This window comes from Ambystoma mexicanum, chromosome 3p (genome assembly GCF_040938575.1).
Source record: "Ambystoma mexicanum isolate Mex_15411 chromosome 3p, UKY_AmexF1_1, whole genome shotgun sequence".
Taxonomy (NCBI): domain Eukaryota; kingdom Metazoa; phylum Chordata; class Amphibia; order Caudata; family Ambystomatidae; genus Ambystoma; species Ambystoma mexicanum.
In genome coordinates this window covers 105,926,202-106,936,123 of record NC_090925.1, presented here as the reverse complement: position 1 = coordinate 106,936,123, position 1,009,922 = coordinate 105,926,202, and the positions used below count along the sequence as shown (strand labels likewise).

The following is a 1,009,922-nucleotide window of genomic DNA, read 5'->3' as shown; positions in this document are numbered from 1 at the left end:
CTACCTTGTTTGTTGTCGGACGTTCGACGCCCCATGTCTCCCGCTTGAAAGTGAAGGCATTCAAGAAGGGCCGTCGATTCCCCGACGCCGAACGCCGAGTTCCTCGACGGACGTTCGACGCCCCGTGTCTCCCGCTTGAAAGGGAAGGCATTCAAGAAGGGCCGTCGATTCCCCGCCGCCGAACGCCGAGTTCCTCGACGCTTCTCGACGCCTCTCGACGATCCGTGACTCCCGCTTGAAAGGGGGTCGCTCAAGAAGGATCTGTCGACGCCTCTTCGAAGAACTCGACTCCACCAGGTACAATGGGGGGGGTAAAAACATTATAGGAGGGAATAAGACTTGCAGAACAATATATGGACTGGGCTTGTGCTATATCTTTATTTTACAGGTTGCTCAGGTGGGGGGATCTGCACACAGAACTGTGTCTAGTGGTAGGGGCCAGTATTCTGCCTATTGCTCAACCATCTTATTTTCTCTCCTCTCTCTACTGCTGGTTTCACTCTATTGATCTGTGTGACATTGTTACAGTATTGTTGATGCACTTTAATGAGATCTAATACAAAGGGTGGTACCACTTTAGAATTGTATATATTTGCCATTGTTGATTTTCCTAAGTACAAAGTGAGTTATTATGATAAGTGTAGATAACCTTGAATATTGAGTATATAAAGACTGTGTTCTAACCAATACAGTGTGTGGACATTCCTTTGTGGGGGCTTGGGGACTACACTGTACTTAAGAACCAGCCTGCATCACCTCCTGAGAAGCTAGGCCTTGATTGCTCGACCATAGCTACCGAATAGAGAATCTAGGCTGGGGTCCTCTGTGCCTCCCCTCTACCATATAGAGAGCAGAAGTACAGACCACCCCCTATCAGTCTTTACACTGACCCTCAGAGAATTGGAGGTGGCGCAGTGGAGAGCTCATGCCATCTTATATATATTTATTCATATGATAAAAAAGTTAGTTGGGCATGAACCTTTCTTCCGTTGAGAAATCTAACTTTGCTGTAGTTGATTTGGAGTTGCAGTAATAAACCATATTTGGGATCCTGCACACAAACTCAAGGGTAGATTTCTCGAGTCTCCTGTTTGCGGATGTGTCGCCACTGGCCGAGTGCAAAAAAATTGTAAGAGGGCCTCACCAAATGTTTCGCCCCGGGCCTCACCACATCTTCTGACAACCCTGACCCCAAGCATGGTGCCAACTTTCCATCCTGTCCTGAAAGGTCCGCAGAATGCTTCAAGTGCAGGGGACATTTTGCAAATGTTTGTAAGGCCACTTCCATAAATTCTGTAGAGCCCAGAATAGAAGGAAGACCCAACAATGAGGAAAGTGTTAGGAGGAATTACAATATACAGGAAGTGTCGAGCATCCAGGAACCAGGCACCAAATATGTGTTTGAAATTTCGGCCATCTCTGGAGATACAAAGGGACCGACAGACACTTTCTGCATCGATGGATGCAAACTGACCATGAATGTTGACACTTGCTCTCCCTGGTGAACAGTTTAAAGAAGTGTGATAAAGTAATTCGCCCCACCAACGTTAGGGCGTGTGGCTATGGTGAATCAACAATAGAAATTTTGGGCGAATTTCCTGCAAAAGTGTTCTACAAAGAAAGGGAGTGCCAAGCCAACATCCTTGTGGCCGGGAAAGGAGCTTCCTTGTCAAGTTGGGAGGAACAAAGGAGTTTGGGCGTTAGAGTACAGGCAAGTGCGCCAAATCCAGTGCAAATTGCAGAAATCGAGGATGTCTGGACCAAGGAGTTTCCTGAAGTATTTTCAGAAAAATTGGGAAAACTCAAGGAGTTTGAACATCACATTAAACTTAAGCATGGTGCACAACCTGTAGTGCACAAAGTGAGGCAAGTGCCATTGAATATGAGGAGTCACCTTCGAGATGAATTGGATGATCTCATTGGCAAAGGAGTAATTGAACCGGTGGCAGCCACTGAATGGCTATCGCCTATTGTACTGGTGGCTAAGGCCAACGGGAAGTTAAGACTGTGTGTTGACCAGCGCAGTTTGAATAAGAACATAGTTGTTGAGAGGCATCCACTCCCAAACATTTCGGAGACGCTTTCCACGTTGGGTGAACCAAAGTTGTTTTCTATCATTGACCTCTCAGCGGATTATCATCAGGTTCCATTGTCTAGAGAGTCTCAGCACCTTACTGCCTTCATCACACCTGAGGGTATTTTTGGGTACAGTCGCATGCCATTTGGTCTTGCCTCTGCTGCGTCTGTTTTTCAGAGGGTAATGGAGGAGGTACTCAAAGGTTTTACGAAAGGTCACTGTCTTCCAGGATGATATTTTAGTATTTGCTGACAATGTCATTGAACACAATGAGACATTGAGGTCTGTTCTAGTCAGACTCAGGGAAGCTGGATTGACTGTGCAGAGGAATAAATGTAAAATTGCTGTGCAGGAGGTGGATTATCTAGGCCACAGAATTTCTAGTGATGGTATTTCTCCAAAGAAGTCTCTTGTTGACAGTATTAGTAGTGCTCCCCAGCCACAGGACAAAGAACAATTGCGTTTGTTTATGGGGCTGGCGGAGTACTACCATAAGTTTGTAAATGGTTTTGCCACTATTTCATCTCCATTGAGAGATTTATTGAAAAAATGTGTAAAGTATGAGTGGTCGAGTGTGTGCCAGGAAGCTTTCCAAAGGATCAAAGAGAGTATCATACTAGCGCCCTCTTTGGGGGGATTTGTGACAGGCAGCAAAACAGTGTTGGCTGTGGATGCTAATACCTTGGGTGTGGGTGCTACTCTATCCCAGTATGATGCCGGAAAAGTTGAACATATAATTGCTTTCACATCTAGACCGTTGAGGGGAGCGGAGGTGAATTACTCTGTTATTGAAAGGGACGCGTTGGCAGTTTTGTGGGCTGTGGCTCATTTTAAGTTTTATCTCTGGGGTCAAACCTTTACTGTTAGGACAGACCATAAACTCTTGGTTCAGCTGTTGGGTAGTGTGGAATGGGCTAAAAGATCTCCTAGGATATCAAGGTGAATGATAGAACTGTTGGCCTACGATTTCAGGGTGGTGTATATACCAGGCAAGGACAATGTAGTAGCAGATTGTTTGTCTAGGCTACCGGTTGGAAGCAAGGATACTGGGGAGGCATTCCTGGAGCAGGGTTTGAGCATTTCTGAAATTGAATATGAGGCCATATATAAGGCAGAGTGGGAAGTTGCCAATGGCGACGATAGTGTGTTAACACAAGTCAAAGCATGGCCCTAAACAGGGTGGCCCCATAGAAATCTTGTTGAGAGAGCATTTGACTCCTATTATGGAAAATAAAGGATGAATTAAGTCTGTCAGGAAAGGTAGTAAAGTAATTCCCCCCAGCAGTATTAGGTCCAAATTGGTGGGCATAGCGCATCAAGGACATTTGGGCATGGGAGGCATGAAGAGCTATATCAGACAATCCTTTTGGTGGCCAGGAGTTGACGTTGATGTGGAGCGGTGTGTTAGGAACTGCAGGGATTGTGAGAAAAGCGATAAGAGCAAGGTTGTTAGAGAAGCTCCCATAAGACCTGTGAGTGTTCCTGATGAGCCCGGGGAAAAGGTTGCTGTAGATTTGGTGGGCCCACTGCACAATTTGGGGGAAGTCCTCAAGTATTTGGTTGTCCTAGTTGATTATCACTCAAAGTGGATTGAGTGGAAAGCGATTCGTGAAGCTACCACCTCTCAGATGATTTTGTTTTTTGAAGAAGTATTTTATAAAGAGGGTTTCCCCACAGAACTAATCTCGGATAATGGTGTTCAATTCTGTTCTGATAAGATGATAGAGTTTTTCAATAAATTTGGGATAAGGTACTCTAAGACGGCTCTCTATCTACCCAGGGCAAATGGTCTGGTGGAGAGGGCGAATAGGTTCGTGAAAGGGGGTCTACAGTTGGCGATGGCAGCGGGTTTGAATTGGCAGAAGGTACTGAGAGAGATGGTTTGGAATTATTGCACGACTCCGCATTCTGTTACCAAGGTTTCTCCTTTCATGTCTCTCAAAGGTAGACAAGCGGGCACAAAACTTTTCCCGGGTTGGCTAGATCTGGCAAGGAGCGTATATGTGGATAGGGATAAGATCATGTCACTTATCAATGAAGCCCAAAATAAATATAAGGAAAGGAAAAGTTTGATACAGATAAGAGATCCAAGGAGATAAAGTGGAAGGAGGGTGATATAGTTTATGTCAAGAATCCCAGGTTGTCTCCCAAATGCATTGAGAGTAAGTTCATTGGCCCTAAGAAAATTGCGGTGGTGAGAGGCAATGTATTTATCATGGAAGGGGGAGAGTGTTGGTCCATGTCCAGATCATTAAAGTGCAACGATATTGGTGAGGCGGAGGACCATGAGACAGCCAGAAATGACAATGACAGTGAGCAGTCGTATGAGTCAGATGTGAGCAGAAGTGCACACGAAGATAATGATGTGAATACAAGTTCAGAGAGGGTAAGAAACAAACCCCTCTGGTTGAGAGACTATTACCTTGAGTAATTCTATAAATATTGTAAGGGAGGAGCTGTGTTGGGTTTGTCACTTATTGTGCTGTTATATGTATTACCATATTCATAAAATATAATGTAGGAATGTTCTGAACTTAGAGGTTCCTGTTTATTTACTTGTGTGTATTAGTTGCATTATGATATCACACTGTTCTATGTTGGAGTGTTTTTCTTCATGTGAGATTCTAACTGGCAGTTGGGGTTTTCCCTTGGAGGGCAGCGCCTGCTGTGTGTCTTTCCACTTAATAAACACCCAAACTTGATTCCGCTGTTTAGTCACATCATTTCAACAGTTGCTAACGCTACACGTCGAAGTTTCTCTTTAAAGTCGTATTTTTGCGGCAACATAGTTTTTATAAGTGTATTCAAAGGAGAGCACACAAAAACATCAAACGTACATGACAGACAGGATTGTCAAACATTACAAATAAAAAGGAAAATATGAGCTAAATTATGAAAATGATACAAGTGTAGGACAGTTACACAGTACACAGAAGGTAAGTGTGATAAATCAGTCATATTAATCACTAGAAGAAATTAATGGTTGGGGTTACAATGAACCTTGAACCACTGGCCTAGTATATTACGATACAGTATGGTAAATGCTTCGTTGAACAGAACATGAAGCTAGGATAACATTTGAGTGCCAGGTTAAGCTCTAAATACAGATACAGGTCAATACGAAATGAGTAAATAGCAGTGAGTGGGAAGGGGGGTCCTGGGAAACACAAGGTATGCGTTGCTCCCCTGGGAGATTTGGGCACTGCACTCAAGCCAGCAAGCCGCACTGGGGAGTATATCGCCTTCTCTATTTATAGGGGTGCCGGCAAAGGGTCAGCAACCATACATGCCAACCCTCCCGATTTAGGCAGGAGACTCATGATTTTTCAATGAAAAATATTGTTATTTTTCACATTCTTCCACCTAAAATAATTCTAGCCCCAATGCATTCCTATGCGAAAATGAATGTCTCCCGATTTCTCTCACGAAATCTCCCTCCCAGGTGATTAAGATTGTTGGCATGCATGTTAGCAACAGTTGGTGGTTGACGCCGTTCCCTGTTGCCTGGACCTTCGCCGTCCCTGCTTCTGTGGTAGTGTGGCTTACCCGGGAGTATACAAGCGTTTCCAACCCGTGGGTTCGGTGTCGGACGCCGAATGATATAGTTGCTGATAGGATGGGCGCCATCTTAGAAACAACTAGACCGTACATAACAGTTCTAGTATTAACGTGATGGAACAGCTACGTTCTGAAGCGCCATCGCGACCACATCGCTGTGACAGTGTGCCTCTTCTTTATCCAACCAGGATCCGGTTTCCATCGATGGGTGGCATAAAATCATTGCAACAATCTAGGGGTGTGTAAGTGGGAAAAGAAATTGGAGTGAACCCCGATGGTAATAGGAGTCACAGATCTTAGAAACTTCATGCTCATCTTGTTCCAGTACAGGGGTTGATGCAGATGGAATATAGACACTGGGCCTCATTACAAGTGTGCCGGTCCGGTAACAACGGTGCCAGTAAGCCTAACGGCACTGTTGTTACCGGACCGGCACACTACAGGTCTGCTTGCCGGAGTTGCTGTGCCCGGCAAGTTTCACCCTGCCAGGCACAGCGGCCTCGGTAAGCAGACCTACATGGAAGCACCGGCACCGTTATTAACGGTGCCGGTGCTTCCGTGGTCCCCATTCCCATTGAGTTTACATTTACCGGCGCCTGACTTCACTGAACGCTGGGGTCATAATCCCCTGGTTAATTCTGGTAAGCGAAGTGCCGGTAAATGTTGCAAGTCCGGTGGCAACCTGCCGTTTTACCGGCACGGCTACTGCCGGACTTGTAATGAGGCCCACTGTGTCTGGAAAATTTGTCAGGATGATAGTTATTCAATAGTGAAGCATGAAATATGGGGTGAAATATGGGGTGTATGCGTTCCCAAGGTTTAGGAAGTTGTAGTTTAAAAACCACAGGATTTATTTTAGCTGTGATTGGAAAAGGGCCTGCAAAACATGCAGACAACTTAGATGGTCGGATCCAACGGGGTAGGTATTCGGTGATAGAAAAACATTAGTCCCAACCACCCAGTCTGGGTTCAGTCTTCTTTGTTTATCAGCATAAACCTTGTTTCTTCTTTTGAATTCCCTGAGATATTCAGAGGCTGTATTATTATTATTATTATTATTATTATTATTATTATTATGGTTTTGAGCAATGATGTCCAATGAGAAATCCAGGGTTGGTATATTGGTTGATAGTAGAAGAGGTAAAGGCAGTCGTCTGGGGTGTACAGCGGTAGCACAAAAGAAAGGATTCAGGTTTGTGGCAGTGTGTAGTGAGTTGTAGGCGAATTCATCTACAGGTAAAAGACTTAATTATCTTGGTTGGTAGTGGAGTAACAGCAGAAATACTGTTCCATGGGTTAGTTTAGGAGTTCAGTTTGGCCATTGGTCTAGGAGTGGTATCCAGAGGAGAGTACCCTTTCATTACCCAATAGACTACATAAAGTAGATCAAAACGTTGAGGTGTATTGGGTGCCTCTATCAGTGGTTATGGAACGCGGTAAGCTATGCAAAAAGAAAAACAGAAGCCATTATGGGAGCAGGCGGTACTTCAGTCAAAGGAGTAAAGTGTGCCATCTTAGTAAAAGAATCTACGGTCACCATAACGGTCGTGCATCTTTCACAGCGAGGAAGGTCTACCACAAAATCCACATAGATGTATGTCCACAGCCCTTCTGGTACCAAGGACTGTTGAAGTTTGCCTACAGGTATGGATGTTGGGTATTTACTCTGTGCACAAACAGGACAAGAGGTTACGTATTCCCTGATGTCTTCATAGAGGGCCACCAAAAAGAACGTGAAATCAACTCGAGGGTGGATGATATGCCCCCATGGCCAGCGGTCTTGCAGTGATGAGATTGAAGGCTCCCAGCCCTTTAAGACGAGATAGCAATACCCTTGAGATGAATGGGGATGCAGAAGTTACTCAAACATCAATAATTGAAACAACTCAGGTAGTTGGCAAAAGGATTACTGTTTTAATATCAAATCTAAAACGGGGAGTACAATGGACATCAACGGACATCTCAGCGTAAGATCTCTCAATGCACCTTAAAAAAAGCATTCTTTTATACCAAGAAATCATCATTGATGACGTCACCCTATGTATTACTAACATCATCCAGGTGGCAAACTACAAAAATCTATTGAAGAAAGTGATAGGCTCTTAAGGAACCTCTAAGTATACGATCCATATTCGTCTAAAAGAGTGAAGAAGAACGCAGCCCCCTGCCATTGGTTGGCACTCTAACCTCTGTCAGTACTTTTCCACCTACGTTAGCAGCACGCAGACTGAGCTTCCAAGTGCTGGTGAGCTAGTCTTTAACCATAGCTTCCCACCAATTAGCATATTCATCTATCATCACCTCAGTGGTCTGCTGTCAATTAGGGCTTTGAACTTGTCCTTGGAAGTGCTCTTTTGCTCTGGAGAATTCAAGGGAGTGAAGGCTTGCTCTGCCCGTGGGACCAATGTGTTCGTCCATCTTCATCCTTCCATGTGACTGAAGACCACAAAATCAAGCCCTAGTGTATTTAAAATGCAATTTTCTAATAGAACTCTGACATCTTCCTTGTATTTGTCCATGCCTTCTGAACAAGAGTTTTGTTCTTTCACACGATTTGTATCCAATGTCTGCCCACCCCATCCTGATAAGACCTTGGTTTCTTGGCTCATCCAGTCTCGCCTTTCTGAGTTTCACTCCTGTTAATTCGCTTGTTTTTCAACTGTGACGCACTGGAAAATAGGCCTTCCTTTTTTTATCACAACTTTACTATGATATGTAGTGGAAACATCCATTCTTTACTAACTTCCATATCTGTGTATATGTTGGTGCATGCCACAATCTGTTGACTACTTATCTCGCCTCAAGAATATTTCATCTGCTTGCGTTTCTTTGCATATGTAAACGTGTAAAATGACTTGACATCTTCATCATTTCTGTAGCATAAGTTTCTTCATCTTGATCCCAAGATGCCACTTATCTTTGATACTTTCTTGATGCCTTATAGAATATGTACATTCTCTATAGTCTCTGCATCTCTTCTATGTATGTTAGCCTGACTCTGCATGACGTCACCATTCTTCTTTGCCATTCATTGGTCCTGCTTCTTCCGGGATTTCATTCAAATGGCCATCGTACTGTCTCTTATGCAGGTATGGTTTCCTCTATGGGAACTTTTCCTCCAGCACTCTCCTTGGTATTAGTATTTTCACTGGTACCGCACGTGTCTCACACTCTGGTTCCCAACATATAGGCAATAAGGGGAAAGTGGTTGAGGTGGGGGTACTTAGCTCCTTCTCTACACTCCCCCCCTCTTGGCGATTCATCGACCACTCTCTCATCATCCTTCATATCTAGACATCCTTGTCTTAAGAAATGCTGCTTTAGGATCCATATCGTTATGACTCCCTTCAGGCATCCAGCTGATTTCACATGCTCATCCTTGTTCCAAGTCATGGGCATGCATGGTCCACTTGGGCTGCAATAGATCCACTTTCCCACATACTTCTTTCGATTCTTTGGATACAGGAACTTTGTTCCCTAAGGTGCATGGATGCTGGCCTTCACAAAGTCTCTAATTTCTTCATCTGTCAAGTCTCTGGCCTTCCATCCTGATTCAACATTGATCATGATTTTCATCCCTATGGCTTTCTTTGCAGTCTTCTTGCATTGTGTGATAATTATCTTGATCACACAAAATCCAAGCAGCGCCAACACGATCAGGGCTCCAAGGAACTTGAACATGTCTGCCATCCACTGTGGAACCCAAGAAAAAAGCGATCCAAACCAGCTGTCATCAGCAATGCCTTCCACTTCGTCTATCATCTGGATGTGTAGCTTCGTTAACATCTCTATGGCCTCTGTCAAGGTGCCATCATTGCGAGAAGGTATGAATGTGCAACATGATTCTCCGATTTGTGCACAAACACCTCCATCCATAGCTGTGATCATGTTCAGGATGTATCTATTCCGAAGAGTCACCCGTCCTATAGCTCTCAGCTCTTCTCTGATAGCAGTGAATCCCTTTATGGTTGTGTTGACCGTCTGCAGCAATTCCCATCTGGTAATGTGCAGCAATTTGGTATTTGCTCAAACCTGGATGCTCGGCATGAAGATCAAAGTAAATACTGACAGTAAAGTCTGGCTGAACAGTCTGTGCTCATAAGGAATGGAGTCAAAAGCTTCTATTCACCTGGAAGATAAATTGTTCTCCCTCTTTATTCGATTAATCAGCTCCACAGATCTCTTCTTCCTCAGGTGAGCATCTGCTTTCGGGAAACTGTCAAGGTACAAATCACTTTTAGGAATCATCAACTTTGGAACATGAACATTCACTAGTGAGCATCGTACTCCCCAATTCTTGGGTAGCCTCATATATCAGACCTTCCAGGATTTTGCGGCATGAAATGGCAAATTTTGCGGCATGAAATGGCAAATTTTGCGGCACAAACCTTTATTTATTTCGGGATTTTTGCGGGACATTTTTTATTAACTGTAGGGTCTAAGATTGCCACATTGCAGGAAAGAGGCAGAGTGCAAGGCTACAAGAGAGCCATGGTATCATTATTATGTATCTTCTGGATTAATTTAATAGGAATAGTCCCAGATGTCTCTGGCTTTGTAGAACAGTGTTTGATTTGGCTACATTTTTGGTTTAATGTGCATGCCTATTTAATAGTATTAACTAAATTGATCATTATCAGTTGCAATGCTGAAAATATTCCCCTTCTATGTTCTCAAATCCCCCAAACACCCGCACACCTCTCACCAACACACATCACACCCACTCCCCATCACAACTTGCATTCCTGAACCTCTGTCATACAAATACTCACGTGCTATGTCACTGTCAAGTCACAATTTGCACTCCCCAGCCCCTGCTGTAGATTTTGAACCAGATCCTCAAAAAATTGGGCATTTAAAAATAGAGTCCAGGATATGCTATTTTTAGACAATCCATTTTTGGAAATTAGCAGATCACCTTTTTTTTTTAATTAAAGGTTTTTTATTATTTTGAAAACAAATAAACAATACAAACCAAACTTGCAGCATTATTTACAACAGACTCGTGAACATCAATTAACGCACATTACTGCTCCCCAAATCCCTCCCCCCTCAAGAGCTTGTTTGCGTTTCTCGTTCTGTATCTGCTGCGTGTGGCCGGGTATCTCTTCCTTCCGAAGCTGCAGAATCCATTATTGTGCCAAACAGTCCTGTTATTAACACTCTCCAAGCCATCAGGTTACCCACTTATTCTTCCCCGCACTTGCTACATGCCTCCTGCCACACTACCGTTTCAGCCTCCGCCCATTTTTGCAAATCCCGCCACCATACCTCAACCCGTGGCTTGTGGCACTGTTTCCAGCCCATGGCAATCCTTCTTTTAGCAAGCACATATGCCAGGTCCCTCAGTTTCCCAACATGTTTAGTATTCCGTGGTCTGGAAAACCCTCCCAATAGGCAGGCCCAGGCCGTATCTATGTTGAGCGTGACCCCTTTATCCGCTAGGTTTCGTGCCACTTCCCCCCAAAAAGCTTGAATCACTGGGCAAGACCAGAACATGTGTGTCATATCGGCATCTTCTTCATCGCATTTTGGGCATGCTTGTCTTCCTGCGTTTACAAACATAGATATTCTCTTTGGGTCATATAGGCTCTATGCGTTATGTATAACTGTATCTGCTGCAATCTGGCGTTTGTGGACACCTTCTTGTGGTATCCCATAGCACGTTCCCACATCCCATCGGTCATCTGTGCCCCCACCTGCGCTTCCCAGTCCAGCCTCAAATGAGTCAAATCCTTCCCCACCCGGGTCATCACCATCTCGTACAGTCTAGAGATCTCGTGCCCTCCTTCTGATATGTCATATATCCCATTAGGACGTCTGGCTCCTCCGCCAGTACAGTCTCTGGCCAGGTTTTACGAATAATCTGCACTAGCCTAAGATACGTGACATATTGGCCTTTGTGCAAACCTGCCTCTTCTCCCAGTTCTTCGAAATCTTTAATGATCCCCTCTTGCCATACATCTCCCAATGTGACCAGCCCGACCGATTCCCAATAGGTCCTAATTATCATTCTGAGTTGGTTGTCTCCCCCAGCTAAGGCGGGTAGCGGTACCTGTGGGGAACACGGGTACGGGTTCTCCATCAGTTTGCATACTCTGCGCCACATCTTCCACCCAAGCAACATCATACCCATTCTTTCATTTCAAGTCTAGGCACCCAGATAATCTCCTTTAGGTAAAACGGGGTGCAGTCCTGTCCAAACAGCCTAAATTCAGGAGTTAGCTCATCAGAAAGCCATTTGGTTACATATTGCAACTGACTAGCTACATAATAGGCCTCAAAATTTGGCAGCTTAATGCCCCCTCTATCATGGAAGTTCTGCAGCTTCCATAGCGCCACTCTATTACGAGTGCCATGCCATAGGAAGTCCCTGCACATGCTATTCAGTTTGACAAAAAACGTTTTGGGTATCAAGTATGGTATATTACTGAAGAAATGTAACAGCCTGGGCAGGACCACCATTTTGAGCATCGCCCCCCCGTCCCATCATCGCCAGCGGCAACTTCTCCCAAAACTTCATACTTGTTCGGATTTTTTTCACAGCCACCTCTGTATTATGCAAGTGTTCCCTCTCCACTGTATGATACACATCTGTTCCGAGGTAGCGGAAGGAATCAGCCACCCAAGGTACGGACAACACTGGCAACCGCTCCAGAGGGGCTTCTATGTAGCTCCCCAATGGGAACATGCTCGATTTTTGGGGGTTTATCGCTATGCCGGAGAGTTCTGCATACCTTTCCATAACCTCTAGAATATACTGAAGATTTTCCTCCGGATATTTCAAGTATAGTAGTAAATCGTCAGCATACAAGGATATTAGGTGTTTCTCTCCCCCTACCTCAATACCAACCATGTTATATTGTTGTCTGAGGTACACTGCCAGGGGCTCCAGGGCTAGAATGTATAACATTGGGGACCAGGGGCACCCTTGTCTGGTGCCTCTACTGAGTTGCCATCTCTCAGATATCACCGATCCTGTGCGCACCCTGGCCAGTGGTTCACTGTATAGTAATTTTGCCCACCTAACATAACCCGGCCCCATCCAGTATTCTTCCAGGGCCTCCAGCAACCATGGCCACCACACTGAATCAAAAGCTTTGACTGCATCTAGGGACACCACCGCCATTTCCACCTCGCTCCTGTTTCCCCCTTCAATCACCCGGTGGAGTCGCCTATGGTTGTGGGTTATATTTCTGTTGGGGACATAACCTGTCTCGTCCGGGTGTATCAGTTTGCTAATAACTCTACGCAGCCTATTGGCCAGGACCGCCGTCAATATATTGCTATCCTGGTTTAACATTGACAACAGCCTATAGGAGCCGCAGCTATGCCCTGGCTTGTTGGGCTTAGGGAGCGGCACAATTAACGCTTCTCTAAGCGACTCCGGCAGCCGACCCATCTCAAAAGACTCATTGAGCATCTCTAGCATAGGGGGGAGTACTTCCTCTCTATATGTTTTGTAAAACTCGCCAGGGAATCCGTCCGCACCCGGGGTCTTACAGGTGGGCAGCTGCTTCACCACCTCCTCCAATTCCTCTCAGGTAACCGGTGCGTCCAGCTGTAACGCTCACCTGATTCCCGTAGAGGCGCCGGTCTTGACTGGGCATATACCGTATCTTCAAAGGTGATGTGTAACACACGGCTGGCTCTTTGGGCTGGACCTCTGTGGACTGTATGTCTGACTCGAAGGGTAAGATGTCTGCAGATAGAAAATATGGGATTAATGAACTGGGTTATTGAATGTCTCTCTCTTCTTCCCTTTCTCTTCTCCTGTAGAACCCCAAAGGTTAACGCTCTCACCTTAGGTAAGTGAACGCCGTGCTCTCCATCTGCCTCGGGGCAGGGTGCTGTAACCAGTTTCTTCACTGGATAAGGGGAGCAGGCCTCTTGACTTCAGAGGACTGCTGTCCGTCGTTTACTGCACGAACGGTAAGTTTCGAGTAATTCTAATGTCTTTAAAAGTCTTTAGTAATGATGTCTCTTGTTTTGCAGGGTTCCGGCGATGGCGGATGACGGGCTGAAGTGAGTTGAAGATGGAGCCCGTGTGATGAATAGAAGCGCCTGGAAGCACGTAAGTAAGCGCTTGTTGCCTGCTTCACGATGCGCTCTAACTGTCTTTTTATTTTGCAGGTACAAGTTCGGAGCGGCTGCAGGGTGCCGGAATACCCACTGGGTTAGATGTGGAAAGGAGTAATGGCACGTGAGTATTAAAGTTCCCAAATGTCTTTAAACGCACCTTGTTTTGTCTTTCAGATGCGGGATGCAGCGCCGAAGGCCTCCGGAGCGTGCGAAGAGTTGGTAAGCTTTTGTCTTTCAGATGCCGGAATGCAGTGCGAAGACCTCCGGAGCGCACGAAGAGTAGGTAAGCCTTTGTCTTTCAGATGCCGGAATGCAGCGCGAGGCGTTGGTGACAGCCGATGGACCAGGTAAGTGAAGCGCTGTCACTGAAGACCGTAATGCTAACCTGTTCTTTCTTGTCTTTATAGGTGTTGCTGAAGACTGGATTCTGGATGGTAAGCCTTTTTCCTTAGGCCCAGGATCAGATGCAGAAGACACGATGAGCGTTCTGCTGCAGAGGATGCAGAATAACGCAAAGCAAGATTCATCCATCGGGTGTGGTTTAAATAGCCTCCTGTAGTGCTTAGGTGTCTCCTTCCACAGCCACGCCTAGGTAAGAAAAGAGTTCCTGCTTTCCAGAAGAGTTCCAGTGTTCTGAACCTAGGGAGTGGCTCCTGCCCCACCCAACAGGAAAAGTAGTTCCAAACAGAAGAGGATCAGAGGCTCAACTGGCAGGCAAGTAAGCAGCATGGTCTGCTGCAGGTAAGTCCACCCAAGCATTATGAGCCCGGCGCTTCCAGCGCTGGGACTGGGCATATTTATGAGCCTGGTGCCACTGGCGCCAGGACTGGGTCCAAAAGGTCCCAATTGGGACTGGTTGGCACTCGGAACCTGGGTTATGGATCTGCTTCCAAGGGAGTTGGGAAAACCCTGACCTTTTGGAAGCAGAGATCATAACAGTACCCCCCCTCAAGGCCCCTCCCAAACCGGGCTTCTCCGGGGGTTTTGGCTTGTCAGGAAATGTTCGGTGAAATCTTTTGATTAGGCGAGGAGCGTGGACATATTCAGCAGGTTCCCAGGATCTCTCTTGGGGGCCGTAGCCTTTCCAGTCAATTAGGTAAAATAGTTTAGATTTGGAGATCTTGGAGTCCAGAATGCTTTTGACTTCAAACTCGAGTTCTCCATCAACTAGGATGGGTTTTGGAGATTTAGTTAGTCGGGTTTGAGGTTGCACAGGTTTTAATAGAGAGACGTGGAAGACCGGATGTATCTTCATGTGGGGGGCAAGTCCAACTTGACCGCTACTGGGTTTACTATGGTAGTGATGGAATAGGGACCAAGGTATCTTGGGTTGAATGTGCGTGGCCCTTTTAGAGGTAGATATTTGGTGGATAACCAGACTTGATCCCCTACTTGATATTGAGGGGCTTCCTTCCGATGTTGATCTGCTCCTTTCTTGTATTGTTCTTTAGCCCTTTGAAGGTGAGAAACAGCTTCCTTAAAGGATAGTTCCGGGACTTTTTTTTTATTGTTCCTATGGTTCGGCCATGTGTTTTTAAGCATAAATCGGTAGATCGTAGAAAACTTTCCTATGGACCTTACCCGACTTTTCGTCCATTAACGCACTCGAAAACATCCGCCATTTTATGATAATCCTATCATTTCCCCCCATCGCCCTGGCTCACCTGCTTTTGCGGCACTAAATCAAATCCCCCGCCCCTGAGCCTGACATCAGCAGACGCGTACCGCCCATTTCCCGTTTCGTGTCAACAATCTCTGCGCCTCAGCTAATGAAGTGTCGCCATGGAAATGGCAGGACGCCTCTTTCCTCAATAAGTATAAACACACCGTTTCACAACACACAGCAGCAGATTTTCGAATCCATTCCTCTCTCTGTGTTACTTTGAGTATTCTGTGACTCGTTTCTGTGCTCTGGTCAGCTACCTTCGTTGATTGTAGCCCGTGTGAACAGATACCAGTACCACCGCTATAAATTATTTTACTTTCTTTACCACACAATGGCTACAATAATGCCGTATATGTACGAGCCCGAGTACACCGAGGAAGAACTACTGGAAAGGCAAGCACGCGAAAACGATGGGGATTCGGACGGCAGTTGGGAGGACCAGTCAACGGATGACGAGCCTGGACCATGTCGCATGGACGGCGTCTCCACCTGGTGCACGTGCAATCGGTGCGAGCTAATGCCAACTGAGGAGGAGAACTGCTGCTGCCTAGAAAACTCGGGATGCCTGGCCTACATTTCAGAAGGCGAGCCAAGTCCGCAATGCATCACCGAGCTGCCAGAGTTCAGGGAAGCCTGCCTCTCACGGACCGTGTTGACGATGATGATGGTGCTTATGCACGAACTTCGCGGCACTGTTCGTCCGCGTAATCCGAGTAACGAGTAAGTATACTCTGGTTGTGATGTCAGTGATGCCACTACTATGTCATGGTCGTCTCCCACATATAAAATTACATCTACATATCATTCGAATGCATGTAAATTGGTTCCATATTGTGCATTTTCTAGATAGAATTTTTTTCAAAGCAGAATGACATTTTTTACCTGAATCGACAGTGATAAGAAAGTTTTGTCATTTTAATACAGTTTGCATCTTTCATTTTCACAGGTGGTACAGGCTGGTGGCCTATCGTTGCTTCACTTGGTGGCTTCACGGGAGGCTCGGACACCGCGTTCAGAGAGTAATACCTGCCTGTGCGGTACTTGCCATTGGACAACATTTCCCCAGCGACAGTGGACAATACCGCGGATTTTCCCTGGATGTGCTGCAACCGCAACTTTACAATGTGTAATGTTTATTATTTATGTTCAATGGAAATTAAGATCTAAAATAAAACCCAACATATATTTTAACAATGGTTGTTTTGATTTGTTCAAGCGTTGGCAATAAAAGGAAGGCCGTTGGATTTTATTGATACAAAACATGGTTATAGGTAAATAATCAATATGGTTGATCATAATAAATCATCCTTTTGGGCACCGGGTACAGAGATGACCACCTCTGGCCCGTGCCGCCTTGCCACCACAGGCCAGCCTGCTGCTGACTAACTGCCTAGGCATCCAGGGTCTCCAGGGTGAACTGCACCCATATATTCTCCTGGGAGGGTGAGGTATTTATAAACTCACCCCCCTGCCTTCCATGTACTAGATCCTGCAGCCAGCCTCTTACATGCAGTTAGATGGCCTCTCCTTGGTGAGGCCCTGCGGCAAACGAGTCTTGTCTGCACGACCACCGCCCTAATCCACACCCCCCCCCGCCCTATCAAAGGCAGTTTGCACCGGGGTACTTGCGCTGGCAAGTGGAGCTGTCAGGGAGCGATAAAGGCCAAGAGGTGCCAAAGACCATGTACACTTCAAAGTGGTCTATAGAGCATGGGTTGATGTTCCCATGTCTACCTCCAGACCCCGTGTCTCCTGCCAAGCATCCCCCTCACGCTGGACGCCCCCCTGCAATCCACATAAGTGTGTCTCCATTCACGAGTCTTCCTGTGTCTTGTCTGCACGACCACCGCCCCAATCCACCCCCCGCCCTATCAAAGGCAGTTCGCACCGGGGTACTTGTGCTGGCAAGTGGAGCTGTCAGGGAGCGATAAAGGCCAAGAGGTGCCAAAGACCATGTACACTTCAAAGTGGTCTATAGAGCATGGGTTGTTGTTCCCATGTCTACCTCCAGACCCCGTGTCTCCTGCCAAGCATCCCCCTCACGCTGGACGCCCCCCTGCAATCCACATAAGTGTGTCTCCATTCACGAGTCTTCCTGTGTCTTGTCTGCACGACCACCGCCCCAATCCACCCCCCGCCCTATCAAAGGCAGTTCGCACCGGGGTACTTGTGCTGGCAAGTGGAGCTGTCAGGGAGCGATAAAGGCCAAGAGGTGCCAAAGACCATGTACACTTCAAAGTGGTCTATAGAGCATGGGTTGTTGTTCCCATGTCTACCTCCAGACCCCGTGTCTCCTGCCAAGCATCCCCCTCACACTGGACGCCCCCCTGCAATCCACATAAGTGTGTCTCCATTCACGAGTCTTCCTGTGTCTTGTCTGCACGACCACCGCCCCAATCCACCCCCCGCCCTATCAAAGGCAGTTCGCACCGGGGTACTTGTGCTGGCAACTGGAGCTGTCAGGGAGCGATAAAGGCCAAGAGGTGCCAAAGACCATGTACACTTCAAAGTGGTCTATAGAGCATGGGTTGTTGTTCCCATGTCTACCTCCAGACCCCGTGTCTCCTGCCAAGCATCCCCCCTCACGCTGGACGGCCCCCTGCAAACCGCATAATGCCACGACATATACACGTCATTCATTCACAAACACACCCCTGTTTCGAATTCTTTATAACCCACTTCATATTTCTAATGAGCACTTCTTTGCGCTTTGCTAGTCAACCCGTGAAGGTGCTGGTTATCTGCTCTTCGTCTCTGTGAACTTCCGTGACCACTTCGAGGAAACTCGTCAGTTTGCAACCTGTGAACTGCTCCCTGTTCTACGACAAGAAACTACTCTGATCCCTGCATCTAACTGTTTGTTCGTCAAGGTAAGGCCATGTACCATAATCATTTTGCGTCCAATTTCTTTTCGTTCAAGACAGTACATGCAAGGAACTAGTCACAGGTTCTGAGTTTACATTGGTATTCATAGAGAATTGTTGATCTTTACTTTTCAGAACTTTCCACAATGCCTGCCTGTTCCATTGGCGGTTGCCCTTCGAAGACCCATAATAAATCTGAAGGTACTATAATGCATGTTTTCCCTAAGACAATAGATCAGATAAGAGAATGGGTCCGATATTGCGGATATCCACCGTCTGAGCTTGAAAGTAGAGTCCTAGAAGTCTTTGCGGACAAGAGGGGTGATCGATACCGCATCTGCAGCAGGCACTTTACCTCTGACATGTACTCCACATCATTGCTAATAAAGAAGAACACACCGCGAGCGAAGCGGAAATTGCTCTCAACCGCTATTCCCACTCTATTCGTCCACATCCCTCCACTGGTGAGTCAAGTTTACGTATTTATCTCTCGGCCTTGCGGTAGTGTGTAGCATTAGCTAACAATAATTTCCCCATTTATGTATCCACTCAATATGAAGGCGGAAGATTCTCCATCCGTGTCGTTATTGCAGTCATCAGCCACTTCAAGCGCCTATCGGGTAATCTTACTTGGCTATTCTGCCACTGTCTTGTTTTAGGCATGTAAATCAATAGTTTTAATTTATCGTGTAATTATTTTACCTAATGGTACACCCTTGTACTCTAGTCTTTGTTTTCAGTTATAATTATTGTTATCCAAAATAATGCAAGTACTGTCTTTCAGGGAGATGCTGAGGAGTCCAACGTATTGACGACTACCGTTGATGTCACTCAGATGCTCGAGGTACGTTTCAGGACAGTTCCGTCGCCCTCCTATGTGTCTTCTTTTTTCAATTTTGTGTTCATTACTAATGAAAGTCCTATGTTTCAGGGAGTCGATGGAGCATTAGTCCAAGAAGAAGGGGGAGCATGCAGTTACGGGTCGGCGCAACAGCTTGCAGAAGTGTGCACCGCAGTTACATCGTCCCTTGATGTTCTTATGCATTTCGAGGTATGGATACTGACAGTTCGATCAAGCGAAATCATATGACGTGATTACATCCGCTATACTTCCTTCTTTATTAACGCAAGTACTATGTTTCAGGGAGATGACGGAGCTTCTTCTACAAGAACATCACCCCTAGTAGTTGATGCAGATCTCTGGGTGGTGACACTTCCAACGATCAAGCAAATCGAATCATATTTACATATCCATTATTTATTTTAGACAACTGATCATTTGTGCAGGTCTATTTAGATGAGCCGTTCACGCCTGCACAAAGTTTCTGTTCTTTTTATCAAAATAGAAAACCATACTAATGCAATTACTGTGTTTCAGGGAGTCACTGAAGCATCATCTTCAATAATATCATCAATGGAAGTCTATGAGGAGCCCGAGGTATGGATCTTGACAGTTCCATCTAACTAGATCAACAATGCGTGAATAATTTTCGTTTGAATGTTCTACACAAAGCGTTCATTCGTGTTTTGCTATTGAAATGTACGTGGGTATTGGTCCCCAAGTACATTTTGTGTTTTCGATATTATTATACATACTAATGAAAGTTCTATGTTTCAGGGAGTCGATGGAGCATCAGTGCGTGATGGATGTGCTTATCATGAAAATATAGTCGTTGCAGCGCAAGAGGAAGTGGAGACATGCACACACGAGTCGGAGCAACAGCGTCCTGATGTTGAAGTTCGAGGCAAGAAAGTTTCAAAGAAAAGAAAGCAAAAGAAGGTTAGTGTCCTGGTCACTATATTATGTTGTTCTTCACTGTTAATAGTTCAATACTGTAAGTTGCGTTTAAACTGAACATCCCTTTTCCAATCTGTCCTCTAGTTGCGAGTGGGTGTACGAACTAGATCTACACAGACAGTGAAGCGAACGAGAGATGTTGCTTGTCAAACCTTTTGGCAGGGACTTGAGACTGGAGATGCATCGTGCCAATGGGAAGAATATGAAGTGATTGACAACGGAGCTATACCACATGCAGCCATTGATAGTGAATGTCCTCCTGGTAGTTCGGATGCAGTCGGAGATAAATTCACAGAATCCACACCCGCAAAAACTATGACCGCGAGAAAGTTGAAGAAATTGTCCTATTCACCCATTGCCGGAGAAGGAACAGATGTTGCAATGGAAGAGAATGAAGTGGACTACAATGAAACACCTTCAATATCACTGAACATAGCGGAAGACGATATCAGAGATTCTACCTTTCATGTGAGTGACATGTCCTCAACGTTACAGGCCGAACCAGCTGGGATGCAGAGTGACAGTATAAGGAAAGAGGCCAAATTCATTGTATTCGATAGTTGTTTGATTGATATTATTATTCGGTTAAAATGTGGGCATTCGGTAGGTGGGGAAGTATGTGGGGAGCCATTGATTAATGTGACTCGTGCAATTCGAGGCACTAACCTTAAAATACATGCCACCTGTACAAAATATCATCCTTTCTCATGGTCTGCACAACCCATGCTGGGACAACTGCCAGCAGGCAATCTACTTTGTGCAGTGGCTGCACTTTTTAGTGGTTCAAGTTTTAAAAAATTAGAGTCTTTCTTTCAGTTTGTGGGAATCCATTTCATTGCGAAAACTCAGTTCTACAAATACCAAACCGATTATCTATTTCCAGCCATTAGCGAAGCTTGGAGAATGGAAAAAATGTCTATTGATAGTACATTCGCGGGCAAACGGTTCAGGCTAGCCGGTGATGGACAGTGCGACAGCCCAGGATTTTCAGCCAAGTACTGCACCTACCACTTTCAGGACAAGGAAAGTAAGAAAATTGTGAGTTCGGTGGTCGTGCAGGTGTCACAAAGTACATCCTCAGTGGCCATGGAGAAAGTTGGCTTTGTAGCATCATTGCAAGAACTACAATCGCGGGGAATGGTGATCGACCTGATAGCCACGGACAGACACGTTTCAATTGCCAAGACAATGAGAGAAGAGTACAAAAATATAAATCACCAATTTGACGTTTGGCATCTTGCAAAAACAATCAATAAAAAATTGTCGGCTGCAGGTAAAAAAAAAGATATGCAAGGTATTTCACAGTGGTCCAAGTCAATCAGCAACCATCTTTGGTGGAGCTCAAAAACATGTGGAGGGTCGTTGGAAATTCTACTGGAAAAATGGCGGTCAGTAATGCTACACTGTACAAACGTGCACCGCTGGAACACGAACCAACATTTCCACAATTGTGAACATGGCCATTTGTCCACAGAGGAGGCACGGAAGAAGAAGTGGTTGATTCCTTCATCACCCACTCACAAAGCCATTGAAAAGATTGTATTTGATAAAACTATAACAAAAGCTTTGAGGGGACTCACGGAATTCTGCCACACAGGAGATTTGGAGGTGTTCCACAATATGTGCCTAAAGTACAGGCCAAAACGATTGCATTTTGGCATGGAGGGCATGATAAATCGGACTCTTTTAGCGGTCTTGGCACATAACCATAATGTTGGCCGTCAACAAAGTAGGACGACCGGAACTTTAGGGACGCTTCGCTACAATAAGGCCTTCACTAAAAGAAGTAAACAATGGGTGATCAAACCAGTGTTTGAGGATATGCAATATGAGTTTATTGAGAGACTTATTATTGACGTCCTAGATAGGCACATAAATGGAGTTGTGAACGAACCTGTGCAGGGGACAACTGCATTGCCACCCAACATTGCCTCTGTTCCATGTCCACCTAAAGAAGAGCTCATTGAGAAATACACATCACGGTTTAAATGATTGTAATTGGATTGTCTGTTCTCTCGAGTCTCCTCATGTCGCAGGCCCATTGAATATGTTTATCTATCCATTCATAAACCAAACAGTAATATAAATCATTTTTCAAAAAATATAGAATGTCTCCGTATTTATGGTTCTGTGGGGCTGCAAAGCACGCAGACAAAATGCAAAGATGGAGTGTAAATTTCAAGTCCTGTGAGACGGCCTTACACTGAATGTAGCTAACTAGGAATGTGTGTTCGTTCAAAGTGAAGGTCAGCTGCTTAGATTTTTTCTTGGGTGCCAGAATGGCCCACGACTCAGTATAAGGTTCTATTGTTATTTGACCTTGACAGGCCGGGACCACGTAAGAAACGATAATGAATATAATTTCACAAACGAAAGCCATTTCATGTTCGTTCATTAGAAGAAATAACGTCGGCATAGAAGGAGTGGTATTTCGGGGCTGCCCTATGCACAGACACAATGGAAAATGCAAATATAATGTAAGTAACTCTTTAGATGAGTTTATACCACAATTTAATTACTATACAGTAGCTTTAAAGACGGGTTAAGTTGTACTTGTTCGTTCTATGTGGCATATTGTTTTGTACCGCGCACTATCTTGGGGAGAACCGTCTCCTTTTATGGAAGCACCTCAAAACCTTCCTCTTTGCTTCTGCTTTCTCTCTCCCTCTCCCCTGCTACAACTGGTCCACTGTCTGCGACCTCGGTCCTGGGCCCTTCCACTCTCCACCTGCACGCCCTGTCAACCCCTGCACTGGGGGACTGTCTCAGTATCCTACAGCCCCCCCTTGACGTATAAAACCCAGTTGCACTGTCCTAGCTATGAAATAATTTCCAGACCTAATATATAAAATGAATAATTTTAATAAAGATCTGATGGTGAGACTAATTTCATTTTTTATGTATTTCAAATAGATACATCGTCCATTATTGTCTGTGTCACGAGTACCAGACACCGGCGGATGGCTTCTATAATCGCCAATTGCTTCTCCGCGTGAACAACGTTAGCACCCTGACCATTTTGTGGGACGATCGCCAAGTACAAGTATCCCCTTACGCGGTACTAACGGCTAGATGCAACATACAGACCGTTGTGGTGGCCTAGTGCCTCGTTGTTGGAACAGCCATGCGATTATCAGTGCGACCGAAGTGCTTATTTTATCGTAAACCAACACCCTGTCTACTGCACACGAACATCGCTTGCCTCAAGACGAAATATTTTGGATCGAGAGCAAATAAAAATTCATTGATCTAAGACCCTGTGTACAGCAAAGGAACATCGTGTGCCTCGAAACGAACTTTTTGGAACGTGAGCAAATAAAAATGCAAATCGCTGAATATTCTCAAAACATTTGATGTCAAATAAATGTACTTTGCCAAATGTACAATCTTGCCGTTTGCTTTTAAACCACAGTTTCATATTCCGAATTGTGGCGCTGTATTGTGAGATGATCTAAGACCCTGTGTACAGCAAAGGAACATCGTGTGCCTCGAAACGAACTTTTTGGAACGTGAGCAAATAAAAATGCAAATCGCTGAATATTCTCAAAACATTTGATGTCAAATAAATGTACTTTACCAAATTTACAATCTTGCGGTTTCATTTAAAAGTACAGTTTCATATTCCCAATTGTGGCGCGCTGTGTTGTGTGAGCTCATCTGTGTTGATTTCCTGGTTCTGTGTGGAGTCGCGTAGAAGACGCCTGGGCGCGTTTGCCTACGCAGCACAGTCACGTCACGGATAGAGGCGGGGAATATGAATGTTTTGATCAAGTCTGTTTCAGGGGCGGGGGATTTGATTTAGTGCCGCAAAAGCAGGTGAGCCAGGGCGATGGGGGGAAATGATAGGATTATCATAAAATGGCGGATGTTTTCGAGTGCGTTAATGGACGAAAAGTCGGGTAAGGTCCATAGGAAAGTTTTCTATGATCTACCGATTTATGCTTAAAAACACATGGCCGACCCATAGGAACAATAAAAAAAAAGTCCCGGAACTATCCTTTAAAGGCTTGGGTGATTGTAGAATGCAGGTAGTCTACTGCTGGTGTTTCAAGATCTTGGAGGGGATCCAACTCCGAGGTTCGAGGGTGACTTCCGTATAAAAGAAAAAACGGGGTTTTCCCAGTTCCCGAATGGACAGAGTTATTGTAGGCATATTCGGCTATCCAAAGGATGTCTTTCCAAGTTTTTTCAGTTTGTTGCAGCATGCAGCGTAAATACTGTTCCAGAGTTTGATTGGTCCTCTCGGTTTGTCCGTCGGTCTGAGGGTGGTGACTGGTCGATAGTCTCACATCAATTTGAGCCGACCGACAGCAACTTCGCCAAAAATGAGAAATAAATTGACTACCTCGATCCGAAATTAGAACCGAAGGAAAACCGTGCAGTCGGACGATGTTTTCGAGAAATTCTCGGGCCAGAGTTGCTGCTGTTGGCAAGCCTTTGAGCGGAATGTAATGCGCCATCTTGGAGAATAAGTCCACGATTACTAGAATCGTATTGTATCCGGAGCATGGAGGTAGATCGGTGATGAAGTCCATAGAAAGCGTATGCCAAGGGCGAGGTGGGATGTCAATAGGGCGTAAGAGGCCTGCTGGTCTTTCCTTTTGACTCTTGTTTTGGGCGCATACTCCACAGGACATTATAAAGTCTCTGATATCTTTTTTCCAAGACGGCCACCAGAAGTAGCGCTTGATCTTTTCTGAGGTCTTGGCCATACCGGGATGTCCTTCCATTAAAGAATCGTGATAACAAGAGATTACTTTTTTCTGTAAATCTGTGCTGGGCAGGTATAATCGTTCTTGGAAATACAATAAGTTGTCCTTTACTGCAAAGTCCTTTCCCTGCAGATGCCAATTCTGTATGTCTGCTGGAGTTACAAGTTGCCTGGCTTTATCCTTAACTTTCTCTATGGATTGTGTGGCGATTACACCCAGAATTCTTTGTTCGGGAATGATTGGTACAGGTTTAGGGTTGATCAAGTGTTCTTCCACTCCCATCCGAGAAAGGGCATCAGCTTTACCATTTTTTGTACCAGGTCGATAGGTAATTATGAAGTCAAACTCGGCAAAGAATAATGCCCAACGGAGTTGTCTAGAGGATTGGGCTTTTGCGGTTTTCAAATATTGCAGGTTTCGGTGATCCGTAATCACAGTAACGGTGTGTCGGGCCCCCAGCAGATAATGCCGCCAAGCCTTAAAGGCAGACTTGATAGCCAGAAGTTCCTTGTCAGTAATCGTGTAATTGATTTCAGGAGGCGAGAATTTGCAGGACCAAAATGCCACGGGATGCAACTGATTGGTTACCGGATCCTTTTGTGATAGAACTGCCCCCATGGCAAGGCTTGAAGCATCAGTTTCCACGATGTAGGGGAGTTCGGGGCAAGGGTGTTTTAAGATTGGTGCAGAGATAAATTTAGTCTTCAAATCCTGGAAAGCTTGTTCCGCCTCGGTAGACCATTCAAAACGTTTGTTTTTCTTTAACAAGGCAGTGAATGGCTGGACTATTCGAGAAAATTCGGGGATAAACCTGCGGTAAAAGTTAGCGAAGCCTAACATGCTTTGCACACCTTTTACAGAGGATGGTGATGGCCATTTGAGAACTGCATCGACCTTCTTTGAATCCATACGCACTCCGCTAGGTGATAATATGAATCCCAAGAATTCAACTTCAGTCACGTTGAAAACACATTTTTCCAATTTAGCGAAAAGTTTGTGTTGACGCAATCTTTCGAGGACCATTTTCACGTGTTTCCGATGTTCAGATTCCGATGAAGAATAAACGAGGATGTCGTCAATGTAAACAACAACACACACATCTATGAGCTCTCTGAGGACATCGTTCATAAAATATTGAAAGGCGGCCGGCGCATTGCAAAGTCCGAAGGGCATGACCTGATATTCAAATAGCCCATACTTGGTGCGGAAGGCCGTCTTCCATTCATCGCCCTCTTTTACTCGTACCAAGTAGTAGGCTCCTCTAAGATCCAGCTTTGTATATATGCATGCTTTTCTGACTTGGTCCAGGAGTTCAGGGATCAAAGGTAACGGATATCTATTCTTGACGGTGATCTGGTTCAGGGAGCGATAATCTATACAAGTTCTAAGGTCTCCTTCCTTTTTTGGAACGAAGAACAAAGCTGAAGAAGCAGGGGACTTGGAAGGACGAATAAACCCATTTGCCAGGTATTGATCCAGGTATTGTCGAAGGTGAAGGTTCTCAGGCTCGGTGAGGGCATAAATTCTACTACAAGGAGGAGTAGATCCAGGTATCAGGTCTATCTGGCAGTCATAAGACCTATGAGGAGGTAGAGAGTTAGCCTGATCCTTCCGGAAAACATCTTGGTATTCTAGGTATTCGGGAGGTAACTGGGGAGTCTCTGAAGAAATTGCTGCCAGTGCAACACCAGGTGGAGGGTGACAAGTAGAGACACATTCTGGAAACTGGACCGTTCTTGCTCGCCAATCGATCAGAGGATTGTGTTTCTCTAACCAAGGTATTCCTAGAATAATCTGAAACTGAGGAGCCTTGATCACATCGAACACGATCTTCTCATGGTGTCCATCTTGACTTACTAGCGTCACTTCTTGAGTGGTATGCGTTACTGGTCCGGAGGCTATCTCCGTTCCATCCACCGTAGTAATGACGTCCTTTACAGCCTTGGGACAAAGAGTTAGATTCATCCTCAAAACCATTTCATGATCCACATAATTGCCGATGGCACCGCTGTCGACGTAAGCTTCAATTGCATGTAATCGATCCGGATTATCAGGGCTAATGAGGACCATAGGTATCACGAAATGCGAGGTCACGGAACTGGTTTTCACGCTCGGCAAGAGGACCTCTATTCTTGTCGAGCGAGGTCGTTTCCCTGCTCAGAGTTTGTAACTTTGGTAATTGCAGCTCCTACTGCCTTCTTGGCAGGTTTCACCGGACAGTCTCGAAGAAAGTGCCCTGAGTTTCCGCAATAGAGGCATAATTGCAACTGTTTTCTCCTTTCCCACTCCTTTTGTGTTAGAGGACCTTTCAGGCCCCCTATTTGCATGGGTTCCCCGGAGTCTACTCCTTTGGAAGGAGTTGGCGGTTTGGAAAATACTCGAGCATCAAACTTGGAACGATCGGCCTTCCTGTTCTGCAGTCTGTGATCTATTTGAATGACTAAGTCTATATAGTCTGAACAATCTTGTGGGGGATTCACTACTTCGGCTAACACATCTTTGAGCTCTCCACGTAGACCTCTATAAAACAGCGTAATCCTTTTGTCCTCAGGCCATTGAGTTTCCACAATCAGTCTGTTGAAAGACGCAATATAAGCCAAAAGGTCTTGATTACCTTGTCGCAACGAAAGAAGCTCATTGTCCAAGGCCTGCCCCTGTGAATGTCTTGCGAACAGTTTTTCCATACTGAGCTGAAAAGCTTGAAAATCATGGAGGACCGGATCATCTTGATTTACTAGAGGGATCGACCAGTCTGCCGCATTGCCACTAAGGTACGAAAGCACGAAAGCTACTTTAGCTTGATCAGTTGGAAAGGCTGCTGGCCGGCATAAGAAATGCAACCGGCACTGATTGATAAATACTGCAAACCTCTTTGGGTCATCTGCACTGGATTCATAGAGGATGTAGAAGGAAGATTTCCCCCAGATGCAGGTAACGGGGTCTGTCCGGCTTGTGACTGTAGCAATTGTCTAGCGAGATCATCTGTTCGCTCCTTGGAAATAATCAGTTCCCTTCTTAGAGCGTTCGTTTCCTGACGGGCTGCATGCACTTTTGCCCTTAGTTCCCCAAGTAACTGGGCTAGCTGGTCGGTATCGGAGGTTTCCATAGCGCCTGGACGGGAGTTTTGCGGTAGGCTTTGCGTTCTGTAACGCTCACCTGATTCCCGTAGAGGCGCCGGTCTTGACTGGGCGTATACCGTATCTTCAAAGGTGATGTGTAACACACGGCTGGCTCTTTGGGCTGGACCTCTGTGCACTGTATGTCTGACTCGAAGGGTAAAATGTCTGCAGATAGAAAATATGGGATTAATGAACTGGGTTATTGAATGTCTCTCTCTTCTTCCCTTTCTCTTCTCCTGTAGAACCCCAAAGGTTAACGCTCTCACCTTAGGTAAGTGAACGCCGTGCTCTCCATCTGCCTCGGGGCCGGGTGCTGTAACCAGTTTCTTCACTGGATAAGGGGAGCAGGCCTCTTGACTTCAGAGGACTGCTGTCCGTCGTTTACTGCACGAACGGTAAGTTTCGAGTAATTCTAATGTCTTTAAAAGTCTTTAGTAATGATGTCTCTTGTTTTGCAGGGTTCCGGCGATGGCGGATGACGGGCTGAAGTGAGTTGAAGATGGAGCCCGTGTGATGAATAGAAGCGCCTGGAAGCACGTAAGTAAGCGCTTGTTGCCTGCTTCACGATGCGCTCTAACTGTCTTTTTATTTTGCAGGTACAAGTTCGGAGCGGCTGCAGGGTGCCGGAATACTCACTGGGTTAGATGTGGAAAGGAGTAATGGCACGTGAGTATTAAAGTTCCCAAATGTCTTTAAACGCACCTTGTTTTTTCTTTCAGATGCGGGATGCAGCGCCGAAGGCCTCCGGAGCGTGCGAAGAGTTGGTAAGCTTTTGTCTTTCAGATGCCGGAATGCAGTGCGAAGACCTCCGGAGCGCACGAAGAGTAGGTAAGCCTTTGTCTTTCAGATGCCGGAATGCAGCGTGAGGCGTTGGTGACAGCCGATGGACCAGGTAAGTGAAGCGCTGTCACTGAAGACCGTAATGCTAACCTGTTCTTTCTTGTCTTTATAGGTGTTGCTGAAGACTGGATTCAGGATGGTAAGCCTTTTTCCTTAGGCCCAGGATCAGATGCAGAAGACACGATGAGCGTTCTGCTGCAGAGGATGCAGAATAACGCAAAGCAAGATTCATCCATCGGGTGTGGTTTAAATAGCCTCCTGTAGTGCTTAGGTGTCTCCTTCCACAGCCACGCCTAGGTAAGAAAAGAGTTCCTGCTTTCCAGAAGAGTTCCAGTGTTCTGAACCTAGGGAGTGGCTCCTGCCCCACCCAACAGGAAAAGTAGTTCCAAACAGAAGAGGATCAGAGGCTCAACTGGCAGGCAAGTAAGCAGCATGGTCTGCTGCAGGTAAGTCCACCCAAGCATTATGAGCCCGGCGCTTCCAGCGCTGGGACTGGGCATATTTATGAGCCTGGTGCCACTGGCGCCAGGACTGGGTCCAAAAGGTCCCAATTGGGACTGGTTGGCACTCGGAACCTGGGTTATGGATTTGCTTCCAAGGGAGTTGGGAAAACCCTGACCTTTTGGAAGCAGAGATCATGACACCAGCTCCTCCCTTTCTTCAGCACTAATCTTAGGTAATTCCATGTCTTTTAGAGTTTCTCTAATCTCCTATCGATTGTCCCCTCCTCTGTCCTCATATAATGTCCTATAATAGTCCAAGAATGCCTCGTTGACTCCCTCTTGGGTGTCAACCACCTCCCCGTCTTCTCTAGTTATTGTCCTAATCGGGGGCCTGTGGGTTTCGCTCTTATATAACCACGCCAACAAGCGGCCAGTTTTATCCCCTCCTGCATGTTGTCTCTCAACATACTTCTTATAGTTAAGGTTGCAGAGCCTTTCCCAAAGCTCTGCACACCTCTGCTGTAACTCGAGTACAAGTTCCGCATCCCCTCCCGCCCTGTTGCTTTCCCGCTCCAGTTTCTCTTCCGCTTCCTCTAGTTCCGTTAGGACCCCACCCTGTAGGCCTTTTGATTTGATTTAGCAATAGCAGCACCCCGCAATACTACCTTAAAGGCTTCCCAGAGCATGCACGCTGAGTCTACGCTGCCTGTGTTTACCTCAAAGTACTGTGTGATCGCATCCCTGATATCTTCCCTGAAGACCGGGTCCCGGAGCGCCTCCGCCCGGAGGCGCCATGTCGGTATCCACGCCCTGGGGCGGCAGCACTGCCAACTCAGCACCAGAGGCGAGTGGTCCGACAGGACCCTCGCTCTATAGTCTATTTGGGTGGTCTCTATCACCACATCTGGCGTGGCAAAAAAGTAATCAAGTCTTGTGTGCAGTTGCTGCAGAGCTGAGTAATGCGAGTACTGTTTTTCATTAGGGTGTTTCAGCCTCCAAACATCTGGCAGCCCAAAGTCGTCTAGTAATGTCTGCAATACCCTGGCTGCTGGTGTGGGCCTATCAATCTTCCCATCAGATCCGTCTGCCTTTGGGTTGAGCACGCAGTTGAAATCCCCTCCCCAGATAACCGCTCCTCCCATACACGCACCCAGATGTGTACACAGGGTTCTAAAATAAGCCGCAGTGTTTTGGTTGGGGGCATACGTATTTATAACGCACACCTCTCTATTCTCTACCAAAGCCTTCAACATGACCAACCTCCCCTCCGTGTCCACCACTTCTTGTGTAAGTTGGAGCGGAACGTGCGGTGCCACCCAGACCAGCACTCCCCTAGCGTAGGCAGAATACGGAGAGCCTACTACAGTACCTCTCCACTTCTTCCCCACCAGTTCCAATTTTTGCCGGGTCAAATGTGTTTCCTGCAACAACGCAATATCAATCTTCTGTCTTTTCAAGTACATCATGACTTTGTTTCTCTTTAAGTAACTGTTAAGTCCCCTGACATTCCATGTTACAATCTTAAGGTCCCCCATGGCTCATGAGTGTCTTCTTGTCTTCCGTGTCGCGAATCCCCCTTGCCCACGTGATACAGATACAGCTCTCCATCTTTACTTGTAGATTCTTGTACCAGCTCAAACTATCCATAACTATGTACACAGCAATTTCCCAACTTCCCTACCCTCCCTCCACCCGTCCCTTCCCCAACACCACACACCCCAACTGCTGCCCAGCTCCGTTCTCGGAACTCAGGCACCCCCACATCTAGCCCTGCAAGCGCCAAACAATGCACAGAGCTCAGTAGGGTGAAGTCGCCCTAATGGCCACTTAACTAAAATTGTTGTGGGGTAAAGAGATCCGTTCTGTAAGGCTCCCATTATTTCAATAATAATTACAGTGCTCATAACATCTAGTGCAATAGTCTGACCTTCTCTACTGAAGGCTGCGCAAATAACTATATTCAAGTCCCACGTGCCGCGCCATCTTGTGGCGCCTTCCTCGTGCATTACTTATCTCTTCCGTGCTCTCTCTCCGTCCGAACTTCTGACTCCTGGGGACATCCCTGCGCATCGAGCCATCCCATGGCATCCTCCGGGGTCTCAAAAAACAAAGTTTTGTGTTTATGTATGACTTTCAATTTTGCCGGATACAGTAACATTTATTTGTGGCCCGCCTCTCTCAATCTCAGCTTTACCGTCCCAAAGTTCATGCGGCTACGCTGCACAGACAGGGTATAGTCCGGGTAGGCCGTGATGTTTGCTGCTCCTCGTGTAATCGTTCCTCCCTTGCGAAAGTATTCCAATATCCTCTCCCGATCTCGGTAATTAAGAATTTTGGCTATCACCGGCATAGGCGGGTTTCCCGGCGGCGGCCTCCTTGTTAGCACTCTATGTGCCCTTTCCACCGCAAATCCTTGAGATAGGGCTCCTCCGGGTATCTCTTGCAGTAGCATGGACTCAATAAATTCCGTGGGATCGTGGCCCTCCAATCCCTCCGGCAGGCCCACGATGCGGATGTTGTTTCGTCGGGCGCGTCCTTCCGCCTCCTCCGCTCTGCTCTCCAAGTTGCCCACTCTGTGTATCAGGGCATGCAATTCGGCCTTATGGGAGGCACAATCCGCGGTATTCGGGCTAACTTCCTTCTCAAGGGACTCTGTGAGCTCCGCCAAGGCCCTGACGTCCTGTCGGAGCAGATTAACATCCTCCTGCACCTCTCCGACCTTGAGGTCCAGTGCCGTTTTCAGTTCAGTGACGGCTAGTTTGAGTTTAGATTCCCAGGCCGCCTTTAGGTCCGCAATCGCAGCTAGGACTTCTTGGTTAGCTTCCATTGTCGTCATGCCGCTTGCAGGCGGCTTATCCCTGATCTTGGTATTGTCTTGACCAGGGGACGTTTTAGCGAAGTCATCTAAGGTGGGCTGTTTCGCCTTCGGCCTCACCGTTCTATTCGACATGACCCAGAGGACCTTTTATTTGCACAAATGACAAATGCGCACCCAGTACGCCTCTTTCGCTTGGTCACCGTGCGGCCTGCTCCTTCCTTTGTTCCGGACATTGGTCGGCCATTTTGTGTCGTCTTTTGTCTCTGGCGCTCCTTATCCTTTCCGCACAGATCTCTGCCGCCGTTCTTCCTACACCTTCCAGAAGTTCACCAAGCGTGGCCCAATCATTCACACACCGACATGTGTATTTTCAGCAGTCGTCGGCCCATCGTTGCGCACTTTTTCGCCCGGATCATTTCAGGATCTCGGGAGCTCCTCCAGATCACGTCCTCCTACATGGCCCTCGTAGCCACGCCCCCCAAAATGAGCAGATCACCTTATTCTCAAAGGTGAAAGGCACATTTCCACTAGCTTGAGCTGTAGCGCAAATTTTGCGCTGGCCAGCTGCCTTGAATAGGGTTCTGGGTTGTTTGACCGAAGTGTAATTATTTGCGGCGGAATTGACCGTAGTCAATTTCGCCGCAAGTTGATTGGCACTTCAGCCAAACAACCCAAAATGTACCTTTCACCACCACCCCACCCTCTCCCCCAACTGCTTGGTCACAGCCGCTTCCCCTGCAACCCTGCAGTGTCAGATCCGTCTCCCTAACGCGGGTCGGATCCGACACTGCAGGGTCTCTTTTTAGTCATGTTATTTATTTATTTTTGGTCCCCTGACTCCAATTTTGAGGTCGCGGGGGACACCCGTGCAATCCCCAAGTCCAAAAATACTGTACATAGGGAGCGGTTGACACCCCCGCCACACATGTTCAGTATTTATAAAAATCAACTGAATGGTCCTGGTCGAAATAGGTAAAATTGTACCATTCCATTCAAACGGTTTTTTGTGGGTCAAAATGGGTAGTACCTTGAATAGAAGCGCTCTCACGACAGTGTTCTGCAAGCTCCCAGTGCCTTTCACAGGGACAGGCCCTTCAGGGGCCTGCCACTGTAAAATGCGACCCAAAAAATTCATTTTTATCCTGTTTCAGGAACAGAAATGCAAGCGACACAGCAGCGGTTCATACCTTTAAAAGAAAGGCATGACAGGGTCACGAAAGACCCTGTCATGCAGTGGCACCCCCACACCCCGTGCACGTAGGGTTGCCTACAATTTCTGCACATTTAAAAGTCATCTTGCTTGGAAATGTGGGATGCTCTTTTAAATTGGCAGAAACGCCCCCTGATTTGCTCAAAGAGGTAAAAAAGGCCATCTGAATGGGCGCGCACATAAAATGTGCCCATTCAGGTGTCCCTTGTGGATTGGGCTGCTCTTTCTTTGGGCGCAAGTGATGAGATGTGTTAGCGCATTTCATTTTTTGCATTAAAAAAAGTTTTGAGAATCTGGCACCCTGAGTATTTTTTTTTTAAACAGTCATTTTTGCAAATTAAATGTTTATAAAAAAAATTGAAAAATAAAATGCAGTTTTGGCACAAAATGGCCGTTTTCATGGCATTTTGCGGAAAACGGCTGTTTTCGCGGCATTTTGCGGGATCACAAAATCGCTATAAGGTGGAAGGTCGGATATATGCTTTGGATCCACAACCCCAATAGTGATCCATGATCACTGCTGTTCGAAGTTTCATCCCTGGTACATCGAAGATTCAACCACAGTTCTGATTCTCTCCAACTTTTCTTGTGCCATTATTTCTGAAGCACAACTTTGCACTCTCCAAAGGCACTATCTGCAAGGGTCCTCCTCTATCTTTGACCCAGGTCAGTAGCTTAGCAGGTCTTGGCCATAGAAGTTTGCAGCAATTCTGCACTATATCAATGGCTGGTTGATAACAACCAATAACCACCCAGGCACTGCAGATCATCACTCCTTCTTGCCATCCGTCTGGTGATAGCACTGATCCCCAAATCTGCATCTGGCCTCTGTTCTTCCATTTACGAATTTCTTCTGCGTTTCTTTTTCTGAACTCGCAAGTCTTTTGTTTACTTCTCGTCTGATTTCAGCTCCTTTCACTCCAGACTTTTCATATCTGATAACAAGATTCTTAGTATACTTTAATTTCTTGTCTTCGTGTCTTGGATATAATCATCTCCATCTGGATCTGTCCTTTCAGTTGCCCATTTAAGATAGGCACCTTAACCCATGAACTGGCCTCTTGTACGACAGAGTGCTATATGTGATAGACAATGTGCTGTCTGGACGTCTATTAACGTAACATATATCAATAGCTATGAAGATCTTAGACTTCCCCATGCTATAGGGCAGGAGTGCACATACAAAGCACTCCTCCTTTCAGGTCCTCCTTCCCACATCTTTCATATGCTGATACCATATGTTATTCCCCAAATGTGCTGTACTATCCAGGTAATCATTCAGCTCATGATTGTCCTCCCTAGCACTTCACTTAGATCCCGTTCTTTTATTATGAGCTTGTTTAGCCATTTTATTCAATATATCAGCATAGTTTCTCCTTACTGGACCAACCATAGAAACATTTGTCAGTGGACTGGGTGTTCTTATTTGTACTATTGTTACGCTTGCCTGGTCTCTGCGGAGGTGTTCGGGCACAGTTGCAGCCCTCCCTGAACTTGAATCACCCTCTTCAGGTCTCTCCCACAGTAGAAAAGCTATGAGCGGTGGTATGTGGTGATAATGCTCCTGCGTGGAGATAAGAGTGTGTGAGTGTGCCAATCTGTGATTTATTTATTTATTGCATTTGGTTACACGCCCAACCCTTGGGTATCACGGTAGGTTACATAAGTAAAAAGTATCTTAAGCATTCGGTTGCATAATGGTAGGCATCATTAAGCAGACGGTTACATACTTAGGAGGCAATTTAGGTATTTGGTTACAGAAATATCTTGAGTCTCATGGTCGACCTGCTTACAGTCAACATCTGAGAAGGGGCAGTACATTTATTTACAGTCAATCATAGACTTGCGCCTATGCCATTAGTATTTGTTAAACAACCAGGTTTTGAGTTGTTTCTTGAATTTAGGGAAGGAAGTTTCGTTACTCAGGTGGGTGGGAAGCGTTTTCCAAATGTGGGGGGCTGCTATGGGGAAGCTTGCGTTACCTGCTGTGGCTGAAGTGAAGTGTGGGATGTGGAGGTGTGTGTTAGCATTAGATCTGAGAACTCTCGTGGTGGTTTTGCGAGATATGCTTTGACAGAGGTAGGTAGGGATGTTGTAGATGCATTTATGTGTAATGATGAGGGTCTTGTGGAGGATTCTCGCTTGTATGGGGAGCCAGTGTGCATCTCTTCTGTGTTGAGAGATATGGTCCTTTTTGTTAATGCCCCGGGCTGCACTGAGAGCTTTGTTTTGGAGAAATTGTAGTTTCTTTAAATTCTTTTTTGAGGTATGTAACAGTAGTATGTTACAATAGTCTAGCTTTGTGAGGATGAGGGCTCTAGCCCATGTTAAGCAGTTTTCAGCGGAGAGCAAGGGCCTACTTAGTGTGATGAGTTTGGCGGTATGGGCCGTGGAGGATGCAAGAGCAATGATGTGGTTATTTATGGTGAGGGTAGAATCAAGGTGGACTCCTAGGGTTTTGACTTTATGTGATAAGGTGATAGGGTGCCGTCTACTACTATGGAGGTATAGTCCGGGTGGAGTTTGCTGAGTTTAGCTTGGGAGCCGACTATAAGGATCTCTGTTTTTTTTCTCCATTAAGGCAGAGACTATTATTCTCCACCCAATTCTGGATGAGGGAGTAGATTTTGTTGATTCGAGCTGTGTCTTGTTCGAGGTTACATGTAATAGGTATGAGAATTTGAGTGTCATCAGCGAAGTTTGTGTAGATAACTCCCATGGCTTCTAGTGCTGCAAAGAATTTTGTATATGCATTGTAGAGTGTGGGGGAGAGACATGAGCCTCGTTGTACTCTTAAGGGTACCGGAATGGGGTCTGCTGCCTCATCCCCTAGGGTGACTCTTGAGGTGCGATCGGATAGGAATGATTTAATCCAAGTGGTGGCTTTCTTTGCAAAGTGGAAGTTGGTTGTTAGGGTGTGGCACAATTTGTCGTGGTCGACTAAATCAAAGTCTACAGAGAGGTCTAATAATTATAGTATGTATAGTTTACCAGAGTCTCTAATGGCATACATCTGGTTTTTAAATCCAGAAGGGCGGTTTCAGTACTATGCCAAGGACGGAATCCTGATTGCCTTTCCCCTAGTAACCGGTTTAAGGAGGAATGGACCTGTGGTGATGGGCCTATTATTAGTTGGAATTGCCGGGACTAGGGAGGGTTTTTTGAGGAGGGGCGTAACCCAGGCTGCTTTGATAGATGCTGGAATTTCATTGGAGTTAAAGGACTCATTGACAAAGTCAGTAATGGTAGGGGCAAGTGTGTTGGCACAGTCTTTGACCAATTTGGACCGAAAGCTGTCGACTTTACAGTTGGACGGCTTGAAGGAGGCTATTGTTTTGAGGACCTGGTCATTAGTGACTTGAGTATGGTTGAATAGGGGTGCATCAGATATTATGGTTATGTCTGCCGTGTGGGTAGGGTTGGCTGAACGGTCTAGGACATCTTTTTGTGTAGCTATTTTGTTCTGGAGTGTATTCACTTTCGCAGAGAGGGCGTCCTGAATGGTGGTACACCAAGCTTTACTAGTATTAATGGGACCAGTGGGTAAAATGGGGGATTCTAGTTCTTTGATAATTATAAAGAGTTCTTTGGTGTTAGAGGCTGCACTGGAGATGCATTTGTTGAGCGATTCTGCTTGTGGGAGAGAACACTAAGGTTGTAGGCTTTAGTGAGTTTTTGTAGTTTGGTTTGGAGATCTGGAGAGGAGTTTTTTCTCGCTAGATGTTCTAGGGCTCTTTGTTCTCTTCTAAGTTCTATTAGTTCGTCATTAAACCAGGGTGCGCTACGCTTAGGCTTAGGCACTTTGGTTTTAAATGGGGCTACTTCATTATATATCTGTTTTCAGGCTCAGATGGTAATGATCTGAAATGCTTGCAGTGTTTACCCTGTTAGGTGGTTTAGTATATAGAAGGTTGTTGAGTAGAGGATTTAGATTCTCAGGGGTGAGTTCATGAGAGTTTCTGACCTGAATGGGTGTTGGGCTGTTTAATTTGGCTGGTGTGTTTATGCCTGGATTTATATTGAATTTAATTAGGTAATGGTCTGTCCATTGCATCTTAAGGATGTCTAATAAGGTCACTACGGTATTCAGGAAGAGTATCCAGTCAAGGATTCTGCCTTTGGAGTGGGTAGGGGCGTTCACTATTTGAGTGAATTGCATCTCTTGGAAAGCATTGCAGCAGGCTGTTGCTTTGCTGTCCTTGGGGTCATTGTAACCTAGGTTGAGGTCTCCTAGTGTACTGTATTTTGTTTTGGCTTTGATGAAGGGCGTGACTAGGAGGGGTAAGTCTATGTCTGGGTTCTTTGTGGCACTTGGTGCTCTGTAGACTATTAGGAAATTGATTGTTACTTTAGGGTTGATGGCTAATTTAAGAGCAAGGAGTTTGTAACCTAGGAGTGATTCTGTTTTGCATTCCCTGAATTGCATTGTCGTTTTATAGATGATGGTTACTCCACTACCTATCGCGCCTGGGCGGTCTTTTCTAAGAAGGGTGTACTCTGAAGGGACAGCAAGTGTGATCTGAGGGCCTGAAGCTGCGTGAAGCCAAGGTTCAGTAAGCACTAGAAAGTCAACTTTGAGTTCTAGGATACTGTCGTGTATATCGATGGCATGGGCACCAAGGGACCTCACATTAAGAAGAGCTCCCAATGGGGGCTGAGTGATAGTTTGTGGATTGGTGGGCGTGCTTATGTTGGTCTGAGGATTGGTCACTGGGGTGTGGAGTGTTTTGGAGGCAGTGTTACGCTGTAGGCTAAGGTCGGGGCTCTCCTGGGTCGCCAGCGGTTTGGGAGTTGTAGTACTCGAACCCTTCACCCCAAAGTACGGTTTCTGTAAGTATACGCCGGCCCATAAAGCTCACCTGTGAATTATGGAAGATAAGCTCTCCGTCCTGCTACTTCTGGCAGTGGCGTGTCGAATGGGATCTAGTTCCTTCACTGATCCCTGATAAGGATTAGTCCAGTCCAGCTGCGACTATGCTTCTCCTTATGATTGGTAAGTCTTTCTTGAGCTCTTGTGATGCTGTTCGTTCTGTTTAATGTCTTTATATGTTGCTCCTATTTATGCCCGTAATAATGTTTCTCTTCTGTTTTCTTCCCTTAGATGGAAATGTGGCCTCAATGCAGATGTGAGACTCGAGACGCGGCCGGATGGAAGATGGATGCTACCGCAATATTCAACAGCAGGTAAGTGATGGTTTAAGGAAAAGCGCGAAGTATGGTGAAGCGCAACGTTAAACGGACAGTTTTTTTCGATGTCTAACCTTGTCTTCTGTTTTTCCTTGCAGGCACTGCTGTCGACAATGGAGCGTGTCGTGCTGCGGTGCCAAGATGAAGATTTCGGCGTTCCAGAAAGTGTCAAGATGAATACTTGGCTCACCGAAGAGATGTACAGGTAAGAACAGCTTCCCCAAGTTGGTAAGTATGCTGGCAGAAAGCAAGACGTCCAGGAAGCAGTATCTTCAAAGGTAAGTCTGACCTCAGGCCACCGTGAGCGTTACGCTGCTTGCAAGTGCAGAATAACGCAAAGCGTCTCTCGAGGATCAGGGCAGCTTATATAACTGAGATCGTGAGCACGCCCATTAGATCCGGCTTACCAGCCACACCCTGCCACTCCTAGAGAGTGAGCACGTGAGAAGGCAATCCATTAGCAGCCACACCCAAGAATACACTTGGGGCTGCTTAATGGGTGGAATGTTAAAGGTTAATGCATCCTGCTTAATGGATGGAATGTTCAAGGTTAATGCATCTGAAGTGCTATGTCCATAATAAAAGCTTTTTGGTGTTAAATGGATGTTTTTGTTTACTTTTGTTCATGAGCCTCAGTGTCCACCCAGGTCTCCTGTGCATGCAACCCCTGCATGCCTGTGCCCCTGACTTTATGACCATGACAACTGTCTGTGTAGGAGAAAGATCTAAAAGTCCTTTTCTATCCCGAAACCTCATTTTAGCAGCAGCTAAGGACAGCCATATGGAGTCTGCTATAATCTCTGCATGTGATCTCCCTCCAAAAAGTAACCCAGGCCTATCCATTATAGGACCAGGTGCCCTTGGATGTATCTCTAAAGTAGGAACAATTACATAAGGTCTCGGCTGCCTAGTAGTTGCCACACATCTGTACCCTCCTTCTGTACAGGAAGATGCACAAGAGTCTTTGCTCCATTTACGTCTATATAGTAAGCAGTACGTACTGTAAGTGAGAGCAGTATCACTATGAACAGGATGCAAGAATAAATTACATTCAGAGAAGTCCATTTGCAGCAATAGCTTTTTGCACAACGTGGACGTCTCTCCGGATCTGCCATAATAATATTGCTACTGACACTGCCCATTTTACTCATTAAGGGAAGAAAAACAAACTTTTAATCGGGTAACATCATGCACTACTTCTGGAAGCTGCTGAGTCGGCTCCACAAGATCCTCGATCAGCTACAGCTGGCTATATGATGATGAACAAAAGTTCCCATTGAAGGCCATGAATTGCCCTTTTGCCAGACGACATGAAGATTCTCCTTCAGCATGAAACAAAGTTCCTCAACCAGTAGACTATTGGATATTCTCCCTCGAAAGTCTCATTCAGTTCTCAATGTTCTCTCAGAGTACCTGTTCACTTGTATTATAATATCTCTCAATATTTAATTGAGCGCTGCATTGTTCCTCGGTTCTCTCAGGAAGGTTCTGACATCAGTTTGTCTCCCAACAAGATGCGGACATTCCTCAATCAAATAGTAGAACACCAAACTGACCAGTCTATGCTCATTATCCGCTGATAGGGGCATTGTGCTGAAGAATTTGCTCAATGATATCTGCAAGCAATCTCCTCACGATTGGGCCATTCTTAGGATCTTGCAGGAACAGATGAACGCTAGTAGTTCTTCCCACAAGTGGCGGGTATGGGCGCAAAATGAACAAAATAATTGCAAGAACAATCCGTGAAACGTTGTCATTCGGCACCACCATAGGCACCGCCAAAGAAATTCTATGAGAAAGGAATCTGGGAACTGCTCCCTCTTCCAGTCGTTGAACAGGAACTCCAAATCTGGCATGCTCTCCTTTATGATCAAGACTTAAATATGTCTCAGTCCAATGTGAACAAATTCCTGTGGCTCAAGAACAAATAGCTTCCCTTAACTCCTTTTTTAGTGGCTGAAAAGAGTGTTTCGAAATAAGCCACAGTCCAATACACTCTTTGTCTTTACTCGACATCTTCTGCGTCCTTCTTCCTCGTCATAGACCTAGTCTGCACATGTTGTGGTTCTTTCCTGATGCTTACTTCTGATGGGGGTGGGAGTGACGGGGGTTCTACAGCATAGAATTTCACGTCTCCAAGAAAAATCCAAGCGTGTCTGCCTTGTACTTTAACTGCAGGTGGTATCACGTCCTCCACTATGAAGGGACTGTTAAAACGAGGCTTGTGCCACCTTCTAGTGAAGTTGCGAATTAGTGCTGCATCACCAGGAAAAAGTTTAGGAACACATAACTTTTCAATTCCAGTTGTTGTAGCATCTCCTTCTGTGTTCGGCACTGGCCCACACCCCTTCCGCTTTAGCTGATCTGAAATGACAGAGATACTTGAAGTCATACACGTAAGATAATCACGTAACTGCTTTCCTAACAATTCTGCTGTTGTCTGGGCATCACTTCTAGTTCTAGACGGAGGTGTGAGAGGTGTCCTCATTCGCCTCCCGTCACCATCTCATGGGGGGGTAAAATGGTGGTCTGAACCTGGCTGAATTCTCAATGCATACAATGCCAGTGGTAGACAATGCAACCATCCTTTCTTCAGGGTAAGTTTCAATTTGGCTATTCATTCTTAGTCTCTCACAGACCCTGTTCGCTTGCAGGTGATACACCCATGAAAACTTGTGCTTTATACTAAGCAACAAGCTTATTTGTTCAAAGACTTCATAAACAAAATTAGGGCCACTATCTGATCTTAATACTTCACATTCCCCATCTAGGAAATACTTCTTGTACAAAAAATGTTGCTGCACAGGTGGTGTCTGGGTGTGTGTAGGGTCCAGCTTCAATCTACCTCGAGAAACGACATACCAGTACAATTAACTGTTCTACAATTAACTGTTATAGCTGTATGACTGCCCTATCCAAGGTCTCCTTAGAACACGACTCTGTCACGCGCCAAACCCCTTGGCGCTTGTGGTCTGCTTGGCGACTCATCCACCATTAAGGTGTTCCACAACGCTCCTGTTCTTCCTGGAGTGTATGTCTAGTCTTTCTGTCCTGTCTACTCATCCGCCATTGGGTTGTTTCACTACGCTCCCGTTCTTCCGGGTGCGTAGGTCTAGTCTTTCTGTTCTATCTTTTGCTTTTCCTTTATAGCTCTGCCTCTCATTCACTGCGGTGCATTGCAACCCCCTTTCTCGCGCTCTGCTCTTGGGTTTAGACATTGTCACTCTTTTCGCTTTCTGCAAGTATTTTCTCTCCTCCTTCCTACTGCTGTGTTCTCTCTCTCTCTCTCTCTCACTCTTATCTTCTGATCACTCTGATTTTACCTTCCACCGGAACGAAGCTCTGTTCGTTCCGTCTCCATCTTACTCTTCCTCCTTTGCCGGGTCTCGTCCTGGTCTCCTCAGTCTTGTTCTTTTCATGCCTTACCTTCTTTCTGGGAATCCTTCCTCCTTATCGGCATACCTTCTTGTGTGTCCGGTTTCTGCTATTCTACTTCTAAACTGGCTTGCGGTATTCATCTGTTTTGTTCTTCTTGTTTACTGTCCTTTATCTTTGTCTGTGCCCTCCGGATACAACAACCAATTCTCCCCGTTCCCGCTTAATAAACTTCCCTTCTTACTCTACCTCCTAACTGCAATTCCCGTCTGCCTCCGGACAGCCTCGGCTTCATGCTACTCCATCCTGTTGCGGATTTACCTTCTTGTACCCGTAAGACTCACTGGATTACTATCTCAACTAAAGATCCCTGAAACTGGTACCTTCCATCTGCCATTCCGGATGACACAAGAGGTTTTTTCTGCCTATGGCTTTTTCCTCTCTTGGGCACTCTCGGGAGGGGGTCCTTTTCCTGCCTTTACCAGAAAGGATGCAGAGTGGCTTCAACTCGAGGGAGGCCTTATCTCTACGAAAAGAAACATAAGGATTGAAAGAATAAGGGAAAGAGTCCAGAGACTTCTCTCGCAGATGCAGGTGAGGAGGAGGAGGACTTTGCACTCAGTGACGACCCTGAAACAAGTGCCTCCATCAGCATATCTGAAGACTCTCATTCCTGGGGTGGAAATACGACTTCGAAGACTGTTCAGTTGACATTAATATCATTTACTTTACTAATGGGCATCCGACAAATTATAGCCTTAGGCACCTATACTACAAGCCAGCAAACCTTAACAATGACTAACACAAAGTTCTTACTTTGCCCTCTCTCTGCAAGAAACAATAGACTCTGTGCCAGACTAACTTGCCTTCAAGAGCCACAAATTAGTAACACTATGAATCCTTGCCCTCATTACAATAAAAATACCTCAAGATCAAATCCCTCCACAGTCTAAACAATGAGGTTGCGCCCAACACCCAGAATCTTACAACTAACAATCATTTAAAGACTAAAACAAATCCACCTAAACCTACAAATTCCCAGGGTCCCAAACAAAAACTTCACTAGTATTACTGGCGCACTAATTAATGCTAGATCTCTAGTGGCACATGCCACAGAAATAGCAGACTTGATTTCCATGGACGACCTTGACATTTTAGCCGTCACAGATTCATGGCTACATGCCACAGCTGGTTCAGCACTTGCCTTAGCAGTCCCTGATAATTACCAAACCCTTAGAGCAGACAGAATAGACGCCAGAGGAGGAGGTGCAGCCCTCATCGCCAAATCGAACCTTGCAATAAGACTAGTCCCCTCACCTTCAATTAAATCCTGCAAAATTCTTACCGCCAAAGTACCAATCTCCAACTCTCGCACTTTAACCATCTACCTAGTATACAGACCTCCGGGACCCATTGGTACCTTTTTGAGGAGGATATCTCCAGCATTTTTGCAAATAATACCAAAGACTCATCACAAATACTACTATTAGGTGACTTTAATCTTGGATTCAACGATCATGCTGACAAACATGCTCAGGCAGTAGCCAACATCCTCTCAGAACAGGGACTTTCCCAAAGAGTGTTTCAGCCGACCCACGTCAAAGGAAGGACGCTAGACTGGGTGGGCGACATGAATTGCGAAACACCTATCACCTCTATAACAACACAATCTTGGTCAGACCACCTCCTGATTGCCTTCACCTAAGCAATAAATAGACAAACGTCCAAAGACAAAGCTATAGCACCACCTCTCCCTACCAGGAACAAAAGAAACATCACGGTGGATAGAATACTACCATACATCCTCCCCTCCCTAAACTGACTCCCTAGTGCCTCTGACCCTAACCTCCTAGTCGAGGCTTACAATAGTACTATGTCTAAAGCTCTAGACATCATCGCTCCCATCAAAATGCGTAGAGGTAAACAGAGAGCACATCTGAATGCCTGGTTTACACCACAACTAAAAGCCCTTAGATTACAAAAAAGAAAACTGAAAAACACATGGTGACACATCCCGTCTGAAGAAAACAAGACGAACCTGATTAATCTTGCTGACAACTATAAAAAATAAATAATCTGTACCAAAAAAGATTTATACAATGAAAGAATTACTGAAGCAAGCTCCAATACCAAGGTATTATTTGTGATTCTACAAGAAATGGAAGCTCCCATTCCTCCCATAGACAACGTGGTTAAGGGCAAACCCTGGTGCAGAAACATACAGAATGCCATAGCAAACAAAATAATGTCACTTCAAAACAAGATTGCTGGTAAGAGAGCCACCTTGCCTAGCCCTTTTATGCAATCTACAAGTCCTAATGAATCATCCAATACACCAGATCAATTCAGATTTTCTAAAGTCTCCATTTTTTAAACTGAAAAAATTATCTCTTCCTTGAAACCGTCAAGGTGCCAGGGAGACAACTGTCCCGCCCAGATAATTAAAGATGCAGCCAGAGACCTAGCGCTATTCATATCTAAACTAATTAACGCCTCCTTCTTGACAAATATTGTCCCAAGTAACCTAAAAGAGTCATGGGTCTTACCTTTATAAAAAAAAAGCAAACCTTGGACCCTTCCATTCCAACTAATTATAGGCCAATTACAACGGTGCCGTTCCTAATTAAAATACTTGACAAAGTAGCGTATCTTCAAATACAGAAGTACCTCGAAACCAACCATCTCTTACGTGGCCGCCAATCAGACTTCAGGCCACAACATGGAACTGAAACGGCACTTATCGATTTAAAAAATCAAATTGATGAGCTCAAGGACAAAGGGAAAACCTCCTTGACCTGTCGGCTGCCTTTGACCTGGTGGATCGCAAAGTCCTGTGCAAACGCCTTGCCTCAGCGGCTCACTGCTCTAAGGACGCAATAGCATGGGTCCGCTCCTTTTTAAATAACAGGACTATGAGAGTCTTCTCGCGTCAGCAGACCCTATCCAGACAACCTGAGGCATATCACAAGCATCCTGTGTCTCGCCAACTATGTACAATATATTTACAAAGCCTTTGTTCAACAAATTGGACAGTCTGGGTGTCACCTACACTAATTATGTAGATGCCACGCAGATCCTCAAACCCCTTGCAGGCGATTACGACAAGGACGCAGCTCTTGTGAACAAAATATATCTCCTCATTCAGGCATGGATTCCAGCCCACGGCCTCTGCCTGAATGACGACAAAACGGAGCTCCTGATTCTTGGAACAGCTGCCAACTTGAAAAAATTGAATACTAACTATTCCGCCTTCAATATTGACAGAAATACAGTCAAGGTTGTAAAGGAAGTAAAAACTTTAGGCTTCTACCTTGACTCTACACTAACCCTCAGTAAACAAGTAAACACTATGGCATCGTCAACAGCCTATATGTTTAAGTTAATCAGGGCATGCAGGCCATTCTTATCCAAATCCAGTTGCATTATCCTAGCTAACACCCTGATACTCTCGAAATTGTATTACTGCAATGTCCTAGTTGAAGATCAATGACAGAATTCTGTTTAAAACAGCTTCCCTTACTTTCAAGACCCTCAACAAAGTGGCACCTCGTTACCTGAGAGAATAGTCAAGAAATCTTCCACCCGCCCTTCCAGAACTGCCAATTGCTTTTGCCTTAACATACCTAGATTTAAGCTAAAAAAATCTGGAGGTAGTAGCTTCCAAGTCAAAGCTGCACAGACCTGGAATGCACTCCCACTTTCACATGGAGTGGACCAATCCTACCTAGGCTTTAGACACAACACTCTGAACTGGTTGAGAACTAAAGACATTTGACTTTGCTGTATTCCACTCCATTTTTGTATGTATCATTCACTTTACTACTTTGTACTCTTGTCTGTATAATCCTGTTTCTACTACAATGTACTCCGTAACTTAAGCCTAAAGTAATCCTGTACTCATTGCGCCCAGTTACCTCCGGGTTCGGTGCACCTTACAAATAAAATAAATAAACAAACTAACATATATCTGTATCCATTACATACTTGCAGCATGTCTACATAGTCGATATGCAAATGCTGAAAGGATCCATTAGGTCTTGGAATAACTCCTCTAACTGAGCGCAATGTGTGCCCAGCAGTAAACCTTTGACATACGATACAATTCACTACATAAAATGCAATGGGTTTTACTATATTTGGAACAAATCAATCCTTCGCAATAGTAATGTGCGCAGGGTAGTGTAGCTGTTCCAACGCCACCCTTAAGAAGGCTACAGGCATCACTCGTTTACCCGTTTACCACTGCTGTCTTGTCACCACAATGCTTCAGAGGGGTTTCATGAACACCCTCTCCGCGTCCACGTCTTTCTCATCTTGGGGTGCTTTCCCTTGGATCTCTGCTAGCTGAGTCCTAGACAAGTTATTGTAACATTCAGGCACATTCATCACCACCATGCTTTCGTTCACATCAGGCGTATCAAATGACATAATAGTTTCTGAACATGCAACTCGCTTGGCTTCTTCGTCTGCTTTTTGATTTCCACGTGAGATAAAAGCTGCCCTTTTAGTGTGTGCTGCGCATTTAACTACTGTGATGGCTACTGGGAGTTGTAGTGCTTTAAGGAGTCTAGCCAATAAGGCTGCGTGCTGCACTGGAGTGCTGTCCGCTCGGAGGTGGCCCCTCCTTTTCCAATGTGCTAGATCTGAGTGCACTGTTGACGCCACATAGGCATAGTCACTATACACTGTTAGTTCCTGGTCTGCATGTCTCGCGAGCACGATAATCAGCGCCACCAATTCTGCAGCCTGTGCCGAAAAATGAGACAGTAGTCATGCACTTATCAGTACTTCAAACTCTCCATTGGCCGTATACTTCACCACAGCAGCCCCTGTATATCTTTGTCCATCATTTTGATCGATTCTTGAAGAACCGTCAATAAAAAGAACCTTCCCCAGCTGCCAACGCGTTTTCCTTCACTCTCGGGAGTTCATTATAGAATTCCTCATAGTTCGAGCAATTGTGCATGCTCGTCCTCTGCCAGTGGTTCTGCTACAAACATGGCAGGATTCACTAATCTGCATTGGACTATTTTAATCGCCGGATTCAATATGACCACCTTGTCGGCAGAAGTTCTTTGAGAAGTCAACATACTCTTAGGTGTTTCCAAAATGGCAAACAATGCATGTTCAACAAATAACGTCATGGAACATCCCATTACAATGCAGTAGCCAAAAACTGTTTGCACGGAAAGTGACCTCTCATTACTGGGTCTAGAATCCCACTGTAATATGCACGTGGCTTGCACCTCAGTGTGGTTCTCTGCGTGAGTACTGCTGTCATAAACGTGCCATTGGTGTGCGAGAACAAAAATAATTCCTCAGCATAATTGGGAATCCCTAAAACTGGAGCTGTACAAATTGCCATTTTTAACTTGTCAAACCCTTCTTCCATTTCCTCGTCCAAATAATTATTTCCTGATTTACCTGTGCTTTCTTCAGAGCTTGCAACAAGGGCCTTATGTATGAACTGTAGTCAAAGACCCATGCTCTTACATAGTTACACAGTCCCAGAAATCTTTGCATGTACTTTATCCTGAGTGGCTTTGCTGTTTTCAAAATAGCCTCAGCCCTCTCAGGAGTAACTTTCTTTCCCTCATGTGAAATTAGCTGCCCTATGTACAGCACTTCCTCCTGACAATACTGCAATTTCTCCTTGTCTACTTTATCCTTCCTCTGCAAGGATAATAAGTTGAACTGAATCGCGTCTGCACTTTTCTGCCTACAAGGTGGTCATATTGAATCCGGCGATTAAAATAGTCCAATGCAGATTAGTGAATCCTGCCATTTTCCTCTGAGGTGCTACAGACCAATATATCATCCACGTTCTGCAACACAACACTTTCTAAATCAATATTGCTTAAGTCCATCCGTAGGACTCTATTGACGACTTTGTCTGAACGTAAATGACATCAGATCTTGCGAGTCTTTATGCAGTGGGATTGAGAAAAATGCATTTTTCAAGTCAACCACAGTGGAATATCGTGCTTTAATAGGAATATTACATAAAATTGTCACAGGATTGGGAACTAGAGGGTACTCGGCCTCTACAATCTGATGAATTGGTCTCATATCTTGAATTAAATGCCACAACCCCCCCGTTTCTCTTTTTTTTATCGAATAAATTGCGATATTACACAGTGACTCTGGCATCACTAAGATGCCCTGCTCCATCATAGTCTTTAAAAATACCTTCATCTGCCCTCGAGACATGGGATACTGTCATGCTTGAGGTAAAATTGCTCCTGGTTTCAATTTAATCTTAACTTCCCCAGCTGCTTTCAATAGGCCTACATCATAGGGGCCAGTTGTCCATAACGAGACTGGCATGTTCGCCATGTCATCATCAAAATACTCGAGGCGCATATATGCTAGCATCATTTTCTGAGGAACCTCACGTTTAATTGCTCTCACCCAATAAGTAATACTCATCTCAAATATTACTTCATAATCTGATGGATGATCTCCAAACATATATCCTCATCAGTGACGTCAGTCAATCTATAACTTTCCCCAATGGCAATCACTGTGCACCATCGTCTGCCATCATGATCATTCCCATCAAGCAAAGCCATTTCTCCTCTCGCTATGGCTGCTTGTAATTCTAAAGGAAAGATTCACCCTTCCTCTTCATTCATAGGTATCTTTGGCCTAAATAAGAATTCATCAGGTATTCTCATATTCCTACCCACTAAACCTGGCAGCCATGTCAACAGAATGCGTACCCCATAATGAAAAACTTCTGGTTCTAACGGTACTCCTAGCGGTACTCCTTGCATGACTACTTGTCCTGCAAATGCCATGATAAATTCACTCACATTTAAATGATGCATTTCTGGTGTTGAACACACTATGCCTTCATCAGTGAACGAAATCCTCATGTTCAACTTGGTCATTAAATCTTGACCTAATATATTGACAGGTGTCTGCCTTGAATATAACAATGGCTCAGACATGTCACACTCCCCTATAGAAACTGGCAATTCATCAGTGAAAGGAACTCTACTAGTAGCTCCTGTGTGAATATTCATGGCATTTCCAGACATAAAAAAATTCCGCTCTCGTATACATGAGTGTGTTGCACCTGTGTCTACTATTAAGACAGATTTCTGAACTCTGACCTGGTGGGCAGAGGTTCAGAAGGCCAGCCTAGTTTCTTGGACAAGCCAGACCAATCAAGGTAGCTATGGTGGCGGTCAAGACTAGGTCTCAGGAGGGGTGAGGGTGACTGAAAGGCCTCAATAAGCACACAGAGCAAAGGACACTTACAAATCACTCCGAGTCAGGTATATATATATATATATATATATATATGTATTAAAAATACAAATACATTTATTTCAAGGCCACACACACACAGTAATACTTTTAAGCCAACAAAATCCATATATACAAGACCAATGGGGTCTAAAGGGTTAATGCACAACATGTGTCCACAACCTAAAAGGGGAAGGAAACAGGCAGTGCAAATAGTCTTTAGTCCCTTCTGCATCCAACATACTCCTAAATAAGAGGCAGTCCAATCTCTAAGAAGAGTGGAGCCTATTGCTCAAATGTACTTGCACTGCTGCTGCACGCGGTAGTTCAAATGGGCAAAACAGAGTCTCTTCAAGGGTCTGTAGCAGCTCAGGAAGGTGGGTGAGGTGATGAAGAATAGGCTCCCACTATTCGAGGAGTGCCTTCACTTGAGGACAGAGTCGATTCCAAGAGGATGGAATAGTTTGCTAGTTCACACCAGCAGTGGAAAGGAGAGGGACCCTCAGGGGCCACTTGTCCGTAATAATTGATGGATGCACTAGGGACCACTGGTTAGGGTTGTGATTAGTCACTGAGCCCTGGTGCACTCCGGACCAAACTTCGGCAGTTGAGTCCACTTCGGTTGTAGGTTCAAATGCGGCAATCTCGCAGCTCTGTGGCTTTCAGAAACAAAGTTACAGCATTGATTCCCCTATGGGACAGTGGCAGTTTCTCCGCTCCTGGTGGATGGATCAGGCCAGTTCCGCTGTAGCAGTCTTTGGCGCACAGAGGACCACAGCTGCAATGAACTTGTAAAGTTGTCACCATGGCTTGGCAACACGGCAATCGCGTAAACTCCGGTTTGGGCGCACTCACTTTACTCCAGACCTGGGAACGCCAAGTGTACAAAATTCAGCATGAGAGTAGCGTGAACACAGAGCTTGCGATGTGCCAATTTTCAAGGGCCTCCTCGAAACTGCAGCGGTATCAGAGCCCAACGTCTGCGCAAGCATTTCAGTCACTGGATGGCCCAGGGACACTTCCGAAAAGGCTCACTTGCAGATTAAGATGAAGGTGCCGAGAATAGTTGGTCCCAGTATTCCAATGGGTCGAAGCGCCTTCACAGACCTTCTAGGACGATCAGATGCAGAGGGGTCCAGCGGGACGACAGCGGGCTCAGGGTGCCAAACCTTCGAGCGGGTCACCAGCAGTTCCTCGACTCGGCTTCTTAGTTTCAGGATACTTGGATCCTATCCTTCATTCAGTGAGAACTCCAGAGATCGACATGGTATGGTTGTTTGGGACCTTCTCTTATCCAGAATCTCCTTCACGCCAAAACAAAGAGGACCCAATGAGAGATCGGCTTACATACAGGCATACCATACGTGGACCAATCATGTACCACGGTTGTCGCAGACATTCACAGCACTCCAGACTCTCTGGCACCCAGGATGTGTATTGGAACCAGACATTCTGGCCCACATCCTGGAGGCACACACACAAGGCATGCAGAAGCCTGTGAAAGCTTGGCGCTTTGCGGGAAAATGCATGCCCAAATATGGACTGACCTGGGTCGGCTCGACCTGGGGAAGGTGAAGGGGCAAGATGGCCATACGACAGGACAAAGAACCTCGTGGCGTGGCCATTTTGGAGCCTGGCCCCCTAACCGTGGCAAACACGGTAATCGCGGTTAACCTGGCAAGAAAGGGTTAAAAATATGTGAAATGATAAGCTGCCACCTCCCTTGTCCAAGGCACAACTGCACTTCTCCTAAAAAATCCTTCGAGAGTATCTAGGGCCTTTGGAAATGACTAGACCCAAGTGCACTGTACTGTAAGGTACATTGTACACTTCTTACATGTTGCATAAAAGTGGCAACATGGACAAGGACAAAGGGAAACAAAGTCTCCCAGTACTAACTGTCTTTAGTCAGTTTCCCCATAACAAGTAGGTGAAAAAGCCCAGGGGAGTGCAGCAAAAGGCTGTGCTCCTCTGGTAAATCAGACTATGGTGTTCAGACATCAGCAAAAAGTTGGGGGATACACAACTGTAGGAAAAATGACACATGAAATGGAAATCTTTCCTAACACTCCCCCCTCCCATATCAAGGACAGGGTGAATTAATCCACCCCTGGATGAGTCTCATGTTCAGGTCGGTTAAACATTCTGGACAACCCATCAGCATTGCTATGCTGGACACCTGGCCTATGCTCAATAATGAAGTCAAAGCCTTGCAGACCTATGGACCACCTGAGCAACTTTGGATTCTCTCCCTTAATGTTCATTAGCCACTTTAAGGGTTTATGGTGAGTTTGCACAGTGAAGTGGGTCCCATAGAGGTAGGGCCTCAGCTTCCTTAAGGACCACACAACAGAGAAACATTCTTTCTCTACTGTGGACCATCTGAGCTCTCTGTCCTTAAGCTGGCGACTAATGAAGCTAATAGAGTGTTCCTTACCCTTCTCATCTACTTGTGATAGTACAGCTCCTATTCCAATGTCAGAGGCATCTGTCTGCACAATAAAAGGTCTTTGGTAATCAGGGGCCCTGAGAACAGGGGCCTGGCACAAAGAGTACTTTAAGCCATTGAAGGCCTTCCAACACTCTTCAGACCAAGTTACCTTCTTGGGTTTCTTAGGAGTTGTGAGAGCGGTCAGAACAGCAGCTATGGTATGATAGGTTATTTATAACGCACTTAATACCCAGAGGTTTCTAAGTGCGGACCCGGGGATCGACCCTGTGTTGCTCTGTGTCGTCTTCTTTCCAAGGCAAGCACGTTGCACCTGAGCTATCCACCCGAGACTATGGTGCCATAGTCTGTCATGAAATTCCTGTAGTACCCAGTGAGTCGTAAAAAGGCTCTCACTTGGGTCTGAGTAGTGGGGGTAGGTCAGTCTCGTACTGCTTGTACTTTACTGGGTAGAGGCTGTATCCTCCCTCCACCTACTTCATGTCCAAGGTAGACCACTGATCCTTGTTGTCCAATCTGGCACTTACTGGCCTTTATGGTCAAGTGGGCCTTCTGAAGAGCCTACAACACAGTTTTCAGGTGCTTCACATGATCCTCACAGGTGGCACTAAAAACTGCTATATCATCCAGATATGCTAGACAGAATTCATCCAACCCATTAAGGACATGATTCACAAGCCTCTGGAAAGTAAAAGGGGCATTCTTCAACCCACAAGGCATTACCCTGAACTGGTAAAGACCCTCTGGTGTTGAGAAAGATGTCTTCTCCTTGGCATGTTTTGCAAGAGCTATTTGCTAATAGCCTGCAGTGAGGTCAAATGTGCTGAAGTACTTGTAGTCACCCAAAGTATTCACCAGCTCATCTGTTCTAGGCAAGGGTTGTGCATCTGTCCTGGTGACAGCATTCAGAGCCCTGTAATCCACACACAACCTCAACTCAGAGGTGCCTGCCTTTGGAACCAAAACCACAGGTCTGGACCAAAGACACCTAGAGGGTTCAATCACCACAAGATCCAACATTTTATTGACCTATGTCGTAATGTAAGAGCTTACTTTGACTGACATCTTGTATCCCCTACTTTTGGTAGGTACACTGTCTCCTGTGTCAATGGCATGTTTGCACTAAGGTGTCAAACCAGGAGACTGTGAGAACAAGGGAGAAAATTGTCTCGGAAAACCTTTCACCTCGGCTTGTTGATCAGCAGTCAGGTGAGAGGCCACTTGGACACCCTCAATGGAGCTGTCAGGGATAGGTTCTGACCTCTCCTCCTCAACATCTGAAGCCAGCAGCAGTGCAGCGATTTCAACTCTTGGGATGAAAGCCTTCAGCCTATTTACATGGAACACATTTGGAGCCCGTCCAGCACTTCCAAGGTCCACTAAATAGTTGACCTCACCCAGTGACTCCACCACTGTGTAAGGGCCAGACCATTTGTCCTGTAAAGCTCTAGGCCTTATAGGATTCATGATCAGGACTTGCTGACCTGGTGTGAAATTGATGAGGGAAGCCTTCTGGTCATACCAATGTTTCACCAGTGCTTGCCCTGCCTTCAGTTTCTTACTAGCCAAACCCATCAGGAGTACCATTCTTTTTCTGAGCCCTAGCACATAGTCCACTACGTTAGTAGTAATGGGGGGAGGGGACATCTCCCATCGTTCCGACTATGGCTAAGGGTCCCCTCACAGGTTGACCAAACAGAAGCTCGAAGGGGCTGAAGCCAACACCCTCCTGAGGTACCTCTCTGTAGGCAAACAGTAAGCATGGTAATTAAAGATCCAATTTTCTTCTTTGGGGTTCTTTCAGAGCCCCAATCATACGTTTTAAGGTTCTGTTAAACCTTTCAACTAGACCACTGGTTTGTGGGTGGTATGCCGATCAAAACGTATAGGTGACACCACATTCCTTCTACATGGCCTGCATGTACTGTGACATAAAGTTGCTGCCCCTATCAGACGCAACCTCTTTAGGGAAGCCAAACCTAGTAAATATGCCAAGTAGTTTTGCAACTGACTTTGCAGTCACAGTCTTCAATAGGATGGCCTCAGGATACCTGGTGGCATGGTCAACCAGTACCAGGATAAACCTATTATCTGATGATGTTTGGGGGTCCAGGGGACCAACAATGTCGATCCCTACCCTCTCAAATGGTACCCCCACAACTGGGAGTGGTACCAGTGGAGCTTGCATTGTTGTGCCACTCTTACCAGATAACTGGCAGGTGGCACAACTCCTGCAGTGACTTTCTACTTGCACCCCCATCTTGGGCCAGTAGAAATGCATGGATAACCTTTGCTTGGTTCTCTTGATACTAAGGTGACCAGCAAGGGGCACTATATGCGCCAGCTGCAGGGGGAAGGGTCTTACAGCAAGGGGAACCACCAACCTCCTATGGTCTCCTTCTGTAGACTCTGTAGGCTCACTGTAGAGGAGCCCACCTTCCCAATAACTCCTATGCTTCCCAGGTGGTTCACCCTCAAGCTGGGAGCAGGCCTGTCTCCTTAGGCCTTCCAGAGATGGGAATTCATGTTGACCCTTACTGAATTGATCCCTGTCAGGACCACCTTCCACTAACAGGTCTTTTAGTTCAGGATGGTCATTTGGATCAAATACTTCAGGTAACACCTCTACCTCGTCAGGTCCAGGTGTTTGACCAACTACATCCACCTCAGTGGTAGGTGCATTAGGGGGAATGTTTTCCTTCCTTCTTTTGTCATTCTTGACTCCTTTAGCCTTGGGTTCCCCTTTGGCTTGGACATGGCAGTGGTCTTGGCCAGTGCTGCCCTTGTTTGTGACCTTGTGCAGGGTCTTTCTACTGTATCTCCCATAAGCCCTAAAGCTCTTAGATCATTTCCCAGCAGGACCTTTCCTGGGATATCTCTTTGAATGCTCACTGGAATCCTGACCACTGTACCATTGATAGTAAGATTTACAGGTATAACTGGAAACTTGAGAGGTGGGCCATCAGGCAACTTAGTAACAGAGGCGCTCTGGCAACTTCCTCTGGGTCTACCAAGGTAGAATCCACTACAGTGCTCATGCACCCACTATCCCTAAGGGCAGGAGTATCTACTCCATTAATCATCACACTGTCCTTAAAGTAGTGATTGGTATTATCAGGAATCCTAGCATAAGCCTCTGAGACTTTAGGCTCACAGGAACCCAGGGAAAGTAAAACGACTTCAGAATCTATCCCACTGGGGAAGGAATCTGAGGAGAAGGATGCCCCTGTAATCTCTTCTTCATAGGAGGAGAAGGCCAGATTAGCAGATGGTGTAACGCTCACCTGATTCCCGTAGAGGCGCCGGTCTTGACTGGGCGTATACCGTATCTTCAAAGGTGATGTGTAACACATGGCTGGCTCTTTGGGCTGGACCTCTGTGCACTGTATGTCTGACTCTAAGGGTAAGATGTCTGCAGATAGAAAATATGGGATTAAGGAACTGGGTTATTGAATGTCTCTCTCTTCTTCCCTTTCTCTTCTCCTGTAGAACCCCAAAGGTTAACGCTCTCACCTTAGGTAAGTGAACGCCGTGCTCTCCATCTGCCTCGGGGCAGGGTGCTGTAACCAGTTTCTTCACTGGATAAGGGGAGCAGGCCTCTTGACTTCAGAGGACTGCTGTCCGTCGTTTACTGCACGAACGGTAAGTTTCGAGTAATTCTAATGTCTTTAAAGTCTTTAGTAATGATGTTTCTTGTTTTGCAGGGTTCCGGCGATGGCGGATGACGGGCTGAAGTGAGTTGAAGATGGAGCCCGTGTGATGAATAGAAGCGCCTGGAAGCACGTAAGTAAGCGCTTGTTGCCTGCTTCACGATGCGCTCTAACTGTCTTTTTATTTTGCAGGTACAAGTTCGGAGCGGCTGCAGGGTGCCGGAATACCCACTGGGTTAGATGTGGAAAGGAGTAATGGCACGTGAGTATTAAAGTTCCCCAATGTCTTTAAACGCACCTTGTTTTGTCTTTCAGATGCGGGATGCAGCGCCGAAGGCCTCCGGAGCGTGCGAAGAGTTGGTAAGCTTTTGTCTTTCAGATGCCGGAATGCAGTGTGAAGACCTCCGGAGCGCACGAAGAGTAGGTAAGCCTTTGTCTTTCAGATGCCGGAATGCAGCGCGAGGCGTTGGTGACAGCCGATGGACCAGGTAAGTGAAGAGCTGTCACTGAAGACCGTAATGCTAACCTGTTCTTTCTTGTCTTTATAGGTGTTGCTGAAGACTGGATTCAGGATGGTAAGCCTTTTTCCTTAGGCCCAGGATCAGATGCAGAAGACACGATGAGCGTTCTGCTGCAGAGGATGCAGAATAACGCAAAGCAAGATTCATCCATCGGGTGTGGTTTAAATAGCCTCCTGTAGTGCTTAGGTGTCTCCTTCCACAGCCACGCCTAGGTAAGAAAAGAGTTCCTGCTTTCCAGAAGAGTTCCAGTGTTCTGAATCTAGGGAGTGGCTCCTGCCCCACCCAACAGGAAAAGTAGTTCCAAACAGAAGAGGATCAGAGGCTCAACTGGCAGGCAAGTAAGCAGCATGGTCTGCTGCAGGTAAGTCCACCCAAGCATTATGAGCCCGGCGCTTCCAGCGCTGGGACTGGGCATATTTATGAGCCTGGTGCCACTGGCGCCAGGACTGGGTCCAAAAGGTCCCAATTGGGACTGGTTGGCACTCGGAACCTGGGTTATGGATCTGCTTCCAAGGGAGTTGGGAAAACCCTGACCTTTTGGAAGCAGAGATCATGACAGTACCCCCCCTCAAGGCCCCTCCCAAACCGGGCTTTTCCGGGGGTTTTGGCTTGTCAGGAAATGTTTGGTGAAATCTTTTGATTAGGCGAGGAGCGTGGACATATTCAGCAGGTTCCCAGGATCTCTCTTGGGGGCCGTAGCCTTTCCAGTCAATTAGGTAAAATAGTTTAGATTTGGAGATCTTGGAGTCCAGAATGCTTTTGACTTCAAACTCGAGTTCTCCATCAACTAGGATAGGTTTTGGAGATTTAGTTAGTCGGGTTTGAGGTTGCACTGGTTTTAATAGAGAGACGTGGAAGACCGGATGTATCTTCATGTGCGGGGGCAAGTCCAACTTGACCGCTACTGGGTTTACTATGGTAGTGATGGAATAGGGACCAAGGTATCTTGGGTTGAATGTGCGTGGCCCTTTTAGAGGTAGATATTTGGTGGATAACCAGACTTGATCCCCTACTTGATATTGAGGGGCTTCCTTCCGATGTTGATCTGCTCCTTTCTTGTATTGTTCTTTAGCCCTTTGAAGGTGAGAAACAGCTTCCTTAAAGGCTTGGGTGATTGTAGAATGCAGGTAGTCTACTGCTGGTGTTTCAAGATCTTGGAGGGGATCCAACTCCGAGGTTCGAGGGTGACTGCCGTACAAAAGAAAAAACGGGGTTTTCCCAGTTCCCGAATGGACAGAGTTATTGTCGGCATATTCGGCTATCCAAAGGATGTCTTTCCAAGTTTTTTCAGTTTGTTGCAGCATGCAGCGTAAATACTGTTACAGAGTTTGATTGGCCCTCTCGGTTTGTCCGTCGGTCTGAGGGTGGTGACTGGTCGATAGTCTCACATCAATTTGAGCCGACCGACAGCAACTTCGCCAAAAATGAGAAATAAATTGACTACCTAGATCCGAAATTAGAACCGAAGGAAAACCGTGCAGTCGGACGATGTTTTCGAGAAATTCTCGGGCCAGAGTTGCTGCTGTTGGCAAGCCTTTGAGCGGAATGAAATGCGCCATCTTGGAGAATAAGTCCACGATTACTAGAATCGTATTGTATCCGGAGCATGGAGGTAGATCGGTGATGAAGTCCATAGAAAGCGTATGCCAAGGGCGAGGTGGGATGTCAATAGGGCGTAAGAGGCCTGCTGGTCTTTCCTTTTGACTCTTGTTTTGGGCGCATACTCCACAGGACATTATAAAGTCTCTGATATCTTTTTTCCAAGACGGCCACCAGAAGTAGCGCTTGATCTTTTCTGAGGTCTTGGCCATACCGGGATGTCCTTCCATTAAAGAATCGTGATAACAAGAGATTACTTTTTTCTGTAAATCTGTGCTGGGTAGGTATAATCGTTCTTGGAAATACAATAAGTTGTCCTTTACTGCAGATGCCAATTCTGTATGTCTGCTGGAGTTACAAGTTGCCTGGCTTTATCCTTAACTTCCTCTATGGATTCTGTGGCGATTACACCCAGAATTCTTTGTTCGGGAATGATTGGTACAGGTTTAGGGTTGATCAAGTGTTCTTCCACTCCCATCCGAGAAAGGGCATCAGCTTTACCGTTCTTTGTACCAGGTCGATAGGTAATTATGAAGTCAAACTCGGCAAAGAATAATGCCCAACGGAGTTGTCTAGAGGATTGGGCTTTTGCGGTTTTCAAATATTGCAGGTTTCGGTGATCCGTAATCACAGTAACGGTGTGTCGGGCCCCCAGCAGATAATGCCGCCAAGCCTTAAAGGCAGACTTGATAGCCAGAAGTTCCTTGTCAGTTATCGTGTAATTGATTTCAGGAGGCGAGAATTTGCGGGACCAAAATGCCACGGGATGCAACTGATTGGTTACCGGGTCCTTTTGTGATAGAACTGCCCCCATGGCAAGGCTTGAAGCATCAGTTTCCACAATGTAGGGGAGTTCGGGGCGAGGGTGTTTTAAGATTGGTGCAGAGATAAATTTAGTCTTCAAATCCTGGAAAGCTTGTTCCGCCTCGGTAGACCATTCAAAACGTTTGTTTTTCTTTAACAAGGCAGTGATGGGCTGGACTATTCGAGAGAATTCGGGGATAAACCTGCGGTAAAAGTTAGCGAAGCCTAACATGCTTTGCACACCTTTTACGGAGGATGGTGATGGCCATTTGAGAACTGCATCGACCTTCTTTGAATCCATACGCATTCCGCCAGGTGATAATATGAATCCCAAGAATTCAACTTCAGTCACGTTGAAAACACATTTTTCCAACTTAGCGAAAAGTTTGTGTTGACGCAATCTTTCGAGGACCATTTTCACGTGTTTCCGATGTTCAGATTCCGATGAAGAATAAACGAGGATGTCGTCAATGTAAACAACAACACACACATCTATGAGCTCTCTGAGGACATCGTTCATAAAATATTGAAAGGCGGCCGGGGCATTGCAAAGTCCGAAGGGCATGACCTGATATTCAAATAGCCCATACTTGGTGCGGAAGGCCGTCTTCCATTCATCGCCCTCTTTTACTCGTACCAAGTGGTAAGCTCCTCTAAGGTCCAGCTTCGTATATATGCATGCTTTTCTGACTTGGTCCAGGAGTTCAGGGATCAAAGGTAACGGATATCTATTCTTAACGGTGATCTGGTTCAGGGAGCGATAATCTATACAAGTTCTAAGGTCTCCTTCCTTTTTTGGAACGAAGAACAAAGCTGAAGAAGCAGGGGACTTGGAAGGACGAATAAACCCATTTGCCAGGTATTGATCCAGGTATTGTCGAAGGTGAAGGTTCTCAGGCTCGGTGAGGGCATAAATTCTACTACAAGGAGGAGTAGATCCAGGTATCAGGTCTATCTGGCAGTCATAAGACCTATGAGGAGGTAGAGAGTTAGCCTGATCCTTCCGGAAAACATCTTGGTATTCTAGGTATTCGGGAGGTAACTGGGGAGTCTCTGAAGAAATTGCTGCCAGTGCAACACCAGGTTTAGGGTGACAAGTAGAGACACATTCTGGAAACTGGACCGTTCTTGCTCGCCAATCGATCAGAGGATTGTGTTTCTCTAACCAAGGTATTCCTAGAATAATCTGAAACTGAGGGGCCTTGATCACATCGAACACGATCTTCTCTTGGTGTCCATCTTGACTTACTAGCGTCACCTCTTGAGTGGTATGCGTTACTGGCCCGGAGGCTATCTCCGTACCATCCACCGTAGTAATGACGTCCTTTACAGCCTTGGGACAAAGAGTTAGATTCATCCTCAAAACCATTTCATGATCAACATAATTGCCGATGGCACCGCTGTCGACGTAAGCTTCAATTGCATGTAATCGATCCGGATTATCAGGGCTAATGAGGACCATAGGTATCACAAAATGCGAGGTCACGGAACTGGTTTTCACGCTCGGCAAGAGGACCTCTATTCTTGTCGGGCGAGGTCGTTTCCCTGCTCAGAGTTTGTAACTTTGGTAACTGCAGCTCCTACTGCCTTCTTGGCAGGTTTCACCGGACAGTCTCGAAGAAAGTGCCCTGAGTTTCCGCAATAGAGGCATAATTGCAACTGTTTTCTCCTTTCCCGCTCCTTTTGTGTTAGAGGACCTTTCAGACCCCCTATTTGCATGGTTTCCCCGGAGTCTACTCCTTTGAAAGGAGTTGGCGGTTTGGAAAATACTCGAGCATCAAACTTGGAACGATCGGCCTTCCTGTTCTGCAGTCTGTGATCTATTTGAACGACTAAGTCTATATAGTCCGAACAATCTTGTGGGGGATTCACTACTTGGGCTAACACATCTTTGAGCTCTCCACGTAGACCTCTATAAAACAGCGTAATCCTTTTGTCCTCAGGCCATTGAGTTTCCACTATCAGTCTGTTGAAAGACGCAATATAAGCCAAAAGGTCTTGATTACCTTGTCGCAACGAAAGAAGCTCATTGTCCAAGACCTGCCCCTGTGAATGTCTTGCGAACAGTTTTTCCATACTGAGCTGAAAAGCTTGAAAATCATGGAGGACCGGATCATCTTGATTTACTAGAGGGATCGACCAGTCTGCCGCATTGCCACTAAGGTATGAAAGCACGAAAGCTACTTTAGCTTGATCAGTTGGAAAGGCTGCTGGCCGGCATAAGAAATGCAACCGGCACTGATTGATAAATACTGCAAACCTCTTTGGGTCACCAGAAAATCGTTCGGGCGGAGCCAAAGGTACATTCCCAGGTAGGTTGATCTGCACTGGATTCATAGAGGAAGTAGAAGGAAGATTTCCCCCAGATGCGGGTAACGGGGTCTGTCCGGCTTGTGACTGTAGCAATTGTCTAGCGAGATCATCTGTTCGCTCCTTGGAAATAATCAGTTCCCTTCTTAGAGCGTTCGTTTCCTGACGGGCTGCATGCACTTCTGCCCTTAGTTCCCCAAGTAACTGGGCTAGCTGGTCGGTATCCGAGGTTTCCTTAGCGCCTGGACGGGAGTTTTGTGGTAGGCTTTGCGTTCTGTAACGCTCACCTGATTCCCGTAGAGGCGCCGGTCTTGACTGGGCGTATACCGTATCTTCAAAGGTGATGTGTAACACACGGCTGGCTCTTTGGGCTGGACCTCTGTGCACTGTATGTCTGACTCGAAGGGTAAGATGTCTGCAGATAGAAAATATGGGATTAAGGAACTGGGTTATTGAATGTCTCTCTCTTCTTCCCTTTCTCTTCTCCTGTAGAACCCCAAAGGTTAACGCTCTCACCTTAGGTAAGTGAACGCCGTGCTCTCCATCTGCCTCCGGGCAGGGTGCTGCAACCAGTTTCTTCACTGGATAAGGGGAGCAGGCCTCTTGACTTCAGAGGACTGCTGTCCGTCGTTTACTGCACGAACGGTAAGTTTCGAGTAATTCTAATGTCTTTAAAGTCTTTAGTAATGATGTTTCTTGTTTTGCAGGGTTCCGGCGATGGCGGATGACGGGCTGAAGTGAGTTGAAGATGGAGCCCGTGTGATGAATAGAAGCGCCTGGAAGCACGTAAGTAAGCGCTTGTTGCCTGCTTCACGATGCGCTCTAACTGTCTTTTTATTTTGCAGGTACAAGTTCGGAGCGGCTGCAGGGTGCCGGAATACCCACTGGGTTAGATGTGGAAAGGAGTAATGGCACGTGAGTATTAAAGTTCCCCAATGTCTTTAAACGCACCTTGTTTTGTCTTTCAGATGCGGGATGCAGCGCCGAAGGCCTCCGGAGCGTGCGAAGAGTTGGTAAGCTTTTGTCTTTCAGATGCCGGAATGCAGTGTGAAGACCTCCGGAGCGCACGAAGAGTAGGTAAGCCTTTGTCTTTCAGATGCCGGAATGCAGCGCGAGGCGTTGGTGACAGCCGATGGACCAGGTAAGTGAAGAGCTGTCACTGAAGACCGTAATGCTAACCTGTTCTTTCTTGTCTTTATAGGTGTTGCTGAAGACTGGATTCAGGATGGTAAGCCTTTTTCCTTAGGCCCAGGATCAGATGCAGAAGACACGATGAGCGTTCTGCTGCAGAGGATGCAGAATAACGCAAAGCAAGATTCATCCATCGGGTGTGGTTTAAATAGCCTCCTGTAGTGCTTAGGTATCTCCTTCCACAGCCACGCCTAGGTAAGAAAAGAGTTCCTGCTTTCCAGAAGAGTTCCAGTGTTCTGAATCTAGGGAGTGGCTCCTGCCCCACCCAACAGGAAAAGTAGTTCCAAACAGAAGAGGATCAGAGGCTCAACTGGCAGGCAAGTAAGCAGCATGGTCTGCTGCAGGTAAGTCCACCCAAGCATTATGAGCCCGGCGCTTCCAGCGCTGGGACTGGGCATATTTATGAGCCTGGTGCCACTGGCGCCAGGACTGGGTCCAAAAGGTCCCAATTGGGACTGGTTGGCACTCGGAACCTGGGTTATGGATCTGCTTCCAAGGGAGTTGGGAAAACCCTGACCTTTTGGAAGCAGAGATCATGACAGATGGACCCCCAAGGTTTTTGACCTTACATTTGGGGTCACCCTTCACATGGTCACTCACTCCACAAGCCACACAAGAGCCACTGGGTCTTGGGACATAAGGAGGCTTATTGTAACCAGAGTTCTGTTTTGGAGGATAACCTCCACCACCCTGTGTGTTCCCTAGTGACCTACCCTTATTTTTCTTTTTGTGGCTCTTTTGGGAGGAAGTTTTATCAGATCCCCCCCACTCTCCTTATCTTTGGACTTTTCCCCTCCTCCTGCTTAGGATGAGTCTTGTCCTTCTGGGATACTCTGTGATACACATCTGCTGCAATGGCCAGTTTCTTAGGCTCTAACTCCTTTGAATCTGCCAAATGCTGCTTAAACTCAGGGGAACAAGATGCAAAAATATGTTCAAGCATGACAAGCCATATCATACCCTCAAAGGTGGAGACCATATAGCTTTCAAACCAGCCAGTCAAATTTTTTTTAAAGAATCAGTCAAATGTGACGCCCAAGTACTTCCTTCTTTCTTTTTGTTCTCTCTAAACCTCTTTAAGTATTGGGCGGGAGTCTTTCCAAACTTTAAGATGAGAGTTTGCATCAACATTGCAAAATCTACTCTTTCAGCTTTTGACATTTCCATAATAGCACTGCAGCCAGAATGGGGCAGTCTGCTAAGTAACCAGGCAATATTATCAGCAGTTACAACCTCTTGAACTTCACATGCATACTCAAATGCATTCAACCAGTCCATAATGTCATTCTTCTCATCATACACACTGAGCAGATCTTTCGGAAATCTTGGACGTGAGGAGGACCCAGACCCATGTCCAGGGACCTTGGATCCATTTGAAACTTGAAGCTTGGCCAGTTCCGACTGGTGATCCCTGTCTTTCTGTTTTTCTGCCTGTTCTACCTTCAGCTTAGCCATGTGAAATTCAAGCTCCATCTGCCTAAAGAGCAGCTCTTGCTTCTTGAATTCCAACATGACCTCAGCATCAGAGCTTGCACAGGAAACATTAGACATTACATCATCCACATCCTCATGGGCACCATGAATGAGGGCAGCGACAGAACTGTTAGTTCTGCCAGTGGGAGCAGCCCCACCTCCTTCTGCACCGTCATCAGAAGCTATGGCACTGAGTTGCAATTCTTGCTATTCCATGACTCTCTGGATCATTTCCAATGTAGTACCTTGAGCAGGTAAACCCCTCTCAGTACACATCTTTCTCAATGTTTCTGATCTAGAAGCATTTAAGGTTATAAAGGTACTTGTTTACATTATATTAGATAGGTCTATGACCTTTACAGTTATCACTACAAAGTCACTATGTGTCCTGGGTAGAAATAAATTGAAATGCCTTCACTAGTGTGCAACACTGGATACCTTCAGTCCTATCCCACCGCTGTACACCAATTTCTTAAGACAGATTTCTGATCTCTGACCTGGTGGGCAGAGTTTCAGAAGGCCAGCCTAGTTTCTTGGAACAGGGTAACCTTCTGGACAAGCTAGACCAATCAAGGTAGCTATGGTGGCAGTCAAGTCTAGGTCTCAGGAGGGGTGAGGGTGACTGAAAGTTCTTAATGAGCACACAGAGCAAAGGACACTTACAAATCACTTCCAGTCAGGTGTATATATATTAAAAATACAAATACATTTATTTGAAGGCCTTGGAGTTTCAACACACAATCAAATCACAGTAATACTTTTAAGCCAACACAATCCTATCAAAGTACATATATACAAGACCAATGAGCTGGAAATAGTTTGCTAGTTCGCACTATTAGTGGAAAGGTCGTGCGTAAAAATGGATGGATGCGCTAGGGGCCACCGGTTAGGACTGCGATTACTCAGTCCACTTTGGTTGCAGGATCAAATGCAGCAATCTCGCGGCTCTGCGGCTTTCAGCAACGAAGTTACAACGTTTATTCCCCTATGGGACAGTGGCAATTTCTCCGCTCCTGGTGGATGGATCAGGCCAGTTCCGCTGTAGCAGGCTTCAAGGCACAGAGGACCACAGCTGCAATGAACTTGTAAAGTTCGTCACCATGGCTGGGCGATACAGAAACCGCGTAAACTCTGGTTCGGGCACACTCACCTTACTCCACACATGGGAACTACAAGTGTACGAAATTTAGTGTGAGAGTGCCGTGAACACAGAGCTTGCAATGTGCGAAGTTTCAAGGGCCTCCTTGAAACGGCGGCGGTGTTAGAGCCCAATGTCTGGGCAAGCTGGTCAGTCCACTGGATGGCCCAGGGACACTTCCGCAAAGGCTTACTTGCAGGTTTGGATGAAGGTGCCGAGAATAGTTGGGCCCACTATTCCAATGTGTCAAAGCGCATTCGCTGACCTTCTAGGACGATCAGATGCAGAGGGGTCCAGCGGGATGACTGCGGGCTCAGGGTGCCAAATGTCCCAGCGGGTCACCAGCAGCTCCTTGACTTGGCTTCTTAGTTTCAGGATACTTGGATCCTATCCTTCATTCAGTGAGAACTCCAGAGACCAACATGGTATGGTTGTTTGGGACCTTCTCTTATCCGGAATCTCCTTCGCGCCAAACGAAGAGGACCCAATGGGAGATCTGCTCACATACAGGCATACCATACGTGGACCAATCATGAACCACGGTGGTCCCAGGCATTCACCGCACTCCAGACTCTCTGGCACCCAAGATGTGTATTGTAACCAGATGTTCCAGCCCACATCCTGTAGGCACACACACAAGGCATGCAGAAGCCTGCGAAAGCTTGGCGCATCCCGGAAAAATGCATGTCTAAATTAGGACTGACCTCGGTCGGCTCGACCTGGGGAAGGTGAAGGGGCAGGATAGCCAAACGACAGGACAAAGAACCTCGTGGCATGGCCATTTTGGAGCCAGGCCACATAACTGTGCCAAACGCAGTAATCAGTATTTTTCAGGCAAGAAAGGGTTAAAAATATGCGAAATGATAAACTGCCACCAACCCTGTCTAAGGCACATCTGCACTTCTCCTAAAAATTCCTTCGAGAGTATCTAGGGCCTTTGGAAATTACTAGACCCAAGTGCACTCTACTGAAAAGTACATTGTACACTTGTTACATATTGCAGAAAAGTTGTAACATGGACAAGGACTAAGGGAAACAAAGTCTCCCAGTACTGACTGTCTTTAAGGGCATGTCAGTTTCCCCATAGCAAATGAGCGAAAAAGCCCAGGGGAGTGCAGCAGAAGGCTATGCTCCTCTGGTAAAGGCAGACTATGGTGTTCAGACATCAGCAAAAAGTTGGGGGGTACATAACTGGAGGGAAAATTACACATGAAATGGAAATCTTTCCTAACATCTACTAAAAATAAAAAAGATTTGCCTCCTATATTGATATCAACCCTTGGTTCCTCTTGAGGATTAGGCGTCACAGATAGTATCTAACACATCAAGTCTCCCATTGAGCTGTCCTATCGTGGATACATTCTCATCCCCGTACCTGTGAAAGGATGTCCTCCATCAACGGTGACACCCCCTATCCTAGGAGTCATTAACTGACCCGTGCTTGTGCTCTGCTGTATTTGCATGGGTGACTGCTGTGACTGCCCTTGTGGCGGATTCATTGTTGCCTGCTGTGTTTGCAAGTCTTGCTGTATCCTGGGCGCTTGTGTCTGCTGCACTATTTGATTCTGAGCAAACCCATCTCCATTCTGCTGCGAATATGCAGGTGGGTTGGTAGTCCCCCCCCTTTTAGAACTGCCCATTCTGCATAAATCCTTGACTTCTACATGTACGAGAAAGGTGCCCTAACATACCACACGTCCAACATATAGGAGGAGGTCTCCTAATTTGCCCTTCCTGCATGCCTTGACTATCATTCTGCCTGTTTTGAAAACCACTTTGATCATTCTGGAAGTTTCCCTGATTATTATGGAAGCCTCTACCTTGAAGGCCTCCCCTTCCGGAGGTGCAAATCCACTATTATTATGAACAAACTGCCTTTGGTTATTTTCCTGTGGCCTGTTCGCTGCCTGCTGCGAACCTCACCCGTCTCCACTAGTCAACATTGCCCCTTCAATGGCGTACTTTGGCAATTTCTTCTGCACTAACTTTGTCTCTTCACGGAGTGTGGCTACATGGCTGCGTGAGAGGTTGTGTTCCCGAATGGCTCCTGCAGATCTTTCATGCATCCTAAGAAGGAACCTTGCTTCAAACCTGCCAAGCACGACAGAAACATGCCCACAGACTCATGAACATTACGGGCACATGATGAGAGCAAAATGAGAACAATCCGTGGAGTGGAAGGCCAGTACCAGGCTTATGAGAGTCTGGCGAGCCCGACCCTCGATGGGAGACAAAATGGCGGATGCTGAAACAAAGGACCTTGTAAAATTAATATTGTGGTGGAGGAAGGGGGGCTGCGTCTAACGTACTGAAAGGAGACTCCTTTTACATCCAGGTCGGATTGAAGGTGCCCAGCGGGCCCTCACTTAGCAAGGGACGATTGCGGCATGAAGTTGGCCCCCCGCAGACAAGAGGAGCGTATGCGGAGGTCAGCGCAGCGCTGGTGCACCGGAATGCTAAGGTGACTGTGGCCACTATGCAGAGTACCGCAAGCAACGTTGCTATGTAAGCACAATACCCTGGCGAAGAGGTCCATGCCCTCAACTCCACGATAGCATTTTGGCAGAAGACAAAAAAAAAAGGTGGCATAATACCGCCCGTTATAGCCTGTGGAAGCGCTGCACGGATCAGGACGGGTGGGCACACCTTTAAACTTTCTCCCTGACGGAGACGGAGAGATGCATGGCTCGCGGCGTCGGCCTCTGACAGCCCCTCAGAGCACGCACAGACATCATGCCCGAGAGAAGGAAACATTGTAGCAACATCCATACTGGTGAGCGAGTCGCACTGGGGAGGCGGGGCGAGCCGGCGCTGCTGCTGTGAAGTACATTCATATTCATAGTCTCACACGGGTGCCTGGACACGGCCAACGGTACGCATGTGATGACTGTGGAGCCTGGGGAGTTGCACCCCGCAACGGAAATCTGTACACAATACGTTCCCCTGCCGTTCTGCATGAAGTCGGGAGCACTCAATATAAACGTAGCGCCAATCCGGTGTCCTACGAAGACGGAGACTAGCCCCTTGCTGGAACACACGAGAAGAACACTGCCCACCCTGCTGGGGGTGAATAGACCTAACAAACCCCAGTAACTATTGCGCATTCCTCAACATCAACACCCCAGATGGGGGGGTGGACCTGCACCCTGGGGCTGGTACAGCAACATTAGAGGAAAATCACCACACTCGACCTGATACCCCCGGTGAATCGCCATACATGAATATATGCTGGACCCGCTACGTGGAAAGCAGTGCCATAATAGAACAAGAAGCGCATCGCCGTAAGCACGCCACGTTAGTTCTTGGACTGCTGGATGGTGAAACCCGAGGTGTGAGGGAACACATTAACACACACTGGTGAGAGAATGGACAGTGGTGGTGAGTGTGAGAGGGCAGTAAAGGAAAGGTGATTGAACAGGGGGCTTCCCCACCCTGAGTGACTGCGGGAGGATATAAGTGAAGAAAGGCGACGAGCAAGCCATAAGCACATGCCAGGGAAGGGGCCCACGCCAACGGGATTCCACGGCATTGTGCTGAGGTGGATGTGCACTCAGTAGCCCCAAGGGATAAGCTATTAAGCCGCCGATCATTACAGTGGCGAAGACACCAGGCGAAGTGGTTAGCCAGGTCAGGACGGGAGTCCAAAGGACCCGCATTGACACCAGCACAAGCCCTCAGGCTCTGGACGCGCAGAACGTGCGAGGCCCCGCCAAAAGCTAGACAGTGCACACAGGAAAACAACAACGGTCGTGGACGTGGGAGAACACAATCCATTCGTGCCACGACACAGATGGTATACAAGAACACTCACTACAGCCCCCTGAGGACAATATCCCCAAGCACAAATTATCACTGAGGTGCCTAAAACTATATCTTTGAAAACTTGTCGAGTATCAGAGGCGTCGCCCAGATGGCGAATAAATAGACCAAAGGGAAGGGCAAACAACCCACGCTCTAGGAATACGCAAGAACACAGCAAATGTCAGAAGGGGCCAGAAGTAAGGAAAAGACCCCTGTTGCAGACACCGCTGCAAGAAATAACGACCAGCAGATTCTGGAAGCAATAGCGGACTTGAAACTTGCACGGGAAACCAAACTGGAACTGGCCATGGTCGAACTAAAGGCCGCACTAGAGCTTAAAGTGGGCGCCGTACAAGAAGAGATGAAACTCCTTAGGCAAAACGTCAGAACGCTGGCAGAGCGCACGGGCGAACTAGAGAAGGAAATGGCCCCGAACACAGCTGCATGTGCATCTCACAAATCGGAGATCCATATCCCAGAACAACGCATGAGCAACCTGGAAAATAGGGCAGAAGAAGCGGAGGGACGCGCCCGAAGAAATAACGTATGCATTGTAGGACTACCGGAAGGAGCAGAGGGATCAAACCCCACGGACTTCATCGAACTATGCTGCTGCAGGAAAAAACGGGAGGGATGTTGACCCAAGGATTCGCAGTGGAACGAGCACACAGGGCCTTAATGCGGAGGCCACCACCAGGTGCTCCACCTAGGCCAATTATCGGCAAAATTCTGAATTATCGGGACAGGGAAAGAATTTTTGAATTTTTTTCGGAAAGGAGGAACGATAAAAAGGGCGTTGGCGAACATAACGGCTTACCCAGATTATACACTGATGGTGCAGAGACGGCGCATGAACTATGGAGCGGTGAAAAGACGGCTGCAGGAAGCAGAGTTCAAGTATATGCTGATGTACCCTGCGAAACTGAAAGTATACCATCAAAACAGAACCCTGTTCTTCGACACCCCAGAGGAGGCATCGGATTGGTTGGACATGCAGAACTGCCCATCGGAGACTGCCACCCAGAAGGAAGGCGGCGCAGATAAGTAACACAGTCTCCGTGGCACTCATAGTGCAGCGGACTCAGACATTGGGAATTGAATATAAGATAGGGAGTGGGCAGCCGGGCCTCTGACTACATAGGGGGCATTGATAAGTAAACTAAGGCATGTAGATATAAAGTAAATTGCAGGAGCCCCAAGGAAACCACTATCACACCCCCGGGTATAGTTTAGTTAGGATACCGATAGATCAATATCACCCTGCTGGGTTCCTGATCTCGACAACCCGAGATAGGACCAAATGCGGGAGAGCCTGAGATCCAGGGATGGAGTTCGGCATCAGTTGGGAACGGGATGGGTGGGGTGAGGGGAGGGAAAGTGTGTAGGGAACAAAGTTGGGGGGAACAAAGTTGGGGAGACTGGGAAGGGGGAAGTTAGTTGGGGAGTTAATGTAGAATTTAGACAGGGAACGAGCCCATATTCCGGCCAAAATAGGTTCGGGAAAGGGAGCAGGGGAAGGGGATCAAAGCACGGATGGCTACGGGGGGTCTCAGAATCATAACTTGGAACGTGAGGGGCCTCAACAGCTATCTGAAGAGGAATAAGGTAATGTTGTACCTGAGAAGGCAAAAAATAGACATAGCATTACTACAGGAAACCCACCTCACTAAAGACAAACTCGAGAAAGTAAAGAAAAGATGGAGAGGCACCACCATGGGAGCGACATATTCAGCGTATGCCAGGGGGGTGGTCATCTGGGTAGCACCACATGTGCCGTTTCAGATGCTCCAAGCCAAGGCAGAGCCAGATGGGAGGATGGTAGTAATCCGAGGGTTGCTGGAAAATAGAGAACTGACCATTATAAACACCCATGCCCCTAATCAGGACACAGCGGCCTACTTTAGGACCTTATATGGCAAAGTTGGCCCTCTTCTAGGAGGGACGATCATGTGGGGGGGACTTCAACTGCACGCTAGCTCCCAAAATAGATGGGTCCGATACGAAACTAGAAAAGCCCACCCCCGCTGCAAAAGCCTTACAGGCCTTGTTGAATGACTTTGGGCTAGAAGAAATTTGGATACAACAACACTCGAATGATAGGCACTACTCGCATTATGCAGCCCCCCATAATCTATACACAAGACTGGACTATATATTTGCTGCCTCCGACCTCGTGGGCGAAATGGTGGGATCGGAATACAAGACGAGAACGCTATCAGACCACTCCCCCTAGGTGGTGGAATGGAGACACCAGCCCCCCAGAGCGAGAGTTCCAACTTGGAGATTTAGAGCTGAAGCCCTACGGGACTCGGCATTCCGGGAGGACTTAAGGGAGGAAATCATTGAGTATTTTGACACTAATACAGGGAGTGTGAAGTCGGAAGAAACCCTATGGGAGGCGTTCAAAGTGGTGGTAAGAGGTGCGGCCATATCCAAATCTAGTGGACTCCAAGGGGGTATAGAGCGAGAACTGCAAGAGTCAGAGAAGAAATTAGAAGCAATGATGCAGAAAGAGGGCACCTCACAGGAGAATGTTGAACAAGTGAGCCAATTACAGCAAGCCAACAGGGAGCTCTGGGATCGATTATGCAAATTAAATTATAAAAAATATATTGAAAGACAACATGCAGGGGGAGACTAAACGGGGAGGCTGCTGGCATGGCTATATAAAAATGAGACACTGAGGACGGTAATCAGAGAGATAAGGGGGAAGAAGGGCAGATCTGGAATACCCAGGAGGGAGTGAACAAGGGGTTCCTTGGATTCTATAAACGCCTCTATGAAGATACAGGGAAGGTAGCAGAGCGGAATATCCTGGAAACATTAGAAGACATAGGATTGCCCAAACTAAATGGGGAGGAAAGGGAAAACCTCGAAGCCCCGATCACAATAGAGGAACTTTTGAAGCCCGGTAAACCAAGCGCAGACTGCGGGTCATACCGACCGCTATCAATGTTAAACCAGGACAGCAAAATCCTTACGGCAGTGCTGGCGAATAGGCTGAAAAGGGTAATCAATAAACTCATACACCCCGATCAAACCTGATATGTCCCTGGAAGGTTCATCACCGATAACCATAGGAGACTCCACCACATAATAAAACAGGCAGAGGGCGAGCTCGGCGAAATGGCAATAGTTTCGCTGGATGCAATAAAAGCCTTCGCCTCCGTGAGGTGGCCTTGTTGATTGCGGCCCTAAAAGAAAATGGGATAGGTCCTGGGTATCTGAGGTGGGTGAAGATGGTATACAGCTCTCCAGTAGCCAGGGTCCAAACGGGCGCGATTATCTCTGACAAGTGGCAACTTAGTAGAGGCACAAGGCAGGGTTGCCTCTGGTCCCCCATGTTATATATACTAGCGCTGGAACCACTAGCAATCTGCCTCAGACAACAATGTGAAGAGATGGGCATCCATACGAAGGGGGACCGCACTTGATATCACTGTATGCTGATGATATGTTGTTATACTTACGTTACCCAGAAGAAAATGTGCAGTACATCCTTGAAGTGATGAAACATTACGCAGTCCTCTCTGGCATAGCGGTAAACCCTAAATAATCCAGCTTGTTTCCTTTGGGGAGATATAGAGAGACCCCTTCGAGTGACCTGCCCGTCTTGCAGATACCCTGGCAGCCTAAGACATTTAGATACCTGGGGATTGATATATACCATAGGGCCGCAGATGAATATAGAAATATCATGGAGAAGGCTGTTGAGGGCATAAATAATAGCATGGGGTTTTGGGCGAAAATCCCCCTGGCCATGGTGGGCAGGGCAGCCTTGCTCAAGATGGTGGTTCTGTCCAGACTATTACACTTTTTCACAAATACTCCATGCATGCTCCCCAAACGTTTTTTCACGAAGCTCCAGAACCTATGCAGGGGCTTCATATGGCATAACTCCAGAAACATGGTGGCCCTATAGAAGCTGCAGAACCCGTATGATAGGGGGGGCATAAACCTGCCGAATTTCGAGATATATCACCTGGCAGGGCAGCTCCAGTACGTGGCTAGATGGCTATCAGGAGAAGAGACAGCAGAATCAAGATTGCTGGGCAAGGACTGCACCCCATACTTCCTAAGGGAGCTCTTATGGCTACCTAAACCAGAGATGCAGGGACGAGCGGGATTGCTGGAATTAGGCTGGAAAGTATGGCACAAACCCGAACCTGTGCTCCCCGGGGATACCCAAGGTAGCGCTATGTAGTGAGGACACGCAAATGGTAAGAGGGATCCGTAAATTCTGGGAACCAATGGGCCTGGTGACGCTCTGGGACATATGGCAGGAAGGGGAGGCACTAGATTTTCAAGAGATAATGGAAGACACTGGGGTACACCCAGGACAACACATAACATACACCAGATTGATTAAATGAATAAGAAAGATGTGGCCCGCAGCAGCACTAACGGCACAACCCGACGCAGTCATTGAAACAATGTATGACATCTCGGAGGGCGGGCACAAGATATCCCGAATATATGAACTATTGATGTCCAGAGTAGGCAAAGAGCTGCTCCAGCTGAGGTGGGATTGGGAGGAGGAGGAGGTGGGAGAACCTATGCAGGATGGGCAGTGGGAGAGAGCCCAGAGGTACCACAAGAAAGTGTTCCGGAATGCACGGCTGCAGCAGATCCAGCTGTACATCACCCACAGGGCATATATGACCCCAAGCAAAATCACCAGGTTTGGAAACAGAAATGCCCCAAATGCGGGGAGGTGGATGCCGGGATGATTCACATGTTCTGGGCGTGTCCGGAGGTGGGTAGGTTCTGGGAGGAGGTTAAACAACGCCTGTCCCAAAGGGGGATCAAGCTGGAGGTGGAATCAGCGTGGGCATTCATGCTGGGGGGATTTGCCAGACCACGTAATTTAAAACATATTCGCAAACTGAAAGACCTGGCTCATATACTGGCCAAACGGAGAATAGCCATGAGCTGGAAAGCAGTCCATAGACTAGGCTAGAGGTGTGGTGGAACGACCTCTTAAAGTGGACAGAGGCGGAGACGATGGCATGGTATTAGGTGGTCAGAAGGGGAGGGGAAGAGGAAACAGGGCCCTTGATGGCATGGAGGCAAATGATACCCAGGATGTCGGGACTTCCCAAGGCTGAATCCAGTGAAGATGACATACCCGGAAACATTAATGACGATAAACCCTAAGCAACGTTCCTTAAGGCATCGAATAATGGGCTCAAGTTAAGGGAGAAGAAGGGGGGAGGACTGTAAAGCGCAAAATGTGAATGTAACACAAGACGTGTAACAACGGAAATGTCCTAAATGTTGGTTATGTTTGATGTGTGGTTTAAAATAATTAAAAAATTTAAATTAAAAAAAAGTTGCCCCTTCACCTTTCCTAACATCGTCTTTCTTTCGATTCTTCTCTTGCAACAGCCTGCAATAATGCGCAATGGTCAACTCTATTTCTGACCACGGCTTCACTTCCATGCCCACCAACTTCTTGAGCTGCTTCTGCACTGACTCTGGCAGCCCTTGGCACAATATATGATAAAACACAGGTATAGACTTCCCCCAAGACTCCTGTGTCTCCAAGGCCCACTGCTCTTGGAAATTCTGAATGTAAACAAGAGGATCATCCCCTTCCTGCATCTTTTTTTACCATTATAGCTCCCATATCTAACGTGTCCTGGTACAGAACTGTAAGCGCTTTCCAGACTGCCGCAGACCTACAGTTTCTGAATGGTTCTTCATCGTGAGCAGTGGTTATACTAGTACCACTTGAATACCCTGCTCTTGACCAACCGTCATCAGCCCTTTCCCCAAGGATTGCAATCAGGAGTCCTTTTACATCCCCTATAGCTAACGTGTTTCCTCCTGTCATTTTCTCTAACTCATGTATCCATTTCCCAGCGCTGGACGTTAGACTCAGGAGTTTACATCTTAAATTATCCTTATCCATCTGTGACCAAGGTATATACTGTGTCCTAGCTCCTCCCTTTTCTAACAAAGGAAACGTGCAAGATCCCAAATTCACATTCGTCTCCCATCATCTGTCCATAACAGGGACATTGGTTCCGCTCCACCTTCTACCTGGCAGCGACCTTAACCTGCTCACATACGGTGGTGAGTCCCCCCTCTCACCATGGGGTCGCCCTTAGGTCGATCTAGCAGCGTCAATGATTCTGATGCCCGAGATTTAGGTAGGTCTAGATTTGACCATCTTACTTCCTTATCCATTGAAAAACACTGTTCAGGGTCACATGCATTGCCTTCCTCTTCCCCACGGAAGGTTGCACTGTCCTCGTCTGACATATCCTGTCCCAAACTCGTGTGACTTCTCCCCTCTTCGTCTCTATTCAGAGTCAGTCTATCTAAAGACAGCTCCTTTGGCTCAAAACTACATGAGGCTCCCTCTGAATCGTACAGCTACGTACTCTCGAGTCAATCCATTTTTACCCTTCCCTTGCAGCACTTTCTTAGTCCTCATATCATGATAGACTTTATCAATAGCATCCCCATTGCTTCTTAAGTTGAACTCATCCTCTAGATTTGCTCTAGATGGGGCTGCTATTGGCTCATGTTCTGGAAATAATTCTTCTATGTCTTCCCATGCCACTACTGGATTAGGATCCATTACTTCCTTTTCCATATGATTAATGTTGCGTGCCCTTTGCCTTCTCTTTCGTTCTAGCTCATCGTCAAATTCTCCTCACTTTCTTGCTTCGTCTCTTACCCTTTCTTCCTCTTTTCTCTTCGTCTCTTCTCTCATTTGCCCTTCGTATTTCTTCATCTCTATGTCTTTGCATTCTTTTATCCCTTCATTTCTGTTCCTCTTCCTACGTTCTTTTCCTTTCTAGTATTTCTCGTTCTTCAATTACTCTCTGTTGTCATACTTTCTCTGCTCTTTCCTAATTTCTCAGTTGCTCCTCTTGATACAACTGTTCCCGCCTTTGTCTATCCTTTCATTTCGTCCCATCTTCTTTCAATCTTTCCTCTCTCTTTATCCTCTTTGTCTTGCTCGTCCCAATCTTCCCTTTGCCTTACATCCTCGATGCTTGAGCAAGATCTGACCACCCAGCCATTCGTTCTGTACAAGCACTAACTCATCAGTCTTATCTTTTTCTCCTTTCCATCTCTTTATTTCTCGTCCTATATCTACGGATGTACTTTGTTGTTCACTTCTCTCTTTATGGCGTCTCTCCTTGTCCCACGGGACCTTAGAGAGTACATCTCTCTCAGTATTTTTCTCTGCGCCCTCGTCGCTGCTTTGCGCAGGCGACTCATATGCCGGGTTACTATACCCTGTTGCTGCCTTAAGCTCCCTTAATGGGTACAGCCCATTATCTTTCTTACTATCGCCTTCTGCTTCAAGCACGGAGGGTGGAGCAGAGGCTCCTCACCCCCCTCTTTGCATACATAAGTATCCAATCTACAGGAGGCGGCTCTTCTCTCTCCTCATGGTACATCTTCCAGAGCTCCAAGCTCGCTAGTCGCTTGTCTAATTTTGTTCCCGTATATGCAGCATGTAAATATGTTGTTATGTTCTGCAATACTGCCTTCGATAGTGATCCCCCTTATGGCCATGGCATGAACATTTTGTCTGCTGTGCCCTTAACCCACTCTGCACTGTACTGTCTAAGCTTAGGTACGTGCTTGGGTAACTGCCTGCAGAGGTGTATAAGCAGAGTAATATCCTCTATTTTGACAAGTCACTCTTGAATGTCAATACTCACCTTTACACTTTGCAGATTTCAAAGCGTATGTTTCAGAAAAACAAAACAATATGAGCGAGCACCAATCGTCGCTGGCTCCAAACCCTCTATATCACGGTTTTTACTTTAATCTATGTTTTCACTAAAAACCATCAGTTCTATTCCAACAAATAAATAATTCATTCTCAAATCGTGCGTTTTCTTTTCACATTTACCAATTCCTCTATTATTTTTTTCACCATATTCAGTCACATAAAACAACAGACAAACGGACATACTCGACCGCCCAGATATATCTCGGTCTTCTCTTCAAGACCTGTCCTGCTCCTAAAAATACCCCGATATGGGATGTGAATCGTCCTCTTCAAACTCGTCTTTAATCGAGTTTGTTGCCTACGTCACCCAGCTATAGGGCTCTCGGTACGATTCCTTCTGTTCCGTTCTTTAAAATGCAGGAATACCTGGGCGTATCCTTTATCGTGGCCTCTCCTCACGATATTGCTTAATTGCTTGGCCTCTCCTCAAGTCAATTACTTAACATTCAACGTTCATCATTCTCTAGTAATTTTACCCCAGCCTCCCTCTGTTAGTCGTTTTCCCCTTATCACTTTCTTCACCCACTGCCCATTCACACTTTTGCCACCTCACTCAGTTTCTACTCACCATTTGTGGTTTCAACTTTCGACTCTCGGGATCGTACGCCTCCTCAGTAGCCTCTTCAACTTTCCGTCTATTCAGCTTCCTGTAGACGCCGGGAAGGGATTCTGTGGAAACCGGGGGACCCATCTCACCCTTGCTTGTAAGTCTAAAGTTTAAAAACAGATCCCGCTATCTACAGGGCACTTCACGTCCTGTCAGCCAAATGGCAGAGGTTGTGCGATATTTCTAAGACCCCAAAGCCTACTCCCTTGATGAATATCTAACCATCTTCTCTGATACCACGTGAACTGGAGACTCCCAGCCCTTTAGATAGCACTACCCTTGAGATGAATGGGGATGCAGAAGTTACTCAAACATCAATAATCGAAACGATTCAGGTAGTTGGCAAAAAGGATAACTGTTTAAAAACCAATTATCTAAAACATGGAGTGTCTCAATGCATCTTTAAAAAAACATTCTTTTATAGCGAAGAATCGTCATTGCTAACATCACCCTACGTATTACTAACATCATCCTACGTGGCAAACTACAAAAACATATTGAAGAAAGTAATAGGCTCTTAAGGAACCTCTAAGTATACGATCCATACTCGTCTAAAAGAGTGAAGAACAGTGATAGGTTTCTTAACATCAGGTGGGGCAACTAAGCCCTCTCCTTAAACAGGTCACTATGAACATCACTAAATACACGACGTCCCATTGGTTATGCAAACTATAGGACCCTTGATCACATGGCCCCCTACCATTGGTTAGCACTCTAATCTCCGTCAGTACTTTTCCACCTACGTTGGCAGCACACGGACTGGGATTCCAGGTGCTGGTGAGCTAGTCTTCAACCATAGCTTCCCACTAATTAGCATATTCATCTATCATCACCTCAGTGGTCTGTCAATTAGGGCTTTAAACTTGTCCTTGGATGTGTTCTTTTGCTCTGGAGAATTTAAGGGAGTAAAGGCACGCTCTGCCCTCATGCGTAGATGTGACCATCGTGTTCGTCCAACTTCATCCTTCCACGTGACTGAAGACCACAAAATCGACCCCTAGTGTATTTAAAATACAATTTTCTAATAGACCTCTGACGTCTTACTTGTTTTTGTCCATGCCTTCTGAACAAGAGTTTGGTTCTTTGACACGATTTTTATCCAGTGTCTGCTCACCCCATTCTGATAAGACCTTGGCTTCTTGGCTCATCCAGTCACGCCTTTCTGAGTTTCACTCCTGTTAATTCACTTGTTTTTGCTACACACTGGAAAAGATGCTTTCCTTTTTTAGCCCAGCTCTGCTATGATACGTAGTGGAAACATCCATTCTTTACTCACTTCTATATATATATGTATATGTTCGCACATGCCGCAATCTATTCACTACTTAGCTTGCCTCAAGAATATGTCATCTGCTTGCGTTTCTTTGCATATGTACACGTGTAAAATGACTTGACATCTTCATCATTTCTTTAGCATAAGTTTCTTCATCTTGATCCCAAGATGCCACTTATCTTCGATACTTTCTTGATACCTTATAGAATATCTACATTCTCTAGTCTCTGCATCTCTTCTATGTACGTCAGCTCGACTCTGCATGACATCACCATTCTTCTTTGTCATTCATGGTTCCTGCTTCTTCCGGGATTTCATTCAAATGGTCATCGTACTGTCTTGTACTGTCTCGAATGCAGGTATGGTTTTCTGAATGGGAACCTTGCCTCCAGGACTCTCCTTGGTATCAGTATTTTCACTGGTACCGCACATGTCTCACACTCTGGTTTCAACATATAGGCAATATGGGCAAAGTTGTTGAGGTGGGGGTACTTAGCTCCTTCTCTACAAGATCAACACATGACCTTTTGTTGTAGTTCAGGAGTAGGATTAGCAAGAAGATTGTCGAAGAACAATAATCTGTCCTTTTCTTTTACCTTGTTTGAGGTTTGTACATGTGTATGAAAAGCATAACCAGTGGTATCCTCTTTGACTTTCTCTAGGAAAGTGTTAATGACATATAGGAAAGACTTGCCAGAAAGGATCCTTTTTGAGGTTGTTACAATATGTGTTCCAACTTTATCCCTTTGGGACAGGGCATCTGTAACTGTGTTGTTGGTGCCTGGTATGAAGGTAAGCACAAAATCATATCTTGAAAGGAAATACGTCCTCTGGGCTTGCCTACTGTTATGGCAGTTTGTTTTATTAAGACCTTGAGGTTTTTATGGTCAGCACTGACCTCAAGCGGGTGTGTAGCACCCAAAAGCAGATGGCGCCATTCGTTATAAGCTTGGCAGATGGCCAGCAACTCCTTCTCGACTATGGAATAGTTATGTTTGCTAGGACTTAGTGTCTTGGAGAAAAATGTATTTATTTTATTTATTTATTTATGTATTTATTTATTTTTGAATGGTTTTATTACAAACCTTTAAAAAGAGAAAAATTAACATACAATCCAAATTAATGAAAGCTCACAAATCATCCGCTATTACCCCAGACTTTTACTGTTAACAGCAGCCTCCAATACAGACCTCAGGATGTCCCAGCGGGTTGCTCCACCGGGACGGCGTATAAGCGGTCTTTTACGACTCGAAGAAAAGAAACTAATGCGTACAACACCACTCTGTTTGACCCATCAAACAGGGCTCTCCACCAGTCGTCTCAAGTTAGGAATTGAAAGTTCGTTGTTATTGGGCTAAAGATGTTATTTCTTTCGCTCTCCAACTCGGGACATACTAAAATCAAATGTTTAAGTGTTTCCTTGTTGGTGGAGCAGAACCGACACGTGAGGTCCAGGTCCGTAGATTGGGACCAGTAGCAAAGGCGTTCCTTGGTTGGCATGGCATTCAGCCTAAACTGCAAATAGGAGGCACGAGACCACTGGTCTGGGAAGCACGACAGATAGGGCGGGACCCAGCCATAGGCTCTTGCCTCGGCTGGCGCTTCAAGCATAGATTTAGAAGCAGCTCTTTGGGTACAGGTGTAAATCCAATCATTTCTCCAAAGCTTTAGTTTTGCAGCATCAGGATTCTCGAGCAACAATTGCATCGTGATGTCATAGGAGCTGAGCACGTCATGACATAACTTATTCCATTGGAATAAGATTGAGGGGGCTTTGGCGAGTTCTAGACTGTGAAGGATCTCCATCTGGGGGGTTGGATTGCTTGAATTTAGTTTCCTAAAGACACTTAACAGATTCCAGGCAACTCTCGCTTGAATTGAGATGTACCCAAGCCCATATCTGGCAGAAACAGTAGAGGTGCCTTTAGGCAAATGGAGAACCCTGGACCAAAAAATGCTTTCCAAAGAGCTCCACACTTCGGACCCACAACCAAAAGCGTTTTCACCGGCGTAAATCAATAAGGGTACCACTTTCTGCTGGAAAAAGGTTATCGTTGGTCTCATTATTAATCAGGACTGCTTGGCATGCCAATTGTCGGCATTTTTTCTTGGCTGCGTCCACCCAAGGTGCGTCATTTCTACTCGCACTTAGTTGCATTCCCAAATATCTGGTGTTAAGTACGTGCCCAATGGGTTCTTTATTCACATACCATTTAAATTTCTGCCCATTAGGTTTGAAACCTTGCAGTCTTTCAAAAACGATGGCTTCACATTTCCCTCTGTTAATAACCAGCCCGTTGTCAGTTAGGTATTTTTGTAGGTAGTCTACATGTGAGCCGTGAAGTTTAGGTGGCAAAGTGCGTAGACCATTGAAAACATCTTTGATAGCAGATATAAACAGGTTAAATATAATTGCCGCAAGAGGGCAGCCTTGCTTGACACCTCGAGAGGTGTTAATGGGTGAAGATAGGTTACCCTTTTGGTCCAAGCGAACTCTAACGGTCGTGTTCATGTGAAGTTCGTGGATAGCGGACAGTAGACTTTCAGGACAGTTCCATTTGGTCTGTTTAGACCATAGCAAATCTCTATTTATACTGTCGAACGCCTGGGACAAGTCAACCAGTGCGAGATAGATTTTAGAGTTTGATCGCAGTGCTTCCATTTTCAGTAAGTTCAATATTAGAAGGTTAACACCGCAGCCCAACCCTTTAACAAAACCAGTTTGGCTGGGGTCCACCTGGTTGCAATGTGTGGACCAGTCCGTCAATTTTTGTTGTAAAAGAGTGGCATAGACCTTACCCAGCACATCAAGAAGTGCAATTGGTCTATAGTTCTTTGGGTTGCGACGGTCGCCTTTTTTGAAGATGGGTATGATCACTGCAGATTTCCACGATGAAGGGGTCTCGCAGCATTTGACAATCCTGTTGAACAGCAGCTCACAAAAGGTGGTCCATGCTTCTGGCTGAAGTTTGAGCGTAAAATTAGTTAAGCCATCTGGACCAGGGGCTCTTGAGTTATTCAGATTCTTGATGACTCTAAGAATGTCCTCGTGCTCGAATACTAGGTCCCAGTGTGACAGGACACGAGGGGTCCATACGTCGACCTCATTGGTTTTACTGAAGAGGTCGGCGTAGAAGGATACCCACTCAGACTCAGAGACCAGGTTTGCCTGAAGAGCATGTTGTGGAGCAAGATTGTCGTTTATCAATCTCCAGTAGTCAGCAGAGTTGGAGCTCTTCATTTTTGATAGCATAAGCTCTGCGTCATTTTGCATCATGATGCACTTGTGAGATTTAAGCCAGTTCTTATAGCCTTGTTTGAATTGTTTTGCATGACCAATGGCAACAGTAGGCATTTTTTTGTGGGCCGTTCTTAACTGCCAGCGTAGAAGGCGTTCCGTTGTTGCACCTGGAGGTCAAATTTATGTTTCGATATAAATAGGCTGTTTCCCGTGAGAGTTCTGAGTTCTTGGTATTGGATTAAGAGATGGTTGTATTCCAAGGATTCGGACAGCTGGTAACTCGTCAAAATGTGGCCCAACTAGGTAGAATCTAGATTTAGCCGAATCCTTCCGGCTCCTGTTCTCACTGAAAAAGCCCAGCGATCCTGGTGCGTTCTGCCGTTTGCCACAAATGACAAGACCACCATATCATGGTCACTGTGCTTCATTGTTTGAACAGACAAGCCGGTCGTTCTCATGTGAATCCTATTGGATAAAAAAAATGTAATCTAAGGTAGAGCTAGAATCCCCTCGTCTCCAAGTTGGGGCTGCGGGAATATCGCCCAGGGTTTGGCCATTCAGCATCACCAAATCCTGCAGCTCCATTTCCAGACACCACTGAGTTTTCAGATGAAGTTCTACGGAGTTAGCATTCTTCTTGAGCCCTGGTGCGTTTAAATGACTAAGGCAATCGATGTTAAGGTCGCCGCAAATGATCAAGTCATATAGCTGGCCAGATTCCGTGAGCTCATCTATGGTCTTAGTGACTTCGTCTATGAAGTTTTTTGCTCTGGTTGCCCCATGGTTCCAGTAAAGATTGAAAATACAGAGGTTGGTTGTCGGGCCGATAGCGGGGCTGCCATCACCAATCGTAGTCACTTGGATATAAGGAGAGATGTCAATTGAGTTCAGAATCCGAAGCCCTGAGTTAATCCTGACGGCTACCAGGAGACCCGACATAGGTCTACCCCTAGTCTGTTTAATGGCTGAAGTGTGGGCGATTTCAAAACCCTCCAGAATTGGTTTTTCACATAGCCATGTCTCTTGTAGACAGATGAGATCTAACTCGTCGGCCCAGGTGGAATTGAACAAATGACTAAAGCCCCTGGTGTTCCAGGATCCCAATGTGTAATTTTTTTGGTTGTTATGTCGTTTGAAGGTTTGGCGTTAACATGACGTGGTGTTATTTAGGGTTTCAGCAACCCAGGACCAATCATTTCCATTTGCCCTAGATGGCATGTCAGTCTCAGGCAGATCTGCAAACCGATCCGCTTGGCTAGCTCCTTGTATTGTTATTTTTATGTTATTGTGGCTGGAGGTTCCACTCAAACACTTCCGAGTGTTCTGTGTTGGAGGGAGAGTGCTTTGATGGAAGGCTGAGGAGCCACGCTCACTCGGGTGTGCTGAAGGATTTTTATAGGCACCTCCGTCCTCTGCCAGGTTCACAACATCATTCAAGACCTCAGTTGGAACACGTATAGGGGCTAAAGAAATGTCAAAACCGAGAGATAGTAACACCGGGCCAGCTTGGAGCAAAGTGTCAATTATGAGCTTAGACTGGACATGCAAGATGACTGCGTCATTCTTGGTTTCTTCAAAAAATTCAACAATTTTCAAGTCACCAGATTCAATTGCCCTGAGACTTGGTACCAGATGGCATAGCCACAGGACATTATGGCGATTCATTATTAGGTCGTCTGCAGAATCAATTCGTTCCAAGAGTACTTGATGGTAAGATGAATCATTTTTCAAATGCGAGTTCTTGGAGGGAGCATTTGTAAGGTACTTTTTTAATGGAGCTCTAATTTGCGGTAGTCCGTTAACCTTAGACTGCGACGACCTAATCGGGACAGAGTCCCTAGGGTAAAGGCGTGTTAAGTCGTGCTTCGCGACCACCGACGATGATGAGTTGCTACAAGGATCAACAGCAACTTGGGCCCCTAAATCTTCCGTTTTGCGAAGGCTTTTGTTAGAGTGATCACACCTCTTACGACGTTTTTCATCTAGCGTCATGAACGGTTTGGAACCAAAAAACGTATCAACCGTTGAGGTGATGATTGGCCCACTTACTTCGCACAGTGATACAACTCTGGTTGCCTTTTGGAGTGGCGCATGAAGGGGAATGTTATTTAGGCCAGATAGATTGGACCCTGGCCCGGCCTGGTTGTTCATTTGCGGGCAGGCTGCAATCGGGGGAACAGGTGTGTTGTCAATCAACTGGGTCGATTCAGGGAGGCTGACAGATGAAGTATTAAATTCTTCAGCCCCAGCCAATTCCTCGGCCACTGCATTCTCGTACACAGACGTGTTCAACAACTCCTCAGATATGCCACATAAGTCGATTATGGGTTCAATGGACTGGACCAACTCGGTGGCATCGTCATTTGACTGGGGATCAGGTACGACATTTTTATTTTTCAGGTTAGTTTCGTTAATAATTACATTCACAGTTTTCAGGTTTCTCAAGAATTTCCTGGAATCGTTACGACGGTTCCTTTTTTTCATAGGCATGTTTTTTGATTTTTTTAGTTCATGGCCTCTGCAGTTTCCGTCACCCGAACTTGTGACGGAATTAGTCTTGGAAGGCTTGAATATGTCATACACTGCCGAGGCACCATCATGACCTTGTTTTTGTGCAGAAACGGGCCCCACCACATCTAAGCCCAAGCCACGATTTTGGTCGGAAGGGGCAGCCATTTGAGGATCCAAAAGAGCCAAATTATCAGCAGCTTGGGTTTCCAGGAAGATATCCTGGCAGTTAGTCGACAGAGGTATGTTTGAGTCACAGATGGAAGGGAGATGGTCGGTCATTTGCGATCCTGCAAGACATGGAGCAGAGTCAGGCGGCAGCGTGGATTGTTCCTGACAATCAATGGGAGCATATTTTTCAGAACACGCCATTATGTCTTTATTTCTTTCCAGTTCTGAAGCAGTGGCCGCCGCAATCTGAGCACATGAGGCTAGAGGTATCCGGACGGGAGAGCAAAATACAGGGTTGTTTGTGGTTCGAGAGGTCAGAATCCCTCCCTCTTCAGCTACTCCACTCTGACCGCAGTTATCAACTTTTTGTTGAAAAAGATTCAAAGCCTGTTTCGCCACTTCAGCCATTAGTTTTCTGTCCAAAAAGGCGTTTTTGTTGCTGTCCATTAAAGCCCCCAGCGCCATTTCCACCTGTTTATTAGTGCTCAATGATGTATTCATTAGGATCGTCTGGGTATTCCCCATCTCAGAGATCTTTGTATTCATACTAAGAATTAGAGCTGTCAGGTCTTTCAGACTGTCGTGCAAATGTTCGTACATTTTCAAGAATGGAGCCACGGCTATTGTAGTTGATAACATAATGGTGGCTTGGAGATCTTTCAAACTTGGTATAGGGTGTTCATTGCCAGTACTGTCCATAGTGAGACCGGTGTGTCACCTTTTGCTCACGGGGAGACGTCTGATTTTTGGGAATGGGCGCTCCATAAGTGATGAGTCCGAGGAGAATGAATCTGACATATAGTCAGAACGTGTCTCCACAATTGAAGGCCCATCCACACATTGATGCAGAGTGGTCGATGGTTGGTTTTGCAGTGTGTTAGAGTCGACCCTTCCCAATTTAGGAAGTTGTCTCTGTGAGCAATAAATGCTCGGTGAAAAACTAGAGCGACTTCTTCTTCCTCTTTCCTCCATTTTATGCGTAGGGGAACTCTGCAGGGGGTTTTGCCAGACGGTGCAGGTGAGGAACAAACAGCCACAAGATTAGAAGACCCTCCCGCTGAGGCTGTGGCACCCGGCAAGGAGTCTTTTATTGCCGAGTTATTCGCTCTGCTTTTGTTCAGGTGCTTAAGATCTATTAGCAACTTGTTGACGACTTCCAAGGAGTTTCTACGGTTATTAGAGTCCTTCACTTGGAGGGTAGATACCCTCTCCACCTCAGTGTTAGCAAAAGAGGCACGGGTAAGTGGCTCAATACCCACACTATATGCCGGTTCGTCCACTTCATTGTATGTGAAAACGGCATTATAGGAGCCTGCTTCATGCGACGTACTTAGTGGCAGTGCCGGTGAAGGTACCAGTTTCTCATATGCACTGTAGAATCTTGTGCGTGGGGAACTACTACTTGTTTCTTTTTGTATAGAGGGGCATATAATGTCACTAGTACCTGAAGTCGTGAGGCACGCTTGAACACCAGTCGTCACGCTGGTGAGCGAACATGAGGGCGTTTGGGTTAAGACGGGATCTTGTCGCAGTGGGCAGCTGTCATTTTGTGAAGTACAAGAAGGAAGTTCATGAAGGCCATGTACTATGGCCAAGTTGACTATGGCCGGGTTGGCTATGACCGCCGGGATTGTTGGTGCACAGTGTGAACTGGCGCACTTATTAGGTGACGCATCATGTGTACTTTGGAACGGAAAACAGTTTAAAGGAGAGTGGGTTGAAGTCGGCTGGGCTGGGCCGGCCTGAGCGGGAGCCGAATCCGATGTAAAGTGTCTCTCATGTGGATCGACTACAGCCTCACCCCACATGCTCCCTGCCACCCCTCCCATAGGCTCAGAACATGCAAAGTCCACTCGCGAGGAGGCAGCCACACATACACTTACTGTGGTTTCGTTGATGACTACACAGGGCGAGTTTGAAGCCGGCTGCAACGGAAGCCCACCCTCATTCGGAAGCTGGACACGATCATCAAGGACGGCAGCCGGTGTTAGGGGCGCCTTTGAGGACTCCGCTGAAAGCCACGAACGTTCCGAATCGGGGCATACCGGGTCACGAGCACGCTTCCTTTGGGCTCTGGTCTTCACAGAAGCGCCCACAGTCAATCCTTTCACCGGCACCGTAGTAACGTTTGTTCGCATCGTTTCAGCAGACGATGATGCAGAGATGGAACAAGAAAACAGGTGAGCCAGGAGCCAAGAGGAGAGTCCCAACTTCCACGGACTTCCTCGGACTCCTCAGACTCTGCCAGACCCCGCGCCCGCTCCGCGGGGAGAGGCAGGTTTTGAAGCAGCAAAGTCACTCCCACACAATGGAAATAGTAGAGGTACTGGTCACTCCTCAGACTCTGCCAGACTGGGTATTTATAAAGCGCCTATACAGCAAATTGCGCCACAAGACAAAGAAGAGGGGGAGGGGTGTATTGCTCTCCTCAGAGTACACGGAAAATCATAAATCACCAATGCAATTATAGAGCCAATACTTTGAATGCAGAAAGACGCAATAACTCGCAACCACACACTCTTAGAAAATAATGAGCACTTATCTGGCTATTTATTCAAAGTTTAAAAGCAACCAGTAATAACATAGAAATAACTCACAGCAGTAACATAGACATAAATCACAGAAGAAGCAAAGAATGCAAAAGGAAATACATCACCGTGAGCGTAACTGGATTCCTCATCTCACCCAGAAGTGGCTGGAAGACCCCGGGAACAGCCAGGCCCAGAGTACCACAGCTCACAGGAATCCCGGACGTAAGCGTCCTCCTCCGGCTGAAGTCTCACCTGACCACCCTCGGGCCCCGCATATATGCACACTCCGAAAAGGGGTGGTGATTCTCGAACCTTCTGGAAATGGCACTTGCGCATTGATGAGCAGCCGTTGGTTGCCAGCTGGGTCAATCGACAGCCACCCTCAAGGAGCAGAGTGCCTCCCTCCTCTAAAAACACGCTCATAACAAAGTTAGCTTTCCCAGCAGAAATGTCCTTGACCGCATACCAGGTTTGGAAAGCATGTTTTCCTCAGCACCGTGAATCTAACACTCAGCAAAATGTGTGCAGCTTTTCACTGCGGCATGAAGTAAATATCCATCATGGCTCCGAGCGCTCCCATAATGCACTGCGCACCAGCGCCATTTTAGTTCAAGCATAACAAGGGGGCAGGGAAGAAAACAACAATAACAGCCCTACTAGGCCTTGTGTCATTGGGATTGTGCAAGTACAGTAACAAGAAATGCAAGAGGGAGGGGTTTGGGGAGGGGGTAAGTGCCGATGGGAGGGAAGGGATAATGCTAGGGAAGGAGGGAAGTTTGGGGCAGAGTGTAGGCATGCAAGTGCAGGGGGAAGAGGGAAAAGGAGTGCCCGTTGGGGCTAGGCAAGTGCTATTGGGAGGCCCGGTGGGCAAGTGCCAGAGGATGCAGGGTGTGCAGGGGGATGGGACCACATGCTAAGTGCGAGGAAGGGGGTGGACCAGGCTTGGAAGGGATGCACACCCTGCCAGGCTAGTCAGGGGAAGGTGGCCCAAAAGGGCAAGTGCAGGCTAGGTGGAGGGGAGTCAGGGAAACCGGGGTACTGGGGTAGACCTAGCGAGGAGGGCATGGTGCCCTGTAGGACTCAGAAGGTACCAGGTAGCCAGTCAGTGCGGCAGATGGGGCATTAGCAGGGGAGGGGGAGAGGGAAGGAAGAAGAGAAAAGGAGGGTCTTGAGAAGCTTCTGGAACTTGAGGAGATCTGACTCAAGCCAGAGAGGGGCAGGGAGGCCATTCCAGAGGGAGGCTCCTGCCGAAGAGAGAGATCTACCCCCACTCTCTGCTTGGAAAAGCGCCTATAATCTGCAGAGAGTTGGGGCTAGAACACTGAAGGGATCTACCAGGGGGGTATTTAGGGAGAGAAAGTTGGATGTTGCAGCGTCCCAGGTCCCAGAAAGCCTTGTGAATGATGCAGAGGTCTTGAACTTGATCCTCGCAGCCAACGGGAGCCAGTGGAAAGATTTTAGGGCTGGAGAGATGCGGTCCCTGGGCTTGAGGCCAAGGATAAGTCTCACAGACCTATTTTGGATTGGATGGAGGGGCAAAGGGAGGATAAATGGAGACTGAGGAAGAGGTTGTTGCAGCAGTCCAGCTTGGAGAGGACCAGAGCTCTGGAGACCTTGCGTTTCTAGGGGAAGGTGAGGAAAGGGAGAATACCTCTGAGGAGGTGCAGCTGGAAGGGGGTCTTCTTGGCAAGCTACACGATGTGAGGAGAGAAGGAGAGAGAGGAGTCGAAGATGACGCCAAGGTTTTTAGCCTCACAAGAGGGTGAGGGGAGGGGACAAGGAAGCAGCTATTCCGGGATGGTAGTTTAAACCGAGGAGAAAGGCAGTAAGACCAGAGAAGACGACAAGGTTGGAATTACCCATGCCCTTTTCAAGAAAAGATTGCGACTTTCAAGAAACCTCAAGGAAAAAAAACTTAACACCAGGAATTACAGCTGACGAACAGCGTAGCGTGTGTCAGAGGGACACAGGACCCTTCGGCATTGATAGCCAAGGAGGGCAGAAGCGATTGCCACTGTGGTACTATCCTCGACTCCGACAACAAAGCAATGCCAATGAGTTCAGCACAGCCGGTTAGTCGGGAGAAACTGATAGCTGACCGGACTGTGTTATGCTCAAGGTTGCAAGCAGCAACATTGTATGAACAAAGAACTTGTGTGCGATTGAACTTTATGAAACCAAAATAGGTACCAGATACAGAGTGGTCCGGCACCACATGGGTGCTTACTTGAAGGCCTCTGTTTGGTACCCCCAGAGCGTGTAAACGATTATTGAACAGTGAAAATGAAGTGGTCCTGCAGCGGGTTAAGTTGAATCCTGTGCACATTCTTAAGCCTTCGATTGCCTACAAACTGAAATTGTTTTGAGCCTGGCTGAGGGGGACTAATTGTCAAAAAGGAGATCTGGGCCTGGAAGAGAGGTATCCAGGGTGAACAGCAAATCACACCAGCTAAGATATTGTTGTGGGAAATGCGAACCCGAGTGAGGGAAGCCTACAAACTGAAATTGGTCTAATTCTGGCTGAGGGGGACTAATTGTTAAAAAGGGGATCCGAGCCAGGAAGAGGGGGTCCAGGGTGATCAGCAAAACTCACCCACAAAGATATTGTTGTGGGAAATGTGAACCTGACCGAGGGATGTCTGCGAATTAAAGTTGGTCGAAACCCGACGGAGGGAAGCTAATTGTAAAAGAAGGATCTGAGTCCGGCTGCGGGGGATCCAGGGCGAAGAGTAAAGGGCCCGACTTGAATATTTGGAATGGAACCTTTTCTTTGTTGTTTCTGGTACATCAGGCCCTCTGAAGCAAGAGACTTTGAACGAAAGATACTTATGCACAGAAGGCCCTGATGTTGGTAAAAGGAACTGTGACCTTGTGCCAAAGAAGCTCAAGAGGGTGCTGTGCTCGAGTGACCCACTTTGTCCCCTGCTTAAAACGCGGGCAAGCGAGGCCAAAGGCTCAAATATCCTGACTTATCATTTTGTGAACACATGTTTCTTTTTGTGAACATTATCCCACACTATTTTGTAGCATAGCACCTAGGATTGGCAATAGGTTTCTTTAGTATAGGCCCTATTTATACTCCACTAGGACCAAATTATTATTATTTGATGGTCGTAGCTTGCTCCAATCTTAGATTAAGCTTTAGATAGGCTATTTTCACAAGTTCAATAAACACCCTTGAATTGTGATCATTTGTGTCTGTCTTACTTTGATACCATGCCTTCCTTACATCAGTCCCTGACTATTTATTTGGACCAAAATGCCCCGCAATCCTTTTTCCTTAAGACTGGGACGAGGAGGAAACAGCTAGGAGTCATGCACACTTCTCTACCTTCACACCACTTTAGTACTGGGATGAGGAAGAGGGCTATGGAGGAGTTCAACTGCGACAGGCATGTCCCACTAACAAGTTTCACCAATGTCAGGCAATTAATGTAGAGGACTTACACCTGCAGCCTGTTAACAAGCCACATGTGTATACAAATTGGAAGCTGAGATGGTATCGGAAGGAGAAAGCACAGGCCCTGGCCAGAGAGAAAGCCGAGAATGAGAAGGCAGAGGCCCTTGCCAGAGAGAAGACCGAGAAGGCAGAGGACCTGGCCCTGGAGAAGGCAGAGAAGGAGAAGGCAGAGGCCCTGTCCCAAGAGAAGAAGGAGAAGGAGAAGCAGCAGTCGAACAGCACAACGTTCAGAGCAGGCTGGAGAGGAACCGGCTGGAGGAAAGCCGGGTTAAGCAGGAGTATGGAGGAGACGCCACTACGGGCTGTGAGAGGGTCCAGACTCCTGCCCTCCCTCCTCCGTGCTGGAGGTGCTGCTGGCCACTACAAGAGCGAGAGGGGCTTTCAGCAGCACCCGCTGTGGATGAGCGGGGCTGCGACTTGACCGGGGCTGCGAGCGCGGCTCGCTGGGAATTCCGCAGGAAGAAGGAACACAGAGAAGTGAAGCAAGAAACCCTGAGGAGGAGGAGCGAAAAGTGAGTCCAGATAGGGAAACAATCATGCCGGGACACTCCGGGGCTGGGAAACCGAGTTATTTGAATACCGAACTAACTGAATCCTATTACACATACTATGGAAGGTCAAATGAGAGACTGGAACCACGAGCAAGTTATAAAGCAAATGAAGTATGCTTGAGGCAAATAGCATTATTGAATACTGAACTTATTGAATGATACAAAGAATATGTTTACAGAAGTCAATTAAGTATTTATGTAGAATGAAAAACAATTATTGAATACCAAACTAACTAAATAATGTATTGAGTATGTTTGAATATGGAAATCAATGGATGAACCATTGAGAACATTTTTAAATGAGGTGAAACCAAAGCAATGTCAATGATGAACCTGTTGTAAGCATTTCTGAATTAAGTGAAAACAAGGGGGTTTTCCAAGATCACCTGCTTGCGATTTTTAGTGACTACCACTCTGAAATGGTGCCTCCTCTACACAGAAGTCCATATTTCAAAAAGAAAAAGGACTCCCCATTCTCATGTTCCTCAGGCTCAGATAAAAATAAATAAGAATGCCTCAGCCAAAAAGGGGTTGTTTCTATGGGCAAAGGCTAAGGACCTCATCACGGGATGGGCGGAGCAGTAAAACTGCAGCGGTAGCACTACTACCTCTGCATTACCGCTCCACCCAATCCCAATTTTGGGTGGAGATTTACCTCCAGGTTTGAGCTGGAGTTAAATCTGGGCACTGCCCATTGAGGTGGGGTGAGGTCGCTCATTTATTTCAACTCTGCAATGTCTCAGACCCATGTCTCCTTCCAGTTCGTTCTCACTAATGTGAAGCAGTGTTGCCAGGTCCGCTTATTATAAGCAACTTTGGGCTTGTTTTTGCCCAAAGTCTCTCCTAATATTTGTAGGTCGCTTGTCGTGGTTTTTGTCCGCTTGTTGGACAGTCTGTGCGCGTGTAATTGGGCTTGTTTACATTACAGTTAAGCCCATTACATGTCGTACAAAGCATCCTGCACTGGGCTGCTGGCAGCACTTTACTATATGCTCCTTTGTCTTGCTCCCGGGTGCTCCCTTTATTATGCATAGGCTTAGGCGTTTGGCACTGATAGGATGGTTACCTGCCCACCAGGTGGCTCATCAAGGCCAAATGCCTAAACATATGCAAAAAGAAAGGTTGCTTTAAAAGTTGAGTCTTGCTGTCAGACACACTGACATTTAAAGAAGGGACGGTTTTAGTTTAGCAAATGTTTTTAAGAACATAATCATACTATAGCAATGTTATCCTGGTAACATCGCCAGTGCTGCTGCATTATCCACTAAAGTCCTTTATGTATTTATTTATTTGCAAGACTTGGTTAGATATTCATGGATTGTGTCATTGGAGTCTATATACAACATCTGCCTGCTCTACCGCCAAAATGGATTGTTCTGTATTGAACATAGTCAACCAGATGTTTATGATACCCATATGTTAGCCAAGTTATGTTGCTACACAACTTTTATTAACCAATCTCAAAGTGAATAAAATACAGTATTGTACAGTAGTGTAAAAAGAAAATATATCTCTGGCCCGCATTATTTTGCAATCTTGGACTAAAATATTGTTGTTCTAACACACTATGGGCCTCATCACGAGTTGGCCGGTAATGCCCTACCGCCAAACCCCCCCGGCGCTTTTAGCGCTGGATCACGGGTTTGGCGGAAGGGTTATTGCCCATTCCCCATTGGGCCCATTCGGGAATTCCTCATTCCCCATTGGGCCCAATGGGGAAAATTCACGCTATTACTGCCGAATCGTGCCGAAAATCGGCAATTTTGCCGCAGATTTCCACCCAGCTTAGAGCTGGGGGGAAATCCGCCAAAGCCATGATCTGGTGGACCCTTAAATGCGGCAGTAATAGCGCTACTGCCGCATTTAAGGTTTACCGCCAAACTCGTGATGAGGCTCTATGTCAGTGTTCTGTCTATGTATGTTTTTCTTGTTGTGTTATGTTTCTTACTTTTGAGACCTTTCCGCAACCTTTTAGGTGCACACTTGTTTTTTCAGTTTATTTGGATGGGAGTCAGCTTGTTTTGGGCTTGTTTTGGAAGGGCATTCAGCTTATTTTTTACTTCCGACCTGGAAACAATGATGTGAAGTTGTCAGTGTCAACTCAATATTATTAGCATAGGCTTGCAAGTGGCGGCAGCGGGCGGGGTGCAGCGGCCAATGCCAATAAATGTGATTGTTGTGATTTGTGTCTGTGAACATGAGCTACGTGGCCTGGCGGCCCCTTGATTGAAGTGCCCCTGTTTCCACACCTATTATTTGATCCATTCCACCCCCACCCTGGCAGCTGACCTCCCATGCCCCGGCCCGCCTTCCTGTGCTGTGCCAGCGAGGCTGCTGACAGGCCTAGGCTGGGGATGAAAATTAAATTAATAATTCTGAGTCCTTTTGCAATGCAAAACGGACACAATCTTATCAGGCTGCACTGCATCGTGGTCACATAGAGACTGAGACAGTGAGTTTGATGTAGGTGGAGGCAGCGCAGCCTGTGGGAGGAGAGGCTGGGGTGCAGTGCAGCAGGGGCATTTGATGCGCTGCTCCTGCAGCCTCATCGGTTCATCCAAGTGCACCATCCTGCATGGTCATCATACATTGAATAAAAATCGCACTATGGTGCGGTATGACAATGAAGATTCCCCCTGCTAATAGCGCAGGGAGCTCTTGATTCTATTAAAGACAAGGAGGCGAGCATTAAGCTTTCTCTTCTCTTTAATTCACTCTCCAGCAGTTTCAACAAATACATCATATTTCGTGAAAATATTAAAACTTTTTTTTCAATAAAAACTTCAAGTCCCATCATTCCCTGTAGTTCTAGTCTCTAGTCTCTGTTCCTTAGCCCTTCCTGTTCCTGTGTTCCTCCTCTTCTTTGACTGCTTAACTGTAATCCTCTGTAACTAACTTGCCAACGGGCCCAACAACTTCACTTTTCCTGCTTCCAGCAGATTTCGATCTCTTGCCTCGGAACTTGCAATCTGATCGGAACAATCCAACCTTTTCTAATAGAATCATCCGTTCTTTTGGTCATCTCCTAGCGTCGGAAAGTAAACAATAGATATATGTTAGTGCTGGGAATACACACCCTATTTTGAGGAGAAAACGGTCATCATGGTTATTCACAATTCATATTTCCTTCATTACAATACTCTTCCCGTTTTCTGTGTATCTGGGTCTGGAATGTAATGCTCGCCTCCTTGTCTTTAATAGAATCAAGAGCTCCCTGCGCTATTAGCAGGGGGAATCTTCATTCTATGTCAAGACGGAGGCGAGCATTAAGCTTGTTCAAAGCTTCTTGCTACTGCACCTGCCATCGTGTTGATTGGTCTAAAATAAAACGTCCTAAATGTTTTATCACTAGCCCAATCGGCTGCCTTCATGATATCTTGTAAGGTTGCACCTTGCCCTAATGCTTTAGATGCCATCGCTCCTCTGACAGAGTGTGCTCCAAATGCAGATACATCAATGCCCGCTAGGCTCATGATATCTCTGACCCATCTCGCTATTGCGGCTGATGCTACTCCTTTGTGTGGTTTTCTGCGCGCTATAAGTAGTTGGGTTGTACCTACTGGTCTAATTTCTGCTGTCCTACTCTCATATTGCTTAATACATGAGGCCACGCACCATTTTGGATAGTCCTGCATGTATGGATATGTGATTGTAGATGAGTCTGTTTTAGTTCTCTTCGCCAGGTAGAAGGTTACTCCTTCCGGTCCATATGTTTTCCTATCTATTTCTAGTGCCTTCACATCTGCTACTCTCCTGCACGATACCATACACAGTAACATGGCTAGTTTCCCTGATAGTTGTTCTAACGATAGGTATCTGTTGCTAGGCCAGTCTGATAGTAGTTTCAGCACCACCGATACGTCCCATAGTACTTTGTATTTAGGTTGAGGTGGCTTCCTAAATCTTATTCCTTTCAGGAGTCTAATCACTGCTATGTTCTCCCCTACTGGAGTATCATCAAGTGGTATGTGACCTGGTGAAATTGCAGATCTGTAGACTGCTATGGTTCTATATGCTTTGCCATCCTGCAGAAGCTCTGCCAGGAAATTCAGTATTTCGACTAAAGGTGCAGAAACGGGATGAAGACCTCTCCTTCTGCACCATGACGACCACTTATTCCAAGCTGCGTCGTAGCTCCTTCTAGTTGAGGGTGCCCAAGACTCGGCGATGAGACTTGCAGCCTGTGCCGAAATGCCTGGGAGGTTCCAGCGTCTCATGCTATCCTGCACGCCATCAACGGCAACGTCCCCTTCACTCTCAGAGGGTGAAATGACCCAACTGGGTCCGTGAGCAGGTTCACTCCTTGTGGCAGCATTCTCGGATAATCTACTAGCATTTCTATGAGTGCTGGGAACCAAACTTGTGATTTCCATATTGGTGCTATTAGTATCAGATTCGCCGCTTCTCTGCGAGCTTTCGCTAGCACTCTGCTCAACATTAAGAACGGCGGGAAGGCATATAGAGTCTGTTCCCTCCAGCCCTGTAGGAAGGCATCTACTCCAGCTGCTGCTGGGTCTAATCTCCAACGGAAGAACCTCGTTGTCTGTGCGTTCAGTCTGGACGCAAACAGATTTGTATGGACCGGCCCCCAACGTTCTTCCAGCTGTCGAAAAACTACTCGGTCCAGCTTCCAGTCGCTGGAGTCCGAGAGGTACCTGGAGTTCCAGTCTGCTATCACATTCTGTGATCCAGGCAGGTATTCGGCTACCACTGAAATCCCTGATTCCAGGCAGGAGTGCCAGAAATCCTTGGCTATCTCCGCCAGAAGTTTGGATCTCGTTCCACCTAGATGATTGATATATTTCACTGCTGAAATGTTGTCCATTTTCAACAGAATACAGGAGTTCACTTTCCCTTTCGTAAACGCCTTGATCGCAAATGACCCTGCTCGTAATTCTAGACAGTTGATGTGAAGTTTGAGTTCTTCCGAGCTCCACTTCCCCCCTGTCTGAAGGTCTCCGCAACGGGCTCCCCAGCCTGCTCTGCTGGCGTCCGACTCTATGATCAGGTCTGGACGATCGCCGAAAATGGCTCTCCCGTTCCATGCTTCCATATTTGCTAGCCACCACTCCAGCTCTGTTCTGGCCTCATGGTCGATGTGGACCAGCTGTTGATATTGCAGACCCTGCTGAAGGTGTCTTATCTTTAGCCTCTGAAGGGCTGGATAGTATAGGGGCCCCGGAAATATTGCTTGTATGGAGGCTGCTAGGAGGCCCACCACTGGAGCTATTGTGCGTAGTGATATAACTGCTCTGCTGAGACATGTCTTTTTCTGTCTTTTTATGTCTCGTATTTTTCTGTTTGGAAGCTCTAGTGTCGCTGATCTGGTGTCTACCACGAAACCTAGAAATTCTATTCTCTTAGCTGGTCTCATTCCCGATTTTTCTCGGTTCCCTAAAAATCCCAGCGACGTCAGGAGATTCACTACCCAGTTGGTCTGATAGTGGAGCGTCTCCCTGCAGCTGGCCATCAGTAGGATATCGTCCAGATATATAATCATACGAATCCCCTTCTCTCTGATCGCTGCCGCTACTGGTTTCATAATTTTTGTGAAGGCCCAAGGTGCTAATGCCAGGCCAAACGGCATGGTAGCAAACTGCCATAATTGCTTGCCCCAGTAAAATGCTAGGAATGGCCGGAAATCTTTTCGAACTGGTATTGTCAAATAAGCGTCTTTGAGGTCTATCCTCACTAACCAATCGTCTTGTCGGAGTGTGTCTCTGAGATGATGAGTTCCCTCCATTTTAAAATGGTTGTAAGTTACCCATCTGTTCATGTCTTTTAGATTTATTACGGGTCTCACTTTGTCCTTTCGATGGACTAAGAACATGTTGCTCACAAATTTGGGAGGGGTCACGCAAGGATCTATCGCTTGTTTCTCCGCTAACTGTAGCAGTTCTGTGTGCAGGAGATCTATCTCTTTTCGTGTCTTCGCTAGAGGGCGTGGTGCCTGACCCTGATAGGGAGTCTCTATAAAATCTATGAGCATGCTTTTTGCTGTCTGCAGCACCCATGCATCGCTGGAAAGCGCTTGCCAGTTCTCCCAGAATATTGCTGTTCTCCCCCCAACTGGTGGATACTTTGAGACTCTCACCTGTGGGAAAATTGTGTCCTCTCCCTTGTCCTCTGCTACGGCTTCCTCTCGGGAAGCGACCCCTTGGTGGGAAGAAGACGTCTGGCTGTCTGTTTTCCCAGTAATTACTCCTGTTTCCTTGAGGCCTCCTGAATGCTTGGTAGCGACCGGCCGCTCGGCCTCTAGGCTGACCGGTCCCTCCAAAAATTTGTGTTGGGATTTTTTTTTTCATGGATGCCTGGGCCTTTTCTAGGGATGTGTATGTTCCAACAAACCTCCCCATTTATTTTCCGAAGGTTTCCCCGAATAGAAGGCCTTGTGCGGCTTCGCGAGGAGGTAGGGGATTCTGGGATTTCCTCTTCGGGGAAACCTCCCTCTGTGTTGCCCATATTATCATCCCCTGGGTAGGGGGTCTCGAGGCTCGGCACCTGTGTTTTCTTTATGAACGCTTCTCTTAGCTTACTAAAAGCGTCTCCAGCCTCCGGGGCCTCAGTATTCGCCCTCTCAGTTTGGCTCGGGGGGTCAGAAGAGTCCTTGCTCTTCCGGGCCTTGATACACCCCTTGGGGTCCTTTGCAGCGACCCTGGTGGACGTGCTGTCTCCGGTGCCTATACCTTGAGTTCTCGGGTATAATTCTATGGTATGTAGCCTGTCTTGCAGGGGTCTCACACCCTGTGCTACTGCCTCTGTGAGCGAGTCTCCCAGCACTTCTTTAAAGCTGTAGGCTAAATCCTCTGAGTAGGTAGCCTCTTGCTCCTCATCACTCCACTCAAAGTTAGACATTACTGTGCTGTTCAGGTGCCTTCCCAATACCTTTCCAGGTGTAGGTGCACGTCCACTGCTCCACTCTATGAGGCTGCACCTGTCTTCCCTTTTTTCCTGCTGTGCAGGGTACTTCAGATATGGGCTTTCTGATTTATCCGTGAAAGAATATGCCTTTCAGCTATCTTGCCGTGTTATCTTTACTTTCCTGAGCTTATTAGTGCTCCGAACACAAAACGCGGTGAAAATCCCCTCAAAATTCTGGGATCTCACTGCACCGTGTATATTGCTCCTCCTCCCCAAGGGTGGGGGCCCTCTGGAGCTGAGCGCTCTCGCTCTGATTGGCTCACGCGCGCTTCACTCTACTAGGAGGAGGGGCTCCCCCTCTCCTAGAGCGCGAGCTTCCGTGTCCTCGTGCTCCGCCCCCACGAGGGTGGGGGCTATCTCACTCCTTAGCGCGAGCGGGAAGGCAAAACCTCCCGCTCACGCCGCTTGCTCCGCCCCCCAAGGGTGGGGGTCGCTAGCCCTCGATCGCGCTACGGAGCGCTGCGGGCTTACCCGAGGAGATCGGCAGGCCCCTACTGTGTCGGGTAATGCGGCACGGGGCCGCCGACTCTCCTCAGCCAAATATAAACTGTTACGCTGCGCGCTGCGCTGTGCTATGTCTCTCAAATACTCAAATGACTATATCTTCCTTATAAAACGTTAACCCACGATCTCACATGTATATTAATAAACAAATTCACAGAGCTCTACAATAACGTGTTACTTATCTGGAGAGCAGGAAAAGAAGAGGAGGAACACAGGAACAGGAAGGGCTAAGGCACAGAGACTAGAGACTAGAACTACAGGGAATGATGGGACTTGAAGTTTTTATTGAAAAAAAAAAGTTTTCATATTTTCACGAAATGTGATGTATTTGTTGAAACTGCTGGAGAGTGAATTAAAGAGAAGAGAAAGCTTAATGCTCGCCTCCGTCTTGACATAGAATTGCCTGCAGTCTGAGCAGTTTCCATTTCAATTCCTGGCTGGGTTGGCTGACCATGCCTGCCTGCAGGCAGACAGCCACCTCCTGTCTATCTGTAGCTGAGACCAACGTGCAAGTTCACTCAACCCAGGCACTTTTGTTATAAATGTAGCCAAATCCTCCCAGAACAACAACTGAACTGCCACGTGCCTTTGGGACCAGTAGTCCACGTTCAGGCACGCATCAGTCCGCCAGCAGCTGCAGCCCTCCCCCCCAGCCCTGCCTGCACGTTCCAGTGTACACACAGTCAGTGCACTGCCAGTGTGACTGACTGCGGACTGCCCCTGCCCTGGTGGTTCAACTTCTGGCTGGCCTCTCCTCAACTTCTGGTGGACTGAGGACTCCTGGCAGACCTCTCCTGGACGGACCTGCTGCCTGCACCCCGACCGCCTGGCACCCACAGTGAGCCCACTGAGCAGCAGCCCGCTGCACCACCCTCCACCTGGCAGTGTGACCTGGTCCCCACCACCTGGCCTGACTGCCTGCCCTGTACCAGGCAGCAGCACCACGACCCCATGCTAACACCTAGCAGTGGCATCCGAAATAGTTTCGATAGGTTCAAGACGGACTGAGAGAGTTGCCCCGCTGGGAGTGAGAGTGGGCAACAGACACGCACAGCCCGCCATTGTGAATGAGTGTGACTAAGCTGCTGCAGCTGCTGCACCTCTCTTGGGGCCAGACATCAGGGCGCAAGAAGGCCGCTGCAAGCAATGCCATGCCAAGCATTAGAAGTGCACATTGTGCAGCAGAGTGCCATGGCATGGCCAGGCGGCAGGCCATACATACACTATTAATTGTAAAAAGCGCATTTATTTCAGCTTTTGTTCCGCATGCTTTGCATCATGGGTCAGTCGGGATTGGAATGGTCACCTGGGTGCATTGCGAGTGTGAGCGTCCATCATGCATGGCTTTTGAGTTTTGATTGGTGATTTCATTTGTGAGGACAGTGTGTAAATCAATTATTGTTCGGAATCTAAGCGCATCATGCACCTGGCTTTGTTTTGACTTTGGCACTGCCTGACTGCCACAAAATTCTATTTGATAATCTGACTGGGATAGTAGTCGGTGGGGCCCGGGTCCTGGGGGTATTTAATTATCCTGCATCGTGTTGGAGATGGTCAGTGCAGGCAAGTTTGTTGCATTGATTGCATGAGCAGGCCAAGGCTCTGCTTTTTGTAAGTGAAGTCCAAGACTGTCAGAAATTGTCATTTTGAATGCAACTGCCAAAGCCAAACTCTATCAGAGCACGGCAAGCGCGCGCATGTGTATTATGCAGCATAGATAGATGAGGCCACCCAGGCCCTCTGGCCCTGCCCTGCTGGGCTGGCCTGGTCCTGGCCTGCGGACTGGACAGCGTTTCAGCGACTAGAGGCAATGCCATGGCAAATCACTAATAATGGCATGGGCCACCATGACATTGGCATATGATGTTCTTTATATTGTGGCTGCCTGGGTGGGGCTGGCAGCAGCAGCCGCACATGAAGAGCTCTGACTGAGTGACCTCTGGACTCTGGACTCTGAGGAGTGGCACTTTGTTTGCCTGCAGCCTGCCCCCAAGCTCTGCCTGAGGCTGAGCTTGCACCACGCATACATGTGACATGGGATGGGAAATCCATGCAATATAATCATGTATGGAATGATTAAGGCTGCCTGGCCTGGCCTGGTTGTCATGAGGACTGGGGCTGCAGCTGGGTGCCACAGCCTCAGGCTGGGTCAAGTCAGGTGTTTGTTTCGATGAGACAATGGCAAATCACAGAAATTGAAAATGGCATGCCACTGGCACGCATAGATGGTTTGAGAGGTGGTGGTGGGGCCTGAGGCGTGGACGGGCGGTGCTTTCGGCGGGGACCGGCCATGCGTACCCATGCCGGTGGGGTTGCAGTGGCACTGGCTGCAGCTGCAGGGCAGGCCAGGCCTGTGTGCCTGGTTTGTGCCATGTTATGACTATTGGACAGTTAGTTGGCCGCGCACTGGTGGCTGACTGACAGGCTGTTGTCGATATTGATGTTGCGTCCACCAGTCCGACTCACCACCGACCACCTTGTCATGAGAGATTGAGTCTGAAGACTGAGTGTGTAGTGTAGAGTACTGCGCAACAGATCGATGATGCCACGGTGCCCCTGGTGTACTGTGCATGTGAGTGTCAGTGACACTACCACCGGCCTTAGAAAAGTATACATGCAATCAGTGTAAGGGTGACTGATGTCTGGTTGTGAGTCGCACTGCAGAGCCTCTCTCGCCAAGTTTCTGGACTGGACAGATTTGCCATACTCTGGCCTAATTATCTGTTTCCCACTCAAACATACTGTTGTAGTCTAGAGATGACCTTGGCTAATATTGTGCTTAGAGAGAACGGCCTGTTGACCTATTGGGTGGTAATTGTATGTAACTATGTTCAATGTACAGTGCTTTGGCGAAAGCACTATATAAATAATAAATGTAAAATGCACTATGTGCCCCTCATGCAGGCAGAGCTGAGTGCTCCTGGGATGCTTTATAAAATAATAGTAGCCCAAACAGACCAGTCCTTGTTTTTTTTGTATTCTGATACTCGTAAACCAACAAGTAACGGAATGCAAAGAAAAGAAATAGATCTGGGTTCCATCCATCCAAATCAATGCACTAAACTGATGCAATCTGTGGCTGTCCGGTTACCTGCCTTGGGACTTGGGGGGGAAATAATGGCGATTCATTCCTTTTGTGAAAGACTCTTTGAGAAGCAGTACCCAAGGGGGAGGCTTTTGATAAAATGTGATAAAAATTGTGCATTTTAAAGAATGTTTAATCACGATACTGGTTGAAACTACTAGCCGCAGCATGATGAAGGAACTTATCAAACAGGCAGCACAAATAAGGGCTCCACTTTGACTTTGACCCAAAAAACAGTCCCTTACTGGCTTTTTGCATTTCTGGTTCAGGCATTGTCCTAATGCCCCATAGCTCAGCGAGGCCCACCCACAACAAACCAACATTGCCTGCAGTCCGTTGTTTTCATCATTTACCATTTACATTAAATTGAAATCCGTAAAATGATTAGCTTGAAAGATGAAATGTCATATGTCTGCCCTCCATGGGCAATGGGTCTTCACGGGCAATGCATCAATAATTAATTGAACATTGTGTTTAGCTCATCATTTTATTTGAGAGAGACAATCTTGTTGAAGTTCAACTTGAATCCTTGGTAAGTTAGCTGTGGAAACCTAATTAAAACATGCACTCATCTGTGTTGCTTTCCTTCTCTTTCTGCAGACGTAGGAAATAGAGCAACATCATGAATCCAGAATCATCAGCTAAACCAAAAATGTTTGGTGCCACAAGACAAAAACAGGTCCGCAAACAGAAACTTGCCGAAGCAGCACAATCCTCCCAAGATATTTTGTCTGCTTTCAAGTTGCAGCCCAAATGTTCCACTGACAAGCAGGAGCAAAGTTTAGTTATTGCCCATTCTAGTAATGCCAACGTTTTTAACCACTGAATGATGTTATTGTAGTTACAAGATTCTTTCATTCCTGGCTTTCAGAACTCAGCAGGAAAACCCTCTTCATTCTGTCCCTCATGCTTCTGGTGATGAACATATGTCTACTGTTTTTCCTCCTATCATGATACATTCCACAGATCACCCATCATGCACTGACTTTTCTGAGCATCCACAATGATCTACTGAATCTACACAGGGCCTGACTCCTGATCACTCAACAGACACTGTTATCCAGCCTGATCACTCAGACACTGTTACCCAGCCTGACGAAATGCTTGGTCACTAACTGGTAATTGCACTGAAACTGTTGAAGATACCAATGTTGACACATAGGTAGCACAAGACATGGATACAGAGGAAATTGGGGAATGCAGTGGGAATGTACAAATGCACACACTTGACATGCAGCAAAAATACCCAACAGATCTGTACCTCTTTCAGAGCAGGGCAATGTCTATTTAGTTCGAGCACTTCTTGCAGCTGGTCCATGACAGCCTGTATTAAAAGATGGCTATACAAAATGCCCATACGTCTCCAATGTTGTAGGATTTAGCCCAGATTGGTATAAAAAAGGCTGCAGGTGGATTCTCTGTAGTAAGGCAGTGGTTAGTGTATTCTCCTAGAGGTAATTGTCTTTTTTACTTTGCATGTTGGCTTTTTTCTGATAGAAAAAATGAGCACTTTTCAAAGGTATGGTCTGATCCTAGATGTCGTTCTTCCAATTTAAAAGAAGGAACAGAAACAATTGTGATGCATGAACATTCCAAGATACACGGTGCAGCTGAAAAACAGCTACAAATAGTCACATTCAGAGTTAGCCAAGATAGAACTATTGTTTCTGCGCTAGTAAAAGCTGAAAGGGAATAGAAAGAGACAAAACAAGGCAACTGCTTGATGCTATATTGTATCTCGCCAAGCAAGGGATGCCTCTCCGTGGATACAGAGAACATGCAGGATTGGGAAGTACCACCAACGAAGGACATTTTTGGGAGTTACTCAAGATGATGTCCAAGTATGACAATGTTTTAGCACAGCATACTGCTCATGATAAGCAGAGTGAAACCTTCTTGAGCCATGACATTCAGAATGATTTCATTATTGCACTAGGGAAAGAGACAATGCGCGTTATCCTTGAAGAAGTTAAAATGGCCATATTCTATAGTGTCATTGTTGGCTCTAGAATAGATGTGAGCAGAGTTGATCAATTTTCTTTATTCTTAGATATGTTTCATCATCTGGTCATGCAGCTGAAGATTTTGTAACCTTTGCTGAACTCCCAGGAGCAGAATCGGTAGACTTTTATAAACTATTCACATCGACTTTAGTTTCCCTGGAACTTGATGTTTCCTTAATTTGTGGGCAGGGGTATGATGGTGCAAGCACTATGTCCGGATGTATTGCTGGACTGCAAGCACTTGTGAAAGAAGTCTCACCGAGAGCTATATATGGTCACTGCTGTGCACACAATTTAAGCCATGTGCTGATTGATGCTGCCCAATCATGTATAAAAGGAACGTTATTTTTTGGTACACTTGAGGCACTGTACACTTTCCTTACTGGCAGTCTGCCTCGCTTGAAAGTTCTGCAGGAAGAGCAACAGGAGCATGACTTACAGGAAACAGTCCTGACATTAAAAAAGCTAACTGACACTAAATGGATTAGTCGTAAAAGGGCAGTAGATTCTGTGAAACAAAAAACTGTACCAATTAGCAAAGCATTACACCGAATATCCACTGGATGCATCCCAAATGCAAATGGAAAAGCACTTTGGGATGCAAGGGGCTCTGGAACACAATTGAAACCTTAGAGTTTAAATTCTTAATATGTTTTGGCACAACATACTGCAAATTGTGCGTGCATACACTGTTAACATATGTGCAGAGTGACTTAGTAACTGCAGAACACATGGTTGTGACATACTGTATGGAACTAGAGAAGCTTCGGTCAGATGATATACTTAATTGGTTTGAAAAAGATGCTAGAAACATGGCTGAATAGTGTGGTACATCTACACACTTTCAAGAAAAAAGGAAGAAGGCGAATAAAAGCTTTCATGATGAAGCAGATGAGTATAATCCTTTAGAGAGTGGGAGGCAGGCATTCCAAGTAGAAACCTTCTATGTTCTTGTTGATACCTTTGTTACTCGGATGACAGTGAGGTTTCATGATTTGAGAAATACTGTGCATACATTCTCAGCCCTGGATCCAAAACATTTTACTAGCTCAGATAAGTCTGACACTTTGAAAGAGTTGGCTACATTTTATGCAGGTGATGTCTATGTGCCCAACGCTGTGGAAGAGTATTCTTCTTTTTGTGCACTGTATGGGGAAATATTCTCTGACAACATGCAGTTAATAATAAATAATGTGCTGCCTTCCTTGATGGCCAATGATATCCAGGATGTTGTGTTTACCCAAACCTTTCTAAGTTGTACAGAATATTTCTCACTTTGCATGTAAGTAGTGGTGCCGCAGAACAAAGTTTTAGCAGGCTGAAGTTGATAAAAAAGTTACTTAAGGTCAACAATGGATGAAGAGAGACATTTAAATGTAGCCTTCCTAACTATTGAAAGAGACCACACTGACTCTGTGGACTTTGATAAGGTAATTCAGACATTTGCTTCAATGAAACCATGCAGAAAGGCTTTGTAGCGCAGATTCTCCAAAGGTTTTTTGCTGCAGCAGAAGGCTTCTTGGTCCTAATCTGTCACAGCAAAACATCTTCAAGCACATTAGTGGTCCGTTGTTTACCGCCACGTGGGGCACAATCTCATTCTCACCTTACATTTGAAGGAACAGTTTCATCGTCATTACATGTATTGTATATGTTTGTGAGTATATATTGAGTCATTGTTATGCAACAAGCATTTGATATTAGGGATATTTATTGTCAGCTCAAATGTTTGGCCACATTTTGTCCTTTTGGTACTAAGAAATGTTTACAAAAGATATTGCACTGATTCACTCAGGGAATTATGACAATTACATTGAAAGATGTATGCAATTGTACTTAAGTTGTTTGCTAATGTTTAGCTTTGTTTCGGGATGATCCATATGTATGTTGCTGGTTATTTTTGATCCCACTCCCGATCTGCTATTATATTGGTATTATCAGGGTATTTTATTTTAAACTCAAATGTCTGGACAAATGGTTTGTTTGTGCCAGGCAGACAACCTTGTGTAATGTGTCAGAGAATCTAGGAAAATTATAAAAAAATGTTTCCATTGCAGTCTGTGGTTTTGTATTGTTTGGCGTGGTTACTACCAGCACAGTATGGTATATTGCTTGCTTGCAAATGTTTATTGAATTGTTCTTTTTTGCCTTGTTGATGGATGGATCTGATTCAGATCTCTAGATTTCATTTACAAATTGAAAGTACATTTTAATTAGACTTTCCCTCCATAAAAAATATGTGGTGTGTAAATGATAATAGAAGTGGCTTGTAGAAGTGTAAGGTTTTACACATGAAATATATATTGGGTACAAAAACCCTGCCAGTTGTTCCTTGAATATTAAGCGTCAACAGTTCCTAGTTATACCCGTAAAATTAAGTAAATGGTAGTGTCTCCCGGTCCGACAGCTCTCTGACCCGATTGGCGTGCCGCGTTGGGCGCGGCAGCCGTGGCGCGCCCCTGATCGGCACTTCACCCTTTGTGGCACCAAAACATGGCTCCACTACTGTAATTGATGTATCGGGGGTGGAATCAGTATCCACTCTGTGGGTATCAATCTTCTTTCACTTGGAGGAATTTTCTCATGCCTACTGCTACAGATATCAAATCCAAAAGAGCCCTTGGTAGCTACTGAGGGGTCTGATGCTCTTGCACTTAGATTTATTTTCCAATTTTAGGGTCCCGCTGTACCTTATAGAGGATGGACACCTGATCACCTGGGAGGCACTAAAGAGTAGGGGTGAATGGAATACAGTGACAATGGGGGTCATTACAAGGTTGGAGTTAATGGAAAAACGATGCCGGTAAAGGATTACCAGCATCGCATACCGCTCTGGGCTATTCCGACCTAAGAACCCGGTATTGGAGGCACTACTAATAAAGGTGCCTTCAGGCCGGAAATACCGGGATGCCGCTAACAGGAGGACATCACGAGTCAGGCAGACATGCAAATACCGGCATCATGAAGGCGCTAATACAGGAGACCGGCATGCCGGCAATACCGGCATCACGAAGCACCCGTAAACCGCTATGTGCAGTGTTCCCAACTGCCACAGGTGCACACAATCAGCACAGGTGGAGGCAATAGAGTCTGGGCCAGCACAAAAAGAGAAAACCCACACACCACACCCCTTCCCACACCAAAATGATTCCACTAGCAGTAGCAATACTGGGGCTGGAGGACATGCTTGCATTGCTACACCAGCAACAATAACAACAGCAGGCACCACAGAAGAGACGCAGGAGGAGAAGGAGAGTGAGACAGGCCCAGCATGCCCCACCAGTGGTACCACGCAGGCAGCCCCCAATCCCACGCATCAGAGCCAGTCCATTCAACCTAATCCTTGAGCAGATCCACACCCTGTACCGTCTGGACCGGGACACCATCACCACCATTGTGGACATGATACACATCGACATAGTCAGCCTCATTGAAATATGCACCGCCATCCCGCCTCTACTGAAGGTAGTGTTGGTGCTCCACTTCCTTGCCACAGGCACCTACCAGCACACAGTGGGGCACATGCATGGCATATCACAACCCTTATTTTCTCGCATACTGAACCAAGTGCTAGATGCCCTCCTGAAGCACACAAGGGACTACATATCCCTACCACGGACTCCCCAGGAGATTATTAATACAAAAGTTGGCTTCCATGCACTGGCAGGTATGCCAAATTGTATTGGTGCTCTCGACTGCACCCTGGTGGAGTTGGTGGTCCCACATGTCATGGTTTCGGTGTACCGCAATCGCAATCAATACCACTCCATCAATGTACAGATGGTATGTGACCCAAGCAAGATAATCACACATTGTTGTGCCCGATTTCCCGGATCAACTCATGACTCAATTGTCCTGTGGAACTCCACGGTACATGGAGCGACATGCAGGACGACGTGCCTGGCTGCTTGGTAAGTTGCATGACGGGTACATGGCAGTGTAATGGGGGGGCGGGGAGATGCACACACCACCATGGTGTCATTGTTGTTGTGACAGCACGATGTGTACATTCCAAAACACTGTGCCCCAAAGCATCCCAAACTGAACATGACAACCAAATCCCATAGCAATGAAGTAAGCTGCACACCTATCACAACATGCAAAACTGAAAACCACCCCACATCCCACAACATGTGCACCACCCATCATCGTACCTCACCCTCCGTAACGCAATCCAGCAACATGCTGTGAATATTCACCATGTAAATGTCTGCAGCAAATCACCACACAGGACAAGCATCCATGGGAGTGCACTGAAAAATCCACCAAGGGAATACACTGCTTGTCGCAGGGCCGCTGCCACCACAGAAGTGCAGAATGTCACCATGGGAATCATCAGCGCTGAATGGCAAATAATGCAGAGACTACTGCCAACGCTGCCAGTTAGAAAATCATACTGAACACTACACATCACATATTTAACACAAACACAGCGGTATGCGTCCACAATGCATGAGCAACATCAAGGCAGTGTACACCGTGTATCATCTTGAAGATGCAACCCACACCATAAATCCATGGCACAGAACACATTGAGGGCATGAAAAATGTGTGCATACAACCAGGGACATGTGCACGTGACCAACAATTATCTGCAGGCATGTGTGACAAGTACAGCTGTCCATCATGAATCGACTAACATATACCTTTTATTTCCTTTCAATAAAGGTGATAGTGGCTATCCCTTGAAGCCGTGGCTCCTCACCCCTGTCCGAAACCCGCAGAACAGGCACGAGAAGGACCACAATCGTTCACATACCCGTACCCGTGTGGTCATTGAGCCTGTTGAAGGCACGGTTTCGCTGCCTTAGCTGTTCGGGTGGGGCACTCCTCTACAGGCATGAAAGGTGGCTAAGATCATCATGGCATGTGTCATGTTGCACAACATGTGTATCCGACGGAACGTGCCCCATGCCCCCTGACATTGAACTGCAACCACCTGGTGATGATGAAGGGGATGAAGAAGTTGTGGGCGCACATCATTGCGGTGCCGATGCACAGGAGGGACGTGCTGTGCGTCAGTCAGTGGTTGCACAATATTTCTGACACACATGGGTGCAGAGGGTGACATGAAAGTGGGACAGAGGGCACTGGGTGTGGGAGTACATGTACACTATGCGCTGTATATAATAAATGACACATATACAATAAGAAATGTCCACTCAAGATTTTTTTTTACACAACAGGTGTATTAAAATGTCAAATAGAATTAAGTGCTCAAACTCTCCACCTCACACACCCTCGCCCCCTCCACCTCCCCCCACAACTCCCCCACACACCCTCTCCACCCTCCCCCTCCCCCCACACACCCTCTCCCCATTCCCCTCCCCCGCAACTCCCCCACACACCCTCTCTCCCTCCCCCTCCCCGACAACTCCCCCACACATGGTGTCCAAGCAAATGCTTCATGTGTCTGCATCCATAGCCTTCATTAGGCTGCCCCTCCTACATCCTTCCACTGCCTGCACCTGGTGGCGGCATGTATGATCGGCGCAAGGTGCGCGCTGACCTGCGAAGGGGGCTGGTTGGTGGAACTTGATGAAGAAGGGGTGGCCACTTGCTCCAGTGTGGGAGCCGGACACTCATTCTCCATGAAATCCGCAATGCGGGCAAGGACCTGCCTCAGTGCAGACACCTGCTCACTGATTCTTGTGGTGCTTGCCTCAATGGCCTGCCTCAGGGAAGCAGTGTTGTTGCGCCCCTCCTGCCTTGCCTGGGCACTGTCTGTGACAAACTGCCTCACTAGGGCTGCAAGCTCCTCCTGGCGCTGCGCTGCGTGTCCTATCTGCTGCACCCCCGCATGCACACCAGTGGAGGGTGCATCTGTGACATCCCCAAATCCATGTGGGTCCTCTGTGGTTCTCATGCTCCCTTGTACGGCCTCCCCTCCAGACTTCTCCTGTGTGGTGTCGTGGTAGGAGTAGACAGATGTGACCTGGGGGGATGGGGCGGGACTGGGTGTTGCGGGAAGGTCTGAGGAGTCGTCCTCGACGGTACAGACACCTGGCCCTGCACATCATCATCTGTCTGGGGTGCCGTAGCTGCTGCCTCCCCAACAGAACTGTTCTCAGCTGATTGTGCCCCATCGCCCACTGTCTCCTGTGCAGGTGTCACAGGTGTTGTGGGGACTGTGGTAATGGGCCTTAGCAGCACCAGTGCCGTGGCATCCTGAGCTGTTTTTGACTTCAGTGCCTGTCGTGGCTTGTCTGGGCCTTTCGAAGTGGAAGGCCTGTTGACTTCATCCTTGGCCCTCTTCCGGGGTGCAGTCACCTGTGGGTGTGAGTCCTGGGCCTCGCTGTCAGGATCTGAACCTGTGGGGGACCAAGAGAGGGACGGAATGAGTGATGGTTTGACAAGCATCATGCATACATTTGTATCATTGCTCTTCTACACATTAGAGGGGGTTAGGCAGCGGAGTTTTGATGATGATGTTGCTTGCTATATGGGTGGAGCATGCAGGCATCCATTGGGGTCACTCATGTTGGGGCGGGCGTATGCTATGATATGATATGAAATGGCATTTATAACGCGCCTATACACAAGTGTTTCAAGGCCCAACGAGGCAAGGGCGGGGGAACAAGGGAAGACAGACAGCGATCTTACTAAGCCCAGTGTCATTCAGATCGCGCAAGTGCATGGGAAGGGGGAAAGGGAAAAGTGCAAGGGGGAAGGGAGGGGGAAAAGTGCAGTACATGGGATAGTAGAATAAATAAGATGGTAAAAGGCCAAAGGTGGCAAATGCAAGGTAAGTGCATACATAAGTGCTGGTAGGGGGACTGTAGGGATACAGAGAAACAGTCCCCAGGTGCAAGGGTTGCCGGGGAGGCAGTGCAGGTGTGCAACTGGCGGGGCCTGGTCCCGAGATCAGAAGGGTGGCCAGGAACTAGTGCAGTAACAGCCAGGACTTCAGCAGGGGAGGGGGGAGAGAAAGCAGAAGCAAAGAGGAAGGTTTTGAGGTGCTTCCGGAACCGAAGATGGTTCTCCTCAAGTTTAAGGGATGCAGGAAGGCTGTTCCAGAGGGAGGCCCCTGCCGACGAGAGAGATCTACCACCAACTCGTTGCTTGGAGAAGCGAATGACTGAATTGGAGGTGGATGAGCGAAGAGCTCGAGAAGGAAGATATTTAGGAAGAGAGAGCTGAAGGTATTGCGGCTCCAGGCCCCAGAAGGCCTTGTGGACAATGCAGAGGGTTTTGAACTTAATCTTCGCAGCCACTGGGAGCCAGTGCAGAGATTTTAGTCCTGGAGAGACATGCTATGTGACATGCATTTCTGTTGTGAGCTGCGTGCAGTGTGACTTATGCCATTCACATATTTGTGTGGTGTATGTCAGGTATGGCATTGCCATGCTGCATGCATATGCATGTGTCTGTGCTGCGGACGGCATCTAGGCAGGGATGTTTCAATGTGTATGTATTGGCCCATGCATTGCCTCTTTGGACAGACAAATTGGTGGACTATCATCATACTTAGCATTACAGTGTTTTCTTAGGACACTCACCTCCTTCCGCCGATGAGGTGGCGCCACGCTCCATCTCGACCACACCTTCTATGGCCTCTATGCCAATCGTGCTGGCACAGAACTCCTCCCACCGGCTTAGCTTTATGGGTGAGCTAGGTCCACCACCAGTAGCCATGGCCTGGCTCCGGTTTGCAGACAGAATGTTCCTCACTCTCAGGCGCAGGTCGTCCCGCGCTTGCGGACATCCTTAATGGTGCCGGGGGTGTTGCCTACGGCGCTGACTTTCTGGGCAACAAGTTGCCAGATCTCCTTCTTTTTTATTTGGACATCCCTCTTGAGACTGTTTGCAAAAACGACCTCTGGATTGTCTGCAAGTGTCTCGTCCAGCATAGTGAGTTCATCCTCATTGAAGCGCTCTTTGCACTGCCGGGAAGCACCTTTCTTTAATGCCTTGGGCATGATGCTTGTTCTGTGGGTTGGTTTCTGAAGTCAGAAAAAGGATCCAGATCCTACAAGGATGGCAATAGATTGTGTTTTGTCAAGATGGCCGCCGTGCTTTTTCCCTTTCCCGTGCGATGACGCTACTTCTGGTTCCGCTTATTTACGGGCACTGCTATTAGCGGTCACCGCTAATGCCATATCCATTGATGCCAGTAGTGCTCTCTGCGCTTTCCATGATGCCGCTAAGGGCCATTTTTTGGACTTTAGCGGCATGCCGGTAATGTTGTTACCGGCATGGAGCAATGCTTGTGCACGCAAACTCGTAATAGCGCACAGAGATCACCCTAATTTGGTAATTTTAAGGTCAGATGGGAAACAGCGTTAGGCAAGACGCTATCTGACACACAATGGAAGGTAATCTGCATGCAGACGTGCTTTCTATCCTTGAATAATCGCTTGCGCGTGACCCACTATACGTTTCTGCATCAAGAATACTTTTCACCAGCAAAGCTACACTGACCTGATCATGATAGTTCATCTGGTTGTACCAGATGCGCCCAAGACATGGCTGACTTTCTTCAGATTGCCTGGTCCTGCCCACTGATACGACTGTTTTATGTGGCTATAGAAACGGCAATGTCTACCATGCTGCAGACTCCTTAGCAATACTCCCCCGAACTATGATAGAGGGCGTTTCCAGGAGCGAGAGGAAATGTGTTGGTATGGCATCAGTGATTGATAGGTGTTGAGACTTGAATGTCGTGTAGGCAGAAGAGTCTTCTGTCCCCAAATGCCACACAGAGAGAACTCAAAGTCACTCCCTGTGCGACCGTTGAGGCCACAGGTGGAGATGGTCAACTCCGGAACCGCGAACCTCTGGGACCCCAATCCGCTGCAAGAAAATACTGATTAAGTACCAAGCAAATGACAGTAATTGACAGTACCAAATAATGTGAAAAGGTCTTACCAGAGGGATCAGAAGAAAGGTAATGAACCTATGAGGTAGGGGTCCGGGACTCACGTGGGCAGATAGACAGTAGTCCCAAAAATGGCGTGAGCACCACCTGATGACAAGAACGTGATTTGATACTGTGAAGCTTGAAGCAAGAAGTTCCAAGGAAGGCCAGATGCAAAAAGGGAAATCCGTTTTGCAGTCCAATGAACAGTCCAAGTTCGATGCACAGGATGATCCAAAGTAACAAAGCCATCAAGATAATCCAAGCGAAGTCCAAGTAAACAGGCCGAGGTCAAAAATCCAGAAAATTCAAGAAATCCAAAGGAACACGTAAAGCCAAACAGGTTGCAAAGAACAGCTGTGAAGCAACGAGTCCACGGAAAGCCGCGTTTAAATACTTGCGGTTCTGGCATTACTTCCCGCCACATGACGTGCTGCTGCATCACGTGATTGGTTTTCCGGGTCACGTGAGCATACAGCGCTGGTCACGCGATGCGGAAGCATAGTAGCGTTCCGCCGGTAACCTAGGCACCAAGGAAGCTGCCAATGCAAGAAAGGACGCAGCCTGGAGAGTGTTCTGTTACGGCTGCGGCGTGCAAGTGCAGGCGAGTCATCAGGGGGCCCACGTGAGTGCCGAGATGTGAAGGGGAAATGAGATGGGACAGAGGGAGCGGGGCAAGCTATAGTGATTCTAGCGTTTTGGGCATGGTGAGCACGGGCAGGAGTGGCAGTATTGTCAGGTGTGTGTACAAGAGTGTGTGTGACACTAGGTCTTGCAATAATGGGGGAAGTGTAAAGCTCTGATCTTTTGGGAATGGTTGAATTACATGAATATGTGTGAAAAGTGGGAAACACTATATACAGCAACGCTATCAGCATGTAGCAGACCACTGGACTACTGGCTCTCCTTTCGGTCATATATGTCTGATGATTTGGATGCCTTGAACCTCTCCCAGCGTGCAGATGCTTCAAATAATTGATGGTCTTACTAATATCCAATACATAGACTGCAGAAACATTTTATACACCTGCAACCTCCTAACAAGTTGCAGGCGTGGAACCTTCATTATGTTTGCCTGACTATGATTAAGGGGATATCCCTGACTCTCACCATAGTCTGCAGGCATCTTCCTCGTCCCAGTACCAAAGTGGTAAATTGTAGGTGTAGTGTTCATTACTCTTAGTCTACTCTTCCTCGTCCCTGTACTTTCAAATGTAAAATGTGGGGAAATGAAGGGAGAGGTCTTGCAATAGCCCATAAAGGTTGCAGGAGGGTTAGGTTGGTCATCAATAGGGAAAGAGGGATATCATGCCTCACCTGCGGTTGCCTCACTGCCGATCTCTGAGTACCCTCCACTCAGGGGATCCTCCCTCGCTGCTCCACCCCCAGGGCCGGGATCCAAGAGTGATGGCCTTTCCCTGGTCACCTGAGCAGCGGATCCAGGGGGAGTAGGAGTGAGTATACACTCAGGATTCTCACAGTGAGAAGTGTGAGAAGCCTGAAGGTGTCTCCCTTACTAGTCCCCAAGGATCTGTCATCCAGGCAACCAGGACTCGGCCATTGTATTTGGATCCAGTTCCTGAGGGTGGACCAGTGCGGGAGGATCACCTGGATGGGGGGTCCTCGGGGAGTGGAAGTGGGCCACTTAAGGGTGAGACGCGTTATCCCCTTCCTTATAACAATTCTTCCCCATCCTAGCCCATAGGATGTTTAGGAGCTCTAAACCCCCTGCCCCCTTTTCTGACATGAACAGTTCTTACACCTGAAAAAAGAATGGACTAACCCCCGAGCCGTTTACCCGACATGTCCCAACACAATGGTCAGGCAGAGTCAGTCAATTGATAATAATCACACACACCTGATGCCCTTTCCCTTCCCCACAGGGATAAAAAGGTGGAGCACAAGAGCACACTATGAGCAAGGCAGACAGCACAATGAGACAGCTATTCCAAGACAGTCCAAGAGGAGATGAAAGACGGCCAGGAGTGAAGAGACCTTGCACTTTTCAACGCAGACCCACGTAGCCTCCGAAAAAGGAAACATAAGACCACAAATAATATCTGAAGTGTTTTGTAGCAATGTCAACGTTACACAGAGCCTTCCTATGCTGATGATCAAGGCCGAGAGGGGAGCCGGCTATCATGGTACTGTCCTTGACTCCAAAGACAAGAAAAGACAAGTAGTTCATCACAGCCAGTGAGTCAGAGGGGGAACCGATAAAGAAAACAAACTGTGTTGAGCGAAGGTTGAAAACGGCAACCAAGATGAATCAAAAGAACTGTTGGAAGCACAGGTGAAAGACCCGCTGCAGAGTGGTCCGGCACCATGCAGGTGCTCACTCGAAAGCCTCTGGCTGGTGCTCCTGTTATGTTTGATGAAATTACCAATACCAGAAGGCAGTAGGAGGCATCACAGAGAAAGTTGAAGTGGTCATACAAGGATCGAGTAAACCCCCTTCTACAGTCGAAAAGTCTTTGACCGGTGAACAAAGGGAAGCTAAGGAAAGTAAAACCCGTACGGTGAAAACCAGATGGAACTGTGTAATTGACAATCGTGAACCCGACTGAGGGATGTCCACAATGGTTTGTTTAAAAAGAGATTAAGATTTGTGGAGAAAAGCCGTAGTGAACCCGACCGAGGGAGGCTAACAATCGAGAGGGGTCTGAGACCAGAAGAGGGAGACGCAAGGATGAAAAGTCCTCACCCAAGGTGCATATGGAAAAGAACTTTGGTTTGTTATTTTGAATCCCTCAGATCCTCGGAAGCAAGAGACTTTTTTTATAGAAAAGAGACTTACTTATAATTTGTGACACTTCTTTCTTTTATTGTGAAACATTATCCCTGTCACAACCTTCTTTCTTTCTCACCTGTTTTTCCTTGCTTGTGATCTTCTTGGAAGCGCTTTCCTTCTTCACTGTCCGAGACTTGTACAGGTTGGAGCGCGAGTCTTCGGGTTCCAGCGTGAGGTAGCCGGCTGCCTAAGCCGGATAGCGTTCAGTATTCAGGAATGTTAGCGATGGATCCAGGAAGGAGGAGCAAGTGTCCTATGCTCGGAGAGTGCCCGGGGGACCGCAGCACTGAGCACAAAAAGGGACCTGGGATGAGGAGATATAGGCTAGCGGGTAAAATGCAGGAATCAGGAGAGGGTTCCAGGAAGGAAGAAAAAAGAGGTAAGGAACTGGAGATGGTACGGTATACGGACTCAAAACACACGGCTAACAACTCCAAGCAGTTGCGTAGAGACGCGCAGAGCCGGGGGGCATGCCTGTTTTCTAGGAAGTAGAGTGTTGCGTGCAAAGACTAGAGCGCAGCGTTTCTGGGCCGTCGGCCATGTTGGAAGAATCACTGACCTCATGCCGCGGTGCATCATGGACCACGAAGTCCAGAAGGGCTGAAATCGGTGGTTCATGACAAACCCACACTATTTTTGTTATTTAGCTGCAAGGTTTTGGCAATAGGTTTTTTAAGATTGGTCCTTTTTATTTGACAAGACTCTACTAGGACTGCCTTATTATTATTTTGTATGTTTAGATTAGGCGTTTTTCCAACCCTTCATACAGTTTAATAAACACCCTTGAATTGTGATCATTTATGTCTGTCTTTACTGTTGCTACCATGAATTGTCAAGAGTGCAGAGGACTACACATTGAGAAAGGCAGAGACCTGTGTTGGCCAAAGCATAAAGAATACAGAGGTACAACAAAGTGCACAGGGTTAGTTCCTGCTGAGTGCCTTCTTGCCTCTTGGACTGCTCGTGGGATCCTTTCGCTGAAACTGACCTATACGAAGTGAGAAAACTGAACATTTCCGCGTAAATACCTAAACCACGCCCCTTTTTGGCATAACAACCTAAATACAGGCACCCGCGCACACCAGCGTGCGCGCACCAAGCGGAGTGTCTCTTTGCCTCTTCTCTGAGTTCGGGAGGAGAGGCGGAGCTCCAGCAGGTTCTCTGCTTTTCTGAAGTGCCCTGTAAAGTTCGGATAATTGTCCACATTGATTGTTTTCAAGTCCTCTAAAGTACGGTCTTTATGTGTGGCTCCGTGAGAGCAACTAAACATAAGATGCAGCGTAACATCCATACACTTAAATACGGCATGCCTTTGCAACCAATGTCGTTTGTTAATAGCGCAAAACCACGCTCGCAGTCCGTAAATGGGTCCAAGCGAGAATTAAATATAACGTGCTCGACGCCAACTGGGAGGACACATTGTAAAGTGAAAAAAATAGCACCGAAAGACGATGCACATGTGGAAATTCGAAAATATTACAAAGACAATAATTCTGAGAAAGTGCCTAGTATTCAAGCCGCCGCTCAGCCTTGTATAGGTTCTGATATCTTGTCCTCAGAAACGATCTTATCTGCCCTTGCGGCGAGATCAATAGCTCCAATGAACCTGAGGTTAGATGGGGCGACACTAGGGGCGTTACCCATTCATGCCTCCTCTTCAGATAGCATGTTGTTGAATAATGCAGTTTCATATGATTGAAAATATAGCTCCTGAATCAATATCTTCACCACAGCAAAGGAGGAGGTTATAATCGAGATTGACTCGCCCCACTCAAGTTTTTCAGATGAATGTATACCGGAAAATGTGTCGAGGTCCCCGGTACTCTTTGTTGATGCAAGTCACTCAAACATTAGCTCTATTGCTTCTTATATAGCCCCAACCCCAAGAAAACGGAGAGGACTCAATGGCGTCGCGCATGGTGACTCAAACTGATGCATTATCTAAAGTTTTAGAGGTCACGTTTACCACCATGAATTTAGCTTTTCAGACCATGACCAAGCTTTTTGAAATACTAGATGGTAAAATGAACACTCAACACGTCCATATAGAGAAAATTCTCCAGTGGCTGCAAGAAATGTCTTTGTGCCTTCAAAACAAAATGAATGAGAGCCCAAAGCAAGAATCCACCTACCAAAAGGGTATTTCTCAGATTTCGCAAACTGAAGAAAATACAACAGATAGGCAGCAACAAACTGCAATACCTACAATCATTGGCCTCATTCGAGATACGAGCATCCTACCAGACATCGCCAACGTGGTGATAACTCTGGTGGTAGACTCCCAGCCTTCACAATCCAACCCCCCAATAATAAAAAGACCACTTATATAATCTTTGCAAACTCAAAAACAATTCCTAACGGAACAAATGTTCAGTCTAAATTAACTAAAAATCAAAAACAAAAGTCCAAAACCACCGCATCAAAAACAAAACAGATTTTCAAAGGCCTCACTACCCCAAAGCAGCCGCTAAAATTCTATAATTGCCTCTAAAGCAATTGCAAAAAAATATCACTTGCAAGACTTGGCAAAAGCTCGAAGTGATGCTGATTCCAAGGAAGTCTCTACCAGTTGATGCTTACATGGCATGTCACATGTTGACAATGCCCATGGCTAGCACAACATCCTTGGAAAGTGGGAAAGTAATATCCTCACAAACTCACAGTAGTTTGGACAAAGTCCCGTTAAGGGGCCAAAATGGTGTTCCCACTCCTAGTGCGGATCACATTAGGCCGCCACAGAGCAGGCCTTCAATAATTCCAATAGTACCTACCAAAAGCCAAGAAAGTCAGGCTCTGGTTGAACACCAGGCAAATTGCCCACCCTTTGCACGCGAGGCTAAGGCAAATGCAAATCTGCATGATATGCCCCCCAAGCGCTGCAGTTGCTGCAAACGGCCTTAGCAAATCTTATTAGTGCAAGTGCGGCAAGTGAAAAGAGCGCAAATAGCATGGTCCGGGGTAGTGGAACCAGTGAAAAGACACTCAGCCCACCACCCACGCACCCAGCGCTTTATTCTTTAACTCTGGCCTGTCGCCCACAACCTATCACACAATATGATCTAAATCGCATTTCAGTTTTAGCAATCTTTTCTGACATTTCTCAATGTGAAGACATAATGTCGACAGATACAGCCCTCGTGGAATTCACAAAAGATACCGATCTATCAACAGTAAGACTATGGATGAAATTGAGGGTTATCCAAAATAATATCTAGCTAGCCAAAGAATTCTTATTTAACATGGGGTTCATGTTATCTGCAGAGGAAGTACTGACGGCAGAAAGTCGTTTGGTAAGACCTAAGATGACCGAAGGCCGAGTCAATATGAACATAATGAATACAAATAATAAATCTGTGACCCAAAATAGCTGTCCCTGCAGGGAAAGCAGAGCTCATAAGTAGCTAGTACCACCAAACCAAGACAGTAACCTCATGTTAATTAGCTGGAATACAAGGGGCTTTAAACATTTGATGAACCACTCAAGTAATAACCTATCCGAATATGACATAATAATGTTACAGGAAACATGGCTGTTGAATACCCTGTTATGGAATGGCTATGACATTTTTTTTAATCCAGCTACCAGAGTCAACAATGGGCGCCCAACACCAGGCCTTCTCATTGCTAGCAAAATCAGAAGTATGAGCCATACCGAACATGTTTATGCAAATGGTAAAAGTCACGACTCAAACTTGTGTATATGCGATGATAAATTTGTATTGGAACCCGGTGGGTATATCGAACACTCTCTTCATTAAGGATTTAAGTAAGTTGATGATGTTGATCTCTCAAGACAAATTTGTCACCCACATAGTCTTAGCGGGTGACCTCAATTAGAACTGCATAACAAAAACGACTACAAAGACCATAAATAGAGTCACACAATGGAAACAATTTGTCAAAACCTTCAAATTGATAATGCTCAATGGATCTTTTGAGTCCGACACGCCCCCACAGCCAACGTGGCCTAGAGGTAACTGTTCTACAACAATTGATTATATCTTTGTTTCCTGCAGTAGTAGACTTTAGAGAAAGAAAAGTGGATGAAAGAGATCACGACCAATTATCACTAAATGGACTATTTCTGACCTGAATGCTGCTAAACATAAGTGTGACCATCTCTCCGGTTTAATAATTAATCCTGGAGAAAACAGACTCTGATGTTCAGATCAAGATCTATAGCTTTATAATAACTCTCTGAAAAATAACATAAGCCAAATAGCACAAGGTCGAAAATCTGATGATACCATCTATAGTAGCATGCTGCAATATTTACAGCATAATCCAGCAAAGATCACAAGACAGAAACGACTATTACATTGTTTTGACAAAGAACTAAAAGTTAGAAAATCCAAATTCAGAGCGGACAAACAGGAGGCATTAAAACAGCCTAAAGACATTAGGAGTGCTTCGCTCACTAAAATCTAAACACAGTACAAAAATTGGTTCGCACTAAAAGGGCCATACTCTAACAAAATGATGGCACCATTATGCTAAATGTACTACAATCGAAACAAACCGCAAACATTTGGACAATTGCGAATTCAATGTCCCAAGGCAATCAAAACATAATCCAAGCAAACTGTGTTACCGAAGGCAAATGGGTAAAGCACTTTACTGATTTATATGCCCCCCCTGACAAATGCTCAAGTTTGGATTCTCTTACATTGCGAAGAAAATTGTATCTAATATTTGACCATCTGGATATATTAACATGTATAAGAACTAGTAGTCGCTCAAGAGCTTGTGGCCCTGATGGCTTATCTAATTATCTTTTCAAACAACACCCTGATACTTGGACAAGGATTCTTTTCAACCTTTTTACTCTGGTAAATGACTCTCAGACAATTCCTCCGACATGGAGACCCTCTTTAACTGTCCCCATATATAAAAAGAGAGACCGTCAAATGCCAAACAGCTACAGATCGATTGCGTTGCTAGACGCATCAGGGAACATTTTCTCTCGTATTCTCTTAAAAGAATTTAATCGATGGACAATGCACATGCATTTAAGGGACCCTTACCAAGCATGTTTTGTGGCAGGTCTAGGAACAACTCCAAATATCATGGTGCTTAACATGATAAAGTCCAAATATGCAGCTCGAAGACAATCTTTATACATTACATTCGTCGACTTTAGAGTCGCGTATGATTCAATCGAAAGGGTCTGACTATATCAGAAATGAAAGCATAACAACTGTCCGTCATCTCTATTAGCTCTGATCATGCTATTACATACTAACACTTCAATGCAGGCCAGACTCGCACTCGAAGGTACTCTCTCTGCCAGCATACCAACACAAAGAGGCCTTAAACAAGGGTGCATTTTAGCCTCTACATTATTCAATATGTTTGTCCTTGACATAAGAAACGCATTTTTACAGACAAAGAGTGACGCCCCAAAATTAGGTGATCACCACATAAGTTATCTTCTATATTCAGACAATCTTGTTCTTATTTCTCTGACCCCACTTGGATTACAGAACTTACTAAACGCTCTAAATGAGTATGTCTACAAGAACAATCCGATAATCAATACAGCCAAAACCCAGATCCTGGTTTGCAAAAACAAAGCAAATTCCAGAATGAACGGCTATCAGTGGCACTTAGACAAGGTAATTCTCGAGAGGGTTCAATCATATAAGTACTTAGGAGTTATAATAACAAACACACTGAAAGATTATGAATATTAATTGAATTTAAAGGGTAAATTGCAAACCCTGATATCACAAGCTAAAATATTGTCCTATAGGTTTGCAAAATACTCGTATGAACATATCATATTCTACAAACAAAAAGCAATACCATTGTTAACATATGGTGCAGAAGCGGCCCTACCAAACAGTCGTAATTATTGGAACATGCTGAAGCCAAGTTTTGGAAACAGCTTTTACAACTCCCAAACGGCACTCTTCTTGCAATAATTCGATCTGAGTTAGGTCTTCCATCACTATACTCACAAGTACAATGGAAAATGTGCGCTATGCTGAGGAAATGTCTATTGGGTCTAACGTCAACAAACATCTTGGGAGTCCTAGCAAGCCACTTACTCTCAGTAAAAGAAACACTTCCAAAAGTTTGGTATCAAGATACTCTGAACATACTTGCTGATGCCGCCATACCTTTTGAAATGCTAATGTATAATCCCACGCGAGCCAAAACGAAACTATCCCAGCATGATTGGATCCTCACAATAGATACATTTTCATCATTGAAAGATTTCGAAATTGATCTTTTTGGTCACAAAAAAGTTGGCGTATTAGCGGATTACCTACAAAAATGTCCCTCGCCATACATACGTAAGCAGTACCTACGTTTTAGATTAAATTTATGGCATACACTGGACATCTTGGCCAGAAGGAAACAAATACCCCAAGAACAAAACCACTGTCGATGGTGTAACATCAAATCTCAAAAAGAAACCCTCCAACATTGTTTAATAGCGTGTACACATTTAGAAGGTAAACACAAACAGTATTTTGGGAGAGTTACTACCTCATTATCACCAATGGATGAAGCACAAGCATGGCAATGGTTATTTACCAACAACAAATTGAATGTACGAATTGCAATCATCCAGTATCTTGATGCATTATTTAAAGTGGAAAATAAGTGAGCTGAATTATAAGCAAGATCATAACTCATGTCTATAATGTAGCCAATCATTGAAAACGAATTCATGTTTTTACTATAACAAAGAAATTGTAATATTGGGAAATAACTTATCCTGTTAGATTTTTCTTTCTGTATTAGTTCTATATTAGTTGGATACTGTTTGTCCTGCTTTGCTTGGTAAAGAGATAACTTCGAAATTTTATTTGAAATGTAACAATGCAATTAAGAAGGAATGTAAAAGTTTTACCTTAATTTTCTTTTTTGAAAGGTTCAATTTTGGGAACCAACCAAAATGAAAATAAAAATAATTTAAAAAAGAGGTACAACAAAGTGCACAGGGTTATTGGTTGCGTGACCTGTTATGGGTGGACCATGTGGTCCGACAACTGCGCCTAGACCGAGTGGTCCGCTAAGAATGAACTGTTTGGACTCTTGGGGAAGAGAACGCAGAGATCTGTGTTTTGAGGAACCGTAGAACTGTGTTGAACTCTTGGGGAAGGGAACCCCAACGTCTTTTGGAACTATCTTGAACTTGGTAAAGGGGAAGATAAAAGTTAGCCAAAGAGCTGGAAGAAGCTAAGAACTTTACCTTTGAACACTATTTACTTTGTTGCTGACATCCTTACACATTGTATAGATTTAATTGTGAGGGGAAGCATAGGTTTTGGACACAGACTTTTTATTTGAACTTACTGACATTGATTATCCTTAGCTTTCGTTAGGTAGAGAAATCCCACCTTAGAATAGAGCAAGTTAGGCCTTACCCCATCCTGACAAACAAAGCAAATTAAGCTTTTCTTAGAAAGGTGAATCTTTTGTCTGTGTCTTACTTCATTATGCCTTCACAGCCTGAGTTCCTTTGTGTCCTATGCGGAACCTGAGGGTGTCCTCACTTCTTTTCCCCCTGTATCGTTCTCTCTGGTGGCCAGGGAAAGGCCATCGCTTCTGGATTCTGACACTGGGGGTGGATATGCAAGGGAGTATCACCTGGGTGGAGGAGATTTGGGGAGTGGGGAGAGGACATCCATAGGTGAGACATGGTATGTCATGACCACTGTGGGGGGCACAAGTTGTGCCACAAACAGACTCCCACCAGAACCTTGAGGGCCTTAAAACCGCTGCAAGAGGGCTCCTGGAGCCAGTCCTGGCGCCTTTGGCACCAGGCTCATATGTAGGAAGGAAGGGCTGTTCAAACTAGGTCCCGTTTATGTACATGGGCCTTTAAATCCAACATGGAAGCACCCACACAGTCTAGTTCTAAGAACCAAGCCATGCGGTTTAGTGTTTTGGGTGTGGCAGGCCTGGAACTACTTTCCCTGGTACTACTTTACCTGGGCTATATAAACCACACCCTGACTGCAGAACACGCTTTATGTTATTCTGCAACCCGCAGCGTGACGCTCACCGTGTCCAGCTCCTGGTCTTCAGCATCTTCCTGTAATCCTGCAAGAAAAAGATTATTCTGTTTTACCTGAGAAAACACCATCCACCACTCAGCAACTCAACTGGGCTGCAATCTCTGTGAGGAGAAGAAGACGAAAACACATGTTAGCGTTAAAAGACAATAAAGGCGATGCACTTTGCGCTTTCTCTTACCTAGAAAACGTGCCTCTCCATCCAGCACGCCAGCATCAAGACCTTCGCACCTGAAAAGAAGGAGATAAAGACATTAACGAATTCCCACCATAAACAGAACAAAGACTTACAATTAACAAACCTACCAGCAGATTCGGGGTCACAGCAGGCCTGAGCCCAAGGAAGGCGTCCTGCACCAGTGAAGCAACTCGTGCAGCTCGCCAACAAACGTCAAGCGCCCCTGCACAAGAAACGCAGGACGGATAGCTCACCCTACAAATAACTAAGGTGAGAAAAGAACCCAGTGGGAAGGGAATCGGTCAGAGGGAGGTGGGAGATTCACCCACTAGAGAAGGTTAACACAAATCCTCCCTTCTGTAATTGCAGATTCATTATTCAGCATTGGGCAACTACGCATCCAGGGTTCCAGATCTCAGAGCCTTCCAGACGCCCCCGGGGACATCAGGTGTGCGTAACAGAACTCAAAGCCTTTAAACCTTATCCACCTGGGTATCATGGAGACATCCAAAACTGATCAGTTAGCCCAGCTTTTGGGACAATTACGCACCTAGGTACACGCAAATGCCTTAAGACGAGAGTTAATAGTCACAAAAGACCGTACTGATGAACTAAGCAAACAGCTACTACAAACACAGGCGGGGAAGGTTCCATTGCCCGGATTCCCCCCGTCCGTCACTACATCATCATCAGTCAATCCAGTACAGATAACGTTGCCGGGAGCAATACCCCTGGCACCACCAGAACGGTTTAATGGAGACCCCAGAAGGTACACAGCCTTCATGAACCAGTGCTGCCTGCATTTTCTTTGTAGCCTGGGGCTTTCCCAAACGACCAGGCGAGGGTGGCCTTCGTGTTATCTTATTTGAGTGGAAGTGCCGCAGACTGGTCGGTACCTTTAGTGAGCCGGGATGACCCATTACTGCAGAACTTCAGTTTTTTTTTTAACCTTTATTTATTTGACTTGACACCACATGAACAAAACAGAGATTAGCACAACATAATCACAGAGTATTCCTTTACACAATGCGTATTTGCAGTACAGTGCTGGCATTTAGCGTACATTAAGCGGGTTGGAGTCAAAGTAATGTCTCGGAGAGAGGAGTTACGAAACACAGATTCAACAGGATGGCATTAGTGGAGGGAATACGGGGGGACGCAGATTCAGAGACCGAGTTTGAGGTCAAGGTGGACATATAGCTGCGGAACCTCCGCCAAATATCCCTTGGTCTCGAGTGTGGATGTTGCAGTACAGCCCAGGCCTCCTCAGCATCGTGCGCCAGCGTGACTGACCTAAGCCACTGTGCATATGTGGGTGCTCTAGGACAAAGCCAGTTAACAAGGATGGAGCGCACAGCCAACACCATGCAGAGTCCAGCTAGTTTCCTTGAATCACGTCCCAACTGGGGAAAGTCGTGGAAAAGGCATCTTGCTGGGGACGGGACTATAGTATGGTCCAGAATGGCGGATAATGCGCAACGTATTTTGGACCAGTATTGCGTCAAACAAGGGCATAGCCAGATCATATGAATGTAGGGAGCCTGGTCAGCAGCGCATCTTGGGCAGTTGGGGGGACGCTCAGTGAGCATATGGTGAAGTCTGTCCGGAGTATGGTGATATCTGTGCAACACCTTAAATTGTATTAGCTTAAACCTAGAGTTATAGGATACGTTGTGGGTGCCAGCCCACATTCGGGACCAGCGCTCATCGGTGACCTCAACCCCAAGATCCTCCTCCCACCTGTGTCTCAGTTTCGCAAATGAGGGGGCCGCTCTGTTCTGCAGTAGGGTATGAAGCCTTGATATTTTCCCCCTAAAGGAATCGTAGGAGCACAGTTCTGTAATAATTGGCTCGTCAGGTGGAATTGTAGGGAAGTTGGGGAATCTGGCTTTGAGATTTTTTCAGAGAGAGGAGTATTGTAGCCATGCCGAAGGTTTCCGCTTAAGGGAAATTGTGAGGTCCGCCCATTCAATAAAGTTACCCTGTTCATAGACATTGCAGAGTACCATAAAGCAAGCATCAGTCCAGCGAGATACAATGGATTGTGGGATGTACGGTACATCTGGGAAGAAATTCCAGAGCGGGAGGTCACCTTGGAATGAGTAGGGTAAGTCTACTAGTTTCCAGATCTTATTGAGTGCCAATGATGTGCTAGTGACGGGGTCCGCTGAGTCAGGGGCGGAGGGGAGGGGTTTAAGGATCAGGGAACCAATTACCCGATCTCAGACCGTTAGTTTCTCTAGCCGGACATGTGGGGGTGTCTATGGTGTTAAACCAGTGGGAAGCAAATTGGGACTGGGCTATTAGCCAATACCTCGTGAAGTCAGGGCGCCAGACCCGCCCAACTCCATGGGAGTTGTCAGTGTTGTTAATTTGAGACGGACCACACCGGACCACACCGGAATGCCATGACCTGAAAAAATCGTCGCCTGGCCACAGAGGGAGATTAGTGAAGCGGTAGAGGAGCTGGGGTAGCACCATCATTTTAAGAATTCCTATCCTACCCGCTAGGGAAATGGGGAGTCTGGTCCAACTAGCAGTTTTAGTAGCTAATTTTGTGAGTTAGTTCTGGTAGTTGTCTTCTCGCAGCTTCGCCGTGTGACAGAAGACATCGATCCCCAGGTAAGTGATATTGGACTGGGACCATGTGAATCCCCTTAGGTCAGAGGGGGGTTGCGTGCAATCTGTAAGTGGGAATAGGATAGATTTGGAACAGTTTACCTTCAGTCCGGATATGTGCCCAAATCGGGCCACATCCTCAAGGATCGGTGCAAGATTGGTTTCTGGGGAACGAATACAAAGGAAGCATCGTCAGCATACAGGGAGACAATATCGGATTGGCCCGCAGTACGCAAGCCTCTATGAGAGTGTGACAGGCGGATCATGTCAGCAAAGGGTTCCATGGCTATGGCGAATATTAACGGGGAAAACGGGCAACCCTGTCGTGTCCCTCTGGCTATCTGGAAGGGGTTGGAACACCTGTCCTCAGTGCGGACCCAGGCTCGAAAGTTGGGGCCAAATTTGCACTTTTCAAGGACTCGCCACAAGTACTCCCACAACACTGAGTCGAATGCCTTTTGCATATCTAGGGTGGCTGCCACTGCCTGTACTTCCGGGCCAATTCTACTGATGACATTGAAGAGTCTTCTTAGGTTCAGGGCGGTGGACCTACCAAGGACAAATCCTGCCTGATCAGAGTGAATGATATGGGGCATGAAGGCGGCCTGTCGGGTGGCCAGTAGTTTGGCATATATTTTGATGTCACAATTAATTAGCGAAAGAGGATGGTATGAGCCGCATTGGGTGTGGGGGTTTGCCCGGTTTAAGAAGGACTGTTATCATTACCTCTCGGAGTGAGGGGGGAGTATGCCCTTCTCAGAGGCCTCTTCCCAGAGGACTAGCAGCTGTGGAACCAGGAGAGATTTATAGTGCTTATAAAAGTCAATAGGGAGGCCATCTGGGCCTGGGGCCTCACCGGATGCCAACGGCTCAATGGCTTCCACAAGTTCTTCAGATGTGAACGGTTTCTTGAAAGACATGCTGGCGTCCAAGGACAGTACCGAGAGAGGGCGATTTTCTAGATAGGAGTCCATTTCTGTTACCTGGGGGCCATCAACTTTCGAGTATAGGGAGGTATAGAATGATAGGAATTCTGAGTTAATGTCTTCTGGTGAAGTGGCTAGCATTCCATCGGGTCTTTCTATCGCCGGTATGTTGGGGGCTCCGAATTCACGGCGCATCAACTTGACCAGCAAGCGGCCCTGGCGTTCTCCCTCACTGTTATGAATCGCCGGCGGACCTGGTCGATTTGGCACTGCTGGCGTCATATCTCGTCAATATATCGCGCTACACCCAAGATGGCGTATCGTTCTCCCAAGATGGCGCATCTCACTGAGAGCTGCATTCTAGACCTACAGAACGGCAGACAGGAGGCTCCTCCCTCTTACCCGGAAACAGTTCATCTGAACCAGAAGCCGGGACAGCAGTGCGTTGCTACTGCTTACTGTAGCCACGTTACGTGAGTAATCGGATAGCTTACGAACTCTCTACCGAATCCTTACCTTTCTGCAACTTTCCACTTTCCTTACCTCCCGTTTCCTTTGTATTCCAGGCAGTTCCCTCCTACGCGCCCACTGAGCGTAGACGCGATTCTTCCCGGTCATAGCATAACCCAAGACCCTTTTCAAGTAGGTTTCGTAATTTATCGGAGATCAGGCTTGTGTCTTGCTGCTATTTAGCCGGCAATAACTCTTCCCCTTTTCAGGTAGCATTCCTTGCTGCTAACGAGGGTCCTTGGTACAAGACTACGTTACCCACAACTCTTTCTCCTCAAGTCACGGACAGTGTCTTTACCAACTTAGGTAAATGGAATCCTCAATAGAGTAGTAATAGAGTAGAGCTTTCTAATCTGCCACTTGAAACCTCTCCTTTCTCTTACTCTGTTTCTTAAAGGAATCGAGTGTGTTTACCAACAGCAAGACTTCCTATCCCTCTTCTCTCTCGTTCAGCAAACCTGCATCCCAGAAAGGTACCTTCATTCACTTTTCCCTTCTGAGATTCCTTCCTGTAAGACCCTCTATTAATTCTCTTCTTGTTATTCTAGTTATATCCACGAGAAGTAGAATATACTTACGAGTAAAGGGGAAGACTACGCTCACTAGCCACGTTCCCCAGTTCCTCCAGACCAGCGCACTCAAACCGCCCAGGGTTTTCTCCCGTTCGAGGGTTTCCCTGCTGTGGTCTCCAAGTGCTTTATTTATAAGCGCAGGGAGAGGGTGGTAGGTGAACTCTCATCACTTCTTGCAGTTCCGAAGACAAGGTAGGCTGCTCTTTGATTGTGCTATCCATCCGCCAGCACTGAGGGTGAGGAGTAGATTGAGTGCTAAGGAAGAAATTGGTTATTAACACTCACCATATTTCCTCACTGACTGGGGGCTATCCAGGAATTTGACTTCCCATTCGGCCAGGCTGCGGAACGTGTCCAATTCTGACCCTAGCAGTGCTAGTGTTTCAGGGGAGTGATCTAGGGCATATTTTGCCTCAAGGGTAGCTAGGGTTGTTTTGCTACTAGCGATATCAGCACGGATTCCCTTCAGAATGCCACATCCTTTGGAGATGGCCATGCCCCTGGTGTATTCCTTAAAGGACTCCCAGAGGGTGGCCTGTGATGACACAGAGTTAGTGTTAACCTCAAAGAATTCCTCAATGGAAGATTCGAGTTCAGAGGCGAATGCCTGATCAAGTAGGGCATGGGGTCTCATTCTCCACTGCCTAGTTTTGTCGTAGTCTTGGCCCCAAATCAATGAGACAATTACCAGGGAGTGGTCGGATAAAGTTCTAGGGAGGATCGCTAGATGGGACAGGCGCCGAACCAATATGTCTGATATAAGCCATCTATCCTAGAGTGTGAATCATGCACTGTGGAATAGTAGGAGTAAGTATGGGAATCGGGGTGCATGAGCTGCCAAGCATCAAGCTGTCCAGGTTAATATCTAGTATGGTATTAAAATCGCCACCCCATATGATCGGGACCAGAGGGTAGCTCTCCAACACCGAGGCTAGGTGTAGGTAGAAGTCTGGGTCATTGATGTTCGGGCCATATATATTCAGGATGGTACTTCTTGGTTTTGGAGTCTGCCAATGATTAATACATACCTCCCTAGCGGGTCCATACGTGTATGAGAGCATGAGAGCTTGAGGGTTCTGTGTATCATAATAAAAGCCCCTCGACTCTGGGTGGAATAATTAGTGTAGTACCTCTTGGGTCCCCACTGTTTGGCACATTTTTCACATTGTTCAGAGCGGGCATGGGTCTCTTGTAAGCATAGGATTTTGACGCCATGGCGCTCAGTGTGGAGTTGTATCTGCCTCATCTTTTTGTGGTTACCCAGTCCTCTCACATTCCAACTCATGAAGGCCAAGCTGGTATCCGCCATTTGTGTGGAGGTGGTGATTAAGTATAGGTCCGTGGTGTGGCGGTCGCCAGAACCGGCCAAGCCCGGGCGGGCACGTCGTCCCATCCAGCTGCTTGTGATATACTTCTGCGGCATGTGGAGCATCTCTGGTGGTCGTCAAGACTTTTTTTTAACATAACACCCAATCCCCCTCCCCCCACCCAGATTCCTCCCCCAACCGGAGGAATGATAACCCAACTAAGCCATAACAACAGCAAACTCTTCGGCATCATCGCCTGGGGGCCTGTAAGCTGGCCTGGCGGTGGGGCGCCAGACTGGGGAAAGCATAAGGAGGTTTTCAATAACCTGCAATTAACCAGTGTAATTAGCCTAGGCTGCGTGAGTAGAGGATCAACAGATTAGAAAAATAGGGAACAACAAGTAACTGTTAATGTCATCCTGCGGGACAGAATCCAAACTGTATGTGCGGGCGCGGAAGAGCTGTCACCAGGCAAGGACCCGGTGCGTGGCAATCGGGCCACATTGGTATCACCCTTGCGGTAGAGACTCAGCTGGGGAAATGTTCATCTATGAATTTTGAGGCTTCTTCCGGTATCGTAAAGAATAAAGTCTGATTAGAGTGTTCAATTCTAAGTTTGGCGGGAAATAGCATGGAGTATTTAACCCCATGATCTCAGAGCCTTCTTTTTACTGCCACAAAGGTTTTGTGTTCCTGTTGCACCACCACAGAGAAATCGGGGTAAAGATGGATCCTCGCTGCCCCCAGTCGTAGCTCCCCTTTGGTTCTGGCCGCTCTTAGGAGAGCATCTCGGTCACAAAAGTTTAAGATTCTAGCTATAATGGGGCGTGGAGGTGCGCCAGGCTTAGGTTTTGCGGTTAAGGAACAATGGGCTCTTTCCACTGCGAACTGTGGGGACAGTTTCAGAGAGTCCAGGAGTGACAGTAGCATTCGTTCCACATAGTCTTCCATAGATTCGTTAATATTGTCCTCGGGTACTCCGACTATGCGCAGATTATTGCGTCTTGAACGAGATTCTAGGTCATCATTCTTTTTTTCTACTGCCAGCATCCGAGTGGAGAGTGAGGAGACAGTGGCACGCGGAGCACCCAGCTCATCTTCGGTGGCTCCCACCCTTGTTTCGATCTCCACCACACGAGCATCTGTCTTCTCAATATGCACCTTTATAGATGAGATGGTGCCATTCATGTCATCTAGTTTGGTGTGTAGCGTGGTGAATCCTTCACGGATGTACTCCAGAATCTTCTGCGAGTCATCTGGAGTCGATGTAGCCATTGTTGTAGGGGACTCACTCAGTGTCTCGGCCGGTGTCTCAGCTGTAGGTTTAGCTGGGGTCTTTATGAGCATGTTCAGGTAGGCCTGTTTCCTCCCTGCACCTGCTCCCTTAGTCATGGCGTCAATGGAGGGGGTTTTGGAAATATAGGCAGGTGAAGATGGCTTGCACAGTTTAGAATATCTATTCCCCTCCACGTGTGGCAGGATGGGCAAGCCCTCCCTAGTAGGACCGCCAGGAGGGCCGGACAAGTCCTTTGAAGTGGAGTATGTCACCAGTCTCTCCAGTGAGTTGCAAGCCTGCCGCCGTGAGTATTGTGTTCCCGCCTTATCTGCTAAAGATTGTTTCCACAGGTTGGTAGGGTTGAAGGTCCCTTTTAAATTGCATGTAGGGTAGGTGAGTTCCTCAACCTAGGGCAAGGAACAGTGGGCAGGCCTTACCCCGTAGCTGTCTCACGAGAGGTGTTAGAGCAGTGGTACAGTATATTTAAGGTGGACCCTCGAATTCTTGTTCGTGGGGTAGTTCGGTGCAGTTGCCAGTGCAGAACGTGTGGCAGGTGTGGAAAGCCTCCTCTGATCAAGCGGTGAGGCCGCTAGGTGGGTAGTGGGGCCGCTTCCAGCAGTGTGCGTTCGATCTAGTGATGGCTGCTGGAATTATTTTACTGTGGGCACACAGCCTCCCAGTCTGGCGGATCAGGCAGCAGTTATGAGCTCTCCCCCCGTGAGGGATTGTCTCAGCAGGTATCACGAAGATTATCCAGCCTCCCCCCAGCCCCTTACCGTGTCTTCAAGTTCGCAGATCTCAGCCGCCGGTAGTGGGGGGAGGCGAGGAGCGGGAGGCCAGCGTGGGATCAAAGCGAGACAACGTTCCTTCCGCAGCTCACCCGCACTGCGCTGTGTCTGCTTGCCAGATTTCCCAAACGGGCGCAGAATGCAGCTGCTAGTATATGGAGCTCGGCGGGAGACCAAATGTTTCCGCCGCGGGGGTCGAGGCGTCCGCCTCAGTCAAGATCCGAAGTCCCACGTAGCATCAGGTCGGGCACCCGCCGGCTGGGGCGCAGCAAGGACCAAGCCGCCCCTCCTCCACTCAGGCCGCAGCGCCGTGCCGCCCAGCAGTCAGGGAGGCTGTGCCCCCTGGAGCCTCGGCACGGGAAGAGCCAGTGAGCTCACCCGCCCGATACTGATGCTGCAATATCTCCTCCATCCGGGGGTCGCAGGCTCTGTAACTCGGCAGGGGCAGGCTATGTGGATCTATCCGGGGGATGTAGGAGATTAGAAGTATAATTTCAATCGTGAGCCGGTTATATTTGTAAAAAGGAAGCACCCCAGCACGGAGCTCGGCACATAGGCTGCCAGTTGTATTGCGTGCAATAGCGCACCCAACTTCAGGGGTTTTCAACAGGAGATGGAAAAGTTATTTGCTCGACACTTGCATGGACAAGCTCTTGATAATGAACTCCTGTCCCTCCGCCAATGGAATCAAGATTTGCTGACTTATATTGCCACCTTTAATAGACTGGTTGTAGAAGCGGGGTGGCCAGAAGATAAAAGAACCACGTTGTTTAATCGGGGCCTACGAGGAGACCTGAAGGATGTCCTTGCTCAAGTGGTAGACCCACCTAAAGATTGTGCAGAGTTTATCAACCTGGTAGTTCAGTTGGACCACAGATTACAGGATCGAAGAACAGACCGAAGTAGACTCGAAAATCGTGCCATGTACGTACGTCCAAAAGATAATGTTCAACATCCATCAGAAAATACCACAGAACCCATGAATATTGGAGGAGTACGACCCCCTTTAACCAAGGGTGAAAGAGACAAGAGGAGACAGCTACAGTTATGCCTATACTGCAGTAAATCGGGTCACTACCTCAAAGAATGCCCAGTGAAACCTCCAAGGAAGGTGGTAGGCGCTACAGAGAAAGAAGATGATGGAAAGGAATCGGAAAACTACCAGGCCCGGCAAGCGTAGAGGTCCGCTTGTTGAGCGAAAATGATTAGTCACAGATCTCACATTTCGCCCTACAAGTAACGTTGATCAATCGCCAACGACCGTTACGGATGCATGCCATAGAGGCATATATAGACAGCGGAGCAGTTGGTAATTACACAAATCGAAATCTGGTAACAGAAATGGGACTTCCCTTATGCACAAAACCAACAACTGAAAAGGTAACTACTGTTGACGGTACAGAAATTGCCCAAATGCACAACAGAATTAACCCTTTGAAGGGATTGTGTCCTCCGACGTATTCCTTATCTTAGATATCTCTTTCCAGCTTTGCTGGCCTCGGAAATTTTTTCTCTAGGGGGCGCTGCGCGTCGACGTCCGCCGACAGCCGCCGTATCGACGTCGACGTCATCCTGCCTATAAACGCCGCGCGCAGCGTCCGTTGCTCAGTTCCGTTTTTCCGCACTTACTCAGTGCCTCGGAATATCGTTGCTCAGTTTCTTAGAGAATTTATCCTATTTCCTCGAGATATTCGATCCATACTCGATGGCTTCCTCGTCGGAACCGACAACCCCTCGGTCGGCTTCAAAAAATGCAGAGACTGTGGGAAAAAGATGTCGCTGACTGACCCTCACAGAGTTTGTCTGTGGTGTTTGGGAGCTGAACACCATTGTTCGGAGTGCGAGGACTGTATGTCCATGACAGCTAAGGCCCTAAAGGAGCGTAGGGGGAAGCTGGAAAAAGGTAAGACTTCAAAAGCTTCTTCTTCCTCGACGAAGTCGAGACATTCGTCTCCTTGTCACCATTCGCACTCCAGGTCTCGGAGTGGGTCCCATCACTCCTCGAGATCGAAACACTCGAAGAGGAGACGTCGAAGATCCCCTTCTCCGTCCTCCTCTTCCTCTGTTTCTCCTAAGAGAATCCCTTGCCCCACGAAACATAGTTCCCGGGCTGAATGGGAGGAATTCTGCAAAAATATGATGAGCGTCTTCGAGAAAGCGGCCTCGACCCCCTCGAAGACTGCCGAGAGCGATGCTCTGGTCGAAAGACCCGAAGGTCAAAAACGCAGCGAGTCGCAGTACCCGGCGAAGGAAGCTTCTCGAGCGTGTCACAAACCGTCGAGTAAAGCTATGACCTCGAAACCCTCTTCGAGCGTGTCACAAACCGTCGAGTAAAGCTATGACCTCAAAACCCTCTTCGAAAGTTCTGTCGACGCCGTCGACGAAGGTTCCGTCGACGCCGAGGTCGGTGTCTTCGACGCCGTTGTCGAAGGGACCTTCGACACACGGGTCTGTCGACTCGACGCCATCTTCGACACCGGCGTCGACGCCAAGGAAAGTCACGGTTGCGGCGCACCCATTGGCTATCCCCAGGTCCTCGATGACGATGGCGTCGAGATTGTCGACTTCCTCGAGCAGAATCCCAGTTCTATCGAGGACCTCGAGGCCTCCGCCTTTGTTTTCGATGCCACGCTCGAAGCCTTCGACGTCGGCGTCGACGACATCGACGTTTTCGAGGCCGATTACAACAAGTTTGGCACCCTCTGCCTTGGAGATGGGTTTCACACCCTTTGTGAGTTCAGATCAATTGAGAACTATGTGCTCAATTATGGAAGAGGGAGAACTATCTGACCAAGAAGAGACATTTGAGTTGCAGGGAACCGTTAAAGGATCTCAATGATTCCTTAATTTATGGGGTGGTCAACACCTTCACAGGCTTTCCAACAAGATGACCTCACGGATATTCTTGATAAAGGTCCACAGGAGGATCCTGTAGTGCCTTTTCATAAAGCTCTTCAAAGGAAAATCATGACGAACTGGGAAACCCCAGATGTCGTCCCAGCAGTAAATAAAAAACTGTCTACTAAATACAGGGTATCTTCTGCAGACCCAGAGTTTTTGTCAAAACACCCATCCCCAGAAAGTCTGGTGGTACAGACAGCATCTTCTACTGACATCAAGACTGCTTACCCTACCGTCCCACAGGACAGGGACGATAAGAAATATGATGCCATGGCAAAGAAAGTTTTTTCGGCATGTAGCATGGCGTTAAAATCTATTAATGCTACTTGCACCCTTTCTAGATTCAGCCATACACTTTGGGAGTGTGCTTCTACAGCGGCTGACTGCATCCCGGAGGGAGAAGAAAGGGAGGCGTTCCTAAATATCGTACAATACAGTAAAGACGCTATGTGCGAATCCCTCCAGACGGGCATTGATTCGGCTGACAGTATCAGCAGAGCAATGGCGGCAAGTACAACAACCAGGAGATTCGCTTGGTTGAGAAAGTCTGGTTTTGCCCCAAATGTGCAAGCCAGGCTCTTGAACATGCCATTCGATGGTTCTTCTTTGTTTGGGAAAAAGGCGGATGACAGTTTAGAAAAACTGCAAACATCAAAGGCAGCAGCAAAATCCCTAGGCGCTGCAATCCATCAGACACCTTTTCGTCCCACAGGAACCTCTGCGAGAGGTAAGTCCTTTCGCTTCTACTCCGTATTCGGAAGAGGTAGAGGACGACCGGCTCAAAGGGGACAAAGAAGAACTACCTGAGGTGGACGGGGTAGATATTCAAAAGCCGCAGCAACAGCAGGTGCCTCTTTACCATCGGCATCTGCATCAGCCGCCCCAAAACCACTCTGAGGACTTCCCTCACAAGACACCTGTAGAAGGCAGGTTAACTCAACATCTGGCGGAATGGCAGGCTATCACGTCAGATGCTTGGGCATTGGAGACAGTTGCACAAGGTTACTGCCTGCCTCTCCTACGCATACCTCAGAGTCATCCACCAGGGATCAGCTCTCAAAAAGCTCCAGATCCGCTCCTCTTGCAGGAAATTTTAGACCTGCTAGAGAAAGGTGCCATAGAACCGGTACCTGTAGCGGAGAGGAACAAGGGCTGGTACTCCCCTTACTTTCTCATTCCAAAGAAAGACAGAGGACTGAGACCCATATTGGATTTGCGAGAATTGAACAAATTCCTCAGGAAAGACAAATTCAAGATGGTAACTCTTTCTCAGATCCTTCAGGCCCTTCAGTTCCAGGACTGGTTGGTATCTCTGGACCTTCAGGACGCTTATTTCCATGTGCCTATCCATCTCAAACACAGGAAATACCTGAGGTTCGCAATTGGCAACTCTCATTATCAATTTCGAGTGCTGCCATTTGGGCTGACCTCCACCCCGAGGGTCTTCACCAAGTTAATGTTGTTAGTGGCTGCAAGTCTACGGAGGGAAGGGATTCACGTCTACCCCTACCTGGACGATTGGTTGATCAGGGCTGTATCTTCGGAACAAGCTCAGATCCAGCTAAATCACGTTTGCCACTCCCTTCACAGACTGGGCTTCTCCCTCAATTTAAAGAAGTCACAAATGATACCATCGCAGAGACTCCAGTTCATCGGAGCGATCCTGGACACTTCCCTGGGAAAAGCCTCGCCACCAGAGGTGAGAGCTCAAGATATTCTACAGATGGTTACCAAGTTCCAAAATGCCCAACGTCTCCCAGCCTTCGACTTTTTGAGGTTGCTAGGCCTCATGGCATCCTGCAATTTTCTAGTGCCAGAGGCTCGCCTGAGAATGAGATCCCTCCAGTGGGCACTGAGAACTCAGTGGTCACAATTCTCAGGAAGAATGACAGATCTTCTTCAGGTTCCCGACAGGGTGGCTCGAGACCTTCAGTGGTGGGCCTGTCAGGAGAACATTCTGAAAGGAGAACAGTTTTGGCAACCTGGCCGGAGATAACAGTAGTCACGGGTGCCTCACTCACGGGGTGGGGAGCCCACGCCAACGACTTGACCATCAGCGGTTGTTGGTCTCCATCGGAGCCCAGACTACATAGCAACCTGTTAGAGCTGGGGGCCATCAGACTTGCGCTGAAGGCGTTCCTGCCATCTGTACAAGGGAAGAATGTCCTGATAATGACGGACAACACAGTGGCCATGCATTACCTCAACAAAAAAGGAGGCGTAGGATCACTACCTCTGTGCAGAGAGGCGATGCAGCTCTGGTTTTGGGCAATCCAAGAAGGTTCAGCAGTTCACCTAGCCGGAGAGAAGAATTTGACAGCGGACGCTCTGAGCAGGCAGAGCACAGTCTCCCACGAGTGGGAACTAGCTCAGGAAGTCCTTCAAGAGATCTTCGCCCTTTGGGGAACCCCTCAGGTGGATCTGTTCGCCACCTGTCAACAGGAAGTGCGATCTGTTCTGTTCAAGGGAATTTCCCCCGAAAGGAGCTCTGGGAGACGTGTTCATAGTGGACTGGGAGTTTCCGCTTCTGTACGCGTTCCCACCGGTCCCTGTCATTCCTCAAATGATCAGGAGGTTGAGAAGATTTCGGAAAACCATGATCCTAATTGCCCCGGATTGGGCCAGGAGAACGTGGTACCCGGACCTTCTAGACTTGTCCATCTGCCCTCCAATTCGACTTCCACTCAGAGAGAATCTACTCTCACAGAAGGGAGGTCAGGTTCTCCATCCAGACATCAAAACCCTCAACCTTCACGCTTGGCTTCTGAAAGGCTGAGGTACAAGGATTGGGACCTCCCTGATGATGTTATGGAGGTGTTGCTTTCAGCAAGGAGGCCAGCAACAAAGTCTTTATACCGCTGCCGTTGGAACAGATTTTGCAGCTGGTGTAGAGAAAAGAATATCGACCCCTTTTCATGTGGTACACCAATGGTTTTGTCCTTCCTACTCTATTTGGCGAATTCAGGCCTTCAAGTTGGCACCATTAAGGGCTATCTCGCAGCGCTATCCATCTTTAAGCGCACTGCGGAAGAACCATCCTATTTCAAGTTACCTTTGGTAATACAGTTTCTAAAGGGGTTAACTAACGTTTATCCCCCAAGACCATTCCAGGTTCCCCTATGGGATTTAAACTTAGTCCTAACTTTCCTGATGGGCACACCTTTCGAACCACTTCATTCTTTTTCGTTAAGATTTTTTACCCTTAAAACTGTTTTATTAATAGCACTTACATCTGCTAGAAGGGTGAGCGAGTTACAAGCTCTTTCTTGTAAACCCCCCTCATACAATCTTTCACAAAGACAAAGTTGTCCTGCAAGTGAAGCCTAATTTTCTCCCAAAGGTGGTTTCTGAATTCCATATCACTCAGAAGATTACCCTTCCATCTTTCTATCCTCCTCCTCATCCGGGGAAAGAGGAACAGAGGTTACACAGGCTGGACCCAAGAAGGGCTTTAAGTTTTTACATCAGTAGACTGGCTAGGATAAGACAAGCAGACCCGCTGTTTGTAGGCTACGCAGGTCACAAGCTGGGCTTACCGATAACTAAGCAGACCATTTCCAGATGGATCATTCTAGCCATTTTGGAATGTTATAAACTAGCAGGAAAAGAGCCCCCTCAAAATCTTAGGGCTCATTCGACCAGAGGTATCGCAGCTTCATCGGCCCTCAAAAGAGGAGTGCCGGTTAAAGACATATGTGCGGCTGCCACATGGTCGTCCGTCCATACCTTTACACGTTTTTACAACTTGGATTCCTCCTCCAGTCAAGAAACTAGGTTTGGAAGGGCAGTATTGCACTCTATTCATCAATAAAAGGAAGCATGAAGTCAGTACTCCCACCTCCAATAACAGAATACTGCTATGGGAGCCTATCTAAGATAAGGAATACGTCGGGGGACACAATCCCTTCGAAGAACAAGTTACTTCTTACCTTGTAACGTTCTTTCGATGGGATGTTCCTCCGACGTATTCCTTATCGACCCTCCCATCCATCCCGGCAGTACTACTTCCCTTGTTGTTGCAGCTTACGCTCCTTCAGGGTGATTAGTCTAGTCCAGAAAGAATAATTGTGGGCTACAAAACGGAACTGAGCAACGGACGCTGCGCGGCCTTTATAGGCAGGATGACGTCGACGTCGATACGGCGGCTGTCGAGGGACATCGACTCGGGGGACGTCGACGCGCAGCGCCCTCTAGAGAAATATTTTCCGAGGCCAGCAAAGCTGGAAAGAGATATCTAAGATAAGGAATACGTCAGAGGAATATCCCATCGAAAGAACGTTACAAGGTAAGAAGTAACTTGTTCTTCTGTGTCAGGATGGACATCACAAAGCTATTATGTTTGACCTCATCAAAGCTCCTCAGTTCCGGTTGATTTTAGGGATTCCATGGTTAGTAACTCACAAAATATATACCACAGCCAAACTTGAAATCTGTTCACGGAATAGCATCGGGAATCGCGGAACCAATGGACACCTTACCAAAAGAATATCAGGATTATCAAGATGTTTTTCAGAAGGAACAGGCTAACACATTACCGCCACATAGGCCCTATGACTGTCAGATCAACCTGATACCTGGCGCACAGTTTCCTTGTGGTCGAATTTATGCACTTACGGAAACCGAAAATCTCCACTTGAAGTCCTATCTGGATCAATACCTGGCTAATGGGTTTATCTGCCCGTCAAAGTCACCGGCAGCCTCTCCCTTATTCTTCGTACCCAAGAAGGAAGGAGATTTGAGGACTTGCATCAATTACTGTGCACTTAATCAAATCACAGTAAAAAAACGCTACCCTTTGCCCCTTATCCCAGAACTGTTGGACCAACTTAAGGATGCCCGAATCTACACCAAACTAGACCTCAGAGGAGCATACCCCCTTGTACGTGTTAAGAAAGGGGATGAATGGAAAACCGCGTTTCGCACCAAGTATGGCCTGTACGAATATCAGGTAATGCCTTTAGGGCTGTGCAACTCTCCCGCAGCGTTCCAATACTTCATGAATGATGTATTACAGGAATTAATCGATGTATGTGCCCTGGTTTATATTGACGACATCCTAGTGTATTCCCCCTCTGAAAGAGATCATGTGGAAAATGTTCGCTCAGTCCTTGCAAAACTTTTCCAGCACAAACTGTACGCCAAACTCGAGAAATGCTCCTTCCATGTCACCGAAGTTGAGTTCCTTGCTTTTGTTCTCTCGCCAAAGGGAGCCAAGATGGATTTACACAAAGTAGATGCCATCCTTAATTGTCCGTCACCTTCTTCACTTAAACGAACCCAAAGCATGCTCAGCTTTGCAAATTTTTATCACCAATTTATTCCAGATTTCTCATGGATGGTCCACCCAATCACATTGTTACTGAGAAAAAAACAACAAAAGATTCCAATGGACTGAAGAGGCAGAACATGCCTTTCAAGAACTCAAGAAAAGATTCACCTCCGTGCCAATTTTACGACTTCCTCGCCCTGATCTCCCCTATGTAGTGAAAACTGATGCTTCCAGCGTTGCTATGGCAGCAGTTCTCTCTCAAAGAGATCCAGAGACAGGCCAATTACACCCCATGGTCTTTTGGTCATGTAAATTCTCACCACCAGAACTTAACTATGCAATTACAGACAAAGAATTGTTGGCAATAAAATCATCCTTCAAAGCCTGGCGGCAGTATCTATTAGGTGCCAGACATACCATCACAGTAATCACAAAGTCAGCAAAAGCCCAATCATCACGACAGTTGCGGTGGGCTCTATTCTTCGCAGAATACGATTACGTAATAACATACCAACCGGGAGTTTGGAATGGGAAGGCCGATGCCTTGTCTTGTATGGGTGTTGAAGAGAAAACGAACAGTACCCTGGACCCTTTTGCCATCATCCCAAGTGATAAACTACTGGGACCACCACATTGACTCTGAGTGAACTTTAAGATAAGATTCAAACCTTAATGAACCCCGAGATCTTGCAGAAAGGGAATTCCCAAAATGAACATCACACGGTTCTGGATGGATTACCCTACTTGAGGGAACGACTATATCTACCAAGTAAAGATCTGCAAGAATTGGTCATGTCTGGTTATCACGATTCCCTGATCGAAGGTCATCCGGGAATAGCTAAGACTCTAGCCAAGGTTAAACGGAATTATTGGTGGCCAACCTGGCGTAAGGACATTGCTCGATTTGTTCTATCCTGTGGGATATGTGCACAGAATAAATCACAAAAACAGAAACCAGCTGGCCTCCTACAACCACTGCATATTCCACCGGCTCCCTGCCATACTCTTTCTCTTGATTTTATTACGGACCTGTCAAGGTTTTAATACCATTCTGGTGGTTGTAGACCTGTTCTTTAAAATGGCGCATTTCATTCCATTCAAAGGACTTCATAACGCTACCAGTCTGACAAAAGCATTTCTTGAACAGATTATAAAACTGCATGGTTTCCCATCAGGCCTAATCTCAGATCATGGAAGCCAATTTGTATCCAACTTCTGGAGGAAATGTACCATGGCACAAATCGATGTTCGACTATACGCTAGCCATCACCCCCAAAGGGATGGATAAACAGAAAGAACAAACCAGACATTAGAACAGTATCTACGTTGCATGCTGCATCAAGTGGAAGAGAATTGGAAAGACTTGTTATGGATAGCGGAATAAGCATACAATAACTCCATACACACCAGCACGGGACAAAGCCCGTTCTACACAATATACGGAAGACATCCACGTACCTCTGAACTAGACTCCCCCACAACCTTGGAAATGCCAGCGATAAAGACTCTACACACAAGCATAACCCAAGCCTTCAAAAGGGCAAATGAACATTTACTGCAAGCCAAAGACAGACAAAGAAAATTCTCGGACTGGCATCGAAAGAAAGCTCCCGATTACCAAGTTGGAGACGAAGTCTGGTTGGCATCAAAACATGTGCCCATGAAAGGTACCCGGACCTTTCGTCCAAGATTTCTAGGACCCTATACCATTTAATCGGTTATAAATCAGGTGGCCATCAAGTTAGCCTTACCACCAAGCATGCAAATTCATCCGGTGTTCCATGTGTCACTTGTAAAACCTGTACAATCAGGAACCCGAGTCTTAACACCACCAAAATCTGTGCTAGTTGATGGAGAGCTGGAATTTGAAGTTAAAAACATCCTGGATTCTAAACGTACCAGATCTAAGCTATTCTTATAACCTCTGTGATCCGATGGGGTACTCACGGCTTCGGGTTACGACAGATGTGAAGAGGTAAGAGGCGTCCCCCCAGAGGTCCAGAGGCCAGATAATCTGTGCTCTGTGCTCCCAGGGGGCCGCCCCCTGGGAAACCCTCTTGGGGAAGAAAACCCAGATCCTGCAGGTCTTGTGTAGGATGGAACTCCCAGTTCGTCGTGGCAGGTAGAATGAAGGAGATTTTCCCGACTGAAGCCAACAGGGGGAAGAGGTACTGAAATAACAGTCGAAAGCAAACAGTGAGTACCAAGGAATAAGGAGAAAGGAGGCGAAGGAGAATAAAGGAGAGAAAGAGCAGAGGACCGCTGGAGCCAGGAAAAGAGGAGGGGTAAGTAAAGGCAAGAACGAGTGAAAGGAAGGCGTAGCAGAGCCGCGAGCGGCTGCTAGTAACAGAAGCTGCCGGCCTAGGGAGACCGAAGCCGGAAGAAAAGAAAAGGCCGAGGGCGGCAAAGACGGGAAGCAGAAGAAGAAACCGCAAGCGGCAGAAAATAAATAAGCCGCGGATGCGGAAAAGGAAGGAGGGAGCGAGGGAGTGCTCCGGAGGAGAAAAAACTGGCAAAGGCAAGTTTTACGAGCGAGCAGCTACAAGGGTAAAGCTGAAGAGCAGAGTAGCAACGCAGTTTACCTGTAAGTTCTCGGTGTACAAGTACGAACAAATGGTGGAAAGAGAGGAAGGACTAAGGTGGAAGAAAAGACTAGACCTGCATTGTTAGTTGATAGAAACATTATAAAGGAGCCGCCATCTTGGATTCCACTGAGTGTATCGTGGTTGATGTAGCTTCCATTGTCTCCATAGGTTTCTACGCGTTCTTGTAACAGTATGCCCTCCCCGTGGGGGGGGAAGGTCCGGGCTTCCAGGGATGGCATCGATGGAATCTCCTCACCAATGCAGGTGCATGCACTGCAGATGCTGGTTCCCAAGTTCTGTCGGATGGGCTGTACCCCTTCCAATCAACCAAGTATTGTAGGGTTCCTCGGTGATACCTGGAGTCAGCTATGGCGGAAACCTCATATTCAGGACCTTCTGGTGTGTCAATAGGGGGAGGTGATATCTCTCCTTGTCTGCAGAACCTGTCAGATACATGAGTTTTTAGCTGGGAGACATGGAACACATTGTGTATCCGTGACCAAGAAGGCGGTAGTTGTACCTGATATGATACCTTTCCGATCTCCTTGAGCACCTGAAAAGGACCAAAGAATTTAGGAGAGAGTTTGGAAGGTATCAATCTTTTGGGGAGATAGCGGGACGATAGCCAAACTAAATCCCCCGGTTTATACGTGGGTTCTTGAGATCTTCTTTTATCAGCTTGGAATTTGGTTCTTTGTTGAGTGTCTTTCAGGATGGCATGGGCAACGTTATGTCCTGATTGAACGTGTGCCACCCACTCCTCTACTGAAGGGGAGTTAGTTATTCGAGTGGCTGTGATGCGTAATATTTCAGGATGAAAACCATAGTTACAATAGAAAGGTGACATCTTGATGGCGGAATGTTGCGCATTGTTGTAAGCTATTTCGGCATATGGTAACAACTCAGTCCAGTTATCCTGTGTAGCGGAAACAAAACATCTGAGGTATTGTTCCAATGTTTGATTTAATCTTTCGGTTTGGCCATTGGCCTGTGGATGGTAAGCTGCGGTAATATTCCGGTGTATGCCTAAGGCTTGGCATAGATTCTTCCAAAAGGTTGAAATGTATTGTGGCCCTCTGTCAGAGACAATGTTCTTAGGTAAACCATGTAAGCGGAAAATTGTATGTAGGAAGCAGGATGCCATTTGAGATGCCGTAGGAAGCTTCACCATGGGTATGAAATGTGCCATCTTAGTTAATGAATCAATGGTCACCATAATCGTGGTGTTGCGGTTGGAAGGAGGCAACTCCACTATAAAGTCGGTCGACATCCTTTCCCAAGGTTGACTAGGAAGGGGAGGTTGAACTAACTTTCCAATCGGAAGTCTTCTTGGTACCTTTTCCTGAAGACAAACAGGACATGCAGTGACATAGTCTCTGACGTCCGAAGCAACAGATGGCCACCAGAAGTGGCGGTTGACCAATTCGAGGGTGTTGGCAATTCCCCTATGTCTTGCAGTCTTATGGTCATGACACATGTACAATACTTGTTTCCTGAGGTATTCGGTAGGCACATATAGCTCTGTATTGTGGTAGAACAACCCTTGTTCTTCCTGGAGTTGGTATTTTTTGGCGTCTATTTCATTGACTCCCGAGAGCTGTTTGCGAATGTCCTGAAGAAAAGTGGATATCAAAAAGATGAATGTAGCTTGAGGCAATATCTTCTGCTGAATGCAAGTTTCTTCTGTTTGTAGACTTCGGGATAAGGCGTCCGCCAATCGATTGTTAGTGCCAGGTATGTGAGTGATTATGAAGTCAAAGGAGGAAAAGAAATAGGCCCATCGGGCTTGGCGACTGTTTTGACATTCATAATTTTGGAGTACTTTCAGGTTGCTATGGTCAGTTCGGATGGTGATGGGATGTCTTGTTCCTATCAGCAAATGTCTCCATTCTTGGCATGCTTTCTTTATGGCGAGTAATTCCTTTTCAAGGACAGTGTAGTTTTGTTCCGAAGGAAGTAAAGTCTTGGACATGTAGGCTATGGGGTGTTCGACGCCAGACAGGGATGCTTGTTTTAATACACCTCCAATTGCCGAATGCGAGGCATCAGTTTCGAGAATGAAAGGTCTTGTTTGATCTGGTAATCTAAGGATAGGTGCAGTGGAAAAGGCAGTCTTGAGCTTGTCAAAGGCTTGTTGTGTTTCGGTAGTCCATGCATACCTTTTACCTTTTTGAAGAAGAGAGGTCAAAGGTTTGATGGCCTTTGAGAAGTTAGGGCTATATCTTCGGTAAAAGTTTGAGAATCCCAAAAACCTTTGGACCTCTTTTACCCCTTGAGGAGCCTTCCATTGCTGTATTGTTGCTACTTTTCGTGGATCCATGGAAGCCCCTTCGGCAGAAATGATAAAGCCCAAATAGGGGATATTCGTTTGGTGAAATGAGCATTTCTCCAGCTTGGCAAATAAGTGGTTGTCTTGGAGACGGTGGAGGACTTTGGAAACATGACCCATGTGTTCTTGTAGATTTTTTGAGAGTATCAATATGTCGTCTAAATAGACGATTAATGAATGGAGAAGTAGATCGGAGAACAAATGATCAATGAACCTCTGAAAGACAGAAGGAGCGTTAGCCAATCCAAATGGCATCACCCGATACTCGTAGTGGCCGAATGGCGTGCGGAAATCGGTCTTCCACTCGTCTCCGCTCTTTATCCCAATCAAATGGTATGCACCACGTAAGTCTAGTTTAGAAAAGATTGAGGCTCCTCTGACTGCTTCTAGAATGTCTTGAATAAGAGGCAGGGGGTATCTGTCTATATAGGTAACTTTATTTAATCCCCTGTAGTCAATACAGGGTCGGAGTTCTTTACAATCCTTCTTAGGTATAAAGAATAATGAAGCTCCAGCTGGGCTCTTGGATTCGGTAATCAAGCCGTTACGTACATTGGTTTGTAAATATTCTCGTAAAGCTTCCTTCTCTGAGTTAGAAAGAGTATACATTCTTCCAAAAGGGATCTGTGCATCTGGCAATAGATCAATGGCGCAGTCGTCTCGTCTGTGGGGAGGCAACTCCTTGAATTCTTTGTTGGAAAACACTCAATGGTATTCATGATAGATCTCCGGTAGCAGGTTTAGATTCAACACTACAGAAGAGGAATTCTGCAGTGGTAATTCAGTTTGGGAGATGTGTACACCATTGTCAGACTTAGGTAAGCACGTAGCAGTGCAGTATTCAGATCCTAAAAACATAGTCCCGGCCTTCCAGTTTATGTAGGGGTTATGTTTAGACAACCAAGGCATTCCTAGGATAATAGGATAGTGAGCAGCTTTGATAAGGTCAAAGATCACCTCTTCTTTATGTGTGTTTATTTTCATGGTAAGGACCGATGTATTTTCTTTGATGAACCCTGAGGATAATGGTTCTCCATCAACTCCTTCGACAGGTATAGCGTTGGTCTTAGATAGATGAGGGATCTTATGTCTGTAGGCCCAATCAATGTCCATAAAAAGACCCGCTGCTCCACAATCCACCAGAGCCGGTACCCTTTCGATCACAGAGTCTTGAAATTGAATGGTTAATGGTACCACTACCATTTGAGTGGGCGTTTGTGACGCAGTTGAGGGAACTTTTCAAAATGGACCCATTCACAGTTCCCTTTATGAACGGGTGGCAGCGTTTCCCGATCGCCGTGGAGGTATCAGGTTACAGTCCTTAAGCACATGTTTGTTGGATCCGCAGTACATGCACAATCCCAGAGTACGTCTCCTGTTCCTTTCCTCAATGGTGAGAGGGCCTCGGGTGGTGCCTACTTGCATAGGTTCATCTTCGGCTACACGGGATGTCTTAATTGTTTCACTTCTAAAAGAAGTTGGTATCCCCTTTGCCTTTCCTTTCCTCTTTTCCCAATTTCGTTCTTGGATGCGATAATCCATTTGGAGGACAAGGGTGATCATCTCTGCAAGATTATGTGGGCGGGGAACACGAGATAATTCGTCCTTCAATTCCTCATTGACATTCCTTCTGAATATGGTCAAAAGGGCATCATCGGACCATGCGGTCTCATTAGCCAAGTGTTTAAATTGTGTTATAAAAGACATTAATTCCATGGTTCCTTGCTTTAAATCAAGAAGGTTCTCCTGGGCTGTAACCACTAACTCCCTGCGACCAAACATGGCCTGTAGACTATTAAGGAACCCAGCCAAAGAGTCTAAGAGTTGGTTATTAGTGGTCACTAATGGAGTAGCCCAGGCCAGAGCACTGCCCGAGAGGTTAGATATGATGAAACTAACCTTGGACCGTTCAGTAGGGAAAAACACTGGTTTGAACGTAAACTGTACAATACAAGAATCTATGAATTCTTTAAGCTTCCTAGGGTTACCTTCGTACTTCCCCATAGGTAAAGGTCCGGGCGGTAATTCAGTCCTGGAGTGCACCATTTGGCGAAGCAGGGTGTTTTCGTTTCGTAGTCCCTGTACTTCAGTATTCAAAGCCTGCACGGCATCCATCAGCTGCTGGACTTGTTGATCCATGCTTCCTTCTTTTATCCCCTTTCTTTCCTTTTTTTTTTTTTAATTTATTTTTGGGCGTTGCTATCTCTTATAACCTCTGTGATCCGATGGGGTACTCACGGCTCTTCGGGTTACGACAGATGTGAAGAGGTAAGAGGCGTCCCCCCAGAGGTCCAGAGGCCAGATAATCTGTGCTCTGTGCTCCCAGGGGGCCGCCCCCTGGGAAACCCTCTTGGGGAAGAAAACCCAGATCCTACAGGTCTTGTGTAGGATGGAACTCCCAGTTCATCGTGGCAGGTAGAATGAAGGAGATTTTCCCGACTGAAGCCAACAGGGGGAAGAGGTACTGAAATAACAGTCGAAAGCAAACAGTGAGTACCAAGGAATAAGGAGAAAGGAGGCGAAGGAGAATAAAGGAGAGAAAGAGCAGAGGACCGCTGGAACCAGGAAAAGAGGAGGGGTAAGTAAAGGCAAGAACGAGTGAAAGGAAGGCGTAGCAGAGCCACGAGCGGCTGCTAGTAACAGAAGCTGCCGGCCTAGGGAGACCGAAGCCGGAAGAAAAGAAAAGGCCGAGGGCGGCAAAGACGGGAAGCAGAAGAAGAAACCGCAAGCGGCAGAAAATAAATAAGCCGTGGATGCGGAAAAGGAAGGAGGGAGCGAGGGAGTGCCCCGGAGGAGAAAAAACTGGCGAAGGCAAGTTTTACGAGCGAGCAGCTACAAGGGTAAAGCTGAAGAGCAGAGTAGCAACGCAGTTTACCTGTAAGTTCTCGGTGTACAAGTACGAACAAATGGTGGAAAGAGAGGAAGGACTAAGGTGGAAGAAAAGACTAGACCTGCATTGTTAGTTGATAGAAACATTATCAAGGAGCTGCCATCTTGGATTCCACTCAGTGTATCGTGGTTGATGTAGCTTCCATTGTCTCCATAGGTTTCTACACGTTCTTGTAACAGCTATACTATTTAGTGGACTGGAAAGGGTACGGGCCTCAAGACAGAACTTGGGAACCAAGTGAACATATTCACGCAGCATGTCTGATTAAGGGGATCACCTGGATAACCTCACCAAACCCGGACCGGACAGGAAGGATACCATGAGAGGGGCCTTGGGGGGGGGGGAGTGCTGTCATGACCACTGTGAAGGTACACAAGTTGTGCCACAAGCAGGCTCCCACCAGAACCCTGAGGGCCTTTAAACCACTGCCAAAGGGCTCCTGGACAAGTCCTGGCACCTTTGGCACCAGGCTCATATGTAGGAAGGAAGGGCTGTTCCAACTAGGTCCCATTTATGTACATGGGCCTTTAAATCCAACATGGAAGCACCCACACAGTCTAGTTCTAAGAGCCAAGCCATGCAGTCTAGTGTTTTGGGTGTGGCAGGCCTGGAACTACTTTCCCTGGTACTACTTTATCTGGTCTATATAAACCATACCCTGAGTGCAGAACACACTTCAAGTTATTCTGCAACCCACAGTGTGACGCCCACCGTGTCCAGCTCCTGGTCTTCAGCATCTTCCTGTAATTCTACAAGAACAAGATTATTCTGCCTTACCTGAGAAAACACCATCCAGCACTCAGCATCTCAACTGGGCTGCAATCTGTGGAAACCGAGAGAAGAAGAAACATCACTCACCTGTGAGTACTAGCTTAAGGACTTCCGGGGAACCGCTACCACAGCTGCTGTTTGAACATTGCGACCTGCAATAACGAGAAAGGGAAAAACAATATTAGAACGTGCGCTTCCAAAACATCGACTTCCATCAGTCTTACCTGAATTCCATTGCGCTACGCCACGCTTCCATTCGGAGCACCACAGCAACATCTGCAAAGGAAAACAGACATATTCAGGTTTGCTTTCAATATTAAACAACCGCACAGCGCTGTACTTACTTTAACGGATTCTGGGGCCCTGTTTTTCATCGCACTCTCATCCACTCGTAGCACCACAGCGGCCTGTGAGGAGAAGAAGAAGAAACCACAGGTTAGCTTTAAAAGACAATAAAGGCGCTGCACTTCGCGCTTTCTCTTACCTAGAAAACGTGCCTCTCCATCAGGCACGCCAGCATCAAGACCTTTGCACCTGAAAAGAAGGAGACAAAGACATTAACGAATTCCCACCATAAACAGAGCAAGGACTTACAATTAACAAACCTGCCTGCCTACCAGCAGATTCGGGGTCACAGCAGGCCTGGGCCCAAGGAAGGCGTACTGCACCAGTGAAGCAACTCGGGCAGCTCGCCAACAAACGTCAAGCTCCCCTGCACAAGAAACGCAGGACGGATAGCTCACCCTACAAATAACTAAGGTGAGAAAAGAACCCAGTGAGAAGGGAATCGGTCAGAGGGAGGAGGGAGATTCACCCACTAGAGACAGTTATCACAAATCCTCTCTTCTGTAATTGCAGATTCATTATTCAGCACTGGGCAACTACGCATCGAGGGTTCCAGATCTCAGAGCCTTCCAGACGCCCCCGGGGATATCAGGTGAACGTAAACCTTTGCCCCCTTTCCGTTAGCTTCTCGATCATCTATCGGTTAAAGACTTTCGATGGTACAGAGGATTTTACAAGACCCCTGTATGACCACTTTGACCTTTCTTCGCCTCTTCCCAAGGCCTTCTGGTTACTGTAGTTTCTACCTGCGGCTAATCGCCCAGAGTTTCCTGCTTCAGTACCCACGTGGTGCTGTTCTCCCCTGTTGCTGGTTTACCCCCTCTTTTATCAATATATCATTTAAGCTTCTCAAGTTTTCAAATTACCCGTTGGCTATTTATCGTTCAACACAATTCGGTTTCTTATTGACTCTTCCCTCAACACACCGGCTGTGATGAACCGCCTGGCTTTCTTCTCTTTTGAGTCAAGGTTGGCATCAGTGGAGGAGGGTCTCATGTACCGTAGACATCCGTTGCAACACACGCTGGCTATTGTTCGCGGACTTATAACACCCTCTGCAGAGGTTTCACGGGTCTTGGTTGGAAAGGGCAAGGTCGCTTCTCTCCTTGTCACCCTCTTGGTCGGTGCCGTCTTTCTCCTCCTCTTGAACTGCCATGCTGAGTTAACTCTCACATTGTGCGGTCTGCTTTGCTCATCTTGTGCTCTTGTGCTCCACCTTTTATCCCTGTGGGGAAGGGAAAGGGCTGTCAGGTGTGTGTGATTCAGGTCAATTGCCTGACTTTGCCTGACCATTGTATTGGGACATTTCAGGTAAACGGCTCTGGTGTTAGTCCGTTGTCTTTCGTTTTGTGCGAAAGTGTGAAAGTGTTCATGTCGAAAAGGGGGGGGAATTGTTTTAGAATACCCTATGTGGTAGGATGGGGAAAAGGTGCTGAAAGAAGGGGGATACTGCGTCCCACCCGTCGGGGTCCCACTCCCCAAAGTCCTCCCATCCAGTTGATCCTCCCTTGCTTGTCCACCCCCTGGAAATGGATCCAATTGCGATGGCCGTGTCCTGGCCACCTGTAGGACAGATCCCCGGGGACTAGTTAGGGAGACACCTTAAGGTTTCTCACATATACTTTGCGTATGCAAGGTGGACATACCTGTTTTTTGGTTAGATTTCTTGTTAAGGCTGGCCAAAGAACAGGGGTGAGAGATGTTGAGGAACTCTTGCATATTTCACTGATAGATTTTTATAGGTAGAGGTGAGGGGATCTTATCTGACTCTCTGCAATAACCTACAAATTGGGTTTCAAAGGCTGTCTTGGGTTTCATGGGCTTTGAGATTTCCCAATACCATACTGGAGAGTTTTGGTAGTCGTGACTTTCCAGCCAGGACTTCTGGGGCAGAAAGTCACTGAAGGGGGGGTGGAGATTCCTGTAAGAGAATAGAGTAGATGGGAAAGTCTCACCCCTGAATAACTTCCTCAGGGAGTCCTGGAATTATGGCTGCTGGTATTTCACAGGTCTTGCCCCGGATTTCTATGTGTACTGGTATTTTAGGATAGATTTCGTTGTCTCCATATATGCAGGTTACTCGGATTAGGGTTTCATGATTTCAGTCTTGTGGTGTAACTAAATTGGCCCATATAGCGGTCTACGTACTACCTGAGTCGATTAAGGATTTTACCTGTTTCCCATTCACCCAAGCCTTTTCATAGGTGAACTCGGTAGGGGTTTGACATAAGCAAATATTAAAGGTCTCTAGCTCTTCCTCGGCATCTTCCAACTCTTCACCCTTCAAGCAGCATATTTCCATAGGTTCGTCTTTTACATTCTTTGGACAGTTTCTAGCTAGATGTCCGGTTTCTCTAAAGGAAAAAAAGACAATAGGAGGTGGTTTTCTTCCTTTACTTCCTCACTTCTGCTTTCATCTTTAGGTCTTGGATCAGGTTTCTTGATCTCTAGTGTTTATCGAGGCATCCCCTCCTTGGCTCTATATGACCCCCCTTGTTTATATATTCCCTGGGGTGGAGGGCGATGGATGGGTTTATGATCTCTTCGATCTTCCCATTGATGGGCTGGTTGGAAGTATTTAGCCGCATCGGAGTGGTTTTGCGCAGTCTCAATGGCCATGGCTAGGGTAGGTTGATTTAATTGAAGGATGGATTTTTGCAAAAAAAGGGTAAGGAATTTGTAAATTGTTCTAAGGTGATCATCTCGGTCAGTTCTTCTAGAGTTTTATTATTACTTCATAGGGTCACTGTGTTTTTAATCCGTTCCACCATTTCTAAAGGAGTTTCTCACTGGTTTAACCGAATGGCTCGTAATTTCTGCCGATAGAAATTGCAGGTTTGCCCTACTCTTTCCGACAAGCCTTCCTTGATGCATAGGAAGGAGGCTCCCAGTGCAAGGTTGAGTAGTTGATTCGAAGTTATGAGTTCCCCTTTTAACAACGGTCCCAAATAGCATTGCTTAAGTATCTCTCCCCATCCAAATTGTTCATCCAGATGTTTGAAGTATAGGAAACAATTTTGCAAATCTTCACCTTCGAGATATGGTTCATGTATGCCTTGTGGTAGTAACGGCCTTGCTTGCAATTCAGTTAGTCTAGTTAGATTTTACTAGAGTCTGTTTTTGGCTTGTATCTGATGGGCTGCCAATTGGGTAATGAATTGGCTAGATCGGCTATTTCTTCCGGGGGTTTAAGGGTTCCCCCTATGTTGAAAAAAACTCTTCGCCCCTTCGGATAAAGCTTCAAAGTCGTCTTATTCTGAGTCCGTTGAAGGAGTGGACTGGGAGGGATTAGGTTTTAACCCTGATGGTCCTGCTGACGATGGACACTGAATACCATGGAGACAAAAAAGGCTCAGATGGAGGAGGATTTAGAGCACTGGGTCTGATGAAAGAAAAGGCAGGCTGGATTTTTAGAATTATTCCGTCCCAAAGTTGGATGTTATAATGAGAGAGTGGGAGGGTATCTAGTAAGACTTGAGTCTTAAAGAACAGATCCTTTTGACTAGATGGAATATGTAACTGAGAGGACAGCACCTCTTTTAAGGTGGATACATGGTCAGAATCTAGGAGATCATCTATTTTTATTTTCCCCTTCTGGTGGTACCACAATTATTAGCATGGGTTTAAATTGTTATCAGTTGAATCACATCCCACTACTGACACCATAAGTAAGGACCTCATGGTGGCAACAGTAAAGACAGACACAAGTGATCACAGTTCAAGGGTGTGTATTGAACTATAATTGCAAGGTCGAAAAATGCCTAATCTAAAAGTAAATCTAAGATGGGAGCAAGGGTCGACCAGCAAATGAAAAATAAGGCAATCCTAGTGGCATTGTGTCAAAATGAAAGGGCCTATGCTAAGATAAAACCTACTGCCAAATCCTTACAACTTATTACAGAAAGAGTGTGGGATCCTCTCTGAACCCAGAACCAACCGCCAGGGATGTGGAGTAGTCCTGATCTTTCCACAATGGGTCCCTGTTACTGTCATTCCCACGTAGGCCTACTCATTCTTTCAATGTCTGGTTTACAGGCTCTCTATCTCTCCTGACCTCTCTCTGACTGTGACTACCATCTATAGGCCACCTGGCCAGGTTGCCCTCTTCCTCTCAGAGTGGACTGACCTCTCCTCCTCACTCCTTGCCTCTACCTCTCAACTTCTCCTCCATCGAGACCTCAATATCCACCTGGATGGCTTGAATCCCTCCTCAGGGATCTTCCGCAACCTTCACAACTATCTCTCTCTTTTTCCACTCTACTCTCTGGGTCGACACACTTGGCCGGGCATACCTTGGATGTTCTCATCTCCTCAGACATCCCACTATCAACCCTCTCACCACTCCTCTCTCTTGGACTGACCACTTTCTGCTCTGCTCCCACCTGAAGCTTTCTGTCCCCCAGGCTAAGCCCACCCCAGGACTGCCACCTACCTTCTCTGTCATTCGGCCCATTAAGCTTGTGACAGTGGATGCCTTTGTTGCTACTTTCTCTGCTCCTCCTACACCTGTGGCTGACTCACACTGACACAGCCCTCTCTAACCTGCACCTTTATATCTCCAATAATCTGGACGTACTTGCCCCTGTCATGAGAATATGTCTGAAGCCTACGTCCAAGTGCAACTCTTGGTATGACTCCGACCTTGCTGCCCTGAAATGCAAGCATAGGGTGGCTGAGAGGAAGTGGAGGGCATCGGAGGCATCCTCTGACAAACCGGCTTGCCGCCTGCTACAAAGGCAATACAGACTCGCTGTACTGTCAAAGAAGAGAGCCCACATCCAGGCCTGCGTCTCAGCGGCCTCTAACAACATGAAAAAACTCTTTAAAATCTGCAAGGAGCTGGCCAACCCTTCTTCAGTCTCCACCTCCCCTGTTCCCTCCCAGGCCCTCTGTACGGCTCTGGCTTCCCACTTCACCACTAAAACTCAGGACATCCGGTCCTCTCTCTGCTCTTCCTCTACCTCTCTCGGTCCCCCTCTGGCTGCCTCTCCCTCTCCTCCTTTCTCCTCTTTCTCTCCAACTACACCTAACGATATATCTAGACTAGTCTGATCTATGAAAGTGTCATCCGAACAGGTGTTCCCCTGCTCCTCCAGAACCATCAAGGACCACAATGACACCCTAGCTCCCGCCTTGGCTGATTTCTGCAATCACTCTTTCCCCTCTCTCCTCAAGCACTCCCTTGTGCACCCCTTCCTTAAAAAGCCTTCTGTAGATCCTACCTGTCTGGCAAACTATCGCCCAATCTCTATCACTTCTTTCCTGGGCAAACTCCTGAAAAGCTGGCCATCTCCCAGCTTTCACTCCACACTGAATCTGTTGGTTGTCTCCATGACCATCAATCTGGCTTCAGAGCAGCCAGAGGCATGGAAACTGCTCTCCTGAGCACCTGTGCTCACTAATTTAGATTCAAAACTTCCTTCTGTCCACATCCTCCTTGACCTTTCCTCTGCTTTTGACATGGTCAATCACGCCATCCTGATCAATCGACTGTGTCAGAACCTGGGCATTACGGACCAGGCCCTGGAGTGGTTGACCTCCTTCCTCCTGGACTGACCCGCCCAGGTCTAACTTGGGTCTTTTCTCTCCACCACCTCTCTCTCCACATGTGGTGTTCCCTAGGGCTCCAACCTCTCACCCTGGCTCTTCAATGTCTATTTGGCCCCTTTGGCACACCTGATCTCTACTTTCACCAACGTTCAGTGTTATGCGGATGACACTCCGCTCTCTTTCAGGCTCCCCTCAGCCTCCTCCCCTCTCTCGCTCATTGCTTATTGGCTATCAGCGATCCAGGAGTGGTGGGCCTCCAATGATCTCTAACTTAATGCTACCAAGACTGAGATCCTTCTCATTGGGGACTCCTGCCCCTGCATTCCCTCTGTCACTCTGGCTGCCCTCCTTGGGCCCTCTTCCTTCGCCTTCCTGTAAGGCAAAAAAACCTTGGTGTCATCTTCGACTCCACTCTCTCCTTCTCTCCTCATATCACGGACCTGTCCAAGAAGGCCCACCACCAGCTGCACCTCATCAGAGGTAGTCTTCATTTTCTCCGTTCCCCAGAAGCTCACTGTCTCCAGAGCCTGGTTCTCTCTAGGCTGGATACTGCAACGGCCTCTTCTGCCTTCTTTTACTCTACGCCCTCTGCAACTAATCCAGAACAGAACGGCAAGACTTGTATTGGCCTCAAGCCAAGGGACTGTATCTCTCCAGCCCTGAAATGTCCCCATTGGCTGCAAGGTTCAAGTTCAAGACCCTCTGCATTGTCCACAAGGCTGTTTTGGGGCTGGGGCCCACATTACATCCAACTCTCTCTTTCAAAGTACATTCCTTCTAGAGCCCTTCGCTCAGCCACCGCAAACTCTCTGAGGGTCAGATGCTTCTGCAGGCAGAGAGTGGGGGTTAAATCTCTCTCCTCTGCAGGTGCCTCCCTCTGAAATGGCCTCCCTGCCACTCTAAAACATGATCCAGAGAACCTGAAGTTCCGGAAGCAGTTCAATACCTTCCTTTTTGCCTCTGCTTTCTCTCTCTCCCCATGCTGACCTACCTGTCTTCTGTGCTGACTGGTTGCCTGGATACCCTTAGTGTCTCACTGGTTACCATGTTCTTCCATGACCAGTCACCCCTGCACTGCCCCAGGCCCTACCATGCACTTAGGGGCTGTAACTGTAACTACAAAGTCCCCTGCCTCCTTGCACTTACCCAAAGGCGCGCTGCCCTGGCTGCACGTACGCAGAGCAATACTGCCCTGATTGCACTTCCTCTTGCCCTCTCTCTGGCACTTCCCCCCTTCGACCACCCCCACCCCCCTGCACTTTGCGTTATCGCACTTGCCTGATCTGAATGACACAACGCCTACTGAGATTGTGGTTTTGTCCTCCCTCTGTCTTCCCTCCCTTGTCTTGTCACGCCTAGAAACACTTGTATACAGGCACGTTATAAATGACTTATCATATCATTATTTAACATTTCCTTCCATAAATTTGTATTTCCAAAAACATGGACTTCAAATCCCATAATGCACCTGTAAAACACCTGGAAAAGCTGTTTGCACTGTCCGGAAGCTCTTTTGGAATCTGAGTTTCCCTGTGCCTGGAAGCAAACAGACTCCTTTCAATGTACTGCATCATTCAAAATGCCACAGCAATTACTGTGCTTTTGTTTCCATACAGAAACCTGGTGTTTATGTGCACATGATCCTCCCCCAAAGTCTATGCCACCCTAGCATTCCACCCAGCTAGCCCTGCTTATAAGCTACCAAGCCCTCAAGCTTCCTTGTTCTTGCATTGCGTTCTTATCCTCGTGCAGCTGTGATCTATTTGGAATCTCTGTTTGCCTTGCGCACTTCTGCCCTGTGGTTGTCCTGTGACTCTTCCCCGCTCCTATGCTGTCTTATTCCAATCTTAAAGCCGTGCATTGCAGGCTCTGGGCCCCATTCCTAGTCAGCCAGTTCGGTAAAAAAGTGCCGGTATCCTGGATACCGGCACTTTACCGGATGTTGGGGGCTGCTCCGGATCACCGGGCAGCCCCATGCTCGGGTCGGGTGGCATCCGACAACACACACTCTTCGGCGGCGCCCATGCCGCATACTCAGGGGTGGGGGTTCCGCCCACCCCGCTCCAGAGCACCGGAGCCCCGCACACGTGGCCAGGTCCACCTGGCCACCGCGGCCCCGGCTCTGGGGGCACCCAGGCCGGGGTCGCCAACCCGCCTCACATGGCTGGGGGACCCACAGGGACGGCGTTGCCCGGCAGGGGCACCGTCCGGACGGCGTTGCCCGGCAGGGGCACCGTCCTTAAGCTGGGCCCCGTTCGTGGGCCCAGCACCAACAGCGCAGCACCAGCCTGGTGCAACAGGAACGACGCTGGAGCCAGAATGGGAGTGACTGGCCAGCCGGAAGCGGCTGGCTTCTTTTATTATGTTGGTCACGTGGCTACTGCCACGTGACCCATTACAACATCCTGGGAGCTACCACGCTCCCAGGAAGGGTTAACATGCAACACCACTCCATTTTTTAATGACAATAAACAAAATATACATCACTGCATTCTACTACTCATATAACCACTCTACTGATACACCCTTTATTAACCTGGGTGAGTGGTTTCACTATTACGCAACACTGATGATATCTACTGGCACCACATGACACCCTCTACATGTGTAAGTGTGCACAACATCACATTGCCCACTACCTGGGCAATTATCAACAAGCCTATGTCTGCAGGCTCCCCCAGTCTTCATGGGGACGTCGAGAACACTGTCCCCCCTCCATTCACCAGAGTCCAAAACGGCCGGCAAAGCCGCACCTGGGGAAGCCCAGGGGCCACATCGGCCACGTCCATAGTCTGGGGGTGCCGATGGTGAGCTGCTGGCGGCAGGCCCCTCCTCCTACCTCCTTTCCCTGGTGGGGAGGTGTCACGACAACACCGGTGGCAGGATGCTGTTGCGCCCCTTTCTTTGTTGCTGTCGCTTGGGGGCTGCAGCGTGAGGCAGGGTGACATTGTGTCTCCATTGCCCCGTGTTCATTTTCTTTTCCTTACGGGCCCAGGTACAGTTGGGCCCGTGCGCCCCAGCGGTGCGGCAGTCGGCGGCCCAGTTCTAAGGAGGGCCGGGGAGCCGTGTCTTGCTCTCCCCTTTTCTCTTGGCTCCCCATGGAGCGCTGCAGGCCTCCTCGGCGGGTGGATGGCGCCGGCATCTGGCACACACCCAAGTATATTTTTTTCCTTGCGCCGACCATCGCACCTCCTCACTGCCATGGCATGCGGGTGGGGGAGGGGGGCAGCCGGTCCCCCTTCACGCTGCGAGTGCCGCTCACCTCAACCCGTTCTGGAGGCTACACCTCCCCCTGCGGCAGATCCCGCATGCATGGCTGTCCTGGTGGGGAAGGGGCAGCCTCACCTTGCCACGGCCGGCCGGCCGGGAATCTTATAGCGGCCGACGCCGCTTTTTCTTCTGTTGCGACATAGCATTCCTCCCCCAGAGATGGGAGAAGAGCAGCAGCTCATGCGGCTAAACGCCACCTTCATGGTGCAGCCAACGCCGCAGATCCTCCCACACACGGGGCGAGCAGCAGCTCCCCTCTGGTTTCCTTCGTGGGCCCGGATGGATTCGGGGCCGCCTCCTTTTTTTTTTCTTTTTTTTTTTCGGCGGCGATGTTTGCCACGGCTTGCGGGTGGGGGAGGGGCAGCGCCTCCTCCTTGCGGCGCAGCCGCCAGCATGTTCCTGATCCACCCTCCCGAGGCCGATGCCGCTGAGTTTTCTCTCCCTCCAGGGGGAAAAGGGGGCAGCAGCTCGCGCAGCTGATGCCGCTCAGTCTCTTATGCTTGGGGCTTCTTCCCCTTCGCAGCGATGACCCGACATTCCTCTGTTGCGGCCAAGGCCGCATCTTCCTCTGCTCAGCAGGGGCGGGGCAGGCAGCTCTTCTCCTGCCCTTGGGAGTGGCAGAGGGGCCGCTCACACGCCACCACCCTATTCGTGCGGCCAGCACCACACTCCATCCTGGGGCACCAGGCGGCCAGCGGCTAGACACACGGGGCCCTGGGCCCCCCCAGCACCACTACACCTCCAGCGGCCGACGCCGCTCTGCGCACGTGGGCTCCAGCCCTCGTCGCCATTGTTGGGGGCTGCTCCGGATCACCGGGCAGCCCCATGCTCGGGTCGGGTGGCACCCGACAACACACACTCTTCGGCGGCGCCCATGCCGCATACTCAGGGGTGGGGGTTCCGCCCACCCCGCTCCAGAGCACCGGAGCCCCGCACACGTGGCCAGGTCCACCTGGCCACGGCGGCCCCGGCTCTGGGGGCACCCAGGCCGGGGTCGCCTCCCCAACCCGCCTCACATGGCTGGGGGACCCACAGGGACGGCGTTGCCCGGCAGGGGCACCGTCCGGACGGCGTTGCCCGGCAGGGGCACCGTCCTTAAGCTGGGCCCCGTTCGTGGGCCCAGCACCAACAGCGCAGCACCAGCCTGGTGCAACAGGAACGACGCTGGAGCCAGAATGGGAGTGACTGGCCAGCCGGAAGCGGCTGGCTTCTTTTATTATGTTGGTCACGTGGCTACTGCCACGTGACCCATTACAACATCCTGGGAGCTACCACGCTCCCAGGAAGGGTTAACATGCAACACCGGATCGGCCGACTACTGGTTTGCCAGTGGGTCACCTGGCTTACCTCCAGCTAAAAGCTGGTACTAGTTTCATTAAACTAACTTTGTAAATATTCGAATGGTAGTAATGTTTTTTAATCGCAACAGGATAATCGGAATCTCAATTGTTGCACATTATACCAATTGCATGTACAGCGCCTACTACGTAAACATCCCCAACCCCTCCACAATGTCTCGCCAGGGGCTCTGAGCACGGCCCCCCTGGATTTTTACAACTGGCTGCTAGTACACACAGACTACATAAAAGCAAGCCTCAGCCCGGTAGCCACACCTTACTGGTGCTCACACTTACCCTCCTCGATTGTAAAAGTGTGTTGCTGCAAATGGTTTTGACATATAAATCCTCACTGAGGATATCATCAGTTGCTTTAATCCATAAATCCAAAAAGGGAATATATTGCTTACTGTAATCTATCGGTTCTATGTGATATTTCCACATATTGAAGGTCGAACACAAAAAAGGCAGATTTATTTTGTCCAATTTTGTGCGGCCTTCAATATGCAGATTTATATGACACTAAATGACCCCCCAACCATCCCCACCCTCAAACCATAGGGGATATTGCCTGCCTGTTGGAGGGATTTCTTGATAATTCTGGGTTTTCACCCCCTGAACCCTCCTTTCCTCCCCTGCTGCCTGCCTTCCCCACTGAAAGCCTTCCTCCTGTACCCAGCACAGGCACACTAACAGTCACACAGACACGCACACTCATGTTTCCCCCACGCCCTCCGTTCCCCACCATAAACATTACTCACACGCAGACACAAAAACAAATGCATAAAAACACTTACCTGGTCTGCCAGCGACTTCCCTCTTCTAGCCCCACGGTGCCTGTTAGTCCCTGCATACACTTGTGTGCGTCCCAGGGGCTGACAGTTCGATTTAGAAAGACTGCTCGGACCCGATAAGGGCTCCGAGAGTGACCCATCCCTGACACAATTGGCTTTGGGCCCCCCAACCCTCTGTTTTGAACCCTTAAAAATCCACCCCAAACAAAATGAACCCTTTACCCCACACAAATATGCATTTGATGCACATTTTTTTCGTTGGATAAGTTTTGATGGAAAAAGTTTTGTTGAGACATTTTTCGATGTAAAGTCTGCATACCCATCAGACATGGACATTTCTTCAATTGATTCTGATTCTGCACTATCTGTCCCTGAAGTGTATTTTTTAGAAGAATCCCAAAGGTTCATCACATTGGCCTATGACCAATATCAGCAACTTTGGGGGGTAACATTGATCTCTACAAGTGTGTGCAGAAACATAAACTCAAAATATACTCTTTAGCTAGATGGTTAAAACAATACTTCTTCCTCCAAAACTACATCTGAAACACATATAGACAATCTTAAAAACACACAATGTTTAGTTGATCTTAACACTCTTGGTACAGACTGTCCCACTAGTTTGGAAAACATGTGTGTAGATCTCTCTATTGACAATGCCGTCAATCAAGGTACCAACTTCAGCCCAGCTCACTGTTCAGTTCTGATATGGGAAGGTACAGACATTACCCTAGTTGAGGAGTTTATATCTCACCTGAACATCTATGTCTGTGTGGGGATGTTGAGGTATGAGAATGGCGGGGCGGTGGACATGACAAAAACTCAACAACTAAAGTTAGGTCAACCAAATGTACCACTTTTAATGTATGTCAACAAAACAAAATAGAACTGTTGCCCAGCTTAGTTTTGCATTCGACTGGATAGACCATGTGTCCACTAAACTTTTTTACAATTTAGAGCAATGCTTCCTTTCAGTACCTCTTAAGTGACTATTGTGGAGATCTCAATGGTGTCGCCCTAGAGATGGTCTTGCAGCTTCACTTACCTTAACTTAGCTGACTAGCGCTCAGTGCTAATCCCTTTCTAACGTCTTACTCGAGTACTTTCCCTTTCAGCTGATCCACATTTGTAGCTCTCCACTGGTCGAACTACACAAACTTGGACGTACTGCTGCCCAGCACTACGCACTGCCCTGGATGCATCTGGTCTCGCATTGTCTTTTTACTTGCACCCACTATTCATGTGTTTAGATCTGTTGCTTAGCATTACTCATTGCACTCGGTACTACATTGCCCACCTTGCACACTGCACTCAGTGTCCTCTCACCTAGACTCGATGCCTAGCTTTACTCATTGTCTTGGCCATACTCTGTAATGCACTGCTTTTGATTCTGCACCCATGCTCCTTCACTCAGACTCCACCTACCACTCCCCATCCCCCTTGGGGTACTGTATCTAAGTCACCTATCCTTCAGTGACTTATTTCACCTTAAGGTACCCTGTCTGTGGACACACTCACAGAGCCCCTGCGTTATATCTCTAGCGCACGCCACTATGTACCGGCAACACCCACTTGTGACAATGTGTAGGTCTTTGTCTTGCCTCTAATTTCTTTGTGTACAGTGCGGAGCCCCGTTAAGGCATGGATACAGAACCAGGAAGTGATTCCTGTATGGACTTTCCTCTAAATAACTCTGTGTTTGGTATCCTAGGAAAGGGGGTGTGACGAGGAGGAGGTCGAGCCCAACGGTTACAGCTGGGCGTACTGATCTGAACATCGACAGCTGATGGTGTGCCGGTGTCGTTGTGGAGAAAAAGAAGTAATTTTAGTGAAGAAAGGCTGACGATCGTTGTCGTCCTGGCAAAGCAGTGAACGTAATCGCTGTTGATCCGCAGAGCTGCCTTGTTGAAAGACCAGCCTGAAAGGCGAGAGAATCCTGTTAAGCTTATGAGGCGATCGTTATCGCCGGGGAGAGACTGACAGAGCTGCTGTCATTCGAAGACGACACCAGGGAGCAGTATGAGTCAGCGCCACTGTTTATAAGAGAGGAAAGAGAGAGATACAGCACCGCATGTCAAGGTGAAGATCCGTGTGTTGGGATCCAGGCGACCAGCGGAGCGGTGAATTGTTAAAGAAACAGCGCTGTTGCACTTTCAGTTAAAAGGTTATGTGGTACGGCGAACGTAGCCGCTTGTGAAGTTGAAAGGTAAGCGCTGTTGCGCTATGAATTGTTTATAAAGCACCGTTGTGCCACGAATTATTTAAGAGGCGCCGTTGCGCTACGATCTAGTTGTAAAGCACCGTTGTGCTACGAACTATTTCTGAAGCGCCGTTGCGCTACAAACTATTTATGACGCACCGCTGTGCTACGAACTAGTTATGAAGCGCTGTTGCGCTACGAAATACTATAGGAAGTGCCATTGTCCTCTGTGAGAAAAGATGTGTCCAGGCTCCTGTTAAGCTGACGGAGGCAGGAAAGGAGGTCCTAGAATAAACCAAAGGGGAGGAGGGCTAAAAGAAAAGACAGTCTAAAAACTTCAATCTATCTTGATCTTCAGCTGTTACATTTGTTCGTCAAGTGATAAGAAGAAAAGGAGAACAGACTGGAAAAGCGAAAACTCAGAGAACAAAGAAAAGGCAAAGAGAGGAGAAGAAAATAATTAACAAGCAAAGACAGAGGTATCTTTAGAGACTGATGAAAGTAAAGACACAGAAAGAAGAAAAGGGTCACAAACGTGAAAGGACATTAAAGCAGCTAATTTAACTCTTACCTAGACTTAACTGCAGTGAAAACCTGTTACAGAAGCTGGGCAGGATTCGAGAGAAGACGTATCCTTTATCAAAAATTCCTAAAGAGAAAATAATTATACAATAAAAGAATTGGATTCTCTTCGTAATCCAAACAACCTTCTCAGTTTTATTCATGTATTATAATCACTGAACGGTCACACCACTATACTGTGCTAGTTACCTCACACCTTGCCTTATTCTTAAGTTAGTATCCTTGACTTGGAAACTCACCATATACCTCAGTGCTACACCTTAAGAATTGACACTTACTGAGACCTACACTCACTTAATGCTACTGCGCGATACTTACTTAGGGCACATCATGCCTACTAACCTGATAGGACAATTGCCCACGTATGCTATGCCTAATATCTCGCAGCCCTGTCCCAATCCAGCACTGGCCCCCTCACCACCTACTGTTAACCCTTCTCATTTCACCAGCTCCCTGGTTAGAACATTTTGCCACTAAACCCACCCCAACCAACCTTGTACTGTACATATTAGGAACCTCAGATTTGGTTCCAGATTCACGCACATCACCCAGCGCCACCCATGCGCTACCTTGCACTCAAACTCTACATTACACACTGCAATGGACCCTGCCACCCCACCATCCCCCATCACCAAGAACATCAAACCTAATACCAGTATCTCCACCCCTCAAAAGACCATGATCAAGGGAGCTCTGATTAATGCCAGGTCCCTCACTGCTCACACGCTCGACATGGCCGATCTGATCACATCAGATGACCTCGACTTCATCGCCATTACGGAAACCTGGCTTCATGCAGCTTCAGGACCACTTCTATCACTAGCCATCCCTACAGGATATACTATCATCAGAAGCGATTGCAACACAAGTCAAACCAAAGGAGGCGGCATTGCCTTCATACACAAAAATTCCATTAGCCTTCGTATCTCCCCCACCCAACAGATCCCGTCAGCGGAGCTACTTTCAGTGAAACTAGCCACGTCACCCAACCAAACCATCAAACTACACCTTATCTACAGGCCTCCCAGACCCATATCTATATTTGCGGAAGACATTACATACATCCTTGCTGACAATACCAAAACTAAATCGCAAATTATCATATTAGGCGATTTTAACCCCGGCTTCCAAGATCCTAATGATGCCATAGCACTGGATATCACTAACTCACTATCGAACCTAGGCTTCCCTCAACGTATCAGGGAACCTACACACATCAAGGGCAGAACTCTTGACTGGTTAGTCGATTTAAATTGCGAAATCAATATTGAGTCTAACCAACCGTGTGCCTGGACTGGTCACCACCTGATTACCTTTAACATCCTAGCAAATAACATTTGTCCTACGCAGGACATTGCGCCCGCAATCTGCACAAGAAAAAAGAGAGATATAACATATGAAAAACTGCTCCCACTTCTCCTCCCAGCTCTCAACGAACTCTCCTCCTCATGCACTGATCCAACTGTCCTGGTAGACACGGTCAGTCAGACTATGCTGAAAGCTCTTGACCTTATTGCACCCATTAAATTCAGGAAACCCAAACCACGGGCTCACCTCAACTCCTGGTTTACACCACAATTGAGAGATCTACGTAAAGAAAAACGTAACCTAGAAGCTCACTGGAAAAGCAATCCTACGGAAATTAATAAAGCAAGCCTCTCCTTAGCCTCCTTGAACTATAAAGATGCCATCCTCCAAGCCAAAAAAGACACATACAATAAGCAAATCCTACAAGCTGAATCAAACACTAAGAAGCTGTTTAAGATTCTAAAAGAACTGGAATCCCCCTCAGCTCCTCTGGATACTTGTAGTAAAGATAGCACCTGGTGTGCCAATATTCAAAAGGCTATCCTTGTTAAAATAGCCACACTTCAAGCCAAAATTAACGACAAATAAATGTGCCTCCAGATTGACCCTCAATGCAACTCACAGCACGACAGATCCAAACCTAGCACTCACACTCATAAACCATTTAGCTTCACGTCTCTCTCTACCACTCACGTCGAAAACATTATCAACAACCTCAAATCCTCCAACTGCCAGGGCGATTCATGCCCAGCTCCTATTATCAAGGAGGCGGCACACAAACTAGCCCCCTTCATCACCGACTTTATATACTCTTCATTTAACACAGTATTGTCCCGGATAACCTGAAGGACGCCTGGGTTATGTCCCTTCTTAAAAACCTACACTGGACGCAAGCATACCTACGAATTACAGGCCTATCACTACTGTGCCTTTCCTGCTTAAAATCTTAGATCGAGCTGCCTACCTGCAGATCCAAGACTACCTGGAAACTAACAAACTTTTGGGCCTTAGACAATCGGGCTTTCAACCCCGTTACAGAACCGAAACCACCCTTATAGACCTAAAAACCCAAATTGAAGACTTGGAAGACAAGGGGAAGCTGGCCCTACTACTACTTGATTTATCGGCAGCCTTCGAATCGGTAAACCACCAAATCCTTTGTCGACAACTTAAACTTAAACCTACCTCATGGATCAGCTCATTCTTGGATAACAGATCCATGAGGGTCCTCTCCCCCACTGCCACCGCTGAACCCTCACCAGTTCCCTGCGGGGTACCCCAAGGATAGTGCGTTTCCCCCACACTTTACAATGTGTTTACGAAACCACTATTTGATATATTGGATTATCTGGGTGCTACCTACACAAATTACGCTGATGACACCCAGATACTCATTCCCATTACCGGGGATCACACAGCTGACACTATAGCTGTAAATACCATCTACCAAGTCATCCAAGCTTGGATGGCTCAACACGAACTCTGTCTCAATGACGAAAAGACAGAGCTCCTCATCTTGGGATCTCACCACAGACTCAACAAACTAGACCCCTTTTCAAATCCTTCGTCATTGATGGGAATACCATCAAAGTCTCAAACGACATCAAAACGTTAGATATTTATCTTGACTCCACCCTATACCTCACTAGACAAACTAAAGCAGTATCTTCGGCCTCTGCCTACACTTGCAAGCTCATAACAGCCTGCCGACCCTTCCTCACACTAACCAACTGTACAGCACTAGCCCCGACTTTGGTCATGTCGAAAATCGACTATTGTAACTCCCTCTATCTAGGCACCAAGCAATGTAATTTCAACAAGTTACAGGTCATTCAGAACAATGCCATCAGAGCCGCATTAAATATCCCTAGGAATCAGCACATATCTGACACTAGACAGAGCCTTCGTTGGCTTTCAGTATCACAAAGAGTTTCACTCAAAACACTTCCTCTGACGCACAAATGCCTCGCCAGCCAAGCGCCTAACAACCTGGCCTGCTGATTTGCTTACCACACTTCCAACCAACCATTCTGAACCGCCCAGTCTCTCCATACCTCGCTACAAGCTGCAGAAATCAGGTGGGGCGAGCTTCCCTGTCCTTGCCGCGAAACTTTGAAACTCACTACCTAACGCTCTTAGAGCTGAACCTTCGTCCAATGCCTTTAAGAGTAAGGCCAAAGTATGGCTGACTGGCCAGGACCTTTCCGGGCACTAACCAGCCCATTAACTACTACCCCGTTCTCACTGCCTAAACTTGTGGAGTAGCTTCTGTATATAAATACCTTTGGAAATTAGCTGTTTACCTATTAACCTGTATATATTCTGTGCCTTGTAATCTGCCTGGCACACTGCCACCTTTTGTTCCTTAGTCTTTAGACTCTGTATATGATTGCAATTTATACCTGTTCTTTTACACTCTGTATATCCCTGTATGTTGTGCTCATGTCACTTTGTCATGTAACTTGAGATATGCGCCCGGATGCCCCAGGGCCAGTTGCGCTATATAAATAAATAAATACAAATACCTTACTACGTTATTGGGATAAGATTAAACATTGAATGGGTTTGACATCGACTCTTTTCCTTCTGATCCCCCTTTATAATATTCAAAAGGCTCTCCTTGTTAAAATAGCCACACTTCAAGCCAAAATTAACGATAAGAAATGTGCCTCCAGATTGACCCTCAATTCAACTCCCAGCACGACAGATCCAAACCTAGCACTCACACTCATAAACCATTTAGCTTCACATCTCTCTCTACCAGTCAGGTCGAAAATATTATCAACAACCTCAAATCCTCCAACTGCCAGGGCGATTCATGCCCAGCTACTATTAATAAGGAGGCGGCACACAAACTAGCCCCCTTCATCACCGCCTTTATATACTCTTCATTTAACACAGGTATTATCCCAGATAACCTGAAGGATGCCTGAGTTATGCCCCTTCTTAAAAACCCTACACTGGACGCAAGTATACCTACGAATCACAGGCCTATCACTACTGTGCCTTTCCTGCTTAAAATCTTAGATCAAGCTGCCTACCTGCAGATCCAAGACTACCTGGAAACTAACAAACTTGTGGGTCTTAGACAATCGGGCTTTCGACCCCGTCACAGAACCGAAACCGCCCTTATAGACCTAAAAACCCAAATTGAAGACTTGAAAGACAAGGGGAAGCTGGCCCTACTACTCCTACTTGATTTATCGGCAGCCTTAAAATTGTTAAACCACCAAATCCTTTGTCGACAACTTAAACTTAAAGCTACCTCATGGATCAGCTCATTCTTGGATAACAGATCCATGAGGGTCCTCTCCCCCACTGCCGCCGCTGAACCCTCACCAGTTCGATGCGGGGTACTCCAAGGATAGTGCATTTCTCCCACACTTTACAATGTGTTTACGAAACCACTATTTGATATCTCGGATTATCTGGGTGCCACCTACACGAATTACACTGATGACACCCAGATACTCATTCCCATTACCGGGGATCACACAGCTGACACTGTAGCTGTAAATAGCATCTACAAAGTCATCCAAGCCTGGATGGCTCAACACGAACTCTGTCTCAATGACGAAAAGACAGAGCTCCTCATCTTGGGATCTCACCACAGACTCAACAAACTAGACCCCTTTTCAAATCCTTCGTCATTGATGGGAATACTATCAAAGTCTCAAACGACATCAAAACGTTAGATATCTATCTTGACTCCACCCTATACCTCACTAGACAAACTAAAGCAGTATCTGGGGCCTCTGCCTACACTTGCAAGCTCATAACAGCGTACACAACACTTGTGTACGTGCGCGATACAAATAAAATATCATATCATATCCGCCAACTGTAACTCACTAGCCCAGACTTTGGTCATGTCGAAAATCGACTATTGTAACTCCCTCTATCTAGGCACCAAGCAATGTGATTTCAACAAGTTACAGGTCATTCAGAACAATGCCATCAGAGCGGCATTAAATATCCCTAGGAATCAGCACATATCTGACACTAGACAGAGCCTTCGTTGGCTTTCAGTATCACAAAGAGTTTCACTCAAAACACTTCCTCTGACGCACAAATGCCTCGCCAACCAAGCGCTTAACTACCTGGCCTGCTGATTTGCTTACCACACTTCCAACCGACCATTCCGAACCGCCCAGGCTAATTGTCTCTCCATACCTCGCTACAAGCTGCAGAAATGAGGTGGGGCGAGCTTCCCTTTCCTCGCCGCGAAACTTTGGAACTCACTACCTAACGCTCTTAGAGCTGAACCTTTGTCCAACGACTTTAAGAGTAAGGACAAAGTATGGCTGACTGGCCAGGATCTTTCCCAGCACTAACCAGCCCGTTAACCACCACCCCGTTCTCACTGCCTGAACTTGTGGAGTAGCTTCTGTATATAAATACCTTTGGAAATTACCTGTTTACCTATTAACCTGTATATATTCTGTGCCTGGTGATCGGCCTGGCATACTGCCACCTTTTGTTCCTTAGTCTTTAGACTCTGTATATGATTGTAACTTATACCTGTTCTTTTACACTCTGTATATCCCTGTATGTTATGCTCATGTCACTTTGTCATGTAACTTAAGATATGCGTCCGGATGCCCCAGGGCCAGCTGCGCTATATAAATAAATAAATACAAATACCTTACTACGTTATTGGGATAAGATTAAACATTGAATGGGTTTGACATCGACTCTTTTCCTTCTCACCCTCCTTTGAGCAAATCCTGATTTTTCCACTGGGTCAATGCCGTTTGGCTTTCCTCCTTTGGAAGATTGGTGTCCTGTAATTTTGTTCAATTGTATGCTCGCTTGTTGAGTGCACCACTGAATTTTCACTCCCGAAAGGTGGGGTTTTTAGGTTCATACAGTTCAATCACTGGGTGAACAATCTCAACATTTCTCTTCAGAGAGGTAGGGAACATACCGGGCTAGAACACCTTTTACACATGGGTATCATGAAAGAAAGAGTTTTTTTTTAATATAACAGAAACCCAGGCACCCGCCCATTATTTTGTATCGCGTCCTATGGCGTGAGGTCCCTGAGATAAATGCACCTGAGAAGATATTGCAAGCTGGCTACACAAATAAGAAATGGGAAAACAGGAACGACATTCCCCAGCAGCCTCGGTGCATGGGAAACATGGCTCCATCAATATCAAGAAGTGAACCTCTGTGCTCGACGCATCAAAAATAATCTTCCAACTTTTGTCTGAGCTCTGGGTTTTCGCTTCATCAGCTCCCTCCTTCCTCCTGCCCATTTTTGTTTTCTCTTCTCCACGATTTATTTTCTGCCCCTTCACTGCTTGCCACAGTGGCCACCTTTCCCAGACTGATTGATCTGTGTAGTGACCTCTGCATTTCCATTCGACTTGCTATCAAATTGGTGCCCTATGCTCTGTTCAACTGGCCCCCAGAAACTCTACCTGCCACTTGTGATGACACCTGTGGACTTATCACTGATTCGCTGTCAAATGTCTCCTCGCACATGGCCAGAGGAGGGCAGCCGCTACCTGATCCTGACCCTGGGGGTGGTATTATGAGGGAGGATCATATGGGAGGAGACGGCTGTCGGGGGAAGGTGGTCACCCCATCAGGAGAGACACGGTATTCTTCCCTTTCTGAGGAAGAAAACCTCCTAATTTCTAGGTTCTTGATGGCTTGTTCTGACTATACAAATCCCTCCCATTGTAAAACCCCCAAACGCCTTCCTACAAAACACTATAGGCAGAATTCCATTCATGCCTCATATACACACACACCTAACATCTCCTGTCTCTGATGTTTTTGTTCTAAACAGAAATTATAAACAATATCACTTTAGAAGTCCCAGAAATCCAATGGACTCCAACTCCCATAAAGCCTCAAGTACTAAGATAATGAAGAGGAGGAAGGAGTCAATGTGTATTGGAAGAAACACCAAGCTAAACATGCAGACTAGTTGTTGTAATGAAGCCTGATGCTCGGGACATTTAAAAAATGGTGTCCGCATTCAGGGGAAGAGAACAGGAGAAGAAGGAAGCAGAACTGAGGGAGAAGGCAGCAGCAAGGGAGCGGCAAACAAAGCTCGAGAAGGCAGACACAGCAGTAGAGCTACCGGGGATGCAGTCGTGCCGAGAAGCAGCTGTCTTACTGGCTGGTGTAAGCAGAACTGGCAGGAGAGTTGGGAGAGAGTCTGCAGTAAAAGAACAACATCCCTGAGAGGAAGCTTCACCGCATCAACATGCCACATGTTGGGAACGCTAACAGACATCGGTGAGTCTGCCCAGAGCCATTGGGGACCCTGGGGCATACCGACAGGCATGTAAGCCATTAAGAAACTGTTTTGAACACCAACCAAGTCAAATGAAAGATAAAACTTGCACGAGTCCTCATGTATGAGATGTCAATATGGGGAAAGTTGGAGCAAATATTACCACATGCAAATGAATACTAATGAAGAAGAAAATGAATACTAATGAAGAAGATGAAAGACAGAACTCGAACAAGTCTCCATAAATGAGATATCAATGTGGAGAAAGTTGGAACAAGTGGTACCTCAAGCAAATGAAGTTTAGACTCAGTGAAGGAATACAACTGTGCTGTACTGAAAGACAGTGAACTCAGAGAGTAAGTCCTGGTAAAGGAGTACATCAGGCAGTGAGCATTTGGGGGCAGGATTCCTGGCACAAAAGCATACCAGGGGATCTGCAAGACACCAGGATTCCTGGCAGGAGAGTACACCAGGCAATCCATTCGAAATATAAGGAAGAATAAGACATTGTAGAAAGATACCCGGCAGGGGAGTATACCAGGGGATCTAAGAACCAGATGAAAGGAAGCCCTGGCAATCGAAACACCAAGCAAGCTGAAGTTAAATAAGTATGTTAAAATTGTGGACGATACCTGGCAAGAGAGTATACTAGGGGGTCTTATGAATCTACTAAAGGATTCCTGGCAGGGGAGTATACCAGGAAGTCCACTAAAAGTCACAGAAAGAAATGTACTTAATTACTTTGCAAAACACATGGTAAAATAAGTATACCAGAGACTCTAAGAAAACAAGCAAGTTCTGAAATTGAACAAAGGCCTTTTTCCGGTTTAAATCCAAATACCTGGTGGAAGCATATAAGCAGAGGCCTGAAGGAGGATTTCTGATGGACAAGTACATCAGGAGGTCTGCTACAATATCAAAGAGGTTGGAGAGAACCTTTTGTGGAACATCTCATTTTGAAAAAGACCCCTTTGGTTTGCAAATAAATCTAGGAAGAGCTAAATGGTATGGGACCTACTGTTTGCACAGAAACTTCCTGAACCAGTTATAAGGAACTAAGGGAACTGTTGTTTGAAAGAGACACATTTTTCTATCCCTACGAAACTGTTGTTTGAAAAAGGTGCTTTTGCCATCCTTAAAGAAACCTGTTTGTAAGAGACGCTTTTTCCATCCTTAAGGAACTGTTGTTAGAAGGAGATGCTTTCTGACATCCTATTTGAATGATCCAAGGGAAGGGAGCGTTCCTCTGGATCCAAAGATGTCTCCTTGGAGAATACTATTTTTGTTGGATTTATCATCTTGCTTTAATTGTGAACACTTTTTGCAGAACCCAAGTCAGAGATATTTCCTTACACCCTTAGTTGTTAGTTACTGGTGTGATGGTCAGATTAATATGTTTTTGGACATAAGGACAGTTTATTTAATTTTGACGACGAGACACAGACTGGTCTTTAGTTTTCGTTTTCTAAGTAGGGAAACTCTCTTTAGGATAGGGACAGAGAGACCTTTATCCAACCCTTTTATTTTAATAAAGATGTCTGACAATGAGGTAAACTGAACTATAAAAAATATATCCAAAGGCAACACGCAGGGGGAGACAAACCAGGGAGACTGCTAGCATGGTTGTACAAAAATGAGACACCGAGACCAGTGGTCAGAGAAATAGAGGGAGAAGAAGGCCAGACCTGGAACACACAAGAGGGAGTGAATGAGGGGTCCCTTGATTTTATAAACGCCTCTATGAAGATACAGGGGAGGAGGCAGGCCGGGAGATTCAGGAAACATTGGAAGACATAGGATTACCCAAATTAAATGATGTAGAACGGGAGAACCTGGAGGCCCCAATTACAATAGAGGAACTGGAGACAGTGGTTCAGCACCTACCCACATGAAAAGCCCCGGGGTCGGATGGGCTCCCTAGTGAATTTTACAAAACATATAGGCAGGAAGTGCTCCCCCCGCTGCTGGCCATGCTAAACTAGGTGTTCTTGAGGGGAAGGTTGCCGGAGTCTCTGAGGGAGGCAGTGATTATCCTGCTTCTAAAACCGGGTAAGCCAAGCACAGACTGTGGGTCATACAGACCCCTATTCATGTTAAACCACGATAGTAAAATCCTCACGGCGGTGCTGGCAAACAGACTCAAAAGGATAATTGGTAAACTCATACACCCCGATCAAACAGGCTATGTCCCGGGCAGGAATATAACTGACAATCATAGGAGACTCCATCACATTATAGAACAGACAGAGAGCGACCCCGGCGAGATAGTATTAGTCTCGCTGGACGCAATAAAAGTGTTTGACTCTGTGAAATGGCCATGGATGTTGGCGGCCCTAAAAGAGTACAGGATGAGACCAGGGTATTTGAGGTGGGTTAAGACGGTATATAGCTTCCCAATAGCCAGGATCAGAACGGGTGCAATAGTCTCAGATAAATGGCAATTTAGCAGGGGCAAAAGACAGGGCTGCCCCAGGTCCCCCATGCTGTATATTCTTGCACTGGAACCACTAGCGATCTGCCTTAGGCAACAGTACGGAAAGATAGGGATCCACACGACGGGGGGACTGCACCTGATATCATTATATGCCGATGACATGCTGTTGTACCTGCGCTTCCCAGAAGAAAACTTGCAGTATGTCCTATAAGTGATGGAACGTTATGCAGCCCTTTCCGGCATAGCAGTAAACCCCAAGAAGCCATGCATGTTCCCCTTGGGGAGATATAGGGGGGCCCCGCTAGGGAACCTACCCATCTTGCTGATACCCTGGCAGACTAGTACATTCAGATACTTGGGGATTAACATATATCATACGGCTGCGGATGAATATAAACATAACACGGAGAGGGCAGTGGAGAGCATCAAAAATAGCATGGCGTTTTGGGCGAAGCTTCTCCTAGCCATGGTGGGGAGGGCGGCCTTGCTCAAGATGGTGGTTCTACCCAGGCTGTTACACTTGTTCACGAATACATACATGCACCCAAAACGCTTTTTTACGAAACTCCAAAGCTTATGCAGGGGCTTTATATGGCATAACTCCTGAAATAGGGTGGCCCTATGGAAGCTGCAGAACCCGTATGACAAAGGGGGCATAAATCTGCCAAACTTCGAGATATACCACCTGGCGGGACAGCTTCAATAAGTGGCCAGATGGTTGTCTGAAGAAGAGACGGCAGAAGCCTGATTGCTGAGGGGGGATTGCGCCCCATTTTTTCTAAAAGAAATGGTATGGCTGTCTCAACCAGAGATGCAAGGAAGTGCGAGATTGCTGGAACTGGGTTGGAAAACTTGGCGCAAAGCATGTCAAGTGGTGGGAAACCCAACCCCATGCTCCCCGCAGGCGCCACTCTTGGCACTATGCGGGGAGGACACGCAAATGATAAAGGGGATCTGCAAATTCTGGGAATCGATGGGCCTCGCGACCCTTGGAGACATATGGCAGGAGGGGGAGGTACTGGACTTCCAGAAGATAATGGAGGACACCGGGGTACATAAAGGACAATACATCACATATACCAGAATCATTAAACGAGTGGGTGAAAAGTGGTCCGAGGTAGTATTAGCGGAACAACCCGATGCAGTCATTGAAACGATGTACGATATCTCAGAGGGCGGAGACGAAATATCCCAAATTTACGAATTACTGATGTCCAGTGTGGGCAGGGAGGTGCTCCAACTGAGGCGGATTGGGAAGAGGAGGTGGGAGAACCCATGCAAGATGGACAATGGGAGAGAGCCCAGAGGTATCACAAGTAGGTGTCCCGGAATGCGAGGCTACAGCAGATCCAGTTATATGTCACCTACAGGGCCTATATGACCCCCGGCAGAGTCGCCAGGTTTGGAGGCTCAGTGACACAGAAATGCCCTAAATGTGGGGAGGTGGATGCCGGGATGACTCGCATGTTCTGGGCGTGCCTGGAGGTGGGAAGATTCTGGACGGAGGTTGAACAACGTCTGTCCCAAAAGGGGATTAAAGGGGAAAGTGGCAGAGAAGGGGCCGGCAGGGTACATCGCATGGACGGCAACTTCTGTGGCTGTGGAAGGGCTGCGGCTGAGAGCTAGAGTGGGACCCTGCCAATTACCCACTGGAAAAAGGAATTAAGAGAAGAATGGGTTTGCTCTCAAACTGAGCACACACATAAAATAACAAGCATATTGAAGATTAATTAAGTGGTTTTAATCAGTGTCGTTGCAGCCTGCACGAAAGACGTATCTGTAAATTATTGTATTGCAGTGCGTTCACTGCTATGCGAGGGACTGGAGCCAGTCTTTCGTGCAACTGCAAAGTAATGGGAAACCACATCTAATTAGCCTAAACATTTAGTCTCAACCACTGTACCTAGACTTTATACAAGCCAAGATTAAGCCTCAGTAGAAGAGCTGGAAGCTCGAAACACGTGTCAGGCTGCAACGACACTGATTAAAACCACTTAATTAATCTGCAATATGCTTGTTATTTTATGTCTGTGCGCAGTTTGAGAGCAAACCCATTCTTCTCCAAAAGGGGATTAAGCTGGAGGTGGATTCAGTATGGGCGTGCATGTTGGGGGGTTTTGCCAGACCACGTAATCTAAAGCACATCAGTAAATTGAAAGACTTAGCCAAACGGAGAATCGCTATGGGTTGGAAAGCAGCCCGTAGACCTAGATTGGAGGTGTGGTGGACCGACCTCCTGAAATGGGCAGAGGCAGAGACAGAAGCATGGTACGAAGCAGTCAGCAGGGGAGGGGAGGAGGAAGCAGGACGCCTGATAGCATGGAGACAGGCGGTGGCCACGTTGTCGGGACTTCCCCAGGCCGTACTTAGTGAAGAGGACACGTTGGGGAATAATGAAAAAGATGAACCCTAAATAACGAATTTGGAGGCATTGAAGTAGGTGCTCGAGTTAAGGGGGCAGGAGGGGGAAGGACTGTGATGTGTAACATGCAAAAGTAACAATGTGAAGCAATATATGGAAATGTCCTAAAAGTTGGTTATGTTTTGTGTGTTGTTAAAACAATAAAAACTGTTTATAAAAAAAAAAAGATGTCTGACAATGAAAACATTACAACTTTTTAAACATGAGGGTGGTACATACCGATACGTGCATGTTCAAATCACATTGTTACATCGTCGTTATGTAATATTTAAACAAAACTGCCACTTTCACGAGGTCTACTTTTCCCCCTACAATTGAATTAACATATCTCTCTCCCTCTCCCTCCTCCGAGCGACTTTCGTTATTCTTCCTTTTCGGTGGCATAAGTACTGCTCGTGTTTAGCGCAAGATGGAGCGTTTATCACGATTGGTTTCTTTAGGTACAGGGTGTGTGACAGAGTTTGTGACAAAGCTTGTGACAGGCTTGGCTGACCCGCGGTGTGTCGAGTGTTGTTTGCTTCCTGCGGGGGGTGTTGCTTCCTAGGATCCTTGATGTGTTTGGTCGTTCTCTTCTGTGCGTGTGATATGTTGATTAGCAAAGTCACACCATGCTTCCTCGTGTCGTGCGGCCTTATCGTGGACTGCTGCCGTAATTTTCTCCATTGTATAGATGTTCGTTGCAATCCTAATCCATTCCTCTTTGACTGGGAGATGTGGGGATTTCCATTTAATGACCAGGCCCGCTCTCGCAGCCAATAACAGTGGGGATGCCAGTCCCTTTATCCTAATTAGCTCTTCATCTTCCTCTTCCAAGCCAAATAGAGTCAGGAGGGGGGATGGCGTCCGTTCGATGCCGTCTATCTGTTTGATCCATCCTAGGACTTCGTTCCAATATATGCGGGCCTTGGGGCAGCCCCACCACATGTGCCAATAGTTAGTGTCCATTCCACATTGTCGCCAGCATTTCGGACTGTTGGTCTGATACATTTTCCAAAGCCTATGTGGGTCGTACTGCCATCTGTACAGTAGCTTTATTGCGTGCTGCTTATATTGTGCTGTGATGGATATTCGGGAAGGTGTTTCGCAAATTATGTCCCATGCTTGCTCATCGAATTCTCTGGCAAAGTCTTTTTCCCATTTTTCTTTGAGGCCGAGGCTTGGGGCTCGATCTTTACAGATCAGGGTGCTGTACATGTGGGCTATCAGGCCTTTGTTTGTGGTGGTCGTGTCTAGGATTTTTTCAAAGGGTGTGAGTTCTCTTCGTGTTTTGTCTTTCCATTCCCCTTTGGATAGGACGCCTTTCAGTCATAGATACAGGAAGACCGGGATTAGATGCAGTTGGAGGGCTTCTTCTAGTTCCGTAATAGGTATTAATTTGTCCTCTCTCCACATTTGGCGGACCCTTTCAAGTCCGGCATCGAACCAGGCTTGATATCTGGAGTGTTCAGGGATTTCCTCTCTGATCACGGGGACCAGAGGTGGCTCAGAGGGGACGGCCATGTGGTGACGCCGGTAATCCCCTTACCTTCCTTCCATATGTTCCATATTGTTCCCAATATTGGATGATTACGTAGTCTTCTCGTAAGCTTTGGTCTGGGGCCCCATAGCCATTCTGCGAGAGTTGCAGGAGTTAGATTGTCATTGTCCATCTGGACCCGTTGCAGGTCCTTTCTGTCTCGTAGATGTGGAATGAGGACTCTTAGTTGGGTGGCCTGGTAGTACCGCTCAACGTAGGGAAGGCCGACCCCTCCCTGCTCTTTGGGTAGTATCAGGGTTTCATACGGTATCCTGTCCCATAGAAATTCGGTTATTGCCCTTTTCACTTGTTTGAAGAAGTGTTCTGGGATTGTCACAGGAAGTACTTGGAAGGGATACAAGAAACGTGGGAGGCTCACCATCTTGATGGGGTGCAGTCGTCCCATCCAGGAGATCGTCAGGGGTCTCCATTTCGTGAGGTCTGCTTTGAGGGCGGCGAGGAGTTGGGGGAAGTTTGCCTCGTACAGGTCCGCGAAATCCCTCGTCAGGTTGACCCCTTAGGTATCTTAGTGTTGGGCCTCCGATGATTAATCCTAGGCACTCAAGGTCTATTCGTTGGTCCGGGGCGGGTTCGTGGAGCGGGAAGAGGATGGATTTGGTTTTGTTCATTTTGAACCCCCAATAGTGTGCCATATTCTTCGATGAGACGGATCGCCTGGGGGATCGATGTCATTGGATTCTGCACGTGGAGCAGGATGTGATCCGCATATAGGTCTAGCTTGTATTCTCTGCATCCCCTCAACGCCGTTGTTTGTTCTAAGTGATTGTGCAAGCAGTTCCAATGACAGTGCAAATAGTATTGCTGAGAGGGGGCAGCCCTGTCTTGTCCCTCTACTCAGGTAGAACAAGCGCGAGTACTGGGAGTTCACTACCATTGACGCTCGGCGCACCATGTAGACAGCCTTGATTCCTCGTCGGGGTGCAGGGCCCAAGCCTATTTTCTTTAACATGGCTTCCAGGAAGTGCAATTTGATTTTGTCGAACACCTTCTCCGTGTCAATTGAAAATAGTGCAGGTGTGTTCGGCATTTTCTTGGCTTCATGTATGAGGTGAAGGGTCTTCCGGGTGGAGTCCGCTCCAAGTCTGCCAAGGATGAATCCCGCCTGATCGTTGTGGATTATAGCACGCACGGTGCTCCAGCCGCACGGTGAGGATCCTCGTGTAGATTTTGGCGTCGGTGTTTAGAAGGGAAATCGGGCGATACGATGCACATAATTTGGGGTCCTGCCTTCCTTGGGGATAACCGTTATGAGTGCCTCAGAGAAGGATTCTGGGGCGGAGCCCGATTGAAGGATGTTGTTGAAGAGCTCCACCAAGAATGGAAGGAGGGTGTCCCTGAAGGTCTTGTAGAACCCTGCTGTATAGCCGTCATTTCCAGGGGCTTTCCCTGTTGGGAGTCTTTTAATCGCTTCTTCTATCTCCTCTCCTGTGATGGGGGCATAGATGGCTTGTGCTATGTCCGGGGGTAAGCTTGGGAGGGATACCTTGTTCATATATTCTGTAATCACCTCTGAGTGTGGGGTGGCATCTGAGGTGTATAGTTTCTCATAGAAGCTGGCGAAGGTCACTGGGATACTGGAAGGGTGGTTTCCGTTGCACCCCTCATCACTCTGTTTTGTTGGCACCCATCTTTCCTTTCGTTGCCCTTGGAGTCTCGCAGCGAGTAGGGCGTCTGCCTTATTCCCTTTTTCGTATTGTTTCTGTTTTAGGTATTGAAGCTTGCGTACAATGCAGGCAGTTTCTAATTGCCGCAATTCCTCCCTCTTGTCGTTGGCCTCCTCAATTTTTCGAATTCTGTCAGGGCCACCTGATTGGGCACTGAAATCCAGTTGAGATATTTTGTTTCGGATCTTGTTTTCCATGAGTTGGCGTTCTCTTTTCTTTGGTGCTCCTTCTTTGATGAGTATCCCTCTCCACGTAGCTTTGCCCGCTTCCCATACTGTATTCACTGGAGTTTCTCCTGTATTGTTCTGTTCGAAATACTGATCAATGTCCTGCCTAAATTGGTCTCGGAATATCGGATCCTTCCAGAGTATCTCGTTGCAACGCCATTTCGAGCTTCTGTGGGGGAGCGCCATCCGATTGATGGAGGTCGTGACCATATCATGATCTGACCACGTCACTGGGGATATACTGGATGTGGACATCACCTCAGTGAGCTCGGGGGTGAGATATAGGTAGTCTATTCTGGTATACGTGGCGTGCGGTGCAGAGTAGAACGTGAAGCCTGTCTGCCGTGGGTTTACGTGCCGCCATGCGTCTGTGAGTTTGTAGGCATCCATCCTGTCTGCAATCTGGGAGCGTCCTGATTCCAGTGGGGTGGCCACTAGTGGGTTTCCAGCTTGTCTGTCCCATTCTGGGTCTATCCACGTGTTAAGGTTCCCTCCCAAAATCACTTCTCCTTCTGCTTCGGTCATGACTTTGGGGACTGTGTGTTGTAGGAACCTGGACTGTCCGGAGTTGGGGGCGTAAATGGATGCAAGCGTAATAATGGTGGTGCCCTGTATTTTGCCGACCAGTACGAGTTGTCTGCCGCTTACGTCGGCCCAGGTTTTCAAGATTTTGAACCGGAGCTCTTTGCTGATTAGTATGCCGACGCCGGCCTTCTTGAGTGGACCGGAGCCCAAATATTCAGAACCTGTCTTGGCATACAGGACCTTCCTCTCTTCTCCCCTGCTGTATCTGGTTTCCTGTAAGAAAAGTATATTGAGTTTCGCTCTCATGAACTCTCTGGATACCAGTGACCTTTTGGTGGGGGAATTGAGTCCCTTGACATTTAATGTGCCAATCTTGATTGTGCCAAGCCTGTCACTTTTCGTTTCATGTCTGTCGATCATTTGTACACCTTCTCGGTATGCGCTTCGAGTCCCGTCTTCTATCGCCAGGTGCCGCCATAGTGGAAGCGGCCTGACAGGTGCTCATGGCCGCCTGGAGCTGTGCTGTTTTTGTTTGCCCCCCCCCTTTCCCTAGAGGTATTCAACGTGATACCCCTTGCCCTCTGTTCACTCTCTTCGTCTTTCACCTTTTCAACGAGGGTCTGGATCTTGGTTTGATGGCGTCCGGATTGGACTGAGTGGATGCTGCCTGTCCAATATTGGACCACCAATGGGGACCGCTACCTCACGGTCCTTGTCGCAGCTACTATCAGTATAACATATTGAGCCCCCTTCCCGCCCCCCCATACACTTTAATACTCAACAATAACTGTTATATGTGAAAAATGTATTGATACATGCGGTTCCCAGGTCCTTCATCGGTCGACTGGTGCATCCCACCTTCAAGGAGGAGGCCCTTCTATGAGTCGGGTCCCGTATCGGAGGTGTGTGATTCGCTGGGGTCTTAACAAGTATTCATACAATGTCGACCCAATGACCATTCTTGACATGCGGAACCCTTGGGTGGGCTATCATTTGTCGCTGTCTGGTGTGTCGTTGGGCCGCCTGTACTTCCTTGACCCCTTGATTCTTTTCCTTCTCGGGCCCTAAAGCTCCCATCGGGTTCTTTTCTGCTCAGGTTCTTCTCGGTCTCCTTCTTTTGGGGCTGTTCCAAGGAGGTCCAAAATACAATACAATCTCGGATCTCTTCCTCAGATCGTAGCTGGATTCGTCTGCTTCCATGCTCGAAAGTGAGGGAGAAGGGGTACCAATATCTCGTGCCTTGCTCTTTGAGCCATTTCTTTAAGGGAATGCAGAGGCACCTCAGGTCTAGGGTAAGTGAAGATAGGTCTTGGAATATGGTTATCTGCGCCCCTCAAAGTGTGAGGGGTCCCCGGACCTGGCTTTCGTAAGTATCCTCGTTCTGTCCTGATATCGGTGAAATCTTGTGAGGACTGACCTCGGGCCGCCTGGTGGGCCTCCCGCTCTATGTATTCTCTCGGTTTTGGGCTCATCGATGTCCTCGTCTGCTGTCAAGATTTTGATGATGTCGTGTATTGTTTTTTTGAGGTCTTCTTCTGTTTCCCCCTCATGCTCCGGTATTCCAAAAAATGTTAGGTTGTTCCTCCTTTCTCTATTTTCTAAATCGTCAATCTTCAGGCGGATTTCTTCTTCCCTCTTCTCCATATTATGTATCCTGAGGTCCATTTGGGTTTCAAGGGTATCTATTGAGGCTTGGTTGTTTTCAACTCATTCTAGCCTTTCTTCAATGTTATCCATTCTCTGTGTAATCTTATCGATTTTGCCCCCGAGGCTGGCACCCATGTTTTTAATTTCACTCAGAAGGGCAGCGATGTCGCCCTTGGTGGCTGCCCCTCCAAGGCTTCCGTCGACATCATGGTTCTGTGGACAGAGCTCGGGGTGGGGGGGATGAGGTGTATGCGTATTTGGCTAACCTGCTTTTAGTGTTCATGGAGTGGTTGTTGTGTCGGAGGAGGCACACGCCCCTAAGATGGGGGCCTTACCCACTGTGCTGTCGTGTGGTCAGGCGTCTTCGGGATGAATCCAGGTCGGTGGACCGCAACATTGCCCGCCGGGCTTGATGCGTCCACGGGACAGGAGGAGGCACTTGCCCTGGGTCCATGGGCTCTACCCTCCGTTTGGTTAATCGTCTGTTGGTGGGTCCAATGTGGTTCCGGGAGTGCACTAGTATTTGGAGTGTCTTGTGCAGGGCAATGGGTGGGTTCACGTGTGACCAATATCTTTTTTGGCGTACAGCGTAGTGTCAATTTCGCGGGGAGCATGTGGTTGCTCTAGTGCTCTATATTACTGCAGGCCCCCGGTGCCCGTCCTGGTCCGGCCGGGGGTTAAATGGACTACCTGTCTACCACGGGGGAACCCGACGCTGTTGCTCATTCAGAGGAGGACCCATGCCCCATGTTTGGGGGCCCAACCTTCTAAACTGCCTCCAGTGCCGCTCCAGTCTCTCTGCCTGGTTCTCCGTGGGCCTCGGTAACCTGTTTTGCGGGGGTTGAGTTGGTAGTCCACTGGTTGTGTGTGCCGGGGTCAGGGCTGTCGTTTGTGGCATTTAGGCTAGGTGGGCGAGGAATGACATCGCTGTGGAGTGTTCCAGTGGCAAGGCGTCCTCCCCGATGGGTAGGGAGGGAGTTTCTGTGGGCTCGAGTGTTCTGGTGCCCTTAAAAATTTCGAGGGCATCGATCCACTGCTGGTGCTTTATGCAGAGGCCCGGGGGGGTCCGCGGCTTTGTTGGGGGTACCTGGTGTGCGGATGGCATCAAATAGTGTTGCTTCCTTTTGGGGCTTTTGGGGGTTTATGGCGTGTATTGCTCCTTTGCCTTTGGCGCGGTTTGCGCGTACTTGTTTACTTCTGGTGGGCCTCTCGGGTTCTAGAACCTCCCAGGAGAGTATGGGGCCTATGTTTCTATTGAGGCACTGAATCTTGGTCCGGGGGCCGTGGGTCGTGGGCTTCCAGGCTGTGGTGAGGGGACTCCTCAATGGTGTCGATCCACCTCCTTGATCTCGAAGGGTGCTGTGTGCTTATTTTGCCTGGGAGGTAAGGCAGGGCCACAAGCACAGCTGCCCAGCTCCGGGGGCCCGTGTGTATCGCTCCGACAGGGGATGAGGCATGCAGCGGGACCTTCCCGTGTGCCCCTGCACACTTGTGCAATAAGGGGAGGAGGCGTTTATAGAAGAGAGGGAGCTCTCACCATTCGCAGCTCCAATATGAGACGCGGACCCGACTCTCGGATTGGGGCATGTCGGGAGGTGATGGGGCCTCCTTGTGGAGCTCTGCACAACCAAGTGTTCCTGGGGTAGGGGCCCGCAGAACCACCTTATTTCCTGTGACTGTCCCGTCTGCGCGGAACGCAGGGTCTCCCTTCCGCGGGCTCTGTCCTCATCTCTCAGCACGGTTGGGGGGCGAGATGTGGCGGGTAGCCCGCACACGAAGCTGCTGGGGCACCAATACCTCTTGCGAGGGCTGGTGGAAGGGCAGGGACCAGGCTCCTCGGTGTTCTCTCTGTACGCGGCTCGCGTCTCGCTCCTGTGTGTGTCTCGGATGGGGGCGGCGCGGCCAGGCAGTATTTTCATGGTGATAGCTTCTCTGTTTTTGCTCACGTTTTCGCTCAGTCTGGGGGGGTCCCTTTGTACCACGGTGCATCAGTAGATATGTGTGGGGGGAGTCAGAAGTGGGGGCTCAAGTCACTTCTTGGACCCGTGGGACGTGAGCTCACAAGGAGCTGTTCCTCATCCGTGCGCCCCTTGGTGGCCAATCCCGCCTCTAATTTTTTACCTCTCACCCACTCCTCCTTTTTGGCCTTGGATCTCTCATTGTGTACCAGGAATAGATTTTCAATTGGATTTACAATTTTCAGTTGCTTCTGGATCATTACTGGATATTGGCTCAGTGAATGTACTCTTTTTTTCCGGTTTTGCCCTTCAGTGTGTCTCGCTTATTCTCACCACAAACTGGTGATTGCATCTTCGTGCCATCAGGCACTGGGCTCCGCACTCCAGCAGGCGTGGATTTCTACACTGGTCCTCCTCATTATCTTCCGTCGCCCTCTGCGTGCTCTTCTGCTGAGATTCTGAATGGTGTTTTTGTTATTCTGTAATATTGCTTATTTTTGTTTGCAGCCACTTGAGACTTCCTGTTTTTTTTGTTTTCTCACTACCTTCTTTATATGTTAATGAGACTGGGCCACAATTACTTAGCCCATTTCAGCAGCACCAGGAAAGCTCTGTGAGAGTTAGCTACTAGGCACATGCTACAGCTCCTGACAATAAAATATGTGAAAAGAAATTTAAACATACCTGTATGCTCTGGTTAGTAAATTAACACAAGTCTTATTTGGATAGTACCTCATGATTTAGCTTCTGGAATAGGGTTTCTACTATCTCACTTTGTACTACAGAAAAAGGAAATGTATTCAAGCGCATGATGCGTTAATTTCTGTTCGATTGCAACAGATCTTTCCTTCTATAATTTTGTGTTGCTGTGGTTTGCTGGCCAGAGGTACCCTGCTTCATATGTGGTGGTCATGTTGCATGCTGTAACCATTTTAATTGGAGGGTTTGAGATGAATCAAACAAATTGCAACATTGGAATTACTAAAATATCCAATATTAATTCCCTGATGGGATGAAGATGATGATAAGTATTATAGGATTTGATGTGTGTAGGCCAGATTAGTTACTGAGATGCTGTTGGTGGCCAAGCTTGTAATTGCATAACATTGAAAGTCCTCTGGGCCATCCCAATACAGATGTGGTGGGCAAAAATGTGGACTAGCTTGGTAGTGGACAAAATCACTTCTGAATTAAAAAGTAAACACCACAAATATGTGGCCACATGGACACTGGTTATTCAGTTTGTCCAGCATTCTAATGATTTGGCTGGCATATGTCTAACCTGATGAATACCGCTTGAATGCTTTTATTCCCCGGCAGAATTTCACTATTGACTATTATGTAGTACCTGCATTGTTAGGTGAGGAATGCTTTAGGTTGCCTGATGCTGTCATCCAGCAAAACATGTCTCCCCGGATCTGGCTCCCAAATCCTGGGAAAGCCATGTGCACTTTACACTTATTTTCGAGTCAGGCTGAGATTTAAACTGTGGTCCCTAAGTTGAGAGGCGAGACGCTTCCCCACAAGGCAACTTGAGGGTCTGGCCAGGAGCTCTCCGAAATCCCATGTCAAAGTTGCACTGTAAAGGACATATTGATGTGCATTTTTGGGGGTTTTAAAAGGTGTGCGCATTTTGTAGTTTGCTGACATTTTGTTACGCTCACCTGGTCTCTGTGGAGGCGTTGGGGCACGGTTGCAGCCCTCCCAGGGGTGAGGTCGCTCGGGTCCGACTTTGCCCTCTGCACTTATGTGGTGACTGACGGTAATAGGTGATGCTGCTCGGGCCTGCTCCTGTTGATTAGTTTTGGTGAGCACTCCATCCTGCTGCTTCTAGCAGGGGCGCTTGTATGATCTGGACCGAGTTCCTTCACTGGTTCCTTGCACGTTGTAGTCCAATCCTGCTGCGACTAAGCCACTATACTTCAGGTAAGTGTTCCTGTTTGCCTTTGTCTTTCCTCGTCTGTTTTTGTTGTATTGTAAAGTTCGTTGTCTTGTATTGCTGTCCGTTCCACTTTTGATGTTTGCTTTTTTGCTTTCTTACCTTGCAGGTGATGTTGCTGGCCTGGCAGAAGCTGCGGAGCACGAGGCAACAGCCGGAGGGAATGAGGAACGAAGCTGCTGTGGTACAGTAGCTGGTAAGTTGTTAACTAGGGGCGCGTGGGGTTCAAATGTGGCACGGCCTTAGGACGGATGTTCTAACCTTGTCTTTCTTCTTCTTCACAGGGTCCGAGTTCATGGATGCGCACTGCAGTGCTGCGGCATGGGGATCAAGATCACTGGATATCAGGAGATGAGTCTGCAGATGAAGCGATGAAGCACCGGTTTCCTGGAGGTAAGTATGCAGGAGAACGCCTGGTTTCAAAGGTAAGTAAACTGGTCCAAGCGGAAGTGAGCGTCACGTTGCACGCGAGTGCACAGTAACGCAAAGCACCGGCCTTAAGGATGGAGCAGCTTATATAGCTGAGCTTCTGAAGCCACGCCCACCAGGTTCAGCCTGCCTGCCACACCCTGCCACACCCTATGAGTCAGCACATGAAGACCAGGCCTAGGGAGCCACACCCGATGAGTCAGAACATGAGGATGTTTTCTGGAATAAAGGCTTTCCGTTCCTGAAAAGTTCTTGTAAAATAAAAGCACTCCTGCACTGAAATAAAGTAAAAGCACTCCTGTACTGAAATAAAGTGTTCCTGCTCACATCTCTCTATACGCCTGGCACCAGGACTGAGTCCAGCCAGGGCCCCTGTGTTTATGGGTCCCAAAGGGACATAAGTGAGTCAAGTGACCCACTGCCCCCATCACTAGATGGTGTGGTTTTTGTGTTCTGGGGCCTGTGGCCATGACAGCACTCCCCCTAAGGCCCCTCTCATGAGTGGTTTCCCCCCCCTGGTCCTGGTTTAGTGGGGTTATTGCGGTGGAACAACCTGATTAATCGTGGAGCGTGGACATGCTCACTGGGTTCCCAGGTCCGATCTTGGGGTCCATAACCTTTCCAGTCTATAAGGTAGTATAACTTGGACTGGACCATTTTAGAGTCTAGGATCCTTTTAACTTCATATTCTGGTTCTCCTTCAACTATTTCAGGATCCGGTGGAGTATCGATCCGTGTACCTGGTCTAAATGGTTTTAGGAGGGAGACATGAAACACCGGGTGGTGTCCGCATGTGGGCCGGTAATTCTAATTTCATGGCCGCAGGGTTGATCACAGCCTTGATAGTGTAGGGTCCCAGATATCTGGGACGACACGCCTGTGGTCCTTTCAGGGGGATGTTTTTGGATGCTAACCAAACCTTTCTCTGACTTGGTAGTTGGGAGCTTCCCTTCGGTGTCGATCCGCAAACTGCTTCTGTTTCTCTTTGGCTCTGGCAAGATGCTCTGCTGCTTCCTTAAAAACCTGGGGGATGGTTTTGTGTAAGGTCTTTACAGCGGGCATTTCTAATGATCCGAGTGGGTCAAAAACGGATGTCCGTGGATGTCGACCGTACACTATGTAGAATGGGCTTCAAATTGTCCTGTACTGGTGTGAATGGAGTTGTTATATGCGTATTTGTCATGACCCACACTCTGAAGACCCCCTGGCCAACCTATGGGCCAGGGAGAGTCTTGATTCCTGCCCCCACTAAACCCAAGAAATTGCAGCATAGGCCTTCTTGGGGCCAGTCCTAGCGCCTTTGGTGCCAGGCTCATGTTTGAATATGGACTTGTGCTTGGGAACTACTATTTTTCATTAATGCCAGTCATGTGGAGGCATCCTCATAACCTGGCTCCTTGAAACCAGGCTTGCAGTGTAGTGTTTTTGGGTGTGGTACCATGGGGACTGTTTTACCTGGACTTCTTTCTTGAAGCTATTTAAACCACACCCGAATAGACTGACACGCTTCGCGTTAGTTTGCATTACTGCAACGTAACGCTCACCGTGTTCAGCTTCAGCCACGAACCTCGTAAGGACAGCACCTGCAAAGGAAATGAGAAGACATCGTGAGAAAAAGGCAGCAGTTTACCTGAACTTCATCGCCAGCGGTCCGCAGCTCTTCTGACCATCATCCTGGAACCAGCGCTCCCCCGGATCGATGGACCTGTAAAAGAGAAGAAACAAGGCATTAGACATTGTACAATTAACGAACTGTGCCGAAAGGCTTACCTCGCCGGCCGCTCCTCAATCAGCATCACGACGGAAATTCCATACTCCGGCCGAGTACCGCGACCTGTGGAGAGGAAAAGATAACAGGTTAGCAAAGGCAAGGCATCTTAAGCGCAGCGCATAGCACCTACTCACCGCATCAAGGCGCTCCAAAAAACTTGCATACTTACCGGCGAAACACAGATTCCGCCTTGCCATATATTGGACTTCCGCGTACCTAGGAAGAAAAAGACATTGTTTAAAAGGCATGCAAGAACAGCAATATTCACAGCAATAAGACCTACCTGAAAGACTCAAGACGGGCTGGCACCAGTGAAGCAACTCGATCGCCATTGCCCACCAAGCTCAACGCGCCCCTGCCAAGACAGCAGGACGGAGAACCCGCCAACATCTAAAACAAGGTGAGGAGAAGTCCAGAAGGGTCGCAGACTTACAGCGAGGTGGGAGGCTGTTTACCCCGGTTGCTCAGTCCTGAACATAGCTTACCTGTATTCCAGGCAAAACTCTTCCGCTGATCGCATCTGGGCATCGAAAGGAGGGACATCTGAACCCCAACTGCTGGGTGGCGCCCCCGTGGAACCAGGTGAGCGTAACAGAAAGCGAAGCCTCCAAAACTAAATCCACCTGGGCGCCATGAAAACCTCAGAATTAGACCAATTGGCCCAACTAATAGGAGAACTGCGCGCCGAGGTTCATTCTGCCCGTCAGGAGACTAATGTCTCAGAAGAGATTTAATAGTGACTAAGGAGCGCACTGAAGACATTAGCAGACAATACTTGCAATCACAAGCGGGCCAGACCCCCCTACCGGGAAACAACCCAACGATGCAGAATCCTACCCTGCCATCCACTTCTTCTACTCCGGTGCAAGTCGTGCTACCAGGAACATTTCCTTTGGCCCTACCGGAGTGATTTACGGGTGATCCACGGAAATACGCCACATTCATGAATCAATGCCGCCTTCACTTTCTTTGCAGGCCTGGAGCATTTCCAAACGACCAGGTTCGGGTGGCCTTTGTCTTGTCATACCTGAGCGGTAGCGCAGCAGACTGGTCAGTTCCATTGGTGACACATGATGATCCTCTGCTACATGACTTTGGGGGATTTCAGAGGGAAATGGAGAAACTTTTTGCTCGTCATACCCGAGAGCAAGTAGTGGACAATGAACTCCTTTCCCTCCGACAGGGAAATCAGGACCTGTTAACGTACATTGCTACTTTCAACAGATTGGTTGCTGAAGCTAGGTGGCCTGAAAACAAAAGAACCATGTTGTTTCATCGGGGTTTACGAGGCAAATTAAAAGATGTTCTAAGTCAAGTAGTGGACCCTCCTCGAGACTGTTCGCAGTTCATAAATTTGGTTGTACAATTAGACCACCGGCTGCAAGACCGAAAAGCAGATCACTCCAAAATGGATCCACGGGCGGTGTATGTTCGGTCTAGAGACAATGTAACTCATGCACAAGAAAACCCTGCTGAGCCCATGCAACTTGGAGGAGTGCGACCCCCATTAACAAAACAAGAGCGAGATAAAAGAAGGCAACAACAACTGCGTCTGTATTGTGGAAAATCTGGGCACTTCTTGAAGGACTGCCCGGTGAAACCCCCTAGGAAGGTCGTTGGGGCCACAGAAAAAGATGAATAGAAGGAATCTAAGTCAGAAAACTACCCAGCTCGGCAAACGTAGAGGTCAGTTTAGCGAGTGAGGGAAAGGAGCCACCGACCTCACACCTTGAAATACCAGTGATCTTTATCAATAACCAACGGTCGTCCAGAATGCATGCCATAGAAGCTTACATTGACAGTGGGGCAGTCGGGAATTATATTGATCGAGATCTGGCTGCAGAGATGGGACTTCCCTTATGTTCCAAGCCGATTACAGATAAGGTGACTACAGTGGATGGGACTGAAATCGCTTCCGGACCCGTAACCCAATGCACAGCTGAGATAACAATGCTGTGCCAGGACGGGCATAGGGAACTCATTTCGTTCGACCTCATCAAGGCACCTCAATTTTGGCTTATACTAGGGATGCTATGGTTAGTCGCTCATAATCCTTCGATTAACTGGCGAGCCAGGAAATTAACCTTCCCCAGTGACTGCTCTCCAGCCTGTTACTATCAAGAACAGAAGACTGCTTTCAGTAATTCTACGACTCCCGGAACCACGGCATCTATCTTAGGTGTAACCAGTACCTTACCTGAGGAATACTGCGATTTCCAGGATGTATTCCAGAAGGACCAAGCCAATACCCTGTGCCCCACAGGCCCTACGACTGTCAAATCGACCTTGTTCCTGGTGCCCAAGTCCCCTGTGGGAGGATCTATGCTCTGACTGAACCTGAAAATCTTCATCTGAAGTCCTATCTAGACGAGTACCTCGCAAACGGATTTATCCGTCCATCGAAGTCCCCGGCAGCCAGTGCTTTGTTCTTCGTGCCGAAAAAAGAAGGGGATTTAAGGACATTTATTGATTACCGCGCATTAAACCAGATCACGGTGAAGAACCGTTACCCTTTGCCACTAATTCCGGATATACTGGACCAGGTCAAGGATGCTCAAATTTACACCAAATTGGATCTTCGGGGAGCGTATCACCTGGTTCGGGTCAGAATCGGCGACGAATGGAAAACCACTTTCCGTACTAAATATGGGTTATTCGAATATCAAGTCATGCCCTTTGGGTTATGCAACGCACCAGTAGCATTCCAATACTTCATGAATGACGTCTTGAGAGAGTTAATTGATGTCTGCGCCCTAGTGTATATAGATGATATCCTGGTGTACTCAACTTCTAAACAAGACCATATCAAGCACGTCCGTTCAGTCCTCGCCAAGCTCTGCGAACATCGTTTATTTACCAAGCTGGAAAAGTGCTTTTTTCATGTAACCGAAGTGGAGTTCCTAGGCTTCATCCTTACTCCCGGAGGCATCAGGATGGACCTGCACAAGGTCGACGCCGTTCTGAAATGGCCATCACCGACGTCAATTAAGGGAGTACAAAGTATGTTAGGCTTTGCAAACTTTTATCGTCGGTTCATACCAGACTTTTCCCAAATCGTACACCCAATCACTGTGTTGTTACGAAAAAATAACAAGAAATTCACCTGGACCGAAGACGCAGAAAAAGCCTTTCAGGAACTAAAGAAAAGATTCACCTCAGCACCGATCTTACGACATCCACGTCCTGACCTCCCATATATCGTAGAGACAAACGCTTCCAGTATAGCAATGGGAGCTGTCCTCTCACAAAGAGATCCCGAAACTGGCCAGCTCCATCCAGTGGCCTTCTGGTCAAAGAAGTTTTCACCTCCAGAAATTAACTACGCCATCACCGACAAAGAACTCTTGGCAATCAAATCCGCCTTCAAAGCCTGGCGACACTACTGTCATGATGCCTACCCCCAGGGATCCAGATCAAGTCCAGCAGCCCTGGAAGCAGGCATCAAGTTATTCCAAGCAAGCCCAACAACCCCTGCTAGGGGCCATTTGGGTGCAGTCCTGGCGTCTATGGCGCCAGGCTCATATGGAGAGTCAGTCCTGGCGCCATAGGCGCCAGGCTCATAGATGAAAACTTACCTGATGCAGACCATGCTGCAAACTTACCTGATGCAGACCATGCTGCAGAGCTCTAAGCCAAAAGAGGCTTGGAAGGGACTACTTTACCTACAGACTATTTTTTTACTCAGGTGGGGTCGGGGAGGAATACTTACCTGGAACTACTTTGGAGGCTATTTAAACCACACCCGAAGAGCAGCACACGCTTCGCGTTATTCTGCATCCAGCAGCGTAACGCTCACCGTGCCTGCAAGTCTGCATCCAGTCTTCTGCCATGCCCGCCTCGAGTCTGGAGCTCCTAGAAAAAGGGAGAAAGAAGGAGAAAAGGTTAGAACAAGAGCAATACTTTGATCCTTACCTGAATCCATGATCCACCGTGCCTTCGAGCTGGAAGAAAGAAGTTATTTTATGCTCGTCGCCTCGCCTGCTGCAGCGCCGCGCTGAACTCACGGGCCTTCGCAGAATCTTCACTATTCACTGCATCCTTCTGCATGTTCCCGCTGCACTCCGGCACCTAAGGGGAACACAAGAACAGCAAGGTGAGCCAAGGGAATAAACAGAGGCAATATTAAGTTACCCCCCATAGGCTTACCTGATTTTAACCCCGGGGGTACTATTCCTCTTCACGGGTCGGCGCAGCCTCCACCGCATCTTCGCCGTACCGTGGCCCCTAAGGGGAAACAAAAGGACAGCAAGGAGAAACAAAGGGACAAACAAAGGGGAATCCTCCTCACCACAATAGACTTACCTAATTTTACCGCCGGAGGCATTATTCCCCGAGACTTCATAATTTGTCTCAGCACCTGAATAAGGGAGAAAGCAACAGGTTACATACTGAAATTATTTTATTGAACTGTGTTGGATAATACAAATCCTTACCTGAATGTTACCGGTTGCCACGAGGAACTCTTTGCTAGGGTCAAGCTGCAACCTGCAAGGAATCGGACAAGAGTGAAAGTCAGACATGTGAACTCTTACAAACTATATACCTACGGCGTGTTGCCGGAAATCTCAGAGTCAATATTGTTCTGGAACTCACCTATTCCTTCGAACCAGTGAAGCAACTGGTTATCTACACGCCCCTGCGCTCAATGCAGGATGGAGAGCTCATCTTTCCAAACCATCAGGTGAGACTATAAGAGAGGACATTAAAGGTGATCAGTGGGGAGAACAGCGGGGTCAAGCCAAGGTAGCCTTTGTATAGTCATATCTCAGCGGCAGTGCAGTGCGGTCAATTCCACTAGTTACTCCACTAGTTACTCAGGATGACCCAATTCTTCGGGATTTTCAGGGCTTTCAAATGAGCATGGAAAGACTATTTTCCCGGCACTCCCAAGCACAGGCCTTGGATAACAAACTTTTGTCCCTACGACAGGGTAACCAGGACCTCCTATCCTACATCGCAACCTTTAATAGGTTGATGGTGGAAACTGGATGGCCCGAGGTAAAATGAATCACGTTATTTCATTGAGGGCTTCGCGGAGAACTCAGGGATGTCTTGGCTCAAGTTGTGAACCCACCGCAAGACTGCGCTGAATATATAGACTTAGTGGTCCAGTTAGATCACAGACTTCAGAACAGAAAGGCTGATCGAGCCAAGTTTGAGAATCGGGTGTTGGTCAAAACCCACGCTAACCCCAAAGGAGCAGATGCTTCAGAACCCATGCAAATCGGAGGGGTTAAAGGACCCTTAACCCAGAAGGAAAGAGAAAGTAGACGGCAAATGCAATTGTGTCTATATTGCAGAACTTCTGGGCATTTTCTACGGGATTGCCCTGTAAAACCACCCAAGAAGGTGGTAGGAGCTGCTGATAAAAGTCATATGGAGTCCGACTCGGGAAACGACCACGCCCGACAAGCGTAGAGGTCCGCTTGCCGAGCTTGAAGAAGGATACTCAGACCTCTCATTTCATCATACCAATGGTCCTCGTAGATCCAAGGCAGCCATCACGTATGCACGCAGTAAGGGCATACATTGATAGCGGGGCCATAGGAAACTATGTGGACTATGAATTGGCCTCCAGGATGAATCTATCTCTCTGCCGAAAGACCACCTCAGATGTCATCACCACAGTCGATGGAACTGAAATTGCCTCTGGGCCTGTAACTCATTCCACCGCAGAGATGACACTATTGGGTCAGGATGGGCATCGAGAGACTATTGTGTTTGATCTAATCAAAGCCCCACGGTTCCAAATAATACTGGGGATACCTTGTTTGGAAACACATAATCCTTGTATTGATTGGCGAGAGAAGAGAATAACCTTCCTGGATTGTGCACAAACCTGTTACCCAAAGAAAAACTTGAACGCAGGTCTGGCCACAGTCACCACATCAGTCGTTCAATTACCTCCAGAATATTAAGAATTCCAGGATGTCTTCCAAAAAGAACAGGCAAACACCTTACCACCTCACAGATCGTACGATTGTCAAATCGATCTCATACCCGGTGCACAACCCCCTTGTAGCAGGATCTACGCCCTTACGGAACCTGAGAACCTTCACCTACGGCAATACCTAGACCAGTACCTTGCTAATGGCTTCATTCGCCCATCCAAGTCCCCTGCATCTTCAGCTTTGTTCTTCGTGCCCAAAAAGGAAGGTGACCTCAGAACGTGCATAGACTACCGCGCATTGAACCAGATAACTGTTAAGAACCGATACCCATTGCCTCTGATCCCCGAACTACTAGACCAAGTAAAGGACGCCTGCATATACACTAAGTTGGATCTCCGGGGGGCATACCATCTGGTACGTGTGAAAGAGGGCGACGAATGGAAGACTGCTTTTCGCACTAAGTACGGGTTATTCGAATACCAGGTGATGCCCTTCGGGTTGTGCAATGCACCAGCAGCCTTCCAATACTTCATGAACGATGACCTTCGTGAACTCATTGACGTTTGTGCTGTCGTACATATCGATGATATTCTAGTGTACTCCTCTTCAGAATCTGACCATGTGAAGCACGTCCGAGCAGTCCTTGAGAAATTGCGCCAGCACAAACTATATGCAAAACTGGAAAAATGCGTTTTTCATGCCATGGAAGTTGAATTCCTTGGGTTTATCCTGAGTCCAAAAGGAGTCCGAATGGACTCACGAAAGGTGGACGCAATTGTTAAGTGGCCAACACCGAGTTCAGTTAAAGGAGTACAAAGCATGCCCGGCTTTGCCAATTTCTACCGCAGATTCATCCCGGATTTCTCACATGTTGTACATCGCATCACAGCACTCTTGCAAAAAAACAAACACTTTATGTGGACTGAAGAAGTTGAAAATGCCTTCCAAGAGCTGAAAGTGAAATTCATGTCTGCACCTGTACTAAAGCACCTACGCCCTGAACTTCCATACATAGTGGAAACAGATGCATCCAGTTTAGCCATGGGAGCTGTCCTGTCCCAAAAGGACCCTGAAACTGGCCAGCTTCACCCAGTAGCATTTTGGTCCAGAAAGTTCTCGGCACCCGAGTTAAACTATGCTGTTACCGACAAGGAGTTATTAGCCATTAAATCCGCCTTCAAGGCTTGGCAGCACTATCTTCTCGGTGCCAGGCATACCATTACTGTGATCACCGATCACTGGAACTTGCAGTATTTAAAGACAGCCAAGGCCCAATCGTCACGCCAACTCCGATGGGCATTATTCTTTGCCGAGTTCGATTTCGTAATGACCTATCGACCAGGTTGCAAGAACGGTAAAGCAGACGCCTTATCCCGAATAGGGATGGGAGAGGCAGAAGTGAACCCAGAACCAGTACCTATAATTTCCGAACAAAGGATTCTTGGCATGACTACTCTACAGACAGTAGAGGATATTCAGGTAAAGATCCAGCAACTCTTTGATTCCACAGCCCTGCAGGACTGGGTAAAGAAAGGCCCAGACTACTCTGTCACCAATGACCTGCCTTATTACCGAGGACGGCTATTTCTGCCACACAAGGAACTATAAGAGCTAGTCATTTCCCATCATCATGACACCCTAATGGAGGGGCACCCAGGTATCGCAAAAACTGAAGCTAAAATTAAGAAACAATGTCTTGTGGCATTTGCGCCCAAAACAAAAGTCAGAAGAGAAAACCAGCTGGACTCTTGCAACCTTTGGACATTTCGCCTACACCATGGCACACCTTATCGTTAGACTTTATTACTGATCTACCTCCATGCAATGGTTTTAACACCATTCTAGTTATTGTGGATCTTTTTTCCAAGATGGCCCACTTTATTCCTTTAAAGGGGTTACCTTCAGCTTCAATCCTGGCCAAGGAGTTCCTCGAAAACATTGTTCGTATACATGAATTTCCGTCCGTATTGGTCTCTGACCGGGACAGTCAATTCATTTCACATTTTTGGAGGAAATGTTGTCAATTGGCGCAAATCGATGTGAGGTTATCGACCAGTCACCACCCACAAACCGATGGTCAAACGGAGAGGACCAACCAGACTCTTGAACAATACCTGCGTTGTATGTTACATGAGACAGAGTAATTGGAAAGACATTCTTTGGATCGCCGAATATGCATACAATAATTCAGTACAATCTGGAACTGGACAAAGCCCCTTTTATACCTTATATGGGCACCATCCTCGAACCTCAGACCTTGACTCACCCCAACACGTGGAAATGCCCGCAGTGGGCCATCTGCACGCTACGATTACACAAGCCTTTAAGGAAGCAACTGCACATTTAAAACAAGCGAAAGAAAAATACAAGAAAAATGCTGATCAGCATAGAAGTGATACTCCACAGTAGCGGATAGGGGACCAAGTATGGTTGGCCACAAAACACATACCTCTAAAGGGAACACGGACCTTTAACCCCAGATATTTGGGACCTTACTCTATTAAGGCCATTATCAACACAGTGGCCGTCAAGTTGGACTGACCTGCTAATATGCGAATTCACCCTGTCTTTCATGTGTCACTTTTGAAACCAGTGCACCCAGGGACAAGACTAACCAAGCCACCAGACCCCATCCTTATAGACGGGGAACCCGAATTTGAGGTTAAGAACATCCTGGACTCCAAGCTGGTGAAGTCAAAGCTTTTTTATTTAATCGACTGGAAAGGTTACGGACCACAGGAAAGGTCATGGGAACCTATTGACCACGTTCATGCACCCCGATTGGTGAAAAAATTCCACCGAGATTTCCCAGACAAACCAAAACCATGGGGAGGAACGACTTTAGGAGGGGCCTTGGGGGGGAGTGCTGTCATGATGCCTACCCCCGGTGATCCAGATCAAGTCCAGCAGCCAGCCCCGGAAGCAGGTATCAAGTTATTCCAAGCAAGCCCAACAACCCCTGCTAGAGGCCATTTGGATGCAGTCCTGGCGTCTATGGCGCCAGTCTCATATGGAGAGTCAGTCCTGGCGCTATAGGCGCCAGGCTAATAGATTAAAATTTACCTGATGCAGACCATGCTGCAAACTTACCTGATGCAGACCATGCTGCAGAGCTCCAGGCCAAAAGAGGCTTGGAAGGGACTACTTTACCTAGGGACTATTTTTTTTAATCGGGTGGGGTCGGGGAGGAATACTTACCTGAAACTACTTTGGAGGCTATTTAAACCACGCCCGAAGAGCAGCGCACGCTTCGCGTTATTCTGCATCCAGCAGCGTAACGCTCACTGTGCCTGCAAGTCTGCATCCAGTCTTCTGCCACGCCCGCCTCGAGTCTGGAGTTCCTACAAAAAGGGAGAAAGAAGGAGAAAAGGTTAGAACAAGAGCAATACTTTGATCCTTACCTGAATTCCCGATCCACCGCGCCTTCGAGCTGGAAGAAAGAAGTTATTTTATGCGCGTTGCCTCGCCTGCTGCAGCGCTGCGCTGAACTCACCGGCCTTTGCAGCATCTTCACTATTCACCGCATCCTTCTGCATGTTCCTGCCGCACCCCGGCACCTAAGGGGAACACAAGAACAGCAAGGTGAGCCAGGGAATAAACAGAGGCAATATTATTTACCCTTCATAGACTTACCTGATTTTACCGCCGGGGGTACTATTCCTCTTCACGGGTCGGCGCAGCCTCCACCGCATCTTCGCCGTACCGCGGCCCCTAAGGGGAAACAAAAGGACAGCAAGGAGAAACAAAGGGACAAACAAGGGGAATCCTCCTCACCACAATAGACTTACCTAATTTTACCGACGGAGGCATTATTCCCCGAGACTTCATAATTTGTCTCAGCACCTGAATAAGGGAGAAAGCAACAGGTTACATACTGACATTATTTTATTGAACTGTGTTGGATAATACAAATCCTTACCTGAATGTTACCGGTTGCCACGAGGAACTCTTTGCTAGGGTCAAGCTGCAACCTGCAAGGAATCGGACAAGAGTGAAAGTCAGACATGTGAACTCTTACAAACTATATACCTACGGCGTGTTGCCGGAAATCTCAGAGTCAATATTGTTCTGGAACTCACCTATTCCTTCGAACCAGTGAAGGAACTGGTTATCTACACGCCCCTGCGCTCAATGCAGGATGGAGAGCTCATCTTTCCAAACCATCAGGTGAGACTATAAGAGAGGACATTAAAGGTGATCAGTGGGGAGAACAGCGGGGTCAAGCCAAGGTAGCCTTTGTATAGTCATATCTCAGCGGCAGTGCAGTGCGGTCAATTCCACTAGTTACTCCACTAGTTACTCAGGATGACCCAATTCTTCGGGATTTTCAGGGCTTTCAAATGAGCATGGAAAGACTATTTTCCCGGCACTCCCAAGCACAGGCCTTGGATAACAAACTTTTGTCCCTACGACAGGGTAACCAGGACCTCCTATCCTACATCGCAACCTTTAATAGGTTGATGGTGGAAACTGGATGGCCCGAGGTAAAATGAATCACGTTATTTCATTGAGTGCTTCGCGGAGAAATCAGGGATGTCTTGGCTCAAGTTGTGAACCCACCGCAAGACTGCGCTGAATATATAGACTTAGTGGTCCAGTTAGATCACAGACTTCAGAACAGAAAGGCTGATCGAGCCAAGTTTGAGAATCGGGTGTTGGTCAAAACCCACGCTAACCCCAAAGGAGCAGATGCTTCAGAACCCATGCAAATCGGAGGGGTTAAAGGACCCTTAACCCAGAAGGAAAGAGAAAGTAGACGGCAAATGCAATTGTGTCTATATTGCAGAACTTCTGGGCATTTTCTACGGGATTGCCCTGTAAAACCACCCAAGAAGGTGGTAGGAGCTGCTGATAAAAGTCATATGGAGTCCGACTCGGGAAACGACCACGCCCGACAAGCGTAGAGGTCCGCTTGCCGAGCTTGAAGAAGGATACTCAGACCTCGCATTTCATCATACCAATGGTCCTCGTAGATCCAAGGCAGCCATCACGTATGCACGCAGTAAGGGCATACATTGATAGCGGGGCCATAGGAAACTATGTGGACTATGAATTGGCCTCCAGGATGAATCTATCTTTCTGCCGAAGACCACCTCAGATGTCATCACCACAGTCGATGGAACTGAAATTGCCTCTGGGCCTGTAACTCATTCCACCGCAGAGATGACACTATTGGGTCAGGATGGGCATCGAGAGACTATTGTGTTTGATCTAATCAAAGCCCCACGGTTCCAAATAATACTGGGGATACCTTGTTTGGAAACACATAATCCTTGTATTGATTGGCGAGAGAAGAGAATAACCTTCCCGGATTGTGCACAAACCTGTTACCCATAGAAAAACTTGAACGCAGGTCTGGCCACAGTCACCACATCAGTCGTTCAATTACCTCCAGAATATTAAGAATTCCAGGATGTCTTCCAAAAAGAACAGGCAAACACCTTACCACCTCACAGATCGTACGATTGTCAAATCGATCTCATACCCGGTGCACAACCCCCTTGTAGCAGGATCTACGCCCTTACGGAACCTGAGAACCTTCACCTACGGCAATACCTAGACCAGTACCTTGCTAATGGCTTCATTTGCCCATCCAAGTCCCCTGCATCTTCAGCTTTGTTCTTCGTGCCCAAAAAGGAAGGTGACCTCAGAACGTGCATAGACTACCGCGCATTGAACCAGATAACTATTAAGAACCGATACCCATTGCCTCTGATCCCCGAACTACTAGACCAAGTAAAGGACGCCTGCATATACACTAAGTTGGATCTCCGGGGGGCATACCATCTGGTACGTGTGAAAGAGGGCGACAAATGGAAGACTGCTTTTCGCACTAAGTACGGGTTATTCGAATACCAGGTGATGCCCTTCGGGTTGTGCAATGCACCAGCAGCCTTCCAATACTTCATGAACGATGTCCTTCGTGAACTCATTGACGTTTGTGTTGTCGTACATATCAATGATATTCTAGTGTACTCCTCTTCAGAATCTGACCATGTGAAGCACGTCCGAGCAGTCCTTGAGAAATTGCGCCAGCACAAACTATATGCAAAACTGGAAAAATGCGTTTTTCATGCCATGGAAGTTGAATTCCTTGGGTTTATCCTGAGTCCAAAAGGAGTCCGAATGGACTCACGAAAGGTAGACGCAATTGTTAAGTGGCCAACACCGAGTTCAGTTAAAGGAGTACAAAGCATGCCCGGCTTTGCCAATTTCTACCGCAGATTCATCCCGGATTTCTCACATGTTGTACATCGCATCACAGCACTCTTGCGAAAAAACAAACGCTTTATGTGGACTGAAGAAGCTGAAAATGCCTTCCAAGAGCTGAAAGTGAAATTCATGTCTGCACCTGTACTAAAGCACCTACGCCCTGAACTTCCATACATAGTGGAAACAGATGCATCCAGTTTAGCCATGGGAGCTATCCTGTCCCAAAAGGACCCTGAAACTGGCCAGCTTCACCCAGTAGCATTTTGGTCCAGAAAGTTCTTGGCACCCGAGTTAAACTATGCTGTTACCGACAAGGAGTTATTAGCCATTAAATCTGCCTTCAAGGCTTGGCAGCACTATCTTCTCGGTGCCAGGCATACCATTACTGTGATCACCGATCACTGGAACTTGCAGTATTTAAAGACAGCCAAGGCCCAATCGTCACGCCAACTCCGATGGGCATTATTCTTTGCCGAGTTCGATTTCGTAATAACCTATCGACCAGGTTGCAAGAACGGTAAAGCAGACGCCTTATCCCGAATAGGGATGGGAGAGGCAGAAGTGAACCCAGAACCAGTACCTATAATTTCCGAACAAAGGATTCTTGGCATGACTACTCTACATACACTAGAGGACATTCAGGTAAAGATCCAGCAACTCTTTGATTCCACAGCCCTGCAGGACTGGGTAAAGAAAGACCCAGACTACTCTGTCACCAATGACCTGCCTTATTACTGAGGACGGCTATTTCTGCCACACAAGGAACTACAAGAGCTAGTCATTTCCCATCATCATGACACCCTAATGGAGGGGCACCCAGGTATCGCAAAAACTGAAGCTAAAATTAAGAAACAATTCTGGTGGCCCACCTGGCGAAAGGATATTAAATCATTTGTAATGTCTTGTGGCATTTGCGCCCAAAACAAAAGTCAGAAGAGAAAACCAGCTGGACTCTTACAACCTTTGGACATTTCGCCTACACCATGGCACACCTTATCGTTAGACTTTATTACTGATCTACCTCCATGCAATGGTTTTAACACCATTCTAGTTATTGTGGATCTTTTTTCCAAGATGGCCCACTTTATTCCTTTAAAGGGGTTACCTTCAGCTTCAATCCTAACCAAGGAGTTCCTCGAAAACATTGTTCGTATACATGAATTTCCGTCCGTATTGGTCTCTGACCGGGACAGTCAATTCATTTCACATTTTTGGAGGAAATGTTGTCAATTGGCGCAAATCGATGTGAGGTTATCGACCAGTCACCACCCACAAACCGATGGTCAAACGGAGAGGACCAACCAGACTCTTGAACAATACCTGCGTTGTATGTTACATGAGACTGAGAGTAATTGGAAAGACATTCTTTGGATCGCCGAATATGCATACAATAATTCAGTACATTCTGGAACTGGACAAAGCCCCTTTTATACCTTATATGGGCACCATCCTCGAACCTCAGACCTTGACTCACCCCAACACGTGGAAATGCCCGCAGTGGACCATCTGCACGCTACGATTACACAAGCCTTTAAGGAAGCAACTGCACATTTAAAACAAGCGAAAGAAAAATATAAGAAAAATGCTGATCAGCATAGAAGTGATACTCCACAATAGCGGATAGGGGACCAAGTATGGTTGGCCACAAAACACATACCTCTAAAGGGAACACGGACCTTTAACCCCAGATATTTGGGACCTTACTCTATTAAGGCCATTATCAACACAGTGGCCGTCAAGTTGGACTTACCTGCTAATATGCAAATTCACCCTGTCTTTCATGTGTCACTTTTGAAACCAGTGCACCCAGGGACAAGACTAACCAAGCCACCAGACCCCATCCTTATAGACGGGGAACCCGAATTTGAGGTTAAGAACATCCTGGACTCCAAGCTGGTGAAGTCAAAGCTTTTTTATTTAATCGACTGGAAAGGTTACGGACCACAGGAAAGGTCATGGGAACCTAGTGACCACATTCATGCACCCAGATTGGTGAAAAAATTCCACTGAGATTTCCCAGACAAACCAAAACCATGGGGAGGAACGACTTTAGGAGGGGCCTTGGGGGGGAGTGTTGTCATGATGCCTACCCCCGGTGATCCAGATCAAGTCCAGCAGCCCCGGAAGCAGGTATCATGTTATTCCAAGCAAGCCCAAAAACTCCTGCTAGAGGCCATTTGGATGCAGTCCTGGCGTCTATGGCGCCAGTCTCATATGGAGAGTCAGTCCTGGCGCTATAGGCGCCAGGCTCATAGATGAAAACTTACCTGATGCAGACCATGCTGCAAACTTACCTGATGCAGACCATGCTGCAGAGCTCCAAGCCAAAAGAGGCTTGGAAGGGACTACTTTACCTAGGGACTATTTTTTTACTCGGGTGGGGTCGGGGAGGAATACTTACCTGGAACTACTTTGGAGGCTATTTAAACCACGCCCGAAGAGCAGCGCACGCTTCGCGTTATTCTGCATCCAGCAGCGTAACGCTCACCATGCCTGCAAGTCTGCATCCAGTCTTTTGCCACGCCCGCCTCGAGTCTGGAGCTCCTACAAAAAGGGAGAAAGAAGGAGAAAAGGTTAGAACAAGAGCAATACTTTGATCCTTACCTGAATTCCCGATCCACCGCGCCTTCGAGCTGGAAGAAAGAAGTTATTTTATGCGCGTTGCCTCGCCTGCTGCAGCGCTGCGCTGAACTCACCGGCCTTCGCAGCATCTTCACTATTCAGCGCATCCTTCTGCATGTTCCTGCCGCACTCCGGCACCTAAGGAGAACACAAGAACAGCAAGGTGAGCCAAGGGAATAAACAGAGGCAATATTAGTTACCCCCCATAGACTTACCTGATTTTACCGCTGGGGGTACTATTCCTCTTCACGGGTCGGCGCAGCCTCCACCGCATCTTCGCCGTACCCCGGCCCCTAAGGGGAAACAAAACGACAGCAAGGAGGAACAAAGGGACAAACAAGGGGAATCCTCCTCACCACAATAGACTTACCTAATTTTACCGCCGGAGGCATTATTCCCCGAGACTTCATAATTTCTCTCAGCACCTGAATAAGGGAGAAAGCAACAGGTTACATACTGACATTATTTTATTGCACTGTGTTGGATAATACAAATCCTTACCTGAATGTTACCGGTTGCCACGTGGAACTCTTTGCTAGGGTCAAGCTGCAACCTGCAAGGAATCGGACAAGAGTGAAAGTCAGACATTTGAACTCTTACAAACTATATACCTACGGCGTGTTGCCGGAAATCTCAGAGTCAATATTGTTCTGGAACTCACCTATTCCTTCGAACCAGTGAAGCAACTGGTTATCTACACGCCCCTGCGCTCAATGCAGGATGGAGAGCTCATCTTTCCAAACCATCAGGTGAGACTATAAGAGAGGACATTAAAGGTGATCAGTGGGGAGAACAGCGGGGGTGGGGGTTAACTCTCAACTCCACGGGTGGTTAATTCCCTTTCTCCATTTGCAGAAGACTACTCCTACTGGCCAAGCAAACGAAGCTAGGTGGGCCAGTCCAGTCTGTCATCTCGGCACTACGCATCACATTGGTGGAGACCGCAGCTGTCCAGTTCAGATCGCCGCCCCTGTGGGAGCCAGGTGAGCGTAACAACTACCTTCTGGGAGCCAGACACACCATCACAGTTATTACTGACCACCGAAACCTGCAGTATCTTAAAACAGCAAAGGCCCAATCTTCACGCCAGCTGCGATGGGCTCTCTTCTTCGCTGAATACGATTTTGTCATAACTTTTCGACCAGGCGTCAAGAATGGAAAGGCTGACGCACTTTCTCGTACTGGAACTGATGACTTGGTTTTTACAGTCCCAGATCCAGTCCCCATCATACCTGAAGACAAACTTTTAGGCCTGACCACAGCCTTAACACACATGGAGCTGAAAAAGGAAATTCAACAAATCATTAATCCGGATGCCCTCCTTGCATGGCAAGCGCAAGGAGAACAATATTCCATCCAAGACCGCTTACCCCTTTTTGAGGGCCGCCTATGCATACCCACCAAGGACCGCAAGTCATTTCAGGTTACCACGATTCCCTAATCGAAGGGCACCCTGGAATCACCAAGACCTTATCCAAGGTTAAACAGAACTTTTGGTGGCCTACCTGGCGGAGAGATATAATCCAATACATTCAATCTTGTGGAGTCTGCGCACAAAACAAATTGCAAAAACATAAACCATCTGGTCTTTTGAGACCTTTGGACATTCCTCCAGCGCCATGGCACACCCTTTCCCTCGACTTCATCACGGATCTGCCTACCAGTCAAGGGTTTAACACCATTCTTGTAGTCGTAGACCTATTCTCGAAGATGGCCCACTTTATTCCACTCAAAGGCCTTCCAGATGCATCCACTCTAGCCAAGGTATTTCTGGACAATATTGTTAAATTACATGGATTCCCATCAGTCCTGATTTCTGATCGAGGTAGTCAGTTCATTTCCAACGTTTGGAGAAAGTGTTGTGCAATGGCGCAAAGTGACGTCCGGTTATCCACTAGCCACCACCCCCAAACTGACGGTCAGACCGAAAGGACCAACCAGACCCGTGAGCAATACTTACGGTGTATGTTGCATCACGAGCTGAGAGACTGGAAGGACTTACTATGGATAGCTGAGTACGCATATAACAACTCCTTACATTCCAGTACTGGGCAAACACCTTTTTATACCTTATATGGTAGACACCCGCGTACCTCAGAATTGGATCTCCCAACCAAATCGGAAATGCCTGCGGTTAAAACCCTTCACCTGGGATGTGTGTTTTTTCGGTCAGGCGTAATTCACTTCGCCATGTTTAATTAATTTTAGAACTGGAATTAGGTGACACTGCTCTATGGAGTATATCTGTGACTAGTTAGCCAGATAGGGCCAGGAAGACAGTATGTGTGCCCGTTCTCCTCCGTATCAGAGAATTTTTGCTGTGTCACCTCTAGCTTTTATGAATAAACCATGAAAATGCTAGTAGATGCATATATACATCTTCCACATTGATATATGTCTGTATGTGGTTTGTTTTATGTTGTCAAACGTAGGACCAATGGCCTATGAAATAAAATTATAACCTTTTTATACTAAATGAAAAATATGGTGCACTGTGTATTACATTCTGTGAGGCGATGCAACTAACCTACGGAGTGGGACCCAGTAAGAGTTAAGACTGGGCCATCAAATTTGTTCTTGAATGGTTCATCTGGGGGACTCCCCAATGTGTGTTAAAACCCTTCACACCAGCATCACTCAGGCTTTCAAAAAGGCCAGAGAACATCTGATTCACGCCAAAGCCAAGCAAAAACAATTCGCCGACCAACAAGGGACGAAGGCCCCCGATTATCAAGTAGGAGACAAGGTTTGGCTAGCCACCAAGTTTATACCCATCAAAGGAACCCGGACCTTTCAACCCAGGTATTTGGGACCCTACACCATCAAGACGATTATCAGTCCAGCGGCCGTCAAGTTAGGTTTACCATCCAATTTACGCATCCATCCGGTATTTCATGCGTCCCTTTTAAAACCAATGCAACCTGGTACACGGATTGAAGCAACTCCGAAACCCATTCTTGTCGATGGAGAACTTGAATTTGAAGTTAAAGGTATACTGGATTCTAAGTTCTCAAGAGGGAGACTATACTATCTAATAGATTGGAAAGGTTTTTGACCCCAAGACCGATCCTGGGAACCCTGTGAAAATGTTCACGCACCGCGTCTGATCAAAAGCTACCTTCGAAACCGCGTCTGATCAAAAGCTACCATCGAAACTTCCCAACTAAGCCTGGGCCGGACAGAAGGAACACCTTGAGAAGGGCCTTGGGGGGAGTGCTGTCACGACCCACACTCTGAAGACCCCCTGGCCAACCTATGGGCCAGGGAGAGTCTTGATTCCTGCCCCCACTAAACCCAAGAAATTGCAGCATAGGCCTTCTTGGGGCCAGTCCTTGCGCCTTTGGCGCCAGGCTCATGTTTGAATATGGACTTGTGCTTGGGAACTACTTTTCATTAATGCCAGTCATGTGGAGGCATCATCATAACCTGGCTCCTTGAAACCAGGCTTGCAGTGTAGTGTTTTTGGGTCTGGTACCATGGGGACTATTTTACCTGGACTTCTTTCTTGAAGCTATTTAAACCACATCCGAGTAGACTGACACGCTTCGCGTTAGTTTGCATTACTGCAACGTAACGCTCACCGTGTTCAGCTTCAGCCACGAACCTCGTAAGGACAACACCTGCAAAGGAAAGGAGAAGACATCGTGAGAAAAAGGCAGCAGCTTACCTGAACTTCATCGCCAGCGGTCTGCAGCTCTTCCGGCCATCATCCTGGAACCAGCGCTCCCCCGGATCGACGGACCTGTAAAAGAGAAGAAACAAGGCATTAGACATTGTACAATTAACGAACTGTGCCGAAAGGATTACCTCACCGGCTGCTCCTCAATCAGCATCATGACGGAAATTCTATACTCCGGCCGAGTACCGCGACCTGTGGAGAGGAAAAGATAACAGGTTAGCAAAGGCAAGGCATCTTAAGCGCAGCGCATAGCGCCTACTCACCGCATCACAGCGCTCCAAAAACACCCATACTTACCAGCAAAACACAGATTCCGCCTTGCCACATATTGGACTTCCGCGTGCCTAGGAAGAAAAAAACATTGTTTAAAAGGCATGCAAGAACAGCAATATTCACAGCAATAAGACCTACCTGAAAGACTCAAGACGGGCTGGCATCAGTGAAGCAACTCGATCGCTATTGCCCACCAAGCTCAACGCGCCCCTGCCAAGACAGCAGGACGGAGAACCTGCCAAAATCTAAAACAAGGTGAGGAGAAGTCCAGAAGGGTCGCAGACCTACAGCGAGGTGGGAGGCTGTTTACCCCGTTTGCCCAGTCCTGAACATAGCTTACCTGTATTCCAGGCAAAACTCTTCCGCTGGTCGCATCTGGGCATCACAAGGAGGGACATCTGAACCCCAACTGCTGGGTGGCGCCCTCGTGGAACCAGGTGAGCGTAACAGTATTCTGCTAACCAAATTATGTCCTTCCAGGTATCCTCGGTTTGTTGCAGCATACACCTTATGTATTGCTCGAGGGTCTGGTTAGTCCGTTCGGTCTGGCCGTCGGTTTGGGGGTGATGGCTTGTAGATAACCAGAGGACAATTTTGGCAATTTTACAACACCTTTTCCAGAATGCAGAGACATACTGAGTTCCTCGGTCTGATATCAATATTGATGGGAACCCGTGTAGCCGGACAATCTGTTAAAAGAACACGGTACCCGGAGTAGAAGCAGTTGGGAGACCTTTCAACGGAATAAAGTGGGCCATTTTGGAAAACAGATCTACGACGACTAAGATGGTATTGTATCCGTTACAGGAGGGAAGGTCTGTAATAAAATCCATTGATAGCGTATGCCAGGGTGCTGGGAGTACTTCTAAAGGACGTATCAGACCTGCAGGACTTTGTTTTTAGGACTTGTGTTGTGCACAAGTGCCACAGGTTGCGATGAACTGGACAATGTCCTTTCGCCAAGTTGGCCACCAGAAATTTTTTTTTTTTTTAGCTTGGGTTTTGGCTATTCCCAGATGCCCTTCTACTAATGAATCATGATCGTTTGCGATGATTTGATTCTGTAATTTCTTATCCGGGATGTACAATCGTCCTCGGTAGTATGGTAGGTTGTCCACGATCGTATACCTGTCTCCCTTCCCTAGCCATTCCTGTTGCACTGGTGGACTCATCAACAGTTGCAGGTCAGATTTTAAGTTGTCTAGAGTGGTGGTTGCGGCAATCATGCCTTGGATTCGTCCTTCTGGGATGATGACGGGGTCTGGTGTAGTGAATGCCTCTTCTCCCTCACTCATGCGAGACAGGGTGTCCGCTTTTCCATTGTGTACTCCGGGTCTATAGGTGATGACGAAGTCGTATTCTGCAAAGAAGAGAGCCCAGCAGAGTTGGCGTGATGATTGCACTTTAGCGGTCTTCAGATATTGTAGATTGCGATAATCCGTGACGACGGTGACTGTATGGCTAGCTTCAAGACGATGGTGGGCCTCATTACGAGTCTGGCGGTAACCAAGCCGGAAAAAACGGCAGGTTACCGCCGGACCCGTATTACCATTCCGCCTCCGTGATTCCCAGAATCACCGGGGCATTACGACCCCAGTGACCCGGGAATTCCGGGGGCAGAATTGTGTAAGTCCCCATTCCCATGGAGCCCCATAGGACTCCATGGGGATGGGGACAATGGAAACACTGGTTCCGTCTATGACAGAGCCAGTGTTTCTTTCCATGTCCGCCTGAAGTGGGTGGTGTTAAACTCACCAGGTCAGACCTGGCGGGAGTGACACCTCCCACCTGCAGGAGTCTTAATCAGCCGGTCCGGAAAGAATGGTGGTGGCGGTTTTACCACCACCGTTCTTTCCGGACCGGCAGGGTCGTAATGAGGCCCAATGTCTCCAGGCTTTGATCGCTGCCTTAATTGCTAGCAGTTCTTTATCAGTGATTGCATAATTCAATTCAGGGGCTGAAAACTTGCGAGACCAGAATGCCACGGGATGCAACAGACCTGTTTCGGGGTCTCATTGTGACAGGACTGCTCCCATTGCTATGTTGGAAGCATCAGTTTCGACCACGTATGGTAGTTCTGGTTGAGGATGCCGTAGAATTGGTGCTGTGGTAAATGCTTGTTTTAGTTCCTGCTAGGCTTTCTCTGCCTCTGCGGACCAATTAAATTGTTTATTTTTCCATAGTAAAGAGGTGATTGGGTGGACAATCTTGGAGAACCCGGGAATGAACCGGCGATAAAAGTTGGCAAACCTGAGTAAACTCTATACTCCCTTTATGGATGTCGGTGAGGGCCAGTTAAGGATAGCGTCTACCTTGCGTGTGTCCATGCGTATGCCCCGTGGTGTGACAAAACTGCCTGAACATGGTTGACGTGATCCTGGTGGTCGAATAGATAAGAATGTCATCAATATAGACATGAGCGCAGACTTCCAACAGTTCGCGGAGCACGTCATTCATGAAAAATTGTAATGCTGCCGGGGCATTACATAGTCCAAAGGACATAAACTGATATTCATAAAGGACATATTTCATGCGAAAGGCCGTCTTCCACTCGTCTCCTTTTTTTACTCTTACTAGATGGTAGGCCCCTCGTAAGTCTAGTTTTGTATATATCTGAGCGTTTTTGACTGGATCCAAGAGCTCAGGGATAAGCGATAATGGGTACCGTTTTTTTACTATGATCTGGTTAAGTGCTCTGTAGTCAATGCAAGTTCTCAGGTCTCCCTCCTTTTTAGGCACAAAAAAGAGGGGCGAGGATGCAGGGGACTTGGACGGACGAATGAAGCCATTTGCCAGATACTGATCGAGGTAGGTTTTTAGATGCTGGTTTTCCTGTTAGGGTGTAAATCTGGCTGCAGGGAACTTGAGTTCCAGGTACCAGATCAATTTGGCAGTCATACGGTCTGCGCGGAGGTAAGGTGTTCGCTTGCTCTTTTTGAAAGCCATCTTAGTAATCCAGGTATTCAGGTGGTAGTGAACTGGTGAGGCCCAGTGTGGTTTCTTTCTTCAACGAACCTGGGTTGGTAAGACCTTTCAATGAGAATCCTTTGCTATAACAGGTGTCGGCACAGTCTTGGAGAAAGGTCAGAACTCGTTTACACCAGTCAATCCTGGGATTTTGGGTCTCCAGCCATGGCATTCCTAATATCATCTGGAACTGAGGAACGCCGATGAGATCGAAGGTAATGTCCTCTTGGTGACCGTCTTGACACAGAAGCGTGAACTTCTAGGTGTAATGCATCACTGGACCGGATGATAGCTGAGATCCATCAACTGCTGTGATGTTTTCCGAAACCTGCTCCTGTCAGAGAGGAAGGCCTTTCCGGGTAGCCAGATCTCAGTCCATGTAATTTCCCACAGCCCCACTGTCAATGTATGCCTCCAAGGCATGTATTTTCGACGGTTGCTTGTGGTTTACCAGGAGCACAGGGATGACTAGATGTGAGGTCTGTATAGGTTCCTTTTTAGCGCTCGACAAGTGGCCGCCTACGCTTGCCGGGCGTTGGAGTTTCCCGAGTCCTGTTCTTCTTCACCCTTGTCAGTTGCTCCAACTGCTTTAATGGGTGGTTTCACCGGGCATTCTCAGAGATTGCGACCTGCTTACCACAATACAAACAAAGCTGCTGCTGTCTACTTTTCTCCCTTTCTGCCTTTGGTGAGTGGGCTCTGCAAGCCTCTGATTTGTATTGGCTCAGACTGATCGTGTGATTTGGTTTGATTCTCACGGGGTCGCACATAGACCGACTGCCCCTCGGCCTTGGCCCGATCCATCTTCTGATCCTGCAATCTGTAATCGAGCTGCACTGCCAGGTCGATGTATTCAGCACATCTTTCCGGGGGATTTACTACTTGGGCTAATACGTCCTTAAGTTCCCCTCACAAGCCTCGGTAAAAGAGCGTAGTTCTTTTCTCCTCTGGCCAGTTAGTTTTTGCTATCAAACAATTGAAGGAAGTGATATATGTTAGCAGGTCTTGATTACCCTGCCATAGTGATAACAGTTCATTGTCCAGAGCCTGCCCTTGAGTATGCGGTGCAAATAGTTTCTCCATTTCACGCTCGAAACCTTTGAATTCTCGAAGCAAAGGATCATCCTCGTTTACCAAGGGTATTACCAGTCCGCTGCACTACCTCCCAAATATGAGAGTACAAATGCCACTCTCGCTTGATCGTTGGAGAATGCCCCAGGTCTGCACAAGAAATCTAGGCGACATTGATTCATAAAGATGGCGTACTTATTCGGATCGCCTGTGAAGCATTTTGGTGGGTCCAGGGGAACCTCCCCTGGAAGAACCCCCTGTACAGGTGTGGGCTGTGGAAGCACGGCAGCAGGGGCATACCCCGGCAGTGGGACCTGGCCTGCCTGTGCCTGGAACATTTGCCTTGCTAGGTCATCTGTCCGCTCCCGGTTCACAATTAGATCCCTCCTTAGGGCATTGGTTTCTAGTCTTGAGGCATGAATTTCAGCCCACAACTCTCCCAGTAATCGGGACAACTGGTCCGTTTCAGAGGTTTCCATAACACCCAGGCAGAGATTCGAAGAGGCTTCGCGTTCTGTTACGCTCACCTGGTCTCTGCAGAGGCGTTGGGGCACGGTTGCAGCCCTCCCGGGGTTGAGGTCGCTTGGGTCCGACTTCGCCCTCTGCGCTTATGTGGTGACTGGTGGATAGATGATGCTGTTCGGGACTGCTGTTGAATAGTTTTGGCGTCCTGCTGCTTCTGGCAGGGGCGCTTGTATGGTCTGGACCGAGTTCCTTCACTGGTCCCCTGCACATGGTAGTCCAATCCTGCTGCGACTAAGCCACTATAATTCTGTTAAGTGTTCCTGTTTGCCTTTGTCTTTCCTCGTCTGTTTTTGTTGTATTGTAAAGATCTTTGTCTTGTATTGCTGTCCGTTCCACTTTTGATGTTCGCTCTTTTGCTTTCTTCCCTTGCAGGTGATGTTGCCGGCCCGGCAGAAGTTGCAGAGCTCGAGGCGACAGCCGGAGGGAATGAGGAACGAAGCTGCAGCGGTACAGTAGCTGGTAAGTTGTTAACTAGGGGTGCGCAGGGTCCAAATGCAGCGCGGCCCTAGGACGGATGTTCTAACCTTGTCTTTCTTCTTCTTCACAGGGTCTGAGTTTGTGGATGTGGAGTGCGGTGCTGCGGCGTCGGGATCAAGATTATTGGATGTCAGGAGATGAGTCTGCAGATGAAGCGATGAAGCACCGGTTTCCTGGAGGTGAGTATGCAGGAGAACGCCTGGTTTCAAAGATAAGTAAACTGGTCCAAGCGGCGGGGAGCGTCACGTTGTAAGTGAGTGCACAGTAACACAAAGCACCGGCTTTAAGGATGGAGCAGCTTATATAGCTGAGCTTCTGAAGCCACGCCCACCAGGTTCAGCCTCCTTGAGCCATTCATCTACCGTCGGCGGGCAGCGGTCTTTCCATTTTTTCAGAAAACTTCTTTTTGCCACCATGTATCCCATATTCAGAAAAGCTCTCAGTCATCTTTCTGGTATATCTTGCCACAACCTAAGCAATACAGGCATTGGGGACTTATGCAAATGTCTCTCCACAATCTCAGACGTACTGACGAATACCTGTTCCCAATATCGTAACAGATCTGGGCAACTCCATAACATATGGACATACCTGGCCTCGGCGGCTACACATCGCAGACATACGCCAGCATGGTCCAGGTATATTCTCTTGAGCTTTTGAGGTATATAGTGTAGCATATGTAGAATCTTGTATTGGATTAGCTTCATCCGCATATTCATAGATAGTGGTGAATCTGCACATGGAGAGCCATTGCCCATCCATTATCTCGTGGCCTAGCTCAGCTGCCCATTTCCAATGTGAGGGGTCCTGCCCCTGGAGTGTAAGCTAGTATTGCCCTATATAGGGTAGCCAATATGTGTCGACACCTGCTAGAGTTAGAGATGTAAGCTAGTAACCTATTTTCTGCGGGTTCCACCGGGTCGCTTTCCCACCTGTTAAAACTGGTGCAGTTACACTCCTGTGTTCCTATGGTTTCTCTTCCAACCCTCAAGCGTCAAAAACTTCCCATGAGGGAACATCTCCTATAATGCGGTAATCCAGTGCATCCCACCGTCTTTGTATTTCAATATCCCGTGTGGGGTAGAGATGAGGGAAGTCCCATAATGGTAACCAACGGTAGAATGGGGCTTTATCATTCATTCAGAGTAAAATTCATCTCCAAGCTCTCAGTGTAACCAACACTGGGTCATATGGACAGTTATCCCTGTATATGTTGACAAGTATCAGTGTTTTAATCTCTTAGCCAACCGCTGCCTCTCTTTCCGGCTTGACGTGTGGTGGGACCTCATCAGGGCGGTACCAATGGTTGGCAAACAGTAGGTCCGATAAATCCACCCATATCATAAGGCATTCCATCACAGCCCATTTTTTCTGTATGTCACGAGGGTGCCATGGAAATTGAGAAATGTTTCTATGGAGATCCTCAAAGAACCGCCTGCCTGGCCATATCGGTACATTCACAAATGTATATAGAATTTTGGGCAGCAGTATCATTTTAATTAACGCCAGTCTACCTGCCAGTGACATGGATATCCGCGTACACTTAGACATTTTAGTGCTTGCGTAACTTATTAGGGTTTCATAGTTACCAGTAAGTAAAGTATTCTTAGATCTCGATATTGTGATTCCCAGGTACTTCAAGTTATCTAGTACCTATTTCAGTGGGACATCACCCCCAGGCCGGGGTGTGTTATCCGTTAAAGGAAACGTCTGAGATTTCTCATAGTTCACTGTGAACCCTGAGTACTTCCTGAATCGAGCGATATCCCACATTAGCAATTAGCCGGTCAGATAGCACAGCAAGTAGAGCGCTCGCTTTGACATCCGTGCAGAGCCTGCCGACGCAGGTTTGAATCCCGGCAGGGCCAAACTCAGCATTCATCCTCCGGAGGTCGATAAATGAGCACCACACGCCGTGGGTAAGCAGTGCTCAGGTGCCTGAGGGTTTGTAGCGCTATATAAATGCAAAAAAACAAATAAACAAACAAACAAACATTATAGGGTCCAGGTTATGGTGTGGGTCTCTAATGTACAATAGGACATTGTTCGCATATAGTGATATGATCTCTGGGCGCCCTTTTAAGCGAATGCCCTTGCCCCTGTGCCTAGAGTGGATTAGGTCTGCCATAGGTTCTATAGCCAAAGCAAATAGCAGAGGCGACAGCGGGCATCCGTGTTATGTCCCTCTGCTGAGTGGAAATGGGGCTGACTGAGCCGTGTTGGTACGAATATCGCCCATGGGTTTCCTATAGAGGATCTTGTTGTAACTTATAAAAGTGTTGCCTAGGCCGCACTTCCAGAGAACAGCGAATAGGAACAACCAGGACACCATATCAAATACCTTTTGGGCATCGAGTGTAATAGCTACCGCATTGGCCGTAGGGGAAATGCGGGACATGATATTAAATAGTCGCCTAAGGTTAAGGGAGGTCTCTCTTCCAGGGATAAAGCCTGCCTGGTCGCCATATACCAAGGCCAGCATAAGAGGCAGTAACCTATTGGCCAATAACGTGGCAAAGATCTTGGTGTCAATATTCATCAATGATAGTAGCTACACTCCTCACTTGTTTTTTTTTTTCGGTTTACGTAGTACAACTATTGACCCCCACAAAGAGACTCCCCCCAGAGCTTCAACAAGGGGGGGTGCCAATAGTGCCCTGTATTCCAGGTCAAACTCTGCCATGAGTCCATCAGGGCTCGGTACCTTGGCTCTTGGCAGTTCATTAATTACGCACAGTATTTCCTCCGCCGTAAATGGGGTGTTTATTTGAGCACTAGCAATCAGTGATAATATGGACATGAGGATGTATTCCAATAAGTCTTCAAGGCCCTTCTCATCTCCCTGTTTTTGTGCTTAATAGAGTGTCCTGTAGAGCTGCACAAACACCAAATTAATTTCCTGCTCCGAGTGGCTCAGCACTTGATGTTCATCCCTAACTCCTACTATATGACTCAGTTCCCCTTCTAAACCTACCAGATTAGACAGTGTTCTTCCTGATCTCTCACCTTCACCATATCCTCTAGCCGCTAAAGGTCTGATGAAATACTTCACCTCTCTATCTGCCAGCTGACAAAAATCCTCTAATTGAGTTTTAATGGCAGCTAATTTAATGTGATTAGGTGAGGCCATGTAGTCAAGCTCCAGTTTTTGAAGCTTGTCTTCGCTGCTAGCTATGTCCCTGTGTATGGCGCAGAGTACCCCAAATTCTCGTGACATGGCCATGCCCCTTATGAAAACCTTGAACATCTGCCAGAGCGTGGCCTATGATACCATACCGTTATGGTTTGTCAAAAAGAACGTACGGATATCGTCTCCCAAGTTGGTTCGGATGACCAGGTCTTGTAGGGTCAGTGATTTGAATCGCCACATGCTGCGGTTTCTAGGGGTATATCCCCGGGTCAAGGATAGTTTAATTGGGGAATGCTCAGAATAGGTGCCGGGAAGAATAACAGAGTCTGCTGTAAGTCCCACCAACTGGTCAGAGCTAAAGAATAAATCTAACCTGGCGACATGTCATGCACAGTAGAGTAGAAGGTGAATCCTCGCTCACTTGGGTGAAGTGTGAGCCACACATCGTGTAGACAAAATTCTGCCATCAGATCAAGGATACAATCAGCCGCCTTCCACAGGGGTCTGGGATCCGACCCAGTGCTGTCCATGTCTAAGTTCAAAATGGTGTTCCTGTCCCTCCATATGACCGGGGCAGATGGATACATCATGATTATATCTGCAAGTTTTAGGTAAAATCCCGGGTCATCTAGGTTAGGCCCATATGAATTTACTAACAGCAGTTCCCTGTTGAGCAACTGACAATGTACAATGACATAACAGCCCTCTGGGTCTACCTGCTAGTGTAATAAAAACAAAGGCGAAACGCTTATGTATAAGCGTCAGTACACCTCTGGACTGAGTTGAGAAATCTGTAAACAATCTATTCGGACCCCATCCTTTAGCAAATGTGCCATTCATGCCCCCACGTACGTGTGTTTCCTGTTGGAATAAAATCTGAATGGCATGTGTATTCACATAGGATATCACTATCCTCGCCTTTGCATAATTCCAAAGGCCACGCACATTCCAGCTTAAAATGTTAAGGGTCAACAGGGCAGTTTGAGCTATAGATATACTTGATGCCTAGGTGAACAGGCCTTTTAACTTTTATTAAGGACTGTATACAACCATATTTTTGGTTCTGTGACTGACTGAACAATTTTAACCCAACTTTTGTCCCATCCCCCCATTCTCCCCCTACCCACCTCTACCCCCTCCAATCAGGGCTATGTGCATCCTACCCCCCAAACCCCTCCTCAACTTTAGCGCACATCCCCAACTTGTGCCAATATCGAACAACAATCAACAGCAACCTGGCCTGGGGGGGTTACTGTCTCTTCCCTCAGACATCCCAGCGATGGCTCGCCCTTCATAGCATACTTAAATACGAAAGGATTTGCGAGGCCTTATTAAATAAGCACATCAAATAGTGTATCTAGGTCTAGGTACTAGGTCGTAGTGGAAGTTGCAAATGCAAAAACATTCAGCACATGTCCCCTAGCAAAAAAAGTTCACATATCAGTATCCTTTTAACCAGGGTCATTTTGATGAGGATGCCTCACCATCTCCACCATTCACTGACAGTTGGGGGGTGATTGGTATGTTGGCCTCAATATAGGCCGCAGCTTCTTCCGGGATTGTGAAAAACTAAGTTTTACCCCAATGTTTTATGCATAGTCGCGCCGGAAAAAGCATAGCATATGGAATGGCCGTCTCACGTAGCATATGCTTGACACCCATGAAATATTTCCATTCCAGAAGGACAGCAGTGGAGAAGTCTGGATAAATGTGAATTGACGTATTTTCATAGTTTAGTGGACCCTTCTCTCTGGCAAGGCATATGACAGTGTCACAGTCCCTGTAATTAAGGAGCTTTGCAATGATTGCTCGGGGGGCTCCAGGTCTAGGCTGTGCGGTCGGTGTTCTGTGGGCTTGTTCAAGAACAAACATGGAGGAGAAGCTTTGGTCGCCAAGCAGGTCTTTCAACAGTTTTTCAATAGCCATTCCCATTGGGCTATGATCAAAGTCTTCCAGAAGTCCCACAATGCGTATGTTAATCCTCCTTGATCTGGATTCAGGGTTGTCGCACTTAGGGCCTTCTTTAGGTCTGCGGCCATTGTCGTCATCTTGGAACTAAGGGTATGAATATCGTCCTCAGATGTCCCAATTCGTGTTTCAGCCTCTGTCATTCTCACACATACATGCTCCATTTTACCATTGAGGGCATTTATGTTTGTTGTGATGCTGTCTAACTTATCGGTCATGGAGGCAAAGCCAGCTTGAACACTTTCCATCAATTGTTGAAGGTTTGGAGCATGAGCTCAGGACCGTCGAGCGGCCCTGAGCCCCCCCTATGGGGCCACATACTGTCTCAGGAGGATAGCACAGAGGCAACATGCTCGCCTTGAAAGCAAGACGACACAGAGCAACACAGGTTCGATCCCCAGGTCCGCGCTTAGAAACCTCTGGGTATTAAGCGCGTTATAAATAACCTATCATATCATATAATTTGCACCAGAGTGCACGACGATCAGTGCGCACAGAGAACGCGCTCACGGGCTGCGGCCCCCCACCCCAGAGTACAACAATGGCAGCTGCACCCCCAGTGGAGTGCTCGCTCTGTCCCCCCCGCCCCTCTGGACAGAACCACCGGGCACTCGGCAGGAGCAACAATAGCCCTGGGAACACTGTCCTCGGGGCCCTGGCTGCACAATACAGCACATTTAGCTACCTCAACTCAAGTGGCAGCACAGCCTTACTACATTGACCCTAAGAGATTAAGGAATATATTGAGCACACTTGACCCCAGGCCAGTCTATAACACCTGTATTATACAAGGGTCAGAGAGGTCAGCAGATCCCAGACTGTCCTGGGTGTAGACAGCACCTCACACACCTAAGATGACCGCAGACAACACCAATAAAAGGGCCAGTAAGAAACAGCCTAAATGCCAAATAAACAGCAGAGCGGCAAAGACAAACAACAATGGAATCCTATGCTCGTAAGAGTGGAAATGGCCCACATCCTCCCACAGACACTAATACAACGCGTCCTGACCTGCAGGCACTGCGCCAAGAAAACGGTCCTATCCTGGAGGCGATTGCAGCACTAAAATCCACACTGGAACACAAAATTGATGCTGTATTATTGGACGTGGGCCTACTACGCCAAGATGTGCGGGCACTGGCTGACAGAATGGGCACTGCAGAACACTGAGTGCAAGAGAACGCCACAAATATCACTGGCACCCAAACCCAAATCACTGATATGCTTGGCAGAATACATACCCTAGAACACAGGGGCGAGGACGCAGAAAGCAGAGCCTGAAGAAACAACATCCGCATAATGGGCCTGCCAGAAGGAGAGGAGGGCAGAGACGCTACCAACTACATCAAAAATATGTTGCTACAAGAGGTCGGCTCTGGCACACTGTCACAGGGCTTCACATTGGAGAGAGCCCACAGATCCTTGGCCAAAAGAGCCCCTCCAGGTGCCACACTGAGGCCTATGATAGCTAAAATTGTGAACTTTAAAGACCGGGGACAAGATCATCACTTTTTCAAGAGAAGGTGGCACAATCACAAGATACTCTTCGAGGCTGGCTAGCTACCCCGACTATACGGTGCTAGTGCAGAAGACCAGGCAATGTTTGGTCTGACAAAAGAATGCCTAAGAAAAAAGAAACCTGCGATTAATGCTTCTATACCCGGCCAAATTAAAAGTCCTACTGTTGCGCTCACCTGGCTCCCACAGAGGCGTCGATCTGAACTGGACAGCTGCGGTCTCCACCGATGTGACGCGTAGGGCCGAGATGACAGACTGGACTGGCCCACCTAGCTTCGTTTGCTTGGCCCATAGGAATATTCTTCTGTAAATGGAGAAAGGGAATGAACCACCCGTGGGGTTGAGCGTAAATCCCCCCCACCTCCGCTGTTCTCCTCACAGATCACCTTTGATGTCCCCTCTTATAGTCTCACCTGATGGTTTCAAATGATGAGCTCTCCATCCTGCATTGAGCGCAGGGGCGCGTTGATAACCAGTTGCTTCACTGGCTCGAAGGAATTGGTGAGTTCCAGAACAATATTGACTCCGAAAAGTATGTAGTTCGTAAGAGTTCACATGTCTGACTTTCATTCTTGTCCGATTCCTTGCAGTTTGCAGCTTGACCCCAGCGAAGAGTTCCTCGTGGTAGCTGACGAAGTTCAGGTAAGGATTTGGCTTATCCTACACAGTTCAATAAAATAAGGCCAGAATGTAACCTGTGGCTTGCTCCCTTATTCAGGTGTGGAGAGAAAATATGAAGTTCGGGGAATAATGCCTCCGGTGGTAAAATTAGGTAAGTCTATTGTGGTGAGAAGAGTTCACCTTGTTTGTCCCTTCGTTTCACCTTGTTGTCCTTTTGTTCTCCTTAGGGGCCAGGGTATGGCGAGGATACAATGGAGACTGCGCCGACGCGTGAAGAGGAATAGTACCCCTGGCGGTAATCGGGTAAGTCTATAGGGGTAGTTACTATTGCCTCTGTTTATTCCCTTGGCTCACCTTTGCTGTTCTTGTGTTCCCCTTAGGTGCCAGAGTGCGGCGGGAATGTGCAGAAGGATGCAGTGGATCGTGAGGATGCTGCGAAGGCCGGTAAGTTCAGCGCGGCGCTGCAGCAGGCGAGGCGGCACGCGTAAAATGCTTCTTCCTTCCAGCTCGAAGGCGCGGTGGATCTGGAATTCAGGTAAGGATCGAAGGTTTTGCTCTTATTCTAACCTCTTCTCCTTCTGTTCCTCCCTTTTTCTAGGAGCTGCAGACTCGAGGCGGGCGTGGCAGAAGACTGGATGCAGGCTTGCAGACACGGTGAGCGTTACGCTGCTGGATGCAGAATAACGCAAAGCGTGTGCTGCTCTTCGGGCGTGGTTTAAATAGCCTCCAAAGTAGTCCCAGGTAAGTATTCCTCCCCAGCCCCACCCGAGTAAAAAATAGTCCCTAGGTAAAATAGTCCCTTCCAACTCTCATTTGGCTTGGAGCTCTGCAGCATGGTCTGCATCAGGTAAGCTTGCAGCATGGTCTGCATCAGGTAAGTTCTACTCTATGAGCCTGGCGCCTATGGCGCTAGGACGGACTCTCCATATGAGCCTGGCTCAAAATAACTTGATGCCTGCTTCCGGGGTTGCTGGACCTGGTCTGGTTCCCTGGGGGTAGGCATTATGACACCTACATAATGGAAGATCCTATTTTTTCAAGACCACCACTGAAACCCACACCTGGATGGACAATAGGGCATACTCCAACTGGCAGCCAGACACAACAACAACAACGCACCTGAGTGACCACCAATGGCGAAAGCCATCCTTGTGCCCCGAACTGTAAAGGGACCCTCACTATAGACAAGACGAGGAGGGCTGACATGTCCAAGCAGTGCAGCAGGAGGTAGTAAAGGAACCTCTCACTTAAAAAAAAATGCCTGACTGTTGCTGCAACGAGAAACTCCTAGAACGTTTACCAAAGTTTAGATGCCAATTGTGAGGCATCGTGCTGCTTGCTGCAATGTGGGATTGCGTGAGAAAGGCAGCTAAGCCTGAGCAAGGGAGGGGTGGCTGGGCATTTGTTCAAAGTTAAAGAGTAAGTTGAAGTTTGTTTGTTCAAAGTTGAAGTTAAGGTGGGTGAACACATTCTTAATAATGAGCAGACATTGGTCTACCTACTGGCAAGAAGCACCCAAAAGGGAAACGAGAGAAGCCCTCAAGGGGACCGAGAGGGGGGTCTGACTTACCCAGCACCCCACTACCCAGTTGTGAGAGACACAGGGATAAACCCAGAGATTGGGGTCTTGAGAACGGGTGAACACACACACCAGTGTCCACAAAGGGAAGAAGAAATGACTGCGAAAATGCAGAAACAAAAGGGCCCATGGGAAAATGCAGGTACACTGACAAACTGTAGTGACACGTCTTGAAGGCACGAACATAGTCACATGGATTGTAAGGGGACTAAATAACTATGTGAAATGATTAAGGGTGTACGCATGGTTAAACAAAACGAGGGTGAAAGTAGCGTTCCTACAGGAAACATACCTGTCAAGTGATAAACAGCCCATGATCGCAAGGGAATGGGGGTACAGTATACGGCTCAACCTATTCCACCTACGCTAGAGGGGTGCTGACATGGGTGGCCCCCAAAGTCCCCTTCCAACTCCTGGAAGTAAATAGGGATAGAGAGGGCAGGCTGGTGATAGTACACAGCCTACCTCAAAATGGAGAGGTGTGCCTAGTAAACATGTATGCCCCCAACCAAGATGCCACCGGGTTCTTCAGATCATTGGGTCCCCAAATATCACCATACAGGGGAGCGACATACATCTGGGGGGAGATTTCCATTGCATACTCAACCCACTACTAGACAGATCTGACACCAAATAAAAAAAACAGCCCCACCAGTGAAAACCTTAAAAACCCTCTTGAGCCACCTCAGTCTAGCGGATGTTTGGAGGGATAAACACGGCGAAGACAGAGGCTAGTCCAATTTTTCTGCTCCGCACGGTACATACACACGAATAGACAGCGTATCCACCGGAACAGAGACCCTAGGCAAATTCACAGAAATAGAGTTTAAAGCAAGAACCCTCTCAGACCATGCCCTATTAATGGCAACATGGTTGCACACTGCCACGAGAACCTCTATACCAACATGGCGACTGCACGCAAAAGCCCTGCTGGAGGAGGAATTCCAAAGTCATATGTCAGATGTGATAGAGGAATATTTTCAGCTTAACATAGGAAGCATAGACAGAACGGGCACTCTATGGGACGCCTTTAAAGTGGTGGTACGGGGCGCAGCAATTGGGAAGATGGGAGCCCTCAGAAGGGACGTACTGAGGGAACTGTCGGATATTGAAGACGACATAGCGAGGAAAGAAAAAACAGCGGGACTAACAGGGGTAGAACCAGGGGTGCTGACAGCACTGAGACTAAAATGTATCACCATTTGGGAAAATCTAGGGAAGCTAGAATACATGAAATACACACAGAAATTGCATGCTGATGCTGACAAACCGGGAAGGCTACTCGCCTGGCTCACCAAGCGAGGGGCGCAAAGTGACACGGTTAGCCTGATACGAAATCAAGACACAGAGATCATAAGACTCCAGCAGGGCATTACTGGGGTCATCTCCAAATTCTACGAAGGACTGTACTTGCCAGCTCTGAGCACAGAAGTTAGAGATGTGCTTTTACTCAAATTGAACTACTGAAACTGACAGCAGAGCAGGAGTCAGTTCTGGACGCCCCGCTGACGTTTGAAGAGCTGGAAGCAGTAATCACGTACCTTCCGACGGCCAAAACCCCGGGCCCTGACAGACTCCTGGGAGAGTTTTACAAAAAATACAAAGAGATAGTAACACCCAAACTCTTGGAGCTCTATGAAGAAGCATACGAACATGATATGCTACCAGACACCATGCCAGAGACATCAATCATCTCAATCCTGGAACCAGGGAAGCAGCCACTTGATTGTGGATCATATAGGCCCCTCTCCATGATCAATTAAGATAGTAAAATACTAACGGCAGCCCTTGCCAAGAGACTAAAACAGGTCATAATAACCCTAGTACATACAGACCAAACAGGGTATGTGCCAGGCCGCAATACAACGTGGAACCTGAGGAGACTTCACCACGTCATCGACCAAACTAACCACATGCCAGGAGATAGTGCGGTAGTATCCCTAGATGCAGTGAAAGCTTTCAATTCAGTGTGCTGGGACTGGCTGCTGTACGTGTTAGCACATTTTGGGATAGGTCCAACGTTTCTGAGATGGATCAAGCTGATCTATACGAAGCCCAAAGATAGGGTCAAAACAGGCATACAAGTCTTGGAGGAATGGGAGATCCACAGAGGCACGAAATAAGGCTGTCCATTGTCACCAATGCTCTACATACTGACCCTCTTCCTCAGGAAGGAATACGCTGATGCAGGGATATGAATAGATAACACTACCCTCCTAATCTCTCTTTAAGCCGGAACAGAATCTGCTGCTCCTACTAGACCTTATGGCAAATTAAATGTCGGGCATATATCCGTCAATAAAGACAAGTCATGCTGGCTCCCCATAGCAGCACTCAGAGAGCTAAGTGCAGAACAACTACCCGTAATGGGCCTGAAATGGAAACGCAACTCCTTTCGCTACCTGCAAATTGATATACACCACGACCCAGCGACATTGCACCGAAATAATACATTGGTCGCGCTCAAGAAGGTCACGACTTCCATGACATTCTGGAAGACATTGCCCCTAGGGCTACTGGATAGGGCAGCATTGCTGAAAATGATGGTGCTCCCCCGCCTATTATACCATTTCACCAATAGACCCTATGACATACCAAAAGCATTTTTTCAACAACTGGATATGACCATCAGAGAATTCCTGTGGGGAGGGGGCAGAAACAAAGTAGCTCTAGTCGCACTAGAGAAAAGACTACGATCAGGGTGGGCTAAAACTACAGCATTTCAAACTATACTACCTAGCAGGCCAATTACAGTTTGTCACAAACTGGTTAGGAGATGAGCGCTCCCTAGATACAATACTCTTACAACCTGCATTGCGCCACTGCTACTTAAATGCGATAATATTGGCTAGCAAGACCCCGAACCAGAAACCCCCCCTTGCTTATTGCACTAGGCCTCACCCTGTGGTGAAGAGCATGAAAGATTCTAAAATTCTAAAAACCCGGGAACCTTGCTCCATATATGTCCCCCTAGTGGGACTCATTGATACCCAACCGGGAGCCCTGCGCACATTTCGTAGGCATTGGGAAACCAAGGGAATCGCCCACATAGGGGACTTGTGGAAGCAACGACAGTGGTTGAGTTCCAGGCGCAGGGGTTAACAGCAGACCACGATATACATAAAGGCCAATTCATGTTATACAAAGGCATGATCGAGACAGTAAACAAAAGATGGCCAGGGCTAAAAATGGGAGAGGGAACAAATTAAGTACTCGACACATGGTTCGATGTGGTGAACAAGGTCACACTGTGTCCAGACTGTATGAATTGCTCCTGCGCAACTATAACACTACAGCGTCGCCCGCATGCAACAAATGGGAAAATGAGCTGGGAAGAGATCTAACTGACACAGAATGGGAAGGGGCCCTACTGTATATAAAAAAGGTCTCCAGAAATGCCAGATTCGAACTCACACAATTATATGTAACACAGAGAGCATATTTAACCCCAGACAGGCTATCCAAAATGGGTTGCAAGTCAGTGCAGGCATGTCCAAGATGCGCCACAGAAAAGCAAACATGCTACACATGTTCTGGTTATGCCCGGTGATCAGGAAACTCTGGGAGGAGATTAAAGCTAGAGCGGCCACATGTGGCATCCAATTGCATGCATGGCAGCCAGAATCCTATCGGCAAGACTATTGCTGAGAGGCAACAGACAATTAGCACACTTATCCAAAATGAAGGACCTAATGTGCATCCTGGCAAAGTGCAGGATCGTGATAGCCTGGAAATCCAAAACAGGTCACTGCCGAATCGGCCGTATGGAATAATGCACTGCAAAAAGGAATGCATGAAAGCAGTGCAAGAATCGATGCTTGGAACACACTGGTACAAACAATGTTCTCCCCCCCCCAGCAGAGCCCTGATCCGAGAAACCCCAGTGAGTAAGGTCAAGACACTGGCACCCCCTGGGCACAGGGTAGAGGCACGACGCACACCTGGACTTGCCTATACCCGGGGATTTACGAAATGGGGTCCACCCCCCCTCTCACAAAATGTGCCTTTGTGACCCCCACAAGTTAATGCGCTCTGAGTCGCCATATTATGCTGTATGATACACCCGTCTATTGCATGCATGACTGTTTTGTTTGTTATCAGGTTGTAATCAAAACACAATAAAGTGTTTTTTTTTAAAAAGAATGTCGTCCTGAAAGTACGACACATTCCACACATTGCGCAACAGAGTCCATCATCCTTTGGAATGCTGAGGCAGCAGATGACAAGCCATATGTCATGCAAGTGTATTGATAAGTGCCATAGGGTGTGATGAACTCTGTGAGCGTTCTTGATTCCTTGTGCAGGCTTACCTGGTGGTACGTGTCACACATATCTAGCTTTGAAAAGTATTTTGCTTCATTCGTCATAAGAATAAGTGTGTTAATGCTGGGTAAGGGATAGCTGTCCGTTATCACTGCAATGTTCAAGCTGCGCAGGTCGATACACACCCTTATCTCATTTGACTGCTGCTTTTCGATAAAACATTGTTTTTATTATTTTCCATAACAAAAACAAGAAACAGAAAGAGGGGCTGAAAACCCCCACAACATAACTTACATTGCTTGATATAATAGCTTTGAGCAGTTAACCAAAAAATGTAAAAATAAAGTTGCTGGGCATTTAGCAGAAGTCTGGCATGATAATCAACCACGGCAGTGTCCAGCATCTCCACCTGCCCCTTGAAATCCCATACCCATCACCACCCTCCTCCCATTTCCCCCAAACCTTCACAAACTTTGTTGGACATCCCCTTGCGTTATACACACGCCGTTTCAAGTTCATACACATGTCCACCTCGGCAGCCCAACTGGCCATCCGAGGGCATTCCGGTGACCCCACTGTACGACGATGACTTTCTTAATTAGTCCCAGAGCAATAGCCAGAAAGACCTTCTCGTGCTTAGTGAACTCCTCTCCCCAAACCCCAAGTAATACACTTTGCGGGTCTCTGGGGACCTCCAAATCAATAACTGTTGACAACTTACATATACATTTCCCCCGCAATAATTGAATCTACGCACATTCCCATAGGGTGTGAAAGAACGTGCATCCCGGTCACCCACATCTTAAGCAACGATCGTTGTCTGCTCGCCCCACACAAATAATTGAATACGGGAGTAATAAACCTGATGCAGAATCTTGTACTGAATAAGGCGGAGCCTGGTGGATATACCTATCTCCTGGGGGAACATCAGCACTGCCACCCGCTCCTCTGGATCCATTGGGCCTAGGTCCCCCTCCCAATTTCCTCTGTGGCGGGACAGTTATTGAGCACCGAAAGCCAAAATGACTTGATACAACATAGACGTGGCTTTCGTCTCAATCCGCCCAACAAATAGGTACGCCTCCAATGGGGAGCTCAGTGGAATTTCATTCAGAGCGGGAACTGGGCTTTCATGCATGCAATAGCTGCATATATCTGAAGAGGTACCCCCGGCCTAGGGCAAATCGTTCCTGCAAAGCTTCAAAAGGGAAGAAGGCAGCCCCCCTGTACCATGTCCGACAGATGCATAATTCCATTGCCCTCTCAGTGCCTGAAGTGACCCATCTTGAGTTTTGGGAAATGAGAGTTGCCCCAGAGAGGTTGACTCAGAGTTGGCCTCCCCTTCCCGCCAATATTCCCAATTGCCTCAATCCATACCTGCTGCCCGTGCTTTGTCATAAGTGGGTGAAATTCCCCCCCCTTTCCCATACAGAACCTGAACCGGACCCCCTTGCCCCCCATCCATCCCTGCTTGGATGTAATGTGAGGTAGCTCAGGGCTCCCATGCAGCCAGTCGCTCACAACTTCAAACTGCGCCGCCCAGTAGTGCTGTCGCAGACATGGCAGGCCAATCCCCCCTCCCAGACTGGCTGCTGAAGATTTTTCAAGGCAATACGAACTTGCTTGCCCCCCAAAACAGTTCCCTGAGAATCCCATCTATCCCATCAAACACCCGCCTAGAGACCTGGAGTGGGGTGTTCTGTATTACGTAAAGGAACTTGGGTAAGGTTATCATTTTGAAAAGGGCCGCTTTGCCCATCAGGCTCAGAGGAAGGGACTGTCAGTGCACCACATCAGACTTGAATCTATCAACTTTCGGGCATAAGTTAAGATCGAGAAACCTCGAGAGATGTTTGTCCAACTGGATTTCAGATAACGGAAGCCCCTAGTGGATATTTGGTACAGGCAATCCTGCGGGAGTGCCGCTTTCCTGTCTTGTATGGGGAAGAGGACCGACTTCTGCCAGTTGACTTAAGGCCACTGGTGCCCTGTTAGTTGCTTAATATCTTTGTCACCTCGCGACAGGATACCGACGGGTTGCCCATATATATCAGAAGGTCATCCGCATATAGAGAAATTCTCTTGTGTCCTCTCCTCCCCAGGGCAACTTGTAGCCCACCCACTCTGTACTCGTCCTAAGCCTCACTGCCAGCGGTTCCACTGCCAGGGTGAAGAGCAGACGGGAGAGGGGACAGCCCTGCCTCATGCTCCGTCACAGTGGAAAAACATTTGAGCCGACCCCAGGGACCTGCACTTCAGCCACCTGTGACTTATACAGTAAATGGACCCAGCATAGGACGTTTCCCCCAAATCCCAAGCTTTCCATAGATCCCCACAGCAAGTCCCAGTGCACTAAATCGAATGCCTTTTCCAAGTCCACTGACAATAGTGCTTGCGCACCTGCGATAGCATTAGCCTGTAATAACGCCAATTGTACCGTTTGCAAATTCAGACTTGGTTGGCATAAATTCGCACTGGTCCGGGTGAACTAGACACCATATTACTTGCAAAAGGCGGTCTGTCAGAACCCGTGCGAGGATTTCCGCTTCCCCGTTGATTAGCGAGATTGGCCTATAGGAGTCACAACAGTCTTGTGGCTTGTTTGGATTGGGAATGACCACTATTCGTGCTTTCCGCAAATCATCAGGCGATATACCCTCCCTCTTGCTCTGCAGAAATAGCCGGTGGAGAGGCCCAACCACCGCCCCACACAGTTTCTTCCATACTTCCACTGGGAAGCCATTTGGACCGGGTCCTTCCCAGACTGTAATTGGGAGATTGCTGTGGCTATTTCATCCTCTGAAATATCTGTCTCCAACCCCTTCAACCCCTCCCTCTGCTGTGCAGATAACTGCAGGAGAACTTCTGGAACAGTTTCCCCTGCTTCTCTATTCTCCAACCAACTGGGCGGAACCCCATAAAGGGACTCAAAGTACCCCCGCAAACGCCTGTGCAGTATCCACATTCCTTGTCAGGACTTCACCAGTGTCGCTCTGCAGGGCTCTCACATAACCACTTTCCCGTTCCCTACGCTCCAGCAATGCAAACAACTTTCCCGCTTTGTCCCCTTCTTTGTGGATCTGGCTACGTTTGAGCCAGTGTGCCTGCTTTGCATTATCCAAGGCAACGTTCTGAAGTGCTTCCTGTGCAGCCTTCAGCTAAAGCTGATCTGCCATTGACCCAGAGGCCACCAATTCTGCTTCTGCATTCTCTGAGGTCGCCTCTGCCTCTCCATTCGCCATGGCCTGTTTTTCATGGTGGGCTGCAATCAGCGAAATTGCCACCCCCCTGAGAACCGCCTTATATCCCTCCCAAACCATGAACGGGCTATCCACAGATCCCTCATTGATTGAGAATTATTCCTGTGTGGTGTGCTCTAGTGTCTCAGTGAAGCTCAAATAATACGCCTTCAGCCGCCATACGAGCCCCAGTTACTTGTGCCCACTATTAAGCCTGACTAGCAACAGGTATTTCAAAAAAGGTAGCAGGCGCTCCTTTCCAGACAGAACATGGCATGATGACCTGTTCTGAGATGAGAGTTTGCAGCACACGTTTTTGCTCACTGTATCTTTCACAGATGGGAAATATCCATTTGTATAACAGTCTTTGTCCCGCCCACATGGGCAGTCCAGCACCAAATTGCTATGGCAATTCCTCTCTGAACAAGAGTACCAACAGCAACCCCATACACTAGCAACAGGGAATCTTCTGTGATCTCCCTGGCCAAGAACTTTGCTGAGATCAGTCTATGGCTATCAGCCAGTGGGATGAAAAGATAGTCCAATCTGGAGAAAGTAGAGTGGGCCCCAGAAAAGAAAGAGTACCCAACCTCCCCCACATGCAAGTGACTCCAGCCATGGTTTGAGCGAAGGAACAGAGTCTGGTGGGAAGCTCTGGATTTCTTCCACCTATGTGTGACCTATCCAAACCTGTGTCCATCACATCGTTAAAGTCTCCCCACAGGATCCATACCTCCGCTTCGCCCTGTACTACAGGTTTCTGAAGGGCATTAAGTAAATCACGTGTGAGAGAGGGGGGCGCATAAACTTCACAGTTCCACATATGGCTCCTCACAACTCCCCCCGGATCAACACTAACCTTCTGAGTGGGCCTGTTTGCTGCTCAATAACTGAGAAAGGCACTCTTTTTTGCACCAGGACCATCGTCCCTCGTGCCCTCCTAGCGAAGCCGGCGTGAAAGGCCATTCTATCATTTGATCGCATACAGAGCCTAAAGTGCGACCCCGCCAGGTGGGTTTCGTTGAGGAGGGTGAAATCTGGTGAGTGTCTATTGAGAAATTGCAGTACAAGCCTGCGTTTAATCCCTGAGCATAGCCCATTCACATTCCATGTTAACAACATTACCCCTTTATCTTGAGCCCTGAGTGTTTGTCTAGGGCCCCTGCCCTGTGGGGATTCCACCCCATCTCATACATCTGCCTGATCGTGGTATAACCCCCCCACAGTCCAGTCCACCAAGATCCTCCTACCTTCGCCAAGCAATGTGAAACCAATTACAAGATTTGCTGCCCCACTGTCCCCCCGCCCATTCCAAGCAATGCAAAACCAGTGGCAAAGAGCAATGTGAAACCCAGTACAATAGAAACAGTAAAAAAAACATCCCCAACTCCCCCCACCATGCACTTCTCCCCAAACTGAAGCACCTGTCGCCCTGGGCCGTGCAAAACCTGCACGAGCCTGCTAACTCAACCATGAGTGGAGCGCCTGCTAATTGAGCAGCTGGCCCAAACTGGGCTTATCCTAGATCTCTCGTACTCCAGAGTCCAAATCTCTCAAGTTGCTGCAACATAAAGTTTCAATGTTCTAAAGTGTGTCGGTGTCTGGCATCCCCAGTCCATCATCATTTAGCCCTCTTCCTTTTGGTCCATCATCTCATCCGTTTCCTCTGGGGGTGGGCAGGTCATTAGAATGTAATGGGGCAGATGATGGCACTGATTCTGTCCCAGGTCGCTGCGTCTCCTTCTGTGGCGTATGGGCCATCGCTGGCTGGACATTCATTTTGTACCTCTCTCACACCTCATGTGGTGTGCTGAAGAGGAGTGCCTTTGCCCCATGATTGACCTTCAATAGCAAGGGGAAGAAGAGTGCATATTTAATGCCGCCGGAGTTTCAATTGCAAGGGGAAGAAGAGTGCACATTTAATGCCGCAGGAGAGTAGTTTCCGCTTGACTGAGTCGAGGGACTGCCTGGCCCACTGCACATCCCTCGTGCAATCGGGAAAGAAGCCAATGCGAGAGTCGTTGTATGTAATTGGGCCAGTCGCCCTCGCGATCTGTAGGACAGTATCCCTATCCCGAATGTTTAAAAGCCTTGCAATGACAGCACGTGGGTAGGCCCCCAGCATTGGCCTTCCCGTGGGCACCTGATGGGCCCTTTTAGCATATTGGATAGTTTCCTCTGTGCCATGAGTTCCAACAACCACTACTCTAAAACAAGTTCCATGCTGTGCCCCTCCAAGTTCTCGGGCAGCCCCAGGATATGGAGGTTGTTCCACCTCAACTTCCCTTCGCTATCTTCTGCTCTGTTCTCCAAGACCTTGAGCTTCTGGGACATTGCTGTGAGTTGTTTCTCCATTTTCCTTACTGCATCCCCTATCTCCTATGTCTGCTGCTCAGCCTCACCCACTCTTGATGGCAGCTTACAAACATCCTGCCGTAGAAAGGAGACCTCTGATGTTAGTCCATGAATCTTTTCCTCCACTGAGGACAGGGACTCTGTAATTGCCCCCATGATGTCATTTAGTGGGATGGTCGGGTCCTGTGCTGGGTTTTCCGTATGGGCACTGCTTTTCGTGTTAGTCTGCACCACGGCAAGGCTGCTTACTGCAAACTGGTCATTTTGCTTTGCTTTGCGGTCTAAAATCAAGGATTATACCCATGGGAGATGTTAAGAGTCAAGGAAGGAAAAAAACATGGAGTGGCACCTACTGGGAGAGAAAATCCCAGTAGTAAAATCTTTCACTTATTTGGGAGTCTGCCTAAATACCAGCACTTGTGATGCCTCAAGACTGGAATCATTAGGAAGGAAGGTGTGAAATTTGGCTGGACAAGGGAGAATACACCTCAAAAGATATTGTGGATTTTCTATGATTCCACTCATTTCATTTTATAAGTTGAAAGTGACTCCCATTTTAACGTACGGGCCAGAAACTTCATTTACCTTTAAAGCTGAAAATTGGCCAGAAATCGAAGGGATTTTCTGGAAGAAAGTTTCTTTGTTTACCGAAGAGCACTCTGATACGATGTGTCTTTGTAGTAAAAGAAGTGCACAAAGCCACACTTAAGGCAATATCAGTTTACTGGGTTCTCAGCTCCAGGATCACAGGGTTGGTAAATACACAAGGAGTTCATAGGACAAGGTACAAATGAAGATAGACAAAGTACATAGGAAGGGAGACATCCACTGGCCCCCTATCTGCCAGCCTTCAAACCCCAACTGACATTCTGGAACACTCAGGGACAGTTCACTCAGAACATTCTACACCAACATTCTACCAAGCACTACATCAGGCATTGCCACCAGCAACTCATTCACACAGGACCAAAGGGAGTGAAGCACAGAACATAACACATCTCCCCCTTACCACACCAAAGGAACCAGTAAGGAAAAGAACACAGGGAAACCGTAAGAGATACGATCGGAAAAGAACACCCAACTCAGACCGCAATTTCAAACCACCAGAATCCTTTTCTTCCAAGATATTCGCTCCGAGCCAAAACTGCTCACCACCTCAGAACCTTACACTAGCTTACCAAGTAGCTAACCCCACACTCATACCTACAAAACATTCTGTAGCGGGGTCCACCACAGACGCCTACGCTAGGGAACCAGCCCTCACTCTCAACCAACCAACAGAGCCAACCAAATCACACACAACAACACCTTCATCCATCCACCATAACCAAGGTGTACTGAGACACCAATCTGAAGTTCCAAACCCCCCAAGCGTGGCCCCAAAGCCGGGATACCAAATCCCCAAAACATGACTGTCAGGGATACAGGCAGACAGAGACATGGACAGACTAGGCACAGGGGAGTTGTGGGCACTATTGTGGTAGAACAGGCTTTACATGGAAAGTTGCAACCATATAAAAGGCTGCTTTGCCCTATGTGCAGGAAACAGGCACTAAAAACTACATTGCCCAGCAGCCGGCTCCAAAAGACTACAATACCCAGCATGCTTTGGGCCAATTCGGGCCAATCAGGGACCAGGAAGGGCACGGCAGCCCCAAAGCGCATGCGCAGAGCGACAAGCACGGGGCTTGCGCTTGAGACTCCACGACATGTGGACCGGAGCTCCAGCAAAATCACATGCGAGGGGCCCAGCCCCACCCGAGCAGCAGCCCGGCCCCTCGCCTTCACGAGATAAGTGCTTAAGCCTCAAGGGGATTGAGGGGAAAGTGCAGGGGGCCATCGTTTGCCCATCCAGAGCCCCTGCACCAGTACGAAAAGCTAAGTGGGCATAACTTCGGCGCCATAGGCGCGGGCGGCATATTTCGGGGAGAATTAACCCATGCTGGGGCTCGCATTGTTGTTGTTGGGGTGTTTCCGCCTCCTGGAGACCACGAAAGGCCCGCGAGGCGAAAACACCGGAAACACCTTACTAAGTTGGACGCACCAACACTTACGAGGGTCTGCAGGAAGACCCCTCGTGCAAATCCAGGGACGACTTTAATAACGTTCGCAGGCGTCTGCAGGAAGACCGCTTGCTACTAGTCGTAGGCTCAGCTGCACATAACTTGTTTTTGGTGCATTACTTTGCACAATCCGGGCCCAGAGAGGCAAACTTGTGTGTATGTGTGTTTATGTTGCATGGTGTGAATGCTGGCAAACTCAAAGGGCACATTTTAATGCTTGTCATTTCCTTTAGCTTGGACCTTTGAAGACAACACTTCACAGACGTGCTCAAGGACTCGACCGCCCTTCAAGGACAGGACTCAGAAGACCAGAGCTAAGTCTGCATGCTAATTCTATTGTTGGAACTGTGCACTGGTCTGTTGACATAGGGTTAGGTAGTGTAAGGGCGAGCTTATGTGCAAAAGTGGTGCTCATGTAAAGAATAGCTATAAGGGCTGAGGACACAGAACAAAAGTGCGCAGCAATCAATTTTACCATATATTGCCCCTGTCCTGTCAATAACCTCTACCTTACCCTCAACCCGGTTTACCTAACTTGCCCCTACCTATCCAATCATCGAGACCCTAACCCTCCTTCCCTGTTCTGGTCAAGGAAAACCGTGTAAGCTCTGACTTGCGGGCTCTGCGACCATAGTGGGGGTGGTTGGTACAACGTCGCTGCTGCGCCTTGGATCTGGGTATCATGACAATGACAATCCTAAAACAGGACCCACAAGGCCATCCTGACCTCGCAGCACCTCACTGCGAATAGCTGCACCGCAATATAAAACAATAGCTGCACCTCGCTACAAAAACACAGGACCAACTCGGCCATCCTGACCTTGCAGCACCTCACTGCAAATAGCTGCACCTCACTACAAAACAATAGCTGCACCTCACTACAAAAGCACAGGACCCAACTGGCCATCCTGACCTCGCAGCACCTCATCCAGACCTTGCAGTACCTCACGCTGACCTTGCAGCACCTCACTGCACCACAAAACACAGGAACCTGTCAATAAAATACTTCTGTTTACATCACATTTCAATGCATTACCTCCTCACTATAAATGCAGAATGTGTTCCTTTCATAAATAATGTAACCATAACAGAGGCCATGACACACACACTACCTTCATTCTTCACACAAACCAGAACTTACAACTGCACTGGAAGCAACTTAACCAATATACATAACAGAGGTCTCCCATCACACCTCACCTATTAACTCAGTACCCTCTGTTATAACATGTTATTTCCTTAAAGAAACAGATAAAATCAGGGTGAAGCTCTTCTAGAACAGCAATGGAAGGGTCAGCCTCTTCACCAAAAAAAAACCCTGCAGGCACAACAGTGGCCCCGATTCTCATCCCAATGGGGGTCACGTGTTCAATTGCCACCATGCAGCCATCACATAGCACGATACTCCTTTCACGTAATTTCCAGACACCATGCAAATGCGCCACGGACTTCTGTCTCTGATTCGTGCCCACCTCCATTATAGGCTTCCTTTCATTCACTGGCGACTCACCCACCACCTTTATCCTTTCCCCATACCTTGCGTTTGCTTCAATGACACCTTCCTCGCCTGAATCAATTAGCGCCCCTCCACCGAACTCTCTATTCAAAACTGCACCATCAGGACAGACTCTCTCTTTCCCCAGAAGAGCGACGCTCTGTTCTGTAGAAGAAGGGACCGCTTTGGCGTGCGTGGCACGAGTCAGCACCTCTGCCGTTGAGCACCCAGCTGTCGTCATCATAATTCCTTCAGCAACGCACTAGACGAAGCTCTCACCTCCACAACGCCACCCACGGTGATTCACAGGCACCTCTCAGTTGGGAGGTATGTCGCTAGCCCCTTCAAACAAACAAAGTTCCTTTTCTAGTGGAAAATGTCGCTCTTAATATTCCGTCTCTACACTCCCATTTGTGCAAAGTCCCTCTGCACAGCTGATGGTACTTGTGTTCACTACCGATGGCTTTCAATTTATGAGAGGACGTGTCTCCTGATAGTACTGACGATGGCACACTGGTTGCCGCATAAATGTCCCTCAGTGCCGATTGGCCTTTATTTTTTTATATGGCGAGAGAAAAGGCGCACCTTCCTGCCTGGCAAGAACTTTGTTACTCTTCTCTGAAACTTCCTTAACACCCCCTCTACAGGTACCACTTGTTGCTCAAGTCCCAACTGTCTCTATTGGCTAGGGGCTTTCTCATGTTTTGGGCTGGGGGAGGGCTGGCCAGTGGATGTCTCCTTTCTGTTCCTTCTTTCCTTTTCTGCTGCTACTTTCCTCTTTTTCCTTGCAGCTTCACTGTTTATTCCTGCTTCCTTGTTAAAACGTCCCAGAGCCTCAAGTTCCTTGACGCCAGTGACACAATGTGTCTTTGTAGTAGAAGAAGTGCACAAAGCCACACGTAAGGGAACAACAGTTTACTGAGTTCTCAGGAATACAAGTTTGGTAAATACACAAGGAGGTGATAGGACAAGATACACATGGGGATAGACAAAGTACATAGGAAGGGAGACATCCACCAGCCCCCTATGTGCCAGGCTTCAGACCCCAACTGACACTCTGGAACACTCAAGGACAATTCACTCAGAACATTCTACACCAACATTCTACCAAGCACTACATCAGGCATTGCCACCAGCAATTCATTCACACAGGACCAAAGGGAGTGAAGCACATAACATAACACACTCCAATACAGGCGATCCATAAGGAGATGGGCCTTACCTCACTAAAAGCTATAGTGTACTGGAAGACCCTTTCAATACATTTTCTGAAAAAAGAAGAACAACCAAAAGGTGGTTTAGCTACGTTAAAAAAAGCCCTAAACGAAAGGACAGACTACTCTGACGGAATGGGAATCGATTTGCAAAGCTATATTATCCAACTTGGGCGAATGTGAGCAAAATCTCTTCTCAAACCTGGACAAGATAAAAAAAAAGTTGTACATGCAGTACTGGATCCGTACGCAGGAGGAAATATCAAAATACAAACTCTATGGGAAATCATTCGAGGAACCACAAAGTTTAAACACCTTGCCGAAATACCTGCAACTCTTCCCAAATTGGTTCTTTAGAGACCAGTTCTTGAGATTCCGATGAAACCTATTCCCTACCAGAGATATACGAAGGCCGAGGAAACCTGAAGGGAGATTGATAACATGTAGACTATGTCAAGAGGGCCATGCAACTGAAACCCTGAAATATCTGGTAATGATCCGCCCAGCCATTAATGACCAGAGAGTGAAACTCATGACTGAGATAACCACCAAATATGGCCGCAGATCAGTGACTGAATGGTGGAGAATTCTTTTGGCAGGAGAAAAGGTCCCTATAATGCTGGCATTGGTCAAGCTTCTAATCACAATCTTCAATAGGATTGCAGCCACTGAGACGCTTTCACTGGATCCATCTGACTGAAACTTTGTGTCTGTGGGGGGCCCCTACGTTTCACCCGCCTACTAGCCAGCCACCGGAAAGACAGTTGCAAAGTATAGGGGGATCAGCCTCTTCTTTGGCAGCTGGGCTCTGTGCCCGCACTGCCGCGCACCACCACCAGCATTGGGCGTTCCCCTGACGCTCTTCAGCCCGGGCTGTAAGTATGCCCTGCTGTTCTATCTGCCACGAGTGCCACGCAGCGTGTCCCTGCGGCAGTTGCAGCCCTTGCACAGTGACTGCAGTCTGTCCTTTCAGCTGTAGCCCACCTCGGCCCCCAGTCCTCTGGTGCTTCTGTTTCTGACTCCTGAGGGGTTCACTGCGGTTGCCTGCGGGCCCGCAATGCTCTGGCCCCAGGCAAGTTGGCAGCCGCTTCACTGCAGTCTCCCACAGCCTTCCCAGCACACTGCTCAATTACACACTTCCTGACTCCGGATCTCCCCGGTAGTATGCCAATTGGTAGCCGGCACCTTCCCCATGAAAGCTGTCCCCACTGCGCCAAGTTATAGCAACTCCAGCAGGATATTTTAAGCAGGATACTATTGGCCGCATGGAGCAACAGAGATCTACACTTTCCTCCACTGCTGCACAGCAGCGCCACCTTGACTGCTGCTTTTTGATGAGTACCACTGGACTCAGCCACTCGGAGGACTCCACCATCTTGATGGTACCTTCCTTGACCATTTTGTCCATTTGGGCCTGTAAGGCACTTCTTGCAGTTGCTGGCACCGGCCTCACCTTGTGTTTAACTTGTATCGCATTGGGCTTGAGCCAAATTTTATGCACATCATTTTTTATTTTCCCTGGTTCCTCCGCAAATAGGGCAGGACACTCCCCTCAACACTGACACTCATCCTGTATTCACTGAAAGTACTTGATTCTCGGTGCTGGGATCCAATCTTATTTTTAGCTTGCGTTGGTCATCCCACCCTAACACTGCTGGACCTTCTTCTGAGAAGTAGACTCTGGTCATGGTCTGCCCATCTTAACTCTATATTGGCCCTAATGTAACCCAACAGATAGACCGATGCTCCTCTGAAGACCGGTGGTCTGTGTTTGGTGCTTCGCACTTCTACCTGCTGACGCCCTACCATGTTCTTATAAGTCTGAATGGGCAAGATTGTTAAGTCGGAGCCCGAGTCGGACATTACTTGGGTCTCGATTGCGTCCACTTTTACAATGTGGTTTCTCTGTCCTTCCCCTTGGACTGTCCACCATGATGACCGTTGGCTATCCTCAGTACCTTCGTCATCCTCACTTGGGCATCCCTCATTGCCGATGTATGTGACTTTTCTTCCTCTCAACCTGCAATTGCGATGTGCACAAACCTTCTGCAGTTAGAGCCTTCTTTGTGCCTCGCAGGGCAGTCCTTGTCATTGGCAAGGTGCTTTGTGCTGGTACACCTCTGACACTACAGGGGCTCCTTCTTTTTCACACCCTTGTCATCAAGAATGTACCTCCTGGGCCTGTCCCGATGTCCCCTCCAGTGCACCGCAGCTACATTGCCGGTTGGCACTGTTCCCGCCATTTTCTTCCTCCTGCACAAGGTCCCTTCCTCCACACGGGCAATCTGAATAGCTTTGTCCAAGTTCATCTCTTTCTCCACAATACATTTGTCCTGAACTCTTCTGCAGTTGGTATGCACCACCAGCATGTTGCAGATCATGTTCTCTGCATTTTCTTCAAACCCACACTAGGCTCTCTCATGTGGGTGACGTAAGTATCCACTGGTTCCCCATTCTCCTGTTTCCTGATGTAAAACTTCAACCAATGTAATACAATGTTCTCTTTGTTCGAGAACCTCTTGACGATGCGGCAATCCGCCTCCTTGAACACATCGTCATCATCTCCATCCAAAGGCTCACGTTTCAGTATTTCAAATATTCCTTGCCCTTCGATGCCAATGGCATTGAGTAACATTGCCTTTTTCCGCCCTGCAGCATAGTCTAAGCGCCCACGGCCCCCAGGTACGCATTAAAAAATGGCCCCCACTCTAACCAAGGTATTCCGGGCCTAGGGGACTGGAGAAATGCATGCTGGCGTGGACAACTTCCGTCCTTGATCCTCGCCTCCAATTATGTAGTGGTGGCATAGGGGCGAATAAGGATTTATTTAGCTCCTACACACAATGGGAGAACGAGGCTCTGCAGTACAACAGCAAATGTTCTTGTGTGAAAGTCAGCAGTTGATTCACTGATGCATCAATGTCTATTGCTCAAGAACTCCAACGTAGTGTTCATGAAATGATGGCCGGTGCAGGCGGGAGAGACCTATCACTCATTTACACTGCTCGTGTATGTGTGCTGGTCCCGTCTCGCCACGTCACTGCGGCTGTCTGGATCCGCAAGGCAGGTCCCCACGGCACGTTCTTCAATGTTTCCGTAACTACAAGATGGGTGCTTGTGTCCAGAATTCACTGCAACAATGTGATCGTATCGCACCTGATTTTCTGTGATTGATCAACTTTGAACAGTAGTATAACTAATTGAGCAGTGTCTCAGGTTGTCCCATGACAGGAGAGAAATAATCAACCAGGCGTTGCTTCTAGGCCCACTTCATATTGCATTGCACGCAGTCCAGTATTTATAAAATGTACAGTTCTGCAAAAAACTAAGAATTAACGTAATTTAAGAAGTTTATGTCAGCATATTTGTTTCTGGTATATTTATTTACGTATGTATAATATAGGTATTACAATAGCCTTTTACACAATAATAATGCTTAAAATGTTGCAATCACATTAATACATTTACAGTAACATCAAATGTATCCAGTCAACTTGTTTACATCTAGGTGATTAGAATAATAACAATTACAAGATTTGAATTACTTACATTTCCGTTGATATGGGATTTTTAGTCCTAGTCGCATACATTTGTTGAGAGTTGAATTGTCCTTGGCGTTCATAATTTGCAACCATATTGTCTCCCATTGTGTTAGATCATCAGGGACTAATGGAAACATACATGACTTTCTGATTTAAAAGCAGGGCAATAAATCAACAGATGCTTGCTCATCTCACAACATTTATTTATTTATTTATTCACATTTGTTGAGCGTACAACAGCCCGGAGGCATCGTGGCGCTGGTTACAGAACATTTTTCTTAGTTACAGTTCAAGTTCACTTTTTCTTGCTTATAGTACATTTTACCTATTTACAGTTCCGTTGACATATGCATTTTGTTTTTTTTAGCATCCTTCACTAATAGAGGACTAACAGTACTGGAATGATCGTGCAATTTCTTTCCAAGTACCCGTTACCTCAAAATCATATTTGTATGAATTAATAGTGTGATTTTAGGAGTAAGGTGGGTGTGGACAGTGATTTGTCTGCATGAGCAGCTTTAGAATTCAGTTATTTTACATGCACATTACTGTTCTGAGGCAAAAGGGGAAACCAGTTACCTATGTATGTATCTATGTACAGAGCACAACCTGCCAAGCATCAAAGCATTGCACAAAAGAGGAAGACAATACAGATAGAGAACAACAGGGAGAACCGTTCAATTAAGAGGGTTCATCCCATGGGGCCAGATTCACACATGTGTAGATCCTCAGAGATCTCTGTGGATCTTGCATGCATGATCTTGGATTCTTTTTTACATTTTTAAAAAAATGTTTTATAGTTTATTAAAACTTTTCACATACAATGAGGAAATTAAGATAAGAGAAATGCAGAAGTACAAACTCAGATAAAAAGAGAAGTAACAGCTGCAACCGTTTTCAAAGCATTAACGGCCCATTCCCTCATGATAACATATCAAAGAGATATGCAATGTTCCTCTGCAAAATAGTTAACTAAATAATGCAGGATTCATGGTTCCCACTCATAAACAAGTCCCACAAAGTGTCCATGGGCAAGGGACACCATCATTCCCGCAGATCACAGCGCGCCTAGCCCCAGTTTCTGTAAAGACGCACATTCACACAAAAGATGTCTTACAGACTCAAAAGCCCCCTCTCTGCATAGGCGACATTCCCTGCTTTTCCTTGGAACATCAGACCAGGCCCCCTCGGTGTCCCTTGTTCTAACAGTACTGAATTTCAGTTTTAGGTAGTGCCAGACCAAAAAAGTGCAGTCTTACAATGATGCTAGAAGGAATCGATGTAGCTCTAGTCATATAAGCATTGCATATTAAGCCTGTAAGAGAGATTTCTGGAGCATTAACTAACTTCCAAAATATGGTTAGACAATAAAGATGAATTTTAGAAAAGATAGGTATAACATTACACTTCAGGAAGACCATTTCAGTGGCAGTGCATAGTGGCAGACGTAAGAGGCTCTTCAGCATAGCGTGTTCTAATTTATACGTCTCTTCGAAATTTGCCAGTGCCCAAATTTCTGCTCCCTAGAGTAAGACAGAGGCTAATTTGGCTTGATAAAGCTGACTTAGAGAACCAGTTGAAAATCCCCCAACCTTTTGGGGCGACGGAGCAAATACGACCCGTAGTCATGTGGGTCTTCAATCTAACTTGGTCCAAATGAGGGGCACCACTTAATTTACAATCAAGGTGTATTCCCAGGCATTTATATGAGGAAACCACTTCAAGTGTAACCCCTTCTATCTCCCATCTCGCCTTTTTTGTCTTTTTGCCAACTGGATTGAAGACCATCATTTTAGTTATAGTGGTGTTTATAACAAGTGAGTTGACATCAACATACGCTTCCAATTTATTCAAAGTAGTATGCAAGCCTCCAGGAGTGAGATCCAAGATGGCGAGATCATCTGCATGACCTAACCACTGTGTTTATTTATTTATTTTATTAGTAAAGCGCTGGAACTAAGCCCTTAGGCATGGAAGCGCGGGACTGGACGGAGAAACAAGAGAACACAGAAAGATATGAACAGTCAGATGTCAGAAACAAGGGTCAATCATTCAAATAGGATAGTCTTCAGTGTACCTTTGAAGGCTTGCAGGGAAGAGCAAGATCTCAAGTTAGGCGGAAGTGCATTTCAGAGGCGAGGGGCTGCCATTGGGAAGCAGCCTTCAGATACTACAGTCAGTTTGGCTTTTGGAGTCAGAAGGAGGCTCGAATTTTTGGATCTTAATATACGTCTGACACGGAGCCAACCCTGCATAGATGAAAGGTAGGCCGGGCTTTTGCCAAAAAGATAGGAGTGAGCAATGCACAGTGTACAGAAGACAATGCCCTTTCTAATAGGAAGACAATGCAGGGATTTTCTTGCTACAGATACATGGTCTGAGTTGTGCAGGCCGCAAACTAATCTGACCGCATTGTTCTGCACAACCTGGAGGTGATTCAATTCCCCCTGACCTATCCCCTGAGGGAGGCTAGAACAGTCGTCTAAGCAGGACCCGGTGATGGCTCGAGCCAGAGTGGCACAACTACTAACATCTAGGAAGGGGCGGATTTGCACCAGGAGCTTGATATAATAAGAGGAGCAGGAAACAAGATGACTAACATGAGCTTTCATGCTCAGCTCTTGGTCCAAAACAACTCCAAGGGTCTTGAGCTTTGTAATAGTTCGGAGAGAACATTCGGCTACTTTGGAAGTTTGGAATGCAGGGTCCAGTTTACGGAGTTTCTCTGCAGTGCCCACAATCAGGATTTCTGTCTTTGAGTTGGTAACTGCCAGACCATTAAGTAGCATCCACCTATGTATAATATTATATGTGGAGTTGATTGTCAAGGAGTAAGCCGCATGATTGCCAGTGAGGGGGATAAGGCACTGGGTGTCATCAGCATAGTTTGCATATATCACATGATTGGAGTCCAACAGGTCAAAAAGAGGCAGGGTAAAAATATTAACAAGAATGGGAGATAGACATGAGCCCTGAGGGACCCCACAGGTCAGAACAAAACCCTCCATAGCAGCATTGTCACAATAGACTCCTCCTGTTCGCTCTGTCAAAAATGAGAGAACCCATCTAGCTGCTTCAGGAGAAAAGGCGGCCGATTCCTGGAGTCTGGTGACTAACATGGCATGATCCACTAGGTCGAAAGCAGCAGTCAGGTCCAGAAGCATCAGGATTGCTGTTTTACCTTTCTCTAGATGTTCCAAGATATTGGATTTCGGATCCAACAGCGTGGATTCCGTGATGTGATGACTTCTGAAACCTGACTGTTTTAGGCTTAGAACATTATGAAGGCCAAGAAAATCTTGAATTTGCTGGTGAGCGATACTATCTAACATTTTCAGGAGAAAAGGTGTATTAGTTATGGGACGATAATTGCCTGCCATGGTTGGATCTAAGGATGTTTTTTTCAGCAAATGGGCTATCCATGTTTGTTTGATGGAGATGGGAACATAATTTTCCAAAAAAGATAGATTAATAAATTTGGTAATTAGAGGGGCAAGGAAGTGGGCACAGGATTATACAACGGACGCTGGGCAAGTATCCCATTTTCAGTTTGTTGGTTTAGTTTGTCCAACATGTCCAGGACCACCAAATCAGTCACTTCAGAGATGACAAAACGAGGTATCTGGTTCAATGGTCCACCAGAACTAAGTACGGGCTTGTCATCTGATGGAGCATTGTTGTTGGCACAATGTCACTTTTGATGTTCTCAATTTTTATTCACATGGAGTCCTGGATGTCTAGACATAATTTCACATCCTTTGTGACTACGGCAAATGGTGGGCAAGGGTTCTCAAGTTCCTTTCGGATTTTAAACAATTCCCTGGAAATGGAAGAGGCCCCCTTGATACTTGTCTCACAAAACATTTTATTGGCCTCACAAATGGTCTGTTTATCTGTCTTTGCTGCCACAGTGTAGCATTCCTTATCAACAGAAGAGTTGGACTAACGCCATTTCTTTAGGGCCCTGTCTTTCAGAAATTTTAATTTCTGGATGTCAATTGAGTACCATTGTTTCAACGGTTGTGTCTTTATTCATCTCTACACCCAGATCAGAAAGATATAAATTGAACAGCATGGGTGCTAATATATGGTATTAGCATAACTGTTCATTTTTAATTGATCAAATGGTCAATTTGACCGAATTCGGCCAGTACCATTCGATCGATTAAAAATGAACAATTAGGCTAATACATACCGAACATGTGGAGCGGGAGTTGCGGGGGTGTCCCCCGCTCCCGATGATTGGTAGGTATTACATTTGGCGGGTTGCAGGGGTATCCCCCGCTTCCTCAACATGGGATGCGGGGGACCAAAAAGAAAATAAAGAAGAAAAAGGGACCCTGCAGCGTCAGATCCAACCCATGCTAGAGGGACGGATCTGACGCTGCAGAGGTGAAGGGGACAAACAGGTAAGTAGGGGATGGGTGGGGTTTGGGGCGAGCGCATTTGGTTTGCGGTTTGATCCTCTGATAATTGATCGAATGCAGGCAGTTTTTTTTTACTGTTTGCCGCAATCAATTATCAGACGATCAAACACCACCAAACCTAATATACAGCCTTGTTTAAAGCCTTTATAAGTTGGAATCCATAAAGTAGTCCCACCATGCTGATCTAGTCTGATCTTGACCCTAGTGTGTGTGTGTAAGTAAGTAACCATCCTTAAAAGTCCTGTGGGGATGTTCTGATTAAGCAACTTTCCCCACAGCCTATTACGATCCACAGTGTCGACAGCGGAACTGAAATCGATGTACGCCACATAGATCGGGAGTTTCCTAATCATCCACACCTGTTGGATGATGGTAGTTAAAGCAAGAGTGGTTATGGTATTGCTGTAATTCTTCCGCAACTCTTTATGATTATAAGGGATAATATTAGAAGATTCCGCCCAGTCCTCAAGCTCTTTAAGGAGGACCCAGGCAAAAATCTTCGGAGAGATATCCAACATGGCGAGTAGATGGTAGTTTTTGGGATTATCGTGGTCACCCTTTTTTCAGAATCGGGACAATTATACTATCTCGCCAAGAGGCTGGTATGGTTTGCAAGACCTCAATACAACAAAAGAGCCAATGTAAGGTATGGGACCAGACTTGATGAGTGTGCTACAAATCCCGTCAGTTCCAGGAGCCCTAGAAAATTTACTGGTGCCAATAATCCGGTAGATATCATCAGGACTAATTGCCAATTGTCCAAAGGCATGTTCTGAAGGGAGATGACTATCAGGGAACCCCCAAACATCTGCTGAATATGCGAGATTCAACCCATTTCAGGTATGCCATTAATGTCTCTCGTTTTCGGATTCTATCAGGACCGGCTATGCTGTTCACACTTACACAGTCGATAAAATGAATACCATTTAGTTGCCCAATAGACACATCTGTCAATAAACAATGCAATGTAGATAAAGACTCGGACTTCAACCTGGTGCATTGGAGAACGCAAAAGAAAACACTTAATATATATATGATGAACTTAATATATCTCCCTTACTGAATGGGGAGCCCTGACTTGGGCCAACGTGTATAGAGTGCATCCTGTAGTGAGATTCTGGCTACAAATATGACGTGGGGGTCTGATGGCAACGCCTAGTTACTACTACCCGGGCATTTGATGACAGATCCATAGGCAGGATTATCACAACAAATGATGGGAGTGCCCATACCTTTGATGGCAAATGCCTGTACAATGGCTGCAATAAGTTTGACTTGCCTTTGCCAATGTGTCACGAATTAAAAAAAATGTCCCTACTGCACTTCTTCCAATGTACATTTGGAATGTGCAGACCTGCACGGACAAGATTAACTATAGGGAAAGCGGGTGAGACAGTTATGCTGTTGTATTCGATCATATTTTAAAATTAATAGCTAGAACAGTTACTAATGTAAAGGCACGACCTGCTATGCAGCTGGCGTTTGGACTTTTCCCATACATTTTTTTCTGAATTCATGGAACATTAAGTAACTTATGTTCCACTTCCTTTCTCATGCTTTCATACATCTATTTAGATGTAGACTTTTGAAATTCCTTTCTTTATTTATTTATTTCTAATCACCTTTAGCAGTTTGACCCTATAGCATCTTGTGTTTCACCACAAATGGAATATCATAGATTGCTGTGTGAGGTAGACTTCATCACTACATTTTGATCGATTACTTTTCTATTTAGTAATTGCATGTTTCACAGTACTGGATATCATCTAGTCATGTGTACTCGGCACAGGGATATCTTCCCTATTACGGGATCTTTCAGATGGAACACACACATGCTTCTTTTTGCACATGGGTGTTACCATAACTGCAGGATTTGGAGATATATCACCCCATCTCACTGATATTATTACTTTTTACTATTTACTTTAATTTTATTTACAGTTGTCCCTAATATAATAATATGGATATTTAATATCCTGAATAATATATATTTCTGTTCATTTACAAAGATGAATACTGTTATATATCATGCTGACCGATTGTCATATTACATTGTAGACTTTTGAATTGCACCTGATGAAGGGAGCCTGAATCCTGAAACACGTTGTGCTGATGACACTACATATAAAGTTTTGCCTACTGAACTACTGTGGAACGGAATCATTTCTACTTTCTTGGTACTAATTGAAAAAACCAATGGATGCTTGGCATATATCTGTATAACTACGAACTACCAATTTTGGCTGATTTCTCCAGCATTATGGTGTGCAGGGGATAGGAGTATCCAATACTTTTGGATACATTTCTGTGGCAGCAATTATGACTGACCCAACCAAATGCTTTTTTTCTGCGTTATGTACCTGTCATCCTACATTTATGACTAGTAAAAATACCCATATTGCGCACGAATTCTGTAGACAGACATGATAACAGTCTCATCAACTGCTGAAAATCAATGATCATGTAGGTCGCTGTTCTGAGTCACTTCTTGCTTGATGTGCTTTGAACTCTGAAGTAAACTGCGCTGAGATTGGGCGCATGTGGCTGGCTGACATACCCCAGAGCAGACTTGGATGAGAGGCGAGAGTTGACGTGCTGCAGCATACTGAGACCTTCTGGGCGCTCTCCCCACCTGTTGCCTCCCCCTGCCACGCTGTAGTGCATTGTGGTGCAAGTATCTCGGAAACGGTGCATTTTAGGGCCTTAAAAAGTAGTTTTCAGGGCCTTTAAGTTTTGTTTCTCACGTTGAGTTTATTTTGACATGTTTTTATTGGCATTTATATAGTTACAGTTGTGCATTTCGCATGCCTACATTTAAGTTAACAACAACAAATAACCATTAACAAACAACTCCCTACACTTGCTGTGTGTTACTTATAGTTCAGTTGGGCAAACACTTCGTTATTTGGGGCTTAATCTGTTCGCTCCTCATGTTGCCAGTTGAGGAATTTCATTCGGGTGCCTGGGGACGACCAGGCCGGGCACACTGCAAGTGTTTTCTGTTTTAGTTGGTACCCTCATGGGGGTTTGTCGTCAGATGGGTGAAACATGTCCCAAAGCAGCGCTTTCCATGCTGCAAATTTGTCAGCACCATCAGGATCCGATCTATTTGCTCCGTCCACCCACACCTTGGTCTCTGCCTCTGCCCACCTTTCCAATTCCTTGCGCCATCTTCCATATTGTGGCCCCGCAGTAGCTTTCCAGGACATGGCGATGGTTCCCTTAGCCAATATGCATGCCAGGTCCATAAACCTGGTCACATGTTTATGTTTGCTGAGTCTGGGGTAGGCACCAAGCAAGCATTCTTTCAGTGACATTCATACCTCATTATTCCAGCCTCCCTGCAATCACGTTCTATGCATGCCCAAAAATGTTGTACCCGCACGCACCCCCAAAACATGTGTAGCAATTCAGCATTCTCGCCTTTGCACCACAGGCATTGTGAGCTTGCTTCTTTGTTAAACGCGGCTATTCTGTGCGGGGTCATGTATGTACGGTACAGCACATTCAGTTGTATCAGTTTGAAGCTCTGGTTCCTCGATACAGCCTTAGGAAAGCCCAGTATTCTCTCCCACTCTCGTTCTGTAATGTGTTCACTTAGGTCTTTCCCATTGTTCTTTCAGCGCTGTGCCCTTGGGGTTGGGTGTGTCAATCAGCATAAATCGGCCTCCAGCCATCGTTTAAGTTGTACATCAGGGTCAGTAGTGGACTCTCCTGTGGCTCCTCTGGCCAGCCCTCACACCTTTCTTTGGCCTTTTACCGGACTGCTGTACCAGAGAAATTGCCCACTTGGTAGCTCCTCTATTTCTTGCATCAAGTCGAATTCCCTGAAGACCACGTCTTCATATACATCTCCCCATGTGTATATCCCTGTCCATTCCCATTTTCTTACCACTGCCAAGTCTGTGCTATCTTTGCATTTGTCTGCTGCTATCGGCACCTCCGGTGAGTAGGAGTTTGTTATTTTCAGTAAGGTTTGCGTTCTCCTCCATACCTTCCTACCCAGTGTTACCATCAGGGGTGTGTGTTCCGAGCACCCCTGTGTTACCCACAGTATTTCTTTTAACTTAATGGGAGCCACTAGGTGCTGTAATAAGTGTGTTTCTGAGGTAGCTTTGTCTGTGCGCCATTTCATTTGCATGACTTAGCTGGGCTGCTAGGTAGTACTTCTCGAGGTTTGGCAGTTTCACCCTGCCCTTGTTGTATGGTAGATATAAAATTGCTAGTGGGAGTCTGTGGCGATTGGCACCCCACAAGAATTCTCAGAGCAGTACCTCCAGGGAGCGGAAAAAGGACGCCTCTATGTAGTAGAGCATGTTATTGAAGAAGTACAGGAACCTCGGGAGAATGATCATTTTGGTGATGGCTACCCTACCTAACAGTGATAGCGGCAGCTTCGACCAGAACTTCATGGACTTCTTCAAGCCCTGCACCACCTTCGCCGTGTTGTGTTCATGCATTTGTTCCGGTGTGTGTCTGATGTTCACCCCCAGGTACCTGAACGAGTCCACCTCCCTGTTAAGTCCCACCGCTGTTAGTTCACTGACACTCCTCCCTTTTAACCCAGCTAGCGTGAATATGCAGGATATGATCTTGCTGAATTGTATCCCTGTCACCTTGGCATAGTTGTCGAGTATGTCCAGGATCAGTGGTACATTCAGGTGCGGGTCTCTCACATACATCAGCACGTCGTCCGCATATAGGAACAGCAGGTGTCCTGTTCCCCCACCCAGATACCCGCATCAAGGTGTTGCTTCCTGAGGTATATTGCTATGGGTTCCTGGCCCAGCACATACGGCATTGGGGATAGTGGGCATCCCTGTCTCGTCCCTCTCTTTATGTCCCAGATTTCTGATATTATCCTCCCTGTTTTGACCCTGGCCTTTGGGTTCGTGTATAATATTTGCACCCATCGAATGAACCCATACCAAAATCCAAATTCCCTAAGTGTTGCCACCGACCATTCCCAATATATCGAGTCAAACGCTTTTGTGGCGTCCAGGGAGAGTATGGCATATTGCTCTTGGGATGCCACTGTTTGTTCCAGTATGCATTGTAGCCTGTGTAGGATCAACGCTGTACTACGTCCTGGTATGAATCTGTATTGGTCACTGTGTATTAAGCCCCCCATTATCTTATTCAGGCGCCTGGCCAGTATGGTGGTTAGGATCTTTACATCAAAGTTCAGCATCGCTAGCGGGCGGTATGAGTCACAGTTCTCCATTGATTTGCCGGGTTTAGGTATCAGCATTATTAGGATTTCCCTCATGGACTCTGGCAGTTCGCCTTTGGTATATGCCTCCTGGAAAACCTCAAGCAGCACTGGCGTCAAGGTTGCTTCGTATGTTTTATAGAATTCCGGTGGAAGTCGGTCGCTTCCCAGTGTTTTGCTAGAGGTGAGTGATCGTATTGCCTCTGTGATATTGTCCCCTGTTATTTCGGCGTCTAGGGAATCCTGTTGCGATGGGTCTATTTTGGGAAGGCCTATCTCGTCTAGTGTGCCTAGTATGTCGATTTGTGACACCTGCTGTTCGTGACTGTAAAGGTGGGAGTAGAAGTCTCGAAAAGTGTTTTTGATTTCTTGTTGTGTTTTGAATGTTGTGCCTGTTGTGTCTTTATTCTCTGTGGTCTGCGATTGTGGGTGTTCTCTCCTGCTGTAACGCTCACCTGGTATCCACGGGGACGCTACTCAGCCTAATCTGACCTCTTACAACCTTGAACCCTTCCCTGGAGTCTACTCGACTGGAGACTGGGGCTGAAACACCAGGATTGGTAGAGTTTAACTCCCTATTGTCTCTGTGTGCATGAACCCCTTCTTCCCCGGGGTCCAACACTTCCCTTCGATCCACAGCTCACCATGTTTTCTTGGAAAGTGTGCTCTCTGTCCTGCTTTCAGTGCAGGCGCGCGTATATTGATGCGGGCTCGCTGCTGCCTAGTTACTTCACTGGCAAGAGTCCGACAGGTAAGTATAATGAGTCTTTTGAACAGTTCTCTAACTTCATTCCTTTCCTTCCTTAGATGATGGCCGGCGTCCGGGGATGGCGGCGTGCTGCTGAGATAAGTAGCGCTGATGGTGAGTGAGAGCGAGATGCACGATGCGCCCCTTTCGTATTTGTATTGAACTGAGTTCTTTTTCTGTGTCTTTTAGGTGCCGCGACGTTTTCAGCGTGGATGCCGATTATGAAGAAGAAATGCAGTGAGTAAGCGCGGTATGCGGTGCCTCTAGATGTTTCCACGCTAACCTGGAGTGTCTTTTCCCTCTTGCAGATGGATGAGACGTTCCGGAGACAGAGTTCCCCCAGAGCGTCTGGGATTCAGGTAAGCATTTGAAGCTCGTAAAGTCTTTAAAAATAAGCGAAGATTTGCTGAATGCTTACTAATGCCTTTTTCTGTTCTTTTCCCTTTTCCTTAGGAAGCGGCGTGCCGGGATGGGAAAATCACCGCCGAAGATGCCCACAGAACAGAAGGAGTGATGAATGATGGGCAGAAGCGCTGCAAGGTAAGGTTGTTCCTAACAGTGTTCTTGTTCTTGCAGGAGCTGAGCGCAAAAGAAAGATGCAGGCCTACTGGAGACCGATCCGAACACGCTGAGTGTCACCCTGCAGGTGCAGAAAACACAAAGCATGTTTCTCAGCCTGGGCGTGGCTTAAATAGTCTCTGGGTATCCCAGGTATCTCTGGGCTGAACCACACCCAAAAGACTAGACTGCACATGCAGTTCTGGGAACCGAAATATGTGGGAGCATCCATCTTGTCCCCATCAATGCACTACAAGTCCAATTCCCAATGTTATCCTATGGGAGTGAGTGAGTCTGGTGCCACAAGCGCCAAGTCTGACTCCAAGTGGGTCTTTGGAGGGATGGAGAGGCCCTTGAGGGCCATGTAGGTGATCGTGGCCTGGCTCCAGCCTGACATCTTGGAGGGCTGGTGTCATAAATCACCAAGGTATTTTATGAAAAGGATACGGTAACCAAAAAGGATACAATTGGTAGGGCTCTTCTGGATCCTTGAATTCACACGGCTTGATAGTATTGAAGTCAAATTAGACCTTCCAAATGATACAACTCTCTGACTAGTAAAACAGGCAGAGAGAGGGATCACTGGAAAGGGCTTGGGAGCATTATAGGAAGTCAGCCTAGGATAAATAAAGCATCATGAGAAGTTATCCCAACTAAACTCTCACTGATAGCACAGCAATAGCACAAATTACAACACTAACTTGTAGGCTTAGAACTGGAATCTCCACCAACAAGTCACAGAACAAATCCAGGTATTGAAACAATGACAAAGGAGGGGAGGTTAGTTAGGGAGACTTATCCCGAATGGCACGAGGCTCACGCTAGATGCCGGGTTGGTGCACCACAGGATAGCATCCAAAGTACTGTGCACAATCACCTTCAAATAAACATTTGTTCATAATACTTCCTTTCCCACGTAGAACAGAAATGAAATGAGTCCACCTGTTATCTCATCACAGGTGCCAGGGAATGCGTGTGGAGTTACACGTTTCAAAGAGTTAAAAAAAACGCGTGCAGATTTACACGCGACAAAAGTTCACACAGCCTGAACAGCCGCGCTTGCAAGTACAGTAGAAAGCGTGCTGATTTACATGCAACAAGAGTACACGCAACCAGGACCACAGCATGTAAAGAGTAGAGTAGACCGCGTGTGATTTTACACGCAAACAGAAGTGCACACAGCCAGACAGCCATACCTGAAGAGTTCCAGAGTGCGTGGGGTTTTACCCGCGAACAAAGTACATGCAGCCAGGACAGTCGTGCTTGGAGAGTTCCAGCGTCCGCGTGAGGTTTTACCCGCGAACAAAGTACACACAGCCAGGACAGCCGCGCTTGGAGAGTTCCAGCATCCGCGTGGGAATTTGCACGCAACAAATTACACGCAGTCAGGAAAGCAGCATGCGAAGATATCAGGAACCCGCTTGTGAGGATACACGCGACTGAAGTGCACACAGACAGTGCTGCCAAAACTCGCGTGTGAAGGAAAGCCGTATGATGGTCTTCTAATGGACTACTGCCAAAGATAGCGTGTAGAAATTTCACGTGAACAAAAACTGCTGTAACTTCTAGAAAGCAGCTCCAGGAGTTTGCGTGTGGAAGAAACACGCCGAAGAAAGCCCAGGAAGTAACTGACAAGATGCGAGGACACAGATCAAAAGTTCAGCTACCAAATGCCATATTGGTTCAATCAGAAGCAGCGAGCAACGTCTCCACGCTGCTTATGAACGTACTGCAGTAACATATGTGACTACCCTGAATCACGTGAATTCAACGACATGAATAATGCAAATGTCGTTTTCCCGGCAGTACATCAAACAACCTCCATTTAGAATAGAATGGTCTAGCAGTTCTATGAGCATAACCCGTTCTACGTGAAGACGGTTTTCCAGGTCCAGAGGTAATATGGCCAGCATGCATGACAGCTGGGGACATGAGGGCAGGAATCATGACACCTGCATAGCGACGCTAACAGCCGCCCGGTTTATCACCCTCGGCATGTGCTTTTGCAGCTTTCACTGAGTAATCGAACTTGGAGAGACTCCCCTATGCCTCTTGGCAGTCTCCTCACAATCGTGCTAGTTCCACCTCTTCCTCTCTTGTTCCTTTTGTGTCTGACTCTTTGTTTTATCTCCTCCTCCAGTTTCTCCAGTTCCGCCCTCAGCGTTTTCCTTATGCGCCCCGCACCCGCAATGGCCTCACCCCTCACCACTACCTTCATTGCTTCCCAGACTGTGCTCCACTTTTCAACGCTACCATGTTCTTTTCCACCTATTCCTCTATTTTATCTCGTAGCTCCTCCGTGAAGGTTAGGGCGCCTGGTGCCATAAGCCACATCGGTATGGGCGGTCTTGGCCCCCGCGTTTTCCAGCTCATCAGTAGGGATGAGTGGTCTGATATTGACCTGCCTAAGTACTGTGCTGATTCTATTTGTGTTTGGTAGCCCTTGGCCACAAATAAGTAGTCAATTCTCGTGTGCAGGGAGTGTGGCGATGAGAAGTATGAGTAACCTTTGTCTGTGGGGCGTAGTTCCCTCCACACATCTGCTAGGTCCAGGGCTTCTACCAGTGTATTCAGTGCCCCTGTTGCGGCGTCATTTCTGGTTGCTGTCGGTTTAGACATGTCCAGCTCCCAGTCCCTGACACAATTGAAGTCCCCTCCCCATATAAAGAAACTCTGTCGGCATTGGGCTAGTTTGGCCCCCAGTGTATCTAGGTGTTTCGGGATCCCATGGTTGGGGAAGTATAAGTTTATTATGCAGACCTCCACCAGCTCAATGCATCCTTTTACTATTACGTTCCGACCCCCGGGGTCTGCCACACAGTTTAGTAGTTTGAATGGAGTTGCTGGACTTATCCAGATGAGCACCCCCTTAGCGTATTTTGAGTAGGGGGCCCCATAGCATTGGCCATCCCAGTGTTCCATTATAGCAGCCATGGTTTTCTTGGTCAGGTGGGTCTCTTGTGGCAACGCAATGGCCACCATCTTCCTTTTAATAAAGGATTTCACCCAATTCCAGCGCATGTATGTACCAGACCTCAGACGTTCCATGTCAGTACTTTAATTTTGTTGGTCATTTCTGTGTGTGGCCTCCCCCTCCCCCCAACCACACCCCCAGGTTTACCGGTCGTGTCCCTTCCCAGGTAGCCCCCGCCACAATTCCGTTGTGTAAAGCCCCATTCACACTTTTCTTGGCAGATACCTCGCTCTGTGTAGGGTTCAAACCATAACGAACTCCAAACCAAACCAAAACTAGAAAACTGCACTCAGCTGCCACTTTCCAACCGTGGCATTCGAGCGCCCCTGCATCTGCTTGGCCTATCCGGGCTTCCGCATGCGGGCTGTGGTGCACCAGCAACCGGCCATCGCTTACCAGTTTGTGGGGTGTGCCTTTTCGCTCTGTTCGAGGTGCATATCCAGGATCCCTTTGAGCTACTTTTATCAAGCAGTAACATCAAATGTTGTGCTTGAAGTGTATTTTCAAAGCAGTTAATGGTTTAAATGGAGCAGTAAATGTGCTACCAGTATAATAAAATGCCTTACCCAAGTGTGTCTTCAGCCTCTCTATTTAGAATTAGTATGCATGTCTTTACTGAAGTCCAGTTAAAAACAAGCAATGGCAAAGCCAGCAGCTTTGGCTGCTGTAGTGGTAGTAGATAAGCATTTCTGATCTGACCTCCTCAATTTTTGTGTCAATGAAGGATCTTAGGGCTGCAATTGCTTTGAGCACTTGACCATCTTTAGTGGTGATCTCCTTTTTTGAGGACCTTGGTTGTGCCTCCGTGGCCGTTTGTGTTTGCCCTTTCTGCTTGGCTGCACTGAAGGAGTCCATGATCGTTGATTCCTTCTTGTTCTTGGTAGTGGGCATTTCCCTGGTTGTGCCTGGTTGTGTTTTGCACGTGGGCTGTTTGACTTGTACACTACTGGTTGTATGCCCTTAGTCCCTCTCGTGAGGGGTCCCTCAGATCAGATTGGCGGCCTGCTACTCGGTTTCTTGCTTGCACAGTTGGGTGTTCGCTGTTTTGTGTATCAACCGCTGTTTGTAGTGGTTCAGTTCCATTGCAAGGAGTCTTCACCTGCCTCTGGCAACACCACTTGTGTGAGCCCCCGCTTCGTGATTTAGTTGTGTTGTGGGTATCTTGTTACAGTGGATTACGGTTCTTTTCCCCCTCAAGCAGCGCAGTGTCTCTTTTTTATCCCACTTTCTCTCTTTGAAGCACCCTCAAGGTGGTTCCCCCACTGCAGTGTGCGCCTCCTGCTCCATCAGTGCCATGCTTTTGCTTATACACTCACTTGTCTTGCTATCTGGACTGCACTGTTGTTAGCCTTTCTATTCTGCCTGGTCGCTTGAGTGTATCCAAGTTTGCCCCTGGGCTATTGGGTCAGGCACTGTGCAGTTCACCAACTTCTCCTGGGCACGAAGTTGCTCTGTACTGAGGGGCGTGTTGCGCCGTGCGTGATGCTGGCAGGCTGTTTCCCCCTTCTGGGCTAGGCTGTTCCCCTCGTTGCACCCGATCCGTGCTTCGTGTCTTGGGTAAAGTCTTCACAGCCTTGTTGGTGCCGTGCTTCCCCTCCTCTCACCTCCCTGCTGTATGCGGTCCCGTGTCCAGCTTTGTCTAATGGCCTCAGCATTTCTTGGAGGGGCTATAGCTGTGTTTATCTTATCCTGCCCCACTTGTGTGGTCGCACGTTTATCTCACACTGAACATGCCAGTGCACCTCTCAGTGGGCAGCGTTACTTTGTTTTGCCACCTCCTTTAATGTGTCTGTCGGCGGGAGGAGGGTGGCTGTGGCTGGATGGCCCAGCTGCTGTCCTCATTCCGGTTCGCAGCTTCTTGGTGCAGACCGCTGCCCAGTCCTTTCCTTGGAGCGCCACCGCGTTGTGCCGGGCTACTCTTCTTCCTGCTCCGTGTCTACGCATTAACTCCGGCCCGGGTGCAGCTCCCAGTCACTCTGGTTCCTTACGGCGCTGTGTATGCTGATCTGGCGGCTCCTCCAGTGAGTCCTCTCTATGGCAGTGGTCCGCATCCCGGGCAGCAGGAAGGGGCAATCCTGTCTCTCAGTGGGACTCGACTCGCTTGGGTTCACTCGCTTGGGTTCACAACCGTACATGCCCATCCCCCATAACACCGGGACAGTCACCATCTTGCTCCCCCGGGGGTGCATCTTCCGACAGGTGAAACAGTAGTTTCCCGGCTCCGATTTATGTCAGATTTCCTCTGGGGTTCAAGGCAATCGCTTTGTCGGCACTCGCAGCTGGTTTTTGATGCAATTCTTCTTGTGTAAACGCAATATAAGGATCAGTTGTAAGGATCGTGGCAGGAGCTCAGCGCCGCAACGTGCCTCACTCCATAGGCTCAGGCCACGCCCCCTTTGTTCCTCACGTTGAGACGCTTAAAATGAGCTTTGTGCAGTATTTCTACGACCACATTTATCTTTCGCGATTTCAGGTGTGAAGGGGCTGAAATCTGGGGACAGGGGTGGCATGTCCAAATACCATGCAGCCAGTAATGTCTGGAGGGTCCTAACAGGTAACTATGCAAACTTTTGTGCAGATTGGTGGAACGGTGGCGGATTGTATAAAGAACAAACTAATAGATGTTCTGCTTTATATATTTAGAGAGATAGAAGAGATGGGACAAATAATGAGTATCGGAATTAAAGCAAACGCCATTGGTTGATCTTTAACGAGTGATAACTGCATAAATCTCTGACATTTTAAAGTTTAACTTTGAAAAATAGCGTGCGCTGTGAAGCACATTTCGGCCAATGTGTCAATGCATTGAGGGAGATAAGTATAAAATCAGAAGCAAGGTGTTGGGGAGATTCACCACGACTCCCAAGGCTGACTCCCAAAGGCTCAGGGAGATCAGACTACCAATTCGACGTATGCATGCATGCATACTTGCCGACCCTACAGATTTAGGTGGTAGACTACTGCTTTTTATGTAGTCCTACCACCTACAGATTTGAGTGTTTGATCCTACTGATTTATACTGGCAGATTTATGGCTCCACAAGCTGCTGCCTCAAAGTCCGGCCCTCAGAGTCGTTGCTAGAGGGTGGCTGAGGGGGCTATAGCCCTGGGTCTTTTGGTTGTAGCCCCGGATACAAACTGTCCCAACATTAGTGCAGCACTGGATATTTTCCAGGCCTAGCAACACCCCTGCCGGCCCTTGACACCAGACTGCGTATCTCCAGTGAAAGAAGCGTGTTTCTGGGTGTACGAGTCTGTCAGTGTTTTGACGGGTTGGTTTGTCAACTTAAGTCCTTTATTTTGATTGGTGTGTTGTCGCACTCCTGCGACTGAACTGACCTGTGACTAAGTAAGCCCTGCATATGGTGTGCAGAGGACGTCAGGTTATCAGCGGCAAACAGAGCATGACTTGATACAGCTGTGTCAGAGCTGTGTCTGTATCTTTTGTGCAAATCACTGCCCAGCTGCGCTGCTCCACACAGGGTGGCAAACCTTCTGAAAATGTCTTCTGCTGCCAGGGCAATTCTTTGTTGTTCATAGGAATTACAATCACATTTGATGAAACAAGATTTGACCATTTAACATATTTCTACGATTATGGGCATGGGTGTCGACTGTTAATTTTCTCTATGGGGTGGCAGTTTCTATTTCCCGGGATAGCTCAGCTGCACCGTGCTCACCTTGGAAACAAGACAACGCGAAGTACACCCGGGCCCACCCGGATGGGAGGCCCGGGGCCGTAAGCTGGGAGGTGGGGGATTTGTGCGAAGTCCGGTGGGGCAGCGCCTGTTTGGCGCTGCCCCACTTAGCATGCACATGGTGGGGTCGGGCTGCTGGGTCCCTTAACAATGGGGACCCAGACAGCGCGTCTCCAAGACAGGAGGGTGAGGTGAGAGGGGCAGGTGACAACCGGTAGTCGCTGCCCCCTGTCACCTTGCCCTCCATACTTTAAAGGCCCCCCTTCCCATCCTGCGGATGCTGAGCGGGGGCCTTTTGAAGTTCAAAGAAAGGGCCGCCTTGCCCCCAGGCCGAATTTTGCCTTTATCTGGCGGGGGCAAGGTGGCCCTTCTCATGCTTCCTCCCCGTCAGCCACGAACAGCAGCAGGACGGCTGCAGGTTCCCAGGACCTGGATTAAGGGGAGAAAAGATTGTTTTGCCTCTGCGGGCTTTTCGTGTTTTTTCCCCCCTTTTTTCCCCACAGCTGAGGGGACCAGCGACGTGGAGAGAACCGGTTGGAGGGTCTGGAAGCAGGAGCGGCGGGCGTTTCGGGTCTTTTCCGAGGACGCAAGGAAGGCAGGACCAAGGAGCCCGAGGAAGCCTGCAGCAAGCGGCTGCACACGGACCTCGCACATCAAGAGCCCGAGGAGATCGGCACAGCAGTGAGCGGCTACACACGGAGCTCGCAGAGCTCAAAGAAGGCGGGTCCCCGAGCACAACACAAGGAGTGAGCGGGGCTGCAACAGCAGAGCCTTCATAGCACGGCAAGCAGAGCGTCAGGCATATAAGGACAGAGGTTTGAGCCCCGGAGAGGGCGCAAGAATTTATATTTGGGCGAAAAAGTTTTTTTATTTCTCTCCGGCTCAGGGAGGACACAGGACTCAAAGAAGGCAGGTCTCCGAAGAGCCCGAGGAGGTCGGCACGGCGGCGAACGGCCGCACACGGAGCTCGCAGAGCCCAAAGAAGGCGGGTCCTCGAGCACAACACAAGGAGTGAGCAGGGCTGCAGCAGCAGAGCCTCCATAGCACGGCAAGCAGAGCGTCAGTCTCAAGCATATAAGGGCATAGGTTCGAGCCCCCAAGTATTTATATTTGGGCGCAAAATTTTTTAATTTCTCTCCGGCTCAGGGAGGACACTGAGGACAGCCGGAATTCCCAGACGCACATTTCGGCAGACCTGCATTGGAAGGAGGCAGACACAGAGCCCCAGCATTTTACTTCGCCTGGGAACTACAATAAGGGGGGGAAGAGGACCCTGACCCACACAGCAAGTTGGGAAACACAAAGACAACCCATTACGAACCAGCACGCAGAGACCCAAACAGGCAAGAGATGGCCAACGCCTTATCCCTGAAACAAACATTACTCCTGGAATGGGCCAAAGCAGCGGAAGCCGTCCATGGCATGGACGTGGTGCAGGAAAGAATGGCAGAGCTCGCATCCACCGGCCTCAACGAGGATGACGCAGGCGCCCTGGGAGAGGAGGTCGACGGCGATGAGGAGCCAGCAGAAAGGGAGCAGCCAGCTAGGAAGAAGCAGCGCCTTGACGTCCGCAGCATGCCCGCCTCTTCAGACACCCACCCAGGCACCAAAAGGAAAGCAAAATCAGGTACTGTGAAAAGCAATGATTTGGGGCCTATGCTTGAACAATTTTTAAAATGGCATAAGGGTGCGGGTGCTGGGAAAAAGAGGAGGCACAGGGATGACTCGAGCAGCTCCAGCAGCGAGAGTGACAGCACAGGCACAGAGTCGGAATCTGGGGGCGAGGATGACCAGGGCCACCTTAAAGCATGGGTTGGGCCTAGCAATGATGTACCGTCTCCAACCCCACATATGACTAAATATGGGAGGCGCACTGCCGGCAAAAGTGTAAATAGAAGCCTAAAAAAGACCATTGCATGGCACATTGAGCGGAAAATTAAGAGAAAGATCTGGAAAAAGCAATTTATTGACATTTTCTGCCTATTGGAATATGAAGAATTAGGTTTTGGCATTTCGAAAAGGGATAAGAAAGAGGAAGAAAAAGAGAGAGCAAAGAGGCCCACACTGGAGAAAAATATTCAGAACTGGGAGGCCTCTTTTCAAATCCTATCCACAATAATTCTAGAAAAATTCCCAGAAGAGGGCACTGCACTGATTGCCTACCACCACAGAATTTTGGAGATTCACAATACCTTTGGGGGGGAGTCTTGGCTGAACTATGATAGAGAGTTCAGGAAGGAGATGCAGAGATTCCCTGACCTGGGCTGGGAGGAGGAAGACCCTAAATTGTATCTTTTTCATGTATTAAAAGACAACTCAGCTAAGAGCGCCCAAAGCAGCAAGGACTATGAGCATCAGTATAATAGAAGGGGTAGAAACAGGCAACATAACCAGCGCAGGCCTCAACAAGACAGTATAAATACTAACAAAAACAACCCCCCCTTTCGAAGAACGCCCCCAGGGGGGCAAAAAACAGGGCATAATCAGGGGCAGTCTGGCAACCGCAGCAACGGGGGGGCCAAAGGAAGCACACCGGGGGCCTGCTGGTACTTCAACAGAGGGTCATGTAACAAGGGCAACGAGTGCAGATACAAGCACCAATGCAGCACATGCAGTGGTGGCCACAGCAGCAACAACTGCACAAAAGCCTCTCCTTCCAGGCCCAGCCCAAAAGTCACTGAGGGCAAAAACATGCAGTAGCTACGGAATAGGGGCCTCTCCAATAAAAATTGACAAACTGCTAAAAATGTTAGAGAACTACCCTGACCCAGCAGCTAGAACATTCTTGGCTCAGGGTTTCAAAGATGGCTTTCAGATCTCATTCAAGGGCCAGGGATCTCCCACCATACCCAAGAACCTACAATCTGCCTCATCCCTAGCTACCATAATAAGCGAAAAAATTGATAAAGAGCTACGACTAGGGAGGATTGAGGGCCCCTTGCAGCACCCCCCCTTCACTGAGTTTTTATGCTCCCCCCTGGGCATCGTGCCCAAAAAAGAGCTGGGGGAGTTCAGGATGATCCACCATTTATCACACCCACCTGGTAGCTCCTTCAACGACGGCATCCCTGTCACGGATGCCGCTGTCTCTTACAGCTGCGTGCAAGATGCTGTCAACTTAGTAAAACTGTCAGGTAGACACGCTCTCATGGCAAAATCGGACATTAAGTCAGCTTTCAGGCTGCTGCCCGTGCACAAGAGCACTTACCAGTGGCTGTGTTTCCACTTTGACAATAAATTCTATTTTGACAAATGCCTGCCCATGGGCTGCGCCATCGCGTGTGCCTATTTTGAACAGTTCAGTTCTTTCCTACAGTGGGCGTTCCAACAGGCCATGCCCACAGCCAGAACGGTACACTATTTGGATGATTTCTTCTTCACTGGCCCAACAGGGTCTCTCCTATGCAGCTCATCCCTAAAAACATTCAGTGAAACCATGCAGGAATTAGGGGTTCCGCTGGCACCCGAGAAGACTGTAGGACCCACCACCACCCTGTCATTTCTAGGAATAGAGATTGACTCTTCCATGGGGGAGTGCCGCCTGCCCATGGAGAAAATAGAGGACCTCCTACAGACAATAAGGCGGATGACAGGCAGGGACAAGGCGACGCTTCGTGAAATACAGTCCCTTGCTGGGAAGCTGAACTTTGCTACCAGAATCATGCCCCAAGGCCGGGTTTTTCACAGGAGCCTGGAACTAAAAATGAGGGGGGTTACGAAGCCACACCACCACATCAGATTGGGCAAAGAGATAACACAAGACCTGGCCATGTGGGAATCATTTCTTAACAACTTCAATGGCCAAGTGATATGGCGCAAACCCATGAATGGGGCAGACAAAAGGTCCCTGTTCACGGATGCGGCTGGCAGCAGAGGCTTTGGGGTATGTTTTGGTAACAAGTGGTGCGCCGGCCACTGGCCGCCCTGCTGGCAGCAGAGGGGCTGGACCAGGAACATCACATTGCTAGAGATATTCCCCATATGGCTGGCACTCTACCTATGGGGGGACTTGTTGGCCAACACAGAACTGGTCACATGGTCAGACAACATGGCGGTTGTACACATTTTAAACAAGGGTGCTGCCTCCTGCCCTCTGGTGCTAAAAGTGTTGAGAGAAATGACGAAAGTCACCCTGAAAAATAACATGGTAATAATTGGGCGGCACATTGCAGGCAAAGATAATAAGGCTGCTGACGCTCTGTCCCGTTTTCAGTTCTCCACTTTCAAGGCACTAAACCCACAGGCAGAAGCCAGGAGGACAGCAGTTCCAGAAGAGGTGTGGGCCATCATGGACACATCCAAGACAGCCCCCGCCAGCCAGCCGGTCACAGCTCTTCCATGAGATGCCCGCGCCCAACTCTACCCTCACCCCTGGGCCCGGACAAGAGGGGTTGCCCTTCCCGGCACCACACTCCTACACGTGAGCCTAAAGGTGTCTTAGGGGAACTGGCCAAAAAGGCGCTGGCACAGAAAACTGCCAAAATGTACAATAAGTGCTTGACTGAGTTTGGAAGGATCACAAAAGTCACCAACATCAGGGATATACAGGAGTGCCACGTCAATGACTTTATGGAGTGGGCTTTCAAACAAAGCAAAAAGAAGGCATGGGCTTCATCCCATCTGGCAGCAGTTTCATATTACACTAGATTAGCGGGGGCACCCGACCCCACCCACGGCGCACTAACCAGATATGCGCTCAAGGGTTGGTCCAAAATGGAAGGGGTCAAAACAGACACCAGGCGCCCCCTCAATTTTGCTAAATTAAAAAATCTGCTAGACACCCTCCCTGCAGTATGCAACAATGCCTACGAGACCTCACTATTTAGAGCTGCCTTCACACTTAACTACTTTGGGGCGTTCAGGATCAGCGAGATAGCCTCCAAAAACACAGGATCAGAGGAAGGGCTGGATATAGGCGACATACACCTGGGGAAGGACTCCATGGCTGTGAAACTGTGTAGGTCCAAAACTGACCAGTTAGGAAAACGGAGGATCATCAACCTGTACTGCATTGAGGAAACAGAATATTGCCCCATTTGCACCACCAGGGCATTCATGAACAAGTGCCCCAGCCGGGGGGGGGGCAATTATTCACACACAAAAATGGGTCTGCCCTCAGTAGATTCCAGGTGAGGTCTGTCCTCAAGAAGACTATAATAGCTATAGGATGGAATCCTACTGAGTTTGGATCCCACTCCTTCAGGATAGGAGCAGCCACTTCAGCCTGGATGGGGGGGCTGCAAGAGAAAGCCATAAAAGGGATTGGGGGTTGGAAATCGGGGGCTTACAAAAGATACATCAGAAAAGACTTGATCTAATAGTATCATCCGTCTCCCCCCTGCCCCCCCCATTTTTCCTCTACCCACAGGCTACCCCCCGTCCCAGACGGCGTGGATCGTGGGTCACTCTTTCATTACCAGGGCCAGCAGATGGCTGGAGGAAACCCAGGACGGCATGCATTTCCAGGACACCATCACCTACTGGTGGGGCAAGCCGGGCATGCGCTGGGGAGACCTACACGACAAATTGGCTGGCCTACTGGGGGCCTGCTCACCTCCCCCTGATTTTCTCATCATACACCTCGGGGGCAATGACTTGCCCCAGCTGGGCAGGAAGCTTCTCTTGGCTGAAATCTGCACCTCCCTCAGATCCCTGGCACACATGCTAAGACTTCGAACAGAAGTGATGATGTCAGAAATCATCCCTCACCAACATTGGCATGGGGCAGAGTGCAACAAAGCCATGAAGATTTCTAGGCGCAAACTGAACAAAGCTGTGGCCAATTTCTGCCTTTTCTCACTCCTCAAATTTATTAAACATGGGATCTCGGTACACAACCAGGCCATGTTCTGCAGTGACTGGGTTCACCTGTCCATTGAAGGTATGGACATCTTCACCAGGAATATTTTCTGGACCCTAGCAGCCAGAGGCTGTACTTAATTCACAATCCCGTATTTTGGGGGGACCTGGGAGACGCCGGTCAGCATCCCCTCAGGGTGGCTGCGGGGATCAGCCTCGAGCGGGCCCCTAATTGGGATTAGGGCCCCCCGCTCACCTGTTCCCTCTGTCCCCAAAATAAAGTATTGTTATCCTTATGTGATGTTATGGCTGGTTTTTCTTTTGCACCATGGCTGGTACTAAAATAAAGCTTGTGGCCAAAGTTTTTTCCACCTCACATCCTGGTCGTCAGTCTCCTCATTCCTACAACTGTCATTACTGTATTGCCTGTCTTGTCACACTTGTCATCCACCCGTGTCACCCGCATGCCACTCCCCAGCACAAAAACACCCACCCGGATGGGAGGCCCGGGGCCGTAAGCTGGGAGGTGGGGGATTTGTGCGAAGTCCGGTGGGGCAGCGCCTGTTTGGCGCTGCCCCACTTAGCATGCACATGGTGGGGTCGGGCTGCTGGGTCCCTCAACAATGGGGACCCAGACAGCGCATCTCCAAGACAGGAGGGTGAGGTGAGAGGGGCAGGTGACAACCGGTAGTCGCTGCCCACTGTCACCTTGCCCTCCATACTTCAAAGGCCCCCCTTCCCATCCTGCGGATGCTGAGCGGGGGCCTTTTGAAGTTCAAAGAAAGGGCCGCCTTGCCCCCAGGCCGAATTTTGCCTTTATCTGGCGGGGGCAAGGTGGCCCTTCTCATGCTTCCTCCCCGTCAGCCACGAACAGCAGCAGGACGGCTGCAGGTCTAAAAAACCATCCCTCCCACCCTGCAAATAACTGTAAGGAAAAGCTATAGCGAGGGCCAGGTAGAAGATGGAACACAAGCATATCATTAGGGGAGGCTAAAACGCCTCATTTTAAAAAATAAACATAAAAATTCAACTCCAAGAAGGGCCTTTTTTAAAAATACCAGGGGGTCTTTTGTCTATTAGTTAAACTTCTAGGAAAATACAGTTATAGAAGACCCAGGCGCTCAGAATCCACCAGAGGACATCAATACAGGTGGGAGCTCTAGGGGTTTTACAAAACTGAAAAGGAGAGAGGAACTTGAGCAGAAACATGTACTAGCAAGCCTCAAGTATCCACCTCCATGCATGCAGAAGGGGGGGTCTCACCACAAGTGGATCAGGAGCAGGGTAAGTTCCTAGTAAGGCAAGGGAACCCACCCCCTCGCATTTTTTATGCAAGATAAGCGCACTGGGGTACGCAAGTGGATCGTGGGCAGGGGACGTTCCCAGCTATGCCCTTAGAACCCACCCCAGCAGCGAAATATTGCAACACAAGCACTGAAGGGGTTTCACAACACAAGTGGATCGGGAGCAGGGAAAATTCTGGTAAGGCTCTCTTTTTGAACCCATTCCAGCTGTAAAAACAGGCAGCCTTAAGCGCTGAGGGGGTCTCACAACGCAAGTGGATCGGGAGCAGGGTAAAAACCTAGTAAGGCTCTTTGAACCCACCCCGGCTGTAAAAACAAGCAGCTTCAAGCGCTGAGGGGGTTTCATAATGCAAGTGGATCGGGAGCTGGGTAAAAACCCAGTAAGGCTCTTTGAACCCACCCCGGCTGTAAAAACAAGCAGCTCTAAGCGCTGAGGGGGTCTCACAAGGCAAGTGGATCGGGAGCAGGGTAAAAACCCAGTAAGGCTCTTTGAACCCAACCCGGCTGTAAAAACAAGCAGCTCTAAGCGCTGAGGGGGTCTCACAATGCAAGTGGATCGGGAGCAGGGTAAAAACCCAGTAAGGCTCTTTGAACCCACCCCGGCTGTAAGAACAAGCAGCCGAATGCGCAGAAGGGGTCTCGTAGCACAAGTGGATCAGGAGCAGGGAAGACCCTAGTAAGGCTCCTAGAACCCACCCCCGAGGAAACAACTAGCCCGCAAACGGAGCGTGGGGGCTTCAAAAACAAGTGGATCATGTGTGGAGAAAGTGCCAAATTCATCTCCAAAGAGTGGACCAAGAGGCTAAAACGCCTCCATCCATGGAAAAGTACAAAACACATGACCAAATAAATCAAAATGGCTCCAAGAACACATCCCGCGGGGGATCAAGTGAAAGGCTTCACAACGCGGGGTTTTGTTTTATCAAGAAATACGGATCAAGAGCCATAACTTCAGCGAAAATCACCCTGTGAGCAAGAGAGGGCGCAAGTGCTAAACCTGGTCAGATTGGACAGCAATGAAAGGCACACAAGCGCACACCTCGCCACCTCACTTGGAAAGGACAAGAGAAAGCAGGATGAACCTGCTCCAAAGACAAGCAATTATGAACATGTCACAGCTCACACGCTGGGGCCAAACAATTGTCACAAGCTTTCATATGAATGGCGGCGGGGATCAGCCTCGAGCGGGCCCCTAATTGGGATTAGGGCCCCCCGCTCACCTGTTCCCTCTGTCCCCAAAATATAGTATTGTTATCCTTATGTGATGTTATGGCTGGTTTTTCTTTTGCACCATGGCTGGTACTAAAATAAAGCTTGTGGCCAAAGTTTTTTCCACCTCACATCCTGGTCGTCAGTCTCCTCATTCCTACAACTGTCATTACTGTATTGCCTGTCTTGTCATACTTGTCATCCACCCGTGTCACCCGCATGCCACTCCCCAGCACAAAAACACTTCCAGGCTTACTACACAGGTTAGATCCCCTGGTCCGCGCTTAGAAACCTCTGGTTAATAAGTGGGTTATAAGTAAGCAACTAAGACATATTCCTGTCACAGGTTATAAATATGCAACTAAGACATAGCCCCTGCGATGTGTAAGTGCTTTAAAAATGCAAATAAATAAAAAATAAAATAAAAAATTGCAATGCACATACTGAACCCTTAAATTTAATTTTGTAAAAGTAACATGAATTGCACCAAGTTGTGAACATCTAAAAAAAAAGTTAGATAAACGATTGGATTCTTTTTTCATATGTCTAACGGAGAATACAACACAGTAGGTGCCGCTATCACAAATGTTTGGAAACGGCCTGCTTGACTACTAGCTGTGAGAGTCTCATTTATAAAAAGGGTTTCGACCCAGAATGCGGCCAACAAGAACCCAGGGTAAGCTCGGAAATTAGGAGGGCGGCCGAGAAAGATAAGGAATCCACCTGGTAGGGAATAGACACAAACGGGATGGAACACTCAGTCAAGGAAGATGAGGAACTCACTTGGTGAGACCTGGACATGAGCAGTAAGGAAAACAAAGCCACAACAACGGGTGACGTTGGAGAGACCCGCAATCTCGGACGGGAAAATCCGCCTGAGGTGCGATTGTCGAGAATTGGCAGGCTGAAGCGTGTAGCAACAGACAGAGGGAGTAAACAGCTCTCTGGGTGGCGAGCCGCCAAAAGCATATTAGTGAAGCGGCCGGGGTGCCGTTACCAACACTCAGTAGAGAAGGGGGCAGGGTTTGGGGGGGGCTTTATCAAGCTTCCTCAGTGTAGTGGGCCCTGATTGGACTAGGGGACACCAGCCCCTATTTAAAGCAAACAGCGATGAGGGACTAATGGACACTTTGTATTTGTATTTTGTTTATTTGCATAGTGCACAAGGCCCGAGGGCAACCGGGCGCATTATTTAGTTACAGTCAGCTTACATAGAAGTATTTACATTTAGGATATACAAAATACACATGTGACATAATCAAAGGTATACAATTTACAATATAGAAATGACATAAACGAAGGTATACAATTTACAGGATAGGGCAGAATGCAATGGCAGAGACATAAAAATAGCCTGTGGTGTCATAGAATATTGTTACAGTCGATAGTCATCCTTAGTCGAGGGTGGACAGCCAAGCTTAGGCATTACGCTTGAAGGCAGTGAAGGAAGGTTCAGCTCTGAGTGGCTTGGGTAGTGTGTTCCACAGCTTGGCTGCTAGGACAGGGAAACTGCGGCCTCCAGATTTTTGGAGGTTGAACCGTGGGATGACAAGGCAATTAGTGTGCGCGCTTCTGAGAGGTCTTGCAGATGAGTGCGAGGTGAACCTGTTGGAAAGGTAGCTGGGGCTAGGTTAGCGATACTTTTATGTGTGAGTGCCAAGGCTTTAAGAAAGACTCTTTGGGTAACTGAGAGCCAGCGAAGGCTCTGTCTGTATTCAGAGATATGTGCAGTTCTAGGAATGTTCAGGGCCGCTCTAATAGCGTTGTTTTGGATGATTTGAAGTTTTCTGATATTGCATTGGTTAGTGCTCAGATAGAGGGCATTGCAGTAATCGATTTTGGAGAGGACAAGAGTCCTGGCTAGAGTTGTGCAATTGGCAGGAGACAGAAAAGGGCGGCAAGCTGTGATAAGCTTGCATGTGTAAGATGCGGCTGAGGAGACTGCATTCGTTTGTCTGGATAGGGAGAGGGTGGAATCAAGATAAATACCTAATGTCTTGGTGTCCTTGGCCACTTTGATGGAGTTACCATTGATGCTGAAGGACTTGAATGAGGAGTCAAGTTTACTGAGTTTTTGGGATGAACCTAAGATGAGGAGCTCAGTCTTCTTGTCATTTAAATCACACCAAGCACAGATGGACAGACAGGCGATGCAACGATGCAACAGGTCTTACAGTTGGCGGCGACACAGGATGCCCTAAAACAGATTACTGAAACCATGGCAGCAATGAGAGGTACCAGCATAGCCCCCACTAATGTACTGCAGCAGTTCCAGCAAGGTGAAGACCCAGGGTACTTCTTCACCAACTTTGAAAGGGTGGCACGGAATTCACACTGGCCAGTGGAGAAGTGGGGCCACTTCATTGCTCCTTTATTGACGGGTCCCATACAAGGGGCCTACCAGGCTGCCAATCCAGCCAGAGTTGCAACCTACTCAGACATTAAGAAAACCATCTTGGAGAGGATGGGAGTAGACAAAGAGGCCTACAGGACTCGGCTAAGAGAAACACGTCTACGTAACAGAGAAACCCCAAGACAACTATGCTATAGAATCCATGATCTATGTGATAAGTGGCTAAAGCCAGCCTCCGGTTCGGTACAAGAAATCATGGACAAGATCAAACTTGAACAATTTGTTGAGGCACTACCAGCGGCAATGCAAAGATGGGTTTGCCAACACCACAGACCCACGTTGGCTGAAGCCATTGACATAGCCTCAGCCTTCCAGAAAGCAGGGTCCAACCGGCTGCCACCTGTAGAACCAACTAAGCCGATATCGCGAGCTGTAGTGGCCATGGAACCCAAACCCTTTCGTCCTGAAACCAGAGGGCCAGGATGACCCAACCTCAACCGGCAACCACAGTTCTTTGATTTTGGGAAATGGGGCCATATAGCGCGCTTTTGTCGAAGGAAACCGAAACCTGAACCAATGAAAATCGGTTGTGCACAAACAAGAGAGGTCAGAAGAAGACGGGAGCCATATATGGTCAAAGTCAGGGTGGACGGAACACCAAGACAAGGACTTCTCAACTCCGGAAGTGAGCAGACCGCCATAAACCCGAAGTAAGTGGGGTTGAAGGGGTGGGGGACCCTACAATACCTATCAAGTGTGTGGATGGGGACACCAAGGCATACTCTTCAAAAGAGGTGGATCTAGAGGTAAACGGGGTTCAGTCAAGAATAAGAGTCGCCATAATGCAACACTTGCCAGCAACGGTACTAGTGGGAACTGATCTTCCGTCATTTATGGAGCATGTGTCTGACACTGATTGGTTCAGAACCGCCCCATATTCCCAAATCAACATTGCACCACTTCTCACTAAACCTCAAAAGAAAACCCGGAGAGAGATGAAAGAAGTTAAAAGACAATGGGCTGAACATAACAAGTACGTGGGACTTATAGACTGGTTACCGGAAGATAGTAAGTAGTCATTCCGGAACGAACTGTTAACGGATCCCACCCTAAGAATGGCCCGAGAGCAAGCAACTCCTAACCCTAGTAAAGGAACTGGCTACCCATGGTTTCAGGAAAAGAAGGGTCTGATATACTGCATAACAATAGACACCCAAAAGAGAGAAACAGAGCAATTACTGGTACCAATAAGCTACAGACCTATTGTGTTAAGACTGGCACATGATTATGTGGTTGGAGGTCATCTCGGCAAGGAAAAACCCCTAGAGAAAGTGTTAAAATGGTTCTTTTAGCCTGTAGTGTATAGAGAAGTGACAAAGTATTGTGAGGAGTGCGTGATTTGTCAGAAGACGAGTCCACATAAACCCCTAAAAGCACCTCTGCATCCTATGCTCCTCATTAAAGAACCCTTTTCCAGAATTGGTATGGATATGGCGGGTCCTTTGGAACCTAACAGCCATGGGCATCAATACATATTGGTCGTGGTGGACAATGCCACCAGATACCCAGAGGCTTTTCCTATGAGGGGTATAAGCGTGACTCAAGTATGTAACCAACTGGTTCCATTCTTCGCCAGGGTGGTATTATCCGCCGAAATTGTAACTGACCAGGGACACAATTTTGTATCTGGAGTAATGCACAAAGTATGCCAACAGCTACATATTAAGCAAATACGGACTTTCATTTACCACCCACAGACAGATGGGTTAGTGGAGAGGTATAATATGAATATCAAAACAATGCTTAAAAGGGTCACGCCCCCATCTGGTAAAAATTGGGACCGAGTGTTGCCCTGGACCTTGGTGGTGTTGAGGGACACTCTGCAGCCATCCACAGGGTTTTCTCCATTCGAGTTGTTGTTTGGGCATAGACCCAAAACCATACTTGATATAGCCAAAACAGAATGGGAAGATCAGGAGGAAGAGACCCACCTCAGGGATTATGTAATGGACATGAGAGCACATCTTAACAAACTCCGAGAGCTGGCACGAGAGAACCTGGGAAGAGCACAGTCCGGTCAAGAAAAGTATTATAACAGGAATGCCAGGGCAAGAACATTTCAAGTGGGTGATAAAGTATTGGTTCTGTTGCCAACCTCGCATAATAAGATGTTGGCCCAATGGCGAGGCCCATATAAAATCACAGCCGTTCTAGGCCCCGTAAACTATATGGTGGTTCAACCAGATAGAAACGTGAAATCCCCAAACTATCATATTAACCACCTGAAGGAGTGGAGGGAGGCCAAAACAGACGGAAATAAAATGAATCACCTACAGGTGGAAGGAGAGCATACCGCATTCAATGCTGTACAGTGGGGGGGGGGGTAACTCAGTCACAACGAAAGAAAGGAACTGGAGGTACATCTCCAGTCCCTAGAGAATGTGTTTTCATTTTTACCTGGAAAGAAGACCCTGGTGGAACATGAGATCAAGACTGATCCGACCCAAACAGTACAGGGTTGACCGTACAGACTGCCAGAATCAAAAAGAGCGGCAATACAAAAAGAGGTGGAAGAGATGTTACGCTTAGGAGTTATTGAGCCCTCAACTAGTCACTGGTCATCGCCCATCGTACTGGTTCCCAAACCACACAGGTCCACCAGGTTCTGTATGGGTTATAGAAGGTTAAATGCCATATAGACCTATCAAGCATACCCAATGCCCCGGATAATGAACTCTTAGAACAACTGGGCACCGCACAATATATCAGTAGCATTAATCTAACCAAAGGATATTGGCAGATACCATTAAGACAGGAAGATATTCTGAAAATGGCATTTGTAACTCCATCAGGCCTATACCAATTCACTGTGCTACCTTTTGGATTACACGGGGCACCAGCGACTTTCTAGGCATTGATGAATAAGGTTTCGGCACTACACACCACATATAGTTCAGCTCAACTATATGACATAATTGTTTTCAGCTGATCGTGGAAAGAACATTTAAATCACCATAGAAAAGTGACTAAAGCACTTAAGGAGGCCGGACTACACATCAACCCAAGGAAAACCATATTAGCAGCAAAAGAGACAAAATATTTGGGTTATCTAGTGGGAGGAGGTGTCATAAAACCACAAGTGGACAAGGTGGAGGCAATAATGCGGTTATCCATGACAAGCAATAGAAAACAAATACAGGCATTTTTAGAATTCATTGGATACTACAGAAGGTTCATACCGTTATTCTTCAGCATTGCCAGTACACTAACAGAAGCCCTTAAATCGACATATAAAGGAGATGTCTTACAAGTTCTCTCTACCCTAACGACCTTCCATACTCTTAAGCACCTCCTCTCAGATCTTCCAGCTTTGACGTGCCCGGACTTTGAGAAACACTTCTTTGTACAAACGGACGCATCAGGTACCGGTTTAGGTGCAGTACTATCGCAAGGCAAAGACGAAGACTTGTACCCAGTGGCATGTATTAGCCGTTAACTCCTGCCACATGAGTTGTCATATTCAACATTGGAAAAAGAGTGTCTGGCCATAAAATGGACAATTGAAACCCTCAGGTATTACTTACTGGGAAGGCCCTTCACTCCAACCAGAGGGTTTTAGGTGGTCCCTTACACTACAGGCGTTCTGCTTCAAGGCAGTACATAAACCAGCTTCCTTCCAGATTGTACCTGATTATCTGTCAAGTAGCAGGGATCGGCCCGACCGGCTCGATGCCTGGGGGGGGAGGGGTGTGTGAGAGTCTCATTCATAAAAAGGGGCTCGACCCAGAATGCAGCCAATGAGAACCCAGGGTAAGCTAGGAAATTATGAAGGCGGCCGACAAAGATAAGGAATCCACCTGGTGGGGCATAGACACAAATGGGACGGAACACATAGTCAAGGAGGATGAGGAACTCACTTGGTGGGACCTGGACATGAGCAGTAAGGAAAACAAAGCCACAACAACGGGTGTAGTTGGAGAGACCCACAATCTCGGACGGGAAAACCCACCTGAGGTGCGAGTGTCGAGAATTGGCGGGCTGAAGTGTGTAGCAACAGACAGAGGGAGTAAACAGCTCTCTGGGTGGCGAGACGCCAAAAGCATATTAGTGAAGCGGCCGGGGCGCCATTACCATAACGGGACGCGGGGAAGGGAAAGTAACCCCTACCTACTATCATCAGCATGCCGGTCAGCCACCAAGTTAAAAACACGAACACTGGAAAAGGAGACAACTTGTAGGTACGATGACTTACACATAATGCCGGCGAACGCCAGCACAGCAGGCAGTCCCCTCAAGTCACCGGTGCAGTTTCCATCATGACGGACAACACTCAGGAAAGAAGGGGGAGAGGCTTAGGGGGGCTTATCAAGCTTCCTCAGTGTAGTGAGCCCTGATTGGACTAGGGGACACCAGCCCCTATTTAAAGCAAACAGCATGAGGGACTAATGATCACTTCTCCCTTCTTTTTCAGAAGAGAGACGGAGGCAAAGAGGAAGCTGCAGCGTTCCGTTGGGCTTATGAGGATTAGATCCCAGTTTGTGCCATATCCTCTGAGAAGCCCAATACTTGTTTGATTTTGGACTACATTAAGGACAACTGAGGTCCTGGCATTTTTATTTTATTTCTTTAAGTCAATAAATACTTCATTTTATTTTAAGAGAAAAACCTGTCCAGCGTGGTCCTTCCACTAGCATATACATACACGTTGCACAAAGTTCATATATGTGTTGCTATTCCCATGGGAGTAACCAGTTTGAATCAAAGATCTACTTTTCCCCTTCTGTCACTCAACATGCAAAGTCATCTGAGCAATATCAGCATTCTAAAGCCCACCAAAGCTAGAAATACAGCTACATCACTGACCACTTTTTTGGTCTAGGGTCACTACTTTATTTACACTCATGAATATTAAAAATTTGCATAAACAGTAATTCTCTGCAATTCCAGGCATGTCCTTTTGCATTGCGTTTGACATTATAAATGCTATACTATAAGTACCAAACTGCCACAGGATCGCAGCCTAAAACCTAGGAATGATTGATCATCTTATACCTGACATTAGAAAACTTGAGATTGCATTGAACTGTCCAGGTCTTACGGAGTTTAAAAAGTAGACACCGCCCAGAGGAGCCTTTTCGATGCCCATCTCCTTGTAAGTCACCATTTGACAAAGCATGCATCTTGTTTTGTAAGTTATGAGCCACTCCTACACTTGTTTGCTGCCACTATTAATTAAACTGCGGTCCATTAGCACCACTGGAAACAAAGGCTGTGTGGAAAATAAAGTATTTGCTGTTTAAGGGGCCTACGGGAAGAGCAGGCGGGACACTTGCCAACTCGCATGGACCTCCTGATGGCTCTCACAGAGGCAGGCAGCAGCTGGGACAAATACGTTTTGGTAATGCCAACAGTTTGGATTTGTGGTAGGCATTTGCCAGGCATGCCTGTCAAATGCTTATCTAATTCTCATACAGAAGCTAAAACTGCTGGCTTTAGCATTGCTTTTATTTAACTGGACTTCAGTAAAGACTTGCATACTTATTATAAATCGAGAGGCTGAAGGCACACTTGGGTAAGGCATTGTATTGTACCAGTAGCACATTGATTGCCCCAATTAACCCATTAACTGCTTTGAAAAAACACTTCAAGCACAACTTTTGATGTTACTGCTTGATCAAAGAAGCTCTAAGGACTCCCATGAGGATGAGTTTTGCACAGGGAGGTGCATTCAGTGGGTGGGAATGGCAATAGGGATTAGCATTAGCCCTGAGCATTGTGGGACGACACAGTACTTGAGACACCGAGACTGCACACTGCGCTCACGATTCCGTTTTGGATCTATAGAATGGTGAATTGACCTAAGCCGAACTGGAGTGATTAACAATCACCATTGGTTTATCTCCAATTGGCTAAATCTGCATGAGTGGCAAATAAACTGCACTCGCTGGAGGTACCTATAATGGAACACGATTCCATAATGAAGTAGAGATACTGGTTTGGTTGATCAATTTAGGAGAACTGACCTGATCCATGCACTTTTTGTGATGAAATCTACATGGACACACCTGTCCTGATGAAAACCTTTTCCTCATGCATAAAGGAGGACCCTCCCAGGTCCAACTTGGGTCCTTCCTCTCTGACATCTTTTTCTCCACCTGTGGCGTTCCCCAGGGATCTAATCTCTCTCCCTGGCTGTTCAACCAGTATCTGGCACTCCTTGCCCACCGCATCGCCACCCTCTGCCCCAACTTTCAGTGCTATGCGGACGATACCCAGCTCATTTTCAGGCTACCCTCGGCCTCCTCCTCTCCCTCCCTCATCTCTGACTGTCTGTCTGCTATCCAGGAATGGTGTGCTGCCAATGACCTCTGCCTTAATGCTAGTAAGACTGAGATCCTATTCATCGGCACACCCACTCCCTCCTTCCCTGCAGCTCTCTGGCCGGCCTCCCTTGGCCCTCTTCCTGCTCCTACCTGCAAGGCAAAAAACCTCGGGGTCATCTTCGACTCCACACTCTCCTTCTCTCCTCATATATCTGACGTCTCTAAGAAGTCACATTACCAGCTGCACCTCCTCAGAGGTATTCTCTCTCCCTCTCCCCTGCTAAATTCTTCACCAATACTGCACTGATTCTGCAATCTGGGCCACTCTCACCGACCTCGGTCCTGGGCCCAGTCACTCTTCACTTGCACTGCCTCCCTGGCAACCCCTGCACTGCGGGACTGTCTCTGTATCACTACAGCCCCCCCAACCCCCAGCACTTGTCTGCACTTACCTTGCACTTGCCACCAGCTGGCCCTATTTATTTATTATTTTATTTCTATTCTACTTATTTGTACTGCACTCCCCCCTCCCCCTTCCCCTTGCACTTTTTCCCTTCCCCCTACCCCTGCACTTGCGCGGTCTGAATGACACCTGGCCTAGTAGGATCGTTGTCTGTCTTCCCCTTGTTCCCCCCTCCCTGCCTCGTCGCGCCTTGAAACACTTGTGTATAGGCGCGTTACAAATGCCATATCATATCATATCATGTTGAAGATAGGAGGGAAAACAAGTAGACTCTCCGGAAGAGTGATATAGAACTTGGAGGACAGTTGCTAAATCTGTTTCACCTAGTAGCCTATGGTTATTTCCATTTGATGATAGTTGTTTCGAATCAATCAGGACACCTTTGTTTAGGGTTTTGTTTCTAGGGTGTAAAAGTTATGTTGACCCATGCTTATCAGTGGCACATAGATTCCTCTATCATCAATCTGCAATTGTCGGATTGTGGTGGTGGATATTAGCACTTTTTGCACATTTCACTTTATGATATGTTATGTGTGTGCATATTGTGATGTTTTGATATGATGAAATTGTATTTGTATTTGCCTATTTGTAATATGTGTTGCCAACAAATTATTAGCCAGCTATGGCAGCTTTACAAAATTGTATAATGGTTGAATATTCAATTGTTATGTTGTAAATTGTATCCTCATTCTACTTTTTGGTGTAGCATTGTGCAATTTATCCCTTTGAATGGGGTATTTGGGGCTTTCCTATGTTTTGATTTTTATACATAGGGATTAGCATTGCCATGCACAGTCAGTGGGTGGCTAAATTATCCAACAACACCTACAAGCTTTGCCCATCGCCCTCCTGCTGTACTCCACTGCAATAGTGTCTTCTTATAGGTGTATAGCAACATAAAAGCCAAAACTAAAAAGCCCCATTCAAAGCTCTAAACTTGCTAATTTCTCCACACTGGGTGCCTGTACAGAATTGCTCCTTGAAACTTTCAAGATTTGCTCGAGGGAAAAGTGATGTTCCTATCCCTATTTGCTCCAGAACACCTTTGCCGACATCCAGTACTGTTTTTTGGACTTCTGGGCTTGCAGTTTCCTAAAATCAAAATGGGGAGAAAAAGAGTCACATCCCAGGAACCTAAGTGAAATAACAGGAATAGATGGGTTTCTCACTGTGATGTTGTTACTTTAAGACAGATCCCCACATCATCTGGCGAGGTACAAGATATGATATGATATGATAGGTTATTTATAACGCGCTTAATACCCAGAGGTTTCAAAGCGGGGACCCGGGGATCAAACCTGTGGTGCTCTGTGTCGTCTTGCTTCCAAGGTGAGTATGTTGCCCCTGAGCTATCCTCCTGAGATGCAACAGGAAGGGGAGGGGCAGAAGCAAGGCCCGCTCAAAGTCACGTTTGTGGAAGGGTGTGCGAGAGCAGTCTCCGTCCACAGAGGAACGCTGGCATTCAACCACGTGAAGCCCATGTGTAGCGGCCACGGGGAGGCCAGCAGAGGTCGAAACCAGGCACCGTTGTTGGCCCGGTCCTAAAACAAACAATACAAGGCATTGCAGGCGCACGTATGCACAAAGGTATTTAACCACGTGGCTAACAGTGCACATCCAGCCCAAAAAGAGCGCAAAAGGAAACCAAGGCCAGTTTGCACTGAGAAAAAGAAAAAAAAAAATCAGGCAAAAAGGCACCGCAGGCGCACGCATGCGCAAAGTCATTTAACCACATGGCCAATAGCGCGCATCCGGCTCAAGGGTGCAAAAAGAAAGAAATGCCATTTTACACCGTGCAAAAAAGGTCAGACATTCAATCAAGCCCAACCACACCCAGGAACATTGCGAATCTCTCTTGCCAAGCAAAAGGGGCCCACAAACTTTCAAGGGAAACAAAGAGAGGGGAGTGGGAAAATCAGCAATCCATCAAACCATTTTTGGAAAGTTTAGCACAGCAACTGAGCATCATGTCTGGAGATGATACGCTCAACGTTCCTCTCACCCCGTCCCCAACCCTGCTGACCAGAATTCCGGACAAGCTCATTACCCAACTGCCCGCACATTTCGACCTCACAGAATCCAGCAGCCTTGGACCATGCTGGAAGAGGTGGGTCAGAAATTTTGAAGTATGCATCAAGGCGATTGGTCCTGTGGACAAAGAAAAAAAGCACAGCCTCCTCACACAATCCATAGGCCCAAATGTCAGGGACATAGTGGACGAACTCACCACGGACTCAACATACTATTTTTTTTTTTTTAACTTCTTTTTATTGGTTTTACAACATAAAAGGAATGGGAGAGAACAAACAAAACAGAAACAAAAGTCCCCTTCCCATTTTCCTTTCCCCCTTCCTCCCCCCCTCCCTCTCCCCAAAGGCTGCCGCAGTATGTTCGTGGTCCGTTGCCGCCTCGGGGCCGGCGCCGGCCGTTGTCAAGTTCGTAGTGGAGGGGCCAGTCTCCTGGTGGCCTCCCTCCTTTCCCTGGGAATTTCCCTTGGTCTTGTCTTTGCATGTGTTTGCTGGTCTTTCCCAGTTAGAGTTGCACTGTTCAGAGTCCGCGCTGGTCACGACCTCGTCTCTCTCCTCCCGTTAGTTCCCTTCTTCTGGATTATGTAGTGCCTCCCGACGTGGGCGGTTCAATTTCATCGTTTCCTGAGTCACCTGGATCTGTAATGTCAGTCGTATCGTCCTCGCCTCCGCTGCCAAACAGGTCTTGCACCAGGGAGTTCCATGCTTGTAGTCTGGCTCCACTGTCGCTCTCTCCCCCTTGTGTAGCTCTCGCCCAGACTGCCGTCTCTGCTATTGCCCATTTTTGTAGGTCGGCCCACCATCCTTCCTTCGAGGGGCCTTCGCTCTTGTTCCATGCCATCGCTATGCGGCGTTTCGCTAGTATTGTCATTAAATCCTTCATTTTTGCCACGTGTGTCATCTGCCGGTGTCCCCTTGGGAACAGGCCCAATAGGTATGTTGCTGGCGTTCTTGCTGGCATCTGTATGTCTGCTGTCAACGCCTTTTCTCTCACCGTGTTCCAGAAGTCTGCGATTTGCGGGCACGACCAGAACATGTGCACCATGTCGGCCTGTTCGTCTCCGCACCGCGGGCAGCTCCGGGGTTGTCCTTCTCCCATCTTTGACATTCTCTTGGGGGTTAGATATGCTCTATGTACTATGTATATCTGCAGTTGTCTGAACCTGGCGTTTCTGGACACCTTTTTTGTGTACATGAGGACTTTGTTCCATTCTTCGTCTTCGAAGGGTTGTTGCAGTTCCTCTTCCCACTTCATCCGTGCTGTTAGTGTTTTTTTGTTGGTGTGTCCCAGTATTTGCTCATAGAGTCTGGACACCGTATGACCTCCTTCGGATATATCGTACCATGCCTCTAGTTCCCCTTCGGTGTCCTCTGGCTCTGGCATAGTGCTCCACCTCTTCTTTATTGTCTGAACTAGGCTATTGTGCAGGATGAATTGGCCCCTGTGTACATCCTGTTCGTCCATCAGGGTCTGGAATTCAACCCACTGTCCGTCACGCCACAGGTCCCCAATTTGGGCCACACCTTTGTCTTCCCATTGTGCCCTGTACGTGGTCAGGCTGGCCACTCGGGTGTCCACCAGCCCCGCCAGTGGGATATGTCTTGAGCAGGGGTCTCGTATGCCCTGTGTCTTCCAGGCTCTTTTCCATAGTGTTCGGCCTAGTTGGGCTATTTTGGGTAGGTCTTTGGCTTGGGCGGCATTGACCCATAATAATTCTCTCAGGTGATACTTCCGGAGTGCTGGCCCAATAATTATTGCATCTATTGAGGTCTCCTCGCCCAGCCATCGCACCACGAATTGGAGTTGTGCTGCCAAATAGTAATATTCAAAATCTGGGAGTTTGATGCCCCCCCACTCATAGCTTCTCTGTAGTGTGCTTAGTGCCACCCTGTTTCGTCCCCCTCCCCATAGGAAGGTTCTCGCCATAGTGTGTAGGCGCTTAAAGAAGGGCCTTGGTATGTTGTATGGGATGTTCGTGAAGTAATATAAGAGTCGGGGTAGGACTGTCATTTTTAGTAGTGCCGCCCGGCCTATCATGCCCAACGGTAGCGTCTGCCAGAATTTCATAGCCCTTTCAATTTTGTCTAAAGCTATTTGTGTGTTACCTGCGTGTGTTTCCCTGGTGTCGTGATAGATCTCCACTCCTAGGTATTTGAAGGTGTTCGGGGCCCACGTGATGCCCAGAGGGGGTAATTGATCTGACGGCACTGCGCGTAGGCCTGCCAGGGGAAACAGCACGGATTTTTCTCTGTTGACCACTATTCCGGATAACCTACCAAACGCGCGCAGCGCCTCTAGTAAGTCCTGCAGGTGGGTGCGTGGGTTCTGTATGTAAAGGAGTATATCGTCTGCGTATATGGATATCTGGTGTGTTTCCCCGTCTATCTCTATGCCCGTGTCTTTGTAATCTGTTCTTAGGAATACTGCGAACGGCTCCAGGGCCAGGATATATAACATTGGGGACAGGGGGCATCCCTGCTTTGTGCCTCGCTCTATGCCCCATTCCCTAGAAACTTGTCTACCCGTCTTGACTCTCGCTCTCGGGTCTTTGTATAGTAGTTCTATCCATCTTGTAAACCCTTGTCCAATCCCATAGTGGGTGAGCGTTCCCAGGAGCCAGTCCCATCCCACCGAATCGAATGCTTTGATTGCATCCAGTGAGGCTACAGCACACTCCCTTCCCTCCTGGTTTGTCCTTTCTATAACATAGTGGAGTCTGCGCAGGTTCCAGGACGTGTTCCGTTCTGGCACGTACCCTGTCTGGTCCGTGTGGATCAGGGTGGGTAGCACTCTTTTCAGGCGGTTGGCTAGTGCCGCCGTCAGGATCTTGGAGTCCTGGTTTATCAGGGAAATCGGTCTATAGGAACCGCATTCGAGGGGGGGCTTGTCCGGTTTAAGGATCGGGATTATTATAGATTCTGACATACTACTCGGGAGTCTTCCTTTCTCGTATGCTTCTTCTAGTGTTTCTAGCAGTCTCGGGGCTATGTCATTTTTATATTGTTTGTAAAATTCCCCCGGGAGCCCATCTGGCCCCGGAGATTTCCCCGTCGGGAGCTGGGCGATTACCTCCGTTAGTTCCTCTACAGTGAGAGGGGCGTCTAATATTTGGGCCTGTTCCTCCGTCAATTGTGGGAGTCTAATTTCCGCGAGGGCTTCCTTCAGATCCCCTTCTTCTGCCTCCTGGACCCTGGAGTATAAGTCCTCGTAAAACTGCGAGAACACCTCGTTTATTCCCTCTTGGGACCTTATCACCTCTCCTTTGCTGTTCTGAATTTCATTAATTGGCTCCCGCTTAGTCTCCTGCTTGGTTAGCCAGGCCAGGAGTCTGCTAGGCTTGTCCCCCTCAGCATGTAATTTCTGTATATATTTCCCGTAGTCTAGTCGTCCCAATCTTTCCCAGGTCTCCACGCACTGTTGTCGCAGGGTGGTGAGGTTCTCTTGTTCCGCCCCCTTCTCCCCCGCTTGTCTCTCAGCCTTCTCGATTTTCCTTTCTAACTCGTCTAGTTGTGCTAGGGTTTCTCGTCTGAGACCTCCCATTTTTCCCATCGCCTCCCCTCTGACTACCACCTTGAAGGCCTCCCAGACCGTTCCTGTGCTTTCCACACTACCCTCATTATGTTCAAAATAGTCTTCTATTACACTTTGGATGTGTTCCTGGAAGCCCGCGTCCAATAATGCCTCTGCCCTCAACCTCCATGTTGGTATAGGGGCTCTCCTGTGTGTGTGCGCCCATGTGATCGTCTGGGGGGCGTGGTCAGATAGGGTTCGCGCATGTATGTATGCCTCAGTGAATTCCCCCAGTGTCTCCTTGCCCGTAAACAGGTAGTCTATCCGTGTGAATGTCTTGTGTGGGGCACTATAATGCGTATATCCTCTCTCTTCCCCATGTACCTTCCTCCAGACGTCCTCGAGTCCGAGCTGGTCTAGTATCTGTTGTAGTGCTCTCGCTGGCGGCGCCGCTCTCTTGTGCTTATTATCCGACCTGTCCAGCCGGGGGTCCAGTGTGCAATTATGGTCGCCTGCCCAGATCATCGTTGCATTCCTGTACGGGGCCAGCCGGGGCGGGAGCGTTCTGAAGAAGGCCGTAGCGTCGTGGTTAGGGGCATAGGTGTTCACGAGGCATATCTCCCGATTTTCTAACATTCCATGGACTACCAGGATTCTCCCTTCCATGTCTTTCTCTTGGTTGATGAGCTGGAATGGGACGCCCGGGGCGACCCAGGTTATGACTCCTCTGGCGTAGTTGGAGTATGTTGCACTATACATCTGGCCTCCCCATTTTTTCTTTATTTTGGCCTGTTTTTCCGCCGTCAGGTGCGTCTCTTGCAACAGTGCAATGTGGGTCCTTGTTTTGTTTAACCAGGTATAAATCCTTAGCCTCTTGACGTATGCGTTCATCCCCCTGACATTCCACGTGACAATTCTTAAGACATCTCGGTCCTTGTGGGGACTAGCGCTTGCGGCCTGTTCTTTCCCATGGGCTCGCTCGGTGTCTTATCCTCTCGGTGTGTTCCTGCCGGGGATCTGTGTCCCTTCTTCTGGCTGTTGAGTTTTGAATCGTCCGTTCGTTTCCTCTCTCGGGTCGGTTCTCTCTCTGTTGGCCGCTCTTTGTTGTGGGCGGTCTTGCCTCGTGCTTCCCACCAGCTTTTTGTTTGTGGGTACTGTCCCCTGAATTTGTTTTCCTTGCCGATTCTTTGTGTGTGACAACTGTTGTTTCCTCTTCCGCTCTCCTCCTCTCTTTGCAGGCTTTGCCTTAACTTCCCAACTGTTTTAACTGTTAACCCAAATAACGTCAACAAACGCCCAGCCTCCCCTCCTCTGCTCGGGCTCCACCGCTTTCCAGGTGCCGCTTTTTCCTCCTCGGCCTTGCCTGTCGCGGCGTAGTGTCTTGAAACTGACACTATAAACATTGTTTTTACTGGGGCTTCTCTGTGGGTCTTGGCGGTTCCCCCTCCCCGAGTCTTGTGCTCCCTTTGTAAGTCTCTTTACTGTGGGCTTTTCAACTTGGTGGCTGTCGGTTGCTCCTTTTCGTTACTTCCCGGTAGGGCATCTTTACCGTCTTGTTCTTGCTCCAGTAGCGTTGGGTATACTTGTCGTGCCCGGTTCTAGTCTCTATTTTGCTGGGGGTTGTTTCTGTTTCGCTCGTTCCTCTCTGCCGACTGTGGAATCCCGCGCTGGTCCATCCACTCCTGGGCGTCGGTCGTTGTCTCGAAGATCTGTGTTTTTCCGTCATGCAGTATTTTTAGTTTGGCTGGATACAGCAGCATGAATTTCACCCCGGCCGCTCGAAGGCGCTCTTTGGTCTGCCAGAACTGGGCTCTCTGCTTTTGCACAAGTACCGTATAGTCTGGATATATCGTTATCCTGGCCCCGTTCCTTGTGATGTTCCCTCCTTCTCTCGAGAAAGTCAGGATTTTTTCCCTATCCTTAAAGTTCATAATTTTTGCGATCATTGGTCTTGGTGGTGCTCCTGGGCGCGGTCTTCTAGTCAGCGCCCGGTGTGCCCTTTCTACCACGAAGCCTTGGGATAGGGTCTCTGCTCCCACTTCTTGGATCAGGAGGTTCTCTATGTAGTTCGTGGGGTCCCTTCCTTCCTCCCCCTCTGGCAGCCCCACTATTCGTACGTTGTTGCGCCGGGCCCTGCCTTCTGCGTCTTCAGCTCTGCGTTCTAGTATATTAATTCTTTCCAGTGCTTCCGACATTTGTGTTCGCGAGGCGGACACTTCCACTGAGTTACTCTGTGCTTGTTGTTCCACTGTTGTCATCCTTTCCGCCAGGTTTCTCGTATCTTGTCTAAGAAGTCCCACATCTACCATCACTGCGTCTAACTTGCCTTCTATCGACGTCTTTAACGCCCCTATGGCTTCCAGTATGCTGCTTTCCACTTGCCTGATCTCTCCTTGCGTGGCGTATGACTCCGGCGTGTCTTTCTCCTCAGCCCCTGGCTGCTGGTCGTCGTTCTTCCGGGTGAATGTCTCCATGACTGTTTGTCTCCCTCTGCCGCTTTTAGGCTTGTCTGGCATGTTAGTACCCACTGCTCTTGCCCTGTAGTTGGGCCCTATTCAGTCTGGTTTCGTTTGTGCTTCAGTGGGTCCTTGCTCAATTCCCACACTCGCTTCCACTCTTCCTGCGTGTGTTACCTTTTTATTAAGCGATTTCTCTCTGTGTCTTTACCCTCTTTGTTCGTTTGCCGTGTCTCTCTCCGGTGTTCTCTTCCCTCTCGCTTTTGGGTGGTTGGAGTCTGTGCCTTGCGTGAGGCGGCTCTTCCCCCAGCTTCTGCCTGTGTGGGGGGGGTCCGTTTGTGCTGGGTGGATTTGTGGTTTGTAGTGACTGTTACGTTCTCTCCCCCGCTTGCTGGTTATCTGTGAGGCAGCTGGTTGGGGTGGTGTCCGGGTCTGTTTGTAATTCTTTTGCTCTCCTCGTTACTACGGCGGCTACCTTCTTCTCTTATGTCGTCTCTGTTAGGTCTCGGGTTTCCTGACCCGCCCCGCGGTATGTCTCTTGTTCCCTGGGCCTGGTTCCCGTGTCTCGGCGTTACCTCCCTGCTCGGGATCTCCCGCTGCTTTGCCGGCTCTGCTAGTCACCTCTGCGGCAGGGAAGGGCTCTTCTTCGGTTCGATCTGTGGGCCGCTTCCTGTCCGTGGGTCTCGGCGCTTTCTTCCTTCCCCGTTTGGTGTCGCGCTGCTTCTGTAGTGCTGTCTCGGGCTTCTCTCCCTGTTGCTGCCGTCGGTGCCTTGTCTCGCTGCCGGTCGGGTGATGCTCCGATCCTGCTGGGCTGGGCGTTGATCTGCTGTCTCCCTCGGTTCCGCTCCGGACTGGCAGGTAAGGGCTCTTCTTCAACGATCCGATCTGTGGGCTGCCTCGTATCCTTCCCTGCTTCTCCTATCGGGTTCCGCTGCTGCTGCTACGCACCTTCCGCGTTGGCAGGGGGAGGGTTGTTCTGGGTCTAGTCCGTGGGCCGCCTCTCGTTCTCCGCTGTCTCTCTTCTCGAGGTCCCTCGCTGCACTGCTGGGTCTCCGTCGTTGCGGCTCACTTCCGTGTCGGTCGGGAGAGGCTCTTCTGCGGTCCGGCCTATGGATCGCTCTTCGCTCTCCGTTTCTTCTCGTTGTGGGATCCCTCGTTGCTCTGCTGCTGCTCACCTCCGCTTCGACGCGAGGGAATCTGCCTCGGTTCAGTCTGTAGGCCGCTTTCGATCCGTTCTGCCTCGCCTTCCGGGTTCTCCGGTTGTTCTGCTGGGCCTCCGCCGCTTCTACACTCCTCCGCGTCAGGGGAGGGCTCTCTCGGTCCGGTCCACGGGTCGTCTCCCAGTCTCCGCCGCCTCGTCTCTCGGTGTCCCGCGTCGCCCTTTTGGCTCTCCGCCGTTGACGCTCACCTCCGCTCTTCTGGGGCTCGGTCTGTGGGTCTCCCCTCGCCTCCGCTGCCTCACCGTTCAGGTTCTTTCGTTGTTCCACTAGGCCCCCGCTGCCGCTGCTCGTCTCCGCATCGTCTCCGCATCGGCTGGGGAAAGCTGTTCTCCAGCTCAGTCCGCGGGCCGCTTCCTGTTCTTGTTCTTGAGCCGCGCCGTCTTCACCTTCTCCGGGTCGGTGTTGCGCGGCTATCTCTGCAGTTGGCGTCTCGGATTTCTGCCTCTCTGGTGGTGTTTCGGTCCTGGATGTTACTCAGCTATCTCGCCCGGTTCCACTCCTTCCCTTCGGCCGCGGGTCTCTTTTTCAGCTCCGCGCGCCCGCCATTTTGTTGGTGGTGCCGCGCGTCTCTGTCTCTTCTCGTTTTCGCTCTTCTGGCCTCCGTTTTTCGTCGGGTCTTCTCCCGTGTGTGCCTTGGGTCTTCCGACGCCTTTCCCTGGCGTTTGTTTGGGTTTTCTTTTCCTAATATACGCCTTTCTCAGGATCTTTGGTCGGATCTAATGGGAGCCTCTCGGAATCTGCTCACTCTCGCATGGCCGCCAAGCCACGCCCCACGGACTCAACATACTAATATGCAAACCTCAAATCCGTACTAACAGACTATTTCAGCCCTCACACAAATGTGGATTATGAGAGGTATATATTCCACACGACGAAACAGATCAAAGAAGAATCTATGGACAATTTTGTCATGCGACTAAGATTAAGAATCAAACACTGTAACTTCAATAACTACTAATAATAACTGAAGAAGCCCTACGCTCACAGATCTTCGCGCGCTGCGAATGTGCAACGTTAGGAAAAGACTACTGCAAAAATCTCGCAAATTGAAAATCTAGGTGACATCAAAATCACCCATGGCAAATGCAAAAGCATCAACAAGCTGGACTTGACAACCAAAGGAAACAGTGAGCCGTTTTGCTATAGATGCAGCTACGAATTTCCACACAAGGGTCCGTGCCCCGCAATTGGCTAACAGTGTTCAGCTTGTGGGGGAGACAATCACTTTAAAGCGGTGTGCGCACATACCGGAGTCAAATGAGAGGGGAGGGAGCAGGAGCAATGGCCACACCAAGGAAAAGAGAGGCAAGCACAAAGCCCTGCCTGATTATCAAACCACTTATACGAGCCACCCCAGAAACGAGCAAGAGAGGAAAGAGGAGACACAAGGCATCAAGAGAAGAAGTCAGGAGACTGGCATGACAACAAGCCATCCTCATCAAGATCAAGGAGAAGGCCCAGAAGATACGTTCGCTACCAGGTTGAACACTCCCAGATGGACGGCAAATCGCGTGCGTCTTCGGAAGAGGACACCCGAAGAAAGGAAAAACATTGAGAAGAGCCCAAGAAAGTGGGCTATCTATATGCGCCAGGCAACACAACAGCGAGAGAACACAGCCCAATCCTCCTAATTCAAGTGAACAACATGGCAGCCGAATTCCTAGTGGACACAGGAGTGACCGTAAAAGTGATAATCAAGGGCGTATACAACAGTCTACCACAGGCTCCCCGTCTTCGGCCGGCAGAAGTCCACATTTACCCATATGGGTCCAAAACACCACTAGCGTGCAAGGGGTACTTTATGGAATTGTGCTCCTACAAAGGGCAAACATAAAGGATCCTAATGCATGTACTAAAAGCAGCCACCGAAAGTGGGTGCATCCTGAGCTACAAAGCCGCCATCGACATGGGCCTCATCCAAGTATTGTACAGGCTCATAGCTCACAAGCATGTTGATCCAGCTGCAAAGACCGATTAATTGTTCCCGGCATTATTCAAGGGCCTCGGGAAACTGAGAGGAAGACAAATCAAACTCCACATTGACCTTCAAGTGCCACCTGTAGCTCAACACTACCGTGGAATCTCAATAAACATACAGAAGCAAGTGGAAGAAGAACTCCACAAACTTCTTGAGGCAGACATCATCGAACCTGCAGACGGGCCCACCCCCTGGGTGTCCCCCATAGTCCTGGTGCCAAAAAGGAATCCACCGACATCCGCATATGTGTAGACATGTGTCAACCAAATGAGGCCATCCTACGAGAATGACACCAAGCTCCTTGCATTACTGATATGGTACAGTTGTTGAATAGCGCAACCGTGTTCTCCAAGTTAGACCTCAACAAAGGATACCACCAGCTGGATCTGAGCAAAAACTCCAGATACATTACCACGTTTCTCACACATTTGGGTTTATTTAGGTACAAGCGCATTAGTTTTGGCGTCTCATCTGCTGCAGAGGTATTTGAATCCGAGATCCACAATGTCATAAAACACTTACCAAATTATTTTAATTAAAGCAATGACATTTTGGGTTTTGGACAAGATCAGGAGCAGCACAACAACACACTCACTCAAGTCTGTATGGCTCTTGAAGAGGCCCACCTCACCCTGAATAAAGAGAAGTGTGAATTCAGAAAGCAAACACTCTGCTTCTTTGGACACCTATTCTCATCAAAAGGCATGACCACAGACCCCCGAGAAGGTCACCGCACTCACAGACGCAGAACCACCAAAAAACATGCCAGACGTGCGCTCATTTCTTGGACTGGCCAGTTATTGCACCCGCTACATTAAAGACTTTGCATCAGTCAGCGAACCCTCAGAGCACTAACAAAACAAGACACAGAGTTTGACTGGAGCAAAGATTGCCAACTAGCATTCCAGACAATTAAACCGCGCATATTGGACCCAAAAAACATGGCATATTTCAACTCCAAAATGGAGGCAGAACTCGTAGTGGATGCCAGCCCGGGAGTATTAGACGCCATTCTAATGCAATTAGTTGCCAAGGACAACCAAAGAAGACATATCGTCTCATATGCCAGCAGGAGCCTATCAAAGACAGAACAGGCCTACTCGCAGGCAGAAAAGGAGGGTCTGGCAGTAGTCTGGGTCTGTGAGCATTTCCACCTTTTTCTTTACATAAACCATTCACAGTGGTCACTGATCATCAGGCGCTGTTATTTATATATGTAACCTGCAAGCAAAAATTCTGCCGAGGATCGCCAGATGGGCACTCAGATTACAGCACTACAGCTTCCAAATAACACATCAACCTGGAAAAGAGCACAATCCGGCAGATTTTTTGTCACGTCACCCTCACAAAGAGTCACAGCCTATGACCTCCATCGTAGATCAGTACATCCATTACATTGGGAGTGAGATGAGTGTTCTTGTGAGCTGGAGATACTTCTGTGCTGCAATCCAAACCAGAGCATTTTTTCACTGACTATTGTGGGTGGCATGGCTCCCTGCTGCTGCCACTGATGGGAAACACCCATAAGGGCTCTACGTCGCAGAGCGAGTAGAGTGAACTGAGTGTTCTTGTGTTCGCTTGGAGTGGGACGGCTCCGCCTTGCCTGGAGGAAAGCATATCCCTGTTCAGGAAGGACTATGACCGGTTTCCAGACTATTACATTTAAAGTAAGTGCACCACGATCAAAATGAAACCTGTGTACTTGGAAATAGTGTAAACACACTTTTCCCGTCCATTCTTTGATTTGCTCAGTGGGAATCTAAAGCTTTGGCAAGGTTTTTTTTTCTTCAATTATTGCGGGCTGCTGATACTGATTTATATGGTATAGCAGGCCATAGTACAATATCGCACAGTGACTGTTGCAGGAAGTGACCCTCTTTGAGCCCGCGGTAAGGCTGTAATCGCCTTGGTTATAGCGCAACAGTAGCGTCAAGTCTGATACTCTTTCCATTTGAAACCTCGGTACAGTGACTGCCGGGGCAGGCTCCCTTTGGATCTACGGAGCGAATACGTAATGTTAGGCTGGGCATTTGGAGTACTATAGAACCTGGTGGCCTCATTTTATACATATGGTTTACCCAGCCCAAGAGTTAAGTTTTGGCTTTAGCAGTATGCTGGGGAAAACTGCAACAAAACCAAGAACTTACAACTTAAGGAAACAAAAACCTGAGGTGCATTCAAAGCCAAGGAAATATCCTAATTCTTTACAAAAAACCAGGAGGAACTTCTTCAAAAACTTTCCGTAGCACCAATTGCGAGTGATGCTCAGATTCATGAAGCACAAGAATTAAGTAAATCTCTGTCGAATTCTTCTTTCAGTGGTATTGACAATAATTCACTAGACTTATGCTATCAAGTGGGTAATTCTGAGTAATTCTATGTGCCACCTCAGAAATTACATTGCTACTGAGCCCGTAAATGATCTTACTGTTTCTCAAGTGGAGGACCACCATCCATCGGGAAATGAGCATGTGGGGTTTGCCGGGGCTTTGTTGACTCAACGGCTTTCGGTATCCCTCAATTTGGTGATGGATGATACCCCTCCATCGAGATGGCATCTTCCGAAGCAGACGAACAAGGTGTAACCTTAAATCATTTGAATGATAATAATGTGGCAAACTTTTCAATTAATGTGCTGCTAATCCTTGTGGCCGAATAAACGAGGAAGTGGGGAAGCAGGGCTCCCTGCTCAGTCCTTTACTGGATAAAGTATATTAGTTTTCCCAGCTGGACAGTGGTGCAAACCTTCCTACTGCAAATTTTCCCCGCCACCCATTATGATTGGGTCAAAGGAAGAAACAGGACCTGATGAGGTTCAAGAAGAAGTACTGGGATTACCCCTGAACTACTCGACCCATCGGGTCAGACGTAGGCGAAGGCTATCCAAAAACAGAAATTGATTTGAAACAATCCGCCGAACGGATTACCTAGTGCAGAAGCCCCTCCCCTAAATTCGACCATTGATAGTGCAACCCCGGTACCACAATGTTCAAAAAGAAAAATTAAAAAGAAAGAAACGAGGAAGAAAAAGCATAGACAACAATGTGAGGGTAAACTAACAAGTTGGCTGTTGAAAGACAATGTTTCAATTCAAGAGTTGGCGGACGTATTCGATGAGGTTACCATAATGGATGATGGATCATATGAAAAAAGCTTGTTGGATCCAGGCAAATGGGGTAGGAGGTTCTGTCAAAATTGTAACGCCAACCTGACCCCACAAAGCGTTGCACCTGCTATTCATCCATCGGTGAAACCAGAAATGAATAAACAGATTGTAACTATTTGCCAAAAGGACCAAATTGTAAAAATATCTGTGCTAAACCATCCATCTTTACTTAAATTATTCACTAATATTCCATCATTGCGCATACTGAATTCCAGTGATGTTGATTTTGTTCAACCTTTGAGCCCTCGTTGTAAATACATGCCCAGGATTCAGTGCGCTCTGCCGGCAACCGTCACTTTAATCAGCGCCCCACACAAATCATTGGAATTCTTGGGATACAAACTTGACTCAAAGCCGCCCATGAAAGTGGATGAAAATGTGTGTGAAAATTGTAAAAAATGGGATAAGAAAGGGAATCACACTCCTCGTGTATTAACAGCAAAAGATGATAAGCAGGGTTTTGATAATGCCCATGGTTGGAGGTGGATGCGCTGTATCATTCATGGTATGTTGGATGCCCAAAATTGATTAAATATTATATCATGGAACACGCAGGGGCATTCACATATCACTGCTGTTGATGGTTCACTCGCATTTTTGTCTAACTTTAAAATATTAATGTTACAGGAAACTTGGATGTGGAATGTCTTCTCCCTGGACGGGTATGCAATTTACCAATCAATGGCAACAAAGGACATTCTGGGTTGACCATTGCAGGGTTTAATGATTGGGGTCTCCTCTGAGTTTCCCTCTGCACTTATAATGCCGATAGAGGAAAGCGGTCATGCTATTGCAGTAGAAACTAGCTGGGCTCATGATGATAGAACTACGCGTCTGTTACTAATATGTTTCTATAACCCCCCAGGGAATGAAAAATCAGAGATCATTTTTGAATATCTAGATAGGCTGTTGATGTCCTGGGTGATGGATCCCAATAAAGATATGATATTACTATGTGGTGATATGAATGCCAAATGTGGGGAGTATGTTATGACATTTTTGGGGGGCGAAGGTCCCTAAAAGAAACGAGATGCTCTTAAAAACTAAAAATCTAAAAGGCGCTGCATGTTCTAAGTTCTGTACCGGATGGGAGATGGTACCTCAGAATGGCTGTCTGAGGAATTACATCCCTGTGCAACTGACTTGGAAGATGGGGAAAAAAGAAAGAACCATCGACTATGCATGTGCGAATGAGCCTCTACTTGAATGTGCTCATACCCTAGACATAGGACCTAGCTGTCATGGCCACAGGCCCCAGAACACAAAAAACACACCATCTAGTGATGGGGGCAATGGGTCACTTGACTCACTTATGTCTCTTTGGGACCCATAAACACAGGGGTCCTGGCGTCTTTGGCGCCAGGCTCATATAGAGATGTGAGCAGGAACACTTCAGTGCAGGAGTGCTTTTACTTTATTTCAGTGCAGGAGTGCTTTTATTTTACAAGAACTTTCCAGGAGCTGAAAGCCTTTATTCCAGAGAACAACTTTATGTGCTGAATCGTCGGGTGTGGCTCCCTAGGCCTGGTCTTCATGTGCTGACCAATTGGGTGTGGCAGGGTGTGGCAGGCAGGCTGAACCTGGTGGGCGTGGCTTCAGAAGATCATCTACATAAGCTTCTCCATCCTTAAGGCCAGTGCTTCGCGTTACTGTGCACTCGCCTGCAACGTGACGCTCACCGCCGCTTGGACCAGTTTACTTACATTTGAAACCAGGCGTTCTCCTGCATCTGCATACTCACCTCCAGGAAACCGGTGCTTCATCGCTTCATCTGCAGACTCATCTCCTGACATCCAGTGATCTTGATTTCGATGCCGCAGCACCACTCCGCATCCACAAACTCTGACCCTGTGAAGAAGAAGAAAGACAAGGTTACAACATTCGTCCTAGGGCCGTGCCACATTTGAACCCTGCGCACCCCCTATTTAACAATTTACCAGCTACTGTACCGCTGCAGCTTTGTTCCTCATTCCCTCGAGCTCCGCAGCTTCTGCCGGGCCGGCAACATCACCTGCAAGGGAAGAAAGCAAAAGAGCAAACATTAAAAGTGGAACGGACAGCAATACAAGACAACAAACTTTACAATACAATAGAAACAGATGAGGAAAGACAAAGGCAAACAGGAACACTTACCTGAAGTATAGTGGCTTAGTCGCAGCAGGACTGGACTACCACGTGCAAGGGACCAGTGAAGGAACTCAGTCCAGATCATACAAGCGCCTCTGCCAGAAGCAGCAGGACGGAGTGCTCTCAAGAACTAATCAACAGGTGAGCTTTCCAGGGACAGTACATCCCACGGGTACCACGGTTTGGGAGAAGGGGTCTGGAAGTGGATCAGGCACACAAGCTGGCATACTCACGCCCCCATTCTCCACGCAGGAGCAGTCCCGAGCAGCATCACCTATTACCACCAGTCACCACATAAGCGCAGAGGGTGAAGTCGGACCCGAGCGACCTCACTTCCGGGAGGGCTGCAACCGTGCCCCCGGGAGGGCTGCAACCGTGCCCCAACGCCTCCGTAGAGACCAGGTGAGCGTAACACTACTACCATAGTGATCATCATAGGTTAGAACTTGGGTTCCGAGGTCTGGCAAGGGAACCTTCGGAATCGGGACCCTGGGGTTTGGTACTCGACCCGGATGGGAACAGAATGCGATGGTCAGTAGGCAACATTAGAAGGGCGGGTAAACTGCTGCTCAACGCCTTGGGCGAACAGAACAATACTCTGTGCGACCTAAATGCAGAGGGTATTTTTATTTTTTATAGTTCATTACAAACTTTTAAAATGTTGACCATTTATTTATATTTACATTCAAAAAAGAACTTTAAAAACATTCCAAAGAAAAATAACTGAGTTCTATCCATCTTTTAGTTACGAACTATATTCATCTTTTCAATCGTTTCTTTTACCAAGTTATACTGATGTTAAAGGGTTTTTATTGAACTTAAGAAGTGTCAGACTCAATGGTGTTCCGCCATCATAACTTCCAGTTTTTCTATTGAATTATGGATTAAGAGCATGACTAAAAAAGCAGGTGTGACCAGATGTAAACCTTTAGCCCAACTAGGTGAGAGGGAAATACAACATTTTGATTTGGAAATATGATTAGCTAAATGAAAGCTTCGTAGGGAAGTGCGTATTACGCATAGGTCTATGTTACCTACTGCCGAAAAATTGACACTAATCCGTAAAACCAAATATAAAGACAGCAATTGGCTAAAGAGATACAAAATATATGCACTCAATAAGAAGTGGCAACACATGCTTGATGTCATGATTACCTGGAATCCCAAAACTATTTGGCACACTCTTTCCCTGGCACAGGACGCCAAAAATGACAATCGGCTGTTAAACCCATCCCGGGATAAACCTGGCCAAAGTTCCTTGAAGCCAAAATGTTGGTAATACAAACGGTAAAGGACAGTTTGGTGAACAGCGATTGCCTGTGGCGTCTACACCTTAATTATGATTGTTTGATCGATATGATTAATAAGTCCAAAAGTTCCAAGGCGCTTGGCCCAAATGGGCTGGCATCAGTAGTATTAAAGGCTGATCCTTCGAACTGGGCTGTGCTGCTTGTAATTTATTTAACAAAGTATGCTCCCAGAGGAAGATCCCTGGCACTTGGACCCGTGCGATATTGATTCCAGTGCATAAAGGTGGAGATAGGCTGAGTCCCTAAAACTAATGCCTTTTGTCACTTTTGGACACTATGGGCACATTGTTTGCCAGTTGTGTGCTGAAACACCTATCAGCAAGGGTGGAGGAAACAAATCTATTATACCATTTCAAAACAGGGTTTCGAGCTGGTGCAAGTACCATCTCCAATCTTCGGGTAAATGATCATTTAATTCAGTGCACTAGAGGTAAAGCTAGCCCCCCTCTGAATTTAGCCTACGTTGATTTCAAATCATTGTTTGATTTGGTGAATCGTGAACATCTGTGGGGAAAAATGCAGAGGTGGGGCTGCCCACCCTGGTTGCTTGAGATTGTTAAAGCCTTGCACAATAATACCACAGCTAGGATCAGGTTGGGTAATGGTAATTTGTTATCAGATGTGATCAACATTAACAGAGGGGTGACACAGGGGTACATTTTGTCCCCTCTTTTGTTTAATGTATACCATACTGACCTTATCCGACGCATGGAGGTTTTGAGGATTTGGGCTCCTGAGATAGGATCTGACTGTATCACAGCTATTTTATACACCGACGATTTGGTGCTTCTGAGCCATACTCTATCTGACATCAAAGCTCTGTTGATGAACCCTGTAATATCCGCCAGTGAAAATGAGCTTCAGATCAATCTGTATAAAACAAGGTTTATGTTAGCAACCCATAAGAAAATTAACAGGGTGCAAATTATACTTAATATAGGTCAGATCCAATATGCCTACCAATATAAGTATTTAGGCTTAAATCTATTGCATGATGCTAGCTATGGTAATATAGGCATCAAGACCGCCAAGGCACGACAGCTGACCTTTCTAATCAAACGTTTTGCAAGGTAATATGCTGGCTACTCACCACAGGGCATTCTTATGTTATACAAACAATGGTTTTGCCCGACCATCCTATATGGGTTGGAGGGCTTAGAGTTGGCAAACCCGGAGTGGCTAAAAATACTCGAAGGCAGATTTTGGCGTTGTACGCTTAATCTTCCTCGTAGTACTCAGATACTGTACTTTCGTCTCAAACTTGGCCTTTTATCCCTCCAGGCAATGTTGCTTAAACGCAAAGGTGAATTTTTTATCTGTTCCCAACTAGTCATTGAAACCTCCCCCTTGGCACGGTTGGTTAATCATTATATTGGGATTAGGCAAAACAATAACTTTTTAGAGCAGGTAAATAAAATCTTTGTAAATACTAATTGTAAACCCTACTTTTCATGTGGAACAAACTACAAAACATTCAAAAGAGGGTTTTCACAGACGTTAAAGGAATGGGACTGGCTTTGCAATTATGAGCACTTGGGTACACTACATGGATACCCACCGGTCGCAAAAATATAACATCAGTTTATGCTACCTCAAACCTATCTAATTCTTTGCCCAGACCTTAAAGTACGGCGTTTATACCTGCTCACTAGGATAAACAAATTGCTGGCGCAGTCAGTTATGGGGGGTCATCTAAAAATGGACCTTGAGGACCGTTTTTGCAGAATCTACAAAAACCCATCTAATTTGGAAATGGTGAAACATATTTTCACTGAATGTCTGAAATTAGGTCATCTTTACATGTTATGTTTGGGTTACTTGGCCCATGATTATGAGACGATCCTGAATGAGGCCTTTTGGACTGGTTGTCTAAACTCAAACTCTATCTGGCACTTGGCGGTGGATTGGATGAATTTTTTGTATATGATCTCAAAGGTCGTTTATGCTGCTGCCGGGAATGTGCAAATGATTGTAATATGAGAAAGTAGCTGTGATTTGCATTGTTTTCTCCTGAAAGCTGTTTTTGGTAGTTTTAGCAGTACCCAGGTATGTTACCGGATGCAGATTTAAAGATGCTGTAGCTGGCTGCAGTTTATAAATATTTGTAACACATAGGAATGTATTGAAATATTTGATTGTATGAATTTTTGTATATGTTTATCTTTTATGTGCTGAGTACATTATGTGTAATTATACGTAAAGTTTTAGTAACTAAATCGTATAGATAAATACATTAATTACATTGTACAGGAGAACACACCAAAAGGACTTGACCCACATCATATCGCTCAAGAGACGGAAAATGATCAAAGTCTACAGGTGATACTCAAATGCATCGAGAAAGGACACTGGAAGCAAGCTAAACAGACGGGGGAGAGCACATGTGACGAAGCAAAGCAGGACATCAGCGGCCTGTTAGCTGTCTGTTACGTTTTGGCAGAGATTGGCTCCTCTGCGGACTACGTCACGCTCACAGACCCCCTTGTGGGACCGCTACAGGTTGCCATGGCGCCTGTACAAGCTCCGGCGGACTCCGTGTCAGCTGACACGTCTTGCACGTAGAAAATGTGTATGCAAGCCACGCCCCCTTACGGGTTAAAAAGCTGCCGTCTTCCGTGGGCTCGTTGCTGCTAATTAAGCTTTGCTTGCCGCCACGGTTACGCCCGTTTGTTTGTGAAGCTATTGTCACAAATTCCTGATTGCTTTCCTGGTTCCGACCGTCGCCTGATTCCTGGACTGATTCCTCTCCTGAATTTGGCATTGTTCTTCGACCGTTACGGTACTGACCCGGACCGCTCTCAGACTGCCTCCTCTCTCCTCCTGGTTACGGCCATCATCTCCTGGGATCAACGCGGTACGTCACTGGATTGCTAATCCCCGTTCCTGCTACCTTCTTGCAGTTCGACTCACAAATAGTGTCCCGGAATGCCTCAACTTTTCTGGAGGTTGTGCCTACCTTACACTCCAAGGTACTCTTGCATTGCGTGTTATTTTGATTGCCTGCCCGTGCCATCTCTCTCTGCTACTGCTCCACTCGTAAATACTACTGCTGTTGGCAATTCTTGGACCTCTTCAGTATGCTGATCTTTTGGGACATTTAGGATTACTATACTCTGAACTGTTTCCTAAGTGCATATTGTGACGCTTTCCAGAGATTGCACCAACCCGAATCTAGTGCGACCCTCGTGCCGCCCGGGGTATTTTCCCTGTACTAACTTAACTGTTTATTATTTTATCCTGTTGTTTTTGCTTCATCCTGGACTTCATTAATCCTTGAGTAGCCCACAACTCAGTTCTGTTGTTTTTGGTTGATTATCCTATAGATCCTGTTGGAACACTTCCATTCATATCATATATTTCTTTATAATTGGGCTTAACTTCCTTTGTAGACAAATCCCATTCCAGTGGGAACTCCACTCCAATCCTTATCTAGGTATTTTTCTCCACTGCTGTTGTTTGATTACGTTACTAGTTCTTCACAACACTGCTAATCCTCTTTGTATTCCTTTTCAGCATTGGGTTTTGGCAGTGTGTGTTCTCCCTGCTCTTTTATTCAATTGACACCTCTGCCTGTTCAGATTGAAATAGCAGAGAAGTACATTGTAGAAAAGAGCCTCTCCTTGAGGAAGCCTGAATCTTTGTATTCAGGGTAGCTGGAACATTGGAGGCTGAACATCAATTCCTGTATTACTATCGTCTCCAAGGTCTACTAATCCCGACCTACTTCCGGAGCGGTGAGTAACACTGTCAAGGAGGAACTGACCAAGACTGATGGAGGACTACAACTCAAGGAAACCAAAATAGTGATCCCTCGCACACTACATCATAAAGTGCTGGAACTAGCACATGAGAGGCATAGAGGAATAATATCCAGAAAGAGGATGCTCTTGCAAAAGGTATGGTTTCCTCACCTAGACTCCCAGGTAGAAAGCCTACTCAAACAATGCCCCACACGTGCCGTACTCAATCCTCACACTCGAACAGAGTCCTTGCGCATGACAGATCTCCCAGAGAATGCTTAGGGCGAAATCACAGTGGACTTTTTTCGGACCACTGTAAGGGGGTGAACACATTCTAGTAGCGGTGGACGAATACTCTTGGTTCCCAGATTTACAGCTAGTACCATCCACGTGAGCATTCCATGCCATACCCTCCCTTGACAGGATGTTTGCCACGTATGGCATCCACAAAGTATTAAAATCCGACAATGGACCTCCCTTCACAGGACAAGACTTCAAGGTATTCACAGAATACATGGTCTTCCCGCATTGCAGAATTACACCATTATCGCCACAAGCCAATGGCACAGTCGAACGTTTCATTAGCAACGTGAAAAGGAGTGTACAAATTGCCCGGCTGACTGGGGGACCGGTTGAGAAGGTATTATGCCAGCTGCTGAGGGACTACTGCAACACTCCTCACAGCACGACCGGAAAGACGCCATCAGAAATAATGTTTGGCAGAAACATACGAATGAGACTACCCCATACAACCAGCCCAGAAGAGAGATATCAAGGAGATGCGGAGATGAGGACGCAGGACACCAGACAAAATGAAAGCATGAAGAAATGAGCTGATAAAAGTATAAGAGCCAGAAACATTGACATGGAGCCAGGAGATGTTGTCGTAGTCCGACAGCCCCAGAGTAGAAAGAGCATGGCTGCATTTGATGAAGAGCCACTGACAGTGACCCAGGTGAAAGGCTCTCTAGTGTCAGCTGAAGGTGAAAATAGGAGCGTTACCCAAAACTCATCTCATTTCAGGAAAAGGCCAGGTGTCATCCTGACGAGATCTTGCATCTCATACCCCATGCCACAGGAGTTGGGACCCTTCCTATGAAGGTGATGGCAAAGACTCTTGTGAAGAGATAGTCATGACACACCAGGAGGATCATGAGGAGAGCCCAAACCGAGAGTGACTGCTCGACCGCATAGAGCTCGAAATTGACCTCAAAGACTGATTGAGGAAATGAACTAAGGTACATCATTGTGTTTAGTACGGTGGCGGGTGTGATGTTGTTACTTTAAGTCAGATCCCCACATCACGTGGCGAGGTACAAGATGCAACGGGAAGGGGAGGGGCGGCGGTGGCAAGTTTAGTTTACGTGTTACGAGTTGAGAATAAAGACATGCTTTTTTCGAGTGGATTGTGTCCTCCAACGTATTCCTCATCTTAGATGTATTCCATCCACGAATTGGGCTGGTGGTTTTGCCCATCCCAAGTAATCTACCACTTTGGTCATTAACTGACAGTAAGATGGACTGGCATGCTCTCCTGGATCTGGTCTACCAAAGTCATTCTCAGGAGAAGTGTCAATGCCACTTGCATTGTGTAAAGATTCCACCAAATCTCTCATTCTGCTTTCCTCAGAGATCAAGCATTCTGGGACATTTGGGGTACCATATTCTAGCCCAAAAGGTACATCTTCCTCATCAGATCTCTCCTGTTCCTCAAAAGTTGAGGTCAGGGATTTGAAAAACTCCTTTCTGGGGAGAGGCTTGAAAACCTTCTCTGGGAGAGAAGGAGGAAGAGGTCTAGTACCTGGCTCTGAGGACAATACAGGTTTTGTAACCTTATCCTTCTCTTTTTCTGGCTTCCCTGGCTTGGCTGGAGCCTTTGGCGTCGAGGGTTTCGGCGTCGATGTCGATAACGGCGTCGATGGCGTCGACAACACCGTGGTCGTCGACAGGGTCTGCTTCGAGGGCGTCGAGGTGACCTTCGAAGATTTTCCCTTCGAGGTATGATGGGTCTCGGACGGCGTCGGTGACCTCGAGCAGTCGACTCGACTCGAGCGTTTTTCACTCGGCGTCCTGGAAGGTTCCCTATCCTTCCTTTTTTGATCACCCGGGCTTGAGGGCGCGCGAGTGTCGGAGCGATGACGCTCCCGGCCGGCTTCCGAAGAAGGCGCGGACCGAGGCTTCGTTTTTTCAAACCCCTCCATCATTTTGACCATGAATGCTTCCCACTCTTCGGCAGACAAATGTTTTGTGGGGCATTTCATCTTTTTTGGAGACTCGTCTGACGACGCGGTGGAAGGAGACCTGTGGCGTTGTTTCTTCGATCTTTCCCGTCATCGCTTGACACTTCGTACAGGCCTCCATGTCGTGGGCTTCTCCGAGGCACCACAAACACTCTCGATACGGGTCCGTGATCGACATTTTAGACTCGCACGATTTGCACTTTTTGAATCCCAATTTCGGGGTCGTGGTCGGCGTCGATGACGAGGACATATTTAGTTATTATATATTCTCACAGAACTCGAGGCGTGCCGAATGTCCAAAGCAACGCATACTGCGGAAAAACAGAACTGAGGCCAACGAGTGCCGCGCATGCTACTTATACACCCGATAACGTCACCCTCGATGGAAGCCTTTGAGGGAGCATCGACTCGACGACATCGACGCACGACGCCCTCTGCCGAAAAAATTTCCGAAGACAGCAAAGCTGGATGGAATACATCTAAGATGAGGAATACGTTGGAGGAACATCCAATCGAAAGAACGTTACCAGTTGGTAAGTAACTTGTTCATCTACAGTCTCTGCCTCCTGATTGTGGTATGCATGCTTGAGGCCGTGTAGGTAAGCGTTCAGAGAAGAACTCTGGACACAAGACTCACAAGGGCCAGACTGTAATTAAATTACTGTGATGAACTCTGACCACTGTGCTCAGAGGTCAATCCTTTATTAATATGATTTCTCATGGTTATCTCGGTTAGACCACGCCAGACAGTGCTTTACTGTGATGTTTAATGCCACATGTCAGGTGATGTTATTTCCTGTCATTTCCTCAGGTCAGAAATGTAATTTCCTATGATGTCATAATTATGCTAATTACTATTTAAAAACGTACAGAATCCTATACCTTGTGGGTCCAGAATGTTGGCTAGTACGATGCATTCTTGATCAATAGTAGAACGGGTGGGGCATTTATTCAATGTTCAGGCCTGATAGGGATAAGCATCGACTACTTTCACATTCTGCACCCTTCCGTTTTAAAGTCCTAACGGACAGTTATTGAAGACATGTTTATCTGGAGATATTTATGGAAGCCACCAAGGCCTCGTGCACATGCGCTGGGTATTGCGTCACACGCCAGGCGCGCTTCATATTTGTCCGTCTGAGCCCCCTAATCACCCACGGAACGTGCTCCTGCTAAATCACAGTCACTGCGCATGCGCGGGAAAGCCGTGGCCCAACATTGCGCGCATGCGCAATGCACACTAACATGGTGGGGGAGGGGGGTGTTTAACTGCAGTATTGTTGGGATTTGTGCCCAAGGAGGGGGCAAGACTAGGGAGTTAGGTTCGCGATTGTTTTGGGGGTCCTGAGCCCGCACAAGTAGCTTAGTGCAGACATTCTCCTTTGCACCCCTAAATCAGGGAAGCAATGTCCCGCTGCTATTCTGATAAGGTGAGTCCTGTCCATATCTGTGCACACTCCCAGCAGGCTGGGGTTTATTTATAAAATGCAATCACATTAATGATGCTTGCTAGCTGTGCGCTCACCCCACCATGCATGGGTGGCGCAGCTCTTGTACAGTTGGAAATAGAACTTTTTGGTGCTAATGCATTGTTGTTGGTTCCATTGACCTGATGAATGCACTTTTTATTTATCTTTTGTGACATGCACTATTTACAGTTCAATAGAATCGTAAAGTAGTTTTGAAATAATGTCCATGTTGCAACGAAACCTCTTCTCTGGCGACAGTGATGTCCGGTGCATTCTTAAAGTTTTTACATTCACACTGGGACGACCAGGCGCTCTGTGAGGTACACAGCAGTTTGGTTACTGTTTCATTGTGTTATGCACTCGATTGCAGTGATGGTACTATACAGTTCTCCTTATATAGTGCCCAGTATCGCACAACTCTTCCTAAGGAACTATTTGCAACGTGGACGAACCGTAATACTGAAGCATTCTGGTATCCGTCCCTCCTGGTTCGACACCGTGTCGCAATGATTATTTTGCGAATGCGACCAGTGCACGATGGCCCTTGTCATCTGCCACTCCTTTATCGGTTCGGTTAAAAAGGAACTGTCGTCTCCAGTTCTGTTTCCTTTTGGGAATAACCAGTCTTTATCAAACTTAATTATCAGCTGCATTCTGTGACTGTTCGGCTCCAGTGTTATGATGTAGTCTGGGGTGTCCAGGCATCACTGGTGTGGGGCACTGCAGGGAGGCCCTCTGCACCCTGTGCAGCGGTGGCTGAGCATGTAGACAGGGAGAGGGTCTGCTGGTATTGACGGGTGGCCGTGCGCACTTTTTAATACACGTTACTGTTGCACAGGCCCAGGAGGGGCTTATACTACAACAACGAAAAGCAGCACATTAAACTAGAATACTGTCAGGATGACTTTAACCCTGGCTCACGGGCTAGTTTTGATGCCTTCATCTCATGAGATTTTTAAGTTGCATGTCACAAGATGGGTTGTCTCATCTTCATAATATTACTGCACTGATATCTCCTCGGTGGAGCACAGCGTTGTTTAAAGGCAAAGAGTCGAATTGCCGGTGTTTGCGCTCCGTACTGGCTAAGTGCCAGGCTGTTAGGCAAGTCTATGCAAAAAGGACGAGCATATACTCGTCCTTGGCACTTAAGGGGTTGATCATCTCATGGTAGCATGGAGAGCTACCTCTTTCTGCTTAAAAAATAAATATATATGCACAGTGCTAGTTGTGGTCTGTCCAGTCTGACTGAACGTCGTGTATTCATATTTTTGATGCGCTGTCACAAAGTGTTGACATTGGTCAGGCTTGATGAATGCAAGGTCCTAGATCCAAGAATCCGAGGTCCCTACAATGATTAAAACTAGGTCCATCAGTCAGAAGTAATGGTGGTCCGTCTTCGAATGGTCATTTCAGATCTCAATATTTTTCCCGAATCCAGTATCCGTCTCCTCAGGTCAAGAACCTCTGAGTGATCAATGCTGATGCAGTCACAAGTCAAGGTGGCGATCAAATCTTACTTTTTCAATTGCAATTAGGGATGCTGACATCTTTCGTTAATTTCTATTCCCCTGCAAATCGTAACTACTAATGCCTGTGTGTCATGAAGAATGGTCTATGACAATAGTATCTCTCTTAGGAGCATTTTCTAAGATTTGTAGATTGATGCCAACCGGTAGAGAACATGGCAGCCTGTCTGATGAGTGGATTATATCCTGTGTCCCTAAATATCCTGTGTCCCTAAAATTATCTCATAGATTCATATTTGATAGGGTGACAGCAGGCCTGTTATCAAGCCCATTATTCTTTGTTAGAAAATCCCATCTCTACTTTGTTCGCAAATTCTGTTTCCCTTTGTGCTCTCGTAACACACATGGCCTGATACTATCAATTCAAAGGCATGCCTTTTTCTTTGTAGGAATTTGCTTCTGATATCAATGCTGGGATCTAATAATATTACTTTTTTTTATTATGTACTGGTTTGAAACAAACCTTTCATAAATACAACAGTTAATAAGTACGAATTCAAACATTAATTCAATACTAAGGATATAATTAAAAATGCATGTTAAAATCCATTAAAGGATCACCTTTGTATAATAATTACTATCACGAGCTATAAGTCAATTAATTTGAAATGTATTTTAAGATTGTAATTGATAAAGCGATGCACTCTGTATTGTTTTCATCTGCCTCTTTTTATTTTTTTAATGTTTTTTCAACTTTTTTTTGAACATTTTTTTCCATATCAATGAATCACAAATGACAACATCAGAGTTAACCCCACCCCCCCCTCCCTATCCCACCCCATGCTTACAAACTGTCGAACCCAACTCGGCCCTGGGGACTTTTGACAACCACTGATTTGGGACCACATGCCGTGGGTAGGCTGACAAGGAGGGTTCAACCAATACAACAACAAAAAAAGAGTGTTGGAGAGTGCTATACAAACAAATAGCAGGATGGGGCATTACAGGGCAGGAATCATCAGAGTCTCAATGAACCACAGTCCTCGTGCAAGAGCACCAGAGTCCAGTCCAGCAAGAAGGGCCCCATTGAGTCGTGGGTCAGAGCTGTTAGCTTCTCATAAGTAAAGATCGGCCAAAGCTTAGTAAGCCACTCTGATTTGGAGGGTACCAAGTTATTTTTCCGTTTCTTAGCCAAGGCCAACCTCCCAGCTCCCAATATGGCCTGGACCACCTTAGGGAAGCTACTCAAATCTGATTCTGAGGAGGGGATACCAACAGGAGTTGGATGGAGTGTAAGAGAGGGGAGATGCCCACAATATCCATGATCCATCTCAAGAGCTCCGACCAATAGATCTGGACAGATGGGCATTCCCACCACAGGTCATACCAAGTTCCCCGTTGGCCACATTCCCTAGGACAGAAAGGGGATACACCGGAAAACATTTTAGACAACTTATCAGGGGAGAGATGCCATGCGTGAAGGACCTTAAAGTTGTGTTCCATGGCCGAGATATACAGGGATCCCGAAAAAAGAACCCCAAAGAGTTTAGCCCAGGTCGCTTCTTCCAATACCATCCCCAGCTTTTCTTTCCAAAACTGTTTAAATCCCTTTCTGCCTTCTAGTTGCGCCGTGATCAGGACTTTATAGATCCTGGACAGTGATCCCCTCCTCGAGGAAGATTCTACTATTACTTTCTCGAGAGACTTAAGGGGGAGGGCAAGGGCTTGGCCCCACCGGGGGTTAGTCAGAGATTCTCTTACACAGAGGTATTCAAAGATCGACATCAGGTTTTCCCCCATGGCTTCTGCTAGTTTATCATACTCGATAAAGGCGTTCTGGTGGAATAGCTGGGCGGCCCGTACCAGACCCATGTCAGACCATCTTTGCGTGTCCCGTAGGCCTTTCTTACCCAAGTCGAGGAGGGACCCCACAAGGAGGACAGTGGGGAGGGCCACGAGGAAAGGGTTGAATTCACTTTGTCACATTTCATAGAACCCATAGACTGATAATGTTGGGTGATTTCTAACAGAATCAGGAAGGTCTTTGATCGGGGACTATAGGAGGTCTCTTACTTTCCTGGGGTGACTGTGGGTATCTTCTATGTAAGTCCAATAGGTTCGCATTTCATCCCTCCTGTGATCAACATTACCCTAAGTTGGGCTGCCTTGTGGTACTGCCAGAAATCCGGGAGTCCAAAACCTCCAAGAGACCTCGGGAGAGTCAAGGTGGCGTGTTTGACCCTTGGTTTCTTACCGTCCCAAATGAATGGTTGGACCATGGAGTGCAGGGATTTAAAGTATGCATCTGGTATGATAATCAGGAGAGAGGTGAAGAGATAGAGAAGCTGGGGAAGGATGTTCATTTTTATGGATAGCATGTGTCGGAACCATGAGAGGGTCAAGGGAGCCCATCATAGGAGGTCTGATTTTATCTTGGAGAGGATGGGGGGAAAGTTTAGTTACTCCCAGGTATGGAGTGGCTTTGCGCTCAATTCTGATACCCTTTACTGTTTCCCTCTCCTCAATGTCTCTATCGCCCTTACCCATCGGCATGAGACACAATTTCGATGGATTTATTTTCAACCCAGAGAAGACCCCAAAGGAATGTATCAGGTCCAGAAGGCTCGGGAGAGAGACCTTTAAATTGGTCAGATCGGCGAGGATATCATCTGCAAAGAGTGAGAGGTTGAAATCGAGATCCCCCATAATCCCCTGGTGGTGTTTTATAGCTATGGCCAGAGGTTCCATTACGAGGGCATATAGGAGGGCAGAGATAGGGCAGCGCTGGCGGGTCCCTCTGGAGAGGGGGAAGGGAGCAGAAACTGCAACACTAGCGGAGGGGCCATTGTACAGTGAAGGAATACACCCACAGAATCTATCGCCCCCAGACCCATCTTTTGCAAGATCTTGCCCATATACGACCATTCAACCCTGTCAAAGGCCTTTTAAGAGTCCAGTGAAAGGAGATAGCTTCTATTTTATTACTGGAGGAGGATTCGTGCATCAGGTCCAAGGTCTTTCTGATGTTATCAGACCCTTGCCTACCCGGGATGAATCTTACTTGGTCCCTGTGGACCAAAGAAGGGAGGTGCTGGGCCAGCCTATTGGCAAGTAACTTAGCTAGGACCTTCATATCTGTGTTAAGTAAGGAAATGGGGCGGTAGGATTGGCAGTTCGTTGGGTCCTTTTCCTCTTTTGGGATAACCACGATACGGGCCGATAACATGGACTGGGGAAGGGTACCCGAGTCTAGAGCTGCGTTGAACAATTTAGACAGGATTGGAGCCAGAGTGGAGCGGAAAGACTTGTAGAAGAAAATCGTGAAGCCATCGTTGGCCTGGGGTGGTGCCCCCTTTTATGGTACCAATATTATCCACTACCTCCTGGGGCGTGATGGGCCTTTCCAGGTGGTCCATTTTATCGGGAGGGAGGTGGAGGAATTGGAAGAGATTCCAAAAAGTTATCAGACTCAGACCCGTCCCCCGAGTACTCCGATTTATGGAGGCATTCATAATATATGCAGAATTGCTTTGCTATCCCTGGGTCGTCCAGACATTTAGGCCCCCGGGTAGTTGCACCAAGTCAACCCTTCTACTGTTTCTAAGTTCCAGCAACCTCCAGGGTAGGATTTTTTATCAGCCTTTTCCCCCTTCTCCATATACCTTGTTTTAGAAAGGACAATTTCCTCTCAGTTTGCCCTACCAAGAGGGCGGCAAGTTTCGCCTTAAGCAGTTGGAGCTCTGCCCATTTACCTGGGAACATTTGGGATCGGAGTTTGCCCCCCGGTTGGATAGCCTCTATTTTCTCTCTAAGGAGTATTTCTTCTTTCCCTCTTTCCCACTTTCTTACTGCCCCAATTCGAATCAGAACCCCCCTGATCATGGCTTTGAAGGCCTCCCAGATTCCCGCCTCCTCCACTTGACCATTGTAGTTGATCGCAAAGTATTCTTTTATGGCTGCGAGCAGGGACTGGGACAGTTCTTTGTCCTTCAACAGGAGGTCATTGCACGTCCACCTGGAGCCCTCAGGGAACCTCGGAGGCATCCCCATTTGGACCCGAACTAGGTCGTGGTACGACCACAGGATTAACTCAACACTAAAGTCGGCAATTCTCTCGCAAAGTGAGTTTGTCAACTAGAACATAATTGATTCTAGAAAATGAGGAGTGAGTGCTAGAAAAGAATGTAAATAGAGGGTCTCGTCCCTGGCGTCTTGAATTGAGAGTCTGAAAGCCCCAGTTTATTGTTGGTATTCTGAAAAGAAATGACCGTCTTCCTCTGGATCTGCATGTCTGTACATGAGCGCTCGGACTTCCTGTCACGTTCTGGCTGGAGGACCATATTAAAATCACCACCCACCCCCTCCGTGAATGCCATGATCTTTGTCTTCACCCCCACCCAAAATTGGTCCTGAGCCTCGTTAGGAGCAAAGAGCGATACCAGTGTCACTGAAGGAGCAGTCCCCAGCAGAATAAGGTCCCCAGTCGATAGATTCAACTCATAGTAACCCCAAAACAACAAGAACAAACACCCCAACACACCCCCCTGCCCCTCCTGAGCGCCTGGACTGTCTGCGACATAGGAGATGTCGTCCGACCAGGCCACCAACGACCACCTCCACTGGCTCGATAAGCAACAGTTTTCTGAGCCCCCCAACCCCCAAAACTTAAACTACTGCATCATACGTCAACACCTCTTCTCCCCTCCACCCCCCCCACCCCCCCCAGGATAGTCACCGGCCAAAGTAGACAGCTTTGCGGTCAGAGCCATCCCCGAACAACAGATCATAGTCTGCCTTGGATCTACCGAAGCAATTGGCGGGTGACAGACCTCCCCACTCGTCGTTCTAAAGTGAAATGGAAAGGGATTGCAGTCATTCCTTAACAGGCTTGGTGAATGCCAAGGCCACCCTCCCTGAATTTTCTATTGCCACAGACTCGGCGCCTTTCAGTGAATCCGTTAGTCTTTCGGGGTTCTGCTGTGCCTCCTCCTCTGCCAACCTGGTCGCTCCTCAGGGTGTGCTCACCCAGAAGTTCACAGGGTCACTCTTTGGATGTCATCTTCTTTGACCAGGGAGTATTTGTAGCTGTCCTACTCAACAGAGAGGGAGAATGGGTGGCCCCATCTGTATCTCACACCTTTGGGCTGGAGCCATTTCGTTAGGGGACCGCATAATCGACGACGAGCCAAGGCGAGAGCTGAGAGGTCCTGGTAGATAGTGATCTTTGTGTCTTCCCAGTCGATCGGTCCCTTCTTCCATGCCAGCTACAGGATCATGCTTTTTTCCGAGTAATAGTGAAATCTCACGAGTATCGACCTGGGTCCCCTGGCGGAGGCCCCGCTCTGTGGGCCCTGTCGATGGTTGGCTCATTGGTGTTGCCCTCGTCGAATAGTTTGCTACCACCACGTTCACAATCCTAATGATGTCTGCCTGGGTTTCCCCTTCCCACTCCGGGGCTCCCAGGAACCTCAGGTTACTGCGGTGCTCCCTGTTCTCTAAGTCATCGGGTTTAAGGGTGCATTTCTCCTTTCTTCTTTCCAGTTCTGACAGGCGCATATCTATTTGAGTCTCGAGAAGGTCGACCGAGGTCTGGTTTGCTTCTAGGGCTTGTAGGGCTTGGACTTGGTCTTTATCTAAGGAATCTTTCCTTTTGCTGATGTCGGCCCTCAATCCACAGATCTCCTCCTCACAGATCTCCTCCAGAAGGGCAGTCATATCCTTACTCACCAACTGTGCATCTATTGCATCTGATTGGTTGGTAGTGGGCATGCTGACTACTTCGGGCGTTGGAGTCAAGGGATGCCGAAACCTTTGGAGTGATTTTGCCCAGTCCATCAGGGGATATCGTAAGAGATGGCCCATTTGGGCAAGTGAAGGCTCCCACTCGGGGAGAGGGGGCGCAGAGACCCCTACTGAAGGTCCGGGAACAGGGAACCCAAAGGGGGGGCTCCACCAGGCGTCGTGCACCTGGGCCGAAAACAAAGCTTGTACGACTTGTTTGATGAAAGATTTTGTGGCTACAGTTGGTTAATCGTGTGAGAAGTGGGCAAAAAAGTCTAATTGCTGGTGATGATCCAAGGCGGGGTCAGGGCAAGCACCGTGCTTTCCGGCGCAGTTGTGAGGTTTGTGATCCTCTAGGTTCCCCGAGAAGACCCAGGTCGGGTTCAGAGAAGGTTTTCGTCACTCCCTGATGCTCTCAAGTGCCCCCAGCAACGTACTTGTGTTTAAAGAATCGGTTGAGAATCAGCTCGGGGGCCCACGTCACAAGTGATCTTAATTAATGACTGGAGTGCTAGGGCTCGGGTACCAGGGCGGTGCAGCAGTGTCTGGCATCCACACTCCTTGGGGTGCACTCAGATGGGCTGGCGGCAGGGGTCAGTGATTAGCTGGTGACAGATTGTGGACAGGCCGTGTCTTCGGGCAGGGGAGTGATACGCTGCAAGTTGGCTTGGCAGAGCACCACCTTGCCCCTCTGGCCAGCACAGACCGACGAAAAGGTCTGGATGTATGGAGGAGGAGCAACCTCCAGCGGTGCGCTCACGCAGATCCCACCTCTCTTCAGGTTCCGAGCGGGAGGATAGTTGAGGGGCCGCTGGAGGTGGAGAACGGTGCGTTAGGGCCAGGCGGTTCCCCAGGAGATGGGGACCCCGCAGGGAGAGGCAGGACACCCACGAAGGCTGCTGCGAAGATATAAGGGGTTGCGCCAGGCCTCCAGGATGAGGACGACGAACTGTTGCTTGACCGTCACAGTGCGGGACTAAGTCCGGTTCTGAGGGGCTGCAGTGTGCATGCGGCGCAGCAATTGGAAGTCATTTGGGACCCTGCCACAGTCCGCCAGGTGTGTGCACAGACATCCCCCCTACCTCCCGATGAGCATCAATGCCACAAGGACTCACTGTTTACGTGGTGCCCCCGGCTCACCTGAAGCAGAGGGTTCTCTGATTTAGTGGCAGGTCGCAGGTCAGCAGTCCATGACCCTGGATGGAGCAGGTCACACCGCCTGCGCCTCCCCCTCTCTCAGCTGCTCGATGTAGGGAGGTGACACAGGGCCCAGCCAGAGGGTGCAGGTACCATCGGGGGGTGAGGCGGCCGGGCCCACAACCCTGACGTGTATGCAGCTTCCAAAGGCAATGAAAGGTGCTAGCTCTGGGAGGCGAGGCGGCAGCAGCAAACGTCCCCCTGAGCAGCCGCGCGGCAGGCTGGGGAGTAGACGTCCCAAAGATCTCTTTAAAGGGCCCTTCAGCAGATGTGCGAACACTCTCGGAGGCCCGCCCGCCCCAGGGTTGGGGGAAGACTGGGGCTCCTTGGGGGGCGGGTCATTCTGTTCAGTCCTGAGACCCCGTCCACGCCGCGGGCTACGGCTGTTCATCTTGGAGGCTGAGCGCAGGCAGCAAAACGCGGGAACTGCACCCCTTCAGTGCGGGTTCGTTCTAGGGCTGTGCTGGTCATAGAGCCCCCCCGGGGTTTCTCCTCTCGGGTGCCCAGCAGTCTCAGGCTGCCCCTGGGAGGTCGGGTGGTCACTCTTGGGGGCCTAGAGGGGGCCCAATCCCTTAATTTGGCCCGTGAGGAGGAGACCGGTCGAGATGCGTCCGCTCATCTCAGCGCAGCCTGGTGGCTCTCTCGTCTGCCTCTTTTTACTGTCCCTTGAAGAGTATTTCATCTCAAAGATTTTCCTTGCGGCAGACCTGCTCTTTAGACCTAAATGTAACCTAACATACATGCAGTTTCGATGATAGTGTTCCTACATTAGCTATGAGTAGCTCCTCCAGTCCTGTTTTTAATTTCTCCGCATTCTGATGCAGCCTGCATATACATTTCTAAAGGTGGAAAAAACTTGGAACAAACAGAATGCAAAGAAAAACATGGACTGGATGAGCTAACTTCCACCTGATTTGGGGAATTTAAAGCCTGTTACTATGTCCTGTTTTCTCTTAGGTTCATGCACAATTGAATTTAAAACGCGTGATAACCATAAAAAAGTAACACAAACTTCCCAAGGCCCACTCCATTACATCAAGAACTGCTCTGAGAACATAATTTACACAATTGATATCTGCTTGCTTTTGTGTTACGAACGTTGTTAATTTAATATTTGTTTCATTGTGTAAGAGATGCACACACTGGTGATCTCTGGTGGAACAACACAATGCTTGTTACTATTTACCCTGGTTTCCTTAAATAGGATTCATTATACATAAGATTGTTATGCCCCATGGAAGAACCCTGAAGAGGTGGAATGGCACCATGTACATTTGTGATATATGGTAATAATCTAACATATGGCTTTATACGTTAACATATATGCCTACAAATGTTTTTCTCCTTTGCAGAGCCACTCTAAGAAAAACATCCACTTAACATGTCTTTGTCTAACTTCTATGATGTGTTGGAACTTTTGTGACATCCATGTGCCATGATTTGCTTTTGCATTGCTGTTTCCCTGGCATGTGACCAAAGTCGACAAAATGCCCCATTTGGAGCTTATTTGGATACCCTTAAAATGGATTTGTGGTGTCGATCGTGTTGACTTTCTTGAACGATTCTGTGCTTATAACGATTCCATGTGTGTGGGGCACAATAAATATCTTTTTGTCCATGTGAGGACACGACCATATCTGTATCTATCATCGTTGTTTGCCCTCTTGCCCGGTTATAATTCTTGCCCTCTGCTTGAGTTTACTATTTGCCGTTACTACAGTGCAGAGGACCAATATAGGACCACACTGTGACGTGCGTGAAGCTTTTGAAGTTTTTTTGCCATGGTCTATGACTGAGAGGATAGCAGTATTCCTTTTTTGTAGTACCAGTGTTTGTGTTTAGTTTTGAGAAGTCCTTCCTTTATGCTTACACTTTTTTGTATGTACACGCTACGGGCTTTTCACAGACTTCTATTACGTGATCCTCCATGCTGAGATAGTGAGTCGGCTGTGATATTGAGGTTTGAAGTTTACCTTAGAGTGGTCCATTTTCTATGTTCATACTCCTGTATTTTTACTCGACGTATTGTAACGTATTTGAATCACGTGACCCGCCACGCTGGAATAGTGAGAGTGCTGCTATACCAGGACCGATACGTGAGGTCTTCGTCTAGAAGCGAGTTGAAGGCTTCCTACATAGGTAAGATCCCGGAGTACTGACTTCCTAGACCGCGTGCCTTTTTTGGGATGATTCCTTAGCGTTTTTTCTTTCGCAAATGCAGACGCAGGGTGATTTTAGCCCATGTATCCTTTTTTGCTTTCTATTCATGCGCAGGATGTACGCGGTGACACTTTCCATTTATGGTGCCATCTATGATGTTGTATGATCGGGTTCCAGCAACATAGCCAAATAGAGGTAACTTATTTGCATACTGTAGGGGTGATGGAATACACTTGTGGGTGTTCAGCCCGATCTGGTTTTAAGGTTTGGAGTCTCACTGGTGTCTAGGTGTCGGTATACACCGATCTGGTTTGAAGGTTTTGAGTCTCACTGGTGTTTAGGTTTCTAAGTGATGGAATACACTTGTGGGTGTTTAGCCCGATCTGGTTTTAAGGTTTTGAGTCTCACTGGAATCTAGGTGCTTTAGCAGCTTCACACGTTGTGGTTTCGCCCTCCTAGGGTGTAGTACTAATAGTCCTATTAGTTGATGCGTGTCTCACTTACAATGCAGGTTGTACTTCCAGAAGGGCGACTTGAAGTGCCCATTTATTGAAGAAAAACTTGACTAAAGAAGTTGTGCCGCTACTTTATGGGACTGTGTCCTTGACGCTACTGACCATTATTAAAAAAGGTACAGTAGCCATTGTGTTTAAAGAGGAAGACCAATTTTTTGGCTTTCCTTGGGGAGCTCCTCTCTGGGCAAATGTTGTGATGCCCTGATGGGCCTGTTGTTTATTGATAACTCTCTTGGATCACTGTCTGATATGTGCTGTTTTTGGGTGTCATTTGTAGGTTACTCTCTGCAGGGATTATCTTTTTTGTCGACTCAGGATCACATGGTGGAGAGAATTTATGAAATATGCTTCTCCCCTGAAGAAAGTTTTAGCATTCACAAGCCTGAAGAACTGAAACATGTCGGGATATGTTGACAATCAACACATTGTTTAAATGTCTAGCGGATGTTAAATGTTTGGTTTTAATTTTAAAGTTTGTTTATTGGCATTTGTGGTTATAAGCGTTTTACATTATTACTGGTCAGGGCCTTTATTCAGGATACCTGACAGACTTATTGCAGTTATGCCTTGTTTATAAAACAAAATAACAACATTCATACAACAAATTTAACATTAACTGTCTCCTTACAATGGGCGAATGATGGTTGGTATTGTCGGGGAGGGTGGGTGTACTTTCCTCAGGGGAGCGGGAGGAGTCCTTTCTGGAGTAGTTCAGGGTTTGGGGGGTCTGGTGCTTAGTGTTCTATGCCTTCATGTAGATCAGTAGAACAATCATTTGCGTCGTTCAGGGGGGTTTATCATCAGAGGATCGGAACAGTTTAGATATGGTGTCTTTCCATGCCTCTAATGCCATGCTTGAGTCTTCAGTGGATCTAGTTACACTGTCCTCCCAGGCTCTGGTTTCGGCGTTCGCCCATCTTTCCAGTTCTTTGCGCCATACTTTGTGGCTTGGTCCTGTGGCCTTTTTCCAGGCCATGGCGGTAGTTCTTTTGGCCGTTATGCACAGCAAGTCTATTAGTTTTACAGCATATTTAAGTTTGGCTAGCCTAGGGTAGCTGCCTAGGAGGCACTCAGCTGGAGTCCATTTGTATCTTGTGACTTCTGCTTCTTCGCAGGTTTGTTTTACTTTCGACCAGAGGTTCTGTGCCTTGGTGCAGTTCCATAACATGTGAATCAAGTCTGCCCCATCTGTCCCGCACTAGGTGCATTGTGTCTCAGCGGTTCTGCTGAACATCGCTATTTTGCTCGGGGTCAAGTAGGTGCGGTAAATACATTGATTTGTATTAATCGAAATCTCTGGTTTCTGGAGTCCTCTTTTGGGAAGGACAGTGCTCTGAGCCATTCATTTTCTGTCATTTCGTGTCCCATGTCCGTTTCCCAGCGGGTCTTTAGTGCAGCACTGCGAGGGTTAGGGGTTTACCTTAGAAGACTATATATTTGAGATATCGCTTTTCCTCCTTCGTTCAAGTTGTACATCAGTGTCAAGAAGGGGTCCTCTTCGGGTTCTCCTGGCCAGGTGGTCCATCTCGTGCAGGCTATGCTGCGGATCTTTTGGTACCACAGGAATTGCCGGCCTGGATGTCTTCTACCGCCTGCAACTCGGGGAATTCTCTGAATGTACCGTCGGTGTATAGGTCACCCCAAGTATATATCCCTTTCTTTTCCCATAGCCTGATGTTGTATAGGTTGGTATCTGTTTTTTCGAGCCCTGAGATGATTGGCACTTCCCGGAAGTATGGATGTTTCAGGCGCAAGACCGTTATGGTTCTGTGCCATATCTTCTTGCCTAGGGTCACCAGAAATGGTGGTCTGTGCATTAGTTTCTGTGGGGCCCAGAGTAATTCTTTCAGCTGGATCGGGGTAATCATGGCCTGTAGCAGGGGGGTCTCGGACGTGGCATCATCCGCCAGCCATTTGGACACATGGCTCAGTTGGGCTGCCAGATAGTACTTTTCTAGATTTGGTAGTTGGATGCCACCTTGATCGTATGGTAGGACTAGCGTGGATAGGGCTACCCGGTGTCTGCCCTTTCCCCATAGAAATTCTTTGATTATTGTGTCAAGAAGTTGGAAAAAGGGTTTTGTGATGTAGAAGTGGACATTTTGGAATCCGTACAGGAATCTGGGGAGAATAATCATCTTGGCTATTGAGGCCCTCCCTAGCATGGATAATGGAAGCTTTGCCCAGAATCTTATGGATTTGCGTAGTGCGGGTACTGTAGACTTCGTATTGTGTATGTGCATCAACTCTGGGGTGTGCATTATTTGGATCCCTAGGTAACGGAAGGAGGTCGTCTGCCATTTGACGCCCACCTTGGGGAGTTCTTCATTGCCTCTGTTTTTCAGTCCTGCCAGAGGGAACAAGCAGGATTTAGTTTTGCTAAACTTAATGCCCGAGAATTTGGCGAAATTGTCGAGGACTTCCAGTATTGTCGGCACATTTAGATGGGGATTGTTAACATATATTAGAACATCATCAGCATATAATGAGATGATATGGTCGATTCCTGCCAACCTGATCCCTGCATCAAAAAACTGCTGTCTAAAATACATTGCTATAGGTTCCAATCCCAAAACATAGAGCATGGGGGAGAGTGGGCAGCCCTGCCTAGTACCCCTCTGAATGTCCCATGCTTCTGACACATACTTCCCAGATTTCAGCCTGGCCTTTAGTTTGTTGTGCAGGATCTTGACCCATCTGATGAATCCCTGGCCGATTCCGAATCCCTCCAGGACCGCTATTAGCCATTCCCAGTATATGGAGTCGAAAGCCTTAATGGCGTCTAAGGATAGTAGTGCTAGTCGTTCATCACATGTGTCAGTCTGGGTTATGATATGTTGGAGCCTGCGCAAATTTAGGGATGTGTTGCCGTTTTGGTCTGTATGTACTATTTCTCCTATCACTTTGGATAGTCGCTTTGCTAGGATCGTCGTCAATATTTTAACGTCGTAGTTAAGCATGGCGAGCGGGCGATAAGAATCAAATTTGTCGGGAGGCCTATCGGGCTTAAGCATTGGGAACACTAGGGTCTCCCTCATGCTGTCTGGAAGGACACCTCTTTCGTATGCCTCTGAAAAGACTTGGTGTAGTAGTGGCGTTAGGGAGGGTTCGAATGCTTTATAGAACTCGGGGGGGGGGGGGGGGGAGCCCATCGCTTCCCGGGGTTTTACACGTGGCCAGGGACCGAATACCTACTGTTATGTCTTCTAGTGTGATGTCGGAGTCCAAGGTGTCGGATTGTGCAGGCGATAGCTTAGGTAGGCCTATTTCCTCCAGTGTGTCCGCAATTTGTTCTAGTGGGATCCTGTCCGCATGGGAGTATAGATCTGCATAGTAAAGTTTAAAAGTGTCGTTGATACTCTGCTGGGTTCTGTGCTCTCTACCGTGTTCATCCCTTAATATTGTGGTTATATGTCTGGGGTGTTCTCGTTTACACAGCCAGGCCAGTAACCGGCCCGGTTTATCGGCTTCTGCGTGTGTTCTGTCAGTTCTGGCGCTAAAATCAAATTTGGCTAGTCTATTCCACGCGCCGGAGCAGGCATCTCTAAGGGTTCTGAGGTCGTCCTCCCTCCCGGGGGTTTCTACTGGAGTGGCCTCTAGTTTCAGGATCTCGCATTCTCTCTGCTCAAGTTCAGCTCTTAGTGTTTTCCTGATGCGACCGCTTTGGCAATAATTTCCCCTCGGGAGGCTACTTTTAAGGCTTCCCAAACCGTGCTGGTGTGTTCTACGCTACCTGAATTTTCTGTTATGTAATTCTCTATGGATTCTTGCAATTCCTCCCTGAAGGCTGGGTCCTTCAGGGCCTCGGTAGGCATCCTCCACATGGGGATGGGTGGTCTGGGACTGTTGTGATGCCAGTCCAACAGAAGTGGGGAATGGTCGGAGATAGACCTCCCCAAATATTGCATGCCCCCTACTTGTGGCAGGTGCTCCTTGCTTATGAAAAGGTAGTCCAGCCTAGTGTGGAGTTTATGGGGGGACGAGTAGTATGAATAGGCTCTCTCGTCTGGATGCAATTCTCGCCATGCATCTGCCAGGTCTAGTTCCTTAACCAGGGTGGCTAGGGACATAGTGGCTGTGGAGGGACCTTTCGCTGGAGGCCAGGACCTGTCCAACTCAGAATCGTGGACACAATTGAAATCTCCTCCCCACAGAAAAAAGCCCTCTCTAAATTGCACCATCTTGGCACTCAAGTGTTTTCAAATGGGCAGGGATGTTATTGTTGGGGAAATATGAGTTTACTATGCAAATCTCTCTTTGCTCGAAAGTGCCCCATATTATTAGGTATCTGCCCTCTGGGTCCTTTTCCATATTAGTCAAGTGGAATGGCACCTGGGGGTTGATCCAGGTGTAAACCCCTCTGGCGTATTTGGAGTAGGGTGCTCCGAAACCCTGTCCCCCCCTAGTGTTCCTTCAGTTTTGCATTGGCTTCTGTGGTGCAGTGGGTTTCTCGCAGTAGGGCAATGTCCACCTTTTTCCTGCGCAAGTAGGATTTAATCCTATTTCTACGAAGATAAGTGCCCAGGCCCCTCACATTTCAAGTTAATATCTTAATGTGCACCGCCATCCTGGTATCGGTGGAGGGTTCAGAAGACGCTTGCTTCCCCCCGAAGTGTTTGCGGTCTCGTCTAGGGCCCCAGGGTCCCCGCCAGCTCATGGATTCCAGCCCTTCCCGACCGCTGTTCTAGCCCGCCAGACCACTGGTTGTATTTTACTGTATGGAGACTTGCTAACTATTTTAACTACCATTCCGTGGAATGGATTAACTAGGAAAAACAACAAGGAACTGCCCCCAGCAGTCGTTTCAAACTGACAACGCTCGGGGGCTCCCGGGCCTTCCAGTCCTGTCCAGGTCTTTCGGCTCGGGCAGTGTGTAGGTTTTTTGCCTACACCTTTCCGGTTTGGGGGGGTCATCAGCGGTCTTGTGACTGGGCTTCCAGTTTCCTGCCCAGTTGTGATATTTCCTTGATGCGGCATTAGATTTGGTCTCAATATTTAGGTGCACGTAGTGCCTTTGTATGGTCTCATCTTTTGCTGTGTTCCATCAATTCCTCAGTGTCTTCTGCAAGGTTATTGTGTTCGAGCCATAGGTTTGCTGCAGCCGGGGTCTCTAGGAAAATGGACTTTCCCTTGTATAGTATTTTAAGTCTTGCCGGGTACAGCAGCATATATTTAAGGTTCAGTTTTCGTAGTCTGGCCTTTATAGGTATGAAGGAGTTCCTTGCCTGCTGTACCGCAGGAGTGTAGTCAGGGTACATGACTATTGATGCATTGTTTCTTTTGATCTCACCTCCCTCCCTCGAGAACCTTAGTATAGTCTCTCGGTCTCTGAAGTTCAATATTTTCGCAATCATTGGTCTTGGGTAAGACCCGGGGGGTGGTCGCTTCTGAAGAGACTTATGGGCCCGCTCCACAGAGAACCCTTGGGTGAGATTGCCCGCTCCAATTTCCTGCATCAGCAGTGTTTCTATGAACTCCGTGGGGTTTGAGCCCTCCCTGTCTTCCGGAATTCCCAGAATTTGGACGTTATTTCGTCGGGCCCGACCTTCCGCATCTTCGGAGCGTGCTTCTAAGCGAGCCACAGTTGTTTCCAGCTCTTTAACTTTCGCTTTTAGCTCCTGTGCGGTCTCTGTGGTTTCCTGTAGAGTGGCTTCTGTGGCAGTGACTCTCTCGGCCAGGTTACGGGCATCTTATCTTATTAATTGCAGGTCCGATTTTATTTCTCCTCTCATGTCTTCAACAGTTGTTTTCAGTGCTGCAATCGCCTGAAGGATCTGAGAGTCGCGGGGGTCCTCCGGCGGGGTCGGTGGCTTGGTCATGGTGTCCCCTTCTTGTGGCATATGTGTCCTTGGTCGAGCTGTGGTGAACGAGTCAATCGTTACGGTTCTGGACCTGTTTTTGGGAGGAGACATTGCACCATACGAGGTGTCCGGGTTTTCGTGTAGTGTAATGTTAGCTTTGGCAGTTTTGGTCGGCGGCCTTAATTTGATGTGGGGAACCCACTTCTGGGGGTCTCTGCGAGTATGAGGTTGAGTTATGCACTGATCTGACTCCTCAACGGCTGACCCTATGTGGTAGTTAAGCGGAGGCTGGTACAAGGCGCTTCCCCTAGCACAATACCTAGTTCGCTGTCCACGGCCTACGCAAGGAGGGTAGTTGCCCCCGCACAACTGGTGAGTGTGGGGCAGTGAGCTCTTAAATGGGGGCAGCCACTTACTTCATTTTGGGTTGGGTGGATCCACAGGTGTCGTCGGGGTTCATATTCTTGGGTGCGGGTGCCTCGTGGTAGCTGTCTGGACTGCTGCGTGGGTTCCTGGCTGCTCCCTCGTTTGGATCTTTCCGCTTCTGTTACTTGGCCAGTCCCACGTGTTGGGGGGAACCCTCCATAAGCGGACCAGGACGGGGGCCCACAGGGCTCCAGTCGGGACCCCCGGTCACACCGAGGTGAGTTGCTTCAGGGAGCTCCCTCCTCAGGAGAACCGGGGGGGGCGGCGGCGCGTTTAGCTCGGTCGCTCCGCCTGGGGCCGTCCGGGTCCGGCTGGCCTCCGCCACTCCTGGGCCACTGCGAGGATCCTTCCCCTTTCCCACCACAGGATGGGGTAGTAGGAGCCTGATGGGGGTGCTGTCCGCTTCCGTTGCTGGGTCAAGCCGTCCGTGGAGGTCTGCAATCTCCACTGGCCTCGGCGAGTCGCTCCGTTACAGGCCGCTTGGTGTGACCGCCATCTTAGGTGCCGCAAGGGGGGAATCTTAGGGCATCTCGTTTCAGGCGCTGCTTGCGCCGATTCTCTCCACCAATTCGGCCAGGTGTTCTCAAACGGTTCTTCTGTGGCTCCGTTTGATTTCTGCTCCACGAGGCCCGCGGTTCCTCAACCGGGTCCCCCAGTCGCGCAAAGGCGGGTTACCTTCGGGAGCGCTCCCGCTGGAAGGCTCGGCAGGGACGGCGGTGAGCTTTGTTCGGCCTCCTCGTCCGGGGACCCCTGGGTCCTACCGTCCGCTGCCTCTCCTGGGTCGCCTCAAGCGTCCTCGCTCCTCCTTGCCTTGGGATGGAGCTGTGGGAGCCTGATGGTGGTGCTTCCGGCTGAGGCGAGTTGTTGTGGTGTTCAGCGGAGGCCTGCGGATCTCGTTTCTGTCCCGTATCGCCTAGTGGGTCTCTCCGTTGCGGGCCGCCATCTTGGATGCCGCAGGGGGGAGTCTCAGGGTGCTTCGTTTTCGGCTTTGCCTGCACCGATTATCTCCGATAATTCGGTCGGGTACGCTTGAAAGGTTCTATTATGGCTCGGTTAAATTTCAGCCCTGGAGCTTCGATATTTTTGCCGCTATTACTTGTGCTGCAGGATCATGGGCAGGAGCTCCTTGGAAAGCCGCCTTCACTACATGCGCGCTGGCCACGCCCCCCATGTTAAATGTTTGGTGTATGTGAAATTTTTAATGTTGTAAAGAAGTTTTGTGGTATATGTTCCCATTAGATTGGTGTTATACCCACCATGTGTGTTATACCCACCATGTGGGTCATAAATATTGGGTCACAGGAAAGTTTTAAAAATAAGTTGGTACAACAACGTTTTATCAAGTATTGAATATACAAATTAAAAAGATTTAATGTCAAAAGAGTTTTGTGTTGTAATCCTACTCCATTTTCTCAGGATTTAAAGGTATGGGTGATTGTGTCATCCTTTTTCGGACAGATGAACATTCGAATTATCTAAGGTTTCATACCTGATCTCCTTTGTTTACATATATTTCCTTAAATGGGAGACATTTGTAAAATGATTGGTGACAGGTTATTAATTTTAAATCACATATTTCTTCAGAGACTTCCCTCAAATCATAAAGAAGTTGATAGAACCATTACAGTTTACAGTACAATGCAAATGGTAGAAATCTAAACTTTGAAAGACGCCCAATTATTTTTACATCGGCATCAGATATTGTAAATCTACTGTAAATAAGTGAGATTAAATAAAGCTTCCTTCTCTGAAAGTTAGTGACCATGATCACTCGGCATATAAACCTATTCTGTACAAATGTTAGCCAAGGACTAACGATTTTGTTTGGGAGTTGATGTAAAGCAATTAGAGCTGATCTTCAGTCAATGTGATGGTGATCTTGGAAGAAGAAATAAACCCATAAGCCACGACACGCATTTCCCAGTACCTGTTTGTAGGGGTACCCTGCCCTTTTGTAGGATTACACATGTTTCAGCCATGTTGTTCAGGTAATATTTAGTTAGAGGGTCTTCGTTGCTGCAGTTCACCACACAGGATACTGCTGTCGCCTGGAGTAAACGAACATTTCTAAAGGGGAAAGCAACTCCATTTAGCTAACTATAGATATAATGAAATAATTAGGGCTATTAAGACCGTAAAGCGCAATAGAGCCCCCGGGGTTGATGTAATCCCAGCAGACTATTTTTAGATTTTATGGATATTTGGGGACCGATTTCTGACAATTTTTTTTAATGTTATACTAGAAGTAAATTCAATCCCTGCTGACTGGTAAAGAGCAGTTATTGTTGCTATATTCCTATATTTAAAAAAAGGATGTAGGAAAAGCCCACAATCAAAGCGGACGGTTTCACTTCTATGTACAGGTTTCACACTTTTTGTGAGGTGCCTTTTGAATAAACTAGAGCAATGAGTAATTTCTCAAACTATTCTTTCTCCGATTCAGTTGGGTTTTAGACCACTCGTGGGAACCATGGGCCCACGACTAAACCTTTATATGATATCTGCCCACTCGTTGTATATCAAACAGGAGCCGTTATTTCTGGCTTTCATGGAACGAATCACCGCATTTGATACAGTCAATCAAAGGAAGATCTGGCAAGTGCTTAGGTCATATGATCGTCCAGCGGCTACTGTTGATATATTGATGACACTGCATAATGACTGTGAGGCTTGGCCACCACTGGTCGTGGCTTGTGGGGGGGAGAGGGGTTTGTTTCGGGCCGATTGGAGGGGTGGTGTTCCCTGCACTCTGTGCGCTCCCTCAATTGCAAAGAACACCATTAGATCCTTAAGCTTCAACTCCTCCTTAATCCACTTCTCCAGGTAAAGATCCATTGCCGGACCCTCGATTTCCTAAGGGAGGCCCACTATCCTGATGTTAGCCCTTCAGACCTCCCCTCAGCATCCTCTGCCCTCTCCTCCAAGGCCTGGGATTCTTTCTGCAAAGTCTGGGCCTGGGTGTGTAATAATATCAGTGTCCTCCACCTGGCTAATTCTCTCCTCTGCTTCTCCCACTCTTTCTGACTCTGCCCTGAGATCTGTCTGGAGCAGGCTCACGTCCACACCCACCTCGATTTCCTAAGAGAGGCCCACTATCCTGATGTTAGCCCTTCAGACCTTCCCTCAGCATCCTCTGCCCTCTCCTCCAAGGCCTGGGATTCTTTCTGCAACGTCTGGGCCTGGGTGTGTAATAATGTCAGTGTCCTCCACCTGGCTAATTCTCTCCTCTGCTTCTCCCACTCTTTCTGACTCTGCTCTCAGATCTGTCTGGAGCAGGCTCACGTCCACACCCACCTGCCCGATCTTGCCCTCCATGCTAATTCTGTGTGTCACTGGTTTTAGGACCGTGCGCCATCATGGGTTCCCTCTCTCCAACAGCAGAAGTCTCCTCAGTATTCTGAGTTGTATTTGTCCTGCCTGCTGCTCCAGACGTGTATTCTTTCCATTTTACTCTGTGTCGCCTTGGCTAGTTACTCTTAACCATGGTTGCGACTGGCTCGGTTCCCATCATGGCCACTCCTATTAGGCTCCCTATAATGTCCCAGAATATGTCACTCGCCACACTTTTCCAGTCTGTGGGGGCCAGCCTCCTGTGCTCCCCCACCCCCTTTGCCCTGTGGCCCTCTATTTTAATTTTTTTGGGGGCGGCTCAGTAAGTGAGGCACAAAGCACACTTTCCACCCACCTGGTTGGTCCGCCTCCAACCAGAAATGCTTCCCTGCGGTCTGTGTCCCAGTGGGGAGTCTCCTTCACCCCATTATACTTTCTTATCTCTTGGTTGCTGCTTCCACTCCTTAACCTCCAGCGTAGGCCTTCAGCAGGACAAGTCCATGCCACCTCTTCCACCAGTCTCTGGGCCTCCGTGCGGCAGACTCTGTGTGCCAGTCCTTTCAGTCCCCTTTGGGGCTATCTGGCCACCATGCTTTCCTGCTGCTCATTCACCTGTGGAGCTCCCTACTCTTTCCACATGAAATAGGAGGTGGGGGGGCCCGTCAAACGAGCCCCCACAGCTTGCGTGCAACGCTGTGATCTGGTGTCTGGCCAGCTGCTCCACTGTCTTCCTTCACCCGGTATCCAGGTATCCCCCTGTAGCGTGACACTTCACTATGCACCACTTCACTCTTCCAGGCTGGGGCCTCTCTCGGGTCCCCTGGGCCTTCCTGCACTCTCCCTGTGTGAGCGTTCCCACCACGCTTTATTCAGGCAGTCCTCGCTGCACCCCGCCGCTGCCGATCCTCGTAGGTTCAATGCCAGATACGAGGGGGCCGGTTGCCACCTCGATTAGTCTCTGCCAGGGGGGCCTGGTGTATTAACGGGCCTCCGGGTCGGCCAGGCTGCGCATCGGTCAAACCCACAGCCTTGTGTTGGTCCCAGTGTCACACAGCAGGCTCGTTTCCTGTCCCGTGGTGGCCGATTCGGCCCCTGGTTTCACCGGGTAGGAGTGCCCGTGTTCCGGTGTCTGCCTGCACGTTTCTGCACCCATTCTGCCATTTTGCTTGGCGCCCCCTGGTGGTCCTCAGAAGACGCACATTTGAGGTAACGTTGATTTAACACCACACAACCTAAACTGATCCTCCTGATAAGAGCCTTTGGAGAACGAGCATTGGCATACCCAAAAGATCTGGATTTGTAAATTTAGCTATTCATGGTTTGGCATTGCTCGATTAGTAATCGTGTGTATTCCCTGCCAGAAATTGGCAATATGGCACTTCTAACAGGGACCAGGTGGGCCTTTAAAAAGAGCAATGGACCCGGTCCTGTAGGGGACTGCTGTCACCTGCAGGAATATTAAATGCATACATGTAAGATTTAATTTGTTTTAATATTTCAATCCAACCTATGGTAGTTAATTGTATCTGCACTTTTAAAATCCTACTCAAGGGCCCTATAGGGCAAGGCAGGCCGCCCTTTTGGCGCGTGTACTGCAGAAATACACCACTATGATGCTCTAAATGGGGGGAAAAGCCTTGTCTTTTTGGGAGTTGTGTACCCTTACCCAGGGTATCCAAACCATGGTCTGAAGAGCAGAATGTAGAAGGCAGAACAGATTTAGACTACCTCAGTTTAGGACTATAAGAAAATCATTGATGTCCGATATTGCCATGGTGGAGGGCAGGGGGGCACTATAAATTGCACCAGAACTACAGTATTGCCAATCTGTACTAATTATAGGAAAATTAATTTTGAGGTTAATGTACATAAACTGTATTTTCAAAACGAAAAGTCACTAAAAAGTGCATCCATTGGATAAGGAATAATAAGGGCTGCTACTCGATAATACAAGAGGACGTTGTGTGATGCTCACGGCATGAATCATTGAAAGACCCAATGAAGACTATATTAGGGTCGTACTTAAGAAGGTGTTCCTGGCAGGGCCCTGTTCTCGCTTGATCATAGAACATAAGGTATTACCATTGAATGAAGACTTGCCTACCTGTCTGCTCTTTATTCACCATACACACATTATAAAGCCATTGATAGTGTAGAAAAGCAACATAACACAAGCATGGTAGCCTGATAAGCCATGTTATGGATGAGATACTCCCATCTGAGGCATGTGATGGGGACATTGGTCTTGAAAGAGTTGATTGACAGCTGGAACAACCGCACAGCAACATTAGCTCTAAAACACCTGAATAAATAACGTCTCATGCACAATTGGAATTATGTATCCTGCCATGGAGCTTTGCTGGGCCGTCTAAGAACATCGCTCATGAGGTGTGTTGTAACTTCCTAAACAATTACCATATCATCTGCCTCCAGGAAACCTGGGAGTTCCAGATAAAACATCTACTGGGCTATGCTATGTATTTTAGTCCTGCCACAAAAAGGGCCACATGGGCAACCTAGTGGAGGGCTTTTAGTTTGGGTAGATACTCCACTGAATTGGGAAATAGTTTGAGTTGAGACCAGCCCTCTTGCCAGAACTACATATAAAGACTAAGGTAGACAATAGTATTCTTTTATTACATTTTTATAATAGACCAATGGCTGGAACAGGGTCTAGACAATTCATTTGATTAAGGACCTAGTGCCTAATTTGAGAAATGCCACCCTCCCAGGATCACCCAAGATCATTCTGGTTGACTTGAATTTTCAATATGAGTCTTTGCTCGCAATAATCAGTATCCACGAGGAGGAGGAGTTGGCATGGGCTATCCCAAAGTTGCAAGCCATAGCCCAGAGTTGCAAGCCTAAACCCGAAAAGACAAAGGAGCAAAAGGTAAAGGAGTGATGGAATTGAATTTGTGGTCGTCACTGAGGTTTAGAGCTTCTAATGGGAGGTTTGTGCGGAATCGCCCGGCCTATGCCACTTTCTGTACCGGGCAATGCACTAGTCACATTGGTTATATCCTTATTGATCTTATGGTGGGGTGGTTGGCCAAGGACGTCTTGGTTTTTGATCAGCAAGATATTGATCACTGCCCCTGGTACTGGCAAAATCTGATCCAGAAGATAGCTGTTATTATGTAGAACCCCCCACCCCCACAACTACATACCCATAGTGGTTAATTGTCACTCTCAATGTACCATAAAGTGGGAGCTGCTTGATGCTGAGAATATACAACCAGGTATTCACAAGGCTGTATTACCATCTCTTGAAAAGAACCTGGACCCCGGGATTACCAATGAAGAAGTCTTGACTATTTATCAAGACGTTAGAACTAGGGTCTAGCCTTTAAATACTAAATGAGGTACAATGATGGGAAAGTCAATATCCATGGCTAACTCGTTGTAGGGTGAGGCGTGTAGAGCCCTAAAGCTCTCCAACAGTGTTTGTGAAGATAGAGGATGGTCATGAGTCTGGTACCATTCGTTTTCATCATGGTGCCTATAAAAATTGATTGAAATGAAGAAAAGAGTTTTTGCTGAGGTGAAATGGGGAATGCTTTTTTAATGCTATCCAGGAAAAAAATGATGTTCAGTCCGGAAGTTCGTTCATACAGGGGTTGGGCAACGCTTTTTCCCTACTTCTGCCTGTATTACGTAAAATGTCTGGTTTACCTATTTCCAAGTATTTTGCAAAGAAACCTGAGGTAACAGTATACTGAATGAGCAGACCATATACAAGACTGGCAAACACTGCCCCCCTCTAGGGTTTTCCCTCCACTAGGTGGTTGCTCCAATCCTAGCACAGAAAATAAAGTCCCAGTTCCTGATAAAATCCCTGTGGATATTTCTAAAACCAAACCAACTATACAGGCTCTGCTTTTATTGCCCTTATTTAATGCTCTTATTACTTTATCAAAAATGTCATCATCCTAGGTTGAAGCTGAAATCCACCCCATTTACAAAAAGTGTGCAAGAAGATCCTGCTAATAATGCCCAATTTCCGCTATAATTGTGCAGATGAAACACAGATCGTTTTCAAGATCTCGAAGACACCAACCTCTCCCGCCCTGACCTCTCCTCCTTCCTATCTGAAATCGACCACTGGATGACGGCCAACCACCTCCTCCTCAACATGGGGAAAACTGAAATCCTAGTATGCATCAACACCTCTTTCCTTCCCCCAAACGATCCCCTGGCCATACTCCTAGGGCCTGGTCCTGCTGCATCCACTTCTGTAAAAAATATTAGATGCACGCAGGACTATTTATCACTCTCCTACTACTTCAACTTCGTGTCCAGAACCTGCCTCTTCCACCTACGTATCCTCAGGTGAATGTTCCCATACCTCTCCTACCCCTAGTCTCAGCAATCCTTGCCGTCATCCTTTCCCCCTTAGACTATGCCAGCTCCTTCTACTTGGGCGCTCCGGCATACCAGCTCGGAAAACTCCAAAGATTCCCAAATTCTGCCGCCCGTCTCCTCCTTGCACTCTCAACAAGAGAACATATTAGTCCTGCACTCGGAGTAGTACACTGGCTCCCCATCAGCCGACTGGCTACCTTTTTAAAGCCGTGTGCATCACTCACTGCGCCTCCATAATACTGAACGAGAATTGCTCCAGGACGAGCTCAAACAAACGCTATCAACCCACCAGAAACCTCATATCTGGTTCTGCTCTTCTCCTTGTTTATCCCCCATTACAACTTCACCAGAGTGGGAGGAACCACTTTCTCCGTCCAAGCCCCCTCCATTTGGAACTTCCTTCCACTCCACATCCGCCGCAATCATAACTATCTCTCCTTTAGAAAGGCTCTCAAAACCTGGCTATTCCCCAGAGCAACCTGAATCTTCATACTCTTCCTTATTTCTATCATCACGGCATCATTTGCCTCAAATCAGAATGTTTTGCACTGCAACATAAAGCAACATCCAGAAACAGTTAAGGTCGCCTCTATGATGAATACCGTGGCGTCATCACAGATTCCCTGGTGATGACCTCCTCCATGTGGCCAGGGGACGGCAGCTTGTACATAATCCTGACCTATAAGGGGGACCACATGGCAGGAGACATCTACCGGGGAGACGCTTTGACTTCATTGGATAGAATGCAATTTTCCCCCTCCTCCCCCATGAGGAGGATCTTCTATGACTGAATTCTTAATGGCTTATTGTTATTATGGCTAGGCTGCCATACACAACACCTTTTTGTTTCTACTATGTCTTCAGGTGACACCTCTAAGACAAACCAACTAAGAGCTAAAAGTCCCTTGACATCCATGGACTCCAACTCCCATAACCACTCGGGTATTGAGATGAGGAGGATAATGATGAGGGAGTTTGTGCAAAACAACAAGAGCTCAATGTACAACATGCAGACTCGTTTTTTCCCAATCCCTCTGTGCGCAGGACATTTAAAAATGGCAGCCGCACTGTTGGAAGGGAGAGTGGAGTAGAGGACTCAAACCTCATGCTGATGCTCATGAAGCGGAACGCTGGAAAGGCACCGGAACAAGGAGAGAGAAGCCGCATGGAACGAGGAGAGCAGCAGAGACTCGAGGAGCCGGGTAGGAGATCCTGACGGTGAGCCATTCGCAGAAGCAGCGTTCGCCAGTCTGGACTGAGCAAGAGAGCTGGTGTGTGACCGTAGACCAGTGCAGGATGCTGGGGGATTGCCCGCACATACCGAAGTGGAAAGTGGCTGCAGGAGATGCTGGACACCACCGGTGAACCTGGCCATAGCAGTTTGTCCTGCTATACAAATCCAGACCGTTGAACCCGCTGCTACCAAATTTTTCATGGATTCCTCATTTGTCTTGGGCAAGATTGTAGTCTATGTTTGGATGCAAATAATATACTCTGTAGACACTGTCACTTACTGATGCTCACCCCGATTCACTACTGTAGGTACTAGAAGGAGGCAACATTTGGAAAAGTGTCTGAAGCAAAATGTTTGATATGTTGGTTATTCCTTTGAAATGTATTACTCCTTTATACAGTTCGAAACTGTTTATTAAAGCATTTTTAAAGGGAGTAAACAAAAGATGTAAAATCTTTTTTTTTTTTATCACGCCCTCCAAATATGGGAAATGGCAGTGTTACAGTATACTTCAGCTCATTCATGAGAAGAGAGCACAATCAATCTATCTTTCTTGGACATTTTCTCAAATGTGCTGAAGCTATTAAGTGACTGAGACATACCGCACAAAAAACGAACATCACTTTGAAAAGCTCCATCTGATGCAAACCGAAAATCAATATCTAGAGCTTCTGAAACACAACAACAAACAGCAGCACGACTTGCCGACCAGAGGACAACAGCAACTGCTCCAGGGCAAATGAGATGTCAGAGCAAACTGAAGCAAGACTTGCCGACAAGAGGACAAGAGCAACATCCTCCAGAGCACATGAGACACACTCGAACAGGACGCAGGCAACGCCGGGTACCCGAGCTTGTAATGCAATACAATTTCTTGAACTTCAATCTCTCTCAGGGCATCATACCTGTTTGGAGATAACACTTTTGTCCCAGTGTACATTATGGGGCAAGGACTTGGAGTTTATGGAGTTTAAAGTGCTCTGTGTATGCTCTGTGTATGTACTGGCATGATTGTGGTTGCTATCAGGCCAGTCTTTTGCCCTGCATAGACCTTATCCATGCTGTAAATGGGCTACACAGTAACTGAGGCAGGTACAGAGGCATGCAACGGACAGCGGGTCACATTCATTCATCCACGTTCACTGTCTGAATGCTTTGTGCAGGACGTAAACATTCCATGCTTTGTGCTGCTTATGAGTGCTCAGAAAAATGGACAAGGGAAGAACACCTAGTTGCAGCCTCCTCCTCGTGGTAGACTGGCCATTGCGATTTGCAATGTTAATTGTTAATATCAATGTCCAGTCTATTCATTACAACCTGAGGCTGCCTCAGGTTCTACAGCAATGCAATGTACACTGCCTCCAAATCTTGCCCGTTTGAGAGGGCCTGGCTTTGTTAATGCAAAGTCCTTTCACACATGGCACTAGTTTTGTTGTTGCTTGAATCATTACCTCTTGTATATGCTTTAAATAAAGATGAGGCGCTTAAAAACACAATAGAGATATATAAGAAACTTGGGAACGGTAGTGAGTCCAAGCAAGGATAGACGCAAGGCCACTTAAGATGCGATCCAACCAAGCCTTTATTCAACAATAATCTGAGGGTTGGGTTGGTAAACCACATGTAGGGTCTAGGGGAAATGACAAAAAACTAAAAGGAAATAACTATATCTATTCTTAATCTGTCCTCCTTTTGGAGACACCCTATCCTATCCAAATTGAATGTTCAACCAAGACGGCCAACACAATTTTATAAAAACCATATCCCCGGTCTAAAACTAGTCTAAGCAACACAAAGTCCAACATTCTGCCAACAGAAAGATAAGTAGTACCCCAGTGGGGTCATCCCTTGGGCTAAATTTAAAGCCCTCGCTATGCTTGGGCTTTTAACTCGCCCGGTAATTCCCCCGCCCGTAGGAGTTAATTGCTTAAATAAGTTTATCACTATAAGGATCAGCCCTATGCTACTGAAACAATTCACCAGAATGCATGCCCTGGGTCTTCCTTCAGGAGTACTCGCAGTACCAAGGAGTTTCTCCACTGTTGGGCTTTTTGGTATCCAGTTGCATTACCTACCAGGTGTTGTCCCCCCTCCCCCATTCTAAAGCTTTGGCTGGAGTGTCCTACACCAGCCATTTACTACCCAAACTCTCAGAAGTATTTTGGTTTCCTTTCACTAGGTTTTTTTCTTTCATAAATCTTAGGATTCTCCTGACATCCTTTTTGCCAGGCATCACGTTCACAAGTCTTGGGACTCTCCTAGCATGCTTTTCGCCAGCTACCGTAAATCTCTGGATTACCCTAGTATCTTTTTTACTAGGTATCACTGCAGACTTGGTCCCAAAATGCGCATCCTAAGAGCCTTCCTTCCCAGCCCTCTGGTGCAAGAATCTCTGCTTGACTAGCTGCCTTTTACCAGGCGGTGTCTTCCCCCCTCCCTCCCCTCTTTCAGTGAAGCGTAGGAAGATGCCTCCACATCCTCTGGGTGGCCAACTTTCCAAGTCTTCCTGGCATCAGGCAGCAGTCTTCCCTTCTAGGGAGCGTTGTTAAACCAGTCTACATCTTCCATGTACAAGACCAGAAAGGACAGCCTCTTTTATACCCAGGAGGCTGTGGGCTTTTGACTGGTTCCCGCTAGTTCTGCTGTTTCCTTTTTCCTTATTGGCCCATGGGGAGGGTACCAGTAATCCCGCCCTGAGTCATTATTTAATACTGTCTGGTATTGGGTAATTGGGATAGCAGGGCCCACAGGCACTTAATTTGCCTGTTTAATTGTTTGATCCTTTGTGGTTATCTTTCAGATTTTGTGGTGCCTGTCTGCATCTCTCTGCGGTTGCCGTCGTATGCTACTGATGATTTCTGAGGTTTGCGAGTGTGCATTCAGGCCACTGGGGGGGGCAGAGGGAATGAACCGAGTGAGGTTAGTATCTGTGTCTCACTCTTCTTGACATTCCACCCCAATGTTTAAGATGTCCGTACTGCAGGATTGCTGGGCTATGTAGTCCCTTATTAGATGCGTCTAGCCAGGTTTGGGGCTAGACTGCACCCCTTTTGTAAATTCTGAGCCTAGGAAGGCCTGCTCCTTCCACACTAGTCAGCGGCCAAAGCACAGAAATCGCCATTGATTAGGTCTCCCTCATAAAAAGGGTGGTGAGTGACATTGACCTAACACATTCCTAAAAAGAGTGCTTTTATTATCTTATGTGCGTTTTAGGTCTCAATTGCACTTTTACTAATTCCTTAGCAAAATATTCGCTTGAATACTAAATATGCTATTTGGTACACCCATAAATAAAAAAATTCTACAACTAGCTTGTGTGCCAGTTAAAGGGACTGAAATTGAGATTGGATAAACAGGAGCTAAAACCAGCTCCTGGGTATCCAGCATTAACCAGTGACCACGAGCTACCACTGCAGAGCCATGAGTTAGTGCATAGTGTCCCGCAAATCTTAACTTCCACATAAGATGCAAACCTACTATTTTGTCCCTTATTTATGAGCCATCATGCTTTAAATGGTGTATAAATGTGCCCTTATGTCTATTTATAGTTTGTCCCAAATACATTAACTTCAGGTTTGTTCAGCATCATTCGGCCTGGGGAGCCAAGAGTGACTCCTGGTAGCTGTTGGTATCAAGCTAACCAGGCTCTTCCAGGCTACAAGAAGGATCTAAATAGCCTCAGATCCCCTCAATTTTTCGAAACCTGTGTTGGATAATGAAGACGTGCCTTTGTTTATGCCACACATGCAGGCTTGTGTTGTCAGTACACCTCTTCATCGGATTGGCAATGCATTCTTTATGGAAATGCGCAGACCCTTTTGGTCCACAGTTTGAAATGATTTTTTTTTTTTTTTTTTTTTTATTTTTTAAAAAATTTTTAAAACATGTTTATTTTAAACCAAGGCAGGACAGGTTACAAATAACATTGCATGACGACTTTGCTTGTATTTAATAGTTCCTTAAAGTTCATACTCTCCCAGCACAGTTTTGCCTGACAGGAGGCATTGCGTTAATAGTTTTGCTCTGTTTCCGGAGCGGGGGTAGATCCCGGGGGTCGGGACCCCCAGTAGAATGGTTTCGGGGATCCAGTGGGAGAGCGCTCCTGTAATCTGTTCGATAGTCGACAGGCACCTAACCCAGAAATGCTGAATCTTGGGGCAGGTCCACCACATGTGAAAGAAGGAGCCAGGCTGGGCGCAGCCCCTCCAGCAGGAGCAGTCCACTCGTGGGTTCATGTGGTGTAACCTGACCGGGGGGTAGTACCATCGCAAAATGAGCTTGTATGTGCATTCCTTGTTGGTGACACAGGTGGATGAGGTGTGGGTGCGTGTCCAGATGTCCACCCAAGTTTGATCGTCAATCGAGTGACCTAGGTCTGCCTCCCATTGGGCCACGTCTTGAGTTTTTGTCATTAGGAAGTACCCCAGGTAGCGTCGGTATAGGGTCGAGGTTCTGCCTCTAGATGGTAGGTCCTTAAGCGTTAGCACAAGGGGTGTAAGGGGGCGTGTGGCCGCCTGGAGGGTCTGGGGGTGGGAGCATCAGTGGCGGAGCTGGCAGTAAGCGAATCTATCTCCCTCCTGGAGTTGAAACACCTCCTTGCACTGTTCGAAGGTGCGGGGTTTGTTCCCAAAACCAGCAGTGGCCTAAGACTTCCCAAACATGAAGGTGTAATGCTGCTCTGTACCCCTACAGTTTGGGGAAAATTATTTGATGTCCTAGATCTGCAGTATAGTGACTGCCACTTTCAGAAGGTTTTTTTCTTTCTGAGGCTTTCCCTACCACACATCCCTGTTTGCCTCCAACTCTTTTACACTAATAAAGGCCCGCCTTTTTTATTTTATATTTTTTGCTAATACCTAATTGCATTGCGAAAAAGTCATTCTCTATAATCTAGAACATGAATTTGGTATATCGACAGCTTCGTATAAGCTGTTGTGACGGTTTCCCAGAGTGGTAATTCCTAGACTGCCATGAAATCATTATGTGCACAATAATCGATGGCCAGGAAAGCAAGTTCTTTAAAATCTAGTTCGCCTTCCTTCACGAATAAATGCTGTTGAGGAACATGTATGTAGGTGTCAACCCTTGACCTCGGAGTCAGTTCTACTTTTCACGTAACTGTGTTTCCAACTTGATCAGAACCTCTCGGGAGAAGGCCTGTTATCGATCTACAACTTCAGTGTCACTTGTATTATTTTCTTTCTCTTTTCTGTTTACATTAGCATACTATTTTTAACATAAGATGGGGTTTTTTTTATCAAAAAATGAAAACTTTCTTATTTTTTGTAGCCTTGACGTGGATACTGCTTGAAATTAAATGCTTTCTATTGACTTTTAATTTCCTAAACATATACTTCTTAAAAAAAAGATTGTAGGTACATATGACCTTCTTTTCTTCATATTCAATACAAGTAAACGTCCCCAATGGCCATAAAATGATTTATTTGGTAACAATATTCCTTCGTACAAACTTTCTAGAAATTGGCAAGTTGCCAAATGACCGATAGAATGCGCATAGAACCGTCCCAGGCCCACTAGAGACTCCAGGCTCCTGACCGATGACCCACACTTTGCACCAGTGGCAATTTTTCATCAAGGCCCTTTGCTGTTCATTCCGGAACACAGCCATTTGTATCTAAAAGACTGGTAGCCCAAGTTTGGAGTAAACTTGGTTGCCACTTAAGCATGGGGGAGAAAGGTACTTACCACTGTTGTTTTCACCCTGAAACATTAGCTGTTTTAGGGAGATTTGCAGGCTTTGTGACCATTTGCTTCCCTGATGATTAGTTAACTAAATCACTTTGGTGAACATTGCTTAACTGCCTCTGTGCTTCATTGAATTCTTGGGACCTTGAGTCACAACTCGCTTGTCCTTGTGGCAGCACTGGCGCCGGGGAAATGGATCTATCCACGCTGTGCATGTAACCCGACGCACGAGTGTGCTGCTGTTCTCTGGGCGCAGTGGCCTAGTCTTCCCTAAAGATGGTCGCCACCGGTAATCAGATTAAAGAGGGAAGCGAGTCATACCGCGGATGCGTTGCAACCCTTTTGCTACTAGCCCCAGGTAAGACGCTATTTCCCTGCTTGTTGCTCTTCTGCTGATTAGTTCTTTCTCCGTTCCCGCTCCTGCCTTCGGTTCCTCCTCTTCCCTGCATGCCGCGGCGCTGCCGCGCTTCTATCTTTGCGTTTCCTGTTGCATAGTGCCCGCTGTGTTTTCCTTATTCCCGCTTGCTGCTGGACTCCTCCCTTGGGTCGTGGACACTTCGTGCTGGCTCCTGAATTCTCCTTTCCTCGCATTGGGGTACCTTCATTCAGGACCCTCTCTCTCTGGTTTGTCTCTGCCACAGCATTCTACTGCATTATTCTGCTCTTGCTCCAGGATCATACTTCCTCTCAGTGAGGTAGGCATTACAGTGCCTTCCTTAGCCAGAATACTCGACTCTGACTATCATACTTACCAACCCAAAGGAACACGGAAGCCTCCTGCTAACCAGCTATTCATTACCTGTTACACTACAGAGGGTTTTTATGCCGTTTGGCTTTTCCCTTGAGAAAACGGGACGCATCCGACCTGCTCGCCACCTCGTCCTTCTGTAGGTCTTCGAGGAGGCCACTGTGGCTGCTGGGGAGGATAGGCCCTACCTCTTCACGGACCGCCTGAGGGACAAATCCAAGGCAAGACAGAAGAAGGAAAAGGCGAAGACATTGCGTAAAGATTCCAGTCCTTCAGACACAGGTGAGGAATTTGAGACCTTGGCCTTTCTGATTTGAGAGGAAACATTTGCATTGGAAGTAGAGTTCCTTTATAAGGCAGCCACTTTTACATGGGTTTCAACATTAGTAAGTTGAACATAGGGACACTTGTTTATTATGTGTCGCTGTAAGCACCCTTCAGACTGCTGGTGGCAGCAGTTAATGAAGAGCATAGACAAATAAACGTTACTTTCTCTTCTTCCATCTACCTCCTGCAACCCCCACTGTGACGGCCTTGCAAATGGTCCCCTGGGTTGAACATTTGAGAATGGGCGTTGGGCCTTGCTTTTGGCTTCAGTATGCAACCTTTTATTTTAGGTAAGTGCCCAGTTCTTGTCTGTGACTTCTTATTGACTTTTCTAGGTTGTAGGGTTTCAGACACAAGATGGTACTGTTTAACCTGGGATTCAGAACTCTATTTAGCATAATATATTCTGGTAGACCAGCAACCGTTCAGTCCACTTTGGAGATTTAAGACTCTTGCCCAGCTTGCATTGTTAAGTCTGGCTGGAGCAAGCTCTGATGTCAGCAGCTCAGTCATCCTTGACCAGCGCCTCATGCTCAGAGCTATGTTCTAGCAGGGGCCAGTGCAGCTCTGTATGTCGGCGCGAGATTTGTTGACTGCTGCTTTAACAGGCATTCTTCCCAGTACACGGACGTGTTGTCACGTTAGTGCTGCTAGTGGAAGGGTCTAAATTGGTGAGAGAATTTCGGAATTCTGCTATTGAGTGCAGGTTTCTTTTCCAAGCAGTACGCGTAGCTAAATACTGTGACCACACAAATGATTCAACATTGCCCTTCCTCCATCCTAGGTTTAAACAGTGGATAATGTGAAAGAGTCCCACTCCTAAAAGCAGTAAATGTCCTAAGAGGTCATACGATCAACATCTAAGACAAGTCTCCTGTGGTCTGCCCCGATTCGTGCATTGATATTTAGTCCATCTGAATGCTGCATTTGAATGCATTTTCTTTTTTTTTGTTTTTTTTTATAGGGCTTACTCTTTGTTTTCAAGCTGCTAGATTGGCTTTTTCAGTTTTGGGCTTCTTGTGGAACTGTTTAAATTGAGGAGAGATTTGTTGAATTGTGTTTTGTTTCCATGATATGATATGATAGGTTATTTATAACATGCTTAATACCCAGAGATTTCCAAGCACAGACCTGGGGAGCGAACCTGTGTTGCTCTGTGTCGTCTTGCTTCTAAGGCGAGCACGTTGCCCCTGAGCTATCCTCCCTTTGCAGTCCATTACTACACACATTTAATAGGTGGTGCTGTGCAGTCTGGCACAAGTAATGCATTGCTAAACAACTAAATATTTTTGTGACTACATAAACTATTTACTGCGTTCCCATGGTTAAAAATTCGGATAACATTGAAGAGGGTGGTTTTCAACAGAGAGAAGCACGCAGCCTCTCTGGTATTCAGCTCCTGCTTCTACCCTAGGAGAGCCTGTTTAGCTGGAAACCAGGAGCTACTTTTGGCTCCTCATGGCCCAATGGTGACTTGCAAAGATGCATACGTGACTTTAACTTTGAGTATTTGAGAATGTTAGGACACATTTAAACATAATTGATCATACATCATAGCCAAAAAGTTAAACTGTGCATCTCATGTGGAAGTTAGATTTGTGGTGCGCTGTGTACGCTCTCCTAGTTCCTCTGTGGTAGCACCTGCCTACTTGGTGATGCCTGACACCGACGAGCTGCTTTTAGCACCTGCTCATCGAACCTTCACATCAAGCCCTGCCAGCTGTTATGTAGAAGCCAGGGGCTACTATGCAAGTTGTAGTTGTAAATGTTGCCTATGAGGGAATTCTTTCATGCGTAGTGCATTTTCTTTCCACCTATGTGCCCCTATTCTTTTGTAAAGGTAGCGGGCTCCTCCATGATTCATGGCTAAACGCTGACCGCTATTTAGCAAGGGAGCCCTTCTGATGAGCCTGGGTAGGCTACCATTGTGATCTATGTACCCTGGCCTTGTGCGGTATTCTAGAGCCAGGCACTGGCACTTGGTGCACAGAAGTGCACTGTGTGACAGGTTCTGGGCCTTGACACTGTCAAGCGGGAGGTGGGAACCCCCCACAACCTTATAGAGGCGGCACACAGGGCATATGCCAAAGCTGATAATACCCCCACAGGTGGGATGCGAGAGTTGAGGGATGCGTGGGAGAGTGGAGGAAGGGACCCAGTCCCTGATTCTTCCCCCAGCCCTCGCACACTTTTTTTCTTCCCCAGCTTCCTCCCTCTCCGGCCAGCACCAAATGCACTCTTCCTCTTACCACTGCTACCTACTAACTGAGCCCCAAAGGTTTGTATACTTTGTCCTCTCCTTCCAGCCTCCCCGTGCTGGAATGGGGATCGGGTATTGTGGTTTTGTATGAGGAGCTTGGGAATCGTAGTTCTTTGTGCCTGGATGGATCTAGACTGCAGCTTTGAGAACCACGTCTGCCATAGTGGAGTTCCCACCTCTTGATCTTTAAACTAATGGCTGGGGGGATATATCTGTCTAGTTCAGGGTCTCTTTCGTGGGTAACATGGATTCCAGAGCACCTTTGGCCCCTGTGGGAGGGGTGCCCAGCATACTAGCCCCATGAGAACGCCTCTTCTCGATTTTCTTAAGAGTTGGAGTATTGACTGTTCTCCTATGACAAGTGCCTGTTTTGAGACTCGCCCCCCCCCCCCCACGTCCCATCCACGATTTCAGATAAATGGGGCACTTGGTGACAAAGCACTAATTAGCCGTATTGCCTTCATCCAAAAGACAATGGATCTTTGCAAATAGTAACTTTGAAGCCATTCGCAGACTCTCACAAATCTGTTGTATTTCACTCTGCTGATTGGGTGTCCTGATGCTCTAGAAGAGCTGGGTGCCTTCCGAATTGATTGCTGTTCATCACAGGGCAACATATGGCGGCAGTTCTTCAGTCTGTCTTCGCTATTGCCATCGCAGGGCTGGCGCTGCGGTTCTGGGATCTCCTCAGAATGGGTAGTAGCTGGAAGCAGGGGTCTGTCCCATGAGGAACCGGACATCCTTTTGCAGGAAGGAGGAGAGCAGCCCTCCTGTGGGCCGCCGTGCCCAAGATGACGCAGGAGAAGGCGCACCAAATCATACGTCCGAGAAGCTAAGGTATCAACAACTCCGGCACTTTATCCCTGTGTGCTAAGGTTAATTTAATAACCCCTTCTTTGTCTTTGACAGTCTGTTGGTCTCAGTTTGTGCGATATCCAAGTTTTACACAACACAAGTCTTCCCATGTCAGAAACGAAAAAAATCCACATTAAAAAAGGCGACCTTCCCATACTCCTCTCTAGTTCACGCTAATGGCCGATAGGGAGGCTATATTCTCTGTAATCTGGGCTGTGAGAGGTTCACACTCTTGCCGAGAAGGCATTTTAGCTGTTGAGGGAAGGATTTAAACTGTGCATGTGGAGAGCTAACCCCGCTCCCCCTGTGCATGCCGCCCAACTAGGCAGCCACTGCAGTAGATGGGAAGTGGTATGCAGAAGCCCCCTGCAGCGCCCAGCATAGCGTGGAATGTCTGGCGACAGAGCTCCCGTATGGGGCTTGTCAAGGAGAGTGAAAGGGGGCTATTAGTTGTCACAGCATGGTGTCCCGCGCCGGCTAGGAGCCCCCACAGCGTCAGCTTTTCTTTACACGCGGTTTCCCCCTTCGAGCGTTAGGAAAACCCCAATCCGATTCCTAGGGGGATTCCTGCCACCTTTCTCTCCGCCTGCCGCCTGCTGCCGGAGATCAGTGCTCTGTGCCTGCACGCCCCCGGTTTTTGTTTTTCTGCTCCAATATACTGAACTGTGCACATGTTGTTTCTTTGCATGAGGCCTACGCATGTGAGAGCCAGAGAACGAGGGAGAGTGAAAGGGGAGAGGGAGAAGTAGAATGAAAAGGGGTGGGATGAGTGAAATCCGCTGTTTCATATTTTGGGGACTGCAGGTCCTTGTTGGCACCTCTTCTACTTTTACTTCATCGCCACACGGGCACATATCACACTCTTGCAAGCAGGACTTCCGGAATGCCGTGCGATTGAGGGGTATAGAGGCTGGTGGGTGGGCACTGTCTCTGTATTGGAGATTGAGGGGTATAGACGCTGGTGATGCGCACTTGCTCTGTATTGGAGATTGAGGGGTATAGGCGCTGGTGGGTGCGCACTTGCTCTGTATTGGAGATTGAGGGGTATAGACGCTGGTGGGTGCGCACTGTCTCTGTATTGGAGATTGAGGGGTATAGACGTTGGTGGTTGCGCACTTGCTCTGTATTGGAGATTGAGGGGTATAGACACTGGTGGGTGCGCACTGGCCCTATATCAGAGAATGAGGTGTATAGACGCTGGTGGGTGCGCACTGGCTCTGTATTGGTGATTGAGGGGTATAGACACTGGTGGGTGCGCACTGGCCCTATATCAGAGAATGAGGCGTATAGACGCTGGTGGGTGCGCACTGGCTCTGTATTGGTGATTGAGGGGTATAGACACTGGTGGGTGCGCACTGGCCCTATATCAGAGAATGAGGCGTATAGACGCTGGTGGGTGCGCACTGGCTCTGTATTGGTGATTGAGGGGTATAGACGCTGGTGATGCGCACTTGCTCTGTATTGGAGATTGAGGGGTATAGGCGCTGGTGGGTGCGCACTGGCTCTATATTGGAGATTGAGAGGTATAGACGCTGGTGATGCGCACTTGCTCTGTATTGGAGATTGAGGGGTATAGACACTGGTGGGTGCGCACTGGCCCTATATCAGAGAATGAGGCGTATAGACGCTGGTGGGTGCGCACTGGCTCTGTATTGGTGATTGAGGGGTATAGACACTGGTGGGTGCGCACTGGCCCTATATCAGAGAATGAGGCGTATAGACGCTGGTGGGTGCGCACTGGCTCTGTATTGGTGATTGAGGGGTATAGACACTGGTGGGTGCGCACTGGCCCTATATCAGAGAATGAGGCATATAGACACTGGTAGGTGCGCACTGGCCCTATATCAGAGAATGAGGCATATAGAGGCTGGTGGGTGCGCACTTTCTATGTATTGGAGATTGAGGGGTATAGACGTTGGTGGTTGCGCACTTGCTCTGTATTGGAGATTGAGGGGTATAGACGCTGGTGATGCGCACTTGCTCTGTATTGGAGATTGAGGGGTATAGGCGCTGGTGGGTGCGCACTGGCTCTATATTGGAGATTGAGAGGTATAGACGCTGGTGATGCGCACTTGCTCTGTATTGGAGATTGAGGGGTATAGACGCTGGTGGGTGCGCACTTGCTCTGTATTGGAGATTGAGGGGTATAGACGTTGGTGGTTGCGCACTTGCTCTGTATTGGAGATTGAGGGGTATAGACGCTGGTGATGCGCACTTGCTCTGTTGGAGATTGAGGGGTATAGACGCTCGCTGGTGATGCGCACTTGCTCTGTATTGGAGATTGAGGGGTATAGACGCTGGTGATGCGCACTTGCTCTGTATTGGAGATTGAGGGGTATAGTCGCTGGTGGGGGCGCACTGGCTCTGTATTGGAGATTGAGGCGTATAGACGCTGGTGGGTGCGCACTGGCTCTGTATTGGTGATTGAGGAGTATAGACACTGGTGGGTGCGCACTGGCCCTATATCAGAGAATGAGGCGTATAGACGCTGGTGGGTGCGCACTGGCTCTGTATTGGTGATTGAGGGGTATAGACACTGGTGGGTGCGCACTGGCCCTATATCAGAGAATGAGGCATATAGAGGCTGGTGGGTGCGCACTGGCTCTGTATTGTAAGTATGATATTATGTATAGTAGCCTGCAGCATCCCACATGCCCGGAAGCCATCCCCTAGGACTTTAACATTTGAAAATGCTTGGTTGATTGGGGAATGGTGGGTTGCGCAGAGCAAAGCCAATATCACTTTTCATGTAAAAAAATATAGATTTTCCAATAATCTGAGCAAATTAGGTAAATGTGCAGTAGTTTAATCGGCCATATATTGGGCTCTAAAGTGCAGCCAACACGTATTTCGACCAACGGTTGACCTACAGGCTGCCCATTGTACATAAATGATGCAAACACATTAACCATAATTGTTGTAACTCAATAAACAAATTAAATTGACAAATTAGTAAAAAATGTACACCATCGTTTGATGGAAGAGGTAACGAATACCAATTATAAATCCTAAAATACAACAATTGACACTAAAGATAATTAGCAAATCAACATAAACATGATCACTACAGACAGTTATAGTAATGTGCAGTCGGGTGGGGTGAAAGAAGCAAGAACAAGATGGGGAACAAAAAGTAAAACTGGTTGCTAGATTTGCATCATTCACTGAATTAAAATGATATTGGCAAAGTTGCATATGATTGTAGTCGTTGGTTCCTCTTTATACCATACTTAGTGTTTTAATGTGCCACAGCCTTATCTAATCCCTGCTATCCTTGCACGTGACGTCACCATCCCTTGTGATCTGATAAAGTTGTTATTTGTTAATCATACTGCGTTACCTCCCATTGAGCGTATCGGTCAATTAGAGAGTAACTAAATTGTCCACATGCTGGTTTACCATTATTACATACGCTTCTGTATTCTAATCAAAGAAAACAGAAAAACACAAAGACTCATTAGAGAGTAATGATGAGTTTACCCCTGAAGGGCTTCAACCATACACAGCAGATATACGTGTGTACTATTACCATTATCTTAAAATACATACTTTCAAGTTCAAGCGAACTTACCAAAAATATTATGCGCCGTTCCTCATAGTTTCTATATGGTTCTTAAATTGGATATTTAGTCTCTCTTATAATCCCTCCTCGAATATCATTGGATTGACCTAAAAGGAAATACTAGGCTTCTTTTAGAAAATGTTTGCCCCTTAGATGTAATACTAAATCCAAAAAGTAATGGGAGCAGTTCGAAGTTATGATCTTAGTAAGTGCTGCGGTATGAAAGCTTTATTTATTTATTTTGCAATTTATATAGCTCATATAAGCCCGAAGGCATCTAGGTGCTGTACTTGACAGTAGGCAACAGTGATGTACAGTTCCATGCCGGCATATAGGTTACAAGGATACGCTGGTTAGATGGTAAATGGTTACACAAAAGACATAAGCTACAGTGGTTGGTTGCACATGAGGCTATTGTAGTTACTTAGGCTTACTCAGTTACAAGTTGCAGGCAATAGACGAAAAGCTAATTCATTAGTTACCTGGACTGTATTCGGTAGTTTGAGACTTAGTAGAGAGGTAGGTTTGTGCAATTCTTTTGTAGCTCTCGTCTGAATAGCCAGGTTTTTAGGTGTTTTCGGAATGTCCTTTAGGAGGTTTCTGACCTTAGAACTATTTTTAAAAAATATATATTTTTATTATTTTATAAACAACACTCCAAACATTACAAACAATGAGGACTTCCGTGTTTAAGCTTCACAACATTGCATTACATATTACACTTTTCGGTCCCCCCTTACCCCCCACCCCTTTAACTCGAGCCCCTGAATCCATGTTATTGTCCTACTTGTCTTCAGGCGTAACTATTGCTGTTAACATTTCCGTATCATCATCGCTATGGTCGGCCTGGGAGGGGCCCGCCATTGAGGCCACCAATTGTCTCCATGCTATTAGGGGTCCCACCTCCCCCTCCCCTACTAACTGCTTCATACCAGACAGCTGTCTCTGCCTCTGCCCACTTCATGAGTTCTGCCCACCACATCTAAATTCTGGGCCGATGGGCTGCTTTCCAGCACATTGCAATTCTCCGTTTGGCCAGGATGTAGGCCAGGTCCTTCAACTTACTGATGTGCCTCAGGTTGCGCGGTCCGGTAAAACCCCCAAGCGTGCATGTCCAAGCTGACACCACATCCAGCGTAATCCCTTTTCCTGCTAAGTGTATCTTCAGCTCTGTCCAAAACCTTCCCACCTCCGGGCAAGCCCAAAACATGTGTAGCATCCCAGCTTCCTCCTCTCCACACCGAGGGCATTTCTGTATCACCGGGCCACCAAACTTGGCAATTCTGCTGGGGGTCAAATATGTTCTATGAGCGACATATAATTGGATCTGCCGAAGTCTCGCGTTTCGGGACACCTTCTTATGATACCTTTGGGATCTATCCCATTGCCCATCTGACATGGGTTCGCCCACCTCCTCTTCCCAATCTCGCCTCATTTGGAGCAGCTCCTTCCCTACCTTAGTCCCCAGTAACTCATATATGCAAGATATTTCATGCCCACCCTCTGAGATATCGTACATCGTCTCGATGGTAGCATCCGGTTGTTCCGCAAGCACTGCCTCGGCCAACTTTCTCGCACCCGTTTAATGATTCTGGAGTAAGTAATATGTTGGCCTTTATGCAACCCGGTGTCCTCTATTAGCCTCTGAAAGTCCAGTGCCTCCCCCTCCTGCCATCTATCTCCATTGGTAGCACCTGCAGGGAGAATGGGGCTGGGTTTCCCACAGTTTGCCATGCTCTACACCACATTTCCCAGCCTAGCACCAACAGTCTCGCCATTCCTAGTACCTTTTGGTTTGGGCAACCACACTGTCTCTCTAAGGAAGTAGGGAGCAGGATCCTTACACAACAGCCTGGCTTCAGCCGTTTCTTCTTCAGACAACCACCTGGCCACATATTGCAGCTGTCCCGCCAAGCAATATAGCTCAAAATTTGGCAGGTTTATACCCCTTCCCCCCCGTCACATGAGTTTTGCAATTTCCAGAGGGCCACCCTGTTCCTGGAATTGTGCCGTATGAAACCCCTGCACAGGCTATGGAGTTTGGCAAAAAAGCGCTTAGGGATCACATACGGGATGTTTACAAAAAAGTGTAACAGTCTGGGCAGGACTACCATCTTAATCAAAGCCGCTCTTCCCATTATGGCCAGGGGTAGTCTGGACCAAAATCCCATGCTATTCTTAATACTTTCGACTGCCTTTTCCGTATTGTGTTTGTGTTCTTCTCCTGTCGTGTGGTATATGTCAATACCCAGGTATCGAAACGTCTCGGTTCGCCAAGGTATTGGCAAAACCGGTAGGCTCCTCAGTAGGGCACGTCTATACCTCCCCAGGGGGAACATGCTGGATTTCTTGGGATTTACTGCTATACCAGAGAGGGTATGGTATTGTTCCATCACCTCCAGGACATATTGTAGGTTTTCCTCTGGGAAGCACAGATATAAGAGTATATCATCGGCATACAATGATATGAGATGCGACCCTCCCGCGGTGTGGATCCCTATCTCCCCATATTGTTGTCTGAGGCAGACTGCCAATGGCGCCAACGCAAGTATATATAGCATGGGCGACCAGGGGCAACCCTGTCTAGTGCCCCTGCTAAATTGCCATTTGTCAGAGATTGGGGCACCCGTTTTGACCCTTGCAATTGGGGAACTGTATAGCATTTTGACCCACCTCAGATACCCCGCCCCCATCCCGTATTCTGAGTCGCAAGCAACCAAGGCCATCTCACTGAGTCGAAGGCTTTAATTGCATCCAGCGAGACAATCACTAGTTCGCCGGGGTCCTTCTCTGTTTGGTCGATAATATGGTGAAGTCTCCTATGGTTGTCAGTTATGTTCCTGCCAGGAACATAGCCTCTTTAGTCAGGGTGTATCAGTCTGCCAATGACTCGCTTAAGCCTGTTTGCCAGCACTGCTGTGAGGATCTTGCTGTCCTGGTTAAGCATCGATAGGGGTCTGTATGACCCGCAGTCTGTGCCCGGTTTATCTGGTTTTAAGAGCGGGATGATCACCGCCTCCCGTCGGGACTCCAGCAGCCTGCCGCGCTCAAACGCCTCATTAAGCATAGCCAGCAGCGGGGGGAGCAGCTCTTGTTTGTATGTTTTATAAAATTCGCTGGGGAGCCTGTCCGACCCCGGAGCTTTGCATGTGGGCAGCTGCTGAATCACTGTCTCTAGTTCTTCTGAGGCAATTGGGGCGTCTAGGTCTGCCTGTTCCAGACCGTCTAATGTGGGCAAGCCTAAGTCTACTAATGTTTCCTGGATCTCTTGATCCATTTCTTCCCCTGCATCCTCATACAGACGTTTATAGTATCTAAGGAACTCTTCGTTCACTCCCTCCTGGGTATCCCAGATCTGGCCTTTCCTTGATCACTGGTTGTGATGTTTCATTTTTATATAACCAGGCCAACAATCTGCCAGGCTTGTCTGCACCCGCATGGTGCCTTTCGACATATTTCTTGTAGCTCAACTTACATAATCTATCCCAGTGCTCACTGCTGACTTGCTGTACCAACTTCATCCTTACCTCATCCTCCCGAGAGGTGCCCCCTTTACGCATAATGTCTTCCAACTCCCTCTCCGTTTCCTGCAACTCCCGTTCTATGCCCCCTTGGAGCCCTCTGGATTTAGATATGGCTACACCCGCACTACTGCTTTAAATGCCTCCCATACGGTTCCTTCAGATTGAACGCTTGCAGTGTTGATATCGAAATACTCGGTGATCGGCTCCCTCAGGTCCTCCCGGAATACAGAGTCATGCAGGGCCTCAGCTCTGAGCTTCCACGTCAGGATTCACGCTCTAGGGGGTTGGTGTCGCCACTCCAGGACCAAGGGGGAGTGGTCCGAAAACACTCTGGCCTTATACTCCGCGCCCGTCATTTCTCCTACTAACTCAGCAGCAGCGAACATATAATCCAGCCTTGTGTGCAAGTTATGTGGGGCCGCGTAATGTGAATACTGCCTGTCTGCCGGGGTTTGCTGCCTCCAAACATCTTCGAGTGCAAAATCTCTCAGCAGGGCCTGTAACACCTTTGTGGTCGGGGTGGGTTTGTCTAGTTTACCATCTGATCTGTCCATTTTAGGATTTAATGTGCAATTAAAGTTCCCTCCCCATAGGATCGCGCCGCCCAGTAGGGGGCCAATTTCGCCATATAAAGACCTAAAATAAGCCGCTGTATCTTGGTTAGGGGCATATAAATTTCTCCAGCATGGGGTCTGGCATGGATTTACATGCTCATGAATATTCCCCGTCATCAGGCTGGGAATCCTCGGTAAAGAAAAAATCAGTATCAGTTTAGTTGCTGATCTGTCTCTGGGTCATACTGCCCCCAGCCAATGACTGCCCTCTCCCTAAGCCCCTCCCCTGGCAGCCATCCTCAGATTTGGTACCACGTAAAGTGGCAGTATGACCAAGTGAAGAGCCACAGAGGGGAAGTCGGGAGGGTTTGCATGTGAATCCATGCCAGACCCATGCTGGAGAACAACAGTTACAGGTAAGTAACTGGTTTCTTCTCCAGCATGGGGTCTGGCATGGATTCACATGCTCATGATTATGAGAATACATAACAGTATACACATGCACAACCACGGGAGGTGGCAACAGGCTCAACATTAAGCAATACAACAACTCAACATTAAGCATCTCTTACCTCCTCACCAAGCTCACCTTAAGAGAACAGGTTGCGCAGCACTGCTTGACCGACCCTGGACTCCTCCCTGGAGTCCCGATCGACGCAGTAGAATCTTGTGAAGGTGTGCGTCGACCTCCACGTAGCAGCCCTGCAGATGTCCAGCAGGGGCACACCAGACAGGAATGCTGTGGTAGCAGCGATCGCTCTGGTCGAATGGGCTCTCGGACGGCCGGGCAGCGGTCGGTTTGCCAACCGGTGACAGTGCATGATGCAGCCGGAGAGCCATCTGGAAATGGAAGCCTTCGAGAGAGCCTTCCCTTGATTCACAGGTCCAAAGTTCACAAACAGCTGTGATGTCTTCGAAAACTCTTTGTGCAGTCCACGTAGAACTTCAGCGCTCTAGCTACGTCCAGCGAGTGCAGAGTCCTCTCGGCCTGCGAAGAAGGCGACGGGAAGAAAACTGGCAACACCAAGGGCTCGTTGAGGTGGAAGTCCGACGGCACCTTCGGCATAAAGGAGGGGTGCGTCCTCAGCACCACCCTCGTGTCGTGAAAAGTCAAGCATGGAGGCTTGCAAGATAGGGCCTGGATCTCTCCCACTCGTCGTGCGGAGGTGATGGCCACGAGAAATGCTGTCTTCCACGACAGGAACTTCAATGGTGCCGAGTGCAGAGGCTCGAATGGCGGCCCCATGAGCCTGGTCAGCACCACGTTGAGCTCCCACGCCGGGCAGGGGCCTTCACCGGCAGGAACGATCAGAATAGTCCCTTCATAAATTCCTTCACCAGGCGCTGAGACCACAAGGATGCCCGTCCTGTAGTTCTGGTGTATCGGGAGATGGCATCCAGATGTATCTTGATGGAGGCGTGAGCCAGTCCAGCTTTGGCCAGCGACAGTAGGTACGGCAATACTTGAGGGGCCGTAATCCGCAGAGGGTTAATCTTCTGTGCACGGGACCAGACAGAGAACCTCTTCCACTTATGTCCATAGCACTTGAGAATTGAGGATTGAGGACGCCCTTGTTTTTGCAAGAACCTCTCTGCAGTCAGCCGGGATATCGTATCCTCCAAACTCTAGTGCTGCAGGAGCCCTCCCTGTCTTCCGGAATTCCCAGAATTTGGACGTTATTTCGTCGGGCCCGGCCTTCCGCATCTTCGGAGCGTGCTTCTAAGCGAGCCACAGTTGTTTCCAGCTCTTTAACTTTAGCTTTTAGCTCCTGTGCGGTCTCTGTGGTTTCCTGTAGAGTGGCTTCTGTGGCAGTGACTCTCTCGGCCAGGTTACGGGCATCTTGTCTTATTAATTGCAGGTCCGATTTTATTTCTCCTCTCATGTCTTCAACAGTTGTTTTCAGTGCTGCAATCGCCTGAAGGATCTGAGAGTCGCGGGGGTCCTCCGGCGGGGTCGGTGGCTCGGTCATGGTGTCCCCTTCTTGTGGCATATGTGTCCTTGGTCGAGCTGTGGTGAACGAGTCCATCGTTACGGTTCTGGACCTGTTTTTGGGAGGAGACATCGCACCATACGAGGTGTCCGGGTTTTCGTGTAGTGTAATGTTAGCTTTGGCAGTTTTGGTCGGCGGCCTTAATTTGATGTGGGGAACCCACTTCTGGGGGTCTCTGCGAGTATGAGGTTGAGTTATGCACTGATCCGACTCCTCAACGGCTGACCCTATGTGGTAGTTAAGCGGAGGCTGGTACAAGGCGCTTCCCCTAGCACAATACCTAGTTCGCTGTCCACGGCCTACGCAAGGAGGGTAGTTGCCCCCGCACAACTGGTGAGTGTGGGGCAGTGAGCTCTTAAATGGGGGCAGCCACTTACTTCATTTTGGGTTGGGTGGATCCACAGGTGTCGTCGGGGTTCATATTCTTGGGTGCGGGTGCCTCGTGGTAGCTGTCTGGACTGCTGCGTGGGTTCCTGGCTGCTCCCTCGTTTGGAATTTTCCGCTTCTGTTACTTGGCCAGTCCCACGTGTTGGGGGGAACCCTCCATAAGCGGACCAGGACGGGGGCCCACAGGGCTCCAGTCGGGACCCCCGGTCACACCGAGGTGAGTTGCTTCAGGGAGCTCCCTCCTCAGGAGAACCGGCGGGGGCGGCGGCGCGTTTAGCTCGGTCGCTCCGCCTGGGGCCGTCCGGGTCCGGCTGCCCTCCGCCACTCCTGGGCCACTGCGAGGATCCTTCCCCTTTCCCACCACAGGATGGGGTAGTAGGAGCCTGATGGGGGTGCTGTGCGCTTCCGTTGCTGGGTCAAGCCCTCCGTGGAGGTCTGCAATCTCCACTGGCCTCGGCGAGTCGCTCCGTTACAGGCCGCTTGGTGTGACCGCCATCTTAGGTGCCGCAAGGGGGGAATCTTAGGGCATCTCGTTTCAGGCGCTGCTTGCGCCGATTCTCTCCACCAATTCGGCCAGGTGTTCCCAAACGATTCTTCTGTGGCTCCGTTTGATTTCTGCTCCACGAGGCCCGCGGTTCCTCAACCGGGTCCCCCAGTCGCGCAAAGGCAGGTTACCTTCGGGAGCGCTCCCGCTGGAAGGCTCGGCAGGGACGGCGGTGAGCTTTGTTCGGCCTCCTCGTCCGGGGACCCCTGGGTCCTACCGTCCGCTGCCTCTCCTGGGTCGCCTCAAGCGTCCTCGCTCCTCCTTGCCTTGGGATGGAGCTGTGGGAGCCTGATGGTGGTGCTTCCGGCTGAGGCGAGTTGTTGTGGTGTTCAGCGGAGGCCTGCGGATCTCGTTTCTGTCCCGAATCGCCTAGTGGGTCTCTCCGTTGCGGGCCGCCATCTTGGATGCCGCAGGGGGGAGTCTCAGGGTGCTTCGTTTTCAGCTTTGCCTGCACCGATTTATCTCCGATAATTCGGTCGGGTACGCTTGAAAGGTTCTATTATGGCTCGGTTAAATTTCAGCCCTGGAGCTTCGATATTTTTGCCGCTATTACTTGTGCTGCAGGATCATGGGCAGGAGCTCCTTGGAAAGCCGCCTTCACTACATGCGCGCTGGCCACGCCCCCCATGTTAAATGTTTGGTGTATGTGAAATTTTTAATGTTGTAAAGAAGTTTTGTGGTATATGTTCCCATTAGATTGGTGTTATACCCACCATGTGTGTTATACCCACCATGTGGGTCATAAATCTTGGGTCACAGGAAAGTTTTAAAAATAAGTTGGTACAACAACGTTTTATCAAGTATTGAATATACAAATTAAAAAGATTTAATGTCAAAAGAGTTTTGTGTTGTAATCCTACTCCATTTTCTCAGGACTTAAAGGTATGGGTGATTATGTGTCATCCTTTTTCGGACAGATGAACATTCGAATTATCTAAGGTTTCATACCTGATCTCCTTTGTTTACATATATTTCCTTAAATGGGAGACATTTGTAAAATGATTGGTGACAGGTTAATAATTTTAAATCACATATTTCTTCAGAGACTTCCCTCAAATCATAAAGAAGTTGATAGAACCATTACAGTTTACAGTACAATGCAAATGGTAGAAATCTAAACTTTGAAAGACGCCCAATTATTTTTACATCGGCATCAGATATTGTAAATCTACTGTAAATAAGTGAGATTAAATAAAGCTTCCTTCTCTGAAAGTTAGTGACCATGATCACTCGGCATATAAACCTATTCTGTACAAATGTTAGCCAAGGACTAACGCTTTTGTTTGGGAGTTGATGTAAAGCAATTAGAGCTGATCTTCAGTCAATGTGATGGTGATCTTGGAAGAAGAAATAAACCCATAAGCCACGACACGCATTTCCCAGTACCTGTTTGTAGGGGTACCCTGCCCTTTTGTAGGATTACACATGTTTCAGCCATGTTGTTCAGGTAATATTTAGTTAGAGGGTCTTCGTTGCTGCAGTTCACCACACAGGATACTGCTGTCGCCTGGAGTAAACGACCATTTCTAAAGGGGAAAGCAACTCCATTTAACTAACTATAGATATAATGAAATAATTAGGGCTATTAAGACCGTAAAGCGCAATAGAGCCCCAGGGGTTGATGTAATCCCAGCAGACTATTTTTAGATTTTATGGATATTTGGGGACCGATTTTTGACAATTTTTTTTAATGTTATACTAGAAGTAAATTCAATCCCTGCTGACTGGTAAAGAGCAGTTATTGTTGCTATATTCCTATATTTAAAAAAAGGATGTAGGAAAAGCCCACAATCAAAGCGGACGGTTTCACTTCTATGTACAGGTTTCACACTTTTTGTGAGGTGCCTTTTGAATAAACTAGAGCAATGAGTAATTTCTCAAACTATTCTTTCTCCGATTCAGTTGGGTTTTAGACCACTCGTGGGAACCATGGGCCCACGACTAAACCTTTATATGATATCTGCCCACTCGTTGTATATCAAACAGGAGCCGTTATTTCTGGCTTTCATGGAACGAATCACCGCATTTGATACAGTCAATCAAAGGAAGATCTGGCAAGTGCTTAGGTCATATGATCGTCCAGCGGCTACTGTTGATATATTGATGACACTGCATAATGACTGTGAGGTTTGGCCACCACTGGTCGTGGCTTGTGGGGGGGGAGAGGGGTTTGTTTCGGGCGGATTGGAGGGGTGGTGTTCCCTGCACTCTGTGCGCTCCCTCAATTGCAAAAGAACACCATTAGATCCTTAAGCTTCAACTCCTCCTTAATCCACTTCTCCAGGTAAAGATCCATTGCCGGACCCTCGATTTCCTAAGGGAGGCCCACTATCCTGATGTTAGCCCTTCAGACCTCCCCTCAGCATCCTCTGCCCTCTCCTCCAAGGCCTGGGATTCTTTCTGCAAAGTCTGGGCCTGGGTGTGTAATAATATCAGTGTCCTCCACCTGGCTAATTCTCTCCTCTGCTTCTCCCACTCTTTCTGACTCTGCCCTGAGATCTGTCTGGAGCAGGCTCACGTCCACACCCACCTGCCCGATCTTGCCCTCCATGCTAATTCTGTGTGTCACTGGTTTTAGGACCGTGCGCCATCATGGGTTCCCTCTCTCCAACAGCAGACGTCTCCTCAGTATTCTGAGTTGTATTTGTCCTGCCTGCTGCTCCAGACGTGTATTCTTTCCATTTTACTCTGTGTCGCCTTGGCTAGTTACTCTTAACCATGGTTGCGACTGGCTCGGTTCCCATCATGGCCACTCCTAGTAGGCTCCCTATAATGTCCCAGAATATGTCACTCGCCACACTTTTCCAGTCTGTGGGGGCCAGCCTCCTGTGCTCCCCCACCCCCTTTGCCCTGTGGCCCTCTATTTTAATTTTTTGGGGGGCGGCTCAGTAAGTGAGGCACAAAGCACACTTTCCACCCACCTGGTTGGTCCGCCACCAACCAGAAATGCTTCCCTGCGGTCTGTGTCCCAGTGGGGAGTCTCCTTCACCCCATTATACTTTCTTATCTCTTGGTTGCTGCTTCCACTCCTTAACCTCCAGCGTAGGCCTTCAGCAGGAAAAGTCCATGCCACCTCTTTCACCAGTCTCTGGGCCTCTGTGCGGCAGACTCTGTGTGCCAGTCCTTTCAGTCCCCTTTGGGGCTATCTGGCCACCATGCTTTCCTGCTGCTCCTTCACCTGGGGAGCTCCCTACTCTTTCCACATGAAATAGGAGGTGGGGGGGCCCGTCAAGCGAGCCCCCACAGCTTGCGTGCAACGCTGTGATCTGGTGTCTGGCCAGCTGCTCCACTGTCTTCCTTCACCCGGTATCCAGGTATCCCCCTGTAGCGTGACACTTCACTATGCACCACTTCACTCTTCCAGGTTGGGGCCTCTCTCGGGTCCCCTGGGCCTTCCTGCACTCTCCCTGTGTGAGCGTTCCCACCACGCTTTATTCAGGCAGTCCTCGCTGCACCCCGCCGCTGCCGATCCTCGTAGGTTCAATGCCAGATACGAGGGGGCCGGTTGCCACCTCGATTAGTCTCTGCCAGGGGGGCCCGGTGTATTAACGGGCCTCCGGGTCGGCCAGGCTGCGCATCGGTCAAACCCACAGCCTCGTGTTGGTCCCAGTGTCACACAGCAGGCTCGTTTCCTGTCCCATGGTGGCCGATTCGGCCCCTGGTTTCACCGGGTAGGAGTGCCCGTGTTCCGGTGTCTGCCTGCACGTTTCTGCACCCATTCTGCCATTTTGTTTGGCGCCCCCTGGTGGTCCTCAGAAGACGCACATTTGAGGTAACGTTGATTTAACACCACACAACCTAAACTGATCCTCCTGATAAGAGCCTTTGGAGAACGAGCATTGGCATACCCAAAAGATCTGGATTTGTAAACTTAGCTATTCATGGTTTGGCATTGCTCGATTAGTAATCGTGTGTATTCCCTGCCAGAAATTGGCAATATGGCACTTCTAACAGGGACCAGGTGGGCCTTTAAAAAGAGCAATGGACCCGGTCCTGTAGGGGACTGCTGTCACCTGCAGGAATATTAAATGCATACATGTAAGATTTAATTTGTTTTAATATTTCACTCCAACCTATGGTAGTTAATTGTATCTGCACTTTTAAAATCCTACTCAAGGGCCCTATAGGGCCAGGCAGGCCGCCCTTTTGGCGCGTGTACTGCAGAAACACACCACTATGATGCTCTAAATGGGGGGAAAAGCCTTGTCTATTTGGGAGTTGTGTACCCTTACCCAGGGTATCCAAACCATGGTCTGAAGAGCAGAATGTAGAAGGCAGAACAGATTTAGACTACCTCAGTTTAGGACTATAAGAAAATCATTGATGTCCGATATTGCCATGGTGGGGGGGCAGGGGGGCACTATAAATTGCACCAGAACTACAGTATTGCCAATCTGTACTAATTATAGGAAAATTAATTTTGTGGTTAATGTACATAAACTGTATTTTCAAAACGAAAAGTCACTAAAAAGTGCATCCATTGGATAAGGAATAATAAGGGCTGCTACTCGATAATACAAGAGGACGTTGTGTGATGCTCACGGCATGAATCATTGAAAGACCCAATGAAGACTATATTAGGGTCGTACTTAAGAAGGTGTTCCTGGCAGGGCCCTGTTCTCGATTGATCATAGAACATAAGGTATTACCATTGAATGAAGACTTGCCTACCTGTCTGCTCTTTATTCAACATACACACATTATAAAGCCATTGATAGTGTAGAAAAGCAACATAACACAAGCATGGTAGCCTGATAAGCCATGTTATGTATGAGATACTCCCATCTGAGGCATGTGATGGGGACATTGGTCTTGAAAGAGTTGATTGACAGCTGGAACAACCGCACAGCAACATTAGCTCTAAAACACCTGAATAAATAACGTCTCATGCACAATTGGAATTATGTATCCTGCCATGGAGCTTTGCTGGGCCGTCTAAGAACATCGCTCATGAGGTGTGGTGTAACTTCCTAAACAATTACCATATCATCTGCCTCCAGGAAACCTGGGAGTTCCAGATAAAACATCTACTGGGCTATGCTATGTATTTTAGTCCTGCCACAAAAAGGGCCAAATGGGCAACCTAGTGGAGGGCTTTTAGTTTGGGTAGATACTCCACTGAATTGGGAAATAGTTTGAGTTGAGACCAGCCCTCTTGCCAGAACTACATATAAAGACTAAGGTAGACAATAGTATTCTTTTATTACATTTTTATAATATACCAATGGCTGGAACAGGGTCTAGACACTTCATTTGATTAAGGACCTAGTGCCTAATTTGAGAAATGCCACCCTCCCAGGATCACCCAAGATCATTCTGGTTGACTTGAATTTTCAATATGAGTCTTTGCTCGCAATAATCAGTATCCACGAGGAGGAGGAGTTGGCATGGGCTATCCCAAAGTTGCAAGCCATAGCCCAGAGTTGCAAGCCTAAGCCCGAAAAGACAAAGGAGCAAAAGGTAAAGGAGTGATGGAATTGAATTTGTGGTCGTCACTGAGGTTTAGAGCTTCTAATGGGAGGTTTGCGGAATCGCCCGGCCTATGCCACTTTCTGTACCGGGCAATGCACTAGTCACATTGGTTATATCCTTATTGATCTTATGGTGGGGTGGTTGGCCAAGGACGTCTTGGTTTTTGATCAGCAAGATATTGATCACTGCCCCTGGTACTGGCAAAATCTGATCCAGAAGATAGCGGTTATTATGTAGAACCCCCCCCCCCCACAACTGCATACCCATAGTGGTTAATTGTCACTCTCAATGTACCATAAAGTGGGAGCTGCTTGATGCTGAGAATATACAACCAGGTATTCACAAGGCTGTATTACCATCTCTTGAAAAGAACCTGGACCCCGGGATTACCAATGAAGAAGTCTTGACTATTTATCAAGACGTTAGAACTAGGGTCTAGCCTTTAAATACTAAATGAGGTACAATGATGGCAAAGTTAATATCCATGACTAACTCGTTGTAGGGTGAGGCGTGTAGAGCCCTAAAGCTCTCCAACAGTGTTTGTGAAGATAGAGGATGGTCATGAGTCTGGTACCATTCGTTTTCATCATGGTGCCTATAAAAATTGATTGAAAAGAAGAAAAGAGTTTTTGCTGAGGTGAACTGGGGAATGCTTTTTTAATGCTATCCAGGAAAAAAATGATGTTCAGTCCGGAAGTTCGTTCATACAGGGGTTGGGCAACGCTTTTTCCCTACTTCTGCCTGTATTACGTAAAATGTCTGGTTTACCTATTTCCAAGTATTTTGCAAAGAAACCTGAGGTAACAGTATACTGAATGAGCAGACCATATACAAGACTGGCAAACACTGCCCCCCCTCTAGGGTTTTCCCTCCACTAGGTGGTTGCTCCAATCCTAGCACAGAAAATAAAGTCCCAGTTCCTGATAAAATCCCTGTGGATATTTCTAAAACCAAACCAACTATACAGGCTCTGCTTTTATTGCCCTTATTTAATGCTCTTATTACTTTATCAAAAATGTCATCATCCTAGGTTGAAGCTGAAATCCACCCCATTTACAAAAAGTGTGCAAGAAGATCCTGCTAATAATGCCCAATTTCCGCTATAATTGTGCAGATGAAACACAGATCGTTTTCAAGATCTCGAAGACACCAACCTCTCCCGCCCTGACCTCTCCTCCTTCCTATCTGAAATCGACCACTGGATGACGGCCAACCACCTCCTCCTCAACATGGGGAAAACTGAAATCCTAGTATGCGTCAACACCTCTTTCCTTCCCCCAAACGATCCCCTGGCCATACTCCTAGGGCCTGGTCCTGCTGCATCCACTTCTGTAAAAAATATTAGATGCACGCAGGACTATTTATCACTCTCCTACTACTTCAACTTCGTGTCCAGAACCTGCCTCTTCCACCTACGTATCCTCAGGTGAATGTTCCCATACCTCTCCTACCCCTAGTCTCAGCAATCCTTGCCGTCATCCTTTCCCCCTTAGACTATGCCAGCTCCTTCTACTTGGGCGCTCCGGCATACCAGCTCGGAAAACTCCAAAGATTCCCAAATTCTGCCGCCCGTCTCCTCCTTGCACTCTCAACAAGAGAACATATTAGTCCTGCACTCGGAGTAGTACACTGGCTCCCCATCAGCCGACTGGCTACCTTTTTAAAGCCGTGTGCATCACTCACTGCGCCTCCATAATACTGAACGAGAATTGCTCCAGGACGAGCTCAAACAAACGCTATCAACCCACCAGAAACCTCATATCTGGTTCTGCTCTTCTCCTTGTTTATCCCCCATTACAACTTCACCAGAGTGGGAGGAACCACTTTCTCCGTCCAAGCCCCCTCCATTTGGAACTTCCTTCCACTCCACATCCGCCGCAATCATAACTATCTCTCCTTTAGAAAGGCTCTCAAAACCTGGCTATTCCCCAGAGCAACCTGAATCTTCATACTCTTCCTTATTTCTATCATCACGGCATCATTTGCCTCAAATCAGAATGTTTTGCACTGCAACATAAAGCAACATCCAGAAACAGTTAAGGTCGCCTCTATGATGAATACCGTGGCGTCATCACAGATTCCCTGGTGATGACCTCCTCCATGTGGCCAGGGGACGGCAGCTTGTACATAATCCTGACCTATAAGGGGGACCACATGGCAGGAGACATCTACCGGGGAGACGCTTTGACTTCATTGGATAGAATGCAATTTTCCCCCTCCTCCCCCATGAGGAGGATCTTCTATGACTGAATTCTTAATGGCTTATTGTTATTATGGCTAGGCTGCCATACACAACACCTTTTTGTTTCTACTATGTCTTCAGGTGACACCTCTAAGACAAACCAACTAAGAGCTAAAAGTCCCTTGACATCCATGGACTCCAACTCCCATAACCACTCGGGTATTGAGATGAGGAGGATAATGATGAGGGAGTTTGTGCAAAACAACAAGAGCTCAATGTACAACATGCAGACTCGTTTTTTCCCAATCCCTCTGTGCGCAGGACATTTAAAAATGGCAGCCGCACTGTTGGAAGGGAGAGTGGAGTAGAGGACTCAAACCTCATGCTGATGCTCATGAAGCGGAACGCTGGAAAGGCACCGGAACAAGGAGAGAGAAGCCGCATGGAACGAGGAGAGCAGCAGAGACTCGAGGAGCCGGGTAGGAGATCCTGACGGTGAGCCATTCGCAGAAGCAGCGTTCGCCAGTCTGGACTGAGCAAGAGAGCTGGTGTGTGACCGTAGACCAGTGCAGGATGCTGGGGGATTGCCCGCACATACCGAAGTGGAAAGTGGCTGCAGGAGATGCTGGACACCACCGGTGAACCTGGCCATAGCAGTTTGTCCTGCTATACAAATCCAGACCGTTGAACCCGCTGCTACCAAATTTTTCATGGATTCCTCATTTGTCTTGGGCAAGATTGTAGTCTATGTTTGGATGCAAATAATATACTCTGTAGACACTGTCACTTACTGATGCTCACCCCGATTCACTACTGTAGGTACTAGAAGGAGGCAACATTTGGAAAAGTGTCTGAAGCAAAATGTTTGATATGTTGGTTATTCCTTTGAAATGTATTACTCCTTTATACAGTTCGAAACTGTTTATTAAAGCATTTTTAAAGGGAGTAAACAAAAGATGTAAAATCTTTTTTTTTTTTATCACGCCCTCCAAATATGGGAAATGGCAGTGTTACAGTATACTTCAGCTCATTCATGAGAAGAGAGCACAATCAATCTATCTTTCTTGGACATTTTCTCAAATGTGCTGAAGCTATTAAGTGACTGAGACATACCGCACAAAAAACGAACATCACTTTGAAAAGCTCCATCTGATGCAAACCGAAAATCACTATCTAGAGCTTCTGAAACACAACAACAAACAGCAGCACGACTTGCCGACCAGAGGACAACAGCAACTGCTCCAGGGCAAATGAGATGTCAGAGCAAACTGAAGCAAGTCTTGCCGACAAGAGGACAAGAGCAACATCCTCCAGAGCACATGAGACACACTCGAACAGGACGCAGGCAACGCCGGGTACCCGAGCTTGTAATGCAATACAATTTCTTGAACTTCAATCTCTCTCAGGGCATCATACCTGTTTGGAGATAACACTTTTGTCCCAGTGTACATTATGGGGCAAGGACTTGGAGTTTATGGAGTTTAAAGTGCTCTGTGTATGCTCTGTGTATGTACTGGCATGATTGTGGTTGCTATCAGGCCAGTCTTTTGCCCTGCATAGACCTTATCCATGCTGTAAATGGGCTACACAGTAACTGAGGCAGGTACAGAGGCATGCAACGGACAGCGGGTCACATTCATTCATCCACGTTCACTGTCTGAATGCTTTGTGCAGGACGTAAACATTCCATGCTTTGTGCTGCTTATGAGTGCTCAGAAAAATGGACAAGGGAAGAACACCTAGTTGCAGCCTCCTCCTCGTGGTAGACTGGCCATTGCGATTTGCAATGTTAATTGTTAATATCAATGTCCAGTCTATTCATTACAACCTGAGGCTGCCTCAGGTTCTACAGCAATGCAATGTACACTGCCTCCAAATCTTGCCCGTTTGAGAGGGCCTGGCTTTGTTAATGCAAAGTCCTTTCACACATGGCACTAGTTTTGTTGTTGCTTGAATCATTACCTCTTGTATATGCTTTAAATAAAGATGAGGCGCTTAAAAACACAATAGAGATATATAAGAAACTTGGGAACGGTAGTGAGTCCAAGCAAGGATAGACGCAAGGCCACTTAAGATGCGATCCAACCAAGCCTTTATTCAACAATAATCTGAGGGTTGGGTTGGTAAACCACATGTAGGGTCTAGGGGAAATGACAAAAAACTAAAAGGAAATAACTATATCTATTCTTAATCTGTCCTCCTTTTGGAGACACCCTATCCTATCCAAATTGAATGTTCAACCAAGACGGCCAACACAATTTTATAAAAACCATATCCCCGGTCTAAAACTAGTCTAAGCAACACAAAGTCCAACATTCTGCCAACAGAAAGATAAGTAGTACCCCAGTGGGGTCATCCCTTGGGCTAAATTTAAAGCCCTCGCTATGCTTGGGCTTTTAACTCGCCCGGTAATTCCCCCGCCCGTAGGAGTTAATTGCTTAAATAAGTTTATCACTATAAGGATCAGCCCTATGCTACTGAAACAATTCACCAGAATGCATGCCCTGGGTCTTCCTTCAGGAGTACTCGCAGTACCAAGGAGTTTCTCCACTGTTGGGCTTTTTGGTATCCAGTTGCATTACCTACCAGGTGTTGTCCCCCCTCCCCCATTCTAAAGCTTTGGCTGGAGTGTCCTACACCAGCCATTTACTACCCAAACTCTCAGAAGTATTTTGGTTTCCTTTCACTAGGTTTTTTTCTTTCATAAATCTTAGGATTCTCCTGACATCCTTTTTGCCAGGCATCACGTTCACAAGTCTTGGGACTCTCCTAGCATGCTTTTCGCCAGCTACCGTAAATCTCTGGATTACCCTAGTATCTTTTTTACCAGGTATCACTGCAGACTTGGTCCCAAAATGCGCATCCTAAGAGCCTTCCTTCCCAGCCCTCTGGTGCAAGAATCTCTGCTTGACTAGCTGCCTTTTACCAGGCGGTGTCTTCCCCCCTCCCTCCCCTCTTTCAGTGAAGCGTAGGAAGATGCCTCCACATCCTCTGGGTGGCCAACCTTCCAAGTCTTCCTGGCATCAGGCAGCAGTCTTCCCTTCTAGGGAGCGTTGTTAAACCAGTCTACATCTTCCATGTACAAGACCAGAAAGGACAGCCTCTTTTATACCCAGGAGGCTGTGGGCTTTTGACTGGTTCCCGCTAGTTCTGCTGTTTCCTTTTTCCTTATTGGCCCATGGGGAGGGTACCAGTAATCCCGCCCTGAGTCATTATTTAATACTGTCTGGTATTGGGTAATTGGGATAGCAGGGCCCACAGGCACTTAATTTGCCTGTTTAATTGTTTGATCCTTTGTGGTTATCTTTCAGATTTTGTGGTGCCTGTCTGCATCTCTCTGCGGTTGCCGTCGTATGCTACTGATGATTTCTGAGGTTTGCGAGTGTGCATTCAGGCCACTGGGGGGGGCAGAGGGAATGAACCGAGTGAGGTTAGTATCTGTGTCTCACTCTTCTTGACATTCCACCCCAATGTTTAAGATGTCCGTACTGCAGGATTGCTGGGCTATGTAGTCCCTTATTAGATGCGTCTAGCCAGGTTTGGGGCTAGACTGCACCCCTTTTGTAAATTCTGAGCCTAGGAAGGCCTGCTCCTTCCACACTAGTCAGCGGCCAAAGCACAGAAATCGCCATTGATTAGGTCTCCCTCATAAAAAGGGTGGTGAGTGACATTGACCTAACACATTCCTAAAAAGAGTGCTTTTATTATCTTATGTGCGTTTTAGGTCTCAATTGCACTTTTACTAATTCCTTAGCAAAATATTCGCTTGAATACTAAATATGCTATTTGGTACACCCATAAATAAAAAAATTCTACAACTAGCTTGTGTGCCAGTTAAAGGGACTGAAATTGAGATTGGATAAACAGGAGCTAAAACCAGCTCCTGGGTATCCAGCATTAACCAGTGACCACGAGCTACCACTGCAGAGCCATGAGTTAGTGCATAGTGTCCCGCAAATCTTAACTTCCACATAAGATGCAAACCTACTATTTTGTCCCTTATTTATGAGCCATCATGCTTTAAATGGTGTATAAATGTGCCCTTATGTCTATTTATAGTTTGTCCCAAATACATTAACTTCAGGTTTGTTCAGCATCATTCGGCCTGGGGAGCCAAGAGTGACTCCTGGTAGCTGTTGGTATCAAGCTAACCAGGCTCTTCCAGGCTACAAGAAGGATCTAAATAGCCTCAGATCCCCTCAATTTTTCGAAACCTGTGTTGGATAATGAAGACGTGCCTTTGTTTATGCCACACATGCAGGCTTGTGTTGTCAGTACACCTCTTCATCGGATTGGCAATGCATTCTTTATGGAAATGCGCAGACCCTTTTGGTCCACAGTTTGAAATGATTTTTTTTTTTTTTTTTTATTTTTTAAAAAATTTTTAAAACATGTTTATTTTAAACCAAGGCAGGACAGGTTACAAATAACATTGCATGACGACTTTGCTTGTATTTAATAGTTCATTTAAGTTCATACTCTCCCAGCACAGTTTTGCCTGACAGGAGGCATTGCGTTAATAGTTTTGCTCTGTTTCCGGAGCGGGGGTAGATCCCGGGGGTCGGGACCCCCAGTAGAATGGTTTCGGGGATCCAGTGGGAGAGCGCTCCTGTAATCTGTTCGATAGTCGACAGGCACCTAACCCAGAAATGCTGAATCTTGGGGCAGGTCCACCACATGTGAAAGAAGGAGCCAGGCTGGGCGCAGCCCCTCCAGCAGGAGCAGTCCACTCGTGGGTTCATGTGGTGTAACCTGACCGGGGGGTAGTACCATCGCAAAATGAGCTTGTATGTGCATTCCTTGTTGGTGACACAGGTGGATGAGGTGTGGGTGCGTGTCCAGATGTCCACCCAAGTTTGATCGTCAATCGAGTGACCTAGGTCTGCCTCCCATTGGGCCACGTCTTGAGTTTTTGTCATTAGGAAGTACCCCAGGTAGCGTCGGTATAGGGTCGAGGTTCTGCCTCTAGATGGTAGGTCCTTAAGCGTTAGCACAAGGGGTGTAAGGGGGCGTGTGGCCGCCTGGAGGGTCTGGGGGTGGGAGCATCAGTGGCGGAGCTGGCAGTAAGCGAATCTATCTCCCTCCTGGAGTTGAAACACCTCCTTGCACTGTTCGAAGGTGCAGGGTTTGTTCCCAAAACCAGCAGTGGCCTAAGACTTCCCAAACATGAAGGTGTAATGCTGCTCTGTACCCCTACAGTTTGGGGAAAATTATTTGATGTCCTAGATCTGCAGTATAGTGACTGCCACTTTCAGAAGGTTTTTTTCTTTCTGAGGCTTTCCCTACCACACATCCCTGTTTGCCTCCAACTCTTTTACACTAATAAAGGCCCGCCTTTTTTATTTTATATTTTTTGCTAATACCTAATTGCATTGCGAAAAAGTCATTCTCTATAATCTAGAACATGAATTTGGTATATCGACAGCTTCGTATAAGCTGTTGTGACGGTTTCCCAGAGTGGTAATTCCTAGACTGCCATGAAATCATTATGTGCACAATAATCGATGGCCAGGAAAGCAAGTTCTTTAAAATCTAGTTCGCCTTCCTTCACGAATAAATGCTGTTGAGGAACATGTATGTAGGTGTCAACCCTTGACCTCGGAGTCAGTTCTACTTTTCACGTAACTGTGTTTCCAACTTGATCAGAACCTCTCGGGAGAAGGCCTGTTATCGATCTACAACTTCAGTGTCACTTGTATTATTTTCTTTCTCTTTTCTGTTTACATTAGCATACTATTTTTAGCATAAGATGGGGTTTTTTTTATCAAAAAATGAAAACTTTCTTATTTTTTGTAGCCTTGACGTGGATACTGCTTGAAATTAAATGCTTTCTATTGACTTTTAATTTCCTAAACATATACTTCTTAAAAAAAAGATTGTAGGTACATATGACCTTCTTTTCTTCATATTCAATACAAGTAAACGTCCCCAATGGCCATAAAATGATTTATTTGGTAACAATATTCCTTCGTACAAACTTTCTAGAAATTGGCAAGTTGCCAAATGACCGATAGAATGCGCATAGAACCGTCCCAGGCCCACTAGAGACTCCAGGCTCCTGACCGATGACCCACACTTTGCACCAGTGGCAATTTTTCATCAAGGCCCTTTGCTGTTCATTCCGGAACACAGCCATTTGTATCTAAAAGACTGGTAGCCCAAGTTTGGAGTAAACTTGGTTGCCACTTAAGCATGGGGGAGAAAGGTACTTACCACTGTTGTTTTCACCCTGAAACATTAGCTGTTTTAGGGAGATTTGCAGGCTTTGTGACCATTTGCTTCCCTGATGATTAGTTAACTAAATCACTTTGGTGAACATTGCTTAACTGCCTCTGTGCTTCATTGAATTCTTGGGACCTTGAGTCACAACTCGCTTGTCCTTGTGGCAGCACTGGCGCCGGGGAAATGGATCTATCCACGCTGTGCATGTAACCCGACGCACGAGTGTGCTGCTGTTCTCTGGGCGCAGTGGCCTAGTCTTCCCTAAAGATGGTCGCCACCGGTAATCAGATTAAAGAGGGAAGCGAGTCATACCGCGGATGCGTTGCAACCCTTTTGCTACTAGCCCCAGGTAAGACGCTATTTCCCTGCTTGTTGCTCTTCTGCTGATTAGTTCTTTCTCCGTTCCCGCTCCTGCCTTCGGTTCCTCCTCTTCCCTGCATGCCGCGGCGCTGCCGCGCTTCTATCTTTGCGTTTCCTGTTGCATAGTGCCCGCTGTGTTTTCCTTATTCCCGCTTGCTGCTGGACTCCTCCCTTGGGTCGTGGACACTTCGTGCTGGCTCCTGAATTCTCCTTTCCTCGCATTGGGGTACCTTCATTCAGGACCCTCTCTCTCTGGTTTGTCTCTGCCACAGCATTCTACTGCATTATTCTGCTCTTGCTCCAGGATCATACTTCCTCTCAGTGAGGTAGGCATTACAGTGCCTTCCTTAGCCAGAATACTCGACTCTGACTATCATACTTACCAACCCAAAGGAACACGGAAGCCTCCTGCTAACCAGCTATTCATTACCTGTTACACTACAGAGGGTTTTTATGCCGTTTGGCTTTTCCCTTGAGAAAACGGGACGCATCCGACCTGCTCGCCACCTCGTCCTTCTGTAGGTCTTCGAGGAGGCCACTGTGGCTGCTGGGGAGGATAGGCCCTACCTCTTCACGGACCGCCTGAGGGACAAATCCAAGGCAAGACAGAAGAAGGAAAAGGCGAAGACATTGCGTAAAGATTCCAGTCCTTCAGACACAGGTGATGAATTTGAGACCTTGGCCTTTCTGATTTGAGAGGAAACATTTGCATTGGAAGTAGAGTTCCTTTATAAGGCAGCCACTTTTACATGGGTTTCAACATTAGTAAGTTGAACATAGGGACACTTGTTTATTATGTGTCGCTGTAAGCACCCTTCAGACTGCTGGTGGCAGCAGTTAATGAAGAGCATAGACAAATAAACGTTACTTTCTCTTCTTCCATCTACCTCCTGCAACCCCCACTGTGACGGCCTTGCAAATGGTCCCCTGGGTTGAACATTTGAGAATGGGCGTTGGGCCTTGCTTTTGGCTTCAGTATGCAACCTTTTATTTTAGGTAAGTGCCCAGTTCTTGTCTGTGACTTCTTATTGACTTTTCTAGGTTGTAGGGTTTCAGACACAAGATGGTACTGTTTAACCTGGGATTCAGAACTCTATTTAGCATAATATATTCTGGTAGACCAGCAACCGTTCAGTCCACTTTGGAGATTTAAGACTCTTGCCCAGCTTGCATTGTTAAGTCTGGCTGGAGCAAGCTCTGATGTCAGCAGCTCAGTCATCCTTGACCAGCGCCTCATGCTCAGAGCTATGTTCTAGCAGGGGCCAGTGCAGCTCTGTATGTCGGCGCGAGATTTGTTGACTGCTGCTTTAACAGGCATTCTTCCCAGTACACGGACGTGTTGTCACGTTAGTGCTGCTAGTGGAAGGGTCTAAATTGGTGAGAGAATTTCGGAATTCTGCTATTGAGTGCAGGTTTCTTTTCCAAGCAGTACGCGTAGCTAAATACTGTGACCACACAAATGATTCAACATTGCCCTTCCTCCATCCTAGGTTTAAACAGTGGATAATGTGAAAGAGTCCCACTCCTAAAAGCAGTAAATGTCCTAAGAGGTCATACGATCAACATCTAAGACAAGTCTCCTGTGGTCTGCCCCGATTCGTGCATTGATATTTAGTCCATCTGAATGCTGCATTTGAATGCATTTTCTTTTTTTTTTGTTTTTTTTTATAGGGCTTACTCTTTGTTTTCAAGCTGCTAGATTGGCTTTTTCAGTTTTGGGCTTCTTGTGGAACTGTTTAAATTGAGGAGAGATTTGTTGAATTGTGTTTTGTTTCCATGATATGATATGATAGGTTATTTATAACATGCTTAATACCCAGAGATTTCCAAGCACAGACCTGGGGAGCGAACCTGTGTTGCTCTGTGTCGTCTTGCTTCTAAGGCGAGCACGTTGCCCCTGAGCTATCCTCCCTTTGCAGTCCATTACTACACACATTTAATAGGTGGTGCTGTGCAGTCTGGCACAAGTAATGCATTGCTAAACAACTAAATATTTTTGTGACTACATAAACTATTTACTGCGTTCCCATGGTTAAAAATTCGGATAACATTGAAGAGGGTGGTTTTCAACAGAGAGAAGCACGCAGCCTCTCTGGTATTCAGCTCCTGCTTCTACCCTAGGAGAGCCTGTTTAGCTGGAAACCAGGAGCTACTTTTGGCTCCTCATGGCCCAATGGTGACTTGCAAAGATGCATACGTGACTTTAACTTTGAGTATTTGAGAATGTTAGGACACATTTAAACATAATTGATCATACATCATAGCCAAAAAGTTAAACTGTGCATCTCATGTGGAAGTTAGATTTGTGGTGCGCTGTGTACGCTCTCCTAGTTCCTCTGTGGTAGCACCTGCCTACTTGGTGATGCCTGACACCGACGAGCTGCTTTTAGCACCTGCTCATCGAACCTTCACATCAAGCCCTGCCAGCTGTTATGTAGAAGCCAGGGGCTACTATGCAAGTTGTAGTTGTAAATGTTGCCTATGAGGGAATTCTTTCATGCGTAGTGCATTTTCTTTCCACCTATGTGCCCCTATTCTTTTGTAAAGGTAGCGGGCTCCTCCATGATTCATGGCTAAACGCTGACCGCTATTTAGCAAGGGAGCCCTTCTGATGAGCCTGGGTAGGCTACCATTGTGATCTATGTACCCTGGCCTTGTGCGGTATTCTAGAGCCAGGCACTGGCACTTGGTGCACAGAAGTGCACTGTGTGACAGGTTCTGGGCCTTGACACTGTCAAGCGGGAGGTGGGAACCCCCCACAACCTTATAGAGGCGGCACACAGGGCATATGCCAAAGCTGATAATACCCCCACAGGTGGGATGCGAGAGTTGAGGGATGCGTGGGAGAGTGGAGGAAGGGACCCAGTCCCTGATTCTTCCCCCAGCCCTCGCACACTTTTTTTCTTCCCCAGCTTCCTCCCTCTCCGGCCAGCACCAAATGCACTCTTCCTCTTACCACTGCTACCTACTAACTGAGCCCCAAAGGTTTGTATACTTTGTCCTCTCCTTCCAGCCTCCCCGTGCTGGAATGGGGATCGGGTATTGTGGTTTTGTATGAGGAGCTTGGGAATCGTAGTTCTTTGTGCCTGGATGGATCTAGACTGCAGCTTTGAGAACCACGTCTGCCATAGTGGAGTTCCCACCTCTTGATCTTTAAACTAATGGCTGGGAGGATATATCTGTCTAGTTCAGGGTCTCTTTCGTGGGTAACATGGATTCCAGAGCACCTTTGGCCCCTGTGGGAGGGGTGCCCAGCATACTAGCCCCATGAGAACGCCTCTTCTCGATTTTCTTAAGAGTTGGAGTATTGACTGTTCTCCTATGACAAGTGCCTGTTTTGAGACTCGCCCCCCCCCCCACGTCCCATCCACGATTTCAGATAAATGGGGCACTTGGTGACAAAGCACTAATTAGCCGTATTGCCTTCATCCAAAAGACAATGGATCTTTGCAAATAGTAACTTTGAAGCCATTCGCAGACTCTCACAAATCTGTTGTATTTCACTCTGCTGATTGGGTGTCCTGATGCTCTAGAAGAGCTGGGTGCCTTCCGAATTGATTGCTGTTCATCACAGGGCAACATATGGCGGCAGTTCTTCAGTCTGTCTTCGCTATTGCCATCGCAGGGCTGGCGCTGCGGTTCTGGGATCTCCTCAGAATGGGTAGTAGCTGGAAGCAGGGGTCTGTCCCATGAGGAACCGGACATCCTTTTGCAGGAAGGAGGAGAGCAGCCCTCCTGTGGGCCGCCGTGCCCAAGATGACGCAGGAGAAGGCGCACCAAATCATACGTCCGAGAAGCTAAGGTATCAACAACTCCGGCACTTTATCCCTGTGTGCTAAGGTTAATTTAATAACCCCTTCTTTGTCTTTGACAGTCTGTTGGTCTCAGTTTGTGCGATATCCAAGTTTTACACAACACAAGTCTTCCCATGTCAGAAACGAAAAAAATCCACATTAAAAAAGGCGACCTTCCCATACTCCTCTCTAGTTCACGCTAATGGCCGATAGGGAGGCTATATTCTCTGTAATCTGGGCTGTGAGAGGTTCACACTCTTGCCGAGAAGGCATTTTAGCTGTTGAGGGAAGGATTTAAACTGTGCATGTGGAGAGCTAACCCCGCTCCCCCTGTGCATGCCGCCCAACTAGGCAGCCACTGCAGTAGATGGGAAGTGGTATGCAGAAGCCCCCTGCAGCGCCCAGCATAGCGTGGAATGTCTGGCGACAGAGCTCCCGTATGGGGCTTGTCAAGGAGAGTGAAAGGGGGCTATTAGTTGTCACAGCATGGTGTCCCGCGCCGGCTAGGAGCCCCCACAGCGTCAGCTTTTCTTTACACGCGGTTTCCCCCTTCGAGCGTTAGGAAAACCCCAATCCGATTCCTAGGGGGATTCCTGCCACCTTTCTCTCCGCCTGCCGCCTGCTGCCGGAGATCAGTGCTCTGTGCCTGCACGCCCCCGGTTTTTGTTTTTCTGCTCCAATATACTGAACTGTGCACATGTTGTTTCTTTGCATGAGGCCTACGCATGTGAGAGCCAGAGAACGAGGGAGAGTGAAAGGGGAGAGGGAGAAGTAGAATGAAAAGGGGTGGGATGAGTGAAATCCGCTGTTTCATATTTTGGGGACTGCAGGTCCTTGTTGGCACCTCTTCTACTTTTACTTCATCGCCACACGGGCACATATCACACTCTTGCAAGCAGGACTTCCGGAATGCCGTGCGATTGAGGGGTATAGAGGCTGGTGGGTGGGCACTGTCTCTGTATTGGAGATTGAGGGGTATAGACGCTGGTGATGCGCACTTGCTCTGTATTGGAGATTGAGGGGTATAGACGCTGGTGGGTGCGCACTGTCTCTGTATTGGAGATTGAGGGGTATAGACACTGGTGGGTGCGCACTGGCCCTATATCAGAGAATGAGGCATATAGAGGCTGGTGGGTGCGCACTGGCTCTGTATTGTAAGTATGATATTATGTATAGTAGCCTGAGCAAACATGCCCGGAAGCCATCCCCTAGGACTTTAACATTTGAAAATGCTTGGTTGATTGGGGAATGGTGGGTTGCGCAGAGCAAAGCCAATATCACTTTTCATGTAAAAAAATATAGATTTTCCAATAATCTGAGCAAATTAGGTAAATGTGCAGTAGTTTAATCGGCCATATATTGGGCTCTAAAGTACAGCCAACACGTATTTCGACCAACGGTTGACCTACAGGCTGCCCATTGTACAGAAATGATGCAAACACATTAACCATAATTGTTGTAACTCAATAAACAAATTAAATTGACAAATTAGTAAAAAATGTACACCATCGTTTGATGGAAGAGGTAACGAATACCAATTATAAATCCTAAAATACAACAATTGACACTAAAGATAATTAGCAAATCAACATAAACATGATCACTACAGACAGTTATAGTAATGTGCAGTCGGGTGGGGTGAAAGAAGCAAGAACAAGACGGGGAACAAAAAGTAAAACTGGTTGCTAGATTTGCATCATTCACTGAATTAAAATGATATTGGCAAAGTTGCATATGATTGTAGTCGTTGGTTCCTCTTTATACCATACTAAGTGTTTTAATGTGCCACAGCCTTATCTAATCCCGGCTATCCTTGCACGTGACGTCACCATCCCTTGTGATCTGATAAAGTTGTTATTTGTTAATCATACTGCGTTACCTCCCATTGAGCGTATCGGTCAATTAGAGAGTAACTAAATTGTCCACATGCTGGTTTACCATTATTACATACGCTTCTGTATTCTAATCAAAGAAAACAGAAAAACACAAAGACTCATTAGAGAGTAATGATGAGTTTACCCCTGAAGGGCTTCAACCATACACAGCAGATATACGTGTGTACTATTACCATTATCTTAAAATACATACTTTCAAGTTCAAGCGAACTTACCAAAAATATTATGCGCCGTTCCTCATAGTTTCTATATGGTTCTTAAATTGGATATTTAGTCTCTCTTATAATCCCTCCTCAAATATCATTGGATTGACCTAAAAGGAAATACTAGGCTTCTTTTAGAAAATGTTTGCCCGTTAGATGTAATACTAAATCCAAAAAGTAATGGGAGCAGTTTGAAGTTATGATCTTAGTAAGTGCTGCGGTATGAAAGCTTTATTTATTTATTTTGCAATTTATATAGCTCATATAAGCCCGAAGGCATCTAGGTGCTGTACTTGACAGTAGGCAACAGTGATGTACAGTTCCATGCCGGCATATAGGTTACAAGGATACGCTGGTTAGATGGTAAATGGTTACACAAAAGACATAAGCTACAGTGGTTGGTTGCACATGAGACATAATATTGTAGTTACTTAGGCTTACTCAGTTACAAGTTGCAGGCAATAGACGAAAAGCTAATTCATTAGTTACCTGGACTGTATTCGGTAGTTTGAGACTTAGTAGAGAGGTAGGTTTGTGCAATTCTTTTGTAGCTCTTGTCTGAATAGCCAGGTTTTTAGGTGTTTTCGGAATGTCCTTTAGGAGGTTTCTGACCTTAGAACTATTTTTAAAAAATATATATTTTTATTATTTTATAAACAACACTCCAAACATTACAAACAATGAGGACTTCCGTGTTTAAGCTTCACAACATTGCATTACATATTACACTTTTCGGTCCCCCCCACCCCTTTAACTCGAGCCCCTGAATCCATGTTATTGTCCTACTTGTCTTCAGGCGTAACTATTGCTGTTAACTTTTCCGTATCATCATCGCTATGGTCGGCCTGGGAGGGGCCCGCCATTTAGGCCACCAATTGTCTCCATGCTATTAGGGGTCCCACCTCCCCCTCCCCTGCTAACTGCTTCATACCAGACAGCTGTCTCTGCCTCTGCCCACTTCATGAGTTCTGCCCACCACATCTCAATTCTGGGCCGATGGGCTGCTTTCCAGCACATTGCAATTCTCCGTTTGGCCAGGATGTAGGCCAGGTCCTTCAATTTACTGATGTGCCTCAGGTTGCGCGGTCCGGTAAAACCCCCAAGCGTGCATGTCCAAGCTGACACCACATCCAGCGTAATCCCTTTTCCTGCTAAGTGTATCTTCAGCTCTGTCCAAAACCTTCCCACCTCCGGGCAAGCCCAAAACATGTGTAGCATCCCAGCTTCCTCCTCTCCACACCGAGGGCATTTCTGTATCACCGGGCCACCAAACTTGGCAATTCTGCTGGGGGTCAAATATGTTCTATGAGCGACATATAATTGGATCTGCCGAAGTCTCGCGTTTCGGGACACCTTCTTATGATACCTTTGGGATCTATCCCATTGCCCATCTGACATGGGTTCGCCCACCTCCTCTTCCCAATCTCGCCTCATTTGGAGCAGCTCCTTCCCTACCTTAGTCCCCAGTAACTCATATATGCAAGATATTTCATGCCCACCCTCTGAGATATCGTACATCGTCTCGATGGTAGCATCCGGTTGTTCCGCAAGCACTGCCTCGGCCAACTTTCTCGCACCCGTTTAATGATTCCGGAGTAAGTAATATGTTGGCCTTTATGCAACCCGGTGTCCTCTATTAGCCTCTGAAAGTCCAGTGCCTCCCCCTCCTGCCATATATCTCCATTGGTAGCACCTGCAGGGAGAATGGGGCTGGGTTTCCCACAGTTTGCCATGCTCTACACCACATTTCCCAGCCTAGCACCAACAGTCTCGCCATTCCTAGTACCTTTTGGTTTGGGCAACCACACTGTCTCTCTAAGGAAGTAGGGAGCAGGATCCTTACACAACAGCCTGGCTTCAGCCGTTTCTTCTTCAGACAACCACCTGGCCACATATTGCAGCTGTCCCGCCAAGCAATATAGCTCAAAATTTGGCATGTTTATACCCCTCCCCCCCCGTCACATGAGTTTTGCAATTTCCAGAGGGCCACCCTGTTCCTGGAATTGTGCCGTATGAAACCCCTGCACAGGCTATGGAGTTTGGCAAAAAAGCGCTTAGGGATCACATACGGGATGTTTACAAAAAAGTGTAACAGTCTGGGCAGGACTACCATCTTAATCAAAGCCGCTCTTCCCATTATGGCCAGGGGTAGTCTGGACCAAAATCCCATGCTGTTCTTAATACTTTCGACTGCCTTTTCCGTATTGTGTTTGTGTTCTTCTCCTGTCGTGTGGTATATGTCAATACCCAGGTATCGAAACGTCTCGGTTCGCCAAGGTATTGGCAAAACCGGTAGGCTCCTCAGTAGGTCACGTCTATACCTCCCCAGGGGGAACATGCTGGATTTCTTGGGATTTACTGCTATACCAGAGAGGGTAGGGTATTGTTCCATCACCTCCAGGACATATTGTAGGTTTTCCTCTGGGAAGCACAGATATAAGAGTATATCATCGGCATACAATGATATGAGATGCGACCCTCCCGCGGTGTGGATCCCTATCTCCCCATATTGTTGTCTGAGGCAGACTGCCAATGGCGCCAACGCAAGTATATATAGCATGGGCGACCAGGGGCAACCCTGTCTAGTGCCCCTGCTAAATTGCCATTTGTCAGAGATTGGGGCACCCGTTTTGACCCTTGCAATTGGGGAACTGTATAGCATTTTGACCCACCTCAGATACCCCGCCCCCATCCCGTATTCTGAGTCGCAAGCAACCAAGGCCATCTCACTGAGTCGAAGGCTTTAATTGCATCCAGCGAGACAATCACTAGTTCGCCGGGGTCCTTCTCTGTTTGGTCGATAATATGGTGAAGTCTCCTATGGTTGTCAGTTATGTTCCTGCCAGGAACATACCCTCTTTAGTCAGGGTGTATCAGTCTGCCAATGACTCGCTTAAGCCTGTTTGCCAGCACTGCTGTGAGGATCTTGCTGTCCTGGTTAAGCATCGATAGGGGTCTGTATGACCCGCAGTCTGTGCCCGGCTTATCTGGTTTTAAGAGCGGGATGATCACCGCCTCCCGTCGGGACTCCAGCAGCCTGCCCCGCTCAAACGCCTCATTAAGCATAGCCAGCAGCGGGGGGAGCAGCTTTTGTTTGTATGTTTTATAAAATTCGCTGGGGAGCCTGTCCGACCCCGGAGCTTTGCATGTGGGCAGCTGCTGAATCACCGTCTCTAGTTCTTCTGAGGCAATTGGGGCGTCTAGGTCTGCCCGTTCCAGACCGTCTAATGTGGGCAAGCCTAAGTCTACTAACGTTTCCTGGATCTCTTGATCCATTTCTTCCCCTGCATCCTCATACAGACGTTTATAGTATCTAAGGAACTCTTCGTTCACTCCCTCCTGGGTATCCCAGATCTGGCCTTTCCCTGATCACTGGTTGTGATGTTTCATTTTTATATAACCAGGCCAACAATCTGCCAGGCTTGTCTGCACCCGCATGCTGCCTTTCGACATATTTCTTGTAGCTCAATTTACATAATCTAGCCCAGTGCTCACTGCTGACTTGCTGTACCAACTTCATCCTTACCTCATCCTCCCGAGAGGTGCCCCCTTTACGCATAATGTCTTCCAACTCCCTCTCCGTTTCCTGCAACTCCCGTTCTATGCCCCCTTGGAGCCCTCTGGATTTAGATATGGCTACACCCGCACTACTGCTTTAAATGCCTCCCATACGGTTCCTTCAGATTGAACGCTTGCAGTGTTGATATCGAAATACTCGGTGATCGGCTCCCTCAGGTCCTCCCAGAATACAGAGTCCTGCAGGGCCTCAGCTCTGAGCTTCCATGTCAGGATTCACGCTCTAGGGGGTTGGTGTCGCCACTCCAGGACCAAGGGGGAGTGGTCCGAAAACACTCTGGCCTTATACTCCGCGCCCGTCATTTCTCCTACTAACTCAGCAGCAGCGAACATATAATCCAGCCTTGTGTGCAAGTTATGTGGGGCCGCGTAATGTGAATACTGCCTGTCTGCCGGGGTTTGCTGCCTCCAAACATCTTCGAGTGCAAAATCTCTCAGCAGGGCCTGTAACACCTTTGTGGTCCGGGTGGGTTTGTCTAGTTTACCATCTGATCTGTCCATTTTAGGATTTAATGTGCAATTAAAGTTCCCTCCCCATAGGATCGCGCCGCCAAGTAGGGGGCCATTTTCGCCATATAAAGACCTAAAATAAGCCGCTGTATCTTGGTTAGGGGCATATAAATTTCTCCAGCATGGGGTCTGGCATGGATTCACATGCTCATGAATATTCCCCGTCATCAGGCTGGGAATCCTCGGTAAAGAAATGATCAGTATCAGTTTAGTTGCTGATCTGTCTCTGGGTCATACTGCCCCCAGCCAATGACTGCCTTCTCCCTAAGCCCCTCCCCTGGCAGCCATCCTCAGATTTGGTACCACGTAAAGTGGCAGTATGACCAAGTGAAGAGCCACAGAGGGGAAGTCGGGAGGGTTTGCATGTGAATCCATGCCAGACCCATGCTGGAGAACAACAGTTACAGGTAAGTAACTTGTTCCTTCTCCAGCATGGGGTCTGGCATGGATTCACATGCTCATGAATATGAGAATACATAACAGTATACACATGCACAACCACGGGAGGTGGCAACAGGCTCAACATTAAGCAATACAACAACTCAACATTAAGCATCTCTTACCTCCTCACCAAGCTCACCTTAAGCGAACAGGTTGCGTAGCACTGCTTGACCGACCCTGGACTCCTCCCTGGAGTCCCGATCGACGCAGTAGAATCTTGTGAAGGTGTGCGTCGACCTCCACGTAGCAGCCCTGCAGATGTCCAGCAGGGGCACACCAGACAGGAATGCTGTGATAGCAGCGATCGCTCTGGTCGAATGGGCTCTCGGACAGCCGGGCAGCGGTCGGTTTGCCAACCGGTGACAGTGCATGATGCAGCCGGAGAGCCATCTGGAAAAGGAAGCCTTCGAGAGAGCCTTCCCTTGATTCACAGGTCCAAAGTTCACAAACAGCTGTGATGTCTTCAAAAACTCTTCGTGCAGTCCACGTAGAACTTCAGCGCTCTAGCTACGTCCAGCGAGTGCAGAGTCCTCTCGGCCTGCGAAGAAGGCGACGGGAAGAAAACTGGCAACACCAATGGCTCGTTGAGGTGGAAGTCCGACGGCACCTTCGGCATAAAGGAGGGGTGCGTCCTCAGCACCACCCTCGTGTCGTGAAAAGTCAAGCATGGAGGCTTGCAAGATAGGGCCTGGATCTCTCCCACTCGTCGTGCAGAGGTGATGGCCACGAGAAATGCTGTCTTCCACGACAGGAACTTCAATGGTGCCGAGTGCAGAGGCTCGAATGGCGGCCCCATGAGCCTGGTCAGCACCACTTTGAGCTCCCACGCCGGGCAGGGGCCTTCACCGGCAGGAACGATCAGAATAGTCCCTTCATAAATTCCTTCACCAGGCGCTGAGACCACAAGGATGCCCGTCCTGTAGTTTATCGGGAGATGGCAGCCAGATGTATCTTGATGGAGGTGTGAGCCAGTCCAGCTTTGGCCAGCGACAGTAGGTACGGCAATACTTGAGGGGCCGTAATCCGCAGAGGGTTAATCTTCTGTGCACGGGACCAGACAGAGAACCTCTTCCACTTATGTCCATAGCACTTGAGAATTGAGGATTGAGGACGCCCTGGTTTTTGCAAGAACCTCTCTGCAGTCAGCCGGGATATCGTATCCTCCAAACTCTAGTGCTGCAGGAGCCAAGCCTGCAAGTTCAACGACTCTGGGTCATGATGAAGAATGGCGCGTCCTTCTCTGGAGAGATTGGCGTCTGTCGCCAGGTTGATAGGTGGGGACGTTGACGAGTCCAGAAGGTCCGGGAACCAGATCTGTCTCGGCCACGCCGGTGCAACGAGGATCCTCCTGCACCTGGACCCCTTGAGCTGGTTGATGAGACGGAGCAGCAACGGCAACGGAGGGAATGCGTACAGGAACAGGCCGTCCCAAGGGAACGAGAAAGCATCGCCCATGCTCCTCGGCTGTGTGAACCTACTGGCAAACCTCTGGCACTTGGAGTTCGTCGGCGTAGTTCTCACTCGTGGCACGAGCGCAGCTCCCTGCTGAGTGAGTCGGCGATGGTGTTTTTTATTCCTGTCAGGTGGAAGGGAACCAGAAACATCCCCTGGGCGACGGCCCAGTGCCTCAGATCCACGCTGGAGAACAACAGTTACAGGTAAGTAACTTGTTCCTAATACTGCTCACTTCCCGGTTTTCCAGCATCCCCTGCACTACTATCATTCTGCCTTCCGGGTCCATTGTAGACTGAAGCAGCTGAAATGGTACATGCGGTGCCACCCATGTAATAATTCCCCTTGCGTAAACTGAGTATGTATCCCCTGTGGTACTCCCTTTCCACTTTCTCTTGACTACCTCCAGTTTCTCCCTATGTCAATCCTCATCCTTCTTAGATACATCATAACCTTGTTACGCTTCAAATAGCTATTGAGGCCCCTCACATTCCAGGTCACCACTCTAAGATTACCCGACGCCATCTATTGGATATCCCGCCTCCCCTCCCAGTTTCCCCTCCCGCCTGATGTGACACCAGATAACACATGATTGGGCTTGTTCCCCTCCCATTCCCAACAAAAACTCCCCAACTAACCCCCCCTCCCCTCCTTGCCCAACTACCAACACTGCACACACTCCCTCCCCTTTCCTCCCCCCCCCCCAACCCAACCCCAACCAGTGACCAGCTCCATCCCTGGAACTCGGGCATATGCCCAGCTCCATCCCTGGATCTCAGGCTCACCCGCGTTCAGTCCTGCCTCGGAATGCCGAGGACAGGAACTCGGCAGGGTGTCACCGGACTACCGGTGACCTAACTAATCTATTAGTTATGGGGGTATGAGGGTTGATTCCGTAAGGCTCCCTACTGTTATCCGAGCTTCTAGTGCTTCTGGATCGTGCAAATATATATAGCCCTGATTGCGCTCTCCCGAAGGCTATGTCATGTACTATAATCAAGCGCCATCCATGGAGCCGCAGTTACACGTTACTTATCTGCGCCTTCTCCTGTCTGGATACCCGATTCCTGGGGGCAGCTCTGCGCGCCAGCCACCCCATGGCGTCCTCCGGGGTTTCAATAAACAATGTTCTGCTCTTGTGGAACACTTTCAGTTTTGCAGGGTAGATCAACATATACTTGTGGCCTTGTGGCCTGCTTCCCGCAATCTTCTTTTCACGGCCCCAAAGTTCATGCGTCGGCGTTGCACCTGCAGGGTGTAATCCGGGTATGCGGTTATGTTTGCTGACGCTCTTTGTATCGTACCACCCTTCCGAAAATGTTTGAGGATTTTCTCCCGGTCGCGATAGTTCAGGATCTTAGCTATCACCGGCCTGCGGTGGGGGGGGTTCCCGGGGGTGGCCTCCTCATCAGGGCTATTTGTGCCCTTTCCACAGCAAAGCCCTGAGTCAACCCTCCTCCGGTTATCTCCTGCAGCAACATAGATTCGATGTACTCCGTAGGGTTGGGTCCCTCTGCTCCTTCAGGCAATCCAACGATCCGTATGTTCTTGTCACGGTTCGACTGTGGAAACCCTGGTGTAAATGGCGGCTTCATTAAGCTGCCGCGGGATCGGTAGCAGCTCTCTAGCTGTTTCCCAGCTCAGGTACATAAGGCGACCACGCCCCCTTTCCGACGCGCGGCAACTCCTTGGTCTGTCCGCATCACACCGTTCCTGTGCGTTGTTCGTGCCGTTTTGTCTCTGTCCGACACCCGCCTTGTACCTTCCAGTTCTGCCTCATCCTCAATATCCGCCTTTGTTCCTTTTCTGTCTGCCTTTTGAAGCTGCGAGTCCCGTGCTTTCCGTTCCTTCTCTGGCTTTCACTTTCATCGGTCACCTGCTTCTGCCCTGCTTTACCGGTGTACTCCTCCCCTTTTCTCGAATAGGACCTTTTTCACTTTTCTCCCTTTTCAACCTTTCCTACTTTCACTTTGCTTACATGCATTTCTTCTTATCTATACTTACCCATCTCACTTTCTTACCTGATTTCTTGTCGGTTCTTTCCCGCTCTGCTTACCTTCTTCTCTCGTGACTCCTCTTACTTCCTTCCGGTTCCACTCTGTTCTGACTCGTTCCTTTCTCAGCTGTCTGGTGTTCTCTTCTTTACTTTCCCGGTGTTGTTTTACTGCTACTCCTCTCCCAGGATCTTCTATCACCGTTACCCTACAGTCCATTTCTGGGAATCCGCGGCTTTCCTTGGTCAAGGAGCTGGTCTTTACATTGGAGGCAAGCATAGCAATCTGCATACTTATCCCGCAAAAGGCACCTCAGGGTTTTTTGTGCCTTTTTAGGCTTTTTCCCTGGATTTGGGGCAAGCTCCTTTGGGCCTGCCTGACGGTTATAGATCACAGTCAAGGTGGCCTCAAGTGGAGAGCGCCCTTTTCTCTACGAAAGAAAGAAGGGAAAAAAGCCAGAGAAGACTGAAGAGGATCCTAAACTTCGCAAGAAGGGAAGAAGGAGAGAAAGAGAACCGACCAAGACTCACACATCGGAAACTTCAGGTGAGGAGACAAAGGGGGAGGTACCTGCACACTCTGACAGTTATTCCTGCGGGCACGTCCTTCTGGCTCCTCCGCTCTACTTTCTAGGTTGCCCACTCGTTTACCAGGGCATGAAGTTAGGATTTATGGGCTGCACACGCCGCTGTATTCGGGGCCACCTCCTTTTCCAGGTCACCTGTGCGTTCTGCCAGCAACCTGACATCTTGCCGGAGAAGGTTCACATCCTCCTGTACTGCCCCAACTTGAGCTCTAATGGTGCCTTCAGCTCATTCATGCCCAATCCTAGTTTGGTTTCCCAGGCCACTTTCAGGTCAGCGATCGCAGCAAGGATCTCCTGGTCTTTCCTCATAGTGTCCGTGCCCCCAGCGAGGGTTTTATCTTTGCTTCTTGCCCCTTCCGCCACTGGTGATGCCCTGGTATATTCTTCAAGTGTGGGCTGCTTGCCCTTTGTTCTGGGGAGTTTGGTAGACATCGTAGTGTGCCAGGGCTGTGTGTTCAGGACCACTACGTATGGCCTCTGATCTTTGGTAAGTTAAAATTGTTGCTTGTGTAAGGGCCCGGGCAGGCCACGTCCAGAGCACCCTCCTGCTACTGGTTCTGCTCCTGGAGTGGACTGTGTCCTCCCACGTGATTGTTATTAAGGATTCGGGCCCCAGTGTCACAGCCGCTGGCCGCTGGCGTGTGTGGAGGAGGTGGAAACTCGGACGCCATTAGACTGTGCCGCCACGTTTCCTTTTCTACCTGTTTGACTGTCTAGTGACCGCTGCCGATAGTATTTACCATTCGTTTGTCGGCGGCTCAGCGCGTTGCAACTGTGCTTATTCCTCCGTTGCGTGCGCTCGTTTTGCTACTTTACCGGCGGTGTTCTTGTTTTAACTCTGCCCGCTACTCCAGCTATTTTGCTCACCCTCCTTTACTCCCTGGCTCTCTCTCCCTTCCCTTGTTTCTTGCCTTCCTTTGTCTTGCCTGAGCATATCTATTGCGTCCTCCCCAGTCTGCCTTTCAAATTAGGATCTCTCCTGTTCTCACTGTGTTGCACTCTGTGGATTTTCCACCAGTCATCCTCCAGGAGCGACGATCCGGTGCCTCTTCTTCCAGTGGATTTTCCTCCCCCGCTTCTTCAATCTGCGGACACACCCTCAGCCAAGTCTTCTGACAGCTTCTCCGACGTCTACTCATCTCCGCACCAAGGGGTTTTTTGACCAAAGGCTTTTTCCCCTTGCAACATCTGGCTGTCACGGAGGGGAGACACTGTGGATCTCTTGGTCTTGAGTCAAGGTGGCTTCCTTTCGAGGCAGACCCTATCAACTCAAGAAAAAGAAGCCCAGCGCTCGACACCCCCGAAGGAAGAAGTTGGACTATTCAACCTCATCAGGTGAGGAGGAGGAGGAGGTGAGATCGGGGGAACTCTGGTACTTAAGTGAAGAGGAAGATATTGCTGAACCTTTTGCCGAATCCATTGATCAAAATATTAGCCCTGATACCCAGCCCTTGTAGGTCTGTCGTCTCTCACTCCACAGAAGAGGTGGTTATTGTGGAGCTTCCCCATACACGCTTCTCTGGGCCCTTTGTTCATTTCTTGCACAGGCTGGGGGTGTCACTACCAGCCTGTCCAGGATAGCAATGTTTGTGCTTTTGACTCCAGGGGGCCCAATGCTGTATTCACACTGCCTTCTGTGGACTTCCCTTATTTGCAGGCGCCATACTTGTTTCCACAGTCCATGGTGCCAAGCCTGGTTTCAGGGCTGATCTCTTCGCGCCCTTAGTCGGCGCTCCTGCTTCCTGCTGGGTTACTCCTCGGCGGGCACCCTAATCAGTTGTGCCCGCTGCAGCTCCTGCTCTTAACAGAGTGCTCCCGCAGCCTCTGTCATCGCTCACTTGAGCGATCTGTGTACCATCGCTCGGGGCTCCCAGGAGTCCCGGGTGCTGCTGCTCACACTTTCCGCCCTTACTCCCTGCCCTGGATGCGTCCGCATGGGCCACCGACGGGTCTCCTACGGTTCGCGCGGCCAGTCCCTCGCCCACCTCAGCACTGGGTGTTGCCGTGCCTCTCTACCTCGATCTGCGAGGGCGTTGCGCGCCGGGAGTCTGCGCGGCCGCATCCGCTTCTAACCCACCGGAGCGGCACATCAATGTCCCAACGGTGCTGGGAGGGGCTCTGATGCGCGCTATAGCTTGTTTCTTTCATCAGGCGCCTGGATGCTGACTCCTTCACCGCTCCGCCAGCTGGCTCCTTTGTCTGCTCCTCACGTCTGCCATTTTGGGGTCTCAGCCCCAGGGTGCGTAGGCCCGGCGATGCCCGCAGGGCAGTCCTCGGCATTCGCTCAAGCTCCAGACATGCAGGATACCCGTGCGCCCCCTTCATACACGGGCGCACGAATTTTCAGGGTACAAGTGCATGCGTGTGTGCACTTATTTGCAGGATCGAATGCCGGATCTCAGGAGCTCTCCCAGAGCTCGACTCCTCACATGGCTTTCGTAGCCACACCCTCTGACCTTAGAACTATTGGTAAGTTATTCCAAAGTTTGGCTGCAACCACTGGGAACCTGCTTCCACAAGCTTTCTGCAGTTTGAATTGTGGTATGAACAGTGCTCATAGGTTGAGCGCATAGGTTTGGTGGAGTGTTTGGGCGTGAGTTTGTCTATGAGATGTTTTAGTGTTTGCTTATGTAGGCATTTATGAGTTAGAGAAAGTGTTTTGAAACAGATTCTCTCCTGAATAGGTAGCCAGTGAGTGTTCCGTCTGATCGATGAAATGTGTGTAGTTTTGGGGATGTTGAGAACTGCTCTCCTGGCGTTATTTTGGATAATCTGCAATTTTCTGATATTCTGGGTTGTGGTGCCCGCATAGAGGGCATTGCAGTAATCCAATCTTGAAAAGATCAAAGCTCTTGCAAGGGTAATGCAGCTTTCTGGTGAGAAGAAGGGCCTGCAGGCATTGATGAGCTTGAATGTGTAAGCTGCAGCCGAGGCTGCAGCGTTGACTTGATGGGTTAAGGTGAGGGTAGAGCCTTTTGATACTTTGATGATGTTAACGTCAATGTTGAAGGAATCGAATGATTTGTGGAGTTTGTTGAAACAGGGTTGTGAGCCAATGATGAGCAGCTCAGTTTTCTCGTCATTTAAGCACAGCCCGTGTTGAGCCATCCACGCTTGGATGGTTGGTAGATGGTGTTGAGTGAGTTGGTGTCTGAGTCATAAGAGCCAGATGAGGATTTGAGTGTCATCCGCATAGTTGGTGTATGTGAAGTGCAAATCATCAAGCCGGTCGAATAGAGGCTTAGTAAAAATGTTGCATAGTGGGGGATACGCAGGAACCTTGAGGTACCCCGCAGGTGACCGGGGCTGGAGCTGCCACTGAAATGGGAGAGAAGACTCACGGTTCTGTCTGAGAGGAAAGATTGTGCCCATTTGATAGCTTTAGGTGAGAAATGGGCGACTGATGCTAGGTGGTTGCAGAGTATGTTGTGGTCTACTAGGTCGAAGGCTGAGAGGTCTAACAGGAGGAGGAGTGCTAGGTTGCCATTGTCTTTCAACTCATCCATTTGTATTTGTATTTTAAGATCTAGAAGTGCTGTCTCCGTGCCATGTCTGGGGAGAAAGCCAGGTTGCCGGGTGCCAAGTAAGTTGTTTGTTTCCAGGTGGCTTTGAATGTGGAGATAGGCAGCTTGGTCTAGAATGTTGAGAAGGAATGGCACTGTGGTTATTGGTCAGTAGTTGGTTGGAACGTTATGTAAGTGTTGATTTTTTTTTAGGAGTGACAGGACCCTGGCATCTTTGAGATTGGTGGGGACTATGCCTCTTTCGAAGGAAGCGTTAATTAATTTTGTGTTGTAAATTGTTAATTCAGCCACACAGTCTTTGATGAGTGGGGCTGGACAGGTGTCCCACTGACATGTTGTTGGATGTAAGGTTATGTGCATTTCTGGATTGTGCATCAGGAGCAATGGGAGGGGTTTATACAGGTTCCTGATTCCTGGCTATGCGGAAACTGATAATATGGTGGTCGGACCATGGCCAATGGGCATTAGAGATTACATTTATGTTGCAGTTAAGGTCCGCTAACCAGTCGAGGGTACAGCCTTTGGTGTGGGTGGGTTTGTCAATCCGGTGACTGTAGACTAATGCTGAGATAGTGCTGGCTAGGGCAAGGGCGTTGTTAACCTTCGGATCATTGATGCCCAGGTTGAAGTCTCCTGGTATCAGGGTCTGTGAACTAGGCTTAGTATTGGTGGAGAGGAGTTGGGCTACGTCTTCCTCAAATGAAGAGATGGGACCATGGTGTCTGTAGATGAGATGGATATTCGGGGTGGTGGTAGGAGATGTGGCCATTTTGATGGATGGTAGTTCCCCTGCTTGGAAGGTTGGGTGAGGAGATACCCAGATATTCAGGTTGTTTTTAGCTATGATAGCTACTCTCCCGGCCCCCCCTTGGTTGTGGGTTTATCAGTCCTGTAGATGGATTAGTTGTCTGGTACGGCTAATAGAAGCGCTGGGCCAGCCGCATCATTGAGACAGGTTTCAGTAATAGCCAGGAAGTATAGTGCATTGGCGGTGATCTGGTCAGCGTTATCTAACGCATGTGCCGGGTGTGATCTGGTGTTGATGAGGGGCCCTGGAAAGGAGTGACTAGTGTCTTAGCGTATAGGTTGGCGGTCTGAGGAGTGGCGTTGTTATGCGATTGGGGTAAGATTTGGTGTCTGCTGTGGTTCGCCTTGGTGGGATGACCCACTGGCTTCGGGTGTGCTGTGATCCGTGGGCAGGTAGTTAATGTGCTGTGACTTGTACATTTGGGGGAGTCAATGGTATTGGGGAAAGTTCTGGCGTTCAGGTGTGTTCCTCCACAAGGGGGAAGGGATGGTAGTTTGGACATGGAGCGCTAGGATTTTGTAGTGCAAGTTGTCAGTCTGCTAGTGGTAATATGTGGTACAGCAGCCTGAAGAGTGTTAGCAGCAACCTGTGCTCTGGCTCCAAATGTCTGGAGTCTTTTTGGGGTATGAGGGCAATTACTCAGAAAATGTCCACTCCTTCCACAATATAGACATAAATTATTCGACCTACGCCTCTCCTTCTCTTCTTTAGTCAACAGACCTCTCTTTCTTCCTCCAGATTCTACAACCTTGTTCCTTTCTTCTTTACTCGTTGGTTCTTTAGAATTTTCACCCCGCTGAACAAACCTGACCTCACCCAAACCTTTCCTCCTCTCACAATGTCTTTCATTAAGCCTAAAATATACTTGCATGACTAAATCCATTAGAGCTTCACAGGTTGAGGGTCTATCAACTATATTAGCCAGAGCATCTTTTAAATCTTCTCGAAGACCTCGATAAAAAAGTGTTGCCCTTTTTTTATTTATTTATTTATTTGTTTATGGTTTGTTTAAACCTTTACAAAAATAGTTCATCAGAAAACGCTACAACATTTAAGACAATTAAGTTCGATAAGAATTCATTCAAATATATTAAGAACAACATTAAAATGACAATTTATATAAAACAGAAGATGACAATACATCAGAAGATAGGAAGATTAGGATAATTCATTTCAATGACAATTCATTCTTTCAGACATATTAAAAACATAGTTAAAATTCACAGTTTATGTGGAAGGGTGCAAAACAATACAATACATCTTGTTGGTCAGAAGATTCATACAGATCATTTAAGATAGGTCACAGAGGTTCTTCAGAAATGCCATTACTCTAAGTTTTAAAACAGTGGAGCTATTATGACTAATCTAATACCATAAGAATTCGGTGTCAACAGAGTGCAAGTGTACTACAAATTGTTCAAAGTACAGAATACGTTGTTTTAGTAGTGCTGGACATAACAATAGTAAATGTAACAGAGTTTCTTCAATGCCTTCTTTCTTACAATGTCTGCACCAACCCCATTCATCATTCAGGAGCTTCCATCTTTTCAAGATATAGTTTGTTTTCAAAGTATCGAAACGGAACCTCATGAATGTGTTTCTAAAATTCCGTGAAGGATATTTTTCCATGTAAGTTTCAAGACGAGGGTAAAATTTCCAACTCAAATGTATCTGGTTCACCATTTTGGATTGTTGGATCGAATCAAGAGTCAGTTGCCAATCATTACATTGGAGTATATTCTTTACTTTCAGGGGATTCCTAATCAGCATCTCTATTGTAACACCTGCCTTCATCAAGGTGTCTTCAATAACCATTTTCAATTTCAAGCAAAGGACGTTAGATTGGTCTTTCGCTGCAATCGTATAAAGGCATGTGGCATTATTTATCAAACATTTCCTCCACAGCAGCATCTTTCTCCATAGAATAATTGATTCTAAGGACTGAAGGCCAAATTCATATCTAATTGCTTGAATTGGAATACACTTAGGAATAAAAAACAAAACACCTTTCCACATATCACGTTCAAGTTTTTTCATAAAATCCGTGCTCTCAAGCTCATAAAATTCGAAACCATGTGTGAGTTTTGGAATACTGGAAACAGTATAAAAACGTTTCAACGGAGTAGCCGTAAATCTACCGAACTTAGCATCAATTTTCGACATCTGTCTCTGTATCATCTCAGCTTTCACTTCTAACTGCCTTTTGATCATTGTAATAGCACCATTAGCTGTAAAGTGATATCCTAAATATTTCAATGCAATCTGACTTTTTAAACGTTTACCTTCACAGAACCAAGTTAGAGAGGATTGATTTTTCTTTGGTTTTCCCATTCTTATAATTATCGTTTTGGAAGCATTAATTTTCAAGTGTAAACCAGCAGTAAAAACAACAAATGCATTTATCAATCTCTGCAAACCAATTTCTGTGCAATCTAACAGTAAGAAACCATCTGCATATGCTAACCATTCTATTGCGGTTTCTCCCAGTCTAGGCGATACCAAACCTTTGCCCTCAATTGCAGCAGCAGCTTTAGAAACGTATAAATTAGAGTGGCAGCTAGCTTACAACCTTGTGTTAGGCCATTAGAGATTGATATCTCTGAAGAGAGCCGCCCGAGTGAGTTGAGTCTGACCTTGATCTTTGTGCCAGAGTATAGGTCAATGGTCATTTCCAGTAGGTGTTTAGGAATCAATAGGTCTCTCAAGATCGACCATAAAGTATGTCTATCAACAAGGTCAAAAGCTTTAGAGAGATCCATCGAAGCTATGAAGATAACAGTCTGGCTTTTTTAGAGTTTTGGATTGCAGGTTTTTCAAGATAAGTCCGCCACAATCTGTTCCTATCTTTTTTTTAAAGCCTATCTGTTTAGCATCTAATATATCATTGCTGGTAAGCCAATATTCAAGTTCTTCAAGTATAGTAGAGGTAAAAATCTTATATTCAGGATCTGAGATCGCAATTGGCCTATAACCTTCGGGTGAGGTTCTAGGACCATGTTTATAAATTGGGATCACAATGGCCAGTCTCCATGAGTGCAGGATAAGCTTGGTTGTGAGGATATCATTAAACAATACATGCAAGATGTTTCCCCATAACTGCGCATCAGTTTTTAGAATTTGGTTAGATAGATTATTGGGTCCTGGTGGCGCTGACTTTTTGGATTTAGCAATAATTCTACTAATATAAGTAGGAGAAATATCCAGAATCCATCTGGAGTTTTTCGCAACCGGTAACATAACGTTATCACTCATCACCATACATTTTAAGAAAATGATCTTTCCAAGTTCTTTCACTGAGCAGGGTAAGCAATATCTCTTTTTGTGTAAGCTGAATCCCATTAATCATCAGCCAAAAGCTGGATATATCTTTACCTTTAATCACAGCAAGAATCTTTTTTCACCATCTAGTTGGTCCTTGGCCACTCTGTGAGCAATTTGCCAATTCTTATATCGTTGTTTAATACCTCGTAGCTTCTTATCCCTTTCTGGTCCACTACATGAGTCATTCAAGGCACGGCGAATATCTCGTCTTAACTGTTTTTTCTGATTTAGAGTGTCAATATCGAAAGCATGAGCATGATTTCAGGTTTGTTTCGTAGCTTTCTTATCATGACATGTAGTAATGGAAATTTCATTAATGTAATTCGTAAAGGAGGTCGATGCTAGATGATATGAGCTTTCCTCATGCGTCATGTTCATATAGTTTTTTAGTAACACTGATGTAAATCTTTTTGTATTGGAGTAAGACCAACGTATATGGGTGCCAGTCATGTTCGTATTCAGGCCTGGATTGTAGGTTACATTATGTTCTGTTTCATCAGTATGTGTTATGAAAATCGACAGGAGGTTGTGATCGTTGGTTGACATTTTCTGCACCAAAAGGTTGGATACGTATTTATCCAAACCATTAGTGACAAAGATGTAGTCAAGGATTGAGCTGAAACCTCTAGCATCCCATGTATGACCAGAATTAGGTATTTTCACTAGCCCCATAACTTCAAGGAAGTTCAGCCAAATCGCTCCTCTTAACTTAGCATTACCATTCGGAGCTCTAGGTAACTTACCACCCAAATTTATACCACACATTAGGGTGTCTATTTCCGTACTATCTATATCACAATCTGCGTTTAAATCACCAGCTAGCACAACCAACCCGTTGACCTTTATAGCACGCCATGAATTGATTTTTGCAGTTACTTCCGCTAGTTTTTTAATCAGCTGCATTTCATTATGTTTCAAAGGATTCCAATATACATTGATAATACATATATCAATGAAGTTGCATCCAAGTTTCAAAATACATGTCACTCCCAAAAAGAATTTCAGGGTTGACCATACATCAGTGTTCCCTGCTTCCAACAAATGTTTACATGCAATTAGTAGACCCCCCATCGGCCTTCCTTTGGGTCCTTTGGTGGCAGGTAGTTGCAAAATATCATGGCCTTCCCAAATTAGATTAGTTGTAGCCCACGTTTCTTGCAAGAAAATCAAGTCAAAAGATAACAAGGTATCTGTAACGGCAGTATTACATAACAAATGCACATGACCTCTAGAATTCCAACATGCAATAGACGTTTTACCAGTAGTGCTAAAGCATGGAGCGACGAAATAGCCTCCTTAAGAGCAAGTGTCCGTCCTCTCCACTCCTGTTTTTCAGTGACAAAACCTTCCATATTATTCAGATTTGCTTTAGTGGGATCATGAATACTGGTAGCTCCTAGTTTCGTTGTTACACCATTCCTGTCCTGTTTTGGGTCAATATATGTATATGGGTAAATGTCAAATCCTTTGCACTGCAAGTTCTCAGCTTCCTTCAACAGTAAGTTTCTAACAAGCGGTGAGGGAATTGCTAAACGCACATAATCCCACCTTTGTTTGTGAAAGAAGTCTACAAGAACAATATCGGGTGATGAAATCAATGCCAGTGCGGGAATCGTGGCGAATAATGAAAGGATGTAAGGTCGATTCAGCGACATCTGTTTGCCTTCAGTAAATAATGTGGTCATTATCAAACTGGGTAAATCGCTCAATGCTGGTTTCTTTAAATCTTGCCTGCCATCCACCACTTCAGCATTTTCGTACGCCTTTTAAGTTTGCCTTACTCCCTCTTGAGGGGGTTCTTGTTCATAACTATGGTTGTCCCTATTATTAAATTGGTCATGCAATATTTTTCTCACAATATTTGCAATTGCGTCTTGTTAAACAGAGAAATCACCATCTACACCCATAATACTCCTGTGCTTGCCAGGTTCTTCTTTATGCAGTAAAGTATCATTACCATGTTCAACTATAGCCGTCAAGTCGTAAATCTGGCTTTTAGCAGGGTCAGCCTCGGACCTACTTTCATCGGGTGGAACTGAAGGTACATTGCTACATGGCTCAGGTATCAAATGACTAGAGTTGGATATTTCATTGTTACCATTCCAGGCAGATTGCAAAATGTCACCCCAGGGAATATTGAGGGTTAACTGAAATGTTGTGACAAATGCTTTTGTTTTTAAAGTGGGGACAAGGTTAGTTGGTGGTTTCACCATGTTGTTTTTTGAATTAGAGTTATTACATAACACAGCATCCCTAGTTTCATTAGATACAGTTTCAGCAGTTTTTACTGCAGCATTTGCTTTAAAGATCTCAAAAATGTTAACCAAGCCAGATTTTAAGGAAGATAGCTGCGAGGCAATATCAGTGATCTCCATTTTCTTTTTCATGGTGTCAGCAAACGAGTTTTCGGCTTCAGTATACCCAACCTGCAAAGCAGATTTAGCTGATTCCATAACATCATTCGGTCCTACAGCTTCATTTGCTCTGCAGGGTACCTTCTCTTTGCTTCTCTCATTGTTGCCACCCAACCCATGTCGATCTTCGTCAATCATATTTTTAAAGTTTACATCTCTTAGATATTTCCGTGATGTTTTGCACAAATTTTTCTTTTGGTTTTGATTTTTTAGTTGTGCTTGTCTTTTCTTCTCTTTCTTGGATATATTTGCGTTGGGCAATAAATTTACAGAAGGAGTAAGGGGTTGGTTTCCCTTTAGCTACCCGAGGTATCTATCCCATTAAGTTTAGGTTTAGGCGCATCCACATTGCTCTGTGAATCTTCTATTATAATTGTCTCTGGAGCATAGATCTTTACCATATCCGCGGCGACACTTAAATCAGAGACCTCTATACCACCCTTATCAATGCCTTCATTGTTCATTACAGTTGAAGGCTTAATAGAATTGTGACAAAATATATCATTAAGTTTCAGAGGGACCTGAAGAACGGACGCATTTATTTGGGTCAACAGCTCAGTATGCCTTCTTAGTTCACTCAGAATCAGTCTGGTAAAGATTCCCATCAATGTACATAACCCAGTATTGCTTGATTTATCAATCGCAATCCCGCTCGGAGTATCATCAGTCACTTCATCCGTAAAGTTAGGATTGCTTTCCGGTTGAAAAGTGTCTGTTTTGGCCGTTTTAAAGACAGTGGGAGTGTCGTCAAAAGACTGATAGGCCAGATCCGATTCCACATGGGTCACTGATATTTCATTCCAAAGAGATTTCAAGATATCTTTTTGTGGATGAATTATCAGATCTTCTGCAAAAAGAGATTGCGAACTTTCGTTGGGTTGCAAATAGTTATTTTCAAGCTCGTCATTTAACTTTAGCTGGTTTGAGCACGCTTGCGTACATAATAGCAACTCCTCCTCCTCCATACATGGGGGCTGGAGAGGGAGTGCAGCTGCACGCGCTAGGCTTGCCCTGCGCGTCGAGACTGCCGTAAAAAAGTCAGCACGGGGATCTTTCATCATGTCACCAGATTTCACTTTCTTGCCTTTCATCATGGATCAAAAGAAAATATCAGAACAAGTCTAACCAGCTATACAGAATGAACTAGCAGTGTACCCGTTAATATATGGTTAGCCAAGGAAAAAAGAAAAACAAGAAATCTACAATAATATCAGAGAGCACACTATCTCAAAAATCACCCTTACCAAGCAAAGCCTCAACACTGCAGCTCGTTTCACTGCGGGTAATCTGCAGAGAGGTATCGCTCAGTGAAACCAGAAGAAGAGCAAAATAATTGGCCGTGCACTGCTCACTGTGAACAGTGAACAGTGCTTGCAGGTGCTTCGAGGTGCGCGCACAGGTGCGCTGCACTGTGGGTAGATGTAGAAAGGTCGGGACAACCTGGGGGCGGAGTCAGTGACGCTCACTAAGAATCAAAAAGAGATTAAAGTATAAGTAAGATTATTTGGTATCATAGACAGACTAAAGAGTCCATAAGTAACAATAGGCGTGAGTCCGTGAGTCCAACAAGTTCAATGGTATCAGAAATATCAACATAAGTGCCAATTCAGCGTGCATCCACCTCCAGGCAGCAATGGTGTTGCCTTGAAAGACGTCCTCTTGCTCGCGGTCTTGCTAGCAGCAGCATACGAGGAAGTTCGTCCAGTCGGTCTGCACAGTAAACGGTGCTTGCAGGTGCTTCGAGGTGCGCTGCACTGTGGGTAGATGTAGAAAGGTTGGGGGCAACCTGGGGCGGAGTCGGTGACGCTCACTCCAGGCAACAACGGTGTTGCCTTCAAAGACGTCCTCTTGCTCGCGGTCTTGCTAGCAGCAGCATACGAGGAAGTTCGTCCAGTCGGTCTGCACAGTAAACAGTGCTTGCAGGTGCTTCGAGGTGCGCCTTTTATCTTCAGGCCAACTACATTCCATAACCAAAGACTTAAATTGTGTGATGTAACTAGTTAAATCTCTACTACCCTGTCTTAACTCTAACAACTCCCCTTCTACCTCTATCGAGAGTTGTCTTTTTCCAAATATCTTTTTGAATTTTCTCTGAAACTGATCAAAATCTTTTAAAACTGGACTTTTCTGACCAACAAGAAACACAGACCATGCTGCAGCCTCCCCAATAAGGTAGGATAACATAAATGCTACTCTAGACTCAGCTGTAGGGAAACGTCCTGGTCTGCAAAGAAAATTAAGTTCACATTGTGTAACAAAGGTTTGAAATCTCTTTTGATCTCCTCCAAAACGCTCTGGCAGAGCCAAGGGAGTGGGAACCCCCAAAATCTCCATTCCTCCCATAGCACCTTGACTACTTCTTGCATCTTCTCTAATTAAAACCGGAGGTTGCTGTTCTCTAGGATCCATTGCCTCCAAACCCTGTTGTCCGAGAGATCCCTGAATCTGAGCTACAACTTCCCCCAATTCTTCTACTCTCCTACTGAGGTTAGCATTCTCTTGATGAGAAATATGTAACTCATCTCTAAATCCCTTAATCAAATTCTCTAATTCTGCCATGATCACCTAATGGGTTCAGCAGCTCAGGTGGAAACAACAATGGCCTTTCATTCTGTCAGGTCCTGATTCTTTTCTCCACGGAAGCTGCTGGCCCCACAGGTCCCCCAAAGATGTGCAGTCAACTACTGAAGGTCACAACAGAAGTCTCCACACCCCAGAGGGAAAAGGGGAAGTGGGAGAAAATAAAAACAGAACACAGGTCGCTCTCTCTCTCTCGAAACAGCTGAGCACCTGCAGAGAGCGAGAACATTATAGTGTTACTTTCTCTCTAAATATCGCTCTCCCACCTAGAAAAGATTTATACCTGTTTAGCCTTCCTGAGATCTGAAAGGCTTGTATTTAAGAAGTGTCCTTGATAGTTCTTAAACTTTTAGAACCGATGAAAGAAAAACTTCTTTAACTCATAAACAATAATTATTCCAAATTCTTTAAATTAATTGTCTTTTTGAGGTAACTGGTAGAAGATGCTTTATTAGTTGAATTCTTCCAGAATAAATAGTTCCACATGTATATTCACCTTAAATCATGGAAGCTATGAAAGCAGATTGCAAGTTCAAACTGTCAGACACCTAAAAGTTCACTTCCAAAATGACTTATGTCCTTTTCTTCGTTTGAGAAAAGTAAAATGCGACTGTATTCCTGTAAGAACCATTAATAAAGTCTCTTTTTCATAAGAGTTCTAAAATTGCTGGTTTGAATTGATAGATCCATCTTTAGATTAAATCTTCTTTTCAAATGAACCTTTTCTTTTCTTTAGTGAAAATGTTTAAATGTCTTTTCTTTCAAAGAATAGTTTCAATATTACATTGAATTCAAAATACTATGCTCATAGTGTTGTTCATATCTAAAGAACATCATGTTCCTGAATTACATTGCTAAATTAGACATGAATATATTTAACACTTCTTCCTTGCAGTTAACACGCACAAGGAAATAAAGAACAGTGGCTCTCCTATGCGCATAATGAAAGAAGTGTTTGATCAAGATGGTTTATAGTCATAATATCGACTGAAAAAATGTCGAAAGTCATACAATCGAAAAAGAAAATGTTGAAAAAAAATCGCATTTCTTTTTTAATACGTTTTATAATCAAAATGTTTTTTTTTTACTTTTTTACACCCCGAACCCCAAAAGAAATCTAGAAATAAACAAATAAAGAATTCGATTTTTTTGCACATTTTTTTTCTCGAATTTATTGTAATTCGACATTTTATTTTCGATATTATAACTGACCACCGATCAAGACACCTAGTCAAGTAAGCAGATAGCGCATTATATCCACACTGCAATATTAAACAGAACAAAATGGCAAGCAAATATAAAGCGCTTCAGAAAATTGTAAAGAAACCACATTAACTTCCAATCTGCAGAATCTCTACATAACAACAGTCTCTGAAGAATTTGATTCCTAAACCTAGCTAAATACCTAAACTATATTTTAGAACTTGTTCATTAACCTTCTGGTTCAACTTCTTCTTGAAACTACTTGAAAACATACGAGTTGCAAATAGTCTTTTTTCCTAAAGTTCTAGAGCGCAGCGCTCCCACCAAAATGACCGCTTGTCTTGTCCCACGAAGGTTAAACTCCAAAGCTGACTCATATCCAAGATATTTTATCTTCTGGAAACTTATACTGGGCCAAAACATAGACCAAATAAGAAACCGGACCTTCCTGCTTCAGGTGTGACAATGAAAGGCAGTTTAGAATCCTGCTGATGCTCCCTTGTCTTATTGTTCTCCAATCACCTTACTGTTTACTAATGACCAATCAAACCCCTGCTTCCTTACCACCATGTTGAACTGGGATACTCTCGCTCTGTTATAATGAAAGTTAAGGATTAAAAGGTTACTTAGGAGGATTACTTTGGAATTAATTATAAAATACAATAGAAAACCTGACAAAGTGGGAGGGACAAACTGTGTGCGTGGGGTCCCTAAGCGTGGCCTTGATATGATGTAGATGATGAAAATGAATGTTTTGTGATTGGGTGTGCAAGGCATAAATTAGTTTTCTAAAATTGATAGCCGAGTTTGCCAAGTACATTTTTCTTGATTAGCAAACAAACCCATTTGGTAAGAGGGGGAATGTTAAACATTTTTGAAAATGCCAATAAAAACACCTTAAAAAATAAAAACTACCATATTTATTGATTCTTTTCATTTTTGGAATGAAACAATCAACCTTCAACTGTAATGCTGCTTTTACCACAGCCGTAGTCTCTCTGCTACAGATCAGTAAGCCAAGATACGTAAACTGTTCCGTAGTTGTGAGCACCACATTCTCCAGAGTACAACTAAAACCCAATTTCCCCTTAGCTTAAGAAAACCGCATGGTTTTAGTTGTTTCTTTTTTTATTGTAAGATAATTCAGTTTTCAGTTGCATAACCACTTAATGCTGTTAGCATGCTCTGTAGGCCAATTTGTGTGTGGTTGATTCGCAGGAAATCATTCGCATACGCTAGTCATTTCATTTGGACATCTCCTAAATGAGCAGAAACCGACGAATACTCCTCAATAGCTACGCACAAAACCAATATTTATTTCTACACTATACCTTACAAAAGATTACTGAAAGGTACCTCTGGACCAAGAAGCAAAGTCTAAAACTGCCTTCTACACAACTGCTGGCCTTATTCTGTTCACAGTCTTGCCCTTTGGTCTCCAAAAAGCCTCTGCAATAATTCAGAGACGGATAGATCAGGTCCTGGCCCCATACATCTCCTTTGCAGGGGCTTAAAACAACAAAATCATCATATACAGTACTATGTGGAAGGAGCATCTTTTTTTTAGTTTACATGTATCTATTAATTTTGTGCAAAAATGCAGATTCATGCACAACAATGGGCCTCATTACAAGTCAGCCGGTCCAGAAACAACGGTGGCGGTAAATCTGCCGCCTCTGTTGTTTCCGGACCGGCTGATTCCGAGTCCTGCAGGCGGGTGGTGTCACTCCCGCCAGGTCTGACCTGGCGGAAGTAACACCACCCGCCTGCAGGCGGACATGGAAACACTGGCTCTGTCATAGGCGGAACCAGTGTTTCCATGGTCTGCTTCTCGAAGCAACGAGCTGGGGGTAGATCTCTCGCCGTGGCAGGGGCCTTCCTGCCTCCCTGAAACTTGAGGAGAAGCATCTCCGGTTCTGGAAGCACCTCAAAACCTTCCTCTTTGCTCCTGCTTTCTCTCTCCCTCTCCCCTGCTAAATTATCGACTGAATCTGCACCTAATCTGCAACTGGGCCACTCTCACCGACCTCGGTCCTGGGCCCAGCCACTCTCCTCTTGCACTGCCTCCCTGGCAACCTCTGCACTGAGGGACTGTTTCTGTATCCCTACAGCCCCCCCTTTCCCAGCACTTGTCTGCACTTACCTTGCACTTGCCACCAGCTGGCCCTATTTATTTACTTTATTCTACTTACTTGTACTGCACTTCCCTCCTCCCCTTCCCCATGCACTTTTCCCTTCCCCCTCCCCCTGCACTTGCGCGGTCTGAATGATACCTGGCCTAGTAGGATCGTTGTCTGTCTTCCCCTTGTTCCCCCCGCCCTGTCTCGTCGCGCCTTGAAACACTTGTGTATAGGCGCGTTACAAATGCCATATCATATCATATCATAAACACTGCAGAGTCCGGCTGACAACTGATCCACAAATCATCTCCTTTTACGCAGATGATGCATTAATATACACACCGAACCCACAGGAACACTTAAGGCCCATTATGCAGCATATCCTAAAACTTGGAGAGATGTCTGGTCTCTGAGTAATCTGTAGTCAATCCAAACTTTTTCCATTAACAGATAGCACTCCTCCACCCACGGACCTAAAGGGAGTCCAATGGGCTCCGACGACAATACGCTACCATGGTGTGATGGTAGCCACACACGGCCCAAGGTTATATGACTACAACACGTATATGACCCAATTGCGAACTAAGCTTGCGGGCTGGGCCCACCTCTCCATCACAATAGTGGGCAAGATCGCGCTTCTTAAGATGAAAGTCCTTCCTAAACTACTATACCTTTTCCTTAACATACCTCTGTCGCTCGGGCGACCCGTCTTTCAGGAGCTGGATAGCGAGATCAGCATATTCATATGGCACTCCGGGGCGGTGCGGCTGAAGTGGGGCACACTTACACAATCATTTGACAGGGGTGGGTTTGCTGCTCCCGACTTTGAGTTATACTGGATGGCAGCACAGGTGCAGTATGCGGCTCTGTGGTTTAGTGATCGCTCACCTCCCCCTCATGTGCTGCTGGAGAGACATTCAGATGGAGGCAAAGACCTGCGGTCACTGATTTTCCTCGCAATATTTGCTGGCAATTGCTGTTTTGACCCTGTTAGCATCACAGTACTGGCCTGGCACCAAATTTGCAGGGCAATTGATATACGTGCCCCATTTCACAAAGATTTTCCTTTATGGAATTATGTCCCGTTACTGCCCCATGCTGACCCTGGCGTGCGGGCGACATAGACACAACAGGGATTTCAAACACTGGGGTCAATATATCCGGAAGACAACTTCATTGAAACCTCTGACATCCCAGGGCTGGCACGGGGCACGTCCTCCCAATGGTTGCAATATGCTGGCCTGCGCAGAGCATGTAAGAAACTATGGAGTTGCTTCCCGACTAAGCCAGAGAACTGCACATTACTGGGGTTTGCACTGACAGCAAGCGTCAGTCAAAGCCGTGTTTCGTCCCTATACTGCTTAATCCAAACATGCTTGGGTATAGCACGTCATAACACACGTATTAAATGGGCGAGGGATCTTCAACTGGATATAACGGATGACCTCTGGGCCGATATGTGCGCACAGACCCAGAGTGTATCATACAATTCCTGCTTTCGACTAAAACAGCTTAAAGTGTTAAACTGATACCATTACACTCCAGATAGGCTACGCATGTTTTCAAATTAAGGTGCTGGGGCATGCCTACGCTGTAATCTTGCTCATGCTGTATACTACCATTTGCGGTGGGACGGTCCGCATCTTGCAGCCTTTCGGGGAGATGCGTGGCGACACTGTCCGACATGACTGATACTGATGTTCCCCCGGCCCTACTGCTCTGCCTATTTCATACTCCGAATTCACCGTCTGGTACTGTCAGCAAACTTGTATGACTCCGTTGTCTTCTGGCCAAGTGCTGTATTCCTTTACGTTGGACAGGTACTCATGCTCCTAATAGAGATCATTGGTTGAAGGATGTAACATGAGCGAACGACATGGAGGAGCAATGGGCACACATGCTGCCGCCGGAATCCAGACCAAGAGACATTTGGAACCACTCTAGGCTGTACCTCCTTGCGTTCTGTGACAAACGCAGACAGGACCGTAATTGGCTTAAATTGTTCCCACGAAATCAGGCCCCAGACATATGGGAATTATGTTGCACCACTCCCCTCTGTATACACATGTTTCCCCAACTGAACTATGTAATACCTGTCTCTGTATCTGATATGATATTTTGTTTATATTGCTCCCTTACACAAGTGTTTAATGGCGCAACGAGGCAAGGGAGGAGTACAGGGAAACAAAACAATGATCTTACTAGGTCCAGTGACATTGAGAATGCATAAGTGCAGGGGGGAGGGAAGGGGGAAAGTGCAAGGGGACGGGAAGGAGTGGAAAGTGCTGAACAAGTGAACAACAACAGGTAGTGCGACCATTGTGTGGCAAGTGCAAGAAAAGGCGTAGACGACAGGTGTTTGATAAGTGCAGGAAAGAGACTGTAGGGGTTGCAGATACAGCCCTGAGTGCAAAAGTTACCAGGGGGCAGTGCAGGTGTGAGGCTGGGTGGACAGGGATCTGGGCCTGAAATCAGAGGGTAGCCAGGTGCCTGGTGCCGAAACAGACAGAAATCAGCAAAGGAGAGGAAGAGAGAAGGCAGAAGCAAAGAGGAAGGTCTTGAGGTGCTTCTGGAACCAAAGATGGTTCTCCGCAACTTTTAGAGAGGCAGGGGGGGCTGTTCCAGCGGGAGGCTCCAGCCAAAGAAAGAGATCTACCCCCAACTCGTTGCTTGGAGAAACGACTGACCCTGAGAGAGTTGGAGGTGAAGGAGCGAAGAGCTCGAGTAGGAAGGTATTTCCGAAGGGAGTGTTGAAGGGACTGCGGTCCTCTCATCTACAATGAAGATGTAAATGGCATCCTATTGTGCTGTGTTGTGTAATGTCAAGTGCTTTAATAAAGAAAGTAAAAAAAAAGGTACATGCCCCCCCACACATTATATGCATCTCTTAACACAACACAAAGGGTTCAAAAGCTAAGAATGCAACTGGTTATAATATCCAAGTATATATAGCCGGGCAAAAAAGGGGGGCACAAGTGAGGCCTTAGTGATGGGCAGATCATCCTATCTGGTAGGATCATTGGGCACTTAAATGCAGAGAACACGGCAGGGGAAGGGACAATTTAGCAGTGTAGCTGCAACCATATTTGAAAAATGCTGTCTCCATGTGGAAGTAAAGAGGAGCTCCTGTGGGAGGTAGGCTGCAGGGCATCCATGTTAGTTTCTGATCTACGATATGGAAGTCGGTGCCGGGTAAACATACTTCACGACCCAAAACTTTTTGATTCATCAGTAGGTCTACTTAAGTAGAGCTTACTCCGGAAAAAAATGCAGAAACCACATTTGTTACTTCAAGTAGTTTTTCTTTGGTGAAAGCCTTCATTACAGGGAAACTATATGCTGCTTCCAGGTTGCAGGTGTCACAGATGGCTCAAAGAATAAGACTCCCAGAGATGATTCAAGGGTTTATATTGAAAATGTCAGCAGGGCGCTAGGTCAACCCGGGTTAACTTTTTAAAGCATATTAACCCCTCATGTCTAGTCTTGCCAGTTGGTATCGACTAAATGCAGTAGTTCTTCCCTTGGTCTCTCGCTCCGGCTGACATGTTGGTTTCAGAGCGAGAACAAAAAGCAAGAACCTGACGAGCATTTATGACTGGAGGTATGGGGTAATGCAGATGAGTACTGCCTACGTATAAACAGGCACTTGGAGAGGGGGGGCAGGAGGTTGGGCCCAGTCAACTTCCATCGTCCCCCCACTGAGGTAGGACACTGCATTCCTCCCTAGTAGGCCGCCCAGTTCAGGCTGCTAGAGGATCCTAACCATTTTGACAAGGTCACGTTATTGGCCTTGTCACACCTCCACCCCACATCCCCGACGCCCCCCCCATCTCCCGACACCCCCCACCCACAAGTCCTTCTCCTCTCCCTGTCCACTAGCTGACTGATGATATTGTAAGAGGAAATCACAGTTGCCTGTTTGGCCCTAGTTCATTGGTTCAACTTTAAAATAATATGGTTGTAAGGCCAAGAACCATCCCGGTACAGGAATGAGTGTCCTTGTTTTGTACTATGCAGACGAAATGGAGTGTGTCACTACTTTAAACTGTCGTAGTACCAAAGGCTTAATATGGCCCATTTGATTACTAAGCGTTGTAATTCGATTATTGAATTGTTTTTTTCCCTGGGAAATAGTTTCGTGCTGAACATTATTTTTTATTTTTTTTATTTGTTTATGGTTATGGTAAAATGTTTACAAAAATGTAAATCTTGGATTCTTGTCTTAGTTTAAGTATGTTTACGCTTGTTTGTCCTCCTCTTTTCCCTCCAAGTGATCTAATTTAGGCGGCTGAGGGCGCTCATTACTTCTACCACTGCTGATGTAAGGAGGATTTCATGACCTGAACATAATAGGGTTGTGCTTCCCCTCTTGTATTTGAGATAATACCTCCCGAAGCCAACAGAAGAAGCGTCTGCTGGAAGAATACGCTCCTTAGTAAAGTTTGGCATGCTTAATATTCGATTTGAACACGGGGCCTCCTTGATCTGGTCAAAGGCCGGGTAGGCAGCAGTGTCCCACTGGCTGATATTTGGGTGGATGTGTCCTACTCTGTCAGTCAAGGGTCCAGCCTGCTCTAAAATTTTGTATGCACCGTCAATAGGATCCTACAAGGCTGAGGAAAGCTCTTCTATCTTTTTTGTGTGACCGGTTTAGGGGCTTTTTGGACTGCTTCCACTTTGACCTTCGGTGTTCAGACTTGTCCAATCTGGACTCTAAAACCCAAGTACTTTACCCTTAATTAGGCCAGGTGACACTTTGCTGCGTTGACGGTTACGTCTGCTTTTCGTAGTTGGACGCAGACTGCCATTAGATTTTTAAGATTCTCCTTCTGTGGCTGTTTGGGGCGTGGCCAGGAGCCAACTAATAAGGACACAAGAGCCAAGAGGTCCGCACCCAGTAACGCAAAATTTGTGATGATATCCTGAAATGTTAGGCACTGGAGATGCATACCGAGGCTGTTAGCCTTGTTGAAGTAGGGAAATTGACTGGTTGCGCTCACCACGGACGCTGCAATCCTGAAAGACCGATCTCATCGACTGGCACGGCGAAGGGGATCTGTCATCCTGGGCTGTGCCGAACACCACAAGATTGGAGAGGCACGTTCGTACTATGAGAGACACTGAAGTTACTCCATGGGGGACACGGACATGAAGACTGTTGCCACCAGAAGATTGCTCGGGGCACACCGGCACATGTGTTTGCGCTCGATCTGGGCGGACTGGCACAAACCCTGAAGGACGAAGTGGATTTCGTAATTGCCCTGTGGGGGATTAGATGTTACAATGGAAACCCGGAGGAGGAATTGGACGCAGGGGCTGTGGAGAGCTTCCCTCTGCTGGATGATAAAGGGAGCATTGGCATGGGTGAGCGCCTGATCTGGGCAGGCTGCCCTGTAGGAAGGCAGCGAAGAGGCGTCAAACCCCGCACAGGGGATTAATCGCTACAGTGGAGCACCAGAGGTGGTCTGGGGTCAGTGGGTTGTAGAGAGCCTCTTCCCCCTGGATAGTATCCGACGTAGTGCAACAGCTGCATCCTGATGATTGGGTAAGACACTGAAAGGATCCATGCCATACACGGGTGAAGGGTGTTAATTGGGCGAGCCACCAGAGTGTGTTTTGGATGTTCTGGGGTGGCACGGAAGGCTCTGTAATGGTGAAAAGCTAGTAGAAGGAGGAACAATTTGTGGGCTCCAAATGTAAATTGTACAAACAAGCTTCAGCCACACAAGTTCCTGGATTAGTGATGATCTCCACCTCGGAAGGAGCCCAATGAAGAGCCTCCTTCTCGCCATACAAGACTCTAGGGAATCATTGAATAATAAGATCCTGGAGGTAAGATCAGATGTTTCCCTAGTGCAGCCTAAGTTGTGAAAAATGAATGAGAGGGTCCGCCCTATGGGGATGCCCTTTTGAAACTACGGAATAAAGTTATGGGCCTTGCTGGCGGCACCAGGACTTTGGAACACAGAGCAGAGGATGTGGAGTGTGAGTTTCAGACGGTGTAATGTCTGGGTGCTTGGGATCCTGGAAGGTGAGGAGGGCCCGAGCACGGAAATGTTTGTAGAAAAATGTATTCTGGATGACCTACGAATTAAGGGTCTCTTCACCATCGAAAGGGCAAACAGCGTGCCGGGACGGCGTCCACCACCCGGAGCCCAACCACGCATGATAGTGGCCAAGTTTCTTAACTTCAGGGATAGAGATGCAGTGTTGCATGAGGCCCGTAAACGTGGTTGTTGCAAGGTGGGGGCCCTCGAACATCCTGATCTTCCCAGACATCACGCAGGAGGTCGAGAAACAGAGAAGATCCTTTGATCCATTAATAGGAAAGTTGCGTGAAGAAAACCTTAAATGCATGATTTTCTTTCCCACCAAACAAAGTTTTGGCCGATGGGAAGGATTTTTATTTTTCTTGTCAGCGCTAAACTGGTTAAGAGACCAGGATGCCTGGTAATTCTGGACTGAATGGAGCTACGGGGAGGACCCCAACACACAGACCTGATGCTTGAAGACTCTGAGGGTCTTTGGATCTGACTTGAAGGTTCTCGATAGACGGACACACGTGTTGGTAACTCCGTGGATGAAATGGCAGTTTGGGAAAAGGTTCTTTGGATCTTTGGGAGAGAGGTGATGGGGATATGTTATAGCATTGCATAGGCTGTGGTTTTGGGGTAGGAGATGTTGCAAACACCATCTGTTTGCTGTTTGAACTTCGGGATGGGAAGTACTGACTTGGGGGCCAGAGGGGGGGGGGAATGACTGCAGGGGTTGGTCATTGAGTAAGAGTCGTTTATGAGATTTTGTTCAGCAAAATGGAGAGTTACTGAGGTGATGGACTGAGGTCTCATTCTCCTGCGTCTTCTGGACCCACGTTCCTAAGTGTCCAGTCTAGCTTGAGTTGGGTCTTCCGGCATTTGGGTAGTCAATAGGGCGAAGGGTGTAGGATATACTGGGTTATACAATACCTAGGGGTCACACTGGTTGTTGGTTTCTTTGGAGGGACACGGGTGGGTGGGGCTGAGCCACTTGCTGTAAAGGGTGGTAGGATAAATGGCAGGTGGGTTAGAGCTGGAGCATAAAGGCATTGTTGTTGGTTATGTCGATGTGCTGAGATTCGGAGGTGGTCGGTTTGAGGTACAAGGTAGAAGGGAATATTGCCGGAAAGGATTACCATGTGCACTTAAGTTTTAGGATGGGTATGAATAAAATGAAAACAATCCCATGGAATGTGAGGGGGTTAGGTAATAAGAAAAGGTTGACGGGGGGGAAACTACTGAAATGGTGGAGTGTACAGGTGGTGTTATTGCAGGAAACGCACCTGATGAAGATTGATGTGGATGATGTACGGAGGAAATAGGGTGGGACAGTGTTTGGATTGTACTACTCCACATTTACAAGGGAGGTCCTTATACAGATAACGAAAGGAGTCCCGATACAGATAGATAAGAGACTTGCAGATACTGAAGATAGGACTTTGTTTCTGGCGAGTAGTCTGGATGGGAAATGACTGTCTGGTCAATTCTTATGCACTGTGAAGGCATCATGAGGCACAGACAATAAATCAAGTTTTCTTAACAAACTTTATTTTAACTTAAATGTCAGGCTGGAGTAAGGCCTAACTTGCCTTATGCCAAGGTGGGGCCTCCCTACCTAAAGAAAACCAAGGATAGCCTGCGTCAGGAAGTCCAAATGAAAAGTCAGTCTGTGTCGTAAAAAGCTATACTTGGCCTCACAATTAACTGCATACAATGTGTAAGGATGTCAGCATCAAAATGAATAGTATTCAAAATAAAGTTCTGAGGTTCTTCCAGCTCTTGACTTGTAATCGGCGTCCCCTTCCCCAAATTCAACACAGTTCACAAAGTATTGGGTTTCCCTTCCTGAAGAACAGCACAATTCCTGGGGCCAATTCCTAACTCTCTAGTCATCAGCACTTTTCACTGGTTCACCAAAATTAGTTGTCTTTTAGCTTCAAAATCACTTGAGCAACTGTGGCAAAACACAAGTTTCCTTTTATAGTTACTTTTGTTGGCTTTTTTTTTCAAAAGGGCCCCTCGTTCTAGGGACAGTTGTCGGCTCACACAGTCAACCCTTTACAGGTCACGTAACTGATAACCCATCTCATTAACAAATGTCCACTGCTTTCCCTTGACAGTAAAGGATGTTCTTTTCAGGGGGAGGTGTGGCCTGAGCCAATGCGGTAGAACCCAGCTGCGCGGAGCTCCCGCCGAGATGCTACATCCTTCTAACGGCAGCTAAAACATTACGATCCAACATTGGAACATACTCCTGAATGGGGGGAATACAATGCTCGACAGATGGAGCCCATCCTGGAAATAACCGGGGCTGAGAAGTGGAAAAAATCGGGAAGTAGCTTGAAACCCCTCTGCACAACAAGATGGCAACTGCAGCATCGGGTAGAAAATAAAACTCTGTCATCTACGGCCATTCGTACAGTCCAGCACCCCCGTGGTCTGCTGGATTAAGGCTTGCATAACACACCCTGATTGCCACCTGGGAAACATAGATGTGACACATTGCCGGGCCCCACGAACAACGAGGGACACGGCCTGGGACTTGTGACCCTGCTAGGCAGAGACAGCTGCGGCACATGCAACACTGCCTGGCCACTCCACAGGAAGCAGCAGAGGAGGTGCCTGACACACTGAGGACACTGTCTGGGGCATTATCTCTTCAGCCTGACCCCAGCACTTCCCTATGCGGTAGGTGTCTCAGAGCCTACAAATCACGCACAACTTTGTGAACCCCAGCGGGGTCACCAATCATCTGTGCACTGTGCGCCACGGCCAGACTGAGCAGGCCCAGGAGGGCTCCTCCCTCCTCATATTCCTCCCTTTTTGTACCCCCCTTTTTTCTGGAGGTCTGTTGCACACTGCAACACTGATAGGCCAGGACTGCGGTGCGTTTCCCGAAGCACCGGTCTCACTACTTTACTTTACCCTGGATCCGCTGCTCCTCACCACATGACTGGTGCCCTCCCTGCTGCCACGACATCTGAGGGCCCATAACCTGCACACAAGCTTGCGTGGTCCCAGAAGGGACTCCAGTCCTCCACGGAATAAGCCTCAACTGGGTGAGGGAGGCCCACTCTGGTTCCCCTCCCCTCCACCACCATCCTTTTGCCTTCCCTGGCTGGCTGCGGTGCACCGTCCACCGATGTGCCCACCGAGTCGGGCTACTCCACGTTTCTGCTACTGGGGGCAAGAAAACAGGAACCAGATCATTGCGGCTATAAATCAAGCTTGCTTCAATGAACTCTAGGCACTAACATTTGCCAAGGCAGTCTGTCGGGGACACGTCAGCTACAGCGGATACAGACACTCAGACCTGAGAAACTCTGAGTGCAAAACACCCACGCTTCCAGCTACAGGAACCTACGAAGCTCGCCACTAAGCCAGTGATTCACAGGTAACTCGCTTACCCCTGGAGTATAGGAGCTACTCTGAGTTATCCTATTGTTTGCACCCTGGTAATGTGCCAAGCTGGAAATTGGACTGTTGCTACATAATAAAGAATTGTGAAGCGTAGACTGCACCACTACAGAGGTGTCTGCCCGGGTTGCGTCAGCAGATACACTGCAGGCCCATTAAGACCCCCCTGGCAGTGTGACAAGACGCAATGTATCCAACATTGTGCACTAAGCAGCGCTACAGGATGTTGCCCACCAAAAACAAGTCACTGACAATGGAATCATTCATGGTACAGGGTAAAACAAGCAACATCACGCAAGCGGACAACCTAAACCAACATCCGATCCCTATGACCGCACAAGATCCACAGGAGAACCAGGTTCTTCCAGCGATGGCAGCCCTGCGCTCATCCTTGGAATCGAGGATAGATGTGGTTGAAATTGATGTGCAGCTCCGACAGGACGTCAGACAGTTAGCTGAAAGGGTGACGTCCGCTGAAGTGCTCCTGAAAGTGACACCAGACTCTACTAAGGACCTAGAAAGGAGCGTTAAGGAGGTTGAGAGATGAAATAGCGCACTGGAGATGTGAAGGGAAGATGCCGAGGAATCGCAAGATCCCGGCACATAACACGCTTTAAGTAAACTGGTGACAGCAAGAAGTGATGGTCTTGTCCTGTGGAGTGGAGATTTCAATTGTGTAAGGAACCCTGAACCCCCCTTCTGCCCCCGCCCCCCACCCCCTCATAAGCTGCGTACACGTGTTGATTTTTTCTTTGTGGGATCAGTACATCTTGCAGAAATTACCAATGCAGAATACATGGGCCGCACAATATCGGACCACTCCCCTCTGGTGATTGAATGGTGCCTTGCATATCCTAGACCCCCTATTCCGATGCGGCCCCTACCTATTGGGGCACCAACAGAAATAGCTTTTAAAAAGTCACTGTCAGACTTCCTGCTCGATTTCCTAGAGAACAATGTCTGGGCATCCACTGGGTGCTACGTGAGGCACAAGGATCCAAAGAAGAGGAAATTTAAAATGCTAGAAAACCAACACCCTGGCCAGCAGTTCACTGAGGAGAAACTGACTGAGGCACGATCCAGGTGTCGCGACGCCTGGCAGAGACTGTCTAAATTTGATTATACTGCCCAGACAGCCCGATCACACCTAGATGGGGATAGATTCGGGAGATTATTGTCAGAGCTCTGCAAACGGGAACATCCCAGACCACAGACCATGTTGCTTTATGATGAATGCAGGGCTTCATGGAGATCTCAATTGGCGATTAACGAGAACTTTACCTTTTTCTACACACAATTGTACAGACACGATAACCCAGTTCCCCAAGTGGCCCTCGATGAGGTGTTCTCCCAGATTCGGATCCCGAAACTCTCGGCCAGTCAGCACGACACCCTGAACTTGCATAATACTATTGAGGAACTGGGTGAAGCTATCGTTTCCTTATCCTCTGGCAAAACCACGAGCACAGACGGGCTCACCTCTGACTTTTACAAAGCTCATGCTGCTACCCTGACACCTACACTCCTGAAAGTATTTGTAGAAGCTTACGACACAGGCACGCTCTCAGCGGGCATGAGGGGGACCCTAGTGATGCCCATCCCCAAACCTGGGAAACCAGCAGACAGGTGTGACTCATGCCGACCTCTGGCAATGCTAAACTGCGACATAATGATATTTATGATAGTGCTAGTTAGACGCCTCTGTAATGTCATCACAACATTGGTGCACGCAGATTAGACCGGGTTTATACCCGGACGCATCATGGCCCTAAACCTTCGAAGACACCAACACATCTTCAATGAAGTGCACACCCGCAAAGAACAATATGTGGTGGCATCTCTGTATGCCACTAAGGCCTTTGATTCAGTGTACTGGGAATGGTTGCTTACATCACTGGAACATTTTGGGCTGAGCTGGGAATTCATCCGTTGGGTTAAACCTACACCTGGAACCCGCTGGAATGCCTATTGGGAGCACACCCCAGACAAAGTAAATAAAAGCACATCGCTAGATTTATGAACCTGGCATGCATACTCTCGAAACTGCAGATTGCTATGTTGTGGACATCACCAAAGGGTCCCCATTACAAACACTGGCTTTGACTTTGAAATCTGGTCCGGAGCAGAGATGTGGGATTTGGAGAAATCCGTATTAATGCAGGACGATGACCTTGCTGTCTCCTTGGAGGCCTGGAAATTGTTGGTGGTAGACATGTTCCACCCATCGGATGATAAACCACCATGACAATAAAATAATGATGCAAGTAATATATAACACGGATACCGTAGATTACCGCCCAAGGAACACTCAACTAGATGGAGTCCCTCCTGTAAAACGACAACACTGTCACTCTTAACTGCAGCCCTTGAATTAGTGGCTAGCCCCACACCTGACTGCCAAATGAATCTGAGCTTGTATGGAACGTTGTTCGTTGTTTAAGTTTAACTGTTTTTTTGGCCTTCTGATCTACTATACTAATGAACAGAAATGCAAATGCCCAATTATCCTACAATTGCTATTTGCTGTAACTGTCAGATAGTATACATGTATACATGGTAAATGACAATTAACAAAATTTTAAATAAAGGATGTTCTTTTCTTTTTTTTTTCTATTTGTTTTTTATTGGTTTTAAACAAAAGTTATACACATTACATACACATTACATAATACATAACTCTTAGCACATGGTTACATCAGAAGAACAAAGTTTTGGTTCCTTTTATACTTTAAATTGTTGTTATATTTGTCTCCATTCTTTAGTTCTAAGGGGAGCTATGAGAGACCATGTTAGAGGTGGGGGCCAGAGGAGTAAGGAACCTTATATGCCAGTCGGACCCAGATCAGGACAGATCCGCATCAGGGGAAACTACGCAAACCGAGTGCCTCAATTCAGGATAGAGACGCAAACTAACCAACCCTACTAACAATTTCCCTTTCTGCATACACCTCTCAAACTCCAAACTAAACACAACCAAAACCTACAGCACAACAAACCGCACAAACTTCACTACATTGCAACAACAAAACAAAAAACACTCATAGTCTGTGTAGACGACTAATGGCCGCAAAACCCCAGGCCCAGTGTGATAAATCTACGCTAAAGAGCTTAGGTGTTGATCAATCAGGGGATGGCTCTGTCAATACTAGATTAATCCACTCCTTGAAGGGTTAACTTCAGCTTACAGCTGAAGCTTGTAATGGACAGCTCTAAGATCCAATCAGTGTCTGGCATGCTAGTGATTACAACTCGTTGTTTTCCTATCGTTGGTAGGAGACAGGGCGACTCGAGCTGGCTGAGGACCGTTACGAGTGGGCGTATTGAGAAGTCTGCCGGAGGTGCGGAAGTTAAGAAAAATACAAAGTTATCTTGTGGCGCCGTTGCGCTTTTCATTATAAGTTAAAGCTGTTAAAGAAAAGAAGCGATCGATAGTCGCTAAGTTATACTTCGCTCGTTGCGAGTTGTAAAATGTAGCTGAATGGTCTGCGGATGATAAGGACGAAGAAACTGTCATGTTGGGCCGTCTAAGGAGAGACACAGCGAGGAGCAGCTGATTTCGGACAGCCGACCGAAATCCCCGAAGGTACGCGAGCCGCAGCTGACGGTGAGAGGGGGATACTCCAGCTGGTGGTGAGAAGGAGGCGCCAGCTGAATCGAAGCCGTGGCCATCAGCGTTGTAACCGAGGGGGGGGCGGAGCTGAGACGCAGCTGTCACTTGACCGGCCGCAGCCGTCGGATGGGAAACTAGAAGAGGAGGAAAGGTTTTCCCAGACTGGCCGAAGAATGAAGTTACATTTAGCTAGCTGTGTGGCATGGCGTATCATCCACGCTATCATTGTCAGAATTTTCAGTGTCTGTGGAGGTTTCATCTAAGTATGCCCTGAACGGGGCCCAAATGTCTTTTGGTTTAGACGGAGCAGGCATCATACCAACATAGTTTTCTTCACATTCATTTACGTGAGTGAGGGTTGCAAGGAACTGTTCTGCTGTTGGAGCCTGGCCGCTATTCCATTTCTGAAGGATCCATTTCTTCGCTACTGCGCAGGCGACGTTAAACAGTCTCCTCGTTTTTTCCGGGACCTTACCAATGTCGCCAAACGGTTACTTAGGTGGATTGAGGTGTGCAGGGATTTGTGTTATTTCCTCAAGGATATTGGCCACCGCGAGCCAGAAACAAGCTATCTGGGGGCAGGCCCAGTACATATGAAACGAATCCGCACCAGGGGCGTGGCATTTCGGGCAACTGTCGGGAATGGTCCTGTAGAACTTTGCAATTTTGGCTGGAGTGCAATGTAGTTTGTTCAGAACCTTGAATTGTATTAGTCTCAGGCCTGCATTAAGTGAGGTCTTAATATCTGGACCACTTCCCCGCCTCGATTGTAATATCCATGTCTTTTTCCCACGATGCCTTGATGGTGTTTGTTGATTTCGTATGAGCCTGCACAATATTGTATAATTTGGATACCCCAGTGCCTGCCTGAGAATACAATGACTGGTAGCATACATGTTCGGGTGGTTGGTCTAGGAATGATGGCCACCTTTCTTTGAACGCGGGTTTCATACAATGGAATTGTAGGGTGGCTAGTTGGTTGCTCCCCACTGAGTTTGCAAAGTCTTCAGGAGTTACAAATTTACCATTAGGGAACATGGTTTTCATTGTGAGTTCATATTCGGTAGCCAGTTTTTCTGGATGGCAATGTCGTATGTCGGCTTAATGCCTGGGAAGTTCCAGAGCGGGGCTTGGGAATCATAAGGGCAGTCTATGTGCAGATGTTAGCTTATTGCAGCCCATGCCGCAACTGTGCAGGAGGCAGGGTTAAACTTGCAATCATCTTTATGTGACTTCATAAATATGATGGATCTCAAATCGGTTGGGTGGACCGAATGACAGAACTTTGCCTCCCATATCATAGGGTTCGACCAATTTGTTCCATTTCATTCTATTCGCGCCACCGTTCCACACGAAGGTGGTGGCCATGGAACGCAGATTGTCGAAGAAGAGCTTGCCCGGCCATATAGGTACATTACAGTAGATGTATAGGAGCTTAGGGAGTACTGTCATCTTAAGGACTGCTATCCGGCCGACAAGAGATATGGGGAGTTTGGACCAGATCTCAGATTTGGAAGTATTAATCTTGTAGCCTGAGTGTGTAGTGAATTCGGTGATCATCGCCAAAATGGGGGGGATAGGTTCTTTTCTGGTTACCGAACATATAGTAGTGCATCGTCTGCATACAATGAGATGGCTTGGTATACCCCGGCCATTTTTATACCCCTAAGGTCTTGTTCAGCCCTGACTGCAGCTGCCACTAGCTCAATGGTAAGGGCAAAAAGGATGGGTGAGAAGGGGCATCCCTGCCTCGTTCCCCTGCAGTAAATTGATTGGATAGGGTACAATTGGTTAGAACTCTGGCCTTGGGAGAGGAGTAGAGAAGTTTGACACAACCTATCAGATAAGGGCCGAATCCGAATTTGTGAAGAACCTCAAACATATAAAGCCACGATGCCGAATCGAATGCTTTTTCGGCGTCAAGTGAAATGGCTGCTGCTTGTGCCTCTGGTTTCATCTGTGCTAGAACACTGAATAGTCTGCGCAGGTTCAGGGCCGTGGATCTCGTACGGATGAATCCGCATTGGTCGGGATGGATTAAGGTGGTAATTTTGGGGAGCAGTCTAGTGGCCAGCACCTTCGCGTAAATCTTGGCATCTGTGTTAATCAGGGACAAGGGACGGTAGGAGGAGCGTTCATATGCCGGGCGTCTGGGTTTCTAGAGCACCGTAATGACTGCATCTGACATGGACTCAGGGAGTGAACCAGCGCTCATAGTCTCTTCCCATCCAAGGGACAATATTGGGGCGATTATCGGAGAGCATGCCTTATATAGGTCTGCGTTTAGACCGTCCGGTCCTGGAGTTGTAAACGCTGCTAGTGATTTAATCGCCTCAGCAATTTCTTCGGCCGTCATGGGTTGTTCAAGGGACCAGTTGTCTTCTAAAGTTAGCCTAGGGAGGGAAATCTTACTCGAGTACAAATTTACGTTGTCTCGTGTGCATCTATCGTGGTTGGCGTAAAGATTGATGTAATAGTCTGTGAACTCAGTTTATTTCATCCTCTCCGTGCACAGCCGTTCCTCCATCTGTTAGAATACTTGCAATAGGAGTGTGGTTGTGGTCATTGCGAAGTATACGGGCCAGGTGGTGGCCCGCCCTGTTGCGCTCCCCGTATTTGCGTGCCCTGGTCGGGATGGCCATGTATTGTTGTTCTTTGGTGGCCAGTTCGTTAAATGTTTGGAGGTGTAGACTGATGTCCGCCAAAATGCGTTTGTCATGGGTCCTACTATAGGCAGATTCGAGCGATTGCAGGGTTGATTCTGTGTTGCCCAAGTTGGTTCTAACGGTTCTGAGGAGACCAGACGTCTTGGACATAAGATTGCCCGTACCCACACCTTAAATGTTTCCCAGATGGAAGCCCAGCTGTCCACAGAACCCTTATTCAGCTGGAAGAATTCTTCCATCTCAGTATATAGAGCCTCCACCACATTTGGGTCCTTCAATATGTTGGGGGGCATCCTCCATCGCTGTGCAGAGCGGCAGATGTCGTGGAGCAGTATATCTGGAGTGACAGGGGAATGGTACGAGAGTGTGCACGGAAGAATATCACAGCATTCGATGGAGTTGATGAGGTGGAAGGAGATGAGCCAGTAGTCTATTCTGGATTCAGAATCATCAGAATCATGGACCGAAGAATAAAAGGTATATTTTCTATCTGTAGGATGGGTCAATCTCCATGCATCGGGCAAAGCAAGTTCCTCCTGGGCTTGGTGTATAATGTTGGCTGTTTTAGTAAGGGCTCTAGGCTTACTTGAGGACCTATCTAATGTAGTATCGAGGATAGTATTAAGGTCTCCTCCCCACAATACCCAGGCTTCCGTTGTAGGGCCTATCTCTGCAAGGAGGTGTCTGTAGAATTCTGGCTCATCTAGGTTTGGACCATATGTATTAACCAATATAAATTTTCTGCCAGCCACGGTGCCCCAGACCACAACATATCTGCCCTGTGGATCGATTATGCTTTTCTCTGTGGAGAACCCCAGTGAGGGGTGTATTAACGTGATGACGCCTCTATTTTGGGAGGGTTATTCCGTGTAATACCTATTTTTTCCCCACTGCCGCAGGATACTTTCGTTGGTGGATTTTAATGCATGAGTCTCTTGGAGCATAGCGATATGCGGGTGATGCCTGTTAATGTAAGCGCCTACTTTGCTGGCTTTCACCCTGTTGTTTAACCCCCGGATATTCCAGGTGAGCAGTATTAGTTTAAGCCCCCTGAGTGTACTAGTTTTCTGCGCCATTTCCTTGTGTCATACAAGAGCTTGGGAGAGTGTGGTTTCACATAGTGGAGGACAGCAAGTGAAACCGTGAGTGCAATTTTACCGATGGTTAAGCCAATTGAACATCATGCCTGGTGCCCAACAGGGGCTTCGTGCAGCATTAACGTAGTGTTTGAACAGTGGAACAGTCCCCTGTTGCCCGTACCCACCCCCTCCCACACCATCGTGCCCAACTTGATGATAAACCCTTTTAACTAACTTTTGGATGTTCCCTAAGAAGGGGACGAGTGCAGCAACTCTGCTTCAAGGTCGGGCGCATCCCATCTGGCAACGTTAGAAGATGGAGGGTAGAGGAGTTCCCCCTGCTTCATCCTGTTTCCAGCATTTACAGTGACCAGCATAGACCAGCCATGACTGCGGCTGGGACCAATGAGTAGGAAGACAGGTTATACAGGTTGACGCAAGTTGTTCTGGTCAAGCTCCCGTCTTCCGGGCGGGAGGGGTATCAAGGCTTCCATGTAGGCCAAAGCTGTTGCAGGAGATTCGAAAAAGTGCGCTCTTCCAGCATGTTGTATACGAAGTTTCGCCAGAAAGAGAAAGAGAAGGGCGTAGGGGACCTGTCTCAATCGTAGCTGGAGCTTGACAGCTTCGTAGGATCGTCTTTGAGTCTGGACCCCTGCGGAGAAGTCCGGGTATATATGGATGTTGTCGTTACCAAACCTCAGGGGTCCTTTCTCTCTTGGCAGTTTGAGGATGGCGTCCCTGTCCCTGTAATTCAACAGTTTGGCAGTCACCGTGCGGGGAGGAGCCCCTGGTCTGGGTGGCGGAACGAGGGAGCGATGTGCCCGCTCAACGAGGAACTGGGGTGAGAGTGCCTCTTCTCCAAGGAGAGATTTCAAAAGGTCTTCGATTTGGGACTCCATTGGACCCTTGCAGAAGGTCTCCGAAAGGCCGACTATATGCGGATGTTGTTCCGTCTGGACCGGGATTCCAAATCGTCGCACTTGTCACAGAGTTTATTCATTTCCCCTCTAAGGAGTGTGATGTCCTGCGTGTTTTGCCGAGTAGAGTCCTCATTCGTGCCAATTCTGCTTTCAGCTTCTGTGATTCTGGCACTTTCCTTGTGTAGGTGAGTTTTAGGTAGCCTATCGCGGAGACAATGTCATCAAGTTTGACATTAATGGCCAGGAACCTGTTGTCAGCAGATGATCAAATTTCGGATCTTCTGCATTTAGGGGTGAGGCCGGAGGTTGAAGATCCGGGCGTTCAGGAGAGGATTGTGAGCTGGTAAAGGAGTCCATAGGCCCCGTCTTCCTAGTTTTGCCCGTGTTTTTTCCAGGCATTGTGGAGGTGGAGAAACGGCCTGGGCCTGATGGTATGAGAGGGCGGCGTGATAAAGTGTGGTGGAGGATGGCTCAGGAGAGAACGAGGTCCGCAGGAATCCCGGTGTACCTGAAACGTCGGTTGTTCCAAGATGGTGTGCTCCGTGGCGTAAGCGGGGCAATGACCGCCAGAGCTGACGGGTGCGAATTATCAGTGTAATTTGATGGTAGAGGCTCCGAGCCAGTTGAAGGGGAGCACAGGGTGAACCAGGGGGACGCCCACTGTGTACGTCGGGGGCAGCCCCAGGATATGTTTGATTCAGATCAGAGAGCCTTACACGTGCCTTCGCCCAGCCGCGGCGCCATCCCAGCCCCATGCCGCTCTCACCTCAGGGACGAGGAGCGGCAACGGGGACGTCTAATCCAGGCCGCTAGGCCGCCACCCGGGATGCGCCTCGGGCTGCTGCGGAGATCCGTCGGTGGCCCGTGTCAGGACTCATGGGTGATCGTGCCAGCCACAGGCGCGAACAAGCGAAGAGCCCGGAAGCCGGCAGCTGGGTTCTGAGGAGGGGGCCGGCATGCCGCAGCCCCAGGGACGCAAAACGGTCGGGCTCCTCGGCTGCCAGGCAGGGCGCATCCTCTCCAGCGCCATCAATCACGAGCCAACGCTCTGGCTCAGGGAAGAGGAAGGCCGAGAACCCGGCGAAGCTTCTGGAGAGGCCCCGGTCGATCTCGAAAGATCCAGCCGAGGGGGACCGAGGCGGTGACCCTCCCCCCAAGGTGAAGGCCACAGGCCCGCAGAAGGTGGTGAAGCCCTTGGTTCACCCGGCCATGGCCTCTATCGAGGAAGTCGTGGCGGCCCTGGTGCAGCCTGAGGAGGCTACACCAGTGGAGGCGACCTCGGGCCCAGAGTTTCCCTGCCACCGCAGAGGGAAGCCTCTTTCAGGCCCATCGAGAAGACCCCCGTGAAGACCCTGGCGGAAAAAGAGGGGGGGAGCCGGTGGCCATTGTGGACACGGACACAGCCTCCGAGGAGGAACTTGTTGAAGTCTTGGAGGGCCTCGACGAGGGCGTCGAAGAGGCCCGGTCCCACAGGAGGGATCCCGACGAAGGGGACGACGAGAGCGACAGCGGCGCCGGCGAGGCTCCTAGTAAATCGTCGCGCCCATTGCTTCCGGAGCCGCAGGAAAACTCGGTGGCCATTTTGTTGGCAATACAATCCTTGTGTTTCGGAGATAAGGACGATATTGCCCCCACCACTGACGGAGGAGCCGGAACCATGGCCGACGGAGGAGCCAGAGCCAGGCCTGTCCCCCAAACAAGAGAAGACAGACCCATCCAGCCCCGCCTTTTCAGCCCTCGCGGCCTGCTCGGCCTTTGCCCACGTCCCCTGTACCTGGGGATGACACAGGAACGGACACGGCCACGACAGGTACGGATGACGACGGCAGCGACGACGGAACGGAGCTCCCATCGCCTCCAGCCCGGGCCTCCCCGCCCGACAAGATTGGGTCTTTCCACGCTATGATCGCCAGGGCATCTGAGCTTTTTCAGCTCTGCCCCGAAGAGAAGAAGAAGGAAGGTTTCCTTTACCAACGGCGCAAGGCCAAGAGGAAGACCGTCCTCGCCGTGCCTCTGCTGGATGACATCTGGGACGAGGGTCTCACCCTTCTCAAGAACCCGTCTACGACGCCTGCCAAGGGGGATCGGTATGAGAAGTAGTACCGGGTCCCCGAGGCGGCAACTTTGTGCCTTAGGGCGCAACCGACCCCTGACTCGGTCGTCTCAGCGGCGGCCAAGAAGAAAGCGGGGGGGGCATCGGCCTCAACGTCAGCTTCCCCGCCGGACGGCAAAGGAAAGAAGCTGGATGCAATGGGACGACGAGTTATCTCATCAGCGGCAACAACGATTAAGGTGGCCAACGCCCTCGCGATCGTGGCCTGCTACGACAGGGAGTTATGGTACAACATCGCCCCCCGTTGGACTTCCTACCGGACGACAAGAGGGCTGAGGCCCTGGAGATCTTGCAAGAAGGTGAGGTGGCGTCAGACCACGCCATAACGGTGGCAACGGACATTGCCGACACTGGTTTCCGCCAGCTAGGCAACGGCATTTGCCTCAGACGACGAGGGTCCATTTGCAGAGTCATGTGAAGATTTCCCCAGTAGTCCCCTTGTCTAAACATCTAGTGTTGATTCAATACGTGACAAGGAAGGAACAAGTTTATGCCCCCATTAAAATTAGGAGGGCTATATAGAATTGGCTAAATGGGAGTTGGGACAACTTTTTCCTGTTGACATTCAGACGACGAGGGTGGCTCAAGGCGACGGATTTCCGCCAGGACGTACAGGCCAAGGTTTTGGACATGCCGTTCGACGGGAACAACCTGTTTGGGAAAACAGTCGATGAGTCCCTCCAAGCCATCAAGGCGGACACCGAGACAGCTAAGGCCCTGGCAGTTCTCCAGCAACGAAGGCCATCCTTTCGGAGCTCCGGAGGCAAGCAGGGTGCCTCCAAGGGATTCGGCGGTGGCTCCTCTACGTAACGCCAAGCGGCCCGCTCCTCGTCGCAGGAAGCCTATAGAGGACAAGGCAAGTCGGGTGGATCCCGCCGTCGTCGCCAGGGAGGCCAAGGCGACAAGGCGTTCCCACCTATTTATGTGGATCGGCGCTGGTGCTGCAGGGTCCCGTTTTTCTTTCCCTAAATCCTTCTTGTTATCTGTTTAACGGAAGCCGAGGACACCCCCGCAACCCCTGCCACCGCTGACCTCCATTACCATGACTAAAAGGAGCAGGGGACACACCCGCTTCGATTAGTCACAGCAATGGGTGTTAGCATTTATTACGGTGCAAAGGTGCAGTTTTAGTCCCTGCCGACGTTTCAGTAAATGTGTAATTCTGGAATTAGCGCGGGGGGGGGGTTGATTTTAACCGTATTGGTTTAGGTTTGTGTGCATTAGGATCAGTTATTATATTTGAATTGTTAATACATGAGACTAGATGCAATCTCGTATTTCTGATTTTATTATCTTGTCTTATTCATAGTTACATAAAACCTTTATCTCAACATCAATGTTTGTACTGTAATACTGTACAATGGTGCCAAAGTTTGTATTGTAATGCTGTACAGTGGTGCCAACAATCTCCACCTGGAGGCACGTGCGAGTGTTTCACCCTTTCTCTGGGTTTTTCAAGGCATAAGTGATAGGAATCGGTCAACAATCAATTATTATGAGACAATACATTTGTCCTAGCATATTTGATTCATTTTGCAGTCATGTTACAGGCATATTAATCCTCTTATTTAACAGTTTCATAATGCTGAATGGACGAGTTTCCAGTGTTGATGTAGTGGTAGAGGGGGAAAGAGTAAACTAGGGTTAGAGGCCATTTTGGTAGATACATAGTTAATGTAGCTTGACTAAGGACAGGAAAGAGAACATCAAATGTCTGTTTGGGAAAGTGCCAGGGGACAAGAGGTTGAAAGAAAGAAACAAACACAGTTTTTATTGTTATTATCAAAAAAGAGTATTGCGATATTGTGGAAAGGTGCTAAGGGACCATGTCTCCAGCATTGCGTGACAGATATTAAGAGGTGGGGATTGGCAGAGATTAAAATATTATGTAACCATGTAGAATTGGAATCGGAAGAGGGTATTGTATAGGATTGGTGTCAATTGTTAAATGTCCTCACCACCTCTATCGTGAGGAAAGCTGTCGGACAGACTAGGATGATGGGGGATAGTTGTAATGGAGTGGGTTGGAGGCTTGCTCTGCACTTGGACTACCTGGTTAGAACATGGGGACTCTCTATTGTGAAGCAGCTTTGTAGATTGACATATGTTCAGCGAAGATCCATGTCGAGGGAGGGGAAGACGCACAGTGTGGCATCTGAACCTTATTAGGTATATGGAAGGGAAAATGTTTGTGTTCATTGTTTCTCAGAATACTCTTTTGTATAATGTATAAGTGGACATTGGGCCTCATGACGAGTCTGGCGGTAGCCGTGCCAGAAAAACCAACAGGCTGCCGCCGGACCGATAATACCATTCCGCCTCCATGATTGCCTGAATCACCGGGGCATTACAACCCCGGTGACCCGGTAATTCCCGGTGACCCGGTAATTCCAGAGGCGTAATTCTGTAAACCCCCATTCCATGGAGATTTCCATGGAGATGGGGACCATGGAAACACTGGTTGCGTCTATGACAGAGCCAGTGTTTCAATGTCCGCCTGCAGGCGGGTGGTGTTACTTCCGCCAGGTCAGACCTGGCGGGAGTGACCCCTCCGCCTGCAGGACTCACACCTCCCGCCTGCAGGACTCGGAATCAGCCGGTCCGGAAACAGCAGTGGCGGCGGATTTACTGCCACCACTGTTTCCGGACCGGCTGACTTGTAATGAGGCCCATTGTTGTGCATGACTCTGAATTTTTGCACAAAATTAATAGATACATTTAAACTAAAAAAAAGATGATCCTTCCACATAATACTGTATATGATGATTTTGTTGTTTTAAGCCCCTGCAAAGGAGATGCATGGGGCCAGGACCTGATCTATCCGTCTCTGAATTGTTGCAGAGGCTTTGTGGGGAGACCAAAGGGCAAGACTGTGAACAGAATCAGGTCGGCGGTTGTGTAGAAGGCAGTTTTAGACTTTGCTTCTTGGTCCAGAGGTACCTTTCAGTAATCTTTTGTAAGGTATAGTGTAGAAATAAATATTGGTTTTGTGTGCAGCTATTGATGAGTATTCGTTGGGGTCTCCTCATTTAGGAGATGTCCAACTGAAATGACTAGCGTATGCAAACTATTTCCTGCTAATCAACCACACACAGATTGGCCTACAGAGCATGCTAACAACATTAAGTGGTTATGCAACTGAAAACTGAATTATCTTACAATAAACAAAGAAACAACTAAAACCCATGCGGTTTTCTTAAGCTAAGGGGAAATTGGGTTTTAGTTGTACAGAAGGTATTGCCTAATTCAAGTAAAAACACAAGGCTCCCCCTTATCCGCCAAGACCATAGGAAACCCAGGCTAGCCGCGGGACCTAAAAAGGCTGCGCCCTACACATCCTGCAACATCCACTGAACGGACTGTATATGCCCCTCGACAAAAGGAACTAAACGCCACCATCGTCTGGGTCCAACCAGGTGCGGTCATTGATCAGAACAAACAAAACCTAGCTTTCTCCCACGAGCCTCTCCCAAAGCCATCATGGGGAAAACAGATAAGACTCTTGCTGCTTTTGTAAAGAAATGTACCAGACACCAGCCGACATTCGTACCCCTTTTATGGGGGAAGTGTTACACCGACACCTACCCCTTAAATTTGGATCCGTTTTGGTATCGCTGTCTCTCTGGGAAATCTGTATCTTTCACCATTAGGGTGTTAAAGTTCTTGAGGCAATTGCATTTTTTGGAGTGGTAAGAAGATGTATATATGTATGCATGGGCCGATTTTGTTGTTTATTTGGTTTTAACTATGGAGATAATATTCTTTTGTCTTTAAATGTGATGACATTTAATGTTGTATGATTTTGTACTATTAATTTTAAGTTACGAAATGTAAAAATGTCTCTGATAAATGTAATACTTGTCAAAGGTTTATTTTTAAACATTACACGATAAAAAAAAAAGACATTAGGTTTAGTTTACGGTCTCAACCAACTTGTCTATTTTTTGCATTGAATAAGCATCAAACCGGGAGATTTCATTGAGGCTTCGGCAGTCCATGCAAAACCACCAGGTGTTGTCAGGCTCTAGTACCAGGGCTACGGATGAGGACCACTCAATGTATGACTTCTCAATTAGGCCCAGTTCAAGTATCTTTTTCATCTCCTAGTGGATTATTCGTTTTCTAGCCTCAGGTAGTCAATAGGGCTTGAAACGTATCACCCCCCTGGAGGTGTCTGAATTCTATGCACTACTCCCTGCACGCATCTGGGTTCAGGGAAAATACCCTAAAATCAACTGCGCAAGTTCCAGGTGACCAGTCGTGGACTGCCCCACCGACATGGTTACCCCATGAACTTCAATTGGCAGGAGCCAATTGAAGTTTGCCTACAATAGTAGACTTTGCGGATGAATTTTTGTTTTCTTGCCAGCATTTTAGCTTCTTTATATGCTACATCTGGAAAGGTTTCCTCCGATCTGCTTATTGTACTTTGTAGGTTGGGGGAGGGGGGTGTGACTTTTGTGATGGCATAGGCCTGCACCACCCCACCACTTGTTTATTTTGCATGATAGTCATTCTATGATCTGGCATTCCATAAGAATGCCAGATTACCAGAATGCCAGGATGTTTCTCCTGCCTGGTCCGAGGTTTCTGTAGATTTGTTCTGACCATCTGACACACTTTCTCCTTGTACTCTTGGGTCTTCCTCATCATGGGATGGTTGCTAGTCTGCTGGCTATCTGGTCCCTCCCATTCTTCTTGCATGATGTCCAGCACATTACAGAGGTTTTGGGCAAAAACCAACTCAAATGGGGAGAAACCTGTAGATGATTGCGGGGGTATCGGACTGCAAACAGCCCACAAGATTAAATTGTCCCAACTTGGTCCATCTTCTGTGTCCAAGTTCCTAAAGATGCAAATTCGGTTAAACCAGTAAGCCATGCATAGCACTCAAGGGATTTGATGTTCATCTACGTCTTTATCTTCCAACATTAGTTTTGTCAAGAAACTATTTCCGTTGTCAGTGAAAATGCCTGTTGGAAAACCCACTCAAACGCAGTATGAGGACCTTTAAGATGGCTTTTGTGAGGCATGCTTCAGGATATTGATTCCCATAGTCAACGATTACTAGGATATATATATATATATTTATTTTCTGAGGCTTGTGGAATCTGCTTAGATCACATGCTGTGCATAGGCCGACATCTAGTGGAAGCTGCAGAGTATTAGTTTGTTTTTTGAAACTTGAAAATGGGCGTCGACACAGTAATACTATCCCTAGCGTGACGTCCACTGTACCCATGATCCCTCACGCGTCTAGGACCCTCAGATTGTTTTTTTCCGCCATACTGGTTGGAAGCATCCAGTGGAGTTCCCTGGCCTTAGCCATAATGTTGCTAAATATCGTAATATTTCACCATTTTCTCCACCCCAACGTCGAGTCACCGACCTTCGACACTCGACGCCGGCAGAGAAGTAAAACAACCGTTGAGAGCTGCAAGACGCAATTGGGCCTCGGAAGGCCGCTGGCCTCGGCCCGGGCCTTGGAAGGCCTCTGGCCTCGGCCCTGCAAGTAGGGAGAGTGTGGGGTGGTACATACTCTACACTCTAAATATATATAGGCAATTCTTATATGTTCCTACACACACTAGCCCGCTGCCACAGGGTGCGTATGGAGGGTACTCCTTTTCAATTCTGCCCCAAGTGCAACCGCAAGTACCCTTGGGTTGACAGACACGCCACGTGCAACCTCTGCTTGCCGAGGGACCACCCCGAGGCCAACCGCAGAGCGTGTAGTCGGTTTAAACCGAAAACCCTTAAGGACCGTTCGACCAAACGTTGGGCCCACCACGCCAGGCAACAAGAGGCCATGGCAGCGGAGGGCGCCTTCAGTGATGGCAGCGATGCCGTGCTTTCGGACGGCGGGGGCAATGTGGCGTCGAGAGACAGCCAAGCACAAGTCCTCGATCTCGGAAGGTTGTCCGGCAGGGCAACTATGGGGAAAACCTCCGGCGACACGAGCGCTACCCACAGCACTTCCACCAAACACGCGAAGTCCCACCGAGACTCGATGCGCACAGTGAGTTCTCGGAAAGAGGCACACAGAGAACGGTCCACCGAATCGGTATCCTCTGGGCGTTCTCGATCTAGATCGCCGCATGACTCCAGGCAGCCATCCACTGTTGCCAAAAGTGCCTCGCTCCCTAAGGTAATGGAGGATCGATCGTCGGAAGACGAAGCCGACCTCTATCCCAAAGCCGCACTCCATTAGTCAGCGTCAGCAGACTGCGTGACGGCTGTTCCCGAGTCCCGACCTCCACACTCTAGAGATATTCTTCCACCCACGGGGAGGGGGGAAAACAACAAAAGAAGCATTCTCAACCTTCTTCTACTCCACAAAAACAGACAGACAAGTCTCAGTCTTCTGTCATTTTACCCAAGACCCCTGCACAAGGCCATAGGTCCAGTCAAGATAAAACAGGGAAACTCTCCCAGGAAAGAGTAATTCCCAGCTCTAAGGAATGGTCTAGTGACAAGATAGACAGAGTTATGTCTAGGATGTCAGCCTTGGCAGACTTCTATGCCAAGAATCCGGAGCACCCGATACCCCCAAGTAAGAAGTCCCGGGTTGAAACACCAACACAAGGTCGGTCTTCGGACCCTTTCTGTATACAGCCCTACTCTCAATATAATGAGGATCCACTTTTTATTGAGGATCCAGATTTGGACACGTTGGGAGACCAAACTAGGACGGGCTACTATCGGGATGACGAGGACCAAGAGGAGGACGAGGACGACCCAGAAACTTACAGGGTAGACTCCCCAGTAGACAAAGAACCCCCGGTTACCGACTCCCCTGTCGACAACCAACCTCTCTTGAATGAAGTTTTGTCCAGAGCGGCAGAACACTTCCACATTGACACCCAGGGAGCACAGGAAGAGAGGGACTTTGCCGAAGAATTAGTGGGAGAAAGGAGACCTGTTACCCAGGCCATCCCTAACCTCAAATCTATACAAAGGAGAATAGACCCTTCCCTTATAAATCCTAACCTCACCAGGGCGGCAAATCCCAGGATCGAAAAACTATTCAGGGCAGCCCAATCAGACCTGCTGTACATAAGGGGGCATCTGAAACCAGACTCCCTGGTAGTGACAAACAACCGAAAGAGGATGGGAACGCCCCTATCATCGTCTGAAGCTCCTCCCGACAAGGAGAGCAAAAAGATTTATGGTTTGGGTAGGAAAGTAGCCTCCACTTCCGCCTACCAGGCAAGGATTGCCAACTCCACCACCCTACTGGCGAGTTACAACTGTCACCAGTGGGAAGAAGTCGCAGCACTCATCGACTCCGCCCCAGAACCCTTAAAAAGCCAGTTGGCAAGGGTTGCGTCGGAGGGAAGAGCTGTGTCCGGTTGCATCTTAAAAGCAACCTTCAATGCCGCGGATAACGCCGGCAGATTGATAGCAGAGAGCACTGTTATCAAAAGACATGCTTGGTTAAGGCAATCTGGGTTCAAACCCGAGACCCAAGCATCGTTAATAGACAAACCGGTGGAGCCTGATCTACTGTTTGGCAAGGCGGTAGAGGACGTGCTAAAAAATGCGTACGAGACTCTTAAATCCCTGGGCCAATCAACCAACAAACCCCCAAATCAAAGGGGGAATGGCAATTTTCGTCGCCCACACGGCCAAAATTCCCAGAGAGGCTCCAACTATTCCCAGGGGCAGGGTACACCATGGAACAACAACAACCAGCAGTCTACCCAGGTTTATGGCAGGGGTAACAAATGAGGTTGTGGTAAGGGTAGAGGCAGCCCCAGTAGAGGCGGTGGCACGCCTCCCCCAAAACAGTGACGTTCGGTTCAGGGTCCCTTCTAACGCATCCCCAGTAGGGGGACGCATTTCCAACTTCACCCAAGCTTGGGAAGGGATCACATCAGACAGATGGGTGCTGACCAGTGTCTGCAGGGTACTGCATAGAACTGTTAGAGCGTCCCCAAAACCACCCTCCACGACAAAAAGTACACTCATTAGACCACCAGAAGATCCTCCTCGAAGAGATCGCCAATCTTCTAGCAAAGGACGCAATATAACTCGTCCCGGGGCACCAGGTAAACAAGGGTATTTATTCAACTTACTTCCTTGTGCCAAAAAAAAAGATTTGACAATGCGCCCAGTATTGGACTTACGGCCTGGAAACAAGTATGTCAAGCCCCAAAGGTTTCGCATGACTACTCTCCAAGAGGTAATCCCCCTCCTAAAAAAGGGGGATTACATGGCAACATTGGACATGAAAGATGCCTATTTTCATATTTCCATGTTCCTAGCACACAGAAGATACTTGCGCTTCAAGGTGGACAGTCAGCACAACCAGTTCAAGGTACTGCCCTTTGGGATAGCCTCGGCTCCATGGGTATTCACCAAGGTACTGGCGGTGGCGGCGGCACACCTACGCAGGGAGGCAATCCCAGTGTACCCTTACCTGGACGACTGGCTCATCAAGGGGGAGACCCCAGTAATTTGCAGAACAAACATTCAAAGAACTATCAACCTCCTCTTCGAATTAGGTTTCTCCATAAACAAGAAAAAGTCAAGTCTGGTGCCAAGAACCTCCAAACAGTTCCTAGGAGCTGTCCTAAACACACAAGAGGGGTTGGCCTTTACATCAGAGGAAAGAGTTCGGAATATACTGCTGCAAATTCCGCAATATCAGGCCGGTCGCCAGATATTTGTATTTTGTATTTGGTTTATTTATAAAGCGCAACCAGGCCCAGGGGCATACGGGCGCGTACGTTTTTTGATCATGTTACATAAGAGTACAGTTACATTAGCAAGGAGTAGGCAACAGTTACAATAGTTGCGGTTACAAATAAATACATACATTGGTATTACAGGTACAAGCATACATGTTGCAATTAAGGCGGTGTGCCAAAGGTGAGACAGATAGTAATATTATTTACAATATGTACAGTGGGTAGGCATTAAATCTAAGCTCTAGGATGTTAAGCTGTCAATGTGTCCAGGTCAGGAAGCCAACGTTTGGTGTTGCGTTTAAACAGGTTGAAGGAGATTACAGACCTGATTGGAACAGGTAGTGTGGTCCATAGCTTTGAGGCTTGTACAGGGAAACTAACTCCTCCCGAGTTATGGAGTTTGAATCTTGGTATAGACATAGTGTTAACTTGAGCTGTTCTGAGTGGTCTTGCAGATGTGTGTGGGGTAAGTTGGTTAGAGATGTAGGATGGTGCGAGGTTAGCACTGGCTTTGTGGGTAAGGGCAAGAGCTTTGAGGGATATTCTGTGCTCTATAGGGAGCCAATGCAGATTACGTCTAGTCTCAGAGATATACGACTTCTTAGGGATGTTGAGGGCTGCCCTAATGGCGTTATTTTGAGTTACTTGTAGTTTGTGAATATTTTTGCGGCTAGTGCCTAAGTAGAGGGCATTACAATAATCTACTTTGGACAAGACTAACGTTCTAGCAAGAGTAATGCAGTTGGGAGTGGAGATAAACAGCCTACATGCGGTAATAAGTTTACATGTGTAGGCGGCTGAAGACGCTACTGCATTGGTTTGTTTGGTGAAGCATAATGTGGCATCGAGGTAGATACCAAGGGTTTTAGTATTATTAGAGACAGGGATGGGGTTACCATCAATAGTGAACGATTTGAAAGCAGTATTTAGTTTTTTTAGTTTAGCGTGAGTACCAAGGATAATCAACTCAGTTTTTTCGTCATTGAGACAAAGTCCATGGTGTGCCATCCACGCTTGTATTACTGCGTATATTTCATTGAGGTTTTGCTATCAGTTTCATAATCGCCAGAGATAGGAATGAGTATCTGGGTGTCATCTGCATAATTAGTATACGTGACACCCAGATAGTCAAGGATATCGAAAAGGGGCTTCGTAAATACATTATAGAGCGTTGGGGACACGCAAGAGCCTTGCGGGACACCACACAGGACTGGTGAGGGTTCAGCCGAGTCAGTAGGAGAAAAGACCCTCATGGTTCTGTTATGCAAGAAGGAGCTGATCGAGGCAGTGGCTGCGTCGGAAAAGTGAGCTGCAGATTTCAGGTGGTGGCAAAGCGTTTGGTGGTTGACCAAGTCAAAAGCTGCTGACAGATCAAGCAATAAGAGCAGTGCTAGTTTGCCATGGTCTTTTAAAATTTGAATCTGAGTAGTGAGATCTATTAGGGCAGTTTCCGTGCCATGTCTAGGTCGGAAGCTGGATTGCCTTAGTCCCAGAAGATTGTTTGTTTCTAGATAAGCCTGTATTTGCAGGTAGGCTGCTCTATCTAGTATCTTTAGTAAGAAGGGTACAGTTGTTATCGGCCTATAGTTAGACGGGTTGGGTGGGTCAAGAGTGGGTTTTTTGATTAGTGGGATGACCAATGCGTCTTTTAAGTTATCAGACACTACTCCCGTTTTGAAGGAGGCGTTGATGAGGTTAGTAATGAATGGTGCCATTTCATGAGCTGCTGCTTTGATAATTGGAGCAGGACAAGCGTCGCCTTGGCAATTCGATGGTTTAAGTTTCCTAATGATGTTTTCTACTTCCAAAATTGAGAGGGGTGAGAAACTAAATGGTTTTCAGGTTGGCTCAAAGGTAGGTGACTTGTTAGGAAGTTGTTTGTGATCAGGGTCAGCGAGTAACAGGTCTTTTTTCGCATTGATTTTAGATTGTAAACGGGCTATTTTATCTAGAAGTGCTTTCTGGATGTTGCTGCACCATAGTGCATCTGTGACACATTTATCAATAGGGGCAATCGGGGATTCTAATTCTTTTAGAATCTTAAAAAGTTCTTTTGTGTTAGATTCCGCTTGTTCGATCCTTTTGTCATAGGTGTCTTTTTTGGCAAGTATAGCTTGAAGTTGCTAGAATTAGTTCATTTTTATTATTTACTTAAGGGCACATTTTCCAATGTGCTTCTGCAGTTCTCTTAGTTCTACGTGATAACGAGATAACGGTACGCAAAGCAATGCGTTTGCTGGGCATGATGGCGTCATGTATTTACCTGGTCCCCCATGCCTGCCTGTGCATGCGCCCCATGCAGGAATGGTTGGCGAAACAGTGGTCTCAGGCAAGTGGTCAGTGGGACGATCTAGTGGTCGTTTGGCCAACACTTGTACAAAGCCTTCACTGGTGGACAAGAGAAAATCTGTCCAAGGGGAAACCCTTTTACGATCCCGAGATAAAGGCGGTAGTCACAACGGACGCATGCCTGTCAGGGTGGGGAGCACACCATCTCCACCACACAGCTCAGGGTCTCTGGTCTCACTCGGAAACATATCAACCTGCTAGAGCTTCTGGGAGTATTCAGAGCATTCCAAGCATTCGAGCCCTACCTGTTGAACCTGTCAGTGCAGATCCGGACGGACAGCACTACAGCCATGTTTTACCTGAACAAGCAAGAGGGGACTCGTTCGCCAAATCTGTCCAAGCTTGCCCAGAAGATTTGGATATGTGCACTCAGACGGAACATCTTCCTGTCATCTCAACATGTTCCAGGGGATCTCAATTCTCTGGCGGACGCCTTGAGCAGTGATCCCTTCCCAGAGGAACACGAATGGTGTCTACACAGAGAAATCGTAGAAGCTATCTCCTCTCAGTGGGGTTTCCCCACTATAGACCTATTCGCCACAAGCGAAAACAGACAGTGCCCAGGATTCGCATCCAGGTTCCCCCAGCCAGGCTCCCAGGGGAACGCCCTGTGGATGAACTGGTCAGGGATGTTTGCGTACGCTTTTCCACCAACACCTCTTATCAGGAAGGTGGTCAGCAAGATGAACAGATAATCGATGACGCTCGTCCTAGTTGCTCCCATGTGGGCGAGACAACCGTGGTTCCCACACTTAGGCAGACTAGTGGTGTGCGAACCCATCAAACTCCCGGGCTGGCACAACCTACTGTCCCAGCACCAAGGTCAGAAAGTACATCCTCAACCCAACTCAATGAACCTGGCAGCATGGCTCCTGAGGTCATAGAGTTTGGACATCTCAATTTACCGCAGAGATGTATGGACATCCTAAGAGAATCTAGGAAGCCAAACACGAGGCACTGCTACTTTGACAAATGGAAAAGATTCATTATCTGGTGCCAGAATAAGCAAATCAACCCAGTTGATTGCACTCCTTCCACAATTGTCACATACATGCTCCACCTGCTGGACGCAGGGTTGGTTTTTAATTCACTGAAGGTAAACCTGGCAGCTCTGTCAGCATACACCACCTCCCATAACAAGGTTTTGTGGTGGAAAGCACCAGTGGTTAAAGCCTTCATGGAAGGAGTAAAGAGACTTCACCCTCCAATTTCTAACCCACCACCAGGATGGGACCTTAATGTGGTGCTATCTAAACTCATGGTCCCCCCCATTCGAGCCCATGCATAAAAGCAGCCTCAAACACCTGACTTATAAGACGGCCTTCTTAGTAGCAATTACTTCTTTAAGAAGGGTCCGCGAAATTCAGGCTCTGTCAGTGCAGGATCCTTTCTTTACGGTTCATAAAGATAAACTGGTTTTACGTACACAACCTAGGTTCTCACCTAAGTTTATTTCTAAATTCCACGTGAACCAGTCCAGATAGAGGTGCGTAGGGCGGTCCTATACTACACAAAACCAGACCGCTAAGGAAAACAGACCAACTGTTAGAGGGAGATCGCGTCTCTAAAGGTGCCATCTCTAAGTGGCTTGTTAACTGTATCCAGCTGTGTTACTTCCTTTCTGAAAAAACGTTGTCTTTCACGCCAAGAGCCCACTCTACAAGAGGCATTGGGGCCACTCTGGCTTTCATCGCAAATGTACCCCTTGACACCATTTGCAAAGCATCTACTTGGAGCTCTATTCATACCTTTACTCAGCACTACTGCATTGACACCCATTCCAAGACAGATACTCAAGTGGGACAAGCGGTTCTAAGACATTTATTTGCTCATGACCCTTCTCACATCCCACCTCCTTCTTCTAACACTGCTCGCTAATTTATGCACAGCATGTGATCTAAGCAGATTCCACAATCCTCAGAAATGATACATTACTCACCGTAATTGTATTTCTCCAGCATTGGATCTCTCATGGATTCACATGCTTAGAATATTCCCCGTCGTCAGACCGGGACCCCTCGGTACACATATATAGCCTTTTCCAAAGGAAAACTTTCGACACTTTTGAGTCCTATCCATGTCCTTCTAGGACCCGCCTACGCCTGCTCTGCAGGCCGTGCTAGTATAAGAGGCCCGCCCCCGCGGCTCCCCTTCAGATTTCAACCGTCTCCAAAGTAGTGGGATCTCCTCGTGTTGTCCTACTGTTTTGTATTAGGTTGCGTCATTGGATTTCGAGTAATAATGTCCTCTGTGTTAGGTAAAGCGCTGTTCCGTCCATGCGCGACATGCGGCTTAAAAAAGGTTTACGAGGGGGACGGACATATGGATTGCATATATTGCCTCCACCCTCACCATTCGGCGGACGCCTGCGACATATGCAAGGGGTTTTCTCAAAAAACCCTCAAAGACCGGAACCGACGCCTGGTGGCATGGCTGAATGATAGAGCGGGGGCATACCCCCCCTCGGAGGTGGGCTCCACACAGTCGGCAAAAACATCACGCCGCGCGGCCTCGTCGGAACCACCGGCGAAGAAATCTAGACCGTCGGAAAAAGAGTCGTCTGGAAGTCACTCCACTAGAGACTCCTCGGCAAAGAAATCATCCTCATCAAAAAAGCATGAGAAGGAAAGGAAATCCTCCTCTGGCGATCATCACAGATCGACCACGAGTCGAGAGTCGAGTAAAAGCGGGCACAGTGTGGAGAAGGCGGACCGCCAAAACCACCTACGAAGTCTTCGTCGTCCACGGCGGTCCAGTCATCGACCGCCTTCCTGCCACTTGCACAGGGGGCATCCACCGTCCCGTCGACAATGGCGTCGACGAGGGCCTCGTCGACGGGGGTCCTACAGGAGGCCTGGAGGCCTGAAGTCTTTGACCCGACCCCCCCGGAGCCTTTGCTACAAGAACAAGCTATGTTGCTGTCCTCGGAGGACGAGAACGAGAGAGTTGCTGGCCCAGCAGACCTAGGGCTACGAGCGGCTGACAAGTCGTCGACGAGGGCCTCCGTTACACCGGTATCTGCCCCTCTCCTCAATTGGTTTTGTCGTTGGATATTCTGTCCACGCTTCAGTCCTTGTTGCAGTCGTTGGACCAGCGACTACCCCAGGCAAGCCTGCCACAGTCACTCGTCGACGAGCCGGGCCCGTCCCGTCAACCGACGCACCCACGCACGCCAATCTCTACACTGGCACAGGAGGAAGGTGAGCTGCCAGATTCGGAGTCTGACAGGGGGGCCATGTCGGATATCTCATTATCCCCCTCCAGGGATCCTACCTGGGAGTCAGAGGCGGAGTTGGAAAACCCCAGAAGCCCAGCTCACCCGTCCATCCATTCTATGATGGAGAAGGCATGCAAAGAATTTGGTCTGTCCCAAGAAGAACAGAAAAAGGATTGTTTTTTGTTCGACCACATGGGCAAGAGAAGGAGGTCGGTGTTCTCGATACCAATACTGGACCATGTATGGAAAGAGGGGTTGCAGACAATGAGACACCCATTCTCACAACCAGCAGTGAAAGGACGCCTAGAAAAAAGTTTAAGGCTCCAGAGTCTACCCCCAAGTGTTTATCCTCCCAACCAACACCGGACTCGGTGGTGTCGGCGGCAGCAGCGAGGAAGGCAAAGGCACAGCACAAGTGCACGACTCCTCCTGAGAACGAGGCGAGACGCCAAGATGCCTTTGGCAAGAAAGTGCTCTCCGTGGGAGCGACCACAGTAAAGGCCGCAAACTCTCTGGCAATTGTGGCCAGATACGATAGGGAGATGTGGCACAGACTAGCTCCGCTGCTTGATCATCTTCCAGAAGAACAGAGGAAGGCGGCGATGCTACTGGTCCAAGAGGGTGAGGAAGCCTCAAATCACGCAATAAACATTGCGGTGGATCTCGCTGAGTCAGGCTTCAAGCAAGTCAACAATGGGGTGGTATTGCGTCGACAGTCATGGCTTAAGTGTACCTACTTCACGCCGGAAGTGCAATACAAGGTCTTAGACATGCCCTTTGAGGGAGACCTTGTTTTCGGCGAGAAGGTGGACGAGGCCCTAAAAGGGATGAAAGAAGATTCGGACACGGCACGTTCATTGGGTGCCCTCCAGAGTGGCAGAAGTTACAAGTCTTTTCGTCCCTTTGGAGGGGCTTCAGGTAATTCAAGATTCTCTTCTGGAGACAGATCCTTTGCCAGATCGGCTTACCCCTCCCAGGGATACCGACGTGCCTCACAATCGGCTAACCGTCGACGAAACTTCCAGTCTTCCAGAAAACGACCATCATACCCATCGCCGTCGAGAGACAAGCAAAATAAAGATCAGCAGTGACATACCACACACCGTTCTGAGGGGAAGAGTTTCAGCATATGTCGACGAATGGGAAAGGATAACGACGGACCAATGGGTGTTAGACACCATAAGAAACGGACACTCTCTGCAATTCAAACACACCCCTCCGCAAATTTCACCTGCGTTCACCGCTCAGTCCCATATGAAGGTGCTGCAACAAGAGGTTACACTCATGTTAGCGAAGGGCGTGATAGAATTAGTTCCAACATCACAGAGAGGTCAAGGAGTCTACTCAAGATACTTCGTCGTAAAAAAGCCGAACGGCAAATGGCGTCCCATTCTAGACTTACGCGATCTCAACAAGTCCTTAAAGAGCCTAAAGTTCAAGATGCTCACTCTGCAGGAAGTAATCCGCGCAGTTCAAAAGGGAGATTTCCTGGCGTCCCTGGATTTACAGGACGCGTATTTCCATATTCCAATGTGTCGGAAACACAGGAAATTCCTACGTTTTGTAATAGGGCGAACTCACTACCAATTCACGGTTCTTCCTTTCGGGCTCAAGACCTCCCCCAGAACGTTCACAAAATGCCTGGCTCCAGTGGCTGCCTGGCTAAGGAAGCAAAGCCACCATGTATACCCATACCTCGATGACTGGCTGGTAAGGGGATCCTCCCCAGCGTCGACCAACACAAGTCTTCAAGCCACCATGCAGCTTCTACAACGGCTAGGATTCTCCATAAACTTCGAGAAATCCTCTCTGCGGCCATCGAGAACGCTGGTATTCTTGGGGGCACAGTTCGAAACTCAGTTAGGGCTGGTGAAACCTTCCCTCGACAGGACCTCAAGACTCATTCAACAAGCGGCCCGGCTACGGCGAAACACCAGGATCTCAGTGAGAAAGTATGTTTCGGTCCTAGGGGCCATGGCATCCTGCATCCATCTGGTGAGAAACTGTCGACTATTCATGAGGCCAGTCCAAGAATTCTTCGCGGACCGATGGACACAGGCTCAGGAATCGTGGTCGGACAGGATAACCCTCGACGACGACAAGCTACGTCGGACCCTTCAGTGGTGGCAGAGTTCCCACAATCTGAACAACGGTATGCCCCTACAGGAGCCGGAGTTTCAGAGCACCATAGTTACGGATGCGTCCCTAACCGGATGGGGAGCGCACATGGGTGCTCTCCAAACGCAACGCTGGTCTCCAACGGAGTCACTCCTACACATAAACGTACTGGAACTCAGAGCGGTACGATGGGCTTTGAAGGCGTTCCTACCACACATCAAGAGTTTGCGAGTACGAATACTGACCGACAATACAACAGCCATGTTTTATCTGAGGAAACAAGGAGGGACACGATCGAGGACTCTTTCCATAGAAGCCCAGAAAACATGGCATTGGGCATCGAAACACGAAATTTCCCTCGTGGCTCATCACCTTCCAGGAGTGTGGAACGGCCAAGCCGACTCCCTCAGCAGAAGCATGGCCCAGATACACGAGTGGGAAGTGGACACGGGTCACTTGAGGAAAGTGTTCGAGAAATGGGGTCACCCCTCTCTGGACGCCTTCGCGACCAAAGACAACAAGAAATGCGAGCAATTTGCAAGCAGATGGCCCCAAGAGGGTTCGGTGGGGGAGGCGTTCTCCTTCCCATGAACGGACATGTTCCTCTATGCTTTTCCCCCGTTTCCCCTCATACGGAAAACAATACAGTGGATACGCAGATACAATTGCCTGGTGATCCTAGTGACACCATACTGGCCGAGGCAACCGTGGTTCTCAGACCTCCTCCATCTATCGCTGGAACAACCCATAGCGTTTCCGAAAGTCCCGTACCTTCTATCCCGGGACAGAGGCACGGTGTGGCATCACGACCCGGACAGTCTCAACCTTACGTCCTGGCTCCTGACTTCTCGGAGTTCGGTGCTTTAGACATTTCAGAGGATTGCCAAAAAATTCTACAGGCGGCTAGAGCCCCTTCTACTAACAAATCTTACTCCTATAAGTGGCGGAGATTCTGTGAATGGTGTAGAGGACAACGGGGCCTACAACCATTGCTGGTGACGCCGGAACGAGTTCTACCTTACCTGCTCCTCTTGGCACAAAAGGGACTGTCCCCCTCATCGATAAAGGTACACCTGGCAGCCATCTCGAGATTCACAAGGAAGAGGCAGTCGTCTCCTCTATTCAGTGACAGACTGGTAAAACACTTCATTCGGGGTTTATTTCGAGCTTTTCCCCCGTTGAAACGTTTTCCCCCGACGTGGAGCCTCAACACAGTGTTTGCAGGCTTGATGAAACCGCCTTTCGAGCCTATGGCCACGTCCGACATAAAATTCATTTCGTGGAAGTTGACATTTTTGATAGCTATCACATCAGCCAGACGTATCTCGGAACTGCAAGCGCTGGTCGTGGACCGGCCCTACCTAAGATTCTTTAAGGACAAGGTAGTCCTGGCAACTAACCCTATGTTCGTCCCGAAGGTTCCGACGGTATATCACAAACACTCATCCGTGGTTCTGCCTACTTTCTTCGCCACTCCATCATCGGCAGCAGAAAAAACTCTTCATACCCTGGACGTTAAGAGGGCTCTGAAATTCTACCTACATCGTACACAAGACATCAGGGCTACTCGGCAACTGTTCGTCGCATATGGTCCGTCGGCGAGAGGAAAAGCAATCTCTAAACAGGGATTGGCTAGATGGGTCTCGTCGACGATTGCTTTTTGTCACTCTAAGGCCGGAAGGCCACTGCAAGGACATCCTAGAGCTCATTCTACAAGATCGATGTCCTCCTCAACAGCGTTATGGGCTGGAATTCCGCTGACAGACATATGCCAAGCTGCGGCATGGTCAGTGCCCCACACGTTTACCCGCCACTACTGCCTTGCCAGGCAGCATGCAGACGAGGTGCAGATGGGAAGAGCTGTCCTGCGCCATCTGTTTCAGTAAGGTAAGCTCCACGCTGTGGAGAGTCGGGTTTCTACCTTTTGATGACAGTATACTTTAGGTGGATAAGGTTATATGAGTTCACTTATTCCTGCTGTACATATGCATTGTGTACTAGGGTGAGGATATATATATATTGTTACATTACATTCTCACCGCCGTCTCAAGTGTTACTGCTATACAATCTATTCTAAGCATGTGAATCCATGAAAGATCCAATGCTGGAGAAGGGAATAGTTTCTTACCTGTAACTCCATTTCTCCAGCATTGGTATCTTTCATGGATTCACATGCGCCCGCCAACCTCCCCGAATGTAATGTATGTGATGAATTTAACCCTTCCTACTTTGGAGGGGCCGAAATCTGAAGGGGAGCCGCGGGGGCGGGCCTCTTATACTAGCACGGCCTGCAGAGCAGGCGTAGGCGGGTCCTAGAAGGACGTGGATAGGACACAAAAGTGTCGAAAGTTTTCCTTTGGAAAAGGCTATATATGTGTACCGAGGGGTCCGGTCTGACGACGGGGAATATTCTAAGCATGTGAATCCATGAAAGATACCAATGCTGCAGAAATGGAGTTACAGGTAAGAAACTATTCCCTTCTGATGCTTGTATCTGCTTAGATTCACATGCGACCCACCCTTCCTCCCCTCTGAGAGAAGGCGCATGGATGCTTGTAGTCCTATCTATCTATCTATCTATCTATCTATCTATCTATCTATCTATCTATCTATCTATCTATCTATCTATCTGTTTGGATGATCTGTACTCACGCTACTCCTCATGCTACCTCATGTCAGAAAAAATACAATCTGAGGTTCCTAGACGCGTGAGGGATCATGGGTACATTGTACGTCACACTAGGGATAGTATTACTGGCACGCCCTGTGTCGACACCCATTTTCGAGTTTCGAAAAACAAACTGTAATACTCCACAGCTTCCACTAGATGTCGGCCTATGCACAGCATGTGAATCTAAGCAGATACAAGCATCAGAAATATGATTACTGTGAGTAATGTATCCCATATCTCAATAGCCTGATTTTGAAGGTTGTGAGGGACGGCTATGTCCATTCCAATCCTGAATAAAGGGTCCTCTGTAATCAATGTCTGCAGTGGTGCTCTGGGTAGACCATCGAGAGCGGTTATTCGGCATATTGGACAGCAGGCACAGACCTGTTTGTTTTTGACATATACTCCAGGCCACTAGAACCGATTTAGCAGAGTCTTTTTTGTTTTCTGCAGCCCAAGAGTCTCCCTGTCAGGTTGGAATGTGCCACTTCCAATACAACTTTCTGGAATTGCTTCGGCAGCAGCAGTTGCTGCCTTCCTACTTTTGGATTCATATTTACTCTGTACAAGACTCCATTTACTGCGGAGTCTTCAAATTGCATCTGCCAACTTCTGATGCAACGTTGTTCTGAGCTTGCAGTAAAAGCAGATCCATCCTTTGTTCTACCCCAAATTTGACAGAAGCAGGTCCTAGTAATCCTCAGTATTTCCTTGTGTGTTCTGCCATGTCGCCAAATCCTGCCTCTACTCTTCCAGTGGTTTCCAGCATCTCCACCTACTCAATCCCCAGGACCTGGATCCTCTCATATATCATTTTTGCTATGGCTTGTCCAAGTCTCCTAATATAAGAGGTGTTCCCCAGGTTCACCATGTGACCTTTACTTCTCCACGGTAATTTGCCATCATGCTCCAACACCAAGGGAATACTTATGGACCACCCTGGCTTTGGGACTACTCGTCCATAGTTCTTCTGTTATCTTCAGTACTTTGGCTCCTTGCTCTGACGTCTGGTGGATTGGTGAATTCTTCACACCCCGCTGGCCCAGTGGGGTTACTCTCATGGCGACTTGGGCCGCATTCGTTAGTCTCACTGGATGGCAATGGGTGTCCTCTGTAACAGTCTATAGGATCCCACGTGTCAGATTGCTCAAATAATACCCAGACTGCCAGAGATGATTCCATTTTCTTTTTACATTTTTTTTTAATTCAGCAGGGTTTTAGGGCTCTTTCCTCTAAGAGCAGCGTTTCAATCCCTATTTCGCGGGATAGTATATACAGAATGTTGTCCCATACTGTTTAATATCTAGTTTAAATGGTTGGGATCACCTAAAAGCATATGCCTTCTCTATTTAGACTCCCTCGTGGCATCCTTTCTCTCCCTACCTACCAATTTGTTAGTTGACTGAAGGGTCAGAAATGCGAGGCGGATAAGTAGATACTTTTCTCACAAGTAGCCATTTTATTAAATACCACGGGTGAGAAAAATGCCTCACTTTCACTAACCAAACGAGAATTTCCATGCCAGTCAAGCTAAGACTAATGGAAACCAATCTAATATCAAAAGGTATCTCTCCCTCATATTTATACATCCAACAGAATCATACAGTTTTCATATGGCCGTTAAAACTCAATAAAATAACATTAATATTCCAACATAAACTTTGTGAACATGTATCCTTAAACCTGGGTCAGATCCCCTTCACCAGGATTAATGCCGGATTTTCCAAATCAAATATCAAATCAAGAAATGTCTTTTCAATAGCCAAGTTCTGCTCCAAATGCAACACAAAATTCTGTTCACTCTATAAGTCTTTCACTTGGCACTTGGATTGTCTTATTGTTAGACAAGATTCATTACTCTTCAAAATGATTGAAGTTTCCACAAGCTCTTGCTTAATAAACCAAAAAAGACTTTGTCTTCACACTTCCAGTATAACTTCTCTCCTTTGAAGAACAATCGCTTTCACATTTCTTCTTCATAAAAATAATAGTTTTGCCATGATGGTTTTACCACAGTTCATCATAACAGATCAGTGGACTTTGCCACTTTCCTTCCACCACAACCTTCCACCACACAGCAGTACTTGAGAAGTTATTTCAGAGCTAGAGAGATCCGATCCCAGGGCTTGAAGTCTCAGTCTTGTTCTGGATTAGTTGTGAAGGGCGGAGAGTGGATGCAGGTACATTTAGAAAGAGGCTGTTACAGTAGTCCAGCCTGGAGAGAACCAGAGCTTGGGAGACGGTGAGCTTCTGGGGTAAGGAGAGGAAAGGCAGAGTACCTCTGAGGAGGTTCAGTAGGAAGTTTGACTTTTTATAGACGTCAGAGATGTGGGAGGAGAAGGAAAGTGTGGATGACCCTGAGGTTCTTAGCCTTAGCCTCGCAGGTAGGGGTAGGAGGAGGGCCGAGGAAGGCCAGGCAGAGAGTGAGGCGAAAGGATGGTGAAGGTGTACCGATGAGGAAGATCTCCGGCTTGTTGGCATTTAGACCATGATCGTTGGCAGGACACCAATCTTGAATGGCAGTTAGGCAATCAGAGATGAGGTAAGGAGAAGAGGTGGCTGAGGGAAGCCTGAAAGTGAGTTGTGTCATCAGCATAGACTGGAAATTTGAACAGAAAATGGCAATGCAGTGGGCGAGAGTTGCCGGGTATTGGTTGAAAAGCCAGGGCGAAAGGCTAGACCCCTGGGGAACACCACAGGTAGAGAGGGAGATAGAGGATAGGAAAAACCCAAGTTGGACCTGGGAGGGTCGATCAGTGAGGAAAGAGGTCAGCCAGGCCAGAGCCTGATCAATGATTTCCAGGTGATACCAAGAAGATGAATACTGCGGAAGTGACCCTATTCCAAAGACTGTGCAGATTGCTTTGCGCCGCTCTTTACAGCTTTCATCAATGCGTCTTTTAAAACAGGGATTATCCCTGCTAGCCTCAAAGAGGCTCGAGTCCGCCCCCTCCTAAAAAAAAAAAACACCCTCGACCCCCTACAACCCAACAACTACAGACCAATAACCACAGTGCCATTCCTCCTGAAATTACTGGACAAAGCCGCGCATTGCCAAATCCAGCACTTTCTGGAAACCCACTCCATCCTTGGAACGAGGCAATCAGGCTTCCGGAAAGGACACGGCACAGAAACAGCCCTAGTGGACCTAAAGAATCAGATCACCCAAATCATGGACAAGGGCAAGCCAGCTCTCCGACTCCTTCTAGATCTCTCAGCCGCTTTTGATCTAGTTGACCACAAGACCCTCACCTCACACCTCACACACTCTGCCAACTTTTCTAAAGAATCAGCTCTATGGATCACCTCCTTCCTAGAGGGAAGAGCCATGAAAGTCTTCTCGGACATCGCCAACGCCACTCCCACGACAATCCACTGCGGGGTCCCTCAAGGTTCCTGCACTGCACCCACACTTTTACAACTTGTTCACTAAACCTCTTTTTGACAAACTTGACTCCTACGGCATCACATACACGAACTACGCGGACGACACACAAGTACTTCTACCCCTCACAGGTACATACCACGACGACGCAAAGGCACTCCACTCCATCTACGCCATCATCCAGGCCTGGATGGCAGTAAATGGCTTCTGCCTAAATGGAGACAAGACGGAAATCATATTAGGTCAACAGAGCACCCTAGACAAACTGGACATACTGTACGCTAACTTCTCCATTGACAACTCCATCATCCCCGTCTCCACAGCGGTAAAGACACTGGGAGTATACATAGACTCCTCTCTATCTATGAATAGACAAGTCAGCGCAATCACCTCCTCATCTGCGCATACCACTAAACTCATAAACGCCATCAAGCCTTACCTCTCCAAACCCAACTGCCTCTCCATAGCCAGAGCAACCATTGGAGCCAAACTGGACTATTGCAATGCCCTCCTAGCGGGCACATCAGCAAAAAACCTAAACAAACTCCAAGTCACACAGAACAATGCTCTCCGGACCGCTCTCTGCATCCCAAGAAGAGAGCATATCTCCCATGCCAGACATGCAGCCCAATGGCTCCCGGTTAAATAAAGGATCACACTCAAAATCCTCACCCTCACCCACAAATGCCTCTCTCTCTCCGCCCCGTCCTATCTATCAGAGACCATCTCCAAACCCTCCTCCGCCCGTCCCACCAGAACGCAATACACCAACCTACTCTGCATCCCACGCATCAAAAAAGCCAAAGCCGGTGGCCTAAGCTTTCCCTACATTGCCGCCAAGACCTGGAACGCTCTTCCTGCAGACATTAGAGCAGAAAACCTGCTCCCGAATTTTCGTAGGAAACTGAAGACCTTTTTCTTTGCACAATAATGTGACCCCTGCGAATCCATGTAAATATACTGCATTGCCTTTTGTGCTAATACCACATTTTCCACTGTAAATAATGTATTCTTTGTTAATATTGTATTATTTGTATTGTATTATGTGTAACTAAGATATGACTGTAACAAGTGCCACGATGCCCCCGGGCTGACGTGCGCTCTACAAATCTGAATAAATAAATAAATAAATTCCCTGGGTGGCCTTCTTCCAGGTGATCACCCGGCTAATGCCACCCTCAGGGTAAGTAGCAACTTCCTTCCTCTGGCCACCTGGGAGGAGACTGTAGGCTGGGATTATGTGAGGACTCTGCAGGATTCATCAGTTTGCTTTGCAAACACGCTGCCTGATTTGGGCTTCTTCATGTCACGTCCACATACTTCTCTTCCTTTTTCTGATGTTCCCCTCTCACCACTCGCCTACTCCCAAATGCACCCACCTTCACTTCTTCCACCTCTGTCCCTGTGATGTCATACACTATTTCTACGCCTTGCCTCCACCCTTTGATATTACTACTCCCAATGCCACACTACTCCTTCCGACACTACTATTTCTTGTGAAGCAAGGCATAAATTAGTTTTCAAAAATTGATTAGCAGAGTTTGCTAGTTAAAATATTTTTGATTAGCAAACAGGCCCATTTGATTAGCAATTTTGTACTAATATTGTTAATGTCACCAGAGGTTATTTGTACCAAAGACATGAAATGAGCAACAATACAGCAGTTTTGCTTACTGCTGAAATAATACATTAGTGAGAGGAGTCAGGCCTTACAAATTCTTTAAACTTCAGCTAGACCTGCAGGTCGGGTAACTTAGTTTACATATTAAACCTAAGAGAAATTAATTCGACCCATAGCAACAGAGGACAACAAATTTAAAATGAGATTTCTGTAAAATGGTGCATGTCACTACAAACGTGCTTCATCTTTGGCACACAGTTGCCCCTCAAAGGCCAGCCACGCACAGTGAGCATTTTATTTGCCATTTACTGCAAAGTACATTTTAAATAAATGTTTCAAACATCTCTTGTAAATGCTACTCGCCCTTCATAAAATCTACTTGACTGTGCGAAAAGACTTCGAGCCATTGATGAGTGTCTCTAAAATGTTAAAGGTTAGTTGCATGAATGGACACAAATAAATAGATATGATAAAAAGGCTATGAAAACAGTTTGGCCAGCTGTCTCCTTGAGGTGGTAATGCAATCTAAAAACAAAGCGAGCTCTAGAGGCTAACTACAATGTTTGGTATTGCAGTAGATGGAACTATTGATCATTACTTTGCATAAGCATTTAGTTCGCTTTGTTTTTATTATGTAAGAGGAAAGAAAGACTAAGCAGAGTGGATTGCGTAGCAGGTAGAGAACTGGCCAAACTAGGTGGAATATTGTAGTTTGTGGTCATCTCACTTTCAGGGTACCTGGTATAAAGCAACAGGGTGATAATGTAGAATGTCAAGGGTTTGGTCATGGGTTTAGCACCAGTTGCAAGATGTATGCAACCTGCAGGTTACAGAACTAGATTTTACAGAACTAGATTTGCCATCAAAAGCGTTTGATCATGCACATGTTTTTCAAAAGTTCACTAGTCAACATGATGCACCAACAAAATTAAAAATATAGTTGACACTATGAAATTCGGATGCGCTAACTTAAACTTTACTGCAAAGCATGAGGATGATGCAGTGTTTTACAGTATCAATACTGTAATTATGCATCATGTAACAACTTTCATTTTATGATTGTCTTTTTAACAGAGCTAAAGTTAACATATACTGCTCTTTGCCAGACAGCATATCGAAAGCTTAATAAAAGTATCATCCCCATTACGGTGTCCAGTCAAATGTTCGAATGCATTTGATCGAATGACAAAATGCTCGAGTCAATTTGACCGAAAACAAAAAGGTCGAATTTTTTTTAAAAAAGTAGAAAAGTAGATTTTTTTTTGCTCTAGTATAGGTAAAAAAAAAGGCGTTTTAACACCAAAAACAGGGGTTTAAAAAAAATAATAATAATTTCGACCCTTTGTTTCGGTCAAATTGACTGGAGCATATTGTCATTCGATCAAATGCATTCGAGCATTTGACCTATAACCCCCGATTGCAATTTTTAAAAATTGAGTGTAGGATATGATTACTGGTTCACTTTCCCTCCATTAGAACTTGAAGTGAACAGAGAAAAGAGGGCGAAGAGAGCACCGAGGGCAAGAGGAATGCAGGGCGAGCTGTGCTTTCATTGAGAAGGGCAACTTAAATAGCTAACTTTGCTACACAAGTGTTAATTTGATTAGCAAACCTGCAGAATTGCATAGTAAATTGCTATGCGACACTGCTTATTTTATGCCTTGTGAAGCATTGCTATTCCTTCCCATCTTCTCCCACATTCACACTACACGTTCACAATCACTTCCCCAATAATCTCACTCTCTATTCTCACATGCACACTCACAACACAGTTCCACTTGCACTGATCAACCAATACCTTACCTGCTCTGCAATTCGCCTCCACACTCTTGCCCACTGTCCTTCCTTCCGGTCATTTGGTCTGCCACCTCCTCATCTGACCTCACTTCCTTTTTCCTGTGGTCTCTTTTTATACCCTCCCTCGCCTCTGGTTGGTAATCTGGCCGTGACATTCCCACATAGGAGGTGTTGCATACAACAAAGGTTTCATATGGTGTTAAGCCATGCCTCCTTTCTCCATGCTAAGCCGCGTGGAACAGCAATGTCCATGACCATGTTAGGGGGCCTCGTCTGGCCTCCACCAATTTAAGTATAGTCGTTCTGGTTGTTTGAAAACGTTTATTTTGCTCCTAGGGAGTTTTCAGCTTTGGTACTAGGAAGTGGAGTGCGGCATGCCATGGTCTGTATAGACTCCACTGTGGCTTCTATTCCCTCTCTTGCTTTTCCGGTTTAGTTGGAACCCTCAACTGCCGCCGTACCCTCTATGGGGTAGGACTTGTCTGGATTCCTCCCTGGTAGGCCTCCACCTCAGACTGAGAAGGGTCACTATACCCTCTTGACAAGGTCAGGTTACTGACCTGCACATGGCTCTTGTGTAGCTGTCCCCGCTATGGCTGCCTCAACCCTGCCACTCTAGTAATCGCCTCTCCTTCCAACTCGACGTGCAGCCTTCGACTTCACCAGTATCCGTTCCTTCTCCACATTGCCATGGAAGAAAAGGGACTCTCTCCTCTTATGCCAGCATCAGTGCCCCCTTGATGAACAGGCGAACTACGTGCGCTCTTTTATAAAAGGGAAGCCTTTTACAACTGGCAACATGCTTATATTGGTGTTAATGGACTCATTTACAGGTGGGCTGGGTGCCTGCGAACAAAGCAGTTAGCAAAATAATACAATGCACGCTCTTTAATATCTACCAAGAACTACTCTTTTTGTAGCCCTATGCCTACTGGACTATTGGTTCTTGCCCATCTAAAGTGGACCTGGGGGGAATACATTGTGCATCCCTCTGCGTTCTGTACACAAAGCACCAGCATGCACAAGGGCGGTGGGGGCAGGAAAAATATGCATTACTGCAAAATGTTTGTCTCCCTTTGAGAGAAAACAATGAGTTGCCCATACTGGGTAACTCCTTGCTATGTTAACATTTAGGACTACAATCCTGCCATATTAAATTTCTGTCATTATCTGAGGAGATTCTATTTCAATCATAGATCTTAAAATTAGTGAATTAACCAAGAATCTATCAATTTGTCTTTTGCAGGCACCTGTTACATTCCGTGATGTTGCTGCTTATTTCTCGGAGGAAGAGTGGAAGCTTTTACGCAACTGGCAGAAGGAGCTTTATAAAAATGCCATGAAGGCCATTCACCAAGCCATGATTTCGCTCGGTAAGTCTCTACGGTCTGCTTTATTGCCACATGTTTATGAAACTTTGTTATTCTATCAGTGGGTTTTTGTGGTGACCTAAGCCCTAGGCTGGATGAGTTGTGTGTGTGTGTGTGTGCGTGTGTCTGTCTGTCTGTCTGTCTGTCTGTCTGTCTGTCTATGAGTGCAGTGGTGCTTGGAATGTGATGAGGGGTCTGGAACATGGGTGTCACCCAGGTTCCAGGAATGTCAGTTGGGTACACAGAGATAAAGAGCTTAAGATGAAAGATGCTTTTAACCTACTCTCCTTACTTACCTTACACTCTGTACTTGAAACAAGAAAGCAAGCTTTCCTTTTGTACGTACCTGTCTCTAGACTGGTTCCTGCTTGCTGACTGATTCTTCTTGCCACCCCAGATACTACAGTTTTATTCTTTGTGATGTTTTAACTGGAAGCAGTGCCCTCCTGTAGGTACTTGGTTGAATCAAAGGATGCTAATTTAGTGTCTATACAAGTGCTGCTTAAGGGCACTTTAGCCCAAAGACTTCCGCATTGTAACCTTCCCCCCACATCTCTGTGGATACCTCCGACCTGTTAAATCCTTGGCCATTCTGCAGAGCCAAGCAGCCAATGATAATGGTGTTTTTTTGTGCACTCATTTTCTTATGAGGTCATGGGTGACACATATCCATGATTCTCACTTCCCTGAAGCACTGTAGAGGTGCTTCACGTGAACATTTATTTTTTCAAGACCGACTTTGTAAATAAGGTCAACTGAATATGGCCTTCCTCATTCTTTGTACCCGCTTCCATAATTGTTTTTTGTTTTTAAACCCTCTCCCCTTGGTGCAAATTTTTTAAAAAAATATTTTTTAGGTCAACATTATTTCAGTTGACTTTATTGTTAAAGGTGTTTTTCAAATACTGTATTCACGTTACAGCTATCATGAGTAGATAACAGTATGTGTACAGAGTAGCGCTGAGTTGAAATGTGAAATAGGGCAATACTGAGTGCATAGTGTTTGCGACTGCTAGGACTGTCTCAAGCGTTTGTCTGTTTGGGTGGCAAACCATTAGTCAAGGAAGTGGTTCATGTAGCCCCCCTTTCCATTTGTCTTGTGTGATATGATCTCTGTTGCATTGTGCGTGCTGGAAATGGAATTGCTTTTAGATGGTGCCATCAATGGAGTAAAGTAGAGACCTGTAACCGGGGAGTGTTCGGGCCTTGTCTAAATGCCATGGGGATTACCCTGCTCTGGTACTTAATAGAACAAATGCAAACGTGGCATAGGATCAACAGATGACAACGTAAGACAAAATGAAAAGTTCAAAACCTTTTACTAACTGCCTAAATTGGCTCGGTTTAACTCTTCTAGGGTGTACGGAATCCAACTAAAACCAACAATTATCTCTAAGATAAAGATGTCGGGAGGGAACCTCTGAGTGTTTAAAGGACCCAACTATGGGAATGCTGCAGTTTCTAGTGTTCCCTAATCTAGCATACAGTCTTAGTGATACAGCACACCTTTGCACTCCGATTCCAAGAGAGGGAGCAGTGAATGTGCTTGGGAGGAGAATTGCGGATTGTTGACAGGAGACCTACTGTTTAAACCTGGCGTCTTAAACAGTAGGAGTGATCTGGAAATAGTCTAAAGGCTGTAGATGAGTGTAAAGACTGGCGGGGGTTATCTGTGCTCCTGCTCTCTATATGGCAGAGTAGTAGCACCGAGCACCGCAGCCAAGATTCTCGAAGCGGTAGCAATGGACGAGCAATCAAGGCTTAAGCTCTCAGGAGGTGATGCAGGCTGGTGCCTAAGTACAATGTAGTCCCCAACCCCCCACAAAGGAATGTCCAAACACTATGTTAGTGATAACACAGTGATAACACAGTTCTTTATATATATAAATGTTCAGAACATATACATACACAATAAAACACTTTGTGCTCAGGCAATACTATAATCATAAATATATACAATATCCATGTGGTACCACAATTCACTCTTGACTCCTTTAAAATGTAGCAACTGCTGACGGTTGCAATGACATACAAGTCTAATAGCAATGTGAACCAGCACCAGACATCGGAGGGAAACAAGTGGTTAAACAATTGGCAGAATTGTCCCTACCAAAGACACAGCTCTGTGTGAGGATCCCCCACCTGGGCAACCTGTAAATAAAGTATATTGACAATCTCAGTCCATATATTGTTTAGCAGAGTCTTGTTCCCTTCTAAAAATGTTCTATCTACTACCCCAATGTACCTGGTTTAGCAGAGTTCTTCGACATGTCGTCGATGGATTCCTCTTGAGTGAACTCCCTTTAAGGCAGGAGCCGCAGGACGTCGAGATTCCTCGAAGAAAAGGTGAACAATGTCATCGAGACGGCAGCTTCGGCCTTCGCGGTGCTCGTTGGCGGTCGATTGTGGACGTCTTGCGAAGTGTGCAAGGCACCTCAATGACAAGAGTTTGTTGCCGCAAAGAGTACTGAACGAAGAACTTAGGCCAAGCAAGGGCGTTGGATCTTAAGCGATGACGTTGACGATGGGGACGCGACCTCGGCTGGCTTTCCGATCTTTGTCAGTGTTTTTTTGGACTTTGGGTGGCGGGAAACCCACCAGTGGCTTACCTTGGTTAGTTGGTGACCTCGAATTTCGAAGGGATTGTGTCCTCCGACGTATTCCTTATCTTTGATGTTACCCATCTTAGCTTGCTGGCCTCGGAAATTTTTTCAGTAGAGGGCGCTGCGCGTCGACGTCCTTCGAGTTAATGTCCCTCGACAGCCTCCGTCTCGGCGCTGACGTCACCGTGCGTATAAATAGACTTGTGCAGCGTCCGTTGCTCAGTTCTGTTTTTGCGTGCTTCGTGGGCCTCGGAAACGTGTTGCTCAGTTCTTTCTTCAGACTTATTCTTCGAAGATATCATCTTAATTCGATGGCTTCTTCATCCGAACCATCGACCCCTCGGTCCGGCTTCAAAAAGTGTTGTGACTGTGGGAAGAAAATGTCGTTGCCGGATCCTCACAGGATCTGTTTGTGGTGCCTGGGATCGGAGCATCACTGTTGGGAATGCGAGGACTGTATGTCCATGACGGCGAAAGCCTTGAAGGAGCGTAAGGAGAAACTAGAAAGAGGTAAGACTTCTAAATCTCTTACTCCCTCGAAAGGCTCCTCGTCGTCATAAGAAACATTCCCGTTCAAGATCTCATAGCGGTTCCCATCAGTCTTCGAGATTGAGACACTCGGGCGTCGTAGATCTCCCTCTTCTTCGTCTTCTTCTGTCTCTCCGGAAAGGGTCAACTGCCCCACGAAACACAGCTCTCCAGCTAAGTGGGAGGAATTCCGTAAGAAAATGCTTAGCGTCTTTGGGGAAAACGGCCTCGACCCCCTCGGAGACGTCTAAAGGTGATACCCCGGGTTAAAGACCCGAAAAATCAAAATGCTGCGAGTCGTTGCACCCGGCGAGAGAAACTACCCGAGAGCATCATGAACCCTCGAGTAAAGGCAGTAAAACCGCGTCATCGACGCCGTCGTCGAAGATTTCTTCGACTCATAAATCTGCATCATCGACGCCGTTGTCGAAGGGCCCTTCGATGCATAAATTGGTTGCGTCGACGGCGTCTTCGATGCCAGTGTCGACTCCGATAAAAGACAGATCTACAACTGTCGCTACATCTCAGACAGTAGAGGTGTCGAGAACCTCGACCATGACGTCGAGAATGCCATCGACTATTTCGACGACACCGAGTAGGATTCCGATCCTCTCGAGTACATCGAGGTCTCTTCAAACTTTTTCAACGCCCTTTTCGAGTTTGTCGAAGCCTGCGACTTCCACATCGTCAACCTCGACGTTTTCCCAACCAGTGACAACAAATTTGGCTCCTTCTGCTCTAGAAATGGGTCTGACTATTTTAGAGTCTTGTCCTCAATATATGAGGAACGTGAGGATTCCGACCAAGAGAGACCTTTTGGTTTACAAAGGACCTCTACACCCATACCAGAGGAATTTATCTCTGAAGAGAACAGGTTAAAGGACCTTCCATGAGGCAAGTGGTTGAGATACTTCTCCAGAATTAGAGTTTGCTAAACCAGACGCTGGGGAACATGCTGAGACCCCTTATAGGGTTCTGATGGCCAGAATAATCGAATTCATGAGGTGGTCTACACCTACACCCTCTTTTCAGCTGGATGACCTTACTGATATCTTAGATAAAGGTGCACAGGAGGACCCTGTTGTCCCCTTTCATTCTGCTCTGCAAAGAAAAATGTCTGCAAATTGGGAAACTCTGAAGTTATCCCTGCAGTTAACAAGAGACTGTCTGCTAAATACAGGGTATCTGCTACAGATCCGGAATATTTGAGCAAACATCCAACTCCAGAGAGTTTGGTTGTACAAGCAGCAACTTCATCAAACAGTAGATCTGCATACCCAACTATTCCACAGGACAGGGATGATAAAAGATTTGATGCTATGTAAAAAAAAGTCTTTTCAGCATGTAGCATGGCGCTTAAATCTATTAACGCCACTTGCACACTTGCAAGATTCAGCCATACACTTTGGGAGTGTGCTTCATCAGCGGCTGACTGTCCCCCAGAAGGAGAAGAAAGGGAAGCATTTTTAAACATCATCAAGGATGGAAAAGATGCAATGTGCGTGTCCCTTCAAACAGGTATTGATTCTGCTGACAGTATCAACAGGGCCATGGCGGCAAGTACCACAATCCACAGATTTGCGTGGTTGCGGAAGTCTGGTTTTGCTCCAGATGTACAAGCTAGACTTTTGAATATGCCCTTTGACGGCACTTCTTTGTTTGTTAAGAAGGCTGATGACAGCCTGGAGAGATTACAAACATCCAAGGCAGCAGCGAAATCTCTTGGGGCTGCAATCCGACAGACTCTGAATCTCCCCTCAGGAACCTCCTGGAGGGGTAGGTCCTTTTGCTTTTACTCCGCATTCGGAAAAGGCAGAGGACAGCCAGCTCGAAGGGGCCATAAACGATTCACCCGTGGTGGACGGGCAAAAGGTACAAAAGCTGCAGCAGCAGGTGCCACTTTACCCTCGGCATCTGCTTCAGCCGCTTCAAAACCCCTCTGAGGTCTCCCCTCACAAGACACCAGTAGGGGGCAGGTTAACTCAACATCTGGCAGAATGGCAGGCTATTACGTCAGATGCTTGGGCATTCGAGACAGTTGCCCAAGGTTACTGCCTGCCCTTCCTACACACCCCTCAGAGTCCTCCACCGGGGAACAACTCTTTGAAGTTTCCAGATCCGCTCCTTATGCAGGAGATTATAGACTTGCTAGAGAAGGGTGCCATAGAGGCTGTACCCGTAGCGGAGAGGAACAAGGGTTGGTATTCCCCCTACTTCCTAGTACCAAAGAAGGACGGAGGACCGAGACCCATCTTGGACTTGTGAGAATTGAACAAAATCCTCAGGAAAGACAAGTTCAAGATGGTAACTCTTTCTCAGATCCTCTAGGCCCTCCAGCTTCAGGACTGGTTGATATCTCTAGACCTTCAGGATGCTTATTTCCATGTGCCAATCCATCTCAAACACAGGAAATACCTGAGGTTCGCAATTGGCAACTCTCACTATCAATTCCGAGTTCTGCCATTTGGGCTGACCTCCGCCTGAGGGTCTTCACCAAGCTAATGTCGGTAATGGCGGCAAGTCTAAGGAGGGAAGGGATCCATGTCTACCCCTTCCTGGATGATTGGTTGATCAGAGCAGTATCTTCGGAACAAGTTCAGATTCAGCTAGATTATGTCTGCCACTTCCTTCACAAGCTGGGCTTCTCCCTCAGCTTAAAGAAGTCACAGATGATACCATCACAGAGACTCCAGTTCATTGGAGCAGTCCTGGACACTTCCCTGGGGAAAACCTCGCCACCATAGGTGAGGGCTCAAGATATTCTGCAGATGGTCAACAAGTTTCAAAATGCCCAACGTCTTTCAGCCTTCGACTTTTTGAGGTTGCTAGGCCTCATGGCATCCTGCATCTTCCTTGTGCCAGAGGCTCGCCTGAGAATGAGATCTCTCCAGTGGGCACTAAGAACCCAATGGTCGCAATTCTCAGGAAGAATGTCAGATCTCCTTCAAGTCCCGGACAGATTGGCTCGAGACCTTCAGTGGTGGGCCTGTCGGGAGAACATTTTGAAAGGAGAACAGTTTTGGCAACCTTGGCCAGAGATAACGGTAGTCACGGATGCCTCACTCACGGGGTGGGGAGCCCATGCCAACGACTTGACCATCAGCGGTCGTTGGTCTCCATCGGAGTCCAGACTAAATATCAACCTATTGGAGCTGAGAGCAATCAGACTAGCGCTGAAAGCTTTTCTGCCATCAGTACAGGGGAAAAATGTCATGATAATGATGGACAACACAGTGGCCATGCACTACCTCAACAAAAGAGGAGGCGTAGGGTCACTGCCACTGTGCAGAGAGGCAATGCAGCTCTGGTTTTGGTCAATTCAAGAAGGAATCTCTCTATCGGCAGTACACCTAGCCGGAGAGAAGAACTTGACGGTGGACGCTCTGAGCAGACAGAGCACAGTCTCCCACGAGTGGGAGCTAGCTCAGGAAGTCCTTCAAGAGATCTTCGCCCTTTGGGGAACCCCTCAAGTGGATCTGTTCGCCACCAGCATCAACAGAAAGTGTGATCAGTTCTGTTCAAGGGAATTTCTCCCGAGAGGAGCTCTAGGGGATGCGTTCGTAGTAGACTGGGAGTTTCCACTTCTGTACGCGTTTCCTCCAGTCCCTGTCATTCCTCAAATGATCAGGAGGTTGAGAAGATTCGAAAGCTATGATCCCAATTGCCCCGGATTGGGCCAGGAGAACGTGGTACCTGGACCTTCTAGACATGTCCATCTGCCCTCCAATTCGTCTTCCGCAAAGGGAGGATCTTTTCTCGCAGAAGGGAGGTCAGGTTCTCCATCCAGATATCAGAACCGTCAACCTTTTACGCTTGGTTTCTGAAAGGTTGAGATACAAGGATTGGGATCTCCCCGATGAGGTCATGAGGGTGTTGCTTTCAGCTATAAGGCCAGCAACAAAGACTTTATACCGCTGCTGGTGTAGAGAAAAGAATATCGAACCCTTTTCATGCAGTACACCAATGGTGTCATCTTTCTTACTCTACTTAGCAAATTCAGGTCTTCAAGTTGGTACGATCAATGGCTACCTCGCAGCGCTATCAATCTTTAAGCGCACTACAGAGGAGCCTTCATATTTCAAATTACCGCTGGTAGTCCAATTTCTGAAAGGGTTAACTATAATGTTTATCCCCCAAAGCCTTTCCAAGTTCCATTGTGGGACCTAAATCTAGTCCTACATTTTCTGATGGGTACACCTTTTGAACCACTCCATTCTTGTTCATTAAGATTTCTCACTCTTAAAACAGTCTTTCTAGTGGCTCTAACATCTGCCAGAAGAGTGAGCGAATTACAAGCTCTATCTTGCAAACCTCTGCATACAATCTTTCATAAAGACAAGGTTGTCTTACAGGTGAAGCCTAATTTTCTCCCAAAGGTGGTCTCTGAATTCCACATTACTCAGAAAATAACCTTACCTTCATTCTATCCTCCTCCCCACCCAAAGAAAGAGGAAGAGAGATTACATAGGCTGGATCCAAGGCGTGCCTTGAGTTTTTATATCCGCAGACTTGCCAGAATAAGACAAGCAGACCAACTGTTTGTAGGTTATACAGGACATAAGTTAGGAATGCCAATCACGAAACAGACCATTTCAAGATGGATTATTTTAACCATTCTAGAATGCTACAAATTGGCAGGGAAAGAACCCCCTCAACATCTTAGGGCTCATTCATCCAGGGGTATCGCAGCCTCTTCAGCCCTCCAGAGAGGGGTTCCGATTCGGGACATATTTGCGGCTGCCACATAGTCGTCCGCACATACTTTTACAAAATTTTACAGCCTGGATTCCTCCTCTAGCCAGGAGACAAGATTTGGCAAAGCTGTGTTACGTTCTGTACATTCTTAAAGGGAATATTACATTTTACTCCCACCTCCTCTTTCACACCACTGCAATGGGAGTCTATCAAAGATAAGGAATACGTCGGAGGACACAATCCCTTCGAAGAATAAGTTACTTCTTACCTCGTAACGTTCTTTCGATGGGATGTTCCTCCGACGTATTCCTTATCGCCACTCCCATCCATCCCTGCAGTAAAACTTCCCTTGTGGTTGCAGTTTACGCTCCTTCAAGGTCAATAACCAATTCATGCACAGCTAATTTCAAGCTTCAAAACAGAAATGAACAACGGATGCTGCGCGAGTCTATTTATACGCACGGTGACGTCGGCGCACAGACGGAGGCTGTCGAGGGACATCAACTCGAAGGACGTCAACGCGCAGCGCCCTCTACTGAAAACATTTCCGAGGCCAGCAAACTGGGATGGGTAACATCAAAGATAAGGAATACGTCGGAGGAACATCCCATCGAAAGAACGTTACAAGGTAAGAAGTAACTTGTTCTTCTCTGGGGGGACAAAGTGGTCGACGTGTTGAGCAAGGGAGTCCTTGATTTCAAAGTGTCTTAGGCAGTGGAATGTTGAGGCTCCGGTCGACGAGGTTACAGCGGTCCTCCGAACCTCGGTCAACGGTGATGGTCGTAGACGTTGACAGCCTCGACTTCCTGTTGCTTCACTTCAGATTCCTCGGCGGTCCACGTCTCCGATCGGCAGCCTTTCGAGGACTGACTTTCAGGGAGCCTTGATGAAGCTAAGCTGGTGCACGAGGGTCCCTTGTAGCTCGGGAAGAGGTCTCCTAGCCAGGTCCTCTCTTGGATCAGTCCTTCCAGGCACGGCAGCTTTCAGATTGTGTCAAAGGAAAGCAGCAGCAATTCTTTTTCTTCCGGATCGGCCTAGAAGGTAAGCATCAAGTTTCGACTTCAGCTTCTGAACAATTCCATTAAATGAGAGACCCCCAGATATATTGTTCTGTCTCTCCTTCACACTGCTGAGCCAAGCTCAGGAAGCCAATCATTCAGAAGGGCATTCGGCAGGCAGCCAATCAGGCTCACAGTGCATTCATTCCATTCTTCTCCATCCAGACACTCGCAACAAGGAATTTGGATTGGTACAAGAACCCAGCCATTCAGCACTCGACACTGCATACCAGTTTTGGGCAGGGTTGTATCATTCATTGTGGATATTCGGATATTCTAGCCTCTCCGACTAATGCATTTGTCACCAAGTGGAATTCATAAAGCTTACGAGGTCTGATTTAGTGGTGACTCACATTAAATCCAGAATAATGTTTAATTTGATCCTGAAACCAGGCACCCATAGCATGAAATGTATATAGGTCACACACTCCAGTCACCCAGGTCCCACCCCAAGGGTGTACCCACAACATCCAGTCACTGGGAAGGCTCCAGCCAGTCTGGCCTGGACTCTTTCCCCCCCCCCCCCACTCCCCCAATACCATATATGGAACTTCCACCCAACAGCCAGTCAGGGGAAAGGGCAGAGTCAGGGCTTCCCAGGTCTTTGGCAAAACAAGGTAACAGGCAATAGAAAGCAAGAGGCCACAGGGGCCATCTTGTCTCGTATCGGGAATCAACTGATTCCAATGGCAGGGCCTGTGAAGGATACTCGCAGCACCTGTCAAATTTAGAATGGAGCTACCACCAACCCATACCCTGCTCTGTGGGCCTCACACAGGTGCCCAAAAACATACACTAGGTGTACAGCGTTGTACCCCCAGCCATGGGTGCAATAAGGGTATACCAAGGGTCTGTTCACAACAAAAAAGAGGAAGAGCTGCACTGCCAGGAGTCCCACATGGACTCCTGTGCAGAGAATAACACAGAACACGCATGAAAAAGAAGTATAGGACAAGGACATGGAGGCTCTGTTCCTCCAATGCATTTCCTGCATCACAATGTGATGGCCTTGACATTTCATTTTGTCATAGCCCCTGTGACCCCACAGAGTTTTAGATTGCGCCCCAAGCATATTGAAAAGTATATCAAATGAGCCTCTGAATTCCACGGTTGAACACCTGGTTATAGATGATGCTACTGGACCAGCGATGATTTGGCTTCCTGGGAAGACTTTGAAAGACTTTGAGTTAACTGATATCGTAGAGGTGGCGAGCCCAGGAGAGAGGGAGATCTGTAACTCCTACCTTGCTGCATCCTGTGGAAAAAGTGAACCGGCCCATCAACGGACACCTGGAAGAGGTTAAATGGATGGGTGTTCCTGCAAACCTGTCTCTCTAACACGCAGTGGAGAGACAGGGAGCATAATGATAACGGATCATAAGAGACAGGGTGACAATGCAGACCCAGGCAAGAAGTTGGTGGGCATAAAGAATTACATTTTGGATGTGTTGGCAGAAATAAAAGCTGTGTATTCTGATATTCAGGGATCAGCTTCTGAAAGGGCTGCATAGATGAAGTAGAAGATAGAGTTGAGAACATTGAAAAGAACCAGCAACCCACAGATCCTTTGGATGTGAAATCTGAAGCATGGCTTACAGAACTGGAGGCAAGAAATGCAGAAATGATCCTGGAGGTTGTCAATATTGAAAACTGAGAGGCGTTGCCATCGCCATATGCTTGGCGTGTCAGAACCTGGAGGAGAATTGCTGCGAGAGACCGAAATGAAGCAAGTCCAATTAAGTGCTGAACATACTATTGTAAGTGAATCGGGGCAAGGATACTATGCTTGAAAGGGCGACTAATATATGGGCTCTTAGTAGGCGGCCCCCGGCCACTTGTGGTGAAATGCCACCATTGCCAAAAGAGGATAGAAGTCTTAATGAAAGTGCAGAAAGACAGTCTTTGAATATGAAGGTGCAAAGCTCAACATTTGCCAGGATCTAGCTGTATTTACATGCAGTAGGCGAAGAAAATATAGGCCATTGTTACTTGACTTCTAGATTGAGCTATTCAGTATTGATGGGTTTACAGTTTTCCCTGTCAATTGAATATAAATGGGAAGGTTTCAGACAGGCCTCCAGATAAGGTGGGCACCAGGCCTTTTTACGCATGAAAATCTTGCAAATACGACAGCTTTATTATTTTCCTGGGTACAATTACACACAGGTATAGAGCAGAGGGCAGTGAAAAGGTCAGGTTACTTGACAGAAACTAGGAGGCTTCTTTTGATTTTTATCTACATGGATGTAATTGCAAGCCACCCCTGAAACAGAATGCAATTCTCTGAAGCCTTTCAAAAAGAGAAACTGCACACTGATAAAAGGAATGGTTTCTTTCCATTCAGCTTTAGAAGCACTGTGCATAATTTCCTAGAATTTTAGGATTGTATAATTAGATAGAAAACTAAGTTGCAATTGAAAAATTTTGTAACAAATTATGCTTTTTCCAGTGAAAGCAAACCAGTATGCACAATTGTATTTTTCAGAGTTCTGGTGCGCTGTGCATAATCATGTGGAGGCAGATCATTTTTACACTGATAATTTAATGTACACCCTAATTAGAAGTGTGTAAAATGAATATGCACAGTCTAGATTACATCCATTCAACCTTGCAGTAAATGGGGTACATTACTATAAATGGTCAGTGGCAGCAGAGTCTTTGCTCAAGGGTGAGTGATTGTCGTTACACCAATCACAGGTGTTCTAGCCTATCAAATCTTCAAGACTACAATTAAAACATCCAAAACCTGACTCTCCAGGAAGTGCAAGTGCTGTTCAAAAACAAACCAATGAAAGTTACATTTGTAATTGAAATAGAAACTCAGCAAAACCTGTTCCTGTGATAATCCATATGGGTATTTAACTTCATGTAGTGCTTCATAAATGGTTCGTCCAACATCTAGGTACTGTGATTATTGTACCTCAGTCGATACTCCGTTAACCGACCTCTGAAGGATGTTAGCCAATAAGATAGCTCAGCCGATTGAGCACTCATTGCTGCAATCTGTGCGTGATCTGTAGGTTGCAGGCTCGAATCCCGGCAAGTCCAACTCAGCCTATCATCCTTTTCGAGGTCGGTAAAGGAGTACCAACTTTGGTTTCGTGATAATTGTGATAAATATGTTCTATGTACAGCGCTTGGCCAAAAGCGCTATATAAATATCCATTTGACCATGAGATTAGATACAGAATTTAGCATGAAGTCCTTGCCTCTCTGCACTGTTGAATCATAACATTGACATACCATTGGGTAGTAATAGCTTCAGGAAATGAGGACTCATTAAATATCAAATGACAATTCTGCTATCGAACCTCAAAACGCACAATACAATTCATGTTTGGTTTATCATATAATTGGCTAGGTTTTTGTGATTTCTACATTTAAATATATACAGGTGTAATGAAAGGTGTATTCTGTCACAATGCAGAAAGCTGCCGTACGGTAATGATTTCCTTACAGTTTGTGCATGCGTCGGCTGGATGTCACATACATTTTACTCTCTTGCAAAGGAGAAAAGTCATTTTTACTCACTTAAAATCACATTTACTCTCAAAGTTTAGTTAGTTTAGTTTATTTATAGAGCGCATCCGAACCCTCGGGTAGCTGGGCGCATAATCATATGGACAACATAGTTGCGTATCATTGCGAACAGCAAGAAAAGTACATACATTCAATGCTACAGACAGATGGGTGAAGTAAATAACAAGCAAAAAAAATACAATAGATAATAGCGGACCGGGTTACATGGTGATCCGTTTCAAGGTATAGTTAAGGCCTAGAGGTGCGTGAGTAAGTAGCACAGTGTTAGGCAGAGAGCCAGGATTTCACCATGGCTCTGAATGGCCAAAAGGAAGCTTTCGATCTGATTGCAAGAGGGAGGGTGTTCCAACATTGAGCTGCAAGAACCGGGAAGCTGGAACCTCCTGCTGTTTTTAGATTGAATTTGGGGACCTTGAGTTGGTGCAGGTAGGGAGTTCTGGTGGGTCTAGAAGTGCTGTGTCTAGCGAATTTGTCGGATAGGTAGCACGGGGCAGTCAATGACAGGCACTTGTGTGTGATGACAAGAGTTCTTAGCTTGATTCTGTCTCGGATTGGGAGCCAGTGGACATTTTTGCTAGCCGTGGAGATGTGTGCCTTGCGCGGGAGTTTAAGAGCGCATTTTAAGGCATTGTTTTGGAGGATCTGGAGTCTGTCCAGTTCTTTGGTGGTGGTGCCTAGGAAGAGTGTGTTTACAATAGTCTAATTTAGACAAAATTAGTGCTCGGGATAAGGTGAGACAACTGGGGGAGGATAGAAAAGGTCTACAGGCATTGATGAGTTTGTTGGTGTATTTGGTTGATGTGATGGTGGCATTTATTTGTTTTTTCAATGATAGGGTGGAGTCGAGGTACACACCTATTGTTTTGACCTCTTTGGAGACTTTTATGATGTTGCCATCAATGGTGAAGGATTTGTACCTCGAATCTAATTTATTGAGGCGGGCGTGGGAGCCTATGATAAGCAATTCCGTCTTATCGTCATTAAGGCAGAGACTATGTGTGGCCATCCAGGCTTGGATTTCTAGGTAGATTTCGTAAAGCTTTGCAACATCTTCTTCGTAGCAACCAGTGAGTGTGATGAGGACCTGGGTGTCGTCTGCATAATTAGTGTAGCTGACACCCAGTTCGTCAAGACGGTCGAAGAGAAGCTTAGTTAAGATGTTGTAGAGTGTAGGAGAGATGCAGGAACCTTGGGGAACTCCGCATTGGATTGGGATAGGGTCAGCAGCCGCTGAGGGGGGCGAAGACCCTAGTCAACCTATCAGACAGAAATGACGGAATCCAATTGGTGGCATTCTGTGAGAATGCAGCAGCCGAGGAAAGGTGTTGTGTAAGGATCTGGTGGTCAACCAGGTCGAAGGCCGCAGAGAGATCCAACAGGAGCAAGATGGCCAGTTTGCCCTTGTCTTTTTGGCTTCATCCATTTGGATTTTTAGATCCAGGAGGGCGGTTTCAGTCCCATGCCTGGGTCTAAAGCCGGATTGTCGCAGGCCTAAGAGATTATTGTCTTCCAAATGTTGTTGTATTTGGAGGTAGGCTTCTCTGTCTAAAATTTTGAGGAGGAAAGGGACCGTGGTGATGGGTCTGTAATTCAAAGGGGTGTTAGGGTCTAGGTTGGGTTTTTTGAGGAGGGGGAGGACCCACGCTTCTTTGAGGTTATTAGGGACTACTGAATTCTTGAAAGAATTGCTCAGTGAGGAGATGAGGGGAGCTAGATCTTTGGCTCCATCATAGGTCACCTTTACAATTGGATGGTTTAAGGCTAGCGATTTTTAACTACTTCCTCTTCAGTGACTGAGGAGAAATGGAAAGGGGGGCAGTTGGGAGTGGTGTGGTCTTTTTTTGCTATTGAGGATATCTTTGGGGACCAGGTTGGCTTTTTTGGCTTCTATCTTTGCTTGAATAAGGGCAATTTTGTTAGAGAGGGCTAGTTGGATATTATTGCACCATGCCTTGTCCTTAGTGCAGTCCTCTGTGGGTGGCAGTGGAGATTCAAGTTCTCTTAGTATGGAGAATAATTCTTTGGTACCTGATTTGGCGTTGTGTATTCTTGTGTTATAAATCTCTTTTTTGGCGTTTAAGATAGCAGATTTGTAGGTAGAGGCAGCTGTAGTGAAATTGTCTTTAGTGGATGGAGATGGAGCTTTTCTCCATCTAGTTTCTGCAGCTCTTTTGATGTTACGGAGATCTTTTAGTTCTGCTGAGAACCATTTGTTAGTGTGGGCAATGGGTTTGGCTTTACGTTGTTTGAGTGGAGCTATCTGGTTGAGGGCTAGTTCCAACGTATTGTTGTAGAGATCTACCAGAGTGGACGGGTTGTCATTCTGAGTGGAAAGGTTGGCTTTTGAGATGGGCATGAGAAGTGGTCTAAGGTTTTCCATAGTGATGTTACAATTGTTTCTGGAGATTATTTATGACGTCCTGGGAGGCGGTGTCGTATAGGCTGCAGTTCTAGGTAGAGAGAAGGTGATAAGGTGATGATCAGTCCTAGTACAGGGTGTGATGTCTGTCAGTGATAGTATGCTAGCCAGTCTAAGGATCTTCCTTTAGTGTGAGTAGGTTTGTTAATGTGTTGAGTGAGGCCCAAGTGAGTAATAGTGTCATTAAGGGAGGCGGCGTGAATGTCGTTGGAGTCATTGAGTCCCAGATTGAAATCACCCATGATGATGACTTGTGATTTAGGTTTGGTGTTAGTGGTGAGTAGAAGAGAGATATCCTCTTCAAAGGTGGATAGGGTGCCTGGAGGTCTATATATATAATGTGTAGGAGGATGGTTTTGGTGTCCGATAATGGAAGTTTGATGGACAGGAGTTTGGCTGAGGGTAAGGTTGTGTTAGTTGCTTCTCTGATGTTTAGGTTAGATTTGGCAATAATTGCCACACCTCCTCCTATTCCGTTCTTTCTGTCAGCACGGATGATGTTGTAATTCTCAGGGATGGCTATGGAAAGAGTAGGGCCAGCTGCTAGGTGTAGCCACGTCTCCTTGTTAGCGATAAATTCGAGGTGGTTAGCAGAGATGATATCTGCAACATCGGTGGCGTGGGCTACCAAGGAGCGGGGCGTTGATGAGAGCGCTTTTAATGGGTATGGAAGTAGGGTTGACTTTCATAAGTGGCAGAGTGTGAGGTGTTGTGGGGTTTTGGCTCGCTGTGGAGTCGCTATGCGGCGTCTGTTGCATATGGTTCTTAGTCAGGTTGGTGATTGTTCTGATGGATTTGTGACTAAGGGTAGTGCGGAGGCTAAGTCTAGCGTTTCTATGCATGATGGACAGAGCTGTATTCAGGATGGTGGTAGTGGAGGGAGACGAGAGCCTAGTCGTGTGTTTCTGAGGGGTGTAGGGCATGGTGTGAGGGGTGTGGGTGGGCGAGCGAATCTGTTTATCCATTCCATAGGGGATAGAAGGTCCGAGTAGAGTGGAGTGGTCGTACTGGTACTGTTCTGAGGTGCAATATTGTGGAGTAACGGGAGGAGCGTTGCCATAGTCAGGATGGGGCCTCTTAGGGTGGCCATCATGGGAAGTTAGGCTTCCGGTAGTAGTGGCAGAGGGTCGAGACAGCAGATTTGTGGGTTGACAGAATGTAGGGCGTGAGCATTAGGTATATGTTTTAACATAAGCAACACTGGGCTGCTAAGGGCAGGGGCAAGGAGCAGTGTGGGCATTCAATAAATGATTAACACAGGCAACACTGTGCCGCTAAGGGCAGAGGCAAAAAGCAGTGTGGGCATTCAATAAATGATTAACACAGGGCTGCTAAGGGCAGAGGCTGGTCTAACGCTAGGCATCCGGATCCAAATAGTTAATATGCATGTAAAGCGATGCAGGAGGGAAGCGTTAGGAGCGCGGACTAGGTTTGTGATGGGCAGATTTACAGTAGGTGTGTTTAGCAGGCTTGTAGTTCGCACGTAGGAGTTCACATTGCTTACCGGGGGTCGAGCATAGAAGCCTTGGGGCTGATGGGGCAGCGCGGCAGGGCCCTCTGCCCATGCGGGTCAGGACAGGCTCAAGACAGGAGCTGTTCATTGTTGGGGTGGTTTCTTAGGCGGTGGGCCGGCGCTCGCCTGCCTGCGAGGGATTGGCCCAGAAGAAGGTTAAATGGCCAATCAGGGCAAACTGTAGGACCTCCAGGCGGATGAAGCCAGGCAGCTTCAGTAGGAAGGGGTGGCGGCCATCTTTGATTGGGGCAACCTCGTGGATATGGCCTCATATACAGGGTAGTTCATAGAATTTTGCACAAAAGAGGCGCACGTGGCTGGCGCACAGTGTGCACGTGCGAATGTCTGCGCCAGCCGCATGCGCTAAAATCGATTTCCGCGCACAGCGTATTCATGGATTTTAGCCTCCAAAACCAGCCGTGGCGCAGCGACCCTGCAGCTGCGCCAGTTACGCCCCAAGAACGCCCTCACGCAAGGAAAAGCCATCAAAATTCCCAATTCAGCGCAAAGGGCTGCGCTAACCCTGGACCAGTTTACAGGGCTGCCAAACAGCAAACGCCAAGCGGGGGAATGTGTATTACTGGGGTGCGCGTGAAGTTTCACACGCGAAAGGGCCTGTGCGAGTGGGGTACGTGTATTATGGGGGTGCGCGGGAAGTTTCACGTGCGATTGGGCTGGGTACGTGTATTTCAGGGGTGCGCGGGAAGTTTCACACGCGTTTGGCCTGGGTACGTGTATTTCAGGGGTGCGTGGGAAGTTTCACAGGCGATTGGCCTGGGTACGTGTATTTCAGGGGTGCGCAGGAAGTTTCACACGCGATTGGGCTGGGTACGTATATTTTGGGGGTGCGCGGGAAGTGTAACACGCGATTGGGCTGGGTATGTGTATTTGGGGGGTGCGCGGGCAGTGTCACATGCAATTGACCTGGGTACGTGTATTTCAGGGGTGCGCAGGAAGTTTCACATGCGATTGGCCTGGGTACGTGTATTTTGGGGGTGTGCGGGAAGTTTCACACGCGATTGGCCTGGGTACGTGTATTTCAGGGGTGCGCGGGAAGTTTCACACTGGGTATGTGTATTTCAGGGGTGCACGGGAAGTTTCACACGCGATTGGCCTGGGTATGTGTGTTTCAGGGGTGCGCGGGAAGTTTCACACGCGATTGGGCTGGGTACGTGTATTTCAGGGGTGCGTGGGAAGTTTCACACGCAATTGGAGTAGGGTACGTGTATTATTTTATTTGTATTTGTATTACTGGGCTGCGCATGTAGTTTCACGCGCGATTTTGCTGCCAGAGCGGGGAACGCGTATTTCGGGGGTGCGCTGGGAGTCCTACACGTATATTGGCAGTGTGGGTCCTCCCTGGTGTCCCCTCTACCCCCTCCACGGCCCCTGCAGGCAGCCCACACCACAGGGGACTACCCTGCACCCCTGGTCATGTCCCGCAGGCAGCCCATCCACCATGGGCATGCCCCCCAGCCAAGCCACATGTCACGTTGCAATATGTTCACCAACTCATGTCTCCCAGCACCCCCAGCCCCCAGCAGTGAGGGGCACCTGCCAGCAGGCCCCCACTCCTGTCCCACACATGTCCCCCTGCACCCCCACCCCCCAGCAGTCAGGGGCAACTGCCAGCAGGCCCCCACTCATGTCCCACACATGTCCCCCTGGAACCCCACCCCCCAGCAGTCAGGGGCACTTACCAGCAGGCCCGCACACATGTCCCCCTGCACCCCCACCCCCCAGCAGTCAGGGGCACCTACCAGCAGGCCCCGCACTCATGTCCCACACATGTCCCCCTGCACCCCCACCCCCCAGCATTCAGGGGCACCTGCCAGCAGGCCCCCACTCATGTCCCACACATGTCCCCCTGCACCCCCACCCCCCAGCCGTCAGGGGCACCTGCCAGCAGGCCCCCACTCATGTCCTACACATGTCCCCCTGCACCCCCACCCCCCAGCAGTCAGGGGCACCTGCCAGCAGGCCCCCACACATGTCCCCCCCGACAGGTCATCACACTCCAGACCCATGCCCCTCATGGCCACCCAAATCCCACCCCAGTCCAAACACCCCACATTGAATTCCCAAAGTCATGATAGAAAATACATAACCAGCATGGCCATGAATCAATGTCCCTCAGACCCACGCAATGGTGACACATGACTGTGAAAAGATCAACAATGTGACATGCACAAAACAAAAGAGATAAAACCACATCAGTAAAGTATATAATAAATGTGTATTCAATAATTAACCAAATGAATAAAAAAACACACAATAATGGAAATAGAAAAAGCTGCATGTCCAACATATTCACCAAAAATGTGTGAAAGCAGAATCCAAATCAATCCAAAAGCAAATGGGTCCAAAGAGTCTGTCCGTCCAACCAAATCCAAAGTGTAAAAATAAGACACATCCATTGATCCATGGTAAAAAAGAAACTTAAATTAAGTGAAATCCAGTGTAGAACTATATACAAAGTACAAATCCAGGGTCCATGAGCCCAATTATTGAAAGGAAACCTACAAAAACCCTACCTAATGAACAACTATATACAAAAAGGTGGGGCATTGTCCAAGCGCCCCAAATGAAATGAAAAACAAAAGGAAACCTAACACTAATTAACTATATACAATGGCAGCGGGCTAGTCCGACGGCTCAATTCCTGATTTCCCGGGCCAAGGCATCATCGAACTCCTGCTCGATGTCCCGGTGGCGGTCCTCTTCTCAGGCCCCGAGGGTTCGCAGGGACGATGACATCCGGACCTCCAGGTCCCTGCGAATTGCTTCGAGGCACTCGGCCCGCCTCGGAGCCCTTTGCATGGAGTTCTCCGCCCTGACCATCGTGAGCTGTGCCTCTTCCGCCCGCTGCCGCTCTGCATCTATAGCATGGCCTAACCGCTGCCACACGGAAGACACTTCCCGTCCTGGGTCCTCCTGCCCTCTGGCCGATGCCTGCCCCTCCGATGTCGAAGGCCCCGAGCCATCATGGCTCCCACCTTGTTGTTGCTGCTGTGCCTGTGCCCATGCCCTGGCTCCTACTGCCTGCACATCCTCCTCCGGCTGGGGTGCAGTTGTTGAGGTGGCCACCCCTGCTGGCCGTCCGACTCCCGACTGTGGCAGGGATGTGTCCTCCACCAGCCTGGCCGCACGGTCAGAGGCAGCTCCACAGGGTACCCAGGTGATACAATGGTGGGAAGATAACAATGGTGGGAAGATGGCACAGAGGACGACTGGCGCATAGGGGTTTCAGGTGAGGAGGGGGTCGAAGCAAGGTTCAGCAAACGGTGGAATCCGGCCTGGGTGACCTGTCCCAGTAGGCTGACGTGGTCAACCAGCCATTCGAGATGACGTGCAGTCTCCCCATGTAAAGACTGCAGGTCACCTCGCATGTCCGGTTGACACAACGCCACCCCACCCAGGACAGGCTCAACCCGGTCCCGGATAGCCACGTCCGCAGGGAGAGGAAGGCCAGTTGTTGTAAGCGGATCCCCTCCCTGAAAACGGGTCTGGACGTAGGCATCCCTGCTGGTGCGGGATGATGCAGTCACAGGATCAGGGACAGGATTACACACGGGCACCTCCGCAGCGGCCTGTGCTGCCTCCTGTCCCTCCCCCTGCACTGCACCACTGGCACCAGTGGAATCCCCACCTCCAGACCCCGTCTCTGTCCCTTGCGCGGCCTCCTCCTCCACCAAACCCCCCACCAACCTGGATGACTCTGTGCCATCTTCCTTTGTCGGACCCTGTGGGGTCTCAGCTGCTCCTTCTGCTGCCGAGGAGTCCAACTCCGACCTCCGCCTCTTGGACCTACCCTCGGCAGCTGCCGCCTGGGACGCGGCACCGGAATCCTCACTCCCTGATGAGATCACAACCTGGGAGGGGAGCCGGGCCTTGCGTCTCCGGCTGGTGGTGTGATCCCCGCCACTGTGCTCCACAGCACCCTCTCCGCCCTCTTCATCAGTTGACGCTGCAGCCAGGGAGAGATAGGAGAGAAGCATCAGGACACTGTACAATGGACTGATACACACATGCCAGTTGCACATGAGTGGCAGTGTCAAACTTCAGACATGGCATCACAATCCCCAACACACATGGCATGTCAACTCACACACCTGAGCAATTCCACAGCCATATGGCAACAGCCAGCACCATCCATACACATACAACAGCATGAGCAGGCAAAGGTGAGCCAGACATCACATGAAACACAGGGAGTGCACTAGACATGCACACACGCCACCACACTTACATGCATGTGTACACCTCCACCAACTGTCGCAGTGATGAGTTTGCATCCATGTCACATCTGGCAATCGGTCTTCTACATATCAGTGTCCCAAGCATCCATGTTGCATCACTGTTGCACCCTTGTGAAATACACACGCATGCACATGTACACGGTGCAGATACATGCAGCTGGAACCAACATCCATGTGTGACACCACAACCATGCCAACTTACATACACATTCATTCAAGCATGTGTGCTCACACATCTGCATTTGGCATGCAAGCTTACTCACACATGCACCATCCATGTGTCTCACACATGAGAGGACTTGCATGTGTTAGCCTCACGGCCCTGTACATACACATCCATACATGGCCCTACAAAACCACACGTGCAACCTGCACACTAGTGGCACACCACCACACGCACAGCTTACAATCAGTATGCATGTACACTTACCGCTCGACTCCAGATGGGTCTGCCTCTCAAGGACCTGGATGTGGCTCGCTGGGGATATGCATTCCAGGACCCTCATTTGATGTTCCGACAGGTGGGCCCGGCGCCCCTTAGCATCCGCTGCCTTCAAGAGGCGCCGGGCCTTGTTGAGGGTCCTGGACCTGAAGTCCTCCCAGCGCTTCTTGACATGTTGTAAGTCGCAGACTGCTACCCCCTCCGCATTGATGGCAGTCACGATGTCCGTCCAGATCCTGGTTCGTCCGTCCTTGTCGGCGCGCAAACTTCCGAAGAGGGCATCATACTGCCCCAGGACCTGCTCCACCAGGACACCAACTTCGGTGGCAGTGAAGCTGGTGGCCCTCTGCCTCTCTGGCTGGGGGTTGCCAGTGGTCTCAGATGGTGGTGTGCCCGACATGGCAACCCCAGAGGCAGGTGTGGCTGGGCAACTGGGTCCTGGGGCTGGGCTGTGGAGCGATGGTATCCCAGTCGGGAGTCTTCAGTTCCAGCAAGGGTGGTCACAGCAAATGCACCCCTGCAGATGGCTGATGTGCAGGCAGCAAATAGCAGGGCACATGGGCAGCAGGCAGGCAGCAGCAGATGGCAGGCGGGAGCGTGCTCTGGGCTCTTGGGGGCAGGAAAATGGCCTTCAGGGCAGGAGCGTGGTCTTCCGTGTGTTTTCACGTGGCCAGCTTGATACGGAGTGATTCGGCACGTGAAAATCTTGCACGTCAGCGTGTAATTCGAGGAAAGGGCCTTAGCGCGTAAGCGCACGCACGCAATTCCATTGGACCAAAAGCCCTTAGCGCGTTACATTACGCACGCGGGCGTTTCCCTCATAGCACGTGATGACAGAGCACACGTGGAAAAACTGCACGTCCGAGTGTCATCGCGTGTAATTGGATGAAAGCGCCCACGTACATGCGTCTCTGACGTGTACGTGTGGGCCGGTTTAAAAGCTGCGTGTAGGACACCATTTCCTTGTACGTGCTGTTCGTGGAGAGCGAGTGGGTGAAATCTGTACTTCTTGTCGGTTCACTCGCGATTACTTCACATCGTTTCTAGTTCGTACTCCCTGTTACCTCTGACAGCTCTTTTCTGATCTTTAGTTGGGCCTGTTTCCTCAAACAGAGTTCACTTCTCCTTTTGTCCTGTCTCCTCAGACAGCGTACAATTCTTCTTTTGGCGGGGATGTTGCCAACGCGCACACACGTGTATTTTTCACGTTCTTTTTCCAGGCAGACGGTGAGTTCCGCACGTACTTGGCAACTGTGCTTTCCCCGTGTGTCACATTCCCCTTCAGAGGTCGTTGTAGGCTGCGTGTATTACGCGAACGCTTATTTTTGTGTTTCTGGGTGCCACAGCGTAGTGCGAGTTCATTTTTTCACGCACGTGGTCTACGAGGGGTTGCGTGCACGTTTATTTTTGATTTTGGGCTGCCTGTGCGTTGCGTGACCCGTCATCTTCCCCCAGGGGTCACAGACAGCCTTGTTAGAGCACTAGGGTACGAATTCCATCTGGTATCCTACCCCTTTGACCCCCAATTGCCCAGGACAATACTTTACTGCAACTCCCATACGCACAACAACATCAGTGCCATGGCTGGGAGGCGACCAAGCGGTAAGGGAGGCAAAGGTGGCCGACCCTCAAAAGGTGGGCGTGGTGGGTGCGGTAGGGGATGTGGCCGGGATTTGCAGGGTGCTCCTATGCCCCCATGTGTGGAGGAACAATCAGGGACACCCATGCGCCCCCCCCCATGGTTGACACCATCCAAGCTCAGCCCCTTTTGGACCAGCCCATTGTGGCACCTGACCTGGCACAGGATGACTCCCTGGCTGACTTCCAGGTCAGCAAGTCTGGACCACGTGTGGCGGTGCAAGTTGTTGTCACCAATCCACGTGGATCTGGGGCAGCTATGTCATCTGCTGCCCCAAGTATGCAGGGTGGGGAGGCTGCAGGGGCAGCTGCAGCTCCATCCACCCCAGCAATGACTCTCCCAGCTAGGACAGTGTCAGTCCCAGTCCATCAAACTGACGTTCCCCCTGCCAACATTACCCTGCAACCAATGCCTGCATCAAGAACTATGGTCATTGTGCATTCCCAAACTCCTACTACCCAGTCCACCGGTGATTCTGCCGCTACTGACCAGAGCGGCCTAAGCCACTCTGGCTCTGCTTCACCTTTAAAGAAGAGGAAGAAGGGTGCTCTGGCACGACAGGCTGAGACCCCAGACACGGCTACACACTCCGGTACCTCAAGGAAGCCTTGCTTCAATGATCCAGAACTTGATGCACTTGTGCGCTATGTGTCGGCACATAGACACGAAATGGTGGTGACTGCAGGGTGCAAGACCACACCTGGTCAACGTAAGGCACGCTGGCAGACCATCGCCGACCACATAAGTGCCCTTGGATTTGTGAGGCGCTCAGCTGATGATTGCTACAAGCGGTGGAATGACCTGAAACGCAGAGCAAAGAATAAGCTGGCCCCAAATTATGCCGCTACTCTGGTGTCTGGCGGTGGGTCTCCACAAGAGGACAACAGACTCAATGAACATGAGTCTGTTGCTGGGGCCTTCGTCACAGAGGAACAGATCCAAGGTGTGGGAGGACTACCTGATTATGAAGCATTGTCCGGTGAGTGCCCATGCATGTGTGTGTAATGCATGTGTATGTTGTTTGGGTGACGGGTTCTGATTGAGTGCCAGGTGAGGGGGTGTGTGCCTGAGTGGTATGGGTCACCCATGTGCTTCATCCAAAACATTCAGGCGCCTTGGATTTGGGTGTGACAGTATCCCTTCTGTCCACATTAGTAATTTGGATCAACATTACGGCAGTTGCCCTTGAAGTGGCATCTTGCAACAACATTGTATTTTTCGGTGTTCGTTCAGGCTGATTGTTTCAATTCTCCCACTTTGGCTACGCATTCCTCAGCCCTATTATCACATTTGTGACATGCTTCTGTCATTGATGAACCCCAAATTGGACCACATGTGTTACCTTGTTAGATGAATGATTTGACCATTCAGGCTAATTGAGTATTGGCCTGATCACAGGAATTTATGGGGCCTGTTTGAATGTGGAACATGATAGTTGTTTCCTGTCATGTTGAAGTGACAAACCATCGGCCTGCAATCACTGTATTATTGTACACTGGATGTGTTGCAGTGTATGGCACATGCCTATTTTGTCACACTATGTAGCATTTTTCATGTCATCATGTCCATCTCACATGGATGGCTGACAGTATTCATTCACTGACTTGTGGAATTTACCATGGCTATGGTACATGCCATCTGTGTGATGGCATGTGTCATGTATGTGTATTGGACATGCCACTCACAGGCCAATGTGTGATGGCAGTGCTACCCAGCATGCAGCAAATGTGCTGCTTTTCAATGTAGGTTTCATAAGTGTATGCCTTTTGGGTCCCCTTCAAACTCAGTGACAGTGCATGCATGGGAGGGTTATAGTCATGTGGGACATGTGTAAATCGTGTAAATCATGTACTGGTTATGTAGCTTGTCAGGCCTATTTGTGTGCTATGGTGCTAATGCGTGTTTCCATATTTTGTCTTTCATGTTTTTGCAGGGGATGACGCACTTGATGCTGTTGAGGAGATGGTGCAGACCCAGGAGGAATCTCAGGCACGACCGGGCACCAGTGGGGGACGTGGTGTGGTGGTGGTTGAGAACCCAATCTTGCTGCAGAACATTCTATCGAGGGGTGCCTCTGGGTGCGCCTCCCCAGACCTCTATTCAGGTGCTGATTCGGATGATGAGACCTATGTGGCGTCGCAGGTAAGTGTTTTTGGCAGGGATTCTGTTCTGTCCAACCCACCTGTACCAGGGGTAGAACCCTCTATGGGGATGTCAGTGTTGGTAAGTCCGCCTTTGGCGGTTACTGATGCAGGGTCACACTCCACAACATCTGATCCTGTTCCTGGGCCAGCAGATCAGAGGGGGAATGCAGTCCTGCAGCCTCAGGCAGTGCCGGCACAGCAAGGCGCAGATCGCCTTGCCCCAAACAGGTGTGGTGCCCGCCGACGCGGTGGCCGTACGCCACCAGGCAATACCGCATGGGAACAATCCATTTACGGAATGGCAACCCAACAGGCAGCATCAGTTGAGATGATGGCTCAAGCTGGCCCTCACTGCTGGGGGGTGGGGGTACTGGGGTACATGAGTGGGGGCCTGCTGGCAGGTGCCCCTCAGTGCTGGGGGTTGGGGGTGCAAGGGGACATGAGTGGGGGCCTGCTGGCAGGTGCCCTGCACTGCTGGGTGGTGGGGGTGCTGGGGTACATGAGTGGGGGCCTGCTGGCAGGTGCCCCTCAGTGCTGGGGGTTGGGGGTGCAAGGCGACATGAGTGGGGGCCTGCTGGCAGGTGCCCTGCACTGCTGTGGGGTGGGGGTTCAAGGGGGTAATGCGTTGGTGATCACTAGTGCAAGGTGACATGTGGCTTGGCTGGGGGGCATGCCCATGGTGGATGGGCTGCCTGCGGGACATGACCAGGGGTGCAGGGTAGTCCCCTGTGGTGTGGGCTGCCTGCAGGGGCCGTGGAGGGTGTAGAGCGAACACCTGGGAGGAGCCACACTGCCAATTGACGTGTAGGACTCCACGGCACCCCGGAAATACACGTACCCTGCTGAAATCGCGTGTGAAACTTCCCGCGAACCCCAGATTTACACGTACCCAGGCCAATCGTGTGTGAAACTTCATGCGAACCCCAGAAATACACGCACCCCACTCGCACAGGGCCTATCACGTGTGAAACTTCCCGCGAACCCCAGATTTACACGTACCCCGCTCGCCCAAGTCCAATCGCGTGTGAAACTTCCCGCGCACCCCCGAAATACACACACACACGCTATTTTTGACACAGCGGGTGTCCGTGTTTGTCACGTACCCCTTTGCACGTCATTTGTCCTAGAGGGCAACAGTATGGGACATTCATCAGAGCTGTATATACGTGCTTTTTGTTGGCGCACATTTTTTTCATGCGCAGGGACGCTACTGCCTGCCTTCGTGTGGCGGACGTGTTTAGGCCTGTGCGCGTCTTGGCCTGTGCGCTGGTTTGCCCTATTCGATTCCATGAATACGTGCTGTAGGAGAGCGTGTGGGCATTCCGCGCACTTGCCTCCTGTACTTCCCCCGTGACGCCCACATTTTCACGCGTTGTTCCCCATTCTGCGTGTCACGCCCCGTGTTACGCCTACTTTTGTTATGTGTGCCGCGCTATGTGCGCTTTCGCTGTGGCCGTAGCGCACGCCGTTAGATGACCTGTGCGCCGGCGTGCGCCATGCAGATTTTCAGCGCACATCCCAGATTTTACTCGCGCACGGACTTCCATGAATGGATGTGCGCGGGTTTCGCTGCGATTGTCGCACTTGCACTGCGATTTTCGCACTTGCACTGCGATTCACACGGTTTCGCACGCTTGTGCGGAAATTTTCAGCGCACATTAATTCCATGAATCAAGCTGTTAGTTTGCAATAAAAACAGCGTTTTCGGCTGTGATGGAGCCAGAAAATGAATACAGGCACATGGATGCGCATGAAATGTATTATCATGCGTTTCAGGCGATTTTGCAAAAAAGTGAATTTGCTTTGCCTGGGAGCCAGGGGGCATACCTTTCTTGCAGATGAGCCTCCAGCTCATCTCGGGTGTGATGCACTGCTCCAGCAGTGCGTAACTGCTCTTGCTCCTCCAGGTGAGCAAACAGGGAGTGAAATACTCCCACCTCAAAATCTTATCTGGAGCACTGGTTTCAGTATTATTAATCTAGAAGTAGAGCAGCCTTTCCTCTGAGGTGCTCATGCTATATAAAAAAGCGTAATTTGACGCTGGGATGCCGTTACGTTTGCACTGCATTGTAAATTGCTCCCTGCAGCCAAATTTTCATCATTTGCACGGCGGAGTGCAAAAGTGCAGGGCAAAAGGCGCCATACCCCACCTTTTGCCCTACACTTTTGCACACCGCCGTGCAAGACGAGTAAACGCTGCCGGGCATGCGCACATGGTAAGCAGTGTTCACAATTGTACTTGTAATTGTACACGATGCCTGCCAGGTGAGCATGGCAGGCAGTGTATATAATGGGTATAATGGGTCCTATAGGGTGTGCCTCCTTTATGCTAGTGCATAAAGCTGGCAGACTCCTTTGGGATTTCCAGCATTTGCTCCGGCATGAAAATCCATGGCGGAGCAAATGCCAGAGCATTTGTATGGCGAAGAGGAAGGGAATGTGAGCTCGCAAGTGTCTGCAGAGAAGGAGGACCATCATGGGAGGTCAGACCATTGAAAGGAATGGTGGTCCAAACTCAAAATTGCAGCTTCATGGAGCTACCGTAGGTCAAATACTCAACAAAATATAAATGAAACAACCAGAGGTGAGTCTGACGAAGAAGACCAATGTAAAGAATCCCCATCGGATACTGTTAGCGAGATCGATTGCAGAGGCGCCTGGTGACTTTTTAGTTTAACTGGAGTAGTGTATAGATTCACACATTGTAGCTAGGGAGCCCCCACAAAACTAGGGGAGGGTTTCCTGGGCATTTTACATCGCACTTTTTTGTTAAAAATGGGGTAATAAGTCCTACAATTTACATTCAGTTCTTTAGAACACATGAAAATGCAGGTGTCCCCCCCGTCGCCCACAGTGCCCAGGAGCATTTTGCAACACATTTTTTTTAATACTGACTGTGCTGTGGGCAGGGTGTGCACGAAGAGAATTGACACTGTAAAACATTTTTTTCATGCAGTTAGTTGCTCCAGTTTCGCTGCAGGCTATGTCTCATGCTCCCTGCCAAGTTCTACACCATGTGGCAGCAACTTAGATGTGTTGAAAATCAAGAGTGACTGGCTAAATGACAGTACATAGTGCTGAAGAAAGTGAGTGAACCTCGTTTTTGAAAGGCAAATAAAGGCTAGATTTAAATCTAAAAATCGGGGACCTGGTTCTAGGATAAGCCATTCCAAATACACAATTTGGCGGGAGAACTATATTATAATGATCCAGTTTACCAGCAGATATGAGAACAAAAGAAAAGAGTTTAATGAGATAAGCAAATTAGCCATGGAGCGTAAAATATGCTAAAAACCATAGCGTTTTAAAATATATATATCTCGTATAAAAATGCCTGTGGAAAGATGCACCATAACACTCACTTTAATCACCAGGCCTGCTGTGCTATTGAGAATGCTCTAGGCTTTCAGGGTTGTAAAGTTTATGATTCCCGATTAATGACCGCATGCCTCTGCTTGGCCATTGATTACTCAAACACTGAACTAAAGCAGACCACAGAAAGCTTGCATATATTCATCCATTGATCAGGTGCAGTTTTCAGCAGAACATTTGGCGTGAGCAGAGGTTGCAGCGGGGGTGGTTTTGAAAGAAGCTCCTCAACCAGAGAGCCTGGTTAAGGACATTCTAAGTTGAGCAGTGGGGTAAATCCTGATCTAAATTTGATGCAAAAATGCCGCCTCTGCACGCTATAACTTAAGAAGCGTTCCCATTCCTGCGGCAAACCCTTGTAAGACAGCACAAGCAGCCATCTTATCGGACCACACAATGCAAGTGCAATACATGCGGGTGGTGGTATATGTTCTACCGCCAAAGTGGTTGCAAGCCAAGATTCAGTACTAAACAGCACAGATCAAGTCGAGAAAGGGGCAGCGCGTTCGATACATGGAAAGTCCATGTGCAAGACACATTGGACTTTGCTAATCAGCCAGTGCTGCAGTTGATAGAGCATCCCCTAGCAGATGTGTAAACCGCCTTTATTCATCTTTGCCAACGTCTCAAATGAGGCAAACAAAGCTCCTTCTAGAATCGACACGGGCTCCCTGTGGGCCACACTAGTTGATTTAACAAATTCAACAGTTCAATGTTTGTTTCCAAGTGATAACACCGACAAAGAAGGCACTGTGGTCAACGTAGATAGCTTGGCCTCCGCTATTCATGACTTCATGCACCCAATTTAAATTCCATTACTGAACTGCTCATTAGATGCAGGACAGTCGGGTAACACCTCAAACTTGGCAATACACATGACCTTACAAACCCCCGTAAAGATTTACGACATGCTAAATAGGGAGTTGAAATTACTATTGAGATTCCTGCACACAATTTGAAAAACAATCCAGGAAAAAATATATAATAATTTCACACCGAAAGCCTTAATGAGAACGATGTCTGAATGTGAGGGGGTAATGCAATCTGTAACTCTGACAGAAGAGACGCCGGGCGTAAACAACCGGGACATAGCCAAGGTTGAGTCTTCGCCACAAACAACTGAAGGCAGTACCATGGGAGACCAGATTAACCACTTGGAAGGGGAGCCTATTAATTGGGATGAGACTGAACTACAGCCCGAAACCTCAAGGTATAAAGTACAAGGTAGACGGTCGAGGAATAAATCCCAGAAAGTGTCCACAGAAAATGAAAAACACAGTTACGAGACCCAATAAAAGGGGGCACTCCAAAAAATGTTTACACAATCTGAATCCTGACCGTTCTGAAGTAAAGGTATTGCCGGGAGATACAAAGTTAAAATCTCTGATCCTCCCTGTCACCAAAGCCAAAAACAAACCAAAAGTCAAACAAACCAAGGCAATTAAGGAGTCCTGTGAACCTAGAGGGGTTGGTTCTTCTATGAGTATACTGCCATATCTGATTTCAAAAGTAAACCTGCCAAGTGATCACCAACATGCCCCAACCATAGAAGACAAACCCGGAGGAAAAGAGCTGGAAAGGACTATGGAATTAGACCAGCAAGCTAACCTTGCCATCATTTCTATAGCTCCATGGCCAATCCATGTTCCATGCCATCCCATCCCACTTGAGATGGAAACCAGGGCAAGGTCAGCATAAAACTCCACTCACCAACCAAGGCATGTCTAGACTATGACACGTCACGTAAGGAGTCTTAAAGATTTGAAAGTAGTCGAACGGCACAAGGCCTTTACCCACAGGAGAATCCCTTACCACCCAGGGGTACTAATCCGAGGAACCAAGTGGGAATGAAATCGTTTAGCAATTGTTGTCCCCTTCAAAGATTCTGGAAATCTTGTCCTGAATAGATCTGCTATTCTGACACACTTTTCTGATATTCTCCCTCTCCTGCTAATACATTTGCACAACATTCACCAAGTGGAATTCATAAAGCCTACAAGGTCTGCTTTTTATTTTTTTGATTGATTGTTTATTTATATAGCGCCTATGCACAATGTGTTTCAAAGCGCTTCAATGGGGGAGGGAACATGGGAAAATACAGTTACATTCAGTTAAGGTCCTTGAAATAATATAGAATGTGAAAAATAACTATCGTAATAGGTCTGACGACATTTCTGATAGTGCAAGTGCATGGAAACAAGTAAGGCAAGAGGGAGAGGAAAAGAAGAAGAACAAAGCAAGCAGTAACATTACTATGTCTGATGACAATTGATGTAGTGCAGGAGGTAAACAAGAGGGGGGGACGCCCGGGGGCGTGGCCAACCACCATGTGAGTAAGCCGCGCTTCGTTGCAGCTCTGCAGATGCGCCCATCATATTGCCTACAATCTGCATCTTACCTGAAGTAAACTATAACTGCAACCCAGGGATCGCCTCAGTACCGTCTGCTGACCTTCTGACGGTAGCCCGAGACCTGTGCGCGCTTCCAACGAGGAGAAACGCCGTGGCGAAGGTGGAAAGTGCGCGCCCGAAAATGGCGGCTGCCTGCTGACGGCGGAGGAGACGAGCGCCGTGCCGCAGAGCAGAAGAGGAGGCTTGCCCCTGGCTGCGGCTGACCGGGGAAGGGAAAGCGGACAGCTGACCTTGCCGTCCGGCGGGCACGCAGCGCTACGACCGGCGGCTGAATACTGTGTCCGCCTCCGAGTGCCTCCCCGGCGCGTGGCCCGCAGCGCCGATGGCGGAGGCACACATCAAAAGGCCTGGACCTGAAGATAGAGTGCGCCTGAGAGCGGCACCACACTGCAAGGTACGGAGTGGAAGAGGGGCTGGGAGGGACATAATCAACTCGTGACCGGCCCAACTGAGGGAGCCCACAGCCCCCCCGCTAAGCGGACCGGCATAGGCCCACGACACTACCCTGGGGAGGGGCCGTACCCGGCTGAGCTCGAAGCCGCGGTGCTGGTCGTGGGGGCAAGATTTGAGCTCCGGCATCAGGGGCCCGCCTGGACTGCATCCCCCCCCCGGCACTCAGGATTGCCACTCACTGGTGCCCTCACAAAGACCACTGCAATAAGACTGCTAAGCACAACGCGCCACGGCTCACACACTAGCACTGAACTGCATGGCCACACACTCCGGGGCAACGTGAAAGAGCCACGCCACGGTGCACACACCCGACCCCAACTCCAGAACCACTGGCAACCATTGCAAGCTCGCCAGCACAAAGAGATGTCCGTAAAAGGCGCCAGGAACAAGCACAGGCAGACAACAACGGAGGCCTTTGCAGCCACAGGTGTCACCAAGCCAGACGCCGCGATCACAACCTTGGCGGCTGCAGAAGAGGGGCCCCCCCGAAACCGCAAACTCGCAACTACTCGAAGCCATCTTGGCGCTCCAAAAAACCATGGAGGGCAAAATAGATGCCGTGGCCATTGATTTGAATCTGCTCAGACAAGACGTGCGCTCCATCGCAGGCAGAACAGAAGCATTAGAGTCTCAGGTAAAGGAAAACACTGAAGCCAAAACTCACCTCTTGAGAGAGGTAGACGCCCTAGCCCAAAAAGTAAAGAACCTCGAAGACAGGGCGGACGAGGCGGAAGGGCGGGCGCGCCGCAACAACATCAGGATCATTGGACTGCCGGAGGGAATAGAAGGAAATGACCCCATGAACTTCGTTGAGAATCTGCTGCTGCATGGGGTCGGAGCCGGGAAATTGTCTCAGGGGTTGACCATCGAAAGGGCTCATCGATCTCTCACTAAACGCCCACCACCTGGGAATCCGCCAAGGCCGATAATTGCCAAAGTCCTCAATTATAAAGATAGAGAGACAATCCTAGCCCACTCACGGACCGGTGGCCGCATAGAATTTGACTCTGCCAAAATCGCAATCTACCCGGACTATACCCTCCAGGTTCAGAGGAGTAGAGCTCAATACGCCCACATAAAGGTTAGATTGAAAGATCCGGGCTTGCGATACATGCTACTGTACCCGGCCAGACTAAAGGTCATCCGAAACAATAGAACGCACCTCTTTGAATCACCGGCGGAAATAAACGAATGGATGGATAGGGAGCAGATTCCTGACTTAGATGGAAGGCAACGGAAAACACGAGAAAATGGCACCCCCAGGGAAGCCAAATGAAACCACCTTATTAGAAAGCACATGAAGTAACCTCAATTCGCAGATTGTGGCACCATTAAGTGTCTTGGAGCTGGCCGATGGCACCGCTTGGTATCGGACACTACCAAGGGGATTGTCCCGCAACCCCGAATCTCTTTGGGTGACTAACCCGCCCGTAGGGCACCAAGAGACCGTAGGTCTAATGGAGCGGAAACGGGGATGTCAGAACGGGGGGGGATCCGCGTTCGACTAGTTTTGTTAGCCGCTAACGCCAAGTTTACTGTTCATAGGGATGGGAACCCGCCGGTTGAAATCCCGACTCAGTTAGTTAAAGGGGAAGTCCAGGACCACCTTGATCACCACACACCACCAATCCGATCTAGAGTCAGCAGGGCCTCCTGCCAGAAAAAGCCACCGTACCGCATACGGATAGGCCAGAGAGCGACGCTACTACACAGCCCGCCCACATACCCACACACACGCCACACTCATGAATAACGTAGTCAAAGTCATGTCATGGAACGTCAGGGGCCTGAACAGCTACATTAAACAGCACAGAGTCCACACCTTCCTTAAACGCCACAAGATAGGAATTGCCTTATTACAGGAGACCCATCTGAATGCACAAAAGCTAGCAGCATTGGCTAAGAGTTGGAGAGGAACCCTGATAGGCACCACGTATTCCAACTACGCACGTGGAGTACTGATATGGATCGCCCCCTCCATTCCCATCAACCTAACATACCCTAACATCGATAACAAAGGTAGAACGGCCTTGCTTAGAGGCACCATTGAAAGCAAAGAACTCTGCCTGGTGAACACATACGCCCCCAACCACGACGCGACGGTCTTCTTCCGTTCGTTATATACACGGCTCAGTCCTGACAGAGACGGCATGCTGATATGGGGTGGGGACTACAACTGCACCCTAGATCCACGCATGGACAGATCGGATAGTAAACACCCCCCCCCCCCGCTAAAATATTGAAAGCCCTCTTACAACAATACGCCCTACAAGACCTCTGGAGGACTCAGCACCCAGAGGGCAGAGTCTATTCCTTTTACTCACCCCCACACGTGGTACACACTAGAATTGACAGTTTACTGGTGAGCGAGGAACACTTAGACACATTCGAGGACACACAATATCTGGCCAGAGTGCTATCGGATCATTCCCCCATAGTTACCTCTTAATGGCACCCCGACCCCCCATACCCACCTGGAGACTCAGAGGCGAAGCACTGTTAGATAAGGCATTCCAAGAACAGATTAGACAATGCACAGCAAACTATTGGCAGACGAACATGGACAGTGTCTAGCACATCAGCACGGCATGGGAAGCATACAAAGTAGTGATCAGAGGGGAAATGATAGCCACCACAGGGGGAGCCCAAAAATCCATCACAGCGAAATTAGCAAGCGCCGAAGAAGAGCTGAAGCAATTAGAATCCATAGCCTCCTCAGACCCAGCCCACGTACACAAAATAATCGAATTAAAGAAGGCCTGCCTACAACAATGGGAGGCCCTCGGAAAACTCAGCTACGCCAAATACACCGAGGGAAACCACGCCCTCGGTGATAAACCTGGTAAGCTACTTGCGTGGCTTTACAAGCGGGTGTTCTGGGGGTTTCTCATCTGCCGTATATGCGATGCCAACGGCATAGACACGCACTCACAAGCTGCTATAAACCACGCATTCGCTGGGTATTACCAGGCCCTCTACACTGACACCCCACAGACACTGAAATAGAGGACGTACTGGACATCATTAGACTACCACAACTTGAGGAACACGTAGCGGAATCCCTGGAAGGGCCAGTAACCCCTGAAGAGGTTGCAGTTGTGATTAGAACGCTTCCCTCTGGGAAGGCGCCGGGTCCGGATGGACTCCCAGGCGAGTTCTACAAGGCCTACGAGGACAAACTAGCCCCGTTACTCTCTCAAGTGTTCAACGAGGCATACGAAACAGGACAACTTCCTGGTACCATGAGGGAGGCGGTCATCATACCACTCTTAAAACCTGACAAAGATAGCGCCGAGTGCGGCTCATATAGACCTTTGTCCTTACTAAACACAGACAGTAAGGTACTAACGGCAATACTGGCCATGAGGTTGCGGAAAGTCATCCCGACCCTGATCCACCAAGACCAAACGGCATATGTGCCCGGCAGAACCATCACCGAAAACCTACGTAGACTGCACCATGTCATTTACAGTACCGAAGGTAGACAAACGCAATGCGCAGTGGCGTCCTTGGACGCCTCCAAAGCGTTCGACTCGGTGCGCTGGAAATGGCTCCTGGCTACCATGTCCAAGATGGGTATAGGGCCTAGCTACATTAAGTGGGTCACACTCATCTACACCAACCCAGAGGCCAGAGTGAGGCCAGAGTACGCACCAAAAACACTTTCTCAGACAAATGGAGGCTATCCCGGGGAACTAGGCAAGGATGCCCCCTATCACCCATGCTGTACATTATGGCTATAGAGCCGGTGGCAGCATACTTAAGACAAGAATATGGAGATGGGGGCATAGTGGTAGACTGGGAGAACCACGTGATTTCTATGTACGCTGACGACATGCTCCTCTATCTAACGAACCCTGCACACATATTGCCCTACATACTAGAAACTTTAGACAGATTCCACAGATATACGGGGATCCAGATTAATCAGAACAAATCCTGCCTGTTCCCCCTAGCCGCCTTAAGCGGAGAAGGGGCCGGAGTGCTCTCCAAGCTAGCCCTGAAATGGGAACCCTCCTCCTTTAAGTACCTGGGCATTAGGGTGCACAGAGACCCCAAGACAGAGCACGCTCTGAATACAGTTAGGGCAAAGGAAGGACTGGCAAAATCAACGGAGTTCTGGAGCAGGCTGCCGCTATCGGTGGCGGGCAGAGCGGGTTTACTAAAAATGGTGGCGTTACCCAGACTTCTTTACTTCTTCACTAACGTACCATATAACATACCACGACAATTCTTTAATGAACTACACAAGCTGTGCAGGACATTTCTGTGGCAAGACGGAAGGCGCAGAGTCGCTCTGGAAACAATCCAGAGACCATATGACAAAGGGGGCCTCAAGGTTCCTAACGTCAAACTGTATTACCTAGCTGGACAATTGAAGCACGTGATGCAATGGATGACCGATGAGGCCTCAACAGACACTCGCCTGCTGCAGCCAGGAGTCACGCAACTGCTACTCAGGGACCTGCTATGGATTGAACCTAGAACTAAACAACCACACTCGTACTTGATCCTCTTAGGTATCCAGATATGGAAAAGACCCTGCAAGGCCGCAATGCTTCCGGACCCCTACTCCCCACAGATCCCGAAAGCTGCCATCATGACTAACAGGCCGGGAAGTCAAAGGATAATAAGAGACACTTGGGAACCTAGCGGCATCGCCACCCTGGGCAACCTGGTGGACGACCAGGGAATCTTAAATTTTACTGAGCTACAAGAAGCCTCTGGGATCCACACGGGACAGTTCTTACTGCACAATGCAGTGGTTAAAAGACTAGCAGCCCGCTGGCCCACAATGGAAAACTTGGATACCGGACACGAAAGCATTGAGAGCCTGCTCGGGGCAGCGGAGGGTGGCCACGAGACCTCCAGAATATATGAAACACTGCTCGACAGCACCACCCAACAAAGCCTTAAGTGTAAGGAAAAGTGGGAACAGGAATTTGGCTTGCAGTTCGAAGACAAAGAGTGGGGGGACATAATGGTATACCACAAGAAGGTATCCAGGAATGCCAGGTTCCAACTCATTCAATTCTACATCATGAACAGAGCGTACCTCACACCAGACATTTCCAGATTTAGCGGAGCCGTGAGTACGGGATGCCCCAAATGCAACGAACCCCATGCAAGGATGACACATATGTTTTGGGGATGCCCCACGATACAGTCCTTCTGGGCTCAGGTCAAAGCCAAGGTGGCCGAGGCGAACGTCACCTTGGAGGTACACACGCCAAAAGCATGTATCCTCGGCAGATACTCCAGAAGCAAGAAGAATAGACCACTAAATAAACTAAAAGACCTAATGTATATACTTGCAAAGAGATGCATCGCCATGAACTGGAAGCGCCCTCAGGCCCCGTGCTTGTCAACATGGTGGGAAGACCTTCGCAAATGGACGAATGCCGAAACAGCTGCTTGGGAGATGGCCCAGAGCCAACAAAGACAGGACACCTCGGACGACCTACTACAATGGGTGGCGCTAATTGTTACATTGTTCAACCCCAATGCAGAAGGCTCCTCTGGCGACAACACAAATGACTCACAATAATCACAGAGCTGAAACTTGTGGTGTATTACGTTTTGGTCCGGACAGTTGGTAAAGGGGGAGGGAGGGAGAGTGGGGTGGGTGTAATTGTACTGTTGTTTTGTTGAGTAACCACGTTACTGGTACAATGTAAACAATAAAAACAGATTTAAAAAAAATAAATAAAAAAAGAGGGGGGACAGGGGAATAAGAGTGGGGAGAAGGGGAAAACAAGACACGCTACTGTGCATATTTGTCAGTGACAAATTTGGGATTTGGGGGGGAGAAATAACAGGAGGGGAGGAAAGGGGACAGACCAGCTGCTATCCCTCGTAACCACCATATCTCAGAAACTAGATCAAAGTTAAAGTGGCTACCTGTCAAGAAAAGAATCTCACTCAAAGCACTCGCCATTACGCACAAATGTCTGGCCAACAAGGCCCCCATCCATCTCAGCAGTCGACTGTCGCCACACTCGACCTCCCGTCCACTAAGAACTGCCCAGTCCCATTGTTTAGCTATCCCTAGATTTAAACTGCAAAAAGCAGGGGGTTCAAGCTTCCCGGTCCTAGCGTCCAAGCTCTGGAATTCCCTCCCTGCTACAATCAGAGCGGAAGAGTCTTTTCACACTTTCAAAGCCAATACCAGATCCTGGCTTTTCACCTGCCTTAAGTCCCGCACAGTCTTACTTTCTCTGCGCTGTCTTACTTTCTCTGCGCTGTCTTACTTTCTCTGACCTGCTGACTGTTTTACTTGTACTTAATGTCCTGTTCATATCATGTAATGTCATTCCTTTGTAAATTCATGCATTGCGACTCCTGTATATCTGCATTTCTGTAACCTTACAAATTGCGCCCTGATGCCCCCGGGCTTGCGGGTTGCGCGTTATAAATAAAATAAATACAAATACAAATACAAAATCAAAAGTCAAAGGAGCACATGATAAGAGTAAGTGCTAAGGGGGGAAGGCTGTGAGGATGGTAGAGAGGAGGGATTTATGGAGGGGAAGGGGGTAGAAGGCAGGAAGTGGAGCGAGGGGGAACATGGAGCCAAAGGAAGGGGGGGAGCAGGCAGGGTGCGGGCACAAAGCTGCTCACAGGGGGGGGCTACGGGGACACACAGACACTCACGGGGGGGCGATCTGGCATACCGTGGTGGACAGGGGTAGACGGGGCCTTCGTTGTGGGCCTTAGGTGGTGTGGCCGGCTGGGCCAGAAACCATGAAGACACTGAATTTACAATTGCCTGCAAGGACGAGGAAACGGCCATTTTAGAAGACCTTACAACAACGTGGTTATAGGCAGGGCAAAACTTTTTCGGAATAATGCAGCAAGTACAAAGGCACGCAGCGCCGCATCATGGTAATAGCAGCAGTGATCATAATAACACTAGCAGCAGTGATCATAATAACACGATTGCATCGTGTCAATTGCACCTTCAATTGTTGTCGTAGCTCGCACAAGTCAATAAAATGTCAAAGGGGATTCGTGTTAAATCCAGAATAATGTTTAATTTGATCCTAAAATAGACGGATCAATTCTCGAGTTTAGGGTTTCAAATCTTCCTTCTGTACTGATTTTCCTTCTGTACTGATTTTCAGGAGTGGGGGGCGCACGATTTCTCCAAAGACAGCTAGTAATTCCAAACCTTTCATGATATGCACTTTCTCTAGTGAAGACAAAAGAAATTTCCATGTAGAAAGTTCTGTCCAGCGCCCTTGTCTGGAGGCTGGGGACTTGTCCTGGGTGTTGTGAGAAGCCTGAGGGTATTCTCCCAGGTAGACCTCAGCCAGGGGAGGACTGGCGCTCTCAGATCCCAAGCCTGGCGGTGGACGAGCGAAGATCACCTAGGTAAGGGGGCCCGGGCTTATGCTCAGGGGAATGCCCCAGGTGAGACGTGTTATGTTACCATACGATAAGATTCCATGTGTTAATATCCCTGCAAAAATATCGTGATACAAAAATATCGCCATATTTTTGCGGCGATATTTACCCATGGACCCTGCGGGGGACACCCCAGCAACCCCCGCTCCCACAAATGATCCCGACCAAAATATTGCCTATGGCAAGACAAACATCCATATGTACGGCGATATTTTTGGGGGGGATATTTTGTAAGGATACCGACGATAAGGAGAGTGCGATCCCTGAGACCTTTATAGGCTGTGCCACATCTGCCCCCTTTCTTCCCATTGAATCTCTTAGCCAAGTCCACCGACCCCTTTGTAGATCACCTATTCCCTAGGATAGCAAACCCTGTCACATTAAGAAACCATCTCTCCCAAAAACCCTGTAGTCCCGTGCCTTACCCGCATACACCCGGTCATTTTTTGACACACCCCTCTGGTCACTACTTCCCGGCCTCCCCTTCAGTTCTGACAAAACACTACCATTCCCACAATTCCCCCTGTTCACTTCATACTAATAATCCCGGTCATCCCTGTTTGCCCCACAAACCCGATCAATTCCGTCCTTCTTATTGTCATCTTCCGAGCACCCAATCTTCTATGACAGAACACTACTGTTACCACAATCCCCTATGTTCTGTTCTTCATTGCGGTCATTCTCGTCCATTGCACAAACCCTCCTTATCTCGTCCCATAGGATGCTCTGACACTCCAATCTCCCTCCCCCTTTTCCTACACAAATACATTTACACACCCAAGACAATGGCCTAATGTAAAACCTGTTTACCTGACATGTCCCAACACAAGGGTCAGGCAAAGTCAGGCAATTGGCTTAAAAAACACACACACACACACACACATACACACATACACACAAACACACACACACACTCACCCCCCCCAACCCCCTCCCCCTCTGACGGCCTGTCCTTTTCCCCACAGGGATAAAAGGTGGAGCAAGAGAGTACAGGAGGAGCCAGGCGAGTACGGCATACAGCACGACGAGATGTATAAGACGACACAGAGCGAGGGAGAAAGGAGGCAGGAATCGAGAGGGTGGCGAGGAGAGAAGTGACCTTGCCCTTTTCGTCCCAGACCCACGGAACCTTTGTGGAAGAGAGCCTAAGACTGCAAACAATAGCACAAGTGTCTTGCAGTAGATGTCAATGGTACACGGGGCACGCCTATGCTGATGAGCAGGAGTGAGGGAAGCTCCCGCGTCCGTGGTACCGGCCCTTGACTCCAGAAAAGCCAAGCGGTTCATCTCAGCCGATAAGACAAGGGGGAGAATCAATAAGAACCGGGCTGTGTTGAGTGAGAGAATCGCTAAGTGATAAGTTTGAACTATGTTCCAAGAAACTTTGAATGAACTGTAAAAAGTGTTAAGGGGAGACCATGGGAGGGCCAGCAAAATAGGTCAAAGTGGTCACTACAGAGGGTCAAGCAAAATTCCTGTACAATCGAAAGACTTTGATCTACAAGCACTGTGAAAGAAAGGGAAGTGAATCACAAAAACATTGAGGTGGGTAAAAGGAGAACATTTAAAGGAAAGAGGGGTCAGCGTCCAGAAGAGGGTGACCCAGCGGAGAGCCACTATCACCCTGATCGACAGCCACAGTAAACCCATTTAAGGGAGGCTATGAATCGAGAGGGTTCGGAGCCCGGCAAAAAGTGAAAGTAAAAGTTAAAAGACAGTAAGAGTGAACCTGAAGAAGGGATGCCAGAGAAATGGGTCCGAGCCTGGCAGAGGCCGATCCAGGGGGAAGCTATCATCCAAACGGCAAGTAAGGAAAGAACTGACATGTAAATTAAGGAATACGATACGTGAAGGGTCAGCGCCCAGAAGAGGGGCACCCAAGGGTGAAAACATCACCCTATCTGAACAGTGGATTACAATTGAGAAGTGTCAATGCACAGAAGAGGGGGACCCAAGGGGTGAATCATTATCACCCTAACGAACTTTCATTTGATTAAAGAAAATTTTGTTTTTGTTGTTTGAACACATCAGGCCCTGAAGGCAAGAGACTTTCAAGAGAAACGAGACTTGGCCATCGACGGTCCTCAGAACTGCCATTGGAACTGTCGTCTTGTGCTGGATAAGCCCGAGACTGTATTGTGCTCCAAGCTCCCATCTTACCCCGTTCTCAAAACGCAGGGAAGAGAGACCCAGGCTACCGCATCCTGACATATTTTTTGAGAACACTTCTTTCTTTTCTTCAGAATGATCACACACCCCTTTTTGTATTAGTTGTGAGGTTTGCCAATATGTTTCTTAGTATAGGCCTTTTTGTTTTGACACAATGCCATTAGGATTGCCTTATTTTCATTTGTTGGTTAACGCTTGGTCCCATCTTAGATTTAGGTTTAGATTAGGCGTTTTTCCAACCTGAATACAGCATTCATTGTTCAATAAACACCCTTGAACTGTGATCACTTGTGTCTGTCTTACTTGTTATCACCATGAGTTTCTCAGTATCGGCTGCTCTGGTCCAGCCAAAGTAACAACGGGCAAAAACATCACTCGCAGGAGAGTTGACTGTAACCTTATTTCTGATGTTTGTTAATCTGCTTAGAATCACATGCTGTGCATAGTCCGACATCCAGTGGTCACTGCGGAGTATTGCATTTTGTTTTTCGTAGTCGAAAAGGGGACGTCGACAAGGCGTGTCTGTAAGACTATCCCTATAGTGACGTGCGTTGTACCTACAATCCCTCACGCGTCGAGGTCCCTCAGATTGTTTTTTTCCGCCCAGTTATTGGTCGCCTCTATGCGGTGCTCCTCGAGAGACATTGCGAAATCATTTCTTCAACCCTTGGTCGTTTATTATTATTAATATGTAACACATAGATCCCTCCCTCGACAAAGCTGCAAGCTGTTTCTCTGCCGAGCAAGATCTTCGACGGAAGGACGAGCGGAGGAGATCCTTCAGCGTCGCCGAACACGTGGCCTGGCCTCGCCGGCCTTACACAGTAGGGAGAGTGGGGTTGTGTGATCTTTTCTTTTCACTCTGAGAATGCCTTTCTCTTTCCCCTCCCTCTCTTTCGAGGTCGTAATCACACTTCTTGCCATCAGCTATGGAGAGGACGCCCTTTAGGTTTTGCCCACTTTGCAAAGGCAAATATACCTGGAAGGACAAACACAAACGTTGCAACCATTGCTTGCCCCTCGATCACAAGGAGGACGGCTGTGCGGCCTGTAAGTTACTTAAGCCCAAAACGATAAAGGACCGCAGGGTCAAAAGGTAGGCGGCCTACGCCATGTCTAGGTCAGATTCCTCACCCGCTGCCGCCGCCGAATGTGACAAGGACAGTGATTACACGGCCTCCGTAACGGAGGTTGTAGACCTCTCGAGGGAGCGTTCTCGCTCCTCTTCGTCCGTCCCCGGCCCGACAAGCCCGGCTCACGCCCAGCTTATGGGGATGAACACCCCGGCGACAAGGACGCACACAAGAAATCTCATAAACACATACCCCACGGCACGCATTAGTCGAAGACGAAGGCAGCCATAGCGCCAACGGACGCGCCGGACCCACCGGCGTCTTCCGCCGACCGTAAGGGTCGCCAGCCTTCCCCGCCACCGCTGCCGCGACAGGCGACCGGGCACTCTGGAAATAAGGGCGCTAACCCCAAACCCTCAGGCGGCGACGCGCCTCGTAAGAGTGCGCACGTTGCCAGTAAAGACTCGACGGTACCTAGCGCGACAGCGAGCGATCCCTCGGCAGACAGAATGATCACCGAAAGCCTTGCGCGTATATCTTCTAAGGACCGCCAGAGACGGACAAGTGACATGCCGAAAACCACGCACAAGGCCAAAGAAACGCCGAAGGCGCCGGAAAGTAGGCTGGGACAGCTCCCACCGTCGACGGAAAGCCCTAGCCTGCCAGAACACTTCTCAGAAGGCGAAGGCACCTTATCTTCGACGCTATGGGACAGATCTAGGCGAATACAAGGAGAAGAAACTCCTTTTTCACTCCCAGACCGCTCTGGCCTACCCCAGTGGACCTTAGAGAAGTTCCAGTCCTGTATGGACAAGTTAGACAGATTCATGGCCATTCCAGAAAATAGGAAACCTAAAAGACCTAGGGAGGTACTCCTAGAAAGTCCAAGGGCAAAATACCCGAAGTTGTTCTATAACCCCTTTCAGGAGGATTTGAACTCCTACGACCTCACCGAAGAGGACACTCACTTCCAGGAAGGAGAGGAGTTCATTAATGATGAAAACCAACAAGAGGGAGAAGGCTTCCATGAGGACACTAACATAAGTGAGGAAGGGTACGAAGAAGACCCAGGTGAGGGTGACCCAAATCCCTGGCAGTCACCATCCGGGTCTACAGAGCCAGACATTATAGACATCGGGTCTCCTCAGACCACACCAGTTAGGAACCCTTCGTCTGTTGACGATCAGCCCCCCTTTAACGCGCTGCTGAGGAAGGCAGCAGCACATTTTGAGGTCGAAACTGGGGAGGTCACCCCAGACACTGACTTTGTGGAAAGGATTATCAAAGAAAAACCCCCCACCAGCCAAACAATTCCAATACTCGCCTTTGTTAAAAGACAAATCAACCCTTCACTGGCCACCCCTGCACTAGTAAGAGGGGTTAATCCAAGAATCGAAAAATTGTTCTCACCCTCTCAATCAGACCCACTATATATAAGGGTCACTCAATCCCGGACTCCTTAGTGGTGACTAACACTAGGAAAAGGGCTGGGGTTCCACTGTCTACCAGCGAGGAACCCCCGGATAAAGAGGGGGAAAAACTTTATGCCCTAGCTAAAAGAATTACCACCTCGGCAGCGTTCTCAACTAGAATTGCCAATAATAACACATTGCTGGCAAGCTACGCTGATGTGCAACGGGGAAAGCTTAAGCAGGACATCGAGGAAGTCCCTGAACCCCTAAACACTAGATTGCTGGCTACAGTTAATGAAGGGTCTCTGCTCAACCAGTGCATCGTTAAGAATACCCTTGATGCAGCGGAAACAGCTGGCCGCTCTTTGGTAGAGGGAATTCTGCTGAAGCGCCACGTCTGGCTTCGCAATTCCGGGTTTAAGGCGGAAACACAAGCGGCGCTCATTAACAAGCCTATTGAAGAGTCTAACCTCTTTGGAAAGGCAGTGGACGAAGCACTGGAAAATGCGAAAAAAGAATTTGATACCATAAAGACCTCGGACCAAATCTCAAAGCCCCCTAACAGAGGGGGATTTGGCAACAAGCGTTCTTTTCGTGGCCAACGCCAGCAACAGAATCAACAACTTCAATATTCTGCCAACAACTACCAAAGTAATAGTGGCCAGTACAATCAAAGAGGTCAACGCCGTGGCAAGGGGAGAGGCCGGGGTTCCACCCCTAGAGGCTCCCAAGCCACCAACAACACCAAGTGACGTGAAGTTTCGGGTCCCCTCCCATGCATCGCCCGTCGGGGGCCGGTTAACATCCTTTCTTCCAGCATGGGAGGGAATAACATCAGACCGTTGGGTACTATCCACCGTAGCCCGCGGCTACTGTATAGAGTTCAACAGTTCCCCAACATACAGACCCCCGAGGGGACGACGCATGACACCAGAACACCTCGCCATCCTTCTCCAAGAAGTGGACCAGCTACTGGAAAAAGGAGCTATAGAGGTCGTGCCTCTATCTCAGGTAACGGAAGGTATTTATTCAGTGTACTTCCTTGTACCCAAAAAGGATCTAACCATGCGCCCTGTATTAGATCTGCGCCCAGCGAATAAGTTTGTCAAACCCCAAAAGTTTCGTATGGTGACCTTACAGGAAGTGATCCCACTGCTATCACAGGGAGATTACATGACAACACTGGACATGAAAGATGCATACTTTCATATTTTAATGTTGCCAGCACACAGAAAATACCTCAGGTTCATGATGGAGGGCAAACACTACCAGTTCAGAGTGCTACCCTTCGGCATAGCATCTGCACCAAGGGTATTCACGAAAGTACTGGCAGTGGCCCACCTACGCAGGTTATCCGTCCCAGTATACCCTTACCTCGACGACTGGCTCATAACAGGGGATTCTTACGAGACATGCTTCTCAAACACCCAAAAGACTGTAGACCTTTTGTTCCAACTGGGCTTCTCCATCAACGAGAAGAAGTCCAGCTTAGACCCCAGCCAAGTCAAACAATTCCTAGGGGCTCTAATTCGAACAAAGGACGGCCTCGTCTTCCCCTCCAACGAGAGGGTCCAAAACATGCTGTTTCAGATTCCCCAATATGTGGCAGGTCGGGAGGTGACGGTGCGCAAAGCGATGCGCTTGCTAGGAATGATGGCGTCATATATTTATTTGGTACCTCACGCGCGCCTGCGCATGCGCCCAATGCAAGAGTGGCTCAACAGCCAGTGGTGTCAGGCCAGCGGACAATGGGACGATCTAGTGGTGGTCTCGCAGGCCTTGGTTCTCTCGCTACGGTGGTGGACAAAGGAAAACCTGGTAAGTGGGAAACCCTTTGCCACACCTGCAGTGGAAGCCACTCTAACTACAGACGCATCCCTCACAAGATGGGGGGCTCACCTATCCCATCAGACTGCTCACGGAGTGTGGACTCCGAGCCTAGCATCCAAGCACATAAACCTACTGGAGCTACGAGCCATGTTCAAGGAACTGAAAGCCTTCCAGGAACACCTACAAGGGAAGACAGTGATGGTCCTTACGGACAGCACCACAGCCATGTACTACCTCAACAAGCAAGGAGGAGGCACCCACTCTCCAGGACTGTCCAAGCTGTCCCAGAATATCTGGAAGTGGGCTCTCAAACACAACATGTTCCTACTGTCGCAACATGTACCAGGGGAACTCAATCTGCTAGCAGACGAACTCAGCAGAGACTTCCCTCTGCCCTCCGAGCACGAATGGCAGTTGCACGAAGACATCGTCTTCGACGTCTTCACACAATGGGGATTCCCAGAAATAGACCTGTTCGCAAGTCTGGAGAACTCACAATGCCAAGATTACGCCTCCAGGTACCCCCAGAACCAATCCAAGGGGAACGGTCTATCGATTCCATGGTCAGGGAAATTTGCTTACGCCTTTCCCCCGACTCCACTTCTCAACAAAATTGTGCACAAGATGCACCAGGAACAAGTTACCATGATACTAGTGGCCCCTATGTGGGCCCGGCAGCCATGGTTCACTCACTTGATGGAGATGTCTCTATCTCCCCCAGTGAAACTTCCCTGCCCGCACAACATGCTGTCACAGGACAAGGGCAGGACACTGCATCCATGCCCTCAGACCATGAACTTAGCAGCCTGGCTCCTGAGATCACAGAATTTGGACACTTGCAACTCCCGCAGAGATGCATGGACATCCTCAGGGAGGCTAGAAAGCCTAACACTCGTCACTGTTATTCTAGCAAATGGAAGAGATTTGTCATCTGGTGTAGAGGAAGAAGCATTGACCCAGTTGACTGCTCCCCCACGCACATTGTCCTGTACCTGACCCATTTACTGGACTCCGGTCTAGTGTTCAATTCCATTAAAGTCCACCTAGCGGCACTTTCTGCATACGCCACTTCCCAGCTTAAAGTGTTGTGGTGGAAAGTCCCAGTTATCAAAGCCTTCTTGGAGGGAGTAAAGAGAACACAACCTCCGATAGCAAACCCAGCTCCCGGCTGGGACCTGAATGTGGTACTTACCAAATTCATGGGCTCACCATTTGAACCCATGCACAAAGCAACTCTTAAAGACCTCACTCTTAAGACCGCTTTCCTAATAGCTATCACCTCCATTAGGAGAGTAAGTGAACTACAGGCTCTTTCTGTTTTAGACCCCTTTGTAGCAGTTCACAAAGATAAAGTGGTTCTACGCACGCACCCAAGGTTTGCACCGAAATTCATCTCAAAATTCCATGTAAACCAGTCAATAGAACTACCAATGTTCTTTCAAAACCCTTCCAATTCGGGAGAAAAAAGTCTGCATACACTTGATGTGCGCAGAGCTGTCATGTTCTACATGGAAAGAACCAGACCACTGAGAAAGACTAATCAGTTCTTTGTCTCGGTGGCAGCAGGAAGAGAAGGAGATGCAGTTTCAAAATCCACTATATCTAGATGGATTGTTCAATGCATCACTCTCTGTTACACTCTTGCTAAGAGAGAACTACCCTTCAAGCCAAGAGCACATTCTACTCGAGGCACTGGGGCATCCATAGCATCCATAGCATTCATTGCAAATGTTACCCTTGAGTCCATCTGCAAAGCGGCAACCTGGAGTTCTGTGCACACCTTTACAAAACACTACTGTCTAGATGCACACTCTAGATCTGACTCCCAGGTGGGACAGGCAGTATTAAGACATCTTTTCTCTACTGTTCCTTCTCATAACCCACCGCCAACTCCGGGTACTGCTCGCTAGTCTATGCATAGCATGTGATTCTAAGCAGATTAACAAACATCAGAAGACAATGCATTACTTACCGTAAAAGCATTTCTGATGGTTGTATCTGCTTAGATTCACATGCGCCCACCCTTCCTCCCCGCTCGGATGGAAAGAACATAGACACTTTTCTACATCTCTCTCTCTTTTCTGTACTCACTCACGTATAGATGGCTCCCTCAGGGCAGAAAAAATATAAACAGAGGGACCTCGACGCGTGAGGGATTGTGGGTACAATGCACGTCACTATAGGGATAGTGTTACAGACACGCCTTGTGGACGTTTCCTTTTCGACTACGAAAAACAAAATGCAATACTCCGCAGTGACCACTAGATGTCGGACTATGCACAGCATGTGCATCTAAGCAGATACAACCATCAGAAATGCTTTTACGGTAAGTAATGCATTGTCTTCTTGGAACACCAGAGTTTACATGAGTTTTATGTGCCCCAAAGAGACGCCCCAATTCTATCTAACTACCATATCTTTGCTTTAAATGTAGTATGGTTATCAGACTTGCCAGTGTTAGATGGTGTGATGAATCCCTAGATGTCGTCACTTTCCCCCAAAGGGGAGCCCTTTCCCATGAGGCCAGGGAGATGAGGCCACTACTCAATAGTCCCCAGCGGGAGGATCTCATGGGGACGGACTCCCCGTCTGGGGACATGGACAGACATTTAGGGAGAACGCGGTATAACCGGTTATATGTGGTACTAGCTGGGGTACCCGGTGTTGTCAGTGTCCTTATCGTGTGGTGTCTCATGTGCCCTGGAGGATGTTGCTCTTGTCCTAATGCCAGCAAGTCTTGCTTCAGTTTGCTCTGGCATCTCATTTGCCCGGGAGAAAGTTGCTCTTATCCTCTGGTCGGCAAGTCGGGCTGCTGTTTGTTGTGTTTCAGATAAAGCTTTAACAAGTGATGTTCTTTTTTTTGTGCGGCATGTTTCAGTCACTCAATGGCTTCAGCACATTTGAGGAAATATCCAAGAAAGATTGATTGATTGTGCCCTCTTCTTGTGAATGAACTTAAGTAAACTGTAACCTTGCCATTTCCCATATTTGGAGTGGCGGGGTTTTTAAATTCCCTTTGAAAATGCTTTAATGAACACTGTCAAACTGTATACAGTAGTAATACATGTCAAAGGAATAACCTACACATCGAACATATTGCTTCAGACACTTTTCCAAATTTTGTTTCCTTCTAGTACCTACCGTAGTGAATTGGGGTGAGCATCAGTTAATGAGGGTGTCCATCGTATGAATGTCTTGCGTCCAAGCATAGACTACAATCTTGCCCCAGACAAAAGAGGAATCCATGCAAAATTGGTAGCAGTGGTTCAACAGTGTGGATTTGTATAGGGGACACACATACATACATTCAGCTTTATATATAAAGATTACTGATGTGAAAATCAGAGTGGTACATTTCATCGCGACCATAAGGCAGAAAAACATGTTTTATTTTTTATTTGGTAGGTTCCCACCGCAACCCCCTGATTTCCTATACTTTTTATGCCACCCCATCCTGATTCATTTTAACCCTTTACCCCACTACCCATATTTAATATTTTCTGTGTTTTCCGGTATTATGGTGTTAGATTAAATGTACCACTCAGATTTGTTTTAGCTGAAATGACTGGGTACCGGTATAACCCCCTCCCAATTACCCCTTCTAAACCTACACCTATGGTACACCCAAATAATATACCCATCCACTGCATGTACCTGTGTAGTGCCAGTGATATAAAATTCACTGAGACGAAGAACAGCCCAGACTACACAAGTATGATTTACATCACAAAGACTGGTACAAGGAGTAGGTGCAGAACTATGAAGATCCCTACCAGAAGGAGGTGTGAGCCTTCTAGTTCTCCACTGAGGGCCACTATCGACACCAATGTAAAAACAGAAGACGGACTGGGGAGTTTGTCAAGCCCTCCCTTTAGGAGCCGCGAGCGAGGAAGCGGTTTGGCATGGAAGCTAGAAGGGGTTCCGATGGGAACGCTGGCAAGAAGGCAGAGAATTCCCCACAAGATCCGACCTGGAAGCTGGCAGATGTGAGGGTGTAGTAGTAAGACTCAGTCACATGGATGGTAAATTGATTGGCAAAGACTTTTTTATTAATAACAAAAGCAAGGGTGGCTTACAAGAAATCCTAACTAGCCCTATCTCTAAGAGGGGTTTCCCTGCCTCAACAAAACTAGCTAATGAAACTGTCTGTGTCAGAATGTCCAAAGTTAAGTTTACTGTCCTGTTTCCTAATCCTAACCTATCCCTCAAAAGCTAAACTAAACAAAAGTGAAAAGAGAAAGGTTTCAGACTGCCGACCTGCAGCCAGACTTTGTAGTTCAAAACAAAAGTTCCAAAGGTGTAGAAAAACAAACAAAAGTTCCAGAAGACTCAAGAGGTTGATTCCCTTTCCTCTGAAACTTTCCACTTCATCCAAGACTTGTCTCTTTGTCGTTAATAGTCCGGATGAGTCTTTACTTAGTAGGCCTGACTCCCAGGCTCTGCAACAAGGAGGAATGGCCTGGACCCCTTTTCCAAGCTGTCATGATGGTCACAGCCCCTTGGGGGGTAGACCCGACTCCTAGATACTCCGATGATGAAGGATAGCCTGGTTCTCTCTCCCAAGCTGTGCTCGGATTTTCTTCTCAATTACTACAGGTCCCAGACCCTTCTTTCATTATCCCTCTGGGAAGAATCAGGAATGAAATTCGGACACAAGGGGTTCATAGTTTTGGTCAAAAACTTTTATTAAAATAAAAGGGGGTTGGGAAATTGCCTCTCTGTCCCTGCATTAAGGAGTTTCCCTACCTAAAACCAAAACTAGGGATCTGTCAGCGGTCAGACTGTCCAAAACAAAACTTCCAAAGTTCTATTCTGAACCTCACATTCTGACAAAGCAATTCTAAAGTGGAAAAAGCAAATGTCTTTGGTCTTGAGTGACGTAGAACTGTTCAAAAAGAAAATGCGTAAATCCAACACAAAAAATTCCAAAGGATAGAGTTCTTTGCTCCAGAGGGCGTTTCCATTCCCCTGGTTTCTCTTCGCTCTGGTTTGCTTTCAGGATGATCAGTCTTTTGAGCATCAACATTACTGGCGCGCAAAACAGCTTGACCTTTGTACCTTGCCGTGTTGTGATACCTGGTGTACTCTCCTGCCAGGTTTCTTTTCACCTTTAAAATATTTCCTCTGCCTTTTCCTGATGTGCTCTTATCAGGACTTCTTGAGTTAAATTTGTTTTTACACTTTATTTATCATCATGCCTGATGTGTCTTTATGAGAAAGCCCTGAAAGGAAAACATATGTTCACAATTGGCATCCCCCTGCTTTTGTTACATATGCACATTCTTGTTGGTGTACTCTCCTGCCAGGGCTTTCTTATGTGGACTCACGCACATTTCCAATACTGAACGCCTCTTATTTTCGCTTTTTCTGGTATCGTATCTGCCTTGTATACTATTTTGCCAGGACTGTATTGCATACATTCACACGGTTGTAAGTCTCTTGTTCTGTGTACTTTTCCCCTTTTCACTTGCATGTATTCTTTCAGGGCTGTTTTGTTCATTTACGTTGTTTTGGCTTGTCTGCTGATACAACCCGGTGTCCCTGCTTCCCTTCCTTGGACTCACTGTTTGTTACAGGCATATTTCATCTCTCCCGCGGTAAGACAGCAGCAAGCGTTCAACGTCCTGCTCGCCACTTCTGTTTCCCGGATTCTCTCCTTTTTGCAGTTCCTGTGGGGCTCTCTGCCGTCTTCCTGAGCTCCGGTAACCGGTAAGGTGGAAGAGGCGTCCTAACACCTGCAAATGCACAGAAGCCTTCTCTCGGCTTCTGACTTTCCCGCACTGTGTTCTTCACATTCCAAGACCCTGAGATAAGGCAAAGGGGAGGCCACCAGAAGAGAGAGCTTCTTTTGGGCCCAGTTTAGTTAGTATTATTTGTGTTCGGGCCGATGGAGTTAGGTTTGGACTGAGGACATTTGATTTTCGACTTCCTGATGGCAGATGAGCGCCTTAACTGAATTATTTAGGTAGGTAATTCCCCTATAGCGATGGGGCAAGCTAGGCCTTTTCTATTATTTAAAATTAAACACTTAGATATGTCAGTGATGTGTCCGACTCCTTCTTCCGACCTGCCACCCCCTTTGAGGCTAGTGCAGTGAGCCCGCTCAGCAAAACCCTCTCTAGGGGACTGGGTAGGTGGGACCTCACTGGGAGTGCCTACCCTCTTGGGGACAAGGACTCCCATTCCTGTAAGGAACTCCCTGTCCAGAGCATAGGTCCAGAGCATATTATCTGCCCACCTGAGAAATGGAACGACTTAATGCTGTTTGGACTCTCCCAGTAGTGACATTTGTTCAATCTTCTTGGCTTCAGGTAATGCTGGATCCCGCTTGAACTCCACAGTCAAAGAGCAACGACAAACCCCTTTTGTTTGTGATGGTGTACATAAAACCAGGAGGAACTTGGAATGGAAGCGAGAATCCTATGCAGAGGCGACCCTCTGATGGGGAAGACGTCCTGGAGGGGCAGAGCCACGATAGACCACGTAGCCAGCAGTAGCGTGGTGAGCTAACAAATCGCTCGCAAGACGCTAGAAGGTTGGCGTCCTGACTTGCGAAGGAGCCAAGATCGAGGAAGAGACAGAAATGGTAAAGTGACCGTCTCTCCTGGTGGCGCAACTACACGTAAGCTGTGCTGGGCTTGGGGCCCATTAACCGATGCCTAGACCAGACTGCAGTGGAGAGCCTGGATCCCCGAGCTCCACATGAAAAGTGCATTCGCTGCCGAAAAGGGCAAGGGAAGGGAAGTGAACGGAACGCTCCTGAAGAAGTAACACTGTTGAGAGGGGTGAACAGTGACATTTGAGGCTGGGAAAGCCATAAAGCCATAAAGGCTATGGGAGCCTGATGAACCCGAGTGGGCAGACGCCTTACCTAGGTTACGGTAAAGAAAGCCTATCAGAGGCTGAGGAGAGAGACACTGAGAGACTGAGCCTGGAGGGTTCCAATCCTTAAGTACAAAACAAGAAAATTGTCAATTACCAAGTCGGAAATGGAGGAATTGTATTAAGAAAAACGTTTATTCCTGGAACCATATGGAAGTTAGATTTGGCATGCAGAACCTGCAGAGAGGTTGTGAACTGTGTTATGAGACATTGGGCCTCATTACGGGTCCGGCAGGTAGCTGCCGGACCTGTAATGAATTACCACCGCCTGATTTCCCGGTGCCACCAGGCTATTCCAAGTACGGTGGCCGGGAAGTCAGGCGCCAGCAATTTTGTTAATCCCCGGACTCCATGGGAACGGGGACACAGGAGCACCGGCACCGTTATCAATGGTGCCAATGCTTCTGGGAGAACTCTGCGAGCGGGTGCCGTCCGGCCAGGCAGGTCTGGCCCTGGTGGGTGGGACGGCACCCGAGAGTTGTACTGTGCCGGTCCGGAAACATCAGTGCTGGTAGGCTTACCGGCACTGTTGTTTCCAGACCGGCACAGTTGTAATTAGGCCCATTGACGTGTTATGAGACATAGATGAATTTATAAACATCCTTATCCTGACATGTCTTAGTCTGAGTTCTTCATCTCGTGCGGCACAATGTGCACTGTCAGCGTGAGGACTAAAATAGTGCTTACTGTTTAACCCCCAATGTTGCTATCCAGCGTCCCATGCAGATCATTTCTAAAGCCAATTTGCTCCTAACCCATGCACAGGAGAGCAATGTGGTGTACCGCTTGGCGGTGGACAGAGTGCATTGCATGTCACTCTTGTAGTCTATTCTTGAGCAAGTACTATTTATTCTGAAACCGTGTGTTCTAGACTCTGATAACCATTCACTCAATGGTATTTAGCGATATAGCAAACCACATATTGAGCCTCATTAAAAGTCTGGCGGTGCAGGAAAAAAGTGGCAGTAATTTAGTTACCGCTACTTTACCCGCATGAGAAAATAATATTTTTTTGGCAGATTTACCACTCGTGGAATTACTGCACGTTATATCTGCCGATTTTCAGCAGAAAAGTGAATATTTAACTCCACAATATATCCTTCACTTCACCTGCAAAGATCAGTATATTTACCGCCCAGTAATACCGCCAGCGATAAATCTGCCAAAAATTCCCATGGAGTCCTTTGGACGCCAAAAATAAGGAATTATCTCCGCTTGTAATCCCGTGCTAACTCCACTGGACCAAGTGGCGGTAACGGTAATTCGGCAACACTCCTAATGAGGCCCAAAAGCCAGCAAATTGCAAAGATCTACAGAAGGGTTCAGTTTTCCTCTAGAACGCTGCATTTATATCTGATCTTCGCAATCATTTTGTGAAACAGTCATCCACGTCCATTCAATGGCACTTTTTAAAATAGGAAAGCAGGTCCACAAACACAAAGTGGAATGCATCGGAAAACATTTTTAAAGCACTTTAACTTGAATTATCAAGTTCAACAGGTGCCTCTTGAATGGGTCCCTTTAAATTACGCAAACATTGATTTGAAACCTGTCCTTAACACTGCACACAGCCAGACCACCCTAACTAGCCCAAGCTAAAATCCCTGCAGTCATATGTGTGCCACAGCATGCCACTTGAGAGCTGCACGTCAATGTACTGACTGTAGCACCTTTCAGACAGCCGTACAAAGCCTCATCCGTATTTACAAGGTAAATACGGAGACGCCCTCAGGCCAGGGAGGAAACCTTACATTCTCTCCAGGGAGTTGGGAGCAGGAGTGGACTGGAACCAAAAGAGGCCCTGGATTTGTCTACCAAAGTAGCCCCATATTACAGCAAGCAAGCGAAAATAACATCTTAAATGTGTATGCTGCATGCAACTATGTAATGCATTCTGCGTGCTCTCAAAAAAGAGATGCATGCTAGAGAGAGCCAATGGGCAATCTACGGACTTCCCTGTAAGGCAGTTCACCACTTCAGACACCCTTGTATAGGAGATATCTAGCCTCATTCCTATACAGCTTGTAGCAACACTTCCTCCAGATACAACCACAAGCAGATTCTATTGCTGTCAGTTCACGCCAGCTTATCTAAACTACCTTAATTGCAATGCTATTCCTGATTCCATGCAGGTGTGTTTTAAAATTCAATCGACATGCAAGCACTCAATAAAACAACGAATACCAAAATTGTAGGGGAGTAACAGTGTGCAGTGCACTCAACTTCAATCATGTCAAAATGCAGCAGAAAATATACGAGGTTCCCCTTGGTACCTCAAAAAGTAATAGACAATGAAGATTGGGGTGTGTAGTTATACTGCGCAAACAGACTTCTTGTTACAGTAAACAATACTCTAAAATAGGTTTTGAGTCCCAAAACATAGTCAAAAAATATATAGATGTAGCCGTCCAATGCGAGATGGTGGTTTATTCTATGCACAGCCGACACGTGTTTCGACCAGTCAGTCGTTCTCAATGTAAATAGTTCTGGGGATGAATCCCTAGCCGGTCATTCGCAAAACTTCTTATGTGTATTCAGTTGGTTAAATTGTAGTATTATGGTGCCTCTTTCATTTACTAATATTCAAGATCATCATGATTCAGGGCTTTGATGCCTTTGGGTGCGTTATAATGTAGCAAGTTGGCCTGACAGTTTCTTTTACAGCATATTGTACTGATTACAACTTCTTTTGCAGGGAGATGGGGTAGAGCAATGTCCCATAATGTCATGCATTTACCCTCTTTCCTGCTCCGGTTGCGGCGACGTCCCGTGCGTCTCTCTGGGTCTCTGTCGGTTGCTGTGACTGTATATCCATTGTTCACTGCAACGGGTCCCGCGTCACAGGTGAAGTTTGCCGTGGTGACTTGGGGATGCTGCTGTGCACCGGCAGATGCACCAGTCCCGGCAAAGCAGCTGGGTATGTGACGCTGGCAAGTCATGTGATGCCACTAATCAGGAACTGCCTGCAGCACACTGTATTTAAGGACTGAACAATCGTACAGCAGTGCTTCTCCGCTTTCCTGCTAGTGGTGTTTTTGAAGTTGATTTGATTTGTGAATTTGTAACATGCATACCCATGAGGGGACCAAGCACAAATGCATCTAGGCGTAGAGATATATAATTCACTGCAGTGTCAAAAGGGTTCGGGCTAGCGATAAAAGGGTCTGAACTAGGCAAACATGTAGGTTTTTCAATTGTTTCCCCTGTGCAGAAAAGTGACCTGCAGAGCTACCAAGAAGCCACAGAGAAGTCCTACAGGTACCAGCAACTTTACCCATGAAGACCGAAGGTAATACAGGGAACGGGAATACCGGAAAATTAAAAGGGACTCAGTAGAAGTTAAATTAAACTTGTTCTTGGCCTCTCTTGTCGCTGAACACGTTAAGAGACAAGGTCACCACACCCCCAGCGGTGTCACGCCTCGGCACCGTTCCACACTAAGACCCCGTGTTTCATACTTACCTCAGGGCCGACAGCGGAAAGGGACATCTGGCAAAACTATTGCGCTTCGCCGTTCTGTTTGGCATTCTGTAGCGCCATTCCTGATGAAGTGGAGAATGCCCTGGAGGCTAACGACTACCGCACCAGCCAGACGGTATTCGAACTACGGTTCCCATTTAACCTAGGGAATCCGTAGTCCATGACATCACGATTGCCTCCCTCACTCTGCTCCACCTCCTCATTGATTTAAGCGGCTGCAGCCCGGAGGACGCTGCTTCTGTTTGAAAGTTACAGCCGGCGCTTAAGTTCCGTCTTATCACCTTGTTTCTGAAGCTTTGTATCGTTTCCAGTCCGCTCCGCGGATTCCTGTTCCTTCATACCGCGCTCCGTGTATCGAACCCTCTTTCTGAACTAAGGACTGCCTGCCTGCTGATTCTGTTTACTTCTTGCTCGCCCGTGTACCGACTTGAGGATTGCTGTAAGGACTGCCTGCCTGCTGATTCAGTTACCTTCTTGCTCGTCTGTGTACCGAATCTTTCCGTTTTGTGATACTGTTAAAGGACGTTGGCTATTTTGGATTCTACCTGGTTCCGCCCTTTAAGTGCACCTTGGGACGCCTTGCAGTTGTGCAGCCACCCGGATCTAGTGCGTCCCTCGTTCCGCCCGGGAAAAGCTACCCAACTAACATTCCCCCGTTTATTATTTTGCACTGTCGTTGTGTTCTGCATCCTGGAGTATAAGGGAACTTCGACTTCCTAGGCTGGGTCCGTGGCGGCGTGTTTCTCCCCGCTCTTTCGGGTGATCGGTCCCTCTGTCTGGCACAATAATCAGCAGTGGGTCATATCATCAGGAAGGTCATTTTTTCCCTCATGGAGAGGAGGCTCGGGTGGAGGCTCCAACCCGAGCTCTTCAATCAAAGCACCGTCTCGCCGGTTTGGCCTCCTGTCTTGTCCACTCCCGTTCGGTGAGTAACAAGCGGGGAGGCACAGGCCACACGGCCCCTTGCATGGTAATTTGTAACTGCCCTATTCCTAAATTTCAGTGGCATGCTCCGAGTTGTTTGTTACAATGGGGGGGGGCAGGTTGGGAGGGAGTTGGAAGTTGGGAAGGGTGGGGGAGAAAAGAAGAGAGGGGGTCCTCCAAAAGAGATGGATTGAGCCTGATCGGTATTACACTATGTGAGGAATCCAACTGAGTCATCACAGATTCCCCGACGATAACCTCCTCCTGTGTGGCTAGAAGATGGCAGCTACCACCTGATCCTGACCCTGGGGGCAGCTATAAGAGGGAGGAACACATGGGAGGAGACAACGAGCAGGGTGATGTCATGACTTCATCGGATAAGGCGCAATATCCCCTCTTTTCCCCCATGAGGCAGACCCCCCTGTTACTCAATACCCTAATGGCCTATTGCCATGCATCTGATCCTCCCTATAGTGAAAATAAAGAAACCTTTTCCCAACACCCTTTAGGCCAAACTCACATCCAAAACCTGAAGAGTAAAAGCTCCAAGAAACCCCTTTTCAGTTCTCATTTTCCTTCATGTAGAACTGGTTTTACATATGGAATCATTGAGAAAGACTCCCAAGTGCTATGCAACAGAAACCATCAATGGACTTCAATTCCCACAACCACCTACGTGCTGAGACAAGGAGGATGAAGGAATTGATCAGCAGGAGCGGCAAGCTCAATGCCAACCGAGCTATAAGAGAGGGCTCAGCCGAAGACGCAGCATTTACATTGAAGCTGGACTGAAGCTGGAGGCATGAGCCAGTGTGCGGAAGCTGGAGGCGCAAACTGGTGTGGCCGAGGAAATGACCTCACCAGTAGTGAAGGAAAGTAACATGGTGCGAGCAGAGCATGCCTTGGTGACGCCAGGAACAGCAAGAGGATTCCTGGGCGTCGGCCATCTGGGAGAAGCAGCGTTGTCCTTACCAGGAGCGGAAGGGAAGCCGGCGTGCAGGAGTGAAGATGTAAGAGAAGACTGAGAGACGTCAGAACTGCCCATAGTGGGAAGCAAGTGGCAAAGTTATGCCACGTAAGCGCGAGCAAGACTGAAGATGCTATACAGAGCCGGCGAGTCAGCCCAAGCTCAGTGGGGACCCTGGGGCGTTTCGGCGACCGCGGCAAAGAGAATTTGAACATTGCGAAGTTACGGAAAGTGAAATGATAAGAAGATTGTCTGTGAATCGAAAGGGTAGAGTGCCAACCTGAACCCCAATAAGAAATTAATGCAAATGTGGGAAAAGCTTAAAAGAGCAGTGATACAAGTAATGTAAAGAACAACTATAATTTCTGATGTTTGTTAATCTGCTTAGAATCACATGCTGTGCATAGTCCGACGTCCAGTGTTCACTGCAGAGTATTGCATTTTGTTTTTCGTAGTCAAAAAGGGGACGTCGACATAGGCGTGTCTGTAATACTATCCCTATAGTGACGTGCAGCCCTCACGCGTCGAGGTCCCTCAGATTGTTTTTTTCCGTCCAGAATCTGGTCGCACTAATGCGGAGCTCGTTAGAGATAAATTGCTACTACCATTTATTCGACCCTTGGTTTTTTTATTTAAAATAACGTTAAATCAGTCCCTCCTTCGACGGCTAAGCTGTTTCACTGCCGAATAAGACCTTCGACGGAGCCGATCATTCGGTGCTGCCGAACACGTGGCCCGGCCTCGCCGGCCTATACAGTAGGGAGAGTGGGGGTCGTGGGACACTTCTGTTTCTTTCTAAAAATGCCTTTCTCTTTCACCCCCCTTTCCTTCAGGGTCGTTATCACTTTTAACTGTATCCTCAGCTATGGAGGGGACTCCTTTTAGATTTTGCCCGCGTTGTAAGGGCAAATTAACGTGGAAGGATAAGCATAAGCAGAGTAACCGTTGCGTACCCCTCGACCACAAAGAGGACGGCTGTGCTGCCTGTAAACTTCTTCGCCCAAAGACTTTAGAGGACCGCAGGGTCAAGAGGTGGGCAGCCTATGCTATGTCTAGAGCTGATTCCTCACCCGCCGCCGGCGAATGTGACGAGGACAGTAATAACACTACCTCCGTATCAGAGGTTGTAGACCTCTCTAGGGAGAGTTCTCGCTCCTCCGCGTCTGTCCCCGGCCCGGACAAGTTCGGCTTACGCCCTTCTTATGGGGATGTACACCCCAGCGACACTGACGCACACAAGAAACATAAAGATAAACACACAACCCATGGCACTTCTTCTTCGAAGTCGAAGAAAGCCCTAGCGCCTACGGAGACGCCGAGCCTACCGGCGGCCCCCTCCGACCGTAAGGGTCATAAGCCCTCCCCGCAACCGCGACCTGCAACTGGGCTGTCCACAGATAAGGGCGCTACCACCAAAACAACAGACGACGCGCCTCGTAAGAGAGCGCCCGTCGGCGACAAGGCCTCGGCACCTCCTAACACGATGCCAGTTGAACCCTTGACGGACAGTTTAGTCGTCAAGAGCTTGGCTCGTATAGTCTCCACTGATGCTCAGAGACGGGCGGCGAAGGATTCGCCGAGCCCCGCTCACAAAGCCAGGGAGACGCTGAGACAATCGGAAGACAGGCAGGACCCTCCTCCTACATCGAAGGAAAGACCTAGCCCACGAGAAGGCTTCTCAGAGGGCGAGGGGAGTTTATCCTCGACGTTATATGAAAGAGCTAGACGGCTTCTGGCGGAAGATCTTCCCTTTACGCCTCAAGACCGTTCTGGGTTACCCCAATGGACTTTATAAAGATTCCAATCATGTATGGATAAGCTGGATAGGTTCATGTCCACCCCTGCACATGTAACACCCAAAAGATCAAGAGAGGTACTTCTTGAAGAAACTTGGGCTAAATACTCAAGACTATTTAACCCACTTCAAGAGGGGGTTAATACATATGACCTCACTGAAGAAGACTCTCACTTCCAAGAGGATGAAGAGTTCCTAAATGTTGATCAACAAAACCTAGAAGAAGGTTTTGAGGAAGACCCAGACATTGGTGGTGGAGGCTTCGAAGAAGACCCAGATGGAGGTGGCTCACAACCCTGGCAGTCCCCAGGAGCATCGACAGACCCTGACGTTCTGGACCTGTCCTCTCCTCAAACCACACCACTTAGAAATCCGTCACCTATAGATGACCAACCTATTTTCAATGTGCTACTACGTAAAGCAGCAGCACATTCTGAGATTGATACAGGGGAAATTACTCCTGAAATAGATTTTGTAGAAAAAATCATCAAGGGGAAACCACCTACTAGCCAGGCCATTCCTCTTCTCGCCTCAGTCAGAAGACGACTTATTCCATTGTTAACACTTGCGTTGGTTAGAGGGGTCAACCCTAGAATTAAGAAGCTGTTTAGTCCCTCGCCCTCTGACCCATTATAAATTAAGGGTCACTCAATACCTGATTCCTTGGTAGTAACAACCACAAGGAAAAGGTCAGGGGTTCCGCTATCTACTAGCGAAGCACCTCCAGACAAGGAAGGAAAGAAACTTTACGCCCTGAGAAAGAGGATTACAGCGTTGGCTGCGTTTTCCACCAGAATTGCCAATAACAATACCTTACTGGCAAGCTATGCTGATGCACAATGGGGAAAGTTAAGCCAAGACCTCGAAGAATGCCCTGAGCCCCTACGAACTTGCTTGTTAGCCACTGTAACGGAAGGTACCCTGGTTAACCAAAGCATCATCAAAAATGCACTAGATGCTGCGGAGACGGCGGGCCGGTCTTAAGTTCAGAGGATACTTCTCAAGCGTCATGTCTGGCTCCGGAACGCAGGTTTTAAACCAGAGACCCAGTCGTCACTCATCAATAAACCAATCGAGGATTCCAACCTGTTTGGTAAGGCGGTGGATGACGAGCTAGAGACTGCTAAGAAGGATTTCGATACCCTTAAAACTCTAGACTAGATGTCAAGGCCTCCAAATAAGCGAGGTTACGGCAACAGACGCTTTTTTCGAGGCCAACGACAGCAGCAACAACAACAATACTCCTCAGCAGGTAACTGGTCCTCTACTCCAGCGGCCAATACGCTCATAGAGGACAACGTCGTGGCAAGGGAAGAGGTCGGGCCCCACTCTTAGGGGCTCCCCGGCTACCAACACCAAATGAACCGAAGGTTCGGGTCCCCTCCCATGCGTCGCCGGTCGAGGGAAGGTTAACATCTTTTCTACCAGCATGGGAGGGTATAACAACAGACCGCTGGGTATTGTCAACTATAGCCCACGGGTACTGCATAGAATTCAGTCGGTCCCCTACCTACAGACCCCCAAGGGGAAGACGCTTATCACCAGAGCACTTCGACATCCTTCTTCAAGAAGTCCAACTGCTACTAGAAAAAGGAGCAGTAGAGGTTGTTCCTCTATCATAGGTAACGGAGGGTATTTATTCAGTGTACTTCCTTGTATCCAAAAAGGACTTAACTATGCGCCCTGTACTAGATTTGCGCCCAGCGAACAAATTTGTCAAACCTCAAAAATTTCGCATGGTGACCCTACAGGAGGTAATTACCCTGCTTTCACAGGGACATTACATGACAACACTGGACATGAAAGATGCATACTTTCATATTTTAATGTTGCCAGCGAACAGAAAATACGTCAGGTTCATGATAGAGGGCAAACACTACCAATTCAAAGTGCTACCCTTCGGCATAGCGCCAGCGCCGAGGGTATTCACGAAAGTACTGGCAGTGGCAGCGGCCCACCTGCGCAGGTTGTCCATTCCAGTATACCCTTACCTCGATGATTGGCTCATAACCGGGGATTCTTACGAGACATGCTTCTCAAATACCCAAAAGACTGTAGACCTTTTGTTCCAATTAGGCTTCTCCATCAACGAGAAGAAGTCCAACCTAGACCCCTGCCAGGTCAAGCAATTCCTAAGGGCTCTAATTCGAACAAAGGACGGCCTCGTCTTCCCCTCCAACGAGGGGGTCCAAAATATGCTGTTTAAGATCCCTCAATATCTAGCTTGGCAAGAGGTGACGGTACGCAAGGCTATGCGTTTGCTATGAATGATGGCGCCATGTATATATTTGGTACCTCACGCACGACTGCGCATGCGCCCAATGCAAGAGTGGCTCAACAGCCAGTGGTGTCAGGCCAGCGGACAACGGGAAGATCTAGTGGTGGGCCCGCAGGCCTTGGTTCTCTCGCTATGGTGGTAGTCAAAGGAAAACCTTGTAATAGGGAAACCATTCGCCACCCCCGCAGTGGAAGCCACTCTAACCACAGATGCATCCCTCGTAGGATGGGGGGCTCACCTATCCCATCAGACTGCACGCAGAGTTTGGACTCCGAGTGTGGCGTCCAAACACATAAATTTGCTGAAACTACTGGCGGTATTCAAGGCACTGAAGGCTTTCCAGGCACACCTTCAAGGGAAGACAGTGCTGGTCCTCACAGACAGCACCAAAGCCATGTACTACCTGAACAAACAAGGGGGCACTCACTCTCCAGGACTGTCCAAGCTGTCCCAGAACATCTGGAAGTGGGCTCTCAAACACAACATGTGCCTGTTATCACAACATGTACCAGGGGAACTCCATCTGCTGGCAGACAAACTCAGCAGAGACTTCCCTCTACCTGCAGAGTACGAATGGCGATTGTGAGAAAACATCGTCTCCGACGTTTTCGCACTATGGGGCTTCCCAGAAATAGATCTGTTCGCAACTCCGGAGAACACCCAATGCCAAGATTACGCCTCCAGATACCCCCAGAACCGCTCCAAGAGGAACGGCCTCTGGATAACATGGTCAGGGAAATTTGATTACGCTTTTCCCCCGAATCCCCTTCTCAACAAGGTAGTGCACAAGATGCACCAGGAACCAGTTACCATGATACTAGTGGCGCCAATGTGGGCCCGACAAACCTGGTTCGCTCACCTAATGGAAATGTCACTATCTCCACCGGTGAAACTACCCTGACCGTACAACATGCTGTCACAGGACAGGGGCAAGAGGCTGCCCCCATGCCCACAGACCCTGAACTTAGCAGCCTGGCTCCCGAGGTCATAGAATGTGGAAATTTGCCGCTCCCTCAAAGATGCATGGACATCCTTAGAGAAGCAAGGAAACCGAACACTCATTACTCCTACTCCAGCAAGTGGAAACGGTTTGTCATATGGTGTAGAGGAAAGAGCATCAACCCCGTTGACTGCTCTCCCACACAGATTGTTCTTTACCTGACTCACTTGTTAAGACTCAGGGTTAGTATTTAATTCTATTAAAGTTCATCTATCTGCACTGGAAAGTTCCAGTTATTAAAGCCTTCATGGAGGGAGTAAAGAGGAGACACCCTCCTATATCTAACCCAGCTCCCGGATGGGACCTGAACGTGGTACTAACCAGGCTCATGGGCTCACCCTTCGAACCCATGCACAAAGCAACATTTAAGAACCTCACTCTTAAAACCGCTTTCTTAATAGCTATCACCTCCATTAGGAGAGTAAGTGAACTACAAGCGCTCTCTAGACCCATTTGTAACAGTTCACAAGGATAAGGTAGTTCTACGCACACATCCTAGGTTTACACCAAAGTTAATTTCGAAATAACATGTCAACCAGTCTATAGAACTACCAACGTTCTTTCAAAACCCATCAACCCTGGGAGAAAAAAGCCTGCACACACTTCATGTGCGCAGAGCGGTCATGTTTTATATGGAAAGAACTAGACCACTGAGAAAGACTAATCAGTTCTTTGTCTCGGTGGCGGCAGGAAGAGAAGGAGATGCAGTTTCAAAGTCCACTTTATCTAGATGGATTGTCCAATGCATCACTCTCTGTTACACTCTTGCCAAGAGAGAACTACCCTTCAAGCCAAGAGCACATTCTACTTGAGGCACTGTGGCTTCCATAGCATTCATTGCAAATGTCCCTTTGGAGTCCATTTGTAAAGCGGCAACCTTGAGTTCTGTACACACCTTTACAAAACACTACTGTCTAGATGCCCATTCTAGATCTGATTCCCAGGTGGGACAAGCAGTATTAAGACATTTTTTCTCTACTGTTCCTTCTCACAACCCACCTCCAACTCCGGGTACTGCTTGCTAGTCTATGCACAGCATGTGATTCTAAGCAGATTAACAAACATCAGAAGACATGCATTACTTACCGTAAAAGCATTTCTGATGGTTGTATCTGCTTAGATTCACATGCGCCCAACCTTCCTCCTGCTCGGATGGAAGGAACATAGACATCTTATTACTTTCTCTATCTTTTATGTGCTCCCTCAGGGCGAAGAAAAAATACAAACAGAGGGACCTCGACGCGTGAGGGATTTTGGGTACACTGCACATCACTATAGGGATAGTATTACAGACACGCCTCTGTCGACGCCCCCTTTTCGACTACGAAAAACAAAATGCAATACTCTGCAGTGACCACTGGATGTCGGACTATGCACAGCATGTGAATCTAAGCAGATACAACCATCAGAAATGCTTTTACGCTAAGTAATGCATGGCATATGGGAAGTCCTGGCAAGGATACACCAGGTAGTTGAACGTACAAGAAGAGACGTCCTGGCAGGAGAGTACATCAGGCAGTTGAAAGTACATAGAGTCCTGGTAGGGGGGGGTATACCAGGCAAATTGTAAACCTACAAGTAGTGTCAAATAAGGACAGTGTTTGTTAAGCAAAGAAGGAAATTGTATTAAAGAAGGAACATTTACGTTGGAGCTGTTCTAGTTTTATTCAAGAGCATTTTTGCAAATACCAGGTTAAAGACATTTATTTCCCTTTTCACTTCATTATTTTGTTTGTAGTGTGAGGGTCAGGATAGAACGTTTGGACACAAGGACTGCGTTTGATTTCTGATATCCTGACAAAGACAGATCCTGGTTGGTTTCAGGTAGGGAAACTCCTCTTGGATCAGGGTCAGAGAGGCATTTTCCCATCCGTTTAGGTTAATAAACATATTTACCCAAAAACATTACTTAATGTCTGGCTTTCTGACCCCTCACAACAGACCTGCAACTTCGTGATGGAAAAGTTAAAAGGGCAAGCCGACACGCCTTACAGGTAAAATGGGATTCCTCACATTAGTTACCTTGAATGTGAGAGGAATGGGACGAGCAGCTAAAAGGAGAGCAATATTAGAATTCTTGATGAGACGGGTGGGGGGGTCCCCAGATAGCGTTTCTACAAGAGATGCACCGTACAGCCAGGGAACTTAGGAAAGTCAAGTCTAGCTGTTGCAGATAAATATATGGCACCGCATATTCACCTTACTCGAGGCGGGGCTATCAGGGGGGTTCTCATTTGGACAGCTAAGGGAATTCCCTTACAAGTTACAAAACCATTACAGGATGAGGAAGGACAATTTACAAAAACATTACAGGATGAGGAAGAGAGAACATTGGTACTAATAGGGGCACTAGATGGCAGGAAAATGTGCCTAGTCAACTCTTACACTCCAAACTTTGACAACGACACATGCTTCCCGGGAGTGGTCCAAATGATAGGTGCCCATAGACATAGAGACTTGATATGGGTAGGTGACTTCAATTCCCTGATCAACTCCGAACTAGATGGAACAAATCCCAATGTGATATCTAAAATGCTTGCATCACAAACATTGAACTGGGCTATAACGGACCTAGATTTGGTGGGTCTATGGAGGGAACGTAATGGCGACGCGAAAGGATACACTTTTGACTCCCACCCACACGATTCATATTCACGGATCGATTATGTACTAGCAGTGTGGGACCAATACTATAATTTTAGCGAAATGGAATACTTGGGGCGGGGAATACTTGGGGTGGGCACTATCAGACTACTCTCCACTGAGAGCTGCAATGACCGGGGGGAGAACGAGTACACCAATATTAAGCTGGCAACTGAGAACATAACATAAAAGATGTAATTTATGCGAGTGAGATTCGGCGAGCAATAACGGAATACTTTGAGGAAAATTAAGGGTCGTGGATGACTATGGAACAGTTTGGGAGGCATTCAAAGGTACCATTAGGGGGAAATGTATAGCATCCTGTGAGGAGTCAGAAATGAGAGGCGGACATAAAGTTTGGTTATTCTTCCTACCTGAAAAAACGAAAACAAAGTATCTATCTGTGTCAAGTAGTCAATAACCTAAAAGCCGACCGTGTGTCCTAAACATTCTAAGCTGACCCTGTCATGCCGTTTACAAGGAGATCTCCCTGGCGACTTGATAATCAATGGAAATTGCACCGCCATTGAACTGTTCTGTCTTTTTCCCCTATCTCTGTCCGTCACGCTCTAGTCTTTTTCCACGCTCATTTCCTGGTCTGCGTCTCTTAACCACGCCTTCCGGCACTGTTCGGCGCGTTGCAACCTCTTGCATTCACGCTCCGTACTCCGCTCTGTGTTTACTCTCTCTCTGTCCCAATAACAGTATTTTTTTCCCTGTTCAACGCCCCGCTGTTCGCGGGTGCCCTTTTCTGGTTCTACTTTATTTGTCTATTTCCAGCCGGCTCTTCGGCTCCGCCTTTCTGTCCTTCTTACCTGCAGTCTGTTCTATCCTCCGGTTTCCCGTTCTTTTTCTTTGTTGTTATCCTTTCCTCTTGTATTTTTTCCGCTTTTCCTTTCCTCTGAGTCTTTTCCTTTTTCTTCTTGGCTTTCCCCCGATTCTTTCCGTTCCAACCCACGTGATCTTGCAGCCTCCGGTTTCGTCTCCTCCTTGAGCCTTTGCAAGCTGCTTACCTTAGGCAACCTGGTCGCTGCTCCTGTCCGGAAGCCTATAACACCGCCATACCTTGCCCAACCTGGTCGCTGCTCTTGTCTGGAAGCCTCTAACACCGCTACAAGACCCCGTATTTAAGAGAGGTTTTTTTAAGCATCAGCTTTTTTCCTCTCTTCTTGGCCTCTCCGGCAGGGGGTCCCTTGTACCCCTGTACCATCAGGGCGACAGGGTGGCTTCCAACCGTAGAAGGCCATACCTCTTCACAAAAAGAAAATCTACGAGAAGAAAGGGGCGAAACCAAGTTCTCCAGCATGGGGTCTGGCATGGATTCACATGCTCATGAATATTCCCCGTCGTCAGGCTGGGAATCCTCGGTAAAGAAAAAACCAGTATCAGTTTCGTTTCTGATCTGTCTTTCGTAGTAATAACCAATCACTGGTCTCTGCGTCATACTGACCACAGCCAATGACTGCCCTCTACCTAAGCACCGCCTCTGGCAGCCATCTTCAGATTTTTACCGCACGTTCATGTGTTGGGATCCTCGTGCTATTGCTCTCGAGCGTTAGTGCTATTTTTTCGCGCTTTTTCACAAAAACTTCGATTCTTTCGGTCAAAAGAGCCTCAAGCTCCACCGATCCTACATCCGATCAACGGGGACCCGTGTCGGATTCATCTGTGCCCCTCAAGGGTGAAGATTTCGTCGAGCTACACTTCGGAGGACTCCAGAAGCTTCTCAGGCCCGGTCTCGGAGATGGCCCAGGAGAAGGGAAGCTCGACGCCCGGAAAGCTGTTCAGGGCCTGCCCTGGATGCCAGCTGCAGAACGTCTTCAAGGAGGACGAACACTCTTTCTGCCTTTACTGCCTTCATGGGGACAAGACGCACGTGGAGAAGGACTGTGCGTTTTGCGGCAACATGTCGGAACGGACCATGAAGGACCGCCATCAACGTCTCGCCAGCTGGCTGGAGGGTAAGAGCCCGTCTGGCGAGAAGAAGAAGAAATCTGAGCGGTCTTCTAAGACCTTTGAGGGCGCCCCGGCGACGGGGGCCCAACATAAGGCCAAGCACCGCGAGTCCGCTGGCACCGGGAGCGCCGAACGGTCGGGCTCTACGGGCGCCAGGCAGGGCGCACCCTCCCCGGCGCCATCAACCACGAGCCAACGCTCTGGGTCGGGTAAGAGGAAGGCCGAGCACCCGGCGAAGCTCCTGGAGAGACCCCGGTCGAGCTCTAAGGCAGAGGAGGAGCGTGGCAGTGCCCCCTCCCTCAAGGATAAGGCGGTGAGCGCACCTAAGGTGGTGAAGGCCTTGATCCATTCGACCAAGCCCTCTATCGAAACGGTCGCGGCGGCCCTGGCCCAGCCTGTGGAGGCTGCACCAGTGGTGGCGGCCTCGGGGCCCAGAATCTCCCTGCCTCCTCGGAGGGAGTCTTCTTTCGTGCCCATCGATAGGACCCCCGTGAAACCCTCCGTGGGGAAGAAGGGGGGGCAGGGCGTCGTCGTAGATTCGGCCTCAACCTCAGAAGAGGAACTGATCGAGGTCTTAAGCCGCGGCCTAGGCGTGGAACAAGACCAGCCCGTCGGAATGGGCCCCGACGCAGGTGACGACGACGACATCGTCGAGGATACCGACGGGGCCCCTGCTCGCCCGTCGGATTCCCCTCTGCCAGCGCCGCAAGACAACTCAGCGGCCATTTTGTTGGCTATACAGTCCTTATGCTCCGAGATAAGGACGAGACTACCGTTACCGACGGAGGAACCTCTCCCGTCGGGGGATCCAGAACCGGGACCTTCTGGTGTTCCCCCTACCAAGAAAAGAAGGATCCATCCACCGCCTCCTTTTCAACCGTCGCGCCCCGTCCAGCCCTCCTCCCCGTCCACCCGAGGGGATGATACGGGGACTGACACGGCAGCGACGGGTACGGACGACGAGGCATACGACGAGGATTTTCCGTCGTCGCCTCCCACCAGGGCTTCTCCGCCCGACGAGATTGGATCGTTCCACTCAATGATCGCCAGGGCATCCGAGCTTTTCCAACTCTGCCCTGAGGAGAAGAAAAAGGAAGGCTTCCTTTACCAACGGCGCGAGACCAAGAGGAAGACGGTCCTCGCAGTGCCTCTGTTGGACGACATTTGGGATGAGGGCCTTTCCCTCCTCAAGAACCCTTCCACGACGCCAGCGAAAAGAGACCGGTACGAGAAAAAGTACCGGGTCCCGGACTCGGCCCCCCTATGCCTCCGGGCGCAGCCTACCCCGGACTCCGTCGTCTCCGCGGCAGCCAGGAAGAAAGCGGGGGGGGGTGCGGCCTCCACGTCGACTTCCCCGCCGGACGGCGAGGGAAAGAAATTGGATGCCATGGGACGCAGAGTCATCACGTCGGCGGCGACGACGATTAAAGCGGCCAACGCCTTGGCTATCGTGGCCCGCTACGACAGGGAACTCTGGTACAAGATAGCTCCCCTGCTGGATTTTCTGCCGGACGACAAGAGGGCGGAGGCCCTTGAGATCCTGCAGGAAGGTGAGGTGGCCTCGGACCACGCCATCACCGTGGCGACGGACATCGCCGACACTGGGTTCCGCCAGATGGGCAACGGCGTTTGCCTTCGACGTCGCGGATGGCTCAAGGCTACGGACTTTCGGCAGGACGTCCAGACCAGGGTCCTGGACATGCCCTTCGACGGGAACAACCTGTTTGGGAAGACAGTGGACGATTCCCTTCAGGCCATCAAGGCGGATACTGAGACGGCCCGGGCCCTTGGAGTACTGCAGCAACGGCGGACGCCCTTTCGGAGCGGCGGAGGCAAGGGCGCCTCCAAAGGTTCCGGCGGCGGTTTCGCTTCCTACCGTCAAGCGGCCCGCTCGTCGTCGCAAGAGGCCTACAGAGGACGAGGCAAGTCTGGCGGCCCCCGCCGTCGTCGCCAAGGAGGCCAAGGCGGCAAGGCCGCGTCCAAGCAGGATTGAACCGGCCGTGGGGTCGGGCCCCCACCGAAGCACCCCGGTGGGAGGCCGGCTGGCGGGCTTCGTCAGCGTGTGGGAGTCCATCTCCACCGACCGTTGGGTGCTGGACGCCCTGGCCCGGGGCCACGCGCTCGAGTTTCAAAGAAGGTGCCCGCGCGTCCCCCCCGTGGCCAGGAAAGAACTTCACGTCCCTCAACTTCTCCTGGAGGTAAAGGCGATGCTCAGAAAGGGCGCCATCGAACTCGTCCCAAAGAGGCTTCGGGGCTCCGGAGTCTACTCGCGTTACTTCCTCGTGAAGAAGAAGACGGGAGGATGGCGCCCCATCCTGGACCTGCGACGCCTGAACAAGTCCAAAGCCCTTCCCTTCGGACTGCGGTCGGCACCCAGGGTTTTCACCAAGTGCCTCGCACCGGTGGCGGCGCAGCTGCGCCGCGAGGGGATTCACGTCTACCCCTACCTGGACGACTGGCTCATCCGCGCCAAGACGAGGGAGCTCGCCGTGGTCCACACGGCAAGGACCGTCCAACTCCTCACGGACCTGGGATTCTCCGTGAACTACGCCAAATCCCACCTGGTGCCCGCGCAAGTCGCACTGTTTCTGGGAGCGAGGCTCGACACAGTGTCCCTTCTGGCCTCCCCGTCGGAGGAGAGGACCAGGACCATCTTGGGCAAGGTGCAACGGATGTTGGTGGCCGACGCGGCCAAGGTGAGGTCCATCAAGTCCCTCCTCGGGATGATGTCTTCCTGCATCTACCTCATTCCCATGTGCAGGCTCCGGATGCGCCCGTTGCAAGAGTTCCTGGATGCGCGCTGGATCCAGACGACGGGCAGCTTCGAGGAAAGGATCAAGCTCGACGAGAGTTTCCGACGAGCGATACGGTGGTGGGGCACCCGCGCGCATCTGACGGCGGGCATGGACTTCCAGACCCCAGCCCACCAGGTGACTGTGACCACGGATGCCTCCCTAGAAGGGTGGGGAGCGCACACCGAAAATCTGCACGCAAGGGGACTTTGGCTCCCGACGGAGAAGTCCCTGCATATCAACGTCCTGGAGCTCCGTGCAGTGTTTTGGGCCCTCAGGTCCTTCCTTCCGTCCCTCAAGGGCAAGGTGGTGAGGATCTTCACCGACAACACCACCACCATGTTTTACATCAGGAAACAGGGCGGAACCAGGTCCCCAGCGCTGTCCAAGGAGGCGCAGGACCTGTGGCATTGGGCCGTCGCCCAAGGGATTCTTCTGGTGCCGTTTCATCTGGCAGGGATAAAAAACACCATCGCCGACTCACTCAGCAGGGAGCTGCGCTCGTGCCACGAGTGGGAACTACGGCAGGATCTGGTGGATCGCCTCTTCCGACGGTGGGGCACACCCCAGATCGACCTGTTCGCGACGGCGACGAACACCAAGTGCCGGAGGTTCGCCAGCAGGTTTCCCCAGACGAGGAGCATGGGCGATGCTTTCTCGTTCCCCTGGGAGGGCCTGTTCCTCTACGCGTTCCCTCCCTTGCCTCTGCTAATCCGGCTCGTCAACCAGCCCAAGAGGTCACGGTGCAGGATGATCCTCGTCGCACCTGCGTGGCCGAGGCAGATATGGTTCCCGGACCTTCTGGACTTGTCGGCGTCCCCGCCAATCAAGCTGCCGGCGGACGCGGATCTACTCTCCAGGGAAGGAGGCGCCATCCTCCACCACGACCCGAAGTCGCTGAACTTGCAGGCCTGGCTCCTGCAGCGTTAGAGTTTGGAGGATACGACATACCGGCCGATTGCAGAGAGGTTCTTGCAAAGGCCAGGGCGTCCTCGACTCTTAAATGCTACGGACACAAATGGAAGAGGTTCTCTGTCTGGTGCCACGCACAGAAGATTAACCCTCTACGGATTACGGCTCCCCAAGTGCTGCCGTACCTGCTGACGCTGGCCAAAGCTGGTCTGGCACACGCGTCCATCAAGATTCATCTTGCTGCGATCTCCCGTTACACCAGAACCACGGGCCGGACGTCCTTGTGGTCTCATCGTCTGGTGAAAGAGTTCATGAAGGGACTGTTCAGATCGTTCCCGCCGGTGAAGGCTCCGGCCCCGGCGTGGGAGCTCAACGTGGTACTGACCAAACTCATGGGACCTCCGTTCGAGCCTCTGCACTCGGCCCCGTTGAAGTTTCTATCGTGGAAAACAGCTTTTCTCGTGGCCATCACCTCCGCACGACGAGTGGGAGAGATCCAGGCCCTTTCTTGCAAGGCCCCGTACTTGACTTTCCACGACACGAGGGTAGTGCTCAGGACGCACCCCTCCTTCATGCCCAAGGTACCGTCGGACTTTCATCTCAACGAACCCTTGGTGTTACCTGTGTTCTTCCCGTCGCCTTCGTCGCCGGCTGAGAGGACTTTGCACTCGCTGGATGTAGCTAGAGCGCTGAAGTTCTACGTGGACCGCACGAAAGGTTTTCGGAAGACGTCACAACTCTTTGTGAACTTTGGACCTGTCAATCAGGGGAAGGCTCTCTCGAAGGCTTCCATCTCCAGATGGCTCTCCGGCTGTATCATGTACTGTCACCGGTTGGCAAACCGACCGCTGCCTGGCCGTCCGAGAGCCCATTCCACCAGAGCGATCGCAGCTACCACGGCGTTCCTATCTGGTGTGCCCCTGCTGGACATATGCAGGGCTGCTACGTGGAGGTCGACGCACACCTTCACGAAATTCTACTGCGTCGACCGGGATTCCAGGGAGGAGTCCAGGGTCGGCCAAGCAGTGCTGCGCAACCTGTTCGCCTGAGGTGAGCCTGGTGAGGAGGTAAGATGCTTAATGTTGAGTTGATGTGATGCTTAATGTTGAGCCTTTGCCACCTCCCGTGGTTGTGCATGTGTGTACTGCTATGTATTCTTTATTCATGAGCATGTGAATCCATGCCAGACCCCATGCTGGAGAAGGAACAAGTTACTTACCTGTAACTGTTGTTCTCCAGCATGGGTCTGGCATGGATTCACATGCGAACCCTCCCGCCTACCCCTCTGCGGCTCTTCACTTGGTCATACTGCCACTTCACGTGCTTCCAAATCTGAAGATGGCTGCCAGAGGCGGTGCTTAGGTAGAGGGCAGTCATTGGCTGTGGTCAGTATGACGCAGAGACCAGTGATTGGTTATTACTACGAAAGACAGATCAGAAACGAAACTGATACTGGTTTTTTCTTTACCGAGGATTCCCAGCCTGACGACGGGGAATATTCATGAGCATGTGAATCCATGCCAGACCCATGCTGGAGAACAACAGTTACAGGTAAGTAACTTGTTCCATATTTCCACAGAGGAATCGGGTGAGGAGTGGGTTCAGAGAAGAGACATTTCTGGCTCTGGGTCTGAGGAGGGTCAAGATATTACTGATACAGCTGGCAGCTTTGACAGACCCTGACACTAGAAACAAAACAACAAAAGGTGCATGGAAATGTATTTGTCTTGTTGTTAGCAAAATGTGTTTACAACCAAAAATATAAGGATAGTTCCAACAAAAAGGGTTTCCAAGAAAAGTCCCCTTGAAACCAGAGGGTTGTTCCCTTCTACTGGATTCTTAGGTAGGATGGCAAAAACAGTTTATTTACCCAGCAGTTCCTTTGTGTCAAAAGTGTCTCTTTATCCAACCGTTCTTTTGTGTTTTGGTATGGGATTCACAAAGTTATTGTTCAAACATGAATTCCCATAACTGTCTTTCGAATGGATTGTGTCCTCCAACGTATTCGGAATTTTTTTCTCGGCAGAGGGCGCCATGCGTCGATGTCCTCGAGGTCCCTCGAAGGCCTCCGTCGAGGGTGACATCATCGGGTATACATGTGACTGTTCGTGCGGTCGAACCACTTTTCTCCCCTGTACCTCCACACACTCCTCACCTGAACTTCCCGAGTTGTCTGTGTCTTGTAGGTTCCGCCGACTCAGGTAGTCTCTTTCCTTTTTTGGGGGTACTTGCCTGTCACGGAGAGAAGCCACAGTGACCCCTGAATGGACAGCCGTCCCGGGGCTCCTCTTCCGGGAACAAGCCGGAAAAAAGGGAAAAACCCACACAGGGAAAAAACCCTTAGTGATATGGAGCGACAGTTGCAGTCTGGAGGATCCTTGGCAGGCAAGACCGGAGAAGATACAAGTCCAACTTGCAGGTAGGATGATGTTCAGAGAAGCTCCTACGAGGATGAGACAGGCAGCTGAAGAGTCGAGAAGATCTCCGTTGGAAGGCGGGGATGCCCTACGAAGTAGGAGCAGGCAGCTGAGAAAAGATGGCTAAGTGGTACAATGTGTACCGAGGAACACGGCCCAGAGAAAAGAAGCAAACAGTTCCCAGAGAAGGAGAAAGGAGGAGGGATGAGAATACAGGAGATCCGTACCGCTTATGGAGAGGGAAGCGGCAAAGGGGAGAAGGGAAAACCCGCACGCCGCTGAGGCAGCGACCGCGAGAGAAAAAAGCGTAAAACAGAAAAAACGCAGACAAAGCAGCGAGAGAAGAAGAGAGAGAAAGTGTATCGCAAAAGGGAGCGGCAGCGAAGGGAGAAAAGACAGGAATACAGAATCGCTAGGAGAGCGACACCAGCAGGCACCAAGATCCGCTGCGGGAGCCGAGGCAAGCGGAGGGATCAAGAGGAGCCAAAGCAGAGCGAAGGAACCAGGAGCGCTGGACCGAAACCAGCGTGGGTTGAAACGCAGCGACTTCCGGGTTGAGGGAGAGGATAACTCCCGGCAGCCCTGCGTCCGGCCAATGGGCCCGGACCAGAAACAAAGGAAGGACTAAAAACCCTTTTGTCTGGGTTGCAGTCTCCAACGTGGAAGAAGCCGCCAATTGCGGCTGTGGTGAAAGATGACAATGCAAGTAGCACGCGTGGCGCCCGTTGGCCTCATTTCCGTTTTTCCGCAATACGTGTTGCTTTCAGAGACTCTGCATGCTTCGATAGTTCTGTGACGCAGTTATTGTGAAGCTATTCGAGATGTCCTCATCGTCGACCCGGACTATCCCACGTTCAGGGTTCAAGAAATGTAAAACTTGCAGTTATAAAATGTCGATCACGGATCAGCACCAAGAATGTCCCTGGTGCCCCGGCGAAAACCACGACACGGAGGCCTGTGCAAGGTGTCAGGCTATGACGGCAAGGCCTTGCGAGAGAGGAAGGGAAAGCTACAGGTACGTCGAAAACCAGAATCAAAAAGCCTCAAGCGTCGAGTCGAGAACCCGTGAGGAGAAATCTCCTCAACGCGAAAGGCAAAAACATAGGTCTAGGTCCCAAAGTAGTTCTCACCACTCTTTGTAAAAATCGGCGCCACGGATCCCCTTCCACCTCGTCTTCTGATGAATCCCCCAAGAAAATGAAATGCCCCACAAAACATTCTTCCTCCGAAGAATGGGAAGCATTTAGAATTAAAACCCAGACACATTTTAGAAAGTAGGGGCCCATCCCGAAGTTTTTGAGTACTGCAAACAAATATTCCCAGGTTTCGGAATCAAAGGCATTTTCGGCATCTAAGGAGATCACAGCTGCATGCGCCTCGGGATCGATCTGGGCCATAACCCAGAATAATCTACGGAGATTTAAAGCAGTGGACCTAGTCGGAATAATGCCACATTGGTCCGGGTGGACCAGTCTAGGCATACTTGGGAGGAGCCTAGTGGTAAGGATCTTGGCGAATATTTTCGCGTCACAATTGATTAATGAAAGGGGTCTATATGAAGACATATCATGAGGTGGACGCCTAGGTTTTAGTAGCACTCTAATTACAGCTTCCCTCATAGAGTCTGGGATGATGCTCCCGTCCATTGCTTCCTCCCATACCTTTAACAAAACAGGGGCGAGTTCGGTATTGTATTCCTTGTATAACTCCGAGCCTAAACCATCCAACCCCGGTCCTTTACCCGATGTTAGGGACTTTATCGCCTCTATTATTTCTTCACAGATAATTGGTTGTTCTAGGGCTAGCTTGTCTTCTAGCGGAAGTTTAGGGAGTTTCAATGCAGCCAGGTAGTCATTCGCCTCCGCAATGGATCTTCTATCTCTATTTGCATACAGCTCTGTATAGAAACACGTGAATTCCTGGTTGATATCTTCTTCCCCTGTGATCATCCTGCCATTTGTTGTATGCATGCAGATGTCGTTCGGCCCTTAATAGATTGGCTAAAGAGCGTCCTGCTTTGTTACCTTCCCCGTATATGCGTGCTCTTATGGGGGCTATCATATATTGTATTTCCCTGGCTGCCAGTTTATAGAAATCCTGTTATAAACTATTAATGTCAGCTAGTGTTTTTTTTCATGGGTATCACTGTATTCAAGTTCCAGTTACAGCAGACACTCCTCTACATCTGTCAGTTCTGATCTAACAGATTTCAATAGCCCAGTGGTTTTGGACATGAGGATCCCTCTCACCCAGACCTTGAAAGTCTCCCAAAGTGTTGCATGACGTTTGACGGACCCCTCATTTATAGTGAAAAATACCCCAATCTCTGTGTGAAGAGCTTCAACCACATTGGGGTCCTTAAGGATATCCGAGGGCATCCTCCGTTTGGCTGGCGGTCGGACCTCATGTAGTAGTATTTCTAGGGATATCTGGGAGTGGTCTGATAACATGCGAGGGTGTATGTCGCAGCTTATCAGCGTGTTTAATAGAGATGAGGAGAGAAGCCAGTAGTCAATCCGGGATTTGGAATCATGTACTGAGGAATTGTATGAGTGCTCTCTATCGAGTGGGTGAAATGTCCTCCATGCGTCAATCAGGGGGATCTGCAATAATATCTGGTGCAGAGTGGTTGCGGTCCTGGTTGGTACACGGTGAGAGTCAGAGGATCAGTCCAGGGAAATATCTAGGATCGTATTGTCGTCGCCCCCCCACACTATACAGGCGTTATCTGAGTAGGTGAGCTTATCCAATATATTTATATAGAAAATCAGCGTCATCTATATTGGGTCCAGAAGTATTAACTAAGACAACCGTCTTACCAGCCACACTGCCCCAGACGATCACGTATCGTCCCTGGGAGTCAATTTTTCTGTCTGTATATTGAAATCCTAACTATGGGTATATCAATGTGAGTACACCTGATACCTGGGTAGAGTACTCTGTATGATACCTCTGTGATCCCTAGTGTGTAAGGAGGTCGGTGTTTACCTTTTTGAGACCGTGGGTTTCTTGCAACATCTTTATGTGTGGATGGTGCCTAGCAATGTATGCTCCCACTTTTCTGCATTTTATAGTATTATTTAGAGTTATTGAGCCCACAAACATTCCAAGACAAAAGTTTAAGTTTCAGCCCACTAGCCACGGGAGTCTTGTGCCATCTATATTTCTTATGATTCTCCTTAACTGTCTGTGCCGTTTCTAAGTATATACCACCTGCAGGGGCACAACCATAACTTTTACTACATTTAACTCCCGTAACGGGTTGCAAGCTCTGCACTGTCATTAACTCCCAAGCAGGTGTCATGGAGAGCAACCAACTCCCTCCCTTACCCAACCCCCTTCTGCATCATCTCCCCCAACTTGATGATGTGATCCTTCAAACTTGTGGAACCATCCCGAGGTGAGCATGTTGCAGCCATATGGCCGCCGTAGGCGAGTGCTCACGGTCTGGTTTTTTTTTTTTTTTAACTTTGTTTATTGAGGGAACAATTTACAGCAAGACAGTTCTTGTAAACAGTGCAGTATAGCATATGTATAATATCGACAATGGCATACATCTGTGGCAATAAGACCGGTATCGTCACCTAAGGCGACGGGGTAGGTGTTACATCGGCATCGGACATCAAATCACATAAATACAAACGTAGTAGCGACCATATATCTTTAGGACGACAGGGCGTCGGGACTGATAAAACAAAGAGTTCCTCGTCATCGTTCACCATACACAGGTCTTTCAGGAAATTGGATCGGGTAGGCCCTGCAGTGGATTTCCAACATTTAAGGATGCAGCGTTTGGCAATAATACATGAGATGTTAAATAATCTTCTCGTGGTCTCCTTCACCTTCCCAATGTCACCAAGCAGGTATTTTAGGGGGGACAGAGCGGCTGGGATCGCCGTTATCTCCTCAAGGAGCTCAGCCACTTCTCGCCAAAAGTTCGCGATAACAGGGCACGACCAGTACATATGATACGCCCCAGCATCAGGAGCGCCACATTTCAAACATGTCCCTGTGCAACCCTCCACAAACTTAGCTAGTCTGGCCGGGGAGTAATGTAGCTGTTTCAGGATCTTAAATTGGATCAGCCGGAGTCCAGAGTTCATGGAGACGATTTGGTGAGTTGACAATATCGGGCCCATCTCACGTCATAGATCTGGGTACCCACAGCCCGCTCCCAGGTTTCTCTGATAGTGTTTCGTGAGGGGGAGTGTGATTGCAGCAGGGTGTATAGCGACGAGATTCCCTTACCATGACCGTCCGTCGTCACCATGGCTCTGATACACTCATGTGCCTGGGGTTCTATCGGGAAGGAAGGCCATTTGGCAGCAAAAGCGGTTCTCATACGATAGTATTGAAGACGCTTAAGATGACCCCCCCACCGCCCTTGTGAAATCTGCAAGTTCACAAAATGTGCCATCAGGGAACATATCTCGTAACCTGAAGAGTTTATTCGGGTCCCAGTTTCGCTGAAGGGCCCTTTCGAAGGTCGGGGAAACACTGGAGAAATTCCACAGGGGTATATCTGGGTCATAGGGGACTTCCAGGCCAATCCTTTTATAGATCCAGGACCATGCTCGTGTGGTGACGTATACCGGGTCGAAAGGGCAGTCGTTACTATAGGTGGGGTTCAAAAGGAGAAGAATGTGTGGGGTTGTGTCTTCGGGGTCAAACCAATGCTTTACAAATTGTGCCTGTGCTGCTATGCAATACAATTCAAAATCAGGGGCCGCAATACGCCCTGTGCGTATGGCTCCACCATTTTATCCCACCCCAGCCTAGCAGTTTTTCCGTTCCAAATAAAGGAAGATGCCAATGACCTAAGTTTCACAAAAAAGGGTTTACCGGGCCAGATCGGGATGTTATTGAAGAGATACAGGAGTTTGTGTAGTACTACCCTTTTAAGTAGGGCCACTCGGCCGTATAGTGACAGAGGGAGATTAGCCCATAGGTGGAGCTTGGTCGAAAGGGTGAGAAGTAATTAGCCGTGATTATGTGAGTACAGCAGCTGTCTATCTCTAGCCACCATTATTCCCAGGTATCTCACCAGCGTGGGGGCAGGCTTAAACCCTGTGATGCAAGATAGGTCACCTGTATTAGGGGTCAAAGGAAAGATTTCAGATTTGGGGACATTGATTTTATATCCCGAGTATTCCGAGAACTTGTGTATGTCAGCCATAATGTGTTGCACATTCTCATGTGGGTCCCGGACATACAACAGCGTATTGTCTGCATACAGAGATATAATTTGGGGAGGGCCAGTCATCCTTAGTCCTCTGTGCGAGTGGTGTTGACGAATATATTCCGCCATCGGTTCAATAGTGAGGGCAAACAGAATGGGCGAGTGTGGGCAGCTCTGTCTGGCCTCCCTGTGCAGATGGAAAGAAGGGGACAGGGTGTTATTGGTTAGGACTTTGGCGGATGGTTGGGTTTATAGCAGCCATACGCATTTAATAAAATATGGTCCAAGTCCAAACCTCTTGAGTACCAGGAAGAGGTATGTCCAGGAGACAGAATCAAAGGCCTTTTCGGCATGGAGGGCCACTATGGCCGCCTTTGCCTCCGGGTCTATTTGCGCCAGCACATTGAACAGTCGTCGCAGGTTTAAAGCCGTGGATCTAGTTGGTATGAAGCCGGCTTGATCAGGGTCGACCAGGATTGGCATGTACGGAAGGAGTCTGGTGGCCAGTACTTTAGCGAAGATTTTCACATCAGTATTGATTAGGGAGAGGGGCCTGTAGGAGGCCATATCATGTGCTGGTCTACGTGGCTTCAGAAGGACCGTAATAACTGCTTCACGCATCGAGTCTGGAAGGACACCACAATTCATGGCCTCCTCCCCACGGTCTGGGTTTTAACAAATCATGATCAGAGCCACCTATTTTCATAATTATTCCACCAAAGCAAAGGATATCAATGCAACATCTTTCAGTTTGTGGGGTCCCGTCCCTCCTCATCCGGTCCGGGTCTCACGTTCTGATCAGACCCACGGTCTCTAGGTGGCAGAGACATGGAGGCCTCCACATATGCCATCGCTGCAGAAGGAGTCTCAAAGAAATGCGCTCTTCCCCCATGTTGGATCCTCATTTTGGCTGGGAAAATCGGGGCATAAGGAACATGGCGTAGCCGGAGTTGTCGTTTTACTGGTTCATATGATCTCCTTTGTGCTTGTATACCAGCTGCGAAGTCCAGATAGATGTGTATGTTACTTTCTTCATGATGTAGCATACCTTTTCCCTGTGCAAGTCTGAGGATTGTGTCTCTGTCCCTGTAATTAAGGAGACAAGCAATTATTGTGCGTGGCGGTGCTCCAGGCTTGGGCACCGGGGCTAGTGTGCGGTGGGCCCTCTCAACCAGAAACTGCTCAGAGAAGGGCTCTGTACCAAATCGGGATTTCAGGAGGGCCTCCACATGCCCTTCCATCGGACCTTTGCAGAAGGACTTAATCTCAACAATCCGGATGTTGTTTCTCCTGGATCTGGATTCAAGATCTTCACACTTGCTCTGCATTTTGGATACGTTCCCTTTAAGTTGTGCTATGTTGCGGCTATGCTGGGTGATCGCATCTTCATTCGTACTGATCCTGTCTTCCGCTTCGGTGATGCAGGCGCTCTCCTTTTCCACCCTAGCTTTTAGTGAGCCAATGGTTGCCACTATATCATCCAGTTTGACGTTTACTGCCAAGAATCCCCTCTGCACAGTGGCCATCAGACGGTTCTCCCTTTCATCGTGAGACATTTCGGGTCGGGATTCAACAGCGGTCGATGTGGCCGCCGTGGATCCTGGGGACTGGGAATTAGTAAAGGAGTCCATTGTGCCCGTCTTCTTGGCCCCTGCACCTTTTTTTTCTCGTGCTGGGCCCATGTGCTGTGATCTATATTAGGTAATGGACTGTGTTCTCCCATGCCGTATAAAAGGAGTTTATTGTTCTCAAAGCATGGTATGGCTCCTTAGAGCCCGAATGTAGTCGTATTCCAGCAGTACGTATATTTGCGGTCAAAGAGGATGATTCATCACAATTGTACTCAGTGCAAGTATTCCAGCTAAATGCTTGTGTACAAGTGTATTTGTATGATTGGAGCGTTGGGCTATAATGTTTCATGTCTAGGCCGGTTACTCAGTGGAGACACCTGCAGGGCTGCGCCCCTTCAGACTACAGATGTTGTACCTTTTCCTTTTTTTTTTGTACTGCATAATTTCTACTCACTTTATTTATTAGAGTTACTGACCTTGTCGATGCTCTCACAGAAGGGCTGCACTGTGGGTGGTTAGCTCTCCTCACACGTATGCGTAGTGCTCTTAGAGGGTCGTCTCCTCAGCCTGGAGGACTTTTTAGCACCAGTTAGATGAGTCGTACCCAATTTGTGGTAGTTCGCGGATTGTTGTCCTCTTGATCTGCTCCTGCCTCCACTTTACAGGTGCTTCCTGCCCGATCAGGCTGCATGCCAGGCCAATTCCCGGGCCTACCTGATGGGCCGGGATGGTGCTGGAGGGCGTTTCAGGGTGGACCCGCAGTGCAGGATTTTCTGGGTCACGGGATACCATCTAATGTCAGGCAGCTCTGCCCTTTAGCACCGTAAGGAGATGTTATGGAGGTGCCCCGAATGGCAGGAAGCGGTGATCCGCCGTCTTCTACTGGTAGGATGTCAGTTGTTTCTTCGGTTCACGCCCAAGCTTCCAGGGGACCCATCAGTGTTCGGGTGGGTGTTGTTGCTGGGTGTGAGCGTATCACAGCCTCCGCCCAACGCGTGTGCCTAGAATCAGAAGCCTGGCTCTCCTTGTCGCGCTTTCGGCGTGTCCCGGAGCAGAGCGGGGTGATGGCACCAGCTTCCGTTCGGCTGGGTGACAGCCGGCCTCTCCCCCGAAGCAATCCTCTGTCACTTCTTCGTTGCGGCTGCATAGCAAGATTAGTTGCAGGCAGGCTGTGCACTCTCCGTCTCCGGACCACGCGTCCAGAAGCCTGCCGAGACCTACACTACCTCTAGGCTGCTCTTGTCCTCCATTCACCAAGCCCCGCTGTGCTTTATCACCCGCCGTGTCTTGGGCTTCCATGGGGCGAGTCGCGTACGTCAGATGTCAGGGTAAGCACCGTGTCTGGAGTTCAACAAATGGGCCAGTAGGACTACGCCTCCTGCAGTCGGATGTATTCGCACGGTCTTCAGTACACAGTGTTTCACAGGATGATCCGCACTGGGGGACCAGCTAGTTAGGCAGTCCGAGGGGTGCGATGTTGTGGCTGTGTCCGCTACAGCCGCCCTCGCTCTCACAGCTTGTGAATGGGCGCCGCGTCATCCACTTCTGGCTCCTCCCTTCTTACCTCGGCCTCAAGTGGATTTTGCTCAGTCCCCACATGCGGCCAGCGCTGGGCGACGTTCCCGCTGAGACTTTCACCAGGGGTGTCTTTTTTTAAAACCCAACAGTTCCCCGCTAGGATTTAGGATGTTGTGCCCCAGCATTCATGTACCCGCGGCGCTGTGGCTTGCAACGTGGGGTGGCTTCCGATAGGATTCTTTTAAAAAAGAATTTGCCACGGAATGGAGCTCCTCAATTCAGGCGGTCATTTTTTACGTGTGCAACAGCACCCCCCCTCCCCTAGCAAAGATTTTTTGAGAAGGGAGAGCACCCAGGCTTCCTTAAGGCTAGTAGGGACTGTTATCAGTGGATAATGAGGCGCTGATAAAGGTGGAGAGGAGGAGAGCAAGGGGGTCTGCGCAGTCTTTGATAAGTATAGCTGGGCAGATGTCACCTTTTCATCGAGATGGTTTAAGCCCTTGAGAATGGTTTTGACTTCCTCTTCAGAGATATTGGAAAAGTAGAACATGGGAAGGTCTTGTAGGCTGTTGGAGGTGGAGTATGTGGCTGTTAGGGGCGAGGGATCAATCAAGGATTTTTTAATATCATTTTTTGGTCCAGGGTGTCAATTTTAGCGAGCATGGCATTTTGGATATTGGAGCACCATGATTCGTCTTTGGTTATGGTGACCAGGGATGTAGTTCCCTAAGAATAGTGAACATTTCACGGGTGTTAGCGTTGGAAATGAAGGCATTCTAAGTATCAGATTAGGCAGAGAGGATGGCTTTTTTGCAGTGTTTAGCAGCTGCTGTGAACAGTAGTTTCTTTTCTACAGTTGTTGATTTGAGGCGGGGCTATGATAATAATGGCAGCTGTTAGTGTTTTAGCATACATGTCCGCAAGCGTGTTTGGGTCCTTTGGGAAGGGGGGCTTAGGTAAGGTGAACATAGCAGGGGAGTGAGTCGTTCCTTAGTGAAGGTTATGGAACTGCGCGCAAGTGTAGGGGCAGTGGGACAGCGGTTGGTGTAGCGTGTCCATTTGGTGGGATGGAGAACTGCACTATGTTGTGGCCAGACCATGGGCATGGGCTGTTGGTGAGGATAGACACACAACAATTGAGGTCCGCAATCCAGTCTAGGATGCCACCTTTATTGTGTGTAGGGGTGTCGATGCATTGTCTGAAGCCAAGAGCGCTAAGCGAGTTAGTGTGGCGCCTGCTGGATCATCAGGGTCGTTATAACCAAGCTTGAGGTCCCCCAGGAGAATTGTTTTGGAGGAGAGTTTGATGCAGACGGCTAAGGTAAGCAGGAGGTTCTCTTCAAAGGACGTGGATGCGTCTGGGGGCAGTAGAGAGTGTGCAGAGTGATGGTGTCAGAGCCAAAGAGGGTCAGTTTAGTTGACAAGATGTCAAAGTTGTCAGGCAAGGTAGAGTTCATTTCTCTGATGGGCTCTGAATCCCTTGCAATGAGTGCTACTGCTCCGCCTCTTGCATTCAGTCTGTCCGCACGGAAGATGATGTATCCAGCAGGCAAAGCAATAGAGAGGGCAGGCCCAGAGGCGGCGTGCAGCCATAATTTCTGTAGTTCCTAGAATGTCGAGGTTAAAGGTGGGAATGAGGTCATTAATGTCAAGGTCGTGTGCAGGGATGAATTTTGCATTGATGAGAGCACATTTTAGTGGTGGGGTGGGTATGTGCCCGGTCAGCTGGCCAAACAGGCCTTTAGAAGTGCCTTTTGCAGGGAGGTAGGCTTAGAAGGCTTGTGGGTGGTACGTGCTGCTGTCAACTTGGGCCTAGGCTTAGGGGTGATTGCTGTCCGATCCCCCTAAGCGATAATTTCTTTTGGCAGTAATTTGAGGAAGAGAAGTGTGGCGGGGAAGGGGTGATGCCTGAAGCATAGTGTAGCTGGGGGGAGCCAGGTCTGGTAGTTTAGGTGGCAGAAGGCTGAGCTTGGGAAGTGCATGCAGGCTAATCTTCTTTATTGCAGTACCTGGTGAGAGGGAACAGGGTCTGAACACCAGGGTCAGGGACCCACTGCAGCTTCTTCAGCGCAGTATACGGCAAGAGGAAGTCAAAGCTGCTAACCAGCGTCTGGGATCTGTAAGGAACTCATGGTGGCAACAGTAAAGACAGTCACAAGTGATCACAGTTCAAAGGTGTTCATTGAACAATTAATGCATGGCGGAGAAACACCTAATCTAAACCTTAATCTAAGATGGGAGCAAGCATTGACCATCAAATGAAAAAGTCCTAGAAAAGTCCTAGTGGCGTTGTGTCAAAATAAAAGGGCCTATACTAAGAAAAACCTATTGCCAATTCCTTACAACTGACTATAGAAAGAGTGTGGGATAGGGTTTCAATAAAGAAATGAAGTGTTCCGAATGATAAGTCAGGATGTGATTGCCAGGGGTCTCCCTTTGCCACGCTTTCAGCACGGACAAGATTGAACCTTGGAGCACAGCACACACTCGAGCTTTCTCAGCACGAGCCGACAGTTCCGTTCCAGCTATCAGGTTCTTCGATGGTAAAGTCTCTTTTCATTAAAAAGTCTCTTGCCTTTGAGGCCTGATGCATCCAACAACCAAATACAAATAAAGAGTTATTTTCAACAGTTCACGTTGGGTGATGGCTTCACCGCTGAGTCCCCCTCTTCCGGGCATAGACCCCTCACACTGTTCTTTATCGATACCAGAACCTTTGGTGGCTGAGTCTCTTGCTTATGAGGGTCTGATAATTCCAAAAGAAACAAAACAAAACTAACAAAGTTCCTTTCGGATTGCACTCGAGGTAAGGATTCGTCACCCATGGATCCCCCTCTTCCAGGCATAGACCCTTCCTAAATCTCAGCCTCTCTCCGCCGGGTCCACATTCACTTTGGACAAAGGCAGTTCACCTTTTGACTTTCAGCAGACTTAATGTCTTTTCAAACAATTCTCGTGGACATCCCTCTGCCCGGTTCTCTTTTGTCACCATACTGTTTTTTGGGACTTTTAGACTTTGCTCCTCGATTGGCATCCCTCCACTGGGTTCACTCTTGTCACTTCTCAATTTCCTTTTACTTTTTATGATTGCAGGATTCACTTCCCTTGCTTTCTGTTGGTGCAGGGTTTACTTTCCTTACCTTCTGAATCATATGTAGTTCAAAGACTTACAATGTTACAGAGGATTTTATACCCCTTTATGACCACATTGACCTCTTCGCCTCTTCCCAAGGGTTTCTGGTTACGGTAGTCTTCTTACCAACAGGCAATCGCCCAGAGTTTCCTGCCTGAGCACCCATGTGATGCCAGCCTTCTCTGTTGCTGGTACACCCCCCACCCTCCTGTTCATTCCTCAATCGTATCTTTAAAAGTTCAAATTAGCCGTTGGCTGCTTTTTTCGTTCAACACAGTTTGGTTTCCCATAGATTCTCCCCTCGACTCACCGGCTGTGATGAACCGCTTGCCCTTCTTTATCCTTGGAATCAAGGTTGATACCATTAAGACCAGCGTCCTTCCCCGGCTTGGTTATCAGCGGAGGAGTGTCTCTCGTACTGTAGACATCTGCTGCAACACATGCTGGCTATTGTTCATGGTATTATATTTCCATCTGCAGAAGTTTCACGGGCCTTGATCGGAAAGGGCAAGGTTACTTCTGTACTTGTCACCCTCTCGGTAGTCGCTGCTAAGGATTTCAATCGGGTGACACACACCTTGGTCTCGGCCTAGTATGCAGCGCATGACCGCTTATCTTTTGATATTGATTTAATATTGAGATGGTACACCACTCCTATCACACCCCTTTTTCAAATACCCGAGGTCACAATGGACCATGAACCAGGCTGGTTGGTAGAATACAATATTTATTTTAAAATTCAAAAGAAATCATACACTTTTTAATATGGAGCAGCAATCGCCAATGGGCTGATAATTACAATGAGAATGTGAGCAATGCACTGGCTTTCACTTTCTAGTGGAACATATACATAGCACAGCAGATTAGGAGCACTCAAGATAGCACCCAAGTTAAGGTTTCCCCCTGAAATGTTCCCACAAGTAATCAAAGCTGAGTGGATAAACAGACACAAAAGGTAATCAGGAATAGGAGGCAAGAAACGGAATCCAAATATGAACTTCCCTCCCCAAATAAGAGAGAAAAACTGATTTTAAACCCCTTGCAATGTTAAGATATGACATTCCGAAAATGGGCAAATAAATAATGAATGTGTGTTAAAAACCTTGAAGCAAATATAATTAATCACTAAAGCAACATTGCAAAGACACTAACAATCACAAAGAGTGGATTACTAAAAACATACAATTCGACCATGAGTGGCAAGTTTAAAACAGATTGTAGCAAAATGACACGTCGGAAACTTTCATTTTTTTAAATTCCCGTCTGAAATTATCCAAACTGTTTCTAATAAAAGAAACGGGTGAAATACACTGATTTGGAGTGCGGGTTCTTGGTTGGGCAATAGGGGTATATCCCATGTACAATATGGAGGTGAAAGTAAGTCTCTAGCTGGTAAATTGAGAGAGATATGGAAGGTAGAGTGAGGTTCGTTTTTGGGAAAAGGGAGCAGTGAAAAGAGGAATCGGCTTTAAAATTGAAAGGCAAGTCTCACTTAAACTAGATTTAATGGCTAAGAAAAGAGGAACACCACCCGTGAATATCAATTGTTACGCTACAGTTGTAACCCTTCACGCAGTGTACCCCTTTTCTTAAAGGAAAATTAATTTATTTAAACACAATATCGCTGATGACTTAGGATCTATGCAAAGCAGAAATGAAAAGAGATGGCGCTAACACTAGAAATCGAGCAGGATTGCAAGAATGATTCTGATGGTTTTAACAAGTTAGCAAGATAGGGATAGGATGACTTGGAGTGTGATAAGGACAAATACAAGATAGGCTATGTATTTAGATGGAGTAGGGATGATACTTACAGTCCACTTTTAGTTTGGGATTTTGGACCGTCAAGGGTTCTGGTCACTACACGGCAGAGCACCTGGCAAAAAACTGGGCAGTTCTGGTCACTGGATGGCACTGGACTGGAATGGCAATTCTGGTCACTGGATACTAAAGATCAAGTTGGATGGCAGGATGACGGGAAGCGTGCAGTTAGTGGTATCCGGATGCTTCCCAAAAACACCACAGCTTTCCCCTTTGGTTATTTATGAATATTAGTGGGATTTCAGAATTAAGGCCTTGCTGGAGCAAGATCAGCAATGCTTGGGTTTTGCAGTGGGCCCTGAAGTAGGGTCAGCAATGTTTTGGCCTTGCAGTTGGGATCTGGAATCTGGATGGATGGTACAGGAACAGGACGCCGGCTCAGGAAATCGAGAAGAGTGTTTGTGTCTAGAGTCTTGTCAGGGACTCCTATTTATAATGCCTAGTGACTCATCAAAGTATATGACTGGGGCAGGCTTAACTAAACACACCTCTAGCAACGGGATTGGACAAGGATGATAATCTCCGCCTCGCTTTTAGCTGGTTGGATTGCAGGAAAGTGATGTCAGATTTATGAGGTTTTACAATGTCCAAAAAAACTCCCATAGTTAATTTAACTAAAATCCGATTTTGCCACAAACATGCATTTATACAATTGCAATATCTTAACAAATTATATACACAGGTTACATATTTTGTTCAGCACATTGCAGTCCAATCCTCCAGTCCGTGAGACCTTGTTTCGCCCTTCTACCAGTTTTCCACACTTTTCGATGGGATTGTATTTCTCAAAATTCTATAACTTTGTACATGGGTGTGGATTATCATAAGGGATGTATGTACACAATTTGCATTTGCAATATGGATGGATTTTCTCGGAATCTGCAATATTTTGCCATTTCTGTCCCCAATGTGTCAATGAATTCTACGAAGTCTTAAAAGAAAGCCCATAAAATTATATTTAAAACTGCAAACTTTTTACATTTTTACTAATTCTTGCTGCAGAGATAAAAAGTCTTAAAAGTTTATTCATAAAATAGTCTTTGGAAGCAAATGGCAGTCCTTTGTCCTGCACTGGACAATTTCTTTCCTTTTTTCAGCTGTAACCAACTGTCATTTCAGCCGTGTGTGGGGTGGGGTTCCCAGTTTGATTGAAGGTTTTATGGCCCCCTCCACTTAACAGGTTAGTGTCCCAGGACTTCTATTGTCCCAGGCTGGAGCACAGATGAATGTCTAATGAGCGTGTGAACTTTCTTTGTCCTGGCCCATTCAAAGTTTTTTCAAGCTGGCAATTATCACTTTCGTGTCCTGGAAGTTTATGCTGGGTCTTCCTTCCGAGGGGGAAGTTTCAGGGCTGTCAACTGGAATAACTGGTTTTTGGGAGTTTGCAAATTCAGCCCAGGTGTTTAAAAATTTTCTTTGACTTAAAACAAACCTGTGGAATAAAAATAGCCCATGTATGTATTTTCACCAGCCACAAACCCCTTCACATAGCTAGGTAATGGCAGGCTTTCCTTCAACAGTTTACATTCTAAATGGACATTTTTCTCCTTTAGTTTTGCAAAAGCCCATTTTTTTTACACATGTGTTGAGAACTGCTAGCATTTCGATTTTGCCATCTGACTTCCCTATATTACCTTGCAGCCACAGTTATTTTCTTGAATGCAGGAGTTTTGTTTTGAAGACCAGATGCCTTGAAATTTACCTGGCTCAGAGTTAGTCTCTTTGAACTGCTGAGCTTTGGGATACTTTTTGTAAAGAAATAAACATGTGTTCCCGTGCAAGTGAAAGTGGAGTTCCTTGTTAATTTCTCTGAGTTGGTTTGCCAGGGCCTGTCATTCAGGAATTATGCCTGGTTTTGATGAGTAACAATGCAATATCCTGGGCATGGCAGGGCCTTTTTAATCAGTGGTTTCAGAATGAACAGATGGAATTAGCATCAAAGCAGCATTTAAAAAAAATAAGTTTCATTTTGAAGGGGAATTTTGGGTTTTCAGCAAAGCAGTGCTGACTTTTCACTTGATTCCATGTATCTGTTTCAGAACACACTGGCACGCTCCTTCAGTGTGTCCCCTTGTTGTTCCATCCTACCTGAAGTGTGCTTGGCAGGACAGTGCAGCCATCTTTTTGTTGCTGTAAAAACGCAGTTTTGCGGTTCTGGTACGCCATTTGCTGTTTTCCGCAGACAGGCAGCTTGGTGATATGGTGAAATACTGTTGAGTGGGTCAATATATCCCACATTGCTGTCTTTCTCCTCCTCTTGAACGGCTGTGCTGAGTTAGATCTCATGTCGTGCGTTCTGCCTCACTTGTCTTGTGCTCTTGTGTTCCACCTTTTATTCCTGGGGGGAAAGTAAAGGTCTGTCAAGTGTGTGTGATTCGGGTTAATTGCCTGACTCTGCCTGACCCTTGTGTTGGCACATGTCTGGTAAACAGATTCAACATGAGTCTGGTTTGTATCACAGTGCAAAAAAGGGTTTGTATTGGAAAAGGTTGGTGACATAAGGAATGATATCCTTCGTCGTAGGGATTTTGGTCACATCAGGAGGGTGAGATGGGTAAAGTTTGTAAAACAAACGTAAATTACCAGAGTTTTTATCGTGATCTGAGCAGGGGGGAATTGTGTTGTCTGAATAGATTGAGAGTGCAGTAATAATAATCAAAGGAAAGGGAAGGAGAATGGCTTGGAATATTGGGGCAGATAACTACTGAGAAACACAGATACTGGGGGTTGTGGTTCTCGAGAGTAACCGGGTTTGGGCTACTACGGGATTTGTCAGATTTGTAAGGGTGATGGAATTTGAGTATGGGAGCTTCTTTGGAAGGAAGAGGGGTAGATGTAGCATAACCAAGGAAAACCCACCGGGACCATGTCCTTTTCACTATCCACTTTGGAATTATACTGTGTCTAACCTTGTATATTCCCCCCAAGTAAGACACTGGGCTCCCCTATTGTGGTGATCCTCCATCGCTCGTCCACCCCCGGGGTTGGAATCAGAGAGCGCCAGCCCGTCCTTGGCCACCTGAATAAGGGATTCCCAAGGTCTACTTAGGAGAATACTCTCGGATTTCTCACAGCCCCAAAGGAACTACCTTTCCAGCCTGAGAAAGGCTGGGGAGAGATAGCGAGACACTTCCCCAACATCCAGGGACTGACTGAAACTATATTTGGAATTTCCTATCGAGACAAGAGCTGCCTTTGTCCAGGGAAAGGGGAATCACCCCTCTGGAGCAAGACGACATTTCCTTTGATTTAGTTTATTGTGTAAGGGACAGATTTGGGATGTTGATACTGGGACATTTTCTTTGGACGTTCTAACACTAGTTATTTCAGTTGAGGCACGGAAACCCCTCTTAGAGTTAGGGCGAGATAGGGTTTGATTTTCCTTTTTTATCCTTGAATAACAGTTTATTGCAAACACTATGACCCCTTCGTTTCAGGCTTACTTCTGCACCCTTACATATGATGTTTGTAGTGGGATCTGACCTGGCTAAACCAGAGAATCCTTAAATTCACCAAGGTAAGAGATCAGGCCACTGCTCCAACAGTAGCCACCTGGGAATCCACTGGGGCCGACCTCTGTAGCAGTTGGGACCTAACCATTTCCCCAGGATAGAGGCAGATAATACCAATTGTTCTAGTTCTACCCCCCACCCCCTTTCCAGGCATGCATATCCGGATTACGTCCAAGTCTGGATTAGCCTGGAGATATGACTTGAACGTGTTAGCAGGAGTACTGGACCCTGATTATAGGGGAGATGTAAAGGTACTCTTGCAGAACAATGGGAAAGATTAATAGCTGGTGAAAGTTGGTGACAAAGTGGTCCAAGGGATTTTAGAGAAAGCAGCATTCCCAAATATCATTGAAGTACCAGATCAAGAAAATATTGCGAGGGGGACGAAGGGGTTCGATGAGGCTGACTTTAGAATTGACAACCCACAAGAGCAACCATGATGAGACCGAGATAATTCCAGACCTGGTCTTTGGGCAACAGAATGATCTGATATTAGCAGAGGCATTCCTGAAAGTGATTCCAGAAACAGAAGGAAGAGGGGCCCTTCTTTTTCACTAAGCAAGGCTTACTATATAGAGGGGATAGTACTGATTAGTGAGTAGTTCGGTCCCAGATAGTTGTCCCAAAAAGCCATCACTGGGTGGTTTTGGAGATAGCCCATGCTCACTTTCTATCCGGACATTTAGGGGTCCCAGGAACAAATTGTTAATAGATTTTACTGGCCCGGAAACTTTGTGGACATCAACAATGTTGTGTTAAAATGTTTGTTGTGTCAACAAACAGATCTATGGAAACCCTCTCCAGTCCCCTTTGCAACCTCTACCTGTTATAGACGTCTCCTTTTACGGGATAGGGATGGATATTGTAGGACCCCTGGAACCTTCCAAACTTGGGAATTGATTATACTTGTCATACTAGACTATACCACCCGTTATCTGGAAGCTTTCCCCTTCTAAGCAACACCTTACAGCTGATTTTGAAACGCCCAATTCCATTCTTATCAAGGGTAGGCCTCCCAAAGGAAATTATTACTGATTAAGCTACGACGTTCATGAGGATGGGAGAGGTGAAGGAAATACTACACATCAAAACTCTCAGAACATCTGTATGTCACTCACAGGCCGCTTCAACCAGACCCTTAAAAGAATCCTTAAAAAGCTCATTGAGGGAGACCACCGGGGGGCACGGACCAAGATGGCTGTGTAAGGTAAGAGTCGTGCTCCTCTCCAACCCACTGAAATGAGCACAATATTTATGCCCGACCCGAGCAGAAGTTTAACCTCAAAGGATTCATTTTTGCATATGCTGTTAAACAGTCTGCAGGTCTTGTTGAAAATTAATTTGATGATTCTTAAAAGAAGTCTTGATATGGACTAAGGTAAATAGTATTATCATTTTGTTTCATGTTTTATGTTTTGTTATTGTATTGCTCGCCCAGAGTGCACGGACAGTCATTAATCACCAGTGCAATTACGAAGCCAATACTTTAAACCACACACACTCTCAGAAAATAATGAGCACTTATACGGCTATTTATTCAAAGCTTGGAAGCAACAAGTGATAACACAGAAATAAATCACAGAAGAAACAGAGAATTCAAAAGAAAATACATCACCGTGGGCGTAACTGAATCCCTCATCTCGCCAGAAGTGGCTGGAAGACCCCGATAACAGCTAGGCCGAGAGCACAACAGCCCACAGGTATGCCGGACGGAAGCGTCCCCCCTCCGACTGAGGTCCCGTCTGACCATTAAGGGGTTCTGCATATATGCACTCCTCAAAAAGGGGTGGTAATTTCTCAAACCTTCTGGCAACGAGCTTGCGCATTGATGGGCAGTCGTTGGTTGCCAACTGGGTCAACCGACAGTAACCTCAAGGAGCAAAGTGCTTCCCTCCTCTAAAACAAGCGCCACGGTTAAACAGTCCCATAACTCATAACAAGACATAACAAAGCCAGCTTTCCCAGCAGAATGTCCTTGACTGCATACCAGGTTTGGAAAGCATGTTTTCTTCAGCATAGTAAATCCAGCTCTCAGCAAAATGAGTACAGCTTTTCACTGCGGCATGAAGTAAATATCCATTATGGCTCTGAGTGCTCCCAGAATACACTGCGCACCAGCGCCATGTTTTAGCTCAAGCATAACAGTTCCACCCTTGGATATTTATCTTCCATAGCCCAGTGGCAGAGGAGCCGGTCTCTGAAACCGACGAAATATTAAAACTAAGTTGGGAATGCATTGAATACAACAACAAAAAGCTATTATGATAGATAATATAATGGAAATACAAGCAAAAGCGTAACTCAGTGTACCCCCAATATCAGGAATCAATGAAAATAACCAATCCCACCAATTCCCAGTATGATCTTGGGACACCTGAGAAATGAGATCCCTCAAACCTCGAATATGACTTTCAATGGATCGTGAATGGTCACTTAGATTGAAACAACACAGACCTTCAACTGCGTTACAACCTAAATTATGCTTTAGCAATAGATAATCAACAGCAGCCCTGTTTTGCAAAGTTACTTTGCTATCAAGGAGTAACTCTTCTAATGCCTGAGAAGTATGATTGAGTCCTTTGACTACTAAACATGCTAATTTGATCAAAGATTTGTAACCCCAGCAGCTAAACCCCAAACTCCCACTAATGAAAGGGTTAATGCTAGGACCTCAGCTTCTGATAACAAATGCACATATGAATCACAATCGGGGGATAGACCCGCAGACTCAAAAGTTGACCTTTTGCCTCAAGATATAGCTGGGTGTAAAGGGAACATCATTAGTCCTAATCGAGTTAAGGCACATGGACCTCCGGAAATGTTAGCTGGAAAATAAGTGTATGTAATGTTGCCACATTAAAAGAGCCATCCTGTTGGATGTTTCACATGATTCAAATGACTGGCAGCTATCACTGTATGATTACAAGACATAGTGTTATTCACACTGGTACATATGCGTAGAACTCGCGAACACAATTGTTTCTCGAACACAGTTTGATTTTGCTGTTTAGTTAAATTGAGCTGTTGGCATTTGCCAATTTCTTTTGCATTGCATGTCATAAGGTAACACACATCACCTTGAGTTATATTATAGATTATAATACGTGTCAAATTTCTCCATTTGCAATCTGCTTCCTGGCAAAACCTGCAGAAAAGGATTGCCTGATATCGGAATCTTGAACCAAAGAATCATTGTGTGTGACGCCGAAAATATGCTTTAGAACCTGACCTGGTGTCGGCACTGCTACTAAGCACGTAGTCAGTAAGACTTCAGCATTGGGCACGTCACTAAGGCAAAAGTGCGTAATGTTGAGCGCCTTTTGTGCCTGGTATTTCCACATATTCTCCGTTTGGGTGATTATGGGAGAATGTTTTCGCCGTCCTGAAGATGCCTCTCGCATAACTGGCATCAATGTTGTTTTCACTTGCGCCTGAAGTGTTTGCCGCATTTCACGATTCCATGTCTTCGGTCTGGCTGGCTTTTCAGCATCGGCGTAGGGCTGCTTTTGGACATCATTACTCATCATTATCAGCTTCTCCTTGATCGCTGGCACAGATGTGACATTTTTCATTGGTTGCAGCATGCCGTTTAACTCTCCCGAACAGAGTCCATTTAGTCCCACAATTACACCAGCCAGACACAGGATCTACAAGGCAAACCCAGAAAAGAGATATCAGTGTTGTACATCACTCTCTCAGGTAACATTTGTCTGCGGGCACATATTGCCATTTCTTTCTACCAGGCTTCATTACTAAAATTACTTGGTCTTTGTCTGATGCAATGACATCTGCGGGCACTGGTGGGCCACTTGGCCTTTCAACCCACACCTTCGCACCCGGTACCATACTGTCTGAAGAGCCAAAACCACGATCCCCACGGGTAGTTAACACTGTAGGAGGCGCCCCCTTCTTAATCATGGACAACTTAACGGGGATAATAATCAGTTGGGCCACCCGATCTCACTTGTGGATAGGTAACAATTGGTCCCCACTATTCATCAGGATGACTTTGATCTCGCCTTGGTAATCGGCATCAATTACCCCTCCTAACACTTGAACTCCCTTCAATGTTAGGCCAGATCTAGGGGCAATCCATCCCATATGCTCTGGGGGAATTTGTACTTCAATCCCTGTTTCAATTACAACCATCCCTCTTGGGTCTAATCTGATTTTCTCATGAGAATGCAAGTCTACCCCTGCTGACTCTGGAGTCACCCGATAGGGAGCTAAAGAACCCAGGGTAATTTCCCAGTACAATAGAGTTTCTCTGACTGAATTGGGTTGAATCTGTAAAGCAGGAGTCATTTGCCGCATCAAAGGAGTTTCATGCTCATTTCCAGGCCTATTGTTTAGCACTTGCACCGCATCAAACACACGATCATGCCAGCCAGCCAAATTGCCATCTCCAGATTTGCACAGCTGTTCTTTCAACAACCCATTCATTCGTTCAATCAGCCCTGAAGCGGCAGGGTAATAAGGCACATGGTAGAGCCACTCAATGCTCTTTTCCTGACAAAATGCCTGTATCAATTTGCCTTTGAAGTGTGGCCCATTGTCACTTTGAATCTGCAAAGGCACTCTGTAATGCAATATGATCTGATCTAACAACCTAATGGTGTTCAGTTATGTGGCACGCTTGCACGGCAAAACCATCATGTATCCTGAGTATGTATCCACAATAGTGTATGCATACTGACAACCTTTACTGATTGGCAGGGGACCGATATAATCAATCTGCCAAATTTTACCTGGTAGTTTTCCTCTCCGGAATGTACCCCGAACAATCTGAGGGATAGGCCTATGCTGTTGGTGTTGGCACACTGGACATTGCAAAATGATCGTTTTCACTACCTCTAAAGGAATACTGATTCCTCGAGCTTGTACCCACCTGATAGCCTTTTCTACAAGGTGCCCACATTTCTGGTGAGCCCACTTGGCCAAACCCTCCAAATCGTCTTGCTGAGCCTCCGCATCCACAGATGAAATCTTGGTGTGTTCATCTGCAACAGAATTAAACCAACGTTCTAATGAGTCTGTAGCACAATGCGCATCCACATGATACACAGTGACTTCACTTTGTGATAACATTTCTGCAATATCTTGCCACAGTTCTTTTCCCCACAACTCTTTTGAATGAATCTTCCACCCATTCTTTTGACAGGTTGGCAATCACACCGCCAACCCATTCGCCACTGACCATGAATCCGTGTACACATGACATCGACCAGGGGGTCTCTTGTTTCAATGCCTGGTAAACTGCGTAAAGCTCTGCAAACTGACTGCTCTTCCCTTTCCCTGACGTTGTCAAGATCTTTTTTTGTCTTGGGATTGTACGACACTGCTTTCCAGTATCGCTCAGTTCCCACATATCTGGCTGAGCCATCTATGAACCAGGCATGCTCTGTCTGCTCCACGGTCAAATCGCCATAAGGTCTCCCCATTTCACGGGAGACTCGCGTTTTTCAAGCACTTCCGGTGGTATGTAATCTGAGGGCTGTATGTTGGCTACTTGCTCATGTAATTTCGCAACTCCACCCTTCCCTGATTTGGCTCTGTCTTGAATGTACCATTTCTATTTAATTATGCTGGCTTCTTGAGCATGTCCTATTCTATGTGTTTTAGGAGAGCTCAGTACCCATTGCATAATCGATATTTCTGGCCTCATCAATACATCATGGCCCACCGTCATTTGCTCGGTATCAACAAGGGCCCAATAACATGCCAGCAACTGCTTCTCAAACAGAGTGTATGAGTTACCAGCATCGGGTAACTTACGACTCTAGAAACCCAATGTCACACATTTCCTGTCCTGTTTTTGCCACACACTCTAGTTAGCATAATTGTCTTGGACAGACACATTCAATTCAACTTCGCCTTCCTTCAATGGCCATTAATCAAGCACCTGCTGCACGGTGTCTTTTGCCAAATCAAATGCTTTCTGCTGCTCTTCCCCCCCACTGAAACTCATATTTCTTTCGAGTCACTTTGTAGAGGGGGGCCTGTATCTGCCCTAAATGGGGAATGTGCTGTCTCCAGAACCCAAACAGCCCTATAAACTGCTGAGCTTGCTATTCGTTCATTGGAGTGGTGAACTCAAGTATTTTCTGTCGGGCCTTCGGCACCATTTCTTGATGCCCATTATGCCACTGAATCCCTAGGAATATCACTGTTTCAGCTGGGCCTTGAATTTTATTCGGGGTAATCTCCCACCCTTCCTTCTTCAATCCTTCCATAATGACTTCTAACTGGTTTTGCACACTGTGCTCATCCATGCCCTGAATCAAAATATCATCAATGTAGTGAGAGATTTGTATGTCAGGTTTAAACGGTATCTTGTCTAAGTGCTCTGCCACCAGCCGGTGACAGATAGTCGGGCTATGTATGTACCGCATAGGTAACCTTGTAAAGGTGTACTGACGCCCGCTCCACGAAAATGCAAACTGCTCTTGGCACTCTTCAGCAATTGGCACAGAGAAAAATGCATTGGCTAAATCTACCACTGCATACCAAGTCCCCACAAACTTTTGGACATTCACAATCAAGGTAATGGCATCTGGGACCGCGGGCACTAAGGGCGGAGTGTGTTTATTCAACTCACGGAAATCCACCATCATCCTCCAAGACCAATCCCCCTTTTTAATAGGCCAGAGAGGATTGTTCCATGCGGTGGTGAAAGGGCGCAACACACCCGCCTCCACATACCCTTTGATGGTGTCTGAAATGTCCTTGTGCCCCCCAGGAATGCGGTATTGCTTCATTGCTACCCGCTTGGTTGCCACAGGCACTTGCACTGGGGGCATCTTCATTTTGCCTACCGTAATGGGTGTGCAGATCAATGCACTCACCCCAAACTGGTACGTTTTACCTCCAAGTCCCAAAGTCAACCCTTCCAGAATGTCAAAGCCAATTATATACTCGGGTATCGGGACAATCAACACTTGGTATTTCTGCCTATTCAAATTGCCTATTTTCATCTCCACTTCCGTTTGTACTGCGGGGGTCTCCTTTCCCCCGAGACCTGTAATAGTAAATTGTCTGCCTTTGAATCGTGCTGGATTGCCATGAATCAGAGAGGCCTCCGCCCCGATGTCTATCAATGCTCGCACCCCTTGCGTATCTTGGCCCCCAAAAAATCTTAACATTAACCTAGGGCCGCCTATCAACTTTTATGCGAGCAGACGCTGCCGGAGCGTGGCCGTAACCCTAGTCAAATTTCGAATGAGTGTGTCATGAGCATGGGTCATGCCCCTAGATTAGCCTCTAAGAATTCGTGGACCACGACTTATCATGCTTGGTCTGTAACGAGGGAAAAACCATGTCTAGGCTATATGGCAGAAGACACTTCCTCATTACCTAAGATGGCGGCCTAGTGGTCCTCTGGGAAGTGATAGTGATGGTCTAGTGCTTCACACTCGCTGCATATATAAGCCCCTCCCTGCTCCTGCTCCACGTCGTCTGCTTGCAGTGTACGCTTACCGCAGTGCCAGTTCCAGTCAGTTTTCCTCAGCCCATTCTTGAAATATCCTTTACCGTTGTTACTAATACACTATAACTGATCCCGATACTACCAAAAATGAGGAGATTGTCACTAACCTGATCGAGCCTTGACGTGACGGAAACAGCAACTGCAGAAAGGAAAGATCACCCTGAAGTCCCTGCCCGCCCGTATCACCGGGAAATATAGACCAGTGAAGGGTAGCACGAACCCCAGGGAAACCCTCTGGGGTAAAAAAACCCTGTATGCCGGGGAACGGTCTTCTTGGATGGGTGACGCGGGAGACCCTGGACAATCCCTCTTAGAAGATGGATTCTTCTCAAGCTGAAGCGGGAGGAAGGAATTCTGCAGGGCGAGAGAATAAGAGGTAAGTGGGAAAAGGATAAGAAGTTTGAAAGTAAAGCTTGAAGGAAAAGAGAATGCTCACTAGTAACAGCGGTTCTGAGAACGGTACCCTTCGCCTTGAACCATCCGGGTGGCTGTGAGCGTCGGACTCCCCAGGAGGACGAATGCACTTAACAAGGAAAGAAGGGTGAGTAATTGCGCAAGAAGAAATGAACGGGAATTGAATTAAAGGCTTCGAACTCACTTCCGCACAGCGGACTCTGGTCTTGAATCGGGTCGGGTGTGTGGAACAACTTCCGACCCGTAGTAACGGGAGAATCAATGGGAGAACCTGAGGGCACCAAGGCGGGAAACAAAGGACGGGGTTCGGTACTACAAGGGAAGAAAAGAGGTTTAGACAAAAGAGTGAACAAGCATGTCAAAGAAGTAGAATGTCCTAAGTAAACCCTTCCGAATTTACGGAGCATCACATTCAGCAGAAGCGACGCCTCGACGCGGTGTTCTGCTTCCCTTAAGAGATGTCATGTGGTCAATCACGTGTTTCTGCCGGCAACGTGATACCACTAGACCGTTGCAATGGATCCCTACAACCCTATTGGGAGGACCCAGGAGCAGACTTCCACACAGTGACCAACGATGTCGGACTTGCCAATGCCGAAAAGGTGTAACAACCGTAGTTTCCATTGTTCCCTCTGTAGTAGCCTTGTAACTTCCCTGTCATTATCACAGTATTCCATAGTGTTCGTTTTTTCAGTCAGCATTATCGGCAGTTGCCTTCACTTCTGCCGCAGCACTGTTGCCGCGCTCATTCCTGTCAGTGGAATATTTTGTTGAATCTCCGTCAGCTGTTTGAAGTTCGTTGTCTTGTCAATCTACATTTATCGCAAGTATTGGCTGTTAATGTTATTGTGCGCACCCGTTTTAGCGATCATTATATTGACAGCGTGCATTTTCCATTCATTTGAATTACTTAGTGTTTGTGTCAGCTGTAAGAAGTTGTTCCCCTGTCAGTCAGCCTTTTACACACACTGTAGGGTACTGCAATCCTGTGACAAGGTTTTGAGTTATCACATTATGGGTGCTACAATTTTCCCAGTCAGCGGAACTAACTAGGGTCATATTAGTTAGATGTTGGAAGTTGTCTCCCTCTAGTTAGCATACAGCACATTACGAACGAAGCTAGTGTTTCATGTGAAAAGGCAAGCACATTATTTGAGAGTGTGAGGCGTAGTTCACCTTGGTAGTTAATGCCCAGAGGGGAATCACAATACATTTTCTCAGCAGTTGACATTGTCTGGTCACTTGTTCACACCCACATGTAGACGTTCCTCATTTTTGGTTTAGGAAGGTTAGGAGTTCCTGTTCTTGCACTTTCAATTGTTAATGGAACAGATCCCTTTGTGCTATTCTAGTCAAGGATAGCTTCTATCGCCTACCTTCTCCCAATAGCTCTCTCTCTCTCTCATATCACGCACACTAGTGGTCCTACTCCCTTCAGAAAATACATTTCATCTCCATTCTTCAGAACAAGCGCCCCTGCGTAGAAACAGGATGGAGAGCTCACCAACAAATAACAAAAGGTAAACAACCCTGGAGAGTTAGAGAGGTAATTACTGAATTGGTGCATTTGACAAGCATATTGAGGATTGCTGAATGTTTTTTCTTAGATAACTGGCTACATAGAGTTACAACGCACACTAAGAATAGTATAACCTGATTCCTGCAGAGTTTATGAGGTAAGCGTTACAGAGTGTGACTTGACTCTGCCTCTAGCATTGCACTCGCCACCTTCCTCAAATCAGCGTATATTGGCTGGTACGGGGAAGGTGTCCCCATAGACCCTTCTTCTTGTTCTTCCTCAGGAGGAGCGGAAGGTGAGGTGTCTCCCTGTGGGTTGGTTACCACCTGTTTCTTAACCTGTTTATAGCGCTCTTTGGCTGCAAGCCCTCTCTTTTTGTATAATTCATACATTACCCTAGTTTCAATGCCATCAATTTCTTCTTGTGGCACACCAACTTTTAACAAAGCCAAAAACATGTCCTTTCTGGACACTCGTCTCTGCTATCTTGCCTCCTGCCTTCAGTTCTTCTCTCACTACGCCCCTCTCACTCCCGTGGCTTGTCATCACCCTTGTCCCACTCCCCTAAATCTGCCAGTTGCTGAATGGCATCCACTACCTCATCAGTGGGTTTGCCCGTCATACCTACGAGCAAAGTCATAATGACACTTTTGTATGCGGATGGTGCAGTTCTGATCACCATGTTTCTAGTTGAAACTGAGAGCGGAACGGCCCCCATGTGTCCTGGAGCATCTACGTGAATTGCCTCATAGCATGCTCTCTGACCTTTTGAATTACCTCTTTCAAAGTATACCACTTTGTTTCCTCGCTAGGCTAATCTGTGGTAATGGGGTATTTACGGTTAAATGCTTGGGCTGCTAGGTGCAACAAAGACACCTGTGAATCGTGACTATTCTCATCAGGGGGCGGCCCTGCCCTTAAGACCTCCTGTACATTGGTGTCAATTGACAAGGATAGAAAATGCGGTGAGTCCGTGGAATCTACCAACATCCCCACAGCGCCCTCTCGGCCACAGCCTGGTATGTGTCAGCCTTATCTTTGAAAAGTTTCATTTGAATCTGCTGCATTAACGCAGTCTGCCTTTCTGCAGCCAGCTCTCTTTCCAATCGCAAAATCTCATTTTTCATTTCCAAATTCCTTTGATGTATTTTCCTATAGGCATGCAGGAGGACCCAACCCGCCTACCCAGCGCAGCGCATTCCTTGCCCAGGTCCACTGAAACTTGTTGTAAGCACAACATTACATCCGACAGATCAGCATCTCCCAATCCCTGATCCCATGTTTCACTTAGCCCCGCGCCGCATGCCCACACCTGGGCCAATTTATCATATGGGCGTTTAGTCCAGCCTGGAATGATAGCATCAGAACATTCCCCGCCAGCGGGAACGCTCTTTTTACTGAACAAACTATTCATCATTGCAATACTGTACAAAACCTCTTTATATCTATACTTTTTTTTTCTTTCCACACTGCAGACACGCACACACCAACAAGAGAAAAGAAAAAAAAAAGCTTTAACATAGTTCAACACTCACTGCCAAATTACTTTCGCTTACAATGTAAACAAAGCCTATCTGCGTTCAAACAGATTCTTTAATATTTGGAACAATTCATCACAAATATCCTGTTCGTGACGCCAAAATGTATTGCTCGCCCAGAGTGTACGGACAGTCATTAATCACCAGTGCAATTATGGAGCCAATACTTTAAACGCAGGTAGACGCAATGACTTACAACCACACACACTCTTAGAAAATAATGAGCACTTATACGGCTATTTATTCAAAGGTTGGAAGCAACAAGTGATAACACAGAAATAAATCACAGAAGAAACAGAGAATTCAAAAGAAAATACATCACTGTGGCCATAGCTGAATCCCTCATCTCGCCAGAAGTGGCTGGCAGACCCCGATAACAGCCAGGCCGAGAGCACAACAGCCAACAGGTATGTCGGACGGAGGCGTCCCCCCTCCGACTGAGGTCCCGTCTGACCGTTAAGGGGTTCTGCATATATGCACTCCTCAAAAAGGGGTGGTAATTTCTCAAAACCTTCTGGCAACGCACTTGCGCATTGATGGGCAGCCGTCGGTTGCCAGCTGGGTGAACCGACAGTAACCTCAAGGAGCAAAGTGCTTCCCTCCTCTAAAAACAAGTGCCACAGAAAACAGTCCCATAACTCATAACAAGACATAACAAAGCCAGCTTTCCCAGCAGAATGTCCTTGACTGCATACCAGGTTTGGAAAGCATGTTTTCTTCAGCATAGTAAATCCAGCTCTCTGCAAAATGAGTACAGCTTTTCACTGCGGCATGAAGTAAATATCCATTATGGCTGTGAATGCTCCCAGAATACACTGCGCACCAGCGCCATGTTTTAGCTCAAGCATAACAGTTATAACAGTTATTGTGACATTTTAATGTCTTAAGTGATTACTGATTTTTTTATTTCTTTATTGTTATTCTTTATAGGTTCTTTTTATGAACTAAATACAATAAATCAATAAAGCCCTTAATCTTCAGTGATAGGCCCACATCTCCGCCTGTATATCGAATGATTCCCACGCAGGGCACAACATGGCAGCGCTAACCTGGCACTCTGAAGGAGGCCCCCTCTCAGGCCCCCATCTCTTTACCGTTGCTCAAGGCTCGGCACCCGGGGAATGTTCATTTGGGTCCTACCCTGTAGGGGGTCCAAGAGCCTGCCTCCTTCTATGCTCACCTCCGCCCCGCTGGAGGGGGTGCAGCGAGGCACGCTCCATTGCTCCCCAGAGCCCCGATCCGGGAAGATGATCTGGGTCCTATTTGGAGGACAGAAAATATTTTAATGAAATGATTGTGGGTAATGAGGGCGCAATATGCCCCCCCAAAAGAAAATAAGCATTGACAATGACAACAGTTTGGTCTTTTGTGTAGGCATGGGAAAGGCACTTGCCAGGCACAGCCATAGTAGTATTAACTGTTAGTATTAACTGGCCATTGATGGTAGCAGGTGCAAAATGGTGCTTTTACCTGGGCATCTACTAGCAGTGCACAGCAAATACTTACACTCACGCCTAAACTGTTTGCTTTGCCAATGCTTTTTTTTTAACAGGACTTATAAATGGAGTGCTGAAAGCAACCTGGTGAAGACATTTTTATTAAACTTACACCAGTAGCAGGTTTAGAACTCCAATTAAGTCATTAATTTGAGGAAGACTGCGTTGAAAAAACACTGGCAGGCACGTTTTAGTGCAAAATTTGATGTTAAGTCTTGATTAAAGCGAGTTCAAAACCACAAGGAGGTGTTTGGGCATGGAGAATCACACAACACCTACAAACTGTGTGCCCCTCCTCATATGCCATTTCCCCCTCTCTGTACTCTAATGCAATAGTTTAGGTTATTAGGTGTCAGAAGCGACACCTAATAGCCCAAACAAAAAGAAAAAGGGTTCCTATTGGGGTGGCTGGGCATCAAAATGTAAGTTTTGGGATGAGGAAGAGCGACATGGAGGTAATGGGCCTCATTACAAGTCTGGCGGTAGCTGTGCCGGTGACACCGACAGGCTGACACCGGACTTGCACATTTTTCTGGCGCCTGTCTTCACATGAACACGGGGGCATTACAGCCCCGGCAGTCCGTGAAGTCAGGCGCCGGACAATGTAAATCCCCATTCCCATTTGAGTCCCATAGGACTCAATGGAAATGGGGAGCACGGAAGCACCGATGCTGTGTGCAACAGTGCTGGTGCTTCTGTGAAAGTCTGCGGTTGGGTGCCATTTCGCCTGCCAGGTCTTACTCTGTCGGGTGGTGCGGCGGTACCAGCCTGCAGACTCGTAGTGTGCCGGTCCGGTAACAGCGGTGCTGTTACCGGACCGGCACACTTAAAATGAGGCCCAATGTCTTTGGTGAGCACAACTGCTCTGCTTATATTGATGCATTTTTGTAAGTGATATGTTAATGGGGTCTGGCAAGTCTTGATTTACAAAGAGGTTAACTAATAGTTGTTTCCCAAGACCTGTACATTTTAGATTATTTTAACTTCACAGAATTTAAATATTAATTTTAAAAAGAAGAAATCCCTAATTTGAACAATTTTTGCAATATTAATCAAACGATGGGTTCTATCGACATGTACTATTATGCTGTTGTTTAGAATGACTACTCTAACTTAATGAATAACGTTTACATTCTGTGTTTTTCTTGTGTGATTACCTTGCCCTCCTTGTCGCAACATTCAAATCAAACTGTTTTTAATTCAATTAAACTCTACACCATACTGTCACAAGGGCTGCACGCCAGAAGAACAGTCAAAAGAATAGAGTCTAAAATCCAAGAAAGAAAACATGTTTAGGGGACTCAAGAGTTAGAAAGGGGAATCCCTAAAATAGAATTCTGTCCTAATAAATCCCTTTTACTGGACCCATAAGGATTTAAATATCTGGAGCGTGGAATGAAGAAGGCCTTGAGGAAAATACTGAGGACCCTCCCACTTCTTAAGTGAACAAATACACTGCAACATGTGGATTTATTTTTCACTGGTAATCTTCTCCTGGAAGTACTTGTCATGATGGTCGACTGAACAGTGGGATTATGGGGTGGGACTTAGCACTGAGTAAGTAAAATGAGAAAGTATGGGAGGGTATTTTATTCTGAGTTACTGTGGGGAGACCATTCAATATGCAAAGAAATTCCCATTAGTAACTTTGACTTAGTCCTGACTTGGGATTTTATTCTGAAGACAATGCAAATATCCTTAGGAAATCAAAACATTTCCCTGTCATATCCCCCCCTTTCCGAGGAAGACTGAAGGAGTGGTGGGGAGGTGTCGTCTGTCTAGTAACAAGTAAGCGCAAAATGGTAGTGCTGCATAGGAATCATGGCAAGAGCAACCCCAGAGCCAAATACAAAGTTCGAAGCCTCATTTCTAAAGTTGTGCAGAGCTTACATCTCCTCTGCAGCACTTTCTGCAAAGTACATATGTGGGGTTAACAAATTGGAAAGAAAAGCATATTTTACTCAGTCCTAGTACAATGACTGTCTGCTTCTCTGCAGACTCGCTATGTGATCTTGTGGCCCACTTCTGTATTTAATTTTTATTGGAATGCTATAGAAATGTCACTATTTTAAAGGGAAAGATAACACTGTAGAATGATTGTCGGCTCTTTTCTCTACTAATGACACCTTACAGTGGGTAGTTGTGTGTGTGCAAAAGTGACACTTGATATGCTTAATGAGACTGCTCTGTGTTTATTGCCGTCACATTTATGCCATTGTCAAGCCGTAAGTTGGTTACATGGAACTTTTAACCAAAGGCGCAGATCCCATGTTAGCCCATCACTTTCACATTGCTACAGAATATGGTTACATTTACATAAGTGGTGCTCTACCTCAGAAGGATACTTTTCTAAATGTGCGCCCTCTTCAGAATCCGTTCCTTACTCTTCTCTTTCCAGGAGAAAATCATACTTACTGTTAGTAAAACCTTTTTTAATCTTTTAGTGTTTCTACAATAGTAAGTCAAAAATAAGGCAGAATTACTATTGAGAACTTCTTTCTGAATTGCCCCCTCTGTTTTTACTGAAAGGGGACTAAATGCACAGATCAAATTTCTAAATGAGCTGTTGAGGACAATGTGTAAGCAAGAACCATGTAGGACGTCCGTGTCAAAAGAGCGCAAAGCTTAAATGGCCAAATTGGCGGGGGGTTGCTACTGTTAAATTTGGTCTTTCTATTTGGAGGAGTTTCTTCCTGATTTCTTTTCACAGAGCAGTTTGTTGGGTGATAAACCAGTGCGAGAGCTAGAAGTCTTTGAGTCTAATTAGCATTTGCTCTTTGTCACAAGGCTACACCATTGCAAATCCAGACACTTTACTGCGAATTCAGAAGCGGGACAGGACGTTTGTTCGGGACCCCCAAGATACAAAGAGAAGACTGGACATTAACGATCCCACCTCATGTAAGTAGAAGTGTTTGGGAGCATCCCTGATGCTTTGGGGGACCCCCCTTCTATTAAAAGACTGTAACCTTGCTACTGGTTGGGTTACTCCTCTGTTGCCCTGAATATCCATGTAACTCAGACTTTTTCCTGGCATTTCAGTTGATCAGAGGAAGGGTCAAGTAATTTATCTAACTCCATGCTTTTTATGTTTGTAGCCTGTTATCCATCTGTCAGCCCTGACATACTGTTGAGGATTGTACACAAGGAAAATCGTCATCAACCAGAGCAAATGGGAATCCTTCACAGTCCAAACACTGGTGAGTCTGAGACTTCTTTGAGTCTTGGGAAAATGTTAAACTTTTCTAAACTGGTCATGCCCACAAAGCCATGATATGCAGCTTTTTAAGAGTCGTGACTGAGTGTGGCCTTATAAGGTCAAGCTGTGATCATTCACCTGTAAACGCCACTTTCTGCTCTGGAATTTATGTTTTCTCCTTCTACCATAACTTTGTCCAGCTAGGACTTCAGCCAAATGACTTAGTCCGCCCATTACTTTGGCTACTCTTTACATTCTGTAGCCTGTGTTTTCGTCCATTGCATCATTTCCATGCATCATTTTAAATGATATTGTGTTGTTACTTGGACAGAGATCAACCAGCATCCTCTCTGTCAACCCATCTTCTCAACTGACATTCACAGAACCATTCAGAACATAACATTCTCACACACCGATTCCATGTCAGTCACTCACTGCATTCCATGCATACATGGCAAGGTGCAGGGAAAGACCAGACATATAATGAATACCGAAACAAAAGCATCATGACTAAATAAAAGGAATTGCCATTTGAACATTAGCATTTTGACCATTGTCAGTTTTTTACAGTCCACTCCCATAACTTTTTCAATATATTTTTATTGATGCAGTATAACTTGAGGGGGTGGGCCCACCATGCCGGTCACGGCTTGCAGCGCAAGATAAGGACCCATGCGAAGCAAGGGTCCCGTGACACATGGGTAGTGCCCTTACTGGCAGGGTCGGCCTGCCCTCCCCTCGCGTTATATCTCCATTAGCACTCGCAAGTAAGCACACGCGGTTCATAATGGCTAAAGAAACATTTAAAAAAAGGAAAGATTTACCTTTCTTTGGTGCTCCGACACCACGTCCGTGACGAGAGTCCATTTTCTGTGTTGATTACAAAGATATAATCAACACTGAAGTTGGTCTCCTGTACCCAGATATGTTGTCGCAGGACTGAAGAAAGGTATTCAACAAAGGTAGCAGGCGCTCCTATCTGGGAAGAAGAAGACAAGATAACCTGTTCAGTGGTTGTTAACCACAATGAGAGTTCACAGCCATCTGCTTTTTGCTCACTATACCTTTCACAGATGGGAAATATCTATTTGCATATCAGTCTTTGTCCTGCCCACATGGGCAGTCCAGCACCAAAATGCTATGGCAATTACTCTCTGAACAAGAGTACCAACAGCAACCCCATACACGTGTATCAGCCTTGTTGGGCATCATCAGTGAGGTGAAGCTGAGCCTCTCTAAGCACAGTGAGCAGGGAGTTCACGTCTGGTTGCCCCCAGGTAACCTAGGGTGCCCAACCTCAAATTCCTTCAAAGAATTCAACAAAGATTTGCAGAAAGGTATGTTCTCTTTTTTCATTAGCCTTTGGCACCGGCATGTGGTTACTTGTGCATACTAAAGGCGATTTGGGGAAAGTGGGAGCAAGGGCGGCACAGGACAGGGGGCGTGCAGTATTAAGGGAGCTCATAGCATGGCCTTATACCAGAGAAAGCCGCCCGCATTCCGAGCACCCTGATTGACTAGCAGCCCCACCCAAGGTGCTAATTTATTTAATGGAAAAATAAGCAGAGGAACCCTTGTAGCAGATCAAAACATGACACAGAATGAGTAGTAATAGGACACATCCACATAACTTTTAGCAATTAATATTTAAATCACTCTCCTAGTCAATTGACATTTAACAAGTGGCTGCAAATAAAGAAGCAGGGGGTTTTGAAAGGATTTTATTGTAGGCTGAAGTTGTTCTTAGATGAGGACTACAGCCTTTATATCCTCTCCGAACTGCAAAAGGAAAGGCAAGTCTTACATAATACCGTCATTAACAATTCCTAGAGTTCCAGGTACTGTAAGGTACAGAAGACTTTTGTTTATAAAAGTTAAAGAAAAGGAAAAGCCTATCTTGCCCTATTACTATGAGGGGTTGCCCTACCTCAACAAAAATACAAACGACTCTGTAAGGATGTCCGTAAAGTAAAAGGTCCACCATCCTGTGGCCAAACCCATTTCCGTCCCTTACACTCTAAACTAACTAAAGAAAACCGGGTGTCTTCTTAATTAGGCACCTCACATTCAAGATATCGCCTCCGAAGCTGAATCTTGTAAAAGAATCTTAAACTTCACAGTTCAATTCGTAAATGTTCATTCCAACCTATACACAACACAGTTCCCAGGCCTCTTGAGGGAACCTGTTCCTCTGTCCGCAATTCAGTTCACAAATGTTCTATCAGGTCTGGTTCACTAGCCTGCCAGACCTGACCGTAGATTTTACTCCTTATAAATACTCAATGTTGAAAATGTCTCCTGGCCACCAATGTGGTATCTAGTCTGGTTCGCTATCCTGCCAGACTTGATTACATATGTTCCAAAATGAATTTCACTCTTGGAAAAAGGGTCCCTGACCCCTTGTTCTGCTCTTTAGTTGTCAGGGCCCAAGAACTAAATGCTGCAGTGGTGGCTTGACACGTCATGATGCAATTGAGTCTTTCTGACAATATACCCCTCAAGAGTACAAAAGGACAGATTGAGGTGAGTATTGCCCGAAAATATTTGGTACACCCTGGTACCTAGTCAGCTGGCTGCAAGAAAAAGTAACCAAGTATTAATATGTATAGTTCAGTACAATTAAAAACTTAGGCAAGATATGAGCTGATACTCACAAGCAAGAATGATGGATGGGACTGATAAGTTCCAAGCTAGATAGGTGAGCAGCCTGAAACAAGAGATGTAGCTATTACTATGACTATTAATACAAGGTAGCAAAACAAGAAGGAACCAGGTAGTGGCAGCTTACCAAGAGATTGGTTGAGTTCTGATGTAATTGTGAAGAGAAGAATACTGTAGTTGCGTGGTAGTGGTAGTTCTGGGAACACAAAGTCTTGTTTCCTATTCCCACCGGCACGAGGACGCCTACGTTTGATCCAAGTGCCGATGCGCTGAGGTCTTTTAAAGTTCTTTTAGAGTCCTCCGGTTCAGTAGCCAGCAGGTAAGATGTGGGAGAATGAGACGAATGCAGTCCAGGGAAGATTCTGGCTTGGCGGTATGCAGGTAAGATGTGGAAGAATGAGACAAATGCAGTACAGGGAAGATTCCTGCTTGGCGGTATGCAAGTAAGACATGGAGGATGAGACGAAGGCAGTCCAAATAACGTTCCGGGTTTGCAGCGGGCAGGTAAGACTTGATGGATAAGACAAAGGCAGTCCAAATAACGTTCCAGGTTTGCAGCGAGCAGGTAAAACTTGAAGGGCTAAGCGGTTGCAGTCCTGAGACGTTCCGGGTCGGCAACAGAGATCAATGAACAATGACAAAAGGACAAGGCAAGGTAACTCCAAGGGTAGAACAGGGGAATGAGGAACAGGGGAACGAGGTACCAATATACGCAGCTTAGAAATGACAAATTCAGAAGCAGCGCCGTGCAGCGGAGGCGGGGCTAATATACCGATCAGCTGGCCGCACGCTCATCGCACCGCCATAGGCTGGAACGCCTGCCGGTATGCAATGGGCACCAGCATTTCCAGGGCAACCCATAGCGTTGTCTGAAAGGATGCATCCTTTTGGTTGAACAAGGATTCTGAGGACACAAAGTAACTCTCATTATTATGTGAATTGCTGAATCTCCTGGGGAACCGGGAATGTCTCCTCATGTTTCCACCCGCTCTATGACATGAAAATTAGGAGTCCAAGGGAACCCTGACAGTAGTGCCTCTTCTCCTTCTCGACCTTGACCCCAGATCTCTCTGGACTGTTTCTGGGTCTAGCAGGTTTGTGCTGTCGCCCGTTTCTCTTTTCTCTGAGTTCCAGATCTTTTTATACTTTGCGGGGTCTCCCCGATCCACTCTGGGCTCCAGCCCACTGATTATATATGTCTTTGTGTTGGTGTGGGTCCTTGACCCTTGTATACTTCCCTGGCGGGGTTTACCTGTTTCTATGTGGGTCCCACAACCTGGTTTGCACTGGCAGGGCTTTCCTGCTTTCAAATGGGTCCCAGAATCAGACTTTCTGTTTCTGTGAGACCCCTGTCCCTGTTTCACCTGATGCCCACTTGAACAGACTTGGTGTCCTCTCCCTCCAGGTACTGCTCGACATTGGCCTTTTCACAAAGTTTGTGTCAAATTGTATAATTTTTCTGTTATCCTTCGCGGGATGTACTTTTTAAAATAATGTATTGCTTTTCAAAAACAAACATCCCAACAACAAGTCCAGAGCAAACGGCAACCCACAGTGAGCAAATGCATAATGAACATTATACATGTAGTAAAATAAGAGAAACAAATGACAGTTTAAATATAACAATATCAATTTCCAAGCAAATATTGTACAAATGGCACCCACACGTCCAGTGGGCGGGCATGCATAGGCATAGTGCGTAGGTACACGGTTTCCATGTCATGGCAATACGCCACATCTTCCAACCAAGTTTGCATTTTAGGCGGGGGGTCCTTCTACCATGACATAGCAACCTTCCTGATTGCCAATATCAAAAGGATACCTGCCAAACTCAGGCCCGCCCTGGGCAGGTGCCTTGTTTACTCTAGCAAGACAACCACAGGATCCGAATCAATCTGTTCCCCCACAACTTGCGATATTTTAGACAACACCCCCCCCACCCAATATCGAGAAATAGATGAACAATCCCAGGCCATGTGCATAAAGACAGTCTGCCGAAAGCCACATCTAGTACACACATCAAAGGTGCTCTGGAAGCATTTCTGAAGACGAGCTGGGGTGTGATGAACCTTGTACTCAAAATTAAACGAACCTGCTTAAAACTGGAATTCGAGGATCGAGGAGACCTTCTGCGTTTGAGACAGCACATATCCCCAGTCCTCATCCGTGATAGCTCTACCCAAACCCTTCTCCTAGCGTCACCTGGACGGATCCCCCTCCCATGGGATATCGGACATAAAACTCTGGTACAGCTGGTAGATGATGTGGCCCTCCCCTTGCGATAATATGAGTCCATGCAGCAGTGCCCATGCCGTTGGCTTTCCAGGGAACAAGGGGAACGCTGCCTTTAAGGCCTTCTGCACATGAAAATAAACAAATCCAAGGAGGTGGACCAACCCCTATCCTTCATCTGCTGTACTGATATAAATGATCCATCCACAAAATAATCCCCAAAAGATTGTATCTGAAGTTTGTCCATCCATCGCAGGTGGGCCTCCTTGCTCGTGACTGCCAGACTGGCAACATTCCTTCCTAGGAGCAGTGGCGAGTAAGAAACACCAATGCCCACCCTGCAGGTTGCTTGTACCAAATTGTGTGGGTTATATTAACAATATGGATACAGCCTGGCCTTCCCCTTGAGATGCCCAGAATCATGGAACATAGGAGATGGGGAGCTGCCGGGGCCCTCTACACCAAGACATGAGGCCGCATGAAGCACGTACTATACCAGAACGCCAAATAATGTGCCTACACTGCCCAATAATATTGATCCGAATCCGGTTTCTCAAGGATGTATAAGATGCATTAGCTTGTTTCCCAGCCCAAATCAAAAAAAGAAGAATCCCCTGCAGGCAGAGAAATTAATACAACAAAAGAAGTAGAGAAATATTTAGAAATGGGTACAAAATGTAGGTAAAACAATCATCTTAACAATCGAGATGCGACCCATCAGGGTGAGTGGAAGGGCATGCCATTTCATCAAACAGTCCTGCAACAAGCTGATGGCCTTGCCATAGTTGTTCCGGAGCATGGTGGTTGGATCTCGCAACGCCTCCACCCACAAGTAAGGCATACTATCAACCTCCCAGGCCAACCTGAAAGTCGTCATCAAAAGCGACCGACCCACTGGTAAACTGAAAAACCACTGATTTGCTCTGATTGACTCGCAACTCGGAGACCTCCCCAAATTGCAACACCTGTCAGAGTAGCGGCAGTAAGTTATGAGCTAGGTCACTGAGAAAGAGTACCACGTCATCGGCATACAAGGAGATAATCAGCCGATGTGGCCCAAGTACTAAACCCTGCTGTATATGTTGCTCCTGCAGAATTGCCACCATGGGCTCCATCGCCAAGGCAGAGAAGCAGGGACGGGGCAATCCTGTGTCGTCTCTTTCTACATCGCTATTGCCTAGGATGGGTGCTGCTCCCCACCACAATACGAGCCATGGGACTAGTATGAAAAAGCAATACAAGCAAGATGAATCGTCCACCCAGGCACAGTTTACGAAGGATTGCAAAGAGAGAGGGCCATTTGACAGAGTCAAATGCCTTCTCTGCATCTAATAGCACAGCAATCGCTTGCAACTCCTGCGTCCATGCCAAAAGGACCCGAAAAAAGCAGCATATGTCGTGTTCATACCTGGTATATACACAGACTGATCAGTTAGTACCAACCCGGCATCAAGGGAAGGAGCCGATTGGCTAACACCTTGGCAAAAATCTTGTTGTCCACATTATTTAGGATATGGACCGGTAAGAGGAACACTCTTCAGGAGGTTTCCCCCTTTTATGCAGCAAGATCAGTGGCCTCTCACAACAAAGGGGTCAGGAACCCCCGCTCGGCTGACTCTGCATACATCCGCAGCAACATGGGTTCCAGAATATGTGCGTAAGCCTTATAAAACTCTTTGGGGAAGCAGTCAGAGACCCGAGGCCTTTGACCCCGAAAGCTGCTTGATAACCGCCAGAATCTCCTCCAGCGTAACCTCATGATTAATAGCCTCCCCAGATGCAGGTCTAGCCAGTACAATTCGACAGTATGCAGATAATGCTGCATATTTGCCCCGTCCCGCATGTGCCTCAAGGCATGGAGGCATCCGTAAAACTCAATGAACTTTGCCACAGTCTCCTGTTCTGCATGGACCGGCACCCCCCGGGCATCCATAATCACCTCAATGTGGAGGGCCTTCTGTCAGCAGTCAGCAATCTAGCCAGCAGGGCACCGGGTTTCTGCCTTTCCCGTTTTGCTGTATCGCGTGAACCCTGCTAAAAGATTTTATCTTCCTGTTCGTATTAGTCTGGAAGCTGTCCAGTTGCCGATGTAGCGCTGCAAGGATCCTGGGCTCAGCCGAGGAAGCACAGTCTGCCTCCAGCTGCTTCAACTTTCCTTCAATGGGCTTGAGGTTTTTCCTCATCAACCTGAGTATCCCATTCTCCTTGGCCATACATAAACCCCTGATATAACATTTAAAGCAGTCCCAGATCGTCCTCTGTAATATGACCGAACCATCAGTGCGATAAAAAAGCAACAATATCATCATGGATTTCCTGACCGAACACTGTGTCCTCCAGCGGCCCGGGCTTAAACTGCCAGGATGTCACCCACCCCCTGCAGTAACACAGTACAAGACAACTGGAGAGTGGTCAGACTAAGTCCTAGGAAGGATCTGGCACTCGCCCAGGGAAACGCCCCACCTCACACAGCCCCCCCACCCCCACAGGACACCAGCAGGTAATCCAATCTGGAGCTCGACTCATGTACTCATGAATGGAAAGTATAGTCCCGCACATCCCAATTCTGCAGCCTCCAAACATCCACCAAATCATATGTCTCACAAATATCCACAATTTGTCTAGTCGCCCTGGATTGGTTGCCCCTGTTTCCACCAGATCTATCCTGAGTCAAGTTGAGCACAGTGTTTAGATCCCCACCCCACATGATTGTGGAATTGGAGTACACCGCCAAATTAACCAACCCCCACTGGAATGAGTCCACACTGTCAACATTCGGCACATAGGAGTTGACTAACGTACCTTTGACACCCTCCAGGATGCCACAAACCAGCAGGGCCCTCCCTCGTCACCCTAAACCACTGTTATCAATCAGATTCGTACCGCCTTATTAATCAGGATTACCACCCGACTGGCTAAGGACGAGTATGATGAATAGTATCTGTGACCGCTCCAAGGGGAGGCCCAGCAAGATTCCGTGGAGGGGGTGAGATGAGCCTCCTGAATGAATGCCAAATCTACCTTCTGTCTGCTCAAGTACTGCAGAAGAGTGCGAGTCTTAGACGGCTGATTACCCCACTAATGTTCCATGTAGCTACCCTGAAGGCCAGGCCAGGGGCTTATGCAAACCCAGAGTTATTATTGCCTCCCACCTTGTGATCCTCCCGAATACACCATCCAGTAAGTCACTGTCACTGCCCTGGAACTCCACAAAACACCCTCTCCCCCCACTCAACATGCAAACCTCCCACCCCCACACCCACGGGCAACACCAACCAGCCTGATATCCATCCCCCCACCCTCTCCCACCACAACAGCCATAAAACAACTGCAGCACTCGGGACGCTAGTGCCCAACCCAGTGCCCGTCAGCCCAGGCCACCATAGGATGGACAAGTAATCCCAACCAATCACCACTCGGCCCAGTTCGGTAAAGGAAGGGTCCAACCGGGCACAGGGTCAGTCCCAGCAGACAGCGGCTCTCAGTGCATCTCCAACAGTTTAGGATATTCAGAGGTCCACCTGATATGATATAAGTCATGTATAAAGCGCATGTACACAATGTTCTCCAGCATTGGATCTTTCATGGATTCACATGCTTAGAATATTCCCCGTCGTCAGACTGGGACCCCTCGGTACACATAGCCTTTTCCTATAGGAAAACTTCCGACACTTTTGTGTCCTATCTACGTCCTTTTAGGACCAGCCTACGCATGCTCCGTAGGCCGTCCCAGTATAAGAGGCCCGCCCCGCGGCTCCCCTTCAGATTTCAACCGTCTCCAAAGTAGTGGGATCTCCTCGCGTTGTCTTACTATTTTGTACAAGGTTGTATTCCTGGAGTTTGAGTTTGAGAAAATGTCCTCCATGTCAGGAAAAGCGTTGTTCCGTCCATGCGCGACGTGCGGCTTGAAAAAAGTTTACGAGGGGGGCGGACATATGGATTGTATATATTGCCTCCACCCTCATCATTCAGCGGATAACTGCGACATATGCAAAGGGTTTTCTCAAAAAACCCTCAAAGACCGGAGTCGACGACTGGTGGCATGGCTGAATGATGGAGCGGGGGCATACCCCCCTTCGGAGGTAGGCTCCACACAATCGGCGAAAACATTACGCCGCGCTACCTCGTCGGAACCACCGGCGAAGAAATCTCGACCGACGGAAAAAGAGTCATCTGGGAGTCACTCAGCTAGAGACTCCTCGTCAAAGAAATCATCTTCATCAAAAAAGCATGAAAAGGAAAGCAAATCCTCCTCGGGCGATCATCATAGATCGACCACGAGTCGAGAGTCGAGTAAAAGCAGGCCAAGTGTGGAAAAGGCGGGACCGTCTAAACCACCTGCTAAGTCACCGTCGTCGAAGGCGGTCCAGTCATCGGCCTCCACCCTGCCACTTACGCAGGTGGCATCCACCGTCCCACCGACAACGGCGGCGACGATGGCCTCGTCGACGGGGGTTCTACAGGAGGCCTGGAGGCCTGAAGTTTTTGATCCTATCCCCCCGGATACTTTACTGCAAGAACAGGCTGTGTCGCTGTCCTCGGAGGACGAGAACGAGAGAATAGCTGGCCCAGCAGACCTAGGGCTACGAGTGGCTGACAAGTCGTCGACGAGGGGATCCGGTATACCGGTATCTGCCCCTCTTCTCAATCCTCAATCTGTTTTGTCGTTGGAAATTCTGTCCACGCTTCAGTCCTTGCTACAGTCGTTGGACCAGAGACTACCTCAGGCAAACCTGCCACAGTCACCCGTCGACGAGCCGGGCCCGCCCCGTCCACCGACGCACCTACGCACGTCAATCTCAGCACTGGCACAAGAGGAAGGTGAGCTGCCAGATTCGGAGTCTGATAGGGGAGCCATGTCGGATATCTCATCATCCCCCTCCAGGGATCCAACCTGGGAGTCAGAGGTGGAGTTGGAAACCCCTAGAAGCCCAGCTCACCCGTCCCCTGCGGACGACATTGCGTCATTCCATTCTATGATGGAGAAGGCATGCAAAGAATTTGATTTGTCCCAGGAAGAACAGAAAAAGGACTGTTTTTTGTTCGACCACATGGGTAAGAGAAGGAGGTCTATGTTCTCAATACGAATACTAGACCACGTGTGGAAGGAGGGGTTGCAGACAATGCGTCACCCTTTTTCAGAGCCGGCAGTGAAAGGACGCCTCGAGAAAAAGTTTAAGGCTCCAGAGTCTACCCCCAAGTGTTTATCCTCCCAACCAACGCCAGACTCGGTGGTGTCGGCGGCAGCGGCGAGGAAGGCGAAGGCCCAGCACAAGTGCACGACTCCGCTTGAAAACGAAGCGAGACACCAGGATGCCTTTGGCAAAAAAGTGCTATCCGTGGGAGCAACCACAGTAAAGGCCGCAAACTCTCTGGCGATTGTAGCCAGATACGATAGGGAGATGTGGCACAGGCTAGCTCCGTTGCTTGATCATCTTCCGGAAGAGCATAGGAAGGCAGCGATGTTACTTGTCCGAGAGGGTGAGGAAGCCTCAAATCATGCAATAAACATCGCGGTGGACCCCGCTGAGTCAGGCTTCAAGCAAGTCAATAATGGGGTCGTATTACGACGACAGTCATGGCTTAAGTGTACCTACTTCAGGCCAGAGGTACAATACAAAGTTTTAGATATGCCCTTCTTTTCGGTGAGAAGGTGGACGAAGCCCTAAAGGGAATGAAAGAGGACTCGGACACGGCACGTTCATTGGGTGCCCTCCAGAGTGGCCGAAGCTACAAGTCTTTCCGTCCCTTTAGAGGGGCTTCAGGTAATTCAAGATTCTCTGCGTCTGGAGACAGATCCTTTGGCAGATCGGCTTACCCCGCCCAGGGATACAGACGTGCTTCCCAAACGGCAAACCGACGCCGGAACTTCCAGACTTCCAGGAAAAGACCATCATATCCGTCGTCGTCGAGAGACAAGCAGAATAAAGATCAGCAGTGACATACAACACACCGTTCTGGGGGGAAGAGTGTCAGCCTATGTCGACGAATGGGAACGAATAACGACGGATCAATGGGTGCTGGACACTATAAGAAACGGACACTCTCTACAATTCAAACACAGCCCTCCGCACATTCCACCTGCGTTCACCGCTCATTCCCATCTGAAGATACTGCAAAAAGAGGTAACACTCATGTTAGCAAAGGGCGTGATAGAATTAGTTCCAACATCACAGAGAGGTCAAGGCGTCTACTCAAGATATTTCGTCGTAAAAAAGCCAAACGGCAAATGGCGTCCCATTTTAGACTTACGCGATCTCAACAAGTCTTTAAAGAGCCTAAAATTCAAGATGCTCACTCTGCAGGAAGTGATCCGCGCCGTTCAAGAGGGGGATTTTCTAGCGTCCCTGGATTTACAGGACGCGTACTTCCATATTCCAATGTGTCGGAAACACAGGAAATTCCTGAGATTTGTAATAGGGCGGACTCACTACCAGTTCACGGTTCTTCGCTTTGGGCTCAAGACCTCCCCCAGAACGTTCACGAAATGCCTGGCTCCAGTAGCGGCCTGGCTAAGGAAGCAAGGCCACCATGTATACCCATACCTCGACGACTGGCTGGTAAGGGGATCCTCCCCAGCGTCGACCAACACAAGTTTACAAGCCACCATGCAGCTTCTACAACAGCTGGGATTCGCCATAAACTTCGAAAAATCCTCTCTGCGGCCATCGAGAACGCTGGTATTCCTGGGGGCACAGTTCGAGACCCAGTTAGGGCTAGTGAAACCTTCTCTCGACAGAACCTCAAGACTCAATCAGCAAGCGAGCCGACTACGGCGAAACACCAGGCTCTCAGTGAGAAAATACATTTCGGTCCTAGGGGCCATGGCATCCTGCATCCATCTGGTGGAAAACTGTCCCCTATTCATGAGGCCAGTCCAGAAATTCCTCGCGGACCGATGGACGCAGGCTCAAGGATCGTGGTCAGACAAGATAACCATCGACGACGACAAGCTGCTTCGGACCCTTCAGTGGTGGCAGAGTTTCCACAATCTGAACAACGGTGTACCCCTACAGGAGCCGGAGTTTCAGCGAACCATAGTCACGGATGCGTCCCTAACCAGATGGGGAGCTCACATGGGTGCTCTCCAAACGCAAGGTCGCTGGTCTCCAATGGAGTCACTCCTACACATAAACGTGTTAGAGCTCAGAGCAGTACGATGGGCCTTGAAGGTATTCCTACCACACATCAAGGGTTCGCGAGTACGAGTACTGACCGACAATACAATGGCCATGTTTTATCTGAGGAAACAAGGAGGGACGCGATCAAGAACTCTTTCCATAGAAGCCCAGAAAACATGGCATTGGGCATTAAAGCACGAAATTTCCATCGTGGCTCACCACCTCCCAGGAGTGACGAACTTCCAAGCAGACTCCCTCAGCAGAAGGATGGCCCAGATACACGAGTGGGAAATGGACACAATTCACCTGATGAAAGTGTTCGAGAAATGGGGTCACCCCCCTCTGGACGCCTTCGCGACCAAAGACAACAAGAAATGCGAGCAATTCGCAAGCAGATGGCCTCAAGAGGGTTCCATGGGGGAGGCATTCTCCTTCCCATGAACGGATATGTTCCTTTATGCTTTTCCCCCGTTCCCCCTCATACTGAGGACAATACAGTGGATACGCAGATACAATTGCCGGGTAATTTTAGTGACACCATACTGGCCAAGGCAACCGTGGTTCTCCGACCTGCTTCACCTGTCGCTGGAACATCCCATAGCTTTTCCGAGAGTCCCGAACCTACTATCCCGGGACAAAGGCACGGTGTGGCATCACGATCCGGACAGTCTCAACCTTACAGCCTGGCTCCTGACTTTTCGGAGTTCGGTGCTTTAGACGTTTCGGAGGATTGTCAAAAAATTCTGCAGGCGGCTCGAGCCCCTTCTACAAACAAATCTTACTCCTATAAGTGGCGGAGGTTCTGTGAATGGTGTAGAGGACAACAAGGCCTACACCCGTTGTTGGTGACACCGGAACAAGTTCTACCTTACCTGCTCCTCTTGGCGGAGAGGGGGTTATCCTTCACATCGATAAAGGTGCACCTGGCGGCCATCTCGAGGTTCACGAGAAAGAGGCAGTCGTCTCCTCTATTTAGCGACAGACTTGTGAAACACTTCATGAGGGGTTTATTTCGAGTTTTTCCCCCGGTAAAACGTTTCCCCCCAACTTGGAGTCTCAACACAGTGTTGGCAGGCTTAATGAAACCGCCTTTTGAGCCTATGGCCACGTCCGACATAAAATTCATTTCGTGGAAGTTGGCATTCTTGATTGCTATCACATCAGCTAGGAGAATCTCGGAACTGCAAGCGTTGGTCGTAGACCCGCCATACCTAAGATTCTTTAAGGACAAAAGTGGTCCTGGCAACTAATCCTACGTTCGTCCCAAAACCTCCGACAGTGTATCACAAACATTCGTCCATTTTTCTCCCTACTTTCTTCGCCACACCATCATCGGCAGCAGAAAAAGCTCTTCATACCCTGGACGTTAAGAGGGCTCTGAAATTTTACCTACATCGTACACAGGAACTCAGGTCTACTCGACAACTGTTCATCGCATATGGTCCGTCGACGAGAGGAAAAGCAATCTCTAAACAGGGATTGGCTCGATGGGTCTCATCGACGATTGCGTTTTGTCACTCTAAGGCCGGAAGGCCACTGCAAGGACATCCTAGAGCCCATTCTACAAGATCGATGTCCTCCTCAACAGCTTTATGGGCAGGAATTCCACTGACGGACATATGCCAAGCTGCGGCATGGTCAGTGCCCCACACGTTTACCCGCCACTACTGCCTTGCCAGGCAGCATGCGGACGAGGTGCAGATGGGAAGAGCTGTCCTGTAAGCTCCACGCTGTGGAGAATCTGTTTTCTACCTTTTTGATGACAGTATACTTTAGGTGGGTAAGGTTATATGAGTTAACTTATTCCTACTGTACATATGCATTGTGTAGTATGGTGAGGGTATATTACATTACATTCTCACCACCGTCTCAAGTGTTACTGCTATACAATCTATTCTAAGCATGTGAATCCATGAAAGATCCAATGCTGGAGAAGGGAATAGTTTCTTACCTGTAACTCCATTTCTCCAGCATTGGTATCTTTCATGAATTCACATGCGCCCGCCAACCTCCCCGGAATGCAATGTATTTGATTGATAAGTTTAACCCTTCCTACTTTGGAGGGGCCGAAATCTGAAGGGGAGCCGCGGCGGCGGGCCTCTTATACTGGGACGGCCTACGGAGCATGCGTAGGCGGGTCCTAAAAGGACGTAGACACAAAAGTGTCGGAAGTTTTCCTATAGGAAAAGGCTATATATGTGTACCGAGGGGTCCCAGTCTGACGACGGGGAATATTCTAAGCATGTGAATCCATGAAAGATACCAATGCTGGAGAAATGGAGTTACAGGTAAGAAACTATTCCCTTTCTAGGCACGACAAGACGAGGGAGGGAAGACAAAGGGAGGACAAGACAAGCAATCTTTCCAGGCCTTCTGTCATTCAGAGTGTGCAAGTGGGAAAGCGAGAAGTGCAAGGGGAAAGGGAGGGGCGGAGTTCAAGGGAGAGGGGAGGGGAAAACAGGGCAGCAATTCTCTGAGTAAGTGCAGCCAGGGCAGCGCGTCTCTGGTAGTGCAAGGAAAACAAGGGAGTGTAGGGTTACAGTTACAGACCCTAGGTGCATGGTAGGCCCAGAGGCACTGCAGGGTAGATGATGAAGAAAGAGCCTGGTACTCAGTGAGACTCTGCCAAACAACCAGTCGGTACAGCAGACTGGTAGGTCAGCAGGGGAGGGAGGGAGAGAGAGAAAGCAGAGAAGGGGAAAGTATTGTACTGCTTCCGGAACTTCATGTGGTCCAGTTCAAGTTTGAGAGGAACAGGGATGCCATTCCAGAGGGAGGCACCTGTAAAGGAGAGAGATCTACCCCACCCCTCTCTGTCTGGAGAAGTGTCTAACCCTTAGAGAGTTGAGGTAGCTGAGCGAAGGGCTCGAGAAGGAAGGTATTTTGGAAGAGAGCGTTGGATATAGTGCAGGCCTTCGACTTACAGATTTTTGGCCGTGTCTTGGGGCCGTGGACTATTCCTAAGTGTGACGGTCTTCTCCATCCAGAAAGGTACTGACGGACTCCAGAGACATGAAGAACTGGGTTTTCCCCTCAAACTGGATCCAAAGTGTTGCAGGGAAGAGCATGGAGTATGGAATATTGTTCTCATAGAGCCTCCGTTAGACCCCCAAAGGATCTTCTGGAGGCCTGGACAGTGGCAGAGAAGTCCGGATAAACCTGGAATTTGTCCCCATAATATTGAAGCTCCCCCTTCAGCCGCACTAGACGAAGGATGGTATCACAATCGTGGTAATTTATTAGGCATGCTTTAATAGGGTGTGGGCGGGCCAGCACCAGCCTTAAGGCTGGAATTGTGAGTGCTCTCTCGATGACAAACAGGGGGACAGGTCGGTGGCACCAAAGACAACCTTGCACAGGGATTCCACAACTCAATCTTGGATTGACCCTGGTTTTCTCTGATCCCGATCAGTCTGATATTGCTTTTAGCATACTTTCCATCGTGGACACTGTAGTTGTATTTGCCAACAAAGCAGTGTAGTCCTCCAGCCCTGAGACTCTGTTCGACTTCATCAAGGCGGTCACCACTGTCAAGAGGACTATCGCTGCATTGCCTCCTTTAGCCTGCAGGTCTCACCTCCTCCATCCGACAGCACCCTGGACCTGCGTGGAGTCGCCACCACAGTCAGCCGGCCCACACTCCGCTGTATGGACCCTGGCATCGGATTTGCTCCGGGGCCAAGCCGGACCCCCCTCCACCCAGGTCCACACTGCCCTCCACCTCCAGTCACTGGCAGCAGGCGACATGACTCCCAGGCAGAGGCCTCTCCACAGCAGTCCACTGCTCGGGGCACGCCACTCGGCTGTTGGGCAGCACCCCTCCACAATCTGAGCGAGGAGCACCCACAGCTCTCTCAGGGCAGCCCACAGTCGGGCGCAGTCACCCCAGAGCAGCCTTCCCCGATCCGCCATCAGATCGGGCACACAGCCAGCAGTCCCACTCGGAGCCACGGTGCCTACTATCCGGTCTTAAATGAAGTGCTCACAGGATCGCCAATCTGGAACAGAGCAGGCATAAACTTCACCCACCAATGCAGGACCCAGTCGGACCTATATGGCCACTACCTATCAGCTGCATGCCGGCTCAGGAGTGAATAAAATCAGGATTTATCTGGGATAGCTCACAGGGCTCGCACGGAGTCTGACATACTCGGCCAGGCTCACCAGTGCCACCACTAGGGATGCATTTATGTGGTTCACAAAGTTTGTATCAAATTATATAATTCCTCTGTTATCACCTTTTTCTTCTCAGGACTCATATACACACTTCATTAATCCATTTAGCTCCCTTCATGCCCCTAGCCTTTTCCTACCTTCAGGAAGTCTTGGTGCGGTCTCCGGTGTCTCCTGGCAGCAGAGCAGGGCTTCTGTGTCGCTGCCGCACTCCGCGTTCTGTCTTCGGTGACTCTGCAGCATCACGTCCTTGGTTGGTCGCTTTCTCAGTTCGCTTTCGCCTGCCTCCCATTCTCTCCGTCAGCGGCCAGGTCCTTGTAGCTTGGACCTCTTGGACAGCTGCTTCTCTCGCTGACAGCGTCTGTTTCTTACCTTTGGTTCTCTTTCAGTGGAACCAGCGTCTCGTTCCTCACTCCTTCAGGGCTGGCTTGATGCTCGATCAAGCCCTTCTTCCCTTTTTATGATTGAGGCTACCTCTTGTAAGCTGTACTGTGTGTGCTGGTTCTACTGCGTGCGTTTGCCTCCTTGTTCCATCTTCCTTATGTTAGTGGTGATTTGTATTTTACCTGGGTAAACCTCACTCTTCCTCACCCCAGTATGTTTAATGAAACCCTCTACTCTACTTCAACACAGGTATGGGGGACCAGTGCGGACTGAGTGGGGTGTAAGGACAATGGGGACCACAATGGAAGGGGTGAATACTGCGTTCTGCCATGGCTATCGTCACTGGTCCAATGCAGGGTTTCTCTCCCCATGAGATCCACCCGCTGAGTACCACCCCATATACAGGGAGACTATCGGGTATCAGCTTTACCACCCTGCTCATGGAAAGAGGCTTCCCCCATGGAAGCAGTGACAATACCCTGGGATACGGTATCACAAGAAACTACAATTTTATTTTTAAAAAATGAATAAAAAAATAACATTGTTGAAATGATCGGCATTTGGCTGTACCAAAATTACATACAGCCAAAAATGCCGAACATTTCAACCCTTTGGTTTTCATTATAGTGAACAAGGAGTAATGGAATCGGGGTTGGCGGGTGAGTCCCTCGCATCCAAAACAACAAATTTTGAAAAATAAATGTTTTTAAAAAAAGGGCCCTACAGCACCGGTTCTCATCCACAGAAGTGAAGGGAACTGGAGCTGCAGGGACTCGGCGGCACTCAGCAAAGTGTGCCGTCAAAAGGTAAGTAAGGGGCGGAGCGGGGTCTCCAAAGGCCATTTCGAATGCAAACTTTTAGAATTCACATTTTCGTCGTCGAAATGTTAGTATTCAAAATAATCACATACATCCCAGGGATTCATCACAGTACCAATTAAACATCTATAGTACATTTAGCATGCAGTGTAATAGTCAAGAGGGTACAGAGGTTTAAAAATGCGGAAGCTAGAGATAATAGTAGCAAAAAGTGGGGGGGGGGAATCTTTCAAGAGGCTTAGGAATCTAAACCTGAGGAAAACCAAGAAGGAGTATAATCAATGGAGCAAATGTAAACCATTGATAGAGGGTAGGATTCTGTTAATTAAAATGATCACTCCCCCTAGATTCTGTGGCGGGTCAGAAGAAGAACACGGACTCAGGTTTTCCATCTCTCTATTTTAGTTTTTTAAAGAAAAGGTGAAAACTCCTAACTTTCCCTAAACTAGGGTATTCCCTGCCAAACAAAACTAACTAGGCTGCTCGTTAGTTGTCGGTGATTGTTCAAATCAGAATTGAGTCCACTGTCCAAACTAAGCTGTTATGACCCTACCACTATTGGAACGTCTAAAGCACAGGAGAATGACTCCCTTCTCCAGTGTGACGGCTTGTTCACCCATTTCTTTTCAATGGCACATCCTAGGTAGTTATTGGCAACTGTAGCTATCAAATCATACAGTTCAGATATTGGTTTCTTCAAGGTCTCAAATGTCTTGTTTCCTTCCACAAGATCTCTCTTTTCCTCTCTCTTTTCCTTTCTCTTTATTAAACTAAAGGTTCTGGGCCTCATTACAAGTTTGGCGGTGCAGGAAAAAAGTGTTGGTAATTCTGTTACCACCACTATTCCCGCACCGCCAAACTAAACGTTTGGTGGTGGGGTGGTTGGAATTAACTGCAGCACTGAGCTGCCTCAACTAAGGCACCCCACCAGCAAGAAAAATCCAGTATTACTGCTGCCGGCAATACTAGCAATTTATTTTCCCCCCCCATCCATGGAATGGGGGATTTACCACTGTTGCCGGCACTTGAAATATGCCACTAATTCCGAATGCCGATAATGGTATTACCGTTTTGGTGGTATCTCGCAGGATTTACTGGTGGGATGCCACCAACATCGTAATGAGATCCTCTCTCTTTATTCAATGTCCACTTCTTTCCTTGATTGGGACGAGTTTGAGGACTCAAACACTGATTATTTTGACTCATTCACTCTCAGAAATGTATCTTGATCAGAACTAATGTGAGCCCTCCAGCAATGATTTTTAGTCTGTTCATGTGCTGACTGGGTTAAGTGGGAGTGTTCCAGTAAGGATTCTCACTTTCTTCATATACTTTTGACAGTTCATCTTCACTGGAGCGAGTATGAGTGTTCCAATAATGATTCTTGCTCTCTCTGTATCTTCTTGACAGTTTGTTTTTACTCGGATGAATATACGTGTTCCAGTAATGTTTCATACTGTCTTTGTGTCCTTTTAACACTTTGTCTTTACTGGGATGAGTATAAGCATTCCAATCCCAATTCTCACTCTCTTTGTATACTCTTGTGTGAAGACCTCATGGAGTAGACGCAGACAGCAGATAAATATTTGTTCTCAAAAATGTTATTAAACTCAAAATGTAGGATGGATTAAGGCCTAACTTGCCCTGTGGTAAGGTGGGATTTCCCTACCAAAAGGAAAGTTAGGATAGTGTGTGTCCGGAAGTCCAAATCAAATGTTTGTCTGTGTCCAAAACCTATACATGCACTCACGACTAACTATATACAATGTGTAGGGATGTCAGCATCAAAAGACTAGTGTTCTAAAAGAAACTTCAGAGCTTCTCCCAGCTCTTGCTTAGGATCAGCATCCCATTCCTGAAGTTCAATACAGTTCACAAAATATCGGGGTTCCTTTCAAACCTCCAGCTTTCAAAACCAGCTCCCTTCCCCTATAGTTCACATTTTCCAGTGTTCATTGTATCAGGGTTTCTCCAGCATGGGGTCTGGCATGGATTCACATGCTCATGAATGTTCCCCGTCGTCAGGCTGGGAATCCTCGGTAAAGAAAAAACCAGTATCAGTTTCGTTTCTGATCTGTCTTTCGTAGTAATAACCAATCACTGGTCTCTGCGTCATACTGACCACAGCCAATGACTGCCCTCTACCTAAGCACCGCCTCCGGCAGCCATCTTCAGATTTTTACCGCACGTTCATGTGTTGGGATCCTCGTGCTATTGCTCTCGAGCGTTAGTGCTATTTTTTCGCGCTTTTTCAAAAAAACTTTGATTCTTTCGGTCAAAAGAGCCTCAAGCTCCAGCGATCCTACATCCGATCAACGGGGACCCGTGTCGGATTCGTCTGTGCCCCTCAAGGGTGAAGATTTCGTCGAGCTACACTTCGGAGGACTCCAGAAGCTTCTCAGGCCCGGTCTCGGAGATGGCCCAGGAGAAGGGAAGCTCGACGCCCGGAAAGCTGTTCAGGGTCTGCCCTGGATGCCAGCTGCAGAACGTCTTTAAGGAGGACGAACACTCTTTCTGCCTTTACTGCCTTCATGAGGACAAAACGCACGTGGAGAAGGACTGTGCGTTTTGCGGCAACATGTCGGAACGGACCATCATCAACGTCTCGCCAACTGGCTGGAGGGTAAGAGCCCGTCTGGCGAGAAGAAGAAGAAATCCGAGCGGTCTTCTAAGACCTTTGAGGGCGCCCCGGCGACGGGGGCCCAACATAAGGCCAAGCACCGCGAGTCCGCTGGCACCGGGAGCGCCGAACGGTCGGGCTCTACGGGCGCCAGGCAGGGCGCACCCTCCCCGGCACCATCAACCACGAGCCAACGCTCTGGGTCGGGTAAGAGGAAGGCCGAGCACCCGGCGAAGCTCCTGGAGAGGCCCCGGTCGAGCTCTAAGGCAGAGGAGGAGCGTGGCAGTGCCCCCTCCCTCAAGGATAAGGCGGTGAGCGCACCTAAGGTGGTGAAGGCCTTGATCCATCCGACCAAGCCCTCTATCGAAACGGTCGCGGCGGCCCTGGCTCAGCCTGTGGAGGCTGCACCAGTGGTGGCGACCTCAGGGCCCAGAATCTCCCTGCCTCCTCGGAGGGAGTCTTCTTTTGTGCCCATCGATAGGACCCCCGTGAAACCCTCCGTGGGGAAGAAGAAGGGGGGGCAGGGCGTCGTAGATTCGGCCTCAACCTCAGAAGAGGAGCTGATCGAGGTCTTAAGCCACGGCCTAGGCGTGGAACAAGGCCAGCCCGTCGGAATGGACCCCGACGCAGGTGACGACGACGACATCGTCGAGGATTCCGATGGGGCCCCTGCTCGCCCGTCGGATTCCCCTCTGCCAGCGCCGCAAGACAACTCGGCGGCCATTTTGTTGGCCATACAGTCCTTATGCTCCGAGATAAGGACGAGGCTACCGTTACCGACGGAGGAACCTCTCCCGTCGGGGGATCCAGAACCGGGACCTTCTGGTGTTCCCCCTACCAAGAAAAGAAGGATCCATCCACCACCTCCTTTTCAACCGTCGCGCCCCGTCCAGCCCTCCTCCCCGTCCACCCGAGGGGATGATACGGGGACGGACACGGCAGCGACGGGTACGGACGACGAGGCATACGACGAGGATATTCCGTCGTCGCCTCCCACCAGGGCTTCTCCGCCCGACGAGATCGGATCTTTCCACTCCATGATCTCCAGGGCTTCCAAGCTTTTCCAACTCTGCCCTGAGGAGAAGAAAAAGGAAGGCTTCCTTTATCAGCGGCGCGAGGCCAAGAGGAAGACGGTCCTCGCAGTGCCTCTGTTGGACGACATTTGGGATGAGGGCCTTTCCCTCCTCAAGAACCCTTCCACGACGCCAGCTAGAAGAGACCGGTACGAGAAAAAGTACCGGGTCCCTGACACGGCCCCCCCCTATGCCTCCGGGCACAGCCTACCCCGGATTCCGTCGTCTCCGCGGCAGCCAGGAAGAAAGCGGGGGGGGTTGCGGCCTCCACATCGACTTCCCCGCCGGACGGCGAGGGAAAGAAATTGGATGCTATGGGACGTAGAGTCATCTCGTCGGCAGCGACGACGATTAAAGCGGCCAACGCCTTGGCTATCGTGGCCCGCTACGACAGGGAGCTCTGGTACAAGATAGCTCCCCTGCTGGATTTTCTGCCGGACGACAAGAGGGCGGAGGCCCTGGAGATCCTGCAGGAAGGTGAGGTGGCCTCGGACCACGCCATCACCGTGGCGACGGACATCGCCGACACTGGGTTCCGCCAGCTGGGCAACGGCGTTTGCCTTCGACGTCGTGGATGGCTCAAAGCTACGGACTTCCGGCAGGACGTCCAGACCAGAGTCCTGGACATGCCCTTCGACGGGAACAACCTGTTTGGCAAGACAGTGGACGATTCCCTTCAGGCCATCAAGACGGATACTGAGACGGCCCGGGCCCTTGGAGTCCTGCAGCAACGACGGACGCCCTTTCGGAGCGGCGGAGGCAAGGGCGCCTCCAAAGGTTCCGGCGGCGGTTTCGCTTCCTACCGTCAAGCGGCCCGCTCGTCGTCGCAAGAGGCCTACAGAGGACGAGGCAAGTCTAGCGGACCCCGCCGTCGTCGCCAAGGAGGTCAAGGCGGCAAGGCCGCGTCCAAGCAGGATTGAACCGGCCGTGGGGTCGGGCCCCCACCGAAGCACCCCGGTGGGAGGCCGGCTGGCGGGCTTCGTCAGCGTGTGGGAGTCCATCTCCACCGACCGTTGGGTGCTGGACGCCCTGGCCCGGGGCCACGCGCTCGAGTTTCAAAGAAGGTGCCCGCGCGTCCCCCCCGTGGCCAGGAAAGAACTTCACGTCCCTCAACTTCTCCTGGAGGTAAAGGCGATGCTCAGAAAGGGCGCCATTGAACTCGTCCCAAAGAGGCTTCGGGGCTCCGGAGTCTACTCGAGATACTTCCTCGTGAAGAAGAAGACGGGAGGATGGCGCCCCATCCTAGACCTGCGACGTCTGAACAAGTTCATCAAGGCGCAGAAGTTCCGGATGGTCACCCTCCAGCACGTCCTGGGTCAGCTGGAGGAAGGAGACTTCCTATCGTCGTTGGATTTGGAGGATGCCTACTTCCACATTCCCATCCTAAAGGGGCACCGAAAATTCCTCAGATTCGTGGTCCAAGGGCGTCATTACCAGTTCAAAGCCCTTCCCTTCGGACTACGGTCGGCACCCAGGGTATTCACCAAGTGCCTCGCACCGGTGGCGGCGCAGCTGCGCCGCGAGGGGATTCACGTCTACCCCTACCTGGACGACTGGCTCATCCGCGCCAAGACGAGGGAGCTCGCCGTGGTCCACACGGCAAGGACCGTCCAACTCCTCACGGACCTGGGATTCTCCGTGAACTACGCCAAATCCCACCTGGTGCCCGCGCAAGTCGCACTGTTTCTGGGAGCGAGGCTCGACACAGTGTCCCGTCTGGCCTCCCCGTCGGAGGAGAGGACCAGGACCATCTTGGGCAAGGTGCAACGGATGTTGGTGGCCGACGCGGCCAAAGTGAGGTCCATCAAGTCCCTCCTCGGGATGATGTCTTCCTGCATCTACCTCATTCCCATGTGCAGGCTCCGGATGCGCCCGTTGCAAGAATTCCTGGATGCGCGCTGGATCCAGACGACGGGCAGCTTCGAGGAAAGGATCAAGCTCGACGAGAGTTTCCGACGAGCGATACGGTGGTGGGGCACCCGCGCGCATCTGACGGCGGGCATGGACTTCCAGACCCCAGCCCACCAGGAGACTGTGACCACGGATGCCTCCCTGGAAGGGTGGGGAGCGCACACCGAAAATCTGCACGCAAGGGGACTCTGGCTCCCGACGGAGAAGTCCCTGCATATCAACGTCCTGGAGCTCCGTGCAGTGTTTTGGGCCCTCAGGTCCTTCCTTCCGTCCCTCAAGGGCAAGGTGGTGAGGATCTTCACCGACAACACCACCACCATGTTTTACATCAGGAAACAGGGTGGAACCAGGTCCCCAGCGCTGTCCAAGGAGGCGCAGGACCTGTGGCATTGGGCCGTCGCCCAAGGGATTTTTCTGGTGCCATTTCATCTGGCAGGGATAAAAAACACCATCGCCGACTCACTCAGCAGGGAGCTGCGCTCGTGCCACGAGTGGGAACTACGGCAGGATCTGGTGGATCGCCTCTTCCGACGGTGGGGCACACCCCAGATCGACCTGTTCGCGACGGCGACGAACACCAAGTGCCGGAGGTTCGCCAGCAGGTTTCCCCAGACGAGGAGCATGGGCGATGCTTTCTCGTTCCCCTGGGAGGGCCTGTTCCTCTACGCGTTCCCTCCCTTGCCTCTGCTAATCCGGCTCGTCAACCAGCTCAAGAGGTCACGGTGCAGGATGATCCTCGTCGCACCTGCGTGGCCGAGGCAGATATGGTTCCCGGACCTTCTGGACTTGTCAGCGTCCCCGCCGATCAAGCTGCCGGCGGACGCGGATCTACTCTCCAGGGTAGGAGGCGCCATCCTCCACCACGACCCGAAGTCGCTGAACTTGCAGGCCTGGCTCCTGCAGCGCTAGAGTTTGGAGGATACGACATACCGGCCGATTGCAGAGAGGTTCTTGCAAAGGCCAGGGCGTCCTCGACCCTTAAATGCTACGGACACAAATGGAAGAGGTTCTCTGTCTGGTGCCACGCACAGAAGATTAACCCTCTACGGATTACGGCTCCCCAAGTACTGCCGTACCTGCTGACGCTGGCCAAGGCTGGTCTGGCACACGCGTCCATCAAGATTCATCTTGCTGCGATCTCCCGATACACCAGAACCACGGGGCGGACGTCCTTGTGGTCTCATCGTCTGGTGAAAGAGTTCATGAAGGGACTGTTCAGATCGTTCCCGCCGGTGAAGGCTCCGGCCCCGGCGTGGGAGCTCAACGTGGTGCTGACCAAGCTCATGGGACCTCCGTTCGAGCCTCTGCACTCGGCCCCGTTGAAGTTTCTATCGTGGAAAACAGCTTTTCTTGTGGCCATCACCTCCGCACGACGAGTGGGAGAGATCCAGGCCCTTTCCTGCAAGGCCCCGTACTTGACTTTCCACGACACGAGGGTAGTGCTCAGGACGCACCCCTCCTTCATGCCCAAGGTACCGTCGGACTTCCATCTCAACGAACCCTTGGTGTTGCCTGTGTTCTTCCCGTCGCCTTCGTCGCCGGCTGAGAGGACTTTGCACTCGCTGGATGTAGCTAGAGCGCTGAAGTTCTACGTGGACCGCACGAAGGGTTTTCGGAAGACGTCACAACTCTTTGTGAACTTTGGACCTGTCAATCAGGGGAAGGCTCTCTCGAAGGCTTCCATCTCCAGATGGCTCTCCGGCTGTATCATGTACTGTCACCGGTTGGCAAACCGACCGCTGCCTGGCCGTCCGAGAGCCCATTCCACCAGAGCGATCGCAGCTACCACGGCGTTCCTATCTGGTGTGCCCCTGCTGGACATATGCAGGGCTGCTACGTGGAGGTCGACGCACACCTTCACGAAATTCTACTGCGTCGACCGGGATTCCAGGGAGGAGTCCAGGGTCGGCCAAGCAGTGCTGCGCAACCTGTTCGCCTGAGGTGAGCCTGGTGAGGAGGTAAGATGCTTAATGTTGAGTTGATGTGATGCTTAATGTTGAGCCTTTGCCACCTCCCGTGGTTGTGCATGTGTGTACTGCTATGTATTCTTTATTCATGAGCATGTGAATCCATGCCAGACCCCATGCTGGAGAAGGAACAAGTTACTTACCTGTAACTGTTGTTCTCCAGCATGGGTCTGGCATGGATTCACATGCGAACCCTCCCGCCTACCCCTCTTCGGCTCTTCACTTGGTCATACTGCCACTTCACGTGCTTCCAAATCTGAAGATGGCTGCCGGAGGCGGTGCTTAGGTAGAGGGCAGTCATTGGCTGTGGTCAGTATGACGCAGAGACCAGTGATTGGTTATTACTACGAAAGACAGATCAGAAACGAAACTGATACTGGTTTTTTCTTTACCGAGGATTCCCAGCCTGACGACGGGGAACATTCATGAGCATGTGAATCCATGCCAGACCCATGCTGGAGAACAACAGTTACAGGTAAGTAACTTGTTCCTTCCTTCCCCCAAGAGTTCAAATATTCCAGCTTTTAAAAAAAAACATTGTTCCTTGGGACACTACACAGCTCTTTTGATATCAGTACTTTTCACCAATTCACATAAGTATTTTTGTTTCTTGCCTTCCAAAATCACATGCACGATTGTTGCAAAACTCAAGCTTCTTCATTTATACTTTCGTTGACTTTCTCCTTTGATACTAATACTTTGTACCAGTTCACTTAAGTTCTGTTTCTTGATTTCAAATCCCCATATACAGTTGTTGCAAAACACAAGCTTCTTTATGCACATTGTGGCTTTTCCATGCAGTGCACTTGATCTAGGCACAGTTGTCAGACCACGCGGTCCTCCTATTACAGGTCACGCAGCCGATAACCCTTCTTGCTATCTCCACTAACAATTAGCCACTGCTTACATCTGACAGTGATGTTCAGTTGATTCCCCAGTGTCGCACTCTTCAGACACTGTACTGTGACTTGTTTAGCCACCATGCACTTTTACACTTTCCTGTATTCCTCTGGCTCTTGCCAACACAGGTTTCAGCTTAACCTGCAATTCCCGGGTCCCTCTTAACTGTGGGTTTCTCCTTTTCATACCCTTCTTGTTATTCTCTTGACTTTGCCAATACTTGTTTCATACAATACATTCAATGGTATCTGCCACATGTAGTACTTTGTCTTCACTCCATTCAGTGTTCAACTTGCTAACTTGCTTTTCGCTTTGTGTGACATTCAAAAATCCTTTTTTTTTTTTTATTGTTTTTAGTTTGTAAAACAAACTTTTACAACATAGTTTCTTATTTATGAGCTGATTGTTCAAATAGAAAACATTTGTCTCAAATTCATTGTAAACCGATAAAAATAGTATAACAGAACAAAATGGCAGAAAAAGCAAAAATAGCAGTGGTGTAGTACTCTTAAAAGCAATGCCAATTCATGTGTGATTGAATGATAACACTGGCATAGATAGATCATGCTTATTCAAAACGTTTTTGTGCATATAGCAAATGTGCAAGTCATCAAAAATCACAGATAACAAATATTAAAACATTAAGTGTACTACTGTTTGTGCAACCACATATTAAAAGACAAATACATTTTCAATTATATAAGAAAGCTGTTCCTCTATACAGATTCCAATACGTGTTCAATCAATATAATGAGGTTGCTGGCAATCATTGCATATCTGCACCAGCGACTTCACTGGATTATATTAGTCAGCTCATCTGAACTAGATAGTAAAATCCACCCTACAAGGGTGTTATATATTCAGTTTTGCGGATAGTTCATCATTAATGGGTTCCATGTAATAATGCCACCACAAAAATCTCGCCATGCAAAAATATCGCCGAAAAATGGCCGTTTTTTGTGGCAACATTCTTGCATGGAACAGGCGGGGGACACCCCCGCAACCCCCAAACTTTTTTCATTTTTTTTTTCCATTTTTTTTTTGCCCCTGTCCCCATATATATAGTCACCCAAATAATATTGCCACGACATTTTCCCGGCGATATTATTTACGGCGACTATATGTATGGCGATATTATTACCTGAAACCCATTAATGATGGTCAGAAAGCGAGCTAAAGACAGAACTAGCTAATTACTATTTCCCCACATGCGTCTCACCCATAGCCATTCCCTAGACTTAAGTTTCTCCAATGTTAGATTTGCCTAGTATCAATATCTTCAAAATGCTGACAGTATGTGTGACAAGATGTTTTAGTGTTTCGACTTGTTGGGCACATAAACAGTAGCGACAAGTTTCACATGAGTGAACCTCCTTGTTAACTTTCCAATGTTGATTCTCTATTTGGTCAGGAGTTGATTCAATTTCAATCTCAAAAACATGTCACAAGCCTTATTACAAGGAAAAAGCAATAAGTATGATAACCACGCAATTCTTTTAGATGTAAAACTTGGGTATTTTGTTATAACTGATGTATGTGCTTATGGTTTCAATGGTATTGCGCCAATCATATTAATATATTTTTTTACATAAGTAGGACTCGGGCATAAATCCTCAATGTTGGCGTCAATGTCTAACAGTAATGTTTTCATTTTGCCATCAAATTTTGACATTGATACCGGATGTTCATCTTTTAACATGTTAGACAGATCTTCACTTTCAGTTCACTCGGTGTTCCAAAGTACTTGTTTCGGCATTCGAAAGTATTTGAAATAGCTTTCAGTTCATTCGACATGCAAAGGTACTGTTTACGGCATTCAAAAGTACTTGCAATTACTTGCAGTGCTTTCGGCATTCAAAAGGCACTTTATTATGAGTTATCGGAGCGCCCTGATAGGAGTGTTTCCCTGCTTTACACTCAACAGCCGCACACGGCAGCTTCTTTCTGCTTGGCGTCCCTTGCAACGGCCTTCTCAACACTCCTTATGCTTTCCGCTTCCCCAAACTCTGCCTCTCTCTCGTGGCTTCCCCAGAGAGCACTGCTCGCTCTTTTGGCTTCCCGCAGTGGATGGGGGTAAATGGAAAGGTCACTGCTCTTGCCGTGTGCACCAGTTCAAGAGGATAGCAGGATCTCCAGACCATCTCACGGCCGACCACAGCCCCGGCGTGTCTCTCTCCTGCACAATACGACTCCCGGCACATGGCTCTCCAGCTTCCTTTTCTACAGGCCGTTCCTCTTGATTGCATGCAGCGGGCATTTTTAAATCCTTCAGGTGTGTTAAGTGACCCAGGTGTGGGTCATTGAGTTAATTTGCCTGACTCTGGAAAACTCCATTATGTGGACATGCCTGGTTGTTCCACCAGTATGCCTTCACAGCCCTCTTCTTCTTGGTGTTTGGAACTATCCAATTTAATAAAATGAGCATGTATGCCTCTGTTTTGTCTCTATTATGTGTGTGTATATTAGTCCAATGAGGATGTGTCCTCCTAGTTGGTCTCTTCCTCGTCCCAGTACTAAGGTGGTGTTTCTGGGGGATAGTTTGGAGGAAAGAAGAAGGAAAGGGCTGATAGTAGCCTACAGAGGTTTGCGGGATAGAGGGTTCATTCTGAAAAGAGAAAGGGGGAATACTATGTCTCACCTAAGGACATCCTCTCCCCACATCCTCTCCCCACTCCCCAAGTTCTCTCCCAGGTGATCCTCCCTCGTATATACACCCCCAGGGAGGGATCCAAAAGTGATGGCCTTACCCTGGCCACCCGACAGAAGGATCCAGGAGGAAAAGAAGTGAGGACGCCTTCGGGTTCCTCACACTTAGACTCATCCCAGTAAAGACGAAGGTTTGAGTGTTCCAGTAATCTTTCTTTCTTTCTTTGTATACTCTTGCCACTTTGTCTTTACTGGGATGAGTATGAGTATTCCCGTTATTATCTTCGATCCCGCTCCCGTGTCTCCCCTTCTCCCCGTTACCTGAATAACTCTGGGATAACATCACCAGGCTTTCTGACGGGCTGGGACCCTCTTCTTTTCTTGTCAGGATGGATACTGGTTTCTTTGTTTCACCATCGGTCTGCTCACTCCGCAATACCTTAGCAAAAGTGGTATCAGCGTCGTTCATAAACCTCCTGGTCCACCGCAATGCGGTCACACCCTCACTTGTCCGTCTCTCGAGTTCAGGATGGCCTGCGACCACTGCAGTCGTCAGCGTCCTCTCTCCCCTCCAGTTCCACACGTCGGAGGCTGCAGTCTGGCTTCTCTCTCTGTCTGGACACAGAGCATCCAAGTTTCTCTTTGCAGGCTCCTTCCAGCTGATTTGAACTGCCGGGCTCTCTTACGCCTTAGGTCTCCACCTCCAAGATTTATGATGCTGCCGTAGTGTCAAAGTCCTTCTTTTGTGTTTAGTTAGACTCGGTATACCTCCAGTAATCTTCTTCGTGTCAGTACCATATAAATGTTTGTCTATAGGTGTACAACCAGAGGGCTTGGCTGTCAATAACAGATTCTAGTCTGCTCTACATATATTCTTCGATTAGATGGGTTGGTGACCTGTTATTTAGGGAGTTCTTCATTAGAATGGGAGTCCTCGTTCCCAGAGTGGGAACCTCACCGGGTGAGGTCCCACTTACCTCTACCCCTATGGAGGGAATTGCGTAGCAGGCTCGCCTCCATACCCTTGCATTGAAAGGCTTCCCCCTAGGGAGAAGTTACGAATCCTGTGTCACAATTCCTATATCTGTTGTGCATTTTTCTGGCAGCTGCCATGGGAAACTTCTAATAGCCTGTCACTTTCATTCAAGAATTTTGTACATGCTTCATTGCAAAGTACCAAGAGTTCAATTAAAAGAGATGAAACTTTTACTGCTTGCATTGTAAACCGGGTAAGAAAAGTGTGCGGTCTGTATTCATAGCATTGTGAAGGCAACTGACTTTGACTGGCTAGTAGCTTGCAATGTGAAATGCTTGCTCCTATGTATGTATGTATGTATGTATGTATGTATGTATGTATGTGTGTATATCATGTGAGGGTTTTGCGGTGCATAGTATTGTGTAGAAAGTCCTTGCTCATACCTAGGTTGGCCTCTGAGAGCCCGCCCATAGGTTTGGTTCTGAAAATTCCTCTTGACTGCTAGGTTTCCCAAGGTTTTCTGTAGATTATCAATAAGGTAAGTGTGGGGTGGTTAACTGGGTGGTCCCTGAAGTGCAAAGGTACAATACAACATCACTACTGGCTCCCCTGTGAGACTCATATGAAAGACTAAATATGGCATGGTTCATTTGTAAGAGGATTCAATTCAGCACTACAGCTAAGTTAACGCCTAGTCTAGAATACTGAATGAAAACCCTTATTGATATATCTTTAGGTCCAGTTCATGCGTTCTGGATGACTACCCCTATATAACACCCCTCTCTTGGAATCCCCCTGACCCCACTGAGCCAAGAAGTAGTTCTGTTTTGCAAGTTAAAAGGGTTTATTTGATAATTTAAACAATAGATATATATATGACACTTTATAATAAAATAATAATTGAATATCACACTTAATCTGATATGATAAAGATTAACAACAGAGAATCTGGCACTAGCACACTGGTAAATAGGTACAGAAGTATAATGTGGTAGAGAATGCTTTATAGGGTTCAAGGAAAAGCAAGGTTGAATGAATGAAATGCAGTATAGAAAATACTCAATACGATTTCAACAAAACAATGTAATCACTTTTCTCTGGCTATTCACTCCCCCCCTCTTTATGCAATGCAAGGGAATGGGAGGAAAGCACACAGTTCTCAGAAATGCAATCAATGTAAATCAGTTCAATCCAGCAAGCTTAGACTACATAAGTTTGAAAACACAGGCCCAAATTGCTTTGATATGTGCTGCAATGAATTGAAAAATATGCTAAAATACTTTTAATTCCCTTTCAGAGGTTCAGGGTGAGTGGTATCTAGTTAATATTAGTCCAGGCTCACACTAGCAATGATTCAGGAATGATTAGCAGGTTAAACGAATTTCTGGCAAATGGAAGGCAAAACTGCTGTCTTTTTACACGTGAAGAAATGTGCAAATCGCGGTAAAATTCGCGGATGCGCCGAGCGCTATTACAGGAGAACCACAAGGACTATCTCTATCGTTCTGGGGTCCTATGAAAGCCTAGGATCTCAGCTTCCAAATGAAAGTTACTGCAAGTCTTTAGCCCAAACGGTTACAGAGTTATGACCGATTTAATAGAGGTCGTTTTTGGTTTTGCAAATTTTAAAAGCTCAAAATGACAAGTGGCAGATTTTGCAGCTAAAATGACAGGTGACAGATTTGGAGCTATCAGGCAGTTCTACTTGGGTTACATAGATTGAATTAGATGAATTTAAACTAAGAGATTGGTTCTACACAGTTCTGCTGGGTACTCACACTATATTCTTGAATTAAATGGGCCTCGTCACGGATCTGGTCAGGGTTTTAGACTGGGCTCTGGTCTCTCTCTGGGCACAGCACTGCTTTCTCTCTGGGTACAGCACTGCTTTCTCTCTCTGGTCTGGTCTCTAGTTTGGCTTTCTGGAGGTTGATGAATTTGAAGTCTGGATCTCTGGATGTTGTATGGTCCGGCAGAGCGCGTTGCAGCAAATGGAATTGAAGGTCTCCACCTAAGCTTCAGTGGTCCATTTATATGTTCTGCAAGTGGGTGGGTGTGTTGGTCATAACTAAACTCGCCCCTCTCACTTGTCATTGGTCAAATTTCCATTCCCCACTTGATTGGGGAATGAACTGTGAGTCAGAGGGATGTCATTTTATGGCTTGCAGATAGGACACTCCTCTGTCAGATTGCACACGTTCTATATTTGATAATAAAAGACATATTTCACAGTTACACAGTTGCTTGAAATTACATATACATGGTGTGGCTGAATTTAGCCATGTCTCTGTCCAAATCTGCTGTTTCTAAGAGCTTGCATTCAGAAATGGCACATAATTGACTTTTGAACTGATTTTTCAATTTCTGACATTGACCCAACTTTACATACATGTGCGCGGGGAGTATGGACATTAACTGATGAAGTTTCAGATTTTTAACATGCATACATTTAGAGTAATATCCACTTTTCCGCTAAAACCCCCCTGAACATACCACCGGTTCTAAAAAACCTCTTAAACTGTGGGCAGAAAAATCACAAGAATTATGTTATCATTTATAAAATTTTCACATGTCCGCTCTATGAATGATCCATCTTTTTAAAGTTATGTTCTGGCTCCAAAGGGGTGTGGTTTCCTCTCAGCACAAGGTAGAAATACTGGTTTATCCAGTTCTGCCAAGCCAGCTTGCTGTCACAGGCAGTGCCCCTCCCAGCTTCTGCCAAGAGGAAGCTACATTTTACGACTGCTGTAATAAAACCTTTGCCTGAGTCAGGACAGGCTTTGTTCAGAGCTCCTGTAGAGCACAGGTAATTCAATTATCAGATAGATGGCATATCCTTAGTGTTGCCAGCAAAAGGCAGATAGCCTGGGAACACAGTTGTGACTCAAGTTTCACTCCTGATGGGGGTAGCTGTCAAGCAAAATCAAGTTCCTTAAGCCAGACTTTCAGCTAACTGTCATGTTTTTTTTTTGTTGCTTTTTAAATTAACTTGCAATTTTACACATGCAGCTAGAATGCTGATTCTAAGTGCAAAACTATGACATTTCAACAGTTACAAAGGCATGTGACACCAAACATAGGTCACTCATTTAATCTAAACATTTTCAATTTTAGTGTCTTTAATCCAGTGCAACTTAAACTGCTGCAATCCACAGCTCAGCCAGTCTTGTTATAAACCTTCAAGTCACTTCAGAATATCACTTTACATTGTATCCACCTCTCAGTAAGTCTTTCTTTAGCCTGCTTTGGGTTCATTCAGTTTTACACAAAAAAGTAAAATCTGGTGTGGTTTTAAAATGCCGGCTTTTGGATAGTGGTGAGTACTGGTACTGCACCCATTTTTGGGATTTAACAAATGAATTCCCCACAATTCTAGGTTGCATTTGGCAATCAGCATTTCCATTCCCAATGGTTTCAGACTACTGTGCGGGTAGTCCAATGGTGGTTTTAAAGCGCTTTGAAGCTAACCGGCGCTACTGTTTTTCCTTTGGCAACCCATTTCCCTCATGGCAACCCGGCCTTTCATTCTCGCACTGGTGGGTGGCAAGTGAGGCAACCATTTTGGTGGGCGCACAAACTGCGCAGCTTTCCTGGATTTCAGCGCACATGTGGGTTTTCCGCCATCTTGAATTTTCTAAGCCCACAGCACCAAATGTTGTGGCATGATAGCTTAAACGTGGGTCAGGACACCCAACAAACCCCCCCCACGTGACTGCCCCTTGAATTTGAGTCGATGGGGAGTCGCGTGCACAAGGGTTTTGACCCACGCACCGGTCTGTCCGCATAATCTTCTTCCTCTTCTGTAGATGGCACAGTTCAGCATCTTCTTCTCCATCCGGTACTGATCGATGGGTTCTCCTCGCCGGTCCTGATGTGAATATTGGGCGGTCCACTGGGCCCATTGGATCTTCGTTCCCGGTCTCCGGATCGCCCTCCTTGGCCCGTCTTCAGGTTTTCTTTCTCCTAGGACGACAAAGGAAGAGCGGCAATACCTACTCATAGACTTTTTCCACCACTGTTGAGATAGTGGGGCAGCATATGCATTTCATCATCACGAAACATTACATTCTTATTTTGAAAAAATAAAAACAGTATAACTTAGAGACTAGATGTGGTATGTTTTATGGTTGGAACTGAATTAGTCTGAGACAGTACCCGCTAGGATTCCAGAGGATTCCTCCAGTTGTTGCAGAGTGTGCCTGGGATGGCAACATTTCAACTGGTTTATGTGGACCCACTTGTCTTCTCCCTCTGCCAAAGGACCTTTGGGGATGTGGATTTTGTAGGCCACAGGGGAGATCTTGTCGATGATCTCAAATGGTCCCTTCCATGTAGGCAAAAATTTGCGCTGCTTGGCCTGGTTCCTTTGGAAGTTGTATAGATAGACCCGGTCCCCCACCTGATATTCCTTCCTGGAAGTTTTCAGGTCATAGTGGGTCTTCATGCTATCAGCTGATCTTTCTAGATTCCGCTGAGCATAAGCAAAAGCATGTTGAAGGTGTTTCCTTAAATTCTCCACATACTCATGAGTTGTGGAGGCATTTATCAGTGTCTGCTCTTGGGTCCTGTAGAGCAAATGCTGAGGAAGCACCATCTTGCGTCCAGTCATCAACTCAAATGGTGACATTTTGGTTGCAGATGAAGGGGTAGATCTGATAGCCATTAGGACCAGAGGTAATCGGATATCCCAACTTGGCCCAGAACCTGCCACAAACTTCTTTAATATGCTCACAATGGTTCGGTTATATCTCTCTACTGCCCCAGAAGAAGCTGGCCGATAAGCAATATGCAACTTCCTTTTGACCCCCAGTATCTCCCACATCTTTGTCATTACTTCACTGGTGAAGTGGCTACCTCTGTCTGACTCAATCCTTTGAGGTAGACCAAAACGGGAAAAGATGTGGTTAATCATCAAGGCAGCTGCAGTTTCTGCCTTGCAGTTTGGGGCTGGGAGACATTCCACCCACTTGGTAAACAAGCATGTCACAGTCAACATGTACTTATTCCCCCTAGCCGAGCGAATCACAGGGCCTACAAAGTCGATTTGTAAATCTGACCATGGCAGTGTCATCCCCCTCTTTTGTAAAGGCGCCCGGTGTGTGAGGGATGTCAGCTGAAATTGTGCACACACAAGACAACCCTTCAAATATTGGTTGAGGTCCTGCCCCATGTGTGGCCAGTATGCAACCTCTCTTAAGATTTCCAGCGTTGTGTGAAACCCCCTATGACCGGCGGTGGCCGCATCATGGGCGTGACTTAACATCAGGCTTCGGAACGAGGTAGGAACCACCCACTGATCGTGGCCAGCTTTGGATTTCCTTACCAGCAAACCGTCTTGGATCCGGAACATTTTTGGACATTTCATCAACATTCTTAGGTCCTCTTTCCCAATGTAATCGGTATCCGTCAGGGGAAAGTTCTCAGGGTCCTCAAGGTGCTGGTAAAATTTACCAATAATTGGATCCCCCTTCTGAGCAGTAATCAAATCAGCATCAGGGGTCTCCTTACTCCATTGTGCAATTGAAAGGTCGTTGTGAGCATTTGTCTGGGACCTAGTGATAGCAGTGACCTGGATTTCCCCCAACAGGGACTCAATCTCAATTAGATCCCCTTGGATGGCTCTGGTTTTGGCCAGCTGATCGGCTAAGTCATTTCCAGTTTTGTCTGGTCCCTCTACTTTGGAATGACCCTTGATCTTTTTCCAGTAGATGGTCATCCCATTCGATGTGACCAGATCATCAATGTTTTGGATCAACTTCCCATGTTTCAAGGGTTTGTTGTTAGCACATAACATGCCTCTGGTTTTCCAATTAACCAGGTGCTCCACGAACCCGTTCCGTACATAATCCGAATCTGTGATTATGACCAGTTCGTGGAGTTGATGCTGGACAGCAGTGAGGATGGCATGATGCACAGCCATCAATTCTGCCACCTGACTACTTCGGGGACCAATTTTGTATCCAGCGGAGGGTTCTGGGGACTCATTCACCCATGCATTCCCTACGCCAGCCACCAGTTCTTTCTCCCCGTTGCTGTCAACATGGTAAGAGCATCCATCCACATACACAGTGGGCATTCCCTCACACTTGTCTTCTTCAAAGACTTTGTGGGGGGAATTAAGGTATGCCTCCATGTTGTCCTTTATTTTTAGACTTTCGTCCTCGAGACAGTTTTCTCTGGCACAATCATGCAAGTCAGCCAGACCTTGCGCGAGGGGACTCTTCTTGTTTTGGCCATATCGGACCTCCACAGGAAAGCCTTGCATTGACAGAATCCCGGAAGTAATTCGGGAATTACTCACATTTCCGGCCCGGATTCTGTCACTTTGGAGATATTGCAGAGGCTGGTGTGGAGTCTCCACTATGATGTGTTCCCCCTGGATAAACGGGTGGTAATTCTTCAATGCCCACACCGTCGCCAGGAGTGCCTTCTCACAATCGTTGAATTTTTCCTCCACAGAGGATAAAGTTTTGCTCGCATCGGAGATTACTTTATTGACCTTGTCATGCTTTTGGTATAATACTGCCGTCAAGCACGTATTAGAGAACCCCGTCTCCAGGAAGAACTCCTTGTTTCTGACAGGGTAAGCTAGGCAAGGCGCTTGTGAGAGGCTTCTCTTGAGTTGTTTTACCGCCTCGGCTTGTTCTGGACCCCATTCCCACTTGACCCCCCCCTTCAGGAGATGAATCAGGGGTCTGGTGATCTCTGCGTAGCCCTCAATGAACTTTCTGCTGTAATTAGTCAGTCCAAGGAGGCTCCTTAGTTCCCGCAGAGTTGTGGGGTCTTTCAGTTTCTGAAGTGCTTCCACTTTCTTTTCCTGGGGACAGAGACCCTGAGGAGTAATCTCATGCCCCAAGAAATTAACACGGGTTCTACACCACTGTGCTTTCTGAAAGGAAAGTTTTGCTCCGGCGGCCCTCAACTGTGTCAGAACATAACGGATCTCCGCTATGTGTTCCTCAACAGTTGAGCTTTTGATGAGGACATCATCTACATAAGCCAGGTTACCCCTCGTACCCAGGTCGGGCATGGCCTTATGTAGGAAAATATTGAACTCATGACCGGAGTTAAGGTATCCGAAGGGAGTCCGGGTCCATGTGTACTGCTGGCCCCCAAAGGTAAAAGCCAGTTTGTATTGGTCCTCCCTACTGACAGGCACAGCCCAGTATCCATTGGTCAGGTCTATTGCAGTGAATACCTGTGACCCCTGGATCTGGGCCAGCCCTTGGTCAATGTAGGGCAGAGGCCATCGGGAAGTATGGACCCGTTTGTTGAGCTCCCTGAGGTCGGCGCAGAGTCTCCACTGGCCGTTCGGCTTCAATATTCCCAGCACCGGATTATTGAAGGTGCTGTGGACTGGACGGATTATTCCCCGGGACTCAAGGTTCTTAATTATTTCAGTAAGGGACTCCATTGATGCGAGAGGCAAGCGATATTGCTTCACAAACACAGGAGTCATGCCAGGGTCCGTGGGGATTGTGGTTGTGTGGATGTCAGTGCGACCACAGTCATATGAGTCTACCGCAAAGAGATCTTGGAAATCCAAGAAAACTTGTTTCAACTTTTGCTTTTGTTCCAGAGTCACACAGGCATCAGCTAGGTTGACTCTCTCTTCCACCATCTGCCTGAAGCCTGGAAAGACTTCTGGTTTGGCTATCTCCGCGGCCTCCTCCAGCTGGGTGGAGAAGTCCCTGGTCAGAGTGCTGATTTGGACCGGAGGCTTCAGGTGGGAAAGGCAGCCCTCATGGACTTGGAAAATCACCTCATCCCTCCTGAAGTCACAAGTCACATCTTCCTTACCATAGGGGCAGGAAGTGTACACCAGGAAGTTCCCCCCATGCCGGGTAAAAATCCTGTCTGGTGTTGTATTGTCATCACTGTCACTGTCAAAACAGTCCTTGGGGATTGGTCCTAACAGTTCATTTACAAGATCAATGGAGAAATGTTGGTCATCAACCGCCATTCCAATAATGGTGCCTGCGGCTAGAGTAATACTCTTTAAGTCGCTGTTATCCACCTCTATTGGAATGGTGTCATGTTCTATGTTGACTAATGGAGTTGGGTTTACCCCCAACCCTTGCTGTTGGAGAGAAGCATTTAGATGTATGTAAGCATCAGGGTTTTTCAACTCTTGTCCCCTTTTAACTTTCACTTCCAGGGAGAATTGTCGGGTCCTTTCTGGGATGGTGACTTCCTCTTTAACCTGAATTTCAACTGCATAAGGTAGCAATTGAGCTGACCTAAATGCTTTTTCTGGATCATCAAAGCCCATGGGATTATCCGCTAATCGGGACCAAGCTTTGAAGTTTATTAGGTCCAAACTAATGGCAAAGCGATTGAGAATGTCACTGCCTAAGTAAAAGGCGGCAGGGACGTCTCGCACGACCCAACAATTGTGGACTATGCTCTTGTTGCCAATGGAGATATTGAGCATACACCTGCTTGGCAGGAGATGTTTTGAATTGGGTGCTTCCAGGTCCATTTCCCATTTGTCTATCAGTTTGAAGGTGGGAATGGCTGGATCTTTTGGGAGTTGGCGAAACATGGCTTCGCTGATGAAGCTCTTACCGTTGTTCACGCACACTCGAGCGAGAACAGAGTCCTTCCCATCATTTAACTGAACAGGGATGAACAACTGCTCTCCAATTTGCTGAATATCAGCCAGACTCTGAGCTGATTTCACATCTTTCTGGACTATAGGAGTGGGAGTTTCTGATTGTGGATTAGTATAGAATTTCAGAGTGTTTCCTTCCAGCGTGGAATACCACTTTAGACTGGAAGGAAGGTTGATTTTCAGAAATAGAGAGGACCCCCCATCACCAGTCTGTTGTCCTACTGCTATTACTGTCACGTCTGGAATTTGGTTGTTCTGGAAGTGAAATTCTACTTGGTCAGATTTTTGTTCAACCATGTGGCAGGTGCCGTTTAAACTAACATGGTTGACACTCTGTTTTAATTTTATTGGTCGGCTAGTCTGGGTCCAGAGGACCTTGTTTACGCAATCTATTAGGGGTGACAACCTTCTCAGGAGGTCATTCCCTAGTAAACAAGGGGTGCCCTCTGGGGTCACAACTATGACCGGGTGTTTCAACTTGTGTCGCCCGATCTTAATGTCCAAGTCTGCAGTCCCCTCGACGGGAATTTCCTTCCCGTCAAAGTTCTGCAGTTGTCCAGGAAGAGAGGTGAGCGGAATTTGGTAATTCTCTCCCCTTCCTGCATTCAGTTCATCAAAGGCCCTTCTGGACAGAAGGGTAGCTTGAGATCCAGTGTCCACCAGTGCCAAAATTGTACCCTGCCCCTGTACTTGTACCGGGGCATAATATCTTCCCTCCTTCTCCTCAAGGGGGCACAGATAATGTACATTTTTGGACAACTGGTGGGCTAATTTTCTGGTTTTGGACATCGCTAGCGAAGATATTTGGGCAGAATCTTGTGGAGAGCCTTGGGAATCTGAAAGAAAAATTTGGCAACTGGAGATCAGAGCCATTGTGGGTTCCCCTGGTTCCGGTTCTGGGCCGCCCCCCCCTTTTTGGAGGCAGTCACCAGGATGGGTTTGAACCAGGGGATTTTCTTGCTGTTGGTTCTGGGATGAGATGGTGGGCGGCGGTAGCTCAGTCTCCACATCTCCCCAGTCTGGATTTGCATTCCTAGGGACCCATTTTTCTTTGGGAGGAGTTCCCCCCCTCTCTGAAGGAGAAGATTCTTTTCTCAGGATCCTCTGAGGATCCCTCTCCCTCAAATTGGAAGATCTGTACCTCCTCCTCAAACTGAGTCTGTTTGGGTCTTTTGTTTCTCCCACCCCCCCTCTGCTCCTTAGGGGGCAGACTTTCAGGGGCAAGAGATTTTGTTTCCGGTTCCTGGGTTTCCAGGGGCTGTTTACAAGTGAGGAAGGAAGCTTCCTCCAAGGCCTTACACCCCCCCTTCCCCTTGTGCCTCCTCCCTTGGGAACCGGTGAGTTATCGGGGTGCTGCCCCCGTCATTGTTCTGGAGCACCAGGTCCAGAGTTGGGTGCGTTCTGCGCTGGCACGCCCATCTGAGGGTTCTGCTGAGCCCTCACTATGTGACCCATATCCCGCGCCATGTTTTGAACCTGGCGCTCTAACTGGGAAACCCGCTCAGGTTGATACGGGGCCCTGTTTTCTCCCCTGGGCTGATCCCGGGGAGGGTAGCTGTCCCTCCTCTGGTAATACCCTGGGTTGGGAAGATTTGGGTACCCCTCCACCCTTGGCCTCCCCTCTCCCGGATTCAGTGGTCTGGGCTCAGGGAATTGGGGAAAGAAGGATGGATGATTTTGGGGTTGGAAGTCGGGTGGATATCTGGGGAAAAAGTTCTGGCCAGGGTTTGGTAAATTTCTGCCCTCCTGTGGGAAGTTTGGAGGGAAGTTCCCTGGGTTAGGTGCTTGGCTGGATCCCCCCCCTTGGGTTGGAGGAGTCCACACATAACCCAGGATGGGTCTGTTTCCCTTGTAACAGGGACTTACATAATCAGGAGAGCGAGGGACCCCATTTGTGGGGCTGCCTCCCTGGCTCCCTGTCTGTGACTGGCCCGAGGACCTTCTGGGCCTAGCATTATTAGGTGCAGGTAGGTTTTTAGGCCCCCCTATCTCCAAATCCAAAACAGGGGTGACCTTTACCTCTGCCACCTTGGCAGCAGCAGGGGTGCTGTTGGCTTTGGGGTTTTTCTGGGCATTACTTTTGCTATCTATCGGTTTCTGCACCTCATAGATCCGGGTAGCCTGTTCAATGACCCAGTCTAAAGATCTTTTCTCGTGAAAATCCCTCACGAGCTGGGTCATGATATATTTGGGCAAGGCATGGAAAAACGTATTAATAAACTCTCTACTATCTGTGCGCACCCTTCTGGTGGTTTGCGCAAAAGCACGTTTCAGTTCTTGCACAAATTCTTGTGGGGCCTGATCCTCCCCACATTGCAAATTGTAGGCTGCCTTGCGAGCCTCTTGAGGATTTCTGTGAACAGAAAAATGGTTCAAGATGGCCGCCTTATAGGTGGACCATCTTGAATGATTTTGGTCCTCCAGCCCCGCAAAGAAACTGGAGTATTCCGGGGAGAAGGTCCACTTTACATATTGAATACAGCTTTGGCTGTCCTTCAAATGGAAAGTCTCCATCATTTGTTCAAACAACTCTAAGTGCTCCCAAACAGAATACTTAGCGTTCTTATGGTAAGGCGTGATGACGCTCCTGATCGCCTTAATCTGCTTTAAGGGGTCCTTAAGCAAGGCCCTTTTTGCCTTATTGGCCTTTTTGGTTCGGGTAACCCTTGTCCATTCATCCTCGGACTCAGAGGCACTGCTCCCAGAGGTTCCCGTCTGTTCTTCCAGGTTTTCCCGGATTCTGCGAGCCTGGGAATGGCTGGCAGAATGTGGGGACCTGGTCTCCTGTGTCCTGCGCAGTTCAGAGGAGTCTTCAGATTCCTCCTTGCTGCCAGGATTTGATGGGTACCCCCTCCACTGACCTAACTGGGCAGAGGTTTTCAGGATGCCCTTAAGGGGCCTATTCTCCCGGGGTTCCCCACTGAACTGTACTGTACATGGGTGCCCATACCGGGATGCCCACCCCTCCATTCCTGAGTGGTACTGGCCTATGAGCCCCATACTCTTAGCTGGATAGTAATCTGCCATCCCTGCGGCCCTGTGCTCATGTGCGCCAGGGGACATGGGGGTGGTAGAGTCCAGGGACTGGGGGAGATGAAGGCCCCTGGTGTTAGGGCTCCTGCGGTTATGGTCAGGAGTCTCTTTCCCAGCGGACCTCATCTCTATCCGCCCCTGCTCCCTGTTGCAATGCAAGAGCCTGCATTTGTGCTTTCAGTTCCTCTGTTAAGGCCTTACTCGACTCTATCAGTTTCTCCTGCATCGCTACCTGTTGTTGGAGCCTATCATTGTGTTGACAGAGGGCCTCATTTTCCCTCTGTGCTTCCTGGTTGGTCCTGGAGAACTGGGCCAGTCTTTGCTGCAGGAGGGTTGCCTCCTGAGCTGTGTCCCTATTGGCCTGCTCCTTTCTTGCTAGAGCATCCTCCACCCTCCTGGTGTGCTCTAGCAAGTTCTGGTGTTCTTTTTGGAGGTCACCCAGTCCCTGGTGGGTCAGGTGATTTTCTTCCATTTTTCTTTTTAAATGGCAGACTTCCTGGCCTAAGGTATCCCTTTCCTGACTGAGAGCCTGCATCTGTGCTGCCAGGTCGTCCCTTTGCCTTTGGAAGGCACCAGCATTCTGGCGCTCCTGATCAAACTCTGCCTGGGTATCCAGGTCTTTCAGAATTAGTTTGTTGCTCTCTGCCTTCACTCTATCTAGGTGGCCTTGCAGGGTGACTACCTGCTCAGCACATACCCTGTTGAAGTCCAGTTGTTGCTCCAGCTTTTTCTGGCTTTGCAGTAGGGAGTCCAAACCTTCTTGGTGTTCCTTCTGCAAGGCCAGAAATCTGGTATCCTGTTCTGACTTTTCCTTTTGCAGCACATCCATATCCTCCTTTATTTTAGTGATGTACAGTCTAGTCTGCTGTCATTTTCTGACTCCTGGCTCCTCTGCAGCCTCTGCTCAGAAGAGACCAGGTCAGATTGGACCTTCTCTAACACCATCTGTTGCCTATTTGCCAGATTTTGGCTTTCAGCACATCTATCCTGCATGTCTCCCATATATAGGTACAGGTATGCTGCTATCCTGGCAATCTTATTGTGTTCCTCTTTGGCTTTAGGAGCCATATATAGTTCACTCAGGGCCACATGTAATGGACCCTGATCTCTCCATAAGTCTGACCCTGTTTCAGTGACCTGTCGCGTGATGGCCTGCAACCAGGCATCCTGGCCCTGTTCGGTCCATTCACCTCTCACAAATAGCTTATGCAAGAGGTGCTCTCTGGCTATTTTCATATCTACCAAGGTCGTCATTCTAGAGATTGGTCTCTGTCCTGACTTACAGAAGTTAGTATTTTATTTTTGCAGAACAGAACTTTTCTTGGAGTGTCCCTTTTGAGGAATGCTTCACAGCGTAATGCAGCGTGGTGATCCGACCGGATGTATGTATCCCGTCAGTTAGCGCACTGTATTAAGCTGCACAAATGGTAAATCTAACCCAACGTATTGGCTCGAGCCCCCAATTTGTAAGAGGATTCAATTCAGCACTACAGCTAAGTTAACGCCTAGTCTAGAATACTGAATGAAAACCCTTATTGATATATCTTTAGGTCCAGTTCATGCGTTCTGGATGACTACCCCTATATAACACCCCTCTCTTGGAATCCCCCTGACCCCACTGAGCCAAGAAGTAGTTCTGTTTTGCAAGTTAAAAGGGTTTATTTGATAATTTAAACAATAGATATATATATGACACTTTATAATAAATTAATAATTGAATATCACACTTAATCTGATATGATAAAGATTAACAACAGAGAATCTGGCACTAGCACACTGGTAAATAGGTACAGAAGTATAAGGTGGTAGAGAATGCTTTATAGGGTTCAAGGAAAAGCAAGGTTGAATGAATGAAATGCAGTATAGAAAATACTCAATACGATTTCAACAAAACAATGTAATCACTTTTCTCTGGCTATTCACTCCCCCCCTCTTTATGCAATGCAAGGGAATGGGAGGAAAGCACACAGTTCTCAGAAATGCAATCAATGTAAATCAGTTCAATCCAGCAAGCTTAGACTACATAAGTTTGAAAACACAGGCCCAAATTGCTTTGATATGTGCTGGCAATGAATTGAAAAATATGCTAAAATACTTTTAATTCCCTTTCAGAGGTTCAGGGTGAGTGGTATCTAGTTAATATTAGTCCAGGCTCACACTAGCAATGATTCAGGAATGATTAGCAGGTTAAACGAATTTCTGGCAAATGGAAGGCAAAACTGCTGTCTTTTTACACGTGAAGAAATTTGCAAATCGCGGTAAAATTCGCTGATGCGCCGAGCGCTATTACAGGAGAACCACAAGGACTATCTCTATCGTTTTGGGGTCCTATGAAAGCCTAGGATCTCAGCTTCCAAATGAAAGTTACTGCAAGTCTCGGTTACAGAGTTATGACCGATTTAATAGAGGTCGTTTTTGGTTTTGCAAATTTTAAAAGCTCAAAATGACAAGTGGCAGATTTTGCAGCTAAAATGACAGGTGACAGATTTGGAGCTATCAGGCAGTTCTACTTAGGTTACATAGATTGAATTAGATGAATTTAAACTAAGAGATTGGTTCTACACAGTTCTGCTGGGTACTCACACTATATTCTTGAATTAAATGGGCCTCGTCACGGATCTGGTCAGGGTTTTAGACTGGGCTCTGGTCTCTCTCTGGGCACAGCACTGCTTTCTCTCTGGGTACAGCACTGCTTTCTCTCTCTGGTCTGGTCTCTAGTTTGGCTTTCTGGAGGTTGATGAATTTGAAGTCTGGATCTCTGGATGTTGTATGGTCCGGCAGAGCGCGTTGCAGCAAATGGAATTGAAGGTCTCCACCTAAGTTTCAGTGGTCCATTTATATGTTCTGCAAGTGGGTGGGTGTGTTGGTCATAACTAAACTCGCCCCTCTCACTTGTCATTGGTCAAATTTCCATTCCCCACTTGATTGTCAGAGGGATGTCATTTTATGGCTTGCAGATAGGACACTCCTCTGTCAGATTGCACACGTTCTATATTTGATAATAAAAGACATATTTCCCAGTTACACAGTTGCTTGAAATTACATATACATGGTGTGGCTGAATTTAGCCATGTCTCTGTCCAAATCTGCTGTTTCTAAGAGCTTGCATTCAGAAATGGCACATAATTGACTTTTTAACTGATTTTTCAATTTCTGACATTGACCCAACTTTACATACATGTGCGCAGGGAGTATGGACATTAACTGATGAAGTTTCAGATTTTTAACATGCATACATTTAGAGTAATATCCACTTTTCCGCTAAAACCCCCCTGAACATACCACCGGTTCTAAAAACCTCTTAAACTGTGGGCAGAAAAATCACAAGAATTATGGTATCATTTATAAAATTTTCACATGTCCGCTCTATGAATGATCCATCTTTTTAAAGTTATGTTCTGGCTCCAAAGGGGTGTGGTTTCCTCTCAGCACAAGGTAGAAATACTGGTTTATCCAGTTCTGCCAAGCCAGCTTGCTCTCACAGGCAGTACCCCTCCCAGCTTCTGCCAAGAGGAAGCTACATTTTACGACTGCTGTAATAAAACCTTTGCCTGAGTCAGGACAGGCTTTGTTCAGAGCTCCTGTAGAGCACAGGTAATTCAATTATTAGATAGATGGCATATCCTTAGTGTTGCCAGCAAAAGGCAGATAGCCTGGGAACACAGTTGTGACTCAAGTTTCACTCCTGATGGGGGTAGCTGTCAAGCAAAATCAAGTTCCTTAAGCCAGACTTTCAGCTAACTGTCATTTTTTTTTTTGTTGCTTTTTAAATTAACTTGCAATTTTACACATGCAGCTAGAATGCTGATTCTAAGTGCAAAACTATGACATTTCAACAGTTACAAAGGCATGTGACACCAAACATAGGTCACTCATTTAATCTAAACATTTTCGATTTTAGTGTCTTTAATCCAGTGCAACTTAAACTGCTGCAATCCACAGCTCAGCCAGTCTTGTTATAAACCTTCAAGTCACTTCAGAATATCACTTTACATTGTATCCACCTCTCAGTAAGTCTTTCTTTAGCCTGCTTTGGGTTCATTCAGTTTTACACAAAAAAGTAAAATCTGGTGTGGTTTTAAAATGCCGGCTTTTGGATAGTGGTGAGTACTGGTACTGCACCCATTTTTGGGATTTAACAAATGAATTCCCCACAATTCTAGGTTGCATTTGGCAATCAGCATTTCCATTCCCAATGGTTTCAGACTACTGTGCGGGTAGTCCAATGGTGGTTTTAAAGCGCTTTGAAGCTAACCGGCGCTACTGTTTTTCCTTTGGCAACCCATTTCCCTCATGGCAACCCGGCCTTTCATTCTCGCACTGGTGGGTGGCAAGTGAGGCAACCATTTTGGTGGGCGCACAAACTGCGCAGCTTTCCTGGATTTCAGCGCACATGTGGGTTTTCCGCCATCTTGAATTTTCTAAGCCCACAGCACCAAATGTTGTGGCATGATAGCTTAAACGTGGGTCAGGACACCCAACACATTAGAGAACAATCTGTTATGATTCCTTTAGGGAGGATTTTCTTCCGGCCACGAAATGATAGTGGGCAGAGGGCAGGGGGTTAGAGGGGGGTGCAGGACACTAGGTTTGCTCCTGTCATCTTTGATCGCAGGCTTAACCCAACATGATATTGGATTCTCTTCGACTACTCGGTCCTGAAATCTGGTGAGGGGAATTTCGGTGAAGCATTCCTGTCTCTGGAGGTCACACGGATGTATGCAAAGTTTCAGCTGAATTTGAACTTCGGAAGACGATGTACTCAATAATGGTCCAGGTACCCCGGGTATTGGTCGGCCCGTGAAAGTTGCAGGACGTCGGGGGGGGGGGGGGGATGGCCCAAAATGAAGGTCATGAGGCTAGTTAGTCCCACCAGCCTAAGGGAGGAAGCCGTCCTTGGCAGGTCTTCCCTGTCGATTTGAAAACGGGTCAGCACAGCTGCAGGGTTTCACTGGTGCTTCTGCGGTCCTGGAAGGTGTTGCTGGCGTCTCTGCCCCTCTTCTCCTTGGGATTCCTTGATCCATTGGTCTACTCTGCCTGTGGTCCCAAAATCCTCACCTTACATCAGTGGTCTTTTTGGCCTGGGCTCCCCCTGAGCAAAATTTGGGCAGGCCGGGTCCCCCCAAAAATGCCAAATGGACAGTATGTATTTCGCAACGTCACTGCACCCTACTCCCAGTATAGTCCCTGGGCTCCCCCGCCTGCTCACATCACAGTCGCTGGGCTCCCTCATCCCAACCCACCACAGACCCTGGGCTCTCGAAACCCTTCTCCCACCACTATCCCATGGATCCCGCCCATCCTGCTCCCAGCACAGTCCCTGGGCTCCCCCCATCCCGCTCCCAACACAGTCAGAGGGCCAGTGGCGGCTGGTGAATTTTTTAAGTGGAGGGGCATAACTATTTCCTCAAAAATGCCATAGCTACCGGGCGCAGTGAGGGAGCCCGAACCAATCAAGGGGTTAAGGGGGTTTTCCTCCCGTGAATTCTAGAAAAAAAATAATGGGTCAAAATGTTGCATTGTAGAGCATACTTAAAAAAAATGGGTAAATAGCCAAACAGTTTGCAATTGGTGCTCGGGGCCCAGGGGGCAGGCATGACATTTTTTACTGGACATCTATGATAGATGTCCAGTTAAAAGATACCATCTCTGTCCCGTGGGCCCCATTGAGCCTAACGCAATCAGCATGATTATGTGTGTATGCAAGGCGCTAGGGTGCCAAGGGGGAAAGCATGGTATTTTTGACTGGACATCTATGATAGAAATCCAGTAAAAAATACCATCCCTGTCCCCTGGGCTCCACAGCGCCTCAGAAGGAGAGCTGAATTTGGCAGGTGGGTAGGGGAATTGTGCAACAAAGGCATTTAGGCATTTTTAAAATGCGTTTGTTGTACAACCCTCCTTCCCACCTCTATCCACCACTTTCCAAAATGTGCTCAACGGACTAAAACAAACTACACACGCACGCTCGCTCACTCACTCATTCTCTCACACACACACACACACACACACACACTCATACAGCAATCGCTCATTCACACACACACACACATTCATAGAGCAATTGCTCAATCACACACCCGTTCATACAGCAATCACTCATTCACACCCACACCCACACACTCATACAGCAATCACGCATTCACACGATCATCCATCACCATACACTCACTTATAACACAAGCATACATAGACACACGTTTAAATTAAAGAAATGAGCATAAACGTACCTTCTGCATTGGCCTGCATGTGGATGCTGAAACGCCCTGCTCCAGGATGCTGTCTGTATGTGCGAGGAGATGCAGGAGCTCCCCCTTGCACATACAGACATATAGTGCCCCAGCCGGCATTTGCAATGAGCTATGCAATGCTGGCGAAGCAAAACACCCCAGCCTTGTTTGGCTCATGTGTGGCTGGGGAACTGAACTGAACTGTCAAAGGGAAATATTATTTCCCTTTGACAGTTCAGGTAGCCCAGGAGCACTCCCTCAGCTGCAAAAAGCAGCTCAGGGAGTGCTCATTGTTTCACTGGGTTGTCTCCTCCATAATTGGTGAGGGGCCCCTGGGTGGGCGCCCCCTCGCCATTATGGTTGAGCTGCCTGGCTCGGACTGGCTGTCAGACAGAAACCTGTGCAGTTCCCTCTGGGACCACTGCAAAAGATTTAAGACTACAGGTGTTTGGCAGTAAACCCACTTGGTAGCAGTCTGTACCACACACATTCACTTGGTAGCTGTGGCTGAGCAGCCAGACTTCCCTCAAGAAGAGTTAGGCAGTATACAGAGCATACAGAATAGGTACAGAGGCACAGTAGCACAAGCAAACACTGACCAGAGCTTGTGTAAAAGTATATAATTATTTATTTAAAAGACACACTTGTAAAATTACACTAGCACAGAAAAAGGTAAGTAAATTCAAAACACAGTGCTAATTACTATATGTCCATCCCTGGTTATTTGTTGGACAAGTCTTAGTTAACACCACTTATTTCCAGACAGAGGTGAGCGCTTAACGTTAAATGGCACTCCAACAAGTTGTTTAAAAAGGGAGGAAAAAGGCAGAATTAAGAAAGCAATACAGCAAAACACTTTTCAGAGAACCACAGTAAGTATTAGAGAAGGCGGTCTATTGAGGAGCAAGGAAGTTCAGTGCCAGGCCCACTTTAGGGAGAGCCAGGCCAAATATCCCCAAGATCACACAATGTCACGAAGTCTCAAAAGTCTTTACAGGTGAGTAGAAAAGTTCTGTTAAGCTTAGAAAAGTTTAGTTGGGGTGTCCCAGGCTAACCCAGGTTCGAGAGCCGAGGGCTAAATCTACCTCGTACAATCGGTGGCAAGGGAAGCCGGGCGGAACACAGTACCTTCAAAATGGAAAGGATCCTCCAGCGGTGGCAGTTGTTCCTGGTAGTGGGTGCAAGTTGCGGCGTCGTCCAGAAGAAGAGAAGATCTCGACGTGGAGGAAGGCTGAAGGTCGTTGCACTACCAGGGAAGAAACCAGCCGTGGAGTTTTCCGGTTAAAAGGATGTTACCCCTCTTTCGTGGTAGAGGTAAAAAGTGGTATTCCTGTTGCCGGGGTGTTTGACACAGGCAAGGCGGCCACGAGATGCTCCAGGGAGGCGAAAAGAAGGCAAAAACTGGTTGTCCCCACCAGTCAAGGGAAGAAGACTCTCCGGACTGGAGATCTCCTCTGTCGTTGGGAAGTGGTGAGACGGTTCCGCAGGGCTCCACCGGTGGTGTCGTCGTGGCAGGTCGGCTCAGCTTCTCCCTCTTCGGCTTCTTAGGTCCTGTGGCGACTTCTGAAGTTCCAGTCCCCAAAGCCCTGCTTTTATGCAGCAAACCCCCATTCACCAGTCCTAGCTGTCACTCAAACATGCTAAGTGGTGAGCCGGGGGGCTCACCACTGGGCCAATCACACAAGAGTGCGACTTGAGTCGCCAAAAGTGGAACAAAGGCTCGACTCGGGTTCAGGGTTACTGAAGTGAACCCAGACGCCATTTTGGCGGCGAGTTCTGGCAAAAAATCCCAACCGGTGAATTATTATTAAATAAATAAACCGGCGGCGTCTTTAACATTGCACCAAAAAGTGGTGCATTAAAATCAATGGGAAATCCCATAGGGAATTATTCCGGTGGAATATTTCCGTGGTATCCACTGCCACCAGCCAGAAATTCGGCGAGGGGGGACGGGACAGTACCCCCTCGACAAACAGACCCAGGGGAAATCTAATTGCCCCTACCAGTACTTCCACAGTATGATGGTTTGTACTGGTTCTGTTCACAATTTAAGACTAGTAAAGTCAATGGTGACTTTACATGCCCAGGGAGACATTAGTCAGTCCCAGGGTATGGAGTCTATGTTTGGTGGTCACTATGACACCCCTGTGTTACTGCACTGGGGGTGCTGTGTAACACACATACAAAAACCAATGATAGCCTATGGGGAAAAATACCCCAAAGCCCATAAGCACATTACAAGTCACAGGAATACACTCAAATCATGTCCAAGAGTGAGGGTAAAAGAGTCCCACTCTTGGCAGGAGAAGAAAATAAACCCCAAAAATCCAGCAAAGCTGCTGGGGGACTCACTAGGTTAGGAAATTCAGCCTAAACAGAGAATTCTCCCTAACACTCGCCCCCCCCAGACTAAGGGACAGGAGGATTTAATCCACTCCTGGATGAACCTCATACCTCTAGTCGATGACATACATCCTAGAGAGTCCATCAGCATTTTGATGGTGACACCCTGACCTGTGCTCAATGGTGAAATCAAACCCTTGGAGGGAGATGGACCATCTCAATAGTTTTGGATTTTCCCCTTTCATTTGCATTAACCTTCTCAAGGGTTGGTGGTCAGTCTGAATGACAAAAGTAGAACCATACAAGTATGGCCTAAACTTCTTCAGTGCCCACACAATAGCAAAGCATTCTCTTTCGATTGTTGCCCACCTTGTCTCAGGATCCTTCAATTCTCTACTGATGAAGCAAATGGGGTGCTCCCTACCCTTCTCATCCAGTTGGCTAAGAACTGCACCTATACCTACATTGGAAGCATCAGTTTGTACAATGAAAGTTTGGTGGTAGTCAGGAGCTCTGAGTACTGGAACCTGGCAAAGAGCTTTCTTCAGGTTTTCAAAGGCCTGATTGCATTCCTCATTCCATTTGACCTTCTTAGGGAATTTTGGAGAGGAGATTACATTCAGTGGAGAAGCTATGGTCCCATAGTTCTCAATGAAATTCCTGTAATACCCAGTGAGGCCTAGGAAGGCTCTCACCTGGGTTTGAGTAGTAGGTGTTGTCCAATTTTGCACAGCTTCAATCTTGCTGAGCAAAGGCCTTATTTCTCCACCTCCTACCTCATGCCCAAGGTAGACCACTTTACTCTGTCCAATTTGGCATTTACTTGCCTTTATGGTCAGATTGGCCTGCTCAAGAGCCTGCAAAACATGTCCTAAGTGGTTCACATGTTCCTCCCAGGATTGGCTGAAGACTGCAATGTCATCCAAGTATGCCATGCAGAAGTCCTCCATCCCAGCTATAATTTAGTTCACCATCCTTTGCAATGTAGCAGGTGCATTTTCTGAGTCCAAAAAGCATAACCTTGAATTGGTATAAGCCAACTGGGGTAGAAAATGCAGTTTTCTCCTTGGCGTGGTCTGTCAGGGCTATTTGCCAATAGCCTGACGTAAGGTCCAGGGTGCTGAGGTACTTGGCTGCACCAAGTTTATCCACCAACTCATCTGTCCTTGGCAAAGGGTGGGCATCAGTCTTGGTGACTGCATTAAGAGCTCTATAGTCCACGCAGAATCTCAATTCTTTGGATCCTGCCTTTGGTACTAACACAACTGGGCTAGACCATGGGACTAGTAGAGGGCTCTATTACCCCGAGATCAAGCATTTTCTTGACCTCACCTTTGATGTGGGTTCTGACATTCTCTTGACATTCTGTATCCTCTGCTTTTGACTGGCAGACAGTCACCAGTGAGTATGTCATGCTCTCCCCAAGGGGTCAAGCCTGGTGAAAGTGAGAACAGAGGTGCAAACTGATTCAACATAGATTTGCACTCCTCCTGTGGCTCAGGTGTCAGATCTGAAGAGAGATTAACTCCTTCAACCTTTTTGTCCAAAGGTAAGCCTCTCAGGAGGTCAGGTAGAGCTTCACTCTCATCCTCCTCTTCTGATGAAGCTAGAAGCAAGGCTCCTACCTCTGGTCTAGAGACATAGGCTTTGAGGCGGTTGGTGTGGAAGACTCTAGGAGCTTCCCTGGGTTTGCCCAGATCCACCAGATAGTTGACCTCTCCAAGTTTTCCCACAACCTTGAAGGGTCCCATCCATTTGTCTTGCAAGGCCCTCTGCCTTGTTGGAAGCATTACAAGAACTAGCTGGTCTTGAGTGAACTCAACCATGTTAGCCTTCTGATCATGCCAATGCTTGACCAGAGCTTGTCCAGCTTTCAAGTTGTCACTTGCTTCTGCCATCATGTGTGACATTCTCCTCCGGAGACCTATCACATAGTCAGTCACTCTGACTGGCTTGGGGGAAGGAGCACTCTCCAACCCCTCCTTAATCAGGGCCAAGGGGCCTCTGACTGGATGGCCATAGAGAAGTTCAAAGGGAGAATAACCTACTCCCTCCTGAGGGACTTCTCTATAAGCAAAGAGAAGGCATGGCAGTAGAAGGTCCCACTTCTTTTAAGGGGTTCTTCTAAAGCACCTATCATGCTCTTCATGGTTCTGTTAAACCTTTCTACCAATCCATTTGTCTGGGGGTGGTATGCGGTTGAGAACTTGTAAGTAACTCCGCAGGTTTTCCACATGGCCTTCATGTAGTGGGACATAAAATTTGACCCCCTGTCAGAGATTACTTCCTTAGGAAACCCAACCCTGGTAAAAATACCAAGGAGGGCCTTAGCTACAGCCGGAGCTGTAACAGTCCTCATAGGAATTGCCTCAGGGTACCTAGTAGCATGGTCTACTACAACAAGGATAAACCTGTTGCCTGAGGAGGTTGGAGGATCAAGGGGACCAACTATGTCAATCCCTACCCTCTCAAATGGGACTCCTACAACTGGGAGAGGCACTAAAGGTGCCACATTCTTGGAACCAACCTTACCAGAAGTCTGGCAGGTATGGCAGCTCCTGCAATACTTGTCTACTTCGGCCCCCATCTTTGGCCAATAAAAGTAGAGAGAGAGCCTTTCCTTGGTCTTCTTGAAACTCAAGTGACCAGCCAAAGGAATCTCGTGGGCTAGTTGCAAGAACTGTTGTCTGTTCTCTTGGGGTACTACCAGGCGTTGGTAGTCTCCAGGTTCAGATGCAGTTGGTTCACTGTAGAATAGGCCATCTTCCCAGTGTAACCTATACTTCCCAGGCTCTTGCCCATCAGCCTGAGAAGCTGCCTGTTAGCGGAGGCCCTCCAGAGTTGGACATTCTCTTTGTCCCTTACGAAAAGCTGACCTGCTGGGTCCACCTTCTGCCAGTAAAGACTGCAGCTCAGGATGGTCAGCCGGGTCCAGGTCTCCAATAAATTCTGAGCCTCCTACTAGCTCTTCTTCAGAGTCTAGTTCAACCATACAGGGTGGTACCTCCCTCTCAGCCTCAGCTGGAGGTGGAGTTACAGGTGTAACTTTGGACAACCTGGGGGAAGTCCTTGTTGGAAGCACTGGAGTGCTTGCTGTAGGCTTTTTCCTAGGAGTCTTGGGTTGCCCCTTTGCTCCTGATCTGGTAGTGACTGCAGTAAATTGCTCCAGTGGGAGAGGAGTGATTTCTGTCATCATCTCCTGAGATAAACCTCGCAGGGTTTTCTCTCTTGCAGGTTTGGTGAGCTCCTGTAACCTTTTACTAGGAGGTCTGGGGGTATGTGACACAACTCCAAGAGCTTTCAGGTCATTACCCGACAGAACCCTTCCTGGTACTTCACATTGTATACTGACGGGTATCTTCACAGCCATAGCATTACACTGGATGAGAACTGGTAACTGGGGACACATCTGCACAGGCCCTCCAGCTAACTTGGTGAGGCATTTGGGTGCCTTAGCAACATCCTCTGCCTTGAAAAATGATTCATCCACCACAGTTATGCTGGCCCCAGTGTCCCGGATGGCAGGAGTCTCCTGACCATTCACCTGGACACTGTCCTTATAATACTCTTTAGTATTATCTGGGATAGAATTATAGACATCTAAATTCTGTTGTTCCCACAACCCCAGAGAGACTAAAGAAACACTGGCTGAGACTCCAGTGGGTTCATCAGCCAGTAGTAGAAAGTTTCCACTTGCCATAGGGACTTCCTCCTCTTGAGCGAAGGCTAAGGAGACAAGTTGGATCCCTGAAGGTTTACCCTTACATCTGGGATCTTCTTTCACATGGTCAGTAGCCTTACAAACATAACAGGATCCAAAGGTCCTTTGGAATGGAGGCTTGTTCTGACTTCCTTCTGGTTTGGCACCAGAAGGTATACTACTCTGATTTGGTTTCCCTTGTGGCTTACCCTTATGGTTTTGTTTGGGGCCCTCTTTGGAATTGGAATTATTAGAATTCTCTTTAGAGTCCTTTTTAGGCTTTTTCCCCTCATCCTTCTTCTGAGTTACCCCAGAATCCTTGTGAGTGGCCCTGTTGGCAACCCACAAGTCAGCAGCCTTAGGTAGCTTTCGAGGATCTAATTCCCTTGAATCAGCCACGTGCTGTCTGAGCTCAGGAGAGCAGGCATCATAAATTGACTCCATCATTACAAGATTCATCATTCCTTCATAAGTGTTCACTTTGTAACCCTTAATCCATCCCTCTAAGTTTTTCAACCCTTCACACACCCAGGTAGCCTAAGGGGTACCATCATGCTTTTTGAGGCTTCTTAACCTCCTAAGATACTGGGAAGGGGTCTTCCCAAACCTAGCTATTAAAGCTAGTTTCACACATTCATACTCTTTCCTATCCTCCTCCCCCAACTCCATTACCACATCAGTTGCAACAGGGGGGAGCCTAGAGAACAACCAGGTGAGTAACTCATTACCTGTGATGTTCTGGAGCCCATGATTATACTCAAACATAGACAACCAATCCAACACATCCAACCTAGGCTCATACATACCAATCAATTCTTTAGGCATCCGAGGTCTTTTAGGACTGGAACTTCTAGAGGAGCCAGAGAGAGAAGCATTTTCAACAGATAATTTCTTCATTTCTAGCTCATACTTGAGCTCCGTTTCTCTTAGCCTTAGTTCTTTGTCAGTTTGAGCATTAAGTTTCTTGTACTCTAATTCCAGTTTCATTTTCTCCAGTTCGTAGTATTGGGGACTAAATGTGGGACCTGGCAAAGGCCCAGTAGGTACAGCTGGTAGAGCAGACAGAGGCCTAGAGGGAAAATCTACAACAGTTTCATCCTCCTCTTCTGGTTCTGACCCAAGATCATCAATACTTTGCTCAATATCAATATCATTGCTGTTCTCTACATTTGCTGGAGTGATAGGTTCCTCGGAACCATCATCCAGACTTTGGTTTTCTAACAACCTTTCTATTAGCTCCATTTTCTTGCCTTTGGTCATGAGATTCTTATGCTTACAGAGAACTCTTAAACAATCAGCAGTTTTTGTAGCAAGGGACTCTTGACTATAAACTTCCATAGTAGACATGTTAGAAAATAACTTTTTCTTTAGTGCTAAGCTTTGTGGTTAGTTGCACTAAGGTATCTCAAAAGTACACTAAAGTGTATACTCAATACAAATCCCACCGCTGTACACCAGTGTTAGGCAGAAACCTGTGCAGTTCCCTCTGGGACCACTGCAAAAGATTTAAGACTACAGGTGTTTGGCAGTAAACCCTCTTGGTAGCAGTCTGTACCACACAGATTCACTTGGTAGCTGTGGCTGAGCAGTCAGACTTCCCTCAAGAAGAGTTAGGAAGTATACAGAGCATACAGAATAGGTACAGAGGCACAGTAGCACAAGCAAACACTGACCAGAGCTTGTGTAAAAGTATATAATTATTTATTTAAAAGACACACTTGTAAAATTACACTAGCACAGAAAAAGGTAAGTAAATTCAAAACACAGTGCTAATTACTATATGTACATCCCTGGTTATTTGTTGGACAAGTCTTAGTTAACACCACTTATTTCCAGACCGAGGTGAGCGCTTAACGTTAGATTGTACTTCAACAAAGTGTCAAAAAAGGGAGGAAAAAGGCAGAATTAAGAAAGCAATACAGCAAAACACTTTTCAGAGAACCACAGTAAGTATTAGAGAAGGCAGTCTATTGAGGAGCAAGGAAGTTCAGTGCCAGGCCCACTTTAGGGAGAGCCAGGCCAAATATGCCCAAGATCACACAATGTCACGAAGTCTCAAAAGTCTTTACAGGTGAGTAGAAAAGTTCTGTTAAGCTTAGAAAAGTTTAGTTGGGTTGTCCCAGGCTAACCCAGGTTCGAGAGCCGAGGGCTAAATCTACCCCGTACAATCGGTGGCAAGAGAAGCCGGGCGGAACACAGTACCTTCAAAATGGAAAGGATCCTCCAGCGGTGGCAGTTGTTCCTGGTAGTGGGTGCAAGTCGCGGCGTCGTCCAGAGGAAGAGAAGATCTCGACGTGGAGGAAGGCTGAAGGTCGTTGCACTACCAGGGAAGAAACCAGCCGTGGAGTTTTCCAGTTAAAAGGATGTTACCCCTCTTTCGCGGTAGAGGTAAAAAGTGGTATTCCTGTTGACGGGGTGTTTGACACAGGCAAGGCGGCCACGAGATGCTCCAGGGAGGCGAAAAGAAGGCAACACCTGGTTGTCCCCACCAGTCAAGGGAAGAAGACTCTCCGGACTGGAGATCTCCTCTGTCTTTGGGAAGTGGTGAGACGGTTCCGCAGGGCTCCACCGGTGGTGTCGTCGTGGCAGATCGGCTCAGCTTCTCCCTCTTCGGCTTCTTAGGTCCTGTGGCGACTTCTGAAGTTCCAGTCCCCAAAGCCCTGCTTTTATGCAGCAAACCCCCATTCACCAGTCCTAGCTGTCACTCAAACATGCTAAGTGGTGAGCCGGGGGGCTCACCACTGGGCCAATCACACAAGAGTGCGACTTGAGTTGCCAAGGCAACTCAGTCCAGGGTGCCTAAATCCCCCTCCCACACATCCTGTAGACCCAGACAAAGTGGCACCACTTTGGAGGGCTTCTGTGCAGAAGCCCGCCAAAAGTGGAACAAAGGCTCGACTCGGGTTCAGGGTTACTGAAGTGAACCCAGACGCCATTTTGGCGGTGAGTTCTGGCAAAAAATCCCAACCGGTGAATTAATATTAAATAAATAAAACGGCGGCATCTTTAACATTGCACCAAAAAGTGGTGCATTAAAATCAATGGGAAATCCCATAGGGAATTATTCCGGTGGAATATTTCCGTGCTATCCACTGCCACCAGCCAGAAACTCGGCGAGGGGGGACGGGACAGTACCCCCTCGACAAACAGACCCAGGGGAAATCTAATTGCCCCTACCAGTACTTCCACAGTATGATGGTTTGTACTGGTTCTGTTCACAATTTAAGACTAGTAAAGTCAATGGTGACTTTACATGCCCAGGGAGACAGTAGTCAGTCTCAGGGAATGGAGTCTATGTTTGGGGGTCACTATGACACCCCTGTGTTACTGCACTGGGGGTGCTGTGTAACACACATACAAAAACCAATGATAGCCTATGGGGAAAAATACCCCAAAGCCCATAAGCACATTACAAGTCACAGGAATACACTCAAATCAGGTCCAAGAGTGAGGGTAAAAGAGTCCCACTCTTGGCAGGAGAAGAAAATAAACCCCAAAAATCCAGCAAAGCTGCTGGGGGACTCACTAGGTTAGGAAATTCAGCCTAAACAGAGAATTCTCCCTAACACTGGCCTATAGGGCAATAGGGCAATGCCTGTAGCAAAAATGCAAAATGCTAGTGTGGGCCAGTCAAAATGGGCCACCTTTCTGGCCAATGTGGGCCAGTTTGTGAAGTTACTACACTATGCAGTTAGTAATTTTGACCATTGTTGCTGAATAAATATTCTTTAAATATCACAATTTATTTAATTTTAACACAAAGCATCCCCTTGGGTACTATTCAAACAGTCTGTGACTAAAGGAATGAATATCCATTTTCAACTGCGTGCCACTCTTTCATTGGTGCCTGAGACAGTATCATGCTTCAGCCCGATCATGTGAGCCACCCGTAAGCCGCCCATGCCCAGTTCTTCCAATCTTTTTACATTTCATGCTGGCCTCTCGTGGCCCCCGAGGGATGTGGCTGCGCCCCACAGTTTGAATATCCCTGCCTTATATGTTGGAACTCATTCATTCACACACATAGAGCTGTCCATCACTTGGGGGTTGGCTGTCCTCCAGGAGGGCCAGCCACCCAGTTAGAACGGGTTTCAGCCAGGCATACCCACAGACAAAGGACAGTGAAGCTTCAGGCTCCTCCCTCACTTCCTGCCTTCCCATACACACTGGAGCCTAAGCGGGCTTCAGAGCTGAAGCCCGACAAAGGGAAAAATCACAGAACTCAAATCTACTCGAAATGATAAGCTCAGAAGGCACTGACGAACGATAAATGGCAAAAAAAGAAGACAAGGTCCATTTTGAGAAAATGGTAATCCGTGGGTGCTGTACTGCAGCTGAGAAATCAGCCTGCTAGTGACCTGCAAAAATATAGTAAAAAGTAACCACTGCCACCAGCCATTTAAGTTAGTCATTGTAGCAAAAGATGACATGATGAGTTGGGAGAAGGAGTTACAATGTAACCCCTCAACCCCCAGCAAACCCCACATAGGGTGGTGTGTGCTGGTCCCACAAAAGAAAAGTTACATTGCTATTCTTGAGAACTGTAGTTCTCGCAAGAAAATGTATTTAAACGTTAAGAAAAGTTCCAGGGATTCCCCAGTGACACTGCACAGAGAGTGCTGGGTGCCACCAAGCAAAAAGCAGATGCCTGTATTAAATAGGGAGCTTACCAGACTCCCTAAAACAGTTAGAATAAAAATCCCAGTCAGAGGAAAAGAATGAGTGAGGGGTAAAAAGTTCCACTCACTCAAGAGATTAATAAAATAAAAAGTCTGGAGTCCAGCAAAAGTGCTGGGGATCTCTCAGGTTAAAGGGAATTGGCACAGAAAAATGGTGACGCCATCGAGTATAGCACAGCCGGTGAGTTGGAGAAATTGATAGCAGACCGGACTGTGTTACACTCAAGGTTGCAAGCAGCAACATTGTATGAAGAAAGAAAACTAGTACGCGATTGAACTTTATGAAACCGAAATAGGTACCAGATACGGAGTGGGCTGGCGCCACGTGGGTGCTCACTCGAAGGTCTCCGTTTGGTATCCAACTGAGCGTGTAAGAATTATTGAACTGTGAATTCGAAGTGGTCCTGCAGTGGGTTGTGATGAATCCCATGCACCGCTGATAGCCTGTGAACTGAAATTGGTCTGAGCACGACTGAGGGGGGGACTAATTGTATAAAGAAGCTATACAACTAGCGAAGGTAACGTAATGGCGGGTAATATGGACAGTTGGATAGCTGAGGGGCTTGGAAGGGGGGTATAGTCGTGCTTGAATGTTGTGTATCGCTATAGTGACTGTTTGTATTTACATGTGATGTTGATGAACCAACTATGAAAATAATAAAAAATAAGTTAAAAAAAAATATTCAGTGTTGTGTTTTGACGCAATCGCTGTGCCCATACTGGACGTTCCCGACGGTCAGACGAAAGGAGACGTGCCGGCCGCCTGCACTTGGAGAAGAGGGCGGGACAAAAAAACTTTAAACTATATTTTTGCCCCAGAGAACCTGTTTCTTGATTTGACATCATTGACAGTGAGCCTTTCTGAAGTTAGTGGTATGGTACGCGTTACCTTTAAGGGCTGGAGGAGGATCAATCGGATGATGATGCACTCAAACTTTGTCAACCAAGGGCGCAACAGACTTATCCTTCAAACATGGGTCCACCAGAAGCCAACTAGAGGATACACATCAGGATCACACTAATGACCACCAAAACTGTCTATGTTCAAAGAAGGAGGGAAGAGGGGTCCATGTCCCTGTTTGTAAAGTAACACCCTTTTTGATATGGAGGTACACCTTAGGAAGAAAGATCTGGAGAAAAGAAATTAAGGAGTGCCGAAGGAAGAATCCCTGTAATACACTTACCTGTAGAAAATGTACTCCGCAATACAAAAGTTGGCTGAAAGGCCATAAGTGGCTAATGTGCCAGCGGGACGCAGAATTAATTAACGCCCCATTAGATAGGCCCAAACTAATAGTATCAGAATCCCAAAATTCAATCTGAAAAGAACTGGAGGTTCAAGCTTCCCAGTATTGGCTGCAAATCTATGGAACTCTATTCCGTATCAACTTAGAGCCATTCCCTCCTTTCAAGTGTTCAAAACCAATGTTAAACTCTGATACAGAAAACGACTGCTGACACCTCTCCTCTGAACGACCGGTCTCCTAGACACCTCTCCCCTCTCCCCATGCCTTCCTCTAATCCCCTTTATGCCACCCATAACTGTAAATAAATCCTAATACTCGGAATGTAACATGTAAGATTTGCCTGCAACTGTAACATAAGAAATGGAAGATATTTATGTAACTGTAATTTAAGATTTTCACAAGTGCCCAGTTGCCTAACGGCCCGGTGCGCTCTATAAATAAATAAACAATACAATACAGTACAATACAATGCTCAATATAATCTCATTGCAGAACATAAGTAAAATGTAGAGACTCTTTAACAATCAATTCGCTCCTCAGGCAGCCCTGATCTCCAACGCTGTGCCAGAGGACGTATGGTTAAATAATTTCCTTGCACTATTTACTACATCAAACCTCGTGGAAATACCGAATTATAAATTGAAGAAAGGAGGCTGTTAGTTTCCAACCGACAGCGATACCATAGAGGATATAATGAAAGCAGCCAGTAATTCCAGGGTGACAGGCTTGGATGGTATGACCAACCTCATATTGAAGAAAGACGCTGGAAAATGGGCTCACATTTTACATGAACACTTTGAGGAGATTAAAAGAACAGGCGTCATTCCGACCTCCTTGGCGCTCTTCTATCATAGTGCCGATCTTCAAGAAGGGCAATGGGTCAGATCTGGCAATTATAGACCTATCTTATTTGGAGCCTTATTGCTGAAGTCTATTACATCTTGGAGCATAAACACTGGCCATTATGACAAATGGCAGGCGGCTTTGTTAAGGGTATTGGGACCGCCCTTAACCTTTTCTTGATTAACCTCCTTAAGACGACAAAAGAGTGGAAAGTGTCAGGTTTTGCCCCTGGACACTATGGCATCACTGGAAGCGCTGAGTTACACTAGAACTGGCAGTAACTGTCTAGTCTTCCACTAATATGGCAAGTATATCATTGTGCCACGCCTCCTTGATGGTGCGTTGTATCCGTCTGGAATCCTTCAACGCTGCTGTGTTACACAGTTTTCTCTCCGTTTCCTAGAACTCCCACTTAGTGTCATTGTTCTTTGCCCTCCTGTGGGCCGTTTATTCCCTAGCAAACATTTCTTTGCAGCCACTGGTCTTGGGTGTTTTCGTCCTCCTGCTATCACTCTGTAGTCAGGTTGGGGAATCTTGCCTATTCTACTGCTCCCTGCGGATTGTTACCACAGTTTCAACTGTTCTGTCGCTCTTTCTGTCTGTCTCTATTGCCTCCGCTTCTTGCATTCACCCTGTTCTAACCCCTGTCTACGTGCGCCTCTTAGCTATGTGCGATATACCATCTATGGGCGTTCCTTTCTGGAATCTTTCATTTCGCGGGTATTTCCTTCCGCAGCTGTCGGCAGTCCGCACTCTTCATCCTTCCTTTTGTTATGCTCACCTGGTTCCCACAGGGGCGTCGATCGGACCCGGACAGCTGCGGTCTCCACCAACGTGATGCGTAGTGCCGAGATGACTGTCTGGACTGGCCCGCCGAATCCCGTCTGCTTGATCCATAGAAGTATTCTCCTGCAAGTGGAGAAAGGGATTTAGCCACCCGTGGACTTTAGTGATGGCCCCCTCCCACTGTTCTCGTTCTTCCCTCTTGTCACCTCCGATATCCCCTTTTAGTAACCTCACCTTATGTTTTTAAATCATGGCATGCAGGGATGCGTAGATACCAGTTACTTCACTGGTTTGAAGGTGTTGGAGGAGTTCCGGAGGAATATTGACTCCGGGGTTTATAAAGTTCAAAGAGTTCAATATGTACGATGATCACTCTTATTCCATTCCCTTGCAACTGGTTCAAAAGAATATTGCCTGGAGGCAGCTGATGGCGTTCAGGTAAGCGTCTGTATTACCCAACACTGTCCGGTAAAGGTTGCATGAGTTTAACTTGTTGTTTTCTCCCTTTATAGGTGCGGCAAATGAAGATGAGGCGTATTAAAGGGTAATGCCTCCGGTGGTAAATCAGGTAAGCCTATGGTGGTAAGAGATTGTATTTGTCGGTTCTCTTGGCTCACCTTGTTGTTTCTTTTGTTTTCCCCCAGGTGCTGGAGTTAGGCGAAGAAAATTATGGAGGCAGCGCCGGATCGAAAAATGCTGTGAGGACTGGTGAGTATGGCGCGGCGCTGCAGCTGGCGATGCGAATGTCCTTTTCAAGTTCGAAGACGTGATGGATCTGGAATCCGGTAAGGATTGTAATAATGTCGGTGTTCTAACCTTTCCTTCTTCTTTCCTCTTTTGCTAGGAGCTCTGGATTCGAGACGGGCATGGCTGAAGACTGGATGCTGACTGCAGGCACGGTGAGCGTTGCTGCTCGATGCAGAATAACGCGAAGCGTGTTGCTGATCGGGCGTGGTTTAAATAGCCTCCAAAGTAGTTCCAGGTAAGAAGTTCCCCAGAACCACACTCGAGTAAAAAATAGTCCATGTAACAAAATAGTCCCATCAAAGCCAAACGTTGGCTTGGATTCAGTTGAAGCATGGTCTGCATGAGGTAAGTAATGTCTATGAGCCTGGCGCCTATGGCGCCAGGACTGATTTCTATTATGAGCCTGGTGCCTAAGGTGCCAGGACTGAACCCAGACAGCCCCTAGCCGGGGCTGCTGGGGTTTTAATAAATATCTGGATGCCTGCTCCCGGGGCTGATGGGCTTGGTCCGGATGCCCGGGGGTAGGCATCATGACACCTTTGTATGCCTGCCAATATTCTACCCTTCTTACTATCTTTTCAGTCCTTGCTAGTTTCTCCTTATCCTTACCTACGGAGTTGATGCTGACCACAGTGCAGAAGTACAGACTCATCTCCGGTTAATCAGCAACACTGTTCTCCTTGCCTTACTGGACTCGTGCAGGTTTTGGGTTCAGCTATTTGTCTGAACTCTGTACTACTGGAACATTGTGCTTTATCTTGAAGCTGACATCTTCTCCAGACACCCTTTGCTCCGTTCTGACACACACCTTTGGATCCTGTTTTGGACACTTATCCCACCAGAAGCAGTGTGCCAAACTATATCTTGAGAAGACAGGACTTACCAGGTCATGCTCCGTGCAAGACCATCAATGCCACTCCATCAGTAGACTATACGCCACAGTGTCATCTAAAGGATACTCGCTTCCCAGGGTTTTTTGTTGCCAAATGGCTTTTTCCCTGGTTTTGGAGGCTTGGCTTCTCAGAGTCCTCTGAGGTCAGGTACCCAGATCCTGCCAAGGTGACCTCTGAGGGAACCAGACCTTATTTGAGCGAGAAGGACAGGAAGCCATGCCAGAGGAGGACCTCGGAACTCCCAAGCAGCGCATCTGAAGGTACAGGTGAAGAGCAGGTTTGGGAGGGTAAGCAGCGTTTTGACAGTATACAATGCCCAATTACTCCGATGGCGTCCTTAGAACAGTACCAGGAGTTGGTAGCAGCCATGCAGAACCTCACTGCCGAAGTGTAGGCCTTGCGGTCTGAAAATGTTACCCTCCGTCAACAGGTGGTAGTGCGGGATGAGATCCGAGGATATCTACTCCGAATGGCTTTGTCATCTGGGAAGTATGATGGCAACCCGGGATCATTAAAAGACTTTTTGGACGCATGTCAGATATATTTTGCCTTCAGACCTCGTACTTATGAGACTGCCAGGTCCCGGGTTGGTTTTGAGATAGCCAATTTGACAGGTAACGCATTGGCTTGGCCTCACCATTGGTAACAAATGATCCAGCACTCAATGATTATGATAATTTCCTCGGGTTACGCCGAGCGTTTTGACCGTCCTGAAGTACTCTATACCTCCTTTGAAGCTATGCTTGATGCGCGTCAAGGAACTGCAGACGTTCAAATGTGTGTGTCACATTTACAAAGACTGGCAGCTAGGGCAGCCTGGCCGGATTCCGCTCAACAGACGATATTCAGGCAGGATTACATGAGGATATCAAGGACGAGTTAGCCAGAATTGCCGTCCAGCAACCTTCCAATAACTGGGAACCCTGACACTACCGATTGAGTATAGGCTAGGTGAACGACGACAGGAGAGAAGAAGAACACTGACTTACCCTCCACCAAACCCTTACCTGCCTCCTGCTAAAGAAACACCTGCTACAGAAGAGCCGATGCAGATAGGTACCACACATGGTCCATTGACTCCGGAGGAACGCAAGAGACACAGGGATGCTGGTCTCTTCATGTATTGTGGTTCTTCTAGACATTTGTTAAGGAACTGTCCTGAAGTCCGTCCTTCGCAGAAGGGAAACGCCAGCCCCCGGTCTTATGCAAGGGAGATTTCGGGGGAGACGCCAGCAGCCCTTCCAACTAGACCAGACCAGTAGAGGAGACCGAGGACAATCATCTGATGTTGCTTCAAGTTCGGATATGGAGACCAGGAACTGTACCTCTGGAGGTAATGGCCATGTTACAGTGGAGCAGCGGGCAACTTTGTTGTTGTGGATTGGGTAAGGGAGAACCATGTTCCTTTAAGATCCAAGCAGAGACCGATTCTGGTCGAGGGGGTAGATGGGGCTCCCTTGTCTTCTTGTCCCATCTTCAAGGAAACCATTCCCCTGAGGATGAACCTAGGAGAACACCATGAAGAAGTGGTGTTTGACATGATCAGAGCTGCTCATTTTCCGGTAGTCCTGGGGATCCCATGGTTGCGGAAGTACAACCCCCACATTAATTGGACACAGAATAGTTTGTGTTTTGATCCCCAGGACTACCGGAAAATGCGCAGCTGTATGATGTAACTTCAGACCATGCTTGTAATATATTGGCTATATTGTAACTATGCCAAGTGCCTGGATGCCCCAGGGCCAGGCGGCGCTATACAAATAATAAACTAAGCTAAACTAAACCTTATTGCAGAGAAAAACTGCATGACGGTCATGTGCACCAAGGTGGATGAGGAACAGGCTGAAACATCCCAGACTAGGACTGTTTCTGCTGTACCCATACAATATCAGGAATTTGCGCAAGTATTTAAGGATACTTTACCCAGGCAACTCCCGCCTCACTGTACTGAAGATTGTCCCATAGAGTTGATTCCCTATGCTATCGTGCCATTCGGATGTATGTATCTCTTATCCTTACCAGAGAGAAGAGCCCTCAAGGAGTACCTCGAAGCGAACTTATAGAACGGCCTAATCCAGGAGTCTAGATCCTCTTGTGGAGCCTCTCTCTTCTTTATTCCGAAGAAGAACCATCCGAAGTGAGGCTATGCATAGATTACAGAGGCCTAAATCGAGTCACAGTCACGATACCCCATGCCACTAATACAAGATATCTTGGAAGCTGTCCAGGGAGCAGTTTATTTCACTAAGCTTGATCTTAGGGGGGCCAACCATTTAATGAGAATAAAAGAGGGTGACGAATGAAGACTGAGTTTCGCACCCCTCTGGGCCTATTCGAATACAGAGTAATGCCCTTCGGTTTAGTGAATGTTCCAGCTATTTTCCAGAGGTTCATCGACAAGATCTTTGCTGACCTACTCTTTAGATCAGTGGTGGTATATCTGGACGACATTTTAATATTCTCCTTCCAGGATCACTGTAAACGAGTAAGAGAAGTCCTACAAAGATTACTGTCTAATCATCTATTGGTAAAGCCAGAAAAGTGTGAATTTGAAGTTAGAAAGGGGTCATATTTGGGGTACATTCTTTCTCAGGAGGGAATCTGCATGGACCCCAGTAAGGTTAAGGGTGGAAAGAGCTATCCAGTGTGAAGGAGGTGCAGAGGTTTTTGGGGTTGGCTAACTTTTATAGATGCTTTATTACGAACTTCTCTGAGATAGTTATGCCAATCACTGCCCTACTGAAGAAGGGTGCAAGGTTTCTTTTCGATTCGGAACCCAAAAGGGCTTTCCATTGTCTGAAGGAACTGTTTACATCTGCACCAGTTCTGGTTCAGCCTGACCAAGACAAACAATTCATAGTAGAGACTCGATGCATCAGAAGGTGCCTTAAGAGCAGTGCTGCTCCAGAAAAGGGAAGATGGGTTGGAGCACCCGGTGGCTTATTACTCAAATCCAGTGAATGTAATTATTCAATCCTTGAGAAGGAGTTATTAGCCATGAAACAGGCATGTCAGGAGTGGCGTTATTTATTGCAAGGAGCAACCCGTACATTTCTGATAAGAACCGACCATAGAAATCTTCGAGTACTGCAGCAAATGGAATGCACCAATTCCAGGCATGCCCGTTGGGCATATTTTTTCTCTCAATTAGATTTTTTGATCTCCTATATTCCAGGTACCGAGAATCAGGTAGCTGATGCCTTATCAGCAGTCTGGAGAACGACAAGTGACCCTATCAGGGGCAGAACTCTATTCTTCCTCAGCTAAAGAACGTCTCAACCATATCTCCTTTTTTGCAAGAACTTCTACAGCTACACAATCAACCAACTTGTGATTCAGATGACCGTTTGCTACATAGCGCCAAGGATGGACTTTATTACCATGGAGAAGCCCTGTACCTTCCATCTAAGCTGCTTCAGACCGAAGTTATTTCGTGGTGCCATGACTTGCCACTGGCAGGACACCCAGGAGTCAGGAAGACTCAGGAGTTGGTGGGCCGTCGCTTCTGGTGGCCTTCTGTGCAGAAGGATATTGCCAGATACGTACGCACGTGTCCCACTTGTGCCACCAGTAAGATAGCGACCGGCAAACCCATTGGGCATCTGCAACAACCACAGCTTCCTCTGCGCCTATGGGAACACATCTCAACTGATTTTATAGTGGATCTTCCGAAACCAAAGGGTATGACCACTATTATGGTAACTATAGACTTTTTCAGCAAGCTGGCCCACTTTTCTTCACTCCCTCATCTTCCTTCGGGCCCAGGGGCTGCAGCCGTGTTTCTAAGAGATTTAGTACGCCTTCATGGACTACCCAGAACTATTGTGTCAGATCGAGGCTCGCAGTTCAGCTCGAAACTTTGGTCCTCCTTATGTCAACAACTTGGTATCCACAGGATATCATACACAGAGCAATGGTCAGACTGAGAGACTCAATGCTGGGCTGGAGCAGTATCTTAGATGTTTCTGCAGTTCTGAACAAGAACACTGGGCTACTTTCATTTCGCAAGCAGAATTTGCTTATAATAACTGTTCACTCATCCATTCGTATTAGTCCTTTTCGGTGCGCATATGGTTATGACCCACAACACCTTCCCTGGGTTGGAGTTTCCCGTACTTGTTCTCCTACCGTTGATCATTTCCTCACAGAGATCCAGAAGGTGCATAAGAATGCCATCCAGTCTCTGGAAGCCAGTAGACAAGAACACAAGAGGTGGGCCGATCGAGGCCGAAGACCTAATCCAGACTGGAGTCTGGGAAGACTGGTCTGGTTATCGACTAAATTCCTTCCCAAGTGGATCCATGCAGGCAAGTTTGCCCCTCGTTATATCGGACCATTTCCGATACAGGCACGGATCAACCCGGTAGCTTTCCGTCTACTTCCTAAGAGTCTTCATCGAGTGCACCCAGTGTTTCATACCTCGTTATTAAAGGAACATAAGGAAGTTCCTTACCTAAGACGAGTTAAGAGGGCGAAGCCAGCTGTACCAATAATCCCAGAGGAGTATGAGGTCTCCCATTTAGTCGACTCTTGCTACCGTAGAGGAGGAGTACAATATCTGGTACATTGGAAGGGGTATTCTGCAGAGGAGAGGACCTGGGAACCCAGAAGCCATATCCGAGCACCCAGACTCCTCTGCAGGTTTCATCAATTACACCCGGGCAAGCCTGCGGACCCCCCGATGAGAAGAGGGCATTCTGTCAGGTTTTGCCCCTGGAAACTATGGCATCACTGGAAACACTGAGTTACACTAGAACTGGCAGTAACGGTCTAGTCTTCCACTAATATGGCCAACAGTAAGTATATCATTGTGCCACGCCCCCTTGACGGTGCGTTGTATCCGTCTGGAATCCTTCAACGCTGCTGTGTTTACACAGTTTTCACTCTGTTTCCTAGAACTCCTGCTTAGTGTCATTGTTCTTCACCCTCCTGTGGGCCGTTTATTCCCTAGAAAGGAACATTTCTTTGCAGCCAATGGTCTCGGGTGTTTTCTTCCTCCTGCTATCAATCTGTAGTCAGGTTGGGGAATCTTGCCTATTCTACGGCTCCCTGCGGATTGTTACAGCGGTTTCAACTGTTTTGCTCTTTCTTTCTGTCTGTCTCTATTGCCTCTGCTTCTCGTATTCATCCTGTTCCAACCCCTGTCTACGCGCGCCTCTTAGCTTTGCGCGATATACCATCTATGGGCATTCCTTTCTGGAATCTTTCATTTCGCTAGCATTTCCTTCCGCAGCTGTTGGCAGTCCGCACTCTTCACCCTTCCTTTGCATGCCTGCCAATATTCTACCTTTCTTACTATCTTTTCAGTCCTTGCTAGTTTCTCCTTATCCTTACCTTCAGAGTTGATGCTGACCACAGTGCCGAAGTACAGACTCATCTCAGGTCAATCAGCAACACTGTTCTCCTTGGCTTACTGGACTCGTGCAGGTTTTGGGATCAGCTATTTTTCCGAACTCTGTACTACTGGAACATTGTGCTTTATCTTGAAGCTGACAACAGTGCCTTGGTGTAAAGCGCTCTATAAATAAATCAATCAATCAATCGATCAATCTTTTCCAGACACCCTTTGCTCCGTTCTGACACACACCTTTGGATCCTGTTTTGGACACTTATCCCACCAGAAGCAGTGTGCCAAACTATATCTTGAGAAGACAGGATTTACCAGGTCATACTCCGTGGAAAACCATCAATTCCACTCCATCAGTAGACTATACGCCACAGTGTCATCTAAAGGATACTCCCTTCCAAGGGTTTTTTGTTGCCAAACGGCTTTTTCCCTGGTTTCGGAGGCTTGGCTCCTCAGAGTCCTCCGAGGTCAGGTAACTAGATCCTGCCAAGGTGGCCTCTCGGGGAGCCAGACCTTATTTGCATGAGAAGAACAAGAGGGTGAAGGAAAGGAAGGACCCTGAAGTCCGGAAGCCACGCCAGAGGAGGACCTCCGAACTCCCAAACAGCGCATCTGAAGGTACAGGTGAGGAGCAGGTTTGGGAGGGTAAGCAGCGTTCTGACAGAAAGGGACAGGCCAGATCTATTTGGCATCAATTGTTCTGGCCCAGGCGTTCGACACGATCGAGTGACAACATCTTTGGGGAAATAAAAAAAAATGGAATTGACCAGATGACATCAGGGAAGCTTTAATCCCCCTACATTCTAATACCATCTTGTAGATCAGACAGGATATAAAAGGTACTTTATTGAAACCTATCAATACGTCAAAAGTGTTGAAGCAGGGCTGTTTGCTATCCCCTGCTATATTTAATCTCTTCATCTCAGACATGGAAAACGCTTCTGGTGAAATAAGATGTGCCCTCCCACCCTGAATAGCAGGAGCACCAGTAAGCTGCTTGCTGTACGCAGACAAAATCATATTACTCGATCAGACTAAAGTGGGACTCCAGAGACCGCTGAATGCCCTGGAACTATATTTAGAAGTCAACAGTCTTAAGATCAACGTTGCAAATTCAAGAAAGCGGACTCTAAGAGGGAGAATTGGTCAAAGGAACTTCTTACGCAAAACTGCTTGGTTCTTGAAAGGAGAAGAATTAAGAGAAGTATCATCACTCCTATACTTGGGAATGACAATTAACAACAGTTAATGTCAATGTGATGCTCAAAGGGAGTTCGTCCTTGGAGGTAAGAGTCGTAACTTGATCTCACAGGCTCATCTCCTAACAGCAAAATAATGTACGTTTTCATTAAAACCAATTGTTGAATTCTATCGCCTCAAAGTTGCTCCTATACTAACATAGGGAGCAGAGACTTCATTCTTGCTTCCCGCCTCAATCTAGCCTAAACTGGAAGGCATTTTCTGGGGAAGGGTTTTCCTTCTCCCACAGAGTTTACCTACCCAAATAATAAGGTGCAATTGGGTCTTATGTCCCTATACGCCTTCACGGTTTGGAAAACTCTGGCTTTCTATAGGAAGCGAGATTTAAGGTCCTAAAGAGCGTACTTCAATTGCCCACTGAGATTACGCTACAGGCACATGGAAAAAAATCTTTGTGGCTATACTTTTATAAGTGGGTTCTTCAGAAGACTCCTTGAAATTTACGCCAGGAAAAGTGAAGCCCAAGCTATACGATCAAGACTGGATGGACACTTGTGATAAAATGACTACTAGGAACCATTATGGGCACTTTAACCTGCAATGTAGAGTGAGAGGAACACTACCTAAACATCTTCAAAGATTTACTAACCATTGGCTCATACATCAGTTTGAGATTTCGCTTTAATCTTTTTTCCAACAAGAGAAATTATTTGTGTGAGAATGAAAAATAAACATTTGAGAAAGGCTGTATGTAGACTTTTCATGCCTAGAGCGAAAACGTGTTCCATCTGACATTAATATGTCCCTGTTTATGTGAACAAAGAAACCGGTAGTTGGGAGAGTTTCTGAAACAATTTAGGACTGGTGGGTTTTCCTGCTTTCAGGAGAAAGACTCTCTATTACACTTGCCTTGCTTGTGTATTTGAAGGCAATATTATGCCTGTTAGAAAAGAAGGATTAATCTTGAATGGGAAAATTAGATTTCACGTATCCCTGTTTCTTTTTCTTTTCCTTTTATGGGGGGGGGGGTTGTCTGCCTGGTAAGAATTGTAAAAGAATGTTTTGCTATACTGAATTTTTGTTTCTCTTAATTTTTTGTTTTAAACACAATGTAAATGTGTATAGCATAAGGTTTAATTTGACTAAACCATGACTAATAAAAAAAGAAAAATAAAGAAGATATTGATGTGGCAAGTGTGAACCCAACTGAGGGAAGCCTGTGATTTGAATTTGGTCTGAGCCCGACTGCGGGAGGGGGACCAATTGTATAAAAGGGGATCTGAGCCCGGAAGAGGGGGATCCGGGGTGAACCACAAGTCACCCAACAAGATATTTCTGTGGCAAGTGTGAACTGACCGAGGGATGCCTGTGAACTAAAGTTTGTCTGAACCCCGACTGAGGGATGCAAATTGTATGAAAAAGGATCTGAACCCGGCTGAGGGGAATCCAGGGGGAAGAGTGAATCGCCCAACTTGAATATTTAGAAAGGAACTTTTTTGTTGTTTCTGACACATCAGGCCCTCTGAAACAAGGGACTTTGAACATAAAAGACTTGGGCATAGAAGGCCCTGATGTTGGTAAAAGGAACTGTGACCTCGTGCCGAAGAAGCCCAAGTGTGTGCTGTGCTTGAGTGACCCGCCTTGTCCCGTGCTAAAAAGATGGGGAAGGGAGGTTACCGGCCTGAACATATAAGGACTGGCAATAGGGTATTTAGTATAGGCCCTTTTTATTTGACTAGACTCCACAAGGACTGTATTATTTTTTTGATGGTCATAGCTTGCTCTCATCTTAGATTTAGGTTTAGTAGATTTAGCTTTAGATGGGTGTTTTCAACCCCCTTGATAAAGTTCAATCCAAGTGATCATAGTTCAAGTTCAAGGGTGTTTATTAAACTGTATAGGTAGGTTGCAAAAACACCTAATCTAAATATAATATGGGAGCAAGCTACGACCATCAAATAATAATAAGGCAGTCCTAGTGGCATCTTGAAGAGGAGGGGTAGAGTCAAAGGCTACCCTAGTCATGGGCGCCTAGTGGCATCTTGTCAAATAGGGCCTATTCTTTAAAAAATATTGCCAATCCTTAAAACTAAATACTTAGAGTGTAGTATAGGGTTCACTAGAAAGAAAGAAGTGTTCACAAATGATAAATCAGGATATTATAGCCAGGGGTCTCCCGTCCCACGTTTTGAGCATGGGACATGGCGGGATCCGGAGCACAGCACATGCTCGAGCTTTCCCAGCACAAGACTACAGTTTCGTTCTCGGGTATCAGGACCTCCAAGGACCTGATGTGGTCAAAATAACAAACAGAAAAAAGTTCCTTTGCCTCGGTATGTTGGGTGATGATGTTTCTCCCTGGGATCAGACCCACAAAAAGTGTTTAGCTGTATCAGGACCTTCGGTGGTTCAGTATCTTGCTTTTGAGGGCCTAGTAAGTTCAAAATAATAAACAAAAGTTCTTTTCTGATTGCATTTGCGTGACGAGTCTTCACCCCTGGGTCCCCCTCTCAGACCCCTTTAGAATCTCAGTTTCCCTCCATCTGGTTCACTATGGCTTGTGTCTTTAACAACTTTATCCATCCTTTTTGCTGTCTTAAGTCTTTTTAAACAATCCACTGTGGACATCCCTCTGTCAGGTTCACTCTTTGTCAACACTACGTTCATTGGGTATCATGCTTCGCCCTGTTCTGCAGGCATCCTTCCATCGGGTTCACTTTTGCCAATCTTACAGTCCCTTCTATTTTCTCACTATGCGGGATTCGCTCCCCTTAGTTGTCCATTGGTTTTTCGGTCAAAGACTTTAGATTGTACAGAGGATTTTGCTAGACCCCTGTATGACCACATCCCTTGCTGCTCTCCTACTGCCTTCTGGGTTCGGTAGTCTCAACAAACATGTCCTGGTCAGAATCTTTCGAATGAACGTCCACATTGCGTTGGACCACTCTGCATCTGGACCTTATCTAGGGTTTCTTTAAAGTTCAAAACACACACAAGTCCCTTGTACACTATTTGTTGCCGATTGCAAACTTCATCTCAACACAGTCGAGCTTATTATCGGCTCTCTCTGACTCACCGGCTGTGCTGAACTCTTTGGCGTTTCTTGTCTCTGGAGTCAAGGACGGTACCACAGTAGCCAGCATGCGTTCCTACCTGGGCTGTTAGCGCGGGAGGACCCCATGCACCATTGACATCTGACACGCCACACACCTGCTGTATAGCCCCGTCTTATGATTCCTTTTGCGGAGGCTTCTCGGGTCTGGGTTTTAAAGGGCAAGGGCACTTCCCTCCTTGTCGTCCTTTCTGGTGTCGCCATCTGTCATCTCCGTTTCAACTGCTGGTTCACAATAGCTGCTGCCGTGTGTGGTAGACCTTGCTCGAAGTGTGCTTTCGTGCTGCACCTTTTATCCCTGTGGGGAATAGACAGGGCCGTCAGGTTTGTGTAGTTAATGTTAATTGCCTGACTTTGCCTCACTATTGTGTTGGGACATGTCAGGTAAACAGCTCTGGTGTTAGTCCGTTGTTCGTCACAGTGTAGGAAAGTGTTGGTGTTGGAAAGGGGGCGGGGTGGTAGCGTTTCTAGATATCCTACAGGGTAGGATGGGAAAAAGGTGTTACGGGGATGGGGGTACCGCATCTCGCCTGTCGGCATCCCACCTCCACTCCAAGAAGATTCCTCATCCAGGTGATCCTCCGCCGACCCCTAGGCTGTGTCCTGGCCACCTGGATGACAGACCCCCGGGGACTAGTGTAAGTGAGACACCTTCAGGATTCTCAGTGTGAAGTCTTGTACATGCTGACCTTTTTGGTGCCATATTTGGGACGGTACTTTGGGCTTGAGGTGCTTTCCGCAATTGCTCGTCTGCCATTTGACATTGTTATTCCATCGGTTGTACTCTTGTTCAGTGATGAATATTGTTAGGCAAGATTGTATGCCGTACCCTTTGGGAACACTACAACAACCCTGACTACAGGTAATAGGAAACCCAGCCTTTGGTATAAGCTTGTACTACACAGTTTTGGTAGTGTGTTGTTTTTAAGCAGGCAAATACTTTTGGATCCCCTAAGCAGAGTCTTTCAGTATAATAGGCAAAGCCAAAGTCAATGTGCAAAAGTCTTGTATAGGATGAAGCACCTCTGGTAGGTAAGTAGAACAAGTATTTGCACAATGTTTTAGAAGTCTTTGAAGAAAAGAAGAATCAAATGTAGGGCCACAAGCCGTTAGAATTGTGAGTGGTAGAAGATATAAACAACTCTACAGCAAGAGGTAAGTTCTCCCAGACTTTTTACAGTACCTTTGTATTGAAAAACAAGTGCAGCAGATGAGTTCTGTTCCTGAGCAGCTCTGCAGATATCACTGTTCCTGGGCCTCAGTCGTGGGATCAATAGGAAGGACTTCTGCACTGCAATGGGACGGTCACCGCTCGCAACCATCAATCTTCAAATCAGTGGCTGTTCAGTGTTTCAGCTCCTCGCATCTACCGCAAATAGCCACACAGCTGTTCCTGGCTGTCGAGATGGGCTTTCCATGCTTCTGGGGTCCTGCACTCTGTTGAGGGGGCTCTAGCGCGGTCAGTCCTGCTTCCTGGGAGTCTGGAGGATCTTCCTGGAGCTCTAGGCCAGCTTAAAAACACACACAATCTGGTGTTCCTCTCCCTAGCTATACGGTTTCCAGCAGCAACTCTGTGGAAATTCAACCAGCTCCGAGAATTATGTTGTTAAATAATGAAGACGCCGAGATGAGGAGCATGGGGAGTTTAATAAAACTAAAGGGCATAGGCAGCAGACACAGCTGCGGATAGGGAAACTAACACCATCAACTGCCTAAGCTCCAACATTCTAGACCTCAGGTTGGAAAACCAACAAGACATGTAACACAGAACACAAAGTACATCACAATGGGGCATACATTAGATGGATTAAAACACAACACATCTCCCTCCTCATATACAGTGAATCATTTAACAAAATCATTCAAGACAAAAATCTTTAAAGCGGTCAGGCCTTTTTCTTATCCTCCCCTTAGATGTCTCCGCATTGGTGTCTTGACTCTCCACATCTTGTTTAGTAGGTTGTGTTAAACCCACACTCATATTTTCATTCACCTCAGCATCCTCATTATTCACCCGAGTCTCTTCATCACCAAGAGTTGCCAAACTCTTAACCAGCCTCACTTTCGACCAACACTCACCACCTTCAAGTATCGCCGCACTTCCATGCACTGCTACAATTTAGGACCTAGGAACCTACTCTCCAAACATTTAAATCCAAAACGGGGATTCTTTATTAATACCAAATCCCCCACTTCATACTCCACATTTTTAACTTTAGATATGGAATCAAATCTTTGTCTGTACTCATTTTGGGCTTCAGCAATCAACTTCATCACTTCCTGTCTGTTCACCTCAACACACCCAGCAACCTCCAACTATCCTGGGCACAATTTTGTGGCTGGTTGGCGGCCCTTCAAAGACACAAAAGGTGGCATTTTAGTGATGGAATGAGGTGTTGTGCGGTAGCTCCAAACCATTTCTTTTAACACTTCAGTCCACTCGAAGGCAGAACAGAGCGCTAACTGTATTCCTCCTTTAATAAACCTGTCAGCTCTCTGAACTAAACCATTTGCTCTGGGATGCTATAATGCAGTACGTAGATGCTTAATACCAAAACGTCCTAGGAACTCCTTCCTTGTCCGAGCAGAATTGAACCCCATTATCAGTAACTATCTCAGTGGGAAATCCCTCTCTAAAAAAAATTCTTCAAAGGATGCAATCATTTCACTCGTGGTAGCCTCCCTTGAAGCTCTTGATTCTAACCATTTGGAGTGATAGTCCACTAATACCACTAAAATGTAAACCCGTCACCTAGTCCTTGTATGGGACCCATTATGTCTACAGCAAGTTTTTTCAATGGTTCTCTGGGAACCTGAACTGGACTAAGTGGAATGTCCCTGACCACCTTTCCTTAGTCTGCTCTCTCACACTCCTTGCACAATCGAACTCTCTTCTCTACTTCACTGTCCAAAATGGCCACCAAAAAGATTGTCCCAGCAATCTTTTGGTGCCACTCATGCCAGCATGGCCCTGATGAGCTAAGTTCACCAAACGGAGTCCGATACTTGAAGGAGGAACAATCTTGGAACCCCTCCTCAGCTTAACCCCATCTTCTGACAAACTTAATTCCATTTTGACCTTGTAATAATGATAAAAATCCTTGTCCCTGGCAGAGGTTTCAGTTTACAGAGAAGCCAGCATAGTGCATTATTGGCTTAGTAACAGCAGTGGTAAGATAGCAGGTGGTAGAGAAGTAGGGTAGTTAGGTTTGCCAGAGATGTGGTAGGTGTGTGATCCTCAGACATTCCTCCAGTTAAGGGAGTGTGGCCATGCATCTAGTTCCATTGCTCCACTACCCTCAAACTATTTATATTCTTTTTAACTATTTATTTTTGTTAGGGAGAATTCTGAGAAATGTGCTAATTCCCTCTACCACAGAGACCCCCAGCAACTTTGCTGAATTTTGAGGAGGGGCCAAAGCCGCTCAGGCAGCTGCCTCTTTGCCTTCAGGTGCTGCCGGAAGCCGCTCCAAAACAGTCATGAGGCCATGTCCCATGGTTCGCCGGTTGGGGGCAGGCTGTCTCAGGATATCGAAGAATGGCGAGCCATTACTTCGGATGCGTGGGTTCTCGATACCCTAGCCCACGGCTACTGCCTTGCCTTCCTAAAGCGGCCTCACGACAATCCACCATGCAATCTCTCTTTGAAGCTTCCAGATCCACTCCTTGTGCAGGAAATCTTGACCCTGCTAGAGAAAGGCGCTGTGGAACTGGTGCCTGTAGCAGAGAGGAACAAGCGATGGCATTCCCCTTATTATTTGATTCCAAAGAAAGTCGGGGGATTGAGACCCATCCTGGACTTGCGTTGGTTGAACAAACTTCTCCGGAAGAACAAGTTCAAGATGGTCACTCTTTCTCAAGTCCTCCAGGCCCTTCAACTTCAGGATTGGTTGGTGTCTGTGGACCTGCAGGATGCTTAGTTTCATGTGCCGATTCATCCCAAGCACAGAGGGTATCTGAGGTTTGCGGCTGGCGACTCGCACTTTCAGTTTCAGGTCCTGCCTTTCGGATTGACCTCCGCCCGAGGGTGATCACCAAGCTAATGGTGGTTTGTGGCAGCGTATCTCAGGCAAGGGGGGATTCACGTCTACCCCTACCTGGACGACTGGCTGATCTGTGCGCGTTCTGCCGAGCAAGCATTGGATCACCTTGGTCTCGCCTGCTTCTCCCTCCACAGGCTGGGCTTCTCCCTCAATTTCAAGGAGTCGCATCTGACTCGCTGTATTGGACACGTCCTTGGGGAAGTGCTCGCCTCCCAAGGTGAGGGCTCATCACATTGTGCAGATAGTGGACAAGTTTCAACATGCCCAGAGTCTCCCGGCTTTCTAATTCTTAAGGTTGCTCGGCCTTGTGGCATTCTGCATTTTTCTGGTGCTGGAGGCCAGGCTGAGGATGAGATCCCTGCAATGGGTCCTCAAGATGCAGTGGTTGCTGTTCTCAAGCAAGATGTCGGATCCCGTTCAGATTCCAATCTCGGTCTACTAGGATCTTCTGTGGTGGGCCCACAAATGGAACCTGATGAAGGGGGAGCCGTTTTGGCAACCATGGCCGGAGGTGACTGTAGTGACGGATGCTTCCCTCACAGGATGGGTCGCTCATGCCAACGACTTGACCGCCAGCGGTCGTTGGTCTCCGTCGGATTCCAAACTCCACATCCACCTGTTAGAGCTGAGGGCCATCAGGCTAGCACTGAAGGCTTTTCTGCCATCTGTGTGGGGGAAGAGTGTCCTGATCATGACGGACAACACAGTGGCCATGCATTACCTCAACAAAAAAGGGGCGGTAGGGTCACTCCCATTGTGCAGAGAGACAATGCAGCTCTGGCTCTGGGCCTTCCAGCAGGGAATTCACTCTCGGCAGTTCATCTGGCGGGACACGAAAATGCAGCGGTGGACACTCTGAACAGGCAGAGCACGATATCTCATGAGTGGGAGTTGGCTCAGGAAGTCCTTCTGGAGATCTTCGCCCTTTGGGGAACCCCACAAGTGGATCTCTTCGCCACCAGTGCCAACCGGAAGTGCGAGAGATTCTGCTCAAGGGAATTTCATCCGATAGGAGCCTTAAGAGACGCATTCGTACTGTATTGGTCATTCCCACTGCTATACGTGTTTCCTCCAGTCACTGTCATTCCTCAAGTGTTACAAAGGTTACAGAGGTTTTGATCCCACATGATCCTTATTGCTCTGGATTGGGCCAGGAGAGCGTGGTACCCGGACCTTTCTAGAAATGTCCCTCTGCCCTCCACGTCGTCTTCCCTACAGAGAGGATCTACTCTCGCGAGAGGGGAGTCAGGTTCTCCATCCAGAGGTCAGGACTCTCAACCTTCACGCTTGGTATCTGAAAGGTTGAGATATAAGGATTGGGACCTCCCAGATGATGTGATGGAGGTGTTGCTTTCGGCTAGAAGGCCAGCAACAAAATCCCTGTACTTTTGCCCTTGGCATAAGTTTTGCAACTGGTGCAGAGGTAAAAATGTGGATCCTTTTCAGTGTTCCATTCCTATGGGATTTGTCTTTCTTACTTTGACCCACAGGGGCCTTCAAGTAGGTACCATTAAAAGTTACCTGGCGGCGCTGTCTATCTTTAAGCGCTCGTCTGAAGAATGTTCTTACTTTAAGATTCCTTTGATTTCTCAATTTCTTAAAGGACTGACAAATGTGTTCCCGCCGTCCTCTTTCCAGGTGCCGGTTTGCAATTTGAATTTGGTTTTCAAATTTCTAATGGGTGCTCCATTTGAACCTTTGCACTCTTGTCCTTTGAGATTATTGTCCTTCAAGACGGTGATCCTGGTTGCGGTTACTTCCGCTCGCAGAGTGAGTGAATTGCAGGCACTTTATCTAAGCCGCCCTTTACTGTGTTCGACAAGGACTGGGTTGTACTAAGGTTACGTCCTTCCTTTCTACCTAAGGTAGTATCTGAATTTCATTTGAGCCAGAACGTGGTTCTTCATTCTTTCTATCCTCCCCCTCATTCTGGTACGGAAGAGGAGCAACTCCATAGGTTGGATCCTAGGAGGGCTCTGAGCTTTTATATTTCTAGGATGTCCAGGGTTAGAGTGGACGATCAACTCTTTGTAGGATATGCTGGACACCGATTGGGCCAGGCTGTTACCAAACAGACCTGGTCTAGGTGGATTATCCTCACCATTACTGAGTGTTACCGATTGGCATGTAAGGACCCTCCTGAAGGGTTGCAAGCTCATTCCACTAGGGGTGTGGCTACTTCCACAGCCCTCCAACGTGGAGTTCCTATTAGGAACATTTGTGATGCAGCCACATGGGCTTCTATCCATGCCTTTGTTAAACATTACTCCCTGGATACACTCCATGGTCAAGATATGGCCTTTGGTAAGGCGGTTCTTTATTCCGACATCTGATTGGGTACTCTAAATTCTTTTCCCTCCTCCATTTTCTGGCACTGCTTTGGGAGTCTGTCAAAGATGTGGAATATGTTGGAGGACACAATCCATTTGAAGAACAAGTTACTTACCAACTGGTAACGTTCTTTCGATTGGATGTTCCTCCAACGTATTCCACATCGCCCTCCCAGCCTGCCCCTCTGGAGAATTTCCTATGCGATTGCAGCTTACGTTTCCGCAAGGCTATGTGCAGTCAAGCAGGCATTGGATTGGTGCCACACGTTCTGGGGGGAAAAACATAAACTGAGCCTACAGTCGCCGTGCGTTCTATTTATAACATCTGGTGACTTCGCCCTCGACGGAGGCTTTTGAGGGACATCGACCCGACGCAGGATGCCCTCTGCCGAAAACGTTTGCTAAGTACACATCTGTGGACATTACATGTCAAAGATGTGGAATACTTTGGGGGAACATCCAATCGAAAGAACGTTACTAGTTGGTAAGTAACTTGTTCTTTTGGGGCAATGTCCCTCTATGCTGCTACCTCTCGCTTGGTTTTTAACAAATCTTTCTGCCATTATATCCATCATTGTAACTGCATCTGTGTCGATCCATGAACCTCCATTGCTATCTCTGTGCTGCCCTGGTAGTTTTCTTTCTCACTGCATCTTCTCTGCTAAAAGCTTGTTCTCGTGCTGTACTGCTGTAGTTTCTCTTGTTGAATGAAGATCTGGGGATGGGTTTGAAAAGGAACTGACTGTATTTGTTTGCCCTTTTGCATAAGAAAAGTGCATTGGTACTATCTGATGTGTCAGCATGGCAATAGTGGGCTGGAGGCGGATAATTGGGATTGGGGGGCTTTGGGAGTGAGACCAGCTATTGAATATAATTGTTTTTTGGGGAATCTGGACATTCGGCTATCTCATTGGCTCTCGTGACAGATTCTGACAACATTGCTAAGTCTAGGGCTTTACTTGCGCAACAATGTAAACTTCACTGCAGTAGCATCACTGCATTGTGAATAACAGATGTTGCTATTATCAAACTAAATGACACTCATTTTGACTGCTGAAGAAAGGAAAGCAGAAAGGAAGGCTAGAATTCAAACATGCTTGTAGTTTGCACCAATATCTTTGTTGATTGACATACGTGTACCTGCCTCATGGTATGAACCCACTTTGCAGTAGTAGTCAAAAATGTTTAATGCTGCAGAATAATAATTTACATGCAGAGTAACTGTTGCAGTTAAACATTGCATAGCCCACTAAAGCAGTAATGCAGGCAAACCGCTCCCTGGCACCACTACTGTTTTTGCACAAGCAGACATCATTAACCAGTCAGCTTTAAATAGTTTTAATTCTATCAATACGTGGTCATTTGTTTTACTTAAGAGGCCGCACACACGTACTGCTTTAAACAAAAAATGTGGAGAAAAGGATTTCAAACACACGCCGAGGTACTTTTGCTGAGTGCCAATTAAAATAGCTGCAACACGTTGCATGTAGGGCCATTATGACGGCTCTCAGATGCAGCAGCTTCTAAATAAAATGGACCTGGCTCCCTTTACTAATGCTGCAGTACACAACCCATTTTACTTTGGGCTATTGGGTGTTGCTTGCAACACCTATAAACCGAAACTATTGCATTGGAGTGCAGATAGGGAGAAATGGCATATGTGGAGGGTTACACAGCTCGTAGTTTATTTGCCCGCCCGTTGACTTCCCATGGCCATGCTGCTCCCTATGGCCTTTCACACCCAGTACCTGCCACTCCCTGCAAAAACACCTCCTCATGGGAACTCTTTTAGCTCGCTTTAATAAGCCTTAGCATCAATCATTGCACTCAAATGCATGCCAGGGTTGTTTCAATGAAGTCTTCTGAGAGTTAATGATTAATTGGAGCTCTAAACCTTCTACTTGAGTAATAAGTGTCTTAACCAGGGTCTGCCATCAGCCATTCGATTTACAGGCACTATGCATGCCCTTCATTGAAGTCCTGTTAAATACAAGCATTGGCAAAGCCAACAGTTTTGGCTTTTGTATAGGTATTATTCATTTGCCAGGCACTGCTACTAGAGGCACAGGTTCTCGCACCATGTTGCACCTCCTACCATCAATGGGCAGTTGATACCACTATGGCTGTGCCTGGCAATTGCCTTTCCCTTGCATACACAAAAGTCCAAACTGTTGGCCAATGCTTGTTTTACATGTCAGCACTCAATGAATTAAGCTAATACCATTCAAACTTCAATGGACAAATTTAAAAGTCCCTGTGAAACTGTGGAAATCTAATAATTCTTCTGAAGGTTAAATTACCCTGTTTCGGTGGAGCACTACAAACATGGAAACAAATGTATCTGCTATTGTACTTCCAGTTTCCTGACAACTTGCCACTCCGGTTATGATGTGCTCCCATATAGTGGTGGTAGGAGGCAATTACTGCAGAATCCGTTTTTTAAGCAGGCGCCTTTTATAGCTCCTTGCAGCCTTGGTCCGAGGCCTTACCAGCAGCCAAATCAGCCGAACCAGGAGCCATTTAGCGCCCGGTGCACGGGAATATTGAACCCTACTCTAATACCGTATCCCAAAAGTATTTAACTGGTTCCCACCCTCACCACAGTTTCCTTCTTACACCTTCAACGGGACGGATCAGATGCCGCTGCCATGTTGGTCACTATCGCTGGCGTAACGTAAGTATGGATTAACAGCTTATACTGAACCCATTGAAACCTCACATTGCTGGACACTTGTTACGCATATAGCAGCACTCTATCCCACTCCCCGCCCCACTTTTGTTTCAGGTTCATTGCCACCTCATTCCGCTCTGCTCTATCAGCCCAAAGATTTCACAGATGCGTCTACCACAAACTGTATCAATGCTACATCAATCCCCATCACCTGAGGTCTCTCGGGGAAGCCTCCCAACAAAGTTTTGACACTTGTCATCAGCTTGGTGAAGTCTAAAAAGATAAAAGGAACAGTCGGACATTCCTGGTAGGCAATAGCTCTGCCATCTCTATAGATGGTACCCATTGATCCCCCATGCACTATACTCGTCCTATGCTCTACCCTGCCTTTCCTTGCTAACGCATAACCCAACTTGCTGCTGGTGAGGTGCAGCTCCGGCAGGAAAGGAAGCCGCTGACCCAGGAGACTTGTAGCTTCACACCAGTCTTGTATAATTGTGCTTACTGGCGATGGCTGCGTCTTAAGTTCTCTCGCCCCACACCCGATCAGCTCCAGCAACCGTTGTACTGCACACTCCACCGCTAGCCATTCAGTGATTACCTCTTCATGTGGGTGTACAATCCAGGATGCCAATACCTCCCCTACCTGCCGGCCTCTGCAAGTTGGCCAATGCGACCCTTGGTGCACCCCCCACAGCAACTTAGACAATATCATATGTAGCATGTGAAAACATGTAGCCGGTATGGGCATAGGCATTATCTGGAAGACATACAGCAGCCTTGGTAAAGCGATCATCTTGACCAGTGCCATCTGTCCCATCACTGATATGGGGAACTCTCCCAGAATTCTGCTGTTTTGCCAAATGCAATAACTGCCCATCAGTTTTCCTCTGGTATACCCATTCCCAGTCATCACTTACCAAAATGCCCAGATACCTGAACCCCTCCTTCAAGGATTTCCACCTGTAAATGCACCAGGTTAGCCTCCTCTCTTTCTGGGACAGTGTAGATCACTGATTTAGCATGATTCACCACCAGGCCCGATATCGCCCCAAATTCTTCCACCAACGCAGAGACCTGCCCCAGATTGACCACATGATCTTGCATATACAGCAGTACATCATCTACGTAAATGGATATCCAGTGTCTCACCCCACCAATCGTAATCCCAACCATCTTCTACGAATTACTCATGCTAGGGGTTCTATGACCAGCGCAAAAATCAACGGGACAATGGGCAACCCGGTCGCGTCCCTTGATGCCACGCCAAGGCTTGGAGTTAACCTGCATCCTAGAAGTGAGCCCTGGTACAGGAGTCTCACTCCCACGTAACCGAGTCAAAGACCTTGTCGGAATCCAGACTAACCGCTGCCAACTCTTCCCCAGTGTTTCTGTATTTTATCCAAAAACAAAAAACATCCTTCTACGTTGTGCTTCTGCCGGGGATAAAGCTTGTCTGATCTGGGTGTACCAGGGTCTGCATCAGCTGACTCAATTGGACCCCTAATTTACACAGAATTTTGACATCCACATTGATCATGGACATAGGCCTATAAGAGGCACAGTCCTTGCTGTCCCTATCCTCTTTTGGGGGAGAATAACTACCAACGCCTCCAACATGGAGCCTGGCAGTGCACCCCATTCCATAGCCTCTAGAAAGACCTCCAGGAGCTTAGGTGCAAGTATCTCTTTATACGTTTTATACACCTCCACTGTCAATCCATCCACCCCAGGGCTTTCCCAGGTTCAAATTCTGTATAGCCCATTCCACATCCATCAGCCCAACCGGCGCCCCTCAGCTCACTTATTTATTTTATTGTTCATTTATAACACGCTTAATACCAGGAAGTGGTTTCTAAGCGCTGGATCGGGATTCAAACCTGTGTTGCCACGCGTTATCTTGATTCCAGGACAAACGTGTTGCCTCTGAGCTATCCTTCTTTTGATCCAATATCAGTCTATGAAACAGCTGCTTCCTCTACCCAGGAGACTGCATGCTCCCCATCAAAGCAGCTCTCTCTCCAAGCATACAAATAGCTATACAATTCACAAAACACATTACTAAATGCCATCCCGGTCTGTGCCTAGTTGTCAGTTACTATTCCTAACTGCTTCACATGGGTGCTGACACCCTTCCCTCCTGACAAACCATTCCAAAAACATGCCTGCTTTGTCCCCTTCCGCATGTTGTCTCGATACATAACCAGCATAATGAAAACTGTTCAACCTGTCCCGCTCCGCCTTTAGATCCGACTCTGCAGTGTCCAAGTCAGCCTGCACCACCTCCCCATTGGCCCTTCTTCCTTCCAATTCTGCCACCAATCGTTCTAGGATCAAAACTGGCACCCACAGTGCTTTACGCACCCCAATCCTTGCAGATATAAAGGCCCCCTCTGATAAATAGCTTTAGGGCTTCCCATTCCGTGGATCTATGCTCATTGGAGACTCAGGTTCCATAGACTGCTGTATCTGCTCCCCAACGAGGACCTAAATGCAGCATTCAACAGCATGCTATTCTCCATTCTCCACTGAGGAATATGTGGCTGCCGCTCCTCCACACTATCCCCAGGAGCAGCGGTGTATGGTCTGAAAGAGATCTGCCCAGAAGTTCTGCGATCTCTATTAAGTTCTGCTCCTCCTCCACCTGAAAGGCAAAACCTTCTGCAGGGGAAAAACCTTCACCACCCACCTCTTCATCAGATGCGCACAGCGTGTGGTCCCCATTGGTAGCATCCAATCACATAAACCTGTTGGAACTGCTAGCAGTGTTCAAGGTCCTGAAAGCCTTCCAAACACACCTCCGGGGAAGACAGTTCTAGTCCTCACCGACCGTACTACGGGCATGAATTACTTAAACAAACAAGAGGGCACTCACTTTCTAGGGCTTTCTAAACTGTCCCAGAGCATATGGAAGTGGGCTCTCAAACACAAGATGTTCCTCCTGTCACAACATGTTCCAGGGGAACTCCATCTTCTGGCAGACGTACTCAGCAGAGTCTTCCCTCTACCCGTAGAGCATGAGTGGCGACTACAGGAGGACATTGTACTCAACGTCTTCGCAGACTGGGGCTTCCCAGAGGTCGACTTGTTTGCCACTCTCGAGAGCACCCAATGCCCAGATTACGCCTCCAGCTACCCTGGGAACCGCTCCAAGGGGAACAGTCTCTGGATAACATGGTCAGTGAAATTTGTCTATGCTTTTCCTCCTATTCCCCTGCTCAACAGAATAGTGCACAAGATGCACCAAGAGCCAGTCAGGAGGATTCTGGTGGCCCCGATGTGGGCCCGCCAGACTTGGTTCTCCCATCTCATTGCAATGTCTGTGTCCCCTCCCAGGAAGCTGCCATGCCCGTACAACATGCTGTCTCAAGGCCAGGGGGAACGGGGGGACACTAAATATATGCCCTCAAACTCTCAACTTAGCAGCCTGGCTCCTGAGGTCATAGTGTTCGGGCACCTCCAACTCCCTCAAAGATGTATGAACATACTCGATGAAGCACGGAAACCTAACACCAGGGATTGCTACTCCAGCAAATGGAAGCGTGTTGTCACCTGGTGTAATGGCAAGGGCCTCAATCCTATTGAATGCACACCTAAACATATTGTCCTGTACATAACCCACCTGTTAGATTCAGGTCTGGTTTCCAATTCTCTAAAGGTCCACTTAGCTGCGCTTTTGGCATACACCACATCCCAAAGCAAGGTTCCATGATGGAAGAATCCTGTAAATAACGCATTTATGGAAGGGATAAAGAGACTGCATATGCCTATTTCTAAGCCAGGCCCCAGGTGGGTCCTGAATGTTGCTCTTACCAGACTAATGGGGCCTCCTTTTGAACCAATGCACAAGGCCAGCATTAAAGCACTAACCTACAAGACAGCCTTCCTGGTGGCGATCACCTCTATAAGGAGAGTTAGTGAACTACAGGACTTTCAGTTCAGGACACATTTATCACGATTTACAAAGATTAGGTGGTTTTGTGCACACAGCCACGTTTTGCGCCTAAAATTATCTCAGTTCCATGTAAACCAATACATTGAACTACCCACCTTTTTCCAGAACCCCACAAACATGGCAGAAAGATGCCTCCACACACTGGATGTGAGGAGAGCGGTTATCTACTATCTGGAAAAAACAAAGCAACTAAGGAAAACAAACTAGTTCTTTGTTTCACTGGCAGCTGGCAGAGAAGGGGACCATGTCTCTAAATCAGCTATCTGAAAGTGGATCTTAAACTGCAACACACTAGGTTACACTCTTGCCAAGAGAGATCTACCCCTCATGCCTAGAGCACACACTACTCGGGGCACAGGGGCTACCATAGCATTAATTGCTAACGTTTCTCTTGAGTCCATTTGCAAAGCAGCAACCTGGAGTTCTGTACACACCTTTACACAACACTAATGCCTAGATACACACACTAGGTCAGATTCTCAGGTGGGACAAGCGCTTCTAAGATATCTCTTAGCTACTGTTCCTTCACACATCCCACCACCATCTCGGGGTATGCTCGCTAGTCTATGTACAGCATGTGATTCTAAGCAGATTGACAAGCATCAGAAGACATGCATTACTCACCGTAATAGCATTTTTGATGATTGTATCTGCTTAGATTCACATACGCTCACCCTTCCTCCCCTCGTGGAGTAGAAGGAACGTAGACCTCTTACACCTTCTCTCTCCTGTACTCGCTCACGCTGACTATAAGGCTCCTTCACGGCAGAAAAAACAACCAGGGGGAACTCAAAACATAAGGGCTTTTGTGTACACTGCACGTGACGTTAGGGATGGTGTTACAGTCACGCCCATGTCGACGTCCCCTTTCGATCTTCGGAACAAAGATGCAATACTCTGCGATTACCACTAGATGACGGACTATATGTACAGCATGTGCATCTAAGCAGATACAATCATCATCAATGCTATTAGGCAGAGTAATGCATGTCATACTTTTTCAAGGAGCTGCCAGCAACCAAAAAGGTAAGTAAGACCTAGGCACACTTATTTTGGACAGGCTAACAGCAAGTCATGGGAAGCAAGACCCAATTGGGGACACTCATACAATTATCCTAGCAGGAATAATAAAGTCAAACCATCCGCATTACTTTTGGGAAGAGGAAACCCAATTCACAGGTGAGTAAGTTAATCTTTATCTACTTTCTGTTAGAATGGCGAGACAGTTTTTAAGGAAAGTAATACTTTGCGAATCCTTATTTAAGAAGGCACACAGTTTATTCAAGGTAAGTAAATCCTATATATATTTTCAGCATGACAGAACATATCTAAGGTAAGTAATAACATGTTGTAGCTATTCCCTCTGAGAGTTTAAAGTTATCAACTAACTAATTTACAAGTAAGTAAACTTCTCACTCAACACAATATCCAGCCCTTCCCAATTCTAGTACATGAGTTCTCTCGGAGGCAGAAGAGGGACCCTAGTGGTCTAGGAGCCAGCTGTAGGCAGGGTGAGATAGAGCTCAGTTGCAGGCAAAGTTCAGAGTTTCAGAGGAAGACAGTTCAAACAGTAAGTATTCTACTTTAGAGTTAGTTGAGGGTCCAGGAACTTGAAAAAAGACACACCATAGGAATATTCCAGCAGTGGGCCTGCATGAACTGGACGAGAGGCCTCCCAATCACAGAAAACACCCCACAACTACACAGGAATCACAGGAGACTTAAGATAAGTAAATACCCCAGCCAGCACAGAACCTTAGCACAGAGGAAGGTTTTGCAGCAGGACTACTTCAGGATCTGCAGTCAAAAACCTAGGCGCTGCATTAATAATCAGGAGGACAGAAGACAGGACCCTAGATGTGCTTTTTCAGCAGAGATCGACGCAGAAGGCTTGAGGCAAGGGCTTCTTCACGGCTTGATGTGGCTGTGTGGATTTGGTGCCTTTTCAGGACCACAGAAGACAGAATATCGCTGGTCGGATTATCGTCGTTTGCAAGGTTCAGCACTCTGGTGAGGGTCCTTTTCAGACTCGATTGATGTCTCTGGAGGTCTAGCAGGATGCCCACAAAGTTTCAGCAAGTTTGGGATTTCGGAAGACTGTGCACTGCACAGTTTATTTATTTTATTTTCATTTATTTTATTTGTTACACGCCCAGGCCCTCGGGTAGCACGGCGTGGTTATAAGACAATTTAGGAATTGGTCAAACATTGCTACAGGGTACAAATTTAAGCATAGATGGCGAGCTAGTACAACAAGATAGACAATATTTACAGTTTTCACTGGCATGTTACACTTACGCGGCGGCATGTCCTTTAGTGCTAATATTGGTTAAATAACCAGGTTTTTAGCAATTCCTTGTAACCAGAGAAGGAAGATTCTTTTTTGGTATTAATGGGGAGAGTGTTCCAATGTTTAGGGGCTAGAACAGGGAAGCTGCTGCCCCCCGCTCTAGTAGTTTTGTAGCGAGGGGGTGCCAATAGGAGGTTGCTATTGGATCTTAGTGATCTAGTGTATTCTTTTTGGTGTAGAGTATTTTTAAGGTAAGTTGGGCCTTTTTTAGTCAGACATTTGTGTGCAATGCATAGTGTTTTAAAGATAATTCTTGCTTTGATGGGAAGCCAGTGGGTGTCCTTCCTTGTCTTGGAAATGTGGTCCGATTTTTCTTTTTTTTTTTTTTTTTTATTCCTTAGGATTTTGTTTTGGAGTAGTTGCATTTTGGAGAGGTTGGTATTGGATGTGGCTAGTAGTAATACATTGCAGTAATCCAATTTCGATAATACTAAGGCCTTGGCCAAGGTAAGGCAGTTTGCTGGGGTCAGAAATTGTCAGCAGAGAGCAATACATTTAGAGATGTAGGCCGTGGAGGAGGCGAGGCAAGCGTGTTAATATGTTTAGTCATAGTAAGACTGGCATTGAGGTAGACTCCTAATGTTTTCACTTGCTTCAGCGCTGGAATAAAGGTGCTATCGATATTGATAGCTGAGTAGTCTGGATGGAGAGACGCTATTTTAGCTGGGGATGCTACGATGAGGACTTCTGTCTTCTCATCATTGAGACAGAGACTATTTAGTGCCATCCAGTTTTGGATGATGACGTATATTTTGTTGATGGTTGCGGTATCCTGGTCACAGTTACCTGTGAGTGGTATGAGGATCTGGGTGTCATCCGCAAAATTGGTGTAGATGACACCCATGTCGTCTAATGCTGAGAAAAGGAGTTGTAAGCGTTGTACAGAGTGGGGGAGAGACATGATCCTTGGGGCACTCCTATGGGGACTGGGATGGTGTTGGCAGCTTCTTTGCCTATGGACACTCTGGAAGTGCGATTTCACCCATGCAGTGGCTTCACTGGAGAAGTTGAAGTCCCTAGCGAGTGAGGTGTATAGTTTATCATGGTCCACCAGATGAAATGCTGCAGAGAGGTCCAACAGCAGTATTATGCAGAGTTTCCCTGAATCTCTAATGGCATCTATCTCGATTTATTTATTTTTTTAACGTATTTTTATTGTTTTCTTACACAGTGAACAATAACATCAACACCAAGAAATCATCCCAACCACCCCCCCCCCCCCACACCCCCCCCCGGAATAAGTCTGGTTTCTATCCGCTTTCCTCTTCGGGATCGTTTACGTGCTGTACAAGTCTGAAATTTTAATATTATGCGGGCACCATTGCTCCATGTAGTCCGATTTCAGGTAGCCCAACACCATTCCCCATTCCTTCATGAAAGAATTTTGTTGGTCTTGGAGCTGGTGCGTAATCTTTTCCATGGTCATCATGGACCACACCTTTTGCAACCAGGTGAATGCCAGCGGTGGGTCTTGTTTTTTCCAATTTTGAGCTATCGTTGCCCATGCCGCGATGACTATGCCCATAAAGCTCCTCCATTGAGCTCTGTGTAGTCTTTTGGCCCTTGGGTCTTTAAATCTGCACAGCCACACCCTCTTCCCCCATTTGGTCTGCTTCAGGGAATATTTTTGTCCTTTCCGTTTGGACTTCTCTCCAGAAGCCCTTCACTCCCTGACAGTCCCACCAGATGTGCCTCCAAGTTCCGGAGTCCGGGCATCCCTTCCAGCAGCGGTCAGACGTACCCTGAAACATTGTTTTGAGCCTCTCCGGGGTGTAGTGCCACTGAGTGATTATTTTCAGCCACATTTCCCTGGTTTGGACGGCCTTGGTAAGTTTAGGGATGTCTGCCCACAGAGCCTCCCATTGCTGCCTAGTTATTTCCTCCCCCAGCGTGCTCTCCCATCTCCTCATATAAGTCCATTTAATTTTTTCTTCTTGTGTGTTAATGAAATTGTATAGCGTTGACACCAGTTTCTTGTCACCTGGGTTGGTTATTACTTACGTTTCAAAAAGTGTGAGGTCTTTTGTGGCCGCACGGAAGACCTCCGGCGTGCTTAACCAGTGCTTTATTTGCTCGTATTTATATGTGTCCGCCTCCGTTAGATTCCACATATTTTTGCATTCCGCGAAGGTTCTTATTTCTTTGTCCTGAATCATTTCCCCTATTTTTCTGCATCCTGCTGCTTCCCATTTTTCAAAACCACCTGATTCCAGTCCCAGAGGGAACTGTGGATTCCGACAGATAGGTGTGAAGGGGGCCAGAGAGGTGGTCATTACTCCCCTCCTAGTCTGGTCATCCCAGGCGTTGAGAGTAGTTCTCATGACCTCACTAACACGTAGGTTCAGGTGTCTATGTTGTTTGTGTTTCCACAAGAGGTCCTCCAGGGGGGTCCTTGTGTTACCCAGGTGGTATGTTGGTTATCCCCCAACCATTCCTTCAGGACCCAGAGCTGTGCTGCCTGATAATATTTCGTAAAGTGTGGGAGGGACAATCCCCCCCTGCCTTGCTTGGTGCCACGAGGATGGCTCTGGCAACCCTTGGGGATTTCTTGTTCCACACGAATTGCGATATTGCTTTGGACAGTGCTTTAAAAAAGGAGATAGGGACTGTTACCGGGAGGGCGTGGAAGTAGTATAGCACCCTGGGGAGTGTGGTCATTTTTCCTGATTGGATTCTGCCCCACCATGAGATCCTAAGCGGACGCCATCTTTCAAGGTCCTTCTTCACTCTGACCAGGAGTTGTGTGTAATTACTCTTGTAGAACTTGTCCACCTTACTGGTAAGTATCACCCCTAGGTATGTGATGCCCTCCTCTACTATTTTTAAATTTAGCGTGTCTGCCACAGCCACTATTGATTCCTTGTCCCCCGCCAGAAGCATGATCTCTGATTTTTTTCTTGTTTATCTTTAAACCAGAGATCCCCCCGAATTCCTCCAGCTTTTCTATGGCTAATGGTAAGGAATTCCCCGGGTCCTCCAGAGCCAAGAGCATATCGTCGGCGTAGGCGACCACTTTATGTTGCCTGCCTGCCATCTCAATCCCCCTTGCCCCTTCCGCTTCCCTTAACTTAATTAGAAGAGGCTCCAAAAATATGGCGTAGAGAAGAGGGGAGAGGGGACAACCCTGCTTCGTGCCTCTAGATATCGCCGCCTTATTAGTGACTTCCCCGTTTACTGCAATTCTTATAGATGGGGAGTTGTAATTGGCTTTGACCATGTTTATAAATTGTTCCCCAAAACCCATGTACTTCAGCGTTTTGAATAGGATGGACCATTCTACACGGTCAAAAGCCATCAGATGGGCTACTCTTCTTAGGTTGTCGCGAGTTTGTCTTCCGGGGATAAAGCCTGATTGGTCTGTGTTTATTAATGTCTGTAGGAGGGGTGATAGCCTGGCGGCTGATACCTTGGCATAGATCTTAGCGTTCAAATTTATGCGGGCTATTGGGCGATATGAGTCCGGTAGGGTGGGGTCCTTGCCTTTTTTGTGGAATACCAAGACTTTCGCCTTGTTCATGGATGGAGTCACATTTCCACTGTCTTTGAATGTGTTTAGCAGCCTTGCTAGGACTGGAACCAGTATTTCTGCATATCCATCTGGATTTTGAGGTCCAAAAGTGCTGTTTCGAAGAGATTGTGTCCTCCGACGTATTCCTTATCTTTGATATACGTTTCCAGCTTGCTGGCCTCGGAAATTTTTTCTGTAGAGGGCGCTGCGCGTTGACGTCCGCCGAGTCGATGTCCCTCGACGGCCACCATATCGGCGCCAACGTCACCATGCCCATAAATAGACACGCGCTGCGTCCGTTGTACAGTTCCGTTTTTCCGCGCTTCGTGGGGCCTCAGAACGTTGTTGCTCAGTTCAGTCAGGTTTATCTAAATCTATTTCGACGAGTATTCCTTATCGTTCTCGATGGCTTCTTCATCAGAACCGACGACGCCGCGATCCGGCTTCAAGAAATGTCGAGACTGCGGTAAAAAAAATGTCAATAACGGCTCCACACAGGGTCTGTTTATGGTGCTTGGGGTCCGAGCACCATTGTTCGGAGTGTGAGGACTGCATGTCCATGACGGCGAAAGCCCTGAAGGAGCGAAAGGGGAAGCTCGAGAGAGGTAAGTCAGCCAAATCCTCCTCGAAGATTTCGTTGGCCGAGTCGAGGCATTCGTCTCCTTGCCGTCGAAAAAACACTCCCATTCCAGATCTCGAAGCAGCTCCCACCATTCGTCGAGATCTAGACACTCAAAAAAGAGACGTCGAAGGTCCCATTCCTCGTCGTCTTTGGTGTCCCCAGAAAGAGTTTCCTGTCCCACCAAACACAGTTCTCAAGCTGAGTGGGAGGAATTCAGAAAGAAAATGTTAAGCGTCTTCGAGAACACGGCCTCGACCCCCTCGAAGACAGCTGAAGGTGATACCCTGGGTGAAAAACCCAAAAAATCAAAACGCCGCGAGTCGCAGCACCCGGCAAAACATTCCACCCGAGAGCGCCATGAGCCATCGGGTAAGAAGGCACCATCTTCGACTCCGTCGTCGAGGGTTCCTTCGACGCCGTCGTCGAAGATTCCTTCGACGCACGGGTCAGCGCCATCGACGCCGTTGTCGAAGAGTTCCTCGACGCATCGGTCGATCGACTCGACGCCATCGTCGACACCGACGCCGATGAAATAGAGGACCAAGGCTTCACAGCCAACGGTGTTTTCAAGGGCCTCCGGCATGACGCCGAGACCGTCGTCGATGCCCTCGAGTAGGATCCCGATCCTCTCGAATTCTTCGAGGCCCCTTCCAGTTTTTTCGATGCCATTTTCGGCGCCTTCGAGGCCGGTTACATCAGCGTCGACGACTTTGACATTTTCTCGTCCAATAACGACGAGTTTGGTTCCTTCAGCCCTAGAAATGGGCTTTACTCCATTTCAGAGATCAGAATACCCTGGTCTTTCTTCAATTTATGAAGAAAGAGAAGACTCTGACCAAGAAACGTTTGGTTTACAGAGATCCTCACTGCCTGCTGCAGAGGATTTCACCTCTGAAGAAAGGAGGCTGAAGGAACTACAGGACTCACTTTGACACTTCCCCAGAAGTGGAATTTGTAAAGCCAGACCCAGTGGAACATGCCGGAACACCATATAGAACCCTGATGGCAAGAATATTTGAGTTTATGGGCTGGTCTGCGCCTTCACCTGTTTTCCAACAGGATGATCTAACGGATATATTGGACAAAGGCCCACAGGAGGACCCGGTGGTCCCCTTCCATGCAGCCCTGCAAAGAAAAATTGCATCCAATTGAGAGACTCCCAAAGTCATCCCAGCAGTCAATAAAAGACTGTCGACAAAGTATAGGGTAGTGGCTGCTGACCCTGAATACCTGTCAAAACACCCGACCCCAGAGAGCCTGGTGGTTCAAGCGGCAACTTCATCTAGCAGTAGGACTGCTTACCCTACTGTCCCACAGGACAGGGATGACAAGAGGTACGACTCTATGGCAAAGCAAGTCTTCTCTGCCTGTAGTATGGCGTTGAAGTCCATCAACGCCACCTGTACGCTCGCCAGGTTCAGTCACACATTATGGGAGTGTGGTACATCAGCGGCTGACTCCCAATGGAGAGGAGAAGGACGCCTTCCTTAACATCATTCAAGATGGCAAAGATGCCATGTGCGAGTCTCTTCAAACTGGCATCGATTCCGCTGACACTATCAGCAGGGCCATGGCGGCTAGTACAACAATCCGCAGGCATGCGTGGTTGCGAAAGTCTGGATTTGCTCCAGATGTACAGGCCAGACTTTTGAATATGCCCTTTGACGGCTCTTCGTTATTCGGAAAAAAGGCTGATGACAGTCTGGAAAAGTTACAGACTTCCAAGGCAGCAGCAAAATCTTTAGGAGCTGCTATCCGCCAAACTCCTTTTCGCCCCTCAGGAACCTCTGGGAGAGGAAAGTCCTTTCGCTATTATTCCGCATTCGGAAAAGGCAGAGGACAGCCGGCTCAAAGAGGCCAAAGAAGATCCACCCGAGGTGGACGGGTCAAAGCTACTAAGACCGCAGCAGCAGCAGGTGCCTCTTTACCCTCGGCATCTGCATCAGCCGCCCCCAAACCACTCTGAGGGCTTCGCACACAAGACACCTTTGGGGGGCAGGTTAACTCACCATCTGACGGAATGGCAGGCTATAGCGTCAGATGCTTGGGCGTTGGAGACAGCTGCCCAAGGTTACTGCCTACCTTTTCTACACATCCCTCAGAGTCATCCACCGGGGAACAGCTCCCGAAAAGTTCCAGATCCGCTCCTCTTGCAGGAAATGATGGACCTGCTAGAGAAAGGTGCCATAGAACCGGTACCTGTAGCGGACAGGAACAAGGGCTGGTACTCGCCCCTACTTTCTCATACCAAAGAAGGACAGAGGACTGAGACCCATCCTGGAATTAAGAGAATTGAACAAGTTCCTCAGGAAGGACAAGTTCAAGGTGGTAACTCTCTCTCAGATCCTTCAGGCCCTCCAGCTCCAGGACTGGCTGGTATCTCTGGAACTTCAGGATGCTTATTTCCATGTGCCAATCCATCTCAAGCACAGGAAATACCTGAGGTTCGCAGTTGGCAACTCTCATTATCAATTCCGAGTTCTGCCATTTGGGCTGACCTCCGCCCCGAGGGTCTTCACCAAGCTGATGTCGGTAGTGGCGGCGAGTCTAAGGAGGGAAGGGATCAACGTCTATCCCTACCTGGACGATTGGCTGATCAGGGCCGTATCTTCGGAACAGGCCCGGACCCAGCTAGATTATGTCTGCCTCTTCCTTCACAGACTGGGCTTCTCCCTCAATTTAAAGAAGTCACAGATGATACCATCTCAGAGACTCCAGTTCATTGGAGCGGTCCTGGACACTTCCCTGGGAAAAGCCTCGCCACCAGAGGTGAGGGCTCAAGATATTCTACAGATGGTCACCAAGTTTCAAAATGGCCAACGTCTCCCAGCCTTTGACTTTTTGAGGTTGCTAGGCCTCATGGCATCCTGCATCTTTCTTGTGCCAGAGGCTCGCCTGAGAATGAGATCTCTTCAGTGGGCACTGAGAAGTCAGTGGTCACAATTCTCAGGGAGAATGTCAGACCTCCTCCGGATTCCGGACAAGGTAGCCCATGACCTTCAATAGTGGGCCTATTCAGAGAACATCTTGAAAGGAGAAATGTTTTGGCAACCATAGCCGGAGATAACAGTAGTCAGACGCCTCGCTCACAGGGTGGGGAGCCCATGCCAACGACTTGACCATCAGCGGTCGTTGGTCTCCATCGGAGTCCAGACTACATATCAACCTATTAGAGCTGAGAGCAATCAGACTAGCGCTGAAAGCTTTCCTGCCATCAGTACAGAGGAGAAATGTCCTGATAATGACGGACAACACGGTGGCCATGCACTACCTCAACAAAAAAGGAGGCGTAGGATCACTGCCACTGTGCAGAGAGGCAATGCAGCTCTGGTTTTAGGCAATTCGGGAAGGAATCTCTCTATCGGCAGTCCATCTAGCCGGAGAGAAGAATTTCGACAGCGGACGCTCTGAGCAGGCAGAGCACAGTCTCCCACGAATGGGAGCTAGCTCAGGAAGTCCTTCAAGAGATCTTCGCCCTTTGGGGAACCCCTCAGGTGGATCTGTTCTCCACAAGCACCAACAGGAAGTGCGATCTGTTCTGTTCAAGGGAATTTCCCCCGAGAGGAGCTCTGGGAGACGCGTTCGTAGTGGACTGGGAGATTCCACTCCTCTACGCATTTCCACCAGTCCCTGTTATTCCTCAAATGATCAGGAGGTTGAGAAGATTCCGGAAAACCATGATCCTAATTGCCCGGACTGGGCCAGGAGGACGTGGTACCCGGACCTTCTAGATATGTCCATCTGTCCTCCAATCCGTCTCCCACTCAAAGAGAATCTTTTCTCGCAGAAGGGAGGTCAGGTTCTCCATCCAGACATCAGAACCCTCAACCTTCACGCTTGGCTTCTGAAAGGTTGAGGTACAAGGATTGGGATCTCCCTGATGACGTCATGGAGGTGTTGCTTTCGGCCAGAAGACCAGCAACAAAGTCTTTATACCGCTGCCGTTGGAACAAGTTTTGCAGCTGGTGTAGGGAAGAGAATATCGACCTTTGTTCATGTGATACACCAACGGTGCTATCGTTTCTACTCTACTTGGCAAAGTCAGGCCTTGAAGTTGGCACTGTAAAAGGCTATCTCGCAGCGCTTTCTATCTTCAAGCGCACTGCGGAGGAACCATCGTATTTCAAAATTCCTCTAGTGGTACAATTTCTCAAGGCTCTGACTAATGTTTACCCTCCAAAACCATTCCAGGTTCCATTATGGGACTTAAATTTAGTCTTAAACTTCTTAATGTGCACTCCATTTGAGCCACTTCACTCTTGCGCATTAAGATTTCTCACACTTAAAACTGTCCTACTTGTAGCACTAACATCGGCTAGGAGGGTGAGTGAGCTACAAGCTCTCTCCTGTAAACCCCCTCATACAATCTTCCATAAGGACAAGGTTGTCCTCCAGGTGAAGCCTAATTTTCTCCCAAAGGTGGTTTCTGAATTCCATATTACTCAGAAAATTACCTTGCCTTCATTCTACCCTCCTCCCCATCCGGGGAAAGAGGAGGAAAGGCTACACAGGCTGGACCCTAGGCGAGCTCTCAGCTTTTACATCAGCAGAATGGCTAGGATCAGGCAAGCAGAACAGCTGTTTGTAGGATACTCAGGTCACAAGGTGGGACTACCCATAACAAAACAAACCATCTCCAGGTGGATTATCTTGGCCATCCTGGAATGTTATAGACTAGCAGGGAAAGAGCCACCACAAAATCTCAGGGCTCATTCACCCAGGGGTATCGCAGCTTCTTCGGCTCTCCAGAGAGGGGTACCGGTCAGGGACATATGTGCGGCTGCCACATGGTCGTCCGCACATACATTCCCAAAATTTTACAATCTGGATTCCTCCACTGCTCAAGAGACCAGATTTGGCAAAGCCGGATTACACTCGGTCCATCCCTAAAGGGATACATAACACTATGGGCCTCATTACACGGATGGCGGAGAACCATGGCGCTATTAGCGCCATCGTTCATGCCGGTATAATACCGGCACCGCCTTGTTGGAAAGGGGAATTACCGCCCCATTCCAAGGTTGGCGGGGCGGTAATTCCCCCTTCCACCATTGCCCTTCCCCATTCCCATTTTTGGCCCATAGGGCTCAAAGGGAATGGGGAAGGCGCTAATTACGGTACCGCAAATTGCAGTACCGTAATTAGCTCCCTGGGTCCCTTTGCGGGTTGGTTTTTAACGCCTGCAAAAAGCAGGCGTTAAATCCCCCAACCCGCAAAGGGACCTCGTAGTATGGCGGTAAGGATTTACCGGTACCGGTATTTTACCGGTACCGGTAAATCCTTACCGCCGTCCGTGTAATGAGGCCCTATCACTCCCTCCTCCAATTACATACCACTGCTATGGGAGTCTATCAAAGATAAGGAATACGTCGGAGGACACAATCCCTTCGAAGAACAAGTTACTTTCTTACCTGGTAACGTTCTTTTGACGGGATGTTCCTCCAACGTATTCCTTATCGCCCCTCCCATCCATCCCCGCAGTGATAACTTCCCTTGTGGTTGCAGCTTTCGCTCTTTCAAGGTTACTACCCAATTCAGGCATGTCTTTCTTATACTACAAAACGGAACTGAGCAACGGACGCAGCGCCTGTCTATTTATGGGCATGGTGACGTTGGCGCCGATACGGTGGCCGTCGAGGGACATCGACTTGGCGGACGTCGACGCGCAGCGCCCTCTACAGAAATAATTTCCGAGGCCAGCAAGCTGGAAACATATATCAAAGATAAGGAATACGTCGGAGGAACATCCCGTCGAAAGAACGTTACCAGGTAAGAAAGTAACTTGTTCTTCTATACTATGGTTCGGCCTAAAGCCTGATTGTCTGGTGCCGAGGAGCAGATGCGATTCCAGGTGAGTTTGGATTTGATTGTAAGCTAGTTTGTCAATGATTTTGAGTAGGAATGGGACTGTGGTTATGGGGCGATAATTAGTCGGAATGGTGGGGTCTAGATTTGTTTTTTTTAGAAGCGGGGTAACCCAATCTTCTTTTATGCAGGCTGGAACTGTATTGGAATTGAAGGAGGAGTTGACAAATTTGGTAATGGTGGGGGTCAAGATGGAGGCACATGCTTTGACTAGTTGGGCTGGGACGGTGTCTCCTTTGCAATTGGAGGCTTTTAATTTGGATATAGTGTCAAATACAAGTTCTTGGGTGGCAGGTGTGAAATGGAATAAGGGATTAGGGTTATCGCTGGTGGTGGGGATGTGGTTGGGGGTGGGGGTATTTCTATCTGCTAGTAGTAGTCTTTTGGTAATTATTTTGTTCTGAAGCACAGCAATTTTGCAGGCAAGTGCGTCTTGTATGGTAGTACGCCATTCTTTACTGGCGTTGGTGGGTGTTTTGGCTGATAAGGGGTTTTCTAGTTCTCTAAGGATAGAGAAGAGTTCTTTAGAGTCTGATGCTGCATTGCTGATGCGGGCGTTGTAGGAATTAGCTTTGTGGGAGATGATGGCTGTTTTGTAGGTTTTGTTGACATCCTTGAAAGCTTTGGCCGAGTCAGGGGTGGGGTGTTTCTCCAGCATTGGATCTTTCATGGATTCACATGCTTAGAATATTCCCCGTCGTCAGGCTGGGAATCCTCAGTAAATTATATAGACCTTTTCCATAGGAAAAATTTTGACACTTTTGTGTCCTATCTACGTCGTTTTGGGCCGCGTACGCCTACACCACTAGGACGTAGAGGTATAAGTAGCCCCGCCCCCACGGCTCCCTCAGATTTCAACCGTCTTCCAAAGTAGAGGGATTACCTCGAGTATCTACTATTTTATTAGGTTGTGCGTTCTTCTTCTTCGACTGTTTCTTTTCGAAGAATGTCAGGAAAGGCGTTATTTCGTCCATGTGCTACATGCAGTCTTAAGAAAGTATATGAAGGAGACGGGCATATGGACTATATTTACTGGCTTCACCCTCATACGGCGGACACGTGTGAGATCTGTCAGGGCTTCTCACAAAAGACCCTAAAAGACCGCAACAGACGCCTGGTTACTTGGCTCAATGACGGAGCGGGTGCGTACCCGGCATCGGAGGTAGGCTCTACAGCCTCGAGATCTAAGTCTCCTGTCCCCCCTCGTCGATCAGTGTCGGCGGAGCCTCCGGCGAGGAAATTGCGCTCATCTGAAAAACGCCCCTCGGAGAAACATCCTGCGAAATCCTCCTCTTCACATAAGGCTTCGTCTTCTTCCTCCTCATCTAAAAAGGAGAGAAAAGACTCATCGAAATCCTCCTCAGGAGACCGTCATAAGTCTGCCTCGAGTCGAGAGTCCTCATCCCACAAGTCGAGGTCAAAAACGGCGGGAACCGCCTCAAGGCCCTGCTCCACAGACTTCATCGACAATGATCCGGTCGTCGACGCCTGCTTTGTCTTCGGCGACGGCTCTTCCAACGACTATTTCGTCAGGTCAAACAGCGCCTATGGAAAAGATGTCATCGTCGACAGTGGCCCCGACGGTGGGAGGCCTTGCTGCAACCAGAAGCGGCTTTCTCCATCTCATCGGCGGAGGATGACCGTGAGCCGGTCGCACATCCAACCGATCTGGGATTACAACCAACTGGTTTGGGGTCGCTCTTTAGTGGAAGTGCCATTCCAGTTACCTCTTCCTTACTGAATCCCCAGGCTGTTCTGTCCCTGGGGGTGTTGAACACATTGCAGAAGCTGTTGGAGCGGTTGGACACTCGGTTACCTCAGCTTGTCCCGACAGTGTTACAGGCCTCGCCAGTCGTCGACGAGCCAGGCCCGGCTCCTCGCCCTCCATCCAGAATTCCTACCGCTTAACCGGTTGAGGAAGATCGTTCTCGTCCACAGGAAGAAGGAGAACTCTCAGTGTCGGAACGTGAAGGGTCGGGTTCAGACATCTCGTTATCCCCCTCAAGGGACCCTACATGGGACTCTGAAGCGGAGATGGAAACTCCGAAGAGTCTGGCGCAGCCATCACCACCTGATGATGTGGGTGCTTTCCATGCCATGATGGGTAAGGCATGTGCGGAATTTGGCCTAGTCCCAGAAGAAGAGAAAAAAGATTGTTTTCTGTTCGATCATATGGGCAAGAGAAGAAAGGCGATATTTGCTATCCCCATTTTAGACCATGTCTGGCAGGAGGGACTAAAAACCATGTGTCACCCCTTTTCAGAACCGGCAGTAAAAGGTCGATTGGAACAGAAATTCAAGGCTCCGGAATCAACTCCCAAGTGCTTGACGTCTCAACCTTCGCCGGAATCAGTGGTATCCGCTGCGGCGGCCAGAAAGGCAAGGTCGCAACACAAATGCACGACCCCGCCAGACAACGAAGCCAGGAGACAAGATGCTTTTGGGAAGAAAGTGCTATCGGTTGGAGCGACTACAGTTAAAGCAGCCAACTCCCTGGCTATTATGGCCAGGTATGATAGGGAGATGTGGCATCTGCTCGTACGTGAGGAAGAAGAGGCTTCCAATCATTCCATTAACATTGCTGTCGACCTGGCGGAATCAGGCTTTAAGCAAATCAACAATGGCATAGTGTTACGAAGGCAAGCCTGGCTTAAGTGCACGACGTTCAGACCAGAGGTACAATATAAGGTAATGGCTATGCCGTGCGAAGGAGAACACCTGTTTGGGGAGAAAGTGGATGAAGCCTTGAAGGGCATGAAAGAAGATTCTGACACAGCTCGTTCCCTTGGAGCCCTCCAGAGTGGTAGGAATTTCCGTTCCTTTTGTCCCTTCAGAAGAGCATCAGATAACTCCCGGTTTGGATCATCTAGAGACCAAGGTTTCAGCAGACCCTCCTACTCTTCCTAAGGCTACAGACGTGCAGCCCAAGCTACTCATGAAGGCAGACATTAACAATCCTCCAGACGACGAGGCACCTACTCCTCGTCGACGAAGGATAAACAGGCCAAAAGCCAGCAATGACAACTTACAGAACGTCCTGGGGGGCAGAGTGTCTCGTCACGTCGAAGAGTGGGTGCGCATAACAGACCAATGGGTTTTCGACACGATACATCTGGGCCATTCTCTACAGTTCAAGGGCAAGCCACTACGCATTCCACCGGTGTTCTCGACGCAGCCCCACCTTCAAATACTAATGCAAGAGGTGGCGCTTATGCTGCAGAAAGGGGCTATAGAACTGGTCCCGGTGGCAGAAAGAGGACAGCAAGTGTACTCCCGTTACTTTGTCGTCAAGAAACCCAATGGAAAATGGCGTCCCATTCTAGATCTACGAGCTCTCAACAAACTGCTCAAGAATCTAAAATTCAAGATGCTTACACTCCAAGAAGTGATCCGTTCGATACAACCGGGAGATTATTTGTCGTCGCTAGACCTTCAGGACGCATACTTCCATATCCTGATGCGTCGACGACACAAAAGATTCCTACAGTTCGTCGTCGGACGAACCCACTATCAGTTCAAGGTCCACCCATTCGGACTGAAATCGTCTCCCAGGACGTTCACGAAATGTCTGGCTCCAGTAGCAGCCTGGTTAAGGAAAGAAGGTCATCATGTGTACCCTTATCTGGACGATTGGCTAGTGAGGGGATTGTCTCCGGAAAGGACACAGGAAAGTCTAAATGCCACCATGTGCCTCCTACAACGTTTGGGCTACGCAATAAACTTCGAAAAGTCCTCCTTATTGCCATCAAGGACCTTGGTCTTTCTGGGGGCGGAATTCCAGACGCAGTCAGGACTGGTAAAGCCATCCGTCGAAAGGGTTCTGAAACTGCAGCAAAAAGCATCGGATTGGAAAGTCGACACCAGAGTGTCAGTGCAAAGGTACATGTCCCTACTGGGGACCATGTCATCCTGCATACCCTTAATCAACAATTGTCGTCTCTTCATGAGACCGATTCAGGAATTCTTGGCGGATCGATGGGCACAGAGTCAAGGGCGTTTGTCGGACAAATTGACCATCAACAGCAAACTCGTGCAGGCGCTTCAATGGTGGAGAGTTTCCATAAATCTGACAAAGGGAATGCCCTTGCTGCAACCGGTGTTCCAGATGACAGTGGTGACGGATGCTTCTCTAACTGGATGGGGAGCTCATCTGGATTCCCTACAGGTTCAGGGTCGTTGGTCATCGGAGGAGTCTGGCCTTCATATCAATGTTCTGGAATTAAGGGCGGTGCGTTGGGCCCTGAAGTCCTTTCTTCCACGGATAAAGGGATCAGTTGTACAGATTATGACAGACAACACAACAACAATGTTTTATCTAAGGAAACAGGGAGGAACTCGCTCCAGAACTCTGTCAACCGAAGCCCAGGAGATGTGGCATTGGGCCCTTCAGCAGAAGATATATCTATTGGCGTTCCACTTGCCAGGAGTCAAAAACGTGCAAGCAGACTCTCTCAGCAGGGAGATGAATCGACTACACGAATGTGAATTGAACGACCAACAACTACACTGTGTCTTCGAGAAATGGCCCTCAATCTCTTTGCGACGAGAGATAACAAGAAATGCCCACAATACGCGAGCAGGTGGCCACAGCAAGACTCACTAGGGGAAGCGTTCTCTTTCCCGTGGACGGACAAGTTTCTGTATGCCTTTCCCCCGTTTCCGCTCAGACGTCGGACGCTGCAGTGGATCCGCAGATATCCATGTCGGGTGATCCTGGTGGCCCCGTACTGGGCCAGACAAGTGTGGTTCTCCGATCTACTCCATCTTTCAGCGACAGAACCAATGAGGTTCCAGAAAATCCCGAACCTTCTGCCTCAGGAGAAAGGGGTTGTTTGGCATCACGACCCCGACAGCCTCAGTCTGACAGCCTGGCTCCTGATTTCTCCGAGTTTGGCACGTTAGAGATTCCAGTGGACTGTCGTCGCATTTTGCAAGCGGCGAGGGCGCCGTCCACGAACGCTTCATATTCATACAAATGGAAGAGATTCTGCACATGGTGCGCAGGTCAACCAGGTTTGGTCCCACTTAATATCACATCGGAACAGCTTCTACCATACTTGCTACTCCTAGCTCAAAAAGGCTTGTCTGTTTCATCCATAAAAGTGCATCTGGCTGCCATTTCGAGAACTCGGAAGAGACATTCAACTCCGTTATTTAGTGACCGGCTGATTAAACATTTCCTTAAAGGATTGTTCCGAACCTTTCCTCCCACGAAAAAGTTTCCTCCAAGCTGGATGGTTCTGGCAGCACTGATGAAGGCCCCTTTTGAACCGATGTCATCGTCATCATTGAAATTTTTGTCGTGGAAATTGGCTTTTCTGGTGGCTATTACTTCGGCTCGACGACTGTCAGAAATACAAGCTTTAGTGATCGATCCACCATACTTGAGATTTTTCAATAATAAAGTTGTGTTGGCTACTAATCCTCAATTCATTCTTAAAATACCTACCATGTTCCATAAGAACTCTTCTATAGTGCTGCCGACGTTTTTTCCAACACCTTCGGCGGTTGCGGAGAAGACTCTCCATACACTGGACGTGAAAAGAGCTTTAAAATTTTACCTCCATCGCACTCAAAGCTTCAGAGACACGAGACGGCTATTTGTGGTTTATGGCCCTTCGGCTAAAGGTAAACCGATCCAATGGGTGTCGTCTACTATTTCCTTTTGTCACTCAAAAGCCGAAAAACCGCTGGAGAAGCGTCCAAGGGCCCATTCGACGAGATCCACTTCTTCGTCAACGGCATTGTGGTCCAGAATTCCGCTGGGAGATATCTGTCAGGCGGCTTCCTGGTCGGTAACACACACGTTTACCCGGCATTATTGCCTCGGACAGCAACATGCTGGTGGTTTTTTTATTGACACGTCGCATTTTAGTTGTGATAGGAGCCCGGTGCACAACCCCCTTGTAGCAGGATTTATGCCCTTACTGAACCTGAGAATCTGCATTTGAGACAATATTTAGATCAATACCTAGCCAATGGTTTCATTCGCTCGTCAAAGTCTCCGATAACTGTTAAAAACCGTTACCCTCTGCCTCTGATCCCCGAACTCCTTGACCAGGTGAAGGACGCTTGCGTATACACCAAGTTAGATCTCCGGGGGGCTTATCATCTGGTGCGAGTAAAAGAAGGCGACGAATGGAAAACGGCCTTCCGTACAAAATATGGATTATTCGAATACCAGGTGATGCCTTTCGGGTTGTGCAACGCGCCTGTTGCCTTCCAATTCTTCATGAACGATGTCCTTCGGGAACTCACCGATGTTTGTGTTGTCGTATATATCGATGACATTCTTGTGTACTCCTCTTCGGAATCTGATCACAGAAAGCATGTCAGGGCCGTCCTTGAGAAATTGCGCCAGCACAAACTGTTTGCAAAGCTGGAAAAGTGCGTTTTCCATACCACCGAGGTTGAGTTTCTTGGATTCATCCTGACACCTAAAGGGGTCTGAATGGACTCACGAAAAGTGGATGCCATCCTCAAATGGCCATCACCTAGTTCGGTGAAAGGTGTCCAAAGCATGCTTGGTTTTGCCAATTTTTATCGCAGATTTATCCCGGAATTTTCACGTGTGGTACAACCCATCACTGCACTCTTGCGGAAAAATAAACGCTTCGAATGGACCGAGGAAGCCGAACAGGCCTTTCAGGAATTGAAAGTTAAATTCACGTCCGCACCTATTTTGAAGCACCCGCGTCCCGATCTCCCATATATATTCGAAACCGACGCGTACAGCTTAGCCATGGGAGCTGTCCTGTCTCAGAGAGACCCTGAAACCAACCCTCTGCACCCCGTAGCATTTTGGTCCAGAAAGTTCTCGCCGCCTGAGCTAAATTATGCAATCACCGACAAGGAATTATTAGCCATTAAGTCCGCCTTTAAGGCTTGACGGCATTATCTTCTTGGCGCCAGGCATACCATCACCGTGATCACTGATCACCGAAACTTACAATATTTAAAAATTGCCAAGGCTCAATCGTCACATCAGCTCCGATGGGCTTTGTTCTTTGCTGAGTTCGATTTTGTAATCACTTACCGCCCCGGCTGTAAGAATGGCAAAGCGGACGCGCTATCTCGAATAGGAATGGGAGAAATAGGCGCCAGGCTCATAAAGGAAGGTGTTTTGTGCACTTACCTGATGCAGACCATGCTGCAAGATTCAGGCCTCTGATTCAGGGACTATTTTTTCATTGGGACTATTTTGCCACTCAGGCGTAGCCGGGGAAGAATACTTACCTGGAACTACTTTGGGGGCTACTTAAGCCACGCCCAGACAGTAGCTCACGCTTCGCGTTGTTCTGCATCCAAGCAGCTGAACGCTCACCGTGTCTGCTCCTGCATCTGGTCTCCAGCCACGCCCGCCTCGATCCTGGAAAACCTGTAAGGAAAGAAGAGAAGAGAAAGGTGAAAACCAAGAATGTTATCAAACTTCTTACCTGCATCCGGAACCTTCACGCCAGCGTTCCTGAGAAAAGACTTTCATTTAAAAGCACCGCGTTGCTCGCTGCAGCGCCGCGCTTCACTCACCTGTCCTCGGGAGTTCTTCTGGCTCCACCGCGACTGTCTGCACCGGTCGCCACATCTCTGCGCCTAGGGGAGAGAAGAAGAGACAAAAGGTGAGCAGAAGGAACATATGAGGAAAGCCTAATTTTCCGCCATAACACTTACCGGTCTTCTGTAGGTGGATCATTCCTCATTTCAGGTCGGTGCCGCAACGTTGGCAGGTACCGCACCCCAGCCCCTATGGGGAAAGGACAAAAGACATTACTGGCGGAATATAAAGACATTAAGAGGGATCGCCCCCATCGCTAACTCACCTGAGTTTACCATCGGCAAGTCAATCCCTCAACGCATCGCCTTCATTCTGCACCTGAAATAAAGGACAGATCACAGGTTAGGAAGGCAACAGAAAAGGAGGCTCAACACTTGAACTTTTGTAATCTTCATACTTGCGGCATTCCGCTCGGAAAATTCAAGTGGATTTTGCCAGCGCCACTCTGAAAACCAGTGAAGTAACTGGACAAACACGCGCCCCTGCACCAGAAGCATCCTTTCAAACCATAAGGTGAGCTTCAACCGGGGATTTCGGAGGAAGTTAGAGAAGAACGAAGGAGGGAAGGGGGGAGCAAGCACACTATTCTGCAGACTGTTAATCCCCTTTCTCATCTGCAGAAGGATATTCCTACGGGCCAGACAAGCAAGATTTAAGGGTCCTGTTCAGTCAGTGTTCCGAGTTCTGCGCATCACGCTCGAAGAGGCCACAGCAACCCAGACTAGACCAGCGCCTCTGTGGGAGTCAGGTGAGCGTTACAGCCTCGTTGTGGCGCCGCAATGTGCCCGGCATGCACAGGTCAGGCACGGTGTAGAGACAGGGTCAGGGGGGCTTTACAACCGATGCTGATACGACGAATTGAAGCTGGATTGCGAATTCTAGGAAGGGGGAGAGGGCTCAATTTCCCAGGGTATTGGAGTATTGCAGCCCCGCAAGGTCACAGCACGACGTGGGATGACTCAAAATGCAGGTCTTCTTGAATCTAGTGGGTCTTACCAGGGTTTGTTTAGCTTCAGGATCCCCAAGTTGATTGGGAGGAAGGGCTTCAGGCTCCGGTTACACAGCAGGCTCTGCGGTCGCTCGAAATCGTCTCAGTCGCGTTTCTTTCATCCTCTTCAGTTTTGTTTCCAGTGGTCGACTACCTCTTCAGTTTCCACAACCAGACTTTTATGCCGGAACCCAGCCAATCAAAAAGCCATGCATCATTTAAATTGGGGGGTGGGCAGTCCTTTCAGGACAGTCAGCCGCCCAGTTTGAACTGGATTCTCACAGGCAGGCTGGAAGACAAAGGGCTACGGAGGTTTGGACTCCTTCCTGCCTTCAAAGACACTCTGGAGCCTGAGCAGGGAATCCACGGGATTCCTGCCGAAGATAAAAATCACACAAAGGAATTTCCTGCCCTGGATTTCGGGAGAAGGGACAAGAAAGGATAAGGAACACTAAAACGGCAAAAAAAGACCAGGTCCATTTTGGTAAAATGAGCATCCGTGGGTGCCTTTACCGGGGCTGTGGAAACAGGCTGCGGTAAAGGTGCACCGAATTAATTAAAAGGTACACTGCCACCAGCCATTAAAGTTAAGTTTGTCCTTGTAACATAAATGCTACATTTAGAATGAGAAGGGGGATACCCAGTATCCCACCGCCCCCCACCCCCCCGACCCCACCTGCTGGTCTCACCTAATACAATGTAAAAGGGATTGAAATATCCTTTCTAGCCTTGGGAACTGTAGATCTCACAAGCTTAGCCCGGGAAAGTTAAACCCAGCAACAAAAGTACCAAAAGTTGTCAAAGAGGATGAAATTAAAAAAGCACTATGGATATTCTTACAAATGACACCCATAAAAAGAGTAAAATACTCTCTGTGTGTGGAAACAGGTTCCCACTGACTGAAATATAGGGACAAGTAATCCACCAGTAAACGAAAAAGTGCTGGGGTTGACACAGGTCAGGAAGATTTATCATTGCTTTGAACAGTTTACCTAACACAGGGGATAAACCCACTGGCAGCCAAACCAGGGTCTGGAACCCGAAGTGAGAAAGTAATACGATCCATCTTTTTCGTGGAAGTACTTGGCAGGGAAGTGAACCAAGTGGCCCAGATCAAAGAAGAGAAGTCAGGGTTGCGGACACAGAATTGGGTTTGTTGGTGTGAAGCCTAATGAAAAGAAGACCAGGGAAGAGAGTAATTCCGCAGACAATCTGAGACTGGACGTCAGGAGAAGGGAGATATTCGCCTGGCCCACCAAGAAAGTATTGTGTTGAACTTTACTATCAGGCATAAGGAGCCATTCACCCTGACAATGTGTGAGACACAAGCCTGTTCTAAGATTTAGAAACTGTTTCAACAAACCATGAACCATAATCCTGAAGAAGAGTAGTAATTCTCCTGGGACCGGAACAGTATTGCCTTATTCTTTGTTTTCTAGTGTAAGGGACATACGTAAGGTGTTCGGACACAGGACGGTGGCCACATCTGAGTTGCCGGACATCCTGACGGACACCTTATCTTTAGTTGAAGTAGGGAAACCCCTCTTAGTCAGAAGTACACATAGGCTTTTTCTTGATTAATAAGTCTTAAGCCGCAAACATGCCACCCGTGTCAGCCGCCTTCTTCTGCACCCTTACAGTGCCTATGTACCCAACAACAGTTTGGATCACCCCAGCAAACTTCCCACAACGCAAACACACCTCCCCACCACGTTTGCTCCTCTTTGATGCATTGTTGAGTCCCTGTACGTTACAGCTAAGTACCTTCAAGGATGCCATCAGGTAAGTACCAGGTAATCAAATCCCTTTGCTTCCAAGAGGTGTCACCATCCCCATGTGCCTGATGCAAAAACACCCCCACTATAAGCCAACCCATCCCACCCCCCACATCGCATCCAAAACCCCAACCAGTATTTCTCTCCAGTACATGTTAAGTGGAAAGTATACTTGTATGCACTGTGTGTCCTTTCATGCTGCACAGCATTGTCACAGCACTAGCTGGTAGTGCTGCTATATTGCAAATGTTAAAAAATGTGGCAGCACTTCCTTAATTTCTTTCTTTTTTCTCAACAGTTAACACACACACAGGCTTTGATGCATCCTTCAGATTGCACAGGAAGACCAAACTGCATTGGAGGGATCCACTTGAGTCTGAAAGAAGCAAAGTCGATGACAGCCTTGATGCAGGTAAGGTGCAGCACATAGAATGCCTGCAGTTACTTGGCCCTCTGTGGCATGCCACTGCATATAATGCCTGCAGTTACTTGGCGCTCTGTAATGTCCCTGTATAGAATGCCTGTAGTTTCATGGCCCTCTCTGTCATGTCCATGCTCACCATTGAAGAAACTGATAGATTGCCGATACCTCGAGTGCCTGTGGGATTTGGCCTAATAGATGGGGTTAACACACGTGTTTAAATCCTTGTGACCTACTCTGAGCACAGCATTTTATCACCAGGTGCAGAGCTTCACACCGAAGCAGATATTCTTCAGCATAAACTGAAAGAGGGTGCATGCAAACATGAACGAATTGCACATTATACTACTCGGGGAGGAACCATTGGCACACTGCCCAGCTGTAGGTAGCAGTGGAAGAGGAGCATGGATCTTTTGATAACTGTGCACTGGGTTGAAATAGACTCCACACCTGGGCTGCAGCTGCATTGGTCCGCCTTAAACCCTCTAGATGAAGCCCATATCCTTGGCTTTAACTTGAGAGTTTAGGTACTAATGCAACTATGGGCCAAATGGGTAAGAGCAGCAGAATGGGAATGCGCGCACCTTGCAAGCGAAGTACCTTGTGGAAGTACCGCTTGACCCGCTGGGACGCTCTTGCGCTGTTTGGACTTCTGTTTCCAGAAAGCAACATTTCAAAGCTTTGTGTCGCGCCCCTGGAGGGGCTGGTCCTTCTTTTTTTTCTATAAGACGTGCTCGCACGTGTACCAGCGCACGCGCACCTTGTGGAGGAGAGGTACTGCTTGACCCTCTTTGCACGCTGAAGCAGCGGAGCGGTACCTGAATCCTTTTGACACGCTTAGCTGCTCGGTGAGATTTGCCCTTATAGTTAAGGCGCCATCCTACAGTTTGTATTTATATATGTTCCTTAACAAGTTATATTCTCTCACCACGTGTATGCCCGCAAACCTAAGCGCACATCCCAAGATGGCTACAACAAATAATCCAACAGCGCTATGTACGTCGCATACATCCATTACTCTGACACCCTCAAGGCAGTTACTTAGTGCATCTAATGCTAATACAAACTGCGTGCCTTCTAAAGAAATGCCAAAATCTTTATCTTGGGGAAATAGTAACTTAACATGCTGGCAGCCTCAGTCACGTGCTTTTCCACAATATCCTTCCAGGGCATTGGGGTGTACTCATCACGCTGCTCAAGCTAGATTTTCACAGAATATTCCCTTGATGCCTCACCTCTTATCTGATGCCACACTGCTACATAACGAAGAGGTAACAACCATCAATATGATTTCTCCTGTAAAATCACCTGTGCCATCACATATGTCGAGCATTGGTGTTAAGATGTGGGTTTGGGGTATAAATAACCATTCAGGAGCCTTGTTCAGTTAGGTAGGTTTAGTAAGTTTGTAGGAACACAGGTAAGTACATTAGGAATAATACAGGACACGTTCATAGGATAGAAGCATCCACCGGTCCCCTTTCTCTTAGGCTTCAGTTCTCAACTGACTCTCTGTGGAATCAGAGCAGCTTCACACAATAACATTCCACAGCCAACACTCTATATTCCACACTACAAGCCCACACGCACATAACCGGGAAAGACCAGAATAAGTAAAAGCCAACACATCTCCCCCCTTACATAGCAATATAGAATAATGGAGAGACAGAGAATGATGGGCACTAAACAAATTTGAACAGAAGGATGATGGACACTAAACAGTTTTGAAACTAAACATTAAATGAAACACAATCTACAGACATCCTCCTAAAATATACCCATACAACAAACTGCTCCTAGCAAAAGGCTATCCCCTACCAAGTCCTTAGAAAGCTACAATTGGCTAAACCAATCCCAACAATCACCAGAACCATAACAGGCCTTTTATGGAACTCAACTTCAAGGGAACCAGCCCACACTCTCATGCACAACCATTTCCACCTACCTCACAACAATATTCCTACATCACCATTCACTAGCAACAAATTGTGTTAACACAATCTACAGGGATAACCCCACTATCTGCCTAAAGCATAACATTTCAACTCCACTATGAGCGTCCTGAAAACACCCTCTAGAGAATCAAATGCTCACAACTGAGCATATTCAATTTCCACCACTCCAGGCACCATGCCTGAGCTACTGAATGCTCACCATTTGAGCATCCCATGCTCACCATAGAACAACCAAAACACGCACTAATATTTCCACCACTCCAGGCACCATGCCTGAGCTAATAAATGCTCACAATTGAACATCCCATGCTCACCATAGAGCAACCAAAACTCACCTTACTCCACCACTCCAGGCACCATGCCTGAGCTAATAAATGTTCACCATTGAGCATCCCATGCTCACCATAGAGCAACCAATAACCTCCACTCCACCACTCCACCACTCCACCACTCCAGGCACCATGCCTGAGCTACTAAATGCTCATCATTGAACATCACATGCTCACCATCGAGCAACCGATAACCTCCACACCACCACTCCAGGCACCAAGCCTGAGCTACCAAATACTCACCATTGAACATCCCATGCTCACCCTAGAGCAGCCAATGCTCACACTAGTAACCTCTACTCCACCACTCCAGGCACCATGCCTGAGCTACTAAATGCTCACCATTTGAGCATCCCATGCTCACCATAGAGCAATCAAAACTCACACTAGTAACCTCCACTCCACCACTCCAGGCACCATGCCTGAGCTACTAAAAGCAACCATATGCTCCACATTATGGTACCTGACCTGAGCAACGACATGCTCTCCACTCACTTGCACCACCACACACATTTCCCCCAAACACACCAGTCAGGAAAATTGAGCATTTAAATATGATAAACAAGGGTTAAGCACCACACTTGAGTCCAATAATATAGCTTACAAAGTCCTTCATGGTTGTTTTCCTGTGGAAGAATAATTGGTTGATGCAGTGCAAAAGATAAACACAACTCACATTAGGTTTTGAATTTTAGTACATAGCTTTTGAATTTCAGTACATAGCCAAGACATCAGAACTTCCCATAGACGCACCGATTAGCGCCACACAACGCCACCAATATTGCCAAAAACACACCACCTCTTTAGGCACCTCAACACGGGGAACTACATCCCCAAACATAATATGCCCTTAGAATGCCATATAGCATAATAACCAACCCCACAATATACATTTGAGGTCAACACATCTTCTCACTGCAAGATCTGTAATGTTGAAATCTTTTGTCATTGACCCACGAATATCCAGCATTGCGATCAAACTGTCCCTAAAGCACACACTTTATGCCTCACTACTTGTTCTCTGCAGCATCTATTATGATCTGAAGCCAAGCAGCTCCACAGCATAATACCACAGACAAATTAGCATATAGCTTTCAAAATTTCCAGGTCTCACATGACAATAACTATAAAAGTCGTTCATTACAGCACTTCTTCACCATAGAATAATGAAACGTTGCAAAGAAAAAACCAGTAATGCAAAAACAATAATCGTTGGTGCCAGTTTCCAGATGACTTCGAACTCTCTATAGTAAACAACAGTACCTCAGTGACACCAAATTTAAAATAACAGGCCATATAATTTGAAATGATGTAATAACTGTCCGCTGTATAAATAGCTTGCCAATCCTGTAAAAGAAACGTTAGTAAAGTACCCTATCTCTCCGATGGCTTAATATGTAATAAGAGCTAAAAACAAACTCGTCCCTTTTGGCAGCTGACACAGTTGATCCACTTGTAAACTTGCACAATTTCCGTTTATTCGGATGCCACGAAACGAGCACTTGGATCCAAATGTTATTTACATTCCATAGAATTGCGATATACGCCGTAAGACATTTTGCATTTGTTGCATTCCATTTCCTTGATGGATCCTTCATGCTATGCAGATGAACCGATGCCACAGACCCGGAAGTCCAGCAAATTACAGGCACGTTGGAGGGTGCACTTTTCGAAACTGCCATCGCTTTCTTTTGACGAAATGCTCTACATTGCAAAGACTCGGAACGTTGGAATAAACATTCTGCACTCGCAATTGTCACCAACACCTTCAACCACGTAGTGACGTCACCACAATGAAGATGAGAAGAGCCACGAACAGAGCTCTCCAGGCCAACCGTTGCACTCAGGACTGATGCCCAACTTGATAGACCACAGCAGTAATATGCCAGCGCAGCTGCACCTCGACTATATTCCAGGACGGTAATCATTTTGGGACACAGATTAAATGTACAACGTTTGTCGGAGCGCTTATTGAGCTCTAAATGTGAGGTGCAATATACTTTCCTCTTCTTATTTCCCCAGCCCCTTGCGCGCTGTTAATGACTCAATTATAGTGCCAAAGTCATCTACCAACCAATTCACAGCCGCGCAGCGCAGCCCAGCCCCTGACAGCACAAATAAACACTGCCTCCTTAAATGCAGGCAATTGGGCGCGCTTACCTTAGGGGCCGGGGGGGTGGTGGATGCCTCTGTGGTTCCTTCTTACTGGTGGGCAACCTCCTTGCCACTTTTTTTCCTGGTAAAAGTCTTTGTTTGTACTGCTTCTTTCCTTGTTCCTTTTCTGTTCCTGCTCCCTTCAGTTTCCAAACATCCTCGTCGCCAATGTTAAGATGTGGGTTTGGGGTTATAAATGACCACTCAGGAGCCTTGTTCAGTTAGGTAGGTTTAGTAAGTTTGTAGGAACACAGGTAAGTACATTAGGAATAATACAGGACAAGTTCATAGGATAGAAGCATCCACCGGACCCCTTTGTCTTAGGCTTCAGTTCTCAACTGACTCTCTGTGGAATCAGAGCAGCTTCACACAATAACATTCCACAGCCAACACTCTATATTCCACACTAAAAGCCCACACGCGCATAACAGGGAAAGACCAGAATAAGTAAAACCCAACAATTGGTTCTCCACAAGAGGACCATATCTCTTTATATGCGAGCCAATGTGGATCTCTGATTACCATCCATAGTGAGCATCTGATCTCACGAGAATGTTTAAATGATTCAGTTCCTTCCTCATTTCGTGGTGATACTTCGGTATATGTCCATCCGACTCCCTGCAAATGCTCGAATCCATCTTTAGACCCTCTTACTTTACATCCTATGATGTTAGAGATTACTCTTTCTGCTATTAACACAACCATTTTAAGTCTAAGTTACTGGAGAGGTTTAATGAAAAGGTTTCCCCACAGTCGTGTCAAGTAGAGTCTATCTATCGATGGATACATTCAATCAAACCCATTGATGGTCCTCTAGACTATAATACACCACAATTACAGCCTGCCGTCACGAATGACGCCGTTTCAGCGCCGACTCAATCATTAAGCCCTTCAACATTACCTTCTTTTCCTAACATCATTTGCCCACTTGAATCCACGGCAAACCCCACCCCTGAAAAAGCTAATGATGATTCCTGGGTTAGTTTTCACCAGGCTAGTGAAAATGACAATACATCGGCGATTATACCACAAATAGTGGTTCATTTAACCCAAGATGTTCGTCCTAATTCATCTCGGTCACATCACTTAAAAAAAAAAAACTAAAACAAAAAAAGAGCCCCACGGCAAGCTTTGATTTAAAAAAAAAAAAAAAAAAAAATTATGCTTGCTCCAAAAATTGCTAAAAATGTAATATCCTCTTTTTTAAAAATCTGTAGGTATTGGGCCTAAAACGACAATGTCGCTTCAACAACCATCTCAGATGGATAGCTCTACATCAAGCATCCCAAATATAGTTGACAAAGGCCCTCAGACAAATTCTATCACAGAGAGCGATATTTTAAAAGCCTCAGTTACTTCTGCTGCTCCAACACATTCACTGCGCTACTCTCCTTTAAATACACTTTTACATGTTATGGAGTTCTAAAGCTGCAGTGAAAACGAAAGATGTTTTGTCCACACCAATCATCGCTACTATTCACAATGATCAGACATGCTCTAACCCCTCTGATATGAACATTGCTATGACTGAAATAAAGAAAATGGTGGACTCCTATCTTCATATGAAGACTGTAACTGATGATAAAATCCTCCCTAGTAATATTGTGCAGAGAGTATCCACCATAAAAGTTGCCACCACACATGATATGGCAGCTTCAAGTCTACTCTCACAAGGACCATCTGACAACATGCAAGGCCCACTGATTCCCAGCTTGATTCCACCTCTCCCGATAATGCAAAAAAAGCCCACATTTGACGCATATTCTTCTGAATGCTTGGCTGCTGGAATGACCAATGCGAATTTCGCTAACCCTTTTTTTTCCTCAGCTGCTCCTAATGTTAATCATGACTGGCACCCTAACTGTTCAATCCACACATTAAAATCCCCCTCAATCCAAATTTGACTCTTATTCACATAATATGCATGACTCCCTTTGTTCTACGTATCCTAATCTACCTAAATCCCACTCTGGAGTATCACATGGGAATGTTAGTAGTGACAAATGAGCATCTTACGCTGATAAGGCTAGCTCTAGATTACATTCTCTCATAATGAAATGTAGAGGTGGACAGTTCCACACGTATGATCTTAATAGAGCTAGTATCCTCAATATCTTTAATGATATTGTTGATCTTGAGGATATCACTACTAGAGATATTGAACTGGCCGAATTTGTAACAGGGAGGGATTTGACATTAGTTTGCTTGTGGATCCCTTCGGGAGTTGTGTTAAATACCATATGGAAGGTGAAAATGTTACTCCTAAATTGGGATTTCTCATTGATCAAGATCCTGACCGGCTAAAAAATCATGCAGATTGGGGTTTGAACTTTGTACATCCTTCTTCCATAGTGCTGACTCAGATGCAACCTTCCAAATTCATGATTACTACTCCTTTTAACGCATAACTGACAAATGCACAAGCTTGCTCCACCTTTTCTCTCTGTTGCTGGAACACTAGAAGACATTCCAATCTTCCATTCATGATTTTTCTGAATCTTTTGATATTTTAGTTTTTCAGGAGACATGGTTATTATCCTCCCCTATTTGGGATAATTATGAAATCTCTTTAGTTCCAGCACTAAGAGGGCTTAAGGGACGACCATATTCGGGTCTTTTGGTAGCTGCCAAATTGACATCTGGATTTACCTTGGAACGCTGGGAAGTTTATAGCATCTTCTTACAATTAGTAAGATTGTTGAGTCCGCACGGCAATATTGCCCTATTGAACATGTATCGTAACCTTTGTGGTATTCCAGACTCTGATTTCTATCAGGAATTAACAAACATACTTGACATCATATTAATTTCTCCTGATATTACAGCAACTATTTTAGCAGGCGATATTAACATCAATTGCTTTGCTGACAGAAAAGGGCATGGCTACCAAGAGGCCCGCAGATGGTCTGACTTTATAACAGAGAGAGGCTTCAAAATGGTAAATGGAGCCATCCTTGGAGACATACCGGCCCATACTACTTGGCATGGAGAGAGTTTGACTAGTACTATAGACTACATTTATGTGGATGCCACTCTGTTTACACAAATCTTATCTTTTGTGGTCATAAACAAAGAATCAAGTGATCATAATTTGCTCATTTTAAAAGTCAGAGGTCACAGTTCCAAGAATGTCCACCTAGACATTGGTCGTCGCAAGTATTCGCTGTCAATAGAGCTAAAACACGCTTCTCTTGGTCGCCTCAAAGACTTGATGACCTTAACAAGACATGGCATGAAATGGCAATCACTCCATAATCCAACATTTCAATATACTAATGTTCTGAACCACTTTAAAAATAACATACTAATCATAAAAACACAACCATTGACTCATAGACATATATTTGATTCTGAGTTGAGAATAAGCAGGGCAGAGTACCGAAAAGAGCAAAGGTTTATTACTCTGTCTTCCCTCAATCTCCATATAGCACTCCGCTCTGCAAAATGCAAATATAGAAATTGGATACGAGCGCGGCGCTCGCTCTTATTCCAACACAACGGCGAAAGAATGCTTGGTTTGTTAATGACAAAACATTCTGCAGAGATATGGAGGCTACTTCATACCCAAAACTCCATGTGCCAAATTGAAGCCCAAGCAAATGGAGTGCTCGAACCCGAGTGGCGTGCCCATTTTTCGAAGTTATACACGGACAGATAGTTTGATAATTTCACATACACGATGAAAACCGAGTCTGGGTGGACCCTTGACTGCCCTGTGGCAACCATTGAACAATATATTAAACAAACAAATAGATCTAGAGCGGTAGGGCCTGATGGTTTAAATAACATGCTAAAAGCAAATCCCGAGCCCTGGGCTAACCTCTTATTTAATCTCTTTCAATACATCCTTCGCAATAAGACCGTACCTCTTTCCTGACAAACTTCGCTAATAGTCCCCATTTTTAAGAAGGGAGACCGTTCTTTACCGACTAACTACAGACCAATAGCTTTGCTGGATACACCTGGAAAGATCTTTGCAAAGTTTGTCCTAACAGATTTGAACAACTGGACACTGTCACAGAAACATTGTGATCCCCAGCAATCTGGCTTTGTAGCTGGGTTGGGCACTAGTATACATTTGTTCTTTTTGAATGCACTAAAACAACAATGTCAAATTATGAAACAACAGGTTTTCTTTGCATTCGTGGATTTACACTCTGCCTTCGACTCAATATCAAGAGTACTTCTAATGTCAAAGCTAACCCGGGATCACTGTCCGTCATCTTTATGCAATATTATTTACAGTTTTCATTCAAACACTTCTATTCATGTACATCTGAATCTTGCAGGTCTCCTTTCTGCTTCCAGTCATACATCTCATGGGCTCAAACAAGGCTGCCTGTTAGCTTCTGCCATTTTTAATTATTTCATACATGATGTAAACCATGCCTTTGACCTTGTACAGTCTGATTCTCCTCGAATCAGTGGTCATCCAATTAAATCACTCATGTATGCTGATGATTTCGTTTTAATATCAAAGACTCCAATTGGTCTTCAGAAGCTTCTGACAGCATTTGAGGTATACATTCTAGCAAATGAACTTAAAGTAACTACATCCAAAACACAAATAGTACGGTATATACCCAACAAACGAGGTCTTACCCCGAGGAATTGGTTCATTAATCAGGATAGCCTGTTGGTTGTTCCAAGGTGCACCTATTTGGGAATGATCTTTGAAGGGATACCTAAGCCAATGAAACATTTAGCTAGTATTGATACGCAAATTGGTCTCAGCCATATCACAAACAAAAATCATTCATAATCGCTTTGGGAAATTTTCACTTGCTCCAGCCTTAACTTTTTGGAAAATGAAAATTTTACCTGCTCTTTTATATGGTCTTGAGACTGGTCCTCCTCTTCCAACCCATACATTAGGTAGATGGGAAGCAAAACTTTGGAGGTACATCCTACAACTACCGCAATGTATCCCAGTCGCATGGCTTCGATATGAGCTGGGTCTTTCCTCCCTCACAGCCATTTATCACTGGAGACTGTGCGCCCTATTGCGTACATTTCAAATCTCTACTGGTATGGACGTTAAGCTTAAAACTTTACCAGAATATCTATTTACTACTCAACACCGCTTTGTGCAGACATGCTTTTACTGTAACTTATCAAATTCTTTTTTAATCACTTTATTTAAAATTTTAAGCAACAATCAAAACTCAGCATAACAATTTCCATATCACAACATTATGTCCAAATTGCAAAACTTGTAATAACAGTAGAACTAAAGTTGACTAACCAAATACATAACAATATGGTTATTTATAACCCATATGGAAAAACATTTTACAACTTTATAAAATATCCATGACACACAAACCAAAAGACAAAACAACAGAAAAACGCACAACTAACCGTCCCCCATCACCATGAAGACATCCCCCATTCAGGGGACAGATCATCAAACACTGGAACCTGCACTCTCAACCATGTAGGTCATTAAAAGGTCCCCAACGCTGAGAATAAAGTCCCTCCCTTCCCTGTCCAAATAGCATAATTTTTTCATAGTTCGACAAGATATGCATGTCCAATAGCCACTCCTCCACACCAGGTTTCTTTATAGATTTCCAAACTCGCAATATCTATTTCATCGCTAAAACCAAAACCCTATTAATCCAATCCACACTATCCCTAGGCCTGTCCCCTCTCCCCCTATTGGATAACAATATGGTTGAATGGAAAGTGTGAGGAAGTTTCTCCTCCACTATAAGATCCAACCTGTCCAATACACCAGACCAAAAATCTGATACTCTGGAGCACATCCATAACATATGCATCAAAGAACCCCCACCACATCCACACCCTCAACAAGAATCAGAATCCGAAAGTCCCAACCTAGCCATCCTAGACGGTGTCCAATATAACCTGCAGAGGACCCTTTGTCTAATATATCGCAGTTGTAAATCCGTCTTTGCTTGCACCCCTACATGAAGTAAATAGATCCACTCCTGAATGGGGATATCCGTACCAAGGTCATTGTCCAAGCCTGACAAAGTTTATCCCAAGCCTCCACATCTGTTCCTTCCATCGGCATTAGCTTCATATACGTGGAAACCACACACGAGGTAGAGTGGAGAATTTCACACAATGAAGGTCTCTCATCCATGACCCCTTCCAACATACCTGTCCTTTCAGTCAAGAGAGCATTCAAGGCATCATAACGACCTCTTTCCCTAGCCCCAATCCCAAAAGACGTTCTCAATTGGTCAAAGGGGATCATGTGATTGTTTAGCCACACATCACAAATTCTAGGTATGCCCCTACTGATCCAGCTCTTCCAGCATAAGGGCCTATTAGCTAACTGCAAACTCGCATTACAAGGATGCATCATAATGCATCCGAGCATTCCCACCATCAATCTCCATAAAGCGCAGAAACGCCTCCCTAGTAGTGCATATAGTAGGCAGCTTCCTCACTGAAGACGGTACTTTTGACATAGAGTATATATCTTTAAGAGCATAAGGTAAACATTGGGTACTCTTAATAGTATGCCAATTGGGAACATATTCAATATTATCCGAGAAGTATGAAGTCGATTTCTTCTAGACAAAGCCAGTGCAATAATTCATCAAGTTCGGATATCCAAATCCCCCATCCTTCACAGGACATGTTAAAATAAATTTAGGAACTTTAGGCCTTTTACCTCCCCTTCCCCAAAGAAATTCTTGGAAGGCTTTGTCAACAGGAGTAATTACTTTTTTCGTGAATTTTAGGGGGATGGATTGTATGATGTAGAGAATCTTTGGTGAAAGTACCATTTTAATGGCATTAATCTTAGCCCATATCCCCATCCTCAATTGGCCCCACTTTATATGTCCCTCTTAATCACCTCCAATATTCGTGATGCATTAAATTCAGCCATTCTTTTCAAATCTCGGACCAAGTGGATTCCCAGATACTTCATTGTCCCTATTTCCCAGTGGCAGTTCCAAGAACCCAAACATCACGTGGGATACTAACATCCAGAGGAAAGGCCACTGTTTTCCCCCAATTTATCTTGTGGCCTGACAATGACCTACCTCTTCAAACATCTGTTTGAGTTCGCACAACCCTGCGCTGGATTAGATAAGATAAATCATATCATCAGCGTAGCATAAAACTTTAATCTCATTATTTCCAAATCGAAGACCATGAAGTCCCTGTTCTTGTTTCAAGTATAACATGAGAGGTTCCAATGCCAGATTAAACAGGTATGGAGACAATGGGCAACCTTCTCCAGTCCTCCTAGACAACAAGAATGAGGAGGACAAAACCCCATTCACCCATACCTTCGCACTAATATCGGAGTTCAATGCTCTAATAGTCCATATGAACGCATCCCCAAATCCTATCCTCTTTAGAGTGTGATAAAGAAAACACCAATTGACCCTGTCAAAGGCCTTTTCCGCATCCATAAAAAGCAATAAGGTATCCCGAGTTTTTGTCTTCGGTAGACCCATAATGTCAATCAACATCCTAATATGATCCTAACCATATCTACCTCATAAATCCAACGTGAGGGCTAGCAATCAGCTTCCCAATGCACACATCCAGTCTATTAGTCAATACTCTAGTAACAATTTTGAGGTCCACATTCCGAAGTGAAACCGGCCTATAATTCTCACATTTTCTACCAACTTTTCCTGGTTTCGGAAGAACGACAACACAAGCCTCTTTCATGGTGGGGCAAATTATCCCATCCCTCATAAAGCCATTATACAGGGTGCACAGGAACGGCACCAGCACACCACTCAATGGGCCTCATTACACGGTAGGCAGAGGACCATGGCGCAATTAGCGCCATGGTTCATGCCGGTAAAATACCGGCACTGCCTTGGTGGAAAGGGGAATTACTGCCCCATTCCAAGGTTGGCGGGGCGGTAATTCCCCCTTCCACCATTGCCCTTCCCCATTCCCATTTTTGCCCCATAGGGCATAATGGGAAAGGGGAAGGTGCTAATTACGGCACCGCAAATTGCGGTACCGCAATTAGCTCCCTGGGTCCCTTTGCGGGTTGGTTTTTAACGCCTGCAAAAAGCAGGCGTTAAATTCCCCAACCCTCAAAGGGACCTCGTAGTAAGGCGGTAAGGATTTACCGGTACCGGTAAACCCTTACCACCTACCGTGTAATGAGGCCCAATGTCTGGTAAAATTCTACCGGAAGACCATCTATCCCCGGTGACTTACCTATATTGAGCTGACCAATTGCTATCAATAATTCCTCCTCTGTAATAGGGCTATCCACCATCACAGATTGATCCTCCTCAACTTATCAAATTCTGATTCATGCTGATGTGAACATCGAGCTATTGGTAACTAATCTAACTAAGGCAAAGCTAAAAATGTATCGATTGGATTGATAACTGCGCTCTCTGCTTAAAATACAAGTACTCCTCCTCCGATTGTTTTCCACCCAAATTAATGCGTAATATGGAGAAGATCTTGTATCAAAGCCCTTCTGTGCCTTACAGACATTCCATTCTACGGTTTCGTTTTCTGTTATGGCCAACTAGGGCTTTACTATGATCACGTAAAATGTTACCTGAAACTCAGAACAGTTGTCAATTTTGTAACAACTTAACTATTCCCGAAACTGTTGAACATCTCATTGTACAATGTCCAGTATTGAGTTTTCTAGGAGAACGTCACTTTATGAAACATTGTCGTTATTTGGAAGGCATGGAAGAACATCAATGTTGGTCTTTTGTTTGTTTTGTTTGTTTGATATTTATTATGCGTGACAGACCCGAGGGTTTCAGGGCGCGAGTAGTAAGAAGTCATACAGCTTAGTACATAGGATACAATAGTTACAAGTAATGGCAAAAAAAAGTAATGGCAAAACATCTATTCTAGTAATTATTGGTGTATGTGGTAGGGAGAAAATAAGCAAAGCAATATGCAGAGGAAATATACAATTATTTACACGTGGGTCTGAGATCTATAGGTTAATTCGGTCGTATTCTCTAGGAGCCAGGTGATCATATTTTGTCCAAATTTGGCAAAGGTTTGGTCCATTCTGTGGTAGGTAGTGCGTTCCAGAGTTGGGCCGCTTTAACTGGGAAACTGGTACCCCCAATTGTGGATAGCTTCAAGCGAGGCACTTGAAGGCAGTTGGAGTTAACTAGTCTTGTGGGTCTAGTAGAGGTTTTTCTGGAGAATCTTTCTGTTAGATAGCGTGGAGCCTTGTTGTTTAGGCTTTTGTGGGTGAGGGAGGCATTTTTCAGTTTGATTTTCTCCAGAGTGGAGTGTCACTTACGTTTTCTTCTAGTTTCAGAGTTATGTTCTTTTCTAGAGATATTAAGTGCAGCTCTAAGGGCGTTGTTTTGGAGTATCTGAATCTTGTTGGTGATATATTTATTTGCTCCGATGTATAGTGCATTACAATAGTCTAGATAAGATGAGGGCTCTAGCTAGGGTTAAGCAGCTGTTGGATGAGAGGAAGTGTTTGCCAGCTCTAATTAATTTGCCTGTATATGCTCTCGAGGAGACTAGGGAATTTACCTGTTTTGTGAATGTAGGGTGGAGTCTAAGTAAAAACCTAATGTTTTTACTTCTTTGGCAACCTTGATAAGGTTTCTATCAATAGTGAATGATGAGTAGTTGGTGCCAAGTCTAGTAAGGAGAGATGTGGATCCCAGGATAAGAAGCTCTGTTTTGTCGTCATTCAGACAGAGGCTGTGAGTGGCCATCCATGTCTGAATGATGCTGTGAACTCTATTCACCAGTGCTGAATCCTTGCAATAGTCACCTGTGAGTGGTAGGAGGATCTGGGTATCATTTGCGTAATTAGTGTAGGTGATACCCAGACAGTCCAACTCATCAAACAGTGGCTTGGTGAATATGTTATACAGGGTTGGGGAGACACAAGAGCCCTGGGGGACCCTGCAAGTGATGGGGATGGGGTCCGCGACTGCAGATAGTGAGAAGACCCTCATGGTTCGGTCACTAAGGAAGGATTGTATCCACGTTATGGCCTCACTGGAAAAGTGGGCGGCTGAGTCCAAGTGGCTACATAGGACGTTGTGGTCCACCAAGTCGAAAGCCGCTGACAGGTCCAGGAGGAGGAGTAGTGCAGGCTTTCCAGTGTCTCGTAGATTGTCTATTTGGGCTTTAAGATCAATAAGAGCAGTTTCTGTGCCGTGTAACGGCCGGAAACCAGATTGGTGGGAGCCTAATAGTTGGTTGAGTTTTAGGAAGTTCTGGATTTGGATGTATGCTACCTTGTCTAGAATCTTCAGTAGGAAAGGTACTGTGGTGATGGGCCTGTAGTTGGTCGGTATGGCGGGGTCTAGTGTATGTTTTTTAAGAAGTGGGAGTACCCACGATTGTTTAAGATTGCTGGGTATTGTACCGGATGTGAAGGAGGCATTAATAAGTTTGGTAATGAAAGGTGTGAGATCCCTTGCAGCGTCCTTGATACATTGTGCTGGGCATTGGCCACCTTTGCAGTTCGATGGTTTGAGACCCAAAATAACTTTCTCAACCTCTGTAATAGAAACTTTGGAGAAGTGAAATTGGGTGACATGATTAATGTTAGGAGGAGTTGTTTTGATAGGTGGTGACACAGTTACAGTAAGTGTAGCTTTTTTTAGTGCAATTTTGTTTTGCAGGTTGGCCACTTTGTTAGCTAACGCATGCTGAATTTCAGTGCACCATTTTTTATCTTTGACGCAGTTGTCTTGGGCTATGATGGGATTTTCTAATTCTTTTAGAATTGTGAAAAGTTCCTTTGTGCTGGAGTTTGCTTGCATGATTCTAGAGTTGTAGGTATCTTGTTTGGCCAGCAGTATATCCTTCTTGTATTGGGATGAAATTTTAGTTAGCTTTAGTTTGTTTTCTAGAGTGGGGTGACGTTTCCATGCTGTTTCGCATTTTCTTTTGTCTAGTATTAAGTTTTTCAGATGGGTAGTAAACCAATTATTGAGATGTTTTTTAGGCTTACTAATTCTAAGTTTTAGAGGGGCGATATTGTCAAGAGTGATGCTCATAATTTTGTTGAATTCTTCAACTAGGATGCTAGGATCTGTATTGTCCGGTAAAGAGTTAAGGGTTGGCAGGATATGAAGGAGTATTTTTTCTGTAGTAATACTTTTCTTATTTCTTGTGAATGTGGGAGGGGCAGGTGGTGCCTGTAAGGTAGGTCTTTTAGTTTCCATTCATTCTAAACTATATAAGGTGGTGGTCAGTCCAAATTTGGGGTGTGGTAGAGGTGATAGAGACATTGCAGTTGTGATCGGCAACCCAGTCGAGGCTTCTCCCTCTGTTATGAGTAGGTTCATTCACTCTTTGGGTGAATCCGAGCTCAGTCAGGGTGTTGGACGCAGCAGCAGCATATTGGTCATTGGCATCATTAAAGCCTATATTCAGGTCTCCTAGCAGAAGTGGTTGGGATGTATCCTTTAGATTTTCGGATAGAATTGTGGAGAGATCTTCGTGAAAGTATTAATGGGGCCAAGGGGTCTGTATATAAGGTGGATGTTGAGTGTTTGCGAGTTAGCAGTGGGTATTTTGATTGACATAAGTTCACAAGAGTTGATGTTGGGCGAGGGTGAAGTTCTCATGGAGAGATTATCTTTGGCGATAATAGCTAGACCCCCACCTCGGGCTTCCCCTCTGTCAGCTCTGAGGATGGTGTAGTTCTTTGGTACAGCTAGGGATAAAGCGGGGCCTGCTGCCTCGTGCAGCCAAGTTTCTGTGACTGCGATGAAGTCGTAGTCTTCTGTTAGGATGACTTCAGCTATGTCTAGGGCATGAGCGACTAACGATCTAGCGTTTATCAAAGCTCCTTTAAGGTTAGGGGTAGTTTTTTCTGGTGTCATGTGGATAGTGTTGTCTGGGGCGGCTAGTCTAGCATGGGACCTAGTTTTTTGAGTTTTGAGCGTAGAGCTTAGTAATGTGACTAGGCTTAGAGAGGTGTTTGTGGGGTGCTTTGCTCTGTAGGTTAGAGGTGACCTCTTATTTGATGAGTGGGCCAAATATTCTGGGTAACCGTGCTCGGAGTCTAGAGTTTCTGAGCATTGTATTACAAAGGGTCGTGAGGAGGGGTATATTGGACTTGTGGATAGGTAGTTTAGGAGGCACAGTATAATTGCCCAACAAAGCTGCTATCCTGGTTGGTGTTGACATTGTGTATAGTGCCATTAGCATGAGAGTAGTACCTAAGTAGGCTAGGTTGGATTGTAGGTGCATAATGTCTTAATAAAGGTGTGATCTTTAAAGGTATGGTTGCTTGATAATAGCGACAATGTCTTTGTGTAGAGTACGCTTGGGTGCTATGGGTGAGCGGTGGCCTTCTCTACTGATCTAGATATAGGGTCGTTAGTGTGGAATAGCATAGGCATTCACATGCACATCCAAAGGCTGTGTTGTTGTGCTAGGGATAAAGTATTTAGGGTTAGTATGCCATACAACACTGTTGGCTTAGTCCCAGTAATGTGGGCATTTGCATTTCAGAGGCAATTTCAGGTGCAGGCTGGTAGACAGTAGTAACAGAAACAAATCCTTGCAATTGCATGCGTGAACAATCCTATGGCATACAAGTACAGTTAGCACATTTAAATAATAAAGTGCATTTTGTACATAGTAGTGGCCACTGAATATCCGAACAGTTATTATTAACTAACAGTGTGTGCCTAGTCATATAGTGGCAAATTCAGTGCACTTGGCAACATATATGCGCACTGATAGTCTTATGGAGTTCGTACGCATGGCCTGGCAGAGGGTGTCTCTTGCGTTCAGCGTGGATGTCAGATGTGCCGTAGGGTGTGCTGGGGCTGGGGCTTAGACTGTAAAATAATGTGTGCCGCTTACCAGCGTTTCGACATCATTGATCAGTGAGGTGTAGGAGTCCAGCTCATGGGGGAGAGCAGTCAATATGGGGCCAAGTGATCGTAGGAAATGGGTAGAACGGAGTGTGTGGATGGCCGCAATGCCACAGCGACCCTGGGTAGAACAGGGCATTTTACCTCAGGCCTTTTCCGCAGAGCTGGTTTCCGCCTGCCGGAGATGTTGATTGGCTGATGAGGAATCTAGTTGCTTAGCAACTAGTATCAGCCTCGTTCTCGTGCCGCCATGTGCCCGCCATTTTGGCATCAGGCTGAGGTGCAGGACATATGGTGCCGATCAGATGGCACGGTATGCAGCTACGCTACAGGCACTCGTGGGGGAAACGAAAATGGCAGTACGAGTGCTGCATGCATCAGGTAGGCAGGATACTGGTAATAAAGCCTCACCAGACATGTGCAAAAAGCAGGATGATGTCTATGTTGAAGTCAGGCAACACAATCTGGCCTGAAGTTGTGGATCCACGTCCGGCATGCTCGCAGGGGAGGGCTCCAGCCCTCTCACCCTTCTGCTGGTTGCTTGTGTGGGCTCACAGGGTAGAACAGGGCCTCTTTCCTCGGGCCTTTTCCGCAGAGCCGGCCTCCGTCTGCCGACGGTGTTGATTGGCTGATGAGGAATCTAGTTGCTAAGAAACTAATATCAGCCTCGTTCTTGCACCGTGATGCGCCCACCATTTTGGCGTCAGGCTGAGGTGCAGGACAAGAGGTGCCGATCAGATGGCACGGTATGCAGCTACTCTACAGGCACTTTTCTTATTAGTACCTCCTATATGCCCATTCAAATCGCGACTGTAAATGTTTTGAATGCTCTGAATCTTATAATAGACTAGCTCTGTCAATATCTAGAAAATCACATTCTCTATTAGAAATGAATTTGCAGGTTCCTTATCTTTTGTATTCAACAATGTTTTTCTTACTTTTATGTTTAGTATAATTTCTTATTATTGTATATAGAAAAGAATTTTATATGTTAATTTTAAAATTGAAAAGTTGATTAAATTCAGTTACATCAATAAAAAATTTTTTAAAAAAGCAGAATGGGAAGCCGAGAAGCTAAGACTGGATCCCTACAGTTCTGAACAGATACGAATGGAGTAAAAAACGCAGAGCTGTTGCATGCAGAGACAGATTATACTATCAAGGTGCATAGAAAGGTCTGCAGAGCTCAGTGCTGGAATAAGGTTGCTGCTAACACAGCAAAATGGGCTGTCTGCCCGGAACTGGGTTTGTGAGCATAGAGCATGAACAGAAAGCTGGAGAGTGGCATGCGGCCGAAAGAGAAGGAAGAATGCAGTGTATATGCTAGCTTAACGACTGAAGAGTTAATATGCTACATAAGTGGAGTAACTGGTATTCCATCGCTCCACAGCCCAGCCCCAGGACCCAGTTGCCCACCCACACCTGCCCTGGGGGTTGCCAAGTCTGACACAACACCATCTGGCACCAGTGGCAACCCCCCAGCTGAGAGGCAGAGGGCTGCCAGCTTCACTTCCAATGAAGTGGTCATCCTGGGGGAGCAAGTCCTGGGGCATTATGATGCCCCAGTTCACACCATCGCGTGCCGACAAGGAAGGACGGAGGAGGATCTGGACGGACATAGTGGGTGCCATCAACGCGGAGGGGGTGGCACCCCGCAACATCAAACACGTCCAGAAGCGCTGGGAGGACTACAAGTCCAGGACCCTCAAGAAGACCTGGCGCCTCTTAGACGCAGCGGATGCAGTGGGGCGCCGGGGCCAGTTTACCAACCAGCAGATGAGGGTCCTGGAGTGCATTCGGCCAGTGCTTCACCACCAGATCCTCATGATGCAGGCCCGCCTCGAGTCGAGCGGTAAGTGGCCATGAATTGCTGTGTGAAATAGGGCATGTTACAGTGTGCTGGTTGTTAGCTACTTGCCTGTATGTGTGACATGGGCCATGTATCTATGTATGTATGTATGGATGTGTGTGTGCAGGGACATGTCATGCGTGAACCACATGGATGGTGTATGTGTTACAATGCAACATGTGAAGTAGCATGCGGAATGCACACATGAATGCATGCCTGTGTCTGTTCTTGGGCATGGTTGGTGTGTGAGAAATGGGTGCTGCTGTCATGGACATGTATGGTGTGCATGTCTGTGTGCCTGAGTTGCATGTATGTGACTTGTGAACACCATGGATGCATGACACATGTCCGTGACGATGTGTTGATTCACTGATGCAGCCTAGTCATCCTTGTTTCTCCAGCATTGGATCTTTCATAGATTCAGATGCTTGAATATTCCCCGTCGTCAGACTGGGAATCCTCGGTGATAAATTAAATAATAATAATATTTTTTTTTTAAATATATATATATATATATATATATATATATATATATATATATATATATATATATATATACACTGCCACCTAGCAGTGCATGTACATAGCCCATTATAGCCTATGAGCCACTTTATTATGTAGTCCCTCCACCTCCCTTTGGTCCTTTATGGCCCCAGCCAATGAGGTGGCAGGGCTTAAGCTCCGCCCCCGGCAGCCATCTTCAGATTTTTCACCGCAGTCTATCAGACTCAGGGAATCCTCAAGCTCTCTGAGCTTTTTCAAAATTCTTTCTACTTTTGTGTGGAATATATTTGTAAAATATATTCCACCTTGTTCCCCTTCTTAGGGGCTTTCTTTCCAATTAACCTTTGTGGCAAATCTTGTTGTTTTCCTCTCAAAATCGTCGACTGAACTTCTCTTCAGAAATGGAGGCACCTCAGGCTGTCAGGAAGCCTTCCCTGTTCAGGGACTGCACGAGGTGCAAGAAGAAATTGGTTTACTACAAGGACCCCCACGAGCATTGCATTTATTGTCTGTACCCACATGACATTAAAGAATGCGACATTTGTAAAACTTTTTCCACCAAGACCCTTCATGACAGGCATAGAAGACTCCTTTCATACCTGGAATCCAGGGATCAATCTTCGGACGAAGAGTCTGTCAGAACAGCTCCTGTCCAATCCAGCACTCCATCTGAGAGGCAAACTTCAAAGAGAAGGGCCTCTTCAGTGGAAAGGAGTTCCTCTCCCAAATCCAAAAAGAGGAAGCTGGAATTGATACCTTTTCTGCCTCCAGTTGACCTATCAAGCCAGAAAAAGTCAGCAAAACGGGGGGGCAGTCGTCGGCGGGTAAACTGCCCACGAATGAAGGAAAAGGTAAAGGCCCGTCATCGGCCATACCGTCGACGAAACCAGCATCGACGATGACGACGCTTAAGACATCGTCGACAGTTAGATCATCGTCATCGGACATGTCGACCGCGAAGCAATCGTCGACGAGCAAGAAACGCCACTCGTCCACGAAGCATTCATCCATGACGCAGTCGTCCACGGAACACACTCCACGTTCGTCAACGAAGCCCTCGTCGACGGGAAAATGTCAGTCGACGACGACGAATCCCTCGTCGACGGGACAATCTCAGTCGTCGACGAGGATAACATCATCCATAACGCCTTCAGAGGCACCGCAAATTTCGGCAGTTACAGAGGAATTACTGCCTCTCACTCTTGAAGCTCCTGTCATTACAAGCAATATCATTGAGAAGAATACTGTAACTGAACCTCTAGTGCAGCAATTTTCACCTTTGGGGCACATGGCAGAACTTCCGGATATAATTCTTCAGGAAGAATTCTCTGATGGGGAAGTGGTGGAAGAGTCCATCGGTCCCTTACCGAAACAATACAGCCCTCCTTGGCACCCGTCCACGGGAGAATCCGAATATCCTCATGACCCGGTGCTCATGTTATCCGTGCAGAGGATTGTAGAAGAATTTTGCAAACGGCAAAGGGAGAAGCAAATTCCGATTAATCCCATTCCTAGAGAGTCATCCCCGATTCCAGGCACATCGGGTTGCTCTCCTTACAGGAGTAGACCGCAAAAACGGATGAGATCACCTGCTCGAAGACCGAGGAGCAGCACCCACAGTGCTTCACCTACAAGAGTCCCGTCACCACAGTCATCGCACAGACCGCGATCTCCGGACGTAGATCCCACCATGGTACCGTCCACCATCTCGGTATCAGACTGGCAGGAGGATCCTTTTGGTGAATTTTCGGAACCAGAAGAAGGAGAAATAACTCAGGAGCCAGACGCACCCAGTGATTGGGATGACTACGTCGTCGAGAAGCCCAGGAGGAGAGACTCGCCGGGCAAGGCCTCACCACCGATGATCTCGTCTCTTTCCACACCATAATAGGTAAAGCCGCAGAACTGTTTAAAATTCAGGTTTCTTCGGAGGAAAGGCAATCAGTGCTCTATGAGCACAGGGACAAACGAAGGAGGACAGTGACCACAATTCCCCTCCTTGATACCATCTGGGATTCCGGATCCAAGATCCTATCTACGCCTTTATCGACTCCGGCGTTGGTGTCCAGGCCAGAAAAGAAATATAAAGCTCCGGATTCGGCACCGCTTTGTTTAAGGGGTCATACGAAACCGGACTCAGTTATTACAGTGGCGGCCAGAAAGAAACTCGCCAACCCCTCCTCACCGTTGTCGGCACCACCGGATAAGGACGGACGTAAATTGGAAGCCATGGGCAGGAAAGTATCATCTTCTGCATCACTTACAATCAGAGCGGGTAATGCACTGGCCATGACCGCAAGATTCGATCGCGAGCTTTGGCTCCGCATGTCTAACTTGGCGAAACAATTACCACCGGAGCTCCAGGAGGAGGCAAAATCCATAATCGCGGATGGTGAAGCAGCATCGGATCACATGATCGACGCAGCAGTTGATGTGGCCGAATCAGGCTTCAGGCAGATGGCGCACGGCACAGTGCTCAGAAGGCAGGCCTGGATGAAGGCTACTAACTTTAGACCTGAAGTTCAGGCGCAGATACTAGACATGCCATTTGACGGCCAAGATCTCTTTGGGAAAAAGATAGACGACCATTTGAAGGCAATCAAGACAGACACTGACACAGCCAGAGCCATCAGTTCTTTAAAGGACAAAAGTAAGGACCAGCGGTCTTTTCGTCCCTTTAGAGGTTCATCTTCCAAGTTCAGGGGATACAGCCGTTCCTCCTATGGTCAAAAAGCACAAGGCGGCACGTACCAAGACAATAAATATCGGTCATCCAACAGATACGCCCATAGAGGCAGACGTGGCTCCGCCCAAGGGAAGTCGCAAGGCAAGCAGAACTGACGACCAATCTCCCCCCCCCCCCCTTCGCCACGCCCCGGTGGGGGGAAGGGTGAGCCAGTTTTTCCAGCGCTGGCGGTCAATCACATCAGACAAATGGGTGTTACAGGTGATCCGAAAGGGTCACACCTTGGAATTTCTGGACCAACCTCCTTCCCTGCCTCCAAATCCCCGCAGAGTGCATATGCTAAGACAGGTCATGTCCGAAGTGAAAAAACTGCTCCAGAAGGCAGCAGTAGAACCAGTACCCTATTTTCAGAGGGGAAAAGGTTTCTACTCCCGATTCTTCCTCGTCAGAAAGAAAAACGGTCAATGGAGGCCCATCTTGGACCTGAGGGCTCTCAACAAGTTCATCAAGCGCATAACTTTCAAGATGGTAGCTCTACAAGGGGTGCTACCTTGGTTAAACAAGCACGACTTCTTGGCCACTTTAGACTTGGAGGATGCATACTTCCACATTCCGATCCATCCAGCACACAGGCAGTTCCTCAGGTTCACAGTGGGAGGGCTCCACTTTCAGTTTCAAGTGCTTCCGTTCGGTCTAAAATCGGCGCCAAGAGTTTTCACGAAATGCCTGGCACCGGTAGCGGCAAGTCTCAGGAGAGCAGGAACGGACGTTTTTCCATACCTGGACGATTGGCTTATAAAGGCAAGTTCAGCTGCAAAGGCTCGTTCGGCAGTGTCGAGGACGGTCAACCTCCTAAAAGAGTTAGGTTTCTCCATCAACCAGACGAAGTCCTGCCTCGTTCCCAGCAAGGTAGATCTCTTCCTGGGAGCCGAGCTCGACTCCAGCATTCCCAGAGTGAGACCATCCACAGAGAGAATAGCAGCGATTCTACGCTTAATTTCGAACTTCCTACAGAAAGAGACAAAATCTGTACGCTCTTACAAATCCCTTTTGGGCATGATGTCATCATGCATATTCCTCATACCGAACTGCAGGCTTCGCATGAGGCCGGTTCAGGAAGCTCTGGACCACCAATGGAAACAAGCTTTCGGATGCTGGGAGGACATTGTCCAGATTCCATCGACGTTGCACAAGACCCTTCGATGGTGGAACGCTCCGAGGAATCTTCTACAGGGAATGCCGTTTCAAGCACCGACATCGACCCTCCTGCTGCGGACGGACGCTTCCTTATCAGGCTGGGGCGCTCATCTTGCGGACCTCCAAACCAAGGGATCTTGGTCGGCACAAGAGTCCCAGCTCCACATCAACGTGTTGGAGCTCAGGGCCGTAAGGTTGGCGCTGAAAGCCTTCCTACCGGTTATAGCTGGTCAAGTTCTTACAGTCCAGACAGACAACACGACCTCCATGCACTATACAAACAAGCAGGGAGGCACGAGGTCTCAGATTCTGTCGCAAGAAGCCCAACAGCTAATGGCATGGGCCTTGCGCTACGGGATACAGATCAGGGCAGAGCACCTTCCAGGAGTGGACAATGTCCTAGCGGACAGATTAAGCAGAGAATACACAGCGTCACACGAGAGGGAGTTGGACGACAGAGAAACCCGACGGATATTTGCCTTATGGGGCCATCCGCAGATCGACCTTTTTGCCACCAGGAACAACAAAAAATGCAAGACATTTGCGTCAAGATACCCCGAGCACCAATCGCTGGGAGACGCGTTCTCAGTGGATTGGTCGGGGAAGTTCCTCTACGCCTTCCCACCCATTCCCCTCATGTCGAGGGTACTTCGCAGGGTGAAAGAACAGGATTGTTCCTTGATTCTTATTGCACCGATTGGGCACGGCAAGTCTGGTACCCGACGCTGAGACATCTATCCTGCAAAACCCCGATTTGTCTCAAATCACATCAATATCTACTGACACAACAGAACCGCAAGGTCCTCCACCACGACCCGAGGAGCCTGTCCCTCAAAGCATGGTTCCTGAGCAGCGTAAACTGATGCACCTAAAGTAACCATCAGAATGCTGGGATATCATCAGGGCCGCTAGAGCCCCGTCCACGCAACTCACCTACACCAGAAAATGGACCAGGTTTTCCAAATGGTGCGAGACCTCTGCGATCGATCCCCTCACGGCCTCGGTTGATCAAATTCTGCCTTACTTGTTGCACCTGGCTAAATCAGGACTCTCACTGTCCTCTATCAAGGTCCATCTGTCAGCCATAGCGGCCTACACAGTAACCGCGGAGACGCAAGCCTTACTCTCCTTACCAGCAATCAAGATCTTCCTGAAAGGACTGATGCGTACTTATCCACCTACACCTACACCAGTTCCGGACTGGAGCCTCAACACCGTCTTAACAGCCCTCATGCAACCTCCTTCGAGCCCATACATAGATGCGATATGAAATTCTTGTCCTGGAAGACATCCTTCCTGGTAGCCATCACATCGGCCAGAAGGATCAGTGAGTTGCAAGCTTTGTCTTCGGAACCTCCGTTTACCTTGTTCCAGAAGGACCGCGTCATCTTAAGGCCTCACCCGAAGTTCCTCCCCAGGGTACTTTCGGAGATGTCCTTCACTGAGCGCATTGTTTTACCAACCTTCTTCCAGAATCCCGCTTCGGAAGCGGAAAGGACATTACACTCTCTAGACATTTCTAGGGTGTTGAAGTTTTACTTGCAAAGAACCAAGGAGTTCCGCTCCTCAAACCGGCTATTCATTTCCTTCTCTGGCCGTACCCAGGGCCAACATATATCCAAACAAAGCCTGGCACGCTGGGTATCGTCCTGCATCACCCACTGTCATCAGTTGAAAGGCGACCCTTTAACTAGACCGCCGTCTGCGCACTCCACCAGAGGAAGGGCGACATCTACAGCATTCCACGCAGGGGTGGCCTTGAAAGACATATGCAGAGCTGCCACGTGGAGCACTCTGCATACTTTCGCGAAACACTACTGCCTGACTGAAGATACTAACAAAGAAACTGCAGTTGGACAGGCAGTGCTCCGCCATCTCTTTGTATAAGTAGGACCAGCCTCCTTTCCCACCTTTCCCGAAGTATGTAACCGTTGCGTTGCTGCATGGTAAAGGTTTGATCAGAAATATGTTTTTCTGTAATTATGCATATCTGTTTATAATGGTGGCATGTTTTAACTGCTTGGTATTCTATTCAAGCATCTGAATCTATGAAAGATCCAATGCTGGAGAAGTCTTAGTTACTTACCTGTAACTGTATTTCTCCAGCATTGGTATCTTTCATAGATTCCATAGAGCAGCCTCTCAGGGGAGGCGCCCGCCCGCCTCCCCTGAGAGGCTGCTCCTAGGCTCGGCATCCATCATACTGTAATCCCTACGGTTCAAAATCTGAAGATGGCTGAGCCCTGCCACCTCATTGGCTAGGGCCATAAAGGACCAAAGTGCGGTGGAGGGACTACATAATAAAGTGGCTCATAGGCTATAATGGGCTATGTACATGCACTGCTAGGTGGCAGTGTATATTTATATATATATATATATATATATATATATATATATATATATATATATATATATATAAAAAATGTATTATTATTATTTAATTTATCACAGAGGATTCCCAGTCTGACGACGGGGAATATTCAAGCATCTGAATCTATGAAAGATACCAATGCTGGAGAAATACAGTTACAGGTAAGTAACTAAGACATCCACTGTGTCTGGGGTGTACGAGGCCAGATGCATGAAACTACAGTGATGTGTGTGCATGTGAACAGTATGACCCATGATGCAAAAGTTCAATGCATGTGCCATGCCTGTTTCTGCATGTGTGTTGCCTGCACTGACCCATGTGTTGTGGAGGGACATGATGGATGTGACGTTTGACAGTGCCACTCATTTGCTATTGCTTCCTATCTAGGGGACTATTGTACAGTACCCTGATGCTTGTGTTCTAGGTCTCCCTCTACACAGCGGCGAGTGAAGAAGAGGGCGGAGACAGCACTGTGGAGCAAAGCGGCGGGGATGCCTCCACCGGTCAGCGGCACAAGGCCCAGTCACCCTCCCAGGAATTACCATCATCCGGGAGCGAGGCCATGGTGCCGCGTCTGCCACTACGGCTGCAGCGGAAAGGGCGGGTGAGCCCCCACAGGGGCTTGCGACGGCGGAAGATGGTGTGGAGCCATCCAGGTTTGTGGTGTGCACAGAGGAAGAGGAGGCTGCTACTGAGCCGCACATGGGGGCTGGTCGGGGTGGTATCACTGGTGCAAGTGGTGCAGTCCAGGGGCAGGGTGCAGCATAGGTCGCTGTGAAGGGGCCTGTGCATGTCACTGTCCCTGACACTGTGACTGCACCACCATGCACCAGCAGAGATGCCCCATCCCAGGCCCGTCCGGACGAGGGGACCTGTGACCGTATGGAGTCCGTCCTGATTGGTGTCGCGTTGCGCACACGTGACATTCGTGATGACGTGCGTGCTTCCTGGGGGGACCACGCACGTCATCACGAAGAGCTGTGTGCCAACGTGGCCCAGTTGGGAGGGGCCATGGTCGGGGTTTCCTACATGTGTTGGGCACTCTGGCGTCCCTCTCCTCCTCTGTGCAGACTATGCACCAGTCGTTCTCCATGCCGTCTTCCGGCCCAGATGCCACCAGGGCCCCCTGTGGACCTGCCCCCACCAACGCCGCCAGCCTGGTGGAGATCCCATCCCTGCCACAGTCGGGAGTCGGAGGTCCAGCAGGGGTGGCCACCCCAGCAACTGGACCCCAGCAGATGGAGGATGTGCCGGCATCATCGGGCAGGGCACGTGCACGATGGCGCCGTTGGATTCCATTAGCCCGGATGCCGTCGTGCTGGCAGAGGCAGTTGCGTCGGAGCCAGCGGCAGGCATCATGGCTCGGGGCCATCAACATCAGAGGGGCAGGCATCGGCCAGAGGGCAGGAGGACCATGGAATGGGAGTGTGTTCGTGTGGCAGCGGTTGGGCCAGCGGATAGATGCGGAGCGGCAGCTGGCGGGGGAGGCACGGCTCACTATGGTCAGGGCAGAGAACTCCATGCGCAGGGCATTGAGGCGGGCTGAGTGCCTCGAGGCAACTCACAGGGAGTTGGAACAGGCCATGACTGCATCCCTGCCAGACCTCAAGGACAGGGAAGAGGCCCGCCTCCGGGACATCGACGTGGAGTTCGATGATGCCCTGGTCCGGAACATCACAGAGTGAGCCATAGGACTTGCCCACCGCCATTGTAGATAGTTCATTAGGCTTAAGTTTCCTTTGTTTTTCTTTTATTTTGGAGTTAATGGATATTGCTCCACTTCCATTGTATATAGTTGCAGACTTGTACATACTTTCTTTTCCTATGTTCTCATGGATCAATGTTTTTTCACTTAATTGGATTTGAAATATTTTTCTTTTCTGAATCTGTCATTGTACATTGATTTTCATTTTACTATTCCTCCAAGTCAGTTCATTATGTTTTTAATACATTGGTGGTGTTTGGTCATTGGTTTTGGGCATGTCTCATTGAACATTTCCTCAGTCATGTGTTGCCACTGTGTGGCTCCGTTGTGCATTCCTGCATGGGCATGGTGGTTCATTTAGACTATCATGGCATGGGTAATTTGGGAGTGGGTTCTGTGGATGGTTGCATGTTTGTACTGGGGGGCAAGGGGGATTAGAGTTGGCATTAGGGACATGGGTCTGTTTTGTTAGGACATGTTGTTTGTTGGGACATGTGTCGGGGCCTGCTGGCAGGTGCCCGTCACTGCTGGGTGGGGGTGCAGGGGGGACATGAGACGGGGCCTGCTGGCAGGTGGCCATCAATGGTGAGTGCGGCATGTGTTGGGGCTCACAAGTGCATGGTACCATGTGGGCTGCCTGCAGGGCATGCCCAGGGTGGATGGGCTGCCTGCGGGGCATGCCCAGGGTGGATGGGCTGCCTGCAGGGCATGGCCAGGGGTGTAGGCAGGGCCTTGGCAGGGGGCATACCCGGGAGGACCCACACTGCCAAATCGTGTGTAATACTCCCCGCGCACCCCTCAGAATACACGTAACCCTCTCGCGCTAGCGAAAATGCATGTAATACTCCCTGTGCACCCCTCAGAATACACGTACCCCTCTCACGCTAGCGAAAATGCATGTAAAACTCCCCGCGCACCCCTCAGAATACACATACCCCTCTTGCGCTAGCGAAAACGCTTGTAAAACTCCCTGCGCACCTCCCAAATACACATACCCTGCTCGCACAGGACCTATCGCGTATGAAACTCCCCGCGTACCCCCCAAATAAACGTACCCCTCTCGTACAGGGCCTATCGCGTGTGAAACTTTCTGCGTAGCCCCGAAATTCACGCAGGCTGCCCATCCACCCTCCCCATGCGCCACAGGCAGCCCATCCACCCTGGGCATGCCCACAGGCAGCCCACACCACAGGGGGGACTTTTTCCACGCAATTTACCTGGCGCGAGCGGGGTACGTGTATTCTGAGGGGTGTGCGGGGAGTTTTACATGTGTTTTTGCTGGCGCAAGAGGGGTACGTGTATTCTGGGGCGTGCGCGGGGAGTTTTACACGTGTTTTCGTGGTTGGGGTCTGTATGCTGGTCCAATGGCCTTTGCGCCAGGTCCTGGATTTGTGCGATTTCTTTGGCACACGGGGCGGCGTTGGGGGCGTAACTGGCGCTGCTGCAGGGTCACTGTGCCACTCTGCGCCACGGCTTCTTATGGATGTTTTAATCCATGAATACGCTGTGCGCCTAAATGGGTTTTGGCATGCGTTGCTGGCACAGACTATGCGCCAGCCGCATGCTCCACTTGTGCGCCGATTTCTATGAATAACCCTCAAAATGTTTTCCACTGGTGGTTGAAGTCCTGCCTTTTGGGCATCTTCCCGCCTCTCTGGTGGGAAGCTCACATATAGGTGCATGCAGTTTTGTGGGCTCCAACTGGACTCCTGGGCCAGTGTTCTGTAGGACTTAACTGATTACCTGGGTTTGGGGCACTGATCCCAAGCTGCACTTATTAGAGGGGAGGCCTGTTAGTAGTGACTGACCAGGATGGGCATCTTTTTTTGCTGGAGATTTGGTATACCACATTGATGAATAATCTTTTTAACCTGATCAAACTGACCCTCAACTCGCACAGGACATATCGGTCCACCCGGTGCCTTGCACGTGGGTCTCTCACCGAGCATGCAGTATTGGGGGGGGACACCCAGCACACAGAGAAGCAGTTTTACACCAACTCTTTCATTATTTAGTGTACAAATGAGGCATGATGTGCGGCTGTGTTTATTACAGTCGAAGTAGTTAGTTGTCTGAAAAATTGACTAAATAAAATGAATGTAAAATCAAGTTCTCAAACTTAACTGGAAACATTGGAATTGTTACTGTTTTTGTATATTCCACAGAGGTTTTCAATCTGGACTTTTATCGCCATCATTTTCTTGTGGATAATGTTTGACATGTTAAATTTCTTCTTTTCTAAACCACAGATTACCCTGTTATCACATCAGTATTTTCACTAAGTCAAGGACAGGAACCAGGACCGCATTTTCGCAGGCTGGGGCCCAAAGGGAGTAATGCAGGTAAAAATAAATTGTGTTTTAGACAGTTTGTGTGGCACACCCGGCGTTAAGCTATTCCTGTCATCCTGGTCAAGTACTAGGTGTTCAGATTTCTGGCTGTATGATGCTTTTTCCGTCGACCCTGGTTGGATGAAAGGCTTGGCACTCAAAACACTGATCCTATTTGTTTGTTTGTTTTATTAATTTGTAGGGCGCACCAAACCCTTAGGTAACTGGGCGCACAGTTTAGCAAGAATACTTAAAGCTTAGTTACAGGCATAGAATGGTACAAAAAGGCTTAGTTACAAATGTCGAGAGGTACAGATAGAAAACATACACATAAGCGTACAATTGCGATCATTAGTCTTAATGGTCGTTAAGGCGTAACCAGATGAGGGTATTCCGTCCGAAGCAGTAATAGGACTGACCCTTCTGAGCTCAACCAGTAGTGCATTACAATGCTGGGCCGCTTTTACTGGGAAGCTGTTCCCTCCTGTTTTTTTAGTCTGAATCTAGGTATTTGAAGGCAGTAGGAATTGGATTTCCTAGAAGGTTGTACAGAAGTTTTCCTAATTATTCTTTCCTTCGGGTATGGAGGGGCTGCGTTATTGAGACATTTTAAGGTTAGTGACAGTTTTAAAGAGGATCCTATCGCTAATTTTCAACCAGTGATGGTTTCTCCTAGCATTGGATATATGCTCTCTAGTGTGGTGGTTCAGGGCCGTTCGGAGTGCATTATTTTGCAGTGTCTGTAGTTTGTTGATGATGTATTTGTTGGCTCCTCGGTACAGAGCATTACAGTAGTCCAATTTTGATAAGATGAGAGCATTAGCTAGGACAATGCAGCTTGCTAGTGAGAGGAAGGGTCTACATGCGCTAATAAGTTTGCCGGTGTAAGCAGTGGATGAGGCCTATGCGTTGACCTGTTTTTTTAGAGTTAACGTGGAATCCAGATAGAAGCCAAGTGTCTTCACTTCTTTGGCGACTGTAATTATATTGCCATCAATGTTGAGGCCGCTATAGTTAGTGTCAAGTTATTTTAGGTTATTCGCCGAGCCAAGTTTAATCGTTGCCATCCATGCCTGAATGAGGATGTATATTTCGTTTACTAAGGCTGTATCTGAGGTGAAATTGCCCAAAAGGGGAATGAGGATCTGGGTGCCATCATAATTTGTATAGGTGACAACCAGTCTGTCTAATTTGTCAAACAGAGGCTTAGAAAAGATATCATACATGGTTGGTGAGACACAGGAGCCCTGTGGGACGCCACATGTTGTTTGAATTGGGTCTGCTGAAGCTGAAGTGGAGAAGACTTGCATATTTCGCTGGGCCTGCTGCTTCATGCAGCCAGGTTTCTGTGACCGCTAGGAGGTGAAGGTTGTCGGATGTTGGGATATCTGCTATTTCAGTGGCGTGAGCTGCGGCAGATCTGGCATTAATCAATGCTCCCGCTATTGTAGCTGTGCTAGGTGATCTCTAAACTTTCAGAGTTACTAGTATGTGTTCTTTGGTTTTAGACCCTGGAGTAGTTTGAATCTGGGCTTGCGCCATATGCAAAATGGTACGTTTAGAGGGGAACGGCGGTTTAAGTAGGTATTGCTGGTTATTTTAGATTCGTAGAGGGGAGAGAGTCTAGCTCGAAGCCTAGTATTTCTATTAAGTGTAGGACAAGGTGCATATTTAATTTGATCCATGGTTGTCAAGATTATTTGTATGAACAGCATTTGTAAGGATAATAGCAAGGTTTTGCTGACATAGATAGTCAGGCAGATGGTAGCAGCGACAGTAGTCTAGCTCAGAAGGGCTAAGGCTAATAGCTAGTTGGCGTAGGCTAGGTCAGGCTGGAATCAGAGTAGGTATGGTAGGCTGCAATAATCTATGCATAGGCACAGTAGGCTAAGTTAAGCATAGGCACAGAGGCTAAATTCAGCAACATAGGCACAGTAGGCTAGGTTATGTATAGGCACATAGGCTAAATTCAACTACATAGGCACAGTAGGCTATGTGCCTATACATAACCTAGCATACTGTGCCTATGTTGCTGAATTTAGCCTCTGTGCCTATGCTTAACTTAGCCTACTGTGCCTATGTAGTTGAATTTAGCCTATGTGCCTATACATAACCTAGCCTACTGTGCCTATGTTGCTGAATTTAGCCTCTGTGCCTATGCTTAACTTAGCCTACTGTGCCTATGTAGTTGAATTTAGCCTAAGTTATGCATAGGCACAGATGCTAAATTCAACTACATAGGCACAGTAAGCTAAGTTCAGTATAGGCACAGAGGCTAAATTCAATAACATAGGTACAGTGAGCTAAATTGAGCATAGGCACACTAGTCTGCAGTGGGTTGGATTCAGCATAGGCAGAGTAGGCTAAAATCAGCATACGCTCAATGTGTAGGATAGGTGCAGTGCGACACCACACAAGTGCAAAGCTCGCACTAAGCAATATGTGAGCCGTCAAGGTATGTTATTAACAAGCAAGTACAATCCATAGTGGCCTATCAAATGACAAAATAGCGGCATGATACCTTAGCAGTAAATAACAGCTAGTAATGGTACTTGCAGTAACTAGCGGCCTGAAGAACACAGCTGGTATGATATGTCTTAGGATAGCAGATATAGACAGATCATATGCACAGGTCTAGCAAGTAATGGATCATATATATTATAGTAATATGCATTCTCGTAGCGAGTAGGCTAGTCCCATTTATGGCAGGGTGCTAATAAGGCTATTCACTACATATCGCAGTAAAACCATGATTTGAACATATGGCACAGGGTTAGATACTGTTGGAGTGCTCAGATAGTTGCGAATATAAATGTTGAGGGGTCAAGTCGTGCGTTCCGTCTTTGTTGCAAGGGAATAATAATGGAGAGCAGGTGAGGTATGTCCAGGCGCAATAGTATGGATCAGGAGGACCAGAAGGCATGTACCTTATGTGCTATCGAGGGTGCACATCATAGCACAACAGGGCCTTTATTTATTTATTTATTAGATTTGTTACACGCCCAGACCCCGGGGTATCACGGCGTGGTTAAAGACATCTTAATAATTGGTCTTACAAGAAAGGAAAGGCTTGTAGAGGGAAAAAGGAGGCATGTCAAGGAGACAAAGTATCATACAGGTTAGGTACAATCAGTGTTGCTGATTTAGAAGGCTAATCATTGAGCTGGTACAGGGGAGAGACGGGTGTTAGTATTGGTTGAATAACCAAGTTTTCAATTGCTTTTTGAAGCTAGGGAATGTGGTATCTTTTTTTATGTGGATAGGGAGACAGTTCCAGTGATGAGGTGCTAGTGCATGGAAACTGCTTCCCCCCACTCTGGTGTTGTTGTAGCGGGGAACCACTAGGTAGTGGTTGTCATTAGAACGTAATCTTCTGATTCTTTCTTTTTTCTGTACTACATTATTCAGATGCATACGTGCTTTTTTAGTCAGGCATTTGTGTGTAATACAGTTTTGAAGATTATTCTTGCTTCATTCGGTAACCAGTGTGCATTTTTCCTAATCTGTGAGATGTGATCAGATTATTTTATTCCTAATGCTGCTCTTAGAACTTCATTTTGCATAAATTGCAATTTACTGATGTTAGCCTTAGAACTTCCTAGAAAAAAGTACATTTTAGTAATCCAATTTAGATAATACCAACGCGTTGGCTAAGGTAAGGCAATTGGTTGGGGTCAGGAATTGGCGGCTTAATGCAATCAGTTTGGAAGTGTATGCTGTGGATGAAGAGAGGGTGCTGATGTATTTGGTCATTGTGAGCTTAGCGTCTAGGTGGATACCTAAAATTTTGACTTGCTTGAGTACTGGGATTGGGGATCAGTCTATGTTGATGGAGGCATAGTCCGGGTGAAGTGTGGATATTTTAGTTGGCGATCCCACAATGCGAATTTCAGTTTTCTCATCATTGAGACAGAGACTGTTCAATGCCATCCAGTTTTGGATGATCGTGTATATTGTATTAATGACTATGGTGTCCTGGTCGTAGTTGCCTGTGATGGGTATGAGGATCTGGGTGTCATCTGCAAAATTGGTATATATGACACACATGTCATCCAGGGCAGAGAAGAGGAGCTTGGTATAAGCATTGTAAAGTGTTGGGGAGAAGCATGAGCCCTGGGGTACTCCTATGGGTACTGGTATGGGGTCAGCAGCTTCCTTGCCTATGGCCACTCTGGAAGTAGGTTCAGGCAGGAAGGATTTCGCCCACTTTGTGGCATCATTGGAGAAATTAAAGTCATTGGCTAGGGATGTACAGAGTTTATCATGGTTCACGAGGTCAAAAGCTGCCGAGAGGTCTAACAGCAGGAGGATGCAGAGTTTACCTGAATCTCTAATAGTGTCCATCTGGATTTTGAGGGCTAGGAGTGCCGTTTCCGTACTATGGTTGGGCTTGAAACCTGATTATCTAGTTCGTATCAGCTGGTTCTGTTCAAGGTGTGCTTGAATTTGTGTATAAGCTATTTTATCAGTGAGTTTAAGTAGGAAGGGGACCGTTGTTATAGGTCGGTAATTGGTGGGTACTGTAGGGTCCAATGATGGTTTTTTAAAGGAGTGGGGTGACCCATGCTTTTTTGATGCTGGCTGGGACTGAATTAGTGTTGAAGGAGGAGTTGACAAAGTTGGTAATGATAGGGGCGAGTGTGCTTGCGCAGGCCTTCACTAGTTCAGCTGGGACACAATCGCCTTTGCAGTTGGAAGCTTTGAGTTTGGTGATGGTGTTGAGTACTGTTTCTTTGGACACTGGGCTGAAGTGGAAGGGAGGTTTGAGTTTATCGCAGGAGGTTGGTGAGGGGGGGTTTGGTGTCTACGGGGTTTTTGTCAGCTAGGAGCCGTCTTTTACTGGCAATTTTGTTTTGTAATAATGTGATTTTAGCGGATAGGGCATCTTGAATAGTGGTGCACCATTCTTTGCTGGCCTTTTCTGAAGTGGAATTGGGTGTAGGGTTTTCTAATTCTCTAATAATAGAGAAGAGTTCTTTGGCATCAGACGAGGCATTATTTATAGGTGTATTGTACGTGTTGGCTTTGTGTGATATTATGGCTGACTTATAGATTTTATTAGAGTCCTTGTAGGCTTTGGCGGAGTCAGATGTGGGATGTTTGTTGTGGGCATGTTCGAGAGAACGTTTGATTCTTCTTAAAGAGGCTAGTTCTTCATTGAACCAGAAGTGGGCCCTTTTATCAGTGCGGCAGGTTTTACTTTTGACAGGGGCTACTTCATCAATTGTAAGGGTGGGGCAATTGTGGTAGTAGTCTGAAATAAGACTAGGATCTTCACTAGTGATTAAGTTAGATAAGAGGTTCGATTTAAGGGTGGGGGTGAAGTTCTCTACTGTGAGTTTACTGGGATTTCTGGTTTCGATGGTGCGGGTTAGTTTAGGTAGGGGGGGGTCGGGGTTCATCACTCATGATGGTGAATTCTATGCAGTAGTGGTCAGTCCATGCATATGGGGTGATAGTCAATGGTAAGTCTGGTGTTAGGTGAAAGAACCCAGTCCAGGGTTCTACCCTTGATGTGGGTGGGTTCATTCACCAATTGGTCAAAAGTCATATCTTTAAGAGCAGCTTGTAGTATTGTGGCTTTATGGTCTTGGTGGTCGCTGTATCCTAGGTTCAGCTCTCTGAGGATAATGCATTTTGTATTGGGGTTCATGTGGGGTGCTAGTAGGAGAAGGTTGTCTGTTTCTGGTTGGCTATTTATACTGGGAGTTCTATATATAACTATGATATTGACAGTGGTTTTCTCATTTATGGCCAGCTTCACTAGAAGTAGTTCATAACCTAAGATATCTTCAATGGGGATAGATCTAAGTTGTATGTTGGTCCTGGCTATGATAACAACGCCTCCACCTATGGCATTTTTCCTATCAAATCTTAGTATGTTGTAGTCGGGAGGTAGGGCTAAGGCAAGTAAGGGACCTGAAGCTTGGTGAAGCCAGGATTCTGTGATTATCAAAAGATGCAAGTTTTGTTCCGTGATAAGATCGTGTATTTCGATGGCATGGGCTCCTAGAGACCGGGCATTAATGATGGCACTTTTGAAGCTAGATGGTGGTTCGGGTTTAGCTGTGGCGGTGTTAGGTGTTTGTCGTTGAACATCCTTTGGTGATCTATTAGAGGCCTGGGCGGTAGGTAGTATTTTATTTTTTGGTAGGTGTATGGTAGTTAGGCTTGCAAGGCTTTGGCTTCGCACTAGGGGAGGTATGGTGATGGCAGAGGTTTTTAGTGCATGATCTCAGGTGAGTTGTTCTGGCACTGCCTACAATAGGGTTGGTGTTAGGGTCTGCTAAAGACTTGAGAGTGGGTGTATGAATCAAACTGGTAGCAAACGGTGGAGTGGATTCGCAGGAATGGAGTTGGGCAGGGGATGGGGTGGTGTCTGGGCAGGCTAGCCTAGATAGCCCATTTCTGAAAAACAACAGGTGGTTTCCTGTGCATTGAATGCTATCTAGAATAGCGCAGTATGGGAACATGGTGATAAGTAACCAAACTAACATCACTGTATTAAAAGTGAGGTAGTCACATCAGAATACTGAATTGTCAGGGTGTATTAGGTTCACTAGACTAACAGTATTGAAATTGTTTAGGCAGAACTAAGTACAGTGACTAGACTACAGCATAATATCAGGGTTGGTCTCCTAAAATGCAGTATCATAGTAACAACACAAATATCAGGGTATGCTAGATGCAAAAGTACAGCAGTAGCACAAATTACAGGGCAAATCAAATGCAATGTATATCCACAACAAGGTATCAGGGCTAGCTCAGGTGTAGTGTAGAATCGCCAACACAGATATCAGGGTATGCTAAATGCAAGAATACAGCAGTAGCACAAATTACAGGGCGAATCAAATGCAATGTATATCCACAACAGGGTATCAGGGCTAGCTCAGGTGTAGTGTAGAATCGCCAACACAGATATCAGGGTATGCTAAATGCAAGAATACAGCAGTAGCACAAATTACAGGGCGAATCAAATGCAATGTATATCCACAACAGGGTATCGGGGCTGGCTGAGGTGCAGTGTAGAATCGCCAACACAAATATCAGGGTATGCTAAATGCAGGATGATTGGATCAGAGTGCTAACAGAGGCAATATCCGGCTGTAACATAAGTATAATTAGAGTACTAGTTTGGTGGAGGGGTTTGTATTTGTTTGTCAGGGGCCGTTAGAGATGATCAAAAGACTGTGCTTGTTTTACTCGAGTGCAGCTAGGCGTAGCGGGTCAGGTAGAGCATTACGGACAGGCACGGTCGTAGATGGTGGTGGTAGCCACCTTGGTGGCGGGTCGCAAGAGGTTCGAAGAGGGGGGTTGAATAGGCAAAAAGTGGGAGGTATGTATGAGTATACTGGGCAGGGTTTCTTTGGTGAGAGTACTGGTACTTATAAACAGGTGATGAGTTGTACCGCAGCGTAACAGCGTACTAGGGCGCGGCTGTGCGCGGACAGGCACAGACAGGCCCTTTTCCTTGGCCCTTCGCCTGCAGGTCGGCTTCCGCCTTCCGATTTGGTGGGCGGAAGCTTCAACTGGTGTGCAACCAATCACAGGTTACGTGGCGTTCTTTTCAAATAATGCTTTTGTTTGGAGGTGCGAGGGCCCGTTGCGGCCATTGCGCACATGGAGTTATGCGGTGTTGCTGAGAGGCAGTTGTCGGATCGAAGGGATCTGGATAGGATTATCCAAATAAACAGCTCCGTGTGCACTTGGACAGTGCTTTCCTCCTTCTTTAGGATACTGCAGGGTAAGGATAGGCGGACTCTATTCAGGGCTCGACTTTCTCTTCTCTCGATGGATAGCACGGATGGTTAGGGATTCAGTGGCGGCGGTCAGTGTAGGCCGGGGGTGTGGGGAGAGAAGGCTCCTACCCTCTCCTCCCAGCTGCTGGGAAACCTTTGTCTAGGCCTTAGTCGGTAGGCCGGCTTTTCCGCCTGCCGGCAGATGTTGTGTTAAAAAAAGGAGCATCGGTTGCCTATTGTACTGGGTAGTAAGGACAAGGAAGATGCTCCATGTGTATGAATAGGAGATGTTGTGCCCAGATCCTAAAGTGATTCACATGGAAGACAATCAGATGCTACTGTACTATGAGGCTTTGAAGTAGGGGTCATATGACAAGCTAGTAAAAGTAACATACTTTCTCAACAAACTATACAGTTGTAAAAGCGCAATGTGTGCTTGCTGGAGAGTTGTCATACAGTGCATGCTTGATCTTGGCACTGTCGGTTCAAACACAGTCCATGCCATTACATTCTATCATGGCAAGTGGAAAAACATGACCAAACACAGATGTATTGCGTTAGAAATGTGGCCTTTCTTTGATGTTATGTTATTTGGCATTCATATAGCGCTCTATATATCATTGGTACCACCTCAAAGCACTGGTAGGTTGAGCGCCCTTGGGGACCACAGTGCAGGTCAGTAGAGGGAGTAAGTGCCGTAGGGTGCATGGGTTCTCCAGTTATGTGAGCAGCTGATGTAATTGCCTGATGGTAGCTGCATCCTAGCATTAGGTGTGGTGGTGATGATATCAGTTGAATGTGTGTAGTCTAGGGGTGGACACCCAAACTGGGTTCTGGCTGTGTTAGGCCTGTAGGACGCTTATGTGTGCAGCTAGGCCAGTTTGTCATAGGATATAGCTGCGTTTTGATTAGAGTGATGGGGTGTGTTCATAGGGTAGTGTGCGTATGTGAGCAGCTATGCAGAATTTATCGAGGGGTATAGCTGTATTCTAATTGTGTTATTGTGTAGAGTAGAGACTAAGTGTAATGATATGATGCGATATGATGGTTCATCCACAAAGCGTCTAAGCACAGAGCACTTCGAAGTGCTAGATGACAAGGGAAGGAATGAGGGAGAACGCAAAGACGCTCCCATAGTCCATGAGCAGCACAAATGTGAAGACTAGCTACTGTACTCGGTCTTGAGAACCCAGACCAAATACGTGCTAAGGCACAGACATGAGTGCATGCCTGGGAATGGTACATGGGGACCAGAGGGGCTGGGTACACAGCGACATTGCGGGGGCCGTGGTAGGGGCAAACAGGAAGAAAGAAGGGGCAAGAGGTACAGTGAGACATCACAGGACCAGAGTGGCTATGGGTATACAGCGTCATCAAGGGGGCCAGGGAGGGCTGGCTGGGTACACTGCGAAATCTTAGGGACCAGGAGGGAAGCTGGCTGCGCATAGCAACACTGCAGGGAGAACAGGGGCAGGGCACACAGTCGCATCATGGTGGACTGCTGGTTATTGGGGCGTAGTGATGAGATGGTCTGAGCAACAGTGGAACGTGGCGATCTAAGGGGTTGTGGGTACACACGCCCTCGGGGACCGCAGTCAGGGCAGTAGAGAGAGTAAGTGTCATAGGGTGTGTGGATGCACCAGTTATGTGTGCAGCTGATGTAATTGCCTGATGGTAGCTGCATCCTAGCATTAGGTGTGGTGGTGATGATATCAGTTGAATGTGTGGAGTCTGGTCGGTGGACACCCAGACTGGGTTCTGGCTGCGTTAGGCCTGTAGAACACTTATGTGTGCAGCTAGGCCGGTTTGTCATGGGATATAGCTGTGTTTTATCAGAGTAATGAGGTGTTCCTGGGGTAGTGTTTGTATGTGAGCAGCTAGGCCGAATTTATCGGGGGAGTAGCTGTACTCTGTGTGAAGGTGTAGAGTAGAGAGTAAGCGTAGTGATATAATATGAAGGTTCATCTACAGAGTACAATGCGCTTCGAATTGCTCGATGACAAGGGAGGGAGCGAGGGAGAAATCAGAGACACTCCCACAGGCCATGTGCAGCGCAAATAGCTACTGTACTCGGTCTAGAGACATCCAGACTGTGCAAGTGCTAAGGCACGGACGGGAGGGCATGCCTGGGAGCGGTACATGAGGACCGTAGGGGCTGGGTACACAGTGAGATTGCAGGGGACCAAGTTTCATCCAGTCCTCTCTTACAGGACAGTTTTACCAAACATCATCAACATTACATTATATTAGGGTTTAATATGTCAACCATGTCACAGAAGGAAAATACTGGTTATCTAGAGAGTCAGGCATATGGAAAAACCCTGCTATTACAGCTAATAATAAAATCTTCCTGTTGCGTTATGTTAAGTTGACTTATACAGCGCACCATTACCATTAGCAGGGTCACTAGGTGCTCACGTGGTTCTGTAAGAAAGTGCGCTGGGTAGGTTATTGAGGAAAGAGAGAGTAGAATAGCAGTTGTGCTTTTTTGTTTATGCTTGTAGAACCAGGAGCAACTGGCGTCTGTGCGGGTCAGCTTTCTAGGTGTGTTTGGGTTGTGCGCACTGGAGTTATTGTGACTCAGATGTTTTTCGGTAGTTGGTTTTTATGATGGATGTGTGTATGTCTGGTGAGACTGATTCATTAGATCATGTGAGGTATGCGTGGGGTATGCTGGAGAGGAGCGGGAAGATTAGTAGTTGGTGCAGAGTGTTTGTTTTATTCTTGGTTCCAGAGTTTGTACTGTCATTGGATTATTGTGGATCCCCGGTGATATTGCTGGCAGTGCCCGTTTCATACTAATCATTGTGCGCTGAATAACCAGGTTTTCAGTCGTTTCTGAAGGTGATTTGGTATTCTGTCTCATTTCCTTCGGGATTCAGTTCAATGGCAATTAGATGTGAGAATGCAGTTCCTCCAAATTTTCCTTTTAGTTTCGATTTGGAGGTCACCACTTGATGTTGGGTCTCTTGCCGGTTGATAGCGGTTGATCTCGGCCTGAAAGAATTCAGCTCCTTTTCTGTGCAGTGATTTGTGTGCGTTGCAGAGGGCTTTGAAGTGAATGCTTTTTTTTACTGGTAGTTAGTGTAAGCTTCTCAGGGCTGGTGTGATGTGTTCTCTTCGTTTAGTCTCAAGAGTATCCTTGCTGCAGTGTCTTGGATGCGATGGAGTTTTTGGGAGAAATATTAAAGAGATTTCCCTTCATCTACAACCTGTCATGACCCTCGCCCAAAACCCCCTCTGGCAAACCCATTGGCCAGGTGGAGTCAGGACTCGGGCCTCTAGAGCCTGGCATCCTCTTCAAAAGCCCTCATGGGGCCAGTCCTGGCGTCTATGGCGCCAGGCTCATACACCATGAAAAACAATGTGCTTGGGAACTGCTTTATTGTATTGTCAGCCAACATGGAGGCATCCACATAGCTTGGTTCCCAAGAACCAAGCTATGCGGTCTAGTGTTTTGGGTGTGGTAGCCTAGGGACTACTTTACCTGGACTATTTTATTGGGGCTATTTAAACCACACCTGAGCAAGACAACACGCTTTGTGTTACTTTGCAGCTTGCAACGTGACGCTCACCGTGTCCAGCTATTCCCCCCCCGAACCTCGGAGAAGCAGAACCTGCAAGGAGACAAAAGGAACATCATTCGCAGCAGCATATTTCCTGCAGTCTTCATCTTTAGCCACTTGCAGCTCCTGAGAACAGCTTCCTCGAATCTGCACGCCTCCCGGACAGAACGACCTGAAAGAGGAAGATAGAAGCAACATTAAAGAAAGCAGTAGAGACATTTGCAAATTACGAACTGCTCAAAAGGCTTACCTGGCTGGTTGCCTCTCGGCTGGCACCACTCCGGACATTCCACTAGCGCTGAAGAACACCGACCTACAAGGAAGGAAAACACAGGTTAGCAAAGGCAAGACTTCGCAGCGCTGCGCATAGCGCTTACTTACCGCATCATAGCGCTCTTAATGCGCCATCATTTACCAGCGGGGCTCAACCAAGCCAGTTCGCCACGCTGAAGCTCTGCATACCTAAGGGAGAAAAGAGACATTTTAAATAAAGAAAGGCATGCAGGATAGCAATAATACTAAAGAACAGCAATAAGAACTACCTGAACAATATCAAACGGGCAGGCGTCAGTGAAGTAACTGGACCGCATCCGCCCACGAGAGAGAACGCGCCCCTGCAAAGCTGCAAAGAAGGCAGGACGGAGAGCACGCCTAACTCTACCACAAGGTGAGGAGAGGGCCCCAGAGGGGCTGAAATCATACGGGGGTGGAGGGTGGATACCTACCCCGGTCAGTCAGTCTTGAACACAGTCCTCCTGTATTTTCAGGCAGAACCTTCCCCGCAGACCACATCTGGGCAAAGCTGAGAAGTATACCAGCGAGTAACCCGGCTGGGTGGCGTCCCTGTGGATACCAGGTGAGAGTAACAGAACGCGAAGCCTACCATAACAAATCCACCTGGGAGCCATAGAGACATCAAAAATTGACCAATTGACCCAATTACTAGGAGAGCTTCGTGCTGAGGTTCATTTTGCCTGACAAGAGACTAATGCCCTCCGGAGAGACCTAATAGTGACCAAAGAACGCACTGAAGAGATTAGCAGGCAATACTTGCAATTACAGGCAGGACAGACGCCTCTACCTGGAAGCAATCCAACAATGCAAAACCCCACCATACCATCCACTACCTCCACTCCGGTACAGATCAGGTTACCTGGAACAGTTCCCCTGGCACCACCAGAAAGGTTCTCGGGTGACCCACGGGAGTATACAGCATTCATCAATCAGTGTCGCCTTCATTTTCTTTGTAGGCCTGGAGCATTTCCAAACGACCAAGCTCGGGTAGCTTTTGTCTTATCATACCTGAGTTGTAGTGCAGCAGATTGGTCGGTGCCGTTGGTGACCCATGACAATCATCTATTACAGGACTTTGGGGGGTTCCAGAGAGAAATGGAAAAACTTTTTGCTCGCCATATCCAGGAACAAGCAGTAGACAACGAACTCTTATCACTCCGACAGGGGAATCAGGACTTGTTAACGTACATTGCTACCTTCAACAGACCGGTTGCCGAAGCTATGTGGCCAGAAAACAAAAGAACCACGTTATTCCATTGAGGCTTACGAGGCGAAAAAAGGACATCTTAGCCAAGGTGGTTGATCCGCCCAGAGACTGTGCCAAATTCATAAATCTGGTCGTGCAGCTAGACCACCGGTTGCAGGACCGAAAAGCAGACCGGTCTAAGACGGACCCTCGAACCGTGTATGTTCGACCAAGGGGAAAACACATCCCGTGTACCTGAGAATGCTGTAGAAGCCATGCAGATTGGTGGGATATGGCCTCCATTAACAAAACAAGAGCGGGACAAAAGAAGACAACAACAACTTTGTTTGTATTGTGGCAAACCAGGACATTTCCTGAAAGACTGTCCAGTAAAACCCCCAAGAAAAACATTCAGGGCCACAGAGAAGGATGAAGCTAAGGAATCGGAAAACTACCAAGCTTGACAAACGTAGAGGTCAGTTTGTCGAGTGAGAAGAAAGAGTTTCTGACCTCACACTTTGCAATACGAGTGATCTTAATCAACCACCAACGGTCGTCAAGAATGCATGCCGTTGAAGCATACATCGAGAGCGGAGCAGTTGGAAATTATATTGATCAAGAACTGACAGCAGAGATGGGGCTTCCTTTGTGTTCTAAGCCAACTATGGACAAGGTAACCACAGTGGATGGGTTAGAAATCGCTTCCGGACCAGTAACCAGTGCACAGCCAGGGTAACCTTGCTGTGCCAGGACGGACATCGGGAGTCTATTTCGTTTGATCTCATCAGGGCACCTCAGTTCAGGCTAATACTAGGGATGCCATGGTTGGTTGCTCACAACCCTTTGATAGACTGGCGGGCACGAAAATTAACCATCCCTGATGACTGCTCCCCTGCCTGCTATTATCAAGAGGAGAAACCCGACGTCTGTATCCCCATGACTCCCGGAGCAACAGTATCAACCCTGGGAGTAACTAATACATTGCCAAGTGAATACCATGATTTCCAGGATGTATTCCCAAAGGACCAAGCCAATACATTGCCGCCGCACAGGCCCTATGATTGTCAGATCAACCTTGTTCCTGGTGCACAAATCCCTTGCGGCAGGATCTATGCTCTCACAGAACCAGAAAACCTTCATTTGAAATCCTATTTAAACCAGTACCTTGCAAACAGATTTACCCGTCCTTCGAAGTCCCCCACAGCCAGTCCTTTGTTCTTCGTACCGAAAAAGGAAGGGTTAAAGATGCCCAGATTTGTACTAAATTGGACCTTCGAGGAGCGTACCACCTGGTCCGAGCCAGAAACAGAGACGAATGGAAAACCGCCTTCCGTACTAAGTACGGCTTGTTTGAATATCAAGTCATGCCCTTCGGGTTATGCAACGCTCCTGCGGCATTCCAATATTTCTTGAATGACGTCTTGAGGGAGTTAATTGATGTGTGCGTCTTAGTGTACATAGACGATATCTTAGTATACTCGGCCTTGAAACAAGATCATGTCAGGCACGTTCGTTCAGTCCTCACCTAGCTCCGTCAACATCACTTGTTTGCAAAGCTTGAAAAATGCTTTTTTCACGTTACCGAAGTAGAGTTTCTTGGTTTTATCCTTACTCCAGGAGGCATCAGAATGGACTGCACAAGGTAGATGCCATTCTGAAATGGCCTTCACCGATGTCTCTGAAAGGGGTACAAAGCATGCTGGGCTTTGCAAACTTCTACCGCCGGTTCATCATAGATTTCTCTCAGGTTGTGCACCCAATCACAGTACTGTTACGAAAAAACAATAAAAAGTTTGCGTGGACCAAAGAAGCAGAAGAAGCCTTTCAGGAACTTAAACCAAGGTTTACCTCCGCTCCAATCCTGCGACACCCTCGTCCAGACCTCCCTTATGTCGTTGAAACTGATGCGTCCAGTCTCACAATTCGGGCTGTCCTTTCACAGAGAGACCCGGAAACCGGCCAACTACATCCTGTGGCCTTCTGGTCAAGCAAGTTTTCACCTCCAGAGATGAATTATGCCATCACGGACAAGGAACTCCTGGCTATTAAATCCGCCTTTAAAGCCTGGAGGCACTACCTTCTGGGAGCCAGACACACCATTACAGTCATCACAGACCACCGAAACCTGCAATATCTCAAAACGGCCAAAGCCCAGTCCTCGCGCCAATTACGGTGGGCCCTTTTCTTCACCGAATAGGATTACGTAATCACGTTTCGACCAAGGGTCAGAAACGGAAAGGCGGATGCCTTATTTCGCATGGGCATAGACGAAATGGTATATACAACGCCAGATCCAGTACCTATTATACCTGAAGACAAACTTTTGGGTATCACGACAGCCTTAACACAAGCAGAACTATGAAAAGAAATTCAACGGACAATGAATCCTGATGTTTTCCTCGCATGGCAAACTCAAGGAGAACAATATACCATCAAGGACCATCTACCCTTTTTTAGGCATCGCCGATATGTACCCAAGAAGGAATTACAACAGCATATTATTTCAAATTATCACGATTCACTGATTGAAGGGCATCCTAGAATCGCCAAAACCCTAGCTAAGGTGAAAGAGAACGTTTGGTGGCCTACCTGGCGTAAGGACATCATTCAGTATATTCAGTCCTGTGGTGTCTGCACACAAAATGAATCACAGAAACAAAAACCATCTGGTCTCCTACAACCATTGGACATTCCTCCATTTCCATGGCACACTCTTTCCCTTGACTTCATCACTGATCTACCTCCCAGCCAAAGGTTCAACACCATCGTTGTAGTTGTGGACTTACTCTCGAAAATGGCACATTTTATTCCTCTCCAAGGCCTCCCAGACGCAGCCACTTTAGCAAAAGTATTCCTAGAGGACGTTGTTAAGCTACATGGCTTCCCTTCGATTCTGGTCTCTGATCGAGGCAGCCAGTTTGTTTCTAACTTCTGGAAGAAATGTTGTGCTATGCTGCAGATCGGCGTTCGGCTATCTACCAGTCACCATCCCCAAACAGACGGCCAAACCGAGAGAACCAATCAGACGCTCGAGCAATATTTACGGTGCGTGCTGCACCATGAACAAAGGAATTGGAAAGACTAACTATGGATAGCCGAATATGCATATAACAATTCTTTGCATTCAAGCACGTGACAAAACCCTTCTATACCCTTTATGGCAGACATCCACGTACCTCTGAACTAGACCTTCCAGCCAGCTTGGAAATGCCAGCAGTAAAGACTCTACACACAACCATTACTCAGGCTTTCAAGAAGGCGAAGGAACATCTTATTCATGCCAAAGAAAAACAAGAGATTTGCCAACCAACACCGGAAAAAGGCCCCTGATTATCAAGTAGGAGACAAAGTTTGGTTAGCCGCTAAATTCGTACCCATCAAGGGAACCCGGACCTTTCATCCCAGATACTCAGGACCCTATACCATTAAGGCAATTATCAACCCAGTAGCCGTGAAACTGGATTTGCCACTTAATCTACAAATCCACCCGGTATTTCATGTGTCCCTCTTGAAACCAATGCAACCCGGCACACAGATTGGGACACCACCTAAGCCCATACTTGTTGACTGAGAACCATAATTCGAAGTCAGATATCTTGGACTCTAAATACTCTAGGTCCAAACTATATTATCTTGTCGATTGGAAAGGATTTGGACCACACTATAGATCCTGGGAGCCCAGTGAGAACATCCACGCACCGCGTCTAATCAGGAAATTCCATCGGAACTTCCCAACTAAACCTGGGCCAGACAGAAGGAACACCGTGAGAGGGGCCTTAGGGGGGAGTGCTGTCACGACCCTCGCCCAAAACCCCCTCTGGCAAACCCATTGGCCAGGTGGAGTCAGGACTCGGGCCTCTAGAGCCTGGCATCCTCTTCAAAAGCCCTCATGGGGCCAGTCCAGACTCGTACGCCATAAAAAACAATGTGCTTGGGAACTGCTTTATTGTATTGTCAGCCAACATGGAGGCATCCACATAGCTTGGTTCCTAAGAACCATGCTATGCGGTCTAGTGTTTTGGGTGTGGTAGCCTATGGACTACTTTACCTGGACTATTTTGTTGGGGCTATTTAAACCACACCCGAGCAAGACAACACGCTTCGCGTTACTTTGCAGCTTGCAACGTGATGCTCACTGTGTCCAGCTATTGCCCCCGAACCTCGGAGAAGCAGAACCTGCAAGGAGACAAAAGGAACATCATTAGTCTTCATCTTTAGCCACTGGCAGCTCCTGAAAACAGCTTCCTCAAATCTGCACGCCTCCCGGACAGAACGACCTGAAAAGAGGAAGATAGAGGCAACATTGAAGAAAGCAGTAGAGACATTTGTAAATTAGGAACTGCTCAAAAGGCTTACCTGGCTGGTCGCCTCTCGGCTGGCACCACTCCGGACATTCCACTCGCGCTACAGAACACTGCGACCTACAAGGAAGGAAAACACAGGTTAGCAAAGGCAAGACTTCGTAGCGCGGCGCATAGCACTTACTTACCGCATCATATCTTAATGCACCATCATTTACCAGCGGGGCTCAACCAAGCCAGTTTGCCACGCTGAAGCTCTGCATACCTAAGGGAGAAAAAGAGACATTTTAAACAAAGAAAGGCATGCAGGATAGCAACAATACTAAAGAACAGCAATAAGACCTACCTGAACAATATCAAAAGGGCCGGCGTCAGTGAAGTAACTGGACCGCATCCGCCCACGAAAGACAACGTGCCCCTGCAAAGAAGGCAGGACAGAGAGCACGCCTAACTCTACCACAAGGTTAGGAGAGGGCCCGAGAGGGGCTGAAATCATACAGAGGTGGAGGGAGAATACTTACCCCGGTCGGTCAGTCTTGAACACAGTCCTCCTGTATTTTCAGGCAGAACCTTCCCCGCAGACTACATCTGGGCAAAGCTGAGAAGTATACCAGCGAGTAACCTGGCTGGGTGGCATCCCTGTGGATACCAGGTGAGCGTAACAACCATTGAGAGAATTTACTTTTTTTGGAGCCTGAGATTTTGTCATGAAAACCTTTTCTTTATCTGGAACTTTGACAAAATGGAGACCTGCCTCCTATTAAATCTTTGTGGACAATAAATCAGGGAGACTCCTAGAAACACTGGGAGGGAAACAAGCAGAACAAAGAACACTGAGGGCAAACTATATTGCCTGCTTTCCTTTTTTGGCATTGACAATTCTACCTTTCTGGACATCTCTCAGTTTCCATGCTAGAATGCTGTCCGCTCTATCCTACTTTTCTTAATACTTTTGTTTAAGAAACTGGAGACTCATTTCAGTTTTACTCAGTAGTAGCTCCTTAGGTTTGGTTTTATATTGATCTAGGCCAGCCACCTGCTCTGGGGTGATAGACACCTCCGGTGCCCTTCCCCGTTGAACCTGTGCTATTTTCTCTCGTAGAATCTTTTCCTGGCTGTCCCTCTCCCTTTTTTCTGGGCACCTATTTTTATTGGGACGCCTCGTATGGTGACTTTAAATGCGTCCCACAGGATATGCGGGCTAACTTCTCCATTTTTATTTAGGTCAAAGTATTCCACTATGCTTTCTAGGACCGTTCGGGCTATCATCGTATCTTTTTGGTGAGTATTGTTACACTTCCACCTCCCCTTCCGTTGGCGTCCCCAGCACCCTATCAAGGTGACACGCACCGAGTTGTGATCTGATCATGGGACCGGGTCTACCCGCAGGTGTTGCGTGTAACCGTGTAGAGTTTCATCCACCAGAATGTACTTGATTCTGGAAAATATTTCATGGGTTCTCGAGTAGTATGTGAAGGGCGGTGTACCCAGCTAGAGATGCCGGGAGTGTGTCCACCAGGCCCAGTTCGTTGTTGATTCTACAAAAGATCCGAGACGTGGAGTCTTCTGACGGTGCAGGGTTTTGTGCTGACATTTTTTTCCTATCCCTCCCAGGGTCGAGTATCATGTTGAAGTCGCCCTCAACTATACGGGGCCCACCGTGAACATTCTCAGTTTGTCCCTGACCTTTTCCCAGAAGAGCACTTGTCCTACGTTGGGGCCGTAAATCACTGCCAGTGTGAGGGGGCAGGTACCGGCCTTCAGGGTCCCTGAGCACCCCCCCATCCTGAAGCCCAGATTGCTAGTCATGACGATAGCTACTCCCCTCTTTTCTGTCTTGTAAGAGGTGTGGTATACCTCCCCGATTCCCCTCCGCCGGATGACTGGTTCCTTTCCCCGCGCCCTGTGGGTCTCCTGCAGAAAAAGGAGATCTAACCTTGCCTACTCAAATTCTCTACACAAAAGGGACCTCTTTGTGGGTGTATTTATTCCCCTGGCATTTAGGGAGCCCATCTCCAGAGTAGGAAGACTGTCAGCCATTTAGGTGCTCGAAGAATGCCATAGTCTCATTTTCTTCCTTCTTTTCCCGACCATTGCCTACGTTCATTATGCCTTGCCTCTGACCCACCTCCTGAGTTGTCTGTTTATCTGTAACCACTAACATCATCCCCCCCCTTTCCCAACTCCCCTCCCCCATCCCCCATGGAGTGGCCTATCCCCAACTCCCCCCTCCTTCTAACAATGGGCAATGGGGTCCCGTGCCCCCTCTCTCCTCCTTCTCCGAACCCAGATCCTTTTGTTCCCCGGCTCCCAGCCAATCTGTCTGACCATTTCTGGTACTTGACTGGACCACCAGATAGCTCGCTTTCCCCCAGCCTTTCCCCCATAGACACCACGCAGAGCTCCCCCACCCCTCTAGTACCTCTTCACCCCCCCATCTCCCCGCAAAAAAGGTCCTCATTCACAATCATTGTACTCGTTGACAGTTTTCCCCTCTTACTTGCTGTTGGCGTGGAGGATGACCCAGCTCCTAGCCAGTATGAACCTGTCCGGGTTGAACCTTGCACCATGTCGCCTCAGGGGTCGGCGTTGCATGACCGTGTTTTTAACTTTGGTCATTTCCTCGATACCGGTATCCGTCTCCTGCCCCATTGGCTTCCCCCCTCGTGTTTCTCTCTCAGGGCTTCTCCCCTGGGTTGTCTCTGGTCTTCTGTAGTTTCAACGTACTCCCAATTGCCCCTTTGATATCCTCCTCTGTGTCTAGTTTTGAACATTGGCCCATATACTCAAAGGAGAGTGAGAAGGGATATCCCCATCGATACCGAATACATTTCTGCCTTAAGCATTGCGTCAAGGGGCCGCACATCTGTCGTTTGGCCAAAGTGAACGCTGAAAGGTCTTAAAAATTGTGATTGTCGCGTTGTTGTATGTCATCGTGGAGGCTCTCCTGGCCTCATCCAGGATTTTCACCTTTCAAGCATAGTAAAGGAAGCGGACTAGGATCGAGCATGGGCCCATGCCCTGCACTCCTGCCCTATGCGCCCTGTCAATGGTGGGGTGTGTTGTTGTTTCATTCCCAAACAGGAGGCGAATCACGGCCTTGAGCACTTGGCATATGTTCCTCTCTGTTTCCCCTTCTGCCACTGGTATGCCAAAAAACCTCAAGTTGTTTCTCTGTTCCCTGTTCGCAAAAATATTCCATTTGTAGGGTTCTCTCCTTGTCCTTTTTCTCTATGTAAGTCAATCTGGTGTTGATCTGTGTTTCAAGGATGTCAACCGATGATTGATTGGCCTCCAGCCGCTGGAGCCTGTCTTCCATTTTCTCCACTCTCTGGTCCATCTTTTATCTGATGTCAGCTCGCATGTCTCTGATTTTTTGCAGTATCCATGCAATGTTTCTTTGCATGGACATAGTGTCCTCTGTTTGGTCTGCCATTCGGTACGTCTTTTCGCCGGGGCCGGTGCGCCTCGATTTCCTTTGGGTTCCCTGTAGCGGAATTCTTGGAGGGGCTCCCTCCAGTTAATTTACGCCTGCCTCGCTGGGGGATTGGATCTTTTCTCTGTGAAGGTAGGTAATGGGGCTGTTTTCACTCTCAGGGGAATTTGAGAGATAGGGATTCTCACCTTTCCCCGTTCTTTTTCACTGGTTGCCATGTGTTAGATCCGCCTTGGGGGTCCTTGGCGCAGAGAGGAGTTTCACTGTAGGGCGGGCACACAGGCGGGCAGTACTGAATGCACACACATCAGCTGGTTCCATCTGAGCCCTTTGGAGCCTCCAATTCCTTCCTTTCGTGGTGTCCTCTCTCTTCTTATTGCGCACTGGTGGGTCTTGTCCTAGAGCTGGAAGTTATATGGATGGTCTTTTTCGGGTGGGCACATGCCCCGGGCACGCGCCTGGGGGCCTCCACACACAACTGTTGGGATCTCAGGTCTCCCTCTCCTTAGCTGGGCCCTCAGTTCGGTCTTGCCCCCGGCTTGTACTTGGGAGGATTATCCCATTGCCATTTTTTTGTCTGGGGATCCTAGGTCACTTAACGTCCCGTCAGGGAACTTTCAATATGTCTGCCCCGGGAAGGGGGGGGAAGTTCTTGACCCCTTCCTTGTTAACCTGTGTGGGGGATACCTCTCGCCTCTGTGTCTCGGTATCCATTGATCAGGTTTATCTCCTTCCCTGAAAGCTGTTCCGGCGCTCACTTTCCCCCAATTTGGGGTAGCGGGCCCAGTCCCCAGCCCCCTTACGCCCACTGGAAAGTGCTGGTCCGTGCCCTTACTGGTGGGAGCTTTTGTTACGGTTTCCTTCCTTTTGCTTTAGTCCAGGCCCCCTCCCACTGCCTGTTTGCCCTTCTTCTGTGCTTCCCAGCCCGACTGGTCTCCTGCGTCCTACACCCCACTCATGGTCTTATGGTCTGGTTGAGTGCCTGGGGGCCCGTTCCTGCAATCACCTCTGCTCTCCGTCTTGTGCGTGTCCCCAGTCCCCGCAGGGTAGATGTGGGCTGGAGTTGGTCTGCCTCGTCTGTGTGTTTACCGCTCCCGCTTTGGGTGCGGAGCGTTTCTTTGCCCCACTCCCTCTTTTTGGCTCTTTAGACCCTAGGTTCCTCCTTCTTATTTAGTGTGGCTCCGGCGGGATGACTGGCTTGTGGGACAACCGGAATGAGCCCTCTCCTTTTGGGGGCCTCAGGAGCCTCAGTCGGGGGTTTCGGCATTCCCCCATGCGTCTCTTATCTCCTCTGGGAATGTGTTGTGGTGCTCTGGCTGATGGTCTTAACGGGTGTGCTGGAGGCAAGGAGTAGCTTTGAACTTGGTATGGGCTGTGCTCCTCTTTCATGTTCATTTCTGCAGCTTCAGTCGAGGACAAAGCTTATTCCATGCTCATAGCGGAGCTGACTTTGTGGGCGGTTTGATGTCCTCCAGGGCTGTTGGTGGTAGGGGGGGGGGGTTTGCTAACGTGGTTGCTGGGGCTGCTTTATGCAGCAAATATTCTGTGGAGTGTCACCAGGGCCCACGGCGGGTTCCAACTGTGTGTCCCTCCAGTCCCGTGTGGGCGGCACTCTCAATGCCCTCCGGAGCTTGTCTCCAGTTGCAGAGGCGTTGCAGCATATCTGCTGGTCTGTGCTTCATCATTTTTAGGCTATGGGCCCCGGTGGGCTTCCTTCCCGCCGGGGGATCACCGCCACTAATGTCTCAGTGCCATTCTCGGGTCCCATTTGCTGCTTCTGCTACCACGCGGTCTCCGCTCTACAGTCCTCCTATCTTCAGTGCGGGAAAGACAGCTCTTCAGAGCGCTTTGTTGTGGGGGGGGGCCCTGGTGCCCTCACCCCGCCTTCAGGTCTGGACAGTTCTTCCTAGGGCCTACAAGTGTCAGCCCTCTCATGGTGAGACTCCTCTCCACTGCCTCCTCGCTATGTATGGTTCTCCCTTATGTGGGGGGCTCCGGGACTCCAAACTTCACCCCGGTGGTCATTGGGTGTTCATTGCTAAGACCCAGTGGGCCCTTCAGCGGGGAAATGGGCTTTTGGGGGGGCTCAAAACCCAAAGCTGCCCGGTTCGCGAGGGAGCCTTGCACTTCGGCTTCCATTGCAACGTGCCCCCTGGTGGCCACCCTGCTTTCCCTTTTTAGTTGTTTTTCCTGAGTAATAGGGCCAGTTTAGAAGTTAGCATTTGGACAGAGGACAAGCTTTATTGTTTTCACTTTTATTAATGAGCACCCTTAGTTTAGTAGGTAGGGAGTTTCTCTATTAGCAATACGGTCAGTAAGGTCTTTTCTTTAATTTAAATAAAACACTTGTATTATAAACATGTCTTTGGCTCAAAGTCTTTTTTCTGGTACACCACAGGTCCTGGCTCTCTAACTCAGCTAGTGTCTTCACCTCTCTCACCCGCCTTGGCGTCTTACTTCTCTCACCCCGCCTCTGGGTTCTGTCACCCTCCCTCAGGCCCCTTTTGGGTTTCACTTCTCTCACCCCAGTTTGGAGTCTGAATTCTCTCACCCTGCCTTGGGCTCTGGTTCGGTCTCACCTCCCCTCTCGCGGTTGCCCAGAGCAACCGATTACCTCTGCTTTCTTGGTAGTTCTCCCTGGGAGAATCAGGGAGTTGGGCCTCTGTGTTTCTGTTTCTCCAATGTGTACTTGCTGCTCTGTGGCGGGCAGTCTGCGTGACTTTGGTTCCAGCCTCTCAGCACGCTGGTTGTTCGGTTTTGGTTTCATGTGGTTCGTCTCGGTCGGGCCTTCCGGGCTCCCAGTTCAGCAGGGCACTCAGCGTTCTGCACGCTCAGCAGTGGTTGGCCTTGCCACGCCTGACACATGCTCTCCTGCTACACCTTCCAGGAGGAGGATTCTGTGTCTCTCCAGCTTTGCTGTTGTCTTCTCGTCCTCTGTTCACTCTGGCAATTTATCCTGCCCTCTATTATGGGGTGCGAATTCCCACTACTCTTTCATTACCAACAAATACTGTACGTACAGAGGGTCTGAAACCACACTAGTATTTCCTAAAGGCATTTTCAAGTCATACAGTTTAACCCCCATGTAGCCAACCAAGATATTAGTAGTTTTGGAATAGAGAGAACTATTTATATTATTTTCTAGTCATTCCCTTAATCCCTCAAAGGGTGGGGTGGGAGGAGTCACCCCCAGTGGACGCCAGCCCCCTTCTCTGACCCCTTGGGGAGGTTAATGCTTAGCAGGCTTACCTCCTTAGTCCTAAAAGGGATGGCCCTGGATTCTTAACAATACCCAGGTGGTGGAGAGTGGCCTCAACAGTGGCAAAAAATGTGAATGCCTTTTTTTAAATGTATTTTTTTTTGCCTTCGTATAGGAAAAAATACTAGTTTTCCCCACCAAAAAACAGGGGTTTTTGGGTGGGGGACCCCCACTCCCCCAAAAAAAACGTGCATTCAAATTTTTTTTTTCAATCCTTTTGATTCGAAACTATTGCATTCAATCCTTTTGTATTCAAACCTTTCACTATAAACCAATTCCACAACAATACAAACAAATAGTCTCTGTGTTGCAGGTAGAACGAGGTGTGGAAGGGCTAAGGGCGGAAGATTTTCCAAAGATCTCTTCGGTGGTATAAACAATATATGGGCTACCTGTGTATCCTCTTGTCACACTGCTCACCTGATTTATCAGGACCCTGCTGAACCCTCCCAATGAAAAGTGCTTTGCTGCTCGAGCGAGGTTTGCGTTATAATCAATAACATTAAAATAAACCCCTTGTTTATAAAATAGCTCCGGGCGTGGCTAAAACGAAAGTTAAGGAGGGAAGGATGGTTGAGGTCAGCAATTATGGGGATTAAGCCTTTGCCCCCTAGATGCGTAAAGGGGACACATGAAGATCATGCATGCCTTAAAGTCCACACCAATAATGAACCACCCTACTCCAATGGAGTCTGACCCACTATTCTCTTAAGTGGGTTTTTGACACTTTTGCCAGGTTAAGGTGACAGTGGAGTTTAGGTAGTTGCTTTAACACAAGCTCCTCAGTCAGAACACAACTCTTTAACTATAACCAGCTGGAAAGAACAGTGTAGGTCCAGCCCAGGAATACAATAACCAGAATGTGGTCAGTTTCTTCACCAGTAATCCCAGTTTAAAGCTGTTAAATCTGTATATAGAATCTCTAGCATCGCTCCTTTTCAAAGAGATCGTTCCTAGAGCACGTAGAGAGTATTCTATGACTAACAAAGAGGAAAAAACAATGTGCACAGTAAAATTATTAAAATAAAAAATGCTGGCTTAATGTCTGTCCTGCAGTTTATCCCTGTGCTAATCTACAGGCTTGGTGTGGCCCCGATTGACTCAATGGTTGATTTGGCTTCAATTGGCAGCTGCACCCGGCACAGATGGTCGGATTGGTTGGCGGAGCTAAGCAGGGAGGTCATGCCCAATCCAACTTTACACCTGACTTCCTGAGGTGTATGTGTTATTATGCTGGTCTGGCAGCTATACTTCCTGATCCCCCAGAGTCATTGGGTGTCTGTGTGAGAGTGGGGGGATCCGGACCATGCAGTGACTGTGTGTGTTGCTCACGGCCCACCAACAGTGCCTGGAAGGTGCACACTCTAGAACTAGCTGTGTGCTCAAACTTTGGCAGGCTACAACCAAAAAGTGATGGATGGAAGGTTTTGAATAAATCTGAACCACTGGCACTGCTCTGGGCAACCTTCCACACCACCGTTCTTTAGCCAGTCTGCACCATTGCAAAAGGGGTCCAGCCATATGCAAATCAGTCAGGTATGGTCTTTCCCCTTCTGTAGTGGCTTGGCAGGCAGACAAACAATGGTCTGGAGGGTTGGCCAGAGCTGTGCCCGTGGCTAAAGTTAATTCTAAACATTCCAGCCATCTGCTTTCGGTTTTGCTTTTGTCACCCTGAGTGGGACGGGTAGGCCCAGACATGGGCCCCCCCCCTGGTCCGTAATTACGGTGATGGTGTGTCTTGCCCCGAGAAGGTAGTGACGCCAAGCCTTGAAAGCAGATTTAATAGCCAGTAACTCTTTGTCGGTAATTGCGTAGTTGATTTCAGGAGGAGAAAATTTCCTGGACCAAAAGGCCACAGGGTGTAGTTGGTTAGTTTCTGGGTCTCTTTGCGACAGGACAGCTCCCATGGCCGAACTGGATGCGTCTGTTTCCACAATGTAAGGGAGATCTGGGTGCGGGTGCTTCAATATAGGTGCAGAGGTGAATTTGGTTTTCAGGTCCTGAAAGGCTAGTTCGGCCTCAAGAGTCCATTCAAAGCGTTTGTTTTTCTTTAGGAGAGCTGTGATGGGTTGGACTGTTCAGGAAAATTCCGGGATGAATCTTCAATAGAAATTGGCGAAGCCGAGCATGCTCTGAACTCCCTTCACCGAGCTAGGAGATGGCCATTTGAGGATGGCGTCCACGTTTCGCGAGTCCATTCGGACTCCTTGAGGTGTCGGGATGAATCCGAGAAACTCCACTTCTGTGGTATGAAAAACGCATTTTTCGAGCTTTGCAAATAGTCTGTGCTGGCGCAATTTCTCAAGAACTGCCCTAACATGTTTTCTGTGATCGGATTCTGAAGAGGAGTACACCAGGATGTCGTCAATATAAACAATAACACAGACGTCCCGAAGAACAAGTTCCCGAAGAACATCATTCATAAAGTACTGAAAGGCGGCAGGTGCATTGCACAAACAGAAGGGCATCACCTGGTATTCGAAGAGCCCAAATTTGGTGCGGAATGCAGTCTTCCATTCGTCGCCTTCTTTTATACGCACCAGGTGATAAGCTCCTCGGAGATCTAACTTGGTGTACACACCAGCGTCTTTCACCTGGTCGATAAACTCAGGGATCAGGGGCAGAGGATAACGATTCTTAATCGTTATTTGATTCAGGGCGCGATAGTCTATACATGTTCTAAAGTCGCCCTCTTTTTTCGGCACGAAGAACAGAGCTGAGGAGACAGGAGACTTGGACGGGCGAATAAAACCATTGGCTAGGTACTGATCTAAATACTGACGCAAATGTAGGTTCTCAGGTTCCGTAAGAGCATAAATCCTACTACAAGGTAGTTGAGCATTGGGTACCAGATCGATTTGGCAATCATAAGACCGATGGGGAGGTAACGTGTTAGCCTGTTCCTTCTGAAAAACGTCTTGGAATTCTTGGTATTCTGACGGTAGCTGTGCAGGGGTGGAAGTTGCTGAGGCTAGACCCATAACTGGATTTCTTGGGTAACAAGTTGGTTCACAATCAGGAAAACTCATCTTCTTTGCTCGCCAGTCAATTATGGGATTATGTGTTTCTAACCAAGGAATTCCAAGAATTACTTGAAATTGTGGGGCCTTGATCACATCAAACACAATTGCTTCCCGATGTCCATCCTGACCCACCAGTGTCATTTCAACAGTGGAATGCGTTACAGGCCCTGAGGCTATTTCGGTTCCATCTACTGTAGTAATGACATCTTGGGTTACTTTCGGGCGGAGAGGGAGCTTAATCCTGGAAGCCAATTCACGGTCTATGTAATTTCCAATAGCTCCACTGTCGATGTATGCTTTTATAGCATGCAACAGCTGAGGCTGTTTTGGGTCCACGAGCACCATTGGCATGACAAAATGCGAGGTCAAAGAGTTTGTTTTCAAGCTTGGCAAGCGGACCCCTACGCTTGTCGGGCTAGGTCGTTTACCGAATCAGGTGTCAATAAATCGTTATCAGTGGCTCCAACCACCTTCTTTGGTGGTTTAACCGGACAATTTCGAAGAAAGTGACCGTAAGTCCCGCAATACAGGCAAAGTTACATTTGCCGCCTTCTCTCTCGTTCCTTCTGTGTTAATGGTCCTTTAACACCGCCGATTTGCATAGGTTCGGATGCGTCGGTACTCTTGGAGTTAGCGTGGGTTTTGATCGGTACTCGGGTTTCGTACTTGAACCGATCTGCTTTTCTATTTTGAAGTCTGTGATCAAGTTGAACCACCAAGTCTATGTAGTCTGCGCAGACCTACTATCTGAGCTAGAACATCCTTAAGCTCTCTGCGCAGGCCTCGATGAAACAATGTGATCCTTTTGTTTTCTGGCCATCCAGTTTCCACAACCAGTCTATTAAAGGTGGCAACGTAGGACAGAAGATCCTGATTACCTTGTCGTAAGGATAGCAGTTCGTTATCAAGGGCCTGTCCTTGAGAGTGTCGAGCAAACAATCTTTCCATGCTGGCCTGGAAACCCTGAAAATTCTGGAGAATGGGATCATCCTGATTTACCAATGGAATAGACCAATCGGCAGCACTGCCGCTGAGGTAAGATAGTATAAAGGCTACCTTGGTCTGGTCGTTAGGGAAGGCCCCGGGTCTGCATAGAAAGTGTAAATGACATTGGTTCATAAAGACGGCATATTTCTTGGGATCCCCCGCAAAACGTTCAGGCGGGGCCAAAGGCATGTGTCCAGGTAGATTGATTTGTACCGGGTTATTCAAACCCATTGATGAGGAAGTATCTCCGGAATTAGGTAAAGCAGTGTGCCCTGCCTGGGCCTGCAATAACCTTTTGAACAGGTCATCTGTTCTTTCCTTGGATAGGATCAGTTCTCTTTTGAGAGCGTTAGTCTCCTGGCGGGCTGAGTGCACTTCTGCCCGTAACTCCCCCAAAAGCTGGGCCAGCTGATCTGTCTCGGAAGTCTCCATAGCGCCCAGGTGGGAAATTGTGGGTAGGCTTCGCGTTCTGTCACGCTCACCTGATTCCCACGGAGGCGCAGGTCTGGCTTCGAGTGCTGATGCTTCTTCTATGGTGAAGCGCAGGACTCTGAAGATGGACTCACTGGCTCGCAGGAATATTCCCCTGTGCGTGAAAAGGGAGTATTACCTACTGATGGAATAATGCTCAAGCCTCCCACTCCCTTCCAACCCTCCACGATACCCTTCCTCGATTCCCTGTGAAGTCTCACCTTAGGGTCTGGAAGGATGAGTTCTCCATCCTGCTTCTGATGCAGGGGCGCGTTGAAACCCAGTTACTTCACTGGATTGAGGTTTGATGGGAGTTCAAATAAGCTTGACTATTCAGGTAAGGCGCTGTAAGAGTTCTGTAGCAAGTTCAAAAGTTCAAGCTTAATAATAATGTTCATTGTCTTATTGCAGCAAGCGCTAACGCTTATGTCTTTTTTCCCCCTAGGGGCCGGGGTTCGGAATGCCGGAGATATGGCGCCGACCCGAAGTGAAACGTGCAGTTCCAGTAAATGTCAGGTAAGTTCTGGATGAGCGTTCGGGTAATGTCTTTGCATTCGCTCATTCAATGTCTTTGTCTTTTTTCCCCATAGGGGCCGGGGTCCGGAATGCCAGGAAGCGGCAGGACCCGAAATAAAATTGGAATGACCCAACAGGTAAGTCTTAGAAGGAAACTGAGCTTTTCCTATTCCCTTCCTTCTCTCACCTTGTGTTCTTGTCTTTTTCTCTCTAGGCTCTGGGAAGTGGCTGCGGATCCGGATGATCGCTGCTGAAGATGGAGGTGCCCAGGAAAGGTGAGTGAAATGCAGCGCTGCAGCGATCGAAGCGAAATGCTTTTAAAATGATGTCTTCCCTTTCAGGATCGTCGGTGTGAAGTCTCCGTGATGCAGCTTTAGCAGGTAAGGTCTTCTTTCTCTCTAATTCTCTCTTAGCAGGTGACCCAGGATGCTGACAGGCGTGGCTGAAGTCCAGATGCAGGAGCTGACACGGTGAGCGTCCAGCTGCGAGAAGCAGAACAACGCGAAGCGTGAGTTGCTGATCGGGCGTGGTTTAAATAGCTTTGGAAGAAGTTCCAAGTATGTATCCTTCCACCGATCAGGTATGTATCCTTCCCCGACCACACCCAGGGGAAAGTAGTTCCACAGGTAAAGTAGTTCCATTCAGGCCACAAGAGGGCCTGGATGTAGCAACATGGTCTGCATCAGGTAAGTGCACCTTAAAACACTTGAACACATGTCTAGCTTTATGAGCCTGGCACCTAAGGCACCAGGACAGGGGTCCAACATGAGCCTGGCGCCTAAGGCGCCAGGACTGTTTCCAAAGGGCCCCAGCTTGGACCCGCTGGCACTTCCCTGGGGGAAATGATGCCTGCCTCTGGGGTTGCTGGGTCGGACCTGGCTCCTTGGAGGTAGGCATCATGACAGATATGGAGTGACATTCTTGGAATTTTCGAGGTTCGTTACTGGTGGAGTATAGAGCTTGTAAGGGTGTTGTGGGGTGCATAGCTTCGGTTTCAATACAGATATGCGGTAGTGTGATGTTGGCATGTAGCCATTCGTTTACCCTCCCTGTCAGTGTTGCTAAATAGTACGTGTGTATACAAGGTAATCCGATGCCTCCCTCCCATACAGAGCGTTGGAGTGTGGTAAGAGCGATTCTGGGCTGTTTCCCACCCCGGAGCAGTGTACGTAGGCCCCTGTCAGTGCCTGAAAAGATTTTGTGGGGGATGAGGAGTAGAGCATTTTGTAGAACATATAGGAGTCTGGGAAGTGTCATCATTTTAAACAGGGCTGCCTTGCCCATTAGTGATAGGGGGAGCTTTTGCCAGTGGGAGACATCTCTGATAAATCTGTCTAGTACAGGTTGTAGGTTAAGCTGGAGGTATCCGTCTAGGGTCGGGCCGATGCGTATGCCTAGGTATGTAATTCTCGAATGGAGATGTGGTAGGGGCAAGTCTCAGGAATCGCTGTGTCGCCACCCTGGATTGGAAAGTAAATGGTTTTTTGCTCGTTCACCTTCCGACTGTCAAAATGTTGGTATTCCTTGAGGGTGTGGGACACCGTCGGGCATGAGGTGAGAGGGTTGCTAAGGTATATGAGGAGATCGTCCGCATAGAGCGAGAGCCGATCTTCTCCTCCTCCTGGCCAGGTGAATCCGGACCATTTTTCATCCGCCCGAAGTTTAATTGCTAGTGGCTCAATAGCTAGCAAGAATAGGAGGGGAGAAAAAGGGCAGCCCTGTCTGGTCCCTCGCCCCAGTGAAAACAGTCTAGAAGTCCTGCCATTTACCCTTACAGTTGCCTCTGGGGATGCGTATAGGAGTCTAAACCAGGAGATAAAGTCTAGCCCAAAGTTCGTCTGGGCCATAATGTCCCACAAGGCCTCCGACCTGACTGAGTCGAATGCTTTCTCAAAATCAACCGCCAGCGGGCATGGTATCTCTGGGGCCCTGTCAAGGGCAAGTTGGACTCTACGTAGGTTCATGCGGGTCGACTTGTTTGGCATAAATCCGCATTGATCTGGGTGAACAAGAGACTCGATTACCTTGAGTAGTCTATTTGCCAGCACCTTGGCGAGGACTTTGGCCTCCCCATTGATCAGCGCGATGGGGCGGTAGGAGGCGCAGTCTTCCGGGCTTTGGGTATGACCACTATGAACGCTCTACTGAGGTCCAGGGGGAGTGCGCCTTGTTCTTTACTTCGAAGAAACATGTGGTGCATGTGGCCAAGTATTGCCGTGCCAAGGTATTTCCAGGTCTCCACTGGGAAACCATTGGGGCCCGGGGTCTTCCCGGTTTGGAGCTGTGCCATTGCCTCTTTCGCTTCATTTTCAGTAATATCAGCATCTAGGAGGTCTGCTTGTTGTGCTGAGAGTCTCGGGATTTCGATCTGGTCAAGAAATTTTGAGGGAGTGGATGTGTGGTTCCCTACGGGCGGGGTGTAGAGTTTTTCATAAAAGGTGGTGAATGCTTCCGCTCTGTCGGAGTCTGCAGTTAGCAGTTCCCCCTCATGCGATCGGATAGTCCGCACGTGCCCTTTTGTTTGTTCGCGTCTTTCCAGCCAGGCTAATGTTTTATTTGCTTTGTCCCCTTTCTCGTAGATTTGGCTTCGAACAATTTGGTGGGCTGTTTGTGCATTATCCAGGGCTATGTTGCTAAGGGCTTCTTGGGCCGTTATCAGGGCCTCCTTTGTGGTTTGGGTTCCTTGCGCGAGGAATTGTTCCTCACATTCAGATACTCGTTTTTCGGCGTCCAAGATCTTTTGGGTGTGTCGTTTGCTATGGGCTGACACCGCCTAGATGGCTTCTCCAGGGAGGACTGTTTTATACACTTCCCATTTCAGATTGGACATTCTACTGAGCCTTAATTTTTTTCAAAGTATTCCGTGGACTTTTTTTCCAGTTCTTCAGCAATTTCGGGAAACCTCAGGTGGCACGTGTTGGCGCCAGTTGATGTCCGGGCGATGGCGAGCAGTCTTCATGGTTATAAGGAGCGGGGAGTGGTCCGAAATCCCTCTTACCAGAAATTCAGCAGATATGAGTCTGTGGGACATGTTGCGGGGGATGAAGGTGTAGTCAATTCTCGAGAATGTTTTGTGTGCACTGGAGAAGAACGAGAATCCGGCGTCTGTATCATGTAGTGATCGCCAAGTGTCAGACATTCCCAGTATCTCGGCAAAAGTGTATAGAGCGGTCGGGGCGTGTCGGGTACTGGCTCTTTGTTGAGATCTATCGGCGGTAACCTCCATCACTTCATTGAAGTCACCCCCGAGGGTCAACAGGTCCGCTTCTTCTTCTAAGAGTATGTTCTGTAGTTCCCCAAGGAGTTCTCTTGTGAGTGTGGCGGGGGCATATGCCGTAATTAGGCCCCATTGTTCTCCTCAGATATCAGCGAGTAGCACTACAAATCGGCCACAGGGGTCGGTCCGCACTTTCTTGACCCGTAGGGGCACCCGTTTGTGGAGGAGTATCATCGTACCCCTGGCCCCTTTCGTGAACCCTGCTTGGTATGTATGTGGGTAGTTGGACCTTCTGAAGAAGCCCTTGCCAGTTCCAATCAAGTGGGTTTCCGTGAGGAGGGCTATATCTGGTGAGTATTGATTAAGGTATTGGAGCACCAGCCAACGTTTTATGGAAGAGCCAAGGCTGTTGATGTTACAAGTCAATAGGGACAGTTTATCGGTGCCTGTCCTGGATGCGTGGGTCTCGTTTTGAGGCATCTAATAGGATCTCTTGTCCTGGTAGTTTCTTGGTCCGAGTGTTGCAGGTTCTCGGTCTTTGTATAGTGTTTCCTGTATCTGGGTCTATCGTTGCCCTTGGGTATGCAGTGTAGGCCTGGAGTAGTCGATTGTATCTCTCACATGGGGGTGTCTGATGGTTGCCCTGTAGCTGTATGACTGGGAGGTCTCGGACCCAACTGGTGGAGTGTTTGTGTTTCCTGTGTTGGAAGGTCTGTATATCTTGCCATCTTGCTCTGTAGTTCTGGTTGACAACACCCGTAGAACTCCCCCCGCCCCCTGCCTGTAGTCTCCCCCCCCCAACTTGAAGCACCTTTCGCCCAAACATTGAACTCAAACTATAAAACTTCTTCGGAAATCGTTGGTGCTGCAAAGTATTCGCTTCGTCTGTTTGTGAGACTTACTGTCTTTTTCCTCTGCAGTCATGGAGTCTTTGTCCTCTGGAGTCGTAAGCCGTGTTTCACTGTCTGTATCTCTGCCGTGCGCCCTCATCCTTTCTCCGTGCCTTTCTCACCGTCCCGTGGGGGTCTAGGTGAGTTTTGGTCCGGCGTGACGAGTTGCAGTGAGTGATCCGCCCTGGTTTTTTGAGACAATCCCAGGCTTCTTTTGGTGAGTAGAAAAGATGTGTGATGTCATTGTGGTGTACCTTTAGGAGTGCTGGGAAGAAGAGTGCGTATTTTATCGATAGTGAGTGTAGCTTTTATTGACCGAGTCGAAGGACTGTCTGGCCTTTTGGACCTCCCTAGTGTAATCGGGGAAAAAACCAACTCGGTGGCCATTGTAGGTGATTGGTCTGGAGGATAGCATCTCTGTCGCGAAAGTTCAACAGTTTTGCAATTATTGTTTGCGGCGGTGCTCCCGGTATTGGGCGTCCCGACGGGACTCTGTGGGTGCGTTCGACGGAGAAGAATTTGGAGAATGTCTTCAGGGCTAACACATCGGCCAGCCAGTCTTCCAGGAAGAGTTCAGCACTGGGCCCTTCCTCCTTTTCCTGGATTCCGAGGATCCGGATGTTGTTTCGTCTGGCTCGTCCCTCGCTGTCCTCAGCTGCGTTTTCCAGTTTGGACACTTTTTGGGTGATGGTGGCCAGGTGCTGTTCCATCTGTTTCACCGTGTTCTCCGTGTTGGAGATCCTCTCTTCTGTCTCTACCACTCTCGCAGATACTTTATGGAGGTCTTAGCGTAGGAACGAGAGCTCCGCTGATAGGCCACCTATTTTCCCCTCTAGCGATGATCTCGACTCTCTAATGGCCTTCATGACATCTGCCAGTGAGATGGTAGGGTCTTCCGTCATCGTTTTGTCTCTCTCTGGGGCCATGCAAGGCGCCCACTGTATATAGGTCCATTTTGCTTTGGAGAGTTTGCCGCTTGACCTTATCCTTGCCCATGTTTTCGGGTGTTGGATCGGGGAAGAGGGTGCCCCGTTTCTTTGTTCGGTGGGCCTTTTTATGGAGGGGTTTTATTTGGGACCTTGAGGGTCTTGTATCAGATGGAGGGTCCCTGCTGTTGGGAGTAGCCCAGTGTGGTTAAGGCCTCTGGTGGGGAGCCCCTTTGGGGTGTTGCTAGTGTCTGCGTAGGATGTTGAGCTGTCGATCTCTTCTGCCCTTCCCCAGGGTCCAGGTCTAGGGGCGGTGGGGTGGTGGGTTCCCCCGGTTCGTTGCCTCAGAAGGAGTAGGGTTCTTATTGGGGGGGGGGTCCCTTCCTCTGCTCTGGCCAGATGGAGATGTGCCCAGGGCGCTTTAAGTGCTGCAGGGCCCTGAGGTGCTGTCTCTTCTGGGGTTCACTGAGTGCCGTTTTGTAATTGCCCTTTAGGCGGTGGTCTGCACGGGACGTGTCCAGTGGTGCTTAGGGTTTGTGGGTCCTTTGCCGGCGCGTTTCCAGGTATTGCCGATGACTCTTCTTTGCATGGAGTCTAGGGTCTTGCCTGGGCCCGGCCTTGGTGCTAAGTGGTCTGGGTCCCTGGTAGGTGGGGGCCCTGCAGGCATCTGTTGGTGGTGTTGTGGGCTCTGCGCTGGTCACCCCTGGTTGTGGTGGGGTCCTCCTGGGAAGTGCCTTTTTGGGAGCAGAGGAGTGGGCCGGGTGGATGCCACATGCAGCCCCGTCCACCCTCAGTGTGTGGGTGTTTGATGTGCGGGCCACGCTGCGGGTAGAATAAAAGTAAAAGTCCTACTTTATGTTGTAGCCGGACAGCACACAGTCTGGAGACCACCACGTGGGTCGCAGGCGCTTCTCTTCTCCCCACTCCCCCCCCCCCCCCCTGAGTCGCACCACAGTTGGGTGTGCGGCACAATGGGCAGGCCGGGGGAGGGGGGTGCCTCGAGTACGGCGGGAGTTGGGCCTCAGCGGACTCGTGGGTGGGTCAGCAGTGCTCTATCTTCGTGCGGCAACAGCCACACCAACATCCAGTGTCTTGGCAGCCCGCTGGCTCCGTGGTGTGTCCGGGTGTTACGGGAGCCCCCACGGGTGGGATGCAGCTACAGCTCGTCTGCAGAGGGCTTACGGGGCTGGTGCGGCGTGTGTATTCTTCAGCTACCGCCTGGCTGCAGGAAGGCGGCTCTCAGACGGCAAGGGGCCCACGGCCTGTTTACTGCTGTAACCGCTCCGATTGTTGTCGGATTTGTGGCGGTCAGCTCCCAGAGGTGTTCCACAGCCTGGTGGTGCCTTTGGTTGGGGGCCTTTGTCTCCGGGCGGGGGGGTGGGGCAGGATTTTATGAGGATATTGGCGGCTGCCGGGAGCTGGTGAATTTCATCGGCGTCGCGCACATGCGCATCCTCCACTGTTTCCATTTTACAGTGATGGGTTGATTCCCCAGTGTCACACTCTTCTGATTGGCCAATGTGTCTTCATTCCCTTTCTTGTACCTCTCTAGCCAATATAGGTTTCCTGTTAATCTGCAAACCTTTGAACACTTCTGGCTGTTGCCAGTATTCTTTTCCTCATAGCATACCCTTCTTGGCATTCACTTGACTTTTCTAATACTTGGGCAAAAGAAAGAAGGTGATGGCTTGAAGGTTTGGAATTAATCCTAACCTCTGGCATTGCTGTGGCCAGCTCTCCAGGCCGTCGTTCTTCACCTGCCAAGCCATTACAGAAAGGGGAAAGACCAAATGCAAATCATACTTTGTCCAACCCCCAAAGAGGCAGTCCAGCCCGAACTGCTTGGTCACATCTTTTTGAGGGGATTGGGTCCTCCGACGTATTCCATATCTATGACAGTAATCACCACAGCTGTGCTGCTTCGGAAAATCTTTTGGCGTCTGCGTCCTGCATCAATGACGTCGATACGCCACCCTCGAGGACCTCCTCCAACGGCCGACGTCACTGGATTTATTTATTTATTTATTTATATAGCGCCGGCCGCCCGCCCGCAGGCATCGGGGCGCTTAAATGTAGACATGTACATAGCTCAAGGTGAAGCCTGAAGAAGCAACAGGACAAAAACATAAAACTACAGGTTGGCTGATTCATTGGGTCCTAAACATGGGTTACTTGAAAAGCTCTGTTTTTAGTTTTTTGCGGAAGACCAAATGATTTGACTCCAATCTAAGGTACTTCGGCAATTTGTTCCAGTTAGAGGCTGCTCGGTTAGGGAAGGCTCTGCCCATACCAAGTTCCTTCTTGTGTTTCAGAGGCGTTATGAGCCCATTAGCTTCTGATCTTAATGCCCTGGAAGGATGGTAAAAGGTGAATTTGGACTTCAAATAGGCTGGTGCCTTGCCATATAAACACTTGTGAGTAAGGCACATAGACTTGAATTGTATGCGTTCCTCTATTCTCAGCCAATGGAGGTCCTGCCTAGCTTCACTGATGTGTTCACTTCTTGCTTTCTTTTTGACCATTCTGATCGCATTGTTTTGGACCAGCTGGAATTTTTGGATACTTTGCTTACTAGCTCCTACCAGGAGGGCATTACCATAGTCCAAACGTGACATGATGGTAGCTCTTGCTATTGTGGCGCAGTTTTTCTCACTCAATAGTGGTCTAATGGCTTTAAATAGCCGGATGTAATAATTACAGTTTTTACTCACATACGTTGCCTGGGCATCAGAGTTGAGGGATGCTTCCAACGTGATGCCTAGTGTTTTGACCTTGTCAGACACTGGAATAAGAGTTTCTTTAATTTGGAAGGCTTGATATTCAGCGGGCCTGATATAACTGTATGTTATAAGTAGGACGCACGACGCTCGTAGCCTCAGTTCTGTTTTTTCCGCGAACATGTTCGCTTCGGGAATCTCGGCGCGCCTCGACTCTTTGGAGTTTCTGTTGTTTCACGGTTCTTCGAACCTGTTTGTTTTGTGAAGTTTCTTCTTCGTGAAGGATGTCTACCTCGTCTTCCACCCCGCGTCCGGGATTTAAGAAGTGCGAGACTGTGGGTCCAAGATGTCGGTTACGGACTTGCACGACTCCTGCCTCTTGTGCCTCTGGTGCCTCAGGGAGGCTCATGACACGGATGACTGTGTCGACTGCCAGTCGCCCAGGTCTAAAGCCTTGCGGGAGCGCAAGAAGAAGTTATCGGTAGGTAAGGTGTCTAAGCCACGGAAGTTGAGGTCTGTGGGGCTTTCAACTGACTATTCGAGAGGCGACTCTCCGTTTCGTCGTCAGAAGTCCAGTGGGTCTCGGTCCCAGAGTCGGTCCCGCCACTCCTCTGCCTCTTCGAGGCACTCCCGGAAGTGCCATCATTGGTCGCCTTCCACGTCCTCTTCCGAGGACTGCGCCCGACGGCGGGTCACTTACCCTACCAAGCAGGCAACGCCGGAGGAATGGGCTTCCTTCGGGAAGAAAATGTTAGCGATTCTCGAATCGCAGGGCACCGGTCCGTCCGCGCCTCCGCGTGGGGTCGGTCGTGATCGGTCGAGAGACACCGCTCGCACGCCTACGGGCTCGGGTGGTCGGCATGATTCGCGGGAGAGGTCCCGCTCGGACAAGGGGAATTGTTCTCATCATGCCCGGTCCAGGTCCCAGTCCTCGACGCGCTCGAGACCGTGTGAATCTGTGATGTCTTCGAGGAAGACGTCGACGCTGAGGTCGTCGACAGACTCTTCCGAGGCCCTGCCTCCGAAGAAGTCGTCGGCGCCCAGGCTGTAGGAGGACACGCTCGGGGCTCCGGCCTGTGCCGACGCCATCGATGCTGTCGGCGCCGCGTTCGAGTCGACACCGATTCACTCGATGCCCTCAACGCCTTTCGAGGCTGTGTCGACGGGGGTACCCCGAGGCTCGGTGGAACCCCCTGCAAAGGCTCTGGCCAAGGTTAAGCATGGCTTTAGTTCACATTCTGTGCCTTCTTACCGCCATCTTGAGTTTATTTCAGAGGTGGATGAGGGCTCTGATGATGGCATGGTTCCTAATACGGTGCCTGACGAGATTCTCTCGGGGCATAGCCAAATTGAGGACCTAAGGCAGTCCCTGCACGATGCTGGTGGGCTGGACACCTCTCCGGAGGTGGAGTTTAGTTGGCCTGAGCCTGGCACTCATGCCGACTCCTCGTACCGGCGCCTTATGTTGAGGGTCACCGAGTACTTGGGATGGTCTGCTCCCCAGGGGAGTTTCTTCAGGATGACCTTATGTATATCCTCGACCTTGGTCCACCAACTGACCCGGTACTGCCGTTTCATATGGCTCTACAGAGGAGGGTGGCGGCGGCTTGGACTGCTCCGGAGAGTCTCCCGGCAGTGGGCAAGTCTTTGCCGCAAAAATACCGCCCAGCCAGTAGCGACCTCTGCTACTTGTCCAAGCACCCCACTCCGGAGAGTTTGGTGGTGCAGGCGGCTACGGCCCCGGCAAAGCAGGTGTCGTACTCTACCATCCCTCCTGATAGGGATGACAAGCGTTTTAACGGCTGGGCGAAGAAAGTGTTTTCTTCAGGGGGTATGGCGCTTCAGGCAGCCAACTCCGTATGTGCCTTGTCACATTTTACACACACTCTGTGGAACTGTGTTTCCTTAGCGGCTGAACATATTCCCGAATGGGACGAACGGGATGGTTTCCTTGCCATGGTTCAGGATGGCAAGGATGCCATGTGTGAGGCCGTTCAGTCGGGTTTGGACATGGCAGATTGCGTCAGCCGGTCCATGGCGGCGAGCACCGTGATACGCAGGTTTGCATGGTTTCGGAAGTCGGGGGTTTGTTCCTGATGTGCCAGCCCGGCTCCTCAACATGCCCTTTGACGGGGAACATCTTTTTGGCAGCAAGGCTGACGAGAGCCTTGAGAGGTTGCAGACCTCAAAAGCTGCAGCGAAGTCGTTGGGCGCTGTAGTTCGACAACCTCCGCCTTTTCGTCCTAGTGGACAGCAATGAAGGGGAGGTTCCTTTGGTTATTACTCCTCCTTTGGTAAAGCGAGAGGAGCTGCCAGTCAAAGGGGCCACCGTAGGAGTGCCAGAGGTGGAAAACAAGGTACTCGAGTTGCTGAGGCCGCTCGGGCTGTTGCCTCTTTGCCCTCTGGCAACGCCGCAGCCGCTTCAGCTCAGTCATGAATGGCCTCATGACTCGCCGGTTGGGGGAAGGCTGGCGCAGCATATTGCAGGGTGGCGTGCCATTACTTCAAATGTGTGGGTTCTGGAGATCATAACCCACGGCTACTGTCTTCCTTTCCGGCAGAGGCCTCAAGACAATCCACCGGGGAATCTCTTTGAAGAGTCCGGATCCGCTCCTTGCGCAGGAAATTCAATCCCTGCTGGAGAAAGGTGCCATAGAACTGGTGCCTGTAGCGGAGAGCAACAAGGGATGGTATTCCCCTTATTTTTTGATTTCCAAGAAAGACGGGGGATTGAGACCCAACATGGACTTGCGCGGTTTGAACAAACTCCTTAGGAAGGACAAGTTCAAGATGGTTACTCTCTCTCAAGTCCTCCAGGCCCTTCAACTTTAGGACTGGTTGGTGTCTCTCGACCTCAAGGACGCTTATTTTCATGTGCCGATACATCCAAAGCACAAGAAGAACCTGAGGTTCGCGGTTGGCGACTCGCACTTTCAGTTTTGGGTCCTGCTGTTCGGATTGACCTCCGCCCCGAGATCATGGTAGTGGTGGCAGCGCACCTCAGGAAAGTGGGGATTCACGTCTACCCCTACCTGGACGATTGGTTGATCAGGGCACGCTCTCCCGAGCAAGTCCTGGATCATCTGTCAGTCACCTGCCACTCCCTCCACAAGCTGGGCTTCTCCCTCAACTTAAAGAAGTCCCATTTGACACCAACTCAGAGGCTCCAGTACATCGGAGCAGTGCTCGACACGTCCCTGGGGCAGTGTTTTCCTCCCCAGGTGAGGGCTCATCACATTCAGCAGATGGTGCACAAGTTTCAGCTTGCCCAGAGTCTCCCAGCGTTCGAGTTCTTCAGATTGCTCGGCCTCATGGCATCCTGCATTCTTCTGGTGCCGGAGGCCAGGTTGCGGATGAGATCTTTGCAATGGGCACTCAAGCTCCAGTGGTCTCAGTCCTCTGGCAGGATGTTGGACCCTGTTCTCGTGCCGTCCTCGGTCGCCCAGGACCTTCTGTGGTGGGCCGTCGAAGACAATCTGATGAAGGGGGCTCCATTTGCGCTACCCTGGCCGGAGGTGATGATAGTGACGGACGCATCCCTCGCGGGATGGGGAGCTCATGCCAACGAGTTGACAGTCGGCGGTCGTTGGTCTCCGTCGGAGTCCAAATTCTATATCAATCTGCTGGAGCTGAGGGCCGTCAGACTAGCCCTGAAGGCTTTTCTGCCGACTGTGCGAGGGAAGAATGTCCCGATCCTGACGGACAACACGGTGGCCATGCACTGCCTCAACAAAAAGGGAGGGGGCAGGGTCACTTCCTCTGTGCAGGGAGGCGATGCAGCTCTGGTTCTGGGCAATCCAGCAGGAAGTTTCGATCTCGGCAGTTCATCTGGCCGGAGATGAAATCGAAACGGCGGACGCTCTGAGCAGGCAGAGCGCGATCTCTCACGAGTGGGAGTTGGCTCAGGAGATTCTCCTGGAGATCTTTGCCCTTTGGGGGACCCCTCAAGTGGATCTATTCACCTCCATTGTCAACCGGAAGTGCGAGAGGTTCTGCTCGCGGGAATTTCCTCCGAAAGGAGCATTAGGGGACGCGTTCGTGGTGGAGTGGTCGTTCCCACTGCTGAATGTGTTTTCTCCAGTCCCCGTCATTCCGCAAGTGCTGCAGAGGTTTCGGAGGTTTGGTTCCCGGATGATCCTCATTGCTCCGGCGTGGCACCGGAGGACGTGGTACCCGGACCTTCTCGGCTTGTCCATCTTCCCTCCATGTCGTCTTCCCTACCGAGACGATCTACTCTCACGGGAGGGGGGTCAGGTTCTCCATTCAGAGGTCAGATCCCTCAACCTTCACGCTTGGTTTCTGAAAGGTTGAGGTATAAGGATTGGGACCTCCCTGAAGACGTGATGGAGGTGTTGCTCTCAGCCAGAAGACCAGCAACAAAGTCCCTGTACCGTTGCCGTAAATTCTTAACTCTTAAAACTGTATTTTTGGTTGCGGTCACTTCTGCTCGCAGAGTGAGTGAGTTACAGGCACTTTCAGTTAAACCACCCTTCACTGTGTTTCATAAGGACAGGGTTGTCCTTAGAGTTCGTCCTTCCTTTCTTCCGAAGGTGGCGTCGGAATTTCATTTAGGCCAGAAGGTTGTTCTTCCAGCGTTTTATCCTCCTCCACATCCTGGTAAGGAAGAGGCTCCATAGGCTTGATCCTAGGAGAGCATTAAACTTTTATATTTCACGCATGTCCTGGGTCAGAGTGGACGATCAACTCTTCATTGGTTATTCTGGAAAGCGTTTTGGACAAGCTGTGACGAAACAGACTTTCTCGCTGGATTATTTTGGCTATCTCTGAGTGTTACCGCTTGGTGGGTAAGGACCCACCGGTCGGTTTACGGGCCCATTCACCAGGGGTATGGCTGCCTCTACTGCCCTACAGAGGGGTGTTCCTATTCGTAACATCTGTGATGCAGCCACCTGGGCTTCGGTACATACTTTTGTACGTCACTACTCCCTCGATTCCATCCGGGAGCAGGATCTGGCCTTTGGGAAGGTGGTCCTTTAATCCGCAATTTGATTGGGCATTCTAAATTTCTGTTTTCTAAATTCTTTTCCCACCTCCTTGAATTGGTACTGCTTTGGGAGTCTGTCATAGATATGGAATATGTCGGAGGACCCAATCCCCTCGAAGAACAAGTTACTCTCTTACCTGGTAACGTTCTTTCGATGGAATGGTCCGACGACATATTCCATATCGCTCCCTTTCTGCCTTCCCAGCTACAGAATTTCTTATGCGATTGCAGTTTACGTTTCCGCAAGGCTTTGTGTGGTCAGACTGGCAGAAGACTGGTGCCACACGTTCTGGGAAAAAACTACAACTGAGGCTACGGGCATCGTGTGTCCTACTTATAACATCCAGTGACGTCGGCCGTCGGAGGAGGTCCTCGAGGGCGGCGTATTGACGTCATCGACACAGGACGCAGACGCCGAAAGATTTTCCGATGCAGCACAGCTGTGGTGATTACTGTCATAGATATGGAATACGTCGTCGGACCATCCCATCGAAAGAACGTTACCAGGTAAGAGAGTAACTTGTTCTTCTGCACAAGACCACACACATCCCCAAACATGTTTCAGCCTTTTCTAACACTTGAGTCTCAGAGAATACAGCACACACTCTTTACGCTGTCCTGTGGCTTACTTGGCCAAAATGCAATTTTTCACGCTTTTCTTTAGTCTTCTGACTTTTGCAAACACAGGTTTCCTTTTTAACCTGCCTCCTTGCACTCTTTTAGATTTTCATCAATACTTGGCTTTTTATCTTATACCTTTCTTGGTATGCTTTGACTTTATCAATACTTGTATTTCATCCAATATAGTTTGTGTCATCTGCCACATGCACCACCTTTCTTTCAATCCATTCATGAGTGTTCAACACTTGCCTTCTGTTCGGCATTCAAAAGGGCGTATTATACATTTTCAGTTAATTCGGCATTCAAATACTTGTTTCCGCATTTAAAAGTACTTGAAATTATTTTCAGTTTGTTCAGTATTTAAAAGCACTTGTTTCATCATTCAAAGTACTTGGAATACATTTCAGTTTGTTCGGTATCCAAAACCATAATATTCAATGCATATTTGCCTGCCAGCCCAGCGCTTTGCATTCACTTGTCAGTCGGAGCTTACGGCATTGCAAAGTCCCTGCTGCTCCAAGTTCTCACCTGCTCGAGCGGGACCTCAATCATCTCCCAGCGGCTTTCCATGGCGTTGCTCGTCAGCAACGCTCTGCCTGCAGCCCAGGACTTCTGTGACCATTTTGCAAGGTCTTCCACATGCAATCTGCTACCGACCTACCACTTTCCTTAGCGTTGCTTCCTGCTGCATAAACTCTGCATTTTTCACCTGGTCTCGAGCGCTCCACATGCCACAACATCTCTCGGGAGTTGCTTCCCAGCTGCTGCCTCGGCCTACTTGGCACTGCCTCTATAGCTAACTCCATTCCCAAACGGAAGTTGGTTTTTAAAGTGCCCGCCACCATATTGATTCCAGAAAAGACTAGACTGCTCACCATCAGAACGGTAGTTCTGCCCTATTTGGGTTGTCCTCCTCCTTGTCCCAGTACATAGGCGAGGCTGATAAATGTTTGTATTAACAAAAGGAACCTGACATGTGTCTGTATTAATAAAAGGGGGCTGATATGTGTTTGTCTCCTTCAAATGAGGATATGTTTTTCTAGTTGGTCTCTTCCTCGTCCCAGTGTGATGTGATGGGACAGTTTGAAGGGAAGAAAAGGGAAAGGGCTGACAGCAGCCTACAAAGGTTTGAGGGATAGAGGGTTCAGTGTGAAAGGGGAAAGGGAGATCCCATGTCTCACCCACTCCCCAAGTTCCCTCCACCCAGGTGATCCTCCCTTGCATATCCAACGCCAGGGTCAGGATCAAAATCGATGCCCTTTCCCTGCCACCTGAGAGGAGGATCCTGGCAGAGAAGTGAGGACACCCTCAGGTTCCTCACAGGTACCCCACGAAGCGATGTGAGACATGAAAGCCCCTGGCGGGGTAAGCACCAGATGACCCCAAACAGGGTGGGAAACCAGAGGACCAGTGGCAGTTGAAAGCCACACGGCCCCAGGGCGGGGTAAGAGACACTTGAAGCCAAGCTTGAAGGAGAGTGCACAATACTGAGACAAGGACAATGTTGATTGTGAACCAAGAGCACCTGAAAGCTTTTTAACTATCCTGCCAGGTACAAGACCGGGGAGGCCACAGTTGGACAATTGGGTGGGTGGTGGAGGGTAACAACCAACCACCACGTCAGCCATTGAAGACCTGCTCTGGTCAGCCTTATGTTATCCCTTTCTTTGTATTAGTGCTAGGGCTAACACTAAGTTTAGATGTGGCTTTGGGACAGAGGACTGTATATCATTTGTAGGATTTATGGATGAGCACTGGTTATTCTTTTTTCTTTTTAGACATGGCCAAGATGCACTTCAGAACTAAGATAGAGTAGGTATTTTTCTTTAGTTTAATAAAAAGTGTTAAGAGGTCATAATTTATCTGCCTACTGAGTCTGACTTACTAAAACCCCTATACTTCCTCCAGCCCCTTCTGCACTCTCTCCTCCTCCTTTCTCCCTCAGCCCTCTCCGCACCTTCACCATCTCCTGCCCCTATGCGTCATCCTGCTTCCCCTTCTTGAGCACCCAACCTCCTCCTGTACCTTCTACTATCTCTTTACCTCTGCTCTGCTACTCCAAACTCTCCACACCACTCACTTCTGCCTGTGGGCTTTTACACCCATAGGTTCCGTCCCCCTGTGCTCAATCGTTCCCAATGGTCTGCAGCTGTTATCCCTGATTCTTTTCCTAAGCATTGTCCGGTACCTAATACATTCCCCTCGTTAGGTGTAGATAATTGGTTTTGCGTGTGCCTCGTTCAGGTTGGTACTCCATGCCACCAATTTCTATTCTTTCCAGACGTGCACGCAGTGTTGAGTGCAGCGTCCAGGATCCTGTGGTCATAAAATCTGCTTCTGCTGTTTCTTGCAAGTCTTTCTTTTGTTTGCCATGGTGTGTGTTAGGGAGTTTAACACAAGTTACTGTCTGAGCGGAACTTGGAAAATCCCTGAACTACCCAAAGGTTTGGTAGCATTGTCTGAGCAGCCAGGCTTAGTGTAGGAGGGATAACGGTTGTAGTACAGCACACAGTACTTAAAGCATGCAATTGGTTCAAGGAAGCGCTGACAAACTAGCAGTTATATAAACATTGTTATTTATTTTATATACACTAGGGCTTTAGAATAAAAAGTCATGTAAGTACTATCCACACAGTAAAATCACAGTAGAATTAAAGCTAGCACAATTTAAATCACAATTGTAAAGCAACACAAAAGTTAGTGAAACCTACTAATACTAATAAACAAACTTAGATTAACTCTTGCAACTTTAGTTAACTCTTTCCTAACCAATCTTCAAAAGTCCACCTCTATACTAAATGAGTCATAAAGAGTCAATGGGGACACTGGGGGTCCAGTGACAAAGGGCTTAAGAGGAAAGAGGTAGGTAAGCAGCAAATAGAACAAAGTCTATGAAGGTTTCTTCAGGTTTGCAGGTAGGCAAGTTTGTTTTGGCACTTTAGAGACCAATGAATTATTTACCCCAATGGGACTCTGGCTACCCCTCAAGGGGTTGCAAGTAACAGCTTAACTTCAGCCATCCAAGAACACCTGAGCAACACAACAAGACCAAGGTAAGTATCTAGGCTTGAGAGAGTGCCTTATCAATGAAGAACTTGGTGCAGTAGGTTGGTCCCCAAGGTGAGCCGACAGTTGTCCCCGGTTTGGTGCTTTTTGGCCTGGATCACTGAAGAAGGAACTTTGGAGGGAACAGACGGATGCACTTGAGCAGTGGGACGCCGAGCAGTGGTTCTTCGCGGCGCTGGTGCGTCGTAGCCCTTCACAGGCTGCAGTTCAGCGATGGTTGTCATCCGGGAGACCTTACTTCGGTTTTCGGTCCCCGACTCAGTTGAGCGGACTCCCAGGAGTGGAAAAGTGTCACTGCAGGCCCAGATGGATGCCTATGAGTTTTCAGCCTGATCAGCGTTTCAATCACTGTTGCACTGCAAAATGCGACAGGTCCCAGAGTATTGGGAGTTTGCAGACCGGTCAGGTCACAGCTCTTCGTGGGCTGTCGCAAAATGCAGGTGGTCTTCAGATTGGTTGGGCCCACCAGTCCAGCGGAGGAAGTCTTCTTCAATAGATCTTCGTTGTCACTCATAACTCGGGCTCAGGTCTTCAGCGGCCACTCAACATCTCAGGCAGTCGCTTCGAAGTTGCTGGGACGTCGTCCTTCGAATACCTCTTCAAATCTTCAGTCCAGTGGTCAACTCTCTCTGAGGTCCAGCTCCAGGACCCTTGCCTGTTGTGCAAAAAAACACCATTCATGCCTCTCATGCAAATCCGGGGGGTGGCTGTCAAGGGGGACAGCCAGCCTCCCAGGTCAAACTGGCTCCAGGCGGGCACACTGCAAGACAAAGACCAAGGGAGTTTTGGTTACCTCCCCCACTTCCTGTCCTTCAAGGTGATCACAGAACCTTGGCAGGCTTTCCAAGGGAAGCCCACCAAAGACAAAAGACCCATCAAAACCTTCCCTACCCAGGAAGGTAGAAGAAGGCTCATGTAAGAACAAGTCGTCATGAACAGGGCTTAATGTACAACCACCGTTTTAGACAAATGGTGACCCCCTGTGTCCCTACTGCAGCTGTGAAGACAGCCTGAGGTAGAAGTCCACTCAAAGTCATGCAAAAAGGTACACTGCCACCAGCCTGTCGGATGAACTTGTGACAGTAACTAAAGGTTACTGGAATAGTGAGGAAAGGGAGACTATGGGCCTCACAAGTATGCCGTTCCGGAATTATCCTGCCAGTAATTCAGTTTACCAGCACATATCCGGACTGGCATGCTCAGTTTGGTAGTGGGGTGGCCGGATTTACCTGCAGCTCTGCGCTGCTGGGGTAATTTCAGCACCCCACCACCCGAAAATGCTGGTATGACCGGCACCACCGGTATTACAATTCCTGGTAATACCTGCAAATCCCCATGGAGTCTTATGGAACTTCACTTAATGGGGAATTCCCACCCTTCCCGCCACTTGTAATCTGCTGGTAATTCAGGCAGACCAAGTGGTTAGAACGGTATTACTGTTTGGTGGTAAATCCGACAGAATACCACCAAACCTTTGAGGCCCAATGTTTCCCCTCAGCACTCCGCATAAGGTGGGGTTTGCTGATCTCACAAAATAAAATACAGTAGGGACACAAGGGTGTCCCACTGCCCTGGATCTGTAGTCAACCCAGGTAAAATAAAAAGGGAAGCTTAAGGAGCTTCCAGCAACACTGCACAGAAAGTGCTGGCGGCCTGCCAATGTCTCGGGTGAGGGGAAACCAGGGTATTCTTCCTGTACCCTCCCATGTCAAGTAGTCTGTTGTGGGGCCCAGGTTCCTGAATGCCCTCATTGGAAGCATTAGGAAAATATTGATTACCTGCGGGTGTTATGTAGTATGAATGACTGTGTCCTAGGAAACCCAACTTTCAAATGCTGATAACTGCACAGGAAAATGTGTAATAGATATTGTCTGTTTACTGCAGTTTTAAGAGTGGGTACGAAGTCTGTTGTTGATTGCTGTTAGAGAGATTGCCACATTTCCTCTGTTAAGGGCTTAGAAAAATCAACCTGTAGTGCGAGGCAGGGTTCCTACTAAAATATCCTGACTTCTACAATGGTAGTGTGGCAGAGCAGTCTGGCTTCACTTCTAGGAGGCAAGAGGATGGCACGAAGATGCATCTTTTTTTTAAATAATGTTTTATTTTATTTTCACAGTTCAGTATAACAGAAACAGACAACTTAATCATGGTATCATCGGCACAAATAAACATTTTTTTTATCAGAATAAATGTTGCCCTCATCAGCCCCTGGTTCAATTTCTGCTCCCTGCTGCCCCCTTGCTCTGTCTTGCAATTAACTCTTGGCTAAAACAGTATATAATGCATAACCAATAATCAAAAGAACAATACATTTCTAGGTGCATAAACCAACACAAGTACAGCTATATCCCCACCCTAACCACATTCCCTCGCTCCCCTGCACTAAGGTGCATCATAACAAACAAGGTAAGTTCAAGGAGTATATTTACAGAAAAATATGTCTTTCATTATAAAGGCCAGAATTAAGACATTTCTATTGTTAGGTCAGTACTATAACATAGAAGCACTGTGGAGAATCCGAAGAAGGACACAGAGGCCGTGAAGATATTATACGCATGATATATATTCTAAAGTGAGATAAGGCCTAACTCCCCCTATATCTATGCGATGTTCCCTACCTATTTTACTAACTAAGGTGCTCATCAGTGAGGATGAATGTCCAAAAACAAATTCGTTCACTGTCCAAAACTAGGATTGGGGTTGAAAGACTGAGGTAGAAATGTTTGAGGGAGAAAAGAATGAAGATTATTTTTTCGAAATAACCTTCAGTCTTTTCTCCCCTGAACATTTCTGACATGGCCCACAAACCCACCCACACCCACAACACACCCCTACCCACTCCCCCAAAACACCTACACCACCACCGCCCTACTTGCCTTGCTTCCCACTGGCTGGTCCCTGCAACGCCTGTTCCCTTTGACTTTCATGACAGCTGCGGGGGACACCCCTGAAGCCCCCAGCACCGAATGCGTGATCTGGTCGAACTTTTCGGCCATTCAGAATTTTTGAAATGCTGAAATTCGGCCAAATCACGCATTCGTTTTTTGTTTTTTTTCCGGTCATTTTGGGTAATTCCCAAAACAAACCTATCTGACACTGCCACTAATGTAACCAACCAAGGACAGGAGAATGACTCCCTTCTCTGGGTTGCTGTGTTCTGTCACAGGAGTTTCTATGTTCTTTCCTTCCACTCAATAGGCCAAACGCAAATAGTCTCTTGTTATCTTCTGGATTAAGTTCTGTAACTCGTGTAGGAGACTGATAGTTTTCCTCTCCCCTTTTAGGCAAACAAATCTTAATTTTGTAAATGTTCTTGATATTGATGTTTTATTTCTATCGCACTCACACACAAGTGTTTCAGAGTGCGGCAAGGCAAGGGAGGGGAATAGGGGAGATCAAAACAACATTCTTACTAGGCCCAGTGACATTGAGAACAGGTAAGGGGAGGGGGAGAGTACATGGAATGGGGGAGAAGTGAAAAGTGCAGAGCAAAGGAGAAACAGATAAATAATAATAATAAATAAATAAATGATAAAGGCGACAAACAGTGGTAGTGCAGCCAGCAACTGCCAAGGGCAGGGTTTAAGCAGCAGTCAGGGTGGGTCTGATAAGTGCAGGAAGAAAAAGGGGGGGGCTGTATGGGTACAGACCCAAGTGCAAGGGGTGACCCGGAGGCAGTGCGGATGGGTGAGCAGGTTCCTGGGTCCGGAGGACAGAGGGTGGCCAGGTGCACGGTGTCAAGAGAGAACAGATCAGCAGGGGAGAGTGGAGCGAAGGCAGAAGCAAAGAAAAAGGTCTTGAGGTGCTTCCGGAAACAGAGATGGTTCGCCTCAAGTTTTAGAGAGGCATGGAGGCTTGAGGCCAAGGACAAGTCTTGCAGTCCTGTTCTGTATTAGTTGCAGAGTGCGGAGAGTAGAGGCAGGTAGATTTAGAAAGAGGCTATAATAGTCCAACCTAGAGAGAATCAGAGCTTGGGAGACCATGAGCTTCTGGGGGAAAGAGAGGAAAGGCAGATTACCTCTGAGGAGGTGCAGTAGGAAGTTTGACTTTTTAGAGACATCAGAGATGTGGGCGGAGTTGGAAAGTGTGGAGTCAAAGATGACCCCGAGGTTCTTAGCCTCGCAGGTAGGGGTAGGAGGAGGGCCAAGGGAGGCCGGCCATAGAGTGAGGGGAAAGGATGGTGAAGGTGTGCCGATTAGGAGGATATCCGCCTTGCTGGCATTCAGACAAAGGTCATTGGTGGCACACCAATCTTGAATGGCAAATCAGAGATGAGAGAGGGAGAGGAGGTGGCCGAGGTCAGCCTGAAAATGAGTTGAGTGCCATCAGCGTAGCACTGTAAATTTGAGCAGAAAATGGCAATGCAGGGGGCGAGAGTTGCCAGGTATTGGTTGAAAAGCCAAGGCGAGAGGTTAGACCCCTGGGCAACACCACAGGTAGAGAGGAAGATAGATGATAGGAAGGGGGCGTGGCCTGGAGCACTGCGGATGAGGCTGCTCCATTGATGGCCTCCGTTGGGGTCCGCAGCTCGGACTGATCTTTCGCCGGTTCCTGCTATGCTGTAACGGCCTCCTGACAGGGATCTGCAGCGGAACGTCTCCTGTGCCCGTGGCTACATCCCTGGCCCTTAACGTGGCAGAGCGGCTGAAAACGTGGCGTAGGAACTTCTCCACGGTGTTCCCTGTACTCTTCGCCGCCGCAGCCCGCTGGCGCTCTCCTGCCCGATGCGGGGGGGGGCGGCTTGGCTCCAACATGCAACAGCACTACCCTTGTAGTACCTGCCGTCTCCCCCCATCCCTACCCCTCATCTACACGGGGTCCTCGATTGAGACTGCCGGGTCCAGCGACCGTTTGGACTCCCACCATTCCAACGCTGAGAGCTACAGCGCTGCATCCTTCCCCCTCGCCTGGGCCTGTTGACGCAGGGGCTCCCAGCGGACCACTGCCGCTTCATCCAGGGGCCTCCCCCTGTAAGACGAGCTCCGGCGGACCCGCCGCTTAGCATCCGGCGCCCTAAGCCAGTGGTGCCTGCAGCCGCAGGGGGCCCTTCTGGAGGAGGGCCCCCCAGCCATCACCTCCAGCGCAGTCGGCGCTCTAACCTCCAGGTGGGCGCCGCTGGCCCCATCAAGCATTTCAAGCTCTGACGGACCCGCCGCCCAGCAGCTGGTGCCTTGAGCCGGTGGAACCGACGTGCCTACAGCCACAGGGAGCCCTTCTGGAGGAGGGCTCCCCTGCTACTATCTCCAGCGTGATCAGCGCGCCACTCTCCAGGTGAGCGCCTCTGGCCCCATTGAGTGAGGTGGGCTCTGTCCCTCCGGCCCCTGAGCTTCCCCACTTGCACCCACGATTGGTTTCCCTCGGGGGCTTGCCTGGAGGCCTGCCGCCATCCCTGAGGCCTACTAGATTGCGCTCCCCCCACCTCCCATTGATCGTGGTCTGCTTCCACAGCGGTGGTCCTGGTGCTCCTGCAGCTTCCTGGGGCGCCCCTGCCCACCATCACCACGCACCGGCGGAGCAGATCCACCTCCACCCCATTGCCTTGGATCCGGGCCTCTCACTTTGTGTGGCTTCTCATCACGACACTATTACTATCCTGCGAAGTCACTCCTGCCCCTCCTCCTTCAGAAATCTCCTGGGGTGCTCCGGCCCACTCCATTCCTATCGCCACCTTAGGCTCCTGTGGCCCCTGGCAGTGAGCATATTCCCCCCCCCGAACCTCCCCCGGGGCCAACTCTTGGGACCCATCGCTTCTCCCCCAAAGCCATGACCAAGGTGGTGAAATCATCGAGGGCACCGACATTGCCACCATGCTGCAGGCCCCGGAGAAGGGGAAGAAAACCGACCCCCCGAATCTAACTCCCCAGAGGGCCTCCGATGTGAAGGGCACGCTGGCCACCAAGGAAGACCTCCAGATCTTTATGTCAGACATTAAAGCAGAATTCCGGAACTGCATGACGGAACTCACAGCCAAGTTGGAACAAACCGAACAACGGATTGACAACGTTGAACACCGAATAGTGGAGGTTGAGGAACTGGCAGTGGACCATTCTAACTCGATGAAGGAGATGCAACGTAACATCCAAGCTCTAATGGACAGAACAGAAATCCTCGAATTCAAGCAAGAGGATATGGAAAACCGCTCCCGGCGCAATAACTTACGGATCCGAGGGGTCCCCTCATCAATCCCGGACAAGGAACTTCCCGAATATATCAGCACCCTCTTTCAATCTCTACTGCCGGATTTGGATGAAACGCAACTCCTACTTGCTCCGTCCTCTCACCCTTTTTCTCCGAGATCAGCAAGTGCGTTACATATGGCTGTTTCCTACGGCGCTACAATTTTCGTATAAAGGCACTCCTCGCACCATCAGTCACCTCGAGGACGCGGCCTCCATTCTACGACCAGGCTCTCCCGAGGGCTCGGGGCCCTCTCTCCCACCTCGGTCGGACCCGGCCTTGGAGTTTGGCTCCCCCAAGCCGAAACAGACCCCCTGGTCACGAGTGCAGAGATCCCGCAAACCCAGATGATGGCCCACGCTTCCCCTAAGGATCAAGCGGCACCGAGACTAGCGATATTCTCTTAAGCCCGCCGCGGACCCCATGTGGCCTACACCCTCATCCAAGGTGGATGTCATCGTATAACTCTTGGAGAAAACTTCGATCATGTTGCCCAGGTCGCCCGTTGCCGGCCTGGGACGCCCGGGGGACCCGCCGACAGTTACCAATCGGCCCCCCGGCCACAGTTAGGTCCTCCCGTTGGAGGCTGAAGTTGGAAGTCCGGAACTCCCGTTGGAGTCTATTGTTAAAAACCATTAGCCACAGGAGCTCTAACTCTGCTGACACATCGCAGCCATGGCTAACCTAGATCCCTCCCAATCCCCCCTCCTGCCCCCCCCCCCGCGGTAAAGGTCATCGGACAGCCTGCCCCTGCACCAGAAATTGAAACTCACCACCTTGAATGTTAGGGGCCTGAACTCCCCCCCCCCTCCCTTGCTCCTCCCCCCGAAGAGAAAATCCATCCTACACAGGCTGCAATCCAACGGAACCTCAATCGCTTTCCTTCAGGAAACACACCTAATTCCAGCTGACTTTTCCCGCCTCCGGAGCAGGCTCTTCCCCACGTAATTCTTAGCGTCCAATGGCACCAAAAAGGGTGGCACCGCTATCCTTCTGGCTGCTGGCTTGAACCCCCAGGTCCTCGACGTCCTGCGCTGCCGAGAGGGTCGCTTTGTGGCTGTCAAATGCATCATTATGGGCCAACTCTACACTCTTGTCTCGGCATATGCCCCGAATGAGTTCCAAGAAGGATTTTACCAGGACCTGGAAGAGATCCTCCTCCCATTCACTGAGGGTCAACTTGTCATCGGGGGTGATTTCACCGGGGTCCCGGACACCCTTAAAGACAGGTCTCAACCCCCAACCTCCAGGGAGCAGAAGCTAGCCCTGGCCCTGCTCCACTTGTTCCGCACACTTGATGTCGTCGACACCTGGAGTGTTATACCCGGAGGAGAAGGACTTCACCTTTTACTCATATGTACATCGCACTTTCTCCAGAATCGCCCTGTTGGCCTCACCCTGGATCCTGACCTTCACGGATGATGTCACGATCGGCCCTCAGATCCTCTCGGACCATGCCCCGGTCTCCCTCTCCCTCCGAGTCCTCGACCCGGATCCCCCTCCATGTCGCCAATGGACCTTGTATGACCCTATCCTGGGGGACATGACGGTGAGAGATGCGATCGCCAGGACAATCAAAAACTTCTTTACGGAGAACCGTAACGAAGACACGTCCCCCGCCAACACCTGGGACGCCATGAAGGCGGTGCTCAGGGGGGAACTGATCGCCCAAGGCGCCGCGTTTCACAAACAGAAGAAGGTGACCCGGGACGCCCTGGAGGTCGAGGTTTGTGCAGCCGAAGCGGTCCACAAGCGGAAGGGCTGGTCCGCGAAATCCTACAAAGCCTTGCAAATGGCGAGGAAGAAGCTGGAGGCTTTCCACGCCGACACCACTGCGAACCTGCTCGCTAGAACCAAACAATGGTACTATGTCCACAATAACAAAGCCAACAAGCTCCTGGTCAGCAAGCTGGCTAGGGAGAAGACTCGGAAATCCATCCAGCGGCTTCGAGACCCACAGGGGTCGGTTCACTATGCAGACCAAGAGAATATTCGGCTAGCCGCGGCCCATCAATCCGAGATTATGACAGCGGTCCCGAGGGACTTGGAAGCGCAGCGCGCATACATCCGTAAAGCAGCCCTTCCATGCCTGGCCCCGGAGGTTAGCCAGGAGCTGGAAACGCCTATCACGGAGGAGGAGGTGGAAGAGGCTATAAAGAGTTTGAAGCCTAGGGCCCCCAGCCCGGACGGCTTCACCACCTGGTTTTATAAACTCTTTCGTCCCCAATTGGTGGCTCCCTTGGCCCGCCTTTTCAATTCATTTGCGACTACACTCCGTCCATGAAGGAAGCCATCACGGTTCTCGCTTTAAAGCCCGGAAAGGACCCCCTTGAGAACAGCTCGTACAGACCGATTTCCTTGCTCAATTTGGATGCCAATATTTATTCAAACATCTTGGCTAACCGCCTGGCTCCGGTCCTACCGAACATCATAGACCCGGACCAAACCGGCTTTATCAACTACTGGTCCACGAAAGATAACATTCGCAGAGCTCTAAATCTCATAGAGGTGACCACAAGAAATTCCCAGCAGCTGGCCTTACTTGCCCTGGACGCGACCAAGGCCTTCGATAAGGTGGACTGGTAATTTCTTACTCTTACCCTCGAAGCCTTCAGCATTGGTCCAATCTTCAGGAAAATGGTCCTGGCAAATTATCAAGCTCCCAAAACCAGGCTCAGAGTTAACGGCCACCTGTCGGACCCTATCCTTTCTACCTGCGGAACGAGGCAGGGATGCCCCCTTTGGCCCTTGCTTTTCGCCCTGGTCCGTTGGCCCAACGGGTGTGGACACACCATCTGATAAGCGGCCCGAAGATAGGCGCCACCCAGCACAAGATCGCCCTCTACACGGATGACGTCTTGGTAACCGTCACAAACATCCAATCCTCCCTGAGGGGAGCTCCGTAGCTTCGACGAGGTAGCGGGATTCACGATCAACTTCTCAAAATCAATAGTGCTCGGTGTGGGCCTGAGCCCAGACGAAAGGGTCGCCCTGGAGAAGCAAAGCACCCAAGCAATCCCATACCTGGGGGTCCAAATCCCAGCACAGCCAACAAAAGTCTACCAGGCCAACTTCCCCCCGCTCTTCGATGAATTGGAGAAGGACCTCACGCGCTGGCGGTCGCAGGAAATCTCCCTGCTGGGCCGTATAACGACTTGCAAAATTAACCTCCTTCCCCGATTCCTATATGCCTGCGCTTCCCTTCCCGTCTCAATCCCCTTTGCCCCCCTCATGAAGCTTCAACGGAAATGGATTGACTTTATATGGAAGGGCAAGAAAGCGAGGATTCCCCGGAAAACAATGATGGCCAGCGCTAGACTGGGAGGGCTTGGAGTCCCGGACCTCTGCAAGTACTATATAGCAGCACAGCTGGCCCATCTCCAGGCATGGGGACTGGCCTCAGGTCGCCCAAAGTGGGTGGACATCGAACAATCCCGCCTACCCCTGCCTCTTCGCTTCCTCCTGTTCCTCCCCAACGCCTGGCGTCGGAGTTGGCCAGATGTGCTGATGGCCACGAAAAACTTGATAAAGGCATGGGAGTGGGCCCGCAGATATAGAGGGATCCCAGGCGACCTGAGCGCGCTCTCCCCAATCTTCCTCAACCCGACCTTCTCCCCGGGAGCTCATCCAGCGAACTTCAGGAACTGGGTCGCAGGAGGCCTTGAAACGCTGGGACAGCTCTTCGCAGGAGACTCCCCCCTTAACTTCGAACAATGTAAATCCTTTTTTCAGCTAGCGGAGACAGACAGATTCTCCTATGCCCAACTAAGACACTGGTGCTCCAACCCCCAGACCCGAATGGCAGCAACTCGGCCTCTTACTCCCTTGGAACTCACAGTGTCTGACCTGCCTGCCCGAGGGAAGATTTCTGCTCTCTACAAGCTACTGCTGGACGACCTCCTCCTCTCTAAACCCTCCTACATGTCCCTGTGGGAGACGGACCTGGATCACGATATATAGGACCAATCCTGGGTGGATATCTGGACCAGGACGCGCACGGCATCCCGCTGCATCACCAACCGGGAATGCGCCCACAAACTGCTTTTGCGATGGTACTACCCCCCTTTACGTCTTCACCACTTCCAACAAGCCCTGGACCCCCACTGCTGGCGTCTATGCGGCCACTTGGGATCCTACTTCCACATGTGGTGGACCTGCCCTAAGGTAAAGGAGTTTTGGACCCAATGCCTCGCCACTATAAAAGACATCACCCAAGTGACCATTCCGCTAACTCCCGAACAGGTCCTTCTTGGGATCCTGCACCCGGACGCTTACCCGAGAACGGGGAGGAGGGCCACGCTGATCACTCAACTCTTGCTGGCCGCCAAAATCACGGTAGCCCGCACCTGGAAAACTGCGGAAGGCCCCCTCATGGCCCTATGGTGGATCAAACTCTGGAACATCCTAATAGGTGAAAAGGTCACGGCAGCTAAGGCGGGCAGACTCTATCGTTTCTTTGACGTCTGGACTCCGGTCTGGACCGCTCTCCATTCTATGGGGGACGGCTCGCCGCCTGGCGGGACGGAATGAGGCCCGGGAACAATGCCTTCTACAGGCGTAGGGGTTGGGGGGAGGGTGGTATTCCAAATGTCATATGTTGTCTGTAACAAATGAAAGTTTATCATGGTTGCTCCTGTGCGCTGTTAATAAATAAACAAGTTAAAAGATAGATGATGGGAAGGACCCAAGTTGGACCTGGGAAGGTCGATCAGAGTGGAAAGAGGTCAGCCAGGCCAGAGCCTGATCAGTGATACCCAGGTTATGACGGAGACGGTTGAGCAGGATGGTATGGTTGACCGTATCGAAGGCAGAAGAAAGATCGAGGAGGATGAGGACAGAGGGAATGTTAGAGTCAAGGTTGGAGAGCAGATCTTCACGGATGTTCAGGAGAGCAGTTTCCATGCTTCTGGCAGCTCTGAAGCCAGACGGGTGGTCATGGAGGGTTTGTACCTTTTTACCAAATATAATGGTTTGCATGAACCAAAAGTTCTAAAAATGCTACCATCAAAAGTTCGAACATAAAAAAACGCAGCCTTCTGTTAAAAAAAGAAAGAAAAGGACACTGCAGCGCCGGTTCCCGATCACGGAAGTGAAAGGGAACTGCCGCTGCAGGGACCCAGCGTGAAGAAGGTAAGTGGGGTTTGTTTATGTTGGGAGTGTGGGTGGGGGTGTGTCATGGGTGTGGTGTGGGTGGGGGTGTGGGTATGTACGTGTGTTCGCATGAGAAAGGTGCAAACCTTTGGTAGTTCGCACCTTTCTCATGAAAACTTTCCGGCTGTGGGACATTCAGCCGCGGTTGGATCACGTAGATCTGTCATGGAGACCACCAACAGAATTGGAATGAAGGTTAAGCTGAGAGATGGCCAACTTTTCCAGGAGTTTGCCCAGAAAGGGAGTAATGGAAATTGGGCGATAGCGAGCCGGACAAGAAGGATCAGCTGTGGGTTTCTTGAGAAGAGGATGCACAAGGGAGTGCTTCAGAGAAGAGGGAATGGATCCTGAGGCAAAGGAGATGTTGCAAAAATCATCAAGGGCCAGAGCGAGGGTGTCAATGTGGTCCTTGATGGTTTTAGAGGAACAGCGATGAGCCTGTGACATATCCTCAGAAGTTGTCCCTTATTCCCTTTCCATAAGGCCAGGGAGATAACGCTGTTACCCGATAGTCCCCCTGGGGTTGGTACTCAGAGGGAAGATTTCATGGGGAGGGACCTCTATGGGACATGGGACGATTTCTCTGAGAGAACGCTATATGTTCATAATACTTCACATCCTTCCTGACCCTCATACCTTAGACACAAGTCACTAGTCCCTCACACTTCCATATGCGTGTGTCAAGTAGACAATCCAACCATTGTGAGAACCACTGAGACGAGGAAGAATAGGGACCACTTGACTGAAGGTTATTGAAAAACTGACGAGGAAGAGTTACAAACAACCCAATAGATTGATCATAATTATACTGGGACGAAGAAGTTGTGCAGAGTTATGAAGAGCGCTCTGGAGTCTCTAGCACTCATGCCATCTCCTGACTCCTCTCAGCACCCATCCACATGCCTGTCCTCGTGTGTTATTTTCTACCAGAGCCTGGCCAGGCCTGGTAAGCCTTATTGTGGCCAAATGCACACACACATTCTAATGCTACTCAGTGAATTCCAACACTCTGGACTTGGATCCCTGAGGCCGTTCTCACCACTAGCACACTACTATTATAGCACACTATAATAGTAAAAGGTGCTATAAAAATGACAACTACAATACAATACCAGTCTATATGGACTGTAAGAGTATAAAAACTAATGAAGGGCAACAGGAGGAGGGCACGGGGGGAGGAAGGAGAGAGAGAGAGAAAAAAAAGAAAGGAGAAGCTGACTAGGCCGAGCAGAATCTGTCTGCTTCCAGTATTGCAGGCTTTCCAGGACTCCTTTCCCCAAAGGTGCTGCCATAGTTCACCAGAGAAAAGGAAGCTGCAGTGTTAGGGAGAATTCTCAGAAATGTGCTAATTCCCTTCTACCTTAGAGACCCCAGCTCTTTTTGCTGGGCTTTAGGACTTTTAATTTTAATCCTGGAGTGAGTGAGACCTTTTTCCCACTCTCTCATGTATTTTTCTTTGATTTGAACACTGTTTCTTTTGGTTTTGGGGTCTGACAAACTCCATAGTCGTCATCTTTTTTTCATTGTGACACACAGCACCTTCAGTGCAGTGGCACAGTAAAGTCCTTTAGATTTCCCAAAGGTTTAAATACTTTCTCTTGGCTCAACTACTGTTTCCAAGAGGAGTAAAGTGAAATTGACTTACTTAACTTCTTTTTACAAATTCAAACATTCTTTACTTGTTTAACTGGTAAAGGGTTCATCTGCATTGCATAGGGTGGGGGGTTCAAAAGTGCTTACCTGTTTGAGCAACTTGTTAACCACTGTTTCCTTCCCTAACCTTTTCCCTTTTGATATGAATGTCCACTCAGAGTCCACTTAACTGTTGAATTCCCCTCAGGGTGTAGGAAGTGTCTTTGTGCCATCCGCAAAGGGTGCCTACTGATTCATTGAAACTGAGAGTGTATTTTGAAGTATATTTAAGTGTTACATATTTGCTCGCTTCTAAGAAAGGCTTATTTTAAAACTGACTGTTAAATTAATAAATAATTGTTTAATCAAGAAACCTTGAGTGTAAGTGTTATTTGGATATTTGTTACTGTGAAACTACCCTATAGCTCACATTGACCCCCTCTTGAGATGAGCCTGGCTGCCCAGTCACTTCACCAACGTGCATAATACAGACGTATACCAAAGGTCGGGTTACCTATTGCCAAGAGGACAAGGCTGGTGCAGTCATCCACAGGATTACTGCATACAATCTTGTCTAACATGCAGGACAGGAGTGTGGCTAGCGAGAGTAATGCTGACACCATCCAGAAGGAAACGGAGCCTGGGAACTAGCAAGGAAAGGCAACGGAAGACAGAAACACCACGCGATGAAGGAGGAACAGAAGAGGAGCCCTGCAACAACCGACTGAGCACCCGACATACACTAAAGGTAACAGGTGATGCTCAGGGACTGGTAGGGCTAAGCTAACATGGGAGGCAACGACCTGGTACAGGTATAATGAGTCGAAACACCCACTTCATTATAATCAGTATTTGGCAGAAGAATATCCAAAGTCCATTGAGAAGAGAAACCAGGGTCTGGGGCCCGAATACAAATTGTGAAAATCAAGAAGCTAATGAGAGGGTCTGGCAATCTAAGAGAAGAAAGAGGAAGAAGTGGTAAAAAGCTCAAATCTGGCAACAAGGTAAAGCATTATCCAGCAAGTGAGTCAGAGGGACACACGCATTCTGCTTTCATAGATCGGACCCAGTAGGACCCAGATGGACCAGAAGTTTGGTGTGCTTTAACACAGTAGGGACAGCGTTAGACCTGGGTTGGGTCTGTAGTTCAGGACGCCAAAGGCACTGTAGAAATAACTATATTGGTTCTTTTCTACTTACTTACAGCAGTGTAGGCAGTTGTCGTGGCACGCACTTTGAGTTACGTACAGCCCTGATTGTAATGCAGATAGCACTGTGTGCGTAGCTTGAGGGACAAGAGATTGTTTTATTCGTATGTTGAGACACTCAGACGGCCACTTGTTTTCTATGTGCCAACTAGATGGAATTTACAAAAATATTGTCTATTTTAAAAGAAATGAGAGCCACGTTTGAGGCCCAACTCATGACATGCTTCTAATTCATGGTCTAAATCCGATCTGTTTATTTTTGCCATTTAATTTTTCCTTGCTTTGACTTTTGGTTATCTACGGCATGTGAATTGTTTAATTGGACTACATTATCATTTGGAATTTAGGCAACACATTGTGTCGTAACTGTGATGCCAAACGCATATGTTATGTTCCTCTCTATCCCAGTTTATTTTTTTGGCTGAATTTGGTAGCATTTAACGCAATACTGGGATATTGCCGTTGATCTGATGACGAAAAAGAGTTACAATCAGATTCGGAATCCTTAGACACGTTCAGGGCTCTGCAAGTTTGCGTAATCCCACTTCTAAGCAGAGCTCTTGGCCCCTGTAGTGGTTCCTTCATTGGCACTAATTGATCGACCTCAGTGTTGGGAGTGGCTGTGCTGGCTCTCGAATTTGCCACGCTTTGTTGGTTTTTTCGATTAGCAATGTGATTGAAGCTATATCCTTTATCAGTCGTACATTTTCTGAGTTTAACTATGACCCCAGTGTTAAAAGATTGTAAGTAGTACCCTTTGAGCGCACTACTGGTATAAGTCTGTACTACACAGGTTGGTAGTGTTACACAGAGATTCACAGTGACAAGAATTCAAATAAATTCTTACACACAAGGTTTCTAGATTAAACAAGTATTAATTTATTTAACAGTCAGAGTAAGCCTTCTTCAGAAGTGGGCAATATAAAGCAACACACAAATATACCTTAAAATACACACTCTTGGTTTTCTAAATTAGTAAATACCCTTTTGGGATGGCCCACAGACACTACATACACCCTCCGGTGACTTCTATAGTTAGGGTGCTGGGGTCATTAATATATCACTTTTGCATTTCAAATATTCTTGAGAGGGGTGTCCAAGAAAAGAGGGTTCAGAATAGACAAGTATTCACACAATTATTATTAAGCAGGTAGGTACTTTCAGAACAACCCCCCCCCCAATACAATGTCAGTTAACCTTTTCCTGGAAGGAAGCCAGAACACTTAAGTAGAAGAGAGAAGAGTCATTCAGGGAGCCAGGCCTGCTAATGTTAAGTTAGCAAAAGTCAAGGTGAGCTGAAGCACTTCTTGCAGGGAAGTAGAAAGTCTTGCACAATGTTTAAAACGTGTTTGTAGGATAGAAGGAATCAAAGTAGGGCCACAAGCTAATTAGGCTTGTGAGGTAAAGAAGCTGATAGCAACTCTACAGATGCAACCAGGACTAGTCGCCAGCGAGGACAAGTGAGGTCACACAACAAGAGGTAAGTTCTCTTAGACTGTACAGTACCTTTAGTTTGAAGAAATAGTGCAGCAGATGGCTTCTGTTCCTGTGCAGCTCTGCAGATCCTGGTGTTCCTGGGCCTCAGTCCTCAGTCCTGGGGACAAGAGGGTGGACTTCTTGGGACTCCTGCACTGCAATGGAACGGTCACCGATCGCAACCAGCAATCTTCAGACAAGTGGCAATTCGGTGTTTCAGCTCCTAGCGTCTACTGCAAATAGCAACACCGCGGTTCCTGGCTGTCGAGTTGGGCTTTCCTTGCATCCGGGGTCCCGCACTCTGTTGAGGGGGCTCAGGCTCGGTCAGTCCTGCTTCCTGGAGTCCGGAGGATCTTCCTGGAGCTCTTGGCCAACTTAAAAGCAACGCACATGATCTGGTGTTCCTCTCCCTAGTTATTTGGTTCCAGCAGCGACTGCAGTGGAAATTCAACCAGCTCCGAGAGGATGTCCAGGTGGTTTACTTTGGAGTTGATTGGTTCCACCAACTCAAAGGGAGAAGTCGTCCTTGCAGGGGCCTCTCTGTCGATACAAATTTGGAGTTTCAGCACAGCAGCAGGGCTTCACCGGGCAAACCAATGGTCCAGGAGTTGCAGCAGGCGTCACCTTCAAGTCCTTCTTTGTGAATCCTGCCAAAGACAAAACGAACAAAGGGACCAAACCTGGTTTGGCTCGCAGAGTAAATCTCAAGAAGGACCTTTCCACAAAGAAATGGTGAAAAAAGATGACCGGGGCCATTTTGTCAAAAATGGTACCCTTGGTTGCTTTACTGCAGTTGTGAACACAGCCCACAGTAAATGCACACTACGGTAGTTAAAAGTAAACCACTGCCACTAGCCATTCACCGGGGTGGGGGGTAACATAAAATTGTTACATGAGAAGCTAGACAGAGGGGATGCTAAGTAACCCCTCCAGCACCTTATTGTAAGGTAAGTGTGTGCTGGATCTATAAAGTTACAAATGTAAGTAGTCAATTTCATTTACTGCTCTTGGAAACCGTAGTTTATCCAAGAGAAGGTATTTAAACCTTTGGGAAATCTGAAAGACTTCCCTGTGCCACTGCACTGAAGGTGCTGTGTGACACAATGTAAAAGATGATGCCTATGGAGTTTGTCAGACTCCGTAACCAAAAGAAACAGAGTTCAAAATCACATTAAAATACATGGGAGAGTGGAGAAAAAAGGGTCTCACTCTCTCCAGGTTAAAAATTCAAGTCCTCAAAATCCAGCAAAGTTGCTGGGGTTCTCTAAGGTAGAGAGGAATTAGCACATTTCTGAGAATCCTCCCTAACACCCAGCATAATCGAGGCCTTAGGTGAGTGGCCATCCATCATGTTACGGGGCCTTGTGAAGTCTCGAATATCCTCTGCTCACCTTCTTTTTTGCGCAAGTTTGGGGGTAGGCACTGTCGACATATCCTTCTCATTTGACACATCCTTCTCATTTGACTTACTCCCCCCCCCCCCTGCCCTCTTGCAACCAGGTCTCATCTCGGCTCCTGGTGTAATGGCTCCACCCGGGGGGGCCACAGTTGAGGCGACAGGTGCTTCTAAAAGAGTTTTGTTTTCAAGAAGGATGTGATCAGGGAGTTCATTAAAGGAGAGATCGGGTGCGTTGTCCTCCATTATTCTTAATTTATTTGATGAGGGTAGTAGGATCTGGGTGTTACACCTTTTCGTCATCGCTGCTTTGTACACTTACATAGGTGGAAAATGTGCAGTTCCGCGCTTTGTTGTGCAGATGCGCGATCTATTTCTGTCAATACCACCAGTTCTAGCGGTACTGTGGTTCCACGTCATCAGTGCACGTCAAGGACAGGTCACATGATTCTTCCACGCAACCAGCTGACTATTACGACATGTCATGTGACGCTATATCAGAACCGAAGGCTTTCGCCTTCGCGCGTCGCTTCTGTATTTCAGGACGCTCCGTAAGTTCGAACTCTAGGCTCTCCCTATTCTAGTGTATTCAATCTTGCATGGTATCTACCATTCCTTTTTCTCTCTTACCTTATAGTGTGCCCTTCCAGCGCTTCCTTCCAACCATCTCTACCTTTCACTCCGAGAACCCTCCACCTCTCAGCAACAACTAGATTCCTCCAAATCCATCCGTAAGAAACCCCTCTCTTCTCCCAATCGATTCTATCATTCCGCTGTCCTCCTATATTCACCTGTTGTTTTCTCCCGTTAGAACCTGTGATACAGCCATCAAATCGGGAGGTCTGCGCCTTGGATAAACCACCTGTCTGCAAGGATCTCCGACAACACACCTAGGGTTTTTTCCCCCTTGAGGGTTTCCCTGGGGGTCCTGCCTCTTCCTGTTGAAGTTTCTTTCTTCCCTTCCAGCAGAGTGGGGGTCTCAGGACTCTCAGGGAGGCTTTTCAATTCCGCCGCTGCTGTCCCGGTTCCGGCTTTCCGACCAGGTTAGTGGAGTTTTATATCTCATTCTGGACTATCAGATTAGAGTGTTACAGTAAGCGACGCCCTATAAAGAAACTCTCTAGCTTGGTCGGAGCGGCGGTGCAGGGATGGAACAACAAATGCAGCAGCTAATGGCTGCTATGCAGTCTATGTCTATTGAAATGCAGAGTCTTAAACAGGACAATGCACAATTAAAACAACAGTTGACTCGGGCCTTTTCTGAAACCCCTCCCGTTACTCTCTCCTTGGGCAAGTATGATGGTGACCCACATAAGTTGAAAGAATTTCTTGATAGTTGCATCATTCAGTTTACGTTCAAATCTCGATTCTTTCCCACGGATAAGGACAAGGTAGGATTTCTCATTTCACACCTAACGGGTCCTGCCCTTGCTTGGGCTACTCCGTTAGTCACTTCCGGAAACGCTGTATTGGATTCCTATCCAGCGTTCTCCAACAGTCTCAGGTCCATGTTTGGTCGACAAGAGATTTCGGTAGCCACGCAGGAAAGGCTTCTTGATCTCAGGCAAGGTCAGAAGGACCTTATGTCCTATATTACTCGATTTAAACAGTTATCTTCAGAAACCGGTTGGCCTGATGACGGACTACTCACTCTCTTTCGACGAGGACTTGCGGAGGATTTGAAGGATGAGGTGTCCAAGATCCCACGGCCCGCGAATCTGGCGGAGATGATATCTTTGACTATGCAAATAGACTACCGCCTTCAAGAGCGTTCTATCGAAAGGAAGAAAGGGAAAGGTCCTCGTCTCAACCCTGATATCTTGGCCCTACAACATAAGACCACTCCTTCTGAGGAACCCATGCAGATAGGATCTGTTAGAGGTCCTATTTCAGCCATAGAGAGAGAACGACGGAAGGCCTTGAACCTGTGTATGTATTGTGGGTCTTCTTCCCATTTGTTACGAGATTGTCCTGTTGTCCCTCCTCGCAGATCCAGACCTTTGCCGTCGGGAAACGCCAAGCCCCTACCGTAAGGGGAACCACGGTAGGAGTACAACTTCAGGGTTCCCCGATAGAAGAAGAGTCCACTTTTGAACCATTGGCTAATAACCCCTCCATGGTTGTACTTTCATTGACCATCTTGTTGCCTGACCGTAACTTGATGGACATACCAGCTCTGCTCGACTGCGGAGCCGCTGGAAACTTCATTGATGATAAATGGGCAGCTAAGAACGGGATAGGCAGAACTCCTAAACCCTTTTCTACACCTATCTTAGGAGTCGATGGTAGTCCATTAAGCTCGGGACCTATACGAGAACAGACCAAACAGCTAACTTGTTTGATCGCCTCTCATAAAGAGTCATTGGTGTTCGATTTAATCAGAGCGGCTCACTTCCCCATTATTCTTGGTCTGCCTTGGTTGCGATTACACAACCCCTACATAAATTGGAAGGCAGGAACACTTTTTTTGGGCTCGGAGTACTGTGTCACACATTGTCTTTCACGCAATTCGGTAGGCCTATATATTCCATCAGAGTCTCCTCCTACCACCGAATTGCCTTCCATCGGTCATTTGAGTATGATTCCCAAATGTCATCAACACTTTCTCAGGGTGTTCTCAACTCCCCAGTTTCCAATACTTCCGCCTCATCGAAGGGATGATTGTCATATAGACCTGCTTCCAGATCAACCGGTTCCGTTTGGACGAATGTATGTTTTGTCCCAACGGGAGAAGAGTGCCCTTCGAGAGTATCTCCATGCTAATATTCAGAACGGTCTCATTACCGAATCTAAATCTCCCGCTGGAGCTTCTTTATTTTTTATTCCAAAGAAAGATACAGAAGAATTGAGACCGTGCATAGATTATAGAGGGCTCAATAAGATCACTATTCCTGACAAGTATCCCATGCCATTGATTAAAGACATTCTTGAAGCCGTCCGTGGAGCTACTCTCTACACTAAATTAGATCTCAGGGGAGCCTATCATCTCATCAGAATCGCTCCGAATGACGAATGGAAAACGGCCTTTCGAACCCCTTTTGGACACTTCCAGTACCAAGTAATGCCCTTTGGCCTGGTTAATGCGCCGGCTGTGTTTCAACGGTTTATGGATCACCTTTTCGCCGATTTGCTGCTTCATTGTGTCGTCATTTACCTCGATGACATTTTGATATTCTCAGACACTCTTGAAGACCACATCCAACATGTTAATCTAGTTCTGAGTCGTTTGCAGACGAACCATTTGTATTGTAAGGCAGAGAAGTGTGAGTTCCATCAAGCTCAGATAACCTATCTTGGATTTGTCATCTCTGCAAATGGGATCTCTATGGATCCCAGAAAGGTTTCTGCCGTGCTAGATTGGCCAGCTCCTTCCACCGTCAAGGAGGTTCAGCGATTTCTCGGATTCGCAAATTTCTATCGGAAGTTCATTCCTTGTTATTCTGAGACGATTCTACCCATTACTCGACTACTCAAGAAGGGGATCGTCTTCTCTTGGAATCCTTCTGCCCAACAAGCCTTTGAGACCTTAAAGGGTTTATTCATCTCCGCCAGGGTCTTACTCAACCCGGATCAATCCCGCCAATTCATCCTTGAGACAGACGCTTCTCATCACGCTCTAGGAGCTGTCCTTCTACAAACAACTGATTCGGGGGAGGAGAGACCGGTGGCCTATCTGTCAAAGACGTTTACCTCCTCAGAACTACACTACTCTGTTCTTGAAAAAGAGTTATTGGCCATAAAGAAGGCTTTCGAAGAATGGAGACATCTTCTACTAGGATCTCCCCATACCATTGTGGTCCGTACAGACCATCAGAACTTGAAAGTACTACAGCAGGCTCAAACCACCAATAGTAGACAAGCACGGTGGGCGTATTTCTTTCTGCCTTACCGAATCGAATTCACCTTTCTCCCAGGAAGCCAGAATCTCAGAGCCGATGCCTTATCTCGAAAGAAACCACAGGTTTCGCAATTCAGCTCAGAGAAGATGTTTCCTCAAGCAAGATTTGTGGCAGTCATTTCCGACTTTCTTCAACTACTAAAGCTGGATACCATTAAGAATCAATCTGAATGTGAGAATCTTCTTTATACCCACCATCTTACAAAGGATCAAGGATTGTATTTCCACGCAACACAGGTCCTAATTCCTTCTAGTGTTCTTCAATCTGAGGTTCTTCGGATGTGCCATGACTCCCGAGCTGCAGGTCACCGGGGAATACAGACTACTCTGGATTTGATACAACGTTATTTCTGGTGGCCAAACCTTCAGGTCGATGTTCAAGATTATGTAAATTCCTGTACAACATGTATTCAGTCTAAGGCTTCACGAGCTCCTCCCTTTGGCTTACTTTCCCGCATGCCGATTCCCGAGAAACCTTGGCAAATCATCTCCACTGATTTTATAGTGGATCTTCCCCCTTCCTCAGGTTACACGACAATAATGGTCACCATTGACTACTTGACCAAGATGGCCCAATTCATTCCCTTAGTCAAATTGCCAGGGGCAGCCCAAATGGCTAGGATCTTCATTTCTGAAGTGTTTTCTAGACACGGCCTACCTGAAGTCATAGTCTCTGACAGAGGGCCACAATACACTTCTCAATATTGGAAAGGAGTCTGTCACTTCCTAGGCATTAAGAGGGCACTCAGTTCGGGTTACCATCCCCAGACCAACGGGCAGACGGAGCGTCTTAACCAAACTCTAGAAGGATACCTCCGCTGTTACGTCTCAGCAGCTCAGGATAATTGGTCTGAACTGTTGTCTATCGCAGAATTTGCTTACAACAATGCCAAGCACACTGCCCTTAAGACTAGCCCCTTCTTCTGTTCATACGGGTTTCACCCTTCTTTTGTCCCTACCATTACTCCCTCCCCCTCTAAATTACCAGGGGTGGACTGTTTGATAGACATCATCCAGTCTGGCCAAAAGAAGGCTCGGTTGGCCCTTCAAGAAGCTCAGGATCGAGCCAAGCGGTATGCAGACCAACATCGACGCAAATTTCCAGAACTACAAGTAGGGGACAAGGTTTGGTTGGCCTCTCGGTTTCTTCCGAAACACTTAGTCCCTTCTAAATTATCTCCTAGGTTCTTTGGTCCTTTCAAGTTGGTATCTAAAGTAGGCTCGGCAGCAGTTCGACTGGCTCTCCCGGCGGCCTGGTTTCGCATTCATCCTGTTTTTCATCTATCTCAAGTGAAACCAACTGTAGCTGATCGTTTCCAACGCTCCACAAAGACCATTCCACCTCCGGTGATCACTGATACCGGGACAGAATATGAGGTGGCCGGTATATGTGACTCCCGCTACCGCAGGGGTCAACTACAATTTCTTATTGACTGGAAGGGGTATTCTCCGGCTGAAAGAACGTGGGAACCTGCTTCTGGTGTTCACTCTCCCCTTTTGATTCAACGTTTCTTTCGTTTACACCCGGGGAAGCCCGGATCGCCCCCCAGGAAGAGAGGGCATACTGTTACACCTTTTCGTCATCGCTGCTTTGTACACTTACATAGGTGGAAAATGTGCAGTTCCGCGCTTTGTTGTGCAGATGCGCGATCTATTTCTGTCAATACCACCAGTTCTAGCGGTACTGTGGTTCCACGTCATCAGTGCACGTCAAGGACAGGTCACATGATTCTTCCACGCAACCAGCTGACTATTACGACATGTCATGTGACGCTATATCAGAACCGAAGGCTTTCGCCTTCGCGCGTCGCTTCTGTATTTCAGGACGCTCCGTAAGTTCGAACTCTAGGCTCTCCCTATTCTAGTGTATTCAATCTTGCATGGTATCTACCATTCCTTTTTCTCTCTTACCTTATAGTGTGCCCTTCCAGCGCTTCCTTCCAACCATCTCTACCTTTCACTCCGAGAACCCTCCACCTCTCAGCAACAACTAGATTCCTCCAAATCCATCCGTAAGAAACCCCTCTCTTCTCCCAATCGATTCTATCATTCCGCTGTCCTCCTATATTCACCTGTTGTTTTCTCCCGTTAGAACCTGTGATACAGCCATCAAATCGGGAGGTCTGCGCCTTGGATAAACCACCTGTCTGCAAGGATCTCCGACAACACACCTAGGGTTTTTTCCCCCTTGAGGGTTTCCCTGGGGGTCCTGCCTCTTCCTGTTGAAGTTTCTTTCTTCCCTTCCAGCAGAGTGGGGGTCTCAGGACTCTCAGGGAGGCTTTTCAATTCCGCCGCTGCTGTCCCGGTTCCGGCTTTCCGACCAGGTTAGTGGAGTTTTATATCTCATTCTGGACTATCAGATTAGAGTGTTACACTGGGCCCCTGTGCAAAAGCAGAAGTATTGGGGGTGGATCCTTGTGGAGGCCTGTGCAGCACTAATCGGGGATGGGGAGTCAGAGCTTTTCCTCTCACAAGTTTGTCCGACATGGTTTCTTCGGCCGCTCCATGAGCTCCCATTTCTCCTCCCTGCACCAGTCTTTTAACCGGGGCTTTAGCTTCACAATTTGGCAGAATAGGTTTTTCAGGGCAAATTTCAGAGCCAGATTGGTACACAATGGCTATGGTCAAAAGCTGGGTGATTGATGGTAGTTCCCCAACGAGGCATTCTTCGAAAGCCGGCGTGGACTTGTTACTCCATACCAATGAGACACTCAGGTCTTTAGGTACGCATATTGAGGGAGAGCCCAATGGAATTTTCCAATTTATGGGACCATTTGCTTGTTTTGCGCTACTGGCATGGCACAGAGAAGGGGGTGAGAGAGACAGCTGCACTGCAGGGGAGTCTGACTCTGTAGTTGTCACACGCAGAGTGTATTGTTGGGTTTGGCCACTCCGCTCCTCCCCCCTAAATTCTTCTGCTCACCTGTTCAACCTCGGAGGGCTTTTCCCTCTCAAGCATGCAGATTTGCCTTGTAGTCCTCTGTCTGGTAGCCTAGCCGTGCGCTGCCACAATGTTTTTCATCTATAAATGAGGATACATGTTTATAGGGCGCTGGGGGTAGCTAAGAAGCTCATCAGCACTCAGTCAACTCGCCACTCTGGTCCGCGGCAATCTGGTGTTTTAAAGATAGCTCTGCCTCAGCAGGTAAAGATAGGAGACAGACTTCAGCTCTGAAAATGTTGTAGAGAGACAGCCGCAGACAGTCCACTCTCTCACCCTTCATTTTATTTTTTATAACCAAAAATATTCCACCTGTGTGTCAGTCTCCTACTTCTATTCTCTTAGAGTTCCTTCTCTAGTTTAGTTTATTTATATAGCGCACCTAACCCTGGGGCATCTGGGCGCAAAATACAAAGGGCCTCATTACGAGGTATGCCGGTAGCCATGCCTCTATTGGCGGCAGGCTGCCGGCAAAACCGCGTCCGTGTCCTCGGAATGAGGACTTACCGGACCATTCCGAGTTCGGATGGCCCGGTAATTCCTCACTCGAGGACACGGACACGGTTCATCCCCATTCCCATTTCAGCCCCCATAGGGCTGAATGGGAATGGAAGAGGGAGTAAACAACGGGCCATTACGAAATGGCCCGTTGTTTGCTCCCTCTTCCCCTCGCAGGACCCGGTATGCTCGCCTGGTTTTCCCAGGCGTGCTTAACGTGTCCCGCGAGGGGACCTCGGAATGTGGCGGAACGTGTTGAACGGCGCCGCAGCCTTTTACGGCACCGTTTAACCTGTTCCGCCAGGGTCGTAATGAGGCCCAAAGAGCCCTCTTTCTTATCATGTTCTAGCCTCTCTTTCCAGAGTACTTTTCATGTTTAACCTTTTCTTGTTGGTCTCCTGTGTGTGTGTTTCCCAAATGTCTTTTTAAATTCTCTTTCTCATCTTCAGGACCTGGGTTGACTTTTCCCTTTTCCCAGGGCAACGAGTTTTCAACTCTACTCCTGTCCCACTTGGTGTATTTCATGTAGCTCTGCCTTTCAAGAACATCCTGTCATTCCTCGGCTTATTTCCAATACTTTTCTTATTAGCACTGGGACGAGTTTTGTTTGAGTTATAATGAATCCCTCTTAACTGTCCGGTAATCCCGTTCCCCGTATTACCTTCTATTCCGAGAGGTAAAGTCACTGGTAGCAGTAAGGTCTTGGTGCCTCTTAATGGGTTGGGTGGAGCGGTAAAAATGCAGTGGCAGCGCTATTACCGCTCCGCCCAATGCTGCGTCTGGGCGGAACGCAGAGCATTCACTGCCTTCTTTTTTCTAGCTTGAGGTGAATGCACCAACATGCTGCCCATTTTCGGCACATTTACTGCAGCGTAAAAGCACCGGAAATGCCTCATAGAGTCCTATGGACTCAAAATAAATGGGGATTTGCTGCCTTACCGCAACTCGGGGTCCGGCGCCAATAGTGCTGGACCAAGTTGCAGTAACTCTTTTTGCGTTGGCCGGTATCCCGGCAGATTTACCGCTAGGATACTGCACAACTCGTGATAAGACCCTTGGACTCTTTCTGCTTCATCTTAGCTCAGCGGCTCACTTGTTGCGCCGTCAGTTTCATGTGCATTTCATTATTGTCTTCCGTATCAAACTTGCGCTGTTTCTCGGCTCGGGAGTGGGTTTCTTCCATCAGTGGTATCGGCACTGTTCTCCAGACGGACTGTCCTTCACCGTTGCTGTGTGGTCACACCACCACCAAACTCTCTCTTCAATCGAAATGTGTTGTCTTCCATTCTTATATGCTGGCCTCCCAGCGTCTTATGCTCTGCGTCAGAGCTCGTCTGGCATAGACAGGCTCTGCATTCTGCGAGAGCTCTGCCTCCTTTCGCTCTGCTATAAACAGGGTGCAATCCATGGTTCTCTCTGATTTCTGGTTTCTCATCTTCTCTCGCTCTCTCTCTCACTCTCTCTTATCATATCACCCCTTTTCAGCAACCTCGGAATAGTCCAATGGAGGTACCGATTTAAAGGGATAGTCTTAGTTTCCTGTTGTGGATGGCAGAAGTTCCCTTCTTCTCTATGGAATTGATAATATTCCATTATGTTAGACAAATCCTGTCCCCATCGGGGGGGATGGTGAGTCTCTCCCGGTGAGGTCCCACTTGCCTCGTACCCTACGGAGGGTGTTGCGTTTGGGCTCACCTCCCATCCCTCACTTTGTCAAAGCACTGTTCATATAAAAAATGAAAGAAATTCAAACACTGTAAACTGGAAGCACACACTAGGGAAAATACTGAGAGTACTCCAGAGACTTTTTTTTTTTTTAAATATTTTTTATTTTCAAAATAAAACATTACAAACCAAACTTGCAGCATTATACATTACACACTGTAAACATCAATTAATGCCATGTTACTGCACTTCAAACCCTCCCCCCTCCCCCCAAGAGCTTATCAACCTTACAGTTCTGTGTACACTTGGTGGGGAAGGGCGCCGCCCCTCTCGGAAGCAGCAGGGTCCATCTCCGTGCCAAACAGTCCCGTAATTAACATTCTCCAAGCCGCCAGGTTACCCACTTCTTCCTCCCCACAATTACCACACGCTTCCTGCCATACCACCGTTTCAGCCTCCGCCCACTTCTGCAGGTCCCGCCACCATATCTCTATTCTTGGCCCATGGCGTTGCTTCCAACTCATAGCTATCCTTCTCTTAGCAAGTACATACGCCAGATCTCTCAGTTTCCCGAGATGTTTGGTGTTCCGTGGTCTAGGGAACCCTCCCAGGAGGCAGGCCCAGGCCGTGTCAATGCGTAGCAGAACACCCTTATCTGCTAATTTCTGTGCCACTTCCCCCCAAAAGCCTTCAATCACTGGGCAGGACCAGAACATATGTGTCATACCTGCGTCTTCTTCATCGCATTTCGGGCATGCTTGTCTACCTGCGCTCGCAAACTTGGCTATTTTCTTCGGGGTCATATAGGCTCTGTGCGTGATGTACAGCTGTATTTGCTGCAATCTAGCATTCCTAGACACTTTCTTATGGTATCCCATGGCCCGTTCCCACATCCCATCAGTCATCTGTGCCCCCACTTCCGCTTCCCAATCGAGCCTCAAATCCATCAAGTCCTTCCCCACCCGGGTCATCACCACCTCATATAATCTGGAGATCTCATGCCCGCCCTCTGATATATCATATATCGTTCCGATCAGTGCGTCCGGATCTTCCGCTAGCACCGTCTCCGGCCAAGTCTTGCGGATGATCTGTACCAGCCTTAGATATGTAACATATTGGCCCCGTGCAGCCCTGTTTCTTCACCCAGGTCTACAAATTCTCTAATGGCCCCATCCTGCCATATGTCTCCCAATGTGGCCAGCCCAACCGTTTCCCAATATGTCCTGATTAATTTTCCTGAGCTGGCTGTCCCCCATAGTTAGGGCGGCCAGTGGCACATGCGGGGAACACGGGCACGGGTTCTCAATCAACTGACACATTCTGCGCCAAATTCTCCACCCCAACAGCAACATACATGGGCGTCCTTGCAAATCCGACCTAGGGACCCAGACGACCTCCTTTAGATAAAACGGGGCGCAGTCCCTCCCAACCAGCCTAGACTCAGGAGTTTCCTCATCAGAGAGCCATTTGGTCACGTATTGCAGCTGGCTGGCCACATAATAGGCCTCAAAGTTCGGCAGCTTGATGCCTCCCCTATCGTGGAAATGTTGCAGTTTCCACAAGGCCACCCTGTTACGGATGCCGTGCCACAGGAAGTCCCTACATACACTATCAAGTTTGACAAAGAACTTCCTGGGTATCAAGTATGGTATATTGCTGAAAAAGTGCAAAAGCCTGGGCAGGACCACCATTTTGAGCATCGCCCCCCGGCCCACCATTGCCAGCGGCAGCTTCTCCCAAAACCGCATACTATCGCAGATTTTCTTTACCGCCGCCTCGGTATTGTGCAAGTGTTCTTCCTTCACAGCATGATATACATCAATTCCGAGGTAACGGAAAGACTCAGTTGCCCAGGGCACGGGCAACACCGGCAACCGTTCCAGAGGGACCCCAATGAAGCTCCCCAGCGGGAACATGCTCGATTTACTGGGATTAACCGCTATGCCGGACAGCTCCGCATACTTTTCCATGACCTCTAAAATGTACTGGAGGTTTTCCTCCGGATACTTCAGGTACAACAACAGGTCGTCAGCATATAGGGATATCAAATGGTTCTCTCCTCCCACCTCGATGCCAACCAAGTCATATTGTTGTCTGAGGTACACCGCCAGGGGCTCCAGGGCCAATATGTACAGCATCGGGGACCAGGGGCATCCCTGTCTGGTGCCTCTGCTAAGTCGCCACCTTTTGGATATCACAGATCCCGTGCGCACCCTGGCCAGTGGCTCGCTGTACAGTAGTTTCGCCCACCTCACGTAGCCAGGCCCAAACCCGTACCCCTCCAAGGCCGCCAGCAACCACGGCCTCCTCACTGAATCAAATGCCTTAACTGCATCTAGGGACACCACCACCATCTCTTCATCACTTCTGTTCCCCTCTTCAATCACCCGGTCAAGTCGCCTGTGATTCTGAGTTATGTTTCTGTTGGGGACATAGCCCGTCTGATCCGGGTGTATCAGTTTACTGATGACCCTTCGTAGCCTGTTGGCCAGGACCGCCGTCAGGATCTTGCTGTCCTGGTTCAACATCGACAGCGGCCTATACGATCCACAGCTTTGTCGGGGTTTATTAGGCTTGGGGAGCTGCACTATCAGCGCTTCTCTGAGCGTTTCCGGTAACCGACCCTTCTCGAAAGATTCATTGAACATTTCTAGCATCGGGGGGAGTATCTCTGCCCCATACACTTTATAAAACTCACTCGGGAGTCCGTCCGTGCCCGGAGTCTTACAAGTGGGCAATCCCTTCACTACCTCCTCCAGTTCCTCTAGTGTAATAGGTGCGTCCAGCTCCTCTCTTTCTTCATCACTAATCTTGGGCAGCTCTATGTCTTCCAATGTAGTTCTGATCTCTGCCTGATATTCTCCCCCTTTGTCCTCATACAGTGCTCTATAATAATCAAGGACGGCTGCATTAACTCCTTCCTGGGTGTCTACCTCCTCTCCGTCCTCTCTAACTATCATTCTGATCGGGGGCCTAGGGGTTTCTCTCTTATATAGCCATGCCAGTAGGCGGCCAGTTTTGTCTCCACCCGCATGCTGCCTCTCAACATATTTCCTATAGTTAAGGTTACAGAGCCTTTCCCAAAGCTCCGAACACCGCTGCTGCAGCTCAAGTACTAGGTCTGCGTCCCCTCCTGCCTCGCTACATTCGCGCTCCAATTGTCTCTCCGCCTTCTCTAGCTCCATCAGAACCCCACCCTGCAGGCCCTTTGACTTGGAAATAGCGTCCCCTCGCAACACAACCTTGAATGCCTCCCAAAGTGTACCAGCCGAATCTACACTGCCCGTGTTAACCTCAAAGTACCGCTGGATCGCCTCCCTGATATCCTCCCTAAAAACCGTGTCCCTAAGCGCCTCCGCACGGAGGCGCCATGTAGGTATCCGTGCACGAGGGCGGCCATACTGCCAGGTCAACACTAAGGACGAGTGGTCCGACAGGACCCTCGCTTTATATTCAATTTGAGTGGTCGCCATCACCACTTCTGACGTGGCAAAGAAGTAATCCAATCTCGTGTGTAGGCGCTGTGGAGCAGAGTAGTGAGAATACTGCGAGGTATCAGGGTATTTCAGTCGCCAAACATCCGCCAGCCCAAAGTCGCCCAGCAACGTCTGTAATACTCTGGCCGCCGGGGTGGGCCGATCAATCCTATCATCGGACCCATCTGCCCTTGGGTCGAGAACACAGTTAAAGTCCCCTCCCCAAATGATCGCTCCCCCCACGCATGTGCCCAGACGGGTGCATAGGGTCCTGAAGTATGCAGCAGCATTTTGATTGGGGGCGTATGTGTTAATAATGCAAACCTCTCTATCCTCAACCAGGGCTCTGAGCATAACCAGCCTGCCCTCCGTGTCCACCTCCTGCCACGTGACTCTGAACGGAACGTGTGGTGCTACCCAGATTAGCACTCCCCTGGCATAGGCAGAGTACGGGGAGCCCACCACCATGCCACTCCACTTTTTCTCAACCAGTTCTAACTTGTGCCGGTTCAGGTGTGTTTCTTGCAATAGTGCAATGTCAATCCTCTGCCTTTTGAGGTACAACATAACTTTATTCCTTTTTAAATAACTATTAAGTCCCCTGACATTCCAGGTGACAATCTTAAGGTCTCCCATGGCAAGTACGTTCCTCCCTGCCTCCCATGTAGCGACCCCCAACCGCCCACATGACACAGATAGCGTTTCGGTCCAGTAACTCCTCATATAAGCTCAAACTCCCTTCAACTATATACACAACTAAACCCCAACTTCCCTCCCCTCCCCCCACCCGTGCCTTCCCCAACATCACACACCCCAACTGCTGCCCAGCTCCAGCATCAGAGCTCAGGCACCCCCACATCTAGCTCCGCAAGCACCGGTCGGTGAACGGAGCCCAGTAGGGTGAGGTCACCCTAACGGCCACCCAACTAAAACTATTGTGGGGTAGAGAGTATCGCCCCGTAGGGCTCCCGATCAGATAAACATTCACAGTGTCTTGACACAATAGTGCAATCATCTGACCTTCTTTACCGAAGGTGTCACACCGACTATATTCAAGTCCCTCGAGCCACGCCATCTTGCGACGCCATTTTACGATTCCCGTATCTCTTCAGAGCCCTTTCTGGGCCGAGCTTCTGATTCCTGGGGGCATCCTTGCGCATCGAGCCATCCCATAGCATCCTCCGGGGTTTCAAAAAACAAAGTTTTATGTGCATGGAAGACCTTCAATTTTGCTGGATAGAGTAACATATATTTGTGGCCCGCTTCTCTCAGCCTCCGCTTTACAGACCCGAAGTTCATGCGACTACGTTGTACAGTCAGAGTATAATCTGGATAAGCCGTGATGTTTGCCGCTCCTCTCGTGATCGTCCCTCCTTTACGGAAGTATTCCAGTATCCTCTCCCGGTCGCGGTAGTTAAGGATTTTGGCGATCACAGGCCTAGGCGGGTTCCCCGGAGGTGGCCTCCTAGTTAGGGCTCTATGTGCTCTTTCTACTGCAAATCCTTGAGATAGGGCCCCTCCAGGTATCTCCTGTAAGAACATGGATTCGATGAAATCCGTAGGGTCACGGCCCTCTATCCCCTCCGGTAGGCCCACGATGCGGATGTTGTTGCGACGGGCTCGTCCCTCAGCCTCCTCCGCTCTGCTCTCCAGGTTGCCAATCCTTTGTGTCAGGGCATGCAAATCGGCCTTATGAGTGGCGCAATCTGCTGTATTCGGGCCAACTTCTTTTTCAAGGGACTCCGTGCGCTCCGCCAGGGCCCTGACATCTTGTCGTAGCAGATTAACGTCCTCTTGGACCTCTCCAACCTTGCGGTCCAGTGCAGTCTTTAGTTCAGTAACTGCCAGTTCCAGCTTTGATTCCCAGGCCGCCCTCAGTTCCACAATCGCCGCCAGGATTTCTTGGTTGGTGCACGAGGACGTCGTGCCACTCCCAGCCAGCGCATCCTTACTTTTGGTAGTGTCCTGGCTCGGGGGAGTTTTAGTGAAATCGTCTAAGGTAGGCTGTTTGACCTTCGGCCGCACCGGCCTGCTCGACATGACTCAGGAAATCGATCTGTTGCTAAAGTAGCAAGTTTGTGTACAGTGCACCTTCACAGCCAGGCCACCGTTCAACTCGCTCCTATTCGAGTCCCGGGCCCTGGTCGGCCATTTTGAGTCGCCCTTTGTTCGCGGGGTCTTTTAACTCGTAGCCACCGATCTCCGTCGCCGTTGATCCTATTCTCTCCAGAAGTTCACAATGTGTGGCCAATACCTTCACACACCATCATGTGTATCGTCGGTGGTCAGCGATCCGTCGTACCGCACATATTTGCCCGGATCGTTGCAGGATCTCGGGAGCTCCTCCAGAACGCGTCCTCCTACATGGCTCTCGTAGCCACGCCCCCTACTCCAGAGACTTTAAGAGGGTTTATAACAGTTCACAAAAGCACACATACAGGGGCGTGGCCTGGAGCGCCAGCTATGCGGCTGCTTCCCTGAAGGCCTCCGCCCGAGACCCGCAGCATTTAGCATTTAATCAACCCGTAGCGATCGGATCGAATCGACTGATGGAGCTATGGCGAGCTGATATGCTGGGGCACCCGCCGATGTGCAGTAAGGCTCCATTATTCCCCGATTAAGCACTGCAATGGATCGAATTCTCCTGCGCTCGCGGTCCGGCAGCAATGTTTCCAAGATGGCGGACGAGACCTGCTGAGGAGGTGGAGCTGAGAGGAGAGATTTCTCGCCCCGTCGCATGCGGCTCGCTCCTACGATTTCCAGGGTACTGACGCGGACGGCGCCGTGAAAACAAAGGGCTCCCCTCTTCGTGGCTGAGCAGCGAGGAGCGTCGGGGCTGGACCCGGAGCGAAGACTGGGAGAACTGCGGCACCCGAAAGCGGTGACAAGAGAGGTGAGCCCAACCCTCATAAGCATCGGCCCTGCGGAGTGAGCGAAGCGCTCGCCCCCCCCCCCCCGAGGCACTCACTAATTGAGGGCCCTGGGGCTTTATTCTAAATTCGGCCGAATGGGGGTGAGTCACTTGAGCCCCTGACAAGTGGCGGTACTCCGGCTCCCCCTCCCCCAACACCATCCCAGCTACGGCAGAGAAACCCAGCCGGTCAAGTGGCACAGCGAGTAGAGCGCTCGCTTTGACTTCCGTGCAGAGCCTGCTAACGCAGGTTCGAATCCCGGCAGGGCCAAACTCAGCCTTTCATCCTTCCCAGGTCGATAAATGACCTCCACACACCGTGGGTAATAATAAGCAGCGCTCAGATACCTGAGGGTTCGTAGCGCTATATAAATGCCAAATTATTTTATTATTTTATTATTAACCCGGACACGGGGCGATAGGAGCCTGAACCTCGATCCTTCGCTGGCCCAGCTACCTGGCGAATTCCTGGGGCGCCCCTGCCCACCGTCACCCTGATATCCCGGATCTCAGCCCTGGTGTAGAGCCTGAAGCATGAGCTCCCTGGCGGGCAGTCCCCTGCCCTTTGCGACCCAACCAGAAAAGGAACCCCAGGGTCATTGTTCTGGCAAGATGTTGAAGCCCGCTAAAACAACCAAGTCCTCGGACATTTCCACCATGCTCCTAGCGCCGGATAAGGCAAAGAAACCGGACCTTCCCCCTAGGCTCACCCCACAGAAGGCCCCTGAAGAACAAAATAAGCTGGCCACCAAAGATGACATTGTGGCCTCCATGCGGGACATCAAAGCTGAGTTTAGGTCCTGCATGACAGAGCTCACCACACGTCTAGAACAGACAGACCAACGACTCACAGAAGCCGAACCGAGGGTAGGAGAAGTCGAGGAGTTAACCCAGAACTATGACGCAACGCTAATAGAAATGCGACACGAGATTCAAGCGCTCCAGACTAGAAGCGAAGTGCTCGAATTTAAGCAGGAGGACCTGGAGAATAGGGCACGACGGAACAACCTCTGCATTTGAGGGGTCCCATCGTCTGTCCAAGACAAAGAACTATGGGAATATATAAGCCATTTTTTCCAGGCCCTTCTCCCGCTCACAGACAAAGCCCAACTCGTCCTGGACCGAACCCACAGACTGCGCCCGAGGCGAGGAGTAGACTCAGACGGCCCCCCGGATGTAATCACTAGAGTCCATTTCTACGCCACCAAAGAGGCCATCTCGGCGATAAACTGCACCAAGGACGAGCTCTCATTCATGGGTACCCCACTTAAGATATTCCAGGATCTCTCCCTGATGACCCTACAGAAAAGAGCCCTCAAGCCCTTGACCCTGTTCCTCCAAAGCCAGCAGATCTGCTACTGATGGCTGTTCCCTTCCACTCTCCAATTCACATACCAGGGAACCCTGCGCAAAATCAGCCACCTTGAGGACGCGAAGTCCATCTTGCATCCAAACTCCCCGGAAGCCTCGCTCTCCTCCAGGCCACATCTCCCGCCAGAAGAACCGGACCAATCACCCCAAAGACAACAGCAACAATCCTGGTCTAAAGCAAAGACGCCAGAGGATGCGATGATCCAGTCATACCCATCTATCATGAACTAGCCAATCCCGAAACCAGGGCGGAACATAACTTTGCCACGGGCCCCGAGCGGCCCACACCCCACTCCGAGGAGTATGCCACCAACCCACCCTTGGAGGCGAACCAAGTCCAATGGTTCTACCGCGGCCCCGTTGGCGGGGAAAACTGTTCTGGCCCCGTTGGCCATGGAGAAGGCTGCACAGAAAACCCTGGCCCCCCACACACATCCATGTTCACCCTCCCGTTTAAGTTTACCCTCCCGTTGGAGAGGTTATAAAACAAGACCACCAGAGAACTGCATTGTCACCAAGCTCTTGGATGATGCTTGAAACTTATGACTCTCCCCCACAGAGCCCACCCCAGCCGTCTAGGAAAGCCCACGAAGCCCCTCAACCACACCTGAAAGTGAAGTTCCTAACCCTCAACGTCAGAGGCTTAAACGGGCCGCACAAGAGGAAATCCATGCTACGGCGTCTACAGAATGAAGATGCCTCAGTCGTATTCCTTCAAGAAACTCACCTGATTCCAGCAGATTTCACTAGGCTCCGCGACAGACAATTCCCGTTACAATTTCTGGCATCGAACGACACCAAAAAAGGTGGAGCAGCGTTACTCATCGCGAAGACACTTAGACCACAAATCTTAGACACTTTGCTTTGCCCAGATGGCCGCTTCGTAGCAATTAAATGCCGGATCTACGGCCAGTTGTACTCCCTTATTTCGATCTACGCCCCGAATGATTAACAGGAAGAGTTTTACTCAGCTCTGGAAGATGCCCTCCGACCATACAATAATAGGGGACTTCAACGGAGCCCCTGACCCAATCAAAGATAAATCTCACCCCCCCTGCTCGTAAAGACTACAGTGTGGCAACAGCTCTGCTTAAACTTTTCTGAACCTTAGATGTGGTCGACACATGGAGAGTCTTACATCCAGAGGTCCGCGACTATTCATTCTATTCTTATGTACACAGACCTTACTCCCGCATCGACCTACTGCTGGCTTCCCCCCAAGTACTGGCTTACACCGATGAGGTAACCATAGGTCCCAGAATCTTATTGGATCATGCCCGGTCATGCTAACATTAAGAGCCCATGACCCTGATCCGCCCCCAAAACGCAAGTGGTCCCTATATGACCCGATCTTGAATGACATGTCATTAAGGGATGTGGTAGCGAAAGCCATCAAAGACTGCGTCAAAGAAAATAAGAGCGAGGACACCTCACCGGCCCATACGTGGGACGCAATGAAAGCGGTTGTGAGAGGGGTCCTAATCTCCCAAGGAGCGGCCTACCACAAAACGAAGCGTCAGTCTTGCCAGATCTTACAGGAGGATGTGGAGAGAGCGGAAGCTATATTTAAAGCAAAAAACTGGATGCCCAGAACCCATCGAGCCCTGCAGATAGCTCGGAAGAAGCTAGAAGCACATTACGCTGAAGACACAGCTCAGATTCCCGCCAGAACTAAGCAGAGCTACTACGCCAAAGGGAACAAAGCCAACAAATTTCTGGTGGAAAAGCTGGCGAAGACCAGAAAGAGAATTCCATCCTAGGCCTCCGTGATTCCCAGGGCAGAGTCCAGTTCGCAGAGGGAGACAAGCAACACATCGCAGTAGCTCACCTCACAGACACGATGACAGCTTCCCCGAGATCGCCCGAAGAGCAGCTCTCTTACCTGCGACACGCAGCGCTTCCCCGGATCGCCCCTACAGTGCGAGACGAGCTGGAGACCCCGATCACGAGCGAGGAGGTCGACAAAGTCATCAAAAGTCTCAAACCAAGGGCCCCGGGTCCAGATGGATTCTCGACCCGCTTTTACAAAGTCTTTCGCACGCAGCTGGTGACCCCCCTGACATCGCTCTTTAACTCTTTCGCTACCTCAGGGTCCATTACCCCATCAAAGCAGGAATCGATCACGGTTCTCGCCCTGAAGCCAGGAAAAGACCCCAGAGGCATCACGGCGTATAGACCTATCTCCCTACTAAACCTGGACGCTAACATTTACTCAAAGGTCTTGGCTAACCGATTAGCCAGGGTACTCCCAGTCATTATCGACCCAGACCAGACAGGATTCGTACTGAACAGATCCGCTGCAGACAACGTCCGCAGGGTCCTAAACCTGGTCGAAGTCACTCAGCGAGATGCACGTAAATTGGCTGTGCTAGATTTAGATGCGACTAAAGCCTTTGACAAAGTAGATTGGTCATTCCTCCGATACACCCTAGAGTCCTTTCACTTTGGACCCACATTTCAGAAACTCGTCTTGGCGAACTACCAATCACCGAAGACCTTGCTCTGCGTTAACAGCTTCCTATCTAACCCGATCCCTTTATCATGTGGCACCAGACAAGGATGTCCCTTGTCTCCCCTGCTCTTCGCCCTGGTCATGGAGCCACTAGCCCAAAGGATCCGACTGAACCCCAGAATCAAAGGCCTCCAAGTATGTCCCGCTCAACATAAAATAGCAGTATATGGAGATGATGTGTTACTAACCATATCGGACACCACCCAATCGCTGAGGTCCTCCCTGGCAGAAATTCATTGCTTTGGTAAAGTTTCAGGATTCGCGATAAACATCACGAAATCATCGGCTCTGGGGGTGAGACTGGAGCAGGAAGATAAGGATTCTTTCAGAGCCCTCTGCCCTATCCAACTCTGCAAAAAGTCCATCCCCTACCTAGGAGTACAGATCACAGCCCGACCGGAGGATACCAACCAAGCGAATTTTCAGCCATTATTCAAGACCTTGGAGGAAGACCTCACTCGCTGGCTCTCACAGGAGATCTCACTATTGGGCCGTATAGCGGCATGTAAAATGAACCTCCTTCCACGGCTGCTTTACACCTGTTCGGCCATTCCAGTTTTGATCCCCCAGTCCCCACTATTGCACCTCCAAAGGAAGGTACTACGCTTCATCTGGAAAGGTAAAAAGTCAAGGATCCCGCTCAGGATGATGCTGAGCAGCCCGAACTTAGGAGGCCTAGGAGTCCCAGACCCTCAGAAATACCAGATCGCGGCCCAGCTGGCTCACACTGTGGGCTGGACGATAAGTTTAGAACAGACCTAGATTGGTTGAGATTGAACAATCCCGCTTACCCCTCCCCCTCCGCTTCCTCCTGCATCTTTCGCCCGTCCTCCGAAGAACGTGGCCGACCATCCTCTCTTCCTCTAAGCAGACTGTAAAAGCCTGGGAATGGACACGTAAACAGAGGGGAATCCCCAGAGGCCTAGGCCCAGCTTCTCCGGTATTTCATAACCCAGCGTTCTCCCCAGGAGCCCACCTAGTGAACTTTAAGAACTGGATCGCCGGCGGCCTGAGCTCCCTAAGCCAGCTTTTTGAGGGGAATCGGCCACTCACCTTTGAACAATGCAAAAACACCTTTGACCTGGCGGAAACAGACAGATTCACATATGTGCAACTACGGCATTGGTGTTCCCATCCAACAACACGCAAGGCAGCGACCCCAGATCTAGACCCTACAGAGCTGACAATCGCAGATCCCCCACACCGAGGGCGAATCTCGGCGATGTACAAGCTGTTGCAGACAAATCTCCTCGTCGCTAGAGCAACCTACATGAACCAATGGGAAACAGACCTAGGACACCCAAAAGAAGACCAGGTCTGGTCAGACATTTGGTCTCGCACGCGGGCCTCCTACTTCTGCATTACTAATCGTGAGTGTACCCATAAACTACTTCTAAAATGGTACTACCCACCACTTAGGCTATATAATTTCAACCCAGCCTTGGAATCTCGATGCTGGCGTCGATGAGGCCTACAGGGATCGCTCATCCATATGTGGCGGTCCTGCCCAGTGGTTGCAAACTTCTGGGCCCAATGCATCGCCACCATAGCAGACATAACTGGGATAAAGCTGCCCTTGGAGCCAGAATCAATTCTATTAGGAGCCCCGCTCCCAGGCATATACCCAAGGTCGGGTAGAAGAGCCACCCTCCTTACTCACCTCCTCCTGGCCGCTAAAATCACGGTGGCACGAACCTGGAAATCGCCGGAGGGACCCCTGATGATCCTATGGTGGCTGAAACTCTGGGACATCTTTGTCGCAGAAAAGATCACAGCGGCAAACAGAGGCCTCCTTCACCGCTTCACGAACATTTGGTCCCCAGTAATAGACCAGAGCTATCCAGCACTAACTTTTAAGCCACGAGCGGTAGCAAACGCTCTAACGGCTGGGAGCACGGAGATGATAGAACGGACAGAAGAACAAGATTTGGACGTTAACTGCTGGGGGACGGAAATGGGGTTGGTAGGGGAGGAGATGATCAATGAGCTGCACAGATTGTCATGAAATAGTATGTTGTAATTTACTTTTCTCTGGTGTGTCGATCAAAAATAAACATGTTTAAAAAAAAAAAAAACACACACATACCCTTTATATATCATAGGTTAAGAATCCAGATTCAAACAATGTTCATAAACATGCCACACTCCTATCCAAACATTATACAGGTCATTTTATTTGGGCGGTGAGCCACTAGGGGCTTGATTATTTTGGCTGCTTCCTGATGTACTGCTTAGAGGGTGGAAGGAGTGGGTTCCTGCAGGTATACCAACCAACAACGCGATAGTACACCCACCAAAGTTAAAGATCCCTGCTTCTAAAGATCACCAGAAGCTAACATTAGGGATTCCTCTACAAGAATTGAAAGAACACTTTAGGGAAATGTAGCCTAATGCTGATTTACTAGCAGGAAACATCCTCGAGCTTACTAGGGTAACTCTTTCCCCTATTCGACTGTTGCAGACAGCAAAAGAACACACACACCCTCCCCTGTGCCAACCGGTATACCGTTCGGCAGCGCGAGCGCGAATCCTGGGCATGATCAACCCAAGAAGATCCTGAACAGAAGAGATTGAATTACTGTGGTCCTCGGTGTCGGGTAGAGCAGCAGCCAGGGTCTGCAGCTCTTTTTCCGGTACGCACAGAATGCTGCAAATACCAACACAAGAACCAGCGAATTTTCAAGATGGCAGTGACACTATCAGTCGCATTTGTAGATACGAAAGGAAGATGTTAGACAAATTCCACAATTAACCACTGTAAAGTAAACCACACACAGACATTCAAATGTTCATTAGAGGTAGTGCGAGCAAGGACCAATGTAAAACCTGGAACCAAAATCACACTTGGCACAGCTAATCAACAGGCCAAAACAAGGGCACATTCCCTGGAAGAAAGGGTGAAGAACTAAGAAAAGGGAGGAGGAGTTTGTAAGGAAGCTTGTGCTTATATTGAAAAGGTAAATATTAACTGCACACCCCAGGAACTTCTGATGTCGCAGTCCTCAGTCTGGAGCAGCTACTGGACCCAACCACAAGAGATCTAGACCCTGGTGTGACAACTAGAGACTCCAAGAAGGAAGGATGCAGGGGTGGAGCAGAAGCTCTGTTGCACTTGGTGCTGCAGTCCGAGGGGCTTTGGAGCAGGACTGCAGGTTAAGAACCAAGACATTAGAGGGCGAAACCAGTGGCTAATCTTAAGTCAGATGATCCTGGGATGGTGAACCAGATAAGTGAAAGCAAGCAGTGAAGCCTAGAAGTCGAGTGCAGATGTAGGTTTGCCGCCCGGATTTAATTTTGATCTTGGTACCCGTTCCTATTGCAGGGTCTACATACAGATGCCTCGGAGACAGCTGGCCAAAGAAAGGCACTGGATTCCCCCTTGAAGGTGACCCACAAAGAGCTAGACACGACTGTTGAAGCAGCAGGGAGAAACAGAATGGTGGCCCTTTAAAACAGGACACACCGATGCTCGGTGAACACATAGGCCCACAGGACAAGACACAGAATGATCCTGCAAGGAGGAGCACCTGCAGAGGTCTGACCCAGGATGACCGCACAAAGGAAGCAGGGACGATTTGAGCAGCAGTATAGGCTTTACTGTGGTTTCCGCAAGGTAGCAGCGACTCTTGTTTCAGGCTCATGCATACCATGGATCCAGAAAGTTTAGGCAAATAAATAGAATTCTGCAGGCACTGATGTTCCATTTTTTATGCCAGATAGAAGACATTGAAGCACATTGTTTAGGGTACAAATCTGTAGAATGGCTCGTGGTCGCACTAGACATACGCAGGGATATGGCTAACCGAGCCCGCCAATCCTGAATTTTGCAGCTTTAAATGTTTGGGTGACCATCCCATCAGAATTGGCAAGCAAAGCACGTCTTTCGTGAGCAAACACCTACAGATGTGGATTGAGGTGTCTGAGGCACACGTTTTGGAGTGATGCCTTTGTGAGTTCTGGGAGGAGCTCACATGTGCAGAATGGCAATTCCTGCCATTGCGGACTCGCAAACAGGGAGCCCAAACAAATTGGCGAAGATGTGGGACCATAAAAATGCATTGGTAGTCACTTTACGCCTTTTCATGGAGCCAGTTTTTACCAACACGGGACAAAGGCTACACAGTGGTGGTGTCAAAAGTAGAATACATAGCTACCACCATTCTGCTCCCTGACAAACTTTGAATGGGAAAACTCGCCCAAACACAACATGGAGTGCCATGGAAGCATCTCTGTACAGGTGGGACAGTCTAGAAAAAAAACTGGCTTGCTACAAGTCCAGTTTGCAAAAGGGAGACCAGAAATGTATTTCTTACTTAACATCTATAACTAAAAATGGCTCATTCAATATGGCTGATATTTATACACTTTTGAGGCAACGTTTTCAGGCGGGGTGAATTCATTCCAGCAAATAAGTAAGTATAAAAGTCTGAAATGTTTTAAGAACTCTGTTATGCGCTGCCCAAGGTGATAAACATTGACATCGGTGAATGTGTACATGGAATTTGCATCTTATGATTTCTATAAACAAATGTTCATTTGTCAGAAATAAGATATCATTGGGTCAATTGTCTACACTCCAGAATGTTCTCGTTCATTTAATTAAAAAAAATATTGCTTGTAAGAAAAAAATGCCTTTGTAATTTAAATTAGCACTGGAAAGTAATTATTTACCTCCTCTAAGCCAATCAGAATTCTGGGAATGCACCATTGCTCTGTTATTGACCTCTTAGCAAACATGTTGAATGCAGCAGCATTGAATACACTATTTATTTTGATCACCAAGTGCAATAGCTTTGTAGACCTCAGATGGGGATATTACTGCTTCGAATAATACCTTTCCGCAACGTTAGCTCCCTCAGCTTTGTCTTGATAGTAAATTGGGGGTGGGCAGTATCCAACAGCAAAGGCTCCTCCCTCAGTCTATTCACCTTAAGTGTGTTATTTTCAATAGTTGTTCCGTTATTACAGCTTATCTTGTTGTTATCTGCTTACAGCTTTTCAGCATAAGGAAAAACCACGATTCCACGAGTACCCCAAACCAAAGGTAGCCAAAGGTGAGTTTAATTCTGGTCTTAATAAAGTATTGAAAATACCTTCATAAAGGATTCCTGGTAAACCTTTTTCCTTGACTATTTATGAAAAAGCATGTTGAATGGTTGTGCGGCCAGGGGCAGTTGAATAATGGCACAACTGTATGCTCCCTCTTCAGCTCTTCCAGAAAGGAGCTCATGTTCGTTTTGAACACAGAGGTGTACTCTTCAGATATGGTGGTGCCGGAGGAGACTCGGCCCTCAGGCCTCTGGTCCCTACAGTTTTCAGAAACCTCTTAATACGGTCTGGTAAAAAACAAAACTCTTTACTTACCAGCTACACAGTCATGCTCCACCACAGTACAAAAGTAGTAGCCCTGCAAGAGGATACAATTAAATCACACTATTGGTGTATGTTTTCTAATTAAATACTAAAACAGATTGTAAGAGTTCTACAGAAATACTTATCTGCAACTTCGAATCCCAGAAATCATAAAGCCAACGTCTGTCTGAGCCCGGTAAATGTATGGCTGGGTTGTACATATTGAAAGCTTCTATAAGCGAAGAGCGACATTACTTGAAAGGTGGATAGCTACATGAGTAGCTATGGCAGGGGCCGACATAGACTTTCATCTTTCTGTGGTCGCCAAAACAAGTGGCACTGTTATTATAGTGGTTAGAAGCAGGAAGAGTGTGGCATGAATGGTGGGAAGAATTTTCATTGTAGTGCTTAATTCCTCCCACCTTACAGACCCCCAGCTCTTTTGCTGAACTTTAGGACTTTTTAATGTATATCCTTGAATGAGACCTTTTTCTCTCTCATGTATTTTTGGTCTGATTTAGATTCTGTGTTTTCTTTGTTTTTGGAGTCTGACAAACTCCATAGGCATCTACCTTTTGTATGGTGACACACATCACCTTCACTGTAGTGTCACAGAGAAATCCTTTATATTCCTCTTGAGGTTTAAATACATTTTCTTGTAAGAACTACTGTTCCCCAGAATAGTAAAGTGAAACTGACTTTACTTTTCTCTCTGTAGATCCAGCACACACCATCTTATGTGGAGTGCTGGGGGGTTACTTAGTGTCCCCTTTTTCTACTTACTCATGTAAAAATGTTGGTTACCCTCACTACTTTAAATGGCTGGTGGAAGTGGTTTAATTTCCTACAAGTGTGCTTTTCTACCGCAGGCTGAACACTCAGCTGCAGTAATAGCACCCATGGGTGACCATTGTGTCAAAATGGCCCCAGTCTTCTTTTTTCACCATTTCTTGTTAGTGAAGTCTTTCTTGGGTTTTACTCCGAACCAGGTTTAACCCTTTTGGTCGTTTTGCCTTTTGCAGGCTTCAGTGCTGAAACGAGGGAGGTGCCCAAAACTCCCTGTCTTTAGTCTCTTTGGTAACCTGAATGCACCCAGTGCTGATTGGCTGGCTGGCAGCTAGGCTGTGCATGAATGAGTAAAACCTGCATAAAAGCCAAAGCTTCTTGAACAGAAGACAGTCGACCACTGGATGAAACATCAGACGAAGGAATCGTGAAGAGAAGCTTGCTGCATCCTGCTGGACCGTTGAATTGCCCAGTGAAGCCCTGCTGCTGTGCTGAAACTGCTTTTCCGAACCGACTAGAGAAGCTCCGGAGAGGACGACTTCTTCCCTTGGATTAGTGGGACCAACTAACCCCAAGACGAACTTTGCTGGAAGACCTTCCTCAACTTTGCTGTACTTCTATGCTGCTGCTGGAACTGAGTGCCAGGGGTAGAGAAATCTGTAGTCGAGGGCATCGTCTTTAAGCAGGACCAGAGCTCCAGGAATATCCTGAGGACCCGCCAGAAGCAGGACGACCCAAGCTAGAGTCACCTCATCAGAGTGCTGGACTCAAGGAGCAAAGAGAGTCCATCAAGTGTTCAAGATCTGCGGTGGTGCTGTTTACCGGTAGCTGAAACCACAAAGTTCTGCTGAACTGAAAAGAGCCTAGATCTGCAGCCGACCTCCGAACAGCTGTGCAGGTGTCCTCCAGACGTCCTCCCTCTTGTCCCCATAACTGAGGCCCAGTAACACAGGATCTGCAAGTCGGCAACCAGGAAAGAAGCCAGCTGGATCCTCTTCTTCTAACGTAAGGAACTGTTCTGACTATAGGGTACTTACCTCTTTGTCTGTAGCTTGCTTGTCTCTGTTGAGATTTGCAGTAGCTGCCTTCTGGAGTTATTCTAGCTCTAACTTTTCACAAGTGTGGCAGCTTGTGGCCCAACAGTGATTTTTACAACAAACACTCTAACTCTGTGCAATATGTGTGTGCTATCTAAGAGGTGTATCAGCTACATAGACGTTGTTCAGATTGACTTTGGCTGTCCTGGCTCCCTCCAGACCCTTATGACCCATTGACTTTGAGTCTAACTGTCCCTCATAGCTGGTAACTTGTTTGAAACTGTTATGCTGGGAAAGATTTTATCTAGACTTCATTGGGGGATTTTAAAAAGTGCTCACATGCTCTGAGAACCTGTTAACCCTTTTTTCTTCCATTAACCTTTCTTCCTTTACCAACCTCAGAAAGTTACAAAGTATATACCTGACATATAACTGCTCATACTGTCCTAGTAATTGAAGTCACCCCAGGGTGTAGGAAGTGTGTATGAAACCTCTCTAAATAGGGTCTACTTGCTTTGCCTTGATTCTGAGAAAGTATTATTAAGTATATTTTTATTGTTGCACACTGCCCTTTTTAAAGAATGCTTATTTAAAACTGACAGTTAAATACATAATTATTTTACTAGAAAACCTTGAGTGCAAGTGTTATTTGGATACTTGTTTTTTATTTATTTATTTATTTGAGCATTTATATAAGGCACAAAACCCAGAGGTATCTAGGTTAACGAGATTGGTTACAAGCATCATTTACAGCTTAATCACTTAGATACAATGAAGAGGTTACAGAGAAAGGTTTGGTGCGAACGGGTGAGGGGCCACCAGATTTTGCGATATTGGCATGCACAATACATTGTAGGTAAGGTTTTCAATATTATGAGAAATTTACAAAGGTTACATACAGAATACGCTATCGGTAAGGTTTTTTCATTGTTCACAAAAAACATAGGATACACAGGCAGTGAGGATTTTGCTAGATTAGCAGGCATTTTGATTGAACAGCAAGGTTTTTTTTTCTTTTTTTTTTCGGAAGGAGCATAGGGATGTGTCCATTCTTTGTGATGGGGGCAGAGTGTTCCAAAGTTGGGCAGCAACCACTGGGAAGCTAGATCCTCCGGCTTTCTGGATCCTGAATCTCACCGTGGAGATTAGACTGGTGTGGGAGGAGCGGGTGGGTCTGCTGAACTGGGTCTTTGCGATTTGATTGCAGAGGTAAACTGAGGCATTGTTTGAGAGACATTTATGGGTCAGTGATGGGACTTTGTATTTAATTATGTTCCTTACTGGGAGCCAATGCATGTTGCGTCTTGGTGATGAGATGTGTTCATGTCTGGGTATGTCTCGCTCAGCCCTGATCGCATTGTTTTGCACAACTTGAAGTATGCTGATGTTTCTGGTATTGGATCCTGCAAAGAGTGAGTTGCAATAGTCGATCCTCGAGCGGATGAGTGCTCTGGCCAGGGTAATGCAGTTGTCAGGTGAGGAAAGGTGTTACGGTCACCCGGTCTCTGCGGGGACTTTGGGGCACGGTCTCAGCTTTCCCTGGAAGTGAAATCCCCTTGTCAGGCTTCTTCCCCTGCTCGTGTGCTGTGGACAGCGCTGGTTGTTGGCACTGCCCCTGCGAGGATATGAGAGATCGTGAGAAGGCTGCTATATGACTGCTGTCTCTCTCAAACCCTTCTTCCCAGAATGTGGTGAGTATGCGCCGACCCATATAGTCTCACTCTCCATCCTGCTTCTCACAGCAGGGGCGCGATGAATGGACCGAGTTCCTTCACTGGTCCATATGCGTGGCAGCCCAGACCGGCTGTGGCTGAACCACTCCTAAAGGTAAGTGTCTTTTTTGGCTTTTAAAATATTGCAGTGTTGATTCTTGATTGTCTGTATCCTTTTAATAATGTCTTTCCTCCGCTTTCTCCTAATAGGTGATATGCGTCCCAACGGTAGTTGTAGTGCAAGAAGGGAGGCCAAATGGGAAGAGAATGGAGTCCACAATGTTCCAACAGATGGTGAGTGTTGGTTTTAGGTCAAGCGCGAGGATTTGTCTAAGCGCGGCTTTAAACGTAATGTCTTAGTGGTTTCTAACCTTGTCTTCGTCTTTTTCCCTTGCAAGCACCGTCTGTCACGACGTCGGGCTGAAGTGCTGCTATACAGAGGTCTGGCGATGGAGGATGAATGCCAGAGTCCACGATGATGCTTGCCGAAGGAAACGGATTGCAAGGTAAGTGCTGCGGTTGGTAGCTGAGGCAAGGTAAGATGCTCTCAGGCTGGTAGCTGGAAGCAGGTAAGATGCGCTTAGGCGGCGGTGAGCGTTACGCTGCAATAGCAGAATAACGCATAGCACGTGCTTTGAGGCAGAGCAGCCTTACATAGCCATGACTCATCAGCCCCACCCTGCCACTCCTAAAAGGATGCTTGCACGTGCATTCTGCCTCTCCCCAGCAGCCACGCCCGAGCCAATGCACATGGGGGCCCCTGCAGGGGAAACCAAGTACCTGCACCAAATAAAATGTGCTAGTGCACATTTATTTATGAGCCTGGTGCAGAGTCCAGCTGGGCTTTCCAAGTCGTATGGTCCCCTAGGGACAATAAAGGGTTGTGTTGCCTCTTGATCTCGTCCCCTGATGGTGCAGGGTCTGGGGTTCTGGGCCCAAGGCCATGACAAAAGGTCTGCTAGCTCTGATTAGTTTGGAGGTATATGCCGATGAGGAGACAATGGCATTGACCTGTTTTATTAATGATAGGGTTGAGTCAATCTAGACGCCTAAGGGTTTATATTTCTATGGCAACATTAATGGTATTGCCATCAATGTTGAAGGATTTATATTGTTGTGAAAGGTTGTTTAGTTTTTATTTGCTACCTATGATGAGTACTTCTGTCTTCTCATCATTAAGACATAGTTCATTTTGTGCCATACAAGCTTGGATGATGAGGTAGATTTTGTTGATGGTGTCTAAGTCAGTGTCATATGAGCCAGTGATAGGGAGGAGTATTTGGGTGTCGTCCGCATAATTTGTATATGTGACACCAATTTGTCTAGTTTGTCGAAGAGTAGTTTGGTGAAGGCATTTTATAGAGTGGGTGATACACAAGAGCCTTGTGGTACACCACAAGAGACTAGGGCTGGGGTAGCAGCTGAGGAGGCTAAGACCCTCATGGTGTGGTTGGATAGAAACGATTCAATACAGTTTATGGCCCCCGGGGAGAAATGGGCAGCTGTTTCGAGATGATGGCGAAGGATTTTGTGGTTGACGAAGTCAAATGCTGCAAGCAGGTCAAGCAAAAGGAGAATGCATAGGTCCCCTCGGTCCTTGATCTGATCCATTTGAGTTTTTAGATCCAGGAGTGCTGTTTCCGTTCCATGACCTGGCGGAAGCCAGACTGCCAAGGCCTAAGAGATTGTTTGTTTCAAGAAACCTTTGAATCTGTACAATATAAATGTTATAGTAGGAACGGCACTGTGGTGATGGGTTGGAAATTGGTTGGGATGTTTGGATCCAGCGTGTTTTCTTTTTTTAGCAATGGTAATACCCAAGCTTCTTTTAAGTCATCTGGTACTTTCCCAGAAGCAAAGGAACTGTTGATGAGCGAGGTAATGAAGGGGGCCAGTTCGTTGGCACACTATTTAATGAATATGGTGGGGCAAATGTCCCCTTTGCATCTAGAGGGTTAGAGTCCATTGATAATTTTGATGGTTTCTGAAGTAGTCAAGGGAGTGAAGGCGAATTTGTGAACATTTTGCTGCTATATGGGCGGGGTGTCTTCAGGTGTCGATTCCTGGTTAAGTACTGCTTTTTTTATTTCAATTTTGTTTTGCAGGAGGGTGATCTTGTCTGCCAGAGCCTTTTGGATGTTCGAGCACCATTGCTGGTCCTTGATACAGTGGTCCGGGGTAGGGGCAGACGTTTCTAGCTCGCGAAGTATGAAGAGTTCCCTGGAGCTAGATTGGGCGTTCTGGACTCTCAGATTGTAGGAGTCTCCTTTGGCTTTAATGGTGGCTGCCTTATATTCTTTAGTTAAGGCAAGGAAGTGGGTCTTATTCTCTGATGGTGTTTTCCCCAGTTAGATTCTGCTGACCTTTTGGCAGCCCATAACGTTTGTGTTGTGAACCAGGAGTTGGCATGAGCCATGGGTTTAGTTTTCTGGACACTTAGAGGGGCTACTTTGTCGATTGCTGCTAAGATGGTAGTGTTGTAGAGAGTGACCAGGGAGGTGGGGTCTGAATGAGGGTGTGGAATGTTAGTTATTGGGACCAGGAGGGATGGCATATTGTCTGTATTGATGTTTTTTTGGTTTCTAGATGTACAGAGATGATGTAAGTAGAGTGGGTTAAGCCAGTTTAGAGGTTATCGCTGTTGTGAAGAGGATGCGCTTGTCGTCGGACCATGGACACGGGCAGTTAGCGAGGATATCAGTGACACAATTTTAAAGTCTGCAATCCAGTCTAGGATGCGTGTTAGGCAGAATCCTGTGCAGTTCCCTTAGGGAGCACTACACAAGATTAGGACTACAGGTGAGAGCAATAAATCCCCTTTGGTATCAGTCTGTACCACAAAGATTTAGTTGGTAGCTGTGGCTGAGCAGTCAGACTTATCTCAAGAGGAAGATGAGCAGTATTCAGGATTTACACAATAGGTCTACAATACTATGGCACAAGGAAACACTGACCAAAGCTTTGTATTAAAAAGTAGTTATATATTTATTGTATACACTTCTAATAAAACACATGTATCACAGTCATCAAGCAAGTTAAATTAGGTCAAAGGAAAAATATGCACACTCTCAAGTTAAATTGTAGACCAAGTGAAGAACCAGAGTGAAACCTGAGCAAAATGGCACAGTGAAGACTACACACAAGGGATACTCTAAAAATTCCTTACAAGAGAGGTAAAGCACAAGTTACTTAGAAATAGTTTCCTACACACCCTAGCAACACTTCCCATATGTTTGTGGACCAGTTTAAGCAAGACAGTGCATCCGTATAGGCAATACCTAACTGAAAACTGAGCAAAATGGCATTACACAAGGTTTAAAAATGGGAAGGAAAGGGTAGTTGTAAGAATTAGGTGCACCACACAGTTCTAGATGAAAATCAATCTAAAGAAAGCAGGTCTAACAAATGTAACCAGAGTCAGTAGGCCTGTGCCAGAGTCAGTGGTACAGGGCAAGGGCCCAGGAGCGAAATGTTCTCGTAGCTGGATGCAGAAGTTGAAAAGACAATGTTAAGAGAGAGGGGCAGCCAACCCAACAGGTAGGTAAAGGATTTAAAACACCTTTAGTGCTACCGCAATGAAAGGGCGGCCTGGAGGAACAATGTACCTTAAAATGAAGAAGTGGCTCCTGCGGTGGCGATTGTTCCTGGTAGTTCCTGCAGTTCGGGTGATCCAGCAGAGGAAGAGAGGCTCTAGTGGAGGAAGGTTCGAGTTACTGCACTACCCAGGGATGAAACCAGCCGCGGTGTTGCCCAACGAATAAAAGGTACGCGGTCCGGGTGGACTGGTGCCTGGCTATCCGGCCTCCGAGTACAGGGTACGGGAGATTCGACCAAGGCAGGTCCGGGAAGGCGATTAGCAAACTGGTTGGCCCCACCAGCTCAAGGGAAGAAGGCTCTTGCAGAGGAAGATCTCCTCTCGTCGTGTGGAGAAAAGTGGTGAGATGCTGCAGCAGGGCCACACCGGTGGTTCAGTCGTTGCAGATGTCTTTGGCTTCTCTCCTCCACGGCTTCTTCAGTGGCGACGTCTTGTTTTCCAGTCCTCAGGACCCTGCTTTTATGCAAAAAAGATCCCCATTTATACAGCCTTGGTGTCACTCACACAGTGGAGTGGTCATCTTGGCGGGAGACTCTCCAGCCTATCAGGATAGAGTGCGACATGGGTTGCTGAGGCAACCCTGTCCAGGGGTCCTACTCCCCCTCCCACTTAATGGACCGACCCCAGACTCAGTGGCGCCGAAAGGAGGGCTTCTCGGGAGAAGCCTGCCAAAAGGACGAACAAAGGATCCCCGTCCTGGGTTAGGAGTTTAGAGAAAGACACGAGAAAGAAGTTATATTAAAGTTCTGGCAAAAAAAACTTACCAGAGTAAAGTTAATATTAAAATATACCAGCGGTATGTTAGAGCTGTCAGAAAAAGTGGTAGCCTCGAACAATGGGAAAATCCCATAGAAAAATATTCACGGTTGAATATTTATGGTAGTAACCACTGCCACCAGCCAGAAACCTTTGAGAGAGGGACTGTACGGTACCCCCTCGAAAATGAACATAAGGAAAAAACTATTAACCCTTTCCAGTACCTCCATAGTAAGATGGTTTAGTTCATAAAAATTGACTAGTAAAGTCAATGGGGACTTTACATGCCCTGGGAGACAGTAGTCAGTCCCAGGGTATGGAGTCTATGTTTGGGGGTCGCTAGGACACCCCTGTGTCACTGCACTGAGGGTGCTGTGTAACACATGTGAGTAAAGATGGTTTCTATGGGGGTGAGAAAATCCCATAGACATTAAACACAAAAATGCCTAAGAGTGGGAAAAAGATTCTCACTCTTAGCAGGAAAAAGAAACAAACCCTTCAAATCCAGCAAAGCTTCCAGGGGACTCTATAGGTAAGGGAAATTAGCCATAGAATGAGAATTCTCCCTAACAGTGCAACCTTTGCCATGGGTGGGTTTGGCTATACGATGATTGAACCCTTGCTCTGTCAGAGTTGGCAAGGGAATTTGCTTGCATGTTGATGGGGTCGTTCAGGCCCAAGTTAAAGTCGCCCATGATAATGATCTTTGATGGGGGTTTTGAGTTGGAGGCTAGTAGGGCAGTAATATCTTCGAAGGAGAATATTGGGCCAGGGGGTCTGTACACTATTTGGAAAGTAAGGGTGCAGGTGTGTGTAAGGGCCATTGTCATAGTAATTATTTCACCTGAGGGTGAAGGAAGTTCTGCTGCGATCCTAAGATCAAAGGAGTTCTAAGCAATGAAAGCAACGCCACCTCCTTTAGTTATTGTGGTATCCCTACATATTATCCCCACCAAAATTATCGCCGTACATATGGTAGTTTGTCTCGCCATGGGCGATATTTTTGGGGGGGATAATTTGTGGGAGCGGGTGTTGCTGGGGTGTCCCCCGCACATTTAAAAATAATATATGAACACATGGAACCGTTGTAGTTCTATCTTTCCTGTAGATAGTGTAGCCTTCCGGGATAGCTAGGGAGATGGCCGAACCCGAGGCTGCATGGAGCCAGGTTTCCGCGATAGCAACGATGTCTAGCTTTTTAGTTGTAATAGGGTCTGCAATGTCAAGAGCGTGGGCAGGGAGTGAGCTTGTGTTAATAAGAGCTCCCTTCAGGTGAATCAGAGGGTCGATGCTGTCGGTACCCTTATGGTTTGATGTGAGATTTGTCCGCATTTTTTTGTTGGTTTTTTAGGTGACAGGGTTGGTCCTGTGATGCTTCAGTGATTACGGTGGTATTAACACAGTTAACTTTGCGGTGGATTGAAGGGAGGGAGGGTTGCCCGGTGTCTATGAAAAGGTGTATATTTGCTATCTCTAATGGGTACATTACGAGTTGGTGCTGCTGGGTTCGTGAGGATAGAAGTTTGTAACTAAGAGGTAGTGCAGGAGGCAAGCTGAGGCGGAGGCTGATTGCAGTGACGTGCAGAGGTGGACTATTCTACGGAATGCAAATGCAAAAAGGGAGGTGACTTAAGTAGGAAGTGAGTTGGAGGAATGTTGAGAGGGTTGGAAAGTACAGTAGCCATTTGTAGATTTTGTTGAGAGTGCTAGGCGAGACTCCCTAACTGGGATGTAGTCCTCTTCAGTAGATGTTCTACGTATAGCGTTAGGGGGCACAAGATCTATCCTGCGTGAATTGATAAACATTTTCTAGGTGTGTAGAGCAGACAAGAGCATAGAATCTGGTGCAAAGGCAGCAGGGTGCAGCAATCAATATTAGGTGCCTATAAGCCGCTAGGTACAACAGTCAGGCAAATCAATAGTTTTGGTGCATTAGAACAGCAAGGTGCAACAGGCAAGATTTGGTGCATAGAAACAACTAGGTGCAACAATCGGGCAGGGACCTAAAATCAATATTTCTGGTGCATTAGAACAGCAGGGTGGGTGCCACCAGCAAAATTTGGTGCTTAGAATCAGCTAGGTGCAACACTCAGGGGGGGGCCTAAAATCTATATTTTGGTGCATTTGAACAGCAAGGTGCATAGCAAAATTTGGTGCATAGAATCAGCAGGATGCCTCAATCAGGCAGAGTCCTAGGGTGCAGGAGCAGAAAATCTAACAAGGCAATGATACATGAGATTGGGGCACATGTGTGAAGCATATACAGGGAAAATGGTAGGGCCGGGGGATGCCTAGTACATTCAGGGTGGGCTTTGCGCCCTGAGGTAATCATTCTAGAGACAGGCAACATAGATGCTGTAATGCAATAATGTGCATACGTAGTAGGTGAGTCTGTGGTTTGAAAGCGGAAGGCTAATACATGGTGGCGGAAGACAGGTCGCTTTAGTAATTTAGCTTAGTGTGCGTGGCTCCGGAGACGGTAGGCATGCCTTAGGTTGCAGGCAAGGTTGGCAGCGGGTTGGCAGGGAATGGAGCGATTGTCTGTACTCTAAGAAGGTGGGCATTTGGAGGGAAATGCAGTAGCTCCGAGCTAAAGGACTATTGAATCTGGATAAAGGAGATGTGTTGCGAGCAGGTGAGAGGGAACAGCGCGACTTACTTGCTGAGTATTCATGCACAAGTGTCACGGTCTGTTGGTGGCCGTCGCCACGGACAGCCACAGACGGTGTCCTTGAGTGTGGGCCTTTGGTGGGGGGCTGGCGTTTGCCTGCCAGCTCCAAGATCGGCTCTTTTTGGTTGGTGAGCCAACCAATCAGGGCTAAGCTTTCAAAATATGAAGTGGTGCGGTTTAAAATGGTGAGGCAGCCATTTTCAAAGCAACAGCTGAGAGCGGATGAATGGGAAGCTCGGCTTCTGCAAACACGCGTGCATGTCCAAAAATGAAACAATGCACTCGATAAAGACTTTCAGTATAGCACGGCAGCAAGGTGCCAAATGTGGATGAATATTTCCGAGGAATCCATCGATCGGTTGAAGTAGGTCGGAGTTAGCCCAATTGGGCTTACCTTTTGGCTGGGGTGGTGAGGCCATCAGGGGTAGCCTCCATGCGGTGATGCCGTGATCTTGAGGCATCACTTCCCACGTTGCTGCAGATCCGAAAAAAACTTGTGTGTGTGGATTTCGATGCTACAGCTCATGTTTACCCCTCTTGAAATAAGTCTGGCTGATCGGTCATTCTACCAACTTGTGTAGTACAGACCGACCTATACCATAATCTTGCCTAACAATGAAGCACTGTTAGGAAAAGTTTGCATGCAGTACACTCTGGGACCACTACACACAACTAGTACTACAGGTGTAAGCAAAAAGAGTGTACCACACAGTTTTTGGTAGAGAGCTGAGCTGCCAGGCTTATCTCAAGAGGGAATCTGAGCTTATAAAGAGTGTTACACACAGGGCTACAATCACAGGTTTCTTGGTAAAACACTTCTTAATTTATTACACAGTAAGAAAACATTCACTAAAAGGAGGCAATCAATATCTCACACAAATATACTACAGTACTTCACACTATCCGGTTCTGTGACATTTAAACTACTTTTAAGGAGGAGCAAAATGGCATTCAAAGCATTTGACGTAGGAGCAAAAGGGCATAAGATTATAAAACGAAGATTACAGTTACTCTTAAACAGTGCAAATAGTTTGCGTTCACCAGAGGAGTTGATTCAATGCAATAGGTAGGCCAAAGTCAATGGGCTAGAGTCTTGTATAGGTAAAAACGGTTCTGGTAGTTAAACGGAAAAGTCTTTGCCACGCTTCTCAGAAGTAGTTCATAGAAGAAAGATTAATATGTCGGGTCACAAGCCGACTAGGCCTGCAAGTTGCCAAAGTTTCACGCACTTTCGCAGTGAGAGGTAAGTTATCTTGGTCGGGTTTTCACAGTACCTTATATTGAAGAAAAAGATGCAGCTGAAGACTTCTGTTCCTGGCAGTTCCTGCAGATCTCGCTGTTCCTGAACCTAAGTCGTGGGGACAAGATGGAGAACGCCGGGGGACTCCTGCACTGCACAGGGACTGGTCACAAAGCTGACAAATCTTCGATTCCGGTAGCTGTATTCAAGCACACAAACTGGTGTGCTTCTCCCTGGGGATTCGGACCTGCAGCCGACTTCACCGGGCAAACCAACGGTCCAGGAGTTGCAGCAGCCATCCTCTTCCAGCTCATCTTCGGTTCCTTCGTTCCATTGGTCGACTCTGCCTTCCAAGTCAAGAGACTCGCCTTTTAAACAGTTTTCTCCCGTTCATTCCAGCCTAGCTGCCACTCCCCCAGCAGGATGGCTGTCCTTGCCGGACAGTCAGCCAGCCAATCACGCCAGAGTGCATTTGGGTCTCCTAGGAGCCTAAGCACACTTCCTGCCCACCCCCCAGACACTCGGGTGCCAGAGGCGGTCTTCACTCCTGAAGCCCTCCAAAGGGACCAAATCTGGTTTGGCGCGCAGAGACAAACTCTAGAAGGACCTTTCCAAAAAGAAATGGCGAAAAAAGAAGATCGTGACCTGTTTAAACAAAGGGGGCTCAGACGCCATCTTGCGATTTTTAGCTACCGGTATTCGCGGTCGGGAGAAATCATGGTAGTTCGTTGTAAAACCACTGCCACCAGCCATTTCGTTAGAAAAGGGTAGCATTGGACTGCTACATGAGTTTCTAGACATAGGGGATACTAGGTAACCTCTCCATCAATTCTATTGGAATATAGTGTGTGCTGGGACTAGGAATTTAAAAAGACTAGTGAAATCAATTTAACCTTACATTCTCTGGGAAACAGTAGTTTATCTCAGAGAAGGTATTTAAACCTTTAGGAAGTCAAAAAAGACATCCCGGTGTCACTGCACTGAGGGTGCTGTGTAACACACATGAAAAGATGCCTATGAAGTTGTCTAAAACTCCATAATCAAAGAACACAAGAGTAAAACTCACATCAAAACACATGAGAGTGGGGGGAAAAAGGCTTGCACTCTCCCCAGGTAAAAAAAAATCAAGTCCTCAAAATCCAGCAAAGTTGATGGGGGGTCTCTAAGGTGAAGGGAATTAGCACATTTATGAGAATTCTCCCTAACAAGCACTACATAGGAACACAATATATTATGATAATTATTACTAATACTGAGAATATTCCTGCTTGATGAAGGTGAGCATTTTAGTGATAATGACCTACAATGAACTATCAGTAGAACAAAAACATTCTCTGTTATGTTTCTCCTAATAACCATGCAGAACAAGTTGCACTACATACTGTACTCCTGCACCTCCACTCACCATGTAGAACACAATACACTACACACTCGACACTTGCACCTTCAATTACCTTCCATAATACAAAGCACTACATGTCCTACTTGTGCATCTCAGCTAATCATGCAGAACAGAATGCACTACACACTACTCTTCCACCTCCACAAGCCATGCAGAACAGGTTGCACTACATACTCTACTCTTGCACTTCCACAAACAATGCAGAACACAATGCATTACACACTCTACTCTTCCACCTCCACTAACCATGAAGAACACAATGCACTACACTCACACCTTCTATTTCCTTCCAGAATACAATGCACTACATGCTCTACTCATCTGCATCTCAGCTAACCATGTAGAACAAGATGCACTACATACTCTACTCTTCCACCTCCACTAACCATGCGGAACACAATTCACTACACACTCTTCCCTTCCACCTTCACTAACCATGCAGAACACAGTGCACCATATACTCTACACGTGCACATTCACTAACCGTCCAGAACACAATGCACTACATACTCTACTCTTGCACCTCAGCTAACCATGAACAACACAATGCACTACATTCTGTAATCTTGCACTTACACTAACAATGCAGAACTCAATGCACTAGACACTCTACATCTGCACCTTCACTAACCGTCCAGAATACAATGCACTATGTGATCTACTCTTCCACCCCCCCTTACTGTGCTGGACACAATGCAGTGCATACTATACTCGTGCACCTCCACTTGAATGCAATAAAAACACTGAATTACTGCAGTCCACATTTGTGAAGTGGCAACAAAACCCTGATTGCCCTTGCGCACAACACCACTCCATACTCTATGAAAACCGAAAAGGTATCCAATACCACCTGCACTTTCCATGGTGATGCCCGTTCTGCTAATGCACAGCACTCTTACAACCTTGCTCCGGACTATAGCCTTGACACAATCTCTGCACGTATGTGGAAAGGAAGAGTAGAAAATAAACTGCAATGGTATAAACTTCAAAATCCCAGTCTACAATTCAATATTTTCTTCTTTTATTTGTTCAGACAACCTGTCCTAAGAAGAGACAGTAGAGCAAACAACTTGCAGTGTGTAAGAGCACTACCACATTACGTAGATTTGTGAAACAAACTCTTTTAAATCATGAAACATTTCCATTTTGCTGTAAGGTGCGTGGGTTAGTGATCAACCACTGGTACCAGCTTGTAAAAGCAAAATGTGCAAATAATAAATGCCTTGGAAAACCTTCCAAGGTCCTAACCCAAACACTCTGCAAATGTGTGTCCAACTCAGGAACTACTAAAAATGTTTTTACAAATAGTTAAAATGTTTTAATGAGCAACAGTCATACATTTTATAATAGCATTCTTTTCATTTAACTTACTTTTTAAGGGCATACAAATATAAAACAAATACATTCAAGTGGCCAATAGGAAAAAATCTCACATTTCGGCGATCCAAGATGGCCGCCAGCTGAAGCGGACACACATCCCCGGTGCTGCTCTGAGGCAAGAGAAGAAAAGAGTCAAAAGCACCCTACAAAGCAACCTTACATCCGTACAGTGAGCCTCAAAATTGCTCAAGGGTGAGGTGTCTGCAGTCCCCCTCACTAAAGCCCAGGCGGCCCGGTGGCCCGCAGTGGAAAGGCAGGAGCTGTGAAGTTGGGCAGAAGTCAGGAGGCCCCGTGGAGCGTGCAGTTGAGGTTCCAGCCGATGCCAGAAGCCAGATCGAGTGTGGGGGAGGAGAGCCCGGCCCCCTCCGGCAGGGGGCTTCATTCAGCGAACTGTGGCAAGCTGAGCAGTTATGACCTTGGTCCCGGGTCCGATCAGCAACTGGATCCGGTAAGCAGCCGGAGCGATCCTGCAACCCTGCCTAAAGCAAGTGATCGAGGAGCGGAGGACGGCGTGGTCCTGCCCGTGGGATCGGCCATCCGGCTTGCGGAGGGTGGCTCTGCCGAACAGGAGAGACAGCAGAGGTCTCCTTGTAGTGAACGGAGCCCTGCGGCTGTGATCCCTCACCAGCTCCGAACAACGGAGGTCCACTGCACTGGCGAGAGGAAAGTGCAGTGGGCGCCCAGTGACAACAGTACCCTTTGTGGAGGTGAGCCCCGCCAGCCCCGACCATCGGAGAACCTACGGATGGGCCGACGGCTGGGCCCACCCCGGCAGAGTGTGCCTGGTGAAGGGCAACAGTAAACAGCCCTGGAAGCTAGTAAGCGGCTGGCGACCCAAGTCCGGAGTCAAGCGGGCCCAGGGGAGTGAGGGGGCCAGTCCTCCTCTGCCACATCAGAGCAGTCGACAGCCCGCCAGGAGTGGAACGCTCCTCCTCTGCAGTGCAAGGGAGCAACGCCAAAGCCGACCGCCCCGCCTGAATCTCACCCACATCAAATAGCGGGTAAGGAGGTGTGGGGGAGTAAGCAATCCCCGTGGAAGCTTCCCTATCCAGGGAAGTGTGCCCCGGTTAGCCCTGCAGGGGCCCTGGGACCCGAACCCGGGAAGAGTCACAAGCAGATTGCTGGTCCCAGGGAGCTTCCCTGAGCTCGGATTTTCCCACCTTAGAACATTTGGCTACTCATATGGGCTCAGTCTCATAGGGGCCAAATACAAAAGCAGGCACTGGCCCCCGAACTCCTCCTGGTGCATCCGGGTGATCGGTCCCCTGTCGGGTTTGAGCTGAAGCAGTCCCCAGAGTGCCAAAAACAGAACTGTCGAGACTCTAGCACCTCGGTCACTCATACAGACCCTGAGGCAAAACCGAAGGCTATTGCCCCCCCCCCTTCGGGAGCCACCGGGAAGCATGAGTCCCCGAACACAGGCGGTATAGCTCCTGGAACCCAGGGATCTAGAACCGAAGCAATAACAAACAATAAAGGAGAAGCAAAAGTGGGAAACCTCATACCCGGTGGGTGGGACCCAGATAGGATCCACAGGCAGCGAACAAACTGACGGATCCAGCTTGGAGAACCCCTGCGATTAGACTCGCCAGAGCGGGAAACGCGAGTGGACAGCCCAGATGCCAGGCGCCAGAACCAAAAGTGCACCCCAAAGAGGGAAGGGATCCTCTAGGAAACAACTGGAGAATCAACTCGCCAGGTGCTGGAACCAAAAGCAGCCACAAGATCAAGCACCACCGCAGTCACTGCTCGACCAAACAATCGCATTCTGCCCGACCCGAGACGCAATGATTACAGACAAAGAGGAGCTGTTGATCTCCCTGAAGGGTATGGAAATGAGAATGAGGAATGCATTCCAAACCCAAATCGGACAGCTTAAGGAAGACTTGACCATCTCTTTGAACGAGGTCCGCAAGGAGGTGAACGAACTGGGAGAACGGGTTGATACAGTAGAAAATGGCCTCTCTAACCTCACATAAGAAACTAAACAGACAAGCTTACTACTAGATCATATAGCAGCAGCCACAAATAACCTCGAGCTGCAAGCCGAGGACCTCGAAAATCGGTCACGTCGATGGAATATCAGAGTCAAAGGCCTCTTTGATTCGGTCCTGGATGGGGAACTCAAGGAAACACTGCAACAGACATTAGCAATATGCTGCACGACACTGTGCCTGAATCAATCGGATTTGATAGAATACACTGCATGGGGCTCAGGAAGACGGACCCTGGCGTACGGCCCAGGGACGTGCTGGTGGCCCTCACCTCGTATGTTATGAAAGAGAGCCTTCTACGAGCCGCCAGGACCACAACAGACCTGGCGATCAACGGCCCCCCAATTCACCTATTTCAAGATCACAACCCTCCACAAGAGACGATTCATGCGACCAGTTACGAAGGCCCTCTCTGAGAGACAGGTATCTTACAGCTGGTCATCTCCGTTTGGCCTGATGTTTACCTGGGAGGGCAAAACGAGGAGGATCAGCACCTGCGACAAGGGCCTCACCTTGCTGAATCTGGTGGAGGATCAGAACAGCGTAGTTATCAGTCCAGCACAAGGCTCTCCTTCTACAGGGGCCAACCCTTGGGAATGGTCCACACCACAAAGAAGCAGTCCTAGGCGGGAACCAAAATTGGCGGGTCCACAAGCCACCCAATCACGACTAGAAACTCAGCGACGATAGCCTTGATTCCTGCTGCTTCCCTAACGAGCGGCATAAAGCCTCAGTTGACTCTGACATGATCAGGGCTTGCCTGAGCTGCAGCGGGCATGTCCACATCTTGAAACTCACTCCGAGTCTTGGACCTTCCTGGTCACTCGGAGCCACTGTATCTCACAGTGATCCAACGCTCCGGCTCATCAGGGGGTGGAGGGGTATTCTTCGGGATCCCGATCACGGGGAACACAGGGGGGAGGGATGATGGGGGGAGAGAGGTGGGGCGGGGGGTGGGAGGTTGAGGGAGGAAGGGAGGAGGGGATCTAGGGTCCAAAGTATAGTTAAGTGATACAGAATCTCAGATGGGCAACAGGGAACAGTAGCGGGATGCGAAAGAGGGCTCCGTGATTTAATAAGAAAGCCGGAGAGGACCATCGGGTTGGGCGAGTGAGACACCGGAGCGCCCCACTTAAAGGTTCAATTAGCGCAAACTTTCTCCCTTCAAATGGCTGAGTCAAAGATGATAATTTCCCTGAATGTACAGGGCCTGAACTCGCCAATATAATGTGCGGTGGTACTGGACAGACTGAAAGCCATGCAGACAGCGATCGGGCTCCTACAGGAGACGCATCTCTTCCCTAAAGACGAGAGGAGATTGGCCCATCGGGCCTTTCCACAGCTATTTTTTTGCATCTAGCGGGGGGAGGAAGAAGGGGGTCGCCATACTAATCGGGAGGGCACTGGACTTCCAAAAAACACAAGCCCGTAGAGACTGAGAGTGGAGATATCTGGGGCTGATAAAGGGTAGAATGTACACCATCCTGGCCATCTATGCCCATAACGAACGTCAGGACCTGTTCATAACGAATTTACTGGGCAAATTGGGCAGCTGGTGTGAGGGCCAACTGATTATAGGTGGGGACAATAATTGCGTCGTGGACCCACTGTTGGATAAAACACTCCCACGACAGCTGACCAGAAAAATAGACAGGCACTGGATCGCTTCTTCAGAGAATAGGAGTTATTGAAACATGGCGATTCTTCCAAGGGGACAACAGAGAGTAACCCACTATTCAGCCGTCCACCTCGGATACTCCAGAATAGACATTATCCTAGTCTCCGCCACATTAGTCCCACAAATAACCGGGGTAGAAATAGGAGTGGAATGTCACTCTGATAATGCCCTGGTGTTGGTGGGAGTAGACTAGGGGGCCGAGGGGAACAAGGCAAAACCACCCTGGCGGTTAAATGAAATCCTCCTGAAGGACATAGCATCAAGAGCTCATATAGAGGCCACCATTAACAATTACCTTAAAGAAAATGACATTGGGGAGACTGGCTAGGAGCTAATATGGGATGCGGGGAAGGCGGTGATCAGGGGAGAATTTATGTCACAGGCAGCGGCATACTGCAGGGAAAGGGTATTGGTGACGCACGAGCTGGAAAAGGAGGTGAATGCCGCCGAAGCCCAACACAAGTCCTGTTGCTCAAGAACATCCCTAAGAGAGCTCTGGAAAATCAGAACCCAACTGGAGAACCATACCGCGGACCGAGTGGCCCAATCCTTGCTACACACAAAACAATCCTATTACATCCATGGGGGCAAGGCAAATCGTTTACTCGCTGCGAAATTGAGAAAACGAAAAGCCCGGAATTACATAGCATAACTGAATGACGTACATGGGAAACCACACACAGCGGATCTGGACAAAAAAGATAATGCAGCGTTTCTACGAGGAACTCCTAAGAAGCGAGAACCTTGACCCAGGACGGCAACTCTCATATGCGGGCTCCCTCCCCCTGCCCCAGATTGCAGAACAAGATAGAACCAGCCTCGGGGGCCCGATCTCGCACAAGAGGTCAGCGACGCCATCTCCACACTGCCAGCAAATAAGGCACCAGGCCCAGATGGCCTCAGCAATGATTACCATAAGAGATTCCGCACTCAGCTACTCGGCCCGCTGACAAGGATATATAACTCAATAACGGAGGAGGGGAGGATCACACCCGATATGGGGGGGTCAATAACCATACTGCCCTTGAAGCCGGGAAAAGATCCCCACAGTTGCACAAGCTATTGTCCCATAGCATTGTTGAACACTGATGCAAAAATGTACGCGAAGATCCTGGCCTCTCGCCTGATGAAAATCCTCCCGAACATAATACATGATGACCAGGCGGGGTTCATCATGGACAGGCACATGCAGGATAACGTAAGTAGGGCAATAGAGGTCATCGACGCGGGGCAACAGACACAACAGGCGTCTGCAGTGGCCTCAATGGATGCCACTCGGGCATTTGATAGCATGGACCGGCGATACCTGAAATTGATATTAGAGCGCTTCGGATGCGGTCCAGAGTTCACCAAGATGGTGTTTGCTAACTACCAACACCCATCGACACGTTTTATGATCAACGGACAGAGTACAGAGTTCATTAAGATTAGAAGGGGCACGCGACAGGGGTTCCCACTCTCCCCCCCCTAATCTTTGCGATGGTGATGCAAACATGCGCTATGCAGTCCGACAAGACGACAGAATCAAGGGTGTGAAGTTTGGCCAGGAGATCCACAAAATCGCGCCATACCCAGACGACATTATACTCTTCATGAAAGATCTGTAATAAACGATGCCCAGAGCAATATCGCAGCTGGAGGAATTCAGCCAGATCTCGGGATTCTCTATAAACTTGTCTAAATCAAAAGCCATGAATATTACGGCCAGGAGGGAAGTGATTGACGCGCTGGGGAGGACGTTTCCAGTGATCTGGGTGGTGGAATTGCTGGAATATCTAGGAATCTGCCTCAGTAGAGAACCAAAGAAGCTATATCAGGCAAACATAACTCCTCTATGGAAACAGTTACAGGACGACATGCTCAGATGTGTTCCCAGGAGCTGTCGTGGTTCGCCCGCATCACTGCAGTAAAAATGACTGTCCTCTCCCGTCTTCTCTATGTAATAGGACCAATCCCGGTGACCATACCTCCAGCCAAGATCAAGGAGTTGCAAAAGGCGATATTCAAATTCATATGGCAAGGTAAGAAACTCAGGATCCAGAAACGAATCCTAATGCGTCTCCCACTTCTGGGTGGCCTGGGAGTTCCAGAAATGGACAGATATATCTTAGCAGCTCAGCTGGTGCCAATGCTGAGGTGGGCAAAGCCGGAGAATCACAAGGGATGGTGTAGAATTGAGCAGTCATCCTCATCAATCCCTCTGATAACCTTGTTGAGCCTGAAAGGGGAAAATCGAGGGGTGGGGGGGGGCGCTTTTAGAAACGACGAAATGGTCGCTGCAAAGCTGGGACAAAGCCCGAAAAAAGAAAGGTATCCCATGCGGCTTGGGGCCATACACGCCGCTGACACACAACTCAGACTTCACCCGGGTCTCAGGAGAAAATATTGGGCGGGATGGTTGGGTGCCGAGACCCTGACCCTGAGGGACATGTACAAAGATGGTTCCCCACTGCTCTTCACAGACTGTCAGCAGAAATTCAACATGGGGGAAAAGGAGCGCTATAGATGCGCACAAATTAGACACTGGATAACCCATCCAACGGTGAAGAGCACGGGCACAAGAACACCGTCATCTGCATCTCCCTTCAGGAGGGTCAAGCTGCAAAGGGGGCTACCAGCAGGGCTTTAAGTGGGTCGGAGCCTGCCGTGGCTGGGCCCCGGCTGGATCCAAAATTTTGTTTTGAGGCAGGGCCCTGCCGGCGCCCACTAATGTCCCCTGCCAGCCCCGGCCACTACACGAAAAGGCTTTTTTTTCTACAGCCTGAAGCTCTCGCTCGTGCGCGAGAGCTTCAGGCTTCAGAAAAAATGCCTTTCAGCCATAATGGTGGCGCCGCGCCTACGAGGCATCCCTTTAAGCAAGAGATGCCCGTGGGCTGGCGGCACCATTATGGAGAAAACATGAGACCGCTGGAAGCAGAGGCCTTGCTTTCTAAATACCAAAGCTCCCGCAGATTCGCAGGAGTTTCAGTCTTTAGGAAAAAGGCCTCTGCTTCCACCGGCCTCACCCTTTCAGCCTCAATGGTGACGCTGTCCCTCCCCAGCTGGCGAGGGGCAGTGCCACCTTTAAGGCTGAATAGGCGAGGCGCTATCCCCTGCCAGGCAAGCCTATAGAAAATAAATGCAGAGATCAACACCCTCTCCCCCAAGGGTAGAGAGAAGGTGCTGATCTCTACAAAAGGCTGCCTGGTAGAGGTGCCAGTAGCCCATTGAGCCGAGGCTCGTCAGGGGGGCGTGGCCTAACAGGCCAGCGGGACCCCTGTCGTTAGGCCATGCCCCCTTGATGAGCCACGTCTCATTTTTAGTGCCGCTTAAGGCACTGGTTACCAGACTCTACAGACTGCTCTCCAAAGAACAATCGACAGACAGCCTCCCATACAAACTGAACTGGGAAAGGGACATGCAAGAGCCGCTAACAGACAAGGAATGGAATAAAATATGAACACGGGCACACAGCACTTCTAGATGCACCACGATTAAGGAATCGGCTTACAAACTGTGTCTTAGATGGTATATGTCCCCGAAACGCACACATAAAATCTCAGTCATACTCCCCAAACTGCTGGAGGAACTGCGGTGAGAGGGCAGACCTATTCCACATGTGGTGAACATGTCCTAAAGCTGTGTCCTACTGGAAGGAAACATTAAGCCACATAAAAGACATCACTGGAGTTGAACTACCACTGTCCCCGAAAACAATTCTATTAGGGGTCCCCATAGAGGGAAAATATGCTATGACAGGAGCGACAGCTACCCTCATCACCCATCTGTTATCAGTGGCAAGAATGACCCTATCACTGAACTGGAAAACCGAAGTGGGCCCGACATCAGCATGGTGGTGGATCAAGGTTTGGGGAGTAATGGCCACGGAGAAGATATGTGCTCTTAGTACCGGAAAATAACTAAAATTCTTGACTGTCTGGACCCCCTTCCATGAACTGGTGCGGGATAGAGAATCCCAATTCTTCAAACCTCATCTTCTCCGGAACACACATTTCATCTGAGCTCCACCAGATGAAAAGAAGATACTGACTCAATCGTCAGCGAAAGAACTCATACCTGTTGAAATCTGTATCACAAAGTTGTGGTTAAAGCTGGGTGGGCAAGGGGAGGGAGGTTGGGGGAAAGAGTTGGGGGGGGGAATTGAAAATCCTTGAAGGCAAAGGGAATTTCAACGAACTGAACGGTACGAACACAAGACAGGTACTGAATTTGGTTAATAATGGATTGAAAGTGTAATGTCTTGTTTATCTGTAAGCGTTCGATTCAAAAATAAAGTTGTTTAAAAAAAAAAGAAAAAAAGAAAATATCTCACATTTCCAATTGTCTTGGAGAGCATCCATGGACTGGCTCCCTTCTGCTCTCTAACTGCTGCGACATGACCTCCACATGACTCTGTTGAAGCCAACTATCTCACTGGTAGGCACTTCTCTATCTTGGGGCCGCACCTCTGGATCTCTCTGCCCCCACATCAAAGCCTTTGCATCATGCAGTCGAGGAAAGCAATTGCGATTGATATTTTCTTTCTTAATTTCTTTGCCACTTTTACCCAATCCCTTTCCTGCCTCTTTTCTCCTTTCGCTTTGATTTCTTTTTGGTCCCTTCCTCCTTTCGTAGTTCCACCAGCACTAGAAGGCAGTTCCGTTTGCTGTGGGCGCAATGCCAATGACTATAAACATACACGTCTATTCTGTATTACTCTATTATTGTGTTTCTCCTTGTTCGATAGCGACCACTCTGCATTGAGGTAAATGTCCCAATTTGAGCATCATTTGGGGTGTCCAGAATTATTTGAATAAGCATTCTTGATGAGCGATCCTTATGCCCCAGTCATAGGAGGAAAGTCTTGACGCTGGCCAAAAGAGTGGGGAATAGTACCCACATGTCCTAGTTTCAAAGAAAGCCTGTAGTATTACGTGATCAGAAAACATGAGCATATTTGGGTGTTCGCTCTGATTTGCCTCCATGAGTTACACTGAGTGAAAAGGAACAAGCGGGTGATGGAGTGAAGGACACTCCTCCATAACGTACTGTTCACATAATTGTGGAAAGTCCCGGATACCAATACCTGTTGTACCCAATTCCTATACCTGACCCATTTAATGATCATGCCACTTGATACATGCTCATGGAATGATGCATTTATTCGTACATGTTTTTCTTTTTGTTCTGCAGCAGGACCGCTTGTCCCACCTTTGATTATTCTACTTGATGAAGACCCACCTTCTGAGAAGGAGTCCGAGCCAGAAAGAGCGGCACCTGGTGAGTTCTATCCCCTGAAGATTAATTTCATACTACCTTATGCTGCCTTTAGATTTCTTACACCAGATCGTAAGACCCATAGGCCATTAATAAGCATAGACCGAAGTATCTGCTCTTAACCTGTAAACCAGTTGCTTGAGAAAACCTGGGTCTTTGTTTAAATGCTTGTGTAGATGAACAAGTGTGGGTAATTGCTCTTCACATGCTTAACTGCTCCTTGATCCTTTTCTTATTAAAATCCTTTATATATATTTCAAATGTCTGTATACTGAACCCGAGGGCATGCAGATGGCAATAATTAAATACAGCTTTAATTGTATTAATCTAAGGCATTAATTGGGGCCCCTGGATAGTTTGTTAGAATGAATATTCCAGCCCTATATTTTGGGTGCGTGTGTCCCTTCCCAAAGCTGGTCAAACAGGCTGATGTCTTAGTCTCATTAATGCCTCAGAGAGAGCAACTATGTTGTGCTGTATCTCTAACCACAATGCTTCCCTCGTAAGCGATGGCCATAACTGGTCGGCCACTGCTCCTACTTGGTGAAAAAGGGAAAACCTGTTAACTAGCTGTGAGTGAGAGTCTCCCAACCCCTGAAGAGAGGACTGAGAGAAACCACCCTAACATTTGGCGGCTGCTGCGGGACACTTATAGAATAAGGCTGCACAAGATTTAGTGTAAGACTGATGAAACTGGAAAGATGGACCTTGTCCAGGCCATCCCAAAGATCACTGTACCTGCCTTGAAAGGAAAATTGTCAAAAAAGCTCAAGGCAAGTGACCTGAACAGATTTCAAACCAAAACGCGAAGAGTTGAATATAACTGTGAAGTGGAAGGCTGTTGGACAAGATTGTATGCAGTAACCCTATGGAAGACTACACCAGTCTTGTCCTCTTGGTATTCGGTAACCCACCTATTGGTATAGGTCTGTACTACACAACTTGGTAGTGTGACTGAGCAGCCAGACTTATCTCAAGAGGGGTATATGTGAGCTGTAAAGCTGTAGCATCGAAATCCACACATACAAGTATCCAAATAGCACTTACACTCAAGTTTTTCTAGTAAAATAATTATTTATTTAACGGTCAGTTTTAAATAAGCCTTCTTTAAAAAGAGCAATGTGCAACAATAAAAAATATACTTCTCTCTAACTCTAGAAAGGGAGCTACTGTGAATCTCAACTGAGACAAACAAGCTACAAAGAAGTAAGTACCTCTTAGTCAGAACATTACCTGAGGTTAGAAGAAGAGGATCCAGCTGCCTTCTTTTCTGGTTGCAGACTTGCAGTTCCTGTCTTCCTGGGCCTCAGTCGTGGGGACAAGAGGGAGGACGTCTGGAGGACTCCTGCACAGCAGTTCGGAGGTCAGCGACAGCTACGGGCTCTTTTCAGTTCAGCAGCACTCTGCGGTTTCAGCTACAAGCAAATAACACCACTGGCGTTGCACTCAACTATGGCTTTCTCGACCCCTGGCTCTCGGTTCCAGCAGCAGCAAAGAAGTACAGCCAGTTGGGGAAGATCTTCGATCCCGGAGCTTCTCATGTCGATTAGGAAAAGCAGTTTTAACACAGCAGCAGGTCTACAACGGGCACTTCAATGGTCCAAGAGGATGCAGCAAGCTTCTCTTCACGATTCCTTTAATGTTTCGTCCAGTGTCTTCAGTTCAAGAAGCCTCGTCTTTTATGCAGGTTTCTCTCACAGCCTAGCTGTCACTCATACAGCAGGGTGGCTCTCCTAGAAGGACAGCCAGCCAGCCAATCATGACTGGGTGCATTCAGGTTACCAAGGAGACTAAGGACAGAAGAAGTTTCGGGCACCTCCCTCTCTTCCTGCCCTTCCAGACACAGTGGAGCCAGAGGCGGGTTTCAGTACAGAACCCCGCCAAAGGCAAAATTAACAAAAGACCTCCTAAACGAATTGCAAAAAAGTAGACCGGGACATTTTGACAAAATGGTCACCCATGGGTGCTAAACTGCAGCTGAGGATTCAGCCTGCGGTAGAAAAGCACAATGGTACGAAAATTAAACCACTGTCACCAGCCATTTAAAGTAGTGAGGGTAACATACAAAATGTTACATGAGTAAGTAGGAAAAGGGGCTACTAAGTAACCCCCCAGCACTCCACATAAGATGGTGTGTGCTGGACCTACAGAAGAGAAAAGGTAAGTAAGGACTAAAGGATTTCTCTGTGACACTGCACTGATGGTGCTGTGTCTAACCATGCACAAAGTAGATGCCTATGGAGTTTGTCAGACACCAAAAACAAAGAAAATCCAAATCAGATCAAAATACATGAGAGAGTGAGAAAAAGGTCTCTCTCACTCCAGGATTAAAATTAAAAAGTCCTAAAGTCCAGCAAAAGAGCTGGGGGTCTCTAAGGTTGAAGGGAATTAGCACAGAAATCAGAATTCTCCCTAACAAAGGCCCTGAGGAGGAAGCATCCAAAGGGACTTCTAAAGCAGAGACAAGCCTACAGGCTCCAGGTGCAGTCAAGTACAAGAGACCGACTCAGGTTAGACACAAGGCACCTTCAGTCACACCTAATCTCCAATGGGAACACCAGAAAGGCCCAGGAGAAGGGATAGCATGGTGTGCACAAATCTGCATCAATTAATACTGTATCATCCAAAGACATGCATGCTCTAAAAGCACAAAAATGGGTCAGAGTACCAGCCATGTTTAAGTTTAATTCAGGCGCTTTATGGTTTATAGGACCCAAAAAACATGCTGCAAAAGACTTTGCATGAAAAGTACCATAACGCAGGAGCCAGAGCAATAAACAGGTACTGAAAATTATGGCACAGACAAAAATAGTGCCAGCAGGTGCAGAGAGATTTGGCACTGGGTTTGCAAAAAGGGTCCCAAAATAATGTCAGCATGCCCCCAATACTCTGAGAACCTTACAAACGAAGGATTCCATTGATGGCACATAAATCCCATATGCCAAAGCTGCTCCAAACCTAGGCCTTATGAAAGGAAGGGTTTATGTGGGTAAAAGAAAGTGGCCCACAGAGGACCAGAGCAGCAAGGCACTGCAACCTAAGCATCTCCTACAAGATGTATACAGCCACAAGATATACAGAGAACAGACCTTCACTAAAGGCGATGATGAAAATAGGGGACGTTTCAGAGGAGGAAGACCACAAATGGGGACAACCAACAGATTCAGAGTGGAGAGTAAGCTGGGAGATGGCCAGCTTTTCCAGGAGTTTGCCCAGGAAAGGAGTGATAGAAATCGGGCGATAGTTTGCCAGACAGGTAGGATCAGCAGAAGGATTTTTTAGGAGGGGGTGAAAAAGGGAGTGCTTGAGGAGAGGGGAGAAAGATTTGGTGGTGAAGGAGTGATTGCAGAAGTGGTCCTTGATGGTTCTGGAAGAGCAGGAGAGCGCTTGTTTGGACGACCCTTTCATAGATTGAACTTGTCTAGAAACATAACGTTGTCAGAGAGCAGGAGAAAAAAGCAAGAGGGGCAAGGGAGAGGCAGCCGAAGGGGGCCTGAGAGAGGTAGAGGGAGCGGAAGAGGAAAGCGAGGACAGGATGTGGCGAAATGAGAGGACAGATCTGTGCAGAGGGCCTGGGAGGTAGGGGGAGAGGTGGAGACTGCAGTAGGATTGGTCAGTTCCATGCACGTTTTAAATTGTTCGACTGTGTTGTTAGAGGCTGCAGAGACCCGGGCTTGGATATGGATTCTCTTCTTAGAGAGGACATAGAGTCTATATTGCCTTTGAAGCAGGCAGCAGGCTAGGTTGCCAGAGGATGCACCCAAAGCCTTCCATTTCCTCTCATCCAACCTGCTCTTGCTTTTCAGAGCGGCGAGGCAGAGTCGTACCAAGAGTTGCACTAGGAGGTAGGCAGGCAGTCTTCAGACAGATTCTCATGACGGGGCAAGGGTGTCCAGAGTGTTGGAGGTAGCAAGATGCAGGGTAGAGAGGGCTGTGTTGCAGTGTGAGTCAGCTGTAGGAGTTGGGTAAACAGAGAAAGTAGAGGCAAAGGCGTCCACTGTCACTCGCTTCATGGGCCGAATGACAGAGAAGGAGGGTGGCAGTGCTGGGGTAGGTTTTGCTTGAGGGACAAGAAGTTTCAGGTGAGAGGAGAGCAGAATGTGGTCAGTTGAAGAGAGAGGTGTGGTGAGAGGGTTAGAGAGGGGGATGTCTGAGGAGATGTGAACATCCAAGGTGTGTCTGGCAGAGTGTGTCGGACCAGCGGGTAGAATGGAAAGGGAAAGGGAGTCACAAAGGTTGCGGAAGAGCCCAGAGGAGGGATTAAAAGCATTCAGGTGGATGTTAACTTCTCAGAGGAGAAGTTGGGCGGTCGAGGTAAGGAGAGAAGAGAGGAAGAAGGTGACCTGGTCAGGTGACTACAGTCAGAGTGGGGCCCGGAGTGATAGAGAGCCTGCAGATCAGGCATTCAAAGGAGGCATAGGCCTGCAAAGGGATGACAGAAGCAGGGACCCACTCTGGAAAGAAGAGGGCCACTACCACCTGCGGGCCGGTTGGTTTTGGGCTCAGAGAGGATCTTGTAGCCCTCAGGGAGGAGAGTGTCAAAACTTGTGACAGAGCTGGCCATGAACCATGTCTCGGTGAGAGTGAGGACATCCAGGTCAAGGTCTTCGAGGAGGTGGCAGATGTCAAAGGAGTGTTTGAGAGCAGAGCGAGAGTTGAGAGTAGCGACGTGGAGCAGGTTGCCACGTATGAAAGACCTCGGGGGTGGGGTGCAGGAGTGGGGACATCCAGTAGAGGCAGTAGAACGGCCCAAGAGCAGAGGAGGAGGTGAGTGCCAGAGAAGCGGTGGAAGAGGAACCAGAGAGGTGTTAGAAGGGGTAGCAGGAGAAGGGAGGAAGTTGATAAGACACGGGAGACGCCAATCGAGGAGGAGGTTGAGCTGAGAACCCTGGACCATAACGGTATGATTTAGATACACATTGATGATTGTCTTGGAGGATTGGAAGGGGGCCAAGAGGACCTCCCACCAGATACCACCATTAATGGGAGAGGAGGAAAAAGGAGAGAACAGAGACCATATGAGGGTTCCATAGGTCTGGAGAGGGAACGACAAAGAGTATGTTGGTGAGAGTCTGTCTGGAGAAAGCGCTGATTTCGATATCGGCGATAGGGAGGCCTGGGTTGAGGACCAGGATATCGCTTCTGACCTTTTTGCTTCCTGACTTAGTGAGAGGGATAGGAGATAGAGTAGCAGTTTGAGAGGATGGAAGAAGCTGAGAGCACCATAGAGGGTGTGGAGAGAGAGGGGAGAGTGAGAGAGGAAAGAGAAGCGCAGCCCAGAGCCGTGCACCACAGGAGCACCAGAGGGGGATGGTTCACACAGAAACGGGCACATAGGAAGCACAAGCAGGTAAAACACCACAAGGGGGTGTGCGTGCAGAGACAGAACAAGTTAAAGGCATTTTAAGTTGACATAAGCGCACTGCGATAGACGTCCAGTTTCGACTTTCCTAGAAAAGGCCCATTTTGTTTTGGGAAAATTCTACTTTTATTATCATTTATGAAACACATCAGTGCTTTAACCACACTAATCAACATTACATTCTCATAATCATCCCCCCTGCCCCTCACCCACCCTCCAAGATGCACTGTCACTGCCTCTCCTTTCATCTCCACCCTGACCAGTAAGGTCATCTACCACTTTTCCATTTTTCCAAGGCAGGTTATCAACCATACTTTTTAAAGAAAGGCAGCCAAGTCCCCTCAATATCTGTACGTGTCACATCTAACAGGTGTGTCAGGTATTCCATATCATATATGGATTTTTCCTTTTGTGCTCATTCACGTTTACTAGGCACATTCCCTCCTTTCCAATGTTGCGCCACACAACTTATTACCGCCACCAGATAGTTGAATCATATGATCCTCCTCCCTTTCCCGTACCCCGAACAGCAGCAAGCTTGGCTCCATTGGTCTCTGGTCCCCATCCAGGTCCTTCAGCCATCCTAGTACCTCCTTCCAGTAAGTCTGAATTATGGGAGCAGCTCCACCACATACGATAGTAGTCACAATTTGGCTTTTTACAGTACCAGCAGCATGAATCCACCCTCCTCCCCCACCCCATACATCTCTGCTAGTGTCGTGGGCGTTGTTAGAGAGAATTCTCAAAAATGTGCTAATTCCCCCCCACCTTAGAGATCCCCAGCAACTTTGCTGGATTTTGAGGACTTGATTTTTTTACCTGGAGAGAGTGAGACATTTGTTTTCCCACTCTCATGTATTTTAATGTGATTTCTGAACTTTGTGGTTCTTTTGGTTATGGAGCCTTACAAACTCCAAAGGCATCATCTTTTACATTGTGTCACCCAGCACCTTCAGTGCAGTGGCACAGGGAAGTCTTTCAGATTGCCCATGGTTTAAATACATTCTCTGGGATTAACTACTGTTTGCAAGAGCAGTAAAGTGAAATTGACATTACTTACATTTGTACATTTCTAGACTCAACACACACTATCTTACAATAGGGTGCTGGAGGGGTTAGCTAGTATCCCCTTTGTCTAGCTTCTCATATAACATTTTTAATGTTACACTTTCCTCACTGAATGGCTGGTGGCAGTGGTTTACTTTTAACTACTGTGGTGTGCATTTACTGCGGGCTGCGTTCGTAGCTGCAGTAAAGCACCCAAGGGTGCCATTTTTATTTATCAACATGGCCCTGGTCTTCTTTTTTCACCATTTCTTTGTGGAAAGGTCCTTCTTTAGATTTACTCTGCGTGCCAAACCAGGGTGTCTGGGGTGGGCAGGAAGTTAGGGAGGTGCCCGAAACTCTGTGTGCTTAGTCTCCTAGGAGACCCAAATGCACTCTGTAGTGATTGGCCGGCTGACTTTCTGGCAAGTACAGCCACCCTGCTGGGTGACTGACAGCTGGGCTGGAATGAATGGGAGGGAACTGAATAAAAGGCGAGGCTTTTGACTTGGAAGGCAGAGTCGACCACTGGATGAAAGAACCGAAGAAGAACTTGAAGAGGACGCCTGCTGCAACTCCTGGACCGTTGGTTTGCCCGGTGAAGCCCTGCTGCTGTGCTGAAACTCCAAATTCGTATTGATCGAGAAGCCCCTGCAAGGACGACTTCTCCCCTTGAGTTGGTGGGACCAATGAACTCCAAAACAGTAAGCCACCTGGATATTCTCTCGGAGCTGGTTGACTTTCCAGAGTTGCTGCTGGAAACTGAAATGCCAGGGAGAGGAACACCAGATTGTGTGCGTTGCTTTTAAGATCCTCCAGACTCCCAGGAAGCAGGACTGACCGAGCCTGAGCCCCCTCAACAGAGTGCGGGACCCCAGAAGGAAGGAAAGCCCATCTCGACAGCCAGGAACCGCGGTGTTGCTATTTACGCTAGACGCAAGGAGCTGAAACACCGAACAGCCACCGATTTGAAGATTGCCAGTTGAGAGCCGTGAACCTCCAATTGCAGTGCAGGATTCCCCAGAAGTTCTCCCTCTTGTCCCCACTACTGAGGCCCAGGAACAGTGAGATCTGCAGAGCTGCTCAGGAACAGAAGTCATCTGCTGCACTTTTTCTTCAATACGAAGGTACTGTAAAATGTCTGAGAGAACTTACCTCTTGATGTAGAGTTGCTTGCATTTTCTACTGCTCACAAGTGTAACGGCTTGTGGCCCTACATTGATTCTTCTTTTTCTTCAAAGACTTCTAAAAACATTGTGCAAAGATGTTTCTTAATTACCTGCAAGGAAGTGCTTCAGCTCATCTAGACTTTTGCCCATTGACTTTGGCTTAGCCTGTTCTACTGAATGACTCTTATTGAGGGATCTGAAAGTATTTGCCTGCTTAAGAATATTTGTGGTCTCTTGTATGTTCTAATAACCTTTTTCCTTTGACTTACTCTTAAATGACTCTAAATACAACAGTGATATATTAATGTCCCCCAGCACCCTAGCTGTTGAAGTCACCCGAGAGTGTAGGTTGTGTCTGTGGGCCATCCCAAAAGGGTACTTACTGATTTAGAATTATTAAGAGTGTGTATTTTGTGAAGTATATTTGAGTGTTACTATTGTATTGCTCCCTTCTGAAGAAGACTTACTCTAACTAACTGACTGATAAATTTAAGAATTGTTTATTAATGAAACCTTGTCTGTAAGAGTTTATTTGAATACTTGTCACTGTGAATCTCTAACTCACCTACAGCTCACATTGACCCCTCTTGAGATAAGTCTGGCTGCTCAACACGCTACCAAAACTGTGTAGTACAAGCTTATACCAAACGTTGGGTTTCCTATTACCTGGTAGTCAGGGTTGTTGTAGTGCCCCCAAAGGGTACTGCATACAATCTTGCCTAACAGGCAGGTAGTGCCACCTATGGATCGGTTTAAATACCTGCATTTGATACAGTAGGGATAGCATGGACTTCGTAACCCTCCTGCATATATCGTGCCCCACATCTGATCGGACAAGTCGATTCCCAGGTCTTTGGCCCACTTCACACGTTCTGGCAGTATACCAACGGGTTCACCCCTTCTCAGTTCCCCATACATCCTGGATATCTGCCCCTTCATGCCCGTCACCTGCAGTAACATTTTCTCAAAAGAAGGGAGCTTCCAGCGCAGATTACACCCCCTTGCATCCCCAACACGGCTTCAGCAAAATTCCCTTCAGTTGCAGGTACCTAAAGGGTGAAATATCCCTCATCCCCAGACATTCCTCAAGTAGGGTAAGGGGCATGAACTCGCCTTTCTCCAGCATGGGGTCTGGCATGGATTCACATGCTCATGAATATTCCCCGTCGTCAGGCTGGGAATCCTCGGTAAAGAAAAAATCAGTATCGGTTTCGTTTCTGATCTGTCTTTCCTAGTAGTAACCAATCACTGATCTCTGCGTCATACTGACCACAGCCAATGACTGCCCTCTACCTAAGCCCCGCCTCTGGCAGCAATCTTCAGATTTTTACCGCACGTTCAAGTGTTGGGAGTCCTCGTGCTTAGCTCTCGAGCTTTTACTGCGTGTTTCGCGCTTTTTCAGGTGAATTTTCACTTTTTTCGGTTAATCGAGCCTCAAGCTCCACCGTTCCTACTCCCGTTAACGACTACCCGTTGCGGGATTTTCCTACACCCCTCAAGGGTGAAGATTTCGTCGAATCAACTTCTTGGAGGATTCCAGAAGATTCACGGCCTACTTCGAGATGGCCCAGGATGCGAGTTCGTCGCCCGGACCCAAGCTGTTTCGCAGCTGCCCTGGATGCGGGCTGCAGAATGTGTTTAAGGAAGACGAACATTTGCGATGCCTCTACTGTCTTCATGGGGACAAGACTCATGTAGAGAAGGACTGCCAGTTCTGCAAGAACTTGTCGGAGCAGACCATGAGGGACCGTCGATCCCGTTTCGCAAGCTGGTTGGAGAAGGGCTCGACGGGTGAGAAGAAGAAGAAAGGGTCCGAGCGGGCTTCTAAGTCCTGTGCGGGCGCACCGGCAACGGGGGCCCAACACCAGGCCAAGCGCCGCGAGTCCGCTGGCTCCGGGAGCGCCGAAAGGTCGGGCTCTTCGGTCGCCAGGCAGGGCGCACCTTCCCCGGCACCGTCAACCACGAGCCAACGCTCCGGTTCGGGGAAGAGAAAGTCCGAGACCCCGGGTAAGCTTCGGGAGAAGCCCCGTCCGATCTCGGAAGAGGGGGAGCGAGGCGTCGCCCCTCCCCCGAAGGAGAAGGCCCGGGACGCACCTAAGGTGGTGAAGGCCCCTACCCAGCAGGCGAAGGCCTCTATCGAGGCTATCACGGCGACTCTTGCTAAGCCGGCAGAGATACCGCCAGCGGAGACTGCCTCCGGGACTAGAGTTTTCCTGCCGCCAAGGAGGGAATCCTCTTTTCAGCCCATCGTCGTGGCCGCCATGATGGAAGAAGCGAGGGGGGGCACGGTGCCCTCCTCGAGCTCGGAGTCAGCCTCGGGGGAGGAACTGACCGAGGCCGTGAGGAACCTCGAAGTCCAATTCGAGAAGGTTCGATCCCGTCAGGAAGATCCTCGGGAGATAACCGAGGAAGACGAGGATGGTGAGGAAGAGCGGCCTTCCCTTCCGGCGCAGCCGGATCCTAGTCCTCAGGATGGCTCGGCGGCCATTTTGTCTGCCATCCAGTCCTTATGCTCTGAGATAAGGACGAGATTCCCACGGCCCAGGCCGGAGGACCCGCAACCTGGCCCGTCGGGAAGTCCTCAGAACAAACGACGGAGGACCCAACCCTCTCCTCCGCTCGCCCCCGTAAGGCCTACAGTTCCCTCCTCATCCTCCCACGAGTCGGGAGATGACGGAGCGTTGGGCTCGACGACGGGTTCTGAGGGCGACGACGACGGAACGGGTCTCCCGTCGCGCGGGCCTCGCCGCCCGACGAGATTGGCTCATTCCACGCCATGATCGCCAGGGCGTCCGAATTGTTCCAGCTCTGCCCGGAGGAGCAGAAAAAGGAAGGTTTCCTCTATCAGCGCTGGGAGGCCAAGGGTAAGACGGTCATCGCGGTGCCCCTAATCGATGACATCTGGGAGGAGGGCCTGTCGGTTCTCAAAAACCCCTCCACGGCACCAGCCAAACGGGACCGATACGAGAAGAAGTACCGGGTCCCCGATACCGCTCCCCTGTGCCTCAGGGCCCAGCCAACGCCAGACTCGGTCGTCTCGGCGGCGGCGAAGAAGAAAGCGGCAGGGTCAGGAGCCTCGACGTCTAATTCCCCGCCGGACGTCGAGGGAAAGAAGTTGGACGCCATGGGGCGGCGGGTCATTTCGTCGGCGGCGACGACGATCAAAGCGGCCAACGCCCTGGCGATCGTGGCCCGTTACGACAGGGAGCTCTGGTTTAAGCTGGCCCCCATATTGGACTTCCTGCCGGATGACAAGAGGTCCGAGGCCCTGGAAATACTGCAAGAGGGCGAGGTGGCGTCGGACCAAGCCATAACGGTGGCAACCGATATTGCCGATACCGGGTTCCGCCAGCTGGGCAACGGTGTTTGCCTACGACGACGGGGTTGGCTCCGGGCGACCGACTTCCATCAGGACGTCCAGACCAGGGTGTTGGACATGCTGTTCGACGGCAGCAACTTGTTAGGTAAGGCGGTGGACGAGTCCCTCCAAGCCATAAAAACGGACACGGAGACGGCCCGCGCCCTAGGAGCCCTTCAGCAACGACGGCCCTTTCGGAGCTCCGGAGGCAGACAGGGTGCCTCCAAGGGATCCAGCGGTGGCTCGTCGTCCTACCGCCAGACGGCACGCTCCTCGTCTCAGGAGGCCTACAGGGGTCGCGGCAAGCAGGGAGCGCCTCGCCGCCGTCGGCAAGGTGGCCAGGGCGGCAAGGCCACCACCTCCAAGCAGGACTGAACCGGCCGTGGTCTCGGGGGGGCCCCCACCGAAGCACCCCGGTGGGAGGCCGGCTGACGAATTTCGTCGGCGTGTGGAAGTCCATCTCCACCGACAGTTGGGTGCTGGATACCCTGGCAAGAGGACACTCTATCGAATTCCTGAAGAAGTGCCCTCACGTTCCACCTGTGGCCAGGAAGGAAAATCACGTCCCGCAACTGCTGTTGGAAGTACGGGCGATGCTCAGGAAAGGCGCCATCGAGCTTGTCCCGAAAAGGCTCCGGGGCTCCGGGGTGTACTCAAGGTACTTCCTCGTCAGTTGAACAAATACATCAGATCACAAAAGTTCAGGATGGTCACCCTCCAGCACGTACTGGGACAGCTGGGGGAAGGCGACTTTCTATCGTCGTTGGACCTGGAGGATGCATACTTCTACGTTCCCATCCTCAAAAGTCACCGAAAGTTCCTCAGGTTCGTCGTCCAGGGACGCCACTACCAATTCAGAGCACTGCCGTTCGGATTGAAGTCGGCCCCCAGGGTCTTTACCAAGTGCCTAGCACCAGTGGCGGCGCGGCTGCGCCTACAGGGGATTCACGTCTACCCCTACCTGGACGACTGGCTCATCCGCTCAAGGACGAGGGATCTCGCCGTCGAACACACTGCGAGGACCGTCCAGCTACTCACAAACCTGGGATTCGCCATAAACTACCCAAAGTCCCACCTGGTGCCGTCGCAGGTGGCCCTGTTTCTGGGAGCGAAGCTCGATACAGTGAGGCGCCTGGCGGCCCCGTCGGAAGAACGGACGAAGACCATTCTAGGCAATAGGCAAAGTGCAGCGCCTCCTAGCCACGGAAGTGGCCTGGGTGAGGTCCATCAAGTCCCTACTGGGGATGATGTCCTCTTGCATCTACCTGGTGCGCCTCTGCAGACTACGGATGCGCCCTCTTCAAGAATTTCTCGACACCCGTTGGATACAGGCGATGGGCACCTTCGAAGACAGGGTCCCCCTCAACGAGGTGTTCCGGCGGGCGATTCAGTGGTGGGGCGTTCGAGCGCACCTCACGGCGGGCAAGGACTTTCAGACGCCGGCGTACCAGGAGGCGGTGACGACGGACGCCTCCCTGGAAGGTTGGGGCGCCCACACCGGAGATCTCCACGCAAGAGGCCTCTGGCTCCCGGAGAAGAGGCTCCTGCACATCAACGTCCTGGAACTCCGAGCCGTGTTCTGGGCTCTCAAATCGTTCCTCCCGTCGCTCAAGGGCAAGGTGGTGCGGATCTTCACGGACAACACCACGACAATGTTTTACATACGGAAGCAGGGAGGCACCAGATCCCCAGCCCTATCCAAGGAGGCACAGGATCTGTGGCACTGGGCGGTCGCCCAGGGGATGTTCCTGGTTCCCTTCCACCTGGCAGGAGAAAGCAACACCATCGCCGACTCGCTCAGCAGGGAGCTGCGCGCGTGTTACGAGTGGGAACTGCGCCAGGATCAGGTGGATCAGCTCTTCCGACGATGGGGCAAACCCCAAATCGACCTGTTCGCAACAGCGACGAACTCGAAGTGCAAGAGATTCGCCAGCAGGTTTCCCCAGCCGAGAAGCATGGGCGATGCGTTCTCGTTCCCCTGGGACGGCCTATACCTGTATGCGTTCCCTCCATTGCCGTTGCTGCTTCGACTCATCAGCCAGCTCAAGAGGTCCCGGTGCAGGATGATCCTCGTCGCACCGGCGTGGCCGAGGCAGATCTGGTTCCCGGACCTTCTGGACTTGTCAACGTCCCCTCCCATCAAGCTGTCGGCGGACGCGGACCTTCTCTCCAGAGAAGGAGGCGCCATCTTGCACCACGACCCGGCGTCGCTGAACCTGCAGGCTTGGCTCCTGCAGCGCTAGAGTTTGGAGGCTACGATATACCGGCCGATTGCAGAGAGGTTCTTGCAAAGGCCAGGGCGTCCTCGACTCTCAAATGCTACGGTCATAAGTGGAAGAGGTTCGCTATCTGGTGCCGAGCACAGAAGATCAACCCCCTACGGATTACGGCCCCTCAAGTGCTGCCGTACTTGCTATCGCTGGCAAAGGCTGGGCTAGCCAATGCCTCCATTAAGATTCATCTGGCGGCGATCTCCAGATATACCAGAACCACAGGACGGACGTCCCTGTGGTCCCATCGACTGGTAAAAGAGTTTATGAAAGGACTGTTCCGGTCGTTCCCGCCGGTGAAGGCCCCGGCCCCGGCGTGGGAACTTAACGTGGTGCTGACCAGGCTCATGGGGCTCCCATTCGAGCCGATGCACTCCGCACCTATGAAGTTTGTGTCGTGGAAGACTGCGTTCCTGGTGGCCATTACCTCCGCACGACGAGTGGGAGAGATCCAGGCCGGTGTCCAGTCAATTGGTCGAAAAAAAACTGGTCGACTGCAATTTGGTCGACGCAATTTGGTCGAAAACCAAATGGTTGAATTTTTTTATTTATTTATATATTTATTTTTCGGGTTTTCGTTTTGTAAAAAAAAGTGGTTTTTAGAGAAAAAAAAGGTTGGGGGGGGGCCCCCAAAAAAAAAAAAAAAAAGGGTTAAAATAAAAATAAAAAAAATTCGACCATTTGGTTTTCGACCAAATTGGTTCGACCATTTGTCTGGTCGACCAATTTTTTTCGACCAAATGTCTGGTAACCATCCAGGCCCTATCCTGCAAAGCACCGTACTTGACTTTCCATGCCTCGAGGGTGGTGCTTAGGACGCACCCCTCCTTTATGCCCAAGGTGCCGTCGGACTTCCATCTTAACGAGCCCTTGGTGTTACCTGTTTTCTTCCCGTCTCCTTCGTCGCCGGCCGAGAGGACTTTGCACTCGCTGGATGTGGCTAGAGCGCTGAAGTTCTACGTGGACCGCACAAAGAGTTTCCGGAGGACATCACAGCTGTTCGTGAACTTTGCACCTGTGAATCAAGGGAAGGCTCTCTCGAAGTCTTCTATTTCCAGATGGCTCTCCGGCTGCACCATGCACTGTCACCGGTTGGCTAACCGACCGCTGCCAGGCCGTCCGAGGGCCCATTCGACCAGAGCGATCGCTGCTACTACGGCGTTCTTATCTGGTGTGCCCCTGCTGGACATCTGCAGGGCTGCTACGTGGAGGTCGACGCACACCTTCACGAGATTCTACTGCGTCGATCGGGATTCCAGGGAGGAGTCCAGGGTCGGCCAAGCAGTGCTGCGCAACCTGTTCGCTTAAGGTGAGCCTGGTGAGGAGGTAAGAGATGCTTAATGTTGAGTTTTTGTATTGCTTAATGTTGAGCCTTTTACCACCCCCCGTGGTTGTGCATGTTGTGTACTGCTATTTAATCTTATATTCATGAGCATGTGAATCCATGCCAGACCCCATGCTGGAGAAGGAACAAGTTGCTTACCTGTAACTGTTGTTCTCCAGCATGGGTCTAGCATGGATTCACATGCGAACCCTCCCGCCTACCCCTCTGCGGCTCTTCACTTGGTCATACTGCCACTTCACGTGCTACCAAATCTGAAGATGGCTGCCAGAGGCGGGGCTTAGGTAGAGGGCAGTCATTGGCTGTGGTCAGTATGACGCAGAGATCAGTTACTACTAGGAAAGACAGATCAGAAACGAAACTGATACTGATTTTTTCTTTTCCGAGGATTCCCAGCCTGACGACGGGGAATATTCATGAGCATGTGAATCCATGCCAGACCCATGCTGGAGAACAACAGTTACAGGTAAGTAACTTGTTCCTTCTCCCACACCTGTCCTGCCCTCGATAGCCTTGCCTCATACCATGTCTGAAACCGCTGAGGTTCCACAATAAAATTCTGCAACGGTGGCTCCCAAATACAGCTAAATCTCAAAGGTCAAGTTGACGACCAACGGGTATGGCCCACCTCTCCCGCCAGATCAGCCAGAATAGGGTGCACATCTATTCATCCAGCGTCACCGGCCATAGCACTGTTATCCAAGTGAACGCACTGTTTCTTTGAGTCCAGAACCAGATAGCCCACCATTATTCTCAGTTGAGCCACCCTATAGTACGTTCCCAGGTCTGGGCCCCCCTCCTCCCTTCCTGTGGCAACACCAAAGTCGTATAGGCTACCCTGGGTCGTGTGCACGCCCAAAGGAAGCGTATGTGGGCCTTTTGGACCACTGCCAGAAACTGGACTGGTAACGTCGTGGGGAGCATTTGAAAGAGAAATAACAGCTCAGGGAGGACGGTCATCTTAATGTAATTTAATCGCGCCATCCAAGAAAGGCCAATTCGTCCCAAACGCTGCACATCTGCATGTACCCTGCTCCATAGGGGAAGATAGTTCTTCTCAAACAGGTCCCCCGTCTCCCTCGTGATCTCGATCCCCAGGTAGCAGAAACCTTCCTGCTTTATCATCAATCCCCACCCATTCAACTATTCCTTGTCTTCTGGACTCCACTGCCCGACTAAGAACGCCCCTGATTTACACCAATTGACCTTAAACCCGACATTTCCCCATACTCTCAACCCTTGTATCAGGCCGGCAGAGACATGCGCGGATTCGTGAGGTAAAGCAATGCATCATCCGCGAATAAGCTCGCTGTATATTCCCGTCCACCTATCTCTACCCCCTTTCTATCACTGCAACCCTTTGCAGTGATAGAAAGGACATAACAAGCACCAAAGCATATAACAAGGGTGACATGGGGCACCCCTGTCTTGTCCCCCTATTTAGCTCTATTCCCCTAGAAGTCTCCCCATTCACCACAACCTTCACCCTTGGGGTTGAGTATAAGGCCCTTATCCATCCCATCCATCACCCCCCCCCCCATGCCCAACACCTCTAAAACAAGTTCCATGAAGGACCAATGAACCCTGTCAAAAGCCTTCACTGCATCTAGGGGCAAGACCAGGGCTACCTATATTTGAATCCCTGCATCATACAAAATATTCAGGGTCTTCCTCAAATTATCAGAGCCTTGCAGATTCTGAATAAATCCTGTCTGGTCCGGGTGTATCAGGTGTGAGAGGCATACCTCTAAGTGTGATTATAAGATCCTTGTGAAATAGGAGGCACAGCTCGTTGGGTCCTCAACCTGTTTGGGGATCACTGTTATAAGCGCTTCCAGGAATGTGGGGGAGATGTCCTCTGCTTTCCAAATAGAGTTAAAAACACTCGCCAGGGGTTCTGCAAGGATTTATAAAAACAGGCTGTATAACCATCCTCCTCCGGTGCCTTGCCTGGCTTCAGTTGACTTATCGCCCATCAGACTTCTTCCCCTGTCACGTCTGCCTCCAGCCATGCCCTCTCCTTCTCTGTCAATCTCGGCATGTGGAGCCCTTCCAGATACTTTGTAACCTCTCCTACTCCTGACGTACACAGTATTCATAGTATTCCTCAAAGCGATCCGAAATATTCCCCTTAGGGCCAGTCTCTTCCCCATTTTCACGCCTTAGTCAGTGAACTCTCCATTCCACCCTGCATTCTCTAATCCTATTTGCCAACAGTGTCCATAATATAAGAAACCAGAAGGTGTCTCACCCACTAGTCCCCGGGGATCTGTCATCTAGGTCACTGGGACATGGCCATCGCTTTTGGATCCAGTTTCTGGGGGTGGACCAGTGCAGGAGGATCACGTAGGTGAGGGGTCTTCGGGGAATGGGAGTTGGACACCGGATGGCGGGACGTGGTATCCCCTTTCATGTAACGCCCAGTAGGATACTTAGGAACTCTACCCCCAACCCCCTTTTACAACACACATTTTCATACGGGCAGCCCGCTTATGGGAGAAAACAGACCAACACCCGAGCAGTATACCTTACGTGTCCCAATACAATGGTCCGGCGAGGTCACGCAATTACTGACCATCACACACACCTGACTTCCATTAAGCTTCCCCACATGAATAAAAGGCAGAGCACAAAAACAAACACTGATCGAGGCAGAGCACATGAGGAAACGGCTGTTTCGAGATGGCAGCTGGACGAGTGAAGACAAATGGCAAAACAGGAGGGGATCGCAAGGAGGGAAATTCCCTTGCCCTTTCCGACAAGGGTCCGTTCCTTTCAAGAGCCCTTGAGATTAGGAAACGTAAGACCAGGAAACCAGGCTGAAGAATCCTGCATTGTGTGTCTGAGATACCCGAGGGCCCTCCCGCATAAGCAATCAAGGCGGGGAAAAGCAGCAGCCGCTGTGCTACCGTCCTTGGCTCCAAGAACAAAGCAGCGTCAGTTAAATCAACACAGCCGGTGAGTTGGGGAGACCGATACAAGACCGGTCTGCGTTGAAGCCAAGGTTGCAAGCAGCAAGATTGTATGGCAAGTGCTGAAACAAACATTGTTAAAACGCGTGTGCTAAGACGCAAGTAAAGTTGAACAGCTGATGAGTGATTGAACTTTAATAGCAAGATACGATACTGTTGACAGCGTGGTTCGGCACTCCGTGGGTGCTCAATTGAAGGTCTTTGTAAGGTATCCAGCTGAGAAGTGACAGAAGTGAAAGTTGAAATAGTTCTATTAAGAAGAGAACAAAGAATTGTGAATCAGAGTGGTTCTGTGATGGGTCGAGCAAAATCCCACGCGCAGTTGAAAGTCTTCAATTTTGATGAAGTAAAGAAAGTTTGGTAAAGTAGATGCGTTTGGTCTGTGCCCGGCAGAGGGAGACCCGGGTGAACAGTAAATCACCTGAGAAGTTGTACATGTGAAATCCTGAGACAAAAGGAATTTTTATGTTTGTGTCGCATCAGGCCCTCTGAAATAAGAGACTTTGAACGGCAAGAGGCTTTGGCACAGAAGGCCCTGATGTTGAGGTTTTGAACTGCCTCCTTGTGCTAGAGAAGCCAGAGAGTGTGCTAAGCTTGAGTGTTCCACCTTGTCCAATGCTGAAAACGTGGGGAAGGGAAGCCAATGGCTCGAGTATGCTGACATATAATTTCTTGAACACCTCTCTTTTGCATAACATTATTGTATTTAGAAGTAAGGATTTGCAATAGGTTTATTAGTATAGGCCCTTTTATTTTGACAAAGACTGTACTAGGACTACGTTATTATTATTTGATGGTCGTAGCTTGCTCCCATCTTTAGACTTAGGATTAGATAGGCGTTTTTCAAACCCAATTGAAGTTGAATAAACACCCTTGAACCGTGATCACTTGTGTCTGTCTTACTGTTTGATACCATTCCTTCCTTGCACTACCCCATCGCTTCCCTTGCAGTACCGTTGCTTAGCATAACGCATCTTCTTTGCCACTTCCCCTATAAGGAGAGTGTAGTTCCTGCTTCTTATCCAGTGTCACCCCCAGTAACCCTTCCCTATCCTCTCCTGGTCTCGATAGCCTTGCCCTCATATCCCTTAACTCCTCCCTCATCCTGTCCTCTATCAGTTTCCTCTCCCTCTTCCTACAGTCCTGTTCCCCAATCAGGAGACCCCACACTGTCACCTTCACTGCTTCCTACAATATATTTCTGTGTGCTTCCCCCATATCATTAATTTCCAGGTACTGCGCAATCTGTTTACGTAGGAAGTCTGGAAATACCAGGTCACAGAGGAGACCGTCGTTACTTCTCCAGCGTGGCGCTGTCTTCTTCTATCCACCATTCCGTTGCGACCATCTCGTAGTCTGACCACGTCACCACTGCCACCGTGGTTCAAATATCACCCCTCCTACTCCGTCGGACCAGCAAAAGGTCAATCCTGGTGTAAGTTTGATGCAGGGGTGAGAAAATGGTATACCATCCTGCCTGTGAGAACTTGGGCCGCCTCACATCCACCCAAAAATGGTCCTGCAGTAGCCTGACTAATGCTTCATGTTCCTTCCCCGTTGCTTTGACCTTATCCCACTTTGCCGACCACAAGTCCGGCGCCGGATCCGCGATCACATCAAAATCACCGCCGAGCATCATCGGGCCCTACCCCAAAACCTCCAGCACTGAGAACACCTTACGTAGAAAGGCCAACTGATGTGCGTTCAGTGCATATATGGATGCAAGCGTGATGCGTCCTTCACCGCCACAAACCTACCCTCAAAACCTCTTCTCACCTGGACCTCCCTCATTTGCATGGATTTCGACAGAACAATCCTGACACCCTCCTTTTTACTTGCCTTATGTAAAGCCCAAAATAAATGTCTGCCCAATCCCCAGCCCTCTTAAGGCACGCTCTTGCCCCTGTTTATAATCTGTTTCTTGCAGGAAAAGTACTGCTCGTCAGGCTTTACGGCTCATGTTTACCGTCAGTGATCGCTTGTTTGGGGAGTTTAACCCTTTCACATTACGTGTTGCTACCTTCCAATTAACCATGCCCCCTTTGTGGTAGTCATTATCTTTTCCTGCTTATGGCCTGGCCTGCTCCGTTCCCTGATTTCATTGAGACGATGTAGTGCATGTTCACCCCTCCTCCTGTCACCCTCTCATATCCCCCTCTTAACTCTCCTGTGCCCTTCCCCTTCCTCCCCCCTTCTGGCCTTCCATCACCTCCAATTCCTCTACCACATCCCTGCTCCCCCCTCCTCTTCCCCCGTAGCGCCACCCATACCAAAACCTTCAGACACTGTGACCGAACCACCAGGATAACGACCCCTGTCCCGCTCGCTTTGACTCCCCTGATATCTCCCGCTCCCCTCCCCCCTCTAAATGTGGCGTTCCGGCTTCACCTTCCTCTTCCCTCCCTCTCAAGAAGCCTCCTTGAACTCCTCTCTTACTCCCTCCTGCTGCACCAGACCCCCGCCCTCACACTGCCCAAACCACCTGATTTTAGAACAATAACTACAAGGGAATTTTTCTCCTCAAACTGGAGCTAAATTTCCCTTACCCGCACCTCCCCCCTAAACCTCCCTCTGGGATACGAGCTGAAGTGTCCAACCGGCATCACGGCACAGGGTTCCATCGCAGCCCTGGAATGATTATCTTACAACAAGTTCTTCAATTCCCCTCATGTCATCTCCCTTCTGGGGGGGGGGATTTTAATAGCTTCCTGGCCCCTTGCATTCTGCGCCATCCTTGTTCTGCCTTTGGGCCATCAAGCTATCGCCTCGCAGCTCGTCCTCTCCTCCCCTTCCATTCCGGTGTTGTCCCTCCAGGGTCCAACGAGATCGTCCGGGGCCCTTGAGATATCCTGCTCCAACACCAGTTGAAATCTTTCCCCTTCTGACTCGAATATTAGTGTGAAGGGATATCCCCACCTACTTCTTACTCCTTTCTCCTGAAGCCACCTGGTAAGAGGGCCGCCCTTCTTCTGCCTCAGGAGGGTCTGAGCTGAGAGGTCCTGGAAAATGAACACTTTAGAGTACTCGTAGTCGATAGTTCCCATGCGTCTGGCCTTCTCTAGGATGTCCACTTTGTCACGGTAGTAGTGTAGCTTAGCAGCACCAAGCTGGCTCTTCTGCTTCCCCCCCCCCCCCCGCCCTGTGTACTCTATCCAGGGTCACTTGCTCACCCACAAGTATCCCCCATTATGTCACCCACAATGATCCCTCTTCTGAGAATAGAAGCAAAGCTTGAGCATTTTGCGATTGTACTTGTTGCAAATAAGTTTGTGTGGTGGTCCCAATTTACACAATATGCATTAAAATGCAACTGTCTCATTCCATTCCTGTTTCTGTTACAGGATGTGGCTGAAATAGTCTGGCAGACCGTGCTCTATCCCTGGCATGTGACAGGCTACCAAGAACACTGCCCTCATTATGCACTTATGCCAAATGAGCTGTGCTATATGGGAGAAGTTCTGGTAGCGAGAGCCTCTCTCTTTGTTGATGTAGAGCAATGCTGTTGTGTTGTCAGCCTTCAAACAACATTGCCTTTTATCTGTGTGTGGGTGCCGTGCCATGCTTGGGGTACAGACATCAGTTCCAAAACAACGTGAAACAGTGCTTGTTGGGTTGTCCACATGCACTGGATGGCATAGGCTTGGATATGAGAAAGAGAACACCCACATTGTTATGGAAGCATTGAGTGTAATGGCAAGGGAGAGGCAGGTAGATTTGTGAAAAGACATCAGTTGGAAATGTTTAGTTTGCTTTACCATTTGAGTGAAAGTTTGACCGTATTGGGAATTACCACTGGATCCTCCTAATCCCCCTCTGCCCATGACCATCGTGAAGTGGGCCTCTCTTGGAACAGTCTCATGTGCAGCCTTGTATAAGGAACCTACGGGGATACACAATCCCATCCTCCCCAATAGTTTCATTACCATTTGCACTGCCATCTTCTTTGATGAATGGTAAGGGATTCCATTGTGACAGAAGTCTAGGGACTGATATTCTAGTTCTGCTCCTACAAATTCCCTTTTTTAAAACCGTTTTTATTAAGAAGGCTTCATTTGGATGGGTTGATTCCCAGTTATCATCCAGTATATTTAGGTGTACATGTGCACTGTCTCTGCGCAGCTGTGCTAAATCAACAGGCAGCACCTTTGCGAATACATCTGACAACCGGAGTATGGCAAAAGGGAGCACAGAAACATGACAGCTTGCATCTTTGTGTCGCAATGAAATCACCTTGTTCTATTAGTGCAACCACCTCTTGAAACATTGTAACTTGGAACATCTGTAGTCTATTTGTTTAGTGGTTGCATGTTGAGGTAAGGGCAACGGGTGTTCTCCAGCATGGGGTTTAGCATAGATTCACATTAATATTCCCTGTCGTCAGGCTGGGAATGCTCGGTAAAGAAAAAAACAGTTTAATTTCTGAACTGTCTTTCTCCTAACAACCAATCACTCAGCTCTGGGGTCATACTGCCCCCAGCCAATGACTGCCCTCTACCCAAGCCCCTCTTCTGGCAGCCAACTTCAGATTTTTACCACACGTTCAAGTGTTGGGAGTCCTCGTGTTTACTCTATTTTTCGGTCAATTGAGCCTTGTGCTCCATCGATCTTCCGATTACCAGGGACCCATTTTTTTCGGATACTCCAGCGCCCCTCAAGTGCGGCTTTAGTCGAGTTTCTTCGTGGAGGCTTCCAGAAGAATACGCCACGTGGACCATGTCGGGGAAGGATTCCACTCCCCTGTTCAAGATTTGCTCTGACTGCGGTTTGCGGAAGGTCTTTTCGGGCGACAAGCATTCCCAGTGTCTGTACTGCCTGTACCCAATGCACAAGGAGGAAGATTGTGCGTTTTGCCAGGAGATTGAAGAACGTTGAAGAACCGGCACAGGCAGCTGAACGAGTGGCTACAGGCCAAGGCCACTGCTCTGGGTGGGTCCCAGCAGCATGCCTCTCCCAGCTCCAAGAAGGCTGAGTGGGCTTCTAAGACCTTTGAGGGTGCCCCTCCAATGTCGGTCCAACAAAATGCTAAGCACTACAAGTCTACTGCCACCGGTAGCGCCGTTGCAACAGGCTCCTCGGCAGCCAGGGCATGTTCAACGTCTCCAGCCTCAGTCACCAGTCAACACTCAGGATCTTCGAACAAAAGGAAGTCGGATCATCCGGGCAAACTCAAGGAGAAGCCCAAGTCTGGCATGCCGGAGAAGGCTAAGGGGGAGCGAGGTTTGGACCCTCCCCCTAAGGAGAAGGCCAAGCAGGACAAGTCTCCGGCCCTGAAGGTGAAGGCCCAGGTACACTCGACGAAGGCCCAGCCTTCCATCGAGGGGGAGGCGGCGTCTCTGGCGTAGGCTGCCGAAATGGCCCCGCAGGGCACAACCCCTAATGCAAGGGTGGCCCTTCCTCCCAGGAGGGAGGAGGCTGCGTTCCGGCCCATAGAGAGGAACCCGGAGAAGATGCCTGTCATTTTCCCGAGACCTTCCCTGCTGGGGGGTTACGGGGGGGGGGGGGTATTGCTGTGGCTGTGGCCCACCTGGGAACGGTCATCTCCTGGAGGAACTCACTGTCCTGCAAACCATCCAGGAGGAGGAAAACATAGGGAGCAGGCCTTATGACGAGTGCGCCGACAAAGGTGAGGACACCGCCGAGGAAGAGCAGCAGGGTGACAAGGGCCTGGGCTTCCTTCCAGTGCCCCAGATCAGCTGCCTATTCTGCCTACACCTCAGTTGCCACCCCCACCTCAGCTGCCTCCTAGAGTCCTCTCAGTGGACATTCTCTCGGCACTGCATATGCTGGTCTCTGAGATACAGACAAGAATGCCTATCGCGCCGGCGGCCCCACCCACGATGGCCGACCCCCTGGCAACAGGGGAGCCTCCGGCCAAGAAGGGGAGAGTACACCCTTCACCTCCTTGCCACCCTTCGCCCCCCTCCCGCTCAGAGGGGTGAGTCGGATCCGGACACAGCAACGACGGGCACGGACGACGTTGGCGGGATAGGAGTTCTCCCTCCTGTCTCCCCCGCCCAGATCTTCCCCGCTGGACGAGATAGGCTTGTTCCACTTGATGATCTACAGAGCTTCAGAACTTTTTCAGCTCACCACAGAGGAGAAGAAGGACTTCTTATATCAGTGCCGTGAGGCGAAGAGAAAGACCATCCTCTCTGTCCCACTCCTGAATGACATTTGTGACAAAGTTTTGTCTCTCATGAAGCACCCTTCTACGTCCCCGGCGAAGAGGGATCGTCTTGAGAAGAAGTACAGGGTACCGGACTCTGCGCCCAAATGTTTGCGGGCCCAACCGGCCCCGGAATCTGTGGTGTCAGCGGCGGCCAAGAAGTCGTACTCGGGCGCTTCTTCAGCGGCAGCCACCCCTCCGGACAGCGAGGGCAAGAAGTTAGATGCCATGAGACGACGGGTCATTATTCTGTTGTGACTACCATCAAGGCAGTCAACGCCCTCACCATCGTTGCACGCTACGACCGGGAAGCTGTGTTTCAAGAACGCTCCCATCCTGGACTTCCTCCCTGATGACAAGCGGTCGGAAGCGCTGGAAATTCTGAAGGAAGGCGAAGTGGCGTCGGACCACGTCATTACAGTGGCCACGGACATTGCCGATGCGGGGCTCTGCCAAATGGGCAACAGCGTTTGCCTTCGTCGTCGTGGCTTGCTCAAGGCCACCAGCTTTTGTCAGGATGCTCAGTCGAAGGTGTTGACATGCCCTTCGACTGGTACAATTTCTTCTGGAAGGTTGTGGGTGAGTCTCTACAAGCCATGAAGACGGCCACAGAGACGGCGTGGGCCTTGGGCACTCTTGAACAACAGAGACCTTCCTTTCGGCCCTCAGGTAGCAAGTCCCAAGTTTCCTCCAAAGGTTTTGGTGGGGGCTCCTCTTCTTGCCGCCAACCCTCCCGCTCTTCAGCCCAGGAAACCAACAGGGGCTGCTCCAAGGGCGTCGGAGGACGACGTTGTCGTCATCGCCAGGGTCCCCAGGGCGGCCCTTCGACATCCAAGCAGGATTGTACTGACCGTGGTATTGGGCCCCCACCCGTGCACCCCGGTGGGAGGCCGGCTGGCGAACTTCACCAGCGTGTGGAAGACCATCTACACCGACCGTTGGGTGCTGGATGCTCTCGCACACGGACACACCTTGGAATTTCAACTGAAGTGTCCCTGAATACCACCAGTGGCCCAGCAGGAAACCACGTCCCACTGCTGCTGCTGAAGGTGCGGGCCATGTTAAGAAAAGGCACGATAGAGCTCGGCTCAAAGAGGCTCTGGAGTGTACTCAAGGTACTTCCTCATGAAAAAGAAGACCAGAGGGTGGAGGACCATCCTCGATCTAAGTCAACTGAACAAATACATCAAGTCCCAAAAGTTCTGGATGGTCAATCTTCAGCACGTGCTCGGATAGCTCGAAGAAGGAGACTTTCTGTCATCGCTGGACTTGGAGGATGCGTACTTCCACATCCCCATTCACAAGGGAAACCGCAAGTTTCTGCGCTTTGTGGTTCAAGAGAAGCACTACCGACTCAACACAGTGTCGTGCCTGGCGTCTCCATCGGAGGAGAGGATAGCGGCCATCTTGGGCAAGGTGCAACGGCTGTTGGCACTGAAGGGTGCCACAGTGAGAAACATCAAGTCTATGCTCTGCATGATGTCTTCATGCATCAACCTCATCGGACTATGCAGAGTAGGGATGCGTCCGCTGCAGGAATTCCTCGACAACCGTTGGATACAAGTGTCAGGAAGCTTCCAGGACAAGATCACACTGGACGATGGGCTTCCGTTGAACGATAAGGTGGTGGGGACTTCGCGCACATCTGTCCGGAGGTGTGGATTTCCAGGCTCCTCTGCATCAGGAGGCGGTCACGACGGACGCCTCCCTGGAAGGATGGGGAGCTCACACCGGAAGTCTCCACGCAAGAGGCCTGTGGCTACCAGAGGAGAAAACGTTGCACATAAACTTGTTGGAGCTGCGGGCAGTGTTTTGGGCCCCCAAGTCTTTCCTTGCGTCAAGGTGGTACGGGTCTTCACGGACAATACCACCACAATGTTTTACATCAGGAAGCGGGGGGGCACCAGATCCCCGGCTCTCTACAAAGAAGCACAGGATCTATGGCACTTGTCCATCGCCCAGGGGATGTTCCTCATCCCGTTTCATCTGGCAGGAGTGAAGAACACCATCGCTGACTCTCTCAGCAGGGAGCTGCGCTCTAGCCACAAGTGGGAGCTTCGGCAGGACCAAGTGGATCACCTGTTGCGCAGATGGGGCAATCCCCAGATCGATCTATTTGCGACAGCGACGAACACCAAGTGCCGGAGGTTCGCCAGAAGGTTTCCCCAGCCGGGGAGCATGGGGGACGCATTCTCATTCCCCTGGGACGGCCTGTTTCTGTATGCATAACCTCTGCTTCCGTTGCTTCTTTGACTAGTCAATCAACTGAGACGATCCTGGTGCGGGATGATCATCGTCGCACCAGCGTGACCGAGGCAGATCTGGTACCCGGAACTTCTCGACATGTCAGGGTCCGCTCCAGTCAAACTTCCGGTGGTCGCAAATCTTCTCGCCAGGGAAGGAGCCGCAATTCTGCACCATGATCTAGGTTCGCTGAACCTGATGGCCTGGCACCTGCAGCTTTAATGTTCGGGGGTTACAATCTCCCAGCGGACTGCAAGGAGGTGCTTGCCAAGGCCAGGGCATAGTCTACTCTTAAATGCTACGGACATAAATGGAAGAGGTTTGCCGTTTGGTGCTGTGCACAGAAGATCGACCCTCTACGAGTCACGGCTCCGCAGGTGCTACCGTATTGCTGGCGTTGCCAAAGCAGGATTGGCCCACGCTTCTATCAAGGTTCATCTGGCGGCTATCTCCCGCTAGACCAGATCTCTGGGACGGTTGTCGTTATGTTCACACCGTCTGGTTAAGAAGTTTGTCAAAGGACTGTTCTGTTCCTTCCCGCCGGTGCAGGCCCCAGCTCCGGTGTGGGAACTCAATGTGGTACTGACTAGGCTCCTAGGGCCTTCATTTGAACCTATGTAGACAGTCCATTAAAGTTCTTGTCGTGGAAGACAGCGTTCTCATGGCCATCACCTCTGCACGTCGAGTGGGTGAGATTCAGGTCCTAATGCCACTTTACGTGCTACCAGATCTGAAGATGGCTGCCAGAGGAGGGGCTTGGGTACAGGCAGTCATTGGCTGGGGGCAGTATGACCCAGAGCTCAGTGATTGGTTGTTAGGAGAAAGACAGTTCAGAAATGAAACTGAAACTGATGTTTTCTTTACCAAGGATTCCCAGCCTGACGACGGGGAATATTCATGAGCATGTGAATCCATGCCAGACCCATGCTGGAGAACAACGGTTACAGGTAAGTAACTTGTTCCTTGGCCCTCATTATGAGTCTGCCGTTAACCCGCCGGAGTGGTAGGGGCAGAGTATTGCGCATGATGTTTTTGAAGTATAAAAAAGGGCGTCGACTGGGCCTGTTTTTAATCTTATCCCTAGTGTGATGTCGACTGTACCCATGATCTCTCATACATCGAGTTGCCTCTGATTATTTATTTCCGCCATCGTGGTTAGAGCCACGCTACCATTACTTTGTTAATATTACAGTGGTTAGCACTCGACACAACATCTCGACGGCAGACCAACTTGGTGACCGAAACAGATGATATTTCCGACAACAGGCTTTGACCTAGATCTGTCTTCGGCCTAGCAGTAGGGAGGGTGAAGGGTATGATATGATATGATGAGTCATTTATAACGCGCCTGTACACAAGTGTTTTTACGTGTGACAAGGCAATGTAGGGGGACATAGGGAGGACGTAACAATGATCTTACTAGGCCTTGCGTCAATCAGATTGTGCAAATGCAGCGGGTGGGGTGGTGCCAGGGGAGGGGAAAGGGAATTGCGGTCAGGTCAGCAGTTACTCTAAGCCCCAGCCAGGGGAGCCAGCTATGGGAAGTGCATGGATGAGTGGGGGTGGGGTGTAGAGTTGCAGATACATCCCCTAAGTGCGCGGAGGCCTGGAGGCAGTGTAGGTAGCGGAAGAAGCCTGGTGCCCGTTGAGTTCAGAGGGTAGCCAGGCGGCCAGCCAGCGCGACAGCCAGGTGGTCAGCAAGGGAGAACAAGAGAGAAAGCGGAAGCGAAAAGGAAGATCTTGAGCTGCTTCCGGAACCTGACGTGGTCCTGCTAGAGTTTGAGAGGGGCAGGGAGGCCATTCTAGAGTGAGGCCCATGCAGAGGAGAAAGATCTGCCTCCAGCTCTCTGCCTAGAGAAGAGTCTGACTGTCAGAGAGTTAGAGGTAGCTGAGTTAAGGGCTCGAGAAGGGAGATGTTTAGGAAGAGAGAGTTGGATGTAATGCGGGCCCAGCCCCAGACAGCCTTGTGGACAATGCAGAGGGTTTTGAACTTGATCCTTGCAGCCACCGGGAGCCAGTGGAGAAATTTCAGGGCTGGTGAGATACGATCCCTAGGTTTGAGGCCAATCACAAGTCTGGAAGTCTGGTTCTGGATTAGTTGTAGAGGGCGGAGAGTGGAGAAAGGCAGGTTGAGATCCATCTCAACTGTTGCAGGCTATCTAGGCTGTTACAGTAGTCCAGCCGAGAGAGGACCAGAGCTCTGGAGACTGAGCTTCTGGGGGAAAGTGAGAAAAGGAAGAATACCTCTGAGGAGGTGCAGCTGATAGTGGGACTTCTTTGAGAGGTCTGTGATTTGAGGGGAGATGGAGAGTGTCAAGATTACACAATGGAAGAGTATCGACACTCTCCCCCACACCACATAAGCCGAATAGATTCGATCCTCCCACCGTGGTTGGTGTTAGGCAGAATTGCATGCAGTACCCTCTAGGCCCACCACATACAATTAGGACTGCAGGTGTAAGCAAAAACCACCTTTGGTATAAGTCTGTACTACACAGTTTGTGGTAGCGAGCTGAGCAGCTAGGCTTATCTCAAGAGGGAATGTGCTCAATACAAGGATGTTAGACAGAGTTCTTAGAATCGCAATGGTTCAAGTAGACACTTACACTCAAGGTTTCTTGGTAAAACACATATTAATTTATTACACAGTCATTTAGAAAACATTCACTAGAAGAAGGCAACTTAATATTATACACAAATATACTTCAATACCAAACCAATAAGTTTCTGAGTAAATTAGGCTCCCCTGAAATAGGAGAAAAATGGCATTTCAGTTATTTTGAATGGAAGTAAAAAGGCACAAGTTAATAGAATAGATCACAAATACTTTCAGTTCACCAGAGGACTCGATTCAGTTCAGTAAGCCTAGGCCAAAGTCAAAGGGCTAATCTATTGGATAGGAAAGAACAGTTCTTGTAGTAAACGGTAAAGTCTTTGCCAATGTTCTCAGAAGTAGTTTGTGCGAAAAAGAATCATATGTTGGGTCACAAGCTGATTAGGCCTACAAGTTGGGAAAATTCCACGAACTTTCACAGCGAAAGTTAAGTTCTCTGAATCGGGTTGGCACAGTACCTTAATATGAAGAACAAGATGCAGCTGAAGACGTTGCTTCCTGGCAGTTCCTGCAGATTTCACTGTTGCTGAGCCTCAGTCGTGGGGACAAGAGGGAGGACGTCGGGGGACTCCTGCACTGCAAAGGATCGTCGGAAAATGCTGACAAAACAGAGTCACTTCAGTTCGAGTAGCTGTAGTCAAGCACACAAGCTGGTGTCCTTCCCCCTGGTTAAACCTAACCAGCTCTGAGAATGGTATCCAGGTGGCTTACGAGTTGATTGGTCCCACCAACTCAAAGGAAGAAGTCGTCCTTGAAGGGGCTTCACTGTCAAGATGATCTTGGCAATTCGGACCTGCAGCAGGGCTTCACCAGGCAAACCAACGGTCTAGGAGTTGCAGCACTCGTCCTCTTCCAGCTCGTCTTCGGTTCTTTCATTCCAGTGGTCGACTCTGCTTTCCAGTCCAAGAGACTCGCCTTTTAAACAGTTCTCTCCCTTTCATTCCAGCCTAGCTGCCACTCACCCAGCAGGGTGGCTGTCCTTGCCGGACAGTCAGCCAGCCAATCACGCCAGAGTGCATTTGGGTCTCCTAGGAGACTAAGCAGAGAGAGTTTTGGGCACCTCCCTCACTTCCTGCCCACCCCAGACACTCAGACGCCAGAAGGCATAGAAACAAAGGGACCAAACCTAGTTTGGCGCGCAGAGGCAAACTCTAGAAGGACCTTTCCAAAAAGAAATGGCGAAAAAAGAAGACCGGGATCCGGTTAAACAAAAGGGGCTTAAGGCGCCATCTTGAAAAACATGGCTCCTGCGATTTTTAGCTACCGGTGTTCGCGGTTGGGAAAAAATCATTGTAGTTTGTCGTAAAACCACTGCCACCAGCCATTTCCATAGGAAAGGGTAGCATTTGACTGCTACATGAGTTTCTAGACATAGTGATACTAGGTAGCCCCTCCAACACTCTATAGGAAGATTAGTGTGTGCTGGGTCTAGGAATTTAAAAAGACTAGTGAAGTTAATTTAACCTTACATTCTCTGGGAAACAGTAGTTTATCCCAGAGAAGGTATTTAAACCTTTGGGAAGTCAAAAAAGACATCCCTGTGTCACTGCACTGAGGGTGCTGTGTAACAAACATGAAAAGATGCCTATGGAGTTATTTTAAAACTCTATAATCAAAGAACACGAGTAAAACAAACATCAAAATACATGAAAGAGTGGTATAAAAAGGCTCACACTCTTTCCAGGAAAAGAAAATCAAGTCCTCAAAGGTGAAGGGAATTGGCACATTTATGAGAATTCTCCCTAACAGTCGGCACGGGCACCTGAATGTCAGAATCACAGATGGCCACATGGCAGCCAATGGGGGGGGAGAGGGATTAGGGAGAGGTTGTAGATGGGGGCGGGGGGGGTGGGCTTATGTAGGAAAACCAGAAAGAGCAATAGGGTAAAACTTGTTGGGATAGGTAAGGGGGAAGCACAGGGAAGAAATACATACATGTAACAATAACCTGGTACACTCCTGTGATCCCGTCCTATCCTGAACCTTATACTCCTGTAACCTGAACCTGTACCATAACATGCTCCTATTTCCTTGTAGTCCGAGCAAGCCTTAGCAATGGTACCATTGCAATATAAAACATGATGGGCATGAAAAATGAAACATTTAGCAAGCAGGATGAGACATACTGGGAGATTCTCCCACAATGAATATACGAACATATGGCCCCAGGGGCAGACATAAGCAAACAAAACAAGCCCTTGTTTCATCTTTCAAATATTAAACATGGGCGTGCGTGCTGGTTTCTTATCTGTACTAACCCCTTTTATGCAAGCACAGGCGTACCAGCCATATCCTTAATTCCTCTGTTTTCCCTCTAAACACAAATACTCATTAAATGGAGGGCTTCTTCCTTATCGGAGCGTAATGTTTGTCAGTCATCCATGGTTGCAAGACATAATGAAATAGCCCACTTCCCCCTGGGGTAACTTAACCAAATGTTCAAAACGTTGTAGGGACTTGTGCACACAGAAGACGTAACCAACGTATTCCCCAATTTCAAAGCGTAGCAATGTAAACGCTTCAGCCAGAAGACAGGCTGTGACTACAACCGCACACAACAAACGGGCATATCAGTACTTAGATTTTGTGTCCGCCAGCCCCACAGGACTGCCCGGACCAGAAGACCTTCAGCGAAGAAAGCCGGGCACTGAGCCGTTCACCGTCGCATGGCCCGGAGCCTCCCAATGCCTGCAAAGTCCTTTGGCGTGCCGCCCCTATAACGCTGCTGCATCCTACTGTCGCTGCCTACAAAATAATCTGCACCTGGCATAGGCGGTTGACAGCTAATAAGCCATCCCTCATTCCTAAACAGCTGTGGTTGTGCGCAAACGTGCTAGGCTACATAAATGCCCCAGGTACTGCTGGGAATTGCAGTTCAATGATGCTTCAATGTTGCACAACCCTTCCTTTGAATAACATGAGTTTTTCCATGCTGCACAACCCTTTGTCAAAGATGACCCCAGCGTTTCCTGCCTCACAGGAAGGCACAGGGAGAGGGCCCAAGGAGGTGGGCTAGAGTGAAAGAGGGAAAGCGGGAGCAAGGTTTCCAATGAAAAGGATCTACGTGTTGCTGGCATTGAGGCAGAGATTGTTGCAGGTGCAGGTGCACCATTCCTGAATAGCAGAGAGATTGTCAGGAATGAGCGAGAGAGGAGGCAAATAGGAGCCTGAAGGAGAGCTGAATGTCATCTGCCTATCACTGAAGGTTAAAGGAGCAGGTGGAGATGAGGTGGGCCAAAGTGGCCACGTAGAGGTTTAAAAGCCAGGGTGAGAGGTTGGAGCCCTGGGGAACACCACATGTGGAGAGAGGGTGGTGGAGAGAAAGGACCCTAGTTGGACCTGGAAGGGACGGTTCAGGAATGCATACCTCTATTTCCTACATTCACTGCTGTCTTGCTACCCTAAGTCCCTGAACACTTGCACCAAAGAGAATACAACCCACTAACGAAGAAAGGCCCAAGTCGATCCTGTAAGGATAACAAGCTTTTATCTCACAAACAAGCAACAAACTCTGCTACTAAGAACGTTCTGCCGAAAAATAGTACAAGCAGAATGTTATGAGGAAACATATTGTCATCAATGACATAAACATATACAGTAAAAACCTGCGCTGCTGGTTGGTGTGCACCTATACAGGATCCGCAAGCCCCATAAGGCATGCCAGGTCATTGGTTCCAGCCCAGTCTGTCTGTTTTCCATCACGTGAGTGCCGCAGAGATTATCTTCTTATCGCCGACGAAGGTCAAAGAACAAATGAACTACACTTGCACACAATGCTACTTTATCATTATACTGTGCACCTGGCAGGCTTTAAGACTGGTTCAAAGTTCTGGTGTACTCTAACCTCCACACACACACATTTATCTTACTTCCTTCCGCACCGTTTGGCTCCAAGGTATCCACCCTAGTTTTGAACTATAATTTATCCCTCCCAGCACCTCGCAATTCAAATCCTACGATTGTCGCTCAAAGACGTGCACTGTCCGTCCTCTTTGACCATTTCAGGACTTGTTACTTTGCGGTTGGGGTTGATGGTCAAAGGGCACCTGGTGCCCTGGAAGTCAGAGATTTTTAACTTTTAGTCAGTTGTATGGGCTAGAACTCGTGGTCGCCTGGGGATCAGCCAGGCCATGCTCTGGCCAGTGTGAGATAACATGCACACCAGGCGCAGGTCTATGATCACAACCCTGTAGGGCACATTCCTTGCAAATAGAAAAACATCTTTGCAACACTGTTAGAACAATGAATGAGTTATATGGCGGTTGGGGGTGTGGCTTGTCCTCACGGGAGCTCGGGCATGGCTGGAGATTTCCCTCATCTCACAATTGGGGCCCAGTGCATGAAATTATGCATTCACTGTGCAGGCCTTGTCTCCACACTGTGGTTACTAACCTCTACACCAAATGCACTAACATCTATATAAAATGGCAGTCTTGGTTGCGCCTTGGGCTATATATACTATGTGGGTTGATTATATTGGGATGGGGAGACGAGGAAGAGGACTGTAGAGGAGTACCATTGCAATAGCCAGGTATGTCCCAACTAATAGGCTCAACTATGGTCAGGCAACTGCAGTAAAGGACTTGCACCTGCAACCACTTAACAGGCCCCAAGCAGGTATATAAAAAAAGAGACCGCCAATTAGACAGAGAGAGAAACCCTTAGGAGAGCAGGACGTGGCTGGCAGATGTGGAGCAGGCTGGAGAAGGGCCAGCGGGATGGATGCTGTATGCAGCAGAATGGTGAAAGAGATGCCGGGGCCCGAGCTGGCCGTGAGAGGGTTGAGACACATCACCTGCAGTACCTCTTGCCTTGTGTCGACAGCCGGAGCTCTGGGACACTGAAGTCTCCCGATAGTCGCAGGCAGCTTCCACGAAGGAAGAGCTGAGCTACCTGCAACAAACAGCAAGGTTCGAAAGCGACAAGCGCGGCGAGCTGGGCTCACGAGAAGCACAAGTGGAGTGAAAGGAAGCCAGAAAGGAGAAAGAAGACGCCCAGAGGAGCTGCCGCATACCGGTGAGTGTAAAGAAGGGAACACTCATACTGGGGCGCTCCAGGGGCTGCGAGCAGGCATATGTTGATGCCAAATGAACTGAAAACTATGAAAGTTGGTTTTGGACAACATATTGAGTATTTTCAAATGCCGAACAAGCAGCAAAGTGTTAGTGGTACTTTTAAGAGTGCAACACATATTATTGAATACCGAATTTAATGAAAATATATGATGGGTATATGAAAATACAGAGCAAAGTGAAAAGCAAGTGATGAGCACTTAATGAATAAAGCGAAAAGCAAGTGATGAGCACTTATGAATAATGTGAAAGCAAGGTGGTGGAAACGGAGTGAGTTGTGTGAAATACACATTGTTCACAAAGCCAATAGACTGCCAAGGAGAATCAGAAATATGTGTTGACCAATGACACAGGTTCATAGAGAGAGAAAACCTGTGTTGGTAAAAAAAAATCCAGAAGCATAACAAAGTGCTAAAGGTTATCGGTTGCATTTCCTGTAATGGGTGCACCATGTGGTCCGACAACTGCGCCTAGACTGAGTGACTCTAAGAGCCAAGGAAAGCAAAGATAAAGAAGCTGTATTTTATAACAAGTTGCTGAAGTAAATGAGAAAGAGATAAATCTGTGTGAACTATTGAATAGCCTGGATGATTATATCACAAAGTTGAACTGGAACTGTTTTTAAAAGCCAAGAGATTTGATCTGATTGTAGGTTTTGAAGCTGGAAGAGCTGACTTCTTGGGAAAGAGAACTCCGACACTTTGAACTGTGTTGACATCTTGGGGAAGGGAACCATGAGACCTTTTGCAACTGTTTTAAACTTGGGGATGGGGAAGCTGGAAATTAAGCCAGGAGCTGGAAGGAGCTCTGAACTTTATTTGGACCACTGTTTCTTTTATAATAATATTTATTAATGTGATAGTTTAAATATAAACTTTACACATAAAAAAGAAAAATAAATAGTAATAAACTTATCAAAACTCATAACATAATTATCACATATTTCACACCCAAAAAAAAGAACAATTAAAATAATTACATTAATAAGTAACTTATCTAAAATTAATTTCACATTTCGTAAAGTAACCATTAAGACTGGTTCATTGCCTCAAAGGGCTTTACATACATACATACAGACAAGTGATGATTACAGTTAAAATTATTATTCTAATTATGATAATAGAGGGCAAATAAAAAATAATTAGGCTGCATAGGTAGGCCACAACCTATGCGACCAAAGGCATCTTTTAGTTCCATCAGGCCAGTTAGCCTAAATAGCTATGCCCAGAGTATTCTCAATCCTGAGCCATATGTTATACATTGCTATGTGTATCTTTATGTTTAACAGAACAAAAACAGAGATTCCCCTATCTATTCATGTACATACTTTCCATAGTATAATATATACATTTTTGTAAGAGAAGGGCAGTCCGTCAAAAGATGTTTTGCTGTTTCACTGACGGCTATGTTTTTACACAACCAGCAATATCTTTCGGCAGTGAACAATTGACTACAACTTCCCTTATTCGCTAGAACCGGCAAATGGTCTATTCTCAAAAGGAGAAGAAATCGTCTGAGTGTGCTGGAAGGACACATGTTCATATATTTCTGCAGGTTCTTGAATGAATACATCATGTAATGCACAAAATGATATTTTTTAAGTTCACTCAAGTGCTCATAGTTTTCCAACCAGTCCCAGAGATCAACCTGTTTCTTTTGTTGCTGCCATCCCTACACATTGTTTATCTTTAGTTGTGAGGGCACATTTAGGTTCTTGACACAGACAGACTTTTGAGTTGAACTTACTGACACAGACTATCCTACAAAACTCTAGTAGATGATTGGGCCACCTTTGCTTGGCTTCTTGGAGCTGCAGAGGTCATACATCTTTGGAAACATATTTCTTCCTTGCCCCAAGGTTCTTTGTTATGCTTGCAGGAGTCATGGTTAACGGCATGTCCAATAATAGATGGCTATGTGGTTCTAACTGCGGATGGTATTCAGGTAGCATGCTGTCGCCCAGTGTGGCGGTCTCCTATGCGCTTTGAATAATGGTAAAGGCCTAAAGATGCCTAGCATTGAAACGTATAGGAGGGAAATCCAAGTAGTAATGGTGGAGGGTGATTGTGGAACTTTGTCTAGTTTTTACTGCTATGTCTGTAATGTGTACTTAAACCCGAAATCTGTGGAGATCTTAATATTATTGAACGCGATCTCTGCTCTTGTGGCAAAGGTCTTAGAAAAAGAGGATGCTGAGATTATTATATAGGGCGATTTCAATAGTGAATGTTTGGGCCACAAATGGTACTATGAAAATAACAGAATTGGTCAATCCTTAATGGCTAGGAAAAGAGGGAGGCAAATAAGAGCAGAATTAAAAAGCTGGGACTTGATCCTAGCAAATGGAAATCTAAGGGAAAATTCCCCCCCTGCCCCCACCCTGCTAAATTTACTTGGGTAAATGGGCCCTCTAGATCTAATCTAGATTATGTATTTTTATCCAAATCTCTATTTTGGATATGTGACAATCTAAAGTGAAACTGTTAAAATCTAGGGATCATCACATGCTTGTTTTGACCATGAAGCATAGTGGTAATGATAGTCAAAGTACAAATTGCAGGGGGAAGTGGAGGCAAACCTAAGGAATCAAGCATTAGTTTGGAAGCCAGTACTATCACATTGTTTCAATGATTATATTTTCTATATGGGTTCTAATGAAGGTGATCTCTCTAACCCAGCCACTTATGATAGGGCAATTGAAAGGGCCTTGGGCTGTCTATGTCAGCCGAATCGGGGAAATAGTAAAAACGCAAAAAAGAACCAAGGCTATAGACTTGCTGGGGGGGGGGGGCGCTGTTGCGCAGAAGCAAGATGGCCGCCTGAGTCCACAGCTCCGGACTACGAGGGCGCATATCCGTTTTTTTACCGTGGCAAATGCAGCTGGTTCATCCGTCACTAAGGCAGCTGTGAGATCAGGCTGCAGGCTACGCTCGAGTCGACTTTGGGAGCCGGAGACCCCCCTGTGAGCCCCGCTTTTCACAACCAGCTGCGCGGCGTGCCGGACTGCTGGCCCGCCCTGAGCCAGAGCTCCGTGAGGCTCGGATCGCTGGTGCCACCCGACAGGCGGCCTGCGTGGGGGAGGGGCACCGAGACGCATGTGCCGGACCAAGCGGCCGTGCAGCTCGCCTAGTCACCCGGCGGGCCTGTGCTCACATTACACCTGGGTGGCTGGTGACTGAGACCTGAGACTGTCCTTTCCACTACTCAAGACTGGAGCCTTGTGTGATCGGAGCCGCCGCTGCTGACTCCGAGCGGCGGTACTGAATGCCTGCCCGTCTCCCTCGCTCCCCCTCCAGTGACTCTCCGTATACTTCTCTCACTAAGGTAAGGAGGCCGGGGAGCGGGGATCGAGCTGCCTTCCCCCGTAACTGGGGATTTAACTCCTGCGGCCGCGGACTGGCTGGACTCCTTTCTTCCCTGCTGGGGGGTGGATCCTGTTGCGGTGATCGGCCTCAGTTTTGTACATCTTATAAAATTCGCTGGGGAGTCGATCTGACCCCGGGGTCTTACTAGTGGGTAGCTGCCTCACCACTTCTTCCAATTCCTCTAGAGTGATCGGTGCGTCCAGCTCCTCTCGCTCTTCAGCGCTAATCTGCGGCAATCCGATATCCTCCAGTGTTTCACTTATTTCCTTGCTATCACTTTCCTCCGCATCTCCATACAAGGTGCAGTAATAATCTTCGAATTATTGATTAACTCCCTCCTGAGTGTCTGCTATACTTCCATCCTCTTTCGCTATCGTCCTGATTGTTGGTCTGGGAGTCTAGCTTTTGTATAGCCATGCCAAAACTCTCCCTGGTTTGTCCCCCCCCCTGCATGCTCCCCTCTCTATGTATTTTTTTCAGTTGAGGTTGCATAGCCTTTCCCAATATCCCGCACATTTTTGCTGCAGCCTACGTATTGCTTCATTATCGTCTTTAGTGTTACCTCCCCTTTTCAATGCCATTTCTATTTCCGTTTCCGCACATTGTAGTTCCGCCAAGATCCCGCCTTGTAGCCCCTTGGACTTGGCTATAGCTATCCCCCTCACTACTACATTAAAGGCTTCCCAGAGCACACCCGCCGACTCCACGCTCCCTGTATTGGTCTCGAAATATCTTATTATTTCCTCTCTCATGTCCTCTCTAAAAATGTTATCCTTCAGCGCCTCTGCTCGGAGGCGCCATGTCTGCATCTTCGCTCTCGGGGGGTCTATATTGCCATACTAATATCAGCGGTGAATGGTCCGAAAGGACCCTCGCTTTGTATTCTGTCTGGGCTGTTTCTGTCATCAGTTCATGTGTGACGAATATATGATCCAATCTAGTGTGTAGATTCTGGGGGGTTGAATAATGCGAGTATAGATGGTGTGACCTCCATGCATCCTCTAGTCCGAAATCCGCTGACATAGACTGCAATGTCCTGCCCGCTGTGGTTGGTCTGTCTATTTTGGTATCCGGTCTATCTAATTTTGGGTTTAGTACACAATTAATGTCACCTCCCCAGATCACCCCCCCACCCCCCAGGCTCACGCTGAGTTTGCTATATAGGGTTCTGAAGTATGCCGCCGTGTCCTGATTCGGGGCGTATGTATCTATAATACATATTTCCTTGTTTTACACCAACCCCTTTATTATTACCATCCTCCCATCTGGCTCGACCGTTGAGTGCAGCAACTGAAACGGTACATGCGGTGCGACCCAGGTAATCACCCCTCTGGCATAAGCTGAATATGCTGCGCCTACAACAGTCCCTCTCCACTTCCTTTGGACCACTTCCAGTTTTTCGTGCGTTGGGTGAGTCTCTTGTAACAAGGCTATGTCTATTTTCTGCCTGCGCAAATACATCATAACCTTGTTTCTTTTTAAATAGCTATTGAGCCCTCTAACGTTCCAGGTAACTACTTTAAGATCTCCCATAACATGTCCGGGTCCCACTCCTCCCTCTGCAAATACAGGCCAAGTCTCGATCCTTCCCTTCTTTTGTGTAGGCTTGTTCCCCAATACAAACTTCACCAAACTGTTAACTCTTCCCCTACACCCAACCCCCTCCCACCCTCCCCCCTTCCCGACCCCATCACACTCCCCAACTCTTCCCCAACTCCCCCCAGTCCCCCCTCCCTTCCTCACCCCAACTTACCCCGCCTCCCCAACTGTTGCCCAGCTCCATCCCTGGATCTCGGGCACCCCCGCATCTAGCCCTTTTCTGGCAGTTGCCTTACTTGCGGCTCAGCAGGGAGATGTCGCCCTAGTGGTGGTCCTCCTATACCAACTCCTGGGGGTAGGTTGTCTTCATCTCGTTACTCCTTTTTTTAGAAAAATCAAGCTAAGCGCACCTTCCGCTATTATTACACTACACATACTATATTCCAGTCCAACGTGTTCAAATGTCTCATGTTACGGTTACCCATTACCCTGCACCCTCCTCTTAGCATGCATAGCTGTTTGATCACTTATCGTATCCCTCTCGACCCTGCTCCTCATCTCGCTCCGGGCAGCCATGCACATCCAGCCACTTCGCTGCGTCCTCCGGGGAGTCAAAAAAGTGCGTTTTATCTTTGTGGAGAATCTTGAGTTTTGCAGGGTACAGCAGCATATATTTAAATCTGGCTGCGCGCAATCGCCTCTTGATCGCCACATAGCTATAGCGCTGTCTCTGAAATAACATAGTATAATCAGGGTATGGCTTGATGGTCGAAGACGCTCTCTTTATCGTCCTCCTTTCCTGAAGAACTCCAGGATCTTTTCCCTGTCCCTGTAGTTCAGGATCTTCGCTATAATTGCTCTCGGCGGGGGGGAGGGGTCTCCAGGTTGCGGTTTCCTCATCAAGGCCCTGTGCGCGCGTTCAACCGCAAACCCTTGGGAGAGCTTATTTGCACCGATTTCTTGTATGATCATGTTTTCCACATAGTTTGTGTGGTCTTGGCCTTCTTCCCCCTCCGGCAGACCAACCAAGCGTATGTTGTGTCTCGCTCTTCCTTCGGCCTCCTCTGCTCGACTCTCCAGATTAGCTACCTGCTGCTTCAATTTGTGGACTTCCTTGGCGTTGTTCGTGCTGGTATCTGTGTTGATTTTCACTGCACTTTCCAGGCCACTGGTCCCCTCTGCCAGTGTTGTCACATCTTGCCTCAACAGGTTGACCTCTATTCCAACTGCATCTATCTTTGTTTCTAGCGCAGTCCTCAATTCTGCCATCGCTTTCCCCCACAAGGTTTTCAGTTCCGTTATAGCTGTTAAGATCATATGGTTTTCGCTTGGCGATGCTGTCACTGCAGATGAAGTAGCCGCACTTTGTGTCGGGGTGATGGGGTCTGCTGCGGTTTAGCAAAAATATCCATTGTGGGCTGCTTGCCTTTGGCCTTGCCTACTCTCAGACATTTCCGTCTCGTTGTTCACTCTCAGGTTTAGTGCGGCATCAGTAATGATGGCTGAAGTGCCGCTCAGCTGGATTAGATGCGTCTGTTGTTAATACTGCTGGTGAGACAGCCCTGTGTGCAGTGCGTTAGTTCTCGTATTCTCCACAGAGGCTTATTTCCCAATTTCGTCTTTCTGGTAGTTGTCCTTATGTTATAGGGGACGCGCGCTGATCCGTCTGTCCCCCTGCAGCACCTCTTATTTCCATGCACTTGTGTTGGGGTTTAGTTGGTGCTTTACAGTGTGACACCAGCTTAATATTTTCCATGTCCCATGGCTACAGAGCTCCTTTAGATGTGCTCTGCATGTGCAGCCTGTCTTGGAGTCCACGCCCTCAGGCTTCCAGCTTCTCGGGACCGTGCCTTCACGTGCCTGTCTCCCGGGGGCTATTACTGCCAGTGACCGGATGCTCTATTGAGCGCGTTGTTCTCAGCTGTGATGCCTCGGATCACTGGATGGGTGCAGGAGCTTGGTGCTAGGGCATCATTAGTGTTGGCAACGTTATATCATGGCGCTCCCCTCATTGGGGTACTATCGCCTACCAGGTTCACTTTGGTAGTATTTCCAGACAGTTTTGTGTGGCCTCTGGAATCCTCACCATATGCGTGCTGTGTTGAGCACTTCTCTTTTTCCCGGACTCAGTGCTTAACGAGGCCCCATTCACCATAGGAGTCTCCGTGCAGTATCTACTTCTCTGAAGCTGGACGACTCGCGCAGCGCCCTCTGGGGGCTTGGCTCAATCGTGTGATAGATAGTGATTTTATGAAGCAGCCCAGGAGTCCCCTCCGCTTCGGCACTACGTTCCCCGGCTCTTGCAACAGGTCCTCCGCAGCCGCGCACAGTGTGTGTCTTCAGCCAGACTTCGGGAGAGCTCGGGCAGGCGGGCGAACAGCTTCAAATGCTGGCAGTGACCTCGATCGCATGTGGGCTGCGCCCCAAATTCACGCCGCATCTGCCGGTCCCCTCATCCGCATATTGGGGTCGCAGCAGTGTGCTTAGTGGAGTTCCTTAAATTCACTGCAAGTCCGCAGCGGCGCGGGCCTTTCCCCAAAGTCTTTTGTTCACTGACGATCTGCTGCCATCTTAGGATCGGGCTCTGCGGGTCCTTGCGATCCTGTTGATATTTCTATCTTCAGTGCCAGTGCATCACGCGGACTCCAGATGCGCTTGAAATCTGCTCTGTGCTTTCATGTGTATTCACACACTTTTTTCGTCTTCCATAAGCTATAGCATCTGCGCTTATGTGTCTTATTAATGTCGGATCCTCAGGAGCTCCTCAGAAGACACGACTCCTTACATGGCCCTGTAGCCACGCACCCCTCCTTCATGCCCAAGGTGCCATCGGACTTCCATCTCAACGAGCCCTTGGTGTTACCTGTTTTCTTCACGTCGCCTTCGTCGCCGGCTGAGAGGACTTTGCACTCGCTGGATGTGGCTAGAGCGCTGAAGTTCTACGTGGACCGCACAAAGAGGTTTCGGAAGACATCACAGCTGTTTGTGAACTTTGGACCTGTGAACCAAGGGAAGGCCCTCTTGAAGGCTTCATGCACTGTCACCGGTTGGCAAACCGACCATTGCCCGGCTGTCCGAGAGCCCATTCGACCAGAGCGATCACTGCTACTACAGCGTTCCTGTCTGGTGTGCCCCTGCCGGACATCTGCAGGGCTGCTACGTGGAGGTCGACACACACCTTCACGAGATTCTACTGCGTCGACCGGGATTCCAGGGAGGAGCCCAGAGTCAGCCAGGCAGTGCTGCTCAACCTATTTGCTTGAAGGTGAGCCTGGTGAGGCGGTAAGAGATGCTTAATGTTGAGTTGTTGAAATGCTTAATGTTGAGGCTTGCCACCTCCTGTGGTTGTGCATGTGTGTACTGCTATGTATTCTTTATTCATGAGCATGTGAATCCATGCCAGACCCCATGCTGGAGAAGGAACAAGTTACTTACCTGTAACTGTTGTTCTCCAGCATGGGTCTGGTATGGATTCACATGCAAACCCTCCTTCCAACCCCTCTGTGGCACTTCTCTTGGTCCTACTGCCATTTTACGTGCTACCAAATCTGAAGATGGCTGCCAGAGGAGGGGCCTAGGTAGAGGGCAGTCATTTTTTGGGGGGGGGGGGATTTATAAAGCGCCCAGCAGCCCGGGGGCATCGTGGCACTGTTACAGGATATTCATTTATGATATGGTAAAGATAAATCATGGGCAGTGGTATAGGTAAAAACATGACAGTGTTGTAAGCAGTACATTTGGCAGTAGACTAGTTGAAGAGATTCCTTTTTAGGACCTTCCTGAAGGTTGTGAGGGATTGTTCATTTCTCAGGTTGCGTGGGAGCGCATTCCAAGCTTTTGGTGCTAGGACTTCAAATCTTGTGCCGCCAGCTTTGGCTCTGTTGAAGGCGGGGACGGAGAGCAGGTGAGCGTAGTGGTCACGTTTTGATCTGTGTGCCAGGGCTTGGTGAATTCGTTCTGCTAGGTATGCCGGGGCTGTCAGGGCAAGGCATCTGTGGGTGATGGTGAGGGCTTTAAATGTAATGCGTTCCTTGATAGGGAGCCAGTGGGCGTCTTTTCTTGCCTGTGTGATGTGCTCTCTCCTTGGGATGCTGAGGGCAGCTCTGGGGGCGCTATTTTGTGTCATTTGAAGTCTGTTGATGTTATTTGGTGAGGTGCCTAGGGGTAGGATGTTACAATAGTCGAGTTTTGCGCCAATTGTAGCTCTTGCAATGTTAAGGCAGTTTTTTGGTGATGGGTGAGGTTTTACTGCATTTATGATTTTAGTAGTAAGTGCAGCTGAGGATGAGATGGCACTAGTTTGTCTGTCCATTGAGAAGGTGGAATCTAAATATACACCAAGAGTTTGCACTGCAGTGGCGGCTCTGATGATAGAGTTCTCAATGGTGAAGGAACTATATTTGACGTCTAGTTTTTTTAGGGATTCTTTTGGCCCTACCAGTAGGATTTCTGTCTTTTCCCCGTTTAGACAGAGACCATTAGCTGCCATCCAGGCCTGGATGTGTGCATATGTCTTCTGGGGGGTGTCAAGATCTTGTTCATAGATTCCTGTTAGTGGGAGAAGAATTTGAGTGTCGTCGGCATAGTTGGTGAAGGCTATGCCGAAGTCTTCTAAGTCACTGAACAGAGGGAGGATGAAGAGGTTGTATAGAGTGGGGGAGGTACAGGACCCTTGTGGAACTCCGCATTCAATGGGTGATGGCGTGGCGGAGGCCTGGTCGGAGAATACCCTCATGGCTCTGCCCTCTAGGAACGAGGTGATCCATGCAGTGGCTTCTTGTGAGAAGTGGGCAGTGTCAGTGAGGTGTTTACATAGGATCTTGTGGTCAACCAGGTCGAAGGCTGCCGATAGATATAAGAGTAGTAGGAGTAAGCTTTTGCCTTTGTCCATGGCTTCAAGTAGTTGATTCTTGAGGTCTAGTAAGGCTGATTCCGTACCGTGACGGCGGCGGAAGCCGGATTGTCTTTTACCTAGAATGTTATGAGTTTCCAGGTAGGATTGGATCTGTAGGTAGGCAGCCTTGTCCAGGATTTTCAGCAAAAATGGTACAGTTGTCATTGTCAGGGGGCAGTATGACCCAGAGACCTGTGATTGGTTACTAGTAGAAAGACAGTTCAGAAACGAAACTGAAACTGATTTTTTCTATACCGAGGATTCCCAGCCTGACTGGGAATATTCATGAGCATGTGAATCCATGCCAGACCCATGCTGGAGAACAACAGTTACAGGTAAGTAACTTGTTCCTTATTGAATACCGAACTGAATAAAAACATAACTATTAAGCAAAACTAATGTTTCTTGAATGACGAGGTGAAGAGAGCTTTAGAAGTAAGCAAAATTACTGCTTGCAGAATGTCGAAGTCAATGGAACTTTAAAATGTAAGCAAAATCATTACATGTTGAATTCTGAATTTAATGTAACTTGATATGATAAGTCATCTATAACGCGCCTGTTGTAAGGAACTCATGGTGGCAACAGTAAAGACAGACACAATTGATCACAGTTCAATGGTGTTTATTAAACTGTATGCAGGGGTGAGAAAAACGCCAAATCTAACCCTCCGTAGAGTTAGGTTCAGATTTGGCGTTTTTCTCACCCCTGCATACAGTTTAATAAACACCATTGATGATCACTTGTGTCTGTCTTTACTGTTGCCACCATGAGTTCCTTAAAGGAGCTCTGTAGCCATGGGATGGGAGCAAGTTACGACCATCAAATTAATAATAAGGTATTTCTCTTGTCGCCAGGCAGCTTTGTTAAATTCCTTTGGGATTTAGAACCCCCTAATAATAGACACCTCATATGTAAAGAAATCACTTACATAACTTTAATGAAGAGACATAAATAAAACAAATCTCTCACTAAAAATCTGTATGAGCTAAAATGTCAATCCTCGCGCAAAGTAGTCACAAAATAAAAAAAAGGGAGCTTCGTAAAACATACCGTAATTGGTCAAGAGCCCATAAATACAGTCGCAATGCAGGGGATGGCGAAATAATGCTACAAGCACTACTTCCAATGAATGCGAGAAATTTCTGGTCGCTTATAAATAATCAGACGCAATCTCAAAGTGAACAACAATCACTGAAAATATGTGGGTCAAATACTACATAGAACAATTGAAAGAACCCAACTCCTCATCGCATTCATTTTCGAATATATGTAGAGGTGGAATGGAACAATCTAGCAAGGGTCCGAGAAATTCTAGGCCTGTCCCATCAATGGGTAGGCTAAAATCCAAGGATGACGGGGAGACAAGATGCGGACTGGACATGGGAATAGGGGGGATGTGGATATGAACACTCGTTGTCTGCGGGGTTACCAAAGCATGAGTTTGTACCACATTCGATTCTGTTTTAGAGGCCAGGGATGTATTGGACAAGCCAGTGTGCTTTAAAGTTGATGAGGTGTCTATTGGCTTACCAGTAAGTGGCGGCGAGCATGAGTTTACAGGGTCCTGCATAACGGGATCCTTTTCTATTGGACAAGGGACCAAGTCTCTATCAGGCGTGGGCATAAGGGTGTGAATTAATTTTGTCCCTAGACAGCTTAGCGAAATCTGGAGTTCTTTGGTCCCTTCTTAAGCAACATACTCCATGTCCTCGGAATTAAGTTTAGAGATTTTCTGGTAATAGTTAAGCATTTTCCTAGTAAAACCCTTGTTTTTCAGGATGAGAGATGATTTTAGTAGGACAAACTCATCTACAGCATTGCTTTGGCTTACATCTTCGGCGTCTTTTCCCATGGCAAGCCACTCTCTATATGCTAAGAGTTTGGTTGAGTGTCCATACTACACCCAGTTGGGACTGTAGCAGGGCAGGCCACTTGCTAGCTGTTCCAAGCTTAATGCTTAGAGACCAAAGTTCGAACAACACCGAAAAACGCTAATGAGGTTAACAGCGTACACACTCCCCATACAGGTTTAATGCCGCAGTATGAACAATAGTGTTATTATATTAAATTTTGTGGGCGTGATGGTGTGGGATTGTTTTTTCTAGTTATTAAGCTACCAAGTGGTAGGGAAGGGGGCGAGGGGTAACTTCGCACGGTTGGGGAGAATTCTCAGAAATATGCCAATTCCCTCTACCTTAGAGACCCCCAGCTACTTTGCTCGATTTGGAGGACTTGATTTTTTTTAACCTGCAGAGAGGGAGACCCTTTTTCCCTCTCTCTCATGTATTTTAATGTGATTTTTTAACTCTGTGTTTCTTTTTGGTTATGAAGCCTGACAAACTCCATAGGCATCACCTTTTACATTGTCACACGGCATCTTCAGTGCAGTGACACAGGGAAGTCTCTGAGTTTTCCCAAGGTTTAAATACCTTCTCTGGGATAAACTACTGTTTTCCAAGGCATTAAAGTGAAATTGACTTTACTTACTTTTGTAACTTTCTAGACCCAGCACACACCATCTTAAAATAGGGTGCTGGCGGCGTTACCTAGTATCCCCTTTTGTCTAACTTCTCATGTAACAATTAATGTCACCCTTTCCTTACTGAATGGCTGGTGACAGTGGTTTTGTTTTTACTACTGTGGTGTGCGTTTACAGGGGGTGCGTTTGCAGTTGCAGTTGCAGTAAAGCACCCAAGGGTGTCATTTTTGTCAAAATGGCCCTGGTCTTCTTTTTTCGCCATTTCTTTGTAGAAAGGTCCTTCTTGAGATTTACAAAGGTTTGGTCCCTTTGTTTGTTTTGCCTTTGGCGGGATTCACGAGTGAAGTCCGCCTCTGGCTCCAGGGTGTCTGGGGTAGGCAGGAAGTGAGGGAGGTTGCCGAAATTCCCTGTGCTTAGTCTCCTAGGAGACCCAAATGCACTCTGTGATGATTGGCTGGCTGACTGTCCGGCAAGGACAGCCACCCTGCTGGGTGAGTTACAGCTAGGCGAGTTACAGCTAGGCTGGAATGAAAGGGAGAGAACTGTATAAAAGGCAAGTCTTTTGGCTTGGAAGGCAGAGTCTCGACCACTGGACGAAGGAACCGAAGAAGAACTTGAAAAGGACGCCTGCTGCAACTCCTGGACCGTTGGTTTGCCCGGTGAAGCCCTGCTGCAGTGCCGAAACGCCAAGTTCGCATCGACAGAGAAGCCCCTGCAAGGACGACTTCTCCACTTGAGTTGGTGGGACCAATCAACTCCAAAGTAAGCCACCTGGACATCCATCTCGGAGCTGGTTGAATTTCCACAGAGTTGCTGCTGGAAACCGTAGAGCCAGGGAGAGGAACACCAATTTGTGTGCGTTGCTTTTAAGTTGGCCAAGAGCTCCAGGAAGATCCTCCGGACTCCCAGGAAGCAGGACTGACCTAGTCTGAGCCCCCTCAACAGAGTGCGGGACCCCATCTCGACAGCCAGTAACCACAGTGTTTCTATTTGCGGTAGACGCGAGGAGCTGAAACACTGAACAGCCACTGAAAGTTAAGTTTGCCGGTTGCAACAGTGAGATCTGCAGAGCTGCACAGGAAGAGGAGTCATCTGCTGCACCTTTTCTTCATTTCAAAGGTAATGTACAAAGTCTAAGAGAACTTACCTCTTGCTGTAGAGTTGCTTTCATCTTCTACTGCTCACAAGTCTAAACAGCTTGTGGCCCTACATTGAATCATCTTTTTCTTCAAAGACCACTAAAACATTGTGCAAAGACTTTTCTACTTACCTTCAAAGAAGTGCTTCAGTCTATCTAGACTCTTGCCTATTGACTTTGGCTTAGCCTGTTTTATCTGAATGACTCTTTTTGGGGGATCTGAAAGTATTTGCCTGCTTAAGAAATATTTGTGGTAACTTGTTGGCTCCAATAATCTTTTCCTTGTTGCTTGCTCTTAACTAATTCTGAATGCCAACAGTAATACATTAATGTCAACAGCACCCTAGCAATTGAAGTCACCTGTGAGTGTATGCCTCTGCTGTATGCCATCCCAAATGGGTATTTACTAATTCTGAACTTGAGTGTTTAATTTTGAAGGGTATTTGTCTGGTGTTTTGCAGTGCGCCCTTCTGAAAAAGGCTTATATTAACTGACTGGTAAATAAATTAATAATTGTTTTATCAAGAAACCCTGTGTGTAAGTGTTTGCTTGGATAATTGTCACTGTGAAACTCTGTGTAATTCCCCTACAACTCACATTGACCCCTCTTAAGATAAGCCTGGCTACTAGTCCACACTACCAACCTGTGTAGTACAGAATTATACCAAAGGTTGGGTTACCACTGCCAGGAGGTCGGGGTTGTTGTAGTGCACCCTAAGAGTTCTGCATACAATCTTGCCTAACACGCACTCACCCACTTTCACTCACTGGTTGCTTCTTCGCAGTTTACGGATCCTACTGTACGGCACTGCACATCCAACAGCCGGGGGCATGATGAAAAACAGCCTAGAAGCCAGAGCATGCGCTGGGAGCTGGCGCTAAACAGTTTCAATTTCGGTTTCAGTAACCGGCTGGCCACAGGGGGAAGCTAAAGGTAGGAGAATACCTAGTGGATGAAGAGACCTTTAAACTGCTACAACAAGGCTGACAATGAGACTGTACTAAGCCTGCGCCCTAAAGCAGGGGGCCACCCTATCTTTGTAGCGAAGTGTAGCTGTCGCTTTCACAAGCCGCCGAGCCAACGAACAGCACACTTCGAGCGCACTTCTGAATGCGCGCGTGGTGGACGCGCACGGGAACGGTATTTGTAGATCCTCCTACTGGTGGCTTGTAATATGAACACTAAAAAGGCCATTACCATCAGACCTGGATTAAAATCAAAGAGGTAGCATGAAGTGGCTGGATTGCAGGGTTCTGAGGCAGCGTAAGGAACAGCGACCAGCATACTTCGAGCGCACTTCTTTGAAAAGACTGAAACACGTCCAAGTGGCGAGTTAAAGTCTTGGGGAAGGGAACCCTGAGACTTGAGGAACTACAAGTGTTGTCTTGAGAGCAAAGCCTCAAGACACTTTTTGTTTTAACTGTGTTGCTTGGAACTTGGGGAAGAGAACCCGAGGATTGTGTGGAACTGTATTGTGTGGATCGGCTCTTCCAATGATGGGGCAAACCCCAGATCGACCTGTTCGCGACGGCGACGAACTCCAAGTGGCAGAGGTTCGCCAGCAGGTTCCCACAGCCGAGGAGCATGGGCGATGCTTTTTCGTACCCTTGGGACGGACTGTTTCTATACGCGTTCCCTCCATTGCCGTTGCTGCTCCGTCTCATCAACCAGCTCAAGAAGGCCAGGTGCAGGATGAACCTCATCGCACCGGCGTGGCCGAGGTAGATCTGGTTCCCGGACCTTCTGGACTTGTCAACGTCCCCGCCAGTCAGGCTGCCGGCGGACGCGGATCTTCTCTCCAGAGAAGGAGGCACCATTCTCCATCACGACCCACAGTCGCTGAACTTGCAGGCCTGGCTCCTGCAGCACTAGAGTTTGGAGGGTACGATATCCCGGCTGATTGCAGAGAGGTTCTTGCAAAGGCCAGGGCGTCCTCAACTCTCAAGTGTTACGGTCATAAATGGAAGAGGTTTTCTGTCTGGTGCCGTGCACAGAAGATTAACCCTCTGCGGATTACGGCCCCTCAAGTGCTGCCGTACCTACTGTCGCTGGCCAAAGCTGGGCTGGCTCACGCCTCCATAAAAATACATCTGACTGCCATCTCCCGATATACCAGGACTACGGGATGGGCGTCCTTGTGGTTCCATTGCCTGGTGAAGGAATTTATGAAGGGACTATTCCGATCATTCCCTCCGGTGAAGGCTCCTGCCCCGGCGTGGGAGCTTAATGTGGTGCTGACCAGGCTCATGGGAGCACCATTCGAGCCTATGCATTCGGCCCCTTTGAGGTTCCTGTCATGGAAAACAGCATTCCTCGTGTCCATCACCTCTGCACGACGAGTGGGAGAGATTCAGGCCCTATCTTGCAAGCCTCCATACTTGACTTTTCATGACACAAGGGTGGTGCTGAGGACGCACCCCTCCTTCATGCCCAAGGTGCCGTCGGACTTCCACCTCAACGAGCCCTTGGTGTTACCATTTTTCTTCCTGTCACCTTCGACGCCGGCCGAGAGGACTTTGCAGTCGCTGGATGTAGCTAGAGCGCTGAAGTTCTACGTGGACCGCACGAAGAGTTTTCAGTAGACGTCACAACTGTTTGTGAACTTTGGGTCTGTGAATCAAGGGAAGGCTCTCTCGAAGACTTCCATTTCCAGATGGCTCTCCGGCTGCATCATGCATTGTCACCGGTTGGCAAACCGACCGCTGCCCGGTCGTCCGAGAGCTCATTCGACCAGAGCGATCGCTGCTACCACGGCGTTCCTGTCTGGTGTGCCCCTGCTGGACATCTGCAGGGCTGCTACGTGGAGGTCGACGCACACCTTCACAAGATTCTACTGCGTCGATCGGGACTCCAGGGAGGAGTCCAGGGTCGGCCAAGCAGTGCTGCGAAACCTGTTCGCTTAGGGTGAGCCTGGTGAGGAGGTAAGAGATGCTTAATGTTGAGTTGTTGTATTGCTTAATGTTGAGCCTGTTGCCACCTCCCGTGGTTGTGCATGTGTATACTGCTATGTATTCTTTTATTCATGAGCATGTGAATCCATGCCAGACCCCATGCTGGAGAAGGAACAAGTTACTTATCTGTAGCTGTTGTTCTACAGCATGGGTCTGGCATGGATTCACATGCGAACCCTCCCGCCTACCCCTCCGCGGCTCTTCACTTGGTCATACCGCCACTTGGCGTGCTACCAAATCTGAGGATGACTGCCAGAGGCGGGGCTTAGGGAGAGGGCAGTCATTGGCTGGGGGCAGTATGACCCAGAGATCAGTGATTGGTTACTACTAAGAAAGACAGATCAGAAACGAAACTGATACTGATTTTTTCTTTACCGAGGATTCCCAGCCTCACGTATTCATGAGCATGTGAATCCATGCCAGACCCATGCTGGAGAACAACAGTTACAGGTGAGTAACTTGTTCCTTTGCACTCTTCTTGGTGCTGCAGAGTCAGATCAGAAGATAGTTTTAATCCTTCTGTTGTTTAATCTGAAGGGTGTCCCCTGAGATCAGGGAGAGGCTCCTAGTTCTGGTCTGGAGACATAGGCCTTGTGAAAGACCCTGGGGGCCTCCTTGGAGTTGCCCAATTCCACTAAATAATTGACCTCTCCAAGTTTTCCTACAACATTGAAGGGACCTATCAATTTGTCCTGCAAGACCCTTTGTCTTGTGGAAACTAGAACTAGCTGGTCTGGAGTAAACTCCACCATGTTAGCTTTCTGGTCATGCCATTGCTTGACCAGGGCTTGATCTGCCTTCTGGTTTTCTTATACTTTGGTCATTAATTGTTCAATCATTGTTCAATCATCTTTCTGAGGCCTAGTACGCGGACTGGCTTTAAGGTTGGAGCACTCTCCAATTCTTCTTTGATCAGAGCCAAAGAGCCTCTGACAAGATGAGCATGGTGAAGCTCAAAGGAGCTGAAACCCACTGCAGCTTGAGGCACCTCACTATAAACGTAGAGAAGGCATGGCAGTAGAAGGTCCCACTTTCTTCACTGGGGTTCTTCTAAGGCACCTATCATGCTCTTCATTGTACAGTTAAACCTCTTTACCAGCCCATTTGTTTGAGGGTGGAAGGCAGTTTAGAACTTGTAAGGCACTCCACAATTTTTTGACATGGCCTGCATGTAGTGGGACCTATAATTTGACCCCCGTCAGAGATGACTATTTTAGAAAAACCTACCCTGGTAAAAATACCAAGTAGGGCCTTAGCCACTGTCTGAGCAGTAACAGTTCTCATTGGTATGGCCTCAGGGTAGCTAGCAGCAAAGGCTACTACAACCAATATAAATCTGTTGCCTGAGGAGGTTAGAAGGTCTAGGGGACCAACAATGTCAATCCCGACCGTCTCAATAGGAACTCCCACCACTGGGAGGGGCACTAAAGGTGCCTCATTCTTGGAACCACTATTGCCATACGGCAGCTCCTACAATGTGTACAGGAGGCCATCCTCCCAGTAAAGTCTATGGGCCTCATTACGAGCTAGGTGGTAAGTGGTAAAATTGGTGGTAACTGAGTTACTGTCAATTTTACCATTATGCCAAATTATGAGTTTGTGGAGGATGTACCTCCAGAAAAACCTTTGCGGTAAATCTTCCCACTCAACGCTGAAAAATCTGCAGAATTGTCAGAATTACTGTGGCAGTAATTCCTCTGCGGTAATTCTGCATAAAAAAGCCCCATTGGGGCCAATGGACCCAAAATAAATGGGGAATTACACTGACACCACCACTTGTAATGAGGCAGAAATTCCACCTGACCAAGTGGCGGTAACAGTAATTCCTCAGAGCTATTTTTGGGAGGATTTACCTCCGGTTTTCCGCTGAACTCGTAATGAGGCTTTATGCTTTCCTGGCTCTTGCCCTTCTAGCTGGGAAGCTGTCTGCTGACACAGACCTTCTGGAGACGGACAATCTTTGTCCTCTGCTGAAATCTGCCTTAGAGGGTCCACCTTCTGCAAGCAAAGTTTGCAGCTCAGGGTGGTCTCTAGGATCCAGATCTTCTAAGCAGGAAGGATCTCCTCCAGTTCTGTTTTGCCAGTAGCTGGTTCTTCAGGAGTCTTTTCAACCAACAACTCACTCTCAGCTGGAGGTGAGGTCATTGGGGCGACCTGCGACTTACCTCTGGGGGAAGTCCTCTTCTTCAGAGCAGGTTTGGGTTTGAGATCCTTTTTCTTCCCAGATACTCTGGATTTCTCCTTGGTCTATTTCTTCTTACGAGAAGTAGATGGTTGAGCTGCCTGGGTGTTTGAGATACTGGATTGTTCCTTGATCTCAAAACTGAAAGTCTGTCAATGTTTCCTCTTTGGCCAATCTTGTCAGCTCCTGTTTCTTTTTGATGGGGGGGGCTAGGGGTACTGGAGACTACTTCTAAAGTTTTCAAGTAATTTCCCAACAGAAATCTCCCAGGTACTTCATATTGCACACTAACAGGAATCCTTACAGTCATGTTATTACAATGAATGAGGGCTGGCACAATGGGGCCCATTTGGATAGGGCCTCCAGCAAGTTTAGTGGGACATTTGGGTGCCTTAGCTAGATCCTCAGGTTTGGAAAAACATTCATAAACCACTGTAATGCTGGCCCCAGTGTCTATAATGGCAGGGGTCTCCTGGCCATCTAAAAGTACATTGTCCTTGTAATATTGTTTGGAGTTGTCGGGGATAGTATTGTAAACATCAATATTCTGTTGTTCCCACAGACCCAAGGACACTAAAGAAACACTAGCTTGATTTCCAATGAGTTCTTCAGCTAGCATGTGAAAGTGGGCACCGGTCATTGGAGCTTCTTCCTCAGGGACAAAGGCTAACGGTACAGATTGGACTCCTGTAAGGTTTACCCTTACATTTGGGTTCCCCTTTCACATGGTCACCAGACCCACAAACCACACATTTACCAAAGCTTTTCTGGAATGGGGGTTTCTGGTAACCTCCCTCTGGTTTGGCTCCAGAGGTTTCACTAGACATGTATGATTTCACTTGGTATTTACCCTTATGATTTTTCTGGCCCTCTTCGGATGGTGGAGGATTAGAATTTGCTTTACCTTCTTTTTTGTGCTTTTTCCCCTTAGCCTTTTTATGAGTTGCCCCAGAGTCCTTGTGAGTGGCCCTGTTGGCTACCCATAAGTCAGCAGCTAGTGCTAGCCTCTTAGGATTAAGTTCATTTGAGCCAGCCAGGTGCAGTTTCAGCTCACTAGAGCATGTATCACAAATATTCTGTAGTAAAAATAATTCCTCATGCCTTCAAAAGAGTTTACTTTATAACCCTATACCCAGCCATCTAAGTTCTTCAGGTATTCACACACCCAAGTAGCACAAGGAGTACTATCCTTTTTCTTATGGGCTCTAAACCTTTTTAGGTATTGGGAAGGAGTCGTCCCACCTGGCTATAAGAGCCTGTTTGACTAGTTCATAGTTCTTCCTGTCATCAGCATTCAATTTCATGACGGCATCACAGCCATTCTTGGAGAGTCTAGACATAATCCATGAAACTAAATCATTCCCACTAATACCTTGCAAACTATAAGTGAATTCAAATGTACCCAACCAATCCAAGACATCTAGCTTTGAATCATACATATTCACTGCCTCTTTTGGTAGGTGAGGTCTCTTGGGACTGACAGACTGAGAAGACCCTGACAAGGAAGCATAGTCAAGGGAAGTTTTCTTCATGTCATATTCATGCTGCATTTCCCTCTCCCTGTGTCTTCTTTCTTTGTCCTTGTCGTCAGATTGTACTGTTAGTTTTCTGAATACACAAAAGCCGGTCAAGTGGCACAGCCAGTAGAGCGCTCGCTTTGACATCTGTGCAGAGTCTGCTAACGCAGGTTTGAATCCCGGCAGGGCCAAACTCAGCCTTTCATCCTTCCGAAGTCGATAAATGAGCACCACACACCGTGGGTAATAATAAGCAGCGCTCAGATACCTGAGGGTTCGTAGCGCTATATAAGTGCCAAATTATTAAATTATTAAGTGCCAAATTACTAGCTCAATTCTCATTTCTTCAAGTGAAAGGTATTCTGGGCTTACATTGTTACATTGTGACCCAGGAGTGGGCTATGGTAGGAGGTACCTGATGTACAGTAGAAGGCTGTGGAGGAGGTTGGCAGGCCCTTGTGAACCCTCTCCACCTTCTGATCCATTTGGCAGATTAGAACTAAGCTCCAAACATTAATTCTCACAATCTTCTTCCATATCAATGTTGGTAGTAGGGGTTATGGGCCTACTCCCAGGGTTTTGATGATTCAACAATGTTTGTATCAACTCATGTTTTTTTCTCCCATTTCAACTCAGGTCCCTTGGTTTACATAATTCTTTCAGTACTGTAAGTGCAGCAAGGGCCTGTTCATTTTATTTATCCATTTCTTTGAGTTCTAAGTTGCTTAATGCAGTGGAGCTAGCCTTGTGGATGGTCTTCTTGGACACAAGTATAACCAATACACTGTTTAATCCACTCTGCACCAATCCCCACCGCCTGCCACCAGTGTTAGGTACGTTTTTCTAAAGTCGAACTGGGCTGGGACTCTGCAAAACGTATCTCTTGGTATTAGGGACCCAACTCTGAATATAGGCCTGTACTACACAAGTCGGTAGAGTGGCTGAGAAGCCAGGCTTATCTTAGGAGGGGTAATGTGAGCTGTAGAGCAGTACAGTGAAATCAGTAAACGCAAGGATCCAAGTAAACACACGTACACACTTAGATATATTAAATTATTTATGTATACACAAGGCAAATCAATCATACTAGAAATGCAGCAACTAATAATAACATTCAATAGCAGATGGATTTAAATTAATATTAAGAATCAATAATGCAGGTGAGTACATTCTTTCTATGCTACATCCAGCACACGGAGTGACATCAGTCAAAGTCAGTAATAGCACTTATATATGTATATATATATCACCTTTAAACATTGTGTTTGGAGGGAAAGTTTCAGAGTTAGATAGAACATACTTTAGCAACTGTTACACTAGTCTTTCCTCCCAGAGGGATGTAGGTAGTCTGTTTCCCAGCAGAAAACAGTGTTACACAATTTAAAACCTATGCGGGAACCAGCACTGCCAAAGCCAATGGGGGTGAGAAGAGTAGCATTTAGGGAACCAGAATAACCAAAGTCAAGTGAATAGTTCTAGTTCTGATGCAGTTCCTCTGAGAATAAGTTATTCACACAGTCAGTAGTTCTTGAAGAATTCCAGGAGTTCATGAGGAGCCTACCTGATGGTGCACAAGCTGCCAGGCCTGTGCAGGTGAGTTGAGGTGAACTCTAGATGGGTGAAAACATCACTTCCCAAGCCAGGAAGCACCGAAGATGGCACAAGGTAGTTGCATACCAAACCCCACAGTACCTTTAAAATGAAAAAGTTGTTCCAGCTGGCTTCCTTCCTGATGCACTGATGCAGACCCTGATTCCTGCTCCTTAGTCGTGGTGACGAAAGGGGGGACCTTTGGTGGGCTTCTGCGGCAGCACTCTGGGGAGGCACTCGACAGCAACGGACTCCACTCACTTCAGCTGCTCTTTGTGGTTTTGGTGCCTTTTCTAAGTACCAAGAAGGAACGAATATCCCTGGTTGGATTTTCCTCCGTCACTCGGTCCTGAACTCTGGTGAGGGGACTTTTGACGACGAATTCCTGCTTCTGCCGGACCCCACGGATGCCTGCTAAGTTTCAGCCGAATTTGTTCTTCGGAAGATGAAGCACTTGATGATGGTCCAGGTACCCCAGGTATTAGGATATTGCAGCCCAGGCGCAGCAAGTCGGGGGTTAAGCCAAAATGTAGCAGGTCTCTAGGCTAGTTGTCCCACCAGCCTAAAGTAGGAAGTCGACCTTGGCGGATCTTCCCTGTCGATTTAAAACTGGGTCCGCACGGCTGCAAGACTTTCACCAGTGCTTTTGCGGTCCTGGAAGGTGCTGCTGGCATCTCTGCTCATCCTCTTCATCGGATGTCTTGTTCCAGTGGTCGACTCTGTCTGCAGTCCCTAAAGCCTTGCCTTTTATGCAGAATTTCATTCATTCACAGGCATATAGCTGTCAATCACCTGGGGATTGGCTGTCCTGCGGGACAGCCAGCCGCCCATTTAGAACTGGTTTCAGCCAGGCATTCTTAGAGACTGCTGGCGAAGCTTCGGGCTCCTCCCTCACTTCCTGCCTTCCCAGACACACTGGAGCCTGAACGGGCTTCAGGGCTGAAGCTTGCCAAAGACAAAAAACACAAAGGTCTCAAACCTAGTGTAAAAGATGAAGTAAAATCCCAGAAAGAACTGGTGAAAAAAGAAGACCAGGCCATTTTGGAAAAATGGTCAACCATGGGTGCTGTACTGCAGCTGAGAAATCAGCCTGCTAGTACCCAGCACAAAAGGTAGTAAAAAAAAGTAATCACTGCCACCAGCCATTTAAGTCAGTGATTGTAACAAAAAGTTACATTAGAAGTGGGATAAGGAGCTACTGTGTAACCCCCCAGTACTCCACATAGCAGGGTTGTGTGTGCTGGACCCACACAAGAGAAAATTAAGATAAAAGTAATCTCACTATTCTTACCATTCTTGGGCACTGTAGTTGACCCAAGAAAATGTATTTAAACATTAAGAGAAGTCCAAGGGTGCTATGTGCCACGGTGCAAAAAAGCAGATGCCTATGGAGTTTACCAGACTCCATTAAACAGAAAGAATTAAAAATCCTAGCCAGAAAAGCAGAACGAGTGAGTGGTAAAAAGGGCCACTCAGGAGATTAAAATCCAAAAACAGTCCAGCAAAAGTGCTGGGGGTCTCAGGTTAAAGAGAATTAGCACAGAAACTGAACATTCTCCCTAACAGTGGTAAGAATCTTCCTGTCGGAGGAAAAATACCCTGTCTCATCCCACGCAATCTCCTCACTACCCTGGGCCCCAACTTCTCCCAGGTGATCCTCCTGCAGTACACCACCCCAAGCGTTGGGATCAGGAAGCGCCTGCCTTCCACTGGTCACCTGGTAGGAGACTTTAGGCAAGGTTTCAGTGAGGGATCTGTAGGATTCTTCACAGCATACATTACTAACCGTAATCGTATTTCTGATGCTTGTATCTGTTTAGATTCACATGCGCCCGCCCTTCCTCCGCTCTTCGAGTTGGAGGTTCTTGAGTAAACCATAGATAAGTTACACACCTCATGATAACTACCTACTCTCCACGCTTACACTTTATGCTCCCTCTTGTCAGAAACAAATGATCTGAGGGACCGCGACCGTGAGGGATCATGGGTACAGTCAATGGCACACTAGGAATAAGATTACTAACACGCTCAGTCGACATCCCTTTTCAAACTTGAAAAACATCATCTGCAATACTCTGCACCTACCACTAGATGTCAGACTATGCAAAGCATGTGAATCTAAGCAGATACAAGCATCAGAAATACGATTATGGTAAGTAATGTATGCCTTAGTACAAAGGTAGCGGGCGCCCCTCTCTCGCAAGAACAGACATGATAACCTGTTCAGTGGTTATTAACCACTTGAGAGTTCGCAGCCACTGCTTTTACTCACTGTGCCTTTCACAGATGGGAAATATCCATTTGCATATCAGTCTTTGTCCTGCCCAGGGGCAGTCCAGCACCGAAATACAATGGCAATTCCAATCTGAACGAGAGTACCACCAGCAACCCCATACACGTGTTTCACCCTTGTTGGGGATCATCAGTGAGGTGAAGCTGATGCCCCCAGGAGACCTAGGGTTACCAATCCCAGGTTCCTTAACAAATAGTACAAAGGTAGCCTCACTGATGATCCCCAACAAGGGTGAAACACGTGTATGGGGTTGCTGGTGGTACTCTCGTTCAGATTGGAATTGCCATTGTATTTCGGTGCTGGACTGCCCCTGGGCAGGACAAAGACTGATATGCAAATGGATATTTCCCATCTGTGAAAGGCACAGTGAGTAAAAGCAGTGGCTGCGAACTCTCAAGTGGTTAATAACCACTGAACAGGTTATCATGTCTGTTCTTGCGAGAGAGGGGCGCCCGCTACCTTTGTAGTAATGTATGCCTTATACTGCCATTGAGTGGACAAAGGCATCATGAAAATGTGTTTGAAAATGCTCCTGTGCACTGATGGTGACTTGGCATCTAATGGGTGTTTTCACACCCTAGCCTACAAAATCCTACTAATTGTAAAAAGGTCTTTTTCTTAATTGTACACAGAAAGTGTGCTGTGAAATACTTCATTTTAACCTATTATTAAAAATAAATTGTGTAGGAAGAACCTCCATGAAGCCCCATTCATTGGTGTGGGCTCAGTTGCTCACACACATTAATTGGAAATGTTTGCCCCCCTCCAATTAAAAAATTCAAGAGCTGCCAATGCTCCCCATGATAAATGATATTGTTGAAGAATTAAGGCTAACGATTCCATCGCCAGAGCAAGTATAACTGGGGACAGAGACCATCCGTGTCTTGAAACCCTTTTACATACAGTAGGACGTGAAATGACTGTGTTTGGTACTATCCTACAACTGGGGGTAGAATATAGTAATTTTATCCATCTCACGATATTGGTGGCCTTAAGTAAAATGTCCCAAAACTGCCCAAACATAAAGCCACTTTATGGAATCAAATGTTTTTTCAGCTTCTAGAACGCTGCTGTAATGTCTTGTTTAGGGTTAATGCATGTTATTTTATTTAAAAAATGTCTTATATGAAATTGTGTTGATTTTCCTAATATAAATCCAGACTGATCTTTCTGAATAAGCTTCTGTAAATATGGAAGTATACAATTGGCTATAATCTTTGCAAGTATTTTATTGTCTAAATTTAGCATGAATAAAGGGTGGGTGAAACCACAGTTTTCAGGTGATTTGTCAGAAGTGTTGACAGAAGATCCGCATTTGCCATTTAGAATTTGGTGGTCAGACCATCTAGCCGGGGAGCCTCACTGTCCATGGTGTTGCATATTTTGAATAATGATAAAGGGTTATCTAGTACTTCAATAGGGTCTACATCTAGTTGATGGAATTGTATTCTGTATAAATCCTTTGTGAAATCCTCTGTCGTACATGTGGTACTAACATCCTACAATGAAGCATTGATTTCTCTGAACACAACACAGAATTAATACCGAACATAGTGGTAATCCTTTCTCTCATATCATTGACTTTCAAAATTTGCTTTTGAAGTACGGAGCATAATGGAAATGTATGGAACACAGAGTATCTGGAGATATTGCAACCTCAGTGAAGCCGGCAATACTAAAGCAAAATCTATGTATCACCCTATAGCTGATAAGACGATAGGGAAAGAAAACAAATGACCTGGTGAGATATTAGCTTGGCTTGTGAATAGAGAAAGGTAACACCGTCTTATAAGTTATAGGGTGATACATAGATTTTGCTTCAGTATTGCTGGCTTCACTGAGGTTACAATATCTCCAGATACTCTGCGTTCCATACATTTCCATTATGCTCTGTACTTTAACAGCAAATTGTGATATAGCTTTGCCCCATCACTAGTGCTAGACCTACACGGATCCCTCAACAGAATGAAATCGCGAACCCAAATGGTAATGTCAAGAGGGGATGGAGGCCCCTCTCAACCTGGGGCAGGAGGCTTACCAGGATACCTGCCAGAACCAGTCATTCCCCCAGAGGGAGGCAGGGAGGTAGCCCCAGCTTCAATCCTAGTCTTAAACCCATCATGTAACCACCAGGGCCTTCCAATTCATTTTTCATAGTGTGCTGGATTTCTATGGCTCTTTTTCCCTTTCATCTCAGAACAATGAAATGTTCATACTTTAGTTAATGGGATGTCAGAAAAGTGCTTTTATGTCCTTATAACTTCATTCTTTTTTTTTTATTCAAATAGGTAACAGACCCATGAGCAGAAAAAAGAAAGGTCAAGTTACAATCAATTCCACTAAAAAATCTACTTCCTATGAATCTTCATCCGGAAAAGTAAAGCTAAAGGTCCTCAAAAAAACGGATAAAAGAGCACATTTGGGAAAACGCAAGTGGCCGGAAAGTCATGATGAATTTCCAAGAGAAAAAACTGCTGCATTTGAAAATGGTGTAAAAAACCCAGCACATTCCACATTATATCAGGCAATACCCAAACTAGACCGAACAGATAAGTATGAAGAATCTGAAAGTACTCAGAAAAATACAAAGCTCCCTGAAGATCACCAGAAAACACAGCAAACAGTTGGACCCTATGATTGTGATGAATGTGGAAAGAGTTTCAGACACAACATTAATCTCATTCAACATAGAATAATGCATGCTGAGCAGAAAAACGGCATTGAAAAGGTAAAAAAAATAAATATACCTGGTCTTTATCCATGTAACAAATGTGAGAAAAGTTTTACATATAAAACAAATCTCAGTAGGCACCAAAGACAAAACACTAACTGTCGTGAAATTGTCAGCCGTAGAGCACCTTATGTTAGGCACAGGCGAAAGCGTGCAAGCAAAAGACCTCACCGTTGTACCGATTGTGAGAAAAGGTTTAGTACAAAGGGAAATCTTTTCCGGCATCAGAGAACACACACAGGAGAAAGACCGTATGACTGTGATGATTGTGATAAAAGCTTTGGTCGGAAGGAGCATCTTAACACACACCAGAAATTCCACACAGAGGAAATGCAGGGAATTGTGGATCCAGACCTCCCCCATGTTCAGCCAGAGCCCCGCCAGGTGGAGCCAGTGCCCTGTCAGTTAGAGCCAGAACCCCGCCTGGTAGAGATAGAGCCCCGCCTGGTAGAACCAGGGCCCCCCCATGTACTGACAGATCCCTCCTATGTGGAGCCAGAGCTCTCCTATGTGGAGCCAGTGCCCTCTTATGTGGAGCCAGAGCTCTCCTATGAGGAGCCAGTGCCCTCTTATGTGGAGCCAGCGCCCTCTTATGTGGAGCCAGCGCCCTCCTATGTGGAGCCAGCGCCCTCCTATGTGGAGCCAGCGCCCTCCTATGTGGAGCCAGCGCCCTCCTATGTGGAGCCAGCGCCCTCCTATGTGGAGCCAGCGCCCTCCTATGTGGAGCCAGAGCCCTCCTATGTGGAGCCAGAACTCTCCTATGTGGACCCAGATCCCCCCCAGAAAACTGTGTTTTATCAATGTACTGAATGTGGGGAAATCTTCACTAACAAGATAGTACTTCTTAAACACAAACTAAAGCACAGAGCAGAGAAACAGTTTGAGTGTCCGGATTGTGGTAAATGCTTTGGTCTGAAGGGGGCTCTTGTTAAACACAAAAAGACGCACTTGCATAAAAAAGCTGTACTGGAGGCATTGACCTCAATAGAGACGCCTAGTGTGGAGCCATTGGCTGTGCCTGACCAATCACAGACATCTAGTGACACAAGTGAGAGTCTCAATTACTCTTTGGGACAAATCACGCAGCAGAACAAATACACTGGAGAGAAACACCACATATGTAGCGATTGTGGGAAGAGTTTCAGTTCTGCATCCTACCTGCTGAAACATCAGCAGATGCACAGAGGACAGAACCTCCATACATGTTATGATTGCGGGAAAGGCTTCCTTAGTTCGTCGAGTTTGATCACACACCGGCGAATACATACAGGCGAGAGACCATATCAGTGTCAGGAATGTGACAGAAGCTTCAGCCAGAAAGGAAATCTGAATGTGCACCAGAGAACACACACTGAAGAGTATGCAGCCATGATGACATTGCAAGAGAAGCCACAATCTAGGCATAACCTCGATCAGTTGTGAAAAATAAAGCATTTCATAGCATTGTACTCCTATTGTTTCTTCAATGCCTAAACTGTTAAAGGTCCATGTGGCTTTGATAAAATCAGTTGCAATTACATGAAACCAATGTCAAACCACACTGAGAGATCAGGTCATCTAATAATCCAACAAATTATTATTTTGGGGAGATTATTTGTGTCCACCATTAAACTAGTTATGTTGGATTTTTCTTTTTTAACTCCACCTTATTTATCTGATGTGTGTTGTTGACCAAAACACTACAGTCCACTGAAAGAATAGATCCAAGCAGGAAGTAAGACCCCAAATATTTTGAGATGGTGTTTGTTCTCGATAAGGGGTTTAGAACTGGCTCATACAAAAAGCTTCTTTGTGAAGAATGCAACATAAAAACTGCAACAGGAGTCTAAAATGCTTGGGGCAAGGCAAGCAAATAATACCATAGAGAATTCAAAATAATAGATGTTTTATTATATATCAACATTTAATCTGTTCACCCTGCTGCTTTGGAACTATTTTGCAATGGCTGGTGTCTTAAATCAGTTGAAAACAAAATCAAGAACAACATTTCATGATCTACATGTAATTTACACAATCAAATGTACAATCCAAGTATTTATCATACAATAAAAAGAAAACCTCACCCCTGAAAATATGATGTTGCTTCTAGGTGTACCCTGGACAGCTTTAGGCACAAGCCTGAAAACCTCAAGACTACAAAATATCCATAGGTGATTATTGTATTAGATGAATCTCCAGACGACTTTAATCATTATGAGCAGACCTATTGTGCAAGATCCGAAGGCTTGAATGAGGATCCTTTGAAAATGTAGGTCCAAGAATGCCATAATCTGCAAAAGAAAAGTAACAGATGAATAAGTAACTCTATGAAATGAAACACCTACATAACTGAGTAAAGATTAAAGTGATGCTTGTCTACAAAATGGACCCCATTTTGTAGGCCATATCCCAAATAGGGCCCATATTTAAAGAAAAAACAAAATAAGATATCCTATTTATTAGATATGTGATATCAATGTACATTGTATAAGAAAATATTTACGTCTAAAAACAAATATAGCTCTTCACAGTATAGAATGCACACTTGAGACCTCAGTCCTGTACACATCTTTTATCTGCTGGGAAGTATTTTAAGAAACATGTCCTATATGCAAACGATTCAAACTTGGCCTCTTATGCATCAAAATAGCGCTCTGTGGCAGTGCTAAGGAAACTTAGTTAACCTGCATGAAAGAAATATGAAAGTCATCCTGTTAAAATGTTTCACTTAAGTGAGGTTTGTTCTGTCATCGCATATATAGATAAAGAAAAAAATGTAGCTAATAACCAAGGAATAGCGAAAAAGGAGAAGTGTAACCGAAAAAATACCACAGGAATCATGGTAATACTACAATTGTAAACTTAGCACATAGGGTTGGACTGACTGTTTACATTCTTCACATGTACACATGAAAAGTGCATGGTAGAGGAAGTATAATAAAGGATGCTCATAATTAACATTGAACGCTCTGCAGTATTCTTGTACCCAAGAAATTGGGCCACATTTGAGACTATGACCTAGTGGTTACGTTGGATATCTGCATGCCAACTAATAAAGGTAGTTGTTAGGAAACCCTGTGAAGTGAAGGAAAGAGAAACATGTACCTGGAAAGGATAATAGTTTGATCAATGCCAAATTACTTCTGTTGGTTTTGGTTTCATAGGCAAAGGATCATCGGACACTGCAAAGTATAATCAGATAAACAGTATGCATTTAGAATCAAAATGGCTTGCCGAAAACACATCTGTCAATTTCACCCAATCTTGATTGCCACAACCGCTTGATTTTGAACATTTCTGATGACGCTTGTATTCTGAGACATTATCATAATACCCTGACAGAAACATCCAATTCTTTCCTGCCATGCCTGACAAGTACTTATCATGGAAAAAAAGAACTCAAGAATAAGTACATATTTGTACCTATTGGGAGGAAATCCATGATTAGACTAGATCCATGTTTTTACAGTATAGTAAAAGAGAGGCACTTTTGGATGTACTATTTTCTGTGCACGGCAGCACAGTTGTGGTAAGGCTTTCAGAATGAATCATTTGCTAGTATGTGGTGATTGACACGTTGCATTCCTCCCTGCTGTGGCATGCACATTCACCAGACTGAAATCCTTTTTGAGATACCAAGCTTTTGGGAAATTGACAGTATGTCAGAACAAACCTCCTATTTACCACTCGAAGATACTCTAGGAAGGCCACACACGACTGAGAAATGTTTTGGTCATAAGCCATTTTCACTGAACCAGTGGGACGAAAGATGGATGCATTTTCATAATCACTATTCTGATCATGGCAATTATGGAACAAATAGACCCAGCATTCTACACTTAGATTAAGAAAGAAACCATACATTTCTTTAAAAAAAAAAGACACTAGCAACTAGGCTGTCCCGCATGTGAAAGCAAACACTTTTTGACAACACTTTTTGACATACACTCGAGAAACCACTTATTTCTGCTTTCATCATAACAGCGAAAGAAGAAAGATGGTTAACTTCAGCTGACTAATCATGAAATTGGAATTCTGAGTTATTCAAGGCATCAACATATTGAAATGCTTCCAGATTCAAGAACAGGAATCATACCTGGCATGGCTAAAAGAGTAACAGCAAGAGTTATAAAGTATGCCATGCACACATCTGCAGCGATTGTGAAAAATGTCTTCCTCTGGGAACATTGCTGAAAATAAATGCGGAAGTGACCCAGCTTTGTGCTTAAGTGCCATCCTAAAGCGACTACCAATTAGTTGTAATTCTTTCCTTAACAATGCAGTTTGTCATAACACTGTCCTTTTGTCAGAACCACTTGCTGGCTCCATGGTGGTACATATATCACCTGTAACTGAAAAGTGCAACAACAGTGTTTTTTCAAATGTCATCACCAGGTATTGGGGTGGTGTGTACATCAAGATGGGTTAAATAATCAAGCACTCCAGTGATTAAATTGGCTTTAATCTTCTGTTATGCATTTAGGACATTGACGTTTATGTTTTTATGTGGTCTGCTTATTTTCATTGATGCAAGTGGATGGTAAGCACCCTACTTGTACAAATGGCATATTTTGCACGTGGGAGATAACACTATGCCATCCTTCACTGTACACCAGCTGCAGTTACGCTTCTGAACATGAACAGTTAATTGCAGCAAGATGATTTCAGTGAGAACGATCATGTTGTCATACATTTTCATATAGACTTTTTCATCCTTGGTTGATCCCCTTTTTGCTCTGTAAAAACATTTTGTGTGTTTTTTGTTTGTTGTGGTTAGATTTGTTACTATTCAGCTTACATTGATATTTCCAGTGCTTACAATACCAACACAGTAAGTCTTTGAATATGCCTTGAATTATGAAATCCTGTGAAGAAAGAAAGACTGTTAATTCAGCAAACCTTTCTGTGTTTGCTTTCTGAATCAGAAGGACACCTCACCAAAATCCTGGACTTGAAGAAGACTGTAAAGGTGTTCTTAAGGGCTCGCCTAAATAATGATGCATTAACTACTTGGTTAGTAACAACTTCTCCTCATTAGGGGTGGTCGAAATGAGGATACCGACCATGTGATTTTAAGTTTGAATTTAAAAATTATGCATATAATTTCTTTTATTTTAACTAAGCAGAATGTCTGCTGAAATTATGGTTGTGTGCTGTTATATTTTCCTGTTAATACAGCAACATTTTAGAATTACTGTTGGTATACGTGAGTGGGGGAGGGTGTTTGGATAGGTTTCTGTTTTTCAGTTATATGAGATAATAAAGCATTATAAAATAAATTGATTTAAAGTGTTTTGGTGATTCTCTGGTGATAACTCAAGTGCTCTTTTTATCATATATTCAACTCTTCCAGCCATATTCACACCTGATGTTATCCAAAATGGAATCAACTGTACCCCTCAACCAGATATTAGACTTAAGTGGGCAGAACTCCAACTATATAGGGGTCCGGCCTCTGGAATTTTGACATCTTAGACTTCAGGTCAATTCCACTTTGTTCTGGAACCTCTTGAAGGCATGTATTCTTCTAGACTCTTCCCAAGACTGGCGTATTATGCTAATCAAGGCATGAGCTGTGATATTGTGGGACCCAGTGGATTTATCCACACAAAGGCTTCACCATCATGTGGCATGCCGGAGGCAGACTCTTCCATCCAGCTGCAATTCCTACCAGCTTCTGTCCAACACACGGCTACTCTAAAGTCTTCTCCTTCCTTCAATACCACTCTCATTTCACAGAGGACTCATCACTTTTGATTCTTGGAATCAAACTATTCACCTGAATACCTTCTTTCCGTCAGTGCCTGGAGTTGGCTTAAAGTTACCTCAAAATAACCCTGAATAAAAATGCACATACTGAGAATTAACTGTTTAATCATTGTTTCATTCAATCAAAGGGTCAGGGTTGCACTCTATAAAATTAACCCGTTGCCTGCGTTCCCCTACCATCTGCGGCGGCCTAGCACCTCGTAAATTGGAAATATATATATATTTCGAATGGATTGTGTCCTCCAACGTATTCCTCAACTATGACATGTAATGTCCACAGCTGTGCTGCTTCAGATTTTTTTTTTCGGCAGAGGGCGCATTGTGTCGACGGCATTGGGCCTCCGTCGAGGGTGACGTCATTGGATGTTATAATTAGCACGCGCGGCACCCGTAGCCTTAGTTCCATTTTTCCGCAAACGTGTTTGCCTCGTAAAACTCGGCGTGCCTCGTGGTTACTGTTAAGTTACCGTATTATGTCTCCTTCTACCCTGATTATGGATCTGCATAGAATTTGTCTGTGGTGCCTGAGCAAGGACCAATCTACGGATGACTGCTCGAAGTGGCAGTTGTTGACTGCCAAGGCCTTGCGGGAACGTAAGGGGAAATTGAAGGTAGGGAGGGTGTGCAAGCCCCGTAAATCGAAGTTGGCTGGTCTTTCGACCGACTTATCGAGAGGGGACTCTCCTCATCGGAAGAAGTCCAAGCGCTCCAGGTCCCGAAGTGGTTTGCGCCACTCGTCCTCTTCGTCGCGGCGGTCCAGGAAGCGATGTCACTGTTCGCCTTCCTCGTCATCTTCGGACGACGCCTCCTCGAAAAAGGTGACCTGCCCCACCAAATCCTCGACCCGTGGAGTGGGATGCTTTCCGGGTGCAGATGTTGCAGCTATTTCAGTCCCAGTGCACAGTTCCGTCCATGCCTTCTGACGAAGCCGGCAGGGAATGGTCTTCGCCGGATACTTGCGCGCCTTCGAGCCCGGGTGGACGGCGTGATAAACATCGGGAGCCTTCCAGTCCGGACAAGGCATTGGGTGTTCACCAGAGATGTGCCAGGTCCAGGTCAAAGACTTCGTCTCCGACAAAACCGTTGAAACCTGCAAAATCCTTGAAGCCCTTGAAGGTGTCAACACCATCGGTGCCATGCCCGTCGGGTGCGCCTGTCGGGTCTTTGCCCCTGGTCAGGCCCTCGAAGAAGTCAGCGCCATTGTCAACACCCTCGATGCAATCTGGGTTGAATTTACTGGTGGAGATCCCTGTGACTGTGGACTCTCCGAGGAAGGCTACTTCTTAGTCTGTGAACATTGTGACTGAGAAGAGGTGTACTCCTCTCCCAAGGAAGGACTTCTTAAAGTCTCTCCAGGACTTTTATAAGGACAAAGAAAGGTCAGAGGAGGATATTGGTCCTTTTGGCCTTACATATGGTACTCCTGGTGTTCCGGAGTGTGTCTGGAGAGAGTCGGATGGAGGGTCTGTGTCAGTCCTTGCATGATGCCAGTGGCATTGACACTTCCCTGGAGATGGAGTTTGGTAGGCCGGATCCGGGGATCATGCCGACACCTCTTGTCAGAGATTGATGTTGAAAGTTGTGGACTGGGCTGGTGCAGGCCTCTGCTGCAATTTGATCAAGACGATCTTACAGATATTTTGGATCAAGGTCCGTCCATAGACCGGGTGTTGCCGTTTCATGTAGCATTGCAAAAGAGGGTGGCTGCTACTTGGAACACCCCGGAGACTATTCCGGCAGTGAACAAGTCGTTAACAAAGAAATACCGCCCATCCAGTAGCGACCCCAGCTACCTGTCCACACACCCCACTCCAGAGAGTTTGTTGGTTCAGGCGGCTACGGCCACCTTGAAGCCTGTAGCGTACACTACCATCCCTCCTGATAGGGACGATAAGCGCATGATGGATGGGCACGCAAGGTATTTCATCCTAGGGGGCAGCAATGGAGTGGGGGTTCCTTTCGCTACGACTCTTTGTTTGGAAGGGCGAGAGGGATGGCTATTCAGAGGGGCCAATGTAAGTTTCCTCGTGGTGGACGAGGTAGAGGTGCCATGGCCGCTCAAGGCCGCTCAAGGTAGAGGTGCCAAGGTCTATGCATAGAAACGAATTAGGCTGACCTTAAGGAAAAAGACCAACTTTATGGACAAAATTGTGACAAAAGTACTCGGAACAGTGGTTCAGGGTATTCACAATATTAGTGTTGCCTTGTATCTTGTCCACCACCCACCATTTTATGTCATCATGATTGTGTTGGTATTCTAGATAGTGTGTGACCAAGGGGGCTGTGTGGTTCCTGCATCTAATCCGTGATCGATGTTCCACTATCCGTTTGTGTACGGGTCTGCTAGTCTGCCCCACGTACCTCAACCCACAGGGGCATTCAATAATGTATATGACAGTTAGTGAAATGGCGGAGAGTCCATTCCTTTCCCAAAACATCAAAATGGTTCATCTTGACCGTGAATCTGCAGATGGAGCAAGTCCCACATGGGTGATGCCCCTGTTAGATTGCGTAAATTCCATAGGGTATTATGCGGTGTCATTTTTGTAATTCTGGCATGGGTAAGGTGCTCTCTGAGATTTTTCGAGCGTTTCAGTGCCATGGGCGGGTATGGTTCATCCGCAATCTTTAGTTGCACAAGAGGCCAACATTTTTTGATAATCTGTTTGATCTATATTGTAGCTTGACAGAATGTGGTCACGCAAGTCATTTTCTCTTCTTCGTCATTTCTAGGTTTGGGATGAAGTAGAACCTCACGGGGTTATTAAGAGCCCTCTTTCATACTGAGCACTACTCGACAGTGGCAGCAAAAATACAGCCAGCCAAGTCCACTCAGTGACTATGCTACGTCTCTATGACAAAAGACTTACAGTAGTGGGGAGAGGGGATAGTTTGTTGCAAACACATGAGGCAGTCTATAGAATGCTTCCTGATCCCCGATTTTCTATTAATATTGCCTCTTTGTCTTTCTTCATCTCCAATGAAAGACACTCCTTTTTAGTTCTGCCCCTCCTGTTACACTAAATTCACCTGGAAAGAAACGCTCCGAGTGTGCAACAGCTGTCTTCCACAAGACCGTAGAGAAGAGACGTGTCAAGTGTGTTAGATTTTCAAGCCGAAGACACTTGCAGAACAAAGTGCTGGGCTGCAAATGCGATGCAGGTGCAAAGATCCCTGGGTGAGCTAACAGCTACAGCAGGGGACATCAAAGCCAAAAAAAAGCCAGCATGTTTCAGAAGCGAAACCAAGCAGCTCACCCAGCACGTCCAAAGGCTAGTGCAGTTGCTTCGTATGGAAAATCCAAAATGGATGACACTGGAACAAAAACATTAACCCATTTGCAGCCGAAACACAAAAGTGACATGGACTATACCAAGTTGGCTTCGAACACAGGGTCAGAGGAATCAAAACATAAAATGTCAACTTCGACCAAACCTTCAACTGAAAAAAACACAAAAACAGCAGACCACATCACAGTCTGAAGGTATATAGCTCCATTGCAACAGGACACTGCATCACGAAAGCGTAGTCAGCTGACGCGCGTGCCGGAGCCTGCAGCCCTTCCTCTCCCGCTTTAAAGGGAGAGGAGGACCGCTGCCAGGCGAAGCCGCCACTCGGCGAAGACCAACGGAAAAGGCCTCTTACCCTCTCTGCAACTCTCCGCTGCTCAACGGCGCGGATGGCGCCACTATGTCAGCTCGAACAAGGTAAGGCCTCATGCCTCAGTGCCCGCATGCCCTATCCATCTTTAAGGGCAGCTCAGGTCACTACCATGCGCACCTTGCCATGCAGCTACAGGAACGCACGACTTCGGTCGCGCAACCGCCCCACTATCCCCAACACCTACACTCCTAATCCAGCAGATCGCAACCTAAGGGTAGGCCTCAGATGTCCGCCATCCTCACACAGGCGCTACGCTACCAAGGCCAACTTTAACCCTATGGCTGCCTTGTACAATGTAGTCACTCCACGTCAGATCATCAATACTCTTGCCACCAACCCAGGTTCCACGGTCGCTACAAACGTAAAACCCAATAATAACATTGACTCTGCACTACCACCCATGCCCAGTGTTGTTTCTTTGCTGAATGCTCATGCTGATGACCCCATGACCAAAGTCGATAATGCATTGCCTGCCATGCCCAGTGCTGTTTCTCTGCTGAATGCCCATGCTGATGCCCCCATGACCAAAGTCGATACTGCATTGCCTACCATGCCCAGTGTTTCTATGCTCATGCTGATGCCCCTATGACCATTACTGACTCCATATTACCCCCTACACCCGAGCCACATACCAGGCCACCCACCTCTACTCCCCCTATTGCCTACACGCTCAGCTGCGCCCTGCTCAACGCACGTTCCGTACCTACCCACACCCTGGACATCAACGACCTGATCATTAAGGACAACCTCGACCTCTTTATTCTTACAGAAACCTGGCTCAACAAGAGCTCGGGCCCTGCATTATCTCTAGCTATTCCATCTGGGTACTCCATCTTCAGGAAAGACCGCACCTCTCAGAGAGGTGGAGGTGTGGCACTCATCGCTAGGGAAACTCTTGCCATCAGAGAAGTGGAAGGACAACTTGACAACAATAGTGACTACCTCCCACTTGAAATCAATGTCTCCCCTAACCGCACCATAACTATGCACATTGTTTACAGACCCCCGGGACCATGCACTGACTTCCACGACACCCTCATCATCGCATTGTCCAACAACATCAAAAAGACTTCACTGGTCTTACTTTTGGGCGACCTCAACCTAGGGCTCAACGACCCCAAGCACTCCGATGCCAAATTCCTCAAGAATGCCTTATCCACCCTGGGCTTTGCGCAATCTATCTCTGACCCTACCCACTGGATCAGTCATCACAACTGTTCCGTACTTGTCACCGCCAACACCCCCATCCCTTGGTCTGACCACCACTACATCCAATTCAGCCTTAGCACCAAAAGAGGGGCCCTTTCGCCAGGAGCTCTCGCCTACTCACAGTTGAGAACTTAGCACCCTACCTTCTCAACCCGGCCCTGCAGCCCACATCCTCCATTAACCCTGAAATCTTAGCTAACACCTTCAAAGATGTCATCACTTCAGCAGTGGACGCCATCGCTCCATTGACCCTTAAAAAAGCCAAGAAAGCCAAACACTCTAACTCTTGGTTCTCCGAAGAACTTCTTGACCAACGTGCGCAAAAGATGATTGCTCTTTCCGCATAGGAAGCCAACCCATCTGAAGCCACCAAAGAGGTGTTCAAAGCCATCTCCAAATCTTACAAAACCAACATCACCCTAGCCAAAGCTGCCTCTTTCAACGCTAGGATATATGACGCCAAATCTGGGTCCAAGGAGATATTCACCATCTTTAGGGAACTGGAAAAACCATCCTCTCTCCCCCCCATCCGTCATCAAATATAACAATTGTTGTAATAGTATTCAATCTGCCATGCTAGAGAACACTCTCCAAACTAAAATTCGTGGCCACCAAAAAGCCCTCTCCAGCCTTATAGCTAACCTGCACTGTGAAAACACCACGCCCACCAAGACCATTCCCTCCCCACTATTTGACTTCAAAGATATCACTGAGCTAGAGGTCATCGCCTAGCTCAACTCCATCAAACCCTCTAACTGTTAGGGTGATGCTTGTCCAACCAGCCTCATCAAAGACTCGGCACCAATCTTAGCTCCCTTCCTAACAGCGTTTATTGACTCCTCTTTCCAGTCGGGCCATGTTCCGACTGGACTCAAGGAGGCATGGGTCCGCCCACTCCTCAAAAAACCTTTGCTGGACCCAACGGTCCCGGGGAACTATAGGCCCATCACCACTGTACCCTTCTTGCTTAAAACTTTGGACAAAGCAGCCTACCTGCAAGTCCAAAAGTTCCTTGAAGAAAACCGTCTCCTCGGCCTGCGGCAATCGGGCTTCAGCCCACGACACGGCACCGAAACGGCTCTCCTAGACTTAAAGAACCAATTGGACAATCTTAGAGATGCAGGCAAACCTGCTCTCCTATTGCTCCTGGATCTATCCGCTGCTTTTGACTTGGTGGACCACAACACCCTGTGTCACCATCTAGCCACCCGAGCTAACTTCTCCCCCAAAGCCTATCAATGGATCACCTCCTTTCTCCAAGAAAGGGCCATGAAAGTCTTTTCTGACTCAGCCTGTGCCACTCCCAGCCACATCACCTGCGGTGTTCCACAGGGATCATGTATCGTGCCCACGCTCTACAACCTCTTCACAAGGCCTCTGTTCAGCATCCTTGATTCCTTGGGCATCTCATATACAAACTATGCAGATGACACACAAGTACTCATACCACTTACAGGTGACTACCTGGTAGATACCAAAACCCTCGCCACCATCTACTCCACTATCCAATCATTGATGGCAGAGAACTGGCTCTGCCTCAACACTGAAAAAACCGAACTCCTCCTCATAGGCTCACCCTGCACCCTGGGTAACCTCGGGGATCAGTACGCCTCCTTCACTATTGACAACACTCTCATCAAGGTCTCCAACCACGTGAAGACACTCAGTCTACTTGGGCTCCAATTTGTCTATGGATAGACAGGTCAATGCTATCGCCACCTCCTCAGCCTACTATTCTAAAGTCCTCAACGCCGCCAGGCCCTTCGCTCCAAAATTGCCTCACCATTGCTAGGGCTATAATCGGGTCAAGGCTACACTACTGCAATGCCCTTCTCGTTGGGACCTCCAATAAAAACATTGCCAAACTGCAGCTGGTTCAAAACAATGCACTAAGGGCAGCCACAGGTACCGCAAGAAGAGACCATATCTCCGAAATCAGAAGACAGGCCCACTGGCTCCCTGTCAAAGAGAGAATTGTCTTCAAAACACTTGCCTTCACCCACAAATGCCTACATGAACTTGCTCCTCCCTACTTGACCCAAAGAATCACCAAGCACACTGCCACAAGACACTTAAGAAAGTGCTATTCCAACACGATTGTCGCGCCCAAAACGCAAAAGGTGCGCTCCGGTGGCTCCAGTTTCCCCACCCAGGCAGCCACGCACTGGAACGCACTGCCACCTCACGTAAGAATGATTGAGTCCCACCAAGCCTTCCGCAAAGCCATCAAAACCAAACTCTTTGTATGAAATGCACCTTACATCATTATGAATCTGTGTAATTCATTTTGTGTATCTCTGCCTGTATCCGTGTAACCATGAGACCTCTGGTCACCTGCATATTCTGTTAATCACAAGTCCAACATCTTTGTGTAACAGCGCCTCGATGCCTTTTGGGCTGCAATTGCGCTATACAAATGCAAATAAATAAATATAATAATCATTTCTGAATGTGACGGCACTCCGTTAGCTACCTTGCAGAAGAAATGTCTTATCCAGATGGCGGTTTCAGATGAGAAGAGGGGATAAAATGTCCCACACACATCGTTAACAGATGAGTTCCAAACAACTATGAACAAAATGTCTTCCTTAATGTAATTCCTCAAAAAAGCACCATTAAAAAGAAAACAAGTTGTTACTGTGGAAAGGCTCCCTAGTAAAAGTCTGAAATGTCTTGGTGAGTCCACATAAAGAAGACATTTTAGACCAGGACGGTTACTCTGAAGAAGAGGGGATCTTGAGGAGGACCAGGAAATCGAAACTGAGGAATGCCTTCTACCTTCACCAGATACAGTAGACCCACCAACAATGTCCCCTCCCACAGATGACCAGGGTCTTTATAACGACCTTTTAAGAAGGGCTGCAAACTGATTCAGAATCGAAACTATTAATCAGAGGAAGACACTGATTACATTGAAGACCACATGCAGGAAAAGAAACGGGTAGCTCAATACATTCCCCTCTTGAATCAAGAAGATAATAACACTTTCGCTTGCAAACCCAGTTCTCACTAAGGTCGACAACTCCCGGGTCGACAAACAAATCCAAGCTTGAACTCAGTGACCCCATGTACATTAAGGGTCATCATACTGTAAGGATGTTGAAGAAGAAAGCTAACACAAAGATGGCATGGTTTTGGTTATACATTTGTATTTCTCAAATCGAAAACCTCACTGTCCCTATCTCCAAGACGGGTTTCCCTGCCTATAACTAAAACTGCCATCTATCCATGTACACCATTACCGACTCAACCTCCCTTGTAATCACCTCTGCTACGATGATGCACGCCCCTCGTTTCTATGGACTGTGAGTACCCCTCACCTCGCATGATAACCTGCGTCTCACTCGCATAAAATAAGTACTTTCCCCAAAAGTCAGCACAAAACTATAACGTCTCCATGTAAGTCAACACTGATGCAAATTATGCCACTCTCAAGCTTTTACAATTGCCGTACTGCGGACTAGCTCCGCCTGAAGCATTCTAATTGTTTTTAAACAGGCATCCTTCACCGCCAGTCACTATCCACACTAGCAAACTAGTAACAATTGCCAAACACGCAGTATTATCTGAATTAGCCTAACTGCAACACCTGTATTCCAAGCAGCCTGACCTTGCCCTAGCCTAACTGTGGCATTGTATTTCATGCAGCCTGACTTTGCTTGCCCTAGCCTAACTGCGACATTGTATTTCATGCAGCCTGACTTTGTTTGCCCTAGCCTAACTGTGACATTGTATTTCATGCAGCCTGACTTTGTTTGTCCTAGCCTAACTGCGACACTTGTATCACAAGCAGCCTGACTTTCTTTGCCCTAGCCTAACTGTGGCATTGTATTTCATGAAGCCTGACTTTGCTTGCCCTAGCCTAACTGTGGCATTGTATTTCATGCAGCCATACTTTGTTTGCCCTAGCCTAACTATGGCATTGTATTTCATGCAGCCATACTTTGTTTGCCCTAGCCTAACTGCGACACTTGTATCTCAAGCAGCCTGACTTTGTTTGGCCAAGCCAACTAGGTATTAGCTATAAATCCACAGATCCACACAGCCAAACCCATTTCTTAGTCGATCCACCCCTCCTTGTCCCACCCACCCCATGTATCCACCCAGCTACTTCACTAATATAATGTGGATATTCATAACCACGATAATGTTTGCTTAATGCCCCACTCTGTGCCTTGCACAGGAGGACACTTCATTAAGGTCAATGAAGGCCTAGCCAGAATCGGATGCCAGCGCCACCACCCAGTCCCCTGTCCTACTCCATTCCTTCCTTCCCTGCCCCCATTCCCGACCTTAACTGTGCACAAAAACCTCACTCTGACCAATGCTATTAATTCTGTAGTGCCAAACACGCCTAGCCTGAGCGACAATTTAGGAGATTATCACCCCACCACTGAGACTAACAACAAAACAAAACCCATTAAGGGCTCCACCAGACTTCATAGACTTAGAGCCAGAACCATCCACTAAGCCTCCAAGACTACTACAACTAGAGACACTCTCACTAAACAAGACACCAGAACTAATAATTGCCAATACAAAGACTCATCCAAAAAATCCAAGCCCATAACAAAGATTAAAAACTCTCACCAGCCACCCGACTTAGAAAATAGACCACCTCAAGACCCTACCCTCACGGTCAAAGGCGCTCTCATTAATGCACGCTCCCTAGGAGCACATGCCATAGAAATCCACAATCTCATTGTGGACCAACAACTTGACATGCTGGTAGTCACTGAAACCTGGTTACACCCGACTGCAGGACCACTCCTAGCCATTGCCATCCCCCCAGAATACAGCATCCTAAGAACAGATAGAAACCATGCCCAAGGAGGTGGTGTCGCCATCATAGCCAGAACCCCTCTGCAACTTAGAGCCTGCCCGCTGAAACAAATACAGAGCTACAAACTCCTCTTAGTCAAACTCGCCTCAAACTCCAAGACTACCACTAACTTCCTAGTAGTTTACAGGTCTCCAAACAAAAACACTCACCCTAATCTGGATATTCCTCTACTGCTCACGCCCATCATTAAGCCCAATACCAAATGCATTGTCCTTGGTGACATTAATCTAGGTTTTAGCGATCCCCTTGACCCGGAAGCCTCAGCCTTCCACTTAGCCATGAGCGACATGAACTTCATGCAGCTGATAAACCCACCCACTCCAAAGGTAGAACCCTGGATTGGTACCTCACCATCAATTCGCAAATCACCATCGATTCTACCCTCCCTGTAGACTGGTCAGACCACTGCGTCATCAGTTTTACACTGGAATACTCCACTGACCAGACCATTCCCAAACCACCCGTAACATTGAAACTAGAAATATAAAAAAACTCACAGCAGAAAACCTATCCCCTATCCTGAACATAGCACTCGATAACATAATCCCAAACACAAATAATCCCGACTACCTAGCTGAGTGCTACCAACAAAGCCTCACCCATACTATTGACTCACTCGCCCCTACCGCCAACAAAGCATGGAAACCAGACAAACGCTCCTGCTTATGGTTCAATGAAGAATTAGTCGCCCTTAGACGCGTAAAAAGGTCACTCGAGCACATCCACAGAAAAAATAACACACCCGAATCAGCTAAGAACTTCGAAGCTGCCAATAATAAATACAAATTTGCTATAATCTCCCACAAAGCTAGTACCTTTAATCTTCGCATCTCCAATGCTAACTCTGACAGCAAAGAGCTATTCTCCATCCTCAGCGAGCTAGAGAACCCTTACCAAGTCACAGCACCCAGCAATTGCAGCAAAATATGGTGCACCACCATACAAGATGCCCTAGCCTCTAAAATCCTATTGCTACAGAAGAAAATTGATAGTAAAAAAACTCTGCTAACGGAAAAAACCCTCCCCACCTTATCAGCCAACCCTCCCTCCACCTCTCCATGTACCCCCTTCCAATTCACTCCAGTCTCCACCAAAGATATCCAAGATACCATAGCCAAACTCAAAGCCTCTAACTGCAAAGAAGACCAATTCCCATCCCACCTGGTCAAACTCTGCGCTCCTACCCTCTCACCCATCATTACCGAATTTGTTAACGCATCCTTCAACTCTGATACAGTCCCCACTAGCATCAAAAAAGCCTGGGTAACTCCCCTATTGAAAAAACCATCCCTGGATCCCTCAATCCCCACTAACTACGACCAATCACTACAGTCCCATTCCTCCTGAAAATAATCGACAAAATAGCATACTCTCAACTTCAAAACCACCTAGAACAACACCAACTACTGGGAGACCGACAGTCAGGCTTCCGCCCTAGCCATAGCACGGAAACAGCCCTACTTGATCTGAAGATCCAAATAGACGCTACCAGAGAAACATGTAAACTCTGCCTACTCATGCTACTAGACCTATCAGCGGCCTTCGATCTGGTCGAACACAACAAACTTTGTGCCACACTAGCTAACTACTTTAACCTCTCCAACAATGCCACTGACAGGATCAAATCCTTCCATGCAGATAGGACCTCGAGAGTCTCCATCGGCAAAGAATCAGCAGACCCCATACTAGTCCCTGTAGGTGTCCCGCAAGGATCTTGTCTATCACCCACCCTCTACAACGCCTACACCAAGTTGCTCTTTGCAGCCTTGGATACCATGGGTGTCATCTACACCAACTTTGCAGATGACGCCCAGATCCTTATCCCACTTACTGGCAACCATGAGCAACACTCACTGCTCATCAATAAAATCTACTCACTAATTCAAAACTGGATAGCCAACAATAGCTTATGTCTCAACGATGACAAAACAGAGCTTCTAATACTAGGCTCTTCATCTAAAATTGATTCCCTACAACCTGCTTATACATCCTTCACCATCGACGGTACCACGATCCCAGTGCTCAAGCAAGTTAAAACACTCAGTGTTTATTTAGACACCACACTAACGATGTCCAAACAAGTCAATACCCTAGCCTCATCCACATCCTACACCTCCAAACTCATCTCCCTCAGTCGCAAATTCCTCACAGCTGACAATAGTGTTACACTAGCAAGCGCGCTTATACTATCCAAGCTCGATTACTGCAATATCCTTGTCCTTTGCACTTCCAAAACCAACATAGCCAAACTCCAACTTATGCAGAACAAAGCCCTCCGGGCTGCACTAGGCATAATAAAATCTGAGCACATTACTAACATCAGGAGAGACAACCATTGGCTCCCCATCAAAGCCAGGATACTTTTCAAAACGCTAAGTGTCACTCATAAATGCCTCACCAATAAAGCTCCCAAATACCTCATCAATACAGTCACAAATAAAACCCACACAAGACTCCTCAGACCCAACAATGACAACCTAGAAATCCCCCGATACAAAAGAGAAAAAGTGGGAGGCAGCAGCTTTAAAGTCCTTGCTCCTAGACACTGGAACACCCTACCTACCAATATTAAGAACGAATTGTCATACCCTCAATTAAAAAAATCGCTCAAAACCTGGTTATTCAACCAATACTAAACTCCAGCAACTATCATGTAAATGTACTATTCTCTCTGTGCCTAATGTCTCATGTATATTAATAAGCCTGCATTGTCTGCCTAAAGCTTTTTTTATTTTCACAAAGATTTCATGCACCAACATATTGAGGCCTTGCACCTAGGCCTTCTGCTAGTACCCCTGCTTATTCCAGAGAAGGAGTGGCAGCCTAACAAATGTCATTTGAAATTCTTTCATAAAAAGCCCTCACGGAGGAGGGCAGGGTGGGGGTGGGATCCTCTGCATCTTCCCAGCCACAGGGATGTCCAGGCATAGAGATTGGTGAATCCACATTGGTGACCCCATATATGGGGTCTTGGCCCCTGGGGCTAGTGGACAAGGCAGAGGCATGGGTACCAATATTGCCATTGCAGTCCTAGCAACCAGCACGGACGAGTCAGAAGCCGTCGGAGGAGCCGGAGAGTATAGGGATAATGGCCAACCCAGATACTGAAGAGACCCCTTACTTGACAGGGTTCGAAATCGCCAAGAGCCTGCAGCTATTTAGCACCTAGTAGAGTCTGGTTAGCTTGATGCCAATAGCACCCAGGAGCTACCTTTGACTCCCTAGGCCAACTGATCCTCTAGTAGTATGCAAATGTGATTCTAAATCTTGGTGTTTGGGAATTTGTCTGAAAAAGCATTAGAACACATATACAAGGCATGTAAACTATAATGGGCCATATTTTAAAAGGGCAGAAGTTTCTAGTTTGCCACACACGTGAAGGTGAGATTTCCAACCTGCTATGTAGTAGCGCCTATTTCCCCAAGTTAGCTTCTACTTACTGGGTAATGCCATACACCCAGGAGCTCCTTTTAGCGCCTGCTCCACAAATCCTTATATAGACCCCTGCTTTATAAGGTCTTTAAAGAAAGACCTCATGGCAAGAGGCTGTAAACAGACTTGATCTAGCCAGAGAGAAATCATAAACCCTCCATTCTTCTTGTTACACTCCTCATGGCGAGGGCTGCTACTGGTCCGGCCTATAACGCCTTACTAAACCTAGGTAATCGTCTGTAAAAGGGGATATGGGGGCTCAGGCAACCTGAAAACAGCTGTGCAGCAGGAAAAGCAGATTACTGCTCTAGGTAGGATAGTGCTTTCTGGATTGAAAAGGAGGAGCTACACTGCCTGTTTCCTGATCAGCTTCTTAGCAAGAGCCCAAAGACTGACAGAGCTAAAGGTTTCACCCTTGTGAGGGAGGGGACCGAAGCTCCTGGGGGAGACACATGGCACAGCAAAGGTGCCAGGGGAATAGTAGCAGGGGCATTAGGCAGCAGCCACCTGGTGTGCATGGCTTGCCCAGTGCAGGGGACCACAGAAGCGGTTCTGGTACAAGAAGCTAGACACAGGTAAAGGAAAGGTTCCCCACTGACGCAGAGAGAAAGACCAAAGGGTGGAGCAGAGAGCAGGGGAGGCCATGTCAACTAAGCACACAATCGCCCCACTGCTTTTGTTGCTTTTAAAAAACAGAACGCTGCTGTGCATCATACATACACCAGTCCCAAGGTCCCACAAGGAGGAAAGGGGAGGGGGGGACAGACTTCTTTAAGCTACTAAATATTTTTTAAACAACACTTAAATTCAATTTTTGTGTAGCCTTCTGTAGATTTCACTCATTTAAAAGCCTTGCACAAGTAGTGAAAAGACACTAAACTTTATCAAATCTCTCTCTCACACACTAGTTTCTAAATTGGTCCTTTGTGGGCCCTTTACTGTTTTTAATGAAACTCCTGCTTCATTTTGAAGTACTTGTACTTAGCAGCAGATATTAGACACAACCATTCAATAAATAATACATTTCCAGTAACTATGGGGTGCTGACTGGCCTGGCAGAGTAAAGACATAAGACACTGACTGATGTGGGCTGAAATAGAGAACTTAGTAGATGTATCTATCATGCGTCTGGGTGGCATAAACACTAAGCGGTCCAAGGCAGGGGTGTCTCCTTTCTACAGGAGGCCAGTTTGAATTCAAACTTATCTCATGGAGGCCAGACCATTGGATCTATGGAAACTAAAAGCATAATGCAGTGACAGCTGGTGGATTTTTAGAGCAGTTAGTGCAGCCAAGCCAGACTGAAAACCCAAGAGGGTTTAGACTTGATTTTCTGCCAAGAAATGCCATCTTAGTAACAATTTGCCATTTTATAGCACATAAGACATTGGAAAAAAGTGTCTGTATTGGAACCGATTAATTATTGCAATACTACAGATGACAAATTAGCATCAGTCTACAGGGACATTGCACTACAGTAAATCATGAATTTGCCCATCAGAAGATTGTGTGCTCCATAGAAATATTGGGTGCATAGTAGAGAGAGATCTAGATGTGTGCCCCATCACAAAAGCAGGGCCCGATAAAGTTGCCACTACCACATCTGGGGTAAAGGTCAGTAGTCTCCCCCTGCCCAGATGGCGGATGTAGTCCTTGATTCCTAAATGTTGTTTGAGTTACAGAATGTCCATGATTCGGATCTTGTGTGGACACCATTGGGGCATGTAGTCGCTCTGAAGGTATAACAGAACAGTTCCCCAGTTTGCTCGAAAGACTTTCGGTGTTACCTGAATCTTGCATGTCATCCATTCTAGTGATACACATTTCCATACGTTCTGAATCCAGTCTATATGCGTAGGTGGGTCTTTTTGTTTCCAACGTTGGGCCATTATCCAGTCTATATGCGGAGTTGGGTCCCACATGCCCGCCAGCCATATTCTATCGCTTAGTCCTTTAGCACCCACATCATGTTCCCCACTTGTTCCTTTATCCCCCTCCAGTAATTTGTTATAATCAAGCAGACCCACAAAATATGATCAAGTACCCGATTTGTTGGCATCCTCACGAGCATTTCTCGCTCGCGGTGGGGTACATTGTGTGGAGTCTTTCGGGAGTGAGGTGCTACTGGAGGAGGATTTTTTACCACACATCCCTCAATTGTATAGAACGTGTCAGTTTGGGAATTTGTTTCCATACCTCTCTCTGTTGGTCTCTTGATATTGGTTCCCCCAGGGTGTTTTCCCACTTCTTTGGATCTCTTCTCCTTGTTCATTCAGGATTTCATACAGGTTTATTTTCAGTTTGTGGGAACCCTTGTCATGAATGTTTCGAATCGGGTTAGTTGTCTTGTGGCAGCTTCTTTGTTGATGGGAGATGAGAGCCAGTGTACCAGCTGTAGGTGCTGATATTTTTCAGTCGGCTTTATTCCTACCTCCTGAATGCATTCCTGTATTGACATAGCCGATGGTCCTTTTTACATGTCTCATATTTTTGTACATCCCGCTTGGATCCAGCTGGTGTATGCTTTGGTTTCCATTCCTAGTGGGAAATCCAGATTTTCGAACATTGGAGTAAAGCGTGAAGGATACGTCGTCAGGTTCCCTCTCTTGGTCGCTGTATCCCACGCTTCTAGTCCCGCTCCCATAATTTCCCTTATTCTGGTGTTGGGGTGTCTGTATCTATTGTCCTTCCATAGTAGGTCTGATGGGGGTGCCCCGGCGACTGCTTCATCTTGTTATGCCCATACAAGTTGATGGGGCTGTGCCACCCAGTCTTTTATAACCCTTAGCTGTGCCGCCTCATAATATTTTCTAAAGTGGGGAAGTGTAAGGCCTCCTTCGTTCTTGTGGGCTGTCAATGTTGCCACTCTTGGTGGTTTGTGTTTCCATATATAAGCAGATATTGTGTTGGTTAATGCTTTGAAGAATGACTTTGGCTGTTTTATCGGGAGCGTCTGAAAGTATTATAAGAGCTTCGGTAGGACAGTCATTTTAATGGCTGTCACTCTACCACACAATAATATATTGAGGGGGTTCCATTTCATGAGGTCCACTTTAAGTTTAGTGAGCAGGATTGGGAAGTTGACTGTGTGTAATTGCTTTACCAATGGCATCAGTTTGATCCCTAAATATGTGATGCTGTCTGTTGCCTTATTCATATGGGTTGTACGGACTAGCGCTGCAATTTCCATCAGATCCGCTGTTAGGTTCAGGATATCAGATTTGTGTCTATTGATCTTCAGGCCGGATATGGACCAGAAGAGATCCAGCTCTCCCAGAAGTGCCGGAAGGGATTGGTTTGGGTCTGTTAGGGCCAGTAGCCTGGAATCCGCAAAGGCCATGGTTTTATGCTCTTATCCACCCATCCGTATGCCTCTCATTTGTTGCTTTGTTTGTATACTTATCAATAACGGTTCCAGGAAGAGTGCATACAGGAGGGGTGACAATCGGCATCCCTGTTTTGTACCTCTGGTTAGTTAAATTTAGGGATATTCTCATTGTGGGTGTGTTGTAGTTGGCCTTGATCATCCGCATATATATGCATTCCATTGTATTGAATACTTGCGTCCATTCGACTCTGTCAAACGCTTTTTCTGCGTCCAGTGGAACCAGAATCGCTGGGGTATGTGTGTATTCCACTTTCTCAATGAGGTGGCGCACCCTTCTTGTATTGTTTACCTCTTTGGGATAAATCCCGCCTGATCTGGAGCCACAAGTGTCGATAAGGAGGGGGCGTGGCTTGGACAGCCATGTAAAGGGACGTGCTCTCGTGGAGCTCCGCTGATCCTACAATGATCCTGGAGGAGAAGTGCGTGCACAGGAACCGGCCAGCACTGAAAAATAATGCCCATGCGTGTGAAGATGATGGCTACACTCGCTGAAACTTTGATGCGAGTGGAGGGTGAAGACACTGAGTTATACTCGTCTGCGAGCCGCGGGCCCCGGATCGGCTAGTGGAACAAGATGGCGGCAGAGACAAAGAGGACAACAGGGGTCACGAGATGTAGGTCCTGTAAAGCCCCTGCATCGAACTCCAAGACCAGCGATTAGAAGCAGACCGCGGCACTTGACCGAAATGCGCTGTTGCTTCACATTGGTAACCAACGCTGGGCCCGCGGCGTAATCGGATCGAACGCTGGCAGAACCCAGGAGGATTCATTGTGGCAGCGTACCAATTAGGTGGCCGCGGATTCCTGGGGCTGACGCGAACGAGCGGGCGGTGGTGGCTGCAGTTTTCCACAGCGAAACATCGGCGCAGGCCAGTGGTTGAGGCCGACGCGAGACAATTGCCGATCCCCGGCACTTAAAGCAGCCCTCTGGGCGTGGGCATTGTGGGCCGGATGGCCTTGTGATCGCGAGGGGGAACAAAGGGAGTGCGGCGAATAGGAGAGTGCCCTCGAGCACTGGCCACAGAAGGAACACGACAGAGACCGGGCCACGACACCAAGAGGGTACGAGAACATGGGAGGAGACGGCCCACTGCGGGCGCGAGAGAAGAGACAAGCACATACAAGTACATGCTTGGCCTGCTGAGAGTGGTCCGTGACCATGCGGACCTTTGTGCAGAGGGAGGCACGGCAGGCCCTCGCCCAGTTAACATAGCAGGATGTCCTCTAAAGTGGTTAGACCCAGGATCCGACAGTCCACGATGGATACCTACTCCAGGTCGCCCCCAGAAGCGGAGGGGGGCAAGTGCAAGGAGACCCCCACGGCAACGGCGGAAACACCGGGCACGATCCAGGAGGTGCTGGCAGCGATCGCAGACTTAAAGGTGGCCTGGGAGACTAAGTTGGCCCAGGCAATGAAAGAGCAGCAGGAGGGCCTGGACCTCAAGATCAGAGCGGTCCAGGAGGAGGTGAATCTGCTGAGACAGGACGTGCGAACGATTGCGGAGCGCACTGGGGCCTTGGAGAAGGAGATGGCCCCGAACACGGAGGCGTGCGCCGCACATGGAAAGGAGCTCCATGCCCTCGTGCAACGGGTGGGCAATCTGGAGGACAGAGCTGAGCAAGCAGAAGGATGCGCCAGACGCAATAACATCCGTATAGTGGGCCTGCCGGAAGGCATGGAAGGGTCAAACCCCACAGAATACATGGAATCCATGCTTTTACAGGAGATAACAGGCAGGCGTGGTGCTGACCCAGGGGTTCGCGGTTGAAAGGGCGCACAGGGCCTTGACAAGGAGGCCGCCCCCTGGAGCCCCCCCCCCGCGGCCGCTGATCGCAAACATCCTGAACTATCGGGATCGGGAGAAGATCCTCGAATTTTTCCGGAGGGGAGGAACGATCGAAAAGGGTTCCGCAAAAATCACGGCCTACCCGGACTATACGCTGCTTGTACAGCGTAATAGGATGAACTTTGGATCGGTGAAAAGGAGGCTGACGGAAGCAGGTCATCGCTACATGTTGCTCTACCCAGCCAAGCTGAAAGTGTTTTATAAGAACAGATCAGTTTTTTTCGAGACGCCGACCAAGGCAATGGACTGGCTGGACATGCAGGGCCGACCTCAGGAACCGGATGTCCAGATGGGAGCTGCAGGAGATAAGTAGCAGACAGCTTTGGCACCTAGGGTGACATGGCCAAGATATTGGGACTTGATTATAGAGTTGTATTAAGCTGGTGGGGAGTGTGTTGTAGTATCAACTGGCTGGACCCGCTGGACGCACCAATCCTAAAATAGACGACTGGGAGCTCCTGGGAGGCATCCTTTGCACCCAATAGTAATATACTTAGTTAGGTCACTGTTAGATCGGTGACGCCCCGTGGGGTCCTAGTCCACGGCGACGGGACAGGACCAGACGGGGGTGGGCCTGAGATCCAGGGATGGAGCTGGGCATTTGTTGGGGCAGGGTGAGGGGAGGGGCTGGGTTTTGTGCAGGGGATGGGAGTTGGGGAACAGGGAGGGGGGAAACTGTTGAGGTGGGGAGGGGGGAGAGCCGGAAAACAAACCATCAAGGGAAGCATTGAAGGGAGCGGTGGGTTGGGAACAAACCGAGTATATGGCATCGGGTAACCTCAGAATTGTGACCTGGAATGTACGGGGCCTTAACAGCTATCTGAAATGTAACAACGTGATGCTGTATCTAAAAAGGATGCACACTGATGTGGCCCTGTTGCAGGAGACTCACCTCACAAGGGAGAAGTTGGAGGTTGTCAGACAAAAATGGAGGGGTCATGTTGTGGGCGCCACGTATCCTGCGTACGCTAGAGGGGTTATCACTTGGGTGGCGCTGCACGTGCCTCTCCAGGTACTTAGCTCAATGGTAGACCCAGAGGGCAGAATGGTGGCGGTGACAGGACTCCTGGAGAACAGGGAAGTGCATATTATAAATTTGTACGCCCCCAAACATGATACAGTGGCTTATTTCAGGTCCCTTTAGAGCAAAATTAGCCCCCTGGTTGGGGGTGCGGTGGTGTGGGGAGGGGACTTTAATTGCACCCTGAATCCCAAAATGGATAGGTCAGTCGACAAAGCGGGGAAGCCGGCGCCGGCGGCCAAAGCACTGGGAACATAGTTAAAAGATCTAGACCTAGAAGACGTGTGGAGAAGGTTACATCCGATGGATAGGCAATACTCGCACTATGCAGCACCACATGCCCTGCACACGAGGCTAGATTAAGTGTTCGTGGTGGCTGAGATAGCGAGAGAAATGGTGGGAGCGGAATACAAGGCCCGGGTAATATCTGACCACTTGCCTTTGGTGGTAGAGTGGCGACACCAACCCCCAAGAGCGCGGATCCCGACATGGAGACTTAGGACTGAGGCATTACAAGATGAGGGGTTCCGGGAGGACTTGAGGGAGGCCATCGAGGAATATTTTGATATAAACATGGGCAGTGTGCGCTCGGTTGGAACAGTATGGGAGGCGTTCAAGGTGGTGGTGCGTGGAGTAGCCATTTCGAAATCTAAAGGGCTCCAGGGGGGCATTGAAAGGGAACTTCAGGAAACAGAAAGGGAGCTGGAGGGCCTCACGAGACATGAGGATACTGCCCCGAAGAATAGCGATGTGATAAAAGACCTAAAGTTAACCTGCAGTGGACTCTGGGATAGGTTATGTAGATTCAATTACAAGAAATATACGGCGAGGCTACACGCAGGGGGCGATAAGCCGGGCAGATTGCTGGCCTGGCTGTATAAGAGCGAGACCCCCCGCACAGTGATCAGTGAGATAAGGGATGAGGAAGGTCGCATCTGTAATAACCAGGAGGGGGTGAACGAGGAGTTCCCCAAGTTTTACAGACACTTGAGGACGCAGGGGAGGATAGGAGCCAAGACATACTGGACACGTTAGAGGACATAGAGCTGCCCACCCTGGACGACCTAGAACGCACGGAACTGGATGCCCCTATCACCTCTGAAGAGCTGGAGGTGGTGATCCAACATTTGCCCACGTGTAAGGCACCCGGGACGGACGGGTTGCCTAGCGAGTTTTACAAGACATACAAGCAGGAGCTGCTTCAGCCACTGCTTGCTATGTTCAACGAGGCCTATGAGCAGGGGGAACTGCCATTGTCCCTTCGCGAGGCGATGATCATCCCACTCCTAAAACCAGGCAAGCCGGCCGCGGAGTGTGGGTCTTGTCCCGGGAGGATAGCTCAGCGGCACCGTGCGCGTCTTGGAAGCAAGACGACACGAAGCAACAACAGGTTCAATCCCCGGGTCCGCGCATAGAAACCTCTGGGTGTTTAAGCGCGTTATAAATACGTAACTAAGACAAAAAAAAAAACCACAATTACGCAATTAAGAAAAACAAACCATTCCTGTAACAGCGCCTCGATGACTGCGGGCTGTGTGAGCGATTTATAAATGTAAATAAATAAATAAATTACAGACACTTGTCCATGCTGAATCAGGACAGCAAAATACTTACGGCAGTGCTGGCCAATAGGCTGAAGAGGGTGATCGGTAAGCTGATACACCCAGACCAGACGGGATATGTCCCCGGCAGGAACATCACAGATAACCATAGGAGGCTACACCACATCATTGACCACACTGAGGAAGATACGGGGGAGCTGGCCATGGTGTCGCTAGGCGCGGTCAAAGCCTTTGACTCGGTGCGTTGGCCTTGGTTGAAAGCAGCCCTGAGGGGATACAGAATGGGACCTGAATATATCAGGTGGGTCCAGTTGTTATACAGCACCCCGGTGGCGAGAGTTAAAACAGGATCCATAATCTCAGATACCTGGCAACTCAGCAGGCGGACCAGACAGGGATGCCCCTGGTCGCCCATGCTATACATTCTGGCATTAGAGCCGCTGGCAATATGTCTGAGGCAACAATACGGGGAGGTGGGGATTAGTACAGTAAGTGGTAGACACCTGGTATCGCTGTATGCAGATGACATGCTCCTTTATCTGCGCTATCTGGAGGAGAACTTGCAGTATGTGCTAGAGGTGATGGACCGATATGCCACCCTCTCGGGCATATCGGTGAACCCTAGGAAGTCTAGTCTGTTCCCCTTGGGTAGATACAAGAATGTCCCGTTACAGAGGCTACCTAGCCTGCCGATACCATGGCAGACTGAGACATTTAGGTATTTGGGAGTAAATATTTACCACAGGATCGAGGCGGAGCACCAACATAATACAGAGAAAGCAATAGAGGGGGTCAAGAACAGAATGGTGTTTTGGTCCAGATTGCCCCTGACCATGATGGGGAGAGTGGCCTTGCTTAAGATGGTGGTCCTGCCCAGACTCCTACACTTCTTTGTGAATGTCCCGTTTGTGATTCCCAGGAGCCTATTTGTGAGACTTCATAGCGTGTGCAGGGGCTTCATATGGGGTAACTCCAGGAACAGAGTGGCCCTGTGGAAACTCCAGAACCCATGTGACAAGGGGGGCATAGGCCTGCCAAATTTTGAACTTTATTATCTGGTGGGGCAGCTGCTGTATGTGGCCAGGTGGCTATCGACTGAAGACTCGGCGGAAGCCAGGCTTCTGCGGAGGACTCGGCCCCATACTTTTTGAATGAAGTGGTGTGGTTACAAAAGAACAAACTGGTGGGAAGAGGGCGGCTGTTGAGGCTGGGCTGGGAGGTTTGGCGCAGAATGTGGAGAATGATGGGTGACATAGAGCCGTTCTCTCAGCAGGCCCCGCTGGTGGCACTATGCGGGAACGACTCACAACTGTTCGAAGCGGTCCGTAGATATTGGGAACCGGTGGGCCTGGCCACCCTTGGGGACATATGGCAGGAAGGGGAGGCATTGGAATTTCAGAGGTTGCAAGAAGAGACAGGGGTGTATTGAGGCCAGTATATAACCTATGCTAGGCTCATGAAACGGGTAAGGGAGAGATGGCCGGAGACAGTTCTAGCGGATGACCCTGATGCCTCCCTGGAAACGATGTATGATGTTTCGGAGGGCGGGCACGAGATATCTAGAATATACGAGCTTCTAAGAGCAAAGGTAGGGAAGGAGCTGCTTCAATTGAGGCAGGACTGGGAGGGGGAAGTAGGAGGACCCATAACAGATGGGCAATGGGAGAGAGCCCAAAGGTACCATAAAAAGGTATCCCGGAATGCGAGACTCCAACAACTCCAATTGTATGTCACTCACAGGGCTTATTTGACTCCCCGGAAAATTGCAAGGTTTGGAGGCTCGGCTACGCAGAAATGTCCCAGGTGTGGGGAGGTGGAAGCGAGGCTGCTACACATGTTCTGGACTTGCCCGGAGGTGCACAGATTTTGGTGATGAGATTAAAACTAAATTGGCTGGTGGGGAAGTGGAGCTGAACGTGGGATCAGCTTGGCCATGCATGCTTGGGATTTTCCCCAGGCCACGGAATTTAAAGCACATAAGCAAAATGAAGGATTTAGCCTACATCCTGGCCAAGCGCAGGATCGCAATGGGTTGGAAGGCAGCCCACAGACCCAAGGTGGAGCTATGGTGGACGGACCTCCTCAGATGGGCGGAGGCGGAATCCGTATTTTGGTTTGAAGCGGTTACTAGGGGGGGAGAGGAGGAAGTAGGGCCCTTGTTGGCCTGGCGGCAATTGGTGACCTCTATGGCAAACCCTCACCAAGACAATAACGAATCAGAGGACCCCGATGAGTGCACAAGCACTGCGATACCTGATAATGCTCCCATAGATGACGTGAGTGTGCCGGCTCTAGTTGGTGGGGTGGGAGCGGGGAGGGCGGAGAATTATACTGTATAATGTGATGGTTTGTTGCTGATTATGTACGTCCTAAACAGTTGTAATGTGTGTTATTTTGTTTGGTTTTATTGAAAATAAAAATAAATTTTAAAAAGAAAAGTGTCGATAAGGACCCGGATAGCCTATCTGACAATATTTTTGTGTAGAGCTTGGCGTCTAGATTGATTAGAACGATTGGCTGGTACGACCCCGGTACTATCTCAGATTTTGAAAGAGCTGCATCTCAAATTGCAGGTTTAAATTCCTTGGTGAAACTTTACAATTTGAATTGCTTATGTAATGTAACCTAGTAAATGAAGTATTATTTGAAGCAAGTGTTAAAATGGCAGTGCAAAGTTTCACTAGTCTTTGAGGAACACCAGCTGGATGTTTAATAATGATTGTGGATTCATCTTGGATTCAGGAGACATGCATTGATGTAATGGTAAAATGTCAAATCTACCTTTGTTCACAGCTCAGAATTCAGGAGGGTCATTCTACCCAAAGTAGCGAAATGTAGTTTTATTTAACCCCGTAATTTTAAGAAACAAAAATGAGCATCATGATAGAAACGCCTACGTGCTGCAATAAAAAAAAAAATGGCTTCTGTGAGTGTGGGACAGTAAATAAGGCATGTTTTCTCTCCTCGTAGTTCACCCCTGTGGGTGCACGTGTGATGCTTCGTGGCTGTAAGCATGGTTGCGAGGACCGGGGCTGCCCCCCTGGGATTCAGCAACTGTGGCAGCTGTGACGGGAGGAGGATCGCGGTTGCTCTGCTCTGTGCTTGTGGTGAGGAGGAGCGGACCTCGTGGGGGGCGAGGCTTGTGCCCGGACCCGCACTCTGAGGGAGTTGAGCCTGGACAGCTGAGTCTCGGCCTGCCTGGCGGCGGGCGGGTTGCGGGCTGCCCCCCGGAGAGGATGGGTGAGCGATTAAGCGGGTTGCGCTTCCCTGCTGCTACACAGCGTGGGCCCCGGGCCTCTACCCAGCATACACCAACGTGCTGCGTGACCTGAGGGAGGCGGCTGCTGGACGGAGGTTGGTGCTGCCCTTCAGGCAGGCCCTGTATGGAGGGGCCCCTGGCTCTCCACATATCACTCCCCTGGACACTGCTCAAGGTGCAGGGATGCGCAGAAGATTGTATGGTCTGAAGGAGGCTTTGCATGACCAGAATTGTCCCATATATATAGGGGCAGGCAGCAGATTGAGACTTTTTCGCACCACCAATATGACACAGGTTAATATTATAACATGGAATGTCAGAGGTTTGGGCACATATATGAGGAGAAATAAGGTCAAGTCATATCTACGGCGGAGGAAGGTCACGGTTGCATTATTGCAGGAGACACACTTAACGGCTACAGATCAGGAATCGGTGTATCAGGTGCGGTGTACTGGGCAACCTATTCCAAATTTGCACGCGGGGTCCTTACATGGATTAGTGGGACACTACCATTTCAGTACCTTAGCTGTGACAGTGATGTGAATGGTATGTAATCCTGAGAGGGTATGTCGAAGGGTTACAGGTGGTTGTCAATTCTTATTTCCCAAATCATGTCATATCGTCCTATGTCCAGTGTTTAACAGCTAAGCTAGCATCATACAGGGATGCCTTTTTCATATGGGGGGGCGATTTTAATTGTGTACAAGATGACATCAGGGACAGATCTAAAACACCCAAGTAAGGAGGCAATTTAGCGGGAGCAGCACTTAATGCGGCTCTGATGGAACTGTCCATCGTGGATGTCTGGCGAGAGATACACCCAGGTTGACTAGAATTCTCCTACTACTCCCCACTGCACAATCTCCACACCCGATTGGACTACTTTTTTGTGGGTATGGTACAGTTGCCCTTTTTTACAGGGGTGGAGTACATGGGGCACGTGGTCTCAGATCACTCACCTCTGGTGGTGGTATGGAACCTCGGCACGCCTCGACCCCCGGTCCCGAAGTGGCGTATGCCCAAAGATGCCCTGCAGGTCCTGTCCCTATACCTGGTGGAGAACGTTGGAAGCGTGAGCAGGTGGGTGACGGTCTGGGAGGCACTCAAGGTGGTCACCAGAGGGGAGGTTATCGGTAAAGCAGGTGGTGTCCGCAGACAGCTCAAACGAGAGCTAGATGTACTTGAAGATAAGATACAGAGTTTAGAAGTCAGGCTACCGGCAGACCAGTTAGTTGAACGACCACTCCGAGAGGCACGGCTGGAGTGCCAAGCCGCTTGGGAGCGATTGTCGAAATTCGATTACGCTACAAAGACCGAGCGCGCACATGCAGAGGGTAACTGATCTGGGAGGCTCCCGGTGTAGCTGTGCCGGAATGAATATCCCAAAGCCCCGATCACACTACTCAGAGATGAATGTGGAATACCCTGGAGAGTGCAATCCACTGGTAATGACATATTTACCACCTACTATGCCAAACTTTATAGTCATACAGCACATATTCCAGCGGCAACGTTAATAGACGTTTTTGCCGAAATCGCACCCCCCACTTTGAACGGTGAACAACGTGACTTTTTAGACCAGCCGTTTACAGTGCAAGACCTGGAGGAAGTGATGGTGGCAACCGCTGCGGGCAAAACACCACGAGGCGATGGTCTCCCGGCCGAGTTTTACAAGACCTATAGAGAGGAATTGGCACCGACGCTGCTGAAGGTGTTTGAAGAAGCCTTTGAAACAGGGATGCTCCCTGACTCTATGCGAGAAACATGGGTGGTTCCAGTACTCAAACCTGGGAAGGAAGCTGACTCATGTGACTCATATAGACCCCTGGCCATGTTGAATGCTGACGTTAAGCTATTAACAACGATGCTGGCGTCTCGCCTCAGAAAGCACATTGCGGCATTGATACACCCGGACCAAACAGGCTACGTACCTGGTCGCTGCACTACCTTAAACTTGTGTAGATTGCAGCACATAATCGGACAGACCAATGGTAGTCCAGGACAGTATGTAGTAGCCTCACTAGATGCAGTGATGGATTTTGATTCAGTTTATTGGGAGTGGATGGAAGCAGCATTGAAAGCCTTTGGATTTGGTGGTCATTTTCGTAGATGGGTTAAAATTCTCTATGCATCTCCTGTTGCTAGAGTTAAGATGGAAAGACAGATATCTGCGATATGGGATATACAGAGGGGGACACAACAGGGGTGCCCCCTCTCTCCGATGTTATACATCCTAGCGCTCGGGCCCATTACGGAGTATCTTAGGCAGGAGTATCTAGAGGCCGGGATACGTATCGGTGGTACAACTTACTTTCGTTGTACGCGGATGACGTATTACTCTACCTTTGTCAACCACAACATAATCTGCCCCTTATATTGGAAGTATTAGATTACTTTGCCAGCCTGTCTGGGATTGCATTTAATAGACACAAGTCGTGCCTCTTCCCTCTTGCGGAACTAAATGATGTGCGTTTGGCAGCTACACTAGATTGGGGGCTGGAATGGAAACATGATTGCTGTAGGTATGTGGGGGTACAGATCGCACACACCAGAAAGGATGCATATGCTGAACACGCTGCGGAAGGTGGAGGGTGTGAAGAGTTCCATGGCATGCTGGTCACGTCTCCCACTCACGCTAATGGGCAGAGTAGCTATCACAAAAATGATTATACTACCGAGACTGTAGTATAGTTTTACTAATGTCACGTATTACATTGAGGCCCCCTTTTTTCGGGAGCTGGAAACAGTAATAAGAGACTTCCTATGGGGCCCCACAAGGCATAAATGACCTATTAATACACTGTCACTCCCATTCGAACACGGCGAGGTACAACTGCCCAGGTTAGAATTGTATTACTTAGCAGCACACCTCAGCTTCCTAGCCAAATGGATGGCAGATGACCAGAATGCAGAGCACACCTTACTTGGGTTTCTTATACACCCGGTGCGGTTAAAGGAAACGCTCTGGCACCAGCCTGCCACACTATATGCACAACCTTTATTATTAACTGTAGGTAGGAGGATATGGCAGAGGACATGGAAAATTCTGAAGACCCTCCCCCCCATCCCTACTCACATCATAGGCCCATACTGATAGGTGGAAAAGCAGGGACAGAGGAAATCCAGACAATGAGGCGCTGGGATGAGGCGGGCATTGCAATATGTGGGGACCTATATGAGAATGGTACCTATAGAGAGTTTTCTGACCTTACACAAAAAGAGGGGTAGTCCAAAGGGCAATTCCTGAGACACATGCATATCACCAAATATGCAAAACTAATCTGGCAGGACTGGCCGTCAGAACCACAGTCTAACGCTCTTTTATCGCTCATGTATGAGTTGGAAAGACGGCTGGAGGCCTGTGTCCCAGTTGTACAAAGCCCTTATCTCTAAGGGACTCCTAAAAGATGACGTATTCTGATTATGTGTTGTGTTTTGTATTTTGTTTGTAATCATTTTAAAGGTTTGTAAGAAACCGATAAAATTAAAATAAAATAAAAAAACAAAAAAAAAACAAAGCCCTTATAGAAGGCACACTTATAGACCATGCACAGCTAAAAGCTAGGTGGGAGACTGACCTAGGCATAGCTTTCATGGACAAGCAATGGCAATGGGTGCTTGGCCATGGTGGGAACGTTTCACGAAATGCGAGGTTTTGGCTCCTGCAGATTAATGTGCTACACCGAACATATTTAACTCTGGCCTGCGTCGCCAAATTCAGCAAGGAAGCAACATCTAATTGCCCCAGGTGTGGTAGGGCGGAGGCACACATGATGTATATGTTTTGGGAGTGTGAGTCTGTGCAGAGGTTCTGGAGGGCGATAAAGCACACCAGTGTAAAGGCAGGCATTACGAGGTATCAATGGTCCCCACAGGTGTGCATTCTGGGTATGTACCCCAGGGTCGGTAAACACAAACACACGGTCAGGTTCATGGACTTGGCTTGCATTTTGGGCAAGAGATGCAAACCCATGACGTGGAAGTCAAGCAAGGGACCGAAATATGTGATGTGGCTGAGAGAGATGGGACGCTGGTGTTTAGCGGAAACTACGGCTTGGGGCAGGGCCATAGATGTACATGGTGGTGAAGTGGGCCTCCTGTTTGAGGCATGGAAGTCCCTAGTTAATACTGCATTATATCCCTCAGATGGCAAACCCCCATGAACTTTGGACACCTGATACATGGTATATTAACCTATTTTGTTTACTTTGCTGCACAGACTTTGTGGCACAGAGACTTACACCAATACCTGAGTATGCGTCAATACTAGTGGAGGTAGGGAGAACCGGAAATACAATAGCATGATTGGTTGGTTTTCATTTCTTTTTGTTCATTGTCGCTTTCTTCCTTTGTTCTTCTTTTCCTTAGTACAGTTCTCTTTCTTTTTTCTTTCCAATTTCTTCATTTACAGAATGTTGCATAGCAATTTGATGTGTATAACTGCCTTCTGTCGCCTTTTGATTCTTATTGTTTAGGCTTGTTGGCCTGCTTATTTGAAAATGTTAATAACATACTTTAAAAAAAGAAAGGACATGGTTGCAAGCAGTTGCACAATTAAACTCAACTTCGAACGTTTTGCGTTTTTAAATCTTTAGATTTAGATTGTGAAAGGAAATGGACCCAGAAATGAAACAGCCATACCATGCCAACCACCACCACTGGTCAGAGAAATGAACATGTTTTTTCAACCACTTGAACTCTTTGAAGGAAGTGGGGAGGGGGAGAGGTCACTTACCTGTCTTTGTTTGTTTTCCCACATGCTCGCTGCCTCTTTTGTGCTCCCCGGGCCGCGCCTCGGTGCAATTAGCTGTCCTTCCTCGTGGCTGCTAGTCACCCCCCACAGGCCACCTCGGCTCATTCAAGGCAGGAGGAGTATGGTTATTTGCTCTGTAGGGATGTATGGATGTAGTCTGCAGGAAGGACACTGTCAAATGCCCTGCAAAATGATGTTGTGGCACCCCTCCTCCCCAGATGTGTCACCCCAGTCCAGGTGCCCCCAGTGACGTGGACCCAAATAATAAATATCAAAGTTCCACCATCATGTGTCAAGTCCTACTCTAACCCTCACACTATAATGAAAGAATAAACTAAAAGAAAGTTCCTTCTTCAGGAGAATGCCTCCCTTCTCCTACTTCTTGAACACTGTCCAACAAATGTTATCTTTCAACAGAAAATACCAGGGGGATTGACTCCCTTCCCCTGCCTTACGGGCTTCACCTAGTTTTATGTCTAGGAGAATTAATCCCTTCTGTAAAAACGTGTACAGTTCCCAATAGAACCAGGGGTAATGACTCCCTTCCCCTGGTATAAACCTGTGCAGTTCCCAATAGAGCCAGTGGGAATTACTCCCTTTCTTTGGGGTTCCCAGTAGAACTCTCAGCCCAGTGCCAAGCGAATACCTCCTTTCCCCTGGTGTTACTTTGTACAGTTCACTAGAAGGCCAGGGGGATTGATTCCCTTCTCCTGGTGTCTTTATCACAGCTCTTTATCCGATACCAGGAGAATGACTCCCTTCTGGTATTGCTTGATAGTTCATTCTCACTGTTACAGTTCCAGACCCTTCTCTGGTGGCCAGTAGTTTCCTCACTACCACTGCGCCGAGGACGATTTCTTCTAATACTCTCTTTCTCACTGTTTGGGTACCAGGCCGGTCGGTGGTTTCCTCGTTACCACTGCACCGAGGAAGATTTCCTTTGATGCTCTCCTTCTCACTGTTGGGGTCTGTAAGGAAGGCATGACATCAACAGTAAGATAGACACAAGTGACCACAGTTCAAGGGTGTTCATTGAACTTCATAAAGGGTATTATAAACGCCTATCTAATCATAAATCTACGGATGGGAGCAAGCAACGACCATTAAAAAATAATAATGCAGTCCTAGTAGTTTCTTGTCATAATAAAAGGACATATACTAAAAATAACTATTGCCAATCCTTACCTCTAAATACAAATAGTATGTGGAATAATGTTTTCAGCATGGGACAAGGAGGTTCACTCAAGCGTAGCACAGTGTCTGGCTTTTGTAGCGTGAGGATACAGTTCAATCCTTGCTTCTCAAAGTATCTTCACTCAAAGGGCCTGATGCATCCAAATAAACAACAAGTTATTTTCCTCTTTAGATTTTTACAAGTATTCACATCGGGTGATTCATTATTCACCCCGGATGCCCCTCAGCCGGGCTCAGATCCTTTTAGCACAAAGTTCTGCATAGGCTTCCCTTTGCCGTGCTCAAGCCTGTCTTTCACCTTTCACTTCATCACACAATGTTCATAGTTTATTCTTTCTTGGGTGACTCACGGTTCACCCTGGATCCCCCTCAGCAGGGCTCAGATCCCTTCAACACAATTGGTCTCCTTTAGACAGGCTCGGACCAATGCCAATTTTACATCAAGTATCGAAGACTTTCGAATGTGCACAGGGTTTGGCTTTACCCGTTGCAGGGCCACTTTGATTTCCCATTACTCTTTCTTTTAATGTTTGCACCCTTTCGGTTGGATACCTAACAGAGACTTTCTAATGAGCACCCATGTGATGCCGGACACTCTGTCTACAGTATCGTATCTTATCTTCAAAGTTCATTCACTCATCTGCTGTTTTGTTACATAATGTTGCTGATTGCAATCTTGGTTTCCACACAGCCCGGTCTGGTATCAGTCTCCCCAACTCACCGTCTGTGCTGACTTTACTGGTGCTGCTATTGTTATAGGAGCCAAAGACAGTACCACAGCGGCAAACACTTCTCCCCGCCTTGACTATCAATGCGGGAAAGCCCCGGGTATCTCCGACACACAATGCAGGATTCTTCAGCTTTAATTCCAGGTCTTAGGTTTCCTATTCTCGAAGTCTGATGAAAGATGTAGTCTTTCGTGAAAAGATCAAGGGCCCTTCCCTCCTTACAATCCTCTTCGGTCTTGCCGTCCTCCTCCTTGAGTTAAACTGCCATCTTGGAGCTGCTGCTTCCTCCTGTGCTTCACCTCGCTCAGAGTGTGCTTTCGTGCTCCGCCTTTTGTCCGTGTGGGGAATGGTGATGGAAGCCAGGTGTGTGTGTAATGATCAGTACTTGCCTGACTCTGCCTGACTATTGTATTGGGACATGTCAGGTATACTGCTCTGGTGTTAGTCTGTTTTCGCTCACAGGGAGTTGTCCATGGGAAAGTGTTCACATCGGAAAAGGGGTGGAGGGTTGAATCGCTAAGTATCCTACCTGTTAGGATGGGGTAAAGGTGTTACAATGAAGGAGATACCACATCTCGCCATCCGGCATCCCACTTCAACTCCCCGAAAACCCCTCCTCCAGGTGATCCTCCCACCCCGGTCCATCCTCAGGAACTGGATCCAAAAGCGATGGCTGTGTCCTGGCCACTTGGATGACAGGTCCCCGGAGGGACAATCGGGTGAGACACCTTCAGGTTTCTCACGGGTCCCAGACCCTTTTCTGGTGGTCATTGGATTCTTGTTACCACTACGCTTAGGAAGATTTCCTCTGATGCTCGCCTTCTCACTGTTGGGGTCCCAGACCCTTCTCTTGTGCCCAGTGGTTTCCTCGTTACCACCGCACTGAGGAAGATGTCCTCTGATGATAGCCTTCTCACTGTTTGGGTCCCAGACCCTTCTCTGGTGGCTAGCGGTTTCCTCGTTACCACTGCGCCGAGAAGATTTCCTCTGATGCTAGCCTTCTCATTGCTGGGGTCCAGACCCTTCTTTCGTTATGCCCATTAATGTCCTTGCTAATACTGGGCGGGTAAAAAGCCACTTTAGCCTTTGTGTTAAACCCTGGGGTCCCCTCTGTTTCTCGTGTAGATACTCTTACCTCTGGTATGTTGCCAGCACTTCCTGGAATAGGGGCACACGGCTCCATGGGCTTCTTTTCTCTGCACTTGCAGCTTTGCAGCATTTTCCCATCTTCGGTTCGCCTCCACTTGGCAGGCGGAGAACTTGGTATCCTCTTACCACTCTCCACTTTTCCATAGCTGTCGGTCAGCGTTTGAATCTCCTGCGCTGGAGACTTCAGACGCCGGCTGCTTTCCCCAACAGGACTGGATACTGCTGCACCTGCCACCACTGTGCTTCTTGTTACAGCTGTTTTCGGCTCTGTGGCCATGCTTCTCGCATTTAACAGTCCTTTGATCATTTTTATGTTTGTATCCAATTCCTCCCATGCGGATTGCACAAGTCCTTTTTCTTTGTTATCGACTTAAGTCTCATGCCTCCTTGGGGCGACCCTGTACCAGTGTTTTCCCAGTCCATGATCTTTATGTATCCTGTGTTCTTCCATATCCTAGTACTGTTGGTCTTAGGCCCTATGTCACAACAATGCATAGGCTTGCTTTCAATGTAGTGGCTCTGGGCTGTACCCCAGGTGATCGTCCTTATCCCCATAGGGGGAGTCCCTCCCCATAAGCTCCTCCTGCATTAAACCACCCCTGAGGGGACTATTGGGTAGCGGGCACACTGCCTGGGCATCCTGGAAAAGGGCTTCCTCCTGTGGAGAAGAGACAACACCTTGAATCGTCACATACCCCAGATTCTTTGGTTGTTTAAATACACGAGAGAGGTAGGACACCTTTGTCAACAAACGAATAGCCCCCAGAAAGCAAGATTATGTACTTGGGAGCAAGGTGTCCATCTCATCTTCATATCAGGTGCTCATTACGAATGCCACTGCACTTACCGCAAGGTAAAACAGGGCAAAGTGGTTTCAAATGGACAATTTCATTAAAGTCTCTAGGCCTCTAAAATCAGCCATACTTAAAGCTTTAAATGAGGGAAAACAATATGCGAATGCAGTTATTAAGAATTTGCTAGATTAAGCTGAGACAGGCGGAAGACTGCTAGCTGAAGACCATCATTAAAAGACGTGCATGGTTACAGAGCTCTGGTTTCAGACAAGAAACACAGGCTACTCTGTTAGATATGCGGATGGGAGAAACTCCGATCTTTGGAAAGGCAGTGAACGAAGCACTGGAGAAATCTAAAAAAGAACATTAGACCATTAAAAGTCTTGGTCAAATTAAAAGCAGCCCATTCCAACAGAGAAGGAACTCTGTAAATCGAGGGACTTTTGATTCCCACCAGTTTTCCCAGACAACGTTTCAAAGCTCATTCCATGCAATTACCAGCAGACCTCAGGAGCTTAACGTCATGTGGCAGAAGATGCAGCGGAAGCCAGACACCAGTAGTGGCAGCTTCTTCCATGAAACAATGACTTCACGGTATAGGTTTACTCCCATTCAACCCCAGTTAACATCACATCCATGCATTGGCAGGGTTACCGTCAGCACTTACACTAGGTGAAATGTCTAGATTTCCTTCTTTGTTTTGATCATTCAGAATCTTCAAGGCCTAAGAATGATTACTGTATTCCCTTGTTCCTTTCCCACCTTGAAGTGCTTTGAAGTACTTCAACTTTGTATAAGCGCTGTATAAATAAACGATAAATAACAATAAACAAGTGAGTGCTGTCCACAGTCAAAGAGGGATATTGGCTCGTACATGGAGATTGTGCAACCTTCCTTCAAAATGCAGACAACTACTGCTAAAGCATCTGCTACTACTGCAAGAAGGAGTTCAATGTTTGCTTCTAAAGGGAGCGTTCAAGGAGGTGCCTTGAGACCAGGTAAACAAAGGTACTTATTTTCTATATTTCCTGGTTCCCAAGAAGTATTAGACAAAAAGACCAGTTCTAGATTTAAGGACTGCAAACCAAAAATGTCAATCCACAAAGGTTCAGGATGACCACAGTGGCGACAAGGAAAGAAGAGACTGATTAAGGGCCTCATCAGGGGTTGGGCGGACTGGTAAAAATGTGGCGGTAATGCCATTACCGCCACATTACCCCTCTTCCCAATCCTGAATTTGGGGGAGAGTCAGAGCACTCACCTCCAACTCTGAGCTGAGGGTAAATGCTCCGACTTTCCGCCCATTTCCAGTGAAATTACTGCAGCACAAGTAGCATTGCAGTAATTGTGCCGATAATGCCCCATAGAGTCCTATGGACTCAAAGTAAACTGTGATACTGCAATTTATGATCCGGCGCTAATAACAGACCAAGTTACAGTAACGCTAATTGCTTTGGGCGGTATCCCGGCAGGTTTACCTCAGGGATACTGCCCAACTCATGATGAGGCCCGAAGTGGTGCCATAGTGGTTGCTATAAACTTTTATTAAATAATAAACAAAATCTATCTATCTCTAAAGGGGTGTCCCTACCTAAACTATAGAAACTCGGTTGCTCGTCAGGAAGCCTGTGTGAGTCAAAATAAAAAGGCACCGTCCCAGTCACAAAAGGCTCCTATTCTATCCCTATCACTACAACAAAATACCATGAAGTCCAGCTACTGCTCGTAACCCAGGAAAATGACTCCCTTCTCCTGGATGTAAAGCGCCCCAACGCCTCACAGGTGGTTCAAAACAAAATCTTTGGGTTGTCCGTAAAACAAACAGTCACACAGATGTCTCGTGGGGTTAGGAGAAAGACTCTGTTCTCCGAGTTGGTTCCCCAGTGTCCTTCACCTTTCTTAACAATGTTCATAGCTTCCTTGGGGAGCTTTTCACCATCTGATAGAAATCTTGATCCGCCCCCACTGGTGACAATGAGATAGCTCCTGGCATCCCTCTTGACTTTCCAGCACAACACCTTTCTGGAACTGGCCTAGGAACCGTCTCACGAAATGGTTTACATGCTTCTTTACACTTTACAGTCATCGTTCTCGTAACTTCCCAACATGTTCCTGTTACCTTCTCCCGGGGCACTCTTCACCAGTTTTGTCAGGGGTCCCGAGCCAAGCATTCTTAGTTCAACTTCCTCATTCTGTAGTCTGTGTCTCGCTTCTATCTACCTTAAGTTGTTGTGGACCGCCTCGGCACAACTGTCAGACCTTTGGCCCGCCGTGACAGGGTATGCTGCCTCCACGGTCTCTCCGTCTCCCAATAGTTTTCTACGCAGTTCTGCTGTAGGCGTTCTCGGCACCATTGTCAGACCGTGCAGTCCTCCCACTACAGGGCGTGCCACCACCTCTCAGTCTCTGCAAGTCTATCACGCCGGTTCCCAAACCACTCACAAGACACTTCTTGGGTGTCCTGCCATTTCTCTTCTCAGTCCTGGAGACGAGTTTTGCTGCCATCTCCCGAAGCCCTATGCCATCTCTCCAGGCTTCAATGCAGCCTCCTCGGTTGCCTGGTTCGGTTACGCTCACCTGGCTCCCACAGGGGCGTCGGTCGGACCCGGACTGCAGCGGCCTCCACCCACATGATGCGTAGTGCAGCGATGACTGACTGGATCTGCCCTCCTAATTTTGTCTGCTTTGCCCATAGAAATATTCTCCTACAAGTGGAGAGATAGATTTAGCCACTTGTGGATTCAAGTGATAGCACCCCCACTGTCCTCCCCACTAATCACCTCTGAAGCGCCCCCTAGCAATCTCACCTTATATTCTTGAAGGATGAGCTCTCCATCCTGCGAAGCACGCAGGGGCGCGTTGATGACCAGTTACTTCACTGGCCTGAAGATATTGGAAGAGTTGTAGACGAATCCTGACTCCAAAAGGTCCTGGCGAAGAGCCGTAAGTATATAGTTCGTAAGAGTTCAAAATGTCTGGAATTCACTCCTGTCCAATTCCTCTTTTATCTTGCAGCTTTGAACCAATAAGAAGATTAACAGCTGAAAGCGCTCCGGTAAAAGTCTGTGTTACCCAAAACTGTCTGGTAAATAATGCCAAGGGTTAAACTTGCTGCTTTCTCCTTATCTTACAGATGCGGCATTAGAAGATGTGGCGTGCTGAAGAATTATACCTCCGGCGGTAAAATCAGGTAAGCATATGGCGGCTAAAGAGATTGTCTCTGTCTGTTCTCTCTGCTCACCTTGTTGTTTCTTGTCCCCCTTAGGTGCCGGGATTCGGCGATTTTAAGATGGAGACAGCGCCGGATCGAAGAGATGCTGCATGGAACGGTGAGTATGGCGCGGCGCCGCTGCTGGCGATGCAACGTGTTTAAAACAAAGTCTTTCCTCTGGTTTGAAGATGCGATGAATCCGGAATGAGGTAAGAAATCAGGTTATACTCTTGTTCTAACCTTTGCTTCTTTCCTTCTTTCTAGGTGCTCCAGGTTCGAGGCGGGCGTGGCAGAAGGCTGGATGCTGCTGCTGGCACAGTGAGCGTTACGCTGCTGGATGCAGAATAACGCGAAGCGTGTGCTGCTCTTCGGGCGTGTTTTAAATAGCCTCCAAAGTAGTCCCAGGTAGGTATTCCTCCCCGACCACACCCGATTAACAAAATAGTCCCTAAGGTAAAGTAGTCCCTTCCAGGCTTCACATGGGCTTGGATCTTCTTGCAGCATGGTCTGCATCAGGTAAGTGTGCACCTATGAGCCTGGCGCCTCGGCGCCAGGACTGATGTCCCATATGAGCCTGGCGCCATAGGCGCCAGGACTGAACCCAGGCAGCCCCTAGCAGGGGTTGCTGGGTTTTCTCAAGGCGACATGATGCCTGCTCCCGGGGCTGATGGACGTGGTCTGGATGCCCGGGGTTATGCATCCTGACAGCACTCCCCCTCAAGGCCCCTCCTAACGTCATTCCTCCCCTTGGTCCTGGTTTGTCTGGGAAGTCCCGATGGAATCTCTTCACTAATCGTGGTGCATGAACTTGGTCACTAGGCTCCCGTGACCTTTCCTGTGGCCCGTAATCTTTCCAATCGATTAAGTAAAAAGTTTTGATGTAACCACCTTAGAGTCCAGGATGTTTTTCACCTCGAATTCAGGTTCTCCATCTATCAAGATAGGATCTGGTGGTTTGGTTAATCTTGTTTCTGGTTGAACTGGTTTTAAAAGTGAAACATGAAAGACAGGATGAATTCGCATATTGGAGGGTAATTCCAGTTAGACGGCCACCGGCTTGATAATGGCCTTAATGGTGTAAGGTCCCAAATATCTAGGATTAAAAGTCTGAGTTCCTTTCAGAGGTATGTGTTTTGTAGCTAGCCAAACCTGATCTTCAATTTGGTACTGTGGAGTTTCACTTCTATGTAGATCAGCATTTTTCTTGTATTTCTCTTTTGCTTGCTTCAAATGTTCTGTTGCTTCTTTGAAGGCTTGGGTAATAGTAGAATGCAAATGACTAACTGCAGGCATTTCTAAGTGCTGAGGCGAATCGAGTTCTGAGGTTCGATGGTGGTGTCCATGTATGGTATAAAAGGGACTTTGTCCGGTTCCTGAATGTACAGAATTATTGTATGCATATTCGGAAATCCATAAAATATCTTTCCAATTACTTTCGGTCTGGTGAAGCATGCAACAAAGGTACTGTTTAAGGGTCTGGTTGGTCCTCTCCGTCTGACCATCGGTCTGGGGATGGTGACTGGTTGATAACCTTACGTCGATTTGCGCCAATTGGCAACATTTCTTCCAAAAATGTGAAATGAATTGACTACCTCGGTCAGAGACCAATACAGAAGGAAACCCGTGTATTCGAACAATGTTTTCGAGGAACTCCTTGGCCAGGACTGAAGCAGAAGGTAATCCCTTAAAAGGAATAAAGTGGGCCATCTTGGAAAAAAGATCTACGATAACTAGAATGGTGTTAAATCCATTACATGGAGGTAGATCAGTAATAAAGTCTAAAGATAAGGTGTGCCATGGTGTAGGTGGAATATCCAAAGGTTGTAAAAGGCCAGCTGGTTTTTTCTTCCGACTCTTGTTTTGGGCACAAATGCCGCAAGACATCACAAATGACTTAATATCTTTTCGCCAGGTGGGCCACCAGAATTGTCTCTTAATTTTGGCTTCGGATTTTGCGATACCTGGGTGACCTTCCATTAGGAATCATGATAATTGGAGATGACAAGTTCCTGTAATTCCTTGTGTGGTAGAAATAGTCGTCCTTGATAGTAGGGTAGGTCATTGATGACTGAGTAATCCGGGCCTTTCTTTACCCAGTCCTGCAGAGCTACTGGATTGAAGAGTTGTTGGATTTTTAAATTAATTTCTTCTAGTGTCTGTAAAGTAGTTATGCCAAGAATTCTTTGTTCAGAAATTATAGGCACCGGCTCCGGGTTCGCATATGCTTCTTGCATTCCTATTCAGAATAAGGCATCTGCCTTGCCATTTTTACAGTCTGGTAGATAAGTGATCACAAAATCGAATTCGGCAAAGAATAATGCCCATCGAAGTTGGCGCGATGATTGGGCTTTGGCTGTTTTTAGATACTGCAAGTTCTGGTGATCGGTGATTACAGTAATGGTATGCCTGGCACCGAGAAGATAGTGTCGCCAAGCCTTAAGGGCGGATTTGATGGCTAATAACTCTTTATCGGTAACCGCATAGTTTAACTCGGGTGCCGAGAACTTTCTGGATCAAAATGCCACTGGGTGAAGCTGACCAGTTTCAGGATCCTTCTGGGACAGGACAGCTCCAATGGCTAAACTGGATGCATCAGTTTCCACTATGTATGGAAGCTCTGGGTGTGGATGCTTTAAGACAGGCGCAGAAGTGAATTTCGCTTTCAGCTCTCGGAAGGCCTTTTCAGCCTCTTCGGTCCACAAGAAACATTTGTTCTTTCGCAAAAGTGCTGTGATGGAATGTACCACATGTGAGAAGTCCGGAATGAATCTTTTTCCGTAATCTGATTTAGTGCGCGGTAGTCTATGTACGTTCTAAGGTCACCTTCCTTTTTTGGCACGAAGAACAAGGAGACTTGGAAAGGCGAATAAAGCCATTGGCAAGGTACTGGTCTAAGTATTGTCGTAGGTGAAGGTTCTCAGTTTCCGTAAGGGCATATATCCTGCTACAAGGGGGTTGTGCACCGGGTATGAGATCGATTTGACAATCGTACGATCTGTGAGGAGGTAAGGTGTTTGCCTGTTCCTTTTGGAAGACATCTTGGAATTATTGGTATTCTGGAGGTAGTTGCATGACTGCTGTGGTTACTGTGGCCAGGCCTGCATTCTGATTTTTCTTTGGGTAACAGGTTTGTGCACAATCCGGGAAGGTTATTCTCTTCTCTCACCAATCAATACCAGGATTATGTGTTTCCAACCAAGGTATCCCCAGTATTATTTGGAACTGTGGGGCTTTGATTAGATCAAACACAATAGTCTCTCGATGACCATCCTGACCCAATAGTGTCATCTCTGCGGTGGAATGAGTTACAGGCCCAGCGGCTATTTCAGTTCCATCGACTGTGGTGATGACATCTGAGGTGGTTTTTCGGCAGAGAGGTAGATTCATCCTGGAAACCAATTCGTGGTCCATATAGTTCCCTACGGCCCGCTATCAATATATGCCCTTACTGCGTGCATATGTGAGGGTTGTGTAGGATCAATTAGGACCATTGGTATGATCAGATGCGAGGTCTGAGTGTCCTTCTTTAAGCTCGGCAAACGGACCTCTGCGCTTGTCGGGCGTGGTGGTTTTTCGAATCAGGCTCTTTTGGACTTTTATCAGCAACTCCTACCACCTTCTTGGGTGGTTTTATAGGGCGATCCCATAGAAAATGTCCTGAGGTTCCACAGTACAGACACAATTGCATCTGTCTTCTTCTTTCCCTTTCCTCTTGAGTTAAGGGTCCTTTGACCCCCCCGATTTGCATAGGTTCTGATGCAACTGTTCCTTTGGGGGCAATGCTGGATTTAACCAATACCTGATTTTCGAACTTAGCTCGATCAGCCTTTCTATTCTGGAGTCGATGATCCAGCTGGACCACTAAGTCTATAAACTCTGCGCAATCCTGAGGTGGGTTCACAACTTGAGCCAAGACGTCTTTAAGTTCTCCCCGAAGTCCACGATGAAACAATGTAATTCGTTTTTCCTCAGGCCATCCGGTTTCCACTATCAATCTATTGAAGGTTGCGATATAGGTTAGCAGATCCTGGTTACCCTGTCGTAGGGACAAAAGTTCGTTATCCAGGGCCTGTCCTTGGGAGTGCCGGGGAAATAGTCTTTCCATGCTCGTTTGAAAGCCCTGAAAATCCCGAAGAATTGGGTCATCCTGAGTAACTAGTGGAATTGACCAATCAGCTGCACTGCCGCTGAGATATGATAATACAAAGGCTACCTTGGCATGATCGTTTGGGAAGGCTCCTGGTCTGCAGTAAAAGTGCAAGCGGCATTGGTTCATAAACACGGCAAACCTTTTGGGATCTCCGGCAAAGCGTTAGGGTGGAGCTATTGGAATATTTCCTGGTAGGTTTATTTGCACAGGGTTACTCGATAACACAGGAGCTGGGTTTCCCCCGGAACCAGGTAGGGGTGCTTGTCCAGCTTGAGTTTGCAGCAGTTGTCTAGCGAGATCATCTGTGCGCTCCTTCGATACAATTAGTTTTCTTCTGAGGGCATTAGTCTATTGGCGAGCGGAATGCACTTCCGCCCTAAGTTCCCCCAATAGTTGTGCCAGTTGGTCGGTTTCTGAGGTTTCCATAACGCCCGGGTGGGGATTTGTAGATAGGCTTCGCGTTCTGTTACGCTCACCTGGCTCCCACAGGGGCGTCGGTCGGACCCGGACTGCTGCGGCCTCCACCCACGTGATGCGTAGTGCCGTGATGACTGACTGGATCTGCCCTCCTAATCTTGTCTGCTTTGCCCGTAGAAATATTCTCCTACAAGTGGAGAGATAGATTTAGCCACTTGTTGATTTAAGTGATAGCACCCCCACTGTCCTCCCCACTAATCACCTCTGAAGCGCCCTCTCAGCAATCTCACCTTATATTCTTGAAGGATGAGCTCTCCATCCTGCGAAGCACGCAGGGGCGCATTGATGACCAGTTACTTCACTGGCCTGAAGATATTGGAAGAGTTGTAGACGAATCCTGACTCCAAAAGGTCCTGGCGAAGAGCCGTAAGTATATAGTTCGTAAGAGTTCAAAATGTCTGGAATTCACTCCTGTCCAATTCCTCTTTTATCTTGCAGCTTTGAACCAATAAGAAGATTGACGGCTGAAAGTGCTCCGGTAAAAGTCTGTGTGTTACACATTGTGGGAGGTGGTCTCTGTGGGCTCGCAACCGGTTGTGTGGTACTCTTCACTACGCGACTCCCGAGAATTCTACTCAAGATGGCTTCCGTCTAGTCTTTTCACGTCTCTCTGAGATGCTCTTGCCTACTTACGTGATCCTTTATCAAACACGGGAGCCGACAACTCCTCGCATCGCTTCTGTTTCAACAGACGCTCCGTGAGTTCGCTTCTAGGGATTCCAATATTTCTGCCTCTCCTATCTGACTTGTCCGACTAACTCTGTAACCTTTTGTTTCTCAGCTCTCGTCTCCGGCCTCCCCCTTCTATTCCGGTCTTCCAATCTCTCGGTATTTCTCGCCGAGCCCTGAAATCCATCGGCGTCACAAATACTCCAGCCCTGATTTCATCTCTTCTTAGATACCCTCTAGCCGTAAGTGCCCTTCTACCAGAATTCCCTTCATTCTCTCCCAATTCTGATTCTGATTCTGACCTTATTATTATTTCTTGTAAAGCTCTTGTCTCCCATTCACCTCTCCCTCGAGATCGTAGATCATTCATCCTATTCTTCACTCCTGCCTCTGCTGGTGAGATATCTTTACTGTATCGTTTAATTACCACTCCCATTCCCTCGTTTACGAGTTTACTCTGACCATTTTCCTTTGTGCATCCAGACAAAGCCTTCCTGCCTGCCTTCCACTGCCACTAATAGAAGACATTCATTAGCCATCCGGATCCACGACACCTCCAGATTCTACCAGGGTTTTCTTCCCTATCGAGGGTTTCCCTGGCGACCCTGTTCTTTCCCCTGGTAACTCCCACTCTGGGTCGGAGAGGACAGGGCCGTCCTAGGGGAGCTTTCACTGCTGCATTTGGTTGTTCTCTGGCGGTCTACTCGATCTGTCAAGGTGAGATTATTCACACTTTCTTAATTATTGCGGGAAGCAGTAATCGAAATAACAGTAAGCGACGCCTAAAAAACGAAATAATATTGATGGACGAAGACCACTATGGAACAACAAATGCAGCAATTAATGGCCGCAATGCAGGCCATGTCTTTAGAGGTACAGTCACTTAAACAGGACAATGTACATTTACGACAACAAGTTGCTAGAGCATTTTCTGACACTCCCCCGTCCACATTACACCCGATAATGTACGATGGCAACCCATACAAGCTCAAAGAATTTCTTGATAGCTGTACGGTCCAGTTTACATTCAAATCTCGTTTTTCCCCAACGGACAAAGATAAGGTGGGGTTTGTGATTTCTCATTTATCTGGACCCGCATTGGCATGGGCCACGCCTTTGGTTACCTCAAACAATGTAATCCTTGATTCTTATTCTGCTTTCACTAATAGTCTAAAATCCATGTTTGGTAGGAAAGAAATCACAGTATCCACTCAGGAAAGACTCCTTGACCTAAAACAGAGCGGAAAGGACCTATTAGGGTATATCACCCAATTTAAGCAGTTATCTTCCGAATTAGGATGGCCAGATGAGGGTCTTCTTACCCTTTTTTGCAGGGAATAAAACTGACGAGCTGAAAGACGAGATTTCTAAAGTTCCTCGCCCAGCCAACCTGGCGAACATGATAACTCTAACCGTGCAAATTGAATACCGTTTACAAGAACGGTCCTATGAACGTAAAAAGAGCAAGTGTACCCGACCCTTTAGTGAATATTATCTGACAGGAAATAAACCACACGTCCAAAATGAAGAGCCTATGCAGATCGGAGCTGTGAGGGGAACACTCTCTGTTTCTGAAAGAGAAAGAAGAAAAGCTTGTGGACTGTGCATGTATTGTGGTTCCTCTCTACACGTCTTGAAGGATTGTCACTTGGTTCCTCCACGGCGTACCCTAAATCCTAAGTCGGGAAACTTCAAAACCCTACCTCAAGGGGAAGAACGGTAGTGGCTCCAAATCCTATTTCCCCATATCGAATGGGAATGTCGCTTGACACAGCTACTTGCCAAACCATGGTGGTGGTATTTTTATCCATGATTCTTTCAGGACGAGTTTTAGCGGGCATACCAGCCTTGATTGACTGTGGAGCCGCTGGCAATTTTCTGGACAATGATTGGGCCACGAAACATGAGATACAACTTGCATCCAAATCCATCATTACTCCCATCCAAGGAGTAGATGGGAGCCCATTGAGTTCCGGCCCGATCAAGGAACAGACCGGACTGAATACTTGTATGGTTGCCAACCATAAAGAGACTTTGGTTTTTGACCTTATTAAAGCCGCTCACTTCCCTGTTATTTTAGGTCTCCCATGGTTACGACTCCATAACCCATATATTGATTGGTCAGCTGGTACTCTATTCCTAGGGTCTGAGTTCTGTGTCAATCATTGTTTGTCCCAGGAGGCTGTGGGTGTTCATATTCCTACTGAAGTGTCAAACCTTCCAACAGGACCCACCATAAACCAACTAGAGATCATCCCTGTGTGTCATCGAAGGTTTCAGTCAGTTTTTGAGAATCCCATATTTCCCACTTTACCTCCTCATAGGAGGGACGATTGTCATATTGACCTTCTTCCAGAACAACCCATTCCTTTTGGCAGGATGTATGTTTTGTCCCAAAGAGAAAAGGCAGTTCTAAAGGACTATCTCCAAGCCAATTTACGTAATGGTCTAATCTCTGAGTCAGTCTCCCCAGCCGGCGCTTCTCTTTTTTTCATTCCTAAAAAGGATTCTGATGAACTCCGTCCCTGTATCGACTACTGGGGTATCAACAAAATTACTACTCCCGATAAGTACCCCATGCCCTTAATAACTGACATCATAGAAGCAGTCCAGGGGGCTTCTGTTTACACGAAACTTGATCTCAGAGGAGCTTATCACCTCATCAGAATAGCTCCTGGGGACGAATGGAAAACAGCCTTTCGCACCCCGTTCGGACACTTTGAATATCATGTGATGCCATTTGGTCTAGTGAATGCACCAGCAGTGTTCCAGCGATTCATGGATCATTTGTTCGCTGACATCTTGTTCCATTTCGTAATCATATACTTGGACGATATTCTTGTTTATTCCTCCAACCCGAAAGACCAGATCAATCATGTTAACACAGTTCTCGGTCGACTCCAATCAAAGCATCCCTATTGCAAAGCCTCAAAGTGTGTATGCCATCAGGAGCAAGTTACATACCTATGTTTCGTGCTATCTAGCCAGGGCATATCTATGGATCCAAAGAAAGTGTCCGCAGTCTTAGATTGGCCTACTCCCTCCTGTGTTAAAGACATTCAGCGATTTTTAGGCTTTGCGAATTTCTACAGGAAATGTATCCCCTGTTTTTCAGAAATCATTCTGCCCATTACACGCCTACTAAAGAAGAACGTCACATTCTTCTGGAACGAAACAGCCCAAAGTGCATTTCAAACTGTGAAAGAAATTTTCACTTCTGCATCTATTTTGATCACCCCTGATCAGACCAAGCCATTTATCGTGGAGACTGACGCCTCTCAATACGCATTGGGGGCTGTGCTTTTACAACTCTCTGATCAGGGGTAAGAAAGACCAGTCGCGCATTTGTCTAGGACATTTAACGCAGCAGAACTGAATTATTCAGTCCTTGAGAAGGAACTTTTAGCTATTAAGAGGGCCTTCGAAGAATGGAGACATCTGTTGTTGGGATCTTCATTTCCTGTCAAGGTTCGCACCGATCACCAAAATCTCAGAGTACTCCAGAATGCCCAGATCACCAACAGTAGACAAGCTAGCTGGGCCTATTTCTTTCTCCCCTTTCGGATCGAATTCATCTTTCTTCCTGGAAAGCATAACTTGAGGGCCGACGCTCTTTCTCGAAAAGATTCTCCAACTTCTAATTTCTGTACAGAAAAGATGTTCCCCAAAGCACGATTTATCACAGTCCTAACTGATTTTCTTCAAGAAGTACTGATAGCCAGAAATCAGAACAAATTCTTATGTGAAGAAATTGCCGCTAACCATCAGCTCACGGAAGAGAGGGGCCATTATTTTCGAGGAGCTCAAGTTCTGATTCCCACTCCTTCCTTACAACAGGAAGTTCTACAAATGTGTCACGACTCCCGAGCAGCTGGCCATCGAGGATACGCCTCAACCTTGGAGCTCGTTCAATGACATTTTTGGTGGCCAGAAGTAAAGGCAGACGTCCGTGATTATGTTGCAGCCTGCCCTATTTGTTCTCAGACCAAGTCTCCTCGGATGTCTCCTCTAGGCTTACTCTCAAGGATGCCTATTCCTGACCGACCTTGGCAGATAATTTCCACCGATTTTGTTTCAGACCTACCTTCTTCTGAGAACAAAACCACTATCATGGTCACCATCGATTACTTTACCAAACTGGCGCATTTCACCCCATTAGAGAAACTTCCTGGAGCAGCGGCTATGGCAAAGATCTTTCTTTCCGAAATCTTTTCTCGACATGGACTCCCGGATACCATTGTATCGGATCGAGGTCCCCAATATACCTCTCTTTTCTGGCAGAAGGTATGTCTCATTTTGGGAATCAAGAGAGCCTTAAGTTCCGGATACCACCCCCAGACTAACGGGCAGACGGAACGCTTAAACCAAACATTGGAAGGGTATTTGAGATGTTTCATCTCAGCTGCCCAGGACAATTGGGTCGAATTGCTCCCATTTCGGAGTTCGCCTACAATAACGCCAAGCATTCTGCACTTCACACCAGTCCTTTTCATTGTTCCTATGGTTATCACCCTTCATTTGTACCTACCATTTCTATTTCTGCTTCCTGTTGTCCTGGGGTTGACGGTCTTATCTCGGATATACAAGAGGGTCAGAAGCTAGCCAGACTATCACTTCAAGAGGCTCACGATCGGGCTAACAGGAACGCAGACAAGCATCGTTGGGCAGCCCCTAATATCCTCCCGGGAGACTCTGTTTGGCTGGCATCCTGATTCCTTCCCCGGCATTTTGTCCCTTCTAAATTGTCTCCCAAGTATTTTGGACCCTTTAAAGTCTTATCCTGGGTTGGGTCTGCTGCAGTCAAACTCGCCCTACCAGCTTCCTGGTCTCGTATTCATCCAGTATTTCACTTATCCCAAATCAGGTTGGTCATTCCGGACCGTTTTCGGAGATCGTGGGTAACTCCTCCGCCTCCGGTCCTTACTGCTACTGGATCTGAATATGAAGTGGCCAATATTTGTGACTCTCGTTACAGGAGGGGTAAACTGCAGTTTTTGGTAGATTGGAAGGGCTATTCACCCGCTGAACGATACTGGGAACCAGCTTCTGGAGTTCATGCTCCTAAATTGATTCGATGTTTCTTTCTCTTTCACCCAGGTAAACCGTGTTCTCCCCCCAGGAGGAAGGGGTATACTGTTACACATTGTGGGAGGTGGTCTCTGTGGGCTTGCAACCGGTTGTGTGGTACTCTTCACTACGCGACTCCCGAGAATCCTACTCAAGATGGCTTCCGTGCTGAAGGTAGCGGTCTAGTCTTTTCACGTCTCTCTGAGATGCTCTTGCCTACTTACGTGATCCTTTATCAAACACGGGAGCCGACAACTCCTCTCGTCGCTTCTGTTTCAACAGATGCTCCGTGAGTTCGCTTCTAGGGATTCCAATATTTCTGCCTCTCCTATCTGACTTGTCCGACTAACTCTGTAACCTTTTGTTTCTCAGCTCTTGTCTCCGGCCTCCCCCTTCTATTCCGGTCTTCCAATCTCTCGGTATTTCTCGCCGAGCCCTGAAATCCATCGGCGTCACAAATACTCCAGCCCTGATTTCATCTCTTCTTAGATACCCTCTAGCCGTAAGTGCCCTTCTACCAGAATTCCCTTCATTCTCTCCCAATTCTGATTCTGATTCTGACCTTATTATTATTTCTTGTAGAGCTCTTGTCTCCCATTCACCTCTCCCTCGAGATCGTAGATCATTCATCCTATTCTTCACTCCTGCCTCTGCTGGTGAGATATCTTTACTGTATCGTTTAATTACCACTCCCATTCCCTCGTTTACGAGTTTACTCTGACCATTTTCCTTTGTGCATCCAGACGAAGCCTTCCTGCCTGCCTTCCACTGCCACTAATAGAAGACATTCATCAGCCATCCGGATCCACGACACCTCCAGATTCTATCAGGGTTTTCTTCCCTATCAAGGGTTTCCCTGGCGACCCTGTTCTTTCCCCTGGTTACTCCCACTCCGGGTCGGAGAGGACAGGGCCGTCCTAGGGGAGCTTTCACTGCTGCATTTGGTTGTTCTCTGGCGGTCTACTCGATCTGTCAAGGTGAGATTATTCACACTTTCTTAATTATTGCGGGAAGCAGTAATCGAAATAACAGTAAGCGACGCCTAAAAAACGAAATAATATTGATGGACGAAGACCATTATGGAACAACAAATGCAGCAATTAATGGCCGCAATGCAGGCCATGTCTTTAGAGGTACAGTCACTTAAACAGGACAATGTACATTTACGACAACAAGTTGCTAGAGCATTTTCTGACACTCCCCCGTCCACATTACACCCGATAATGTACGATGGCGACCCATACAAGCTCAAAGAATTTCTTGATAGCTGTACGGTCCAGTTTACATTCAAATCTCGTTTTTTCCCAACGGACAAAGATAAGGTGGGGTTTGTGATTTCTCATTTATCTGGACCCGCATTGGCATGGGCCACGCCTTTGGTTACCTCAAACAATGTAATCCTTGATTCTTATTCTGCTTTCACTAATAGTCTAAAATCCATGTTTGGTAGGAAAGAAATCACAGTATCCACTCAGGAAAGACTCCTTGACCTAAAACAGAGCGGAAAGGACCTATTAGTGTATATCACCCAATTTAAGCAGTTATCTTCCGAATTAGGATGGCCAGATGAGGAGATGAGGGTCTTCTTACCCTTTTTCGCAGGGGATTAACTGATGAGCTGAAAGACGAGATTTCTAAAGTTCCTCGCCCAGCCAACCTGGCGGACATGATAACTCTAACCATGCAAATTGAATACCGTTTACAAGAACGGTCCTATGAACGTAAAAAGAGCAAGTGTACCCGACCCTTTAGTGAATATTATCCGACAGGAAATAAACCACACGTCCAAAATGAAGAGCCTATGCAGATCGGAGCTGTGAGGGGAACACTCTCTGTTTCTGAAAGAGAAAGAAGAAAAGCTTGTTGACTGTGCATGTATTGTGGTTCCTCTCTACATGTCTTGAAGGATTGTCACTTGGTTCCTCCACGGCGTACCCCAAATCCTAAGTCGGGAAACTTCAAAGCCCTACCTCAAAGGGAAGAACGGTAGTGGCTCCAAATCCTATTTCCCCATATCGAATGGGAATGTCGCTTGACACAGCTACTTGCCAAACCATGGTGGTGGTATTTTTATCCATGATTCTTTCAGGACGAGTTTTAGCGGGCATACCAGCCTTGATTGACTGTGGAGCCGCTGGCAATTTTCTGGACAATGATTGGGCCACGAAACATGAGATACAACTTGCATCCAAATTCATCATTACTCCCATCCAAGGAGTAGATGGGAGCCCATTGAGTTCCGGCCCGATCAAGGAACAGACCGGACTGATTACTTGTATGGTTGCCAACCATAAAGAGACTTTGGTTTTTGACCTTATTAAAGCCGCTCACTTCCCTGTTATTTTAGGTCTCCCATGGTTACGACTCCATAACCCATATATTAATTGGTCAGCTGTTACTCTATTCCTAGGGTCTGAGTTCTGTGTCAATCATTGTTTGTCCCAGGAGGCTGTGGGTGTTCATATTCCTACAGAAGTGTCAAACCTTCCAACAGGACCCACCATAAACCAACTAGAGATCATCCCTGTGTGTCATCGAAGGTTTCAGTCAGTTTTTGAGAATCCCATATTTCCCACTTTACCTCCTCATAGGAGGGACGATTGTCATATTGACCTTCTTCCAGAACAACCCATTCCTTTTGGCAGGATGTATGTTTTGTCCCAAAGAGAAAAGGCAGTTCTAAAGGACTATCTCCAAGCCAATTTACGTAATGGTCTAATCTCTGAGTCAGTCTCCCCAGCCGGCGCTTCTCTTTTTTTCATTCCTAAAAAGGATTCTGATGAACTCCGTCCCTGTATCGACTACCGGGGTCTCAACAAAATTACTACTCCCGATAAGTACCCCATGCCCTTAATAACTGACATCATAGAAGCAGTCCAGGGGGCTTCTGTTTACACGAAACTTGATCTCAGAGGAGCTTATCACCTCATCAGAATAGCTCCTGGGGACGAATGGAAAACAGCCTTTCGCACCCCGTTCGGACACTTTGAATATCATGTGATGCCATTTGGTCTAGTGAATGCACCAGCAGTGTTCCAGCGATTCATGGATCATTTGTTCACTGACATCTTGTTCCATTTCGTAATCATATACTTGGACGATATTCTTGTTTATTCCTCCAACCCGAAAGACCAGATCAATCATGTTAACACAGTTCTCGGTCGACTCCAATCAAAGCATCTCTACTGCAAAGCCTCAAAGTGTGTATGCCATCAGGAGCAAGTTACATACCTATGTTTCGTGTTATCTAGCCAGGGCATATCTTATGGATCCAAAGAAAGTGTCCGCAGTCTTAGATTGGCCTACTCCCTCCTGTGTTAAAGACATTCAGCGATTTTTAGGCTTTGCGAATTTCTACAGGAAATGTATCCCGTTTTTCAGAAATCATTCTGCCCATTACACGCCTACTAAAGAAGAACGTCACATTCTTCTGGAACGAAACAGCCCAAAGTGCCTTTCAAACTGTGAAAGAAATTTTCACTTCTGCATCTATTTTGATCACCCCTGATCAGACCAAGCCATTTATCGTGGAGACTGACGCCTCTCAATACGCATTGGGGGCTGTGCTTTTACAACTCTCTGATCAGGGGTAAGAAAGACCAGTCGCGCATTTGTCTAGGACATTTAACGCAGCAGAACTGAATTATTCAGTCCTTGAGAAGGAACTTTTAGCTATTAAGAGGGCCTTCGAAGAATGGAGACATCTGTTGTTGGGATCTTCATTTCCTGTCAAGGTTCGCACCGATCACCAAAATCTCAGAGTACTCCAGAATGCCCAGACCACCAACAGTAGACAAGCTAGCCGGGCCTATTTCTTTCTCCCCTTTCGGATCGAATTCACCTTTCTTCCTGGAAAGCATAACTTGAGGGCCGACGCTCTTTCTCGAAAAGATTCTCCAACTTCTAATTTCTGTACAGAAAAGATGTTCCCCAAAGCACGATTTATCACAGTCCTAACTGATTTTCTTCAAGAAGTGCTGACAGCCACAAATCAGAACAAATTCTTATGTGAAGAAATTGCCGCTAACCATCAGCTCACGGAAGAGAGGGGCCATTATTTTCGAGGAGCTCAAGTTCTGATTCCCACTCCTTCCTTACAACAGGAAGTTCTACAAATGTGTCACGACTCCCGAGCAGCTGGCCATCGAGGATACGCCTCAACCTTGGAGCTCGTTCAATGACATTTTTGGTGGCCAGACGTAAAGGCAGACGCCCGTGATTATGTTGCAGCCTGCACTATTTGTTCTCAGACCAAGTCTCCTCGGATGTCTCCTCTAGGCTTACACTCAAGGATGCCTATTCCTGACAGACCTTGGCAGATAATTTCCACCGATTTTGTTTGACCTACCTTCTTCTGAGAACAAAACCACTATCATGGTCACCATCGATTACTTTACCAAACTGGCGCATTTCACCCCATTAGAGAAACTTCCTGGAGCAGTGGCTATGGCAAAGATCTTTCTTTCCGAAATCTTTTCTCGACATGGACTCCCGGATACCATTGTATCGGATCGAGGTCCCCAATATACCTCTCTTTTCTGGCAGAAGGTATGTCTCATTTTGGGAATCAAGAGAGCCTTAAGTTCCGGATACCACCCCCAGACTAACAGGCAGACGGAACGCTTAAACCAAACATTGGAAGGGTATTTGTGATGTTTCATCTCAGCTGCCCAGGACAATTGGGTCGAATTGCTCCCATTTGCGGAGTTCGCCTACAATAACGCCAAGCATTCTGCACTTCACACCAGTCCTTTTCATTGTTCCTATGGTTATCACCCTTCATTTGTACCTACCATTTCTATTTCTGCTTCCTGTTGTCCTGGGGTTGACAGTCTTATCTCGGATATACAAGAGGGTCAGAAGCTAGCCAGACTATCACTTCAAGAGGCTCACGATCGGGCTAACAGGAACGCAGACAAGCATCATTGGGCAGCCCCTAATATCCTCCCGGGAGACTCTGTTTGGCTGGCATCCTGATTCCTTCCCCGGCATCTTGTCCCTTCTAAATTGTCTCCCAAGTATTTTGGACCCTTTAAAGTCTTATCCTGGGTTGGGTCTGCTGCAGTCAAACTCGCCCTACCAGCTTCCTGGTCTCGTATTCATCCAGTATTTCACTTATCCCAAATCAGGTTGGTCATTTCAGACCGTTTTCGGAGATCGGGGGTACCTCCTCCGCCTCCGGTCCTTACTGCTACTGGATCTGAATATGAAGTGGCCAATATTTGTGACTCTCGTTACAGGAGGGGTAAACTGCAGTTTTTGGTAGATTGGAAGGGCTATTCACCCGCTGAACGATACTGGGAACCAGCTTCTGGAGTTCATGCTCCTAAATTGATTCGATGGTTCTTTCTCTTTCACCCAGGTAAACCGTGTTCTCCCCCCAGGAGGAAGGGGTATACTGTTACACATTGTGGGAGGTGGTCTCTGTGGGCTCGCAACCGGTTGTGTGGTACTCTTCACTACGCGACTCCCGAGAATCCTACTCAAGATGGCTTCCGTGCTGAAGGTAGCAGTCTAGTCTTTTCACGTCTCTCTGAGACGCTCTTGCCTGCTCACGTGATCCTTTATCAAACACGGGAGCCGACAACTCCTCGCGTCGCTTCTGTTTCAACAGACGCTCCGTGAGTTCGCTTCTAGGGATTCCAATATTTCTGCCTATCCTATCCGACTTGTCCGACTAACTCTGTAACCTTTTGTTTCTCAGCTCTCTTCTCCGGCCTCCCCCTTCTATTCCGGTCTTCCAATCTCTCGGTATTTCTCGCCGAGCCCTGAAATCCAATAGGCGTCACAAATACTCCAGCCCTGATTTCATCTCTTCTTAGATACCCGCTAGCCGTAAGTGCCCTTCTACCAGAATTCCCTTCATTCTCTCCCGATTCTGATTCTGACCTTATTATTATTTCTTGCAGAGCTCTTGTCTCCCATTCACCTCTCCCTCGAGACCCTAAATCAATCATCCTATTCTTCACTCCTGCCTCTGCTGGTGAGATATCTTTACTGTATCGTTTAATTACCACTCCCATTCCCTCCTTTCCGAGTTTACTCTGACCATTTTCCTTTGTGCATCCAGACGAAGCCTTCCTGCCTGCCTTCCACTGCCACTAATAGAAGACATTCATCAGCCATCCGGATCCACGACACCTCCAGATTCTACCAGGGTTTTCTTCCCTATCGAGGGTTTTCCTGGCGACCCTGTTCTTTCCCCTGGTTACTCCCACTCCAGGTCGGAGAGGACAGGGCCGTCCTAGGGGAACTTTCACTGCTGCATTTGGTTGTTCTCTGGCGGTCTACTCTGTCAAGGTGAGATTATTCACACTTTCTTAATTATTGCGGGAAGCAGTAATCGAAATAACACTGTGTTACCCAAAACTGTCCGGTAAATAATGCCAAGGGTTAAACTTGCTGCATTCTCCTTATCTTACAGGTGCGGCATTAGAAGATGTGGCATGCTGAAGAATTATACCTCCGGCGGTAAAATCAGGTAAGCATATGGCGGCTAAAGAGATTGTCACTGTCTGTTCTCTCTGCTCACTTTGTTGTTTCTTGTCCCCCTTAGGTGCCGGGATTCGGCGATTTTAAGATGGAGACAGCGCCGGATCGAAGAGATACTGCGTGGAATGGTGAGTATGGCGCGGCGCTGCTGCTGGCGATGCAACGCGTTTAAAACAAAGTCTTTCCTCTGGTTTGAAGATGCGATGAATCCGGAATCAGGCAAGAAATCAGGTAATACTCTTGTTCTAACCTTTGCTTCTTTCCTTCTTTCTAGGTGCTCCAGTTTCGAGGCGGGCGTGGCAGAAGGCTGGATGCTGCTGCTGGCACAGTGAGCGTTACGCTGCTGGATGCAGAATAACGCGAAGCGTGTGCTGCTCTTCGGGCGTGGTTTAAATAGCCTCCAAAGTAGTCCCAGTAGGTATTCCTCCCCGACCACACCCAAGTAACAAAATAGTCCCTAAGGTAAAGTAGTCCCTTCCAAGCCTCACATGGGCTTGGATCTTCTTGCAGCATGGTCTGCATCAGGTAAGTGTGCACCAATGAGCCTGGTGCTTATGGCGCCAGGACTGATGTCCCATATGAGCCTGGCGCCATAGGCGCCAGGACTGAACCCAGACAGCCCCTAGCAGGGGTTGCTGGGTTTTCTCAAGGCGACATGATGCCTGCTCCCGGGGCTGATGGACGTGGTCTGGATGCCCGGGGGGTATGCATCATGACAGGTTCTCCCTCTGGTCGTATCACAACTTCCAACTGGCCAGAACTGCATGGACCCTTGCCGGACGGGGCAGTGAATGACAAAGAACACAGTCTGTCTTTGCTGTTCAGTTTACTAGCAGGGACAGCCCTGGCGTAACATTTTTCCAATTGACAACAGCTGCTCTAGCCCTCATCCCACTCAAATGTAGCGTTTTTGAGTGCTTCTTCGTCTTAGTACTTTTGTCAGCAGATGGGTTCGATATTTCATAGTAGCACAGTTTCACAGGTGGTTTTAGGGTGATAAGATTTGGTGGTTAACGCCAGCCTAAGTGATGTTATTTCATAGGGTTTGTGCGTCCCAAATACGTCCTTATCTCCAGGAGAGGAGTACCTCCCCATGAGATTCTCCAGCATGGTACCACCTGTGAGAAGTCAGGAATGAAAGGAGTACAAGTTAGACATGGTTTTGGCTAAAGACATTTATTGATAAAGGGGTTGGAAAAATGCCTTGCTGTCCCTGTGCTACAGGTGTTTCCCTACCTAAACTCAAAACTAAGGATCTGTCAGTGTCAGGATGTCCGAAATAAAACTGTCATGTGTCCAAAGTACTATTCTAACTTTCACGTTCTAAGGAAATACATCTTTTGGTGAGAAGGATATTGTCTTTGGCCTTCAGCGTTTCGAAAGTGTTCATATGGGAAAAGGAATAAATTGCTACAACAAAAAGTCAAGAAGTCTCTCAAGGATATTGCTTCTTACTCCAGGGGGTGTTCCCCTTCCCCTGGATTCTTCTTCACAGTTTCTTGAAAATATCAGTTCTTGTCTTTCTTCTCGATCAATACCAAAGTCCTGTTAATTATCTTTGGCCTTTGGGTTGTCAGGATACCTGGTGTACTCTTCTGTCAGGGCTTCTATCCACACACTTGTAATTGCTGAGTGTACTCTCCTGCCAGGACCTCTTGTATTCACACAATTGTGATTGCCTGGTATGCTCTCCTTCAGGGCTTCTTGTAGTCACACACTTGTAATTGCCTGTCTCCGCAACTCCAATTTTGATAGTTCACCACATTATCCCTTTTGGTTAATTCCTTTTGTTCATAATATATTGCCTCATTAGTGTTTTGCTCACACTGCCAATCTGGGTAATTCCCCACCTTAGCATTACTGGCTAATTTACATTGTCCAGTACATACTAACTTGTTACTGTTTCTTACTCTCTGTATATAGGGGCAACACTCCCTTCTGTGGTAAATGTACTTTTACCTTCTTGCTTTCAGTGTTAGCAAACGGTTTCCATTCTTTATCTGTTTTGGGTTGTTCACCTATTAACATGCGCCGTACTCTCCAATACGCCCCTGTGTTACCTTCGTCCCAGCCTCGACTCACTGGCTCTAAGTGGCGCTTCCCAGTCTGCTCGCAGCCGCTGATGACAGCCGCCAGATGCTTTCTTCTTCGCGCTGCTCGGCTTCTGTTTCCTTGCTTCCTGTGGTTCCGGCTGGGCTTCTCTTCTCCTCGTGGGTCTCCGGTAAGTGCCTTGCTGTTTCTTTCCACCAGCGAATGCCCAGGAGCCCTCTAGTTGCTTCTGGCGTTCCTGCTTGGAATCGTCTTTGCGCAGTCTTCCTCTAGTCAATGTCTGAGCCTGTTGGCTCCAGCGTCCTTTTCTCAGCCCCTCTGAACTTGAAGGGGAGCAGCCCGCTCACACCAGCAGTCTGCCATTTCTTCTGGTGATCTTGTTTTAAGCGTCGCGGGCACAGGTGCATGCTCCCAACAACTAGAGCGTTTCCTGTGCTCTAAGCTTCTCTCGCTCTGGATTTTTCCATTTCTCTTCCACGTCACAGTGTTAAGGTGTTTCTGGGAACAGAAGTCCCTTTTAATTAACTTGCACAAAAACATTGGAGGAATGGTTTTAACATTTTCTGAGAGAAAGTCAGTTTTTGAAAAATTATTTTTGGATTGGATTGTGAGAAATTCAGCACTCTCCTTTGAGGGAGCAGGGAAAGTATCAGAATAGGCCATCAGGTTGTTATGTATTGGAGACTCATCCTGCAAGGGGAAAGGGGAATGCCATGTCTCATCTTCTGATACCACCACTCCCTTCCGGAGGTTGTCTCCCCCCATGTGATCCTCCCTCATATAACCACCCCCAGGATCAGTTAGCGGCTGCTGTCCTCTGGCCACATGGGAGGAGGCCACTGTTGGAAAGGGAGTACTGATATCATTGGATTCATTACACCCCCCCCCACCCCGGGGTACTATTGGTTATCGGACTCACCTCCATAGCCTCATGGAGAAGGGGAGAAGTGTGTCTATCTGAAGGATCGTCATGTCACCCACCTGGGAAAAGTTCATCTTGTAAAAAAAAGGAGACTGTGGTATTTTCAATTCAGGGTTCTCCCTTTTGGAACAGCTCACCAAATTGCTTGCACTCATGGCAGCTCACCAGAACTGGAAGAGGATCCTAGTTTATTCTTACCTGGCGACAGGCTAATAACGTCAGAGAGCGCAAAGCAATCTCTACTGCACTTGCAGGAGACAGTACATTTTGGATTTTCCATCAACAAAAAGTAGTCAACTCTGCTTCCAAGTCAAAGCAAATAATTTCGAGGATCAATACTAGACCTAAAAGTGGCAATAACTTCAGATCTCGGGACAGAGCACAAGCTCCACTTGCTCAAATTCTATGCTACAAAGCTGGTTACCAGGTAACAGTCAAGAAAGTTTTGAAGCTACTCAGGATAATAGCGGCATGCATTTTCATAGTTCCACATGCAAGACTTTATATGTGCCCCAGACAGCAGTGGCCTCCAGCAACAGGTGAGTGGGATGATCTAGTAGTTGTTTCACAAAGACTAGGATTGGCCCATAAATAGTGAACAAAAGAGAACATGCTGAAGGGAAGATATTTTGTCAACCCGCAAATAAAGTGAGCATAAAACACATCCATTACATGCTGGGGGATGCATTGTCACCATCTCACCACACATGAAACAGTGGTCAGCACAGCAAGACAAACATCACATAAACGGGTTTGAAATCCTAGCAGTCAGTATGGTGTTGTACTCTTTTTCAAAAAATGTTGCCGGGAAAATATTCTCCTTGTCACGGACAACACAACAGGCATGATGTATATCAACATACAGGGTGGAACACACTCAATACAGTTGTCCCAGCTCACTCAAAACATTTGGCAGTGGTGCCTCAAAAGAGGCATTCGCCTTCGAGCTAAAGATGTAACAGGAGAGCATAATCTGGCAGACACCTTAAACAGGAACACAAGTGGGAAATAAAAACCAGCATCCTCAAACAGATCTTTCCACAATGGGGTCAGCCAACAGTCACAACCAATTCTCAACCACAGAAAACGAAAAATGCCAACACTTTGCATTGAGGTGCACAATAGGGGTTTCTAGGTAAATCATTATAGATGAGGGATATTTCCACATACCCCCCTGACTATTCATGTGCAAGTTAGTACACAATTTACACCAGGAACACATGACAATGGTATGTATTGCTCCAATGTGAGCGAGGCAGCCATGGTATTCCCACTTGCTGAACATGCCACTATGCCCACTGTGAAGGCATCATGGAGTAGACGCAGACAACAGATTCAAATTCGGTTCAAAAGTTTTATTTAACCGACAATGTAGGATGGAGTAAGGCCTAAATTGCCCTATGCTAAGGTGTGATTTTCCTAGCTAAAGAAAACGAAGGATAGTCTGTGTCAGGATGTTCAAATCAAATACCTGCCTGTGTCCAAAACCTATACTTGCCCTCACAAATAACTGTATACAAAGTGTAGGGATGTCAGCATCAAAAGAGTAGTGTTCAAAACAAAATTCAGAGCTCCTTCCGGCTCTTGGCTCAGGATCAGCTTTCCCTTCTGCAAGTTCCAAATAGTTCACAAAATACTGGGGTTTCCTTCCCCAAGAGTTCAAATCTTCCAGCTTTCAAAAATAGCACAGTTCTTTGGGACACTTCCCAGCTCCTTTGAGATCAATACCTTATACCAGTTCACTTAGATTTGTTTTACTTCAATTTCCCATTTCAGGCTGTTGCAAAATGTAAACTTCTTTAGATATACTTCCATTGGCTTCTTCCATATAGGGCACTTGATATAGGCACATTACAGGTCACGCAACCAATACCCCTTCATACTGCTTTCATCAACATTTAAGCACTTTGTTATGCCTTTCTTTATTCCTCTGGCTCTTGCCAACACAGGTTTTCTCTTAGCCTGCAATTCCTGGGCCCCTCTTGACTTTGGGCCAATACTAAGTTTCTCAATTTCATATCCTTCTTGGTATTCTTTTGACTTTGCTAATATTTGTTTCATACAATGCATTCCTTGATTTCTGTCTCATGTAATACTTTGCTTTCACTCCATTAATGAGTATTCAATTTGCTGTGTATTCTGTGCGGCATTCAAAAGTGTTTTCAATAAGTTTCAATTCACTCGGTATCTTAAAAGTACTTGCTCTGGCATTCAAAAGTACTTTTAATTACTTTCAGTTCATTCAGCATTCACATAGGACTTTGTTATGTGTTACCCGAGTGCCCCAGTATGCGTGTTGTCAGAAACCAGAAGGTGTCTCACCTGCTAGTCCGGGGATCTGTTATTCAGGTGGCCAGGACACGGCCATCGATTTTGGATCCAGTTCCTGGGGGTGGACCAGTGGGGGAGGATCAACTGGGTGAGGGGTCCTCTGGGAGTGGGAGTGGAAGTGGGACACTGTAGGGTGAGACACGGTATCCCCTTCCCAGTAACACCTTTTGCCCATCCTGCCAGGTAGGATACCTAGGAATTCAACTGCCCCCCTTTTCCGAAAAAAACTCTTTCTCACTGGTAGTTCACTGTGAGCACCAGAGCCGTATACCTGACATGTCCTGATACCATGGACAGGCAAGGTCAGGCAATTACGGATTACACACACACCTGACTACCATCAGACTTCCCCACATGGATAAAATGCAGAGCACAAAAGCACACTGTGAGCGAGGAAAAACACAATAGGAAAAAACAGTTCCAAGATGGCAAATTCATACAAGAAGGAAGACAGCGAGACCCAAGAGAGTCGCAAGGAGGGAAGCACCCGTGACCTCTAAAGACCGTTACTTTCATGAGCCGTGGAAAGTAAGAAACCGAAGACAAGGAGCTAAGGCTGATCAAACCTGCATAGTGTGGCAGAGGTACCCGGGGCTCTCCCTCATTGATAACCAAGGCAGGGAGGAGCGATTGCCGCCATTGTATTGTCCTTGGCTCCAACAAAGCGGCCTCAGAAAAGGCAGCACAGCTGGTGAGTCAGAGAGACTGGTACTAAACCAGCTTGTGTTTTGAACCAAGGTTGCAAGCAGCAACATTGTACAATGAGAACAGTGTGTGAGGCATTTGTAAAGTGCGACACAGATGTGAATGAAAACCAAAAGGTGCAATTGAACATTATAATTGAACTTTGGAAGAGATACCATACACAGAGTGGCCCGGCGCCACTTGGATGCTCATTCAAAAGTCTTTGTGAGGTATCCAACTGATGCTGAGTGTTAGAAAAGGAATGCTGAGATCGAAGTAGTCATGCAATGGGTCTTTCTAAATCCTGTGCACATTCGAAAGTCTTCGATAGTTTAAAGTATATTGAAATTGGTCTGAGCTCAGCTGAGGGAGACTAATTGACTAACAGAAAGGGATCTGAGCCCAGCTGAGGGGGATCCTGGATGAACTGTGATTCACCTGAGAAAGAATTATCAAAACTTTTGTTTTAGAAAGATCTGAGCCTGACTGAGAGAGATCCAACATTGAACTTTGGTTTTAGAAGGGATCTGAGCCCGGTTGAGGGGGATCCAGGGTGAACACCCAAATTGAATACTGGGAAAAGAACGTTTTCATCACTGTTTTGTGTACTAGACCCTCTGAGTTAAGAGACTTGCAAGAAGTAAAGAAACTTGAACCCAGAAGGTCTAAGACTGTAAAAATGTAACTGTTTCCTCGTGCTGCATAAGCCAGAGGGTGTGCTTTGCTCGAGTGAAATGCCTTGACCCATGCTAAAAATGTGGCTTAGGGAGGCCAACAGCTCAAACATCCTGACTTATCATTTTGTGAGCACTTCTTTCTTTTTCATGAACATCAGTCCACATTATTTGTAAATTAGTAGTTACAATTGGCAATAGTTCTTTTTTAGTATAGGCCCTTTTATGTTGACCAGACTCTATTAGGACTGCATTATTATTATTTGATGGTCGTAGCTTGCTCCCATCTGTAGTTTTAGGTGTAGATAGGCGTTTATCCCACCCGTGTGAAGATTCAATAAACACCCCTGAACTGTGGTCACTTGTGTCTGTTTTACTGTTGATACCATGCCTTTCTTACAGTGTGTATCTGCTTTACACTCACTGGTTGCACACAGCAGTGTGCTTCTGTTCGGCGTGCTTCACGAAAGGCTTTTTCGGCTTCCCCAGACTCTGCCTCTTCCTCGCGGCCTCCACAGAGATCACCGCTCGTTCTCCTGGCTTCCCGTGGCGGCAGCTGGGGTCAATGGGAGTTCTACAGCTTCCACGAATCAGAACCACTCCGGAGGATAAAAGGACCTCCAGACCCTCACACAGCCGACAACTGCCCTGGCGTCTTTCTCTTGCACAACACAGCTCTCGGCACCTGGGTCTCCAACTTCCTTTCCTTCAGCCCATTCCTCTTCTCTCAATGTGCAGGTATTTTTATATCCACCAAGTGTGTTAAGTGACCCCAGGTGTGGGTCATTGAGTTCTATTCCCTGACTATGAAGAACTCCATTAAGCGGACATGCCTGGTTGTTCCACTGGTATGGCTCCATGGCCCGCTTCTTCGTCTCAATACCAGAGTGGTGTTTGGAACTGTCTGATTTAATAAAAGGAGCATTTATAACTCGGTTTTTATCTATGATTTGTGTGTATCAGTAAAATTAGAATGTGTCCTCCTAGTTGGTCTCTTCCTCGTCCCAGTACTAAAGGGTTGTTTCTGGGGGACAGTTTGGAAGGGGGGAACGGGAAAGAGTTGACAATACCCCACAAAGGCTTTGGGGATAAGAGGGCTCATTGTGAAAAGGGAAAGGGGGATACCGTGTCTCACCTAAGGACATCCTCTCCCCTACTTCCCAAGTTCCCTCCACCCATATGATCCTCCCTCGCATATCCACCCCCAGGAGCCGGATCCAAAAGCAATGGACTTTCCCTAGCCACCTGAGAGGAGGGTCCTGGGGAAATAGAAGCGAGGACACCCCCAGGTTCCTCACACTAACCAATAAACTGACAACCTCTCACAACCTGTTGACCCAACAACATCAGCTAATTACACAACTGGCACCTCATACAAGTAATTTAGCAGCTTGGCACCTGAAGTCATCGAGTTTGGTCATTTAAATGTACCTACATGATGTATGGAAATATTAAAGGAGGCACGAAAACCCAAAACTAAACTTTTTCTCAATAAGTGGAAAAGGTTTGTCATCCAGTGAACTAAAAAGAATATGGGCCTTATTATGAGTGTGCCGGTCGTGGTAACAATGGTGCCGGTAAACTCTGGCACCTGCCCGCAGACTTTGACGATAGACCCAGCACCGTTATGAGTGGTGCCAGTGCTACCATCTTCCCCATTCCCATTGGGTCCTATGGTACCCGAATGGGAATGGGGACTTACTTTTTCCGGCGTCTGGTCAGACGGACCGCCAGGGCTGTAATGCCCCAGTGATTCCCCATTGCCAGGTGCTGGAAAAAAACACGACTCCGGCAGCAGCCGTGCCATTTTTACCGGCATGGCTACCGCTGGGGTCATAATGAGGCCCCATCAGTCTTATTGACTGCGTTCCAATAAGCATACTTATATAACTACTACTTCTACTCGTCTCAGGTTTGGTAGACAATTCCCTAAAGGTGCATTTGGCAGCGTTCTTGACATACACAACATCTCAGGTCAAGGTTTCTTTGTAGAGAATCCTGGTAATTAAGGTGGATATGGAAAGGGTTAAATACATATACCAACCAGTGGCACATCCTGCACCAGCCGGGGATATAAACATTGTGTTATGTAAATTTATGGAGCCGTCTTTGAAGCCACCTTTGTAGCCAATGCATAATGCTTCTTTGAAAGACCTTAGAAGACACAAGATGGCATTCCTTATGGCTATCACTTCCATGATAAGAACAAGTGAGCTACCGGCATTGTCCATGTCAGAAACATTTGTTTCCATACACAAGAACAAGGTGATTTTAAGGACACATCCAAGATTTTGTGAAAAACCTTTAGGTGTCTCCCTAACTAGTCCCCGGGGATCTGTCATCCAGGTGGCCAGGACACAGCCTCGCTATTGGATCCAGTTCCTGGGGGTGGACCAGTGAGGGAGGATCACCTGGATGGGGGTCATTGGGGAGTGGAAGTGGGACACTGATGGGTGAGACGCGGTATCCCCCTTCTTCTAACACCTTTTCCCCATCCTGCCATGAAAGATACTCAGACACTCTATCCCCCCTCTTTTCCGACAAAAACGCTTTTGCACATCACAAAAGACAATGGACTATCACACGAGCCGGTTACCTGACATGTCCCAACACAAAGGTCAGGCAAAGTCAGGAAATTGACCAGAATCACATGCACCTGACGGCCCTTTCCCTTCCCCATAGGCATAAAAGGTGGAGCACGAGAGCACACTACAAGCGAGGAAGACGGCATGACAAACAGCTGTCCAAGCACAGCAGTTCAAGGGGAGGAGAAAGGCAGCGAGAACCGAAAGGGCGACAAGGAGAGAAGCGACCTTGCCCTTTCCGACCCAGACCCGCAAAGCCTCTCTGAAAGCAATCATAAGACAACGAACAATAGCCATCGTGTGTTGCAGCAGATGTCAACGGTACACGGAGCATGCCTGCACTGATAATCAGAACAGGGAGAGACGCTTGCTACTGTTGTACCAGCCTTGACTCCAGAGACAAGAAAAGCCAAACGGTTCATCACAGCCAGTGAGTCGAGGGGAGAGCCGATAAGAAACCGAACTGTGTTGGATGAAAGTCGCAAAGGACGAATTAAGGAAAGTTCAAGGAACTGTTAACATTAAGGGAAAGCCAGCTTCAGAGGGGTCCAGCACCATGTGGGTGCTCATTCGAGAGATTCTTGTTGATCCCACATTTGTTGAAACTACCGATACGAGAAGGCCCTATGAGAGCCTGAAGAAGAAGGTCAAAGTGGTCATACATTGGTCTAGCAAAACCCCCTGTACAGTCAAGTCTTTGACCTACACCTAATTGAAAAGCTAAGGGAGGTGAATCCTGTATAGTGAGAAAATAGAAAGAACTGTATGATTGACAAGAGTTGGCAAAAGTGAACTCGACAGAGGGATGCAGATGGAAAGGGGCGAAGTCTGAAGTCCCAATGAACAGTGTGTTGACAGGAGCGAACCTGACAGAGGGATGTTAACAGTGAACTGTTTAAAAAGACATTAAGGCTTGTGAATGCCACAGATTACATCATTTAAAGAAAAAGCCGTAGTGAACCCGACAGAGGGAGGCAAGCTGTCGAGAAGGGTCTGAGCCCGGAAGAGGGGGATCCAGGGGTGAAAAGCCATCACACTACGACCTGTGAATACAGCAGATGAAATCTTTTGAATTGAAGCCATAGTGAACCCGTGGGGGGAGGCTCACATTCGAGAGGGGTCAGCCCCCGGAAGAGGGGAGCCCAGGGGTGAAGAATCATCACCCTCACAGCAATCATAAAGGAACGTTTGTTTATTATTTTGAACCCATCAGGCCCTCGAAAGCAAGAAACTTAACCACAGAAGGTCCTCATATCGCTAGGAACTTTTGTGGATCTGAGCCCAGAAGAAGGGGTCCAGGGGTGAAAAGTCATCACCCAACGCACATCTGGAAAGTAACTTTTTGTTTATTTTGAACACATAAGGTCCTCGGAGGCAAGAGACTTTTTAAAGATAGGAGACTTAACCACCAAAGGTCCTCATGGCTGAAAACGGAACTGTCATCTCGTGCTGGGAAAGCTCGAGAGTGTGCTGTGCTCAGGAGTCATGTCTTGTTCTGTGCTCAAAACATGGGCAAGGGAGACCCCCGCATACCACATCCTGACTAATTTGTGAATACTTCTCTCTTTCTTGCAAATCTTATCCCACACTCTTTTTGTATTTAGTTGTAAGGATTGGCAATTGTTTTTTTTTATAGTATGGGCCCTTTTATTTGACAAGATGCCACCAGACTGCCTTATTATTATTTGATGGTCGTAGCCTGCTCCCATCTTAGATTTAGGTTTAGATTAGGCATTTTCCAATCTACCTATACAGTTTAATAACACCCTTGAAATGTGATCACTTGTGTCTTTCTTTACTGTTGCCACCATGAGTTCCTTACAATTCTCACCAAAATATATTTCATGATGTCATGTCAATCAGTTGTGATGGGTGGGAAGAAGGAGTCTGACACTCGGAAGACATGGTTCAGGCTCTTTTAATGTAAATTATAGGTAGAAGGCCTAACATTCCCTATAACTAAAGGGAATACCCTACCTAGCTAAAGAAACTAAAGGTGCTCATTGTCACGCATTCCACTCCCTCTGGGGATCCCATTCCTCGAACACCCCTCGCCCTCTTGCCCGGTTCCGGGACTCACAGGTTCTCTCTTCGCCCCAGTTGCCACGGCGCCGACTGCCACAAAGCTTGGCTCGGCATGCTCTTTGCCCGCGGAGACGTCTGCCCCCTTGGCGTCTTCCGTGGCGGCTGCTAAACCGACTTCTTCCGCATCACATGACCGCCGCCTTTCGCTCACGCGTTTCTGGACTACACTCACGTGATGCGCTCGCGGGTCATGTGACCGGGAGAAAATAGCAGCGCCAGTATTTAAACGGCTCTGTTGCGGTGCTTCGGTGCTTCACAGCTGTTTCTTTGGATTCCTGTACGGCGCTACATACCTTTGTTTCACCCCTTTTTGGATCTTGACCTCGGATTTGTTTCACGGACTGGCAACGGATAACCCTTGGCTTTGGTACTTGCTTTTGGATCATTGTTACGACCACGGACTGCTTCACGGACTCCTACTACGTTCCGCCCTTCTTGTGCGGATTCTGGCATCAGGTGGGCCTGGCACTTGCAACCTTGCTGGGATACTTACATACTGAAAGAACTGCCTTGCTGGGTCTCGGAACCTCCCCCATAGGTACAACCGCCACTTCACAGACACCTTTTGGTAAGACCGTTCCACTTACTTGTTGATTGGTTGTTGATTCTGTTTTGGCTTGACACTTAACCGGTGTGGTACCGGTGGTACCTTTACAGTGGTTCGGGGTTCCACGAGTACCGCAGTTCCGGAAAGAACATCTCCCACCTGTGGCCTCAAAGGCGGCACAGAGAGTGACTTTGATTCTCTCTGTGCGGCACTTTTTTGGTAAGAGGTCTCTTCGGCTACACGACAGTCAAGACACAACACTCATCCATTGTCATGAAGTCCAAAATGCGATATGTCCTCCATCCAAACTACTACCATGCCATTAATTCTAATTACCTTAAAATAGACCAAGGTAATGATTTGTCTTCGCCTGGCCTCTCTTCCAGTTCATTCAATAGTCTCTTGAATAATAACACTGCTCGGCGAGAGGGACAAATAGTCTCTGCGATCAATTCTTGTAGATCCTCAAAAACACTTTTATCTCTCGTACTTTCTGTGGTGCTCTTTTTAGAATGTCCTCCACAGTAATATTTCTTGATACTCCAATTGTTACTTGTAGTTTTCTCCCAGGGCTCCCCTCCAGGACTACTTGGTCGTGGATTTCCTTCATCGTTTCCTAAACGCTCATTGTCATAAGTTATCAGTCTTAAAGTGTCTCTTCTTTTACTGATTATATAACAGCGCTGTGGGTTCAGTCCCTCTCTTCTAGGCTTTTCACTTCTTAGTTGACTTTGTTGCTTATTTGATAACTCATCCTGCACACTCAGACTAGGTTCCAGCTTCTTACAATAACTCTGTTCCCTGTGTGAATTACTCGTTATTTGCCTCCAAATCTCATTATATACTATTTGCCCTGCATTCTCATTCTTGTGACTGGGATGAATTGTCTCTGATTGATAGCGATATCCCGTGGGCCTCCTGCTTCTCCCTGTCCCCCAGGTACCTCCCGTGGTATGGGCCGGTAGTTCTGCGTGGCTCAAGTTCGGCACGGTTTTTATCTCTCTCTGCTTCTCAGCTTCACGTTCTCGAGTCCACGTTGAACTCCTGCTTCATATTGGTGCTGTTGATTGGAAGCAACCCACACTTTCCGTATAGGCAGTATCATCATTGTTCCTGGGTGTCCTGCCCACCATGTCCAGCTTGTGGTCACACAACCCTTGGGTTGCTTGTTCCTTTCTTGGTCGACCCATGACTCTCCTTGCATCTGCATATGCCGGTTCTCCGGCGTCTCGTGCTCACACTCTCTCCTTCCTAGTTGCGGGCTCCACGGCTAGCAAGCGCTCTGCCTCGGTTGGCGTGATGATGTCTGAACTAAAGGTGCTCATCCTATGTCATGAAGTCTAAAATACGATATGTCCTCCATCCAAACTACTACCCTGCCATTAATTCTAATTACCTTAAAATATACCAAGGTAATGATTTGTCTTCGCCTGGCTTCTCCTCCAGTTCATTCAATAGTCTCTTGAATAATAACACTGCTCGGCGGGAGGGACAAATAGTCTCTGCGATCAATTCTTGTAGTTCCTCAAAAACACTTTTATCTCTCGTACTTTCTGTGGTGCTCTTTTTAGAATGTCCTCCACAGTAATATTTCTTGATACTCCGATTGTTACTTGTAGTTTCCTCCCAGGTCGTGGGATGTCAGGGGACTTCCCCTGCGCATCAGGCTCCTCACGTCTCTTACTCCTCATTACAATTAAATATGCATGTCGTATTAACGAGACATCTTCCTTTTCCTGTGCAACTGGGTTTAGTCTTTCACTGCCTTCATCCAAAGCTAAAGGTGCTACATTCTTTAGCTTACCAGGTAACCCCATGTATGCAACTATATTTGTCTAGGGAGTTCCTCACAGGAACTGGAGTCCTTGTTACCAAAGAGGGAGCCTCTCCTGGTGAGGTCCCACTTGCTGAAATCCCTAGGGTGGGTTTTGCAGAGCAGGCTCACCTCCCTAGTCTCACAGGGGAGGAGGGGCTAATACCTGCGATTTGTCACATACTCCTCCCTCCTCCCTTTATGGTGGTGGCTTTCCCATCTTTGCTGAGAGGAAATCGACAGAGAAAATCCAGGTTCCCCTGTTCTTTCCCCTTCCAGTGTTCTACGATGAAACAGAATGGGTGTAGATCCAGGAACAATCCCATTATTCTGGGATTCGTGTCTTTTCTTATACTCATCCAGATCAATGGAGACTGGTCCGTATGCAATCTACATTTTTCTTCCTGTGAGATAATACCTCAGGTAGACGACAGCCCATTTGATTGCTAGTGATTCTAATTCCACTGTAGCATAGAACTGTTCTTGGGGAAATAGTTTTCGGCTCGTATGAAAGACTGGGTGTTCCACCCCATCATACTAAGCCCGTTTTTGATGCATCCATTTGAAGAATACATACTTTATTAAATTTGGGCATCTTAAGGACAGACACTTGACATAGAATTGTCTTCAGGCCCTCAAACTCGCTTGATCTTGTTTACTCCAAACCAACTTCTGGGGATGGGAGTTCTTTATTTTATCTGTTAAGTATGTCGCCAAGGTGGAATAGTTGGGATAAACCATCAGTAATAGCCTGTTAGACCCATAAAGGCTCAGAGATCTTGTTTAGTTTTTGGGATGGGAGTTTGCCATACTGCTTTCATCTTCTTCGTTTGAGGTTGGATTAAGCTATTCCCCACAAACTATCTGAGATATTCACTGCAGACTGTGTGATAGGTGAGAAGGAGGAGACGGACTAGAAGTTGGCATTATTAAGGTACTTTTATTCAAATCATAGAAAAATGCCTATCTTTCCCTAGTTTATGGGTTTCCCTGCCTAACGCAGCTAACTCAGGAGAATAGCTGAGGGGCAACGTGCTCGCCATTGGAAGCAAGACGATGCGGAGCAGCACAGGTTCGATCCCCGGGTCCACGCTTAGAAACCTCTAGGTATTAAGCGCGTTATAAATAACCAATCATATCATAACTAGGGTGCTTGTCGTCAAGTGGTGAAGTCCAAAAGTAAAGGCTGTCCTCGGTCCAAAACTATACTATGCTGACCCTGCCACTAAGACAAAACAACTAAAGTGTAGGACAATCACTACCTTCTCCTGGTCGGCTTTCTCAGCCTTGCGTATTGGGGACTAATCTGAAGTCCAGGAGAATGTCTCCCTTCTCCTGGATCAGCATTCTCAATTGAGTTCCTTAATAACAAATCTTCAGGTAGTGATTGGCTATCTTTAGCACAAGTTTGTTCAGTTCATTAAGGGGACTTCCCCAGTCTTCACGCATTGCCTTACACTGGTTTTGAAGGATCCCTCGGATCAAAGTTACTTATCTTTGTCTTTGATTCTCTTGGTCTTTCATAGATGTCGATAAACGTATCTCTCTCTTTCTATGGTTGACTCTCTCCGTGTTGGTCAGTCACTTTCTCACTAAGATAATGGTGGTAATCCCAATGTTGGCTCTGGTTAGGGGCTTTCTCACACTCTTGCTTCTTAGCCTTTTCACTTAGATGAGTAGGATGAACCTAATGATTATTCTCACTCTTTTTATTACTGCTTCTCTCACTGGGACGAGCAGGATGCCCACATTAATTATTCTCACACTCCTTGATACAGGGACAGGTAGGATTAGTCCAGTATTTATTCTCACACTCCTCAATACTGAGACTAGTATGATTAGCCCAGTAGTTATTCTCACACTCCTTGATATTGGGACGAGTGTATTGAATTCAGTACTTATTCTCACTCTTCTTGCTATTCTCGGTACTACTGGGATGAGTATGAAGAGTCCAGTAGTTATTCTCACTCTTTTTGTCACTCTCGATACTCAATATCACTGGGACGAGTATACTAAACCCAGTACTTATTCTCACTCTTCTTGTTATTCTTCGTACCAATGGAACGAATATGATTGTTACAATCATATTCATTTTTGGTACTGGGGCGACTAGGAGGATTATACCAATCGTTATGAACACCTCTCTACCCGGGTCTCCCGCTCTCCCCGTTACCTTTCTTGTATTGGGGCCGCATCACCAGATTGGCGTTCTCCTTCTGGACTTCTCTCTCGTCGGGACATCTCTTGTGCTTGGTTTTCTTGCTTCTCCAGATATGCTTTAGCCTACATCATGTGCAGTTTTAACAGCACTGACAGGGGTTCTCTTTCTCGCCCTTTCGTGGCCACCCCCTCTCAGGACAAGTCTGGTCCTCAACTCCGTTTCAGTCTCAAGCACCCGTCGGTGCGCTTCCAGGTAAGTGGTTTCGGCACAGAGAGGAGTTTGGCCTTTCTTGGCCACCACTTTTCACTGGCGTGTCCCTCCTGGGACGTGTGGGGGTCAGAACACAAGGGTAAAGTTTTCTCAGTCTCCCATTTTATTTAAATTAAAAGGGTTCTTCAAAACACCTCACTTTCCCTAACCTAATGGAGAAGTCCCTGCCTAGCAAACTAAAACTAAAGAAAACCGACCTAATGTCCAAAATCCCTCTGACCCACACACCTTTACAAACAATCAGAATATACAAAGGAAATAGGAATGGCTTTGAATTCAACAAAACGGTTATGTAACACAAACTTCAATATATCCTGGAAGTACTCCTTGTGACCAGGGTTGTAGTCCCTTCCCCTGGATCATTTCAAGAGCACTCAAATTATTGGTAAAGTTCTGTTCAAAATGGAATAGCACAGTCCTTTCCAAGCAAAAAGTATTTCTTGAAGAAATGCACAATGTCCTTTTTACCATACATGGTTAATAGTTCAAATGATACAATGTCTGCACCAATATCCCTTTTCCAGGATATTTCCAATGCACACACGCAAAAGACTTTCAAGGATGCTTGACCTTCTTCCGATGCATACATTCATAGATGCTCGCAAACAACACAAGTTCAAAAACCTAAATGCAATTGTTCTGTGATCATGAAAAACATCTTCTTGTCAACACAAGTGACTATTTTCTCAATATTTCTTCTTGTGAATTAACACTTTCATTATTATAGCAAACAACAACTGTGTGTCAAGATAGCAAACAACAACTTGCTTCATGAAACTTTTTCTTGTCAACATAAACAGTGACTCTTTCTCATTGCTTCTTCTTGACAATAACACTCTTTTTTCAGGATAGCCAACAACAACTTACTTCAGTAATCCTGTGGTTTGTCAACAGTACATAAATCACATAGGTTCTTTCATTCAATAAAGATTCTTTTCCACAACTCTTTCTGCAACAAGGTCATCAAATCACCAACTTCTGTCCTTGTCCATTTGCCTGCCAGGACTAACTACTAAGGCCCTTTTCTGGTATACTCGCCTGCCAGGAAGAAATCTCCTACCACTAACCTCAAACTTGTTGATGTGGTACCAGTACTCTCCACACCAGTCCTATTGACGTGGTTTTACAATTGCATGACTGCTGGCAATGTGAGATACAAGCTTTTTCAAAACTATATCTCTTAAAATGAATCTTGGTTGCATCATTAAGCTTCTCTCACAACCTCTTGGCTGTTGGCATTCCTGAATGTGAACATTTCCCAAGGTTTCTCTTGATTTATTAGGCCTATTGTTTCTTGGTAATAGGTGATAATGCTGAGGAACTTGCTGCACTGGTACTTAATTCAAAGTCTCTTGACAGCCTCTTAGCTGCAGGCAAAACTGATTGCAACCTTTCCCTTCTAGATGTTTGCCCAAAGTCTTATGACAGCCTTTTGACTGTAGGCAATACTGATTCCAACCTTGCTTCTCTTGATACTGGCATAAAGTCTTCTAGCAGCCTTTTGGCTATGGGCAATACTTGTTCCCCCCTTCCTGCTCTGAGGTTTTTCCCAAAGACTTTCTTCCTTGCCCTTGGTTTTCATTTATTCTCCAGCATGGGGTCTGGCATGGATTCACATGCTCATGAATATTCCCTATTGTCAGACTGGGAATCCTCTGTAAAAGGAAAATCAGTTTCACTTTCACTTGCAAACTGTATTTCTCCTTTAAACCAATCACTGTCCTCTGGGTCATTCTGCTCCCATCCAATGGCAGTCGTCTCCCTAAGCCCCTCCTCTGGCAGCCATCTTCAGATTTGTACTGGACACTTCAGTGTTGGGACTCCCCGAGTGAGCTCTCCCGATTATTTGTGCGTTTTTTTGTATTTTTCATCAGAAAAAAGGTTCTATTTTTGTTTCTAAAGAGCCTGTGTGCTCTCTTCTTCACCTGCTGACAGCAGGGATACATTGTCGGTGAATTTCAGTGCCCCTCAAGGGCGAAGATCGTCGAAGATTCTAGAAGGCCATCTGGCCTTTTCGCGCCTTCTGACCATGATGGAGGAGAAGGAGGGGAGGTCCCTCTTCAAGCCGTGCACCAAATGCTGGCTACGGATCGTGTTTGTGGAGGACAAGCACCTGCAATGTCTCTATTGCCTGCACCCGGACCACAAAGATGTGAGAAATCCGAGAATCTACAGACGCAGGAGAAGAAGGCCGAGTAGCCCAAGCAGGCCCCATCGACTCAGGCTAAGACCTTGTTGACAATGGAATTGGAGACTGCTACAGCTAAGGGCGTTGACCCTGTGAAGGTAGCCCACCGCAGCTCAGAAGGTGTCCCTACCCCCAAAGCGCGACACTGCTGCAGTGACTTTGGCAAAGTCTGCTGGCACGCCAGAAGGGGGGAAACTGGTTCAGGTCCTGGTTCAAGACCCTCAGAGGGGCAAGAAGAAGGGGTGAGGAGGCCCCGAAACAGCACCCTCAGGCCATCACCCAAGCCATGGAGGGCTCGTCCATGGACAGTGAAGACCAGGAGTCCTTACACATGCTCCAAGCGGACGTGGAAGAGGAGGAGTGTGATGACGGCACAGGGCCTAGTTTTCCTGTTCTGCCATCTCAGTCAAGGAACATTTCCTTGGATATTCTGTCAATTATACACACCTTGGTGTCAGAGATCCAGTTGAGGATGCCTCCGGCTCCGATACCTGTGGTTCCCAGGTCCCAGATCAGCCTCCAAAGAAGAAGAGGAAGCGTCATCCAACGCCCCTGTTACAACCTCCGCCTCCACGTCAGGTTCCTTCTCCCTCAGCTGACCCAGACACATGTACGGGGACGGATACAGCTATGACGACAGAGGATGGCGAGGATATCAGCGCAACGGACGGCGAATCCCCACATGTGAATGCTCCGCATAGGGTGTCTCTGCCGAATGAAGTGGGATCATTCCACTCCATGATCTCAAGAGCCTCCGAGCTATTCCAGCTAGTGCCAGAGGAAACTAAGAAGGGTGGCTTCTTGTACCAGAGGCATGAGGCCAAGAGGAAGATGTTCATGGTTGTATCCCTTCTGGACAACATTTGGGAAGAGGGCCTGGCCCTCATGAAGAAACTTTGCACGACTCCAGCCAAAATGGATAGGCTTGAAAAGATGTATCGAGTACCGGACTCCGCACCCAAGTGCCTGAGGTCGTAGATCATCACCGGGTTCGGTGGTATCGACGGCTGCGAGGAAATGGTCGGCCAACTCGCCCTTGTCATCTTCAGTCCCTCCAGACAGTGAGGGGAAGAGGATGGACGCCATGGGAAGGAAGATGATTTACACTGCAGCGTCCACTATCATGGCTACCAACGCACTAGCAATCCTAGCCAGGTAAGACGGGGAGCTGTGGTACAAGCTTGGGCTGATTTTCTCCCCGACGATAAGAAGATGGAGGCAATCGCTCTCTTTCAGGAAGGGGAGGTAGCGTCTTATCATGCCATCACAGTGGCGTTGGACGTCGCCGGCACTGGGTTCCAGCAAATGGGGAACAGTATCTGCCTTTGTCAGTAAGGCTGGATGAAGGCCACAAATTTCCACCAGGAGGTCCAAGCCAAGGTACTGGACATGCCCTTCGATGGAGATAACCTATTCGTTAAGGTCGTCGACAAGTCCCTCCAGGCCATCAAGACAGATACGCAGATGGCCCGTTGCCAGGGCATATTCTAGCAACACTGCTCTTATTTTTGCTCCTCCAGAGGAAAGTCGAGCAGGTCTTCCAAAGGTTTCTCCTCATCGTACCATCAGCCTTCCAGATCCACGACTCAGGAAGCCTACAAAGGCTGTTCCCAAGCCTATGGTAGCGGAGCACTGTGTCGCCGTCGGCCACACGGCAGGATCCCAGCGCCGAAGCAAGCCTGAACGGACCAGGACGTCGGGCCTCCACCTGTGCACCCTGTGAGTGGAGAAAGATCACCACCGGCAAATGAGTGCTGGAAGCTCTTGCCCAAGGACATACCCTGGAGTTTCAGCAACGGTGTCTGCGGATCTCTCCGGTGGTCCGCCAGGAGCAGCACATCCCTCAGCTCCTGGAAGAGGTATTGGCCATGCTGTATAAAGGGGCGATAGAGCTAGTTCCCCAACAACTTTGGGGCTCTGGAATCTATTCCAGATACCCTTTGATCAGAAAGAAGACAGGGGCTGGAGGCCCATTCCAGACCTATGACGTCTGAACAAATATCTCAAGTCCCAAAAATTCAGGATGGTCACGTTGCAAGATGTGCTTGGCCAACTGGAAAAAGGAGATTTCTTGACGTTGCTGGACTTGGAGGATTCCTACTTCCACATCCCCATTCACAAGAAACATCGAAGGTTTCTCTGCCTCATAGTGAAGGGACAGCACTACCAGTTCAAGGCCCTACCTTTTGGCTTGAAGTTGGCCCCCAGAGTGTTCACGAAGTGCCTGGCACCAGTGGCAGGCCCATCTACACCTACAGGGCATACGCGTATACCCATACCTGGACAACTGGCTGATTCACGCCCACTCGCAGGAGCTGGCCCAAGGATACATGGAGGCGACCGTCCGGCTACTAATGAATTTGGGATTCTCCGTCAACTATCCAAAGTCCTACTTGACGCCATCGCAGAATGCGCTGTTCCTAGACACCAGACTAAATACAGTGTCATACCTGGTGTCTCCCTCGGAGGAGAGGATAGCAGCTATTCTGTGGAAGGTGCAGCGGCTGTCGTCGACGAGGACGGCCAGGGTGGGGGCCATCAAGTAGTTGCTGAGCCTGATGTCCTGCATCTACCTCATCCGGCTCTGAGGTTGCAGATGCAGCCCCTCCAGGAATTCCTGGATACCCGCTGGATACAGGTGTCCGGAAGCTTTGCAGATAAGAATTCGCTCAACGACGAGTTCTGGTGGGTGATAGTATGGTGGGGAATTTGCACCAACATTGCCCAAGGCACGGGATTCCAGAACCCGCCATAGCAGGAGATGGTCACCACGAAAGCCTCTCTAGAGGGATGGGGAGCACACACCGGACGTCTGCACGCCAGAGGCCTGTGGTTGCCAGAGGAGAAGGATTTTCATATCAACATCCTGGAGCTATGGGCAGTGTTCTGGGCCCTCAAGTCGTTCCTCCCGTCTCTGAAAGGCTGACAGGCAAGGTGATCAGGATCTTCATGGACAACACCACCATCATGAATGTTACGTCAGGACGCCAGGGGCGCTCAATGGACGGTGCAGGACTTGTGGCGATGGGTCGTCAGACAGGGGATGTTCCTCGTCTCTCTTCACCTGGCTGGAGTCAAGAACACCATCGCAGACTCCCTCAGCAGAGAACTGCGCTCCTGCCACGAGTGGGAGCTTAGCCAGGATCAGGTGGACTACCTGTTCACCAAGTGGGGCAGTCCCCAGATAGATCTGTTTGCGACGGCGATGAACACCAAGTGCAGGAAGTTTGCCAGCAGGTTCGACCAGCCGAGGATCATGGGGTACGCGTTCTCCTTTTCATGGGAAGGACTGTTCCTGTACATGTTCCCTCCATTCCCTCTCCTGCTACGAGTCATCCACACACTCAGACGGTGTCTGTGCAAGATGATACTCATCACCCCGGCATGGCCGAGGCAGATTTGGTATACAGACCTTCTCAGTCTGTCAGCATTGCCTCGAGTCGGGCTGCCAGTAGTTCCGGATCTTCTCACCAGAGAAGGAGGAGCAATCCTGCATCACAACCCAGGATTGCTGAACCTGAAGGCTTGGCTCTTGCAGCCCTAGAGTTTGGTGGAAACAAGTTTCCTGTGGACTACAGAGAGGTGCTCGCCAAGGCCAGGGTGTTGTTGACTTTGATGTGCTACAGTCACAAGTGGAAGCGTTTCGCTGCTACGTGGTGCTGGTCTCAGAAGATTCTTCCATACTTGCTTTCCTTGGCCAAGGCCAGCCTGGCACACGCTTCGATCAAGGTGCATCTGGCATCTATCTACACCAGGTCACCAAGAAGATCTTCACTGTGGTCTCACAGACTTGTCAAGGAGTTCCGCAAAGGATTTTTTTGATCGTTCCTGCCGGTGAAGTCGTCTACCTAAGCGTGGGAATTCAATGTGGTTCTAATGAGGCTCATGAGGACTCCTTCGAGCCTATGCATCAGGCCCCGCTCAAGTTCCTCTTGTGGAAAACAGCTTTCCTTGTGGCCATCACCTCTGCCAAGAGGATAGGAGAGGTCCAAGCCTTATCCTGCAAACAGCCATACCTGACTTTCCACAAATCGTGTGTGGTGCTGCGGACGCACCCCTCTTTCATGACAAAGGTTCTGTTGGAATTCCACCTCAACAAGCCTTTGATGTTAACTGTTATTTTTTTTTTTCAATTGAACATTTTATTAGCATATTCTGAAATGGATACACATTGACAACATCGTAGAATACGGCAACAATATAGACACTATCACGTGACCAGAGGCATAAGTACTCAGTATCAATCATTGTACACTCCTCCCTCCCCTCACCATCGACTCTGCTCAGCCTTGTAGCCAATGGGTTAATGGAGGGCTTTTAGTGAGGCCCGGGAATTGTTCTGAATAATCCATAAAGGGTGCCCAGGTATTCAGGAAGTAGTTCAGGTTACCTGAGCGAATGGCTGCAACTTTTTCACCACCGCAATCTTCCAACATTTAGACCACCACAGCGGGACTGAGGGACCATCCGCATGTTTCCAAAGTCGAGCCATTGCTACTTTGCCACTAATAGGAGATGCGTGCAGAGTCGAGTAGCCTGCCCGTTAGTGGAAATTCCCTTCCCCCCGTATACCGCAAGTGTATAATTCTGGGGTCCCACGGAAATGTAAGTCCGATATTTGCCTTTATGTGGTTTGCCACCTCCCTCCAATATATCTCTGCTTTGGGACAGGACCACACCAAATGGAACAGAGTGCCCTTGGGTGAGCACCCTCTCCAGCACGTTCGGGGAATTTCAGGGTTGGATTTATTCAGTTGGGCTGGGGTAACATAGTACCTGTAACAGAGCTTATATCCTGCTTCCATGTTTGTAATACATTGCGTGCTCTTGTGTAGCCTCTCCCAAATCTTTCCCCAGTCCTCCACCTCAATCTCCCGGCCCATGTCCTTCTCCCAGTCAAGCATGTACTTTTCTTTTTTTCTCCGGGTCTGTCCTGTCCAGGAGGTGATAGAGACTAGAGATCCTGCCCCTGGGTGCTGCTGATGTTAAGGAGACTTCCAGTGCAGTTAGGTCTCTAGCCCCGCTTTCCCTAACCATTCTAGGGGAGACCCAGTGATGGAGCTGCATGCAGTGGAATCGTTCAGCCTCTCCCACTCCAAATCTCTCCTTACATCTTTCAAAGGTTATGGGCAAACCCCCTTCTAAGAAATCTGACAACTTTTCCAGACCACCCTGCTTCCATGACATGAAGCTGTGTGGGGGATTGCCCGGAGTTAATTTAGGGTTGTACCAAATAGGAGTAAGTGGATCCTGAGGCTACTGCCTCCCCATTTCCGCGCTGCAGACTTCCAGCAGTTAACAGTAACTGCTGTGGCTGTGAGGGGCCTTTGGTTTGTCTGGGCTCTGACAGAGGGCAGGTGAGGTAGCCCTGATAGGGGGGCATGACACCAGGCTTCTTCCAGCTGTTTCCACAGTAGCTGGTTGGTGGATTGAGCCCACGTGTATGCATGGGATAATTGGGCTGCAAGCACGTATTTAGTCTCATCAGGGACCCCCAGATCGCCCGTGAACATCCCTCGCAGCATAATCTTCCTTGATGTTCTGGGTTTCTCCCCCCCCCCCAAACAAATCTTAATATATTTCTCTGCAGAATGTGCAGTTCATTTACTGAAATGTTTACCGGGAGTGCCATGCACTGGTATAGCAATCTAGGGAGCAGGTTCATTTTAACAGCAGCAATTCGCCCGAACCAGATCATCTCCTGGTTCTCCCAATGCTTTAAATCATTTTGGAATTCATCCCATAGCTGAGGGAAGTTGCATCGGTATAACCGGGAGATGTCCTTAGGAATCTGCACCCCGAGATATTCAATCGCAGAATCTGCCCAGGGCACTAGTACCGAGGGGCCAAGCTCTGTCTTTTGCATTTTGGTGAGATTAATTGCCAGCACCGACGATTTGCCCAGATTGACCTGAAACTCAGAGACCTGCCTGAATTCCTCAATCTCCTCCCACAAAGGACCCAGGGATGAGGTTGTCGTGGTCAAGGTTAGTAGTATATCGTCAGCATACAATGCATTCTTATATTCTTGCTTCACCACTGTGAGTCCTTTTATCTCTGGGTTACGCTGGTTCCTATTCGCGAAGGGCTCCATTGACAAGGCAAAAACCAATGGAGATAGGGGGCAGCCCTGCCTTGCACCCCTGGTTAATTTGGATTGTCTCAGATCTGATGCCATTAACCCACAGTTGCGTAGTGGGGTACTGGTAGCTAGCCACTGTCCACTTAGTACAGTTTGGCCCAAACCCAAAATGTTAAAGTATTGCACCGATATAACCCCAGTCAACCAGATCAAACGCTTTGTGTGCGTCCAAAGACAGAACCACCATGCTCTCCCCCATCCTATGTGCACTCGCTATAATATCTATGGTCCGCCTGGTATTGTCTTTTGTCCCTCTCCGTGGGATGAACCCCGTTTGGTCACAGGCTACAATATCCGGGAGATGCGCTTTTAGTCTAGTCGCTTGAACTTTTGAAAATATTTTCCCATTGTTGTTCATAAGGGAAATTGGCCTGTAGGCGGACGCCTGCTCGGGATCTTTCCCTGGTTTGTGAACTAGAATCATTAACGATTGGTGATTGAGCCCATCGAAAGGAAAGAATTAAACAGGATAGTAAGTTGCGGGACCAAGATTTGCGCGTAGGTTTTATAGAATTTAGCAGTGAGCCCGTCAGGCCCCGGTGCAGTACTCGTTAGGAACTTAATGGCCTCGACTATTTCTTCTGCTGTGATCGGATTTTCAAGGGCTGATAGATGGGCTACAGTTCGGGGGCCGCTGGCGATTAAGTATGAGGGCAATTTCTCGGAGGCTGTGGGTGGCTCAGCCATGATAGCTTTGTGGTGATCCACCAGCTCTGCCAGCTTGTCTGCCTACGTATATCCGGCTCTACCATCAGCACCTATGAGGCGCGATATGTTTTTAAAAAAAAAAAATGTATTTGCATTTTTAAAGCACTCACACAGACCGGGGGCATCGAGGTGCTGTTACAGGAATATGTCTTAGTTGCATATTTATAACGCACTTATTAACCAGAGGTTTCTAAGCGCGGACCCGGAATTGAACCTGTGTTGCTTCATGTCGTCTTCTTTCCAAGGCGAGTTCATTGCAGCTGAGCTATCCTCACGGATGTTGTTCCTGCTATGTATCTTTTTAAGCTTGTATGCAAGTATTCGGTTCGCTTTGTTGCCTTTACTGTAGTACTTGAGTGTAGCCCGATATACTAAGGGTTGCAAATACTGGAGCGTGGTCCGAGATCATTCAGGTGAGAACCTCCACATTGTCCAGACATGGGGAGATACCGCTTGAGACTAGTAAAAGGTCTATACGGGAGAAGTCCCTGTGTGCCTGTGAGTAGTGAGAGTAGCCCCTCTCCCCGGTGTTGAACAGTCTCCATGTGTCCACCGTTTCTGTTTCCCTATGGAGCCTAGCTAAAGACGGAGCTTGGGTGTAGTCTGATTTCGTTGGGGGGAGAGTTTTGGAGGAGATTTGCTGCATTGACCTGGCCTCGGGCATGATTTCTTCTTTTATTCTAAAGAAGTGGACTCTGGCGAGAACATCGGGAGGTGCTGTGGCTGACTGTCTCTGGATCGTTCTATGCACCCGGTCTAACTCCAGCAGGGACTCATCTGGGAGAGTTATTATAAATCTAAATAAGTCTGTTACAAAGCCCTTCAGGTCTGCATTGGGGATCGAAGATGGGATTCCTCTAAGGTGAATATTATTCCTTCTCGACCTATTCTCTGCATCCTTCTGTCCAGTAGAGGATCCGGGACCAGGTTAAAATCCCCACCCAAAATGAAGACCCCCTCAGCAAAAACGAGGATGATCGGAATCACGTCGGTTATAAACTTATCCTGGGCAGAGTTAGGACAATAAATCGCGGCTATAGTAATAGGGCGTTCTACCAACTGTCCCTTCACTAGGAGCTATCTCCCGTTGGGGTATTTTCTGACTGTAATTCTAGATAGAGGGACCCTTTCCCTCAGTAGGATAGCTACTCCCCTTTTCTTTGACCTGGATGTGGCAAAAAAAGATTTTTTTATATCTCTTAAAACTATCCACTTTTCGTCAGCTTGCAGCAGATGAGTCTCCTGAAGGAGAACTATATCGCCTAATAGCAGACCGAGCTTGTGCTCCACGGACCTACGCTTCCCCGGGTAGTTGAGACCTTGAACATTCCATGAGAGGAGTTTGAGTGTACTTACATCATCCTGCCCCAAGCGGTACGATAATGAGTTTGGCTTCGAAAAGTGACATACTGGCCCCATCACGTGCAGCTGAAAGGTAAATGCCCCGACAATGTGATCCTGGGATAGTTGTAGGTGTTAACGTGATATGCTTTTCCCCAACTGGAGAGAGGAGATGAGGAGAAGCCCCCACGCAGGTAGGCTGGAACCCAACCCTCTCCCCCTAGATTGCTTTTTCGTGGTCTCCCGAGAGTGGGCCTCTGCATCTGATTCCTCGCTTGCTCCTCTGACGCCCATAAGCCTCTCGGCTTTCTTCAGAGAGTGGATCTGGTGCTGCAAACTCTCCCAGGTGAACCTTACAGATGCAGGGAAGCCCCAGTGGTAAATAGCCTTTCTTTCGCAAAGCCATTCAGTGAGAGGCTTGAGAGCTTTCCTTTTCTGAAGAGTGGAGTTTGCGAAGTCTTTGTATAAGAGGATATTTGAGCCTATGGAGGAGATTTGCTGCATTGACCTGGCCTCTGGCATGATTTCTTCTTTTATTCTAAAGAAGTGGACTCTGGCGAGAACATCGGGAGGTGCTGTGGCTGACTGTCTCTGGATCGTTCTATGCACCCGGTCTAACCCCAGCGGGGACTCATCTGGGAGAGTTATTATACATCTAAATAAGTCTGTTACAAAGCCCTTCAGGTCTGCATCGGGGATCGAAGATGGGATTCCTCTAAGGTGAATATTATTCCTTCTCGACCTATTCTCCGCATCCTTCTGCTTCACCTCAAGCGCTTCGCATCTCGCCTCCAGGGACGATAATCTCTCCTGGCCATTCTCCCATTCAAAGGCTTGCTCGCATAGAGCATTTTCCACTTCCGCTGTGCGGCTCTCCACTGCCTCGACCCTTTTATCCAGGGAGTTAGTGATTAAAGGTAATGTAGTGACTCATCCGAAAAATGGACAAAAGATTAAGCTTAGACATTTCTCCACCTGCCTTTCATCTGGAGTGATCTACCTATTAAAATGCCCTTGTGGAATAGTCTATGTAGGCCAGACTACACGACCGATCAAACTGAGATTGACAGAACACAAGTCCAATATCAGATGCAATAACCAGTACTCACCAGTGGCTCGCCACTTCAATTCACAAAAGCACTCTATTGCACAATTAAAATTTCAGGTACTTGAAGTTGTCAAACGACCCACTAGAGGAGGTGATTACCAGTCCCTCCAATTACAAAGAGAGGCATACTGGATTGATAAAATTGGCTCCTTGCAGCCCTTGGGTTTGAACGAGGACTTTACCTTAAATTGCTTCCTGTGATCTAGAAGCAATACAACACTAGTGACAGACCTGTAATATTGGGAATTAGAACCAAATGTGTTTATTCATGTCTAGAAGTTACTATGTAATTGGATTATATAGTATTTTTTAATGCTTCACATTGATAAACTGTATGTCTGAATTTATGTAGATGCTTAACTGAGTACTGCTGGACTATGTCCATGAAAGGTTACATATGTTGCGGAAATTAGGTATATAGTATGATGAATTGTGCACTAACTTACCTAAATTGAACTTTGAATCAGCCACAATTTTGATTCATGATTGGCTTGACTACTCACCGTTCTGACGGCTTGACAATACTATTAGATCTATAATTTTCCTATTTCCCCCACCGCCTCTACTTACGGCAGGGGGCATATTTTCATCATTTTTTACTTTTTTAACATTTTGGATGACCATTTATTCTTTCATTTTTTGTCTTCCTTTTATGACCATTTGGTCTATACAGTAATTTATCTTTGCCACTCTTCAGTGAGTATAGCTCCATTCTTCTTTGACCACTTCAAAATGACCGTACTTTTATCTAGTAATTTTAGTCCTTTCTCTACTGACTTTACAGTTATCCTAGTCCTCTCTTTTCTGACACTACCCATGATCCTCCATGGTGCATGGCGTTTCCATGGCTGCTATGGAAGGACGCAGAACCGTGAATCCGATTCAGCTCCGAAAATAGATCCCGCAGATCGTTCTTTTCTGCACTCTAGGTAAGTGTCTCCACATTTTCACTTATGTTAGACACGTCTCTAGGACATTTCACTTCCTAAACCACATTCCCTTACTCTGCAGGCGCCCTTGCACGCTTATTGCAGCGCTCACTGTGACCTGGACTTGCCGTCTCTACAGCAATACTGCTGAATTGATATTCCTCGACCTGTCTACTGAGCTAGACGCACCATTGAGGTACTTGTTATAGCAACTACTTATTTATTTACCAGAACTGTCTGTGCCAGTTTCTTTCACTGACCTCTTGATCCATTTCCTAAACCCATATACATAGGTTGGACTTCTGAATGCTGCCACCATCCGCTGGTATCATATTGAGTTATACCGTGACCCTTTCACCGCTCATCTTTATTTCATCACGTTTTATTTTTTGGTACGTCTATTAGTTTAGTTTCAGGTTAATATATTTGCTCATTAGTTTTTTATTTTCAGACATAGTGCTTTCTGAATATCGACAATAGTCATCCCCTCTTAACACTTTGTTTGCTTGAGATTGGAACCAGTAATATACACAGTTAATTATATATTTCCTCTTTATTTTTCTTTTTTACCATTCCTTACTCTATTCAATATTCATGCTTCTATCACAACCCACGGTTACTTAAAACCGGTGACTCTGAGAACAGCAATTGAATGACTCTGTTGCCATTCCCACAGAATGATGAGTACCGAGCCAATGTTCATGTTTTCATGAACAACATTATACTAACCTAATCACTATATAAGAATAAGTTATGTAATTTTGAATTTCGGTTAACGAGGAGATTCAGTACTATCAAAAGTCATGGAATATTACATATGTGCACTATGTAAATGTATAATTCACTGAAATTGAATAATAGTTTTTGTTTTTTACAAGCAACTGAATGAATGTTTCCTTTGTGTTAAGAATCCAATTTGGGCCATATGAAGAAGAGGAAAGTATCCTCAAAACGCGTCGCCAAGTGAATTGGACTCCATATGTATACATCTCTTTCTTCAGAAAAAATCCTTTTTCGCTTTTCAAAAAAAAAATGTTCTCTCCAAACTTGATGTGATCTTTTGATACCATTTGTGCTTCTTTATGTTGTAAATTTCATGTCGAAAGAATTGAACCACATTATTTGTGATATATAAAAAATGTTTTTGTATAATTTTGTCGATTGACATTTCCTTTTATGAAGTATTACTCCTTAAACATTCTGTTGATGTATAAAAATAACAGTATTGGACTTGATCCAAACACCCAAAAGTGTGCAGGGGACCGGAAGATTCCTAGGTTGAATCATTTTCTTTTTTCGTTTTATGTGTCGGGGTTTTGTGCCATGACTCCAGTTCCTCCCAGCACCTAAAATTATCTGAATACAACTTCAAACTACCTAACAATCTTTATTGAACCAGAGGTGTGCACCTATACTCAATCTTTCTCTATTTTGTTCACTAGTTACCTAGTGTGGCACAACCCATAGGTTTCACCCCGAACAAACGTAATTTAAATAACATCCGTCTAGAATGTCCTTCTCTAGGTTTAACAAACTCACCGACAAACATGCCACCACGTTAGCCTTCAGTGCAGAAGAAGCAACACGTATCTTAGGACTCATTAAGGAAACAGAAAAACACTGCAAAGTGAGGATAATCCTGAAAAAACTATCCAAAAATTAGAGAAACTTATTAGACGGGAGATTTCCCAAAAATTACACGCGAGTACACTAGTTGAATACTATAAAGCTAAAAAAAATCCCTAGAGGCCTACGAGTCTAAACCGACGTTGTGCAGTGAAAACAAAAACTTTTGTACAGAAGTGGGATCAGATTTTGAATAAGTGTTCTCTGGACCTAATTCTTTTAACTATCGAGGAACTTTCAAAGTCTCTTGAAACTATTAATCTTGACATCAAAACCGTTCAAGATCAAATAGCAAAATTTAAATCGGCTAAAGACCTCTCAGGAATTTTAGAGGATATTAATTTGAAACTATAAAACTGATATAGAACAAAGAAAACTACGGAAGTTTAAGAGAGATACTATCTTAACGACATAGTATATAACTGGCAGGAATACTACCGGCAAAGGAACTTTAACCGTAGTAAGCAACAAAACATGGGCTCAACAAACTCTGGCAACAGCAGCGACAGTAGCGTAGGTGGACCAATACAAAGACCCTCCACAGATCAGACCAGTGGAAGCAAATTACCTGAGGACACCACCAGACCAAGAGCACCTACATCTCCAGCTAATAAAGAAACTGAATCCAACACCTCTGGAGGTTTCTTTTTAGGTACAAGAGAAAGACCAGGAGAGGGAAGAAAGTTACAAACAAAAAAGAGGAACAAATAAAGGGAAATAATCTGGTAGTCAACATCTCCAGCAAGACTCTTACAATAGAGCAACTTAAGATACTGAATAAAGGATTATCTTTTGTGCCCACGTGCAATACCTCATTGTTCCAAGAGAAAATCTGTGTTCACAGGTTATTGAGAAAACTACGATTAAAAATGTTCTTTGACGCCCAATCCGAAATGGATCCAAGACCAACTGAAGACACTATGCTAGAGATACGGCCTAAGAGCACGTTTGACCCCCAAATACAAAATTCTATTCTGAATTTATTTGAGAAAAGTTTTTTACAGGACCTAAGCAAAATAAATGACAAGAGGAAAACACCCATCAACATTAAGAATAGTCAACTAGATCTAATAGACGAGCTTGCCAAGAGCGAAGAGATCACTATCAAACTGGCTGACAAGGGCGGGGCAATTGTGATTATGGATACACCATTCTATCTAAAAAGATGTACTGAACTTCTCAGTGACACTGATAGCTATGCAATACTTGATAGGGATCCACTACCAGAAATCAGAACAGTAATTAATAAGACTTTATTGAAAGCAAAGGAGAATGAATGGATTAGTGACAAAACATATCAATTCCTCATTAACTCTCATACGATCACACCAGTCTTTTATGGGCTCCCTAAGATTCACAAGGACAAAATGAATCCGCCACTTAGACCCTTCGTAGCTGGCACCGAGAGCGTGTTTGATCCTCTTGCTATCTACATTGATAAACTACTACAACCAGTTATACAAGCTACGTCCACCTATTTAGAGACACAACAGATTTCCTCAACGGTCTTAAAGATTTTTCAGTCATCAGTTCCAACTGTATACTCTTCAGTCTAGACGTATGCAGCCTATATACTTCAATTCCCCACAGTGAGGTTATGGAGTCTGTGCAATGGTTACTCCTCAACAATCCTGAGATTAAAGGGAATCCACAATTTATCTTAGAACTACTTGGCTTGATCCTCTACAACAGTTACTTCAGATTCCAGGGCAAATACTTTTTACAGACCTCAAGTACATCGATGGGCTCATCGATGGCACCTGTCTATGCAAATACTTTTATGTTTCAGTTTGAAAGTCAACACGTACTGGAACACCCAATCTGGTCACCTTACATCATAACATGGAAGAGGTTTATTGATGATATTTTTTGTATCTGGTGTGGCACACAGGAAGAACTAAATAGGTTCTTTGATTACATCAACATTGTGCACCCTAGAATTAAGTTTACCATTGAAATTGGTAACCCTTACCTACACTTTCTGGACGCAAATTTGAACATCATTAACAATAAAATTGCTACATCTATTTACCATAAACAAACTGATGCCAATAATTTGTTGCATTATTCAAGCTCCCATCCAAGAGCTATGCTTCAAAGCCTACCATATAGTCAAATCTTGAGACTTAAAAGAATTATCTCGGATCCAGAAGACCTGGACAAAGAATGTACAAACCTTGTCAGCAAATTTTAAAATAGAGGAAATCCCCCAGAGATCCTAGAAGAAGCCAAAAACAGAGCCGCAGAAATTACATGTACTGACCTACTAAGAACTAAATCAAATGTGAAAGACACTCCACTGTTGTTTATATCCAAATTCTCCAGACAAAGCTTCCAGATCTCAAGATGCATAAAAAAACATTGGAAATTATTTCCTACTCCACTGATGATGTGTTTTAAAAGAGGAAAGAACATCAGAGATAAGCTTGTGAAAGCAGAAAAAATCCCCAAGGACAATCAACAATTCTTAACTACTAAAAAGTTGGGAACCTTCCCCTGCTTGGGATGCACACACTGCAACAACGTGATTAAAGGTGATGTAGTGACTCATCCGAGAAATGGACAAAAGATTAAGCTTAGACATTTCTCCACCTGCCTTTCATCTGGAGTGATCTACCTATTAAAATGCCCTTGTTCAAAAGTCTATGTAGGCCAGACTACACGACCGATCAAACTGAGATTGACAGAACACAAGTCCAATATCAGATGCAATAACCAGTACTCACCAGTGGCTCGCCACTTCAATTCACAAAAGCACTCTATTGCACAATTAAAATTTCAGGTACTTGAAGTCGTCAAACGACCCACAAGAGGAAGTGATTACCAGTCCCTCCTATTACAAAGAGAGGCATACTGGATCGATAAAATTGGCTCCTTGCAGCCCTGGGGTTTGAACAAGGACTTTACCTTAAATTACTTCCTGTGATCTAGAAGCAATACAACACTAGTGACAGACCTGCAATATTGGGAATTAGAACCAAATGTGTTTATTCATGTCTAGAAGTTACTATGTAATTGGATTATATAGTATTTTTTACTGCTTCACATTGATAAACTGTATGTCTGAATTTATGTAGATACTTAACTGAGTACTGCTGGACTATGTCCAACAAAGGTTACATATGTTGCAGAAATTAGGTATATAGTATGATGAATTGTGCTCTAACTTACCTAAATTGAACTTTGAATCAGCCACAATTTTGATTCATGATTGGCTTGACTACTCACCGTTCTGACGGCTTGACAACACTATTAGATCTATCATTTTCCTATTTCCCCCACCGCCTCTACTTACGGGAGGGGGCATATTTTCATCATTTTTTACTTTTTTAAAACATTTTGGATGACCATTTCTTCTTTCATTTTTTGACTTCCTTTTATGACCATTTGGTCTATACAGTAATTTATCTTTGCCACTCTTCAGTGAGTATAGCTCCATTGTTCTTTGACCACTTTAAAATGGCCGTACTTTTATCTAGTAATTTTAGTCCTTTCTCTATTGACTTTACAGTTATCCCAGTCCTCTCTTTTCTGACACTACCCATGATCCTCCATGGCACATGGCCTTTCCATGGCTGCTATGGAAGGACGTGGAACCGTCAATCCGATTCAGCTCCGGAAATAGATCCTGCAGATCGTTCTTTCCTGCACTCTAGGTAAGTGTCTCCACATTTTCACTTATGTTAGACACGTAGTCGTCTCTAGGATATTTCACTTCCCAAACCACATTCCCTTACTCTGCAGGCGCCCTTGCACGCTTGTTGCAGCGCTCACTGTAACCTGGACTTGCTGTCTCTACAGCAATACTGCTGAATTGATATTCCTCGACCTGTCTACTGAGCTAGACGCACCATTGAGGTACTTGTTATAGCAACTACTTATTTATTTACCAGAACTGTCTGTGCCAGTTTCTTTCACTGACCTCTTGATCCATTTCCTAAACTCATATACATAGGTTGGACTTCTGAATGCTGCCACCATCTGCTGGCATCATATTGAGTTATACCGGGACCCTTTCACCGCTCTTTATTTCATCACGTTTCATTTTTTGGTACGTCTATTCGTTTAGTTTCAGGTTAATATATTTGCTAATTAGTTTTTCATTATCAGACATAGCGCTTTCTGAATATCGACAATAGTCATCCCCTCTTAACACTTTGTTTGCTTGAGATTGGAACCAGTAATATACACAGTTAATTATATATTTCCTCTTTATTTTTCTTTTTTACCATTCCTTACTCTATTCAATATTCATGCTTCTATTACAACCCACGGTTACTTAAAACCTGTGACTCTGAAAACAGCAATTGAATGACTCTGTTGCCAGTCCCACAGAATGATGAGTACCAAGCCAATGTTCATGTTTTCATGAACAACATTATACTAACCTAATCACTATATAAGAATAAGTTATGTAATTTTGAATTTCGGTTAACGAGGAGATTCAGTATTATCAAAAGTCATGGAATATAACATATGTGCACTATGTAAATGTATAATTCACTGAAATTGAGTAATAGTTTTTGTTTTTTACAAGCAACTGAATGAATGTTTTCTTTGTGTTAAGAATCCAATTTGGGCCATATGAAGCAGAGGAAGGTTTCCTCAAAACGCGTCGCCAAGTGAATTGGACTCCATATGTATACATCTCTTTCTTCAGAAAAAAATCCTTTTTCACTTTTCAAAAAAAAAAAAAATTCTCTCCAAATTTGATGTGATCTTTTGATACCATTTGTGCTTCTTTATGTTGTAAATTTCATGTCGAAAGAATTGAACCACATTATTTGTGATATATAAAAAATGTTTTTATATAATTTTGTCCATTGACAAATAACAGTATTGGACTTGATCCAAACACCCAAAAGTGTGCAGGGGACCGGAAGATTCCTAGGTTGAATCATTTTCTTTTGTCGTAGTTAGTTGATCTTCTTCATAACTTCATCAGTTCCCTTTTGGATTTCTTTCGTTAGGGCCAAGAGTAAGTCCCTCAGGTAGCTAGGTGCTCTTGGGGCTTCTTGAATGGGGTTAGAGCCTCCTGGCTGCTCCCCTCGGGGGTCCCCCTTCTGTGGCTTCTCGGTGGCGTTGTTCCCCAGCAGTGTGGAGATGTCCATTTGTTTCGTGGCCTTGTGGCTTTTAGCCATTGTGGTCTGGCACCTGGGGGAGAATGGTAAGCGGAGGGGGACTGCTCTATTCCCCCTGCAGGGTCCTCCGTCACTCCTCCTGACTCTCCCAAACCCCAGGCGCCGCAGGAACCACCCCCACGAAGATTGCCTGGTACTGCGTGCACTGTGTGCTCCTAACTCTGTGTGTTCTTCCGGGATGCCCCACAATAGTGAGCCTGGGGCCAGGACAATCAGGCCGGAACGTGCACCCCACTACAACTCCAGGGAGATCTGCCGGAGAGAGCCCCTGCCCCCACCAGACCTCTGTCGCCTGTGTCCCGAGGAGAGATGCGTGAATGGAGACTCCTGGAAATGGGCTCAGGTGGTGTTGGCAAGATCTGTCAGTGGAGTGCTACAGCCGGAGCCTCTCCTCCGCCCCAGGCATGCTAGTGGGTCTGATGACGGGGCTTCATGGGTAGGGGATCAAATGGGGGGATGTCTGCAGGGCACAGCAGCGAAGATTCCCAGCAAAACCGGATGCCCAGCAGGACAGGAGTGCAGCAGCCAACGCAAGGATGATGGCAGGGCTGGGGTGCAGCCGCCACTGCTAGTCTAAAGAGGGCCTGGGGGTAGGGCCCCCCCTGCAAGCCGCACGCTCAACTCTTATGGCAACACAGCCCAGTTGTTGCAGGAAGGAACTAGTGGGAAGACATATGTGGGGCCCAATCGAACCGCTTCAGTTGCCGGGCAGACTTACTTGTTGCAGGCAGCTATAATGGAGAGGGTTGCACATCCCGCCTGGAGCCGACAAGGCAGATGAGGATCTGATGTAGTTGCGCAGGAGCGCAGGAGGCGAAACGAAACTCCCAGGCTCAGGCGGGTTGGGTGGACGTGCTTGCTGGAGGAGTCCCAAAGTGCACCCGGTGAGGGTTCAGTGCACCTCACAGTGCGGAATAGGAGGTCAGATGAGCCACCAACGGGGCCCCGTCCGACACCAGCATTTGCTGTTCCAGAGTCGAGGACATCGGATAAAGCCGAGCGGGTCTGGAGGCTCCCGCCCATGGGCCTCGGTGCAGCGGCGTTAGAGGAGGCTGCCCGGGGAAGTCACTGCTACTGCTGCTAGGGTCAGGTTGCCTATGTGCACACACGTCACATCTGTGCCAGACCCAGAGGGCTGCCTACATGTAATGGCTCAACCTCTGTATGGTCTCTGCGTCATTGGAACTCCAGAAAGAGATGGCCGCCATATTCTCACTGCTTTCATACCGGGATCGATGACTTGAGCTCGCCTGTATTTAGCAATCCTAGTGTAATTCAACGTCGGCTCTTCAGCGGCTGCAGCTCCTTTCAATCCTCATTCCAGCCATGTAACTTTTATGGCGTAACAGAGTGAAGAACCAGCAAATTTACGCTCCTTGTATCGAGCCAGCCAGGAGCTTCTAAGAAGCCATGCCACTCATGGCGGCTCCAAGCCATGCACCCCTCCCCCGATGTTCACTGTTTTTTTCCTGAAGCCTTCGTCACCGGCTGAAAGGGCCCTGTACTCGCTGGACGTTGCTTGTGCCCTGAAGTTCTACGTGGCACACACAAAGAGTTTTCGGAAGACTTCACAGCTGGTCGTGAACTTTGGTCCTGTGAACCAATGGAAGCCCTTGTCCAAGGCTTCCATCTCAAGGTGGCTCTCTGGCTGCATCATGCACTGTCATAGGTGGACAAACCAACCGCTGCCCGGCCATCTGAGAGCCCACTCCACCAGAGCGATCGCTCCGGCGACGGCGTTCCTGGCTGGTGTGCCCCTGCTAGGCATCTGCAGGGCTGCTACTTGGAGGTCCAAGCACACCTTCACAAAGTTCTACTGTGTCAACAGGGATTCCAGGGAGGAGTCCAGGGTCGGCCAGGCAGTGCTACGCGACCTGTTCGCTTGAGGTGAGTCTGTACCGGTGGTAAGAGTTAATTGCTTCTGTTGAGCTTTGCCACCTCCTGTGGTTGTGTAATGTTGTACTGCCATGAATTTGTTATTCATGAGCATGTGAATCTGTGCCAGAACAATAGTTACAGGTAAGTAACTTGTTCCCTCCCTTGCATCATAGGACCCTGTATCTTATTATGCCCCCGCGGTCCCCCCATTCCTCTCGCATGTTAGCCCTTCCCTTCCTATTGTGTACTGTTTTTGACACTGTGCTGTGCTCCACAGTTTCTTTCTTCTTGGTTCTTGTTTGTGTTCTGTGCCTTGTTGATGGTATTGACTGTGTGTTGTTCTCTACGGTTCCTATATTGTGTTGTTCTCCATTGTTTGTGGCATTACATTACATTGGGCCTCATTACACGGAAGGCGCTAAGCCATGGCGCTATTAGCGCCATGGCTGCCGCCGGTACCTTACCGGGTCCGCCTTGGTGGATGGCGGAATTAGCGCCATATTCCAAGGTGTGTGGGGGCGCTAATTCCGCCATCCACCATTACCCCTTCACCATTGCCAGTCAGCCCCATAGGGCTCCATGTTAATGGTGAAGGTGCTAATTACGGTACCGCAAATTGCGGTACCGTAATTAGCACCAAGGTCCCTTTGCGAGTCCCGTACTTAACGCCTGTAAAAACCAGGCGTTAAGGGAGGACCCGCAAAGGGACCTCGTAGTAAGACGGTAAGGATTTACCGGTACCGGTGCCCTTACCGGTACCGGTAAACCCTTACCGCCTTCCGTGTAATGAGGCCCATTGTCTGCATTCTTCACTTCTAGGTTCCCTGTTGTGTTCTGTGTTGTGCATTTGGTTCTGTATCGCATCTGCTTTCTTTACTTCTAGGTCTGCTGTTGTGCTCTGTGCTTTGCTATTGGTTCTGTATTACATCTGCATTATTTACTTCTAGGTTCCCTGTTGTGCTCTATGCTTTGCTGTTGGTTCTGTATTCATCTGATTTGTAGGTCCGCTGTTCGTGTTCTTTGTTATGCTCATCTCCCTTTTGTGTCTCCCCCTTGTGCCTACTTCCTGTCTGCCCCCCTGCAATACCCCTTCCATCCCCTGCTTGGGTTCCTCCCAGACACCCCCCCTATTTCCTCTCCACAACCCCTATAGTGCTCTCTGTCTCACCTATCTTCTCTAACTGCTTTTCTATTGACTATCGTAGCCCTCTCACTATGTCTGGCAGGAAGAAGCTCAAAAGGGCCATCCTGGTCTCCAACGTGATTCTTACATCATTGCTTCCTCCAGACAGACCCTCACTGACATACTCTTTGTTGTTCCCTCTCCTTTTTCCTCTTCTCCCATTAATAGTGGCACCCGGTGGGATACCCTCCTGGCCCGCTTCCACTCCTCTAAGACTATCATTAATGACTACCTAAATGGCACTGGCCCTCATTACGACCCTTGCGGAAAGCGACTGACCGGACCGCCACAGCGTAAATAGCGTTTCCGCCATTGCACGAAGGAGCAAAGTGCGGCCCATTCCGACCCATCGGGCACGAGCACCACGGCATGGCGGAAGTGCAAAGTCCGCGATGGCGGAAATGACCCCAAAACGGCCCACACCGCCGCCGTACGGCGCCCCAGGTGCAATACCGCCACCCCTCTTAGCGGTCACCGCAGTGTGCGCCTACCGGAAAGTACGGTGGCCGGAAATATACGGAAACGGAAGTTAAAACACGGGCCCGGAACGGGAAACATCCCGGCGTACACCTATAAATACACTAAAACCACACAACCACTAAAAACACTACCCTGAGACACACCCCACCCCGTCAACCACCCTAGCGAAACCAAGAAAAATGGGAAAAGTAGCGAAGAAAGCGTGCGACCGCAAGCGGCAGGTCCACTTCTCCCGTGAGGAACTCACCGTGCTAACAGAGACCCTCCAGGAGAATGCTGCCGTGGTCTTCTCCACGCAAATGACCAGGACGGCACTTGCAAACAAGAAGGCCATATGGGCTCTGGTGGCACAGCGGGTAAGTGCGGTGGGGACCGCACCCCGCACCCCACAGCAATGCCGCAAGCGATGGGACGACCTGCGGATACGCGTCCGCAGCATACTCTCTGCCAACCGCAACATTGCCACAGCCACCGGGGGAGGTCCTGAATCACCCATCAAGTTGACCCCCTGGGAAGAAATCTGTGCCTCCACCATCGGAATGGAGAGCATTGAGGGAGTCGGAGGGATGGAGAAAGGAGTGCAGACATCCGAAGATTCAGGTAGGTGGGCCAAATAAAACAATGCCAAATCCACACAGTCCATCCATGTGAAGTACCATGCGTCCACATAGTGCAACAGAAACACATGTCCAGGAGAACGTCCACACACATCGGCCTGATAGCGCACGTTAAAACCCACAATAAATACATAAATAATTAAAAACCCCTAAAACACGCACTACACGTGCAGCAGGCACACCCTAACTGCAGGCTGCCAAACAACTGCACCCTCACTCCACACACAAATCAAAGCACCTCCAAGGCCCCGACCCAAAACACCCTCAGGTACCACCCCAAAGCATGTGATACAATGCCATTCCAATTCCCACAGACCCATCAATAACCCTCGCTCTCCTTTACTCCACCACAGGGTCCGATCCAAACGACGAGCAACAGGACACCCCTACCAGCACACCTGCAAAGAGGGCCAAGACCAACGGCCAGAGACCCTCCACCTCAGCTGCACGCATCAAGACACGGCAGCAGCACAAATCAGGTGGCAGCACACAGGAGGGAACATCAACAGGCACCCCAGCAGCCAGCATGCCCACAACACCACCACCACAGGTCCCCCCAATGGATGCCACAGAAGGCACTGCCTCTGGTGGCAGCAGCACCATAGGTGACACCCCATTGATGGCAGCATGCTCGGACACAGAAAACGGGGATGCCGAAGTCAGATCCATCCATGACCTGTCCCAATCCCCCTGTCTGTCCCATCCCGTACAACATGAGGATACCACGCAGGGGCACCCACAAGACGACGACTGGCCATCCCCCCCAAGCCCTGTGGGAAGGCAACATGAGGTCAACAGCCCCTCTGCGACACCCCCGCAAATGGCCATGGCCCAGCAGAGGCAACAGTCCCTCGACCAGTTGATCGAACAACAGCAGCAACTGGCCACACTCCTCAAGGACCATGCCGATGAATGTGGGGGCACCAAGGCAGACATAGAAACATCAACTGAGACACTTAGGGCAGAAATGGAGAGAGGCACAGAGACGCTAAGGTCACAAATTGAGAGAAGCACCGAGAGCCTGAGGGGGGAACTGCATGCGACGTCCAAAGACGTATGTGCCGAACTTGCCGCAGTGCGCCGTGTGCTCACTGAGCTCTCGCAAACCCTTAGGGACATGCATGGACGTGAGCAGGCAGACACATCATCCGTTGCAAGTTCCGTCCAGGGCAGCCCCCAACGTAGATCTGGGAGGACCCGGCGCTCCACAGGCAGGGGTGCCCCTGATACCCGCAGAGGGGGCATGCAATAGCGACAGCCCACTGACAATGAGCATCTTTGGACACTGGTGTTCGGGGGGGAGGTAGGAGGGTGGAGGGGGTGTGTTGGGCTCACTTGGGTGGCGGGTCGATAGGGTGTACAACATGATATCACATATGCCATAAACAGTGCACGATCAACCAATGAGATGTGTGGACATTGATCTTTGTGTACTAGGCCATCATAGGCGTACAGTCCATTTTGTGCATGTACCAGACACACACAGTGCCACGTGTCCCGTGTCCATGTATCAGCCACCAGGCATGAGTGCTAGAAGCATACATCAATGAGATGCTGACGAATGTCACGGGCCTCCGGTGCCTCGCAGACTCCTTGAGGTGCTGCCACATCCCCACCCTCATCATGACCATCATCCGGTGCTTGCAGTTCTGCGTCAGGGGGCATGGGCACATTTCTACGTACGCACATGTTGTGGAGCATGACACATGCCATCACCATCTTTGCAACCTTCTCATGGCGGTACAGGAGTGCCCCGCCAGACCTGCTGAGGCAGCGGAAACGGCCCTTCAGTAGGCCGAATGCCTGCTCAATGACTACACGGGTACGTGAGTGGGCATGGTTGTAGTCCTCCTCATGCTGGTCCCGTGGGTTCCGGACTGGTGTGAGGAGCCATCTCATCAGTGGATATCCAGCATCACCTGTATGTGGACGAGAAACGTAGGATGTGGAATGCCATTGATACGTACGCACACCCCCCCCCCTTCCTGCCAGTACATTGCCAAATCACATACCCCACATCATCATGCATGCAATGAGACTCACCGAGTAGCCAGGATCTGTTCCCTGCGTGTCGCTCCATGTAGCGTGGTATGGTAGAGTTCCTCAAGACCATGGAATCATGGGTTGATCCAGGGAATCGGGCACAACAATGCGTAAAGATCCTGTTGGAGTCACACACCATTTGTACATTCAGGGAATGAAATTGTTTTCGGTTGCGGTACTGGGCCTCCATGGCATGTGGCACGACCAATTCAACATGGGTGCAGTCGATGGCACCAATGCAACCCGGTATGCCGGCAAGTGCATGGAATCCCACTTTTGTGTTGGTTATTTCCTGCTCCGAGCGTGGTGGAGAGATGTAGTCGTCTGCGTGCTGCAGGAGGGCATCGAGCACTTGGAATAGTGTCCGTGAGAACAGTGGCTGAGAAATGCCATACAACTGTCCGACTGTGTGCTGGTAGGTGCCTGTGGCCAGGAAGTGGAGTACAGACACCACCTTCAGTAGGGGTGGGATGGCGGTTGGGCTATCTATCATGCTGACTAGGTCAGCCTGTGTCATGTCCACAATGGCGGCTATGGTGTCCCGGTCCAGACGGTAGAGGGTGTGGATCTGCTCATCAGTGAGGTTGAACGGATGTGCTCGGAGGCGTGGCTGCCTGCGTGGTGGTAGTGGCTGTGCTGCTGGGCCTTGCTGGCCCTGCCTTGCCCTCCTCCTCCTCCTGCGTCTCCTCCGTGCGGCTGGTTGTAGTTGTTGTTCGTCTTCTTCTTGGAGTCGGAGCACTTGCAGTGCTATCAGGTCCCCCAGGGCCAACATCGCGAGTCCTGCCGGTAGCATTTCGCTGTGGTTGTGGGAGGAGACTGGCTGTGCAATTTATGTGTTTCCAGGCTGTATGGCCTCCACCTGTGGTGATTGATTCCACCTGTGCAAACTGCTCTCCCCTTTGGCCGAGCACGTCCCGCGCACAACGCTGCAATTCGGGGAATGGTATCTTGCTATTGCAATCATGTATTTGTACCCGATGGGCGTGTAAGATTGGTTGATATGTTCATTCTGCTGTGGTCCCATTGTTTCCCATACTATCTGTGCAGTCGCGAACGGACTTGTGAAGGGTCAGTGGAACGTAGTACTCGAGTAACGGTGGGCCCTCATGCATCACTGTACCGAGTTGCAACGACGGGCGGGGCGTCCCATTTGTGGGTGAAGGCAGTTGCCATTTTCACACACAGCCGCACTCGATGGAATAATTAGTGATTTCAAACGGCCACAGATGCCTTTTCGACGTGATATTGCAAATGAGGAATTCGAAGGGCGGCGCTTTCGGTTTCCAGCTAGCGGCGAGGAGATGCCCACAGGTCTGACTGCAAATATAACGTTCTATTGTTCTATGTCCTTGAGACAGGGCCCATGGCGAGGGAGCAATGATTGATATGAATAGTTTGGGATGCGCAATAGCTACGTGGGCGATGAGGCCGGCCATTCCCAAATACATGTTACTTCACAACACTGGATTTACGGGCTGGGGCACTGTGGATTTAGCAGGCTGCATTACGCACAGACTCAATGGACGTTTCTAATGTCATGTGAGTAATTATTCAGGCGTTTTGATCCCGGGATGAGGGAATGATGAATGGATGCATGGGCAGGTGATTTGATGCAGAGTTTGCCATGTACAGGGCTTCTTGGGATCTATCCGCCTCCCCTACGCTATGTGATGCAGGGCTGCCATAGTGGGACCATCGTCTATCTGGCCTTGTTGAGCCCTCCCTGTCTCGACGCGCCCTCAGACACTTGTGTCCATGCACGTTAACATTCCCATCTGATGGATTCTGTTTTGGCAGACGCATGCACAGGTACACTCGTTCGTGATGGTGTTTACACCTAGGTATAGATGGTTATGAGTCGCAAGTGGCTTTGGGGTGGTGATGATCCTTTGGAGTGGGCTAGCATGCATATGGCTGTGGATTTCGTGTGCTCATTGAAGTGAGTTGTTCGAATGTAGTACTGATGGCCATTCTGTTCTTGTTCTTTTCTTTTGGTTGACAGGTATCTCCTCCCCTTTTGCCACTGCCATCTGTATGCCACTCCTGCAGATGGATTTTACTCCCGACACCTGCTGCTTCGTGTTAATCGGTGGAGCAGCATTACGATCTTATGGGACGATCGCCAGTGGCCCACATGCCCTTACGCAGTACTGGTGGCTCGGAGCAACATTTCGGCCTTTCAGCTGGACTAGTGCCTCCCCATTGGGGCGGCCCTGCGGTTGTGTGCGCTTCCTTGTTGCCTTTTCGTACGTGATTGTGGCTCTGTGTACCATGATGGGACAGGGCGTCACACAAGTAGTGGCTGGTCATTTCTTGCGGATGCAGCCCACAATGGTGAAATGTGTTTTGGAGTTCATGGCCTGATGGCTGTATGGGCTTGGTGATTTTGTTGTGCATTAAATTTCTATTCTGATTTGGCCCGTGTAGCGTTTTTCTTTGCAAGTGATGTGGCATGTGCCTATTTGTGGGGCGATGTATTGTGAGGAGATCTGCATTGGGTTCCTGCTTCGGGGTTTAGTTGCGTGGTACTGTGCTGGGCGCGTTTGCCTACTGAGCCCGTGAGGTCAGGGATGGGGGCTGCCTATATGACAGTTTGGATGTTGTCATGCTCAGGGGCGGGGGATTGGGTTTTGTGTAACAGATGGCGGTCAGCCAGGTGGACTGGTGGAATGATGTGATTTTCGGAATGTTGCTGGGCACAGGTGCCTGTGTTTGCGTGCGTTTCTTGGTGGGGGACTGTGGTCATGTCCATTGGGATGGCTTCTGTATTCGTGCCATCTGTGCCCTGCAGCTCCCATTGGCCCCTCTTGTGTTGCTTTTGTTCGTTGGCATGCATGGGTGCTTTGTACATTTCAATGGTTGCATTGTGACTTCATTGCACCTACAGGGAGTTGTACTTTGTGGGCAGGGAGTGGTGTACAGGCACTCAGTGGGGCCGTTTACGGTTGATTCGCGATGCCGTACTTCTCGCCATGGCAGAATGGTCCATTCCGCCATGCCTGATGGCGTTAGGTACATGTCCGCTAGGGTCGGAATTGGCGTACCGTTGCACCATGGTGGTGTTTGCGGTTTGGCATGGCGCGCGCGCGCGTGCTTAGTGCAGTTAGCGTTGGCGTTCACTACGGTGTCGCTAATGGCTTCGTATTTTGCGGTGACGGGTCATAGTCGCACCGAGCGCTATTCGATGGCGGTATTGCATTTCCGCCATCGTTTTCCCCTTTCCGCCAGGGTCGTAATGAGGGCCACTGTCTTGGTCCAGGGCCCTAAGGCCAATCTCCTCCTTTTTGATAGACGCTTCCTGCGCCTTATCAACTTCCTTTCCTCTCCTGTTATCCCTTCTTACCCCTCTCTTCCTCCTCTTCCTCTTCTACCACTCCTGGCCCATCTGAAGCCTCCTCTTTTCTCCTCCTTTCTCCTGATCACCCCTGACAATGTTTCTAGACACGTCTGATCTATGAAAGTCTTGTCAAAGCAGGTTTTCCCCTGCTCATCCAGAACCATCAAGGACCATATCAGCACCCTTTCTCAAGTCTTGTTGGATTTTGTAATCACTCCTTTGCCACTGGAACTTTCCCCTCCCCTTCAAGCACTTCCTTGTGCACTCCCTTTTAAAGAAGCCTTTGGCCGATCCTTACTCTCTGGCTAACTATCGCCCGATCTCCATCACTCCTTTCTTGGCCATACTCCTGGAAAATCTGGCCATCTACCAGGTTAATCTGCATACTGAATCTGTTGGTTGTCTCCACGACCACCAATCTGGCTTTAGAGCCGCCAGAAGCACGGAAACTGCTCTCCTGAACACCCGTGAAGACTTGCTCTCCAATATTGACTCTAATCTCCCTTCTGTCCTCATTCTCCTCGATCTATCCTCTGCTTTTGACACAGTTAACCATGCCGTCCTGCTCAATCGCCTCCATGACAACCTGGGTATCACTGATTAGGCCCTGGCCTGGTTGACCTCCTTTCTCACCGACCGACCCTCTCAGGTCGAACTGGGGTCTTTCCTCTCTTCTATCCCTCTCTCTGCTTGTGGTGTTCCCCAGGGGTCTAGCCTCTTTTCCTGGCTTTTCAACCACTTCCTGGCACCTCTTGCCCACCGCATCACTCCTTTCTGCTCCAATTTTCAGTGCTATGCAGATGACAGAGAGTTCTCTTTCAGGCTCCCATCAGCCACCTCTGCTCCTTCTCTCATACCAGTCTGGCTGCAATTCAGTAATGGTGTGCCACCAATGATCTCTGCCTTAATGCCAGTAAGACTGAGATCCTCCTCATTGGGACACCTGCTCCCTCCTTTCCTCTCTCTCTGGCCGCCCACTCTGGGCCCTCTTCCTGCTCCTTCCTGTGCGGCTAAGAACCTTGGTGTCATCTTCGACTCCACCCTCTCCTTCTCTCCTCACATCTCTGACATCTCTAAGAAGTCAAACTATCAGCTGCACCTCCTCAGAGGTATTCTTCCTTTCCTCACTTTCCCCCAGAAGCTCACTATCTCCAGAGCTCTGTTCCTCTCTAGGCTGGACTACTGCAACAGCCTCTTTCTAAATCTGCCTCCCTCTGCTCTTCAAGACTTGTCCTTGACCTCAAGTCCAGGGATCATATCTCTCCAGCCCTGAAATCTCTTCACTGGCTCACCTGTGGATGCAAGGATCAGTTTCCAGACCCTCTGCATCATCTACAAGGCTTTGTGGGACCACTCTACCTCCAACCTTCTCTTCCAAAACATCTTCCTTCTCGAACTTTCCGCTCATCCACCTCCAACTCTCTGAAGGTCAGACACTTCTGCAAGCAAAGGGCTGGGGGCAGATCTCTCTCCTCGGCTGGGGCCTCCCTCTCTCAAACTTGAGCAGAAACACCTCAGGTTCCGGAAGCAACTCAAGACCTTCCTTTTCGCTTCCGCTCCCCTGCTGACATACCTGACTGCTCTGTGCACTGGTCACCGGGATACCCTCTGAACTCGGCCCAGACTTCTGCATGTACAGTTGCCCCTGCACTGCCTCTGGGCTCCCCAAGCACTTAAGGGTCTGTATCTGCAACCCTACAGTCCCTTCTCTCTGCACTTATGAGCCACCCGCTGGCTGCACATATTGATTTACCTGCACTTCTCCCTTCCCCACTGTCTTTGTGCAAGCAAAGGGCTGGGGGCAGATCTCTCTCCTCGGCTGGGGCCTCCCTCTCTCAAACTTGAGCAGAAACACCTCAGATTCCGGAAGCAACTCAAGACCTTCCTTTTCGCTTCCGCTCCCCTGCTGACATACCTGACTGCTCTGTGCACTGGTCACCGGGATACCCTCTGAACTCGGCCCAGACTCCTGCATGTACAGTTGCCCCTGCACTGCCTCTGGGCTCCCCAAGCACTTAAGGGTCTGTATCTGCAACCCTACAGTCCCTTCTCTATGCACTTATGGGCCACCCGCTGGCTGCACATATTGATTTACCTGCACTTCTCCCTTCCCCACTGTCCGGGCACCCTTCCCTGTCCGTCTTCCACCGCACTTGCACGAACTGTGTGACACAAGGTCTAGTAATATTGTTGTTTTGCCCTCTCTTGTTTCCCCCTCCTTGTCTTGTTGTGCCTAGAAACACTTGTGTACAGGCGCGTTATGAATACCGATCATATCATTAATTGACAATCAAGCACTTTCTGCTGAGTGTCATTAAATGTTCGGTATTCAAAAACATTTACTTGTGACAACTTCCTTTCGCGGAGCGCTCCATTGTCAGTAACACTCAACGGCTCTTCACAGCAGCTCCCTTCAGCTGTCGGTTCTTGTGGCGGGGCTTCAGACGTGCCTCTGTCTCTTCTTCCGCTTCAGAGAGCTTCATGCACACAGCCCAGCAACCTCCTCGAGCAACTGAAGCTCTGTGGATAACCCGCTTCTCCAGTCTGCTTCAAGTTGCTTCGGTAACGCATCTTCTTTGCAGCTTGACTTCTCTGTAGTACTCTGCCTTCCACTGCGCGTACTCTGCAATTCTTCAGATTTTCACACATTGGGGTGACTTCTGCTTGTGGCTTCTCCCGTGGTCTGCACCTGCACCAGGGACACCTCGAGCTTCGTCTGCTATGCCTCCTGCACAAATCCACACTGCTTCTTCCTCGACTTCATTGTAACACGATCACAGCTTCTGCCTCAACCTCTCCAGCTGAATCTTATTCTGACCTTTAAATATCCCACTCTGGTTGATAAAGACTAGACCGCACCTTTGGATATTTGCACTTCTCAGTCTCCATGCCCTCTGGGTTCATCATCTTCGTCACAGTACTTCTGGCATTATGGGAATCGGAGTCCTTAAGAGAATGAGTAATATTAAGTTGTTCTCTATTATTTTCAACTATATTAGATGATTTAAAAAACTGAGAATGACCAGTGTGAGGAAGGCTTGGATAGAGAGTCTGCTTTTTCAACTTAGGGGCAGAGTCTCTCTTTAGGATGGAATCACAAAATTCAAAGGGTTTTCTTTTTAATTCCCGAGCCTCTGATGTACCAACTTGACTCTGTTTAACTGGCTCTTTGTAACAGGTGTCTGGAACCTTGATGTTAGAGGGATTGAGGCATAGCTCTCAACTCACACGCTTTTGGCGGGTGTCACCCGCCTTGTAAACAGCTGACTCACCCGCCAAGCCTCCTGCACGCCCATTCATTTCAATGGGCCTCTCACCCGCCAAAAATAAAATTGGGTGTTTTCACCCGCCTTTGCGACACAAATGGTTGAGAGCTATGGATTGAGGTATTGATAATATGCCATTAAATATTTGGGAACAATGTCCTCCTCATCTTCTGAAGATGAATACCACGTCTCGCCTGGCGGAGTCATTGCTGCCCGTAATTAGCCGTCTCCTCCCATGTGATCCTTGTATCTGATACCACCCCCAGGGTTAGGATCAGGCATGGCTGCCTTCCCCTGGGCACATGGGGGAGACTTTAGGCTGGGGTTCAGTGATGACTCCACAGGATTTATCACAGACGGCAGTCTGCTTCACAGCCTCTCAGTAGGCTATGTTTGCAAAGGTGCGTCCTGTGCATCTGTTCCTCCGTGCTTCTTGCCTCGCTGGGTGTCCACGTTCTTTCCGGTTTACCAGCCTTCCTCCTGGAGCTGGTTTGAAACTCCCGGGTCTCTCTCTCTGTGATGCTTTCTCATCTGAATTTTATGACACTGTTCTGGGGCTTCCCCGGCATCCTCTGAAAGTCCTTTCTCAGTGTTTGTGGCACACTCTCTATGGCTCCCTTGGGTTATGTGACAATCCTTCAGGTGGTGTCACTTCTCCCCAGGGGGAAATCCTTTTGCACAAGTCTAGGGAGGTAAGGCCGCTAACCAATAGTTCTCCTAGGTGTGGTAACATGTGGGGGATTTTATGGGGAGGGACTCCTCTGCTGGGGATAAGGGCACAATTGGGAGGCATAACCCTGTGAAATCCCAGCAGGTAGGCTGACGGTAACGCCCACATTTTTATCAACATAGGATCACCTCTGAAACTATGTGTTATTGTGAAACATCAAAACTATCTAATGACAAAAGCACTGAGCACTCAAAAATCATACATTTGAATGGGAAGAAGGATAGAGCAGCTGCTTTAAATTGGAAGGATGTTACGCTTGGGATGTGACAGACTGTGTTCTTTGCCATCTGCTGACCCAACCAGCAATGACCTTTTTCTTCAGATGCACCAGCGCATGGTAAGGAACCAGCGACAGCCAGGCTTTGGTGTGAGGATTTTTTTTTTTTCTTCAGACGCACCAGCACATAGCAAGGAGCCAGAGACAGCCAGGCTTGGGTGTGAGGATTCCTTTTTCTTCAGACGCATCAATGCATGGTAAGGAGCCAGCGACAGCCAGGCATGGGTGTGAGGATTCTTTTTTCTTTAGATGCACCAGCTAATGGTAAGAAGCCACAGACAGCCAGGCTCGGGTGTGAGACTTCTTTTTTCTTCAGACGCACCAGTGCATGGTAAGGACCCAGAGACAGCCAGGCGTTGGTGGGAGGATTCTTTTTTCTTCAGATCCACCAGTGCATGGTAAGGAGCCAGCGACAGCCAGGCTTGGGTGTGAGGATTCTTTTTTCTTTAGGCACACCAGTTCATGCAAAGGAGCCAGAGACAGCCAGGCTTGGGTGTGAGGATTATTTTTTTTTCAGACGTACCAGCGCATGGTAAGGAGCCAGAGACAGCCAGGCTTGGGTGTGAGGATTCTTTTTTCTTCAGATGCACCAGTGCATAGTAAGGAGCCTGCGATAGCCAGGTGTGGGTGTCAGGATTCTATTTTCTTGAGACGCAGAAGCACATAATAAGGAGCCAGAGACAGCCAGGCTTGGGTATGAGGATTATTTTTTCTTCAGATGCACCAGCACATGGTAAGGACCCAGAGACAGCTAGGTGTGGATGTGAGGATTCTTTTTTCTTCAAGTGCACTAGCGCATGGTAAGGACTCATAGACAGCCGGACGTGGGTGTGAGGATTCTTTTTCCTTTTGATGCACCAGTGCATGGTAAGGATCCAGTGACAGCCAGGCGTGGGTGTGAGTACTCTTTTTTATTTATATGCACCAGCGCATGGTAAGGATCCAGTGACAGCCAGGCTTGGGTGTGAGTACTCTTTTTTTTTCTTCAGATGTACTAGTGAATGGTAATGAGCCAGCGACAGCCAGGCGTGCATGTGATGATTCTTTTTTCTTCAGACACACCTGTGCATGGTAAGGAACCAGTGACAGCCAGGCGTGGGTTTGAGTACTCTTTTTTTATTTATATGCACCAGCGCATGGTAAGGATCCAGCGACAGCCAGGCGTGCGTGTGAGTACTCTTTTTTTTCTTCAGATGCACTAGTGAATGGTAATGAGCCAGCGGCAGCCAGGCATGCGTGTGAGGATTCTTTTTTCTTCAGACACACCTGTGCATGGTAAGGAGCCAGCAACAGCCAGTCTTGGGTGTAGGGATTCTTTTTCTTCAGCCGCACCAGTGCATGGTAAGCAGCCAGCGACAGCCAGGCTTGGGTGTGAGGATTCTTTTTTCTTTAGAAGCACTAGCGCATGGTAAGGATCCAACGACAGCCAGGCATTGGTGTGAGGATTCTTTTTTTTAATTTAGATTCACCAGTACATGGTAAGGAGCCAGCGACAGCCAGGCTTGGGTGTGAGGATTCTTTTTTTCTTTAGGCGCACCAGTTCATGCAAAGGAGCCAGAGACAGCCAGGCATGGGTGTGAGGATTATTTTTTCTTCAGACGTACCAGCGCATGGTAAGGAGCCAGAGACAGCCAGGTTTGAGTGTGAGGATTCTTTTTTCTTCAGATGCACCAGTGCATAGTAAGGAGTCAGCGACAGCCAGGTGTGGGTGTGAGGATTCTTTTTTCTTGAAGTGCACTAGCGCATGGTAAGGACCCATAGACAGCCAGACGTGGGTGTGAGGATTCTTTTTTCTTTTGATGCACCAGTGCATGGTAAGGATCCAGTGACAGCCAGGCTTGGGTGTGAGTACTCTTTTTTCTTCAGATGTACTAGTGAATGGTAAAGAGCCAGCGTCAGCCAGGCATGGGTGTGAGGATTCTTGTTTTTAATTTAGATTCACCAGTGCATGGTAAGGAGCCAGCGACAGCCAGGCTTGGGTGTGAGGATTCTTTTTACTTTAGGCGCACCAGTTCATGCAAAGGAGCCAGAGACAGCCAGGCTTGGGTGTGAGGATTATTTTTTCTTCAGACACACCAGTGCATAGTAAGGAGCCAGCGACAGCCAGGCTTGGGTGTGAGGATTCTTTTTTCTTGAGACGCAGAAGCACATAGTAAGGAGCCAGAGACAGCCAGGCTTGGGTATGAGGATTATTCTTTCTTCAAATGCACCAGCACATGGTAAGGAGCCAGAGACAGCTAGGTGTGGATGTGAGGATTCTTTTTTCTTCAAGTGCACTAGCGCATGGTAAGGACCCATAGACAGCCAGACGTGAGTGAGAGGATTCTTTTTTCTTTTGATGCACCAGTGCATGGTAAGGATCCAGTGACAGCCAGGCGTGGGTGTGAGGATTCTTTTTTAAATTTAGATTCACCAGTGCATGGTAAAAAGCCAGCGACAGCCAGGCGGCGGTGTGAGTACTCTTTTTTTCTTCAGATGCACTAGTGAATGGTAATGAGCTAGCAGCAGCCAGGCAAGCGTGTGAGGATTCTTTTTTCTTCAGACACACCTGTGCATGGTAAGGAGCCGGTGACAGCCAGGCTTGAGTGTGAGGAATATTTTTCTTCAGCCACACCAGTGCATGGTAAGGAGCCAGCGACATCCAGGCTTTGGTGTGAGGATTCTTTTTTCTTTAGAAGCATCAGCGCATGGTAAGGATCCAGTGACAGCCAGGCGTGGGTGTGAGGATTCTTTTTTTTATTTAGATTCACCAGTGCATAGTAAAGAGCCAGCGACAGCTAGGAGGGGGTGTGAGGATTCTTTTTTTCTTTAGATGCATCAGCGCATGGTAAGGATCCAGTGACAGCCAGGCGTGGGTATGAGGATTCTTTCTTCTTCAGACGTGCATGGTAAGAAGCCAGCGACAGCCAGGCTTGGGTGTGAGGATTCCTTTTTCTTCAGGCGCACCAATGCATAGTAAGGAGCCAACAACCGCCGGGCGTGGGTGTGAGGATTCTTTTTTCTTCAGATGCACCAGCGCATTGTTGTGATAAATGGAATTTATCTAAGAGTACAACACGAGTATAACACGGAAACTCCTCCCTACAACATGGAGGAGGCTCAATCTGACCGCAGCAGTCTAGTGTTCCTGACGCACAGTGACGTGCCGGGAGTCCCGCACCCCGTCACACACAACGCTTATCTGGATACACGGAACGTCCCTCAATGCGTTGCTACTCTCCAGCCACGCTCTGTGAGTTTGTCTCTATTCTTCCTGAATTACTTTTCAGAACACTTGGGGAATAGGCAGGGATTCTGAATTTCTAGCCCTCATCTATTGTGGATTCTATTCTATTCTCTCCTTAGTCCAATCCCGGGAGAACTCAAGATCTATCCCGGCTGTTTTCCCTTTCACTTGCTCCGCGTCACGGAGACGCTGCGTCTGACACTCAGTACACAGTAATCGGGTAGGTGCCTCTGGGAGTTCGCTTTCTTAGTATTCAGGGCCGTTGGGATATTTCGTTCTGATTCTCCTTTTCTTTATGCTTCCAGCAGTCAGAGCTACGTCCCGGCTAGGAGAATAGTGTCCTCTTCATTTCCAGTCCCGGCAGGCTTCTGGACCTACAATATCTTACCTCCTTCTCTCTCTAAGGGTAACGAGTGATTCTTACTGATCCTGATAGAGTTTCATTTCTGTGCCTTTCCTTTATTTTGTTCTTGAAGCTATCTGTTCCTTATTTCTTAGTTGCCTGGTGCCATATTTCTTCTTGCATCCCTTTCCCTGACCACTTCCTCCATCGTTTGGAGCATTTTGAGTAGCATAAAAGGGTAAGCTACGAGTCCTAGTTTAACCCCTCCTATTCCTTTAACGTCGGGGAACTGTCCTCTTGAGTGCATTCTATTACTCACTCTTCATCTTGTTCTTTGACTCTTACGTAGCACTTACCAACCAGTCCACCTGGGGATCAGAGCACTTTGGATCAGAGGAAGAAGGAATTTGTCTGGAATCATCGAACTCTAGCAGCTCTTCCCTGCACAGGGTTTTCCCCCTTTCGGGGGGTTTTCCCTGGAGGTCTCACCGCGGGCCGAAGCCTTTTGGTTTGGGCCAGCGGAGGGATTTTCAGGTATTTACCCATTTTCCTCTGGCTTCGAAGAGATCTGCACAGGAGAAGAATCCAGGTGGGTGAATCTAGATTGTGTTTGAACCTTGGCAAGACGAAGATATTACTACTATTACAGATACCAACGCCCAAAAAAGAAGAGAATTGTAACAAATCGTTTTTCCTGGGTTCAAACAGTCTTAGGTTCACCTGTAGGATAGGATGGATCAACAAATTCAGCAGCTTATAGCTGCGGTCCAATCTCTAACATCAGAAGTACAAACTCTCAAACAAGAGAATGCAGCACTTTTACAGAATCAGCAACAGGCTGCACAACAGCAAGCTGCCCAACAACAAAATGCACAACAGCAAGCCGCTCAGCTACAAGTGGCTCAACAGCAGGCTGCACAACAGGGAGCCGGTGGTAGGATTCCTCGATGCTCGGAAGTTCCTCCTGGGGTATTACCCGGAGGCCAGTTTGATGGGAACCCTCATCGGGTGAAGGAATTTCTAGACGCTTGCACGGTGCAGTTTGCTTTCAAGCAGGCGTATTTTCATACAGATATTATTGGTTATATGATCTCGCAAATGTCAGGACCTGCGTTAGCTTGGGCCACACCTTTGGTTACATCCAATAACCCTATACTAGATTCGTATACGGCATTCAGTAATAGCATTCGCACAATGTTTGCTAGACAAGAGATAAGGGTAGCCTCTCAAGAGCATTTGCTTGATCTAAGACAGGGAAATCAAGACATTTTAACTTATATTACCCGATTTGAACAAATGGCTAGCGAGACCACTTGGTCGGACGATGCCCAGGTTACATTATTTCGTAGAGGTCTTTCTGAAGAGTTAAAGGATGAGGTCTCTGGGGTACCTCGTCCCTCATCCTTAGCAGAATTAGTAACATTAGTTATGCAATTGGACTATCGCATCCGAGAACGAAATAGTGAAAGAAGAAAGGGAAGAGGTCTATGTCCTTTTCCGTCGCCCTCCTTACCCACTACATCTAAGTCCAGTATGGAGGAACCTATGCAACTAGGGACTACGACCCCCCGAGGTCCTCTGTCTACTGAAGAGCGTACCCGAAGGAGAACCAATAGTTTATGCATGTATTGCGGGGCTCATACACATTCTGTGCAAGAATGTCCGATCGCACCACCAAGAAAATCAGGAAACGCCAGCGCCCGACCGTAGGAGGAACCACGGTTCGGGAACCCTCTTTAGTTTTAGGTTCCTCACATCCATTGCAAACTTCTTTGTGTCTTAATTCCCCTCAGACTTTTATGTTGGTTTTGAGGGTAACCTTAAGATTTGGAGAACATCTTATTACCGAGGTTTCGGCATTGGTCGACTGTGGAGCGGCTGGAAATTTCATAGACGATCTTTGGGCCAGACAAAGGAATATTCCCCACTCAGCCAAGCCAGTCGCTATCCCAGTCGAAAGTGTGGATGGTAGTCCGCTGATATCCGGTCCAATTATGAGCCAAACAGATCCTCTAACCCTGTCAATAGCTTCACATCATGAGGTCATCACAATGGACATAATCCGGACAGCTGTTCTGACTTGAGTGTCGTGTAGACCGATGAGACCTCCGTCCCCAAGTGACGCACAGGGGAACTAAATAGAAACCCGCTGTACGACCTTTGAGGCCACAGGTGAGAGATGTCTTCTCGGATCCACGGAGCCTCTAGGAACACCGATGCTGCTGTCAAGAGGGAATGAGGTTAAGCACCAGGCAAGCACAATACAATAAGGAAAACAAGTAACTAAAGTGTCTTACCTATCTGGTGTAATGGAGACCCAGGTGACCTAGTAGGGAGGTTCGAGGCTCATTAGATGCGGCGGTCCCTGGAATGGTAGAACCGCAGGTTCAGCGTGGATGAAGAGTAGCCACCTGTGGGAGTCGGGGCTGGACTTGAATCCCCAGTAGGGAAAAGGCGTAGAAGATCAGCAAGGTACCAAGGGATGATCCAAAGACAAGTCGAGGTGCAGTCCAAATATCCGGCAACAGGTAAAGAGTTCCAAGCAAAAGTACCAAGGGGTGTCCGAGGGAGTCCGTGATAGATTTCCGTGGTCAAGGTAAACAAGGAGCAAGTTGTAACGCCAAACAGTGTCCGAAGCCAGCTGAGAAGCAATGAGCGTTCTGTCTCTCAGTACTTTATACTGATCGCCCCTGGGTCACGTGACTTCTCTGGATCATGTGACGTCCACCAAGATCACATGAGGAACGCCGTAGTGTATCACGTGACTGGCGTGAGGACGTGAGGCCGCCCTTTCTGCTATACGTTCTCCAAGGCAGTTGCCAATGCAGAAAAGGTTGCAATCGAGCCCGTACACTGGTACGGAGTTTTCGGTTCTGTGGGTTCACCGAATCACTTGAGCCTCGAAGCTTGGGAGGAGGTGTTGGGGGAATGTGGGCAGTGTTCTGACGTGTCGTGGCCTGGTGTGCAGAGGATCGCCTAACATAGCCCCCCCCCAACGGCCCACGACCCCGTGGGCAGGACGGATGATCCCTATGGAAGCGGGCAACCAACCGCGGGGCGTTCAAATCAGACGCGGAAACCCACGAACGCTCCTCCGGGCCGTAACCCATCCAATCCACCAGATACTGGAGTCTACCCCTAAACCACCTAGAACCCAAAATGGCCGACACCTCAAAAACATCAGGAGAGGTCAAGGACACCGGCGCAACAGGGGTACGAAGACGGACTGAGTCGGGACAGGGTTTGAGGAGGGAGACATGAAACACAGGATGGATACGCCAAGAGCTGGGGAGTACTAAACGGAAAGCCACCGGATTAACAACCTGTGAGATCACATACGGACCGACAAAGCGAGGCAGCAACTTCCGGCAACCCACCAGTCGAAGATGCCGGGAAGATAACCAGACCCTAGAACCCACCACCAGAGGGGGAGCAGCACGACGCTTGCCATCCGCACGGGCCTTCATGGAGGCCTTTGCTTCAGTGAGATGAACCACTGTACTTGCATGAATAGCCGAAAGATCCCTAAGACATGTCGTGGCCGCAGGATTCAAAGAACCAGAGGCATCAGGGACCGGCAAAACCTTGGGATGTTGACCATAGAGGGCGTAAAAAGGAGAATAACCAGTAGCTGAATGAGCCGCGTTGTTATACGCGAACTCCGCAAGCCGCAAAACGGCCAACCAAGAGGACTGATGTTGCAATATGAGGCAACGAAGGTATTGTTCCCTCGATTGATTCGTCCTTTCGGTCTGGCCATCGGTCTCCGGATGATAGGCCGAAGAATACCTCGTATCGATGCCCAACAGTTTCGTCAAGGACCTCCAAAACCGAGAGGTGAACTGTGAACCTCGATCGGAAACAATGACCGAAGGGAGGCCGAATAACATAAACACATGTTCAAAAAACAAGTCCGCCAAGACAGGGGCCGAAGGGATACCCCTACAAGGAACAAAACGGGCCATTTTAGTGAACGTGTCCACCACTACCCAGACGGTGTCAAAGCCTTTGGACTTGGGGAGATCGGTAACGAAATCCATTGTTAACGTATGCCAGGGCCTGGGAGGTACCGGGAGTGGAAGCAACAATCCAACCGGTCGACCCCTTTGATGTTTAGCCTGAGCACATACCGCACAAGATCTGACATAACACTCTACATCGCGCTTCATAGAAGGCCACCAACACCAACGCTTGAGAAGATCTAAAGTGCGCTCTTGTCCGGGATGGGCATTAAAGGGAGCGTCATGAGACCACTCAAGGGCTAGGTTACGTGTATCAGGTGTAGGAAGAAACAGGCGTTCATGTACGAAAGGTAGACCATCAGAATATACAGGATCCCATTCTCGCAACTGGTCAGAATGATTGCTAGTCCAGGACCGGACCGAATCTAATAGTGACAATGAGGGTGTACAGAGACAAATCACATGGCTTTTACCGAGAACAGTGTCGGGGAATGTAGGCAACTGGACCCCACCCGGAGAACGTGACAAGGCATCCGCCTTCCCATGTGAAGTGCCAGGACGGTGCATGATATGGAAATCAAAGGCGGAAAAGAAAAGATGCCATCGGACCTGTCTGCTATTGATGCATTTCAAAGAAGCCAGATCCTGTAGGTTCCGATGATCGGAGTATACCGTGACGGGATGTCTAGCCCCCAGAAGATGATGACGCCAGACACGGAAAGCATCCATGACAGCCAAGAGTTCTTTCTCCGTGACGGTATAATGAGACTCAGTACTGGAAAACTTACGGGAATGATATGCAACTGGATGTAATTTGCCTGTATTTGGACATGTTTGTGATAATACCGCACCGAGGGCAAAGGAAGAGGCATCCGCCTCAACTATGAACGGAAGATCAGGATTAGGATGTTGGAGTACCGGTGCGGTAGTAAAGGCGGTTTTCAAAGCCTCAAAAGCCTCCTGCTGTTCTCTCTGCCATTGATAAGATACCTGAGGACTAGTCAGGGCTGTAAGCGGGGCTACAATTGTGGAAAAGGAAGAAATGAAACGTCTGTAAAAGTTGGCGAACCCTAAAAAAGCCTGCAAGGATTTGAGTGTACGAGGTACTGGCCAATCTAATACTGCTTTGACCTTAGATTCATTCATGGATAACGCCCCAGGGGTGATGTGAAAACCCAAAAACTCGACAGTTGTCTTATGGAACTGACATTTCTCAGGTTTGGCAAACAAGGAATGTTCTCTTAAACGGGTCAATATTTCTCGGACATGAATCACGTGTTCATCAAGGTCACGAGAAAAGATTAGGATATCGTCCAAGTACACAACCATATATACATCCAATATATCCCTGAATATGTCGTTCATGAATCGTTGGAAAGTGGCCGGGGCGTTACATAGGCCAAAGGGCATGACCAGATATTCGTACAAGCCATACCGAGTGCAGAAAGCGGTCTTCCACTCGTCTCCCTCGCGGACGCGTACTAAGTTGTATGCGCCGCGTAGGTCGAGCTTAGTGAAAACGGAAGCGTGTGTTAAATGGTCTAGAAGTGGAGTGATTAACGGGATGGGATACCTATCCTTTTTAGTGATAGCGTTAAGACGCCGATAATCTACACAAGGGCGTAAATCCCCCTCCTTCTTAGGTACAAAGAAGATAGGACTTGCCGCGGGTGAAGTGGAGGGGCGGATGTGTCCTAGTCGCAGGGCGTTCTGTACATAGTCTTTCAATGCCAGTTCCTCCGAAGGGGACAAAGAATAGATCCTGCCCGAAGGAATATTGGAATCGGGAAGCAGTTCGATTGGGCAGTCATATGGTCTGTGTGGAGGGAGTACTTCAGACGAGCCCCGGTCGAACACTGACTCGAATTCTCTGTATTCTGGCGGAATCCCAGATACCAACCCCCCAACAGTATGTGTATGCACAAGCTCCGGATCGTCGACAGTCAGTGCGAGTTGGGCTAAGGCCCCCAAAGCCCGGGAAGGTGTGTCAGGGGCTTGATGGACCGGAAGACAATAATTCTGACAGATATCAGACTCAAAGACTACAGTACCTGACTGCCAATTGATCAACGGATTATGTTCATGTAACCATGGAATCCCTAGGATGATGCCAAATTGGGGTGTGGTGATCAAATCAAAACTCAGGGTTTCGGTGTGTACTTCTTGTATGGTTAACAAGAGGGGTGCGGTTTGCTGTTTGACAGGACCAGAAACCAGTGCAGAGCCGTCCACGGCTTGGACATGTTCTGGTCGTGTTTTCACCACTAATGGTAGGTTGAGGGAATGGGCCAAATCAATATCTATGTAATTACCAGTGGCACCTGAATCAATAATGATATTGACTGCATGAAGAAGGCCTGTAGAGGGACATAGGGTAGCCTTTACAGAAATGGGTTGAACACGAGTAAAGGCAAGGGAGGTACCCGGAGAAGATGACGGAACACTCGACCTGTTCTCCGGTTCTAAGGTCGAGCCGTCCGAAAAACCTGACTCTTCCTGGGCCGTCGAGGACACTCTTTCACGAAATGTCCAGTGGTACCACAATAAAAGCATGCATTATCCACCCTTCTACGTTCTCTCTCAGATGTTGTAATAGGACTACGTAACCCTCCCACTTGCATAGGTTCTTCGGTACTGGAAGCAGGAGTGCCAACAAGAGTGGGAGAGGAAGTGGCCCCCAATTCAGCTCTACGCTCCGATCGTCGTGCATCTACCTGCAAGACCAGATCAACCAATTCCTGGTACTGAGTAGGCATAGAAGGGATCACTGCTAGTGCATCTTTCATGGTGTTACTCAACCCCCTATAGAAAACCACCGCCCTCTTGTTTTCTGGCCATGATGTTTCCGCAACTAGCTGATTGAATCGGGTGATGTAATCTATCAGAGACCTTTTACCCTGAGTCAATTCCAACAACTCCAAATCCCTAGACTGTACTTTGTGTCGGGTATCGAATACTCGGGCCATTTCTAGGACCAGCAAATCAAAGTCGTAGAGAACTGGGCTGTTGTTCTCTAACAGGGGATTAGCCCAAGCGGCTGCTGTTCCGGCCAAATGGGAAAGGGCGAAGGCAGCTTTAGCAGTGGTGGTGGAAAAAGCCAAAGGTCTGCATAGGAAATGTAACTTGCACTGATTAATAAAGGTTCTGAACTTCTTGGGATCCCCTTGATAGCGTTCAGGAGCAGCTAGGGGGGAAGGGGTTGGAAGTATCATCGGAGTTGGGACTACAGGAGCAATAACGGGAGAGGGCGTAGTGGAGGAGCTGGCATCGCCAAACTCAGGGTCTGCAGGAAGGGAATGTTGAACACTTTGTATGGAATCTAACCTTTGATGGATCACAGCGTTTGCGGCGGCCATATCTGCCCTTAATATTGTAATTGCCTGAACCAAAGCAGCTATGGGTTCATCCGTGGATCCCTGCATCGTCTGACACGACTATACGGCTTCTCAGTCTGTTCTGACTTGAGTGTCGTGTAGACCGATGAGACCTCCGTCCCCAAGTGACGCACAGGGGAACTAAATAGAAACCCGCTGTACGACCTTTGAGGCCACAGGTGAGAGATGTCTTCTCGGATCCACGGAGCCTCTAGGAACACCGATGCTGCTGTCAAGAGGGAATGAGGTTAAGCACCAGGCAAGCACAATACAATAAGGAAAACAAGTAACTAAAGTGTCTTACCTATCTGGTGTAATGGAGACCCAGGTGACCTAGTAGGGAGGTTCGAGGCTCATTAGATGCGGCGGTCCCTGGAATGGTAGAACCGCAGGTTCAGCGTGGATGAAGAGTAGCCACCTGTGGGAGTCGGGGCTGGACTTGAATCCCCAGTAGGGAAAAGGCGTAGAAGATCAGCAAGGTACCAAGGGATGATCCAAAGACAAGTCGAGGTGCAGTCCAAATATCCGGCAACAGGTAAAGAGTTCCAAGCAAAAGTACCAAGGGGTGTCCGAGGGAGTCCGTGATAGATTTCCGTGGTCAAGGTAAACAAGGAGCAAGTTGTAACGCCAAACAGTGTCCGAAGCCAGCTGAGAAGCAATGAGCGTTCTGTCTCTCAGTACTTTATACTGATCGCCCCTGGGTCACGTGACTTCTCTGGATCATGTGACGTCCACCAAGATCACATGAGGAACGCCGTAGTGTATCACGTGACTGGCGTGAGGACGTGAGGCCGCCCTTTCTGCTATACGTTCTCCAAGGCAGTTGCCAATGCAGAAAAGGTTGCAATCGAGCCCGTACACTGGTACGGAGTTTTCGGTTCTGTGGGTTCACCGAATCACTTGAGCCTCGAAGCTTGGGAGGAGGTGTTGGGGGAATGTGGGCAGTGTTCTGACGTGTCGTGGCCTGGTGTGCAGAGGATCGCCTAACAACAGCCCATTATCCCATTATTCTGGGGCTACCATGGTTACGAAGGCACAATCCTTTTATTAATTGGAGAGCCGGATCACTATTTTTGGGGTCAGAATATTGTGTGGATCACTGTACTGGGGGCCCAGAACAGAAGATTGAGGCTCCCGAGGGTTCCATCCAGGAAACCCGAGTCACAAGAATAGTAAATTACATCTCCAGACTCCCCAAAGAATATCAAGATTACGAAGAGGTGTTCTCTACGTCCGAATATCTGCATCTCCCGCCGCATCGTTGGGATGACTGTGCAATTGATCTAATTCCGGCTCAGCCTCTACCTTTCGGCAGAATGTACATTCTATCGAAATCCGAGAGAGAGGTCCTCCAGGAGTATTTGAACACTCATCTAAAGAATGGTCTGATTACGGCGTCAACATCCCCAGCAGCTGCCTCATTGTTTTTCATTCCCAAAAAGAATTCCTCGGAGCTTAGGCCCTGTATAGATTACAGGGGCCTAAATAAAATCACAGTTCCAGGCAAATATCCAATGCCACTAATCCCTGATATTTTGGAAGCTGTCCAAGGGGTTAATCTTTACACCAAATTGGATCTTAAGGGGGCATATCATCTGCTACGAATCAGACAAGGTGATGAATGGAAGACGGCATTTAGAACTCCTTTCGGCCATTTCCAATATCAAGTGATGCTGTTTGGATTATCTAATGCCCCCGCCGTTTTTCAAAGGTTCATGGACCATCTTTTCTCGGATCTCCTTCTTCATTCAGTAATAGTTTATTTAGAGGACATTCTAGTATTCTCCAACAATCTCTCGGAACACCGGATCCATGTCCAAGAAGTTTTGAGCCGACTACATCAAAACCATCTATACTGTAACATGGAAAAATGTTCATTTCACCACCCCCAAGTTACCTATTTAGGCTACATTTTATCGGCGCAAGGGATTTCGATTCACCCTGAGAAGGGTTCCGCAGTCAAAGATTGGCCGGTACCTACAAACTGTAAAGAGACCCAGAGATTTGTAGGTTTCTCTAATTTTTACAGGCGCTTTATTTCCAATTTTTCCTCTCTTACATTGCCTTTAACAAATCTGCTGAAGAAAGGAGTCCCGTACACCTGGACCTCCGGTACTCAACCATCTTTTGAAGAATTGAAAACCCGATTCACTACTGCTCCCATATTGAAGACCCCTGATCAAAATCATGGATTCATTCTTGAAACTGATGCCTCACAACATGCTTTAGGAGCACTCCTATTACAAAAGGATGCGCAGGGTCAAGAACGACCCATTGCTTATCTGTCCAAAACCTTATCTCCATCGGAATGGAACTACACGGTATTGGAGAAAGAACTTTTGGCCATCAAAAGAGCATTTGAAGAATGGAGACACTTGTTGCTAGGGGCCGTTATTCCGGTCGAAGTCAGAACTGACCATCATAACCTATGAATCCTACAATATGCACAAACCTGCAATAGCAGACAGACTCGCTGGGCCCACTTTTTCTCCCCTTTTCGAATTATCTTCTCCTTTATTCCTGGGAAGAGTAACCTGCAGGCAGATGCCCTATCAAGAAAGGATCCCACACCCTTGAGTCCTTTCCGATCTGAACCTATGTTTTCATGTTCCACTTTGAAGATGACTAAACCTCTCCAATTCTGGAATCGCCTAGAACATCAATCCGGGCCATCGTCACTGAAAAAACTTTCCCTGGCTCAACAAAAAGAGATGATTTTGAAGGATGGCTGTTATTTTCATGACCAACAGGTTTTTGTACCAACGAGGATTCTTCAAAAGGAAGTTCTAAAGTGGTGTCATGACTCCAAGTCTTCAGGACATCGAGGACGATATACCACCTACGAACTGATTTCTCGTTACTTCAGGTGGCCATCATTAAGAAACGACGTGCAACTATATGTCGATTCCTGTCCCACGTGTTTGCAGACTAAAAGTCCCTGTCAACATCCTTTAGGGAAGTTAGTAAGAATGGAACTACACTCTCGGCCTTGGCAGATCATTTCTACCGATTTTATTGTGGACCTGCCTCTATCTAAAGAACATTCTGCCATTATGATGACAATTGATACTTTTACTAAGATGGCTCATATTGAGCCTCTCGAGGGACTACCGTCCGCTGCTCAAATGGCACAAAAGTTCATTGACAAGATATTTACCAGGCATGGGTTACCAGAAGTTATCATTTCCGATAGAGGGTCACAATATACCACCAGGTATTGGAAGCAAATCTGTAAAATGTTGGGAATCTCACGAGCCTTAAGTTCGGGTTATCATCCCCAAACCAATGGGCAAACGGAAAGGCTTAACCAGACCCTGGAAGGGTACTTAAGGAATTACATTTCAGCAGCACACGATAACTGGTCCGAATTGTTACCATTGGCAGAATTTGCATACAATAACTCTTACCATTCCTCACTCAAGACATCTCCGTTTTTTTGTGCCTACGGCTTCCATCCTACCATCTTTCCCACGAATAAACACTCGGAGGTCAAATTTCCGGATGTAGAGCAGCTGATGAGACAGTTACACCTTGGGCATGTAGCGGCCACGAAGGCTCTTACTGAATCCCAGGAAAGAGTGAAAAGATTTGCAGATCGTCGACGTACCACCGCTCCAGCTATTAATCCACGGGATTGGGTATGGTTGTCTTCTCATTTCCTCCCTAGACATCTTCGACCTACTAAGCCATCTCTCAGATATCTGGGCCCATTTGGAGTAATTGCACCCATGGGTCCAGCAGCTTTCAAAATCAAACTCCCCAGGACATGGTCCCGAATTCATCCGGTGTTCCACATCTCTCAACTAAAACCTGATGTGCGAAATACATTTCATCCCCAGGTTTCAAGACGTCCTCCTCCTGTACAAGGACCTTCAGGATCTGAATACAAGGTGTCTGGTATTTGTGATTCCAGACTCCATCATGGGAAAATCCAATACCTAGTGGACTGGAAGGGATACTCCCCTTGGCCCGCACTTGGGAATCGCGCAAAGCAGTCCATGCCCCACGATTAGTTCGAAGATTTCATTTGAAGCATCCGACTAAACCAGGGGGGAATACTCTTGGAAGGGGGCATACTGTGATAAATGGAATCTATCTAAGAGTACAACACAAGTATAACACGGAAGCTCCTCCCTACAACATGGAGGAGGCTCAGTTTGACCGCAGCAGTCCAGTGTTCCTGACGCACAGTGACGTGCCGGGAGTCCCGCCCCGCGTCATGCACAACGCTTATCTGGATACACGGAATGTCCCTCAATGCGCTGCTACTCTCCAGCCACGCTCCGTGAGTTCGTCTCTATTCTTCCTGAATTACTTTTCAGAACACTTGGGGAATAGGCAGGGATTCTGAATTTCTAGCCCTCATCTATTGTGGATTCTATTCTATTCTCTCCTTAGTCCAATCCCGGGAAAACTCAAGATCTATCCCAGCTGTTTTCCCTTTCACTTGCTCCGCGTCATGGAGACGCCGCGTCTGACACTCAGTACACACTAATTGGGTAGGTGCCTCTGGGAGTTCTCTCTCTTAGTATTCAGGGCCGTTGGGATATTTCGTTCTGATTCTCCTTTTCTTTATGCTTCCAGCAGTGAGAGCTACGTCCCGGCTAGGAGAATAGGGGCCTCTTCATTTCCAGTCCCGGCAGGCTTCTGGACCTACAATATCTTACCTCCTTCTCTCTCTAAGGGTAACAAGTGATTCTTACTGATCCTGATAGAGTTTCATTTCTGTGCCTTTCCTTTATTTTGTTCTTGAAGCTATCGGTTCCTTATTTCTTAGTTGCAGTTTGGTGCCATATTTCTTCTTGCATCCCTTTCCTTGACCACTTCCTCCGTCGTTTGGAGCATTTTGAGTAGCATATCAGGGTAAGCTACGAGTCCTAGTTTAACCACTCCTATTCCTTTAACGTCAGGGAACTGTCCTCTTGAGTGCATTCTATTACTCACTTTTCATCTTGTTCTTTGACTCTTACGTAACACTTACCAACCAGTCCTCCTGGAGATCAGAGCACTTCGGATCAGAGGAAGAAGGAGTTTGACTGGAATCATCGAACTCTAGCAGCTCTTCCCTGCACAGGGTTTTTCCCCCTTTCGGGGGGTTTTCCCTGGAGGTCTCACCGCGGGCCGAAGCCTTTTGGTTCGGGCCAGCAGACGGATTTTCAGGTATTTCCCCATTTTCCTCTGGCTTCGAAGAGATCTGCGCAGGAGACGAATCCAGGTGGGTGAATCTAGATTGTGTTTGAACCTTGGCAGAACAAAGATATTACTAGTTATTACAATGGTAAGGAGCCAGAGACAGCCAGGGTTGGGTGTGAGGATTCTTTTTTTTGTTCCTCAGATGCACCAGCGCATGGTAAGGAGCCAGCGGCAGCCAGGCGTGGGTGTGAGGATTCTTTTTTTATTTTTATTTAGATGCACCAGTGCATGGTAAGGATCCAGTGACAGATAGACTTGGATATGAGGATTCTTTCTTCTTCAGACGTGCATGGTAAGAAGCCAGCAGCAGCCAGGCTTGGGTGTGAGGATTTGTTTTTCTTCAGAAGCACCAGCACATGCTAAGGAGCCAGCGACAGCCAGGCTTGGGTATGATGATTCTTTTTTCTTCAGGCGCACCAGCTTGTTTGTTTGTTTGTTTTATTTATATTGCGCACCAGACCCCGGGGTATTCGGGCGCGAAGGCAAAAGCGGGTTGTTCAACTTGGTTACAGGTTACAGATTAGACATAGGGGTACAGCGGCAGTTACATTGCTGTGAATATGTATTGTCAGGGAATTGCAGGTCTATATACAGTGCGTTTAATAATACAGGTAATATTACAGAATCACAAAGGTATATGCAGTGGGTTTACAATAGTGCAGGTATGGCATAAATAAGGCAGAACAAGTATACAAAATATACATAAGATCCTGGAAGTCAATAGGGTGAGAAGTAGACATCATGATCTTTTAGCCATTAAATCAAATTGTGTCTGAATTGCCGGTAGGGGAGATCTTCCCTTGGAGCAGGAGGAAGGGAATTCCAAAAATGTGCTGCTTTGACAGCGAAGCTGCTCCCGCCAGATTTAGTAAGTTCGAATCTGGGTACTAGCAGGAGGTTGGAGTTAGCTTTTCTTAGGGGGCGAGAGGCTGTTTGTCTGGTGAATCTATTTATGAGGTATTGCGGGGCTGCGTGGTTGAGACATTTGTGTGTGAGTGATGCTGTTTTGAGGAGGATTTTGTCTTTTGTTGTGAGCCAGTCAGTAGATCTCATGAGATCTGAAATATGGGCGCTCTTAGGGACGCTTAGGGCGGCTCTCAGGGCATTGTTTTGGAGTGTCTGTATTTTGGCGGTGATGTATTTCTTACTGCCTATGTAGAGGGCATTGCAGTAATCTAGTTTCGATAGGATTAGTGCTCTTGCTAGAATGACACAGTTATTAGCTGAGAGGAAGGGCTTGGCAGCTCTAATTAACTTGCAGGTGTATGAAGTAGCTGAAGCCATGGCGTTCACTTGTTTACCAAAGGTGAGTGTAGAGTCTATGTAGAAACCAAGGGTTTTAACTACTTTGGCCACAGTAATGATGTTATTGTCTATTGTGAAAGCGTCATAGTTGGGGCCTAGTTTTTTAATGTTGGAAGAAGTGCCTAGAATGAGGAGTTCACTTTTGTCATCATTCAGGCATAGACCGTGGAAGGCCATCCATGCCTGGATGATGAGGAAGACTCTGTTCACAAAGGCCAAATCCTTGTCATAATCTCCTGTCAGCAGGATGAGGATCTGTGTATCATCTGCATAGTTAGTGTAGGTGATACCAAGACTATCTAGATCATCGAAAAGGGGCTTTGTGAAAATATTGTAGAGGGTAGAAGATACACAAGATCCTTGGGGTACGCCGCATGAGATAGGTGCGGGGTCTGCAGCAGCTAGAGGAGAGAAGACTCGCATTGTCCTATTATCTAAGAAGGACTGGATCCATGCGACTGCTTCATGGGAGAAGCAGGCTGCCGTGACCAGATGATCGCATAGTAGTGCATGGTCTACCAGATCGAATGCGGCAGAGAGGTCGAGGAGTAGTAAGAGTGAAGTCGTACCTTTATCTCTTAGTGTGTCTATTTGTGCCTTAAGGTCTAGGAGTGCAGTCTCAGTACCATGCTGTGGTCTGAAGCCGGACTGTCGGACTCCTAGAAGGTGGTTAAGTTCCAAGTGGTGCTGAATTTGTAGGTAGGCTACCTTGTCCAGGATTTTCAGTAGGAATGGCACAGTGGTTATGGGGCGGTAATTGGTAGGGATGGAGGGGTCCAGGGTTTGCTTTTTGAGGAGGGTGAGGACCCAGGAATGTTTCAAATTGCTAGGTATGGTACCTGAAATGAAGGAGGCGTTTATAAGTTTAGTGATGAAGGGTGAGAGTTCATGAGCAGCGTCTTTTATGATTTGGGCTGGACATGGGTCGCCCTGGCAGTTGGAGGGTTTAAGAGTGAGGATGACTTTCTTGACTTCTTTGGTGGAAACTTTGCGGAAGTGGAAGGGCGGGGTGTCAGGTGTAGGTGGAGGAGGAGTGGATTTCAAAGTTGCTAATGGATTCATGGTAGTCTTGGGGGGATGCCTATGTTAACAGGATTAGGGGTAGTTATGGAAGCTTTTTTGTTGTGAATCTTCGTCTGAAGCGTAGTTATCTTATTAGCAAGGGCATTTGGTATGCCTCTGCAGCAGTCTTTATCCTTGATACAGGAGTCGGGAGCTTGGATAGGGGACTCTACTTCTTTTAGGATGGCGAATAATTCTTTGGTGTTGGATTTGGCTTGAGTGATGGCTCCTTACCAGCGCATGGTAAGGAGCCAGAGACAGCCAGGGTTGGGTGTGAGGATTCTTTTTGTTGTTCCTCAGATGCACCAGCGCATGGTAAGGAGCCAGCGACAGCCAGGCGTGGGTGTGAGGATTCTTTTTTCTTCAGATCCACCAGTGCATGGTAAGGAGCCAACAACCGCCCGTCTTTGGTGTGAGGATTCTTTTTTCTTTAGATGCACCAGCACATGGTAAGGATCCAGAGACAGCCAGGCGTGGGTGTGAGTACTCTTTTTTTCTTCAGATGCACCAGTGCATGCTAAGGAGCCAGCGGCAGCCAGGTGCACCAGCTCATGGTAAGAAGCCACAAACAGCCAGGTTCGGGTGTGAGCCTTCTTTTTTCTTGAGACACACCAGTGCATGGTAAGGACCTTGAGACAGCCAGGCGTGGGTGTGAGGATTCTTTTTTTTTCAGATCCACCAGTGCATTGTAATGAGCCTGCGACAGCCAGACTTGGGTGTGAGGATTCTTTTTTCTTTAGGTGCACCAGTTCATGCAAAGGAGCCAGAGACAGCCAGGCTTGGGTGTGAGGATTATTTTTCTTCAGACGCACCAGCGCATGGTAAGGAGCAAGAGACAGCCAGGCTTGGGTGTGAGGATTCTTTTTCTTCAGATGCACCAGTGCATAGTAAGGAGCCAGCGACAGCCAGGTGTGGGTGTGAGGATTATTTTTTCTCGAGACGCAGAAGCACATAGTAAGGAGCCAGAGACAGCAGGCTTGGGTGTGAGGATTCTTTTTTCTTCAGATGCACCAGTACATGGTAAGGAGCCAGAGACAGCTAGGTGTGGATGTGAGGATTCTTTTTTCTTCAAGTGCACTAGCGCATGGTAAGGACCCATAGACAGCCAGACGTGGGTGTGAGGATTCTTTTTTCTATTGATGCACCAGCGCATGGTAAGGATCCAGTGACAGCCAGGCGTGGGTGTGAGTACTCTTTTTTTCTTCAGATGCACTAGTGAATGGTAATGAGCCAGTGCCAGGCGTGCATGTGAGGATTCTTTTTTCTTTAGACACACCAGTGCATGGTAAGGAGCCAGCGACAGCCAGGCATGGGTGTGAGTACTCTTTTTTTCTTCAGATGCACTAGTGAATGGTAATGAGCCAGTGCCAGGCGTGCATGTGAGGATTCTTTTTTCTTTAGACACACCAGTGCATGGTAAGGAGCCAGCGACAGCCAGGCTTGGTTGTGAGGATTCTTTTTTCTTTAGAAGCACCAGCGCATGGTCAGGATCCAACGACAGCCAGGCATGGGTGTGAGGATTCTTTTTTTAATTTAGATTCACCAGTGCATGGTAAAGAGCCACCGACAGGCAGGCTTGGGTGTGAGGATTCTTTTTTCGTTAGATGCACCAGCTCATGGTAAGGATCCAGTGACAGCCAGGCGTGGGTGTGAGGATTCTTTTTTTGTTTTAAAATTTAGATGAACCAGTGCATGGTAAGGATCCAGTGACAGCCAGGCGTGGGTGTGATCATTCTTTTTTTTTTTTTATTTAGATGCACCAGCGCATGGTAAGGATCCAGCGACAGCCAGGCATGGGTGTGAGGATTCTTTTTTTTTATTATTTAGATGCACCAGTGCATGGTAAGGAGCCAGCGACAGCCAGGCTTGGGTGTGAGGATTATTTTTTATTTAGATGCACCAGTGCATGGTAAGGATCCAGTGACAGCCAGAGGTGGGTGTGAGGATTCTTTTTTTTAATTATTATTATTATTATTATTATTTTTATTAGCATCGATTAGTTTTCAAGAAAACTTTAAATGCAAATAATTTGTTAATTGAAGCAAAAAAAAAGGAGAGATGACAAACTAAAAATTACACATCTATATAGGGAGGAGAGTTTGAGACCAGAGAGATTGCGTGTCTAAATTTGAGAGAATATCTCTCACAAAGTTCAACAGTGCCAAGGTCAAAGATACTTTTCCTCCCCATCTTAAAATAGTCCACCTCTCGTATGGAGAATTTGTCTCGAAGTTCTTGAAGTGATTTCCCAACCATTTTTCTCTGGAGGCCGAGAGTGGAACACAACTCTTTCCTTTTTTTGGACCTTCTCCCCAGCACTTCCCTAGTTGGGAGAAGGTTCAAGCGAAATCTCAGAAAGAGCTGCCTTTCTGAGTAAGACGGGAATTTTTCGAGACATGGGAGCAATGTACCTCTGCTATAGTGTTCGTCGAGTCCCAAGGTTATAGATGGCAGTAGACTGAGCCTGTCCTGGGTAACAATCCAATCCCAGTCCAACAGTTTGTTCTTTAGCCTGGACGGATTTTCCAGTAGCTTGTCTGCATTTTCGGCAATGACTTCCAAGATGCCTGTACATGTATTCTGCCATGTTTTTAAAGCTGGTATCTGGTTACCAGACAGTGCTTCTTTTATAGCCATGAAACCACTTCTTTCCGGAGGAATCAAACATTTGCTGTTGAGGGTTAGTGTTTTCCAGACCATAGCGATGTACAAAGAGGTAAGCCCCAGATCTTTCCTCACAGATTCGATTGGGAGAGATGAAGGTAGGCTCAATACCCTTTTCCAGAACTTGCTTTCAAGCACACGCCAAACCTCTGGTGCAAGGAAGAAGTTGGCCTCAGCTGCGTAAGTCAATACTGGAGAGACTTTGAGTTTGTAAAAGTCAATGAGGGGACGAAGTGAGAAGGAACAGTAACGTGACTTAATTAGAAGTGCCTGAGATGCCAAGTTTTTAACTTTGCTTCTTAGCCTAAGAACGCCCGGACAGTTTTGGATGCTGTCTTTGAGTGTGATGCCGAGGTAAATCATAGACGAGACCACTGGAACGACTTCCCCTGTTAGATGCCACCTAAAGGTCTTAGTCGACTTCATTGTTCCTAACCCCATGATTTTCGATTTTTGTTGGGTTGATTTTCAGTCCGTTTTCCTGAACGTACAGTTCCAAAGCTTTCAGCTGTCTCTGTAGACCTATTGCAGTCTGATCTAACAGAAGAAGGTCATCCGCAAACAACAGCCTACCCAGAGGGGTCCCCCCAATTTTTGGAGGGAAGCTTCTTACTGCCCCAAATGCTTCAAACATATCTGATATGAATAGGCAGAAGACAGCTGGTGCCAAATGACACCCCTGCTTCAGCCCATTTTCAGACACAACTTTGCTGGATAGGGTTCCTTTTCTGTCCAGTCTAATCTGAATGGTTGTTCCTGTGTGAAGAGCCTCCAGTGGTTCCCTCAAATTGTTTGGGCAACCCCATTTCCTTAGTTTGTTCCACAAGAGGCCACGATCAACAGAGTCAAAAGCCTGTTCAAGGTCTATTGACGCGATATAGATGGTTTTATAGGTTTTTCTCTTGACCATACATTTTAGTATGTTAATGATTAGTATGTTCAGTGAAGTTCCAATTCCCTTACGAAACCCCGACTGCCAGGGATCCTGGTGATGTGACCGCCAACTCCAAGCGTTCAGGTGTTTGAGGAGCACTGCAGTGAATATTTTGCCCACTACATCCAGTAGGGCGATAGGTCTGTAGGTACAGACCTGTCACCCTTCTTAAAGATCGGTACAATTATAGACCTGGTCCAGGAGTTAGGGATCCTTTTCAGTCCAATTATGTTTTTGAACAGAGTTGCCATAAATTCAGCCCATTTCTCCGGGTCTCTCTTAAGGATGTCGTTTGTGAGACCATCCGGCCCAGCAGCATGGGATGAATTTGACTTGTTGATGAGATCCACAATATCTTGTTTGTCGAATTTCAAATCCCATGGTTTGTCCGATGATAAAAATTTGTGGGGGCTGCTGATGTTTCCTGCGGAGTAGAGGTTCTGATAGTGCTCCTCCCAGACGTTAGGTGGAATTGGGTTTACAGTTTTTGAATCGACAGGGATGCATATCTCGTTGATTAATTTCCATATACCAGAGATGTTTTTACCGGTGACTAGATTTAACATCTTCTCACTATCTTTTTGCAGTAGGAGGTGTTTATGTTGGGTGAGCCAGTTTCTGTAGCTGTTCCTGGCATCTTTGTACAGAACTAGGTCACCATGCATGTTGGAGTTTTGAATTGCCTCCTGGCCCTCTGAACGCCTTTTTTTAGCTACGATTTGGTGGTCATAGGCGTGCCTATATGTAGTGGTACCGCTCCTGTCCACTGCTTTTTTGTGGAAGACCTTCAATACCTCGATGTATTCTATGGGATTTGCGTTTTGGTCTCGCTCGACCGATTGTAGCCCCAGTAGCTTGTCCAGTATTGCACCCATGTCTTTTCTCTGAATCCTGATTCTGTTTCCACCGGGGGTCAGGTCGAGTTGATGTTCCGGTAGGTGTTGGACAATCTGGGTGTGATCTATGTTCCATTCCTCAGTTTCAAGTTCCAGGATATTGTGATCGCTCAAGTCTGTTTGGATCACTCTCAACGTTTTTAGTTTCCCCATCAATGGCTCTGTTACAAATATGTAGTCCAATGTACTGCCTTGGTTTGCCCGTTTCCATGTAGTAGCAGCAGGTAGGTCGCCCATTAGGCTTCCGTTTACCATTAAAATGTTTCTACCTGCTAATTCTTTGTCGAGGTCAACTCCTCTTGATGTATTATCTGTGGAGTGCAAGGACAGAAACTCGATTTTTCTCCCCTTTTTATCAAAACATTCCATGTTGAAGTCTCCACAGAGGAGGACCTCCAGGTTTGGACGCGAAATCCTGGCGTCATCGATCGCTTTAAGCAAGGTTTCCTTGAAGTTGTCCTGTTGACTTTCCGTGGGTCTCCAGTAGATGTTACAAACAAGCAGGTTCCATTTCACCAGATCGGACCCTGCCTTGGAGTTTGTTTGGACTGTGGTTAGTTGTATCCAAGGGTTATGATTTATGGACGAAATCACCCTTAGACCGGATGTGCGTTTGATGCCCAGCAGGAGGCCCGAGATAGGCCTACCTTTAAGGCCCTTTATGGCCGGGTTCAGGAACATTTCATATCCGTCTAGGAGGGGTAGGTCGCACAGCCACGTTTCTTGTAAGCAAAAGAGGTCGTATTTTGTTAGGTCCCAGGCTTGTTTGCCAATCAGATGGGTGAACCCCCTTGTGTTCCAACTCATGATTGTTTTTGTTAAGACGGATTTCTGAACTCTGTCCTGGCGGCGCAGAAGTTCAGAAGGCCAACCTAATTACTTGGAACAGGGTAACCTCTGGACAAGCCAGACCAATCAGGGTAGCGATCGCGGCGGTCAAGACTAGGTCTCAAGAGGGGTGAGGGTGACTGAAAGCCCACAATGAGCACACAAACCAAGGACACTTACAAACTACTCCAAACAGGTGTTATATTAAAAATATATACACATTTATTCCAAGGCATTTGCAATAATGACCGTAGCGAGAAATCACAATAAAACTCTAGTAAACCAACACATACCAAACCAATACAATATATATACAAATACAAACGAGTCTAAAGCGTTAGATGCACGAAATGTGTAGTCCACCTAGAAGGGAAGGAAAACGGGCAGTGCGAAATAATGCTTAGACCCAGTCCGCCTTCAGAGGCACCTTACTAAAAGGAAGTCTGAGCCCTACGAAGAGTGGAGCCTTGTGCTCAAAAGTACCTGCACACGCTGGTGCCAACGGGCAAAAAGGGAAGTCTCTTCGAGGGAATCAGGCACTTCAGTTTAGTGCACAAATAAAGAAGAACAGAGTTCCGCGACTCAAGCGCAGCCTCCACTGTGGGCAGAAGCAGAGCGCGAGTACGGAAAGGCATGCTGTTTTGACACAGCGGGGAATACCTATGAGCTCCTGCAGGAGGGCGACCAGTTCCTAGCTATGCTACTCACCGGTCCCCGATGCCAGCAGACCCAGGCTTCTCCACGTCAGTTTCAGTGCTGGCAGGTTCAGGAGAGCAGGGGACGTCTCGTCGTCGTGTAGCTTCTGCAGCAGCAGAGTTGAGTTAAAGATGTCCCAAACGGAGTGAACCCGCACAGTTTGTTACCACAGCAGGGCAACGGAGCGGCCATGTGTATCTCAGCCAAATGTACACTACTCACTTCAGACCTGGGAACGGCAAGTGTACGAATCGTGTGAGAGTGACAATGTTAGAAAACGCTTCAGGTCCTGTGATACCCCTTCGGCTCTCTTGTCTTCTTGTAGCCAAAAGCGTCAGTCGCGTTCGAATATCAGACAGGAGGCGGGCTTGCAGTATTCACGCTCTACTCGCGGTAGACATTTGCGTCGGGAACGTAGTTCCCGACGCTTCACGTGGCAGTTACCATGGAGGTTACGTCAGTGGGCGCAGCGTCTTCCACGTGATAGAAAACGTACTGGGTCACGTGACCATCTTGCTGCCGGTAGTTCAGGTATTTAATGATCCGGCGCCCACTTCTCGCTGCTTCTGATCCCATATTGACAGTGGCTCTTCTCGCTTGGAAATTTTTGTGGTTTATTGATCTCGGATTACGTTTACTGGATTTGCTCTCGGATTGCCCTTACCTGTTCAAGTATTTTTGACCTCGGATTGTTTTTTGGTTATTCTTGCCTAGTGATTTGGTTAAGTTGGATTCGGACTTTGAAGGTTGGGAGACCTCTTACCTTCTTTCTTTCCTTCCTTCCTCTTCCCCTCTATTCCTTTCCCTGTCCTTTCCTCCAGGGTGCTGTAGGCGTCCTCGTGCCGGCGGGAATAGGCTCGGTGCTGGACTAGAGACTTCCTGAGCACCTTTTTAGGCGTCCTCGTGCCGGCGGGAATAGGTTGCTGCTGGACTAGTGACTTCCTTGCACCATTGGATTATTTGGTTCGTCGGACAGGGGGGGGGCAGATACCATCACACTGTTCCCACAGAAAAGGAGAAGGAGTTTGCCAGAGACGATCACTTCCAGGGAAACCAGGGTAAGAAACCTAACTTTCCTTACCATTCTCTACAACTCACTATCTGGTACTGATTGTCTTTTCTCTTCTTATGGTCTCCAGATTTCCCCAGTATTGAGGACATTCTTGCATGAAACACTTCTGGTTAAACCCGTTTTCTGCAGGTTAGTCTGTTAATCTTTTGTTAAACGTTATCTGGAAGGGGTGTAATTGATTGTTAATCAGTGTAATATTCTGCAGTCGTTGGACGGAACCTGGAATCTCCAGCTATCGTGAAGCTTGCGGGCCGCTCAACTCTACCGATCCCAACGACTCTACACCATCTTAAAGGCCGCTCTACTCTACCGATCCCAACGACTCTACACCATCTTCCGATCAATTAGTTTCTCAGACTGTCCTTTCGTACTCCTGAGAATCACATTGGTAGGAAGAAATATATTCTTCACGACGGGTCAACACGGAACCGTGCTTCAGGATATCTGACAGAATCAGAAGCCTTACCATGGATGCCGCGAATGACCCGTTGGCCGTTTTGGTTCAGTTAATGGCCGACCTACGTGCCGATATGACGGCAGCCCAGGCTGACACCCACCGGCGCATTGATGAAATGCAAGCTGGTATCAGGGAAGTGGTTATAGGATCACCATCGGTGGCCTCCGCTTCCACTTCAGGTCAGGCAGGGCCTTCGGTCAGATCTGATTCTACGCATGTGTACATGGCCGCTCAGTTCCCGCTTGCTCCCCCAGAAAGGTTTACTGGGGATCCGAAATTCTTTCGGACTTTCATTAACCAGTGCAGGCTGCATTTCTTGTGTCGGCCTTCCTCGTTTCCTGATGCGACTACAAAAGCTGCCTTTGTCTTATCAAACCTCGGTGGTATGGCCGCGGTTTGGGCTAATCCCTTATTAGAACAAGGCAGTCCGCTGTTGTTCGACTGTGATGCATTGATCAGTGCTATGACTAGGGTGTTTGATACTCGCTACAAGACTCAAGCCACGGATCTGGAATTGTTAAATCTCCGTCAGGGGGATACTCCTTTGTTGTCGTATTTGGCTAAGTTTAATCAGTTGGTTGCTGAAACTGGTTGGCCGGAAGATAAAAAGGCAGCCCTATTTTATAAAGGATTGTCGGACACACTAAAGGATACTATAGCCACGGTTCCGGTGGTTCCTACGTCCTTTCCTGATTTCTTGGACCTAGTACTTCAGATTGATGCCCGACGCACCGAAAGAAAAGGGGAGAAGAGAGCAATTCCGGTCAATACTACGGTTTCCCCAATTCCTGTTTCTGGCGGTGACGAACCTATGCAAATCGGGGCAGTAAGGGGCCCGTTAACATCGGAAGAAAGAGAACATCGCAGACGGAACAATCTGTGCTTTTATTGCGGTTCCGCTACTCATCTACTCAGTGCATGCCCAAAGAGACCCCGCAAGTCGGGAAACGCCAAGGCCCGGTCGTAGACGGAACCCCTACGCCGAGCTCTTCCATGCAGGGTTCCTTGTTGTCCACACCCTTCTATATTGACGTTATGTTGAGTTATGACCAGGTCACGCCTTGGAGTTCTGCAGCTGTTCTTGACTCTGGGGCAACTGGTAACTACATTGATGCCCAATATGTTCGGAAATGGGGTATTCCCTTATTGTCAAAGAGTGTTCCGGAGGTAGTCAATGCAGTTGACGGATCAACCCTTCTTTCTGGGCTTGTTACTGAACATACCATTCCGTTGCTGTTAACCATTGGCCTTGAGCATTCGGAAACCATCACATTTGACGTCATTATGGCACCACAATATAAACTCATCCTGGGTTTACCATGGCTCAAGCTTCATAACCCGGTCATTAACTGGGAGACCGGGGCTATCGCTTTCAGTTCTCAGCAATGTCTTCGATCATGCAATTCACTAGAGTCTATGTATGAAGCACCTGACACTCCTAGTCGAGCTTTGTTGAACTCTGTGGTTACCATTGGAGCAGTTGTTAACACCGTATTGCCTGCCGAATACACAAGTTATAAGGACGTGTTTGACAAAGGGAAAGCAGAGATTCTGCCGCCTCATCGGCCCTACGATTGCCCAATTGTTCTCAAACCAGACGCTAAGACACCATCGGGACGTATTTATTCCCTTACCCAAAAGGAAGAAATCGTCCTTAAGGAATATTTGGATAAAGCCCTCGAGTTAGGTTTTATTCGGCCTTCTCACTCTCCATTTGCTTCACCGCTATTCTTTGTACCCAAGAAGGAGGGTGACTTAAGACCTTGTATCGATTATCGGGAACTCAATGCAGGTACTATCCGAAATCAGTACCCGATTCCGCTGATTTCTGTCTTACTGGATCAGTTAGGGTCTTCAGAATTCTTCACCAAATTGGATCTAAGGGGTGCTTACAATTTGGTCCGGATTCGTCGAGGGGATGAGTGGAAAACCGCCTTTAAGACTCGATATGGCCTATTCGAGTATTCGGTGATGCCATTCGGGCTTTGCAATGCCCCGGCCACATTCCAGAATTTCATCAACGACGTTTTGCGCGACATGATCGACAGGTTCGTTATCGTCTATCTAGATGATATACTCATCTATTCTCCATCTATGGAAGAACATGTACGTCATGTTTCAGAAGTCTTACAACGCTTGCGGGAGCATCACCTTTTTGTCAAGTTAGAAAAATGCGTTTTCCATGCAAATCAGGTCGAGTTCCTTGGATATGACATCACCAACAAAGGAGTGCAGATGAGTAGCAATAAGGTGAAAGCGGTCTTAAACTGGCCTGTACCAACTTCAAGGAAAGAGTTGCAATCGTTTCTGGGGTTTTCTAACTTTTACAGGCGGTTCATTAGACAGTTCTCTTCTATTGCTGCACCCCTCACCGAATTGACCAGTAACAAGAAACCTTATTTATGGAACGATAACGCCCAAATAGCGTTTGAGTCTTTAAAGGCCGCATTCACTACAGCTCCTGTTTTGCTACACCCAAATGTCAAACGTCCTTTCGTTGTCGAAGCTGATGCTTCGGATGTTGCGGTAGGAGCTATCCTGTCCCAGACCTGCGCTGATACCGGAGAATTACATCCAGTCGCCTATCATTCACGCAAATTAACGCCCTATGAGCGTAATTATACCGTTACTGAACGGGAATTGTTGGCCGTTAGGGACGCATTTATGGTCTGGCGACATCATCTTCTTGGTACGGAACTACCGGTCCAGGTCTTTACTGACCACAGAAACCTGTTGGCTTTGCAGTCCTTGACGTGCACCACTGCGAGACATGCCCGCTGGCATGAATTCTTTTCCATGTACAACTTTACGTTGACTTACCGCCCAGGTGTTTTGAATTCCAAGGCGGACGCGCTATCCAGAAGCTTGGGGTATGATGGTTCACGTCCACAGGATGGGTCATTGTTATTACCAACACAAGTGGTTTGTAGTTGTGTTCTACAACCCACTCTGAAGTCAACGCTCCAGAACTGGGTTGATAAAGAGCCCGCAGAATTGGCAGAATATAACATGGATATTTTGCATGGTCTTCCTTATGTCCAGGGTCGTGTCTTTATGCCTGATCAGGATACCCGGTGTACAGCTATTTCCTTATGTCATGACGCTGCTATAGCAGCGCACCCTGGTTCACAGAAAACCCTCAAACTCCTCAAACGCTGGTGTTGGTGGCCCTCTATGCGAAGAGACGTCTCGCAATATATCTCGACCTGCGCCATTTGTGCCCAATGTAAATCCCATTCCGCGAAACCTATGGGGTTACTACAGCCATTACCAGTGCCGGCCAGACCATGGGCGATGATTACCATGGATTTTGTGGTGGAGTTGCCTTTGATCGACGGTTTTGATACTATATGGGTGGTGGTTGACAGCTTTTCTAAAATGTCTTTATTTGTTCCTTGCCAAGGTCTGCCATCAGCTGCTAAGCTGGCAGAGTTGTTCTTGCGACATGTCTTCAGGTTTTTTGGGTTACCTGAGATTGTGGTTTCTGACAGGGGGTCCCAGTTCACGTCACGTTTCTGGAGGCATCTTATGTTCTCATTAGGGGTGGATGAACGGTGTTCCACAGCGTTCCATCCCCAGACGGATGGTCAAACAGAGCGGGTGAACGCTACTATGGAGCAGTACCTCAGGTGTCTCATCCTTCAATATCAGGAATCCTGGTTAGCCGTTCTTCCATTAGCGGAGTTCGCTTATAATAATTCCAGCCATTCATCTACGGGAACATCACCATTCTATGCCTTATATGGGCAACACCCACGCACCCTACCTCTTGATTGGAAACTACCTGAGGATTGTCCGGCAGTTCAATCGTGTATCAAAGACCTGTCTCTGGTCCGTGATAGGGTGCTGGTACATCTGAAACATGCTCAAGAGCAGGCAAAGAAGTACGCTGATCGGAATCGCCGTCCTGCACCCAACTACGTTCCAGGTTCACGGGTGTGGTTGTCCACAAAAAATCTACGCATTCCGGGAGGACGATGCTTGTTGCCACGTTTTGTCGGTCCTTATGTTGTTAAGGACGTCTTGAGTCCATTGGTAGTCAAGTTAGAATTGCCGTACTCTTGGAAAATACATCCGGTCTTTCATGTGTCCGTGGTTAAGCCTTGTGTGGACAGTACCAGGGTAGTGGCTTCTCCGTCCCCGATATCGGTTCAAGGGGTAGAGGAGTATGAAGTCAATTCCATTCTTGATTCTAAGGTTTCTCGTGGTACCCGGTATTTCTTAGTGGACTGGAAAGGTTACGGTCCAGAAGATCGGACATGGGAACCAGAGCAGAATGTGCATGCCCCGTTGTTGGTGTCCCGATTTCTGGCCTCTCGGGGGCATGGGGGTCCTTTGGGGGAGGATACTGTTAGAAAACGCTTCAGGTCCTGTGATACCCCTTCGGCTCTCTTGTCTTCTTGTAGCCAAAAGCGTCAGTCGCGTTCGAATATCAGACAGGAGGCGGGCTTGCAGTATTCACGCTCTACTCGCGGTAGACATTTGCGTCGGGAACGTAGTTCCCGACGCTTCACGTGGCAGTTACCATGGAGGTTACGTCAGTGGGCGCAGCGTCTTCCACGTGATAGAAAACGTACTGGGTCACGTGACCATCTTGCTGCCGGTAGTTCAGGTATTTAATGATCCGGCGCCCACTTCTCGCTGCTTCTGATCCCATATTGACAGTGGCTCTTCTCGCTTGGAAATTTTTGTGGTTTATTGATCTCGGATTACGTTTACTGGATTTGCTCTCGGATTGCCCTTACCTGTTCAAGTATTTTTGACCTCGGATTGTTTTTTGGTTATTCTTGCCTAGTGATTTGGTTAAGTTGGATTCGGACTTTGAAGGTTGGGAGACCTCTTACCTTCTTTCTTTCCTTCCTTCCTCTTCCCCTCTATTCCTTTCCCTGTCCTTTCCTCCAGGGTGCTGTAGGCGTCCTCGTGCCGGCGGGAATAGGCTCGGTGCTGGACTAGAGACTTCCTGAGCACCTTTTTAGGCGTCCTCGTGCCGGCGGGAATAGGTTGCTGCTGGACTAGTGACTTCCTTGCACCATTGGATTATTTGGTTCGTCGGACAGGGGGGGGGCAGATACCATCACACTGTTCCCACAGAAAAGGAGAAGGAGTTTGCCAGAGACGATCACTTCCAGGGAAACCAGGGTAAGAAACCTAACTTTCCTTACCATTCTCTACAACTCACTATCTGGTACTGATTGTCTTTTCTCTTCTTATGGTCTCCAGATTTCCCCAGTATTGAGGACATTCTTGCATGAAACACTTCTGGTTAAACCCGTTTTCTGCAGGTTAGTCTGTTAATCTTTTGTTAAACGTTATCTGGAAGGGGTGTAATTGATTGTTAATCAGTGTAATATTCTGCAGTCGTTGGACGGAACCTGGAATCTCCAGCTATCGTGAAGCTTGCGGGCCGCTCAACTCTACCGATCCCAACGACTCTACACCATCTTAAAGGCCGCTCTACTCTACCGATCCCAACGACTCTACACCATCTTCCGATCAATTAGTTTCTCAGACTGTCCTTTCGTACTCCTGAGAATCACATTGGTAGGAAGAAATATATTCTTCACGACGGGTCAACACGGAACCGTGCTTCAGGATATCTGACAGATAAGGACTCGAAATACTACACAACCTGGCGGCGGTTACAGAGCAAGACTCCTGTGTAGGCTGATCAGTCTGCTGGATGGCCCAGAGACACTTCCCAAGGCTTACATGCAGGAGATGGTGAAGATGCCGAGAATAGCTGTTCCCGCTATTCCAAGGGTCGAAGTACCGGTACAGGCCTTCTGGTTCGATCAGAGGTAAAAGGGTTTCCCAAGGCGACAGCAGTGCAGAGGAGCAGTCCTTCAGCGGGTCACCAGCGATTCCTCGGTTCAGCCTCGTGGTTGCAGGATACTTGGCTCCTGTATTCCTTCGTTCGTGAGAACTCAGGAGATCGACATGGTAGTGGCGTTTCCAGCCCCCTCTTATCCACGGTTCCCTTCGCGCCAAAACGGAGGGGACCCAATGGGAGATCCGCTCATCAACACTCACACCATACGTGGACCTATCACGGACCACGGTGGTCCCAGGCATTCACACCACCCTAGTCTCTCTGGCACCCAGGATGTGTATTGGGACCAGACATCCCAGCCCACATCCTGGAGGCACACACAAGGCCTGTAGAAGCCCGCAAAAGCATCCGTGTTTCGCGGGAAAGTACATGCCCAAATAAGGAAGGCCCCGGGTCGGCTCGACCTGGGGAAGGTGAAGGGAGCAAGACGGTCAGCGGACAGGACAAAGGAGCCTCGTGGTCTGGCCATTTTCGGAGCCAGGCCACCATTTTGGGCTAAGCGCGAGAAACGCGCTTAAAACGCCAAAAGGAGCTCAAAACACAAGAAACGATCGCTACCACCATTCCCGTCCGTGATTCACTTGCACCGATCAGTTACAATCCAAAAAGAGTATCTAGGGCCTGTAGAAGGCTAGAGACCCAAGAGAGCAGTAACTTAGCTTACAGTGCCCTCTTGTGTCATGTTGCACGAAAGCCGCAACATGATAAAGAAACTACGGAAAACAGCGTTTCCCGGTACTGACTGTCTTAAGGGCATGTCAGTTTCCCCGTAAGAATGGAGCGAAAGCCTAGAGGAGTGCAGCAGAAGGCTGCACTTCTCTGGCAAAGTCTAGATCATGGTGAAAACAACAGCAAAAAGTTTAGGGGTTGCCACATGGAAGGAAAATTACCCACAATTAAGAAATCTTTCCTAACACTCGCCCTTCCCAGACTATGGACAGGGGGAACTAATCCACCCCTGGATGAGTCTCTTGTTCAGGTCGGTTAAACATTCTGGACAACCCATCAGCGTTGCTATGTTGGACACCTGGCCTATGCTCAATAGTGAAGTCGAAGCCTTGTAGACATATGGACCACCTAAGCAACTTTGGATTCTCCCCCTTCATGTTCATTAGCCACTTTAAGGGCTTATGGTCAGTTTGCACAGTGAAGTGGGTCCCATAGAGGTAGGGCCTTAGCTTCCGTAGGGCCTACACAACAGAGAAACATTCTTTCTCTACCGTGGACCATCTGAGCTCTCTGTCCTTATGCTGGCGACTAATAAAAACAATAGGGTGTTCCTTACCCTTCTCATCTACTTGCGATAGTACAGCTCCTATCCCAGTGTCACAGGCGTCCGTCTGCACAATAAAAGGTCTTTGATAATCAGGGGCCCTGAGGACAGGGGCCTGGCACAAGGAGTCTTTTATGCCATTGAAGGCCTTCTCACACTGTCGGTCCAAGTTACCTTCTTGGGTTTCTTCGGAGTGGTGAGGGCAGTCAGAGGGTCAGCTATGGTGCCATAGTCTGCCACGAAGTTGCGGTAATACCCCGTGAGTCCTAAGAAGGCTCTCACTTGGGTCTGTGTAATGGGGGTAGGCCAGTCTTGTACTGCTTGTACTTTACTGGGAAGAGGCTGTATCCTCCCTCCACCTACTTCATGTCCAAGGTAAACCACGGAGCCTTGTCCAATCTGGCATTTACTAGCCTTTATGGTCAAGTGTGCTTTCTGAAGAGCCTGGAGCACAATCCCGAGGTGTTTCACATGGTCTTCCCAGGTGGCACTGAAAACTGCTATATCGTCCAGATATGCAAGACAGAATTCGTCCAACCCATTCAAAAAATGATTCACAAGCCTCTGGAAAGTGGCAGGTGCATTTTTCAACCCGAACGGCATTACCCTGAATTGGTAAAGGCCGTCTGGAGTAGAAAACGCTGTCTTCTCCTTGGCAATAGCCAGCAGTGAGGTCAAACGTGCTGAGGTACTTGGAGGCACCCAAAGTATCCACCAGCTCGTCTGTTCGAGGCAAGGGGTGTGCATCTGTCTTGGTGACAGCATTCAGAGCCCTGTAATCCACGCAGAACCTCAATTCAGAAGTGCCTGCCTTTGGAACCAAAACCACAGGGCTGGACCAAGGACTACTAGAGGGTTCAATCACCCCAAGGTCTAACATCTTGTTGACCTCGGTCTTGATATAAGACCGTACTTTGTCTGACATCCTGTATCCCCTACTTTTGGTAGGTACACTGTCTCCTGTGTCTATGTTATGTTTGCACCAAGGTGTCAAACCAGGCGACTGTGAAAACAGGGGGGAAAACTGCCTAAGCAAACTTTTCACCTCAGCCTGCTGATCAGAAGTCAGGTGAGGGCCACTCGGACACCCTCAAAGGAGCTATCTGAAGGACCGCTTTGGAACAGGTCGGGGAGAGGTTCAGACTCCTCTTCCTCAACATCTGAAGCCAGTAGCAGTGCTGCGATTTCGACTCTTGGGACGAAAGCCTTCAGCCTATTTACGTGAAACACTTTTGGAGCCTGTCCAGACCTTCCAAGGTCCACTAAATAGTTAACCTCACCCAGGGGCTCCACCACTGTGTAAGGGCCTGACAATTTGTCCTGTAACGCTCGAGGCCTTATAGGATTCATGATCAGGACTTGCTGACCAGGTGTAAAGTTGATGAGGGAAGCTTTCTGGTCGTACCAATGTTTCACCAGCGCTTGTCCTGCCTTCAGTTTATCACTAGCCAAGCCCATCAGAAGTACCATCCGTTTTCTGAGCCCCAGCACATAATCTACTATGTTGGTAGTAACAGGGGGAGTGGGCATCTCCCATCCCTCTTTGACTATGGCTAAGGGTCCCCGTACAGGATGACCTAACAGAAGTTCGAAGGGGCTGAAGCCAACACCCTCCTGTGGTACCTCTCGGTAGGCAAACAGTACGCATGGTAAAAGAACATCCCATTTTCTTCTCTGAGGTTCTTCCAAAGCCCCAATCATGCTCTTTAATGTTCTGTTGAAATGTTCCACCAGACCATTGGTCTGGGAGTGGTATGCAGAAGAGAACTTGTAGGTGACCCCACATTCTTTCCACATAGCCTGCATATACTTCGACATAAAGTTGCTGCCACGATCCGACACAACTTCTTTAGGGAAGCCAACCCTAGTAAATATGCCAAGTAACGCTTTTGCAACTGACTTGGCAGTTACATTTTTCAATGGGATGGCCTCAGGATATCTGGTTGCATGGTCGACCAGCACCAGGATAAACCTATTGCCTGAGGATGTTTGCGGGTCAAGGGGACCAACGATGTCGATCCCTACCCTTTCGAATTGTATTCCCACAACTGGGAGTGGTACCAATGGAGCTTGGATTGTCGAGCCAACCTTACCAGATAACTGGCAGGAGGCACAACTCCTGCAGTGACTTTCTACTTGCACCCCCATCTTGGGCCAGTAGAAGTGCATGGATAAACTTTGCTTGGTCCTCTTAATACCAAGGTGACCAGCAAGGGGCACTTTATGCGCCAACTGCAGGAGGAAGGGCCTAACAGCAAGGGGAACCACCAACCTCCTATGGTCTCCTTCTGTAGACTCTGTGGGCTCACTATACAGGAGTCCACCTTCCCAATAAATCCGATGTGTCCCAGGAGGTTCACCCTCAAGCTGGGAGCAGGCCTGTCTCCTTAGGCCTTCCAGAGATGGGCACTCACGTTGGCCTTTACTGAATTCGTCCCTATCAGGACCACCTTCTACCAACAAGTCTTTTAGTTCAGGATGGTCGTTGGGGTCAAATACTTCAGGCATCGCCACCTCCTCGTCAGGCCCGGGCGATTGACCAACTTCCTCCACCGCAGTGGTAGGCGAGCTCGGGGGAATATTCTCTTTCCCTCGACTTGACTTGTTTACTCCTTTCGCCTTGGGTTTCCCCTTCGGCTGGGGCGGCGTATTGGTCTTGGCCAATGCTGCCCGTGCTTGAGACCCTGTGTAGGGTCTGTCGGCAGTGTCTCCTACGAGCCCTAAAGCTCTGAGATCATTACCTAACAAGACCTTTCCTGGGACGTTTCTCTGAATGCTCACTGGAATCCTGACTGCTGTACCATTTAAAGTAAGATTTACAGGTATTACTGGGAACATACGGAGTGGGCCGTCAGCCAACTTAGTGGGCATCAGAGTAGCTCTGGCAACTTCCTCTGAGTCTACCAAGGTAGAATCCACTACAGTTCGACTACACCCACTATCCCTAAGAGCTGGAGTATCTACTCCATTGATCAGCACACTGTCTTTAAAGTAGTGCTTGGTATTATCTAGAATCCTAGCATAAGCCTCTGCGACTTTAGGCTCCCAGGAACCCTGGGAAACTAAAACTACCTCAGCTTCTATCCCGCTGGGAAATGAGTCTGAGGAGAAGGATGCTCCTGTAATCTCTTCTTCCTCGTAGGAGAAGGCCAGATTAGCGGAGTGGACCCCCAAAGGTTTAACCTTACACCGGGATCCCCCTTCACGTGGTCAGTTGCTCCACAAGCAAAACAAGATCCATTGGGTCTGTTTACATAGGGAGGCTTATTGTAACCAGAGTTCTGTTTCGGAGGCTGACCTCCACTACCCTGTGAGTTCTCTTGTGTCTTACCCTTATTTTTCTTTTTGTGGCCCTTTTGAGAAGAAGATTTATCAGATTCTCCACCCTCCTTATCTTTGGACTTTTTCCCTTCCTCCTGCTTACCAGGATGAGTTTTGTCCTTATGGGACACTCAATGTGACACCCATAAGTCTGCTGCAATGGCCAGCTTCTCAGGATCTATCTCCTTCGAATCGGCCAAATGCTGCTTAAACTCTGGGGAAGAAGATGCAAAAATGTGTTCCAGCATGACAAGATTTATCGTGCCTTCAAAGGTAGAAACCTTATAACCTTCGACCCAGCCAGTTAAGTTTTTTTAAGGATTCAGTTAAATAAGATACCCAAGTACCACCTTCTTTTTTCTTATACTCTCTGAATCGTTTTAAATATTGGGCCGGAGACTTTCCAAACTTTAAAATGAGTTTGCTTTAACATTGCAAAATCAGCTCGCTCAGCCTTCGACATTTTCATAATGGCACTACAGCCAGAATGGGGCAGTCTGCTGAGTAACCAGGCAATCTTATTAGCATTGTCAACTTCTTGAACTTCACATGCATACTCAAACGTATTCAGCCAGTCCATAATGTCATTCCTTTCCTCATACACACTGAGCAGATCTTTCAGAAACCGTGGATGAGAGGAGGCCCCAGACCCATGTCCAGGACCCTTGGACCCATTTGCAACCTGAAGCTTGGCCAGTTCCAACTGGTGATCCCTGTCTTTCTGTTTTTCTGCCTGTTCGATTTTTATCTTGACCCTATTGAACTCAAGCTCTTCCTGTAGTTTGGCCATATTGAACTCAAGCTCCTTCTGCCTAAACAGCAGCTCTTGCTTCTTGAATTCAAGCATGGCCTCCCCATCGACACTGGCAGAGGAAACATTAGACATCACATCCTCCCTGTCCTCGTGGTCGCGGTGGATCAGTGCAGCGGCAGAACCGTCGGTTCTACCAGTGAGAGCAGCCCCACCTCCTTCCACACTGTCCTCAGATGTTATAGCGTCAAGCTGCGCTTCTTGCCACGCCACGATTCTTTGGATCATATCCAATTTCGTGCCTTGGGAGGAAACACCTCTCTCCGCACACATCTTTTTCAATGTTTCTGATTTGGAAGCATTTAAAGTTAACAAGGTATTTGTTTCCATACTGTTAGATAGGACTATGGCCTTTTTAAAGTTAAACTATAACAATTCACTACGTGTCCTGGTCGGAATAACTTGAAATGCCTTAGTTCGTGCGCAACACTGGATACCTTCAGTCGTATCCCACCGCTGTACACCAATTTGTTAAGACGGATTTCTGAACTCTTTCCTGGCGGCGCAGAAGTTCAGAAGGCCAACCTAATTACTTGGAACAGGGTAACCTCTGGACAAGCCAGACCAATCAGGGTAGCAATCGCGGCGGTCAAGACTAGGTCTCAAGAGGGGTGAGGGTGACTGAAAGCCTGCAATGAGCACACAAAGCAAGGACACTTACAAACTACTCCAAACAGGTGTTATATTAAAAATATATACACATTTATTCCAAGGCCTTTGCAATAATGACCTTAGCGAGAAATCACAATAAAACTCAAGTAAACCAACACATACCAAACCAATACAATATATATACAAATACAAACTAGTCTAAAGCGTTAGATGCACGAAATGTGTAGTCCACCTAGAAGGGAAGGAAAACAGGCAGTGCGAAATAATGCTTAGACCCAGTCCGCCTTCAGAGGCACCTAACTAAAAGGAAGTCCGAGCCCTACGAAGAGTGGAGCCTTGTGCTCAAAAGTACCTGCACACGCTGGTGCCAACGGGCAAAAAGGGAAGTCTCTTCGAGGGAATCAGGGAGTTCAGTTTAGTGCACAAATGAAGAAGAACAGAGTTCCGCGACTCAAGCGCAGCCTCCACTGTGGGCAGAAGCAGAGCGCGAGTACGGAAAGGCGTGCTGTTTTGACACAGCGGGCAAAAGCTATGGGCTCCTGCAGGAGGGCGACCACTTCCTAGCTATGCTACTCACCGGTCCCCGATGCCAGCAGACCCAGGCTTCTCCGTGTCAGTTTCAGTGCTGGCAGGTTCAGGAGAGCAGGGGACGTCTCGTCGTCGTGTAGATTCTGCAGCAGCAGAGTTGAGTTGAAGATGTCCCAACCGAAGTGAACCCGCACAGTTTGTTACCACAGCAAGGCAACGGAGCGGCCGTGTGTATCTCAGCCAAATGTACACTACTCACTTCAGACCTGGGAACGCCAAGTGTACGAATCGTGTGAGAGTGACAAGGACTCAAAATACTACACAACCTGGCGGCGGTTACAGAGCAAGACTCCTGTGTAGGCTGGTCAGTCTGCTGGATGGCCCAGAGACACTTCCGAAGGCTTACGTGCAGGAGATGGTGAAGATGCCGAGAATAGCTGTTCCCGCTATTCCAAGGGTCGAAGTACCAGTACAGGCCTTCTGGTTCGATCAGAGGTAAAAAGGGTTTCACAAGGCGACAGCAGTGCAGAGGAGCAGTCCTTCAGCGGGTCACCAGCGATTCCTCGGTTCAGCCTCGTGGTTGCAGGATACTTGGCTCCTGTATTCCTTAGTTCGTGAGAACTCAGGAGATCGACATGGTAGTGGCGTTTCCAGTCCCCTCTTATCCACGGTTCCCTTCGCGCCAAAACGGAGGGGACCCAATGGGAGATCCGCTCATCAACACTCACACCATACGTGGACCTATCACGGACCACGGTGGTCCCAGGCATTCACACCACCCTAGACTCTCTGGCACCCAGGATGTGTATTGGGACCAGACATCCCAGCCCACATCCTGGAGGCACACACAAGGCCTGTAGAAGCCCGCGAAAGCATCCGTGTTTCGCGGGAAAGTACATGCCCAAATAAGGAAGGCCCCGGGTCGGCTCGACCTGGGGAAGGTGAAGGGAGCAAGGCGGTCAGCGGACAGGACAAAGGAGCCTCGTGGTTTGGCCATTTTCGGAGCCAGGCCACCATTTTGGGCTAAGCGCGAGAAACGCGCTTAAAACGCCAAAAGGAGCTCAAAACACAAGAAACGATCGCTGCCACCATTCCCGTCCTTGATTCACTTGCACCGATCAGTTACAATCCAAAAAGAGTATCTAGGGCCTGTAGAAGGCTAGAGACCCAAGAGAGCAGTAATTTAGCTTACAGTGCCCTCTTGTGTCATGTTGCACGAAAGCCGCAACATGATAAAGAAACTACGGAAAACAGCGTTTCCCGGTACTGACTGTCTTAAGGGCATGTCAGTTTCCCCGTAAGAATGGAGCGAAAGCCCAGAGGAGTGCGGCAGAAGGCTGCACTTCTCTGGCAAAGTCTAGATCATGGTGAAAACAACAGCAAAAAGTTTAGGGGTTGCCACATGGAAGGAAAATTACCCACAATTAAGAAATCTTTCCTAACAGTTTTTCCTTTAACCAAGGTGTTTCGTGGAGCACAGGAGGGAGCCGGCTGGCATTATGATTTTGCTGCTAGGAACCCCGCCAACCACCTCCAGTCGTCCGGGCTGCTTGCAGAGTTCTCCTCGAGTGTGTTTGGGGAGCTGCGCGATGGAACCCCTCGGACGTCAGCCTGTGTTTCGTCCTGGGCCCTTTTTACCAAGTGCGATAGGCGACCGTGTTCCAGTACTGGTTTGTACTTTTGAGATCCTTCGTTGGCGTGGTCCCTGTCCTTAATGCCTTCAGAAGAAGTACGCTTGCCTTCCTCCAACTCCTTAAGCGAAAACCCACAAGGATTGAGTTTGGGGCCTTGTTTGAGGAGTGCAGATCTTGTATTCCATTTCCCCATATGAAGGATCACACTATCGTGGCGCTGCTCATTGTGGAATTCGATCAGATCAATGTCCTTTGATTTCAAGTTGTCGGGTGAGTCAATTGAATGTACAAAGCGCATGACATTGTTTCGATTCATAGTGAGGTTATCTTCGTAACCAAGAGTTCTCTCTAGAAGTATTCTATAAGGGCCCTTGCCACCCTTTACATCCGGTCCTTTGTCTTCGTTTTTGGGCCCCGATCTTGAGCCCGTATCAGTATTTTCGCCCCAAGACACTGTTCTTGGTGTGTTCTTTACACACTCATTTTGGGGTTTGGAGTTTGTTTCTTTTCTTACGTTCTTCGTTTCCAGTATAGTCCTCTTGCTCTCAAGGGTCTTGAAAGCCATGACTCCAGAAGTGTCCTTGGTCTCACCCTCCTGCACTGGAGCACGAGCCTGGCTGACCCTAGGAATGTGGACTCTGGATTTCCACAAGAAGTTCCTATCTGAGTTAACTCCCTTTACATCTAGTTTTATTGCCTGGAGGATGGGAGATTCAGCTAGGACGTTTCCAACTTCTTTGGACCTTTTGTTGGCGCCATCCACCTTTTGAGCTGTGTCATTGAGTTCTGATATTGCCAACAGTTCCTCTTTCTCTGGACTAGGATCGGGGGCCGTAGATGCTGGGCCCACCTCTTCGATCCAAGAATCATTCGAGTCTGAGTAAACTGATAGATCCATCAAAGAGCTGTTCACGCTGTCGTTCTGCCTCTCATTGTCTGAGAGGTAGTCAATCTCTTCGATAGGGACCTTTGATTGTTTAGTGAAGGCCCCAGCGGTATTCCTTAAAGTTCTGTCATAGATTAAAGGTTGGTCAGGTAAGACCAAATTTCTGGGTAGAGTTAGCCTGGTTGTAGCTTTTGGGCGAACTAGTGCTTTTCGTAAGATGGATGGCGCAGAGCCTGACTGTTTTGTCGACCCAGAGGTCACTTTTCCATAATTTCTGTCACCTTTTTTGTTAAGTTCTAATTTTTCACTGGCCATCAGATTTGCTCCTCTGTTTGGTTTTGTGAACAGATCGTATCATTTAACTCTGTCCTTAGGTTGGGTCAATCCAGTTGGCACGATGGTCGCTGGAGGTAGAGGGTCCACCACCATTGGGGTAGTTGAACTTGAGTCTTTGTAAGAAGTGTCGCCCCTCGTCTCTGTAGTAGGTTCAGTGCCAGTGGATTTGTCCTGATGTAATGGCGAGTTTAAAATTTCCTGGGATCCTTTCCCAAATGACAGTGTAGTCTGGTTTAAAGTCTTTGCTGGACTTGCCACGCGCACCTGGGCGCCACCCTCTCCTTCTAGAAGAAGACTCAACCTCTCTGATCTCCTGATTTCTCTATCCTTGATTATTGGCTCAATGATACTCTTTAGGATTTCTGCGGTCTAATCAGCACTTTTGTCCAGGTTTGACTGGATCGCGGTGACGAATCCTTCTACGAAGATCATTTTAGAGTATAACATGGCAATAGTAGTCGTGTGATCCCGTAACTGTTCGTTTTGTGACTCAATTAGTTTCATATATGGGGCCATAACAAGCGCAAATGCTGTGATCATTTATGTGTCTATCTTTGGATCGTTTTTGGCAGGTTCCTCCGCCTGAGTGGTGGCCAAGATCGTTAAGAGATCTTCATCAGTCGGTGAAGGTTGTCTTCTAAATCGTTTACTAGGAAACAGGGCCTGCTGCGGAGGAAGTCCTTTGTAAGTCCTCAAGGGGTAACCTCTGTGTCGGTTTTTATCTTGGGGTAAGGTAGCTCCCCCATCTGGGGGTGTTTGGTCCCCATTTGAGCACTGTGCTAGGGGCGCGTGCCTCCAGTGGTCCACTGATCGTGGGATATCTAGAATGGCTGGATCAGTTTGAAATGAGATTCCTGAAGGTTTCCAGCCTCGATTGAACCTTTGGTTTTGGAGCTTGGTAAGATTTGTCCTATTGTCTGTTCCAAAGAGCAATGGGCAATGCTGGGCTTTTGTAGAACACTGGAATTGTCATTTCCCACAGATTGTTCCTTTTGAGGACTGTCGCAAGTTTTTTGAGGCGCCTGGCTAGGTACCTTAATTGACAGCTCTTTTACCGTTGTGTCCTTGTCGGAGCTCGTAGTGTCGCCACCCACCACTCCAGAGTGGAATGTATTATTTGAGGCTTTTGAAGAGGACTTCAGTTCTAGGTGGTGAGTGTCGGCTTGTTTTATCGGGCTAGTCTCTTCGACGCCCTCCTCTGTTGTTTTTGTTTCAGATTGCAAGGTGTTAACATGCGACTTAGTTGTGCCAGTGATTTCCACTTCGGGATAAAGTTCCCGGACCCGCCTGTCCTTTTTTTCCTGTGGGACAGAACTGTCTTCCATTGTGAGTGTTAAGATGTCCTTTTGCTGGTAATTGGGGGGTGGAGTGCCTAGAGTGCCTAAGGGAGTAATTAGCTCCCCCACTAGATCTTTTTGGCCTGTATCTTGATGATCAGTAAACAGTCTAAAGTGCCCGAAGCAACCCACCACAAGATTTACTGGTTAAGTGTAAGCCGTAAACAGTGTGAATTAGTAGTGAGGTTTACCTTCCAGCCTTCGTACCTCACTGCCGTGGACTGTTGTTGCTGCAGCTCCTCATGTGAACTGACAGGAGTTCTCCTTTACACCAAGGCTCAAGTGGTGGGTACATTTTTTGAGAGGGATCAAAGAGGGTAAGCCTCCACAGTCTCCCAACTGAATGTAGCACCACCAGCGCCAAACAGCCGCAAAACAGTCGGCGCCCTTTGCACCTATCGGGCTTAGCGCCGCAAGGGTAGTGGCCTCAGCGTTTTGTTGACCCAAGGAAGTCACGTGCAGGGTCACGTGACCAGCCCAGCTCCGCCTCCTCCAGGAAGCATGTAACTCCCGACAAGAGCCCTCCAATGGCTCGCAATGTCGGCGTTGGATAAATGCTGCTGTCGCTTTCTTTACGAAAAAGTTGTGCACCGCTCTGCTGGTGGCCTGAGCGTTTTGTTGACCCAAGGAAGTCACGTGCAGGGTCACGTGACCAGCCCAGCTCCGCCTCCTCCAGGAAGCGTGCAACTCCCGACAAGAGCCCTCCAATGGCTCGCAATGTCGGCGTTGGATAAATGCTGCTGTCGCTTTCTTTACGAAAAAGTTGTGATTATTTAGATGCACCATTGCATGGTAAGGAGCCAGCGACAGCCAGGCTTGAGTGTGAGGATTTTTTTTTTCAGATGCATCAGTGCATGGTAAGGATCCTGCGACATCTAGGCTTGGGTGTGAGGATTCTTTTTTTATTTGGGCGCACTAGTGTATGGTAAGGAGCCAGAAACAGCTCGATGTGGGTGTAAGTACTCTTTTTTTTATTTTCATTTAGATGCACCAGTGCATGGTAAGAAGGAGCCTGCGACAGCCAGGCGTGGGTGTGAGGATTCTTTTTTCTTTAGATGCACCAGTGCATGGTAAGGAGCCAGAGACAGACAGACTTTTTCGTCTTTCTGCTGCCGTGGAATAGTGTGGGGAGAGCTACTGTCAGGACCAGCGCATGGTGAACGAGGTAGGCCCAGGCCAATGGAGGACTTACTTCTATTGTGGTCCCCAGCAACAGACTGTGGGTAGTGGCAGACAGGATTAGTACTCCAACAGGAAGGCAGACTGGGGGTGATGCTTAGGCAGACTCCTAACCGTGGCCTTTATTCTGTGCTGGCGACAGCTATTCAGTGTTGGTGGCACTGTCTCAGAGGGACACGTTGCATTGGAAGCTTTGCTTAACTGGTTTTGAGGGGTCAAAGAAGAGGGAGCAAAGAGTAGCATGCACTTAATGAGGGTCTGTCGCACAATGCTCCCTCTCTGGTGGCTGGGCTTTCCGTTCCTGCTTCTTCTGTACAGCGCACAGTCATGCGCAACAGTGAGTCCTGGGGCATTAAGGCCTACTTTTTTAGTTTTGGCTATTAGGTGGTGATAAAATGTCACCTATAATTCGAAACTGCTGCATTAGAGTACTGCTAGGGAGAAATGGCATACAAAGCTTGTAGGTATTGTTTGGTTGTATTTGTATTTATTAAGTTTATATAGCACTTTAATCCAAAATGCTGCACATTTTAACAACAGGATACATATAACATTAACATTATAACAGTATAACAGTAGAAGCAATTTACAATTATGAATCAGTCCAATAAAACAGTAAGTACAGCAATTAAACTGAAGGGAAGAGGGAAAGTAGTGCAGTAGAACTGAGAGGGAGTGGGAGGGGTGAGGAGGAGAAGGAGGAGGGAAACAGATGGGGTAAAAGGGTGAGAATGGGGTGGAGGGGGAGGGGAGGGAGATGATCAGGGTGAAAGAAAAAGGGAGGGAGGGGGAGCAAGAAAGGGGAAGGGTTTCAAGGCGGGAAATGGAGAAGGAGAGATTTAAGGGATGTGCGGAATGAGGAAAAGGTAGGAATAGAGCGGATTGAGAGAGGTAAGGAGTTCCAGTGCAGGGGGGCTAGGAGCTGGAAGGATCGGAAACGGGAGGTGGCACAAGGGGATGGAGGAACAGTGAGAAGGGAGTGGTCAGCAAAGCGAAGGGAGCGGGAGGGAGTGTAGAAAGAGAGGAGGGAGGAGAGATAAGGGGGAGCAAGAACATGGAGAGATTTAAAGACTAAGCAGAGCAAATGAAATTTAAGTTGGGAGTGAAAGGGAAGCCAGCCAAGGGAGGAAAGGGAAGCAGAGATGGAGTCACGGGAGGTGAGGAGACAGAGGGTACGGACGGCAGAGTGGTAGATAGAATTGAGGGGGGGCGAGATGAGAAGTAGGTAGTCCAAAGAGTAAGGTGGAGCAGTAGAAGAGGCGAGAGAAGATAAGGGAGGAGATTAAAAGTTTAGTAGCATGGAAAGTGAGAGAGGAGCGGACTTTGCAAATATTAAAGAGGTGGTAGCGACAGGCACGAGAGGTGAGAGAGATATGAAGGGAAAAAGTGAGAAAGGAGTCAAAATGAATGCCTAAGTTGCGAGCGTGGACAGAGATAGGGAGATTAGAAGGAGGAAAATGAATGAAAGGAGGAGGAGAGGGAGGGAGAAGAGAGTTGGAGGGGAATAAAACTACTTCAGTTTTTTCAGTGTTGAGGGAAAGAAAGCGGGAAGACATCCAGTTTTTAATGGCAGTAAGACAGGAAGAGAGTTTAAGGTAGAGGTCAGTAGTGAAGGAAGAGAAGGAAAGGAAGAGCTGAGTATCGTCAGCATGGAAATGGTGAGAAATGCCAAATGAGGAGATAACATGGGCAAGGAGGGAGGTGTAGAGTGAGAAAAGGAAAGGGCCAAGCACCGAACCTTGCGGTACTCTGTATTCCAGAGGCTGGGTAGGTGAGGAACGGCCTCCTCAGGAAACAGTAAAAGAGCGGGAGGAGAGGTAAGAGGATAGCCAGTTAAGAACAGAGCCATTGAATCCAAAGGAAGAAAGAGTGTTGAGAAGAAGGGGGTGATCAACAGTGTTGAAGGCAGCAGAGAGGTCAAGAAGAATAAGGACAGAGGATTGCTTAGAGTGCCAGGCAGAGAGGAGGGAGTTAAGGATGTAGGTGAGGGCCGTTTCACAAGAGTGTTTAGGACGGAAGCCAGATTGAGAGGTGGGTAGGAGAGAGAGATTGGTGACAAAGGTTGAGAGCTGCGAGTAGGCAAGGTGCTCGAGAAGCTTAGAGAGGAATGGGAGAAGTGAGATAGGACGGAAGTTAGAGGTGAGCAGGGGATCATCAGAAGGTTTCTTCAGAATCTGAATGATAGTGGCATGCTTGAAAGCAGAGGGGAAGGTAGCTGAGGAAAGGCAGGTGTTGAAGAAGGAAGTTAAGTAGGGAATAAGAATAGGGTAGATTTTAGGGATAAGAAGGGAGGGGAGAGGGTCAGTTGGAGCAGACGAGGGGTGGGCTTTGGAGAGGAGGATGGAAACGACAGAAGGGGAGACAGGGGAGAAGTCGGACATGCAGGTTGAGGGGGAGAAGGGGGAAGGGGGAAAATAAGAGGAGCAAATGATTTTTTGCCAAAGGGCAAGGATCTTGGAGGAGAAGAAGTTTGCAAAGTCAGAGGGAGAAAGGGTGGGAGAGGTTGAGGGATCAGGGGTAGGAGGAGAGAGAAGACGAGAGAGAGTTTGAAAGATGCGTAGAGGGTGGGAGGCTTGGGATTGGAGAAGGTTAGAGTACTAGGAGTGTTTTGCTGAGGAGAGGCAAGAGTCATAAAGAGAGTGGTAAGAGAAATATAAGGTTTGATCAGAAAGCGAAGGAGATTTGAGCCATAGTCTCTCAAGGCGTCGGAGGAGACGTCGCATGGAGAGAAGTTGAGGAGAGAGCCACGGTTGAGAGGGTTTCCGGGTTGGACGGAAGAAGGAAAGGGGGTGAAGTAGATCAAGAGAGGGGGAGATAGAAGAGGAGTGAGCAGAAAGTGCGTCATTGGCCGATAGTGAAGAGAAATCTTGGAGAGAGGGGAGAGAAGAAGACCAAGTGTCAAGAAAGAGGGAGGGATCAAAGTTGCGAAGGCCACGTTGGGAAAAGATGGAAGGGGAGGGCTTAGGAGAAGAAGGATGGGGAAGGGGAGTAAGGGAGAAGGAGAGTAAAGCATGATGGGAGAGATAGGGGGTCATTACGACCCCGGCGCTAAGTGGTTAACGGCGCCGTAAAAGGCTGAGGCGCCTTTAACCACTTAGCGCCTAATTATGAGGTCCCTTTGCGGGACCAGACCTTAATGGCTGGTGTAGACCAGCCGTTAAAGTAGGGACCCGCAAAGGGACCTTGGAGCTAATTACAGTACCGCAATTTGCGGTACCGTAATTAGCGCATTCCCCATTCCCAGTATGCCCTATGGGGCAAAAATGGGAATGGGGAAGGGCCATGGTGAAATGGGGAAATACCGCCCCGCCAACCTTGGAATGGGGCGGTATTTCCCCATGGCGGACACGTTACGATACCGGCACCAACCATGGTGCTAATAGCGCCATGGTTTAGCACCGGTATCGTAATGAGGGCCATAGATTGGTAGTGTGGGGACAGTAGAAGAGGGGTAGGAAAAGTTGAAGATAATGTCAAGAGTGGAGAAAGAGGAGTGAGTAGGAGAGGAAGGAAGAGGGGAAAGGAGGGAGGAGTCGAGGATGGAGAAAAGGGGAGAGGAATGAGGCGGAGAAGGGAGGTGAAGATTAAAATCACCGAGTACAGTTAGAGGAGAAGGAGAGGGAGAGATGAGAGAAAGGAGGTGATCAAGGTCATCGTAGAAGGAAGAAAGAGGGCCAGGGGGTCGATATATGATTAGAAAGGAGATGGGGTGAGGAGAGGAATAGGATTTGTAAAGAAATTCAAAGTAAGGAATAGAAGGAAGAGACGTAGAGGAGGTAGAGGAAAGGTATTTGGGGTTGAATATGAGGCCAATACCTCTGCCACAGCCAGTAGCGCGAGAGATATGAGAGAAGGAGGAAGAAGAGGTGGTTAGAGAAGCGGAGACAGTAGTGTTGTGAGGGGGATCCAGGTTTCAGTTAGACATAGGAAATGAAGGTTGAGACGAAAGAACATGTCTAAAACTGCTGCGGTCTTGTTGCAGAGGGATCTGGCGTTCCAGAGCGCAATGTTCATGAGGCTGGAGGGTTGAACAGTGGAGGGGGTAGAGAAGATTAGGACGGTGAGAGAGGGCAGGTGTAGAGTGGGGGAGGGGATTAAAGGGGGGAATGGACATGAGGAGGAGAGAGAAGGAGAGGGAAGGAGGGGGGGAAGGGTGAGGCGGACGGTGAGAAAGAGTTTTGGCAGAACGCATAACAGAGGGAAAGAGAGTGGTATGGTGAGGGAGTAAAGTGGTAGGGAAGGGAAGGTGTGTGTAGAGGAAGAAGGATGGAGGAGAGGGAGAAGGTGTAATGGGGAGTCAAATAGGAAAGGGGAAAGAAACTAGGAATAGCACTGGAGGGAGTAGCAGAGCAAGAGGAGAAGTTAAAGGTAGTTGAGTGCTGAGAAGGGGTAAATTGGCAAAGAGATCCTCAGAGAGAGCAGTCGTGGAGGACCACTACTTCCGTGCAGTTGGAGAAGCTGGTGGTATCCAGGTCGACAGAGGCAGGGGGGGAGGCTGAAGATAGTGGAGGAGTCTGCCGTGGAGTTAAACTGGGTTGGCAAGCAGGGGCAGGGAGCCAGCCAGGTCACTGGTCCGTATCAGTGAAGTAGTTGGTAGTGGCTTTTGTGTCCGGGCTGAGTGCAATCAGGTGCAGTCAGCAGGTGGTAGGCCAGGAGCCAGGTAGGCACAATCAGGAGCCATGAGCGTGCTCCTGGCTGAACCCGTGCTGATGCGGAAGCGGGAGGAGGCTCAGCAGCAGAGACTGTGCGGCAGGTGGTGAGCTAGGAGCCAGGCAGGGCACAATGAGGTGCCGTGCGCGTGTTCCTGGTTGATCCCGCACTGGTGAGGAAGCGGGTGGAGGCCCAGCAGCAGAACCGACCCGGGACCGGGATGGTAGAACAGGTCGATGGACCCTGGCCCATGGAGGCAGAGCATGAACAGGAGCGGCAAGCGTGATCCTGGCAGAGCCCGCGCTGAAGGGAGCAGGTGGAGGCCCAACAGCAGTCCCGACCCGGTCCCGCCCCGACCCGGTCCAGCCCCGACCCCTATACCCACCCATTGACTGCCCATGGCCGTGCTAAACCCTATGGACATTTCCACCCACTTCCTGCTCCTCCCTGCCAAAACAAATCCTGCTAGGAACTCTTTGAGATAGCTTTATCAAGCCTTCCCATCAAACTTTGCACTTGAAGTGCCTGCCAGTGTTTTTCAAGGTGTTATAGTGACTTAATTGGAGCTTTGCATCCACTACTGGTGAGATAAAAATATCAACAAGGTTTGCCTTCAGCAACTCGATTTATAAGCACTGAGTGCACTTCACTGAAGTCCTGTAAAAAAACAAGCATTGGCAAAGCCAACAGTTTGGTTGTGTATAAGTATTAGGCATTTGCCAGGCACTGCTATTTTATGCCCAGGTACTCGCACCATTTTGTAGCTACTACCATTGATGGCCAGTTAATACCACTAAGGAAGTGCCTGGAAAATTAATGTTCCATGCCTGCTCAAAAGCCAAACTGTTGTCATTGCAAATGCTTGTTCCACCTGCCGCTGCGCCCGGGGCATGAATGAACACAGCAGCTGCTGCGTAGTCCTTGGTAAATAGGCCTCCCACCTTCTGTTTATTTTTCTGTCCGCGTGATGGAGCGGGGTTTGGTTAGCACCCCAGGGAAATGCATGCAGCACTAGAGCAGCCTCTTGGTTTTATTTCCTTCAGAGTGCCATGCGCAGGACAGCTGACGTCTTTTTTCCCCTCAGTTCTCATTTCTCATTTCTTTCTTTCAATGTGCTCCGAGTGTGACGCACCGGGTAGCTCTGTGCAGGAGAGCACCACTATAAGGCAAGGCCGACCTAGGAAAGGCCTAATGAAATTCCTGGGAAGTGTTGCCAGGCACTCGAGGGTTAATGAGTGCGGCCCCTGCCGTTGGGAAGGCGGAGTTATTGTATCGGGGAGCGGGAAGAAAGGGGGGAGTTCTGGGTAAGGCGCGGGAGCGCCAGTTCCTGTTATACATCGGATGAATAAAGAGTTGTTTGTTTCCACTCCGTGTGCGCATCCTCCTTACTGGCCCATCCAAGAGGGTAACACTGGCGATGAGGCCTTCCCGTGCGCACAACGGAGTCCTCCTCCTCCTTGGCAATCCGCCATCTCTGTGCCTCCGAACTCCTTCCTCGGCATTCCGCCACACTCGTGCTCGGCAGGCCTACCGGTTCTCTGCCGCACGCACGTCCACCCACATCCGGGCCTCCTCCTGTCCTGGCGACGGCTGCACACTGCCGTCACACGCTTTCACGCGCCACCACCGTCCTCCTTCCGCTCCACCGGGAGAAGACCACCGGCCCAGCGAGAACTGAAGCACGAGACAGTGTGCAGTTGGGCCCTGACAGCCCGTCTGGCCTTATCCCGCAGCCGCGTGCTGGTGATCTCGCCCACGTCTCCACGAGCTACCATCATCAGCCATCATGAGCAGAAGGGGCTCCACTTCGGGGTCCGGGCCCAGCTCACCTCAACAAATCCGCACGACACAACCAATTCAACTACGGCTACCCCCGCCTTTCACCATGACCCCGCAATCCACGAAGGGACCGAGATGAACTGACTGGATGGAGGACTTTCAACATTGCGTAAGGGGGTCTGGCGATGGTGACTCTCCCAACATCAGGGATATTTTCCTCAACCTGGTAGGGGGGGGGGAGATAAAAACCATAGTGAAAACGATTCCTGCAGCGGAACAGAACACATTAAAAAATTTGATCACGGCGCTGGATAAACTCCTCATAATAGAAGTCAATCGTGACTATGAACGCTACCTGTTCAACAAGTGCACCCAAATGCCACAAGAGACTGTAGACGAGTTCGTAACCCGCCTATGGGTAAAAGGCGCGAACTGCCAATTTGACGCATTTTCACTGGAGGAAGCCATAAAACTGAGAGTCATCGAAGGGTGTCTGTCCCCTGCCCTCAAGAAACAGCTCTTGAAGAAACCTCTCACCATCCAAGAGGTGAGCGAACTCGCCCGCATACATGAAAGGGTCGACGCCCAAGCCACATCCATGGGCAATCCGGGCAACCCCAAACAAGAGACTGCCGAGCTCGTCGCGGCCTTGCAGCCATCTCGCCCAGGGGACAGAGGCTCACATCCATACAGAACGCAACCCACGCAAGTCCCCCCCAACAGCGGCAATGCTATCGTTGCGGGATGTCATTTCCCCATGCTGGGTCGTGCCCAGCGCTATCCCAACGGTGCACGAACTGTGGAAGAGAGGGTCACTTTCACTCCGCATGCCGGGAGGGCATACCATTCCCACCGATGAGGCCTCCAACACAGACCAGGACGCCTTTCCGCCCGCCGCCTCCACAATACAACCAACCCAAATACAACCAACAAGGGCTGGGACAAAGGCGGTACATCAGAGCCATAGATGAGTACCAACCCCAGGGATACCCCATGCAGCCTGACCAGGCAGATCAACCCAAGTTTCTCACCGACGAATATGACCATCCACCGATGGACTTCAGATACGAGACCGCATACCACGATGAACAGGAAGCGGCATACGATTTGCCTTATGACACATACGACCAGGACGAATTCGTCAACCTTGTACTTGACACTGAAGAGGCCAGAGAGGCCCCCAAAATCCCTGTCAGAATGGGTAACTACCAGTTCCAGTTCATGATCGATTCAGGCGTAACCGTTAACATCATGGGCGAGCAGGACTACGCCAAGATACCGAACCCGCCGGCACCCGAACTCTCTCGCTCGAGGATCTTCCAGTGGGGTGCCGCAACCCCTCTACAGACAGTGGGATGCTTCACGCAACGTCTCCAGCTGAACGGCCGGCAGATTGACACGACGATCCACATCATCCGGTCACTCACCAGAAGCCGATGCCTACTCAGTTACCACACGGCGTCTCGTTTGGGGCTAATTGAAATACACGTGAAATCGGGAGACATCATCGCCACAACCTCGAACGGCCCAAATCTGAGAGACTCAGTCGGCACCGTAACGTGCTATCAATCACAAAACGTGATCACACAAGCTGACATTGCAAGAGACTTCCCGAATCTATGCAAAGGCCTGGGCAAGCTCAAGGCCCCCCCCCCATCCGGCTACACATTGACCCCTCGGTGACGCCAGTCCCACAACACCCTCAGAGAGTTGGATTTCACCTACAAACAGCAGTGTCGGAGGCACTCCAACAATTACTGTCCGATGGCATCATCGAACCCGCTACAGGACCAACGCCATGGGTATCTCCCCTTGTGGTCGTGCCCAAGGAAGGGGGCAAGATCCGGCTGTGCGTGGACATGTGAGTGGCAAACACCGCCATTCAGGATGAGAGACATTCGGGACCGTGCATCGAAGACATGATCGTCCAACTAAACAACGCACAGATGTTCTCCAAGCTAAACCTCATTCAAGGATACCATCAGTTGGAGTTACACCCGGAGTCCAGGCCCATCACAACATTCGCCACTCATGATGGACTCTACAGATACCGGCGGCTGAACTTCGGGATCTCATCCGCCGCGGACATTTTTCAGGAGGACATACGGCAGGTAATCAGACCCATCAAAGGCACGCTAAACTATAGCGACGATATCCTCGTCTTTGGATCAACAAAAGAGTCCCATGACAAGGCCCTGCTTGCCACGTGCGCGGCACTCCAGGAAGCGGGCCTCACGCTCAACATCAACAAGTGTCGGTTTAGCAAGTCAAAGCTGAAATTTTTCGGACACATTTTCTCCCGCGAAGGGATGCTCCCGGACCCTGACAAGGTTGACACGATTACCAACTTGCGCGAGCCGCGACAGGTGGCCGAGGTCCACTCATTCCTCGGCATGGTGGGGTACTGTGCGAGATACATACCCCACTATGCGTCCCTCACCGACCCGCTGAGGAAACTTCTACAAAAGGAGGCAACCTTCGAGTGGACCCCTGCATGCCGTGAGGCGTTCTCAGACATCAAGCGTGCCCTTATGGAGGTGCACCGCCTCGCATACTTCAACCCGTCGTGGAACACTGAAATTGTCGTGGATGCGAGCCCGGTGGGCCTTGGCGCCATCCTGGCCCAGACCAGTGGGGAGGATGTCCACCCAAGACACGTGATCGCCTACGCGAGTAGGGCGCTGTCCACCCCGGAACTCGCCTACTCCCAGGCGGAGAAGGAGAGCTTGGCCGCTGTCTGGGCCTGTGAACATTTCCATAACTTCATCATCGGGAAAAAGTTCACGTTAATCACAGACCATCAGGCCCTGTTGTCCCTATTTGGGAACCCACACACCAAAATGCCC

At 47.9% G+C, this 1,009,922-nt stretch overlaps 1 protein-coding gene across 2 annotated transcripts; it reads left to right on the top strand.

Moving 5' to 3' along the window:
- The first annotated feature begins 296,133 nt into the window (after positions 1 to 296,133).
- On the top strand, positions 296,134 to 854,379 carry LOC138580131 (zinc finger protein 300-like). Of its 2 annotated transcripts, XM_069650435.1 has the most exons (10): positions 296,134 to 296,324; positions 434,691 to 434,817; positions 539,799 to 539,912; positions 540,110 to 540,211; positions 648,424 to 648,537; positions 678,352 to 678,444; positions 764,959 to 765,018; positions 788,740 to 788,826; positions 848,675 to 849,114; positions 853,081 to 854,379. In XM_069650435.1, the coding sequence occupies exons 1-10, from the start codon at positions 296,301 to 296,303 to the stop codon at positions 853,099 to 853,101; spliced, it is 1,182 nt and encodes a 393-aa protein (XP_069506536.1). In that variant the 5' UTR covers positions 296,134 to 296,300; the 3' UTR covers positions 853,102 to 854,379. The 2 variants fall into 2 exon arrangements, with proteins under 2 accessions (XP_069506536.1, XP_069506535.1); XM_069650434.1 differs by having other exon boundaries at positions 848,675 to 854,379.
- Positions 854,380 to 1,009,922: the final 155,543 nt, after the last annotated feature.

Bases quoted from the DNA above. Each gene is read 5' to 3' on its own strand.
- LOC138580131 (XM_069650434.1), top strand. From the start codon at position 296,301: ATGTCCCGCTGCTATTCTGATAAG. The intron at 434,818-539,798 runs GTAAGTCTCTAC...CTTTGTCACAAG, and splicing joins CCAAGCCATGATTTCGCTCG to GCTACACCATTGCAAATCCA. The intron at 788,827-848,674 runs GTGAGTTCTATC...TTATTCAAATAG, and splicing joins GCCAGAAAGAGCGGCACCTG to GTAACAGACCCATGAGCAGA.